The sequence below is a fragment of the Plecotus auritus genome, assembly GCF_963455305.1.
Source record: "Plecotus auritus genome assembly, chromosome: 2".
Lineage (NCBI taxonomy): Eukaryota > Metazoa > Chordata > Mammalia > Chiroptera > Vespertilionidae > Plecotus > Plecotus auritus.
The window spans coordinates 56653010-57789432 of NC_137771.1; the positions used below are offsets into that span (position 1 = coordinate 56653010).

Consider the following 1136423-nt stretch of genomic DNA (forward strand, 5'->3'; position numbering starts at 1 on the left):
ATTAAATCCTAGAGGCAGCCCACCACCAGACCCCTGGAAGGATGACCTATTTCAGGCCCTAAAATTCTTTATAGTGAGGACGCAGGACAGTTCCCTTGGAGCTGTGGGGAAAGAGAACACAAAGTTCACGCTCACATATGTTGGGGGAATTGGGAGAGGGGTAGCTTCTTGGCTGCTTCCTGCAGAAACTAGAAACTGGCTGTATTCTTTCTCACTCAGATTGGGGGTTTGGAAAGTTTTTGTTTTCCTGGAAGAGCTGTCCTCCTCTGGAGTGCTGATCAGAGAAGGAATCTCACCAATGTCCCAGAACTGCAAGGGCATGCAAAAGTTTAAGACACGTCTGAGAATGTAGAGGTGGTAACTCATGCATTAAAAGAATGGCAGAAGAAGTAGAGTGAAAAGGGGGTTCCAGTATGGGAGAAGGATGCAAAGTCTTTTTTTTTTCCTTAACAGAAGCAGAGGTTTCCCCAAAATTCACTTCCTTAATTCCCAGTGATCTTATTAACACTTCTCCTTCCCACTCTTACATTCCCAAACCAAGCTGATTATCTAACTAAGTACCCAGGGATTCAATTCAGTATCATTAGCTAGAAGTTGCCCCAGCATCAATGTGGTGCAGCAGAAAAAGCACTGGACTCCATACCCCTGCAACTTCATAGCTCTGAAAATTTGCACAAGGTATTTAAGTCCTCTATTCTTCTGTTTTCTGGTCTGTAAAATATCATCTCAAAGATTTCTTCCAACTCTAATAAGTTTCCTAAGAATTTTCAGTCACAAAAATCACAAGTTTATTTTTGCACTCTTCCTAAATTTAATTTTATACATGTATTATATTAAAGTAATCTGAAGAACATGTGAAATACTCAATCCCTGTCACAACAAAGGTGTACAACAAAGGTGTAAAACACAAATTAAAAACCTTATTTTAATTAGCAAAATAGGCCCAGTCTCAGACTTATGACCAGAAATGGACTCAGTCAAAATTTTCCTCTTCCAAAAAGCTATCTCTGATTTAATTCAAAACTACTTTGTCATCTCTTAAAACTCTTAAGGTATACAAATGTTAAGCATGTAACTATATAGGCTTAGTCTGTGTATTCATAATTTATCACTAAGACGATTTATTGCCTGTTAGAATAATGTCTTACAGTTTATTCATTACTTTCACATACTTTATTTCATTTAATCCTGCCCACAAATCTATGAATTTAGAGGGCAGATCCTGCCTTCCATGCCTTATTGATGAAGGAATAGGGTTCATGGAGTGCAACGACTTGGGCACAGTTTCCAGAACTTCTGTGCAGCTCTTCTAACTCAGTATCAGGCTCTTCCTATGATACCAGCTGCCTATTACTAAATAGAATAGTTCTGCTTCAGAGCAGGGACCATTACCTTTTTTCTATTTACTTCTTCCATAATGCCAATCCTATTCTCACAGAGGAAACTCAAAATTTTATTTGACAAAGTATATCTAATTTTTGTATCTGGAGATGATTAGCATTTTTTTACACTTGTAGCACTTCAAAATGTTTTTACCTGCATTTTCTCAATTGAAGGTCACAACACTCCCAGGAGAACATCAAAAGAGGTTTATTCAGCCCAAATGAACAGATGAGGAAACAGGCCCAGAGACATTGAGGTCACAACTACTCAAGCCCTGGGTTTCCAGGCCAAGTGTTTCCTGAGTAGGCCATCGTGCATGCTTTTGTTGGTTACAAGAGTGCCTGTAGGGATCAGTATAAATATGTAGGCTGTACTTGAATGAGGGGTAGGGACTATAGGTTACTGAGAACACATGCACTACCACACAGACACAGGTTGTCTTATAGGAAAGGCATCCTGGGATATAAGGATTCTGATATTTTCAAAAGGAGTCAGAAATATACATTTGCAGGTAAATTATCCTTTTTGATGTTGGCTAACACATAAAACAAAGCAAAACAAGACAGGCCTAACAGAACACATCTGCCAGTAATACAGGGTGGGGCAAATAGGTTTATAATTGTATGTGAAACAGAGTTTGTTCTTATATTATTGTTTATTAATTATTGTATCATTTTCCATATGAACAACTGTAAACTTTCTTTTGCCCCACCCTGTATACTCCATAGGCTGTGTGTCTATATGTCTGTTTTTACATTTCATCAACTGAGAACAGAGACTGATGGAATCCTTGAGTATAGTTGATTTTGATGGTGTCTACATGCTCTTAGAATAAACAGTGATCAAGTTTTTGGATCCACCTAATCATGATTTCTAAAGATAGATTACAGTCAATGGTGTTTCTAAATCTGTGGCCATTCTTAGAGCCATCAGTGAAAATGACTACAGTAAATACAACAATTTTTAAGTCACATGTGATTCTGCTGGCCATGAGGAAACTTACACATTTGATGAGGAGGGTGATGATGATGATAAAGACAAAAGTGGCCTAATCTATTTTCCTTATAGAAAGGTTCTGATGAATCCTTTTAGAAAAAATAGCCACCATGCTAAAATGGTACACATATTGTGTAATCATTCTTTCTAGATTATTCTAGCCCTGTCAAGACTACCTCTAGAGTAAAAAATATAATCAGACAGGAGAAAAGTAATACATGTTCCTTCTTGGAAGTATCAAGTGAGCTCAACAGGGAAAATGAACTTTTCATACAAATTATACTAAAAACCAAAATTAAAATATAATTTATAATACACAAAGCATGATTGTCATTAATTGTAGTTATTGTACTTTCAGTAAAAAGGTTTAAAAATATAACCCTCAGAAGAGTATTTCTGGCTGAAATATTTAACATTGAATGCCTATCCATAAATGAATTAGTGTAGTTTAGGGAAAATGAAAAACAAAAGCCCCACTGGTTTTAATCAGGTTAATACCAAAAGATGTCAAAAGAATCCAAACTTGGCCCACTATTAAAAAAAACACCAGTTTTTAAATTTTACATACAAAAAAATCATAACACTCACTTCATCTGAGGTTTTAAGGGAACTTACAATATGTGACTAGAGCTCAAGAAAGGTAAAAGGAGAAAGGATAGTGGGAAGAGAATGGTATAGTCCAACTAGTGCATTAAAAAAATTCCTGCAGCACTTACATACTCAAAATCACCATGTGAAGGAGTGAGGAAACTGAAGCTGCCTTCCTACCCTGTCCCACACACCAGAATGGATGCATGAGACCTTGGCTAAGACTTCTTTCCTTTCTCTATGATAACCAGGCTGACACAGGTATTCATTATAATAAAATTTCACCTGAATTTAAATGGACAGTCCTGGAGTGAGAGCTTACAGACTCTTTTCCTTTTCACCCCATTTTAATTCTCCCATTGATGACCCTGACCTCAAGAAATGTAATTTCACTTATGCATATCCAAATTGCACAGAAAGACATCAAATTCAGAGCACCATTTAGGGGCTTAAATGTAAATTCTAGGTTTCTTAGAAAAAAACCTTCACAAAAAGATCTCTTAATATCTACTGCTTTCAGAGCAAACATCTCAGAGGTGCCTTAACCATAACACTACATCTAGCAATACTAGCAATTGAAATATCATGCTGAATCTGTACAGAAGCAAATTTTATTTAATTTTGCTAAGTTCAAATTGCCAACTGTCACCTCTAGAACTATGCTCCTCTTAAAAAAAGAGCTAATTAACATGGAACTCTTTTGCACCTACAATGAAATATATGCTTATTACAGTTCAACCCCACAGAAACCAAAGAGAAACAAAAGGAGGCATTAGGGAGGAACAAGAAACCCTAAAGCTGGGTCTGTACTCAAATTACCTAGAAATTCCCCTGAGGGAAGTGGTACAGACCTAGCCTGAGTAAGGGAGACTGGATGGAAGGTTAGTCAGTACACAGATAGTCTATGTTTAATCCACAGCTAAACTCTAAAGATTTTCTGGAATGTATATATTATTTTATTTGATACTCCAGTTGGCCTGCCCAAGGACAGAATGTTCGATCTGGCTTCTGCTAGCTTCCAATTAATCAGTTTATCTCAAAAATGTTCTCAAGCTGCCTGCAGCAACCCTCTCTCTATTATAATTCCTGTTTCCTAGCTTTGTTCCCTTACCCAGCCTACCAACCAATTCCTTCATATGTGAGTGAGAAATTTGCAAATTAATAGCACACAAAATAATTAAATGTTTGTGAGATATTTTTGACAATGGACCAAATTGTATTTTCCATTCTTCTTGAAGTTCCCAAATTTTCCTCAAAACTATCAATTCACTGAGTTGCACTGTGAGTAAAGGACAATGTCTTATCTCTTGCTCATTTGTCTCATACACACACACACCCCTTAACTCTTTCCCTAGCACTTTCTACTTTTCATACAGTGGGACTTCTCTTGGATCCTTTCCTTCATTCTTTCTCCATTATGGCTCATTACAAAACTATTTTCAAATAACTAAACTTTCCTCTTAGTTTGCAAAAGGATGATTTCAAAATTTAAATGCCTCTTTTCCCTTTTAAAAAGCCTGGATTTCGAGACAACTGTCTCACAAGGGACTCAAAAGTCAACTTCGAGATTCAAAACTAAGCAATGATCCCTTTTCTCTAGGTGGATTAAGCCTTCCAAGAAGCAATACATGCCAATGTGCAAGGAGGCACAGGACAAACAGTTTATGAGGAATTAAATATTCATTGGTTTCCTAAGCCAAAAACATTATCCTCGTTAGAGCTACCTAACTATATTGAATCAGGAAATTTAAGTTCTAGTCATAGCTTTGAAACATAAAATTGGTCAGGGTCCCTATAAGGGCGAGGAGTGGGGGTCTTCAAAGTATTTAGATAACTGGTATCCTATTTTTCAGAGTTTTTTTTCTGCTAGAGCAAAGGCCCAAACAGCCTGCAGGCTAAATACCAGCCAGTTCCAGTGGAAACAGTCTGATCCTGAGTCAGGCCAAGGCCTAACAGAAAAGTTCCAAAGAACAGCCTGTCCCAAAGTATGTTCCTTCTATACCAAATTTGTTGAGGGTTTTTTTTCTTTTTAATGATAACACAAAATTGTATTTTGTTTTTTCAGCATGTATGAGAAAGTCATGACTTTTACCTTTCATCCCATTAATGTAGTATCATGTTTATTGATTTGTGTATGTTGAACCATCTTGTGTCCCAAGGTTAAATTCCACATGATTGTGGCATATACATGGTGGCATATACATTCTACAACCATAAACCTACTTTTGCCCCACCCCACACAATCCTTTCAATGTGTTATCTTTGGCTTGCTTTTACAGCATCTGTAGTGTTTCCATTTTCATTGGTTTTGAGATTTATTTTTTAAATTTCCCTTTTGATTTCTTCTCTGACCCATTGGTTGTTCAGGAGTGTGTTATTTAGTTTTCACGTGCATGGAGATTTTCCAGCTTTCCTCTTGTTGATTTCTACTTTTATATCATTGTGTTTGAAAAAGATACTCAGTATGACTTCAATCCTCATAGATTTGCTAAGATTTGTTTTGTGGCCTACCACATAATCTATTCTGGAGAATGTTTTGTGTGTGCACTTGAAAAGAATGTATATTCTGCTGCTATTAAAAGGAATGTTCTATATAATATCTACTAGGTCTATTTGATCTAACATATGGTTAGAATCAATGTTTCCTTGTTTATTTTCTATCTGGATGATCTATCCATTGCTGAAAGTGAGGTGTTGAAATCCCCTATTGTTATTGTATTGTTGTCTATTTCCCCCTTCAGAAATGTTAATGTGTGAGTAATATAGCTGGTGCTCCAATGTTGGGTATGTATATGTTGATAGTTATTATATCCTTTTTATAAATTGAACTTTTTGTCCAATATAATAAAAGGCTAATATACAAATCAACCAAGCAGTGGAACGACCAGTTACTATGATGCGCACTGACCACCAGGGGGAAGACACTCAACACAGGAGCTGCCCCCTGATGGTCAGTGCGCTCCCACAGGGGGAGAACCACTCAGCCAGAAGCCAGGCTCATGGCTGGAGAGCGCAGAGGTGGTGGCAGGAGCCTCTCCAGCCTCTGCGGCAGCACTGAAGACTCTTCAGGGGATGTCCAACTGCCGGCAGGGGTCCCCCAAGGGGTCCTGCGATAAGGCACAGGCTGGGCTGAGGGAACCCCCCTCCAGTGCACGAATGGAGATCATTATATAATGATATTTTTTGTCTCTGGTAACCATTTTTGGCTTTAAAGTCTATATTGTCTAACATACGTACATATAGCTATTCCTACTTTCTTTTGCTTTCCATTTGCCTGGAATGCCTTTTCCCGTCCCTCTACTTTGAACCTATGTGTGTCCTTAAATCTGAAGCTTTTAGGATTCTCTTTGTCTTTGATTTTTGACAGCTTCAATAAAATATGTCTTGGAGAAGGTTGTTTTGCATTGAGATAATGGAGGGATCTATTAGCCTAGAAAAAACTTAGATGTCCAAATCCCCTCCCAGATTTGGAAATTTTTCATCTATTAAAGTAGACTTTCTACCCACTTTTCCACTTTTCTAGTTCTGGAACTCCAATTAGTCTATTTGTACATGTGATGATGTCCCATAGACATGTTGGCTTTCTTAATTATTTTTTCTCCTCCAACTAGATTATTTCAAAGTTCCTATATCACTGATAATATCTTATTTTTTATCTGTTCTGCTGTAGATGCTCACTATAGCATTTTTTATTTTTTCCACTGAATTCTTCAACTCCAGAATTTTTGTTTGGTTCCTTTTTTATAATTTCTACCGCTGTGTTTAATTTCTCATTTTATTCATAGATTGTGGTCCTGATTTCACTGAATTTTCTTTGTGTTTTCTTATAGCTCACTGAGGTCCTTGAAACAGCTACTTTGAATTCTTTATCAGCTAAATCACAAAATTCCATGCCTTTGAATTTGTATACTATGGTATTATTATTATTATATGGTGATGAATTGGTTCTTCATGTTCCTTGGAGTTTTGTATGGCCATTTTTAGCATTTGAAGCAGCAGATATCTCCTCTTTATTACCTTCTACTCGCAGGTATTTTTTGTTGTCCAGCTTATATATGGTACTTTCTCCAGCCCTGTATGGATACATCTGCTCCACACTGCCTGCTCCCTCTTGTGGCATAATTCTTAAGATTATATGTCTTCTCTGGTTCTTACAAATCACCAGGTTGGCTACTGGAAGCCTCTCTTTTGTTTTCTAGAAGGTGGTGTGATAATTTTGTGGTTTCTCCCTCACTCCCAGACCTTGGCCTATTTTCTGAAGGGAATCCCTGTTTACAGGAGCTTGCTCTTTCTGCTGAGCTTGATAGTGGGCACAGGGAGCCAGCTGCAGAGTAGGGGGAGGTGTGGGTTTAGAACTCAGGGTTCTGGGGATGCCTGTAAGCCAGGCAGGGGCATCCTTGAATGAGGTTTTCCAAGTGTCTCATGGGGGACTCCCTGCTGGTGTCCTAAAAGCAGTCAGCAGAAACCAGAACCCTTCCATGTCCCTTAATAGTCTTATCTGCCTCTTTCCTGATTTCCTCTCTCCCCCTAGTCTTGGAGGGACTGCCTTCATACTCTGGGTGCTGCATGAAAGAAATATGCTTCTCCTGTGGTCTCCTGAACAGCTGGGGTAGCTGGGCACTCATTCACTGTATTTCCTATCCCCTCATGGGATAGGTCACCAATAGCTAGTTCAGCCCATTCTCTGCTGCCTTGGGGGAGAGGCAGCACTGGAAAAGTTCCTCTTATTGCTTTCATAGTTCCCACACTACAAATTAATCTCATATATCTCTAGTGGACTGCATGCCAGCTCCCAAACCTAAAATGAATGCTTCATTTCATCAGTCACCTATGTAAAAATCCTGACTACTCTCCATTGGTTACAGAGGAGAATATTAATTAGCAGATAAAAGACATCTGTAGATTCAAATCATGGCTCTTCCCTGCCACTTTCTTCAATAAGCATGGTTTCAAGTAAATCACTTAAATATTATGACCTTCAATTTCTACAAGTGACAAATGGGAATAAGAGATCTCAAGCTTTAGATATTAGAGTTCAGCCAAATCTAAAAATCTCCACTTATACTTAATTATATAAATAGCAAATGGGGGAAATTTTTTAAAGCAGTAAAAACATATCAATAGTGCCCCTCCAGTAGGGCTCAGTGGTTGAGCATCAACCTATGAACCAGGAGGTCATGGTTCAATTCCTGGTCAGGACACATGCCTATGTTGTGGGCTTGATCTCTAGTATGGGGCATGAAGGAAGCAGCCGATCAATGATTCTCTCTTATTGATGTTTCTATCTCTCTCTCCCTCTCCCTTCCTTTCTGAAATCAATAACAAATATTTTTTAAATATCAATAGCAATCAAAGGAGAAGGATCAAGTCATAACCTCCAAAAATTGGTGGCTATCAAAAAAAGACACAGGAGTTTCCAAGAATTTACAAAACAAAAGCTCAGAGCAGTATAGCAAGCCTCTTAACATCATCCTCCATACATGCACTATGCAGGGAATACACGTGAACAAAATCCTGAAACATCTTAACCACTCCCCAAACCTACCATGAAACATGACAAAAAGAGATTCAGAGAGATATAGGTAGCCCTTGGAGGAGATAATGTCCCAAAGGAGGAAAAGTCCCATCACAACCACCTTCTGGTCCTACCAGAAAAAGGAACTATTGGGACTCTCTATTTTGGGATCTTCCAGCTGAGAGAAAAATGAAGAGGACAGTAGAACAATCATTGACACCCAGCATTAATTATCTGTAACAATGCATGGTGATTTAGCAAAAAGGAAAAGAGAGAAAATAATTAGGACAAGAGTCTCTGAGGGAAGGAAAGTGAAAAGGGGCATGCTTAATGCCTGAAGGGAAGTAACCTATACAAGTATTATTGATACAGGAGCAAACCTCTCCATTTATTATTTATCTTTTCCCCAGAGGAGGAAAGAGTCAGGGTTGGGAGGAAGAAAAATTGCTGTCAGGGAGAAGTGGGGGTGAATGTGGAGAGAGAAAAATTAGTGAACTGAAGTAAATAACCCAATAAACAAAACAAAACAAAATTTCAAATTACTTTCTCTAAAGGAAATGAAGAACTCAGGGCTCCATGATAATTAGAAGGAATAATCCAAAGCCTTGTGATTTCCTTAGCGTGATGGAAATAAATTCCAATATACAGGCAGAGTTTAGCGCAGGAAATTTTTAATAAAATCCCAGGAGAACCGAGCAAAGTCCCCCCCCAACCAAGGCCATACATAGCAACAGCTGAACTCTTCCCCGCTCCTTGAACCTAAGGTAATAGAAGAGCAAGGGAATTCCCCCACACCATAGCAGAGTGAATAGAAGGTCTGTTCATGAGCAATATAAGAAAAATAAAGAGAAAAGGCATAACAATTTTGCAAACCGGTATCAGCAAAAATAAATAAATATCAGAAAGGAGAAGACAGATGAAGAAACCATTCTGGAAGTTAGCAGAGCCCCACAAAGAAAATTTCCTGCAAGTACTTCATGATATAGACATTAATGAGAACATAAAAGCAAAAATAAAATTGGTGTAAAGCAATATTAAATTTAAAAATGAAAAATACAAAGCTAAGAAAACAAAGAGAACCACACAGTACTATTATAGAACTAAAGGTTTAGAAAGCACAGAAACAGCTCCTATCCTATATAATAAAAGGCTACTATGCAAATCGACCGAAGGGTGGAAGGACTGGTCACTATGATGCGCACTGACCACCAGGGGCTGATGCTCAATGCAGGAGCTGCCCCCTGGTGGTCAATGCGCTCCCACATGGGGAGCACCGCTCAGCCAGAAGCCCTGGGCCAGGCTCACGGCTGGTGAGTACAGCAACGGTGGCAGGACCCTCTCCTGCCTCTGTGGCAATGCTAAGGATGTCCCAACTGCTGGCTAATTCAGCAGTCAGACATCCCCTGAGGACTCCCAGACTGCGAGAGGGTGCAGGCCGAGCTGAGGGCCCACCCCCCCCCTGCATGAATTTCATGCACCAGGCCTCTAGTCTAATATAATTTCAAACTCCAAACCCATTCAAATTTAAATTCCTTCTATTCTCTAACCTCCCCAATTTGCTAGTAGTCACTGTTTCTGATATCTGTAGCCTTAAGGAGGAGATGGGGTAGCAGGGTAAGTGCTAGGGAAATGGGACACAGTTTTCGTGGCATGTACAGTTGTATCCTACCTGCAGGGCCTGCTTTGGCAATGATAGTTGCTGACTCTGTGGATACCTTTGTGGGTTCCTCATCAATCCCCCATGGTTGCCTGGTCTGCCTCTCTCTGTCTGGCTACTGGATTTGTAGGATCTACATTCTGTGCATGTTCCTTGGACAACACACTTGGGTCATTTTTCCAGAGTCCTTATCAAGTCCAAAAACATGCACCTTTACTCTGCCATGGGAGGGAGTACAGCCCAGTCCCAAAGCAGCCACCTGTGTGTTCTGCCACCAGACACAGCAGTTCCAAACACAGCATTTCACATTTAAAATATTCACTGGTAAGACCCTCAAGTTCCTAGAGGTGCACAAAGCTCTTTAAGTGCCCCCTAGGAAAGCATCTCTTTGATTTGAGAAGAGGGGGCATCAACCATATTCTATATTATTATTATTATTATCATCATCATTACTACTACTACTACTACTACTACTACTACTACTACTAGGCTGTTAGTCTGGACCAAGTTCAAGGACAGATGAAAAGACAGCTTGGCCTCCATATGAGGCTTTTTTAAAACTTCTATTTACACCTTAAGCAGTAAATTGCTATGTACATTCCATAAGTACCCATCTGAAGTTCAGTGAAATTAGCAGCCTGCCAATATTCCAGGTCACAGAAGGCTGTGGATTCACTGTTTTTCATGCTCGCAGCTATATCAATACCCAGAAACAGTTTAGAAAGACAACACAAGGCAACATCATCCAGGCTCTGAAATTCTTGCTGGGCCTGCACTGGGGCAATCTCCTTTTCTCTCAGCAAGCTCTGCAGCAGCCTAGGAGTTTCCATTCATGTTTATTTAGAGCATTTTTACCATAGTGGAACACATTCTTCTCCTTCCCCATGGGAGAGGTATAATAAGGTAGGTGAAATGTTAAGTACTCTGCCACCTCCTATCCAAAGAAATTTCTCTTCAATCTCAGCATTGTTATGTGTGGTGGGGATGGGTGACCAGCTAAAGCTGGCAGAACTAGTCTAGGACCATGAACTTACAAAGTTCTATGTAAATGATCTGGCACCTCTCTTTAGAATGAGAGGCATATATCATTTTGTTGTCAGCTTTAGTGGCTTCCAATAGAGCATTCGATATTTGTCTACCAGATCCTGTTATTCAACTACCATATCCTGACTTATATTATTATTTATGGGGCATTTGTGACTTTAGGCAAGGACTGTATAGTCCATGCTTATTTTCTCTGCAGTGCTGGGGATGGCACCTTGCTCACTGAAGACAGCTCATAAGTGCTTGGTAAACTGAATTTAATTTTAAAGAAAGACCAACTTTCTTCTACTTTTCTACTGATGCACACACTGTCCACCCTTCAGTGCTGGAGCAAGGCTACCTTTTCCATGATGTAGCTCTGTTCCATTTCAGCCCCATTAATTATTCCTTGTCTCTGAACTCCTCCAAAACCTTGTTAATATGATGTTTTATATCACCATTTAAAATTTTTTTACCCTACCACTTCGGTGAGACCCTGAGCTCGTTAATGATATGGATCATCTTACACTCATTTCTTTAGAGAAGTTCTTAACAAATATTTAACAAATATTGCAATAAAGACTATGCTAAATCAGATAAAAAGCATCATATATACATATACATACATATACAGTCCTTTATGTTGCACTGAAGTAATGAAATTCAGACAAGGATACTCACAGAGCAAGAGGGGACATCAGACCTGATCAATTCTTCAGTTTTCCCCACTTTAAAAAGCAGTGCCTTGCAAATGCTGCCTCCCTTCGCCCTCTGCTGACCATTCTAGTAACTGCACCTTCTTGAATTTCATTTTGGAATTACTTTCATTTCTCCAAGTTCCGGAATACGGTTAAAGTTGGTTTTTTAATATTCTATTTATAATACTACCTGTTTACACTCTAGAAAAATTGAAGTTGTTACCTACAGGTAATATTCATTTAGGCACTTGGGTGCTGGAGCCAGATTGTGTGTATATAAGCCAGTTGTTTCACTTCATAGCTTAGACATCTTTGTCACCCAGTTCCCCTATCTCAGTGGTCGACAAACTCATTAGTCAACAGAGCGGCAAACTGCCCTATCTGAAAATGAGAATAATAAGAATAATGACCTTGCAAGGTGTCAGAGCCAGCAGCAGGAGCCTCTGGTCCTCTGAGTATCTCTGAGTGGCTGTGAGTCCATGTATTCTTCTAAATTCTCCCATCTGACTATGCCAGGGCTGGTTCTTCTGCCCACACTGTACTAAATGTTGGGAACTTAATCCAAGTTCCTCCTTTATCCTCTGCTCACTAGTAACAGGTGTTGGGTCCAGGCAGAGGGGCTGGACCTCCTAGGACACCGGGTCTTAGATGGAGAAGGCCTGAGAGGTTGTGGGTGTATAAGAATGAGTCTTTATTGCTGAAGCCAGTGGCCATATCGCCATCAGACAAGAACAGTCCTCACAGCAAAGTCCATAGAGGGAGACAGCCACACACCGGCTAGTGAACATATATCTTTCCCATAAAATAGCATCAGTCTCTGTACCCACAGCTAGTATCTGAGCAGTCATATGCTGCCTCCGAGACTCACTTCTTCACATCCTAGCTGTATCTGAGCTCTCTGGCTCAGCAGCTTCTCCTGTTTCTCCAGCCCAGATGCTCTCTCCAGCAGACTTCTACTCACTCATACCTCAGCTGACTCCAGCCAACTAGCTGGTTAGTAACCCACTTTTATACCATTTTGACAAAGAAGGCTTCTTGCCAATAGTTACATCATATTGGCTACTGAAGGGCACAATCACGTGTCCTTGCACCCACTCATGGTATCTTGACTTGATTAGGATTCCCAGGCTCAGAGTCCTTGAACATCCCATTTAGGCACATGCCCAGAGCAGCCTTTGGCCATTCTGATGTATTGATAACAAGGTCTCTGTGCTCCCATTGGCCTTGACTATCCGGGGACCTGGTGTGGTTCCCACACAAGGTTTTTGGGAAAATAAATGAAACATGTTGAACAGTACCTGGGAAACAGTGAGTCTTCATTCTTCTTACTTTTGGTGGTGCTGGTAGTTGTTTCTAATAATTTTCATATGGATGACAAAATTGTCTTATTTTTTTCATTCTAGCACACTAAGCTCCTACAAAATACACACACTCTCTGTTCTATTTATCTTTTTTATTGTTTAAAGTATTACATATGTCTCCTTTTTTCCCCGATTGACCCCTCCCCAGCCACTCTCCCCCCCCCCAAGACAAGCCCCCACTGCCCCAGTGTCCATATCATTGGTTATGCTAATATGCAAGCATACAAGTCCTTTGGTTGATCTCTAAACACACCCCTCCCCCACCCTCCCTGCCTTCCCTCTGAGATTGGAAGGTCTGTTCGGTGTTTCTTTGTCTCTGGATCTATTTTTGTTTATCAGTTTATGTTGTTCATTATATCCCACATGTGAGTGAGCTCATGTGATATGTATCTTTCTCCAACTGGCTTATTTCGCTAAGCATAATGATCTCCAGGTCCATCCATGATGTTGCAAATGGTAAAAGTTCCTTCTTTTTTATAACGGCATAGTATACCATTGTGTAGATGTACCACAGTTTTTTAATCCACTCATCTGCTGATGGGCACTTAGGCTGTTTCCAAAGCTTAGCTATTGTAAATTGTGCTGCTATGAACATAGGGATGCATATATCCCTTCTGATGGGTGTTTCTATTTTCTTGGGATATATTCTTAGATGTGATATTACTGGGTCAAATGGGAGTTCCATTCTTAGTTTTCTGAGGAAACTCCATACTGTTCTCCACAGTGGCTGCACCAGTCTGCATTCCCACCAGCAGTGCATGAGGGTTCCTTTTTCTCTGTATCCTCACCAGCACTTGTCCTTTGTTGATTTGTTGATGATAGCCATTCTGACAGGAGACATATGTAATTGTTGTTTTGATTTGCATCTCTTGGATGATTAGTGACTTTGAGCATGTTTTCATATGTCCCTTGGCCTTCTGTATGTCCTCTTTCTAAAGTGTCTATTTAGGTCCTTTTTTTGATTGCATTGTTTATCTTCCTTTTGTTAAGCTGTATGAGTTCCCTGTAAATTTTGGAGATTAAACCCTTATCAGAGATAACATTGGCAAATATGTTCTTCCATGCAGTGGGCTTTCTTGTTGTTTTGTTGATGGTTTCTTTTGCTGTGCAGAAGATTTTTATTTTGATGTAATCTCATTTGTTGATTTTCTCCTTAGTTTCCATTGCCCTAGGAGCTGTATTGGTAAAGATATTGCTACAACATATGTCTGATATTTTGCTGCCTATGGAGTCTTCTAAAATTTTTATTGTTTCCCATCTTATGTTTAAGTCCTTTATATATTTTGCGTTTATTTTCGTGTATGGTGCAAGTTGGTGATCTAGTTTCATTTTTTTGCATGTATCTGACCAATTTTCCCAACACCATTTATTGAAGAGACTATCTTGACTCCATTGTATGCTCTTGTCTCCTTTGTCAAATATTAATTGAGCATAATGGCTTATGTCCATTTCTGGGTTCTCTGTTCAGTTCCATTGGTCTATATGTCTGTTCTTGTGCCAGTACCAGGCAGTTCTGAGAACAGTGGCTTGGTAATACAGCTTGATATCTGGTATTGAGATCCCTCCAACTTTGTTTTTCTTTCTCAGGATTGCTATGGCTATTCGGGGTCTTTTATTATTCCATATGAATTTTTGGAGAGTTTGTTATATGTCTGTGAAATATGCCATTGGTATTTTAATGGGAATTTCATTAAATATATAAATTCTTTGGGTAGTATGGACATTTTAATGATGTTGATTCTAACAATCCACGAACATGGTATATTCTTCCATTTGTTTATGTCGTACTCTATCTCTTTTTTCAACGTCCTGTAGTTTTCCGAGTACAGGCCTTTGACCTCCTTAGATAAGTTTATTCCTAGGTATGTTAATTGTTGCAATGGTAAATGGGATTGTTTTTTTAGTTTCTCTTTCTGTGGGTTCATTTATTGGTATATAATAAAGCTATAAATTTCTGGGTGTTAATTTTGTGTCCTGCTATATTGCCAAATTCATTTATTAAGTCAAGTAGTTTTTTGATGGAGTCTTTAGGGTTTTCTATGTACAATATTATGTCATCTGAGAATAATGAGTTTTACTTCTTCTTTTCCAATTTGGATGCCTTTTATTTCTTCTTGTTGTCTGAGCGCTATGGCTAGGACTTCCAGAACTATGTCAAACAGGAGTGGTGAAAGTAGGCATCCCTGTCTTGTTCCTGTTCTTAGGGGAAATGGTTCTAGTTTTGGCCCATTGAGTATGATTTTGGCTGTAGGTTTGTCATATAAGGCTTTTATTATGTTAAGGTATGATCCCTCTATTCCCACTTTGCTGAGAGTTTTTATCAAGAAAGGGTGTTGGATTTTGTCAAATGCTTTTTCTGCATCGATTGATATGATTATGTGATTTTTGTCTTTCAATTTGTTTATGTGATGTATCACATTTATCGATTTGTGGATATTGTACCATCCTTGCATCCCTGGAAAAAATCCCACTTGGTCATAGTGTATGATCTTTCTAATGTAATGCTGGATCCAATTTGATAGAATTTTGTTGAGGATTTTAGCATCTATATTCATTAGAAATATTGGCCTGTAATTCTCTTTCTTTGTGGTGTCTTTATGTGGAATTAGGGTAATGCTGACTTCATAAGAAAGAGCTTGGAAGTGTGCCTTCCTCTTAAATTTTTTGCAATAGTCTGAAGAGGATAGGTTTTAGTTCTTCTTTGAATGTTTGGTAGAACACCCCTGTAAAGCTGTCCAGACCAGGGCTTTTATTTGCTGAAAGATTTTTGATGACCGCTTCAATTTCTTCAGTAGGTATTGGCCAATTCAGGTTTTTTTATTCTTCCTGATTATTGAAAGCTTGTTTTGGAAGCCTGGAAGAATATGTCCATTTCGTCTATCTTGTCCAGTTTGTTGGAGTACAGTTGTTTGTAGTATTTTTTTACAATCCTTTGTATTTCTGTGGGGTCGGCTGTTATTTCACCTCTTTCATTTCTGATTTTATTTGGGTCCTCTCTCTGTGTTTCATTGTGAGCCTGGCTAGAGATTCATCAATCTTGTTAATCCTTTCAAAGAACCAGCTATTCGTTTTATTGAACTTTTGCACTGCTTGTTTTTGTTTGTTTGTTTGTTTTTGGTCGCTATGTTGTTTATTTCTACTCTGATCTTTATTATTTTCTTCCTTCTGCTTACTCTGGGATTTTCTTGTTGCTCTCTTTCTAATTCTTTAAGTTTCAGGGTTAGATAATTTATTGCCATTTTTTTTTTTTTTTTTTGAGGTAGGCCTGTAGAGTTATGAACTTCCCTCTCAAAACTGCTTTCACTGTGTCCCATAGATTTTGGATTGTTGTGTTTTCATAGTCATTTGTTACCAGGATGATTTTTATTTCTTCTTTGATCTCTTTGGTAACACAATCACTGTTTAATAGCATGCTATTTAGCCTCCAAGTGTTTGATTTTTTTTATTGTTTTTATTGTAGTTGATTTCTAGTTGTATGCCCTTGTGATCTGAGAAGATGCTTGATATGATTTCTATCTTCTTAAATTTGAAGAGACTTTGCTTGTGTCCCAATATGTGGTCTGTCTTTGAAAATGTCCCATGTACACTTGAGAAGAATGTATATTCTGCAGCTTTTGAGTGAAATGTTCTGAAGATGTCAATTAATTCCATCTGATCTAGTGAGTCATTTAGGTTTGCTGTTTCTTTGCTGATTTTTTGTTTAGAGGATTTATCCAGTGGTGTTAATGTGGTATTAAAGCCCCCTACTATGATTATATTGCTGTCAATCTCTCCTTTGATATCTTCCAGAAGTTATTTTATATATTTGGGTGCTCCTCTATTGGGTGCATATATGTTTACCAGAATTATATCCTCTTGTTGAATTGCTCCCTTTAGTATCATGAAGTGGCCTTCCTTATCTATTGTTATGGCCTTAACTTTGAAGTCTATTTTGTCAGATATAAGTATTGCTACCCCAGCTTTTTTTCATTTACATTTGCCTGAAAAATTTTTTTCCATCCCTTCACTATCAGTCTGTGTGAGTCCCTTGTTCTGAGGTGGGTCTCTTATAGACAGCAGATATATGGGTCATGTTTTCTTATCCATTCAGCTACCCTATGTCTTTTGATTGGAGCATTTAATCCATTTATGTTTAAGGTTATTATTGATAAGTACTTGTTTGTCATCATTTTTATTCTTTATGCCTGTCTTCCTTCTTCCCTTCCTATTTCTTTTTTTTACAGCAGTCCCTTTAGCATTTCTTGCATTGCTGATTTGATGGTAATAAACTCTCTTAGCCCTTTTTTGTCTGTGAAGCTCCTGATTTCACCTTCAATTTTGAATGATAGCCTTGCTGGGTATAGTATTCTTGGATTCACTTTGCATCACTTTGTATTTTTCATTCCATTCCCTTCTGGCTTGATGTGTTTCTGTTGAGAAATCCATTGATAGTCTAATGAGAGATCCCTTATAGGTTAACTTTCTGTCTTTCTCTGGCAGCCTTTAAGATTTTTTCTTTATCGTTGGTGTTTGCCAACTTAATTATGATGTGTCTTGGTATCAGTCTTTTTGGGTTCATCTTGTTTAGGACTCTGTGTGCTTCTTGGACTTGTGTGAGTTTTTTCTTCCCAATATCAGGGAAGTTTTCTGTCATTATTTCTTCAAACAATTTTTCTATTCCTTGCTCAGTTTCCTCTCCTTCTGGCACCCTATTATGAGGATGTTGTTTCATTTTGTGTTGTCCCAGAGCTCCCTTAGGCTCTCCTCCTACTTTTTAAGTTTTTTTTTCCAGATGCTACTCTACTTGGGTGTTTTTTTCTACCTTGTCTTCTAGCTCGCTGATGCAGACCTCAGCTTCTTCTAGTCCACTCTTGATGCTTTCTATTGTGTTCTTTATTGCTGCTATGTCATTCTTCATTTCCTCCTGGTTCTTCTTCTTTCCTCTTGATTCGTACAAATGTTGTTGAATTTGTCTTCCATCATTTTCAGCATCCTTATGACCATTGCTCCAAATTCTTTCTCTGACAAATTGCTTGCCTCCACTTCATTTACTTCCTTTTCTGGTGATTCCTCCTTTTCTTTTGTATGGGAGCTGTTTTTTTGTCTCCCCATTTTTGCTGTTCCTTTGTGATTTATTTTATGTATTAGATCAAACTTAATTGTCCTCCAGATTTTTTTGAGTTTGTCTTACATATTAGGTGTTTTGTGGGACCCAGTGGTGCAATCTCTCAGGTTTTGAGAGCTGGGTATTTTAGGGATGCCCCTTACTTGGTCTCTTGGAGTAGTTAGGTCTTGAGTGTTATTGTACCATTCGTGGATGGAGTCTCCTCTCAGGGTGTCTGGTTATGTGGCTCACTCTCATTCTGTAGGCATCCTCTGTCCTTTCCAGCCGTGTATTATCTCACCAGCTGTGTTTAATTCACCCATTCTGGGTGGATGTTATTCGATTTAGTTGTTTCTTCTACTGCTTCATGAGAAGGCGCAGGACACATGTGCCTATTCGGCCACCATTTTATCTCTCTCGAGGTCGTCCACATTTTTGATGACTACATAAGATAAATCGTTCCTAGACACACATAGGTGGCATATAGTATGTTCCCTAAAAAATGTGTACAAAGAGTTCTCAGGAGCACCTCCATGACCAGCAGCATCAGTATTGCCTGGGGACTGCTTGGGCTGCAATAGTGGATCAGCTAGCTATTTATCTTTAAATCTCTGGCACTGTGCAAGTGCCTGGATACACAGTGATCACTCAGCAAATGTTTGTTAAATGGAATTTATAAGTAATGTGATTATTAAGAATATAGGCTCTGGACTCAGACTACTTGAGTTCAAATACTGGCTCTGCCATTTACTAGCTATGAAACTCAACTTTTCTGTACCATGTTCACATACCATTTAAATCATGGTGATTACAATTCCTACTCCATATATTGTTGTAAGAATTAAACTATTGTATACATGAAAAATAAAGATCTAGCACACAGTAAATAATCAATAAGTGTGAGATATTATTTGTAAAGATTTCCAAAGTAATGTTTATAAAGTACTACAAGTAGACATGTGAGAGCAACTGACAGACCTGAGTTTGAATCCTGATGCTACCTGCCAGTCATTAGAAATACGGTTACTTAGCCTCTAAGCCTAAATCTAGAAATCAGATAATAATACCTTCTTTCCTAGGTCTGTTGTAAGGATTAAATGAAATGGAATATGCAAAATTATTACAATAATTTAATAAATGGTTAACTTTGTTTTGCTGATTTAGTTCTTGTTTTTATTGTTAATATATTTACAACTAAGGAGTTTAAAAATCTACATTAGAAACTAAGAAATAGAGGAGAACCAAGATGGCAGCATAGGTAAACATGTACTTGCTGCCTCTCACAACCACATCAAAACTACAACTAAAAGATAAATCGGATATCATCCAGAACCACAGGAAGGCTGGCTGAGTAGATATTCTACAACTAGAAGGAAAGAGAAAAGTGCATTGAGTCCGGTAGGAGGTGCAGAGCTGTGGAAGTGTGGAGGTATGGAGGCGCATGTGAAACAGGCTGGCAATTGGGTGCACAGTTGTTTGTTTTTTGTTTTTTAATTTAATAAATCTTTACTGTTCAGATTATTACAATTGTTCCCCTTTTTTCCCCCATAGCTCCTCTCCACTTGGTTCCCACCCCACTCTCTACTCTTACCTCCCTGCCACTGTCCTCATCCATAGGTGTACGATTGTTGTCCAGTCTCTTCCCACACCCCCAAACCCCTTTCACCCCAAGAATTGTCAGTCCACTCCCTTTCTATGCCCCTGATTCTATTATATTCACGTTTATTCTGTTCATCAGATTTTTTTATTTACTTGATTTTTAGATTCACTTATTGATAGATATGTATTTGTTGTTCATAATTTTTATCTTTACCTTTTTCTTCTTCCTCTTCTTAAAGAGTACCTTTCAGCATTTCATATAATACTGGTTTGGTGGTGGTGAACTCCTTTAGCTTTTTCTTATCTGTGAAGCTCTTTATCTGACCTTCAATTCTGAATGATAGCTTTGCTGGGTAGAGTAATCTTGGTTGTAGGTACTTGTTGTTCATCACTTTGAATATTTCTTGCCACTCCCGTCTGGCCTGCATAGTTTCTGTTGAGAAATCCGCTGACAATCGTACGGGTGCTGCCTTTTAGGTAACTAACTGTTTTTCTCTTGCTGCTTTTAATATTCTCTCTTTGTCTTTTGCTCTTGGCATTTTAATTATGATGTGTCTTGGTGTGGTCCTCTTTGGATTCCTTTTGTTCGGGGTTCTCTGCACTTCCTGGACTTGTAAGTCTATTTCTTTCACCAGGTGGGGGAAGTTTTCGGTCATTATTTCTTCAAATAGGTTTTCAGTATCTTGCTCTCTCTCTTCTTCTGGCACCCCCATAATTCGGATGTTGGTACACTTGAAGTTGTCCCAGAGGCTCCTTACACTATCTTCATATTTTTGAATTCTTTTTTCTTTTTGCTTTTCCGGTTGGGTGTTTTTTGCTTCATCGTATTTCAAATCTTTGACTTGATTCTTGCAATCCTCTAGTCTGCTGTTATATCTCTGTATAATATTTTTTATTTCAGTCAGTGTATGCTTAATTTCTAGTTGGTCCTTTTTCATATTCTCGAGGGTCTCGCTATATTTATCAGCCTTTTCTAGGATATTCTTGAAAAACCTCATAACCATGGTTTTGAACTCTATATCCAGGGGTTTGCTTTCCTCCATTTCTTTCATTTGTGATCTGTTTCTTTGTCTCCACATTTGGCTGCTTCCCTGAGTTGATAGAGTGGCTTTGCGTGCTAGGTGTCCTATAGGGCCCAGCGGCTCAGCCTCCCCAGTTACCTGAGATGGACACTCTTAGTGCACCCCTTTGTGGGCTGTGTGCACAGTCTTGTTGTAGTTAAGCCTTGATTGTTGTTGGTATCACTGGGAGGAATTGACCTCCAGGCCAATTGGTTGTGAGGATCAGCTGTGTCTACTCTGGGAGAACTTCTGTGCTGGAGACACCCTTATTGGAGAAGACTTGCAAAAGCCTCTGTGCTCAGCTTGAATGGGGCAGAGTCTCAGGGTGGAGCAGACAGCATTGGTGTCCCATCAGCCCTGCCCTAATAGGCCCCTGTGTCTCAGTGTCCCATGGTAATCCCTGCAAGCTCCTCTGAGAGAAAGCCGCCCTTGAGTTCTGCCCACTGCCACACAGTCCAGTTTCTCCCCGAATTTGTCTGGGTCCCCAGAGTCTCGCCCGGAACTAGAGTTCAGCACAGTCGGGAGCTTTGGTCTCCCTCCCGCTTGAGAAAGCCAGCGCACACTCAGTTGCCAGTCCCCTCCACACGCACATCTCAGTACCTGTGCCTCCTGCAGCTCCTCTGAGCCTCAGTATGCTTTTCTCTTTCCTTCTAGTTGAAGAATTTCCACTCAGCCAGCCTTCCTGTGGTTCTGCATGATGTCTGTTTTGTCTTTTAGTTGTAGTTTTTAAATTGTTGTGCGAGGCAGCAGTTTAGGTGTTTACCTATGCAGCCATCTTGCTTTCTCCGGTTGTTTGTTTTTCAGTCAGGAGGGAGATACAAGCTCCTGATTGCTCTGAACTCCAGTTCTGGGTGAGACCCTGGGGACACAGACTGATACAAGGAAAAACTGGACTGTCTGGCATCAGGACAGGAACACAAGGGCGGCTTTCTCTCAGAGGTGCTCAAAGTGATCATTGTTCCTGTGTGGGGGTGCAGGACATGGAGAAGCAGAGACAGCTGACTGGAAGCCATTGTTGTTTGGTCCACCCTGGTGATTCCCTGAGACCCCACCCCAACCAATTTACAAACCCACCCAAGCTGTGCACAGATGCTTTTGTTATGAATGACCAGTCCTTTTGCAATCTAAAACCTAACAAACTGCAGCTGGGTCAGAGAACTCCAAAGCTTCCCAAAAAAGGCCTAAGGCCCAGCAGCATTGCTTCACAGCTGGGCCTCATCCAAACCCCAAACAAAGAGGAGGAATCTTCAGGTCTCTCTGTAGCTCCTGCTGAGTGGCCTCAGGCAGTGGCTGACTTTGCACCTCCTTGGAGATCCAAGAGCCAGTGTACCCAGTGGTCAAATTACAACTCTTCACTTCCATAAGCGACACACCCAAGGGGCAGACTCAGTGAGCACCAAAGCCCCACTGAAGCAAGTCCTGCTCCATAAGGGTGTCTCCAGCACAGCAGTTCTCCCAGAGTAGACACAGCTGGTTCTCACAGCCAATTGGCCTGGAGGTCAATTCCTCCCAGTGATACCAACAACAATCAAGGCTTAACTACAACAAGACTGTGCACATAGCCCACAAAGGGGTGCACCAAGAGTATCCACCTCAGGAAACTGGGGAGGCTGAGCCACTGGGTCCTATAGGACACCTAGCACACAAAGCTACTCTATCAACACAGAGAAGCAGCCAAAATGTGGAGACAAAGACACAGATCACAAATGAAAGAAATGGAGGGAAGCAAACTACTGAATATAGAGTTCAAAACCACGGTTATAAGGTTTTTCAAAAAGTTTCTAGAAACCGCCGATAAATTTAGTGAGACCCTTGAGGATATGAAAAAGGACCAACTAAAAATTAAGCATACACTGACTAAAATAAAGAATAATATAAAGAGATTCAATAGCAGACCAGAGGATCACAAGAATCAAGTCAAAGATTTGAAATACGATGAAGCAAAAAACACCCAACCGGAAAAGCAAGAAGAAAAAGAATTAAAAAATATGAAGATAGTGTAAATAGCCTCTGGGACAACTTCAAGCGTACCAACATCTGAATTATGGGGGTGCCAGAAGAAGAGAGAGAGCAAGATACTGAAAACCTATTTGAAGAAATAATGACCGAAAACTTCCCCCACCTGGTGAAAGAAATAGACTTACAAGTCCAGGAAGTGCACAGAACCTCCAACAAGAGGAATCCAAAGAGGACCACACATCATAAATAAAATGCTGAGGGCAAAAGACAAAGAGAGAACCTTAAAAGCAGCAAGAGAAAAACAGTTAGTTACCTACAAGGGAGTACCCATACAATTATCAGCTGATTTCTCAACAGAAACTATGCAGGCCAGACGGGAGTGGCAAGAAATATTCAAAGTGATTAACAACAAGAACCTACAATCAAGATTACTCTACCCAGCAAAGCTATCATTCAGAATTGAAGGTCAGATAAAGAGCTTCACAGAGAAGCAAAAGCTAAAGGAGTTCATCACTGCCAAACCAGTATTATATGAAATGCTGAAAGATATTCTTTAAGAAAAGGAAGAAGACGAAAAAGGTAAAGATAAAAATTATGAACAACAAATACATATCTATCAACAAGTGAATCTAAAAATCAAGTGAATAAAAAATCTGATGAACAGAATAAACTGGTGAATATAATAGAATCAGGGGCATAGAAAGGGAGTGGACTGACAATTCTCAGGGTGAAGAGAGTGGAGGGTGCAGGAAGAGACTGGACAAAAATCGTATACCTATGGACGAGGATAGTGGGGCCAGGGGGTAAGGGCCTGGGGTGGGGTGGGAACTGGGTGAAGGGGAACTATGGGGGGGAAAAAGAGGAACAACTATAATAACCTGAACAATAAAGATTTATTATTTTAAAAAAAAGAAACTAAGAAATATATAGAGAGATAATTATAATTCAAAGTATATGTCATAGAAATTTAAAGTTAGATACTTTGATAATTTATGAATAGAAGAGATCAATGCTGGCCACAGTTATATTTCTTGAAAGAGAGAAAATTTCTGTAAGGGAAAATAGGAATTAGGTGGATATCCCAGGCCCCCCAAAAAAATGAGGACAAAAAAAAAAGCTGAACAAAAGCACAAAAAAAGAAAGTACAAAGCATGTTTGAGCAGTAGAGAAAGAGGAGCACAGTTGGTAGATATATTAAGTCATTCACTAAATTATTGAGTGTAATGTCCAACTCAAGACCTGCATTGGCCAAAAGTGTAGTTATTAACCATATGTGGCTATTAAGGTCTCAAAATATGGTTAGTGCACTAAGGAACACAAATTTTAATTTATATTAATTTTAATTAATTTCATTTAAAAAACTGAAGCAGTCATGTGAGCCAGCAATTCCACTCCTACATGTATAACCAAAAGGATTGAAAACGAGGACTCAAACAGATACTTGTATGCAAGTGTTTGCTATGGCATTATTCTCAACAGCTGAAATGTAAAAGCAACCCAAATGCCCATCAATAAATAAATAGATAAACAAAATGTGATATATACATACAATGAAATATAATTCCTCTATAAAAAAGAAATGGTTCTGATACAATATGAATAAACCTTGAAAACATGAAACAAGTGAAATAAGCCACACACATCCCAATATTTTGGGATTCCACTTATATGAAATACCAAAAATGGGCAAATTCATAGAAACAGAAAATAGATTAAAAGTTGCCAAAGGTAGAGGGAGTGGGGAATGAAGAGTTATTGCTTAATGGGTATAGAGTTTCTGTTTGAGTGATTAAAAAGCTTTTAAAATAGAGAAATGATATGGTTGCCAATATTGTGAGTGTTAATTAATGCCACTGAATTGTACATGTATCATAAAATGGCTGAAATAGCAAATGTCATGGTTATATACATATTTTTTACATTCAAAAATTAAGCAGTATCAAATATTTTTCTGTTAAACATATCTTTACTGTTTTGGTTGCTCTATATTTTATTTTGTTACATTCACAGGTGAATTTTACCAAGCATTCAAATAAGTACCTTATTAACAATTATCCTTCTCAAACTTTCCAAAAAAAATTCAAGAGAAGAGAGATTCCCAAGCTCATTTTACAAGGCCAGCATTATCCTAATGCCCAAACCAGATAAAGACACTTCAAAGAAATAAAATTATAGGCCAATATCCCTAATGAATATAGATGCTAAAATCCTCAACAAAATATAAGAAAACTGGATCCATCAATACATTAAAAAGATCACACACCATGATCAAGTGGAATGTATCCTAGAAATGCAAGATTAGTACAATATTTGCAACATAATAAACATGATACACCAGATAAACAAAACAAAGGATAAAAACCACATGATAATAGCATTAGGTAGTTTTTATGGTTGCATATTTCTGTTAATATACTAAAAGCCTTTACATTGTGCATTTAAAGGTGTGAATTTTAAGGTATGTAAATTCAATCTCAATAAAGCCATCTATCTATCTATATATATAAAAGGCTAATATGCAAAGTGTCCCCTCGGGAGTTCGACCGGGAGAGCAGGAGTTCAATCGCTCGCTATGATGTGCACTGACCACCAGGGGGCAGCGTGGAACAAAGGAAGGCCCCCGCCAGCAGCTGGCAGCCGGGGATGGAAGGTCCTGATAGGCTCTGATCACCAGCCAGGCCTAGGGACCCTACTCGTGCACGAATTGTGTACGCGAGGCCTCTAGTAAGGAATAAAAGAATAGGGGGGAAAAGAAAAGGATAGAAGAGAGGAAGGTAGAGAGGAAGGTAGTGTATAGAAGAGAGGAAATAAAATAAGAAAAGCAAGAGCTATATTTGTGGGTTTTCCCCTCAATAAGGAATGAAGAATAAAGGGAGGGGTAGAAAGAGAGTTGGATGGAGTTTCAGAATGAAAAATAAATCAATAGCAAAAAGAGAAAGGGAAAAAACAGACCATGGCCATGAATTATAAACTAAATCTATGCAGTTTTCTTGGAGACATGTAAGTAAAGCATTATATTTCCTCCTATTTAACAAATTCACTATTATATTATGCTTCCTAATAAGTAACAATGGATAGATTTGGGGCTAAGCAGAGCTCTATCTTTTAAGATTGTAGACTAAAAGGGGTCACATACTAACCTGACTAGCTCAGGGAAGGCCTGCGCAGAAGTCTTGCAAACTCAGAGACCTAAAGTAACCACAAAGGATGGTCTTAAGTTAAAACTTTTTAACTTAAAGCAGTTTCCGGTAGGTAGTCATGTCCTAGGTCACCATCTTCCCTGACAAATGTCAATTTTTATCCTAACTGAGCCTGTCTATTGTCTTTTTGCATCTACAATAATATATCATTGAAATGTCAAAGTTATTTTCCTTTTCCTGGACCCCTCAAAGCATAGGCACTGCTTTGTGGAGACCACAAACCACCTCATTATTATTTAGTTAATTGTTGACTATTAACTATCCTATACCCCCATAAGTAAAAGAAGTATGTGTCTATCATTTTACTTTTCATCCTATCCCAGAGGTTTTCCCACTCTGCTTTCTCCTGCCTCCCTAATCTATCACCAATGGATTTCATGTAACCCACATATGTCCCCTCTTTTTATTGTAATGTATAAAATAAGGTACAAAACTGCCATTCTCAGGAGCATTATCTCAATCTGTTGAAATTTTACTTTCTGACAATTGTCAATAGTTTAGCTCAAATAAACTCACAAAAATTCTTCATAGGTTTGAATGATTTTTATGTTGACAAGATTATATTATAAAACTGGTTTGTACAAAAAACAAACAGAAGAAATACTTGATTTGACAAGCAGCTTTGGGAATTTCATCAAGATTGACATCTGAGCTGCCTCTCATAGGGTGAGTAATAACCAGATAGAAATCCAAGAGGTAGGGTATTATGTGCAGAAGGATCAGTTTATGGAAAGGCATGGTGTTGGGAAAGAACATGACATAAAAGAGATATATGAGGGAGATTACTTGGCAAACTTGCATGGAGGTAGGAAATAAGAGTTCTTTTCTATAATGCAATAAAGTTTTAACTTTATCCCATAAATAATAACAAACCAGGGTAGGTATTAAAATTCGAGATAAGATCAGACTTTTGTTGTAGAAAGATAAACAAGAAAGTATATAGGGGGAAAGTCTTAGGGTGTGTAATTATACTGTGGAGCTCTTCAAGGCCCATGCACCCATACCCCCAACTGTTAGGGACCTATGCCATGCCCCTCTTTTGAAATTGCCTTGGCTGCAGGGAACTGCTTTACCCAGTGATTGATCTGTAGCCAATGGCTGGCTAAAGCTAACATATAGATTTAACTCTCTTGCCTTGATTCGGGACAGCTCTACAAGTCCATCCCAGCTCCAGAGCTTTCTCCAGGTCTCAGTCCAACCACATTAACAGTCAGCTTCTTCTGCCCAACACTGTCTTCCTTACTTCCTTAGAAGTGAATCTCCCAAGCATACTCCCCAGTCTGCATACAATTCCCCATTGCCAGAGAGCTCAGTCTAACATATGGTTTACATTATGTTACACCAACATTTAATAGGCAACAAAGATAGAAAAACCAGAAAAGAAGGCTTAAGAATAATTGTGTAAGAAAGATTGGAGATCTGTCCAATTTTCCCAACACCATTTATAGAAGAGACTGTCTTGACTCCATTGTATGTTCATGCCTCCTTTGTCAAATATTAATTGAGCATAGTGGTTTTGGTCGATTTCTGGGTTCTCTATTCTATTCCATTGATCTATATGTCTGTTCTTGTGCCAGTACCAGGCTGTTTTGAGAACAGTGGCTTTGTAATACAGCTTGATATCTGGTATTGAGATCCCCCCTACTTTGTTCTTCTTTCTCAGGATTGCTGCAGCCATTCGGGGTCTTTTTTTTATTCCAGATGAATTTTTGGAGAGTTCTTTCTAGCTCTGTGAAATATGCTGTTGATATTTTAATGGGGATTGCATTGAATCTATAGATTGCTTTGGGTAGTATGGACATTTTGATGATGTTGATTCTACCAATCCATGAACACGGTATGTTCTTCCATCTGTTTATATCTTCTTCTATCTCTTTTTTCAGTGTCCTGTAGTTTCTTGCATATAGGTCTTTTACCTTTTTAGTTAAGTTTATTACTAGGTATCTTAATTTTTTTGGTATAATGGTAAATGGGATTGCTTTTTTAGTCTCTCTTTCTGTAAGTTCACTATTGGTGTATAGAAATGCCATAGATTTCTTGGTGTTAATTTTGTATCCTGCTACATTGCCAAATTCATTTATTAAGTCTATTAGTTTTTGATGGAGTCTTTAGGGTTTTCTATGTACAGTATCATGTCATCTGCGAACTTACACCATACACAAAAATAAACTAAAAATGGATAAAGGACTTAAACATAAGATGGGAAACCACAAAAATACTAGAGGAATCCACAGCCAGAAAGATCTCAGACATATGCCGAAGGAACTTCTTCACTGATACTGCTCCTAGGGCAATGGAAACTAAAGAGAAAATAAACAAATGGGACTACATCAAAATAAAAAGCTTTTGCACAGCAAAAGAAACCATCAACAACAATAAGAAAGACCACTACATGGGAGAACATATTTGCCAATGTTATCACCAATAAGGGTTTAATCTCCAACATTTACAGGGAACTCATACAACTTAACAAAAGGAAGATAAACAATCCAATCAAGAAATGGGCAACGGACCTAAACAGAAACTTTTCAAAAGAAGACAGAAGGAAGGCCAAGAAACATATGAAAACATGCTCAAAGTCACTAATTATCCGAGAGATGCAAATCAAAACGACAATGCGGTACCATCTCACACCTGTCAGAATGGCTATCATCAACAAATCGGTAAATGACAAATGTTGGTGAGGATGCGGAAAAAAGGAACCCTCGTGCACTGCTGGTGGGAATGCAGATTGGTGCAACCACTTTGGAGAACAGTATGGAGTTTCCTCAAAAAACTAAAAATAGAACTCCCATTTGACCCAATAATACCACTTCTAGGAATATATCCCAGGAAGCTAGAAACATCAATCAGAAAGGATATATGCACCTCTATGTTCATAGCAGCACAATTTACCATAGCTAAGATTTGGAAACAGCCTAAGTGCCCATCAGCAGATGAGTGGATTAAAAAACTGTGGTACATCTACACAATGGAATACTATGCTGCACTAAAAAAGAAGGAATTCCTACCATTTTCAACAACATGGATGGAACTGGAGAGCATTATGCTAAGTGAAATAAGCCAGTCAGAGAAAGATAAATATCACATGATCTCACTCATCTATGGGAAATAATGAACAACATAAACTGATGAACAAAAGCAGATCCAGAGACAGGGAAGCAACGATCAGACTATCAGATGGAAGGCAGGGGAGGGTGGGGGTAAGGAGGAGAGATCAACCAAAGGACTTGTATGCATGCATAAAAGCCTAACCAGTGGACACAGACAACAGGGGTGTGAGGGCATGACTGGGGGGGGGGGAGGGTTGGGAAGGTAATGGGGGATGAGTATTACAAATATGTAATACCTCAATCAATAAAGAAATTAAAATGTGAAAAAAAAAGAAAGAATGGAGAAGAAGAAAAGAATAACGATGTGAAAGTCAATGGAAAGATTAATTTAAAAAGGAGTTGTTAACAGTGTTGAGTGCTACTGAGTAATAAAATAATGACTCAGGAATCTGGCTTTTTATCCTCTCGATTGCCTTTTTATTTTCTTAAATTGATGATTGTCTTTTATAGATAAGTTTTGGCCAATTTTTTTCTCCTGTAAAGTTAAAATATAAACAAGCCTACTCCTATAGCTGTCCATTATAAATCAGAAATTAAAATTGGTCATAAAGACAATAAAGGACTGATTTTAAAAATCAGGGGGAAATATATTAAGAAAAATATAAGGCAAATAAATAAGATCCTAGAGTAGTGCTTAGCACAGAATAAGAACTATGTATATTAGCTATATTTTTATTTCTCTCTCCTGTAAAATGGGAATAAAAAGGGTATCTATTTTGCTGGATTGTTGTGAAGAATGCCTTACTTACATGTAAAAGAAATTCTGAACAGTCCTGTACATAGTAAGAGCTCAATGAATATGTATTATAATTATAATTCATAAAACTACTGAGCTTTAAATATTAATGCCAGTTACTCTGTTAGGCTCTGGCAATACAAAACTAAATAAATCATAGTCCTTGCTACTATGAAAATTAATACCTAGATGGAAAGCCTTAATGTAATTAATCAGTGATAAAATACAGTAATAAGCACTAATGGAGAAAAAGAAAAATTGCTTTAAGATACAAACATAAAGGAAATTTAGGGCACAATAAGAAATTTAATATAAACTTGATTTTGTAAGTGATTAGGAACCTTGGAAAGCTTTAAGCAAGGAAGTAGAATATCTAGACCTATGTTTGAGAGAAATAACTCAAGCTGCAATGTGAAAACTGCATTAGAGGAGGGGACATGAATTTTGTGGTTATTGTAGTATACAAGGGACAAGAGAGGTTTCAGACCTAAAGTAAGACACAGGAACTAGGGATGGGGAGGAAACATGCTGGAGAGCAACACTGGCAGTGCCTAATGACTGATTAAGTGAGGCTGAAGGGGAGAAGAGTGAATCAATGAGGATAACAAGGTTTCTAGGCTTGGATGAATGGTAATATTCATCAATAGAACTATAGAAAAGAAAATCATGCTTAGGGGAGAAGGTACCTAAACACTTAGGGATGTTTAGATTGGGGCATTTATGGTATATCTATCAGGAGGCAGGTATTTGAAGTAAAGTCCAGAACTTAGAAGAGCAATATGTATTTAAAACTTATCAGTACTGGCTAAAACTGAGAGAGTGGATAAGACTGATAAAAAATATATTTTGGTGGGGAAACTTATAAGAATGAAAACATGACAATGCAGTTAGGCATGCTTTTAAATAAACAATCTATAAGATCCCCCGAATTAGTTTTTCCCAAAAAGACATTAGAATGGTGCGTGCATTTTTATTCAAGACATATTCCCTCTATTATCTACTCATAATTCAGCTTAATTGATATTGTTTTACCAAATTATTATATACATTCTTGACATTCATTCTTATAATATTTACTATAATTGTATAATAATAGCTAATACTTTTATAGAAATTATTCTATTAACTCACTTAATTCTCACAACATCCCTATGAGGTAAATATGATTTAAAAAAAAAAAAAAAAAAAAAAGTCTGCCCTAGCTGGTTTGGCTCAGGAGATAGTGTCAGCCCACTATCAAACCCAGGATCCAGACCAAAGGATCCTGGGTTTGATTCTGGTCAAGGCACATGCTCAGGTTGCAGGTTCGAACCCCAGTGTGGGGCATGCAGGAAGCAGCCGATCAATGATTCTCTCTCATCACTGATGTTTCTCTCTCTCTCTCCCTCTCCCTTCCTCTCTGAAATCAATACAAATATATTTTTAAAACAGTGAAACAAAATGAAATAAACCCTGCAGACAAGCAGGAAAATGTCAGAATTCTACCCTGAGGATTTATGGTGAGGGAAATGGTACAAACTAAACAAAACTAAGGTGGAAAAACAAATAACTCAGAGGCCCTTCCATGGGAGATGGATTCAGAAAGGCATTTACCATCCTATCTAATAAAAGAGTAATATGCTAATTGACCATCACTCCATCACAAAGATGGCTGCACCCACAGCTGAGGCCAAGTTCCTGTAAGGAGCCTTAATGAGCAATCAGCAGGGACCTGAGGCTAAGCCCTCCCCCACCCCTGTGGCGCTTGACAGGGGACCTCAGGTTGCGCCCCCCCACCCAGCAGGGCTTGACAGGGGTCCTCAGGCTGTGTCCCCCGCCCTGGCGTCAGGCTGGGGGACCTCAGGCCATGCCTCCCGCCTTGGCACCAGGCCGGGGGACCTCAGGCTACTACCCCACCCTGCAAGGCTTGACAGGGGTCCTCAGGCTGTGTCCCCCGCCCTGGCGTCAGGCTTGGGGACCTCAGGCCATGCCTCCCGCCTTGGCACCAGGCTGGGGACCTCAGGCCAAGTGCCCCCACCCAGCCGAGCTTGTTAGGGACCTCAGGCCTCACCCCCTGCCCCGGCACCAGGCTGGGGGACCTCAGGCCACGACCTCCGCCCCAGCACCAGGCCAGAGAACCTGAGGCCATGCCCCCCGCCCTTCGGGGCTTGACAGGGGACCTCAAGATGCGCTTCCCATCCTGGTGCTGGGCTAGGGGACCTCAAGCTGTGCACCCCACCAGGTGGGGCTTGACAGGGGACTTCAGGCTGCACCCCCCACCCCGGCACCAGGCTGGGGGACCTGAGACTGCACCCTCCTGCGTGGCGGGGCTTGACAGAGGACCTCAGGCCATGCTCCCCATCCAGTGGGGCTGGACAGGGGACCTCAAGGTGCACCCCCAGTGCTGGGTCGGGGGAACTCAGGCTGTGCCCCCCAGCCCAGCAGGGCTTGACGGGGGATCTCAGGCCGTGTCCCCCACCTGGCAGGGCTTGATGGGGGACCTCAAGGCACGCCCCCTGCCCTGGTCTGGGCTGGGGGACCTCAGGCCATGCCCCCCATCCTGGCGCCAGGCCAGGGGACCTGAGGTTACGCCCCCTGCCCGGTGGGGCTTGACAAGGGTGGGGCTGGCCAGGTCTGGATCTAGCCCAATGGGGGTGGGGCCAGCTGGGTCTGGGTCTCATGTGATTTTGAGGCACTGCAGGTGGGCGGGGACTTGACTCTGGGTCCCGTGGTGTGCCCCAGACTCTGACAGGAGGAAGGTTTTCATATACATTTTACTAATTTTCTTTAATCTCTGACACTTCTATTATAAAGAAAGGGCAAATAGCAATATTAAATTATTTCTTCTAATTAATTCCCTTTTAATGTGCACGAATTTTGTGCACCGGGCCACTAGTTCTTAAATAATAACACCTGACTTTGAGCATTCCTCATAATCTAAACTCTGTACCAAAAGATGTGATTGTGTTGTAGGAATCCATCATAAGCACATTGCCTACCTTAGCATTTCTCTGGACCCCATAGCTAAGAATTATTCACCTTGTTTACATGCTGTAGCAGAGGCACCTTATCTAGTTGAACCCTAAAGGCATTGTTCTAGATCTACCTATCTCCCTAGGGGTCCCTCATGTAGTAGAAACCTTTTCACTCCAAAATAATACTCAATTCTTCTTAGCCAGCCATATTACTGCTTAAAAATTATTTTTCTGTCTGCTTCCCTCAAAACTGTCAAATGCTGTTAAATCTAAATCCAGCTACCTATTTTCCCTACCTAGTAAAGGTAAACTCCATGACTAACAGTTATTCAGAATCTAAGGATGCAATGTCCTGACTCTCCTGGTGCTTCCCCAGATCATGATATACTTTTGGTGATGGCTCATAACTTAGAATTAATAAAATATATGTTATTCTGGGTAAGCTATACCTTCTAAACATTCTGTGATTGAAATCTTTATACAATAGCTCATTCTGCTCAGATAGCTGAATTGGTAGCTGTAACACAAGTATGCCAACTTATTAAAGGTTTAAACTTAACATTTATGCTAATAAATATGCCTTCACATTATTTATGATTCTGGTAAACCCTTGAAACAAACTCAGAAACCCTATTCAAAAACAGAAAAGAAATTAATGAGTTACTAGAGTCAATTCAACATGTGAATGGAACCTCAGTTGTGAAGGTTGATGCTTAAAAGATAATTTTTAAGCAAAAGGGAATGACCCAAGATATTATTCTGCAAAATCAATAGCTCATACTGATTTATCCACTATTAGCATCTCAAAGATAATTGCCAAATCTGATTTAAATAACTCAGGAGGACTTAATCAAAGAAAACAATTATTCTGTCACTATAGAGAAGAGAAAGATAGTGGTTAGCTCAAAACTATCTCATGCATGACAAGATAGACTTTGACATTTCAAAGAAGGCAACTTGGAGGTAACTAAGTCAACAATCAGAACGTCTGTTCTACTAAATAAAAGCAGGACAGACTAGACAATATATTACAAACATATCAATGAGAATATATTACCTGACAGGTTCAACCAGTGACAAAACCTTGCTTTACTTCTAATTATAACTAAAGAAACATGTATAAAGGTAAGATAAAACTCTGAATACCTCAAGGATCATCTAGACATTTAGAAATGGATAGCACCCAGGTTCCTAAATTAAAACTTTAATTATATTTTAGAAATAATATGGAATTTTCTGGTTGTGTTATATTTTCCCTTGTCAAAAGGTTAATCCTATAATTGTTTCAATAAAAATGTTTATGGGTTTTATGTTCCTCACATGGGGAATACATTCAATACCCTGTAGAAATAGAGGAATTGACTTTACAGGTGAAATACTTAATGCTCTTTCTTCAGTAAAACAGGAACTTACTTCTCTATGTAATTCCCCAAGCTCTGGGAAGATAAAACAAATTGATGTTATTTTAAAATCAAAACTTCAAATTTTCATCAGAATTTAATGTCCGATATAACGTTCTAAATTGTCAGATACTGTGAAAAGCCAGTATCATATACACAGTTATATACCCAATGGATACAAGCTGCACATCCCAAAAGACACCATGATATACATGATATACAATATGAAGACCAAATATAATAGAAAGATACCAATAACTCAACATTAGAAACATTTTGGGGAAAAAATCATTAAGTTACTTTTAACCAGAAATACTGCTCCTTAAAATGGAGAAAACACCTTTGAATTTATGCTTTCAGGTGTACATAGGCTAAGAATCCTATACACTAAATTTCTATTCCCATTGAAAATCTAACCTTGAGGCCCACTAAAAAGCCTCCAAAAAGAAATGACTTCTACAAGTAGATAGCCACCCCAGGGATCAAAAAAAGACTACATCAGATATAGACAGCTTCCTCCTAAGACTTTACACATCAAGATGTATATTAGTCAGGGTTCTCCAGAGAAACAGAATCTATATATATATATATATATATATATATATATATATATATATATATGTATATATATATATATATACACATATATACACACATACATACACACACACACACACACACATATATATATATTATATGATACAGAGGTTATATATATGAGAGGTTATATTATATGAGACAGAGGTTATAAGGAATTGGCTTCATGATTATGGAGGCTGAGAAGTCCCATGATCTGCAAGCTGGAAACCCAGAAAAGTCAGTGGTATAATTCAGCCTGAGTCTGTAAGCCTGAGAACCAGAGTAGCCAATGTGGTAAATCTCAGTGTAAGAGCAGAAGATGATAAATAAAAATGAAATGTCCCAGCTCACATGATGAAACAGGAAAAAAAGGACCAAATTCCTCCTTTCTCTGATTTTTTTTTAAATTAAGGCCCTCAATGAATTGGATAATTCCCACCCACATCCAGGAGGGCAATCTACTTTATTGAGTCTACTAATTTAATTGCTAATCTCATCTAAAAATACCTCTACAGATACACCCAGAAATAATGTTTAATCTGGGCATCCTATGGCCAGTCAAGTTGACACAAATAACCCATCACAGGATGGACAATTTTACTGCAATCCAGATGACCATTTTATTAGTCATGCTCTCCATAATGACTTATTGGTCAACAGTGGATCACATATGTGACAGTGGTTCATAAAATTATAATAGAGTTGAATTTCCTGTAAGAAATGGAAGGATATGTGGGTAATGACGTTTTGTTTTGTTTCTCTAACAGGAGCAATATCTGTGGGGCTTAGTAAATAGTTTGACTCTCACTCACAGGACCTCAATTTTGAGTGTACAGATTACATCCCAGTCAGCTACTGACATGTTTCAGCACAGAGTAGCCTGCCCCTCCAGCACTACTTTTTCAGAGGTGATACAGCCCTCCCAGATCTATCTTGATGGTCTTTAAAGTATATTGCTATAAATTCTTTGTTGAGGACCTAAGATCCTCAACAAGCATGTCAAACTCATGGCCGGTGAGCTGCATGCCTCAAACACAGGTCCACCACAGAAGCTACCTTAACAGGTATTATGTGCCACTGCCACCTTAATAAAAGCTTTCTATGATAGTGTGGAGCCAGCCTGTTCCTGTACTTTGGAAATATTTGCAGTTTGCAATATATAAAGTATAGATAAGTTTTATTTCTTCCATCAGTTCAATACCAGAGAGACCTTTGTGCCAGATGGGATTAATGGAACCAAAACCAAATTTCCTAAGTCAAGTAATGAGTCCTCAGTTCTACACCCTCCCTGTATAAAACAGCCTCTTTTTTTATGAATACCACCAAGTTCCTTAATTTGACCACTGTTCAAAGTTGCAGTAGCCAAAAGCACATTGCCATAATGATCCCCTATATTCTTTTCTCTCTCCATCTTGATTTCTTATTACTACTGATCCTCAGGCCACCTTTCACTCCCTCCTCTCAGTCAATATTATGGTAACTTATACCTTACCCAGCCAGTTTCTCCTCAATATTTTCAATCAATCCAGACCACATTCTTGTTCATACAGCAGCATTGACAGCTCTGATGTTCTGTTTCTGACCCTGTCAAAAGGAAACAGGGAGAGGTCTGTGGGGCAGTGTTTATAAAGCCTACTGTAGTGTACAGTGATGTCCTAGATCTTCACCTTCACTCACCACTCACCACTGACTCACCCAGAGCAACATCCAGGCCTGCAAGTTCCATTCATGGTAAGTGCCCTACACAGGTGTATCACTTTTCATTTTTATACTGTATTTTTACAGGGCCCTTTCTATGTTTAGATACACAAGTACTTACCATTGTGTTACAATTGCCTACAGCAATGGTGGGCAAACCGCGGCTCCCGAGCCACATGCGGCTCTTTTGCCCCTTGAGTGTGGCTCTTCCACAAAATACCACGGCCTGGGTGAGTCTATTTTGAAGAAGTGGCATTAGAAGAAGTTTAAGTTTAAAAAATTTGGCTCTCAAAAGAAATTTCAATCGTTGTACTGTTGATATTTGGCTCTGTTGACTAATGAGTTTGTCTAGCCCAGGCCTACAGTATTCAAAAGAGTAACATGCTGTGCAGGTTTGTAGCCTAGGAGCAATAGGCTATACCAGTGGTTGGCAAACTCATTAGCCAACAGAGCCAAATATCAACAGTACAACGATTAAAATTTCTTTTGAGAGCCAAATTTTTTAAACTTAAACTTCTTCTAACGCCACTTCTTCAAAATAGACTCGCCCAGGCTGTGGCATTTTGTGGAAGAGCCACACTCAAGGGGCCAAAGAGCCACATGTGGCTCATGAGCTGCAGTTTGCCGACCACGGGGCTATACCATATATATAGCCTAGGTTTGTGTATTTTATGATGTGTGCATGACAAAATTGCCTAATGATGCATTTCTCACAATGTATCCCAGTTGTTAAGTGACACGTGACTGGATTTGTAACACTTGTTTTATTAATACTTGCAATATTCTTTCCTTTGTGTTGGTTCAAGATACAAGATTGTTAATGTGGCCATTCTAGTCCTTTGTCCCTTTCCTTGATTACTCTCTTCCTATAAACCCCTTTGAACTCCTTAATTTGCTTTTCTCAAATAATCATAATGCCTCCAATCTTTGCAACTTTGGACTTGTCATCCGACATACCTTCTACTAAAGAATCCAAACTAGATCTAAGCTCCCCCAAATTATAGCTGGTGCTCCTATTATCTTCCAACCCTTCAAATAAACTCAGAAGTCAGAGATTATTTTTAATCTTTATTGTTGAAATTATTGCATATGCCCCCTTTTTTCCCCACTGACCTTTCCCACCCCATCCCTGCCCCCCACCCAGGCCTTCACCACCCTATTGTCTGTGCCCATGGGCTACGCATATATGCATGAGTTGATTTCTTCCCTCCCCACTCCCCAATCTCCCAGAACCCTTCCCTGCCTTCCCTCTGAGATCTGACAGTCTGTTTGATGCTTCTATATCTCTGGGTCTATTTTTGTTTATCAGTTTATGTTGTTCCTGAGATTCCACATATGAGTGAGATCATGTGATACTTACCTTTCTCTGACTGGCTTATTTCACTTAGCATAATGCTCTCCAGGTCCATCCATGCTGTTGCTAATGGTAAGAGTTCTTTCTTTTTTACAGCTGCATAGTATTCCATTGTATAGATGTACCACGGTTTTTTGAGACAAGCTCTGGTATAATTCTTTTTTCACAAAGCTCTATGGAAATAATTTACATGATTTATTTAACTCCATTCAGAGTACATGCCCTCTACAATTAGTACAATTAAATTTAGATAGTATTGATAATAAGCAGTTCATAACTATGTATTTTTATCTTCTCAATATATACCCCAGCACTATTCTTATAAACTGTGATGGACCTTCTGTGTTCACTACATCAAAATGTGACATAATCACCCAGCTGGCATGGCTCAGTGGTTGAGTGTCGACCTATGAACCAGGAGGTCACGGTTTGATTGCTGGTCAGGGCACATGCCTGGGTTGCAGGCTCAGTCCCCAGTGTGGAGTGTGCAGGAGGCAGCAGATCAATGATTCTCTCTCATCACTGATGATTCTATCTTTCTCTCCCTCTCCCTTCCTCTCTTAAATCAATAAAAGTATCTATTTTTTTTTAAGTGACATAGTCATCCAGGTTTTTAAGTATTCAAAACAAACTCCCTAGCCCTAGCTGTTTTGGCTCAGTGGATAGAGCAATGGCCTGTGGACTGAAGGTCCCAGGTCCTATTCTGGTCAAGGGCACATGCCTGGTTGCAGGCTCGATCCCCAGTGTAAGATGTATAGGAGGCAGCCGATCAATGATTCTCTCTCATCACTGATGTTTGTATCTCTCTCTTCCTCTCTGAAATCAATTAAAACATATATTTTTTAAAAAACTCCCTAGCTCTTATTTATTTAAGATCCCCATATGTAAAGATGCCAGGATGAATCCAAAATATTGGATTTCAGACAAAGATCAGTTCCCAAAATAAACATATGACTCACAATTTATTCTTGACTATGGCCCAACAGTACATAAAGGAGCTCAGGCTTCAAAGGCCAACACCAGCATAAAATTTATGTGTTAATAGATTTACCATCAACTTTTTTTTTTTTTACCAACAACTTTTTACAGTCAAGATAAGGTCTGTGTCATAATTAAAAAGTACTGTTTACCTGAGTAATGGCTTCAGAAAATAGAAAAAACAATTATTCAAAGAATTATCTAAAGTTGGCCAAACCCAAACTGATCTTTGAGTATTATTATTTTGGATAGGCCTAGGCCAATTGGAAAGTTAGATAAAAAATGGGTTCCAAACGTTTCTTATAATATCTGTGTTCTCATACTTTTGTTACTTCACATCCATTGTCTGAAGTCAAAAATCTAAGTGTCAATACTATCAAAAAGTAACTAAAAAACAATAACAGTTAAGATGAACAAATGATGGAATAGTCTCAGAGATTGAGAGAAGACAAGAATATTTACAGAAATATTCTTAAATTTTTATATACTACACTAGAGGCCCGGTGCACGAATTTCGTGCCCCTGTGGGATAGGGCCTAAACAGGCAGTCGGACATCCCTTTCACAATCCAAAACTGCTTGCTCCCAACTGCTCACCTGCCTGCCTGCTTGCCTGCCTGCCTGATTGCCCCTAACCACTTCTGCCTGCCAGCCTGATCACCCCCTAACCACTCCCCTGCCAGCCTGATCTATGCATAACTGCCCTCCCCTGACAGCCCAGGCTGCCACTGGAAGGGGATCACTGTGTGGGGGTGGGTGCGGCCGCCGCCCAGGCTAATAGCCCAGGCTGCCGCTGGGAGAGGATCGCTGCATGGGGGTGGGTGCAGCCGCCTCCCAGGCTCAGACTCCAGGTTTCAGGTGTGTGTGGGGGGGATCACTCCGTGGGGAGTGAATTTGTTTTTGCTTTTTATAAAGGGTCAGGAGGGCCTCTGGGCAGGATTCCGCCAGGCCGCTTACGCTGCCGGCTCTCAGCGGCAGCCCTCCCTGGGACTTGGGGACTCCGGCAGGCCTGAGAGGACTGGGCACTGCCATCTTGTGGCTATGGGCACCGCCATTTTGTCGCGGAGTGATGGTTAATTTGCATATTACTCTTTTATTAGATAGGATAAGCAACTGTAATGCTTTCTTTCCCAAAACCTCCAGTGTCTTCAGGTAGACAAAGTACAAGGCTGATAACAGTTTTTCTAGAATAGCTGTCAGGATTGATGCATAGTATTTTCTTGATAAATAAGCATCCTAAATTTTATCACCATTTCTTTTTCAGAATGTGAAATACAAGTAGGAACAACTTAAGACTTTAATAGACTTCCATAAAATCTACAACCAATTAAAGCTCAAAGGACCTCCAAATAAAAGTAAATGAAGCCACTGGAGGTGTTAAGAACATTCCACCCCAAAATATGCCACATTGGCACATTAACTATTTTGAATTAAAGGCACCTGGAAAAACAACAAATATTTAAAAAAAAACAAAAATAAACAAACAAAAAAGCTGCTTTGACTTTCCTTCTTTTTCTTAAAATTAGTAAATAAAACTCCTATATGGAAGCTGTTCTTATATCAGAAGAAAAAAAATGTAATAGGATCTAGTATTAACCCCATCCTATATAATAAAAGCCTAATATGCTAAGTGTCCGGTAGTCCGTTCAACCAATCAAAGTGTAATATGCTATTGATATGCTAAGGCTGTTCAACCACTCACTATGATGTACACTGACCACCAGGGGGCAGAGAGTTGATCAGTCGACCAGTTTCTATGACATGCATTGACCACCAGGGGGTAGATGCTTTGTCTGGTAGGTTAGCTTGCTGCTGGGGTCCAGCTGATTGGAACTGAGTGAGATGGGCCAGACATACCCTAGAGCCCTCCATGGGCTGGATACGCCATGGAGCCCTCCTGCAGTCCCTCCCTGGCTGGCCAACCTTCCGTGTCCCTCCCTGGCCCGATCATGCACAGAGGGGGTCCCTCAGCCTGGCCTGTGCCCTCTCCCAATCTGGGACCCCTCAAGGGATGTTTGGGAGCTAGTTTCGGCCCGATCCCACAGGCCAGGCTGAGGGACCTCACTGGTGCACAAATTCGTGCACTGGGCCTCTAGTCTTATAGATAAGGATACTGAGACATAGATATGTTTAAATATCTGAAAAGATACACAAGAAATACCAATAGAAGATGTTTTGGGGAAATGAAAGCAAGTGCTAAAATAAGAGAAAGACACCTTTCTTTATTGCACTGTTTAATTTTTTTACTATGTGAATGCATTATTTTATGATCAACCAAAGAAAAGTAATATAACTTATGGAAAGACTCAGTTGTCACTATCAGGAGATATAAAATTTCCTTTTAGCCAAAGAATATAGGAGCATATGGAGGTGTTTCCACAAAGCAGAAGATAAACAAGCATGCTCCCAGACTGAGGTCCTTTGGAAAGCCAGTGTCTTCCCCTGGAAGCATCCTGATTGTCTCCTGCTTTGGATAATGGTATACTAGTTTCCATATATTTTTCCATTCTTGAAACTTTGAATCCTCTAAGAGTGTTATTATTTTTTTGTCATATATTTTACTGTCCCATTGAGACAATGAAATTACCTAATGGAAATTATAATTTTTAAAGAAAGTTATTTTAGCAGTCCAGGTAAGAGGAAATAAACTATATTGGGGAAGTGCACCAGGGCTAATAAAAACGAGATAGATAACTATTAACTCTTTTTAGTTATATTCTGTGAGAAGACTTACGTAGTAAAAATCTAACCGAATCCTGGGAACCTTTTGATAAACTTTTCCCAAACTTTCTTATCTTTCTATAGATAAAAGAACATTTAACTCTCTATGAAGAAAACAGAGCAATATAGAAATATTGAATCTTGAACATAATCTTTTAAATTAAATTTCCTATACAATTTGTTCCTCTGTTAATTTTCCCTTGAGTGCTTACACACTGACAGATAAAACACTCTATCAATCAGGTAATACTTTCTTAAATTTCAGTTCTACTGATGTCTCAGTCCTTAAGCTTGACTTACTTTCCTTCTTGAATCCCAAGTCTGGTACTTGGTTTTCCTGTACCTTAGGGTCCTGTACTGGTTACCTGCTCATGGTCTTTTTTCTCTACTTTTGGTGTCCCACTAGGATTGACACACTCTAACAAACATTGGACAAAGACCTGCTACTCTACCTGCCTCCTGGGATAGCCCCAAAAGCATGTCAAACCCGCAGCCAGCCGAGCCGCAGGCCTCGTTTAGTTTATCACCTTTAACCGGATAGTCTCATCCAATGCAGGACAAAAATGAGGTCCCATGTCAAACCATCCTACTGCCCCAACTTAGGAGCTGGTGGCAAAGATAGATGAGGAGTCCTTCATACCCTGGGAACTAATAATGGGAAAATCCTGCCAATTTGAAGAATGACTGTTCCTCTAACGCTTGTTCACAGAATCCTGATGCCACTATAAGTCCCCCTCTACATCACACACACACACACACACACACACACACACACACACACACACTTACACACACACACTTTTCCTGACACTCAGCCTTAAACTACTTGTGCAGTTTCTTTACTGCCTTGAAAACAGAAATGGAATCTCAAACATACCAAGAACTTTCCTAAACTCTTTATATAGCATCTTACCCTCCACCTGCATAGATAAAAGGGTTTCTGCCAGTACATCAGCAAATAATGAAAGCTACATATATATCTTTACATGGAACCTATATAAAAATGTAAAGCAAAAGAGGAGAGAGCCATATTCTAGTGACTAAGAAGGAAAAGAATAAAATTTCAAATAATTAATTTTCTGCTGAAAACAAAATAAATCTTTATGTATTCAAGAAAAGTATTTCTTAGGACATTGAATTAATTAAACAAGAAAGTCTGAAGAGATCAGATCAATCAAGGTTTCTATTAGCCCATAGAACACATTTATGCAAATTAGAAAAGTGTCCCTTCCTTACCTGCACCAAGCTGCAGATCTTACCTAAAGAGCTCAGATTGAATTTTAGCCTCCAGTCCTACTGTTAGCTAAAGGCATTTCTGCAAAGAAAGATTTGTGTACTGGAATGGCAATCATCAGACCAATATAAGAAACACAGGAAAAACAAATATAAAACAGCTAGAGCATATTCATATTAGAGACATTTATTATTATGTGTCAAACACTGTATTAAGTACTTATTACAAAAAATATAAATTAGACCTAGTCCCTGGCCTGAAGGAGCTCACAATTTAGCAAACTGAATTAATGATGCAAAATACAGGACTAAAATACAAAGAAAAGAGATAAACATGACAGGAGGTATAATAATGAATACAGAAGAAAGTCATGTATTTCTAACTTTTCTAATCTGTGAATAGAAAATTATAGGCATAAAAGAAAATAAAGCAAGAGGAATAATCAATGATATTTAAAAGAAAACTTTCTTAATCTAAAAAATTATTTGATCCCAGAGATCAGAATTCCCTAAGTTCCAGGAAAAAATGAATAAATATATCATGATGATTTTTTAAAGCTCAAAAGTAAAACAAAGATTCTTTAAAAACTCCAAATAAAAAAAGTTAAATTACCTAATACAGAATCAATGTATAATTATTGTCTCATTTGTAATTCTAAATAAAGAATAAAATAAAAACTAGGTTTAAATCTTCTGTAAAAAAGGATCTAAAGTTATTTTGTTTTTATATTGACAATCATATGTTTAATAATGTCTTGAAATTTTTACTGACCTGCAGTAGAATTTAAAATAGAATGCTTTTAACTTCCAAATCACTACAGAAGAGAAAAGCAGACAAACTAGTCTTTATAAAGAGGAAAATCATACAGGGTGGGAGGAAGGAATGGGTACTGAACAAGCCACACCAGGTATATACTAATTGCACTGCCTCTTTCTTATAAGCTTTAGGATACAAGCCATGACCACAGACTTCTTCAGAGAGGTTCTTATGACTATATTTTGTAATTTATCAATGCCAACCTCTAGAGACACTCAGAGACAAGATACAGGCCAACAGATTATTTCTAGACCCCATTCTCAGGAAGAAAGATAACTTCAAATGTATCTGTACTCTTAGTTCTCATTAATTCAAAGCTCTGGCAAGACTGAATGTGACACATGACATATCTTAAGGGTAACTGGGGCAGAGCTCAAGCAAGCTGGGTATGATAAAGAGCCTTTAGAAAATAAAACAAGAAAACCCAGAATGGTATCCTATCTAATAAAAGAGAAACATGCAAATTGACCATACCTCCACTATGCCAACAAGCCACACCCACCAGCCAATCAGGAGTGAGTATGCAAATTAACCCAACAAATATGGTGGTAGCCACGGATCCAGAGCAAGCAGGAGGCTTGGGTTGCCCCCAGCGATGGAGGAAGCCAAGCTTCCCGCCCACCCTGGCCAGCCCTGGCCTCTGCTAAGGCTACAAAGTTTTAATTATAGAAGATAAATAAATCCCAACAAAAATGGCAGCAGCCATGGAGCTGGAGAGAGCAGGAGGCTTGGGTTGGCCCCGGTGATGGAGGAAGCCAAGATTCCCGCCTGCCCTGGCCTGCCCAGGCCTCTGCTCAAGGCTACAAAGTTTCAATTATAGAAGATAAATAAATCCCAGATACCAGGGCCTCCGCTTGGGTCACCAGGGGGCATGGCCGGCCTGCAAACCACCACAGACCCCTTGCCCAGGCCGCCCCACACCCCAAGGGAACCCCCACTCTGATTCAGGACACCCTTCAGGGCAAACCAGCCGGCCCCCACCTGTGCACCAGGCCTCTATCCTATCTAATAAAAGAGTAATATGCAGATTGACCATCACTCCAACACACAAGATGGCTGCCCCCATGTGATCAAAGATGGCTGCCCCCATGTGGACACAAGGTGGCCGCCACAAGATAGCCAGCAGGGGAGGGCAGCTGGAGGGGACCAGGCCTTCAGGGGAGGGCAGTTAGGGGCAACCAGGCTGGCAGGGGAGCAGTTAGGCATCAATCAGGTTGGCAGGGGAGTGGTTGGGAGGTGATCAGGCTGGCAGGCAGAAGCGGTTAGGGGCAATCATGAAGGCAGGCAGGCGAGCTGTTGGGAGCCAGCAGTCCTGGATTGTAAGAGGGATGTCCGACTGCCTGGCAGTGCATCTGCAGAGTCCAGATCAGCTTCTATTTTTTCTGCTGTTTCCCCTACAAAATGCTATAGTAAATTCTAAGATTTCTAAAACCTAGAAATCTATTTTAATAATGTTAAAATCTACACTTAACCTATAGTTTTCTCTTACAATTTCTAAAAACTGTTTAAACATTCTCTTATATACTATCTTGCTATAGGCATGTCTATTTTATTAGTTTTTTTCAAAAATCTACTTTTGATTTTTTTATTCTACTGCTTAATCCCAAATTGAAAACAATATGAATGTCCATCAACAAATTAAGGTATATTCAATGGAATACTACTCAGGAAAAAATATATTCTAAATATGAATGAGTCTCAAGTTGTGGTAAAAGAAATAAGCCAGCCAAGAAAGAGTATATTCTGTGTGATTCCATTTATATAAAATTCTACAAAATTACAAATTGATCTACAGTAACAGAAAAAAGATCAATGGTTGCCTGGGGACAGTAATGAAAAGAAGGATGAATTACAAAGGGGGCATGAAGAAATGTTGGATTGATGGAAATGTTTATCTTGATTGTGGTGACAGTTTCATAAGTGTATACATTAGTCAGAACTCATCAAGTTGTAAATTTTAAATATGTGAAGTTAGTTGTATATCAATTATTTCTTAATTAAGCTGTTAAATAAGAGCTTAAAGTGTAGAAACAGATGAGTTTATATAGCAAGAACATAACTAGGCACCATTTAGCTTGATTAGCACAGCTCCTTGGAAAAAGAGAAATGCTTTCTGGTTTTTCTGGTTACAAGGAACAAAGATTTGCTCAACCTATTTCAAGGAGTTTTCCTATAGATATACAACTGGACTCTTATGAGACTCCAAGGACAAAGTCCCTAAGTAGAGCAGGGCCTAATGACAATTGAAACTAAAAGACAAGTCTTGGAAACAACTAATATAATCATCTCCATTTGAAGATGTAAGATTTTTATTTTCCTCATTTTCCTGGTGATTTTGTTTTTCTCTACTCACTTCCTCCGTTCTTCTCTCTCTACCTATTGGCTTCTAATGCTCATAGTTTATTCCTCTGTAACTTTTAATTTTCACATGACCACCAGGAGCTCTCTAATCGCTAGAATGTCAAGTGCCTACCACCTATAAAAACTTCTTTCCTCTGTTTCTTTGATTCAGTTTTCCAAGACAGGCAACCTGTCTGATTCCCTAAATTAATCTTTTTATGCCATGCCATTGGTAAAATGTGCTGATCAGTTCATGAACTGACTTCCCTTAGGTCATACAGGCAATCCCATAAAGCTGTAGGCAAAAGGCAGGAAGGGTCACACATTGGGAGCACAAACTCTAGCCAGGGAAGATTCCCACAGAAGGGGGTATGAGGAGTGTAACCAGTGCTTGACATCTCTAGTAAACTAATTTCATGCTGAAATTAAGTCATGAGCTAGGTACCTACAGGTAGCCCGTGGGCCTCTTGTTGATCATCACCTTATATGACCATGCTGCAAAGGCTTCTGGATGAAATGAGAATTCTATTACTATTGCTGCTTGGGTTGAGGTATTTTCTATTTCTTTTAGAATCTTCCCAGAATAGTCCTCTCCCTCTATCTCTGGACTGTGCTCTACTTCTTGGTTCCTAAAGGACTTTTCCCTATGAAGGTAACATTTACAAAGCACTATGCATCTGATCCAATCTTACAAGCATTCTCTTCACCCTTATATTGGTTTCCAGGACCCAGAAAATCCCACCCTTATCCCTAACTTGTTTCCCTCTATTTTCTGGCTTGAGGAATGTATACTAGGCAGTAAAGACTGGTTTCGCTCTTTGGTGGATCTTAGCTCCTTTACCGATTGTGGTCCAAACTAGAGTATGATTTTACACTCTGATCTTATTTGGGAAAAACTGACCATTTGAAATTTCTGATTCTGCAATTAAAAAACAAAGCAAAACAGCACAACAATATGTGTCTCCAATGTAACTACATTTTATGAGGCTCACTTAAAAATGAATATACAGATTAATATTTCATGCATTAAAAAAAAGAAGTGGTCTTTAAGAGAAAAACATCACCGTAGGATTTGGTCCTGGAATCTAAGATAAGTAGATATACCTAGTTCTTAGAGTGGGATCAGTCATATTTAATTATGTCCTTTGCTCCAAAAATGGAGGACTCATTTAAAGAGAAACTGGTGAGAAAAAAATTGGCGGCGGAATACACAGACATGTCCCAAGCCTTGTCCCAGAGCATATAGAAAGAACAGCTGAGGGTCGCACGGGGAGTGTCTGTTGGTGAGTTAAGAAACAGCTATACTCCAGAAGAAGGTGGGGGACTGCTGGACGGGGCTCCCCTGACAGGGCAGCCCCACTGCTGCTGGGTTCCCTCCCGGAGCCACCAGCTCGGACGCGGAGATCATGCCATCTTGAAGGGGAAAGTGGATGTTATCGGAAGCCTGAAAAGTCTACGACTGCGGCACCCACCAAGCGGCTGCGAACCCCAGAGCGCCGGTCCCCAATTGGCGCAGACACGCATATTCAGAGGAGCTCTACACTCCACCACGGAAAGGTCATATTTCGCCTGGGATAAGGAGAGTGGAACTGCATAACCAGATACCCAGAGAAGAGAGACCATGGGGAGACAAAGACACAGCCCACATATGAAAGAAAAGCAGGCATCACCAGAAAAAAAAAGTAAACGAAATGGAGGCAAGCAACTTGTCAGAGAAAGAATTCAGAGAAATGGTCATAAGGTGGCTGAAAAGAATGGAAGACAAATTTGACAATATGAGCAAGAACCAAGAGGAAATGAAGAACCAAGAAAAAATTAAAAATGACATCGCTGCTGTAAAGAACTCAATAGAAAGCATCAAGAGTAGACTAGAAGAAGCAGAGGATCACTTCAGTGAGCTAGAAGACAAGGTAGGAAAAAATACCCAAGTAGAGCAGCTTCTAGAAAAAAAAAAATTAAAAAGCAGGAGGAGAGCCTAAGGGAACACGACACAAAACAACATCTGCATAATAGGGGTTCCAGAAGGAGAGGAAACTGAGCAAGGAATAGAAAACCTGTTTGAAGAAATAATGACAGAAAACTTCCCTGATATAGGGAAGAAAAAACCCACACAAATCCAACAAGCTCACAGAGTCCCAAGCAAAATGAACCCCAAGAGACCAACACCAAGGCACATTATAATTAAATTGGCAAACACCAACGACAAAGTAAGAATCTTAAAAGCGGCCAGAGAGAGACAGAAAGTTACATACAAAGGAATTCCCATCAGACTAGCGACTGATTTCTCAACAGACACTCATCAGGCCAGAAGGGAATGGAATGAAATATACAAAGTCATGCAAAGGAAGGGTCTGAATCCAAGAATACTGTACCCAGCAAGGCTATCAATCAAAATTGAAGGTGAAATCAGGAGCTTCACAGACAAAAAAGGACTAAGGGAATTTATTACCACCAATCCAGCAATGCAAGAAATGCTAAAGGGTCTGCTGTAAAAAAAAAAAAAAAAAAGAAATAGGAAGCAAAGAAGGAACTCAGGGGTAAAGAATAAAAATGGCAACAAATAAATAACTATCAATAATAACTTTAAATGTAAATGGATTAAATGCCCCAATCAAAAGACATAGGGTAACGGATTGGATAAGAAAACACGACCCATATATCTGCTGTCTACAAGAAACCCACCTCAGAAAAAAAGATGCACACAAACTGAGGATGAAGGGGTGGAAAAAGGTTTTTCAGGCGAATGTAAATGAAAAAAAAGCTGGGGTAGCAATACTTATATCTGACAAATTAGATCTCAATGTGAAGGACATAACAAGAGATAAGGAAGGCCACTTCATAATATTAAAGGGAGCAATCCAACCAGAAGAAATAACTCTGGTAAACATATACGCACCCAATACAGGAGCACCCAAATACATAAAAAAAACTCCTGGAGGATATCAAGGGAGAGATTGACAGCAATACAATCATAGTAGGAGACTTTAATACCCCACTATCACCATTGGACAAATCCTCTAAACAAAAAATCAGCAAAGAAACATAAATCCTAAATGACTCACTAGACCAGATGGAATTAATTGACATCTTCAGAACATTTCACCCCAAAGACACAGATATACATTCTTCTCAAGTGCACATGGGTCATTTTCAAAGGTAGACCATATATTGGGTCATAGGCAAAGTCTCTTCAAATTCAAGAAGGTAGAAATCATATCAAGCATCTTCTCAGTTCACAGTGGCATAAAACTGGAAATCAACTACAATAAAAACAATCCAAAAAAATCAAACACATGGAGATTAAACAGCATGCTACAAACAATGACTGGGTTACCAGAGAGATCAAGGAATAAATAAAAAACATCATGGCAACAAATGACAATGAAAACACAACAATCCAAAATCTATGGGACACAGAGAAAGCAGTCTTGAGAGGGAAGTTCATAGCTCTACAAGTCTACTGCAAAAAACAAGAAACAATGGTAATAAATTACCTAGCCCTACAACTCAAAGAGTTAGAAAGAGGCAACAAGAAAAGCCCAGTATAAGCAGAAGGAAGGAAATAATAAAGATCAGAGTGGAGATAAACAACATTGAGACCAAAAAAAAAAACAATACAAAAGAGCAACAAAACCAAGAGCTGGTTCTTTGAAAGGATAAGCAAGATTGATGAACCTCTAGCCAGGCTCTCCAAGAAGTAAAGATAGTGTACCCAAATAAACAAAATCAGAAATGAAAGAGGTGAAATAACAACAGAACCCACCGAAATACAAAGGATTGTTTAAAAATACTATGAACAACTTTATTCCAACAAACTGGACAACCTGGAGGAAATGGACATATTCCTAGAAAAATATAACCTTCCAAAACTCAATCAGGAAGAATCTAAACATCTCAATAGGCCAATAATTATGGAAAAAATTGAAGCAGTCATCAAAAAGCTTCCAGCCAACAAAAGCGCAGGGCCAGATGGCTTCACAGGGGAGTTTTACCAAACATTCAAGGAAGAACTAAAACCTATTCTCCTCAGACTATTCCAAAAAAATCAAGAGGAAGGAACACTTCCAAGCTCATTCTATAAGCCAGGATCACCCTATACCAAAACCAGATAAAGACAACACAATGAAAGGGAAATACAGGCCAATATCCCTCATGAACATAGATGCCAAAATCCTCAACAAAATTCTAGCAAATCGGATCCAGCACTACATCAGAAAGATCATACAACATGACCAAGTAAGATTTATCCCAGGGATGCAAGGATGGTACAATATCTGCAAATCAGTAAACGTGATACATCACATAAACAAATTGAGAGATAAAAATCACATAGTCATATCAATTGATGCAGAAAAAGCATTTGACAAAATCCAAGACCCTTTCTTGATAAAAACTCTCAACAAGGTGGGAATAGAACAGGGGTGGGCAAACTTTTTGACTCGAGGGCCACAATGGGTTCTTAAACTGGACCGGAGGGCCGGAACAAAAGCATGGATGGAATGTTTGTGTGAAATAATATAAATTCAAAGTAAAGGAGCGGAGAGGAGAGCAAGAGAACCCTCCGCTCTTTCAGCTCCACGGGCCAGATAGAACAGCCGAATTGGCCGGATCCAGCCCGCGGGCCGTAGTTTGCCCACGGCTGAAATAGAAGGATCACACCTCAACATAATAAAAGCTATATATGATAAACCCACAGCTAACATCATACTCAATGGGCAAAAACTATAATCATTTCCCCTAAAAACAGGAACAAGACTTGGATGCCCACTCTCACCACTCCTGTTCGACATAGTACTGGAAGTATTAGCCATTGCAATTAGACAAGAAGAAGAAATAAAAGGCATCCAAATTGAAAAAGAAGAAGTAAAGCTGTCCTTATTTGCAGATGACATAATATTGTACATAAAAACCCGAAAGACTCCATCAAAAAACTAATAGACTTAATAAATGAATTTGGCAATGTAGAAGGATACAAAATTAATGCCAAGAAATCTATGGCATTTCTATACACCAACAGTGAACCTACAGAAAGAGAGACTAAAAAAGCAATCCCATTTACCATCGCACAAAAAAGTTAAGATACCTAGGAATAAATTTAACAAAGGAGGTAAAAGACCTATATGCAGAAAACTACAGGACACTGAAAAAAGGGATAGAGGAAGACGTAAACAGATGGAAGAACATATCATGTTCATGGATTGGTAGAATCAACATCATTAAAATGTCCATACTACCCAAAACAATCTATAGATTCAATGCACTCCCCATTAAAATACCAACAGCATATTTCACAGACCTAGAAAGAACTCTCCAAAAATTCATCTGGAATAAAAAAAGACCCCAAATAGCCATAGCAATCCTGAGAAAGAAGAACAAAGTAGGTTGGATCTCAATACCAGATTTCAAGCTGTATTACAAAGCCACTGTTCTCAAAACTGCCTGGTACTGGCACAAGAACAGACATATAGATCAATAGAATACAATAGAGAACCCAGAAATCGACCCAAATCACTACGCTCAATTAATATTTGACAAAGGGGGCATGAACATACAATGGAGTCAAGACAGTCTTTTCAATAAATGGTTTTGGGAAAATTGGACAGATACATGCAAAAAAATGAAACTAGACCACCAACTTACACCATACACAAAAATAAACTCAAAATGGATCAAGGACTTAAACATACGACGAGAAACCATAAAAATATTAGAGGAATCCACAGCCGGAAAGATCTCTGATATATGCCGAAGCAATTTCTTCACTGATACTGCTCCTAGGGCAATGGAAACTAAAGAGGAAATAAACAAATGGGACTACATCAAAATAAAAAGCTTTTGCACAGCAAAGGAGACCATCAACAAAACAACAAGAAAGCCCACTGCATGGGAGAACATATTTGCCAATGATATCAATGATAAGGGTTTAATCTCCAACATTTACAGGGAACTCATGTAGCTTAACAAAAAGAAGATAAACAACCCAATCAAAAAATGGGCAACTGATCTAAACACACACTTTTGGAAAGAAGACAGAAGGAAGGCCAAGAGACATATGAAAACCTGCTCTAAGTCACTAATCATCAGAGAGATGCAAATCAAAACAACAATGAGGTACTATTTCACACCTGTCAGAATGGCTATTATCAACCAATGACAAGTGATGGTGAGAATGCAGAGAAAAAGGAACCCTAGTGCACTGCTGGTGGGAATGCAGACTGGTGCAGCCACTGTGCAGAACAGTATGGAGTTTCCTCAAAAAACTAAAAATGGAACTCCCATTTGACCCAGTGATCCCACTTCTAGGAATATATCCCAAGAAACTAGAATCACGAATCAGAAAGGATATATGTACCCCTATGTTCATAGCAGCACAATTCACCATAGCTAAGATTTGGAAACAGCCTAAGTGCCCATCAGCAGATGAGTGGATTAAAAAATGGTGATACATCTACACAATGGAATACTACGCTGTGGTAAAAAAGGAGTTCTTACCATTTGCAACAACATGGATGGAAATGAGGAGCATTATGCTAAGTGAAATAAGCCAGGTAGAGGAAGGTAAATATCACATGATCTCACTCATTTGTGGAATATAATGAACAATATAAACTGATGAACAAAATAGATCCAGAGACAGAGAAACATCAATCAGAACATCAAACCTCAGGGAAGGTAGGGGAAGGTGGGGGTAAAGGGGAGATATCAACCAAAGGACTTACAATCATGCATGTAAGCCTAATCAATGGACACAGACAACAGGGGGGTGGGGTCATGAATGGGAGGTGGGTGGTAATGGGGGAATAAGGACACATATGTAATACCTTAATCAATAAAGAAATTTTAAAAAAAATAAAGAGAAACTGGGTTTTCATTGCCAAGGTTGACAAAGCCTTAAGCAACTCTTAGAGGCTTGGCAGAGGTATGATCATAAATTTCTTTTCCACAAAATCATCTCTTTTGATAACAATATAGTATATCTGGTTCTATTACTATTGCTAGAGAAAACATAACAAGAGTATTATTTGAAAAGGAATGAAAGAAAAAAATCAGGTACCAGAAAGGTAAATATTGTTTTGTACCCAACATATTAGCTTATAATTACCATTCTAACATCATTTTTCTTATTTAACTGAGAGAAAAATATATATGCTACCAAGAGTTTTTTCACTTGGCTCAAAGTCACTTTCTCTCAAACAAGTTATAATTTTTAACATTTTCAATATCCACAGAGATAATTCTTCCATTATGCTGGCTTCTCAATTCTTTGGTTCCCTTTCCTGTAATAACCTTGTTTTCTGTTCTGCTTCAACTTCTTACTGCCATGGTACCTTAGACCTTGTCTTTACTATAAGTACACTCCTCCATTGGACTGCCAGCCTCTATATTTTCAGATAATTCTCTCCAATATTCCAGTTCCATTAATTTTCAAACTCACTAGGCATGTCGATGCATTGAACCTACCACCTCTACACTGTCACTCATCCCCTTACATCTTCATGCCTAGAAAGTTTGAGTAAAGAATAAATGCGTACACAATGTTTCACTCTTTCCTCAAATTTTCAACATTTCCTCACTCTCAGCTAATAACCTAACTTCCTATTCCATTGAGAAACAGAAGCAATCAGAAGAAAACCTCCAACTACTCCCTCCATCACATCTTCCAAACTATTGGCATCTGAACTCATAAACCCTTACTTGCCCACCAGCTAGGATCTTCTCCTCAGGAATGTGTGCATAGGTGTAATTTTTTTCCCCTTTAACTCCAAATGATTCTCAGATCTACCTTAAGTTTACTCAAAAGCCCCAGGTTAAGAACCACTAATTAAAAGAATGGTCTGTTTTTATGCCACCTCCCCATGAGTTAAAAGAAGGTGGCAAGAGACAAAGGAACATTGGGGGGGATATTGAATTTATTTCATCTAAAAACAGAGTAAGTTTTGTGGAACAGTCTCCAATTAAATAGGTATATATCGAGAGCTGATTCCATGTCTACTACTGGGCAAAATTTAGGAGAGGTTGTTTGGTATTATGTCAAATATAACCCATAAATTACTTCTTAATTGCCAAGGTAAAAAAAAAAATATCCTTTAACCATAGAAAAATCTGCCTGTGAGCACTTGAATCCAATGATCAAATTTATCATCACTAGTAATGGGACCTTCCTGACATTAAACACCTCCTAATGTGAGACAATATAAATTGCACAGTATAATCTAAGAAGTATCCTTGTTTAATCTCAACTACTCAAGCATCTAGTAACTTGCAGTTTACAGAAGATTCAAGGTCTAGAAGCAGAAATAAATACAATTTAAAAATTCAGAATTAAGGCATTCTTCAGGACAACTGGCTTGGTTTCTTAAAAAAAAAATCAAAGTTATTTTCTCTTTTGGGGGGCAGGGGGAGAATAAAGATTAAAAGTTTTAGGTTAAAAGAGACCAAAGACAGTTAAAACCCCACTGCAATAGGCAATCATTGATAGGATCATGGTTCAAAAACAAACTACTGTAAATTAAATCTTTACTTAACATCATAGATAGGTTCTGCAACTTCAGTTGAAATGAAGTATAACAAAAACAATTTTATCATAGGCTAATTGATATAAACAAGAGTTAAGTTCCTACATCTCATCATCATCATTACAGAAAAAACTGGGACATTAATACAATGGAATACTATGCACCTGTAATTAAGAAGGAACTCTTACCCTTTGCAGCAGCATGGATGGACCTGGAGATTTATTATGCTAAGTGAAATAAGCCAGTCAGAGAAAGAAAAATACCTATAATCTCACTAATATGTGAAATCTAATGGACAAAATAAACTGATAAGCAAAATAGAACCGGAGGCATGGATACATGGAACAGACTGACAAATGTCAGTGGGGAGCTTGTGGGGGAGACTGGATAAAAGAAGGTGACGATATTAGCCAAAGAACATATATGGTTAAGTCATGGACACACACAACAGTGTGGTGAAGGCCAGGGAAGGGGATTGCTAGATGGATGTGGACAAAGGTGGGGGACATCTGTAATAGTGTTAACAATAAAAAGAAATAGCAGTACTTAAGGCAAAAAAAAAAAAAAAGGACAACTCATTTTGGCTCAAGTTCAATTAAATTACATTAAATATTTTAATATAATTCAATAAAACAGTTTATCTCAGAAAAAAAAACATTTATAACAAAAGAACATTTTTCAAGGACCCTGCTATACATACAAAAGGCACTTTGGGGACAACTGGGGAAATATAAATATTGACTTTATATTAGAAAATGACTTAATTTTTTTAGGTGTGATAAATGTTTTGTGGTTATGTAGTACAGTATCCTCACAGGAGAAGTATAGCGAAAGTATTTAGAGGTGAAGTGTCTTAATATCTAAAACTTATGGTTCTTACAAAAACAAAACAAAAACAATCACACACACACACATATATATGTACACACGAACATATAAGTAAAACAAATATGACAAATAATTTTTAAATCCAAGTGATGGGCATATGGGTGATTCTGTACTTTTTTTGTTCATCCTTTGTTTAAAATGTTCCGAATAAGAAATTTGGAGGAAAAATACATGCATAGCCAAACCTTACCAATCTTTAACAGTCCATTTTGTGTTTTATCTACCTCTTGAAGGCTTTCTTGCTGATTGCAGGACAAACTGAGTTCTCTTTTCCGAATTCCCCTGTTACTTTGACTATGAATTTAGCACTTAAGATTCTGCATTGTACCTAGTCTGAATAAATATAAGTTCCCAGAAGACAAAATACAAGGTTCTTGTGTGGGGAGTACAATAACCAGATATAAAAATTAAACAGCTAAATTAGAATGAGATTATGGCAAGCCTTTGGCAGGAAAAATATTGTTAAATTGGTAACAAGACATAGGTGTGAGTGGTGAGGGCCTATACTAGGATGGCTGCAAGAAAAACGTAAGTCCTAGGGGTTATGGGAAACCTTTACACTCCTGGCTTTCATTTGGACTTTTACTGGCTTTCACAGAGCCATCCAAAGCTGGACAACTCCACAGACCCCTGAGCTTTGTAACATTTCAGCTCTCCTCTCAGAACTCGGGCTCTAATTGGAAGAGGGGGGTGACTGGAAGCAGAATTCTTCTGGCGGACACTCACTTTCAACAGTCACTCGCTGAGCCAACTTGATTTAGGCTCATGTTGCAACCTTCCTTCCAAGGACACTCCCCGCATCCGTACACGTGGGCAGGAATAAATAGCCTGGGTAACATTCCGAAAGGTCGAATGTACCTACGTGAGTGATTAAATGCCCCTGCTCGTTTACATTGCTGAAGCGCACAGAACATCCTTTCGCTTTAGGTCCAGCATTTGAGAGTAAAATGTATCTTGAATCCTTAAAGCAGAAACGAGTTGGGTTTGACAGCTTTTCCCAGAGAAATCAAGGGTGAAGCCCAGGGTGATCTTTGCCCTAGGCCTCCGACGACGACCGTGACCTTTCCCCCACATTCCCGGCCTGCCCCGCGTCCAGCCCCCTTTCCCCCTCCCCCCCCCCCGCCCTTTCCACGTCGCGTGCTCGCCGTCCCCCTCCTCCCCCGCCTCCCAGCCGGCGTCCCACGGCCAAGCCGCCTTCCGGGCTCCCTCTCCACGCCGCCATCAGCCTCGGTTTCCCCGAGGAGGGCGCGTTGTCTGAACTCAGAGGACCCGTTGGCAGCGAAGCCTTTTCAGGGACCACCCCTTGGACCACGTCAGTTCCCAGCGGGGCATCTGACCCCTTCCCACGGTCGCGAGGACGGCGCCGCGAGGTCACCCAGTGAGCGTGCCTCCACTGAGCCGCCCGCGCAGTCCCTCCCCTCTTTTGCCCTCCGCGCTGCCTTCTTTGGCTACGCCGCCCCCCCGCCTCTGGCCCCGCCTCCGTCTGTCTCGGGAGGGCGGGGTATCCGCGTCCTCATCTCAGGCGCCCCCAGAGCCTGATTTAGTCTCGGCTCAACGCGCGGGGTGAAGGACCAAGCAGTCGTTCCGCGAGTCGTCATGGCAGCGATGTTTAGGCGCAGCTGCGGGGTGAGAGCGAGAGCAGAGCTGGGTGGGGCTGGGGAGGCTGGGGTGATTGGGGTGTGGGCACGGGTGGGAAATAGGGGAGGGGGCGAGGAGGAAGGTGAGTAGGAAGCCGTGGTGAGGAAGGAGTCTGTCCCGGCCGGGATCCGGACCCTGGCCCTGCCTTCAGCTCACCCCTGCTCTTACGGTGGGACTGAATACATCCCAGGTTTTGACTTTCCATATCCTCTGGCAGCTGCCCCGTATACAATGGAGCCCACTTTTTAGAATAACCATTCTATTTCTCTGCTCTGGAACCCTTCACCTATTTTCCCCAGGCACCCCACCCTTTCTCGTCTGAATTGGGCGGACCTGTTTTTGCTGAACTGGCTTCGTATCTCTTCCAGAAAACGTCATATTGCAGCTCCCTATCCCAGCCCACAAGGAAAATCTCATTCTGCAATTGATGTGAACTAGAAAATGCAGAATTCAGATAGTCTTATCTTGAAGGCCTGCAAAGCCACGGGGAACGGGAAATGGATACATAATATGTTTAATGCGCTTTGGGTTTTGCAATAAGGAGGAAGATGTTTCCATGTTACATACGTTTAAAAAAAGTAAAAAGAACCTACTGCAGAATTCTTCTAGAAGTTTATATATTCTAAGCTGTCACTATATGCATTTTGCTATCTTAAATATTACTGATATATTCACACAAGACTGCCATTAAAATGTCACTTAATAGCTGAGTTAAGAAAGTTATGTTCCTGACCAAAGAAAGTAGCAGTGTTAGAATTTAGAATAATTCTAATGGATTGTTACTCCACATTTGTCATTGCTGTATAAGTTAATATCTTCTGAAGGCAGAAATTGGGGGATTTTTTAAAATGATTTTTAGCTCTGACACCAGAAAAACAAACAGATTTCTAAGTCTCTCTAAGGAAGGATATAGAAAAACCCCATCCAGAAAACTTCAGCCCCTGTATCTCTTTTGACATTCTGTAATGCTAAGGCTCTTATATGCCTAAGAAATATACAGAAGTCTTTAATTATAGTGGTGCCATTATTGCAGAGTTGATGCTTGATTAAAGTTGCTCTCTTTTAGAGATTTGGAATTCTATTGCTCTGGGCAGAGAACCCAATGTAATAAAACCATATGGCACTATGATGTTTCCAAGACATCATCCTATTTTAATCATCTCAACAAATGATAATTCCTTTTCAAACTCCATTTTCCATGTTTGAAAAGAAGTTACCAAAAGTTTGTAACCAATCCCAGGTCTCAAAAATTTTGTGGCATGTCAACTCAAACTCAACTTGAGTTTAGCAATTCTAAGTCCAAATAATATACTATTCCTATATCTGATATCTAGTAAGCCACCTCTCTAAATGATTAACATTAAATTATATAATTAACAGGTTGATGGGCATTGTTCCCTGGCTGCATCTACCTTTGTACTTTGTTTTATGTAAAACGTTTTTTCAAGAAAATCCTATTTTTTGTAAATTATTTTCAATCTAATATACCCTACTTAAAGTTTCTCAGAAGACCACTTTACATTTTTTTGGGAGGTCTAATTTCTGTATAGTGGTATCTGAACACACATTTAGAAGAGTCACGTTTTGGGGGTTGATTTTTGTGGGATGTTATTCTTCTTTATAGAATCTAATAACCAATTAGGAGATTTGAAACTGAAACAGTGGTATAGCAAGGTGGTCAATGACATGGGCTCTTAGTAAATGTTAGACTTAGAATCTTGTTTCCACCAACTAATAGCAGAGTGACTTTGGCCAATTTTACTTGACCTTTCTGAGCTTCAATTTCTTCAAGTGCAAAATAGGAATCAATATAGTGCCTTATTCTTAAGTTTGACCTGGAGAATCAGTGGAATTAATATATGGAATGTGATTGTAAACAAGAATATGTTTGATCTGTTACAACTGGATAATGAGGACCAGAGAAACTATGTTTTACTTCCAAAATAAAATTAAGCAAAATTACAGAGAAATGTGACTTTTCATACTCTCTGTAGTTTTTCAAAATTGTAATATAAAGTATGTTGTGTGGTGTAAAGTATGTAATTTTGAAAGGGCTGTTTAAATTAAGATATTTGACTATCTGTATTGTCACTTTAAATGTAGGTGATTCTCTTTATAAATTAAAATTGTCATCTACAAAGTGGACAGTTTCTTTTTATAGATTTTGAAAAATGTAAGTTGAGTTCTTGATCTTTTAGTACCATTATTCAGTTTCTCTCTCTCTCTCTCTTTCTCTCTCTCTCTCTTTTTCTTTGCCTAACTTGCTGAAATTGCCTACAGATAGTTCCATCAAAATTCTTTGAAATATGAATTGTGTGATTTTGGCCATCCTCAAACATCTACTCAGGAGTTATGTAGTTTTCAATTTGATAATTTTAACAAATGCAAGTGATTACTTTTTTAACAAACTGTCATGAGTTTAAAATGGAACAATAAGTATATATGTGATTATATCTTTAGTATATCTCTTTGAAGAAATATATATAGAGAGGGTGGGACAAAATTAGGTTTACAGTTGTGAGTACTCAAAACAGTTTATTCTTATATTATTACTTATTGAATTATTTTCCATATGGACAACTGTAAACCTACCTTTGCCTCACCCTGTATATTAAGACAAGTAGTATACTAATAGTTTAGAACAGAACTGGCAAACTTAAAAAAAGTAAAGGGACAGGTCTTAAGTTTTGGCTTTGTGGATCATACAGTCCCTGTGGCAATTATACAACTTTGATGTGGAAGCAGCAATTGGCAATATGGTGTGGCTGTGTTCCAATAAGATGTAATTTACAAAATTGGTGGCTACCATAATGTGCTGACCCCTGCCTTAGAACATTCTAAGACTACTAATAGCCAACAGCAGAAAATAAAGAACATGATTTTAGGCTATTTTGGTTTGTGAAATAGAGTGAGGTATCTTAGAAAAATATCCTTCAAGTGGAAGATTCCCAGAGACATTTGTGGCAGGCTCACAGGGACATAGTGTCAAAGTTGATGGACATGCCCTGGATGGTTGCTCAGTGATTAGAGCGTTGGTGGGGGGTTAAATAAGTTGATGTACTGGGCAACTTTTACACACAGTACAATACCATCCTGTTGTTGCCATCACCTCTACTCCTCAATCACAAGTGTCCTAGAGCATGTAGGGGAGATTTCCAGAATAGTGGTTCTAAGTTGGCTGCTACTCCTGACTATTATTTGCCTTGGAAATACTCCCACTTTAGTAGTGTAAATACTACTGAATAGTTTTATTTTCATTGCTTTAAAAAAATTTCCTTTTTGATAGGTGTTCAAATATCTGGTAATTGGCTTATTTAATATAGAAATCAAATTACACTGAGTGGCCAGATTATTATGATCTCTGAACGCATAATAATCTGACCACTCAGTGCATATATATATATATATATAATATATATATATGTGTGTGTGTGTGTGTGTGTGTATGTATGTATGTGTGTGTGTGTCTGTGTGTGTGTGTGTGTGTGTGTGTATATATATATATATATATATTTTTTTTTTTATTTTTTTTTTTAGAGGCCCGGTGCATGAATTTGTGCATGGGTGGGGTCCAGCCAGCCTGGCCAGGGGGAGGGGACATGGGCGGTTGGCCAGCCTGCCTGCTGGTGGAACTCCTGGTCGAGGGGACAATTTGCATATTAGCCTTTTATTATATAGTATTATTATATAGGATATACACTGAGTGGCCAGATTATTATGCATTCAGAGATCATAATAATCTGGCCACTCAGTGTATAGTTAAAGGCACTCTGCTCCTGAGAGGGATCAAACAAGTTGTTGTACTCGTAATTGTCAGTACTCTCTTATTTGACTAATGTTTAATTTAACAAATTTATTTTAATAAAATTGTTCTTTACAGGTCCTGAGAAGTCTTTCTCGCTTTGACTGGAGATCACAACATACAAAAGCTGCCCTAAAACGTGAACAAGGATTTGGATTTAGTTTTGGTATATAGGTTTTGTTCTGTCTTTTGACTTTGAACTTAAGTTATTATGTATATGCAGCTCTCTATATATGTATTTGTCTGAAATATGTTTATTAGAAAAATCTTAGTAATGTCTCTCAATGAACAGAATCAATCACCATCCACTGATTGTCCAGTTAGTCACACCCATTCTTGCTGACCTCGTTTTTTCTTTAGCATAATTACCCTACCCATAGATCTGTTAGCAGCATACATATTTTCCTGCTCTTCTTTCTAAGGATGTAGCACAAAATAAATAACGGTTAGAGTGTCGTCCCTGCACCAAAGGGTGGCAGGTTCAATTCCGGGTCAAAGCACATGCCCAGGTTGCAGATTTGATCACCTGTTGGGGGCAGGGGGGAGGGATGCAAGAGGCAATCTATCAATGTCTCACGTGTGGATGTTTCTCTCCCTCTATAAAATCAATTTTTGAAATGTTTACTAAATAAATAAATAAAATGAAGATCCCGGGCAAAACGTTTGAAATAAAAATTTCTATCTTAGGCATCCTTTGCCTCCTAAAGTATTGCTTGTTTCACATTATTTCCTTTCCTCTAGTTAAAAGACCCATTTTCTCAGTTCACTTGATTTCAGGAAATATTTGTAAAAGCTAGAAATGTTACCTGTCTTTCGGAAGCTGCCCATTGTCCTCTGATTGAGACATTGGTAGCTGAAGCAACTTCCACCTGTCAATCTTATGTAAATCCTTGCTGATTGGCCATTACTGGCTATGGTTGGATCTCAAACCTTAATAAAAGGGATTGCAAGGCCAGAGCGCATGGTAGTTCTCCCCCTAGAGGTGGGCTCCCGCCTGGCCCCCAATATTCCCAAATTAATACTTTTCTAGTCTTTTTCATTTGTGTGCGGCCTCCTCCAGAACCCGAACCCTGAACCTGGACCCTGAGCCACGTGGGAAGTGAAAGGGGTTCCCGCACCTATCTCCTTTGGCATAGATTTCTTTATATTGCACAGTGAAATCTTGATTAGTTAGAAAGTTCACTTGTAATCTTTAGACTTTCTGCTTAATCAAGGGTTGAAAATCTTCATTATATGCATAAGTTTCAACGTACTGATTCTATAGGGCTTTTTTTTACCTCAAGTCATTCTATTTTAATGTTTTCTAAATAACTTTCCCTTAGAGTTCACTGAACAGCAGAAAGAATTTCAAGCTACTGCTCGTAAATTTGCCAGGGAGGAAATAATCCCAGTTGCTGCAGAATATGATAGAACTGGCGAGGTAGGTATCTCTGTGTTTGTTTCTATGTGTTATGTAGAGCTCTGCATCTCCCAGGCATGGCAGAGTGGCCTAATGTAGTAGGTATCCTGTAGGGTCCAGTGTCACAGCCTCCCTGTTCACCTGATTTGGGCACTGCAGGTGGCCCTCCACCCTCTGTTGTAGCTGAGCCTTGGTTGCTATTGGCATGTCAGTGGGAAGGATTTACCCCTAGGCTGATTGGCTGCAAGGACTGGTTGTGACCTCCATGGAGGATCAGCTGTGTAGGACCCCATCCCACAGAGCAGGACATATTTCAGCAGGGCTCTGGTGCCCACTGAGGCCACCCCTTGAGTGTGTCACTTATGGAGGTAGTTGGCTGGTGCTTTGATGTAGTCTGAAGCTGTCCACAAGATATTCTGGCTCTGGGCTTCCCAGGAAGTGCAGGCTAAGGCCAGCCACCTCCACCCCTACCCCATGTTCCACCCAGCATGAGCTATAGAGTGATCTGCAGATGGCTGCTACTCCTGCTGTGCTTGGAGGGGCCCAGGTGAGGCCAAGCTGCGAACAAGGCCTGATCCAAGGCCAGCTGCCGCTAATGCCCATTCTTAGGCCACCTAGCAAAAGGAACAGGGCTTGCAGAGGGCAGATGCAGTTTGAGAGATTTTAGGAAAGTTTGAATCATGAACTGAAACCAGCCACTTGCATGGAAAAGCCACTGGAAACAGCTTGGGTGGGCCAGAAAGTAGGGTGCAGTGAAGTCTCGGGGTATCACCAGTGTGGGATGAACTGTGATAGCCAGGTTAATGGAGACTCAGATACGGCACCCCCTCTCAGCGCTGTGGGGGAAGGGCTCAAAAAAGGAATAATGGACTCTGTCAACACTTCTGTCTGGGAGAAAGCTGCCCCTCCAGCTTTTTCCCTGGTGTAAGACAATTAAGTTCCTCCCTGTATGTCCCTGGTGCCTTTTGAGATGCTACCCAAATGCTGGAGCTCAGAGTGAGTGAGTCCTAGTAAGTCTGTGTGCTGGCCCTTTAAAAGGTACTATCTGGGTCTCCAGCATCCCTCCATCTCCCTCAGCACAATCCCTGCTGGTTTTTACAACGAGAAGTTATGGGGACGTCTCTTCCTGGCACTGGAACCCTGGGCTGGGTAGCCTGGTGTGGGGCTGGGACCCCCTCACTCCTCTGGAGGCACCTTCATAGCTGAGATACCCCTTCCAATTTTTTATCTGCCACACGTGGGTGTGAAACCAGCCCATTTTCCGTCTCTGCCTCTCCTACCAATCTTGATGTGGCTTCTTTAAATCCCAAGTTGTAGGACTCCATTCTGCTAAATTTCAGGTGGTCTGAATTATGGTTTTCTGTAGTTTAGCTGTAATTTTAATGTGATTGTAGGAGGATGCAAATACCACATTTACCTGCTCTGCCATGTTGACCAGAAGCCTCTATGCATTTTAAGAAGAGAAAAATCTTTTACGTTTTTCACAAGACTATATAATCAAATGATCTAGATTCTTAAATGTACATAGCTATTTTCTTTCATCCTTTTCCTTTTCTTTTAGTATCCTGTTCCCCTCATTAAAAGAGCCTGGGAACTTGGTTTAATGAATACACACATTCCAGAAAGTTGTGGTAAGCTTTCTTCACATTTTCAAATTCTAGAATGCATATAAGCAAGAAAAATTGTGAAACTCTACTCAGTCATTCGTTTAAATACTTATTACCATTAAATATTGGCTTTCTACGTTTGTCTCCCTGATCAGACTTCAGTACTGCTTGCTTCTAGAAGCCTTGTACTCAACCCTTGAGAGGCATTATTCCTTCTTTATAATAGGTTCCAACCTTAACTTGATCCTAAACATTGATAAATTTTTCCTCCAGAATTGGTCAATTTGTTGCATTTTAATTCTACCTTTGAGTTTACATTTTATTAAGAGGTTTTTGGTTTTTTTTTTCTGTGAGGTTTTCATTCCTTTCCTCAGATTTAAAGGATCAAAGTTTCAGCAGATTGGAATCAAGTTTTTATAGAAGTTGAAACATGAAGACAAGTCTAGATTACAAATAGCAAGAGAATTTTTTTTGCAATTTTTAAAACTTACTTTAGAGAACTATAATTTGTTACTGTGCTAGCCTTAGCACATTCTTAGTTTCTTGGATTATAGATATTACTAGAGGCCCGATGCATGAAATCCGTGCAAGAGGCTCAGCCCTCGCAGCCTAGGCTTTGTCCGGAAGGTCGTTCTGCTGTCCAGTCTAATTAGCATATTACGCTTTTATTATTATAGATATTTGTAAATATGCTTTTAAAACTATTAGATGAACTATTTTAATTATTTCTGATTAGGTCATATTGGAAGTAATTAAAATAATTCACCTTTATTTTAGCTGAGAAATACTACATATTATAATGGGCTTTTAAAATATTTTGATACTGTAGGAGGTCTTGGACTTGGAACTTTTGATTCCTGTTTAATTACTGAAGAATTGGCTTATGGATGTACAGGAGTTCAGACTGCTATTGAAGCAAATTCTTTGGGGGTAAGTAACTTAGAAAATTAATTGTGTAACTGAGCTGTTGTTAATGAGACAGTGCTACTAGGTTAGGTAAGTTGGTAGAGAACAGTTTTCCTTTCAGAGGTACACAACATTCTGCATTGAAGCCTGTATTTCTGATTCCAAAAACTTATCATTCTGACCTTGTCTCCAGTACTTGGAGTCCTAACTATCCCTGTGGGGAAACTATACACTTTGGCTGCTGCTTCAGTAGCAAATCTTAGGTAAGGGCAAGGCCAAAATCCAGCATTCAGGAGAAGGATCTCGATGGCTTGCTGCCACTGCTCGCAATGCTGCCCCTCCAGTGAGCAATTTAGTGAGCAATTTTTAGGAGGCCTGATTATATATACCACGTTATTTATCCTAAATTCAATTCTTTATTATATATCAAGCCCTATATAACTTAATTTTATGAAAATACTTAGATTAACAGAGTTATTTTCTCATTTTGGCTTTCCAACTCAGAGGCAGAATAAAGGCCAGTTCTTTTATACTTACCCATTGGGAGAAAATAGTTCTTTATTTTAATTTGTAGTATTTCTGAATTTACATACCCAATAAAAATACCTTATTTCTTTAATGTCACTTTTCTTTGATAGCAAATGCCTGTTATTATTGCTGGAAATGATCAACAACAAAAGAAGTATTTGGGGAGGATGACTGAAGAGCCATTAATGTGTGTGAGTATGTACAGCTGCTGCTGTTTGTCACTTTTAAAGAAGGGAACAGGGTGCTGTTTCTCCTTTTCAATCTATATGTATACTTTGGGCTATAGCACATTAAGACAGAAATTACCAACATATTTAGGTACGATGTTATTTCTGGGATGCCAAGAAAGTGTCATAATAATTACTCTAGGTTATTTCCAGGTGGAAGATACCTACTTATGATAATATCTTGAGTGTCAGAAAAGTGTCATAATAATTCCCTAGTTTATTTCCACTAGAGAAATAAGCTAAATCTGCTCAGTGGAACACTCTGCAGTTCATGAACTGAGTGGCTATGTCACAAGTTCAGATTGAATGTATGACAGTAGTGTTTGAACTAGTAGTCTTTTGAACTAATAAGAAATTAATGTGAATGAAAAGATAAAATTATTTGTTGAATGAGAAACTTGGGAAGAATATTTATAGATTAGCTAGAGGCCCGGTGCATGAATTCGTACACCAGTGGGGTCCCTCAGCCTGGCCTGCGGGATCTGACTGAAACCGGCTCCCCGACATCCCCTGAGGGGTCCCGGATTGCAAGAGGGCACAGGCCAGGCCGAGGGACCCCACTGGTGCATGATCGGGGCCAGGGAGGGACAAGGGAGGGCTCCAGGGCGTGTCCGGCCCATCTCTCTCAGGCCTGATCGGCCAGACCCCAGCAGCAAGCTAACCTACCAGTCGGAGTGTCTGCCCCCTGGTAGTCAGTGCACGTCATAGCAAGCGGTTGAGCAGCCTTAGCATATCATTAGCATATTACGCTTTGATTGGTTGAATGGACGACCAGACAACCAGACACTTAGCATATTAGGCTTTTATTAAATAGGATTCCCTGAGAGCTACTCAACAAATGTTTAAATTGGATATTTTTAAAAAGCTATTTTTATACATCTATACACACACATACTAAAGTTCTATTCTGAAAGTGTTCTAACTTAAGGATTTTTACTTCTTTTTTTATTAGTCAAATTTAATCTAGGTTATGATGTGATACTGAAATATAATAAATTGTTGCTAGACTTGAGCTAATTGTGAGAATTAATATGAAGAGTAGAAGGTAATATTTGAAAATAAATGTTTTTTATTAAGGCACCTGTATTTTGGTCAAACTGCTTATTATAGACATTATGCATATTCCCTAGTTAATTGCTAATTTTTTTCAACAAATGAGAGTTCATTAAAAGGCTAATTCTTAGTATTATCTAAGAATTGTGTGAAATATCTAGAGTCTTATTCTGTAACATATAGAATATTAGAAAATGGCTAAAAGTCATAGAATATAGATGCTTAAGAGAATCTGTCTTATTGCACTAATAAGGATATTTATTATCTTGGTTATTTCCAGGTGGAAATAGGTATTTCTAGAATATTAGAATCTTTAAAAGCAGTTCAAGTATATAAAGCAATTTTTTGGCAGTTTTCTTAGATATTAATACCTTCAGTATATGTAAAAATGCCTTCACTATAGTCCCTATGCTACTCTAACTTCTGAATTAATAAATATTTAATGTATATTTTATACCTTCTAGTGCATTATAGCAATAGATCTACTCAAACTATGAAGCCAAGGGTAAAACAAAAATAGTAATTTATAATTATGTTCATTATATATTACTATTTTATTATATTATTTTTAAATTTTGGTTAACTTACACTGAGATTCAGTTAATTGTTTAACTCCCAATAAATATTTATAAAATTATACTACATATAATGTGTTTTATTTAAACTTTTAAAAAATATTTTAACTATATATATAAAAGCCTAAGTGACCATTATGCCCGAAGGACTGGAACAACTGGTTGACCAGTCACTATGAAGCACACTGACCACCAGGGGGCAGACGCACAATGCAGGAGCTGCTCCCTGGTGGTGTATGCTCCCACAGCCAACCTCCCACAGTCCCTTCTCTCCCCCTGTCCCCCGGCTGGCCAGCCCCCCTGATCGGCCCTGACTGGCCAGGCCGGCCAACTTTCCACTGCTCCTCCCCCCGCTGGCCAACCTCTCACAGCCCCTCCCCTCGGCTGGCCGGCCCTCCCAATAAGCCTCAATTGCCAGCCAGGCCAAGGGACCCCACCCATGCATGAATTCATGCACTGGGCCTCTAGTTTTAATTATAAAAAGAGTATAGAAGATTTAGAAAGGTATGAAGAACAAAAACATCTATAATCCCTCAGATAGGAATTTAACTGGTATGACTGTTTTACTATATTCTCTATCAAATTTTTAATACATAGTAATGTGTTTTTAACAATTGAGGTCATATTATATATACAGTTATATCCTTTATATATCATGAATATTTTCTTATATTCTATTTCTTTTTAAATACTATGATATTTATTGCTGTATAATATGCCTATTGATATACTATACATTATTTCACTATTCCCTATTGGTGAATATTTAAATTCCTTAGACTTTTGCTTTTAAAAGTTATGACATTTTAAAAATTGATACAGAAAAAAATTGATATGTTTTGGGATTTAACTTTACAGTACAGATGTATTGTTCTTACATATTCATAAGACTTAATTTCTTACCTGATCATGTGGTCAGATATATTCTTTCTGAGAAAGTGAGTACAGAGATAAAAGAGGACAACACCATAATTAATTTTAATACTATTTATTGCAAAACATTTCCAAAAATAAAAACTAATTCTATTAATGTATATATATTATATATAAAATATTAAAGTAATTCATTAGAAAACATGTATCTTTTTTAAAGATTGGGTTAAATCTTTTAAACAGTATATACCTAAAATATATGCATATTAAGCAATTAGAAACAAGTATAATGCTATTATGACAAGCTTGTTATGGGCAAGACATTCAGTAAATTCATTTGTCCAAACATGGTATTAGAACCTAGAAGTCTCAGTAAAAAGCCTAACAGTGGTGAAGAAAACTCTTGTCATAAAATCATGCATTTCTAAAGGAGCTAGGAAGTAACAGCACTGAACTTGGAATCCCAAGACCTGGCTTCAAGTCTTGGCTCGGCCATATAATAGTAATGGGATTTTATACAGTGACTTCAGCTTAAAGTCTGTTCTGAAAATAGGGAGTATAATATCTCAAAGAGATAGTAAAGAAAAACAAAATGCTTATGGTTTTATAATAATACTAGAGGCCCTATGCATGAAAATTTGTGCAAGAGTAGGCCTCCCTTCCCCCAGCTGCCGGCACCAGCTTCCCTCCGGGACCCAGGCTTCCCTCCTCCAGCTGCTGGCAGGCACCCGGGACCCGGGCTGGCATCCCTCCAACCACCAGCAGGCACCTGGGACCCTGGCTGGCTTCCCCCGGGCCACCTGCAGGCACCGGGGACCCAGCTGGCTTCCCTCCGGCCCTGGCTTCATCAAGGACGTCTGGAATGATGTCCGGAAGACGTCCGGTCTAATTAGCATATTACCCTTTTATTATTTTAGATCTTCACAGAGCATCTCTTTCACAACAGTATATTAGAAATTTCTTTCATACCTAATGACCAGGGAAATGTAGTTTCTCTAACTGCTACCCATTCATTCATTTATTTAGTTTTGAGTTACCTGCTATATGTGAGACTTGAGCTTACGAGCATGTCACACTTCTAACTTATAAGTTATACTTATAACTAGTATTTTTTTTGTTTTGGTAAGTGAGACACATAGAGCCAATTTTATAGCCCACCATTAGTAATTATCTGAACCTCAAAGCATGTATTGTGTATTATTTTTCTTTCTGGTTTTATCTTTATTTTCTCTTCACCCTGATTTAAGAAACAAAACATGTATTATATAAGCTACCTCAAGTCCCATTAAAGTGTAAGGCAAAATAAAAATTTTTAATAGAGAATAAATATAAAATTGCTTTGCAAGCTATATAAGGTGGGAGTATTATCCTATATAATAAAACCCTAGCCCTAGCTTGTTTGGCTCAGTGGCTAGAGCGTCATCAAAGGTCCCAGGTTCAATTCCAGTCAAGGGCACATGACCAGGTTGTGGGCTTGATCCCCAGTGGGGGACTTGCAGGAGGCAGCCGATCCATGATTCTCTCTCATCATTGATGTTTCTATCTCTCCCTCTTCCTTACTCTCTGAAATCAATAAAAATATATAAAAAAATAAAAATAAAACCCTAATATGCAAATTGACCAAACAGTGGAATGACTGGTGGAACGACCACTTGCTATGCTGCTCACTGGCCACCAGGGGTCAGACACTCAACGCAGGAGCTGCCCCCAGGTGGTCAGTGCACTTGCACAGGGGGAGCGCCACTCAGCCAGAAGCCAGGCTCATGGCTGGTGAGTGCAGTGGCTGTGGCGGGAGCCTCTCCCTCCTTTGTGGCAGTGCTAAAGAAACAGGGAGCCGAGTGGTAAGGAACAGTGAGCAGGCAGGCAGTAAGGAGCAAGTGGTCCCGGACTGCGAGAGGGTGCAGGCCAGGCTGAGGGACACCTTTCCCCCCAGTGCACAAATTTCATGCACCAGGCCTGTAATCTCTAATAAAACAAAGTTATAATGCTATACTCATTCATTCAAATATTTCAACACTGTATACCATGTGGACTAGGAATAAAATAAGAAATAAAACTAGGCTCTTACAAGAAGTTAACAATCTGGTACACCCTTAGATCCTTACCCAGAATATATTAACTTGTACATAGAATTATGCAAAATAGTAAATTCATAAATAAATATGCTTAAAAGAATGTTACTAATTTGCTTCATTTTCTAGTTTACATGGCAACATTTAGAGTTGTAAGTCAAACTAGTTAGAATAACAAATGCTAAAGATATTTATTATTTTATTAAATACTTAATAGGCACAAGGGATACCAAGTGGAGTAAGTACCATTCTACCCTCAAGAAGTTCTGATACGGCTAAGGAAGAAACACATGAGTGACTATAATACTTTATATAATACTAGAGGCCCGGTGCATGAAATTCGTGCACGGGGGAGGGGGATGTCCCTCAGCCCAGCCTGCGCCCTCTCCAATCTGGGACCCCTCGAGGGATGTCCGACTGCCCGTTTAAGCCGGATCCCAGTGGCTCCTGATTGCCCCTAACTGCTTCTGCCTGCCAGCCTGATCACCCCCTAACTACTCCCCTGCCAGCCTGTTTGCCCCTAACTTCCCTCCCCTGCAGGCCTGGTCACCCCTAACTGCCCTCCCCTGCAGGCCTGGTCACCCTTAACTGCCCTCCCCTGCAGGCCTGGTCACCCCTAACTGCCCTCCCCTGCAGGCCTGGTCCCCCCCAACTGCTCTCCCCTGCAGGCCTGGGTCCCTCCCAACTGCCTTTCCCTGCAGCCCTGGTCGCCCCCAACTTCCCTCCTCTGCCGGCTTGGTCACCCCTAACTGCCCTCCCCTGCAGGCTTGATTGCCCCCAACTGCCCTCCCCTGCAGGCCTGGTCACCCTTAACTTCCCTCCCCTGCAGGCCTGGTCACCCCTAACTGCCCTCCCCTGCAGGCCTGGTCCCCCCCAACTGCCCTCCCCTGCAGGCCTGGTCCCCCCCAACTGCTCTCCCCTGCAGGCCTGGGTCCCTCCCAACTGCCTTTCCCTGCAGGCCTGGTTGCCCCCAACTTCCCTCCTCTGCCGGCTTGGTCACCCCTAACTGCCCTCCTCTGCAGGCTTGATTGCCCCCAACTGCCCTCCCTTGCAGGCCTGGTCCCTCCCAACTGCCCTCCCCTGCTGGCCTGATCACCCACAACTGCCCTCCCTTGCAGGCCTTGTCCCTCCCAACTGCCCTCTCTTGCTGGCCATCTTGGGGTGGCCATCTTTTGTCCACATGGGGCAGCCATCTTGTGTGTTGGAGTGATGGTCAATCTGCATATTACTCTTTTATTAGATAGGATAGAGGCCTGGTGCACGGGTGGGGGCCAGCTGGTTTGCTCTGAAGGGTGTCCCGGATCCGGGTGGGGGTTCCCTTGGGGCGTGAGGCAGCCTGGGCAAGGGGCCTGTGGTGGTTTGCAGGCCGGCCACACCCCCTGGCAAACCGAGTGAAGGCCCTGGTATCTGGGGTTTATTTATCTTCTACAATTGAAACTTTGTAGCCTGGAGTGGAGCCAAGCCTTCTGCTTGCTCCTTGGTGGCAGCCATTTTTTTTGGATTTATGTATCTTCTATAATTGAAACTTCGTAGCCTTAAGCGGAGGCCTGGGCCGGCCAGGGTGTGCAGAAAGCTTGGCTTCCTCCATCACCGGGGCAACCCTAGCCTCCTGCTCTTTCCAGCTCCGTGGCTGCCGCCATTTCTGTTTGGGTTTATGTATCTTCTATCATTGAAACTTTGTAGCCTTGAGTGGAGGCCTAGGCCAGCAAGGCAGGCGGAAAGTTTGGCTTCCTCCATTGCCGGGGAAACCCAAGCCTCCCTTTTGCTCTCTGTGGCTGTAGCCATCTTGGTTGGGTTTATTTGCATATTGGCTCCTGATTGGCTGGTGGGCGTGGCTTATGGGCGTGGCTTGTGGGTATAGCAGAGTGATGGTTAATTTGCATATTACTCTTTTATTAGATAGGATCATATAGTGTGATAAGGAGAGAACAAGTTGCAGTGGAAACAAAAAAAGAAGGCTTCTGCTAAAAGTGCATTATAAAATTAATTTTAATTACTAGGAATGAGTCAAATAACATCTCTGAGGAAACAGCCATTTTGTATAGAAACATACCCATACACTTCATAAGCTCTAAAAACTTTGCCTTATTATAAAGCAAAGAAATGTCTAATAGCATATTTCAGGAAAACAAAATTCTCAGAGGGTGGTTAAAATAAAATTTTGGTACTTTAAAGCATTATCTTTTCCAGACATTTCATTTGTGTCATTCTTTTGTTGTTGATGGTAGTGTTATGTTGCTGAAAACATCTTTGAATCTCCAGGTAGGAGAGTAATCTACTTAACGCAGTGGTCGGCAAACTGCGGCTCGCGAGCCACAGCGGCTCTTTGGCCCCTTGAGTGTGGCTCTTCCACAAAATACCACGGCCTGGGTGAGTCTATTTTGAAGAAGTGGCATTAGAAGAAGTTTAAGTTTAAAAAAATTGGCTCTCAAAAAAGAAATTTCAATCGTACTGTTGATATTTGGCTCTGTTGACTAATGAGTTTGCCGACCACTGGGGCTTAACTCATGTGACACCTAAATCCCCTCTATAGTACCCTGACAAAAGGCCATCTACCTTATGTTTTCATGCCTGGGACTCAACATCCTGAACCAACTCTATTTGGGAGCCTCTCTAACCATTAGAAAGCTCTTTTAGATTCTAATGTCCTGAAGGAAAGGACTGTACCATTTCTATTTATAATCTCACCACCTCACACTATAATGGGTGTTCAATAAAAGTTTGAATGATTCCTCTCAATTAAAATTCTCTCCCTTGGCTATATAGTGTTTTGAATATTTGAACATAGCTATCATGTTTTCTAAGCTATTTATATCAAATTTTTTTTTCATCTATTCATATAACATGAGTCCCATCACCTTCTTACTAATCACTGACTCTATTACTTTATACTCTGGAGCTAAATACAATATTCTATCATGGTCTGATGAGTGCAGAGTAGGGTGGTTCCATCACTCTTACTTCAGATACTTTAAAAATATAGCTTATAGCTTTAGCACTGTTGATTTATTTAAAGTTTACTCTTGCCGAAACCGGTTTGGCTCAGTGGATAGAGCGTCGGCTTGCGGACTGAAAGGTCCCAGGTTCGATTCCGGTCAAGGGCACGTACCTTGGTTGCGGGCACAACCCCAGTAAGGGGTGTGCAGGAGGCAGCTGATCGATGTTTCTCTCTCATCGATGTTTCTAACTCTCTATCCCTCTCCCTTCCTCTCTGTATAAAATCAATAAAATATATAAAAAAAATAAAAAAATAAAAAATAAAGTTTACTCTTCACTTAAATTACTGAATCAGTTTCCCATCTGGTGTTAACTTTTGGTATATTCATTAAGTACCGTATTAACTCTAGTTTCAGCACTGACTTCTCCCCTGAGCTTCTCCCTTCTACATGCACTTATCTATTAGACATTTGTTCTTGGCTAGACTTACATACCTTAAATGAAATGGATCTCAAACAAGTTTCTTTAGAACTGCTTCTCCTCTAGATTATCTCTAATTGGAAGTTGCCTAAACTAAAATATTGAGAGTCATCAGAACACCTTTAGCTCCCTAGCATCCTATTTAGTTGTCATGTCTGTGAATTTTACACACAGTTCTCAACTCCATCTTCTCTTCCCTGTCTTGCTTTTTTCTTACCTGTACTATATTCTTCCTTGCCTGTACTATTTCAAAGCCTCCCAGTTTGTCCCTAAGTTCAGTCTTGTATAGGTACTTTCCAGACTCATTTCCTAACATTCCCTTTTATGCACAGAGTTTACATGTTATAGAACTCTGGTACTTTCGTATTTTTCACACTGGGTAACCCTACCTCTTATCTTGGTATTATTGCATGTGTCTTCACTCTGCCTGAAATATACATTTCTCCTTTTCCCTACCTGCAAAGAATTCCTTTTCCTTCATGAGAATTTAAGTATCACCTCTGGGAAGCTTTTCCTGACATGCTAAAGCTAAGCTAGTTTCTCATGTCTGTTGTGTATGACTTTGATATATGATTACAATATAGCATTCATCCCTACCTGTTATATTGTAAAAATCTCAAAGACAGGATATCTTTCATCTCTGCTTTTTTTCCATCTAGTTTATAACCTGTACATAGTAGATACTACTTATTACATGTTTGAAGAGAGAGTACATATGGAATTGAATTTAACTTGGTTGAAGAAATCTAACATTTTAATTTTTAGTATTGTTTACTGGTAGCTTACATCAAGTTTAAATTATATATTAAATAGATCAGAGCAGAGATAAACGACATAGAGACCAAAGAAACAATACAAAAGATCAACAAAACCAAGAGCTGGTTCTTTGAAAGGATAAACAAGATTGATGAACCTCTAGCCAGGCTCTCCAAGAAGCAAAGAGAGAGGACCCAAATAAACAAAATCAGAAATGAAAGAGGTGAAATAACAATAGATCCCGCCGAAATACAAAGGATAGTTAAAAAATACTACGAACAATTCTATTCCAACAAACTGGACAACCTTGAGGAAATGGACATATTCCTAGAAAAATATAACCTTCCAAAACTCAATCAGGAAGAATCTGAACAGCTCAATATGCCAGTAACTATGGAAGAAATTGAAGCAGTCATCAAAGAGCTTCCGGCAAACAAAAGCCCGGGGCCAGACGGCTTCACAGGAGAGTTTTACCAAACATTCAAGGAAGAACTAAAACCTATCCTCCTCAGACTATTCCAAAAAATTCAAGAGGAAGGAACACTTCCAAGCTCCTTCTATGAAGCCATCATCACCCTAATACCAAAACCAGATAAAGACAGCACAATGAAGGAGAATTATAGGCCAATATCCCTCATGAATGTAGATGCCAAAATCCTCAACAAAATTCTAGCAAATCGGATCCAGCAGTACATCAGAAAGATCATACACCATGACCAAGTAGGGTTTATCCCAGGAATGCAAGGATGGTACAATATCCGAAAATCAATAAATGTGATACATCACATAAACAAATTGAAAGATAAAAATCACATAGTCATATCAATTGATGCAGAAAAAGCATTTGACAAAATCTAACAACCTTTCTTGATAAAAACTCTCAACAAGGTGGGAATAGAAGGATCATACCTCAACATAATAAAAGCTATATATGATAAACCCACAGCTAACATCATACTCAATGGGCAAAAACTAAAACCATTTCCCCTAAGAACAGGAACAAGACAAGGATGCCCACTCTCACCACTCCTGTTTGACATAGTACTGGAAGTATTAGCCATTGCAATTAGACAAGAAGAAGAAATAAAAGGCATCCAAATTGGAAAAGAAGAAGTAAAGCTGTCCTTATTTGCAGATGACATGATATTGTACATAAAAAACCCGAAAGACTCCATCAAAAAACTAACAGACTTAATAAATGAATTCGACAATGTAGCAGGATACAAAATTAACGCCAAGAAATCTATGGCATTTCTATACACCAACAGTGAACTTACAGAAAGAGAGACTAAAAAAGCAATCCCATTTTCCATCGCACCAAAAAAATTAAGATACTTAGGAATAAACCTAACCAAGGAGGTAAAAGACCTATATGTGGAAAACTACAGGACACTGAAAAAAGAGATAGAGGAAGATGTAAACAGATGGAAGAACATACCATGTTCATGGATTGGTAGAATCAACATCATCAAAATGTCCATACTACCCAAAGCAATCTATAGATTCAATGCACTCCCCATTAAAATACCAACAGCATATTTCACAGACCTAGAAAGAACTCTCCAAAAATTCATCTGGAATAAAAAAAGACCCCGAATAGCCACAGCAATCCTGAGAAAGAAGAATAAAGTAGGAGGGATCTCAATACCAGATTTCAAGCTGTATTACAAAGCCACTGTCCTCAAAACAGCCTGGTACTGGCACAAGAACAGACATATAGATCAATGGAATAGAATAGAGAATCCAGATATCGACCCAAACCAATATGCGCAATTAATATTTGACAAAGGAGGCATGAGCATACAATGGAGTCAAGACAGTCTCTTCAATAAATGGTGTTGGGAAAATTGGACAGATACATGCAAAAAAATGAAACTAGATCACCAACTTACACCATACACAAAAATAAACTCAAAATGGATACAGGACTTAAATATAAGATGGGAAACCATAAAAATATTAGAGGAATCCACAGGCAGCAAAATCTCAGACATATGCCAAAAGAACTTTTTCAGTGATACTGCCCCTAGGGTAATGGAAGCCAAAGAGAAAATAAACAAATGGGACTACATCAAAATAAAAAGCTTTTGCACAGCAAAAGAAACCATCAACAAAACAAGAAACCCCACTGTATGGGAGAACATATTTGCAAATGGTATCACTGATAAAGGTTTAATTTCCAACATCTACAGGCAGCTTATACAACTTAATAAAAGGAAGATAAATGATCCAATAAAAAAATGGGCAACGGACCTAAATAGAATCTTTTCGAAAGAAGACAGAAGGAAAGCCAAGAGACACATGAAAACATGCTCAAAGTCACTAATTATCCGAGAGATGCAAATCAAAACGACAGTGCGATACCATCTCACACCTGTCAGAATGGCTAACATCAACAAATCAATAAACGACAAGTGTTGGCGAGGATGCGGAGAAAAAGGAACCCTCGTGCACTGCTGGTGGGAATGCAGACTGGTGCAGCCACTGTGGAGAACAGTATGGAGTTTCCTCAAAAAACTGAAAATGGAACTCCCATTTGACCCAGTAATCCCACTCCTAGGAATATATCCTAAGAAACCAGAAACACCAATCAGAAAGGATATATGCACCCCTATGTTCATAGCAGCACAATTTACAATAGCTAAGATTTGGAAACAGCCTAGGTGCCCGTCAGCAGATGACTGGATCAGAAAACTATGGTACATCTACACAATGGAATACTATGCTGCCATAAAAAAGAAGGAATTACTACCATTTGTAGACACCTGGATAGAATTAGAGAACATTATGCTAAGTGAAATAAGCCAGTCAATGAAAGAAAAATACCACATGATCTCACTCATTTAGGGATAATGAAAAACATTATAAACTGATGAACAAAAAGATAGTTACAGAGGTAGTAAAGCATCAAACAGACTGTCTAATTACAGCGGTAAGGTTAGGGAGAGGTGGGGGAAATAAGAGATCAACTGAAGGACTTGTATGCATGCATATAAGAGTAACCAACGGATGCATAACATTGGGGGGTGAGGGCATGTATGGGAGTGGGGTGGGGGGGGCAATGGTAAGATATGTACACATATAATACCTTAATAAAAATTTGAAAAAAAATTATATATTAAATAATTTTACATTTGAGCAGTTTATTTGATTCTCTTTTTTTTTTTATTCTAATCAGGTTTTATTTTATTTTTTTTTCCAATGCCATTTTTTATTTTTTTTATTATTATTTTTTAAAATAAATCTTTATTCAGATTATTACAATTATTTCTCCTTTTTTCCCCCATAGCTCCCCTCCACCCATTTCCCACCCCACCTTCTGCCCTTACCTCCCCCCCACTGTCCTCATCCATAGGTGTATGATTTTTGTCCATTCTCTTCATGAACCCCCCATACCCCTTTCCCCCTGAGAATTATCAGTCCACTCCCTTTCTATGCCCCTGATTCTATTATATTCACCAGATTATTCTGTTCCTCAGGTTTTTAATTCACTTGATTTTTAGGTTTGCTTGTTGATAGATATGTATTTGTTGTTCATAATTTTTCTCTTTACTTTTTTCTTCCTCCTCTTCTTTAAGAATACCTTTCAGCATTTCATATAATACTGGTTTGGTGGTGATGAACTCCTTCAGCTTTTTCTTATCTGTGAAGCTCTTTATCTGCCGTTCAATTCTGAATGATAGCTTTGCTGGTTAGAGTAATCTTGGTTGTAGGTTCTTGCTATTCATCACATTGAAAATTTCTTGCCACTCCCGTCTGGCCTGCATAGTTTCTGTTGAGAAGTCAGCTGACAGTCGTATGGGTGCTCCCTTGTAGGTAATTAACTGTTTTTCTCTTGCTGCTTTTAATATTCTCTCTTTGTCTTTTGCTCTTGGCATTTTAATTATGATGTGTCTTGGTGTGGTCCTCTTTGGATTCCTTTTGTTTGGGGTTCTGTGCGCTTCCTGGACTTGTAAGTCTATTTCTTTCACCAGGTGGGGGAAGTTTTCGGTCATTATTTCTTCAAATAGGTTTTCAGTATCTTGCTCTCTCTCTTCTTCTGGCACCCCCATAATTCTGATGTTGGTACGCTTGAAGTTGTCCCAGAGTCTTCTTACATTATCTTCAACTTTTTGGATTTTTTTTTTTGCTTTTTGCTTTTTCGGATGAGTGTTTTTTGCTTCTTTGTATTTCAATTCTTTGACTTGATTCTTGTGTTCCTCTATTCTGTTTTTGGGTCTCTGTATAATATTTTTTATTTCAGTCAGTGTATGTTTAATTTCTAGTTGGTCCTTTTTCATATCTTCGAGGGTCTCGTTATATTTATCGGCCTTTTCTAGGATATTCTTAAAAAGCCTTATAACCGTGGTTTTGAATTCTATATCCAGTCGTTTGTTTTCCTCCATTTCTTTTATTTGTGATCTGATTCTTTGACGCTGCATTTTCACTGCTTCCCTGAGTTGGTAAGGTAGATATTTGTGCTTTGTTTTTACATATTTTTAAATATTTAAAATACTGGCTTAAAAATACATTCCTGATTCTATGTTCATAATTTAATAATTAGCATTTAGTTTTTTTCTCTTGTTTCCATATATTTCAGGCCTACTGTGTAACAGAACCTGGAGCGGGCTCTGATGTAGCCGGTATAAAGACCAAAGCAGAAAAGAAAGGAGATGAGTATATTATTAACGGTCAGAAGATGTGGATAACCAATGGAGGAAAAGCTAATTGGTATGTTGGTTAAAACATCTCTGTATATTGCTTCTTAATTACTTTATATTCAGATTCTTCCCTCTAATCTTTCTTTTATTATGAAACCACCATGATTAAGTTTTATTCAAAGAACTTATGGAAGGTCCATAAAAGATTATAAATAGTTCAGTGATTTTCAAAAACTATTCTTAAGCCCTGAACTATGTCTTCAAATTAACTCTCAGAAGTTTTAAGTAGAAAAATAAAATAAAACAAAAACATTTGCTCTGGTTGAGTCTGATTAGGAAAGCTAGAACTCCATCTATTTGCCTTACTGTCTCCTCTCTCCATACCCTACACCATCACCTCCTTGGAACTGACCCTCGAACACTAAGGAAGAAAGAAAACCATTAACAGCACATTTCTTTGATTCCGAGCAAGAAGCAATGGCAATCTGAAAACTCAGATTATCTTTTAGAAAAGACAGAATTTTACTTTTAATAAAATATAAAAGGGCTAAACATGTAGGTTCAAAAATAATGATATGAAGTTCAACAAAGATCATAAAATCACTTGTATAAATCTAAAATGTTGAAGGAAAACATATTTGATAGTATTATTTGTGGGGAAAATTTAATAACTAACTATAGCTTTGGCCTGTGTGTGACTCGGTTGAGCATCACCCTGTGCACTGAAAGGTCACTGGTTCAATTCTAGGTCAGGGCACATGCCCAGGTTGCGGGCTCGATCCCTGGTCAGGGTGCATGTGGGAGGTAGCCAGTCAATGTATCTCTCTGATCAATGTTTCCCTCTCACATCAGTGTTTCTCTCCCTCTCTCTTCCTCTCTCTCTCTGTGTCTCTAAAATTAATAAAAACATTTTTTAAAGTAACTATAGGTTCAGTAGGAATCAGCACTCTGATGTAGCTGCCTTTAAGAAGCTAATATAGTTTCTTGCTAATGTAATAGAAGGATAGCATCAACAAGAGGGGGTAATAGTAATGATTCTGGGCAACACATATTAAGACATGCATTGGAATCCTATCTAATAAAAGAGTAATATGCAAATTGACCATCACTCCAACACACAAGATGGCCGCCCCCATGTGGTCAAAGATGGTTGCCCCCATGTGGACACAAGATGACCGCCACAAGATGACCTGCAGGGGAGGGCAGTTGTGGGCAATTAGGCCAGCAGGGGAGTGCAGTTGGGAAGGACCAGGCCTGCAAGGGAGGGCAGTTGGGGGGGATCGGGCCGGCAGAGGAGGGCAGTTGGGGGTGACCGGGCCTGCAGGGGAGAGCAGTTAGGGGCAACCAGGCCAGCAGGGGAGGGCAGTTAGGGGTGACCGGGCCGGCAGGGGAGGGCAGTTGGGGGGGTGACCAGGCCGGCAGGGGAGGGCAGTTAGGGGTGACCAGGCTAGCAGGGCAGGGCAGTTAGGGGCACTCAGGCTGGCAGTGGAGCAGTTAGGCATCAATCAGGCTGGCAGGGGAGTGGTTAAGGGGTGATCAGGCTGGCAGGCAGAAGCGGTTAGGGGCAATCAGGTAGGCATGCAGGTGAGCAGTTGGGAGCCAGCAGCCCTGGATTGTGAGTGGGATTGTCCCAGATTTGAGAGGGTGCAAGCTGGGCTGAGGGACACACACACACACACACACTTATGCACAAGTTTCATGCACCAGGCCTCTAGTAAATTCAGAATCAAGTATAAGTCCAGAATTAGGAGGAGCCTACAAAACATGTCTTATGAAAAGTAAAGGAATTAGGTTTGGTTATTTTGGAAGACTTGACAATTTTTAAACAATGTCATATAGAAAGAAGAGCAGTCTTGCACATTTGCTTCAGGAAACCAGTTGAGAATTAATGGGTGAAAGTTAGAAAAATGTAGAATTCAGCTCAACACAAGGATAAGCTTTCCAACAACAATGCTGTCAAGTGTGTGTTAAGTTGTTACAGAAAATAATGTGTTTACCCATCACTGCAAGTGTATAAGTAGAGACTTGTAGAATGAGGACTTTCTAGTGATTGGAATGATGAACTAAGTGGCTGTCTTTCCTCATTTGCAAAAAAATATGATTCAATATATCTGTGTGCTCTGGCAAGTAAAGCATTATTCCTAGGAATGAGCTTACCAGGAAACCATTTGTTTTACTTTAAGCATCTCTATCAATCCCTTTATGGAGGTGTCTAATAGTATGGCTATCATTATCTTTAAGTAAGTCATCATAATATCAACAAGTAATTTAAAAAGTAGAGAAACTTAAAATTTTAACAAGTTGAGTGAAATTAACCAGGCAATTAGAAGTATTCATAATTTTAAGAACTCATTAAGTACAACTCCTTTTTTTAATTTATAGATTGATTTGAGAGAGACATCATTTATTGTTCCATTTATTTATGCATCCTTTGGCTGATTGTTTTTTTATAATTTTTAAATTGATTTTAGAGGAAGGGAGGGAGGGAGAGTGAGAGAGAGAGAGAGGAAAAAAAAACATTGATGTGAGAGAGAAACATTGATCAGTTGCCTTCCACATATGACCTGTGTGGGGATCGAACCCACAACCTGGGTATGTATGCTAACCGGAAATCAAACCTGCCACCTTTTGGTTTATGGGATGAAGCTCCAACCAACTCAGCCACACCTGCCAGGACAAGTACAACTCTTCATGTAGTAAGACAAATTAGGTAATATATGAAACTAAAATCTATTCTTTCTTTATCACTATTACTAACTAAAACTATACAGAGTGATAGTTTATTAGTTTTAAAAGTAGAAAATAAATTTGTTTAAGGAATTTTTAGAAAATTCTTAGGGGATTGAGAACATGGGTTACATGGATATTTGCATGTTTTGCCTTTCTCCTGTGTTTCATCTTAACATCTTTTGGGAATAAATTCTTTTAGAGGGAAAACCCAGCAAATATTAATAATAATTCAGCTTTAAAAAAAAAACACAACACAACACTGATGGCTGCATAAAGAGGGCAATAGTCAGAACATTGAGGTCTGTATCTCATATTATTCCTTTTCACGGGCAGTCCTATTTGCCCTCTTTTGCCAGATAGCTAGTCCCTTAAAGAATTGAACCAGCTTGGGGAAGGAAAAAGTACCAGTTCCAACATGCACATACTTTCTTTTTACATTATCTTGATACAAGGAATTTTTACTTTCGAGTCATGCTACTAAAAGAAGTTAAACATATTAATTACTAAGTCCACTTGACTTGAAATACTACCTTTGCCATACCATAAGTATGACTTGGACTAGCCTTTAAACCTCTCTGATTCTTCATTTCGTCATCTGGACGAGGTGGGTAATAGTATTGGGATTGTTGGGAAGATTAACTGAGATTAATCATGTATTATCTGCTAATATCGTTCTCTTTATTATCATGTTTGTATATATTATATTAGGTATTTTTTATTGGCTCGTTCTGATCCAGATCCTAAGGCCTCTGCTAGTAAAGCCTTTACTGGATTTATTGTGGAAGCAGACACCCCAGGAATACAGATTGGAAGAAAGGTAAAATGTATATTTATCAGTGGTTAAAGCCTCAAAATTATTTTAATCATAAATTTCAAAATTACTACTTCAGTTTTCTTTATTAAGTTGGAATAAAAATAAAGCTGTGTTTTGATGTTATCAGGTGAAATAGTCTATAAATTGCTGGAGATTTTAAGGTGAGAATAATTCTTTGAAGGAGTGGTATTTCATGATGCCAGTCTGCAGAGAATGCTAATAACAGTTTTGAGAGATAATGTTATTTATAGGACCTATCCAATAATGGAGTTTTAGGTATTTCAAAAGTCTTTCCCACTCTTTTTCTTCCACACAGCAAACTTTCAGGTAGGGTAAGTGTTATTATACCCATTTTATGGATTAAAACAATGTGACATAAGTTGATTACCCAAGGCCATGCAACACTAACATAAAACTCTGTATGTAATATCACTTATATGTTGAATCTAATGAACAAAATAAACTGATGAACAAAAAAGACCCAGAGACATTGAAACATATAACAGACTGACTTATTTCAGAGGGAAGGGGTAGGGCAGGAAGAGATTAACCAATGAACTTATATGCATAACCAATGAACACAAACAATAGTGCAGGAAAGGTCTGGGGAAGGGAAGCAGCAGGGTGAAGAGGATGGGGAGGAGGGGGAGAGGGGACATCTGTAATACTTTCAACAATAAAAGTAAAATTTTTAAAGATCTGTGCCTTGAGAAAAGTGGAAATAGCAAAGAGCCTTAAATGTGAGAAGGCAAGAAGAATTGTATTTAGATAAGAAAAGGTGCCCTGGCTGGTGTGGCTCAGTTAGTTTGAGTGTCATCCTGTACACCAAAAGGTGGCAGGTTCGATTCCTGGTCAGAGCACATACCTAAGTTGCATGTTCAGTCCCCGGTTGTGGGGTTGTGGCACATACTGGAAGCAACTAATCATTGTTTTTCTCTCTCTCCCTCTTTCCTTCTCTTCCTCTCTCCCCAAAAAGCAATAAAAACATATCCTCATGTGAGGCTTTTAAAAAATAAAAGAAAGACATATATCCCTGCTCTTGGGGAGCTTTCTTTCTAGTGAGAGAGACATGATTATATTGTATATAATTCAACCTCCTTAAATATTTTTTTGAAATATTGGGCATTTCACAGATTTGTGAAATTGGATGATTTTCAAAATGTTTTGTGTTTTAGAAATTATATGGCTTGAGATGAGTCCAGGAAGCTTTTTGTCTTAAATATTCTGATATTTGGGTTGATTCTTGGAAACAAGATAGAGTAAATACTATTCATAAACAGTTTTCTCATTATATCTGAGTGAAGGTCTAAGGTACTAGAGTTTATTGACTTAAACAAAATAAAGAGATTTTGGTTTATTTTTCTGTCAAACTATATATTGTTGTCACCATTTCTTCAGACTATTAATATTAAAGAAAGCAAATTAAAGAATTTATTTACAGCTCTATGTTTCCATAGCTCATACTTCTCATTAAAAACAAGATTTTTTTTTCCGTAACGAGAAGGGTTACAATGTCTGCAGTTTCTCAGATAATTTAAATAGTGCTGATAGTTACATACACACACCCAACATAGAAGTAAAGCAAATGTGGCAAAACGTTGACAACTGGTGAATCTAGGTAAAGGGTATATAAGTATTCATTATACTACTCCAGCTCTTCTGTTTATGTGAATACTTTCAAGATAAAAAATTGAGGAAATGTACCTACTTTGGCAGTTTCTTAAAAAGTTAAATATGTACTTACTGTATGCCCAGCACTCCTAGGTATTTATCTAAGATAAATGAAAACGTGAATGCTTATAGCAGCTTAATTTATAATTGATAAAAAGTGTGGAGGGAGGGGGGCGTCCATCAACTAGTGAATGGATAATGGACATATGGTACATCCATACAGGGGAATATTATTCAGCAATAAAAGAAATGAATTATTGACCAGCAGGAACATGAATGAACCTCAAAAGCACTATGAAAAGTGAAAAGTCAGACACAGAAGGCTGACCTTGTTATTCCACTTACATTCTAGAAAAGGAAAAACTGTATGGACAGAAATCAGATCAGTGGTTGCTTGGAGCTGGATAGAGTAAGGTAATTGATTAAAAAGGGGGTTACAAAAGCTCAGCAAGCGTGGCTCAGTGACTGAGCATCAACCTATGAACCAAGAGGTCACAGTTCAATCGATGATTCTCATTCATCATTGATGTTTCTGTCTCTGTCTCCCTCTCTGAAATAAAAATATATATTTTTAAAAGTGTTCAAGAGAACTTTTTGGGGTGCTGAAATATTCTGTATCTTGACTGTGGTAGTGATTACACAAACATTTGTCAGAACTATTAGAAATGTATATGCAAACATGGTGATTTTTTCTATATGTAAAATCTAAATTAACCTAATTTTAAGAAACAGTTAAGAGAAAATAGAAACTCAACTTTTATCCAGTATATTACTTTGCTAATAACTCTATTAAGCTAAAATTAAACGTGCCAAATCAGATTGTTTGATAAATGCTTTTCCTGACATTCACAGTAAAAAAAAAAAAAAAAAAAAAAAAAAAGATAGCTTTCAAACATATAATGAAATTTGTCTTTATAGGTGATATATACATGGAGAACTTTAGACTAGTGTTTGTTTCAAAACATTGTTTTGAACTAGGTAGGGGGCTGACACTTACTTTTGTAATGGTCCAGATTGTAAATACTTCAGATATTGAGGGCTATATGGTCTCTGTTATAACTATTCAATTCTGTCATTGTAGCAAGAAAGTAGCCATAGGTAATTTGTAAATGAATAGGTATGATTATCTTCCAATAAAGCTTTCTTTACAAAGTAGGCATTGCAGGCCATAGATTGTTGACCATTGTTTAAGACAGTTGCAGAAATCATAAAATAGTGATTAAAGCAAAAATTCATGCTAGCTCAAAAAATGTTCCTTTAATATTTATTGTTTTTCCTACTAGGAATTAAATATGGGCCAGCGATGTTCAGATACAAGAGGAATTGTCTTTGAAGATGTAAAAGTGCCTAAAGAAAATGTTTTAATTGGTGAGGGAGCTGGTTTCAAAATTGCAATGGGAGCTTTTGATAAAACCAGACCTCCAGTAAGTAATGTAACTTGATCATCTTCATAGGATCTTTTATTACATTGAGTAGTTTTATTTTAACATTGTATGCTTCATGTATTTTTTTCTAGTATCTGCTTCTCTTATTAATGATAGAGAGATATTTTTCTTTACTTTTTAGAATTCAACTCTCCTGCTGCCTGTTACAGAAATTATTTTAACAATTACAAACTTACTGTAGTTGCTGCTAGATTTTACAGAGGCAGTGCAGACAATCATTCCTGCTGATATGTAATCATTTCCTCTTACTTTACTCATTAGGAATATTTTCCCTGAGAAGCTTTCCTTTCTTAAACTGAAGGAATGATTTGTCTCTAGCTATGATCCTATGCCTCACAAATGCCTTCCATTAAGCTTAAATTTATAAATAATACAAATTTAAATGCTGGTGCACCCCCAACACACACATAATCTCTTGTTGCCTTAAGTTAGTTTATCTCTGTATAATCCTTAATTTAGAATCTTAGGCAAGTAGCCATTATACTGTGTGTTTTAAAGACTACATGATCTTTCTGCTTTGTAAAATGCTACAACACTAGGTAGCAGCTGGTGCTGTGGGACTAGCACAAAGAGCTTTGGATGAAGCTACCAAGTATGCCCTGGAGAGGAAAACTTTTGGAAAGCTGCTTGTAGAGGTAATTTTAACATTGTACTTGCTTTCTTCAAATGTAAATACATTCATTTTCATCTAAATATCTGATAATTGTCTTTTAGGTACAAATTATCTTTTAAGTACAAACTATTTCTGCTATGGTAGCAAGAAGATAATGTGATCTATCAGGATGAGTTTCAAGAATAGATTTTCTTTATACTCTGCCACTATTGTCTGCTCAGGAAATTGTGCTAATTAAGAAGAGGAAAAAGAATAGCCAGTATTTACTGAATGCCTATTCATATATGACACTGTGCTACACATTTTAAATAAATTGTCTAATTCTCCCAGTACTACCCTTATAATCTCCATTTAAGATTGGGAAACTGAGACTGAGAGAGATTCAATAATTTGTCCAAGATCACACAATTTACATATCACAGATCCAGGACTCCATTTCATGCTCTTAATCCATGCTATTTTCCACATCTTAGTATCAAATAATTTTCGTACTGAAGAGTCATGTCTCCCATGAATTTTCAGGGAAATTTTTAACTCTTAATCTCTTCAAGTACTGGAGAGATATATTATCTGTATTTTCTCCTTCTGTAACTCTCCTGAGGTTATAAAGTTAATACCCCCTCTTTCAGTCCTCATGTGTCAGTGGTTCTCAAACCATCTGTGGTGAAAGATCAGGTTGTTTTTTGTTTTGTTTTTTCATTTCTAAACAATTGTGGACCATTATTTTTATAAATATAAGAATGTAGCAACAATATCATATTGTTATAAAAGTTTCTAAATGTTTACTCTCACTTTCTATGCCATGAACCAGTAAAGTTTGTGAACTGGCCCACAGATCAAATTTGGATTAGTATTGCTCTGTGTCCATTAACCTTCATTTAATCATTTATCTTTATGTGCTCTATTCTAGATCATTTTCTCAGTTTTCCAGTCCTTTGATCCTGTCCCTAATCTACTACTTAATCCTATCTTGAATTTTAATGACTTTTTAAATTCACAGAATGTATATTCAGTTCTTTTTTGAATATACTAGGAGTTCCACCCCTTCTTTTATGGTGTCCTGGTTTCTCTATCTCCTTAAGTAAATAAAAGTACTTTTTTATAGTCACGTTCAGATTTTTTTTCTGTTGTCTCAAATTCTTAGGGTGTTAATCTTTTGGTCTGTTGCATCTTCTATCTGTTATGGTCAATTATTTTCTCTCTTAATTTTTGCTTGTAAGTTTATCTGTTGCAGGTATTCTTTTTCTTCAGTGCATTGTCATAGCCCCTAGACAATGACTTTTGTACTTTTTTGTACTTTTATCAGGTACCTCAGAGATTTCACCATTTCAAGAGCTCCTGCTGTTGTGGTTTTTTAGATTAATTTCTCCACTTGGAGAATACTGATACACAGAGGCTGTACACATTGATTCCACTGTTTTTGAACCTTCCAGGCAGAGTCCTAGGCAAGAGAAAAGCTTTGTGGCCTTCCTGCCCTCATGAGCAGAGACTTTTAGTTCCCCCTGTAGAAAGAAGTTCTTTTCCTAAGTGCTTTTTCTTTGTTTGTAAGGAATCTCAATGTTAGCCCCTCATCTTCTTCATTTTACATCCAAGTCACCTGTTCTTGTGTGTTCACTAAAACTCCAGCTATTTTCACATTGAACCCAAATCTGTCTGATTTTTTTTTTGCTTCCCTGTGTCATTTATTCTCGATCAAGATTTAAATTCCTTCTGAGAGATACCTGTAGATTTGTTTCTTTCCTTTGAGCTCTTTTTTCCCCCCTAAATCAACCATTTCTTTATGTTTGTGACCAAAAAAAGAGTTTACATTAGCTCGTTCATTTTCCCAGACTGCATATATGCAGATTAATAAAATGAATATTCTTGAATATTAGTTTATCTTACTCTTGAACAGATAACAACTACAATGTTCTTCAGTGCAGATCTGTCATCATTTAAGGGTCTTCCTCACCAAGTATCTATTGGTAACTTTTCAATGCAATATGGAATGTTCTTGTATGTTCCCTTTCTTGTGGGTTCTGGAGATTCTTTTCTGAATTCTTACTACCTGCCCCAGTACATTTTGCCTCATGGCCCTTCATTATTAAGTATAGAAAGTCTTAGTCTTTACTTACTACTTACTCAAAATACAGTCTTTTACCATTTGATTTCTCCTGAATATTTACATCCCTCTTAATTACTCTGCAAAATGCTGGCTGCCTGTAATCTCAATTAATAAGTATAGTGGTGTGATGCCATAATTCCTTGTCACCCTTTTGCCATGCAACCCTAACCCCCGATCTATGTGTTCTTTACAACTCCAATCTGCTGGCATCTATGTTCTTGGACTATAGCATTATGAATAAAAAGAGTTACCTCATTTGGAATCCACACTTGAATAATTGATTAGCAATTTCATGTCTGATACTGGGAAATATTCAAGGATATATTGCCATATACCTATATTTTCATATGGAAATCTGAAGCCAAGAAATGTAAATAAGCTAATTTTGTATTAGGTGTAGATGTGGTATAAATATGGAAAAGAGGGGAGATAAAAGCTTATGTAGTCTGCAGTCTTATTTTTTTTTTCGTTTATCTCTGATAAAACCTAGTTTAGCTCCATCTACATTGTTTTTCTGTCTATACTAGTCGATATTCCACACTCATCCATAACATTCCATGTAATCTACTTTATTTTCTTCCATTTAAAATTAAAATATTAATTTAATATATTAGGACTTACTTTCTAAAAGACAACTGTGTTACAATGTGTCTGCCTTTTTCCCCCTCACTTCCAAAATAACCAGCTTTTGTATAGTTCTTAGTTATTTGTTATTCTCTTTCTGCCATTATGATTTCTTATTCTTACTTTCTGGGTATATTGGCTATATTTTATGCTGGGGTATATGACACCCCACTACCTTTTGACTCAATGCATCACAAAGAGTCATCATTTTATAACCTGACTTTATAAAGCATCCAACCAGAATATTTCTTCCACACAGTCCAAAATGATAAAGTAAAATTATCATGTCCTATATTCATTTTTTCTTAATAATGTCGTGAGCATGTTTGGAATTCTAGGGTTCCTCACCATTAGTCTTCTCTTTTCTAGGCTAAACAAAGTAAATACTAATGGGCCCATTTATGTATAACTTTGATCTATTATCTCAAAAAAGAAGGGATAAAAATTGGTGGGTGTTTTTTTTAAAATCCTGTGTTTATTATTATTGTTATTAGCACTTCTTTTAAGTCAATAGTCATCAAACTACGGCTCGCGAGCCACTTGCGGCTCTTTGGCCCCTTGAGTGTGGCTCTTCCACAAAATACCACGGCCTGGGCGAGTCTATTTCGAGTGGCGTTAGAAGAAGTTTAAGTTCAAAAAATTTGGCTCTCAAAAGAAATTTCAATCGTACTGTTGAAATTTGACTCTGTTGACTAATGAGTTTGCAGACCACTGTCCTATATAATAAAAGGCTAATATACAAATTGTCCCCTCGACCAGAGTTCGACCAGCAGGCAGGCTGGCCAACTGCCCATGTCCCCTCCCCTTGGCCAGGCAGGCCGGACCCCACCCATGCACAAATTCATGCATCAGGCCTCTACTACACACACACACACACACACACACACACACACACACACACACACACAAACACACACACACACATACACACGCGCGCGCGCACGCACACACTGAGTGGCCAGATTATTATGAGTTCAGAGATCATAATAATCTGGCCACTCAGTGTATATTGGAATTTTTCACTTATCAATATATGGTGAACATATTTCCATCCTATAATATATTTTGGCCATATAACTCATAGAACACTTACTATCTCTTATTGAAAGTATCCATCTTATGTCTCCTATGCGATTACAAACCTCTAGAAGAGGCAGCTTTTATTTGTCCTTCTCACAGCACTCGCTTTCCCCTGTCAGCATCTGATACACATTATTATTCACAATATGGAGCTATTTTCTTTAAAACTCCCAGCAGACACTCAGGATACATATAATTTCTGTGGTATTTTTCCCAAAAATGCATAACTTTTCAGTCCTGTGAAAACATCTAATAAACCCAAGTTGAGGGACTTTCTAAAAAAAAATAATCAATATTATTCAGAAGTGTCAAGGTCATGAAAGACTGAAGAATTATAACAGACTGGGAAAGACTAAGAAGAAATAACAACTAAATTCAATTGGAATTATACTTAGGATCCTTGAACAGGAAAAGGACATTAGTGGGAAAGTTGGCCAAATTTGAATGAAGTTTAACATATTAACTTAGTACAATATTATCAAATTAACTTCTTGGTAAGTATACTGTGGTTTTCTAATATGTTAACACTGGAGAAAGCAGAGTGTAACTTTTTAAGTGTGAGCTTAGTTTAAAAAAATGTTTTTTAATTCAAGGAGGAAAACATAAATTAGTTAATAGATATTCTTAAACTTTTTCTTTTTAATTCTAGCACCAAGGAGTATCATTTTTGCTGGCTGAAATGGCAATGAAAGTTGAACTAGCTAGATTAGGTTACCAGAGAGCCGCTTGGGAGGTTGATTCTGGTCGCCGAAATACCTATTATGCGTCTATTGCAAAGGCATATGCTGGAGATATCGCAAATCAGTTAGCTACTGATGCTGTGCAGATTTTTGGAGGCAATGGATTTAACACAGAATATCCAGTAGAAAAACTAATGAGGGATGCCAAGATCTATCAGGTAAGATTATAAATAATTTTTGTTGTTTTTAAGGGAAAAGAATACTTGTAGATGACAGTAGATTTTGATCATTTAGGAATTTTATGCCACTAGTAATAACAAATGACATCATAGAAGTTTGTAATCCGAACTAATTAACACAAATAAGAATATTGCCTTTAAGTATATGCCTTAAGAGAGAATACGTTGCCCAGCTAGTGTGGCTCATTGGTTGGAGAAGTATTTAGCAACATCAAATGTTAGATTTCCCAAACTTTTTGAAATGTTAATATTTGATTTTTTAAGACAACTCCAAAGTTTCAGTAAATCACTTTTTATAATAATTTTAACTAATTGTTACAAAATTATATATTTTCATGGGTTTCACAAAACCAGGTTTTGGAATCACTATAGACCCTATATATGATTTGATTTAGTTGGGTATTAAAATAGAGCTTAAACTACTTTCCAAAATATTGAGTAAATTGAAGTATTTGCGTAATGAAGATATTTCACCTACATGTATATCTTTTTTTCTTGCAGATTTATGAAGGTACAGCACAAATTCAAAGGCTTATTATAGCCCGTGAACATATTGGCAGGTATAAAAATTAACAAGATCTCTGTAGAAACATGACTAATTGTTGAGTAAATAGAACATAATCCAATATTTAAGGTACAGAAAAAGAAAGGGCTTCAAGATTTTTCCCAGTGAAAATCTTCAAATAAGTCCTCTTAACTAATCATATGCGACTGATTCTAATAGTAATTTTACCTTTGTTTAACTTTATGACTTGCCTTTCCTCAAATAGATTTGGTTTCATTAAATTATGTGTTGTCCTCAGTACCACTGTATTTGAATTATATTAACCTTGAAAAATGCATTAGTTTTGTTATTTTGACTTCATAAAATTAGACTAACAGAAATTCCTTGGAATTTCAATATTTTTCCAATGACAGAATAGTGCGTTTATAAAAGTAGGATATTCTAAAATTTACAATGAGAAACTTTTGTAGGATTTGGATATCACCAAATAACTTGCCAGTGACTTTGTAGACTTAATGATATTGTATTATAGGAGTTCATTTGCTGAAATTTGGAAAATATTTGTTTTCAATTTGATAGAGTGATAGTAAAAAATTAGATGTTTATATTCTCCTATTATACAACAACCAGAAGTTACTTAAAAATTTTGTTTAATTCTGGGCCCACATTTTCGCTTGCCTTATTTAAAATAAATCAGTAAAGTTTGCCTTAAATTATTTTTATATGACTCCAATCTGATTTCATGTGCATACTGAAAAGAAACTTTTAAATAAAAGTGTTCAATACTTATTACTGTATCTGTATTTTTTAAAAAAAAAAAAAAAAAAAAAAACCACACCGGAGATAATGTTTTTCATTGGTTTTAGAGAAAAGAAGGGGAGAGGGGAAGAGAGAGACAGAGAGAGAAAATGAGAGAAGGAAACATCCATTAGTTGCCTCCCACATGCTCACAACCTGGGTATGTGCCCGAACCAGAAATCAAACCTGCCACCTTTCAGTATATGGGACAACAATTCAGCCAACTGAGCCACAGCAGCCAGGGCAGTGTATCTGTATTCTTTCCAAAAAGTTTATTACTTCATGTAATAGTGGATACCTAATTTATATACTATGATGGAAAAAAAGTCTTATTTGGATTTTGAACTGCATAAGTTTACTTGCCCTTTTTTCATGAGATTATATTATTACTAGAGCCCTGGTGCATGAAATTTGTGCACAGGTGTGGTCCCTAGGCCTGGCTAATGACACAAGGGCAGGTCCCAGCTGACCTCTGGGCCCTGGGCAGCACCTGGGTCCCCAGGCTCCTGCACGCCCCCCTCCACCTGAGTCACAGCGCCCAAGTCCACACACAGAGATGCAGTGAGTACAGCCGGACTCTGCAGGCCGGGGGCACAACATGGGCCTCTGGGCTGCCCAGAGGCACCACACGGAAGCCAGGCAGGGAGCCGTGCTCTCTCCTGCCTGGCCTCGCAGACTGGCTCCTGTGTGAACCCAAAGGGAGCCCAACTGGCCCCGGGGGTCCTGGCGGCTGTGGCCTGGCTCACCCAGAAGAAGCTGCACGGGTGCAGGGTGGGCTCCTCGCTACGCCCGGCACCTGAGCGTGGGGGCTTCCTTGGAGCATGAGCACTGGCGTCCCGGGGGCAGGGGAGGGAAGCAGGCGGAGTGAGAGCGAGCTTGGCATACACCTCCATCCCCGTCACCCCCACCCCAGGTAGCTGGCAGGAGGTCACAGCCTCCCGCCCGGGCACCGCAGGAGGTTAGTCGCCGCCACCCACCCCCAGTTCCCCATTCCAGCCCAGAGCCTAGCCCCAATCAGGCAATTGGCCTGCCAGCCGCTGGTCATCATCTGCAGGGTGACTGGCAGGGTGATCGGGCCCCACTTGCACCCGCCTTGGCCTGGCACCGCCGCCTGCTCACCTGCTCCACCATCCCACTGTGGTCTCACTATCATCAGGGCCCATCAGGGCCAGCAGTACCTCCACTGCCGCCTGCTGCGATCACCATGTTGCTGACACCACCATGTTCTGCACCACCCCCTGGTGGTCAGCGCACGTCATAGTGAGGAGACAAACTCCTGGTCTCCTGGTAGAACAACCACCTAAGGGGACCATTTGTACATGAGGCTTTTATTATATAGGATGAAATACCTCAGAAAATACAAATATAAAGTAACTCAAGAACCAACATTTGTAAATGTAATTCTTCCTAATTCTAAACATCAAATACTGCTAAAATATGTCATACTAAATGGTGTTTCTGATATCACTTCTGATTTTCCAGTTCTGACACCAACTCTACAATTCAAACCTATTCTGACAGTAATTCAAAATAGCATTAGAATTCACAGGTTTAAGGGCTCAGCCCCACAAGACTACCCTCATTTCAGATATTAGTTACAAGTACTGGTTCTCCAGGCTACCCACACTTCTAATTTTGCTACAACTTGAGGTATTCCCAAGACCCCACCCTCAGGTGTGATAATTTGTTTGAACAGCTTACAAGACTCAGGAAAACACTTCACTTACATTTGCTAGTTTATTATAATGGACTAGAGGCCCAGTGCATGAAATTCGTGCATGGGGGGGGGTCCACCTCAACCCAGCCTGCACCCTCTCCAATCATGGACCACTTGGGGGATGTCCGACTGCCACTTTAGGCCCGGTCCCTGGGATCGGGCCTAAACCGGCAGTCAGACAGCCCTCTCACAATCCTGGACCACTGGCTTCTAATTGTTCACCTGCCTGCCTGCCTGATTGCCCCTAACTTCCCCCCCCCCCCCACGCAGGCCTTATCACCCCTCACTGCCTCTACATGCTGGCCTTATCGCCCCTAACTGCCCCCCTGCTGCTGGACAGGTCGCCCCCAACTGCTCCTCCCACTGGCCTGGTCACCTCTTACTGCCCCCCTGCCAACCTGGTTGCCTCCAAATGCCCCCCCCACCTGCTGGCTTGGTCGCCCTGAACAGAAACCCCCCCCCCCCCGCCTGCCTGGTCGCCCCACACAGCCTGCTGTTCAGTCATTTGGTCATCCCTCACCCCCCTGCCAGCCTGGTCACCCCACACAGCCGGCTATTCAGTCATTTGGTCATCCCTCACTAACCCTCCCTGCCGGCCTGGTCATAGGCAGCCATCTTGTGAGGGTGTGAGGGTCAATTTGCATATTACCTTTTTATTATATAGAACTAAAGGCCCAGTGCATGACATTTGTGCACGGGGGGTTGTCCCTCAACACGGCTTGCACCCTCTCTAATCTGGGACCCCAGGGATCAGGCCCAAACCGGCAGTCAGACATCCCTCTCACAATCCGGGACTGCTGACTCCTAATTGCTCATCTGTCTGCCTGCCTCATTGCCCCTAACCGCTTCTGTCTGCCAGCCTGATGGACCCCAAACCACTCCCCTGTTGGCCCAATCAACACCTAACTGCTCCCCTGCCAGCTCGATCGTCCCCAACTGCCCTCCCATGCCGGCCTTGTTGCCCCCAGCTGCCCTCCCCTGATGGCCTCTTTGCCCCCAACTGCCCTCCCCTGCCAGCCATCTTGTGGACATCTTGAGATGACGTTGAGCGAGGGCGTGATGTCACCTAGGCTTTTATTATATAGGATACAACTAATGAACAGACAAATGGGAGAGATGTGTAGGGCAAGGTATGGGAGGAGACAGAGCTTTCCAACCTTCTCCCAGTGCATCACCCTCCCATCATATTCACCAACCTGGAAGCCCCTGTTCAAGTTTTTATAGAGACTCTTCAGCCCCACAGGTTAAGGATGGGGCTAAAAGCTCTACCTGTATTAGCTAGTGCTGCCTTAACAAAATGCCACTGACTGGGTGGCTTAAAAAACAGACATTTATTTTCTCACAGTTCTCCAAGGTGCCATCTGGGTTGGTTTTGGAGTGGCCCCTCCTCCTGGCTTGTAGGCCTTCTTACTGTGATGGCACATGACCTCTTGCCTGTGCACAGGCATGGGAAGACCTCTAGTGACTCTTCCTCTTGTTATGAGGAAGAAACAGTCCTATTAGATTAGGGCTCTACCCTTACGACCTCATTCAACCTTAATTCTCTCTAGGCCCTATCTTTCTCCAAATACAGTCACAAGGGGAAAGGATAGAGATTCAACATATGAATTTTGGGAATGGGGGCCACAATGCAGTCCATTACACTACCCTCAAATTACTTAGTCTTTCTGGTGAACTGTTCTTCCCAGGAGCCCCACCCTAAGTCACCTTATTTGCATAAACTCAAATGATCTTTTTGAAAGAACCTCATTATGAATAACAAACTCCTATCAAAAAAGTTCCAAGGGTTTTTGCAACTCAGAGCCAGCGGCTGGGAACAAAAGCCTCCCCTGCAAGCCATCTTGTGGTGGCCATCTTGTGACCACATGGGGGCAGCCATCTTGCGGGAGGGCGTGACGGTCAATTAGCATATTCCCTCTTTATTATATAGGATTCCAAGATTACTCTGATAACTAAAAGGCATGTAGTCCTTATATTAACTGCCCTCCCCTTCCAGCCCATACCTACACCACACTAAATTATAAAAATCAAATCTTTTACAAAAGATATTTAAATAACAATGTTTTGTGCTCAGTTATGAAATTGTATTTTAATGGCACAGCTAGAGATTGATGAGATTTTGAGACTTCCTAATACCCCAACTTGGGTATTACATAAAAATTACAAGTTAAATAAAATATATACATTCCAAATGCAGATTTGGATTTATAATACAAGGATCCAAAAATTTACCAATTCTAAATATAAAGCTTCTAGATGAAAATGTGTTTCAGAGCCATGTGATGAGAATATATATTGAAATACCCTTGCTAATAAGTATTGAGCAATTATATAACTACCAATTAAGACTTTAGTCACAAATAATACAAATGAAATTAAGCTACTTTAAGTAAAAAAGTGAACAATTATATTTAAATCAATTGAACTTTGAACAACTCAAGGGTCAGGGGCAGTGAAATTACCCCTGCCACCTCCAGCCCTTTGCAGTGGAAAATCACTAATAACTTTTGACCCCCCCAAAAACTTAATTACTAATAACCCATTGTTACCAGATGCCATATGAGAACTGAGAAAATAAACAGTCCACTAAAACATGTTTTTGTATATTATATGTATTATATTTTGTATTCTTATAATAGAGTATGCTAGAGAAAAGAAACTTACTAAGAAAATCATAAGGAAGCAAAAATACATTTACAGTACTATATGTACTTACCAGGGGAAAAATCCACATACAAGGGGACCAGTGCTGTTTAAACCAGGTTGTTCAAGGGTCAACTCTATGTTGAAGTGCCTCTTGGATCTAAAGGGCAGGGATGGAGTCAGTTTTAGTAAGGCACTAGAACCCAAACAGTCTTTAGCAATCCATGAAATATTCTTTTTCTACCTCACAACTCTATATCTTGCTGTCATGTTGCTTTTTCTGATTTTGTAGCCTAGCTTTCTCTGCTTTGATTCCATTATAGTATAAGATTAATATTTACATATTATATTTCCCACCACTTATCAGCTGACTGTCCAAGGCTATTAATCCAGAAGGATCGGTAGAGGCATAAACTATAAACATGATTGTTAGTAGCATATATCTGTGAATTGAAGGTTCCTGCAAGAGGAACCATTTATAAAAGATTTGATAAGTATATGGCACTTTCAATGAATGTTTAAGGAATCTACCAGAGTCATTAATTTGCACAAAGGGAGAAGAGATTATCCCAAGACTCCTCTGAATTAAAAATAAAAAAATAGCTGTTTATATAGCTCCCAGAATCACATCCATTAATTTGAGTACATTACCCATTATCAAATAGTACAAAAATTTTTGAAGATTAACCATTAAATTGTATAGGCAACAGTGCTTTTGTTGTTGTTTCAACATATTAAGTATTTCATTGAACTCAATGAATGAAGAAACTAATAAGATATTAGAACTGGTAAAAGGGATAATTTGAAGAACGAACATATAAGCAGTTAGAAATGCTTAAAATAATTTGTCAATAGATAGGACTGGCTAATAACCTATAGGGCAATAAAATCCAAAGGAGTCATCTTTTCTACAGAGCAGAAATCAGTTGTAGTTCATGGTTTATTTGCATTATTCTCCATTTTCTACAATTTAGCTTCTAACTTTACAGAGTTGTAAAACAGCTTGCCAATAGAAAGACAGTCACAGGTACACATCCCTTCAGAAAATACCCAGAGGATCCATTCAACAATACCTAGCAATTCACTAAAAGGACATTGAGTAATTTCTTTTATCCATTTCCAAGTCTTTGACGTTTCTTGACAGTCTCTTCCCTGTGATTATAAATAATACTAGAGGCCCGGTGCACAAAATACGTGCACTGGGGAGGGTGTCCCTCAGCCCAGCCTGCACCCTCTCCAATCTAGGACCCCTCGGGGGATGTCTGGCTGCCGGTTTAGGCCCGATACCACAGGGATCCGGCAGCCGGACATCCCTCTCACAATCTGGGACTACTGGCTCCCAACCGCTCGCCTGCCTGCCTGCCTGCCTGCTTGCCCCTAACTGCTTCTACCTGCTGGCCTGATCACCCCCTAACCACTCCCCTGCTAGCTCGATTGATACCTATCTGCTCCCCTGCTGGCCCCATCGCCCCCAGCTGCCCTCCCCTGCTGGCCCGGTTACCCCCAACTGCCCTTTCCTGCTGGCCTAGTCACCCCCAACTGCCCTCCCCTGCAGGCCTGGTCCACCCCAACTGCCTTCCATCCCCTGCAGGCCCAGTACCCCCCCCCAACTGCCCTCCCCTGCTGGCCTGGTTGCCCACAACTGACCTCCCCTGCCAGCCATCTTGTGGTGGCCATCTTGTGACCACATGAAGGCAGCCACCTTGTTGGAGGGCGTGATGGTCAATTAGCATATTCCCTCTTTATTAGATAGGATTCTAAGATTACTCTTGATAACTAGAAGGCATGTAGTCCTTATATTAACTTTGGATACCCAGAGACAGGATTAACTTCTGTCTGAAAGTTTTCATGAAGAAAAAATATAAAAACAAAAGTTCTCAAAAAGACATTTAAATTGGACTTTTAAAGCCTCCATAATTTGCTATCTAAAGGCTAGGAACCCAAGTCCAAGAAACTTTCCACCAGATTTCTCCAGCAGTACCTCAGAATTTGGGAGAATTTCTCTCCTTGGCTTCTCCAAAATTTACTAAGGTTCCTGGCCTGCCAAGAAGGGCCTTCCCTGTAAAACTGGAACCCTGTAAGCCAGGTACGATTTCAGTTTTACTCGGATAGCTTTGTAGGCATAAACCATAAACATGATGGTTAGTTGCATATATCAGTGAATTCATGGTTCCTGCAAGATGAATCATTTTATAAACGATTTGGTAAGATATGGCAATTTCAATGAATGTTTAAGGAATCTACCAGAGTCATCAATTTGCATAAAGGGAGCAGAGATTATCCCAAGTCTCCTCTGAATAAAAAATAAAATAAAAATAGCTGTTTATATAGCTCCCAGAATCACACCTATTAATTTGAGTACATTGCCCATTATCAAATAGTACAAAGGATTTTTGGAGATTAACCATTAAATTTTATAGGCAACAGTGCTTTTGTTGTTGTTTCAACATGTTAAACATTTCTTTGGACTCAGTAAATGAAGAAAATAATATGTTAGAACTGGTAAAAGAGAGAATTTGAAGAACAGACCTAAAAACAGTTAAAAATGCTTAAAATAATTTTCCAATAGATATAAGACTGGCTCATAACCTATAGGGCAATAAAATCTAAAGGAGTCATCTTTTCTACACAGCAGAAACCCATTGTAGTTCATGGTTTATTTGCATTATTCTTCATTTTCTACATTTTAACTTCTAACTTTACAGAGTTGTAAAATAGCCTGCCAATAGAAAGACAGTAACAGGTACACACCACTTCAGAAAATATCCAGAGGATCCATTTGACAATACCTAGCACTTCACTAAAAGGACTTCGAGTAATTTCCTTTATCCATTTCCAAGACTTTGGCAATGTTTCTTGACAGTCTATTTCTTGTGATTACAAATACTATGCCAAGATTACTCTTGACAAATAGGAGGCAGGTTTGGCTTGACTGTTGACCTAGATACAGTAAGAGTGTAAATTAACCATGTAGGCCTTGTATTAACTTTGGATATCCAGAGACAGGATTCACTTCTGTCTAAAAGTTTTCATTAAAAGAATAATAGCCCTGACCAGTTTGGCTCAGTGGATAGAGCGTCGGCCTGCGGACTGAGGGGTCCCAGGTTCGATTCGGGTCAAGGGCATGTACCTTGGTTGCGGGCACATTCCCAGTAGGAGGTGTGCAAGAGGCCGCTGATCGATATTTCTCTCCCATCGATGTTTCTAACTCTCTATCCCTCTCCCTTTCTCTCTGTAAAAAATCAAGAAAACATATTTTAAAAATAATAATAATAATAATAATAATAATAATAATAAAAGTTCTTATTAGTACTCAAATTGGACTTTTAAAGCCTCTATAATTTTCTATCTAAGGGCTAGGAAAACAAGTACAAGAAACTTTCCACCAGATTTCTCCAGTAGGACCCTCCCTGTAAACCTGAACCCTGTAAGCCACGTACCACTTCTGTTTTACTGGGATAATTTATAGGCATTGATTCTACATATAAAGTCAGCTTGTTTATTAGTGCGCTCGTCAACGCTGATTAAATGAGATTTATTTCCAAATATGACATATTAGGTATGGCCTTGCTTACACAATCAATTTCTTGAGTTGTATCCTGGGAAACAGGAGTACCAATTCCTTTTGAATATTGCCATGAAATGTAAGGAGATCCAGTGGATGCTTCTGAAATCTGGAGACTCAGTGAGAATCAGATACCATTTTAAAATTCCAGTTGATAAAAGCAGGGCCCACCAAATTGAAGTCTAGAGATAGGCTAAGAATTAAAAAGGGCTTCCTCATATATCCCTAAAAATAGAACATTACAACTTCAGAACAATGTTCCAAACAGGTAGCCATGATTAAAGTTCACTCATCGGTTCATTCAGTTCTCTGTAATTGTTCTTCAGTCAGTGAACTGCTTTCGAGAAGCCATCTGCTTTCAGACTAAAGAGTCCTAAAAACCCTGACTCAGTCGCTGATATAGTGTGATATTTGTCTAAGCCAATGGTCGGCAAACCACGGCCCGCGAGCCACATGAGGCTCTTTGGCCCCTTGAGTGTGGCTCTTCCATAAAATACCACAGCCTGGGCGAGTCTATTTTGAAGAAGTGGCGTTAGAAGAAGTTTAAGCTTAAAAAATTTGGCTCTCAAAAGAAATTTCAATTGTTGTACTGTTGATATTTGGCTCTGTTGACTAACGAGTGTGCCGACCACTCGTCTACGCTATGTCAGCTTGGAAGTCTGTACCCAAGAGGTTTCCTTAAAGTTATCTATCAATAGTTCAAAACACCTGCTCCTTTCCATGTGTCTCTGAGACTGGCCCTGAATGCATAAACTTTGGGCTGTAGCTTACAGCATAGCCTTCTAGCTGGCATCAAAGTAAAACAGAGACTATCTGTAGATGATTGCCCTAGTTCAGGCTGCTGTAACCATACCATAGACCAAGTGGTGCGAACAACAAACATTTATTTCTCACAGTTCTAGAGACTAAGAAGTGCAAGATCAAGGTGCCGGCCCTCTCCTGTGTTGCATATTGCTAACTTCTTGTATCCTCACATGGCAGAAATAAGGTGAGAGAGCTCACTGGGATCCCTGATATAAGGGCACTACTCCCATTCAGAAGGACTTCACCCTCATGAGTTAATGACATCTCAAAGGCCCCTCTTCCTAATATCATCACATTGGGGATTAGGATTTCAGCATACAAATTTTGGGGGAACACAAACATTCATTGCATTGCAATGATCAAGACTGAATGTTGTAGTTAATTACTATATCCAATAATGTCAGAATGGAAGTGAATTAAAATATCTGTTGCAGCATAGTGTATACTATTTCATAAGAATTTATGCATTATTTACCCTGAGGGAAATAGAACATTGACAGATCTCCAAGATCTCCTCATGAAGTACACAATTTTGGGCATATTTACCTATACAAATGCAAACTAAGAAGGCTGAGTTGATCTGATTTATTTACCAATGCTTTCTATGTGGCTCCCAGAATAACGTCGACAATTTAAAGATATAAAGATGTAACACATGGGAAACATGTAATTATTTTTATTATCTTTCTTTTTTATAAAGGGAAAGAATAATTTTTGTGATTTTACAGGGAATGGCAGATTTCAAGGATACATTAGGTGTAAAATATATCCTGAAATTTAATTTGTCTAAATTCAAAATTTGACCATGGGAAGGAAAAATCAAAAGAGATGCCAAAGATGACCTGATATCTTGAGAAAGATAGCATTAAAGGTTCCTGAGAAAGAACACTTGGTTACCTATTTAATTAAATGTACAATAAATAAACACAGAAGAATGTAACATGATTATAAAGGGCTTTAGCTATTTAGCAAATGAGGAAACTTTGTTCCTTTTTTAAAAAATTAATTAAGGATATGAAAAAGTCAATGTTGAGAGCTCAGAAAAATTATTCTGGTAAGACAAAATCTCTGCTATCTAGGCAAAGGTAAAAATTAACTTTTTACATTGTTGGTGAAGGGGTTAATCAGTAAACCAACAATTTTCAACTAGTGTGCCATAGTACAGTGGTGCACCTCAAGAAATTTAAGATATACAATATCTGACTATTTAGTCAGGGGCACTGACCTCCTTTCTTTAGTTCATAAAATAAAATAAAAAAATGACAACAGCCCACACAGCAATAGCTGTCCAGTGTGAATGAATCAAAATTTTAGTAATTAGTTCATGTGTGACATGAGATGGAAAAGATTGAAAATCACTACTGTAAACTAAGAAGCAAGCCCCTTAAAAGAGTGAATGTTGCCCAACCTATAGCACATAGGTCCAGTGTCTTTTCAGACTCAAGTATTACACAGAAGGGCAATAAAAACCACTTTCCTAAAGTTTTGACCTTCACTATGCTTTTTAATATTCTAGAACACTGATACTTTGAAACAAAAATACACTCTTTCTGTAGAAAAATAAAAACCCACACATAGTTGTATTACTCAGTCACCATTGTTCCTATTATAGTTATATGATCATCATTATTACTATGACAGTCAAAGAAGCTAACTTCTGTTTCACAGAGAAAGCTGTGAGGCGGGTCATTGAGAACTGTTGGTCACACATAAACATTTAGCAGCGCAGCAAAGCTCATAAATATCAACAAAAGTTTATACACCTATACGTATCTGTTTACACCTTAAAGTGGCAAAAGAAGCATACTATTAACTTGACCCAAAGGTATAACTTATTCCATCTATACTAATAAAAGCCTAGATGGTCCTTGCGCCCTCACACGATGCCCTCACGTCATCACAAGATGGCCACCACAAGATGGCCGGCAGTGGAGGGCAGCTGGGGGCAACCTTGCCCGCAGGGGAGGGCAGTTGGGGACACCAGGCCTGCAGGGGAGGGCAGTTGGGGGTCATTTGGCCAGCAAGGGAGGGCAGTTGGGGGCGACCAGGCCAGCAGGGGAGGGCATTTGGGGGTCACCAGGCTGGCAGGAGAGTGAAGTTGGGGGCAATGGGCCAGCAGTGGAGCAGTTAGGAATTGATCAGGCCAGCAGCAGAGCAGTTAGGGGGCAATCTGGCTGGCAGGCAGAAGCCTTTAGAAGCCAGCAGTCTCTCCTGTGGGGAGCGGGCCTAAGCTGTCAGCCGAATCCCCTGAGGGCTTCTGGACTTCGAGAGGGTGCAGACCAGGCTGAGGGACTCAACCCCCACCCCCAAGGGCATTAATTTCATGCACTGGGCCCTAGTAGCATATAAAAATAAGAAGCAATGTATATAAACTTAAACTTATTAATTTACTAGAGGCCTGGTGCATGAAATTCATGCACAGGGGAGGTGTCCCTCAGCCTGACCTGCACCCTTTCCAATCTGGGATCCCACAGAGATCGGGCCTAAACTGGCAGTCAGACATCCCTCTCGCAATCTGGGACTGCTGGCTCCTAACTGCTTGCCTGCCTGCCTGCTTGATCACCCTAATCCCTCTGCCTGCCAGCCTAATCGCCCCTACTTTGCCCCCCTGCCGGCCTGATCCACCCTAACTTGCTCCCCTGCCAGCCTGATTGCCCCTAACCACCTCTGCCTCGGCCCCCAGCCTAAGCCTCGGCCCCCTTCCCTCGCAGGCAGCGACCTGGCAGATCAGGGGAAGGTGCTGCCCCTATTACCTTGCTGCTGCTGCCACTGCTGGCTTGAGCCTCAGCCCTCGCAGCTGCTGCAGTTTTGTCCAGTTGGACGTTGGAAGGTCATCTGGAAGACATCTGCCCTATAATTAGCATAATACCCTTTTATTAGTACAGATACTGTTCAAAAGTAGGAAAGTATTTTATAGATGTGTAATTATAGACATATTATAGCTATACAGACACATTGAGTACTTATTATTTCTACAACTTCATCCACTGGCCAAAAGTAAACTTACGGGTCCAGATCTCAAAGAACTGTTCTCCTTCTCAGTGGGCATTAAAATCTTAACAGATTAGGGTTCTTCACATACAGACACCTTAAGAAAGTAAATAGCAACAGGTGAAGTTAATTTTAAGAATTTAACCTAATATATCCAAAATATCATTTAAACAATCAATACTTTTAAAGTGTTAATGAGATATTTTGTACTATTTTTATTACTAAGTCTTTGAAATAGGGGTGTGTATTTTATACTTAAAACATACCTCGATTCAGATTGGCCACATTTCAAGAGCCCCATGTGGTTATATTGGTCAGTGTAGGTCTTAAGGTAGATGAATTTGTTTTTAATCAATATTGTGTGTGTTTTTGTAGTTATCTTTCTTTGGCAGGGGGGACATGGTTACCTTTTGAAGGGGCAAAAACATACCAAATTTCAAAAGTACCAGAATATTCCGTGAAAGGTCAGCCTTCCTTAAATCCTGTTCCCAGCCAGCCATTTCTCCTTTTGTAGGCAACTACTTTTAGTAATCCTGTGCATGGGCAAGTATATCTCTATATATTTTCCTTTGTTTCCCACACAAATAGTACCATACTATATGTAGTTTAGCACTTTCTGTTTTTGTTTTCAATTAATTTATTTTGAAGATCTTCCCAAAGCAATGTATGCAGAGCTTCCTCATTCTTGTTAATGGCTACATAATGAATATACCATAGTTTATATAGCCCTTGATGGTTAATGAAAATATTTGTAATCCTTTGCTATTGCAAAAACTGCAGCTTAATATTCTTGCACATAAGTTACTTTGTTATGGTACAGCCCCCTTAGTTGGAGAGGAAGAGCTGTCCCCTCCTCAGTTATTGTCAGTCTCCTAAGAAAGCTTTCAGACAAGTGACAGCAGTGTTGAAGCAAAGCGAGCAAATGTATTAAAAATATACTTAGCATATAGCAAAATTGGACCACCCAGCTCAGTGGTCGGCAAACCATGGCTCACGAGCCACATGCGGCTCTTTGGCCCCTTGAGTGTGGCTCTTCCACAAAATACCACAGCCTGGGCGAGTCTATTTCGGAGTGGTATTAGAAGAAGTTTAAGTTTAAAAAATTTGGCTCTCAAAAGAAATTTCAATCGTTGTTCTGTTGATATTTGGCTCTGTTGACTAATGAGTTTGCCGACCACTGACCCAGCTAATCTTAGCACATGCCCAGTGGGGGTTCAAGGGGTTTTATTCCCCTTCTCCCTATAGGTTTCAAGGTTTCTCTGTCAGATATCTTGGGTAGCAAATTAGGTTTCAAAGTCCTGGGCTACATTGTTGTGGCTTATTTTAGGATGCTTGTACAAACACTAGATGTCTTGTATGGCAAATCCTAAGGCAGCTGACTTCTTGTATAGTGTGTGAGATAAATTTCCTCTTTTTCCTTCCCCCTTTTCTCCTCCTGCCTTAGTAATTCCAGGGTGATTTAAGCTTTGTATGTTTTGGTTAAGGAGGAGAGAAGTGTTCTTGTTTGGAGAAGATAAGGTCTTTCAATTCACAAGTTGACTGCAAGCTGCCCAAATTATTTGGCTTTGTTTAATTTTCTTGCCTCAGTTTCTCTATTCCACTTGCCCAGGAATTTCCCTAGGTTCTTACTATTCTGCCACAAGTTCATACCCAGGTGAGTATATTTGTAGGAGAAATACTTAGAAATAGAATTGTTGAATTTATTACAAGAATTGCTAGAATATATGCTCTCTATGTAATCACACACAGAAACCTTATTTTCTTTAATCTGCACCCCCCCCCAACCCTTTTTTTTCCTTTGACTTGAACTGGCCTCACCTAGTACCCTAACTCACTTCCCTCCCTTTCCCTTGCTTAATCATTAAGCCAAAGAGGTTCTGGTCAGCATCCAGTAGTCATAGAAACAAAGCCTCAGGTTTTGTTGACCACAGAGAAACTGATCAAACTAGAGAAAACATCTAGGCCTCAGTTGAGTTTCAGCTCCAGAACAACCCCATTGACTGACCACATGCTTGTGAAACCAGACTCAATAATGCCATGGTTGACATCAGGACCCAATGCAATGATCAACTACCACCCCACCACCCTAGGGCTGACCAATCAGTAGAGACCAGGACTCTGACCATGACCCAAACTCCCTTGGTTACCATGATTAATGATTGTTCCCCTTTATAACCTATCCTCTAGAAGCCATCAGGGAGCCAGGTATTTGAGTATGAGCTACCTAGGTCTTCAGGTATGGCACCTGAATCAATCTTTACTTTCTTGGCTGCAAACTCTTGTTCATGTCTTATTGGGCTTTGAAGAGCACAGGCAAACGGCCCCCTTCGGTCTGGTACACCTGAAAATGTTTCCATTTTATTCACCATTGTTTCCCAGAACCTAGATTAATATTTGGCATCCAATACATATTTTTTTTAATAAATTTATAAAATAGGAACTGCGGCTTATTTTTCATTCCTACAGCAATTATTGACTCAATCTTAATCTTACTCTTTGGGTTTGATGCTTGTATTATTCTTATTTTAAACATTTCTTTACCAAGTAGATCTGACCACTGCCCCCTCTCCCTTGGTTATTCCTCCCACATCTGATTTAATGACAAAAGGCTCAAATCACCAGAAATAGATAACTATAAACTTGCATGCATTTAATAATGGAACCTCAAACTATAAATGGAAATATCAACAAAATTAAAGGGAGAAACAATGAAAGCTATCATCGTTGATTCAACATTCTCAATTATGGATGTCACTGTGCAGAGCCCTTCACCAAATCGCTGCTGAATGTGTAAACTGACAACCAAGGACTCCGGGCGGCCTGTCACTACTTGAGCCAACTAAGCAGAGACATGGTTGAATCATAAATGAGCATTTATTCCAATAATGCCAGCAGTATGGGAGAGCTGCAGGTCATCCACAAAAATATGCTCTGGACCCCACTATAAGCCAGCTGCTTATATTGAGTAGAAGTACAAAGATTATGTGGGAAAGTAGGAATTACAGGTATGGGAAAGTAGGCACAGGATAATCATTACAGGTTACAAGTCATGTGGACTGGGGTTGGGGGAGGTAGGTGGTCATAGAAGGCAGGTACCTCTGGATGCTGTGGGATTAGATTACAGGTAATAGAGGCTGGGGGTTGTAAAGAACAGGTGCCTCCAGGACTAGATTGTTTCAGCCATGAGGTTGTAAATCTTTCCATGATGATAGGCAGTTCTCAGGACAGGAGGATGGACTGCATGCCAGTGTTAGCTCCCATGTCCCAGGGCATACAACTCCCAGCCAGGTTGGAATGTGCTTTCTTTAATCAGAACAAAACAATCATGGTTAACAGAGCATGATTAATAGTTCTTATTTTATTTCTTATAACTAATAGCCAGTCCCCAATATTATATTTCTGCCCCTAACAAATGCAATGCATTTTAAAGGTAGGGAGTGCCAAATTTTTTTTTTTTTTAATGCGTGCTCAAAAAGGCTTAAGTAGTAGACCCAAGAAAGCACAACAAATATGAATTCTGTGGAAAGCTCTTAAAAGGCACAGGGATGTTTCCCTTTTCTTTTCTCTCTCTTTTTTAAAAAATATATTTTATTGCCTTTATTTATTTATTTTTTACAGAGAATAAGGGAGAGGGATAGAGTTAGAAACATCGATGAGAGAAACATCAATTAGCTGCCTCCTGAACACCTCCACTGGGGATGTGCACCGCAACCAAGGTATATGCCCTTTACCAGAATCGAACCTGGGACCCTTCAGTCCGCAGGTCGATGCTCTATCCACTGAGCCAAACCGGTTAGGGCTGTTTCCTTTTTCTAAAGTAATTTCCAAATACTTCTGTTATTAGCACTTCCTGAAGAAGTGTGAAGCTGGACCCAGAATGGACAAGGCAAATTGGAGGGGGACAGGAACATTTCCTTAATAGTCACTGCAAACAATGAACACTTACTACACTTACTACGTGCAAGAACTCTAATCATTAGTCATTTCAGATCTTCAGTGTTCAAAGAGCAAGCGGAGTGGGGGGGGGAGGCGAGAGGGGAGAGAGGTCAATTGGGGGGAAAAGAGTTTTTTTAAAAAGTAATTGAGATAGTATTACTTAAAACTATTTTAGACCAAAGATAGGATTATGAGATTAGTAGACAGGAGGGAGGGGGGCAAAGCCTTTGAGCACAGGCAGCAAAGACAGCTATAAGCAGTCGGTGGGGTCCTAGGGTAGCCAGTGGAACAGGCGGGAGCTTAGTCAACTATGTGGGGCGGCGGAGGGGACCTGAGGGGTGCTTCTGCGCATGCGCATGCCTACTAAATACACCCTCGAACTGGCTCAGTTCTCTTTTCGCTCACAGACATGGTGAGTATAGTATGGCTGTGTTTTGCGCTGCAGTCCAGCCGGGTCGGGAGGAAGCCGCACAGCGTAATGTTTAGCCGCTCAGTGATTATAGTGTGGCTTAGCAAGTATTGGAGAATGGTTAGGTTAAGCCACGGGCCTTGGAAGGTTTCTTGAGAGCTCAGAAAGGCTGAAATATTACTCAGCGTTTCCTGCAGACCTCGCGGGCGCAGTTGCCGCCTGTAATTTTATCCTGGCTTCCTCCTGTCGGGCGGGCCTCAGGATTCAAAGGCCCGATTTTTTTAATCCCACAAAACCAGACCAAGTAGGCGCTACTTTTTTCCTTCTCTATACATATGTATTTAGTGGCTTAATCTTTAGAATCGTGACTGGTATGGTGGTAAGTTTTAAATGGAATTTAAAAGAAATTCTTTTTAGTAATCGTCATGAATGACCTACTTAAAAATGAATACAATTCAGGGTCAGTCACGAAGCTCTAGATAATGGGGAGAATTAGACCGTCCTCGTCACCTGGGGGCTTGTTACAAATTCAGAAACTGACGAAAGCTGGAGAGCATGGGGCTAAAGGGACTGCATACTTAAGCAATGGGATAATTTGGGAGTGTAGAAAGTGCTTTGAAACCGAGTTTCTAGGTTAATTGCAAGTTATTGTCTAGTTAGGTATGTTAACGCATCCGCTTGCTTATTGCCACATGTAAACCATAACTTGTCCTGAATTTGTGAGCGTTGATACTCCGTGGTGTTTATTTTACTCTTTAAGGGAAAGAAGCAATAAATACAGGTAATTTTTTTGGGTCTATGATGAGCTGGCATGTATTCTGAATCTGAAGTTGATTACGACTACTTTAGCTCTAGAATTACTCTGAGACCTGAAAATACCTGAATCATTACAAGGGCTTTGAAGTTCAGATGTGTATTGAATGTGCTGTGGGGTCAGACATTAAAAGATAAACGTTTATGAAATCACTACTTTTATTTTGAAAGGGCACACCACAGAAGGATGTTACCATCAAGTCAGATGCGCCTGACACCCTCTTATTGGAGAAGCATGCAGATTATATTGCATCCTATGGCTCAAAGAAAGATGATTATGTATGTATGGTTTTATGTTGAAAGTTTCAAAGAATACTATTCTCCATGAACAGTCAGTGGGTCAGTATTTATGGCCCATTATAAGAGGCTCGAGGTACAGAATAAATTTCTACTTCTGTAGTTGAGGTAATACTTTCAAGGTCAATGATGTGTTGGCATGTATTATCTGAATTTACAGCTGATGTGTAATAGCACTAGCTCTAGAATTACTCTGAGACCTTGAAAAACTTTTACCTTGAGTTTTAAACATTGCAGAATAATTTTTCTCTGGGGCAGTCTTTGAATAAAGTAGTGAGCAACTTACCTGAAAGTAAATATTTTTCCCTTTAGTGTTTCAACAGCTGGATTATCATGGAAAACACCTAGTATTGATAAATTCTTGACTTAAGTAGTACGTTCCCATTACCATGTAATTATGGAGTCGTTAAATAAGATGTAGGTACTCTGAAAGAAATGTTCTCCCCGAACTTAAAAAAAAAAGTAGGTCTTCTCATTTATACTTCCGGTTGGCTCCTGGAAGAGTTAAAGCTCTATTTGAATGGTCAGTCACAAGTGAGTTTATCATGCTTCTCAGATAGTGGAACTTCTGTCCCCCAAATTTGAGAGCCACACATTTAAACTCATTGATAGGATTAAATGTTTGGTTTCTGACCCAGCATGAATTCAAACTGACACATTAAAGTAATTGTGTATTTTAGGAGTACTGTATGTCTGAGTACTTGAGAATGAGTGGCGTCTATTGGGGTCTGACTGTAATGGATCTCATGGGACAACTAAATCGCATGAATAGAGAAGAAATTCTGGCATTTATTAAGTCATGTCAACACGAGTGTGGTGGAATAAGTGCTAGTATTGGACATGATCCTCATCTTTTGTACACTCTGAGTGCTGTCCAGGTAAATATTGATTAATATTTGGCAATCTTGGTAGTGATGCTCTTACCTGAGTGGGGAAATTGGAAACCAGGAAAGTGATAAAATGATTATGTCAAAAAGTTAACCCTAAGTATTGCAAATGAAGTATTTTTAACAAGGTCAATGATGTGATGGCATGTATTAGCTGAATTCAGAGTTGATGTAAATTCTAAAATTACACTGAGACCTTGGATGGTAAAATGTTTAGTGTATGTAAATATTTGAAAATCACAAGGTGGAGTTAAATGTTTTAATTTTGATACTGAAGATCCCACAAATAAGGGTTTAAAGTCTACATAAGTTAGACTATTTAAGAGTTAAAATTTTGAGTTATCATTTATATGTAGAAAAATGCATTTAGAAGTTTGGATTTGTTAATACCTATAATTTTATTGCATAGAAGATAGTTTGCATGTTTGAGAAAAGTTTATAATATGCCTAGACAAAAGGACATGCTTGACTTAAAAGCTAGTTGAAGAAGAACATTAGAATCAACTAGGGTAGAAGATGTATTTATTTAACTTTTTTTTTTTGTTACAGATTCTTACTCTGTATGATAGTATTAATGTTATTGACGTAAATAAAGTTGTGGAATATGTTCAGAGTTTACAGAAAGAAGATGGTTCTTTTGCTGGAGATATTTGGGGTAATGTCATTTTAATTCATGCTACCAAAAACCAATCTTAAAATGTTTTGGTGTTTATTGTAATAAGCTTTGCTGCATATTTTTATAAGAGGTTTTTTTAAAAGTTTTTCATCTTTTCAGGTCCCACTAAGCAGCTGGTCTAACTGGAGTTAATAGTCTGCTGGAAGTTCCAGCATGCACTGTGCTAGTTATATCAGCCTACAGGAGCACTGGAACAGAGGGGGTCAGTCTAAAAGATAAGGTAGGTGAAATTCCCCCCCCCCCCCAATATTTGGTGGGTTTGTAAAGTTCTTAAAAAAACTGGCAACGGAAAGATAATAAAAACTTTACACATTTACTGTGTATTTGAGTGGAGGGAGGGAATAGTATTTTACTTGATAAATTAGATAATATCTACTTCAGGGCTGAATACATACAGTGTAGGCCTGAGAGACCAGCTGCTTCATGGGATGTGAAAATCTTATATGTAATAGGGTAAGTTCATTATTAGAAACTGACTAGTCCTTTTGGCTCTGTTAGTTACCTTCCCTCTCTGGGTACTGTGTAAACAACTCGAGATAATTTGCTATATTTTGTCAAAGCATTTTTCTAGATCTTAGTTTTCTTAGGAGTAAAATGATTTCACTTTAGATTTAGCTTTATTTCTGGAGACCTACAATAAATTCTAAGTTTTAACCATAGTAATTGTACAGAATAACTTTTGTATGTTATGATCAGAAGCCTTTAGTAACACTTAAGTTTTGGTTTGGTTCCTTTTATTTTTTAGGAGAAATTGATACAAGATTCTCTTTTTGTGCTGTGGCAACTTTGGCTCTATTGGTAAGTTATGACTATTGTATTGGAATTACTTAGTGTCCATGGTTACTCTGGAATTTAATAAGCTTTGTTTTTTGTTTGTTTATAGGGGAAGCTGGATGCTATTAATGTGGAAAAGGCAATTGAATTTGTTTTATCATGTATGAACTTTGATGGTGGATTTGGTTGTAGGCCAGGTTCTGAGTCCCATGCTGGGCAGGTAATTCACTAATGCAGATTAAAATATGTTAATAGCAATTTTAGTGTTTGTTAAATATGAATAAAGTTAATTTGACCAAAGGTAATATAATGTGGGGTGTTACATTATAGTTGATTAATTGCTGATTAAGGAAGGCCCTTTTTTTTTTTTTTTTTTTTACAATGGTTTGCTTTATATACATTCACCTGCTGGTGAAACATTCTGACCCAGTAATCATACATTTTGATTTTTCCATTAGTATTTATTTATATATATCTGTATTAATAATGAGAAAGAGGAAGGGAGAGAGAAACCGATTTGCATTCATTGGTTGATTCTTGTATGTGCCCTGTCCAGGGATTGATTGAACCCCAAATCTGGGCATATCCAGATTCCAATGCTCTAACGGAGCTACCTGGCCTGGGCTCCATCAGTTTTCAACTAAATAATTGAAAGCAATTTGTTCCTATATTTGCTGCTTGTGCCAGAGAACATTGTATATATAAAAATAGTTGTGAAATAAAATAGTATCTTAGTTATAGAGAACTTTTGACAATAGTATTTCTTTGCAAAATTGGATCCTAGTAATAGTATGCTTAGATTTTTTTTCAAGTAATTATGTGCTATTTCCATGTTTACCATTCTAACTGTTCAATTGTCAGTAAATTTTTAGACATAAAATTTGACTAGTTTTTATCCTTTATTGCAGATTATTATACATCTGTACTTTATGTCTGTAATTTTAGATCTATTGTTGCACAGGATTCCTGGCTATTACTAATCAGTTGCACCAAGTAAATTCTGATTTACTTGGGTGGTGGCTTTGTGAACGACAGTTACCTTCAGGTGGACTGAATGGAAGGCCAGAGAAGGTATTGTTTCATAAGATACATTGTGTTCTAATAGCTTTATAACTTTAATGAGTGCTGTTTTAACTTTTTCAATATTGCTCTTGTAAATTGATAGTTAGCTTTTTATCTTCCTTCCATTAGGATTTTTCTGTCGTACCATGAAAAAAAAAGGCCCTTGGCAAAAGTAAGCTAGGGTTGAAATGCTTATTAAACCTGGTGTCCATTTAAATGATACACTGGTGGTTGCCAAAACCGGTTTGGCTCAGTGGATAGAGCGTCGGCCTGCGGACTGGGAGGTCCCGGGTTCGATTCCGGTCAAGGGCATGTAACTTGGTTGCGGGCACATCCCCAGTAGGAGGTGTGCAAGAGGCAGCTGATCGATGTTTCTCTCTCATCGATGTTTCTGACTATCTATCCCTTTTCCTTCCTCTCTGTAAAAAATCAATAAAATATATTTTTAAAAAAATAAATAAATAAATGATACACTGGTGGGTTACCAAGGGAAGGGAGTTCAGAGGGGTGGGTAGTAAAGAATATAAGGGGGTTAAATATATGGTGGTGGGTGATGGGCATTGAAATATGCACATCATGTATCATAGAAATGCATGTTTGAAACCTATATATATAATCTTATTAACCAGTGTCCTCCCAATAAATTTTATTTTTAAAAAATAATAGAGGTGGAGAGATAAACCTTGAAAAAAATAAGACTTTTTTCAGCGTGGTACATGTTAAATTAATGAACCAATATTGATATATTATTATTTAATAAAGTCCATAGTTTATATACAGGTTCACTCTTTGTATTGTCCAGTTCTATAGCTTTTGAAAAATATATAATATCCTGTATCCACCTTTATGATATGATACAGAATAGTGTCACCATCCTAATTCCCTGTGCTTTACCTATTCACCCCTTTGTCCTCCCCCAAATCCCTGGAAAACACTGATCTTTTTACTATCTTTAGTTTTGCTTTTTCCAGAATGCAAATAGTTGGCATTATATAGATGTAGCATTTTCAGAATTGCTTCTTTCACCTAGTAATATGCATAGGTTCCTCTGTATCTAAAATACACTTTTGAAGAAAAGATGTGCATGGTGTCTTCTGATACTTGTTTTATAAGTTTATGTCTTTTGGTTTTCCCTATCCTGAAGTAGACACTTGAGTTATCTAAAGGAGAATACAAAAATGGCAAATACTCTTAGCTTTAAAATATATTTATATTCACACATAATCTGAATTCTGAGTGGGTCTTTCTTCCCCCATCTTTCTCAAGACCTTGCATTTCTCAGGCATTGAAAGGAAGCTAATTCTTCAAACCTTTTAATTTCTGGGTATATACCAGGGAATAATTCATGAATTAAATAGTGTATGTCTGGGAGCTAGACTACTGTTAAGTGAACACATTCATCTAGTATAGAAATAACCATGTTGATTTATGGGTGTGAAGGGACAATGGATTAGCCAAATCAAAGAGATTTTTTTAATTGTTAAAACTTTTTATTCAATATTTTTATTATCTCCCCCCCCCCCCAAAAAAAAAAAAAAAACCTTTAATTTTTGACACTTGGATTTGGAAGAAGGGAATTAATTTTTCTTAAGTCCAGTTTTGTTTAGGTCACACACATTAAGCTCTAAATTGGGTCTTTAAGTGCCAGATAGTAAATATTTTCAGCTTTGTAGTTTATGATCTTGTTGCTGCCCTGAAGAGCAAATGCTTCCATAGACAGTAAGATTACGGACATGGCTTTGTTGCAGTAAAATTATGGGTACATTTGTGCTTCATATGATTTTTCTGTTAAACATTTTTAAAACTACACATGTAAAAAACTATTCTTTGGTGGTAGTCTAGATTTGACTCAAGCTATAATTTGCTAGGTCCTAACCCTAAAAATATATTACAGGTGCATAGTGCTGCTTTTATCACTTTTGTTTGCTTGATATTTCTAATAAGTTGGGGATGAGTGGGGTAGGGAAATAACCACAGGTGGTTTCTAGTTAAGGTCTTATGGGCAACTTTCAACATTTAGGGGTGGCAGTTGACAGGAACCAGCATTTTAACAATGTAGGACAATGCTTTTCTTTATTGTTGGCTATTATAGGTGCCCCATTTTTTCCTTCTTTTGCCTCCCTTCCCCTCTGGCCATCATGTGACTATGAATTACCCAAGGATCTTATTGAAGATTGCATTCAGCCTCAGGTGGTGTCTTCTGCATCTTTTTTATTTTATTTTATATATTTTTATTGATTTCAGAGAGGAAGGGAAAGGGAGATAGAAACATCAATGATGAGAGAGAATCATTGACTGGCCATCTCCTGCACGTGACCCGTTGGGTATTGAGCCCATGTGTCCTGACCTGGAATCAAACCATGACCTGGTTCATAGGCTCAATCACTGAGCCACGCCAGCTGGTATTTTGAGGGGCTGGCTGGTATTTTGAGGGGCCAGGCCAGGCTTCAGGTGATTTTTTTTTTTTTTTAGCTGATCTATAGCTACCTGGGGAGTACTTGTTGAAAATGCTCTACTTGGGAATATGCAATATCAATATCCATCATCATAGATTTCATGAGTCTTATTACCAACTATTTGGGTAAGGGGGACTGAGTTAGCATTCATTGCAGAAGAAATAAAAGTAGATGGGATTTTTTTCACAAGTACTGAAACACATAGTATGCCTTTCTATGGATTGGAGTGTTTGGTCTTTTCCAGTGATTATCTTTAATTCTAAGCAGTTGTGTTTATGAATTTCAGCATTTCAAATACTGCATGTCAGTATAGTCCTTGATTCCTCCCCATCCCAACCTAAGTGGACTAGAGAATAAAATTGTGGCAACTTTGTGGCTTTATTTTTTCCCCCTAGTTACCAGATGTATGCTATTCATGGTGGGTGTTGGCTTCCCTAAAGATAATAGGAAGGCTTCATTGGATTGATCGAGAGAAACTGCGCAGTTTCATCTTAGCGTGTCAAGATGAAGAAACTGGAGGATTTGCAGACAGGCCAGGAGATATGGCAAGTACATTTCTGACGTATTCATGTTACAATTACATTTCAGTGTTTTCCATTACTTGTATGGTTCTAAGCTATTCCAGACTTACAAATGGATGGTGTTTCCTGGTGTTTTGAAAGCAGTATGCTTTTTTTTTGTAATTTTTGAGACTGCAAAGAATAGTAAAACAAGTTTGCAGAAATTTCTCATGACATTTCCAAAATAGTATGGTTAAACATCACAATTTAAAGCCATTTTTATTAAGAGAACTTGAAGCATATATTCAAGTAGAGAAAATACAGTGGGCTCCAATATAACCATCGTTCAGAAGCAGGGTTTTAGAAGTTTTCATTTTGTAATAATCTGAATTCTCATTTTTTTAATAGGTAGATCCTTTTCATACTTTATTTGGAATTGCTGGATTGTCACTTTTGGGAGAAGAACAAATTAAACCTGTTAATCCTGTTTTTTGCATGCCTGAAGAAGTACTTCGGAGAATGAATGTTCAGCCTGAACTAGTGAGCTAGATTCATTGATGCAAAGTTGCTTAGTATAATTTCGTCATCCTAAAATTTCTCAAGTTGAAGTGCTTGTCATACTTAAAAATTACTATGTTAATATTTTGTATATGAGTTGTGATAATTTTAATAAATTATGTAAGTATACATATTGTAAAATAAAGGCCTATCTTCAGCTTTTGATTTTCTTATAGAATGCTGTCATTCTGAATACAATATTTTGTTTATGCTTCAGTGTATTTAAATTTGCGTAATAGTAATCTTCAGTTTAAGAACTCTAGTTAATGAAGTCTTGTATTTGACTTGATTTTCCCATGTGCTTCCTCTATGTTATGTAATAATAGTTCATGTAAATTGGTCTTTGTCAATGAAATTGTTAACTGATAAAAATTGATATACCCCACATGAATTAAAAGATGTACAAAGTGAAATAAACTTGAAATTTGGGAGTTATTTCATAGGCTTATGGTTATTCTGAATTGGTCAGAGTGATTTTGGTAAATGACAGTTCACCATCTTAGAATATGATTGAAATCTGGGCTACACTTTATGCTAATTCTTACCATTTTATGTCAGAATGCCAGCTACTAACTACCAAAGGGTTGTTGGCTCCCCCCCAATTAGGAGACAGGAGATGGTTGACACTATATTTTTGTATATGTGTTTTGAGATAGACTATATTCCCTGTTTTGCATTCTTGGTGAAAATAAAGTATTTCTATGAACGTTATTCTTTTTTTAAGAACATTTGTAAGATTACAGAAGTAGAAGTAAATTTATAGAAGAAATGGACTTCAGAAACAAGTTATAGATGCAAAGGGCCCCTACCGCTTAGAAGTGAGGAAGGTCAAAGTGATGTGCCGGGTGTGGGAGGTGAAAGGCAGGCCTGCTCCCAGGAGGGAGAGCATGCTATAAACATTTTTCTTGAGGTGGAAGTTGAAATTTGTTTTAAACATGTTGCAGTATCTTGTGTACTAGTCATTTTGGAGTAGTTTTCCACATGAGTAGTGATGGTTCACTTAACACATTGATCAGTGTCAATTTTAACATCTTGCATATAGGTGCTTACGTTAGATTCTTTTGAGTGTCCCAATAGCATTTTGATAATTGCTAGTCTTTCTGAAAGCTTGGAGGTCACTGGATAGAACATCTTATTTAAATGGTATTTTTGGAGTTTTGATGTCTATGGTCACTGCATATAGGTGAACTATGCTGTGAATATCTGATTTATTAATTGCATGAATTCAGTTATGTTTTAAATGAATGTCTAATGGTATCCAAAGTATTTTACTTTTTAAAAAACCTATCATTTCTATGAAACTGGTATACTATCCATATTCATGAAAACTGAACAGATACAGAACTTAATTTCCCAAAGGTTGTTTGTCGAGAAGCCATGGTTTGAAATTTTGTAATTTGCTCCTAAATTACCTATGTGAAAACAGTAGTAGAAATTGAGATTGGAAGCTGTTTTTAAATCTCTCCCAAGAGAGATCCATTGTTTGCCTGGTTCCTATTCCTTAATGGTTGAAGGATAACAGTCTTGTGGATGCTTGAGGCTTTTTCCTGTATTTAGCCACAAGACCAATGTTAGAGGTGTTGTACTATAAAATGCAAGCATTAAAAGGAAGCTAGTGTGGCCCTGGCTGGTGTGCCTCAGTTGGGCATTTACCCATGCACCAACAGGTCACAGGTTTGATTCCTGGTCAGGACATATGCCTGGCTTTGGGGCTCCATGCCAGTAGGGGGCGTGCAGGAGACAGCCAATTGATAGTTCTCTCATCAATGTTAACCTTTACCTTACCTTCCTCTCTAAAATAAAATGTTTTTAAGAAGCTAGTGTGCTTGGGAGTATATGGAAAATATTAAATTATGCCTTGGGATGAGGGAAATAGGGTGCGACGTGAAGAATGAGACATTAATGGTCATTGGTGAGCCATAAATTCCGTTCAAGTGATAACCTGCACATTGAGGAGGGCTGTACTTCAGATTAAGCTCATAACCAAATCCTGTGGGAGGTGATGGGATTGGAATCCACTGTGAGTACTTTCTTAGAGCTGATGGGGGAGAAATGTGCGGGTGTGGAAAGCTGGAGTCCTGTGCGCCTGCTCCCTGCTTCTCTGCGCCTGCGCGCTGCGGCTCTGCGCCTGCGTGCTGCCCTCCCGCCTTTTCCTGCGACGTTTCTGTCCGTGGGCCACGTTGCTTCTGTTCCTGGGCGAGTGGCCTTTCCGAAATCTCCCGGTGCCTGCGGAGGGTGAGGATGCTGAGGCCGGAGATCTCATCCACCTCGCCTTCGGTCCCTGCGGCTTCCCAGTCATCCACGGAGCCTTGGTCACAAGGGCCCCGCTACAATTTCGGACTCCAGGAGACCCCTCAGAGTCTCCCTTCAGCCAAGGCCTCTGCCTCCACTCCTTGGGGCACATCCGGGGCCGCGGGCGACCGGAGCAGCAGCAGCAGTCTCCCTGGTCCTGTGCTCACTGCCCTGCCGGCTCCCCGCGCTCGAGGCAAGGAGAGGTTGGGGGAATTCCCTTGGGTAGCGGCCTGCAGCCCCTGGAGGTTCCGGGAGCGGTGGTTGGTGGTTAGCACAGAAATTTCAGTAGTGGTTTGGTTGGATGAGGAGAACGGGGTGCTCTGGAAATTTGATGGTCAGAGTGATTAATAGGCTAACAGTCCAAATTGGTTTTATTACAAGACTGTGATGGAGGATGGCTAAGTTCCGAGGAAGACTGAAATGTCTGGTATAATGACCCTCCTTCCCCTAACCAACCCCCAACCCTCACCAAAGTACAGTTGACCATTGAACGAACAGTGTAAGTGTGTGGGGGTGTTAGGGTCACCAACCCCGCCCAATCGAGAAAATCCCTGTGTAACTTCTGACTTCCCCAAAACTTATAATAATAACCTTCAGTTGACCGGAAAGCCTTACCACCAATGATACAAGCAGTAAATTAACATGTATTTTTGTTTGCTTATATGTATTAATACTGTATTCTTACAATAAAGTAAGCTAGAGAAAAAAAAATGTTATTAAGAAAATCAGCCCTAGCCGGTTTGGCTCAGTGGGTAGAGCATTGGCCTGTGGACTGAAGGGTCCTGGGTTTGATTCCTGTCAAGAACATGTACCTCAGTTGCGGGTTCCTCCCTGCTGGGGCCCTGGTCATAGGGAGCATGCAGGAGGCAACCAATGGATGTGTTTCTCTCACATTGATATTTCTCTCTGCCTTTCCCTTTCTCTTTCACACTCTCTAAAATATCAATGGAAAAATATCCTCAGGGAGGATTAAAAACAAACAAAAAATCATAAGGAAAACACATCGCTAGTATTTATTTAAAAACAACCAACACAAACCACATACAAGGACCTGCATATTTCAAACCCTTGTTCAAGGGTCAACTATGTATGACAAAATGACAGAATTTGTGTAGAGTTTGGTGATAGGAATGGTGAACCTCTTGGCTCCTGAACTTAAGTCTCCAAACCTTCTAGGAAGTGATGAAAATACTTTAAACAACATTTTATCCAATTCAGATTAATGGTATGTTTAATATTACGAAATGTATGTCCTTCAAAGTGAGTTCAACTAATAGTTCAGTAGGGAAGACAGACTTTGTATATGGTCACTCCATGGTGAAACCATCACTTTTCACATACTGTTGCAACTTAATGGTAAGTTAACAAATGTCAAATCCAATGGTCACTTTTCAGTTTCATCTCCTGTGACCTTTCCACTGTATTTAATACTAGAGGCCCAGTTCCAGAAATTCGTGCACAGGTAGGGTTACTAGCAGCTGCTGGCCGCAGGCTGGGGCCTTCCTTCGTCCCATGCTACCCCCTCATGGTCAGTGCACGTCATAGCGAGCTATGGAACTCCTGGTCGGTCGAACTCCCGAGGGGACACTTTGCATATTAGGCTTTTATATATATATATAGATTCTTCATGAGTCTTTTCGTGAATTCTCTTAATTTGACTTTCTTGACTCTACTCCCAATTTTCTTTTGTCTTCCAGAGAACTGTGCTCACCTTTGTGAGTTTTCTAATTGTTGGTTTGGCCTTAATTTTTTTTTCCCCTAGACCACTTCAACCTGGAAGTGATTACCACAACTCTGATTTCATCTATGTTCCAAATTCCTTTCAGACTGTCCTCTGGAATTTCTAGTGAGGGACCAGTGGACACCTCAGACTCACTATATGAATAAGTGAATTCATCTCCTTATCTCAATCATTGGGTTGTCTAAATCTTTTAAACTTAGAAGACTTCAACAATTCAAGTATTCCCTCACAACATCCAAATATAGTCCTGTTTATCTTCCAAATAATTCTGTCCCTTTCTATTTCTGTGCCATTATAGAACCTCATTATTTTACATCTGAATTATTGCATCAAACTCCTAAGTATTCCTTTTTCCAAGCTTAGTGTCAACAGAGTCATGGGAAATGAAAATCTTATCATATCCCTTGCTACTTAAATTATTGGTTCTGTATTTGCAGGTATAAGATCAAACTCTAACAGGACATCCAAGGCCATTTGGGCTCTGTTTTTCAGTCTTTAAAGCCTATCTCAGATAATCCTATCTAATTAAAGAGTAATACGCAAATTGACCGTCCCACCAAGACACAAGATAGCCGCCCCCAAGTGGTCAAAGATGGCTGTCCCCATGTGGACACATGGCCGCCACAAGATAGCCTTCAGAGGAAGGCAGTTGGGGAGACCAGGCAAGGGAGGTCAGTTGGGGGGGACCCAGGCCTGCAGGGGAGGGCAGTAGGGGAGGGGACCAGGCCTGCAGGGGAGGGCAGTTGGGGGGGACCAGGCCTGCAGGGGAGGGCAGTTGTGGGCAATCAGGTAAGCAGGGAGGGCAGTTAGGGGAGACCAGGTCAGTAGGGGAGGGCAGTTGGGGGAGACCAGGTCAGCAGGGGAGGGCAGTTGGGGGGGACCAGGCCTGCAGAGGAAGGCATTTGAGGGGGACCAGGCCTGCAGGGGAGGGCAGTTGGGGGGAACCAGGCCTGCAGGGGAGGACATTTAGGGGGGACCAGGCCTGCAGGGGAGGGCAGTTGGGGGGACCAGGCCTGCAGGGGAGGGCAGTTGGGGGGAACCAGGCCTGCAGGGGAGGGCAGTTGGGGGGGACCAGGCCAGCAGGGGAGGGCAGTTGGGAGCCAGCAGTCCTATATTTTGAGAGGGATGTCTAACCGCCCGTTTAGGCCCGATCTCAGTGGGATCGGGCCTAAATGGGCAGTCGGACATCCCTCAAGGGGTCCCAGATTGGAGAGGGTGCAGGCTGGGCTGAGGGACACACCCTTCTGTGTATGAATTTCGTGCACTGGGCCTCTAGTTTCTTAATATTTACCCTATTTTCCAACCTAACTGGGCTACATGGAGTTTGTCCAAAGCAGCATGCATGTTCACATTGTCAGTGTAAGTCCCCTCTTCATGAATTGCTTTTCACACACTTATTTTCAGCACTAATAATAACCATCACTAATTAATGTGCACCTACTGTCTTCTAGCTCCTTATTAGGCACATGGTATTTTTGATCCTCACAAATAGTTATGTTAGGATCTGAGCACAATAATATTCTGTGTTCCCCTAGGAACTAATAGTTCAGTAGGGAAGACAGACTTGAATATCAATAAATAAATTTCTAAAAGAACTAGCTATTCATAGATTTTTTAGGTCTTTATAAGAAAGGTAGGGAATAAAAAAATTTTATGGAGGAAGTGCAACTTGAGCTGGTATTGAAGCATTACTAAGACAAAGAATGTCAGCTAAAGAGAAGAGAAACTGAACAGTCTTAAGAAAACAAACCTTGTGCAAAGGCACAGAAGTATGATATAGGATGTCATGCTTATAGGACTGCAACTAATTTTGTTTGACTGGAGTTGAAGGGTGATCTGATATAAACTTGGAGTACTTGGAGCAGTTTGGTCTGGGAGGGAAATAGGTTTTATCTGCCATGCCAGCAACAGGCTTGGTGACTGGATAAATAGTAGTATTGTTTCCTGAAGAAGAAAAAAAGAATTTTGTTGGAGAACCAACTTTTAGAGGGAAAATGATAATTCTGTATGGATATGTTGAGTGTGAAGAATCTCTGGGATATACACTGAGTGGCCAGATTATTATGATCTCTGAACGCATAATAATCTGGCCACTCGGTGTATATCCTATATAAGTAAAGGCTAATATGCAAATTGTCCCCTCGACCAGGAGTTCGACCAGCAGGCAGGCCAGCCAACCGCCCATGTCTCCTCCCCCTGGCCAGGCTGGCCAGACCCCACCCATGCACGAATTCATGCACCAGGCCTTAATACACACACACACACACACACACACACACACACTGAGTGGCCAGATTATTATACATACAGAGATCATAATAATCTGGTCACTCAGTGTATGTGTATATTCATATTAAGGCAATTGAATATATGGATCTAGGGCTAAGAAGAGAAACTTGGGAGAGAGATAGATTTGTAAATGACCACTATATTTGAGGACAGAGGGGAGAAGACATGGTGCAGCAAAAGAGAAAATTGGAGGAATGAACTTAGCGTCTAAAAGTAACCTGAGAACAAGACATAGTTCTTTCTGTCTCTAGATTCTGGTAACCTCTCGCTTCCTTAGTTCCTTAGCTCCTTTAAGCCTATAGATGGTAATGGAGCAAACTTTGTTCTGGATCTACAAACTTCTTTATGATGATATCTTTACACCCTTTCCATACTCTTGTAAATAATTCCCTTTGTCAAACTCTCCTAAAATAATTATAGTTTGAATATGTCATCCAATTCTTGCTGGGACCCATACAAAGGAATTAGATTTTATCATATGGTAAGTAATGGGAGACAATGAGGAATTGTAAGAAAGGGAGACATGGTGACTTTTTTTTTTTTTTCCAGAGATATGAAGACTAATAGAAAGGCATAATACCAGAGGCAGGGAGACAATTAGGAGACTTTTTCAAAAATCCTGAAGAAGATAGGAAGTTAAAATGAGACAGTAGGAGTTGAAGTAGAGATAAATTTTAGTGACATTTAAAAGAAAAAATTACAAGGCTTGCTCATGGATTGGTTTTTAGGATTGATGAAAGAAGAATTAAGAATGACTCCCGTCCTAGCCAGTTTGGCTTAGTGGATGGAGCATCGGCCCACGGACTGAGGGGTCCCAGGTTTGATTCCTGTCAGGGGAATATACCTGGGTTACAGGCTCGATCCCAGGTCCTAGTCAGGGCACATGCGGGAGGCAACCAATCAATCTCACATCAATGTTTCTCTGTCTTTCCCAGTTCTGTTCGTTCTCTCTCTCTCTCTCTCTCTCTCTCTCTCTCTCTCTCTCTCTCTCTCTCTCAAAGAATGACTCCTAAGTTTATGATTTGGGTGACAGAGTACAAGGTGGTACAATTGACCACAACTGGTAATAAAAAATAAAATTTGAGGGAAAGCAATTGAGTTAACTTATGGACATTTAAAATTTTGAGGAAGATATCTAAATATATCCAAGAGGTAGGTAGACAGGGACCTAGAGCCACACTATCTGATAGAAATTTCTGTGATGATGGAACTATTCCATATCTATACTAGTCAAATATGACTTGAGATCATTTGAAATGTGGCTAAGGAATTGAATTTTTACTTTTATTTATTTGTGATTTAATGTAAATAGCCACATGTGGTAAATGGCTACTATATTGAATAATGCAGCTATAGACCTAAGAATGGTGGTTTTTTTTGGATTTTAAAGGGCTGAAAAAGTAAAAATAATATTTTGTGACATGAAAATTACATGAAATTCAGATTTCACTATTCAGAAATAAAATTTTATTGAAATACAGCCATGATCATTCAATTACATATTGTCAATGGCTGCTCTCCTGCTATAATGTCAGAGTTGAGTAATTGTGACAGATCCTATGGCCCACAAAGCCTATACCATCTGATCCTTTATTAAAAAGTTTGACAACCTGTGGTTTACAGTGTAAGAGAGGAGTTAGGGCTGTATATGAAGACTTGAGACTTGTCAGGAAATAGATATTAATAGAAACTAAGATAATAGATGAGAGGCCCAGAGAAAATGTATAATGTTAATTGTGAGAAGTGGTGAAAATGTATGGTACCCTTAGAAGCCAACAGTTAAGGAGCAGACAAGAAAAATAAGGATCTGTCAAAGGAAACCAAAAGCAGGTGGTTTAAGGAGAATTAAGATAGTTGTCATGGAAATCAAGGGAAATAGGAGAAAGATATATATATATATATATATATATATATATATATATATATATATATTTAACCCTCACTTGAGAATATGCTCATTGATTTTAGAGAGAGGGGAAGGAAGGGAGGGAGAGAGAGAGAGAGAGAGAGAGAGAGAGAGAGAGAGAGAGAGAGAGAGAAAGAAAGAAAAAGATCTATGTGACAGAGAACATTGATTGGTTGCCTTCCATGCATGATATAGCCTCAACCTAGGTATATGCCCTGACCTGGAATCAACCCCCATGCTCCAACCAACTTACAACACCGGCCAGAGCCAAGCCCCATCCTATCTAATAAGAGAGTAATATGGAAATTAACCATCACTCCAACACACAAGATGGCTGCCCCATGTGGTCAAAGATGGTTGCCACAAGATGGCCGGCAGGCGAGGGCAGTTGTGGGTGATCAGGCCAGCAGGGGAGGGCAGTTAGGGGTGACTGGGCTGGCAGAGGAGGGCAGTTGGGAGGGACCAGGCCTGCAGGGGAGGGGAGTTAGGGGAGACTAGGCCAGCAGGGGAGGGCAGTTGGGGGGGACCAGGCCTGCAGGGGAGGACAGTTGTGGGCGATCAGGCCAGCAGGGGAGGGCAGTTGGGAGGGACCAGGCCTGCAAGAGAGGGCAGTTGGGGGCGATCAGGCCAGCAGAGGAGGGTAGTTAGGGGTGATCAGGCTGTCAGGGGAGGGCAGTTAGGGGCAATCAGGTTGGCAGTGGAGCAGTTAGGCGTCAATCAGGTTGGCAGGGGAGTGGTTAGGGGGTGATCAGGCTGGCAGGCAGAAGCAGTTAGGGGCAATCTGGCAGGCATGCAGGCGAGTGGTTGGGAGCCAGCAGTCCTGGATTGTGAGAGGGATGTCCAACTGCCCCTAAACAGGCAGTCGGACATCCCTCAAGGGGTCCCAGATTGGAGAGGGTGCAGACTGGGCTGAGGGACACCCCTCTCCCCACCGTGCACGAATTTCGTGCACCGGGCCTCTAGTTATTTAAAACAAAACAAAACACTATGCTAGGCTGTTTGTGTACATTCTTTTAAGTTTTATAATCCTGTAAAATAGGTAATAAACCAGGTTAAGTACCTAAATAAGGAAGTGAATTTAAGTGAATCCAGAGCTTTCTTTATACATTTACATAGGAGGAGAGAATTTCAAAGAAGTCCACAGAGTAAAAGTGGTTTCATAATTATAAAGTAAATATATCTGGTGTATTTGAAAATTAGGAGGTATCTTAAAATTTCAGCAAGAGTAATCTTAGTGAACTTGTAGAAGCAAAAACCTTATTAGTAAGCTCTTTTCCTTATGTTTTAGTATAAGATTACTTATCAATAATGTCATTTGTCATAATTTGTTATATTTTAAAAAATCATTAACATGAAATTTTATAGAAGGTGAACATGGTAAAAATTGTAGGGATTGTAGGCATTATTGCATAATTCTGAATCTTTAAAAACTGATATTTAATTTTTTGAATTTAGGTTCATACTTTGAAAAAAAAAGGTCCTGTGCAGAAAATACATTTGCATCAAATTTTAATTTTGGAACAAGCTCATCTTCTGCAAGAGACAATAATTATCCTCAAACACTAAAAACTCCATTGTCTGCTGGAAATCCACAGAGATCAGGATATAAAAGTTGGACACCGCAAATAGGATATTCAGGTAAAGTGAGTGGAATATTGAGCTAGATGACTTTTTGAAACTTTCAAGTTTTTTAAAATATAAATTAGGGTGGTTACATTCATTTGAAGTGTTTTGTACCTGATATGACTGATTGAAAGATAAATGTACCAATTTATTTATTTGATCTTTCATCTCGGCAGAACTTTGAGCAGTAAATTTATCTATATCCATAATTTGAGATGAGGTTAGTTTCTGACAGTTCATCAATTAATGCAGGTCTACATTATTTTAACTACTCTGGCCTCAAAGAAAAATTGTCTACTTTTGCTGGGCTTACCTCTCTGGATTGTTATATTTTTTGGATCTAGACCCCAAAAGTCCTCAGTATCTTTCTGCTCTTTAATACTTTTTTTTTTAAAGGTAAATTGAAAGTATCAGTATGACCTCATGGTATATTTTTTAACAGCTTTATTAAGATATAATTAGCATGCAATAAATTGCACATTTAAAGTGTGTAATTCAATATGTCTTGACACACAAACACAGGTATTCCTGAAGCTCTTTAGTATTTTTAAGGTTTTTTTTGTATATTTGTATGTATTTTGGTTATGTTTGTATGATTTTTGCATATATATTTTTATATTTATATTTTGTCTAGGACTTTGTTGCTTTCACCAAAACAATTGATTTAAAATAACTTTGCCTACCATTACCAGAAGCAGAAATCAGAATTCTTCATTTTAGTAGGGTCAAATTTATCAATATTTTCTTTTATGATTGCTGCATTGTGTATATTTGATTAGAAACTTTATCCCTGTCCCAGGTCAGAAAAATATTCTCCTATATTTTCTTCTAAGAGTTCTAAAGTTTTGCATTTTACATTTAAGGTTTTTTAAAAATATATTTTTATTGATTTCAGAGAGGAAGGGAGAGGGAGAGAGAGATAGAAACATCAATGATGAGAGAGAATCATTGATTGGCTGCCTCCTGCACGCCCTCTACTGGGGACCAAACCCACAACCCGGGCATGTGCCCTTGACTGGAATCGAACCCGAGACACTTCAGTCCCCAGGCCGATGCTCTATCCACTGAGCCAAACCAGTTAGGCACATTTAAGTTTTTAATATACCTAGAATTGATTTTTGTTTATAATATGAGGTAAGAAGTCAATTTAATTTTCCCACAGAGATAACTCCTATTTCTTGAATATCCTTTCTCCACCTTTGTCATATATCATAGACCCATATGGTTCTGTTTCTACCTCTCTTAATTTCCAATCTCTGCCAATATCACACTCTCTTTAGTTTTATATTACATCTTGATATCTATAAGGGCAACACTTCTACCCTTATCCTCCACTGACCATTTTAGTCAGATGCGTTATTGTGCTGAATGCCACAATGGTGGATAAGTCATTCTGTGAATTCATAGATGGTGATGCTGGTGGAAGCACTGTGTGCAAAGAAGGCAAATCTGTATCTAGAATATGTGTTTGTTCCAGTGAAGACAGATATCTTTCCTCTCCATGATGGAAGAAATCCAGTGTAATGAATCTAAGGCTGTTTCCCTGAGGAGTGGTGTTTTTTGGGACATTTAATGTGATCTCTGCTTTTGGCAGGTTAGGCACTCAGCAGTGTGAGTAACCAGGTCAACTTTGATAACAGGAAGTTCCTGTTATTGAGCCCATGCATAGGCACAATCCTGCCACCATGGCCACTTTGTTAATGGGTCTGTTGAGGAAGTGCTGGAGTGGCTGGGAAAAGAGGCTACTTGACATCCACAGCGCTGTCATTTTGTCCACCTGATTATTAAGAGACTCCTCTAGAGTGAATGCCTTTTCATATTTTCTTTTTTTAAAAAAAAATATTTTTATTGATTTCAGAGAGGAAGGCAAGGGAGAGAGAAAAACATCAATGATGAGAGAGAATCATTGATTGGCTGCCTCCTGCATGCCCCCTGCTGGGGATTGAGCCCGTAACCTGGGCATGTGCCCTTGACCAGAATCAAACTCGGGATCCTCCAGTCTGCAGACGACACTCTACCTACCCATTGAGCCAAATCAGCTTGTGTCCTTTCTTAGAGACTCATCCACATACATCTTCTCCAGAGAGAGAGAGAGAGAAAGAGTTCATGTAAAAATCTATCGTATCTAGAACAATCCTGTTCCTTTCAAGTCCCTGACCATCCAGCTAGACATTAGAAACTGTTTATGAATGAGTCTAAATCTGTACTTTCTGTCATCTCTTATTCCAAACATGTGGACAAACAAATTTACTGCTCAAAGTTCTGCCGAGATGAAAGATCAAAATGAATAAAACAAGTAAAAAAAGTTAGAGAAAATAGTAATGCATATCAAATATCTTAATGAAGGAGGAATTTCTTAGCAGAAAAGCAATGTAAGAAATTATAAAGGAAAATATTGTCTATACAAAATAGGAATCTTTGAGATATGAAAAAAATCAAGATTAGTAGTAACTATAAATTATTGTCATTGGTTTACAAAATTCTCATAAAAACAGATGGAAAACATTAAGACCTAATAAAAATTGTATTAAAAGGGTATAAACATTTCAAAAGAAAAAATAAGAAACAAATGGATATGTTAAATTATATTTAAATTTTGTAGTCATTTAAAAAATACAAATTTGAACAAAAGTCTATTAAATTAGCCAAAAGTAACAGTAATACATTTCATAAGTCATAATACAAAATTTATTTTTCATACTGCTGATGGGATTAAAAATTGGTATAATTCTGAAAATAAATTTGGCAATATATGAGACCCTTAAAAAATAGCAGTTTTCTGCGCATACAATGCATTATATAGATGACGTTTCAGGTTGTACACTTGAAATCTATATAATTTTATTAACCAATGTTACTCCATTAAATATAATAAAAATAAAAAATAGTGGTTTTCCATTATTTGACTTCCAAGGATCCATTTTAAGGAAATAAGAAGAGACCCAGAGAAAAGCTTTATGCACAAGGATGCTCTTTATACAGGATGGAGCAAAAGTAGGTTTACAGTTGTGCGGACACAAAACAGAGTTTGTCTTGTATAGTTTTGTATGGAAAATAATCTATAATAATAAAAGTGTAATATGCTAATTAGAACCAATGTCCTTCCGGACAACCCACCGGATGAAGCCGGGGCTGCGAGGGAAGCCCGAGTCTTGGGTGCCTGCTGGTGGCCGGAGGGAAGCTGGGGTCCCAGGTGCCAGAGGGAAGCCGGTGCTGGCAGCTGGGGGAAGGAAGGCCTACTCTTGCACAAATTTCGTGCATTGGGCCTTTAGTACAATAATAAATAATAATACAAGATAAGCTCTGTTTTGTGTCCTCAAAACTGCAAACCTACTTTTGTGGTATTATTCATAACAGAGATAACTATAAATGTTCTATTATTTTACTTTAAAGATTTTTAATTGACTTTTTAGAGAGAGAGAGGAAGGGAGAGGCAGAGAGAAACATTGGTGTGAGAGTGAAACATGGATCAGCTGCCTCCTGCTTGCCCCCTACTGGGGATCGAGCCCATGTGCCCTGACTAGGAATGGAACTGGCAGCCTTTTGGTGCACTGCGTGATGTCCAAAGAACTAAACCACATCAATCAGGGCATATAAATGTTCTTTTAGAAGTTTATAGGAAATGTCTCCTGAGAGCACTGAATTTCCACAGGAACTTGGTATTTATGTTACAATTAAAAATAGGAAGGTCATATTCTATTACAGAACTTAAACTGACTTCTATAGATGTAATGTAAACTCAGTCACCACATATAACATGGTTTTCATGGCAAAACAGATTCTGAAATCTCGATACAATAGATTTTTACATGAACTCTTAAGTTGACTACTCACTAAGATAGAATAAATGTGTAAGTAATTTTATATACATATTAGAAGAAGAATAGAAAATAAAAAAGGAATCTAGGTCAGGGAGTGAAAGGAGAGGAGAAAAGTGGTTTATTGAAATGCTAACAAAGGAATGAGAGATAATTTTATTTCTTTGAAAATAGGATTCCAGATATTTTTGTCCATGAATAATGTTCTATGTTTAATTTCATATACTTTACAAACATTTTTATATGTAAAAGGTTTTGTGTAAAAGGTGGCTTCATCCGGAAGGACGTCTGGTCTAATTAGCATATTACGCTTTTATTATTATAGATAAAATAATTTGCTCACATTTATATAGCTTTTACATGACAGTGTAAAATAAAAAAAATCTAGGTGTTTTTTTTTAATCCCAAATTTAGTGTTTCTTTTGTGACTGCATTTCAATAAAATGGAAACTAAGACTGTATAAATTACTTCTAAATGTTAATGAAGTTAATTTTTGGCAAAATATTTTGAGAATTAACATTTTTATTTGGTGTGAATATGAAAAGTTATTTTTTGATGAGTAAAAAAAGATTATTTCTTTTATTATTATTATTATTATTTAAAAAATATTTTTATTGATGTTTTACAGAGAGGAAGGGAGAGGGATAGAGAGTTAGAAACATCGATGAGAGAGAAACATCGATCAGCTGCCTCCTGCACACTCCCTACTGGGTGTGTTCCCGCAACCAAGGTACATGCCCTTGACCGGAATTGAACCTGGGACCCTTGAGTCCACAGACCAACGCTCTATCCACTGAGCCAAACCAGTTAGGGCAGATTATTTCTTTGGATATTAATAGCCATGTCCTAGATTTGATGTCTTGAGATTGTATGAGAAAAAACTGGAAATTATTTTTATTAATGTTTATACATTTAAAAAATTCTTTTTAGCAGCTACATCTTCATCTGCAGTTTCTGTACACTCCCCATCAGTTATTGTAGCTGTTGTAGAAGGGAGAGGACTTGCCAGGGGTGAAATAGGAATGGCAAGTATTGACTTAAAAAGCCCACAAATTATATTATCTCAGTTTGCAGACAACACAACATATGCAAAGGTAAGTATTTATAATCCTAGAAAATGATTGATCTATTGGGCACTAGCCTGATTTTCAAGTCATTACTTTCCTAAGTAGTTTACTTTTTGGTAGCATGCAGGTTTGGTAGTCTCAATTAAAATAAAATTGTTTTTCATCTGATATATTTTTAGTATATACTAGAGGCCTAGTGCACGAAATTTGTACACTTGGGGTAGGGTCCCTCAGCTTGGATTGCAAGAAGGTGCAGGCCAGGCCGAGGGACCCCACCATTGCATGATTGGGGCCAGGGAGGGATGCAGGAGGTTGGCCAGCCAGGGAGGGACCCCCGGAGGGCTCCAGGGTGTGTCCGGCCTGTCTTGCTCAGTCCCGATCGGCCGGAGCCCAGAAGCAAGCTAACCTACCAGTTGGAGCGTCTGTGCCCTGGTGGTCAGTGCACATCATAGCGACTGGTCAATCGGTCAACTGTCTGCCCCCTGGTGGTCAGTGCATGTCATAGCGAGCAGTTGAGCAGCCTTGGCGTATCATTCGCATATTACGCTTTGATTGGTTGAATGGCCAACTGGACGACTGGACACTTAGCATTATTAGGCTTTTATTTTATAGGATAGTTCTAAAAATAGTGTTTTGCTACATTTCAAATTATTAATTCTAGTTTGTAAAATTATACCTTTAATAATTCCTGGATTTGTTCCAAAGATAATATCTATATATATAAAAGCCTAAGTGACCATTACAACTGGTTAACCAGTCACTATGACACACACTGACCACCAAGGGGCAGATGCTCAATGCAGGAGCTGCCCCCTGGTGGTCAGTGCACTCCCATAGCCAACCTCCTGCCATCGGCCAACCTTCTGTGGTCCCTCCTCCCAGCTGGCTGGCCCTGATCGGGCCTCTAGTATGTAATAATGCTGTCTCTAAAGTGTTATTTCCACTGAACTGTATTTAAATTTTATTTTTGAGAGTTAAGGGAAATTGGTCTCTTTGATCAATCATAATGTAATCTCTTCTTGCCTTTACTTCCTATTACTCATTAATTTGGGCCAGTGGCCTATTACGGGAATTTGTGTGACTTAACAGGTAGAAGTAGTCCATTCCTACTCTAAGTCCTCCTTTATGATGCCCCAGGATATAGGCTTTCTTTTCTTACCTAATAATAAATTTTTAAATATACCTAACAACTTAACTAATAATAGTACTGCCTACTACCTTCATCTCTGGGTATTTCACTTTTTTTTTAATCCTCACCCTAGGATACTTTTCTATTGATTCTTAGGGAGAGTGAGAGAGAGAGGCAGAGACAGAGAAAAATATTGATGTGAGAAAAATAGATCGATTGGTTGCCTCCTGAGCTGGGGAGGAGCCTGCAATCAAGATACATACCCTTGACTGGAATTGAACCTGGGGCCCTTCAGTCCACAGGCTGATGTTCTATCCACAGAGCCAAACTGGCTAGGGTGGTATTTCACATTTTTATGCAATTTAAAAAGAATAGGAAACAAGTTTTTATAAAACAGGAATGTTAATCAAACTGACTAATACTCGGTATGTCTAAAGTATTTCTAAAAAATTCCCTTTACTAGAATATTGGGAAAAGCGTAAGTCATAAAGCAGATGTTGTCATCTTTGATTTTTTTACTTTTCAACTTCTAAGATGTACTGGTGAGGTCATATTGATTGTATCACCATAGTTACACTATTGAATGGTTTTCATTGAGATGGATAAAATGCTGATTGGAAGAATTTATTTTAAAAAATCTTATTTTAAGAGTATGTATTTGATAAATTTAAATTAATTTTGGGGCTTCGAATTGTTACAAACTGTTTTGAATAAATACCCTATGTTTATGTTAATATTTTATATTTGCAATTATATAGGATATATGCTTAGTACATAATCATTAGAAATACATTTTAATTGAATATATAATTTGGAAAGTTGTACTTTTATATCTCTATGAAATGATTTAAAATATTTCTCTCTAAGACAATATGACCAATTTTTGTTTAAGAGAATCCTAAGCTTACATTTAAGAAATTGATTTTTCAAATGATTTTAGGTGATCACTAAACTCAAAATTTTATCACCTTTGGAAATAATAATGTCGAATACTGCTTGTGTTGTGGGGAATTCAACTAAGTTGTTTACTCTGATCACAGAAAATTTCAAGGTATGTGATTTTACTCTCAATGGTAACATTGGAGATCTTACTTTATTTAAAATCCATTTTGTAATATTATTCTAAAGAACAATACTTTGAGTGACTTTATAGGCTGGGCCAAAAGTAGGCTTAACAGAGTTTATTCTTGTATTATTACTTATTAATTATGGTATTATTTTCCATATCAACTACTGTAAACCAACTTTTGTCCCACCCTGTATTTAGTTCCCTGAGGAATGTACTAAATACAAGTTCTAATCTAATGAACTGTTAGTACATATAATAAAAACTGGAGGCCCGTTGCACGAAGAGATTCGTGCAATAGGCATTCCTTCCCTTGGCTTCCAGCACCAGTTTTCCTCCGGCACCTGAGACCCAGGCCTGCGCTCCTGCTGGAGTCTGCCACCTTTGCTGCAGACTCCGGCCAGAGTCTGCCATCTTTGTCTTCGCTGCAGACTCTGGTCAGAGTCTGCCATCTTCGTCTTTGCTGCTTTGCTGCAGACTCCAGCTGGAGTCTGCCATCTTTGTCTTTGCTGCAGACTCCGGAGCCTGCAGTCTTCATCTTCACTGCAGCTGGAGTGCCACTCCTGTAGATCCCTTTGCCCCCCGCCCTCCCTCTCATAGCAGGTGTCCTGCCCCACCTGGCCACTCCCTTGCCTGGATCAGCTGGGCTGCTGTAATCTTTGTCCTTCTAATTTGCATATTCCCTCCTGATTGGCTGGTGGGCATAGCGGAGTGATGGTTAATTTGCATGTTTCTCTTTTATTAATGTAGAAGATGAGCCTTGATATATCTACACTAATAAAAGAGAAAGATTCAAATTGACTGTATTTCTGTGACGCCCACCAGCCAATCAGGAGTGAGTATGCAAATCAACCCAACAAAGATTGTGGGTTAATTTGCATACTCAGCACGGAGCAAAGACTGAAGGCTCCGCCTGAGCAAAGACAGAAGACTGAAGACTGAAGATTGAAAGCTCCGCTGTGGCCGGAGCCAAGCTGAAGGCTGAAGGTTTGGCTCCGCTGAAGGCTGAAGGCTTGGCTCCGCTGCGGCCTGGGTCCCGGGTGCCGGAGGAAAACCGGTGCTAGAGGAAAACTGGTGCTGGCAGCCAGGGGAAGGAAGGCCTATTGCACAAATCTTCATGCAACAGGCTTCTAGTTTTAAATAAAAGGAAAAATATTTTAGGTAATTAGGAGATTTCTTAGAGTATACAAGAGGCAGACCCATAGAGAAAGCTGGATTTCCTTAGGTCTAGCTTCCTGGAAACTAGTTATTACGCTTACAGATTAGTTGAAATTGAAGTTCTTGTTCTTTAGGGAATAGCAGCTATCAAGTACTTTCCTTTAGAGAATTTGATCTATATTACAGAATTGTTTCAGCTTGTTTTGGTACTATGTATTGCCTCACAATTGGCCTCCTACTTTAACCTCCATCTGTGGGACTATGCCAGGTAAGTGCTCTGGAACCTTATCCAACCAGTGCACTTCCCCTCAGTAAGGCCCTTTCTACCATGTAATTTATCTCATTCCTCTGGAAAATCTTCCTTTTTTTTGTGGAAGGGGGCTATTGCTCTAAACCAAGTAGGCAGCATTGCAGTTGGAATAATTCCTGATGAGTGCAAGTTATTTTCACAATACACTGTATTTTGTTATGTTTGTAGACTTATCTTTGACACTTTGGGGACCAAAGCTGAGATTTAGTGTCCAATGAGTTCTTTATTCTCCTTAATATACAGAATCTGTAGTCATAAAATATTTTTTCTGGTGTTTTTCTAGATCCTCTGTAGCTCAGCTGTCTTTGATTCTCTGCCAGAAATGCTCCCTCTTGTAAATCTATTGTCTCTATTAGGCAAGTCTCTTTATCTGTTGCTTCTTTCATTCATTATTTCTAACTTCTTTCCATCACTCTTATGAAAGTAAACCTCTCCAACTTCCATTATTTTGTTTTGATTAAGCATTCTGTTTTTGGTTATAAATAACAGAAATTCAACTTAAACTAGCTTGAGTGAAAAAGAAATTTATTGACTTATGTAAAAGGGAAGCCAACTAGTTGGATATATGCTAGCCTTACCACGCTTTTATTTTTTTAGCTGCTGATAGTTAACCTCTATGAGGTTTAAGAGGAAGATTGCTGATAGCTAATTCATCTCAACTAACCCAACTCTGATAAAAAAAAGAACTTCTTTCTTCTAGTGTCCATATAGGAATTCCAGGGAAGGACCCTGACTGTTTCTGCTTTGTTTACATTCCCACATGTTAGGCTAGTCACTATTTCTGGGGATAGAGACACTATTAATTGATTAACTTCAGGTCATGTGCTTTATGCTATGGGGCACTAAGTACTATAATTGCTGTGAGGCACAGAGTACTATAATTGACAGTCAGACCACCACAAAGGCAAAAACACCATATATTCACTACACTTGAGTTGTAAGGCAGTATAACATAGTGCTTTAGAATAGAGGAGTTGGACTGTTTTGGCTGTAGATGCTGATTTTAAGTGATTATGCAAGTTAGCTTATTTAAACTCTTTGATTTTTTTAGTCAGTGAAATGGGGACAATAACAATTTCTATCTCCTAGAGAACTGATTTTTATATAGGGCAATCATAAATGACTTTATCAAGAAGGTTACATTTAATCCTGAATGGAGTGAGGTAGCAAGCCATGGAAATATTTGAGCTAAAAGTATTACAAGTAGAGAGAAAAATCAATATTATTATCATTATTACCACACTTACTATAAAAAGACCTTCATTAAATCAGAAGCAATATGAAGTGGAAGGAACATAGACTTTGTAAGTTAAAGATTCTAAATTCAAGTTTTGGCTCTGGGACATATCAACTGTATGATATGAGAAAAGTGACTTGACTTTTCAGAATTTTACTTACATAGAAATTGTAGTTAATAAGACTTAAGTCATAGGGTTATTGTGCAGATTAAATGACAACTGTTAAAATATTCTTGGCACATAACAAATTATCTGTTTATGACTTTTTTCAGTTTTACAGCTTTTAAGCAATCCAGTGTTAAATTACCTTTCTTACCAATTTTTATTCAAAGTAGTAGACACCTTTTGTTCTACAACTTCATGCTGTTTTTCTCTTTTTAAAAATCCCATTATTAACTTTTCTTTATTTTCTTTATTTTCTTTATTTTTAATTGATTTAACAGAGAGGAAGGGAGAGGGATAGAGAGTTAGAAACATCGATTAGAGAGAAACATCAATCAGCTGCCTCCTGCACACCTCCTACTGGTGATGTGCCCGCAACCAAGGTACATGCCCTTGACTGGAATCGAACCTGGGACCTTTCAGTCTGCAGGCCGATGCTCTATCCACTGAGCCAAACCAGTTAGGGCAACTTTTCTTTATTTTAAATAAATTAAATTCACCTCATGAAGATATCACTTCATAGATTTGATAGATGGAATAGATGTTTTCATTTTCCCTCAACTAGCACATTCTCTTAATTATGATAGAGTATGCCAGTCTGGTTGTAAGCCTGTGTGATGATGCTGCTGTAGAATAAAATTACTAGAAGGAAGATACTCTGATGTTTATTTTTTATTATGTTTCCTAACATATTCAGTTAAATTTAATGTGAGCATGCTCTAATAAGAGCTACAGGCTATATTATAATTCACTTAAGACAGATAATCATTCTTTATTTTTTTATAAATAAGAAAACTTTAATTCTAGAAAACATAAAAATAAACTTTATATAATATTTAAGCTATGTACACACATGTGTTTAAGAAACCAGTTTTGGGTAAGTGAATGAAACTTACTTTATTTTGAAATTAAAATTTATTTTTAGAATGTAAATTTCACTACAGTCCAAAGGAAATACTTCAATGAAACAAAAGGATTAGAGTACATTGAACAGTTATGCATAGCAGAATTCAGCACTGTCCTGATGGAGGTTCAGTCCAAGTAAGTTATGACTTAAAGAAAGTGAATAAATGTTTAGTGTGAGTTCTACAAGGACAAGGTCTTTTGTCTGTTTTGTTCTCTGCTGTATTCCTATTACCTAGAAAAGTGCCTGGCTTATTTTTAAAAATATCTTAAAAATTATTGATTGATTGACTGATTTTTAGAGAGAGAGGAAGGGAGAGGGGAAGAGAGAAAAACACATCAATATGGGAGTGCAACACCTATTGGCTGCCTCCTGCATGCCCCCTACCAGCGACTGAGCCTGTAACCTAGGCATGTGCCTGACCAGGAATTGAACTGGCAACTTTTTGGTGCATGGGACCGTGCATGCACCAACTTAACTACACTGGCCAGGGCAAAAAGTGCCTGGCTTATAATACAACTGAGGGATTTTAAAATAGTAAAATAGTTAACTAAAATTTACACACAAGGCATATCTTGCTAACTTAATTTATATAGAATTTCTCCAAATTAGTCATAATCTATTGCCCTAATGGTTGCTGCTTACTTTATTTTGAAGTGAAAAGCTCAATAGCTATTTAGTAAACTAGAAATGTGATTAAAGCTCTGTTCCTATTACTTCATAACTTTACTCCTAAAAGATTCAGCATGAGACAAGGAATGATATGTTTGGAAAGGATATTTCTTAGAACATGCTAAGTAGATAATGTGACCTCTTATTTACTCAGTTAATCACAATGACTACTCCCACTGAGTCATAATGTACTTTCCTATATGTTGGGACCTCCTGACTTTACCTTCAAAGCTTAGACTCTTTCAACATTATTTAAATACTTAGAATGGCACATAAAAAATTTGACACAAATTATCACTGAATGTTGACTTTTAAAAAATATATATTTTATTGATTTTTTACAGAGAGGAAGGGAAAGGGATAGTTAGAAACATCAATGAGAGAGAAACATTGATCAGCTGCCTCCTGCACACCTCCCACTGGAGATGTGCCCGCAACCAAGGTACATGCCCTTGACCAGAATCGAACCTGGGACCTTTCGGTCTGCAGGCCAACGCTCTATCCACTGAGCCAAACCAGTTAGGGCTGAATGTTGACTTCTAATGTGATTTATTGGCATTTAATATCCCTTAAGTGTCAGACTTCAGAAAATTGTCCATTTTTATCATGGTTTATGTTTTAGAGGTAATTTACATTGTTTTAAAAAAATCAGGAACTCAGTGTACTTTTTTTACTTTGAATTTGAGCAGTGCTATGCAAATATTTATAATTTTTCTAGTATTAAGTTGAAATACATGTTTCACTTACAGCAATTTTTTTATTCTAAAGATTTATAATGATGTATCATGGGTCACCTTACAGGTATTACTGCCTTGCAGCTGTGGCAGCTTTATTAAAATATGTTGAATTTATTCAAAATTCAGTTTATGCACCAAAATCGCTGAAGATTTGTTTCCAAGGTAGTGAACAGACAGCCATGATAGATTCATCTTCAGCCCAAAATCTTGAATTACTAGTTAATAATCAAGACTCTAGGTAAGATCACCCATTTTTTTTATATAAAATGTACCAGCATATTTTACTATGTCATATTTTTTATGTATAGTTTACATTTTAAAAAATTGATTGATGGCGAATAATTGCGTTGTTGCTCAACTGTTCAGATGTTTCACCAAAATCAGGTTTTTAAAAGATATTTGTGGAAATGGCATAAGCCACGGCCTGTGTGCTGCCCGGGGCTGCCTGGGCCCATCTGACATAAGCTACAAAGCGATCTGCAGATGGCTGTTACTTGTGCTGGGCTTGGAGCTGCCCTGGAGAGGCCAAGCTACAAACCAAGGCTGGCTGCTGCTAGTGCCAGGCCTGGGGCCACTTAATGAGAGGTATGGGGCACACTGAGGCCAAATGCTGCTGTTTTGAGAGCATGAGCCAAGACAAGCTGTTCAAATTGAAAAGCCACTGGAAACAGCTTGGATGGGCCTGCAAGTTGGGTGGGGCAGGATCTTAGGGAATCCCAGCGTAGGGAGAATAGTGCAAGCCAGGTTGATGGAAACTCAGATATGGTGCCTGCCTGCCAGCTTTGTGGAGGGGACATTGTATCTCAGAAAAGGAACAGTGGCCTCTGCCAGCACTTCTCTGCCCTTTGAGCTCTCACTCTGATGCCAGACAATTCATTTTCTGTCTGCATGTCCCTCGTGCCTTTTCAGCTGTTGCTCTGGCACTGGAGCCCAGAGGGAGCGAGTCCAAGTAAGTCCATGCATGGGCTGTTTAAGAGGAACTGCCTGGAACTCCAGCATCTTTTCATCTCACTCAGCTACAATCCCCTCTAGTTTTTGCTTTTTTAAAAAAATAAATATATTTTAATTGATTTTAGAGAGGAAGGAAAAGGGAGAGAAAGAGAGAAACATCAATGGATGAGAGAGAATCATTGATTAGCTGTCTCCTGCATGTCCCACACTGGGGATCTGACCTGCTAATTCATAGGATGACGCTGAGCCACGCAGGTCAGGCCCTGCTAGTTTTAACAGTTATGGGGACTTCTCTTCCTGGCACTGGAATCCTGGTCTCTGGGGCCTGGTGTGGGGCTGGGACCTCTCACTCCTCAGGGGGGATCTCTGCGGCTGAGATATCCCTCCCAATTATCCACTAAACGTGGGTTTGGGACTAGCCTGGTCTGCGTCTCCACCCCTCCTACTAGTCTCATGTGGCTTCTTCTTTATATCCTTAGTTGTAGGACTTCCATTCTGCTAGATTTCAGGATGTTCTGAATGATGGTTGTTTTGTAGGTTAGTTGTAATTTTGATGTGGTGGTGGGAGGATGCAAATACCATATTTACCTACACCTGCCATCTTGACTGAAGTCTGTGGTTTTTTTGTTTGTTTGTTTTTTAACAGTTTCTGCACCTCAATTTTTTTTTCCTCTTTCATTTGTAATTCTCTAACTTCTTAAGTTAGAATGAAGTGATTATATTAAATACTCATTTTATTAATGTAAAAGATTTTCTCCACCTAAGGATGAATGAATATTATTATTTGTTTTTCGTCACAGAAAAAAATTATGTCCTTATTATATCAACTAGAGAGGCCTGGTGTATGGATTCGTGCATGGGTGGGGTCGCCCCATCCCAATCAGGGCTGATCGGGCCAGGCCAGCAGGGGGGAGGGACCGCGGGTGGTTGGTGGGCTGGCCCCGCTCCCTGGTCAGACTCCCAGTCGAATTCCTGGTGGAGGAGACAATTTGCATATTAGCCTTTTATTATATAGGATTATTCTTGATATCTTGCAATTACTAATAGAATGTCATGGATTAGGACATTTTATTTTATTTTTTAAATATATTTGTATTGATTTCAGAGAGGAAGGGAGAAGAAGAGAGAGAGATAGAAACATCAATGATGAGAGAGAATCATTGATCAACTGATTCCTGCACACCCCCTATTGGGGATTGAGCAACCCAGGCAACCTGGGCACGTGCCCTTGACTGTAATAGAACCTGGGACCCTTCAGTCTGCAGGCTGACACTCTATCCACTGAGCCAAATCAGCTAGGGCTGGATTAGAACATTTTATATTAGTCTGAATATGGTAAATTATCTATGAAAAAATTGTTAAATGTAAGAAGATACGGTAGATTCTTATTAATCAACATATGGTTCATTGACTGACAGCATACTTGGGAGCTTATTCAAAATGTAGATTCTTAGGTCTCATGCCTGTCCTGAATCAGAATACACATGTGATTTGTATGCATGTTAACATTTGAGATTCACTACTATAGATTATAGGATTAGTTACAAATTTAAATTGCAATTTTCTTATATTTGTCTTTTGTATACTTAATGAAAATTTTCAAACTTGTGTTTTCAAAGGAATAATCACACTCTCTTTGGTGTTCTAAATTACACTAAGACTCCTGGAGGGAGTAGAAGACTTCGTTCTAATATATTAGAACCTCTAGTTGATATTGAAACCATTAACATGAGGTTAGATTGTGTTCAAGAACTACTTCAAGATGAGGACCTCTTCTTTGGACTTCAGTCAGGTAAATGAACATCCTCTAAGTTTATAAATAGAAATTATTGGAAAGATACATTGTCTTCTTATAAGGACACCAGTCAGATTAAAGCCCACCCTAATTACTTTATCTTAACTTGATTACATCTGCAAAGATTTAATTTTCAAATAAGGACACATTCACAGATATGGGGATTTAGGACTTTAAAATATCTTATTGAAGGGACACAATATAACCCATAACATGAGGTAAGAGAATTGCCCATGGCACCTGGCTATTTGCTCACTGGCATGGCAGTGCAATGTTCTTCTTAAACCTACAGGTGGAAGGACATTTTGTATGCCTTGTTCCTAGTCCAGTTCCTGGTGTCTAGGAACTTGGTCTGTCTTTCATACCCCCATTTTCCAACCACCCTCCTGGTGTACTGGTAGTGTAAACTGAAGTGGCACATGAAAATCTGGAAGGCATTTACAGCCTGAACAATTTTTCCTCATTCCAATTCCAAATACATTTAAATTTGTATAGTTCCTTAAAAATTCTGGCATTATATTGGCTGTGACTATGCACTCCCAATGTTGTTGAATATATTCACTTTTTCTATATATTACAGTGTATTTAGTAAAACTTTGGGAAAGGTACAAAGAAGCCATTTTTAACTGGTAAGCCTTTTCTTGTTCACAGCAACATCTTGTTGGCCTATCTATACCTGGCATTCCGTGTAATTCATAAGTGCCAGGAATATTAAAGTCATTTAATCATGTAATGTTAGTCAAGCTCCAACCATTTCTATGTTTCCTATATTGTGACAGTTTATAGTTTATTGTAACATGTAAAAAGTGGGGGAACACGAACATAGAGCAGGGTGGGAGAGTAATTTTTATAGTTTATTAAAATATGAGAATCTGAAACTTATTTTAAAAGACCCTGTATTACTTTATTGTAGGTATTTTATAGGCATTAGGGGTAAAAAGATAAGGAAGATTAAGTTATAAGTTTCTGTTCTCAAGGATCTTAAATTCATGTTAGGGAAACAGACCTCCAAATATGTGATGCAGTGTGGTAAATGCAATCATAATTGAGTATTTTATGGTAACACAGAGGAAGAAACTGGGATAATGGTAGAATCCATATGGGATTCACAAAGACAATATTTCAGCTCTGTCTTAAGGAAATGAGGACTTTGACAACAGGAGAATCCTAGAAATGATATTCAAGACAAAGGGAGCATGCCTATGCAAGGTTTATTAATGTACACAGGGTAATAAAAATATGTTTAGATGTGGTAGCAGGGATAAAGATCTGGTAGGAGTCCTATTGGCTGTGATTTTAAACCCTCATTACTTTTTAAAGTACACTTATTTTTCTGGGAAGTTGGAAAAGGTAGAGTTATACTTACATTGATATAAAAGAGCTTGTTGTATTTAAGATATGGCCAGTACTTATTTATGATTTGAAGCATTGGGGAATAGCAGGAAATGAGCACTGGGGCTAGCTTATGAAGGACCTTTATATAATACTAAGACATTGGGATTTTATCATGCAGGACATAGGGAGCTGACAGTTCTAAACTGAGAGAGTAATATGAGCAAACCTTTATTTTAGAAACATTATTCTGGTTGTTGTGATAGATTTGAGGAAAGGAAGAAGGAAGAGATTGAAAAAGAGCAAGGCCAATCTAAGGACTTTAAGAGTCTAGTGGAATCACATGTAAAATGTCATAATTGAACAGTGTAAGAGTAGTATAAGTAATATACTGAGCCTATTTAGTCTAATTTTTAAAAATAGTTCAAACATAATTAATTTATGGTAGAAGTGGTAAATTAGAAAAGGGCACAGTGCTAGAAGAAGGCACAATGAAAATTATCACAAGACTTGGTGGTTTGAACAAGAAGCGAATGACATAAAAAAGTTTTTTTTAGATATGTTTTTATTGATTTTTTTTAGAGAAAGAGGAAGGGAGAGTGATAGATAGAAATAACAACCTGGGGATATTGAAAAGAGATAGATTATAATTATCTATACATTTATTTTTATAGAATACTTTAAACTGGAAAATGAATTGAGAAGAATAAAATAACAGTTTTAAGCTCTGGTATGTTCAGGATACTTTACACACATTATCTCACTTAATCCTCACAGCAACCCTAGGAGGTAGATGTCATTATCCACATTTAAAATATAGAAGTTAGGTAACTTCTGGAAGATTACATGATTACACTGTCCAACTATACTTCTAAACTAATCTTTTTAAGTATCAGCAAGAAAAGTTAGAGATCCGAAGGTGGGAAGAAAATTATGAGAAGCAACATCAAAAGTTAGAGAAGTAGAGTTTCATGAAGGAAGGGGTGATCAACAGTGTCAAATTTGGAAGACAGATTGTGAGTAATCAAAATTAAGAATTGACTATTATTTTATTCCTACCACATGTAAGATAGATAAAGACAATGAAACAAGTAATATTTGTGGGTAGAATGGTTCTAGTTTATTATTTGAGGATACACAGTCTATATTTTAAACTAACAAAGTTCAAATGCTCATAGTTTTTTGTTTGTTTTAGTTATAGCAAGATTTCTTGATACGGAGCAGCTTCTTTCTGTTTTAGTCCAAATTCCAAAGCAAGACACGGTATGTTTATATATACATTATAGGTTATATTATTATTATACATTCTGATGAAAATTGTCTTAATGTAATGTAACAATTGGACATTATTAAAATGTTTTGGGAAAGTGCTTCATTATTAATATCTAGGTTTTTTAAGGCCTTTAAAAGCAAAAACTTCTGACTAAACTAAAAGTCCTCTGAAAATCTCCAGTGTGGAATTGCTTGCCTAAGATGAGTTCTTATATTTCCCCTTAAGGATATTGATTTTAGAAAATGCAATTTTCTGATCATAAGTATTTACTGAGAAGAATAATGCTTAAAATTTTTTATTTGAATTAACTCAAATGTCCTTTCTTTTTTTAAAAAAAAATATTTTTATTGATTTCATAGAGGAAGGGAGAGGGAGAGAGAAAAAACATCAAAGATGAGAAAGAATCATTGATCAGCTGCCTCCTGCATGCCCCCTACTGGGGATTGAGCCCATAACCTGGGCATGTGCCCTTGACCAGAATTGAACCCGAGACCCTCCAGTCTGCAGGCTGACACTCTATCCACTGAGCCAAACCGGCTAGGGCCCAAATGTCTTTTCTTTCTATAAAATGTTTCTGACCATACTATTTTTAAAAAATATATATTTCTTTATTGATTTCAGAGAGGAAGGGAGAGGGAGAGAGAGATAGAAACATCAATGATGAGAGAGAATCATTGATTGGCTGCCATCTGCATGCCCCCTACTGGGGATCGAGTCCACACGCAGGCATTTGCCCTTGGCTGGAATAGAACTTTGGGACCCTTCAGTGTGCAGGCTGATGCTCTATCCACTGAGCCAAACTGGCTAGGGCTGACCATACTATTTAATGAATTAGGAAGTTTTGTGTTTTTCATTACAAACATCTAAAATTCTTTCTTTAATATTTGAAAATGTCAATATTAAACCAAAATTTTCAAGTTTTATCTAAGTTTCTTTGCTTCATTTTGAATAACTTTTAATTTTTCTCAATTGATTTCAGACTGCCATATATGAATGTTTGTAGTGTATGGTTCCTTTTTACATTAATTCAACAAGTGATTTTATTTTACCAAACATTGTGATAAGTGCTAGGGATACTATAAGAAGTAAGTTTCTACAACAAAGGAATTAATGATCCAGTGTGAGATTTAGGTTAAAAAAAAGGCAATTACAGCATAGTATATCAAGAACTATGAGCACAAAATTCAGTGCTCATTGATTTATCACAAAGTGAATATCCATGTAATGACTACTCAGGTAAAGAGATAGATACTGTCATTACTTCAAAAATGCCCTTTCTGCTCCTTTCCATCTTATTTTCTACCTCTTTCAAAAATCCCTCAAATTTTCTTTATAATTTAATTTTTCATATTTTAAATCTTTACATACTAGTATAATCACCCAATTTTTATTGTTTATATCTGGATTCTTTTAGTCAATATTATGTTTGTGAGATTTAATCATGTTGCATGTAGATATAGCTCATTTATTTCTATTGTGAAATAATATTTCATTGTATGAATATGTCATTACTTTCACTGTTGTTTGACTTTTTGAGTTGTTGACAGTTTTTGGCAATTAGAAATAATTCTAGTAAACAATATCTACCTGTTTTTTAATACAGTTGTTTACACACTTTTACTGGGTTCATAGTTAGGAGTGGAATTTTGGGGTCATGGAGGATGTATATCTTCAACTTCAGGAGATAATGACAAAATATTTGCCAAAATGTTTTTCACAATCATTGCACAGTTTATATTTTCAGCAGTGTATGAGAATTCTCATTGTTCTTTATCAAAATGTGATATTGTCCGTTTAAAAATCTTAGGCATAGTAATTGGTAAATAATGGTATTTTATTGTGGTTTTAATTTACATTTTCCTATTACTGAAGATGAACACCCTTTCATATGTACATAGACCACTTGAATACTTACTTTTGTGAAAGTCTTATTCAAGTCTCTTGCTCATTTTCCTCTAGGGTTGTTTATCTTCTTTAGTGACTTCTGTAGAATTTCTTTTTATATTTTAGACTAGTGGCCTGGTGCACGAAATTCATGCACATTAAAAGGGGATTAACTGAGGAAATGTTTTAATATTGATAATTGCCCTTTCTCTATAATAGAAGTGTCAGAGATGAAAGAAAATTAGTAAAATGTATATGAAAATCTTCCTCCTGTCAGAGTCTGGGGCACACCACAGGACCCAGAGTCAAGTCTCAGCCCACCCATGTGCGCCTCAAAATCACGCGAGACCCAGACCCAGCCGGCCCCCCCATTGGGCTAGATCCAGACCCAGCTGGTTCCACCCTTGTCAAGCCCCGCCAGGCGGGTGGCACAGCCTCAGGTCCCCTGGCCTGGCACCAGGGCAGGGGGTATGACCTGAGGTCCCCCAGCCTGGGCCGGGGTGGGGGTGTGGCCTGAGGTCCCCCATCAAGCCCCGCCGGGCGGAGGGCACACCTTGAGGTCCCCCGTCAAGCCCCACCAGGCAGGGGGCACAGCCTCAGGTCCCCCGGCCTGGCGCCAGGAAGGGGGTGCAGCCTCAGTTCCCCCTTCAAGCCCTGCTGAGCAGGAGGCACGGCCTGAGGTCCCCTGGCCTGGGGTGAGGGGAGCAGCCTGAGGTCCCCTGGCCCAGCACTGGGGCGGGGGGGGCACACCTTGAGGTCCCCCCTCAAGCCCCACTGGGCGGGGGGCATGGCCTGAGGTCCCCTGTCAAGCCCTGCCGGGCAGGGGACATAGCCTGAGGTCCCCCGGCCTGGCACCAGGGTGTGGGGGGGCGGCCTGAGGTCCCCCGGCCTGGGGTGAGGGGAGCAGCCTGAGGTCCCCCAGCCCAGCACTGGGACCAGGGGGGCACACCTTGAGGTCCGCCGTCAAGCCCTGCTGAGCAGGGGGTGTGGCCTGAGGTCCTCTGTCAAGCCCCACGGGGGCGGGGGGGGGCACAGCCTCAGGTTCCTGCTGATTACTTGTTAAGGCTCGTTACGGGAACTTGGCCTCTGCTATGGGTGCAGCCATCTTGTGTTACCGAAACCCTGCCTCCGCTGTGGGCGCTTCCATCTTTGTGGTGGAGTGATGGTCAATTTGCATATTCCCTCTTTATTATATAGGATATGAGCCCTTTATTGGTTCTTTGTTGCAGATATATTTTCCCATTCAATATTGTGGTATAGATGCTGTTGGTGTACTACCCACAACCCCTTGGCATTCACTTTTGTACAAGGAAGGCTTCTTATTGCAAGTAGCTGAAACTTACTGCCTGAGGACTTTCTCTGGCTGCAGGAGAGAATAGAGTTGTTGCTCTGGCAATAGGTAATAACCAATACTGATCAGGAGTAGGTGAATAAATATTCAATTTTTCTTACCTGTGGAGATAGCTTCTGAAGCTTACCTTATACCATCTCTGACAGGTCTCAGCCATAGTAACATGCAGCAGTAACTGGATCATCAAGGCATCCTCTTGTGCTATCCTCCCCTTCCCTTCTTACTTCTGCTTACTGAAATTATTTTTCAAATACATTATTTGCCCTCAAATTCTAGTTTCTCAAACTTGGCTTTTGGAGAACTGGTCCTGTGTCAGTGGTATCTTTTGATGAATAAAAGTTCTTAATTTAAATGTAGTCTAGTTTGTGTTTTTCCTTTGTAGTTAGTGTTTGTTGTATCCTGCTTAAGAAGTTTTTATCTAACCCAATGTTTTGATTGCACCCATTGGATTTTAATTTATGGAGGTGACTGAGTGATGATATGGCGAGGCTGTCATTAAAAGAAGATTTTTATTACTTGGTATTCCTGAGAAGAGGGAGCATGCCACACAAGATCACATGGGAAAGTATTAGGCTTGGTCAGGAGTCAAAAGGAGTGAGGGGAAAACATTGCAAAAATCTTTATTATAATGGGAAGTTGTTAGGTGGAAGAATCCCCTATTGGGTAGAATGCAAAACACAGATGTTGGAGTTTGTGGTTAGAGGTCTTGTAATATGATTTTTGTGCATCCATAAAAGCCAAGACCATAGGGGAGATGTAAACAACTTTGGCCATTGTTAGGCCCTGTGATGAATGGATGCCAAGTCATTAATTATGAAATTTATAAAAACTGATTCAAACAAACAGGTAATGAAGATATTCTTCTTTGTTATATTCCTGATGTTTTATTGCTTTTTTAATATTTAGATTTACAATCTGCCTGGGATTGATTTTTGTATGTGGTATGAGGAAAGGACCACATTTCATTTTTCCTCCTATAGATTCATAATTGTATTGACACCATTTATGGAAAAGACTGTCCTTTCTCCCACCTTTGTCATAAATCAAGTACTCAAAATTTATTGGGTTTATTTCTAGTCTCTATTTGGTTTCATTGGTCTCTGTCTGTCCTTATGCCAATACCACAGTTTCTTAGTTACTCTAACTATTAGAAATTGATTTTTGTTAGATTTAATTCTTTTACCTTGTTCTTATACAAGGGAGTTTTGGCTATTTTTAGAAGATGTTTTCCTTTGGTAATAGTAATAATAGTTGTCTTCTGTTTGATGAATTTTATTTATTTTTAATCTTCCAGTTAGTTTCAGAGATCCATTATAAGAGCATGAGATAACTTGTTTTAGGGCCACAAACCTACTTTTTGGTATTTCTTTTAAATTGACCCATCTGATGACAGAACAGTTCAGGTATTGTGTGTACAATGGGGACAAAAGTCAGAAGCTTTCAAAAAGAAACAGTGCCATATTAATTACTACTATACTTTAATAGTAATATACCTAAAGTTTTTGTCAGAATTGGTAAAGTAGTCCATCCATGAGAACTTTCTCATTTCCCCAGGTTTAGTACACTTTAGAGATTGTACTATGATTTAACTTATAAAATGTTTATTTATAAAATTTAGGATGCTGGTGTTGCTTTATTTTGAAAAACTGAAAGTCATTTGGGCCACTGGAATTATGAAAATTATTTTATTTGAACAAATAGGAACCAATAAGGGAAATTTGTGTTGTTTTGTAATCATCTGGATTGTTTAGATTCAGCTTTTCAAATATCATCTATCCAGAAATTCTCTTTTTGCCTTTTTCAATTAATCCTTCTGTTCAGAATTGAACTGTATTTCCCATCACTACTATGGGTTAAGGTGGATCAAGGAGCTTAAATAGAAATGAAAATTGGGTACAATGATGTGAACTTTTTTTCATTGTCAGACTTTCAGGAGACTAGTGCGCTAGTCTTACTATGATGGATCAGTAATTGCTAAACAGTGTTTAGGCTGGCAGGTATCTTGGCTTGATTGACATATAAAAAGTATATGAAATAAGATAAGCATAGAATGTTTTAGAGCAAAACACATTTTTTTGAAAAGCACATTTTTGTATTAAATATTTATGGTATTCACATTTGGATTTTTATTTTAATAGGTTAATGCAGCTGAATCAAAGATAACAAATTTAATATACCTAAAACATACCTTGGAACTTGTGGATCCTTTAAAGGTAATTTATGTGTGTGTGTATTGTACAAAACATGTCTAGTAATCTGTATTTTTAAACTTTTTGTTTTGCAGAAATTTCAAACTCAGAGAAAATTGCAAGAATAGTGTAACTAATTCCCATATTCTCTATCTTTACATGCACAACACATACACATATTATTATTTTTATTATTTTTTGAATTTCAGATCTGCTGTTTCTTTTGTCTCTTTTTTATGTTGTTATTTTTATTTTTAAATTTTTATTTATTTCAAAGAGGACGGGAGAGGGAGAGAGAGATAGAAACAACAATGATGAGAGAGAATCATTGATTGGCTGCCTCTTGCATGCCCCCTACTTAGGATGGAGCCTTTAACCCGGGCATGTGCCCTTGATTGGAATTGAACCTGGGACTCTTCAGTCCACAGGCTGACACTCTATCCACTGAGCCAAAACAGCTAGGGCCTAACTATTATTATTTTTACTGAACTATTTGAGAATTAAGTTATAGTACCTAAATACTAAAGTGTATATCTCCTAAAACAAGTATGTTCCTTTTCCCAAAAACATATGATTATAAAATTAAGGTATGTAGCATTAATAGACGACTGTTATATAATCTATAGCCCATATTAAACATTTTCCAGTTGTTCTAATAATGTTCTTTATGGATTCCATTCCCCCCTTCCCTCCAGTTACAGGGTCTAGTTCAGGATCATGCATTATATTTAATGTTAGGATTTTATATACTCCTTTAAATTGAAAAGTTTCTCAGCATTTCTTTGTTATGATATTGACATTTTGAAGAGTAAGGATCAGTTGTTTTATAAGATATTCTTCAATTTGTCTGATTATTTATTCATGGTTAAATTCAGCTTATGCATATTTGGCAGTAATACTCTATAAAAATGTATCTTTCTCATGTTGATGTCATTTCCCTATTCTTCTTTTTAAAGTTATAAGTAATGTTTGAAGAAATACTTTGAGACTGTAAATATACTTTTTCTCATCAGACTTTTACTCATTGATTTTAGTATTTACTGTAACTTTTTTTTTTTTTTCAAATCCTCACCCAAGGTAATTTTTCCATTGATTTTTAGAAAGAGTGGAAGGGCGGGGGAGAGACAGAGAGAGAAACATCAATGTGAGAGAGATACATCAATTGGTTGCCTACTGCATGCGCCCCGCCCAGGTATCCAGCCTGCAAACGAGGTACATGCCCTTGACCAGAATGGAACTGGGGACCCTTTAGTCTGCAGGGCGGCGCTCTATCCACTGAGCCAAACTGGCTAGGATGCAACTCTTACCTGAAGTAATTGCTACTCTGTTGTTCACAAAATGGTGATTTTTATTATCAATTTTTAAATACTATACTGTGTAAAATATTTTTTAAATGAAAGTGGCAAAAAGAACTTTTTAAAAAGAAAAAATAATGAAAAATATAGAACAATTTTTATAGAGTTCATTCTTGTAAATATATAATAAAAGCAATTTGGCAAAACATTTCAAAATCATTGTCATCTTTCTTAGAATGAAAGTGGTATAGTAATAAATCTTCTCCCCAAATTGATAGATTTGATTAAACAAATTTCAAATTTTGTTATTTCAAAGGCAAAGTAAAAGCCAAAGAACTTCAGGAAAAATTTATAGCAAAGGAAAGACAAAATACTAATTTCTGTCATCATAAAAGTTGTATAATTTTTAAAGAAAATACTGGAATGACAGTGGAAATAAGGAAAATGACTCCAAAATGGAAATCAAAGTGCAACTTACTGCTACTGAGAGAACAGTGAGACAGGCAACTACATAGCTGGCAGGAATACAGATTGAACATATTTTACAGGAAATTTTTGAAACATACATTTTTTTATCCTGTAATACCACATCTAGAAATCTGTCTGAAATAACTCTTAAGAAATGTTGACCAGGATTTATGCCTAGTGATGGTAATTGCAGCATTATTTATATTAGAAATTATAAGTAGCCTAGAACTCCAATAACTAGGGAAAGAGACAACTTGCTTCCTTCAGGGTGTAATATATAGTAGGAATTATTTAAAATTGTTACTATAAAAGTTTTTTAATGCTTATCATATAGTATTAAGTGGAGGAGAAAAGGAACATGCAATGATTTTTTTAAAGAAGTGACAGGAAATGTACCATAATATTTAGATTATTTTTCTTTGGAAGGGTGGTAGAATTATGAGTGATTTAAATGTTTTCCTTTATGTTTTTCTGAGTTTTTATCAGTGTATAAATGTTATATTTTATTCATAAACAAAAAATATTGCCATTGCCTCATAGCACTTTAACTGTTTTGTCCTCCTGTTTTGTTTATTCAAGTAATGAAATTTATAATAACCATTGAGCAAAATAAAATCCAAACTTTTACCATATAAGAATGGAGAAATTGCTCTATTTTTTAATATACAGAGCACTTTTTTAGTTTAATGTAAATTTAATGCAAATTTTAGAATTTTATGTAGATTACTCCAAATGTATTATGATAGCTGTTTAAGTATCTACCTCTGATAAGTAGTGGGTATTAACAATTAGTTGGGAGACAAGAAAAATAAGTCATAATAATGAAGCAATGGAGGCCACTTATTGGCCCTGTGCTCTTAATATGGAAAATGGGAAAGATACCATCTGTCCTCACCTACATATCTAAAATATGTTTTATGAGTATATAAGTGAGAAGATGAAGCAAGTAAGCATTTGGTAAGCTGTAAAGTATTGAACAAATATAAGATGCTATGTGTGAATAATGTCATAATTCATTATCCTTAACTATCTTTATTTTATTCTTTAATAGATTGCTCTGAAGAACTGTAATACACCTTTATTAAGAGCTTACTATGGTTCCTTGGAAGATAAAAGGTCTTTGTCACTCAACTGTTAATTAAATATCAGATTATTACTTTCTTCCTGATTGTCACTGATATTTAAGAACTCTATATTTTGTAGAATAATTGCTTGAGCTTTAGTTAATAGATCCTTTAAACTATTCTTCAAAATTCTAACTACACATTTTATCTTGTAAATACCAATAAGTAGGGTAACATCATGTTAATGGACAATTAGAATAGCATTAAAAATCATACACAATTTTAATATTTTTTTTTAGCCATTCTCTTATGGAAAGTCTTACAAATATAAAAATATTAGAGGCCTGGTACACAAAATTCGTGCACAGGGGGGTTCCCTCAGCCCAGTCTGACCCTCTCCAATCTGGGACCTCTTGGGGGATGTCCTAAATCGGAAGTTGAACGTCCCTCTCACAATCCTGGACTGCTGGCTCCTAATCACTCACTTGCCTGCCTGCCTGGTCGCCCCTAACTGCCCCCCCCCCCGCCAGCCTGATTGCCCCTCACTGCCTCTGCGTGCCGGCCTGATCGCCCCTAACTGCCCCCCCTGCTGGCCTGGTCACCCCTAATTCTCCCCCTGCCAGCCAGGTCCCCCCCAACTTCCCCTCCCTGCCAGCCTAGTTGACCCTAACTGCCCCCCTACTGGCCTGGTCACCCCTTACTGCCCCCCCTGCCAGCCTGGTCACCCCCAACTGCACCCCCCTACTGGCCTGGTTGCCCCTAACTGCCCCACCCTGCTGGCCTGGTTGCCTCTTACTGCCCCCCTTACCGGCCTGGTCATCCCCAACTGCCCCCCTCTGCTGGCCTGGTCACCCCTAACTGCCCCCTCCCCCAGCTGGCCTGGTTGTCCCCAACTGCCCCTCCTGCTGGCCTGGTCGCCCCTCACAGCCCTCCCACTGGCCTGGTCACCCCACGCAGTCTGCTGTTCAGTTGTTTGGTTGTCCCTCATTAAACCCCCTGCTGCCCTGGTCATAGGCAGCCATCTTGTAAGGGTGTGATGGTCAATTTGCATATTACCTATTTATTATATAGGATATTTTCTCTTTTGTTAAGTCATGAAGGGCCTAATATAACCAAAAATAGTAGAATGAATACTGAATAAGATCTAAATACAATTTAATTTTAATATTGTTTATAGCAGTAGCACCTTGGTTCTTGACCAAAAAGACTTGATACTTAAGAACTGTTATTTCATTGATTTAAGATTCAGATCTTATGTAAGCCTACAAATTGGGGTTCATAATACAACTGAATTAATTACAAATAAAATGCAGAACAGAATAAACAAAATGTTAGACTTCTGGTTTGCATAATCACTGTACTTAATCACTTGTATACTGTCTCACAATATATGTTTTGTCTCCCTTGCCCCCATTAAGTGTGAGGGCCATATGTTAATCCTTCTTTGAATCTCTGCACCTAACAAAGTGCTTAATACATGGTATAAGTAAATGTTTATTGAATCAATGAACATGAAGCCAGAAATTTTTTAACAGTTGTTCCAGGGTACATTTTATATTCATGGGCACAGTCAGTATGTATAATTTGGGAGATCTGTTTACTAGCAGTTGTAGAATCACTCTTGGTGGCCTTATATTACTTTAAGAATCTAGTCCAGCAACGTAGTTTAAAATTGACATAGTCAAAGTTCTAACTTATGTAAATTTAAATATATATTGCTTAATTGTTTATTTTCAACAGTGATTTAAGATAATATAATATTTGTTATCATTAACTATGACTCAAACTATGAATTGTAACTATTTTACTTATTGTCTGTAATATTCTTTTTTTAGGTTTGGAATCATACTTGAAAAGATTAAAACAGTAATTAATGATGATGCAAGGTACATGAAAGGATGCTTGAACATGAGGACTCAAAAGTGCTATGCAGTGAGGTCTAATATAAATGAGTTTCTCGACATAGCTAGAAGAACATATACCGAGATTGTAGATGACATAGCAGGTAATTTAATTATGCATATTTTTTTGTTTTTTAGAAAGAAAAACTTTCAGACATGCTATGCTTTTTTGCTGGTGATAACTTGCTGTGAATACTTTTAACTTATTTTTTTGTTATCAAACAGGTAAGGTTAACACATATTACCATTTAAGGAATATTTTTAAAAATAAAGATTACAAAGTGTTATGTCTATTTTTTCTCCAAAGTTAAATATAGAAGTACCTTTATAGAACATAGAAACTGCATAAAAAATGCAGGCTATCAGTATTAAAGGGTTTCAGTGGAGAGAGAGATATCATTTTTATGTAGAAGAGGATGCATTTGAGCCAGTACAATAATTTAACAAATACAGGGGTGAGCAAAAGTCGATTTACAGTTGTGAGTACATAAAACAGAAACATTCTTGTACAGAAACATGTTTATGAGAGGGACACATCAATTGTCTAACACTGGCCAGAGCTGGAAAATTTTGTTTTGTAAAATATGTTTTATAGAGGGTATTTCTTATTGTGAAGTAATTATTGCAATAATTTATGTGTTCTCTTTTAAAAAATAGAATGAATAAAAACTAATATTCCTAAAGGACTTGTATGCATGCATGTAAGCATAACCAATGGAACAGACACCAGGGGGGTGAGGGCATGAACGGGAGTGGGGTGGGGGAGCAATGGGAGGATAAGGACACATCAATTAATTTCTTTAATCAATAATAAAAAAAATCCTAATATTCCTAATACAGGGAGTATAAAATAGTCTTAGTTTTATTTTATTTTAATTTTTACAGTTTTTTTTTTTTTACTTTCAAAATACCAATCAAAATGACTAGCTTTACTCTACAATTTTTAAAAGAAAATACTTAACCAGATATTTTAGACATTAAAAATATTTAGAGTTTAAAAGTATAACAAGACCTTCCTATTTATATGTAAAATAAAAAGTGGATGTGATATTTTTAAACAGAAAAAATAATTTCTCATTAAAATTTATTTGTTTTGTTTTTATTTTTTTTCTGGTCACTAGGAATGATATCGCAGCTAGCAGAAAAATATAGTCTTCCTTTAAGGACAAGTTTTAGCTCTGCTAGAGGATTTTTCATTCAGATGACTATAGATTGTGCAGCCCTACCCAATGATCAACTTCCTTCAGAGTTTATTAAGGTACACTCTAGAGCTTGGTTAGGAGATAATTGTTTCAGGATTACGTTTACATATTTTCAGGCACTCCTTGAGTTTTACATGCCAAATTTACTAATGTTCTGTATATTGCCTCTCCTATTCCTACCTACCCATCTAACCGCTATACTAATCTAAGAGTGATTTATGAGCAATTTTTTTTTTTTAGAGAAATACCAAGCAGTGCTTCCCACAGTTCTGGGAGCTTGGTAAAAATGGTAAAAAAGGAAAATGAAGAAAGATAGTCCAAAAGATATTTATGATCAAAGAAATTTAGAAAATACTATACCATCTCATTTTAGGTAGTTTTGCAGTGCACATTTGCCTATTAAAGTTTTAAAAGGACTGAAGTAGAGAAATATACTTAACTTGTTTTAATCCAATATTGCCAAACTTTTGGACCAGGGAAATATTTTTTCCTATATATATATTAACTCCTCCATAATATACCACTTAGGGAACATCGAACCTACTCTAATCTTTGCTTTCTCTGCTCCAAGAGAATCCCTTTTGACAAAAACAAACCATTTACGTTTTAGGGTTTTAAAATATATACTGTATTACCAAGTAATGTGGATGGATGAAGTGAAGAATGGATTGAGACTTGGTAATGAGATTAGAGATTGAGTGACATTCATTTATGGGGCAAGGCCTAAAACAAGCATCAGAGATGGAGTGAGGACTACTGATATGTATCCTGCATATTACTTGATAATAAGACTTTAAAATAAACATTTTTACACAGTCATTTTAAGACTTATAAAAAAAGTCATGTCAATGGACTAAGTTAAAAAATTCTGTTTTAACCTTAGATGTGATCTTTCCTCATTCACAAACATTATTTGGTACTTTCTCTAAGAAACTATATCTGAAAAATTAAAATGACTAACCTAAATATCTGTCTTTTTATTGTTTAAGATCTGTATGCTTTATTTCATAGGAGTGTACATCTATCTTGACTTTTGTTTTTTAATTTTCTGACAGATCTCTAAAGTGAAAAATTCTTATAGCTTTACATCAGCAGATTTAATTAAAATGAATGAAAGATGCCAAGAGTCTTTGAGAGAAATCTATCATATGACTTATATGTAAGAGCATTTGAAATTTTTGAATATTGAATTAAATTGCTTTCATTTGTGTCACTATAATAAATTTCATTAATTTACTTTTTATCTGATTGCAAAATAAATGGTAAAGAAAGAACATTTGCTGGACAAAGAAACTTTGTTATTGTGATTGGGATTAGTGAGTCTCACAGAAGCCTTAGGGCAAATCTAATTGCCAAATAACCTTATTACTACTGCTACTTCCACCATAATATAGAACTTGGCATATCCTGGTCTTATTTTGGGTTTTATTCAGTTTACTATGTTATATAACTTCCACTTTGCATGCTTTACTACTTATACAGCAACATCACAGAAGTGTCAGTCTCTTGCTGTTCATGAAACAGTAGCAGTTTAGCTAGAAATAAGAAATAAGATGTTTAGAATTGGTGAGCTGAGATGATAAAGAGAAATATTGGGCTTTCCAAACAATTTCAGGGCAGAGACCACAGAGATTACATGATGCAGTACATTTTGGGAATATATTTTTCCTTGTTAGGGAAAAACTTTTATATTATGTCACAATTATATTAACTCTACCACATAAAAGCTTAAATAATTATGCTGTTAAGGTGTATGTGTGTGTGAGAGAGAGAATATATGGGTGAGAGAAAATACATGACAGGTTTTGTGGAGAATTTAACATATACAAAAATCACAAAATTATTAGCAGATGGGATATCTTGAAATATGTGAACACTTAACCTATATAAAATATTTTTATTAATAAAAGTTTACTTCATTAAGATTTGATAAAAAGCAATCATTTCAAAAACATGGTGCTCACACATCAGAAGATGGTTTCTTTGCTACTAAGTAGCTATGACCTTGAGCATGAGCTTCAATTTCCTCATGTCTATAATGAGAAAGTAGACTTATCTTCAGTGTATAGCTCAAATGTGAATGTTATTTTACCTGAGGCAATGAATTTAATATTGTTTTACAATTTCATAGTGTGCCCCTCTTTAAAAAGAATGACTTATCTTACCAAATGTGTACTTTCAGGATAGTGTGCAAACTGCTTAGTGAAATTTATGAACATATTCATTGTTTATATAAATTGTCTGACACTGTGTCAATGCTGGATATGCTACTGTCATTTGCTCATGCCTGCACTCTTTCTGACTATGGTAAGTTATTTTCTTTGGAATAAGTATGTTGCATACTGAAATTTCTGTCCCATTCAAGCAATCCTATATAATAAAAGCCTAATATGCTAAGTGTCCAGTTGTCCAGTTGGTCGTTCAACCAATCAAAGTGTAATATGCTAATGATATGCTAAGGCCACTCAACTGCTTGCTATGATGTGCACTGACCACCAGGGGGCAGACACTCCGACCTGTAGGTTAGCTTGCTGCTGGGGTCTGGCTGATCGGGACTGAGCGAGATGGGCCAGACATGCCCTGGAGCCCTCCCGTGGTTCCTCCCCGGCTGGCCAACCTGGTGGTCAGTGGCTCAGCCACAAGCCAGGCTGACAACTGGCGCACACAGTGGCCCACCTCTGCAACAGTGCTAAAGATGTCCGACTGATGGCGTAGGACTGCTCCCAGTCAGACATCCCCTGAGGGCTCCCAGACTGCGAGAGGGTGCAGGCTGGGCTGAGGGACCCCCCTCCTGAGTGCACAAATTTCGTGTACCAGGCCTCTAGTTTTATATAACAACTAGAGGCCCAATGCATGAAATTTGTGCAAGAGTAGGCCTTCCTTCCCCTGACTGCCAGCACTGGCTTCCCTCTGGCACCTGGGACCCGGGCTTCCCTCGCAGCCATGGCTTTGTCTGGAAGGTTGTCTGGAAGAATGTCGAGTCTAATTAGCATATTATGCTTTTATTATTATAGATTATGAACATTTTGTATTTTTACCTGAAATATAATCTCTTGCTGATGGTCCTAGACTCGCTCAAAACAGAGCAAGTGAAATTGCCCTTAAAATTTCTTTTATAAGTCAGAAATTATTTACTGAGAAATTGACAAATCAGAAAGAAAAAAGTGCAAGAAATTTTAAAAGTTCCCTAAATAAGAAAGACTACAGAGCTGTTTCCTTGGTGAAAATGATAATGACCCAAATTTATAAAGTTTCAATTTGAAGACTCATTAAAAGCAGTGTGACTAATACTAATAGACACAAGAGAAATGAATCTCCAAAGTGAGCATTTTCTAAACTAGCTCCTTAGATGTGAGCTTCCCAGGATCAGGAATTATATCATTTATTTTTGTATAGGCCTTGAATATAAATGTTAAGTAATTTCCTAATGTTAAATGAATACTTCAAGTTATCCCTTTGAAATTTCTTATTTAATTCATCAGCAATAGCCATACTCCAGTATACAAATTTGCAGAACTAGTATGTGATAATAATTAAGGTTGAATAATTATGAACTTAACAACATTAATATTAAATTTTTTTCCTATAATTAGCAGTAACATTTCCAAAATGTTATGCTTATTTATTTCTGTGATGAGAAATAAATATCTTATAAAAATTTTTTTCTTATTTCCATATTTTTATGGAAATATTAACTTTTTAAATTGTTATTTCATAGGCCCAAATTTTTTAATCTTTTGTATTTCCTTTTGGGTCAAAGACTTACCTTAGGGATCAGCTAATCTTAAATAGTAGTTTTCTTAACTGTTAAGATACTTGATCTTGCTTCATTTTAATTTGAGAGGGACCATCTTGAATAATGAATTTTTGGTGTAAAAAATATTTTGAAATAATTAAAAATATTTTTTTCTAACCAACTTCACTTTCATAATGAATACTTTTAAGTTTATCCCTGTGTTTCATCTAGAGGAATGTAACATTTTATATTTCTCTGACCTTCTTCCTTCTCCCTTTACCACAAAATGTTTCTATAAATTAACAATATATTTTATGTATTTTTTCTCTAGCCTTTGAGATTTAATCTTAGATACAATTTTTATAAGGGTTTGGACATAAAATTATTTTTATATTTGGTTTTACTCTGTATTTATACCTCATTTGAAAAGCTAAGTATGCCAGATATGAAATAATGCTTAAGGTGGGGATTAAGTAATGTACAATTTTGTAGTACCAGTAATTGATTGTTATTTTAAAACTACCATCTGACTAGTTGATTCTTCTTAATATATACAAATCTGAAAATGTCATGAACTCTTTTGGAGCCTAGGATGACAGGAAACTAAATCCTAGAGTTCATTGGAAGTGGATAAAAGTGATGGTGTTTAGAGTGTGTCAGTTATAATTTAGATGAATACATATGTAATTTGGGACAAAATAATACCTTAATGTTACTATTCAGAATTGACCCTAGTAAAATTACTAAGGTGTCATAGTATGTGTTATAACATAATTTTATAATATAAATATAAACTATTCTTTCAAAAACTATTCTATTTTTTTTCTTTAGTTCGGCCAGAGTTTACTGATACTTTAGCAATCAAACAAGGATGGCATCCTATTCTTGAAAGAATATCTGTGGACAAACCTGTTGCCAACAATACCTATATTACAGAAGGGAGTAATTTTTTGATCATTACTGGACCAAATATGAGTGGGAAATCCACATATTTAAAACAGATTGCACTTTGTCAGATTATGGCCCAGATTGGTAAGTTTTGTCTTATTTTATAGTTACCATTTCTGCCTCCCATTTTTAATATTTTATGCCTGATATTTTAGATCCAGGTGCCTAATTAACCCAAGAACAGTTGGAGTAGATTTCCTTTTCTTTTTAAAAATTTATTTTTTAATTTAATAAATTTTTATTGTCCAGATTATTATAATTGTTCCTCTTTTTTTCCCCCATAGCTCCCCTCCACCAGGTTCCCACCCCACCCTCTGCCCTTACCCCTCCCCACTGTCCTCATCCATAGGTGTACGATTTTTGTCCAGTCCCTTCCCGCACCCCCCACACCCCTTTCCCCCTGAGAATTATCAGTCCACTCCCTTTCTATGCCCCTGATTCTATTATATTCACCAGTTTATTCTGTTCATCAGATTTTTTATTCACTTGATTTTTAGATTCACTTGTTGATAGGTATGTATTTGTTGTTCATAATTTTTATCTTTACCTTTTTCTTCTTTTTCCTCTTCTTAAAGAATACCTTTCAGCATTTCATATAATACTGGTTTAGTGGTGATGAACTCCTTTAGCTTTTTTTAATCTGTGAAGCTCTTTATCTGACCTTCAATTTTGAATGATGGCTTTGCTGGGTAGAGTAATCTTGGTTGTAGGTTCTTGCTATTCATCACTTTGAATATTTCTTGCCACTCCCATCTGGCCTGCATAGTTTCTGTTGAGAAATCAGCTGACAGTCGTATGGGTGCTCCCTTGTAGGTAATTAACTGTTTTTCTCTTGCTGCTTTTAATATCCTCTCTTTGTCTTTTGCTCTTGGCATTTTAATTATGATGTGTCTTGGTGTGGTCCTCTTTGGATTCCTTTTGTTTGGGGTTCTCTGCACTTCCTGGACATGTAAGTCTATTTCTTTCACCAGGTGGGGGAAGTTTTCTGTCATTATTTCTTCAAATAGGTTTTCAATATCTTGCTCTCTCTCTTCTGGCACCCTCATAATTCGGATGTTGGTGCGCTTGAAGTTGTCCCAGAGGCTCCTTACACTATCTTCAAATTTTTGGATTCTTTTTTCTTTTTGCTTTTCTGGTTGAGTGTTTTTTGCTTCTTTGTATTTCAAATCTTTGACTTGATTCTTGAGGTCCTCTAGTCTGCTGTTAGGTCTCTGTATAATATTTTTTATTTCAGTCAGTGTATGTTTAATTTCTAGTTGGTCTTTTTTCATATCCTTGAGGGTCTCACTAAATTTATCAGCCTTTTCTAGGAAATTCTTGAAAATCCTTATAACCGTGGTTTTGAACTCTATATCCAGTAGTTTGCTTTCCTCCATTTCTTTCATTTGTGGTCTGTTTCTTTGTCTCCGCACTTTGGCTGCTTCCCTGAGTTGGTAGAGTAACTTTCTGTGCTAGGTGTCCTATAGGGCCCAGTGGCTCAGCCTCCCCAGTTACCTGAGGTAGACACTCTTGGTGCACCCCTTTGTGGACTGTGTGCACAGCCTTGTTGTAGTTAAGTCTTGATTGTTGTTGGTATCACTGGGAGGAATTGACCTCCAGGCCAATTGGCTGTGAGGATCAGCTGTGTCTACGCTGGGAGAACTTCTGTACTGGAGACACCCTTATGAGACAAGACTTGCAAAATTGCAAAAGCCTCTGTGCTCAGCTTGGATGGGGCAGAGTCTCAGGGTGGAGCAGACAGCCTTGGCTTCCCATCTGCCCTGCCCTATGAGGCCTCTGGGTCTCAGTGTCCCTCGGTAATCACTGCAAGCACCTCTGAGAGAAAGCCGCCCTCGAGTTTCACCCACTGCCAGACAGTCCAGTTTCTCCCAGAATGAGTCTGGATTCCCAGAGTCTCGCCTGGAACTGGAGTTCAGCGCAGTTGGGAGCTTCCGTCTCCCTCCCGCTTGAGAAAGCCAGCCGCACACTCAGCAGTCAGTCCTCTCCATGCGTGCCTGCCTCCGGACCTCTGCCTTTCACAGCTCTCCTGAGTCTCAGTGTGCTTTTCTCTTTTTCTTACAGTCCAGATTCCCCCCGTATGAGTCTGGGTCCCCAGGGTCTCGTCCTGAACTGAAGTTCAGCACAGCTGGGAGCTTCCATCTCCCTCCCACTTGAGAAAGCCAGCCACACACTCAGCCACCAGTCCTCTCTGCGCATGTCTCTGTACCTCAGCCTTTTGCAGCTCCTCTGAGTCTCCGTGTGCTTTTCTCTTTACTTCTAGTTGTAGAATTTCCATTCAGCCAGCTTTCCTGTGGTTCTGGATGAAGTTCGTTTTGTCTTTTAGTTGTAGTTTTGAAATTGTTGTGTGAGGCAGCAGTTAAGGTGTTTACCTATGCCACCATCTTGGTTTCTCTGGAGTAGATTTTCTTACCTAAAAGTTTATATAGTAGTGTGCAGTATGTAGACCATAACTTTTAGGATTTGGTATTTATTAAGCTTCATCCAGTCTTGGGTTGGATTATACTAAAAATGTTGTGGAATATAACAGAAGTAGAGACTTCCTTACTATAACTATTCATGTTGAGTCAATTATTACTGAAATGAATAATCTAATTATTAAAAACAAACTTTGTTGTGAGAAAATGTAAAATAAGTAGGATAAGCTACTGCCTTTAATAACACATACAAGATTTTTCCAAAGTTATAACATTGGTCAGATAATCATTTCCCTTATTTAATTTAAGGGGTACCAATTGCTTGTCCACAACAATTGATATATTACACACACGTGTACACACATGCATATAAATGGCTGTCACTGGCCCAACGTTGTCACATATTTCTTGGTGTAGAGCCACAGTTTTCCTCTTGTGTCTGAAAAATGGGTTTCCTTGAGATTATATGAATCAGAGAGAGATGATTGGTTCTCAACCAGGGGTGATTTGGTTTCCCTTCCTCCTGTTATTTGGCAATATCTGGAGACAATTTTGGTTTCACAACTGAGGGAACTGTAGAGTCCAGGGATGCTGCTAAACATCCTACAATGCACAGGTCAGCTTCCTTCCCCACATCACCTCCACAAACACAAGAAAGATTTATCCAGCCCAAAGATGTTAGTAAGTGCTGTGGTTGAGAAACCCTGGTCTAAAGTAATAATTATAAGGGCAACACAGCAATAATAATATTGGTGATACAGTGCAAATTTACCCTTACTGAGAAAGGAAATCGGAGATGAATGAATGAGGTAATGGTAAATATTTTATTGAGTTTATGGTTTTAGTGGAATTAAAAGAACATCTCAACCAACTTACCTTTCCTTATAAGAATACAGATTCATATGTAACATCACCCTACTTGTATTTGAATAGTTATGAGAAGCTCCGTCTTTTAAAAAACAGACTATCCAATTATTGGACAGCACTAATTGTTAGAGCATTAATTATATTGAATTGAAATTTAACTTACATAGCTTCTACTCATTGGTCCTAATTCTTATCTTCTATGCATCACAGAATAGTCTGTCCTAATAATAACTAATCAAATATTTGAAGAAAATTATTGTACTTCTCTTGTCACTATCTTAAACCTCTGAAATACCTAAAATGTATGTGTGTGTGTGTGTGTATATATTATATATCTATATATATATCTATATATCTATATATCTATATATCTATATATCTATATATCTATATATCTAATATATATATATATATATATATATATATATATATATATATATATATTACCTCATATGATCCAATAATAAAGAATGCATGGAAGTGAAGAACATAGGCTTTGGAACTAAGCTTGTCAAGTTACTAGTTATGTGATCTTAGACAAATTACTTAACCTCCTTAGTTTTCCTGTCTGTAAATGAAAATTATAATACTACTTCTGAGAATAGTTGTAAAGATTGAGATATGGGTATACAGTTATATGGATTCAAGGAAAGAGAAAGAAGGAGACTTTTCAGGTAGAGGTAAAGAACATGTTATTAAGCATAGAAGCAAAAAAATAGTATGGTATTCCCAAGGAACTGTAAGGAGTCCAAAGCCTTTGTAGTTCCTTTGTTTTGTAGCAGGGACTAAAACTGGGGAGATATACAGGAAGGAATAAGATCATGAGGGTCTTAGTAACTTAACTGAGGAGATTGAACTTTATCCAAAAATCTGTAGGGAGCTATTGAAATTTAAGCAAGAGAATGGCATGATTGAATTTAACTTTTAGATAGATCACTCTGGTTGATGTATGATTAGATGAGAGCCAGACCAGAAGCAAAATATCAGCCAGGAGGTTTCTGTAATAATTTAGATGAAAAATATTGGGAGCTTTTTTGGTGGTGATAAGAGAGAGGAGAAAATATAAACATACATCAAATATGCTGTATTCTGTATTTGGTATTTTCACATTTATTTTCCCATGTAATCCTTTTGATGATCCTATAAATTATGTTTAAGAAATCTGCTCTCTGAGGTGCAATCATTATAATTACTATTGTTATTATTAATAGTAATAGTAGAAGTAGTATCCTGACTTTTGCTTTCTTTTCCTACTACTCCTTATTTCTTGGAGGTGGGGCCTATTCTCCATCCTTACCTTTGTTTTAAATCCTTAATTAATACTAGTGTAGCTGTGTTTTTATTTATTCCCATTCTTTCACCATTTTGTTTATATAGAATTCTGTATACTTGATACTTTTCCCTTCAACTCTCTGTATATTTTTATCTTCTTATGATTTATGAATGCCTTTTATATGCCATTTCATAGAGAAGTAGTTGTATCAATCAGAATTGTTTTCAAAAGATGAATATTTTAGATTAGTTACCCTGATCACTTCTCAGGCAGAAACCGTCTCGTAAATGAATACTCAACTTTCAAAAGAAGTATTTTGCTTTCATTCATATTGTGTGTATTTCTGTACATTTTTACTAACAGATACTTAAAAATATTTTTTCTATATTGATTTTATTAACTTTAGCTTTATAAGCATTTCCCTCCAATTTTCATACTTTGAATGTTCTTTATCATCTATTATTTAAAAATTTTATCACTTTTATAACAAACCTTTTTAATGTACTTGAGTATACACTATTTTATATGAACTTCCAAATAACTTTGGACAATAGGTAGGGCAAATATTCTATTTTATATATGAAAAAGACTGGGAGAATTTAAGTGCTGTCCAAGGTTATACAATAAATAACATAGCTGGGGCTATCTATGTTTTCTAACTCCATATTCAGTGTTTTTTTTTCCACCACATAATCCTTAGGTAAGCTAGTAAATAACCTGAGGTGGTGGAAAGTACAAAATGTTAGTACTTATATTTTACAAAAGTATTTCAGTTTATTTTGATCTTATATTTTAAAGGATCATATGTTCCAGCAGAATATTCTTCCTTTAGAATTGCTGAACAGATTTTTACAAGAATCAGTACTGATGATGATATAGAAACAAATTCATCAACTTTTATGAAGGAAATGAAAGAGGTACCCAAACTAAACTTTTCTTATGTTAAAAAAATTGAATTCTGCTGCTAATAATCAGTGATCATGTAAGAAAGTATTCTTAAACTAAAACATGCAGATGTGCTTATACTACCCTGCAAGAGCCAGAGGGCAGTCAAAGACAGCTTCCTAATTTCTGTCTTATGTGGAAATGGAAATTAATGTTTTATGGAAAAATACAGTTTTAAAGAGAAAGCTAGTGTTATTAAATGATAAAAACACGCATTCATGTTTTTGTATGGGAGGTATGAATGACCTGTTCAGGAACAATTTGCATAGTATCTATTATTCCTCCTAGGTTTAGTTTTAAAATAAAAGATCACTGCGTTTAAAAATCATCCCATATTCTGTGCTCTTATGGAATTTTCTCTTCCTGTAAAAAAGTATGTATCATCACCTATTTCTGATCTGAGCAAATCTCAAATAGGCTTGAAGGGCTAAAGGAATTCAGTATAGCTCTTGCCCTATTTTTAATAGTTAGAAATTATTGAATCACAATGCAGTTGGCTAATTTTCTGTAGACAGATATAATTATTGAATATCTATGGGATAATATAGCAATGTATTAGGTGCTCCAAGTTACATTTTTATTATTTATTTATTTTTAATGGAATACATCACTTGTAATTTTTAAATATATTTTTATTGATTTGAGAGAGGGAGAGAGAGAGAAACATCAATGATGAGAGCGAATCATTGATTGGCTGTCTTCTGTATGCCCCACACTGGGGGTGGAGCCCACAATCTGGGCATGTGCCCTGACCAGGATTCAAACTGTGACCTCCTGGTTCATAGGTCAGTGCTCAGCTACTGAGCCTCACTGGCTGGGCTTAAGTTATATTTTTAAATAGTTCTAGCTCTCAAGAAGCTTAGTACTATAGCAAGGTAAAATGTCCATGAAGGTTACTAATTGTGCTATTACATAACAAAGGTGGTATTCGGTTTTTTTGAGAAGGAGGTTAATAATCTTCAATGGAGAAGGAGCATATTTGTTAATTAAAGTCTTGGTCTTTGTTGGGCGTGGATTTAAATTTATTTGTTTAACCAGGAATCAATGAACTTGGATTGCATGCTTTTCCCAAAAATTGTCTTTCCATCTTTACAGGCTATAAAGAAGTTACAATTAGTTTGATATATAGTTTTGAGTATTTTATGACAATTGGTTAATCATTTGTGGAGAAGAAAATGACGATCTTTATGCTTTATTTAAACATTTAATTCATTGCTTTGCTTGTTCCACTGTATCTAAAATGTCAATATTTTTTAGATGCTGGTTATTTATTCTTTTGTCTATTTATTCTTTTTGACACATATGCTTGTATCTATGTACACATCAGTTATGCTATTGGAGTTATTGGTCATGAGATTTTTAGACCCCAATATGTTAGTTTCTGCTCAGTTGAATTTCTCTTTAAAATATATTTCAGATTAACTAATAAAGAGACTGGATTTTTTTCTATGATAGTTATAACTGTTTGGTTATAATGAATAATATTAAAATTATATTTTCAGATAGCATATATTCTCCATAATGTTAATGACAAATCACTCATATTAATTGATGAACTTGGCAGAGGTACTAATACAGAAGAAGGTATTGGCATTTGTTATGCTATTTGTGAATATCTGCTGAGCTTAAAGGTATTCTTCTCTATTTTAAGTATATTAGTTTTGAACCCTTTTTTGATGTGTCCTTTTTATATTTATCATGATTGTATTTTACAGGCACCTATAAATAGCTCTTTAAACAATTTTAGATAATGAAAAGTACTATAGAATTTATATTTTTGTTTTTCATTTCTGATGGAAGTAGGAATGGTTGGTACAATCAATAGTCATGATGTAGATAAGAAAAGGAGCAAATAAAAACACACAAATAATGTTAAAACTAGTCACTTGCGAAACATGAAAGCATTTCAGTAATTGTCTCCATGTGGAATAGCATTGACTGTGATGTCACAGCATGAAATAGAACTAGGCATTAGAGGTCACTTTATGGAAAATCTATTTTACCTGACAGTTCATTCCTTTAAAGAAAATGTATTTTCCACAAATCAACTATATAAAACAAGCTATGATTTTTGCTCTATTATTAAGCAAATTTGTGAAATACCTTTTAGATCATCATTTAAATTATATTCAGATATGAAAAAACTTAAATAAAAATATTTTTCCATTTTTAAAATACATTAAAACATCCCTAAGATGAGAGTCCATAATGATTTATTATACCTTAATATACCTTAAATGAGAGTTCATAATGATTTATTATATAGAATGAGAAAAATATTATTTTATACTTAAAGTTATGTGATGAGTCAAAAGTAACATTGGATAACATTAGTCTTTGTAATTCTGAAATGATGTCACTTGACCAGAATTTTTTTATATAAGAAAGATGTGTGTTACTTGTGAGGATTAAAAGCTAATTACTGTCATTAATTTTATGTTAACTTGACTGGGCTACAGAGTATCCCAGCAACATTTGGGCAAACAATATTCTGGGTGTATCTGTGAGGGTGGTTCTGTGAGGTAAGTATTTGGATTGGTAGAAGTAAAGCAGATTTCACTCTCCAGGGTGGGTGGGTCTCATTCAGTCAGTTTTGAATGTGGTCAAGTTGAAGTCCTGAATAAAACAAAAAGGCCTGATAGTAAGAATTAACTCCACCTGCCTGACTGCCTTCATTCATCCTAGGATATTATTGGTTCTTTCCTGCTTTGGACTCAAACTGAAATATTAGCTCTTTCTGGGCCTTGAGCCTGCCAACATTTGGACTGGAACTATACCATCAGCTCTCTTGAGTCTATTGCTGATTGCAGATCTGGGGACTTAGCCTCCATAATCAACAAACCAATTTCTTATAATAAACTAGTGACCTGGTGCATGAAATTCATGCACATTAAAAGGGAATTAATTAGAGGAAATATTTTAATATTACTATTTGCCCTTCTCTATAATAGAAGTGTCCAGCTGGCCCCACCCCCACTGGGCAATACCAAGACCCAGCCGGCCCCACCCCCATCAAGCCCCGCCGGGCGGGGGACGCAGCCTCATGTACCGGCACCGGGGCGGGGGCTGTGGGCTCAGGGAGGTGCAGCCTCAAGTCCCCTGGCATTGGGGCAGGGGGCACAGCCTCAGGTCCCCCGTCCCGCCTGGGCCGGGCGCCACGCAGCCTCAGGTCCCTGCTGTGAGGGCGTGATGACCATTTGCATATTAGCCTTTTATTATGATGATCTCTCTCTCTACACACACACACACACACACACACACACACACACACACACACGCGTGTCCCTATTTTGTTTCTTAGGGGAAACTTGAATAATACAGATTTTAGTGTCAAGAGTGTTTCTAGCCGAAACCGGTTTGGCTCAGTGGATAGAGCGTCGGCCTGCGGACTGAAAGGTCTCAGGTTTGATTCCGGTCAAGGGCATGTACCTTGGTTGCGGGCACATCCCCAGTGGGAGGTGTGCAGGAGGCAGCTGATCGATGTTTCTCTCTCATCGATGTTTCTAGCTCTCTATCCCTCTCCCTTCCTCTCTATAAAATATCAATAAAATATATATTTTTTAAAAAAGAGTGTTTCTAAAGGATCAGAATTTTAAGGATGAGCTTTCTGAATTGGTTCTAGGGTTTCTGGAATTGACTCTCTGATATGATTAATTAAGATACTCATGACTCTATTTCCAGCAGTAAAGAAAGCACTGTTAATCCATAGCATGACCTGGCAATAGAAATATGCAAAATATCACCACTGCATACTCTTAACCACTTATGAGAAGCAAAGAGCTGAGTGACTGTATATATGATACCTACAAATATTTTTGGCAAACTAAGGAATCTAATGAGGTTGGCTGGTTGCTCCTAATGTTATTGGACAAAATGGTGAAAGAAAAGGAGACACTCAGGAATTGAAATGCCTGCATAAATCTCTATATACATGACCTGAAAGCTTCTATATGTGCCATCAGGAGACTCTTGCTTCCTGTCACCTCAGGACTGAGATTACTGAAAATCCAACTGAGATCTCATCCTGTGACTGGTTGAATTACAATGCAAGTTGAACTCTTAGCCATATGGTAGCAATTCTATTATTAAAATGAAAACATTGGTTAGGAAGAAATGGGATCCTGAAAGTTGGAAGGGGGGCATGTGGGAAGACTCTGATGAAGCTGGGAGCACTGAACCTCTAAATTCTTTTTTAAAATATATCTTTATTGATTTCAGAAAGAAGAAGAGAGAGATTAGAAACATCAATGATGAGAGAGAATCACCGATTGGCTGCCTCTTGCACACCCTCTACTGGGGATGGAATCCACATCTGGGCATGTACCTGACTGGGAATTGACCTGTGACATCCTAATTCATGGGTTGATGCTCAACCACTGAACACCACCAGTCGGGCTGAACCTCTAGATTCTGATGAGTCTTTTTTGCCTGTGGAAGATGCCCCTCTACCATAAGTGGGATTAGCTTTGCCACCCCATCTGTGCGGATTAGCTCTGCTTTGCCTGGAGAAACTGTAATGGCCTCCCCTGACACAGTTGTCATGCAAGACAATGCTGATTTTCCTTAGGATCCATTTATAGCAACCTTCATTGCTTCTAGACCATAACAGGATATAGCTCCTAGCAGGTCTCTAAGGGTAAAGTACAAAGTATGGCTGATTAGGAGGAACACTATACTTCCAAAGAACTACTTGAGTTTTCTAATTTATACAGATAGAAATCTGGGGAACATGTGTGGAACTGGATATTAAGGATATGGTATAATGATAGAAAGAATATAAAGTTGGATCAAACTGAATTTAATAATAAGGACTTGCTAGGCAGAGATTTTGCATTTAATGTTGCAACTTGGGATATTTGGTTGGTTGGTTGAAACATGAACCAAAAGGTCACCCATGGTGAATTAGAAGTGTTGGATCTGCCTTGTTTTAATGTAGAGTTCTTGATGTAAGAAATGTCTAAACCTTTCGATAATTTTTATAAGAGTTTATTTTAGCCAAACTGACATCCTGGGGAGCAAGATCTCAAATGCTCTGGGGAATAGCAGTTTTAAAGTTTTCTTTATGCATTTGAAATTAAGGGGGAACATAAAGAAGATTACATGAAGGTGGGGAAAAAAGCAAGGTGGGGGTTGGATTACAGAATAGTTAAAATTATATGGTTTCTTGAGGGTTAATACTTCCGCTATTTCAGGGGTATTACTTCTTATATTTCAAAGGTGTGTTAACCTAGATGCACAAGAACAATTGACTGGCTGGCTTAAAACCTTTATACTCAAGACATTATAGGCCAGAGGTCTGACTACCCACCAGGACCTTCCCAGTTAGGAATTTATGATCAGATGAATAAGTGATTCAAAGGCTTAGTGAGATAGGAATGTTATTGTAGATTTATTATTTAAGACCCACTCACCCACCCAAGACAGGTCCAAAAAACATATCTTTCACTATGACCAGGAGAAATAAATTTGTGAGGAGAGCCCTGACATCCTTGAAGAGTTCTGATTGCTTTTCTCTATAGGCCAGTCCTTCCAGTGGAAAGTGTAGTCATTGAATTGGGAATCCTAAATACAAGGAAGTAATTGGATCTCAGGGGGGCACGAGCCAATTGGTAGCACTCAACCACTAAAGGCAAGGTTGGTGTGGCTACCAAAACAGCAGAGTCAAAACAGCAATCAGAATACTTGGGAAGACCTGTGACATTGGCTGGTTGATCATGGTGCCTCTAGAGGTGAAATAGACAGGAAGGTTATTAGATTCTTACATGATCTGTATAAGCTTAAAAGTTTTAGGTCAAGTGAACAAATGTTTATCTTGAATTATAAAAACAGAGTCACAGCCCCTCAAGCAATTTCTAGACTTGAGCTAGTTTACAGACTTAGAACCTCTTAAATGAAGGGGAGGCTAGGTCTCTTGGAGGAAGGACTCTGGTACACTGCCCATAATTTATTCTCTTAATCATTCTCCCAGCCTTTTCTAAAAAGACTTATGCCCTTTTACCAGGGTAACTGTGTATTGGGGAAAAAGGAAATAATCAGACATTTTGAAAACTACTAGACACTAGCTCTGAACTGACTCTAACTCCAGGAGCCTCAAAACATCACTGTGGTCTACCAGTCAGAGTAGGGAGTTTATCATAGTCAGGTGACAAATGGAGTTTTAGCTCAGGTCTATCTCATACTAGGCCCAGTGGGTCCCCAGCCCATCCTGTGGTTAGAAGAGGTGCAGAGGTAAAATATGCAAAGGTGCTGATTTCCACCACATCTCCATTCCACTCACGTATTTGGTCTGTGCAGAAGACAGATGGGTCTTGGAGAATGACAGTGGATTATCATAACCTTAAGCATGTGGTGACTGTAATTGCAGCTGCTATATCTGATGAGGTCTCACTGCTTGAGCAAATTAACGCATCCCCTGGTACCTGGTATGCAGCTAATTGGTCTAGCCAATGCTTTTTTCCTCTATATCTGTCAATCAAGACCACCAGAAACAGATTGCTTTCAGCTGGCAATGTCAGCAATACACCTCCAACTTCAGGGGTATATCAGCTCTCTAACTCTATGTCATAATTTAGTTTGCAAGGACTTTGATCACTTTAACCTGCCACAAGATATTACACTGGTCCATTACATTGATAACATTATGGTGATTGGATCTAGTAAGCAAGAAGTAGCAACTACTCTAGATTTATTGGTAAGACATCTGTGTGTCAGATGGGGGAAATAAATCTGACAAAAGTGCAGGGGCCTTCTATCTCAGTGAAATTTCTGATCACTGATTCTAGGGATCCAGTGGTGTAGGGCATATGTTACAATAGTCCCATGTTGAGCTGAAGTATAAGTTGTTATATCTTGCCACCCCTTTGCATAGTTGATACCCATTTGCCAGTCAATTATTTTTAATGTCTTAATATTGTAATTTTCCACTAATAACCTATTTAGTTGTTCACTGGTAATGTCTTAAACATAATCAACTATTCTAATTTCTATCTGCTTTAGTAACTCTGGGTAAGAAACCATGTACTGGTCATAAGTCACTTGAATTACCTCCATCAAATCAACTTAGGACTTAGGGAAAATACAGTTTCCTGGGGCCCCACATTACAGCTTCTGATTGAGAATTTAGGGGAAAAACACCAAGAATGTGCACCTATAACAAGCTCCCCAGATGATTACTAAAGTTTGAGAGTCATTGTCCTAAGCAATTTTCTCAAAAACATTTGCCTGGCCAGCATAGCTCAGTGGTTGAGCATCGATCTATGAATCAGGAGGTCATCGTTCGATTCCCGGTCAGGGCAAATGCCTGGGTTGTGGGTTCAGTCCCCAACATATGTGTGTGTGTGTGTGGGGGGGGGTGGGCATGCAAGAGGCAGCCAATCAGTGATTCTCTCTTATCATTGATGTTTCTCTTTCTCCCTCTCCCTTCCTCTCTGAAATCAATAAAAATATATTTAAAACAAAACAAAACACTTAAAAGCTTTGCAATTTCAAATACCTAAGACTATCCATTGATTCCATTGTTCACAAACTATGTATATGGAGGGAAAATATATTTAAAGTAGTGTTTTTTTTTTAAAGTTGAGGGAAATATTATGATTTTGTTTATGGATTATTTCTCTAATAAATGATTACCTAAGTTAATAGCTTTATTTCTGATAAACTTTACCTTTTCAATATCTTTAGACTCTTTTTTTAGGATTTCATTTTGAATTTGTTTTCTTTCCCATATTGTAACATAATTGTGTATGTATAAACATAATAAACATGTTCTTTCTTGAATATAAATTTTTGAAACATTTAAAAATGAATCTACCATGTTAGACTTAAAGTTATTAGTTTCATTCCTACATTTCTGCTAAGCTACTTGGAAAACAGAACTAAATTTTATGTTCAAGTTGTTAAAATAGAATTTTCTCAGTCATTAAAAAGTATTAAAATTCATTATTATATATTCTAGGCATTTACACTGTTTGCCACACATTTCTTGGAATTATGCCACATAGATGTTCTGTATCCTAATGTAGAAAACATGCATTTTGAAGTTCAACATGTAAAGAATATCTCAAGGAATAAAGAAACAATCTTGTATACGTACAAACTTTCTAAGGGATTCACAGAAGAAAAAAATTATGGTAATACATAAAGGAATTTTATTTATATACTGAAACTCTGTATGTTTTTCTTCTCCCCTTTACTTGGCTGTCAATCTCAGTAACTTTCACTCTCATTCTTTTGAGTGCTTATATGCTCTAAAACTGTTTTATATGTCAAACTTGTATTTTATATGTTTATTTTTAAACTTATATTAACTAGTAACTGTAGAATTATAACACATGAAGGCCCCAGAAGTATTAGTGTCTATCCCTAGGAAAATGTAATTTAGTTTATATTTGCAAGTTATATAATGAATCAAAAATTATGTATTTCTTACACTCTTTTCAGTAACAGGGTTCTTTCTCTGTGTTCTTCAGAGTCCGGGAATTTGATAATTAAATCTAAAGTAATGGGGTATATTACCAAAGCATATGATATTCATAAACTTGATTACATATTTTCCCTCTACATTATTTTTGACATGTGTGAAATCTCATGGATTCAGAGAATTTTCAGTTGACTTATAAGTACATTCCAAAAATTATTTGAGCTGTAAATGTGACCCTTATAAGAGGGGAAAAAAGCATCCTCTTTTTCTTACCATTTGAAATAGGAAATCAAATGGATAGCTTAATTTGTATCAGATGTTTAATCTTTATAAGCCTCAACTTTATCTATTAAATGGGATAATTTTCCACAAATGTGGGCTTGTGAAGACTAAATGAATGATCAAATATGAACTAGTATAATGCCTAGCAATTACTAACTTCTAAGTAAATATTAGTATGCTTCTATTGCCTCTAAAGAATAAATACAATAAATTTTTAGCACACAGTAGAAAGCATATATGGCATCCTATATAATAAAGAGCTAATATGCTAATTAGACCGGACAGCAGAACGACCTTCCAGGACGACCTGTGACCAGTGAGTGGGGGGTGGGGCTGATGTGGCAGCTGGGCCAGCGAGGGCCGAGCCCCTAGCACGAATTTCCATGCATTAGGCCTCTAGTTTATACAGTAAAATTAAGCTCTGAGAATATGAGACTACTAGTTGGTACTTTGAATTTGCATGAAGAGTAATCACCTACCATTATAACTTCTGAGAAATTCTTCTCTCATTGATCTGCTAGCTAAAGGAACATTCAGCTGTATGGTCACCTCTATGACTAAACATTCTCCTCCCTTGCAAAACTTATATATATATACTTGGACCTTCTGTTACCAACTGCATTTGTAGCTGGTCAGTAATATTACTATTATTCAATTTTCTAATCACCTCTTTTCTTTTTCCTTTCTTAACATGTTTCCCTGTATTACAGAGATATCTTCAGAGATAATTTATCTAATATGTCTAATATATCTTGCATATGTAATTAAATATAATAATTGGTAAGCTGAACTTTGGAAAACTTAATTTGAGAATTGTCTAGTAGTTCAGAAATGTATATGAATGGAAATTTAAATATCTGAAGAAAAGATTAATACTGGTTAAAAGAAACCTAATGATACTAGCAAGAATAATATTGAAGCTGCATTGCTTATAATTTTAGGATTAAAAGCTGCAGAGGTGTCATCACTCCCACCATCAATTGTCTCAGATGCCAAAGAAATCGCAACTCAAATTACCAGACAAATTTTGGTAAGAAACTTTTTAGCAATAAGAATTGTGTGGGTTTTTTTCTCCAAATTCAAGGATACTTCTAGTGTGTGTATTTATAATAGCCTTGGATTTAAGTCTATAATAATTAAAATATTTAAAATAATCCTCTTTACTTCTCAAAACATTTTTGGTTTGGATCATTATAACATTTTCCTTTAAATCACCTAATACAATAGGAGACAAAAGTTAAACACTTCAGTTTCTATAGTACTTATTACAATATTAACTTTATGATGAGAAAATAAATCTATCTATACATATAAAAGGCTAATATGCTGAGTGTCCGACTGACCGGTTGCTATGACTTGCACTGACCACCAGAGGGCAGACACTCAACGTAGGAGCTGGCATGATGCACACTGGCACCACCAACCTGGCGCCCTCAAAGCAACACTTGGCTTCCCCCAGTGGGACATAGTGGGACATAGGCCCCGCCACCACCCCGAAGCAATAGCCCACCAAATTGTGCCGATGCTGCCAAGACCCCGTGGCACAAAATGTGGCCCACAGCCAAGCCCAGCCCAGAAATGGTCACTGTGGGCGACAGGTAATGACATCACATAGCAACACCCGGCTTCATCTCTGTAGTGAAGACTAGCCTCTTTGCAGTTTCTTCAGCCCAGGAACATGGCTTGCTTTATAGCCAGGTGCAAACATTTCACACTTTAACCAAATGACTGTGAAGCGTTTTCCCATGCCTTATCTCATTTGATCCTAACAGAAGTCTTGGAGTAGGTAGGTAGGAGACTTGGTGGAATCCTGTTTTCTTTTCATTAGCTGGAAAACGGAGATTTAGAAAGCTTAGAAACTTGACCCAACTGAAAAGAAGTAAGAAATGGTGGACCTTGAAAATGACTTCAGGTTTTCTCACTGTGCAGAATATAGTCAAACACTGCTGCAGTTAAATATTTTACCCTTTGTTCTCCCTGCGTGATCTACAATAATAGTTTGCTTCGTGTTGACATTTACTGCTGTATTGCTGACAATTACCTGAAAGAGAAGTTGGGGTGCTTTACTGGGCTGGAAAAAGTTTAGTACATCAGAAAGCAGGTACAATTAAGCAAGCTTACCTATATATATATAAAAGACTAAGTTAACTCACGCATGCATGATACATATAAAGCTCTCACTGGTGCCAATCACATGTGTGTGTTTTGATCTGTCATTGTCGATCATGAATTTGGTTGACACTTCTATTATAGAGAAAGGGCTAGTAGCAATATTAAAATATTCCTTCTAATTAATTTCCTTTCAATGTGCATGAATCCATGCACCAGGCCACTAGTATAAAATAAGCATTAAAAGTAAAAATCTCTATGCACAACATTTCAAATCTTTTTTATAGTTTTCAAAGCTCCTCTATCATCCTGTGTAAGCTTCATAACTCTTTATGAAGCAGTTAGGTCTGTCTAATAAAATATAAAAAAAATGCTATTATTTTTACTCACATTTTTACAGTTGAGGTTCATAGAGGTTAAATAATTTGCTAGGAAGCAGTAGCCAACACTGAATTCACATCTGTTGACCCAAAATTTGGAAATCTTTTATTTTTTTTAAATATCAGATTGCTTTATATTGTTTTAAGAATCCAGTGTGTTTAGTAAACTGAGCTAGGAGCAGTATGACATTTTCTTTAGTAGTAAGTTTCCTGTGTCTTTCATACTTTCTTAATCTGCCTTCAGTATTTATTACATTCTTCAATCTTTTGAGGTCTCTTAGACTGTCTTTGTGACTTTACTAATTAACCCCATTTGAATCCCTTCATCAGTAATTTTGGCAGTGCTCTGCTTCTGAAGAACCACTTCAATTATGGGCAACTTCTTTAATAGTATTCTAAGTTTTGGCTTTCCAAATGATGCTAAAATATACTCAAGCCAGGCTAATTTTTTCCACTATAAATTCATATATTTTAACTTCAGTTGAGTATTTTACTGTATAGTTTTTTTCTGTCCTTTTTATTGATCAGTATGGTTTCTTTACAGTAACTCTTCCAAAATGGTTCTACTCTTCCGAAGCCCTCAACCTCACTCTCCACAGAGAATTCACCTTCTATACTTTTTGTGAGACCTAAGTTCATCTTGATGAGTTCTTGAACTGTTTCTCCTTAAAAATTCTATTTTGGGATTTCCTTTTTCATTCATTTTTGTTCCCTCTTATCTCAGAAGAGATTATCTTTCAACTTTTTTAATTAACTTTTTTGTCTTTTTTCCAACTCCATTAAGATGTTAATTAAACCCTGGCTGGTTTGGCTCAGTGCATAGAGTGTCAGCCTGTGGACTGAAGGGGCCCCAGTTCGATTCCGGTCAAGGGCACAAGCCCAGGTTTTGGGCTCAATCCCCAGTGTGGGGCATGCAGGAGGCAGTGGGTCAATGAATCTCTCTCATCATTGATGTTTCTCTCTCTCTCTCTCCCTTCCTTTCTCTGAAATGTGTGTGTGTATATATATATATAAAAGATGTTAATCAGTTTCCTTTCTTTGGATCTTTTTTAGACTGGCTTTTTTTCCCATGAATATGCTTAGTTTTTTTGTTTTTATTTTCCCTAAGAAATCCTTTTTTTAACCTTATTTCTTAAACTATATTTCTCTTCTTTTTTATTTTTTTATTTTTTTTAGTGATTTCAGAGAGGAAAAGGATTAAATAGAAGTGTTTCTTGGGATATATTCCTAGAAGTGAGATTACTTTGCCAAATGAGGGTTCCATTTTTAATTTTTTGAGGAAACTTCATACTGTTTCCCAAGAAATCAGAAAAACCAATTAGAAAGAATATATGCACCCCTATGTTCATTGGACAATTTACAGTAGCTAAGATCTGGAAACAGCCTAAGTGCCCATCAGCATATGAGTGGATTAAAAATGGTGGTACATCTACACAACGGAATACGATGCTGCTGTAAAAAAGAAAGAACTCTTACCATTTGCAACAGCATGGATGGACTTGGAGAGCATTATGCTAAGTGAAATAATCCAGTCAGAGAGAGATAAGTATCACATGATCTCACTCATTTTTGGAATATAATGAACAACATAAACTGATGAACAAAAATAGATCCAGAGACAGAGAAGCATCTAATAGACTGTCAAATCTCAGAGGGAAGGCAGGGGAGGATGGGAAGGAGGATTAAGAGATCAACCAAAGAATTTATATGCATATCTGCATAACCAATGGGGGGTGAAGGCCTGGGGTGGGCTGCAGGGGTCGGCTAGGAAAGGACAATGGGGGGAAAAGGAGACATACGTAATACTTTCAAAAATAAAGAATAAGCCTGACCGGTGTGGCTCAGTGGTTGAGCATTGACCTAAGAACCAGGAGGTCATGGTTCTATTCCTGATCAGGGCATATGCCCAGCTTGCAGGCTCAATCCCCAGTGCTAGAGGCAGCCAACCAATAATTCTCTCTCATCATTGATGTTTCTATTTCTCTCCCTCTCCCTTCCTCTCTGAAATCAATAAAAAAAAGTAAAATAATAATTTAAAAAAGAAAGAAAGAATGATGTTTGGTACCCAAAAATGGTAATAAACTTTTGTAAAGAAAAAATAAATATCTATTTAAAAATATGCAATCAATCAATCAATCAATGGAAGTGTTTCTAAGATTTTTACCCTGTTTGTTTAAAACTCTATATTCTTGGTGATCTCATCTTCTCAGCTTTCATTTTTATTTCTTTTGACCCTGAATTATATACAGGGTGGGGCAAAAGTAGACTTACTGTGCCATTGTGACATTCCTTTGAGTTAATAAAGCTATTGTAATACTCATAACCTGCATGTCTTTTTCCATACTCACAACTATAAACCTACTTTTGCCTCACCCTGTATTTTTTCCATACTTCTTGAAATCTTAATTTATGTTTGTATTCTTCAATAGGGCCAAAATTAAATTATCATCTTTAAAATCTCCTCATCTCTTCCTTGACCTAGCAGAGTGATCTATGATTCCTTCATCTTTTTTATAGAGGTAAAGGAAGGGCCCTTGGAGCTTGAGAGTGAGGAAGCTAATGGTAATGTGCCTGGAGAAAGAGGAGAGAGACTGGGAAGGGAAAGGCATGGGCATACTCCCTGGAGGTAGAGCACCTGAATCCTTTTTAATCTCCTCTCATTAGGATTATGTAGTGGATTCTCTCTTTTCCAGCCCCTTCTACATACTTCCAGATTATCTCCTAATATAGTTCTTATCATGTTGTCTCCCTGCTCAGAAACTTCCACCTGTTTCTTACTAATTAAAGTCAAACTTCTTAGCCTAGTGTTAAAAGTCTTCTATGATAATTTCTCAAAATATAGTGCTAGCATTGCTACATCAGAATTACCTGGAATGCTGGATATCATCCTAGATTTTCAGGGCTTCTCCTGTGGCTCAGGAATGTACATCTTTAACCAGTCTTTAGATGATTCTTTTAAAATTAAATTTATTGGGGTAATATTTCTTAATAATACCATATATGGTTTAAGTGTACAATTCTCTAATACATCATCTGTATATTGCATTGTGTGCTCTCTACCTAAAGTCTAGCCTCCATCCATCACCATATATTTGACCCCCTTTCCTTCTTCATCTTCCCTCAACCCTTTCTGCTCTGGTAACTACCTTCTGTGGTCTGTGCCTATGGATTTGTTTTGTTTGTTCGTTTTTTTCTTTCAGATGATTCTTAAACACACTACATTTTAACTCCCACTTTATAATTTACCTATGCTTACTACCCCAGTCTTACACAACATTACTTAACTATATAACCTACATTTCTGCCATATTGAATTACTTGTCATTTTGTTGTTCTCACCTGATTGTGTAACTTACTTTCTCTCTCCCTCCCTCCATTCCTCCCTCCCTCTCTCCTTCCCTCCCTCCCTCCTTCCCTCCCTCTCTCTTCTTTCTTTCTTTCTTTCTTTCTTTCTTTCTTTCTTTCTTTCTTTCTTTCTTTCTTTCTTTCTTTCTCTTTCTTTTATCTATCTATCTATCATTTATAAAGATTTTAAAATTAAATTTATTGGGTTGACATAGGCTAATCCTATATAATAAAAGGGTAATATGCAAATAGACCGAACGGTGGAACGACCAGTCACTATGACATGCACTGAACACCAGGGGGCAGATGCTCAATGCAGGAGCTGCCCCCTGGTGGTCAGTGCGCTCCTATAGGAGGAGCGCTGCTCAGCCAGAAGCCGGGCTCATGGCTGTTGAGTGCAGTGATGGTGGCGGGAGCCTCTCCTGCCTCCATGGCAGCGCTAAGGATGTCCAACTGACGGCTTAGGCTCGCTCTCCCTCCCCGCAGGGAGCGGGCCTAAGTTGGACATCCCCCGAGGGCTCCCTGCCTGTGCCAGGCTGAGAGACCTCCCCCTCCCCAGCCCCCCCCCCCCCACCCAGTGCACGAATCTCTCTAGTAAGATTACCAGGCCTCTAGTAAGATTATATAAGTGTAACATGCTTTTTATATGTCTTCTCTAGGTGTTTCCTTTGTCCAGAATACTAGTATTCTCCCTTCTAAGCTTTTCTTATCTATCAAGATTGATTCCAAATATTCTATCATATTTACGCTTTTCTTGACCTGAGCTCTTTCATTTGAGCATTTTGTATTCTCTAATGGGACTCATCATAATTACATCATTAGTTGCTTATAAATATGTCTTTTACATTATAAGACTGATCTTGAGTTAATTATCATGTCAGGTAGACATTTTTGTATCACCTATACTAGTAGATATAAACACAAGCTATGGGGCTCAGACTATAGATTACAATGGATATTCAATAACTGTTTGTTATTTAAATAATAAATTGATAGTTGATCAATGTATTAAATAGGTACATGGGTAAATATATGATAATCTTATTCTACTCACAAAATTATATTTATTTTTCCTATAGTGAAAGTAGAAAAATATCTGGAATTGCTTGCTATTAAGAAAGAGTTGAGGGATTTTATTTCCCCTAGTAAAGGGAAACACACTAAGACTTTGCATACACAGTTAACATTGAAAATGCTGGTTCCCCTATCTAGTGCAGGCAAGAAGTGAATGAAGAATTTTTCCAGCTGTACCTCCAACCCTGAAGTATTATTCAAGGGCTGAATATATAAAAATCTTACAAAGAATTAGAAAATTGCCATTATAAACATTATTTCTTGGGTATCCTTAAGTAGTTTATTGAAAGTCAAGGTATAATTTTAAGTAGCTAATTATGTTGCTTATTTTTAAATTGTAATTTGCCTTTCAAGCAGTATTTTCTCTTAGGCTCTAGCAGTTTCTATGTATGAATTCTCTTGAGGGATAAGCAGTTTATTGATGACCCATTCTTTCCACCAGCTTATCTGTTGGGGAATTAAAATAGGAGATAACAGAGTGGCACTCTTGGGTGACAATTAAAATTAAGAATACTGCATAGCAATGAGCAGTGCTCTTTCCCCATACCTTTTTAATGAGAAAGTGTTTGTAGAACATAACTCTGGTGGATTTTCTATTGCTTTCGGTATTGTGTTGAGATAATTGACCTACTTAACAGATTTTTCTTTTCATTGAAAGGTGATTTTCAAGGTTATAAGGATCTGTCATAAAGTTGTAAATACTCTTGAGAACTTTTATTCTCCAAAATAATATATCTATCTATTCTCATATATTCTTGCTAATTGGATGGAATTGATTTATCTGAAGGAATTAGCTAACCCATGAATTCTATGTTTCTATTAAAAGATATAAAAATTACTAAAATTTTAATATTAGAATCATAGTAGTCATATTTTAAATTGTATATATGTGTTTTTTCAATAATAGCAATATCAAAGAAGTACCCCTGAGATGGAGAGACAGAGAGCGGTGTACCATCTAGCTACTAGGCTAGTTCAAACTGCTCGAAACTCTCGGTTGGATCCAGACAGTTTACGAACATATTTAAGTAATCTCAAAAAGAAGTACGAAGCAGATTTTCCCAAGGCTGAGCAAGTTTTAGGAAGGACTGAAGAAGAATAACAATTCACATCTTATACAAATGAAATAATATATGAGAAACCTTGAATTCATTTTTCCTAGGAGCAAAATAAGATATTTGCTAAATTTTATATTTTAGTTGACAATTACTTTATATTAACCTTAGAATTATCATTCTCTATGTATTCTGTATAAGAAAATATTTGTTATTATTACCTAACAATGAGAACAATTTAAAGGACTGATTTTTAGAGGGGAAAAAGTATGAGATGATACTTTTTTCATTTATGAAAACTTACATTATTATTTTAAGTTTATTTATACTTATAAAGTGATGGTTTAAGATGTTATTATAAATATCTTAGTTTAAAAAAAGTTTCTTTTTATGTCTGGAAACTTATGTGAGTTTTTTATACTCTACTCTGAAACAATACCTGTCTCAATAAATTTTTACTTAGTATCCAAAATTCTAACATGGATGCTTCTGAAGTTAGAATGATATTGGGCATTTTAAAGTATTCTTTTTGATATTCAGTATAGTTTATATTTGTGAAAATAAACACATAGGTCTATGTAATACAGGGAGTGTTTCCCAATAGCCAGGTGTGCCATTTTGTACTCACCAACCTCTCTTCTTTTTCATGTTTTCATTTTTGGCCATTTTAGGTGAGTTAACCAAGGCTGCAGAAAGGTAATATCAATTTGTTTACCTCATTCTTGCTTCACAGAGAACATTTTATAGAACTATTTTTCCATAGGCGTGTGGCTTATACCACCATTTTAGAATTTACCCAAAGGTCATTGTTGTTTCATAAATAGACAAAAGAAAATAAAAGACCGTCAGTTGTTCAGTAACTATAAAAAGCTGTTGTCTTCTCAAACACCTGATTTTTACAGTTCCTTCACAGTAGATGACTTATTTATATAACCTCAGCCCAGAGGCCTAAGATAGAGAAGTTATTTTTTTTTTTTTTGGACAATTAAGTTTCTGGAACTCAGGGTATACATTCAATAGTCTTCAGAATTAATAGTAATTTGGCCAAAAAAATTATTCAGACTGGTTAGGGCCCTATTTTTTGTTGGCATACACATATTTTACCTTACAAATTAATTGTTAATATGTTTGACTTTATTAAACTCTTTTCAGCATTCTAAGTACATACTAGTAACGAGATATATTGCAAAAGTTGTAATTCGAATGACACACATACTGTTGGAAGAGTAAATGCTAAGTTAGTGTTAGTGTTTACATTTGATATCCTATATAATAAAAGCCTAATATGCAAATCGACCGAATGGCAGAACGACTGGTGGAATGACTGGTCACTATGACGTGCACTGACCACCAGGGGGCAGACGCTCAACGCAGGAGCTGCCAGCAGCCCGCAGGCCCCAGGCCAGCCAAGGCAGGTGCCAGCAGGAGGCCCCTGATTGCCCCGCTGATTGCCCCATAGATTGGCCCTGATCGCCGGCCAGGCCACTCTACCTGTGCAGGCATTTCATGTATCAGGCCTCTAGTATATTAAATTAGAGGCCCGGTGCACTAGTATATTAAATTAGAGGCCCGGTGCACGAAATTTATGCACTTGGGCGGGGGGTGGGGGGCGTTCCTCAGCCTGGCCTGCATCCTCTCGCAGTCCGGGAGCCCTCTGTGGATGTCTGATTGACAGACATCCTTAGCACTGCTGCAGAGGCAGGAGAAGCTCCTGCCACTGCCGCTGCGCTCACCAGCCATGAGGCCTTCTTAGGGCTTCTGGCTGAGCGGCATTCCTGCTGTGGGAGTGCACTGACAACCAGGCGTCAGCTCCTGCATTGAGCGTCTGCCCACTGGTGGTCAGTGCGCCATTTGGTCGATTTGCATATTAGCCTTTTATTATATAGGATGCTCTCTTATACTACTTATATTCCCCATTGTCCTGTTTTAGGAAGAGAGTACCACTGTATTTGAATTTGACTATTAGCTACATTTTAATTCATGGCCTTTGAGATGAATGATATTTTATGCAATCATCCCTAAAAGCAGTTAGATAATTTAAGCTTGTGGCAAATTTCTAGAAGGCACTGGGGAGAAAGAGGGCATGCAGATTGTTTGGGAGGATAGGGAAGAAAAGGGAGGAAACAATAAAAGGCAGAAGGGAGCAGGCATGCAAGAGAAACAGGCATGCAGAGACAGGTGCAAAGTACTAAATATACTGAATATCATTTCCTTAAATATATTAGTTTTCCTTTAGATTTAATCCCAATATTAGATTCCACCAGACTTTTGAGAATTTTTTCATCGTTTAGAGCTTTTAATGCAAAAAGTGTAGCTGATTAATTTCTTTCATTTTAGATTTAGAATTCTGAAAAAATTTGTATCTTCTTAAAATTAAATTACTTTCTTAATCTTTTTGTGTGTAATAGAAACATAAAAAAGCAAAGTACACGAAGATATAATTATTATGTCATTGTACTATAAAAGAGGTGAATACTGGGAAGACAAGCCATTTTTTAAAAAATTTTGCCTTTCTCTAAAATTATAGATCATTATCTCATAATCCAGCCTTTTAAGATAAATGTCCATAATGTTGTAGCAAATTCCTTTAATTTCCACCTCAAAGGCATTGTTTTAGTCTGTTCCACTTTTCTCACATAAAGTCATCTTTTTTTGACTTTAGGGGTAAGATATGTGGGAGGGGAGGAAAAGGGCAGCTTATGCTCATGCTTAGGAAGCAATGCATTTGTTTATTTTAAAATTTGCATACTGTAAAATTAATTTATGGTATACAGTTTTGGTTAAATGGTACACATTTATGGATTCTTGGAACCACTACCACAATGAGGACATAGAACAGTTCCATCATCCCCAAATAGCTCCCTTAGTACTATCCCTTTATAGTCAACTCCTTCCCTGACCCCTATTACAGGGAATTATTAAGTATTCCTTCCCTATATATTTTTCCCTGGAATGTCCAACAAATGGAATCATATAGCTTGTAACCTTTGAGACCTTCTTTTACTCAGCATAATGCATTTTAGAATGTATCCATGTTGTTGTGTCTTTTTATTGATGATTAGTATTTCATTGTTTGTATTCACCACAGTTTATTAATTCACTCTTTGAAGGACATTTGGGGTTTTCAGGGTTTTTTTTGTAATTATGAATAAAACTGTTACAGACATTCATGTACAGATGTTTGTGTGAGTGTTGTTTTAATTTATCTCTGTTAAATAGGAGTAAAATAGGTCCAGCATGCCATAAGTATATATTTAACTTCATAAGAAGCAGCTAAACTATTTTCCAGAGTGGCTTTACTATTTTGTATTACGATCAGCCATGTAGAGAGAGTTCCAGTTATCCTGCATGTTCTCTAGCACTAGGTATTGTCAATTTTTTGAAGATTTAATTTAGTATGGAACAGATGACATACTAGGTGGTAGGGGTACAAAAGATGTCTGACCTTGAGGTGGATATTTCAGGTGTAGTAAAGAGCAGTATATATATATGAGTTGAAACACCATGTAATAAGTACAATTATAGAGGAACATATTAAAAAGGGTAGTGGCACAAAAAAAGTATACAATTGTTTCTGGGTCAAGGGAGTTTAAAAGACAGTAAAATATACCAGATATTTAAGAAGAGAAGAGCATTTTAGAAGGATCAGCATATGTAAAGCAAAGAGATGAAACAGTAAGCAGCTTGGTTGAGCTGGGGTTAGAATGTGTATGAGAGCAACAAAATAGAGCAGCAAAAAAAATGAATCTAGGTGCTTAAATAAATTTCTCCTATACACCACTGAAGAGTTTTAAGGTGTGTTTGTTCTCAGAGGGTGGGAGAGGGCAATGGGTGTGGTAGTGGAGGGATGACGTGATTAGATTTCCTTTTTAGAAAGATCATTTGAGTGATAGCATGAATGATTTGGAGAAGGGTGATTAAAATCATAGTAAAGGAGACCAGATTGTTTAAGATACTATTTTGGTAGTCCAGTAGAGAGTTGACCATTAAAGGTAGAAGCAATGAGAGTAGAACAGAATTGTGGGCATAGGGGGAGGAGAAGAGAATGGAGAGAGTAGAGTGGCTCCTGGGAGAGAGAAGATACTGATTTGCAAATACTAAGGCAATTTAGTGACAGATTAACTAGATTAGTGACTCATCCACTTTTTTACTGAAGGGAGGTGTTATGAGTTGAATTGCCAATCCTACCCCCCCACCCCCCCCCAAAAAAAGATACCTAAAATCCTAACCTTCTGTACCTCAGAATGTGACCTTATTTGGAAATAGGATAATTTCAAATGTAATTAGTTAAGATAAGGTTATACAAGTAGGGTGGGCCCCTAATTGAATATGACTGGTGTCCTTATAAGAAGATTGCCATGTGATCACAGAAGATTGGAGTGATACATGTATAAGCTAAGGTTCTTAGAAAACTACTAGAAGCTAGAAAAAGGCAAGGAAGGATTCACCTACAGGTTTCAGAGGGAGGAAGGTTTCAGAGAGAGCATAGCTCTGCTGGAAACTTGATTCTAGTTTCCAAAACTCTGAGACAATCTGTTCCTGTTATTTTAAGCCATCCTGTTTGTGTTATTTTGTTATGGCAGACCTGCCAAACTAAGGGAAGAGTTAAATGTGATTATGGGTGTTGAGCCATCAACCATGCTGAGAAATAGGGAAGTAATAAGAATTCCAGTGAGAAGCTCTAGAAATTTAGGTGCTGCTTATTGCCAATCCTCTAACATAGATATGAGACATGTTCAGTAAAGGTGATGACTAGACCAAATTCATTAAGTTCTCTTTACTGTTGAACATGTAAGAAAAGGAGGATGGGGAAAAACAAATGGAAATAAGAGAATAAATGTAAAATGATTTGCTGAAATATTTTCCCAAACAAATCACTTTACCTGAATCAGCAGTCTAGGGTTTCTTTATAAGCTAAACTAAGTGTATTTTTAATACTTTTTTCATGTTAACACATTTTAACTATAATATATAATTATTTTTATGCTACTGTTAAAAATATTCAAATATTAATATACGGTGTGTACTATGAACTCCTATATACATATTTATGAGCTTAAAATATGCAACATTATAATTAAGTGTAGTTTAAGTATATAAATTCAATCCAATAATGCATTTGTACCTCACAGGAATGAAAATGGAAAGAAAGGAAAAGCAAGTAATCTAGTTATTTTGCCACTTTGCTGTTTCTATGCTGTTCTTTAGAAACGTAAATCTTATAGTTTTGTTTTTTGTAATCCTCACCTGAGTATGTGTTTTTTATTGATTTTTAGACAGGGAGAAAGGGAGAGGGAAAGCGAGAGAATAATTGATGTGAGAGAGAAACATCAATCAGTTGCCTCCCATATACTCCCGACTAGGGATTGAACCCGAAACCTGGGTATGTGCCCTGACTGGGAATTGAACCCAAGACCCTTCAGTACACAGAATGATGCTCCAACTGAGCCATACTGGCTAGGGCTAAATCATATAGTGTGTTTTTTTAATCTTACTATAAAATTAGAATAAGTACCCTTTATCTATGAATTGTCAAAATTTTTGATAGTTCTCAGATTGCAAATAAACAGTGAGAATGGTTACTATCTGATATAATTTACTCAAATGTATCCTAAAACACATAGTGATGAGGTGGGGAACAGATTCTCATTGTCAAGAACTGTGATAGGCCTGGCTCGTGTGCTCAGTGGTTGACTGTCGACCCATGAACCAGGAGGTCGTGGTTCAATTCCCAGTAGGGGCGTGTAGGAGGCAGCTATCAATGATGCTCTTTCATCATTGATGTTTCTATCTTTCTCTTCCTCTTTGAAATAAATAAAAATGTAGTTTTTAAAAAAAGGGGGGGAAAAAAGAACCATGACTGCATTGCTATGTATGGTGACAGATGTTAACTAGACTTCCTGTAGTAATCATTTTATAATATATACATATATTGAATCGTGTTGTTTTGTATCTAAAATGAATATATAGTAGTCTCCTCTTACCTGTAGGATATGTGTTCCAAGGTCCCTAGTAGATGTATGAAACTGTGGATAGTCCTAAACCATATATATACTATGTCTTTTCCTATACATACCGTTTCCCTGAAGGAAGCACTTTACAGATTCTCTTTGGCATATATGAATTGCCAGCATCACTATTCTTCCATTTTGGGACCATAATTAAGTAAAATAAGGGTTATTTAAACACAAACACTTGGATACCACAGTTGGTTATCAGATCAGACAGCTACCATGTGACTAACAGGCAGGAAGCTCCTACAGTTTGGATATGCTGGACAAAGGGATGATTGGCATCCTAGGCAAGATGGAGCAGGATAGCACAAGCTTCCTCATGCTACTCAGAATGGCATGCAGTTTTTAAGCTTACGGATTATTTATTTCTGCAATTTTCCATTTAATATTTTGGTCCACAGTTGACTGTGGGTAACTGAAACCATGGAAAGTGAAACTGTAGATGAGGGGGGACTACTGTAATGTCATAAGGCATTATACCTCAATGTAAAAGAAAAAAACTATAAAGGGTCTGAGATTTTTACCTTAATTGCAGAATAGCAGTTTAGCTTACTATAGTTTGATGTTTGCTGTCAGAAGACAAAAAAGTCCTGAGTCAAAAACAAAAGACTTGATTACCAGTGGCTGAGCATGCAGCATGGGTGGCATGTTTGTGTTGGTTCCATGCATCCCCATCCTCTGAAACATGGAATGGTCCATGTAGATGTGTTCACAGTGGATTTGTGTTACAGCTAAGGAACCCCAAGCTTGGGAAACTCCAGTCTTTTATAATGAGCTTCAAGAAAAACATTCTCGACCTTTTCCCCCTGGGAAGACATTACCTTCTCCATAGGGAGATACTGAGCAATGTGCCCTCTGCTCATAGGGAGACACTGTCTCTACCTTTCAATGCTGCTCACTATACAAACATCCTTAAAAAGGTAGTCAGTGAGCACTCGCAGCGGCAGCAACAGCACCAAGCAGCTGCTGGAGGCGAGTGATGCAGAGGAGCTACCTGAGGCCGGCCTGGCAAGGGATCCCACAGCCTCATGCAAGCCGCACGCACGTGGTGGAGAACCAAGTGCTCCTATTAGCCCGGAGCCAAGGCCCTGAGGCCACCGGACCCGCCTTGCAATCGCCCTCCTGTCCATCCGTCCAGCGGATCCTGCTTCCCTGCAGGTGTCGGCCTCAGTCCAGCGCTGGATGGGAAAAGTGAAGCTCTTCAACGAAGACATAAATGTTATTAAAGAGCCTGTTTTAAGGACTGAAAGAAAAAAAAAAAAGGTAGCCAGGAATGAGGTCACCAGTGTCTTTGCTCATAGGACAGGCAGAAAAATGAGAGAAACCTGGAGAATTCTCTCCCAATTCTTATATTTATGTTGTCATGGTTTGACCACAGAGTTAATAAAGTCTAGTATCCTAAATATTAGAAAGGGGCTAAAAAGTTGTAGTAGAATAAATTCTAATTTTTTAAAAGATAGGATTCTCTGTAAGCAAAGAACATATATATTTAACTGATAATGTTTTCATTTTAATGTAATGTTGGATCAAAATTATTTTTTTGCATCAAAATGTATATAACTTAGGGGTGAGTGAAATGTGTGAAAGTGGTCAAAAGGCACAAACTTCCACTTATAAAATAAAGAAGTTAATAATACTCTGTTGTATACTTGAAAGTTGCTAAGAGAATAGATCTTTTATTTTACTATTATAATTTTAATCCTCACCTGAGGATATGTTTATTGATTTTAGAGAAGGAAGGCGGGGGAGGGGAGGGGGGGAGAGAAACATGGACTGGTTTCCTCCCATATACACCCTGATCAGGGATTGAATCTGCATGTACCCTGAATTGAACCTGCAACCTTTTGGTGTACGGGACGATGCTCCAACCAACTGAGCTACCTGGCTAGACCAAGAGAATAGATCTTAAGTGTTATAACATGAAAAATATTGTAACTATGTGTGGTGATCATTTTGTAATATATACATATATTGAATCATTATGTACACCTGAAACTTACGATATTTGACAATTATATCTCAATTAAAAATACTGCCCTAGCCGGTTTGGCTCAGTGGATGGAGCATCAGCCTGTGAACTGAAGGGTCTCGGGTTCGATTCTAATCAAGGGCACATGTCCAGGTTGCAGGCTTGATCCCTAGTAGGGGGCGTGCAGGATGCAGCCAATCAAAGATTCTCTCTCATCATTGATAGTTTCTGTCTCTCTCTCCTTCCTTCCTCTCTGAAATCAATAAATATATATTAAAAAAATACTACTGAGCTAGTATTTAGATGTATTATATACCAAACTATCAAAGCTCCATACTGTAATTTAAGGCAAGTTATTTTAAAATCTAATCCATTTCTGTTATTCTACTTCCAACTCCTACACTTTAGTTGACTAATTCTTTACCTTATATTTGAAACTATGGCTGCCACAGAATTAGAATTTCTTCTCAAGGAAGGCATTACATCTTTTTTTTTTAATTTCTTTATTGATTAAGGTATTACATATGTGTCCTTATTCTCCCATTCCTCCCACCTCCCATTCATGCCCCCACCCCCCTGTTGTCTGTGTCCATTGATTAGACTTACATGCATGCATATAAGTCCTTTGGTTGATCTCTCCCCCTTACCCCCACCCTCCCCTACCTTCCCTGAGGTTTGACGTTCTGATTGATGTTTCTCTGTCTCTGGATCTATTTTTGTTCATGAGTTTATGTTGTTCATTATATTCCACAAAGGAGTGAGATCATGTGATATTTATCTTTCTCTGCCTGGCTTATTTCACTTAGCATAATGCTCTCCATCTCCATTCATGTTGTTGCAAATGGTAAGAACTCCTTTTTTACCACAGCGTAGTATTCCATTGTGTAGATGTACCACAGTTTTCTGATCCAGTCATCTGTTGACGGGCACCTAGGCTGTTTCCAAATCTTAGCTATGGTAAATTGTGCTGCTATGAACATAGGGATGCATATATCCTTTCTGATTGGTGTTTCTGGTTTCTTAGGATATATTCCTAAAAGTGGGATCACTGGGTCAAATGGGAGTTCCATTTTTAGCTTTTTGAGGAAACTCCATACTGTTCTCCACAGTGGCTGCACCAGTCTGCATTCCCACCAGCAGTGCACTAGGGTTCCTTTTTCTCCGCATCCTCACCAGCACTTGTCATTTGTTGATTTGTTGATAATAGCCATTCTGACAGGTGTGAGATGGTACTGCATTGTTGTTTTGATTTGCATCTCTCTGATGATTAGTGACTTAGAGCAGGTTTTCATATGTCTCTTGGCCTTCCTTCTGTCTTCTTTCGAAAAGTGTCTATTTAGGTCCGTTGCCCATTTTTTGATTGGGTTGTTTATCTTCTTTTTGTTAAGCTGCATGAGTTCCCCATTAATGTTGGAGATTAAACCCTTATCGTTGATATCACTGGCAAATATGTTCTCCCATGCAGTGGGCTTTCTTGTTGTTTTATTGATGGTTTCCTTTGCTGTGCAAAAGCTTTTTATTTTGATGTAGTCCCATTTGTTTATTTTCTCTTTAGTTTCCATTGCCCTAGGAGCAGTATCAGTGAAGAAATTGCTTCGGCATATGTCAGAGATCTTTCTGGCTGTGGATTCCTCTTGTATTTTTATGGTTTCTTGTCGTATGTTTAAGTCCTTGATCCATTTTGAGTTTATTTTTGTGTATGGTGTAAGTTGGTGGTCTAGTTTCATTTTTTTTGCATGTATCTGTCCAATTTTCCCAGCACCATTTATTGAAGAGACTGTCTTGACTCCATTATATGTTCATGCTTCCTTTGTCAATTATTAATTGAGCGTAGTGATTTGGGTCAATTTCTGGGTTCTCTATTCTATTCCATTGATCTATATGTCTGTTCTTGTGCCAGTACCAGGCAGTTTTGAGAACAGTGGCTTTGTAATACAGCTTGATATCTGGTATTGAGATCCCACCTACTTTGTTCTTCTTTCTCAGGATTGATGTGGCTATTCGGGGTCTTTTTTTATTCCCCGAGTTTTTGGAGAGTTCTTTCTAGGTCTGTGAAATATTCTGTTGGTATTTTAATGGGGAGTACATTGAATCTATAGATTGCTTTGGGTAGTATGGACATTTTAATGATGTTGATTCTCCCAATCCATGAACATGGTATGTTCTTCCATCTGTTTACGTCTTCCTCAATCTCTTTTTTCAGTTTCCTGTAGTTTTCCGCGTATAGGTCTTTTATCTCCTTAGTTAAGTTTATTCCTAGGTATTTTAATTTTTTTGGTGCGATGGTAAATGGGATTGCTTTTTTAGTCTCTCTTTCTGTAAGTTCACTATTGGTGTATAGAAATGCCATAGATTTCTTGGCGTTAATTTTATATCCTGCTACATTGCCGAATTCATTTATTAAGTCTATTAGTTTTTGATGGAGTCTTTCGGGTTTTTTATGTACAAGGACATTACATCTTAATTTCCTTGATTATTCCCTACTGCCAACTATAATATTTTAGTTGCAAAATAACTTAGTAAATAAATATGTTAATATGATTGCATAATATAAAAGTACTATTTACCTTGCTTACTACGTGCTAATAAGAAGAACTTGAGAATTCAGAACATTAACATGACTAAAATTTCCACAAGTAGCAAGAATGCTCTAAGGCAAAACAACTGTTAAGAGTGGACTAAAAGGGTAAATATATATAAATAAAATGCATGTATTTCTTCCACAGTATAGAAAGGCAATGGGAAGAGCTATATGTTGGTTTAAAATTGGCTTATTTAGGGTGTCGTGTGAATATTTAATGCAATCAAAATTTGCATGAGGTTAATAGTTTATTAACTTCTAAGCCATACAGTGGTGAGCATCCTTAAAGAACTCAGAAAAAGCACGTGTTAACTTTCTAAATTCAGGTAATTCTGTAGACGAACAGGAATTGGAAGTGAGAATATCCCATTTGGGAGCATGTTGTTGGTCAGTAGTTGAGACCTGATGGTTATTCTGCAAAGATGTAATAGTTCACATGGATCCCTGTATCTCGTTGAAGGTATGTAGTCGAACCAATCTGAAATAATTGGACGTCTTCCTAGACTTAGCTGCGTCTGAAGAAAAGGGAAACATTTTAATTTTGTAATGTTAATCATTGGATTAGTTCAAGTTATTAGCATTTCTATTTAAATTAATAAAGTATATCTTAAATTTATATGACCCTTATAATATGTTTTCTAAAGCATTTTCACCTGAGGAAAACATTTTTGTTTCCATTTCATTCTTACAACTATATATACACTTTAATATGTGTAGGACACACACATTATTTCTTACAACTGTGAATCTGTATATGTTTTTAATCCTAGATCATACATTTGCTTTTTTAACTTTATTTCATTGTTGACACTATTACAGATGTCCCCATTTTCTCCCCCTATTCCCACCTCCACCCAGCCTCTGTCCCCCCTTCTCCTGACCATCACCACACTGTTGTCTGTCTATAGGTTATGCATATATGTTCTTTGACTAATCTCTTCACCTTCTTTCACCTAGTCCCCCTTTTCCTCCTCCCCTCTGAGAACTGATAGTGTGTTCCATGTATCCATGCCTTTTTTACTATTTTGTTTATTAGATTCCACATGTAAGTGAGATCATATGGTATTTGTCTTCCTTTAACTGGTGAAATACACATGTGTTATTAGCATCTTCTAGAGTAGTGTTGTCAACTTGGATATCCATTAGAATTATCTAGGAAACTTTAAAATATATCAGTGCTAAGGTTCTACTTCAGAAATTCTGATTCAGTTGATCTGGGTTTAGGCACAGACAACATAAATCCTAAAAGTTCTCTCAAATGGTTCTAATAATTATAGAGTACAACTTCATACTGCTAAGCCACAAGAAGACCTAACAGGAGGCTAATCCATATGAAAAGATTAAGTCTCAAAGTTTCAGTTAAGGTACCCTTTTAGAGATTTAATTCTGGAAGCCAAACAACAGTAGGTTGGCTTAGAATTAAAAGTATTGCTGTGTTGCAGACATGTCTCCAGTAGAACCTATACCCTACAGACTACATAATACTCTCACTTAAATGATAGATAATTTTTCATTATTCAATACTTGGTTATTAAAAAAGAATTTAGTATATGCTACAACTGAGCTCGGTGCTTTGGTACACAAAATAGACATAGTCTGTGATGACAGGACTGTGGTCCAGAGGTAAAACCATTTAAATATATGTTTACCATAATATATATAGGCCTCAATAGGGGAAACTATAGTACTAGGAAGCATGGAAATGCAAAGTAGGGGCATTTAAAGTGTTTTTTAAGCCAGTGTTTATGCCATCTTTCACCATCTTGCTCAGTGCTACTTTAGCTCATTAAAATGTAATTGATTAGATCCCAACTATAATCTTTTTGCCCCTCAGGCAAATGATTTTGATCAACTCACTCTATCCTAGTACTTTTCTAGTTTGATTGTACCTAAGAAATAGCATTCATGAAATTTGTTGAGATTTTTTTTTCTATAATAATTGTGCAGGACTAACACTGGACGAGGACTAGCAAGTTACTGAAGATGCAGAAATTTTTAATTGCTTTTGTTTTAAAAATTTGTTGCCAAAATAATTTGACCAATTTGCTTTCTTTACAGTTGCCAAAGGCATGGTTAATTGATATGCACTGTTAAAAGACTTAAGAAAAAACAAAAAACAAAATAGCAATAAAGTTATATTTGTAAGGAATTTGTTTCTGAAGGCACACATTTAAAGATAAGGAGAACTGCTAAAGTCCTTGGTCATTTTATTGGTTTAAATTTATAGGAGTAGCTTTCTTTTCCTTAAGCAGACTTATTTCTTGTTATGCTAGTAGACATGATACAATGATGCCAAAATTTGCAGTTCATTTTGTTAGGGTAAACATGACCTCCATATGGTTGATTTCCCCCCCCCCCCAAATTTGGTTTATTTCAAAAAATCTTATCAAGGAGAAGAATCCCTCCACATTTCTGAGGGATAGGTACTTTCTACTAAACAAATATTTAAGCATATATATATATATATATATATATATATACACACACACACACACACACACACACACACACACACACACACTAGAGGCCCGGTGCATGACATTCGTGCACTGGAGAGAGGGGTCCCTCTCCCAGTCCAGGACCCCTCGGGGGATGTCCGACTGCCTAGGCCTGCTCCCTTAGCGCTGCCTCAGAGGCTGGAGAGGCTTCTGCCACTGCCGCTGTGCTTGCCAGCCATGAGCCCGGCTTCTGGCTGAGCGGAGCTCCCCCTGTGGGAATGCACTGACCACCAGGGGGCAGACGCTCAATGCAGGAGCTGCCCCCTAGTGGTCAGTGCACTCCCCCTGTGGGAGTGCCACTTAGCTAGAAGCCAGGTTGACAGCTGGCGAGCGCAGCAGTGGTGGCGGGAGCCTCTCCCGCCTCCGCAGCAGCGCTAAGGATGTCTGACTGCCAGCTTAGGTCCACTCCCCGGACTGCGAGAGGGCTCAGGTCAGGCTGAGGGACAACACCCCCCCCCCCCACAGGGTGCACGAATTTTGTGCGCCAGGCCTCTAACACACACACACACACACACACACACACACACACACACACACATACATATATATATGTATACATATAATATATATACTTTAATTCTTTATTGTTGAAAGTATTACATATGTCTCCTTTTACCCCCATTGACCTCTCCCAGCCTGCTCCCACCCCTCAGCACAGGCCCTCATCCCCCTACTGTTTGTGTCCATTGGTTATGCTTATATGTATGCATATAAGATCTTTGGTTGATCTCTTACCGCCCCACCCCTGCCCACCCTCCCCTGCTGTCCCTCTGAGGTTTGACGATTTGTTCAATGCTTCTATGTCTCTGGATCTATTTTTGTTCAAGTTTATGTTGTTCATTATATTCCACAAATGAGTGAGACCATGTGATATTTATCTTTCTTCAAGTGGCTTATTTCACTTAGTATAATGCTTTTCAGGTCCATCCATGATGTTGCAAATGCTAAGAGTTCTTTCTTTTTTAAAGCAGTGTATTATTCCACTGTGTAGATGTACCACCATTTTTTAATCCACTCATCTGATGGGCACTTAGGCTGTTTCCAAATCTTAGCTATTGTAAATTGTGTTGCTATGAACGTAGGGATGCATATATTCTTTTTGATTGGTGTTTCTGATTTCATGGGATATATTCCTAGAAGTGGGATCACTGGGTCAAATGGGAGTTCCACTTTTAATTTTTTGAGGAAATTCCATACTGTTTTCCCCGGTGGCTGCAACAGTCTGCATTCCCACCAGCAGTGCACGAGGGTTTCTTTTTCTCCGCATCCTCGCCAGCATTTATCATTTGTTGATTTGTTGATGATAGCCATTCTGACAGGTGTGAGATGGTACCTCATTATTGTTTTGATTTGCATCTCTCAGATGATTAGTGCCTTTGAGCATTTTTTCATATGCCTCTTAGCCTTCTGTATGTCCACTTTTGAAAAGTGTCTATTTAAAGCCAGTTGGAAAAAGATAAATATCACATGATCTCACTCATTTGTGGAATATAATGAACAACATAAACTGATAAACAGAAATAGATCCAGAGACACAGAAGCATCGAACAGACTGTGAAACCTCAGAAGGAAGCCAGGGGAGAGGGAGAGAGGGGGGTAGAGATCAACCAAAGGACTTGTATGAATGCATATAAGCATAACCACTGGACACAGACAGTAGGGGGTGAGGGCATGTGCTGGGGGTGGGAGAGGCTGGGGAAAAGTCAATGAGGGAATAAGGAGACATATGTAATACTTTCAACAATAAAGAATTTAAATTTGAAAAAGGAAAAAAAAGAAAAGTGCCTATTAGGTCCTTTGTCCATTTTTTTGATTGGATTGTTTATCTTCCTTTTGTTAAGTTGTATGCGTTCCCTATAAATTTTGGAGATTAAGCCCTAATCAGATGTAACATCAGCAAATATGTTCTCTCATGTAGTGGGTTCCCTTTTCATTTGGTTGATAGTTGCTTTTGCTGAGCAGAAGCTTCTTATTTTGATGTGATCCCATTTGTATATTTTCTCCTTAGTTTCATTTGCAATAGATGTATCGGTTAACTATATTGCTATGAGATATGTTTGATATTTTGCTGCCTATGGGTTCTTTTAAGATTTTTATTGTTTCCCATCTTACATTTAATTCTTTTATCCATTTTGAGTTTATTTTTGTGTATGGTGTAAGTTCGTGGTCTAGTTTCGTTTTTTTTGCATGTATCCGTCCAATTTTCCTAACACCACTTCTTGAAGAGACTGTCTTGATTCCATTGTATGCTCTTGCCTCCTTTGTCAAATATTAATTGAGCATAATGGCTTGGGTCAATTTCTGGGTTCTCTGTTCAGTTCCATTGGTCTATATGTCTGTTCTTGTGCCAGTACCAGGCAGTTTTGAGAACAGTGGCCTTGTAATATAGCTTGATATCTGGTATTGTGATCCTTCCAAGTTTGTTCTTCTATCTCAGGATTGCTATGGCTATTCAGGGTCTTTTTTTTTTTTATTCCAAATGAATTTTTGGAGAGTTCGTTCTAGGTCTGTGAAATATGCCGTTGGTATTTTAATTGGGATTGCATTGAATCTATAAATTGTTTTGGGTAGTATGGACATTTTAATCATGTTGATTCTACCATTCCATGAACATGGTATATTCTTCCACTTGTTTATATCTTCCTCTATCTTCTTTTTCAACGTCCTGTAGTTTTCAGAGTACAGGCCTTTGACCTCCTTAGTTAAGTTTATTCATAGGTATCTTAATTTTTTTGTTGCAATGGTAAATGGGATTTTTTTTTTGTTTTGTTTCTCTTTCTGTGAGTTCATTATTGGTGTATAAAAATTCCATAGATTTCTGGGTTTTAATTTTGTATCCTGCTATGTTTTCAAATTCATTTATTAAATCTAGTAGTTTTTCTTATGTATTCTTTAGGGTTTTCTATGTATAATATCATGTCATCTGCGAATAATGCCAGTTTTACTTCTTTTCCAATTTGGATACCTTTTATTTCTTCTTCTTGTCTGATTGCTATGACTAGCACTTCCAAAACTATGTTGGACAGTAGTGGTGAAAGTGGGTATCCCTATCTTGTTCCTGTTTTTAGGGGAAATGGTTTTAGTATTTGCCCATTAAATATGAGGTTGGCTATAGGTTTGCTATATGAGGCTTTTATTATGTTGAGGTATGATCCCTCTATTTCCACTTTGCTGATAGTTTTTATCAAAAAAAGGGTGTTGGATTTTGTCAAACGCTTCTTCTGCATCAATTGATATGATCTAAACCTTTATATTTTTATGCTCAAAATTATTTTGAGATTTTGAAAAGAAAGATTTGTATCCTGATTGTAAAAAATCTGATTGTAGTTTGAGAGAAATGCAAATCTCATTGAAAATATTCTATTGGGAGAAAATGTCTGTTAAAATTTTAATTTATTGTGTTTTTAAGAAACATAGAAATCCTAATAAACATAGGTTTTCATGTCATTAGAATGTAATATTAATATACATTTACTTAGTAACTACCAAAATAAACTATAAACTATGTTTATATTTAGAAGACAAAATTATGAAATAAAGGACTGATATTGGAGAAAATTTGAATTTTGTCTAATTGTAACTTATAAGCATACTGGGGGCCCGGTGCATGAAATGCGTGCACTTGTGGGGGGGTCCCTCTCTCACAGACTGGGAGCCTTCAGGGAATGTCCTACTGATGGCTTAGGCCTGCTCTCTCTGCGGGAGGTGACCGGGCTGATTAGGGGAAGGCGCCAGCCCCATCACCCTGCTGCTGCAGCCACTGCCATCCACCGCAGCCGCCAAGGTGTTTTGATCAACACGGACTCCAGTCCCTTCACCATGGAAAAAATGACAACTTTCTTAAGGCATTTTCAAGATGTGTCTTTCATAGGATATGACATTTCTTTTTTTTTTTTTTTTTTAATCCTCACCTGAGGATATGTTTCCATTGATTTTTAGAGAGTGTGGAAGGGAGAGGGAAAGACACAGAGAAACATCAATGTGAGAGGGACACTTTGATTGGTTGCCTCCTGCATGAGCCCTGACCTGGCCCCCGGCCAGGGAAGAGCCTGCAACCTAGGTACATGCCCTTGATCAGAATCAAACCTGGACCCTGCGGTCCACAGGCCAAGGCATTATTTACTGAGCCAAACCAACAAGGGCAGGATATGACATTTCTTAGCTCTCCAGCAGCGGACCTTCGTTTTTTCCTCCAGAAGTGTGGTGGAAAAACCCTAGATCACCTTTTTGGATTCTTATTACCCAGTTACCAAGAACATTACCAGTGGCGTACAGGGAGCTTAGCCAATGAGTGGTCAGAAAAGGTGTTTCCTCTGTAGCTCACACGCAGAGGCAGGACTGCTGGCAAGCCAAGGCTGGCACCCAGCCCCCCATCTCCTGGCCTGCTCAAGCCTCTGCTGCGGCTTGGGCAGGGCCCCCCCAGCTCTGCTCAAGCCTCTGCATGTTTTGGGCAGGGCCCCCGGCTCCAATCAAGCCTCTGCCGTGGCTTGGGAAGAGCACCCCTGGCTCTGCTCAGGACCTGCTCAAGCCTCTGCTATGGCTTGGGCAGGGCCCCCCAGCTCCGATCAAGCCTGTGCCGTGTTTTGGGCAGGGCACCCTCCCCCGGCTCTGCTCCAGCCCTGCTCAAGCCTCCGCTGCCCTGCCCCCTCGGTGCCAAGGCCCGCAGGCCAGGAGTGGTTGGGGCATTCTGGGACCCCGGCCTCTCAGGGCCTACACGCGGGCCTATAGGCTCTGAGCAGCCTGGGTCTTTGGCGGGTTAATTTGCATACTCACTCCTGATTGGCTAGTGGGCATCACGGAGGTATGGTCAATTTGCATTTTTCTCTTTTATTAGTGTAGATACTCAGTGATTAATTTTTCAATGGATACAATCCATAGATTAAAAATTAACTTAATTTTTGCCTCACAATTTTATCTTAAAATTGATCAACAGTTGAGCCCAAATCCAAAGAACAATATTTTGCTTACCTGTATTTCTCTGATTGAAATGACAGAAAGCACTCTGGAACATAGCACTAAACATGTTTTTGCATCTTCCTGGATATCTACCAATTCATGATCAACCATTATTCTCACTCTTGAAGGGTAGAGCAATATTGTTAATACAATGTTGATGGGGTTTTTTTCTCTTTCTAAGATTCCATATTGCAGGAGTATTTTTAAGATGCTGGATTGTCTTGTCTGAGCTACATAAAGTAGAGGTGTGATGCCACTTAGTGGGCTTGGACAGTATACTGGTGTGAAAGTTCTGTGAATCAAACAAACAAACGAACCTCACTGAATTATAGAGAACTAAGAGATATGGTAAACACTTTGTCTTAACAATAATAGGAAAATAGTAGTACTCACTTATATATTAAATGTCTTAAATGTTCATGCAAGTTTATATAGAATATGTCTTAGTTTTCTGCTCTATTAATGTAGAACATACTCAAAATTAAAGAAATAAGAAAACTTCTACTACATACTTAAGCCCCCTTTACTCTTGTAAGAACAAACAAACTAAAGATTTGCAATGTGTAGGAAGTTTTACTTTTAGTAATAGTAATTCTGTTTCTCATTTGAGAAATCCATTGTGATTAGAACAAGTATAAAACTGGTGCAGCTCTGGAAAATCTAAAATGGAAAAGGGAGAAAGACTTTTTATTTCATTTTATTAATATTACAGAATTATGTGACCATTTTGATATCTTTTTGTTTGTTTTTATTGTTCTCAATTATATGTCAGAGGTGTGCTTGAAATGAGTTTAAATATTGGACAAAGAGGAATAAGTGCAACTACTTTAACTCTTTTTTTAAATTCCATTTTTTCCCTTTAATAAAATTAGAATTGGTATTTATAAGTTTAAGAAATGTAAATGCCATGTCAGATCCTTCAAGGGCAGAATTTTATTTTCGTTCTTTAGTAAAGTTATGAAAGTCCTCTGCAATCTTGTTTTCCTGATGGGCTTCATGATGACTAGACTTGAAAATTTCTCTTCCCTATGACAGAAATGAAAATTTCTGTTTCTACATTTAGAGTCTTGCAATTGTTTCATTTAAAGATACTTATGTTTGCTGTTGAATTGGTCTCCATATATAGGTAGGACATAGTAGAACCAACCACAGGCTATTTTATCTTATTGGGCCTTAATTTGGCCAAGTAAACATGACTTTTAGGGTTAAAGAAAGGGAAATTTTATTCATGCATCTTGTCTCTGGTTTCTCTTGATTGGTCTAATAAAATACTAATATATTCTGCAGAACAGTATACAAACCATAAATTCTGGTTTGGGACAATTATGCAGAATAAGGAAAGCATTATTTAAAAGAGGGAATTTTAAGATTGCATAACTTAATTAAGATGGGAGATAACATGGTATAATGCCATAAAAAATGGATATTAAGGGTTCTAGGTTCCAGGTTTTGCTTCTCCTAACTAGCTAGTATGATGTTGAATAAGTCAACCTCTTTGGGTCTCAGTTTCCTTTTGCATTTATATATTAGTTTGTTCATTCATTAATTCATTTAATACTTGCTTATCTAGAGCATACTGAGTAATAGGTATGCAGAGATGAAAGATATAGTCTTGGTATTAAGATGTTTATTACAGTCTAGTAAGGGAAACAGACAGTAATTCAATAAATATAATGCAGGGTTATAATTACTATGATAGAAGCATGGTTGGGGCACTCTAGAAGCATTGAGGAAGGGCACTTACTCTACTGGAATAGTCATGCTCTAGCTTATTCTGGAGCTAATACCGGAAGGATTAGTAGACATTTGCCAACAAAAAGATTGGAAATAATGTTTCATAAACCAACATTGGAGAATTGTTGTACCTGAATTACCTATATAAAAATTAATATTTTGTATTAGATAAGTTCTCTGGTTGAAGTGTATTTGGGGGTCCTAGAGACCTCCTCTGTGATGATTCCATCAGGACCTCCAAAAAGTAAAGTTTGAAAATCACTAAACCAACTACTTTATCTCCAAAGTTTCAATGAGCCCTAAAATGACAAGATTTTGTGATTTAAGCAAAAACAATAATAGAATGGTGCAGTGCAGAGCAGCAGTTTAGAAATTAAAAAGTGGGTAGTCCTGCTGATGTGGCTCAGTGGTTGAGCATTATTGACCTATGAACCAGGAGGTCACGGTTCAATTTCTGGTCAGGGCACATTCTGGAGTTGTGGGCTCGATCTCCAGTGGGGGTGTGCAGGAGAAAGTTGATCAATGATTCTCTCTCATCATTGATGTTTCTATCTCTTATCCCTCTCCCTTCCTCTCTGAAATCAATAAAAATATTTAAAAAAAGAAGTGGGTTTTTGTCATAACACTGCTCATGGTATATCTATATCCTTTTAAGCTCTGTATATACAAATACTGTATATGCACTCTCTCCTGAAATTGTCTCCAGGTCAATATTGTACTAGACATTTCATCTTTTTCACAAGTACTTCCAACACACATCCAAAATTGAACTCCTAAACTACTTCTCCTTTTGTATTCTTATCCTGCTTATTGATATTCACTTTCCCCAAGCACCACTGCATCCAACTGTCTCACATTTCTTTGATTTATATGTTTTTTCCTCCCTTTTAAATTCTATCTTGCTCATTGTATAAGGCCCTGTCTAATAAACACTTTTGTGAAGTCTTCTTTGGATTACATGACCTTCCTCTTATCCTCATGGAACTTTGTGCATACTTCCATTAAGCCCTTATCATTTTGGACATTTTTAATCTTTAATTTTCTCTTCAAAAATAAATGAGTGAGCAAGACGAACTATACAAATTTAAGCTACACAACAGCAATAATTTTTGTCTGCTTTAGTCCACCGTTATATCCCTGAATGCCTAGAACAATCCTTGGCCCATAGTAGACACATAAATTTTTTAATTGATTTGTTTCACTATTATCTCTAATATATATATGTATATGTATGTGTGTGTGTGTCTGTATGTGTGTGTGTGTTCCTTAAATCTATAATCTATTCTGTAGCTTTCAGACCTAACAAGATTTTTAATTAAGTGCAATCATTTAAGATTTTCAAAAACAATCTAATTTATTCATCTTGCTAGCCCTTAAGAAGATATTTGATGTAAGAGTCCTATAAATAAGAAGATACTTTGGACCAAAAATGTTGAAAACCTAACTAAAACTCAAGTTAGTTTAAAATGAGATTTAAAAGTCTAATCTGTACCCAAATGACATATGATTAATCCCCATGTTTAAAGAGCATGTTACTATTAACCAAAATTTGCTTAATCTGTACTGACAGTTAATTATAATAGTACTTATATCGATGGAGTGAAGCAAGCAAAGCAGGAATCCTTTTATAAATGTGAGGTTAATGAACTGAACTCTCTGTATCTGAAAACCTGTCACACATGCTTATGAAATGGGGCATAATATTTCCATGTAGACATGCAGAGAATGATTTCGTTTTGAAGCTATAATAATTATTTCTAAATTTTTTTTTACTATTCCTCCTTTGGTTTTGAGCTGATAAATTCAATAGATGTTTCTTTATAATAAGTTTATCTTTGATATTTAAGACAGTTGACTATTCTCAGCCCTCTTTCACTGGTTTCTCTTTCTCTGCTCTCCACATCTAAGCAGATATGGCCTTTCCACTAATTTTCATTTGACTAATTGTTCTCAGGCAATTTTCATCTATGGCTATAACTTCAACTACTGTCTACTAATTTATTCAACAAATACTTATTGAATACATACTATATAGTGTTTTGGGTGCTTAGGATACATGAATCAACAAAACAAAGATGCCTCCTTTCTTGATTATATTGTAGTGAGGGGTAACACAATGCCAAATGAACATTGCAAATAAGCAAATTTTATAATGTTAGAAGGTTTGATAAGTACTGTGGGAAAAGAAAAAGTAGAGCAGGGTAAGAAATATGGATGTGCAGGAGGGTGCAGTGAGGGCATTTTCCAGTTTTAAATGGGATGATAAGAGAGGGCATAGCAGAATGATGCCATTTGGATAAAGAAGAAGGAGCTGAAGTTAGCCATTTGGATATTTGAGGACCCTAAGGCAGGAGAGTGGACCTGGAGTGGTGAAAGAAGAGTGAGGGAGCCAGTGTGTCTGAAAGAGTGAATAGGGTGGGAATAGTAGGAAATGAGCACAGAGGTCATGGGATGCCACATCAGATGGAGCCTTGTAGATCGCTGTAAGAACTTAATTTTTTATTATAAATTGAATGGAGGAGCCATTGGATACTTTGAGTAAAAAAACAACAACATGATCTTATGTTTGTTGAAAATTTGTTATGGAATAAAAGGAGGGAAATCACTTAGCTTGGTACAAGGTGATAACAGTGGAGGTGGTCATATTCTGTATCTTGTTTGAAAGTAGAACCAACAGATATCCTGACAGATAAGATGTGGGATGTAAAGAAAAAGAGAAACATCAGCTAGTGCACTCCATATTAGAGGCTGCTGATTTCTGCTATAGTTACAAATATAGTAGTCCTTAAAAAAACCAAAAGTGCTATTTTAGGGTTTTATTACTGGTTTTGCATACCAGAGCTATAAGTTCCTATATTTGGGTGGTCATTAAAGAAAGAAATCCAGTTCTCCAATACCACAGTGATACACAATTAAGAAAACAGCTCAACTTCAGGTGGAATCTAAATTGGTTTAGTCTTTAACTGATCTTATCTGTGTTGTTTTTCATTGCATACATGCTTCTATCATGGTGCTTAGTACAGTGCATCACACATAGTAAGATGATAAATGATTTTGAATGAATGAACAAATGCACATCTAATCAAACCAATACCTAAAACTAAAGCGCAAACTGGAGTTAGTGCAAGTTAAGTAACTTGAGACTCTATGTTATGGACTCTGCAAAGAGGTCACATTGGAGATTTATTTTTACAAGATCCTCCTTAGTATTTATTAGCTAGATTGACAGGCTCCAACTGTGTGAAAGTTTGTTCTATAACAGACTAAAGCAGGTATTTGGCTTTCATTGTGCTCAATTATGGGGAATTTGGAGTCAAATTTATCAATGCTTAACATACAAAGAGGGAATAAGTGTGTTTAATAAGTATTACTAAGTGAATTTGTGTGTATATTCTGAATTATTTTTTGAAAGTCAATTTCTTTTAAAAAGTCCATTTATATACATACTATAGATATACATTCTCAGTATACAGTATCTTTGTCTACTTAGAGAAATCTAAGTTGTCTATCATTGCATTACCTTGAGCATTAACATGTAAGCTTTATAAAGCAGAACCACTAGTAATTTACTGGTACATACTAATATACATATAGGTAAAAATTTATTGAATAAGAAAAGGAAGGAATGAAGGAGTGAACAAATGAGCATTCAAGTCAAGATTTCTTATCCATATGTATATATAGCCACTATGCATATGCATTTTAGAAAAAAGTAATATAATTTCCTAAATAGCAATTTTTTTATGGTAAAAACATATGAGATTATTACCTCCATATCAGTGCCAGGTTACAACTTCTGTCTTGAACATAGTCTTTTGTCTTCTTGAGAAGCAATTCCACAAAGTCAGGATTACCTTTTCTGGCAAAAACCCAGTACAGAATTGTATTCACACATATTTCAGTAAATTCAAGATTAAAATTCAGTTCAAAACGGTATCCTGATTTTTCCACAAATGCGATGTAATCTGTGAGTAGTATGTCAAACCCATCCAAGTCGACATACCTCAGAATTTTTGCCAGTGTTCTGTAAATTCTAGGTTCGTAACAGTGATATCCCCATTGACCCAGAAACTGTAAGGATGGTCTTTTAACAATTTTGTCAACAAGATTGCAGAATATATTGCTTCTTGGACAAGAAGTCTTACGACATAATTTAGAAGATTTACTCATTGCTACTTAGGCAATGATATAGTAATGAAATCACAGGAAGGCATACTGTAATCCTTCAGTTACATATTTTGATAATGGGGTAGGCTTTACTCCACAAACAGGAAGTACCCTTTAAACTGTGGCCAGAAAAATTATCACAAGAATTATTACCATGAAGTACTGGATGACATCACAATAGGTGGAGGTCTGTCATCAGCATAGGTCAGGAACTTGGGATATTATATGTGACTGGTGACATTTGAGAGAGATATTGGACAGATATGCCATGTGTGAGAGCTAAGATATGATATTCTTAGTGTTCTAAGAACTCAGTTCAAACTAGTATCAAGTGCAGTCTATATATTAGACAATATATTACTAATCAGGTTGATTATTCTTTTAGGTTATCACGTCAACACAGAGATGATAGAGTGAGAATGGCCAAGACTGTTGTTTTCATGTTCTGCATGCGTACTGCCTGTTCTCACTCACTACTCATAGAATATTTCCCCTATTTTATTGTTGAAGAAATATGAGGCTTAGATATGTAAAGTAACCTGCCAATAGGTACTATATTAATTCTCAGACAGAAAAGAGTTCATAAAGTATGAAGCAAAATTTAAAATTTAATTTTAGAATTTAACATTTTATAGAGATTTTTAAAATATAAATTAGAATATATATCATTAGGCATTAAAGGTACTTCAAGCTTTATATGGTACTCTTGCACCAGTAAAACAAAGTAGAAATATGTTATAGTTTTATCTTTACTTAGTAGTTTATGCTTCAGCCTACCTTTCTGTTAAATTTAACACCTTAGGTGTATTAATGAGCAACTTTAAAGGTACTTAAGTGTTGTCTTTTCCTTTCGCATATTTTTCTTTAAATCACATAAATGATGTTTATATAGGAAAAGGAAGTTATAACTTTGGATTGACTATAATATACTTCCACTAATACTACATTTAATTCTATAAACTCGAAGTTCTCTTTTCCTAGCATAGCATGAAAACAAAATAACTATAGCCATATTTCTTAAAACCTAGAGTTTTGTTGTTTTCCTATACTTTCTGTTTTTATTTTCTTCCCCTCAAAAACATATTTTTAAATTAAACTATTTTTATTGATTTATTAATAGTACTATACATGAAATCTGTAAAAAACTGAAACATTATAGAGCCAGTAAAAATCCGTCCCTGTGATAATCACATTAACAGTTTTATGTATATCCTTTTAAATATTTTATGCTTATATGTAAAAAGATATGTCATTATATACTTTGTTCTTTTTATACAAATGGGATAATATTATACATAACTGGTTCTATGAGCTGCTTTTTCTTGATACAACAGCATATCATAGGTACCTTTATGTGTCCATCCTATATAATAAAAGGCTAATATGCAAATTGTCCCCTTGACTGGGAGTTCAACCAGGAGTTCATCCAGGAGGCAGGGCCGGCCAGCCAACCAACCAAGGCTCCACCCCCCAGCTGGCTCCATCCTCAATTGGCCCCAATCAGGGCAGGCCGGCTAGACTCCACCTGTGAATGAATTCATGCACTGGGCCTCTAGTGTATAATAAACTCTTACACACTACTTACTGCATATTAGGCACTTTTTAAGTATTTTATATAGTAACTAGAGGCCCAGTGCATGGATTTGTGCACCAGTGGGGTCCCTTAGCCTGGCCTGCGCCTTCTCACAATCCAGGACCCCTCAGGGGATGTCGGAGATCTGGTTTTGGCCCAATCCTTGCAGACCCAGTCCAGACAGGAGGGAGCCTGATCCTGTGCATTGAGTGTCTGCCCCTTGATGGTCAGTGCGCATAATAGCGACTGGTCAACTGGTTGACCGGTTGAATGGTCGCTTAGGCTTTTATATGTATAGACTCCTTTAATTCTTTTGTCACAGAAATGGAAGATGATATGTCTAGTAAGTGGTAAGGCTGGGATTTGAACCCAGACAGGATAATGCCAGAGGCTTCACCTCTACTCTATCTGTTACTCCAAAAACAGAGAGCTACCTTGCCCCTGTTATGGCTAGTTTATAGAATAGAGATCATGAAACACATCTCTACAATTAAACTATTTCAAAACCATAAATAAACAGATGGTAGATTGATCCTGCTTTTCAAAAGAAGTATTATTATTAAAGCAATAACAATATATATCATTGCATATATAAATTTGAGTGATTTTTTTCTTTATAATTTTCTTTATGATTTAAATGTCAATGGGTGTATTTTTGAAATCAGAAAAAACAATCAAATCATTTCCACTTTGAATATAATAACCAGAAGATATTAAATCAAACTGGTGCTGCTTTCTGTATATTTTTAATTTAAATTAGTCACTAACGGTAAACATCAAAGACATATTAAGTAGACAATCTACTGATTAATAATGATAGCTAACATTTATTGAGTTATTGTGTATTTAGATGTTATTAGATATGCTTTATATGTATTTTCTCATTTAATCTCATAATTCTCTACTGTTATCTCCATTTTATGGTTGGGGAACCTGAAGTTTACATTGATTAAAACACTGGCCCAAGTAGCAGTGATTTGGACCAAGGCTGAGTTCACAGTCCACATCCTTTGTCTCTGTGCTCCACTGCCTTCAGACTTTGGTGTAGCTGTAACATCTGCTCCAGAGTGTAGCTTATACCTCTTATGTTCATGGGAGCCCTTAGTAAAATCACTAGAAGTCTAATGACACTGAAAACATGTTTAACATCCTATATAATAAAATCATAATATGCAAATTGACCAAATGGTGGAACAACTAGTAGGCAGAGGGAGGGGCCGGTGAGCAGGTGGCACCAGGCCAGCCAAGGTGCGTGCCAGCAGGCAGAAGGAGGGAATGGCAATCCGGGCGGGGGGGGGGGGGGGTGGTGGTGCAGCGCCATCCCGTGATCAGCCCACCCGGTCGCCTCCTGTAGAGGGAGGCCAGACTGTGGCTTAGTCCCACTCCCCTCAGGAAGCGGGCCTAAGCCATCAGCAGGACATCCCCCGAGGACTTCTGGACTGTGAAAGGGTGCAGGCCAGGCTGAGGGAAGCCCCCCCCCCCCAGTGCACAAATTTTCATGCACTGGGCCTCTAGTCCTATATAATAAAGAGGGAATATGCAAATTGACCATCACTCCGCCACAAAGATGAAAGCGCCCACAGTGGAGGCAGGGTTTCGGTAACACAAGATGGCTGCACCCACAGCAGAGGCCGAGTTCCCGTAACGAGCCTTAACGAGCAGTCAGCAGGGAACTGATGCTGTGCCCCCCCTGCCCCTGTGGAGCTTGACAGGGAACTTCAGGATGCACCCCCGGCCCCGGCACTGGGCTGGGGGACCTGAGGCCACACCCCCCACCTGGCGCGGCTTGACAGGGTACCTGAGGCTGCACCCCCTTCCTGGTGCCAGGCTGGGGAACCTGAGGCTGCGTCCCCCGCTCAGGAGGGCTTGACAGGGGACCTCAAGGTGCTCCCCCCACCCCAGTGCTGGGCTGGGGGACCTCAGGCTACTCCCCTCACCCCAGGCTGGGGGACCTCAGGCCGTGCCCCCCACCCTGGCGCCAGGCCAGGGGACCTCAGTCTGTGCCCCCTGCCTGGCAGGGCTTGACAGGGGACCTCAGGCTATGCCCCCCCACCCTGGTGCCAGGCCGGGGGACTTCAAGCTGTGCCCCACACCTGGTGGGGCTTGATGGGGGACCTCAAGGCATTCCCCCCACCCAGCAGGGCTTGATGGCAGACCTCAGGCCACACCCCCCACCCTGGCCCAGTCTGGGGGACCTCAGGTCATAACCCCCGCCCTGGTGCCAGGTCAGGGGACCTGAGGCTGTGCCCCTTGCCTGGCAGGGCTTGACAAGGGTGGGACCAGCCAGGTCTGGATCTAGCCCAATGGGGGGGCGGCCGGATCTGGATCTTGCATGATTTTGAGGCACACATGGGTGGGCGGAGACTTGACTCTGGGTCCCGTGGTGTGCCCCAGACTCTGACAGGAGGAAGATTTTCATATACATTTTACTAATTTTCTTTCATCTCTGACACTTCTATTATAGAGAAAGGGCAAATATCAATATTAAAATATTTCCTCTAATTAATCCTCTTTTAATGTGCACGAATTTTGTGCACTGGGTCACTAGTCTATAATAATAAAAGAGTAATATGCTAATTAGACTGGACGTCCTTCTAGATGACCTTCCAGACAAAGCCGCAGGGGCTGAGGCAGAGGTGGCAGTGGCAGCGGGGGCCGAGTCCCTTGCACGAGTTTTATGCATCAGACCTCTAGTCCTATCTAATAAAAGAGAAACATGCAAATTGACCGTACCTCTGCTATGCCCACAAGCCATGCCCACCAGCCAATCAGGAGCAAGTATGCAAATTAACCCAACCAAGATGGCGGTTAATTTGCATATCCAGGCACAGAGCGAAGACTGAAGACAGCATAGAAGGAAGCCAAGCGCTGCAGAAGGGAGCGAACCTGCGGAGAAGCAAGCAAGTGGGGCGGGGCGGGGGAGAAGGGAGGGAAGCAGGCAGGGCAGGGGAGAAGGTAGGGAAGCAGGTGGGGCGGGGGAGAAGGGAGGGAAGCAGACCGCTGCAGGAAGCCCTATTGCAGGAATCTTCCTGCAATGGGCCTCTAGTTTTAAATAAATGTCCTGGCTTAAAGAAAGATGCTCTATACCATAATACACAAATAATTGAAAAATTGTGACTTTAAACAAATGTCTTAATATGTTTTATAATGTTTAAGATTGAATATTCTAAGCATAGATTGCACGTTGACCTCTGTGTTGTAAGCCAAAAGCTTATAGGTCCCAAATGCTCAAAAATTCCTGCTCAGCTACTAGTATTTCTTTGGGTTAGGGCATTTCAGGCCTGGGTGTTATCTGGAAGACTTATACTTGAAACCACTATCACTCATTAATTCTTTAAGTAAATTCATTTTTAGTAGATTCTTAAGCCTATAATCTGGCTGGGTTCAGTACAGCTACATTTTGTTAAGGAGGAAGCCTATTAGGAAAATCCTAGAGCAATGGCTTAAGGATATGGAAAGTACAAAGGATGTAGCATAACAGTACCGGACAAGTGAGAGCAACTAAGGGGAGGTACAAGGACAAACTTGGCCAGCTAAGTAGCTTCACCAGAGCTGAGTTCTGTATGTAAGTCATAGGTGAGGGATCTATTTGTATAACTTCAGCAAACTGTAAAACAAATGGCCTTTCCATGGATTCAATAGTAGAGTTTCTACTTAGTTATATAACATATTTATTTGCAGAAGTTCTATCTATTCTATAAAGTCTCTATTAATTCTTTCGACAGGCTTAACTATTCTCAATACCATTCATCTCTAATATTGATGTACATATTTAAGAGACAAAAGTAAAATCAGAAGTGAGAGAAGAGGGAATTTCTGACTTTTAAGTATGGATAGGGATAGTGTATATTTCCAAAGATAGAATGAAAAGTACCTGTATATATTATATGATGTATTACATTTATACTTAATACTAGAGGCCTGGTGCATGAAATTTGTGCGGGACGGGGGGCAGGCGAGGAGGGAGTCCCCTTAGCCCAGCCTGCACCCTCTCCAATCTGGGACCCCTTGGGGGATGTCCGACTGCCAGTTTCAGCCCTATCCCAGGGATTGGGCCTAAACCAGCAGTTGGACATCCCTCTCACAATCCAGGACTGCTGGCTCCTAACTGCTCCCCTGCCTGCCTGCCTGATCGCCCCTAACTGCCCTCCCTGCCAGCCTGATCACTCCAATCCTCCTCTGCCTGCTGGCCTGATCGCCCCTAACTGCCCCCCCCCCCCCACCGCCGGCCTGGTCACCCCTCAGTGCCCCTCTGCCAGCCTGGTCACCCCCAACTGCCCCCCCTGCTGGCCTGGTTGTCTGTCACTGCTCCCCTCTGCCAGCATGGTTGCCCCTCACTGTCCCCCCTTTCAGCCTGGTCACCCCACACTGCATGCTGTTCAGTCGTTTGGTCATCCTTTGCTACCCCCCCTGCCAGTCTGGTCACCCCACACAGCCTGCTTGGTCAGTCATTTGGTCATCCCTCACTAACCCCCCTGTCAGCCTGGTCGCACCACACAGCCTTCTCTTCGGTTGTTACTGTGAGGGCGTCATGACCAATTTGCATATTACCCTTTTATTAGTATAGATTTGCGTAAGTTTGAAAGGGTGTCTTAAAATACATGGCAAACTGAATTTTTACTTTTCTCTTTGTGAATTGAGGCAACCCTCCAGAAATGATTCGACTCACAATTCTGGCTCCCTCAGACCTTTGGCTTGCACAGCACTGCAGTTGTTAGACTTGTTTCTACCTCCTGGCAGCCACTCAAATTTTTAACTCAATTTTTAAGCATTTTAACTCAAATTTTTGAGCTAGGCTATTTTTAAGTCATGGATCCCTTGCCAACTTATATGTGAAGCATCCTTGGGACTATGTCTACAACTCAGGCTAGTCAGTTGTGGCTAGGGGAGGCAGACACCACAAAATATCTAGTACAGTCATGCTGCACGTAACAACAGGGCTACGTTCTGGAAAATGCATCATTAGTTGATTTCATTGTGTGAACATCATAGAGTGCACTTACACAAACCTAGGTGGTATAGCCTGCTACACACATAAGCTATGTTATGTGGTATAGTCTATTGCTCTGAGGCTACAAACCTGTACAGCGTGGTACTGTGTTGAATACTATAGGCAATTGTAACATGATGATATAAGTATTTGTATATCTAAACATATCTATAATATAAAATATGAAAAAAATGCTACATGTATAGGGTGCTTACCATAAATGGAGTTTGAAGACTGGAAGTTGCACTGGATGAGATAATGAGTGAGTGGTGAGTGAATATGGAGACCTAGGACATTGTACACTATTGTAGACTTTATAAACATTGTATACTTAGACTGCACTAAATTAAGATTATCTATAATAATAAAAGCATAATATGCTAATTAGACCAGGCATCCTTCCAGACGACCTTCTGGATGAAGCCGGGGCTGTGAGGGAAGCACGGGTCCCAGGTGCCTGCCGGCGGCTGGAGGGAAGCCTGGGTCCTGGGTGCCGGCAAGCTGGGGGAAGGAAGGCCTACTCTTGCATGAATTTCATGCATTGGGCCTCTAGTCTACACTAATAAAAGAGAAACATGCAAATTGACCATACCTCTGCTACACCCACCAGCCATGCCCACCAGACAATCAGGAGCGAGTATGCAAATTAATCCAACAAGATGGCGGCGGCCACAGAGCTGGAGCAAGCAGGAGGCTTGGGTTGCCCTCGACGATGGAGGAAGCCAAGCTTCCTGTCTGTCCTGGCTGGCTCTGGCCTCTCTCAAGGCTACAAAGTTTCAATTATAGAAGATAAATAAATCCCAGATACCTGCTTCCAGCCAGCCCTGGCCTCCGCTCAAGGAGGCGCTGAAAAAAAAAAAAAAAAAAAAAGGAGGGTCTGGGAGCCTGGATCACCGGGGGACGTGGCCAGCCTGCAAACAGCCATTAGCCCCTCACCCAGGCTGGCCAGGCACCCCAGCAGGGACCCCCACCCTGAGTGGGGTGTGGCCAGCTTGAAAACAGCCCTCAGCCCATCACCCAGGTTGTCCACACCCCCATGGTGTGAGGGTCCCCACTGGGGGGCTTGACCAGCCTGAAAATGTCTCTCAGCCCCTCACCCAGGCCTCCCCACATCCCAAGGGAACCCCCACCCTGATCTGGGACACCCTTCAGGGCAAACTAGCTGGCCCCCACCCGTGCACCAGGCCTCTATCTATACTAATAAAAGGGTAATATGCTAATTAGACTGGGAGACCTTCCAGGAGACCTTCTGGATGTTCTTCTGGACAAAGCCATGGTGGCGGGGCCAAGGTAGAGGCGGTTAGAAGCCAAGAGGGGAGGGCAGTTGTGGGTGATCAGGCTGGTGGGGGGTGGGGCCGTTGGGGGCGAGCAGGATGTCAATGGGGGTCAGTTGGAGGTGATCAGGATTGCAAGGGGGTAGGCAGTTTGGAGTGAGCAGCCCAGCAGGGGGGGCAGTTGGAGGCGAGCACACAGGCATGAGAGGCAGTTGGGGGTGATCAGGCTGGCGGGGGAGCATTTGGGGGCGAGCAGGCCAGTGGCAGGGGGCAGTTGGGGGCGAGCAGGCCGGCAGGCAGAGTGGTTAGGAGCAATCAGGCAGGCAGGCAGGCAGACAGGTGAGCAGTTAGGAGCCAGCAGTCCCGGATTACGAGAGGGATGTCCGACTGCCAGTTGAGGCTCGATCCCTGTAAACCAGCAGTAGGACATGCTTTGAGGGGTCCCAGATTGGAGAGGGTGCAGGCCGGGCTGAGGGACAACTCCGCCCCCTCCCCCCCATGCACGAATTTCATACACTGGGCCACTAGTTCTTCAATAATAAGTTAACCTTAGCTTACTGTAGCTTTTTTACTTTATAAACTGTTTAGACTTGCCGATTCTTTTATTTTTATTTTTTGAATATATTTTTATAGATTTAAGAGAGAAAGGGAGACGGGGAGAGAGAAAGAAACATCAGTGATGAGAGAGAATCATTGATCGACTGCCTCCTGCAAGCCCCTTACTGGGGATTGAGCCCACAATCCGTGCATATGCCCTGACCGGGAATCAAAGTGGTGATCTCTTGGTTCCTGGGTTGATGCTCAACCCCTGAGCCACAACTGGCTGTCCTGATTGTTTTATATTAACAGGCAGCTTATCCCTAACCAGTTTGGCTCAGTGGATAGAGCATTGGCCTGCCCACTGAAGGGTCCCAGGTTCGATTCCAGTCAAGGGCATATACCTTGGATGCGGGCACATCCCCAGTAGGGGCTGTGCAGGAGGCAGCTGATCGATGTTTCTCTCTCATTGATGTTTTTAACTCTCTATCCCTCTCCCTTTCTCTCTGTAAAATATCAATAAAGTATATTTATAAAAAACACGAACACATTATACACCTCACAAAAATATTTTCTTTCTTTATATCCTTATCCCATAAGCTTTTTTCTACTTTTAAAAATTTTAATTTTTTTAACCTTTTAAATGTTTTTTTGTTAAAAACAAAGGTCTTTTCATGAACATTAGCCTAAGCCTACACAGGGTCAGGATAATCAATATCACTGTCTTCCACCTCCACATCCTCTCCCACTGGAGGGTCTTCAGGGATAATAACACCCATGGAGCTCTCCTCTCCTATGGTAACAATGCCTTTTTCTGGAATACCTCCTGAAGAACCTGCCTGAAGCTCTTTTTGAGGAAGTATCACTTTTTTTCAGAAATATTTCTATGGTGGTCTACTTGATTTGTTTCTATTTTTCATTGTACATTTGCTTGTACGCAGATAAGGCACCATAAACATTCCTCTCTATTAATGAAAACCTTTTGGTGTTGGAGTCACTGGTTTTAAAACTTCTCAGGAGCTTGTTGAAGTCTGCAAAAAGTTCTGCTAAAACCTTCACTGTGGATTTTCTTGGGGGTTCTTCTCCTGCAATTTCCTTTTCTCTTGCCTCTTCTGTATGTACTAGAGGTCCAGTGCACGAAATTCATGCACGGGGGGGGGGGGTGTCCCTCAGCCCAGCCTGCACCCTCTCCAATCTGGGACCCCTCAAGGGATGTCCGACTGCCCGTTTAGGCCCGATCCTAGGCAGTCGAACATCCCTCTCACAATCCAGGACTGCTGGCTCACAACTGCTCACCTGCCTGCCTTCCTGATTGCCCCTAACTCCTTCTGCCTGCCAGCCTGATCACCCCCTAACCACTCCCCTGCCAGCCTGATTGATGCCTAACTGCTCCTCTGCCAGCCTGTTTGTCCCTAACTGCCCTCCCCTGCAGGCCTGGTCACCCCTAACTGCCCTCCCCTGTAGGCTTGATCGCCCCCAACTGCCCTCCCTTGCAGGCTTGGTCCTTCCCAAATGCCCTCCCCTGCTGGCCCTCTTGTGGCGGCCATCTTGTGTCCACATAGGGGCAGCCATCTTGTGTGTTGGAGTGATGGTCAATTTGCATATCATTCTTTAATTAGATAGGATTACATAGGATAGAGGACTGGTGCACGGATGGGGGCCGGCTGGTTTGCCCTGAAGGGTGTCCCGGATCAGGGTGGGGGTTCCCTTGGGGCGTGGGGCGGCCTGGGCAAGGGGTCTGTGGTGGTTTGCAGGCTGGCCACACCCGCCGGCGACCCAAGTGGAGGCCCTGGTATCTGGGATTTATTTATCTTCTATAATTGAAACTTTGTAGCCTTGAGTGGAGGCCTGGGCCAGCCAGGGCAGGCGGAAAGCTTGGCTTCCTCCATTGCCGGGGAACCCAAGCCTCCTGCTCTCTCCGTGGCCGCAGCCATCTTGGTTGGGTTAATTTGCATACTCGCTCCTGATTGGCTGGTGGGCGTGGCTTGTGACTGTAGCAGAGGTATAGTCAATTTGCATATTACTCTTTTCTTAGATAGGATTCCTGTTCCAGTTCCAACAAGTCCTCCTTAGTCAGTTTCTCAGAAATCACCTGTAGGAGCTTCTCAATGTTATCTTCATCCACATCCAGGTTAAAGTGTTTGCCATCTCAACCACAGCCTTGTCAATTTTTGCAACCTTTGCAGTACAACATTGGGGCAGCTATGACAACACTAGGCAATAGGAATTTTTCACCTTTATTTCAATATTACAGTATAGAACTATTGTTGTATATGTTGTCTGTCCTGGACCAAAACATCATTGTGCAGTGTATAACTGTATTACACTTAAAATTTTTAAATAAACACACAGACGTTTTACATTAAATATATTAGAAATATGATTACCTAAAGAAGAATAATGTGCACATACATGAAAATTTTAGCCCTTTGAAATCAAAGGTCTGATAGGGCTTACAACATATGGCCTTTATTTTTTATTTATTATTTTTTTTTATTATTATTTTTTTAATATATTTTATTGATATTTCACAGAGAGGAAGGGAGAGGGATAGAGAGCTAGAAACATCGATGAGAGAGAAACATCGACCAGCTGCCTCCTGCACACCCCCCATGTGGGATGTGCCCGCAACCAAGGTACATGCCCTTGACCGGAATCGAACCCGGGACCCTTCAGTCCGCAGGCCGACGCTCTATCCACTGAGCCAAACCGGTTCCGGCACAACATATGGCCTTTATTATGCTGAGGTAATTTCTTCCTCTTCCTAGTTTGCTGAGTTTTTTTTTTTTTTTTATCATAAAAGTATGTTAAATTTTGCCAAATACTTTTTCTTTCTCTATTGATATGAATATGTGATTTCCCCACTTTGTTCTGTTAATATAGTGAATAACATAAATTGATTTTTGTATGTTGAACTATCCTTGCATCCCAGGGATAAATCCTACTTGTTTATGGTGTATAATCCTTTTAATGTGCTATTGGATCCAGTTTGCTACTATTTAGTTGAGGTTTTTTGCATCTATATCCATCAAGGATATTAGCCAGTTTTACTTTCTTGTCTTTGACCTCATAAATGAAATTGAAAGTGTGCCCTCTGAGACACAGCAGACAGAAACCAGTCCCTCATCAGCACCTTGAAAAGTCAGAATATTGTACACATGCTCTAACTTTCCTCCTGATCATGCTGTGTCATGGGAGGGACTATGGAGAAGGGGTGCCACGAATTTTTACTATTGACTTCGATGTAGCTGATTTCATACTTACATGTGGTGCAGAAGTCTCTGAACTGTTTTCTGGATTTCCCACAAAAGGAATTGGTGTGGCCCTAGCATGTTTGGCTCAGTGGATAGAGTATCAGCCTATGGACTGAAGGGTCCCAGGTTCGATTCTGGCTAAGGGCACATGCCCAGGTTGCGGGCTCCCCAATGGGGGGCATGCAGGAGGCAGCCAATCAATGATTCTCTCTCATCATTGATGTTTTCATCTCTCTCTCCTTCTCCCTCTCCCTTCCTCTCTGAAATCAATAAAATATATTTAAAAAGAGAAAGAATTGGTGTGGTATTGTTAACTCAGTGTCTCATTGTAGGAAGGAGAGTCTGGTGCTTTCTATTTTACATCTTGCTGATGTCAGTCCTACAACTGTGTGTTCTATCAAGCATTTATCATAATAAATCAGCATTTAAAAAAAATTCAAACATGAAATTATTGGGATCTAGCACTTAAGCAACAGTCAAGTGAGAACTGACATTTAAAAGAGAGAAAACGCTAAGGGACAAATTAATGATATATTTCTCTAGGTTTTCCTAACATTATTTTTGCGCTCTTAGATTTTTAGGAATTACTTTCCAGATCTTTTGTTAAGCAACTGTCATGTGGTTCCTTTTCATAATGGACACTAAATAGTACAATGAACAATTTTTTATTGAGGTATAATTTATATGCCATAACAGTCACTCTTTTAAAGTGCAATGGACAATGTCTTTGGCTGGAATTTATAAAAATCACCACACTTTTAAATGGATATTTCTTCCATTATGCTATTCCCTTCTATCCACTAAAAGGAAAGGGTATGATACTTATTAATAATTTCATAAAGGCATTTCTGTAACAAACTTAGGTAACATTATTTAAGTTGTTCTTTTTTTCTTTTCTTTTTGCGAGGAGATGAAATAACGAAAATATTGGCAGTTGCCAAGAATTAATTTGGAACTCAGAATATTTTTTATAGCCTTTATGCTCCTGTATCAGTAACACAACTGATTTTAAGTGTTAAAATGTCTTTAAAAGTATTACCCCTTTATTTGAATTATCATGTTACCACTCTGTTCTATTTATGAATCTTCAGTTTGAGCATTACATCACTTAGAGAGGGATTTAAAATTCAGTGAGTCAAAGGAGGTGTGTGGTTTAAATTTTCATTCTTTAATTCATCATCATTTTCCTTTTGGTTTTAAGTTCACGATTATACTTATATAGATACTAGCAGCCGTGGGCAAACTACGGCCTGCGGGCCGGATCCGGCTGTTCTATCTGGTTCTTTTGCTCTCCTCTCTGCTCCGTTAGTTTGAATTTATATTAGTTCACACAAACACTCCATCCATGCTTTTGTTACGGCCCTCCGGTCCAGTTTAAGAACCCATTGTGGCCCTCGAATCAAAAAGTTTGCCCACCCCTGTGCTAGAGGCTCAGCGCACGATTGAAGTCATGCGAGGAGGAGCCCCGTGGGGGGCCAGGCCCCAGGCCTGACACATGCAGTGCTTTCTGCCACGGGAGTCAGGCCGGATCGGTGCCACAGGAGGCTGGACTGGTGCTGCGGGGCGCCAGGACCATGCTTGACTCACAGCGTCCCCCGGCCCCCCTGCCTGTTCCGCTCCGGGGCTGCCCAAGCCACCACGACGGCTCGGGCAGGCCCCCCTGCCTCTGTCTCCATCTCCGCTCTCAGCCTCATTTGCGCACGCAACCTCCTCCTGCCTGGCCGTGACCCAAGACAGAGTCCTGGCCTAATTTGCATATTACCTCTTTATAATATAGATTCAGTTGCCCCTTGCACAACTTAGGGATTGGGGAGCTGACACCAACCCTCCCCAATACAATAAAAAATCCATGTGTAACTTTTAGCTTCTCAAAGACTTACCTAGTAATAACCTGCTGTTTACTGGAAGCCTTACTGATAAGATAAACAGTTGGTAACAGTCAATTAACACATAGTTTGTATGTTATATGTATTATATACTGTATTACAATAAAGGAAGCTAGAGAAAAGAAAATATTAAGAAAAACATAAGGAGAAGAAAATATATTTACAATATTTATTGGAAAAAAATCCACATATAATTGAACCTGTGCAGTTTAAATCCCTGTTATTTAGTAGTTGACTGTTTTTCTTATTTAACCAAAGATAGTCTGATCTATCCAAATCACAAACATAAGGTGAAAAAACATATTTGAGTATTAAAGGAAGAAAAATGGCAGTTTACAAAGCTGATGTACTTTAAAGTAATTGAAGGAAAGATAACTTTTTATACATACTGTTAAGACTAGTAACTTAAACTTAATTATTCGCTGTTCTCATGTAACTTTCATGATTAATTTCCAACTTGGGGAAATATGTCAATCACGAAATGGGTGGTGGTAGAGTCAGGCAAGTGCCACTGGAAGGTTCTGCTTATATAGGTAGAGATGTTCTAAATAAGTCTCCGATTATTAGGGAGGCTGGGATTGTTTACCAAGGAGGAAAACACAATTATCTTATACCTTGAGGCTGTTTTACACTGTATAATAATTGACATTGATATTTAGAAATATAATTATACTAAGGGCCCAGTGCACAAATTTGTACACCTTGAAAGGAACTGTGGGCCGTGAGGCTGTGGTAGGCACAGGAGCAGGTTGGTAGGCACAGGGGTGGGTCTTGGCCCATCCTCCATGCCCTCCTGGCCCCTCCCGCCGCAGGCCCAGGTCCTCTGTCTGCTGGCAGCACCACTCCCGCCGCCACCAATGCTTCCACGTGCTGACAGCGCCAACCCTGCTCACATCTGCTGATGGCGCGGAGTGACTGGGGCCAGTGCCAGCAGCAGGTGTGAGCAGGGCGTCGTCAGTGGGTGTGAGCGGTGGCTGCTGCTCCGATCGCCCCTCAGGAGCAGGGGGAGGTGGAGAAGCCCTCAGGGGCGATCAGGGTCCACAGCCGCTGCTTGTACCTGCTGATGGCACTGAGTGATAGGGACCAAGCTGGGCACTGGCAGTGGGTGCGAGTGTCGGCTCCAGCGCCAGCTGTGGATGCGAGTGGGGCTAGCGCTGGCAGTGGGTGCGGGTGATGGCTCCGGCGCCAGCAGTGGGTTTGAGTGGGACCAGTGCCAGCAGCAGGGACCACAGCACGTGGGAGCAAAGAATTTTTAGTAACCACCAGAGGCTCGCCCTGATGACAGTGACTGGCGTGCACCTTGGTCTGGTGCCCCCGCTCACCTGCTCCACCATCCCACCACAGATGACGCCTGCCATGTTCCGTGCATGCCCCCCGGTGGCCAGCGCAAGTCATAGTGACTGGTGGTTCCAGTTGTTCTGCCGTTCGGTCTATTTTCATATTAGCCTTTTATTATATAGGATTGCATGGGCTTTTTTGGCAAGTAAGAATGTGTATAATAATTTTAAACCTGTATAAATTTTGTTGAGTACAAAATTAGTCTCTATCAAAATATAAAAGAAAATCACCTGTAATTTCACCACTCAGAAGAACCATATACATCCTATCTAATAAAGAGGGGATATGCTAATTGACCATCACACCCTCACAAAGATGGCGGTGCCCACATCCAATAAGGAGGGAATATGCTAATTGACTGCCACGCCCTCAAATATGGCAGTGCCCACAGCCACAAGATGGTGGTGCCCAGTCCCCTCAGCCCCACCGGGCGGCAGGCATGTAGCATGGCCGGGCCCGCCCCTAGGCAGGTCTGGCCATTCTGTGCACCTGCCTTCGGAGTCCCTCAGTCCCTTCAGCCCCCCAGCTGCCCAGGGCCGGCCCAAGGTGCAGGCAAGCCTTGGATGGTGGCTGCCCAGCCGCCCAGGGCTGGCCTGAGGCACAGGCAAGCCTCGGATGGCAGCTGCCCAGCCACCCAGGGCCAGCCCGAGGCTCAGGTAACCAGGGCCAGCCGAGGCTTGCATTGCCAGCAGTGGCAGCAGCAGAAGTGTGATGGGGGCGTCACCTTCCCCTGATCGCCAGGTAGCCTCCCACCCCTGAGGGCTCCCAGACTGTGAGAGGGGGAAGGCCGGGCTGAGGGACCCCCGCTCTGATGCATGAATTTTAATGCATTGGGCCTCTAGTTTTGAACATAATCAGAGATATATGTCTTTAAAAAAATTGGTACTATATTGTATGTATGTAGTGTAAGTGCCTGACAAACTTTTTTTTTTTTAAATGTTTTTATTTATTTTAGAGAGAGACAGAAAAAGATAGGGAGAGAGAGAAATATCAATCAGCTGCTTCCTGCACGCTCCTTACTGGGGATCATGCCCACAACCTGGGCATGTGAGCTGACTGGGAATCAAACCAGTGATCTCTTGGTGCATGGGACACACTCAACCAACTGAGCCACACTGGCCAGGGTGACAATAAACTTTTTTTATTGTAATACAAGTGCCTGACATTAAGCTTTTGATTGCTGACATGCCCATTTCAAAGACAATCATCTGGAATAAACTTATTGCCAGTTTTATGACACAGCTACTAGCAAAATATGTAGAAGTTTCCCTCTTTGAAAGCCCTGGTTGACCTAGATAACTGACCACTTGGGTAACTCCAGCCAATTTTTTCTCTCTACACCCTAATTCCTGCTCATATGTTTTTAAATTCACCAATAAAGAGTAAACCCTCAAAATCCCAGGGACCCCACCCTCCACCCAATAAAGGCAGAACCCCTGGTTAATCAGCACTTTTCTTGCTCTTTACCCACAACCTCATGCCATGTACCCTCCAACACCTGTGAGAAGTAAGCCTTGTCTTTTCAGTTGTTGCTAAAGTGCGTCTTGTAATCATAAGAACTACAAGGGCTGGTCCAGCCACAACATTAGCTCCCATTGGGGGGATGTTTATGGGGTTTCCCACAGGTAGGTCCAGGTGAGTGCCCCCAGGCATTCTTAGCCAATAGCATCACTATTAATAGACCGAGATCAACACAAAACAATGTAGTTTTGCAAATTATCTGAAAAAGAACCTTGTGACAATATTTCCACTTATCTAGATATTTTTCTAGCACCTGAGTTGTGACTGCTGTGTTTAACATTTTTGTTGAGGATATACAATAATTTATTTAATACATCCCTGATAGTTTAATACTTAGGTGGCTTCCAGTTGTTGACTACTATAAATAATGTAGCAGTGAACTTAGTTAGCTGTTTATACCCTCTCTGATAACGTCGTTAGGATCAATTCCTAGAAGCAGACTTGTTGTCCTAGAACAGATATAATTTTTAAGTAATCCCATTGCTCTTGTATGAATTTCCTATTGCTGCTGTATAAATTACAACGAACTTGGTTTAAAACAACAAGAATGTATTATAGTTCTGGAGGTCAGAAGTGCTAAATTCAAGGGGTCAGCAAGGCAGCATTTCTATGGAAATTTAGGGGTGAATTTCTTTCTTTGCCTTTTCTAGCTTCTAGAAGCCACCTGTGTTCTTTGATTTGTGGCCCCTTCTCCATCCTCAAAGCCAGCAGTCCAGCATCTTCAAAGCTCTTTCTCTCTGACTTCCACTTCCTCTGGCATTCTATCTCCTTTCTCCATTCTATCTGACTTTCCTGTCTCCGTCTTTGCCTTGTAACAGTGGTTCTCAACCTTCCTAATGCTGCGACCCTTTAATACAGTTCCTCATGTTGTGGTGACCCCCAACCATAAAATTATTTTCGTTGCTACTTCGTAACTGTAATTTTGCTACTGTTATGAATCGTAATGTAAATATCTGATATGCAGGATGTATTTTCATTGTTACATATTGAACATAATTAAAGCATAGTGATTAATCACAAAACAATATGTAATTATATATTGTGAAATATTTATTTCTAATTACAAATAAATGAAATTTTGTCTTGAAGCATGGTGTAGCATGGGTAACAGTCTTAATATAACAACAGTAAACTACATTGCTACATTTTGCGACAGTATGCGTAAAAAGCCAACGTCAGTGCGAAGGTTGAGATTGCTTCTTTCTCACCAGATCAGAAATTCTTGGGGCAGTCTTTGCAAGAGCACAACGAAGATCATTTTCCACAACAAGTCTACTTCTGTATTTAGATTTGATAACCAACAAGCTGGAAAACCCTGTTTCACAAAGATACATTGTTGGAAATGAAAGAAGAAGGCGCAACACAGTCTCAGAATAAAATATGACTGCAAACACTTGATCCAGAATTTTGTAACTGGCGTTGTAGAGAAATCAGTTCTCGCTGCATCGCTGATAATAAGTTCAATGAACTCCTCTTGTGCTGTCTCAGGAACATCTTCAACTTTGACTGTGAATGGGCTTCTGGCAAGTGCAAATGGGGTGTCAGGTAGATTTGGAAAGTACGATGAAATTTCGTCTGCAAGCATGTGCAAGTGTTCTTTCACAGAAATTATCATCGTAATCCTTTTGTCTGGTTCAATGTCATGTTCCTCAAAGAAAGCAGATAAGGTAGGCAACGTGTAAATTTTATTTTCATCCAATTTTTTTTGCCAAAGCTGAAGTTTCATTTGCAATGATCGGATCTTTTCAGACAAATCAAGGCATGTTGTATTTAGTCCTTGCAGTGATAAATTTAACTCATTCAAGATGGCAAAGATGTCAACCAAGCAAGCTATTTTCTGCAGTTCACTTTTATTGCTGAAAAGTGCTTCGAACTGCCATCTTGCTTTCTGATTAAAAACGTTTTGAGTTCATCACGAAGCTCAAAAACAATGTTTTAAAACTTTTCCTCTCGACAACCATCTCACTTCAGTGTGAAATAGCAGAGCATTGTTCGGCGCATCCAACTCGTTGCACAGCTGCGAAAATAGTGGACTGTTTAAAGTGCTCGCCTTTACAAAATTGACAGAACTTATGATGCTTTTCATTACTTCTTGTAACTCTTGTGGCAGCGTCTTTGTTGCTAATATTTGCCGATAAATCATACAGTGAGTTCCGATGATTTTTGGTGACTCATTCAGTACCAAATGCTGAAATCCAGATCGACATCCTAGCATAGCTGGAGCACCATCTGTGCCAACACCACAAACCTTTTCCCAAGAGATCTTATGCTCTTTCAGAAATGAACCAACTGTGACAAATACATCACGTGCAGTAGTTGTCGTTTGAAGAGGTTTGCAAAAAAGAAACTCATCTTTAAAGTCACCATCATTAATATACCTCACGTAAACCAGGAACTGTGAACAGTTTGCAACGTCTGTAGATTCATCAAGCTGGATACTAAATATTGGAAGTGGAGCAGATTTAATTTCCTGGATTACCTGATCAAGAATATCAGCAGACATGTCATCTATTCTTCTGCGGACAGTGTCGTTAGATAAGGAAATTGCACTCAATTTCGTAACAAATTCGTCTCTGATCATAACTTGAACAATGTCTTTGGCCGCTGGCAACAGTAAATCCTCAGCAATGGTGTGAGGTTTCATAGCTCTGGCGATTCTGAGTGCCACCAAATATGAAGCTTCAATGGCTGCTACATTTTGTTTGTGGTACTTGCCACCAGTGTCAAGTCTGGCTTTCTTGAGTCCATCAGCTTTGCTTCTAAAATAGTTGGTATCCTTGCCAGCAAAGCTCGGATGCTTGCTATCAAAATGGCGTTTTAGTTTGTTCGACTTCATAGATTTGGCTGATAGAACTTCACAACAAATAACACATTGCGATTTCTCAATTCCTGCTGTAATTATTGAGGTAAAACCATACTGTAAAAAATCCTCACTATATTTTCTTTTCTTAACGTTCTTCTCTACATGATCCATTGTCATGGGATGGTTTGCTAATGAAAATAATATATAACAATAGCTTTAATAATACAAAAGGTGATACATGGCATAGTTCAGTCAATACAGTTCATTAAAGTTTCCTATGATTTACCATTCTCTGTGTTGTTGTTTTTTTTACATACCTGTTACTATCACAAGGGGGCAGTATTCACATCAACCACAGCTGAATATAAAAAGACCGATCAGCATCCAGATTAAGTTCCCATGGTATAGTTTTTTGTTTTTTTTTGCAGTAGTTGATGATTTTACAGTACATGATTTTACATTTACCCAGTAATTATAATTCATGAAGTGTCGTTTTACCTCCAATACTGATGCTTTCAACACAGTTGCTGCTTTTAACAGAGTAGCTGCTTTCAACACAGCAGCTGCTCTCTACACAGTAGCTGCTCTCTACACGTGTGACTGGTCCACATAAGTACATTATGGCGCCAACCCTGTCACATACACCTGTATTTGTATGGGGTGTATGTGATGGGGTTGGTGCAATGATGTCATCACGCCGGGTACTCGTATGTAGGCGTATCTGCATGTGGGCGGACCTGCCTGGAGACGGATAGAGGAGCAGTGTCTCGGTTCCTAAGACCATCGGAAATATGTGTTTTCCGATGGTCTTAGGCGACCCCTGTGAAAGGGTCGTTCGACCCCCAAAGGGGTCGAGACCCACAGGTTGATAACTGCTGCCTTTACGGACCTTTGTGATTACATTGAGCCCACCTGGATAATCCAGGGTAATCTCCCCATTTTAAAACACTTAATCACATCTTCAAGATCCTTTTTGATACATAATGTTAGAGAGTGGGAATTTTTGAGCACTCCGGAGAGGCCGTGGACCATGCCCCAGATAGAGTTGTCAGTGCTGACACCAGGCCAGGCCTTGAGATATGGTCTCATGGCCCCTTCCCCACTGCACCTCACAAAATAGCCTTGCAAGATAGAACACTGTCAGCTTTCTGAAGAACAGGATGACCCTATGAATAACATGGTCATCAATAGCATGGCCCTGACATTATTTGGGAAAAACTGTTTTGTCTTGGGTTACTTACGCTGCAAAAACAGGATGTGGTTAATGTGCTTAAAAGTGGTCTTGCACAAAGGGTCGGGGCTGCTCTCTGACCTCCCTGCGTGGAGGGAGAGTAGTCACCGGCCGGCAATAAAGGCTCCCTAAATTTTAATTTGGTCTGGACTCCAGTGGTCTTTACTCTCGTTCGCTCCACAACATCTGGAGGCCCCACAAGATAACCAGCCTTTGTGTTGTCCTGTGACCGGAGCCCACTGGGGTCCCCGGACTCTCCGACCCAGGGGGAGATCTCTGAGAGACGTTCCTCAGCCCTGGGACTGGTAGAGGTCGGAGACCCCGCCTGCTAAATTTCCTGATTAACTCTGATCGGAGCCGCCTGGACCTGGTTCTTACTGGTAAGAAACTTATTTCTGGTTCTGTTCTATGGGCATCCATCTGGGGTCTCTGGAAGGCTGGACACAGCACTACTTCCAAGACCAGATCCCGGCGCACGACGGTGCCCAGTGATCCTCAGTCAGTTGTCTTTGTCTTTTGTTATTCTGTGTTATTGTGGTCTAATGGTTTCTATCATTAGAATGGGTCAGTCTCTTCTGTCTGTACTCCCTTGCAATGTTTTTTGAAAAATTTTCAGGAATTCAAGCGGCGAGCAGATGATTACGGAGCCTCCATTAATGCTTTTGATTTACAAGAAATTTTGTGAGTGGGAATGGCCAACTTTCCCACATCCCAGTAAGTGGAAGGGGGAGCTTGATCTCCTCCCCAGAAGTCAAAAACTCTGACTGTCTGGTGTATAAATGTAAGTGTGAGAGTCTGTGTGAAGTGAAAGCTACTTTGTGCTGTCTGGCTAAACACATGAGAGTATTTGTTATCTCTTTCTGTTGTTTAATTTGTTTAAAGATAGGGCAGACCTGCTATGACGGAATGCAAAAGTCTTTAGCAGCTGCTGAGACGCCTTTTTCTCGGAGTCCTTTGCTGTCTGCCAGAGAGGGAATCAGCCCACTTAGCTAATAAAAATTTCTGTCTATGTTTGTATAAGTAAGGGTTTCATTTTGCTCTGATTTGTGAATTTGCTGTATTAAATTTAAATTTTAAAGTCCTAGGGTTAATTTGAAGGTATAAATTTGTGACATTTCAAAGAGCAAAGAACTTTTATTTATGGCTTTCTTATCTCTTTTGGGTGGTCGGAGAAATCAAGAGTAGTAAGGAGGAGGATTTAAGATCCTCTAGGAGTCTAGGGGCTTAGAGTAAAAATCTATGAGGGAAAACAACGGTTACAGAAAGAAAAAAGTATCCTTAAATGTAAAAAGCCTGGTTATACAGGATCTCAGACTGCTTGCCTTATTTCCCCTGCTAAGGACAGAGTAAATGATTAATGCAGAAAAGGGGGGGGGGGGGCTTTGGTGGAGAGGGCAGGGAGAGATAGGTTACAACCCGCTCTGCTGGCGTCCTTGGTTTCTTACTTATCTGAACTATGAGGTTTTTTGTAAAACACAGTTGATCTTCCTCTGCCCCGTTTTATTACTTCTTGGGCGGTGGTGGAATATTCAGCAAAGGAACTTTAAGATATAATATCTTTAAGGCTGACAACTAGTTTAAGTTTTAAAAATCTCTGTCTCTCAAAAAGAAATATTTTTACCTACTCTTGGTTTTATCACTGAAGGTCTAGTTATATTTTCTTGAAAAAGTACATTTGAAATGTGTTCATAAAAATTAATCTAAAAATGCTAACTGTTCGCTTTTAATAATCATTAAAGGATTGAGGTTTCTAAAAAAACAAAACAAAACAAAAAAACAAACAACAACAACAACTGGGCTCCCAGGAGCCAAGCGGAGGAAAAATAGAGCTGAAGTCCGCAGGCGCCCTGGTGATTTAAAACTGGGTGCTAGGCAGACTCAACCCCCAAGAGCCAGGTGAAAGAAGGGGGTGAGGTGGGGCTGGCTGCCCGAGCTGCTTACAGTGGCCCTGGAAGAAGCAGCAGCAGCGAGAATAGTGGGGGACAGCAGACATTTACCTGACACTAGAGCTGCCCCGCTGCTGCCCAGTGAGTAATGAGTGTTTTACAACAAGCAATACAAGACTTAGGCCTTTGGCTTGCTGGCTGCAGCAGTTAAACCAGAAGCCAGTGACTGCTACTAGTCTTCCTGCAGCCCCAGGAATAGAGCAGCAGGCCCGGGATCTGTAAAATCAGCAGATAGAGCTAGTGAAAGCTCCCTGTTTGCAAATGTACTGAAAGGGTTCAGTACCTGTTGCTGCTGGAAGAGGAGGGGCTGAGATCCCCTTCCAGTGCACTCCCTTGGGAGAGGCCTGGTCGCTGCTCTGCCACAAAGGGGACTGGCGGGAAGACAAGGGGCCTAATACCCAAGCCACTGCCACAGAAGTGCTTTGCAATATGCAAAGCTGTTTCTAACTGCAACTCTGGCTGTTTTGGACTGGCAGCTTAAAAGTCAAAGAGCAAAGGAAAGGCATTCTCCCTGGACTGGGGATCCTTCAGGACTTTGAGATTCTCCAAGAGAGGAGGAGTCTGACTGAGGGATGGCAGAGACCCTGTTGGGTTGGAAGGACCTAAGGCCACATGTTAAACTTATAAATTACAGCTTTCTAGGCTGATGTCCAAGCCCAGTTATGTAGGGGATAAGCTGCCTGTTTACAGCAAAACAGCTTTCTCCCGTGCCAGAATAAATTTTAGGGAAATTAGACAGGCTGTGTTTGTGGCTAGAAAGAAGAACTGGCCACCATGCACAGCCCTGACAGTGGCCTGCAGAAAACTGTATAATAGACTTAGATGATGTCTGCGTCTTCATGGACATGACTCCAGAAAGACAAGGACAATTTTGCTTTGTGTAGGAAGGTCAAGAATAGACCTTAGTCACCTCCCTAAGATATTTGTATAGCCCTACCATGTGTCATATATGGTAGCAGAAGATTTGGCTACCTAAGGTGGCCATAGTGCCAATATTGTACTTCATTGTGTTAATAATATTGCATTAACCTTACAGATTTGAATGCAGTTGCCAAAAGGGCAGGTGCCCAAATGGGCAAGGAAAATACCCATCTGGTTTTGGTCTCTATTAAAAGACAGTTGGCAGCCTGTATACTGTCTTGCAGGCCTGTGTGACCATGCCCATGTCAGGTGTGGCACAAACCTCAACTTTAGGAAACCGGGGAAGGCCTGTTTGGAACAGAGGGAAGTGGTGAGTACCAGCCCTTTGTTACAGGAATTATAGACCCTGTGAGGTCCTGTGACATGTGAGACCTGTAAAGCAGGGGTCCTCAAACTTTTTAAACAGGGGGCCAGTTCACTGTCCCTCAGACCGTTGGAGGGCCGGACTATAGTTTAAAAAAAAACTATGAACAAATTCCTATGTGCACTGCGGGCCCGGGATGAGTCGGCTGCTAAGCAGGACAGGCAGCGGCAACCGGCTGGCCGGATAAATGTCTTCGGCGGGCCGCACGTGGCCTGCGGGCCATAGTTTGAGGACGGCTGCAGCTCCCTTAGTCCTTTCTCAGAGGGCATGTCACCCCTCCCAGAGACCATATGAAATTTTAAGGACAAGTCAAGTAGGGGGGACCCTACTACAAGGACAGCTATAATTGTCTACTTGAATATAGACACATTTTGAATTTCTCCTTGTCATTTGAAGACAGTTATATTACTCTGAAGAATCCATAGCAAGGGCTGACAAGGAAAATCAGATCTTAAAGCAGGTCAGTATATTTTTCTCCTTATACAATTCCTCCAAAATTTGGCAATACTTAATAAATAAATCATGGCAATACATTTCTTTGCATAAATTCAGTAAGACCACTTTCCAATAGTGGTTTTATTAACCAGAAACTTTGACTAGAGTATCATGTTTTAAAGAGATCATGTTTTAAAGAGCCCTGCCTGAACTCTGAAGACTCGAAGCCAATAAGAGTGCCATGGAGAAAGTCCGGTATCCTGCTTGGTAGCCCTGAAAATAGCTGGTGCTGGAGCATCAGGCCCATACCCTACCATCACTAGTGGTTGGTCAGAGTAGAAGGGGAGCTATAAGGGCGCCTCTGCATCCCTACTCTGAGCCGCGACGAGTAGGAGGGCTGAGATGGTCTTTGAAGCCTAGGGCATGGGCCCGGGTAGAGCAACTACAGGTGAGGATTCACCTAACTCAGCAGATATTACAGGCAGGCCTGACGGCAACTAGATGGCTTGGCTTCCTGGCCCTACGGGGCATATTAAGATTCAATCATGAAATTCCGGCAAAGGTAGTCAGTTACCATTCTTGTTATGTTTATGCAAACAATCAGGCCAAATTAAATACAATAGATAAATTAGTCTTGATTTGGCTCTTTTGATAAACATGGGGATAATTTTGAGGAGAAAAATTCTATTTCAATAGAAGTTATTAAAACTGAAAGGTTTTCTTTTCCTTCCACCAGACCATTTATTAGTTTGTCTCCGCCAGGTCACAAGCCCACATCCTTCTGTGCCCAGGCCTCATTGTTCCTCTGACAGACAGCAAGGATCTCTTGGCTCTGAGAGAAAACTCTGCCCCTCCTCAGCACGAAGCAGCTACAGAAGACATTCAACATCCATTTTCCCTAAAAGAATTCAGAGCCAGGATCCTTGAGGTAATATATTAGGCAGTTAGACAGATATGAGCAGAGCAAGGACGATGGGCCAACTAGCACTACCAGATGTAATTAAGTCTTTCCATCTCTACCTATGTGAGACAAGGGGACTCCCCAGAAGCAAGAGGAAACAAGGCTGCAGATGACGCAGCCCGGGAGGCTGCCCTAAAACCAGTGGGGCCTCTACAGATTCTAGTGACTCTTCCAAGCCCTGACCTACTCACCTCACCAGCTTACATGGAAACCCAATCTAGAAAAGCTGAAATCCATAACCAATCTTTACTCAAGTTCTTACAGGCTTTACAGTCTACCCAGAAAGCAGTCCAGAAGCTTACCCTACCAAGTCTGAAGCAGCACAGATAGTAGTTAAGAAATTAGTCTCAAAAATTATCCCCAGGTTTGGCCTACCTGATGCGATGGGGTCCAACAATGGCCCGGCATTCTTTGCCTACATCACTCAACTATTGGCAAAAATGTTAGGCATAAGTTGGAAATTACACTGTATCTGTAGACCTCAGAGTTCAGGGCAGGTAGAGAGGATGAACTGGACCCTAAAGGAAACCTTAACAAAATTAAAACTGGAGACTGGCGAAAACTGGGTAAGCCCTTCTCCGGGCCCATTGTACCCCTTACGTAAAGGGCCTTACCTCCTTTGAGATTCTGTTTGGCCGACCCCCACCGCTGCTTCCCAAGCTAGGGGAAGAAGTGTTGGCATCCCTTTCTAATCACAACCTCCTAAAGTCCCTACAGGCCTTACAGTTGAGTTCCAGACTTAACCACCAGCTGGTCCGAGAGGCTCACCGAGACCCATCCCCTGGGACTACACCTGCACCACCTGCATTTCTACCAGGGGACGTAGTGTGGGTGCGGAAGCACGAGCCATCATCCTTGAAGGCCAGGTGGACTGGACCCTTCACTGTTGTCCTCAGAACCCCATCAGTGGTGAAGGTTGTGGGAAAAAAGCACTGGATACATCGAACTCAAATCAAGAAGGCGGAATCAGAGGACCAGCCGGAGAGATGGACCATCCAGCGCACCAAGGACCCCCTGAAAATCCGACTCCGAAGGCAGTCCTCCTAATCCTGATGTGCCTGTAGTCCCCACCTGAGGGCTAATTACACATGGGAACTGACCCGGACGGTGGATGGGACTGTTATAGGTCATACCATGACCCCAGGGCCCCCCTCCATAGAGACTGATTTATGCCGATTATTTGGGGAAACTTGGAGAAAGCCGCCAGAAAGCAATACCCACTACATTTCCCCAGTAGCCCATGGGGCATATCATGTAGGGATGAGTTATGGGTGTGGCACCCTCCTCTTAGAACGAGGACTTTGGAGAACTCAACATTATGTCTGCCCAGCCGAAGGTAGCCCTGAATGTGGAACTGATGGGGACTATTATTGTGCCCAGTGGGGTTGTGAGACTATGGCACTGTGGACTAACAGAGATCCCACCATCCAGTTCAAGAGAATAGTCCGCCCGGGGCCCCTTCCAATAACTGTATGATAGGAGACTACAATCCCGTTGTTATCACGCCCCAAAACTGGTGGGAGAAATACTGGGATTCAGAAAAAACTTGGGGACTGAGACTGTATGTAGCTGGAAGAGATACCGGGGTCCTCTTCACCCTCCAGAGAACCCAGCAGACCCAAAGGAAAAACCCCATCGGGCCTTTAAGACCCTTAGACCAGGGGCTGCCTCCAGTACAGCCACTTAGGCCCCGTCCCACACCACCACCTCCTTCCCGGAATAATACTGAATTAACTCCTCTGACCAAGGTGACGGTGACCCTTGTTCCTAAGACTCATACTACCAAACCAGGTCGGAGACCTATCCTGGACACTCTGGATGCCGTTTTTACCTTTTTAAATCAGACTTCCCCAAATGCTACCAGAGACTGTTGGTTGTGTTTAAACCCAGAACCCCCCTACTACGTTGGAATAGGGGCATATGCTACTGTTGGTTCAGATTCATCAGACATTAGAAATGTTTCAATTACAAACCCCCCACAAGGGGTGTGCAGATGGGGGCAAACCCCAAAATTAACCCTTGGGGATTTCCAGGGACGAGGTACTTGTGTTATGTCCTCAGAGTTTGATTTATCAAAATCCCCCTAAGGTGAATCCTGTTCCTCAGTACTGAGGTTTGGTCAGGACAATGAAGAGGAGACAGACCGGTACCTGGTGGCCCCTGAAGGTACCTGGTTCGCGTGCACCACAGGAATCACCCCTTGTGTCTCTCCTCTGACACTGATGCACCCACCCAAGCCTTCCTTATGCACCTTAGCTCACATCCTACCCCAGGTATATTACTATTCTGGGGAGGGAGGGCGCGAGCACCTAGGTCTGGCCCCTGAGTGAGTTTGTAGAGCCCCGGTAATTGTCCCCCTGCTTGTCGGTCTGGGAATAGCCTGATCAGCTGCAATAGGCACTGCAGCACTGGTCACGGGGGACAAAAACTTTAAGGAACTTAGCAGCCAAGTAGATTTAGACTTAAGCACCCTAGAGGAGAATGTAAACCGCTTAGAGGATTCTCTCAGTTCGTTAGCAGAAGTAGTCTTACAAAATACAAGGGGTTTAGACTTATTATTCATGAAGCAAGGAGGACTCTGTATGGCCTTAGGAGAAACTTGCTGTTTTTATACCAACCATTCCGGGGTCATCAAAGAAAGCCTAAGTCAACTCAGAAAAAGACTCCAAGATAGAGAGGAAAGGCAAAGAACTGAGGGAAATTGGTATGAAAATCTGTTCTCTTGGTCCCCGTGGCTAACAACACTCCTAACATCTCTAGCAGGACCTTTGATCTTATTGCTAATAGCAGCAACATTTGGGCCCTGTCTTATAAATAGTCTCACCAACTATGTACAAAGGTGGATACAGGCAGTAAAGCTGATGGTCCTGCGTACTCACTATCATCATGTCTGCACTAATGATAAAGAAACAATGATTTGATTCTCCCATAAAACCAGTGGGGAATGTTAGAGAGTGGGAATTTTTGAGCACTCCGGAGAGGCCATGGACCATGCCCCAGAGAGAGTTGTCAGTGCTGACACCAGGCCAGGCCTTGAGATATGGTCTCATGGCCCCTTCCCCACTGCACCTCACAAAATAGCCTTGCAAGATAGAACACTGTCAGCTTTCTGAAGAACAGGATGACCCTATGAATAACATGGTCATCAATAGCATGGCCCTGACATTATTTGGGAAAAACTGTTTTGTCTTGGGTTACTTACTCTGCAAAAACAGGATGTGGTTAATGTGCTTAAAAGTGGTCCTGCACAAAGGGTTGGGGCTGTTCTCTGACCTCCCTGCGTGGAGGGAGAGCAGTCACCGGCCGGCAATAAAGGCTCCCTAAATTTTAATTTGGTCTGGACTCCAGTGGTCTTTACTTGCATTCGCTCCACAACAATAAGGTTACAAAGTCACAGGTTCTGGGGATTAAGAGATACTTTGGAGGGCCATTATTCTGTCTACTACAGTCTTCAGAAAGGATTTACCAATGAGTATTCCTATTAGTAGTGTGTGATTTATTCCTGTCACACTGAGATTGAACCAGTTTTTGGCATTAAAAAACACACACACAAAAAAAACTTTAGCCCAGCTGGTGTGGCGCAGTGGTTGAGCATCAACCTATGAACCAAGAGGTCAGGGTTCGAATGCCAGTCAGGGCACATTCCTGGGTTGCAGGCTCAATCCCCAGTGTGGGGCATACAGGAGGCAGCAGATCAATGATTCTCTCTCATTGATGTCTCTCTCTCTCTCTCCCTCTCCCTGCCTCTCTGAAATCAATAAAAAATATATTAAAAGAAGAACAAGTTGAGTTGCACATTACTGCTCCCAGGTGCTTGGTGCTGGCTGGCAGCAAACCCAGACCTCATGGCCAAAATGGCCATGGTCTTGTTTAAAAACAAAACAAAAACAAAACAAAAAGCCCTCTTTGTTTCTCACACAATGACTCATTTTTCATATGCTTGTTGACAACTTCAATGTATTGTTTTGTGAATTGCCTATTCATATCCTTCTTTTTTTATTGGGGTATTTTTCTTTTTATCTTTTTCATTCATTTCTAAAAATGTCTATTTTTGTTATATATGTAAACTTTTATTCAAATTTATTTAATTTAAATAAACCTTTTGACATATATAAAATTGGTAAAATGTTCTGTAATCTGTCAGAGCTCTATTTAGCATTTGAGTTTTTTAAGTTTAGAGAGTTTATCTTAATGTCTCTCAAGATGATATGGTTATTAATCTGTATTGCCTCCTATTTTTGATTTTCTTTCATTTCACATTTATTTTCATTGCTGTTGGAATAAATTTTCAGTTTTGTATGAAGTAGAGATCTGAATTTATATCCAGCAAATTGAACTTTGTCATTTCTGCTGATTGTTCAGGAAGTTTTTCTGTATTTTAGTTGTAATTCCAGTTTGTCCCTGGGAGCTGTTCATGCAGCATCCACATACTCTGCTGCCATTTTTATTCTCTCTAACTTTGTCATTTCTTTATCACCAAGTTACTACCTTTATTACATCTCACATATATGGACCGCATGAAAGAATGTTTCTGAATTTTCTATTTTATTAGAATGATCTATTGTGTCTTTTTTGGGTCAATACCTCACAATTTTCTAGTGGGTTTTTTTTTGTATTTTTAATAATTGACAGTTTAAGTTTTTCCTATTTTTATGGTTAATATTTAAAAATTATTTTTATGTCATGGTTAAATTCTCCCATATTTGATAGTAGTGTAATTGGCACATGAATTAATAGGGAGGGGAATAAACATCTTTTCAATATCTATCATATTTAGGTCACTCAATAAAATTTCATTATATTCTTCATTTAAGACTTTAATACATTTCATAATACATTTATTCCTATGCATTTTATATTTTGTTTGTATTCTGAATGGGATCTTTGCATTATATTTTCTAATTGGTTATTGCATGTATATAGAAAAACTCTTGAATTTTGCATACTTATTTTGCTAACTGAGCTGCGCTCAGCATAGCCAGGGGTGAACCTGAGGGAGTGTGGGAGGGCTGTGAAGGATTAAAGAAGACAGACAAGAGAATAAAGCTGAGCCTAGGTGGGACACTGCTCTCGGATGGAGAGACAGTGCCACAACCTGCAAGCTGAGTCTTTATTTTATAGCCAGATTTCACAAGGCAAAGTAAGGGCGTGGTCAAGATGTTTACAATGTTCTCCCGGGTTTCAAATCTACTCAATTACATGCACCTGAACTCTATCAAGCTTTGTTTTGGCAGCACTTGCTGCACCTCCCACAGCCTACCCCACTTAGCCACCTGGGACCACAGGTTCGGACCATAAGGTCAAGCTTACAACCATAGCCTTTGGCTATAATTGTGCTGGGAGGGCTTTGCCCTCCAAGCTGGGACATGCATGTGGCTTTGCCACGAGAGGACCATGCCATCTCATTAGTCTGAGGCTTGAACCTGTCCAAACACTGTAGCCACTCTCTACAGCTAATCATATATCTTACTAAACTCACTTATTAGTTTTAATCTTTTCTTTTTCAGTTGTTTTTCTCTCATTTTTAGTTGGATAATAGTATTATCTGAAAATAAAAATAATCTTGACTCTTTGTGTACAATAGTATACATGACATTTTGGATTTCTGCCTTATTTATTGTACTGGCTAAAATTTCAATCCAGTGTTAAATAATTGTTGCTAATGGTATTATTATTATTATTATTTTTCTTGCTAATGACTTTAAAGGAGATGTCTGCAGTACACCAACTAGGACTATTTTATACCCCAGCTATACTGGTCTCAGTTTCCTTTTTCTGTCTCAGGGTATTTTCATGGGCTATTTCCTTAACTTGTAATGATATCTGCCTCTTCTTTTCCCCTAAATGGCACTAATTTTTAGAGATCTCAGTTTACACACATTTCTTCAGAGAGGTTTCCTTGACACCCATATGGATTGATCATGGCAGTATTTCCTTCTGGAAGAAACTTAAAGAATTCTTCATTAGTACTTTAGGTAGCCACTACCAGTTGGTTAACAATGACATCCTCTCCTCTTGCTCTGTTTTACTATTAAGTATGATCTTAGCTATTCCTAATTAATGAAGTGTTTTATTAGGAACATAGGCTAGAGTTTACCAAATGTTCTTTTTCTGTGCATTTATTGATACCATTATATGTTTTTTTCTTCTTTGGCTTATTGATAATTACATTACTATACTTCTAAAATCTTCTACTGTCCTTTAATTCTTGAGATAAAACCTATATGGTCAAGGTACATTATTCTTTTAATATTCTCCTATAGTTGAGTTGATAGAATTCCATTTTTACTGCTATGCTGATAGTCAAGATTGATTTGTTAAGATTTGGGGGGGGGGTATTGTATTTGTTGTATTTAGTTTATAAAGCTGGATTATGCTAGCTTTACAAAATTATATTTGTTCCTTGAAAGTTTAAAGGAACTTTTATATAGATTATAATAGAAAAACTTCAAAAATTTTCCCTGTCTGTTAGATTACTTTTTCTTTGTGTCATATTTTTAGGAAATTATTGATTTATGTGAGATTTTAAAATATGTTTACACTAGAGGCCTGGTGCACAGATTCATACACTGGAGGGGTCCCTCGGCCTGGCCTGTGGGGATCAGGCCAAAACTGGCCCTCGACATTCCCCCGAGGGGTCTCAGATAGTGAGAAGGCAGTTCTTGGGTGATGCACCCCAGAATTGGGCTCCCTCCTCTCTGGTTCTGGGTGCGTCACCCGAGAACAGCAGCTGCCAAGTCACTGCAGCTTGGCAGCTCCTGCACTGAGCATCTGCCCCCTGGTGGTCAGTGCATGTCATAGCTACTGGTTGGACAGTCGCTTAGGCTTTTATATACATAGACTAGAGGCCCGGTGCACGAAATTCATGCAGTGTGTGTGGGGGGTGTCCCTCAGCCCAGCCTGTGCCCTCTCCAACCTGGGATCCCTCAGGGGATGTCCAACTGCCGGTTTAGGCCTGATCTGTGTGGCATCAGGCCTAAACCAGCAGTCGGACATCCCTCTCACAATCCGGGACTGCTGGTTCCCAACCACTTGCCTGCCTGCCTGCCTGATTGCCCCTACCCGCTTCTGCCTGCCAGCCTGATCACCCCCTACCACTCCCCTGCCAGCCTGATCGACACCTAACTGCTCCCCTGCTGGCCCGATCTCCTCCAGCTGCCCTCCCCTGCAGGTCTGGTCCCCCTCAACTGCCCTCCCCTGCCAGCCTTGTTGCCCCTAACTTCCCTCCCCTTCAGGCCTGGTTCCCCCCCCCAACTGCCCTCCCTTCCCTACTGGCCCAGTCGCCCCCAATGCCCTCCCCTGCCAGCCTGGTCGCCACAACTGCCCTCCCCTGCCGACCTGGTCACCCCTAACTGCCCTCCCCTGCTGGCCTGATCGCCCACAACTGCCCTCCCCTGCCAGCCATCTTGTGGCGGCCATCTTGTGACCACATGGGGGTGGCCATCTTGTGTGAGGATGTGATGTCAATTTGCATATTACCTCTTTATTATATAGGATAGGCTAATACATAGTGATCTCTTGACAGTTTAGAAAGAAATCTCCTTAGCATCTATTTTTCTTTCTCCTATTGATCTTGTGTATTTGTGGGTGTGTGTTTTTTTACTTTGTAGATTCAAGTTTCTGGAAAATTGTGTTTTATTATATTTTCTCCTAATAATACTTCTTCCATGTATGTATTCACTTATGAACTCATTCAACACAGATGCTTCAAGTTCACATTATGTGAAGAGCACTATATTGGACACTGGAGGCCCAGTAGTGGTGCCTGTCCTTTGGGGTTTACATTCTAATGAGGGTGTCACAGTGAATATGTAATCCTAAGTGTGATATATGCTAGGGTGTTATGGGGGCATATATGAGGAGTTAACTCACATGGGTGTCAGGGAAAGCTCTTTGAAGAAATACTATTTAAACTGATATCTCTAAAGAGTTAGTGTTATTTATGTGAAAAAAGAGGCAGATACCATTCCAGGTTGAGGAAATGATAGAGGCAGAAATAGACTATTGGGGACCAGCTGTAATTGTAAGAAATATTAATTATGCTCTGTTAACCGTGATTGTTTTGTTCTGATTAAAGAAAGCATATTCTAGCCTGGCTGGGAGTTGCATGTGGATCCTGGGAGCTCAGCTAGAAATGAAGTCCATCCTCCCCATCCTGGAGCTGCCTATTATCATGGAAAGATGAACAACCTTATTGCAGAAACCAGAGCCGCCAGCCCTTTGAAGACCCCCAGCCCTTTGCATACCCACAGGCTTTTGCAAATCTGCAGCCTGTAAACTGTCCATTTGGCATACCCTTTTGCCTACTTCCCAAGTAATCTTTTTCATCTTTCTATCCAATATAAGCAGCTGGCTTGTGGTGGGGTGGAGAGCAGATTTTTGTGGATGACCTGCTGCTCTCCCATACTGCTGCCAGTATTGGAATAAATGCTCATATATGATTCAACCCTGTCTCTGCTTAATTGGCTCAAGTAGTGACAGACAGCACAGACCCATTTATTGTCTGGTTACAGAAACAGCATATGAAAATGCCCTGATGCAGAAAAGAAAAGTGAAAGAGACCAAAATGGCAGGAGCATAAAACATTCTGCTGTTCTTTTTCACTAATGTTTTGATTTCTGCTTTTACTAACATGATTCTTGTTAAGCATATTCTTGCACTCCATTATGCTATGATTGGGGCTCTGGCCCCTCCCAGTGATTTTCTTGTTATTCTCATTATAGGATTCATGATTAATGGCCTTCAGTTTCCAGTGAACTGCCTACACCTGGCCCCCACCTGCCCCTGGTCCTACTGGTTACTCTGACTGACGTTTACAGGAGACATAAATATCCCACTCCTCCTACTCTGCCCTGCTGATGCCATTTTGGCCCCAGCCCTCTGCTAGCCCCGTGGTCGGCAAACTGTGGCTCACGAGCCACATGTGGCTCTTTGGCCCCTTGAGTGTGGCTCTTCCACAAAATACCACGGCCTGAGTGAGTCTATTTTGAAGAAGTGGCGTTAGAAGAAGTTTAAGTTTAAAAAATTTGGCTCTCAAAAGAAATTTCAATTGTTGTACTGTTGATAGTTGGCTCTGTTGACTAATGAGTTTGCCGATCACTGTGCTAGCAGATCCTATATAATAAAGAGGTAATATGCAAATTGACCATCATGCCCTCATAAGATGGCTACCTACGACCAGGCAGGCAGGGGGGTTAGTGAGGGACGACCAAACAACTGAACAGCAGGCTGTGTGGGGTGACCAGGCTGGCAGGGGGCCATGAAGGCAACCAGGCCAGCAGGGGGGGCAGTTGGGGGTGACCAGGCTGGTGGAGGGGTGCAGTTGGGAGTGATTAGGCTGGCAGGGGGGAGAGCAGTTAGGGGTGATCAGGCCAGTGGGGGGGGGGCAGTTAGGGGCAACCAGGAAGGCGGGCAGGTGAGCGATTAGGAGCCAGCAGGATTGGGCCTAAACCGGCAGTCAGACATCCCCTGAGGTATCCTGGATTGGAGAAGGTGCAGGCTGGGCTGGGGGGACCCCCCACCCCGTGCATGAATTTCATGCACTGGGTCTCTAGTGTAATAATTAATGTATACATCTTTACCCCTTTTGGTCTCGTGCGTTCCTCCTTTGGCGACCCTAACAATTCCTTTTCTCTATTTTCCTTATTTAAATATCTTCCTGACTGCTAATTTTTCTTTCCTTTGTTATTACCTCTTTAGTTGACTTTACTAAAAACATTTAACAGCATACATTTTCTTTGTCACAGGCTGCAATCATAATTTTTAATTTGATGCATTCTTGATACTTTCTAAATTGTCTCCATTTGTAATCTTGGTTTCCTTTTTTGGATTAAGAAATATTTAGCACATAACTTAAGGTTCTATATGTGCTATGAAGAATTTATGGTGAGCCCTAGCTGGTTTGGCTCAATGGATAGAGCGTCAGCCTGTGGATTGAAGGGTCCCAGGTTCGATTCCAGTCAAGGGCACATGCCTGGATTGAGGGCTTAATCCCCAGTAGGGGACATGCAGGAGGCAGCCAATCAATGATTCCCTCTCATTATTGATGTTTCTATCTCTCTTTCCCTCTCCCTTCCTCTCTGCAATCAATAAAGATATATTTTTTAAAAAATGAATTTATAGTGAGAAGATATTACTGGCCTCACTGGGAATGTTTTGTGCTGGATCAACCTAAATAGGAGAGATCCTCTTATTAAAAATATTTTGTCGGAGATAATGTTACTTATTTTCACAGACTTATACTTCTAGAATTCAGAAAGCTTTTGTATTGCCCCCCTTAGGTAATCATTAACTACATATCATCACCGTTATTACTGAATTAATTTTTTTATCTCTATGTTTAAATTACATTAATATGTACTGACATTATACCAAGAATTTCAATTATTGAATAACTTTATAAATTTTAGATTTTTAAAATTTTATTTTATTTATTTTTAATGTATTTAGAGAAAACTGTCATTATATAAAGGTAGATATTATGTACATTAACTGTTTTCCCTGTATTAGGTAATATTAAATTCAATTTCCAAATCAGATGAAAAGAGATGACTTTAGTGACTTAATTATAGCTCAAGATGAAGCTAGCTTTAAGCCATGATTAAACGCAACTCAAAGGGATACGCCTGCCTGAGGCAACTGCCATTGCAAATTGTGATTATTTTTGTCCCTAAAGCAAGAAGGTCTGCTCTTTCCTGATGTTGGAGCTATTTAAATGAAGTTAATTTAAGAGGTCAGAATCCAATTTGTGACTTCTGAGATTCTTTCATTTGCATTACAAATCGTTTGAAGGTTGTAAACAATTGACTGAAAAACAATAAAGAGAGATTAGAGTAAAACATTATTAATTTGAACTCTCTTATTTTTTAATATATGATCATCTGGGAGGAGGGAATGAAAACATTGGACAAAATAATTCACAATGGTAATCAATAAGATTTTAAGGGGCAGGGAATAAATTATTCACTAGAACAAACTTTTCAATCAGTCAGTCCCTGAGAACTTAGTGCCAGTTACATGATGCCCAAACCATATTATGAATGACAATCCTTTCCTGTTTTCCAGACCAGGGGATAAAAGAAGTAAAGCTATTGAGTTTTGGTCGTTTTGTTGGTCAGTATCACTGGTTAAATAGAGACCTGAAACCAAATATTGTATATTACTTAAACTCAACCAAATATAAACATTCTTTTGCTAAACTTAGTTTCAAACCAAAATATTATATTTTGTTAAAAAAATCTCCATGCTTACATGATCTAAATTTGTTGAAACATTGAAAGAATCATAGATGACTTATTTGACAATTATAGCAGAAGGTTACTCAGGATGGTATCAAAAAGATAGTGTTTGTGGAAATGTCAGGGCTGAAATATTTATGCAAGTGTGCTGGCCATGAGATGTGCGGGGCAGCACTCCAACCTCAGCTGAGGTTTCTGCCACCCAACCTCCTTCCTTCCTCTCTCCCTCACTGGTGATAGACTTCCCTCGCACTCTGACAATTGTCCTGGCCTTCTGTAGATCTCTTCCCATTTTCTCTCACTGTTCCCTTAATAAAATCCTTCCACATTTAATCCCATATTTGCATCCATTTTTCAGAGAACTGGGACTAACACAACATTTCATTTTGAAAAATAGAATCGACAGTATCCTTCATTTAGTATAATTTGTTTTTGCTCTGAGCTTATCAGGACTTCTGCATCCTTAAAAGAGTATTTTTTTCAATTAATAATATTTTGACTCATATAAAAAAAATCAACTGATAGTGTCAACACTCAGATTTCTTAACCATAAAATTCAAATGTATTATTCAGACCAGGGAACATTTGAGAGTGAAAGAAACTGCTAAAATATTATATAAATGTTGAGCTATTTCTTGATAAACAGAATTCTATCTAAAATCTTTTATTCAAAAATTAAATTATTTATAAAAATATAGAAATAGCACAAATTTGTGTACATGAAAACAAAATTGTATTGTAATCCTTTATGGAATCTTTAGTTTTGTTGAGGTATAAATGACATGCAAAAATTGCCACATTTAATGTATACATTCTGATGAGTTTATACATATACATACACCTGTGATACCATCATCATAACCAACATCCTATATATATAAAAGCCTAAGCGACTGGAACGACGGTTGCTATGATGCTCACTGACCACCAGGGGGCAGACACTTAACACAGGAGCTTCCCCCTGGTGGTCAGTGCACTTCCACAGCCAACCTCCCCCGGCCAGCCAACCTCTTGCGGTCTCTCTTCCTGGCCGGCAGGCCCCAATGGTCTGATTGGGGCCAGCCCTTGGGCTGGGACAGGGAATTGGGGGTGGGTGGCAGTGGACAAGGCCCCTTTCCCAGGAGGACCGAGGGCTGGCTCCATTCTTGGGGCTGGTGGCCAACCTCTTGTGCTCTGTCTTCCCCCCCTGCCGACAGGCCCCAATTGGCCTGCTACCTACCTGCCACAGTGGTGGCATGGTGGCAGGTGAAGGAGGAGGGCGGAGGCGGGGAACTGCGCGGTGGTGGGCGCCAACAATGGTGCCGTTGGTGTCTGTTTCTTCCGTGCCCGGCCTGGCGACCATCGCCTCCTCTCTGACCCAGCCCTGATCGTCGGCCAGGCCTAGGGACCCCACCCATGCACGAATTTCTTGCATTGGGCCTCTAGTACTAAATATATCTATCACCTCCCAAAATATCCTGGTGTTCTACTGTTTGTTTGTATGTTGTTTTTTTGTAAAAATACTTTACATGAAGTCTGTCCTCTTAATATATTTTAAAGTCCACAATACCATATTGTGAACTATGTAGGTACTATGTTGTATAGCAGATTTTTAGAACTTTCTCATCTTGCTTAACAGAAACTTTATATTCCTTGAAAAACAATTTCCCATTTTCTTCTCTTCCAAACCCCAGCAACCACCTTTCTATTCTCTGCTTCTATGAGCTTGACTACCTTAGATCCCTATATCAGTGGTCGGCAAACAGCGGCTCGCGAGCCACATGCGGCTCTTTGGCCCCTTGAGTGTGGCTCTTCCACAAAATACCACGGCCTGGGCGAATCTATTTTGAAGAAGTGGCATTAGAAGTAGTTTAAATTTAAAAAATTTGGCTCTCAAAAGAAATTTCAATCGTTGTACTGTTGATATTTGGCTCTGTTGACTAATGAGTTTGCTGACCACTGCCCTATATTAGTGGAATCATATGGTATTTGTCCTTCTGTGACAGGCTTACTTTACTTAGCATAATGTCCTCTCAATTCATCTATGTTGTAACAATGGCAGGCCTTCTTTTTTTAAGGTTGAATAATATTCCATTGTATGTCTAGACCTCATTTTCTTTATTCATTCATTGTTGATGGACATTTGGGTTGCTTCTTATCTTGGATACTGTGGATAATATTGCAGTGAGCATGATGATGCACATATCTCTTTGGGATCTTGATTTCAAGTCTTTTGGATTATATACTCAGAAATGGTATTGAATGATTAAAACCACAATGACATATTATCTCATACCTATTAGGATGGCTATTATAATATTTTTTAAGTGTTGGTGAGGATGTGGCTAAACTAGAACCCTTATACACTGTTGGTGGGAATACAGATTGGTGCAACACTATGGAAAACAGTATAAAGGTTCCTAAAATAAATATATATATATATATATATAACTACTCTATGGTGGTTTTTGAACATCAAAAAATAAAAAGAGGAACAATTATACCTGATACATATTAACATTCTGTAATAGCTTCTGTGACATATTTGTTTCTGGTATTTTATCACTGATAAGTATTTTATGATAAATTTTTATTCAATACCTGCTTCCTAGAAATCTGAGGGTCTGTAATTGTGACTCAAGAGACACTGCAGGGAGAGGTAGATGCCAACCAGGGAGTGTCTGCGACCTGCTCCCTCAGTTTTGAACTGAAGCCGCCCACCTACTTCATATGCTGTACATGTCAGTTCTGTACAAACATTTTCTTTTGCAAAATATTTGAAAACTACTAGCCTAGTAATCACTTATACTTTAAAGCAAAAAAGAAAAAAGTCTCTAAAAGTATTCTACCATTTATATTTCAACTAGAGGCCTGGTGCACGAAGTTCACGCACTGGGGGGAAGGGGACCCTCAGCCTGGCCTGCGCCCTTTCAGATGTCTGAATGCCGTTGGCCTAAGCTGACAGTTGGACATCCCTCTGGCTGTCTGGGATGCCTCAGGGGATGTAGCAGTGTGCCAAGTGGCAGGAGGCCAGGGAGGATCTCGAATTAGGGCTGGGTGCTATGCCATTCACACTCATCCCAGCCCACTGCGCTTGCTGCTGCCACTCGAATTAGGGTTGGGTGCTGTGCCACTCACACTCATCCCAGCCCACTGCACTTGCCTGTTGCCACAGAGTTGGGAGAGGCACCCGCCATGGCAGCTGCACTCGCCAGCTGTGAGCTGAGTGGCGTGCCCCCTGTGGGAGTGCAATGACCACCAGGGAGCAGTTCCTGTGTTGAGCGTCTTCCTGCTGGTGGTCAGTGCACATCATAGTGCCCAGTCGTTCTGGTTGTTCCACCATAACAGTCGCTGGGCTTTTATTATACAGACTAGAGGCCCGGTGCACGAAATTCATGCACCGGGCAGGGGGGGGTCTCCTCAGCCTAGCCTGCACCCTCTCCAACCCAGGACCCCTCGAGGGATGTCTGACTGCCGGTTTAGGCTTGATACTGGGGATCAGGCCTAAACCAGCAGTCAGACATCCCTCTCACAATCTGGGACTGCTGGCTCCTAACTGCTCACCTGCCTGCCAGCTTGATCACCCCTAACTGCCTCTGCCTGCTGGCCTGGTCACCCCAACTGCCCCCCCCCACTGGCCTGGTCACCCCTAACTAACCCCCCACTGACCTGGTTGCTCCTAACTGCCCCCCCTGCTGGCCTAGTTGCCCCTTACTGTCCCCCCTGCCAGCCTGGTTGCCCCCAACTGCCCTCCTCTTCTGTCCTGGTCACTCTTAACTGCCCCCTCCCCCGCTGGCCTGGTTGCCCCTCACTGCTCCCCCCTTCCAGCCTGGTCACCCTCAACTGCCCCCCTGCCAGCCTGGAAGCCCCCAACTGCCCACCCTGCCAGCCTGGTCGTCCCACACAGCCTGCTGTTCAGTCATTTGGTTGTCCCTCACTAACCCCCCTGCCGGCCTGGTCGTCCCACACAGCCTGCTGTTCAATCATTTGGTCGTCCCTCACTAACCCCCCCCTGCCGGCCTTGTCACCCCACGCAGCCTGTTGTTCAGTTGTCCATCTGGTTGTTTTGGTTGTGATGGCCCCTGGCTTTTTATATATTAGGATTATTATAAATTAGGCTACTTTTTGGATTCTCCCTTCTCTTTTTTCTGAATTAATTTTATTGTGTGTGTCTGTTTTTTTATGTACATACCTAAATGAGGTGGTGGGGAGAGGGCTTTGAAATTACTTTACTAGGGTAGAGACTTTAAAAAAAATAGTAATGTGTGTTTTAAAATAGGAATGTAGTGTTAATGAAAAGAAAATATGTACCCATGAAAATTAGTATACAGAGACTTATGGTGATATTATATTCTATTTGAAGAAAATTGTAACACTGGAAAGAAAGAACACAGACATTTTGTTTAAAATTCTGTCAAATTCTCACTGCCAAATAGTGTTTAAAATAAGAGATGACCTCTGCATGTAGAAATATTTAATCAAGAAAGAAATATAATTACAATTATAATCTTAAAGGGTGACAGGACCTAATGTAAGGTTATAATCGTTTTGGTCATGACATTTGTCAAAGATCTCTGCTACATAAATTATGTCACAGTTATACTTAAATCTCTATATTAAAGGCATTTGTAATATATTAGTTTTTTTTAAAATAAATCTTTATTCAGATTATTACAATTGTTTCTCCTTTTCCCCCCGCATAGCTCCCCTCCACCTGGTTCCCACCCCACCTTCTGCCCTTACCTCCCCGCCACTGTCCTCATCCATAGGTGTATGATTTTTGTCCAGTCTCTTCCTGAACCCCTCCATACCCCTTTCCCCCTGAGAATTATCAGTCCACTCCCTTTCTATGCCCCTGATTCTATTATATTCACCAGATTATTCTGTTCCTCAGGTTTTTAATTCACTTGACTTTTAGGTTCACTTGTTGATAGATATGTATTTGTTGTTTATAATTTTTATCTTTACTTTTTTCTTCTTCCTCTTCTTTAAGAATACCTTTCAGCATTTCATATAATACTGGTTTGGTGGTGATGAACTCCTTTAGCTTTTTCTTATCTGTGAAGCTCTTTATCTGACCTTCCATTCTGAATAATAGCTTTGCTGGGTAGAGTAATCTTGGTTGTAGGTTCTTGCTATTCATCACTTTGAAAATTTCTTGCCACTCCCATCTGGCCTGCATAGTTTCTGTTGAGAAATCAGCTGACAATCGTATGGGTGCTCCCTTGTAGGTAATTAACTGTTTTTCTCTTGCTGCTCTTAATATTCTCTCTTTGTCTTTTGCTCTTGGCATTTTAATTATGATGTGTCTTGGTGTGGTCCTCTTTGGATTCCTTTTGTTTGGGGTTCTGTGTGCTTCCTGGACTTGTAAGTCTATTTCTTTCACAAGGTGGGGGAAGTTTGCAGTCATTATTTCTTCAAATAGGTTTTCAGTATCTTGCTCTCTCTCTTCTTCTGGCACCCCTATAATTCTGATGTTGGTACGCTTGAAGTTGTCCCAGAGGCTTCTTACACTATCTTCAACTTTTTGGATTTTTTAAATTTCTTTTTGCTTTTTCGGTTGAGTGTTTTTTCCTTTTTTGTATTTCAATTCTTTGACTTGATTCTTGTGTTCCTCTAGTCTTTTGTTGGGTCTCTGTATAATATTTTTTATTTCAGTTAGTGTATGTTTAATTTCTAGTTGGTCCTTTTTCATAACTTCGAGGGTCTCGTTATATTTATCGGCCTTTTCTAGGATATTCTTGAAAAGCCTTATAACCGTGGTTTTGAATTCTATATCCAGTTGTTTGTTTTCCTCCATTTCTTTCGTTTGTGGTCTGTTTCTTTGACACCACATTTTCATTGCTTCCCTGAGTTGGTAGGGTAGATTTGTGTGCTAGGTTTCCTATATGGCCCAGTGGGTCGGCCTCCCCAGTTAACCTGAGGTGGATACTCTTGGTGCACCCCTTTGTGGACTGTGTGTACAGCCTTGTTGTAGTTAAGTCTTGATTGTTGTTGGTATCACTGGGAGGAATTGACCTCCAGGCCAGTTGGCTGTAAGGATCAGCTGTGTCTACGCTGGGAGAAGTTCAGTGCTGGAGACAGCCTTATAGGATTAGACTTGCCAAATTGCAATAGCCTCTGTGCTCAGCTTGGATGGGGTGGATTCTTAAGGCGGAGCAGACAGTCTTGGCTTCCAGTCAGCCTTGCACTTGCGCGAGCGTGCCTCCAGACCTCTGCCTTCCCCGGCTCCCAAGTCTCCGCCTGAGAGTCCAGATTCCCCCCACAAGAGCGTGGGTCCTCAGGGGCTCGCCTGGAACTTGGGTTCAGTGCAGTCAGAACTGGGGTTCAGTGCAGTCAGGAGCTTCCGACTCCCTTCTGCTAGGGAAAGCCTGTGGCAACCTCTGCAGCCTTTGTGCACACTGGTGCACGCGCCTCCAGACCCCTGCCTGCCAGGGCTCCCCTGGGTCTCCCCTGGGTCTCCGAGTCTCCGGGTGCCTTTCTCTCTACCTGACAGTCCAGACTCCCCCTGTATGAGCCTGGGTCCACGGGGTTTCGCCCGGGATTGGGGTTCAGTGCAGTCAGAACTGGGGTTCAGTGCGGTCAGGGGCTTCCTTCCCCCTTCCGCCAGAGAAAGTCAGCCAGGCTCTCAGCCGCCCTTCCTCTCTGCGCCACAAAGCCCCTTTGCTGTACCTCCAATTCTCTGTGAGCTTTTCTCTTTCCTTCTAGTTGTAGAATTTCCACTCAGCCAGCTTTCCTGTGGTTCTGGATGGTGTCCGTTCTGTCTTTTAGTTGTAGTTTTGAAATTGTTGTGCGAGGCAGCAGTTTAGGTGCTTACCTATGCCGCCATCTTGGTTTCTCCCCTGTAATATATTGTTAAACATGATATTGTTTTATAAAATTCTTAATCTTGATTATTTATTGAGTAGACTTTGAATTTTAAAAAACCATACCACATGATTTTAAGCAACATACAGCCACATTTTAAAAACCATGTGTATGCATATATATGAATAGAACTAACTGGTAAGATATATAAGTCAAAATGTTAATACTGGATATTTCTAATATGGTTAATGGTATTTTTGATTTTTTAATCCTTTTCTTTGTTTTCTAAATATTTGCCCAATGCACATGAATTTATTTTGTAATTGGTCAAGAAAAACAACCAAATTAATTTTATTTTTAAAATCAGTTTTGTAACTTTTTGTTCATATTGTGGTATATGAACAGGGTTGTGCTTCACATGATCAACAGTGGTGTCTAGCCCAGATTAGAAAGGAAGAAAGGTCAGGAAAAGATTGGACTGGGAGAAGATGGACTAAATACCAAAGGCCTACATGAAAGGAGTGAAACTATGAGAGATCTGGCTGGATAGGAAGTTGTGATGAGAGTGTACAATAGTATTCCAGTTTAATAACGATGTGGAAAAGTTCTATTAAAGACAAGATCCGTACTAGAGCCTGAGAGTAGAGTTAAAGTGATTGTAACTTAAGAGTCCAACAATTTTATGACAAGGTAATTTTCTGAGTCGTCCATGTTGATGTTGCTATGAAGATTGTAAAGTTAGGGCAAATAATAAATGTGAGTAAAATTCCAAAATCTTCATTAATAAGAGAGAGTGATATGTCATTATATATATTTATCAGTAAATCTCATTTTGCTTGTTTTATTTACATATCAATTCATAAAATACCAAGTTTCAATGTAGATTGTACTTGGTGCAAAGCCATAAGAAAAATAAGGTGTTTTGAAAGTTAAAATAATCAAACCAACACATTATGAGTACTACAAAATATCTCTTATGTCCTTGGAGAAAAAATACTTTACTTGATTGTTGCTTAATCAGTGATAGTAATATACATTTTAAAATCTTTATCGAAAGGATTTAGCAGGTTTTACAGTAGTATATGTTAGCAATGTGTAGAGCAAGCATGTCAAACTCAAAGGCTAACATGGGCCAAATAAACAAGGTTTAAGTTTATGTAGGCTGCAAAAAAGCAAAAGCTTTAATTTTCATAGAAATGTAAGTTTATTTCAATAGAGACACGCTGAAGACAAAGGGCTGAAATAAATGAGTAATCGTTAACATAAAATAATAGAACATTTTAATAAGAATTAATATTTTTTCTTGAACATTAACTTACTAGACACTGAATAACTGCACAAATTACTAAGTGTAACACAAATAAACCCATTTTTCTTGTTCTCTGAAGGCGAAATATTTCCTGTTGCGCACACCAAACAAGTCAGTCCAAGACTAATGACGTGGCAATCGGCTGCTAAAATATTCGCTGCTAATATTAGTGGAGAGAAATAGTGCGCCTGCGTGTAAGGCACATAAGGGAAATGAATGCAACACAATTATAGTAATCAGTCATTAGCTGGCCTCCTGCAAGCAGATTAATAATTATGTATAACAGGACATTGTAAAAATTAAGTTATGAAATTTTTATTAAAACGTTTCTTACACTGTTATATTGGCTGGGCCACAGAAATATTAGTTGTGGGCCGCATGCGGCTTACAGGCCGTGAGTTTGACATGTTGGTGTAGAGTGTTGTTAAATCTGAATACATGAACATCAATGTCTGTAGAGCAAGCATATCAAATCAAAGGCAAACATGGGCCAAATAAATGAGGCATGCTGCCCGCCAGCCGCGAGTTTGACATGCTTGCTGTAGAGTCTTCTCTGCTATGGGGCAGGAACTTTTCATCAGATTTTATCAGACAGTATTCACTGCATAAATTCTTTCATTGCTCTAATTCCATGCTAAGCAAACAATCTTTGAACTATTAATTCTCCTTTCAAGTAGTCAATTCTGACACAATGCCTGATTTGGAACTGTGAACTTGTTTCAACATAATAGATACATTAAAGGACAAAATGAACTTAATGTGAATTATGAATTTTACATTTATTTGCGTGTGATTTTTATTCATGTGAAGCACTAGGTCCACCCTCTGCATACCTTCTAGTCAGAATTTACATCCCTTCCATGTGCAACATTTGCTCACCTCTTTTTAGGATTCCCCCAACCAATTATCTCATTACAGTGTCAGATCAAAATCATGGATCTCGCCACCTAGTCAGCTTCAGGTGTCAATGAGACTCCTTGGGTGTGGTTCCTTAAATACTGTTTCCTCTGAAGACCTGTCAATTAATAAGATTATTTATCTGCTGCACATACTCAACATGCGATGGTGGGAGAGACATAGGAGAACCCCTTCCAGATAAAGAAGGAAAACAGAAGGCACACACAGTTACTGGTCCATAGTAGTTCTGACACCCACCAAGCACGTGTTGCCAATTCCTTGAATAGGTCTCAGTCCCATTTCTGAAAGCTGTTTTTCATGACATGGCTCTGTCACTGGAGTCATGGCTCCACTCCCTCTGCCATTTGAGCCATCCTTCCTTTCCCATAGGAAGTTGTCTCTGTTTGCAACTGGGTCAACTTAGCTTGAACCTTCTGGTCTTATATACGGTTTTCTTGAAGCATGGAGTTTGGAGGTGGGGGGGGGGGACTCTCACAGGTGTAGATGGAGACCTGTGACATCATCTGTAGAAGTAGTTCATAGGAGTCCAAACACCTCTTTTTATTTCTCACTGCCTCTTTCCCTTTCAAGCAAAGCTAGCAAATCATGTGGGATTTTTATGTATCAATTTATAAGCCGCTTTTTAGATCATGCCACAAATACAAATCATTTTGAGATAAGCCCTTCTCTACTTTGGGCTCCTGTGAGATTGTTATGGGCAAAACCCTTAAGATTCTTGGAAACTTTTTAGATTCTTGGAAGCCTTTTCTCTGAAAGATTCTATGAGATATGGCCTTGGATTTTTCTGAGGTATTAACAAAGATCATACAGCCCTACTCTGGATTTAGCCTAGACCAGGGGTGGGCAAACTTTTTGACTCCAGGGCCACAATGGGTTCTTAAACTGGACTGGAGGGCCGGAACAAAAGCATGGATGGAGTGTTTGTGTGAACTAATATAAATTCAAAGTAAACATCATTACATAAAAGGGTACGGTCTTTTTTTTTATTTCAATACTTTTATTCATTTCAAACATTTTAACAAGAAGAATGTAAACACTAATTATTATAATTTGAAACTTCAAAAAATGGAGGAATCATAGCATAATAACATACCTTATACTGAAGATGGCAAAGGCAAAATAAAATTGCCTAACAAAGGAAAGGTACAAAAGCCTTTCAAATTAAACTTAAATATAATAAAATAATTTAAAACTAAAACAAATAGAAAAGAACAAAATGTGTAAACAGTAAATTAAACATTTTCTTTAGTGCAACTTCCAAATTATGCCCGGGACGTAGATGTAGATGGCAATGTAGACTGGGTTGAAAGGTTTTTGGTCTTTAAAACATCAACTTCAGTGGGAACAGTGTTGTTGGTCTCCTTTTTAGCTAATGCTCTGATACTGTGCTCTCCAGGGGCGTGTCTCCCTACATCACCACGATAACGTGTCTACGCATTCCCAGGGTGATGTCGGTGCGGGGGGGACGCGTCCGCGGGCATTACAAGGAGCCTCTGGAAGATTGAGAGGTTATTCTTTCTACTGAATGGGCGGATATAAATCCGCCCACTCAGAAGAAGGAGCTGCGGCTGTGTTTCCCGACGTTGCCATATTAACATTGCTGCTGGTGAAGGAGCGGAGGGGAGAGCAAGAGAACCCTCTGCTCTTTCGGCTCCACGGGCCGGATAGAACAGCCGAACGGGCCGGATCCGGCCCGCGGGCCGTAGTTTGCCCACGGCTGAGCTAGACACTACTAGGGATAAGAGAAAGTTTTATTTTCAAAACCGGTGAGTCCTATATTATTAATTGCTTATTATTGCTCTCCTTTCATATTTTATCATAGAAAGTGAGAAGAAGCTCAGTAGAACTTTTAATATGCTACCTGGAAATTTCCTTAGTTATATTTTTAAATTCTTTACATACATTTCCTTTTCTATACTACCAAACTTTTCTAACACTACATAAACAGGTTGCCCTTTCTTTTAGATTCCAGTAACATTTTCTGTACTATCCTTTGAGCAGTTATGAAAAGCCTCCTCTAAGCCCTGTAGGCTTGCACTAACACTCTTTTTTTTTTTTTTTTTAATATATTTTATTTGTTTTTTACAGAGAGGAAGGGAGAAGGATAGAGAGTTAGAATCGATGAGAGAGAAACATCGATCAGCTGCCTCCTGCACACGCCACATCAGGGATGTGCCCGCAACCAAAGTACATGCCCTTGACCGGAATCGAACCTGGGACCCCTCAGTCCGCAGTCCGACGCTCTATCCACTGAGCCAAACCGGTCAGGGCTGCACTAACACTCTTCAGCTTTTGCCTGATCCCAGAGTCAGTGCCACATGTTTTTAGGTTTTTGATATGGAAATTTCTACTTCCAGGTTTCAAGTTTTTTCTAATTACCCATTACTGCATAACAAACCACCCTCAAACTTAATGGTATAAAACAATCATTTATTTGTTGAGAAATCATCTGACAGTTGTATGGGCACTCCCTTGTAGGTAGGTAACTGCTTTTCTCTTGCTGCTTTTAAGATTCTCTCTTTGTCTTTTACCCTTGGCATCTTAATTATGATGTGCCTTGGTGTGGTCCTCTTCGGATTCCTCTTGTTTGGGATTCTCTGTGCTTCCTGGACTTGTAGGGGTAGTTTCCTGTCATTATTTCTTCAAATAGGTTTTCAACATCTTGCTCTCTCTTCTTCTGGCACCCCCATAATTCGGATATTGGTACGTTTGAAGTTTTCCCAGAGGCTCCAAGCATGTCAAACTCAAAGGCTAACACGGGCCAGATAAACAAGGTTTAAGTTTATATGGATTGCAAAATAACAGAAGCTTCAATTTTCATAGACACATAGGTTTATTTCGATAGAGACATACAGAATACAAAGGGCTGAAATAAGTGAGTAATTGTTAAAATAAAAGAACATTTTAATAAAAATTAATATTTTTTCTTGAACATTACCAGACACTGAATAACTACACAAATTACTAAGTGTAATGCAAATAAACCCATTTTTCTTGTTCTCCAAAAGTAAAATATTTCCATTGCACACACCAAACAAGTCAGTCCAAGGCTAATGACGTGTCAATTGGCTGCTAAAATATTCATTGCTAGTATTAGTGGAGAGAAATAGTGTGCCTGCATGTAAGGTGCGTAGGGGAAATGAATGCAACACGATCATAGTAATCAGTCATTAGCAAACGTTGTAGTTCATTATTAATAACTAGTGGCCCGGTACACGAAATTTGTACACATTAAAAGGTAATTAATTAGAGGAAGTATTTTAATATTGCTATTTGCCCTTTCTCTATAATAGAAGTGTCAGAGATGAAAGAAAATTAGTAAAATGTATATGAATATAATATCTCCCTCCTGTCAGAGTCTGGGGCGCGCCGAGGGACCCAGAGTCAAGTCCCCGCCCAACCGCATGCGCTTCAAAATCACATGAGACCCAGACCCAGCTGGCCCCACCCCTGTCAAGCCCTGCAGGGTGGGGGAACAGCCTCAGGTCCCCCATCAAGCTCTGCCAGGGTGGGGGGTGCTACCTCAGGTCCCCCGGCCCTGGCGCCGAGATAGGGGGCATGGCCTCAGGTCCCCCGGCCTGGCCTCAGGTCCCCTGGCCCTGGTGCTGGGGTGAGGGGTGCGGGCTCAGGTCTCCTGGGCCTGGCCTCAGGTCCCCTGGCTCCGGCGTGAGGACACGAGGGCGCGAGGGCGTGACGACCATTTTCATATTAGCTCTTTATTATGTAGGATTATGTATAACAGGATATTGTAAAATTAAGTTATGAAATTTTTATTAAAATGTTTCTTACATACCATTATATTGGCTGGGCCACAAAAATATTTGTTATGGGCTGCATGTGGCCCATGGACCATGAGTTTGACATGCTTGCCTTACACTAGCTTCATATTTTTGGATTCTTTTTTCTTTTTGCTCTTCTGTTTGGGTGTTTTATGCTTCCTTATGTTTCAAATCAATTTGATTCTTGGGATCCTCTAGTCTACTGTTGAATCCCTATAAACTACTCTTTTATTAAAAAATATATTTTATTGATTTTTTACAGAGAGGAAGGGAGAGGGATAGAGAGTTAGAAACATCTATGAGAGAGAAACATCGATCAGCTGCCTCCTGCACAACCCCTACTGGGGATGTGCCCGCAACCAAGGTACGTGCCCTTGACTGGAATTGAACCTGGGACCCTTCAGTCTGCAGGCCGACGCTCTATCCACTGAGCCAAACCAGCTAGGGCTGTAAACTACTCTTTATTTTAGTTAGTGTATGCTTAATTTCTGACTGGTCCTTTATCATTTTTTTTTTTTTTTGCATTCTCTCTAAGATCATTGAAAGTTTCACTAAGTCCTGTGGAGGTTTTTAGAAGATTCTTGAGTAACCTTATAATTGTGGTTTTGAACTCTATATCCAGTAGTTTACTTTCTTCCATTCCTTTCATTTGTAACATGTTTCTTTGTCCCTGCATTTTGGCTGATTCCCTGTGTTTGTTTTTATGTACTGGGTAGAGCTGCTAAGTCTCCTTGAGTTGATAGAGTGGGCTTGGGTAGTAGGTATCCTATAGGGCCCAGTGGCTCAGCCTCCCCAATCACCTGAAGTGGACACTCTTGGTGCACCCCTTTGTGTGCACAGTCTGGTTGTAGTTGAGCCTTGATTGCTGTTGGTGTCACTGGTATGAGTTGACCTCCAGGCCAATTGACTGTGGGGACCAGCTGTGACTACAGTGGGAGAACTGCTGTGCAGGAGACACCCTTATGGAGCAGGACTTGCTTCAGTGGAGTTTTGGTGCTCACTGAGTCTGCCCCTTGAGTGTGTTGCTTATGGGTGTGTAGAGTTGTAATCTGGTATAGTCTGACACTGACCACTGGGTACACTGGCTCTTGGGTCTCCAAGGAGGTGTAAAGTCTGGGGCCACCCAGCAGGAGCTACAGAGAGATTTGCAGATTCCTCCTCTTTGTATTGGGTTTGGCAGTGCCCAGATGAGGCACAGCTGTGAAGCAAGGCAGGCTGGTGCTGGTGCAGGATCTTGGGCCTTTTATTGATAGGTTTGGAGCTCCCTGACCCAGCTGCAGCTTGTTTGACAGGTTTTAGAGTGAGAAAGAATAGGCCATTTATATGAAAAGCCACTGTACACAGCTTGGGTGGGGTTGTAAATTGGGTGGGGTGGGTCTCAGGGAATCATTAAGGGGGAGCCAGCAGAAATGGCTGCCAGTCAACCCTGAACCAGGGAGGTCCCAGCACGGGAACAATGACTGCTGTGAGCACCTCCATCTGGGAGAAAGTTGCCCCCGAGTTCCTGCCCTGATGCCAGACTGTCCAGTTTCTCCTTGTATGTGTCTGGGTCCCCCAGAGCCTCACCCAGCACTGGAGCTCAGAGGAAGCAGGACCTTGTAAGATTAGTTTGTGGTGCCGGCCTTTTAAGAGGAGCAGCTGGGTTTCCAGAAGCCTCTGTGTCACTCAGCCCCAATCTGCACTGGTTTTTACAGCCCATAGTTCTTACTGCCCGTAGGGACTTCTTTCCCCAGCTCTGGGACCCTGGGCTGGGTGTCTGGTGGGGGGCTGGGACCCCTTGCTCCTCCGGGTGGCCTCCGCAGAGGCGATCTCCCTCCTGATTAAAGAAGTGGCCCACATGGTTGGTGGACCAGCCTGTTTGGTGCCTCTGCACCTCCTACCAGTCTCAGTGTGCTTTCTTCTTCTCTAGTTGTAGGACTTCCATTCAGTCAGCTTTCTGGCAGTTCTGGATGATGGTTGTTCTGTATTTTAGTTGTAATTTTCATGTTGTGGGAGGCAGCGAGTACAGGTGTTTTCCTACGGCACCATTGTGGAAACCCCTTTCACATCCCGCGTGATTCAGGGTTCCGGTTCAGGGTTCGGGTTCTGGAGAAGCCGCACACAAATGAAAAGAGACTAGAAAAGCATTAATTTGGGAAATGGGGTCCAGGCGGTAATCCAACTCTGGTGGGAGGACCACTCCCCGCTCTGGCTTCGCCATCCCTTTTATTAAGATTAAAATTATGGGATACACCCATATCCCCTAGGCAGGAAACTCCAATAAAAGCCAATCAGTGAATTTAGGACTAACAGGTGGGGGCTGCTTCAACTACCAATATCTAGTAATTAGCTCTGACCCTTTAGAGCAATTAAGGTTGACAGCCCTCCGGATTCCCTGTCCACAGCTCTCTATTACTAAAACAATGATTGGCTTCTGGCACACCATCTTGGTTCTTCTCCATTGATTTTTAGAAAGAGTGGAAGGGAGGGGGAGAGACAGAGAGAGAAACATCAATGTGAGAGAGACACATGAATTGGTTGCCTCCTGCAAGCATCCTGACCAGGGTCCGGGCCAGGGAGGAGCTCCTCAAGGTCTAGAGAGGGTCTCACCTGGAAAGACTTAGCTCCTGAGGGTGTTGATGGCTGGGGAATGGAGTAATCTGGAAGTATCTTCACTCACATGCCAAGAATTTGAAGCTGGCTCTTTCCTGGCAACCTACACATGGTCTCTCCTTATAGTCTGGGCTTCCTCACAGAATGGTGGCCTCAGTCCTGTTACATAGTAGCTTAGGGCTCCAAAGTTCGGCATTCTAATAGGACAGGTTAGAAGTGCATGTCATGTTCATGATTTAGCTTGTGAAGTCAAATCATATTACTTTTTTTGTACTTAGCTTATCAAGTTCCAGGGGAGGAGACAGATACCTCTGGGGAAAATGTCAAGGTCACATTGTAAGAGGAGTCTGTGGGATCTGACATTTTATTGTGGCCATCTTTACTAAAACAAAACCTGCCACACGAAGTCAGCCTCAATGAGGGGAAATACATATTTTTGAGCTCCATATCTTTCACCAAAGTCACTTGCTCATGAGCCCTTTGAGGTAGTAGGGGAAAAGACTGTCATACACAGAATATCTCATTTTGTCACCCTGACTATTGAGAGCCTTCTCTATAATGTATGCATTTACACAGGACAGAAACACCTTTGCATAATTCCTATTACTAAAGGTTTATTCATTTGCTTCTTTCTCAAACTTCCTTATGACTAATCTTCCAATCCTGTTCTTTCCAAGTCCCTGACAATAAAACCAAACAATTAGCCATTGCCTCTGAATCACTATAGATCTGTATAGATAGCAATTTCTTCATCTGGATCAAGTAGACAATAAACATACTACTCAAAGTTTTTCCTCATTGGAAAATTTCCCATCATCACTGTTATTCCTCCATTTTGCTTTATGAAAATTCTTCGTGAGTTCCAGCAGATCACAGAGCATCACTATCTTCTCATTATCGCTTCATGGGCAAATTAGTTACCTCTAGCTACCTTTAGACTTTTTACCTACATTTCCTTTTTCTTCAAAATAATGAGACTTTCTTGTATTTTAGTTCTATCACCCAGTGTTTCTGTATGGCTATTTGATAATTGATATTTTTCATATCTGTAAAAAAGCTGAGAACCACTGGGATCTGATTTGGCATATCAATTAGCTTATACCTGTGACTCAATCACTACATGAGAGGCTAGATGAGAGGACAGATTTCTGAGATAATTGGGAAGTTTAAATATTTGCAGATCTATGACTAACCCTTCTGAGAGGTGATTATAAAGCCTGCATAGTATTTAGGCTTCTTGTTTTCTTTTTTCTACTTTCCAGATCACTTTTAGAAATACCAATATTTATGGACTATCTGGGCAGTATCTAGCAGACAACATAGACTAAAATCAATATGTTTGGATACTTTTTTAAAGTTAATTTTGTTTTAAAAGTAAGATATTTGGTCAAAAAGTATGTTGAAGTGAAAAGCTTCTTTTGTTGTGGAATATCACTGCTGCATTTTGTCAATTCTTGTCCTTTCAGTGTGTAAATGAGAATTGATCAGATGTATGTATTTCTAACAATTATCTTGTAAACAATTGGAAGAACAAAAACTTGCTCTCTCTTTCAAAATAAGCAAGCAAGTAAGCAAAAATACAAACCAGTAACTAACAAACAAGCATGTTTCATCTCTATTTAGCTCTCTAATAAAATGAAAAAAAGAGTAAGAATTTTACTAATTATGTTAGGCTTTCTTTTTTTGAGGGGGAGTGTCTACCTATGTGTGGTTAACTCTACCATAGTGTGGGTATGTATTCATGTACAAATGACCATTCTTTCAATAGTGAAAATAATTAAATATCAGCTGTGGAGGGAGATAGATAGACAATAATGGACCCAAACCACAGAAGTTTCAGGCTGTGGTTATTGTACTTCTTTGTTCTTGTTTCTGCATTTCATTACATTTGATGTCTCTGGGAGTCAGAATACAATTTCATAATTTAGAGGTACAAGATAGAATCTTTCGTGCTTTCTGCTGTGGTTTCTCAGTTGTGGTTTTATTTGTTGGGCCAGTAGGGTAAACGTCTTTCAATTTAATTCTAAAGGATTGAAAAAGGCAGTGAGCAATACATGGATGCAAAAGATCAGGGCTGGAGATGCTTCTCATTGAGAGGAGGACTAGTTAGCCCTCACATACCCATCCAGCAAATTTACAAAACCCACTGGTAACAGGTATCCAAGAAACAGAATTTCTTTCCTTGTTTCCCATATTGCTAGTTATTTTTGTTTTCTCATACAATAGGCATAACTTACATAAATAGTGTTTTCCTCTATTAGTGTATCTATTAGGAAAGAGAAAACCTGGGTTAAAATTGATCTATGGTTAATTAAATGTATAGTTTTGGACAAGTCAGTTGTAAACTCTTTGGGCCTTAGTTTCCTCTTCTGTAAAGTCAATATGTTATACCTCTTAATTTACTAGTAAGCTGCTCTTCTCCAGCTCATCTCCAAATCATCTGATATTTAGCCCACATGCACATTTCTCCAAATCCTAAGATATGCTTTTAGAGCTTTTTAAAAAATATGAAGCTAATTGAAATCCATACATTGCATTTAATTTTTTGTCTGTTTGGACTTTGGGACAGTTCTCCAACTCCTCCTTTCATGATGAGTATAAAATATCCCACATTCTGGATTTGTCTAATTGTTTGCTTGTACTGAGACTTAACTTCTTTTTTTTTTTTTAAATATATTTTATTGATATTTTACAGAGAGGAAGGGAGAGGGATAGAGAGCTAGAAACATCGATGAGAGAGAAACATCGATCAGCTGCCTCCTGCACACCTCCTACTGGGGATATGCCTGCAACCAAGGTACATGCCCTTGACCGGAATCGAACCCCGGACCCTTCAGTCCGCAGGCCGACGCTCTATCCACTGAGCCAAACCGGTTTCGGCAAGACTTAACTTCTTTATCTTAAATTTTCTATAATCTAACTTCATTAGATTCGGTATAAACATTTTTTATAAGACTCCTTCATAAATGATACTGAAATATGTTTTGCAGCATATCAGAAGCTACATTATGTCAGATTGTCCCCCTATTAATGATGCAAAGTTTGATCCTTGATTAAGATGGTGACTACCATATCACTCTGTTTTTCCTTCTAGCTCTTAAATCTTACATTTTTTTGGCTTCCAACATGAATTTCCAAAATGTACATGCAGCCTTTTGATAGTAGCCAGAGAAGTCTTCTAATCATTTTCATTATCTCCTTGGATCAAGAACTCCCAGTAGTTCCAAAACACCTTTTATTTTATGCTCTCCCTGCTTCAACAACATTTATTTTATTTTTATCTTCTACGTATGATCTTGTCATTCCCACTCTTTGCCTTCATATCCTACTGCCTTCCTCTGGAATCCCCCTAGCTTATCTTTATCACCTTTTATGTTTTATCCAACACCATGCAAATCATTTTCTTATTCAGTTTTACTTAGTGATCACATACTCGATTTATGGCATGTATATCTATTAGTTTCAATGCCATGTTTCAATACAGGGTTATGTTGATTCAAAGTTATAGCCACTAAAAAAGTTGAAAAAAGTTCAAAACATGTGATAAACTTGTTTAATGACTATTTTTTTCCTTTTTATATCCACAGCTAACATCTACTAGATGATAAAATGAACCAGCATCATAATGATAAATGGAAGTATTTCTCTTTATAAAGTCAAGGAAGACACCGTGTGAGACAAGGCTGTCTGTCTTTTAACAGTGTTGTGAATTTTCCCTTCTAATTTCAGGTGAGGTATGACTTTTATATGACCTATATTTCTGGAATTGGGCAGTTTGTTCCAGCTGGAGCTTTTATGGCTGTGGTTTGGTAGGAAATACTGTTGGTGCTTGCAGATCATTCATTCACTGATAAACTGAATTGACTTCCCCATGTATTTAACTCAGTTTTTTATTGTGATATAATAAGAAAATGCAGGATCTGGAGTCAGAAAACCAGGATTTAAGTATTGGCTCTGCCACTTACCTTATGTGTGACCTTGAACAAATCCTTTAACCTCTCTGAACTTTAATTACCTTATCTGACAATGACAAAATCCTACTGTGCTTACTTTGAGGGTTGCTACAAAAGACAAATTAGACAACGTGAATAATACCATGTGACTAGCCTGGCTGGAGTGGCTCAATTGGTTGAGTATCATCCTATACACTGAAAGGTTGCTGGTTCAATTCCCAGTCAGGACATATACCTGAATTGCAGGTTTGATCATCAATTGGGGCACTTACAGAAGGCAACCAATCGATGTTTCTCTCTCACATGGATGTTTCTCTCTCTAAGCATGTCTTCAGGTGAGGGTTAAAAATAAAAATCCCATGTGATTTATAAAGCATCTCCTAGCTCTAATTCATGTAATATTTTTCTGTTTTGTCTTTTTCTTTAACTATGAAAGAAAGACATGATTGTATTTTTTAAAAAAGCAGTAATATTGGAAATGAAGAGTAAAAAGAGAATTCATTTTTCTTTGAATTCCTCTCTAGCCATATATTTCACTTGTTTTCTTTGCTATCCTTATTCCTTCTTCGTTATGGCATTATGTCTTTTTTGGAAATGTTCAATAACATCTTGCTAATTTTTTGTTTACATTGATTCAGCTCCTGGCTGTAGGGCTATCTTTATCCAGTTAAACTTCTCTATCCTTACATTGCTTTTTCTTTTTAACATTTTTGCTGAAATCATGGCCCATCAATCAGTCAATCGAACAGCTGGTATTTATGGCATACCTGCTATGTAAAAGTCATTCTTCTGTTATTTATTTGAAATTTAAAAATGTGTATTATCTGTCCTGGATTTTATTTTATTTTTGGGTAATAAACAGTTTTAGTCACCTACTATATGCAAGATACCATGTCATATAGAAATGGCTCAAGAAGTCTTCATGTTAATCTGGGTGGCAGACATAGGAATAATCTCAACACTGAAATGTAGATATGGAGGGAAGAAATGAAGGATTTACAGAGAAGGTATCATTTATGAGTTTTCTCAAATGAAGGGAGAGACTATTCATTGAAAACATGGTGCTTTAAATTATATCAGGTCCCAATTTTATTTAGAGAGTATTTACAAATAGCTGTAGAGCACTACTCAGGAAGGGCATTTGTTGTCTCTTGCTATGTAACAAATTACTTCAGTATGTAGTAGAAGTCACATTTTATCTCTTCTACTATATTCTGTTGATGAAAAGTGAACTCACCAAGTCTGGCCCACATACAAAGGGAGGGGAATTAGTCCTTACATTTTGAATAGAGGAGTATTAAAGAATTTGCAGACTTGTTTTTTATTTGAAGCAAACATATCCCCAAGATTTTATTGTCACATAATTAAACAGAATATGAAGCTCAGAACTGGATCACTTGGCCTTTTCTCTTCTTATCTTCTCCCAGTTCCAAATGCTTACATCTCTTAATAGCCAGAGTTCTCTTAGATCTGCAGTTGGGCTCAATGCATTCAAGCCTCAGCACAATCACCTTTGTAGTTTTAGCCTTTTTGCAGAAAATCAGCTTAGTCTGACCACCGTGGCCACTCTGCTTCCTGTGGTAATGTCATGTTCCCTGCACATACAGAGAATCCTTGTCCTTCTTGTACTGTGTCACTTGGTGAGGTTGGGGCTTGCCACATTTCTTATAAGTGCAGCCAGTTTTAGGAACGTTTATCATGTTTGACAGAGTGCTATTGGCACAGAAAGATGCAGATTTGTTTTAAAAGCATCATAGTTTTCCCTCCAGCTAAAAATTATTTACATTCTTCTCACATACAACATATACTCAGTCACTCCCAAAATCCTCTTCACAGTCTCATTCTTTACAACAGGGGTAGGGAACCTTTTTTCTGCCTAGGGCCATTTGGATATTTATAACATTACTAGAGGCCCATTGCACAAATTCGTGTACAGGTGGGGTTCCCAAGGGGGTGAGGGGTGGGGGCCAGGATGTGATCGGCTCTCCAGAGTGGGCGGTGGAATGCCCTTGCCGGAATGCCCTTGCTGGCCCGGGATCCGGATCCGTCTCCTGCTGACATTTGTGCTGGTTGTCTGGAGCCACCAGTCAGCCACTTTTATATCATTTCTTTCTTGCCAAGCATAGGGAGGGGAAGCGGTCATGGTGCCCGAGGCCAACTTCCAGGAGGCCAGTGGCACTGTTGCGATCGTGCCAGTGGTGCTGGTCTGTCGGTGCCTGGTCCGTTCTCCAGAGATTGGACCTGTAGGACTACTGAGGGAGTGAGTGGCTGCCTCTGGGCTGGTGGGCCCCCAGGACAGGTCAGTCAGCTGAGTGGCGCTCCTGCTGTAGGAGTGCACTGACCACCAGGAGGCAGCTCCTGCGTTGAGCATCTGCACCCTGGTGGTCATTGCGTGTCATAGCGACCAGTTGACCAGTCATTCTGTTCGTTCAGTCGTTCAGTTGCTTAGGCTTTTATATATATATATATTCTCGGGCCATTCAAAATTATCAACTTAAGAATTAGCCTGCCATAATTGGTCAAACATTTAATTAATTCACCCCTAATGCCTTGGCAGGGCCAGATCAAATGATTTTGAAGGGGACCTTATACAGCCCATGGACCAGACATTCCCTACCGCTGCTTTACAGCATCAGCTTAAAGTTTAGGATCACATCATCTCTATTAGGTCTAGGTGTGAATGAGGCTCCTCTGGTGTTCTTTGTGTACAGTTCCTCAAATATAGTTTCTGTTGACCTGAAGACCTATGAACCCAAGAGGCAAGTCATCTGCCCCACAAATACTCAACACACAGGCATAGGATAAGGGCTATAGTTACTGCCATTCAAAAAGGGTAAACACAGGAGTTTACAAGAGACACAGGTCCATAGCAATTCCAGAGCTCTGGTTGGTAGTTCCTTGACTGGGAATAATTCTCCATACCTCTTGAATCTGCATCCTAGTCTCTTGATTCCATCGTCTGAGTCATCCTTCCTTTTTCATGAAGGGTAGCCAGTGCTTATAGCTGAGAAGTCTTATAAACCTGCATCTTTCCTGTAACTTTGGGAATCCAAGTGTCTCTTTTAATTTTGTACTATATTGTTCCTTTCAGTCCAAACTGGTGCTGTTTTTGCTATGCAATAGTTTTTAAAACTTGTGGGTCTCCTAGGACTCTTATTGAGAACTCATGCGTCAGACAAAAGTCGAACCCATGACTATTTTTGATATAAGCCCTTCTCTACTTAGTCTTCTGCTGAGACTACTAAGAGAAAAGACCCAAAGCTTTATTTTTTTTTAACTAAAAGTTCTCTGAGGCAACCCCCCCCACTACATTTTTCTGAGGTCTAATCAAAGGATTGTAGAGCTACCCCCTCAGCTCCATCTTTACAAATTTCTCAGATAGTATTCTGGATTTGCTATCTACTTAGGGACAGTTCTTAATTTTAGATAGTTTGCTATCTGGAGAAGGTGGGGCTTTTCAAAATCAGAAAGTCCTGACTCTTTTATGTTTAATAGTCTTTTCTTTAGATTATCTCCATCACATTTGATTATAATCAGTCCAAAAAAGCCAGGTATCACCATCAACACTATTCCTGAAGATCACTTTAGTAATAGTCCAGTTCATTAGTGCATTTTATACTTTCCATATAACTGCAGATAACAGTGTTACTGACATTTCTGCGACTGTAGAACATGGACTTTCTGTATTCCAGTTTCCAATAATATTTTTCTTACTTTCCTTTAAGACTCACCTGTAGCCACTGAGATTTGCTAACACTCTCCTCAAATACCTGTCAGCTTTCTCTCACTTCTTGGTTCCAAAACCTCTCCCATATTGTAGGTTTTTATTACAGCATCATGCCATTTGCAGTACTAAAATCACCATTAATTATCTATTGCCTAAGAACAAATGAACCAATATATAGTAACTTAAAACAAACATTTATTATCTTCACAATTTCTGTGGGTCAGAAATTCAGGAGTGGCTTAGCTAAGCAGTTCTGGTGCAGGGTCTCTCAGGGGGTTGCAGTCAAGATGTTGGCCAGAGCTACATCCATGTGAATTCTGACTGGGGCTGGAGAACTTGTTTCCAAGGTGGCTCACTCACAGGACTGGCAGTCCAGTTCCTTTCAGTGAAAGCCTGTCCACAGGCCACTTGAGTGTCCTCATGGTATGATGTCTGACTTCCTCCAGAGCAAAGAATCCAAGAAAGCAGATTGGAAGTGACAATGCCTCTTAGGAATCAGTATCCGAAGTCACAAACCACCACTTCTGCCACATTCTCGTCATTAGAAGCAAGTCACTATGTCCAATGTGCAATCAACGAGATGGGAATGAGGTTTCACCTTTTGAAGGGACGAGTGTCAGAGAATTTGTAGACATGCTTTAAAACCACTACAATCTGAATCCTGTTCTTGATCAGTAACTCTTCCAAAAAGATCCCTAAGGGAATGTACACATGTACACACACACAAAGCAAAGCTGGAGTTTGACCCCAAATCTAGGTCTGTGGAGAAATGTTTAACTGAAGCTAGATGCATCTGAATGACATACTACAAAGGCAGGCCAACATGCCTTTAGGTATGCTTCCACTCCAAAGCCCACCACTCCATTGGGAGGAAAGCAAAAAGAACACATAGGATGGAAGAGAGAAGAAAGTAGATAGAGCCAACAGACAAAGTAGTTTTTCTTAATGCCTAGATTTGCCTGCCTCAGGTTTTTCTAAACAGGGTGGAAGTTCCTGGGCTGCTTCTATGTTGGAGAAAAAAATCTGGAAAAGGAGAAAGAGAGGATGGAGGCTTCTTAGGGTAGCTGCAGTATTCTTATCACTCCAGGCCTGAGAAAGAAAAGAGAGGAGGAATAGCTCAATATACGTATCCTGTGCTGTTTAATTAGTAGTAACTCTACCCAGTAGTACAATAGTCAGTATAATGACCTTAAAACTGACCGGGTTATAGCAGCAATCTCCTTCAAAGTGCAACAACTTGGGGTGGGGAGTAGAGTTAACATTTTCCATATTTGGGTTTTAGCCCATTAATCTAGTTGATTTAGTGATATAATGGTCAATCTAGAGTATGATTGTGGCTCTTGTGGGGGATGTGAGGGATGGGTTAGCAGCACAGTAGGTAAGTCCCTTTTATTCCTTTTGTGGGACTCCTGTAGCAATCTTTGCTACTATAACAACTGAGAGCTAGTATAAGGTCAATCTAGGCCTGAGTATCTTTATTAATGTCTCTCAAAGTTGCCTCTAGAAGTTTCTGAGATGGTTTAAGCCTGGAGGTGAAGTTTATTCCATAGCTACCATATGCACTAAGCTGAGACTTCTTTTTTTATGTTTTTATTAATTTTAGAGAGAGAGGAAGGAAGAGGGAGAGAGAGATAGAAACATCGATGAGAGAGAACATTAATAGACTGCCTCCTGCAGGCCCCCTATTGGGGATCTGGCCCGCAACCCAGGCATATGCCCTGACCAGGAATTGAACCAAAATCCTCTTGGTACATGGGTGGACAGTCAACCACTGAGCCTACACAGGCTGGGGTAAGAGGTCATTGAGTTCATTTTTAATGAAATCCTTCATTTATTCCTGCCATCTCAAAAATACTCAATGGCATTGCCTAATGAAATTGGGTTATAACATGAGTACCATGTAAAAACATAGCCTTGAACACAGTTAAACAATATAAAACCATTCCCAATTTATTGCCAAAGTGTTAAATTTTAAAAATCTCTTCTCATAATCAGTTCCTAATTTTTCTGTTGCATAAGACCTATTTTGAGGGGTATTTGCTCTGACCTGCAGAAGAAGCCTCAGCCCCAAATCTCCACTAGCCAGTGGCAATGATCAAGATAAGCCAAGCCGTAGTGGCATGATTGAGATCTTAAGATGCATCAGGCTTACTCAGCAGCTTTTCTGTTACATTACAGGGACTCCCAACTTCCCAGTGGGGTCAAGAGGAAACCCCACTACTCACAACTGTCCTTGACTGAGACAGTCCCACAGTTTAGGATGGGTCATTTGCAACAGCCCACTTTCAGGTACCTATTTCCTTATTAATCATGACTTCTGGTTGCAATTCAGAAACCCAAGTCACTAGGTGGGAAAAGAAAAGGAAAAGAAAAAAGACTTGTTAATTGATTATATCTCCATCCCAATACAGTGACTGGGCGTTTAAACTTGCTATATGATCTTATTCTCATGTCAGGTCAATTTTCTATCCCTGCCTTCTGTGTAGGGTCTGTGAAGGACACAAAAGGACATGACCTTCTATCCTTCCACCTTTTCGCTCCCTCTTTCATGTGTTTGTGCCTTTCATGGCATAGGGGATAGGGTAAGGAGAGAGAGCAGTCCACTTTGGTGACTTGCCCATACCTTGAAGTTAAGGAGGTGAGGTGAACCCTTTCTGTTGGCAAATTTTGCTTCTCCATCAGATGCTGTTGGCATACAGAATTGCTCATATCTGCAGATTATGTTTCCACCTGGATACAGTAGAGAGCAGGCTACCCATCATCCAATTGGTCTTAGTGCACTCTCAGCCATGCTCCCCTCATCCCATCTGGGGAGCATGGTCCTATCTCACTTCAGCCCCTTTCAGGAGAGTATACCACATGCCTTCTCAGGTGTGTGGTTTCTGGCTAGGTGTGTGACTATCCCAGGCAACCTGATAGCTCTCTTAAATCACCTCCAAATCCTCATCCTCAAGGAGCATGGAAACCTTCTGTTTCTCCTTCTTAGAGCCACAGAATACTCCACATGCTTTGCCAGCTCTCAGCAATGCCAGGGGGAAAAACTGGCTCTTGTCCCAAGTCCTAAAGTGATCCTCAAACTCTGACTGATGGTTTTCCTTGGACTTCCAGATTTTTCCAAGGTGAGAGAGGTTGGCACCTTCACCTTTCGTACTGCTCCCTCCACCATCAAGAAAATGGTTAAATGGAGAAAAGACCAAATATCAAACTGTGATTCTTTCCCCAACTCTCTTTTTCCCTTTCTCTATTCCTAATTATCTTTATACAGATGAGAAAGGAAGGATTGGTATCAAATAGATTGTGCTAGAGGACCACAGTACAGCAAACAATATGGTGAGGAGTCTAGCACTAATAAACTACTGAACTTGAAAGGTGAAGGAAGTCTCTTTTGTTCTTAGCAGTGAGGCATTGCCAAGTACTTTACACCATCATGTTGGATTAATACAAATGATTTATGTGACCCATCTAAATTTCTGTGCATGACATTGAAGACCTTCCATAATCTGAGCACCATCTACCACTTCTGTGCTCTGCCCCCCACCTATCGCTGATTGGAGTCAAGAGAAGCTTCCCACTCGTCATGCTGTTACTGTGCTTTGGTGTTATTTCAGTAGGCTTTCCCTCTCCATAAGACCCCTGTTTCAACTTCTTCCCCTTTTCTCTCCATCAGCATGACCATGTTGTTAACCCTATCCTTAGCTTCCAGGAGAGTTGCCCAACTTCTTCCTCATATCCTCATTAAACTCTGGACTCTACTTTGAATGGAAGTAGACTGTGATCTCCTGGAGGACAGAGAGCATGTTTCACTCACCTTTGTATGCCTAGTACCACACATAACGTCTGACACAAAATAAGTATGGAATACATAGTGAACTGAATTGAGGTTCTGGAGGAAATTACATCATCCAAGTTGTTGATTGCTCTTGTGAGGGTTCCTATATATACTCTTCTGTTTTTTACCTGGAAGACTTACTTTAAGAAGAGGTCATTTAAAACAACTTACAGCAGGCTCTCTCTGTATGCTCTGCATGCATACCCTTCACAAGAATATTTTATAGACAGTAATTCTGTCACTCTAATGATATAGGCTAGTATCACTGTATTGATTGAATAGCTTGTTTATTGAATTGCTATTTTTCTCAGACTCTCTTTCTTTAAAAAAAATACAGCTTTAAAAGATAAAGGACCTAAAATATCTATATATGAGAAAGTCAAGGAAAAAAAGAGGTAGTTGGCCTCTAAATTCCTGACACTGTAATAAACCAACGTTGATAGCATTGATTTAATAACTAACCCAAGATAGATCTTAAAATCACCCAATCTGTAGTTTCTTTAAAACAAATAATTCAACCAACAAAGGCACATGAAATGAATGATAAGCAAAAATGATCGATACTATTACATCAATTCTATGTTCTGAGTACAAGGGAATAACCCTGGGATATTTTCACTTCATAAAAAGGCCAAAACATTTTATGTGTTATGACGATTATTGAGAGAGGCAGTGCATAGTAGTTTGTGCTACTATGTGCTAGGCATTGTACTCAGTAAATACTTTATTTCTTGCCTCATTTAGAAATGAAATCTAAGTGAAACATAGAGTTTATTCTTTTATTATTATTTATTATGGTATTCTTTTCCATATGAACAATTGCAAACTTTTGCCCCAACACACACACACACACACACACACACACACACACACACACACACATACACACACACACGAGGGGGTGGGGAGGGAGAGAGAGAGAGATTATAAGGATTGGCTCACATGTTTATGGAGGCTAACAAGTCCTTCAGATCTGCAGGGTGATTCCACAGCAGGCTGGAGAGCCCACATTTTGGTTGGAGTCAAAAGGCAAGAAAAAAACAACGTTGTAGTTTCCTAGTTTGAAGGCAGTTATGCAGGAGGAATTCTCTTTTGCTCAGGAAGGGTCAGCCTTTTTGGTCTATTCAGGCCTTCAGTTGGATGAGACCCACACATATTAAGTAAGGCAATATGCTTTACTCAGTCTGTCCATTCAAATGTTTATTTGACCCCAAAACACCCTCATAGATACACCCAGAATAACATTTAACCAAATATCTAGACACCCTTGGGCCCAGACAAATTAACACATACAACTAACCATCACACCTATGTAGTGAGTTCTATGACTTACTCTGTTTTCAGATGAGGGAAAAGAGAGAGGAGATATAATTCCTTGTCATACACCATTCTAAGTGACAGAGACTCTGCTCCAACCCATCTGACTTAACAAAGACGGTATTTAAAGGAGAGAGCAAGGTTTGGAGTATGTGGTTTTTGTGAGAATAAAACTTTTAAAAAATGAGTACAAAAGGATGTATCGCTATGCTTGGCACATAGACTCATTATAGCTAATATTGTTATATTAGTAGTTGACTAGTAGTATTATTAAAAAACATTGTTATAGTTTGTTAGCATAAACCTTTGTCCTTTTAAAAAACCTGAGAATGAGAATGCCAGACAGAGTTTAAATAAGGATATATTTGATCAATATCATTCTCTATTCTTTTCCTTGGTTTTGTGATATAAAGATAAAAAAACCTCTAAGTCACTAGATAGTTAATTTCTCCAACATATCCTATTGCAAAAATAATATTACCTTTGGCAGAGATATACCTTATTCCTGCTTATGTCATTAGAAAATGGCAAGGTCAACCAAAATGAGAAATTGACAGTGTCTCTTTCGTTCAGTTTTTAATAAGTATTGTCCAAAGAAAGAATAATCACATCAGAACTTGTTTGTCCTTGAAGTGCCTTTTTAAAAAGGTCTCCTAGCAAATCTAATGTAAGGTCAAAAGCAGTTGAGAAAAAGAAGAAATCATTTAAGTATACTTCCTCCCTCTATTCTATGTGATAGAAATAAAATACCCCCCTGCCCTGACTGGTTTGGCTCAGTGGATAGAGCGTCGGCCTGCAGACTTAAGGGTCCCAGGTTCGATTCCGGTCAAGGGCATGTACCTTGGTTGTGGGCACATACCCAGTAGGGAGTGTGCAGGAGGCAGCTGATCGATGTTTCTCTCTCATCGATGTTTCTCTCTCATCGATGTTTCTAACTCTCTATCCCTCTCCCTTCCTCTCTGTAAAAAAAATCAATAAAATATATTAAAAAAAAGAAGAAATAAAATACCCCTTTCAATCACTTGGGCACCGGGGTATTTGACTCCTCCTCTTTCTAGAGTGTGGGGTATGTTAGTAAAAGGAGCTCTGAGTTAACAAACCAGATTTTGCAATCTGTAAATAAAAAATATAGCTTCATAGGGAATAAATGGTCTTGAAAGACTTTGTCCCACAGATCCCCAGCCTCTTTTATAGGGCAAGACTCCAGGCAAAACTGTGAAATTAGTTACTCACATATTTTTATTATTCAGCTATCGGGCCTCCTATCTTTCACCCAAAATCCTCATGTGTTTTCATCTCCACATTTTGTGTTCTCAGCAAAGAATGTGATAAAACTCATAGGCTTTGAGAAACAAAGACTATAAGAATTACTGTGTTCTTTTTACCAATTCCCTTTATAATTTACTAAGCTTTATAATTTAAAAGACTAACTTTAGACATCAGTGGCATTGAGGAGGCATTTACTACAGTCAGAGGAACTTTCCTGGAGTTGCTTAATTCACAGCACGTACAAAACAGGCTCCTTCTCTGCTTTCTTGGATGTTAAGAGCAGCCTTGTTCTTTCCTCATTTTCTGTCTATTATAGGCTCTCAATTCCAGCCACACTTATCACAATGCTGATAGTCCTTACCTGATTTACACCAGTGCTTTCTTTTGTACAGTATATCAGTGCTATTATTGTCTCTACTCATAATGCCTTTTGTTTCCTTTTGGGCAATTCTCTTGGGTACCTTACTTCATCTGAGCTCAGTTTAATCAAAATTTTCCTCCATTTAAAGTGTATGGCTTAACTGAGGAAATGAACCATGCTCCAAAGAAGCAACAATGAAAGAGTATAAGATAATATACAATGAATAGCCATGTGTGCATGAGCTGGTGATAGATTCATGAGTAATGCATTGTCCTGATGCCCCCAAGGAACTTATGATCCTGAAGGGACACAGACCAATACACAGAACATTATAGTACAGGGAAGAGGACACAATAGCAGAAACAGACAACAGTTGTTATGGGAGCCAAGATGAAGGGTATCTATCTGTAAGGGTGGGTTTTTGTTGCCTGGGTAACTCTTAGAAACTGCATCATCTCAGAAACTGTGACACACAGTTTAGTTTCTCTCCCTTTGCCAATAACCACTGCATCACATTTATAGAAGAAAACATTGTAATAGAACCAATGAGAACACACACCAAGAGGAATGTTTCCTGCAGCAGGCAGTAGTCAGACCATGAGCACCATTAGATGCTGGTTGCTGTCTCTGTCAGTGTCTCACACGTAGAAATGAAGGGTCACTTTTCTGATCACACACAGCCTCGCTTCTCTCCTCCTGGAAAGGTGCTTACTGAAGACCTGCTCATGCTGGCGAGCCAACTCCTCAAAGGCATACCAAGCTGGATTTGGCAGGTGTTTGCCTGTTTTAACAAACATATGAAGTGTGTTTAAAAGTTCCTGGGAGATTACAGAGAGCAGAAGTTTAAGAAACAGCCTGCTTAGGTTTGAGTCCAGGCTCCATCACTTACTAGTAGTGTGACCATGGGAGAGAGGCTTAAGCTTTTCTTGCCTTGATTTCTAGTCTTACAATGAGAATAATAATAAATAGAATTATTTTATAGGATTGCTGTGAGGATTTAATGATGTAATAAAATTGAACTTCTTCATACCTTGTGTATCTTATCTCCTGGACCAGATTGGAAGGTCCTTTGGGGAAGAGGCTATCATACTTATTTTGTGCTCCCCATGGTGCCATAATAGTTCTTTGAACATATCTAAGTATTGGTTAAAATGAATTGACCGATTGGCACTTTTTATTTTTTTTAAACACACCATTGAGTTTTCTTTTTTTTTTTTTACATGCAATAAACTTTAATATTTCAAGAAAAATGATCTTAAGTATAATAATGTTACATACAATAAACGTTAATATCTCAAGAAAAATGATTTTAAATATGACAATGTTACATGCACTAAACACCAATTATTCAAGAAAAATGATCTTACATATAATAATATTACATGCAATAAACATTAATATTTCAAGAATAAAAGGATTTTAAGTATAATAATATTACCAAAACTGAACTAACATAGTCTGATATCACAAGAGTTGTAGGAAATATTAAAAATCTGCAAATAACAGGATTACTTCCATTATATTCTAGAACATTTTTTTCCCTCTAGCTCTATTTTTTTTGTAGGAATACTTTCTATTTTATTTATTTTTTCATTATTGATTAAGGTTTTACATATGTGTCCTTATCCCCACCATTGCCCACTCATGCCCTCACCCCCCTGATGTCTACATCCATTGGTTAGGCTTATATGCATGCATACAAGTCCTTTGGTTGATCTCTCCCCTTTACCCCCACCCTCGCTTACCTTCCCTTTGAGGTTTGAGGGTCTGATCGATGCTTCTCTGTCTCTGGATCTGTTTTTGTTCATCAGTTTATATTGTTCATTATATTCCAGGAATGAGTGAGATCATGTGGTGTTTATCTTTCTCTGACTGGCTTATTTTGCTTAGCATAATGCTCTCCAGTTCTATCTATGCTGTTGCAAATGGTAAGAATTCCTTCTTTTTTACCTCAGTGTAGTATTCCATTATGTAGATGTACCACAGTTTTTTAATCCACTCATATGCTGATGGGCACTTAGGCTGTTTCCAAATCTTAGCTATGGTAAATTGCGCTGCTACGAATGTAAGTATGCATATATCCTTTCTGATTGGTGTTTCTAGTTTCTTGGGCCTCTAGCTCTATTTGTGGTCATCAGTTTATGTTGTTCATTATATTCCACAAATGAATGAGATCATGTGATATTTATTTTTTTCTGACTTGCTTATTTCACTTAGCATGATGCTTTTAAAGTCTATTTTGTTGGATATGAGTATTGCTACTTCAGCTTTTTTTCCTTTTCCATTTGCATGGAAAATTTTTTTCCATCCCTTCACTTTCATCCTGTGTGTGTCTTTTGTTTTGTGGTGGATCTCTTATAGACAGCATATAGTTGGGTTATGTTTTTGTATCCATCAGCTACCTTACACCTTTTGATTGGAGCATTTAATCCATTTACATTTAGAGTAATTATTGAGAGGTACTTATTTATAGCCATTTTAATTCTGTATGGCTAGGTTTCTCTTTCTGTTTCTTCTTCTCAGCAATGCCTTACAGCAATCCCTTTAGCATTTCTTGTAATGCTGGCTTGGTGGTGATGAACTCCGATAGCCTTTTTTTTTTTGTCTGACAAGCTCTTTATTTGACCATCTATTTTGAATGCCTGGCTGGATATAGTAATCTTGGTCTCAGATCCTTGCTTTCCATTACCTTGAGTGCTTCATGCCATTCCCTTCTGGCCTGTAAAGTTTCTGATGAGAAATCAGGTGTCAGCCTTATGCAAATTCCTTTGTAGGTAACAGTTTTCTTTTCTCTTGCTGCCTTTAAGAGTCTCTCTTTGTCTTTAATTTTTGGCATTTTAATTATGATGTGTCTGGGTGTGGGTCTGTTTGGATTCTTTTTGTTTGGGGTTCTCTGTGCCTCCTGAACTTGTGTGACTTTTTCCTTTACCAGGTTAGGGAAGTTTTCTACCATTATTTCTTCAAACACCTTCTCTATTCCTTTCTCCTTTCCTGCCTCTTCTGGCACACCCACTATTCTAATATTGTTATGTTTCACATTGTCCCACAGGTCCCTTAAGCTGTCCTGTTTTTTAATTGTTTTTTTTTTCTTTTTGGTTCTCTAATTGAGTGTTATTTTCAACTCTGTCTTCTAATTCACTGATTCGATCCTCAGCTTCCCCTAATCTGCTGTGTATTCCTTCCAATGTATTCTTTATTTGTGTTATATCACTCTTTATCTCAGGTTGTTCTTTTTTCATAGTTACTATATCTTTTTCACACTGTTGAGCATTTTTAACAACATTACTCTGAACTCTGTTTCAGATAAATTTCTTATCTCTGCTTTATTTATCTCTTCTTCTGGACAATTTGCTAGTTCTTTCATTTGAGGGTTGTTTCTTTGTTTCCTCATTTTGGTTGTTTGGGTTTGTGACTATGTTTTAAATAGATCCTTTATAACTCTCAATCTCTAGGGCAGGACAGATTAAAGGCTGTTTCTGACTAATTGGATCAGGCAAAGACATAAAGCCTCCAGAGACTGCCTCTGTCTACAGACTAATAGGATTCTGACTTGAATTACCCCCAGACAATCATCCTCAGGTGTGGCAAGAGTTTTTTCAACAGGGTGGGGCAATTGCTTCTGCCTGGAGACTAATTGTTACTTTTAATCTCTTAAGTGGCCTCAGGGCAAGGTGTTTTCCAATAGGGTGTGTAGACTGTCTTCCTCCCAGGCAAGGCAGATGTCTATGTGGGAAAGATGTCCTCTGCTGCGTGAGGGAATGATTCAGCCCAGGAAACTTGGGGTGTCTGCCTTCTGAGCTCTATCCCCTGAGTCCTCAGTCCTGACTTCTGCTCTCACAGCTCCAGTCCACTTCACTCTCCCTCTGCCAGAGCACAAGGTGGGTGGCTCTACAGGGAATTTTTGTGCATTGGCCCTTTAAGAAGGTGCCGGAACTTTCTGCTGCCACTCCCTGGCAGACAGCACCCCACTGCTTATCACAGCTAGATGTTATGTGGGTACCCTCCTCAGTTTGGTGTTCTCTGCTGGGGAGCCCAGCTTCGGGATTAGATCCCAGAGTTCTCAGTGGCAGCCCCCTTCCACAGCTGAGATACCTCTCTAGGACTTCAGTTGCTGTCTGTGGGTGCCCGGCCAGCCCTTTCGCACCTCCACCCCTCTTACCAGTCTCTATGCAGTCTCCACCTTCGGTCCTTGAGTATCTCCTGTGAGTTTTGCATTGATTATTCAGGAAGCCTTTCCATATTTTAGTTGTAATCCCAGCTTGTTCCTGGGAGCATGTCTGTGCAGCATCCTCCTACTCTGCTGCCATTTTTAATCCGGCACTTTTTATTTTAAGGTGGGGAAAGCTGGGGCCTGTTCCAAGGTACCAAATAAGGATCAATGTAGTTATTGAAGATGGTAAAGAAGGAGGTGTAGTCTGGAATCAAGGTCAATTAATCCATAAATTTATTGATTCTCTTTTCCTCCCTAGTGTATACAGGGACAAAGTAGCACAAAGCTCATAGGAAAGGATACACTTTAGAGAAAGATGGATGGTTTGTCCTCTGAGAGCACAGGGGCAAATATACAGGAGAGTTGAAGCAGCATAGATATGCAGAGATAAATATAAAAGGACTGGGGAACTGAGAGCTGCCCACCTCATTATCAGAGCTCAGTGGAAGCAATTGAAGAGATATATTCTAGACTGTCAGCTATATCTTTGCAATTTAGTAAAAACAGCAATTGAAAAATTCACCTGCTGACATGACGTTCATATACAGTTGAAATTCCTGGGGGCAGGAATTGGTTTGAATAGGTCCTTGTTTTATTTGAATGACTTGGTTGTTTCATATTGGAGTTCAATGATAGGTCATATGTTGATAAACCATCTAATTCCTCTAACTTTAAAAATGATTGCTGATCTGAAAATTGAAAAAAAAAAGTAGATTTGGAAATGATCTGGAAGCCAACTGTGAGAAATATTCAATGTCCATTTTGACCCTCCATTAGCTCCCCTGAGCTATTGCCCACAAAGCTTTCCATGCAGGGTCTGTGGAAGAAAGGAGATGAAAGCTCTGTGTGGTTGAGTGAGCTGAAGGGTAGAATGTCCGTTGCCTACATGTCCAGAGATCATCTACAATGTCCAGTTTTCCACTTGACCACACAGAAAATGGGTTGGCTATAAATTATTGTTTTAGTGTCCACAAATAAAGTTACCAGGGGCCATTTTTCTTTTTTAAAATAGTGGATAGAGGTTTTTAATTTTTTTAATTTTTGCATAGTGTATTTCTTAGTTTTTTCCAGTGAATGCAGAAAGCTTGGAATTAACAACAACTTCCCTCTATTTAGCCTTCTCATTAACATTTCTAATTTACGGCTGCATTTCATGAAAGTCCTAATATCCTAATCTAGTCACAGTAAAATTATTTTCTTTTATAGGATAAAATTGCATCCACATCACCAAATTAAACTCTTAAAATGAAATCAGTGGTTAAAAAAGTTGACTCTGTACAATAAAAATATATATTTCTATATATGTAATAACTAACATCTTTAAGAAATGTAGTTTACAGTGCTTCATTATGCCTGTTTTAATAACCATTACTAAAATTTCATGAAGTAAGTGTTATTGTCTTACTTATTCTGGAGATAGGAATTGGGACTCAGAAAGAATATAACTTGCCATGATCATAAACCAGTAGCTGGTAGAATTGGAACTCACCCCCATTTTTCCAGATTCTAAATCCTGTGTCTTGTCTTCTCAAAGGAAGAAGCCAGTATTATTAATTTACTTAAATATTCAACAAACATTCATGAACACAGTGTTGGCTCTGTGTTGGCTCTTTAAATACAAGTTAGAATGGGACACAGTATCTGCTCTGGTGAAGCATACAGTCTAACCTTGGAAGATAGTCAAGCATGTAGGAAAGGATAATACAGAATGATCTGTGCTTTGTTAAGAGAAATATACAGGTAAGATGGGGCCCCCAATAGGGCATAGGGAGTGATGGGGTGGAAGGGGTAATATCTAACTTGAGACAGAATAAATAAATAAGTAGAAATTTGTGGTGGGGAATGGAGAACAATGTTCTGGGCTAAAGGAGCAGCAAGTGCAAAGGCCCTGAGGCAGGGCAGGTCATGGTTTAGAAGGCAAATGTTCATTAGATGAGCCAGTGTAGCTCAAGCACTGAGTGTGAAGATGAGATTCATGAGTTAAGGGAAACCTGAGCAAGCTGGGCCTTGAAGCCATGTTAAGGAGAGTCTGAAGATTTTCAAGCTGGAAGAGTGATGTGTTGGCTTACCATTTTGAAAAGATCATTCTGGCAGGAGTGTGAAGAATGGATGAGAGAGAAAGCAAGCTTAGCATAAAAAAAGGACAATTAAGGAAATACGGTAATATAAAAGGTGATGGATGATAGTGACTGAACTACTGTTTGGTGACCACACCTGGTCACCTGCCAACTGTGGCAATTCCATGTGGTAACTGAGCACTGTCTAAGGCAGACATTGCAACAGAAGGACTTCAGGCACTTAAAACTACATCAACAACAACCCAGACCCCTCAATAATGCTACTTCCACTGAATCAACAGGCGGGTTAACCTGTCCAGTCTTTAAATTGGTTTGAATTGAACTAGTTTGCTCCAAATGCACAGAAACTCACTCTTTGATGGTATCTTCTCCTGTTAGTCAAAAGCAAACTCCAGATATGTGGTAGACATCACAACCCCTTTGACTGGTTTTGTTTGATTGAGTTGTAGTTATTTGAGGATTAAACAGATATTGATTAATGTCATGTTCCCTGTTTTGATTCTCATCTAATCAAAACACTGCCAAAACATTGTCCCCTAAATGTGAAATTACTCAGTGAATAAATCATAATGTGCAGCTTTCAGGCAAGTCATGTTTAGGAAACGAAATTTAGCCCTGACTGGCTTGGCTCAGTGGATAGAGTGTCGGCCTGCGGACTGAAGGGTCCCGGGTTCGATTCTGGTTAAGGGCATGTACCTGGGTTGCAGGCACATCCCCAGTGGGAGGTGTGCAGGAGGCAGCTGATCGATGTTTCTCTCTCATCGATGTTTCTAACTATCTTCTCTCTTTCCTCTCTGTAAGAAATCAATAAAATATATATTTTTTTAAAAAGAAAAGAAAATGAAATTTAAGTAGGAGACATTACAAAAAGGATAGGGTAAACAATTATTTTTATGAAGAGAATCCTTTAAAGTCTCCTGGTATTTTGTGGTGAGGTAGCAATGTGACAAATAGAAAGGAAATGCAAATTGAGAGTGTCTACTCAATTAACTAGGATATCATTCACTGCTATTTACAAAAGATAAAATCTAACCTTAGCATGGTATACAAGGCCTTTCAGGATTGTCTCCTCCAGCCTGTTCAGGCTTGCATTCTTCCCATATACATATCCCTGTTTCTAGACTATACCCTCTTTTTGTTTATATATGGGTCAAAATCCTGTTCATTTTACAAGTCTTTTCTAAAGCATTACTTCCTCTCTGATGGCTTTCTGCCTCCCTCCATCCAGTAACTATAAAACAAAAGAATGGCAAGTAATGAGAATCTACTATATTTGTTTATTGCCTGTGGAATTTCTTGAGAGATGAGACCATCATCTTTGTATACCTAACACCCAGTGTAATGCTTAAAATTAATAACATGGTTGGTGGTTCATATTCTTGACAATAACGCCAATAGATATTTTAAATACTGATTTAACTGGTAATTATGGGTTTTTCCTTATCCAAGTCCACCAAGAATTCCTGTTCAAAGGCCAGATGGTTATAATTCAGTTTAGTATTAGCATGGGCATTAACTCCTACAGAATCCTATCTAATAAAAGAGTAATATGCAAATTAACCATCACTCTGCTACACCCACAAGCCACACCCAAAAGCCACGCCCACCAGCCAATCAGGAGTGAATATGCAAATAAACCCAACCAAGATGGCTACAGCCACAGAGAGCAGGAGGGAGGCTTGGGTTTCCCTGGCGATAGAGGAAGCCAAGCTTTCCACCTGCCCTTGCCAGCCTAGGCCTCCACTCAAGGCTACAAAGTTTCAATGATAGAAGATACATAAAACCAAACAGAAATGGCGGCAGCCACGGAGCTGGAAAGAGCAGGAGGCTAGGGTTGCCCCTGGCAATGGAGGAAGCCAAGCTTTCCGCACACCCTAGCCCGCCCAGGCCTCACTTAAGGCTACAAAGTTTCAATTATAGAAGATACATAAATCCCAATAGAAATGGCTGCCGCCACGAAGCAAGCAGAAGGCTTGGCTCTGCTCCAGGCTACAAAGTTTCAATTGTGGAAGATAAATAAACCCCAGATACCAGGGCCTTCGCTTGGGTCGCCAGGGGGCGTAGCTGGCCTGCAAACCACCTCAGGCCCCTCGCCCAGGCTGCCCTATGCCCCAAGGGAACCCCCACCCTGATCCAGGACACCCTTCAGGGCAAACCAGCTGGCCCCCACCCATGCACCAGGCCTCTATCCTATCTAATAAAAGAGTAATATGCAGATTGACCATCACTCCAACACACAAGATGGCTGCCCCCATGTGGTCAAAGATCCTGCCCCCATGTGGACACAAGATGGCCACCACAAGATGGCCAGCAGGGGAGGGAAGTTAGGGGTGACCAAGCCAACAGAGGAGGGAAGTTGGGGGCAACCAGGCCTGCAGGGAAAGACAGTTGGGAGGGACCCAGGCCTGCAGGGGAGAGCAGTCGGGGGGACCAGGCCTGCAGGGGAGGGCAGTTAGGGGTGACCAGGCCTGCAGGGAAGGGAAGTTAGGGGAAAACAGGCTGGCAGGGGAGCAGTTAGGCATCAATCAGGCTGGCAGGGGAGTGGTTAGGGGGTAATCAGGCTGGCAGGCAGAAGCGGTTAGGGGCAATCAGGAAGGCAGGCAGGTGAGCAGTTGGGAGCCAGCAGTCCTGGATTGTGAGAGGGATGTCCGACTGCCCATTTAGGCCCGATCCCACCGGGATTGGACTTAAATGGGCAGTCGGACATCCCTCAAGGGGTCCCAGATTGGAAAGGGTGCAGGCTGGGCTGAGGGACACACACACCCGTGCATGAATTTCGTGCACTGGGCCTCTAGTTGTTAATGATCTTAAACATTTATTGACTTAAAGGCATTTTTGGATTACTGGGCTGGAAGTTATGTAACTCTAGGAAAAGTCAAAGCATATTATGTAGCATACCAAGATGAGATAAGGCTCCTTAAAACTGAATTTGCTAAAGCGATGGATTTTAATAGTGGAGCCTAGGAACTTGGCATTTTAACACAGATCCACTGATTCTGATGTAAAATATTTGTGAACGACATTATGATTAACACTGCTATTCCTGGTGCTCCTTACCTGGTTGTCCTCTCTGGGATTTTTAACTCAGTTCTTTTTGAAAATGAATAAAGTTTATTTTCCATTGATTGACTCCATAAACTCTTTATCTTTTACTATATATGTGCATTTACAATAACCTTGATAGTGTCTATTTCATCTCTTCTTCACTAAGCAGCCAGTGCTGATCAGTTTGGCTAACAAAGAGTTCAGGTTCATTTTCCGCTGTCTTCTCTGTGTCTCTTCTCCTGTATAGTGCAGTCTGAACTGGGATAGTAACTTCTAATTTCAGGGCTCTCTTAATGCTAAGTTGCAGGGTACTATCAGGATAGGTTAGGTTATGGTGTGATAACAAACAACCCCCAAACTCTCTGTATTTAAAGCAACAAAAGTTTTTTTCCTTTCTTTCTTTCTAATATTACATGTCTAGCTTGAGTTCCCAGGGGACAGTGTTCATCAGTGGTCATCCAGGGGCTCAGTGTGGTGGCAGTTTTATCATCATACAACATTGCTGTTTCAGGATTTGCTGTGACAGAGGGAATAAGCATAAGTGATGGTGTACTGGATCTTAAATGCATCTGCTCATGAGTGATTCATCATGTGTACTCACATTTCATTGGCCAGTGCAAGCATTTGCCATGTCTAACTTCAAGAGACAAGGAAGTGTAATCCTCTAGTATTCCCAGAAGGAAAGAAGAGAAATATTGGGAGTACTTGTAATGCCTACCATAACCTGATAATCAAATATTAGGTTCTCTGTTTTTCCCTATGTGCAGAATTTGCCCCCGACCACCTGTTGTCTTAATCTGTTCAGCTGCTATAAATAAAATACCAGATATTTCATAGTATATAAGCAACATAAATTTATTTCTCACAGCTCTGGAAGCTGGGAAGTCCAAGATTAAGACACTGGCAGATTTAGTGTCTGCTAAGGACCCATTTCCTGGTTCATAGATGGCATCTTTTTACTATGTCCTCACATGATGGATGAGGTAAGGAAACTTTCTTGGGCCTGTTTTATAAGGCCACTAATTCCATTCATGAGGGCTCTACCCTCATGATCTATCACCTCCTAAAGGCCCCGCCTCCAAATATCACCAACTTGGTAGTTAAGATCAGACTATAGCATCCTGCAAAAGATCCCCAAATCCCGTGAAGCCCTGTGAACTAAAAAGTAAGTCATCTACACCAACCCATTTGCCCTCCTAATATAACAGGGACAGGGTAAACATTCATATTCTGTAAGTGGAAGATTGGGAGATACATAGCAGTAACTAGTCTAGAGCATTCTGAAAACTCACTTTTATGCGATGGTTCCCTGCCTTGGAGGTAGAGAATATTCCTACATTGAGCTCCATTCTTATCCTTAGGAAAATCTTCCAGTCCAATCTCCTCAGCCTGCAGCATGGCTCTCTCAGAAGTCCTTCCTTCTCTTATCATCCTTGGCTCCATATCTGACGTGGGCATTGGATGCTGCTGCCATCTCAACATGAGGCTTCGGGCTTTGCTGTGGGCTTGAAGTGGAAAATTGCACTCCGTATCTTAAGCGCTTCTGCCATGAAGTGTATTATATCATTTCATTGGCCAAAGTAGATCAAGACTATCTTAAATATGTGGGGTTTTGTATTGTTTACCCCACTCCATTTCTTGCCAAAAGGACAGAGTTACGGCAGACAGACTAGAGTTCAGTTCTGACTTTGCTTCTTACTTCCTATGAGACTTTAAATAAATTATGAACCTGTTTAATAAACCTCAGTTTCCTTATCTATAAACTGGAGATAATAAGAGTGCCTCCTTTCCTGGGTGGCTCTGAGGATAAATGCTTGTCAAGTCCCTAGCAAAGTGCCTAGAAAATAGTTAATACTGTCAAATGTTAGCTGTGATGTTTGCTACCTTCCTGTGCTGGAATATTCTGGAAATTGCATCCTTTTTTTGCGTGATTGGCATTCTCTACAGTGAGGTCTGTGGTCCCTCTGCTGGATTATCTTTGAGGGAGATGGGACAACAGAGGGACTTTACAAGCCCTTTGGTGAGCAGGGTCTCTTTCTGAGAGTCCCCATTTGTGTGGCAACATGGCTGAGCAGCATCACTAAACATCTTCCTAGTGTAGTAGTTACTGTGGGTCACAGACTCCCTCTAAGCATTGGCATTTTATTGCTTGAGTTATTGGACATTATAGGACAACTAGTGGCCTGGTGCACAAAATTCATGCACGGGGGGGGGGGGGGCATCCCTCAGCACAGCCTGCACCCTCTCCAATCAGACATCCCTCTTGCAATCTGGGACCACTGGCTCATAACTGCTCACCTGCCTGCCTGCCTGCCTGATCGCCCCTAACTGCCTCTGCCTGCCTGCCTGATTGCCCCTAAGCCAGCCTTGGGCAAACTACGGCCCGTGGGCCAGATCCGGCTGTTCTATCCAGTTCTCTTGCTCTCCCCTCTGCTCCTTTACTTTGAATTTGTATTAGTTCACACAAACACTCCATCCATGCTTTTGTTCCAGCCCTCCGGTCCAGTTTAAGAACCCATTGTGGCCCTCAAGTCAAAAAGCTTGCCCACCCCTGCCCTAACCCCTCTGCCTGCCTGCCTGATCGCCCCTAACTGCCTCTGTCTGCCTGCCTGATCATCCCTAACTGCACTCCCCTGCTGGCCTGATCTTACCCCCAACTGCTCTCCCCTGCTGGCCTGATCTTGCCCCCAACGGCCCTCCCCTGCCAGCCTGATCTTGCCCCCAACTTCCCTCCCCTGCAGGCCTGATCTTGCCTCCAACTGCCCTCCCCTTCCAGCCTGATCTTGCCTCCAATGGCCCTCCCCTGCTGGCCTGATCTTGCCCCCAACTGCCCTCCTCTGCCAGCCAATTTGGTTCTAATTGGTTGGTTTCTATGCCAGTCAGCGTCAAAAGCTCTGTCTCCTAGACAGCCATTGGCTCTTCACAGTTGACCCAGATTTGGTTCTGATTGGTCAGTTTCTATGCCAGTCAGCGTCAAAAGCTCTGCCTCCTAAGCAGCCATTGGCTGTTCACAGTTGACCCAGATTTGGTTCTAATTGGTCAGTTTCTATGCCCGTTAGCGTCTCTGGGCCTATCAATGGAGCCTGATCAGAAAGGTGGGGCTGATCAGCAGCCCCGGTGGAAGCCTGGAGAGAAATGGAGGTGAGGCCAGACTGGGAGAGAAAGAGAGAGGCAAGTGCTGCTCAAAAGCTGCCTCAGAGGCAACAGATCAGTCCCTGCTTCTCTCTTCAGGCCTCTCTCTGGCACTGATTTGCAGCCCCTTAGCAGTCAGTGCTGGGGCACCGTGCCTGCAGCAGAAGCAGTCAGTGATGGCGCTGACTGCAAGACTGACTTCCAGTTGGTTGAGCCTCGTCATTACTGGTCATTATGACCCAGGGTTTTTATATATTATGATACACAAAATATTTCTGAGAAATGGTGAATCTCACAAATTCAGGATAAATGAAAGGAAATCAATGTATTAATAACACTGTGAGAGAAAAAGCACTCCATGATGGGCATTGTACTTTGAGCCTTCTGGATGCTAATAATGACACTTCTTCCTTTTCTGTCCAGAAGCAAGATTTCATAATAAAGAGTGGAGTAATTCCTCTGCACCAATGGAAAAGCATCAGTTTGGCTTGGGCTGCTATAGCAAAAATACCACAGACAGGATGGTCTAAACAACACATATTTATTTCTCACAGTTCTGGAAGGTGGAAGTCCGAGATCAGGGTGCCAGCATCACTGTGTCCTGGTGAGGGTCTTCTTCCTGGCTTTCAGATGGCTGCTTCTTTCTTTTTAAAACATATATTTTTTGTTGATTTCAGAGAGGAAGGGAGAAGGAGAGAGAGATAGAAACATCAATGATGAGAGGGAATCATTGACTGGCTGCCTCCTGCACACTCCCTACTGGGGATCGAGCCTGCAACCCTGGGCATGTGCCCTTGGCTAGAATTGAACCTGGGACCCTTTAGACTGTAGGCCGAAGCTCTAGCCACTGAGCCAAACTGGCTAGGGCAGATGGCTGCTTTCTTTATGTATCCTCACACAGTGGGAATAAAGAGCTCTAATCTCTATTCCCTTATAAGGGCACCAATCCCATCATGTGGGTCCACTCTCATGACTTCATCTGAACCTGATTAGTTCTCAAAGTCCCCACCTCCAAATACCATCACATTGGGGATTGTATTCAACATATAGATTTGGGAGAGACAAAAACATTCATTCCATAGCAATATATAGCTAACTCCCACAAAGCATTGTGGACACCCATGATGTGCCTGGCATTATACTATCACTGGTAATAATAAAATGTGCAAAAGGTGGTTCTTGCCTCAAGGAATCACAATCCAATTGGAAAAGTATGGGTGAATGAGCTTAAAATTCAATACAACATATTAAATACTCCAACAGAAGAACAAACAAAATGCAATGGGTTCTCAAATGTGGGAACAACTGTCAGGGGTATTGCGATTTAGTGTAGTTACCATGGCGAGTGGGCTGAGCTGATGATCAAAGTAAAGCTGGTATTTGTTTGCTGTGACCTATTTATACGCCCAAATCTTCTCTTCAGTATCTTGGGAATTAGGCCAACTAGAGTTTTAGTTCCTGTCAGATTTGCCTTGGCTTTCTTACATTTTATAACAGAGGTCCAAAGCAGTAGGGCCTGTTACATTACTTTTGTTTTCTCCTGGCCTTTGTTTGTAAAGAAATATACATAAAATAATTCAGTTTGTATATTGGCATCTGGGCTTCCCTGATCAAAGACTATTCACAATTTTACATTTCTAGTGTCTCTTCATCAAGAACCTCATAGATAGACTGGTTAATGTTATCTATCAATTTGCCTTTCTTTTCACTGGGAAGGTAGAAATATATATTATTATGGCATGCTGAATGCGACCTTTTCCAGACCAGCTAGCTGTTTCCTCTGTCTGAGACAAAGGGTGTAAAATGGGCTGTAAAAAGCAGGCCAGAGGGGAAGATTACTGCTGAGAAAGAAAGCCTGATTCAGGAGGGAGGCAATGGCATTCACAGTGTTTTTTAAAGTACTTAAGATAGTGTACTTCTGAAGAGAATTTGTCTTTAACAAGCAAAGAAGAATGTCAGAAAATTGTATGGCTCTTGAAAATAGCTCTCCATCAAAAAGTGATAAGAGAGCTTTCTAAAACCATGTGCCGTGCTGAGTGGGAGCCAGGTGATGCTGAGACCATCATCCAGCAAACTTTCTGAGACTTCGGCCATTATCTCTAAGTTGACAAAAGGTAGCTGAGTGAGGAATTGAAAACAAATGTGGGTTACAGTCCAACTGTCAGAAAATAGGATCTATCTGACTCCAGTAGCTAGTTAGACAGAAGGGTAAACTAGGCTTGGCCAGTCCAGGCAGAGCAGCCACAGGGGGCTGTGCGGGTTGTGTGGTGCACAAGGTACCACACTGAAGAGGACAGTGGCTACATCATAGACATGTAGACCTGTGTAGTTATTATTTGGGGGAAGATGGCAGTAAAGTATCTTATTCTAACTCGTCCCTATGGTGGGACAGTATTCTGAGAGGTGAATATAAATGTCTTGAGAAAGGGGCTCTTTTTCTAATTTTCCACACACTGTATGGGCTAGTAGCAGCTGCTTGCTCCAAAATAAATGGGTTCAGACATACTGCTCAGCATTCTTCGATGGTGCAGTCACTCACAGCCGTGGGCAAACTATGGCCTGCGGGCCGGATCCGGCCCTTTCGGCTGTTCTATCCGGCCCGCGGAGCCGAAAGAGCGGAGGGTTCTCTTGCTCTCCCCTCCGCTCCTTTACTTTGAATTTATATTAGTTCACACAAACACTCCATCCATGCTTTTGTTCCGGCCCTCCGGTCCAGTTTAAGAACCCATTGTGGCCCTCGAGTCAAAAAGTTTGCCCACCCCTGCGAGTCTAGCAGGACTGTGTTACTCATTCAGACAGACAACTAATTGGACATTTGCCACATGCTAGCCAGGGAACAAAGGCCTGTGCCCTCATGGAGCTTTCCCTCCAAAGTGACCTAGGTACTGGGGAGGTGGGAAGAAGAGAGTGATGGGAGTGTTGGTGCAGAGGAACATGATTAGGTTTTGAAGGGAGACAGGTCCTGCATTTAGTCTCAGCTCCAGAATGGTGTGGTCTTGCGCAGTTGAACTTTCCTCTCTGTCTATAGAAAAGGTTTAAAAATACTTTCCTTATTGGGTTTATTGGAAAAGTTAAAGGTATATTAAAAACACTTTCACTATGCAGCTTATGACATACAAGTATGTGATTGATGGTAGTAATGGTTATTATTATTGTAATTATTATCTAAGTAAGGATAATAGCATGGACAATCCAGTCCTGTGTCCACACCTGGAAAAGCAACCTCTGAATTTGTGGTTGGGCTGAGGTGGAGGGAGGGTGTGAAATGGGAAGTTTTACTTTACGTCTTATGGATTTACTTCTCTTCCCCACTGTGTAATATTTGTTTTCTCAACCTCACTGAAGTCCAGATAATGAAAACAGACAGGCCTCATGACCTATGAGAGCAAAAGGACTTAAAAGGAATTAGGACCTTAATAACCTGTGGGAAATGGACGTTGAAATGAGATTCATCTGGGATGGTAAGGCTATGCTTAGTTATATTTCTACATGTGTCCAAAGGAGACGAGTTTTATGTGAAAAAGAGGTTGTCATAGGTCAGCTCTGTGAGGCTGACTTTGAAATGGAAATTTGCACGCAGGAGACTTGTTGGGTGTGCTTCTGGGATCATCACCTACAGGCAGAGAAGAAGGCAAGATTGGGTAGAAAGGGAAATTAAACTGTAATGCATTGAAGCAGAGGCCTAGGCCTCTGTTGGACATACAGGAGCTCTGGGGCTGGGATGACCCCTTAAACTTCATTAGAATTGGGGGGAGAGAGCCAGGACTTCATTCCCATCCCCCGCCATTGAACAGTCATTTCTTGTAGGCTGTCCTCAAGGAAGGCAGTGAACTTGAGTCGGGGGTTCTCTTCAGCAAGGGTGAGCCCCATTGAGAGCCCTCAACTGCCAATACTCCCAGCAACTAGGGAAACAAGTGTTTCAGTCTTGGAGGGGGAAATCTAAGCAGCATATCCACAGCAGTGGTGAAGGCCACTGACAAGGCAAACCTATCCATAAAAACCCTGCAAATAGATGCATTAGTTGTGGTTCTAATTTTTAATTCATTGTGGCATATCAATAATAATATTTTATACTAGAGGCCCAGTGCACGAAATTCGTGCACAGATAGGGCCCCTAGGCCTGGCTGGTGATCAGGGCCGATCTGTGGGGTGACCAGTAGGGCGATCAGGGAGCCGTGGGTCGCCTCCCTCTGCGGGGTGACTGGTGGGGCAATCAGGGAGCCCCCCGCTGGCACATGCCTTGACTGGCCTGGGGCCTGGCACACCTGGTGGTCAGTGCACATCATAGTGACTGGTCCTTCAACCAGTCGTTCTGCTGTTTGGTCGATTTGCATATTAGGCTTTTATTATATAGGATTGCATTAGTATCAACAGGTCAGGCTGCTTGTGGTCAGAGGTGACAGACTCAGGGCTTCAGCTGGGGCTCAGAGGATTAGAGTTTTAGCAAGTTTATTCATACAGCCTGAGCATAAGCCCACTTCTTAGGAGGTATGAAGCTGATAGGAATCATTTGGGAAAGGCAGATGGTCCATATAAGAAGTAAAGCATAGCCCTAGCTGGTTTGGCTCAGTGGATAGAGCGTCAGCCTACAGACTGAAGGGTCCCAGGTTCGATTCCCGGTCAGGGCACATGACCAGGTTGCAGGCTTGATCCCCAGTAGGGGGTGTGCAAGAGGCAGCTGATCAATGATTCTCTCTTATCATTGATGTTTCTCTCTCTCTCTCTCTTCTCCTCTTCCTTCCTGTCTGAAATCAATAAAAATAGATGAAAAAAAGAAGTAAAGCATAATTGCTCCTGTCACAATTAAGTACTTTAATTGCTAGAAAATCAAAGGCTAGGCTGCAGCTTTTAGTGTCTTCACTTTGAACCCACCCTCCCCAAAGGGTTTTGAGATCCATGAAACCTTGCTGTATCCAGGGAATCGAACTTAGCTTCTCTGGGGCTGTTTGTTAGTTTGAAAACAGAATTCAATTCATGGTATATAGCCTAATTGAGGTGCCCCTAAAATACATTACTAATTCTTCTTCTCTTTCCTTTTCTACTTCACTAGGAGGTGAGAAGCAAATAATACTGTGTAGCTTCCATCTGGGATTCTTTTCTCTGGTGCTGCTCATCATAAGGTGACGTGTCCCGTGGTCTTTATCTGACTGCTGCCATTCATTAGAGTCACAAGTCAATGCCCTGTTGCCACTTCTATTATTAACCAACATGTCACACATCACAAACTGGGCACACGTGTTTCTTTTGTTTCTCGTAGTGTTAGTTTATACTATATATATATATTAACGTGGTGAAGGAGGACGAGTGAGCTCTTTGGCATCTCTTCTATTAGGGCACTAATCCCATTCATGAAAGCTCCACCTCTGTGACAATCACCTGCCAAAGGTCCCACCTCCTAATACCATCACATTGGGCATTGGGATCTCAACATATGGATTTGGGGGGACACAAGCATTCTGTCTAAAGCAGACACTTGACTTTAAACATAATATTCTTTGATGCAACAGTTCCTGTCCCACAGCCTTTCTTTTACTGCCGCATGTCCAGTGGCATGAACACTGTTTCTACTTCATCACTTCCTACTCCCTCCTTAACCTCTTGCGGTGGGATTTCACTCTCACTGCTCTGTAGACACTTCTCTTTGAAAGATCAAAATGCTCTTATTGCCAAATCTACAAATCCCTATTTTCTTCCTCAGCTCCTTGTGGTGCTGTTGAACATTGTGTCCTATTTAAAACTCTTCTTTTGATTTCACTGGTTTTGTACTAGTATGCTGCTAGTTTTCTCCTTATATCTCTGTCTTTGACCTCCCTCTCCCCCCCGAATTATTTTTTTTCATTTTGTCACTTAAATAAACTTTTTTTTTTAAATGATTTTTTGAGAGAGAGGACGGAAGAGGAATAGAGAGATAGAACCATCAATGAGAGAGGAACATCATTGATCAGCTGCCTCCTGCACAGCCCCTGCTAGGGATCGAGCCTGCAGCCCTGGCATGTGCCCTGACCAGGAATCAATCCAGTGACCTCTTGGTTCCTGGGTCAATGCTTAACCCCTGAGCCACACCAGCCAGGCAAATATGCATTTTTAAAAATATATATTTTTTATTGATTTCAGAGAAGAAAGGAGAGGGAGAGATAGAAACATCAATGATGAGAGAGAATCATTGATTGGCTGCCTCCTTCACACCCCCTACTGGGATCAAGCCTGCAACACTTGGGCATGTGCCCTGACCGGGAATCTAATGGTGATATCCTGGTTCATAGGTTGATGCTCAACAACTGAGCCAAGCTGGCCAGGCTTAAATACATTTTTTAAATGATATGCTCTATACATATGAAAATATATAGGGAATAATACATGTAAAGAATGCCCATGAACTCCATGGAGCCTAGAAATAAAATAGTACAGCTGGAGGTGGAATCCCCTGTGAATGCCTTCTGGATTGTTTTCCCGTCTTTTCCCACCAGAGAGGCAGGCAGTTATCACTCGGGGTTACATTCTCATGAATGTTTTATGTTATTACTAAAAAATGTTTATGATAGTTGCTTGTTTACTTGAGCAGCAGGTGCTCACACGAGTCTAAGGAAACACTGTACAAAGCTATGCTGGAAAAAGGGCTCTAGAAAATTGTGCAATGTACAACCTGCACAAAGGAATGCAGGGCCTTCATTGTTTTACCTATTTTATAAATGGTATCATATTGAACATCTATACTAATAATAGAGGACTATGCAAATTGTCTGGGACAGTAACAGTAATGACCAAACAGCAGGCAGTATGGGGCGACCAGGCCAGCAGGGGGGTTAGTGAGGGACGACCAAACGACTGAAGAGCAGGCTGCGTGGGGTGACCAGGCTGGCAGGGGGGGCAGTTGGGGGTGACCAGGATGGTGGCAGGGAGCAGCAGTTGGGGGTGACCAGGCCAGCAGAGGGGGGCAGTAGGGGGTGACCAGGCCAGCAGGGGGGGCAATTGGGGGTGACCAGGCCAGCAGGGGGGGCAGTTGGGGGTGACCAGGACGGTGGCGGGAGTAGCAGTTGGGGGCGACCAGGCCAGCAGAGGGGGGCAGTTGGGGGTGACCAGGCCGGCAGGGGGGGCAGTTGGGGGTGACCAGGCCAGCAGGGGAGGCAGTTGGGGGCAACCAGGCCGATGGGGGGGGCAGTTGGGCCGACCAGGGCAGCAGGGGGGGCAGTAAGGGGCAACCAGACTGGCGGGGGGGGGCAGTTAGGGGAGACCAGGCCAGCAGAGGGGGGCAGTTAGGGGTGATCAAGCAGGCAGGCAGGTGAGCAGTTAGGAGCCAGCAGTCCCAGATTGTGAGAGGAATGTCCGACTGCTGGTTTAGGCCTAAACTGGCAGCTGGACATCCCCCGAGGGGTCCCGGATTGGAGAGGGGACAGGCTGGGCTGAGGGGACCTGCCCCCCCATGCACGAATTTCATGCACCAGGCCTCGAGTATGTATATAATTTGCTTCTTTCTCTGAACATCATTGTAAAATTGGGGAGAGGGGTGCCGTCCACAAGACTACCCTCACTTCTGATACCGATTGTAAGTTGAGGGGGTTCCCAAAACTACCCTCACATTTCACATTTGATAATTCACGAAAAGATTCACTGAGCTCATTGAAACCTGTTATACTCACACTTATGGATATATTTAGGGAAAGGATACAGATGAAAATGAGCTAAGGGAAGAAAATTATACAGCAGAATCCAGGAAACTACCACATGGAGCTTCCAGTCATCTCCCCCTGGAGTCATGGACAGTGTTACTTTCTTAGCAACAATGTGTGATAATATGCATGGAATATTGTTAGCCTGGAAAGCTCACCCAAGCCTTGATGTTTAGAGTTTTTATTGGGACTCTGTGTTTGACTGCCCATGTGGTTAATCTCTAGTCTGTAGCCTCTCCTGAGGTCAAATGGGTACTGCATGGTTCAAAACCCTCAGCATAAATCACACTGTTAAATTGTCTGATGGCCAAGGCTCCCCAGGCAAAGAACTTCTATCAGATGTGACATTCCAAGGGCCCAGTGTTCAACTCCCATAATACAGAACTCTGTTTCCCTACCTAACCTTGACACATGCACAGGACTTTCTGGTCACACATAATTTTCATAGGCATGATCTCATTTACTCCCAAGCTTTCCTGGGATTCAAATTATTATTTTTCTTCATGAGTCTGCCTAATCTAATTCTAAACCTCCCAGAAACAAAGGTGGTAAAGAATGAGAGAAAATGCTCTTCCTGTAGTGCTCTCAAACTTTTAAGGAGATAGATAAAATATACTAGAGTCAGACTTCATGAGTTTGCCAGATGAGAAAGTAGTTCTGAACTTCCAGATGCTTTTTCAAGAAGCTGGAGGTTTGTACATCTGAAGGTCAGGTCCTGGAGAGTGAAAACAAATTCTGCCCATTTCCAGGGGAGCTTTATTTCCTCCATATGTTTATGCATTTTTCTTTCCTTATGTTTGTGATTCATCTCTGGCTCAAGCCCCTTCTGTGAGAGCTGCTGGGGAGACGGCTGGCTGGGAGGGCTGCATGGATGGTGAGACTGTTGCTGCAGTGATGTGATGCAATTCTTGGCATTTGCACAAAGATGGGGAGTTCAGAGAGCCACGGAGTGGTGGAAATAGCCCTGGGAATCCTGACTCTTACCTCGAAATGATTTGATTTTCAGTGAGGCCAGGAGATCACTAAAAGAAGATTGGTAGCAAACTTTTATAACAACTTTAGGAGAGCCATGCTTATGAGCAAACACTTTCACTACCTATAAAAGGATTTTAGCCCTTGATCAGACCACAGATAAGGCTTTCTCCTGCTTCCTTTTCTCTCCTCTTCTGCTTTTATGCCCCTTGACGTCTTAGAGGGTTAGGTCTCCTACTTTGTTAAACCTCCTGAGTTCTGCCTCAAACGACCCTTCCTGCACAGGTAATAGAACAGAGAGGCAGACATCCTGAACCTTGGGTAACTTGTTTTAGGGTACGGGAGCAATGGCGGTATGTGCAGTGATTATCTATATGTGACAATGCTGGACGGCATCATGCAGATTGGGTTTTTCTTCATTAAACAAATACTGAGTGCCCACTGTGTAGCAGGCATGACACTAAGTAAAATTTTGTATTTCAGATCCTCTGCTTATCAGCTGTGTGACTTTGGGCAAGTTATTTAACCTCCTTGAGTTCAGTTTCCTAATGACATTTTAATGTCTGCCTCATAGGTTAGTATAAGGTTAGAATGAAATAACCTATGTCAAGTATTTAGCACAATGCTAGGCTCTAGTACCTCATACAGTGCCTGTCACTTAACAATTTACTGATTAAAGCAAAACCAGAATTATTACAAAGGACATCTGATTTCTATTTGATGTCTCATCCACAGTAACCATTTTTTATGTCAAGATTCTTATGGTACATTATGTTTACTCATACATGGCCTTCATATTCCATATGGTAAAGCAAATACATGTGTCACAACCCCTCATCTGGTCTGAGCCTGACTTCCTGGTTCTGTTCATTACATTCCAATTTTTGCATATTCTTTTTTTAAAATTATTTTTATTGATTTCAGAGAGGAGGGGAGAAACATCAATGATGAGAGAAAAATATTGACCAGCTTCCTCCTGCATGTCCTACACAGGGGCTCAAGCCCACAACATGGGCATGTGCCATGACCAGAAACGTGACCTCCTGATTCATAGGTCCACACTCATCCACTGAGCCGTGGGGCTGGCCACATTCCAACTTCGCATATTCTTCAAACTTCCTTCAGCCTGTTGCCTATATGTTGTGCTTGCTTGATGTGGACAGCAGGTGGCGCTTGGCATCAGATTTGTAGAGGCAGTTGTCAAGGGAACAGGGCTCTGTGCCAACTCTGAGGCAGGCTGGCTTCCCCCTCAGGGACGTTAATCCAGAAGAGAGAGGTTACAGGCTGGATGCGCTAACTTTAAACAATTCTCTCCCTCCTGTCTTTCGGAAAGGAGAGGAATTTTAAATGTTGTTGTTTTTTTTTAAGAGTTAAACTCTAATTTTACAAAGAAGTTCACCCCAAAACAAGGCCCTATCACACCCAGCAGCCCAAGTATTGATTGTGTCTTGATGTTCATCCAAAGCCTTCACTGGGAACAACATTTCCAAAAGGGCCTATTTCTGTGGCAACAGAAGGAAGCAGAACATAAACTCTAATAGGAAAAACAGTTACTCGGACAGGGGTGAAGAGATTCCAGAGGGAGCTGGATTGCAGCTTTGAATGAGAAATATTACCATATTTTATAAAAGCTAAGATGCCATCGATTATGTCTCGCCATTGTTTTATTGGCACTAAGAAAGAAAAAAAAAGCCAATTAAATTAAACCATTGATTATAAGGCTCAACTTGATTTCAGAGATATTAAAGTAAAAGAAATGGCCTGGCCGATGTGGCTCAGTGGTTGAGCGTAGTCAGCCGTGGGCAAACTACGGCCTGCGGGCCGGATCCGGCTGTTCTATCCAGTTCTCTTGCTCTCCCCTCTGCTCCTTTACTTTGAATTTATATTAGTTCACACAAACACTCCATCCATGCTTTTGTTCCAGCCCTCCGGTCCAGTTTAAGAACCCATTGTGGCCCTCAAGTCAAAAAGTTTGCCCACCTCTGGTAGATCTATGAACCAGGAGGTCACGTTCCGATTCCCGGTCAGGGCACATGCTGGGGTTGCGGGGTCTATCCCCAGTAGGGAGCGTGCAGGAGGTAGCTGATCAATGATTCTCTCTCATCATTGATGTTTCTAACTCTCCCTCTCCCTTCCTCTCTGAAATTAATAAAAATAATTTTTGAAAATAAAAGAAACATTGCCTTCAATCAGGGAAATACAGTAAATCTGAGGACAGTATTCCCAGCCAGTCCCTTCCTAGGAGTCATAACATCCCCCTAATACCTTTCTGTCTTAGAGCACCCAGGGGATGGGCTTGGAAATAGTCAAGGGCCTGGATTCCAAGATAATGGTTCTTGCCCTTAATGAGATTAAATGCATACTGGTCTGTCTTAGTCTCTTCAGGCTGCTATAACAAAATATCACAGGGTAAGGGGCTTATAAACTACAAAAATGTATTTCTCACAGCTCTGGAGGCTAGAAGTCCAAGGACAGGGTGGTTAGTGAGGCCCTTCTTCCAGGTGACAGACTTTTTCTTGTATCCTCACATGGCAGAAGGAGCTGTGGAGCTTGGGGGTTTCTTTTATAAGAGCACTAATCTCATACTTGAGGGATCCACCCTTATGATGTAATCATCTCCCAAAGGCCACACCTACTAATACCATCACTTTGGGGGTTTAGGATTTCAACATGTAAATATGGGGGGACAAAAACATTCAGACCATAGCAGGTTCCTTCTGCTTCTTAGAGAGCTAAATCAGCCCCTGTAGTTAAAGGTGGCTCACCACAACCAATGGGTTGGCAAACTGTGCCAAATCCAGCCAAATGAATGACTGTTTTGCATAGTTCACCAGCTAAGAATGCTTTGTACAATGAACATTTGCAATCAATTTAATGATAGGAAGCATTGAATATGACTCCAGTTAAGTGAAATATTACCCTCCAAAGAAGGTTATTCTTGTAATTTGCAGATCCTATATAATAAAGAGGTAATATGCAAATTGACCCACACGGCCTCGTGTCACAAGATGGCTGCCCCCAAGTTGTCACAAGATGGCCGCCCCATGTCATCACAAGATGGCAGCCCCCACATCGTCACAAGATGGGTGCCCCCATGGTGTCACAAGATGGCTGCCATAAAACAGCCACCCCACATCATCACAAGATGGCCTCCCCCACATTGTCACAAGATGGCCGGCAGGGGAGGGCAGTTGGGGGCAACCAGGCCTGCAGGGGAGCAAGTTGGGGGTGATTGGACCAGCAAGGGAGCAGTTAGATATGTCAATCAGGCCGGCAGAGGAGCGGTTAGGGGGCTATCAGGCTGGCAGGCAGAGTGGTTAGGGACAACCAGGCACCCAGGCAGGCGAGTGGTTAGGAGCCAGCAGTCTCAGATTGGAGAGGGTACAGGCCAAGCTGAGGGACACCCCTTCAGTGCACAAATTTCATGCACCGGGCCTCTAGTCTGTATAATAAAAATATATTCAATTATATGATTGCTAGAGGCCTGGTGCATGAAATTTGTGCATGGAGGGGTGTCCTTCAGCCCAGCCTGCACCCTCTCCAAGCTGGGACCCACAGGGATCAGGCCTAAACCGGCAGTTGAACATCCCTCTCGCAATCCGGACATCCCTCTCGCAATCCAGGACCACTGGCTCACCTGCCTGCCTGCCTGATCACTCCTAAGCACTCCACCGGCTTGCCTGATCACCCCTAACCACTCTGCCTGCCTGCCTGATCACCCCTAACTATTTTCCCCTCCCTGCCTGATCACCCCTATCTGCTCCCCTGCCTGCCTGATTGCCCCTAACTTCTCTGCCTGCCTGCCTGATCATCCCTAACTGCTCCCCTGCTGACCTGATCACCCCTAAGTGCTCTCCCCTGCTGGCATGATTGCTCCTAATTATTCTCCCCTGATGGCCTGATCACCCCTCACTGTTCTCCCCTGCCAGCCTGATTCCCCTAACTGCTCTCCCCTGCTGGCCTGATCTCCCTAACTGCTCTCCCCTGCCGGCCTGATTGCTCCTAACCACCTCTGCCTCAGCCCCGCCACTGTGGCTTTGTCCAGAAGGACGTCTGGAAGACGTCTGGTCTAATTAGCACATTACCCTTTTATTACTATAGATATTTTAAATTTCTTAATAATATATAATAACCTTAATTGTGCTGCTTGGTTCACAAATTCTAAAATATTTACTGTCTAGTCCTTTACAGAAGGCGTTTGCCAAATGCTGTTCTACACTAAAATGGAAATCATAGATTAGTTTGTTTGAGTTTGTTTATTTGAATCATTAACAGGAATGCCAGAACACCTGACCAGAAGCTAGGCTAGATAAATCAAAGTGTTGCAAATGGCCAGACCCAATCAATGGATACGTATTCAGAATTTGTCTATAAAATAAGGAGATTTTGAAAAACAAATTTACACATATAAAATTAGTGCTGTTTCACTCCAAGTAGGGAGACTCTGGTTATTCTAAAGCTCTCAGGATGGTCTTCAGAACTAGTTTATGAATCATGTGATGAAATCTATTATTATTATTTCCACTTAAATTTCTTGAACGGGTGCTAAGCAGTGTATTAGACATTGGAGGAGTAGAAGATGAATGACATATCCTGGCTGGAACTTTATAGTCATATTTTGTTTTGACCTCAAATAATGTTTACCCAATTTCAATCACTAAATTTAACTCTAAATGACTTGGGATGGATTTCAAACATAAAATGCATCTTCAATCAAACTAAAGATGCTATAATCACTAAAGGGAATGATGAGTTTCAGAAATTTCTAGAGCAGTGATACAACTGCACAGCCTCCCCAGGGGATTAGGAGAACATACTTTCTAGAAACACTCTCTGTGCATACACAGTGCTGATCTTTTTGATCAAAAGTTTATTCTGGCCCTAAACGGTGTGGCTCAGTGGATAGAGTGTCGGCCTGCGGACTGAAGAATCCCGGGTCTGATTCCAGTCAAGGGCATGTACCTTGGTTGCAGGCACATCCCCAGTACGAGGTGTGCAGGAGGCAGCTGATCGATGTTTCTCTCTCATCGATGTTTCTAGCTCTCTATCCCTCTCTCTTCCTCTCTGTAAAAAAAAAAAAAAAATCAATAAAATATATTTTTAAAAAAAGTTTATTCTGGTATTTTATGACTATTCTTCATATACTCATGTACCACCCCAGACTTGGCAAGCAAACAATCCCTCATTTTAGTTGGATGGAAGAAGGGCCACATATAAAGGAGTGGGGTTTGGGGAAAGTGCAACTTAACCTGAGGAGGGGCAATGTTTCATTTGAAAAATCATTCTGCCTCAGAATTCATGGTCATGATCAATTTAAATCACCCCTTTCCCACACTTTGATTTATAACTAATTTCCTTACTGAAATCTGTATCTGATACAGACTGACCAGGAATCATTAAATAGTTAATTCTGACTAATTCAGCTGATATCTCTGAAAAGAGAGAGACTGAGAGTGGGATAGAAGGAGGGAAGGAGAGAGAGACACATGGAGATAGTGAGGGACATACAGAGAGAGGGATTGGAAGACAGAGGGTAGATGAAACAATGCAAGATAATCCAGTGGTCTGCATATGCCTAGGACTTAGGAATTGGATTTGAAGTTGGAAGGGCCCCTCTACACACTTACTCTTCTTCATTTATCCTATTTATGTAACTAGAGACATGACTAGGGATGTAAGAATTTACATCCCTATTTACATGATTTGAGCTGACATGTTGACCAGACTGGTTTCCTTTTTTTCAATTATTCTCCCTTTCAGTTTCTTTCTAAAGTGTTCTCTACTTGGAACGAGGGGAACCTCTGTAAATTCAATTTATCAGTTAGGATTATCCGATTTTATAATGCCTGCACTTGGTTTGTTGTGGCTGGTAGTGTTCTTATAGGCCTCTGAAATGTCTGTTTTGGGGGCAGACATATAAGAAATATCAGTATGCAGTAGTTATATTAAGATATACAACTTCTTAAAGCAACTTTCAGAATGACATTTTACTATTTATGTCATTAAAGATGCTTGCCTCAAGCCTTTTTCTTTTTCTTCTAATGCACTCTTATTAAGCAAGGTATTTTTGCTATAAAAGCTTTTGTTAGATGAAAGGGGGCATGGGAAAAGGTAGTCCTGGTATGGCAACCTTCACACCTAAGAGCGTTTCAGGACAAGTATGGTGTCAGCCAGGTTTCTTCTAATGTTTTGGGCAATATGACCAGATGGATATTTTGAGAGCTGTCAAATCATTGGCCCTTCATGGAATTTCAACATGGCAGTATAATCAAGATGCAACCTGTCTGAAAAGATTGAGATCTTGCCATTTGCAAAAACATGGATGGACCTTGACGGCATCATGCTAAGTGAAATAAATAAGACAGAGAAAAACAAATACTATATGACCTCACTTATAAGTGGACTCTAAAAAACCCCCCACAAATACAAAAAAATAACGAATAGTTACAGACAAGAGATTGGTGGTGGCAGAGATGCAGTGTGGGGGTGGGCAAAATGGGTGAAGGTAATCAAAAGGTAAAAACTTCAGTTATAAAATAAATGTTATGGGGATGTAATATATAGCATGGTGACTATCCTATCTAATAAAAGAGAAACATGCAAATTGACCGTACCTCTGCTATGCCCACAAACCACACCCACCAGCCAATCAGGAGTGAGTATGCAAATTAACCCAACAAATATGGTGGCAGCCACAGGGCTGGAGAGAGCAGGAGGCTTGGGTTGCCCCCAGCAATGGAGGAAGCCAAGCTTTCTGCCCTCCCTGGCCTCTGCTCAAGGCTACAAAGTTTCAATTATAGAAGATAAATAAATCCCAGATACTAGGGCCTCTGCTTGGGTCACCAGGGGCATGGCCAGCCTGCAAACTACCACAGGCCCCTCGCCCAGGCCACACCATGACCCAAGGAAACCCCCACCTTTATCTGGGACACCCTTCAGGGCGAACCACCCGGCCCCTCCCATGCACCAGGCCTCTATCCTATCTAATAAAAGAGTAATATGCAAATTGACCATCACTCCAACACACAAGATGGCTGCCCCCATGTGGTCAAAGATGGCTGCCCCCATGTGGACACAAGATGGCCACCACAAGATGGCCAGCAGGGTAGGGCAGTTGGGAGGGACCAGGCCTGCAAAGGAGGGCAGTTGTGGGCGATCAGGCCAGCAGGGGTGGGCAGTTGGGAGGGACCAGGCCTGCAAGGGAGGGCAGTTGGGGGTGATCAAGCCTGCAGGGGAGTGTAGTTAGGGGTGACCAGGCTGGCAGAGGAGGGAAGTTGGGAGTGACCAGACCTGCAGGGAAGGGCAGTTAGGGGTGACCAGGCTGGCAGGGGGTTAGGGGCAATCAGGCTGGCAGGGGAGCAGTTAGGCATCAATCAGGCTGGCAGGGGAGTGGTTAGGGGGTGATTAGGCTGGCAGGCAGAAGCGGTTAGGGGCAATCAGGAAGGCAGGCAGGCGAGCAGTTGGGAGCCAGCAGTCCTGGATTGTGAGAGGGATGTCCGACTGCCCGTTTAGGCCCGATCCCGATAGTATCAGGCCTAAACGGGCAGTCGGACAACCCTCGAGGGGTCCCAGATTGGAGAGGGTACAGGCTGGGCTGAGGGACAACCCCCCATGCACGAATTTTGTGCACCGGGCCTCTAGTAGTTAATAATACTGTATTGTGTGTTTGAAAGTTGTTAAGAGAATAGATCTTAAAAGTCCTTATCACAGGGAAAAAAAATCTGTAATTATGTGTGGGGATGGATGCTATCTAGACTTATTGTGATGATCATTTTACCATATATACAAATATTAAATCATTATGTTGTACATCTGATACATATGTAACACTAGATGTCCAATGCATGAAATTTGTGCAAGGGGCTTGACCCTTGCAGTTGCAGCGGTTTGCCTCAGCCCTTGTAGCCCCGGCTTCGTCTGGAAGGATGTCTGGAAGGTATTTTGTCTGTCTGGTCTAATTAGCATATTACACTTTTATTATTATAGATTACAGTGTTACAACATATTAGTTATATATATATCAGTTAGGTTAAATATATTAGTTATATATGTGTGTCTGTATATCTATAATAATAAAAGCATAATATGCTAATTAGTCCGGATGTCCTTTTGGAATGAAGCCAGGGCTGCAGCCACAGATTGAGGCAGTTGCTGCGGCTACGAGGGAGGGATCCAGGCAGCCGCCAGTAGCCGGCTGAGAGAGAGGGATCGAGGCAGCCATCGCAGCTGCAAGGGAGGATGGAGGCAACTGCCGTGGTTGCAAAGGACAACTCTTGCACAAATTTCATGCATCGGGCCTCTAGTATATAAATAATGTTATATGTCAATTATATCTCAACTAGATGCCCAGTACACACATTTGTGCACCAGTGGGGTCCCTTGGCCTGGCCTGCAGGATCGGGCTGAAACTGGCTCTCTGACATACCCTGAGGGGTCCCAGATTGCAAGAGGGTGCAGGCCAGACTGAGGGACCCCACCCCTGCACAATCGGGCCTGGGGAGAAACGTGGGAGGTTGGACAGCTGGAGAGGGCCTGCAGGAGGGCTTCAGCACATGTCCAGCCCATCTCACTCAGTCCCTATCAGGTGGACCCCAGCAGTAAGCTAACCTACTGGTCAGAATGTCTACCACCTGGTAGTCAGTGCACATCATAGTGAGTGGTTGAGCAGCCTTAGCATATCATTAGCTTATTATGCTTTGATTAGTTGAATGTCCAACTGGCCGACTGGACACATAGCATATTAGGCTTTTATAATATATGATTTTTATTTTATTTTTAAGAGGATATCACAACATATCATACTTGAAAAAATTGACTTTAGAGTGAGAAAAAGGGGAAGGGAAAGAGAGAAACATTGATGTGAGAGAGAAACATTGGTCAGCTGCCTCCTGCATGTGCACTGACTGGGGATCAAACCTGCAACTAGTATATGTGCCCTGACTGGGAATTGAACCCTTGAAACTTTGGTGCACAGGATGATGCCCCAACCAACTGAGCCACACCGACCTCTATATCTCAATTTTTAAAAAATGGGATCTGGCTGAAGTCCTTGTGGTCTACTGTCAAGGTGGCAAAAGCTAGCTGCGAGCATGTTTCCATGAGAAGCCCTATATTGAAACAATTCTAAATGAAGCCAGGAACTCTTTTATGCATTGGCCTTTTCTTTTGACTTAAATTTATTCATATTAGGGGATAAAACCTCACCAGAAGCAGTTTCCATGTCATATAGCCACCCAGAAGAGTTTTCTGGGAGAAGTAATGCTGAATGTTTAATTTGGTTTTGGTTTTGACTTACATTTAAAATGTTCTGTGGACAGAGCTGCCCAGAACTGATTATTCACAAAATAACTGTTTTCATGTTTTAAATATTCATCCAAAAGATTTAGCCCTGACTCACTAGACAAAAGTTTCCATATACCAATGCATTCAAAATATTTTAATTATTGCAAAATGAAAGGAGTTGAAATGCCTTTTTTTGTCCAGATGGTGTTCGGCCATTTTTAACCTAGGAAAGTCTTGGATGACTTTGCTTTTGTACTTCCATGTAGATTCTGTACGATGTGTTGTCTGTATGGTGTGCATGGCAGCAGCCCTGAGGGAGTGTTGGTGAGTATAGTTATGATTGGGGCTGCTCTTTGAAACAGCCCTCTCTAATAATGTAAGAAATACTGTTACAATGAATTTGACACTGAGATAGGGTATTCATACTGAATACGTTAGGTAAGGTATTCATACTAAAACTGGCACTTGTACAAAAGCTTCAGGTGACATCTGCAAATGTTAGCAGCTAAGGAGAGAGGGCTAGATGTACAATCGAGGTCACGATTGCCAACTTAGAGTATAAGGATAGAATTCATTCTTTCATAAGTTCTCCATAACCTACAGCACATTTAAAGCTTTCCTCTGTCTCTCTGGGGAGGAGAGAGAGCTTCTTAATGCTTTGAGTTTCTTCCTTATTCATATTCTATGGACCATAGAGCAGCTTGCTATGCAATGTTCATAACTCTTACTGTGACATATGTATTTATGTATATCATTTCTTGGTTATGCAGAATCTGCAGGCACTGTTCTAAGTGCATTTCATATACTAATTATTTTACCCCTCACAACAACCCTATCGGGTGTATATATCATTTTCTTTCCAAAAAGAAAAATACTAACACCTAGTCACATGTTGGCTAGTGCTAATAAACTCTTGATTTTTTCCTGCCAGATTTCACAATTTCCTTTAGAACAGGGGCATTGTGCAGAGGAATCTTTGGTATCATGAGAGGCTAGTGAGGGAGACAGCAGATGGGCATTCTGGCATCCCTGAAATTTCATTCTCTTTCCCGTAAACTGGCCATGCACACTGGCATTGACAGATATTTCCTGGAACACTTCACAGTGTTCTGAACTATGGCTAAAGTGCTTCAAGTATAGCATTTTCTTTGATTCTCAAGCATTTTTGTCACATTGCCTTTTACACATTGCTAGATGTAGGAGATAAAGATTGCCTACTTTGGTAATTGTTTCTGGGTAAAGTGGGGCAGGGGGAGATTTTGGAACTGCAAAGTGTTAGCATTTTCTGTGATACATAAACTATACCTTTTATTTGACTAGTGTCAGCCCTGTTTTATGTTTGGAAGTTCACTATTATTAGAGTGTCATTTAAAAATTTCTAAAGGGCAGAAAGTGGTCTTAATGGAGCCCTCATCTGCAATCATGCCTATCAGGCAAAAGGCAATCTCATTCTTTGGGGTCTACTCACATATTTGAAAATTATATAGGTTGTCATAAATCAATTTGGAGTGTCATTGTTTGAATATGACATGCATTGGATTTTTAAAGAAAATACACAATCTTTCTTCTTAAACACACAACACCCTCAGCCTAACAGATGAGAGACTAGGTGGAAACCAAGCAATCACCAATTTAACACACTGTAATGGTAAGAGTAGAGATGGAAAAAGTAGACTCTGAAGAACTATTTTTCTAAATAGATTTTTGTTTGAAAAAGCCAATCAAGTTGTTTGTCATAAAGGCCACAGTCATAAACATATCTAACTCCTTTGTGGTTGTTGAAACTGAGACTATTTCCTGTTCTGGAGAAATAATAACCTTTCTTTTCTTTCTTTTACCTCTTATCTTTAAAAGAAAACTCTAAAAGCAAGCCCTTTGGTTAATATAAAAATGCTGTTGTTGCCGGGGGCAGTGTGTGTGGGGGGGAAGTCAATTGGGGAAAAAGGAGACATATGTAAAACTTAGGCAATAAATTTAAAAAAATGCTGTGATTTTAAATTCACCTAAACACCTTTTGAAATTGTTTTTCCTTTACATTTTGGACTTTTAGTTTTAATTCTTGCCCCCAAAACTTACTTCATCCCCTCTTGCCTTGGCTCTTTAAAAGGCAAACATTTGCCTCTTTCCTATTTTAATGAGAGCGTCCTTTCTCAATAACAAAGTAGTTGCTAATGAGTAAGAGGATGAAAAGATGCCATTTTTTCTCCCCCAGGGCATTTTCATTCACTTTCTTTTCCATCCTTGAGGTTGTCAGTTCTGATAGAATCTTATTGTAAACCAGCAAAATATTTGGATTTTTTGGCCCGAGGAGGGCCAAGTTATAGAAAGTGCTGTTTCGCAGAATTTCAGATAAGCCCTAAGAGAATTTTGAGGTTATATATTGGCTTTATTTAAAAAGGGTCAGTGCTCCTGGAAATAGCTGTCAGGATGTCTATCTTTGAAGCTTTAATACCTTAATTTTGTTGTCATTTTATTTTCAACTTTCTTCTGCATTATTTTGCCTGGACATGGTGATTCACCCTTCAGTCAATAAACATTTAAGGTAATATTTGTTGTCAGGGAATCAACTTGATTCCAGGAGGTTTTTAAAAGCATTTTGGTTTTCTAAAAACTATTCTAAATTAATGGGAAGTGGACAGCTTCTCTCTTGAGTATGCAATTAAAATAGTTTAAATGAAGAAGCTTTACTATCTGTGTTTTCTTAACTAGATTTGACCATTGCTTAGTTGAGAGAGATTATTGAGAAAAGTCTTAGGAAAGCCCATTGTAGTGTATATGTTTGCTCATTTGACTGTCTTTTTGTTAGATTACGAGCTATTTATGGGCCAGGATTGTGTCTTTTTCACCTTTGTATTCCCAGAGCTAGTGCAGGGCTTGGCACACACTGGACACTCAGCATATGAAAACGAATGCGTGCACGTTCATTCCTCACAACTCCTCTTGTGTTGTGGACTCCTGGGAGTTCTTTCCAGGTCATTCTTCCGATTCTGAATGGGACTGCATCAAGGACATCTGTGGGACATGATTATAGCATATCTTAGATTTTAAGAGTCTTTGGAAAAGAATAGTCCGCAAAACCATATGGAACGTAGTATATTTACACAGCACACTTCCTAAAGCACTTCTATTATCACATCCATCATAATTAGGTATTGTGGGATTGATCCTACTTGGGTAATGTACATAGTGGGCACTCAACAAATACTTGCTGAATGCGTGGAGAAATAAAAAAACATAGCAAATGAGGGAATTAAAACCCAACTAGACTATGACTGACTTAAAGTTACAGAGCAAGTTAGCATTAGAATTTGGATCAAACCTCATCTCCTCACCTGGAAAGCATATCATGTTATCTTTCATTGCATCTCTGACCTTATATAATAAGGTGAACACTTCTTCCAGATACTTATAAATTTTGTAAAGCTCACTATCAGCTTAATTTGGAGGAAGGTCACTGTGACCTGCTGTAAAAGTAGAAGTATGTGACATTTTAAAAAAAGGACTTTCACTTTCTTCCGTTGGTTTCTAAGACATGACATTCTTTTTTTCCCCCTACCTTAGTAGCTGAGCCTTCTCAGTCTCCTTTGCTGAGCTGAGTAGTCCGGGCTCAACCTTCTCTACACACATTCACTCCCCTGGTGATCTCCTCCGCTCTAATTGCTTTAAGTATCATCTATATGCTGATGACTCCCAAATTTATATCTCCAGCCCAGTTTCTCACTCAGGCTGCAGACTTGCACAGCCAATTGCCTAATTGATATTTGCATTGGATGTCTTGTGGACATCTTAAATTCAACACATCCCCAGAGGAACTCCTGACCTACCTGAAGACTTACCCCATCTCAGGGGAACTCAGACCTCCTTGATTCCTATCTGTCTTTCAAACTTAGTGATTCATATAATTTATTGCACAACCAGGATACTTTCAGAGTGAAAGGAAGTGCTATTACCTATTACTCCCAGAGAATAGGCTTAAACTGGGACGGTCCAAAGCAAAACAGCTCTGTGACTCCTATGCCACAGAAACATCCTCAAGAAATATTAGTTGTACCTTCAGAATTGGTCTAAAATTTGCCAGTTTCGTACTATTGCCACAACTACAGTTTTGCTTCAGGCTACCATCATTGTCTCATCTTTGGATTACTGCAGTAACTTCCCAATTGGTTTACCTGTTTCTGCCACTCTCTTGTCCTGTCCAAGCTCAGTTCCAGCTAAGCCCTGTGTGCCTGTGCTTCTAGGGTGGGGCTTTCTCAATGTTTCTGCCCCCTTCCTTCTTGGCAGCCAAGCTATCTTGTATTCATGGTACATCTGGGCAGAAGAGTCCCTGTCTTTCTTTCTCCCAGTGATAGGAGACTTCAGTGGTGTAGTTGAGGAATTGTGGTCTTGGGGCTTTTCCTACTTCATCTCCAGGGATGGAGGGTTTTTTCTCCTATCTTTCTTTAGCAGCAATGGGTAATTTACATGTGCTTTGGAGGGCAGCAGGGTCTGCTGCCCACCCCAGTGGCTTATGTTTATCGCCCCTTGTGGGAATAGGGATCTGGAAAGGGATCCAGATTAAATTTATTTATTTATTTATTTTTTGCCTTCCAAGGGGACAATCTCCTTCCGCATACCTGCATTGCTGAAGCTGACTCCAGTGTCCCATTGCTCCCATTCTTCTCTGCAGTTTGGAGAGAGGAGCCCGCTGGAAACTCCTCTTGTGTTGTGGACTCTTGGGAGTTCTTTCCTGTCACAATAGCCCACACTTGATCTTTAGCAACTTGTTAAAATTTTAATTGATTTCTTCTTACCTAGTGACACTTTCTCCCATGATCTGCCACAGGTGAACCAGTCTTTGTCCCACTCTCCTGGAAGGGTTTGTCTTTACCTGGAATTTTGGCAGCTTTGTTGCCCTCCCACCTCAGCTCTCACTAATAGGATGGGAGTGAAGCTTTTTCTGGTTCTTTTTTTTTAATTTTTTTATTAAGGTATTATATGTGTACATATCTTACCATTGCCCCCCCCCACCCCACTCCCATACATGCCCTCACCCCCCAATGTTTTGCATCCGTTGGTTACTCTTATATGCATACATATAAGTCCTTCAGTTGATCTCTTATTTCCCCCACCTCTCCCTAACCTTCCCGCTGTAATTTGACAGTCTGTTTGATGCTTTACTGCTTCTGTATCTATCTTTTTGTTCATCAGTTTATGAGTGAGATCATGTGGTGTTTTTCTTTTATTGACTGGCTTATTTCACTTAGCATAATGTTCTCTAATTCCATCCAGGTGCCTACAAATGGTAATAATTCCTTCTTTTTTATGGCAGCATAGTATTCCATCGTGTAGATGTACCATAGTTTTCTGATCCAGTCATCTGCTGACGGGCACCTAGGCTGTTTCCAAATCTTAGCTATTGCAAAATGTGCTGCTATGAACATAGGGGTGCATATATCCTTTCTGATTGGTGTTTCTAGTTTCTTAGGATATATTCCTAGGAGTGGGATTACTGGGTCAAATGGGAGTTCCATTTTCAGTTTTTTGAGGAAACTCCATACTGTTCTCCACAGTGGCTGCACCAGTCTGCATTCCCACCAGCAGTGCACGAGGGTTCCTTTTTCTCCGCATCCTCGCCAACACTTGTCATTTCTTGATATGTTGATGATAGCCATTCTGACAGGTGTGAGATGGTATCGCATTGTCGTTTTGATTTGTATCTCTCGGATAATTAGTGACTTTGAGCATGTTTTCATGTGTCTCTTGGCCTTCCTTCTGTCTTCTTTCGAAAAGATTCTATTTAGGTCCGTTGCCCATTTTTTTATTGGATCATTTATCTTCCTTTTATTAAGTTGTATAAGCTGTCTGTAGATGTTGTAGATTAAACCTTTATCAGTGATAAAATTTGCAATTACGTTCTCCCATACAGTGGGATTTCTTGTTGTTTTGTTGATGGTTTCTTTTGCTGTGAAAAAGCTTTTTTATTTCGATGTAGTCCCATTTGTTTATTTTCTCTTTGGCTTCCATTGCCCTAGGGGCAGTATCAGTGAAGAAGTTCTTTCGGCATATGTCTGAGATTTTGCTGCCTGTGGATTCCTCTAGTATTTTTATGGTTTCCCGTCTTATATTTAAGTCCTGTATCCATTTTGAGTTTATTTTTGTGTATGGTGTAAGTTGGTGATCTAGTTTCATTTTTTTGCATGTATCTGTCCAATTTTCCCAACACCATTTATTGAAGAGACTGTCTTGACTCCATTGTATGTTCATGCCTCCTTTGTCAAATATTAACTGCGCATAGTGGTTTGGGTCGATAAATGGATTCTCTATTCTATTCCATTGATCTATATGTCTGTTCTTGTGCCAGTACCAGGCTGTTTTGAGGACAGTGGCTTTGTAATACAGCTTGAAATCTGGTATTGAGATCCCTCCTACTTTATTCTTCTTTCTCAGGATTGCTGTGGCTATTCGGGGTCTTTTTTTATTCCAGGTGAATTTTTGGAGAGTTCTTTCTAGGTCTGTGAAATATGCCATTGGTATTTAATGGGTAGTGCATTGAATCTATAAATTGCTTTGGGTAGTATGGATATTTTAATGATGTTGATTCTACCAATCCATGAACATGGTATGTTCTTCCATCTGTTTAAGTCTTCCTCTATCTCTTTTTTCAGTGTCCTATAGTTTTCTGCGTATAGGTCTTTTACCTCCTTGGTTAGGTTTATTCCTAAGTATCTTAATTTTTTTGGTGCGATGGTAAATGGGATTGCTTTTTTAGTCTCTCTTTCTGTAAGTTCACTATTGGTGTATAGAAATGCCATAGATTTCTTGGCGTTAATTTTGTATCCTGGTACATTGCCGAATTCATTTACTAAGTCTGTTAGTTTTTTGATGGAGTCTTTCGGGTTTTTTATGTACAATATCATGTCATCTGCAAATAAGGACAGCTTTACTTCTTCTTTTCCAATTTGGATGCCTTTTATTTCTTCTTCTTGTCTAATTGCAATGGCTAATACTTCCAGTACTATGTTGAACAGGAGTGGTGAGAGTGGGCATCCCTGTCTTGTTCCTGTTCTTAGGGGAAATGGTTTTAGTTTTTGCCCATTGAGTATGATGTTGGTTGTGGGTTTGTCATATATGGCCTTTATTATGTTGAGGTATGATCCTTCTATTCCCACCTTGCTGAGAGTTTTTATCAAGAAAGGGTGTTGGATTTTGTCAAATGCTTTTTCTGCATCAATTGATATGACTATGTGATTTTTATCTCTAAATTTGTTTATGTGATATATCACATTTATTGATTTGCGGATATTGTACCATCCTTGCATTCCTGAGATAAACCCTACTTGGTCATGGTGTATGATCTTTCTGATGTACTGCTGGATCCGATTTGCTAGAATTTTGTTGAGGATTTTGGCATCTACGTTCATGAGGGATATTGGCCTGTAATTCTCCTTCATTGTGTTGTCTTTATCTGGTTTTGGTATTAGGGTGATGCTGGCTTCATAGAAGGAGCTTGGAAGTGTTCCTTCCTCTTGAATTTTTTGGAATAGTCTGAGGAGTATAGGTTTTAGTTCTTCCTTGAATGTTTGGTAAAACTCTCCTGTGAAGCCGTCTGGCCCCGGGCTTTTGTTTGCCAGAAGCTTTTTGATGACTGCTTCAATTTCTTCCATAGTTACTGGCATATTGAGCTGTTTAGGTTCATCCTGATTGAGTTTTGGAACGTTATATTTTTCTAGGAATCTGTCCATTTCCTCCAAGTTGTCCAGTTTGTTGGAATAGAGTTGTTCGTAGTATTTTTTAACAATCCTTTGTATTTCGGTGGGGTCTGTTGTTATTTCACCTCTTTCATTTCTGATTTTGTTTATTTGTGTCCTCTCTCTTTGCTTCTTGGTGAGCCTGGCTAGAGGTTCATCAATCTTGTTTATCCTTTCAAGGAACCAGCTCTTGGTTTTGTTGATCTTTTGTATTGTTTCTTTGGTCTCTAGGTCGTTTATCTCCGCTCTGATCTTTATTATTTCCTTCCTTCTGCTTACACTGGGCTTTTCTTGTTGCTCTTTTTCTAACTCTTTGAGTTGTTGGGTTAGGTATTTTATTACCATTGTTTCTTGTTTTTTTGCAGTAGGCTTGTAGAGCTATGAACTTCCCTCTCAAGACTGCTTTCACTGTGTCCCATAGATTTTGGATTGTAGTGTTTTCATTGTCATTTGTTGCCATGATGTTTTTTATTTCTTCCTTGATCTCTCTGGTAACCCAATCATTGTTTAATAGCATGCTGTTTAGTCTCCATGTGTTTGATTTCTTTGGGTTGTTTTTATTGTAGTTGATTTCTAGTTTTATGCCACTGTGGTCTGAGAAGATGCTTGATATAATTTCTATCTTCTTGAATTTGAAGAGACTTTGCCTATGTCCCAATATATGGTCTATCTTTGAAAATGACCCATGTGCACTTGAGAAGAATGTATATTCTGTGGCTTTGGGGTGAAATGTTCTGAAGATGTCAATTGATTCCATCTGGTCTAGTGAGTCATTTAGGATTGATGTTTCTTTGCTGATGGTTTGTTTAGAGGATTTGTCCAATGGTGATAGTGGGGTATTAAAGTCTCCTACTACGATTGTATTGCTGTCAATCTCTCCCTTGATATCCTCCAGGAGTTTTTTTATGTATTTGGGTGCTCCTGTATTGGGTGCATATATGTTTACCAGAGTTATTTCTTCTTGTTGGATTGCTCCCTTTAGTATTATGAAGTGGCCTTCCTTATCTCTTGTTATGTCCTTCACTTTGAGATCTAATTTGTCAGATATAAGTATTGCTACCCCAGCTTTTTTTTCAGTTCCATTTGCCTGGAAAACCTTTTTCCATCCCTTCACCCTCAGTCTGTGTGCATCTTTTTTTTTTGAGGTGGGTTTCTTGTAGACAGCAGATATATGGGTCTTGTTTTCTTATCCAATTCATTACCCTATGTCTTTTGATTGGGGCATTTAATCCATTTACATTTAAAGTTATTATTGATAGGTACTTATTTGTCGCCATTTTTATTCTTTACCCCTGTGTTTCTTCTTCGCTTCCTATTTCTTTTTTTTTACAGCAGACCCTTTAGCATTTCTTGCATTGCTGGTTTGGTGGTAATAAATTCCCTTAGTCCTTTTTTGTCTGTGAAGGTCCTGATTTCACCTTCAATTTTGATTGATAGCCTTGCTGGGTACAGTATTCTTGGATTCAGACCCTTCCTTTGCATGACTTTGTATATTTCATTCCATTCCCTTCTGGCCTGATGAGTTTCTGTTGAGAAGTCAGTCGCTAGTCTGATGGGGGTTCCTTTGTATGTAACTTTCTGTCTCTCTCTTGCTGCTTTTAAGATTCTTACTTTGTCGTTGGTGTTTGCCAATTTAATTATGATGTGCCTTGGCGTCGGTCTTTTGGGGTTCATTTTGCTTGGAACTCTGTGAGCTTCTTGGATTTGTGTGGGTTTTTTCTTCCCTGTATCAGGGAAATTTTCTGTCATTATTTCTTCAAACAGGTTTTCTATTCCTTGCTCAGCTTCCTTTCCTTCTGGAACCCCTATTATGCGGATGTTGTTTTGTTTCGTGTTGTCCCAAAGTTCCCTTAGGCTCTCCTCCTGCCTTTTAATTTTTTTTTCTAGAAGTTGCTCTACTTGAGTATTTTTTCCCATCTTGTCTTCTAGCTCACTGATGCAGTCCTCTGCTTCTTCTAGTCTACTCTTGATGCTTTGTATTGAGTTCTTTACAGCAGCAATGTCATTTTTCATTTCTTCTTGGTTCTTCTTCATTTCCTCTTGGTTCTTGCTCATATTGTCGAATTTGTCTTCCATTCTTTTCAGCCACCTTATGACCATTTCTCTGAATTCTTTTTCTGGAAGGTTGCTTGCCTCCATTTCGTTTACTTCCTTTTCTGGTGATGCCTGCTTTTCTTTCATATGCGGGATGTTTCTTTGTCTCCCCATGGTCTCTCTTCTCTGGGTGTCTGGTTATGTAGTTCTCTCTCTCCTTATCCCAGGCGAAATCTGACCTTTCTGTGGTGGAGTGTAGAGCTCCTCTGAATCCTCGTGTTTGCGCCAATTGGGGACCAGTGTTCTGGGGCTCGCAGCTGTTCCGTGGGTGCCGCAGTTGTCTTTCTGGTTCTTTATAAACCAGGAAGAAGCAGAACTTGGCTCCTATTTTAATTATGTTCCTTTGATAAAAAATTTCTGGACCCCTTTTTGAGAATTCCCTTCTATATTGAATATCCCTGATTTATAGCAAAAATTTTTTTATTTGAAGGTGAATTTACTTTTTAAAATAGCCCAAAGTAATTTTGAGTTAAGTTTAGTAAATTAAATAAGTAATCATGCTGGTTACTGTTGTTTTTAATAATCACAGACTCACCCAACGCAAGGTTATATGGTAGTGACCAGAAAGAACTATAAGGAAGAATGACTTAGTCCATACAGGTGTATTTCCTCTGGACATTGTTTTGATCTGATATTGAGAAAGCTGCACTGATAGCTTTGAAGAAATGTAGAGACAGGCAGGGAAATAAAGTATTGGGTAATTGTCTTAGAGGGGGAAGTTCCAGCTCTACCTACCTTCATCACTACTACCAAACATCTGTTGAACAATCATACAATCTGTCTTTAGTTTTTGGGCACATGCCTAGCTTCTTCTCTAGAGTGTAGAGAAAGTGAACTTGAATTGAGGGTCATCTCTACTACTTACACGCTATGCAACTTCCAGCAAGTCATTCAATGATCCCAAGTTAGTTTTCCATTCTCAGAAAAAGAAGTATTCTCCTCATAGAGTAGCAGTAAGAATCTTTCAAAATAAAATGTGGGCCCGGCCAATGTTGCTCTGTGGCTGAACATGGATCCAGGAGCCACGATGTCATGGTTCAGTTTACAGTCAGGGCATGTGCCCAGGTTGCATGCTTGATCCCCAGTAGGCGGCATGCAAGAGGCAGCCAATCCATGATGTTTCTCTCTCATACATGTTTTATCTCTCTATCCTCCTCCCTTCCTCTCTCTCTAAAAATCTATAAAAACATATTTATTTAAAAAATATTTGGTAAGTGCTTTGTAAAGACCTAAGTAAATGTTAGTTGTTAGTAATGAAGTTTTATTATTTTATTTGTTATAGAGCTATCACTATCATAATTAACAATGATAAATGTATATTGGGTACATATTTCATTAAGTTATGAAGTTAATAACCTTTTCTAATGATTCTGCTCAATACTAAAAAGATTTTTTTTAAAAAAGGGAGGATCAGCTCACACTTTATTGGATATAATAAAAATCTCCTCTTACATATTCTTTGTAAATATACTGCTACTAGCATATAAGCTCTAGTCAGACTTTTATATAGTTTTATGTGTTTTCTACATTGGGAACCCTTTTATAATCCATGTGTATATTAATTTTCTATTCATTTTATAGTACTTGAAGCCTACTTTTATTTTTCAAGTGATTTTAGGGAGTGGGGTAATTTTATTTAGCTTTTTATTATATACTAGAGGCCCAGTGCATGAATTCATGCATGGGTGGGGTCCCTTTGGGTGGCCTGCAGGGATTGGGCCAAAACCCACAGTCCAATGCCACCTGCAGCTTCTACCCGCCGCTCCTGCTCATCCTGGCCCCACTGTGCCTGCCGCGGGCTCGGGCCCAATTAGTCCCAATCAGGAGAGACTTACACTGCTGCAGCAGCGCTTACCAGCCATGAGCCCTATGTCTGGAGCCCTCCCAAGGGGAGTGGCCTGCAGGATCAGGCTGAAACCAGCTCTCCAACATTCCCTGAGGGGTCCTGGATTGTGAGAGGGCACAGGCCAGGCTGAGGGACCCCACTGGTGCACGATCAGGCCGGGGAGGGACTGGGGAGGGCTCCAGGGTGTGTCCGGCCCATCTCTCTCAGTCCCAATCAGCTGAACCCCAGCAGCAAGCTAACCTACTGGTTGGAGCATCTACCCCTGGTGGTCAGTGCATGTCATAGCGACTGGTTGACCAGTGACTGTCTGCCCCCTGGTGGTCAGTGCACGTCATAGTGAGCAATTGAGCAGTCTTAACATATCATTAGCATACTAGAGGCCCGTTGTAGGAAGATTCCTGCAAGAATAGGTCTTCCTCAGGCCTATTCCTGCAAGAATAGTGAAGCAGAGAAGGGAGCAAAGCCCGCCTCGGCAGGCTTCGCTCCTGTCTCCGCTGCCTCGCTCGCTCCCATCTCCACTGCCTTGCTCCCTTCTCCACAGCTTTGCTCCCTTTTCTGCAGCTCTTGGCTTCCTTCTACACTATCTTCAGTCTTTGCTCCGTGCCTGCATATGCAAATTAACCCCCATATTTGTTGGGTTAATTTGCATACTCTCTCTGATTGGCTGGTGGGCATAGTGGAGGGATGGTCTATTTGCATGTTTCCCTTTTATTAGTGTAGATTACACTTTGATTGGTTGTTCTGCCGTTTGGTCTATTTGTATATTACCCTTTTATTGTATAGGATGTTTGCTATAAAATTTATTTAATTTTATTTAATGTTTATTATATACTAGAGGCCCGATGCGCGAAATTCATGCAAGGGGCTCAGCCTACACAGCTGCAGCAACTGCCTTGGCCCTCACAGCCCCGGCTTCATCTGGAAGGTTGTCCAGAAAAACGTCCAGAAGGATGTCTGAAAGGTTGTTCGGCTGTCCAGTCTAATTAGCATATTATTATAGATTGTTGAAATATATCTTTCATTTATGGAAATTGTTGAATATGTTATATTTAAATGCTAAGTATTATCCTAAGCACTTTACATGTATAAATTCATTTAATCCTCCTAACAGCCCTCCAAGGTTGATGGTAGTAGTATTTCTAGTTCAAAGATGAGGAAACTGAAGTATAGAGAGATTATGTAATTTTTCTAGCTCCTATAGCTACTGAGTAGAGGGGCTTGATTTGATAGTTGGCTGCAGACTCTGTGCCTTAATCAGTGTATAAACTGCCCAGAGGCTTCATGGCAGAAGGTACAAAATACCCTGGGTCACAGAGGAAGGTGTGACTGAATGCCCAGAACTTCTCTTAGACTTCTGGCTGTAAGCAGGAAAAAGGGTGAGATTTGGCTCCAATAGCAAACCTAGAAGCAGACTTCAAATCTTAAAATTTTTATTATTGAGGGATATTTCAGATTGAGAGATAATGGTAGAAGGTAGGTTGTGCTTAGTAACAAGACATGTCCAATTTTTGTCTATTTTCTAAGTCACTTTGTAAAACATTGGCTTGTGCAATTTCAAGACAACTCAGACATCTGTCACTAATACATAAAGCTGATGCTGAGCAATGATGCTGCCTGATGCTCCTATCTTTGGAATTTTCTGTCTCTTCTTGGAAAATGTCCCTACTTCTTGTGCATATGTCTTTTAATCCTCTTTTGGCTAAGTTTTGCAAGTGCTTAACTTTAGATGATGGTGGAAAAACTTCAATGATCTCACCTTTAATTTTCAAGCAAACAGAATGATCCTGAATGACTGCTATCATCTTAAATAGTAGCATTGGCTTTAAAAAAAATCCTGATAGCCCCTGATTAGGTCTTGAGAAGGCTTAAAAAGATTTTTTTTTTAAATTGATCAGCTTTGAACTTGAAATGGGCAAGCAGCTTCATTCTATGGAATTTGACCTACTAAACATTAAAGGAGGTCTGGATGACAAGCAAATGTTTCTTTTTTAAAATATATTTTTATTGATTTCAGAGAGAAAGGGAGAGGAAGAGAGAGGTAGAAACATCAATGATGAGAAAGAGTCACCGATCAGCTGCCTCCTGCATGCCCCCCATGGGGGATCAAGCCTGAAACGCAGGCATGTGCCCCTGACTGGAATCGAACCTGGGACCCCCCAGTCCGCAGGCTGACGCTCTATCCACTGAGCAAAACCAGCTGGGGCAAGCAAATGTTTCTTTACTTCTTTCAGTTTGTGGTTTTGTGTAGTGTAAAACCATCATTGAGGATCTTTCCTGGGACCGCATCCTGGCTCACTCGGCATCCTGTACTTCCACTTGCTGTACATGAGATCTCACATCGCCCATTCAGTTGATGTTTAATAATGCAGTCAACTACTGAGCCACATGAGATGTTCACAGTGTCTTCAAGAAATATTTGGATCAGAAAATGTCCAGTCCTCTAAAATCTGTATTTGAATACCTATGGGAATAAAATGTCTATAAAGAAAAGCTTTTTTTTTGTTTTGTTTTGTTCATGACAAAACCATGACCAGGAATATAAGTAAACATTTTCTCTCTGTTTCTGGGTAAAAGAAGACTCTGATAATGTGCAAGCTAAGGCAGAATTTTTATTGAAATTTAAACTAGTTGTCCCTAGCATTAGAAAAAGGGCAGCAGGAGAACGAATAGCTTATATAAAATTCACTGTCCATATGAGAGTAAGAATTGTTGATATGGATCAGGAAGAATTGGTCATTCTTCACCAAAAGGAGCTGGCAACAGAGGCCAAAGTGGAGCACTCAGCAGACACGGGGAAGTCTTCTTTATGACCTGAAGCCATTGAGAATCATGTTGGACTTATTTCTGTTGAAAGCATTTGTGTGCACCCAGGGAAGACCCACGTGTGCAGCCTCCTAAAGGAGGTCTCCACCTCATCAGAAGATTCCTCTTGGGATGCTTCTAGAGCATCTAAGGCATCTCAGGAGATGCTTTTGGTTCCAACTCTCCTTCAGCTTCCTCAGTGGCTTTAAAATATTTATTTGGATGAACTAGATGGATCCACATGGCAAACTGTCCACTGCGGTATACATGTGTACAAATGGGATAACATGAATTGTGACTTGCCATTTTGTTAACCATGCCTGTGATGGAGGAAAATGACTGCAATTTCAGCATCAAAGTGATAAAGTGCATTAACCCCTCGGAGTTACCTCGTTACCCCTCCAGGTGCTCCACAGTCTTTGAAGATTTCAGCCAAAGGGTGAGGACACAATACTCCCACCTGTCAGGGTCATTTCAGAGCTGGCTAACACCAGTAATTAATTAATGCCTTCTTTCAAACAGCTTTGGGGTTGGATGAAAATATGGCCTCTCTTTTCTGAGACAAGATTAGAGAATATCTTCTTAGTTAAGACTAAGAAAAGGGGTTTTGATGGAGACAAAAAGTGAGTCCAGACAAACAGTACAAATAAAACAAATAAACTGGGGGAGGAGGAAGCAGAGTTTTACAGATTTACACTATGACTGCTCACCTGTTAAAAGTTGTTTTCCCTCTCCCTTACTCTTTGAAAAAAATCAATAAAATATATTTTAAAAAGGTTGTTTGCCTTGAAGAGCTAGAGAGAACCACCATTAGATAGCTATCTTGCACTATAAAAGAAGTTGCTATATGGCTGTGAACTATGTAAGACAAAAGACTCCTAGTCTGTTGTGAACACGGTGGTTGTCACCTGGAAGTTCCTCTCTTCATTGTACTCTAGCCCTGCAGGTTGGGGAACTGACCCCACGTTGGGTGAGCCCATTCTCCTTTCCACAGTTATGGGTTCAGGGATAGGTGAGTCTGAAGCCAGTTCAGGACAGTGAGACTAGATAAAGAATTTTCCAGAGGATTCTGGGGGAAAAATATTATTACACTGGAGAAAACTTCTGGAGATGACTCTCTGTCCTGCTGGATGTGACCAGAACAACATGTAGTACTGATTTCTATCAGCAGCCACCCTGTGTCCGTAAGAGGAACCAGCCTTAGAACGAAGCCAGCTCTGTGGACAAGGGATTGGAAAAACTGAACAGGAACCTGGGAGTTTGGTGACATCATTATGGTTCTTGGACAATCCAATGGTGAAACAGGCCTTATTTCTGGATGACTTATTATATGGACTAATAAGTATTACTACTCTTTTCAACTGAGTTAGATTGCTGAACCTTGCTGCTGAAAGCATCCTCATATACCTATTATTTTGTCAGATCTTCAGGCCAGGACCAAGAAAAATTATGGATCTACCTGCTTGGCCAACAATCAAGCGATGACACTCAGTGAGCAAAATTTTAATATTGCAATATGTGAGATTTCAGAGAGAACAGTAGTACCCATTGGATGAGTCTCCTAATGTTTAAATATGATCAAGTATTCAACTCACAAGAAACATTTGGTTATAATTCATTTCTGATGTGGTAGGATTTGTTTTCCAGGATCCAGACCCTATGAGATGGAATTGATGATAGAGATAGTGGTGTATAAAGTCAGATAAAATATAACTAGTTTTAAAATGTCCTGTACAATAGGGCTTAGAAATAAGGGTTAAGGTTGTGACTGGCTTGGGGGAGATTTGGATGCAGTATGGAAAAATCTGTACAAACTGGTTAAAGGGGAGTGACTGAAACTGTTCCATAATGGAATACAGTTGAGATCTAGACTCACTTCACCTCTGTTCTGAGGTGAATGAGACCAAAAAACATCTAATATTTGGGGCAACATGGATTTATGTGATATTTGAGACTTTTTTTTCAAATACTTTTTATTTTCAAACATTAGGAAGTCTCCAAAAAGACTATACTGTGTTCCCTCTCTCTGTATTACCCTCTTTCGATCTGACTCCAGGTCCTTCTCTTTGTTAACCTTTCCAATACTTACTTCTCAGTCTAATCACATGTGGAGGTGAACCATGTGCACTGACATCTTTAATTTAAATATCTTTTTATGTTCATGGGAATTTTCACGGCACATTGATCTGATGCTTTTTATGTGATTCTTATAAAATTTTGATTGAATCTTATAGGTCTTCCTGACACCAGATGAGAGCATGTGAAATATAGTAATGGTTTTTCATTTATAAGGTAAAAACTATCTGGGCTAAGTGCCTGGGGCCAAAGCCCGAGAGACCTCCTCAATAGCAGGGGGCCAGAATAAGTCACTGCTCATCTTGTCTTTTTTCCTCCTTTTCCTTCTCCTCCTTCTTCTTAGTGAAAATTAGCTCCCTTATTTTACTTCTGTTGCCTGACTCTTGGTGGCAGAAATAAACTAAAGGATTTGCTGGTTTTTAAGACAAAAGCCTTAGGTGGTTGTAGCTAGTATTAACGAAAAATGAAAAGATTATTTTGCAAAGCCTACACAAGATAAAGTTGAAATCAGTTGCTAGACATTTTCAGTTAATCCCTCCATCACGAAGCTTTTCTCGAATCTCCTAGTTGTAATTAATCCTTTTCTTCTTTATACTTCCTTCCCATATGCCTTACCTGTACCTCTCTTCTGAGATTAATGTCTGATTTGTAACACTGGCTCTGGGCTGTGTTTTATTCATCTCCATATCCTAGTACCTGGTAAAGAGTGAAGTACACAGCACATGCTGACTTAGTGCATAGCTACAAGGATATGGCGTATTTAGATCTCAAGTATCCAACAGATATTTATTGAGCATCTACCCAGTTCTAGGCACTGTTCTAGGCACCGTGATGTCTTGATATGCTGTGATAAGAAAGTCTCTGCACTCATGGAGGTTTCACTCTAGTGGGAGAGACTGAGAATATCCAAAGAATATATACCGGAATGTTGGGCTGTGGAATACTAACAAAGAAATAAAGCTAAGGGGATAAAAAAGATGGGGTGGGATGAGAGAACAGGGCACTATTTTAAGAGAACTCGGAGGAGATGACAAAGGGTTAAGTAAAGTCATGCAGATATCTGAAGGAGGAGCACTTCAAGCAGAGTGAACAACATGGGCAAAGGCCCTGAGACAAGAGCGATCCAGGCTTATCCAGGAACCGCAAGGAGGCCAATGTGACCAGCAAGGTGGGGTTGGAGAGGAGGTTGGGCTTGGCAGGGCCAGTTCACATGGGATTCCGTAGGCCTGCAAAGGTTTATTCTAGGTGGAATGGGAAGCCAATGCAAGGTTAGGCAGTTTTAAAAGGTCATCCTGGTTGAAATATCCAGAATGGATTGTAGTGTGGTTCAAGTGGATACAATGAACAATATCTATAGGAGAAGTGGACTAGAGTATAGGTCATGAAGGTGATGAGCTGTGGTTAGATATAGTTTGGAGTTTAAATTATCCAGATTTATTTTTACCCAGAAATACTCACCCACAAAGTCTGTATTTTATGAAAGTTACTCTAAAATGAATACTGATAGTTGTTTGCTCAGGCTATAATCTAGCACAACAGTTTTCAAACTTTTTGGTCTCCAAACTATTTATACTATTAAATGTTACTGAGGACCCCAAAGAGCTTTTTTATTTGTTTGTTAATTGGATTAGATATATTGATAAATATTTTCATTTAAAAATAATAGTAAATCTAAACCTAATAAACTCATTACATGTTAACAGAAATACCCTATTTTGTGTGTGAAAACTAACTATATACTCTCAATAACAACAAAATCAGTGAGAGTAAGACATTGCTTTACATTTTTGTAAGCTTCTTTAATGTCACTTAGAGAAGACAGCTGGATGGATTCTCATGCCTGCTTCTGCATTAAGTCTATCATAATATTACACATCATGTAACCTCTGGCAAACTCCACTGCACTCTTAGAATGAGCATGAAAAAGGCAATACTATCTTAGTATTATTATTTTTAAAATGCTGACCCCATAGCCCTAGCCTGTTTGGTTCAGTGGATAGAGTTTCAGCCTGCAGACTGAAAGGTCACTGGTTCAGTTCCAGTCAAGAGCACCGGCCCAGGTTGTGGCTCAATCCCCGGTAGGGGGCGTGCAGGAGGCAGCCAATCAATGATTCGCTCTCATCATTGATGTCTCTATCTCTCTCTCCTTCTCCCTTCCTCTCTGAAATCAATTTAAGTAAATAAATAAAATGCTGATCCTACAGACTCCCTGAAAGTGTTTTAACGATCCCTAGGGTTCCTTAGACTGCCCCTTTGAGAACTGCTACTCCAAAGGAAAGTGATCTTGGTAGTAAGATTTACAACTGTTTACAAGAGATGTTACCATCAATCCCATTAGTTAGATAATGAAACCACTGTAAAATTCCTTTATCACCTGTAATTACCAGCATTGGAAGTATATAGAAAAGCAGACCACAATTTAAAGATTGCTTTAAATTGGGGATTCACAACCTTTCAATCCTGATAACATCAGTAGGGTTAAGTGTGAAAGAGATAAGATTCAAAAAGAGGAGAAAAAAAGCAAGAGGGGAAAAAGAAGAAACAGTCATAGACCAATGAAAATGAAGACATGTCAAGGGATATGTTGTGGGAGTGGAGCCTAATGGTAAGAATGCCTCGCTTAGTGGCTCCAGGTACCCATTGCTCATCTGATCAACTTTGCTTCAGCAGCCAGTTCCAAATGGTGTTTGTGACCTGAGATCTCCCCCACAGAAGGGGCCCAAGGAGGAGATCCCCACATGTCTAAAGTCATATGTTGGTCTAACATTACTTGGAGGTTGTAAAAACAACCTCCGCCTAAGCTTTCTCAGCTCAGATGCCAACACTTCATTTCTAAAATGAGACTCTGGTTTTAATAATATAACTGTCATAAAATTCACTGTAGGCAAGTGCAACTGAATGTAAAACAACCCAGCACTCCATTTACCTGAATCAGAATGGAAATACAATTAGACAACCCTACGAGAGAGGAGGGGGTGACACTTCATCCACCACCAAATGGAGCATCAGGCAAAAAATGACTTTTCCTTCCAGAAAATGCAATGAATCAGTAAACAACATTCAAAACCAAAACTATATTAATGCTCAACTTTTGCCATCAAGAGTCACAGGGATTGGCAGCATCATTACATGGCCTTGAACTTCAAAGTGATGTGAGAGACATCTGTTCTGATTTTAAGGCCAGGTGCAAGTTTCTAAAGAGGTTCTACTGAGTTTACTCAGCCTTATGGAACACAAACCCCCAGCTGCTAAAAGTGATGTAGCTTGAAACTTGTGTGCTGGGTGAAAGGTGGCCTGAGGTTGTTTGTGACCTGCTTATTCCTACTGCCAGCATGGGCCTTGGTATTCTGCCATGCATCTGACATCACTGACAAAGGTTAAAGTCCATCAGGGCTGGTGGAAAAAAGTCCAAATGCCTACCTGCTTGCAACTAGAACAGGTATACCCCACTGGATTATCATAGGGTTGTTAGAATCATTTAGTTTCATTAACTGAAAGGCCTACTATTCTTTCTCTTTTTAAAAATGCAAATGAGAATGGCACTGATGTCTCTAGGCTTTGAAGAGCACAGATTGACTGTTGGGCTGTGCTGTGTGGCTCATGGCAGCCAGAGAGGGTAGAGAGTGACTCATTTTCAAAAGCCAGGTGTGAATTCATGGGCTTAGGAAGGCCGTGATTTATTACAGCTTGTTATTTGTCTCTGAGGTCATTTAAGTTTTTATAGGTTTTTATAGAGAGCGATATACATAGATTGGCCTCTTTTTTTGGGGGGGGGGCATGTCTGAAACATTTCTGAGATTCTTGTCACAGTTATTACTTCTTTTATTTGTAGTTCTAATTTAGCACAAAATACAACTTGGACTGTCTCTTTGTGTGAAGATTTTATGTCAACTGAGTCAGCAGGTAAAATTCTGTTCTGTGTTGTGTAAATAGGCAGATTAGAACTCATTAGTCACTGATGATGGTTTATCAGTTCTCTCTGGTTCACTACAGTAGTCTGGCAGACAATAACATAGGCTGCCAAAGTCCCTTGTGGGCCAACTGGTAAAGTTGAAAGAGATTCTCTTTGGATTAATTCCCCTCAGAGGCAGTGGACATTGTAGTGATAGTGAAAAGAGTTAATGCCATGGGCTTTGCAATGAGAGAGATCTATGTTTGAATTCCATTCATTTATTTATCGATTCAACAAATATTTATTGCGTGCCTACTATGTACCAGACTCTGCTCCAGGCATTGGGATACAAGAGTGGGGAAGGAGCAAACATGAGTGCCCACCTTCTAATCGGAGAGGCAGCCACTACCATCCCGGGGACGCGCTCCAGGCTCACTCAGCCTTATGCTAAACCAGTTGTGAAAGTATTACCTCCCAGCTGCAAAAATCTTCTCTGCACTGCTCTGTGGGGCCAGGCTCAGGCTCTGGAAACTCCTGCCAGCCAGCTTCGTGGAAGGGCCTGCCAATAAGGACAGTAGCGGGAGACTGCAAGGATGGAGCAAGGGCCTTTCCCTCCCTGTTTTCTAGTGGTTCCTCTCAGTATTAATACCCCAGCCTTGGCCTTCGTCTGACAGCAGCAGTTGGTTCTGGTCTCCAGTCTCGTTGGTACTCTCAGAACCCACCTCTGGGCACGTTCTCCGAACAGTCCTAGCAGCTGTGTCGTGCCCCTCCTCAGAGGTCTGAGCCCCAGCTCAGTGGGATTCCGACCCCGTCCCTGGATAGCTGCTGCTCCTGCTGTTCTCTGCTCGAGTTCTGTTTGACCTTTTTGCCCATTCAGACTTCTACCATCTAGGAAACCAATCCCCCATAGTAAATTTCATGTTGCAATGTCTCCTGTGGTTTTTATTTTCTGGGCTGGAACCTGACATATATATACCGTACCAACTTAAGATCGTTATGTTTGTAGCAAGGATGGTGGGTAAAGCTAATTGATTATGAAGCACATCATCTTGGCATGTTCACCATTTTCAATAAGGAAAAAAGAGCAAGTGAGTGTTTTCATTCACTTGAGTATTTCGCATGAGTTTAAAGAGAGGGAAGTATAAATGTCCACATTTATTTTCAACAGATCAACAATTGCATCTTCATAAAAATGAAAGAAATGTTCTTGAAACACTTGTTTAGAACTGTAGGAGAAATAATTCCATGACTTTTCACACAAAAAATAATTGGATGTTGTAAATCTGTGTTTTTTTTCTTTCTTTTTTCTTTTTGGCTTGGGAACAAGGCGGCTCCTACTCACTGTCATCTTTCAACCTCTTTTCTGCAAATTTATGTTATTTCTATTATCTCCTTATATAAGATTTAACCAGGATATGTGTGGATTCTATTGTAAAGAATGCGATTAACAACAATCATTACTTTACCCATATTCACTTTTAAGTCAAGCCCTTGCTATTTCTTGATGTTGATTTCTAAGTGTAAAATAAAATGCTCCTCAAATGCTGTCTAGCATGTAATGCACTGGGCTTGAGAAAACCAACTTCACTTAATCAGGATCAATGTCTCAGATACAGATATGCTGTTAGACTCATAGCTATAGACAATAGTCTTAAACTACGAAATGAAAATAGTAATTTATCTCTATAAATGAATATCAAATATTTGTATCTCTCTTTTTGCCGTGCACCTTGAAGTTGCTTTGATATGTTTTAATAAATGAAAGTTTGGCAAGAAGATGTAAGTTTTTGTTCACAGGCAATAGATAAAAAGCCAAAAATATAAAAGTTCCCGTTTAACATAATTTTAAATCCACAAACAAGGTTTCTTTAAGTCAAAGACTATAATGAATTTAGTTAATAATTAATGGTCACTTGATAAATTCCCAATAAACTGAAAAGTGAACCATTTTAATGCCTTGATAACATATTCTTTTATAAGTGAGACTGTTTCCAATTCGTTGTTATCAACAAAATTGAAGAGGACCCCTTTGAATTGTGAGATGAAAGATCATAAAAAAAATAATTTTGATGTAGATCCCATATGATTTTTGGCATGTAACTCAGGAGATAAAAAATTGAGTACAATATAACAGAACTCTGTCCATTTCCATAAAATGATTCCTCAGCACTTAAGTGGATTAAAAGATAAATAGAACTGAACTGATGTTGAATCCTGTTTTATTTCAGCATTAAATAATATTCATCCAAGCTAACATGAATTGAGAAAAAAAATCTATTTCTTTAAGAGATATGTAGCCAATAACATTTTACTTGTTTTGTCCAATAATTACTTTTTAAAATTGGAAACATGGGTATATTGATTTAATCAACCATGTACAACTAATAATTTAAAGAACACAATACAGAAAAAATAATTTAATAGAGCTTCATGTTTACAAAAGAAATAATTTCATATAAATTTCAGTTTAGAAATATATTTGTAGTCAGAAATGGGGTAATCAGTAAAATATTTTCAAGCTTAGCATAATATTATACTAGGATACAAGTATGTGAAGAAAGTGGAATGGAAAAAGTTCACAAGGAGAAAAAGTATTATATAAGATGTCCAATAAAGAGCATGTTAATTTATTTTTAAAATAGATGATGGTGGATACCAAACACTATGGTATTTAGATTCCATTGTATTTATTTAAAAAACATAAGAGAATACTTGATATTTGTAAATATGAATACTGCATTTACAATATGCTAGAAATTATTTCTTTGCAACTGTTTAAACTGGAGATCGAGCCTGCAACGCAGGCATGTGCCCTGACTGGAATCAAACCAGCAACCTTTTGGTGCATGGAACAATGTTCAACCAACTGAGCCACACCGGCCAGGCTAATATTGAATCCTTTTAGATAATGGTCTAAGAATATGTGAAGGAGTATCTAGTTTTTCATATTTATGTTATGGGACACATGAGTAAGAAATTTTGAAGACCACTGGAATACAAAGACCAGCCATTAGCCAGTTTAGGAGAAACAGGTCAGTGTTTAGATGGCACATACCACCTCTGCATCAATGTGGCGATCCTGCATTCAGCAGAGGGGGTCTCTTGCAGGATTCCCTGGTGTTCTTGGGCACAGGACCCCACTTTTGAAATTTGGATAATGTACAATCATGAAAAGAACTGTAAAATTGTACTTAGTATTTTACACATGTGTTAAAAGTTGTTAAAGAGCTAAAATATAGCTCTTTGACTTTCTATTTTTAATACCACAGACATTGTTTCTTTCTCATACACTACTAGTGTCTCGTGGATCATCATCTTGGGGTACTATTTTTGTCTGACTCATTTCCATGTGCTTTGTACCTTATACTTTGCTTGACAGGTAGAAAATAGCTAATACATGTTGTTGAGTTCAATTAAAATTAAATAAGATAACATCTTCAACCCTGCCATGTTTGGCTGACCAAAGTGGGAGCACTGGTTTCCTGCCACTTTGATGCCTGGATTGTGTGCCATGGATGCTTAGTTCTGAATGGAGACTTTTCAAGTCTATAGGGCTTGTAGGTTGCTGAAGTTCATGCTGAATCTATAGCCTCTAGACATAACTATAGATTGTAAAAACCAAGACTATTCTGGGATGATATAAAATTCTTTGCAATGCACACAGTAGTGGAAAAAAACAACAATATCAATCTTGCAAATACTGAAATGTAAATATCAATATGCCCTCAATCAGGTATGAGCATTCACAAACATAGGTTCAGGGACTAGGGGTGCCGGGAGCATTAAAAAGCAAAATGCAAGCAGTTTTGTCCTGTGTTTGCAAATGTGCTTAGTACAGGTTCTATCAAATCCTTGTTCACAGAACCCAGTTTGAGTAATTCTGTTTAAATAAGCTGTCAGTATCCCTTTTCTTATTTTCTACCCAAATGAGACTGTATTCTTGAAAATGGTGTTACTAAAAAATTTCCCCCATTTCCTACCTTCAGCCTCACACATTTTTGCCCTAAAATTGATTCCAAATAGCAGCTGGAAAACATACCCATGGAAAGTGTATTCTGAGCCAACCCAGCCTTCCTAAAAAGCAAGCAATCTCTTTACTTCTGCAATTCAGCATGGCCATCCCATAAATAGCCTGCTGACCATGTTAATGTGCTTTTCATTTACACTTTTACAAGGTTGGAAAGGTCACTCTTTGTCAAAATAATTTCACCCAATGGGAGGTTCACAGAGATCTGGATACAGGTCACGGTGTCTCTTAGTTTTGTGCCTAGAGTTAATTCTTTATTTTCTAAAACAGCCAAGTAGGGAGTGAGAAGGTAGAGCAGGAAAAATGAACACTTTGCTGAGTTAGTTTGTGAGAATGATAAACCTACAGCCAAACTTTGGATTCTCTCTTTTATGTGCTATTTGTTTTTGTTTGTTTGTTTGTTTGTTAATATATTTTTATTGATTTCAGAGAGGAAGGGAGAGGGAGAGAGAGATAGAAACATCAATGATGAGAGAGAACCATTGATTGGCTGCCTCCTGCCTGCCCACACTGGGGATTGAGCCTGCAACCCGGGCATGTGCCCTGACGGGGAATCGAACCGTGACCTCCTGGTTCATAGGTAGATGCTCAACCACTGAGCTATGCCGGACAGACTTTATGTGCTATTTGGAAAGAGTTTTCTTAAAAGCATCACTGTCAACACATTCACTTCCCCAGTATAAGTGAAGGTAAGATTTTATAAATAGTTGAATTTCGTTCTAGTTCCTGTACTCCTGGTGTATTCAATAATCTCTATATTCAAGTAACACATTTCAGTAAACATGCTAATTATTGTTGACCTTGTTAGAAGACCAAAGAACAGCAGTATTTCATATATATATATATATATATATATATATATATATATATATATATATATGGCTTTGAATTTACATATATTGAAGGGTAGAAGGACTCCTCCATCAGTAACCTCTTGCTGGCATCTACTGATGTCTCTCTCTCTAAATATCTTATTAGTCGAATCAGAGCTTTCACCTACATCCTCAGTAAAAATGGATTTAAAGTCAGAAGTTTAGAACTGTTAATGAGTCTGCTGGCAATGCTGCTAAGTAATGGAAATCTTTAGAAAGACTCGACCAGTTCTGGGTGAGGTCTTGTTTGGTGAGGGGAGGTCAGATGCTCTGAGTAATCCCTTCTTCAGGCGACAGTTAAATAGCAGTACCATGTATCCTGAGGGTCCCAGCACAGTTGCACCTGGCCCCTTCAGGAGAACCAGTCATGACCACAGACCCATGACACTCACTATCTTGACTACATCCAGGTTCCAAGGAGCAAACAGTTTAAGTTGCTCATCCACCATGATGAGTTCTGAGGTGTTTGAAACGTCGCAGTAGAAAGATACATTATAGGCATGGATCACTGCATCAGCACAGAGGAGCATGTGGCTTTGGAGGTCAGAATAGTTAATAGCTCACTCCAGTAAGCGGGGAAGGGATAATAAAATAGAGAGTACTAAATATTGGCACCACTGAAGGTGTTGTGGAAATTGATAGGTCTAGGAGTGAAGGAAAATCTTGTGCCACTACTAAAAAACCCCATAATCCTTAAGGTCTCTTCACAGAATGCTGCATTCCTTAGGTCTTGGCTGCACCATGGTTCTGCCTCCCCCCACAACCCTTGTAAAACTATCCCTCCAGATCTATTCAGAAGGGCTACCATTCTCCCAAAGTGTGCACCACAGGTGGAGGGTTGTAGTCTGCACCAGTGTTCCCCAGGAATCCCACAGCCCCTTCTCACAAGCATGCATCTACCTGCGTGTGAAACTCATATTGGGCAGTTGACACCACAAAGCTGTACCAAGTGTATTAGTGACTATTGTTTATGGAGCCAGAAAGTCATTCCAACTAATTCACAGAAGTCTCTAGCTTTCACTATTACTCTCCACATCAGTATTTCAAGACCATGGAGGACAGATGAATCAACCCCTATTGAAGTCTCATAATTTCTCTGATCTTAAAAACTCATTCCATTGCTACCACTTAGGTAGAAACCTATGAGTTCTCCTTAACTCCTTCCTCCTTGCATCAAGCCCTACCTAATTACCTCAGGATTCTTAACTCCTTCTCTACAGCCATACCTAGTTCAGGATTTTATTTGTTTCTCTACTTCCAAATATCTTCATCCAGTCCTTTTTCTACATAGCCACCAGTGTGATATATTTTATTTACGTATGACTATATCAATTATTTATCAAAATGCTACAATTGCATTTTCTCTATCAATTTTCTACAGGGTGAAGTGCAAGGTCCTTACCATGACATACATCTATGAGCTACCTCCATGAGCTGTTTCCTGCTTATATCTCCATATTCACCACTCTCTGCCTTGAACTGGCTTGTCGCTCCCTGCACACATGTCTTGCTGCCATGCTTTTATGATGCTGTTCCCTGTACTGGGATTACTCTTCCATTCTTTCCATTGCTGAACTTCCTTTTAGCCTTTAAGACCTCACAGGTGATACTTATTAGGAAGCTTTCTCCTACCCTATGAATTAGGTACTCTTCCTATGAGCTCCCACACTACCCTGGGTATTTCTCCATCATTGTATTCATTACTTGTTCATTGACTAGCTGGAATTATCTGCTTATATAATAAAAGCCTAAAATGCACTGTCCCCTCGACCGAGAGTTTGACCACTCTCTATGACGTGCACTGACCACCAGGTGGTGGTGTGGAACATGGAGGGCGTTGGTGATGCTGTGCTGGCAGAGGGCGGCAGTGGAGGCTCTACTGGCCCTGCAGATGGTGACCAGCGGCTGTGGTGGGGGGCGGGGCCGCTGCCCGGCTCCCAGGTGCTGAGGGAGCCAGGCGGGGGCCTGATGACTCAGGTGGAGGGGGGCACGTGGAGGCCTGGGATCCCAGGTGCTTCCCAGGGCCCAGAGGTCAGCTGGGACCTGCTCTTCCATGCCAGATGCTTGCGCTTCGATCACCAGCCAGGCCTAGGAATGGCACCTGTGCACGAATTTCATGTACTGGGCCTCTAGTCTGCTTATATTTCTCTCTCCCAATCTAGACTATGAGTTTTTTTTAAAAAATATATTTTATTGATTTTTTACAGAGAGGAAGGGAGAGGAATAGAGCGTCAGAAACATCGATGAGAGAGAAACATTGATCAGCTGCCTCCTGCACACCCCCTACTGGGGATGTGCCTGCAACCAGGGTACATGCTTTTGACCGGAATTGAACCTGGGGCCCTTCAGTCCACAGGCCAATGCTGTATCCACTGAGCCAAACTGGGCAGGGCTAGATTATGAGTTTCTTGAAGTAATGAATGGTGTCTTGTCTATATTTGTTTTTTAATACTGAGCATAAGTGATTACAAGTGAGAAATAATGGTGGCAACATATTGGCAACTTCTTATGCACATGGCATTTACTATGCATCTTATTTAATCCTCACCACAACGCTAAGAGGTAGTTATTACTACACCCATTTTACAGTGAGGAAACTGAGATTTAGAGAGATGGGGCACCTTGACCCAGGTCACCTGTAGAGTGAGTGGCAGAATTAGGATTTGAATCTCTGTTTGACTGATTCTAGATGACACATTCTGTTTACCACAACCACAGATGAAGGTTATCCTAGAAGGATTCTCTGCTTTCTGAGTCATAATAACATGGAAAGGCAGGAAAAGGATGATAGGAAATTTAGTACATGAAATCTCTTGCTAGTCACCCCTGGAAAGTGCAGAATTCCATCCTTAGCTGCATTTCTATATCCTTTACCAAGGAAAGTCCAGTGGCTGTGGACAGTAAAAATATTTACCAGACTGACTTACTATAAAGCATAACTTCTTCATAGAACAAAGAATGACATGAAGAATGTGCCTTTTAGATTGCAGTTAAGTAAGAAAACTGAAGGCATTACAGGAAAGGACCACCTACAGCTGCTGTTTCACTCAGTATTTTTCCCCCATGATTTGTGGATTTACTTATATGAAAATTCTAAAATGTATATACATTATGAAGTTATCTAATTAAATGGTTACAAACTTCATTTTGAAAATAGTAAAATTATATGGATTCAAGACTGTTCCAGAAAATGGGGAAAGTATGAACCATCACATATATTAAGAACCATCACAGTGTACTTACAATAAGTATTGCAAAATGGAATCTATGCATATTTCAAAACAATGTATCTGTGACTTAAATTAGCATCTGCCATTATGACAACAATACACCATTCCCGAAGCTTCTTGTCTTTATCTGGGGCCTAGGCCAGCCCTTTAGTCAGCATCAAGTAAAAATCCCTCTCCATGATGCTAGCAAGTGGGCTTCATTTAATCAAGGAAATTCAACAACAACTTATGGAGTAACTATTGCAAGATCTGACCTGGACATTGTGGAGGATATAAATATAGTACATCTCTCCCTTAAGATGCTTATAAAATGGTTACAGATGAAAAGTTAATCAGAATACAGTGTGTTGTAACAAAAGTGAGTGGCACAGTCAGTGGGTGTTAGTGACTCCCTTATCCTGCTTTATATTTTCCTCATAGCACTATTTCTTGGAGTCATAAGAGTTTAATATAATAAGTAAATTATATATATATATATATATATATATATATATATATATATATAAAATAAGCAAATTTTGTCACTAGGGTGACAAAATTTTTTTTTTTGTGTGTATATATATATATATATATATATATATATATGATTTTTGTCACCCTAGTTTTCCCCATTAGGATTTTAAGCTCGATAAGAGTGGAGACTTGTATATTTTGCTCACTGTTTTATCTACAGCACCTATAATAGTACCTAACACATAGTAGGTGCTCAATAAATATTTGTTGATCGAATGAATGAATTTGGAAAATAGAGAAATTACTATAAGCAGAGCTGACTAAAGAGCAGGGAACATTTAATTTAGTTCTTCAAGAATGAAGATAATATGGATAGAAGCAGAGAGACATTTCAGCAGTGAGATTTAACAAGGGCAAGGTTTGGCAGGTATGATGAGCTGGGAGTAGACTTGCCTGGTGGGAGAGTATGTTTCCTATTATGGATAATTTAGCTACTAGAGGTCAGATGCACAAAATTCGTGCAAGAGTAGGCCTTCCTTCCCCCGCTGCCAGCACCGGTGCCGGTACTGACTTCCCTCCGGCACTCAGGACCCAGGCTTCATCCACAAGGTGGTCCAGATCTAATTAGCACATTATGCTTTTATTATTATAGATAAATCCATTTGAGGCTGAGTTGACCAAGTAAGTAAAGTGTTTCCTCCAGAGCATAGGCACTAGAAATATTTGGGAGACTGAGTTACTCATGTCGGAGCAATTTTTGTTTCCCCAAGTTTGTGGCAGACTCTGTGTTTGTAATCACAGTTTGTTACAACTGCCTGGACTGCATGTTCCTTGTCTTGCCTATAGCAAACGGGTAACAAGGCCACGTTGAGCAGGCTGTCATCACTGACAGGCTCAAATGTTACACTCCACTGAGAATGACACTTCTCTACTAATATGTTTTGCAGAAAAATCCTTCAGAGCAAGGACACGGGCTCTTTCAGTGTGTTTCAATTCTTAGAATTCCCCCCATCCCCACCCACGTGCTAGACAATTCATCCATCTTGATTTTGCTCCCTAAGCACCCACACAGATTGAAAATCAGTGATTCAGAGTTCAAAAGCCCAGCACATCCTTTATCAATCCACCAGATACATCTGAGTAAAGACTCTGTGAGCTGGGCTGAGTGACTTTGTCATGGAGGTCATCCCCGGCAGGGATTCAGTTAGAAATTCTAACTCTGGGTGACCCAAGTATCCTGTGTATCAAATTGGAGCGTATGTAGAAACTCTAAAATTATTAATATGCTGATTTTTTGCATTATTTTTTTGTCCTTGAGGTTTTCTCAAATCTGATTTTTGCTTCACATTCTTACCGAATGTTTTAAAAAAAGATGGCAGGAAACATTTATATTTTACTTACAAAGACAAAATTTCAAAATTTTAACATACACTAGGGTTTTAGTTAATATTTTTTAACAGACTGTTTTATAAATGGAATTCTCTAAATATACAGATACATAAGACATCAGAAGAGAATTGCTTGGGACAGAGTGCTCCCTGCTGATTTCCTGCTTTTCTTTTTCTCCCTTCCACCCGCCCCCCCTTCTCAAATGCACTGAATACAATTTGATAACCACTGAAATAAAGTGACAAAAGGATATTTAACTGGACCATCACAAGGATAGTCATCCATCCAAGGTTCCCTATGTAGTATATGCACTCCAATATACCCTATTCCCTGGTGAATTATGCCACAATAGTGGACTTAATCTCCTGGAAAACTCCCCCTCCTTGTGCTGGGAATTTAAGGTGGGAAAGTACAGTCTGTGTTATGTCCTAACTAAACATAGAGAGCATCCTAGCAGCACTATAAATGATTATTGTGAAAAAGCAGCTTTCACTTGCAAAATCCTTTAGATTTTTGCCTGAACTCTCCATATTTCAGTTATTTAGTAAAAATTCCACAAAATTCCTCTTATGGTGGGTCTGAGTTGGAAGTATTAGCATAGTACCTTGATTGCCACCAGGAGCTATAAGATAGCTAACCTTTTGTTCATCTTCTGAACCCCTGTTGGTTAGCAGGGCGTCTCCTACTCTGCACAGATGGTGCCCTGCGGCTGTGGAGGCTGTTGTGGGCGACAGGTCATGTCCCAGGCCTGGGATAGGATTGGCATTGGGCTTTGCTCTTCCCTTGGACCCTCTGCAAGAGTCATGTTCCTTTTGTGTCAACTATCCTTGAAAGTAGCCAGTGCTGACTAATATGAGTTATATTTGGAATAACCCACCTGTAAAGATTCTAGAGTAAGGTCTGCATAAGAATTTTACCAAGACAGCATATAATTAATTAGATTTGGCAAAGGGCAGCCTCTATGTTAGTGGGGTGGTGGTGCATCAATTGCAGGGGCATACAAGATGACCCTTTGTGTTGAGAGGAGAAAATATTAGAATATATTTAAATTTGCATAGCATTTCCTACTTTTGCATTTTATAATGTACACATTATACTTACTATTGTAGTACCATAAGTATAGAGTTTATGAATTTATACATGTTCTACAAATATTTTACTAATGGGATGTGAGAACTACATCATATAGTTTTCACTGCAGGAAAATATGTTTGTTATTTTATTGGTCAGTCATTCAGATGAATATAAATCCAAAGAGAGAGGCATAGGGACAGAATGAAGATATGGGCACCAAAAGTCCTGGGTTCAAATCCCAGCTTGACCACTTACTACACTGGTCATCTAGGATGAGCATACATCACTGAACATCAATTTCCTCATCTGTGAAAAAGGGATAATTATCCCCATGATTTTAAATGAGCTAATTTACTCAAAGTGCATACTAGAGTGGTTGGCACAATAAGTAATATCTGCTATTTTTTGTAAAATCCACTACTCAAATTGTCATAAGATTTGTAACATTTTTATCTGTGTCAATAGAACATGGTTCCATTAAAAACATAAATAATGTCTGGTCCCTTGGGCTAGAGAAAGATGTGGATTTTCTTCTCCTTTTCGATTCTGGGACCATAAAGTCTACACCCTGCACATATTAATCTGTGTGCTGAGGAAAGAGGACCTTTGATTCTTGTCTTCATGGGGCTCCGCTCCGCTCAGCCATAGCTGGATTAATTCATGTCCACGTCCTCATTTCAGGATTCATTAAGAAGAGAAAAGTCAGCTCACAATATGTGGTTAGGGAGAATGGAAATTTACTTATTAGAAATCTTCCAGAGAGAACATTTCTTAATTACTTGCTTTCGATTAAAATAAAGGTAAATAGAAGTAGTTCTTAAGCAAGCCCTGTGATTATGTTTTCCTGAAACTAGTGTGGGAGTCTGGCAATCAGGAAGCAATTTCTTGCTCACACTTGTCTGCGTCTCAGACAGTTTGCAATCAACTAATAGACAGCAAAGCCACCTCACATACTTTTTAGAAGAAGGTGATGTATAAGTGCAGTTTACCAAGGAAAAATTGCATCAGATCAGCTTGATTCTTTTAAAGATGGTAACTAAGCCACTTAGTCAAAGAACTATTATAGACATAATGTTATCTTATTTTTAAAAACATCTGCAGGGAATATTCTGTCAACTTTGTTGTCAATATGGGAAATATGGCCCTGACTATATGAAGGTTAGGTAGGTAGGATTGTGACCTAGTGCATATAGGACAGAAAGTGAGGCAGCAAAGCCTTGAGTGATTGTTCTCAGGGGATGGTTGATGGTATAACATTGTTGCACAGTAGGGGGATGCATTTCTAGTTAGGACTATACGAAGAATGCGATTCTCCTGATTTTAGTATTTAAAATGCTCCTCGGATTACTACAGGTATCAGAAAACCCGATTGCTTCAGAAAGAATGCCAACACATAGACAATGCAGATAAAAAGGGATCTAAAGCTGCATCATCATGCAATCATCTTGTCAGTATGACATTGACCTTGTGTTGGATCATTCATGGCTCTCATCAGCCCTTTGATGTTTTGCACCATCAACAACAGTGGCAAAATGCCTAACACTGCTGAACACAGAGAGCAAGGAGCAATGCCACGCAGCATCTAATGTGAACACACATTTTCTTGGCTCAGTTTGAGCATGTATTCCAACTTAGAAGTGCTTGTTGGGTAGTTCTTCCCAATCTTTGTGATTTTTTCCTACCTACCTAACATGACCTTTTTTTTTTTTTTTTTTTTTTAAAAAAAGGTAAAGTCTTATATTTACTATATTATACTTATTTTCTGAGGACTTAACACTTAAAAAAAACATGCTAAGTGTTTTTCTATTATTATTTTTGTTAATGCCTGGTTATCAAGTTGCATGTGTTCTCAGTGGTCTGTCCTTATGTCTCTTTTGCCCATGAGCGCATGAATTTTTAGTGTCATTCAGAAAAAATCAATGGTGATAGAACAGAATTGTCTCTATTGGATAAGGGACTAGATTTACAGCAAAGGTTCCCAAACTTGACTGTACATCCTAATCACCTAAGGAGCCATAAAAACTCCTGTAGGGAGCGGTTACAGGGTTAAGCCTCAGACTGAACTGTTGGCAAAGCTGCAAACAAGTCCCATCTTAGAGGGCACAGCCCTCTTAGCATAATTAAGCTTGATCTTGTGACTGCTCCCTAGATCTTTCCTGGGTAGCTAATGGGCTGTGGGAGGTGCAGCAAGTGCTGCCAAAACAAGTGAAACTTATAAGAACATTGTAAATTACCTTGTTTACCTCTGACTATAAAATAAAGGCTCAGCTTGCAGTCTGGAACTTTTCTGTGGTCTCAGCCAGGCACAGAAGATCCACTTAGACCCAGCTTATTCTCTTTGTCTGTCTTTTCTTCATCTTTCGCTGGCCCCCCTCAGGCTTGCTGAACCCTTGGCTGTGTTGGCGTGGCATAAACTCCAAGTTCCTAGGCCCACCTCAGGGTCTCCAGACCTATGCCATTGTGTTTTTAACAAGTTCTTTGCTGCCAGCCTGGGACAATCTGAGAAGCTGTGATTTGAAATCACTAGGTAGATGACCTATTAGCTCTGCAGTTCTAAGATGCCATCTGCCTCCCCTGCCATCTATTAAGATGAGACACATGCTATCCTTGGAATAAAGTAGCAAAATAAGCATTTCAATGTTGACACGACAGCTGCCCTCACTGTGGTGAACTTTAGGCGTCCCGCACAGCATGTGTGGGAACCACAAGAATTTTGCAAGATAAGCATCTCTTGCTGAAATAGCCTTCAATTCACAAAAATTTCACACTCCTAAAGTTAAGCTCTCAAGAATATTGTGGAGTATGTGTGTGTGTGTTGGGGAGGGGGTAGGTATTTTAAAAGGTGAGGCAGTCAGAAATTTAAACAGATTAGGGAACATTATGAGGCCAAAATGCAGATGGAGAGTAGGACATTAATTTGTGACTATTTTATCCAGGAAACTCCCCATTGGCACAGGACATTTAGACATTACCGAAAATCTTTACTTGTGAGAGCTGTTATTAGGATAGGAAGAGAGGAGCAGATCAGCAGGGAGGTATACTGGCTCTACAGCTGCTCATTGGACTGGGACTTGCTCAAGTCAACTTCATGGCCATTAATTTCAGTATCCCAATTATAAAATTTACTTCAAAGGCCATTTGTATAGCATCTGCTCCCCACTTCAAACTTGTCTTCCCTCTGCGCACTGTATTTTCCAGTGTGACTACTTAACAGACAACTTTATGCAGGCAAATCTTGAACTTTCCACACTGAATTGGGACCCAACTTTCTAGAAAGTTTCTATAGCAGTAGAATGTTTTCTCGGTCTTGTATTAAAGCATAAAAAGGCAGCAGAGCTACAGGGCTCCTGCTGTTGAATCTTGATAAGAGAAATGTCAGGAGGTTTAAAGAAGAAGAATAAGAACCTGATATAAAGCTGCACTTCAGTACTTTCAGCAAATTATAGGATATTTATAACCCGTCCCAGGTTGTCCCATGGGCAGGCAGGTTTATTGTAGCAGAACAGAGATTATACCCTCCCGTGTACCTTAGACGTCTGGCAAAACAAATTTAAAACAGGAACCTTAACTCACAAATCAAAGGTGAAAAATATTCCGTTTAAACATTTCCTTGAAATGACACAGCCTGTTCAACACTGCCTTCAACTGCCTGTGAATTGGAATCTCATTAGAATGGCAAGTGATGGGTTTGGCAGTGAGGAACCTAGCACTTTGCATAGTCATCACTACTGGCCTTGACTTCTTGGTTTTGTCTTCATGACAAAGAGTCATACCAGAATGGCATCTCTGCAGATTTTTTCTAGAATAATGTATGTACAAAATCCTATCTTATAGGATACATTTGTGTAGGTAAGACAGAAGGCTGAATCTATCACTCGCAATAATAATTAATAATAATAATAATGGAATGGGAAAAGAAGTCAAAGCAAGTCCCAAGTGGAAATAAAAATTCCTGCTACTCTACCCTACGCAAGAGAGGTTCAGAATTTTTTACTGAACTGCAAATTCTCTTAAATGAGCAAGACTGAACTGAAACTTTCAATAGTCTCCAGGCTATTTCTTGAATAAAAGACTCTAATTAGGAACAATCAAATGAATGATTTCACAGGAAAGTCACTAAAAATATAAGCAAGCAATAAGAGGAGAGGGAAATTGAGAGGGGAAAAAGAGAAGAGAAAAAGGATGGAAAGATAGAAGAGTATATGCTATGGTGTTCAGCAACATCTTAGAAACATCATTAGAATATTAATTTCTCTCTTGTGAGTTTTCTGTTTTTATTTCTCAGAATATTGGCAGGTGGCCATGCCTAATAGACTCTGCTGCACTTGCAACAAAGAACTCTTTTTTTTTCTTGGCTTCTCAGCCTGTCACACTGAGGTGTATGCATCACTTAGTGTATTCTGATTTTTATTAAAAGCATTCCTTTAAAAAAAATATGACTATTCCTCTTCTAAGAAATTACATAACAAAACATTTGGTTGTCCTTTTTCTACTGTATAGTGGGTTCCTCTATTGTGATACGTCTTCTTCCAGAGTATTACCACATACTTAGCAAGCACATAGTAGCTTCTCAGTTAATTGGGGAAGGAGTCAGGGTGACAGGATATTTGCTTTTTTATTTTTAAATTTCTTTTCTTTTCTTTTTTTAATAAGTATTTTATTCACATGTGTTATGGACTGAATTGTGTCCCCCACCAATTCATATGTTGAAGCCCTAACCTCCAATGTAATGATAGATAGGACCTTTGAGGAGATAATTAAAGTTAAATGATTATGACAGGATGAATGGACCTGGAGAACATTATGCTAAGTGAAATAAGCCAGTCAGAGAAAGATAGGTACCATATAATTTTATTCATATGTGGAATTTAATGAACAAACTGAACTACCAAGCAAAATAGAGACAGACTCATAGATAGAGAGCAGGCAGACAGCTCTGGGGGTAGGGGATTGAGGGAGGTGAGGGTGATTGAGCAAAAATGACCAAAAAAAAAGAGAGAGAGCTCATGGAGATAGACAGCAGTGTGGTGGTTGAGGGGGGAGGGTGGAAGTAGAAGAAGGCATAGAGGGGATAAATGCTAATGTGGGGGCAGATTAAATGAGGTAATAAGGCCTTGGTCCTAATCTAATAGGACTAATGTCTTTATAGAAGAGGAAGAGATGCCATAAATGCACACACAGTGGAAAGGCCATGTGAAGACACAGCTAGATGGTAGCCATCTGCAAGTCAGGAGGTGAGTTCTCACTAGAAACCAACCCTGCTGGCACCTTGATCTTGGAATGGCCGTCTGAATAGACTAATATTAAAAGCTAAAACAAAGTCTCCCGCCAATCCTTGCTTCTCCTGCATTTAAAACTGTAGGTCAAATATTGTTGAACAATTTCCTTGTAGACTCATTACTAATAGTCATTGCTAATATAGTTGAAAGAAATGGGCTGTACTACAGCGATGTCTTTTTTTAATTTTATTTTATTGTTTAAAGTATTACACATAGTAGTACATATATCTCCCTTTTTTTCCCCATTGACCTTCCCCCAGCCTCTCCTAACCCCTGTCGCATGCCCTCATCCCACCCCCCAGTGTCTTGTGTCCATTGGTTGTGCTTATGTGCATGCATACAAGTCCTTCAGTTGATCTCTTTCCCCACTTCCCCAACACTGCCCAGCCTTCCCGCTGTAATTTGACAATCTGTTCGATGCGTTACTGCCTCTGTATCTATCTTTTTGTTCATCAGGTTATAATGTTCTTTATTTTTCATAAATGAGTGAGATCATGTGGTATTTTTCTTTCATTGCCTGGCTTATTTCACTTAGCATAATGCTCTCCAGTTCTATCCATGCTGCTGCAAATGGTAAGAATTCCTTCTTTTTTATAGCAGTGTAGTATTCCATTGTGTAGATGTACCATAGTTTTCTAATCCACTCATCTGCTGATGGGCACTTAGGCTATTTCCAAATCTTAGCTATGATGAATTGTGCTGCTATGAACATAGGGGTGCATATATCCTTTCTGGTTCGTGTTTCTAGTTTCTTGGGATATATTCCTAGAAGTGGGATTACTGCATCAAATGGGAGTTCCATTTTTAATTTTTTGAGGAAACTCCATACTGTTCTCCACTGTGGCTGCACGAGTCTGCATTCCCACGAGCAGTGCACGAGGGTCCCTTTTTCTCCGCATCCTCGCCAGCACTTGTCGTTTATTGATTTGTTGATGATTGCCATTTTGACAGGTGTGAGATGGTACCGCATTGTCATTTTGATTTGCATCTCTCGGATAATTAGTGACTTTTTGAGCATGCTTTCATATGTCTCTTGACCATTCTTCTGTCTTCTTTAGAAAAGTATCTATTTAGGTCCGTTGCCCACTTTTTTATTGGATCATTTATCTTCCTTTTATTAAGTTGTATGAGTTCCCTGTAAATGTTATCAGTGATAACATTTGCAAATATATTCTCCCATACAGTGGGCTTTCCTGTTGTTTTGTTGATGGTTTCTTTTGCTGTGCAAAAGCTTTTTATTTTGATGTAGTCCCATTTGTTTATTTTCTCTTTAGTTTCCATTGCCCTAGGAGCGGTATTGGTGAAGAAATTGCTTCGACATATGTCTGAGATTTCGCTGCCTGTGGATTCCTCTAGCATTTTTATGGTTTCCTGTCTTATGTTTAAGTCCTATATCTATTTTGGGTTTATTTTTGTGTATGGTGTAAGTTGGTGGTCTAGTTTCATTTTTTTTGCATGTATCTGTCCAATTTTCCCAACACCATTTATTGAAGAGACTGTCTTGACTCCATTGCATGTTCATGCCTCCGTTGTCAAATATTAATTGAGCATAGTGGTTTGGGTTGATATCTGGGCGCACCAAAAAAATTAAGATACCTAGGAATAAACTTAACTAAGGAGGTAAAAGACCTATACGCAGAAAACTACAGGACACTGAAAGAAGAGATAGAGGAAGACATAAACAGATGGAAGAACATACCGTGTTCATGGATTGGGAGAATCAACATCATTAAAATGTCCATACTATGCAAAGCAATCTATAGATTCAATGCACTCCCCATTAAAATACCAACGGCATATTTTACAGACCTAGAAAGAACTCTCCAAAAATTCATCTGGAATTAAAAAAGGCCCCAAATAGCCACAGCAATTCTGAGAAAGAAGAATAAAGTAGGTGGGATCTCAATACCAGATTTCAAGCTGTATTACAAAGCCACTGTTCTCAAAACAGCCTGGTACTGGCATAAGAACAGTCATATAGACCAATGGAATACAGCGATGTCTTTATGACTTCGAGGCATACAGGGCTCTGAACCCTTACCCTCCTTGACCCTCACCTTGTGGTAACTTTCTTTTTATTTTTATTTTAGAAAATAAATTAAAAGCCAATTTTTTTTCCAGGTTGTCAGCAGCTATAGGAACTGTGAATACTCTTGCCACTAGTGTCTGCTCCACTTATTGGTGATTACCAAGTTTGTTAAACTTGTTTATAAAATAGGAGTCAGGAAGATCTAAGCTAGAGCCGAGCTTTTCTGTGTGAGGGAAGCATGGGGGTTTTCATCTCCCTTTTGCCTTTCTAGGGTCTTTGTCTTTGTTTTCCAGTTTCTGGCTATGTTCTGATAATTGGGGTTGCCAGAGAAGTAATGTCTGGTTAGTGCTCTGCATTCACAACTGACCAATCCTATGCTATGATTTCACGGTTTGAAATTTACCAGCTTTGCCAGGAAATGGTATTGGTTTGCCTATAACTTGGAGTTAGCGGTCTGTCACTTCTTGCCTTTGAGAATTTTACCAATATCCACTTCTTCTAAATCTAAAAGTTCCATGTCACTCCCCAATAATTCTATATCCTTCCCTAATTGTTATTATAGAAAACTAGTTGGAACAATATACTAAAAATTAACTAAGATCCCCTTTTACTTCTGCGTGAACCTTTCCATTTGACAAGCATGTGTTGTTCTCTGGAAAGGCTCACAGTGGGCGGTGCTTAGGATAAAGGCTAGATTTTTTTTATTATTATTGTTTCAAGTATTACATATGTGTCCTTTTTCTCCCATCGACCCCTTCCTGGACACTCCCATCCCACAGGACAAGCCCCCACTACCCCAGTGTTATGCTAATATGCATGTATACATGCTAGAATTTTTTTTCTTATTATTATTTTAAAAATTAATTTCAAAGAGAGGAAGGGAGAGAGTGATAGAAACATCAATGATGAGAGAGAATCCTTGATTGGCTGCCTCCTGTACACTCCCTGCTGGGGATTGAGCCCGCAACTCGGTCATGTGCCCTGACGGGGAATTGAACCAGTGACCTCCTGGTGCATGGGTCGAGGCTCAACCACTAAGCAACACCGGCCGGGCTGAAGGCTAGAATTTGAAAGCCTTTCTGACCTGCTGCTGGCTCAGCAGCATCATTATCACAGATTAAAACCAGAGGAAAACTGCTTGTTAATACTCCCACCCAGTTCAGAAAGGGAATAGCAACTTTCCTGTTTCTTAGTTTAAAGTTAACCATACAACAAAATATGACTGCTTCCTCATTCTTAGTCCATTTAGGAAAACCGGCCAAGCATAGATATATCTTTGGTTTTTGAGACACACGAGTCTGGAATCTGACAAATATGAGTTCAGATCTTGATTCTAGCACTGGCCAAATGACTGCTTTCAAATTGGTCTAAGTCTCATTTTCCTTATATGTAAAATAAAGATATTATTATTATAACAATAAGTTTGCTCTGAGGATTAAATGAGATGATATATGTGCAGGACTTTTAGAGTACCTGGCAATATCATAATCACTCAATAGTGGTGCTTCATCAATCCCTTGGTGTCTAGTGTCCAGCACAGATTCACCAGAGGTAAGCAACTTTTTGGCAGTAAGATCAATTTAGGATATATTAAATGTTTATGAGTCATTTTAGAAATGGAAATTTAAAATATAAATTCCCTTGGAAAGAATGACTATCCACACAAATTAAATTACCTATTTTATTTAATACAGGAGTGTCATTGAGAAAATGGCATGCTTATTATCCACAAAAAAATTATGCTGTTAACTCTATAAACTTTTATTTGAATTTGCTCATGGGCCAAAAGGGGCACTTCAATGAGAGGTTGCTCAACTCCGCAACACAATGCTAATAGCTACCATAATTTGACTGACTTGTCATCATCAATAAATCAGGTAGCACATGGAAACATACCACATATATTTAATATTATTGCTTCAAATCCTTAGCGTTCTTCTCACAACATAAGCATTTTGCTTAACAAGACTTACATCCTTTTTATTAAAATGAGTGTATAAGAAATGTTTTTACAATGCTGATCTAAGAACAGAATTATGTCAGAGAATTGTTAAAATACAGATTTTTGAGATTGGACTGGTCCTGGAAATATGCATTATTAGGGCCCAAATGATACAAAATTTAGAGATTTGTTGCCCTAAAATATATAGTGGTCAGCTTTTGATGCCATTTCTTAAGCTTTCTGTTTTTATCTTTTGCACATTTTCCAAACAAGAAGCCAATATAATGTTAACCTAGAACAGTGATTTTAAACCCCAAGGCCATACCTGATTCTGCTTTCAAAGTGGGATTCTGATTCTGATGGTGTAGAGTGAGACTCAGGTCATTCTGATGTGTCTCTAGGAATCTGATAGTCCTGATTTTATTAAAGCCTTTGTGATGGTTAAATAGTCTTTCTGAATAGAAGGCACAAAATATTTTGTTTTGGTGAATTCTTTTCTTCAAAAGTAAATTACAGTATGTCTTTTTTCTTACTTTGGCCTTAAAGAAAACATGGCCTCAAACCTTTATCTGATGGACTACTTCATAGTCTGAAGAATAATGAAACATCTGGAACCTTCACGAACAATCTAGAAATTTTAGTTTTGCAAAAATTCTTAACACTCTAGGATTTGGACAAACAATTCCCATTCCCTGTGCTGAGTAAAATCAGATAACTGTTCTAGTGCAATGATCCAGATTTGAGGTCCTCTGTGGCCCTACCCCAGCTCCATAACCACAGCCTTGGAGAGGTACATCCACTTTGCCTCCGTGAGGCCATCTTTTCCCCACCCTGTGATGGGAAGGCAGAAAGCTGCTCTGCGAAGGGCTTTTCTTTAGTACCTGGGAGTTGGGAGGGAGGGGGAGAACAGATTGCAGACACCATAGTGATATACTTATCATCTTTTCTTTTAACTGAATGACATGGTTTTTCATTTTAAATGTTTTTTTAAATGTATTTTTATTTTTGAAAGTTTTACAGATGTCCACCTTTTTCCCCCATTGATCCCCTCTACCCTGCCCCATCCCCTCTTTTATTGTGTTTTAGAGTCTGAGGAAGGGGAAAGATGAGGAAAGAAGGGAGGTGTAAAGGACCTTAGAAAAGACAAGAATGAAAGGCCATTGTGGAAATGGGAGAGAGAGAAGAGATTCCAGATTTCAGATTCCAAGCAACCTCTTTCTTGGCCTCCTGATTTCTCTCTCATCTCCCTAAATGCCCTGTATATAAGCTTTCCTCTTCCATAGGTGATGGTCCTATGGTGTACTTTACTCTTACCACCTTGTGCTATGGGTGGCCCAGGATTTAGTTTTGGAAAGGTGTGGAGTGGGAGAAAAATACAGAAACAGTGAATAATTGCAAAAGCAATCATAGGAATTAGCCAGCAAATTGTAGCCTTTCAATCACATTCCAGATTTTGGGGTCACTGACCTTCTTCTTTAATCTACTGGAGCCTAATCTAGTAACTTTCCCCAACCTGGCATCTCTTCTTCAAATATCAGAGAAGAAAGCAAACTGCCAGCTTTCAAACAGCCACTTTTCATGTACGTTGATGAAATCGATAGGCTTCCCTTCCTGAAGTCCAAAGATATTTCTTCCTGCACACATCAGAAATACTTTTGAAGTCTTAAAAAGGCTAAACTTTATTTGAAAGAAATACATGTTTAAGTTGTTTAATGATGAGAGCAGAACTGTCTTTGATCTGATTCTAAATCAGTGTGAGGAGACCATGTACATTTTCAAATAAACTTTGAAAAAGTCAGGAAACCTGGAAAGGGTGTGCCAGCATGCTGCCTGTAGCTGAGGCTCACAGAAGCCCATCACAGGGTTAGAAGAAATTAGTGTAAACTCACGTCAGCATCAGAAGTGTCCTTTTATTGGAAAACTTTTGCAATTGTGGAGGTGTCATATAATTTAAATACCTGAGTTGTAGTCTAGTTAACAGGCATGTAAATCTGGCAGTAGAAGCAGTTGAGACGATTTTACAGTGAACCTGCCTAGAAATTCATTATTAAATTTTCTGAAAGCCTTCTTACTTTTAACAGTTGCCTCATTCAAATTGAGGCAGACTTTTAAATTTCTGTCTAAATTAGACTGGCATCTTCAGGTATATTGGCAGCATTTTAGAATCTACTTATTTTTAAGGACATGTGAATTTGAAAGGAAAAAAGAAAAGCACATATGCGAAGTGTTACATCAGGGAAGCTTCCTGTACAGTGTCTGGATGTGTTCTATTTATGGCATTTTGGCAAGTAGGTAGCTGTCACTCAAAAGAAAGATAGCTAATGTTCAAGTTCATTTAAAATACCTACCTGGAATCGGATTTATTTTTTCTAACTTGGTCTGGAAACTAAGCAGTTCATTCTTGGGAGGTAAGGAGAAGGAAAATGAAGGGAAGTATTTCTAAGTAATTTAATTTAATTCCATATACTTTAAATTTTACACTGAACATTAGAGAGTTCCTCAAGCAAATGCTGAATATTAGTTTGCCATTTAACATTAGATTCAATGTGCTTAAGTTCCCAAATCAGATTGAAACTAAACTGTATATTAAACAATCTTTCCTAGTGTTAATCAACTCTAATACCCAGGCCCAGAGTCATCTTTATTGTGGAGCACAAGTAACCAAATACTGATGACCACCTTTGGTGACTAACACTGTTGTCTTTGTCTGGGCTGCCATAACAAAATACTGGGTGGCTTATCAACAGCTAAAATTTATTTCTCACAGTTCTCAAGGCTGGGGGTTCAAGATCGGGGTACCCGTGGATTTGGAGTCTAGTAAGGACCTATTTTCTGGTTCATAGATGGTACCTTCTCACTGTGTCCTCATGTGGTGAAGGGAGCTAGGAAACTTTCCTGGGCCTCTTTTATAGAGGCAACTAATCACCTCCTAAAGGCCCTACCTCCTGATATCATCACATTGGACATTAGGTTTTCAACAAATGAATTTGGGGGTGACACAGACATTCAGGCCATAACAACTGTGGCTTAGAAGCCAACAGGATTTCGAAGTTTGAGGTGGGGTAGTTTTGGGGGCGGGGGAGGTTTGGATCTGAAGTTTGTAAACATTTTTCCTGGGACTTGAGTGAGCTGAAATTCACTTCCTTGATATTTAAAATCAATTCTTAGTGTGTAAATAGCAAGCTGAAGAGGACTGACTCTAATGGACACTGCTGGGTGCCTACCCTGGATCCTTTCCTCTCCTTCGATTCTATCAGAACTTTGATTTTATTTGGGTATCTCCTCCTCTCCAATGTAGTCATATGTCAGGAAACCCCATGAAGTCATATGGGTTTATAGAGCCCAAACCAAGCTCTATGGGTGGCCTCATTGCCTGAAATATCAATCTCATTTCTTTGCTAATGTTTGGTTCAGTGATGAACATGTGACTCAGCTCTATTAATCTAGAAGCAAGTCGCTGGGTGAGGGTGGGAGAGGGGTTCGGAATAACATTTCTGAGAGAGAGAGTTATAAGAAGATACATTTCTCTATTCCACCCAGTGTTGTTGTGTCTGGATGTGATGCCTGGAACAACTGCAGCCATTTCGCCACCAGCCTGAGGATAGTGCTGATATTGAAAAAGGCACACCGAGTTGGCAAGAACCTAGGTCTTTGATGATAATGATAAGCCACTGAATCAACTAACTACCTCTAGACTTCTTTCTTTATGAGGTAATAAATTTCCCTATTGTTACACCATTGCATTTCTTTTACTGCCAGCCAAATGGACCATAACTGATAAAACTGTCCAAAGGGATTTGGAGCCTTGGTTAATTCAGTTGCTGAAATAGCTTTTCTAGTGCTAGAAGGTAAAATAATGTGGGCTTTAACTATTCTATCAAAGATGAAAGCTGTATAGTATAGTTGAGTATATGTCATTTTGAGAAAAAAATCAAAGCTAGTCTGAGTGATTTGGGGTGATCCAATAAACTTCAGTGTCATTTATATAAAATTGAGCTAAAAGCACCTCAATTTCTCAGGAGTGCTTTCAGGATAGATTCAATTACGTAGTTTTAAAGTACTTTTAGAAGAAAGATATGTCCTGAGTTAAAATAATGATAGCTTTTCCTGACATGTCTTTGTATCCATGTAGGAACAAAGGCTTCTCACATTTCTCCTCCTAAGTCTACAGGGTAATCATGTTTGCATGCTATTGTAATTTCAGTGGTAGCAAAGAAAAAAAAAATCAGTTTAGTGATGTACTCCACAGATCCATTCTCACTGTATTTGGACCAAATATTCACACATATGTAACACATGAAGCATATAGAATTTCAGTACTAGATTCCTGACTCACCATTTGAGTGATCATTCAATGATACTGCACAAAAATCCATAGAATATTTTTGAAGCAAATTTGAAGAAAGGAAAATTCAGTTGTTTTAAGGAAACATACCATGCTTATAAATAGAAGGATTCAAATTGAAACATGCTAAATATTCATCAGAAGGAGACCGAATAATGTACTGGAACATTACATAGCAGTGAAAATTAATAAATAAGAGCTACATACATTCACATAAATGGATCATACATATATAATAAACAGAAAAAGCAGGTTTCAGAAGAATATGATTGTGTTAATATAAAGTATAGAACCATATAAAATGATACTATTCTTTAAGGTTACATACATTTATAGAGTAAGTATTTTAAAAAACTCAGGTGCTCGGCCAGTGTGGTTGAGTGTCGACTTATGAACCAGGAGATCACAGTTCACTTCCTACTCAGGGCACATGCCTGGGTTGTGGACTGGATCCCCAGCAGGGACCATGCAGGAAGCAGCAAATCAATGATTCTCTCTCATCATTGATATTTCTATCTCTCTTTTCCTCTCCATTTCTCTCTGAAATAATATATATATAATAAATAATATATATATATACACATATGTGTATATATATATATGTGTGTATATATATATAAAAAAAACAAAATATAAAAATCGAGTTTTCCTCCCTGATGGGAGTGTTGACAATTTTCATAGCCATGTGAGGATAAGAATCCCACTTTCAATCTAGAAAATTCTAGATTCTCCAGTTATTGTAATGCCTTCTAACTATATGGGGTGGAAGCTCCTTAATACCTTTATAAGAGAGCTGGACAAACATGTGAGTCTAATCAGATTATCTGGCTGGTTTATTATAATTTATTACTTTTCTTTTAATTCATGTCTAATGCAATAGACATGTACATGTGTGATGTATTAGACAGTACTCCAGCAGGCCAATTATACTATGTGATGCTCTTCTCCTTGCAAGGTAATGAAAATCATATATATCTTCTGTTACTTTAAACCCATTGTCCCACAGCATCTTGCAATAATTTCTCCTTCATGGCAGTTGTATTTATATTTGTTGTGATGATTAATATGTTATTATATAATCGATGTCTGTATTCTAGGCAGGATTACAAGCTCCAAAAAGGCAGAGACTTTCAGTTTTTCTCACCATTGCATTCTTAGAGCTTAGTAAAGTACATGACATAGAATAAATGTTCAGTATATGTTGGCGGAATGATTGAATGAAATATGATTGCATGACTTTTTTTTTTTTTCTCACAATAGCCTACGGACATCAAGACTGCAAATTTTCCTCAGGGACATGAGAAAATGGTTTACTGCCGTCCTTTCCACCAATTCCCTCTGCTTTATTTCTCTTAAGTGTTCTTGTCACTGCTTGACAAGTTTTTTTAGGTTTCTCTAAACGAGGGCCTGACATGTGTACAGGTTATATCAGGAAACACGAGGAAGGAAATGGGAAGAGTGAAACAGCAAAGAGAAAAAGCCAGTGAAAGAGATTGAAGCAAGATCCAGACTTGAGGGAAAAGGGTCTACAAGTTCATACCCTCAGTGACCTGACTGGTCTTCATTCCCTGCTATAACCTGAAGGGGACAATTGGGTGGGATACTAGCAATTAAGTGCATAAAGTTGCCACTATCTCATTTCTAGTGTAGGTTCTGGGGACATAGTGTGGCGTGGTGGTTGAGATGTAGACTGCACATTCAGTAGCCATTTGTGGTTCAAAGAGACCTAGGTTTGAATCCTGCTTCTTCTGCTTCACTAGTTTGGATGTGTTGGGCTGCAGATAAAAACAAAACAAAACAAAACAAAAAAAACCTGACTCTGACAAGATGAAATGATAAGAAAATACAATGACCTAACTGGAATTTCAAGGCAGAATGGAATTCCAGGTTGGCTTAACCCAGTGACCCTGGCTTTTTTTCTTCTTCATATTTTCCTTCCTAACGAAGTCCATGTGATTTCCTCTGTCTGTTTTGTCAACAGACAGGTTCTTCCCTTGGTGAATGCATGCATATTGCCTTCCCAGCACCTGCCTTTTTTTTCTTTTCTGGAAGAGCTCAGATTTTGTCAAGCATTTATCTTTCTATGTATTCAAGAAAGTTTGATCCTCCACAGCATAAAGGGGAATATTTATTAGTCAAAACAAACATGGTACTCCTATTCTTATTGTTTGAGATTGGTTTACTCATGGGCATGAGAAATAAGGAATCTGCCTGGGATATTCAGGATTTGGCAGCAATCAAAAGGAGAAAATTACCTCAAAGTTCCCTACCTACCTTTAGGCCTTCTGTTAATGAAACAACAAATTTTCCTAATTTGTAAGCCTGTCTTAGTTGGGTAATATATTTGCTGCCAAAGTTGTCCTTATAGCATGGCAAAACCCTCTTATTCCAATCTTTGTATCTGCAAATCACCATGTTCAAAGAAAGAGTGGACATCTCTTACAAGTGAGAAAACTCTTTTGCAGGAACCCGTTAATCGTCCCTTGTGTCTTATTGGCTCAGATGGGCTCTTATTCCTATCCTTGTGTTCAAATAAATGCCATGTGCTAATTGTCATGGCCTGGAACCAATTACTGGGCTGGGGAGATGGGACAATTTTTGTATGCATCAGGAGCTTTTTTCTGCAGTAAAGGCTGAACTACAGTGGAGTAGTGTTAGAGACAGGGCAGTGAGGAGGATGTTGGGTAGGCCAACTATGTTGTCTTTTTAAACCACTTGCAAATTACACCTGTAAAATGGCAATAGTGATTTTACCGTCTTCACAGGGTTGTTGTATGCCTTAGATAAAATAATACTCTGCCCGGCATTTAGTAAGGTACTCAACATGTGTTTGTTATGATAGTAGTTGATGATGCAGAAATCCTAGCTCCTTGTCCAGACCTTTGCTATACAGCTAGTATTCAAATAGCCCATGTTTTATCCCATGTTATACTTCAGCAATTTTAATAACAAGAATCAGAGTGCCATTCATTCAGCATTCTTAAGTAAAGGGGCTTTAACTGAAGAATACAGATAAATTGAAAAGTAATACATCTTCTTCCATTTGCATTCCTGCTTTAACAATACTAATTCTTTTTGAGGCACCACAAATGCCTTTTACTGAATAAAGAGAAGCACACAAACAATGAAGTTTCTGGAAATAAAGCACATCAACATACTTAGGAATATATCATCCTTGCCACAATTGTCCTAATATAAATAGCTGAAAAATAATCCAGTTGGTTCAGTTATCACTTTGAGCTATGTTATGTTACCGACAGATGTTACTGCCTGCCCTTAGTTAGGTGTCCACCCTGGTCCAATCAAATATGGAATCAAATAAGCCATATTCCTGATGAGTTCTGTGGGATTAAGGGTGGTGCAGTAGGCAAGACAGTTATTCTGAGGTTTTCCCAAGCCATAAAATCCTCTTTGTGATCATTATGCCTTCAAACCCCCTTGAGGATGTTATTTTCTGTCTACCCAAGTCATTTTCCCCACTCACACCACCACTGCTTTTTCCTTCTTAAAGTGCATATATCCCCAATATACAGACTAGAAATGCCTGCGCTTTCCCAACCCATGTTACATCTAAGGCAGAGATATATGACCCGCATGTGACCCATGGCACTTGAGCTCTGCACCTGAGCTCTAGGAAAGGTTTTCCTACTGACACACAAAAGATAAATACCTCTCTTCATTTTTTTTTTGCCAGAACTTGTTATATCTAAATATAATGCCTACAAGTGCTGTAGCTATTTTGCAACCCAAAAGAGTGAATACTGATGATGTGCTGAAATCTGTGCAAAAAATGTGAAGAATGCTGGGTCCAAGACTTTGTGAGCCACTGCACCAACCTTGGAACTACCCTGCTTCTGGGCTTCTTGTTTTGTGATTAATTGTCCTTATTTTTTTTAAATAGGTTTTTATTGAGTTTTAATTTTATTTTTTAATATATTTTTATTGATTTCAGAGAGGAAGGGAGAGAGAAAGAGAGAGAGAGGGGGGAGAGAGAGAGAGAGAGAGAGAGAGAGAGAGAGAGAGAGAGAGAGAGAGATCAATGATGAGAGAGAATCATTGATCAGCTGCCTCCTGCATGCCCCCCACTGGGGATCGAGCCTGCAACCCGGGCATGTGCCCTGACCAGGAATTGAACTGTGACCTCCTGGTTCATAGGTCGACACTTTACTGAGCCATGATGGCCGGGATTATCAAATTTTTAGAGAGAGAAGAAGGGAGAGGTAGAGAGAGATAGAAACCTTGATGAGAGAGAAACATTGATAGGCTGCCTCATGCAGGCCCCCTACTGGAGATCAAGCCCACAACCCGAACATGTACCCTGACCAGGAATGGAACTGGTTATCTCCTGCTACGTGGGCTGACCCTAAACCACTGAGCCATGCCAGCCAGCTGTCTTTATCTTTTTAAGACACTTTTACCTGGCATTATATTCCTTGCAGCCAACTTCCTTTTCTGTTCTCACAATCTACTCAATTCATTCTGTTTTCATTTTATGCATTATCTAGTATGCACTTCAGGCTAATGTAATATCTGCTGCCCCAGAGTCTTTTGCTTGTATACACACTTATCAGCTGATTGCTCAATTGATGTTTCTTTCTTTTCAGATATAACCCATTATTCAAAGTGTGTATACATTTTTTTGGGACAACCTATATATGTGTTTACAAAACCTAGCCTTGGTTTGACACATAGTAAATGTTCAGAAAATTTAATTTTTTCTTTATCTTGGATCCCCTTCTTCTCCCAGACTTTGATTCAATTTGTTCCTTTTTGGCAGCTCCTTCCCCATAGCCTAAAGCATAGCCAGATATCCCTTTCTTCGGTAAAAGCCTTTCCTTGATCTTTTTACTTCCTGAAGTCATATCTGAATCTTCCTTTACTCTTTTTTTAAAATTTCTTTATTGATTAAGGTATTACATGTGTCCTTATTCCCCATATTACCCCCCACACCCCTATTCATGCCCCCACCCCCCTGTTGTCTGTGTCCATTGATTAGGCTTACATGCATGCATATAAGTCCTTTGGTGGATCTCTCCCGCTTACCCCACTGTCCCCTACCTTCCCTGAGGTTTGACTTTCTGGTTGATGTTTCTCTGTCTCTGCATCTGTTTTTGTTCATCAGTTTATGTTGTTCATTATATTCCACAAATAAGTGAGATCATGTGATATTTCTCTTTCTCTGCCTGGCTTATTTCACTTAGCATAATGCTCTCCATCTCCATCCATGTTGTTGCAAATGGTAAGAACTCCTTCTTTTTTACCGCAGCATAGTATTCCATTGTGTAGATGTACCACAGTTTTTTAATCCACTCATCTGCTGATGGGCACTTAGGCTGTTTCCAAATCTTAGCTATGGTGAATTGTGCTGCTATGAACATAGGGGTACATATATCCTTTCTGATTCGTGTTTCTAGTTTCTTGGGATATATTCCTAGAAGTGGGATTACTGGGTCAAATGGGAGTTCCATTTTTAGTTTTTTGAGGAAACTCCATACTGTTCTCCACAGTGGCTGCACCAATCTGCATTCCCACGAGCAGTGCACGAGGGTTCCTTTTTTTCCGCATCCTCACCAGCACTTGTCATTTGTTGATTTGTTGATGATAGCCATTCTGACAGGTGTGAGATGGTACCGCATTGTTGTTTTGATTTGCATCTCTCTGATGATTAGTGACTTTGAGCATGTTTTCATATGTCTCTTGGCCTTCCTTCTGTCTTCTTTCGAAAAGTATCTATTGAGGTCAGTTGCCCATTTTTTGATTGGGTTGTTTATCTTCTTTTTGTTAAGTTGTATGAGTTCCTTGTAAATGTTGGAGATTAAACCTTTAGCGTTGATATCACTGGCAAATATGTTCTCCTGTGCAGTGGGCTTTCTTGTTGTTTTATTGATGGTTTCTTTTGCTGTGTAAAAGTTTTTTATTTTGATGTAGTCCCATTTGTTTATTTTCTCTTTAGTTTCCATTGCCCTGGGAGCAGTATCAGTGAAGAAATTGCTTTGACATATGTCTGAGATTTCTCTGCCTGTGGATTCCTCTAGTATTTTTATGGTTTCCCGTCATATGTTTAAGTCCTATATCCATTTTGAGTTTATTTTTGTGTATGGTGTAAGTTGGTGGTCTAGTTTCATTTTTTTTTTGCATGTATCTGTCCAATTTTCCCAACACCATTTATTGAAGAGACTGTCTTGACTCCATTGTATGTACATGCCTCCTTTGTCAATATTAATTGAGCATAGTGGTTTGGGTCGATTTCTGGGTTCTCTATTCTAATCTATTGATCTATATATCTGTTCTTGTGCAAGTACCAGGCAGTTTTGAGAAGAGTGTATTTTAATGGGAAGTACATTGAATTTATAGATTGCTTTGGGTAGTATGGACATTTTAATGATGTTGATTCTCCCAATCCATGAACATGTTATGTTCTTCCATCTGTTTACATCTTCCTCTATCTCTTTTTTCAGTGTCCTGTAGTTTTCTGCGTATAGGTCTTTTACCTCCTTAGTTAAGTTTATTCCTAGGTATCTTAATTTTTTTGGTGTAATGGTAAATGGGATTGCTATTTTAGTCTCTCTTTCTGTAAGTTCATTATTGGTGTATAAAAATGCCATAGATTTTTTGCCGTTAATTTTGTATCCTGCTACATTGCCGAATTCATTTATTAAGTCTAACAGTTTTTTGATGGAGTCTTTAAGGTGTTTTATGTACAGTATCATGTCATCTGCAAATAAAGACAGTTTTACTTCTTCTTTTCCAATTTGGATGCCTTTTATTTCTTCTTCTTGTCTGTCGCAATGGGTAGTACTTCCAGCACTATGTTGAACAGGAGTGGTGAGAGTGGGCATCCCTGTCTTGTTCCTGTTCTTAGGGGAAATGGTTTTAGGTTTTGCCCATTGAGTATGATGTTGGTTGTGGGTTTGTCATATATGGCCTTTATTATGTTGAGGTATGATCCTTCTATTCCCACCTTGCGGAGAGTTTTTATCAAGAAAGGGTGTTGGATTTTGTCAAATGCTTTTTCTGCATCAATTGATATGACTATGTGATTTTTATCTCTCAATTTGTTTAGGTCATGTATCACATTTATTGATTTGCGAATATTGTACCATCCTTGCATCCCCTGGATAAATCCTTCTTGGTCATGGTGTATGATCTTTCTGATGTACTGCTGGATCCAATTTGCTAGAATTTTGTTGAGGACTTTGGCATCTGTGTTCATGAGGGATATTGGCCTGTAATTCTCTTTCATTGTGTTATCTTTATCTGGTTTTGGTATTAGGGTGATGCTGGCTTCCTAGAAGGAGCTTGGAAGTGTTCCTTCCTCTTGAATTTTCTGGAATAGTCTGAGGAGGATAGGTTTTAGTTCTTCCTTGAATGTTTGGTAAAACTTCCCTGTGAAGCCGTCTGGTCCTGGGCTTTTGTTTGCTGGAAGCTTTTTGATGACTGCTTCAATTTCTTCCATAGTTATCAGCCTATTGAGATTTTTAGAATCTTCCTGAGTGAGTTTTGGAAGGTTATATTTTTCTAGGAATGTGTCCATTTCCTTCAGGTTGTCTAATTTGTTAGAATAGAGTTGTTCATAATATTTTTTAACAATCCTTTGTATTTCCGTGGGGTCTGTTGTTATTTCACCTCTTTCATTTCTGATTTTGTTTATTTGTGTCCTCTCTCTTTGCTTCTTGGTGAGCCTGGCTAGAGGTTCATCAATCTTGTTTATCCTTTCAAAGAACCAGCTCTTGGTTTCATTGATCTTTTGTATTGTTTTTTTGGTCTCTATGTCATTCATTTCTGCTCTGATCTTTATTATTTCCTTCCTTCTGCTCACTGTGGGCTTTTCTTGTTGCTCTCTTTCTTATTCTTTGAGTTGTAGAGTTAGGTGGTTTATTATCATTTATTCTTATTTTTTGAGGTAGGCCTTTAGAGCTATAAACTTCCTTCTCAGGACTGCTTTCATTATGTCCCATAGCATTTGCATTGTTGTGTTTTTATTGTCATTAATCTCTAGGATGTTTTTAATTTCTTCTTTGATCTTATTGATAATCCAATTATTGTTTAATAGCATGCTATTCAGATTCCAAGTGTTTGAATTTCTTGGAATGTTTTCATTGTAGTTTATTTCTGATATTATACTGTTGTGGTCTGAGAAAATGCTTGATATGATTTCAATCTTTTTGAATTTGGGGAGACTTTGCCTGTGACCCAATATGTGGTCTATTTTTGAAAATGTCCCATGTGCACTTGAGAAGAACATATATTCCATGGCTTTGGGGTGAAATGCTCTGAAGATGTCAAATAGGTCCATCTGATCTAGTGAGTCATTTAGAATTGCTGTTTCTTTGCTAATTTTTTGTCTAGAAGATTTATCCAGTGATGTCATTGGTGTATTAAAGGCTCCTACTATGATGGTATTGTTGTCGATCTTTCCCTTGGTATCTTCCAGGAGTTTTTTTATGTATTTGGGTGCTCCTGCATTGGGTGCATATATGTTTATCAGGGTTATATCCTCTTGTTGTATTGATCCCTTTATTATTATGAAGTGGCCTTCCTTATCTCTTTTTATGGCCTTTACTTTGAGGTCTATTTTGTCAGATATAAGTACTCCTACCCCAACTTTTTTTTAATTTACATTTGCCTGAAAGATGTTTTTCCATCCCTTCACTTTCAGTCTGTATGAATCCTTTTCTGAGGTGGGTCTCTTGTAGACAGCATATATATGGGTCGTGTTTTTTTTTATCCATTCAACCACTCGATGTCTTTGATTGAAGCAGTTAGTCTGTTTATGTTTAAAGTTATTATTGAAAGGTACTTTTTTGTAGCCATTTTTATTTTTTGTGTCTGTGTTCCTTCTTATCTTTTTATTTATTCTTTTTACACCAGTCCCTTTAGCATTTGTTGCATTTCTGGCTTGGTAGTGATAAACTCCCTTAGCGTTTTTTGTCTGTGAAGCTCCTTATTTCCCCTTCAATTTTGAATGATAGCCTTGATGGATAGAGTATTCTTGGATTCAGTCCCTTGCTTTGCATCACTTTGTAAATTTCCTTCCATTCTTTTCTGGCCTGATGTGTTTCTGTTGAGAGATCATTTGATAATCTAATGGGAGCTCCCTTGTATGTAACTTTCTGTCTCTCTCTTTCAGCCTTTAAGATTCTCTCTTTGTCCTGAATATTTGCCATCGTAATTATGATGTGTCTTGGTGTGGGTCTTTTCAGGTTCATCCTGTTTGGGACTCTCTGTGCTTGTATGACTTTTTTCTTTGCACATCAGGGAAGTTTTCTGACATTATTTCTTCAAATAGGTCTTCTAACCCTTGTTCCTCTTCCTGTTGTTGTGGCACCCCTATTATTCGTATGTTGCTTCATTTCATGTTGTCCCATAGCTTCCATAGGCTCTCCTCCTGCTATTTAATTTTCTTCTCCAATTGCAATTCAGTTTGGCTGTGTTTTGCTTCCCTGTCTTCTAATTCGCTAATTCGGTCCTCCGCTTCTCCTAGTCTACTGTTGAAACTTTCCATGGTGTTTTTTATTGCAGCTATATCACTCTTCATTTCTTCTTGATTCTTACATAAGTTGTTGATCTTTTCATCCATTTCTTCTTGATTCTTACATAAGGTGTTGATTTTTTCTTTTATCTGGTTTATGAACTCTATGACCCTTATTCTGAATTCTTTTTTGACATATTGCATGCCTCTGTTTCACTTAGCTGCTTTTCTGGTGATTCCTCCTTTTCTTTCATTTGAGGGTCTTTGTCTACCCATTTTTGGTCTCACTGACTGATCTAGATGTCGAGCCATGCAGGGGCTGCTCCTTGGGTGGCAGTGGCTTCTCAGGCTTCGGTCACAGTAGCAGCTGCTTCTCAGTTGGCAGCGGCTCTTCTGGTGGGTGCTGTTCACAGCAGTGGTGTCTCCTTTGGCTGGTGGGGGAGGCTGCTCATATCACTGCTGTTCCTTGGATGGGGGTGAGCTAATTATGAGGTTGCTGCTCTTTAGATGGGGATGGGTTGCTCATGTCCACTGCTTCTTGGACAGTGGCTGGCTGCTCACGTGGCTGCTGCTCCTCGGACAGGGGCGGACTGCTCGCGTGGCTGCTGTTCCTTAGATGGGGGCTGGCTGTGTGCTGCTGCTGTTCCTCAGATGGACGGGCTGCTTGTGATGCTGCTTCTCCTTGGACAGGAACAGATTGCTTGCAGGGCTTCTGCTCCTCCTATGGGTGCGGGTAGCTTGTGCAGCTGCTTCTCCTTGGACAGGGGGCGGTCTGCTCATGTGGCTGCTGCTCCTCGCATGGGAGTGAGCTGCTTGTGCAGTTGATGCTCCTCGGACAGGGATGGGCCACTCACCCGGCTCCTTCTTGTCAAACAGGTGCAGGCTGCGTGTGGGTGCTGCTCCTCGGACCAGTGCGGACTGCACAGGGCTGCTGCTCCTTGGACGTGGGCAGTCTGCTTATGTGGCTGCTGCTCCTCACATGGGGGCAGGCTGCTTGTGTGGCTGCTGCTCCTCAGAAGGGAGTGGGCTGCTCACACAGCTGCTGCTCCTTGGATGTGGGCAGGCGGCTCATGCGTTGTTGCTCCTCGGAAGGGGGTGGGCAGCTCACACAGGTGCTGCTCCTCGAATGGGGGCAGGCAGTTCGTGCGGCTGCTGCTCCTTGGAAGGGGGCGGTCTACTCACATAGCTGCTGCTCCTTGGAAGGGGGCGGGCTGCTTGCACAACTGCTGCTCCTTGGAAGGGAGCTGGCTGCTCGTGTGGCTGCTACTCCTTGGTTAGGGGCAGGTTGCTTGCACAGCTGCTGCTCTTCGGACAGGTGCAGGGTTCGGGCTGCATGCAGCTGCTGCTCCTCAGATGGGGCTGGCTGCATGGGGTTGCCACGCCTCAGTCGTGGGTGGGCTGCTCAAGTGGCTGCTGCTCTTCAGATGGGGCGAGCTGCTTGTGAGGTTGCTGCTTTTTGAATGGGGGAACTGGCCACTCACACAGCTGCTGCTGCTCCTTGGACAGGAGCGGGCTGCTCACATGTCTGATGTTCACGTGGTTGCAATGCCCTGGGCTAAAGCATTGGGCTGGTCAGAGGGGAGCATGCTTCAGAACTCACGGGAGCCTGCGCCCAGGGTGGCTGGAGCCTCGTTGACCATGGGATCACAGCCTAGGTAGCAGGTCCCTGGCAGGGGTGGCTGTAGAGTCCCAGGTGTTATCTGAGGGCACTCTGGGTGAAGTTGAGGCTGGGAACCCAGTTACAGCAGCTCTCCCCTTCAAAAAGGCTAGGCCTCTGAGGACAAGCTGGCCTCCCGGTACTTTTTGCAATGGTAGCAGAAGCTGCCTAGTTAGGCGAGCCTGATTAGCCTGCCCCTGAAGGTCCTGTGGGATCTAACTGTGCCTCATTCACTCACACACACACACACACACACCACCTGACCACACACTCCTCTTTTACTCCCTCATTCACTCATGCTCTTTCCCTCACTGCTACATTCTTTCTGCCTCTATAGTTGGGTCTGGGGTGTTATTGACCCGTTCGTGGATGGAGTTTCCTCTCCAGGTGTCTGGTTATGTGGCTTGCTCTCAAGCCCCTTTGCCAGACAGGATAAAATTCACCTCAACAAGACACAACACAGAGGGAACTAAGCACAAATGTACTCATGACACCAATAACCCCAATATAAGTGACCACCTGAGAAAAGAGAGTTAGGGGAGAGAAAAGAGAGCACAAATTCTATCGAAGAGAGAGAAAAAGATAAGAGATAAAAGAAAAAGGAAGAAAAAGGAGAATATATATATATGGATAAGATACCACAGAAACAATAGATAAACCAAAAAAATACAAACACCACACACCCAGCAAAGAGGGTTGGGGCAGAATCTGTAGCGGCTGAGCTTATATACAGCTGCATTTCCTTCGCCAATTCGGGCTGAATTCCACTTGTTTCAGCCACTCACTCTATTTGCTCTAGGACAAGGCTCACGACACGTCTGTCCATTCCGCCACCATTTTGTCTCTCCTCTTCCTTTACTCTTGATCTATGTCCACTAGCTTCTCTTCTCTCCATTTCCTCCACCTATACCTTTGTTCATGCCTTCATCACATCTTGCTTGTACCACTGACTGGCATCTTGGGGTCTTCTTACCTTTAACAATTCTTGCCTTACTCCATCATCTGCTTAACGCCCCACTGTGATCGTGTTATCTTCTGGTCAGAAATCTTTAATAAATTGTTATCCTCTAAAGATAAAATCTGTCATCTTAGGCTCACTGTTAGAGTTTTTCATGTCTTTCCAAATGTGTCTCACCTTTCCCTACACTGAGGTACTACTCCACCCACTTGGATGTATGTCCTTCTTTCCCACCCTCTGCATTTGCTAACTTTGTTCACTTATTCTAGTGAATCATCTGTCATCATTCCCAACTGTGAAAAAGTCTTGGTTCTTTATTTTTTTTGGTGTTGAAAGAAATTTTTAGGGGTGAAATAGGCAGGTTTAAGAAATTTTAGGGATTAAGGGGTTCATGGAAAAAGCACAGGGCTGCAGAGCTGCAAAGGGTACATTTCCATAAGATAAGGGATCTGGGAGTAGCAGAAGGTACATTTCCATAAGATAAGGGAGCTGATAGCTGAAAAAAGGTATACATTTACAGAATAAAGGGAAGGAAGCCCCTCATTTAGAGAGGGCAGAAGAAAGCCCAGAGGGATTAGGGAAGCAATAAGAGAGAAGAAAGAGGGAACCTCACGTACTTCACACTTAACATGAGGTCTGAGTTGCTATAGTAACCAATCTAAGGGAGATAGTGACTAATCAGAGGGGATATCAAGGCACAAAGATTTGCAGCCTCTATAAACTGAAGGAAAAGGCTGGGACTCTTTCCCCATCCCCACATGGGAGTCTGTGCTTGTCTCTCAATAAATTTTCACCTTTTGCTATAATCTTTCATCCATGGTTTCATTCGTCGACTCCACCAGACAAAGAACCCGGGAACCATCCTGCCCAGGGGAACACCACGCTTTCCAGTCCAGTTTTCCCGTATCAGTGTTAATGTCTTGACTAAAAATTTGAATAGTAGGAAATTCAGGCATCACAGTGGAGGTGATATTTTAAGCTGGGAAAAATTGCTGTGCTCCCCCATTATTTAATGGCTTACATGTCCATGCATAAAGTGGACCAGCTATCTCAAATGATGGGGAGCTAATAGGGCTGGAGAAAAGGTTGGGCATTTTGTTTAATAAACCCTAGATTCTAATGGTTTTGAAATCAATGCTATTTGAAGTTTTGGTTATATTGAAGTTGCACTGAATTCTGAACTTAATTTAGAACCACACAATCCCATGGAATGATCCACATTGACTCACCCATGATGTTTTTATTGGGCTAAAGTTGCTCAACTAGATCTGTTCCTGGAGTCCTTGGAAAGGTGTATCCATTGTATAAGCACTTACAAGTCATTTATTGAATATTTACTGCTTCATTGTGGAGGTTTTGATAGTGGGAGGTGGGATTAAGTGAGGAAACTAATTTTACTTGTGTAGCTAATTGGTAACCAAATTTATTTTACATCTCAAATTTTCAAATAAGGGAGTTAATAAGCCTAAAAAATTTAAGGCTGATAATATTTTTTAAAAATTGTATTATAAAAACAATACATGTTTATCTTATGAACTTGGAAAACAAAGGGAATAATAAAAATTGAAATCACTAATTTCACTAATACTTTTATGCTAGAAAATCTATTTGTATTTGTGTGTATAAAAGCCATGCTGTTTGAAAGTATATTTTTATGATGTTTAAATGTTTATTTAAAATACATATGATATTTAAGGTGTATGTCTTTAAGGTATATATATCTTTAAGGTTTACAAGGCATATATTTTTTATAAATATTTTAATATACCTATGTCTTTAAGAGGGATCTTTATGTATATCTATTTAAATCTCATAAAATATGTTAAAACAGTTTGGCTTTTATTTATATTTGATTAGGTTAGCAAGATTTAATCTTTTCTTATTAGACATTTTATTAGATTTAATAAACATGACATTATTTTCCAGAAAATTTTTGATTTTATATATATATTTATATAAATAGTCCTCAAACATGTATACACTCTTTAACAGCTGATAGCTCAATTAAAAAAAAATGAAATTTACTTTAATAAACACTGACTTTATAATTATCCAAAGTGTGTGTACTTTTTTTATATTTAAATCTAAATGACCAATTTATGTCCTTTATGAAAAGGTATTAGGTGTAAGAAAGTTAATTTTTCTTTGCAGTGGGGTTTCTGTTAAGTTGATAGTCCTTGTTTTTACTTAGATTACTTACCTGGTTTAACACTGAGTATTAGTCCTGGTTCTGCCTTGTGTTGTTTGATGTTGAGTTGGAGAATAGCTTGCCTCGGGCCTTCCTAAACCACATTGAAATCATTTCCTCCTCTGGTGATTTTATGTTAGAAAAGTTCTGTGAACTTATATTACATTTGCTCCCTGGTGCAGTGTTACCATGCTACCTGGGGATCTCCTGTAAACATACATTTATGAACATAAGGATGGTAAATTGATTGTGGAACATTCCCTTTATATGAATAGAGAAACTATTTTTTAATAATATATACCTCCTAAATCTAACATCACCCAGAATATAAAACCCCAAATCCCTGGTCTATGTAAAGGTATAATTATCTGTGAAACTAGGTTTTTTTTTTTTTCTTTTTTGAAGTCAAAACACAGAGTTTGGTCCTCATCACCTGTAGGTTATTAGCTGGGAATACAGGGTACATCTGGCAGTCCTTTCAGAAGTCAGTCTCTGTTATACAGAACAAATAAGGTTTCTGAGCCTGAAAACAACCCCCTACCAACCTTGGAAAAATAGTAGTAGCACTCACAGCAGCTCTGCTTTCATTAAACATTAATGGTGATGTGGTCACTGGGAATTAATTATGAGCTGTGAAATTTACGTCTGATACATTTAAGAAAAAAATGCAAACTGCTTAAAATAGACTATTTTCATTGCATTTTTGGATGCTACCTCCATATTAAAAAGGTTTCATTGATTTCAATAGCGTTTTTGCTACTTTTATTAAAGAATAAACAATGCTAACTGTATGTATTGCTCTTCTATGATTAAAAAATATTCAAATAATATTTTCAAATAATTCTAAGAAAACTGGTAATGCATTCTTTTTTTTAAAATATATATTTTATTGATATTTTACAGAGAGGAAGGGAGAGAGATAGAGAGTCAGAAACATCAATGAGAGAGAAACATCGATCAGCTGCCTCCTGCACACCTCCCACTGGGGATATGCCCGCAACCAAGGTACGTGCCCTTGACCGGAACCGAACCCGGGACCCTTCAGTCCGCAGGCTGACGCTCTATCCACTGAGCCAAACCGGTTTTGGCTGGTAATGCATTCTTAATTTGCTGCCAATTTGAGTACAAGAATGTTTATATATTATTGAAGGTTTAGAACAATGGCAGTGAAATCTGAAGATACTTGTTATTGAGTATTCTGTTAATTTGCTTAATATTTGTTTCACTTAATTATTTGAATTACATGAAATATGTTTTGTGTGAAATATCTCAGTCTGAAGAAAAAGATGCTTGAGAAGATGTAAAATGATCCTTTTGCCTTGGGAATTTTTTCTACGATTTTTCATCATTTGGCATTTTGTGTTTTTCCAAGGTATTCTAGATGCTTAATGAGGTCTGGGAAGGGTGAGATGACAGGCATATAGGTAGTGTTAATTTTTACAAATGGCTTCCTTTAGGATTTGCCCTCTAGATTTGACTACCCCATGTATTATAATCAAAAGCTCAATATAAGGTACTTATGTCCTGAAATATCTGTAGGGTACATTTTTTCTCCATCCTTTTCTCTCTTCCTCCCTCCTGCCTGCCTTCCTCTCTTCTTCTCTCTTTCCTCCCTTCTTTCTTCCTTCCCTTCCTCTCAACATCCCTCCATTTTTTCCTCCCCCCTCTTTCTTTCCTCCTTTTTTCCTCCCCTCTTTCTGTTCTTTCTTCTTCTTCACTTGTCCATTCAATCATTTATTCATCCATAATTATGGATTACCTTCTAAATGCTCACTAAACTTGATTCTCTGTGGAAGGTGATCATATAAAGCTGTAAAAACTGAGCCATTATTTAATCATCCTAACAATTCATGGGTTAAGCCTATTATTCTTTTCTCCACTTAAAAAATTTCTCCATCTGAGAGGCTTAGAGACATTAAATCCTTGCGTAAGGTCACTGAGGTAGTGCATGGCAAATCAGGATCTTTTTTCTATCTTTACTTCTTTCAAGTAAACCCTCTTCCTATGTGTCAGAGATAGTTTTGAACCCTGATATGTAAGCTCATTATACTATACTATTCTGCATTCACACAAAGATGGGAAAAATGTGAGGAAGAGGAATTATTGGCTGGTTTAAATAGAATCAACTAAACTTTAGGTGAATCCATAGGTGATAAAACCTTAGGTAAATCTATCTACATATATATATATATATATATATATATATATATATATATATATATAAAGATCGTGGGCGTAATGCTGTAATGACCAAACAACTGGTCACCAGGAGGTGCACTGATGGGTCTCGCCAGCGCAGCAGGTTTGGGGACTGGGGTGCCACCTTATGTGGCAGGTCTGGGGTCTCGCGCGATTTTGGCTCATGCGGTGCGGCCCACAGGCTGTGATCACAGCAAGGCTGGCGGCCGGTGGCTGGTGGGTGGGCGGGGTGGCAGGTGGGTGGGCATGGTGACGTGGATGCGGTGAGGCATGTGTTGGTGGGCGAGGCTGTGAGCGTGGCGAGGTGCACATGAGTGGGCGGGGTTGTGAGCGCAGCAGGGCAGTGGGCAGGTGGGCGGGGTCATGTGATTTCACACGCTAGGCTTCTAGTGTAAGAATAAGTACCATATATTGAGTGCTATTAGGTCCAGAAAATTTTTACATTTTTGTCTCCAGATTTTATAATAATCCTATAGAGGTTGCCCCCTTTACATATGGAAAACTGACCCTTAATTTATAAAGATTATCTTGATAAAGATCACAGTCTAGTAAGAGGTTGGGGACTTGACTCAGGTCTGTTTGATTTAAATTTCTTTCCACTGTACCACATGATCTTTGGAAGGTGAAGTCGGAGAAAACAACTTGGTGTCACAAAGAGAAATCAACTATGTACTCTTGTTACCGGAGAAATTAGGGGCTCCAATTTCCCCGACACTAGTGGAGGTGGGGTGGCTTTTGCGATATCTTCAGAAAAAGATTTTTCTAAGACTCACTGGAGGATGAATGGTTTTTATTGGTGTGGAGTTATATTCCTTGGGTTGTAAAGTCTCATGTCCCTTAAATCAGTCCTGAAAAGGTCCAGCTGTGGGTTCAGCAAAGCCAAAAGCAAAGCCAACAGCATCTAGAGCTTCTGTTCCATGCTGCAGCCAGGGTTCAGTCCAGCATCAGTTAGTTACAGCCCATCAGTCCATTGTGTGGAGGATACATGGTGATGGACATGCAGGGGAGCACATTCTCCCTGCAACAGGAGTCAGGAATGCAGGCAAGCAGGAAAGGCAAGAGCCTAGGGCTCCTTTGTTCAGGAGTTTAAATATTCAGGTTTTCAGGCCCTTGCAGTGGCCACGCTATTCTGGCCACTGACTCACTCCCAGGTGTGACTGACAGACAGGTAGGCACCTTCCACGTCACTCAAACCTTATTGAGCATGTATCCAAAGCACCTTTGTCCAGCCCCTTTCCCTATCGATCAACAGGGAACAGACTTAAAGCATGTTAAATAGGCAAAGCTGTATAAATGGCATGCCTATATTATCTAGTCTTCCCTTTCCTACTTTCTTGTGAAATAAAAACCAGGTTATTATAACAGTGTCACTCTCATACATATTCTCTTACTGAATTCTTAGCATGGGCCAAGCACCTGAACTACAGTGACCACAAATAGACATATTCTTCCTTCATAAAAACCTTCTCTCTGGTCCTTCTAATACTAAAGCCAAAGCTGTTTTTAGCCCACTGCCTATGGGAACATTTTTTACATACCTATCTATTTTGATTTAAAGTGGTGTCTAATAAGAGTATATTTCTGAAAATATGAATTAAAAGAACAATTTTCTGTTTTCATTAAGAACAAGTGTGTTTTTTGAAGAGAAGAATAAAAGTTCAGTGTTTATGTAATACTGACCACATTAACCATCACGGTAACCATGGGAGAAAGTCAGCTTTAATGTGGAGTTTTGTGTTTTAAGAGTTTGGAACCCTCTAGTTAAGAAGCCTCTTTAGAGTTGTTATGGGCGCATTTTATTCACCAAGGTAAAACAATGGAGGAAGTGGCCTGAAGAAATAATAATTATAAAGACCAGGGCCAAGTGCTCACTGCTTGCTGGGCACTGTGCCATGTGCTGACGTTTATAATTCAATGTAATCCTCATACCTGCTCTAGAAGGATATAACCTCATTATCTTCATTTTACAGAGAAGACTGAGACACAGAGAAGTCAAGTAATATACAAAAGAATGGGGATTTGAGCCTAGACAGTTGATGATCCAGGTTGATTAAATTCACTTAACAATTGCTCATCTGTCCCTTAATTTTGCTCATGTAAACACAGTAAAGTACTCATTTTGCTTAATTCAACAGATAGTATTGCTCCAAGCCTTCTAAAGTGTCATAATTATTCATTGTTGTCATTAAACATTTATTTAGCACCAGCCACATGCCAGACCTCATACTAGGTGGCCAACATACACACAGTGTTTGGTAATAGCTAATATAATGTTTATTTTCCAACGTTTTTTATTTGGATCTTCTCAATGTTTTATCTCCTCATAATCTTTCTTCAGAAAATAACACACTCTCTGCAGAATACCAATGAGTAATTCCTTTTCATTCTTTTGTATAAGGCATAATTCAAATTATAGAAATGGGTCAATTTCATGAACTTAAGTTTAGGTAACATAAACATGGGATTCATTCAGGTTCTAGTTTTTATAGCTTTCTAAAATCATGAGTCCTCCCGTGTGTCTTGCATTAAAAACATTATTATTATTTGTAAGATGATCAGGAATGAGGTGAGAATTGAGGTCACAGGCAGCAAAGATCCATACAAATGCAATGCAAGGCCTTGGCTATTATGGTTATGGGCAATCAGAGAGTGGTTGTCTAAGGACCATTGCAGAGTCCCACCTACACCAGGGAGCTGGGTCTGCTCTGAGCTGACTGCTTTCAGGCAGCTCCTCACTGCTTTGATGTGCTGGTTCTGCATATCATTCCCCAGCTCTGATCTCCAATGTTTGATTGTCAGCCAGGGCCCTGGCACCCTGCTGCCTCTCACTTCCAGCCCAGGGACAGCCCCAGGGGGACTGTTAAAAAAAAAAAAAAGAGCCTGTTTTGCTTCTCCACAGATGGAATGTTTTACGTGAGAAATAATCCAGCTGAGTCTTTGCTCCACAGTTTGAATAAGAATGAACTGAATAAGAGAATAGGGATTCGGGTCAGGAATGTACTGTGCTGTCAGAGAGGCAGTTAATGGTGGGAGTTTGTGAACGCTCCGTTTTGGGTTGACCAATATGGTCTGGTAGTGTTAAGTGTTGATTCTGGAGTTAGACACAAGTTCAAGTCCTGATGTTGCTATTCACAAACCATCTCTTTAAGACTCAGTTTCTTCTGTGAACTCTAAAGTTGATGCAAGAAGTAAAAGAGAGAATGCATGCACACTATCCAGCATATTGCCAGATACAAGCTGAGTGCTCAGTTAATGTTATTTATTACTGTTGTTATTTTGGTCTTTATTTCATGAAAAACAAAAATCTTCTGTTTTTAAATCTTCCCCAGAAGCATGGTCCCTAGTGTCCTACAAAAAAGCTAATGGTGTTAGCCCCTTCACATCACCTCCATACCAGTGTAGCCAGGGGATCATGCTTTGTCATACGAGCCTGTAAAAGTGTAAGAGGCCCTTCAGCTAATGGAGGACGTTCTCAGCAAAGCCTCCACTGACCATCTTCTTGTAAATTTCAACACTTCCTCTCCCCCATCTTCTATATTCTTACTCACTTTTGACTGCTTGATCTATCCATTTCTAAAAGAAGCAATTTTTAAAAAATTATACCAGGGTGTTGAATGTTTAACTACCTCCTTGTAATTTTGTCAGTTTTTACTTTAAATGCTTTGTAATTATATTGTTAGAAGCATGGAAATTCACACTTATTTTACTCTCTTGGCATAATTTGCTTTTTATCATTGTGTATAGACCCTCTTTAATGCTAAGAATATATTCTGTCTTAAATTTTCTTTTGTCAAAAATTAATATCGAAACATTGAGAAGGCTAAAAAGGGCTAATTCCAATGTAACCCTGATATTTTTTTGGGAGGAAGGGGGGATAGCAATCTGAATCTGTGCCAGCTAGCCAGTGTACATTCTTGATAACCTATAATTAAGTCACTGCCTCTTTCCCAGAAACGAGTCTTGCAGAACCTGTTATCTAAATGCTCACATTTCACAGCAGCCATAAACGATGAACAGTGCAACGCCCTGGAGGGGGGATTATTAATGCTGGCACCAGGCCAGACCATCAGATATGGTCTCAAGACCCCCAACACCTGGGCCTTTTTGCAAAACCCTCGAAAAGACCAGAAGCATAATCCATATTTGTGGGACAAAGACCCCAGAAAGATATAAAAGAGAAGCCCCCTGCATGTTACTTTACTCAGATTTGGGAAGTTATTTCGCTGAGTCTGCCAGCGTATTCAACAGTGTAACCCCTTTTCTCTAAAAGCGTTGCTTGGTTTTTCTCTGGTCTTCCGCAACAACATCAATTCTCTTCTCTGTAGAATGGAACAAAAAGGAATGAACTAGTGATACACATGACATGACTGGATCTCAAAAACATTAACCTGAGTGAAAGAAACCAGAAACAAAGATTACATACAATATAATTCCATTAACAGAACTCTAGGGGAAAACATAAATTTAATTTGTATTGATTGCAAGTAGACCAGTGGTTGCTAAGGGACAAGAGCTGGGTCAAGAAATTGATTGAGAAGGGGCACAAGGAAATCTTTCCTGGTGAGGGAAATGTTCTGTACCTTGATGTGGTAGTAGTTACAAGGCTGTGTTTGTTTGTTTGTTTTTAAAAAGTTTTTTTTTAATCCTTACCCAGGGATATGCTTCACTGATTTTAGAGAGAGGGGAAGGGATAGAGAGAGACACATATTCATGTGCGAGAGAAACATCAATCAGTTGCCTCCCGTACACCACTCCTGGGGATGGAAGCTGCAACCTAGTTATGTGCCCTGACTGGGAATTGAACCTGCAACCTTTTGGTTTATGGGACAATGCTCCAACCAATTTGAGCCACACCAGACAGGGCAAGATTGTGTTTATTTTTAAAATTCATCAAACTATTCTTTCAAAATGGATGTGTTATTAGTGGTGTATTAGACCTCAGTCCTTGAGTTTGGCTAGGAAAGAATTCAGAGCCAAGAACTCTAATACACAAAGTTTATTTAGAAAGTCATAGAGGTAAAAGAAGTGAGCAGCTGGGATGCGGGGACTCAGGAAACAATTTACAGAGGCAAAAGAAGGGCCCTTGGAGCTTAGGAGAAAGAAAGCAAAGGTATGTACCTGAGAAAAAAGGTATGGGTATGTTCTAGAGAGAGTAAGAGAACACACATGGGTCCTTCATCTTAAGAGTTTTTATCTGTTTTCTAAAGGTGGGGATTTTAGGGGAGGATCTCAATAGAATATTCAACAGCTTTCCAGGTGTATCTTTTCAGGGTTATGATCTCTACTGATTGACTGTCGCTAGGGTCTGGTAATCATTAGTCATTCCATCTGGTCCTAATGTCAGCCACAGTGTCACTTTGTCTGGTTTTGTTGCTTTTCTGGGCCTGGAACTGAAACACAACTGAGGCCTAGATGTTATCTCTAGTTTGACATAAACTCTGTCTTTATGGTCCATAGATATGAGGCTTTGTTCCTAACATTATTTGATATGGGCTTAATGCTTAAGAGAGTGGTCATGCAAGGGTTTGTATTGGAGTTGTATGAAGCTATTCTCTGGCTCCCTTGATCTTCCTTTAAAGGGGTCTAAACCTCATGACTCATGACAGGCCAGAGGAAGAAAGGTCACCATTGGGCAAGGTCCTAGCATATAATAGTAATTTTCTCTAGTTTTTCCAATTGCTAGTTACCTGGGACTTTCTGCCCTGTGGCATTCCATACCTGACCTATTGTTCCTGCTATGCTCATGCCTGTCTAACTGCCTACTCTATCAAATGTACTTTATTATACATAAAATATGTTGCAATAAAGTTGAGTACCAAAAATCTGATCTTATGGTTTCTGTCCTTTACCATATGAACTTTATTTTGCCTTCATTGTCATCACAGCTTATCACTACACAGATTTTTAGGTTGATAGCCATTTTCCCTCACATTTTAAATATATTGTTTTGTTATCTATCTACTGGTAGCCCTGCGCACGAATCCGTGTGCCAGTAGCTCTCTGCGGGGCCTGTCCACTCCGTGCCCACTGCCCAGAGGCTCTCCGCGGCCCAGAGGCCCATCCACGGCCGGGTGCTGAATGCTTGCCTCATCACCGGGGCGACGATATAAGAGTTCCGCGCCCCAGCCTGGCCAGAGGCCTATCCACGGCTGGGAAATGCAAACGACTTCCCTCCCTATTCTCAGGAACTCTGATAAAGGGCTTCCTTCCTCTTTCTCAGCCGGCTTTCACCCCTGTGCCTCCGCCACCAGCCCCTCCTGTCACACTATCCTCCACCCCCTCCACCTTCTGGACACCTAAACTTGACCGGGAGTTGGGGGCCACTCGACTCTGCTCAGCTCGCCGGTTCCTTCTCTTCTTATACAAGTGTTCCGTGCCCCGGCCTGGCCAGAGGCCCATCCGCAGCCGGGCGTGGACCGCTTGCCTCGTCGCCATGGCGACAAAGCAAGCATTCTGCTAGGCCGCTCACGCTGCCCGCTCTCTGCAGCTGCCTCCCTCCCCCCCCCCCCCTTGCCAGAACTGGGGGACTCTGGCAGGGCTGAGAGTACTGGGCGCTGCCATCTTTGTGATGGGGTGATGGTTAATTTGCATATTACCCTTTTATTAGATAGGATTGTTGCTGAGGGGAACTCAGTCATTCTAATTACTAATGTGTCTTGTTTTCCTCCTCTGGTAGCTTTGAAGATTTGTTTTTTGTTGGTTATGTTGTCCATTTCACTAAAATGTGTATAGTTGTGAATTTATTTTTTACTTATTTTGCTTGAGATTTGGTTTGATTCATAAATCTAATCACACTTTTCTTCAGTTCTGGAAAGTTTTCGCCCATTTTCTCCTTGTATATTGGATCTTTTTCATCCTCTTTATCCTTTCCTCCTATAATTCCTGTTGGATATGAGTGAGACTTTCTTACATTAACTTTCTAGTTTCCTAATATTCCTTTTATATTTTTAATACTTATATCTCTTTGTGCTTTACTTTTACTGGAATAATTTCTTAGGTCTATCTTCTATTTCATCAGTTCTCTTTCTACCTGTTAAGGATTTTTATTTCAATGAATATAATTTTTACTGCTAAAATTTCAATTTAATACTTTTCAAATATGACTGCTTATTTCTTATACTGTTCAATTCTTGATTTATATTTTGTGTTTCTTACCTTTCACTCTTTGTACCTTTTAAATGTGATTATTTCTAAGTCTCATTTTCTTCCATTATCTCAGGTCACAGTGAGCAGTTTCCACTCTCTGCTATGCCTACATCCTGTTTTCCTTTGTGGTTTATAATTTTTGATCACAAGTTCATTTTCAGCAGGGTTGGTTTTCCATGTGAGTCCCTTAAGGCTTGGGGTATGGAAGTGGTTTTGAGTTTGCCTCTGTGAAGTCCCTAGAGGTTTCATTGGTTCTGGCTTAATTTTTATGTTAAACTTCTATGGTAGATTATGTTTCCAAAGAATGCTAAAACAATATCTCCTTTCTTGCAAACTCTTTTGCAATGTATCCTTGCCACTTTCCCATCAAGAGATGGAGTTTATTTCCCGCCCCCCCCGCCCAATTCTGGGCACCCCTTTTCTTGGGCTTTGACTAATAGAAATGCGGCAGAAGTGATGTTGCATAACTTTTAAGACTGAGCCCTAAGAGATTCCCAGCTTTCATCTTCACCACTTGGAATGCTTCTTTATGGAGGCCAGTTATTTTGTTACAACCCTGACTACCTTAGGGGACCACCATGCTATGAAGAAGCCCACATTATATACATGTAGAAGCAGAGACTGAGTGGAGGAGCACCAAACCAATCAAACATGTGAATGAAGATTTTGTAGACCTTCAGTCTCACTCAGTCCCGTTGGGTCACCAGCTGGATGCGGCAGAATGAATGACCCCAGTCTCCAGTGGAGCAGAAGAACCATCCAGCCAAGTTCAACCTACATCCCTTGAAAATAATCTGAATCCACCACAGCCTTGGGATTCTGATTCTTACACTTGACTCTTTCCCACTAATGATTTAGGTAGATGGTAAGCTCTTTTACCACTGTCTTAGTCAGTGGGTACAGTTTTTCAAAGCCACCTTCCATTGGGATTCTTCCATGTCAGATCAGGTTACTGCAATGACTGGAAATGCATCCTCACTCATTAGGACCCAGCTCAGTTCTTAGGCCCTCTGGCACAACTTTCTCTGGTCATCATAGAGGAGAAGGAATAATTATTTTCTCTCTCATGCCACCTCTCTACTCACAAACTATACAGTGGTTTCCAGTTTTTTTTTTTTTTTTTTATGGAATGAGCTTATATCTTTTTGCTCAATATTTTTACCTAAAGTCAATCCCACCTTTTATATCTCACTGGTTCTCTTCACATATCTGTGCTCAGTCAAAACGAACTACCTCCTATTCCTGTACACACCCCACTCAACATCCTATCTGCAGAATTTTGCTCAAATTGCTTCTTTCGCATGAAACACCCAACCCTCTGGTGCCCATATGTAGATGTAACCAAACTTTCAGGCCCTCACTAGAATGGTCCCTCTTCTACCTTTTTTTTGATAGTCCCACCTGCAATCCCATGTAGATCAATAACATTTTTGACCTATAATTGTCTTTTGACTTCTACCTTTTCAGGACTTTCTTTCTTTCTTTCTTTTTCTTTTTCTTTTTTTCTTTTTTTTTTTTTTTTTTTTTTTTTTGAGAGGATGAGATAAAGAGAGAAACATCGATTTATTATTCCATTTATTTATGCATTCATTGGTTGATTCTCGTATGGGCTCTGACTGGGGATCAAACCCACAATCTTGGTGTATTGGGACGATGCTCTAACCAACTGAGCTACCCGGCCAGGGCTTCTTATTAGGGTTTTAAAGCATAGTGGTTTAGAGCAGAAGTTGGCAAATTATAGCCCACCAGACAAATTCAGCCCACTGCCCATTTTTGCAAATAAAGTTTTAGTCGAAAATAATCATACTCATTCATTAATATTTTGCCTATGGTTACTTTTGCTCTACAGTGGCATAGTTTATTAGTTGAGACAGAGACCATATGGCCCACAAAGCCTAAAATATTTACTATCTGGCCCTTTTCAGAAAAATTTTGCTGATCTCTGGTTTACAGCATGAGAATTAGACTTTGCAATACCCTTAACGTTTACCAGCTGTTTGATCCACAAGCTTGCTGTGAAGGTCAAATGATAAAATAGGAATGAACTCTTTTGAAACTTTTAAAGCATGAATACAGAGTATTATTATTACTGTTACCTTTGACCTAACTTAAAGTATATATGATTTATCTCTAACTGGATAAACAGTTCTTATAAAGAAATGGAAAGAAATGAAAAGAAACTAGAAACAGGCTGGTGTTGTGTTAGATATTATTGCATTCTTTTTATCGAGGTGTATAGATATGTGTGCACAGCGAAGTGCTGTGGACTTGAGCTTCAATAAACAAATACTTAGATTAAGCTTAAAAACATAGAGAAAGATTTCTCTTTGTAAGCTCTAACGTGGAGCACATGATTACAGAATAGACACAGTTAGTGTATAATAGCACATCCTGGGTTGTTGTGTAAAATGTCTACCTTAAGATGGTATTTATTTATTTATTTATTTATTTAATTTTTTTAATTGTTTGAAGTATTACAAATAGTAGTACATATGTCTGCTTTTTTTTCCCCCATTGACCTCCCCCTGGCCTCCCCTTCCCCCCAGTACATGCCTTTACCTGCCCCCCCCCCCCCGCCAGTGTCTTTTATCCATTGGTTATACTTATATGCATGCGTACAAGTCCTTTGGTTGATCTCTTACAGCCCCCCTCACCCCTCAACCTCCTGTGCCTTCCCGCTGTAGTTTGACAGTCTGTTCAATGCTTCTTTGCCTCTGTATAAGATGGTATTTAGAAAGTGAGGAAGTTGATGCTGCCATTTTCTGGTCATGAAATGAACGCTTAGCTTTTGTGTTTTTGCAGAGCTAGATTTTAGAAAATCAAATGTCAAAGATGGTTATCAGTGTGGATAACATGAGTGAAAGGCCACTGTTAAACAACAACAACAACAACACAGAAAACGAGGCTGACTCACACAGCTCAGAGGTGGTTGTAAAGGGAAATCCCTTTTCTAACCAAATCTCCCAACCAGTGATATTTTAAAAGAAGTAGATGTCCCATCAGGAAATTTTGCTTTCTCTCTCTTCTGGGACATTATTAAATTTTCTTCTAGGAAGGAGAGCCCTGTAAGCTACAAATTGCTTCCTCCACTGTTTGTGCAGTGAAAACAGCGGGTGGGAGGGGGTGTTTAGGAGCCTGGCATTCTGCAGAGCATCAGGGCCTCTTTAATTAGAGAGAGGCTGTCAGGGAAGATGGACAATGTTCCCTTTGTTAGAGCAACACAGTGTCTTTCAAAATCATATTTGTTTTTAAACTCAGGGTATTTGCACACAACCTCGAAGAGAGATACAGTTTAGATGATGCATAAGAATTAGACTAGGAGATGTTTGCTTTAAAAAATATAACAAATAGTGACACAGGTTTTTTAAACCAGGAGCTGCATTGAAAGTGCTGTAAAAAGTTCACTCTCACTTTGAAATTTGCTGGTAAACAAGTTATATCGACTTGAGGGGAGCTGTAATACACATGTACACTTAGGATATGAAAATGGAATTGAAACTATTCTCTTCTGGCAGTGGAAGTAAATTTTATGACAATGAATTCTTAGTTTCTTTTATTCTTTCTTAGGCATCTTCAACTCCAAGTACATTCATGCAACAGTAAAACGACATAGATTGTGATAATTTTTCAACTTCTATGGATTTCATTGACTCCGGCAAGGATATTAAGAGGGCTTTTGTTTCCAAGTATCTTAGTGATGAAAACCACATCATCCAAGAAATTTAATTTTCTAGGGCAAATGGTCTAGTATGGCTACTCAATAGTATATTGATTCCTTATTGAAGCATTTTATTTAAGAAAAGTTACCTAGGGGTCAGAAACAGTTGTTGAGATTCTGGCCAGGTCTCTGAGTATATAAAATGCCTTTTGTTTTATTTTTCCCAATGTGGTTTCATTCTATGCATGCTGGGTTACCCAGTAGGAAAACTGGACACATTCTAAGAACATCAACAAAATAGGGACACCAAAAAAGAAGTGATTTGGGGTGGGCAAGAAGTTGATTGTTGTGTGTGTATGCGTGTGTGTATGTGTGTGTGTGTGTGTGTGTGTGTATGTATGTATTCTTTCTCTCTCTCTCCTCTCTCTCTCTCTATCCCTCTCTCTTCCTCTCTCTAAAATATATATATATTTCATGGCAATTTCCATGAGATAGATTTTCTTACAGATAATTTGTGTTAGGAGGGTTTCTATGTTGAATTATATATTGAGGGAGGGGGTTCCATAATATTTTCAATCGGGACTTTATTATATGTCTTTCATCATATAGGCCAGTGGTCGGCAAACTCGTTAGTCAACAGAGCGGCAAACCGTGCCTTGCGAGCCACAGTTTGCCGACCACTGATATAGGCCTTTAGAGGAAATTAAAGAGAAGACATAGCCACTTCCCTCAGGGAGCCTGTGACTTACACAAGCCTGAGACATATACCCAGGAAACAATTAGAGACCTAACCAATATACAATGTAATTATAATTGTGTATTTGATATTTTATTGGTTTCATTATTTTGTTAACTCTCATGATGATGGGTTCTTTCATTAAATTGTTAAATACCCATTTGTTTGAAATATGGGTCATTTGCAGTCACTGGTTAAATGCCATGAAAGAGAACTCACCACGCCGCAGGTGGATGATCAGAGAGCATCTCTTCATAGTTGAAGTTTGCCAGCTGTAGCCCAATAGACTAATGACTATAGGAATAAGCTACATGGGAACCCAATTAACTGGAACCTTCAAATAATTAGATTTTTCCTCTTGCGCTTTTGTTTGAAGGAAAAGAAGCAATGCTTAGATAGGAATCAATGAGAGTTCTTTTTTAATTGAGTAGGAACTGAGCCCGGCTTTAGATGAGTATATATTAAGTATATATCAGTATAGAAAAACACTGAAAAATATCAGCCGTTAATTTTTTCCCCCAATATTGTTGTTGTAAAGTGCACAAGCACATTCAGAAACATTTTCTAACCATGCAAACAGAGGTTTCTATACAATTCTTTGTTTATTTTTACTGAAACCACAGTTATACTTATTCAGCTCTACCTCCCACTTTGGCACAATTAAGTTTTGCTATGTCTGGAGATGTGCTCTGTGGCCTGATATCCTCCTCGGGGTCTCTGAGAACCACAGCATCTCCAGACACGCCTATCAAAAAGATCCATCAACTAAGCTCCACACAAAGAAGAATAAATATCCCATCTACCACATGCATTAGACTTAGTAAAGACCACGGGGTTTGGAGAGGAATTGAATGCTGCAAGTGCCATATTGCTGGGAACTGTGTTTGCCTTGTTCAGAGCTCCATGTCTCACTCAAATGAATTTGTTGAATAAATATTTCCTATTAGGATGATCAGCATGTCAATGATAGCTTTTGAATTAGGCATTTAAAGATGAGCTGAATTTTGACTGCTGAAGAGAAGGGAAGATGATCCAGGTGAAGGAATGCCATGTGAAAAGATGCGGAGGTGGAAAGAAAAGTGGGGGTGAGGGGTGGGATAAAGTGCTGCATAGAGTTAGATAAAGTCACTTAGTAGATTTTCCTTATGTCTTATCTCATGCATGGACTTGGGGATAGCTTTAGAGAGATATCATTTTGTGTTATTTTCTTTTAATTCTTTATTGTTTAAAGTATTACATGTGTCCCCTTTTGGTGTTTGTGGTTTTAAAAAAATATATTTTATTGATTTTTTACAGAGAGGAAGAGAGAGGGAGAGAGAGTTAGAGACATCAATGAGAGAGAAACATCGATCAACTGCCTCTTGCACACCTCCTACAGGGGATGTGCCCGCAATCAAGGTACATGCCCTTGACCAGAATCGAACCTGGGATCTTTCAGTCCGCAGGCAGACGCTCTATCAGCTGAGCCAAACCAGTTAGGGCTGTTTGTGGTTTTTTTGTTTGTTTGTTTTTAAAGATTTTTATTGATTTCAGCGAGGAAGGGAGATGAAGAGAGAGATAGAAACATCAATGATGAAAGAGAATTATTGATCGGCTATCTCCCACACAGCACTACTGGGGATCGAGCCTGCAACCCCCGCACATGCCCTGACAGGGAATCAAACCGTGACCTCCTGGTTCATAGGTCGATGCTCAAGCACTGAGCCATGCTGGCCAGGCTGTGTTTGTATTTTTATTCTTCCACATATTATTCTTATCTTCTCCCCCAACACCACACACACACACACACACACACACACACACTTTGGGTTAGGAGAAAGTGCACTGCTTATTGCTAGGGTGAGCTGAGGTTTTAGCCTTACAGCATTTTGAACAAAAATGGTAACTGGATGTGCTCACTCTGAGGTGCAGAGCTAAGAGAAACTTTGAAGACTCTAGAAGTATTCCATTTGACAGCATGTCTTCCCTTTTATTTAAGATGAACCCTTGGCTAACTCTCATTGTTTTGCTGTTATAAAGAAGCCACTTGAGGTTCTGCTGAAGCACAGGAGTCTGCTGATTGTTATGGCTGGGTTGGTACATGAGGTCACTGGCACTGTGTCCTCTGTGGAAATGCCATCCCAAATGCATCATTTTGCTAAGTGCTCCTCTTCAATGCCAGCACTGGTTTGTCTTCTGAATAGGCATGCTTTCTGGAAATTACCCTTCAGCTGACCCCACATATTACGTGTTAAGTGATGTCATTTCCATTCCCCAGTGTCAGACTAGGGACGCCTGAGAAGAGGAGAAAGTTTACCATTGAAAGGAAATGAAAAGTGTTTATTTTATATTTCTCATCAGAGGCTCAATGCCAGACACACATTTCAGGATCTAGTGCACTGAACACGCATGGACGCCTGAGTGAGAGTGGAGAATCCAAGTGGACTGTGGGACCAGAAAGAGACGGGGAGATCAGAGTTCTCTGTAATGAAAGACCTCTCATTTGTTGCAAGAGACATGCCAGGTCTCCCATGAAGGAGGATTTTAGAAAGATTAGAAGTACTGGAGCTGAGGGTTTGTAAAGAACGTTGTAAATTTTCCTTTCCAGATAAGGTGGGTTCTCTCCTTTCTGAGATGGAGTAATAGCACTGTCTTGCCTGAAAACAGAGGGTGGGAACAGATGCCCACTTAAGGCATCATTAACGTTTGTGCAGTAGCCAGGTCTGTGTGACTGCTTCATATCATTAAAAAATATAGAGAGCAATTATGCAAATACAGACCCCTCCTGCATATACTTTCTCTAATTCCTCCCTGGGTTTGGCAAGTGAATATTTGTGTTTGCTAAAAACAAGAAGGAAAAAAAAGAAAAAGTGTAATTTAGAAGGAAAAAACCAAACCTATTTGGTTATATGAGCACCTTCAATGTTTAACAGAGCATCAGTTACTCAGCAGTAATTCAATCACCACTCTCAATATAGCTAAAACGTTAGTAATATTTTATGTAATCTCTGGTCAAGAGAAAGATAGGAGTGTGTGTGTGTGTGTGTGTGTGTGTGTGTGTGTGTGTGTGTGTGTGACATAAGAAAACAAAAAGGAAATAAAAGATATTTTTAAGTCAATGAGTAAATATTTCATTTTACAGTGTAGAGTATCTTGATGGAATATGAAGTCTGAGGTTAGAGGAGAAATAACAATTATTTTGAAACTGTGTATATTGTAGAATTATTGGTTATCATCATTATTTTTACAAACTCTGCTTACTAAAATATTATTTAAGGCAGCTCACATTCCTTCAACAAACACTATTGAATGTTGAATGCTTTTCCGGTTGCTTCAATTTGTTGAAAATAGGAACATATTACATCAGTCAAAATTCATAATGGCATGTATGGTGAATATTATTACTAGTAAGGGATAATTATCAATTGATTTCTTAAGTTTCTGTGTATCTTGCAAATGGAGGTAGAGAATGCCTTTGTTCTGGATTATCTTTTCAAGGATGTTTGTATGGTTATCAGGCTTGGACAAGAGAGATAGCATTTCCCTCAGGAACGAAAGGCCAGCACACTAGTTGCCCATTACAAAAGAATTCCCCAAGCACAGGATTCTTCTACTAAATGCAAACCATGGTGGGTGCAGGTACGGTAGTTTTCTTTAAGTTATGTTGTAGGCATCGGGGTTTGGGGAATGGGTACAAATGCTGATACTCTACCTGTCAGCAATTGCTGTGAGTAATAAGTAGTCTTATGACTGTAAAAAATAAATAGTCCTATATCTCTGGCCCCAGGGTCTTGAGCTTTAGCCAACAGCCATTGAAGTATGCAGATATTTCTTAGTTTGCATGTAGGGTGGAATTTCAGGCCCTTAACAAATCTTGCCAATTGCTTTGAGTATTTGCATTTAATTCAGACAAATGCTTGAGCCAAACTGGTACTTTCTCAAAGTAAAATATCTTCCTCGATCTTTAATTTTCTTATTAAATTTAAACTGAAAAACTTTTCCAGGGGAAAAGGGTAAAGGATGTTGTGAAAGAAGGAAGAGATAAAATGGAGTGATAAGAGTACCAAAAATTGTGAAAAAGGAAAATCAGGTTAAAGAAAAGAGCAGGACATAGATACTAACATTTTTATAAGTTTAGACAAATGGTATCTCTCTCTTTTTTTTAAATGGGGTTCATTCAATGGCTGTGCTAATAGACATTCCTTTGTTGAAAATACCAGGAGGCTAGTTTATGGGGAGAGAGTTGGTTTACTATTTTTTCACCCATTTTTACATGACAAATTTTAATTGTGATTTAAAAATGAAGAAAACTATAGCAGTTAAAATAGAGGCTGATGAAACATAAAAGAAATAACATTTTTCTAGTGTTCAAATTATGCAGTGCTTGTCTTAAATACTGCTGAATTTACTACTTGAAAGGGAAGACTAATCTTATTTGGAATATGCCATTACTTAGTATGCAAATTCTTACTATTTCTTAATTACAAATATGTCAGTAAAAATTGCCATCTTAGTTATTTAAATATTTGATGCCTTTCATTTTAATAAAAATAAAGATAAAATAAAGTGGAATGAACTGAAAAAAAAATCAGAGCATAAGTCAGTGAGTTGTTTTAATGAGAATAAATATCAGATAATGCACCATGACTGATTAAAAAATACTATACATAGTGATTTAAAAAAATCATAGTGGAAATAAGGCAACTTCCACTTAGAATAAAAGCATCACTAATTTCTCAATCAACTGAGAACACCCACAGGGATAATTACAGGCCACTCTTGCCATTACACATGGACTGCAAAATCCATCTAAATCTAGTAATCACTCTGTTGATTAAAACATAAAAAAAGGCTAAGGTGATCTGATACATGCCTTGTCCTATATAATAAAAGCCTAATATGTTAAGTGTCTGGTCATCTGTTTCAACCAATCAAAGCATAATATGCTAATGATATGCTAAGGATGCTCAACCACTCCCTATGACATGCACTGACCACCAGGGGGCAGACAGTCGACTAGTCGACACTATGACATGCACTGACCACCAGGGGTGGTCATCTAGAAGCCAGGCTCATGGCTGACGAGTGCAGTGACGATGGCAGGAGCCTCCCGGGCTGTGAGATGGTGCAGGCCAGGCTGAGGGAGCCCCTCATCCTGAGTGCAAGAATTTCATGCACCAGGTCTCTAGTAGAGAAATATATAAAGATCTTAGAATATCATTATGTGTGGGAGAGATTAATATCCAAAATTCTCTTCTCAAAATCTTTGAGTGGTGCCCAAAATGATAGGAAAATCTGATTTTCAGTTTTATAAATTTGTGGTTCCAAACACTTTCTCACCCACCATTCTTAGTTATCACCTTCAGAATTGCTGTATTCCTTGCTTGAGGCAGAGAGAGGTGAGGGTGAAAAGAAAAAAGATAAGCCAGAAGTTTGTGATCTTTTTGAGAAGGAAGACCAAAAATAAAAGGCACAAATAAAGATTTAGGTAATAGGATAAGTTAATGCTAGAAGCAATGCTACCAGATAGGATGTGATTGATTGTGAAAGAATTTTGCAAACAGTAATTGCTGGAATTCAAATAGGGGAAACTATAACAGATTAGGGTGGTCTGAAAAGTATTCAGGGCCAAATGGAATTTGATCTAGGCTTGAAGGATGGTGAAAACCAGCTCAATGAAGAGGGCAACGATTGAGACAGAGGTTGGCAAACTACTGTTGATCCAAACCTGGCCTGCAGACTGTTTTTGTACCCCTGCAGAACCAAGAATGGATTGTACATTTTTAGATGGTTGGGGGGAAAAAAGATCAAATAAGAATAATATTTCATAACATTGGAAATTATATGAAATTTAAACTTCAGTGCTCATAAATAAGGTTTTGTTGGAACACAGCCACTCTGCATGGCTGTTTCTGTGCTACGATGGCAGAGTTGAGTAGTTGTGACAGAGACCAAATAGCCCGCAAAGTCTAAATTATTTATTATCTAGACTTTTACTGACAAAGTTTGCCAATTCCTGGTGTAAGAGAATAATAGGTAATAATGGTGGGAAGGAATGTTGGCAGGCTTATAACTGTACCTACCTCTGTAGATAAAGAGCCACTGAAGCTTTTGAATATAGGAGAAAGCCAATTCACAACTGTCTGATTGCTAAACACATCACCTGGGCTTGCAAATATTAGTTAAATCAACAAATCAGGACAATGTTTCAGATTCCTAAGCCCACTGTTTTACTACATATATGTATGTATGTACATATATATATATATATATGTATGTATGTACATATATATTTGCTCTTGAAAATAATGAATGCCTTTTTCATATGGGATATGCTTCTTAATCTCTCAGTTTGTCTATCCATCCTAAACTCACACAGGTTTGCTGTGAGCAGCTCTCAGAGATTTTCACATTGTTGGACACAAAACAAGACCTTGCATTTTGGGGCTTCTCTAAGAGTATATTTAGATGACTCTTCCTTGGATCTTTCTTCCTTGGACTGCATGACTTTCCTCTCCTACAACAGCTCAGACACAGATACAGAGTGAGAGTTTGTATTGACACAAAGAATTAGCAAAAAGTCCTAGCTCTCTCCAGAGGTTTTGTGAGGGCCAGATCATTAGAGAAAAATTAGTTCAGGCAAAACAAACTTCAGAAGGAGGCCAGCTGTTAGATCCCCCTCCCTTCCCCCCTGTGGGTGTTCCTATCAGATCTACCATGGATGCATTTCAAATTTCCACTCTAATATTTTAAGGCTGCATGTTACCAAGCCTCAGAGGTGAAATCTAAGATGTGTAGGAAAACACACATGGGAAAAACCTCACAATAAGAAGAAAATAAACTCTGGGAAATGTGGTTAAGAAATATCAGACTCAATTAATACTGGAGCCTTCAAAAACCTTGGAGAAGTCCAATACAAACCAAATTCAACTACACACCAGTGCTTTCAACCATATTTACTTTCAATTGATTATGTTTTTAAAAATCTTAGCGGGGGAGGGAGGATTCTTTAAGAAAACCAAATCTGGTTAAAACTTGCATTCTTCTAGGTAATGAAAATTAGGTAAAGAACATTAACTTCAGATTTTTTTTCTCTTTTAATTAAAAACAGATACCTTAGTATTTTTCTTTTTTGGTTCATTTGAAAAAAAGATTATTTTTTGAAAAACGATGGGAATTTCCAATAGGAAGGGTAGATGAACTTAAGGAAGAATATTAAAGGAGAATGAGAAAATCTATTAATATTTTTAAAATGCAATTTGAAATCATGCATAACTTGTTTTGGAGTTCATCCCAGAGAAGTGTCAGTATAGTCAAGGATAATGATGAATTCTGGATTAGACTGTGCAAGGCTTTGAAAAAGCAGTAAGCTCAAGTTTTAGGAATGCAAAATGTATGACATTTTGGAATGATCTACTATCCAAATGGAGGGAAATGAAGCTTAACCCCATATGTCAATATATTCTTATAAATATTCACCTTTTAAGGGCACGGCCACAGGCATACTTGTACACAGATATAGGTACACACATGACATGGACAGATAGACACATGTTTTAAGATATTAAAAAGTTCCTATGTCAAAACTGTAACAGTGCAATGGTTCCTAGAAAAAAAAAATCATTTCCTAATCTGGCTCAGAATGTAAAAAAAATTACTTCCCCATACATTGTATAATGATCTTCCAGTCACAGTCTCCTATGGAAGCATAATTTATCTAGTGGATGACACAAAGAAGTTTAAGATATCTACAATCCATTTAAAATCTTTAGATGGGAAAAATTGAGAGCCAATTAAAACCTTAATAAATGACTCTGTGTAGGATATAAATATATTAAATTAATATGTGTACAAGATAAAATTGGAAAAGTTATGGGAGCCTGCATTTTAATTTTATTTCTCTCAGGAAACTGTATGTTATAGCTCTGAGAATTACTTGGTAATAGGGTTGTTGATAATGAAGCAAAACTGAATTTAAATAGGACATTTTATCCCATGACTTGTCATAACTCATGAAGTATCAGCCTTAAGGCATGTTGAGATCTCATTGGTGAAAGGCCTATGAGGAGAGGGAAGATGGACCAATCAGAGACCAGAAGGGCCTAGAGAGGCTGATGTGGTGATAGAGTCAGTCCACAAGGATCTCTCCATCAAGGGAAGCAAGGACTGGCAGGCTACTACATGGCAGCCCCATGTCATAGGTGAGATAGAGCAGTGAGATTCCTTGGTGGGAGGTCATTCTCATGGGCAGAAGGTGGTAACAATTTGGTTGTATGGGAGACCCTGGACGAGATGTGCAGCAGCTTGGTTAAAGTAGGTTGATAGGTACAGAGTGAGTTTATTGTCCTGTACACTCAGAGTACATCTATTTTCCACATACATACATACATATATACATACATACATACTTACTCTAGGTTTTATCTTAGGGAGGACACATACCCTTCAGTGGTTGGCAAACTGCGGCTCACAAGCCACCTGCGGCTCGTGAGCCGCGGTTTGCCGCTCTGTTGACTAATGAGTTTGCCGACCACTGGGATAGGGACTTAATCACAAGGAACAACAACAGCCTGTAATTATTGGAATCGAGAGTCTAGGTCAGTGGTCGGCAAACTCATTAGTCAACAGAGCGGCAAACCGCGGCTCGCAAGCTGCATGTGGCTCGCAAGCCGCAGTTTGCCGACCACTGCCCTAGGTTTTCTGACTACCAAACCTGTGGCAACAGACTAATCTGAATGGTGCCAAATGATAGAGACTGGGCTCCTAACATCCTGGCCAGCTGAATGTAGTGGTTAAGATGGCAGACCGATAAATCAAACTATCCAGGTTCAAACCTGTTTCCCCACTCACCAGCTGAGGATGCCAACATCCATATGCTGTAGATGTATGAGATCAAATGGCATATTGTATTAAATTGAAAGGTGCCTCTATTTTGTTATTATTATTTTTGGAAACAGGCTTTTGGCTTTAAGTCACATAACTTGAAACTTGGAAAATTATGCTACATCTATGGGCTAGACTAAGCTATTCCTGTAGTTTGGCCAGTTTTAAAACAAAACAAAACAAAAATCCTGCCATATTCTCCCTCCACCCCACTCCACCACCATGCTCCCACATATCTGGCCGCACCTTCATCCTCTAATAGGTTCTGAACCTGTTTTCATTTCCATCCAACTGCTCTTTCCCATCTAACTGCTGTCCATCAGAAACAGTGATTGTTAATATTGCTTTTGTAAAACTTCTGGTCCAGATTTATTCTAGAATCTCTTGAGTTTGTTTTTAGGTTGTTATAATTGTGCCTCTGTTTCTATCTATCTTTAGGCATAACTTTTAGATGCTAATAAAAATAACATTTTGAGAAGAGTGGACATGGGTGGGTGGGAGTTTAATTGGGAGAGCCATACCCAAGACTAATGGAGTTAGTAAAGCACTCACTACAGGACACCCAAGTCATAAGATGCTAAATGTTGGCCTCAGTGTTCATCTTTCTGAGATAGCCAAGATGAATGGTAACCATCCTATTCATCCTCTCCCACAAGCTTCTTTAGTCAAAGGTTTTGTTCTTTGGATAAATAGCACTGAAGAATGTGCATAGTGCTAGGAATTGAGGTGAGTGGATTTACAAGCATTATCTCATTTAATTCTCACAAGGATAGATCCTATTGTGTAAGCTAAGGACTAAAGAGAGGTTAAGAAACTTGGTCAAGGTCACCCAGCAAGGAAGTGCTCAGCAAGGTTTCTCACTAGAGTCGGCTGTGTTGTGTCCTAGACCTGCAGACTTTCTAGGGAGAGCATGGTGTGCTCTGCTGACCCTTCCCTTCCCACCTGCGACCCTGTCAGGCCCAGTCCCTCTTTCTTTAGAGCTTTGCTTCCACTTGGTTAAAGACCCTCCCATGTTATCTTATCATGCATCTCTTATCTTTCCTACTTGACTGGAGCTAAGCCAATGTTCCAGACCACAAAAATCATTCTCTCATCCCTAACTGGTTGGCAGTATCTCAATAAAGCCTTTATCCTTCAGTTAGTGGTAACTCAAATAAGATTTGTTCTTCTAGTAGTAGTCCAATAAAGGTTTGTTGAATTAATAAATGAATGAAATAGTAACTTTTCCTGGCTCACCAAAGACCATGAGCTAAAGCAGCAGTTTAAAATACACAGTCCCGATCAAGTAGTTCTTACTGAAAATGAGCAGCTCTCTGAAGCAGATGGAGGGGCTGGGGGAAGGAGTATGTTGTCTCAGGGCCACTGAAAAGAGCAGCTTTCCTTGGGAGGAGAAAGTTCATCCTCACTCGCAGCCCCCTTTTCCTGTGATTCCTTCTGCTCTCAGGATTCTGAATGTTCCCATCAATAAAACACCAAATCCTAGAAAGCCTAGTTTCTGCCTTGTGGTTTGTGAGCAAGTTTCATGACGTCACTGCCTACTAGCAGCCCTCAGTGCTTTCCCTGACTCCATGTAGGTAAACTAGACAGGGCTTCTGGCAAGTGAAACCTCTTTTGGGTAAATAGTTTGGGTCTGGTTTTTAAGATTTTTCTGACAGACCTCGTGGTAGAAATCTGTTTATATACAAAGAATGTTCTCTCCCTTCCTCTGCTGCGTGTGCTGTTACTTCCCTTGTAGAAATAACTCTGCTTCTTTTAGCTGGTTCTTAGAATTGGGTTTTCTTGTTGATTTCCACTCAGTGAGGGCCTGCTGAGGACAGGTGGAGGGGACCCAAAACACTGCTTCTCCCAGACACCTGCCCGTTAAGTAGAGCTGCTGTATTACTCTGTTTTAGCCTAAGAGTTCAGGTTGCATGGTGAAATGGCCTCTCTGGATTTCCAAGTCTAACAGGAACATTTAGATTTAATCTTGTTACTGAAGTTACAACTAAGGTCATTCAAATTCTAAACTTATAGCAGGAGGAATTAGCCAAAGAACATATATGCTCCCAACTGTTTCAGTTGGTTGAGCATGGCCCTGTGCACGAAAAGGTTGCTTGTTCGATTCCCCATCAGGGCACATTCTTGGGTTGCAGGTTTGATCCCCAGTCGGGGAACCTATGAAGGCAATGGATCTCCTTGGGTGAGGACTAAAAAAAAAAAAAAAAAAAAAAAAAAACTATATGCATGACACATAGACACAAACAGCAGTGCAGTGATGGCCAGGGGGAAGGGGTTGGGGTGGGGGCTGGAAATAGGTGGAGGTGGGCAAAAGGGGGGATAAAATGAGGATGTCTGTAATAATGCCCACAATAAAAATAAAGCTAAAAAAATAAACTTGTTACAGGGAAGAGTAATGTCCTGTCTATGCATGTGCACACACACACACAATTTATATACATATATAATCAATGTATATATAAGAATGTTCTATTTACTGTATATTTATGTTTACACACATTTTCATAAACACACAAGCTTAAAGTACGAAAGAGAAAAACATTATTTATATATACATACATATGTACATATATGTACATGTGCATGTGTGTACATAAAATATATGGTGTAAGATTCATGGCATCTTTGGTTAATAGGTATTTCTGCTCTTATTAATGGCAAATTATTAATTTTAGGTAAGCCCATCACAGAGTTTTTAAGCAGAGTGAAGTCTTTATTAAATAGCCCAGGGAGAATTTCCTTTGCTACTTTTGAAGAATCCTTGGATGGTGCCTGTAGAAGGGTGATTCCAAGCCCATTTAACTTTTTAAAAAGTATGAAATGTCTGCAAGGAGTTTCCTTGATCTGTTAGAGGAGACCGAATCAAGGAGAGGAAAAGACCGCTCTCTCTCCCCAGCCTGCTGCTGGCTTTGTATAAGTTGAACGACAGAACATTTACAGAAATAAAAGAGAAAAGAAAAAGTAGCAAGCACCAAAGGGCAGCCGTGGCGCCTGGGACGGCACGTGACTCGGGGGGCGGGGCCTCGCGGGCAGCCAGCCAGTGGACTGGACCGGGGGCGGGGCCGAGGCCCGGGGGGCGGGGCCTGTGCCCGCGCAGCTCGCACTGAGGTCCCCTTATTTGGATCTGCGGGAATGTGGGCTGGAGCGGTCCTGCCGCGGTACCAGCTTCCAGCGTGTCGCCAAGACTGCCCCTGACTCAGGCGCGCCCACTGCTCGGTGGCAGGAGGGTCGGCAGAGCGTCATGGCCTGCATCCTGAAGGTAACGACTCGGGTCTGTGGCTCCCATGCGTGGTTGGTCAGCCCCTTGCTGCTAAGAGGCACGGAGTCAGCCGCGGTCCCACTGCATCCTCATCTCAGTTGTCTTTTCCTGGCACTGATCTTCTTTTTGTTCCTTTGGCAAATGCATATGGAGGGAGATTCTGAAGCATGCAGTTTGCACAGCCTCTCTTCCCACCATTCTTGTCTGCTCGTGCCTGCATCGAAGGAGCTGCAGACTGTTGGCTCCTGGGGAAAGCAGGGCTGCCTGCGGAATAATGGGGATGGCAGGGAGAGGAGGGGTGTTCCCTCGGGTCCTGTGGCTCTGTTGCCTGAGGCCTTTCAGGGGCCACGGAGAGAGGAGAGACTGTGTATGGTTATTGGTGGTGAGGGGTATAGCACTTTGAATGGAGGTGAGAGTGAGCAGAGGGGTGTACTACTGAGCAGTTGATCATGTGAAGACAGAAACTTCTGAGTTTTTTACAGGAATGAGTTTTCTATGAGATCTGTTAGCTCCAGGTGTCATTAGCTCTATTTTGGAAAAGTTCATAGCTGGATGTATTTATTAGTCGAGAATTTCGGACCCTCCCTTTGCTCATAAATTTGAACAAACAAAATGATTTCATTCCCTGTCAGAGTCCTCCGCTCAGCTACCCCTTCTTTGTTGAGTTTCCTTTCTCCAAGTCTGGGTTCTTAGCCTGGACTGAGCATCTTTCTGGGTTCACAGCCTTGGGGCATCAGGTGGGAGTATTTGGTGAGTGCCTCACTTGAGAACTTTTCATCCCACAGGAATAGGGTTTGTTTGTTTGTTTTTTCCTGCACTACTGCTTCTACCCGTACCTAATCTGACTCCTGAATGCATGAATCAAAAACTTTCACAGCATGGCCCAGCCAGTGTGGCTCAGTGATTGAGCATTGACCTATGAACCAGGAGGTCAGGGTTGGATTCCTTGGCAGGGCACATGCCTGGGTTTCGGGCTTCATCCCCGGGTTTCCTGTGGCACATGCAGAAGGCAGTTGATTAGTGATTCCCTCTCATCATTGATATTTCTCCCTCTCTCCCTCTCCCTTTCTCTCTGAAATCAATAAAAATATATTTCTCTCTCTCTCTCTCTCTCTCTCTCTCTCTCTCTCTCTCTCACACACACACACACACACACACATTCACAGCATGAAGGTTTTATGGGCTTGAATGGTGAATGCAAAGGTGTATTTGTTCCAAACTTGGGGGAACTGTATGTGACAGAGGAGAACACCAGGAAACAACTTATTTTTAAAATTGTGTTATTGTGAAATGTCCTTTGTTTCTCTGCAGGATGATATGAAGCCATCCACTGCTCTGCTAGTTACTTCTTCCAACATGCCTTAGTGTTAAGGATGCAAATTAGAGACTAACCTAGTATAGTTTGTTTCCATTTGACTTAGAGTAAAGGAGATCAGATATTTCCTGTGACTTTTCTGAGCTTCCTGTTTGGTTTCGGAACATTTTCTGGTACACAACAAATAGTTGCAATCAAAAGGAAATAATACATCAGTATTACAATATGGGATTTTTACCTTGAAGACTTAACACAAGGACTGAACTATGAATATGAATCACCTCTAGTGTTTCTTGTACTATTAACTGAAAAAGAAATTGAGGAGCATGCCATTTATTGTTGGCTGTCTTCTTTCCTTTTTGCTTTCCCCTCCCTATCTTATACATGTTCCATACAGTTTTAGTACACATCCAAGCTACACATGAATCTGATCTGACCTTCCTAGCACCTAACACTGACCTCAGAATTTGGGGCATATCTGAGTCCTCCTTACATGTTCTCCTCTGAAACTAATCTGGTATGTATACAGGTAACCTGCAAAGAGCTTTGGACTCAGAAAGACCTTGGTCTGAATGCAAGCTCTGCCAATTGCTACCTGGGTGACCTTAGACAAGTTGTTTAAATGTCTTTGAGTCTCAGTTTCCACAATATAAGATCGAAGTAATAGCCTGGATTCCACAAGATTGCTGTGGGGATGAAATAAAATTGGGTATGAAAAATACTTCATGCACAGGCATTTAAAAATACGGGTTTTTTTTAAATTGATTTTTTTAGTGAGAGAGGGAGAGGGAGAAACATCAATGAGAGAGAAACATCAATCTACTGCCTCCTGTACACCCCCCTACTGGGGATTGACCCCATAACCTGGGCATGTGCCCTGACTGGGAATCCATCTGGTGACCTCTTGGTGCATGGGACCAGGCTCAACCTCTGAGCCATACCAGCTGGGTGGTACAGACATTTTATATGTGCCAATTTTTCCTGACATAATAATAACCACAGTTTAACATATAACTTTTATTCTGATATCAACCCCTGCAAGGGTGACTATCATTGTTTAAAACCCCATTTTACAGATGAGGAAGCCAAGGCCCCTGGGTCTAAGAGATTTGCCCAAAGCAGCAGAGTTAAGGATAGAGTAGCCTGGAGTTAGAACCAAATCTGCCAACATTCCTTATACTTTAATTCTGTTCCCTAATACTATTCAGAGTCCTTATTACCTTTGAGAAACAAAGTACCTTTGTGCAATGATGGTCTAGAGCAGCGATTTTCAACCTTTTTCATTTCATGGCACACATAAACTAATTACTAAAATTCTGCAGTACACCGAAACATATATTTTTTGCCAATCTGACCCAAAAAGGCTATAATTTTGATTCATTCACACCAGACAGCTATTGTGTTGGCTGTTGTCATTTTTTAATTTGATAATCCAAAGGAAAAGAGGTCAGCACCCTGACTAAATAGTCAGGTATTGCATGTTTTAAAAATTCTTGCTGCACACAGTGTACCATGGCACACCTGTTGAAAATCACTGGTCTAGGTGGGCTGTGGTGGGCTTTTTCCCCTGTTGTCTTTGAAAGGCCATGTTTGCTGGAGTGGAGAGTCTGGAGACCTGGATTCAGTGTAAGCTTGCTCTCCTATGTATGATTTTTATAGTCACTGCACCTTGGAACCTCAATTTGCTCAGGTTGTAGAATGTAGATAATTATCATAACTGCCTGATAGGGTTTTGTGACAGTAAAATAATGGACTATTTTCTTATTTATTTATTTATTTATTTATTTATTTTTAAACAAAACAATTCCCCCATATGCCTGTCCTCAACTTGCTATTGTCATCACAAGATGTCTAAGCCATTGACTGCATTCTCAAGTGGCCTATGGTATAGTAAGGGGCATGGAAAAGTAAATGAATATTCTGTTACAATGTGAAGCATCACATAGGTCTGTGGAAGGCATAATCGAAGCATGGAGGGAGAGAGCAGCGATCTCTCACTGGGTGACTGAGACAGGCTTCTCACTTAAGATACTGGAGATGGTTTTGAAGACCAAATAGTATTGACTGGGATGGAGCTTGCATTTTAGAAAGATAACTCTTGAGGCAGTGTCACTTTTATTCTGTGGACAAAAGCAAATCTTCTCAACAGATTTTTGAGGTAGATTTTATTATCTATTTATATATATGAGAAAACTGAAATACCGAGAAGTTGATTAAAGTCTCATTACTGCCTACACAATACTGACCCTAACAGTGAGAACCTCTGACGAGCTGAGAGGAGAAGCCCATGCCGCGGCAGCTAGTGGTGATCTTTGGGGGCATCCAGAATTATTTCCTCAAGGTATTGCACATGCGAAGGCCTGTTCTGCCCAGGCATAGAGCTGGCTCTCACAATAGAATGATGATTACCTCAATAATCATGTAATTGTGGAATTCATACTCACTCCACATGGCATGGGCTTTAAGGTCAGAAACATGTGGATTTTAATTATAGCTCCACCATTTACTAATTGCATAACCACAAGTAACTTTCTTGATCATTGCCTGTGTTTCTGCAGTGGGGATCATCATGCATCAACAAGTTATTCTAGGAATTAGAAGAGAACATCTGCATGTTAGTAAGTATAGGCTAGTTATACTGCAGTAAAAAGTCTTACTAGGTTCATTTCTTGACATGCTCTTGGTTAGGTAGCTCTCCTGGCTAACTGCCATCGTGAAAAATCAAGTCAAAGACCGGTTTCTTTCCATGGGGTGTTTTGAATGTCTTTGAAATTTGATGGACAAGAGAAATATTTAATTTGTATCTATTTTATTACTAGTGAAGTAAAACTTTTATATTAGCCTTTTTTTTCTTTTGTAAGTTACAGACAACTTAAAATTTTATATACTAAAACCCATTTAGATTTTCTTCTATGATTTCTACCTTCGATCAGCGATACTTTTTGAGTGTAGTATCTTATAAACCTTCTATATTTAACAAATATTTGGTGAGTTGTGTTTAGTTATTTTTCTATTCAACACTGAAGTGGACACTGAGTGGACAAATGGGCACAAGACAATTGTGAGTCATTTCTTTCTTGGAGAAGATTACGGTTTTGCTAGGTTGATGAGACTTATGAGCATGAAGTAGTTAGATAATAACACAATAGGTGCATGACTAAGTTACTGTTATCTTGTCTACCAAATACCTGTCCTTGTATAACATTTATCTTGATTGATGGAAAATTGGATGAATGTTCATGTCAAGTTATGAACTTTGCGTCTTCTCAGTTATTCTTCCTTCCCTTGACCCAGACTTAATTCTTCATCATGTTGCATCAATTCTATCTTAAGAAATCTCTCAAATCTGCCCATTACTTTCTATCCTTACTCCCTCTGCCTCATCTAGAGCCTAGTATTTGATCTTTTGAAGTAGCCTCCTTTCCTTCAGACTCTTCACAATCTTGCCCATTTTCCACATCATTCTCAGGGTATTGTGCTAACGTGTACTGCTGATCAAACCATTTGTAGGCTTAAATGCTTGTCTTGGCTCCCCAGCTACTATGGGATAAACCCAACTATTTAGCTTGGCATTTAAGAGCCTTCAGAATCTGGTCCTGTCCAATGACTCGCCTCACCACCTACTATTTACCCACGGTCCAGACACTTATCTAAACGTACCCCAAGTTGGTACATGTAGCGCCTCCTTTCATGGCTCTGTGCCTTTGCAGCATAGTATAGGAATTGAGAACCTGGGCTCTGATGTCAGACCACACTGTTCCAATATAGTGAGATCTCAAAGCCTCAGTTTCCACATCTGTGAAATGGGAGCAAAAATAGTGCCTACTTCTTAAGGTTATGAGGAATAAAAGAGCTAATTTCTGTGGAACAGAACCTGGATATAATTAGACCTTGGTAATATTTATCTATGAGTTGTTATTATATGAGGTTTTCTCTACAGGAAATTCCCTTTCTATCACTTTCTTCCACTGACAGAAATTCTACTAATCTTTCAACTCTTATTTCAGTGTCACATCTGCATTCAAACCTTCCCCTGCTTCAGCAGGCTTCCTCTGTGCTCTCATGGCCCTAGTTTTTATCTCTGTAGCAACAGGTATTACCCTGTACTGCCAACTAGCTGGTTACATGCCAGCGCTTTTGTTTGACTATAACTCATAGAGGGCAGGAGCCTGCAGCAGGTCAATGATCAGCTAGTGTTTACTAAGTGTCAGTAAATGAGTACTGTTCTTGCCCTAAGTAAGATAACAGACTCAATGGAAAGGCAAATAAACTAGTATGCAAAGTATGCAAAGTATTTTGAAAGGTATACCTAGTGGTATGGGAGTATATGGGTTGGGGTGGTGGTGTTGAGTCTTGAGGCAGAAAAGACCTTGTCTTATTCAGCTTGTTATCAATAAGAACTAGCCTGGCTCTCGGTAAAGTGTTTCCTAAATGTTTGTTGAATGAATGCATGGTGTTGTGAATTTTTATAAAAATGCTAACTGTGGGCTGAAACCGGTTTGGCTCAGTGGATAGAGCGTCGGCCTGCGGACTGAAGGGTCCCGGGTTCGATTCCGGTCAAGGGCATGTACCTTGGTTGCGGGCACATCCCCAGTGGGAGGTGTGCAGGAGGCAACTGATCGATGTTTCTCTCTCATCAATGTTTCTAGCTCTCTATTCCTCTCCCTTCCTCTCTGTAAAATATCAATAAAATATATTTTAAAAAAAATGCTGACTGTGGACATGGAATGAATCTGTCTTCCTTTGTAAACAGCTCGATCCTTCATGAAGATAGCGTGGATTTTTCACTCTAACATATAGCAAGTCTAGAGTTTATGAATTAATTTGCTCCTTAAGATCCATCCTTTTCAAGTTTGTTTCTTGTAGATCTGTTACTGCTTCTCAAAAAAATCTGGGGCCAGTTTGAAACCTAGAGAGACGGGGACGAGAGAACTGGACTGGAAGGAAGAAAGAAGGAAAGTTATAGGAGTGGCTTATCTTTTTGTCGTGATCATTTTGGTTCCCCCAGTGAATGGAAACAAAAAAGCAAAAGCAGAAAACAACAACAACAACAAAAACAAAACAAAACCAACACCCACAAGCACAGTTTGTGGTTCTCAAACTGTGAGTCTCAAAGCCTTTGGAAACACATAGTATGGCTTCACTGAGGCTGGGGAGTGCCGGAGACTCACAGGTACACAGGTTGTACCTCAGAAACTCTAAGGTAACCCCAGCAAGTTGAACAGACAAGGCACTTTGCCTAATGCGTCTCCTATGACAGTGCTTCCTGCTGCCCAAGAAATGCTGAAGTCTCACTACCTGCCCGGACTAATTTTCAGTCTTACGGTGACTGAGCCTATGAGTTTGCAACTTCCATGAGCACACTTTGGGGAATGGGTTCTTGTGCAGAAGCAATGCTCTTTGGATGAATTTATAACAACAGCAAGGATAATAGTTACTATTTATTGAAACCTAGAATGTTCAGGCTGGGTCCTGTGCCAAGTGCTTCACATGCATCATGTCATGTAAACTTTTATTACAAGTGAAGATACTGAGGTTCAGAGAAGGTGAGTAGCTTGTCCCAGTTCCTGTGGTTAGCCAGTGGTGAAGGTGGGCTTTACCCCAGCTCTGTGTGGTTATGTTCTGTCTTCAGTGCCAAAGAAGTGATTGTAGGAGCTTTGAGTTTATTTCACCATCTTCTACCCAGGCAGTACTCAGTCTAGACAGCTTCCTAACGCCAGCCTGGTGGGGATCACTGTTAGCTGTGCTGTTTTTATTTGTTCCTTTCTCATAGTTTCCTTTGTGACAGAGGAACTAGAGGAAATAGAGGGGCCACAAAGACTGGGGAGATAAGAAGGTTCTAATTCTGCCTCTAACACGGAATAACCCTTTGACCCTGGGTAAGTCACATGTACACTGTCCCCCCTCCCCTTCTTGCCTGAAAAACTCTCATGTCTCTTTGGTGAGTGAAGGAGAGGGGTGGTATAGACTTGGGTTTACCCTTACCTATAGGGCTCCTTCAAAGCTCTGGGAAGAGGCCCTGGCATTTTTGTATTTATATTTAGAATTTTATATTTATTTTCTTTAAGAGACCCACAAGTTGTATAAGCTTCAGGCTCTCCAACCTGGATCCCCCCTGGGGTGTTGTTGGAGTCCGAAGGAGATAATGTTATTGATGCACTTTATACGGCAGAATGCACTGTACACACATGGCAGAACTATTATTAATCCTATCTAATAAAGAGGGGATATGCTAATTGACCGTCACAACCTCACAAAGATGGCAGCGCCCACAGCCAATAAGGGAATATGCTAATTGACTGCCACACCCTCAAAGATGGTGGTGCCCACAGCCACAAGATGGCGGTGCCCAGTCCCCTCAGCCCCGCCGGGGCAGCAGGCGCGTGGCACAGCCAGGCCCATCCCCAGGCGGGTCCAGCCACTCTGCGCACCTGCCTCTGGAGTCTCCAAGTTCCCTTAGTCCCCCAGCTGCCCAGGGCTGCCCGAGGCTCAGGTAATGAGGGCTGGCTGAGGCTTGCACTACCAGCAGTAGCAGCAGCAGAGGTGTGATGGGGGCGTTGCCTTCCCTTGATCGCCGGGTTGCCTTCCACCCCTGACGGCTCCCAGACTGTGAGAGGGGGCAGGCCAGGCTGAGGGATACCCCACTCCAGTGCATGAATTTTCATGCACCGGGCCTCTAGTATTGTTAATAATCAGATAGCAGCTTGAATCCAGGAAGCTATCTTGGGGGCTGGTGGGAGAAAGAAGGGCTTAGATTCCAGGAAAGCAGAGGGAGCCTGCAACCTTTCCAGTGGATGGCGGGAGAGTTATGAAATCTCCTCCCGAGGAGGAAGATGTCTATCTCTTTACCCATACTTGTGCCTGAGAGTTGGGAATTGGACGAGTTGTTTTTTATTTCCTGGCTTCAGGGAAAAGTGGAGGACGGCATTTTTCTAATTGGAGAGGGTAGATTTACAAGTGCTACCTGGATCCCATTACGGAAAGCGGCAATTTACTCTTGGTTATTAAAAGGCTCATTATTCAGTTTATGGATTATCCAGATCCTGTCTGTTCCTGGCCATTCTGATGTACACCCTGTATGCATTTTACTGCCAATTATCACCTCCACCGAAGCTGGGAAGAGAGAGGAGCTGACCCCCAAATTGGTTCATTCCTCTCCTTGTTAGCAGCTCTGTCAAGGTTCGTTAGCAGGAAGTAGTTCTGGGAAAAATGGCTTAAAGGAGGTGAAGGGATTATCTGTGCCTTCACTGTTCTCTCCTCAGCTCAGGGATTGAGAGTGGGTTCTGGTTCTGATTTAAATTGGATTTAGAGTCACTAAATCAGAGAGACTGTGGCCTAGGGTATCCACAGCAGTGTCAGGGTAGCTAACAGTCTCAGAGGGACCCTCTGCCCCCACACCCCATATCTCCAGGCCTGTCTCTCATTTCCTGTGTCATGTGGAGGGGTGGGAGCTCACAACATCTGGTACTTGGGAGAGTTGGGGAAAGTTAACTCATAAAGAGATTGTTCAGGGGCCAGGAAAAGGGAGATCCTTGTACATGAATCATTTAGTGCTTGTGTGTAAAAAATGATGTGTCTCTGCACATGCATAGTGAATGTAAATATATAAATAGAAATATTCACCTACATCCATTCAGTCCAATAATATTTTCTCATATTTGAAAACTCTTGCATGTAAAATCCTTTTCCAGAAGGGACTTGTCTAACCTCAAAGGCTATTTTGTTTCCTAGTGAATTTATTAGCTGTGCATTCACCAGACACAAAGGAAAAACTTCTTGGTCGGTTATGAAAACTGAATTTGCACCTTCCTTCGAGAAGATCATGATCATAGGGAACTGGAAGTAAAATGTGTATGTCCTGTATTGGGAATGAGCTATGATGTGGGATTTAAATGTGCACACGGAGCTCATCTTAGATTTTAGGGCTGAAGTGAGCAAGGGACTGTCCTGGAACCATTTCCCACCTTGGGACAAGTGGGACCCATCCCTGTGGAAAGCAGGGCCACTATTCCTGATATCAGTGCTTGGTGTTCTCGGCTCCAACAATGCACTGATCTCTAAAGAAAGAGAAGTGAAAGTCTCTATTTGTGAAGGGTTTGCCTTATCAATCAGGGAATATGGGCACCAGAGAAGAAAGAAGGCTGCTCTCTGGGACATGGCCAGTGAGAGGCCTGTGGGGTGCAGAGGTCAGAGCTGGACCGATTCTGATTCCAGCTTTATGCTGGGTATGAGTAAGGGGAATCATACCTTTATTTAATGCTCTGTAGCAGTGCTATCCAGTAGGACTATCACGCAGGCCACTTAGGCATTTTTACTTTTTCTAAGAGCCACAATAAAAAAGCAAGCAAAAAGAAACGGGCAGAATTTAATGAATGTATTTTATTGAACCCAGTATATCCAAAACATTTTCATTTTAACATGTTATTCATGTAAAAATGGTTAATGAAATATTTATATTCTTTTTTCATAAATCTTCAAAATCTGGTGTATATTTTGCCATGATAGCATATCTCAATTTGGGTGCTAAATTTTTACTGGAAATACTTGATCTGTATTTGGAATTTATAAAATGTATAGTCGAAAAAGTAGATTCACATTTCCAAGTTGCTCTTAGGATGCTTAGAAGTATTCCAGGAGTTGAATTAAGTATCAGTCTTTAAATGTAAGCAAAGTAAAATAAAATGAAATAAAAAATGTGGTTCCTCAGTCACACCGGCCATATTTCAAGGGCTCAGCAGCTGCAGGTGGGTAGTGGCTGCTGAATTGGGCAGCATGTTCATCAGTATTCATCCTCACCATCAGAAGGGACCAATGAACTTGGAGAGTAGTGCAAGGGGTTTGGGGAAAGGATTGTCTACTGGCTAAGGAATGGAACGGGAGGACACCTTTGTTGGTCAGACTCTTGGCAGCCAAAGGGAAGAAAATGATGAGCAACTAGTAAGTACTGCATCCAGGGACACATTGGAGCCTTTGATGACCCCATGAAATTTCTCCTGAAAATGAAGTCCCAGGTTTTTCCAGATTCTGAGCCCGTTTGGCCCCCCAGATGTTGAGCAGCTGTGAATTCTCCCCAGGGCGTGCTGCTTTGGTCTCTGTGTGGTAGTGTGAACTCCTGGAGGCTTTGAGGTCAGAGACAGACTTTATCCACTTTTATTGGAGTCATTCCTTTGCTCCAGGGGGGCCGTCACATATGGCAGCAATTCAGACAGAATAAACCATATGTCTTCTTTTAAGTCAAGAGAGTAAGGTGATGGGAGTTTCTTTGTACAGTTGGCTTATTTTTTACTGCTTGTTTGGGTGTATGTGAATTTAGTGATATGTTAATAGATGTCCAATGGTACTTCGAGCAAATCCACTTGTAAACCAGCAGCTCTGTTTTGACTATACTTCTGAGTTGTATTCCTGCCTTGCTCTACTTCATCTTCCTGGATCATAGACATTAGCATTTTTTCATGAGATGAACATTTCATTATAGTAACGACAGTCTTCTAGATATTTTACAGATATTTATTAACTCACAACATTTCAGGATGAGCATTATTACTTTCACCTGACATATGAGGAAACTGGTTCATATACTTAACTGCTTTCTAATGCAAGAGCATTGTGGGATTCCATACCTCTGCTGCCTGTTTATTTATAGTCCGTGATTAAGAATGCATTTTGCATTTTTAAATGTTGAAAAAAAATCAAAAGAAGAATGAGATTTCATGACATGCGAAAATATATGAAATTCAAATATCAGTGTCCACAAAGAAGGTTTTATTGGAATACAGAGTACTTATGCATTTCCTATTGTCTATGTCTGCATCCATGCCACAGTGGCAGAGTTCCGAAGTGTACAGGTGGACTGTATGGTCCACAAAGCCTTAAATATTTTTTGTTTTAAATTTTTTATTGAATTTATTGGGGTGACATTAGTTAATAAAATTGTTGCCTGACTGGCATGGCTCAATGGTTGAGCGTCAACCTATGAACCAGGAGGTCACAGTTCGATTCCCGGTCAGGGCACATGCCTGGTTTTTGGGCTGGCTCCCCAGTTGGAGCATGCACGAGGCAGTGAATCAATGATTCTCTCTCATCATTTAGTTTCTCTCTCTCTCTCTCTCTCTCTCTCCCCCACCCTTCCTCTCTGATATCAATAAAAATATATTTAAAAAAAGAATTTGCATGTATAACAGGTTCCCAGGTGATTGTGGCCCACACTCTAAGTAGCCCTGCTACATTTCATTCTGCTCAAAAGTTGTTGAGTTATGGAAGGCTTCATTTACACCCATACATTCCCCAACAGCAGTGACTAAAAATTTAAGTCAACTTAGAAATTTAAGTCAAGTGCATTCTAATTGGCTCTTTAAGCATTGCAATTGTTTGATTTCTGCCTCCACTGTTTTTCATTGAAGCCCAAGCTTTCTGATGTCATGGGGCTCCAGGCATCACGAACATTGAAACGCACGTGCCTCTGTGCCCAGCAGTAAGGGTTGGGGCAGAAATGAACCTCTCCTCAGTGGCATCCCTCATGCACTTCTGGAAACTCATTTTTTTTTTTCAAATCAGTTTCAAAACCAGTTTATGATGGTTTATAAACCAGGAAATTGGTTCCTGCTGATTGTATGTCAAACCCTTTCTCGTTCCATCGTCCCAGTTTCTTGTTGTTGGCTAACAACAAGGACACTGCTTCTGCACTCAGGTTGTACTGGCTTTGGTCACAAAAGTGAATGCGTCAGTGCTCCAGTTTACTTTCTTAATTATTGGCTTAGGCAGTCAGATGTTTAAAAAGTCATTATTTAAGGATTAGGAATGGGGAGAGCAAAGATTGGTGAAAGGTGATAGCTTTTTTTTTTTTCATGTTGATGATTCATAGTCTTGTTTGGGATTTTAATAAACAACAAAAAGGATTGGAAACCGCTGGCATAAAGGAGAAAATAAGTGTCTGAAGTTTTCCCCTTTGCTCTCTCCCAGCTCTCTGATTCTATGCCTTCATTTATTGTCCAGCCCATTTTTTCTGATTCCCCCCTTTCATCTCTGGCCTCTGGGCCTCTCCCCAATATAGGTGCTCTGGGGATCATTAGCTAGGAGGTCTGAAAAATAATAATCTACGCCCTCTAGAAGGGAAGCGTTATGGAACCCTATCGCCAGATAGAGAAAGCCCTCTTGCAGAGACCCAGGATAGAAGCCATTTCATTAGAGATTCATAGAAACCCAATTCTGTGCCTCATATAAAATTATTGGCATGATGTTCATGACAGCCCATCGATGCCATCCCACAAACCCTGGCCACGATGGCCTGGAGGCTGACTTTACCATCACCTGTGCTTTCTCTTTTATTGCTGACCTTCTCGACATTGTCATTCTTTCCTTCCTTCCTTCCCACTTCTAGGAGAACATTTATTCCCCAGAAGCTGCAAGTATCCAAACCACTGCCACCTTGTGCCTGCCGCCTTCTTTATTGTTCCTCTCGTTCTTTCAGTTGGGTGTAGGAGGATTTCTCACTCCTACCTGGTTTGTATCACTTAATCATTTGTTCCCTGGCTTGTTTAATGTTTGTTTAATTTTACCATGCTGTTTAGCCCTGGCAACCTGGCTGATGGCTTGAGTTGAGCCAAGATTTCTGCATGTGACTTCTTACTTGTTGGTAAGGTAAAGTTTGTTTTCCTCTCACCCACAGTTGACCCCAGCTATTGAAACTTAATTTAAGAAACGACAGCCAAACTATAAATCACTCTAAATTTTTGTATTAGAACGATTGAAATTCTCTATATAGTTTTCTAGATTTGTATGGGTTAAAGGGGTCTCTGTTTGACTTTTTTCTCTCTTATCTTCAGCAAATTGAGACATTTGAAGGGGAGTTCATTATTAAGTACTTTAAGTGAGAGGATGGGGAGAGGGAATGAAGGGAATTAAATGAAGATTTAATTTCGTTTTAAGGGAAGTTAGGGTTATATGAATAATAATATTGTAACTATAGCTTACATTTACCCAGTGCTCATAGGTATTGTGTTGGGGCTTTATATTTTTGTATTATCATTTAATCCTAACAAGCTCATAATAGTATGAAGCGGATACTATTATAAATTCCCATGTAGGTGAGGAAATTTAGGCTTCTTTAAGTAACCTCTCTAAAGATGTACAACTATCAAAGGAGGGGGAAGGATTTGAATGCAGAAGTTTGGCCAAAGTAAAATACACATAATAGAATATATTCCTGTAGTAACACACAGGCAAACCTATTTGTAACTTGCCCAAATAATAACTTTTATGATAAAATAACCTTAGTAAACATTTTCTGGGCACTAACTTTATGGAGGTACTACTAGTATCTTGAAGATATAACATGATTTCCTTTAATATTAAACAATTATGTTAGAAAAATGCTATTACTCTCATATCTATTTCACCTGTGAGAAAACTCTGAGGCATAAGAAAACTCAAGTTCTTTGCCCAAGGTCCCATGGTTAGTGAGCAGAAAATTTGTGTGGTAATGTTATTTTTATAAATATTATTGTTAGTTGTTAACATTCACTATATGCAGTAAAGCCTAGGCACTATTTTTAGCACTTTACACTTAATTAACTAATTTAATCCCTATTTTCCAGCTAAGGAAACTGAGTCAGAGAGTGGTTAAAGTCAGCGAACTATTTTTAGGAGTGATGAGATTTGAACCCAGGCAGTTTGGCTCTGCCATCTGTGTATGTAACAAATGTGCACATGGCCACAACACCCTTGATCCCCGTTTTTTTTTTTTCCATTGTGCTGGTTTACCTCCTAGTTCAGCTAATCACTTAGGACTATTGAAATCTTTTTCAATTGAAATCAACACACTTCAAGGAGCTTGTGGAAATAAAAAAAGATTGCTTGATTTTTGACTTGCGATAAACTGAATTTGAAAAGTCTTTGAGGTTCTGTTTTTGTTATTTATTTGTTTTGTTATTTATTTTGTTATTTGTTTTGTTATTTATTTGTTTGTTATGCCTTTGAAGACTTTTGAATCAGACCACACTGAGTAGAACTCACTTGGGTCTTCAGACCTGGTGAAGTCACCATCCTTGTGAACATGGCATTGGTATTTGAGCGTGAGCACATCTTTCTGTCTGGGTGGGGAATGCCAGGCAGTGTTCCCTCTCGACAGCTCTCCCTGCTCTCCCCATCATTGCCTGTCCCTCTGGCTAACTCCACGGGGCAGCCAGAGTGATCTTTTAATATGGCAATTCCATGACTAAACCTTTGGGTGGCCGGTGGCTTTCCTTTTCACTTGGGACAAACTCCAAACTCCTTTCCATGGCTCACAGTTCTCATGACCTTGCTCTTGGGGGATCACCTCCTACACCTCAGTCCCCTGCTCATTGTTATTCCATCCACTTCTTGGACCATGTCAAGTCCGTTCTTGCTTTAGAGATGCAGGGCTGTTTGTTTTCCTGCCTGCCAAACCCTGCTGCCAGGTTCTTTTTGAGACTCTTTCTCGCCATTTTTCACATCCCAAATTAAAATTCATTGCTGTGGGCAGGCCTTTGCTGATTTGGCCAACGAAATAAAACTCTTCCTGATGTCTTCTATTATGGTTCCCTGTTTATTGCATGTGTAGCACTTTCCTAATATATGAATTTTTGCGTATTTGTTTGCTTATCTGCCAGTGCAAAGACTGAGAAGGGGGGATCGCTATTATTTTGTTTATCACTATGTACCTAGCACCTAGCACAGGACAGTCGACAAACAAATGAATGATTCAATGAATTCATTTCAAGCAAAAAGAATAGCATGTGCAAATATATGGTGGCATGAAGCAACAGGTTATTTTGTAAGCTCTTGACAGTTTGTATTGTTAAGGAAGAAGTGATCAGCTTATAAAAGTTAAGAGCTTAGAAGTTAAGGGTTTAAATCAGTCACAGCCTGTATGTAGCACTGGGGAGTCTAACTTAGTTCTGACTGACTCCAAAATCGATGCTCTTATCCCCAGCCCTGCCCTATGCTATAGTCAGGGAATGCTAGGTAGGAACAGAGGAGAGGTCTCTTTTTATATAAACCTTAAATAAAAACATCTCTGGGGTCATGAATTGAAGCCTACTTTTTTGTCTTGGGGTCTTTTCTCTTGTTAGAGATATACTTTGTTTTGCCTAATAGATTTTTTTATTAAGTGGTACAAACATCAGTCTTTTGTAAACTCAATCAAAGTTAAATAAGGAAGTTCCTGTTTAAAGAACCTTGTTGCTAATCCCTTGGTAAAGTAAAGAATTATTCCGTAATTGGATATTAATACATTAATTATTCTCTTTCATAATTTGACTTTTAAAAAATAATAATGGCAAAGGGTTTATTTTGTGCATTTTTTATGGGATTTTCTAATCTGATCCTCACAACAACCCTGCATGATGGGTGCTATTATTATGACCTTTTCACAGAGGATGAAACTGAGATGCATAGAGACCAGATGAAGGTGTGATCACAGGACCCGATGCTTAGACGGGCTCCACGCTTGATTTAATGTTCTTCAGTTGCTGTCTAAAAATTGTACATAATTTTGAACAAAGGGTTCCGCATTTTTGTTTTGCATGGGGTCTTGCAGTTATGTGGCTGGCCCTGCCCCAGTGAGTTGTCCAAGGTCACTCAGTGGTGTGAGGCTGAGTCAGGATTCCAGCCCAGACTGCCTGGCCTTAAGCTTCCACTCGTTCATTTATGTTCTTTGGCTTCCCATATCCCATATTCTTAAAGCAAGTTCCCTCCACCTTTTTTCTCTTTGGGCCTATCTTTAAAAACAGGTGGTTTGACTCATCTTGTTGAATTCCTTGCAATTTAGCTTTACTTGTTGGGCCGAGTGTCTGATACATGCAATTTCCCAATTAGGTTTTGTAAGGGAGCAGTAGGGAAGATTTGAAGTTGTGGCAAGAATTGCACATCCTTACCATAGTGAACTATCATAGCCTAAAAATAAATGTAACATATTTGTTCTATACAGGTCTACTGGGGGAAAAAGAAAAGGGAGCTCCAAAGCATATGAAAGGAAGACAGTCCCTGAACCCTGTTTATCTGCATGTGGTGCTCTGTGGACTGGTGACACTTAATTACCACATACAGTTTCATGGACTGGTTTATGAGAAGCTGCTTTTTAGCCTTTCGTGGATTGCTGTAAAGGGAATTGTAGAAAGATAGGAGAAGGTTTCTAACACGTTGGCAAAAAAAATAAAAAATAAAAATCGTCCCTTGTGGTCTATCTTGGGCTAGAACCTGAGACTGCCTTGAGTTCTTTCTCAGCATTTCCCGAGACTTTACTGTGAGGAGGCAGAGACCAGAGCTCAGGTTGGAAGGAGTAAAAGGCGTAAGTGTAGTCATCACAGGGCACGGGGCTCTGATAGAGGTGGGCATTGGCCCCAGGGGCCCCAGGAAAGCTGCGATTTTAAGAGGAGTCTAGGAAGCTTAGGGGAATTATCCAGGTCTTAGAAGAGAAAGAGTCCTAGACGGAGGGAGCAATAAGAACAAAAGCATGGAGCTGAGGGGATCAGGGCTGAATGAACTACAACTATTTGGCCCTGGCTGAGTGTTGGAGATGATATGGGAGAGGTAGATGTTGACCAAATACTACTGATGAACATTAGAGTGTAGATTTATAACCCAAAATTAGGGGCAATAATGATAATAGGTAACATTTCCTTTAATTGAGGGTTTCTTCATAAGTTGTAAATATCCATGTGGTCTCTGGCCACACATACACCTATAAGAGTGACACGATGTGCACACCCAGGGTCATTGATTCATACATGAGATAAATGGGGACTCTGGAGTCATTCGGGGTCCTCATTCTGTCATTTATGACACTGGGATCTGGGGCCAGGTAGCAATCATTTTGAACCTTTTGTTTTCCTTGTTTCTAAACGAGGCTGAGTAATCATATCTTCTCCACTCTTTGTTGTCAAGAACAATATGAAGTAAGACTATATACTTATGTTTATTGTTTGAATTGTCTCTAATGTAAGAAATTTTATTTATTACTTTATACTTTTTTTTTCATCATTCCTGACAACTTTATATATCATTTCAAAGTTGGAGTGGTCGAGGCACACTGGCTAATTAGTTGCCTTTTAGGAAGACTGGGTAATTCACGACCAGAAAGGGAGGCAGGGAGGCTGGGGAGGATAACAGTTTTCTCCAGGAAGCCTTCTAGTGAGGTGTGATCTTGGACACATCACTTACCTCTCTGAGCTTCTGTTTCTCCTAGAAAATGAAGACAGTCTGGCCTGTGTAGCTCAGTGGTTGAGTGTCGACCTATGAACCAGGAGGTTATGGTTCGATTCCCAGTCAGGTTGATACCCAGTGGGAGGGGGGGGGGAGGGAGAGCAGGAGGCAGCTGATCAATGATTCTCTCTCATCATTGATGTTTCTGTCTCTCTCACTCCCTCTCTGAAATCAATAAAAAATTAATATTAAAAAAAAACACAAAAAGAAAATGAAGACAAAACTTACTTATAAAAACTATCATGAAGCAGTTTTAATGAGATACTTGATGTAAAGTGTGTGGCACATAGAAACTGTTCAATAAATAACTGTTATTGTTTTATTTTTTAAAAGAAAGGAGTTAGTGTTCCAGTGTTGAGTTAGAGGCTTGAGGCCAAGAGTGTAAGAGATGTTTATACAGTTTCTACCCTCTCCTCTCATCTCCTCCTTACCTTCACCCTGCTACCCCCATCTCCAACCACTTTCTCCCCTCAGAGCTGAATGGAATTGGATGTCTTATAAATGTGGTGCAGCCTTTGCTATAGGGCCCCCAGACATGCCCTTCTAACACTCTGGCAAATGAATCAAAACACCAATAGCGAGGGGTGTTAGTTGAACTTTCTAACTTTTCACCCCCTCCTCTGAGGAGGGTGCCAGCTCTGACTGGTGATCTCATTCAGGAGATTGGAGGGGCCAGAGCCGCTGGTGGAGGGCTTGGTTACCTAGGTGACATTTACCTATGCAGATGACAAAGGGGCCCACACTGCCACTCACTCATGCAGAAGTCTATCAAGTGATGGGGGAGGTGGAAAGAAGTAATTTTCTCTTGAAATGAGGTAGATGCGGTGTTAATTTCCTTTGGCAGTTAGTTTTCTGTTTTCAGGGAAGCAGGAGGAAGATTAAACTTTCATTTCTGCCTGTAAATACTCAGTTCGTGAACCTGGCAAGCCTCTGAAGAATAAAACAGTCCTGGCGCCAGACTTTGGGGCTTCTTGTCTTTTCAGCAGCTTATTGCATTTATTTTACTGCTTTGGGGGATTAGAAAATAGTCTCTGAAGGCTATTTCTTAAATGACTTGGAATATTAATGCAGAAAACTTGCTGTTGGACAATACAGTGAATACTGTAGCTTTGTCTCTAATTGGCTAATGGGTCTTTCACTCACTAAAGTCTTTTTTTTTTTTAAACCTTTATTGTGAAAGATAACGCATATTAAGAAAATTCATAAGACAATGAAGTAGGCCTGTGGTTTATTATAAAGTGAATATGTTTGTGCTTGTGACCAATACTGAGGGGAAGACAGAACATGGCCTGTGTCCCAGAAGCACTCCTGCTTCTTCCCAGTCCTCACCTGTCACCCCCCCCCGCCCCCCTCCAAGGAGACTCTAATCTTGACTTTATAAAGAAAAGCAAAGAAGTTATTACTACAAGTTTTGTCATCTAAACTTTAGCGTTATATTGTTAAACACTTTTATTTTGTATCTGTTTGGAATTTCATATAGATGGAATCATACAGTCAAGTTCTGCTTTTTTTTTAAACCAACACTTCGTTTGTGAGGTTCATGCCTATGGTGATATGTAGCTGTCATTTATTTATTTTACTTGCTGTATTATCTGAATATGCCACAATTTAGTTAACTTTTTGACTATTGATGGATGTTTATATCTTTTAACTATTTTAAATAATGATGTTATGGACATTCTTGCACATGTGTCTTGAGCTCATAGCATTCATTTCTATTGGTTGTGTGCCTGGGAGTGGAATTGCTAGGGCATAAAATACATATCTTGGGCTTTAGTGATGTTAAAGGATTTTTTTAAAGTACAGTTATTACTCTCATACAAGAATAAAATGAACAACTGTCAAAGGTTTCATTAGACTTATTAATGAGGGAACAAAAAAGGTATTACAACTAGTTTGAAGAATAAAAGACCCATTCATATACTATAGGCAACAAGGAATGCTGAAATGAATTTATGAGCAGATGCAAAATGAATCTACCCACAAGGCTCTAATAATTCACCAACACCATTAATTTGCATTTCTGTGGACAAGAAGCATTTGTATTATTATCAGTTTTTACAATTTAAACAGTTGTAGAATAGCTCAAAGACAAGGAAAGAAAGGCAGGATAACATGGAAGGGTGCACGGGACTGGATACCCAGTACTCTTTCTTCCTTATTTGGAGTCTTTCATGATTTTTCCTGGCAGTTGATAATTCCAAATTGCCTTCCCAGGTGATGTTTCAGAGTAGTCCCTCACTAGCAGTGCACCAGAGTTCCTGCTGTTCCACATCCTGGACGGCAGTTGGTATTGTCGAAATGTTAATCTTGGCTAATTTGGGTAGGTGTTCAGTGGTATATTTTTGTGGTTTTAATTTGCACATTTGTGATTCAGAATGAGGTCGAGTATCTTTTCAGATGTTTGTTGGCTATTTGACTATCCTCTTGTGTGAACTGCCTGTTGTGGTCATTCTCCCATTTTTAAAAATTTGGGTTACATGTCTTTTTCCTGTTCCTTGGTAGGAATTCTTCACATATGTATTCTATATATTCTCTATATGTTATGTATTTTCCAATTAATTATATGTGTTGCAGAGATCATCTCCCACGCTTTGGCTTGCCTTTCCATTCTTTTACTGTGTCTTTTAATGGGCACATTAATTTTAAAACAGCCCAGTTTATTATTTTTTTATTTTATAGTTAATGATTTTTAAAATCTCTCCTTAAGAAGTCTTTCACTACACTGATTTCTCAAAAATATTAACTTCTAGGAATAATATTATTCTGCATTTTGAATTTAGATCTAAAAACCATTTAGATTTTTCTGTATGACTTAAACTATCTATCTCCCCACCCCCATTATGGTAACCAATTTTCCTGGCACCAATTATTAAAAAGACTTCCTTTTACTCTGCTTGGTAGTAGTATGTTTGTCAAATACCAAGTGTTCATATATGTTTGGGACAGTTTCTGGGCTTTTTGTTTAATTCCATAGATTTGTTTGACTATTTTTACAGGAGCACTACACTAGTGTTTTTATAATAAGTTTTATAGTAAGTCTTTATTTCTGGGAGAGCTGTCCCTTCCACCATGTTATACCTATTTAAGGCTCTTTTAGCCCTTTATATTTGCTTTTGAATTTTAGAATTATCTCATCAATTTCACAAAAATTGTGAAATTTTATTTATGGTTTTTAGGATTGTATTAAATTCTTAGAAATGTCATTCCTAGGTATTTATCCAAGAGAAATGAAAACATGTGTCCCCAAAGACACATGTACATTAATATTTATAGCACTTTATTCATAACTGCTCCATACTAGAAAGAACAATATTTTTATATAATGTAAAACTACTAGGCAATGAAAAGGAATGAATCATTGAAACACTCAACACCATGGATGAATCTCAAAAACATTACATTGAGCAAAAGAAGCCAGACATGAAAGAATACATACTATGTGATTTCATAACAACCACAGCTACTCAGTATTGATAAATTTCAAATCAGAGGTTCAGTAGAGTAGGGGGTGAAGGAAATTGGGGTGGCGAACTACATAGAGGCATATGAGTACTTATTTGGGTAGTGATTATAGAGGTATCAAACCATAACCTAAAAATGTATGTTTGATGGTATTTTGGTTATGTTTCTCCTTTTTTTTAAAGACTCCATTAACTCTAAAGATCTGTTTGGGAAGAACTAACATGCATGTTTACAAATTAAATATTTTATATTTAATTTTATATTATATCTTATAAATATTTTATATAGCTCTAAGTATTATTGCCTTTAAGTTCTCTCAGAAATATTTTGTTTTCTATCTAAAGATCTTTCACATCTTTTTAAGAATTATTCTTAGGCTTATTTGTAGATATTCATGAGTATTTTTTATGTTATTACCGGTATGAAAGTGACTTTTTAAAATTTTATTTTGTTTCTAACTGGTATATCAACACATAGTTCATGTTTGTTTATTTTTTTTTTTCTCTCCAGAATTCTTGCTAAACTTATTATTTGTCATTTATCTGTAAACTTTTTTTGGATTTTTATATCCTTCAACATATCTGCTAAAAATGAACCTTTTATTTCTTCTTTTCTAATTATTTTATTTTTTATATCTTTTTCTTATCTGAATGTGCGGTCTAGGACCTTTAATGAGATGCTGATTCTAAAGAGAAAGCCATCAACATTTCATCAATATGTGTTAGGTTGGTAGTGTTTTTTTTTAATGACATATTTTAAAAGGAATTTTAATCTTATTTTGCTAAGAGTTTTTAATAATCAATGGATATTGAATTTTATTAAAGTTATTCTTGCACATATTAAAATTATTATATGTTTTTTCTTCTTAATCCTATTAATATAGTGAATAACGGTTTTTAAAAATGTTAACAATGGGTTTATGGAATAGGCCTGGTTGGTCAAGATAGATTAATCTTTTTACATTTTGCGGTAGTATTTGGTTTGCTTATATTTGGTTTAGGCTTTTTATTTAGGCTTTGTACCTCTATATTCATGAGAGAAATAGACCTGAATTTTTCCTTCTCACAAAGTCCATCTCAGGTTTTGGTTATCAAGGTTAAGCTTAAAGTGATTAGGAAATGTTTTCACTTTTTCTTTTCTCTGGAGATCTTGAGTATGATCAGCATTGTTTCTTTTTTAAATTCCTGGTAGAATTTCCTGGTGGAGCTTTCATGTTCTGGTGTTTTCTTTGTGCTAAGTTTTTTTTTGTTTTGTCTTTGTTTGTTTTTTAAAGATATGTTTTTATTGACTTCAGAGAGAGGAAGGGAGAGAGAGAGAGATAGAAACATCAATGATGGGAGAGAATCATCAATCTGCTACCTCCTGCATGCCCCCCACTGGGGATGGAGCCTGCAACCTGGGCATGTTCCCTGACCAGGAATTGAACAGTGACCTCCTGGTTCATAGGTTGACACTCAACCACTGAACACACTGTCCAGGCTGCACTAAGGTTTTAAGTAATGCATTATACTTTTTTAATAGCTTAAGACTTCAGTTTTCAGATTTAAAAAGCTTTTGGGTTTTGTTTATTTATTTATTTTTTTGCATGTCAGATTTGGTGAGGTAGTTTCCTAGAATTTTGCCTCTTATCTAAATTTGCAAAGTTATTGGCATAAATTTGTCCATAATATCTTCTTATCTATTTAATACCTGGATGATCTATAGGATGTCCTCTATTTTATTATTCTTTTCAACACGTCTCTGGGTTGATCTTCTGCATTGTATGTTTGTTTTTCTTCATTTATTTCTGGTCTTTGTCCATTTCCTTTCTTCTACTTTATTTGGGTTAATTTGTTGATTTTTAAAGATGATTTCTTAAAATGGGATGCTGATTCTCAGCTTCAGTTCTATTGTAATATAATAAATTTCTCTTTAAATACTGTTTTTGTTGCACCCCACACTTATATAAAATTATTCTATTATTCAGTTGAGTATTTATTTGCAAAGATATATGCACCCTTATGTTCATTACAGTACTATTCATGGTGGCCAAAATATGGAAACAACCAAAGTGTCCTTCCATAAAGTATTGGACAAAGAAGATGTCCAACATCTGTACATATATACAATGGAATACTACTCAGTCATAAGAAAAGGTGAAATACTGCCATTTGCGACAACATATATGAACCTTTAGAATATTATGCTATACGAAATAAGTGAGAAAAAGCTAAGAACCATATGATTTCACTCATATGTGGGATATAAAATTGAAACTCATGGACACAGACAACAGTATGGTGGTTACCAGCAGGAAATGGGGTGGGGAGGATAATAAAAGGTAAAAGGAGCTAAACATATGGTGATGGAATATGATTTGACTTTGAGAGTGGGAACACAATGCAGTATACAGATCATGTATCATAGAAATCTACACTTGAAAACTATATAATCTTATTAACCAATGTCACCCCAATAAATTTAATTAAAAATTGTTTTCTAAATAAAAAAAGTATTTTCTAATTTCATTTTGTTGATTTTTAGCTCTATTGCATTGTGAATAAAAAACAGATTCTGATTTCAGTACTTAAGAATATGTTTAGAATTGTTTGGTTTCATAGCACATGGCCCATTTTTGTACATGTTTCTTATGTGCTTGAAAATAATGTTTATTCTATAGTTCTATTTGTTTATTTGGTCAGGCTTGCTGTTTCTGTTCTTCAAATTTTCTGTATCTGGTTTCTTTTGTCTTATTTGACTTACAGGTTTCAGAGAGAGGTGTGCTCAAATGCTATACTATGATTGTAGACCTGTCTTATTCTTCTTTTCTCTCAATTTTACCTCTACATGTTTTGGAACTATGTTATTACATACATAGCAATTTGAAGTTGGTGTATCTTACTGGTGAACTGAGCCTTTTGACATTACGAAGTGATTGTCCATACACCTAATAAGAGTTTTTACTATAAAGTATACTTTGTCTGATATTAGTAAAACCATACTAGCTTTTTGTTAGTTAGTACTATTTGCCTGGTATATCATTTAAAAAGCATTTTTCGTCCCCACATTTCTATATCCTTATGTTTTAGATCTGTCTCTTGTATACAGCATATTGCCAAGTTTGACAACCTTTATATTTAATTGGAACTTTTAATGTATTTACACACATAGTTGAAATTTACTATCATATTAAGTGCTTTCTTTTAGTCCAGCATGTTCCTCGTTGTTAATTTTCTTCCCTTATTTTGAATGGAATTTGTTTGCTTCTTTTTTTTTTTACCATTCTACCCTTTCTCTCTATTAATTTGGAAGTTTTCATTCTTTTATTTTTATTTTGATGGTTATATTAGAGATTTAAGTATACATTCTTGATTTAGGCCTCAGAACACTAACACCATTTATGTCTCTCCTGACTTACGTTGTTGTTGTTGTGTTTTTACCTGGTACATTTTAAATGCCCAAGATATTATTATTGTTTACACAATCATTACTTATTTTGACTTGCTCATGTATTTATTCTGTTCTTTGCTCTTCACTTATTCTTGTATAATCGATCTTCCATCTGGGGTTACTTTCTTTTGTCTGAAGAACAAGTACTCTTTAGTATTTCCTTTATTGTAGGTCTGCTAGTGATAAATTCTTTCCGTTTTTGTTTTGCTGGAATGTCTTTATTTCACCATCATTCTTAAGTATATTTTCTCTGGGCATAGAATTCTAGGTTGTCAATTATGTTCTTTCAGCACTTTGAAGAATTTGCTTACTTTTGGCTTCCCTTTTTTTTCCTTTGGCAGATTTTACGTTTTTGGCTTTGTGGTGTTTGTCAGTTTTATAACGTGCCTAGATGAAGTTTTCATTTTATTTATCCCACTTGAGGTTTCTAGGTCTGCTTGTCTTAGCTGCTTCTAATTCCAGATACCATTCTTCAGTTTTGAAAAGTTCTCAGCTATAATTTTGTCAAATATTGCTTTGCCCTATCCACTTTCTTCTCCTCCTTTGGACTATAAATACTTATATTTAGTTTATTAATTACTTGGGCTTAATTACCTTCTTGCTATATTGTATAATGCATTTTCATTCTTTTGTCTTTCTGTGCTTCACGATAGTTATTCTGATTGCTAATTCCCGTTTCAGCTAATATGTTTTTAGGTTTAAAATTTAAATTTGGTTCTCTCTCTCTCTTTCTCTCTCTCTCATTTCCCATTTATCTTAATTTCCTAGGGCATTTGTAGTAATTTATGAAATAACTAAAAACTTGATGGCTTAACACAACCGAGATTTATTTTGCCACAGTTCTGCAATCAAGGTGTCGGCAGGGCCACACTGTCTCTGGAGGCTCCCTTCCTTGCCTCCTTCATCTTCTAGTGGCCATCAGTACTCCATGTTTAGTGACCATGTTTCTCTGCTCCACTTCACATTGCCTTCTCCTCTGTGTCTGTCTTAAAACTCCCTCTTCTGAGGATACATGAGCTTGTGTTAGAGCTTACCCGGATAATCCAGGACAAACTCCTACTTTTGGCATCTGTAATTTAGTCAGATCTTTACCCATATCAGGGAGTATTCATTCCTTTGCCACATAAGGTAATATTCATGGGTCCCAGGGATTCAAACATGGACATATTTTTTGTGGGGCCACTATTCAGCCCACTGTACCATTCTATACTGAAATTCTCAATCTTACAATTTTATCTTCCTACAAATAGTAAAACTTTAAGAAAAAAGTCTGTTTCAGATAATTCCAAATCTGGAGCCCTCTGGGTCTATTTGCTATGTCTGTTGTTTCTACTGGTTTTTACTTACATCTTGTCTCTTCATGTGCTTGTTATTTCTAATTGTGTTATGTTTGCACAGTTGTTTACAGACGTAACTTGAAGTCAACGTTACCCAACTCTAGTGGGATTTACATTTGCTTCTGCAAGTACTTGGAGCATCAGCGCTCTAGAAGCACCTTGTTTTAGATTCAGAGATTAGGATGATTTGAAGGTAAACCATGGTCCTCTGCAGGGGCCTGTTAGCTTTCTGTTCTCTCTTCCTGCTAGGGTGCATGCAGCTCTTTGGAGACCCTAACCCAAACAAATGGTATGCTCAGGTCTATTTCCCCATCCTCAGCAGACTGTGAACACAAATTTCTATTCCCCTGGCCCCTCAAAGCATCCACAGAGAGAAAACAACTTCAAAATGTCATCTGGGTTGCCTTCCCTTCATCTTCACTTGATTCTTCTCCCCATTCCTTTCCTTCCCCCCAGTTTTGTTGTCTTTGAATGTTTTTAAGCATTTAATAAATACTTCATCTATTTTTAAATTATCTTTGATGGGAAGGCTTATTTAACATAGTGGGTTATTATTAGAGGAGTCTTCCTTAAGTTTTTTCATTCCTCTAAATTTTTTATGATGGAAAAGTTAAAACACCTAAAAAGTAGAGAGAAGAGTGCAAAGAATCCTCTTCCCCCCATTACCCAAATTCAATTATTATCAAGGTTTTATTACATACTATAGGCCCGGTGCACAAAATTTGTGCACTCGGGGGGTTGGGGGGTCCCTCAGCCTGGCCTGTGCCCTCTCACAGTCTGGGAACCCCACAATCAATCTTCCCAAAATGGTAGGCCCTGCCCACCCGGCTGGGGCTCCTCAATGGATTGCCCCCGCAGAGGGAGGCCCAGGCTACCTGCTTGACAGTCAGTGGCCTGGGACTCCCTCTTTGTGGCGATCGTGGAGCCCCCCAATCAATTGCCCCGCTGGCCAGTGGCCTGGGCCTCCCTCTGCAGGGCAATCATGGGGCGATGGCCGGGCCCCTGACCAATCGCATTGCGCCCGCCTTGGCTGGCCTGGTGCCAGTGAGTGTCATAGCGTGGTTGCCTCGAAGGTCGTCCACATGGTTGTTCTGCTGTTTGGTCATTTGATCCATTTGCATATTATGCTTTTATTATTATAGATGCTTGGACATTTTCATGTCGTATAAGAAGTTACAAAGTGGGATTTGGGATTGTATTTCAACCCTAGCCATCCATTCACCTGAAGGCCAGCATCAGAGGCAGGACTTTTGCCTTGGTCACTGCTGTGTCCCCAGCTTCAGGCACAGGCGATACTGGTTTGTGCTCCATGAGGTGTTGTTGAAGAACGGAATTCTCTGTAGAACCAGAGACCATTTGAAGCTAGAAGAGGTTTTAGCCTGTCATACAGAAACCAGTTTATAGATGGAGATAACCGGATCCTGAGAACTGAGAAGTGCTCAAGGTCACACAGGTGCATAACAGAGTCAGACCAAGGTCTTAGCTCAGGGCTCTTTCTACTTTTCTCCACTCCCTCCTCACTTTGCTGGCTTGTTTAACCACCACTTTTTCTTTCCTGATAACACTGAAGTTTAAAAGCATTTCATTACAAGTGTGATGATATAATACGGCATTAAGACACGACAAGGCAAGTTTTATTGGCCATTACTACTTGCCTCAAGTGAGTGGTGAAGCCTTTGACCACTCGGGGCATATATTAATAGCCCCATAAAATACATCCTAGATTGCTAGTGCTATTATCATCTGGCTATTATATTTCCTAAAATTATTGTACAAATGCCACTTATACACTTTTCTTTCTTTCTTTTTTTTTTTTTTATTAAATGGGAGATTAGCCTTCTTTTATGAAAGACAGTTCTTCACTTGCTGGAGAAAATAGAATTGTCAGGTGACTAGGAGAGACTATGAGCTTTGGAATCAGACGGATCTGTGCTCAGGGGTTTGCTCTGCTACTTTCTAGCTCTGTGGCATTAGGCAAGTTTCTTAACCTTTCTGAACTTTAGTTTTCTTTTATGTTAAATAACAAAAATAATACTTGTTTCTTAGAGTTCATATATATATATATATATATATATATACATGAACTCATATATATATATATATATATATATATATATATATATATATATAAAATCACCTAGCTTAGTGCTTTGAACATAGTAAGCAGTTAATGAATCACATATTATTGTTGTGATGAATGCAGATGGCATTGTTTTTAATTAGTCAAATTATTTGTGATATTAAAAAAGGCTCATAACTTTAACATGAATTTAAAATTTGTATTAATAAAAGCTAACATGGGTGGAACATTTGCTATGTTCCAGGATTTGTATGAAGTGCTTTAACTATACTGTTTCATTTAACCCCCACTTTATGAGATAAAATGCTGTTATTATTTTCACTTACAGGCGAGGAAATTGAGATATTAAATAATTTGGGATTTCCAAACTGGTCAGAGACAGAGCTCACACTAAGCCCGATGTTTCCATTGCCTGTGATCTTAACTATTCCACTGTACTGCCTCACTCCAGAGCATCTTGAGTTCACAGCGATGCCAGGGAGTTCATTGAAAGGAAAACATGTCTGATGAAAATTAACATTGAATGGGGAGAATTTGATCAGGAAAATGTTGCTAATGCAGATGGCTCTTGCTAATTTGGAATTTGTCACCAGCCCGATAGAGGGCTTGGCTGAAAGTCTGCACTGGTGCTAATTTTGAAGGTGGTAATGTGTAAACAAATGAATCATATCAACAAAAGGAATGTTGAGCCTATTTAAGTACATAACTTCCACACCACCAGCATTTTACGACTTCTCTGCACACGAAATTAAATGTAAATTGTTCTAATGTGTTCATAATCACAGATCCTTCAAGTGATCTCTGTTTGGCACGCTTTAGGTTTTTAACGTAATACAGTTGCAGTGGTGGACATTTGTTTCTTACTTTCTTACCACCTCCTCTTTTCCTAATAGCGTCTAAATAATTATTTTGGGAACTATCTAACACCTTCTTCCATAGAATTTGGGAGAGATGGGCCCTGATTGGCATTGACCCATCTTCTGAAGACCATCCTCCTTGTGCAGCAGTGGGCAGACTTCAGCCAGGCCTTACATAACACATAGCATTTTCCTGGTCTGTGTTGATGAATTCAGTCCTGGGCATGTGCCCTAGGTTGGTTGAATCAGAGTGAAACCCAGGACTTTTCTTTGATGGCTGGAGAAAGAGAAAATTTCTCTTGTTCAGAATGGTCTGGGCTGCCCAGGTGAGGCCTGGAACTGCTGCAGCCACTTTGCTCCCATGAGGGAAGCCAACTAAAGGATAAGGCAGACATAAGGAGGAGGTGAAAGAATTAAAGAGGGACTGAGTTAGAGTGCTGATCAAACCACCTCTAATGTCTGTCCTACTGCTGGACTTTTTTGTTACATGAACTAATAAATTTCTTTTGTTGTCTAAGCCAATTTAAGTTGGGTTTCCTGTTTCATGCACTTAAATTGATCCTAACTGATAAATTTGCATTGTATACTTTTTCTATAATTTGGAATTTACAGTAATAGAGATGGAAACCCCCACCACCCATCAATAATTGCATTAAGTATCATTTAACTATTAAGGCAAAACTACCTGGCAGAAAGCAATGTTGACTACGTTCTTGAGTTCCCCATAGCCTCTTGAGATGTCATGGGTAATTTTCGATGTGTTAGGGGCTTACTCACAAGGAACAACAACAGCCTTTAATTATTGAAATCGAGAGACTAGGTCAGTGGTCGGCAAACTCATTAGTCAACAGAGAGGCAAACCATGGCTCATGAGCCGCATGTGGCTCGCGAGCCACAGCTTGTTGACCACTGTGTTATACTATAGATCTTCTTTGTAAGCCTGTCCCCTATGGTTCACTTTCTATTTCACCCAGTGATGTGACAACTGTAACCCTCATTTTTCCCCATTTGAAAATACAGTAATGGTACCTACTTTATTTTGGGACTGTAAGGACTAAATGAGCTGATTTATATAAAGTATTTAGCCACAGCGTCTGTCACATAGTGAATACTTAATGAATGTTATTTGCTGCTATTATTGGTATTATTGTAGTATTTATTGTACTTATTAACAGATAATTCTCTTTCAGAGCAAATCTTTGTTTCCTCTCTAGCCCTCATCCTTTAAAAAATGACCTGAACAATGTTGATTAGGACAAGAGGTACAGACATAGCAGAGTTTTGCTAAGTCCATGAAGTGACGTAGGAGACTCTGCGCCATTTCCCTTCCTTCTCTGTTCTTCCAGACATTGAGTTCTGTGAGTGAGTCTCGATCTGTGCTCGGGGCTCAGTGGTGTTTGGGATGACTGTGTCCTCCCGGTGATCTGTTGATGGCCTTGGGGGCTCTGAGCAGGTATCACATGGTGCAGCCCACTTCCTCGTGAGCCGAAGTCATCATGTTGCTTCGTGGGGGGAGGCAGAGCAACAGCAGCAAAGTCCCCCCATTTTTGCTTTTCGAATCAAGAAAAAAAATCCCTAATTCAAACATTAGGAATATTCATTTTTGGATGGGAAAGAGTGGATGTATGAACAACAACAGAAGCCTGGGCCAAAGAACAGTGACTGAAATCACTGCGCTGACATATATAAATAAATGAAATCGTTGCACTTCCTAAGTATCCTTCCTCCCCCAGTCTCTCGGCCGTTGTCATGGGAAATGTGTGCATGGCAACATGCACTCTGAAATGGGAATGGAGATGTTTCTTTCCCTTTGCCCAAGATTTGTACATTCTAAAGAGCCTGAAGTCAGTTTCTTGCTACATTAACTTCTGGTTTTCCCTTCCTGTGAGCCCAAAGAATCATCATCATATGCTCCCTGGTCATGAGTTCATGGAAAGAAACACAGGCCTCCTGCAGGGTCTCCAAGAACTGGGCAGGGTTTAGTTGGTCAAGGAGGGAAGTTTTATTGCCGGTTTGGGTTTGCAGCTATAGGGCCTGTAGTGCGTGCACTTCTCCAAGTCCCAGTGGACTAGGGCTCTCATTCGGGACTAACTTCTCTGCCTAATCCTGTGAGTGCAATCAATAGCTGATGAGAATAAAGGCAGCTATGGCTAAGTAAGTATCAATCTAGCATATTCTTCTTCAAGTGCATTCTCACTTTATCTCACAATGATCAATAACCCAATGATATCTGTCCTATTTTTAATGGTCATTTCACTCATGAGGGAAGGGAGGCGTTGAGGGGTTCAGTTACTTGCCCTGGTCACAGTCCTAGGAGGTAGAAGCATCACTCAGTCCCACCTTGGTCTGACACTAGAGAATGCATTCTTAACCTAGGCTGCTCTCTCTTGATACTGTGATTATGTCCTCCCTTTGTAGGTGCTCTTGTGTGTGCTGTTATTCTTGTTTTCTTACTACTCTTGGTATGCAGAGGCCTCTTTCTGCTTACTTGCTCTTGTTCGAAGTTTCTTCCTTACTAATCAGTATGCACCTTTTTTGTGATGGTGCCCTCTTTCCTCTGTCCCACTCCCCAGCCCACCTCATGTTCAAATACAGTCCCTGGCAGCCTATAGGGATAGGCTCATAGGAAGATGCTGTGTGGAGAAAATGGAAACTTCACTGCTATGGTAGGTTTAGGCTCTTTTCCCCCTTTTCCTTCCTCATGCACCCCAATGTACTGTCTTTGTCCATTAGTTCCTAGTAACCCCAGCTATGTGCTAGACCACTTTTCTTGTGTAACCACATTCTTAATCCCCAAATTAAAGCGTTCTCCATTCTGAATAGAGATAGCAATATAGCCCGGCTTCTTGGATGGAACGGTGTTTAGCCAAGTTCTGTTTGCTCCTCACTGAAACGTAATAAGATGGTTAAAAGAACAAAATAACTGTGTAGAATTTCTCATGATCAAAAAGATGTCCTATGTAAAGGTACTATCTTTACCTAGTCAGCCTTCTGAGCCTTGGGATGTAGGGGCTCTGAAATATTTTATGGGGAATTTAAATCCTTTGATTGAAACAAAGATCATAGGAGGGAGGAAAGAGAAAATCTCAATAATGATTAGGTATAGTGAGTTAGGCATTCACAAAAGTGTCAGTCATTTTGAAAAAAAGAAATACTCAATACAGTGAGTTCTCAAATCCGGAGACATGTGTGTATGTGTGTGTGTGTGTGTGTCTGATGTCTGAAGAAAATGAAATTTTTCACAGCTCAAAGAAAGGAGCATTTTCCTTTGGGCTTTCTTAGTCCACAGCAGCTTGACAGCTAATCAGAGAGCTGCCACTATGCAGGGTTTCATTGACTCCATTTTCTTATTATTTAATTAGATGATTTATGGTTTCTCTGACAGGTCTGGTGTAGCCTTTGTGTTGCTAGGAGAAATCATACATAACTTGCCGTCCTAGTTATGAAGCGAATAACCGTACCCAGACCTCATTTGCTGTGATGGTTTATGTTGTCATGATATGTATGACTTTCATCAACGTTAACAGAAATTGGCCAATTACAAAAAAGTGAATAACATTTTTGCTGACTTTGTCTCTGGTTGTGTTCCCACTGCTCCCTCTTGTTAAGGAGTAACAGGAGACTTCGTGAGTTAGAGTGGCATTGTGTTTCCATGCACAAAACCAAAGCCTCCTGTAAACTGAGCTGAAGTGGGAAGGGCAGGAAAGCCAAGGACTAGGCACCTGCCATTTGTTATTAAGGGGTTCATTATCTGAGAGCATTCTATACATTCTTCTAGAATGTTCTGTTCAAAGGACAAGAAGCAAAGTCCCGCCTCACCTTCCTGGTGTTTGGTGGCCCTGTCCCCTGAGCGGTGTGCCCTGCTTGGTGCCTGGCTGTCTTGCTGTAGCGTTTTGGAGAAGCCCGATTCCTCTCTGGCCTGGCAGATCCGGCCTCAGGCTGAGCAGGGATAAGCGGAGACTGCGTCTTTACTGTTCGCTCCTGGCATTGCCGGCCTGCCAGGGCGCCATGCAGAGCCCGGGCTTCCAGGCACACTTTGGGTGAAGTCATTCTTCCCTGAAAACGGAGTTGGGAAATTTCTCCTGACGCTCAGGAACTAACTGAGAAGGTTAAGCAAAGCCAAGCTGAGGAGAAGGCTGGGAGTGTGTTCTTTCAGACACAGGTTTAGAATGGGATCACATTGCTCTTCTATGGTTTCCTCTGCTAACAAATTACTAAGGTAAATTTCCATTGTAAAAAAAAATGGCCATTGGAAGGTATTTGAAAATGGACTAAGTTGTACATTTTTTTCTTAAAGCTGTAATATAGAATATGAGATTAGCAGTCAGCTGAGAATTATCTTTCAAGTTTATTTTGTTTGCTTATGTTTATCTGAATGAAAACCAATAGGGTTGGCCATGCTCAGTTCCTCTCTCTCTCTCTCTCTCTCTCTCTCTCTCTCTCTCTCTCCTTCTACCCATCAGGGCTCATTATAACTTCTTTTCATTTTTTTAGTCCCTCATGTTCTCCACTTCCTCTCCCCCTCTGGAACCTTGCCCTCAGGGAGAAATCTGATCTCAGTTACCTACACTTATACATCTTAATGTGAATGTAAACCTGGATACTGATATTCCCAGAGGGCTTGGAATAATATCACTTATTGTGAACTAGAAGACTTTGCCTCCTTTATAAAGGAGGTAGAAACCAGTACCGAAATCCCCTTTAAAAATAAACTTGAAACTTTTGTGCTTTGCCTTGTTTTTGTATTGCCTGGACTGACTGTGACCCTGTTAAGTTCAGAAGTGTGTGTGAGTAAGCCTTATAAAGAGCACTGTCTGGGAGAGATGGAGACCGGGCAAAATGCAAACTTGCCACCAATTTGCACTGTGGATGTGGCAACGTCAGCTCACCACACTGTTGTGTGTGAAAAGGTTGTATTAAATGATCTCTATGGGCTTTTATAGACCCCAGAGTCCAAAGAGTTTGAAGATGAGTCTTGAAGGAACAGGATCTGTAGACAAGTTGCAGTTACCCACCTGTGGATGATCTTGAAGTAACAAGGCTGCCTCATCATGGTCTTTGGCCACTACAAGGACAATATATAAAAAGGATAAAATATTATAGTTTTAGTAGCTGATATCAGGCTTTTCTTAGGAAGAGAACTGCTTTTGTTTGAGAAAATACCATATAGGTCATTTGAAGTAGATGATAAAACACTGAAAACAGTGTGTGGGAGCCCAAGACACAGATAAAGATGATTAATCTTTTGTATATGAGGAAGTAAAAGGAATTTGTGTTTTGTTCAGGCCTGGGCAGGGTTGGAGAAGAAAACAGAGGAGTAGAGACAAGAGAAGAAAGAGAGAGAGAATCTGGAAAGATGGCAGAAGATTGGTTGCTAAGTGTTCTACAAAGTAAAATAAAAACCCACCAAAAAACAACTCCTAGAGATATTAGGAACTTAATGTCTAATATGAGATTTTAATTTAGTTTGCTGTGTGTTCTCTAGTTTTTGTGACCTACTAATCTTTACTAAATCTAATCTTATTTTTATTTATTTATTTATTTATTTTTTTAAATATATTTTATTGATATTTTACAGAGAGGAAGGGAGAGGGATAGAGAGCTAGAAACATCGATGAGAGAGAAACATCGATCAGCTGCCTCCTGCACACCTCCTACTGGGGATGTGCCCGCAACCAAGGTACGTGCCCTTGACCGGAATCGAACCTGGGACCTTTCAGTCCGCAGGCTGACGCTCTATCCACTGAGCCAAACCAGTTTCGGCTAATATTATTTTTAAATGGTTTTTGAGTGGATTATTTTATGGGAACTAAGGAAGGCTTTGACATTTTATATTTAGATTAATCTGGAGAGGAATAGAGATAGCAGGTCCTATCTAATAAAAGAGTAATAGGCAAATTAACCATCACTCTGCTACACCAACAAGCCCCGCCCACTAGTCATGCCCACTAGCCAATCAGGAGCGAGTATGCAAATTAACCCCAACCAAGATGGCTGCGGCCACAGAGAGCAGGAGGGAGGCTTGAGTTTCCTTGGCGATGGAGGAAGCCAAGCTTTCCGCACACCCTGGCTGGCCCAGGCCTCTGCTTAAGGCTACAAAGTTTCAGTGATAGAAGATAAATAAATCCCAACAAAAATGATGGCAGCCACAGAGCTGGAGAGAGCAGGAGGCTAGGGTTGCCCCCGGTGATGGAGGAAGCCAAGCTTTCCGCACACCCTGGCCGGCCCAGGCCTCGGCTTAAGGCTATTATAGAAGATAAATAAATCCCCACAGAAATGGCTGCCACCATGGAGGGAGCAGAAGGCTTGGCTCCACTCCAGGCTACAAAGTTTCAATTGTAGAAGATAAATAAATCCCAGATATCAGGGCCTCCATTTGGGTTGCTGGGGGGCGTGGCTGGCCTGCAAACCACCACAGGCCCTTCGCCCAGGCCGCCCCACACCCCAAGGGAACCCCCACCCTGATCTGGGACACCCTTCAGGGCAAACCAGCTGGCCCCCCTCCCGTGCACCAGACCTCTATCCTATCTAATAAAAGAGTAATATGCAGATTGACCATCACTCCAACACACATGATGGCTGCCCCCATGTGGTCAAAGATTTTGCCCCCATGTGGACACAAGATGGCCACCACAAGATGGCCAGCAGGGGAGGGCAGTTGGGAGGGACCAGGCTTGCAAGGGAGAGCAATTGGGGGCGATCAAGCCTGCAGGGGAAGGCAGTTAGGGGTGACCAAGCCAGCAGAGGAGGGAAGTTGGGGGCAAACAGGCTGGCAGGGGAGCAGTTAGACATCAATCAGGCTGGCAGGGGAGTGGTTAGGGTGTGATCAGGCTGGCAGGCAGAGGTGGTTAGGGGCAATCAGGAAGGCAGGCAGGCGAGCAGTTGGGAGCCAGCAGTCCTGGATTGTGAGAGGGATGTCCAACTGCCCGTTTAGGCCGGATCCTACCGGGATCGGGCCTAAACTGGCAGTCGGACATCCCTTGAGGAGTCCCAGATTGGAGAGGGTGCAGGCTGGGCTGAGGGGCACCCCACCCCTGTGCACGAATTTTATGCACTGGGCCTCTAGTCTATATATAAAAGCCTAAGTAACCGGCCAACTGGCTGGTAGCTGTGATTGCACTGACCATCATGGGGCAGACACTCAACACAGGAACTGCCCCCTGGTGGTTAGTGAACTCCCACAGTGAGAGTGTCGCTCAGCTGACTGACGGGCCAGACGCTGGGCTCACGGCTGGAGAGCGCAGCTGTGGAGTCACGAGCCTCTCCTACAGACACTCCCCCTGCATGCCCTGGTGGCAGCAGCGGCGGCAGCAGGTGCAGTGGGGCCTGGTTGAGTGTGAGCGGTGTGGAGCCCAGCCTGAGCTCAGACTCCTCCCTGGCCACCTGTGGCTTTGCATACTAGTTCGTGCTGTGCAGATGGAGGTGGATAGCGGGATGGAGCTGACAAGCTGGTGGGTAAAGTGGGGCTGTAGTGACGCAAAGGTCCACTGATCCCCGCAGGCCAGGCCGAGGGGAATTCTGTACACCGGGAGGCACAAATTCTGTGCACCGGGCCTCTAGTATAGACATAAAATCCTATAGGTGGAGTTTGACCATGAGAGCATAGCTTCCCCGAGAAATTTGCAGATATCTTGGTGAGAGATTTGTATTTCTATTGGGAATGGAATTGAAGGGTTCCTAGGTCTTAAAAGGTAGATCATATGGAGGAGTTCCCAAATGACGTTGTTAGGGGTCTTTCCTACAAACCCAGGACTCTGGTGAAATAATAGTGGACGACCAGTTTTGACACATTTGCAAGACCCTGAAAAATAAAAAAAGAAGAATCTGGAATGTGCTCTTATATATTTTTAGTTGTACCTTTGAGATGATGTGTTGACCTCATACAGTTCTTGATGATGGTTCTCTTTCGGCCAGAGGTTATTTGGCTGCTTCAGAGAGATCTAGAAAGCATAATTCCTTGGTTTCATCTGTGGCAGCTTGCAACTCAGTGATGGCTGTCTTGCTCAGTGTCATTTCCTGGAATTTCTGAGGGAAATTCTAAGACAAACCATTGCTTTGTCTGTAGACATTAGCTTTGAAAATGATGAATTAAATTTCCATCGTCAAACAGTATGTGCTATCCAATCCCAGGAGGATAAAATGCATTTATATTTCACACCATCTGAAGAAAGGTAGGAAGCATGGACCCTAGAATGTTAATTAGAGTAAGGGGTGCCATTCTAGTTTCCATAGCATCCTATCCTGTACTTTTTCTTTGTAGCACTTACCAAAATTGAAATTCATTACCTATGTACTTGGCTAGCAACTACTTTCTTACAACAGAGACTGTCTGCCCTGTACCAGACCAGGAGCAGTGTAAACTAAACCTGAGCAACAGGATGAGAGATATTTATTTTATCCTTCCTATTTTCTCTAGTTTTATAGCTTCTACAACGAATTTCTCTCCCCCCCATTACAAAATACAAATCTTATGAAAATGAAGGATGTATTATTAAGTACTCTATATAACTTATAAAATATGATATTTGTGCGTTTGAAGAAGAGACCTACATAGAAAGAACTGCAAAGAAAGGGACATATTGAGAGCTGTATGTAATTCCTCTCTTGGATCTAAGAGCTTGATTAGTAGAGGAGATATCCTGAAGGGAGTCCCACGTGTGCTGAGATTGAGGAGAGTCTATCCCCACAATAATTGACATGGGAGCTTTGTCTTCGCTTAAAATAAGGCCACAGTTCACATTTTGTTCTGTACCTTTTAGAATTGGGTTCTGTTTTTTTCAAGGGGGAAAAAATGAGACTGCTACTATAGGATCACTTGTTAGATGTATTATGTTTCAGGATATATTTCCGTGCACTCCATGGTGGAAATTTGGCTCTTGGAAATTTGCTGCATGTCAGTATATTTCAGTATGTTTCTAAGTAAACTGTGTAGCTACCCCCAAACCCCAAATGATTCATGACTGATTTGGGGTAGCTGTAATTTTTTTTAAATGTCAGAGGGAAGAGAATTTAAATGTATTACATGCCAATAGTATTCCAAAGCCACACTTCATGTTAAAACCACAGAAAGAGTCATTTACATTTAACAGGACCTGTGAGTCTTAAGTAATGATCATTTGGGAATGTATCTTTTGACTTTAGGTTGAAAGGAACCATGGTGTTTTGAGATTTTTTGGTTTTCAGACGAGTGGCTAATAACCTGTTTTGAGAAAAGCATTGGGGATGGGAACATATATGTGGCTTCTCTGAGCACAGAGATCCTGCTTCTCGGTGGACCGCAGTTTGACTTTGTTTTCAGGGTTGCCTTGGTGTAACAAAGCGTCCCTTATGCCTCTGGGGTTTTCCTTGCCAGCCATCACCTGCCAATTGGTTCCTGTGGATGTAAGTGTTCTGAGTTGGAAAATGAGGTGTAAGAAATGCTTTATTTGATTCTAGGCCACTCCTACCTTTTGGAGACCATTAAATTTCAAAGTTTAGCATTTGGCCTGGTTCACGTGTTTTTTTTTTTTTGTTTTTTTTTTCCCCTTCTCAAAAATATGCATTTAAGTCCTTTTGAGCCTTTACCATTGCAAGACACTGTGTATACTAGGCATTATGGAATTAGAATCCACCAGGAGAGTTGGACTCTGTCATCATTAAGATTATAGTGTGCTAAGATAGAAAAGACATCAGCTGCAAAGCCACACAGCCCTGTCATTGCAGTCATGGTCAGTGCTCTGGTCTGGGATGGGTGGGTGGAAGAAGTCTAAGTAGAAGATTGGCTGAGGGGAGATGGCTAGGTGAGAGGGATGGGGAGAGTATGGGTGATCTTTTAAGGAAAGATCTTCAAGTGAGAATGAGCTACTGTCACTGTAGAGATGAAAAAGAAGATGCAGTGACTAGAAATCAGAGCAGAAAGGTGAGTGTGCCCCAGGTAGGAGAGAGTGGAGGGCAGGGGTTGGATTGTGAGGGCTCCTAGCAACATTGAGGTGTTTGGATTCGTTCTGAGCTAGGAGCTTTCTGTCCACATAAGTGTCCACTTCAGGAAGGATGTGTAGCTTGACCACCCCTCTCTGTTCTTCCCTAGTATTCTATCTCCGTGGTTATCCCGAGGCAGCCATGTTGCATTAGGCTATTCTGTGTCTCAGCCACAGGCGATTGATTGAGGGGTTTTTCTTAGTTGATTGCTTTGGGTATTGGAATTGGAATTGAGGAAGAGAAGTGAGTTTCTCTCCTGGTGACTGAAACAGAGGGCCTGAAAGTGAAGAGCTATTGGAGGCATGTTCTGTCACGTGGCGTGAGGCACAGACATGAAGGAATGAAGCAATTCCACAGAGAGAATTTAATGTGAAATCAGAGAGGGAGAACATACTCCTCAGCCTTCCTTATGCTCCAGGCCCTGGTGCTGGGCCTTTCCCAGCAAGTATGTTAGCCCTGGATTCCACGATATAACAGTATTCCTCTGGAAAATCTCCAGTCCCGACCTTTTGTTTAAACTAGCCAGAGGTACTTTCTGTTACTTGTGTAAAATTATTTTTCTGTGTGTGATATTTATAGACATCCTATCTAATAAAGAGGGAATATGCTAATTGACCCTCACACCGTCGCAAAGATGGCGGCGCCTACAGCCAATATGGAGGGACTATGCTAATTGACTGCCCCGCCCTCAAAGATGGCAGTGCTCACAACTAATAAGGAGGGAATATGCTAATTGACTGGCATACCCTCAAAGATGGTAGCGCCCACAGCCACAAGATGGCAGTGCCCAGTCCCCTCAGCCCCGCTGGGGCGGCAGGTGTGCGGCAAAGGCCGGGCCCGCCCCGTGCGCCTGCCTCTGGAGTCCCCCAGTCCCCTCAGCCCACCAGCCATCCGGGGCCGGCCTGAGGTGCAGGCAAGCCTCAGATGGAAGCTGCCCAGCTGCCCAGGGCCACCTGAGGCTCAGGTAACCAGGGCCAGCCAAGGCTTGTGCTGCCAGCAGTGGCAGCAGCAGAGGTGTGATGGGGTGTCACCTTCCCCTGATCACCAGGTCGCCTCCCATTCCTGAGGGCTTCTGGACTGTGAGAGGGGGCAGGCTGGGCTGAGTGACCACCCCACCTCCACCAGTGCATGAATTTTCATGCACTGGGTCTCTAGTATATTATCATTCTGCTTGAGGCCCATCTTCTGACTGTACATGAGCCTCAAAACATGTTAATTCATGAAGTCAATTATCCTCTAGTTTAGTTTGAGGATACAAAGGAACAGGAGAAGTTAATTTCATCTAACATTTCCCGAGAGTGAATGTGATCCAAGGAAGTTTTGCTGCATAAGCAGAAACACCTTAATGAGATAATGTATGGATTTAAGTGTAAGAACGTGAAGAAAATTTACCTGTAGCACTCTCTCTCACCTGAGTCTTTATAGCCCACTCAGATCTTAGTTCTTTTTGATGTAAACACCTTCGTATTAGCATAAGTAAAAAATGTGGTTTATTGACAAGCATGACCAACTACATTTTCCTCATTCTGTCTTTGCTGCATTGCCAGCTCTTGGTAAGAGCAGCTTTGCTAATGGCAGGGTCACACTCTCTGGTCTGGCCTCTGGGCCTGCTCATTTGAACGAACAGTCTCTGCCAATCACAGCTGAGAGTTGAGAAAATGCTAGCTTGAAAATGGGCAAAGTAAACACAATTCCACACTGTGGTGTGATAACCAACTAGTCTGGTTGCCTAGTTACTGAGCTGATGGGGAGGCAGTGTTGTACAGTGGATTAAGAACATTCCCATAGATCAGACCTGTGTGCATATCCCACCTCTGTTAGTCACACGCTGGGTGACTGCAAGTTACCTGGTCTTTCTAAATCTCAACTTTCTTATCAATACAATGGAGGTAATAATAGTACGTATTGTATAGTTATATTATGATTTAGTACAATATTTAGGGAGTACATAGTTAGTTTGTAAGTATCAGCAATTATTATGTAAACCTCATTACCACAACGCCTAGAATTTGATAAATGCTATGGCTCTTTTACCCTGAAAATGTACATATTCATATCTTTAAAACTTGTGTGGGTAAGTATCTCCCCTGACCTAGCTGTCCCTGAACAGCAGGTTAAGGATCCCTGACTTAATCTCACCCCTCATTTCATAGGCAGGGATATTGAAACCCAGAAGAGCTGCAATTTCCCAAAGTGAGGCCTCGCCTGGCAGAGCTGGATCTGGAACTCAGGGACCTGTCTCTTAATTCACTTCTGTATCTACTATGATGCCTATTTCCTGTGCAGAACTACAGCATTCCTTAGCTGAATTGATATGTCTTATAGAGGATACATGCCATTTGAGAAAGATACAGTTAGAAGCCCTCACAAACCTTCAAACTTATAAATATGGAAATATTTATATAGACCCTTGTTTATTCCCAATTATATTTCTACTAGAGGCCTGGTGCACAGATTTGTGTACCGGTGGGGTCCCTTGGCCTGGCCTGTGGAGATCGGCCTGAAATTAGCTCTCTGACATCCCCCGAAGGGTCCCGGATTGCTTGAGGGTGGTTCTCGGGTGATGCACACTGGAATCGGGCTCCCTCCTCTCTGGTTCTGGGTGAGTCACCCGAGAACCGTAGCTGCCAAGTCACCGCAGCTCGGCAGCTCCTGTGTTGAGTGTCTTCCCCCTGATGGTCAGTGAGCATCATAGCTACCGGTTGGAGTGTCTGCCCTCTGGTGGTCATTGTGTGTTATAGCTACTGCTTGGATGGTCGAATGGTTGGACGGTCACTTAGGGTTTTATATATATAGATTAGGGATCAGATGTTTCATGTGCAAAGCTTTTTTTGTGTGAATACAATTTTATTAAAGTATCTTCTCTTGCTTGATGGCAAGTTTTCAAAAGGAATCTGAGTTTGTAATCGCATCACAGGCATTATTACATCTGAGGACTAGGATGAAATCCTTTATGGCCAGAGAGATGCCGGGTCCCTGGCACCTCCATAACTACCTGGAATACGAGTTGAGTCATCTGCAAGATCCACATTTGTACTTCAATGAAATTTCACACTAAAGCATGCCACAGATCTTTGGAATTGCTGCTTACCAACAACTGAAACAAGGATTGTTAAATCCTTTAATGCTAGATATCTGTTCTTTCTAAATCTAATAAAAGGGTAATATGCTAATTAGACTGGGAGACCTTCTGGACGTCCTTCTGGACAAAGCCATGGTGGTGGGGCTGAGGCAGAGGCGGTTAAGGGTGATCAGACCAGGAGGGGAGGGCAGTTGGGAGTGATTAGGCCAGCTGGGGGGAAGCAGTTGGGGGCGATCAGGCTGGCGGGGGGGGGGGCAGTTGGGGCAAGCAGGCTGGCAGTGGGGGGCAGTTGGGGGCGATCAGGTTGGCAGGGAGGCAGTTGGGGGTGAGCAGGCCAGCAGGGGGGGTATCAAGGGGGGCTGTTGGGGGTGAGCAGGCTGGCGGGGGGGCAATTGGGGGTGAGCAGGTCAGTGTGGGGAGGCAGTTGGGGGCAAGCAGGCTGGCAGGGAGAGCAGTTGGGGGCGATCAGGCTGGCAGGGGGAGCAGTTGGAGGTGATCAGGCCGGCAGGGGGTGGGCAGTTGGTGGCAAGCAGGCGCGCGGGGGGGGTGGCAGTTTGGGGCAAGCAGGCCGGTGGGGGGGCAGTTGAGGATAAGCAGGCCAGTAGGCAGACTGTTAGGGGTGATCAGGCAGACAGGCAGGTGAGTGGTTAGGAGCCAGCGGTCCTGGATTGTGAGAGGGATGTCCGACTGCCTGTCTGGACGGGCCTAAACCGGCAGTCAGACATCCCTCAAGGGGTCCCAGATTGGAGAGGGTGCAGGCCAGGCTGAGGGACACTTCCCCCCCTCCCCCCGTGCATGAATTTCGTGCACCAGGCCCCTAGTGTATATATATAAAAGCCTAAAGCAGTGGTCGGCAAACTCATTAGTCAGCAGAGCGGCAAACCGCAGCGTGGCTCGCGAGCCACAGTTTGCCGACCACTGGCCTAAGGGGTCAAATGACCAGAATGACCAGAAAAACCGGATAACCAGTTGCTATGATGTGTACTGACCACCAGGGGCAGATGCTCAATGCAGGAGCTGCCCCCTGGTGGTCAATGTGCTCCCAGACCCCATCCGGTGACCCACCGGCCCGGCAGCAGCCACTCCTTCAGTTGTCCTGCAGGTCCAATCTCTGGAGAATGGGCCAGACACCGACAGACCAGCACCACCAGCACTATCCCAACAGTGCTGCTGGTCTCTTGGAAGTTGGCCTTGGGCACCACAGCCGCTTCCCCTCTCTAGATGCTCCATAAGGAAGAAAGGATATAAAAACGTCTGCCAGGTGGCTCCTAACAACCGGCACAAACGTCAGCGGGAAGGATTCGGATCTCAGGCCGGCAAGGGCATCCCACCGCCTGCCTGGAGGGCCAATCACGTTCCACACTCTCCCTCCCCCTGGGGCCCCCACCTGTGTATGAATTTGTGCACCAGGCCTCTAGTTTACTCTATAACAACTCTGTTATATTTGACATTGGTCAGACTGCTGCATTCCATTGAGGGTTATATTTTAAGAGGGCCATAGCCAATCATAATACACATAAGAACAAGCAGTGAAGATGGGCAGGAATCCTGGGAGTTGGGATCTCTGAGGGATGGTAAAGGAGTTGGTTGTATTTGCCCTGGAAGAGAGATGAAGAGGGCTAATAAAATCTGTCTTCAAATAATTTAAGGCTGTCAGGAGGAGTAGGAATTTTCGTTACTCTTCATACTGGATTTTTCACTGAGACATATTTCTGGCTGTTTATTAAAAAAAAAATTAGGTGATACTTAAACAATAACTATAACTATTAAGGCGGCCACTTATTGGGCTTTTAATGAATTCTAAGTACTATGCTAAATGCTTTCCGGGGACTATAATTCCTATTTTATAGATGATGAATTTGAGATTCGAGTAGTTTTGGCAATTGCTCCAAGGGCAGCTATAAGTCGTGGGTCCACAGGACTCCAGAGCCTTGTGAAGAGTGAATGCCTTCCTCAGGGCAGGTGAGAGGTTGTAAGAGGTATAGGTTCCTTGAGTACCAGTCTTCCTTTGTCCCACTCTACCTGGCAATCTCCAACAGAGCCAGTGCTCGGCAAATGATGTGCAATGAATAAACAAGTGAATCCTGCATTCTGTGGGAGATTGGACTTCTCTACTGGTCTCTAAGACCCTTTAAAACTCACTGAGCAGGAAGTCAAATACACACCCCCATCCCTCGGCTGTTTGTTATGAGCTAGTCAGAGTCTGGCGGTGGTGAGAGTGCCCAGGTGGGATTTTTTTTCCCTTGTAGCTTTAGTCCTTGGGAATGCCCTGGGTGATACGGTGTTTCTGTGAGAACTGTGGCCATTCGTTGCCCCCAGTGCTACTGTCTGCATTCTGAGGAGCATGATGGGATGGGATGAGCTCTGTGGAGCAGAAGACTTGAAGAAATCTGTGAAAAATGACTCCTGTTCCTTTGGATTAGAGACCAATTTATAGGAATAGTAAATGCTTTATATTAGTGGCACACTTTGAATACTTGCACAAAATGTCTCTTTTGATCCTTGAGGTAGATAAAGAAGATATAATTCCTATTTTATAAAAGATACTTAGCTCAGAGAAATTAAGGGACTTGCTCAAGGTCATATGAGGTTCCAATCTCCCTCTAAGCTGCAGGCTCAGTTGTCATTGACCCACTTGGTATCTCCACTGGGATAGAACACAGATACCTCAAATCCAGGCTGACCTAACAGAGCTCCTGATTCCTGTTCTTTCTCTAGTGCTGTGCCAATAAAAGCCATCACAGTAAATGTAGGTGTATTAATTTCCTATTGCTACTGTAATAAATTGCCATCAACTTAAAGCAACACAAATGTTATTACCTCACACCTCTGGAGGTCAGAGGTCTAAAATGGGTTGGCAGGGCTGCATTCCTTCTAGAGGTTCTAGGGGAGAACCTGTTTTCTTGCCTTTTCCGGCTTCTAGAGGCTGCTCCTGGTCCATGACTCCTGGCCTCACATCACTCTGACCTCTGCTTTCATGGCCACATCTCCTTCTCTCAATCTGGCCATTATGCCTCCATCTTTATTCTATAAGGACCCCTGAGATTATCTTGGGCTCATCCAGATAATCCAGGAGAGTATCTCCATCCAAAGATCCTTAACTTAATTGCACCTGCAAATCCCTTTTGCCATGGAAGATAACCTGTTCACACCTCAACAGGTTTTGGAGATTAGGATATGGATATCTTTGGGGGCCATTATTCTGCTTATCACACCAAGTTCTATGGCCAAAACCACGGTTTTACCTCTGTTCTTTCTCCTATTCCATTAGGAGGTCCTCTTGGGATCTCTGTCATCACCCCCTTGCTCACACCCTCTCCCACCTGTACCGTTAATGCTGAAGCCTCCCATCTGGTCTCCATGTGTCCACCCTGGCCTCCCCACTGTAGAGTGGCCCCAAAATGTGGGTTAGATCACACTGGTCCTCTGCATGCGAGCCCTCCAGGAGACTTATATCTCACTCAGAAAAAATATCCAAATCTCTTTCCTACCCTTTAGCCTTGCATTTCGACCTCCTCTCCTCTCTCTGCCTCCCTCACTCTGTTCCAGCCACACCGCCTTCTTGCTGTTTCTTAAACATGCCTAGGACTTTCCTCCCTCAGATATGTGTGCACAGCTCATGCCCTCCTCCTTTCATGTGTCTGCTCAGATTTCATTTCCTCAGAACCACCTTGCATGCCACCCCTGATACTCTCTGTCCTTGTGTCCTGCTTTATTTCCCCAGCTGAGCACTTAGCACTCATGACAATGTGTGTGTGTGTGTGTGTGTGTGTGTGTGTAGCTTGTAAGTGTATCATCTGCCTTCCTCTGTTGAGAGGTTAGTTCCAGGAGGGCTGAAAATTTGCATTTTCTCAGAACTTGGTATGATTCCTTGTGCATAGAAAGAGCTTAAATATATAAATGAAAGCTGGGCTTTTAATTCAGGTCTTCTGGTTCTGGATGGGGTATGCTCTCCCCTCCCTCATGCTTCCTCTCCATGGTTGTTAAAGAAAAGTATGATTTTGTAACATGAGCAAAGTCTTTGTTGTCCTGGTACCTTTGGGTCACATGTGGCCCTGTGCATGCTGGGAGCTGTTACCCTCTCATTAGAGATAGTGACCCTGCGGTATAACGTTTTCATATCTCAGAGTTACTCCTGACTAAGCACAGATTTTCAGAAGAGTTTAACGTGGGGGTGATTATGCTGGAGAATAGTCACTTGACTCCAAAGCACCTCACACATTATGGATGTGTGGGCGAACTGCAAAGGAGGTGCCTGAGCTCCGGGAACAGAGAGCATCATTTTCAGTCAGTTCTGCCAGAGATTGCTGAGCATCCACTGTGAGCCAGGGACTGAGAGGAGGGCTGGCCACACCCAGAGCAAACAGCTCCAGTCCTTGCCTTGGAGGAGCCTGTGGTCACATCAGTGCTGCTTTGAGTGTGGTCCATGGACAAGCAGTGTCTGCATCACTTGGAAATTTGTTAGAAATGCAGAAGCTTGGGTCCCACCCCAGACCTCCCGAGTCAAAAGCTGTATTTAACAAGATCCCAGGTGATTCATCTGCACGTTACAAGCAGCAGCACTGTAGGGAACGTGACAAACACATACGCAGATAGTTACTATATACAGTACTGTTAAGAGTGGGAAGCACCAGCTACCCAGGGAGGGTGTCAGCTCTATGTGAGTGTGTGAGTGGGCTTTTGTGTGTGGCGTGTAGCAGGCTGGGAGGGTGGCATTGACTGGGAAAGCCAGCAGAATGAGGTAATAGCTGAGGCAGGAGTAGGAAGGAAGGAATAGGGGTTTTTATAACAATAATCATAGCTACTACTTATTGAATACCCAAGAGTGTGTAATAGATTATAGGAACCACTTACGTGCTTCTTAGCATGTTCCAGGCCCAGTTGTACTCATTTTAATTTCTAATACACTTAGTTTAGTACATTAGCTCACTTTAATCCTCACAGGTCTCTGTGAGGCTGACATGGTTATTCTCCCCATTTTTCAGAAAAGGAGATTCATTTGCAGAGGTCAAGTTATTTGCTCAAGGTTGCACAGCTAGCTAATGTCAGCAGTGGGATTTGGACTTGTCTTTTAACTACATAAACACTATTCTGCCTCTTCTCTTAGGGGTGTGTGTGTGTGTGTGTGTGTGTGTGTGTGTGTGAGAGAGAGAGAGAGAGAGAGAGAGAGAGAGAGAGAGAGCGAGCTCCCACTAGCTGTGTGGCATTACCAGAGTATAAAATGGGAGGTGGGGAGGGTAAGGACATGTGGCAGACAAAACTAGAGGGGCAGACAACAGACAGCTTCCATTTGCTAGGTTAGGTGTCAATATTTCACTCTTTTTCTGTCTCAGGGGTGAGAGTTTCAAACTAACCACTTTTGGGGTTATTTGAAGAGAAAAAGAATATTGGTAGTTTCAGATACAGCTGTGAGGTCTCAGAAGCTGGAGGAGTGAGGCCAGCAGAATTGAGCTGGGCTCCTGACTGTGATTACTGGCGGGCATGCCAGGTGATGGTGAGCTGGGCAGTTCCATTCATCTCTTGTCTGCCCTTCCTCCTCGGGGAGCCCGCCTTGCTGCTGATGAGATGGCGGCAGAGAGCCAGGAAGCTGAGTCCCGTTAATGTTCCCATAACCAGGAAATCATACACACCCTTTCAAGGTGATGTGGAGAGATGACTAAAAGATTTTTGAGAAGTTCCAGATAGAAATCTTTTTAGGTGGCGTTGGCTGGGCCGGAGGGGGCGGGGGGGGCCGTCTCCTGGGCAAGTTGCAGTCCTCCCCTGCCTGACCTTGCATAATGTAGTGTGTCTCTGGCTGGGGAAACTCACTCCTCCACCTACATGTATTAGAAAGCGGTATTGACTTATTCCTAACAGGCAGCCAGCTCCGGTCTCCATCCACAGCAGCTGCCATCTGCTGTACTGCTCAGCATGCATGAGGTCAGCCTGACCCCAGCTTCTTTCCCTTTTGTGACAGTGTTAAAAAAAAAGCTCCCTAATTGTCTCAATTTTCCTCATTTGACACCCTCCATGCTACCTAGAACTTTTAGAGAACTCCTTTTGATCATATACTTCCTCAGGTTTTTTATATATTTGTTTCCTCAAGATTTGGGGAAAGACAAAGTGTTTGTATACAAACTGTAAAACCACATTGTCCATATGGCAGCCATGAGCTACACGTGGCTACTGAGCACTCAAAATGAGGCCAGTTTGCATGAGATGTGCTGTAAGAGTAAGATACCAGATTTTAAGGACTTAATACCAAAAAGTATAAAATATCTCATTAATAATTTTTATATTCAATACTTAGTTAAGGGTAATATTTTGATATATTAGGTTAGCTAAAGTACAATATTAAATTCAATTCCACCTGCTTACTTTTAGTTTTTTTAATGTAACTACTAGAAAATTTTAAATGACAGATGTGGCTTGCATTATATGTTTCTGGAACAGCCCCTCCGAACCTCTTTGATAAGGAAATGGCCAACAAGGTTTCTGTCTGCTAAAATCCATTCTTAGAGCTGAAGGTCAAGTGAATTTAATTTCCCCCCCATCCCTAGGACTTCCCCTTCCCTCATCACCCCTTGCCTTGGTGGTCCTGGGCCCACTAATCAGATCTCATTCAGGTTTGGGGCACTGAGACTATTGATCAAGTGGCTGCTGGTTGGCGCTTTGCCTCATCTGGCCTTTCACTGGGACTCCTCAGCAGGGGCCTCTCGGTCAGCCAACCCCAAAGGTGAGTGACCTCACCGTTCTGACCTCAGCCTTTTCCCCTCCCTTCTCCCCTCTTCATTTCCCTTCCCTTCTCTCCTTGGATGATTCCATCCATGATTATGGCTTCATTTACCATCTTTAGACTGATGACACCAAAATTTATTTCTTCTGCCCCAACCCCTCTCCTGACACCATGATCTCAGCTGCCTCCTGGATGATGGTGCTGGGCTGCCCTGCAGGGACCTCAGAGCTTAGCATGTCCTCAGTGGGACTCAGACTCTTCCTCCTCCCGTGTTTGTTTTGGCTTGTTTCGTCTTCAAATCTTAGGGAATCATGTTAATATCAGTTCACTTCTCCAAGTCAGGTACCCGGCAAACTATCCTTGATGCCTCTCTCTTATATCTCCCCTATCTAGTCAGTACCCAGGCCCTGTCTGTTTTACTGCTAAATCCTGTTGAGTACATTCTCTTCTCCCCATGCTCTCTGCTATGGCCCTAGGTCAGGACACTGGCATCTTTCCATCTGTGTCTGCTTCAGTTATCCCACTTCCTTCCTCGTTGCCTCTAGGCCATTCTCTTTAGTGTAGCCAACGTGATCTTTCCAGAACACCAAGGTCCTTGCTGTTAGGATTAAGGACCTGCAAGGGTCCAGGTTTTCCGGCTTCTACCAATTCTTGTTTTGTTTTGTTTTAATATATAATTTTAAATTGATTTCAGAGAGTAAGGGAGAGGGGGAGAGAGACAGAAACATGAATGATGAGAGAGAATCATTGATCGGCTGCTGCCTGCATGCCCCCTACTGGGGATCAAGCCCACAACCTGGGCATGTGCCCTGACTAGGAATCGAACTGTGACCTCCTGACTCATCGGTCAACACTCAACCACTGAACCACACTGGCCAGGCTTCTGCCAATTCTTTAGCTTCATCTCTTGGTTTCTCCTCTACAGCCCAAGCTCCCTACTCACCAGCCAAACCAGACTGCATTAGTGCCTTTGAGGACCACCCTCAGTCGCCTTGCCTTCCTCAGTGAGGTTAGGAGTTCCGTAGAGCTCCAGGCTTCCTTTACTACTCTTCCGACAGTGATACTCGTCCACAGCTGCTGGTTTAGTTGTCACTCCCTGCCCTTCTGTGTGTGATTCCAGATCAGGAGCCTGTTTATCTGCGTCACAAGGGCCTGCACACTGTGACTACAAGAACGTCAGTAATCTCCGTGATGTGAGTGAACAACAGATTCAGTTATTACAGGTGGTAACATTGGGCAGAAAGTGAAAGTGGGACTTACATTTCCTTGTGGGTGGGGTAAGAACGGCCACTGAGCACACTGCTGACTGAGCAGCTGCCTGGACCAGCGATGAGCATGCATTGCTACTCACTGTTTAGTTGCTGTATCATGGGGAGGTGTGGGGTCCTGGTGACCATTTACCCACAACCAGGATGGCCAGTGAAAGATCTGGTGAGGGAAAGAGTTCAGATTTAATGACTCAAAAGAATGTGTGTGTGTGTGTGTGTGTGTGTGTGTGTGTGTGTGTGTGTGTGTGTATCTGGGGCTTTTATTTACCTTACCTGTTCTGACCTGAACTTCACAAGACTCAACAGCAAATTTGGAACACCTTATCATTGAAATGACCATAAGACAAGATATCTATGGGAGTACCACTCTTTTCTTGACCTGGAACCCCTGGAAAGACATCTTTAACTTCCAGACAATTGCAAAAAACAGTGGCCAAGTAAGATTGAGATAGTTACCTTACAACATGAAGCATAGGCAATGGATTTTATTTCTCACCAGCTGGTGTATTGTATGTCTTCTTGAAGGTGTGATTTAGAAGAGCACAGTAAGTGATATAATCATTTAGTGTCCAGCCCAATCTGTTTACTTCCTTCCGGTCCCCCCTCCCCCCCTTGCAGGAACACACAGGTGGCATCTCATTGTGTTTCTGGCCTGTATTTGCACTGCCTCTGTGCTGCATCCCACCCAGTTGGTCATGATTTTGGTAGGATCTGAGAATTTAAAAATGTTTAGGTACAGATACAGGGGAATGACGAAACACTGACAGTTCGTGATTAGAGTATAAATGGTGGTTTGGGACTCAGATGCACACTGAACTCCTTTCAACTTGCAATAAAAGGCTCCGTGGCCCATCTGGAAGGAGCCATAAAACATCCTTTGTTGTCTTATTTTAGTACCTAGAAGACACTAGGAAGATCAGAAGCAGTTTCTCTGTGTTCCAAAGGCATGTGTTTCCTATCAACAGACAGCAGACCCTTTTGTATCTGAGTCCAAAATCTTTTTGACTGCTTCTGGCACCTTCCCAGCTTTTGCAGACCTGGGGACGATACCTTTTTGCTTCTCTGCCTTCTCTTTGACACTGAGAGCTACTTTATCCTGATGTATTTTTAAGTACCACTTGTGTCCAAGCTGAAGTATTCACTGACACCCGCCACAGCAGTCTCCTACTTTTATTCCCAGTTTCTATGTTAGAATCCTATTTAGACGGATAGATGGAGCCAATTGAGCAGCCCCGCTGAGAAGCCATATTCAGTTAGTGTAAATCTTCCTGCTGGGGTCGGAGACAGTGAGGTCCCCTGGGATTCTGTCTGGAAATCTTATTGGATTTGCAAGACTTAAGTTAATATAGAGCCCCTCAGATAGTATAGGGCTTCATTTCTTTGCCTTGAAAGATGTTTTCAGAGGTCTGTTTCAAGAGTTTTGCTGATAAGGAAGTTACTTCTAATATTTCAAGAGAAACAGAACACAAAAAGTCTTCTGTGTTCTAATACGTTTTCTCTACATGCCCTTCTATCACTTTAGTGCTATTTTAATGCTTCTCCCCTATATTTCTCTCCTTCTTTCTCTCACTCACTCATTAACCTTAGGCCCCCTTTTCAAATGGAATTAATTACTAACCATGAAACTTGGTAAGTGATGTCCTGAAGGGAAATGTGTTTCTTGTTCTGCCCCCACTTCGATGAGTAATGAATGTCTCTTACAGACATAAGTGAATACATTTCATGATGAAGTACATTTCCCTCCTAAATCAAGTGAGCATCTCCTTATTCACATGAAGGGTACTGTTCTCTGATTGTTGCTCTGGGAAACAACATCTCACAGAAGAAAGAGTGTGGGCCTTGGAGTCAGAACCATGAGTCTGAGGTCCAGCTCCACCTTTATTTGGGGAAAATGATGACTGCTCTGTGTTTGCATTAACTTGCTGTAATACAGGGATAACAGTATCTGCCTTACTATGTTATGTTAAGAATTTAAAAAGAAGGTGCCTATTATGTACCTAGCACCTAGGGCACATGCCGATAGTAGTTCTAAGCAGCTCCAGCCAGGATCTTTGATAACTGTCTTGTCTTCTCCTTCTCGAGTCCAAGAGGCATGGAACCTCCACGTCTTCAGTGAACTAGATCCTATACTTCCAAAACCCTGTTATGACTATGTAAGAAAGTGACAACAACAACATAAAAAGTTTCTCAGTTCTTCAGCGATGCTTTTAAAAAGAGGTTTTGAGGTAGGAAGTAGGTTTCTGGAGTCATCTTTAAGATGTTTCTGTGCTCATTGACATGAACTACGTAAAATGCACATCCACAAAGAATGGTTGGATGTGTGAGTGAGGAAGCCGGTGTCACAGATGCCCAAGCAGTATGATGGACCCAAACAACTATGCCTGGGGCTTGGGTTTTAATCAAAGTGAAAAGCCACCAGGGGCACCCTGGGCCCTTTGTAATGCTTTATTGGCAGGAGAGTGGCTCTGTATCTGCATTGTCTAAGAAATATGAATTTTCTACTCTCTTTTAACTGTTATGACGGCATGTTAATATTTGCCCCAAATGTATATGTTGACACCTCAATCCTCAGAGTGATGGTATTTTGAAGATGGGGCATGTGGGAGATAATTGGATCATGTGGGTGGAGCCTTTTTGATGGCATCCGTGTTCTTATGAGGAGAGACATGGGGGAGTTTGCTTTCTCTTTATCTCTGTCTCTCTGTCTCTGTCTCTATCTCTGTGTTTTTCTTTTTATCTCTTTGTCTCTACCTCTGTTTCTGAGCCATGTGAAGAGACATCAAGAAGGTGGCTATGGACGAACCAGACAGTTGACCCGCAGCACGTTGATCTTGGACTTTCCGACCTCCAGACTGTGGGAAATAAATGTTTGGTGTAAACTACTCTGGTTTATTTGTTATAGCCGCCAGAACTGTCTCAGGCGGTAACTAAAGGGAATATGGCAAGAGTGATGTTACTAAAAACATAGACTTTGTTGCACATCTGAAATGGAAATAAAGTCAAGGCTCAGCCTTTATTTATAATAAACTTTATGTGTCACGTGGGCTTTTCTGTTCTTACATCTTAGTGTATGATGAAATAAACATTATGTGCTTATGGCAGTAAGCTTTGGTCAACATTTTACATGGATTAGCTCATTTCTTCTGCATCAGGATGCTGAAGAGGCGTCATTATTATTTTCAGTAGCATCAAAAGGTTGGAATAAAAACTCTGTAAGAGCACTTGGTAATATATCAGTGGTATCAGTCTTCTGAGATGGGACAGTGATGGATGGGCTGACTGCTCATTCAGGGTCACAGTCTCCTGTTGGTGCCAGGAGCCATCAAATGTGTGCCTGGGGACTGACCACCTAAGGTAGGTGACCATGGGCCCACCCTCCAACTGCACTCTGGCATTAGAACACACTTGCAGTCTTTATCTCATCTTTAAGGCCCTACCAGACCCAACTTCACCTTCTGTAATTCTGCCCATGTCTCTCTTTTTCCTTGCCCTGTTTTATATTTCCACGTAGCAGTTATTGCTCCCTGGCATTATGCTATCTGTCGAGCAGGAAGATCCAGCTCCCGGTCCCAGGTGAAGATTCCACCGCATGGAGGAAAGCAAAGAGCATAGCAGTGCCAACCGCCAGAATAGTTGTGGGCCCTCCGCAGCACCTGTGGGCCCCCACTTCCCCAGGAGGACTCAACACACGAAGTGCTGGCTGGAACTGTGCTTTACTCAGCAAGGAGAAGGAGAAGTGATGTAGCAAGAACAGCATCTGCATTGCGTGCTGTTCTCCCTTGACCATCTGGTCCCAAGGCCAGTGCCTGGGCCGTGGCTTGTTCAAGGGCTTTTAATGCTTGCTGTTGAGAAGGGCCTCTCTTGGAAGGTGGCTGCCGGAGGATACTGGCTACATGCTGTCTCCATTGGAAGAGGCCCACCAGCTGCTGTGCTTCCTCTTTATTAGAAGCCAGTGACAGTGACTTCTCTGGAATACTCCGCTGATTCCTGTTGGAGTGGCAGGTGGACTCATGCTGGGATAGTGTTGTTCTGGCTGCCCTGAGAATGGCTCTCTCCCATAACCATGTGATAAAACCACCATCTTCAGACAAACAACCTCTTTTAAGAATTTCAGATTTAATAACTTTCACTAAAACAATAAAATGTTGCCATTATAAAAGTCATATTTTCTTCTTAAAAGAAAATTTGGAAAAGGAGAGAAAACTTACTCAAAACCTGACCTCCACACAAAGGTGGAATGGCTAAGAGTCTAGTGCATTTCCTCCTATTCTGTTTTATATATGTCTGCTCAATTGCACAGAGCTGTACTGGTGTTAGTTTTTGCTTTTTAAACATAATATGTAAGAATTTTCCATGTTGTTACATGACTTGTTTTAAAAATGAACTAATATTGAGCTGGTGGCTCAGTTGGTTGGGTATTATCCCACGGACTAAAAGGTTGCCAGGTCACTTCTCAATCAGGGCACATGCCCAGGTTGTGGACTTGATCCCTGGTAGGGAGCATGCAGCAGGCAGCAGATCGATGTTCTCCTCTCACATCCATGTTTCTCTCCCTTTCCCTTCCTCTTCTCTAAATATCAATAAAAATATTTTAAAAAAATGAACTAATATTGAGTACCTACTGATATGACCGACATGAATTGGCCATTTCTGTATAAATTAGCTCACTTCTGCACGCTGGTGAGGTGGACATTATTATCCCTGTTTTTCATTTGAGGAAATGAAGGCTCAGAAAATGTATGAGAACATATAGCTAAAACGGGCCAGAGTCAAAATTCATCTGACTTGGGGCTGACATAAAAAAACCTATGTCCCACTGACTGTGCATTTTAATGGCTGTCCATATCCTATCTCATTGCACCACACGTTGACTGAGCATCAGGTGAGGGCTACCTGCCCCTGAGACAATTCCTCCTTTCAGGGAGCTCTGTCTTCCAGGCCCAACTCAGCACACAGACCTAAGGTGGGAGGCTGACTGCTTTCCTTCCTGGCACAGGTTCCCACCCCGGGGGCCTCTGCCCTGATCATGGGACGCATGATTGGTTCCAGGTGTCCTGTGTGTCCCCAGTGGTGATGTGGAAAAGGAGCCCCTCAGCAATACCCTTGAAAGGCTTGGCTCCGTTCCATTTGTGCCCCTGTGACTGTGACTCGGCTGCACACCCGAGGCCTTTTTGATCTGTCTTCTTTAAAGACCTCTGCTCAGGATGGGCCCTGGTGGGGTCAGCTGGGTGCTGGCTCATGTGCAGTCTTCCGGAACTTGCTGCAGCACAGGGCTGGGACATAGTAGCACCTGCCACTAACAGGCTCACGGCAGAATATTTAATGCAGGTGCTTTATTTTAGAAGTTTATATCCTTCCCTGTAAATAGCTAATAAAAAGAGAAAGCTACAGGCCATTTATAAATGCACTTCTAGAAACCAACTTCAGAGGTTTACTAAGTGGCAGGAACCTGGTCAATTGCTGTTTGAGATGCGTTTATTTCTAACGGGAGGCAGACTTTCTCCCAAATAGCTTTGTTGTCAATAGACTCTTTGTTCCTTGATGTACAGTTTACAGATAAATGCCTTTATAGGACTTGCTAATGTGTGAGGGTTTTGAAATTAGTGCTAAATTTGCAGTCTATAATATATCATCTAGTCATCTTTGACAAACTCAATTTTAATTTCATTAAATGGTGTCTTCTGTGATTGTGTGTAGAGATTCCCAAGCTAATTCTACCCTCCTTGTTTTTCACAGGAGGAAAAAAAAATTCTCATGGGGACTGTACACCAAAGTGTGTGTGTGTGTGTGTGAGTGAAATATTCCTTTTAGATGAACAAACCCCCAGATGATGCCTGGTAATAAATAGCTTTCATAGTTGGTTGAGCATCAGAGCTGGGGAGGTAACTGACCCCCAAATTATGTGACATCTTTGTGCCTGCCAATTCCAGGAGCCTTATTTTTGCTGAGAAAAGGTTTGACATATTTGAGGAATTATTTTCTTTCTTTTCAGTCCTTTGGTTAGGATGAGTTGGAATGGCAGTCATCATCACTAACTCTTTGATAAGGTTCTTTTTCCTGAAGTCTACCAAGTCTGTGGGTCTCAGACATGGCAATTCTCACACAAATTCCAGTAGTGATCCTAACCATCTCCTGGCCATGTCAGAGTCAGCTCTAGGGGCTTGAAAGGCAATACCTCATTTAATCTTTATAATTGCTTATAAAATGGATAGTTTGCATTAGAAAGCCCAAAACTCCAGTGATTGAAAGGATCCAGAATACATATTGCCTATCCAATTAAGAGGGAACTATATGAAATTGAATAAATATGTTATGTTGAAGAAAAAAAGAAAGAAAGCCCAAACTCAGATTGGTTCAGTAATTAAATTACACAGCCAGGAATCGACGGAGGAGGGATTGAAAGGGAGGTGTGCTTGGGTGGGAGCCTGTACTACTTTCAGTCCACTTCGCTGCCAGCTGCTCTGCTACCCTGCCTGTCTATGGCTAACTGACTAGCTGACACAGAATTCTGTGGAGCTGGTGTTTTCCATTATACTGTGTCTGTTTGGGAAGCCTGGGTATTTGCAGGGATTCTTGCCCCTCTTTGGGGCACCCTCAGCTGTTATCTGCTGCAAAGACCTGATGTTGGGGTGAGTTCTTGGGACCCAGTGGGCAGGTGAGTGCAGATGAAAAGACTTTCTTTCACTTGCTCTAATAAACATGCTCCAGAGTTGAGCTGTGTTGGTAGAAACACATTTCTGGAAGGCAGGTGATCCAGGTGAGGATGGTGAAAAGACTCGAAATAGATAGAGATAGGATCAAACCAATGCATGAAAGTTCAGGATGTTTGGTTCAAAGTAGAAACTTCCAATAGAGCAGAATCACCCTCCCCCCACCTCCATCAGCTCCAAAGATTTTACTTAAGAATCCTTTGTGTGTGACGTTCAGTATTGAAGCAGAAGGCATCACTGGCTTCCTTTCTCATTAAGTTGCAGTCATGCCCCCGCAAGGGAAATTGTGGGCTAACATGGGTTTCGAGGTGGTGATTTTCTAGGCTGGAAATCTTTTTAAGGGATTTAATCCCTTACCCAAAGCCAAAATGCTTGTCTGGTTCAGCAGGAAATGACTATTTGAATATGCTTTCCTTTCTTCCAGCTGCTTGTGGCTCTGAATTCACTGGTGCCCCAAGGAAGCAGAGGCTAAATCCTAACCCCCAAGGTGATGGTACTTGGAGGTGGAGCCTTTGGGAGGTGATTAATTCATGTGGGTCTAGCCCTCATGAATGGGATTAGTGCCCTGATCAAAGAGACCCCAGAGAGCTCCCTGTCCCTTCTGCCCTGTGAGGACACAGCAAGGAGACAGCCATCAAGGAAGAACTAGGAAGCTGTCTCACTAGACACTGAATCTGCTGGCACCTTGATCTTGGACTTCCCAGCCTCCAGAACTATAAAATATAAATTCCTGTTGTTTATAATCTACCTGGTCTATGGAATTCTGTTACAGCAGCCTTAACGGCCAAAGATATATACATACAAATCCACAAACTAGAACTTCACACACACACACACTCACAACTCTCAGACACATGTACATGTACAGCACTCTCATACACATATATACTCATAAAGTCATGTAGACACATAAACACACAAGCACATATACTGAGAAATGCTCATTTGATCATGATGGCTTATTTTTCTGTTTGCAGCTTTGGCCCTTGGCCTTGATCTTTGCAGCAAGCCAGGCTGAAAGCTTCTCAACAGCTGCTGCTTTTGTTCTGAAAGTTCTGTTTTGGTGACAAATTCTGAGAGAGAGAGAGAGAAGAGAGAGAGAGAGAGAGAGAGAGAGAGAGAGAGAGAGAGAGAGAGAGAAGAGAAGAGAAGAGAAGAGAAGAGAAGAGAAGAGAAGAGAAGAGAAGAGAAGAGAAGAGAAGAGAAGAGAAGAGAAGAGAAGAGAAGAGAAGAGAAGAGAAGAGAAGAGAAGAGAAATAGAGGTATTAAAGGAAAAAGGTCTCTAAGTCATAAATCTTGAGAGAGAAATAGAGAGAGAGAGAGAGAGAGAGAGAGAGAGAGAGAGAGAGAGAGAGAGAGAGAGAAGAGAAGAGAAGAGAAGAGAAGAGAAGAGAAATAGAGGTATTAAAGGAAAAAGGTCTCTAAGTCATAAATCTTGAGAGAGAAATAGAGAGAGAGAGAGAGAGAGAGAGGGAGGGAGGGAGGGGTATTAAAGGAAAAATGTCTCTAAATAAGTCATCATAATCTTTCCCAAATATATGTTTGTCTAGTGGCAGGTTTCTAGGCTCAAAGTGGGTTAGTGGAACAAGCCTGTCACTGAATTCTAATTCTGGTTTTGTCACTAACCAGCAGGGCAAGGCAGTTACCTTTTCTAAACCTCAGATTCCTCACCTGTAAAATGAGATGAGGATCTCTAAGATTTTAGGTCTGAGATTCCATGGATGTCTTTTCCCAGTGACAGAGGCCGTACAAAGCAGAACAGCATGTGAATAAGCTCTAAATCCCACCTGTCTTGAGGACGAATAAGATCAAACACCATCCCAGAACTACAGGAGCCTCTTACTTCCTCTCGGCTGTGCTCCGTGCTCTGTTCTATGTATCTGTCAATCACTGGTTTATTTATATGGCGCTTCTCACCATGAAATCCAGGTTCTTGAACAATATAATTAGTCTAATTTTAGTTTTCTGACAGCAGAAGCAGATGCACCCCCTGCCTGTCTCTTGTCTCAGCTTTTATTGATTTTGTTGGTGAAAGGGATTAAGCTGATGCTGGTGGAAGTAGATATCAAGATCTCTTTAGCAGAGAGATGTTTTGAATCTGCCTGTTTGGCATTTGTAGGGCATTTCATTAACACTGCAGGCGACATGCATCTTTTACTTTTGGCTGCCCTTGCAATACCACTGAAGGAAGGAAGGCTTTGCTGTTGCCAGGTAAGGAGGGAAATAAGGAGTGGCTTCATCTCCTATATGGACTCTGTTGGAGAAGGAGAGAGAGACAGAAACATCAATGATGAGAGAGAATCATTGATCGGCTGCCTCTTGCACAGCCTACACTGAGGATCAAGCCTGCAACCTAGGCATGTGCCCTGACCAGGAATGGAACCGTGACCTCCTGGTTCATAAGTCGACACTCACCCACTGAGCCCTGCCCGCCAGGCCCCTACTTACCTTTCTGTCCTCATCTCTAACCACTTCCACAGATCTTTGTATTCTTTACCATAGTGTTTGTCAGATTATCTGGAAATTGCCTCTCTCTATATACCTCTTTTACAGAACTTTAAAATTCTTGAAATAATTAATGACTTGAGTTAATCTGGACCAAAGCAGGGATGGATGGAGAACATTTTTTTGTGTGTGTGTGTGTAGCCTGGAGACTTGATTTCATGCTGGGATGTCCCTGGCAGCTCCATCTAGTGAGCTGGCACCAGGGAGCGTGCCAGTGTTCTCTGTGGCAGCCCAGAGCACATTTTATTGGCCGGCATGGTCTATTTCATAACGCTGAATTGAGACTCCCTGCATAGCTAGGGATTTCTGTGGTGGAGATGAGTTCTCAGAGCTGTCCCATTCCTAGATTAGATAGAGTTCTTCTTGTCTATAACCCAGGGAAGAAGTGAATATGGATGTCTGTCTACCTCAAGACAGGCTGAGACATAGCCCCAGCCACTGGCATGCTAGATGGAAAGTGTAATATTCTTTCCGGCTAGCCCCTGAAGCAACCTGCACCTCCTAAGTCCCCCTTGGCCCCTCAGAGGCTTGTGCTCAAGTCACTTGAAGACCTAGAGAATCCAGGTCACAGGAGGGGAGTCAAGATCCAACAAAAGATAACGAGTTTTTTTTTAGGTGTGCGAGACTAAAGCTTACCTTTCTTGAACACGGTCAGCATCATGCTTGCTTGTGACAAAAACAGCCTAAAACAACACATGGGGATTTTTGTAACTTAAAGCATTTATTAAAATCCTTGTTATATGCCCAGTTCTATAGCAGAGTATTGGGGGATATAATGACACACACAGCTCTGCTTTCTGGAAATGAAAGGAACAAGAACAATTGTTGGAGTGTCTTCATTATGCTAGGCATTTTAGGATGTGCTTCATTCTCTTCACAGTCACCGTGATTGGAGGCTACATTCCTTGGTGTCTTCATGGGAGGGGCAGTGCGGTGTCCTAGGCTTTGTCAATACCCTAGCATTGCCCGCCCATGAAGATACGGAGGAATCTGCCCATGAGACAATTAGGCTCTTTTCCAGTCAGTACCCGATCAAATGCCGAAGTATCAGATTAGAAGGGCAACACAATCTCTGAGAAATGGATTTGTTAGGGGAGGATTCTTCAGAGGGGAGGAAGGAGAGCCCCTGGGTCTTGGAGGATTAATGCATTTACATAGGAAGAGGAACCCTGGAAAAGGCAGGTATCACCAAAAGACTTCAGGCGCAGATGTTGGGATGGGTGGAGAAATTCCATCTTTGTTGGGACAGGAGTTCAGGATGGGCGAATTCCTTAAGGAAGAGGCTGATCTATTGTAAGAAAGAGACTTAATAAAAAATAGTGGCTTTGCCGAAACCGGTTTGGCTCAGTGGATAGAGCGTCAGCCTGTGGACTGAAGGGTCCCGGGTTCGATTCCGGTTAAGGGCATGTACCTTGGTTGCGGGCACATCCCCAGTGGGAGGTGTGCAGGAGGCAGCTGATCGATGTTTCTCTCTCATCGATGTTTCTAGCTCTCTATCCCTCTCCCTTCCTCTCTCTGTAAAATATCAATAAAATATATTAAAAAAAAAAATAGTGGCTTACATCAACTAGAAGTTTGTTTCTCTTTCACGTGATAGTACAGATGTAGCTGGGTATCTAGAAGGGGTAGTTGGCTCTGCTTCCAGATGTCCTCCAGAAACACAGGGCTTTAAATTGTGGTGCCCGCCATCTCCTAGGGTGTGGCTCATATGCCCATGGTCCCAGCTGGCTAGCCACTGCCTCCCGTGGCTAGGGGAATGAGGATGAGAGTCAGCCTCCTGTTCATGGCGAGGCATTCTGAGTCCCATGCGCGTCACCCCGAATCAAGATGCAGGGCCACACCTGCTGCAGGAAGGGGTGAAGGTGTAGCTTCTAACTGGGTGGTGGTAGGTTCTGCTTAGAAAAAGAAGGGGAGATGGTCACCCATCTCTGGAGATAAGTAAGATGAGAATGAAAACTGTCAAAGACCTTTGTCAGAGAGTTCGTAGTCTTTCTAAAGACATTGAAGAATTATGTTTGGACTTTTTCAACCAGTGGGGGAGCAGCCAGCATTGGTGTCTGCTGAGTGCAATGGCAGGTCCTGCTGGTGGAGGCCGCATGTCACTGTCTTGGACTCCTTTTCTTCTAAATTTTGCATCTGCGTCAGGACTGCATGGCTGCGAGCCACCTCGGGTCAGTCACCTGAGGGACTGGGCCTGGGTACACTGTGTATTTTCTTTCTTAGGCTTTATTCTGTTTGAGAATGTTGGTCTGCAGCCAGAGTGGGGCGAGGGTGACAGAGGGATTACTTTCTTATCACAAGGAAATTAGATGCCTAAGCTAGTGATAGAGTGGGGTTTGTTTTTTTTAAACCAATTTTTAGGAAAATTGAACTTATCCTGTATACCCTTGTGGGAAGGAATCTATTTTTGCATGTAATGAAATGGATCTTGGCAGTAAAGGCTTTAAAACTAACTTTGGGATTTATTTAGAAAGTAATCTCCTTGCCACGAACTTGCCTTCTGTCCTTAAAAAGAGGAGGCTTTTTACGGCGCTAACAGAAAACGCAGTTTCTTTCCCGTTGTTGGCAGGCCCATTAGCACACGCATTTGCCAAAGCCCTGCTACGTGGTCACAGAGGTCCTTGCCCAGGACCCAACCTGGACTTTTTACCGGGTCGTGTGTGTATGTGTGTGTGTGTGTGTGTGTGTGTGTGTGTGTGTATCCATCTGTCCGTGTGCATATTTGAAATGGGGTGTTCAGGACATGGCAGTAGAAAAGGCTTACAACACCCATTTTCCCCCTGTGATAAAAGGTTATATCCAGGAAGAGGACTTAAAACATGAAAAATAAATAAATTGAACGGTTCCATTGGAATATGATACCAAATGGTATGGCTCCTCCTCCTCCTCCTCCTTCTCCTCCTCCTTCTCCTCCTCCTTCTCCTCCTCCTCCTTCTACTTCCTTCTTTATGTTGGAAGATCCATAAACAGTTTTCAAAGAATTCAAATAAGTTACTCTTCCCCTCACTCCCATGTCGAGATAAGAACTTCTGGGGGAGAACTAGTGTTACGTAATAGCAGTATCAAGCTTTTGTTTGAAAGGAAATAAAGACTTTCCTACTGAGACAGGTAGGATCATTGTCACACGGTCTAAGGTGCCAAGCACATGCTTGAGGCTGGACTGTGAATGTGGTCTGTGATGAAGGCATGGGGGTCATCCGGGCCCTCACATTGAGAGGCAGTTTGGAGTTACGGGGAGAGGGCTGTGGAGTCAGGCTGCCAGGTTTAAAGCCCGCTTGGCCACTTCCTAGCTGGCTGACATTGGGCCTCAGTCTCCCCATCTCTGAAATGGTATAATGCTATATAGTGCACTTGCTGTGAGGACTAAATGGTTGATACCAATAATGTGCTCAGAACAGTGGCCACCATGTGGAAGTGGAAGTGAACCAGGTTTTTAAAACTCCAGAGCTCACGTTTTTTTCCCACTCCACCAGGACAAAGCGCTCCTGGGCACAGAAGGAGAGGCTGGGGAAGCACGCTGTGTTCCTAATGGAAAGAGGAAGGTCACTAGCTGCTCAGAGGCCAGGGAAGGGGGAGAGCAAGGAGCATCAGAACCTCAAACGTCACATAAGCAAGAAACCCTAACTTCCTTAATAAAATAGGAAAGCAGATGTTAACCACTTGTAGTCAGGGTCTATATCTTATTTGTTTTTATACCCACAGGGCTTGGCCCCTAGTAGGAGTTAAATACATGTTAGAGTGTGCTGGCTTGTTCCTTGTTCAGTCACTCAACAAATATTATAAAGTTCCACTTCCAGGCTAGGCACTGCCCTGGGAGCTTATGGTCAGCAGTGAAGACCGAAGACGGGGACAGAGCCCCCTGCCTCATTCCACCTGGACAGTGAGCCTGGGCTGTCTCCTAAAGCTCACCACTTCTCTAAGTACAACACTCATTCCCCCTCCCCACCCTTCAGTTTTGTTAAGTAAACCCATCTATCCTTCCTGATATCAGTATTTCTTGAAAATTTGACATTGATGCTCAAACATTGGTGACCAACAATGGTTTTGGGATCTCTTCGGCAGGTCGTGTCATTTAGAGGAAAGAGCTCCTTTCTTGACGTCAGAAAGCCTCCTGGGTTTGAATCTTTAGCTCTGTTATGGGTTGGGGAGCCTTGGGCATATGCTGAGTTTCCAGTATTTTTTATTGAAAAATGAGAATGTATGTCATCTTGCAGTAGCTTGTCTAGATAGCTCATGGTCCTAAGGATCAGCTGGGTATTTATAAAAATCCAGATCCTGAGACTCAACCCTAACTAAGCTAAGGATCCCCCTCTTTACATAGCAGCTCAGAGTGGAGCCCTGCAGTGCACTGCACGGTTATTACAACTTCACGTGTCTCCTCTGCAGTTGTTCTCCCTCATTTTGCACATATGATTTTAGAACCTGAGCTTTCCAAGTCCTTCCAGACAGAAGGGGCCACGTCTTAGCTGGCTGACATTGGGCCTCAGTCTCCTCATCTCTGAAATGGTATAATGCCAGAAAATCCAGCAGGAAGCATCAGGCAAACTAAAAATACAACTCAGTGGCTTCCACCCAGCTTAATTTATCAAGCCGTGCTGCCTCCCTTAAGCCTCGGCCCTGGAAGATAATCTATTGCCCTGCTACTCAAGAAGGATGGTATGTTGCTTTGGCCGGTGTGGCTCAGTTGGTTGGGTGCTGTCCTATGCACAGAAAGGTCACCAGTTTGATTCCTGGTCAGGGCACATGCTCTGGTTGTGGGCTTGATCAACCAGTGTGTGTAGGGGGTGTGCAAGAGGTAGCTTATTGATGTTTCACTCTCACACCAATCTCTCTCTCTCCTCTGTCTCCCTTCCTATCTCTCTAAAAATCAATTAAAATATTTTTTTAAAAGGGGTCATATGTAGCAGCAGCATGGGCATTACTGGGAGTTGGTAGAATGTGTAGAAATGTCAACTCCCAGACCCCACTAAGACTTAATAGAACCTGCAGCTTAACGAGTTCCCCACACTATTGTTTGAGAAGCATCAGTTGGTTGACTTCTGGGTCAAACTACCATTCAGGTGTGTTGTTGTTTTTAAATTGTGGTAATAATTAGTGACTTGAAGCTCCCTTCTGACTCAGGGCTCATGGCTGTTTAAATAGACACATCTGCATCACTGCTGTTATAATGGCATCACAGAATTGATGGCATTTATGAGCTAGAGAGTAAATTCTATATGTGCTGAAAAATTAGAGAAATATGAATTTCACTTGGCAGTTTAATAGAGGCTTTAAAATTTTACCACTTGTAAGTCATCTTCAGCTTTCGCAATGGCTTTCCCTGAGTAGTTGGATCAGAAAAGAAATTTGTTAGTCCTTTGTTCCCCCTCAATGTGAACTTGCAAGTGATTAATTTACACATTTGCACACTGGTTAGGAGGTGACATTGATAATCGGCACTGGTCCTCTCAGACAACTTGGCAAATAAACATAAATGGCTTCCTAGGTCTTTGCTTTTTAAAACTTATTGCCATCTAAAAGTTGCAAAGCCAATTTAATAAATACAGACAACCTGCTAGGCAAAGAAAAAAGATGCTTGAATTATATATATCTGTGCGCGTGGACACAATGTGCTTTTCAGGATTAATGATTTAAGATGCTCTTTACCTTCCTTGCCTGATTAAACAGTTTCATTTTCAACAACACTTTCTCCTTTTCGTGCTTCTTCAAAATTTCTCGTCCTCGTCCTCTCAGGAGTGATTGTCGGGGTCATCGAGGATGCTGCCTGTCCAACCACACTTCTCTCTTCTTATAGAAGGAAGATTATCCCTTTCCTAATTCCTTGTTTACATTGCTGTCAGATGGGAGGCTTTCAGAAGTGAGTTAGCATTCATTGCGCCTTCCCAGAGGTGGCTCAACTTTGGATGGAGATGCTCTTGCGGATTCTGATTCAGTGTCATCACGCGTGCTCCTGTCCTCTGTGACTTTGACGGCTCCTCCCCTTCACTCCCTATCAAGCGGCTGCCAGGGCCTGTCATTCACCAGCTTCTCCCTCCTTTGAAAATCCATTCTCTTCTCCCATGTACAGGGTTTTATTACTTTCCCTCTTGATCAGCATTTCCCAAAGTTTATCCTGCCAGTTTTTTTTTTAATTGATATTCTGCCTCCTCTGGACCCCTAGAGAAATTAATTGGTTATGAAAGAGTACAAATGCTGATTCAGACAAAATTAAACATGGTTCTATGTGTTGGTTTAATCACAGGACAACTCGGAACCCTTAATATGCTACTAGGTGGGGGTTGGGTTGTCATGTGCCTCCTTCCCGAATTGTGTTCCTGGTAGAACCCTCTTGGGAAGTAACTAGCAAGACCAGTGTTCAGCAAAATGCACTTTCCGACCTTCTCCTGGGTGTCTCTCCTGTGTGCCTCTCTTCTCTCCTGAGCTGTGCCTGGTGATCTAATGTGTTGCTGAAAATTTAGTAACCTCAAAATCATCCTGAATTAACCATCGCCACCAATGGCTTACTGCTACTGATCACTGAGGTTTACTGCTAAGCCTTTTGTTTACTCTAAGCCTTTTACAGGCTTTTTTTCCCCCCGAAAACTTACCTTTGAACTCAAGTTCAAATGCTGTAACTTGATATTCAAGACAGTCTGTGTTCTTGGACCCATCAACTTGTAGTCACGCGTGCCTCTTCCTCAGCACTCAGAGTCCGTCTCTGGGCTTGGTTTTTCTGTATGTGCCTTGCACCTCCTAATATTATTTACTGTTGACTTGTTTATTGTCTGTCTTCCCTCAGCTGCCATGCAAGCCCCATGAGACCGGGATGTTTGTTTTGTCCTTGCTGTACCCCAAGCACCTGCATCAGTGTCCAGCACGTAGTAGGTACTCTGTAAACATTTCAGATACAGGTCCCATTCTCAGTTTCATCTCCTGCCTGTGCTCAGTGTGGATTCTCTGTGCCTTCCTTGTGTTTGTTCACTCATGCTTAGCCCTTTGTCTTGATCTGCCATCACTCCCTACACCCTTCAGAGTCTAACTCTCTAAGCGCCATTTCTTTCAAAGTATTTTCTAATCACAACCCCTCCCTGATGGTAAGGGTCGCTCTCTTTGGAAGGTAGTTGTTTATACCTGTCTAATCATTAATTATATGCTGCCTTGTAGTCCAGTTACTTTTAAGTTGAAAAAGGATGGCAGGGTACTCATGTTGGCCTCTCACATCACTGTGGAATATGCTCGGTAAAGTGAATGGAACAGACCCTCATTGTGCTTCCGGGGAAGTGAGCCCAGTGTATCCCGGGTTGCACACGGGACCGCAGCGGGCTCTTCATGCACCTGTGCCCTCACTTGAGGCCTCGAGATGAACGCTTGACGTCCTCAAGAGTCTGCCTATGGTAATTTTTATTTCCCCAAAGTTTCTTTTTCCCTACAAGGCCTTTCTTTGGTGTAGAACAAAGCTTGGGATGCAAAAATGTCAATTGCTCATCGTGGTAGGAGAAGAATGGTCTATGAATTCAGAGAAGGGAGGGTTGTAGTGGCTCCAGCTCATTTTCTTTTTGGGTTTCTTTTTCATATTTCATTCTTTTCCCCTTATTTGGGCAAACAGGTTAACAGCTATAGGGGAAACATATGTTTAAAGTGTTTCTCCTCAATATCTTTGTTTTGTTCTCTTTGTTACTTGCTTTCCCTCCATTCTCTCAGAGAGAGTTCCCACCCTCCCATGATGTACAAACAGATGCTGCGAAGTGGCAGTGCTCTTTGCTACAAAATACGTTTTCTTGGGCAGAGCTAGGCCTGTGTGTGTTTAAGGCTGCTGATGCTGGCTTTCCATGGAGCTACAGGAAAGCATGTCATTCTTTCTCGTCCACAGCAGGTCTTCTGTGCCCAGGGGACTCAGTGGCAGCCAAGCCATACTTATCCACTTTAAGAAACACCTCATAGTCTCCCAGCCCCTTTCTAATGCAGCTTTTCAATTTGCTAGTATTCATATGTCACCACCTGAACTTTGTTCTGTTCCAAGGTGAGGATTAACCCAGTGAATAAAAATATCTATTTATTTGGGAGGTAAGACAGCAAAGGCTTGGGACCAGGTAGATTTTCATCTCCAGGGTTCCCCATTGACCAGTATGTCACCAGAGTCAGTTTCCTTTTCTAAGCTTCCGTTTCTTCATCTGCAAAATGGGGATAACAATGCCTGCCTCATAGTGTTGTGGCAAGAACTGTATCAGATCACTTATGTAAGACTTGGAGCACAGGGGTGACACCTGGTGATCACTTTCTAAATGGCCAAGATACTGCAGACCGTGCTCTCTGCTTTTCTGGCGAGTGGGCTCCCGAGGGCCCGAGTTTTTTTTACCCTGTGTGTCTGACACCTAATGGTCAAATCGTTTTTGTTTCAAAGTCGAAAATGCAGGATTTTGCTTTCACGAGCCATTCAAGTAAGTTCACTGGGGGCCGGACCATGGCTGTGCTGAGTCTGCTGTGCTCAGACACTGAAAGACGTGGAGGTTCCTCTCTCTAGTGCCGTGGCAAGGAGTCTAGTCCTGGGGAGTCTGTCACTTCCTATTAGTCTATAAGCAGACTTGTCAGCAAAGGAGGGCCTGGGATATTAGGAGACATCCTGGAAGATATGGTGAGGTTCTTAAACACAGGCCCTTGCTGGATGATGGGGATGGCCTGTGTGTGAACTCGCCAGCGGTCGTGCTGGGAAGCACTGTGCTGAGGAGAACAGGGTTTCCCCCCTGCAACACAGGTGAGCCTGCACGTCTCTACAGTGCACTTCCTCCCACGCAGGATGAGGAGGCGGCTGGCTTGTCTCTGAGATCTTCTGGCACTGAAGCTCCCCCTTCATTCCCCACTGAAGAGCCTCGTTATGTTTCCTGTAAGGGCATCTTCACCATTCACTGCCCTGGCGAGCTGGCTTGGGTGTGAAGGGTACATTTCTTCCAGGTTGACCTCAACTGTCCTCTTCACCTTTTCCCTTTTGTTCATGCTGCCTGTCTTCTTGAAAGGTGTCAGGTAAAGCCAACCGGGTTAACTCTTGCTCTGGTGCCTCCTGATTGCATTCTTCCTTTTGATCATGTAACGTTTCCTCTCCTGGAATTTCCTTGAAGTTTCAACCTATTCTCCCTTCCTCATGCCTTTCCCTTTGTAATCTACGATTCCCCTGTGGATAGTGCCGATTTCCTGCCTGCCGAGGAAAGCGGTGCAGCAGGATCAGGGTCCCCGGGATCCCCCATGATGGTGACACTGCGGCACACTGCCTGCACACACACACATGTGGACAGAGATCCGTAAACCGTGCACACTCACCGCTTGGTTCCCACCTTTGTTTTATCCGGACGATGACAATTACAGCAGCTTAGACTGGACGTAAAGGTTTCTTCAGAGATGATCTAACGGTGACCAGACATCTGCACAGCAGGCTGGGGACCAGCGGTGCCTGTCTCAGCAGATCTAGGCTGCATTTGAGCCTGTTTCTGCCAAGCCAGGGTCTCAGCGGATCTGGGCCTTTTTGCATTTTTGTTACATGCCAGGTTGTAACCATGACCTTTCAACCACCATGAGGAGTGGTCAGGCCCTGAATCTTTAGCCACAACTCCCACTCAGCCTGCTGCATGACCTGGCATTCTGTGCAGCGGTGCCTCTTTCTAAGTGTGCAGGGACACACTGGTATCCCTCTCATAGCAGGAGCAGGGGACCAAGGAAGTGGGATAGTGGCCCCACATTCTGATGCAAAAGGGGAGGTGTGTTTAGATCAGTGCCCCTGCTGTGTTCGTGAGTCCTTGGTAAGGACCATTAGGAGTAGGGCGGAGCCATCAGAAGTGCTTTCAGATGATAGAGGGGAGATATGAAAGCAAAATTCTCAAAAGTTTGCATTTAGGTTTATCCTGGAGAACATTGCCTCCTTCCTACATCCCAAGGAAGGATTAACCACATAAGGGCAGGCTATTTAAAAAGACTCAGTTCCCGTTAGAAAGGCATATACCCCCTCTCCCCTAGTTTGGGTTCCTACAGAAGCTCAACCTGAGAACAGGATTGCAGGGCATGTAGTTTCTATGGGAGGTGGTCCCAGGAAACATTGAAGGGGAGTGGGGAATGGGACAGGGGAGGAAGGAGGTCAGAAAGGGTGTGTAATCAAGCTAGTGATCCCTGTGGACGACTAGAACTCGATCCCACGGAAAGTCTGGGAAATAGCGTAGCACCTGAGAAGTGAAGGACCCGCTGGCCAGAGCCCCAGGTAGAGAGATGCGTTTGGAGGTCGGGCTTACAGTGGAGGAGAGAGCTGTGGGCACTGAAATAACAAAGGCCCAGGGCATGTGGTGGAACACTGGCAGCTCTGCTGCATCTGTGATCCCATACTCACCTTCCAAAGGAGCCTCGGCGTTTTCATCACAGAGAGTGAATCCGAAACTCAGGCGTCTGAGCCCAAGGTCACAGAGCCGGTTCTTGAGATTCAAGGTCATAAGAATCCAGGTTTCCTGACTCCGGTTCTAGTGCTCGTGCCACTTGGCTACTCAAGGCAGAAATTTAAACTTGTAATGATTTATGAGGCATGCTGCACCCGACTAATGGGAATAATATTTTGCCTTCCACTGTGGATTCGTTATTCTTTTCCTGAGTGAAAAATTGTCAAAGGGATTAAATCCTCGTTGGGAGCCAGAGAAACAGCAAAAAATGGCTGAGTGTGTAAATAAAGTCTCCCAGGAAGATCATATTTTTGAAGGCATTTATTATTCATGCCTTTTTGTCATTGCATGTCTTAAGTGTTTACTTGGGCGTCTAGCTCTTTGCTTTTCCAAGGACATGGCTGATCCTTTCTAAATGAGCCTGACAGCCATCGCCTTAACAATGGCTCCTTACTGTGCAGGTTATTTAAGGCATGGAGAAAAAGTTCACCACAGAAAAGCAGTCTCCCCAGGTGTGATGAGGTTGTGACTTGTCCACATCTCACCCTTGTGGAGCTCCTCTGGACGGAAGGGTCAGGGTTGTTCATAAAGCACTGTGGTGGGTGAGGAGGCGCTCTCTCTTAGATTCTGAAATGTCCTCAAGCCTTTTAACGATGAGGGGGAAGCGTCTGTGGTCTTCTAGGCTGAGCCTGAGGGTTCAGCCAGCCTGTGCCCGAGAGGACACATGCCGAGGCGCTGACCGCGGCCTCCTAGCAGAAACGTAAGACGCAGGCGGACTGAGAACATTTAAACTGGAAGTAAATGCCTGTGCACGACCCTGCACTCGTGAAACTAGCTACAAACATGGCACATTATTCTGAGCTTTGGTCAGAGGTTTCCGACCATGGCGAGCCAAAGACCACATCCACCGGAAAAGCGGAGAAAAGGTCCCGAATTTCCATCAACCCTTTCCATAATGCCTGGATGCGTGTTGGCTGTTGAATGATGTCTTCACTTTCTTATTTATCCGAAGCCACAAGTTTAAGTCCTGATATGTGGTCATCATAAACTTTTGAGAAAGGGATCTTCCTATTGGAAAAACTTGCCTAAGTTTTTCTTTAGAATCCACAGAGGGGAATTTCTGGGTCGTAAGGTGTGCACCCTTTTCAAGATGTTGGATGCATCTGGTCTCCAGAAATGGGAAAACAAACCATTGTTACACTTCCCCTGTGTCATGATTTCTGATGTCTCTTTTCTTAGATCTTCTCCAGTGATGGATGTGTCATTCTTTGTCATGTTGCCAGTGATAACTGGGAAATAATATAACATCATTGCTTTAATTTGCATCACTTTGAATACTATTGTGAGTATTTTTCCCGTGGCGATTGCCTACTTGCATGTCCAATGAAGTTGCCTGTCTTTGAAGGACATGGATAATGCTCTCCTCCCCTGCCTTTCCCTTTTTGCTGCCTGGATAGCCTCAGTGCTTTAGGAATAGCCTGAAGAGGCCAGGCATGCCATTCCTCCTCCTCCACGGCCCCTGCATATCCACAGGCTGCCTGGAGTGTACCTGTGTGCCCCTGGAGAGATGGGCCACCACCTAGCACTGCTCCCAGCGCAGGGCCTCACCTGCCTGTGCATGTAAAGTAGGCCCAACAGAGGCATCAAGCTAACCAACACCTTTGAGGGAGTGGATCTCAATCAGGCACGTTCCTCATTCACCTCAGTAAAACAAAGAATGCGTACAGGCAAGGGGATCCACCTCTTACTTCCTCCAGTCAGACCTTTCTGTGTTTTGTTGTTGATATAGCTTGTCCCATGTAGCTGACTTTTAAACGAAAACTGCATTTTGTTCAAACAATAAACATGGCTTTCTTTGAGCAGCTTATTTTGCCTTCTCATGAGGGGACAGCCCTATTCTATATCAGGCCAATGACTCTGAGCTCCTTCACTTCTCATTTTTCTCTGTCTGAGGGCACACCAGGCTGCTGGATTTGAAAGAAAGATCTGGAACAATCAGGAAATCTTCCCCTTTTCCGTGTTTGTCTAAAGGTGCGCCCCTTGGAATGGGCACTGTTTTCTGTTTAGGTATGTTCTTTAAGACCTTTCCCTCTGGCTTGATGCATTGGCCTGGACTTTGTTTCGTGGTGTGAAGATGTCAGGTGGTATGTTCAATATTGAGGATGAGCTGTAAACCCACGCAGATGAAGTCAGACCTGGCCAGTCCACCTGAAGATTTGTCTATTCATTTCTCTCAGGACTTTTCTTGTGCTGTGTGGGTGGACAATGCTCTTGGAACACCGCCAAGATGTAATAATGTGGAAACAGAGGTCAGGATCCGGCTACCTGAACTGACCAGCTCCGCGCAGTGTTGGGCACAGTTTTACACCCTGCATGCAGGGTCCATTCTTCCCCACTAGAGGGCACTCGCGTCACTCTTAAAGCAATATTACCCGGGAAAAAGGGGGTGGTTTCTTGGTTGGAGTCCCCAGAAGCACTGCATTTCAGATGCTACCTGTCTCAGCTTCCACTCTCAAGGTGTGTTATGAAAGTAACAACACTCTCCAGCTCAGCTAGGCGTGGGGAAGATTAGTGTCTGGAAACTCCTGTTGTAAATTAGGCACAGTCCTGCCTGTTTCTGTTTCCTTAATGCAGTGTGATGGTAGCCCTGCGGCTTTTTAATCCACCTTTGAGGCGCTGTACACCTGGTCTGCTCTTCTTGGCGCCCTTGGTCTGTATGTGGCTGCAGCACAGTCCTGCTGAGTTGGCATGAGATGAGGATTCAACCCACTGTGCTGATCCTGCTCATTCCTGGGGAGAGCTGAAGGGTGCCCATGGTCGGTTAGCCTGACAGGAGATGTTGCATTGAGAGAGGACTGAAGACTTTCAGCAAGGGAGACACAGCCACACAGTGCCTCATCAGGGAATGCTACTGTTCCACACAGCCACCTTTCTGATTTCTGGGGTTTCTAGGTCACCTGACAGCCACTGTGCGGGCTCAGTTCCTGGACCCTTGGTCAGAGCTTCGTTCCCATAACAAAGTATCTCTTTATTGAAAGCCCTTTCTTTCCTTTTCTTTCCTTTTCTTCTTTCCTTTTCTTCTTTCCTTTTCTTTTCTTTTCTTTTCTTTTCTTTTCTTTTTTCTTTTCTCTCTTCTCTTCTCTTCTCTTCTCTTCTCTTCTCTTCTCTTCTCTTCTCTTCTCTTCTCTTCTCTTCTCTTCTCTTTTTCCTCCCTCCCCTCCCTTCCTTCCTTCCTTCCTTCCTTCCTTCCTTCCTTCCTTCCTTCCTTCCTTCCTCCCTCCCTCCCTCCCTCCCTCCCTCCCTCCCTCCCTCCCTCCCTTCCTCCCTTCCTCCCTTCCTCCCTTCCTCCTTTCCATTCTTTCGTCAGCTTTTCTAGTTCCTTCGCCTTGGGAGATGTGTGAGCTCACCTGTCCTTATCTGTGAGTGGGGGTGCCTACTCCTAGAGAGTCTCCAGTGTCCATGCATAAAGCTACTGGCAGAGCTATTCCTGTTGGGAGCACAGGGTTTAGGAGTGGTGGTTGCTTGGTGACAGCAGAGTGACAGCTTATTTTCTGGGCCTGTGAACGTAAGTTTGCACAGGAAGAATATAAAGGACTCACTTAGCAAATCCCCCGTCCCACCCCCACCCCCCGGATCCATGAATACGACTACGACCATCATTACTAGCTAGTAATTATATAACATGACCACAATCCAGGCATGATTTATTTACTTTTTGTTTTGATAAACTTTATGTTTTAGAGCACTTTTAGATTTACAGAAAATCAGTGAAGATAAAACAGAGTTCTCAAATGCCCTACACCTGGCTTCCCCTGTTAACATCTTAGTAGGGCATCTTTGTTACAATTAGTGAACCAATGATGACATGTTCTTATTAAGTCCATATTTTGGCCATTCGAATAGGTATGTAGTGGCATCTCATTTTTGTTTCATTTGGTAATTCCATAATGACAAATAGTGTTAAACATTTTTTCATACTTATTTGTCATCTATATGTCGTCTTTGATGAAATTTCTGATCAGATCTTGGCAAAATTGTACTGCCAGTTTGGAAGACAGCCTTTTAAGGACATCTTGGTTGCTTCTAAGTTTTAGCAATTACGAATAAAGCTGCTATAACATTGGCATGCAGGTTGGGCTTTTGTCCATTTTTTATTGGACTTTCTGTTGTTCAGTTTTATGAGTTCTTTGGAAACAAATCCTTTGACAGATACCTATAATAATAAAAGCATAATATGTTAATTAGACCAGACAGCCGAACGACCTTCCAGACATCCTTCCAGATGAAGCCACCGTGGCGGGGGCCGAGGCAGAGGCAGTTAGGGGTGATCAGGCAGGCAGGCAAGCAGTTAGGGGCGATCAGGCAGGTAGGCAGAGTGGTTAGGGGTGATCAGGCAGGCAGGCAAGCAGTTAGGGGTGATCAGGCAGGGAGGCGAGCAGTTAGGGGTGATCAGGCAGGCAGTGAGTAGTTAGGGGTGATCAGGAAGGCAGGTGAGTGGTTAGGGGCGATCAGTCAGGCAGGCAGAATGTTAGGGGCATCAGGCAGGCAGGCAGGGGATTAGGGGTAATCAGGCAGGCAGAGTGGTTAGGGGTGATCAGGTAGGACAGGCAGGGGAGCAATTAGGAGCCAGCGATCCCGAATTATGAGAGGGATGTCTGACTGCGGGATCAGGCCTAAACCAACATCCCCCAAGTGGTCCCGGATTGCAAGAGGGTGCAGGCCAGGCTGAGGGACCCCCACACCCCTGTGCACAAATTTTGTGCACCGGGCCTCTAGTGTGTTTACAAATATCTACAAACTTCTGTGGCTTATTTTTTCATTCTTTTAGCACTATGCAGAGCAGAAGATTTTAATTTTAATTGAGCCCAACTTAGATCATGTTTTTGGTGTTTCTAAAAGCTCATCTCTAAATTTAAGGTCATCTAGATTTTCTCTTTTGTTCTCTTCTAAAAGTTTTATAGTTTTTTATTTTATACTAGAGGCCCAGTGCACAAAATTCGTGCATGAGGGGGTGTGTCCCTCAGCCCAGCCTGCACCCTCTCCAATCTTGGACCCCTCAAGGGATGTCTAACTGCCTGTTTGGGCAGTCAGACATCCCTCTCACAATCCAGGACTGTTGGCTCCCAACTGCTCGCCTGCCTGCCTTCCTGATTGCCCCTAACCACCTCTGCCTGCCAGCCTGATCACCCCCTAACCACTCCCCTGCCAGCCTGATTGATGCCTAACTGCTCCCCTGCTAGCCTGATTGTCCCTAACCACTCCCCTGCAGGCCTGGTCACCCCTAATGCCCTCCCCTGCAGGCTTGGTCACCCCTAACTGCCCTCCCCTGCAGGCCTGGTCCCCCCCCCTCCCCAACTGCTCTCCCCTGCAGGCCTGGGTCCCCCCCAACTGCCCTTCCCTGTAGGCCCGGTCTCCCCCAACTTCCCTCCTCTGCCAGCCTGGTTACCCCTAACTGCCCTCCCCTGCAGGCTTGATCACCCTCAACTGCTCTCCCTTGTAGGCCTGGTCCCTCCCAATTGCCCTCTCCTGCTGGCCTGATCACCCACAACTGCCCTCCCCTGCTGGCCATCCTGTGGCAGCTATCTTGTGTCCACATGGGGGCAGCCATCTTGTGTGTTGGAGTGATGGTCAATTTGCATATTACTCTTTTATTAGATAGGATTTAGTTCTGTGATCCATTTTGAGTTAATTTTTGTGAGAGATGTAAGGTCTGTGTTTAGCTGCTTTTTTTTTTTTTGCATATGAGTGCCCAGTTGTGCCAGCACATTTGTTGCAAAGACTATTAGTTTCTCCACTGAATTTGCCTTTTTTCCCTTGTCAAAGGTCATTTGACTCTATTTGTGTGGGTCAGTTTCTGACACATTGATCTATTTGTCAGTTCTTTCACCAATACCATCCTGTTTTGGTTATTGTAGCTTTATTATAAGTTTTGCAGTTAGTGTGATTCCTCCAACTTTGTTGTTCCTCAAGTCTCGTGTTTGCTACTCTGGTCTTTTGCTCCAGGCATGGTTTTAAGTCCTTTACATTATTTTAACTCACTTGTTCCTCACCGTAGCCCATCAAGAGGCCCAAATAAGTTAAGCAACCTTCATGAGGCACCTTTATGCCTACAGTCTGGAGAGCATAGTCAAGGTCACAGAGCTGATAAATCCAGGAGGCAGGACTCAAATCTTGGCAGGATGGCTGCAGAGGCTGGCTCCCAATCACCCACCAGTGGCCTCTGCCAGTAACGAAGAAGAAATCCTTGTTTATTTTTGACAGTTGAGTGAACATATTCATGAGGCGATTTCCTAGGCCATTGTGTTGGGAAACAGGCATTGAGTGGGGAGTCTCAAAGTTCTTGCTTTATTGTCACAGACTGGGGTTGACATGGCTCCACCAATAAATAACAAGCCACGGGACCTTGGGCAAACGAGCTCTAAAGTCAGGGTCATCACCTGTGAAATATCAACATAGTAGCCCCTTTAATGGTGTCTGACTGGCTTACTAGACAGTCACCTTCTCAGCAATGGGGAGCTGTGGGTGCAGTGTGGTTCTCCTTCCTGGCAACAGCATCTGATTGAGTCAGGACAATTAACATCTCTAGCCTTGGAATTTAAAACACAGAGGGGCCCATGGCACTGAGGCAGCTTTATGCCCACAGTCTGGAGAGCAGGTGCATCAGTCCTGTTGCTGCAGTTTCTGCCTCTGGTCCTCGCCCAGCCTGGGCTAGGTGCTTAGGGAGTGATTAGCTCTTTGAGCAACTCCAGTACCTTTAAAAAAAAAATCCATTCCTCATTAATTCTCCCTCTTTCACCTCCTCGCCTTCCTCCTCCTCCTATTCCTTCTCCATCTCCTCCTCCTTCTACTTCTAGTTCTTCCCATTTAAGCTAGGCGGAACCAGCCCCTCTTAATTAGCACAGGGATAATAATAGCTACCACATTGCTTATCAGGATTAAATAAGATAGAGTGCAAAGCACTTAGCACGGTGCCTGTCAGTGAGTAAGTGCCCGGTAATTAGTAGCTTTTGCTATTATCTAATCATAGCTCCTGATATGAATTTAGTGCTGTATCATACAAACGACGCACTCCTGTGTTGCCTGCTTATGCTCCTTAACGTTTTATGGATGAGGAAATGGTGGTGTTTAGGATTTTGCCCAAGATCACTGAAGCTGCCCAGGGGCTGAGTGCGGAACCCTAGCAAGATCCTTCCTGACAAGTGCAGGGTTCTTATCACTGTTTCTGGCTCCTGTGTGGCTTATGCAGGAGGAACGATGATGTTGGGGGTCGGCAGTTTCCTTTTCCACTTTTAGGAAACAAAGAATGGAGGTGAGAAAGCCTCGCCAGTTTCCCAGGCACAGAGAGTAGAATCGTCTGAGACATGCCTTTTTCTATAGTTAGGGTGTTAAATTGGGGATGTTAGGCCTGGAGTCCTTTTCTGAGCTGCTGTCTGAGCTATGGACCGTGCCTGGCGTCAGCCTGTTTCTGGCTTCACCCGCTCTATGTTCTTCTGCATTTATTGAACAAACATTTTATTTAGTGCTTTTCATGGGCCAGATACTGTGCTAGGGACAGAGATAAAAAGATAAATGAGACCCATTAAAGGTCTGCCTTTTAAAAGCTTACAATATATTGGAGAAAACAGACATGGAAATAATGAACTATAATGTACTATAATATCAGAGAGATGAAAACAAGCATTTTGGGAGCACAATAATTTATGTACTACTTACTAGATGCCAGGAACTGAGCTAAATGTGTTGCATGGATTAGCTAATTCAATCTTCACATCAGTACGAAGGAAGTACCTCTTAATTGCTCCCATTTTACAGATGGGGAAATCGAGGCAGAGATATGTTAAATAACTTGGCCTAGGTTATACAGATAGGATTATGGAGTGAAGTTCCAGAGACTGCCCTGTTAAATGATGGAACTAAACTGCCTCCCTAAGAGGGTCTGAATACATAGTTCTTTCTGGGATAGTCTGCGAGACTTTCAGAGGCGTTATCTGAACTGGCTATGTGGAATCTAATGAGTAAAATAAACTGATGAACAAGATAGGTCCGGAGGCATGGATGCGTGAACAGATGGACAGATCTAAGAGTGGGGAGGGTTGGGAGGGAATGGGAAGAGATTAACCAAGGAACTTACCTGCATATATGCATAACACATGGACATAGACAATGGTGTGGTGAAGGCCTGGGGTGGGGCAGGGGCTGGGAGGAGTGGGTGAGGGGGGAAAGGGGACATCTGTAATATTGTCAACAATAAAAAATAAACTTAAAAAAGGAATGAATAGCAATTTATAGGTGGATAGAAGGGAAAGAGTAGTCCAAGTAGAGGGGACAATGTGAGTTAAGGCACAGATGAAGGAAAGTATATGATGTGCTCTGGAAGTGACTAATAATTCCAGGGCTCGAGGAATAGCTGGGAATGGTTAAACTCAAAATTAGTGATTAAACTCAAAAAGTTAATGCTAATGCAGTAGGCATTGGGGAGCTTGCAGAGAGAGGATTTTATGCAGGGTAATGAGTGTCTAGATATGTTTCCAAAAGATTCCTGTAGCAGCAGTGTGGAGGCTGGCTTGCCGGGGCAGGGCGGGGGGGTGGGCGTTGGCGGGGGGTGTCCTCAGAATAGTGTGAAGCCAGGAGGACCTGCCCGAAGTTCCACAATAGTCTAGGTGAGAGTGCACCACCCTAGGAATAAGACAGTGGGTGTGCCTGCTCTTGGTGGTTTTGGGAGCTGTACTTCACAGAATAAGAGAGCTGTCACCTGGTTCACTGAGGCCCCTCTGGGGAAGGCCCACCTTGTTGCTCTCTAACATCACTCCATAGAAGTAGCCAGTCTGTGAACTGGTTATTATCATTTGGGTGAAGATAAGGAGCGTGTACCAGAATGTCAATCCATGCACTGCTTCCTTCATTGAGAAAGTCACACACACACACACACAACACACACACACACACCCCACAAAGTCAACTGAAACAAACAGTATGCTTAGTGAAGAAGTTGAATTACATTTATAAAGTGCAAACTCCTAATTCCTCGCAGCCTGGTAACAATCTGCAGACCTCCACCGGTACGGTCCACAACCACAATTAGAGTAGCGTTGCTTTGTAATTTATCTTATATAAGTAGGCGATATACTTCACATATATTTTTCTCTATGGCCAAAACCTGTATGTGGAAAACATGCTTTAGTCAACCAATAAATATCTGAGGCTGCAAAGCAAATTAAAAGTTCATTTGGCATCTTAAAGGGTTTGAATCTGGGAGACATAGATTCTGGGGAAGGCCAGAAATGTGCTTGGGAGAGACAAAGAAAGCCAGAGCTCATAAAGGCAAAAAACCACCCGCTGGAACAAAGGAGATGTTCCCTACTGGCTATTTAACATGGTGCGATGGCCAACTCAAATAGGATTGGTCAGGTCCACAGATGAAATTGAGGTAAACATCTTCATGGAAACAAGGAGCAGGGCAAGTTCCAGGAAGTCCTACAGCAAACAGGGATGTCCCAAACTCCCACCCTCATCTGGATGTGGAAATGCCTGAGTCTGACTTCTTTAGTGACCTCTTGACTCCATTTTTGGAACCCCTGATGTTAGTGACTCTGTTTTAGTTATTTCAGTTCACAGTTGCAATGTCTTTAGAGTTTTCTTTTCTCTCTACAGGCAAGCCAAATATGTCGAGAACCCCTCTTTTACTTTTTATATTTTGGATCCTTACATGACCACTTAACCTTGATTGGCAATTGATAACTCTTTCCATAGAGATGAGCTAGTGACCTCTTACCCCTCTCCAGTATTGTCGCCTTTCAGACCCCAGGTTCTCTCCAACCTCCATTGCCTGGGCCACAATCCCTTCCCCAAGGTTCTGAGAAGTGACAGAGCCCTGCAGAGGGAACGGAAGTAGTGCTTTCTCTATCACTTGGGTGTAAAGTGTTAACTCAGTCAACAGTTAACTGTGATGTTATAAAGGGATTCAAACATAGGTAAAGTGTCTGAACTAACAGACCTTAAAGATTCTTTGCCACGCTGAGATGTATCTATATACGCACACACTGAGTGGCCAGATTATTATGATCTCTGAATGAGGCCACTCAAAAAAAAATATATAAATATATATATATATATATATATATATATATATATATATATATATATTTTAGAGGCCTGGTGCATGAATTCATGCATGGGTGGGGTCTGGTCAGCCTGGCCAGGGGGAGGGGACATGGGCAGTTGGCCGGCCTGCCTGCTGGTCGAACTCCTGGTCGAGGGGACAATTTGCATATTAGCCTTTTATTATATAGGATATACACTGAGTGGCCAGATTATTATGCGTTCAGAGATCATAATAATCTGGCCACTCAGTGTATATATATTTATTGATTTCAGTGAGGAAAGGAGAGGGAGAGAGAGATAGAAACATCAATGATGAGTGAGAATCATTGATCAGCTGCCTCCTGCATGCCCCCTACTGGGGATCCAGCCTGTAACACAGGCATGTGCCCTTGACTGGAATCGAACCTGGAACCCTTCAGTCTGCAGGCTGATGTTCTATCCATGGAGCCAATCCAGCTAGGGCCACCTTGAGGTTTTTCAATGAGACCAAGGTCACAGAGCTGGTCCCAAGATAGAGGGGCCAGCATGGAGGACTCCTGACCCTCCTCACTGCTTGCCGGCTTGAGCCTGCTTTCCAGTCCCCACCCCTCGGTCCTTCATCAGGAGCTGCAGACCAAATGACAGGTTCCCTGGAGGATGGGACAGATGTTGTGGGCCTTCATTTAATGACGGGACTTTGGAGGCTTTTCTCTCTGCTAATGACCGCAGCCAAAAGGCGCTTTCCATATTGTACTGAGATCTAAATCTGTATAGCAGATGGGCTGACATTGACGGTCTACAGTGCATTTTGGGAAGATAATTCCCAGTCTCCTGAGGAAAGAGATGTCAAATTCAATTTTACCGAGGAGCTGATCTGCAATTTGGCTCTTCCATCCCTGGCTTATCCTTGCAGTGAGCCACATAATTTCCCTGAAGGACCACCTCTTGATGTGGACACAGTCTGTGCAGATGCCAGTTTAGCATAGCACTTCATGCCGAGTCTGTGTGATTCTACTGGCTTACCTTTTCTAAATACTGTTTAATTATAGCAGTGTCCATTAGTGTTTTCCTTAAATGTTATCAGGCTTTTGTCAAAGACCCTTAACTGGAGATTGGAGTTGGTCAGGAAAAGTTGTTGGAAATTGACATGTCCCAATGTCAATTGGCCAAAGACAGTCAGCACTTAGCTTGAGAAACAGCCAGGAAAAAAAGAAAAATCTTAAAAAACTGTGCTCCTAGCCTGGCTGGTGTGGCTCAGAGGTTGAGCATTGACCTATGAACCAGGAGGTCACGGTTTGAGTCCCAGTCAGGGCACATGCCTGTGTTGCCGGCTTGAGTGGGGGTCATGCAGGAGGCAGCCGATTGATGATTCTCTCTCATCATTAATGTTTCTACCTCTCTCTCCCTCTCCGTTCCTTCCTGAAATAAATGAAAACAAACAAAAAAACCACACACACAAAAAAAACTGTGCTCCCAAATCCTCAAAACTTAACATCTACCACGTGGCTTTGCTGCTCACCAGCTGTGTGGGTAGGCAGGTTACTAAGCTGTTACTTAGCCTCCCTGAGCCTATTTCTCTCTTGTGAAGGAGAATTAGTAAACCCAAACCTATGGGGCGATTATGAGAATAAATAAGATAACCAATGTCAGAGGCGCTCAGCCCCCTGTCTGGCATATGGCAGGTCTTCAATACATGTTTAGTTTGAATCTGTTGCACATGCATTACCTGCTGTAGCCAGGTAAGTCTCTCTGTGCCACGAAATGTCGTTTTATTACTGCCTCCATGCTTTTGCTGATGGGCAGGAGGAGGGTATGGCCGAGCTAACAACATGTTTTTGCACTCAGAGCATGAGAGTTTGTGGTGCGTTGGGAAGAGCCGAGAGAAGTCTCAGCGTGAGTGTCATGTGTCTTCAGGAAAGGGCAGTTGTTATTATCTAGATCCGTAGCAGACTCCTGACGCCTGATTAAAAACTGGGGTGCCCTCTTTAGTCTCATCCCCCCTTTTTATGAAGCATCTTTAACCACTTAAGAACTGATCCCACTCTACTCTCAACACTTACAGCATTTTAGTCTGTGCTGCTTATTCCAGCACTTAATTATATGCTTTAAAATAAGTGTTCCTGAAGTTTATGTATCTTTCTTCCCCATGAAAGATGATAGGAAGTTCCTCGAGGAAAGAGTTCTGATTTCATGTTACCTGGGTCTCCCAAAGGCTCAGCACAAGGTTGAGTCTGCAGTGATCAACAAATATGTACTGCTTGATGTGTGAAGTAAATCAACTACCTGAAAACTGGAGTGTATCTTGGACCACGTGTTTGGAGGGTGTGCTACAATTTCGAATCCAAATGGGTGGGTTGAACCTTGACATTTTCTGTGTATGTGATCTTAGACAATTTATTCTTTTTGAGCCTCAGCTGAATAAAAAATAAGGCTACTCCTATAGTTCGCTTACTGTTAAGACTCATTTAATTTTCTTCACATTTTAACATTTTGGAAACTGGGATATGTCTTACAATGAACAACATGTTATATATAGTTCAGTTGGCAGTGTGTTTTTTTTTTTTTTCTTTCCTGGTATTCAGTGGCATTTTCAGATTTGATGAAACTTTCACTTGTTAGGATTGTTGTGAAAATTGAAGATAATGTATGCAGTTCATCTTATATTTTACCTGATGTTGCCATAACAGTTAAAAGCAGTTGCACGCTGTAAAACCAATCTCATGACATGTTTATAAAACCAGTCGTAGGACTCAGGACAAACTTTGCAAGCTGGCAGAGTTAGAAGCCTGGAGGGCCCATTGCTTAGGGAAGCACACAGAAGCTCAAAGCCACCCACCCTCACCTTAATCCCTCCAAATGTAGTTTGCCACTTTTAACATTGTTAAAGTTCGTGGCAGAATGCTCAAGATGTTGAGGTTGAAAAACCCTTCCTCCTCCCCAGATAGCAACACTAGTTCTCCTACCCAGGTTCTGAGCTAACTGAGAAAGAAGATGAAAGAACCGGCAGAGGGAGAACCAAAATGCCACTAGTTCTAGGTTGGCCCGTGTGACTTATATCGGTGGGTCAGTGGGCTCCCTGGCACTGCACCCAAAATCACCTGTGCTGTCCCAGGTACAGCAACCGATAGGGAAGGAGTGGAGGGGCAAAGGCGATCTTGTTGTCAGGCAGGCAGTTGAATCCAGGGACAGAGGGAGGAGAGAGGGCTGAACTATACAGGAGGCTCACAGATCAGGAACTCACTCTCTGTCCAGGCCAGGAGAGGAACTCTAGGCCCATCCAGCTAAGGGACACTGTTGGAGTGGGGCAACATCTTTCATAGAGTGAGGCTTTCAATAGACGGTAGCTGTTAAAGAAAAGCATGGCTGATGATCCCATAGTTGGAAAATACTCTGTTTTACATGATTTACCCCTTAAGTAGACATTAAAAAGTACTTATAATTACCTAGGATTCCTAAGCATTGGTTTCAGTTCTGAGGCCAGCCATCATTTACTTGGTCTGTTATGCAATTCACAAATCTGATGGATTAAAAAAAAATAATGTCAGTAATTTTTGCATACAATATTTAAATACCTTAAGCCCATAATCATAGAGTGGCAAATTTAGGAACTGCTCTTGTAATCTTAATAATTAAAGATGAGGAGTAAGTAAACAGCGTAGGAAGGCGAAAGGATGGTGTTAGTCAATGCCAAGGCTGATTTTGTGGAATCAGAACAAAAACATATATTTAATTGAAAAATGCAGGCATCTGTCTCCAAGGCTTTAAACAAATGCAGACAGTAGTAATACATTGCATTGCCAGAGGGGACAAAAATATTTTAAAAATAAATTATTTCAAAGGTCGGTATAAAGCCCCAGATTCTGTTAAAGCCCAGTTCCTCGCTGGCCTGTTTATGTCTTCCCTGGCCAGGGATTTGCCTGGGAAGAGAGCTCCTTGGTGGGGAGAATAAGCCATGTGTGGTTTGCACTGGACATGGCTTAGCTTTGTTTCTGTGTCAGACAAGCTAGTTTAATTTACAAATGGAGTTTTGATACACTCAGGACTGTGAGTAAGTATTGGTGAGGGTCTGTTAAAAGGCAGACAAACCACAGTAGCTCATTTCCTTTTATTGATCTGAGCACAAAGCATTGCTGTTGCATTTTAGAAATTAAAATCCTCGATTCACAGAAGAATAGTCTGGTGCAGTCTGGAAAGATGTTTCCATGGTCTCTCAGGAGTAAATAATATGAATTTTTAAACATTCCCCAGGAATAATTTACATGATTTTAAGTGTTGTAAAGGTATTAGAATGTACCGTATTTCTAATAGTAGAGGGAACAGTTAAAGGTTTTTGGAGAAGTATACAGGTGGAACTAACTGTGTATTGGTAGGACTATATTGTGAAGAACAAGGTATTTCTTTTGTTTGTTCTTAACCCAATAGGCATTCACTGAGGGGTGTATGTGTGTGTGTGTGTGTGTGTGTGTGTGTGTGTGTGTGTGTGTGTGTGTGTTTGTTGGGGAGATACTAATATCATCTTAAATACTAATATCATCCAGAGACAAGATAGAATCTCCCACTTTTAAAGACTCCATAGTTACAGCTTCTCCCTCCCATCCCCTCTTGGTATATCTCTAGAGGAACTATTGATATTACTGTTGTTTTTAGTGTTCTGCATTAAATTAAAAAGGTATCTTCCTAGAGTAATTATAAAATGTTCTAGTTGATTTCATGGTTAGTATAGATTCTAAAAAATCACAGAGAAACACAAAGAAAAAGAAAATAGCTAACTACTATTTGCATTTTTGTTCATGTGTTTCTAATATTTTATTTTTAAACAGATATACATATAAAATTATATATAAACTATATGTAATTTGTTTATAAATGTATATATATATTTACATATAATACAGTTTGCAAAGTTACTGTAACTTTCAAAATTACAAAGTATGAAATTACATCTATATATATAATAGAGAAATATGCTAATTAACTGGGATGCCCTAACAGGTTGACTGGATAGGAGGAGGTTGCGTGCAGCATTGGGGGCGGGGTGGCAGGGGCCTCCGTGCGCCTGTGCTGGGGGTGGGCCTGATCAGCAGCGGCCACGGCTGCTCAAGGACCGGAGAAGGGGGCAGGGCCAGACCGGCAGTGGTCGCGGCTGCTGCTGGGCTTGGGGAGTGAGGCAGGGCCAGACCGGCGACTTGAGGGTGGGTGGCACCATGCAATTTTGAATGGCACGCTGGGCTCCTAGTATGCTCTACAATGTTTTGTATGACTTCTAGTCTATTCTTTTATTTAGCAGTAGGTCATGATGATTTTTTTCCATCGATAAATAGGTTTCTATGATGTACTACCTAATGGTATCTGTGTATTCCTTTGCAATGGAAATCCTATTATTTACTTTGCAATCTTCTCTTATTGAACATTTATGTTAATCAGTAAATGACTGGTTTTTCTCTATTGTGAAAAGTGACATCTTAAACATCTTTATGCACATCCATCTTTGAGCACATCTTTGATTACCCCCTTTGAATAGTTCTTAGTGGTTACACTTTATTTTATTTAAGAATGTCAACCTGTAGCACTAGAGCACCCTCCAGAGAGGTTGTAAGCTGTTCACACTGCCTTGGAGATGTATGGGAGTGCTTATTTTTCCATATCCTCTCCAACTGGGTGGTCTCATTCTTTTTAGCCCATCAAATGAGAGTATATTTGCATATTTTATTTGCATTCCTTTGACTTTTAGGAACTAAGTATTGCAAAGCTAATTTTGTCCTAAACATTTTAGTACAAAACAGAAAATAAGAAATCTTATTTTGTCCATACCTTGGTTTGATCCATTTGCTCTGAATCCCTTGTGGTCCTTTGCCCTGAGGAATACGCCTTTGGGGTTGGCCTGGCCAGGATGGGGACCCAGTTGGGAGAGGAGTTAAATTAGGGTCGTTTAAGAGAACCTGGGCCTTGTGAGAGAAGGACCAGAAGATGGGAAAAAGGTATAGAAAAGAAAAAAACAAAGAGAGATCAAAACCTTAAAAAATTCCCTCTAGTTCTGTGCTTTGCCATGAAAAGAAGACAAATTCTCACTTCCCCTGTAAGCTCCATTACCCCTTGGCCACTGTTCCAGAGTCAGACTGCCTTGCACTCGGGCTATGTGTGGGTGAAATCGTGTATGTGTGCTCTTTCAAGAAAGATGATCCTAATCACAATTTTAACATCGCTTCTCCAGAAAAAAAACCAAAAAAAACAAAAACACTTTCTAGGTTACGAACTTTGCGAATGTAAGTTATTTGGTCATTTGGGGGACTACTTATCCTTTTATTTTTCCAATTTAAACATTAACCAAGGCAATCTGAGCTTTGCCTTTTTTTCCCTGTTGGGTAACTTGATTCTCCAATTATAAATAATGATTATTTAATGTCTGTTAATTCTATCACAGTTTAGGGTGAATTCTAATTAGCCACCTCCCTAAGATATGTGGTTTGTGGCTTGAAAAGTTTTCTAATGCCTTCCCACCCAGAGACTAATGACTCAGAACCAATCATGCCTGACACAGAGCTTCATCTTATTCTGGGGCCGCAAATGCTCCAGAAAGCAGCCACGCCCTCGTACAGAGGAAGAATGAAGGGCTCCCGCCATCCTGTCTCAACTGCTATTGCAACTGCTCACTATTCACCGAAAAGGCTCAGTTTGGCTCTCAGGATGCTCCTTCCTTGGAAGCCATAAGCACTGTTTTTCTAATGATTCCAGGTGGTCATTTTTCGCAGTGCTTTAGAGGTTTTGCACAATTCTGGAAAATGGTAGACCAAGATCAGGGTGCCAGCGTGGTCATGTTCTGATGAGGACCCTCTTCCAATGTATGCACTGCCAACTTCTTGTTGGATCCTCACATGGTGGAAAAAGCGAGCTCTTTGGCTTCTTCTTTTTCTTAAAATATATTTTTATTGATTTCAGAGAGGAAGGAAGAGGGAGAGAGACATAGAAACATCAATGATGAGAGAGAATCACTGATCAGCTGCCTCCTGCATGCCCCCTACTGGGGATTGAGCCCAAAACCTGGGCATGTGCCCTGACCGGGAATTGAACCACGACCTCCTTTTCATAAGTTGATGCTCAACCACTGAGCCACACCAGCTGGGCTGGCCTCTTCTTAGAAGAGCCCTAATTCAATTCATGAGGGCTCTAGCATCACATTGGGGGTTAGATTAGATTGCAACAGGTAAATTCTTGGAGAACACAAACATTCAATCCATACCACCCATCAGCATGGGCATGTGGATACTTGAGGATTAAATAACACTTCCTGGAACCACAGAGCTTATCTTTCCTGGGCATAATGTATAAATTGGGCTTAAACATGAGTTACATCATAAAAAAAATGTAGTCCTAATTTTATTCTATATAAGGATGAAACCCTAGACCGGGCGTCCTCAAACTACGGCCCGCAGGCCACATGCGGCCCGCCGAGGACATTTATCCGGCCCGCCGGGTGCCACTGCCTGTCCTGCTTAGCAGCCAACTCGTCCCGTGCCCGCAGTGCACATAGGAATTTGTTCATAGTTTTTTTTTTTTTTTAAACTATAGTCCGGCCCTCAAACAGTCTGAGGGACAGTGAATTGGCCCCCTGTTTAAAAAGTTTGAGGACCCCTTCGACAATATATTCAAAGAAGGGGGATTTCTGTTTAGTAGAATTTTCTGATAAAGAATTAAGTAGAGAGGGAATAGGGAGAAGTTTAATGGGGACAGTTTCAGTTTTACAAGATGAAAAGAGTTCTGGTGGGGGTGTTTGCTCAACAATGTAAATGTATTTAATATCACTGAACTGTACTCTTGAAAATGGCTAAGGTGGTCAATTTCATGTTATGTGTATTTTACCACAATTAGAAAAAAAGAGTTAAATGGGAGCCCCTTTGAGCTTTTTGATCCGCATTTTGACGTAGTAAATATAGGAGATCAATATATTTGTGTGTGTACTGACTGTTTGAGGGTCATTATTCTGCACACAGTTCTCATTTTTATAAAAATGAATAAGGCAGAATGTCTTTTGGATGCAGGGCAAATTTGAGAAGCTTAACATTCCTTTATATTGTTGTGCATTCCTGTGATTTCATTCTTTTTCTGAATGTGCAGAGAGAAAAAAGAATTTGGATCCTATTTAATTGGGTTCTAATTTATCTGTGTTTTAGGCTCCAGTTGACAAGATCTACCTACTGTAGGATTTAATCATGACTTGTATGTTAACTGCACAGGAGAAAACGAGTTTAAGCGCGTTTTTCTTCCCTCCCGTGCTTTCCCTCAGCCATTGTGCTTTGTGTTCTTAAGACTCAGTACGTTTTTTGGAAGGTCGGTTATGGGGCAGAGGAGAATTAATATTAAAATGCATTTAATGAATAAGCTGTCAGATGGTTCCCTGAGATAGCGGAGCAGGGAGCAGCTGGAAGTCTTCATTCCCTTTTTCTTTCTGATCACTGCGTGCAGAGGGAATCATGGTTAATATAGAGGCTCTCTTGGCGCCTCCTCACTGGCCTCCAGTAATCATTCCTATCCCAGTGTTGCTCTATGGATTTCATTACTCTTGAGTGACGGAGCAATTTTCTCACGGAGTACGGCCCCTCCCTGAGAGGAAGGGAGCAGGGGGAGTCATCTACCAGTGTAACAGGAGGAGAATAAAAAAGAGACAGATTCGGCAGAGAAGGCCTGCACAAACTGACCCTTGTGTTGCTGGCAGTTTGAGAGGGGTTTTGTTCTGGCTTGAATTGTCAGAATTATTTAATGTGGAGTGTTATGAGGCCATGATTTTGAACTCTGTGCCCTTCTTAGGTTCTGCTGCAAAGCTCAAATGCAGGAAGATTAAACATTAATTAAAGCATCAAAGCAACTATACAGGAGAAGAAAGAGGTTAAAGGAGAAGAAAAACATCTGGCCTCCATACTAGGGGAAGTCATTTTAGGAAGAATTGGACTCTGGAGATGGATGTAATAGGGCTTCACTAAACCTGAGGGCGGCGGGGGCGGGGGGGAGAAATTTCTTGGGAAAGTATTCTGCCTTTGATGCCTCAGAACAAAAAAAAAAAAATTGGAAAAACTCAGCAGATGTTGGACCATCTCAGGGGCCCTAATGGTATGAAGAGAAGGAAAACAAGACAACGTTCAAGATACATGTTGGAAGTGTCCTTGGTTGTAATTGAGGAAACTTGGTGGGGGTGGTTTCCAAGCCTGACTGAATGCCTTTTCTTCCCGTAGATTATAATTCAGTATATCGGAGATGGGGCCTGGGAATCTGTATTTCTAAGAGATTTCCAAATATATTGATCTCCTATATTTAAAACTACTGGTCACAGTCAATAGTGTTAATGAAAATGACAGAGAGGGTTGTAGGATTGAGGGAAACTGGCAGAGAGAAAGAGGGAGAATGAGCTTTGGCACCCTTTGTTCAAATATCTGAGAAGGAGGAATATGCCAATCAGTCCAAAGCAGAAGGGCTGGCTGAATTGGGGTCAGGAGGCCTTTCTTAGGATCCAAGGGCCATGAGAGGGAAGACCATGCTGAGCAATGCAGACTTAGCACTTACCCACTGGCCGCCTGTGGCTGGCCACTTCTCCCTTCCCTGTCTCCTGCTGCCACCATCAGCCACTTTTGGCTGTTTCATCCCTGTGTCTACTCTTCATGCACTGGTTTTGCCCCTTCTGCCACCTCTCCTGGTTCTGCTGTCCATTTTCTTCCTCAGCTCAATGGGCTCACAGGTTTGTCTTCAGCATGACACCTGTCTGCTTCCCCGAGGTACCAGAACCTTCACATTCCATGCCCTTCCATTTGCTAAGGTCAGAATCCTTGCAGTCATTCTTAGCTCCTTTCTGTCACTCACACCTCACATTTAAATAGTGAATTCTTCCAACTATATTAACAAGCCATCTATTCTTACCATCTCTGTTATTAACACCTGGTCCAAGGCTCTATCACCTGTTGCCTAGAATATTGCCACAGTCTCCGAACCAGTCTCAGCTTCTGCCCTTGCTCCTTGATTCTTTTCCCAACACAGCCACCACAGTGATCCTTTAAAATATAACTCCCTCCCTTCTTTGCTTAGATGTCTTCTCTCTCAAGTCAAAGCCAAAGACTTTATAGTGTCCTGCTAGGCCTTCCATGATGCAGTCTTCTCTTCCTTGACCTCTCCTAAGTCATCTCTGGCTTATATGACCCTTCATCATCCTGCTCTGGCCATAATTTTCTCCTTGCTGTTTCTCATTTGGCCAAGCAGCTTCTGCTTCTGTTTCTTCTGCTTGATGAATTTTTTAAAAAAATTATTTTATAGTTGACAGTATTACAGATGTCCCCCGTTTTCCCCCTAAGCCCACTCCACCAGGCTCATGCCCCACCTCAGGCCTTCACCTCACCATTGCCTTTGTCCATGGGCTATGCATATCTGTATAATAAAAGCCTAAGTGACCGTTTTGGTGGATCGACCAGAATGACTGGTCGCTATGATGTGCACTGACCACAAGGGGGCAGATGCTCAACGCAGGAGCTGTTCCCTGGTGGTCAGTGTGCTCCCACAGGGGGAGCACCACTCAGCCAGAAACTGGGATCACGGCTACGGCTGGCGAGTGGTGGCGGGAGCCTCTCCCACCTCCATGGCAGCACTAAGGAGCAGTGAGCCGAGTGGTAAGGAGCAGTGAGCGTAAGGAGCCAGGGGTCCTGGACTGCGAGAGGGATGTCCAAATGCCAGCGTAGGCCTGATCTCCGGGGATTGGGCCTAAACTGGCAGTCAGACATCCCCCGAGGGGTTCAGGACTGCAAAGGGTGCAGGCCAGGCTGAGGGATCCTCCCTTTTGTGCACCGGGCCTCTAGGATACATATAAGTTCTTTGGTTAATTTCTTCCTGCCCTCTGAGATCTGTCTGTTCCATTTAATGAGCTAGTTATATGGTTTCCTCATTTTCTTTCAAGTCTGACCATTTGTTGCTTTATTAGAGCAATTATAGACCAGCTTATATAAAAATGGAACCTCTCCATTCGTTTCACATTCTGTTTTCCTCTTGTCCTGCTTTATTTTTTCTTCATAGCATATTTCATCACCTGACATTCTGCTTACGTATTTTGTTTGTTTTTATTTGTCAAATGGTAACAAACAGTTCAAGAAAGCTCTGTGAGGTCAGGGCCCAGGTTCTGTTCATGGCAGATCCCGGTGTCTGGAACAGTACCCAGCCCATACCAGGTGTTCAGAAAGTATTTGTTGAATGAGTGTAATATTAGATCTGGATTTTCAGTTCAGCTTTATTACTTATTCGTTGTGTGACATTCAGCATGTTACTTCTCAGAGTCCAAGTTTTCCTTATTTAAAAAATATATATAACTTCTGTTTCTGGGGGTTCTTTTATGGAATAGAACTGATGTTAGATCACGTTTGCACTTAAAATAGAATAGCTATTATTATTGTTGCTGGTATTGTTGGAGTTTTGATACAAGACTGAGTTTATCAGGCATGGGTTGGATTTCAATGGCAGTGGAATCCAGGAACTGGCTCCAATCCCTTTTAACTTTTCTAGAAGAGAAGTTTTTGATACTTCTATTCTACTTCTCCTAAAAGAGTGTGAACTACGTTCTGATGACTGCTGGGTTTTGAGTGATCTTTGTATAAATAAGGACTTCCACAGTGTAAATTTTCCCACTGTTCTTAAGCAAGTGATTAAAATTAAATACAACTACAGATTGGAGAGTGTTCTGTTTTTGTTTTGTTTTTTTCAATTACATAGGGTTGGGAAAGATCCATTTCTTGTGTTTTTATGTTTAACGAGCATGCTGTATTTCATATGCTTTTATCTCCCATGTGTTAAGAAGGTAATGTCCATGGTAGCCAGCTTTTTTTTTTTTTTTGACATTAGCCAAGAAATATGTGAGTGTTCGGTTCTGTGAAGAGCACTCATGCAGATCGTTTGCTTATTAGCCAGGCTTCGTGTCATCCACACACTTATAATGTTAATAATTACTGGCTATTCATGTTGTAAATTTAGCTCAAATATTGTAAATGTCTGTTCTTCCAAGACGGAATGTTAAGATTAGAATTTAGAATTTACAAGTGTGTCTAAATCATTTCAAACAGAAAACGATGAATGCAAATCAGAGACCAGCATGAGGCAGATTTGCATGATTATTTTAATGTGAGGACAAGCATGAACACTCAGGAACTCGAGACAGAATGCCTGTATCTCATACCTGCAAGGGTCACTGACTCTCTCTTATGATGTGGTGAAGTACCACGCTGTGTTATCAGGAAATCCTGCTGGTAAAAATGGAGAGTCCAGTGTCAAACTCACTCTGCCTATTTGTGTTCTTTGCACACTGGGGTTGAAGACTGAAATGGAATGGAGGACAATACTTACATTACTGGGGTTCCTTAGAATTGCTCCATAGTTTTTCAAAAGATAAATCATGCTATGTGATTATTGGTAATCATTTGTCCAGTCAGTTTCAGAATGCAGAATGCCCGCTGTGTACTGAGCAGCCACTCTTCATAGAGACACAACAAAGCCACTTTTTGTGAATGAATCTAGACGTAGTCTTTTTCTGCAGCATGAAACTTGTATCTGGCTGACTGAGTCTTGTTGCATGGTCGATTCTCATGCATATACTATTCATAAAACTGTTCATTATGATGACTTCATGGATGTTTTTCTTTAGAGAGACATGATTATCTGATTTCACTTTACCCTGTTGCACTTAAAGTATATGCTTGTGTGTGTGTTTTTTGGGGGGGCATGCATGTGTGCATGTGCACATGCATGTGCGCGCACGCTCGAATATGTAAAATGCCCTCTGGCCTTTTTGGTAATTATACTCGTTTTAGTTACTCAAATGAATTGCCGATTAGAAATAAACATTGATGGTCATGTAGAATTAGAGACGATTCTGGTCTAAAAGATAAGTAGGCAAGTATTTCTGAAAATGAATAAGGAAGCTTATTGCTCTACATAAACAAAGTAATTTTTTAAAGAACAGAACAGTTGATATATCGCTTGATGTTTCAATCTCGTATGGTATTTGAAGAGCATAAAGTTATAACATAGATTTTCATTTTAATGGGAGAGTTGTAATACCCTCATAATTTTTTTTTTACTTCTCATTAGTTTTTACAACCTATGAATTACCTAAAACAACTTCAGTCATTTGAATTTTGACTTGCCACTTATTTTCCTATGAGCAAAATTGTCATTTGAGAAGCGGAGTCTGTATTTATGGTATTGGTGTCTAAGGCTAGATAACAGGACTGGTACAGAGCACGCAGATGCTCCTTGTGTCATGCCATCACTGTGGGGCTCCGTGCAATATATGGTTATGAAGAGGCATAGAGAGGAATGACAATGAAGCAGTAGTTACTGTCAATCTTGTGCTAAAATAATGAGAATTTAGGAGACGTTTTGTACATTGGTGTAGAACTCCCATTTTAGACTTGTCTGGGGAACATTTTGTATGACTTATTTGAAACTTTATTTTTCCAGTTTGTTCGTTCATTGATTATTACATTATTATTTATTTTTAATAATGGTAAGTATCACAAGACTTCAAGCCTTAATATCCTTTTTGCTGTTACTGGTGTTGATTTCTATACTACATTTCAGAAATGGCTTTTACTGAGGGTGGGTAGAGACAAATGATAACTATGTGTACATATTTACTTCATATATGTTATTGAATATAGATGTATGTATGTTTTGGGAGGGTAGAGACAAGTAATGGCTATATGTTCATATATATGTTAATGTTGTATATTTTATTGAAACCTCAGTTCATTGCAATATACATACATATACATCAGCATAGTCTTATGTATGCATCTGTATGAAATTACACCTATGATGTGTTTATTCCCTCTTGATTTTCTTTGCCACTTCTCTTCCTGTCCACTCTGTGCTTATCCAAGTAACCCATTTAAATAGCTATTTATATATTCTTCCATAGCTTTCTTCCTTTAGTTCATTTTCAGTCATTAACTCTGTTATGTGAACATCCCTTATGTGAGCCGAAAGCATCTCCAAAGCAGTATTTCTCTGAAAGAATTGTTTCTGCTTCATTTAGATACGTTAATGTATCCAAGTCACTAGAACTAAATTATGCCAGCCCAGAGGATTCTAGCTCTTTCCACTTTGCCCGGGCCTAAAACTACCAGTATCAGGTTGAGTGTTGACCTTTTGAGAAAGGTCACTGGGAGCAAATCAACTGATGAGAACCCTCAGTGTGAAGGGATGCTGTTTGGAATTGGGCTGGACGTCAGGGCTCACTCTGGGGAGGTTATTGTGGCTTGTCAGAGGATACTTTGTTACTTAAAACCGATTATGTTGGCCTGGGAGGGCGGGGGGGAGTCTCCTTCAGACATGGTTATCAATGTGGGAGAGTCTTATGGTCTTATTTTGACTTAAAAGCTTTGCTGATGAGGATTTGCTCCAATTTTCTATTGACACTCTCCAGCTGAGCATAGTCAAGCTCCTGTCCCTGATAAGGAATAATAAGGATAATGATCATCATCATGATCATGATCTGGGAGCAGTGGATTTCATTTCCTGACCACCAAGTCCCCTCTTCCATACTAATTACTTTAAAGGGAGCATGTCTTTTAACCTCGCCACAACCCCGTGAGCTATGTACTACCATTATCTCCACTTTACAGATGAGGAAGCAGGATCAGAGAGGTAAAGTAACTTGCCCATGGTCACTAGGCTTGTGAGGGGCCCAGCTGAGTCTCAAATCTAAGCCTGCGGTGCTTCCTAACCCAAGCCAGTGCTGTTCTGTGCTTCTGCTTTTCCTGATGCCTGACGTTGGGTTCAGTTCCAAAAATACTTAGGGCGCCCTTCCTGTGGGCCCATGGACACTGTGGCTAGCACTGAGGAATCAGAGGTGAGCAAGACCTGCAAAAGCTGACAGATGAGTGGAGGAGACAGACACATAAACCATTTTAGTGTAACGTGACTGAGTGCCACTGCAAGGTAGGCTCTGGGTCAGCAAGCCTTTTATTTACTTACCTGTTTTGTTCCAAAGCACTTAAAACAGTGCCTGGAACATTGTAGGTGCTCAGAAAATTTGTTACGTACATGTATGAACATGCCATGGAGGGAAGCATATTTAGCCTTGTCCATGGTTTTTAGGTGTGCTCTTACTAAACCCTGCCCCGGTCTCCTGACTTCTGACCCCTGGATGGCATTGCCCCCAAGCTCCCCACCCACCCTGCTGCCTTTAGCATTTATTCCATAGATGCCCCTTGGAGCATATTGTATGTTCCAGGTATTGTACTGGTTCTAGGGACATAAAGGTGGACAGACCAGGCATGGTCCCTGTCCTCATGGAGGGATATGCTTATACTAGTCAATCCAGATTCAACTCAGCTCCTCACCCACGCCTGATCCTCTGCCACCCTCCATCCCTATGTCATCAGCAGGGTTGATTTTAAGCGTCTAAATGGTAGAAAGGGCCCATGTACCCCAACTCTTACTTGATCAGATTCCACAGCTTCTCTATAAAGACCTCCTGCCATGTACTCTCACATGAATTCTTCTTTGTTCATATGGGATTTTCTGAGGTGGAAAGCAGCTGACAGGTCAAAATAAACCATTGACTCCAGGGAAGAGAAAGATCTTTAACATGAATGAGCCCTCTACTGTGTGCCAGGTGTGTTCTGGGGCACTTCCTCATTCATTTGATTTGCACAGTAACCCTGAGAAGAAAATGGTATTTTCTCTGTTTTCCCAGATGAGGCCCAGTGAGGTTATGGGGGTGTCGGGGCTCAGAGAGCAAGGAAATAATAGAGTGGGATGAGGAATGAAGCTCAGTCTCCCGGCAAACCTGCTTGCCTAGGATTGTGCTGTGTTCTCTGGCCAATGAGAAAGGATCTAGGAGGGCTGCGGAGTGAGTGCCTGCTGGTGCCTGTTTCTATCCATGCCCTGAAATTGTACCTGTAACTCATTCCTGCTGTCCTCTGCTTTCTGCAACCTCGCAGGGGGCCTTTCTCATGTTCCTCTCTAGATTGACGACCTTGTACACGGCACCTCCACTCTATGGCAGTTTTTAGAGTTCCCCGAGGATCCTCATAGAGATCACAACTATTTAGGTTCTAAATTACTCTTGTCCAGTTTTAAGCAGATGAGCAGTATTTTCGCCTTCTCAACAATGATTCCTGAGGCTTATTGTTGCAATAATATCACATCGAGTTTCCAAGGAAACTGCATATCCATTCCTTGCTCCATCCCTCCCACTTCCTCAAGGCTGAGTTTAGAAAAAACACACAACAAACTTAAAATGTACCATGCTAACCTCCTGCTAGGGTTAAAGTTTTAGTTCCGGCACCAGTTTCTATGAAATTAGTTTTCTTTCTGATCTGTTTTAGATGCTCTTCTGCAGAATAGCTGTGCATTGTAAATGGCACTGAAACGAATTACTGCCTTCATTATAACACACAGTAGAGGCATGTTCCACACTTCAGAGTCACAGCTTCTTCAGCCAGACACTCTGGCTGCTTTCTCTCCTGTGGTTTCATAATTGCTTACCTGATATTTCATTGTGAGGCCTGGGCGTAAAGTGCAGGTCAGGCTGTGATATCGATGTATATTTTACTCTTAGTAAGCATAAGGATGCCAGTGAACTGACTGGATAGAGTCAATACATTTGTAATATCCAGATAAATTAATTATTGCATCTAAGCACCTTTTAATAGCGTATGCTATTGGCGACTAAAAATATCTTTGGACATTGTATAAACCACTAAATTCAGACAGCCATGTATACTATAAAAGACAATAAATTGTGCACTTATTCCAGGGTCCTCCGGGTGCCTGCTGAAGGGCAGGGTGAGCCACACCCTGTCACAGGATGGTAACTTGCGGACCCACTGTCTAGGCATTTGAGCTATGTTGATTGAAGACTTTCTCTTCTCACTGATCAGTTTCCCCAACCTACACACACACTCTCTCTCTCTCTCTCTCTCTCTCTCTCTCTCTCTCTCTCTCTCTCTCTCTCTCTCTCCCTTGTAGAAAAGAGTGGTGAGCATCCTTTTGTTTACAGAGACCCTCTCCTGGCAGCATCTATAGGTTTATAGCAGCTAATTTCTACCCAGGGGTAGCTTTAAGCCTCCATGCTGGCCTGTATCCTCTGAGCCTTTGATAGAGATCTCTATCTTGTTTGTTTTTTTTTTCCCCCTTAAAATCACTCTCAGACTTAGCTCTTGAGGAATGTGGAACTTGGGATCTAATTGTTTTCAGAATTTGTAATTAACAGGGTATGAGTAGATAGCAGTAGCTTCAGAAACATCTGTATGTAGTTTGTAGGACAGGACAAAAGTGATTATTATAATATGTATTGAAATAGGAAGGAATTATATATAGGATTAAAGTTGTGAGGACTGCTAAAGGATTGTTGTGTGTGGCAAATCGCTTTTCCATTGAAGCACACAGGCTGCTGGGGTCTTACCAGGTGCTGCTTCTGGTATGCATCAGGTCTAGAGCAGCCTTTCCAAAAGAGTTGGATGGGGCCAAGAGGTAACCCCTCCACCTCTTCCCAAAGGAAAGGGGGCTTCCTTAAGGGGCCCTGGCCCTACCAGGCTCTAAATTTCTGTAGAAAAGTTGTTCCTCTACATTCAGAGGGAATATTCTTGGTGTGCCCATCGTCATACAGGTGAGCTCTTACGTAATTTTCTTCCAGTAAAGTGCTTTCCATCCTTTGCCTGTGTCTATCTCCACCCTCCCTGTGATAAGTCCACAGCTTCCAGGATCACAGAGCCCAGCCATGGCACAGCAGACCTTTCTGCTTCTTTTGTATCCATCTCTGTGCGCAGTCCTTCTGAGCTTCTTGGTGTCCCCTCTTTGATCTGGGCTGAAGCCGAGAGGCCAGTAGGCCGTGGAGTGAATACGGATGGACAGTGGTTATTGTGATTAGTGAACTTAGAATTTTAAAATCTGAGACCAATACACCTTATGATGAGCAATGAGTAGAATGACTAATTAGAGATCAGAGGCCCTCACAGAGTACACCCAGCAACAACAACTAATAGTCTACATAGAGTTCAAAATTCCTTAATTTTAAATGGGAATGCTGACTTAATTTCCAGTAAGATTTGTTTCCCAAGCCCACTCTGTACAGAGGTGGGGAGAGCAAGGCTTGTGGGGGAGGCCCAGTAGAGCAAGTGGAGAGTGCAAGAGCTGTGCTGCAAGGTAGGTGGACACCAGCTCCAGCTCCATCTTGGGAGAGGCCTCATAGTCCAGATTAAGGAGTTTGAACATCATCTTGAAGACTTGAAGGGACCCTTGAAGGCTGTTTCGTGGGGACTGACACTGTGGGAACCCAGCCCTGAGCTTGGCTGGAGGCATGAGTTTCTGGCCATTGGATTATAGTAGACTGTGAATTCTGGGAGCTCAGTTATGGCAGATTAAGGAAAGTTCATCTGCTGGTTGCTTTTTTTCTTTATGAGAATCTTCTGACTTGGCAGCAGAGCTTTAACAATCCTTGTTTTAAGATAATCCTGATGTCGAATTGGTAACTAATGCAACAAAAATAAAGTAGTATATGACACTAATGACATTTCACCAATATAAGTAATTGATGGTCATTTGTCCAGGATAATTCTGTGATGGTGATAAGACTCAAGGACTGTGTCATCTGTCATCTGTGCCAATAGATTGGTGGCTAGAACAGGATGAGAGGCAGGCTCAGAGATGGAAAGAAATATTTTTCACAGAGCAATGTGAAATGGTTAGGAAAGTACACAGGACACCAACCTCTCAGCCTAGTGACATCTTGCTGCTTTGAAGTGATTGCTTTTTCCTTTTTTGCAAGCTTTGGGGAATATTCCCAGTGGTTGGAAGGATTTAGCTTACAGTGTATTGAAAAGTACAACAAGGCAAGCCTGGCAAACAACACAAAACACCCACAAACACAAATAAAACTATTTACTTTCTTACAAATTTCAGCTGGAACGTGCAGAAATGTCTCTTGCCTGTGGTCCACAAAGTCTTCAGGAATTTGACCACCCTTGTTGGTCAGATTTATAAGGCAATAGTGCCATCATTTGTTGAAAAAATTTATTTGCTCTTCAGCAATTTGTTTACACACTGTGGCCTCCTCTTCGTGAGATAACGCTGTTTGCCTTCGTTCTTAGGGAAATATAAAACGATGAAATAAGGGTGTTAAATTACATTAAAAAACTTAAATAAGTGTTCTATATTTATTGGAAGCCACAGAAAAAGGGTGCTCTTCCTCAAAAGACATAAGTGAATGAGTCAGTTTCCCATCCCCAGAAGCCCATTAAAGAAAATGGATGTTGGTTGTAGCAGCAGAAATAGCAGAAGTGAAAATAGAGTATGGAAATTTACTTCTCAAAGTGTGGCCTACGGACCAGCAGCATCAGCATCACCTGAGAACGTGTTAGAAATTCAGAATCTCTGGCCCTTACCTAGCCTTACTGAGTCAGAATATGTGTTAAACTATGCTCCTCGGCTGATGTGTTTGTACGTTAAAGTGTGAGAACCACTGGTATGGACTATCTTTTCAAGAAGCTTGATCGTGCAGAAAGTGGAGTGGATATGAAGAAAGTCCTAGCTAGAGCTATAGGCATTTTTTTTTTATTTGGACAAGCCTTGAGCATGTATATATGTACTTTTAGAGAAGAAGACCTTTGGGAGTAGGAGGGTAAAGGGAAAGGAGAGAAGTGGCTGAGATCCCTGGGAAATTGGAGGGGCTATGGTGTAGGCACAGGTGGATTATTAGGTTGAACTGAATGAGTGATGCTTGTTCTTTTGAGATGGGAGGGAGGGAAGAAAGGGTAGAGGTGCATATAAATTAGCTTTATGTTGAGGAAGTGTTAAGGAGGGAAATGGGAAAATTGAGAGTAGTCATGCTTTGCTTAAGGACAGGGATATGTTCTGAGCAATGCGTCATTAGGCGATTTCATCATTGTGCAAACATTGTGGAGTGCATTTACACAAACCGAGATGGTATAGCCTACTTCACACCTAAGTTATAGGGTATAGTCTATTGCTCAGAGGCTACACGCTGCACAGCATGTCACTGTATAAAATAATATTTGAGGAAATCAACTACAATAGAAAATGATGCAATCAAGAGAGGTGGTGATCATGAGGTATATGAGGCTGCTGCTGGCATCATGTGGCATAGTGTTTTACAGCAAACTTTTAGTAAGTAGAATGAGTAGACTCTAGATAACAATAAAACTATAGGATAGTAAATACACAAACCAGTAACATAGTTGTTCATTATTATTATCAAGCATCATGTGCAGTACATAATCGTATGTGCTCTACTTTTGCATGACTGACAGCCAGTAGGTTTGTTTACACCATGAAAACGCATATAATGTGTTTAGCTATGGCATTGTGATGGCTACGATGTCACTGGGCAATAGACATTTTCAGTTTATTATCTTATGGCACCACCATCGTGTATGCCATCCGTTGTTAACTGAACTATTATTATTTGGTGCATTACTGTAGTAAAAAATGGTGGCTTGCTTTCATTGACGATGGAGGTGAGGTCATTTTCTGAGAGGAAAGGGGCAGACCTGGTCACTGGACTTAAGGAAAGCACAGTTGCCTTTGGTAAAACACACGACGAGGGAAAACAGTTGGAGAGAAGAAGGAGACCTGAATTATAGCTTGCTTTGCCACCCTCTTTGATAATTCAAACACCTTCTAGATCTGGTTAATGGAAGAGTTACTCTAGATCTATGTATTCTAAATTCTAGTGCTAAGCATTATATAATTAAAGAACCTAATATAATGCTGGTCTAAAATGTGACACTGCATTGGCTGTATTAATACTTTCTTATTTTCAAAGAGTCAGAGCTCCTTTACATAGGAACTAATTTTCTTCAAAGGCATTTGTCCTGTGAGAGATGGAAAATCTTGGGCACAGATACGCCATCACGTTTGCCCATGGTCTCAAACTGAGGTTGGGACTCGGCTATCTGCTGGCCCCCCGCTAGAGGTATCTTCCACTAGGCTATTTACATTTTATTATTTTCAACAGCTTGCACTATACTTGACTTGGAAAAAGAATTTTTGAAGAATCCTGCTCTCACAGAACATCTGTGGGAATGCTGAAGGAAAAGTTAAAGAGAGACATACATACTTTAATATTTTATCTCCACATACAGTCTCAGAGGTCCCACTTTATTGTCTCTGCCAACAGGAAATCTTAGCTGCTTTTCATCCTTTTGTTGGCTTCTTGTTTCTGGGGCCTGTGTTTGGTAAGAAGCTGTTTTGTTTCTCAGTCTTGGTGGTTAAAATACACTGCCTTAACTGGAATATCCATGGCTATGTGCTGCTCAACACTGTGGACCAGTTTTTCAAAGCTTTTTCAATGCTTTTGCTCTTTGATCAGGAAAAATCACTTACAGTGAGACTGGAATCTATTTCATATACTCCCATGTGTCCTTGTTCTCACCTACTGGTCTTTACTTCCCTGAAGAGTCTGACCTTATGAATTCAATTCTTTCTGATTGTAACATTAGTCAGGAGAATTGGGGAACTGGGGACTTTTGTTTATTGATCCTTTTATCTTCTGCTTTTTTGCCTGTAAAGGTCATTTTTCAGATAATCCTACTGCTCTTAGTAATTCTCAACAAACACTAAGCTTAGGAGATTCGTATAAAAGCCAGAATAAACATTAAATTTAGAAGTGTCATGTAAAAACTGGAAACAAATCTTTGTGTTTCTGAGTATAGCATAAATTAGATAGAAAAAAAAATCTAATAAAGAAAGGAGCAGCTTCCTCCAGCCTGTATAAGGTCCACAAAGGAAAGATATGGTCACAAACTTGGAAGACTTCTCCTCACTCTTTGGTACAAGCATAAATGTCATTTTCTCGAAGATGCCTTTCTTAATGTCCACTTCCCTTCCAGTCTACATTAGGCCTCCCTTTTCTGTCTTCTCTTAATGCCCTTGACTTCCTCCACAACATTTAACACAACTATAGCTATACATACTTTTGATGCCTCCACAATCCTCTGCCTATAGTCTCCATGATGGCAGGAGCCTTGCTGACTGTAGTAGATACTAAATAAATATTTGTTTAATGAATAATAATGATAGCAGATATTATTTATTGTGCTTACTATATACTAGAAACTATAAGATAATTTACCCATCTTATCTTAGTAATCATTTGTCTTAGTTTGCTTAGGCTGCCATAATAATATGGCATAGGTTGGGTGACTTACACAACAGAAATTTGTTCTGAAGGTTAGAAGTTCTGAAGGTTAGTTGTCTGAAGGTTAGAAGTTTGAGCTAAGGTCTGGCTGATTTGGTTTCTTGCTGGCTTGGAGACGGCCATCTTCTTCCTGTGTCCTCCTGTGGTAGAGAGGGGGAGAACTAGCTCTCTGGTGTCTCTTCACATAGGGACACTACTAATTCCTTTGCATCAGCACTGCACCTTTATGACCTTATTTAACTTCATTCGCTCCCTTAATCCAAAGACAGCCACACTGGGTTTAAGGCTTCAACATAGGGATTTTAGGAGGACACATACACCCTCCCAACAACTCTAATGAAGTAGGCATATGGTTATCTCTGTTTTACTACAGAGCTGAGGCCTAGAGCAAGGAGCTTGCCAAAGTCATACTAGTAGGTGAACTAGCCAGATCACAGTCACAGGTCTTGTGCATTCATAGTGGTCTGATGAAGGTATAAAGATCTGAACTATGGTAAACATACTGCAAGAGACTTGAGAATAGAAAGTGATTAGACTGTTTGTGTGTAAACCATGAAAGCCTTTTGAAAGAGAAGTAATCTGAGATACTGAGTAGAATCTTAAGGAACTGTATGCAAGGAAGAGGCTTTATAGGCTAGCATAGTGCTTCTTCAACCTTGTGTGTTAGGACCTCTTTACATTCTTAAAAAGTCTTGAGAACCTCAAAAAGCTTTGGTTTATGTGAGTTATATCTATTGATATTTATAGTCTTAGATTTAAAACCTGGGAAGGCTTAAAATATTAATTTATTTAAAAGTAATAATAAACTTATTACATGTTAGAGCAAAAATATATATTTATGAGAAATAATTATATTTTTCAAAATAAAATAATAGTGAGAATGGTAGTATTAAATTTTTATTTTTTTTGAAAATCTCTCTGATGTCTATCTTAATAAAAAACAGATTCTCATATCTGCTTCTGCATTCAGTCTGTTGCAGTCTGTTGCATTGGTTGAAGTAGATGAAGAAAATTCAGCCTTACAAAGATACATAGTTGGACAAGGGAGGAGTATTTGAATAGTCTTTCCAGATGATTGTGGACATTCTGCTTTGTTACTACAGCAAAACTCCAGGTAGTAGTTTCTTAAAGATTATTGCAATGTGAAATCTGAAACCGAATCAATGAACTTTTCATATTCTGTTATATTAAATCCATTGGTGTATGTTGCACTCTGAATGGATTTTTTTTACCCTGCATGATTTTCTAACATCTTGTGTTGGTCATTTGAAAATATCAGTTCACTGAGTTAAAGCAGATCTTTCAAATGTTGACACATTTCATTACACAATAGCCAAAAATTACATTCCTTAATATCACTACTCAAATCTCTCAACAGAAAAATCTTTAAATCCTGGAAAGCTGTCAAGCTCATGGTAGCAGACACAAGTTTTAGAAAATCCAAATTTTCATTTGAAAAATGGATTTTTAATATTGGCGTCATATATTGTTATTGTTTTGTTGAAGTGATAGGGTGACTTCATTTGTTTTCAAGAAAATGTCTGCCCAATAGCCAAGTCTAAATATTCATACTTCGTTAGTTTTTCCTTTCAAGTAAAATTTGTGTTTGATAAAAAAGCAACTAATTGAGCTTGCAACCCAAGCAGTTTCAGAAATTCTTTTCCTTGTGAAAATCATCATATTTACATATGCAGGTAAAGAAAAGAGGGAAACCATACGAATAGAATCTCAGGCTGAACAAATAGTATATAGGGAGACCTAGAGGAGAGTGTGAACACAGTGTCTTTGAGAGGTTGAGTTTGGCTGGCTCATTGATGTTAGGCCTCGGGCTCGTTGGGGGCAATATAGAAGGTAGGAAATCACAAGAAGGTAGAAAGGTTAAGCATAGCCCTTTATTCCTTTTGGGTTTCTCAGTCTCAGCACTACTGAGACATTGGGCCAGATAATTCTTTGCTGGGGTGGGGAGTGAGGGCTGTCCTCTCTTGGACTCTTTCCCAGATGCCAGTGACATCCTATCCTCTAGTTGAGACAACCAAATATGTCTCCAGACATTGCCAGGTGTCCCTTGGAAGTGGTGGGTAAAATTGCCCCAGTGGAGAACCACCGTTACTAGGTTTTGTTTTTATATTAAGAGCAGCAGAGGGCAGTTAAGAGAGTTTTATTCAGGTTCATGAGCAGATTTACATCTCTGGACAATCACTGTGGCAGCAGAGGAGAGATTGATGGGAATTTGGAAGGCCTGGAGACATGGAAACCTGTTGAGATATTGTTGTAGTAGTCTGGGAGGAAAATACCAGACATCTGATCTAAGGTAGTGGCTGTAGGGATGGAGAGAAGTATATAGACTTGATAGGTGATAGAACTGACAAAAGTTGGTGGCTGACTATACAGGAACAGTGAGGGAAAGAGAGGAATCCAGGCTGGCTCAAGGTTTCTGGCTTGGGCCCTGAAGAAGATGGCGGGACTATTTACTGTTGTAGAGACTATAAGAGAAGGAACAGATTTATTTAGGAAGATCAGGAGAGGCTAGCTTGAATTTAGATGCATTGAATTTGAGGTACCTTGTGAGAGCCAAGTGGAGAATTTCATCTGTAGGTGGAGTTTTGTTTCTAGACCTTAGGGGACAGATATAAACCAGTCAGCATCTAGATGGAAGTTGAAACTCTGGGTGAGGCTAATGTAGAATCCATTGAAAGCAGGGAACTAAGGGCAGGTCCTGGCAAGAGAAGGAGTGGCTGAGGAAGAGGGGGAATGTGGAGGAGGAGAACCAGAGCAGTTTAGAAGGGCTTAGTTCTGTGAACAGGAACAAACTTTGTATCCATAACTCAAAGTCCTGTCTTTCCTTCAGTGGGTCCCAAATGCTCATTAGGATCATTCTGCAGTGATGGAAACCTCTAGAGATAGAAGGGTGTGACTGGTTATGGAGATTGCCACATTTACCCCTCAGGTAACCCAAGCAGAAGCTCTGAATCATGCCATGTAGAGCTGAAGGCAGATACTGTGCCTCTGAAGCACTGATGCTGGCCCAGACTGCTGAATTATGTAGCGGGCTTTGTAATGGAGATGAATCTCCCCAGCCAGAGGTCACTTACCACTTCCTGAAAGAAAACTCTTTTTGAGTTGATGAGTCATAGAATGGTGTTTCTCTTTCATAAAAGCCACTTTTGATGAAAAAGTAATAACTTTAATTTAGTGATTATGTAGCTGTCACTGAAGGGCTATGATGTCATATAACCCAGTCTCCAAGATCAGCGTTGTACAATGTATATGATTTTTTTCCTGAGTGGTATGTGCTCCAGATACCTGACCTTCGATGGTACTAATATTTTATTTACTTGAAACTAAGATCCAGTGCATTCTAAATGGCTGTGACTTATCATGGCTATTTCAGAAATGGATCCTGTGGCTATAAGCTATTTTGACTTGGAGGAAATTCTGTGCTGTGTACTTGGATTTCATGCTTAAAAACTTCAGCAATAGTTTCAAAGCTCTATTCATTAAAATAAGATGCTTCATAACTTTTTCCACATAATAGAGAATGACTCAGTTGCTCATGTTAGAATTAAAACCCTTAGAAGCTTTACATTTTCTGGCCTGGCAATCTTTGTTTTTCTAATTTATGTGTCGCATTCACCCTGGAGGAGTTGGGAAGTTGAGATTTGCAGCCATCCCAACTGGGACAGTTAAAACTCTTAATTAAATGAGAGCTTGTTTGTGTATTGAAATGGAAAACTGTGGCTGGACAAAGTAAAATTTGCACTCAATTTGTAGTAAGTTAATTCCCAAACTTACTGAATTTGACCCTTTTCTGGTAATTCCACTGGCCCAACCATCTGCGTGGTGACTCTAATATGTATAAAAGTATGTACAACTTTTTAGCAGTGATGGATTGGATCAGGATTGGGCTTTCCTGCCAAACTATGCTAATAAGCCCCTGCATCTGGAACTTTGTAAATGCTTATGCCAGATTCCCAGTGTGTGAATGGGGCTGTTTTCTTTTGAGGGGGGCTGTTTTCTGCTGTGTACAAAGGGAAACTGAGGAAGAAGGTCTACAGAAATAAAAGAATAAAGGCAGAGGAGCAGAGATAAGCAACAGAGAGGAAGGACTCCCAGGCTTTCCTGGAGCATCTCAGTCCCTAGTTCCGACAAATTCCCAAGACCCAGTTCATCCATGCCTTTGGATCTCTGGCAGATCCTATATTCTAATAAATGACCAGGTGTGCTTAAACCAGCCCAAGGTTTTCTGCACATGGGAGCAATGAAATGGGCAACATTGCCTTGATTTCTGTTTTCTGATTTGATGGTGATTATCATACTTTGTCTATATACTTAAAACAAGCTTTTTTAATGAGTTGAATATTATTTGATGGCTTCAAGTTGAGCTAGTCTTTGGTTTAATTGTTACTGATATTTTCTGCAAAGTACAGCAGTAGGCATAGGAAATGTAACAACATACACAAGTTTGAAAGCAGATTTTTAAAACAAAGGAAGGATGTATATGTGTAAGCTGGAGTTCATTCCACGTCTAGGAATCCAAGCCTTTTAGAGTTTGATGTGTGGACAAGGAAAAGAGAGTACAGTGTCTCAGTGATGGTTAGGAGATGCTATGTTGTGGTAACTAGGGTGCCCTTGGGATGCAAGGTTGCTTTCAAGCCTTTTCCCAGAATACTTTGTTTCTCATTTTTTTGTCATATTTCTCTTTGTTCCTTTAAATAAATAATTTGAGATCCCAGCCTAACCAGGACTCTCTGATGACACAGTGTTTTCAATGATTGGGAAGAAGGTTGCTCTCTGATATTTGAAGATTATCCTATATAATAAAAGGCCAGTGACCGTAATGGTATAATGACTGAAACGACCAATAGACCTGTCATTATGAGGTGCATTGACCACCTCTTGGTCCCTCCCCTGAGCCCGCAGGCTCCGATTGCTGGATGGCCAACAGGGAACCGGGGTGGGTGGAGGTGGGGTGAGACGGGACTGGCAAGCGTGCGGAACGCCGACCTTTGGTTCCTCCCCCTGGCCCACAGGCTCAGATCAATCACCCAGCCAATAGAAACTGGGGTGAGTGGAGGCAGCAGGGCGGGACTGGGGACTGGTGAGCAGGCGAAAGGCAGACCTCTTGGTTCCTCCCGCCGGCCTGCAGGCTCAGATCGATTGCCCGGCCAATGGGAAACTAGGGTGGGTAGAGGTGGCAGGGTGGGACCGGGGACTGGCGAGTGGGTGGAAGGTGGCCCTGATCACAGGCTAAGACTAGGGACTCTACCCATGCACGATTTCATGCTCTCGGCCTCTAGAAATAATAAATATCCTCACAAAGTTCCTCTGTCCATAAGATAGTAATGCAAAAACAAAACATATCCCAATGATCTGGTGTATTCCCTTTTATTATTAAAAAACTGTGATAAATGTGGGTTTATAAATATATATATATATATAAGAAACTTCGTGTACTTGGGCGGGGGGCAGGGGGATCTGGGGTATCGGGCCTAAGCCATCAGTCGGACATCCTTAGCGCTGCCGAGGAGGTGGGAGAGGCTCCTGCCACCGCCACTGCACTCACAGACATCAGCCCAGCTTGTGGCTGAACGGAACTCCCCCTGTGGGAGCACACTGACCATTAGGGGGCAGCTCCTTCATTGAGCGTCTGTCCCTGGTGGTCAGTGTGCATCATGGCGACTGGTCGTTCTGCGCTTAGGGTCATTTGCATATTACCCTTTTATTATATAAGATATATATATATCTTTATTATATAAGATATATATATATATATATATATATATATATATATATATATATATATATATGTTTGTATGCAAGACACATGTGTTTGTATGTAGACATAAAGATAGGTCTCTATATATTCAGAAAGATTTTGTGATAAAGTGCCCCAAAGGGTTAAAAGCGATTATTTCTGGGAAAGGGGAGCTGACAGAGCAGGGGAGGAAACTCACTTATTTACCTTGAAATTTTCAAAAGTGATGACATTAGAATAGGATTTAACTTTATATGCACTTTATTACTATAAAAATAAAAATCGAGTTATTTATGCTTTGAAATCATTATAATGAGACTAGAGTCCCAGTGCACAAAATTCGTGTATGGGGGTGTGTGTCCCTCAGCCCAGCCTGCACCCTCTCCAATCTAGGACCCCTTGAGGGATGTCCGAATGCCTGTTTAGGCCCAATCTGGGTAGGATCGGGCCTAAATGGGCAATCAGACATCCCTCTCACAATCCAGGACTGCTGACTCGCAACTGCTCACCTGCCTGCCTTCCTGATTGCCCCTAACTGCTTCTGTCTGCCAGCCTGATCACCCCCTAACCACTCCCCTGCCAGCCTGATTGATGCCTAACTGCTCCCCTGCCAGGCTGATTGCCCCTAACTGTCCTCCCCTGCCGGCCTGGTCACCCCTAACTGCCCTCCCCTGCAGGCTTGATTGCCCTCAACTGCCCTTCCTTGCAGGCCTGGTCCCTCCCAACTGCCCTCCCCTGCTGGCCATCTTGTGGCGGTCATCTTGTGTCCACATGGGGGCAGGATCTTTGACCACATGGGGGCAGCCATCTTGTGTGTTGGAGTGATGGTCAATCTGCATATTACTCTTTTATTAGATAGGATAGAGGTCTGGTGCACAGGTGGGGGCCAGCTGGTTTACCCTGAAGGGTGTCCCGGATCATGGTGGGGGTTCCCTTGGGGCGTGGGGCAGCCTGGGCGAGGGGCCTATGGTAGTTTGCAGGCCGGCCACGCCCCCTGGTGACCCAAGCAGAGGCCCTGGTATCTGGGATTTATTTATCTTCTACAATTAAAACTTTGTAGCTTGTAGCAGAGCAGAGCCAAGCCTCCTGCTCGCTCAGTGGCAGCAGCCATTTCTGTTGGAATTTATTTATCTCCTATAATTGAAACTTTGTAGCCTTAAGCAGAGGCCAAGGCAGGCCAGGGTGTGTGGAAAGCTTGTCTTCCTCCATTGCCCGGGGCAACCCTAGCCTCCTGCTCTCTCCAGCTCTGTGGCTGCCGCCATTTTTGTTGGGATTTATTTATCTTCTATAACTGAAACTTTGTAGCCTGGAGTGGAGGTCTGGGCTGGCCAGGGTGTGCGGAAAGCTTGGCTTCCTCCATCGCCAAGGAAACCCAAGCTTCCCTCCTGCTCTCTCTGTGGCTGCAGCCATCTTGGTTGGGGTTAATTTGCATACTCGCTCCTGATTGGCTGGTGGGCGTGGCTGGTGGCCATGGCTGGTGGGTGTAGCAGAGTGATGGTTAATTTGCATATTACTCTTTTATTAGATAGGATTTCCAAATTACTTATTAACATCACATTGCTCTTTATGTAACATGTTGTTATTTTCTAAATGTCAGTCACTTTCATTTAAGGAATACCTTTCATAGCGACTTTTACAATCTCACTTCATCTCATGCTGGTTATGGCCTTTAGAATCCCAAAGGAAGGTTTTTAGGAACTCATACATACCCTTACTGTGTAGTCATAAGAAACATCTTGTTTTCAGTGTTCCTATAAGTGGTCCATACATGGAAAAATGTATCAGGGAATGGGAAATCTGAGAACTTAGACCCAATTTTATTTAGTGTAAATATGAGTGAACAATATTTCTGTTTTTCCTTGGAATATTAAGAAGAAAAATGTTTGCAAGCGTGGTGATAAAAAGTTATACTAGTTGATTCTGTTAATTGCTAGATCTTTGAATTTGGGCAAATTATTTAAATTTCAGAATCTTAGGTTTTTCATCTTCAACCATCCATTCATCCATCCATTCATTCATCAAAAATGGTAGAATACCATGATGAGCCAAAAAAAATTCCTCTTGGATCTTACAGTCTGCATTGCTTCTAAAGTTTAAGCATGCATCAGTTTCCTATAGAGCTTGTTAATATAGATAACTGTACTCCTCTCTCTGATTTAGAAGCTCTGGGGTGGGGGCCCAGAACTTGCATTTCTAGCCAGTTCCCAGATGCTGCTGACACTGCTTGTCTAGACCCACACTATGAGGGCCACCTTTCTAGAGCTTGCAGGCTCTAATCCAGGTTGTTAAATTCCAACTGTACTAAGTGCTACAGAGGAGAGGGATCTGGTGCTGTGAAAGGACATATGAACATTTGAGAGGTCAGGCAAGGCTTCCCTGAATAGTGACCCTTGAGATGAAGGAAGAGTTAGGAATAAGTAGGTAAAGAAGAAATGATACAAAGATGGTTTTTCAGATAGAGGCTCTGAGGAGGGAGCATAGAATGTGCTGGAAACAGTTTAGCTCTAGTACTGAGAAGTGGGGATGTGAGGTTATGAGATAAAGCCGGATGGAGGGAGGGGCAAGTGCGGAGCTGTCTTAAGGATTTTTGTCCTTGACTCAAAAGGACTGTGGGAAAGCATTAGTGTTTCTAAAGAGAGAAGGGGGAAGGGAGTGGAGTGGAGTGGGAGGCAGGGATGTGATCCATTTAGTGTTCCAAGACAAACACTTATCTTTTGGCTGCAGAGTTGTGGACATGAATGTGGGCAGACAAGAAAGGAATTGATGCCAGCAGCCCAGGTGAAAATTGATGCCACCTTTTAAAATAGGGCTAATAATACATAAGGTTGTTAAGATGAAGAGATAATGATACGTGTATGATTCTCAGTACTGGCACACAGTAAGTGCTCCGACAATGTTAGTTGCTATTAGAATTATAAAAACAAATATTTTTGAGGGCTGGAAGTTATCAAGGCCATGGAAAGGGCCATAAAATGTCATACATACTTGAATTTTCAGGCTTTTCCTGTTCTACCCCAGCTACAGTGGCCTTTGAAAAAGTGGCAGGTTGCTGAAAGAAAAAAGAAAGATGCAGATATTAAATTTTTATGTCTAACACTGAGAACATGAAAGCAAAAGAGGATTCATCATTGAGACGGAAACTGAATTTATAGGTGGTTATATGGCTAGTTGGCACTGATGACAACTGTTTGTAGTTCTCTCGTGTGTAGAAAAAAGTAATGGTGTCTTTGCTTGGGAAGCCAGGATGTAGGTGGTAGGGAGAAAATAGCTGTTCAAAAAAGAAGGCCACAAATAACAAACTCTATTTCTGTGGAGATGATAAATTAAAACGATAAGAGGGGGAAAGGTAAAAAAGCGATCTCAGCAGAAAGGAGGTAAAGAAGTGCCTTGGGTAATGCCACTTGGGATTCTGACAGGAAGAGGAAAAAAAGGCCAAGAAGCAGTTGTTAGATGCAGAGTGGCATTTCCCAGTTCATAATCACTAATAACACTCATGTACACAGCATTTGCCATGTGCAAAATATATTGGCAAATGCATTAGTAAAATTTAACTATCCCAAGTTCTGGGAGCATTGACTTGGCAAAATAACAGTATCCCCATTAAAGAAAAGTGATTAACTGACTTACCACTCTTTCTGGGTTAACCATGAAGGACACAGAAAATGAACCAGGGCATTTTATAGCTACAATAGAAGGATGACAGGCAGAGAGACAAAGCCATGCACACACCATTGAGTCTGATTTTGACTTACCCAAAGAGCAGGGGAAAATCATATTTCTAAGAAGGTCCTTTAAGGAACTCCGTGTGTGTGTGTGTGTGTGTGTGTGTGTGTGTGTGTGTGTTGTGTGTGTTGTGTGTGTGTGTACATTCATATACAGTTAACTCCAAGGCTTTAAAGAAATGCAGCATAAGTATTTCTTGTGAACCTCTTTGGTGTAAGGCCCCTGCAAGGTATTGGAGAGGATACAGATATGGGTAGAGCCCTAAGCTTTGCCTTTACAAAGCTGAGCATCAATGGGAGGGAAGAGAGCCCCACCTCTACTCTTAGTCCTCTCCCCCAGCCTCTCCCAGTCATGGCGCTCAGGGAACTGCAGTAGGAAATGATGAATGTGAATGGTGAGTTGTTGGAGAGGGTGGCAAAGGTGATACTTAAACAACATCAAATGAGAGGGTGAAGGACAAAGTATCTGCAATCAGTGACTGCCTATTTTATGCTGATGAAGCCGGTCAGTCTAGGATGTTAAGATCAATTTTTTTTCCAGTGAAAAATTGGCCTATGGTCTTAAAAAATGCAGGCAAGTCATCTCTGTGTGGCTTCAATGCATTGCATTTCGGAGTATTGATTTATTAGGTATAAACTGGTGTGGCCTTTGGGTCGTTGATATTAAATATGGAGATCTAAATGTTCTTCATTTCATCTTAATTATGAAGAAATTGCCTGTCAAGGAAGAAAATACTTCCAGAGATAATCAAGTCTGCAGCTTTATAGGTATTTAAGTATGGTAACTTTCAACATATGATTAAACTTTATTGATTCTGATTAATTTGTGGGAAGTTGTAGAATCAGAGTTTAGGATATTTTAAATTAGATTTTTATTATATATTGAAGTAAACTTAATGACAGTCAATGATGCACAATTGTTGGACTAGGTCTTAGGGTATATGCCAAAGAAATGTAAGGTTGTTCTTGGCTTCAGTTTCAAGGTAGAGTCACTTAGAGCACTGTAGGAAAATCTTGAGACCCAGGTGAAACTTAGGGCAATGAAAGCTACGTTTAGTCAATGGAGGCTGTACTCACTGGAAGCTACACTCAGATCAATGGAGGTGGCTCTCAGATCAATAAAGGGGCAGTTAGGTAAATAAAGAAAACACTCAGATCAATGAAGTGCACACTCAGATCAATGAAGGCAACACTCAGATCAATGAAGGCAGCACTCAGATCAAAGAAGGCAGCACTCAGACCAATGAAGGGAGCACTCAGACCAATGAAGGCAGCACTCAGATCAAAGAAGGCAGCACTCAGATCAATGAAGGCAGCACTCATATCAAAGAAGGCAGCACTCAGATCAAAGAAGGCAGCACTCAGACCAATGAAGGGAGCACTCAGACCAATGAAGGCAGCACTCAGATCAATGAAGTGCACACTCAGACCAATGAAGACAGCACTCAGACCAATGAAGGGAGCACTCAGACCAATGAAGCCAGCATTCAGACCAATGAAGGCAGCACTCAGACCAATGAAGGGAGCACTCAGACCAATGAAGGCAGCACTCAGATCATAGAAGGCAGCACTCAGATCAATAAAGTGCACACTCAGACCAATGAAGACAGCACTCAGACCAATGAAGGCAGCACTCAGATCAAAGAAGGCAGCACTCAGACCAATGAAGGCAGCACTCAGATCAAAGAAGGCAGCACTCATATCAAAGAAGGCAGCACTCAGACCAATGAAGTGCACACTCAGACCAATGAAGGCAGCACTCAGACCAATGAAGACAGCACTCAGATCAAAGAAGGCAGCACTCAGACCAATGAAGGCAGCATTCAGATCAATGAAGTGCACACTCAGATCAAAGAAGGCAGCACTCAGACCAATGAAGGCAGCACTCAGATCAATGAAGGCAGCACTCAGATCAAAGAAGGCAGCACTCAGACCAATGAAGGCAGCACTCAGATCAAAGAAGGCAGCACTCAGACCAATGAAGGCAGCACTCAGATCAAAGAAGGCAGCACTCATATCAAAGAAGGCAGCACTCAGACCAATGAAGTGCACACTCAGACCAATGAAGGCAGCACTCAGACCAATGAAGACAGCACTCAGATCAAAGAAGGCAGCACTCAGACCAATGAAGGCAGCACTCAGATCAATGAAGGCAGCACTCAGATCAAAGAAGGCAGCACTCAGACCAATGAAGGCAGCACTCAGATCAAAGAAGGCAGCACTCAGATCAATGAAGTGCATACTCAGACCAATGAAGGCAGCACTCAGACCAATGAAGGCAGCACTCAGACCAATGAAGGCAGCATTCAGATCAATGAAGGCAGCACTCAGATCAATGAAAGCAGCACTCAGATCAATGAAGTGCATACTCAGACCAATGAAGGCAGCACTCAGACCAATGAAAGCAGCACTCATATCAAAGAAGGCAGCACTCAGATCAATGAAGTGCATACTCAGACCAATGAAGGCAGCACTCAGACCCATGAAGGCAGCACTCAGACCAATGAAGGCAGCATTCAGATCAATGAAGTGCACACTCAGACCAATGAAGGCAGCACTCAGACCAATGAAGACAGCACTCAGACCAATGAAGGCAGCACTCAGACCAATGAGCCAGTACTCAGACCAATGAAGGCAGCACTCAGACCAAAGAAGGCAGCACTCAGACCAAAGAAGGCAGCACTCAGATCAAAGAAGGCAGCACTCATATCAAAGAAGGCAGCACTCAGACAAATGAAGGCAGCACTCAGACCAATGAAGGCAGCACTCAGACCAATGAAGACAGCACTCAGATCAATGAAGGCAGCACTCAGACCAATGAAAGCAGCACTGAGATCAATGAAGGCAGCACTCAGATCAAAGAAGGCAGCACTCAGACCAAAGAAGGCAGCACTCAGATCAAAGAAGGCAGCACTCAGACCAATGAAGGCAGTACTCAGACCAATGAAGGCAGCACTCAGACCACTGAAGGCAGCACTCAGACCAATGAAGGCAGCACTCAGATCAAAGAAGGCAGCACTCATATCAAAGAAGGCAGCACTCAGATCAAAGAAGGCAGCACTCATATCAAAGAAGGCAGCACTCACATCAATGAAGGCAGCACTCAGACCAATGAAGGCAGCACTCAGATCAAAGAAGGCAGCACTCAGACCAATGAAGGCAGCACTCAGATCAAAGAAGGCAGCACTCATATCAAAGAAGGCAGCACTCAGATCAAAGAAGGCAGCACTCATATCAAAGAAGGCAGCACTCACATCAATGAAGGCAGCACTCAGACCAATGAAGGCAGCACTCAGATCAAAGAAGGCAGCACTCAGATCAAAGAAGGCAGCACTCAGATCAAAGAAGGCAGCACTCAGACAAATGAAGGCAGCACTCATATCAAAGAAGGCAGCACTCAGTCCAATGAAGGCAGCACTCAGACCAATGAAGACAGCACTCAGATCAAAGAAGGCAGCACTCAGATCAAAGAAGGCAGCACTCAGACCAAAGAAGGCAGCACTCAGACCAATGAAGGCAGCACTCAGATCAATGAAGGCAGCACTCAGACCAATGAATTGCATACTCAGACCACTGAAGGCAGCACTCAGACCAATGAAGTGCACACTCAGATCAATGAAGGCAGCACTCAGATCAATGAAGTGCACACTCAGACCAATGAAGGCAGCACTCAGACCAATGAAGTGCACACTCAGACCAATGAAGGCAGCACTCAGATCAATTAATTTAGAGCCTCTGAAGATGAACTTTTGAATCACTAGTTTATAAAACTCCCCAGGTGGTTCCAGTGTGCAACCACACATGAGAACTAGATCAAAGCTCTGGAGAGCTCAAAAAACTACCCAGTATCTATTATATAAAGCTTCTGAGGATTGGGCTGGCGTTGGTAAGTTTTACAATCTCTACAGGTAAAAACTTTCTTGGGCTGTGGGGCACATTGTGAATTTAACACCAGTGGTATACACCTTGCCCTGCAGAGGATTACAGTCAAATGAGGGGAAAAGATGACTTACATGTGAAATTGTTCAGGAGAAGTACAAGAAAGTCCATTTTTGAATGTTTGGTATTCAAAATGAATAAAAGGCAAGGAGTGATAAGAAAACGTAAGTAGTAAATATTTAATGACAAATAAAAATAATTTGTATTTGCATGTTGATTCAGATGAAAATTGTATTTCCAAAGTGCAGAAATTTTTGGAAATCCTTATTTCCATCATACATCCTTACCATTCATTCTACATTAAAGATTAAAACCAGATCATCTTACTGCCAGGATTACTCTAAATTCTTAGAGTGAAAGAGTTGGAATTGAGAACTTCCCCTTTCATCTGGTCCCTAAGATGATCTGGGGTCTATAGAGGGGAGGGCTCTGATGGGGAAAGAGTCCTTTTGATTCCACTGTGGAGGTGGGGGGAGGAGTATGTATGGGAGGAGTTGTTGGACTGGATATACAGGAGCACGTTTCACAAATGTGCACTATTCAGAATATTCCATATCGCAGGGTGTGCGTGCATCTCAATGCTATAATCAGGCCCTCAGTCTTTTCCATGGAGTGGGGGGATATTTACTTGATAGAACTTTCTCAATTTACGTTTCACTCTCATAATCTTTTAGCTCTTTGATAACTGCCACTGGTAGTTTCTTAAGAAGATTGAGTGAGAGATGGTATGGGGGACTTATCTGGATTTCTATAGCAAAAGCCTTGAAATCTTGTATAATATTAATACCTTACCTCACAGGGTTCTTCTGCAGACTTAGGTGAACTGGTATGTAAATGTGCTTAGGACAGTGCTGGGCTCAGAGTAAGCACTCAGTAGATGTTAGTAATATCGTAGCTTTCCCACTGCTGCTATTATTCCCATCATTTGTTTCTTGGGCTGTGGGGTCCCTTGAGGGCAGGCAAGATCTCTTCCTTGTCTTTATATTTCCAATCTCCTGACACAGTGCTTGGCCTAGAATCAGCACTCACTAAGAGTGTTCTGAGGAAAGGATTGGCCAGCTCAGATCTGATTGGTCCAAAGCACTTATGCAATCATTTTAAATGTAATATATTTATAATACATTTCAGTGTTATTGTACCTGAGCGAAGAGCTCCATGCTTTCCAAATGCTCTACTGTGTCAACACAGCGGGGAATGACTGCTTTAGAAGAAAGGGCTTATCCTAACCAATGGACACAGACACCAGTGGGGTGAAGGCATGAGTGGAGGTGGGGGGGCAATGGGGCGATAAGGACACATATGTAATACTTTAATCAATAAAGGAAAAAAAGAAAGGGCTTGTTGTTTACTCAGGGGTCCTCCATCTCCTCTGTGCCTTCCTAACAGTGGACAGTCCACTATACCTCCCCGTCTATGTTCTTCTCTTCTCAGTGTTCCTCAAAGCACTGGTGAGTCCCTGAGTCTCGCCTCCTATAAAAAACTGACTGCAGGGCCAAAATAGTGGTGGCTATGAGCGCAGAGATGGGGAGGGGGAGAGATCCTGGTGATGTGTCAGGTAGACACATCAAAAGAGCCCCCTTTCAAAGAGCATCTTGTTCCATCCCATCTGACATCCTCTGCGGGAAAGTTAGTGTGTGTTTATGAATGGGACCCTTGCTATTACTTTTATGTTATCAAGGAGGAAGGAAATCTACAACGGGGTTCAAAAATAATGAAAGTGCGTATATATTTTCTCCCAAAGAAACCAGAAGTATTTCCACAGCTATATTCTCTGATGCTGCCGATTTTATGCTTCAAAGAATCGAGAATGAATACCTGGCAGTAAGTACTAAATCTGTGTGTGATGACTGACAGATTAAGCACTAGGGATGTTAAAGGAGATTAGACCATGGATCCCCAAACAGAGAATGTCAGTATTATTTTCCATCTTGGAATTGAATGAAATTGCCTTTACGTTTCTCACCATCGCCAATGTCATTATATTCTTCCAATTTGGTTCTTACATTTTTTTCTCTCTCTTTAGAACCTCATTCACGTATTCAAATAGTGTTTCTTGATCTCCTTTCACGCTATGGCTTGGTGCTAGCTACTGAAAAAATATTTAACAAAATGTGAGACATGGTCATTGGACCTTTGTAGCTTATATATCAAGAATTAGAAAATTGAGACCATAAAATAATCCTACGAGTCTTATGTGATGAAGTCCCATGAAACCATAGTAAAAGAATCCTTTGAAGCAAGTCAGGAAGCAGCACTGAAAATAATACCGTCTTTCAGGATGGGTGTAATCCTGCCTCATCTGTTGTCAGCCTAGACAGCTGAGGGCTGGTGGCTTTTAATTCTCCTCCAGGTTGTGGAAGGCCGCGGGGGTGGTAGAAGGAACATGGTCATTGGAGTTATTCTGGATTTGAATCCCGACCCTGCCACTTTATAGTTGTAGGGATTTAGGCAGGTGACTTAATATTTCTGAGCAAAATTAAATATGTCCGTGTCTTTCAGAGATGTGTAAAGAGTGGCAGTAGCCTGGCCAGCGTGGCTCAATGGTTGAGTATGGACCTGTGAACCATACTCAATTCCTGCTCAGAGCATATGCCCGGGTTGCAGGCTCCATTCCCAGTGTGAGGTGTGCAGGAGGCAGCCGATCAATGATTTTCTCTCATCATTGATGTTTCTGTCTCTCTCGCTACCTCTTCCTTCCTCTCTGGAACCAATAATAATAATAAAAAAAAGGAGTGGTAATAATGTTCACAGCTAGCAATGCACTGGCATTTAGAAGGCACTCAATAGGTGGTGATGGTTATTAACAACAATCATAACAGTCAAGACATTTCTGTTGAGCCACTGAATGCATACTTAAATGGTTACTTCCAGCAAGACAACTCCATTCCCCTTGTTCAGGTTAACTTGTCTTTCTTTATATGACACATTTAATAATATGCGGCTCGCAAGCCGCAGTTTGTGCTTCTGTTGACTAATGAGTTTGCCGACCACTGGGATAGGGGCTTAATCACAAGGAACAACAACAGCCTGTAATTATTGGAATTGAGAGTCTAGGTCAGTGGTCGGCAAACTCATTAGTCAACAGAGCGGCAAACCTCGGCTCGTGAGCCGCATGTGGCTCGCGAGCTGCAGTTTGCCGACCACTGCATTAGACAATATATCATGGAGCCGAGCTTGCTTCCCTTGAGAAAGCAATGTGTTGTTTGTTTTTTATTCCTTTGAATTTCTTAAGAATTCCCAAAGAAGGAAACCTCAGATGTCTCCCACCACATACAATGATGAAGTTAATCCAATATTTTTGACTTCTGGTTCTTCTGCCTTTCTGTGATTTTAGTAGTAACAAGCAACAACAACTTATATTTAGTGAGTCACTGTGCTGAGTATTTTACACCATTAATGTCATTTAACTCTCCTAACAGTTCTGTGAGGTCAATGGTTAGCCCCATTTTACCCATTAGGAGCCCCAGTTGGACAGCTATCCAGTGAGTGACAAGGTGGGATTTGAACTCTCAAAGTCTTGCTCCAGAGCTGGTGCTTCTCTTTGCACTGCCTGGCTCCCCTGCCTCCCACCTGACCCACCAAGCCTGGGGCGGCACCACCTGGCTGTCTGCTCCCTCTGCTCCTGTGCACTTGGGGTTTAGCGCCACCAGGGAGGATATATGGCAAGCCCTCACAGCCATCTGCCTCCTTTTCAAATTGATGCTAAAGAATGGATATTAAATTTATCTTCTCTCCAGTGTTGATTTCCCACAGCCCATATTCTTTACTGGCTGTTAACTTTTCACCTTAAATGCTCCAATTCCCCCAACATATAAAATGACCTTGGAACTTGCTTCGTGAAGACGCTGTACTGTCCTTAGACCTGAGCCTTGTCCTTATGCTTCAGCGGGACCTGTTTAATGCTTGGTTTCAGCTGTTCCCACCCACGGAGTGAGTAGTCCCCAAGGACAAGGAGTGGCTGTCTAGAAAACCACACCACTCCTTCTACGGACTCTCCACTCATCAGCTCTTACCCTGTCTCATGGCCTGATGAGGACTTTTCCTGGGATCCTCCCCCTTGGCTCTCCCTGTAGGCCTGAGTTTATGGGCAGCTCCTGGGATGGTGCTGCAACTTACAGAACATCCTGAGAATCATTAAGACAATGATTTCTATATCAAAGTGCTTTGCCAATGGTAAGAGGCTGTCTTCATCTTTTTGGGCTACTTTAACAAAATATCACAGACTTGGTAGCTTATTAACAACAGACATTTATTTCTCCCAGTTCTGAAGGCTGGAAGTCTGAGATCAGGGTACCTGTGTGGTTGAATGAGGGCCCTCTCTGGTCACAGACTTCTGTGTCCAAAGGGAAAGGGATCTCTTTGGAGCCTCTTTTATAAGAACTCTAATTCCCTTCTCAAAGCCTCCACTCTCATGATTTAAGCACTTCCCAAAGGCCCCACCTCCTAATACCAGTCTTTTGGGGTTAGGATTTTAGCAGGTGAATTTGGGCGGGGTCACAAACATTTAGATCATAGCAGCTATCAGACAAATTTAGCCATTATGTCATGACTGCTTGTGCAGCAAAAGCACTTGGATACTATGACTTTTAGCCAGAGGATTAGTCTATGAAAGGATTAGAGTCTAGTAGGTCACAACCTCCTGGGAACAGAACAGAGATTCACACCATGCACTCTCTTCTTGAGTCTAACTCTTAGGGGGGAATTGCTCTGGGTGAAATCTGAGGTCTTTCACCCTAACTTCCTGAGGGGAGTTCCTTCAGGGGACTTGTTAGTGTCAAGCCATTGAGTCAAACTCCGTGGCTGAGAGTGGGCCCAAGTGCAAGTCCATCATCTGTGGGTTGAGAAAGGTGGCGGGGTGAAGGTGGGGGCGGGTGTCACATTTCTACTTCTTGTCCTTGCCTGGGATCCGAGTGCCCCTGTTACACATCGCAGGATTCTCTTTCCATCATACTGCTGGGATTTCTAAAGTGATTGTTGGTATGGTCTTTTTTTTTTTTTTTTTTTCTTTTTTTAGCAGCTGCCTCTGCCATTTTCTAGGAGTAATATACATCAGAAAAATCATAAATGTTTTTCACATTAATGTTCTATTCCAGTGGATTTACCTGTATTCTATAGGCACACTCCACCTCCCCCACATACACGCATACATTTCTCTGGAGACAATTAGTGCTGAAAAGGATTTCATGGTATTTCTCTTTCCCTCTCTTTGGTGGTTTCCTTCTTCTTGGCCCAGTTTTGAGTTTCTTTGGTCTCCAGAAACCTTCTGTGCTTCTTTAGAGATGAATGTATCTTTTGTACTTCTCAAAGCTTTTGTGTTTAGTGGCTCATTTTGTGTACGTGCTGGAGCTTTCTCGGGCATTTTATTATTTGACTTTGCAATTTTCAAAGATTTCTTAGAATTTGCCAGGCTGATACTCCAACGTTCACTTGTTAAATTGCTAAGTTTGCATTGTCTTGAGAACAGGTTCCTGGTGTTGTGCCCATTGTAATGGCTGCTTCCACCCCGTTTCCATGGCACTTGGAATGCTTCTTGTAGGCGACGAGCTTGTTCTGTGATAAAAGCATGAACTTTTTACTGTCTTCAGCACGGTGGCTCATACGGCTTCACACACTCTGTCTTTTACATCAGAGCATCTCATTTGATTGTGCAGATTACATCCTGCTCAAATGTGCCAGGCCAAGAGGCCACGTGGGGGCTGACTGCCAGCCTGTGCGTCCCTTGCCAAGCCCTGCACCTGGTGCTGAGCTGCATGCCCCTGGGAGGAACTTTTCCTAATATACACAAGGGTGTCATGTGGGCCAGCAGCTAGTGTGCTTTAAATAGCAAGGTATCTTTAGGATAAAAGGTAGACGAATACATAGTGGTATTTCTGGTGGGGAACTAAGATCCGCTTACTCACCTGGAATCTCGGCGCTCCCCAAGATAAAGGAAGTTATGAGAGGCCAAAGCAAATGGTTTAAAAATTCTTCAAGAACCACTTGGCATTTGCTAGCATTTTACATATCCTGGATGATTTACTGTGTTCTCCGTTATTCTTTACTTAGTAGGGAACTTGCAGCCGGAGCTACACATCTGACTTCAGCCTGAGTAACCCCTGGGATGTTCTTGTCCATTGTAATGGCTGCTTCCACCCCGTTTCCATGGCACTTGGAATGATTCTGGTAGGCAACGAGCTTGTTCTGTGATAAAAGCATGAACTTGTTACTGTCTTCAGCACGGTGGCTCCACTCTCCGTAGAGGATTGCTTCCCCTACGTTGTATTCAAGCAGCCCAGCGATAGACCACCTTGCTCCCAGGGGCTCCGGCAAGCCAGCCTGTACTTTTCACCTACTTTGGTCAGTGCCCAGAGCAGCCCCATGGGCAACTGAGACCATGTTTCCTGGAAATAAACAGTGTCGTGATGTGGTAGCTTTCATCAGGCTGTATTTGTACCTGAGAGCTATATGTACCTTAGTCTTTCTGTTTTTCTCCTCTTGGGAACCATAAATACCCTTTCTCCATATAGTATCCTGAAGGGATAGCACACTTCCATTTAGTAAATATTTCCTGATGTTTCCCTTTGTTCTGAGGTCTGTGACTTGTAACTCACCTATATTGAACTGAATTTGTTACCTGTTCACCTGGGAACCTGTACATTTCTGTATTCATTCTTATTAGTCCAGCATGACTGCCACAACAAAATACCCCAGACCGGGTGACTTAAACAACAGAAGTTTATTTCTCACAGTTCTGGAGACTAAAATCTAAGAGCAATGTGCCAGCGGGGTTTATTTCTGGTGAGAACTCTTTTTGGCTTGCAGATAGCTGCTTTCTCCCTGGGTCTTCACATGGCCCCTTCTCTATGGGTGCTTTCTTGGAGTTGCTTCCTTTTCTCATATGGACACCAGTCCTATGGGATTAGGGCCTCACTGTTATGACCTCATTTAAGCTCAATTAAAAGTCCCACTTCCAAATACAGTCACATTGGGGGTTAGGGCTTCAACAGATGAATTTTGGGAGGATATGGTTTAGTCCATGATCACCCACACTTGCTAGACTTTTTCATGTAAACATAACCAGTGGATATTAAAACATCACCATTTCAGTGGCAGCTTTTCTGTCCATTTGGGCTCATGCTGCCATGCTAGAGACTTCATATCTACCCTCAGAAAAACAGTCCGCTTACACAAATTACACGTTGGATCTTGCCCCTTAGATGGCATCCTAATTGTTGTATCCAAAAGTGTAAGCCTCATTTTGGAAACTGGTCCCGTATGTTAAATGTGGTGAAATGCTTCCAGACAATCTCATTTTGTTAAAATTAAATCGGTGTTTTCTGGACCATATTTGTACCGTAAGTAACATTCTGGAAGGGCTCGGCAGGCTGGGCCCCTAGCCTGTGCTTACAGTAATCATGTTGATTTTTAATCAAGAGCCTTATTTTGGCAGCTTCTCTTTTTTGATCATTTAAAAAATACCTCCTGATGGTTTGGAGTTTAGATTCCCGGGTATTGGACCATGGGAAGGAGTTTGAGGCCTTAGTTTTCCAGGAAAAAGCACCTGCCTTGTATGTAATATTAATGGGCAATTTTGGTAGTGATGGTAATGAGGAGGATTTGATTATTCACCTGAACTTCCAATTATTTAGGGAGCATCACGACATAATCCATGTCTACCACGAAATATTTAAGTAATTCAACAATTGGATTTTTTCTGGGGTAAATATGATTTCTATGAGAACAGAGTGTTTTTTTTTCCAGACCATTTTGAAATACATGTGCATGATAAAAAATACAAATTCTTTGGAGATTAGCCCTGAAATGTTTCAGTGTTATTATAAGGAAGCTTCAGTCTAGTCAAATAAGGGCCATTTTCTTGGTTATGAATTTTCTATTTGCACTATTTGTTAGTTACTTGCTGGGTTAGATAGTATCTGTGGGTGCCATGGTGGTCTAAGACACAGGTAAGGAGAAAGGCAACAGCTGAGTCTTGTATTGTAAAGTCTGACCTGTTCTGTGCTGGAAACATTTGGTAAATAGTTAAATCTATCGCTTATGCTTGAAATGAATAAATGAGTAAATGAATGACTTCATTAATTCAGGCTGGACTGTTTCCCAAATAATTAAAATTAGTGGTAGTGGCAAAGATGATGCTATGTGTTCCCGAAACCCTGTTCCTTTTCCTCCTGGCACACAGCTGGAATTGTGTATCTCACTCTTTCTTGCTGTTGGGTAGAGCCTGGGATTGAATTCTGGACAGTGGAGTTTTGTGGAATAACATATGGCACTTCAAACCTGGCTCCTGAAAATCTTCCTGCATGATCCTCCCCATTTTCTCTCCTCCCTTAGCCAATGATTGGATGCAGAGAATGTAGTAAAAACGCTGGGAGCTGGTGGAGACATAAGAATAGAAGCATGCTGGGTCCCTGAAACACTGTATGGAACAGAGCCCTCATCAACCCACATGGGACTGTGATGTGATTTGAACAAGAAATAAATCTTCATTGTGTTATAAGCCATCAAAATTTGATTTTGAGGTTGTTACAGTACCTTGTGTTAAGTACAACAAAGATTTACCTGAGTTTTATTTCTCAGTATTACGCTGAAAAGCATTTGACCTGAAAGCAATGCATGCTGCATCCTAATGTAGCAATGCCAGTTTCTGCCCTATTAATGACATATTCCTTTCACTCTACTTATTCCTAGTTGAATCATAGGGAGGTGCTAACTCACAGGCCAAATTTGTCAGATCTTGTGAGTATTTGTCAGATCTTGTGAAGTCACATGTACATTAAAACAACATATAAATACCCCATTTTTTAGAGAGATGAATAGTGCCAAGTATTTATTCTGCCTCTGAAATTTGCCTCGGAGTCTGCTTTCCCTGGGCATAACCCAGCAGATGAGAACATCTGTCTTTGGTATCCATCACCATCTGATGAAAGGAAGGAAGGCACCAATTCAGGCACATGTTCTTAACTGTGGAAATCCCACAAAGGGGATGTGTTTGCAGAGCAAAGCACATGAATCCCATGATGACCACTGTCTACTTTGGTTCAGGTCTTAAGTGAATGGTTACATTTTATGAATGTATGAATGGACTAGTTGTCTCTCAGGATTGTTCTGAAAGAAACCCTAGAAAAAGCAATGACCAGCCACACAGAATGAGTTTACAAGTTCCCACCACCAGTTTCCCCCTTTTTAAGAGGTCATCATTTTGTAACCTAGAGTCCTCCGGAATTGTGTGGCTCAATAAGGCAGCCACTAGTTCTATGTGACTATTCAAATTAAAATTGATTAAAATGAAATAAAATCAACAATTTATCTCCTCACTCACAGCCACATTTCAAGCATGCAATGGCTAGTGGCTACCACACTGGATAGCACAGATATAGATCATTTCCATCATTGCTGAAAGTTCTTTTAGCAATGGCATAAAGAGCTACCTTTGATATTTTCATCTTTTTATGATACAACCAAATTTCCAGGTTTTCTCACTTCCCATATATTTAAAAGCCCTGTTGGAAACAAGACAACAGACCCAAAATGGAGTCACTTATGCTAAGCTCTATGACCAAACCAAGACTTAATAATAGTCTCAGCTCTCCCAGAAATGGATTCTTAAACCAGTCAATCACCAGTCACCTGGATAGTATTAGGTAATGTTCCTAATAACCCCCTGCCATCCTTTAAAGAAAAGTAACCTTACAATAGCAATCTGTTTTTCTTTTTTTTGTTTTGTTGTTGTTGTTGTTGTTTTTCGCCTAGTAAATCTTCCTTGTTTCTTCTCTCTTCTGTGTATTAAATCTTTTGCTTTATATAACTCTTCAGAGATCCTTTCTATCTGCTAGACTGGTGCTACCGATTCATAAATGGCTGAATAAAGCCAATTAGATCTTGAAATTTACTCAGGTGAATTCTTTTTAACAGCACTGTGCTGGTTTTTGTCTGTTTGTTTTGTTTTAAAGCATGAGATGTTTTAAAGATTGTTGCAATATAAGTTCTGGAAAAGGTTCCGGAACAAATCACAAAAGGATGATTTCTGAATACTTGTGAAAGGATGTTGTGATAATTAAGAACTAGCAAAGGTTCACAAGTTATGATGGATTCATTTCCTTTCCTTTTATGACTGGCATGACAAACTAAGGTTCATGAAAGAAGAAGTTTTTAAAATCTATTTTCTTCATTGCTGGGTTCTCAATATTTTCAGTGCTTGGAGCATAGAAGTCTTCAATAAATATCTGTTGAATGACTATCAGAGAAATATGGTTAATGCAGTTAATTTTAATTCTCATGCTATCTTTGTAGCAGTGGTTGCTGGGTAATAAGAAAGTTGGGTGAGTTGCTAATTAATTAAATAACCATGAGAAGCAGCAGATGAAGAAAGCATGAGTCTTGAGTCAGCTATAGACCTATTTTCAATTCTTGGCCCTTTTACTTAACCTGCGTAATCCCAGGCACTCATATCATCTTCCTGAATGACTGCCTCCTCATCTTCAGGTTGGGCATAATAATATCTATATCATAGGGTTGACATGAGTATCAAGTAGGGTAATATAAAAGGCTAGCAGGAACATTACCTGGAAGGAAGGAGGTGTTTAGCAGAATTTTATGGGGCGAGTCTTCATTCGGACCTAGCCAACACTCATATCTCTGACATCAGTAGGGGTATATTGATTGGATTTGTGGGTGGCCTAAGCTGGAGTAAGAATTCTCAAGTACCTTAGTAGACTGAAATGACAGGCTAACTCTAATCCTTTAAGGTTTAAGAAGAAGAAATAGGATGATTTATACTTGATTCAAAGAAAAAAGTGCAACAGTACTGAGTAGAGGATCTATGCCGTAACTTCAGTGTGAAAACAAACTTGGGGACTTAAGAATTAGTGTCATGCACCATGGGTTGTGGCTGCCAGAAGTTAGTTTTAGCAACAGAAATGAGGCAACCAGAGTTGCACATTTGAACTCCTGGGAAGTTAAAAATGCTGATGACTGGGTGACGGGCAGATGTTCTGATTTAACTGGGGTGAGATGCAGCTTTGGCACTGGGATTTCTAACTTTCCCCCTTGCCTGCACCTATCCCAGGTGATCCTAATGTACAACCAAGTTTGAGAACCACTGGCCTACGCTGACGGAGATCTTGCCATGCTCTGTGTACTTTATATTCTCACAGTCTGTACATTCACTTGCATAGAAAAATGCATGCTGCGTGAAGTTCTGAATGCCCCACTCAAGCTTCAGGGAAGTGTCAGGAGTGGACTGGCAGTTGTCACATTCTGAGGGAAAGGTTGAAGAAAACAAAGACAGTTTCTTAGAAAACCATAGGAGGAGGTTAACGCTCTTGGACATTGCTTGCTCAGTGTGTTTTCGGAAGCTGGATTCAGTTCCTTACTTTGGCATTGCAGAGGGTACACAGAGATTCACTGACTGAGTGCAGATGGGTATGGATAAGTACTTGCTGGCAATAGTGCTTTCTGGAGATGGTGGGATTATTAGGCTCGAGATCCACAGAGACCTCATAGATTTTGTTGTGGACTTAAAGGGATGTAAACATGCTAGTTGGTGGGTTGAACTACCAGCACATAGTTTTCATTCTTGACCTCACCTCCTCTTCTCTTACCTTCATCGCCTGTCCAGCCAACAAGCTGGTCTCCTTGCTGTTCTTTGACCTCCCCCTCCCGCCCCCAAGCACTTTTTCCATCACAGGGTCTTTGCAGTTGCTCTTCCTGCTTCCTGAAACACTTTTCCTCCAGATATCTGCACGATTTGCTCTCACCTCCCTCTCCCCTATTGCTCAAATTACCCCTCCCTCAACTCTGTATCCCTTTCTTTTTTATTCTTCTCCATCACCCTCTGAAATCTCTCTCTCTCTCTCTCTCTCTCTCTCTCTCTCTCTCTCTCTCTCTCACACACACACACACACACACACACACACACACACACTTGTATGTCTTCCTCTAATCAGCTGTAAGACCCCATGGTCCCGGACTTATCTCTGACTTGGACACTGATCTGTCCTTAGTGTCAGAATAGTGCTAGGCATTCAGAGGTGCCAAGAAATGTTTGCTGTTGTTTGTTGTTGAGTACATCACTGGGGTCATCTAATTCTGTGGAATCTTCCCAACTGGGTCTAGATTTTTCTGTTCTGGCCCTTATAAACTTCCTGTGAAGGAGTCCACCTAGTTTGCCCTTGGATGGATAAATTTAGTAGCATGGGTAGAATGACCACTTTCAAGTTTTCCTTTTCTCCTCCCACATCAAATGGGAATACCATCTTCTAAAAAGAAAACTTTATTCACCAATTAGCAGTTTTCAGGCAACCACTGAATGAAATCCAAGGTGGAAAGAAAATATGGAATTTACTGCAGTGTAATTTGTGCTTTCTGAGCCACTTTGGGTACAATAAAGGTCAGGAATGTGCAGGAAGGCTGGGTTTAATTTCTCTGATGTGTGAAAATTAGTGCTTTGTCATCAATTACAGATGCAGGAGGACAAATCACCAGCACATTAAGTTGTTCCTGCTATATAAATTACAAATCTTGTTAGGAAAAAGTATTAGCATTGTTATTTTAAAATGCCATGTTTGATAAACAGTCAGCCGTAGGCATATATTAAAATGCTTAAATTATACTAAAATAAATTCCGCCTTTTAAGATAACACCTCATTTTAATTTCATACATGATTAAATCTATCAATTTAAAGGTCTTTTAACATATAAGTTTTCAAATAATAATAGTACCCTTTAATTCCCTCTGGAAAAATGTAAAACTCTCCCTACTTCTTTAATAACTTCCTTTATTGACAGAAAATGTTAAGAAATCCTCAGTTATTTTGTTTTGTGTTCTTGTCTATTTTTTCTCAAGGAGAAGAGGAAATTAAATTGTGATCCTAAATCCCTTTCATTTTCAGAAGTAGGTTTTTCTTTTAATCATAGTCTGGAAGGAGGTTGTAACAGCTTTGCTAATCAAATATTTTATCTTTATCTGGGTGAGATCATCTAAATAATTGTCCTGTATCCAGCAAAACCTTTATTCCTGCATCCGGTAGAACTTCTGAATTTTTCACTCCTAGCATGCATAGTGTCTCCTCGCTGCTGTCCAGGGTGACTGCTTCTTAGCTCCCTTGTAACTTGAGTGTGAAGAGACCTAAGGTTGGGGCTGCCTGACCGGCCCAGGAGGCCATCTGTAGGCAGAGCAGCGCTGCAGTCTTTCCAGAAGGAGGAAGCCTCCTGTTCAGTCCAGAGACCTTGGAGGCTCGTCATCAAAATCTCCTTGGAGAGGAGACCCTGTCAGTAGATACTTACTGAGTACCTTCTGCATGTCAGATTCCATGCTCGGGGCTACAGTGGTAGGGAAAATAATATTTTCTGTAAAACACCCGACTAAAGAACTAATGCAACACGTTCCTTTTATTTCTTTGAGGTAAAGAAAAGCTGGTTCATTTTCTGCAGAAAAAATTATATATAATACATTCATATATATCAGCACTTATCAAATATTTATTTACTTTTTCCCCTCACTTCCTTCCTCTGCCCCTTTCCTCCTTCTGTTTCTTCCCCTGTGCCCAGAAATAAGCTCTCTCTAGAAACACTACGTGGGGTTTTTCCTGGTGACAAGGGGCCTTGAGGAATGAACAAAGGCTGGTCTTTGACCAGATGTTGCTAAGAGCATGTCGTAGGTGGGGAGGTAGTTGTGGGACTGGATATGGTGAATGTGTCATATGACATATGAAGTGCATCATTGGATAGCATGCAATTTTTCATCTGTAACTGAATAAAATTCCATGTTGCAAAATGACCCCTCTGACACACAGACTTTTCTGCCTCTAACCCAGTTAGAGTTTTATGTTGAGCAAGTTGGGATTGGAGAGGTGGCTTTTTGGAGAGTGGTCGGGATCTTGTTTGGGATTCCCAAGTTGCAGTGCGTCCCAGCCCTGAGTCACTCCTGTGACTTATGGTGATGGTTGTAGAGATGGTACCTATCAGTAAACGAAGGAGGCTTATTATTGTTATTTGTAAACACCACTTTTGTTTGAAAATCTGTAATAGAAAACTCTGCTAGAGTAGAAGCATTTCTCCCCAATTTCTCTGCTATAATTTTCTCTTAGGTTCTGAGGGTTTTGTTTTGCATTTTATAAGAGCTTACTTAATAGTCTGGTAACTTTTGTCAGAAGTTAGAGGCCAGGGTAAACTTTCCAAATTTTTGCCCTGAAACTGATTAGTATGATTATAGTATACTAGAGGCCTGGTGCACAAATTTTTTGGGGGATGTCCCTCAGCCCAGCCTACACCCTTTCCAATCTGGGACCCCTCAAGGGATGTCCGACTGCCCGTTTAGGCCTGATCCCACCAGTCGGACATCCCTCTCACAATCCAGGACTGCTGGCTCCCAACTGCTCGCTTGCCTGCCTTCCTGATTGCCCCTAACTGCTTCAGCCTGCCAGCCTGATCACCCCCTAACCACTCCTCTGCCAGCCTAATTGATGCTTAACTGCTGCCCTGCCAGCCTGATTGCCCCTAACTGCCTTCCCCTGCCATCCTGGTCATACCTAACTGCCCTCCCTTTGCAGCCTGGTTGCCCCTAACTGCCCTCCCTTGCCAGCCTGGTTTCCCCTAATTGCCGTCCCCTGCCAGCCTGGTTGCCCCTAACTGTCCTCCCCTGCAGGCCTGGTTGCCCCCAACTGCCCTCCCCTGCTGGCCCAGTCACCCCTAACTGCCCTCCCTTGCCAGCCTGGTTGCCCCTAACTGCCCTCCCCTGCCAGCCTGGTTGCCCCCAACTGCCCTCCCTTGCAGGCCTAGTCCCTCCCAACTGCCCTCCCCTGCTGGCCTGATTGCCCACAACTGCCCTCCCCTGCTGGCCATCTTGTGGCGGCTATCTTGTGTGTTGGAGGGATGGTCAATTTGCATATTACTCTTTTATTAGATAGGATAATTTCTTGAAGAACTATCTTCATTTTGTATTTTGGGAGAGACATTAGAGACAGAAAAAAATTAGTGTTGAGGGTATGCACATTATATGAGTAAATTCCCTTTTATAGTTGCTCTTTAAATATATACATTTTACACCGAGTAAGAGTATTTTAGCAGTTGGTTTTATTTTTAAGGTATCCCATGCCTGCATGCATAATTAATTGAGTCATTCATTTAATTTAGTTAATTCATTCATCTTCTATCCATCATTCCAAGTCATGGTCCCCTGCCTAAGTGATTCATAAATGAGCTCTATTTTTGCCCGCCTTCCTCTTTTATTACATTTTCCCACCAATTCAAAACAAACTAGGAAAAAAGTATGATAGGCATTTCTCATCAAACTTGAATGTAAACTTTGGGAACATAGACTTTGTTTCTAGTTGTTCCCTAAAAGGAATGATAGACTTCTCACTTAAGTTAACTTAAGGGCAGATATTTTTGGTATAAAAGTTACTATGATAACAATACTTTAATTCAAGGAATATCACTGCTATTTCACACTTCCTGCAAAATTTTATTATCCAACTCTTGGCATGAGCTTTCTGTTGACAGAATGAACTTGTGTGTTTTTGGCTCTTTAATGTGAGTGATGAATAGGGGAATGATTGCTCGGTTGCTGGCTAGCCAGCCTTTTGAAGAGGAGGATTCTGAAATGTTCTCTTCATCCATGTTTTTTTTTTCTTCCATTTTTGACCTCAGCTCTTTCTGTGCTAATAATTAGACATTTGAAATGTGCTTTGTTTCCAGGGCTGAGCTTATATAAATCCATGTTATCATCTTGCAGTTGGTCAATACTGTTAAGAACCTGTGCAATGGTGTTTTCTGGAATACTACAACAACTTTTTATCTTCCAGTTATTAAGAACCAGAAAATGGTCTTTTCTGGAACATTACAACAGCTTTCTGTCATCCAGACTCTACTAATTCACTTTTCCAGTCTGTACTGCTTATTAATGCCAGTATACTTTTTTCAAATAATTTGAGTATATAAAATTTCTGGATAAAAACCTCTCTAGTTTAGGAACTCTTAAACCTGAATCTACAAATAGCAGTCAGGGAATTGATGAACTCTCTGAATTAGTTGTGCAAAATTCTATGTGTAGAGGATCCAGAATTTTGGTCAAAGTTCCAAGGCATCCTTGATCCACTCTATTATAGCTCTTTAATAAGAAACACACCTGTTCAATTTGACATGCGGCCTCCAGCCATCATCTGAGGCTCCCCTCACATTGACCCATTCTATATTTGCTGACCACTCTGCCCTGCCATACCTCACTGCCTGTGAACCAGATGATCATTCTGTTTATAATGTGCTTCTTGTAATGGCCTTCTTGGCTTTGCCTGATGAACTCCTATTTTTACCTTCAAGATTTTACTACAGGGCTATCTTCTCTGAGGAGACTTTATTTCCTTTGTCAGGGACAAAATGTTGTCTCCTTTACAGCACTCATCACATTTCCCCACGAATTTGAGGACAAGACATGCTCTTTTCATCTAGGTATCCCCATCCTAGAGGACAGTGCTGGCCCAAAGTAAATGCTCATTAAGTATTTGTTGAACAAATAGGCACAAGGGGAGAAGACACATTCATTCCTCAGATGGAGTTAAGGTGCACCCCACAGAGCCCCAGTGCTGGAATCAACAGTGCCTCCCTGCTGGCCAGTGGTTGATGTAATCTGGCTGCCAACTTGCCGGCCCCCTGGATGAGCTATCTTAGTCTCCTATATTAAATAGTAGTACATTGATTCTCTGTTCAACACAACAGGTATAATGGATTCCTCTAAGTTTGTGAAACAAAGGATTGCTGGTGCTGGAGATTGACTTTGGTCCTCATTAGCTTCGCAGTAAATCTCCACGGGGACAAGGAGCCTAGGCAGATGCAAAGTTTTCCCCTACAAGAGCCCAATAAGTTCTGCCTGACAGGATAGCCTTTGTCTCCTATGAAAATGGGGTTTTCTCACTGCTTGAGTTTGGAAGGTATGCGGGGCCCTTATGAAAGAGAGATCTGGTCTGGAGTGGTGGTCCCTGGAGATTTAGTTGATACTGTGGGCATGGGATGACAGCAGAGAATCCGGGAGGAGCAGCACGTGTTTTGTGTGTTTTGTTGTGTTTTTCCCAGCCTGTGTGAATGCTCACCTGGCACTGCAGGACAGGGAGCTACCTGAGCAGATGGCAGCTTCCTCATTAGTGCATCAGGAACATGGACTGAGCAGCAGCCAATACAGCGATACTTGGGATTCTCTTCTGAAGCCCTCTTTTATTTTTGCCTGAGAAAGAGTGCTGCCTGCTACTCTTTGAGGCAAAGTCTTCCTTATTTCAAAGTATGTCTCATGCCATCAAAATCCACTCTGCCCGAAGACTTTAAAGGGCCTCTACATTTGCTGAAATGGGATTTCATTTGAATTTGAATCTTATGCCTTCTACCCAAAGAGCATAAGATTTCACCCTCCCCAGCCCATGCCTGTTTGTGGATGCCGGCAATTTCATAGCTAGAAACTCTTTATTTTAGCTTAAGGCTCGGTCCCCTGTGAAGAACACATTTTGATCTTTAAGGGATATGTGTGTATTCCTCTGAATAAGTCTATCAGAAGTTCCTTTCCTGAGACCAGCCATTGAGAGAGGCGAGAAAGAGAGCTGGTGATGCAGACATGAGGGGGAAAACAGACTCATTAAAGAAGGAAAAGAACCCACGCCCCCCTGCCCCCCCACCACACACACACCAATAGCACTGAAGGCCACCAAGATAGCATTGCCTATGTCACTTTATTCTGCAGGCATTTTCTAACCTGCCATATGCTCCACTGGGTTTAGAGAGCCTAGTTAATGCTCTCTCATTTTGTAAGGAAATAACATTACTTAGATAATAGCTTATGGAAAGTGGGTAAATAGTTTGCTAATAAGTTGCATGCATCTATGAATTGCATGATGGAGAGAAGATGATGACAAATTGGAATGAGTGTTGTATGGGAACCAAAGATTTAAGCTTTCAAAGGAGCCATTTTATTTTAAGAGGCACTTTCTCTCCCTCTACTCATCCTAGGGCCCCAGTTATTACTTACTTGCCTCATCCTACACTCCACCTACCTACACACCAGTCCCCCAAATACTCCCAAGTATTTTCCTTTCACGTTATTTTTGTACTTAATCCTCATGAAGGTTAATAAAGCCCTCTCTCTGTGTGGTATGAAAGCATAACTGATGACATTATTGGTGCAAATATATTATGGCTGCTCTGACATTTATGTTTTCAGCTCTGATAGATGAATGATTCCAATGAAAGTAAATCAACCGCACCCAGACTGTGGGTATAAAACACCACACTCTTGCTCTAGGATTTCTTTTTGTCTGGCAGACAGTGGAGGGGGAGAAATATCAACATTTGACTTAGTATTGCATGTTTTTTCTGAAAAAGAGAATTCCCTTTGTTTTGTTTCCTGAAGTACACCCGTAATCACTTAGTGCCAGCCCAGGGACAGATGCCTGTAGTGCAGGGACCTGTTCACGCTCGAGGGAGCCTTGGTGGCTTCCCTGGATCTATTTGGATGACTTCTTTTTTCTTCTAGAGGGTTTCATCCAATGAAAAATAATTATAACTATAGTTACAACGCATCTTGTTAGTGTTGGCAAATGGAATTTCACTGGAATCCTAATAATTCAGAATACCAGAGAATGATTCCAATTTCTGGGTTGGATTTAACTGACTTTTGTGATAAAAAAAGAGACATATTGTTTCATTATGTAGATATAGATGTTTTGGGGTTTTTGTTTGTTTGTTTACTTGCTTTTTAAAAAGTAATTTGAGTTGACAGTGGAAGTCAAAACCAGATGCAACAGAAAATGTCAGTTGGCAGTGCGAACTGACAGGTAAATCCAGGAAGTGTATCCCTATTTTCTTTTCATCCTGTGCCCTTCTTTACATGTTTTTTAAAAATATATATTTTTATGGATTTCAGAGAGGAAGGAATAGGGAGAGAGAGATAGAAACATCCATGATGAGAGAGAATCACTGATTGGCTGCCTCCTGCACACCCCACACTGAGGATCAAGCCCTCAATCCAGGCATGTGACCTGACTGGGAATCGAACTGTGACCTCCTGGTTCATAGGTCAGGGCTCAACCACTGCGCCATGTCCGCTGGGCTTCTTTACGGTTTCTCCCTCCTCTGTGTGCAGGAGTGCTGTGGCCCTGATCAATCATGGATGCTGTGTGTAACTTCCAGTAAAACTTCACGATCAATTTCTCTTGTAGCATTTATCACATGGTATTAAAACTTGGTTCATTTGTCCAGCTTAATTTCTCATTGGACAGTGAAGTCCTGAAGGCAGACTGTATTTACCCATCGTGTGTCTTCATTACCACTTTGTATCTTCATCACTTGGTACCTACTTAGTCCAGATGCAGCACTTAGTAAATATCTGCTAAATGAATTAAAATTGTAGAGGACATTTAGAATGTTTAGTCCAAGTAAGTGTAAATGTGTCATGTGTCATACACCTATCCGTATTTAAATCCCACTTTCTGGAAAGTATTTGAGCAGCAATTTAGGAATACTCAGCATCTACTAAGTAGTTAAGGTATTTCTAGTATCATTTGCTCTCACGTGACCATGTATGTATATGTCCAAAGTGCTGCTAGAGATTTGCAGCTATGACTATACAGAAACTTTGGAAAAGACTGTGCTGAGCAACTTGTAAGGAATTTGATTCCTAGAATCTGTGTTGGGCGTAGAGGTGGAGGGAAGACTATCTAACACTCGAAAGTACTCATTAGTGGAACATATCATTTCATTACTTCTTAACAAAGTGTATATCTGGAGGTAAACACCAATTAGCTACAATTAAGCTTCGGGCCCAAGAGAATTGAGGTTAAGACGTCAAGGCAGAAAGATGCCTATTGTAGCAAAATACATTTGCTCTAGAAGAGGGTGCATTTTCTTATTGAAACATTGCAAATAGACCGTTTCACAGAGGTTTGCCTACCACTTAACATTATAGTTCAGGAGCGCCAAATTTTATGCAGAGCCTTGTGGTTTCAATAGTACTACTAATCACTGGTTTCAATAGTACTATTAATCACATCATGACTCCTGTGAGAATAAGATCTCTGATAAACCCGAGGACCTTTCTCTCACAAGCTTACTCCAACATTCTCGCTCCTGCATCTCCCTGAGAAGTTGATGGCACAAGTCCCATTCTTTTCCTGAAACACTTTATTAACCAGGATAATTCATAGGTGGTCTGGTGACCTTGGAAAGAGAGGTTAGTTTGGATTGCATGCCTATGAAGCCCTCATTCAAATTCATTTCTGTTCAACTTTATGTCCAACTTCATGCATCCCATTTTCTTGTCTACTCTGTGCTCTGGGTCATACCATCCCAGCACAACCCTGTAGGTGGTGGGTCTTAGAACCCCAGAGGAACAGTGATGTCAGTCTTACAAATTATTTTTTTAATTATCCATTCCTCAGAGATCCTAGTTGGTTTACTTCTAGGAAAAATATTATCTCTGTAAATGAGATGTGCTTGCTCTGGTAAGAATACATATTTTAGTTGAGAGTAAATTTAGATTCAAATGCTTTGTTGTATATTAGTTTGTAAGTTTAAAATGAAGCAACATGAACAATGGTTTCTGCCTGGAGCTGCTCACACTGGTCAGGGAGAGCCCTATGTGTGGCTTGTCATTCTTTTTTTTTTTTTTTTTTTTAAACATATTTTTATTGATTTCAGAGAGGAAGGGAAAGAGAGAGTTAGAAACATCAATGATGAGAGAGAATCACCGATTGGCTGCCTCCTGCATGCCCCCCACTGGGGAATCGAGCCTGCAACCCGGGCATGTGCCCTTGGCCAGAATCGAACCCGGGACCCTTCAGTCCACAGGCCAATGCTCCATCATCCACTGAGCCAAACCAGCCAGGGCGGCTTGTCATTCTTGAATGATAAATGCTGATCGATATCTGAACAGAGAAGACAGAAGCTTGAGGAAGGGAGCTGCCCTCAGAGAGGCTTCATCAGATTCAAATTAGAGTCACAAAGGCAGTGCTCACTGCCCCTTTACTGGTTTTATTTAGGGCTGAGAGTCTAAATATATAAACCAACAATGTGCCAGACAAGATGTAAAAATAGAACTTTGACCCACGACCTGCAGAAACTTGTTCAGGTTACTAGTATACACCCTTATCTATGATAAATAGCCCAGGCAGCCTGCCTGCTCTGAGTTAGACTTTTTAGAAGTCAGACTGCTGTCTCTAGTAACAATGCAGGAAACCAGACAACTTCTATAACAATCAGCCCCAAATGGCCAGGACTTGATTAATGACTGGCAACTTCCATAATTCCTATTCCCGCTTTCACTTTAGGACTAATCAGAGAAAGCCAAATATGCTTCCCCTCTCAGATAGGATGTCTTATTTCTGGTTAGCCCACCCCCAGCTTCCACGGGCCAATGGAACTCCAATCAGGCCCCCCTGAAGCCTTTCCTTTTCTCCCCTGGGACGCTCTCCCACTCCCTGGCATGCCCTGCCCAAGACTCTGCTGAAATGGTGACTGTGGCTGACTCCCTGTCTGCAGTAAGCTCTGAGTACATAGCCTGTGCTTGTTCTCATGTGGTTGGCCTTCCCGTATTTCCACAGGGCCTGGTTGGGCGGGGAACGATATGATCCGGGAGCACTTTTTAATCTCTGTAGGTGGGTGATTCCACATGGCTGTTGTTCATTCAGGTACATTAGCATTTCCCAGCTCTGGAGAGGGCTACGGATAGCCTGAGAGAGATGCACGTGGCCCCTGGTTGCCATTCGTGTGTGGAAAGGGCAGAGCAGTAAAGCACATTAGTAAATGTCAGTGCATGCATTAGGTATTACCTTCTGACCATGCACCCCATTCTGTTGGTGCTGAAAAGGGAGGAGCGGAGGGTTTCTTTGTGACAGAGATCAGTGGCCAATGGCTTTTTTCTTTCTTTTTTTAATGTTAAGGTATAAAGGAAAAGCTTTTCAAATATCATCCTCAAAAGATTTGGAAATGGGAGATCTGAGCTCAGGAGGTCACCAAAGGGCTAGTACTGGCTTATGGATGAGTTGGCTGAGAAGCTCTAAGTTCTGCACACTCTTATTTGTGCCGATAATGGGATCCAGTGCAGCAGGACTGAGAAACAAAAGCCAGGTTATTCCTTTCTCTGTTTCTAATGAAAATTCAATGACATTTCAACAATGACCTCTCCTCAAACCTTAAGGAGTACATAGAAGTATTCAGATGAAAAGTTGGAACAATTGCCTAAGAACACTTTGAAACCATGAGATACCTTATTTTCTTATTATATTTGGTTTCTTCTGCACCGAGTTTATTATCTGTGTTCACTCTGTTATTGCTGTATTTAAAAATTGCAATTATGGAGCTTTAATAAGATGAAAGAAAAGAGGATGCAAAAATACTTAAACATTGTTCATGGTGAAACATCCACATTATTTTCAAATTATATTTTATTTTATTAGTTGAGCTTTTAGGATCCAATGACAATATCCCTGCATTCAAGTATTTTTTGAAAAAATTTAATTTTAAGTGTTTATTATTAGATAAACCTACTGAATTATATCAGTTTATAGAAAAAGTATGAGATTAGCATTATTAAATTTCATATTTTAGTTTGCCTTTAAAAAGACTTTATTTACATAAAGCCCTCTATATCTATATGTAATATAGCTATATAATGCATATCTTATATATTTAAATATGTAAATATTGTGAGATATAGATGCCTATTAGTAACTGATGATTTTTCCTCATCTCTGTTATCTGGAGAAATACATTGGAAAGATATCAGAATCAACTACCATTTATCAATTGGCAAACATTTTTGGAATTCAAAGAATTGTAACAACAACAACAACTCCCCCCCCCCAAAAAAAAAAACAACCACACAAAACAACACACACAATAATTGCCCTTTATTGAGTACTTACTATGCACTAGGCACTGTTTAGTTTTTGCTCTTCTTACCTTAAGTGGCAGTTTCTTTGTGAAGATCATTTTAATAATTACTTCATTACTTATGCATGTACATTTACAATGTAAATTTGAGGTCTGCTTCTTCCTACTCCACTCTGAGAGGGAATCTAATTTTCAATTCTTTGAATCTAGGATATCTTTGTGACTTTCTTTGACCAGGTGGTTCTGGTGGAACTTACGTTTTATAACTTGCAAGCCAGTGCCCCACTGCTTACTCCGTCATCCTCTGGGAATGCAGGACTAGGATGAAAAGCCACATAGAGTGGGAAATCCAACCAAGAGCTAGCACCAACCCCTTAATATGTGAGTGAGGCTATATATTACAGAAATAGCACCGAGAGGATATATCTAGATCTAGATTTTTTTAAAATATATTTTTTATTTTGTTTATTGTTATTTTATTTTATTGAAATTATTGGGGTGGCATTGGTTAATAAAACCATATAGGTTTCATGTGTACAAATCAATAATACATCATCTGCATACTGCATTGTACACACACCACCCAAGTCAAGTCTCCTCCTGTCCCCATTTATTCCCCCTTTGCCCATTTCCGTGCCCACCCCCCACTCCTCTCCCTCCCTCTGACTACCACAATACTATTGGAGGGGTCTAGTGTCACATATATATAATACATATTTTTTCTTAATTTCTTCATCTTTTTTCACCCAGTTCCCCAACCTTCCTCCCCTCTGACAGCTATCAGTCTGTTCTATGTATCGATGTTTCTGTTTCTATTTTTTTTTTTGGTTAAATTATTTTGTTAATTAGATTCCACATATAAGTGAGATAATATGGTATTTGTCTTTGACTGGCTTATTTACTTAGCATAATAATTTCCAGGTCCATCCATGCTGTTCCAAAAAAGTAAGATTATCTTCTTTCTTACGGTCGGGTAGCATTCCATTATGTAAATGTACCACAGCTATTTATTATAAGTCTAAGAAGTGCCCAGCTCTGCAGTTGGCAAGCTGGAGACCTAGGAGAGTGATGGTATAATTTCAGTCTGAGTTCAAAGCTCTGGAATCCATGAGAGCCAGTGGTGTAAGTTCCAGTCCAAGAGAGAGTCCAAAAGCAGAAGACTGATGTCCCAGCTTGAAAGCAGTCACAGTACTAAGTGAGTTCTCACTGGCTCAGCATTTTGTTCTATTTAGGCCTGCAATGGATTAGATGAGGCTCACCCACACTGGGGAGGTCAGTCTGCTTTACTCAGTCTTCCTCTTCAAATGTTAATCGCATTCAGAAACACCCTCACAGACATCCTCACCCTCCCCACTCCCCCAAGCCCAGTCAAGGTGACACATAGAATGACCCATCGCAGAGGCCGTCTTGAACAACCCAGGTCCAGTTGAGTCACCACAGGACTGCAGACAAGGCCAAGCCCAAATGGCTGTTCCACAGAATTGTGAGTCAAGAAAATAGTTGTTTTCTAATTTTTACTGTATTTTATGTTTTATTTTTAATTGTGGTGAAAGACACATAACATAAATTTACCATCTTAATCATTTTAAAGTATGCAGTTCAGTGGTATTAAGTATTTTCATATTGCTATAAACTAATTTCCAGAAACTGAAACTCTATGCTCATTAAACAACTCCCCATTTCGCTTTCCCACTAGTCCCCTGCAACTAGCATTATTTCTGTTTCTAAGATGAGTGTGACTCCTCTAGAGACCTCCTGTAAGTGAAATCATACAGTGTTTGAGCTCGGAAGTCTGGTAGCAGAATCCAGCTCTCTAACACAGCACAGTGTAGTACTTTACAGAAAAGCATGCTCAGAATTGTTTCATCTACAGTGGTCTACACTGGACAGAGAGAAGCATGAGTAACCACCAACACTGAAAAAAGACCATCCATGACTAATGTAGTTCAAGGAAGTGTGCTTTAAGTTGATGGTATTTATCTGTCATTTGACAGAGTTTTAGTCCCTTAGGGCTGGTATAACAAATACCACAGAAGAGGAGTTTATAAACAACAGAAATTTAGTTCTCACAATAATGGAGGCTGGGAAGGCCAAGATGTGGTGAGCACCCTCTTCCTGTGTGTCCTCCTGTGGCAGAGAGCACAGGGGAAGGGGCCACCTCCCTTCTTATAGGGACACTAACCCCATCGTTAGGGCTCCACTCCCCCTTTCTAATTAACTCCCAAAGGCCCCACCTCCAAATGGCATCATAGTAAGGATTCAACATGTGCATTGGGGCCAGGGGGACCCAAATACTCATTCCATAGCAGGACGATATTTCTAGCAAAGGCACAAGTGATTCTTGAGCATATATAACCTTACTTTGTTTATGTGTAAAGCAGAGATATAAATACACTGTGTAAACAGAAATGCAGTATATCTGCACTATCAAAATTTAATTGGGGGTAATTGGGAAATAATATGTATAAAAAGGCTCCATGGTAGGGCAATAATTTCTTTTTAAGTCTAAAAAGACTTTTAGGTGGAAAATGTAGGTGGAGAGGTTAAATAATTTCCAAAGAGCACAACATGATTAGGTGGGAGAGCTCCGACTCAACCCAGGCATGTGTGGTGCTCATACATGTGCTTTTATTCACTATGTCTGGATGCCTTCTTGCTGCTTGTTCTGAGGAGGGGAAGCAGCTCGCCTGCCACCTCCCTCCAGTTGCTTTTCTGCTTTCCTTCCTTCCAAATTCCTCTGTGTCCTCCCCCTTGTGGTGGCCTGAATCCCCTAAACTGCTGTTTCTCCTCTTGGATCTGAGACTTCAGCTCCTTGACTTTCTTGCTAGCCCAGGAGTGCTCCAGGAGAAATTCAGCTGCTGGATGGCAGGAATGGGTGTTTGCATTTTAATGTCATGCTGAGGAATTACCCAAAGGACTGGCTCTTTCCCAGTGGGTTTCAGGGTCTCTTCAGTGGGAAGTGACTTGGAACCATGTGCACTGCAGACCCACACAGACCATAGCAGAAAGGCAGAAGTCTGTCTCTAAACAAGCCTATATGCTACATGTTTTCACCTGACCCTCTGGACTAGAATCTCCTGCTGTTATTCTATAAACTAGGCTTTACACCTGAGTGTCTCTGTGTAGCAATTCCAAGAACATTCAATCTTCAAAACACATTTTATAGTAAACAGAGGCAGCCATGAAAAACACAGTGTTGTTGCATTTAACGGTTGTTGTTTTGAAAGAATTGAAAAGCCAGTCTTGGCTTTTTAAACAGGGTTTCTAGCATCAATTTATCTGGAATGAGTGGATTCCTTTTTCTTCTTCTCAGAGGGCCCATGGAAGATGAGGAATATCAGTGATACTAGTAAATAGATCTAATTTGCATTTAAAAGCTTCCTCAGGAGAGTACTCACTCAGAGTGCCCTGCTTAGATAATCAGATGCTAAAACACACCCCAAATATAGCCCATGTCTGGTGAGAACCAAGAAGGGTGGGCTTCAGCTTCTCCTTAGAGATGCTAATGGTTAAACCTGGGGTAGAAGGGCCTGGCACTTTTGCACTCTCTGCAGTCTGCAGTCCCCCCGCTGATGGCCTCTGGCTTTCAAGAGAAAAGGAAGAACTGTTCAGAGCCGTTGCACAGAAGAGAAAACCTCACATGATGCATGTTAAAGCCAAGGTTATTTTCTCAGAACAATAAGTAAATAGGTGTCTCTCACTTGATAGAGTGATATAGCAGATACATTTCTATGCCTGTTTTCCCATCTATAAAATGGTATTATAAGAATATGTACCTGTATGAGTTTGCTGTAATTGCTGTAACAAAATACCACTAAGGCTACTTAACAGAAATTTATTGTGTCGCAATTCTGGAGACTAGAAGTCCTAGATCAAAGTGTCAATAGGGTCGTTCCTTCTGAGGGCTTTTGGTGGCTTACTTTGGCATTCCTGATCTCTGTCTCCATCTTCATATGGTGTTATCCAAGTGTGCATGTCTATATCCGAATTTCTCCTTTGTATAAGGACACGAATAAGATTGAGTTAGCCCATCCTACTCCAATATGACCTCATTTAATGAACACAGCTGCATTGACCCTATCCTATATAATAAAAGGCTAATATGCAAATTGTGCCCTCGACCTGGAGTTCAACCGGGAGTTCGACCAGGGGGCCGGGCCAGCAGGCTGGCTGGCCAACCTCCTTTGGCCCTTCCCCCTGGCTGGTCCCACCCCTGCTCAGCCCCCACACCCCAATTGGGGGAGGGAGGGGGCAGCCTGCAAACCGCCCTTGGCCCCTCTCCCTGGCTGGACCACACCTGTACACGAATTCATGCACCAAGCCTCTAGTTTCTAAATAAGGTCACATTCTTGGGTACTGGAGCTTAGAATTTTAACATGAATTTTTTTGGAGAGGAACATAATTCAACCCATAACATAACTTCATAAGATTGCAGTGGATTAAATAACAATACAAAGTGCTAGATGAGGGTTTCCTCTGATTATTGGTAAGTAGGCATCTTAAAGAATAACCATATAAATAGTCACCATGACTATTTTAGGACCTACTATGTGTCAGGGACTATATTGTTATACTTTCTTCTAATCCTCATGGAAACCTTCAAAGTACATTCTTTTTCTCCAGTATCCTCAGTTTACAAATGGGTAAAGTGATGTTTAGATAGGTGAAATGATTTTGATGGCTGACATATCACAATTTGTTTATGATTTTAAATAAGATTGTAATCTCAACCTGATCGTGCAACACTTTGAATAATGGAACAATATTTCAAACATTTATAGCTCCTTACTTGTTTTTGTATGTAAATGCAATTTTCTATATAATGTGTTGCATTTGCATAATCAAGGTTCTGCCATAATATTTTAGATAGGAAGCTCAGCTGTTGCATAAAAAAATGGTAAACAGATATAAAATAGACATTTTGATCTTGTCAATAATTTTTTTAAAAATGGCAGTTTCCTGATTTAGTTAACGTTCAGTGAACAGAGTTCCCCCATACTATGTTAGTAATCCTCAAATCATTAAAACCTGTCTCCTGCCTGCAGACTGCTGTGTTGGATTCAGGAGTGTGTTGAAGGGATAGGCCACTGGCCAGGCTTCGAACCAGCAGGGCGGAGGGCAGTGGGGCTGGAGCACAGTGAGGAGGAGTCAGATTGATGGTCCTGCGGAGGGGTGTGGAGAGGCTTACATGGAGTCAGTAAATCACTTCAGGCATTTGTATCCTGAGAAGAATCTGATTTTCAATGCAAGTGGAAGGAGGTAAGGACCCATTTCATCTGTACCTTTAGGCTCATTGAAGGGCCTGTCAACAAAGCTGAAAAGTTTGAGATACACTTATCTGTATCAGCCCATGCCTGATTTTCCAGAAATATGGTATAATTTAAATGGGTACCACAGGCTGAGAATTATCAGGCAATCAATGTATATGGAGGAAGGAAAAGCAGTGTTGTTGTTGTTTTTCTTCCTCGTAGGGCCATCTCCCATGGGAGTTCAGAACAGTATGGAAAGAAGTGGTGTAGAGGGCAGTTAATACCCAATCACTCACCAGGACCCCTAACAAAATGAATGTTTCTGGATGGGAATGCTGGGTTTAGTGCCATGTGCACAAATGACTATGCTTTAGAAGAGCGTGTAGTCTACTAGGGGAAGAGAGATACTTCCAGCTTTGTTCCTCACTTCCTGCTTTTAGATGAATTATGTTGATGTTGATTAATGATAATGGGATCATTTTATTTTTCATTGGTAAGATGCTTTTAACCTTTCAAAGTACTTTCCCATACTATTTTTCTTGCCAGACTGTCAAGCAAGCCTGGATAGGGATAGGGGCTGAGCTGAGCCCAGAACTGGCACTTCTGGGGGCTCCCAGGAGTCTGGCCTGGCTGCCACTCCTCTGAGGGCCGTGGCCTTCTTTTGTCATTTCTTCCCAGTCTGTGTCTTCTACCCTTCCTCTTCATTTTCCACACCGTGCTTATGTTATTCTGGTCTTCCTTGCTGTTGCCTTGGAGTTCTGTACATAGCACACTGTGCTCTTTGGAGCAAAGCTATTACAGAAATCTAATAAATAATAAATTTCAGCCCTCAGACAGATCAATAAAATGCATGATAAGAAGAGGCCATTATGGCAAATGAAAAATGCACAAAAGAATGCCCACAGCATGAGTCAGCCTTCAACCAGAGGAAGCTGAGCCTCATGAAACAAACACCAACCGGGCCATATTGGGGCATTTGGAAGCTTTTATTTTTTTAGTTCATTCATAGATATTTGTTAAAGGTCAATCCCTGCCATGCCCAGTGCTGGGCATTGGGCATGCAGAGACATTCTCTATCCAGGAGCTCAACAATTTCGCCAAGGAGATAGATGGTGCAGTTATAGCTAATTGTAATGCAATGCAATTACCTCTGTAGATAATAAACAAAAATCTCTGAGAGCTCAGAGGAGGAAGGAATCAACTATGCAGACGAGGGCGACAAGGCTTTCATTAAGGTGATGACATTGGACTTCAAATACAAGGGATGGGTAGGATTTTTTTAGGTGGAAAAGTTGAAATAGAATGTTTTCCAAAGACAGCAGAAAGGTACACAAGTGCTGGATTGTACACATACTGACATGTCCAGGACTTTTTTTTTTTTTTTCGTCCATATTATTTTGCAAATCATTTAAAGTTTTTCTCAATTTGGGTCATTGTAGATAACCAGCCTTATCTTCTCATTCAGCCTGCTCCAATATTTTGGATTTTTACTGTTTAAGGAAATATAAGGCCAACAAGCAAGAAGCAACCACAAGAGCAAGGAGACTTGGCCCCAAAGATGTTGGCAATGCTGGCCTGGACCATCAGCTATCTCCAGGGTTCCCAGGTTGGCCCCATAGAAGGAAGAATCTGAAGAGAATGACTCAGACTTATTATTACCCTGGTCACCTGCAGAACACATATGGAAGAAGGGGAATTTTTGCCTCAACGGGCTCTTCTTTCTAACTTACCATTTTTCAAATATGTGATCCTTGAACTTGACCTATCAATAGCAACACTCTTTTTCCACAGGGGAGGAGGGAAGGATGCAGAAACAGGAGCCTTGGATTCTCCTAGAAGGAAACATCAATTTCCAACCACAGCTTGTTATGAAATCTGATGCAGGGCTGAGATGAGATGCAAAGAAGGCCTTGAGCTAACGGAAGATTCCTCTATCAGCATCTAAATCTTCTTCTTCCGGACTCTTATTTTTATCTACCTACACTTTATTTCCATCTCCCAGGCACAGGGTTTAATCCTCTGTCTCATTTCTGCCTTTTCCTATTAAAGTGGCCATTGACAAATTAATTCTGGGGAAAGAGCATACAGTTTACCTTTGAACAATGCAGGGATTAGGAGCATGGTCCCCACATGGTTGAAAATCTACATATAACTTCTTATTTTTCTAAGGAGATACAAAGTCTGTTCAAAGTCTAGGTGCTCTTGGAAGATGACTTTGTCAAGTCTTTCCTGGCTAGACTTTTATGATCAGTCTGTCAGCGGTAGCATCTATACTCTTTTTAACCTTAGGTCTATACAGGCTACTTATTCATAATTTGTTTTACTTATTTTAAATTTTCTTTTGCATATAACTTTCAACCGTACAGTCAGCCCTGTGCATCTGCGGATTCTACCAACCTGGGATGGAAAACAGTATTTTTTGTTGTGGTTGGGAAACTGTGGCTGGGAATGTTAAAATACTGTTTTCAGTCCCCCATCATGGGTTGATTCTGCAGATGCGAAACCTGGGGATACAGAGTGCTGACTGTATTAATTGGAAAAACACCCAAGTGTTAGTGGACTTGCACAGTTCAAACCCATGTTGCTCAAGGGTCAGCTGTACACATTATGGAGTCAGAGGTGGGTTCAAATCTGGCAACTCTTAACTAGTTTAGCTACGTGACCTCATGAGAGTGATGTAACCCCTCTGAGTCTTAGTTTCCTTAAATGTAAATTGAGCATTAAATTTGTTTTTAGATCTGCTGGGAAGATGAAATAAAATAATGTATTGCATAGTGCTTTGTAGTGCAGGCATTCTATAAATGTGGCTCTGTTTCACTGTTAGTTCTTTATTAGTAGTATGCTCTACTGGAAAGAGCTTGAGTTTGTGAGAGCATTCTCTCCAACAGGTGCTAGCTGTATGTCCTTGGGCATCTTATTGAACCTTGACTAGTTTTCATTTTTCCTTTGAAAAATGGAAAAATTGCTGCCCACCTCATTGGATTTTTGTGGGGATTAATTAGGAAAACATACCTAAATTACTTTACATGGCATTTTACATAAAAGGTGGTTTAACATGTCAGCCCCTCCTTCCCTTGCAGGCCTACACACAGTTTCTGACGCTTTTCCTCTCTGCTTGCATTCTGTGTCAGTTCCTGGCAGAATAATATCTAACTTAGCAATGTTGAGCACTATCTGCTGGCTGAGTATCCTGCTTTGTTCTCCTGTTTTTCTTTTGTTTGACCATCTTCTTTTCCTTTTCCAGCCTTCTTTGTAGTTAAGTATGACCACCAGACATAGTGTTCACCAATGATGTGAGTGCAAGTGACATGTGCCACTTCCAGGCTTGGCTATTAACTTCCTAAAAGTCCTCCTCTGTGCTGCTCTCTCCCTTCCAGACAGCTGGGACGTGGCTGCTCAGGGGGACCTAGGGAGCCAGTCCACTGTGTTGCCTTCAGTCTGAGCCCCTGAGTAACTGTTGAGCAGAGCAAACCCTAACACACTATCCTGGCACACAAACACACACACACACACACGCACACATGCACGCACACACACACACACACACACACACACACGCACGCACGCACGCACGCACACACGGAATTGAGGCACATTGGGAAATAAACTGCTGTCTTTGAGCCATTTCATTTGGGGTCTTTTTGTTTTGGTAGTGTAGCCTACCTTAATACTCTCCCTCCCCTCCTTCTATTTCAAAGTTTGACTGAGATAGCAAGAAAACACCAAACTGTAAAGCAATTTTGGAAGAGCATTGAACCTAAAAACAGAACTGGGTTTGAGACTTGGTTTATGATCTTTTTATTTACTTATTTGACCCTTCTTATTGAAAAAAGGGGATGATAGTCTCTATGACTTTGTCTGAAATGATAGCCCCTAGCCATATGTTGCTATTAAATACTTGAAATATAACTAGTTTGAATTAATATACTCTGTAAGTGTAAAATACACACTGGATTTCATAGGTTTGCTATAAAAATAGTAAAAAAAGAATGACAAATGGCTCAAAAAGTTTATTGTTTGATTACATGTTGAATTGATAATATTCTGGATATATGGAGTTAACATATATTACTGAAATTCATTCCCTTTTTCATCTTTAATGTGGCCACTAGACAATTTAAGATTACAAACATGGCTCATATTACATTTCTGTTGGACAGTGCTGCTCTAAACATCAAAGTATTACTAGCAGACATCGTCTAATACCTCGGAATCTGGGACCTGGGTGGTGGGAATTGGGAAGCAGGGTTTCTTTGAATGGAGATGAAGGGTCTTACCTTGCAGGACTGTAATTGGGATTAAAGAGCTTACTCATACAGTGCCTGGTGTACAAAAATTGCTCAGCAAATGGGAGCTGTCATTATTCTCCCACATTTTCCTTTCATCTACAAGCAGCTTCCTCTGTTACCTACCGGCTTTGAATTTTCTTATCAAACAAAACATTATTTTGTTTCCTCTTTTAAAAACCCTTGTATTGGCGATATCAAAGATGAGACTTTTTGTTCTCCTTCACCGTCTTTTAATGTCATCATCTCCCTACGAATGTAGTTATAACAGCGAACCTCTCTCTAGATCTAATCTAAGGAAACTGAGAATAATTAGTTTCATTGGAATTAGGGAAATGGGTTTCAAGTCTAGCAATCCCTGTTTAAAGCCTTTTGCTTAGCTAATGCTTTTCTTTAATCAAATCACTCTCTTTGAATTTTTAAAGGAGGGGGTCGAACTAAATGGTCATTATCCTCGACCTAGAAATGTTTTATTTTTCTTTGCTTTTGGTTGAAGATCTATAATAGGGACTGTCTACATGAAGCATGTGTTTTATTTATTTATTTATTTAAAAATATATTTTATTTATTTTTTACAGAGAGGAAGAGAGAGGGATAGAGAGATAGAAACATCAGTGATGAGAGAGAATCATTGATCAGCTGCCTCCTGCATGCCTCCACTGGAGCTAAGCCAGCAACCCGGGCATGTGCCCTGACAGGGGATAGAACCGTGACGTCCTGGTTTATAGGTCGATGCTCAGCCACTGAGCCATGCCAGCCAGGCACGAAGCATGTACTTTCCAATACTGCTCTCTTGGAACCAGATACTTGTTTTCTTCTTTCTCTTATCCTCTTCTCCCCTCGCCCCTCTTTCCTTTCTTTTATCCCTCTCTCCCCAGTTCTTTGCTTTTCCTTTTCTCTCTTCCCTCCCTTTCCTTTATTTGTTCACAAAGGCAAAGATGGAAAGAGAATGACACATTAGGAAGACTGAGAAACTGTCCCATTTGTAGCCTCTTGGGAGCCAGAAGTCACTAAGATGCAAGACTAGCGAATTTCTTCTCAAAGCATTGGTTTATTTTGTATTAACATGGCCCTCCAGACACTCTTGAGGCCAGTGTTTTCTTCTTACTTCCTGGGTGGAAACTGTTTATGTTCTCACTTGAGAGGGTGACCCTGAGAGATGTATGTGTTCACAAGTTAGTTTATTCTTTCTTCCCTCCCTCCATCCCTCTCTCCTTCTATCCCTTCCTTCTTAAAATAATGGCTTTATTGAGATATACAGTAATTCACTTACTATAAAATTCACGCTTTTAAAGTGTACAATTCGATGGTTCTCAGTATACTCAAAGACTTGTGCAACCATGTTCACTACCTAATTTCTTCTTTTATTACCCCACAGAAAGTACTTATTAGCAGTCACTTCTATCCCCTCTCCTTGCAGACCCTGGAAACTACTAATCTACTTTTTGTCTGTATTTATTTTCCCGTTATGGACAATTTCTATAAATGGAATAATATAATATGTGACCTTTTATGACTGGCTTCTTTCACTCAGCATAAAATTTTTGAGGTTCAACCATATTGTAGCTTGTGTCAACACTTAATTCTTTTTATTGCCAAATATATTCCATTCTGTGAAATTACTACTTTTCATATATCCATTATTCATTGTATTTACTTTTTGGATAGTGTGAATGATGTTGCTATGAACATTTGTATACAGGTTTTTGTATGGACATGTTTTTATTTCTCTTGGGTATATACCTAGGAGTGGAAGTGCTGATCATATGGTAACTATATGTTTAACTGCTGAACTGTTTTCAAAAGTGGCTACATCATTCCACAGTCCTCCCAGGAATGTTTGGGGGATACAATTTCTCCACATCTTTGGCAACACTTGTTGTTGTTCATCTTTTGATTTTAGCTATTTTTGTGAGTGTGAAATGGTATCTCATGGTTTTGATTTGCATTTTTCCGGTGATTAATAATGTTGAGTACCTATTCATATGTTTATTATCTACTTGTGTGTCTGCTTTGGAGAAAGGCCTATTCAGATCCTTTGCCCATGTTAAAAACTGAGTTGTTTTTCCGTTGTTGAGTTGTAAGAGTCCTTTATATATTCTGTATACAATCCCTTATCAGATATATGATTTGTGAGTATTTTCTCCCATTCGATGGATTGTCTTTCACTTTCTTAATGGTATCCTTTGAAGTACAAAATATTTACTTTTAATGGAGTTAACTTTATTGTTGTTTGTGCATTGAGTATCATATCTAAGGAATCATAGCTTAATTCATAGAAGTTTCTTTGGGGGCTTAAAACAACAGAGACATACAGAAGGGGATGGTTTATAATTTCCATCCTGCCCTTGTCAGGCCTCAATGGCTTTCAGACAAAGTTTTGGCTGTGCTCTCAAAAAATGGTTAAAGTCTTATTTCCATAGCAGGCTGGTGGCATGAGGAGGGCACAGCTGCTGGGCATTTGGACACTGCAGCAATTGCCTTAATTGGACATTTCTCACCTCTGTAGTTGTACTTGTTAATGGTTTTTTAAGTGAGACACACTGGCCAAGTGCTTTAGACTCTTTGGCAAGTTAATTCCTGCTCCCTTGAAGGCGTTAATCCATGGAAAATAAGCAGAGACCCTCAGCCATGAGGAAACCTGAATTCCCTTTGCAGAGGTGAGGGAGGAAGAACTGTTGTCTGCTGTCTCAGGGGCTTCCAAGTCCACTTTCAAGGGCTGTCTGGGGAAAGGTCTTCCTATCTACCTGATCTCTCTCAACCACACTTCTTCAACTCAGCAGGTGCTTATTGGTGCCTGTGGGCATACAGGGAGGTCTGTCATGTACTTGCCCTAAGGAGCTTCCCTTCATTGGAAGAAATAGAAAATACACATATGAAATACGGTCAGAAATAATTCGCTAACAATGGAAGACACTTTCTATCCACTCCTCAGCTGTGTGTATTCCTGCCTCAGTCAACCACTGTTCCCAGATTGTTCTCTCAGAGACCAGTAATCTACCAGTCGCCAAATTTGATAAAATTCTACTTCTGTGTTTAATGCCTTGACCTTTCTTCTGAGCTGCATCCTGAATTTCCTCGTACCTATCCCAGATCTTTCCACGGACATCTTGGCAGTGAAAGTTTCACACATCTAAAATTGAACTTTTGTTCTCCCTTCTTTCTCACCTCTCCTACCCTCAGCAATCTGTTCTATGCCTTTTGTCATGGCAAAAACATCTACTCTAATTACCAATTTCTCCATTGTCACCCCATGTTGTCAGTTCTAGTCTATGTATCTTCCTTTCCAATCTACTGTCTTCGTTCAGATTTTGATTGTCTCTTTTCTGATAATGTTACGATATAAAGCTACTTTACACCTAATTTCTTCTCTAATCCTTTGTCTACATTTCTGCCAAAATTATGGTTTAAAAATATGAACCTCATCCTGCCAGTCCTCTATTCACACATTTTCAGCGACTCCACAGCCCAGAGACTAAACTTTAAACTCTGTGCAGCTTATGTAGACCAGTTAATTCTTGCCTCAACCTCCTTTTCTAGCCTTATTTCCCATAGCTCTAGCTTCTTTTCTCTTTTCTGATCAGATCCACACCTTTGTCCACTCTCTTCCCTTTGCCTGGAGAGTCCTTTCTCTTTCTTCTCTGCTTGGTGAACTTTGACTCACCCTTTAAGTTCCCATACCCAGAATGGAATCTGGAAAGTCTTCCTTGAGATCCATGGGACCTTACAGACTTATATTATGATTCTTATCACGCATTTGTGATTATTCACAAGTTTTCCTCTTGCTCCAAACCCTCACTCTTGCTCCCACCAATGCATTCTTTAATCCCTTGCTCTCCTTTCTCTTTCTCTCAATCTCTCTCTATCCCAACACGTAGCTTATAAGTCTGTCCGCTCCTAAATAAGTAGAAACCATCTTGACCGAGCACTTGGCGTAGTGCCTCATTCATAAAAGATAAAGGTCCTAATGAATGAAGTTACTGACCCAAATATGTTTAAAGCTACTCTCCTCACCCACCTAAAGGCAAACATGTCTAAATTTCAGATTAGCCCACAGTATGGTTTAAGTGCTTTTCATGTGCCAATTATTATTATTATTGCTAATTATTATTATTATTGTTTTTGGGTGGTTGGGAGACTTATTGGGGGGCAACAAAACCCAGAAAAACCCAGTGAGAAGACTTTAGTGCTGCTGATTTGGTTGTGGAGGGCCAGGGCCACACCCAACGTATCTTGTCTGTCTCTGTACATGGTGTGGCAGCTTCTGTAACTGCTGCTGACTCCCATAGAGGGGGCTGTGGGACAGGTGGCACTGTAGCATGCTAGACACGTGAGCACTGGCATTAGTCAGAAGGAATTTGCATCTAGACTTATAGGTTTCATTGGCATCATTGGCCTAACTTCTCTGAATCTCAGTATCTACTACCATTGTGATGTGAAACAAATGCCTTCCTCAAGGATGTTTGTGGGAATAACTAGAATCATGCATGCTGTGCGTAGCCAAGTGCTTGCATGTGGTTGTCAAATGGGAACTATTTCATGTGTATGTTTGAAAGGCTTTGCATGTGCTGTTTTATGTGCTATTTGACTAGTCTGGAAAAGATACAGGTACTAATTCTCATATAGTATCTGACCCAGTTCTTTTGACCAGGATCCCTCTTTCTTAATTTCTGGGACCAGGAACCAGGCTCTCATTCCTGAGTGCTGCTGGTGCTGAAAAGGATGTGCAGTGAAAGCCAGTGCACTGAACTTGGGCAAAGTGAAATTCTTCCTAGAATTTATATCCTGGGGGATACGTAAATAGCAATGTCCCAGGCTGTAAACGCAGCTGAGAAAGGCTGTTATTGCATTTAATAATCTCTTTTCCATACTATTAAGACAACTTGATTTAACTGGTAAGCTGCTCTGTGATAGCATTCAATTTAAATAAGGTTTGTGGAGAGGGGGACCGTAAGGCAATCGCTCATGGATCGAAGAGTGCTACCGGAGTGCTGTGTGTCAGAAATCAAATGACTACCTATTGTCATGAGCCAGTCAAATAGATTCTCTTTTTGATGGTAGAATGCTACTGGGGGGCAGTAGAGAAAGTGAGGATATAAACTGGAACTTTACCACTTCTGTGTTGTGCTGCTTACTTTATGGTGTGGAAGTGCCCTGTGTCTCACTGTACCGGGATATTACTAGTCAATATTTTCATATGAAACAAAAAGTATGGAGACACACACACACACACACACACTCCCACACTCACAGGCTCAACCCAAAGGTGGAAATCTGAAGGAAATATAATCTAGAGAATAGTGTAATTTCATCATAAAAAATCCTGGGAGCCTTGGTATTTTATGTTTAGAACTAGAGGCCCAGTGCACAAATTCATGCACCAGTGGGGTCCCTCAGCCTGGCCTGCAGGATTGGGCCAAAATGGCTCTCCGACATCCCCTGAGGAGTTCCAGATTGTGAGAGGGTGCCAGCCAGGCCGAGGGACCCCACTGGTGCATGATTGGGGCCAGGGAGGGACGTGGGAGGTTGGCCAGCTGGGGAGGGACTGGGGGAAGGCTCTGGGGAGTGTCTAGCCTGTCTCACTCAGTCCCGATCGACCAGACCCCAGCAGCAAGCTAACCTACCAGCTGGAAGGTCTTCCCCCTGGTGGTCAGTGCATGTCATAGCGAGTGGTTGAGTGGCCTTAGCATATCATTAGCATATTACACTTTGGTTGACCAGACAACTGGACACTTAGCATATTAGGCTTTTATTATATAGTATTATTTCCAATCTAAACTTCCTTCTACATGTTCTTCCATCAGTAAATTGGTAGCAAAGAATATGCCCTATTCACTTTCTGAAGAGGGAAGTAGACACGAGTGTTTTCCAAGTTGAAGTCCTGGACAGAAATCCTGTCATCGATGTCTTGAGCATGCACAAAGATGGAGGAGCTCATTTAAGATGTGGAGCCATTCACTATTAAAGCTTCACACGAACCTGAACTGACACCGAATCAAAGCTTTTGTGAGAGCATGACAGAAAGAGATTGATTATGTCAACACACCAGGTGCCAAAAACCATTGCGAAGCATCAGACTTCTTAGTATAGTGTATGACTGCTAAAATGCCTCTGAAATTTGGTCAAATTGCAGAATTCCTTTACTATTTCTTATTTAAAATGGGCTTAATTGGAGTATACCCTCTATGGAAAATGATTGATGCAGTTACATTAACCCTGATCACCATGGGGACATATATAGCTGTAGGCTTGGCTGAAAATAATATTAGGCAGGCAAACCAGCACCATTCAGCACAGGAGGCCCCACATTGCAGAAAATTATGACTTTCTTAGTTTCCAGGGCTCTTGCAGATGGCCTGGGTTGTTGGGATCCCATCAGTTCCCTGGGCACTGCCTTCCATCTTCCAGTAGGAGTCTAAGGAAGGACGGCGTGTGCAGCACAGATCCTGGGATCTTTCAAAGGATTCTCACAGCCCCTCAGTGGCCAATCAGCACTTAAGAGCGAAGTGGTGGTAAATGAGGTAGAAGTCCTCTGTGAATAAAGTAATGGTCTGGAAGGGGCTATAAGTTTGTGTTCCCATTCTGCTAATTTTCTCAGTGACCTTGGCTAATGACTTTATTTCTGTGCTTTTTGCAGATGGAAGGAATCATGCAAAATGGTCATACAAAAACCTAGACACCATAAAATGCCATTGAAATGCTAAATATACACCATTAGGATGTGCTTTTCCTCTGTTCTTAGGACCGTTACTATTTCTAGGCATAAGTGTATCAGAGCATAGTACTCAGATGCTCTGAGAAGAAAATGCGTGTAAGCTGGCTATTGGTGTGCTCGGTGGCAATAAGGAAGCTGCTGTGGAGTTAGTGATTCACCCTTCGTCAGGATGGCAAAGCTGCTTCAAGCTGAGTTTTTTATTTTGCTCTCTTGTTTGTCCCTTTTGGCATGCGCCCACTGCTCACTAATGAAAGTCAGTGGCTTCTACAGAAGTCTCCTTTTGTGATAGGAGAACATGACATTTACCCTTCTCTTGTGTTGTCTCCATTTTTGGTAAGTTGGGGGCACAGTTTGCATTGGGTATCATTTCAAAGGCTGTTTTTGTGAAAAATCATTTCTTCCTGACAATGGCAAAGTGGTAGCGGAGAGACTAGAATTGGCTTTTTTTTTTTTTTTTTTTAACCTGGTTCAACCATCTATCTGCAAAGGCTAAATTCAATTACTATCCCATAGTCACTGGGAGTGTAGTTATTGCTACAATCTGCCTGTGAATTTCTAGCCTGCAAACTACCTTTATGTTACATGAAGCTGGTTCTTGCCCTATGATGTGGACCACATTCCTGTGTAGATTTCATCACCCTTCTCCCCTCTTATCTGCACTGAGTTGTTTGGGCTTGGGAGGAATGTAAACTATTTCAAGGCAGGGTTAGCTTGTACAAATCATAGTTAAATGATACATTTCCGAAGAAGAGCAGTGTACACTGAGGTCATCTGTATGCAGATTTTGGATTATCTGCTCCTTTGTTTTATCTATGCTGTAGTACTTTTCCATTGGCACAAATAAGAACGAATCTATTGAACTTCCTGTCTGGAGAGAGATGAAATGAGATTGAGAATAAAATCTTGCCAAGGTTGCAAACTGACCTTGTGGGTTGAATTCGGCCCTTGTATGTATTCTGTTAGGCTGGTACAAATTTAAATTCCACTCCATTTAAGTGGCTTTCCAGCTGAATTTGTGATGGTCCCATGGTCCCATTGCTCCTTAATGTCTTATACTTCTACACAGCTTTTATGCATCCTGCTCCCTGAATGAATTTGGATTTGGAACATCTGGTTAAAAGACTTATTCCTACTAAGAAGCCATATGTGTTTATGCTAAGGATTTGCTCTTTTTCTCTGATACGCAGGAAAAGATGTCCATACCTGAACAATATTTAGAAATTAAAAAGGTAGACATAAAAGAATGACAACAGCAAAAGGCAACAGTGGGGAGGGAGAAATGGGGAATTGATATTCAACAGATACAATGTTTCAGTTATGCAAGATGATTAAGTTCAAGAAATCTGCTGACAGATTTGTACACTTAAAACGTCATTGAGATGGAAGATCTGTTCAATGTACTTACCACAAAAATGAAAAGAAAGCAAGGGCAATACATAAAATTCAGGAAAATAATGACATAAGGAAAATAAAATAGAAATCAAATACATTTACTTCTATGAGAACTTCTATAAAGGAAATGGAAAAAATAAAGTATAATGATACAGTGCAAAACAAAATTAAAGCATTAAAAACCATTTCTGTGGTCACACACACACACACACACACACACAGTACAATTAGGAAAAATGATAAAGGGGTCCCAAGTCTAACTTATTTAGCAAGTCTGGTAAAATATAGGTACTTACAAAACTTACCAAAATTAAAACTATCTAATATTTTCAAGGTAAAAATTAAGTTACTTTAAAATACTTTAATAGTTTAAAATGTATTTCTATTTTGGGTACATTTGAGTTGTTATAACAAGTGTTAAATTGCCTTTGTCATTTGTAAAAGAAAAGAAAAAGGTAATGGTCTCCCCTCCCTCTCTCCAATTCTATTTCCTTGGGACTGCCATTATTGAATAGATTGCCAATCCATTCACTTTTTGAAATTGTAGTAATTTTAAAGGACAATCTTCGTGTAAGAGAAGGCCAGCTATTTGGACTGTTCCGTAATCATAACGAGAAAAGACTGAAACTCGGAGGCATCAAGAGGCCCCCATTACAGGTGCAAAGAGTAGCTGTGGAAAGAAAGTTCCTGAACAAGATGCTTCCGGAGGGGGCAGGTGTATGTTAAAGTGGTTTCCTAAGTGGCATCCCACTGCTCCCGTGAATTTAAATTGTATCCACGAAAAAGAAAATAGAAGCCAATTTTTTACAAGGTAGAATTGTGAGGATACATATGGGTAGGTGAGATTCTGTTTCTTGATTTTTTTAAGGTGAGATTTAAAAATATCTCCTCCCCTGCTGTTTATTATGAGTTCACAGGTGGCAGCAGATATCTTCAATGAAATGCTTTGGAGTGCATCATGAAGTTCTGAAAACATAAAACTACTTGGGATTTTTTTTTTTAATTTTCAGAAGACTTGAGAAAACTCTCCTGTGTAAGTTATAAGCAGGACACACTGAACAGCTTTCACAGGAGTGGGGAAAATAAATACCCCCATCACAAAAGTTAAAATCAGAGTAATCTGCGGCATTCACAATACTCTGAATATCCAGTCCATATTCAGGGCTACTGATTATATTTCTAAAGAAATTTACAAAACCAGATGTCTGGCTGGCAGTTGGTTTTGATGAATCTCCAGATCTTAGCCAGAAGAAAATTTGACAGTTGTCAAAAGCAGCTAGTCATTCTGAGTGAGAGGGAATTGTCTCATCTTTTGCAAGTACAGAACTACTAAAGGAGGCTCTGTGTCCTAACATCATGCTTATAAAGAAGGTTTTAGAGCATAGGGTTTAGACCCCCAGTTTTTTTAAAGTGATTGTTTTCTTGGATGGTGGAAGTTACTTTAATACGTATATTGCAAAGTATGATTGTATTATGACCATTTTGACCAGTCAAAATGTTTTGATATTTCTTTAGAGAAATTCATTTTATACGAATTGCATTGCCAAGAAGTGACACCGTGACACTGATGTGGCTCCTAATGGTTCTGAAGCCTAAATGTGCATCAGAATAATTTGGAGGAACTTGTTAAGTATACAGTTGCCCAGGTCCTGCCCAACTCCTGGTGATTCTGATTTAGCAAATCAGGGTGGAGTCCAGGCATCTATATTTTCAACAAGCCCCACGGGCCATTCTGAAACATAGTTGAGTTTGAAAAGCACTGCTTTCATTTGCAAGTTGCTTTAGCTATGCCCTTTAGCAACAGTAGCTCCTCATACTGCCCTGTGTATCCCATTAAATCTCTCCCCACTTGCTCTTTCATCGCCTCCGCCCCTGAGTCTCTGCTTATGCCCCGATCGGATCGTGTCCCTTTTGGCATGCACCCACTGCTCACTAATGAAAGTCAGTGGCTTCTACAATGGGCTGAGATTCACAGTTGACATAAGTTGAGAAAGAATGACAGGTATTCTGCTGAATGATGGTGGAAAAAAAGAATGTGATAGAAGCCTAATGATGCTATTTTATTTTCTGCCCGGTATCTTTGCACTCTTGGGTGCCTTTCCTTTCGTTAATGGGCATCTCATGCAGAATCTCAGTCTATAAAGCAGATGAGCGGGGAGCTGCTCTGGCTGGGAGCCCTGCCCATTTGGCCTTCTTCTGACTCAGAGACTGGTGTTCAGGCCCCTCTCATGAACCGAAAACCGCTGTAACCTTTAAGCTTCTGTGCTGCACCTAAAGGCAATAAGCATATTGCAGTGGCTTTCTCATGTTTAAAATGTTCTCAAAATGGAATTGCTCCTTAATTAAAATGATTTGCATGCAACCTAAAGTGTTTTTCGTCATAAACCTAAACCAACATTTATAGTGAAACCCAATTGTAACGTAGTGTAAGGTGTTAAGTTTAATTATTTTTGGAAAAAGACATTCATTTAATAAGCACTTATTAAGCATTTTCTAGGTCTGACACAATTTAGTTTAAAAAATATATAGTGTAGCTCCTCACAAAATTGCATAATCTTTAAATTGGAAGGCCAGATATTCTCATCAAATAGTGCTTATTCAGGTCCTTACTTCTTTAGCTTTTTAAAGAAATGGGCACCTTTCGTATGGATGGGTTTATATTTAGATGATAATTCCAGAGCCATCAGGCCTTCAGGTTGCTGGGGAAGGAAATCATTTTTCTTGTCATTTGAAGGCTCCCCTGGGATGAAGTAATATCAGAGGAAGCAATGCAGTCTGGAATGTCGACTTTTCAGAGGTTTAGAGTTTGCTTAGAAAAATAAATGATCTCTGACTTAATTAAACTTCCTTTGAACGCCTGTTACTTTAAGGTACTATAGGAGGGCTAGGTGTGCATGGTGTTGGAAGATGTGGTTGCAGCCACAAGGGCCTTACCAGTCTAGCTGGAAATAAAGATCTGGCACTAAGAAAGCACAGTGAACCCAAATGCAGGGTTCAGACACTGTCCACTGCAGGAGGCGTAATGTGACTGAGGAAATGGAAAAGCAAAAGTGAAGCAGCGGACGCAGGAAAATCAGCATGTTGTTTTTGACATACCTGTGCCCCTCAAGATCTACTTCCCCAAATTTTTCTAGTGAAGTGAGGGCATTAAAGCACCTGAAGCTCTTTCAAATGTGATGGGAGTGCCTTGTTTCTATGAGGAGATTTATGTTCTCCCTGCCTTTTCGATCCTGTTTTCCTATCTTGTATGCTATAAACAAAACCTCACTCAGGAAAATAGAAGATGCATGCATGTTCTGAAGGAATATAGAATGATGATGCTCAGCTGAAATGGCCCTGGTGTCTTTTAGAAGATGAAATAATTAAATATGTAGGTGAGAAGCATTTAGAACAAAATGCTTTGGGTTGCCATTTCCTTATCCCCACCCCCACCCCCCCCCCAAAAAAAAAATTAAATCAGAAGCAGCTGTGGCAGTGGAAGAAATCAAATACTAGGTAGCGTAGGACTAAGGCCTCCAGAGACCTAGACGGAAGGGTGCAGTGGTTGCGCATGGGCTCAGAGGACAGACTGCGTGGGTCTGAATCCTGGCGCGTCCCTGTTCGGAAATGGTTCCCTAACCTCTTCCAGTGTGTTTAATGTGATGACACCCGCCCCTGGCAGTGTTTGGCAAAGCACTCGGCTTGGTGCCGGCCCTGAGTCAGTGCTCAATAAGTGTTAGCTGATATCACTCTCATCTCCACCACCACCATCCTTCTCTAATAAAAATCAAGCCCTTCTCTTTTGGATAAGCCCATCAGTTAATAGCAAAGGCTTGTTTTAAAATAGTTTAAAAGCAATAAGCTCTTTATAGATTTCAGTGGGGTAATTGTAAGTAAAATGGTGCTGTGACCTGTTTGGTACTGACGGTAACACCTCTCTGCTAGTATAGAAATGCTAGTGCTGAGTATACCCACTCTGAAGCTGAACTTAATCCTGGGGCATTAGCATTTCCCGGTGTTGACAAGCTTTTATTTATTTGCTGTGGTTTACAAAGCAGCTGGGGTTGTCCAAAAATCTAGAACTCTCCAAAATTAAAAAGTTTCTCCTTCATGTAGTTGCTCTAGAACTTAATGGCTGGTTGCTTGTCCCCCTTTCTCAATCTCTCGCTCTCATTTGCTTTTTTCTTTCTCCAACTGAAACATGGAATCCTGGGTTGTGTTCATTGAGCTAATTACCTGATTCAGGGCCTTAAAACCTAAAGACCCGTGGATGATCTGTGATCATCGCAAGCAAGAAGCCCTGGAAACCGAACGTCCCATTTGAAATAGCATTGGCTTTAAAATGCAGGAGGGAACCAGAGCAGCTAGGGTACCATGTGGCTGCCTAACCAGAAAGTGTTGAGATGGAAAGATGTTGGAATAGAAAATCAAATGTCATTTATTCATCAGCCCACGCTGTCACAGGTGCCTTCCTGGAGGCCTCAGTGCACTCTGTGTGGTGGTGGCCTGTTAAATGTCAGTCTGCAGAAGGACTTCTGCTTTTAGCAAAGCCTGATCTCTAAGGCAATTTGATAACAGTTAAAGTAATAACCACCACATATTGAACACTTGCTCTGTGCCAGGGACTGTGCTCAGTACTTTGCCACATTTTCTCATTCAGTCAGGTACAGCATCCCTAGGAGCTGGGACACTAGTATCATCATTTTGTAGTTGAGGCAACTGAGGTTTATAGATGAGTAATTTCTCCAAGGTCATGGGCAGTACGTCACAGAGATGGGATACGAACCTGGATCTGTGTGACTACAAAGCTTGTGCTCTTAATCAGTCTCTATACTTGACCATGTATGTTTCATGGAGTACAGTTTCTACTGGAAGGATATTTTAGTTTGAGCTAAACTAAATCAGGACAGGCCTAAAAACATTAGGTACAGACTCGGGTTAGATGTCATGTATTCGTCTCTCTCTTTTTCCCGTTGGGCTTATTTTTTTTCATTTATCCATCTTATTTTTTTAGGGATTTTTTTTTATGTGTGTTAATTCTCACCCAAGGATATTTTTTTCCCATTGGTTTTTAGAAAGAGTGGAAGGGAGGGAGGGAGAGAGAGAAACATTGATGTGAGAGAGACACATTGGTTACCTCTTGCATGTACCCGACCAGGGAGAACCTGCAACCCAGGTACATGCCATTGACCCCTTGACCGGGAATGGAATCTGTGACTCCTCAGTCAGCAGGCTGACATTCTAACCACTGAGCCAAAACCAGCCAGGGCTTTTTTACGAATTTTAAAAAACTGAACAATATACCATGAAGATCCAATCAGGCTGCATAATATGGTTTGGAAATACCATCATTTATTGAATCACTCTTTTATTGTCTATTATTTCAGGTTTTTGCCATATAGGTAAATTTTCCATGTGAAAGCTGCTGTTGTCTCCATCTCAGCTGCTTTGTGATAAAAATTGAATATTGGCAGTTTGGACAATCAGGAGATACAATCCCGGTGGCAGAGTCAGTTAGACCCTGGTCCAAGTCCTGGGCCTACGGCCCACCTGCTGTGTGACCTTGGACAAGACATCTAACTTTTCTAAGCCTCAGTTTCTTCATATGAAAAATGAGAGAAATAGTGCCCTCTCAAGGAATAACCAAGAGGGCCAATGGAACACTGTATGCAGAGGGCTCAGCACAGTGCCAGGCATGGAGCAGGTGCTACCCACCAGGGGCAACGATATTGTCAGTGCCCAGCAAAGATGACCTCTAACTACAGCCGGGCTGTGAGTCCTCTGAGGGCAAAGCTGTGTTGTTCATCTTTGGCAGATAATAAAGACTCAATAAATATTTCTTATTCAATGAGGCTTGAAAACTTACTACCTGTACTGGGCGATATTTGCCTCTTTTTTCTTATATCTTTATTATAACAATTGCTGAAACACATTTCAAGAGTGTCTGGGATGGAGAACCTTCAGTAGTTCAAATATTTTTACCAGGGAATATTTTTTCACATGGAAAGAAGACTGTTAAATTTATAGTGACCTTCCTTGCCTCACATTTTTTTACTTTCCCAAATCATGCATTTATAACTCCAATGTCAGAGCTCTTAAGCCTAACCCTTATTGCTGTAATAATGATATCATGATAGCTAACATTTATTGAGTGCTTACTATGCACCAGAAAAAATGTGTCCAACACCTGTTAGCTACTATTCTCTAATCATCACAGCAATCACATTACTCCTTCTTATACTCGAGAAAACTGAAACTCACTGAGATGAAACAAATTTGCCCAGGTGAGTGGGGTTAGGACTCTAACCCAGCTCTACACAACACCAGAGCCAGCATGCGAATTCCATGCCATGTGGCTGTACCTATATATTATTGGGCTCAATTTTTATGGAAATTTGCATTTGTAAAGATATAGGAACATTTACTATAATACTCATGGGAATAAAAGAGAGATAGACAGAGGGTTAAATGAGAAGAATATTGCTCAGCCAATATGGCTCAGTGGTTGAGCATCAACCCATGAACCAGGAGGTCACTGTTCAATTACCAGTCAAGATACATGCCCGGGTTGTAGGCTCCATCTCAGTAGGGGGCGTGCAGGAGGCAGCCGATGTTAATATCTGCATCATCTAAGCAATCAACTTGTTATCACTTTGGATCAACTAAGTCGCCTTAAGACAAAAACAATATTCTGAAAATATACAAACATATTCTCGACCAAAAGTTAATAAAGGAATCTTTTCTATATAATTGATTTGGGATCCTTTTTATTTTTGCCCAAACGATTTTCCTTTGTCTTATTTAGACACCATGTGTGTTTTTCATGGGTGTCTTGCTGTTAGCATTACAAATGAAAATTAATTTTGTAAAGTAAAAATTTTCTAAATGTAATTTACTTATAGGATATTTTTCCTTACATGATATTACCCTACTATCCTCCCTTTTTTGATTAATGGAGGCTTTTGTAAATTTTATAATGCAGTCTTGGTAACTTTAAATTTTAATTTTTTGCACAAAAATATGACTGCTTTAGTTTCATTGCATGTTCAGGAATTTTACCATGAGATGAACTACCAATAGAATTTTTAGTTACCACTTTAGGAACAGCTTTTTGTCCAATACAATTAAACTTTCTTGAATATTCACTTATTTCAATTAGCCTATTTAAATTAATCTGAAAACTTGATTATTATTTTACTGTCAAATTTAATACTCTACCAACAATCTTAGTTTACCCTGTAAATATTAGTGGAAAGGATTATTTGCATTCTTGAGTAGGCCCTGAGCATTCCTCAAGAGACTGGTCTGGCTACTCTGTGTAGAATGAGGTAGAGGTGTTAAAAAGCTGCAACCAATGCAAGCAGCTATGAGTCTGTTGCTGTCATTAGGCATGAGGTCAGGAAATGTGGGCTGAGAAAGATGGCAAATAGAAATACAATTGGTAAGTGTGAAAAACATTGTGTTCAGACTTAAAACGGAGTAATCAGATCTTCATCCAGGAGTGGACTGTGGGGAGTGGGAGCATGGTTCATCTTCTTCAGGGTGTCACCTGTCCCTGGAGAATAGAAAAGTCCCCCCACCCCTCAACATTTCCTACTTCACTTTCAAAACTTTAGGGAACATAAAGAGGTGGCATTTCCCAACCTTCCGGAGTGTGGTCATGTCCTAGATGAGGAAGCACTTCTTGCACTGGAAGCTCACTGGCTCCAGGGTTATGAGGTAACCTGAAGGTCATACTGTAAGGATATTGTCTAAGAGTACCTCCGGCAGGGGCTCTCAGTAACAGAAGGTTAGCTGAGCCACCATGTTCCAGATCTGATCTTCAATGTTGTGAATATTGAAAATGGTTATCTTTAGGTCATCCAATTTAGTCTGTGCCTTATGAAAACAGAATTGGAAGAACAGCGTAAAGGCTATTGCTCAGGTTGTTTGCCACTTTTAAATGTGTATCCTTGGGTAAGTTACTTAATCTCTCTTCAGCTTCCTCATATTAGTATGGGAAATTCTTTGTAAGATGCTATATTGATTAAATGGGGCCATGTGTAGAAAGTACTTACAGTGGTGTATGGAACATGGCAAGTACTCAATAAATATAATATGCTGATAATATCATGTCTGATATATAAATCAGAGTTAATGTATGCAACGTATGTTTTAGAGGGGAATTAAACCCTAACTCCCTATATTAAGGTCTCTCTGAACCCATCCCACCCCTTGTCACCTTTTCTGTCCTCTACCCTCATTCCATTATTGGTATTACTGGGAAACAGTATTGTTTGATCAGAAGGTAGCTCAGTGAACATGGAGCCTGCAAAGAAAGGAGATCATTTAGGCATATAATACTGAAACTCTGAGAAAGTGACAAAATATTCATACCTCACAGTAGCAATTACCTTTCTGGTACTGGAATTGGTTATTTTCTCAGCTCCAATGTCTTATTCTTGTGGGCACTGCTGGGTAAACACATTTTGACCCTCTGAGCATCACGTTTCTCTAATGCTTATCCCTGGCACCTGACATATTCTCTCTGTTGATGTGTTACTGCCATCACTCATTAAACCAAAGTCAGGATCATCCTTCTTTTGGGCCTGGGAAGTTCTCTTTTCTATCTTTTATCTGTTGATTGGCTTTGTGCTTGAGTGGCATCTTGCAATGGTATACCAGTGCAATAGCATTGCTATTCTGTATTATACCACAAAGAATCCATTGTATACTCCTGGAGCTGGAAGGAACCACAAAGACAATCTCTGTCCCCTCATTTTACAGATGAGGAAATTACTTAAGTAATAGTCTGAAATACTATTAGAACAAGCAGAGAATGTTTCAGGAGGGACTTGGGGCTAGCTCTAGGCAGCTACATCAGCATAATAGTAGTAGCTTCAATTTTTCTTCATATGGCACTGAATTTATTTGGTATAACCTATCTATTTATCTATCTATCTATCTATCTATCTATCTATCTATCTATCTATCTATATTGTAGCCATCAAATTATCCTTAGTAACTAGATAGGTATTATTAGTTCAAACCTTTAAGATGCATGAAAATACTTTGGTTCACCAAACACGTCTGCCATATGCACTTAAAAGGTTCTGTGATGAATGGTAATTGTAGTAACTGCTGCCCTACTTTTGTAATATCTTCTATAAAAATAATAATTTGTGCTTCAAATGTCTCTTTCTGTGAGTTGCTCAAAGTACTTTGTAGGAAGCACTTACTTAAACCCATCCTTCGAGGTGGTATATGGGATAGCTTACAGAGGAGAGGCTCAGTCGGAGGTGGGGAGGAGTGCCAAGAGGGCCTGGGAGCTAGCCCGAAACCTGATCTTGTCCAGATGTGATCCTTACTTTTCACATTAGAATAACAACAAAGATGTTCAAAGATATTTCATAGTTATTAACTCAACTCCACATTAAACTCCTGAAATGGTGGCTGTAGATATCGTGTCCAATGATTGAATAAGTCCTTTTGGGCCCTAAAAACCCCAAATGATTACTGATGAAACCATGCCCTATGACTCTGTACTGTAATTCTAGTGATTTTTCTGTTAGATTATATTACTTAGAGATGTGTTTTCTTGATAACATAGTGGTGCATTTAAGGGGTGGCCTTTATACCTCTGGATTACAAAAAGATAAATGACTTATTTATTCCTCATTACATCAAGCCAGTCAGCTCTTTCAGGACCATAAAGAGTCCATTTACACATGCAAAAGATAAAATTCCATGCCATTTTGCTCCAGGGATGCTCACACAGGTGCTCTTTGACTTTGACAACTGCTTGGAAGGAAAAAGAACACACTATTTTGGTTAGAGTAAAAGCAATTAAGAATTGATGGGGCAGCTTTCAATGAGTCATGTGTTTTTCTTTTTTAACCACAATTCAATTTGTTGAGCTCAGTTATGGCTGCATTGGCCTTCAGATTCCCTGTAAGCAGGTCGTGTAATTATGCGGGATGGAGATATTGGTACAATGTCATGCTTTAAGCATGTTCTAGCACAGTGGCCGGTAAATTGCGGCTCGCGAGCCGCGGTTTGCCGCTCTGTTGACTAATGAGTTTGCCAACCACTGACCTAGACTCTCGATTCCAATAATTACAGGCTGTTGTTGTTCCTTGTGATTAAGCCCCTCTAGCATAATAACCCAGTATTGCTAACCATTTTAGATCTGTGAAATTTAGTGCTGACATTTCACTTCAGTGCACAAACATTGCATTGCTGTCCATGTCGCTGTTGCTGTCTATGTTTCTTCTTATGTGTTTCTTGCTTCTATTGCTCCTCACATTGATAGGCTGTGAAAACCTAAGTGCCCACAAATGTAACCTCTCAGTGCTTCACTAATTTATCAAAATCAAAGTAAAATAAGGCTGAAAATGGACGTAGAGCATTCTATTTATTATTGCTTCTGTGCCTGTTCATTGAGCTCCGATCAGTGTGTAAGAGCAGGGGTTTTGGATTTGGGCATACCTGGGATGGATCCTGTTTCAGGTACTTACTGGCTGCATGATCTTGTTCAGGTCAGTTTCCTTATCTATAAAATGAGGATAATAATACTTTCCTCAAAAGGTAATTATATGGATTAAACAAAAATGTGTATGATGTCTCAAGCTTAGGGCCTAAAATAAACTATTGGTCAATGAATGCATCAGTGCTTCTCAAATTCTCATGTGCTAAGTCACCTGCAGTGCTTATGAAAGCTTCAGAACCTGGTGCTCACAGCCATCTGCCTACAAGGGCTTTGGTGCAGTAAGTCTGGTTGGAGCCCAGGAATCTGCAGTTTCACAGGTGGATGGTCTGATGATCATAGTTGGAAAAAACAGCTTCAAGTTCTAAGCAAATGGGCTGTATAATGAGTTCTTCAAACTTTTCTGGGTTATGGTCAAATTCCCTCAATTTTTCAGAGAAGAAATTATTACTTCCAGGGATCACTTAACTTACTGCAAATAGCTAGTAGAAAATTGGATGTTGTGGAATTCATTTATCCATTCACCATATGTTTTTTGGGCACCTTCTCTCTGGCAAACCCTCTTCCAGCTGCACTGAACACAATGACAGACAAGGCAGGCTTGGAGGCAGAGCCCTAGACCAGTGGTCGGCAAACTGTGGCTCGCAAGCCACATGCGGCTCTTTGGCCCCTTGAGTGTGGCTCTTCCACAAAATACCACGGCCTGGGCAAGTCTATTTTGAAGAAGTGGCATTAGAAGAAGTTTAAGTTTAAAAAATTTGGCTCTCAAAAGAAATTTCAATCGTTGTGCTGTTGATATTTGGCTCTGTTGACTAATGAGTTTGCCGACCACTGCCCTAGACAAACACTTCCCTTTCCTGGGAGCCCTGGGCTCCATTTCCCTGGACATCTCTCCCTCATTCTATTTATTATTGCTTCAGGATGACTCAAGGGCAAGTGGGTCTGTAGGTCCTTTTAAGTTCCCTCTGCCATGATTTCTGCCCTTACTCCAGAAAGAGGTTGGATCTTGAAGGAAGTTGTCTCAGAGAAAGAAGAGCCTGAAGCCTCTGCTCTGTTGGGACCAGACCCTGCATTCCTCCTCAGACCAGATGGATCTGTTTTCCTGGGACAGCAGATGTGGCCTCCTGCCTGGGAAGGCGAGGCCCTCTAAAACTGAGAGGAGGAGACATAGTTGCTTTCAGGGCCCGGTCGAACAGCTGCTCAGTAGATGCCATCTCCCATTCTCATCTTCCTGCTCTGTTCTTTTTTTTTTTTAAAAAAAATATATATTTTATTGATTTTTCACAGAGAGTAAGGAAGAGGGATAGAGAGTTAGAAACATCAATGAGACAGAAACATTGATCAGCTGCCTCCTGCACACCCACTACTGGGGATGTGCCTGCAACCAAGGTACATGCCCTTGACCGGAATCAAACCTGAGACTCTTCAGTCCGCAGGCTGATGCTCTATCCACTGAGCCAAACCAGTTAGGGCTTCTTGCTCTGTCTTGATCATAGCAACCCATCTGAGCTTCTGGCTGCCACCCACCTTGTGAGTACACCAGCCACTAACTGCACTCCTCCTGTCCCACTGGGGGCAGAACTACCTTAGCATGTTGGGGACTGTCTGATCACTCATCTCCTTCTGCTCTTCAGACTTGAGTTCACTTATGTGACACCCACAACTTCAGGCTCAGCTGCTCTGCAGGTCCAGGCACAAATGGCCCAGGGAAGCATTTTCTTTGGGTTGAGTCCAATGTAGGGTCATGCTCAGGTCTGCTTGAGAGGCGGCATGGTGCATGGTGAGAGACCTGAGCTGGGAGCCAGCAAATCCAGCCAAACCTCTCTGCTCTGGCCCACTCTCTAACCTTGGCTGAACCCCAAATTTCTCTAGAGAATCCCATCTCTCCTTCCAGCCCAGGACTGCGGCGGGATGGTGTCAGACAGTGCCTGTGTTAAGATCTCTTTTCTATATTGTGACCTCTTGGACTGAGGTTCCTGACCCCTTGTCTCCAGTTACCTTCTCCTGATTATGGGTCCTCAAGGCTTGACCTCTTATTCTTGACCCCTTGCTTGATGGATCCAGGGAACTATCTGCTTCATCCTCCCATCCCATACTGACTTCTCTGGGGTTGGTCACTAGTGTGCTTCACTTAGGATCTTGCTAGGTTGCCTGCTCTGTCTCCTCCATTCCCATCCTGCCCAAGCTCTATCCTGAGACTGTACAAGGTCAGAGGAGGCAGAACTGCATTCCTCGCAGTATTTTTTTCATCTGTTTCCCACTTTGCTTCTCTGTCCCAGCACCTGAATTCCCCTCACTGTACTTTTTCCACCTTTTCTTCGAGGCCCAACTGAAAATAAGATAAGTATTCTGAAGGAAAGCATGTCAGTATTGAGGCTGACTATGAATCTGATCTTCGTAATTGTCAGATTTGAAAAATATAAATATTTGCTGAAGAAAATAGACTATTATCTTAATGATCACTTCTGTGAATTTGTTAATGGTCAGAGGCCCAAGGAATGGCTTTGCTTTATGTGTGATATGCAAATGAAGTGAATTCATGGGAACTGAGATCCCAGCTTTCAAAAAAGCCCTCTATGAATCAAAGCAGCCAATATTCTATAAATCCTCCCCAGATAGGGATTCTTACAGAAATACTGGCAGACTGCAATGACTGTGGCTGCTTTGATATGAGGATGTAGTCAATAGCTCATGAAAAATGATTTCAACTTTCTACCTTCTGCAGTATAGAGAGGAGGGGAGGAAGTACTCAATGTTCTCATGTCCATCTGAGTCTGCGACCAAAATGCTTTATAATTTTTTAATTGATTCATCTGGAAAGAGTCTATTCCCTGAAGAACTCAGAGATCTCCATTTATGTAGGGAAGAAAATTGTAGTCCTATTCCCACGGCTGCTTGAAATTCCATTATTGATGCGATGAGCTCATTGTTCCTCATTTTGATACAGATAAGATATTGAACTGAAGAAAATGCACGAAATATATCATTCTCTACTAATGAACCGAGAAGTGGTGGTGCTGCTGTTTGTTAATTCAAGATTTGTTTTGCTTTGCCAAATGGATTTGCCATTAATTTCACTCAGGCCAGACAAAACTCTCCATCAGCGACATGCAGAGATGGTGGTGGGGCTGTTGAGTAGGTGCCAGAATTTGTCTTGATGATGCTTGATGCAGGTTTAAGAGAGAGAGGAAGTGAAAGTGCCAGAGCCAGGGGGACAGCGGCTGCCACTCTGAGCAGGACCCTTTCCTTCCTGGGCCTGGTGGAAAGAGCTTGGTGTCGGTGAGCCTTCTCTTCAACAACTCCCCCCAACCCCCGGCCCCCAAAAGTCAGTAAAGCCATGCAGAAGTGATCTGATGTGAAGAGAGAGAGAAAGAAATTAGGTCCCAACGTCTCAAAGCTGAGATACTTATGCACTAAGCTCTAACTGGCATCTCATTTTTAACTAGCTTAGTGTTTCCCATAGTTTGCCAACAGCCCAAATGAAGAAACTACTTCAGGAAGAAAAGTAGAGCTGCTGGAAATGAAGGGCAGTACCTGACGGCTGGATGAATTTGACACTCTTTTCTCCTGTTGTTTTGATGCGATTGTGTTTTCCTTCATTCAGCCTGTGGCATGCTCTGCCTACCTGTGATGTACTCATCTTCCAAGGCCCAACTGACCCCTCTACCTCCAGACACCACCCAGATGACGTTGTCTCCAGTATCACACATTTTGGCACTTTATGTTGCCTTGCACTGCTGTCTCATGTTTAATTTCTTCCTGGGACTTAATGTTGTTACTATAGAAAGATTATTTTTCAGTAAAAGGAGGAAAATGGACTTTGTTTTGGTCTCAGACTTTAAGTTACGGTCAGCTGAGAAGGAGCCAATACCAGATTTGTGGCCCATTCCCAGCTAAGTGTGCAGAATTGTGCAGCAGACATGGGTGGGTCATGACCCTGTTCCTGGCATTGTTTCATCTCTCCACTCTCTCCAAGTTGTCTGTCTTTTCCAGGCCTCTTTCAGTTTGTCTAGGTGTGAAGCATATATAACCTTCCATACGCTAAGCTAGGGATCCATCCACACAGAAGCTGGCAACCTCCAGGCAGGTAATGGAATGACTCAGTCCAGGGCGGAGAGCATGGCCCATCTGCCCAGCTCCACCCACCAGTGGACACCCTGGAATCAGCGTTCATGGTTGCCAACATTTTAGATTTTTCAAGAGAAATGAGAAATCCAGACTCTTAAGTAAACATCACAATCTTTAAACATAGGCAACTAATGTGTGTGTGTGTGTGTGTGTGTGTGTGTGTGTGTGTGTAGTGTTATATATATTAGTGTATAATACTATATATAATCCTAAGTCCCTCCTCCAATATCTCCCCCCCCACAAGTATTTGACTGCCACATCTAGCCTGTGCACCACTGGTTCGCGTTGTCTGCCTTAAATTTTTATTTGGTAGAGACCCAGTTATAATAGGATTGACTACCCTACCATCTCTCTCTTAGTGTAAGGCCATGCATATTTGGTCAGTTGCCAAGTGCCACTTGCTGATCAGCGAAAGCTGTTGGAGGATCCTGAAAAGAGTAGGAAAAAGGAAAGCTTGTTGCTTACTCCTGTAACGACCCTGGCCCATGTCACATCCATTTGTGAATACATTCTTCAAAGTCCAGGAGCTTCTTAAAGAGCCGCCTTCTCTGCCAGACTAACAACTCTAGAGTTTGTGTGCTGAAACACAGTGAGACCGAGTTCCTCTCTCTTGCCCTCATGTGAAGCATCAATTAGAGCCATAGCTGTGCTTCCATGTGAAAATCGTCCTGGAGAAGGGATTCAGGGGGCTGACATCAGTGCTCCCCAAATGCTGGTTCCTGAGGGAATTTCTGTGACCTACAGCTCAGACTGTGAGAAAAACCCCAAGTGTCTCATAAGTTAAAATTATTAAACATATGTTGAGATTATATACCTACTATTTTCCACGAGTACATCAAAATATCTTGAGGAGGAGGTCTTTTTAGAAAGAGTACATTTGCTTGTCAGTAAAAAGTTGTCAGCCTTAGAGCGGTTCCTTCCATCTCTCTCTCTCTCTCTCTTTCTCTCTCTCTCTCTCGATTGTGTGGGTCTGTGCAATGGAAAAGTCTGTGGCCAGGCTTGGGCCACACCCTCAGTTAATGACGTGTGGGGAGAGGAAGGGAAGGATCAGCATAACTGGGAGCTCCAGGTGCAGGAGGAGTTTGCCCATCTCTGTGAAACTGGTTGCCTTTGCCAGGCAGCATGTCATCTTTTGGTTCACACTTGAGAGAGATTTATCAGAAAGCGGTTGCAAGCAGCTCAGGTTTTTAAATTTTTTGTGTGGGGGGGAGTGGGGAGAGCAGTTTTGACCTTTCCAGTCTTTAAAAGAGAATGCATCACTCTTGAGAAACAAAAGATCTTGTCAGCATGTTTGAATTCAGCAAACAGACCTGGAGATAGCCCCTGAGGGATGATGGGCTCAAAGAACATGGATGGGATCATGTAACTTTGACCCATTGCATATGAGCCTCTCTGAGCCTGCTGTGTGGGACCGGTTGCCTTGTTTGTTTTATGAATTGATTCACATATCGATTCCTTACTTGGTGGCTGTGGAAAAGAAGTCTCTCTCCTGTTTGAGCTCATGTCTTTGTGGCTGTCTTCAATAAAGGACTGATCTGCTTATAACACGAAAATCTCCCAGCCCATGTTGATTTGCCAACCGACTTCCTTGCTGAGAATTTCCCCAGCTGTGGAGTAGGTGGAAAGTGGTTTGTGTACTGGGGAAGGTTAGCAGAGAGGATGCTATATCCTCTTTGAAATGACACTTAACTGATGTTACTTCTTGGAACCAGAAGAACTTATTCTAGAAGAGAGAGAAAGTATTTATAAATTTATAATTTCACATTTATTGAGTGTGCCCGTCTGAACCTGGCTCTATCAAAACACACAAAAAGGCATATCCTCGGTGATCTTATGCTCTAGTGTGACAAAACAGACAAAAGGAAAACAAAACCCACACCACAGAAGTTTATTGTATGGTATGAGAGAAAGGCACAATTCTGTGTGGAACACAGAGCTGGACAAGCAAATAAGGACTGCTATTTAGAACAGGGTGGTCAGAGTGGGTGTCCCTGATTAGGGGACATTTGAGTAATAACTTTATTTATGCTTTAACAGCACCACTCTGGCTGCTTCTCTGGGAAAATACTCAGAAAGAGCTAAGATGGAAACACAGAGACCCATTGGGAAGCCATTGTGATAACGTTGGAGAGAGATGCCTCTGGCTTGGATGCCTGTGGCTGTGGAGGTGGTGAGAAGTGGTCAGATTCCAGTGTATTCTGAAGGTTAATATGGATTTCCAATGGATTGGATACATTTGTAAAGTAGGATTGGACTTTAGGGATCATTTAGACCTCTTTTGAGGCCAGGTAGGGAACATCAATGCATGAAACTAGTTGCACAACAACAGGGGCTTTGAGAAACAGGATGCTGTGCTCTATCACATTAAAAAAATTAAAACACCATTTGAGCCCAATGAAATATATTTGCACAATTGGCCTGTGAACTTCCAAACTGTATCCTCTAATAGTCAAGTCCTTTCTTTTACAGATGAGAGATCAAGGTCCTAGGAAGATCGTTGACTTTGTCCAAGGTCATTAAGGGCAAAATAAGGGTCAGAACCTCAGGCTTCCTCAGTACTTGAACTACGAATAGCTTTTCCACCTTAATGTTACTCTCTGCATGAGCACCAGTAGAGCAGAATGCTATTCCCCCCCTCACTGAGGCAGAATGATATATTCACTCGACTGTTCCTTCCATCTCCATCACTGAGTGTCATCTTAAACTTGCAAGCCCTTCCTTCTCTCAGCCACCCCCATAGAAAGTCCTTGGGACTGACTGACCTGATTGATGTGTATGTTGAGGGAATAGGGGTAGCTGCATCCTCAGTAGTTTGCTGGGTGCTGCAGTGAGGGAAAAATGACAGAGCAAGCCCCTATAAAATAGGAACAGAAAGTTGTACTTTGGGCAATTTGATGGATGGGTCAGTGTTTATTTATATAACAGATAGAAAGGTAGGTGTGGGGAAAGGAGAGGCCATTTAAAAAGTGTTCAAATGGTTCACCTCTAGTTCTTGCCCTGACAAGATGTTCATTGCATTCATAAACTTAAAAAATCATAGGATCTTTTTCTATTATAAAATAAATACATCCTGGTATAGAAAATGAATAATATATTTGGTAAAGATGGTATTTCTAGGAATGAATATTGAGAAAATGAGGTATCTGGGGAAACATTAAGTGGTATTTTCATCTTATATTATAGGCAGAAATAAAAATCTCCATAGATTAGAGGTCCTCTAAGGACATTGTAATATGTATTTGAACTCTAAATAAGGAATTTTGAAGTTTTAAAAGCAAAGTAAAATAGGAAAACAACATTTACTATATAAAAATTTAAAACACGACCAGAAAGCTATTTACAATACATATTTGACAAAAGGTTAGTAACCTTAATGAAAAAACTTTATATAGATGTATCTTGAAGGAAAACAATCCCCAAATCAAAAGATAATGGGATTGAGAGGAAGAACGCACAATTCACAAAAGAAGAAATACAAAATGGCACATAAACTGCCCTAGCCAGTTTGGCTCAGTCGATAGAGCGTCAGCCTGAGGACCAAAAGGTTCCGGGTTTGGTTCTGGTCAAGGGCACGTACCTTGGTTGCAGGTTCCGCCCTGGCCCAGGCCCTCCCTGCTCAGGGCTCCTGCAGGAGGCAATCAATCAATGTGTTTCTCTTACATCAATGTTTCTCTCTGTCTTTCCCTCTCTCTTCCACTCTCCCTAAAAATCAATGGAAAAATATCCTCGGGTGAGGATTAACAAACAAACAAACAACAACAAAATGGAACATAAACTTACAGGAAAGGTTATGACCTTCCTAGTAATCAAAGAGAATGAACACTAAACTAAAATGAGATGCTGTTTTCTGTTTGTTAAATTGATAAAGGTTAAATAAAATTTTTAATACTTAAAGCTAGGAAATTATGGTAGATCTCTTTGTATATCTGTGGTATACATACTTCCTGGTGTGCCAATCTGGAAAGCAATATGCATTGAGAACCTTCAGATATTAATATTCATCTATCAATTAATCTTACTTTTGGGACCTTATCCTAAAAAAGAAAAAAAAAACTACAATTGGAGCAAAGGCTTACATCACAACCTTATTTACATTAGGAAACAAATTGAAACAACCTAAACATCCACTCAAGATCTACCAATATTCATATGTGAAATGAAGTTCCTGGAAATTTACCTCTCACACACATAGTCCTTGTGCCACTCTTGTGCTTTATATATTATGGAGGGTTATTGTTAAATATACCTGGTCATTTCCAAAGCTATTGGCACCTCACTGCTTCATTCATTGGGAACATGTTATATGGCTCAGAGGTGAGAGTTCCACTTATCAGGGAAACTTTGGAGCATAGATAAAACGAAAAAGAAGGAAAAGAACTGCCATAGTGACAACATCCAAAGTCAGAAATAGTTAACATTTTAGTATTTTTCTTTTTAAACATATTCCTAGTTAGAGGGGGTTTTCCTTGGTTGTCATCTCTCAATAATGAAAAACGCAAGCAGTGCATAGATTAGATATGTGTGCACTTGTGATATATACATATATACATATATATATATATATATATGCAATTTTATTCTAATTTGCTAACTTAATACTACACCCTTAACTTATTCTAAGTCATATTAAATTTTAAAAATTTTTATAAAGATTCTAATTCACCCACCACCTTTTGAAAACACACCTGCTGTGCAAAGTGAAGTGGACAACCCAGCTGTGAGTTCTGTCTCTGTAACTCTTTTAACAACACACTAGCCTGGAGCTGCATGGGGCAGTCTTTCCTGAGTTTGTCCCCAGCCTTGCCTGACCCCCAGGGACTCAGGCATTTCACTTTGCTCAAGCTTAGCTCTGATCAGCCTCTTCTCCCATCATTTATCATTCTACATCAGGAATCTACAAGTAAGCAATTTGAGTGGACATGCGTTAAAGCTATTTCTGCAGCCCAAATTTCTTCAATCAATAAAAGAGTGTCAGAAGTTCTGTAGTCAGATGTTATTAAATTCTAATATTATTCCGATATTATTTAAAAAATGCTAGCCCCAGTCCTCTCTGATTGCTACTCTCTGAAGGAAACAGTAAATGCAGACATAGGCATTTTAAGGGGGTGGGGTTTAAAAGGGGATGCTTTCCCAGGGTGCTCTCATACTGGTTATGTGTGATTTGACAGATTCAGGTAGAGATTGTGGCCAACAGTTTGTTACTATGGCAGCAGAACCACTATGTTCACCTTCATCTTGAGGTGAATTCAAACCTGGTGGAAGGCCATTGCTTCACTAGGAGATAGAAAAATGTTGCTGCCTGATATCGCGACAAATGCAGCCTAGAGCCGCTGTTGGTGTCCTTAGTGATGGGGTAATGGTGTGGCATCCATGAAGACAGAGAGGCTGACCTCCTGCGCTCTATGGAGACAATGTTTCCCAAGATGTGTTTCATGCAATTCCAGTTTCCTTGGCTTGGGATAGGTGTTCCTCTAGAAAGTTCATTGCTCAAATGCATTTAGGGAACGTATCATCGCAGGACTTTAATATTCTAAGGTGCATTGTGAATCAGCAAGAACAGGTTGTAAAATACAACATTTCCTAAATCTCTATCAACATGAAACCTTCTGTCACAAAAAACTAGTGTTTTCTAAAGCTTAATTTGGGAAATTCTATCCTGGGGCTTTGTCGATGTAGCATATTTGAATCTTGGTCTATAAACTCAGATAAACAAGAAACAGCACATTTTTTTTTTTACTATTAAAATCTGTTTTTAAAGCACCTATTCCTCCCAGGTGGTAGCAAGTGTAACCTTGGCCTTTCTGGGGGCTCTGTCCCTGCCTATAAGCGTTGTGCCAATGTTCTGGTCATTGCTCATCTGCCTACACTTGACCGTTTCCTCCTGTCTCAGAGCCTGGAAACCATCCTGAGGTCTTTCCTGGGTAATACTTGAGTCACACTGCTGGAGATAGGGGTGATTTTCTTCTCCTGACCCCCCTCCACACCCTCTCTACCCCCAAAATTCTTTTATTGCCTTCTTCTTGATGATATGTATCATTAGATTATCTGGCTTTATTTTATTCTTAATTGAGGGTTTTCTTAGTATTTAAGAAAAGATCCCCTCCAATATTTATGTACTTTCAAGAAGGGGAGTTCCTGGCATCCATCTGAATGGTGCACAGGTAGGGAAAGCTTCAGGATCGGTTTGATCCAGCAGTTTAACAGTGCCATCAGTATCAGTTCATTCTTCTCTATTGTGTTGACTGTGAAATGATATTGATCCAGGCTTTATGTTTACATACCATATCCTCCAGAAGGGGAGAGACAGTTGGCTTTGGGTAGCTTCTCAGGATCCGAAGAATCTTTCTCTCATAATAACTTCCATCAAACTTCTCCTAATACCTTATTAGCCTTCATTAGATCCCACAAACTCATTAAAATTATTTTGAAACTAGGGGCCTGGTGCACAGGATTCGTGCACTGGTGGGGGCATGGCCTGTGTGGATTGGCTCGCTGTGGGTACACTCACTCATACTGGTCAGCCGAGTGGCTCTGGACCCTGAGCTGCTGTTCCCTGGTCTGGCATCTTCTGTGGAGCTGGAGCACTCGCCTCTCCAGGGGACCCGGTTGGGGCCGGGCCCAGGGACAATAGCACTGAGAGGCGGCGGAGTAGACTTCAGTCCCTTGGCGCTATGAACCCGCCTCCCAGGCTCCAGGGTCAGCTCTGCAAGCCCAGCAGTGGCGCTGTGCCTGTGGGCATCGGAGGAGGTGACAGCGAGTGAGGAGGAGGAGCCTGGGTCAAGGAGGTGACGATCACAGCCCAGGTTCCTGCCCAGCCCAGGTTCCTGCCTGTCAGCCCGGAGTTTGCAGTGGGAGCAGCCACTCATCCTGGTCAGCCGAGTGGCGCTCCCACTATGGTAGCGCATTGACCACCAAGGGGCAGCTCCTGCATTGAGTGTCTGCCCCCTGGTGGTCAGTGTGCGTCGTAATGACTGGTCGACCCGTCGTTCTGGTCATTCTGCCATTTGGTTGCTGGGCTTTTATTATATAGGATATTTTATACATGTAAAAGAATAAATGTAGCATGTAAGATAGATGAAGAATAATATAATGCAAATCCATAAACCAGTTCTGTTGGACGCCCTTTCTAGGCCTCCCTAGTTGAGCCTTCCACATTCACTGCCAGAAGGAAGGTTTCTTCGTGTTTAATAATATCTTGTTTTTCTATATAATTTCACTTATAGATTCCTAAACAACACATTGTTTAGTGTTGTGTGATTTTGAATTTTATAATAATAATATCATCTATGTGTATTGTTCTGCAGCTTGCTTTTTTTCACTCCACATGGTTTATGAGATTTGTCTATGTTGATGAATTAATCTATTTATTCATTTTCACTGTGCTATAGCATTCTATTATATAATTTAACCACAGTTTATTCATCTGTCTCCTGTTGATGGACCTCTATACTGGCTTCAGTTGGAGGCTATCATGAATAATGCTGATGAAAATCTCTCATGCATTCTGGCCAGTGTGGCAGGGATTCATAAAAGTACATATAGATTTAAGGTTGACATTGCTGAAGGAATTAGTGCACAATTTTAATGTTACTAGACAATGCAAAATTATTTTCTAAAAGAGAATAAAATTGTTTGCAATGTGAGTAGAATAGAAGAAATCCTATCATTCTACATCTTTTCTAAGTACTTGATTTTGTCAGACTTTTATATAGTTGACAAATTGGCCCACAAAAATTGGATCTTGTAAATTGTAGTTTGCTTTTTTGACAAATTTATTAGGTTGAGGAGATTTTTGTTTATTGATATTTTATTTCATCTTTTGTTAGTATCTATTCATATCTTTGCCCATTTTGCTTTTGGGTTGTTTTTCTCTTCTAAATTGATTTGCAGTTCCTATATATTCTGCTTGGTAATCCAGTATCAGTTATTTATGTTGTAATATCTTCTCCCAATTTGCAATTTATATTTTTACTTTTAAAAATAATGCCTTTTAATAAATTTTAAAAATTTAAGATGGTTGAATCTATCAAACTATTTCTTATGGTTTATATTTTGGTGTCTTATTATAAAAATTACTTCCTACTCCACCTTCATTTTACACACACACACATGTGTTTCATTGACCTTGCATGAAGGAGGGTTCCTATTTCATTTATTTTCTGAATATGGCTATTAATTGTTTCAGCATCTTTTATCTTTTTCCAATGATCTGCAGTGACATCTCTTATCTGTGAAGTTTTAAAACATGCATATATTCATTTCTGGGCTCTTTGTTTTGTGCCCATTGGTCTGTTTGTCTGTCTTTGTGTCAGTACCACACTGTCATTGACTGATACACCTTTATAATAAACTTTAAGTCTAATTAAGCAAGTCTCTGCCCTTCTCCCACACCTTTTATCTTGTTCTTTAGGAATGTGTTGGCCATTTCTGGTTCTTGTTGTTCTGCATACATTTTATAACTGGCTTGGAAATTTCCAATATTTTTATTGAGTTACATTAAAATTATACATTTAGGGAAGAATTGACATCTTTATAATTTTATAACAGTGAGTCTTTTTATGTCTTTATTCATATCTTATTTAGTTCTTTGTGTCTTTATTAGCTATTATAAATGGTATCTTTCGAGATCACATTTTCTCCAACTATTTCTGGACATTCTTTTTTCAACAGAATTTTGTGCTTACACGGGGCAAGAAGAACCTTATTTTAAAATCTGTTATTGTTGAAAGTATTACATATGTCCCCTTTTCCCCCCATTGTCCTCTCTCAGCCTGCCCCCACCCCCAGATGGACCTGGAGATCATTATGCTAAGCGAAATAAGCCAGTCAGAGGAAGATAACCAAAGAAGAGCCTTTAATATTTGTCACCTCTACTTGTTGACCAGCCCAAATGCTTGAAGCAAAGACTGACAGAGTTTGCCTAGCTCCTTGAAAGAAGAAGATAGGAAAAGATAAAGGGAGAACAATGCAATTGAATGGTAGTTTTAGTAAATTTTCCTGCTACACTATATGACCTTATCAAACCTCACATTTCAAGAAAGGTATTATATTTTATGACAAGTAAACCAAAGTTTAGGGAAGCCACGTAATTTGCTCAAAGTCACACAGCTAATATTTATGGCAAAGCCAGCATTTAAAATTAGGTGGGTTTTCACTCATTCATGGTTGTACTTACCACACTGTGCTTTCTTTGGGGGCAAAAAGAAGGTTCATAATTTTTTAAATGTTTTTGTATTGATTTCAGAGAAGAAGGGAGAAGTAAAGAGAGATAGAAACATTAATGATGATAGAAAATAATTGATCAGCTGCCTCTTGCACATCCCCTACTGGGGATCAAGCCTGCAAACCAGGCATGTGCCCTGACTGGGAATTGAACTGTGATCTCCTGGTTTATAGGTCGATGCTCAACCACTTAGCCACACCGGCCAGGCAGTTCAGAATTTTTAAAGCACTGACTACAATAACCAAATAGATAATCCATTCTATAGCCCTATTTATGTGACACTCCATACACCCAAAGTCAGCAGAGGTCTGATAGCACTCTATCCTACTCCTCTTGTCACTGAGGCTGGCTGAGGGGGCAGCTGCTCCCCAGGGGAGGAGTCTTTGCACACCCGAGTGCCAGAAACCAATTCCAGCATGTAATAATTACAAGAGTTTCACTAAAGGTTGGTGAAGCTTGGGCGTCTCATCAAGGGTGAGCCACATATGTAGTTTACCTGTTGGAAACAGCTAAACGGCACTTCCCCCAAACCTGAATAGGATTGTTAACTGCCAGACAGCTCAGGGCATTTTATTGCCTCCTGTTGGCCAAACACCTGAACAGCTGTAGGCTATTCCCCAAACTGACAATGATTCTGTAAACCCTTTGAAACCTTACCCTTTGAAGTGTATATTTCCACCTTGCCTTAGGACAAATTGTACTAATAAAAGCAGGGTCCTGAGACAAGGAAAGAGTCTTCTAGTTCCTTCAGTTGAAGCTTCTCTGACCCCCAATGCCTTTCAAAATTATCTTTCGTCTTTGGACTCTTTCTTGAACCTACGCATCTGCCCCTTTCTCCAGAATGCTGAACCCTTTGTAAGGCTGGGAAAAGAACCCCGGCACCCGAGGAAGCAGCAAGCAGCCAGCAGCCAGCAGCCAGCACCAGCATGCTTCCCTTGGACTGCATTTCGATGCATTTAGCCATCGGCTGGGGAACCACAATGGTAAAGCAGAAGTGTGTGTGGTGTGGAGCTTCTTAGTATTTTCTTAAACAGCCAGTGATAGAAAACTCCGATAACAACACAAGTAAAAGCTGATGGCTGTGCAAAGTCTCCGCTGTGGATTCGACTAGAAAAGATTCTCTGCTGACTATGGCCTGGATGCCTGGGCCCAGCGTTCTTTGGTGAGAAAATTACCGCAAGTCATTTGCCGTCTGTGATCCTCAGGGGTGGGATCTTCTGCTGGAAGACACAGTTGTTATCAATCAACCTGCATGCACTACCCCACAGGTCTCCGGAGCTTTGGGGTGTTGCTACAGAAGAAACTGGAAAGAGGCGCCTTTTGTGGGAAAGAGATGCCTGGTGTTCTTGGTGGCTTGTCAGCAGCAGGTAGTGAGTACAGCGCTTCAGAGTGCTGGGTCCAGCTGCGGTGCTTGGAGCAGTGTCTGCCAGTGGCTTTCCAAGGCAGAAGTGGAGTCCACAGAGGCCATTGCCTCTGGCGGGCCCCCTGCTGTTTAGAGCCAGAGCACAAGTGTAACTTCTGCACCAGGCATGCTGACCCCGGGAGACCCCAAAAGTGAAATATGAAGAATTAGGAAGAAAGTTGCCAAAACTTAACAGAGTCCTCTTCACAGATGCAATTTTAGAAACACAGTACAGATATGGGTTATTCAAGTGGAGGAGTTCTAAATGTTTTCCTGCCATAAAGACAGAGTGGGTGCTCAGTAAACATTTTTTCCCGTCTCCCTTCCTCTCTTTCTTGCCTCTCCATGCACACGGCTCCTGTTTTCATCTGTAGTTCTCTTTTTCCATTCTTCCCCTTCCAATGCTCCTCTCTCCTCCATTTTTCTGTCTTACCTGCTTCTAACTCTCCCTTCCTCCGTTATGTTCTGAGTCAGTGATACCAAAGTAGAAAGCTGGAAAAAATTTCAGAACTCCTATTTATATTTGTTTTATTCTATCAGATGTAAATGTCTATTTTGGTGTGAGTACATTGGGGATATGTTCTTAAAATATATTGCTAACTAAGTCAGGAAGTACTTTTAGGTTATATTTCTTGTATAGTGTTTTCAGTATTGATCATTTTTGGTAAATGAATACCTAGCATGCCATTTTGGGAGCTAACTTCATAACTGTTTCAGCCAGGGGCGCGGACCATGGCCTTCTGTTGGCAAGCCCCTTATTGCTGCCTCCAGAGACAGAAGATTGAATCGGATGCACCACGGTCCTGGCACAGCTCATTCTTTGTACTGTCACAAAGGATTCTTGTAATAATTAAGTGCAATGATGGGCATAGGATTGAAAATGAAATAAGTGTAGCTGTTGTCACCATTACTAATAGCATGTGCATACTGTGGTATAAAAATTGGGACTCAAATTAATCTCTCTTCAAGTCCAAGCTCAGTTAATTGCCAGTTGTGCAAATTTGGGCAATTCACTTTATGCTACTTGAGCCTGTTTTCTGTAAAATAGGATCAGTAATACCAATTTACTAGGTATACTGGTTAATAATGAGGATTTTGTAATCAGAGAAAACACAATAATTTCAAGAGAAACATCAAAAGTGCTTTATTCAAAGTAATGTCCATCACTAGCTACACATTTCCCCCATCTTTAGGTAATTTGTGGATACTGTCCCAATAGAACTTTTCTTGTTTTGAGGCAAACAATTCAGAGACCCAATTTTCCACTTCTTCGTATGTTTTGAAGTGCTGCTCAGAAAGTGCGTGTGCCATCGATCAGAACACGTGGTAATCTGAAGGAGCAAGGTCTGGTGAATACAGCGGGTGGGTTAATACTTCCCAGGCAAGATCTTTTTTAACGTGTCTTTAACTGATCTTGAAGTGTGTGATGGTGCGTTATCATGAAGTAAATGTGTCTTCTGGCACATTCTTGTCGTTTCACAATCAAAGTGTGGTTCAAATTGATTATTTGTTGTCGGTAGCGATCAGTATTAATAGTTCCATCTGGTTTTAGAAGCTCATAATACATCACACCTTCCTGATCCCACCAAACGCAGAGCATTGTCTTCTTTCTGAAGTGATTTGGCCTTGCAGTCGATGTTGATGGTTGACCTGGATCAACCCATGATTTTGTGCCTTTGAGATTCTTAAAATAAATCCACTTTTCATTGCCAGTCACAATTTGATGCAAAAAAAGACTTTCTTTTGTGCCAGTGAAGCAACATTTTACTGGACTTTTATGTTTTCCATTTGTCTTTCATTCAGTTGATGTGGCACCCATTTTCCTTCCTTTAAAATCTTTCCCATTGCTTGTAAATGATCGGAAGTTGTTTGCTGAGCAATGATTAAACTTTCTGCAAGTTGTTTTTTAGTTTGACATGCATCTTCATCCAATAATGCTTGTAATTGTTGGTCTTCAAACTTTTTTGGTTGACCTGGACTCTCTTTGTCTTTCACATCGAAATCATCACCTTTAAAGCATTTAAACCAGGGTTCACAAGTATCTTGAGATGGAGCATGTTCACCATAAGCTTCCCGAAGTATTCAGCAGCACTTTTCTTCAAAATAAAGTAATGAATTAAAACTTCCCGCAAATGCTCTTTTTTTTTGGCACAAAATTTGACATTTTTTAAACATAAAAATATCTATGATGTTAACATCTTCAGCAAATTTGACATATGAAGTTTTGAAGCTTGCTGTCAATACAACAAAATAGCATACTTATCAAATTGCATATATATCAACATATGTGTAACTCCATCTATTGAAAAAAATCCGCATTATTAACTTGGACACCTAGTACAAGCTGGTCACAGAGACAAATGAGGTAATATGTGGAATCACCTAACAGAATAGATACTCATTGAGCATTGCCTTCCTTCTCACCCAAGTCTATTTCTTGGGCCCCATGGTATGTATGTGTGAATGTATATATTGATCAAACATTAATCTAATGCCCCATTTTACATATATGGAAGCTAAATAACAGAGAGGTTTAATAACTTGACCAAAGCCATGTAGATCTTCCACGTGGCAGAGCCACTAACTGACATTTGTGTGAAGACGTCTTAATGTGAACCTTTTTTTTCATTTTAATTGAAGATATTTATTATCTTGAGATATTGCCTAGAAATCTCTATAGGTTTTTCTCTGGAGTCTGCATATTTTCTCTCCTTGAGGCCTTGGGATAACGCCAGATGAAACAAATGCATACCTAATTTTGAGTTTATTGTCTGTGTTAATGGAGTTAAGGGGTGAATGAATGTCTTTAAACACATTCTCCTTTGGTGCCAGTCTGAGGGAGGTGTGGGATTGCAGCCCTGGATCGCAGCACTGGGGCTGGCCAGACAGAGGTGCCCTCAGCCTGCTGGGGACCATCCTTGCCAGCTGCTCCGGCCACATGCCTCCTCCTCATCTGCAGGGAGCCCCCACAGTGCTCACAGGCACACAGATGGGGAATTCAAGTGGGGCCACGTTTCCTGGGAAAAGGGTTGGGAAGTGAAACCTGGCCAGCAGACAGCGCCCTTCTGTTTAACCAGAGCTCTGGAGCCAGATCCAGAGAATAATAACAACCACTGGCTGTAGTTTGGGTTCTTTCAGCATCTTGTTCTCATTTTCAAATGATTGGTCCTTGGGAAGGCCCCAAACCTCACTTTGCGACTCAGTTATACTGCCTGCTTAGGAGTTTTCAAGGAAAATGTTAATTCACGCTGCCTCGATTCATTATTATTTAAGACCGTTATCACTTCGTTAGGTACAATTGACAGTAAGGAAAGGGAGGCAGGAACATATATTGAAGACATAATAGGTACCAGGTGCCCGTGCTAGCTTAATTGATGACTCCGGAGAAGCAGAAATACCTCCAAACAATAATTGAAAAGGTAGGAAAAGCTTAATGGAGAAAGGGTGCATGGAAATGGGAAAACTAGGACACATCTAAGTCTTTTTTATTCCAAAAATCCATGTCCTCAAGTCATCCGAGGTGATTAGACACAATGTATAATCACTTTGTTGAGGAGATAAAAATTATATTACGTGTGTTTCTCCCCTTTTCTCTCCTGCTGCCTACTGAAGGAGTTCTGGCTTCTTTGGTTCAGTTCCTTCCCTTCCTTTTGACCTGCCTTCAGAGACTGGTTATATTAAAGTTTGTGTTCGATTTTAGGAAGGAGGGAGGGGGCAAGAGGATATTGGACATATATACATATTCATATCTGTATGTATACTTACATTTTACATTTATGTAAAATGTCATACATGATAAATCCATAGATATAAAATGAGATTATATCATACTTGATTTTTGTTCTGTTTTATATCCTTAAAGTTTATTATGAACATTTCTCATGTCAAAATGTTTAAAACTACAATATCAGTTTATTTATTTATTTACTTTTTAAAAATCTAATTTATTGAGGTGACATTGGTTAATAAAATGATATAGGTTTAAGGCGTACAATTCTATAATACAACATCTGTATATTGTATTATTGTATTGTGTCTTCACCACCCCAAGTCAAGTCTACTTCCATCACCATTTATCCCCTCTATACCCTCTCCTACCTCCCCCCACCCTTTTTTCCTTCTGGTAGTCACCATATATCTTTTTTAAAAATGTTTTTATTGATTTTAGAGAGAGAGAGAGGAAGGGAGAGGGAAAAAGAGAAACACTGATGAGAGAGAAACATCGATGGGCTGCCTCCTGCATGCCCTCTATGGGGGTTCAAGCTACCAATCCTTGCATGTGCCTTGACCAGGAATCAAACCATCAACCTCTCGGGGCATCAGATGATGCCCAACCAACTCACCAACACCAGCCAGGGCACCATAATCACTTTTAATATTGCCTAAACCTTTATAGTAAGTACTAGAGGCCCAACGCACGAAATTTGTGCAATAGTAGGCCTTCCTTCCCCTGGGTGCCGGCCCCGGCTTCCCTCTGGCACCTGGGACCCGGGCTTCCCTCTGGCCCCGGCTTCGTCCAGAATGATGTCTGGTATAATTAGCATATTACCCTCTTATTATTATAGATATGCCAATATTTGATTAGTGGATATTTAGGTCATGTCCAGTTTTTAGCTTTATCAACAGTGTTGCAATGACATCTGGAAAAAAATTTTAAATGGCTCAAATTCCTATTTCTCAGGAGAAAACTTTATTGTGTTCTTTCCTTAAGTCAGAAGAATTAGCTATATTTTCAAACTAATTATTTGAAGCACTGGTATCATTCTTATAACAGTGTCTTATGGAGACCCATGCCTGAAACCCACAGAAGTGGCATTTCCTCCCATGGGTTTCCCTGTTGGCCCCAGTGACTCATGACCTCCACAGGACCCCACAGTACCCCAGGACACTGTGGTGCAACCACTGAGCTAGGTGATAGCTTTGTTTTTCTGTGGTGTTACTATTTGCTAATGTAACATACTACTGAAAATGTGTTTTTCTCTTGAAAAGAGGAAACTCCATTTTCTTTTTCTCACATTGAGTTTTGATATACCCCTTTGCCAGCTGAATTAATAATTATTTTTATTTTTAATCTATTTTTACATATATATTATACTAGAGCAGTGGTTCTCAACCTTTCTAATGCCACGACCCTTTAATACAGTTCCTCATGTTGTGGTGACCCCCAACAATAAAATTATTTTCGTTGCTACTTCATAACTGTAATTTTGCTACTGATATGAATCGTAATGTAAATATCTGTGTTTTCCGATGGTCTTAGGCGACCCCGCTGCTGTAGAGCCTAAGACCATCAGAAAACACAGATATTTACATTACGATTCATAACAGTAGCAAAATTACAGTTATGAAGTAGCAACGAAAATAATTTTATGGTTGGGGGTCACCACAACATGAGGAACTGTATTAAAGGGTCGCGGCATTAGAAAGGTTGAGAACCACTGTACCAGAGCCTTAATTTTCAAACAGACTCACACACATCCAGGCAATCTGGGGTAGAGCTCACTGAAGTGTTTGCGTGTCTGAGCAGGGACACAAAGTCCAGTCAGTGACCTATGTCCCGTCAGCTTAGGGAAGGCACAGATGATCAGGGCTCACCATATCTCCTAGAGATCAAGAGTAAAAAGAAAATCTGGCCTCCTCAGTACAACTGTCCTTCATGTCTTATTCCTTTTGATCTTCTGCCTTAAGTATGTGTTTGAAATGTTAACTACTCACCTTGTCCTGACTTCAAATGGTCATATTTGTTTTCTGCTCAGCAAAGCTCCATTCTTCCTACTATCTATGTTTCTTCAATGATGCTGAGATAGGGAGGAGGAGGCAACTGGGAATACAGGCATCAGCCCTAGTGCTTCCATTGCAGTTCTGTTGTTTGTGCCCCCTGGGGTGAACCCCAGAATGAGAATGGCCATAGCAAGCTCACCAATAAACAGGTGGCATCTTTTCTTCAGCCGTTGGGGTGCCAACTGGAAATTTCACTCATTGAGCCTACCTTACAGATTTCATGTGACTGTGCCAAGGGGAGCCTTCATGAATATGTTATTAGAAACCTGATCTCTTTGTCATTGATCTTTTCTGTGTCCTTGGTTATTGGGAGAGGAGAATTTCGTGAGTGGTTCGAGCCAATGGAAATGTCAGAGAACTGAGTTAGATATGCACAGGATATTGAAAGGACAGAAATTTATGCTTTAAAGTATTACCATTATTAGATTTATAATTTTAATTTTTCCCTCTAGTCTTAGACAAAGTGAATTGTTGACAAGTCTCTGAGACCAGAAGGAAATTAGATGGTACTTGTGTGTAGGTAACACCAAAGGCATTTATTTAGAAAGAGATCCATTAGCAAATAAAAGGAAATAGGAAGAGGACATTATTGTAAGCAAAAACTGGCAAAAAGGAAGGGTTTGGGTCCAGCAAAGGTCAAATAATCCTAACCAGTGACACATCTTTTTAAAAGAGCACATTTAACACATTTTCTGGTCTGCTGGGGTCAACAAAAACAGATGGGAAAATATGATTGAAACAGAAGGGATTTAGGTGTTTTTCAACCCTTTAACAAGCAAAAGAAGGCATTTTTTTTCTGTCCTATTAGTAGTATTAAGGTAAATTTAATGTGTTGGCTTCCTGGGATTTGTGCCATTAATGTATAAATTTTGCTGATAAAGAAGAAAATAAATGACATTTTATTCTATTTCGCAGGGAGATAGAAAAAGCGTAGGGATCTATTTTGAGGGTGGGGGGCCTCTTTAATTAGAACTATTACAGAAACAAGTTAAAGAACCAAATATCAAACCTGAAAACTACCTCCTGGAGATAGCATGTGGATGATGGTCCTCAGATAAGGTTTCTCAGCCTTCACAGGCTGAGGGGATAAAATCCAATATCTCTGACCCAGCCCTTGCCCTGCCGGACCTGAGAGCAGGCAGATCAAGCTTAGCTGCATGTGAGATGCCAGGCACCCTTAGATGGTGTGAGTCCTGTCACACAGGGCTCCAGTACAGGCTTGTGAACGGGAGAAGGTGGCCGCACGTCGCTCTCTCACCCGTCAGCTCTGCCAAGCCGGTGTCTCCTGGCCGAGGCCTGGCCGCTTGGAGGACTCCTCATGACTAACCTAGAGCTAAAGCTGGCGGAAACACATACTTAGATTATTTCTATCCTGAAGCCCTTACCAGAAGCTTTGATTTTAACATTCCAGCATAAGGACAAGACTAGTGTCACCACCTTAACCTCTAAGAAGTAAGAGATTGTGAAGGAACGGGATAAAATTAGCCCTGAAGCTTACGTCAGAAGTGGACTAAGCGATCTAACCTACACTTTTCCAGGCTGAGAAGGCAGGGCCAGTCCCCCTGATATGGTGCCTGTGTGTGTGAGGGGGCGGGAGAGAGAGAGAGAAAGCTGGGTGCAGTGCCTCAGGCCCATGATCATTTTAGGGAGACCCAAACATTATTTCATATTTTTAATCAAGAGAAAAAACTGAATATAATAATAATGAATATACAATAACAGAACCATGTTTGATTCTGTTTGCCTCTAAGCCAATGTAGACTAACAGTGATTCACAGAGGCAGACAGAGAGAGAAAGAGACAGGAAGATACACACAGAGTCAAAGACAGAGAGAGGGAGACAAAGAAGGAATCATGCCTGAGGGCATGTACACACACACACACACACAGAAACACACACACGCATGTGCACACATAGAACCAGCCTGGCAGATAGAGAGAGACACTGGGAGAGGGAGACACGAAGACGTTACGGAGCACTGTTGGCAGGGGAAGCCATCAGCCCAGTCTGATTTTTTCCAGCCTCCCAGGATCAAAGGTGTCAGAAGAGTTACAGGCCCCTCCAACCACTCCTTTTCCCCCAAACACAGAGAATCAGGTGCGAGGGCCAGGCCTGCCTTTTTCCCGTGCTCCTGGTGCAGGGAGTCCCCAGAGGAAGGGTGGCATCTGTGTCTGGCCTTGACCTTGGGCTATGCTCCTCTTGGCAGGTAGAATGAAATGCAGTGGCCTTTCCCTTCCTCCAAAAAAATGTCTCAGTCATTGCTGCAAAGCCACCAGCCTCCTGGCTGTGCTTGAGCCCAAGCAGCTGGGGCCGCAACATGAAACGTGGGTGAGGGCAGGTGTGCCCCGCTGAGCACTAGGGCCACGTCTGGGTTGTGAATGTGCCTGGAAAGTAGGACAATCAGAACATGAAGACCTTGTCCCTTGATTCAGAGTCACACAGTTCCATTTCCCTTCTGTTGTCTCTGGAAAATAGGGTTGGAGATTGTTTATAAGAAGTCCCAGGAAGATAAACACCATTTAAAATGCCCTACAAGAAACCCCAGTGCCATGAACTAATTGACACTATAAAGTATAATACTTCAATCTTCTCTGAATTCTGATCTTCTGATCTTGCCAGAGATGGTTGTAGGAAGAAATAAGAAGAGAGATAGATAGATAGAGAGAGAAAGTTGTTATTCCAGAAAAGCTCGCCCTTCCCACCTTTCAGGGCCAGCATGGAAGTAATAAGCGGTGGGTCTTTTGGAAAACACACCAGCCTTGAGGAGAAACTGCTCCCGGGTCCTTGGCTGTGGAAAGTGGTTTTAGGTGGAGTAATTTCTTTTTTTTTTTCCTTCCCCCTCCCTCCCAGGTGGAGTAATTTCTTACTTTGCACAAAACATCACAGCGGGGGTCTGTTTGTAAATTCAGTCCTAGCCTCTGCCCAACATCATTATGGAGATAATTTGCTCTGCCAAGAGAGTAAGGGCAGTTGAAGTGATAATTTATCAGTTTGTTTTCTGTCAGCTGTAGGTTATTTTTCTGCCATTTGTTGACACCAGCCACAGAGTGCAGATGCTGTGTAAAGCCCATCAGAAATGGGGTTCTAGGGCCACATTACACAGAGCCCCCCCCCCCCCCCGAGCTCACAGCGATTATTTTGGATTTATTTTCCTAGGTGTAAGACGCTCATCTATTTAGAAGATTAATGGTTTATTTAGGATTATCTGGCGGCAGCAGGTTAATTGAAGAGTGAGTCCATCATCTCTAGCCTGGATCACAGGCCTGCTGTCTGACTCTCACTGAGATGGATGCAGCGATGCCCAAGGAACTTAAGCCTTGTTAACAGTAGGCCCATTCGTGGATTTGTTCCCTTCCCCACTAAGCAGATATTAAGAGTACTAGTTTCTTCTCTCTTGATTATAGACACTTTTATAATGTAATAAGTGATTGTTTTGCAAACAGTAGTGTAGCTAACGCTCTTCTAAGTGTGACACATTTATTTATTTATTTATTTATTTATTTATTTATTTATTTATTATTAATTAAGGTATTACATATGTGTCCTTATCCCCCATTGCCTCCCCACCCCCCACTCATGACCTCACCCCCCTGGTGTCTATATCCTTTGGTTAGGCTTATATGCATGCATACAAGTCCTTTGGTTGATCTCTCCCCATTACCCCCACCCTCCCCTGCCTTCCCTCTGAGGTTTGACGGTCTGATCAATGCTTCTCTGTCTCTGGATCTGTTTTTCTTCATCAGTTTATGTTGTTCATTATATTCCATAAATGAGTGAGATCATGTGATATTTATCTTTCTGTGACTGGCTTATTTCACTTAGCATAATGCTCTCCAGTTCAATGCATGAAGTTGCAAATGGTAAGAATTCCTTCTTTTTTACTGCAGCATAGTATTTCATTGTGTAGATGTACCACAGTTTTTAATCCACTCATCTGCTGATGGGCACTTAGGCTGTTTCCAAATCTTAGCTATGGTAAATTGTGCCACTATGAACATAGGGGTGCATATATCCTTTTTGATTGGTGTTTCTAGTTTCTTGGGATATATTCCTAGAAGTGGGATCACTGGGTCACATAGGAGTTCCATTTTAGTTTTTTGAGGAAACTCCATACTGTCTTCCACAGTAGCTGCCCCAGTCTGCATTTCCACAAGCAGTACACAACGGTTCCTTTTTCTCTGCATCCTTGCCAACACTTGTTTGTTGATTTGTTGATGATAGCCATTCTGACAGGTGTAAGATGGTACCGCATTGTTGTTTTGATTTGCATCTCTCGGATGATTAGTGACTTTGAGCATGTTTTCATATATCTCTTGGCCTTCCTTATGTCTCCTTTTGAAAAGTATCTATTTAGGTCCGTTGCCCATTTTTTGATTGGGTTGTTTATCTTCCTTTTGTTAAGTTGTATGAGTTCCCTGTAAATGTTGGAGATTAAACCCTTATCAGTGATAACATTGGCAAATATGTTCTCCCATGCAGTGGGCGTTCTTGTTGTTTTGTTGGTGGTTTCTAAGTGTGACACTTTTAATTATTACAGCAAGCTTTGAGGTGCTCTTAACCCAATTTTACAGATGAAGAAACTGAGGCACAGAGCTGTTAAGTAACTGATCCAAGACCACACTGTGTGTGGGCAGCAGAGCTGGGTTAGTCACCAACCTGCCTTGGGAGCCTGTGCTGCCCTCCTCAGCGGCAGCATGGGGGTCACACCTCCAGCTCTCTGTTGGTGGGATATTGATTCATTATTCGACTAATGGGGCAGCCTCTTCTGCTTACCAGGATTTTTATCTGCTGCCATTTTAGTCTCTGGGCCCAAGCTATGATCATTGTCTCTAGAAGCTTTGGAGAAAAGGAAGGTATAAAATCCCTATGGAAGCTCAGAACTGAAATGTTGACTATTTTATCCTCTCCAACCTTCTATCCAATGATATATGGTCCAATTTCCTCTTTCAGAGTAACCAGAACAATGTTTCCCCCCCCCCACCTTTTTATAGATGTTTTAATATGTACATTATAAACAGCAAACCAGATCCCAGTCCCCCAAACATGCCAATCCATCCGTCACTCTGCTGGCCCCAGGGAAGTATTTGGAACTGCAAGTCCTAGCCAGTCCTTTCCACCCAGGAACAGAGGTAGAACAGAGGGGATGGCACACACAACTATCATGTCAATCCTTACTGCAAAGATATTCAGATGAGTGGTGCACTCCGCAATTTCTACAGAAGCTCAGATGAGGGAGAAATCAGACCTGCTGGGTGGGCGAGGAGAGCTCCAAGGAGGGGCAGAATGTGGGCTTGGTGGTTGGGAGGAAGTGGGATTTGAAGTAGACCCAAAAGTAGGCTGGGCTTAGAGGACTGTAGAAAAGGAAATTCCGTGTACAGAGGTGTGTGACCAAGCCTCTGGGAATTTAAGAGACAGACAGTGGCCAGAGCTGTGAAGAGAGCACTGTTTTGGGAGTCCCAGGGGATGAGGTTGGAAATATACCAACGGACCCCAGCTCCCCCACAGGGAGCAGGAAAATAAACATGTTATACTTTGCTCATGGGCGTAGGAAGGTGTGGGAGTCAAGAATCTGATTTCTTGTGTGGCATGTGGAACCAGTTTTCACTCTCCAAGGGAGGGCTTGTGCTATGGATGTTCTCATGTTGAAGTGCCATGAACTCCAATAAAAGCAGGTTTGTCTTTTCCTCCCACTGTGTTTTTGAAGCCTCTGTTTACAGGACCTTACGTTACTTGCACTGTGGTGTGATACCTTTGATCTCAACCTCTGTTTGCTACTAACACTTCTTCATTTGGGAGAAACTCCACTGATCTCTTGTCTGTGAGGCAAGGTACATTTCTCAAGAATTTTGGGGCACGTTTTCTCTGAGAGGCAGTGCGAGCACAGGGGGAAAGTGGCTAGGAGTCCGGCTTTGACACTGACTGCTGTGGAACCTCTGGTAGGCACTTCACATTTATGTGCTTCAGATTTCCATCTGTTTTTAGTGGTTAAGTATGTTAATTCAGGTCTGATGCTTTAAGTTGTACCTCGAACATAATAAAGAATGGTGAACTCAGATCCTGCATTCTAAATTGCTATATGCCCAAAGGAATGAATATCCTATTGTTTATTTAGTCATCTCACTTTCTAGTAAACGTTTATGTATCCATTTTTCTTTTGCCACAACTAAGCATGCTGCCTCTTTGGGCATGTGGGTGTGTTTCTGTAGCTGCTCTTTGAAACAAATATTATCCTGAGCAAAGGACACCGAGGTCCAGAGAGTTACACCGGCAGTGGGGAGCAGACCCAGGGCCAGAACCCAGGTCTTTTTGTCCCAAATTCAGGTTGGATAGGCTTTCTTCCCTCCCACTCACATCTGCTTCGCATTCTCCCCAAACTGGAACATTTGCATTTGGTGACCTATTTCCTAATACAATTATGTGTCACTTACTTACCTTCTGAAAATGACATTGTTAGGCAATTTTGTCACCGTGCGAACATTACAGAGTGCATTGACACACATCTAGAGGATATAAGCCTCCTACATACCTAGGCTATGTAGTAAGGTATAGCTTATTGCTCCTAGACCAGCCGTGGGCAAACTACGGCCCGCGGGCCAGATATGGCCTGTTCGGCTGTTCTATCCGGCCCGTGGAGCCGAAAGAGCGAAAGAGCGGAGGGTTCTCTTGCTCTCCCCTCCACTCCTTCACCAGCAGCAGTGTTAACATGGCAACGTCAGGAAACATGGCCGCAGCTCCTTCTTCTGAGTGGGCGGATTTATATCCGCCCATTCAGTAGAAGGAACAACCTCTCAATCTTCCAGAGGCTCCTTGTAATGCCCGCGGTCACGTCCCCCGACATCACCCTGGGAATGCGTAGACACGTTATCGTGATGATGTAGGGAGACACGCCCCTGGAGAGCACAGTATCAGAGCATTAGCTAAAAAGGAGACCAACAACACTGTTCCCACTGAAGTTGATATTTTAAAGACCAAAAACCTTTCAACCCAGTCTACATTGCCATCTACATCTACGTCCCGGGCATAATTTGGAAGTTGCACTAAAGAAAATGTTTAACTTACTGTTTACACATTTTGTTCTTTTCTATTTGTTTTAGTTTTAAATTATTTTATTATATTTAAGTTTAATTTGAAAGGCTTTTGTACCTTTCCTTTGTTAGGCAATTTTATTTTGCCTTTGCCATTTTCAATATAAGGTATATTATTGTGCTATGATTCCTCCATTTTTTGAAGTTTCAAATTATAATAGTGTTTACATTCTTCTTGTTAAAATGTTTGAAATGAATAAAACTATTGAAATAAAAAAAAAGACCGTACCCTTTTATGTAATGATGTTTACTTTGAAATTATATTAGTTCACACAAACACTCCATCCATGCTTTTGTTCTGGCCCTCTGGTCCAGTTTAAGAACCCATTGTGGCCCTCGAGTCAAAAAGTTTGCCCACCCCTGTCCTAGACTAAAGACCTACACAGCGTGCTACTGTCCTGAAGACTGTAGACAGTTGTATCACAATGGTAAGATACTTGTGTATCTAAACTTAGGAAAGGTGCAGTAAAAATGTGGTATACAAGAGGAAAAACGATGCACTGTATAGGGCACTTTCCACGAGTGGAGCTTGCAGGCCTGGCAGTTGCTCTGGGTGAGTGAGTGAATGTGAAAGCCTAGGACAGTGGTCGGCAAACTCATTAGTCAACAGAGCCAAATATCAACAGTACAACGATTGAAATTTCTTTTGAGAGCCGAAAACTGACTTCTGGTCATGGGCCACGAAGTTTCAATCGCATTGTACGTGCGCGCCCGCACGTGGTATTTTGTGGAAGAGCCACATTCAAGGGACCAAAGAGCCGCATGTGGCTCGCGAGCCACAGTGTGCCGACCACTGGCCTAGGACATCACTGTGCAGTGCTGTTGACTTTATAAACACTGTCCCACAGCCCTCTCCCTGCTTCCTTCTGAGAGGGTCAGAAATAGAAGAGCATCGAAGCTGTCAGTGCTGCTGTATGAACAGGGGTGTGGGCTGGATTGAATGGAAAAATCAAGGAGAAACTGGCTGGGTAAGGTATAGAGAACTATAATAGTGACTGAGAGGAGGGAGGGAAGGCCTCAGGATCAGTAGGAATAAGAAATCAGGACAGAGAGATAAAGGAATATAGGGGATCATCATGGCAATGTGGTTTTGGCTCCTGCATGTTGGAACAGTGGTCAGATTAAGGAACTTGGTGGTATTCATAAAAAAAAAAAAAGAGGGGGTTTAACATGGAGAGAGTGTGGGACTCAGGAGTTAATATTTTGACTTTGGAAATTTGCTTTTGGTTTCGTTGACCCTATCTGATACAAAGGGCTCTCTCTGGCACTGAAGTGGTGAAAGAAATAAAACTTATCTACGCTTCACATCATTGCAGCCTGAAAATATTTCTAAAATACAGAGACAGGCTGGCTCCACACTACCATAGAAAGCTTTTACTGTGGGGCAATGTGGAGCCACCTGTTAGAGTAGCTTATGTGGCCCTGTGTCCTTGTACAGGGTCTTAGGTCCTCAACAAAGAATTTATAGCAATGTGCTCTGGAGACCACCAACTAGACCTGTGGGGGCTGTAGCAGCCTCTGAACAAACAGCGCTGGGAGAGGCTCCTCTGTGCTGAAACAGGTCAGTATCAGTGGCTGGTTGATTGGGATATAATCTGGGACTCCAAATTGAGGTGTTGTGAGTGAGAGTGAATCTATTACCAATCCCCACAGGGAGATTGCTTCTGTTAGAGAAAGAAAACTCCTCCTAAGCCACATAGCCTTCCATTTCTCACTGGAAGTTCAGCTCTATTATAGTGTAACTAGAGGCCTGGTGCACAGATTCGTGCACCGGTGAGGTCCCTTGGCCTGGCCTGCAGGGATAAGGCCAAAGCCGGCTCTCTGACATCCCCCAAGGGGTCCCGGATTGTAAGAGGGTGGTTCTTGGGTGAGGCACCCCAGAATCAGGCTCCCTCCTTTCTGGTTCCCGGTGTGTCACCCGAAAACTGCAGCTGCCAAGTTACTACAGCTCAGCAGCTCCTGCGTTGAGCATCTGCCCCCTGGTGGTCATTGTGCATCATAGCTACTGGTTAGAACGTCTACCCCCTGGTGGCCATTGCGCGCCATAGCTACCTGTCAGACGGTCGAATGGCCGGATAGTTGCTTAGGCTTTTATATATATATAGATGGGATTACAGTTGTATATAGGGTCCATTGTGGTCCATTGTTAACCAAAATGTCATTATGAGGCACATGACTATAGGGGCATTGGTACAAACATAGCTGTCACAAACCTGCTGCTTCTTTCCTTACTTTCAATAATTAATCATCTGCTATGTGCTCCCTGAGGGAAGGTGGCTTTAGGTAGGTGAACAGCTGTATGTGAATAAAATGGGGGTGGAGGAGATTTCATGGAATGCCTGGCCCAACCTGTTGACCAAGCCATTTTGCCGAAGCAGGCAGTTTTATCTGCCATGGCTGAAATGTGAAAGCCCTGACTGAGAAATGTCAGGATGAAGTAACACTTAAACTACTAAGGAAGAAGGCCCTGCACTAAAGAGGCGGGGAATGATAGCCTAGTCCAGTGGTTGGCAAACTCATTAGTCAACAGAGCCAAATATCAACAGGACAACGACTGAAATTTCTTTTGAAAGCCAAATTTTTTAAACTTAAACTTCGTCTAACGCCACTTCTTCAAAATAGACTCGCCCAGGCCGTGGTATTTTGTGGAAGAGCCACACTCAAGTGGCCAAAGAGCCGCATGTGGCTCGCGAGCTGCGGTTTGCCGACCACTGGCCTATGGAGACAGGCTTGTTTTCAGCAGGAAAAGAAGAGATGGATGTTCCATCTTACTTTAACATTAAAAAAGAAAAAATATTTCTGGGCCTTACTAAAAGTTTAATGTCAGAGAACCCCGAGCTTCTCTTTGATGAGCTTTCTTCAATATATATAGATTTTTTGCAATGGCATATTAAAAGAGTTTCTTAATTAAGCTCCCCCAATACATCATTGGAGGAGTTGTGGATCAGGATGGTTGGACCAGCTCTTCCTTCCCCAGCTGATTCAGGGTGCAATGCCCATGGCCATAATGCCACCTCCACTGGCTACCCCAGCCAAGGGGGCACTCCTGCAGCCCCGCCAGAGAGGATGCCAGCCAGAGCAGATCCCGGCAGAGAGCACGGAGCCCAGTGCATTCATCATGGCCTCGCTGCCCCAGTCCATCCGGACACTCCCCGGGACCCAATTAGCAGATCGGAAATAGCATCCAAGTAGGCTGCAACCACTAAGTTAAAGAGGAATAACAGACACGAAAGAATCAAGTGGGAAAAGGACATTTTGGATCCTGAAGGAGAGGGTTGCTTGTTAAAGATGTAACAAACTGAAACAAAATAAGTTGTTGCTCCTTAAGATTTTTTTCGCTACCAACGGCTGGGGTTCATTAGCTTGGGGAAAAGCACCAACATTGCAAAAGAAAAAAAGGAATGCTTATTGTTCCCATGTTCAGTTTCTTATTTAATATAACAAAAAATAGGGTTTAATAGGAAAGGGAGGGCATCATTCATTTTAGAGTCTGCAAGAAGTAAAAATGAAAAATGATCTGCTGATTAGTGATACGTAATTTTTTCCTTGAACGTCTTCAATAATGTGTGAATGTCACATTATATAACACTTATAATGATTAAACCAGAAGACGAAATAAGATAGGATAGATCTTGTGTTCTTTCTTTGACGAGTGGACAACTCCTCTCATCAATCTCTCTGGGCTCGCAGCCTTAAATTGAATAAGCGGTGTTATTGGGGGAGATTTATTGCCATAAGACTTAGAAGCCTCGATGAGGAAATCATAGAGTACTGTTCTGACAAGCCTCCAGGATAGTTCTGTAAAATCTGTTGTTTCATAACTGTTTGTAGGGAAAATGTGGGCCTCAGAATTGTTTAACTGCAGTCCAACAGAGGACTATCATATTGTACTTCTAATCAAAAAATAAATTGAACATAGTGGTTGGCTTATAGAAAGAGAGAGAATTAGATTTGATTAGATTAGCTTTAACCTGCCTGGAATAAAACTGCCTGCCTTTCCCGTTATTTGTCAGTGTTTATAGCAGGTTTTGTCTACAATGCTTTCACTATTATTTCTAGGCGGTAAAAAGGCAGTCAAGCAGAAAAGACACTCATAAATGTCAGAAAAGAGTAAGTTTTTTTACATTTCAAGGGCTTTGAAGGTCAAGTGCAACCCACTTAAAGGAAGCAGAGTGATGGGTATGTGGTAGCATACTGTTAGTTGGTATATTTAAGCATATAATTTATGTCAAGCTAGTGCATTTGTCTATTACTCTATGAAAATGAAATATCCTGGAAAGACTCTATTTATTTTATACATTTTGTTCACCTCTTTAAGGTAAAGTAAGTCAAATTTCCATAATTTGTGATAAGGAAGAAAAGATGTTCAACTTGTCAAAACTGATCAGGTTATGGAGCTCTGTGATTCTTTCCTTGTTCCTCCCATTATAATTCAGTTCTTTCCCCTGGCAGCTTCCACACTCCATGATGTGAAGAGGAAGAGCTAGCTCTGTTAAGAATCCTTGCAAACCAGGGAGATATTCTCCACCCCCGGAAGCCTATATTGAGATGTTTTCTTTTTCTTTTTTTTGGTTATAAGGCTTTATTTTTTCCCCTCTAGGGAGTCTGAACAATTATAGTTTAAAGCTACCAAGAATAGATATGTTCTTTGATATCAAAGAACTTCTTGAAGATTTTTCAAACTAAAGAGACCCAGAGTTTGTATTTCAAGGTACTACTAACATGGGTCTTTGTTGTTAAAAACTCTCAGAATGTTCTACCAAGTGTATTATTCTTTGGAGATGTTGGAGTTTTCAGTATGATGCATTTGTTAAACGGTAAGGTGTTTGAGTGTGTATGTGTGAGTGTGTGTGTGTGTGTGTGTGTGTGTGTGTGTATCTATGTGTGTTCCCACTTCTGCTGAATTGAGTCTCCGTAGTTACAAATTGTTTCTCATAGTGTAAGATGAATAGAGAGAGGATAGGGAGTAGGGAATGGCATAGATATTGCTGAGTGCTCACTATGTGCCATGTACATAATGTATATTTTTTTCAATACTCCCTGTTACTATGAGAAGTGGTAGGTTACTATCCTCATTTTCCAGATTAGAGGTGCAGAAAGGTAAAGTGTACTTGTCTAGGAGCAAACACAAGTTTCTTTAACGTCCAAAGTTAGCTCACTAGGGTAGGCTCCAGAGAGGAGGGATTAGAGGGAAGAGAAATAAATAATAAAACCTGCAGATCAAAGCCAATTTCTTGAGAGAGAGAGAGAGAGAGAGAGAGAGAGAGAGAGAGAGAGAGAGAGAAAATACATTTTTATGCACTAATATGCATTGAGAACTGTAATATATCTACATGGCAAAAGTTCAGATGTTCTCTTTTCTTTCTAAGGAAATGTCTTTGGTCACCCTACTTAGGTCCTACATTGCTCCTACTTTCCTAGACTTCTTTTCTTTTATTATATGCTTCCTCTTCTATTTCCAGTTTTCAATCTGAAAATTCCTGTTTCTTTTCACATATGGATAATTCACTTCTCTCTTTACTTTCACTCTCTATTATCTTAGAATCCAAAGTGTCCGTGATAGTATTTTACTAACAATGAACCATGAAAGTGTATTCAACAAATGTTTGTTGAGCACCACATGTAGGAGATAGGATGATGTAGTGGCAACAAAAACAGACCATTCCTTCCCTTGTGGAATTTCAATCCTAATGAGAAAGAGAACTGACCACTCCACATTTGTATGGAATTTTGGTGTTTATGAAGGAAGGCTTTGTATAGGTTTTATCAGAGTTAAACTTCATAAATCTGTGAGGAAGGGACCCTTAAAATCTCCATTTTATAGTTTAGAACTCTGTAGATAGGAACTACTTTGTCCAGTGTGGAGCTGAGGTTAGAATATAGTCTTTCTATCTACAAATTATATTACCTCTTAAAAATGATTAAAACAAAACATCAAGAGATAATACAAGCATCTCAATTTCCACTTACAATAACTATTTACTTACCTGAAAACCACAGAGACAAATTATTGCATTCATTTAATTTATCGACTCACCAACATTTATTTTTTTCATAGTGACTTTAGGAGTTTTATTTATGGAGCAGTTATTTTTTTAATCACCAAGTGATTTTATTTTACACACACACACACACACACACACACACACACACACACATTTCAGGCTCTCCTGGCAAGGCAGATATCTAAGAGCAGATTGCAGGAAATGTGATGGAACTCCCGCGTTCCTCTGTCCCCAAACAGAAACATTTCATTCCTCCACGTGGACCAACCCTCACCTCTAAAAACTATTCCCCCCTTCACAGTCCCAGAGAAAAGGAAATCCCAGCAAGGGCATAGGCCCATCTGCTGCCATTCCTGGGTTCCTTTTTCTGCTGACCAATTACATGCCGGGTAAAAATGCTTATTTTCACCAACATTTCTTGAGCACCTAATATGTGCCAAAGAATGAGTTTCTAGGACTAGGGGTCCAAGATGTAGTCATTCCTTCAAGATATTATAATTTACTGGAATAGACAGACATAAAACTAAATAAATACATGGACATGAGATAAGATACTCTAGAGGAATAAAGAAATGATCACTAGCATTTTAGACATCTTTATTAAATTTTGATATCACTACTTACTAGCTGCTCTCTCATTTATCCCCTTTGACTAACAGTTTCCTCAACTGTACAATGGGGGATAAGAGTATTTACATGGATTGCAGTTGTAAATATTAGAAGAAAAGTGTGTAAAGAGTCCAGCACAATTCTACACACACAGTAGGTGCTCAATTAATGAGACTATAATTATAACATGTATATCTATATATAAGATTTGTATTACATATACCTATTTTATATCTATATATGTATGTATGTATGTATGTATGTATCTATCTATCTGGCTATGGACTCCACAAGAATCTAGGGACTAACTAATTTCCTGATGAGACAATAGAAAGGCTAGGGGAACTATCTGAGAGACGGTGAAGTTTTCAGAATATGAAGACAGATTTTTTATTTTGTTTTGTTGGGTTTTATTTCTTTTTCCTGAATTGAAATTTTGAGTAGAAGGAACGATACCAATGTATGAAGCCATCAAATAGCATGGAGCTTTCCAAGAACCACAGTACACCTATAATAGCTAAGGTATGAAGTATGAATCTAGAGAGGCTGATAGGCTGAGTGAATAGACATTAGATCATAAAGGGTTTTTTTTTTATATCATGCAAAGCCACTTAGACTTTGTCTTATCATACAGACAACTTCCTCTCACCTAAATAGAAAATGACAAGCCTGAACTTAAAGTGGTTAAAACAACTTACCTTTGTTTGTGGAGTTCTTGATTGAGTGGAAAGAATAGAAACTCTACCAAAAATGTATCTGAAAAACCAAGACATAATATATATTGAACAAGAATCTTTATGATTGATGGACAATGGAGAGGTGAGATTTCTGGTGAAGTATGCCATTAGGAAGCATCTTAAACCAAGTCCCAGGAGGAGCCAGTGGGCTGCGATGATGTAACAGGCAAAGTACCCTGGGGCAAATTTTGTCCATTTAATGGCAAGTTCCAAAGCAGCAGAAACAGAGCTCAGAGTGCCTGAACCCCAAGTAGAACACTTACTGTTTTTCCCTGAAAGTCACATAAATATTTGATAATGTCTCCTTTTCTGAGAAGGGGCCCTCTTCTCAGAAAAGTGGGAGTGGTATTTGGTATCCTTAGCAGAACAGAATTTTTTGTTTTCTTAAGTTTTTCTTTATGTCTTGAGGTAGATTCTAAAAGATCCTAGGGTATTTTGATTTTGAATTCTCACAAAAGTATTTTTTTCTTTCACAGTAATTCAATATAAAAGGCAACAAAAGTGATATATTTAGAGGTATTCAGGACCTGCTATCAGTGCCACCTGGGAATAAACTATCTTGCCACTCGCACATCCCACAGGAGAAAAGAATCACAATTCACATTTAGGAAATAGTGCATGTGTTTGCCTCTGTTTTGCTCGTTTTGACTGCCCTGCTAAAAAGCAGATTTTTTGCGGATAAAAGTTGCCCTGTCTTGCTGAACTGCTCATCTGTTTTGCTCCGGAAGAAAAGGCTTTGTTAAAATCAGGAGCAAAGTCTGGTTTGCAAAATACTGTCTAAAAATAACAAAATGCAGGAAAATGTCAAACTGTGCTAAGACAATCAGCCAACTTTGTGCTTTGGAAAACAACCCAGCAAACTGAGCAAATATTGTTTTAAAGTGAAGAGTAATTATGTGTTTTCTAAGCAGCATCTTATGAATTGGTGGTTCGGTGCTTGAGAATAAACGCGGGTGTGGAGGTCTGTGGCCTTGCCCTTGTTGCTGAGCTAGGCCAATGGATGCACAGTTGAAGGAGATGAGCCGTGCTGTGCTCGCTTGGGGCTCCAAAACTGTTTGCAGATTCCCCATGTGTTTTCAAGGTTTGTGTACTTGAGGCTTCTGGCTTGGCTGCTTTTGCCAATGGAGAAACATTGGTGAATAAAACAGAGTTTCTATTTTTCAAGAGCTCACAGTCTAGCAGGGAAAGAGATATTAAGCCAGCCATTGCAACAGTGAACGATATGCAGGGGAGGTTCAGTCACGATTCTACAGAAGAATGCCCACCTAGGCTGGGTCTTGGGCACCAGAGCACAGATTTTTAGTTGAAATGTTAAGATTTAGCACAAGTTTACGTCCCATCCACTGAATGTATTTCTAAAGTTTGGGGAAATGGCTTTTATTTTGCCACAACTATTTATTGGTACTTCTTCCCCTGGAACTACCTTTGTGTATATTTTTATGATAATGTTTGCTGATTAAATCTGAATATTTGGCTTATAGTATGAGCAAATAATCTTCAGAGAAATCTTCATCGTTATGCAGCCACATGTAAGAAACAAAAACAGATTTTGTTTTCTTAGTCTAAGAAATATGCATACAAATGAAAAATTTCAGACTGTCTTTGCTTTTATTTCAGGTTTTCAACAAGCTAACTCAGTGGGCATTTGATATTCCTGTTGTGAATGCCATGGCTTAGTGGAAATGGTTTGACCAGCTGTGTTAACCCATCAGTGTCCATATACACAAGGGAGATTGAACTTGATCCCATTCTGTACAACAGGGTAAAAAAAAATATGGACTCTTCCTTTTAGACAAGGGTTAAAAAGGAAATAATCTCTTTTGCTGCAAAGTTTTTCTCAGCAGGTGCAAAATAGCTGCAATCAGGTAGGCTTTAGTAAATGGCAGCTGCTATCTACCAAGTTGAAAGATCACAAATTCTCACCCCATTTCTATTTCAATTTCGTAGACACTGGGCTCAATTTGTGAGTGTCTGAAGGCATGTCTAACTCTGACAAGATATGGGCCTGTACCCTGAGTGGGAACCAGGTACACAGCGGTGCTGCCATCCTGCCTTGTAATGATGCCTGCTCTGGCCAGTCAGGGTCCCTGGGTCATCACTACAGAGTCTTAGATTTGAGAGCCAACTAGGATCCTAAAAACATTCCATTGCATTGGGCTAAAAAGGGTAACAGTCTTCTGCGTGGTCACATGGGTTATAAGATTTATCAAGACCTAGCCTTTGGCCTCAAGCTGTTACCTGTTTTGTGCTAGTGGGGTAATATGCCAGGTTGCACTGATTAGTACCACTACTGCCTGGAGCATTGTGTTAAAAGGTGTTGAAATTGCTCCCGGACTTGGGGAAGTGGTGCTGTGGTTGATCAGCAATGTGCAGGGGTGTGAATTTGGTTGAATGATGAAGGTTGATTGGCTATCAAGTAATTATGACACGATGTGAAGTATGCCTCAGAACTAAGTGCTCTGAACTCTTCCTGGCGGGTCAGGACCATAGAGGCGATGTTTGGGTTTGGGCTTGAAGAATAAGGAACAGTTTTCCTGACAGAGAAAGGAAAGGAAAAGACATTTCTGGAAGGAACAATAGCTTGTGGAAGGGACCTGCTATGTGGAGATAAGAAGGAAATTAATGACCTTTGAGAGCCTGCTATGTGCTAGGCACTAAGCTAGGGTGCTATGTCATTATTTGATTTTCATAATGACTCATTTTGCAGATGAGGTACAGGGACAAAAATTTAAGATGCTCAAGATCATATAACTACTAAGTAGAACTAAGATCTCAGTTGTTGGGTTGCCAGAGTAACTTTCGTGGTAGTTACTCAGGGGGACAGTATTGGTGAGGAAGACCGGGTTAGAGAGGGGGATATCAGTAACTTGGGTTTGGACTATTGAATTGGAGTAACCATCTGAATAGAGGTGGCTAGTAGGTTGTTAGAAAAATGGCACTAACTCGTCTGGTTATGATAAAAATATGTTGAAGACTCACTGATACCAGGACAAGTCCAGTGCATGCATTTCTAGGCTCCTGCTTAGTGGTGGAGATCTTTCTGCCTTTGCTATTCCAGCACAGAGACTATCCTATCTAATAAAAGGGTAATGTGCAAATTAACCATCGCTCCATCATAAAGATGGCGGTGCTCATAGCAGCCAGGGTGCTGGACACTGGCGGTGTTGCCCCAGCGACGAGCCCCAGCATCCCGCATGCCCCGGCCCACGGAGGGAAGGAGGGCAGGCGGGTGGACCTCTGGCCAGAGGCTGGCCAGGGCACGTGGGATGCTGGTGTCATTGCAGGCCAGGCTGAGGGACCCCTCCCCCCATGCACGAATTTCGTGCACTGGGCTTCTAGTAAGTAATAAGCTAGTATGCTTTATGCTGCATGAGCAATTCAGATTACTGTCAATGCAATATGAAATCCAGAATTGATAGGAAAATGATCTTACTTAGAAATTCAAGTGTTCTTGGCACAATACTATTTATTACCACCATGAGACCTGTGCTCTGGCAAACCTCTGCTTGTGTTCAGCAAGACTCTTTACTATGTAAGCATTCCTCTGCCAAGGCTCAACTTTGACCTACAAGAGAACAGTGTCTGTTCCTTAGAGAGAGGCTGGGAGGTGCCACAGTTGGTATCTGGCCTGGGGATGGGGTTCATATGCATATGTATACAAGGTTGTCTAAACATGTTCAAAGGAGAAGATTTTTTTGTTTTGTTTTATTTGTATAGTCTCAACCAGAAGATAAATCCCCAAATTTTTATGTTCGTGAACCCAGTGTCCTGGGCAACTCCAGGACTCCTTGTCATCTTTTCTTTATGGACTTGTGGTTATGCTTTCTTTAGGGTATAGGGTAAGGGAAGATATTTAAAACAGTAGAGGCCTGGTTCTCTTTGTTTCCTAGGATGATGATGATGATGATGATGATGATGATGACGACGACGACTACGGCAAGGAGTAGTGCTATGATGACAACACCACCATATTTTATTGATTTTCAAATGTTTTCCCTTTTTGTTTTTCTCATTTCTGAGATTGAGAAATTCATACTCAATACCACTTTGCAGTTGCTATTAACCTGAAATAAAGTTAAATTCTCTCAGATAGGATTTGTGTGTTTGTTTGTTTTTTTTTATAAATCACCTGAGGACATTACCACCCTGAGACCACTTCAAATTGAATTATTTACTGAGTTATTCTTAAATCACACTGGTAGTGTGAACTTATCAAACACCTACTTGAGTACCTGCATGTGGTTCAAATTCTCAGGAGAGATTCTTTTCCCTTTCTCTCTTCTTGTTGTGCCTTTCTTTCTGAATGCAAGCTTTATTTCTATAATATTCTAACTTTAGGGGAATACCATTTTGGTGTCTTAGCTTATTGCAGAGGTTTCTTATTAGACTCCCCATCTTGTTATTCTTATCATATTTAGAGTAATGGTGTGACTAACAATTGATATATCTTAGGTTTGCTGAAATACTGTAACAATAAATTTAACATTTACAGGGCACACTGCTTTGCCAGGCAGTGTTTTAAGGCTCTTTATACTAGTATGTAGTAACTTACTTAAGCCGCTCACAGTCATATTAGATAGGTACTATTGCTGCCCCAATTTCAGGTAAGAAAACAGAGGCACAAAGAGGTTAAGCAGGAACCCGAGCCCACGTTCACATGTATTAACTCATTCAGTGTAGCTCGACCACTCTGAGTCTACAGACAGGCTGCTGTTGGCAATCCGTTGTCTTTCCTGGAAGGTACTGGTCATAGTACCTGATACTTGCTGAGCACAGAGCTCAGAAAATGGGACATTGTCCTTGTTAGAAGAACAGAGTATCCTTTTGTTATCCACTTTTCATTCCCTGATGCAGGATTCTTGCCTTAAGTGTTATCCTCAGACAAAAGCTGGTTTTCTAAAAAATATGAATTCTTGTCTTTTCATTATGTGTTATATAAAGATGTTGCTCTAAGCAGGTCAGCTACCATTCAGGTCTGCACATTCTATCTATCAGGAACTTCAAAGCAATTCTCAGTGAAAAGTCCAGTTCAACCAAAACTCAAATTCTTCTTATTTCAATTTGTCTTCCCATCCTATTTCTCTTCCCCCACCTGCCACCACACCTACATCAAATCTACAGTGAAATCTCCAAGGGAGATATATTAAGAGGAAACAAGAAAAGAATGTTTGTAGGTTTTCCCCTTAAGGAAAAATGTATTTTTTCTAATGATCCTAATCTGAATTTTGGGGGATAATTTATTGTGTGTATTTAGGAGAGAATAAGTTTTAATTCCTCTATCCCTTTTTCGTTCTCTTATTTATTTTTCTCATGTCTTTTACCAGTATTTACTGACTATCTTCTAAATTCAAGACACTGTGTTTGATGCTCCCTATAGGAGAGAGAATTCTCAGACTCTGTTCATGTACTTAAGAAAAATTTAAAGATAAAATTATAGGGGAGTCTTTTCCTCTCTCCCCCTCTCTTCCTTATTCCTTTCCTCAGTTTTCCTTCTTCACCCACCCTACCCCACCTCACCTTCTTCTCCATGAACAGGAAGCCAGGGAGGAAGAGAAGACTTTAGGGAGGAAACATTATTTGAGCTGGGTCATATTTGAACTTGTACAGATGGGGACGGTCAAAAACAGCAGGGCACCAGTGAGGAGCAGTCTGGACAAAGTCACAAAAACTGGGCTTTGGAGAATGGTGAGAAGTCCAGCCTGAAGCGTGGAGGGCATGAAAAGAGAGATGAAAGATGAGACTCAAGGAAAAAGCCTTCTCTTCTTACTTATAGGGAAAATCATGAGAGGTGATAGATCTGAATGCACTTGAAAAGACAAATGCTGTTTAATGAAGGTCAGGTGGATTCACAGAAAAATAAGAGGTCCCAGTTGGTGTCATCACCATCATCCTCATTGTTGTCATTCTCATCATGGTCCTAATAACCTCTAAGAGGGACTCCTTAGGGCCCCAATGACTCTAAGATGACCAGAATTTTACCCTTATGCTCCACTTAAGTGTCTTGAACACCTCCAAAGTAAGACTCTCTCTATATAAAGGGCTAATATGCTAAGTGTCTGACCAGTTGCTATGACACACATTGACCACCAGGGGGCAGATGCTCAACGCAGGAGCTGCCATGATGCGCACTGGCCATTTACAGAGAAATGGCACCGCAGACCTGGCGCCCACAAAGCAACATTCATCTTCCCCCAAGTGGGACACAGGCCCCGCCACCACCCCAGAGTGACACCCCACCAAATGGCTGCCAAGACCTCATGGTGCAAAGTGCAGCCCACAGCTCAGCCCAGCCTGGAAATGGTGGCTGTGGGTGCTGGGTAATGACGTCACATAGCAATGCCCAACTTCCTCTCCCTAGTGCAGCCTTGGGCAAACTACGGCCCGCGGGCCAGATCCGGCTGTTCTATCCAGTTCTCTTGTTCTCCCCTCCGCTCCTTTACTTTGAATTTATATTAGTTTACACAAACACTCCATCCATGCTTTTGTTCCGGCCCTCCGGTCCAGTTTAAGAACCCATTGTGGCCCTCGAGTCAAAAAGTTTGCCCACCCCTGCTAGTGACTAACCTTTTTGGAGTTTCTTCAGCCCAGGAACACGACTTGCTTTATAGCTAGGTGGAAACATTTTACACTTTAACCAAATGTCTATGAAGCGTTTTTGTGTGCCTCATCTCATTTGATCCTCACAGAAGTCCTGGAGTAGGTAGATAGGAGACTTGGTGGAATCCTATTTTCTTTTGATTAGCCAGAAAATGGAGATTTAGAAAGCTTAGAAACTTGACCCAACTGAAAAGAATTAAGAAATGGTGGACCTTGAAAATGACTTCAGGTTTTCTCACTGCACAGAATAGTCAAACCCTGCTGCAGTTACATATTTTACCCTTTGCTCTCCCTGTGTGATCTACAATAATCATCTGCTACAATAATAATAGCTAAATCAGAAAGCTGGTCTAATTAAGCAAGTTTATTCTATATATATATAAAAGGCTACGTTGACTCGTGCATGCGCGATACATATAAAGCTCTCGCTGGCACCAATTGCACATGTGCGTTTCGATCTGTCAGTGTTGATCGTGAATTTGGTTGACACTTCTATTGTAGAGAAAGGGCGAATAGCGATATTAAAGTATTTCTTCTAATTAATTTCCTTTCAATGTGCATGGATTTGTGTACTGGGCCACTAGTTGGAATGTAAGAGACAAACTTACTTCTTTAATAGTGAAAGATGCCAGCAGATGTTTGCAGAAACCAAACAAGGCCAATGAAGGTGAAGTGGTTGAGAATATAACAAAAGCACCTGCTCTGATTGCCTAAGTACTTTCATTGTCCTTGGTTAGTTAGTATCTCTCTTTCCTCAGCGGAATGCTAAGGGCACAGAGAGAGGACAGCAGGGGGACTGGAACATATTTCTTCTTGTAGTACGAACATCTGACGGAAAAAAGAAATAACTGTAGGGCCATTTGCCCCCATCTCTGATGGTCTCCTCATGAGAACCAACCGTTTGGATTACATTTTTCTCTGTCTGTTTGTACAGCCACACTGAAAATCTGCTTTCTGGACTCTTCATACCAGCTACGCAGTATCAATCTTTAATTCTATCCTGGGTTTCTGAAGAGCTTTGATTTCCTTCTGCTATCTGAAAGGACATATACTGAAGTAATTCGGTAAAGGTGTAGCGGCAAAATGAGATAGAACTGCTTTTATATAATTTTACAAAATGAAACAAACTCAGTGAATGTAGCCATGATTGTCTCATTTGATACTGTAGTGGCTTAAAAGTCAAATCTGACCAGAAAAAATCTAAATCCCTTCCTCAAATGAAATAAGAAAAATGTGCAGGTATATTAAAAACATTTTTTCATTATGCTTTTCAAATAGGTGTTAGAGAGTTCAGTGGGATTTCTTATCGTATCATCTGACAAACTCATAATGCTTGTGTTTACTTGAACTTCTCTATAGTGTTTGCAGCTATAGGAAGTCTCTGTTGGGGAAAAATATCCCTGAAGGAAATTTGGCACTGGTAACTTTCCCCTAGGCCTACTTTTTTGCATGGAGTAATTTATGACAGTTTTGCCCATGAGAACTCTATTTCCTTGGTTTTTGTTTGTTGGGTTTGTAAATTCTTACTGGATTATACCCAAGTCTGAAAGTGACATGTTGATGTGGGCTCCAAATTCTTAACGTGGGTCACCATATTGATGGTGTTCTACTACTTTTAACCCTTTTCTTCTCCTTTTTTTAAAAAATGATCAATATTTTGATTTTAGCTGCATCCTCATTGATTAAAAGGATCGTAGAATTGCGGGGCTGAGAATGGAAGACATACCCGTTGTATCACACTGGTTCTTACAAACTGCCTGCAATAATATACCACACTATTGATTGACAAAGGCTCCTAATGTTTTCTAGTAGAAGTGGAAAAATAATTGCATTATTTTCCCTGAGTGCTAACCAATGGTACCCAGTAGTTATCTTTTTTGGTACTGGGAATAGAGCCAGATTTAGGCAAAATGAATTAAATTTGCCCACAAATTACTGATTTTGAAGTAAATGTAATTACCATGCTTCATTCAGATCAGCCTCATAATTTTTCCTATGAATTAAATATTTTGTTTATTGACAAGAAGTATTACAAAATCTACTTCAGGGCTAGTACCAGTTTTTAAAATTTATGAAGCAGTTTTATAAGAGCAATTCCATTGGTATGAGTAACAATTAACAACTTAGTTAATTCAGTCACTAGAACACAGGCTCCAGAGTCAGAATATCTGAGTTCAATACCTGTTTTTACTGTGTCCTTGCTCTATGACCTTGGGCAAGTCACTGAATCTTTCTATATCTCTCTCTTTTTGGGGGGATGGGTCTCTGGAAAAATGGGAATTACAGAAGTATTTCTCCAACTGATAACACTGAAATATTTTCTGTTAAGACTATGATGATTATTTACATATACACACTCTTTGTAGACTTTATTCCTAGTGCCCCTACTGGGAGAAGAAAGGCTAATCTCTGAAAGTAATGATTGCACTTTTCATATTGATCGTTTAATGTCCACTAGTGATATTTGATGAAGTGGTCATTGTTGCTCTTGTCATTTTCCCCCCAAAATGGTCTTTCCACCCCTCCCCCCATCCCTTGACTACACCATTTCCAGCGTGAACTTTCCAAAATCAAGTCTGATCCTGTAGATCATGCCAGACTCTATGGCAAGATATGTAAGACTTTTCATAATCAGATCCCTTTCTTTAAAGTCTGCTCTCAAAATCTATTTCTTTTTTTAATATATTTTTATTAATTTCAGAGAGGAAGGGAGAGGTAGAGAGAGAGATAGAAACATCAATGATGAGAGACAATCATTGATTGGCTACCTCTTGCATGTCCCCTACTGGGGATCGAGCTCGCAACCCAGCCATGTGCCCTTGACAGGATTTGAACGCGGGACCCTTCAGTCCACAGGGTTACACCCTATCCACTGAGCCAAACCATCTAGGGTCTCAAAATCTATTTATTTTCCTGCTTCCTGGATTCTGAAATGCTGCTTATCCTCCCATGTTGATGTTGTTAGACATTCACTACTCTCTTCTTGATGACCTCAATAATTCTATCACCAGCTATGCTGCTTAAGGCTGGCCTTGACAAACTTCTGAATGGACTCCACCAATCTAGGACTGTCTACCTTTTATTATCCCCCTTTTCTTATCCCTTATCAAATGAGTGAGAGTTTCCCTAAGGTTCAGTATAGTTTAATAAGCAGGATCCACACTGTTTGTTGATTCAATAGCTAAAACAAAACAAAACAAATAAAGACTTCATTTATATAATCTGAGCTTTGCTGATTTATCCTGTATAAATGGAAAGTAGCTTTATTGCATTTATGGAGAACCGGACTTGAAGCTTAAACAGTGGCATAAGGCAGAATTACATTGATTACACAACTTTTTACATGGGGGAATAATTTGTATTTGATTAGGTCACAAATAGGTAATGGGTAGGAGCTCATCAATGTGTGAGGTGATTAAGCACTCATACAAATAATACAATTGACATTTTCTTTTATATTTATTATTGGGTAAATGAAAGCATATGGATAAAAGTGTGCATTATTTTATCCTAGTAAGAAACTACTTCTGTCATTTAGTAATACTATTTAAATAAAGAAATATATACCTTTATACTGTTGTTTATTATTTATGAAAAAGAAACAAAACAAAATCTAGCAACTGACTAAATTAATAGTTAAAGGTGTGTGGTTAAAGGCTAGCTCTGTGGTAGAAAAAATATATATACAGATATAAATATAGCTTCCAAATTTGCCAGGTCCACATTCCTGCAATTGTTTTTTCTCTAAATCATGAATTCTCTGTGGGTTTTATTTTGAAATAGGTATTTCTGCTATAAGTCTGATAAATGATATTCCAACTCTAAAGAGCAAGCAACTAGAATGCCACATTTTTGACGCATATTTTTGCAGCACAGAGGGGACTAAATTCTAAATGTCTCAGCTGTTAAAGGCCCAGTCAGACTTGCCCAAAATGAAGAACAGAAGGAGAAAGCTTTCCCTAAAGCAACTCATCAGATCTGTTTGGGCACAGGGACACTCTCTCAGAGCTTGTGTGGATAGGTTGCACTGAATAGTTAAAGGTTTTGCAGCTGCCTGGAATATTTGAGAAAAAGATATCTCTAAGTACTTGTCATTCATTTTCATCGGCTGGACAGATTTGTTCTGTCCACCAAAGCTCTGATAATTTGTGGTCATATTATAATAATAATGTCTGGTTTTTGAGTGCTCACTATGGGTCCAAAACTATACTCTGCATTTTCTACATATAGTGTCATTGAATGTTCATGCTTCTGATGTTAGGGGACCAGCTTAAGAAGTTTATGTCAGTTTTTTGTAGTACAAAAGTTTGGTGAGCTGTCTTCTACATTATAAACTTGACAAGTCCTTACTGTTGTTTTTGCTTATCTGATTGTTGGTTGTTGAATCTAGGGGATACTCTGATTACTTCAATACAGGCAGCAGTGATCACTTCCATAAACAAATAGTTAGAGATGTAATACACATATAGACAGGTAGCATCTTCTAATTTACTGATTGTTGGTAGACTAGAAACAAGCCACTGAGTAAATAAACGTAAGTTAAACAATTGGAAGCAGGGCACTATGGTATGTTACATGGCAGTTTCCAATGAAATGAAGTGATTGACATATTTGCACATGGTTGGAAAGTGAAGAATTCTAAAATATGGCACTTTTATACATTTATCCTTTTATTATCCTAATTATCCTAATGTAACATAGAGAAGATAATTTCATCTGAGTTAATGTATTTGTCTATTGTTTGTTTTATGATTGAATCCTGTTTGCTTACCTAGTATTACCTCCTACCACATACAATCTACATATTCTTATTATCAAATGACTTTCAGGTTTCTGACCAAATTAAGGCCTTTCAAAATTCTGTGCCTTAACCTATGCTGTTCCCTTTGCCTGGAATGCCCTTCCATCTTCACTTGTCTAATCCCTTCTCATTCTTCAGGACTCCACTTGAATACCACCTTTCCAGGCAAGCATTCCCTGATTTGTTCTGCACTACCCAACCCCCACTGCTTCTGGGTTGCACAGCACCCTGAGCATAACTCCGTCACCTCCTGTAATATGAGGTATAGTTTTCTGTTTACTTGCCAGCTGCACTAGGTTGTGACTCTTTGTAAGCATGGTCTGTCTTTTTGGGCTTATTTCTGTTTTTCTGCACCTCAGCAAGTCTATGCAGTACATGAACCTAATGAGCAATTGTGACTTGAAGGAGTGAATACATTCATATAAATTGTGCATATCAGTATTTTGTTACTTCCCCAACACACACACACACACACACACACACACACACACACACACACACACATTCTCACTACATTCTGGTATGTGTAGACTTCAAAAAGCCTTATCTGTGGTTTTGTTTTCATTACTGAAGCTCAAGGTCATGACCTCGCAGAGTGATTACTGCAAGAACGCACATTCATGTTAAGTCTGTTGTTCTTGCCAAGTTATACCTTTTCAAGTGAAATTTCAGGGAGATTTTATATCAGCACCATGGGGAGGTTTTCCTGTTAAACAGGAATGTGGAAGCATGAAGAGAAGCAAAGAATCAGGTCCAGACAACACAACAGATATTGAGCTACAAGCCTGAGCTATGAAAGGAACACCTCTACCCACTGCAGAATATGACTTAATGTCAAGGGGAGATGGTGTCTGGCTTCCGCTCTCCACTTGCTTGCCTCATCCTCTGTGTGCTTATCACTTGGTTCCCCTTTATAGGACATGGGAAGCAGACATGTATTACTGGGGAGCAAGCTTTTACAGCTATGATTTCATTCCATATCGTAGTTTCTCGCAAAATGGTTTATTTTCTTCTCATGTACATATGTTACTATACACAATCAGATAATTCAGAAAGACTATCCACACCTTTGTCCCCAGACACCCAGCCATACAATGCAGTGTGACAACCGAGAGAACCGGAGCTGTGCTGGGCTCTGGATTTGACAAAGGCACAAATCCCATCTGGGTCTCCTTCAAAGCAAGCTGCTGTTTGCAACAAGCTACCAGATGGTGGTAAGAAAGTTCTTACCTGTTTACTTAATGGGTGACTGGCCTCTGCTTTTATTTAGCCATCTGTTCTGGTCTATATCCCTTTAACTTGTAAGATCCATCACCTCATTTAAGCTGTTACCTTGACACATTGCAATGTTATGGACGTAATGCTTCTACAGAGGGGGCAAGTTAATACGGGTTTTCATGATTAGAAGGTTAAATGAGGTAAGGCTGTGGTAGTTAGTGGTGAGATAAGGGGTTTTGAAGAGGCAGAACTCAAGGGAATTTCAGGTGATTGAAAAATTAGGCTGGTTAGACAGAGGGATAGAATTTTTACAAATTACGGAGGCTGAATAAGAGCAAAGACTCTCTTTGGGTGTCTCTGATTTGTGAGGGCTTATGACCATGGGCCCAGAGAGGATAAGGGTCTAGCTTTGGATTTCTTTTCTCCTTTTGAGGCATTCTGTGAAGAGCAAAAAGAAACTGATTACACCAAAAAGTGGTAAGCTAGAACCACAGCAACAACCTCAAAAATATATAGTCATTCCCAGAAAGTATTTGTTTTCCCTGAAGTTTGAGGAAGAATCAGGGGCCAAGCCCAACTTCATGGAGGAACAGTTTGTGTGTCTTCACCCTGGATTTGAAGGCAGAGTTGTTCCAACCTTCACCTTAGCCTTATTCCTTGACAGTTCCGTCCAGATCACCAATCAGGCCCTGAACACTAGGACTTAGAAAGCCCAGGGCTCTGTCTTCTTATTGTATCAGTTCTAGCTCTACCCACTCTGGTCTCCCCTGAAATAACCAGTATTATTACAGTTACTGAAACTCAAAATATTGGGCATCTCTGAATTTTCTATCTGCCAATTCAATCCAACCAGTAACCAGATTCTCTGCCTTTTCCTTACATTGAGTTTCTTATGTCTTTTTCCACCTTTTTATCCCCCTTGCCACTGCTCTAGTTTTCCATCCCTCATTACCTCTATCCTAGCCAATTGAAATAACCTCCTAAGTAGTTCCAATTTTAGTCTCTTCCTGCTCAAAGCATCTTAAATACTGAGGTTTGATGATACCTTATAACAGTCACCTTAAAAAATTAAACAGAAGCCTCCTTTGGTTTACTGTCACCTAGCAAATTCAGTGGACTTCTCAGCTTGGTATCCAAGGCAGTCCCTAGAGTTATCATTTGTGTTCCCAGCATTTTCTATTTCTCTGTGTCCCAGTAAAACAAAGTGGCATGTGGTTAGGAATAACCCCATGTTTCCTTGCCTCTTTGCTCTGTTCCTTCCTCCTAGAAAGCCCTGGAGGATATTTTATTAAGCTAAGGCTCAAATACATCTCTGCTTTCCCCAATCAGATGCTGTTGCTCCTGCTCTTATTTCGTTAGCAGCACATTTTGGGGGGTATTCGTATGCTGCTTGGCATGCATTTGTTCCTGCCCTATTGTTAGCTTTTCAAGTCTTACTTGTGCACACCTTATAGCACAGGTTAAAGTTTCCTTCGTGTAGAAGGTGCTAGATAAAGACACAGGATAATGATTGATAGTGGGACTTTGTCTGTAAGAATGCAAAAAAAACTTATCCATTCATTCATTCACTCAATTGTTTGTTGGGTGTCTATTAGTATAGTATGTAAGGTACTTGGATACAGAGATCAGTATGACATAATATATCCCAGTTCTCCAGGAACTCACAATTACATGGAGGAAATTTCATGAATGAAAAGTCACAGAAATAATTGCACAATGAAAAGTGTGCAATAGAAATGCCTTCAAAGTATGGGAGTAGCAGGACTTCTTCTAGTAGGGTAAATACGTTGGGGATAAAGAGATGAGGGTGGGAAGGAAGCTGAGCAGTTAATTAGGGCTTCCCATGGTTGGGAATGTCTCTTTTAGATTTGAAAATTGAATAAGAGTTGTCAAGGAAGATAGATAAGAAAGGGTAGGAATGGAATGGAAAGATAACCCAAGAAAGCTGCTTTGCTTACTCTCAGAGGCTTAGCACACTAAGACAGCCTAGTCACCAAATAATTATTTTCTGTTTCCAGATAAAAATATACTAAATGACAGCATCCTTTGATACCTTTGAAGGAGAAAGGGAGAGCAATAAAAGGAAACTCTGTAACTGCTTTTGGTTGAAAGTCATTCATTCCTTCTCTCTTTTTTTAAAATGTTTTGTAGAGAAAGTCTGTGATTGCAGTGAGCTTCATAGCAGCGTTTCTCTTCCTGCTGATTGTGCGCCTTGTAAATGAAGTGAATTTCCCATTGCTGCTAAACTGCTTTGGACGACCTGGTACAAAATGGATACCATTCTCCTATACATACAGGCGGCCCCTTCGAACTCACTATGGATACATAAATGTGCGGACACAAGAGGTAAGACCCAGAGGGTTACCTGGGATTCGAGGGTATCCATGGTAACAGATTTTCTTCAGGAGCAAGATGTTTTCCAATCACTGAACTGGCTTTTGCTGCCCCACTGAGCTTCTTTGGGCCCCTGACATTTTCTGTATTCTCATTCTTAGACAGTTACAGACACATGTCTAAAGTCTGCTGGCCCTTCTGATTCACTGGCTTCATGTGGAGTTGAGGAAGCAATTACCTGTTTTCCTGGTGGTTTGTGGCATAACATACACATCTTTCCATTTATTACCTCTGATAAGCAGTGACCAGCTAGAGAAGTAGCTGATTTTATTTCCTGGAGGTCAACTGGTTGGGGACAGCTCTTTGTATAATTGCAGAAAAGCATTTATACTTTTGAAAACACTAATTCTGAAACCTGGAGCTAGAAAAAGGGCAAGCTGATTTTAAAATTCTCTGTGGCTGCAGAGAAAATGGTATTTAAAGAGTTTTCAAATTTAAAGGGCTTAAAATCCTTTAAATCCTGTAATCCCTGAACCTTCAAGTCTTTGTGGCCAATTGGTGGTACAGAAGAGACTGGAGGCATATTGACAGCTGGGAAGTGCACACTAGACTAGTGCTTTTGCAAGCAAGGATTTGTACCGTGGAGTGAAGGAAAAAGTAATGAACCTCATAAAATGTGAGAAGTGCCTAGAAGTGATTAATAAAAGTGTTATCTCTGTTTGTTTCTATGTAGTGGGGTGAATGTGAGGTTAATATTCATGAATGCAAAGTCCGCATTTGAAGTTGTTGGTAACAAAGGTACAAGTCATCAGTGTGTCTACATCCCAGAGAAGAGTTTTGGATCAGATCCCATTGAAGGATCATTTTATAAAGATACTAGAGAGGAAAGTTACATACAGAATGCTACTCCTGTTATGAGTTATTCTTAACATCCAGGGAGGAGGTGAGAGCTGGCTTCGTACATCCCCTTTTGTAGGCAATATCATACCTGAGTCTTTGCATCTGGTTAATTTGATTTTTTGAAAATGGTTTCTGTATCTGCAGGATTTACAATCTATTTATTAGACCATTATTGTTAGAAAGAAAAAGGCACCATTAATGACACATAACTTCTTAGGAGCCTTGCTTGATGTTTATCCTTTAAATGGTTTCAAATTAATTTTTAAAAAAGGGTCCATGGCTTGAATTTGTTGCATGTCCTATTAATTGATTACCTGTATAAAAATGATCTCAGAGAATAGTTTGTCTCACTCTCATTTTTGTTACTTTTATTTCTGGCTGTCAATTAACATTCTATAACTCTACTGGATCATGTTAACCACTTCACAAGGACCTGTCCAGGCAGAAAATGAAACACACGCCTGAAGTTTTTCACAAATTCCTCTCAGGAGGGAAATCCCACCTCAAATCAAGGACCCTTTCATTTTTTTAAATATTAATGGATTGGATTTTGAAGTGTTAAGGGAAAAACTGATGTGTGGAGGCTGTTATTAAATTAGTCATATTAGCTAAGCTAACTTTGATATTCTTTTGGTGTAGTTTTTAATATGACTTTACCACAGGATATTGATCATTATTTTGACCCTACAGAAGCTATTTTTGGAAGGAAACATAATTACTGAAGAGAGGTTTTTTAGGCTTCAAAAGCACACAGGCATGGCTTGAGTGAAAATAGGGCTAACAATATCAACTAGCAAAGTTATGATGAGGATTAAATAGGGCAAAGTGCATGAGGTGCACAGTTCCTAGCTGATGTTCAATGAATGAAGGTTTTGACTTTTTCTTCTCTTATACTTACCAGTTATGACTTGAAGTTCTCAGTATGAATAAACACTAAAATACCATAGTCCAGAAAAACAAACTTTGCATTTAAATTTTAAAGAATTTGAATTCAGGGCAGGTCATTAGAAATCAGGGTTTTGCAAGTTAAAACCACAATGAGAAGAGGAAAAGAAAGCATATTACTGCACACTAAATATCAAATTGGCAAAAAATTAAGAATCTGATAATACCAAGTGTTGGTGAAGGTGTGGAACAAAAAGAACTCTTGTACACTGATAGGTGGAGTATAAACTGGAACAACCAATTTGGAAAAAACAGCTTCCTATTATCCTGAAAGTTGAAGATCTACATAACCCACGCCCCAGCACTTCCAGTCATTGATATATTCATAGGGTACACATGGACAGCAAGTACTGCAGCATTGTTCATGACCACAAGAAACTGGGAACATCCCAGATGTCTATCAGTAGGAGAGCTGGTTACAGTTGTGCTACATACACTGGAATACTATACAGCAATGGAAAATGAAGCAACTATCTTCATCTGACAACATGAATAAGTCTTACACATAGTTTTGAGCAAAAGATCCTATATAATAAAAGGCTAATATGCAAATTGCCCCCCCCCCCCCGACTGTGAATTCAACCAGGAGTTCAACCAGGGGGCATGGCCAGCCAGCCAACCGTCTATGGCCCCTAACCCCAACTGGCCCTGCCCTGGATCGCCCCCTCCTCCACTCTGATTGGGGACGGGGCCATTGGGCCAACCTCCCACGTCCCCTCTCCCTGGCCAGCTTGGCCCGATTGGCCCCGATTGGGGCAAGCCAGCCAGACCCCACTGGTGCACGAATTCGTGCACCAGTCCTCTAGTGCAAGAATAAAAGAATACACACAATATGATTTCTTTATAGATCAGAGGAAGAGGCAAAACTAAATGATGTTGCTTAGGTGCAGACATAGGAGGTGCAACTATAAAGGAATAAAAAGTAACATAATTATTATAATACAAGTGAGAAAAGCAGTTACTCTGAGAAAAATGTGTGGTTTGTGAGCAGTGTGAGTTCCTGGGACACCAACAAAGATGCTACCTCTTGATCCATTTGAAGTAACATGGGTGTTCACATTCTAAATATTTTTTAAGTATCCATTCATGTTGTATGCACTTTTCTGCATTTTTGTTTTATAATGAAAATTTCAAAATATATTCTGAGCCCAGTAGGATATTTATCGACCAGGAATTACACAAAGCATTTCACCTTATTTAATAGCAAGAAATAACTAAAGAGAAGCAATGAGGCATTAAGCTAGCTAAAACAAACTAGACATATTCACAATTGGCAATTTCATGTTATGCAAAAACTAGTACATATGCAGGTAACTTATTCTTGTAGTCTATGCACAATAGAAAGGCCCCATATAACATGAGAGAAGGGAATGATCAGAAAATTTTGCATGGGAGTTGGAAAACAACATAATACCTAAATAAAATGATAGATTTTCCTCCATCTCAAACGCCTCTAGGTTACATAACAGGGAAGCAAAATTTGCGGGCTCTCTACCTTCCTCCTCATTGATTTCATCTTTTCTTCTTGCAATCCAAACCCCCACCATCCCCATGTCTGTACTCCATTTGTACTCAAATGCTCTGTGCATTGGTCTTCACCAAATAATGGCTTCAGGTGCAACCCTACCCAGAGATAGCTGTATTAGATAAGATTCAGGAGGAAAAGGTCTTCAAGAACCAAAGTAATACAGATAAAACGATAGGTAGTGGATTGGGTATTTGGAGAAAATAGCTTCAATAGTGACCCTCAAAGCTTGCTCCAAAAGCAGCCTAAGTCCCCATTCATTCTATTCTCACCCAGAGAAGGGTCAATCGCCATGGACGAGTTGAGCCAGGTGAACACAGAGCTCATCTATTTATTTTAAGATCTTGGTTCTCAAGGTTTTCTCATAAGTTTTTCAGAAGAAAGCACATGCTTACCAGAAACCAACAGACTTGCAAGAAATACTTTAAACCGGTAGACATATGAGCAATGATTTCTAGATCTAGAGTATCTGCAAACACAGTCTTTGTTGATGATAGTTTTATTGGCTGATGCTTCAGCTAGGCCAGACATTGCTGTCACTAGACAAAGATTTTTATAAGTGAAAACATTTATGAGAAAAAAAAAAGTCTCTCCACTACTGTCAAATGCAAGGTGGGGATGGCAGTGGCTGAATTAGGTTGAAGATTTAGTAGACACAGTGGAGATCTGGATTGCTTAGGAGCAAAATCTGATTCTCTGGTTATTTATTATTATTATTTTTTTAAATTAGATGAGTTCTGGTCCCTTTGGCTTGGCCCAAGTGGAAGTATAGGCAATCTTATGAATCTGTGACTGTCTGCCCTGAAGGCCTCACATTTAGTAAATTATACTCAGTTCAGGCTCAGCTTCATTTTATCAATTTACCCAGTTTTAGAATGATCTGTTCCCAAGGAAAGTACAAAAAGTAAAAGATAAGGGACACAAGAAAGATAAACCTGGGACTTGCTTATATTTTACATTGTTAGAATATTGTTTTCCTAATCCAGACCCATACAAAGGAATATATTGTGAAAATCACGAGGACTATTCTAGAGCACTAAGATAGAAATAATTAGAATAGAAAGAATTAAATACTCCTCCCACTCTATAATGGCCACTTATACCATGCAGTTGGTGATTGGCTCCCATCCTTTGCCCTGTCTCTTTCCCTTTCTCATCCAGTGTGGGCTAAGGTTCTTATATTGGCGGAGGGGAAGTATTGAGAATCAAGGAAGCAAAATGAGTGCCAACTAACAGGGTGAGTGCTGGTATCCTGAATTTTGCTGGCCACAGAACCCAGAATTCCTCATCAATTCTATGTTTGAGCTGACAACGCATGAGGCAGTGCCAATCCAAAATTTGGACCAAAGTGATTTAGATTTACAAGAGGGCCTATATTTCCCTTTGCTCCCCACTCCCATTAATTTTCTGGCCCACTAGCTTAGCTGCTCAGACTTGCCCTGCCAAGTCATTACTGTATTAATAATGCAACCCTCCATTTAAACAGGATTAGATTTAGGGGACCCCACCTGTAACATTAGGGCAGAACCACTGTATTATTGGTTGACCTTTGACAAAGTAAAAAGCATAACCCCATACGTGTTTGGAAAAAGAAATCTCTGCTTAGCAATATTTTGTGAACTCTGCTTTCTCCTTAATGCAAATTTTAATGGTTCATTTTGAATTAATTAATTATAGTGGATAGGGTACTACTAAGGTACTACAAGACTTTGTTTAAGGTAATCATTGTTTCTGCCTGTTGTGCTCATGGCAGATTTTTGAGGGAAAAGAAGAAAATGTACTTCAGGCTAGATTTTGTTTGTAGTTTCTAGATATGGAATCAGTTTTCCTGTCATGTTTTGTTGTTGCTGTTGCTGGGTGACCTGGTGTGAAGATACTGCTCTGAGCAAATAACCTGTAACTTATTTGCATTAACTACTAGATAAGAGAATGGAACTCTGACAATCAATAGAATACCACCTGCAGGTCTTCCTGGTGATCAGTGGGGATGACAGATGTCTCCCTCAGATCTGATAAAAGAACCTTCCTATGCCAGAGCTGCAGAGGTTCTCTGGTATTTGGGGAAGAGTGACCTTTCGGATGGTCTTCACATGTGCTAAGTGAAAACACAAGATTTCCCGAACATAGCAATCAAGTTGTAGGGCGACATGTTGATTTGCTTAATAATTTAATGAGGCCAAAAGAGACCTCTTCAAAAATGAGAACGTTTTAAAGTAGACTAAATAAGAATACTTAAGACCAGTTGCTATGACATACAGGCCGCACAGCCTAATTAAAGATGTGCATAACATATTGATATTGCAATAGATTTTCCCAAGTTGTGGTTATAGCAGCAATTAAGGAACAGAGCTGACTTTCTTGGAAATAAAAGCACACACTCCACACATTCAAACAAATGTCCACGTGTAACTAAAGCTGACATGAATTTTATATATACATACATATATATGTATATATATGTATATATATATATATATATTTGAGAATATAGGCTTTGGGTTTTACATAGTCTATTGAGAACAATTATATGCAAATATGTTTCAAAAGTTTAAAACTAATCAATGTAATTGTTAATTAAAAGCTGAATATTCACATTTGTATAATCATAAAGCAAAAGAAATTTCAACCATTAAATTGTTATAGAAAAGGAAACAGTTACATGAACATATAAAGATTACTTATTTGGTATGTGCATATTGGCTTAATCATTTTTAAGATCATTTATCTTTTTCCTAAGTATGAGGGCACATATTTGCTGAGTGGAGACAAGATTATATTTCTCAGTCTGGTTGTGAAACAGCAACTCCAAACAATGACCATTATCTCAAGGCAATCTATGCTCTGCTGGCAGATGAAAGGGTCAGACACCCCTGTGGCTTAAAACAGTTTCAGAAAGCTTCCTTGGGAGATATGAGGCAAGTAGTAGGAGAAGGATTTGGATAAGATAGGAAGAGAAGAAAAAAATAGAGTTGGACGTGTAGGAGAAGTTTCATTGTCCCCTGTTCCCTCTTAGGTTCTTTGACTGGTCTTATAATTAAATTGACATAAGACAGATTACCAAGAGTAAAACAAGTTTGATTTCATGCAGGACCCCTATAAAAATCTGAGATTCAAAAGGCAGCCAGGAACTTGAGGCTTCTATACACCCCTGAGCAAAGAAAAAGCGTGGGGGTCTGGGCTTCAAAGGAGAGGAGGTCAATTCATAGGAAGATAGGAAGAGCAGGTATTTGGTATAAGCATACACATGTTTGCCTTCCATGCACATAGGTTTCTCAGATGAAAAAGTGACCTCTGGTAATAGCTCTCTTGTAATGTACATTTCCCTTACAAAAGAGTAACTTCTACTCTGTTTTCAAAGTTTCTCCTGTGTCTGCAGCTCAGAAGAATCCCCATGCTGAAGAGGCACACCACGGGGTGGCACATTCTTTTTTTTTTTTCTCTTTTTTCCTTTTTTATTGATTTCAGAGAGAAAGGAAGGGAGAGGGAGAGAAAAATAGAAACATCAATGATGAGAGAGAATCATTGATCAGCTACCTCATGCAAGTCCTCTACTGGGGATTGAGCCCACAACCCAGGCATGTGCCCTGACCGGGAATCAAACTGTAACCTCCTGGTTCATAGGTTGATGCTCAACCACTGAGCCACACCAGCTGGGTGGACTGTCACATTCTGCCACCCTTCAGGGAAAAGAGCAAAAGCAAAAGTTCAGAACATACACTGTCCATTTCCCTTCAGCACCTACCACTCCCAGCAGGCCATGGGTACTACATTAGAAGTCACCATCAGCTCCTGGCTGTGTTGGTAATCACCATGGCCTCACACTCCATCCATCCATTTCTTACCTCTCTCTGGTTCCATTACCCTTTGTCCTAATTTCTGGGCTCCTCATTTTGTTTAGCTGATTATCCAATCTTAGAGACCCCTTACCTTGGTCCTGCCGACCTGAAAACTACATAGGAAGCCAGGCCACTAATGTACCCCAACATGGAAGTGGCACCCCATGCCCAAGGGGCCCAGGAGACACTGCCACATGTTTGCACTATCCTCTTTCTTTCCAGAGAAGGAAATCAGACACATAGGGGGGCAATAAACAGGCTACTCTGATTGAAATGCAACTTACTCTGGGGTATAGAGGATAGAAAAGAATTCATTAGGTAATTATGATTTTGGAATGTGAATAAAATCACTGGAAAGGGAAAAGCCAACTCATACTTGCAAAACAGTAATACACATACAGGCAGTCCTCGGGTTACAACAGACTCAACGTACGTCGTTTTGTGGTTACATTGCCATCTCCCATTTATTTATATATAAAAAAAGTTCTGTCATTTCGATGTATGTACATATATACTTTATGTTTTTTATTATTTATTTACCACAAGTAAAGGTCAGGAATTGTTATCTTTCTTTTAAATTTTTTTTTACTGTTTCACTTCATTACTGCTGTGTATGTCCTCCATGTGAGTGATGTAGGTGCTTATATAAGTGGGTTCCGACTTACGGCAAAAATCGCATTATGTTGCCCCGTAAGAACAGATCTCCGACGTAACCCGAGGACCTACTGTAATATTTCATGAATAACTATATCCATATTCATGCACTAATGTACAGAAATATACAGAAAATACATCCATCCATATCCTATCTAATAAAAGAGTAATATGCAAATTGACTGTCACTCCAACACACAAGATGGCTGCCCCCATGTGGACACAAGATGGCCAACAGGGGAGGGCAGTTGGGAGGGACCAGGCCTGCAAGGCAGGGCAGTTGGGGGCGATCAAGCCTGCAGGGGAGGGCAGTTAGGGGTGACTAAGCCTGCAGGGGAGGGCAGTTAGGGGCAAACAGGCTGGCAGTGGAGCAGTTAGGCATCAATCAGGCTGGCAGGGGAGTGGTTAGGGGGTGATCAGGCTGGCAGGCAGCAGCAATTAGGACCAGTCAGGAAGGCAGGCAGGCGAGCAGTTGGGAGCCAGCAGTCCTGGATTGTGAGAGGGATGTCCGACTGCCTGTTCAGGCCCAATCCTACTGGACATCCCTTGAGGGCTCCCAGATTGGAGAGGGTGCAAGCTGGGCTGAGGGACACACTTCACCATGCACGGATTTCGTGCACCAGGCCTCTAGTATACATATATGCAGCAATATTATACACTGAGTGGCCAGATTATTATGATCTCTGAACGCATAATAATCTGGCCACTCAGTGTACTTCTCTTGAGTACCTCATTTATTTGATATCAAAGATAATATAAATCATGCACCTGATCAGTTTTCCCCTTTGCACTGGCTGATAGAAAGCTCAGGGCAAATAGGTGGTTGATCTCCAGCAAAAGTCTAGAATACTTTTGGTACCCATTTGAGATACAAATACACTGAGTGGCCAGATTATTATGCATTCAGAGATCATAATAATCTGGCCACTCAGCGTATACATATACACATGCTCACAGAACAATTTATATTTTCTTAAATATAAACATACACTGTATATATATTTCATTATATAATAAAACTAGAGGCCCGGTGCATGAATTTGTGTATGGGTAGGGTCCCTCAGGGTGGCCTGCAGGGATTGGGGCCCCAGCTCGTGCCCCCAGCCTCGCAGCCCTGCAGTCCCACCTGGCACCCTGCTGTGGCCTGGCACCGCCTCCTTACCTGCTCCACCATCCCGCCTGTGGGGGCGAACGATCGAGGCTGGCCCCTCCTCTCCCCTCCCCCCCGCTGCTGCTGCTGGTCGCTGTCTGTGGGGCAATTGGTGGGGAAATTGGGCCCTGCTTGCACCCACCTTGTCCTGGCGCCACCTGCTCACCTGCTCCACCATCCCACCACAATCCCGCACTCATCGGGGCCCATCTGGGCCGGCAGTGCCTCTACTGCTGCCCACTGCCAGCGCTGCGTTACAGACGCCCGCCATGTTCCATGCCGCCCCCTGGTGGCCAGTGCACATCATAGCAAGTGGTCAAACTCCCGGTCCAACTCCTGGTAGAACAATTTGCATATTAGGCTTTTATTTTAAAGGATGGTTAACATGTGTAATTAGCCAGTTAGGTATATTTAGTGCCTCTTATGCTTGCCTACTCTCCACTACCCCTTTATTACAGAAACAGTCCCTTCGTTCCTGACCATAGGGGTGTGCAGAAGATTCAGGCTAGTGATTGGCCAAATGAGGGATTGGTCAAGAGGTAGATGCATGGCCCAAAAAGGTCCATTCTGAACCCTTCCCAGATTTTATTGTTCTAAGTAATGCTGTGGGGAAAGGTCCTCTTTTCTTTGGTAGTAGTGTGTTGAGATGTGGATCTCTGAGTGTCAGTGGCCTTGGGGAGAATGAGACCAAAACATTGAGAGAAGCACTAGCCAGGGGCAGAGCTAAAGTGAGAGCCTGGAGAATTCTCTAGTGCCAAGCCCAGCTGTTCTTGAAGGCACGCTGCCTCCCCTGTTCTGGGGATATAAGCCAGTGAATTCTTCTTTTTCATGTCTTCTGGTTTGAACTATATTTTGGTCACTTGTAACCAAATGAGTCCTAGCTGATATGCACATTATACATTATAGTTATTTTACAACAACCACCACAAAACATGCTGAAACTCATCTTTCAACAAGGTGCTGGCTGGGAGAGCCATCTTTCCAAATCCATACCTGAAAACTTCTGGGAAGTAGAGCAGGAGGTCACATCTGTCAGTACATCAGTCGACCCAGGTGTCCACAGAGATGCGTGTTCTATATCTTCCTGCTGAGGGACATATGTGTAGGAAATGAGCTTATCTTTTGAAAAAGAGAAGTAAAGGTCACACTTTTCCAAGGTCATAAAGCCAGAAAATGGCTGAACAAGACTGATAACTACTAAATTTCTAATCCTACGCAAATGATAGATCACATACTTTTCATTTTAATTATTCAGAAGAAATCTTCCCTATTGCTATGAGGCATCATCAGTCAAAATAGATTGATTTTCACTTTACAAATCACATCTGTTATTGATGAAAGATCCATTATCATAGTTTTCAATGTTTCAATTGGTTCCCCCAGAAAATATAAGAGGACTTGATTCATTGCAGAATCTTAGGTAGAAAAATGCCCTTTTACTAACTGTCATCTTAATACACTTCACAGGAGCCTGTTAGAAATTCAAATATCAAATTGCCTTACCTGAGATAAGCAAAGTAAAGCAAAACAGAGCACCCAACAAAAAGCACCCTGATTTGATAGTTGAAAAGGATGATAGAACTAGCTGTCCCGCATGGTAAGAGTTTTTGTCCAGCATTTCTCAAGTTCCAGTTAAATAACCTGACAGAGTAGGTAGAAAAGAAAACATACAAAAAAATTCACCAAGTGGCAGTTAGTATTAACCATTAGTCAGTCAGCAAATACTTAATAAGTGTTCGTTCTGTCCCAGATAAAGTACTAAGGCTCAGCAATGAACCCCCCTTTAAAGAAAAATTAAAATTGGGATTCACCAAGGAAGAGAATAAGACAGACTGGCTTGCAATTATACTAGAAAATACCACCCAGGGGGCATACACATTTCAGCATAACAGATTCATTATTTTGCTGGTAGGAATAGTGAACATTCAGGTAACTTCAATTAAACAATTGTATTCAGTGTCTGGCAGATAATTTGCCACTAAGTAGATGGCATCAAATTGTGATTTCTCATTTCCCAGAGTAGCCTTAAAAAGGCTTACTTACAAATGAAAAATATTCATTAAAGACTTCTTTACCTCAAAATTAGCTAAATGACTCCTATATCAAATATTATCCCACAAGGCTTTGAAAATTCTATACCTGGTTACTCAAGTAATCTGGCTTATAGAAACGTTTTAAGTAGTAAAAGGAAAATGAAATTGAGTTCTGATATGGCAATATAGTGGTCTAAGATAGCATGACAGTTGTACTGCTGTATAATACCAGGGCCTGCTGGATAAGATAGGATACATTATTTAATGCCCAGAAGGCCTTGCACGAAAGAAGGGAAATCTGCAGGCACCAGCAACTGAGAAGGTATGGAAAGAGACTTAAGCATGAAAGCTGATAGTGGGGTTTCCTGGGGGGTTATCAGTATCAATCAAAACTAAAGGAATGGATAATATCAACCCTGCAGGACAGAAGGCGAGCCTGGGTTCAGCAGAAGCAGAGACTGAGATATGCTGGTGCTGCCTGGCCCGCGCCACCCCTCCCCCTCAACCAATCAGACTGAAAGCTGTGACTTGACCAGCTCTGCCCTAATAAAAGGCTAGGCTAGGAAACAAACAAATAAACACATGAAAACTGGCACAGAGAACAGATGAGGAAGCTTATTTATATCTTTAGTCTTTGGATAACAAAAAATTACCCCTGGAAATTAATTTTAGACTTTGAGTAAGGCCGATTATCTTCCGTAATGTGGGTGGATCTTATTTAATCAGTGTAAGGCCAAATGGAACCCCCCCAAAATATGTATTTTAACATATTCCTTTTTAATTTATTTTTTATGATGGAAACAGCTCTGGATTATTTCACAGATAATATTGCTTAAAAACTAAAGTACTTAATTCTAGTAATTTTTTTAAGTAATAAATGCAATACATACTAATTGTAGAAAAACTGGAATACATGTTTAAGGAAAAAGTCACCTAAAATGTCCCACCCAAATATAGCCCATGACACTTAATATCTTTAGCTATTGTCTCTAAACCTTCTTTCTCTGTCTACATTTAGAGTTGACATAATCCTCTACATATGCTTCTCTATCTCACTTATTACCATTTAACATTATGAAAAAATGTTCTGTTCTTTAGGACAAAAAAGTATTTTCTTCTTTGCAGTTACAAAGCATTGCCTTGTGCCCAGCATGTAGTGGATTCAACATGTGTGATCCAATGAACTTTCTGACTTGAACTGACAACCCCTCCGTGAAACCACTTAATGGAACTTGCTGACCAATGCAATTTCAGTATCTTCTGTTGCCCTCACAGGACAACTAAAATCACTGGCAAAGAGTCACTGATCCCGGGCCTTGGAAAATTAGTTAAATCAGTAAAATAGTATGCAGGCTGTAAGGACTAAAAGAGAAAATGACATGTGGAGTGCTTAAGCACACAGGTTCACTATCCCTTATCCCAAATCCTTTGGGCCAGTTACATTTTGGAATTTGGAATTCTTCCATGGAGGATGAGGATAGAGCAGATGAGCAGTATATTATGAAACACCATAACTGGGTATAGGGCAACACATTGCAATCAAACAGTAATAGCGAAGCATTTTTATAGCAAGTCCTGTGAATAATGACAATAAGTAGACCCTCTCCTTGTGCTTTACGAGTGTTCATGGTGCATTATAAGAATCCCTTGTGTCAGGTTGTGGAAACCCCCTCCAGAGGAGTTTCAATCCTTTTAGCTCAAGCTGAGGACCAAATTTTTGGTTGATTTCCCAGCTTGCAGGATTCCTAGAAAATGCAAGTAGTAAAATTCAAGCTGACCCACTAGGGTCCGGAAAACAGCTTCATTGACAACCTCCAGTATGATGTTTGGCCAAATACCTGGGCATTATGGCCTGGTCAAGTTGACAAGTAAATGAAACATGACAGTGTATAAGGCTTTTAATGAATCATTGAAATGTTCTCACAAGTACTCTCTAGGTTATGTAAAATCATCTTCCCATATTGTAGATGAGGAAATTGAGACTAGGACAGGTTATACAACTCGCTCCAAGTCATACTTGCTCAAACTGGCAGATCTGAATCTTGAAATCTAGATGTCAGAGCCCCAGATTTTAGTCAGATGGTCAAAGAAAGAGCATCCGATGTGTTGACACGTTATTTTCTATATTGGCCCTGCTTCCTTTGCACAGTTAAACTGCCTGTATCTCCTATATGTAATTTAATCTTGATGGCTTTTGTTGAGTTGGGTGCCAAATATTAGAGTTGAGATTTTACTTAGTGCTTGTTCTGAGCTGCTGTAAGTCAATTATCTTGTTGCAGCCCACATCTGGACAGAGTACAATCATGCAGCTCGCCCCACGACTTTTTACTCTATTGTACTGATAGGCATGACAACCGCAGCATTACCATTCTTGCTATCTTGTTGATGAACTGACTTCATGTTTCTCTCTTTATATTTTTCAAAAGATACAGTGCTTTATAGGGGTTACTTAAGACGTGTTCCAAAAGCAGAATGGTTGATAACTGTGTTTCATCCCTGGCTGCCCTGCATTCCTGAAATATGTACTTTCAGACAGGATGTGTTGAGGACAGCCTTTCAGAGGGAAATGTTGACTTTCCCAGATTAAAGAACAGGTTAAAATACAGTCTCTTGATTTTAAACTAGGTAAAAATTAATATTGGTTGTCAGAAATCCACTGAGGATGAAAATGAGGCAGAGTTTTAGGTACTGAGGTATGTGCCAAATAGCCCTTGTGTTGTTGTTTTTGTTAATCCTCACCCAAGGATATTTTTCCATTGATTTTCAGAGAGAGTGGAAGGGAGAGGGAGAGACACACAAAGAGAGAAATATTGATGTGAGAGAGACACATTCATTGGTTGCCCCCTCACCAGGGCAGGGCATTGAGCCTGCAACCGAGGTTTGTGCCTTTGACAGGACTCGAACCCAGGACCCTTCAGTCCTCTGGCTGACGCTCTAGCCACTAAGCCAAACTGGCTAGGGTTTGTGTTTCTTTCTTGAACATCTACTTCAAAGAAACAACTGTCTTTGATATCTCTGGGAGCCACATGAATATGACTTGACTCCAATTGCCCTCATCATCTTAAGAGTTTACTTATTTATTTAGTGCATGGGTCAGTGATCATTTTGCTTATTTATTTCTCGAAATTGGCATGATCATTGTAGTTTCCCTTTTCATTAAATAACCCACTCTCAGGCTGTTGTTATTATCCCAACTTAGAGTTTTGGAATGGAGTCACCTAATATGAGGTCCATCAGCCCTTCGATGAGTGGTGTGCTTGTGTTAAAAATTCTTATGGTGACAAAAGCACAGGAATCATGGCAACGGAATAATGTTCACCATCCGAGCCACCTTGACATTTTCCTGCTAGTAGGAAGCTTTCTTTTTTTCTATTTTGCTTTTAACATAGAAGAATGCATTTTAAATTCTGTAGCCTACATAATCATGCCCACGAGCTTTCTCTTTTCAATGCATCTTGCCCCCATAACTAGTTTTCTCTGTAAGTGATGTTAAGTATGCAGAAAGCCAATTAGGAGATTCCACTTAGGATTCCTTCTCTTAACTGTATCTCAAAACTTATGTGGTATAACTGCTAGCAAAAAGACACGAGAAGAAGAATAATGTATTCTATATTGGCCCTTCAATTTCTCAACTTTATGCCTCAGTTCAAACTGGCAAGTTTCTCTCTGCTATCTCTATCTACTCGTTCCTCAAAGCCCAGTCCAAAGTCCATTTCCTTCATGCTGATTTGCATAATTCTCCTTAGAAGTCACAGCTCCTTCCTATGAACGCTTTCAACCTTTTTTATGGTGACTAATAATGACAAATACTTGTATTACGCTTTGCAAAATTTATGGACATATTATTCCATTTAATAAATAATTCTATGATTTTGATAATATCCTCCATTTTAAACTGAGAATGTTAAACAAATGGGAAACAGAGAGGCTATTATGCCACAGAGTTGTCCTCTGTCTCTACCATCAAATCTCTTTCTTTGCCAGTTATATCCTATTGGTTTCCAACCATCAGCATCATCTTAGCCAACCCTATTGAAGACTTCTCTTTGTCAGGCATCCTTCTAAATTGTTCTTATGCAGCAGAAGCAGCAGCAGTAATACCTGACACCTCCTTGCCAGATACTCAGATTTCAAAGTAACTCTGTGCAATAGGTACCATTATTATCCTGGTATTTACAAAGGAGTCATCCAAGAGTTGGAGAAGTTAAGTAACTTATTCAGGGTCAGATAACCCCAGGGAACTCCTGGGAGCATCACTGTCTTTCTGTATCACAAATCTGGTCAGTAGTCAGTGAAAATGCTGTAAAAACTCACAACTGCCAGTTACCACCCTTCAGCCACCATTGCTATAGGAAGATTGAGCGCCATCTCTTTCTGCACTTACAATATTTCATGAATGTATTCCATTGGCAGAAACTAAATAACATCTGGCACTATAGTGGCAAGGAAGTTTGGGAAATGTAGTTAGCTTTCCAGCCCCTGCTACATGGGATGGGGGAAGAAAACACAGAATAAGGTAAAAATGGATACTGAATACTAATGGATGATGTCAGCATCACTGTTGTAATGATGTGAAACTATTGGCCACTCCTTCTGAGTAAGAGCCTGGTAAGATGGTCATCAAATATTTAGTCACCTTGGATGTGCAATGAGGGGATATGTACAACCACATGGTTCCATGTCACAGAAAATGATTACTTGTTAATGATCAATGAATTCTGGACTGAGAAAGGAGTGGGTGTTTTCTATAGCTTCTGAGGAGAAGCTTATTCTCTCCTTAATGGAAAAGCAGGTAAACCAATACCCATAGGGCTATCCAGATGTGTTCCTATTGGCAGCCACTCAGTGGATATGTAGCTATCCAAATACTTTCTTAATCCTTCAACCCTAAATCATGACGGGGGAAAACCTCTGCTTCTCCTTTCCTGCTCAAATGCTATCCCATTACTTCTTGTCCAGACCATTTCTGCAACTTATCTATTTAAATACTGGAGAAATTGTCCTCAATTCCTCACCTGACCAATAGCTTGCAAGTTCCCATTCTAGTAATGGCCCTAGCATAGAAATAAATGCCCATCGTGGCATCTTTCTCACTACGTCCAATTGATTAGGGAAGAGTTTGCTCTGATGAGTATCTATCTCAGGTGGGCTTTTGTTTGAAAAAGTATCAATACTCATTTCATGAGGAATAAATGTAAATGCTGACATTTATTTACCAAACAGAGTGATTACTTAAAAATTACTAGCTAATAATCGCCCTATTTGTCGGTTTATTGTATCTTTTCCGATTATTCTTCTCTTTTTGTAAAGAAACTTGCTTAGAGTATCTCATGGATTTTTCTCCCTCAAGTGTGCTTTCTGGAAGTTTTCTGCAGGATTGATTGGAACACAAGGATTTCAGTTCATGGCATCCTGTTAATCAGCTCAGATTTGTTAAAGTCATTAGTGTTATAAATTTTATTGATCTCACAATTTTCCTTACCCAGGGTTAATTCTGTGGCAGTGTGTTAGTGTGGGCAGGGAATCTTCCACCAACTCTGTGTTCTTAATGGAGCTTCCCCGGGTTAATGACAGTGGGGATCCCCATAGGGAAAATAAGGCATTTGGTTCAGGCAACTTATGGGAGCTGAACCTGCTAGAATGCTCTTCTGGGGGTTTCCTTACTGTTCTGTCAACAACTGGTGCCTGCAGCCCATCAATTCCTCTTCACTGAAGCCTTGCCACACGGTGCACTTTGCTTATCCCGTCATTTCCTTTTTCTCATTTTCTGATTCATGAAAAAGACCCAAAAACGTTTGGAAAAGTTGGGACTCGGCAAATTGTAAGATTAATTTTTCTATGTTCATCCCCAAAAAACTTCAGATTGCGATCAAGGTACTTAACTTCACTGAGCTTTCAGTTGCCTCCTGTAGAACAGTCAGTCGATACCACTTCCTTGGAAAGAGGTCAGACTATGACGAGTCAGGTTTTCACCATGTTGAGGCTGTGCCACATGTTTCAGAGCTAATGGCACTCCTTGAGGTAGTGGATGAGGTGGTTACAAGGTTAGAGCTTGTGTTAGCAATCGATCCAGGTAAGTCTTTAAGACCATTCTGTCTACAGTCTCTGACATCTGCCCATCTCTCGGCTCTTCTCTCATGGCACCCACTCCCTGTGGTGCCCAATGCCTCGGCCATGCTGCATCAGTTTGAATTCCAAAATAACAATGTATTTTATACCTTTCTGAATTTTCAAATGCTTGCCCCTCCTCTCATTTGCCTGGTGATCTATTCACCTTCCAGGCCTTTTCTGATGACCTCTTTTTGCTTTGTGTTCCTAGTATAGCTTCTACCTATTTCTATCAGAGCACCTATGACATTTATTCCCATTATTGTGTACAGAGCTGACTTCCGCTATAAACTGTATGTTCCAAGTCCTTTACATTTCCTTCCTGCCAGTAGTGGTGCCTTCACTCAGAGAGAAGCACATTGAAAATATTTTAAAATGTGGGAATTTTAGTGTAGTATTTATTTCAACCCTAACAGAAATACAAATTAGTTTTTTCAGAAATGTGGCTCTTCTCAATTATAATATAATCAGTAGGTGGGAATACTCAGCAGATTTATATTTTATAAAATCACAGGAAGGAGGACCAGTGAATTAGAAGGTATGAGGCAGATTTGAGCTCAGTATGAGTAATAACTTTCTGGGCATTAAAACTGTTCAAAATTGGAATGTGCTATCTTGTCAAATAATGAGGTTTCAATGGCCGAAAGTAGTCATACCAAGACTCACAGGGAGGTTATTAAATATAGATTCTTAAATTGGTTTGGAATAGGTGCTAGCCAAGATCCTTTCTAATCTTAGATTCTATTTTTATCTCTTTAACTCAGTTCAAATATCATTAACTTTTTATAATTGCCAATTATGGATTCAATATATATCAAGTTATCTCAATCTTTATTTAAATATTTTATTAATCAAAAGTCCATGAAAAAATTTACCTTCTGCCTCACCCCCCAATGCATCTAGCTGTCCTTGTTTATCCATATTTTCTTTCACTCCTTGTCTATCCTATGTAATAAAAGGGTAATATGAAAATTGACCCTAACTGGCAGAACGACCCAGAATGACCAGTCACTATGATGCACACTGACCAGCAGGGGGCAGACGCTCAACTCAGGAGCTGCCCCCTGGTGGTCAGTGCGCTCCCACTGGAGGAGTGCCGCTCAGCCAGAAGCCAGCTCATTGCTGGCCAGTGCAGCGGTGGTGGTAGGAGCCTCTCCCGCCTCTGTGGCAGCACTAAGTTTGTCTGACTAATGGCTTAGGGAGCGGGCCTAAGCTGTTAGTGGGACATCCCCCGAGTGCTCCCAGGCTGCCAGAGGGATGTCTGACTGCCAGCTTAGGCCCAATCCCCTTGGGAGTGGGCCTAAGCCAGCAGGTGGACATCCCTCAAGGGGTCCTGGACTGCGAGAGAGCACAGGTTGGGCTGAGGGACCCCCTCCCCACCCAGTGCACAAATTTTCATGCATCGGGCATCTAGTATGTATCATAAAATTCCTAAGAGTTTTATAAATATCTTTCAACTTATAACTTATGCCAATCAATACTTAAATGATAGGCAATATGCAGAAGGAGATACAAAGAAGACATCATGCTTGTGGTAGCTAACATTTATCAAGTGTTTACTAGCATTTTATATATATATGCACAACAATGCCATGTGGTAGGTACTATTTTCCTATTTTGTAGATGAGAATACTGAGGCACAGAGAGGTTAATTTGCCCAAGATCGTATACTAGTAGCTTCTGGGTTGAAGAACCTAAAGCAAACTGATCTGAAAAATCTGACCCTACAACAATAAAGCATTACAGACTCTTGATGAATAAATTTAATAGGATACTATATCTTACCTTCAAAGATGACTTTACAATGACTTCACAAAAAAAAAAAAAAGAAAGGTGACTTTACCTGGTAGAATTACATGTGTTTGCTTTACTTGGACAAGGTTGCTCTTGCTTTTACTTTCCTGAAGATTTCTTCTTTCAAGTTTCTCTTTATTGTTATTGATTTATGGTATTCTGGCATTGGCCAACTAAATCCATGTATATCTAATCTATACCATTTCTGGTTTTATAAACTTCCCATATAAATATATATATATTTAGTTTGAACTCATAGGGATATGATTCTGTTTCCATGATTATGTTAATTATCCTCCCCTGGGAATCCTTTATTCATATTTTGCTTTTGTGGGAACCACAATAGTATACAATAATCCAGTGACAAATTAACTTCTTCTGTAAGCATGAGTCCCTGGAAAGTATAATTTAGAGAAGCAGTTTTCAAATATTAACATGCATCAGAGTCACCTGAAAAATTAGGTAAAACACCAATTTCTGGGCCAATGGATATGAAGTCAGTTTCAAAAGTCTGCATTTGTTCCATGTTCCCAGTTAATACTGATGCTTCTGGTCCTGGGACCACACTTTGAGAGGCTAGGCGTTTTAGAGGTTAAGCTGGGTCACAGGTATCACATGTATTTTTAGAAAGCTTCACAGGTTATTCCAATACCCAGGAGTTACACATATTCATAGTATTACTCCAAGTCTTTCAAAAAGCTGGAGCTGATACCATTCAGTCCTCTACTGACTTTGTTCTAGAATACTCTATTTTTCACTATTTGATAAAATGTCCACACCTAACTTGCGTCAAAAGATCATTTGGGAATAGAACTTTTCTTGAAGCATACCTCAGTATAGATCAAATAAGTAAGTAATTATGGCTTTTAATAACTCCTCTTCCAATGTATGTTTTCCAATTGCCATACATAGCCCAGCACATAGTAGATGCTCAAGGAATTTTTTAAAATGAAAGAATATTTCACTAGGCTAGATTGACTGACCACATATCTCTAACCATGCCAGAATACCTTTATCTGATTAAAAAAATTAGTAATTTTATTGATTCAAAAGAAGCATGTCAAATTGTTTTCCTCTTCTTGCTATTTTAAATTTTTCCAGTTTGGGCTCAGCCAGCAGTGCCACCACTAAACGGGCTGCATGGATTTTAATAAGGACTCCTATTCCTGGGGAGGATAATAGGCAAGTCTGGAGGGCAGGGTCACACTCTCAAAGCCTGCCTGACAAGAGGCAAAGATTAAAACGCAAGGGCAGGTGGAGAAGGCTGGAAGGAAGCTGCAGTTTCCCACTGTGGATTTCCTCAGAGAGTCATTAGCTCACCAAGAAGAACACAGGGTAGATTGCATTTTCATGAGGGAAGCAAGGTAGAGCTCGGTTCTCTTAATTTGGGTTTCTTGGCATTATTACAATTGTTTGTTGCAGTAATAGAACTTTGATCCAAAATTGTTTCTTGGTATTGTATTTCTTAGCATTGCAAGGCACGGAATGTTTTCTGTTTTTCCCTAATGATCGTCATGGATGACCCTTCAATTTATTGTGTTAAATAGATCCCAAGGCAGTAGTATACAGATCTCCAATTCCAAACAGTGGTGCTTCATGGTGGTCTAAATGAGGCTCTTTGTATCCTTTTCATCAGGTTACAGTCAATCGTGGGCCTCAACACATTAGGCAGTTTACAACACAGTCCTATTCTAATTTGATCTTCACTAGAAATTTGTGAGATGATTATTGGGATATTAACCCCAGCCTCTACAAGTTTGTTAAAAATGAAACAGCCAAAGACTGATGAGGGCTGTGACGACATCTCAGGCTTTCTCTCCCCCAGCTTCATGCCTGCTTCCAGACACTGTACTGCCCAGTACCTCTGTGAGAGGAGCTCCTTTTATTCCCACTTGTCTGTTGGGGAAGGTGAGTGCATTGGTCAAGGTCAAAGGCAAGGGTAAGATCTGCTTCTGGAATCACATCTCCTGGATCAAGGCAGAAATGCACCCCATTCCTCCATACCAAATGGATCCCTTTGTTATTCCTCCTTCCCATTGGTCTGCTGCATGTTTGTGAACAGCAGCTGCCTGGAGCACATATCCAGGGCTTCCTCCAGATGAGATGATAGGCTGCCAGAGTGGAGACTAGCAGGGCTTACTTCACAGGCCAAGAGGACATCTGCATTTGCCTCTCAGCCCCAATTATTCAAATCTGTTCACAGCTGGAGGGATGAGAGGTCCATAGAGAGGCCAGTTTCTGATCTCCAGACTCGCTTTCACCCAGACATGCCCCTCCTGTTGCTTAAGCAGAGGCCAGGATAAACTCCCTTGGATGCGGAGCACAGTAATTCCCAGAGTCCCCAGGCACCCTCTGGCTGCTGTGTCAGCAACTGGCTGCTCGCCCGGGCTCTGCAGGGCTCTGGAGTCTGGAGCCTGCTGGCCCTGAGGCAAGAGGGCTGCCAGATGTGCGTGCTAACAAATGGCAGGAGCTACTGTGCAATTATAGCGGCACAGAAATAAGTCGTGAAATTATCTCTCCCACTGGGCTTGGAATCCAGGGTAACTGAGGCAGCAAACAAACTTGTCTGTGTGTGTGGGATGGAACTGGTGTTCTTCTGTTCAGGGTTGTTTTCTTCTCAGAATGAGACCTTTGTGAGCTGTCTAAAGACTGAGAGGTTTAAAAGCAGGTTGGCTAGTCCTTGATACCTAAAGTGTGGGCTGGAGGCCCCATCACTTGGGTGCTGGTTGGAAAGGTGGCATTCAGGAACCAGCCCAGAACTACTGAATTACAATCTGCATTTTAACAAGCTCTGCAGAGGGTTTGCTTGTGAGTGTGAGGAGCCCTGACCTAAACAATACTCAGGAGCCTGGGGAGCATCTTAGGGGCATGCAAGATACTTCCTCTGCACTTATGTAGCATAACTTGATCTCACGGAATGGGGTTCTATCTCAGGTACTGGGGATAGGGTGAAATTAATCCTCCTGTCTTCTCTGGCCTGGAGCGGCATTTCCAAAGGGCTGTGTGAAGTGGTACACATCCAGACAGGGGATTTGCAGCTGCACGAGCACCACAGGCTTTCTCCTGGCAGTCTTCGGACCACGTGGCCCTCTGTGGAGTAGCTACTCACTACATTGCACCCTACGGACAGAAAAGCCCACAGCTGCCCTGTGCAGGGGAGCCGCGCAACTAATGGAGGAGCAGCATACTGAAAATGAGGTTGTGGCTATTAACATTTTTATGGGTGGACTGCTTTGCAAAGCCGAGGGAAAGTATTACTCTTCTAGGATTAATATATTTAACAAAAAGTCTGCCAGGAGAAGAGGCTTCTGCTGATAAATAGGATTATGCTGTTGATTTATCTAGTAATGGAGACTTGAAATTACAGGAATCGATGTGTATGTGAAAGCCATTGTCGTCTGGTTAATTATGTTTTGCCAGCATTATGGGGAAGCACTTTATGCTCAGGGCAGCCAAATGTATTTCAGCCAGAAACCTGCATTATAAGTGATGGGCCGAAATGTAGATAAAGACAAAGCCACCTACAATTCCAGGTTCCTGGACACTTGATGTCTCCAGAAGCCTGCCTTCCCCGCCCCTTGCATCGGAGCTGTGGCATTTAGATGTTTCCTCTAGTACCATGGTTTTTAATTGGGGTGATTTTGCACCATCCCACTACCTCCATGGGCCATTCATGAATATCTGGAGACATTTTGGTTGTTGTAACAGGTAGGGAGGTGGTGTGGGTAGAGGCCAGGGATGATGCTGATGCTAAATATCCTATAATGCACAGGACAGTTCTCACTCTCACCCCAACAAAAGATTATTTGGCCCGGAGTATCAGTAGTGTGAAGGTTGGGAAACTCTAGAGCATTCTTGCTTGTGATTCTGACCCAAATAATTGGGACCAAGTTCATAACCTGTTTGTCAGTAGATATAGAAGTTAGGTCTTTGGGAATTATAGTCATCTGGAATTGTCTGCCAGAACAGACACCTAGGATGGAATCTAGATGAGTATACAGTTGGAGATGCTGAAATGGTTCCCAGGGCATTGCCACCTGTCTATCATTGGTAGTGATGCTGTTTTCAGGGTCATTCTCAGCTTTCTTTTTCCTTTTTTTAAAATTGGTTTTAGAGAGGGAGGAAGGTATGGATGGATGGATGGATGGATGGATGAATGGAAGGAAGAAGGGAGAGAGAGAGAAACATCCATGTGAGAGAGATACACCCATCGGTTGCCTCCTGTATGTGCCCCTAGGGGGATCAAACCTGCAACCTAGGTATATGCCTATATGCCCTGTCCAGGGATCAAATCCACAACCTCTTAGTACACAGGAGGACACTCCAACCAACTGAGCCACACCAGCCAGGGCTTAGCTTTCCTTTTTGTTCTTTGTGATGAATCAGCCATTGGTTTGGAAGGCCTAATCTGCACATAGTTTCAGCTCTGCTATTTGCTGAGTGACCTTGAGTGTGGGAGTAGAATAATGGCCCGCATGTATTTTATGGAACCGTGAATACATTACTTTACATGCATAACAAAGGCCACTTGCAGATGTGATTAAGTCAAGGGCCTTGCAAGGAGGAGATTACCCTGGAATATGGGAGTGGGCTCAATGTGATCATGAGGGTACTCTTAAGTGAAAGATGGAGATGGGGGAGTCAGGGTCAGAGATTTAAAGATGCTATGCCACTAATTTTGAAGATGAAGTAAAGTGGAAAGAAGGGACCATGAGGAAAGTGGGCCACCTCTAGAAGCTGGAAAAGGCAAGGGATCGGATTCTCCTCTGGAGCCTCCAGAAGGAACATACCCTGCCGATACTTTGATTATAGCCCAGCAAGGTTGGTTTGGACAAGTGACCTCCATAACTGTAAGATAATGAAAATGTGTTGTTTTAAGGTACAAAGTTTGTGGTAATTTGTTATAACAGTGACAGGAAACTAATATATTAAGTCAGACATTTTCCCTCTTTATGTCCCACTGTAAAATGGGCCTTCATTCATTCATTCATTTATTCAGCAATTACTTATCAATTGCCTCTTATGTGTCAAGCACTCTTCTAAGCACTTGGGATAGAGCAGTGAACAACAGAGACAAGCCCTACTCTAACATAGTGACAGGAGAGCAACAAACAAACAAAAAATGTGACTGTATAAATGGTATATAAGTGGTAAGTGCTCTGAAGGGAAATTAAAGCAGTCAAAGCAACTGGAGTCCCTGGCTATTTCTTAGGAGGTGTTCAGGGAAGGATTTTGCGATAAGGTGATACTCAACAGAAACCTCAAGGAGCTGAAGGAGAAAACCATGCAGACATCTGAAGGAAGGATGTTCACAGCAGAGGAGAAGTGAGAACATGTGCCCTGAGCTAGAAGCTTTAGGGAGCTAAAGTACAGGGAGGGGGCCAGTGTGGGTAATGATAATAATTACTATACAGGCTGTTGTGAGAATTCTGGGCAACATACATGAAACCCCTTGGTTTACTTAAAAGCACTTTGCAAATATCAGCTATTATCATTGCTGTGATCCCTGAGAGTACCTTTGTGGGGTTGCCAAGTGACCCCGAGGGTGACCTTCATTTTTTTGTCTGTATGAAAGTGATGAGGAAACATCTGTTGGCTCAAAGCCCTAGAAATGGTACACAGGGGTCCAGAAATAGGATTATTTTCTTATCATGGAGCTGATAGTGATTCTATGTGTGCCTTCCAGATTGGTAACCCTTTTGGGGGTGGTGAGGACAGGTAAGATGGATGGGATGGGAGATCAGGGTCACTTTTGCTAGCCTCACCCCTTGTGCCTGTGTGGTCCAGGAGGCCCACAGGCCAGATGGGGCCTGGAGCACTCAAGTTGTCTCTCACTTGAGTGCACACCATCCTGAGAGAGAAATCACAGAGGAATTTACAGACGGTGACCCTGCCTGGCTGGGGCCTCTGACAACCCAGCCTTGTGGGCAACTAATCCCTCAGGAAGAAGCCAGCTCTACCAAAGGATGAAATGGAAATATTTGAAATATAATTCAGTCTCTTCTTTTTCCAAGGCAGGTGGTGAAAAGGTCTAGTTTTTAGAAAGAGCTGAGAAAATGAAACTGCTGAAATGCTGCACATGGCATTGTGTTGGGAGTAGGGATTTCTTCTGTGCCGCTGGGGTGGGGGGTTGGAGAAAGATCAGGTGGGAGGCACCCAGAAGACTCTCAGAGTCTAAAGCTGGCCTGTGCGCCTACCCATTAACATCTCTGGTTTAAGGGTTTTTTCCCCCCGATGCATTTTTTATCTCTAATCTGGTAATGACCAAGGCAAGGTCACAGATGAACTGTGTGTATTACACTCTTCTTTATGCTGAATAATCCACTTGTAGCTGAAAGGCATTTCAATCATTAATTTGATTATCCTGTTAGATGTTTTCTTTTTTCTCTAAATGAGTTTCTCTAAGCTGTCTTTCCCTGCTTTCTGATAGATAAATGAAATAGCTTCAGAACCAAAAGATTAATGTGTGTGCTTTATCACCGGAGTGGGGGAGCTTTCTCTTTTTAGAGACATAATCACAAAAATAAAGGGGCCGTCTCCAGGGGCAGAGCCTCCTTTATAAAACCTGCACTTGGACATGTGTGTTCTGCAGTCCGGAGGGGCTGTCAGAGGAAAGATAGAGGAAGGCTAAGCAAGACAAGCAACTCCAACTCGGGGAATGAAACTAAGAGGAGGGCGAGATCAGCCTGTGCTCTCAGTTCTGTGGGAGCTGAGTCTGTGTCCTCGAAAGCTCGGGGAAGGAGTCCAAAACAGACAGAAACCAGGCATGCAGCCAGGTGCACAGCTAGAAGAACTCAGAGGAGCCATGGCCGGTCAGCCACTGGTGTGCAGGCAGTTTCCCCTGTCCTCAAGGTCAGAGCAAATTCCTCTCTTACTTCTCCCTTCTCATGCTCAACATCTAAAGCATGCCCCCACCGAATACAGAGGAGAAATGAGGACCAAATACATCCTTCTGGCTTTGAAGTGCTTTGATAGTTTGTGCCTTTTATTTTCTTAAAGTCTCGGTGGCATGTTAATGTCATGGAATAGCACGAGTCCCTTGTATTATAGGATAAATGTGCTGGTGAAAAGTAATTGTAAAGCAAATTTTTCCTGAAGAGTTAAGGCTATCGATGAGAATCGCTTCAAGTGGCATATTCATTCATTTAATCAGGGAAGAGTTGTGGTGCTCATAAAATGTCAAGCCCTGAGCAAAGCATTGGACATGGGGCAGGTGTGGGACAAGTCCTCATCCCAGGCCTCTAGAATCATAATATAAATGATGGGGAAACAGACATGCAAATATGCAATTAAATGACACATTATCTGAAGTGTTATGAAAGAAACAGAGAGGATATTATGCTAGGGGTTATGATGGGCAGGTAAAGGACCAGGGATCCAACTTTGAGTAGCCAAGGATAGCCTTCCTGAGGTTTCTCCTGAGACCTGCGTGATGAAAAGGATCCAGGTATATTGTTCCAGGCCAGGAATGGAAATGATTTCCATGCCAGCTATTCTGGGAAGATGGGAAAGCCTGTGTTTACACAGGGAGATTATAATTTATAGAGTCACCAGGACTAAGAGGAGCCTGCCACCCATATGCTTCTAAGGAGAACTTCTCTGGTCCCCTTTCCCACCCACCTCCTGCCTTCTGAACTTCATATTCCCTTTATCTGCATTAGGTTTTCACCCTAGCTCTTACCAATACCTGGCATACTCTCTAGTTTACTTACTTACCTGGTTTATTTCCTTTCTCCCCCACTAGAATGTGAGCTCCCTAAGAACCTGCATTTTGTCAATTTTATTCACGATGTGTGTGTCTCCAGTGCCTACAAGAGTAGCTGGGTGTTCAGTGAACACTGTTTTCACTGCTCTAAGCTATTTCTTTTTGCCCCTGGTGGGGAGTGTAGCATAGAAGGCAGATCAAGAATTTTGAAAACTGCCAGGTCTGGAATAATGTACTATGCTTTAAATATGAAAATGTGCATTAAAAATGAGTTCCATGCTGGTGTGTAATAAGGACTGAGTGAATATTCTCTTTTGAGATTTATCAACTTTGTGAAGTGGGAGATGGTAATATCTACTGATTCTCCGTTCCCTTGTTGGGTTCCCCTAGTCTCCGTCAGTGACTGTCTCTGTCACATGCTATACCCAACTCTAGCCTTCCATCATGCCCCATCCAGTCCTATCTGTTTGTTGTTCGAGGCCCTTGGGATCCTTGGCTTTGTTTTACAAGGGAACAGCTATTAAGTCTGCAACAGATTCACGCTTTATCATGTACCTATGATTAAGTTTAATTTATAGGCATAGTAAGATATTAACAACAGAAACTAATAAAGTAGAACAAATGCAACATTATAATAATATACTGTAATAAAAATTATGTGAATGTGCTCTTTCATTACTAGAGGGAAAGGGCAGTGGGAGGAGGTAAAAGGGTGAGAAACAGTAATGGAAGGAGACTTGACTTGGGGTGCTGAACACCCAATACAATATACAGATGATGTATTATAGAGTTGTACACCTGGAACCTATATAATTTTATTAACCAATGTCACCCTAATAAATTCATTAAAATTAAAAAAATATCCTGTACTGCAGTCACACTTCTTCCTGTGATGATGTGAGACACAGTGCCTACATGATGAAAAGAAGTGACAGGCATTGTGAGATAGCATTAAGCTACTATAAGTATTATGTTAGCACTAGACCTGTGATGCCATGGCAGTCCATCTGATAACTGAGACAGCTACTAAGTGGGCGGGTAGTGTATACAGTGTGGATACACTGGAAAAAGGGATGATTCACATCCAGAGGAAGATGGAGGGGACAGAGAGAGATTTTATTATGCTACTCAGAATGGCACACAATATGAAACTTAAGCATTTGTTTATTTCTGGAATTTTCCATTTAACATTTTCAGACTGCATTTGTTTGCAGGTAACTGAAACTGAGGTAAGTCAAGTTGTGGATGAGGGGGACTACTGGTGTACAGAAGAAGTGAGAAAGCAAGGCTAGAGATCAGACACATAGAGAGAGGACATATTGTAAAGAGGAAAGGGAGGAGAGAGGAGAAGAAAGGAGATAAGAGAATGAATGAAAGAGCAAAGAAGAACAGAGGCAGTGGGTAAACAAGCCTCTTAAATGTTGGCATATCTTATAGCCATAGAACAGATGTTAATGCCAAGGTCTGTGAAAATCCTAACAGGGTAGTACCTCTACCTTAGAATACTATATCCAATGATAAAAGTGATAATGAAATAACATTTATTAAACACCTGCATGTTCCTTCAGTTGGAAGGAAATCCTGTCATGCCTATGCTCAGAATTTTTCAAACAGGTCTCATGTTACTCAGAGTAAAAACCAACAGCTTTATGGGATCCTCTCCCCAACCCCACATCTCAGTATGATCCACTTCCCACCCCCAACTCTGAAAGTATTTCCTCTCACTCTCTCCCTTGTTCCCCCATTTTGTTGACATTGGCTTTCTTGCTATTGTTGTTCAAACTAATTGTTCTGCTTCAGGGCCTTTGCACTGGTCTTATTTTGCCTAGAATAGTCATCTCCTAGGTCCTGTGATTTTCTCCTTGGTTCCTTTGGGGTTCTTCTTTCTTCACTTTCTAAGCAAAAGTTCCCAGTGACAACCCCATATAAAATGTCAACTTCCCACTGCCATTACTTCCTCCTATTAACATCCTCTTCCTTTTGCTTTTGTTTTCTCTATACTACTTACCATCACCTATCATATAATATTCTTTTGTGTCAATCTGTTTTCTTTTTAACACTAGACTATGAATACAGGGACTATGTCAGCTTTCTTCTTGATTCATAGCAGACTCATGAGTGCTGTATCCTCACAATAGCTATAGGTGGGTACAAAAAAGAAGTATTAACTTTTATCAGCTAAGTACATTTTCTAAGGTCTAGATAGAAGGTAGTAAAGCCAGATTTCAAATAGAGATCTGCCAGTGTCCAGGGCCAATGCTCTTAACCACTGTGCTAAGTGGTTCCCAGGGGGAATTTCCTACTGTCAGGGCACCTGCCCCATGGGGTAGATTAGCACAGTCCCTGGCTCATGGTGAGAGTTCAATAAGCACTCAAGAAATTACTATTATCATAATCATTATGGAGTCTATTTACTACATATATACTACAGAGGAAATTTTGGTTGAATGTTATATGTTCATAAGTTACTATTTTTAAAGAAAGAACACTTACCTAATTTGGAGATGAGGAAAAATCATGAGTGTATGTCCTTTCCCTGTCATACCAGAGCATCATCTAACATGCCCTCTAAGGATTGTCTGACTTTGCCAAACAATATAATCTTGTCTAGCTTAGTATTTACCATTGATCACAGTCAAGACTCTATAAAGTTTATGTATGTAGACAACTAGGAAGATGAAAATCACTACTGTCCAATAGACAGGCAAATGATTTCTAAGTAGAGAAGATAACCCCCAAATATCAGTGTTTTACTGCTCTCTAGACCATTATGCAGTTTGGAGTATATATCTTAGAAATATTATTTCAGAATTTTTTTTGCCCATCCATTCATCCATCCATCCATCTACCTACCTACCTACTACCCAGCTGTCAGTTTTTTTTATATTCTCTTTTAAATCAGCTTTATTGTCTTGCTGATTCCTGCATCAGTGATTTTAATATAACTTTGATGCGTGCCCCTTATGTATTTGTATGACAATAACTATATCATGTATATATTACAATGGAATAAAATAGACTGGTAATAAGATATAATATGGTCTCCTAGCAAGGAATTGGTGGTATCTACACTATTTAAATCCTACCAGCTGTCTAGTTCCTATGCTGCTACCCCTGATTAAATCAACTGCTTATAATAAAATTTACTGTGCTTTTGCTTACTAGATATGAGAAAGGTATATCATAGTGGTTAGGAACCAGGGGTCTGGGGTCAGGCTGCCAGGGTCCAAGCTCTTGCTCTGCCGCATATTAGCTCTGTGATTGTGATGATTAATTTTATGTCAACTTGACTGGGCCATGAGATCCCCAGATATTTGGTGAAACACTGTTTTGGGTATGTCTGTGAGGACATGTGTTTCTGGATGAGATTAAACATTTGAATCAGTAAGCTGAGTAAAGCAGATTGCTCTTCCTAATGTTGGTGGGCCTCATCCAATCTGTTGAAGACCTGAATAGAATAAAAGGCTAGCCCTATACGGTTTGGCTCGCAGGGGTCCTCAAACTTTTTAAACAGGGGCCAGTTCACTGTCCCTCAGACCGTTGGAGGGCCAGACTATAGTTTAAAAAAACAACTATGAACAAATTCCTATGCACACTGCAGGCCCAGGACGAGTCGGCTGCTAAGCAGGACAGGCAGTGGCACCCGGCGGGCCGGATAAATGTCCTTGGCGGGCCGCATGTGGCCCACGGGCCGTAGTTTGAGGACCCCTGGATAGAGCGTCGGCCTGCAGACTGAAGGGTCCCAGGTTTGATTGCGGTCAAGGGCACAAGCCCAGATTGAGGGCTCGATCCTTAGTGGGGGACATGCAGGAGGCAGCCAATCAATGATTCTCTCTCATCATTGATGTTTCAATCTCTCTCTCCTTCTCCCTTCCTCTCTCTGAAATCAATAAAAATATATTTAAAAAAAAAGAATAAAAGGCTAGATAAGAATTCTTTCTCTCTGCCAGTTTTTGACCTAGAACATTGGTCTTTTTCTGCATTTAGACTTAGACTCAGACTGGAACTTATACCATTACCTCTTCTGTGTCTGCAGCTTACTGACTATAGATCTTAAACTTCTCACCCAAAATAATCATGTGAGCTAATTCCTTATAATAAATCAATCTCTCTCTCTCTCTCTCTCTCTCTCTCTCTCTCTCTCTCTCTCTCTCTCAATATATATATATGTGTGTGTGTGTGTGTGTGTGTGTGTGTGTGTGTATCTATTTATTTAGATGTAGGTCTATCTGTCTACCTACCTATCTATCTATCCATCTGTTCTTCTGGAGAACTCAGACTAATACAGTGATCTTGGACAAGTTCTTAACCATACCAAAAAGTACCTTTAGTCTCAGAAGGTATTTTGTGGAAGAAATGAAGTAATGTATATAAAATGCTTATCATGATATCTTGTACATGATGTTCAACAAATTTTATTTATTAATATTAATTAATAGTAATATTAGTTATGATTGGTACTTGATTTTCATTTCAGAAACATAGTAAAGAAAATGGGACTTTACAAATCTATCAACAGTGTTTAATTTTAATATTCTATCTGCAAGCCATGGCAGTAATTAGACAACTTTCTTCCTGTTTTTCCTAGAAGCCTACCAACAAGTGTTTACACTGAAGGATATTTTACTTTTAGAGAACCCTACAAATTAAAACAACCATGCTGAATGTATTTGAAAAGTGGCCTCTTACTTATTTTCTAACTTTCTACACTGTGTTACAGACAGAGATAACTTATTGTTTAGCACCGACAGTCCAGTCTGTAGTTTCATTATCTTGTGCACTTTTGACCCTATTGATTTACGCTAAAAGTGCAATTTAGAATGAGGGACCACCTGTGATGTTTGTACATTTCAGAATGTGGAAGTGTCTTTCCCAGCAACTAATGCATTCTGATTTCCTTTGCACATGAGAGTTGATGTGGAAAAGGCCACTAAACAGAGGTTGGCAGCCTCTCAGAAGTGCTATGCCAAGTCTCTCTGTATCACCCTAACTTACGGTTTCCTGTGCCAGGAAGAACCTTCTCTCCTCCAGACCACTGGAGACTAAGAACTGCCAAGACAGAGTGAGACTAAAGAAATTGAAATTATCATTACCTGATAGCCTTTTCGCTGTTTTTTTCTTTCCTAAAAAACAAGAACTTTGAAAAACTTGATGCACATTTTCTGCAATCCAGGCATGATGTTCATATTATGTAATGAGATTATCAGTGGACAAGACTGGAGTTCTGAAATTTTTTGTGGCTTTTCATGCAATGTGTTAATTTATGTAAGCACAGCTCTGGACATGCAGTGTGCATTCATTTAGTAGTCCATTCATTAAATCAATATTGAACCCTGACTTTACATAGAAATACTTAAGTTTTTTGAAGAATAAGTAAGAGAATGTATTTAAAATTCCTAATATAGAGCCTGGCTCGTAGTAGGTATTCAGTAATGAAAGCCATTAGTTTTAATCTTCTCTTTTAAAATGTTACAGAAGCAATAATGTACCAGTAAAGAATCATGCCGAAGAGTTGAAATAAAAAGCAATTATTCATGCTGCTTCTGTTCTTCTGTCATATTATTCAGAGCCTTAATTAAAAAAAAAATCAGTTCTTGTGATAATTGCTTGTATAACATTAAATAATACAGGTACCAGTGGTGATGCATCTGCCACTGTACTCTCACAGGGAAATTCCCTGCTGGGTACACTCACCTTGGTCTGGGGCAGTGGTCGGCAAACTGCAGCTTGCGAGCCACATGCAGCTCATGAGCTAAGGTTTGCTGCTCTGTTGACTAATGAGTTTCCCAACCACTGGTCTGGGGCAGTGTGTCCTCTTACCCTTTACAGGGGGTCCTACAAGTGTCCTTGATTGTTGAATGCCAGACCCATTGTCCAGGGGATGAACTGATCTGAGGGAGTCCACAGTTGAGGACAGCTCATCTTCCGGATCCCTTCTGCACGGATTTCCAGACCTCTGGGCTGGTTGGTTTGCTTTCTGTCCCTCCAGGATGTTTTCCTTTCCTTCTCTTCCCTTTTCCTTTCCCTTTCCATTTTCCTTCCCCTTCCCCTTCCCCTTTCCCTTTCCCTTCCCCTTCCCCTTCTCCTTCCTCTTCCCCTTTCCCTTCCCCTTTTCATCCCCCTCCCCCTCCCTATCTTCTCACCCTTCCCTTCCCTCTCTCCTTCCCTTCCTTTGTCGCCCCTTGCCTTCTCTCACTCTTTTCTCCCTGTCCAATCTTTACAGCCTCTATAAGAAGAAAAACTCTGCAAACCTTAATATGCCTCTTTGAGTCTGTTTTCCACTGTAGTGTTGACTGGGGCAAAGTGTGGAAGGAAGACAATAGCTAGAAGGGTACAAATGAAACAAAAGTTCTGGAGGGAAATGCACTGAGGGCCACTAGATTCATACTTTGAGATAGAACCATCTTGCCTTATTTCCTTATTTTACCGTTCCTCGACTTATCAACATTACACATTATTTATTGACTTCCCTCTATGAAAAAGGGGGATTTAGCTCATCTCTTCTCCTTATCTTTTTCTCTCCTTCCCCTCCTAAAGTTTGAGGGTTATGTTAGTATTATGCTTCTTCTGGCAGTTTTCTTTTTAATTTTAAATTGTCAGACTTCTGGTTTTTGTTCCATCACCTATAGAGAGCCTCTCTTATCTATCCACCAAGAAGAACAATTAGCTCCCCTCCCTTCTCTCTTCCTTTATGTTGTCAAGGTTGCTAATGTTCTGTTCTGTAACTATATTTAAAGTTTCCCAGTTTAATTCAAAGCTTGATTATAAAAAAGTTAATAGCCAGATAACAGTTTTTATGTTATAATGTTGATTAACAAGATTTGAAAATCAACTGTATATTAGAGAATAATATTGTTTCACTATTAGATTTCCTGAATTTGGTAGTTAGATTGTGCTTCATAAGGGACTATCATATGTGCAATATACATGCTGAAGGACCACATAAATTGGCTTATACAAATAGTTTAGCAAAAAATATATAATAATAATAACCCTAATATATAAAAACCTAGGGTCCATAACATCCAAAATGACTGAAGGCTCAACCAAACAGAAGCCAGTGCTGGGTTGCCCAGCACTGCCCACCACTGTGGGCACCACGACCCAGCACTGACTGCCGAGGGGGCTGCGGATCAGGACCAGAGAGAGGCCCAGGGAGAGAGAAGCAGGGTGTGATCCATAGCCTCTGTGGCACCTGTTGATCAGCCCTTGCCTCTCTCTTTATCTCGGGGCCTGGCCAGCAGCCACACCTCTCTTTCTCTTGGGCCTCCACTGGGGCTGCTGATCAGCCCCGCCTCTCTGATCAGGCCCTGTTGATAGGCCTGGAGATGCTGACTGACATAGAAACCAACCAATCTGAACCAAATCTGGGTGAAGTGCAAGGAACCAATGGCTGCCTAGGAGGTGGAGCTTTTGATACTGACTGGCATAGAAACCAACCAATCAGAACCTAATCTGGGTGAACTGCGATGGCAGAACCTAAGGTGGGGGCTGAGGAGGGGTTTTAAGGGCAACAGCTGTTTGGTGTAAGGTGTAAGAAGGCAGTTAAATTTTTTAATGACTGGTTTGGCAGTATAGTGCATATGGCTGGCTTTCAATCCAGATATTGGGATTATGTATTTTTGTCTGCCAAGACCATCTCCTCCTGATGAAAAAGACTCCCCCCGCATTTAAGCAATCCTATCCTATATAATCTATCCATACTACTATGCTAATTAGACCGGTTGACCAGCCATCTTCCGGATGTCCAACTTCCTTCCAGACAAAGCCATGGTGGTGGGGGCCAAAGCAGAGGCCATTAGGGGTGATCAGGCCAGCAGGGGAGGGCAGTTGGGGGCGAGATCAGGCCAGCACTAGAGAGTAGTTGGGGACGAGATCAGGCCTGCAGGGGCGGGCAACTAGGGGCAATCAGGCAGGCAGGCAGGCAGAGAGTTTAGGGGCGATCAGGCAGGCAGGCAGAGAGTTTAGGGGTTATCAGACAGGCAGGCAAAGGGGTTAGGGGCAATCAGGCAGGCAGGCAGAGGCAGTTAGGGGTGATCAGGCAGGCAGGCAGGTGAGTGGTTAGGAGCCAGTGGTCCCAGATTGCGAGAGGGATGTCTGACCGGCAGTCAGACATCCCCCAAAGGGTCCCTGATTGGAGAGGGTGCAGGCTGGGCTGAGGGAACCCCCCCTCCCCGTGCATCGGGCCACTAGTAATAATAATAAAGGCATAATATGCTAATTAAACGAGACAGCCAAACGACCTTCCAGAGGTCCTTCTGGACATCCTTCTAGACGACCTTCTGGACGAAGCTGGGGCTGAGAAGGCCGAGCCTCTTGCACGAATTTTGTGTATCGGGCCTCTACTGTGTGTGTGTGTGTGTGTGTGTGTGTGTGTGTGTGAGAGAGAGAGAGAGAGAGAGAGAGAGAGAGAGAGAGAGAGAGAGAGAAGAGAAAGATAGGTAGGCAGATAAAGACATAAAGTAAATGTGGCACGATGTGAACAATTGCTGAGTCCAGATGAAGGGGACACATGTTCATTTCCTTGTTCATTTAAGTTTTCTGTTGGTTTACATTTTTTCAAAATTTGAGGAAAAAATTACTAGTCCATTTTCAAAGTCCAGAAATTTGAACAAGTTTAAAGCAGATTAATATATTGTATGCTTACAAAACACCCCTCAAAAAATATACCAAGCACTGAATTAAAAAAGGGAATTTAAGCTTCAATTTTTTAAGGTCTAACTAAGAGTTAATAAGATTAAGAAAAACATGAAGCCGAAACCGGTTTGGCTCAGTGGATAGAGCATGGGCCTGCAGACTGAAGGGTCCCAGGTTCGATTCCGGTCAAGGGCATGTACCTTGGTTGCGAGCACATCCCCAGTGGGAGGTGTGCAGGAGGCAGCTGATCGATGTTTCTCTCTCATCGATGTTTCTAGCTCTCTATCCCTCTCCCTTCCTCTCTGTAAAATAGCAATAAAATATATTTTTTAAAAAAAGAAAAACATGAAAATGTCCTTTGAGTGACACATGTTAAAAGCATTAGTTTTGAATCAGGTTTCTTCAGCTCAAGTGCAATTAATAGTCTAATAAATGAATCATCAATAAGGTGAGTAAATCTGTAAATCAGCTCTTAGATTTTTAAACCAAGACAGGTTGAAAATAAACACATTTTCCAGCTTTTTAGATGAGCTTTTTATTATACCAACTCTGTGACATGGATTAAAATTATGATAATGGAGTAAAAGTATTATTTTATCTCATCTAAAAATGAAATATTAGTGTCATAAAGTCTTTTAGTACTTACACTAATATAGGGGCTGACAGTTGTAAAGCAAACACTAGGTTACTGAAGCTCTCCCAAGCATTATTATTCTGATATATGATCACACTATTTTAAACACCACATCTCAATTTTCTGACACATTTTTTACTTTTATAGTTCTAAGGATTTGCAGCATTACATTCTTCTCTCACTCCCTGCTCATGGGACTAAGAAAAGTGTTACACTAAGTATGAAAGCTCAGAGTGTAACTTAGCATCAAGATTTTGTCCTGGATGGTGCATACTAATCAATTTGCAATGATAAATTAATTTGCTAGTATTTTTTCTGGGTGCTCATGTCTATATTCATATGTGAGATTCCTTTTTTGTGTATTAACTGTCAAGTTTTGTTATTAGGTTTATACTACCTTTAGAAAATGAATTGGATGACTTTCTATCATTTTATTCAGCTTGGGGACAGATTATGTAGCATATCTTTTAAGTATTTTTTGAAGATTTCAAAGAATTTTTTCCAAAGAAATGTATTGCCTTAATTTCATCTTGGAAATATTTCATTGATAACATTTTAAGTTTCATTAAATATTACTTACATACTGTTTTTAAGTTTTTCTTAAACCCATTAAAATTTTTATACATTCCCAGAAAATTATTTTTGTTTAAATTTTCCAATATGAAAATTTATCCTGGGCAAGTTTAGGAGGGACAAAAGTTCTTTGATATAGTAATGTTTTGTGGCCATCCAAAGGGCCACAGTACATAGATAGTATACAGTCTATCTGTAGTATTAAAATTTCATGGGAGTGGGAGTGCAAAGAAGAAAAACTTGTCTAAACAGGCTACTTAGAAAGACAACAATGAAAAAAAGGTTAAGAAACATTGTAAAGCTATTTGAATAGTGCCATTAGATTATTTTCCTTCCTTTTTTGACTTAGTTTTTCAGGTGTTTTATAATTTGAAAGTGATTGTGACTTTTGTTTAAATAATAAGTTATATTTTCAGTACTAAAATGCTCTTGTTGCATCATTTGTGACATCAATGTTGTCATAGTTTTTCTGTCCTTGCCCTTGGCTGACCTCACCACTCCACATCTGATTCAACTTCCTCCTTCCCACAGCCAGAGTGGTATGGGTCTCACAGGATTGTGTGAACTGACAGTGAAGTGCTCAGACAGAGCTGGTTTTTCCTCTGTCTCACTGGGTGTTTTCAGACTCTGGTGAATTTCTAATTATTGGGGTGTAAAAGCTGAGCATGGGTCCTCATGTCTTCTCTACATTTTATTCTCAGTTTCTCCATTCCATTGCTGGAAGTTTTCTTGTATAATTTTATAACTCCAGCCCTGATGCCTTTCATGATTTTCTAACCTGTTTATCCCATTGCCTGCTTGATACTTCCATGTGTCTATATAGTAGTTATCTCAATTAGATGCATGTTTAAAATAGAGTTTTCTCTCCTTTTACACCTGGTTTTTCCCATTTCTCCACAACTCAGCAATTGACATAGCAATCCACTCAGTTTCATTAGCCAAAAACCTCAGAGGCGTCCTAGAGGTTTAACTGCCTCACCTACCTCCACATTCCCATCCGTCAGTATGCCAGCCAGTAATAGCTCCAAACCTATCCACTTCTCTTGATTTCCCCGTTACTCTCTAATCCATGCCAACACCAACTTTCGCCACAGAGCTGCCAAACAGAGCTCTTAAAAATATAAATCAGATTACTTGGCTCCTCTCCTTAAAATCTCTATCGGCCTTTTATTGTTGTCACAATAAAGACCAGCTCCTTATCATGTCCAATGAGGGACCCTGTCCGCATCTCCCCTCCACCATCTGCCCTCCTTCTATTCCCAGAACATGCTGCAGATGTTTCCCCCACAGGGCTGCTTGCTGTTTCCTCTATCGGGACACTTTCCAGGCCTTGGTATTCATGTGGTTGCCCATTTTTGTCTGAGAAATCTCAGCTCAGTTGTTACTCCCTCAGAGAGGCCAGGCCTTCCTGTCTGGCACTATACCTAATGGTTGTCTCTCACCTTTAGTGACTATTAAGTCACCCAGGCAAATTCTGTTTGTTTAGTTTGAACCAGAATTATTCTTCCAGATGGTGGCCAAGGTTCCATTGGGTAGATCCATCTGATTTTGGGCTGGCCCCCTGGTCAAGACTGGGCAGGCAAGACAGGAAGGGATAGAAGGAGGGCATCTGCCTATGGACCTCAGAGCTGCAAGATGATGTTGGGCACCAGGTGGCAGGTGAGGCCTGTACCTTGGGCTTCATGTCCAGAGCCTTCACCACGCCATCACCTATCGCCATGTAGAAACTCTTAAGGCATTTATCTCCAAAGAGTGCCAAAACAGAATTATCTATTAATAAATCTGTCTCCTTCCCGAAGGATTCCATGGGGCCTGCTGGGAGTTGAACTTTGTCTTCCATATCGTGGCCTCATTCCCACTTACCAGTCACAGAGACACTGATAGTCAGACATGGGCTGGGGCCTACTTGGCCTTACCAGCCTCATCCGGCTCCACAAACTCCACCATGTGGGTCTCGGGACATCCCAGGGTAGAGGCACCTTCCTGACCTTTGCTCTGCCAGGTTCACCTGTTTGAAGGCTTCCTTCACACAGTACCCAGGCCAGGGTGGCATCTCCCTTTGACAGGGGCTGTGCGCTGCTGAAATGTGGGTCCTCCCAACTGTTCACCCTTCTGCTGCTTCTATAGCCATCCTGCTCCAGCTGCTGCCACTGCTGCAGATGCACAGAGGCTGCCCAGTGGGTGCCAGGCCAGTTTGACAGTCCCAGGCTGCTGATTGGTCCCACCAGTCCCAGTCCTTGCCCTGAGGCCTCAATCACCCCGCCAACCCATGGAGCTGCTTCCTTTCTTCTACAGTGGTCTTCGAGTTTATTCCAGTTCTGAGTACAGCTCTTTCCTGCCGGCCTTCCTCTTGTGTCTTGTCAGCCCCATGAAAGAAGGAACAGTGTCGTTCCATTTATAGTGCATATAGCTGGAACGGCACCTGTCTGTCAATAGGTATTTGTGTGTAATGGACTTGTGGCTTAATTTTCATAGATCAAATGATGAATCTTAAATTATGAACACTGAGGACATGCTGTATTTAGAAGTTTTGTTGATTGATTGGTTGGTTTTACTAGTAAAATCAAATCAGGTTTTATGTATGTGGAATTTTATGGATTTTGGCGAGGTATGTGCCTGAGTGTCTGGGTATATAGGGGGAGGTTTCTTTTTAATTTCCTTTCAAATGAGTAAATATGCTTTCCCATTGTTGTTCCAGAATGTCCGTGAATATTGGTTTGGGGTATGTAGCTAGTACTGATGATCCTACATTTATCCATAGCTATCAGGTTGGTTATTTAGTCCTGATAGCTCTGCTGGTATTTTGTTTTTTATTATGGTCCTTTAAGGCAAAGCAAAGCAAAACAAAATAAATTTTTGGAGACTCGTACTGAGATAAGAAGAGAAAATTTGAGATGTAAGTATTAATTTATTTGAAATGACTTTACTGACTAAAACAGAATTTAAGAAGTATAAAACAATTTAATTTAATTTAATATAGTTAGTATCTCATCAGCGTGATTAGAATTGCCTACGCTTTGGTTGTTTCCAAAACAATCATGCAGATTTTTTTTTCTTTTGCTTAATCTCAAAATGATTTGAGGTGATATAAAAAAAAATTCTCTTACTCCCTACCACCTAATTAATTTCTTATTTAGTGGAGATGCCATGCTGTGGACATTACTGCCAAGAAGCCTTGGAGCAATGATCAGTCTTTTAGAGAAACCTTTGATTTATTCTTTTCCTAATGGAAGCATAATATATATTTATTGTAAAGAAATAAAATGTAAATTATGCATACTCCAAAGACAATTTCCAGTTTAGTGTATTTTCTTTTCAGCGCTTTTTCTGATACATGGTCTTTTTTTCTCTTCCACTGTGAGCTCTGCATTGTGATTTCCCTTTGTGATAAAGAGGATGAATCTGCTGGCTCATTTCCTTTTATAGACTGCCACCTTCTCCACCAACCAAGAAAAAGTGTATTCCAGATTTTGCTTGGGTTGCAGCAGTTTATGCTAGAAGAATTATAAAATGTGGAATTTGTAATCCGAATTTGGCCTACCCTGTATGAGAAAAAAATAGCTCCCACCACAGGCAGAGAGGAAACTTTGCGTATCACCCAGAGAGCCAGTGCTCTTGATACATATTTCATGATCACAGCTGAGGCTTCTCCAAGCTCAGATTGCTGTATCATTCATTTATTCTTTTATACTACAAGATTATTTTTGGCTCTTTGTGTTGGCACGTAGGATTTCCTGTTACTGATCTGCATGAACCATTTATCAAGTCAAGGGTTTAATCTATCAAAGTCAGAATTTCTTTGTTCTGCCTCTCTCTGTCTTGCCTTCTCTTATGGTATTGTCTCCTATGCGTATATTGTTGGCTTAAAGAAGGTTATTTGGAATGCAAGGATTTATCATATTTCTCTGTTTTTTTAAAATAATATATTATGGAGCAAAGTAATATTTTATAGGGAATGATAATTATACTGTAAATCAGTTTCTACATTAGATTAATCTCCAAACTTGCTTCTTTGCTAGCATTCCTATTATTGCCAGTAGCTTCTATTTTTCCTTCCCACTCATTCTGAAAACCTGAATCTTCTTTGATTTCCTTCTCTTCCTTTTTCCAAACATTTATTGAATTGTCCAATTCTTTGGATTCCTGGATATTTCTTGAGTCCACCCTTAATCCTGGCTATTGTCTTCTAAGAAGCAAGGCAATCTGTTTAGAGAGTTTTGATGGGACCCAGATATAAAGAGCAAAACTCAATAATACTGAGTACCTGCCATGTACCAAACAACGTTTTAAGCTCTGGAGATATAGCAGTGAACAACAGAGAAAAAAAATTTTTTCATAAAGCTAACATTCTAGTGGGAAATATGGGAGAGAGAGAGGAAAAATAATATAAGTAAAATATAGTATGTTGGATATTGTTAAGTGCTATGAAGAATAGTAAAGCTGGGGTGGACAAGGAAGGCATAGATAGAAAGCAGGTGATAGAGGTGATAATAAAAGTTAACTAAAACTTCAAAGAGCATCACAAACAAAAACTACACAGCAAAAGCCTTTCTAATTTTAACTCTTTCTTGAATCTCCTAGTTATGATGCCAAACCATAGTGATAACCTGTGCCTGAGCGATATTCCATAAGAGCTATTGCGATAGCTATGCTCCCTCTCTCTGAGCCATCCCTGTCCCGGCCAGTACTTTTAGTGAAACATTGTTAAGACCTAAATATAGGAATTGTACTGACAATAAAAAGAAGGAGGGAAGGAAGAAATTGTATCTGAGAGAAAGTGGTAAGGTTGATCCAAAGAGGCATGGCCACAATAGGTGACTCAAGGGACACAAGATGGGATCTTCCAGGGGCTAGAGTGAGACACAAATGGGAATCATGAATAATGTTTAATGAACCTTTACTGTCAATAGGAAAAAATCTAAAATCTTTAGCCTGTTACTCACAGACATCCACCAACTAGTTTCCAACTTTTTTCCTAGTGCTTCCTTCACATTTTCCAACACCAGTTTTCTAATTTACTTCCTTGCTGCTTTTACTTGTTTATTTGTTAGCGGGAGATCTTTCTCTACCATCACATTAAGTATCTAAATTCTATCCAACCTACTGGACTGAGCTCAAATGTTTCTTTTTCTATAAAAAATAAAAAATAATTACCCCCTCTTCTGAATGTTAATAACAAATTCTTTTGGGCTCATTTTGCATTACATTTACTTATTTATGAGTGTGCCTCCACACTTCTGTTAGACTTAAAACTCTTTGAGAGTAAGCTTCTGCTCTGACTGATCTTTCATCCTTCCCCATGCCCAAAAAGTGTCCTTCAGGGGTGAGGGAATGACTAACAAAAGTGCACAGTGGCAAGAAGAGATTTAGAGATGTGTCCCGAGCCTTGTCCTGGAGCAGATAGAAAGAACAGCTGAGGGTCGCATGGGGAATGTTTGTTGGTGAGTTGAGGGACAGCTATACTCCAGGAGATGGTGGGGGACTGCTGGACGGGGCTTCCCTGACCGGGCAGCCCCCACTGCTGCTGGGTTCCCTCTTGGAGCAACAGGCTCGGACGCGGAGACCGCACCATCTTGAAGGGGAAAGTGGATGTTATTGGAAGCCTGAAAATCTACAACTGCGGCACCCACTGAACAGCTGCGAATCCCAGAGTACCGGTCCCCAATTGGTGCAAACATGCGGATTCAGAGGAGCTCTACACTCCACCACAGAAAGGTCAGATTTCGCCTGGGATAAGGTGAGGTCTTTGCTCCTGGCAGAAGAGAGAAATGCACACACTGTGGGAGCTGGAGGACCGGGGGAAGTCTGCACCTAGAAAAATCCGTGGGTGTTGGGGCTGGCATGATCCGTGAATGTGGAAGGGGGTCCTCAGAGCTGCTAACAGAAAGGAACTCTTAAAAGCAACCCATTTTGATCTGATGTAAAAGGACAGCCTAAAAATTTTAAAAGCATGCCGGCTGCTTAGACACCAGGGGGAAAAAAGACTGCACAGACTTGCGGGCAGCCCCAGAGTTCGCACACTTACGCTGGCTCTTTTTTTGTTGTTTGTTTTTTGTTTTTGGTTTTTCTTCTTCCTTTAAATCCTTGCTTCTCATTACTAAGCCCAATACATAGGATCACCCAATTGGGGACACCCTAAGAGACTGCAGGGGAAAGTTGTTTTTTCTGGAACCTGGGGATCTGAGCAGGGAATAACCATCAGAGAACCAGCTCTGGGACAACCCTCTCCCACAAACCAGTATTGAATGCCACAGGGAAAGCAGGATCTAAGCACTGGCTAGAGAGGATCTATAGACCCGGAGGTCAATCCAGAAACACTGCCACCCAGGGGTTGAATCACCAATTGACTCTTGTGTAAACACATATAAGGAATACAACAAATTAAGACATACTGCCTGCTTAAAAATCAGGACTGGCTTACAACACTGAGGAGCAGTGGAATGCAGGGAACTGCAATACTGTCCTGACTAGGAAACAGGCATGCCAAACAGAACAGTAGAAGAAGTGAATGACCTTTACTACTGCACATTTTATTTTTATTTTTTTCATCTTTTACTTAAGAAACTATTTTTCTTCTTTTTTCATCACTTGATTTTACCTTTTGAATTATTACATTTTTATTTTCAATCAGTATTATTACTACTACTATTTTACCTTTTTTTTTTAAAAAAAAAGTATCATTTTATTTTCTCTATTTTACTTTGGGATTAGTGTTCTACATTCTATTTTCATCTTCCCTTTAGCATCATTTTACTCTATCTCAATTTTACCTTTATGCCATCACTCTCTTCCTAACTTTTCCCCTTTTGTTGTCCTGTTTCTCTTACCATTTTCCTGCTTTAGAAAAGACTGATGCCAAGGACATTATAATTAAATTGGCAAACACCAATGACAAAGTAAGAATCCTAAAAGCAGCCAGAGTGAGACAGAAAGTTACCTAAAAGGAACCCCCATCAGACTAGCGACTGCTTTCTCAACAGAAATTCATCAGGCCAGAAGGGAATGGAATAAAATATACAAAGTCATGCAAAGGAAGGGTCTGAATCCAAGAATACTGTACCCTTTCCCTATTCTTTCTTTTTACCCCGTTAAAATTTCACCCTACTTATATATCTAATTTCAAATCCCCTGCTCCAAGTCCATACCTCTCTCTTCTCTGTCTTCACTATCCAAAAAATTGTTTTTCTCTCTGTCCTTTTGTTGTTGTTTGCTTGATTGTTGATTATATCGATTTTTATGCTTATTTGTGAGATTGTTTTGCTTATTCTTTGTTTGTTTTGTTTTTGTTTGTTTTTTTTGCTTCTGTCTTCCCTCACCTTGCTAGATATTAGTTGTTGTTTGTAGTTTGTATTCATCTCCAGGTACTTGTTGCTGGCATTGGTTGGGATTAATGGCTGTTCTATTGGAGTTTTCTCCCCATATATATAGTTTGTCCCCCTCTTCTTTCGTATTCTCTTTTTTTTCTCTCTTACTTTTTTTTCCTTTTCCCAATTTCATTTTTGCACTCCTGTCTTTCTTTCTTTCTTTCTTTCTTTCTTTCTTTCTTTCTTTCTTTCTTTCTTTCTTTCTTTCTTTCTTTCTTTCTTTCTTTCTCTTCTTCTTTCTCTCCTATCCTCTAATTTACCTTTCTCTGGTGGTCACCTTTATTTGGGGTTATTAATATTGTGAATACATTTCTGTTCAGTGCCTTGTGCACTGTACCTGGTTGTTTTGTATTTTGTGCCTTTAAATCAACACAGGAGAGAGAGAACTACATAACCAGAGAAGAGACCATGGGGAGACAAAGAAACAGCCCGCATATGAAAGAAAAGCAGGCATCACCAGGAAAGGAAGTAAATGAAATGGAGGCAAGCAACCTGCCAGAGAAAGAATTCAGAGAAATGGTCATAAGGTGGCTGAAAAGAATGGAAGACAAATTCAACAATATGTGTAAGAACAAAGAGGAAATGAAGAAGAACCAAGAATAAATGAAAAATGACATTGCTGCTGTAAAGAACTCAATAGAAAGCATCAAGAGTAGACTAAAAGAAGCAGAGGACCGTATCAGTGAGCTAGAAGAAAAGGTAGGAAAAAATACCCAAGTAGAGCAGCTTCTAGGAAAAAAAATTAAAAAGCAGGGGGAGAGCCTAAGGGAACTTTGGGACAACAAGAAACAAAACAACATCCATATAACAAGGGTTCCAGAAGGAGAGGAAACTGAGCAAGGAATAGAAAATCTGTTTGAAGAAATAATGACAGAAAACTTCCCTGATATAGGGAAGAAAAAACCCACACAAATCCAAGAAGCTCACAGAGTCCCAAGCAAAATGAACCCCAAAAGACTGATGCCAAGGCACATTATAATTAAATTGGCAAACACTGATGACAAAGTAAGAATCTTAAAAGCAGCCAGAGTGAGACAAAAAGTTACCTAAAAGGAACCCCCATCAGACTAGTGACTGCTTTCTCAACAGAAATTCATCAGGCCAGAAGGGAATGGAATGAAATATACAAAGTCATGCAAAGGAAGGGTCTGAATCCAAGAATACTGTACCCAGCAAGGCTATCAATCAAAATTGAAGGTGAAATCAGGAGCTTCACAGACAAAAAAGGACTAAGGGAATTTATTACTACCAAACCAGCAATGCAAGAAATGCTAAAGGGTGTGCTGTAAAAAAAAGAAATAGGAAGCGAAGAAGGAACACAGGGGTAAAAAATAAAAATGGCGACAAATAAGCACCTATCAATAATAACTTTAAATGTAAACGGATTAAATGCCCCAATCAAAAGACATAGGCTAACAGATTAGATAAGAACAGCAAAAGAAACCATCACCAAAACAACAAGAAAGCCCACTGTATGGGAGAACATATTTGCAAATGTTATCACTGATAAAGGTTTAATCTCCAACATCTACAGGGAACTTATGCAACTTAGTAAAAGGAAGATAAATGATCCAATAAAAAAAAATGGGCAATGGACCTAAGTAGAATCTTTTCGAAAGAAGACAGAAGTAAGGCCAAGAGACATATGAAAACATGCTCAAAGTCACTAATCATCCAAGAGATGCAAGTCAAAACAACAATGTGGTACCATCTCACATCTGTCAGAATGCCAATCATCAACAAATCAACAAACGACAAGTGCTGGCAAGGATGCGGAGAAAAAGGAACCCTCATGCACTGCTGGTGGGAATGCAGACTCATGCAGCCACTGTGGAGAACAGTATGGAGTTTCCACAAAAAAATAAAAATGGAACTCCCATTTGACCCAGTAATCCCATTCCTAGGAATATATCCTAAGAAACTAGAAACACCAGTCAGAAAGGATATATGCACCCCTATGTTTATAGCAGTGCAATTCACCATAGCTAAGATTTGGAAACAGCCTAAATGCCCATCAGCAGATGAGTGGATTAGAAAAGTATGGTACATCTACAAAATGGAATACTAATCTGCTATAAAAAAGAAGGAATTCTTACCATTTGCAGCAGCATGGATGGACCTGGAGAGCATTATGTTAAGTGAAATAAGCCAGACAATGAAAGAAAAATACCACATGATCTCACTCATTTATGGAAAATAAAGAACATTATAACTTGATGAACAAAAAGATAGATACAGAGGCAGTAAAGCACCGAACAGACTGTCAAATTGCAATGGGAAGGCTGGAGAGTGTTGGGGAGGGAGGGAAATAGATCAACCAAAGGACTTGTATGCATGCATATAAGCACACCAATGGACACAAGACACTGTGGGGGGTGGGATGAGGGCATGCGACAGGGGATAGGGGAGGCTGGGCGAAGGTCAATGGGGAAAAAAAAGGAGATATATGTATTACTATATGTAATATTTTAAACAATAAAAAAAGAAAAAAAAGTGCACAGTGCCATATTCAAGGAAAATATTGTCATACTAGAGTGCCTCCTTTTGAATCCTGGAAATGGAAATTGAACTATTGTGATAAAATTAGGAGACCTATAGGATGGAAATTGAACTATTGTGATAGAATTAGGAGGCCTGTGGAGAACGGGTCCCTACTCCAATATGACCAGTGTCCTTCTTTTTAAAAATGCCATGTGGAGATATAGACATGCACACCTGGAGATACCATGTGGAGATTGAAGTTATGCTGCTATTAGCCAAGGAGCCACCGGAAGTTAAGAGAGACACCTGGAGCAGACCCTTTCCTAGCTCCTTCAGTGGGAGAGGGGCGTCATCTCACCTTAAAACCACCACATTGATTTCAGACTTCCAGCCTATAGAACTGAAAGCCTGTAAATTTCTGTTAAGTCACTCAGTTTGTGTAACTTTGTTACAGCCAATCTAAAACAAACAAATGTAGTGAGGATAAATCTGGATGCATTATGGGTAATTGTTTGGACATGTGTAAAACTGGATATGGGGAGACAACTTGAGGCTATTAAAATCAGAGATGATATGTACTGTGGGAAAGATTAGAGAGCTAATTTGAAAGTAGAACCAACTAGGGTGGGTGAATGATTGGACTTGGATTATCCAGAGAAGAGATGGAAGGCTTGCAAAATTATGGAGGATTTCAAGTCCCAATGATTGGTTGGTGACTCCCAAATGTGCATCTGTAGCTAGGCTTCTCTCCAGTCTTCCAGATCTTCATATTCAAATGTCAAGTCAGGCCTGGCTGGCCTGGCTGAGTGGTTGAGCTTTGATCTATGAACGAGGAGGTCGCAGTTCGATTCCTGGTCAGGGCATATGCCCTGGGTTGCAGGCTCGATCCTCATTGTGGGGCATGCAGGAGGCAGCTGATCAACGATTCTCTCTCATCATTGATGTTTCTATCTCTCTCTCCCTCTCCCTTCATCTCTGAAATTAATTTAAAAATACATTAAAAATTTTTTAAATGCTACCTCAGTTCCACTCAATTGTCTACAGCCACCTGGATGTTTAAATTAAATAAATGAATTAATTACTAATAATGAATAGGTTTTCCATGTAAATGAAAGAAGAGAGACAATATGTTACTCCTCCAAATAATTGTATGCTAAAGCGAGACATTCATTTTATCAAAGAGTTAATTTTTAATCAACCAGAACTCCCCAAAATGGAATGGATGGATACTCTTGGGAGGCAAATTTTTATCTCTGATGTCTTGAAGCAAGGGCTAAATGACCATAAGTCTATAACTTAAGGCTATTTTTCTTCTCTCATATTGTTCTCCTTAAACTCTAATTATATGAGGCCTAGCTATATTCCTCATTTTGCTATGAGATCTCTAGGAGCAAAGACTATGCTTGGTTCAATTTGCCAGTACCTGTAGCCTAGCACTGAGCTGTATAACTTCGTAACTGCTGCTTTGTTGAGAAAGAACAAGTTTGGGTCTGATTTTAAATATTCTCTATCCCAGCTAGTTCTTTCCATAGTTTAGTAATAAATACACTTGTCTATTTTCTTGCTTAATAATAAAAATGCAAAGTGTTGAGGTGAAATATTTCTGGTAGCTAATCAATATTTCTGTTATCAATTATCCATGCTAGATTATGTTAGGCATTAATTTGATCCCATGCTCTGCAGTGTATGGTATGTATGTTGTGCAAAGGCGTAATTGCTTGTGTTCATACATAATAAGTAGGTTGGGGAATTTGCCTGATGGTATATCTTAGTTATTAATAGTGATCGTCAAGTGTACATTTCAAGTTTAGAGCCTCATTGGCCTTTTGGGAGTCCAATTTCAAGGAAATATTAAACCTTTTCCTTTCATGTACTCCTGTTCATTTAATCCTGTCAAAATAAGAGCTTTTGTGTCTGAGGAAAAAGTTAGATGCTAATTAAAGGAGTCATGGCAAGGGTTTCATGGCTCTGATTTAATCTGGAAATGAGTGATGAATTACATGTAAACAAGTCAGAAACATACCTGAGGGTTTTTTTTAATTATGGCAAAATATACATAACATGAAATTTACCATTTTCAAGTGTACAGTTCAGTAGTAAAAGTACGTTCACATTATTGTACAACAGATCTCCAGAACGTTTTTATCTTGCAAAACTGAAACTATGCCAGCCTAACAACAGCTCCCCTTTCTTCCCCTCACTCCAGCCCCTGGTATCCACCACTCTACTTTCTGTTTCTATGAATTTTACTATTTTAGACATCTCATGTAAGTAGAATCATACATTGTTTGCTTTTTGTGACTGGCTATTTCACTTAACATCATGCCCTCTGCATTCGTCCATGTTATAGCATGTGACAGGATTTCCTTTTTAAGGTTGAATAATATTCCATTATATGCATAAATGAGTTTTGTTTATCCATTCATCTGTCAATGGATATTTGGATTGCTTCTACCTCTTGGCTTCTGTGATGTTTTTACACTTTAAAATATAAAGTTCTTAGATCAGATCTGTTTTTAATATTCCCTCTAAAAAAGGAAGAATATTTTAATACACTTAAAATTTTCTCAATTTTTTTCACTTAAGCCTTTTTATTCTAGATTATGATTATCTAACAATAATAGTATCAAGTATTTCTTTAAGGAGAAAAAGATTGTGAAACACAGTTTTAAAACTCTAAAAACTGATATTTAAAACTCTAAAAACAGATATTGTATGTTTTGTCAAATAGGTAAATATAGAAATGAATGACTCTTGAAACTACTGAAGGTTCAAGACTCTATACAGAATTAAGATAAGCCATTACTTTAAAACACTCTATAAAAATTAAATCCCTTTCCACATTTACCGAAGATAAAGCTATTTTTTTTAACTCTCTAGTGAGTAGAATCTTCTGTGATATCTTAACTAATTCCAGGACCTGAGACTGTGGCTCAGAGGTTTGTGCCAGTGAAAAGCGAGGTGTCATCCACGTAATTAAGATCTTTTCAAAAACGGGTTCTAAAGAGCTTTGAGTATGTACGTAAAAATAGGCCCTAGAATTCTTTTAAAATAATGACAAGCATAGTCTCTTCATTTTTTCATGTCGTGAAAATTGATAAACTAACTCTGTCTAATTTTCTGAAAATTAAATTCATTAGTTTAATTCATGCTTATCATTCTTGTGTCAACTGCACAGATGTATGCATCTGTAAATATAATCTTCTACTTTACTACCTTTCAAGTCCTTTTATTATCCACAATCCCTGGCAAAACATTATGTGTTAGGTGTGAAATTACGGAATTGCCAGCATCAGAAAAAGCTATTGCCTTACTACTTCAGACTGAGTCTCTCCTGTTTCTCTTTTCACATTGGATGGTGTCTTTATTTCCAAATAACTTCTTGAATTCTTCTTCTCTAAGCTGATTCATAATCCATTTCATAGTCCCTTACCCTTATGTCATGTTTTCTTTATAAATCCATCTGTGTGTGAAATACTCAGTTTTTAACCCAGCTTAAATTTATCCAGTGAACCTTTTTTGTTGCTGTTTTCAAAGCTGGCAAGAAATTTGTGAACTCAAGTCCATAATTGTCTTTTAAAAACCTAATATGACTGACTCTTCCAAAATTCTTTTTCCTGACTTTTAATTTAGCTTATAAAATAAATTATCAACTATTTATATTGTTAGACATTTGAAAGTAGTTCTTAAGTGCAAAAAAATGTGCATAGTCAATTATAGTTGATTCCTGTTTTTGGTGAAATGTCACCTGTTTGCCTTTGTCCCCATGAATTATCTACTTACCAAAAGAAGTAAATAATAATAATAAGCAGAAATATAAGGACACAGGTTGCAAAATGACCACCATATATCATGATCTTATCCCCATTTTGAACAGCTTTACTTCACTGAGAAGTTCTAGGTCCTTTCTACTTGGCTTGATTTCTTCTATGTGATTGTGGATATAAAATGACTAAACAGAAAGTTCCCACCTGGCAAGTATCAAGGTACCCTGATGTCACAACTTGAAATCAATCAGGAGATCACTTTTTCTTTTGGTAAAAACTGCCTCCTATCACCCTGGCTTGGCAGAAAATGCAAGTGTTGGAACTATAGCAGATAAATGGTACCATTACTAGACATAAGATTTGGAAGGAAGCTGTTTGCAGGGAAGATAGAAATAACAAAGCCATAGAAATACAATAGTTAATTCAATGTCTATTACATGAAAGATCAAGAAATCTTCATAGGAAAGCGTTAAGAATTCTGACATAAGGAAGCAACCATTCTGGCAGATCAATATTAGAAAACAAAAGTGTATTTTTCCAAGGCAGGGTATCAGTGAGATAGCAAAATCTGGACACAGAAAGGCAGAACAGTCCTATATAATAAAAGCCTAACATGCAAATTGTCCCCTTGGGCGGTCATTTGACTGCTCACTATGATGTGCGCTGACCTCCAGGGGGCGGCGTGGAACATGGCAGGCATCAGTGATGCGGCGCCGGCAGTGGGCGGCGGTGGAGGAGCTGCCGGCCCTGATGGGCCACGACGGGAGTGGCACAGTGGTGGGATGGTGGAGCAGGTGAGTGGGTGGCACCAGGCCAAGGTGGGTGTGAGCGGGAGTTCGATCGCCCCACCGATCGCCCTGCAGACAGCAACCCGTGGCAGCGGTGGGGGGCGGGGCCGCTGCCCAGCTCCCAGGCACTGAGGGAGCCAGGTGGGGGGCCCAGCCACAATCAATTGCCTTGCAGGAGGGATGGTGGAGCAGGTGAGGGGGCGGCGCTAGGCCACAGCGGGGTTCCAGGTGGGGCTGTGAGCCTGGGGACACGAGCTGGGGCCCAATTCCCACAGGCCACCCATGCATGAATTTGTGCACTGGGTATCTAGTCTATATATATTTAAGCCAAATGACTGGAACAAACAGAGCGACCAGTTGCTAGGACATGCACTGCGGCTGGCCAACCAGCCTGATGGGGGTGGGGCTGGCTGGCCAACCTCCTGCGGCCCCCCCCCCCCCCCCCAGCCAGCCTAGCCTCTGCTCTGCCCTCCCCACTCCAATCAGGGGTGGGACCGGCCAGCCAACCTCCTGTGGCCCCTCTCCCCGGCTGGCTGGACCCCACCCATGCACGAATTCATGCACCAGGCCTCAAATTCATAAATAAATTCCACCAGGAAGGAGAACATCCTGTGAGCGATACCTAATTCCTTAGTGTGAAGGAAATGGGCATTGATATCAGAAAAAAAGGGCTCATTATTCATGTAATGATGCTTCTTAATTAAAGAGTAACCTATATATAAAATTCTCACTCTATAATATTAATACAGTCATTATTAGCTTTTTTTCTTTTCATGTATACGTTACGTAACTAATTGAGGGCCTACACATGTCTCAGGCACTGACTTATAATGATGAAAAGGACACAGCTTTGTCCTCAAGAATCTTACAGAAATGGAATAGACAGCAGGCAAGAAAGGATAACTGTGTGGTAAGCACAGTGCATTACTGGAACAGGAAGTGGGGGTATTTATCTCAATCCTCATGGGCAAAGGAAAGAAAATTACCAAGAACAAAGGGTAGGAAGATTACAGGAGAGTAGGGGGGTTGGCTCCAGGCAGAAGCATGTACTAAATTTTAAATGGAGCAAAAATTCAGTGAAGCCTTTGTTGTCATAAGGAATCCCCTGCTTATCTATTGTAGATAGCTCTCTGAACTGGATGAATGTCATCTATGATTTCAGTCAGGAACTGATGGTGTGGCCAGACTGGGGGTGCCACCCCTGCAGCATTTCCTTGAAGAGGGCTTGTCCTATAGCTTGCAGATGCTGTAGTTACTCTTCATGTTGCTGGAAATGTAGAAACATAGTTTTGACCTCTTCCTTTTATAGTGCCACAGGGGCGACTGCTGCGTGTTTGACCCGAGAAGTGCACAGAAAAGAGTACCTGTCGACTCATTCCATTTTGCTTTGTACTAGGAGTGTCCAATCCAAAACCAGAATAAAGCTGAAGGAGTGTCACCAGGAGCGTGCTCGCCACTTTGCCAGTGCTCCCTATGACCTAGTCCAGGGGTTGGCACATCTTTTTCAGCAAAGGTTCAGGTAGTAAATATTTTAAGCTTTGAAGACCATATAGTCTCTGTCACAACCAAACTCTGCCACTGGTAGCATGAAACCAGCTCTGGGCAATATACAAATGAATAGACTTGGCTCTGTTTCAATAAAATTTGATTCACAAACACAGGCGGCAGCCTGTAGGCTGTAGTCTGCTGACCTGCTTCAAACAGTTCTCTAAGCCACGGTGCCTGCACACTTCCACATATGATTGCTGTGCTTGGAATGTTCCTGTCCCTCTCTACCCCGAGCTGGATTTTAGTTAAGAGGTCATTTCTTCAAAGAAGAAGCCCCCACTGCTAGACATCCAGGGTGTATGTCCCTCAGGTGCTCCCACAGCACTGCACACCTTCCCCTCCGGAGCAAACCTGATTTCTAGTTGCCTGGAGACTTGTCTGTCCACTCCAGTCCACTCCAGACTGTGAGTTCCGAGGGGGTGAAAACTGCTTGCTTCTTATTCGCTTTGTATCCTTAGCACCTAACATACAGTGCCTGGGACATAGGAGGGGCTTAATAAATATTTGTTTAATGATCATTGAATAAAATCACTTACCCCTTCCCTGACTTTGTGAGAATCATGTCTAGCAGGTGAAATTTATTTATGCTTTATAGCTTATGAGTCATGTCACCATCTTTAGTAACCATATTGTAACACAGCAATAGTCTATATCTTGGTTCCAGTAGCATTCAGCAGGCTGTGGAAATCAATAGTTTTAGCCCTGTTAGCTAGGTGCCACTTGGGCAGACTGTGACCACCAAAAGTTTTGTACCCTATCCTTTCCTCCCCCTAACTGCTGCTCCATTTGAAGTGGAAGCTAGCACCTCTCTGTCCCCTCAGTGTCTTTACATTCTCTTTAGAGGGGGTCCCAGAACCGTGCTGTCTGTTCTCCCAGTGTTTTAGAGAATTCTTAGTAAAATACCCCTCTTCTTTTTAATATAGCTTATTATCTCCCTAGAACCAAAGAAATCTATTTGACTTATAAGACTAGCCTGGAGTCACATCAGATGTAATCAGAATAACTCCCGACCAAGGCTTTGTTACTGAGTCCAAATGGTGGGGCTCAGCCCTTGGAAGAATTATTTCCTAGGAAGCTCCTCAGTCCCTTACAGACACACATCAAGGGGCCTGCTTGCCCCCACCTCCACCCCCATTTGTCAGCCTGCCCATGCATCTCTTTGAGTCCTAGCCAGGGCAAGCTGGGGTCTTGCCCACAGAATCTCTTTTTTCCCTCTTCGACTTGCAGGAAGAACAACTAATAGCAATACTTCTAAGGAGCTCATTATGCACCAGGCATTTATAATCTGTTAGCTGTTTGCAAATAGTAACTTATTTAACCTCCTTGGTGATTTTATTTTACCAAAGAAGAAACTATAGCACAGAGAAAATAGCTGCGTTGCTCAACAGAAAATAGCTGCATTGCTCAAAGTCACAGAGCTGGTAATTGTGGAGCTAGGAGTTGAACTTGGACAATCTGATATCAATATATTAAATCATTTCACTGATGCTATGATCACTCACCTCCCACGCCTTACTCCACCTTTACCCCTTGCCTACTTCCTGTAACATATGCAGCCTCCATTCTATCCTCTTCCTTCTTAGAATCTCAGAAAATAGGAATGAAGGAGTGGCAGGAAACAAATAAGAGTGCATGACTTATGGAAGAGGCTGGGACTGGAGTGGAAATGTCTAGAAACAACATCAGGTATTAGGCAATACTATCTCTGCATAAGGAAAAGAATTCCAAATCCAGAATACTGTGAGCCTTGAAAATCATGAGAAAATTGAAAATGCCCTTGCATGGCTGTGCTGCTCTTTCTCTTTTCAAAGATCTAGCTTGGGACATTGAGAAGATGTTCTTATTCATTAAGTGTTTTTCCAGCGTCTGAAGTACAGTTTTAGACACAAATAGGTGTTTTCATTAAAACTGAAATGAATTTGTGCTATAATGTAGAGAACATGCCTGATGCTGTTTTTCCCAGTGACAATGCAGCAGACACCAAGCAGGAGGAATGTGGCCACCCTATTGGGCAGGTACTTACTCCATCTCAAGAATGCTGCCACATGAAATGATTCTCACCAGTACATGTTGCAAATAAAAATTAATAAATTAATAATAATAGTAAGCTTTCTTGTGACACAGGTGCTGGCTACTATGGGTCTGAAGATATCAGATCTTAATTGTTTTGTGAAAGCTGGCTTCATTCCAGAGTTGCTTAAATTGGTATAAACATAACTTGGATATGTTTTAATGTACAAATTTTCTGTTTTCCTTCTAAACTTTTGCTTTTTCATAGTTTCATATTCAATGGTTAATTTTCATTTAAAAAAAATCATTATTTTTATAGGAGTATTCGTAGACTAAAACATGCTGTATTTGACCCAAAGAAACTGTTTCTTCATAAACTCATTGGCATTAAAATATTTTTTTGCAAGGCCACCAAAAGTGATTTGCTTGAGAACACCTGAAGTTAATATAGAGGTACATTGAGAAATCAGATTCTCTATTCTCTGTTTTCTGTGGATAAGCTGAACCATCTTATCCTTTTAGCCTCAGAAACTAATTTACACAGAGGATAAAAAATGTTTTTGGAAAGTTTTTTACCATTCACAAAGCCAGTGTTTTACTATGTAAAATGAATTAATTCATCCATCCATTCACCCACTCACTCATCTATCCACCCAATCATCTACTCATCTGTCCAGTCTAAATTTTCAAGCATTCTGACCCATTTTATCTTTCTTCTATTCTTTACTTTTCCTCTTTGCACTTGTAACCTTATTCTATACAATTTACTTATTTTGTTTATTATCTGTTCCATGCTCTAGAATGTAAATTCTATTAGGTCAGAAATGCTAGTCTACTTTGGTCATAGTATATCCCCAGACTTAGAATGGTGCCTGGCTATAAGTAATAATACATATGGAACGTTGATTGAATTTTTATTAGATAAAAATTTACTTAGCATCTATTACTTTTCATTGTACTAGACTGTGAGCCAAAAAGTATCTAACATACAACAGATATGACTCTTATTCTCAAGGAGATTCCAGGCTAAAAAAGCCATTACAGAAATATATTCTTCAATCAGCATCATTATACAGGGGAAATAGTTGTTTCCACATGAGAAATGAAACAAAGTGCTATTTATACTTCTCTCTAAGAGAATGACTTCCCGGAGGAAGTGAAATACATGATGGACATTGACCAAAGGGAAGAATTTGGAAATGGGGAGTTGTAATAGAAAGGCATTCTAGAAAATAGTGATAGTAGGAATTAACAAGTGAAGATGGGAAAGAGGATATCTGATATGGAAGAGCAATGGTTTCAGTTAGAGGAGTTTTGGAGACTTGAAAAATAGTAATAGAAGACTTACAGGGTGTCCCAAAATGATGTATATACACTTTGATTAATTACTAATTCCAATGGGTTAAATCTGACAAGAAAGAAACATTGGAATTAATAACTGTGTATATAATTTTTGTGGACACCCTATATTTGGAAAGAGTGATTGGATAAAATTATGGAGAATTTTGATGTCACTTGTTGGCCTGGCTGAATCCAAGATTCCTTTTCTCTGGTATCTGAACCCTTTCATCTCCCCTCCATTATTACTTCCTAGTGACAATATTATGTGCTTCACATTTTGGGTTTCAAATTAGCAACTTGGCCAACCCAGTTTCCTGAGCCTGGAAGGAATCTTGTGTGAAATGCAGATTTAGTCTTTGATCTACATTTTGTAGGTCAACAAGCTCAATCACTAGGCAGTAATTACAGGGCTCACAAGGAGGATGTTCTTGAATAATTTACTTAAATGTATTAGTAACAAAGAAGCTTTCACCTCTGAGCATCTCCCTACTTCTCCTCCTACTTTGCAGTAGGGAACTAGGAATTGTTCCCAGTTCTAAGACATTGCTAGGAAGTTGATCTGGAATATGGATTTCTACCTTCGCAAGTGTTGCAGCCCTGGAGCTGTGTAATAACTTATCATGTAGGGAGGACACTGTGTTTTTATCTTGGCCTGCGAGGCTGCCCAGTGTGTCCTTGTTCCATAATTGTCCTTTGGCCCCTGGAAGCAGAGACAGCAGCTTTCAAGTGATGAGAAGCAGGCTGATTAGGGGCCCTGCATGAGCATACAGTACTAAAGCTGCTTGAATGGCCCTTGCCCAACAGTTTGGGGGTTTTAGTGGAAAAATGTACAATTTTAGATGTTTTGGTAGAATTTATCATTTTCTTCCTTCCCAATTCCTTTTCCTCTAAGTTCCTCCTCTCTCAGTTAATGCCATCACTGTTCGGTCTTTCCAGGTACTAAGATTTGAAACTTCGGTGCCTTTAGGAAAACAGGGTAATAACATATTTCATTTAAAATACATTTAAGCAACTTATTTATTTAAATGTTTTTCTTTAATTAGCTCCGACAGCCAGAGCTAATTTCCATGGCATGAGTATTTGTGCTTTCAGTTCGTTATCTTCCATGTTTTCACCTCCTATCTCTTGAAAACACTCTGAAATGTGAATAATACCAAATGTTTTTCCATGAGTTGGTACTGAGTGTCTGTCCTTCTCACACGTTGCTGGATTGAGCAAAGCTACCTCTTCAGAAAAGCCTCCAAAGTAATTTTCCCAATGACTTCCTGATCACCCTAGCCAGACATGCTTCTTGCCTTGTCTACCTTTGTACAATAATAAAAAATTCTAAGAGGAATGGCCTCATACTTATTTTGTACCACTCTCCCAGTTCTAATGACTATGGTTTTCAAGTGTTGTTGTTTGTTGATAGAGCTCAGGTTTGTGGCCAGGCAAACCAGGGCTCAAATTATGACTCTACTACATTCGTGATAGCCTGGGGCCTGTCACTGGAAAGGACCAGGCCTGTTTTCCCACCTGTGAGATGGAGGTAATAATAATTGCCTTTCAGGGTTGTTGTGGGGAGTAAATGAGATAATGAATGTAAGGCACAGAACATGGGGCCAATGGAAGTTGTTATTGTTGTTTCATTGAAAGTAAAAGGGAAGATTCTCAAGGACAGAGGCTGCATCTTGAATATCCTTGAAGGACAGCATTTTTGATAAACAAAGGGAAATGGGTGTGGGCTGGGGGTAGTAAGGTGTGAGCCTTGAACTGTGAATGCTTTCTTTGCCTTTTGCCATTTATTTTAGAGGACTTTCCTTAGTATTCGGCCTCCTGATAATGAGGACAGGGAGAAGACGACTCATCCATGTATTTGCTTCAGGCAAGTCATTTTTGTCTCTAGACTATGGTTATCTATTTGCAAGGATGCAGTCTGTGATAGCTCAATGTTGCTTTGTTTTCCGCAGTCACACTAAGACAAACAAATATAGGTTTGATGGCCAAAAGCCCTTTCAAGAAAGAGGGTCCTGTAAGTGTTTTCATTTCTCGAAAAGCATTCTAGAGCCTGAAAAATGTGTTTCCTGATCATCCCCGGCATTCTTTGTTCTGGTGCCTCAAGAAGACTGAGTGAAGACAGGAAGGAGCACTCCAGGGTGCCCATTTGCCTGGGGTTCAGGGGCCACTGCTGAATTTCTAAGTTCTTTCTCTGGAGAAGTATGTAGCCTATGGTTTGACTACCATTGATAGTTAGAGAGAAGTGGAAAGCTTGCATGTTTTGCAGTGAGCCAAGGTAAAAAAGAACTCTTTTGTCAAGGTAATAATAACACTTAGCACTTACAGAGGGCTTTTTATCTTCAAAGGGCTTTCCAAACATTAGCTAATTAAGAAGTCTGCTCAATGTGCAGCAGCTGTTGAAAAAATAAATGGGATGCTTGGGTGTATTAAAAAAGAGAGCAAAAACATGAGGACATCCTATGTCAAGCAGCTGTGGTGCTCTGTCTAATTTGTTTGCTTCACCTGGTGGAATAGATCAGACGCTAAAACAGCCCTGCCTTGCAGAGTAATAATGGCTAGGGATGAGACAGAGCTTACGCATAATGGAATATTGCAAGGGCTACAGAATATTTACCTGAAGAGGGAAAGCTTCATCGCCTAACTTTTATTAAACTCACATAACCACAGGGACATGCAACACGAATGAAATAGACATCTGACATGTAGACACAGATGCCCTAAGGAAAACCATTCACCTGCACAGACATTCTCATTTATTCATTCAAATTCACTCAGCAAATACATATCAAGCACTTGCTAGACATTGGAGGTACGCATTTAACAATTACATGGGAACAATGTAAAAACAATTGTAGGTCTGTCCTGGTATGTCCTTTACCGACTGTACCTTAATTGTACACCAATAATGATGTGCATGTGCACGCATGCACACACATATTTGATTCAATTAGCACTGTCTTTGTTGACACAGTGGCAGAAATGAGCTATCATACCAGTGCATGAGCTGAGCTATGACTTTGGTAATGAAAACAAACTAACCAAAAAATGCTTTTTGTTGTGATTTTATGCAATAGGCCTTGGGAAGCGGCCAACTTTCTTTTTTTCTCTTTTTTGATCTTCATAACAAAATCCATTCATCTAAACCTGCCATTCTGTTTAAAGTGTGTATTTGTGAGATTGCAAATTTTACAGAGGTGAGGGGAGGTCGTACGTGAAGAGAAAAGGGAGAAGGATCATAGGATGTCAAAATATGAGTGCTTGCTTTCCCTTTAGCATAAACACCATGCTATTTATACATGTTTATACACCTGCAAGGCATATTAGAGTGCCTTAGTTCCATTGTATTCAAGGAGAAAGGGTAATTATCCTTGTTATTGAGCTGCTTGTCAAAATGAAGTTGTAAGGAAAATTATTTTCTCATTCAAGGAGGACCAGTCATGGAAGAGATGGCAGGGAGGTGAATAAAAAAGAGGCTGTTCTAGATATGGGAATGAATAGAGAGGGAACAGGTTCATAAAGTGGAGAAAAATGCCTTCCAAAAATTATTCATAGGTTTATTTTTTCTAAGGAAAAGTTATAAGCCTAGACTAGAGTAAAATAACAATGAGAAGATGAGCGATGCAAAGCCAGGGACATGGTCACGAAGATACATAAGCAGCCGGTCAACATCTCCTGAGTTCGGGGCACAGCATTCTGTAAAGTGATTGGAAGGCCTAGGCCTGGATTTCAGGAGCCAAGGTTTAGGGGTTGTTTTTCTTTTGTTGTTGTTGTTGTTTAAATTTATTGATTGATTTTAGAGAGAGAGAGGAAGGGAAAGAGAGAGAGGGAGAGGGAAACATCAATTTGCTGTTCCACTTATTTATACATTCATTGGTTGATTCTTCTTTTAAAATATGTTTTTATGGGTTTGAGAGAGAGGAAGGGAGAGGGACAGAGAGATAGAAACATCAATGATGAGAGAGAATCTTCAATCAGGTGCCTTCTGCACACCCCCTACCGGGGATCAAACCTGCAACTTAGGGTTGTGCCCTGATGTGGGTCGATGCTCAACCACCAAGTCACACCAGCAGGGCACACTGGTTGATTCTTGTATGTGCTCTGACTAAGGATGAAATCTGTAACTTTGGCATATCAGGACGACACTAACCAACTGAATACCCGTGCAGGGCCCCAGGGGTGTTTTTTGTTGTTGTTGTTGTTGTTGTTGTTTTTTGTTTGTTTGTTTGTTTGTGTTTTTTTTTTGTGTGTGTGTGTGTTTAAATACATTCTTATTGATTTTAGAGAGGAAGGGAAAGGGAGGAAGAGATAGAAACATTAATGATAAGAGAGAATAACTGATTGGCTGCCTCCCGCATGCCCCACATTGTGGATCAAGCCTGCAACTTGGGCATGTATCCTGACAGGGAATCAAACAGTAACCTCTTGGTTCATAGGCTGACGCTGAACCACTGAGCCACACCGGCTGGGCCCAAGAGTTGTTTTTTGAGGGTGCATGCATGGCATAGGACTTGTTAGAAATGGTTAGAAAAAATCAATTCAGTGATCACTGGCTTCTCTTGGAGCATTGTTTGTAATAGGAACTACTTTGAAATAAACGAAATTTCTGGTTTTTTGTTGGATCATGTTATTCTGTAAAGAAAGGATTGATTAAGTAAATAAGAATTTGTTGGTAGAATTGACTACTGTGCAGCTCTTAAAACAATAAGGATATGTAAGGAAATAGTCACAGTTGTTCTTCCTTGGGAAGAGAATGGAGGGATTGGGAGACAGAAGTAGATGGGAGACTCCCTACTCACTGTATTTTGCCTCCTCCATTTTTTAAAAGGCTTTTTTATTTTGAGATAATTGTAGATTATAGCAGCTCTAAGAAATAATACAGAGATCCTATATACCCTTTACCCAGGTTCCTCCAATGGTAACATCTTGCTATTGGAGAAATATAGTTTAATATCACAACCAGACCTTCACATTGATACAATCTACTGAGCTTATTCATATTTCACTGACTTTACATCCATGTGTGTGTATGTGTGTGTGTGTGTTTAGTTCTATGCAGTTTTATCACATATGTAATCTTACATGATCAATACCATAGGCAAGAACAGTTACATCACAAGGATTTCTTTTATAGCCATAGCCACCTCCCTCCTTTTCTCCCCTCTTTTACCCCTAGAAACCACTAATCTGTTTTCTATGTATATCATTTAGTCATTTTTAAGAATGGTGTATAAATGGAATCATATTGTATGTAACCTTTTGAGATTGGCTTTTTGAACTCAGTATAATTCTCTTGATATTCATCTAAGTAATTTTATGTATCTATTGTTATAGATAACATATTGTTGGATTATTGTTTTATTCTATTTGAAAAAAAAATCCCTGACTTTTAGTTGGTGTTTTTAGATCATTTACATGTGAGGTAATTATTGATATGTTAGGGCTTGAGTCTGTCTTATTACTTGTTTTCTGTTTGTTTCCTCCACTTCTGATCCTTCTGTTTGTGTTTTCTCAACTTCCTAAGGGTTACTTGAACATTTTTAGGATTTCATATTTATTATTCATGATGCTTTTGAGTATATCACACTGCATAATTTTCTTAGTGGTTGCTCTGGGTATTACAAGAAACATATAAATTAGCAAAGCCTGTTAATATTATATTTCTCTTATAGCTTTTGAGTAACTTTTTATTACCTAAAAGTTAATGTAATAAAATGAAATAAGACTACAAACCAAAGCATTTCCCCAATAAATTGGTTGTGGTATCAATTCCAAAGTGGAGGTGTGAGTGGGGTTCCCACACAACACCAAGCATTTCTTGGACACCTTCTGAGTGGCCATGAAGTCCACTCAATTCAGACACTATCTACTGGGAGCTAGCATCCGATTCCATAGGATAAGAGTTTAGTCCTGCAGGATCCCAACCTCCAGCCCCTCTTCAGAAGCCAGTAGCAAGCCCAGGTTGTTACCTGTACTTCTGACAATGGGCTATAGATTAGAGGTTCTTTGGAATACAGACATCAGTAGCAAATCCATCTTGTTACTTGTACTTCTGGCCAGCTATCTATAATTTCCCAAGACCTTAAACTTGGGTTCAGTCAATTTGCTAGAATGGCTCACAGAACTCGAAGGAATATTTTACTTACTAGATTTCTGGCTTATAACTCAGGATATAACTCAGGAATAGGCAGATGGAAAAGATACGTAGGGCAAGTTATGAGAAAAGGGCACAGAGTCCATGCCCTCACAGAGGGTGGTGTCCCACTCCCCACATGCTCTCAGAATCCTGTCCTCTGGGTTTTTATGGAGGCTTCATTACACAGTCATGATTGATTAAATAATTATCCATCAGGATTGATGCAACCTCCAGCCCCACTCTTCTCCCCAGAGGTCAAGTGTGGGACTGAAAGTTCTGACCCTCTAACCACATGGTTGGTTCTCCTGGCAACCAGCCCTCAGCCATAGGTGAGGTCTATATGTTACCTCATTAGCATAACAAGAGCTGCCTTTGTCACTCTTAACAAGTAGGGTTTTGGATGCTGTGCCTCAGGAACCCTGGAAGAAGACCAAATATGTATGAGAAATATACATTTGGGCATTTGAGTGGCCAAATATATATTTTGCTTTTGAAAAAATCTTCACCCCAGCATATGTTTTTATTGATTTTTAGAGAGAGAGGAAAAGAGTGAGGGAAGGAGGGAGAGAGAAAGAGAGAGAGAGAAACATCCACATGAGAGAGAAGCATCAATCTGTTACCTTCCATATGCACCCTGACCAGGATCGAACCCGCAACCTAGGTATGTGCGCTGACTGGAAATGAAACCTGCAACCTCTTGCTGTACGGGACAATACTCGATAACCATTTCAGCCACCGGGCCTGGGCTATATTTTTCTTATAAATCAAAATATTACATTCACATTTACAATCACACAAAACAAATAAAACAAAAATTTATCTAAGTACAGTCAGAATGTTCTGAGTACAGTCACAGTGTAGACCGGAAAAAAAGAAAGATCAAAGCACTTCAGATGAAATAACTCAAAGAAATCTTGAATAGGAAGAAAACAGTAAATCAAATGTTCCAAAGCATGCCTGAGACATTGAAAGTGAGGGGCTTGTCCAGGACCTCTGAAGCATGTAGCAGAGACAGCCACAGTGTTGAGTATCCAGCCTGTGAGTTTTTAGAGACTGCCGCTCATCACCTGGGCGACCCTATTCCAGTCCTTAAACTTTCTAAGTCCAGCTATAAGAGGAATTAACAATGGAACCTGTCTTAGAGAATCATGAGGATTTGCTGAGGAAATACTGTATATGTCTTGTTCTTAATGTTGTGTCTGGCATATGGCAACTCAAATTGTGTGATATAACTGAACTTGCCTCTGAGTGCTTACCTAGGTCCAGGGGTTCAGATGTATCGTGACATGCTCCCATTCTTCAGGATGAGAAGACTGTGTCCCATACATACTTATGGATAGCACCCTCTTTCCACTTTCTCCACTAAGGCCAGATTTAATCAGATAACCATGTTTGGGGTAAAGGGGCTTAAGCCAGGCATTTTGGCTCATTTCCCTACTACCCTTAGGTTGATGGTCTTGGTTTGTGGTAGTAATTGAATATGAAAGAAAAACAGAGTAAAAAAGATGGATATTAATTCAGTTTCTTACTTTAAGGGGATGAGAGGAAAATGTCAGAACTGATAGTATCGTCCCTAGCAGTAAGATACACGATCATGCTTTTCCAGCCTTCTATCCTATTCTTTGGATAGAATCCCTTGCAAACGATGCATGCTGTTTACCTTCTTTCTACAGGACCCAGAGTATCGCAAATGACACTGAGAACTGCAGTTTGAGTGTTCTCTGTCCTACAAAAAATGGTCCGGGTCTGTTGGATGGTACTTCACACAGGCATAATTGTCATGTTAGGTTATCCTAACCAAGCAGAGATCACTTCTTTTTATTTCCCTTATTCCTTACATGATAGTTAATTTTCATGGTGTAAAGACTTGACTTCATTTTCAGATCAGCAGAAAAGTTATCAATGTATCTAAGAATATTTTCCTTTCTTTGTGCCTCTTCCCTTTCTGGGTCCTGGTCCTTTGTTTATAAATAATTTCTAGCCATAGATTTTCTTTCCAGGGCTTTTTTTCCCTCTGCATCTTGCCAATATCTTTAACTCCCTCTCATCCTTCAGCAGACCTTGCTAAGTCTCCCACAGTGAATTTTATTCCCAGATTAAAAGTTTGGACCCATTTCCCATTCTTTTGAGAAAACTGCAAGGAGATTGAGACTAAGGACAGTATAGAGTCAACAAGAACTGAATAAACTTGCAGCTGGTTGTACCATCTGTGCCTGTTAAACCATGGCCAAATAGTTTTCTATGGTGGAGAAGGATAGAGAATCTAATAGCCTTTGGTTTGAGGTTACTGAGAAATGAGTCTGCCCTGGAGGACGATTAGGAGAGCTGGTAGACAGCTTGTTCTTTTTGTATAATCAGACTTCTTCTGGCAAATGGTCCGATTTGACATGCGGGACCTTAGAGCGGTCTCGTGTGTGTGTCCTTGCTTTCCTCGCCCATCTGCAGGATTCTGACTATGCCAGGTGCCCACCATGGCCTAGGAGAGTCATAGAGTCATGAAAGCGAATTTAAAATAAACTCACAGAACTTATAAGAAACTTCTACAAAGTTTCGGGGCTTTAGGTGATGCAGAAACAGGAAGATGGTAGAGAGCAGAGGCATGAGAGGAGGGGGAGCTGCATCCCAGGCTCTCCTTTGTTGGGGAGAATCTGCTTATTGGGAGAAGCAAAGAGATAAGGAGAAAAATACGGCAGCTAAGCGACATCATTCAATATTAAGAAAAATAAGTGAGAATAAATGAGGAAATCAAGAGTGTGTCAGATTAGCCACTTTGGCTGGGGTGAGGGAGAGACCTCTGAGAGAAGAGGAGAAGCTCAGAAGGGGACATTCAGGAAATGTTCTTAAAATGGGCAGGGGAGTGGAACAGGCACTTCACAAGACAGGATAGGGAAATGGACAGTAAGCAAAAGGATACTCCACCTCATTACTAATCAGGATAATGTAAATGAAAACCACAATGAGATAAAAATATTAGCAGAATGGCTAAACCAAAAATGACTGACAAAACCAAGTACTGACAAGGATATATAGGAATTGGAACGCTTTCCTACTGCTGGTGTAAAACCCTTGTGATAAACTATTTATCACGATCGTTAAGATTGAACATATACATACCCTAAACCCTAGCAGTTCTTTTTCTAGGTATATACTAAAACAAAAGTATGAGTATATATATATATAAGCACTGAACATCATGCATATCAATGTCTGTAGCAGCTTTATTCTTAATAGCCACATTTGTAAATAATAAAACGTCTATAAACATGGGAGTAGATAAACAAATTGTGTATTTATGTCATGGAATATTATAGCACTGAAAAAGAATGAAATGTGGGTGAGTCTCACAAAGGTAGCAACAAAAGAAATCAGATGTTAAAAACTAAATATTATTTTATTTATGTAAGTTCAAAAGCAGACCAAGATAATTTATATGTGGGACAGTTGATTGCCTTTGGGGCATAGAGAGAGAGTAGTAATTGGGAAAGGGTATGAGGAGTTTCTGAGGTTCTTGTCACCTTCTATTTTATGGTCAATCTGAAATAATCTATGAAGCTTTACATTTATGATTGCTGCCTTATTTTGATGATATGTTTCAATTGAAGAGTTTCTTAAGAAGGAGGGTTGAATTATAAATTAGATCTTATATATTTATCAGTTTACCTATTTGTTTACTTATCTATTTTTGAGAGATCACAGTCTGATTGAAATTGTTGTTCAATAATTGCATTTGTTCAATTCTATTCCTTTTCATGTGACATTGTGCCCAAATAATAGCACATGGGGCTCAGAAGGGTAACCTTCCCGTATAACATGTTTGGTTATTCATCTTTTCTCTTTCCCTTTTCCTACCCAGTGCTTTCATACTACACACTCCTTCTCTGTAGTCTCTGTAGTTCTCTTCCAGGAGCAACACAGTCTGAGTGACATTTAGACCATCTGGAGTCAGAGTTGTCCTGGATTGTCTGAGAAACTCTGCTGCTTCATCTAATGCTTATTTATGCTGGATGATGAACAGGCACAGTACTTAGGCCATGGTGTGGTTTTAGTGCATTACAGAGGACATATAATGATAACTTGAATTCTGGGGAGCACTCAGGAGGTGAATTTATATGTAAAAATCACCAGAAATGTTGGTTAAGCCATGCCAGGCTTTTTATAGTGGGATCCAAAGGGAATAAAATACTGGGCAATGTTTTCAAAATTATGGTATAAATGCTTAAGGATTCTTTTGCTCTAAGAGCTGGAATGTCCAAAAATTGTCCCCATGAAAGTATTTTTTAAATTGGGTTTCTCAGAACTTTTTGGCTATAAGATTACATAACTCGGGAATGTTTGTCTGTCTATGTATGTATGTTAGTATGTATGTATGTATGTATGTATCTACCAGTCTATCATCAATCACAGGGAGAGTTGAGATAAGAGAGAAAAAACAGGCAAGTTTGGATCCATTTATTGGAAATTCACGTAAGATCTTATTTGAAAGTAGTTTGGGCTACTTAAAAAAACAACAACAAACACTCCTTTAGAGAACTGTTAGTATGATGCTGAAAGAGTACCAGACACCAGGAACTTCCCATGCATAAGACCATGTAATGTAAAGGCAATATCTGTGTATTTGCAATGCCAGGGTTAAGTGTTGGAAGAAACAGCTCTCAGAATTGGGAGTTTGGAATAAGGACTCCCAAGAACATTACAGTGAAAGATGCCCCAGAACTAAAAATTAGCTAATATGTAGGAATAATAACAGTGGTAACTTTTTATTGAATAGTTACTATTAATTAGTAATGTTAGCTATTTTTAAGCATTACTTAATCCTCACAAGAGCACATTGCTTGCAGACATGATGGAATAGATGGTAACAGACCAACTCACTCACTAAGAAGCTATATAAATTACTACTTGAAGGCATCCGAGTGTTTCTAAAAAAGGGCTAGAATTTGAGCCATCCAGACACCTGGGAAAAGGAAATGCACTGAGGTGAGCAGGAGCTTCTTTGTGGCTATTCTCTGTGATGCATTTGCAATACATTAAAGGGTTATAGAGACGGAATAGAAAGTAGTAGTCTAGATCTTATAGGAACTTTAGTAGAATTGAGAGACAAAAAATCATATTCAGAAATGCTTCTTAGCCATGATAATGAAGGACCAAGATCCCAGAGAAAAGGGAACCAGGAATATCTGAGCCAGCATTCTGCATGCGATTTCCCATGAGGAACCTGTTGGTTTCTACACTGTGCACAGAGAAGCCGAGAAGAGCGCAGTGGTTGAGAGGCTGAAAGTCTAAGCAGGGATTTCAGTAATCCCATAGAACTGAAGAGGCAGAAACTGTAATCCAGAGTTCCCAGGACCCTGAAAAAAAATGGCAAACTCTCATTTGAGACTAAGAATTAGCCTCTAAGAGCAAGGGCAAACCGGAATTAGACCATTTGCTACTAAGTCAAGATAATGTGTGTATGCTCTATCTTTCAGAGACAACAAAATCCTCAATCTTGGAAGATAACATCCAGAGCGTATATAACTCTTAGTTAAAATGTGCAATAGTCAATAGGAAGCTACCAGGTATGTCATGAAACAGGACCGAATATCAGAATTTCAAGAGAAAATGGAAATAAACTATATCTTATTGCTCTACTGAGATTATCAGATTTTAAAAGAACTGTGATTAATATGCTTAAGAAAATATATGTACAAATTGATTATTTTACAATAGCAATCTATAGACAGGGGTCAACTGGAAATCCTAGAATTCAAAAACGTAAATTAAGAATTCAGGAAATGTCTTTAATATTCCATTAAAAGGCATAAAGGTAATTTTATGTTCCTCAATAGACAAACTCAAATATCAAGACATAAAAATAGAAGAATGGAAAAAGAAATGCCATGTAAACACTGATCAAAAGGAAGCTGGTGAAGCTATACTGATATTTGTAAATTTTAAAGAAAGAAATGATACTAAAAATGAAAAACATATCAATAGTAATAAATGGGTAATTTGTCAAGGAATATCCAATAGTCTAAAATATATGCACTTAATAACACAATGTTTAAAGTAAAAACTGACAAAATTAAAAAGACAAATGGACAATCTGACAATCACAGTTGGAGATTTTAATGGCACTCTCCCTCTTTAGCTGTTAGCATTAGCAGACAAAAATATGAGTAAGTATATATAATGGATTTAAATAACAGTTAGCAAACTTGACCTACCTAAAGGACATATCTAGAACTCTGTACCCCAAAGCTGTGTACACATTCTTTTCAATTAAACATAAAACATTTAATACAATTGATTACATACTAGTCAATATAGTAAGTATTAAAAAATTCAGTGGATTAAAATCACATGTAGTATTTCCTCTAATTGCTTTGCAATTTGATTATAAATCGATAACAAAAAGATAAGAATATATATATACATATACATATACATATACATATATATATATATATATATATATATATATATATATATATACATACACATATACATATATATATATATATTCCAATTGCCCAGGAACTTCATTCCTAGATACTTAACCCAAATAGGTGCATTTAGCAGGAAAGGAAATGTATGCTAATGTTCATGAAATTTAAAATAACTCTGTCTGTCAACTGTGGAATGGAAAAATTATATGTTCTATTTTCATATAATGGAATAATGAATGAACTGCTGCTATACACAACAACATGGATAAATCTCACAGATGGAATGATGAACAAACAAAGCCAGAAACAAAGAATGTATACCATGTGATTCCATTTATAAATCCCCAAACAGGTAAAAAATAAGCTATAGTGACACAAGTCAGCATAGTGTTTTGTTTTGTTACTGTGTACATGTTATATCTTATTTAAAATGTTTTAAGAAAAAGAACAACAACAAAAAAAAATGCAGACAAGCATTCTGGGTGAAACATTACAAACGGAATTTTCTTGGGTTCCAGTCTGTCTTCTCCATGAACCTTCCTCTAACTAGGAAACCCTTGCTTTTAAACTCCACTAACATCTTGCCCACTGTTTATTATGGAAATAAATAGAATAGCTAATGGTATTATTTAATTGTCTCAGATCTCTTTTTCTCCCCTATCATGTAGGACATATGAGACAACATGATGTAGTGGTTAAAACACAGCCTTGGAGACAGACCACTTGGTTTAAATCCCAGTTTAACATTTGGGCAAATCACTTAAAAACCATGTTTAGTTACCTTATTGTAAAACCTAGGTAACAACAATAACTATGTCATGTGCTGTTTGGAGGATTAAATGAATCAGTAATTAAAACTAGGTCTATCCCCAAAGTCAGCACTGTATAAATGTTTGTGACTGTTACTGTAATCACCCTGGGGGGAACTGGACCTTTCCTTATATTTGTTTTAAATCCCTCTAATACCTAGACCTGAACTGAGCAATCAGAAGGATGGGGTTTCTGGAAAGCTGGAGGCAGAGATATTTTGGGAACTGACTTTGTATTCTCTCTATGGATGAAGATGTGTTTACACTGAGGACAAGTTTTGCTCCTGAACCATAAGCTTAAATTCAGCTGCCTACATTAGTGTATTAAGAATTAGATAGGAAAATGTTGTTTTCTCAACTCTGGCAGGACCCTACAATTCCAGAGAGTGGCTCAGCACTGTGCTGGGGCACCAAATGTTGAGTGCCAATCATGTGACATCAGTCCCTTCCCAGTGCAGTCACCAGTTTCCACTGCATTCTTCATTCATGAGTAATTCTGGGATTTTAGCAAGGGTATGCATATGTCATTTTCTGCAAATGTGTAAGCTTCCTGAATTCTGAAAGCCCATATACACTGAGTGGCCAAATTATTATGATCTCTGAACGCATAATCTGGCCACTCAGTGTATATCCTATATAATAAAAGGCTAATATGCAAATTGTCCCCTGGACCAGGAGTTAGATCAGCAGGCAGGCCGGCCAACCGCCCATGTCCCCTCCCCCTGGCCAGGCTGGCCGGACCTCACCCATGCACAAATTCATGCACTGGGCCCCTCTACTATCCTATCTATTAAAAGAGTAATATGCAAATTGACTATCACTCCAACACCAAGATGGCCGCCCCCATGTGGTCAAAGATGGCTGCCCCCATGTGGACACAAGATGGCCTGCAGGGGAGGGGAGTTGGGGGCAATCAGGCCTGAAGGGGAGGGCAGTTAGGGGTGACCAGGCTGGCAGAGGAGGGCAATTGGGGGTGATCAGGCCTGCAGGGAAGGGCAGTTGGGGGCAACCAGGTTGGCAGGGGAGGGCAGTTAGGGGCAACCAGGTTGGCAGGGGAGGGCAGTTAGGGGTGACCAGGCCAGCAGGGGAGGGAAGTTAGGGGCAATTGGGCTGGCAGGGGAGCAGTTAGGCATCGATCAGCCTGGCAGGGGAGTGGTTAGGGGTGATCAGGCTGGCAGGCAGGTGAGCGGTTGGGACCCAGCAGTCCTGGATTGTGAGTGGGATGTCCAACTGCCCGTTTAGGCCCGATCGCACTAGGGATCGGGCCTAAATGGGCAGTCGAACATCTCTCGAGTGGTCCCAGATTGGAGAGGGTGCAGGCTGGGCTGAGGGACACACACTCCCCCCCCCCCACCCCCCGGTGCATGAATTTCGTGCACTGGGCCTCTAGTGTGTGTGTGTGTGTGTGTGTGTGTGTGTACACACACATACACACACACACACACACACACTGAGTGGCCAGATTATTATGCATACAGAGATCATAATAATGTGGCCACTCAGTGTATATATATACATATATGCATACTAGAGGCCTGGTGCACGAGATTTGTGCACGGGTGTGGTCCCTAGGCCTGGCCAGCAATCGAAGCGTGAGCATCTGGTGTGGAAGGGCAGGTCCCAGCTGACCTCTGGGCCCTGGGCAGCACCTGGGCCCCCGGGCCCCAACGCGCCCCCCTCTGCCTGAGTCATGGCACCCGAGTCCCCATGTGGAGATGTGGTGACCGTGGCCAGAAGTTGTGGGCCAGGGTGCAGCATGGTCCTCTGGGCCACCCAGCAGCACCACACGGAAGCCGGGCAGGCAGTGGCTCTCTCCCAGCTGGCCTCACAGGCTGGCTCCTGCGGGAACCCATGGGGAGCTTGACTGGCCCCTGTGGTCCCAGCAGCTGCAGCCTGGCTCACACGGAAGAGGCTGTGTGGGTGCAGGGCAGGCTCCTCATGGGCACCCGGCACCTGAGCATGGGGCTTCCTCGGCACATGAGCCCTGTTGTCCCGGAGGAGGGTAGCAGGGGGAGTGAGAGCAAGCTCGGTGGACACCCTGCATTCTCAGGGCACCTCCGTCCCCATCATCCTTGCCCGCAGGTAGCCAGTGAGAGGTCGCAGCCCCCCACCCCCAGTTCCCTGCCCCAATTGGGCGATGAGGGCCTGCTGGCCACTCATCATCTTCTGCAGGGCGATCATCTGCAGGGCAATCGGTGGGGCGATCAGGCCCCTGCTCGCACCTGCCTTGGCCTGGCACCGCCCGCTCACCTGCTTCACCATCCCGCCATGGTCCCACTCTCGTGAAGCGCCTCCACTGCTGCCCACTGCCAGCGCCTTGTTGCTGACGCTCGCCATTTTCTACGCTGCCCAATGGTGGTCAGCGCACATCATAGCGAGTGGTCGAACTCCCGATCCAGGGGACAATTTGCATATTAGGCTTTTACTATATAGGATAATTCCTTCCTGCTCTGTCTACATTCTTATCACCAGATAACCAGTGAGAGAGTATTCATCAACCCTATGTAGAGGATTCCTGAAAGATGGGTATTTCCCTAAAGTATCCTAAACAAGATGTACAAGAACATTTCATCTTTTCAGATGTGGTCATTAGATGATTGACACAGGGCAGAAGAGGTTTTTAAGAGATCTAAGAGGTTTGATATTGAAGTTTCATTTAAGGATGCTCCCTCGTGGACCCACATTTTCATTCTTCCACACTAGGGTTCATTTGAGCTTCAACCTCTCCCCAGAATGGCCTTTCATCCTGCTGCATTCTCCTCGCTCTTAGGTGGCCTTTTTCTGGTCCTCTGCCTCCCAGGCCGGAGATGATCATCTCACCCACGTTTGTTGCTCATTTCAAGGCACCAACTCAGTAATTATTATTATTATTATTATTTTTACATCAGCACTCAGGTTATCTTGAGGAAAATTTAAGTCAACAGCCAATCCACTTAATTTTAACTAAGGTGACTATAGGGCTGGGGGAGGTGTTCTGCCTCCCCTGTCAGCACTAAATGAAAGCTGCATGAGGACAGGGACTTGGTCTTCCTGCAGAATCCCCCAGGGCATGGGGCAGTGCAGATAGATGCTCATTACATACTTGCTGAATGAATGACTGATGCTGCAACTCAGAAATCCCTCACATTTTAGTTAATTTCATACCTTTGTTATCCCCTTTCCCATAAATCTCAGATTTGGGGTTAGATTTCATTTATATGTGTTTGAGATTTGGTGGCTTGAATTACCTTGTGTTCTCGATAGATTTTAAACTTCCTGGATCCTTAGTAGTATTTTCTGTCCATACCCTGGTCCAGATGTTTAGGACCACAAATTTACCTACTTTTAAAAAGCTGGACATTTGAAATAAATGAATTAAAAATAGTGATTATTTTGTCCTAATTAAATTCTAGCACTAAGTTACTTAGGAAATTTCAGTTGATTAAGGTTTTCTGTTGATTAAGGTCATAGGCTATTTGGCTTTTTGATCTGAGATGCTGTTTCCACTCTCATTGCCAGATTATATAGAATAGCATTTGCTATAATTAGTCATATTTGATTTTCCCTAATAGGACATTAGCCAGCTTTTTCTAACCACCCCCCAAAAACCCATGAAAAAACCAACCCTACAACAATGAAATGTCAGCCAGCCTGTGCTGGGCCTCTAGGCAGGTAGGTCTCTGGGGGACACTGGACCCAAAATACAAGCTTCTTTAGACTCTGGGCCTGCCTGATGCTGCTGCGGGAGCAGAGGGAGGTTTGCTCTGCTTCCCTTCTGTGCCAAGGCCTCCGGAGAAGCTTTTAATCCACTCTATTTCAAACAGTTGCAAGCAAAGAAAAAATGTCATGGGAATTTCCAGACTTGGGCAGATAACAACCCTACTCTTTATAACCCACTTATTAATCCATAGGAAGGAAGGGGCGAAGCGGTCTTTGAATGGCCAGCTATCCATGCGCAGTAGTTGGATGCTGAGCCCTTTTCAAATGTACTCGGAATAAAAATGAAACCCTACTACTTGTTTTGCCCATTAGATAGCATTATCTCCATGGAACGCCAATTCATATCTCTTTGTGCTGTGTGTGGTTCTCACATATGGGATTTTAATAACCTCCATGCTGTGCTATGAATTTATAAGCAGGGCCGATAGAGGAAAAGCACCACAGGACTTTATTTTTTCATTATTACTCTTTTGAAAACAGGGTCTGCCTCATTTCTGTAAGGTTCCTCTGACAGCACTGGCAATGTTGCGGCTAGAGGTATAGCTGTTCCTCTGGAAAGGAATAAGCTCCTTATTTATTTGCTGTCTGTTTCTTTTTCTTACTCCCTTTCCCACCCGCATCCTGTCGTTAGCCACCTCCATAACATCCTATGGCATTGTGCTTGCAGCTTCAGTGAACCGATTGCACAGAAACAGATCCTGTTCTCCAGCTCTGAGGTTCATCTTACATTCTGCCCTTTTTCCTGAACATCCTTTTAAGTGTGTTCGCATTTCTCCTCCATCCAATTTTGCATGTCCAGGGAGCCTGCGTAGTGCAGTGGGTAGAAAAGCAGGCTCTGTGGTCAGCTAGTCCTGTATGGGAATTTTAGCTTTGCCCTCTGATCCTGGAGAAATTATTTTGATTTTGTTAACTCCTTCATAAAATGCTTATGATAAACCTTCCTCCCATTTGGATGCAATGGTTAATTGTTATGTTACCTATGTGCTATTTAGCACAATATTTGACAAAGTGTTAATAGAAGCGGCTATTATTGTTATTATTCATTCAACAAGCATTTACTGATTGCTTACTAGATGTCAGACACCATTCTGGATGCTGTAGTTATACAAAGAACAAAACCATTTCCTTGCTTTTATAAAATGTACTATGTAATTATGAAAGAATCATTCAAACTGCAGTTGAAAGTTATACCTTGTACCTTAAAATTTGCATTTTTCTTTCCTCAATTAGATGTGGAGGTTTAATGTGATTTTATAATCTTATATGTAGCTGAATAATCCTACTGTACTTTCATGCTTTATTTTCCATTCTTTCAAATCCTTCTTTCATTTTTATGTTGCACCTATTTGGACTGACCTGCTTAAACAAGAAAAATCCTATGACCCAGGTTTCTCCAGCTATCATAATCTTTTAATTACAAATTCAAGTCTGTTTTAGATTTAGTCCCTCTAACTCAATATGGTACTTTATCTTAAATTTCATATTAGACCTCATAGACGTTAAAGTAAACTGTAGGTTAAGAAAGCAATTTTTGAAAAGTTCAAGAGAAGAAAGAATTCCAGGGCTAAATCCTCACATGTCTATGCCAGGATAGTCTGTCTAGCAGGGCCCCTGACTAGGAATCTGCTTACGTGTGTTTTGACACATGGGGACACAAATATATGTCCATGTGCTCATGTACACATGGACATATATTTGTGTGATTTAGACACTGACTACACTGAGTATATTTCATATGGTTTCCCAGGTCAAAAGGAAATTGATAAATTATATGTCCCAGTGGTACCGAGGTCTCCACCTTCTTGGAGATTCCTCTGAATTGACTGAAGTCAAGCAAATTTAAGACTTATGCTCTGAAAATATAAGATGCTGTGCAAATAAAGTAGGATCCTATTTAACGTTGATGTTGAGTAATGGTGCTAAAACTGCTATATCAGTAAACATCACAGCTAAGTCCTTTAACCAGTGGGATATTTATAGTTCATTGGAACCAAAAATATTTATTAACACCTGCTTTGGGCCAGGCAGCTTGTTAGTGTGGTTGGTATAGTGGATACCGGGGTATTCTCTTCCTCCAAGAAACATAGTGACTAGTGGGGCTGACAATGAATGAGTAAATGGGTTAATAAGTACACAATTATAATGAGGATAAGTGTCTCTGAAGGTCCAGCACTGTGTGCTATGTATGAATGGGCCTAATGGGAAGAGTTACCTTGAGCTTGAGAGGGTGGTCAGGAAAACACTCTTTGAGAAGCTAATATTTAAGCTGGGTTCCACATGAGGAAGTGAAGTGGAGGGCAAAGTATCCTAGGAAAAAAACCCCAGAATGCTCCATGTCCCGAGGCTGAGGATATGGCATGGTCAAGAAACTTAAAGAAATTAAGTTTGCTGGCTGACTGTGACTGAGAGGGCCAGTGTCCAGGGTTCCTGAAGCCAGATGTAGGGTTTGGAGTTTCTTCTACACACAGTGGGAATTTTGTTGATTTGGGGTTAACAAAAGTTAACAAGGCAGCCTCCTTAAGATTTCTTCTCCCAAGTTATGCCAGAGGGCAGTATCTTGCTTTATGTAGTTAGTATTTTGATTCAATTACTTTTATGGACCTTATACGCCTGGTGAGAGTATGAGATGTGGATGCCAAGAGCTTAGAATCTCCGTGTTTATTTTGAGCTAATTACCACAAATATGTTTTTAATTGGCAACTGTGTATCTTAGACACACTTCATTACATTTAACCTTTGAGATCACTTTTAATTCATCCTCTCAAAAAAAAAAAGGTTTTCTATTAAGAAAGGATGGTACACATTAACATTTTAATTACTTTCTTCTGGCAGATTTTGTGTTGGACACAATTTATCAGTCAAGGAGGAAATGAAGAAATGGTCATACTTTGAGAAAACAATGCTCAAGTGTCAAACATCCTAATGCATTTAGTATTCTGCTTTAACAGAATACTGTTTAGATACCTTTTTGGTACCATTTATTAAGAATATATATGGTTTAATTTTTCATAATAGCCAACAGTTGAAAGCAGCTGGATATTTGCTTTCTCCCCTGTCAATAACCTGCTAACATTTTCCTGTCATTCTGTCAGACTGACCTTTAACCCAGCCTTTACACACACTTAGTCATGTGCATGATTCTTACTTTACTGGGTTTTGATAGATTTCCCCGTGCTCATTTATTTATAAAATAAATTTATTATTCTACATTTATTATCTATGTTGTTTCTTGATGCTTTTATTTTTCTGTTTCATTTTGGTGGAGCCAGCTCATGTTCTAAAAAATATTTCTTCATTGGGTATACATGAATTTTAGATAAGTTGTTCCATATAAAAAAAAGATCACAATTCTTTCTACCACATCTAATATTATCTTTAGTTTCTAAGGTGTTTTGCTTCACTTTTGGAAGGGATTTGTTGAATTACTAGTAAATCTGTGATAATGCGAGGGACTTGAGTTAACTAACAGAGCTGGCTGCCCCTTTCTGGCATCTACGTCATGGATATTTGTTGACCACTAAACATCTATAGCACCAGTATCTTTCAAATTCTACAACTTTGCTAAGATTTGTTAAGGATCCTGCTACTGGTAGTCAACCTTTTAGCTAACGAAGCATACACTGAGTTTTTGCACAGAGGATGGTTCCCTCCCAAGAGCTTTTGGCTTCAAGGACTAAGTGTTGCCTTGCGGCTTTGGCAGGCCTCAGAGGAGCCTGGCTACTGGGAACTGAAATGCGTGGAGCTTGCCAACCCCAAACCACTATGTTCCTCACAGCTCTCCGGTGCCAGGAGCTTGTATGCCAAGGAAACAGAAACCCATGTCGAAAATAAACTGTTTTCTCTTGACTTTTCCTCTAGGAAGTCTAGAGGAGGTTGAACCTTGCAAGTGGTTCCAAAATGACTTAGGACTTTACGTTGGAAGTTGAATACTACAGTTTCATACAGAAAATAAAGTGGCACATTACTTGTGCATGCCCTCTCACCCCCATCATCTTATTCCCAATATTCAAAATGTGTATTGATTTTGTTAAGTGATCAGTAGAATTGTGGTGGTGGTGACAGTCTTTTCAGCTCTTGAGCTAAGGCTGTCTGTGCGTGTGAAAGGCCTCAAGTGAGAGTGTGTGGTGTGGGTGTGTGATAGGGAGGGAAATTATCCCAGTTGGGTGCTTGTATATGAATGAATGTTGGTTACGGAGGCAGGTAATCTTGATGAGATCAGTAGAAAATAAATTCACTGGCTAACAAAGCATTTTGCGGGATTCTATATTTTTGGACCTCTATAACACATCTAATCATTTCTATTGCTTCTTATTTATCCTAGATTTGTTTTTCTATTCTTTCCTATTTCTCCTCCAGTACATCTTTTTCTCCACCAGCTTTTATCAGAGGAAAAAAATATTATTTAATCTAGCACAAGGCTGAGATATGAATGTGGGATCCTATGAAATCAAGACTTGACCAACCTTTAGTACAACTAGTATTGCTCTAAGAAGTTAGATCCTTGTGAAAATTATATAAACTTGGAACACAGAAAAGATTAAATTCACAGTACTTTTTTAGCCTGATTTCATAGGCCTGTTGCCTAACTATTTATTAAAATTCCTTGATTCCTTTTAAACCTAAGTTTCTCAATATATTTTGGGCTGGATAATTCTTTGATGTGGATGACTTTACAGCTCTTTGAAGGATCTTTAGCAACATCCTTGGCTCCTACCCACTAGATGCCAGTGATACACCCTGAACAACCAGAAATGTCTCTAAACATTGCCAAATGTCCCCAGGAGAGTCCCAGTTGAGAACCACTATTTTAGATCCTGGTATTTGGACAAAGGATGTTATAAATCAATACATTAAATGTAATGATTTTTCTAAAAATCTGCTTTTAAATACTGGATTTCCCTGTCTTATCTCATTATTTCCAACAGCATTCAAATTCAAAAGCCATTGCCCAATGCTAGCCAAGTCTGAATAGAAAGAAAGTAAACATCTTTCTTTTTATTAGATAAGATGTCCAGCAATGCAAATCACTGGATTTAAAGAGCTTGTTAAGATGTATTATGTCAGATGAAAAGTGCTATTTTAATAACTCATTGTTATTCTTAGCATAGACCTTTTATTTTAGAAAAATGGATAATTAGCATTTTGGCTTATCACTTTCTATCCATGAATATGAATAATTTGATAGACAAACAACCAAGAGAGACTTCATTAAATAATGGGTCTAATCAGTCTCGGACTAGAGTAAATTGGAAGTTAGATTTCCGGCTTGAGAGTTGGTTCTCAGGGTTTAGTGGCAATGTCCTCTCATTTTTCCAGGATATTTTTGTTGATTCATCTAAAGTTGCAGTAAAAAACCAGAGCACAGGTCAATTGGCTAGAAATAAAAGTAAAAACTCAGCTTAGAGCTGCATTTAACTTGCAGCTGGATAATTGCAAGAATACTTTCAAAGCATAACTACACGTCCTACGGTGTTTGTACTTAGCAGCTTCAATTTCTAGATAATGGCCCATTATTCACATGGAAGTGTTAGAAATATCAGCCTGGAACCGTTCCCCTTTGTATGCATTATACACTTACCTCCCCTCTGTGGTTATCCGTAACACCTTACTAGTTTTCCAAAAAGGACTACCAGAAGCACTTTATTTTTTGAGAACAGTCTTTCTAATACCCAGCCTGGAAATCTGTTTTGAAATTAATTTTCTTTAAAAACTTTTAATGTAGTCTATACGTTTGTTTCTGAGACACAAAGCCCAATGCTGTGTTTGATTTGGAGCCATCATACTGTCATTCAGAAGGGACAGATAACCATCAGTGGAATTTTCCAGGCCTTGGTAATCTTTTGAAGCTTGCAGTGCAGTCTGAAGAAAGGATCATGATGATCACTTACTAGTAGACTTCCTCTATAGGGCAGTGGGAGAACTTAGATCTGAGAGATTATTCTTATCATGAGATGGAGGAGTGATTTTATTCACAATTCATACTCTACATTCATGATCCAACCCACACAGAAGCATTCGCTCTGTGTCGCTCTGTGTATCCTTAAAGATACATCTGACATTTTACCACCTGATGTTTACTAAGTCGCATTTTTCTACCAAGCCGACTTGTGTGAAAAAAGGAAATGAAGGTAACAGACGTATGATGCTTCTAAAACATATTTAACTTTATTACTAGCATCTTCTAAGAGAAAAATAACAAAGAGCCAAAACAGAATGATTTTTCAAGTTCTGAAAGGAATCCTCACATGCTACAGTGCAGGAAATAAAAAGGTCTTATTTCCCTTTGTAAAATGCGTGTTGGAGTGAATTCATTTATTAATCATATCATTTGTTATTGATACATATCTAGTAACTCCTAAGATGGGGGGATCCTGGTAACTAGAGTATTTAGAGGGCTGAGAGAGTGATAGTTGTTAGGATACAAGCTTGGATAAACCAGGAGGAATATACTGCTTTATAAAGAAATGGAGAGGAATAATGAGTCTAGGATATGTCATTTGGAAGAAATGAAGATTCAGAATGGGAGAGTCCTCTTCCTTATCCCAATCCGTCTTCTGCTAAAGTTACATTGCCTACTAATGCTCTATGGGGTGGCTTTTTTGTGTGTGTGGGGAAGGAGAAATAATGTTTAATTTTACTCACATTTGCCGTAGGACAAAGACAGAGTTGCTCATGGGAAAATGATGAGTTGCAGAAGTTAAGAAAATAGAGTCAAGAATTTGGGAAATCTATGCAAAAGCACAGCTAGAAAGTGGCAGAGAGAGATTTGAATGCAAGACTGATGACAAAGCCAATGCTTATTTGCATCTATTATGCTGCTAGAACCTGCTTCTACTACAGTATCATTTTATTAGAACACCTTAAGTGCTTTCAGATGAGATGGAAGTGGAATATGATGAAATGAAGGTTGCTGGTATTGAAGTCACTCTATACAATTATATATTTTTATATGCAAAGTTTATATGTTAAATTTTCAGTGTCCTGATATTGATCACTTTTATTTTAAATTATGTCTTCATAGTTTAATCCATATTGGAAAATGTGCTTTATTCTTTTGGCACCAAAATGATATAGAAATGATGTGGCCATGGTATGATAAACTTCTGGTCTCCTCTTACATGAAGTAAACATTTAGTTGGAATGAGTCTTGTTTTTTGAAGTGTTACCTATGCTTTGCCTCAAATTAGCACTTGTTATTTATAGCAGATACATACACACACACACACACACACACGTGAAAAGCGTTTGAATAAAATTTAGAACTGCAAAAATTATTTGGCTTTTCACAGCTCCCCCTCTACACTTTATCCCTCAGATGAATTATATGCTACCAAAAGGTTATTTATTTTTATCGTCTGGCCGGTCAATAATATATGCATACATAATTCATTAGCTTGTTAATTAGGCCCATGTTTCACATTTATGGCTGCAGATCTGGCCCAGGTGTGAGGCAGGGAAGCTGCGATGACATCTGTGTCTCTGCTGCTGTGCATGGCCAGGACTCTTGCAAGGTTCAGATTTCCTCTTTTTAAGGAAAGAAGGAAACCCAATCTCTACATGGCATGTCAGTAATCCTATGTTATAAATGAAACAAAAATAACTCTTGGTTTCCATTTTGGATTGGCTATGCTTTAACATTTTATGGCAATTGATCTAGTTCTAGTTAAGAGCTTTTGTTTTTAGCCTTAAAATATGTAAAGTAGCTACAATATTTAGTATTTGAGATTTGTCCAAATTGCTCTTTAACAAAATGATCCCATGGAGAGTTCTAAAGTCTAGTTAAATAGAGTTTGAAGAAGACACTAAGAAAGTCTTAAAACCGTGGCCAAAATGCACTATAGTTTTTAATAAAGCGTTTTTGTGGGGAAGGAGAAATAACCATTCATCCTGTGAGTCATTATTTATTCACGGTTGTTTTTTGATCTTCTGAGTGGAGCCTTCAGTTTCTCTAGTTTGTCTAGTTTCTGCAATCTTGGGTACTGGAAGGGTGGTAATTTTCTGTTTCAGCTAATTGCTAAGCTTTGCATGGTCACAGGGACTGAGCATTTTAGAAAGCCACTTCATTAAAGCATTAAAATACTATGAGCTCAGTAATTTCATTTACTGGGTCAATAACCCATGATATCTGAAAGAAGATTTAAAATAGTTAAAAATAATTATTCAAACAAGAAAGGAATTTCAAACTATAATTACCATAGCAATAAAAGAAAGAGACTCCAAAGCAAGTATAAATATTACTGTGTATTTAAACCTTAATATTGAGTTTCTATAATTCAAAAGCTTTAGTTTGTCCATAGTAGGTCACAAGATCTTAGACATTAAATAAATTTCAGCAAGCATCTTATCTAGATGTAGAAATTCAAGTATTTTCCCCCAAGCATTTTTCCCCTTAAGAACCACAAAAAAAAAAAAAAAGAACCACTTACAATTTAATACCTGAATTGACAGGGTATTCCAGTTCATTCTTATATAAGGCACTCAGTTTTCTTAAAGCATTAGCAAATTTCTTATTTATTTTCCCCCTTAGGTATTTTGCTTGCTATTGTACATTAGATTTCTTTCTGTTGTAGATTCATTTTTTGCTGAGGTACTGTTGGTAATTTTGTATATCCACATTTCAGCTGGCTAACATTTTGAAATTCTTCTATTAGTTCTAATAGTTTTTCTATGGTTTGTTATGTTTGCAAGGAAGACTGTCATATCATCTACAATGATGATTCTTTTTTCTATTATTAATACCTTGCTCCTCATCACATCTAGTCTCCAGTTATTACACTGACTAAAACTTAAAGAAGAATGGTGAAAAAATAATGGAATCAGTCACCATTCATATCTTATTCCAAGCCCTAACAAGACTATACCTGGTGCACAGTCTACAAACGATGTTTCACAAGCCATTATCCCATAAGATATTAATCAATTTCCTATAAAAAATGACAGTGAGGTTTCTGAATAATTTTCTGGAATATTGAATTAAGCAGATTGGGACAGACTTAAGTGAATAACTATTTATAGCCTTTTTTTTCTTTTTAATAAATCTTTATTGTTCAGATTATTACAATTGTTCCTCTTTTTTCCCCCCATAGCTCCCCTCTACCCAGTTCCCACCCCACCCACTGCCCATACCCTCCCCCCCACTGTCCTCATCCATAGGTGTATGATTTTTGTCCAGTCCCTTCCCACACCCCCCACAACCTTTTCCCCCTGAGAATTGTCAGTCCACTCCCTTTCTATGCCCCTGATTCTATTATACTCACCAGTTTATTCTGTTCATCAGATTTTTTATTCACTTGATTTTTAAATTCACTTGTTGATAGATATGTATTTGTTGTTCATAATTTTTATCTTTACCTTTTTCTTCTTCTTCCTCTTCTTAAAGAACACCTTTCAGCATTTCATATAATACTGGTTTGGCAGTGACGAACTCCTTTAGCTTTTTCTTATCTGTGAAGCTCTTTATCTGACCTTCAATTCTAAATGATAGCTTTGCTGGGTAGAGTAATCTTGGTTGTAGGTTCTTGCTATTCATCACTTTGAATATTTCTTGCCACTCCCTTCTGCGCTGCATAGTTTCTGTTGAGAAATCTGCTGACAATCGTATGGGTGCTCCCTTCTAGGTAACTAACTGTTTTTCTCTTGCTGCTTTTAATATTCTCTCTTTGTCTTTTGCTCTTGGCATTTTAATTATGATGTGTCGTGATGTGGTCCTCTTTAGATTGCTTTTGTTTGGGGTTCTCTGCGCTTCCTGGACTTGTAAGTCTATTTCTTTCACCAGGTGGGGGAAGTTTTCTGTCATTATTTCTTTAAATAAGTTTTCAGTATCTTGCTCTCTCTCTTCTTCTGGCACCCCATAATTCAGATGTTGGTACAGTTGAAGTTGTCCCAGAGGCTTCTTACACTGTCTTCATATTTTTGGATTCTTTTTTCTTTTTCTGTTGGGTGTATTTTGCTTCTTCATATTTCAAATCATTGACTTGATTCTTGCGATCCTCTAGTCTGCTGTTGGATCTCTGTATATTATTTTTTTATTTCAGTCAGTGTATGCTTAATTTCTAGTTGGTTCTTGTTCATATCATCAAGGGTCTCACTAAATTTATTGGCATTTTCTAGAAAATTCTTGAAAAACCGTATAGCTGTGGTTTTGAACTCTATATCCAGTTGTTTGCTTTCCTCCATTTCTTTCATTTGTGACCTGTTTCTTTGTCTCTGCATTTTGGCTGCTTCCCTGAGTTGATAGAGTGGCTTTGTGTGCTAGGTGTCCTATAGGGCCCAGTGGCTCAGCCTCCCCAGTTACCTGAGGTGGACACTCTTGGTGCACCCCTTTGTGGGCTGTGTGCACAGTCTTGTTGTAGTTAAGCCTTGATTGTTGTTGGTATCACTGGGAGGAATTAACCTCCAGGCCAATTGGCTGTGAGGATCAGCCGTGTCTACGCTGGAAGGACTTCTGTGCTGGAGACACCCTTATGAGACAAGACTTGCTTCAGTGGGGCTTTGGTGCTCACTGAGTCTGCCCCCTGAGTGTGTCCCTTATGGATCTGAGGAGTTGTAATCTGGATGTTCCCACTCTGACCCCTGGGTACACTGGCTCTTGGATCTCCAAGGAGGTGCTAATTTAGCCTCTGCCTGAGGCCACCCAGCAGGAGCTACGGAGAAATCTTCAGATTCCTCTTCTTTGTTTGGGTTTTGGAGGTGCCCAGATGAGGCTCAGCTGTGAAGCAATGCAAGTTGCTGCAGGGCCTTGTGCCTTCTTTTGGATGTTCTGGGTCTCACTGACTCAACTGCAGTTTGTTTAGGTAAGTTTAGAATTCAAAGGACCCATTCATATGCAAAAGCCTCTGCGCTCAGCTTGGATGGGGCAGAGTCTCAGGGCAGAGCAACCAGCAATGGCTTCGTGGGGTGGGATCTCAGGGCTTCGTAGGGCGGGAACAAACAGCTATGGCTTCCCATCAGCCCTGCCCTAAGAGGTCCCCCACATCTCAGTGTCCCATGGTAATAGCTGCATGCACCTCTGAGAGAAAGCCGCCCTTGAGTTTCGCCCGCTGCCAGACAGTCCAGTTTCTCACCGTATGAGTCTGGGTCCCTAGAGTCTCGCCCAGAACTGGAGTTCAGAGTAGTCAGGAGCTTTTGTCTCCCTCCCAATTGAGAAAGCCAGCCATGTACTCACTTGCCAGCCCTCTCCACACAAGCGCCTCCATACCTCTGCCTTCCGCAGCTCCTGCAAGTCTCACTGTGCTTTTCTCTTTTCTTCTAGTTGTAGAATTTCCACTCAGCCAGCCTTCCTGTGGTTCTGGATGATGTCCGTTTTGTCTTTTAGTTATAGTTTTGAAATTGTTGTGTGAGGCAGCAGTTTAGGTGTTTACCTATGCCGCCATCTTGGTTTCTCTCTATTTATAGCCTTTAGTATTTAATATTCATTGGCAATCCCCAAGAGGTGATGAATGTACTAGTATATGACATTTCCCAACATATTCGTCCCTAGGACACCATTTTTTAAGGAGACTTAATTACCATTTTACAATACAATATGTGAATGCCACTCTGGCAGGACACTGGTAACTGTGATGTTTGTTTTAGTTTCAGAATGATAGCCCTTATCATTTAAGAAATTACCCTAATAACTATTTGCTTCAAATAGGTCTTCAATAACTTGCTCTCTCTCTTCTCTTTCTGGAACCTCCATAATGTGAATGTTGGTACACTTGAAGTTGTCCTAGAGGTTCCTTCGACTATCTTCAAATTTTTGGGTTCCTTTTTTTTTTTTTTTTTGCTATTCTGTTTGAGTGTTTTTTTACTTCCTCATATTCCAAATTGTTGATTTGATTCTTGAATCCTCTACTCTACTGTTGAATCCCCATAAATTATTCTTTATTTCAATCAGTGTATACTTAATTTCTGACTGGTCCTTTTTCATTTTATTTGATATTCTCACTAATTTCCTTGAAATTTTCACACGATTCTTGAAATTCTATGTCCCTTGAAGCTCTCATTAAGATCCTTGAGCAACCTTATAACCATTGTTTTCAACTCTGTACTCAGTGGTTTGCTTGCTTCCATTTCATTTAGTTCTTTTTCTGGGGATTCCTTCTGTTCTTTCATTTGTTTTTTTGTTGTTTTGTTTTTATTTTCTTTAATGATTAAGGTATTACATATATGTCCTTATCCCCTTATTGCCCCCCTCCACCTCCCCACTCATGCCCTCACCCCCTTGGTGTCTGTGTCCATTGGTTAGGCTTATATGCATGACTTATGTCTTTGTATTTTGGCTGCTTCCCTGTGTTTGTTTCTATGCATTAGGTAGAGCTGCTATGACATCTGGAATTGGTAGAGTGGCCTTGTGTAGTAGGTGTCCTGTAGGGCCCAGTGACTCAGCCTCCCCAGTCACCTTAGCTCTAGCTAAACCTCTTTGTGGGCTGTGTGTACTGTCTTGTTGTAGTTGAGTCTTGATTGCTGTTGGCATCAATGGAAGGAATTGACCTCCAGGCCAGTTGGCTGTGACAACCAGCTGAGAGACTACAGTGGAAGAGCTGCTGTGCAGGAGACACCCCTATGATGCAAGACTTGCTTCAGTGGGGCTTTGGTGCTCATTGAGTCTTCCCCTTCAGTGTGTCCCTTGTGGATGTGTATAGTTGTAATCTGGTATAGTCTGAAGCTATCCCACTGGCTCTGGGGTTTCATAGGAGGTACAAAGTCAGCCACTGCCTGGGGCCACCTGGCAGAAGCGACAAAGCAATCTACAGATGTCTGTTACTTATATTGGGTTTGGAAGTGCCCAGGCAAAACCAAGCTGTGAAGCAAGGCAGGCTGGTGCTAGTGCCGGGTCTTGGGCCACTTATTGATAATATGGGGCACGGTGATACCAGCTGCTGCTTGTTTGAGAGATAATGACAGAAAAGTTCCCCACCTGGTGAAAGAAATAGACTTACAGGTCCAGGAAGTGCAGAGAGTCCCACACAAGTGGAGTCCAAACAGGCCCACACTAAGACATAGCATACTTAAAATGACAAGGGTTAAAGACAAAGAGAGAATTTAAAAGCAGCAAGAGAAAAACAGTTAGTTACCTGCAAGAAAGCACCCATACCACTGTCAGCTGATTTCTCAACAGAAACTTTGCAAGCCAGAAGGAAGTGGCAAGATATATTCAAAGTGATGAATAGCAAGGACCTACAACCAAGATTACTCTACTCAGCAAAGCTGTCATTTATTATTGAAGGTCAGGTAAAGCTTCAGAGAAAAGAAAAAGCTAAAGGAGTTCATCACCACAAAACCAGTATTACATGAAATGATAAAGGGTATTCTTGGAGGAGAAGAAGGAGAATGGGAAGGAGGAGGAGGAGGAAGGAGAAAAGAAGAAGGAGAAGGAGAAAGAGGAGGAGGAGGAGGAGGAGGAAGGAGAAGAGAAGGAAAAGGAGAAGAAACAGAAATAAAAATATTAACAATAAAATGGCAAGCCTATCTAATAAAAGAGTAATATGCAAATTAACCATCACTCTGCTACACCCACAAGTCACGCCCACCAGCCAATCAGGAGCGAGTATGCAAATTAACCAAACCAAGGTGGCTGCAGCCACGGACAGAGCAGGAGGCTTGGGTTTCCACGGCAATGGAGGAAGCCAAGCTTTCCACACACCCTGGCAGGCCCAGGCCTCCACTCAAGGCTACAAAGTTTCAATTATAGAAGATAAATAAATCTCAACAAAAATGGCTATGGCCATGGAGCTAGAGAGATCAGGAGGCTTGGCTCTGCTCAAGGCTACAAAGTTTCAATTATAGAAGATAAATAAATCCCAGATCCCAGGGCCTCTGCTTGGGTCGCTGGGGGGCATGGCTGGCCTGCAAACCACCACAGGCCCCTCGCCCAGGCCGCCTGATGCCCCAAGGGAACGCCCACCTTGATCCAGGACACCCTTCAGGGCAAACCAGCTGCCTCCCACCCATGCACCAGGCATCTATCCTATCTAATCCTCCTATCTAATAAAAGAATAACATGCAAATTGACCGTCACTCCAACACACAAGATGGCTGCCTCCATGTAGTCAAAGATGACTGACCCCATGTGGACACAAGATGGCCACCACAAGATGGCCAGCAGGGGAGGGCAGTTGGGAGGGACCTTGCCTGCAATGGAGGGCAGTTGGGGGTGATCAAGCCTTCAGGGGAGGGCAGTTAGGGGTGACCAGGCTGGCAGAAGAGGGAAGTTGGGGGTGACCGGGCCTGCAGGGAAGGGCAGTTGGGGGTGACCCAGGCCTGCAGGGGAGAGCAGTTGGAGCGGACCAGGCCTGAAGGGGAGGGCAGTTAGGGGTGACCAGGCCTGCAGGGGAGAGCATTTAGGGGCAAACAGGCTGGCAGGGGAGCAGTTAGGCATCAATCAGGCTGGCAGGGGAGTGGTTAGGGGGTGATCAGGCTGGCAGGCAGAAGTGGTTATGGGCAATCAGGAAGGCAGGCAGGTGAGCAGTTGGGAGCCAGCAGTCCTGGTACGATCGGGCCTAAACGGGCAGTCGGACATCCCTCAAGGGGTCCCAGATTGGAGAGGGTGCAGGCTGGGCTGAAGGACACACACCCCTTTGCATGAATTTCGTGCACCGGGCCTCTAGTTAATACATATCTATCATCAATTGAATCTAAAAATCAAAATAAGCTAGCAAGAATCTAACAATCAAAATAAATTGACGAATAAAATAGGTCCAGAGGCATGTAAACATGGAACAAACTGATGTATCTCAATGGAAATGGAGGAGAGAGGGGTGGGAAGAGATTAACCAAAGACTTATGCATATGTCCATTACCTATGGACATGGACAATAGGGTGGTGAAGGTCTGAGGTAGGGCAGGAGCCAGGTGGAGGAAGCTATTGGGGGGCAAGGGAGGCATCTGTAATACTCTTACCAATAAAGATTTTAAAAATCTGTTTATTACAAAAATTGTCCTATATGTATATTCAACTATGCAGAATAATGCCATAGTTTTCTGAAGTGTTAGTGCAAAGTTCATATTCGTATCAGTTATTGCATGAAACTTCCAGTAGTATGTTCTTTTTAATACTTGGTATTGCCAGACATTTTAATTTTTAGGCAACCTGGTAGGTGTACATAACATCTCATTGTTTTAGTTTGCATTTTTTCTGATTATTAATGATAAGCATTTTTCTGATGCTTATTTGCCATTTGAATTTTTTCTTCTATGTAATGACAATCTTTTGCCCATCATTCTATTGCTTTGACTGGCTGCTTTTATTGTTGATTTGTAAGTATTTTTACATATTTTATATATTAACTCTTTCTAGGACACTCACTCACCTCCCCTACAGAGAGGGAGAAAAAAAATCTGTGGCCTGCTTTATCACTTTCTTTTTCTTTATTGTTAGTTCTTTTGTCTTGTTTAATAAAAAAGTTTCCTTGTCTGATTTTATGAAAGTTTTCTCCTATATTTTCTTCATAAAGCAGGCAGGCAGGCAAGCGGTTAGGAGTGATCAGGCAGGCAGGTGAGTGGTTAGGGGCAATCAGGCAGGCATGCATAGGGTTTAGGGGCAATTGGGCAGGCAGGCAGAGTGGTTAGGGGTGATCAGGCAGGCAAGCAAGCGAGCGGTTAGGAGCCAGTGGTCCCGGATTGTGAGAGGGATGTCTGACTGCCAGTTTGGACATCCCTTGAGGGGTCCTCGATTGTGAGAAGGTGCAGGCTGGGCTGAGGGGTCCTCCCTCCCCCCCCCCTGCACAAATTTCATGCACCAGTCCTCTAGTTATAAATAAAATACTTAGATTTTCATTGTTGCTGATATATCAAAATACAATAGATTCAGATTTATATCTAGTAATCCTACTAACTCCAATGAAAATGATAACAAGTAATATGTGGATTATTATATACCATCATATCATCTATGAATAATTATATTTACTACTTTTATGTCTTTCATCCTTCCCCTTATTGTACTGGCTAGGATCTCAGTGCATTGAATAACAAGGGTGAGAGTGGAAATCATTGTCTCATTCCCAATTTCAAAGTGACAGTTTCCAACATTTTACTATTAAGTGTGAAGTACTACAATGTTGTTGTTGTTTTTTTGTTTGCTTGTTTATTTTTACAATGATTGACATAAAATTTTTGTCTTGTAGAAATAATTTATGAGATTAAGAAAGCTCCCTGTTACTTTCCCTTAACTAAGAGCTTTTTGTCATTAGTTGACATTGAATCATATCAATTTTTTTATACTTTTTGAGCTAATCATATGATTATATGATTTTACTTTTGAAATTATATGATTTTACTATGATTGTTGCAAATACATTGATTTTTCCCCCATTTTTATTTTGTTATTTTTTAAAATCAAATTTATTGGGGTGATATCCTATAAAATAAAAGAGAAATATGCAAATTAACCATCACTCCACTACACCCACAAGCCACGCCCACAAGCTACGCCCACCAGCCAATCAGGAGCGGATATGCAAATAAACCCAACTAAGATGGCTACAGCCACAGAGAGCAGGAGGGAGGTTTGGGTTTCCCTGGCAATGGAGGAAGCCAAGCTTTCCGCCTGCCGTTGCCGGCCTAGGCCTCCACTCAAGGCTACAAAGTTTCAATGATAGAAGATACATAAATCCAAACAGAAATGGCGGCAGCCACAGAGCTGGAAAGAGCAGGAGGCTAGGGTTGCCCCCGGTGATGGAGGAAGCCAAGCTTTCCACACACCCTAGCTGGCCCAGGCCCCTGCTTAAGGCTACAAAGTTTCAATTATAGAAGATACATAAATCCCCCCAAAAATGGCTGTTGCCACAGAGCAAGCAGAAGGCTTGGCTCCGCTCCAGGCTACAAAGTTTCAATTGTAGAAGATAAATAAACCCCAGATACCAGGGCCTCCACTTGGGTCGCCAGGGGGTGTGGCCAGCCTGCAAACCACCACAGGCCCCTCGCCCAGGCCGCCTCATGCCCCAAGGGAACCCCCACCCTAATCCGGGATGGGACACCCTTCAGGGCAAACCAGCTGGCCCCCACCCGTACACCAGGCCTCTATCCTATCTAATAAAAGAGTAATATGCAGATTGACCATCACTCCAACACATAAGATGGCTGCCCCCATGTGGTCAAAGATCCTGCCCCCATGTGGACACAAGATGGCCACCACAAGATGGCCAGCAGGGGAGGGCAGTTGGGAGGGACCAGACCTGCAAGGGAGGGCAGTTGTGGCAATCAGGCCAGCAGGGGAGGGCAGTTGAGAGGGACCAGGCCTGCAAGGGAGAACAGTTGGGGGCGATCAAGCCTGCAGGGGAGGGCAGTTAGGGGTGACCAAGCTGGCAGAGGAGGGAAGTTGGGGGCAACCAGGCCTGCAGGGAAAGGCAGTTGGGAGGGACCCAGGCCTGCAGGGGAGAGCAGTTGGGGGGTGACCAGGGCTGCAGGGGAGGGCAGTTAGGGGTGACCAGCCTGCAGGGGAGGGCAGTTAGGGGCAAACAGGCTGGCAGGGGAGCAGTTAGGCATCAATCAGGCTGTCAGGGAGTGGTTAGGGGTGATCAGGCTGGCAGGCAGAAGTGGTTATGGGCAATCAGGAAGGCAGGCAGGTGAGCATTTGGGAGCCAGCAGTCTTGGATTGTGAGAGGGATGTCCGCTTGCCCTTTTGGGCCCAATCCCACCGGGATCGGGCTTAAATGGGCAGTTGGACATCCTTTGAGGGGTCTCAGATTGGAGAGGGTGCAGGCTGGGCTGAGGGACACCCCCCTCCCCCATGCACGGATTTCATGCACCAGGCCTCTAGTTGGTTAATAAAATTATGTAGGTTGCAAGTGTATAATTCTATGATACATCTTCTGTACATTGTATTGTATATTTAGCACCCAAAGTCAAATCTTCTTTCGTCACCATATGTTTGAACTTCTTTACCCTTTACTACCCAACTTTTTTATTTTGAAAAATTTCATGAGTTCCATGGTCATTGAACACCATTTTACTGAAAATAACCAACAGACAAATGATGACTATTTTTATTTCAATACTTCGCAGACATTTTCCTGAAAATGAATGAAGTGAGCCTATAACTTAAAGAAAATAACAGTGTATTTCACTAGTGACAAAAATTGAGTTTTCAAGTAAAAATTAGCATGTACTTGACAAACTTGTATTTTCACCATCAACTTTCCAGTTTTGCAAAACTTACAGGCTTTTCTGATTAGATTAGTGGTATTATCAATGAATGTGTTTAAAATATGTAATGAAATTTTCAACATTTTGAATAACTTATTTGACTAATATTTTATAAATGACCAAAATGGGATGTTACAAAATCAGACATGAGTTAATTATCCATGCAAAGTACAAGATAGACCAATGGATTCTAATGTAACAGTAGAAAATCTTATTGATATAGTTTCAGATTTTATATTGCAAACAAACTTTAAGAAATTGCCACATGTAAAATTTGGTATAGATTCAAAGAAAAATAGCCCTAGCTGGTTTGGCTCAGTGGATAGAGCGTCGGCCTGTGGACTCAAGGGTCCCAGGTTCGATTCTGGTCAAGGGCATGTACCTTGGTTGCGGGCACATACCCAGTAGGGAGTGTGCAGGAGGCAGCTGATCGATGTTTCTCTCTCATCGATGTTTCTGGCTCTCTATCCCTCTCTCTTCCTCTCTGTAAGAAATCAATAAAATATATTAAAAAAAAAAAAGATTCAAAGAAAAATATACACAATTATTTTCCCTTTCCCACTACATAACATTTTGAAACTGGATTCTTTTTCATGTACTTTAATTAAAATAGCCTATTGAGTAAAAGTAGAAACAGATGAGAATTTATCTATCTTCAATGAAAGAAATTTGCAAAAATAAAATATAAATAATGCCATTCTTTTCACTATTTTGTTGGGAAAAAGTTGCTTTTTATATAAAACTTAATATTAACATGAAGTGGGCATATTATTATTTTAAAATGAATTAATGAATATTTTTAAATTTTCTAATTTTCAGCTTCTAATGTAATAATGATATATATTCAACTCACATAAGCAAAAGATTGTTGGAGTCCTCAACAATTTTTTAGTATAAATGGGACCTTAGACCAAAAATTTAAGAACTACTGCCCTAGGAATAGCAGCAGGCATCCTAAGCTTATGAAGATATGATGTTATTTGGCACATTTACCCTCTTTTCATGACAATGTAAGGACCTTACAATATTTTATCTCTATTTACCCCCTCCAAATTACAGTTGAACTTTGAACACTGGAGGGGGCTAGGGCACCAACCTTCCTCCCCTATCTAAAATCCACCTATAACTTAATTTGGCCCTCAGGATATGGGGATTCCTGATGAAAATACTGTTTTTGCAGTGGTTAAATCCTCAGATGTGTAATCCACAGATAGAGAGTGTCAGCTATATCTCTATTGAAAAAAAATTCACTTGTGGACCTGTGCAGTTCAAACCCAAGTTGTTCAAGGGTTTACTATATATGCTATTTAATGGTAATTTTAAATTCTGTAATTTACTCTTTGTTTTTGTTTTTATGAAGTTTCACTGTATATTTAGATTTTGTATTTATTTTCCCTGTGAGTCATTTGAATTTATGGATTCTCATACGTTCTTGAAAATTGTCAGCCATTGTCTTCTGCCCATCCATTTTCTCTCTCATATCCTCTGGTATTTCACATACATTTATTTTAGGCTTTCTCATTGTATTCCCTGTGTCTCTGAGTCTTTATAAAAAATGTTTGTTTCATTCGGAACAGTTGCTTTTATCTTTTAGTCCACTAATCCTCTTTAGCTTTGTCTAAATTGCTATTAAATATATTCATTGATTTCCTTATTTCATGTGTTCTATTTATTATTTCTAGTTTCTAAGTGGCTCTTTTGCACATACACTCCATCACTTTTTATAGTTTTCATTTCCCTGTCAACATTTTCAGTTGGCTTTTATCTTCTTGAACACAGTAAGCATAGTGGTTTTGGTCTGTGCCCTGTAATTCCATGTGTAGAGTTCCTAAGGGGCTGTTTCTGTTTGCTTTCTCTAATGGCATTTGGTCCCTTCATATGTCTGGGTTTTTAGATAGTGTGTTGGGTATTGTACTTGAACACTTATTTGTAGCAATATTTGGAGACCTAGGATGATATGATCTTCCTCCAGAGAAGATTTCTCTTTTCGTTCTGCAGGTGTCTCAGGCCATTAGAAGTTCAGGACTCCATAATGTAATTTTCAGAATCGAAGTTTTCAGAGGCATTCTATTGATGTGAAAGAGGGTAATAGATTTTGCAAACTTGTTTATTTCAGACTTACCTTTAGAATACACTTTAGGAGTTCTAGTCCAAAGCCTATGTTGAATTACCCTTTTGGGGCTCAACATTCAGATTTCTGTTCTCCTAGGCCCAGGAGGCTGCCAGAAGTAGAGCTCAGCTACTTCCTCCAGAGCCACAGATGCCTCCAGAACAAAAGCAGTTCTTAGTGTAGATGCACCTCCCTGAGTTCCAGACTTCTCCAGGCTGCCAGTTCCTCACTAACCTGTTAGGTCTTGGATGGTCTCAAAGAAATAGTTTTTACATTGTTCTCAGTTCTCTTAGTTATCTTCCATGGAAAGGTTGGTTGGGATTTTTTAAGTTAACATACTGAAGCAGACATTCTCATGCCAGTACTTTTCAACAACAATGGATTTTAATATCTCTGTGCTTTGGTTTTGCATTTTCAACCTAGAAGGAATGACATACTACAGCTTCTTTCCTGAAACCTGTTGCAATTGGAATCAGACCCTTAAATCAAAGCTTATATAAGCCACATTATTTTCTCCTTATTCTGAAGGTAAGCATGGTCTCAGGACATACAATGCAAACATATGTCACCCAGTCTCCAATGAATGGATATAACCCCATGGAGAGATATTCATTGCTTCCTTATCTCTTTCACTTGCTCATTTTGCCATCATTTCCTTTCACTTTCAGCTTGGAATTCATGTTACCAGTGCCCATAATTATTTCTCAGCTTTGCACTTTCAGTACACCACTTGCCATAATGTCTAGTCCGTGGTCAAGGTGGCTAACGTCTGTCTTTAGTCCTGCTTTTGTGCTCCTGAGCCATACTAGAAAGAATACATAAACTTGCAGTAGGTTAATCAAAAGTCTATAATTTCTAAATTCCAGCTGTGGCACAGCTGGAAATCCTTTTTTGTTGTTGTTGTTATTGCTCAAAATATTCTCTTTTTCAAAAGTTAATCTCTCTCCTGAAGTTTTTAACCTTACCTCTAAGTATCCCATCTCTCAATCAACCCTTACTACTGGAGAGAAATGTAAGGAAATCTGGAGTGAACTTTAATTGCAGTTCTTTCTTTAAAGTTATCTGGTTTTCCTCTGATTCTTAATTCGTTCTTATTGTCTCATAGAAAGATCTCTCTACCTTTTCAAAGGCTACCTATCCAACACTATTCTTGTATTATTGACTTCTTCCTTCCCTTGGTTCTCACTATATTAGTGGGACATTCTTTTATATTCACAATCATTCCATCTCTACCACCCCTTCTGTTCAAAATAAAGCATCTTCCAGAATAAAAATAAGACAAGATAAAAAATTATATTGAATGCATGTCAACAAAATGTTGAAATTACCATAACCCTTACAGGCTGGCAAAAATTCCTCATGACAATTAAGAAAATGTATAAGGCAACATGATTTTCCTTGCTTCTAGAGCAAATTCTAGTTGGAACATAAAAACCTCTAATGCTATATAATCTATAATAATAAAATCATAATATGCTAATTAGACCAGACAGCCGAACAACTTTTCGGACGTCATTCCACACACCCTTCTGGATGAAGCCGACCCGGCGGGGGCCAAGGCAAAGGCAGGATCAGGCCTAAACTGGCAGTCGGACATCCCCCAAAGGGTCCTGGATTGTGAGAGGGTACAGGCTGGGCTGAGGGACCCCTCCCATGCACAAATTTCGTGCACTGGGCCTTTAGTTAACAATAATGTTGTAGGAAATAAAAGTTCTCATGCTTGGTACAATGCAAACTTCCAACATCATCTCCATTTACTCTTCATAGCTTCTGACATCTAGGACTAATTCCATTTTGTTGGGGAGAGGGAATTCCCCTTTCTACTCTTCTTCAGTTCTTGTGTCTGGGCTGCTAATAAAATTGGCACAAGGCAGAAGAACAGGAGAAAATCCTGAGTTTTATTATATGTACACAGGAAAATTAAAAGAATTTTCTGTGAGTAGAGCAGGCCATTAATATATCTTTTAAATAAAGAAATAATAAATTTATGAGAATTTGCCAAGACAAAGAAACATAGATTTAGGGGTACATAGTAAGAATTTAGGTAGAATGTTGGCTTAAGGCAGTAAATTTGTAAAATTAACAAGGGTTTGTTTATATAGGTTTCTCAGCTCTGGATTTTCAATATCCGGGATAAAGCTGTCTCTTCCTTAGTTTGATTGATTGTTCCTTAGCCCTTTTATAACAGGGAGGGCACTTTTCAAGGGAGATTTATTTTCTGCATTTAGAGAGACAGAGAAGAGTCAGCGAGCTCCTCCCCCTCCTGCTGCTTCTCAAGTGATTTTAATTAGAAATAGTCAATATGTCATGTGGGATATTTAGGGGCCACCCTGCCATGGGCCCCAAAGATGTGTAAGTGCAGCTCACTAAATCAATGGTATTGAGGGGGTACCTGGAAAGATTTGCTACCCCAACATCTTTCTCTCTTGGGCCTCAAGGATACCGATTTACACTTTGTCATTCATCCCTTTGATTAGGCATTTTGAGCTCCTTTTCTATTGCCACCAACTCCTCAAAGACAATGTTTCTGAGCCCTAAATGTTCATTGGAATCACATGTGGAACATAGAAAAATACTTACGTGCAGGTGCCTTCCTCTTGAGTTGTCTGATTCATTTGGCCAGGCATTCATTCTAGCCATTATAATTTTGTAAACGTTCTCCTGGTCATTGTAATGTGCAACCAGTTGAGAACCATGTCCCTAGTTGGGTGCCCTGTTTAGAAACTAATACCATGGCTTTCTCTCTAGTTTTCTTTGTGTGACATACTTGGATGGTATGTCAGCACTGGGTCCCAAACTCATCTTCCTGAAAGGAGAGAAAAATCCAGAGGAAGTCAGTCATAAATGAGTCCAATTTAATTATGATCTCATAGTGATAGTGAAATATAAATGACTTCTTTATCCAGTCCACAGGTGAAAACTCTCTCTTGGTTTGGGTAGACTCATTTTTTTTTTTTTTTTTTTGCCTTCCAGTCCAGAGAAAGCAAGCTGCTTTTTGGGCATGCCTCCATGATTATACAGATCCATTTCTCTCAAGGAACTTTCAAATAAAGAGAACACATTATCTATGGTAACTGAGAAGCATAGCTTTATGTTGCCTGTTTTAGAATTATTTCTTGACATTAACATTTTTATGCATCCCCATATTAAGTTTTATGCTTGGATATAATGCCATCAGACAGAAATCAAGGTAAATGCCATATCCCAAATCCACAGAGAGTCAGAGCCAAACCATGGGTTATCAAATCTGTCTTTTTATATGCTGTTACTCATAGTGTATGATTTATACACACTGCTTTCTATAGCTGCACCCACTGAAAGATGCCGGTTTGTGGAGGGGCAAAGAAGTACGTAAGCAGGCTGTGTTGAACTGTGTTGATTTCTCTCTAGAACAGTCTTCACAGTTCTTTGCTCACAGTTAGAGGTCTGCTGAAAGTGACTCGTAGAGATGAAAACAGCTTGCTTAATCATTCCTGAAACACGGGGAAAATTAAAATACGTTTTTTCCTTTGTCAAGCAATAAAAACAATGCCAGATTGTTAATGCCTCTTTTGTACCTTTCACTTGAAAGACCTCAAAAGAACATCAAGGAGAATAAAGGCAAAATCTATTCCCCAATGGCATCATTATACATGTTGACACCTCTAAAACTGAAACTGTAAAGACATTCAGAAAGAGCAGAGGAATAAATGACAGCAACTGAAGAGTGAGTCTTTGGAGCTCAGTACACCCTGCTTTTTTTCAAATCCATCCAAATTGGATGATGAAAAGCAAAGATCTCATTTGTTTCAACATTAAAGTGGTAAATTAGTGGGTGGTGAGTTGATTGTCCTACATAGCATTTAACATGCTAGGAGCACCCCATCTCCAATATTTTAAATTGCATTCTTATGGTCAAAATGAAAGCAACCACGAGGGTCATGTAAAACAATGCTTTTAATAATTTAAACTGGTTCGATTCAAATAGGATTTTTGTCCTGAAATATTTATCAAAGCTCCTGTTTTGATTTGAGATGAGCAAGTTTCATTTTAGACTTCAAGACATCAAATGGAAACTCATTTTCAATTCAGGTGTTCAAGTAGGGAGATAGATTAGCGTATCCAGTGTTGTGTTTCATTCCTGGCTGTTTCTGTTTGCTTCCAAGGTATAGCATTAACAGGTTTGGTTAAATTTTAGCTGAGTTTTTTGGCAACCTTTTCTAATCCTAGCTGTTTCATAATTTAATGTCTTGACCTTCGTTTTCCATAGAGCCACCTCCGTGATAAATGCAGAGATTTAATAACTAGCACTAGTTGACAGGTGACCTTTCGTACAGGGCCATTTCTCTTTGCTGGGAGAACTACATTGTTTTGCAAGTTTTAATTCACAGATTTTAATTATCTGTTCTATTGTCTATAAGCTTATTCATGGAATAAAAAGTAAAGGTTAAATATTTCATTCTTACTGATTAAAATGTAAAGTGCTTGGCAGTTGTCCCAATATATCATTCAAAAAGGATGGGGCCATTTGTCAAGTTATTACCCACAGAAGAGAGGAGAGGAATTTTCCAGAGTGGTTGGTAAGGAGCAGGATGATAAAGTAGACAGGAGAGTGAGCTATCTCATCAGCTGGATTAGGGTAACCTTGTGTGTGTGTGGTCACGTGTGTATTTGTGGATATGTGTGTGTTTAGTAAATTTAAAGCCGAGAAACAAGAGTTCTTTAACTATATGTATATGAATTTGAAAAGTGACTGTGACTCAACAGTAGGTAAAACTTGCCAATCAGAGTAAATGCTAGTAATCTGTTAGCTTAGGTCATCTTTTCTTTTTCTAAATAAGGCAAGGATCAGTTGGGCATGTCATGATAAATTGGTTTCTAGGGTCTACATAAATAATACTTAAACACAGAAAAGTAAAGCTGACTATTAAAATGTGGCAAACTCTTAAAAAGTAATAAGAATAAACACATCTTTCTCATTCCCGACTCCATAGTTATCACATTCTTCAGCATTTTGGCAAACATAATTTATTTTGTGCCAAATAATCATATTTATAATAAAAATAAAAATCAGCATGACTGTAAGATGACCTGTGTTATGAGCATAGTATCCCAGTTGGCTTGTACCCTGGAGTATTCAGAAGTACGAAGGGGAGAACAATGCATGAGTTACAGAATGACTTGGTAGTTTTAAGCTAACTTTTATTCCCAATGACTTGAAAACAGCTATCCTGGGTGTTTCTAAGGTGAATTTATGTCAAGGAGGTTTTCATGAAGGGAGGAGACCAGCTTATTGAAACATCATCTACCAGAGCCTTTTTTTTTCTTTTTTTCAGACACGGACTATACCCATTTAATGTTTCAGAAAGACACACAACTCACTGCTGTTGTGAAAAAACATTGAAAAGCACATTGAGTAAGATGTGAAGGGCCATTTTAAAGCTAATAAAACTGGGCATGGTTAATTTATCTTAGACTGAAATTTCAGCCATATGACAAATTGAAAATATTTTGAAGAAAAAAAATCTATATATATAAAAGCCTAAGCAAACCTTACTACTGGACTACCAGCTGGTAGCTATGCCGCGCACTGACCACCAGGGGGCAGACACTCAATGCAGGAGCTGCCCCCTGGTGGTAAGTGCACTCCCACAACCAACCTCCTGTGGTTCCTCCCTCGAGCAGCCCCAGATCGCCTGCCAGGCCAAGGGACCCCACCCATGCACAAATTCGTGCACCAGGCCTCTAGTACATATATATGTATATGTATATGTATATGTATATGTATATGTATATGTATATGTATATGTATATGTATATGTATGTGTGTGTGTGTATGTATATATATATATATATATATATATATATATATATATATATATATATAATTTCTTATACCATGATAATGCCATTGCCAGAAAGGAAAGGTAAATTTCACTCACATGTATAGTCTAACATTTCTGAGGAGGCTTTCATCAAGGTTAATTTTTTTTTTCTTTTCTGGTGACATTCTTGGCTACCAGTATGTTTAAAATATTAATTTATAATTTAATACAAATAATTTTAATATAATCCTTGGTGAGATTTGAGGTGTTTACTTCTCTGTATATTAGGAAGAGTGAAAATGGTAATAAATATTTCTTTATTCTCTCTCACTTTTTAATAGCGATATGAATGTGTTTCACAGAGGTGAAGTGCTCCTTTTTAACGTGAACGATATCTGCTAACCACTGGACATTGTGTTTATGTCTTCCTCAACACTATAATGGGAAATAAAAACAAACTAAGTTTTGAAGAATTTATTATGAGAATTGAGTGGGATAATGTGAAAAAGTGCTAGGTAGAATGACTGGCCCATATTAAGTGCTCAATCATGTTTATATCAATGAATATAATACCCTATACTTATACATCTTTCTCACACTGTTGCTTTTCTTCCTCTCTCTTCCATGCTCTACCTGTGCTACAAACAGGAATTAAATTGTTTGTTTATTTTTTTTTTGTGAGGAAGCAAATGTCAAGATTCATTTTAGCAGAGGAAAAAAACCTTGATTTTCAAGGCAATCTCTTCAGCCTTTGAAGTAGTATATGAACTGAATCTTAGTTGATCATATACTGAGGTTAAATCTCACACTGATTAGGATTTTTAAATTATTGTACCCTTCACATTGCGCAGATTAGATACTAAGTAAAAAAATTACTTGGTTGTTTAATAGATGTCATCAAATTCTTAATTTTCCCCAAGCTGAGTGTTTATAACCAGATATGTAAGCAAGAGCTAGTATACTTTTGCAGAGAGAGAAAATACACAAGTCAAATTTAGTATCATCTTAGATTTCAAATAATAGGAAGATTTTTACATTTGTGGTCTTTTAACAGGGACACTGTTGCTCAGACAGGCTTGGCTGTACATTTGTAGGGATCTCAGTTTATAGACACAGCCGAAGCCTAACCAAAGTATTTGGCTTGATGATATTTTGAGTGTACAAGAGAAAAAGATAAAGAGGTCAGGTTTGTTTGTAGTGGGGGAAAAAACAACACGAAAAACACACACATAGAAATAGGGACAAGTCAACAGAAAAGGAGAATTTAGAATAAAGAGAGGAGTTGATAAAGTAGAACCAGACAATTCTTTCCAAAGGTCTCAGAGAAACTGATGGCTGTGGTAGAAACTGAACAAGTAGAGGCATATGCAATAAATTTTCAAACAAGTACCCCAAATCAAATAATATAAATGAGCTCAAGAAACAGCAGTGCATTTTAACAAAGAAAGTTGAGATCACAAGATGCAGGGATAAAGCCAATAAAAGGAGCTGGGATAACCAGATAAGAACAGATCTTAGGTCAAACCATCCATTTGTGACTAGGTATTTCTTTCTTTTTATCATAGCTTACTGTAGTTTGAAGGTGCCTTCAAAGGTATAAATGAGTCCTTTGGGCCTTAGCAAGCAAGCTCTTTGTGTTACCTGAAGCTTCTATTATGATGAAGAATGTTTCACTCATCTAACCCTGCACTTCTATCACACTGTAAGGATGGTTCCTGCAACCAAGTGGCAAATAGAGCAGTCACCGTGTGCACACACTTTTCCTGGTACCTCATTCAGAAAGTCAGACAGCTACGCAGGACTGTGACCAAGCAGAAGGGATATGTGGAAGTCTCCTAAGACTCTGGCCATGGTGACAATACAGCCAAGTGATTAGGATAAAAGAAAGATGCAATTTAAAAATTATCATCTACCCCCACAGGCATTGCATTCATAGCACTCTGCCCAATTACATATTTGTTACTTAAATAAGAGGATGTTGTTCCCATTGTTTGCCCTCAAGTTGTTAGTCAGCTGGTGACCTCATAATCTGCACAGCTGCAGCATCCCGATATGTTGTCATGAAACAGATTGTGATGTCTTAATTGATCACTTTCAGGGGTTACAACTGTCAAGTGAAACCAGTATGCTGATTCTTATTAGTTAAATTAAGCCTTGTTACAGCAGAACCAGCTAATTCGCTTTTGTGACTGGGAAATCCAATGCAAATTGCTGAATTTTGTAGATTAGAACGTGTCTAAGGCATTTTATTTATATCTTCCTTTTTCCTTTATAATATATTTTTTTAAATTGTGAAGTCCATACCCCCCAAAATGCTTTTATTATACAGTGTTTCTTGGAACAGTAAATTGAATATAACTTCCTCGCACCATATGCATCTTGGTGATAAGTTGGAGTGTGCCATATGACACACTCGATTACAGGCATTGATTTGCATGACTCTGAGTGACTTTGGAGAACTGAGCTAAGTGTAATGGATGTTGAACCTTACTGCAAGTCACCTGGCAGAAAGAATATTGTGTTCTTCTTTATCACCCCAAAACCGTGGTCAGCAAACTGCGGCTCGCGAGCCACATGCGGCTCTTTGGCCCCTTGAGTGTGGCTCTTCCACAAAATACCACGACCTGGGAGAGTCTATTTTGAAGAAGTGGCATTAGAAGAAGTTTAAGTTTAAAAAATTTGTCTCTCAAAAGAAATTTCAATCGTTGTACTGTTGATATTTGGCTCTGTTGACTAATGAGTTTGCCGACCACTGCCCCAAAAGATTTTAGGCTCCTAGATGCTTGATGATGAGTCTTAGATCAATGCCTGATCCTAAGAGATACCTACTTGTGTCTCCATTCGGCCATTGGTGAAGTCTTCATTAAGGCACCAATCTTCAGAACCTCATTTTAAAGTGCATTAATATACTCATCTGCCTTGAGGGGACCTATTCTAACCTAGTGCCTGGACCACCTGCTGCCACCCTAGTTCAGAAATCTAACTGTAGCAGGAGTGATGAACAATCCCTTTGCTAGAGGTTTTAACATACCTCATAAATGAAACTTTGTGGGCTCTACAAGTCGTTTCTTCAAAATTCTTAATTTTGTCCTCTCAAATAGGTAGATGCCTTTGTCTACCTCGCATATTTTATAGGTCTACAATGAAAACTAAATCAAAGAAGTAAAGTTAAATTAATATATAACTGTTAGCATTCAAAATTCAATGGGAAGCACAAGTATGTTCATCAAAGCAGTTTTTTTTTAAATAATAGAAAAAAAATCAGATAATAACTAAATGCCCAGCAATAGGCAAAAAAGGTACATTGTGGTATACTGTGTAATGGAATATTGCATAGGCATTAAAAATATCTCTAAGGACTATTTATTGACATGGAAAGGCTTAGTGATATGAAATCAAATAAAAAACAAAGGTTGCCAAATTGTATGAATGCTATTTTCAACCTTCCTAAAATAATATATCTAGAAGGAGAAAAATACAAGAAAATATTGTAGCAATTGTTGAGTTGAATAAATATGAAGATCTTTCATCCTTTTATCAATTCTTTTATTTTTTATTTCTCAACTTTTTCATAGCAAGCCCATATTACCACAATAATTAGGAAAAATATTTTTCCTCCTCCCCACCCCCCAAATATCACCATAGCCAGCCCTCTTCATTCAGATAATTCCTCACATAGCATTTTTCTCCTAAGGCCTTTACTGATCACTCTACCAACACACACACACACACACACACACACCTGTCCTTGCTTTAATTTTCTCTACTTAGCACTTATCTCTATCTAGCATATTTCAAGTCCTAAAACCTGGTGCTTAACCTCTATGAGTCTCTGTTACCTCATTGGTTAGGAAAAGGGAGGGTGGTGGTTAGAGTAGCCCTAGAGACTGTCTCTGGACATGCTATCTCTGAGTTCATAAAAGAAGCCTTTCCTTACCCATCCAGAATAAAGGTAAACCCAAAAGCCAGCCAACACAGGGATGCAAAGGAAGATTTTAAGGGTCTCTATAATATTTTTGCTAGCCTGAGACTTGTCTTAAGCAGTTTTCTGAAAACCTTTTTCAGAACCTTCTCATTTGCTGAATTTTTCATATTTTCATCAGCTTTTACATAACCATTCATGCATGTAAGTAAGTATAGAATTGATGCCTGGATAGCTCCCTTTTGCCTTATTTTTAGCCATCATCCTTATTAAAGATATCAGATCTTTTTATATTTCCTTATTTCATTTGAAACTAACAGTTTTGAATGAAAAGTCACCATTTAGAGTGGAAAACACATGATAATTTGTCCACTAACTTTAAAACAATACAAGGGGATAGAAATTAAAATTATTACTTAACAATTTGTATTCCCTTTTTAAATAAAAGGATGGCCCTGGTTTGATGACCTGGGGTGGTCAGTATAGGACTGGTATGTATATTTCAGAGATATTCCTACATTCAGCAGGTATGCATAATATCTGAATTTTCTGTTTTCCCAGAGAAACTTGTTTGGATAGGTGGGCTTTACTAATTTATGTTTCTACCCTCGTCTTATTTCTCCTTCTGTTTTTCAGCCTTTGCAGCTGGACTGCGACCTTTGTGCCATCGTGTCCAACTCAGGTCAGATGGTCGGCCAGAAGGTGGGGAATGAGATAGATCAGGCCTCCTGCATTTGGAGAATGAACAATGCCCCCACCAAGGGTTACGAAGAAGACGTTGGCCGCATGACAATGATTCGAGTTGTATCCCATACCAGCGTTCCTCTTTTGCTAAAAAACCCTGATTATTTTTTTAAGGAGGCAAACACCACTATTTATGTGATTTGGGGTCCTTTCCGCAACATGAGGAAAGATGGCAATGGCATTGTTTACAACATGTTGAAAAAGACTGTTGACATCTATCCAAGTGCCCAAATTTATATCACCACAGAGAAGCGCATGAGTTACTGTGATGGAATTTTTAAGAAGGAAACTGGGAAAGACAGGTGAGTCCTCTGAGAAGCAGCCTTATTGTCCTTTGTGTTGAATCTTTGCTGAGTCCTTTGTCAGCTATCAAATGAATGGAGAGATTTTTCAAACTGACTGTTATGTGCTTTTGACTATTATGATTACTTGATGAGCCAGCAACTCGGTCCCATTAATTCCACCTACACTACCTTCTGTTCTCTCCAATTTGATTGGCTTGAGGCTCCAAAAAATGCTGGATGCTTTCCCAGGATATCTTTCGATTTGTTCTTATTTAGCTCAATTTGCTATTGATTAAATTGGATTTTAGCCAAAAGTTCCTTAACATTTCAAAACAGAAATGTCAAGGAACTGTAGAATCTAAACTCCTTTGCAAGCAATGGCAAAAATTTACCTGAGACCACAAAACAAACAGGCTATTGATTCTCTAATAAGGTTGCATAGCTTCTTGCATGCAAATAGACCCTGTGATTGTGAACACCATTACTTGGTATCTAACATGTTAAGCAGAATATCAGATTGAAATTATGCATTACTTAAAATCATTAACAGTGGATTCTTGAAGAGAAATAAGGTATAGATACTACTCACTCAATTATTTAAAAATCTATTTGCACTTTTCATTGCATCCAATTTCTGCAGCATTCTATAAAACAGCCTTCCACTTCCTTTTTTTTTTTGAGGCCTGCTCGCCTCATTTTTTCCCTACTCCTTACTTCTTCTGTTTTCTCCCTCTGTTTTCTCTTCATCCCCCTCATTTCCCACATAACTCTATTGCCTGCCTTTTTTCCCCCCTCTCTTTAGAAAGGTAACAAGTATATAGGAGAGAAGTAGAATTCTAAATCAATAGCTCTTAGTTCATATATGCAGTTCTAGTAAAGAACTGCTGAAAGAAAATACTGAAAGTAATTGCTAAGGTTTTAAATCATCGTGAATTTTGCTTATTCATTCAATACCATGGATAAATTGACCATTGTCTCTAATTCCAATATTAACATTCTGATTCCTCAAAATGTGTACCTTTTACTCTTCAATATTATCAACATAACCTTATATTGAGGTATATTCTTGTAAGGGAGAAGTTTCTGGTGTCTATGGGTATAATTTCAATGTTGCTAATTATTTTAAAGTTAGAGGCCCAGTGCACGAAATTCGTGCACTCGGGGGTGGGGGGGTCCCTCAGCCTAGCCTGTGCCCTTTTGCAGTCCGGGAGCCCTTGGGGGGATGTCTGACTGACGGTGTGCCTAAGCCAGTAGTCGGACATCCTTAGCCCTGCAGAGGAGGAGGGAGAGGCTCCCACCACTGTCACTGTGCTCATGAGCTATGAGCCTGGCTCTGGCTGAGTGGTGCTCCCACTGTGGGAGCACACTGACCACCAGGGGGCAGCTCCTGCATTGAGCATCTTCCCCCTGGTGGTCAGTGTGTGTCATAGCTACCGGTCGTTCCGCAGTTCATTCGATTTGCATATTAGCCTGTTATTATATAGGATCTTATCTCCTTCTTAGTGTTTTCTACTTCTGAGGGCCAAAAATGAATAGCTTCTAATGAAATGCAAGACAGAAGTAGCCATAATACTGACCCCTTATACTGTTAGACTTACCAAGCAGAATCCCAATGGTTATATTTGAATCAGTGTAGTAGCATAAGCTATCGAAGGAGACAGGCAGTAGAGATAAGAAGAGTAAGTAATCTCACATGTAGGACCGTTTCACATAAATATGACCATTCTCAAGGGGCTTTGGAAATGTTTGGTCTCTCACTACCCCAGAGCAATGCAATTAATTAGAGGTCTTTTGTTGTTGATTAGTCACAGTTAGCACTTGGGGTATCCCCCAGTTATAACTATAAGCCCTTGAGCCATTTTGAAGTATCAGGGAAAAATTTAGTATGCCATATGTTTCCATGTGTTTATATCACATTGCCTTTTGCTGTGAGCTTTCCATGAGACAGCACTGCCACAAATGTGTGGATTGTATAACAAGAACTGGGAGAATATAGCTTTGGGAGATGCATTTCTCTACTGCCTGTGATGAGAGGAGCTGTTTGTATAGTGGGGAAAAACTCACCTGGTAAAGTTAATTTTCAGGTATCATTCAGTTGGTAGAGTTATCAAAATAAAATAAAAGTAGGGGTAGTAGCCAAAATAATTTTTTTAATACTTTCTGGCTGTTTTTTTTTTTTTTTTTCACCAAGTCTAATCCTGTATTGTTGCTTCACCAAATACTACAACCAGACCAAAGAAGACAACTATGCTAGTGGTTTAGAAATGAGCAGAATACATGGTTTAGGTAAAATCTGGTTGACAAGAATTGACCAAAATGACCTCAAAAGCTGCTATCTCCACTCTGATTTAAATCTATATCCTAACTTTAGTTGTTTGGATTTTATTGTCGAAGGATTTCCCATAGTAACCTGATGCTCATTGCCAAATGTCAAACGAGTATTTTTAACCTTTTAATGAAAGAAAATGTCATACTTCTAGAGACACTAATGGTGTAATGAACCTCTGTATACCCACTGCTCAGATTGAATAACTATTAATTCATGGCCAGCCTTGTTTCATCTATACCAGTACTCACTTTTCCCCTCTTCAATGATTATTTTTGAAGCAAACGTCAGACATCATATTATTTCACTTATAAAATTTCAGCATGTATCACTAAAGGATTAAGATTCTTAAAAATAAACACAATGCCATTGTCCTACACAAGAATCAACCATATTTCCTTAATAATGTTATATATTTAGTCTGTTTTCAAACTTCTCCAATAATCTCATTAATATTTAATTTGAATAGTTAATTTGAATCAGGATTAACATTAAAGTCCATACATTGTTCAAATCAGGAGTGGATAAGGTCTGTACATTGCAATTAATTATGTCACCTATATTTCTCTTAATCTAGAATTTCTCACCCTCTCTCTTGCTCTATTATTAAAACAAACAAACAAACAAACAAAAAAACACACACACAAAAGTTAATTTGTTCTACAGAGCTTCCCTCAATCTAGATTTTGCTGATGGTCCCTAGGATATTTCCTTTATGTTGGTATTTCTATACTGAAGCGTACCAACATCCAAATTATGGGGGTGCCAGAAGAAGAGAGAGAGCAAGATACTAAAAACCTATTTGAAGAAATAATGACCGAAAACTTCCCCCACCTGGTGAAAGAAATAGACTTACAAGTCCAGGAAGTGAAGAGAACCCCAAACAAAAGGAATCCAAAGAGGACCACACCAAGACACATCATAATTAAAATGCCAAGAGCAAAAGATAAAGACAGAATATTAAAAGCAGCAAGAGAAAAACAGTTAGTTACCTACAAGGGAGCACCCATTACGACTGTCAGCGGATTTCTCAACAGAAACTATGCAGGCCAGACATATTTGAAATATTTCAGTTCATTAAAATTATATCCTTATGTTCAAATTATCCTATTGTGGGTTGTGGGAATCTCTTCAAATTGGCTTTTGAGTCCTTTTGACATGTCTTTAGTGGTCTGGATGGCTTCTTTGCTTCCTGGTATTATGCTTCACGTTCTACTTGAACATATCCTGGTGAAAACCTGGATTCAGATATTTCTCATTTTAGTATTTAAGAGAGCATAATGTTGGTGCTACAGGTGCTTGGCACAGGGTTGCTCTTTGTTTCTTGGTCTTTTCATTGGACAGAGCTAATATGTAAACAACATATGTTGTATATATCATTTAAAGGTAAAATCATTATGAGTTCAAACTGGAACTTTCTATTCCAATTCAGAGCTACCAGGCTTTTATTTTATCCCATGAATCTTAGATCTGTTTATTTTTTTCTGTCATGTTGACAATCATAGGTCTTAGAGACACCAATGTAAATGCTCATCTGCTTTATCCCACAACATACCTATACAACAATCTTAAAGTAAGAATAACAGCACAACCAGCAATATTATTACAGTAAGAATTTTTAGATTATTTTGCATCAAAGAAGGAATTTTAATGGCAGGCATTCATATGGGTTCATGCTCACAAACTGTGTGTTGGTTATGTCCTAACAAAAATTATAAATGTTTTTCTCTTAAGTGCATAAGAGTAAGTGGTATACATCATTGCAAGCTAGAGGAAGTCAGGAAATAGGGATGCCCACTTAATTTAACATTAAATTAACAAAATAGTTGCAAAGCTATTTTGATTTGCCTGAGCTTATTGGAACTTTTCAGCAAGTGCTCATTTTCTCATCAAGTTTTTAATGAAGAGATTATGTCACCATTATAATGCATAATTTATAGAATTTTTAAAAATTGTGTCCTTACTAGTTAAAGTGATTCATGATAGGTAAATGATTAAATGGAGTTTCTCAAAGAAAAATTTGCCTCTAAGCTAGCTTCTTCAAATTGTCAAGTCCTTTCTAAAAAAATAAGCCCCTCCCTCATTTATGCAGGGTGTCATTTTTATTTTTGTTTTAAGGGATTCCTCATTGAGAAACATGAAGTGGTAGAAGAAATATGTATACCGTTAAATTTCTTGTTTTTTAAATATATTTTTATTGATTTCAGAGAGGAAGGGAGAGGGAGAGAGAGAGATAGACACATCAGTGATGAGAGAGAATCATTGATCGGCTGCCTCCTGCAGGCCCCTGCTGGGGATCAAGCCCACGGCCCGGGCATGTGCCCTGACTGGAATCTAACTGGCACCTTTTTGGCTGATGCTCAACCAATTGAGCAGCACCAGCCAGAGCTACTGTTAAATTTCTTAGAGAGTTCAGACCAACTCTTAAGTATATTGGAAAACCAAATGAAGTTTAATTTGCTTTCTTATCAGTTACTTACTAAAATTATTTGACTTGTTAATAAGAAAGGGTGACCTTGATGGAAAGGCTGGGAGAAAGAAAGAGAAAGTTGTTTGCCCTTTCTGTCTCCATCTCCTGGGGCCTAGTTTCCGTTGGGATTCTAGGTCCTTTGGACAGTGGTCACGTTTATGTTTTCACTTACCAAATGTTTTTCTGGGAGACAACAACCTTCAACAAACCAGAAACCTTTGGAATTAAAAGTTTCATGTTTAAAGTAATATTGCCCAAAAAGGATCTATTTTTCCCCTTTGACTGATTGGTGTACATAAATAATACTAGCCTGCTGACATTTAAATATTTGCATTAATACGTACATCTAGAGGTGTCCTAGGGCTGACAGTGTTACATGATGCCACACTCAACATTTAAAGAATATGATTATGTGCCTGGCCATGTACGGGTACAATGTTAACTCTTCTGGAGAAGCAACTGAGAGTCAGCGTGAGATATTTTGCTTACCTGTGGGCAGGTGGGCAGTTGTAGCCTGCATCCCACTTGAGAAATACATTGGCAAAGCATACCCATTATTTCATTAAGTATGAAAGTGTTTCTCCTGGAGACAGCTTTGTCATCCGGCATGGGGTGTAAGTGTGGCCCAGTTTTTGCTATCACAGCGAGGCCATTGGGAAAGTTTCTTGTGCCACTGTGTGATTGACTTTAGGGATCAAATGGGCTCACGTTCCTTAGGTCTCCACATATTTAGTAGTTCCTATAGTGGGAAGAGGTTTCAAGCCTCTCTCCTGAGAATTTGGGAACGCTTTGAGTCCCTTCAACAAAGGCAGTGCAGCCAGGGTGGGGAGGCAAAAACAAGAACAAAAAACATTGCCAGCCCAGGCCTGCCACCAGGTGCAGAATACGGCCCAGTTCACCCAAAGACATGCTATTACTCTACCTGGACTCTGAAAACAAAATGTCTAATTATTTGTGACGTAGAATAAATCGGTACTAACCTCAGGAAAACCTGGACCAAGAGAAAATGGGCAAAATACAACATTCCTTGGATTGATAGATAGGACACTATTAAAACAGCACTCCCTCTCCCCCGCCCCATTTTCTTTCTCTTGGAATGCAGTTTTTTTCCAATATAGCAGCTCAGCACTTTTTTGAGAGCAACATTGACATACTTCTCTGTTAAAACGAATTAATGTTCCCACCCAGCTGATGTATTTGGCAGGAACAGTAAGTTCACGTAGCAGTCACAGGGAGACCCAGAGGAGCCCTGAGTCAAAAAGTGTATTGAGTTACCCAGGCCTGTGCTTGCACGCTAACAAACGTTGGGAAACAGGGGACTTCTTTTTTCCCATATTCATAATGGTATCCAGTGACCTATATATAGTAGGCCTCCTCTATAATACACATGCTAGAAATTAGTAATTCAATAAGAAAGAGGAAAAGAATCTATTTTAATAATGGGAGGATGGCAAGGACATTTGCACTTTAGCAAGCTATCAGAACTAACCTGTCATGTGTTTAAAAACCCACACATGCACACACATTGACATATATACATGGACATGCATATACACAGTGTGAAACTATGCTATGATGTATTTGACAAGGCAGCATTGTTTAGGATTAAAACAAGAGAAACTGCTAAAATTCAGTGGCCATTTTTTACAAAGGAAGACTGTGCAGATTCTGGTTGTAGAAATCAGGACTTGAACACCTAGTCTGCTTAGCGAAATAATGTTCTCCAGCACCTGAGAATGTGACTTGGCAGAATAGTTAGATCCATAGCTAGATTATACTGTATAGAAAGAAAGTCCCAAGAGACACTTGCTTTGAACATTCCTTCAACGTGAAGGCTTTTGAACACTACCAACGATGTGAACCTCAAAGACAAGTAGGCCTGGAATTAGAAGCCTCAATAGAATATGTTCTCACTTTTAAAATTTAGGAAGGCTTTGAAGGTTTTTTCTTTTTCTCTTTGTTTAAAGTCATGCGATTAAATTCTTCATTTGATTTATTTATCTCTGTAATTTGGACTTTTCCTCTCCTTTGATTTCTCTAAATTGACCATTTTTGTCTCTCTTAAAAATTAAGAAAATTAAGAATAGTTATACACCTGCCCTGAAAAAATATGAGCCAGGGGCAATTTCTTTCTTTTTTTCCATGATTCTTGTATGCCTTAACTCTTAAGAGAGAGTTGGTTGTTTTGAGACGTTTTGTCCTATACTATGCCTTTTGTTTTATACTGCTGTGCTTTTCGCACTTGAACATGCATACAGTCACCTGCTGATTCAGGCGATTTAGGGTGGAGCCTGAGAATTTGCATTTTGCACAAGTTCCCAGGACAGACAAGTGCTCCTAATTTGCAGATGACACTTTGAATTGCGCTGTTTTAGATTGCTTTGAATGAAGGGACAACAGTTCACTGTTCCTTGAACCAGATAAATACATAAGTAAAGAATAGGTATTTCCCAAATATCCTTGGTAACCTACTTGTAGTTGGATCCTCATTTTGTACCCATGCCCTGTTCCTGGCCATTTAAGCGTGGGGCCCAGAAGTCCTTAAGAATTTAACTGACCTTATTGTGTTTATTTGTCCATTTTGCTCATTGGACAGTACACTTCTTAAGGACAGGGACTGTGCCCACATTCGTTTTATTCTCAGACCTAACATAGTAGAGGTTTGCCAACAAAGTACCAGACAAATGTGTTGTTTACACCCTACTTCTTTATGCTACATGGTCCACAGATATTTCAGGTTTTCTTGAAATGACCTCAGCAATAACTCATTTTCTTTCTTATTTCTTTCATACCACTGCCACTGCTCCAGCTTAGGTTGTCTTTGCCTCTTACCTGGGTAAATACTAATACAGCCCTGTCTCTGTGCCTTTGCAGAGATTGCTCCCTCTGCCTAAATTGCACTGCTTTCCATCACTATAAACACAAATGCATCTGATATGACTAAGTCAGAAGTTACCTCTTCCATGAAGCCTTTTGCTATATCTCCAATTAGAACTTTACATACCTGGAGCGATTAGACATAAATGGCAATAATGCATAGCAGAGAGTAATGATATATAGATATACATATTCCCCAGAACCTAATGTAATATTTGACTCTAAGAGGCATTCAGTAAACATTTAAATAAACGAGGGAAAGAAATACCTGATATTTTTTTATTAAGTCTACAAGTCCCATTGCCACTTATGAATTTCAAAACAGTTTTCTTTAGTACTAGGGGTCACAGTAATACCAAACAAAGCAAGTTCTAGGATTGGATTTTGATAGAAAAGTTTCCACAGTTCTACTCAGAGAGACTACCCCTTGCTCTGTCTTACCCAAAGGTTGGCAAATCTATTACCTTCTGTAGGGATTTTGTGGACTGGGCATTGGGTTTTTAATAAGCCACTGACAGAGCCATTCCTCAAATATAGGTTTCCATTTTAGTTTTACTTCAGTGGTGAATCAGGTTCCAAGACTTCACTCACAATTCTGTGAGCTGTCAGTTGCCTGGTGAAAAAACAAATCTGAGCACTCAAACCCAAGGTTATATCTTGGGTCTCAGGAAGCAGATAAAAAAACCACATAGAAGGCAGAAAACAAGACCCAGGTAAAGGAGAATGGATTATTTTCCAACTCTATCTTCTAATTGTCTCCCAAGAAAACAGTTTCTTCTTTGAAATAAAATAGCTTGCCTTACTTTTAAATAACTTCATGCAGAACACAAAGAAAAGAAAAAAATGATAGCAGTGTCTTCCAGCCTACCGCATAAATAGTTGGATAATCTGTACATAGGCCTAGAGGAAAATTAATGAAAATGTATTGACATAACTCAGATCATGCCACTCTTCTACTCAAAACCCAGGGATAGTCCCCCATTTCCCTTAGGGTAAAAGTACAAGTTTTTACAATGACTTACAATGACTTCCACAGTGATCTGACCCTTTGTTTCCTCTCAAACCTTTATTTGTTAAATTCCCCTCATGCTCACTCTGCTCCAGGCACACAGACTTTCTAGTTGAATATCAAACACACTAGATATGCTCCCTCCTTCAGGCCTTTACTTCAGTTGTCTGCTAGATCACCCTCCTTTTCCATATATCGCATGATCCACGCCATCATCCCTTAAAACCTTTTTTCATTTGTCACCCACTCAATGCGTCTACCATAATACTACTTAACATTGACACCCCCACTTTCCATAACCAGCATTTACAATTCTCTTTACCTTGTCCTATTATTCTTATTTTCCTCCATAGCATTGTTTACTTTCTAACATTCTCTAATATAATTATTAATTGTATCATTTATTGTTTTTGTTTATCTCCCCACTAGGATATGATTTCCTTAAGGGCAGAGTTCATTGTCTGTTTTTGTCACTGATATATATGTAGTGTATGGCATTGTAGTAGGTATTTAATATTTGCTGAATGAATGACAAGGAGATGGGAAAACAATTAAATAAAGGATTCAGGCAAATTTGCAATATTGTCTCAGTGGGTCCACCAAATAGCTGAAGAAGAAGAAGAGAATACATATGTTCAGAAACCACATAATTAAGGTAGCTGTTTTAAGCAATTTGTTCTGCTGTTGTTCTACCAAAAAAAAAAAAAAAATACTAGGATGACAGCTCTCTCATATTCAAAGAGATCATCATGTCACTCAACAAACTGGTCTGACTGATTTTTATTGTTTAGCACATGGACCAGTTGTTTAAAAAGAGTTGACCATATTAGCTACTTTTTTTGGTATCCAGCAGAAACAGCAAAACTCTCTGACTCTTATTTGGTTTGGTAGAACAATGGTTTCCAAATATGAGTCACCTGGAGGGCTGATTAAACCGTAAATTGCTGGGTCCATGCTGAGAGTTTTTGGGATGGTTTGGGGGCAAAGCCTTAGGCTTTGCATTTCTAACAAATTCCCAGGTAATGCTGGTCCTGAGACCACACTTGGAGAACCGCTGTGGTAGAGAAAGATTTGAAGATATCAGAAACCATATTGGATTATTTTGAGAACAGTTGGTCCTATCATCTTTATACTATTGCTGTAGTGTTATGTGAAAATCTAAAGTTATTTTTATCATGATTATTTTTTAATGGTGAGCAATTTTTTAGCCTCCTACAAAAATCCTGCTGCAGCTCTGTCATTTTATTCTCCACTCTCTTAAGATCTTGCTGCTTGATGGTTGTGCCAGATGGTGTTGCTCATTAGCTTATGAGGAAGTGATGCTTTATCATTTTAGACAGAGAGACAAATCATTCTGTTCTCTGACGTTGAATCAAGAATCAACATTTGGGTGTATGTTCAATCTACTATTTGCTTTACAATTTTGTCATTAGGTATTTATTACCCTGACAATATATGAGCTAGTCATTATCCCTCTGTCATGTATTTCTTTCAGATTGTATTCATTGGAAGTTCATATTGGCACTGTTTGACAATTGCCTTCCTTACAGCTTTACCTCCACTAATATGTAATTTCCCTTTTGCCTGAATTATCTGGGTGAGGTGGTTATCTAGGAAGTATATGCATAAAATTAAGATACTGATAATATCTTATTCTCTGACTCACCCTGTTCCAAGCGGATAACTGGGACAATTGATATTACTGATGTGTGAAAAGCAATAAAACTTTGGTACAAAAATTAACATGATGACCAAAGTCATCACATTCTTTGTCATTAATTGTACATTTTCCCTGTGAAGAAAGAAGAATGAGCATTTAACTCAAATTATAAAAACAAAACAAAACTTGAAACAGTGAAACACTGGTAGCGTCATGGTGAATGTTTTCCCATGTGAGGTGGTTAGAACTCAGGATCTGAGAAAAAAGGAACATATTTAAGATATTCAAGTCTTAGAGCAAAAGCACATTTTTAAAAATTTATAATTTTTACTAAAAGGATAATTAAAGTTAGTGCTAGATAATTCATGTGAAGGCACTATTACAGGGATATATGTAATAGTCTCTTGATGTGAATAGGTAGCTATTGTCCCCAAAATGCCCTCTACTGGTATAGATGAAATATTAAACATGTCAAATTTTCTTAGATTTCTGTTGATTGGAGTGTAGGAAAAAGAGAGCCTTCTGGGATAGTTTGTCAATGTGCCTTAATTCTTCCAGTTGATAGCAGATCTTTGACCATTAAATCTTTATTAATTAAGATATTAGTATCCTTGTAATGAAATGAGTATCCCACAGCATAGTTGTATGTATCATTGTGAAGGCACAGAGGCTTTGAAGATAAAAGCAAAACAAAGAATGGTTGCCTTTTCAAGGTCACTTTTCTACTATATATTCTATATTTCTAATATGTTATGTAGTCCTAAAGAGTACAGCTGGGTTTACTTACATGTGCATTAAATATTCTTTCATCAATGGAACAAACTTTCCTTATGCTCCATAATTAATTTGCCCTTTGTCTCCTCTTTATCTTTACTTCACTCATAACTCATCTGATCGCTCACCATTCCACCTTAATTAAGAGAGATGACCCTTCCAAAGAGTGAACCATTGGCAACTCTGTCACCTAGAAAGAATTACATAAAATATGTTAAAAACAGAAATGACTGTATAACTGGTTCATCATATTTTTCATAGCAGGTGGATTCTTGGTGGGCAGAGAGCCTGTTTCTGGTGTTTTTGCTGCCAAGCACATTGTGGGTGTTTAATAAATATTAAAGAAGAAGAAGAATTTCCTAATCAAGAGGGAGATTTTTCTATATTAAGCAGATGGTACTCAATAGGAGCAGCCCATTATTTACAAGTCGGAATGACACAAGGTGCTGGCAATTGTCTGGGAAACATGGCTCTCCCTTCAGATGCTGATTATATGTTGAAGCAAACTTTTGTGACAAACAGCTTGATCAATATTAGTTAATGTTTGTGATAAAAACTGTGAATAGGGATGGACTTTGTGTATATATGTCTATAATTCTGCTGTTTTGATGATTAATATTGGCTTCAGTTATAAAAGTATTTCTTGCTATTTGCTTCGAGACAAGTTTTTGCAAATCAGTGTATATCTCATTTTAATCCACAGGCTATTCATTAGATTTGAATTCTCACTGTTGCCTGATTTCTAAAGAAGTTTTTCTTTCAAGTCCTTTGAGTACGACTTTGTGGATATTAAAACTAGATGTGAACACCTCCGTGATATTTGCATTGCTTATGTTAGTAGCTAAAACCTCAGTGGAACTAACGAGAGTTAATTAGGCATTCCCAAAATACACATCATTTTATGATTTTGCAGATCACCCCAATGAAAATAACCATCTAATTCCGTCAAGTCATGTAAATTATAGTGAAAAGGATGATGAGAGTAGGCAATTCTTAGTTCTTTCGGGAAGTTAATTTTGTTGTCAGCACATCCACATTTCCAAAAATCAAAAACCACAGGCAGAACTTTCTAGCACAAGTGAGATTTGGTGATCATGTACTATTTCCATTTCTATGGTCTGCCTTCTTTATAAGATCTATGCAAATGGTGGCTTTCATGGATGTAAAACTGGCAACTTCCTCTATTAGGAGCCTAGCGAGCAGCTGCCACGCTTTCTTATATAGAAGACATCCTGTTTACTAACATACACCCACACACCCTCATCCACATACACTCATGACAAGCTATTCTGCTTAAGCAGAGCTTTTATTTTGGTTTGAGATCAGCAGCACAGAAGTATTATTCAAGTTGTCTTTACAAACGTCTCATTCATTCTTTAAGCATATTCCCTGGGTGCTAACCAGGTGTCAGACAATGTCCTAGACATGGGAGAGCCACTGATAGTTGAAACATATTCTCTAGTTTTATTGGGAATTCATCAGAGGTTCTGACATGTGTTGGCAGGTTCTTTGCATCAGTCTCACCACCCTATTTTTAATATTTATAAATCATGCTCATCGGCCTGTCAGTAGGTAGGAAATGAAAGCAACTAGGAATCCCTGCCAAGACAAAAAAATATGAGTGAAGGAAAAATATGTTGACCACAAGGATGTGTGGCAAACCAAGATATTCTTGAAGCAGCAAAAACAGGTGTTGTACCAAAGTCCAGGCTTTACCTCATTGTCAAATAATCAGTGGACTAGAGATTTCACCTGTTAAGAACTCATGACATGTGCTTTTCTACAACATGGAATTTGCCCAGAACATGAGCTTATAAATGTATTAGGTTGAGTAAGGCTTATGATAATAGAGAAGAAGAATTATCTTTCTGTTTGAAAAGCATATCCTATATAATAAAGAGGTAATATGCAAATTGACCATCACTCCAACACACAGATGGCCGCCCCCATGTGGCCAAAGATGGCCACCCCCATGTGGATTCAAGATGGCTGCCAGAAGATGGCCGGCAGGGGAGGGCAATTGTGGGCAATCAGGCCTGCAGGAGAAGACAGTTGGGGGGGACCAGGCCTGCAGGGAAGGGCAGTTGGGGGGGACCAGGCCTGCAGGGGAGGGCAGTTAGGGGTGACGAGGCCAGCAGGGGAGGGCAGTTAGGGGCAATCGGGCCAACAGGAGAGGGCAGTTAGGGGCAACCAGGCTGGCAAGGGAGAGAAGTTAGGGGTGACCGGGCCAGTAGGGGAGGGCAGTTGGGGGCTACCAGGCCTGCAGGGGAGGGCAGTTGGGGGTGACCAGGCTGGCAGGGGAGGGCAGTTAGGGGCAAACAGGCTGGCAGGGGAGCAGTTAGGTGTTGATCAGGCTGTCAGGGGAGTGGTTAGAGGGTGATCAGGCTGGCAGGCAGAAGTAGTTAGGGACAATCAGACAGGCAGGCAGGCGAGCGGTTGGGAGCCAGCAGTCCTGGATTGTGAGAGGGATCCCAGATTGGAAAGGGTGCAGGCTGGGCTAAGGGACATGAATTTCGTGCACCGAGCCTCTAGTATTCTATAATTCAATACAGCTGAGTACTCCCAGGTTTCTTTGTTATTTTTCTGTGTTATGTCTTTAAGTCTTGGTTCAAATGCTGCCTTATCAGAGAACCTTTCCTTTACAACACTTTCCACATGCCTGCTCCTCCCCCACCCCATCGGCTTACCAAACTCATGTCCTTTATGTTATTTATTAAGGCCTGATGTATCTGCTCTCTTCTGTCTTCCCAGACTAAACTGCAAGCTCCTTGAGAACATTTCACCCAGTGCTGTATCTCTGCCCCCTTGAATAGTGCCTGGCACATAGATGACACTCAACTCTCCAGTTGTTGAGTATATGACTTGAGGCTGTTTGGGATTGTTGTTTTAATTTAAGCAGCAACACTGGCTAAGAACTCTTAGGATTGGAACAGAACTTAGAAATCTCTAGCGCACTATGTAATGTTTTTTGTAACAATACTCCTTTGTGAAATTTTACTCCTGTGGGCTTTATGCTTTGAAAGATGTGATCAACACAAAACTAAACCAAAAAACAACAACAACCCTACATTTGTTAAGTAGTATTCATTTCTTCATTTTTGTAAATCTGAGGCAAATATAACTGCCATCAGAAATTTTGATAACCAGAAGATATTGTTCTAGCCCAGTGGTCGGCAAACTGCGGCTCGCGAGCCACATGCGTCTCTTTGGCCCCTTGAGTGTGGGTCAAAATACCACGTGCGGGCGTGCACGTACAGTGCAATTGAAACTTTGTGGCCCATGTGCAGAAGTCGGTTTTCAGCTCTCAAAAAAAATTTCAATCGTACTGTTGATATTTGGCTCTGTTGACTAATGAGTTTGCCGACCACTGTTCTAGCTGAAAACAAAAACTGCATGTGTCAAGAAGACTTTTGTATATTTGATAAATAAATTATTCCTATTTGACTTTTGAAATTTATCCATAGAATCTCTGTTACTAACTTCATGGCCCCCTCATGTGGCAGTCTCAGGAGATTCTAAAATGAGGCCAACACACATATCCTGGGTGAGGAAACTGAAGACCAGGGTAGATGTAGATGTTTTATCAGGGTCATACCTCCTATTGCAGTGCAGCCTCAGTCTCAGGGTCTCTTGAATCCAAGGCCAGTGCTGTGTTCACTGGTCTAGATGGCTTCCCACCACTGAACTGAGCACCAGCTGCAGTGCTTTTTAAATGTATTCCATGGACCACCTGCTTCCGAATCTTATGGAGGATCTTGATAAAAACATGATTTCTCAGCCCTGTGGAGTCAGAATCTCTGGGCACAGGACCTGGGGCTCTGCCTGGTAATCAGTTCCTAGCAGTGTCTTACTCAGACCAGTGTTTGAGAACCAGTCACCCATTAGGTGCCAGGATTCTTGACTCTCCTCCATTTGAATGGAAAAATAAAACAGTCAGCTCTTCTTACCAAACTATATTTATTTGAATGTTGACCAACAGTTTTTCTAAGAAAGGGGCACTGGACAATGTTAAAACTTGTTTAGTTTTACCATCAAATTAGATAATATAAGCTGTGATCTACCTGGAAGTGTGGGGATTAAATCTAACTAGTTTATTCATTTATTTCACAAACCTTGTAGAGTGCAAGGTGCCAGGGGTTCAAAAGTAACTGAAACAACATTGGTGTGGTTGGGAGAAACATACATGGTTTCAAAGGGCTATAGGGAAGCCCTGACAGGTTTGTGATGCCTCCATATGAGGTCTCCAGGTCTAGTAACAGAACCAGCTAAGGTCAGGTTTCTAGTAGGCTGTATTTCTAGGTCTGCTTGCATATTCCTAGATGGCTTTCCAAGTCCACCATATAGTCTCAGTCTTCACAAAATGAATAATGAGGGAATCTGTGAGTTCTCAGAGATAATGGTTAAAAATAAAAACTATTAGATGTTATTGTTTTGTGATTAGCTTTCAGGACCCAAATCACTCTCCAGTCACATCACCCTTTGCCTTTGCTCTAATAAATGTCCCCTACTCTTCGTCATCTTTGGGGATGAATTATATAGTTCATCATCATTTTACTTCCCAACATAGAACATAAAGATTGAACCATTCAAAAAATTTTTCAGAAATGGCTTTGTGGGATGTTAATTTAATTCTCCAAATGGTGAAAACTGCTTAAGACATTTTTCAAAGGTTAGGCTATTGAATATTTCATATCATGGAAACTGTATTTGGAAAGAGTTAAAGACTAAAGGGCACCCAAAATGAGGGACAATATACTTGAGGAAATCTTAAACACTAGAACTTCTCATATGAATATAAATATATCATTCTTTTTTTTTTTCTCCATCTTGAAATATCCTCAGGCGTGTGTTGAATAAGCTGACTTCATGGTTGTAGTTTTGTTGTTCTTTCCATGTTACTTTGCAATTCTCCCTGTGGCCATCATATTGATTTCAACACTGTGGTCATCATTATAGGAAAATGAAGGCATTAATAACTTGGTCTGTATGGACAGATCGTAATAGAAAATTTTATAAATAATTGCCCACTAATGGGAAAATTAAAAATATGCATTGTATTATAATGGTCATAATATAATCATTAAAATTACAATTATGTGACAATGAAAGAACTCATTATGCATTAGTTTATCTTTACATGATATTGCTAGTTAATGGAAGTGTGACGATTACATCTAATTAAGTTTAACAACATTTCTGCACTTCTTGTAAATGGACTATATGTTGCTCGAAATAGTGTATGTGGAGACATTAGTGAAGCTGAGGTCCATCTCCAGTATGGGTTTTGAGATGTAACTGTCAGTCCTATCAGAAACCTTAAATTTATTCCTTTTTGTTTGATGAACTGGAAATGCAAGTTCTTACCAAGAGTAGCTTTATAAAGAGGTTTCTTGGACTATTTAATTGATACAGTTAAAACACCCATTCACCCTTCCCCTCACACAAATCTGTGTGTGTGAGACTCATTTTTGTTTTGTCTATAACTATAGACTTGTTATAGTAAACTAGGGGCCCAGTGCACAAATTCGTGTACTTTCAAAGGAACTGTGGGTCCCCAGGCTGCAGTGGGCACAGGGGTGGGTCTTGGCCCATCCTCTGTGACCCCGCCCAGCTCCTCCCACCATGGCCCTTGGTCCCCTGTCTGCCAGCAGCACCACTCCCACCGCTGCTACTCCCACATGCTGATGGTGCCGGCCCTGCTCACACCCGTTGACAGAGCAGAGCAATTGGGACCAGCACCGGCAGCTGGTGTGAGTGGGGCCATCACTGACAGTGGGTGCAAGTGGCAGCTGCTGGCCCTGATCACTCCTCAGGAGCAGGGAGAGATGGAGAAGCCCTGAGGGGCAATTGGGGCCAGCAGCCGCCACTCGCACCCGCTGACAGTGCTGAGCAATTGGGGCCATTGCCAGGCACTGGCAGCAGGTGTGAGTGGCGGCTCTGACACCAGCAACAGATGAGAGCGCCAGGTGGGACCATGCCTTGCAGGAGCAAAGAATTTTCAGTAACTACCAGAGGCTTGCCCCGATGACAGTGACTGGTGCCCCGCCTTGGTCTGGTGCCCCCACTCACCTGCTCCACCATCCCACTGTGGTTGACACCTGCCATGTTTTGCATGCACCCCCTGGTGGTCAGCACACGTCATAGCAACTGGTTGTTCGGTTGTACCTTAGAGTTATATACACTGAGTGGCCAGATTATTATGATCTGGCCCCTCAGTGTGTGTGTATGTATGTGTGTGTATATATATATATATATATATATATATATATATATATATATACACACACACACACACACATACATATATATATATATATATCCTATCTAATAAAAGAGTGATATGCAAATTGACCGTACCTCCGCTACACCCACAAGCCATACCCACCAGCCAATCAGGAGCAAGTATGCAAATTAACCCAACCAAGATGGCTGCGGCCACAGAGAGAGCAGGAGGCTTGGGTTTCCCTGGCAATGGAGGAAGCCAAGCTTTCCGCCTGCCCTGGCCTGCCTTGGCCTCCACTTAAGGCTACAAAGTTTCAATTATAGAACATAAATAAATCCCAGATCCCAGGGCCTCCGCTTGGGTTTCCGGGGGGCGTGGCCAGCCTGCAAACCACCACAGGCCCCTCTCCCAGGCCACCCCACGCCCCAAGGGAACCCCCACCCTGATCCGGGACACCCTTCAGGGCAAACCAGCCCCCACTTGTGCACCAGGCCTCTATCCTATCTAATCCTATCTAATAAAAGAGAAATATGCAAATTGACCATCACTCCAACACACAAGATGGCTGCCCCCATATGGTCAAAGATGACTGCCCCCATGTGGACACAAGATGGCCGCCACAAAATGGCCAGCAGGGGAGGGCTGTTGGGAGGGACCAGGTCTGCAATGGAGAGCAGTTGTGGCTGATCAGGCCAACAGGGGAGGGCAGTTGGGAGGGACCAGGCCTGCAAGGGAGGGCAGTTGGGGGCGATCAAGCCTGCAGGGGAGGGCAGTTAGGAGTGACCAGGCCTGCAGGGAAGGGCAGTTGGGGGGGACCCAGGCCTGCAGGGGAGAGCAGTTGTGGCGGGGGGGCAGGCCTGCAGGGGAGAGCAGTTAGGGGTGACCAGGCCTGCAGAGGAGGGCAGTTAGGGGCAAACAGGCTGGCAGGGGAGCAGTTAGGCATCAATCAGGCTGGCACGGGAGTGGTTTGGAGGTGATCAGGCTGGCAGGCAGAAGTGGTTATGGGCAATCAGGAAGGCAGACAGGCGAGCAGTTGGGAGCCAGCAGTCCTGGATTGTGAGAGGGATGTCCCACCGCCCATTTAGGCCCAATCCTACCAGGCTCAGGCCTAAACGGGCAGTCGGACATCCCTTGAGAGGTCCCAGATTGGAGAGGGTGCAGGCTGGACTGAGGGACACATCCCCCCGTGCATTAATTTCGTGTACCTGGCCTCTAGTATATATGTGTGTGTGTGTGTGTGTGTGTGTGTGTGTGTGTGTGTGTGTGTATATACTAGAGGCCTGGTGTATGAATTTATGCCTGGGTGGGGTCCGGCCAGCCTGGCCAGGGGGAGGGGACATAGGCGGTTGGCTAGCCTGCCTGCTGGTCGAACTCCTGGTCGAGGGGACAATTTACAATTTGCATATTAGCCTTTTATTATATAGGATATACACTGAGTGGCCAGATTATTATGCTTTCAGAGATCATAATAATCTGGCCACTCAGTATATATATATATATATATATATATATATATATATATATATATATATATATATATATGTACTAGAGGCCCGGTGCACAAAATTTGTGCACTGGGAGTGGGGAGGTTCCTCAGCCCAGCCTGTGCCTTCTCACAGTCCAGGAGCCCCGCCATCAATTGCCCCAAAGAAGTAGGCCCCGCCCACCTGCCACAGCCCACTGGTCAGTGGACTGGGCCTCCATCTGCAGGGATGATCATGGAGCCCCCTGGTTGATCGCCCTCCTGGCCAGTGGCCTGGGCCTCTCTCTGCAGGGCGATCATGGGGCAATGGCCAGGCCCCCAACCAATCGCATCGCACCTGCCTTGGCTAGCCTGGCACCAGTGGGTGTCATAGTATGGTCATCCGAAGGTTGTCCAGACAGTTGTTCTGCTGTTCCGTTGTGCAGTCGATTTGCATATTACACTTTAATTATTATAGATTTTCAAGTTATAGGAGGTTCATCCATATTTGGATTATAATGATGGATGAGAGAGGTGTTTGTTCTTTGCCACAGATTAGAGCACATGACTGTTCCCTGTATCCTATCTGTGTGACTTTGGCCACATTTAAAAACTCTCTAAGCTTCAGTATTCCCATGTTTAAAGTAATATTGAAATAATAGTATCTGCCTTCTGTACTTTTGTTAGAATTAAACTAACTAATATTTATAAATTTCATCATTAGGACCTGGCACATGGTAAGCATTAGTAAATATCAGTTATTATTATGATTTCTTTTACATCCATATTATAATATCAAGAGAATAATTCCAAGTTAGTGTCCCTTTTACTCCCCTGAATTTTAATGATTTAGGTACTCATTCAAACTTATTTTTCCTTCCTTGAAAAAGGTAATTACATGTATCATATTGGAAACAGCATGGGGACTCTCAGCATGCAATCAACATGTCCCCCAAATGGAATTTTGAGACACTTGAGCCCTGGATGGCATTGGCCAAGCCACCTGGGTTTCCAACTGCTCAGGTTTTACTATCAGAATGAGGGTCTGTGGGATTCCTTCCAGACCCTTCGCTACCATCATCAGTCTCAAAGCATCAGGAAGCAACAGGAAGCAGACTGTTCAAGGAAATTCATGTAGGAGTTGGAAGACTTGGTCAGTTGCTACTGTGATTCCAAGAATTGATGACACTGGTCTCTTTTTTTCTTCTGTCCCCATTATATGTTCAGCATACATTAAACTTTCCCTCTGTGAGAGGACTCAATCACTTCCAGAGGTCAACCATCAATATTACATGTTATCGTCATCTCTGACACCAATTCTACACATTGGTCTCTAAAACTAGGTTAGCTATTAGTATTTTCTATGTGAAATTTAATCTGTCTAAAACTTGGCTCTCTTTCCCGACCCCACTCTGATTGTGTTATCAAGACCACCATCTCTTGCTTCATAATATTGATTATAGGAGTATGTGCTTTATTTCTATTTTAAGATTTTCATCAAATTATGTCTAGACTATTAAAACTTTGTGCTTCTGTTCCCTCTCTTTTGTTCTTTAAGTCACATTTTATACTTCTTCCAGTATAATCATCCTAAATCACTTTTGCATTTCATTCACCTCCCCACAAATTTTTGATGGTTCTTCAACATCTATATCTTTCATCTGACATGAAAATTTTGCCCAGTCCTCTAAGTTCATCACCAACTAGCCCTTACAAATATTTTCTAGCTTAACCAAATGAGTCTGCTCTTCATACACCCTCCCCCCAATATACTCTGAGCTTTGTAGCTTTTCTGAACTTGATCCCTCATATGAAATGCCCTTCCTTTTGTATTTCAGTCATAAAAATCTGTTGGGACACAGCTCAAGCGTCAACGTTTCATGCAGTTGTCTGCAATAGCCCTGTTTATCTCTCACTCCTGTGAATTCCTCAGGCATTTATTTTCCCACCCTGTATCTTGCACTTTGTATAGGCTGCTTTGGCTGTTTCTTTTTCTTTATACATGGTTCTGACTGGCCAATGAGATGAGCATGATGGGAAGCCCCTCCAGGCTGTCTTACATCTCTGTGCAGAACACTCTGTATATACCAGGTCCTCAACAAATGTGACTTTTGCAAGCACTTGGAGACAATACTCAAAAGCCTTCTTGCAACTACTGGAATCTGCCTGGAGCTTATGTCATACTGAGAAGTAGTATTTTCTGAGCCTCTTTCTTATAGGAATCTTGTAAAACCTTTTGGAAGAATTAAGCACAATCCCCTCTGCCCTAAATTCAAAGACCTTCTTAGGGAAGTGTCCTCTTAGCTCATAGTTCATGGGAGAGGACAGACAAACAGGGATCAGCATCATAGCCCTGGTAACCCCTCTCCTGCTGGGGCAGTGGTGTCAATCTCCCATTTTAGAAGGGCTTTAACTTCTTTTTTCTGAAAGAGCAAGTGCTGTGTCATCAGTAGCTGATGCCACTTTAGCAACCCCCAGAAACAGAAGCAGGGGAACACTAAGCATGCTTGCTCAACTTTGTCACTAACTAGCTAGATAAGCTTGGATAAATCACCTCCTACAATCTCAAGGCTTTATTTCCTGTACTCTAGAATGGATGAAGAGCTTTGATATTAAAATTTGATGATTTTTGTTTCTTTTATTCAGAAGTTCCAAATAAAATACATTGCATTTGGTAAAAAAATAAAATAAAACTCAAGACAGATCCACCTGATTTTTTGTAGCTCTTCATTTTATAGAGGTTAATCCATCACAAATTCACTTCTCCAATGTCTCTCTCTCCTCCTGCTACTGCTCTCTCTGTTCCCTCTGTAGCTCTCTTTGTTCTTCCTCAGTGCTCTTGCCTCAGCTACTTATGCTCTTCTGTGCCATGGTGTTTTCAGACAGGCTGATTTGATCAGTATCTATTCATTCTACCTTTAAAAGCTTTCTCTGCTCTGTGTATCTTCTAGATATCTGGTAATGCTGTCATTCTTGGTGGCTTTTATTCTTATTTTGCTTTCATTTTTCCTTGAGATTTTTTTTAACTTTATGAGAGGAAAATAAATATTTTTTAAAAATATGTTTTTATTGATTTCAGAGAGAGGAAGGGAGAGGGAGAGAGAGAGAAACACCAGTGAAAGAGGAACATCAATCAACTGCCTCCAGCACATCTCCTACTGGGGGTGGAGCCTGCAACCCAGGCATGTGCCCTGACCAGTAATGGAACCAGCAAACTCCTGATGCATGGGACAATGCTCAACCAACTGAGCCACATTGGCTAGGAGAAAAAGAAATACTTTTATCCTCCCTCTTATTCCAGGACTTCCTTTGTGTTGCATTTTGTAATGCAGCTATGCAGTATGTCTTAAAGTCCATAAGGATAGTTAGAGTTGGTGGTGGGGTTATGCATGACGTCTACTTTCTTCCTGATAGTATCCTGTATTTTTTGAAACTGTTTCATCGTGCATGTGTACATATATCTTATTTACATTGGGCAAGGAAAAACAACAAGTGCCTGGCTTTGGATCTTGCTTCTAGCTCTCCATCAAATGTCCTTTTCCTTGTCTGTCTTCACCACCAAGCAGGACCACAATGGCTGGCTGAGCTGGAGACGGACAGCAGGCCATGGGGATTGTTGAAGTGATCCGATGGTTAGCAGGCGCCTACAAAACTACAAGTCACGGGTCACTTCTGTTGAAACCCCAGGGCTAGGCTCTTGCTCTTGCTGCCAGTTGTTCCCAAATGGAAGAAATTCAGGAAATAGCACTGACTGCCTTGTAAGATCCAGTAGTCTTAGTCCAACATAGCAGTTGTTTTTCAAAGCCGTTGATGGTAGGAGATACGGCCGAGACACAATGAGACTTATACATTATGATAGCATATCATTGTGAGTACAGAGGTGTGTTTTTTAAATTTTTCATTTAATCTATTTATTCATTCATTTACTCATGTTAGCATTCTCATTGATTGTTCTTATTGATTGCTACATGCTCATTTAAGTTGCATGATGTGTTGCTACTTGCTTACTCCTCATATATACCAACCTCAAAAAACAAACCATGGCAGGCCACCCAGAAACTAAGGTAGCAGGAATCACAGACAGAAAGTAGGTTTGTTTTCACATGCCCGTAAAATTATTGCCACTCATTGTATCCATGTAAACATAGGCATGGTGCTTCCTGACTATAAACTGTCATGTTCTAAGCATTTTGGTCTTTCAGGATGCTAACCAAACATAAGCTTCTATCCTAAGGAATCAACTCACATATAATAACAAATCAGCATTTCATTTAATTATGCAACAACTTTTATAGAACATGTATGATGTGCTATAAATCCTGCAACAACAAATAACATGGAAATGTAAATCTCTTATTTTTTATTTTTTAAATATATTTTTATTGATTTCAGAGAGGAAGGGAGAGGGAGAGAGAGACAGAAACATCAATGATGAGAGAAAACCAACAATGGGCGGCCTCCTGCACTCCCCACACTGTGGATTGAACCTGCAACCCAGACATGTACCCTGACCAGAAGTGGAACTGTGACTTCCTGGTTCATAGGTCCACACTCAACCAACCACTGAGCCATGCCAGCTGGGCAGAACTATAAAGCTTTCAAAGTACCTCCTCCAGTGAGGGATGCAGACATGTCAACAAATAAATGCAAAACAAAATTATAAAATTGTATTTTAGAAGAAGTAGCTATTTACAGGATAGTAGAGAGAGAGGTTAAAGTTGTAATAAACCATTTTTTATTGTCATGTGAACAAAATTGTCTTTGTATTGAATTCACTGCAATTGGTTGATAAATATGTACAAATGCATATATGAGCTGTCACTAGAAGATAACTTTTCATTGCCATTTTATATTCTGGTAACTCATAGTCAGTGCTCTTAGTCACTTAGTTTCTCAATATCTCATTTTTCCTTATGTGTGAAGTTGGGTTCATAATTCATGTATTCAATGTTCAAAAAGTATATAGGTTAGGGATATTAAAAAATATATTATGTCAAAGATTTGATTGAAATGACCAAGTAAGACTATGAATCTATAAATAATTTGAGAATATATATAGAATGAAAGATATTACAACTGTTATTATTAGCTTATCTATGGGAAAACAAGTGATTAAATAAATATACACATATTGTGGAAGACAGATTTATGAAATGTGTGCATGTGGCAAATGAGAAAAACCTAGTGTCTTCTCTTTCAGAAATAAGGAACATTCTTATTCATTTGCTAGAGCAAAAGTTGAAGTTTTAGAGGTTTGCCATTCCTGGGTTTGATAGATCATAGATAATAATTGTCCTAAATGAAGGGTAAATGAAGAAATCTAAAAATGTGAAGTGCATTGTGTGAGGCCCTGGTAATACTTTTTCTGAATAATAATACTTTCCCTTAACTATAAATCCCCTAAAATTAATATTTTTTCCTTCTGAAAAAATTTCCATATTATTCTGGTCATCATTTCAGTGTAACTTCAAAATAATATTAGTTTTGATGTGTTCATGGTGGTATTGGTCAATTATTTTCTATCGATGATTAAATATCTACAAATCTTATCATTTCACAACATACCTATCACTTTATGCTTTACCCTTTTCTTAAACTACTCAAATTGGAGTGAAAAGCAAAATGACTTCCTTTGTTCTTAAAACTACTTTAAATGAAATTTGTAATTCAATCTTTTGCATTACAGCATTTGATTGCAAAAAGTATAAATTTCCTCTGTGTCAACATGCAATTTTCTAAACTCACTTAAGTGCAGACTGCTAATCATCAAATGAGACTAGGTTGCAAGCTAGATTAAAGGACAGTTGATTGAGGATGGCAATAATTCCTGAAGGACCTGGAAGTCCATCACATTTGGGTCATTAGACTAGGGGTTATAAATTTAAGCCTAAAGGGATAGTGTTTTCTTTTAGAATGAATTAACCAATGTTATTACTGAGCTATTCTGAGTCACATTTTTTTCATTTAATGAGGACTATGTAATTCTCAGGAAATCTGAGTCCGCATTTCTGCTTTAACTGTTTGTGGTACATCAGCCATTATTTAATGCCTTAAATATTGGAAATAAGTCCTTGACCAAAAATATAGTGGGCATATAAATATGAGGCTTTTATTTTTCCTTTTTTAAACCATTTAACAAATCCTTGGCTTTGTACCAGGCACTGTACTAATTATGTCTCTTACATTATCTTGTTTAATTCTTATAATATTTTTAGGAAGAAAAATATTACTCCCCCCCTCCACACACGCACAGATAAGGGTATTGAGACAGAGAGACATTACATACAATCCAAATGTATTTTGTCTAAAATGATTTACAACACATTCGAGGATCTTATTTTATTTTAAAAATTGCCCCCATTTTGAAAACTAACACAACTATTGATTATGACATCACCATTTCAAGGAGGTGAACCATTGCATAGTCTATGAATTCTGTCTCCAAACCCCAACCAGGAGGCATGATGGGAAGGGGACTCCTGATTTGACCAGAGGTTCAGCATGGGTGAGCATGTGGCTGACTTACTCTTGCTCTTATCAACACAGAGTACTTCAAACTCCTTTTAAACTGTAATCCCATCTGACTGTGTACCTATACAAACACGAAGTGCACTATCACAAAATGAGCAAAACCTTCTTCTTGACTTCTGTGTTTAATGTTTTTATCAAGTCTTCACATCGTCAAAGGAAATATACTTTAGAAAATCAAGTCCAAATGAGAAAGCAAAAGCCCCACCTGATAGAAGAGAGGACCATGTCCTTAGAAGTTGACTTTTTAGGGTCAGCTTTCTAGGTCTCTCGGAGTACTGATTCAGAGCCCTTTCTCTGAAGCATAGGATTCTCAATTCAGTTAGATTTCATGTCTATGCCTCTCAGCAGCCCTGTTCAGTAAGATTTTCTGTTGTCTGGTTGTACCCACAATCCTATGTGCTTTTCTGCTTTCTAAGGTGAATTTGTTCATTGATAAATATGTCACTGGTTTACTCTTTGTGTCCAGTGAAGTCTTTTTTTTAACTTGCTGAATTATTACAGAAAAATATAATTAATATAAATTTAATATAATATAAAATGAAATTAATATAATTTTACATTAGTAATAAGATTGATTCATTTACTTCCATTTTGTATTTTCTCAATTTCTTAAAATCAAATCTAAGGATTTACTTGGTAAATACGTTCTCAATAAGCATTTATTCAAAAATTAATGTCAAAATAAAGAAACTTTCATATTTTAAGTGTGACAAATTATTAATCTAAACTAATTTTTGCTTAAGATAATTTATCTTCTTAATTTTTGAACCAAACCTTGATACTATTTTTTTTTCAAATATTGATGACCTGTGGTCTGTTTAGGAAAGCTTTATGATTTCCTTTAAGTAATTCTAAGATCATTAGATGAGATGCTATCAAACAACATATTTCAACTTTCTATTAAATGATTTAATTGCATTTAATTTCTGTAGACCTCTGCTTTTCTTCTTCTCAACATTCTTATGTGAGATTCACAGCTGTAGCCTCTGCCCTCCTCATAAGAAGTAGGGCAAGTCTTTTTATTCTCTCTCTCCTTATATCATTAACCACACCATGCTCCAGCAACAATATTCTAAGCTTCTCCTCTTGCTTTTATGCTCATAAATGCTTTCTCTCCTCCCTGTCATTCTGGTTCCCACATTGCCTTCTCTTGCCAAATTAGGGGCTTCCTTGAGGCTAAGAAGTGCTACCTCCGTGGTGAACCCCCTTGCTTTGGCCACATCTAGGCAGAGTGGTTCCTTATTTCCTTTGGTCTTTCATACTCACTAAGTAGTAGTACTCCCTAAGTAGTAGTGTAGAACGGAGTAGCTAGTTGAGTAAATGTCTTCCTGATCAGCTAGAATGTGAACTTTCTTTAGAGCAAAGGTCAATTTTATTCTTTCTATATTGGCAACACTGTGCTAAAAGAAATTAGCTTGGAAATCAGAAAAGTGGTGATAAGATGAGCTAAAAGTGCCACAGTTCTTTTTCTTCTTTGAAATAAGTACTCAATTGCTCATTGCTAACATACCTTTCTTGAAGGCTGAGTGGATACTGAGATGTTGTTTTTTGAAATGTCTGAAGGTTTTCCATGGTAACACAGTAATTCTCCCATAGTAATTCACCCACAGTAACTCTCCACCTAAACTGTTAGTCAAGGTAAGCAATCTCCCAAGGGAGGACATGAAATGTCATATATTACTGGTGTTCCTATGACACCTAAGGGAAGAAGAGAGTTCTGGGGAAATGGTGTAGTAAAAAGTCTTTGCAAAGAGTTACTGTCAAAACTAAACTAAGCTGTTTCAGGAGACTCTTAACTCTCCCTAATATGTGTAGCTTAAAATAAAACCTAATGTACAGAAATGAAAAAGGGAAGTTAGTTTAAAAAGGTTTGGGACTTTGAAAAGCTATATGCTTTATATTTTCAAATTCTTCTCATATGCATCAATATCTCTTCAGATTTTGGAGTGTTTAAAGCATTTGGTTATTGCTGAAAAATGTCCTTTTACAAAAGTATACCATTTCTGAAACTCTTTCATTTTCTCTCATCAACTGACTTTCATTTCTATCCAATTGCCACTAAACCCAATTTGCAATCAACTGAAGATAAGATAGCATACAGGATGTTAGGGAAATCTGTAGAGAGCTGTATTTTTCTTATTTGCATTCATGCAGTTAGTAACCATTAGTTAAACGCCAAGGAAATGAAAGGCATAGCGCTGGACCCTGAGCTTATAACACATCAAACTATAACAAGCACCGATGGCAGTATAAACAAGTTACTATCCTAGAAAAGAGGACAGAATTAATTTGGATTGATCAGAAGTAGCTTCTAAGTGCCAGGAGTGTGATGTAGACACATTAGTTAACCTCTATGCGCCTCACTTTTCTATAAACAGAGATAATAACACCACCTCATAGGATTTCGTGGAGATCGAAATAGTTTATACATTGTCAGTGCTAAGAACAGTTGCTAATTAATACCTAGTATGTGCTTAATAGTATATAAATACGGTTGGTTTCACAAAGGATATTCTGGACTCTTTAGGAGGAAAGATGAGAAAGGACTTTCCAGACAGAGGTAACAGTCTGAATAAGAACAAAAGCATGGAAGTATAAAGTATGCTGGAGGGTTCAATGTGGTAGAATTTTTCAATCGGAAATATTGAAGAGATGTCCTCAAAATGTAGTTAGGCAGCAAATCAGAACATGCAACCCTTGCTGGTGTGGCTCAGCTGGTTTAGCATCCTCCCATATATCAAGAGGTCACTGATTCGATTCCCAGCCAGGGCACATGCACAGGATTGATGTTTCTCTCCCTCTCCCTTCCCCTCTCTCTCTAAAAATTCAATAAAAACATTTTTTTTTAAAAAAAAAGGAAGAGCAGTGTATACCAGATCATGAATTTCTGACCATGATATTTATGTTTTTAAAAATGAACTCTGTGGCACATATAAATGATGTTTTGTAAAAGAGATACAGCCAAAGGTTCAAGTTCAGATTAGTAGTTAGGTTATTCAAACGGCCCAAGGTAGAGATGATGCAACCAGGATGGGGATGTGCTATCCTTGAGAAGAACCAGGATTTGAAAGCAAAGATTATACCAAGGCAAAATATCCACTACAGGTACATTCTTTCTCTTTTCCATAAAATAGAATGGTTTTTTATAAAATCGTGTTGTTGTCCTTCAAATTCTGTTTTAAACGTTTACTTTCAAACCACTAAGAAACATTATAGCCTCATATACTATAATTGATTAATTTTATGACTCACTGTTTAAAATAAATGGAAATTTCAAGCTTGTTTTTTTATCATGAGAGTCCCTATCTGGCAATAACTAGAAGAGAAAATAAGATTTAAAAATGTACTTTTTCTTAGTATCTGAGTAGAAAGAGAAACAGGAAGCAAAATGGATACCAGTCCTTAAGGAAATAGGAGAAAATGGGGATGTGCTCAACCTAAAGATGTATGTACCTATAATTATTGTTTTAAAGAAAATAAATATCATTTGTTGAACCATTACTATATGCCAGGCCATGGGCCATATATTACACTGTCTTATTTGATCATCTCAAAAACCTTATGAGGCAGGTACAATTATTATCTTTATTTTACAGGTAAGGGAATTGAGCCTCAGAAAGAGTATATTTATTTGCTTAAGCCAGCAGAAGAAGGAAACATGGGGTGGGGAGAACGTGTTCATGGCAGGATTTGAATCCATATTTGATTCTAGAGCCCAAACACTTAGCTGTCTCATACTGAGAACACCCAACATGCACTGGCAGAAAATACCTAAAAGCTGAACAATTTTTCATTGAGACAAGTAACATTATCCTTCATCAACTATGGTTCTTTCTTTGGCTGTTGTCACTAATGCGCACCTTGGTAAGCTTCCCTGGATGTCTGTCTCAATCATCAAACCATTTAATTTCTTTAAACACCTTTTTGATGGTTTCTCATTCATCAGTTAGTTAGAGCCTTTTGTCACCCATTTCTGTTCTTTCAATCCACTCCGATAATCACTAATGTGCAGGTGCATGAAGCAAGTCGTATTACTGAGTGGGAAGAGTCTCAGCGTCAGAGGTAAAGACTGGGACCTCTAACTGTGTAGCCTGGATTAGGTGCAGTAACATCACTAGTAGTTTTCCTTACATAAAATGAGTTGATGTCCATCCCCCCAGCAGGATCTAATGGTTAGTTAACTCTAAATTTTGCCACCTAGAGTTTATCTATAGAAAAAACAGCATTCCAAGCTGATTTATTCCTCCTACCCCAACTGTCTCTTCTACCAGTTGATGTGAACATAAAGGCTACACACTAATTTTCACATTTCCTCAAGCAAAACACAAACACAAAGGTAAATCTGACACCTCCCAAATAACACAGTATATTCTATAACCCAAAATAAGTGATTTTCCTTTCTTATAGCATAGCCACATCACTGTTTGCTGTAATCAGCATGACATCTTTCAGTATTTACAAGACTGATTTTATTCCATGGATGTTCGAGATGCAGTCTGTCCATATTGTGAAATAATTCATGTCTGGCTTTAGGGACCCATGGTGTAAACTGGAAAAAAAAGTATGAGGTACTTCTTTTGGCTCAATCAACCAAGAACAAACTCTGACTTTTTTCATCTCTTCCCAACAACAGACTTGTTAGCTAATGAGAACCCCTGACTTGCACCTACCCTGGCATTATTCTCACACCACCTAGCAAGTGGCCTGACTTGTGGACATCTTAACACTATCCTTTTTGGGACCCCTTTTTAAAATTTTCAGCAACAGAACATGACCTCCAATACAAATGTGTATTTCAGTAATGATTTTTTTGAGACTTAAAAATTTGAATGGAAACAACTTGGCTATTCCTCTTTCATCAGATTCCTGGGGAATTCAGTCCTTTTTGCACAAATAGGACTGATGAGAAAGATCAAAATGGTCTCCTACTGTGTGTAAGATCTTTTCTCTTTAAATTACTGGTTTTCTGCAACTTTCTTCTGTGATCTCTGACATCTAGAGCATCACGATTTTGATTACTCAAGACTTCTCTTCCTTGAAGTCCCCATCTCGGGATTCTTGGGAGCACCAACCTGGTTTTATTCCTGCAGATTTGCTGGTATAATTTTTAATTTTAAGTGTCTTGCCCAACCAAAGCCAAAGGCAGATCTGTCATTGTGAATACAAACACTTCCTGAAGAGGTTAAGGCAGTGTTATCCAACTTGGCCTTAAAAAGTGACAACTCTATCAGTTCATTCAGCCTAGAAATGGGAGGGCTGTGCCTCCTGTCTGTGAGATTTTGTTGGAGAGTACAAAGCAGGGCTTCTTCTTAGAGGTGTTGATAGGGCCAGATGAATTCTATCACAACATGGCCCTCTACAATTCCTAAGCTTCCTTCCCCTTCTCTACCCCACTGCCACCAAGAATCCCTACACCAAAAGGATCTTACTTTATATTTTTAATAGCTTTGGTTGAAGTGTGAGGGAGACTGTGGCTTAGTTTGCTTGGCCTTTTCAAAAATTTTAAGTGTATTGATTTATAAAAATTACTTTATATATTTTGAAAGAAATGATTTGAAAATGAAGACAGGATAGAAAGCAGCCTTCTGATCTTGCCTTATGCATTACAAGGAGGTCAGGCTCCAACCCAGGAAAGATGGCAAGAAAGTTATATTTCATGTAAATACTGTTTTCTCTTGCTTTCTAGGAGACTCAATAATGGTTGCAATTTGGTGTCTTAAAAACTGTGGAAGTGTAGAAAACAGTATTTTCCAACACAAATTTTCATTGGCATATTTTTATTAGAGTAGTTGAGATCAATGTTTCAGGTAAGTAGAATTGACTTCCTACGTGTCACGGAATCAGAAGCAAAAAAGTTGAAGTCTTTTTGGAAAAGGAGGATTAGTTTTTTTAAATTTATGATAGACTTGGGTAACTTTAGGCTGCATTGTATCCACACAGTTTTTTCTTTCCAAGTGAGTCAATTGACAGCTACTGACATGGCGTCCCATCTTTAACATTCATCTCTCTAGAACTGATCAGATTATAGACCCATAGAGCTAGATGAAAGGATATTAGAAGATTCTTTCTCAATCTACCCATTTTTCTGAGGCTGGAGGAAAAACCCTCCATCTATGCTCTAAATGTTTTCTCCAATATTTTTTCTGACAGCTTCTACAACATTTGTTTACCCATTTAGTAACAATTTTTACTCAGTACCAATTCTGGGCCATGCATGGTGCTAGGCATACAGTCTAGTCAGAGACAGCAAGTTCATAAAACACTAATGAAACTGGAAAAGTTTTCAGGGACCAGCTCCTAAAAAGCGTTATGTGCCATTCTAATCTTGAAAATAACAATTTTTAAACATTCCTGGAAGATAAAAATGGCAGTGATGTTACCATACATTCACATAGGACCTTTATTTTTCAAACGATTTTCTTGATTTTGATGATATTAAGGACAGGGTGTCTTTCTGACTCCTGATTACAGATAAGGGAAAGGAGCCTTTTCCAAGATCACACCACTAGTGAGCTACAGAGCAGCCATAAGAACCCAGGCCATGGATTCCTATCAAAGAGTTCATTGTTCAGCCTCTAGTTATATACTTTGAGTGTGGGTGGTGTTATTTCCCCTAACAGCCTGCTTGCTCATGGGCAAGTGCTTAAGTTATCTGAAGATAACTGAGTCTTCTATCTTTGGTAATTAATGCTCACCACAGTTGCTTCAACTTAGTCAATACTCAGTCAGTGACTTTCTACGTGCTGTAGTTTATGTTGTCTGGATTTTACATCACAACTCTCCTTTATTTCTGTCCTTGCGGGGGGGGGGGGGGGGAAGTCATGAAAAAAATCAATGAGGAGAAAATAGCTGGCCAGGATGTAAGCAGAAATTAGTTTTTCTGATGAGTCTTGACCATGCTAAATGCCCTTATCTTATAGGGAGTGTTAAGTGCATAGGATAGGGTTGAGGCTCTGGTAGGGAGTCACTAATGTCAGTCATCTATTTCCACTGCTCCCTCTTTTCTGGAAACATGAGCAGGGGGACAGCATCTAACAGTGAGCAGAATCACAACAGGGAGTAGACCTGGCTCTCTTTTTAAGGGACAAGTCTGACAAGTTTTGTGCCTCTGCTTATTAGACTTAAGCAGGACTTTCTTCCTCTTGTCACCAAGGACCCTGAGCTCACGTGAAACCCTCCCAGTCATCTGGAACTCAGAAGATTTTGGTCATCAAATGACACTTCTTAAGCAATAATGTTTTAATTTCTCCACTTTGTTAATCAAAGGCATATAAAAATGCTAAACAGAGCTGCTGATGTGTCTGAAATAGTATTGACTAGAGAATTCTAGTCCAAAGCAGGAAAGCGTGATGATTGTAGTTAGTATATACAGCCTTATCATAGGTACATCCAGATTTCCATTCAGCTTTGTCAGAAGTTGAGTATGGTTTTTCACCTTGGTGAGAACTTCAGAGACGACTGAGAATCATTTAAGATGTGACTTGGGAGCATCTCTTCCAGGAGGATTTCCCTGGTGCCCATGCCGGGCCAAGTGTCAGAGAACTCTGCATGCAAAAAATCTCAGTGATGTTCAAAGTGCAATCCCAGGCCAGCAGCATCAGCATCTCCTGGGAGCATGTTAGAAATGTCAATTCTTGCCCTCACCCTAGACCTATTAATCAGAAACCCTGGCATGGGGCTCTGAAGTCACTGTTGAAACCAGCCCTCCAGGCGATTCTGATGCATGCTCAGATTTGAGAACCCGTGTTCCTTAAAGGCAAACAGCATACCAAAGCTTATCTGCTTATATGTGTGCCTCCATCCTGGACTGGAAATTGAAGGTAAGGACCATTTATTTTTATATCCACGTTATATACACATCATGTGTCTCTGTTTGTGTGTGTGTTTTAAAAAATGGGATCACACAATGTATACTGTTAATACTTACTTTTTAAAAAAATTTCTTTATTGATTACAGTGTTACATATGTGTCCTTATTCCCCCATTACCCCCCTACCCCCCCCCTCATGCACTCACCCCCCTGTTGTCTGTGTCCATTGGTTAGGCTTATATGCATGCATACAAGTCCTTTGGTTGATCTCTCCCCCTTGCCCCCACCCTCCCCTACCTTCCCTCTGAGGTTTAATGGTCTGATCGATGTTTCTTTGTCTCTGGATCTATTTTTGTTCATCAGTTTATGTTGTTCATTATATTCCATAAATGAGTGAGATCATGCGATATTTATCTTTCTCTGCCTGGCTTATTTCACTTAGCATAACTTGCTTTTATTTGCCCCAATAATGTATCATGAACATTCTTTCTTTTGGATACAGATATTTTGTGATATGGTATTTGATGATGGTGTAGCGTCTTAGAGTATTGGTTACATCAAGATTTATTTAATTAGCAATTATTGGACAACTTGGAGTTCTTTTTAAAATTAATTTTTATGAAAATAATGCATGCATATACTTAAAAGTCTGTTTAAAGATAGCCCACTCACTCTTCCCCACTGTTTACTCTTACCTCTAGGGCAATCACTTCCCATCCCTTTAAATTATGCTATTTATATCCATGTTTCTACTTCTCTGGTGTAGACATTTTCTATGAAATTCCTGTGACGGCAGTTGAAATGTTTTCTCTCTCACACGTTCTCTACTCATTCTTCCAATATACATTCATCATATATTTTAGTAATGCAAAAGTTCAGTATTTAAAACTATATAAACATTCATTGCAAAGCCAAAAAAGTGTGCTGTCATTATATTTATTCTCTTGAACATATTTTTTGAGTGATATTAGTTGCTTTGTATTTTGACTTGCACAATTTTCTAAATAGTTCGAATACACTCCCATGTGCCCATCAATTTCTCCCCTCGTATCCAGACATACTGCCTCACCTGGACAGTACTCCTCTGGGCCTCTTACGTCATTGTCATTACAGGATCCCTGTATCACATTTGTTGTTGGACTTCTAGATCCTTTCTTTTTCTTTCTTGGCTAATGCCTTCATTTTGCTGGATTTCTATCTTCTAGAAGCTTCCTGAGAAAGGGTAGATAAGAAAAATACATTTCTTGCATTTTTGCCTGAAAGAATCTTTATTCTACCCGCATGCTGGATTAATAGTGTGGTTAAGTACAGAATTTAGCTGGGAAAAAACTTCCTTAAGAATCTTGGAGAAATTTTCCCATCATTTTCTAGTTGGGAAGTCTGGTACTCTTGATTTTTTTTTATCTTTTGTGCCTGACCTGATTTTTTTCCTCATTAAAACCTTAAGAATTTCTCTTCATCACTGGAGTTCTGATATTTCAATGTAGATATGCTTAAGTGTGGGTCTTTTCAAATGAATTGTGCTAGGCTTCAGTGAGCAGTTTGAATATGGTGACTCCAGTTGTTCTTGCGCTCTGGGAAATTTTCTTGAATTATTTCTTAGATAATTTCCTCCTATTTTTTTATAGCTCTCTTTGGAACTTCTGTTAATTTTCTATTAGACAATGGATTTGTTCTTGAAGTTTCTTTTATTTTTTCCAACTTTCATCCCTTTGTTCTTTTATTTTCTTTCTGGCAGATTTATTTAAATGTATATTTCAGTCATTAGGTTTTAAATATTCAGCTATTAAATTTTCCATTTTTGAGAATTCTTTTGCATTCTCAGAGTGCTTCAGTTTTATAACAACCTGTCCTTATTTTATGGATGCAATATCTTTTCTTATTTATATCATGTCATTACTACATTTTCTCCTGTTTTCTGCACATATTATGAATGCATATAGTTTTTTTTAAATCATTTCCTTATTTTCTGTTGGTTTTTATTTTCAGCTTTCATTTTGGAAGCTTTCCTCATTTATGCCAATCTCCTGCTGTTGATTTCTATTTAAGAATAAAGCAAAGAGTAAAGGCTACTGGAAAGTCGTGTTGGGTGGAGGGTTTTGTGTATGCTGCAGTTTGGTCTCGTTTAGCCAACTTTGGGGGAGGATTTATAATTGAATATATGTAGTTTTTCTTACTCGAGGGGGACATTTTATTTCTTCAGGATATGCCCCAATCTGCTGGGGACATCACCTTGGTTGCTAAGATGCTGAGGACCTCGTCAGTCAGTGTGCAGATTTGGGAGTTTTGGCTATAAGGTCTTAGTCCCACTTTCCATTGTATCTACTGCTCTGTGTTTCAGTTACTCTAGAAAAGAGCACTTTGCCTGCTCTCTTGGGGAGGACCAGAGTTGCACAACTATTCCCTAACTACTGACTTTGAATGCAATACTTCCTCCCAGCATTTTGCTTTGCCTTTTAGGGTAGCTTGGATTCTTAGTCTGGCTGCTACTATCACTATAAATAAAAATTGCTTATATTTTCAGAGCTCCTTACCCTTCTCATAAAATGCCAACCTCACAGGGGCATCATAGGGATGGAATGAATTAAATATGTGAAAACATTTTGTGAACTAACTGTAAAGCACAGTACAATCCTGCAGCAAGATGGTAACTTCTCTGTGTGGGATCCTCATATGTTTCCACCAGCATGCCCATCGCTACAGATTTTGTATGGTCTGCTGCAGTTTACAAAGTGCTTTTACATATTCCTAAAAGCAGTGGAGAATGAACTTGCCCTTCCAGAGTCTGGAAGCTAATGATAAATCTCTTTTAAGTCTTGTATAATCTTAAAAATACATGTGGATCTTGCATCTTGCTCCATATTTATGTGTTTTAATAGGAAAGTAATGTTCTTAAACCCCTTGTCATGTAGTGAAACTACAATTCAGGAAGATGTACAGTAGTATTTCTGGGATTTATATACCTCCTAACATGTCAGTAAATACCCCTGTGAGTACACATACCTCTGCTTAAGTTGTACAGAAACAAAGTGTGAAACATTATTTCTGGGAAATTTGGTTCCTTCCATTTCCTTGTAGCTGTTTTTTTTAAAGTTAGATTCAAGATTGGCTGACAAATTAGCATAGATAGAGAGATATGGGAATAGAATGGAATTGATTGTGGACTGCTAAGGGGAGTAGCTTATTACAAGTATATAACATGCTTGCTCCCTGTTGCTACACAAAACAATAAAAATTGTCTGGGGAGTCAAGAAGAAAATTAGCAATGTTTCCATATTGCAGGGAAGAAAAGTGGTCACATTGGGAACAGAAATTATAGACTATGCTTCTTTAAATAAATTCAGATTAAAAAATGTGAACTTTGTTGAATACACAAAGTCTACTTCTTTTGCGGTGTGTCCACTACAAGAAATGGTATATCCCATATTAATTGTTTTAAAATGGAAAAAATTTCTACTTCTATGAGGTGTTTTCACATTATCAATGCGATGGGACACTTTCCATAATTTTCTCCCATCCACAATTTTCATCAGTCTTTTACTCCTAAGTGAATATCCTGTCTAAGTGAAAACCATATTCATGCTTAGTTAACACAGTTTTAATGCAAACCTCTAGACCCCTCTAAAACATATTTCTAGCCCTAAACAAATCCCTTAGTTCTATACAGAACTTCTGGAGCTGCCATGGTGTGTGTGTGTGTGTGTGTGTGTGTGTGTGTGTGTATGCGTGCGTGCATGTGTGGGTGTGTAAAATACACATAACATGAAATTTACCACTTTAACTATTGTAAAATATACAATTCAGTGGGGTTTAGTACATTTACAATGTGCAAGCCTCATGACTATCTAGTTTCAGACCATTTTCATCACCCAAAAGGAAAAACCATACCTATTAAGTAGTTGCTTTCCCTTCTACCTTCCCCATCCCCTTGCAATCACTCATTAGTCTGCTTTCTGTCTCTGTGGATTTGTTTATTCTGGATATTTCATATGAATGCAATCATGCAATGTGTGGCCTTTTGTATCTAGTATCGTTAGCATCATGCGCTCAAGGTTCATTGATGTTTAGCATGTATCAGTACTTCTTTCCTTTTTTTATGACTGAATAATATTTTGTTGAATGGATATACTACACTTGTTGGTCCATTCTTCAGTTGATGGGCATTTGAATTGTTTCCACCTTTTGCCATTGTGAATAGTGCTGCTATGAACATTCTTATACAAGTTTTTGTTTGAACAATGGATTTCAGTTCTTTTGGGTATATTCCTAGGAGAAGAATTGCTGGTTCAGGAAGATGATTTTATGTTTAACTTATATAGGGGACCACCAAATTGTTTTTTACAGTGATTGTATCATTTTATATTCCTACTAGCAATGTATAGGGCTTCCAATCTTTCTATATCCCTGCCAACACTTGTTTTTTTCTTCTTCTTTAAATAGCCATTGTAAACCATGTGAGATGACATCTCATTTCTCATTATGGATTTGGTATGCATTTTCATAAAAATTAATGAAATTGAGCATCTTTTCAGGAGCTTATCGGTTATTTCTATATATATTTTGGAGACATGTAAAATCTTTTGCCCATTTAAAAATTGGATTGTTCATCTTTGTGTGTCATGTTTTAAGCATAAAACTTGAGACAAATGGAAGTTACTGCTTGTTCTAGTTATTTTTCTTTTTATTAGAAATCACACAACTTGTAAAAGTCTTAAGAATAAATTTTGCTAAGTTCTTTGTCCACTATTCACTAAGAAGTCCTTTCTCATATCTTTCTCTTTGATCATTGGTCCTCTGGCTCCATCTGTCAAGAAACAAGCCAACCTTTGATTTTAGCAAATAAATGAGACACCACAAAACCGAGGCTTAGTATTACATCTGAAGTTTCATCACAGTGGGTATCCATCCAGGAGTCAGCAATGCCATCAAAGACAATTGCTAAGTGGGTCTGACTTCATTTTTCTTCATTTGCATTAGTAATTGATCTAAGTAGTAACATTATTATAACCCAAACCAGCATCCTATTATTTTTCACTTACTTGATTTAATAAATAGAGATGGAGTCCTTTAAAAAGCATTTACTTTTCTCCCTTATATCACCAAAATTACTCTTGATGGAAACATTTAGCCTTTTAGATACACTGACTAGGTGGGAATTGGAACTTCTGATTTTGTTAGAACATGTTGGTAAATGGGTAAGAGAAGGAATGGTAGCAGATTTTACTGTGGCTGGGTTAGGCTTCTGTGAGCCTTGAGTCAAGTGAGTAGGAGTGATGTCTGTGATCATTTCATTTGAATGTCTTATTTATTGCAGATCATAACACAAAAAGATCCAACTTAGGCAAGCTGGAAGTGGAATTAAACCCTGGAAGTCAAGATTGGTCATTGTCTTATTTAATCAGACTCTGTTTTTTTTCTTCTCACCTATAAAATTATTCTTTATGATACTCTGTATCTGCTGATACTTTGTATCCTCTATAGATTCCTCTAATTATGCCAAACATATGTCAATGATCAGTTATCATTTGAACCTTTATACAACTTTAATAAGGTATGTGTTTTATATTTAAGTAGTTTCTCCCCTGGTGAGTGCCCATGGTAGACTTTGGAGTTTGATAGCTTTTCACTCCTTATTTTATATTTCATCTCGAAGTGATTATATGCTGTGCCCTTAAGTCTCAAAAGCAGCAATATATTTAAAAGTACAGGATTAAACACTGCAGATAACAATAGTAAATCTTCAGGAAAAGGCACTCCAGAACAAGGCTCTGCATGCTGGAGTCTTTATGCCACTTCTTTCTTCTCTAAAAGCTTCTGTCTCAGTGTGGGCATCTCTCATGCTTGTTACAAGTTCAGTGACCCTACCTCAAAAAGTTTAATCATTCATGATGCCATTTTGCAAAGGAACTCTTGCCACCAGCTCTGAGAGACAAACAAAATGTGATTTTGATGTTGACGGTGATGATGATAAAAGCAGTGAGCATGTGTTCGACTACTGGTGCTGTGCTAAGCTCCTTATTATACATCATCATGTTTAAGCCTTACCATAATCCCACTAGGTGGCTGTTATTACCTTTCCATTTTACAGATGGAAAGACTGAGGCTCAGAAAGTTGTTTAAGGTTACTCGGGTAGTAAAATACAGAATAAGGATTTAGTCCTAGGTTAGTTACCCTTATGGAGTCCCTGAAAAGGCAAGCTGGGTAGGTTCTGGGAGGTAGCTAGCATGTTTGGTCTTTAGCGTGACCTCCTCTGGAAAGTGTACTTCACTTTCTCAGTTCGGTTGACCGCACAGCCTCCTGTTTCCTCAGCACCCTGTTGCCATCTACATAGTAATTATCTCCCTATTGTCATCTTGATCCTGGATTGCTAACTTCTGGAGGGAATGGGAACTATGTCTCATATCTCTCTGTCTTCAGGACACAACACAGAGTAGGAACTCAACATTGTGGAAGGAATGGTTGAATTAATGGGAAAAAAATAAATTCATGCATGTGTATGAGTGAATTAATAGGTTGTTTCCTGCCCTTTTTCCAATTCGTAATATAAAATGGGTGCAGCCATCTCCAGAGGTTCCTGGATAAATTGCTCCATTGTTTTTCTCTTTAGTTGCTTCAGTCCCCATCATTTCTTTTTTAGGTTGCCTTGTGCTTTCTTAATTTCGACAATTGGCACTATATATGCACTAAGCCAAATCCAGCCTTTTAAAACTGTAGGTGTCTACCCATTAGTGGGTCTTGAAATTAGTTTCGTGGGTGGTAGTCAGCATTCTTTTTAAAAGAAATAAACAGACTAGAAAAGAATACGACTTCTCAGCATGCATGACACATAGAAAGACACAGCATTTGTTTCAGATGGATGGATAAAAAGAGGATCCATATGTATCAATAGCACTGATTAAGTATCACACATTAAGACATGTTTTAAGCACTGAGAAATGCCACATTGGCATTGAAGACAGTGTATCTCTAAATGTTCAGGAAGAAAAACATTTTGTATTATGACCTAATATACATCTGAGTGAGCCCTAGATTGCTAGGCAACGTATATTGCTTACTGTTTGAAATTCACTTTCCTAAATGATATCCAATGTCTAACTTGTAGTCAAACATCACTTGTCCTGCTTAAACAGTTCCTGGAGTTTGATATTTACTCAGCTTCTGTAAAAATTATGGCCAAAGTTTAGAAAGTTTAATCCCAGTACAATTATTTTAACATCATCTGATAAAAACAAAATGCTGCAGAGAATTTTAATAGGGAAGAAAACAGAAAGTTTTTTAAAAATTAGTAGTGGAAGCTTTACTTTGAAATGCACAGAATTACTTCATTTTGTACTTGTCTTTAAATTTGTTTCCCCAGATGTTAACCTGAAAGCACTGCAGCTTTAGGTAAGTCGTGGGGGCTCCCTTCATGTCAGTCAATGGCATTAACATAGGATTTCACTTTAACTTGCTGTGAGAGAGCCCGGCTTTGCTGTGGAATCCATTCATGTGCAGAGCTGCCTTGCACAGCTCATTGGAGATAAGACAGTTTTGACTTCACATGCCAAGCTTTTGCCACTTTGTGTATTTTTAAATTGTTTATGACTCTGCAGAGACAAGCTTTTGATCAGTTTAGTAGCAAATTGAAAATGTTCTTAAAATATTGAATACCGAAGTACATACCCACTCAATACCTCTCTTCCTAAAACAAACATTTGTTGTGTGCTTATGCTGAGCTAGGCCATTGTTGGACAATAGGTTACACAGTTCTATGGGTAGACTGAAGATCCTTGCATTTGCCTGCCCAGGTCCACCCTTGCTCTCTGCCCTGGGAGATTGCAGCCAATGGCTCTCTGGCTTGTTGGCTTCGGTTTGGTTTAGCCAGTGGAAACACTAGCACATCAGAGGGAGGGAGGAGAGTGAGAATGAAATATTTACTGGCCCAGCTCCCTCCGTGTTGGATCCATGTGTTCCAGTGACCACTCCCCCTCCTCTTGTTTTTCCCTGGTACCAGGCTTGGGTTACTGCACTCTCCACAGTGCCTTCTCTACACCCTTCAGCATTGGGTACCTTGTCTGAGAACTGCTTTAACGCTAAACCTTTTCTTTTAAGACATTTCAGTTCTCCTGACTTACTCCTCAGCTAATTTTTCCACATTCACAGTTGAAACAATTTCAAAAGATGTATGTACATTTATATGTTTCCAGGAAGCTATCTTATTAATCAATATGGAAAGGTATTTAAAACCACAATCTCTGGTTCCCTCAGTGTTTTATCTCTACCCAATTGATACTTGAAAAGCTCAATAAATATTTGTTACTGTGGATGATGTTGCTCATGACCCGTGAAGGAGTCATAGCATTCATTGTTAATTACCTGGTTCACTAGGCTTCCTGGTAGATATCCAGAGAGGAATAGTCTTGAGGGAGAGTAAGAGTCACCACCTTGCTAACAAATGTGCCACCAGCCCCTGCTTCATGAGTCCTAGTTGAGCATTGATTGCTATTTTCTCTCAGAGATGAATGAAAAAGGATGAAGTAATAATTTAAACCCCTGGCAACTGCAGTCACAGAACCAGTGGCCATTTATTCATTGCCTATTGTATGCCAAGCATTGTACTGGGCTGTCATCATACTACCATAGAATGTTTAAATTAGCATCGTATTCTACCATCACAATTACTCTCTGAGGTAGTTCTTAATTCCGTTTTATAGGCAAAGAAGCCGGGAGTGAATGACTTGTCCAGAATTGCACAGCTAGTTTCAGAACTAGCTTTGGTTTTACTGTCTTATCTCATCTTCCAAAAGCCTCTTTGTTTTTGCCACCAACTTTGCCAAAGGTCACATATGCCACCATGTTTGATCTCATCAAAACTTCAAACATGTTTTTAAATTAGGCATTCTATACATTGCCCCCCAAAAAATCTGAATTGGATTAATCTCCTTTCTTTCCAATGGTAAAAGCATATAAAACATGGCATTTGTGGATTTGTGGGAGAATGAAGAAGAAAAAATGAGTTGTATATTAGCAAAGGACCTGGGTTGTTTTAGAACACCACCACCACCACTTTATTCCCTTGGAAGCCAGCATATCCCAGAGTTTCTGCAGTAAGATAAGGGACTAACAGAAAACAGAAAGCCAAGGACTCTATCTGAAAACTGTCAGTATCATCTCGATGGGGAGTTATGTTGTTTTGACTTCAATGAAAAAGCAAAAGAAAGCAAACCAGCTGGTTATAAATTTAATTTATGAAAAATAATACGAAAGCCTAAAGCATCCAACAGTACAGCCATTGATTCTTCTTTCTTGTTCCTTGGGGAGCCATTGCTGTATTTGATATGGTGAACTTCAAATTGTCTTACTTTATCATTTAAATGTCACATCAGCCATACACAGAGAGCAGCTGGGGAGTTGCACGCTTACTGGGAAAAGACCGGAGAATGTTTCTCACTTCTTTAGGAAAAAAATATTACTTGGTTGACAGATTTTTCCCCTGTTGTGAGGATTGCTGTTGTTTTCCTAATTCTTTTCCTCTTCTTTGTTTCTATGCCAAGGTTGCATTTCCTAGTTTCTGTGGGAGGACTTGGGAAAGAGTAAATCATAATGTTCTGGATCTATGGTCTTTTTTAACCTCTGGGATTATTTTCTTTAACATAGTCATTGGCAAGTCGGCTGTTACCTGCCAGAAAATAAAACAACCGATTTTTCATCACAAGTTAAATAAACATTGAAAAATCAGCATTCTACAAGGACCATTAGCTTATGTATCACTGTAAAATATTTCATGACTCTTGGTAAAAAGGGTGCTCATATAAAAAATAAATTGTGTTATAACAAACATTTCTCCCTGTCATGGTTTGTAATAGCCCTAATATCAAATAAATCTAAGTTGAATAGTGTGAGTCTCCAGAAAAACTGACCTTCAGTTTCTAATAGTTGGATTAAATCATCGTGACGATGACAGTCTCAGATATAAGGAGATACAAACTTGTATCAACTCCCTAGATCATCTTTTATTTAGAAGAGGAGTGATGTCTCAATGAACTGAAATTGCTCTGTAGTGACCCATTTTATTTATGTATCTGCGTATTCTGACTATCACTTCATACACAGTGCCAAAGAGAGTTCTGCCCATAGTTCCCCGGGGTTCTTGAGAGAGCAGCCCACAGAAATGCATAGATTAAAAGCCATGAGCAGTTACCATTTTACATCTGTCAAATTATAAATAATTTTTAAAGTGTAATAATCTCTGCTGGTACAATATTGGTGAAACTGCTGGACTCATCTCCTATTGATAGCAATGTGATTGCTTTAAAAAGCATTTTGGCAATACATAAAAGTGTCCATATCCTTTGATACTATATTTACACTTCTGGGAATTTAGCCCTAAATAATCCTTTAAACTATTAAAAAAAGATGATGTTCATTGTAGATTTTTTTTTTATATTAGTGAACATTTAGAAACAACCCAAATACTCAACAATTGAGATACCTTTATTCAATTTTTAAAATATGTGTATACATGAAGTCTTATTGATAACGTGAAATTTTATTATATAGGGCTCAGTGAAAAAGTTCTGATTATGAGAATATAAAATTATTGGATACATATAAAATAGAATTTGGTAAAATGTGTTCAGATTTAGCTTTTAAATTTTATTTTAGTTTTATAATGTTGTTTTGCATTTAATAATAATTAAGGCCTAAAAATTACTTGACTGTGAAGATTAATATCAGTGAAAAGTTTGTTGTGTTTTTTTATTCAAACTTTGTTAAGATGCAGGGGTAGGGAACCTTTTTTATGCAAGGGCCATTTGGATATTTATAATATCACTAGAGGCCTGATGCACGAAATTCGTGCAAGGGGCTCAGCCCCACCACCATGGCTTCGTCTGGAAGGACATCCGGTCTAATTAGCATATTACACTTTTATTACTATAGATTTACAGGCCATACAAAATTATCAACTTGAAAACTAGCCTGCTGTATGTGGTCAAACACTTAATTAACTCACCCCTAATGACTTGGCAGGGCCAGACTAAATGATTTTGCAGGCCTTATACATCCCAAAAGCTGGATGTTCCCCACCCCTAGAACTTAAGAGAATTTTAGTTGTTCAGATGTAAACCTTTGAGACCTGTTCTTTATGTCCATTCAAGCTCTTGCTGAAATTCATATTTTTTTTCTGAAAATGTCAAGAATTTGGGAAATTAACATTTAAATGATTACATTTAAGCAAAAGTGAAACTAAATAGATAAACAAGAGTTAGACATCTTTCCATAATAATGGTATCTTATTCTTGTTCTTTTTTGAGTTATTAATGTTGTTACCTGGAGTAAAAAGATCTCATCAGATGACTTAGACAGAATTAATTTTCTTCAGCATGTTGCAGTAGTGCAGCTTATGGCCATGACCTTGCAGTTCTTAATGCACGGGTAAACAGACTTTGTGGAAGGGGCTCTAACCCAAGAAACATAGAACAGAAGAAGAATATGACAATGTCCCTTGCAGGCTTGAATCAGACCTAAAACATCCATAGAGAAAAACCTATTGAAATAACTTAAATACCCAACAGTAGAGGACTGGTAAAATAAAGCATGCGAAAGACATAGGATGAACTATTAAATGGGCATTGAAAGTGAAGTAGAAAAATATATATTAATTAAGTAAAGTCTACAGTAAAATTCTATGGGAAAAGTGAGATGTAAAACTTTGCATAGAACATGACTCTCACTTTTACACTCAATCATAAGAAAAAATAAAAAATTTGTAAACTTGTCAATAGTGAGATAACAGGCAATTAATTCTCTATTTATGTCCATGTTCTCCAATTTTTTTCTCCCTCAGTTAGGAGAATTGTATGTAAAAATTGTTTTTTAAATTGAGTTTAATACAGGCACTCAAATGCATAATGATTGAACTGATGCCTGAAATAATTTTGGAAAGAAGTAACATGAATTAAAATAAAATGAACTACAATAAAATGCAATTTTGGCTGCATTAATTGACCAAAAGTGGACAGCAACACAGTGTTCAGATAAGGTTTTATTTTTGTGTAACTCTACCAGTAAGTAGCTTGCATTGAAATACCAATATTGATATTTATGTCCATTCAAGCTCTTGCTGAAATTCATATTTTTTTCTGAAAAAAATTATTTTGCAGGAATTATGATGTTATGTATACCAGATTCAATCAATTCTTCCTTCTCTTCTTCCTTCCTTCCTCCCTTCCTTCCTTCCTCCCTCTCTCCCTCCCTCCTTTCTTCCCTCCCTCTCTCTCTCCCTCCCTTCCTTCCTTCCTTCCTTCCTTCCTTCCTTCCTTCCTTCCTTCCTTCCTTCCCTCTTTCCCTCCTTTTATCTTTCTTCCTCTCAGTTCTACAATAGCAAGCAGAGTGAATGAGGATAGGTTTAGCTCAGCTTGCCCATTTGCAAAAGGTCTGGGGTTCATGAAATCTTTTTAAAAAATGAAAGTAGCAGGCATCAAAGACCCTCTCTTAAGTACTGGTTAGCAACTAGATAAAACTTTTACCATCACCACCCCCCAAATACTTTAGTGCCTATGATAAATAAATAGCTATTTGGGGCACATTGAGAAACCTAATGTTAGCCTTCTTGATTCATAGAGTATAGGAAACAAAAAAAAGCCCTTAGCCTTGAAACTTACTAAATAGAACAGCCTGTAAAAGGACAATGTATGTTTTTATTTGTGACTGTATTAAGGGTGTTTTGCACCCAAATTTGTCAAGTTCTCATCACTTAATACACCAGCCCCATAATTAATGAAATGCTTATAAACTCTCAAGACTACTACCTTCCTCCACCCCTCTGAAAGTATTGCCAAAAGGGGAGTTTGTTTAGTTATAATTCTGTTCCTGTTCTTTACTCATTTTTTACCCAAAGATTATATCTTTGCTTGTAGTAGGTGAGGATCTAGACTGCTATCATTTGAGGTCAAGGGGCTATGGAATTCCAGGTCAAGAGTGTGGTGGACCAGTGTAGTTAATCATTAGAAGGGATTTCTAACCAATGTAATTTGACAATAGCAACAAGTATAGTTTTTAGTAAATATTTATGAAATGGAAAAAAAAGGAAGGAAGAAAACAAAGGAAAAAAGGGAAGGGAGGTGGGGAAGGAAGAAAGATAGTTTGACATCACACAGACAAAAAAATAAGAGTCTTTTCTTGACCATGTGTCTTGCTGAGAGGGAATTGCTTGCTTTTCCTACCTTGGTAGTATTAAAGAGAAGGCCTCACAAAAGGGGAACCTATTGATTATTACCATAGTATTAGCTAGGTAATGAAATAATGTTATTTATGCTGGAAACAATAATTGCTCCTGTTTCTTTTCAATTACCCTAGTTATGTGTTGCAAAAATTTAGCCTGGGGTTAGCCATAAATGATTTTTCTTTTCTAATAGAAGACTACCATTGAAAGACTTCTTTTTCCCTGACTATTTATTGTTACCCTAATGCCATGGTTGGCAAACTGCGGCTCGCGAGCCACATGCGGCTCTTTGGCCCCTTGAGTGTGGCTCTTCCACAAAATACCACGGCCTGGGCGAGTCTATTTGGAAGAAGTGGCGTTAGAAGAAGTTTAAGTTTAAAAAATTTGGCTCTCAAAAGAAATTTCAATCATTGTACTGTTGATATTTGGCTCTGTTGACTAATGAGTTTGCCGACCACTGCCCTAATGCAACACACCTGTCCTATTTCCTCCTTCATGGCCTCATCATTTACATTTTTGTTACTTTCTTATGGATTTGAGGATGACATCTAATAGTACAAAACCTCAGATTGCCCCAGGACCTAGCACAATGTCTGGCATAGTGTAGGCGCTCAGTAAATATTTAATGAATTCAATTCAGAACCCTGGGGAAAAGAGTCACAAATTTATCAAATAATTCACAAAGAGACATCCCTGGCAGGTAATCCAGTTAACTGTATAAAGGTAAGCTGAATCCAAAACATGTTTCAAATCATTTCTCTTCTTATAAAATTTTTGTTTTGTGGCTGGAACACTTGTTTCTCAGTATGTTGATCAAATGTGACTTGAGCCAGAGAGATTCACAATAAATAACACCAGGAGGCTTATGAATGATGTATAGAGCCCACCAATTTAATGACAGGTAAGGCAGAGGAGAGCAATTACTTTATTTCAGAACAGCCAAAGCCCGGATAATGTAATGCCACCATGGGAATACTGAGTGGCTGTGGCCAGTTTGGAGAAAGCACCTAGAATTTTAAAAGTTTGAAATGTTCTGACGGGTTTTTTATTTTATTTTATTTTATTTTTGGTATTAATGGATCCACTGCTTCAGGTGAGCACAAGTGAAAATGGCCCCTCTTGCTTCTCTAGCATCTTCCCACTGAAGGTCATCTGGGCCAGCTGACTGGCATTTACAGTTTTAGTCAATTTTCCCTTGCAGTGAAACTATACTTTTTAAATAAAATTCTCACCTGAGGATATGTTTTTTATTGATTTGAGAGAGAGATATGAATGGGGAGAGAGGAAAAAAATCCGTTGATTGCTTTCCCTACATACCCAGACCCAGTATCAAGCCCTAATCCTAGGTATGTGCCTTGACTGGGAATTGAACCCGAAACCTTCTTGTGTATGGGACAATGCTCCAATTGATGGAGCCACCTGGCCAGGGTGAAACTATACATTTTAAAAAACAGGATCCTCCATGACTTATTTTCTCTCTAAAGCCTAAGTTCTGCAACAAATCAAAGGATTTATTGCATTATTACTGCATGCCTAGTACTGTGATTCTGTCATTGACATGATAGAAACAGATCATACTGTTATTGGGTGGACATAAATCATAGCTCATGGGTGAAAGAGCTTCCAGGTGAAACTAATTGACTGTTGGCATCTAGGGATGAGAAATGATATGGTTGATTGGCTAACTGAAGACTGGTCTCTTCTCACACGATATCTAATCTATTTCTGCATATAAAACGAAACACTCAATTCTTATTCGTTAAATAAAGTCCTTATTATATCAGAAACCTGCAAGTTAGAAAAAAATTCCAGCCAAAAATGGCTTAAGCAAGTAAGGAAGTTATTAGATCACAAACATAAAATATACTCTCTTCTGTGTGGCCTCTATTTTCAAACAGGTTTTCCCCTTATGCTTACCCAAATCCAATAGGACAAAAAACAAAACAAGGTTTGTTGTTATTGTTTTTTCCTGAAAAGTTTGGACAAAAACTCCAGTCTTGAACTCTTTGGACCAAGTTGGGTCACATGTCCATTTCAGAATCTATCACTGGGGCCACGATCTTGCCTGGGTCACCTGTTCTCTCTTGGAGCTAGTACCAGCTCCACACAAACTGGGCTGAGCATGGGGTAGGATGGTTTTGCTCAGGTGCTCTTACCAGATGCAGAGGCTGGGTGCTGTTAACAGATGACAGATGTTCACTATACTTACTGATAGCCAGGCATTGTGCAGGATGTTGATACAGAGACAAACACAGCTTGGTCTCTTCCCTCTTACAGTCTCACTCCTTCAACCTATTTTAAAACCCCTTTGCCAGTTCACCTTCTTAAGTCAATATTCTAATCCTGCCCTACCACTCTTCCCTTTCTACAATCCTGGCAAAGCAACTGCTCCATACCTTTTGGGTTTTCCTGCCTCTGTGGCTTTGCCCTGGAATATCTTTCTTCATGCCTACCAACGGTAGTCTGAATCTTTTTCAAATACTATCATCATGAAACACCCAATGAGTTGCTTATTCCAATGTTTTAGCACTTAACATGAACCTATGTTACAGCACTTACTGTTTAACAAGTATTTATTGAATGTTTACTGTATGCTTATTCCTATTCTAGAAGTGTTTATGTTTTTTCTACTTTGTATTATTGTTCTTGGTGTTCTTGTCTCCTACCCCCCTCCTGCCCCCCAGTAATCCATAACTCATTGAAAGTGAGATTCTTAAAGGCAGTGGCATACCTACTACCCATCATGGGCTATCAGCATATGCCTCTTGAATGAACAAACCTTCATTCAGTTGGAATATCTATTGATCACTAATATTTAAAGCCTAAGAGAGTAAAGCCCTGTTTTATCTCAAATCTCTCTCTGTACACAGTATGGCAGCATGCATGTGCCTTTAGTATTCAATAAACATTTGTTGTCTACCTAAATGAGATAGGAATAAAAAATATTCAAATATCTAAGAATTAACTTTCCTCCCTTTGTTTTACATTCTTTAGTCTTTTGACATCATATTTTAAACATTTTGTTTTCATTTTTTTTCCAAACAACTTTTATAAGAATGCCAAAGTTCTGTTCTCAAACTTAAATAGGATTCAGGCTATTTTTTTTTTTTAACAATGGGGGCCTTTTTCTTTCTTTTCTTTTTTTTTATTAATTTCTTTATTGATTAAGGTATCACATATTTGTCCTCATCCCCCCATTCCCATCCCAAACCCCTCCCCACGCATGCTCCACCCCCCTGTTGTCCATGACCACTGGTTATTTTCTTTCTTTTTTTATTGGGGGCCTTTTTCAATAATTGCACATGCCAACTATATTGACCCATTGTTAAAAGACTGAGCTCTGTGAAGTTCTATAGCCAAAGGACTTTGCAGGCCTATGTTGTGTGAAGGTGTTAGTGAGTAAGAGTCATCAGTGGTTCTAGCAAAATTGGTGTTTAACAAGAATAAACAATTACAAGTATAATTGAGCACTTGCGTTTATCTGTGAGTTTGTGATTTGAATTGACTAACATTTCTTATGTTTTATGTTGACATTTGGTCTCAAATATAAAAGCCATAGATGAGTGGGAGAAAAGATGTATTTTCTTGATCTCAGACATGGTGACAAGGACAAAGTTTCCCATGCTGGACCTGATCACCTGAACAAGAGATAGGAAGTCTCTGCCATCGTTCTTTTCTTTTCAATTTCCCTCCTCATTCCTCTTCATGAATAATTTGTCGGCCATCTTAGATGAGTGCTAACAGGTGTTATTGAAATTGGCAATTAGCATGGCCTTGGTGACCTGTGTGAGAGCAGTTTCAGGACAGTGAGGAAGGCAGAAGCAAGATTTCAGTGGACTGAATAGCAAGAATGGTTGAGTCAATAAAATCTGGTGAGGAGTGCAAGGGCTGACTGGACTGCCCAAGTTCAAACCCAATTCTGCCATTCACCAGCTGTTGACTATGGGCATGTTATTAACTCTCTCTCTCTCTCTCTCTTTCTCTCTCTCTCTCTCTGACTAAATATCCTCTTCTACAAAATGGAATAGAAATGGAACTATCTTAAGGTTTTTATGAGGAATAAATATGTTTACATACGTAAAACGCTTAGGACAGCACCAGTTTCCTTACAAGTTATCAGTAAATATTGGCTGTAATTTTTTATGAATACCCAAAGACAGTGAGGTGAGACTACTTTTGAAGCTTGACTATGAAAACTGAAGAGAAATTGAGGTCATTATCTTATAAGGGGCATAGATTAGGATTTTTTAAAATTCCAGATAGGCAAAAGATGAATATTTTATGTACTGAAAGAAAAGTAGTAGTTCTCATAGGGTGACAAGTTGAGGCATGTATCAAGAACATGCCACTTAAAAAGAATCTCAATAAAGGACAAGTTTCCAAGTTTAAAAATGGGCAAATTAAAAAAAAAAAAGACAGGCATGAATTTATGGAGTGATATTACTGAAAAGACGAGGGAGAATAGAACTTAGAGAAGAGGTGGATGAATAGATGAACCTTGAATAGGAGAGTCTTATTGTTTTCTAAGGCTGAGGATAGTAAAGAGTTTTGGGAAAAGCTAAAGATGCATGTCTTTGTGGGTGGGGAGAAGAAACTTGAAGGCATTTAAGACTGAAAGCTGGTTGTTTTTGTGAAATAGGAAGAAGTCGTCTGGCAGGAGAAGAGAAGTGGCGGGAGTGAGGAATGGAGTAGGACTGATAAATGAATTAGTTTATCAGTAGTAACTTCTGGAGGCGAGATGACACTAGCCAGAATGTATAGTCTGACAAAAAGAGTGAGAGTTCTATGATAAAAATTGTATTCACAGAGTAAGACATTGGTGTTTGCTTCCAAAGGTGGAACATTTCCAGGCGATAAGTCTAAGGTTGAACCATTTCAACATTTTTGTGGTCTACAGTGTGAAGTTAGAATTTGAAATACTTCTTTACCACCAATAAATGATTGATGATTACATCATATATTTCTTGATTTATTCAATTATCTTTCTCTTGCTTGCAAGTATGCAATGCTATTGGAAAGGCAGACTTTTAAGGTTGGATTTGATCCTATTTCTATACCACCCAATCTGCTCTTGAATATACTTATAGATGGGATATTCACTTTTTATAGAGCTGACCATTCTATTTTTGAGTAGTCTAAATCCATTCATATTGAAATGCAAGTGCTGGAATATGGATTTTATCTTGTGATGGTCACACAAAAAGTCCTCCCATCCACATGTCCTTTTACAATTCTATTTTGTCATTTTTCCCACCAAGAGGTGAAGTCTATCCCCTCCTCTTGAATCTGAACTTGACTTGTGAATTGCTTTGACCAGGATGAGGCAAAAGGTGACACAGTGTGACTTTTGTGCCTATGCCTTAAGGGGCATCACAGTTTCCATGTTTGTCCTCTCGAAATCCTGAGTTAGCAGGTGAAAAAGCCAGAATTCCCTGGCCTGCTGGAGAGAGGCCAGGTGCACAGAGGCCCTGGGGATGAAAGAGCCTGGGAAGAGTTGGGCCCAGGCAGCCAGGCCTGTTCAGCCATCGCAGCAGAATCACCAGACATGTCAATAACACCAGCTTCCTTCCTGCAGCTCCCAATCTTTTTGCTCCAGGCATGTGGAACAGGGACAAGCCATTGCCACTGACCCCTAGCCGCCTTGCAGAATGGTAAGCAGGTGCTGGTTGCTTTAAGTCTCTGAATTTTGAGAGCTTTATCATGCTGCAATAGGGTGTGAAGGGGAAGAGTCTCCAGGCAGGGAGACAAGTGAAAAGACTTCAGACACAATCCAAGTGTCAGGTGATGAGCTGACAAGTACAGAAAGTGGGGGAGGGGATTGTGGAATGTGGTAGAAAAGAAGGCCACAAGGTTCAGTATGACCTGGTGATTGAATGGGGGATCAGGGGCAAACGACAAAGGGAAATGAAAGAGTATTATGAGCCAGGCTGGTGTGGTTCAGTGGTTGAGCATCAACCTATGAACCAGGAGGTCATGGTTCAATTCCCAGTCAGGGCACATGCCCAGGTTGTGGACTCGATCCCCAGTACAGGAGGCAGCCAATCAATGATTATATCATCATTGATGTTTCTCTCTCTCTCTCTCTCTCTCTCTCTCTCTCTCTCTCTCTCTCTCTCTCTCTCTCTCTCCCCCCCCCTCCATCTTTTCTGAAATAAAAAAATACATATTTTTTTAAAAAGAGTATTATGAAACTGGGAAATACTGTTGTGCACAGCAATATGTATAGGTAAAGAATCAGATTCTTGAGGAAGGTAAGTCCAGTTTACGATTGTTATTTTTTGATACAACAGCACAGCTTCTGTGTAATAATGTTCCCTTAGCAGCTGGGAACACAGATCCAAAGGAGAGGGCCCAGTTGGGGCTGGAACCATTAGAGGTTTCAAACCTCCCCTTCCCTTTTGCCCCAATCTAAAGGGTCTTTTCTCACTTCTTTCTCTTGTATTTAGTAGCAAAGGTGGCCACATCAAGCAAAGGCACAGGGAGGAAGAAGGGGGAGAGAGAGGATGGCACACAGAGAGAAAAAGGCAGGGGAATCCTGTGGGGTTGCCTCTTATTTTAGTTACACCGCTTGGAAGGCTGCACTGCTTGGATAAAAATAAGGACACAACATACACACTCAACTAAAGTGATCACCTTTTAAAGGTTCTCCCTTTAAATAGACCCAAATAAAAATAAGAAACCCTAACCTCAGCTTTTTAAGTCACAATGAAAGGACAAGAGATGTTCTCCTTTTAGGGGTTTGTAAAGCATTCAAAAAGTGTACTTTTATGTTCCGAGCAGGATGGCTGTCTGTGTGCACACACAGGGAGGAAGCTGAGCATGCTGAGGTGGTGAGGTTTCTCCCAGCGGGCAATGTCAGCACTTCCCACTTGCCAAGTTGTACAGTATTTATAAAAAGAGTGAAAAATAAAATACACTGTCTTCTAAGGGAGATGGCATAGTGTAGTGATTCTACAGTATAGTATAAGGTTACATGCTAATGCTCCACGGTCAACTAGATCTGGTTCAAATCCTTGTCCCATCACTTACTAACACCATGGCCTCAGACATGCTATTACCCCTCTGAGCCTCAGTTACTTCAGCTGTAACCTACCTCAGGGGTTGTTGAAAGAGTCAGTGAGATACTACATGCAAAGCATTTAATCTGGTAAGAACACAATAGGTGATACCTATAGTAATTGGAATTAGGGATAATTTGGGGCTTTGTATATTTGGCCTCTCATTGAGATAACTTTTCAGGAATATTTCCAACATAAGGAAATGAGGCCTGAGTCCATTTTAGTTAACAACTTACATGTAACAAGTATTTAATTTAATATTATATAACAACAGGTCACTTAATAATTTAAAAGAGTCATTAAATTTTCCTCCTAGGGACACATTCTGTGGTTTCACAAAATCTTTGTAAATCTTAAAGCAAATCCAAACTGACATGCTGGTTCCTCCTTATTTCATCATTCATAGTTTTGAATGTAAGAAAATAAACAATGTTCTAATATAGGATTTAGCAACTTTTTCTGTGAAGAGCCAGATAAATATTTTCTCCTTACAGGCCACATATGATGTGTATCTCATACTCTTCTTTGTTAATTTTTATACCCCTTTTACAATATACACTCCTTTCTTATCTGAGCATAAGCTGTAGTTTGCAGGGCTCTGTTCTAGTGTGAATTTGTATTGTTTATTACTAGGATACTTATGCCAATAAGTGTTGCAAAAAGAAAATGAGGAAATGCGTTAATTAAAAAAGATGTAAGCGATTCTGATTCGGATATATGCTGAGCTTAAATGAGACCTTTCATCGCTCTCCTTCATGGCACAAGACATCTTCACTGAGACAGAAGGAGGTTCGGTGTGACTTTGAGGATTGGGGACCATTCAGCACATTAGTTCTGAACAGTATCCTTGTGCTTTGCACAGATTTCTTTTCCTCAGAGGAGCAGTTTAGAGACAGGGCTTTATGGCACCAGGCATAAGCTACCATTAAAATCCTAAACTGAAAATTGTGTTGCCCTTTATGAAGATGAACAGCTGGTCAGCCCCAGATGATTGCCGCCCTCAGATCTATTTGTGTTGTGTACAAGCAGCTTGAATATCCCTTCACGACAATGGGTGTTCAGGACACCTTTCAGTCACCCATTGGGAGGAAAAATCTCACCAGCACTGAGTATTTCTCTCAGCCCCTGCGTCTGACGTTGCTCCTATCTCTCTGTGGACTGGACCCAGGACAGAAATATTCTCCTAAAGCCACCATCCAGGACTGTCTTCATCTTTTCTTTTCTACCTCATGTCCCAAGATGCTTCCCTGGAGACACTGGAAGAGTGTCCTTTTCCCCTCTTTGCCCTGCTGTTCTGCCTACTTTTCTATTTTCTGTTGACTACACAGGGAGAAAGGGAGAAATAATTTTAGAACATATGAAGTACCCCAAGGTATTTATTCCTGGACATGCTGAGAGCAGAATACATTCTTTTCTTTTCATGTAACATTCCATGAGCTCTGTCCTTGATCACTTTTGTTCAGTATTGTAAAACCTGTGGGCCTGTCACCAAGAAAAATGTCTTTGGACCAGACTGATCCATAGCACAGTCCCGTATGGAAGAAGGGTAGACAGGGAGGAGTGGTGAAAAGGGAGCTATGAGCTGCTTCTGCCCACATGCCCTGATTCTTTTTTTAAAAAAAATATTTTTATTGCTTTCATAGAGGAAGGGAGAGAGAAAGAGAGTTAGGAACATCAAAGGATGAGAGAGAATCAGTGATCGGCTGCCTCCTATATGCCCCCTACTGGAGATCAAGCCCGTAACCTGGGCACGTGTCCTGGAATTGAATCAGGACTTCCTGGTTCATAGGTGGACACTCAACCACTGAGCCACACCTGTCAGGCTGATTCTTACTGTGGCTAATGATCACTTGTTTCTACCTCCCTCTGGATCTAGAGCATATATGCAGTCCTGTGTGTTTCATCTCCTAGCCTCATCTGATCGTATTCTGCTGGTCTGGTCTTGGACTAATTTTCCTTTACCTACATGCTGATCTGTAAGCCTCAGCCTATAGACCCAGGACTGTCACACTCACTGCACAGGTGTCATCTTTGTCATGTCACGGCAGTCAAAGGTTATTTTGATTGGGACAGAGAAGGTCCTTTACTGAATGGAGACCACCTGTCCTGAGCATTGGCAAACACACCCTTTTCTGTTTTCTGGAGTGCCCTCTGGTTTATTTTCTGAGAACATTCTTCTGACTCCCAGGCTGAACCAATGCTTGTTGTATGTTGGATGTATTTTGGCTTTTCCATTCTGATTGATCTGTAGGTAATTTCTAGGGCAACTTCAATTCTTCCTTGAAGTCAGGTTCCTTGACATTCAGGCCCAGTGCCTTTAACCCATTCAGAGAGAGAATGAGCTTTTATTAACCGCAGTGAAAATGACATGTCTTTCCTGTACTAAAATCCAGATATTCCCAGTACAATTTTTTTTTCCAGTCACATGGCTCTAGACTTTTTTCTCTGGTTAACCTTCTTCTCTATGGTCAGATTTGTGGCTATGGCCCTCCCACTAGATTATTAATTTGTAATATACCTGCCCCAGCACAGTATCAGCATGCTCACAATGGTATTCTGTTTACATGCAGGCAGAACTGAAATACTATCTTCCCATCACTAGAAACAGTTACTCCAAGAAGTAAGTTTTTGAGTGGTGATTGGAATGCAGAGACAAAGTCAACATTCTTTGCTTTTCCCCAAACCTCACAGAGCCTCATACAGTCAAACAAGATCTTGGCTATGCATCGGTGCTTTCCTCTTGACCGATGAGGACTCTTCTGAGTATGTGTGTGTCAACCCCTATTGTCCAAATTTATCCCTTTTCTGTTCAATCCTTCTGTAAAAAAATCGTATTTTCTACATAACATAATGACCTGAAAGTAGTGAAGTTGTCTGTAGCTGTTGGTTAATAAAAGCAGTAAAATTGACAACTCCCACATCTGTAATTAAATGTGTGAAACTAACAAATGAAAATAATAGAGAAAGATATTTTTTCTTTACCAGTCATGTTGTGACATCAATTTGTATTAAATAATGAGAGTGAGAACTTAGTGGATTTGCTTTTCATTACGGTGCAAATTAGCATTCAACTACTGATCCAAAACAGATTTGCAAAGAGTTACCACTATCAGTAATCATTTAGATTTAATTTTACCCAGTTAAATTAGAATCTCCAGCAGGACTTAACTTCTCCATTTCTGAAAAAGAGATGGAAATAATAGCTATTTCTTACAACTAAATCTTGAGATTGGAAACAAACCATGTACAAATGGCTTTTTGTATCTGCTCTTAAGTTTCATTTAAGTGTAAACATGAATAAATGCTTCATGAAACTAAGAAAATAAGATTAAATTTAAAAATAATGTTGGATAGACAAAAGTCGGGAAATCATGGATTTGAAAGATACCAGAATGTTCATTTCCCTGCATAGTACCTCTAGCTGCTGTCATACTCAGTAATCTCCAAAGAAAAAAGAAGAAAAAGATCCTTCAGTAATTAGCTTTTGGATTCCCTTCCGCCCTTCCCAACTACCAGTTCTTCAAACTCTCTTTATCACAGTAAATTCTTAGGTATTTATATGGCCTAAATAATATATTTGTTAGAGATGGTGGAGGTGTTAATAATAGGTAGTCACCATCTTTTTTTATTGCCCTGTAAATAAGATATATAACAACATCAACCACATTTTTAAATGGATTAGACATTCTTCTGAATCCTTCTTTTTAGTATTATTCTATTACTATCCATTGCTGTTATCAATAAAGAAATAGAGACTTAGGAAAGGTAATGCATTTGGCCAATTGCAGTTTGTAAGAGACAGCTGGCATTTTGACTATCTGCTCCAAACCTTCACTCTTAACCTCCTGATCCTGCGTCATTGTATGGTAACTGTGAATTATTGAAAAACTCTGAGTAGGTCCCCCTGTGAGTTTTCTCATCTCTGGATTAATTATTTCCAATTTCTAACATTTTGTCATAGTGTCATGTTCTAGCATTAGTCTCTAACAGAGATATATGGTATGCTGTTAGTTTAAAATCTATACACATCAAGAAAATCAGCCTAACTGGAGGAAATTAAGGTAGTTGCAATTTCCTGATGATTAAGCATGATAATATGTTGCTAAAGGAAGTTGTAGAATTTTCTCTTGAAAATCTGAAGGGAAAAAGCACAATTAAGGTTTTAACAAACTCTGATTTGGACTCCAATTTTCTGATTTCATAAAATGAATGGTTTAGACTAGGTGATCTCCTTGGGTTTCCTCTAGACCTAACATCCTGAAAGTCTAACTTTAGGGAGAGATTGGGCATGTTTTAACCTTTCAAGGTCCTCTTTAGACTTCTATTTTTATGCTTGAATGCTTCTTGACTCTCTTAGATTTGGCTCTACATTCTTCAGTATCTTTCAAATGGAGATCTCATAAGAGCTATTATTTAACAGTATCCCAAATGCACAGTGTACAAAATTAAATACACCCGTGCATTTAGGAACTCAACAATCACAGTTCATCAGTACTATATGTTCATTCTCCTATTTGATTAAGGTTAAACAACAAGATAATATTTCCTCATTGTGTAGCATTTTAAAATGCATTGTGTATGTGGCAGATGGGATCTTATAAATGCATTAAGTGTGCTTATTTTAATATCTAAGCATATGCAAAAGTTCTAGAAATACTTTACATGCAAATGTCTAGGGATCTTCAAGGGCCGATAATAGCAATCCATACTGGGTGACTTCAAAGCCTTAGTCTCGACAACTAATCACTTGGCTATTTCCAAATCATATTTCTTCAAACAAATCAAGGGCATTTGTCCTACCCAAGAACCAAGTTTGACATTTTAAAATCAAGCTGCTTATTGAGATATTCATGCTCTGGATAAGGTACCCCAAATTTCTTTCAAGGGATGAGAAACACCTTTTTCATGCTCCAATGACTCGGGAATTTGTCAAAGAGAATTTTATCAAATGTTCTTCGCACACAAGAAAAAACTCACCTTTGCAGTTAGAGCCAGCATTTGGAATTTTAGCCCAAGAGATCTTCCATTTTCTGAAAGGTTATGAGCCCCTGCGGTTTCATTCCTTTCGGAGTCATAATCTCAGTGTTGCTTCTGAGTTGTTAACAATAACACTGATTAAGAGGAGAAAAGAAGGGAGATATTCCACATATCAATATTAAATGGCTTCACAAAGTAGGAATATTTTAAAGGCCACAGCATTTGTGGTGAGTAGAATAAAGTGCCCAATTTTCCAGGGAGCAGAACAGGAAAGAAAAGCAGAGAACAATAATGATAAATAACTAACCTTTATCTAGAGCTTCCTATGTTCAAGGAATCATGCCAATTCCTTCACATGCATTGTTTTATTTAATCTTCCCAACAACCCTCCATGAAGGTACTTTTGCTATAGCGTTTGTACCCAAGAGGAAGCTGGGGTTCAGAGACATTGAATAACTTGACCAGAGTCACCCACACAATGTCCAGATAGGTTTCATTCCAAGCCTCTGTTCTTACTTGCTCAACTCTGCTACTATCTGCTCTAAGAGAGGAGCACCACAGAAGCAGGAAGAGCTAACTAAGAAACAGGAAGACCAAGGCGGAGTTCCAATGGACAGTTCTCCAGAACCCACACTCCACAGCCTATACAGGCCGGCTTAGTGCCAACACCTAATAAATAGTTGTTTAATGAATGGCTGTATGAATAAATGCAAGACAATGTCAGATAATTTACAGGTCATTCTGGCTCTTCAACAACCCCTCACCCCAGTCAACTGTTCTAGTCCATTCTAGCATCTGCCAGTTGTCCGTGATTCTGTAAGACAACCTGGCTTTCACTGCCAGGACCAGTGCTGCACAAGTTTGTGAAGAGAACAGAAGTCCTGTTTGTCAACCTCTGACCTTTGTCATTCATAGTTGATATTGATATTTCCCAAGCTCATGCTGTCCTTTATGCTGGCTGTTTGCTGTCAGAACTCAGCAAGACCAGGGAAAACCCCATTAATAGACTGTTTGTGATCATTTTTCTTATTTTCCTCTTCCTCCCCAGTCAAAATTTCAGGCTTTCTGAAAGCAATTGTTTACTTGCTAATCTGTCTTCCTCCTTTGAACAGTAAACAGATCTGTGAAGACAGGAGCTGTATCATCATTATAGCTCCAATGTCCATCAGGGACCTGAAAGAGTGTAGCTGTTTACTAGTAGTCAACATTTGTTATCTAAATTAGTGAATGAATGGATGAAAGTTTTCACTGCAAACCTTGCTTATCAAGATTGCAGGTAATTGGATACTGAACTATTAATAATTATTATAACAATGTACTTATTTAGAGGTATTATTATAGAAAGCTTTATAATTTTCAGAGTTGCAGAGGTGTGTGTGTGTGTGTTTGTACAGGGTGTCCCCAAAATGTATACACACTTTAACAGCTGATAGCTCAATTTTGACAGTGAAATGTATTTTACTAAACACTGACTTTATAATTATTTAAAGTGTGTATACATTTTGGGGACAACCTACATATATATGAAACTAGCATGTTATTCATTCATTTATGCAATAAATATGTATTGAATACCTACTATTCTACTATGTGCCACAGTTGTTCTGGGATTGGAGTATATTGTTGTTGACCATTACACAATAAAAATGCAACCTTTGTTTTTTACAATCCCTTTAAATTTTTTTGGAGAAGGATTCTTTTTCTCTGTTCCTGGATGAAAACTCTAATAGGCTCCAGAATTCCTCTGCTCACTCATGGGAAAACAGTCCTCAGATGCCTCAAACACAGCCTGTAACTGTGATTTCCAGTTCCATAGAATAATCAAAACTCTGAGCATGAGTTAGCATTAAGTCTTCATTTCCTCAGAGGATATGAGCAGGTTCATGTAGCTGTTCCACACCTCCAGATCTGTTCCCCTTTCTCATCAGGGATCCATTATCATCTCTACCCAGGCCCTTAGTAGGATCCTGCTATGTACATATCTCTCTAAATCTCTGCAATTCTATGAAGTTTTTCAAATAGTAGAATATCTGTCAAAATGTTTTGTCGTCTTACCATAACCTTGACTCAGCCTTGGTAGAATTTCTGAACACATTCCTGGTGCCATTTTCCTAATACATTTCTGATCCATTTTGAGTGCTAAATGATGTCTTGACCACATCCTATGCTTCCTAGACTCCACACCGCCTTAAATATCTAGCAATCTCATTTCTGACATTCCACTAAGGGAATTCTATTTTTAGGTAAAGTTACTTTTCTTTCTTGGAGGAAATTTTGGTCTTATCAAGTCACTTAAGCCTCTTGAATTAAGTTTTCTAATCCATTTGTTAATATATATACATTCCAGTTATATATTTGAAATATGTATATCAAGATTTATATATATCTCACATGGTTATGGAGGCTGACAAATACCAAAATTTGCAGGTGGCAAACTGGAGACCCAAAACAGGTGACAGTGTAGTTCTGGTCCAGAAATTTTCAACCCATGTGCCATAGCACACTGGTATACTGCAAGAATTTTTCAAAGAGGTCAGTGCCCCTAGCTAAATAAATAGTCAGATATTGTTTTAAAAATTCTTGCGGCATACTGGTGGAGAATTGCTCTTCTAGTCCAAAGGCCTGTAGATTTGAGAACCAAGAATAGCTGATATTGAATTCATAGGCAGGAAAACAAACAATGGAACAAAAAACTGTCCCCACTTAATGCAGTTAGAAAGAGTTTCCTCTTACTCATCAGATTGGTCTTTTTTATTTCTATTTAGGCCTTCAACTGATTGACTGAGGCCCACCCGAATTGGTGAGGACAATCTGCCTTTTTAGTCCACCAATTCAAATGCTATTCTCATTCAGAAACACCCTCAACAGATACATTCAGAATAATGTTTGACCAAATGTCTAGGTACCTTGTGTCCCGGTCAAGTTGACACAGCAAAGTAACAAACACAGAGGATATATATGTATGCCGGGTACACAACAGTATTTATTTAACATACCTTTTTACTATTAGGAAATAGAGAGAATAATAGAGCTAATTTTGCTATTATTAGAGGAAAATTAGTAAAAATAACAGTATATTTGTCATAATATCATTGCATATGAGTTAGATGCTTTAGGGAAGATATCTTATTGTGGTTAGAAGATATGCAATGGCTGCTTTGTAATCTCAAACAATGGTATGAAAAGTCAGAGAAAGTAATGCTAAGTACTGTAATAATCAACCTCTAAATTTTGCTAGCTTAATCAAAAATGTTATTTTTCTTATCACAGCCTGATAAAGATCAGGAGGCTCTCCTAAGTAACTCGCCTTCAAGTTGTAATATCCAGTAGTACAACACTCTCATATGTTTAAATTTAGATTTTAAAATAATTGTATGTCACTTACTTTGAGAAGGAAAGAGATATAAAGTCAACTCCAAAAATAACTATATTTATTTGATCACTGGCTCCTATAAATTAGGAGCTGCATGACCTTGGACATATCATTTTTCTTCATTGTTGATTTTCTGTAGAACCCAGTGGGAAAAGACTGCAAGTTGAAATAGCAAATTAAACTTTCAAAAGATTGTGTTATTCTGGAGTCTTTCTTATGCAGAACTTTGGAAATATTCATTGTTTCAATTTGTTAGCATTGTTATATTTAGGCTGGTATAGCCGAGTAAACCCTTCAATTGAGTTTTAGATTCAAGTACCAATTGTCCTCTTTAATCTGGGTAACCTAAGCAAATTAATGAACTACTCTGGGCCTTCGCTTCCTAATTTGGAACTTAGGATGTTGGCCACACTGCTTTTTCTAAGTTCACTTCCAAAAAAAATTGCAGTTATTTCAGTTGGACAATCATCTCTTTCAATTTGGTTTAAACATGAGTTCTACTTGTAGATGAGGGAAGGAAGTGGTAAGATGTGAAATGGTCCCTCTGTCCATATGAAACAATCCACCTGGCTATAAGCCCACTGAGTACCAGCTGTGGTTTGTCTGAACAAGGTTAAGGTCTCAGGTCTCATTTACTGAGCATTAGCTGCTTGCTTGTCATAATGTGCCAGAGACTGAGCTGGAAAGACTGAGGCAGAAGGCAGTCTGGAACTCTCACTATCCCAGGGAGACACCAGGGATTCACACCAGACATTCTGGCTTCTGGCTTGATTTCAGTTCTGATTTAGCCATCCTCATTTTAATCGTCATTCATTGTTTCAATTTGTTAGCATTGTTATATTTCTGAGCTCCACACAGAATGCATAGCTACTCAAATGACCTCCTAAGAACTGGTAGCAGAAGCACTGAGATCCATCCTGGACCAACCCCTGCTATGCCATACACAACATTCTCAAGAAAGCACACAGTAACTGCCTCTAAGCCTCCCACCCACTGCCACTTTGCTACAACCTCAAGAAAAGCCACACATCTCGAGAGGTTTCTTTCCTGTGGAGCAAGAGGTGTCATTTAAATGGTGTCCCAGCAGTGGAGGTTGCTTAATGATGATGAGCCCAAACTAATTGTATTGATTTGTTTATTACTAGCTTAGGAGGACCATCAAACAAATGGACTGAGACTATTTCTTTATTCTTATCTGTTGGGGAAATGAGAAACAAAAGACCTCTCCATATGTCTGCATCCTGAAGTCACTGACCTCTAAGGCTGACTGCACTGTGGCCTTGGGTGGGAGCTTTCTCCAATGCTGGGACCATTCTGCCATCTGTCTTCTTCAGGCGGGTGAAGAAACTGAAAGGTTTGGTATTTAATTAATTTATGGGGATTTGCTTTTTAACAGTTACAATCTGGAGCCTTGCCAAAGGGGCCAGATGTATCTGCTTTCTTCAGGAGACCTGGATATGAGTATTAATAATCCTACTTTGGGATTCTCTGAGGAAGGGGGAGCTATAATATCTGGAATGGCTGGAAATGAGAATTCAAAGCACTAACAAAATCATATGAATTGGAAGAAAGGGAATTCTCCATTTCTGGTAGGGAGGGAGGCTTAACTGTGGACAGCTCCAGGAGTTATGAGGGATGGGGAAGAAAGTCTGTTGCACTTACACCTGTTGGATCTTCTTGGTCTTGGGGCATGGAGCCCACTGCTCAGCCTATTGTTCCACAAATTAAGAGAAATGAGAGGAGTATAGGGGCTCTGAAGGGAAGCATGGTTAAGTCTAGGATTGGAAAATTGGGCCCAGGTGGAAGAGAATAAAATCAATGTTTTTTATCAGGCTTTAAAAGCCCGAAGCCTAACCATGGGTGGAAGGTTGTTCTGTGACTCTTCATTTTCATTAAGGGGAAGCAGCAAAACTAAGCCTGGTCCTTAGAAAAATTTTCAGGGGATTTAGAATGTTACTCTAAGTGCCTTGCAAGTGTTGTCTCTTTCATTCTCTCACCTACCCCAGCATGTAGGTATTCATGTCCCATTTTAGAGAGGAGGTAGCCAGGGCTCAGATAGTTTAAGTAACTTGCCTAAAGGTGTCCAGTTAGTGTTGGTAGATTCAAAGCCAAAGCCATTCACATCAAAATCATAATCTTAGGAGGTTAAAGCAGATCTCTCTTTCTCCTCTTTATTTTCTCAATAGAATTCAAGGGAGCTCCATTCAGCACATCTACATGGGCAATACAGAACAAAATGACACTTTCTGCCTCTCTAGCAGTGCCCTCACTCGCCCCAAGGGAGGGCCACATCTAAAAGAGGAAAATGTGGAGAGCCTGAATGTCTTTGACCATGTTGGTCAAAGGCAAACAATTCAAACCTACCTAGGCCACTTTAAGGCTGACTTTTCTCTTATTGCCTATATACCAGCTTGGCCTGCTCTGTGATTTCACCCAGAAACAGGCCACAAAAGAGCTGCTTCTAGCAGCCCAGCCAAGGCTCTGCCCTCTTGGTTTCTGCATTTCTGCTTGTACCTGTGGTCCCCACAGAAGTTGGTAGGGAACCCTTCCACATTCCCCACTACTACATTTTTATCATCAAAAAGCTGATGCTTTTTATGTGTTTACCTATTGGCTCCTTCTTTCTATCTTCAATTGGTTGAACCTCTAGGATAGGAAGAGTGAGTGATTCGTTATTTTCTTACTGACAAGACACATGGATAAACTTTCTGAATGTGAGGGTCATTAAGATGACCTGATCAGGCTACATTTTGTGGGAATGTTTAGGGAGAATCTTGATCCACAGGATCCCACAAATTCGTATTGTTCTTTTTTTTTCTAATTCAAGGTTTTATTTTAGAGGAATTCATCTTCTAAAAGTACTTCACATTTTATCTCCATTTGCAGATCTGAACTACTTTGCAATTCATGTAGGCTGTGTAGGGTTAAGGGCCATTGATAGACTTTGCCTCATTCAGTTCTCACGACAACAGCAAAAAACAGAGGGAGGTAAAAGATAGTTTCCTCTCTGTAAAGAAAGAGATTTATTGAAGGTTAAGTGATTTTCCCAAGGTCACTTGGCTGCTAAGTGGCTAGATTGAGACTGACTGCATTTCTGTGTTCTGATACATTAACCAGCTGACCTTAAAATATAATAACACTTAACAACACAAGATATAAGAAAAGCTGTTGATATATTTGATTACATAGAAATATGTCTTCTGCATAACAATATTAATTCATTAAACAACATGAAAAGATAAATAATAAATGGAGGAATAATTTGCCCCTCCGACAGACAAAGGGTTAATTTCCTTAATATATAAGAAACTCTTCAGATATCAATAAGAACTATATAAACAACCAAAAACAAAATAGACAATGAAGATACATAATGTGCCAATAACCATGAAACGTGATTAAAGAAATACCCCGGAGATATCGTTTTTCACTAATTGGCAATAATTAAAAAGTTTGATGATGTGAAACATTGGTGAGGATATGAGGGCGGGGGGGGGGAGGGGGTCTTGGTGGGAGTTTAATTTGAAGCAGCTTTTCTGGAGGGCAATTTGGCAATATTTATTATAACCTCTTAGTAATGCTCATAATATCTGGTAGAGTGTGAAAGTAGAATCCCATTACCAGAAATAAAGTACAGACGAAGCCCAGAGGATGTGTTTGCTCTGTCTATTGGGGCACTTAACAAACTACAGAGGCCAATTCAGATGAAAGTCAGGGAACCTCTGCTAATTTCCTTTCCTCTGCCCTCTCTCACCTTCTCTTCCCGTGGTCCTCTCCCTTCCCAGCTGTTCTTTTTTACCTTTCTGGTCTTCTCCCAGATTTCCAGCTTCCGGGTCGTCAGTTCTATTAGGTCCTCCTCTGGTTGTGTCCGGGGTTTTAATGGAAGGTAAGGGGCCCTATGGACTTCAGAGTAAAAATATGTGAGATAATGAAAACATCTCCCTTGCTGATTTTGACCACCACTCAAGAGTGTAACTCAAATGCAGTACGCTAATAGGATCGCCCTCTCGGTGAGCAAGATTGAAAATAAAGAAGGAATAGAAAATTTCATTTAACCCTAACCGGTTTGGCTCAGTGGATAGAGAGTCGGCCTGCGGACTGTAAAGTCCCAGGTTCGATTCCGGTCAAGAGCATGTACCTTGGTTGCGGGCACATCCCCAGTAGGAGGTGTGCAGGAGGCAGCTGATTGATGTTTTTCTCTCATTGATGTTTCTAACTCTCTATCCCTCTCCCTTCCTCTCTCTAAAAAAATCAATAAAATATACTTTAAAAAAAAGAAAATTCCATTTAACTATAATGTAAATTGACCCAGAAATTACACTTAGAGAACTTAATTCTGTAGATTACTTGCAAGAGCACATGAAGATATATTTCAGGAAATTAATTGCAATTTTGTAATTGCAGAGCATAAAACATAAATGGTCATCAATAGACACCTGGACAAATAAGTCATGGTGCATCTCTATTATGAAATACTCACTAAGAGACCCTTAAGAATGGGGCAGATCTTCCATTATACTCACATAGAAGGTCTTCTAGAATAGAAAGCAATCCCAATGTAAAGATTTTTTTAAAGACTTTGGCCAACTTATATGTACATTTAGAATTATAAGCAATATTATCAAATGTCTACCTTTATTTATTAATCCAGTTACACATTCACATTTAAGATCATGTATATTATTTTGGGAGCATTTCCACTTTTTTCATTTTTTTGCTTTAGTATTTTTTAAATGTTTCACAAGTATCTTTAACAAACTGGAGCTCCTTTCTGAGTCATCTACGCATATTTTTCAGACTGACTTATTTCCATCTGTTACTTGAGATGTAGCATTTGTTGGCCCACATAAGATACTTTCACTAGAAATTTTATCCCAAACCACAAGTACCCATTCACATAACATCAGGAAAATTGTTTTATTATCACTCATTCTGTAAGGTATATGTAGGGTTTCACAGCATAACTATTCTGTTGCTTTTCTTTTAACCAGGACAACCACGAGAGGCTTTGTCTGCACCCAGCATAGTCAGGCCACAGCGAGGTTGCTTGTTAAATGATGGTTGAGAAGCTTCTTTATATAATCTCAAGGTGGAAATTTCGAATTCTTACCACCAGTAGTGAAGACTAATCTGTGGTGTATTTCTTTTCCACCTTTTAATCAATTCCAACAGGTAACCTCAATAAGCATCTGAAGCTACTCTTGCTTGAGGCTAAGGCATCTTTCCCAAACAATCTTTTGTTCAAGATTAAGCAATAGGAAAAGAGAAAATTTCCAAGTAGCCTAAGGTAATTATCTTTCTTTTCTGAAAGGTAATTTTGGGAACATAACTTCACCTTTTCTCAGTCATTTATGGAATGTACATAGATGTGGAAAAATATACAAGATATATTTTGAAATAAAAGAACATGGTGCAGAATCAGAATAAAAAGGCTGTACAAGTAAACATTATCTATAAATATAGGTGACCACATACTCATGAACCTTTTCGGGAATAATACAAAGTGATTACTCCTAGGGTGGCCGGGGAAGGATTGCAGGGGGAGGAGGAAGATGTATCATTTTCCTTTTTACCCTTGTTCCAGTGTTGACAGCATGCATTAAATGGCAGTTAATTTAAAATTCTCTCCTTTCCTTTCCCTCTCTCCCCTTTGCCTCCTCCCACAAGCCATTTCTTATTTTGAGTTTTGCTTGCTATTACCTCGAGCCAAATTAAACCACTGACCTGCTGGTGGAAAAGGCAAGAGCCTTTTCAACGATTCTCCTCTCTTTCCTACCCATTGTCTATTGTCAGCACAGATCATGTTCCATCAGTGATGTGTACATCCCCGAATGTATACAGGATGCCTTCCAAGGCCAATTAGTCAAAAGGCAAAGTCCTTATCCCAGGAAATTATATGCCCGGTCACACAAAAACAAGCACCAGGAAAGAGTAAATCATTTTGTTAAGCTGAAACAGCAGGAGAGGACATCAGTTTGGGATAAACTGACTGAATGAAGCAAATTTTAAAGGAAAAGAAAAAAAAATAAGCTTGATGAATAAGCTAAATGCAATTTTTCAAATTAATAGATAGAGAAGCAGGATATGAAGGCCGTTAAAGCAGTAAGCCTCAGAGGAAAGAGAGAGGAACAAAACTACAGAAGCTTTGACATGAAGCCAAGGGAAAAGGGAACCGTGTTTAATGAGTGCACATTATGAAGTGGGAGCATTGTTGCTTCAGTTCGGTACAGGAATCTCTGACTAAGAGTACCTAAACAATAGAATTTTTTTCTTCATCTATAACAACCAGTCTGGATATAGGCAGTCACTGGAATTGATTCAACCTGTCAGTAAAATCAGAGCTCCGGATGAGTTCAGTGTCTCCATGATAGATACTTTTGTGCCTCCCGTTGTTCCCACAGTCTGAGACAGCTGTGGCAGTCTCAAGCATCACAGTCTCCCAGAATCCACTTCCAAGCCTTGAGTCAAAGGGTGACTAAGGGCAGTGTTTCTCCACCTGTGACTCTCTTATCAGGAAACAAGATCTTGCTCAGAACCCCCAGCTGTTTCCCTTGCCTCTTATTGGCCATAGATGTGCCCCATGCTTTGCCTACTTCAGGGACTGCATCCACATTTTTTAGATCAAGGGCTCTCTTTCCGATACCAAAAGAAAAACCAGAGCTCTGTTAGTACGAAGGAAAGGTGATGGTCTTTAGGAAGGTGAGCACCAATGTCTGCCATATTATTTAATCCTCTCAGATATCCTTTGGAGATAATAGTATTAGTATCATTTGGATTAGTTTGCTAGGGCTGCCATAAAATGTACCACAACGTGGGTGACCAAAACAACAGAAATTTATTATGTTGAATTTATTAAGTCACAGGTGTGGAGGCTACAAGTTCAAGATCAAGGTTTGGGCAGGTTGATTCCTTTCTGAAGGTGGTGAGGGAAGTAACTGTTCCAGGACTTTCTCCTTGGCTTGTGTAGGTAGCAGTCTTTTCCCAAGTCTCTTCACATTGTTCTTTCTTTATGCATGTCTCTGTCCAAATTTCCCCTTTTCATAAGGACACTTGTTATATTGGATTAGGGCCTACCATAATGAGCTCATTTTAACTCATTTCCTTCTATAAAGACCTTATCTCTAAATAAGGTCACCTTCTGAGGTACCAGAGGTTAGGACTACAACATATGGATTCAATTCAATCAGCACCATTGAACAGAAGTAACAGAGGCTAGTGAGATTAGATAACTTGCCCAAGACTGTACCTGCAAACCCAAGTCCCTTCTGTCATAAACTGGTGTTCTTTCCACCATTACACAAGAAACCAAAACAATGTATGAAAAATAGAGCGAGTGAACAATATTGTAATATTTCCAATGTCTATAATAGATTTAGGAATATTACATGGATATGTAAAAAAATACACATTTTCAGCTAAAACATTTGAATCCGTATCCCACTATAGATATCGTTTAATATATCATTATAGGTCAGATAACATGAAACAGAACCTAAAAGTTAAGAAAATATGCATTAAACTTTATAGACCAAAATAGATGACGGCAGCAAAAGAATTCAAGAAATTGGGGCAGAAGGAATAGCTGGCCCACCAAACACTATCAGCAAACAAAATTTGCCAAAGGGAAAGCCATCCAATGGTGCCTTAGTCACATCTGCAAAGACCCTTACTCCATATAAGGTTACATTCTGGGTTGATATATTTTGGAGGGCCACAATTCAACCCTCTAAAGTATTGAGGGAATAAATGAATGAATATTTAAAGTGGCTTTAGTATTTAGTGTAAAGAATTATACATTTATATTCCATGAGAGTAATCTGTACTTAATAGTATACAGAGATATAAATGAAGATCAAATATACAGATAGCATAGGCAACCCAAGAATGGCTGCTTAAAGAACATTTAGATGCTTGTGTTAGGGGGTAAGACTATGGTATTTTGGGGCCTTCACTATATGGAGTCTTAGATTTGAAAGAATCTAATGTAACTTGTGGTCCAGTGGCATAATAGATCGTATTCAGTGAAATTTCACTATTGCTGGAGTTATTTGTGACTTGAGCTGCTCTAAAGTGTTAAATAGTACTATCTATTAGTATTGATATTTTTAAAAGACAGACTGTAGAAAGATGTTCTGATGTATGGAAATATTTAACAGGACCACACCAACTTCTTTTCCTAGCATACTTCAGGTATGCCCTTATTCCATGCTAGGGTGCTCAGAAGCTGCTAGTCCCTTTCTCCCATCTTGTAGTTTCACCTGTGAAACTAAACATGGCCAATGAGGAGGTGGGTGTCATAGACCTACTAAATAGAAAGTAATTCTCTATCAGGTAATGTGGCTATTTTTTTCTGATATTTGGGGGAAGCATTATTATTTTCAGTAGTGATGTGCTTATTAGCATACTAAGGCAAGAAATGGGCAGCCAAATCTACTATTGAAAAACTTGGAAATCAGGGTAATATGTCAGATAACATTTAGACATGTAATCAAACTAGGGCTTGTTCTGCATCATCAATTATTGACACCACAGGGAGTGGTCCTTCTTCACTTTATAAATAGATCCAAGTACAACCTAGACCGGGGCACAAATCGGCAAGACTCAGTCAGCCAAATTGGAGAATTTTATTTCCAAAGATGCAAGGACTTCAATATGTTTAGATGTAGAATCGCCTCTGTATCCCTGGAGAAGCAGAGCTAGTCTCTCTGGCTGTACTTTGCTTGAAGTGCAGTATTGTATATTAAAAGCACTGAAAATAGATCTCAGAATGGAAGACCCGAAGCCATATTATGAATCTTTCACCTTTGCTAATCTTAACAATCAGAAATAATTTTTAAAGGGACATGTGGGACAGCATGTGCAGGGAGGTAGGGGTACCACTTAATTTCAGTGCCAGGCACTGTGTTGATTTGACTGTTTGTATTTGTCAATAGCCGCTAAGGGCAACCTCCTTATTTAACAGCAGAGGAAAACATGAGCTATGTTCAGCTCCTAGGTTGAGACATAATCATTATTTAATAATGTGTTACATAGAGAACATGGGTTTTATTTGACATCACATGCTAATAAACTCCAGGGTGGTGTTGAGCTCCTTGGAAATGGCACCCATGTTTCTGGCGGTCTTCTGCTTGCATTAGGAAGTACCCTGCACCCTGTGGAATCGTGGGCCCCTTGCAAATCTTTATGAGCTGATTTATACCCAGGGGGAGAGAGCACCCACTTCTACTATCACTGAAATATGATTGAGATTCAATAGTGGTAGAGTGACATTGCATTGTGATGGAATAAAGTAAGACTCTAATCCCAGAAATGAAGGAGTCTGGGCCTGTCCCAGGAAAAATTGTAAATTAAGTGAAAGATTTCTTATACCAAAACCTCATCTTTGCTTTACCAGTCCCTTTCTCTCTTTCAGTGACCCATGTAAATAGATTGTCATTGCCCTGGAAAGTCCCAGTGCACATCTTCCCAGTGCTGAGGTTCCCAGCATAGCAAAACCCTCCAGGACTGTGTCACATACCCTAGACCTTCCCAACTCATCCTTGAAAAATACAATTGTGCAACTATTGTGTTTGACTCTATATTGTGGGACATATGTGGGAGTGTATCAAAATGCTTTCCTTTACAAAGCATTTAGAGTTCAAGGAGGACTTCAGTGTCTTATTTCAAAGGAGGGACTGATAATGAGGGTCTCAGTTCCAAAGCAGGTGGCTTAGCTCGTGAAAAGAGAAGATGGAGACAGTTTGGCTAAGGAGGCCTGGGTCAGACTATGTTGAAGGCAATCAGTTGTCACCTCTCTGTGGAGGGCAGGCTCTAGAGAAATGAGTTGAAGTAAGTAAATAGGAATGTTAACATAGTGGAGTGGAGCCTTGGAGCATGAGTTGAAGAGAAGAGAAATAAATACTTAAGGTGAACATCTCATTGGAAATAATGAAAAATGACATGTGGTTGGTTTCTGGCAGGAGTTTTTAGGAAGTTGCAACCAAGCAGGATTAAGCCAACCAAAGCCCCTGCTAGTCATTGTTTCACAAACAAAACAAGACATGAAAATCTGGCCAGTCCAGCATTGTGCCTCTCAGAGCTGCTGCTGGTTTTGATCTTGTCAGTGCAAAGTAAAGAGGAGGTAAGGCTGGAGGAGGTATTTGGGTTAGACAACCAGTGACACAGCTCGGGAAATAACTCAGTGGGAAATATTTATTTGTTTCACTTCTAAAAAAAGTTTTATTAAGATGTAATTCACATGCCATATAATTTTCTTATTTAAAGTATACAATTCAATGGCATCCAGTACATCTGAGGTTGTACAACCATCACTATAATCAATTTTATCACATATTCATCAACACAGAATATAACCCCACACCCATCAGCGGTCACCCCTCAGACTTCCAGACCCTACTAGCCCTAGGAAACCACTAATCCCCTCTCTGTCTCTATGGATTTGCCTATTTGGGGTATTCCACATAAATACAGTAATACAATATATGATTCTTTTACTTATCCTAATATTTCAGGATTCGTCATGTTGTAGCAAGTAACGTTATTTTATTCTTTTACGTGGCTGAATAATATTTCATTATATGACTATGCTACATTTTATTTATCCATGCATCAGCTGATAAACATGTGGGTTGTTTCCATTTGTTGGCTATTATGAATTTGTTGCTATGAACAGTCATATACAAGTTTCTGTGGGGACATGAGTTTTCATTTCTCTGCCACATCAGTTTACACTACAGCTGCAGTGTATGAGGGTCTCAGTTCCTCTGCATTCTCACCAATACTTGTCATTGTCTATCTCTTTTATTAGATCCATCCTAGTGGGTGTGAGTAGTATCTTGCTGTCATTTTTATTTGGATTTTCCTGACAGCTGATGATGGTGAGCATCTTTCCATGTGCCTATGGACTCCTTTCACTTCTTCATCTTGACCAGTGAACTTGCCATAGTGACATCTGGCCCAGTACAGTGGAAATGCAATGGCAGAAAAATCTCAACACTAATGTCAGTGGACACAACAACCCCTAGAGCCAGGCCAGTGTGTCTCAGTGGTTGAGAATCAACCTATGAACCAAGAGGTCATGGTTTGATTCCTGGTCAGAGCACATGCCTAGGTTGCAGGCTCGATCCCCAGTAGGGAACGTGCAGGAGGCAGCCAATCAATGATTCTCTCTCATCATTGATGTTTCTATCTCTATTTCCCTCTCCCTTCCTCTCTGAAATCAATAACAACATATTTTTTAAAAAATACCCTAGAGTATCCATAGAAAGACTTAGGAAGGTTTGACATTTGTCACCTGGGCCCCAGTACTACTGAAACATAGCATCCAGAACTCTGCCACTGGAGCATGTGATGCTGAGAAAGGCATCTAGAATGGGCTCCAGAAAGGGCAGTGAGGGAGGGAGGAGGGTTTCCCAGCAGGCACCAGCTAGGGACTGATCTGGATTCTAGATTAACATCAGGCAGCACATATCCCATAGTCCCTTTCATTCACTCCTTTTTTATATTCTAAATTTTACAGATGGTGGAATATAGTGTCACTTTCACATTAATGATCATTTGAAAATGTTCAGGTGATCTCTGAAACACTGAGCATATTTCTCATTTAAGAACCAGTATTTTTGTTTTTGTGTGTTTTTGTTGTAGTATTAAAATATACTGAATAAATCAGAGGGCGAGCATAGGGTGACAACTTAGTAAGGACAATATACATTTAGAATAAATATCTTACCAAGTAAGACAGAATTTCCTAGGCCTGAGATGCTCCTAAGGTAAGAGTCTAAGAACTGAACAGCTTGTCAGTTTTAAGCTCATCAAGAAATAGGAATGAGCTGAAACCGGTTTGGCTCAGTGGATAGAGCGTCAGCCTGCAGACTGAAAGGTCACAGGTTCGATTCCGGTCAAGGGCAGCATGTACCTTGGTTGCGGGCACGTCCCCAATAGGGGGTGTGCAGGAGGCAGCTGATCGATGTTTCTCTCTCATTGATGTTTCTAACTCTCTATCCTTCTCCCTTCCTCTCTGTAAAAAATCAATAAAATATATTTTTTTAAAAAAAGAAATAGGAATGAGGTCATTTATTCTGGAAAGACCAACAGAGTTATTCTTTAGTTGTTGGTGTAGATTTTTGTTGATATGAAATTACTTGAATGCTGGTGGTCTAAGGAAGTATCTTTTATCACTCAGTGAAGTCTAAGGGGGGAAAAAACAGGCAAAAAAATAAATAAAACCAAGTGAATACAAAATGAAAGATAAAAGGGATGAGTATAGTGGCTGTCCAATTTGTATTCAAAGAATGGTTTTAAAAATATTGGCAGGAATTCAGAAAACCAGCTTGGGTCAAATTGACTTTCATATTAAGAATAGATGGAAATTTATAGTACTGGGGTTGTTTGGGCTGATGCTATAGCAACATCTTTGTTAGAATCATAAAAAGCATGGGAAGCCACGCATACCCTGGCACTTGAAATGTAAGAGCAGTTTTTGAGATAGTGGGACTACATCAAAGGGAACAAGTAAACTGGAAATTTTTGTACCAGTGCGATTTGAGTTAGGGGTGTATTAGTTTCCCAATGCTGCTATTACAAATTACCACAGATTTAGTGGCTTAAAAGAACACAAATACATTTTCTTACAGATTTGAAGTTAGAAGTAAAAAAAAAAAAAAAAAAAAAAAAAATGGGTTGGCAGGGCTGCGTTCCTTCTGGAAGCTCTAAGGGAGAGTTTGTGTCCCTGCCTTTTCAAGCAAAGAAGGCACACTGCCCACACTCCTCAGCTCACGGACCCATATCGCCTGGATCTCTGCTTCCATTGCCACATCTTTTCCATTCTCCTGTCTCCTCTTTTCTTTTAAAACCATCTTTGTGATTACATTGGGCCTAAATAATCCAGGATAATCTCTCCATCTCAAACCCTTTAATTTAATCACAATGGAAAATTTTCCATTGCTATGCAAGGTAACATATGCACAGGTTTCAGGAATTAGGATGTGAGCATCTCTATGGGGCCATTAGTCTATCTTCTACTGGGAAGGAGGGATTTCTCAATCCTTTGAATATCAGCTTGAAGGTGATAGAGAGTATGTTTGTTTTGTGAGGGCTGAACCTGACTCCCCAGGGCACAGTTAAAACGTGGTGGGCTGTCCCGAAGTGTCATCTACTGACAATAAAATCAGAGACTTAAATGGCATAGATGGTCTCTGTTAGAATAAGGGTTCACAGCATAAATACGTAAGACATGATTTAACCCATGGCACATGAGGAGCCCTGGACAGAAACTTTAGAATGAGTGTTCATACTGAATTTGACTTATTGGCATTCCCAAGCATATCTTTGAGCTAAAAATAATATGTATAAGACACTGGGCTTTGGTTCCTACCCTTCACCAAAAATACCTTGAGGTCCTTAAGCAAGGTAGCAAGCTGGTTGCTGGGCCAGGTCATACGAATGAGGTACAGACCCCACAGTCTGGCAGCCTAGCAGCCTACAGCCAGAGAGAGCACTGTCAGAAAGTGTTAGGATGGGAACAAGAGAGTGTGCCATGGGAGCACAGGGAAGGGATGCGAGAGGAAGGATGGTCCAAAGAGTGGGAGAACAAAATGTAAAGAAGCAGAGAGAACACAGTGGATCCCCGAATAACAATACCAGTTACTGGGCTGAGATCTTTGTGGATATGAGCTGATCTTATCCTCACAACTTAAGTGTGATAAATTGACATTCTAGATGTTTCTCAAACACATCTCCACTTCCCCTACCTGCTGTTACCACTCTAGTTCAGGACATTGACATTTTTGCCAGTGTTTCCAATTGGTGTCCCTGCCTTCTTCTCTCACGCTACACTAGAGTGATCTATTTATAAAGCAAATCTAACTTTGCACTTCAAATCCTGCCCAGAATAAACCGTAAATTCTTTTACTCTCCTTTCAAAGCCCTCAAGAATCTGACCTGGGTCCACCTCTTTGACCTCACCTCCACCATCTCTCTCCCTGCTCACTTTTACTATTTACAATCCAGAGAGAATGGACTTCCATCTCCCTGCAGGCAGCTATGCTGTTTCACACCCTTGGACCTGCCCTCCACACCTCCTTCCCCCAGGTAAACCCTGCTGCTGTTGAAGTCTCACCTTAAATGTCTGCTTCTGCTCAGGATTTCTTTGCCAGTCCCCTTCCTCCCCACCTGTGTCCAGCGCCCCTCCCCTTCTCTCCTGCGGTGCCCTGAGCACAGAGGCAGCCTTTATGCCTCTGTTCTCCCCAGCAGCTTCGAAGGTTCTTCAGAATGGGGACATAGAATTTACTTCTCCCCACTTTAGCCCTTGTACAGGGCTTGACACATAAATGCCATTCAGTCATTATTGTTCAATTCAACTAAACTGAGGAGGAAAGCCTCTACCTTTGGTGGGACTGTGCCATTTTGACATTCAAAGCATGGCGGTACAATCGTGCGTGATTTGAGGACACTTAAACATGGAAAGGGTTCCATATCGAAGGCCTCTTGAATACTGTGAAAATGAATATCAAAATCAATATGCTGTTCAGTTTAGGAATATGAATAAATGATTTCAAATGAATTGAATTTTCCTCTCAACATTAAGTGGTAGAGCAAAATGAATTATTAGATAATGCATTTGAAGTAATAGCTCTCTGCTGATTTCTCCTACAATTTGTTTTTACTTCTCTTGCAGACCTCTATGCTGATGTCATGACGATCTGAGAAATATTTATCTTCCTTAACCTCCTACAAGACAGAGATGGTATCATAGGCTCCAAATTTAGAATTATACTTCTTCCTTTGTTTTACCATCACATCATTTCCTCCTCTTAAATGATTGTTTTTACCTGGAAAACCTCATACTTAAAATTTATGGGTTTTGTAAGCCAGGAGTTTAGTAATATGAAAAATATAATTTAATGTGAAAGTTTGCCTCCATTTCTCCTTCAAAGCCATGCTGCTTCCCACAGGTAACCTCTAGTATGAGTGTAGCCCTTTCCTATGCGTATACATCCACATCCACCTGAACCAAGGTGGTCTTTGTTCTTTCTGCTGCTTCTTATTATTTAGATGGAATTCTACTCTCAGCATTATTCCGCCACTTGAGTTGTATTTTAAATCTTATCTAACAACATGTCTTGGAAAATATCTCTCTATACACACACACACATATATGCACTTAATCTTAGTGTTTGCTTTTAATAGATACATGGTTTTATCTTTTGTTTGTTGTTTGCTTTATAATTAAACTACTTGAGTTGGGTTTCTATAACTGACAATTGAAAAAAACCCTGTCTACTTTTTTGGCTATTATTCTATACTAGAGGCCCGGTGCACGAAATTCTTGCATGGGGGGTGTGTCCCTCAGCCCAACCTGCACCCTCTCCAATCTGGAACCCCTTGAGGGATGTCTGACTGCACATTTAGGCCCGATCCTACCAAGACTGCTGGCTCCCAACTGCTCTCCTGCCTGCCTTCCTGATTGCCCCTAACCACTTCTGCCTACCAGCCTGATCACCCCCTAACCACTCCCCTGCCAGCCTGATTGATGCCTAACTGCTCTCCTGCCAGCCTGTTTGCCCCTAACTGCCCTCCCCTGCAGGCCTGGTCCCTCCCCCCAACTGCCCTCCCCTGCAGGCCTGGTCACCCCTAACTGCCCTCCCCTGCAGGCCTGGGCCCCCCACCAACTGCTCTCCCCTGCAGGCCTGGGTCCCCCTCAACTGCCCTTCCCTGCAGGCCTGGTCGCCCCCAACTTCCCTCCTCTGCCAGCCTGGTCACCCCTAACTGCCCTCCCCTGCAGGCTTGATCACCCCCAACTACCCTCCGTTGTAGACCTGGTCCCTCCCAACTGCCCTCCCCTGCTGGCCATCTTGTGGCAGCCATCTTGTGTCCACATGGGGGCAGGATCTTTGACCACATGGGGGCAGCCATCTTGTGTTTTGGAGTGATGGTTAATTTGCATATTACTCTTTTATTAGATAGGATAGAGGCCTGGTGCACAGGTGCGGGCCAGCTGGTTTGCCCTGAAGGGTGTCCCGGATCAGGGTGGGGGTTCCCTTGGGGCATGGGGTGGCCTGGACGAGGGGCCTGTGGTGGTTTGCAGGCCGGCCACGCCCCCCCGGCGACCCAAGGGGAGGCCCTGATATCTGGGAGTTATTTATCGTCTATAATTGAAACTTTGTAGCCTTCAGCAGAGCCAAGCCTCCTGCTCACTCTGTGGCTGCAGCCATTTTTGTTGGGATTTATTTGTCTTCTATAATTGAAACTTTGTAGCCTTGAGCGGAGGCCAAGGCAGGCCAGGGCTGTGGAAGCTTGGCTTCCTCCATTGCCGTGGAAACCCAAGCCTCCTGCTCGCTTTGTGGCCGCAGCCATCTTGGTTGGGTTAATTTGCATACTCGCTCCTGATTGGCTGGTGGGCGTGGCTTGTGGGTATAGCGGAGGTATGGACAATATGCATATTACTCTTTTATTAGATAGGATGCTATTGCTATGTATGACTTTTGCTATATATGAGGTTTCTATCAATGCAAGATTCTCGCTAGGAGAGATTCCTAGAAGTGAGGTTACTATGTCAGGGGTTTTGTGCATTTTATATTCTGACTTAGAGGCTCGGTTCATGAAATTCATGCACATGTAGGATCCCTAGGCCTGGCCAGCAATCAGAGCCAATCGGGGCCTTCCCGCTGGTGGTGAGGCCTTCCTTTTGACTGCCAACTGGGGCCTCCCTTCCCCAGCTGCCAGCTGCCAGCTAGGGCCTTCCTTCTTTCCACACCACCCCCTGGTGGTCAGCGCACATCATTTTGAGCAATAGAACTCCCGATCTCCCAGTTGAACTCCTGTGGGGACACTTTGCATGTTAGCCTTTTATATACTGTATGTAGATAGCTACATTCTGACATAGCTCCAAAAGGAGCTGTGCCTGGATTGTATCTGCACTTGTTCTTTTCACATTTTCAAAAGTACTATCAATCTCCTTTACATTCTCAATCTAATGGGTAAATATGCTGTCTTCTTATTTTAATTTGTATTCTCCTATACTAGGGAGATTAATGAATATTTTATAAGTTTCTTAGCCATGTATATTTCTTTTCTTATAAATGGGTCATCACTCAGGTTTCTATTAGCTTATTTGTCTTTATAACTTTTTAAAGTGCTATATAAAATGCAGAGTAAACCATTATATATTATACATGTTTTAGATATTTTTTCCACTTACCTTTCAGCTACTTATTGTAGCTTTTTCAGTATAGAAGTTTCAATATACATGTATAATAAAATCAGTATTTTCCTTTATTTTTTCTAAGTTCTTGTATCATTTTGTTTTTAAATCTGAGATCTGCTGTTACAGGTTTCAAATATGGTTTAGTTTTAAGTTCTCTTTGATGTACTTGAGTGTTTTATTCTGTATAAACTAAAAAATTATCTATTTAAATTGATTAATATCCATGGGATTTTGATTGAAATTTTATTAACTGTGTAGATTTATACAAGGGTGGGCAAAGTAAGTTTACAGTTATGAGTACACAAAACACAGAGTTTATTTTTGTATTATTACTTTTTCTTGTATTATGTATGTTTCCATATGAACAACTATAAACCTACTTTTGCCCACCCCTGTATTGGGAAAATCAACACATTTAATATATGGACTCTTCCCACCCAAGAATATGATATATCACTTTATTTATTCATCTCCTTTTATGTCTTATAGTAAAATTTCATCATTTGCTTCATCTATGTATTGCAAGTATTTGGTAGGTTCATGTATTTTACAGTTTTATTGTTTTAGTGACTATGATTTTTTAAGTATGCTCTTAATGTTTTATTTTTGGCAATTAAAAAAGTTAATTATTTTATTTTTACCTAACATTAAACTTATCAATTTTTGTATATTTTATTTATTCTTGCAAAGAACCAGCTTTTGTTGTGATTAATCAAGCCTATCTTTTTAAAGTTTACCTTCAATTATCATTATTTATATTCTATTTTATGAATTCCTTCCTTTAACATTTTTTGGTTTCCTGTTGCTTATTGTATCATTAAGTTGATTTTTAAATTATTTTCTTCATTTTTTGTTTTTTATAATACCCATAATAACTTCATTTTATTTTTAAATTTTTAAGTTTTTTTATGTTTTGATATACAATATTGTATTAGTTTTAGGTGTGCACCCCAGTGTTAGATATTATGTAACTGACTAAGTGATCATCCCGATAAATCTCATACCCATCTGACACTATACATACTTATTATAATATTACTGACTGTATCCCCTATGTTATACTTTTCATCCCTGTGACTGTTTTTATAACTGACAACTTGCACATCTTAATTCCTTCTCCATTTTCACCTATTCCCCAAACCCTTTGCTTTCTTTCCTTTGTTTTTTTTAGTTATATTCTTTATTGATTAAAGTATTACATATGTGTCCTTATCCCACCATTACTTTCCCCCACCTCATGCCCTCACCCCCCCTAGTGTCTGTGTCCATTGGTTATGCTTATATGCATGCATACAAGGCCTTTGGTTGATCTCTCCCGCTTCCCAAGTGCATTTAAGGCTCCAGTTTGCCATTGAGTTTTATCTTTGGGTGAGCCCATTTTGATATGTATTCCTGCTATTCGTTTATAAATGAACTTTGATTTTAATTTTGATTTCCTCTTAATGTTATCATTTATTAAAAGTAAAGGTTTTTCTTTGCATTTATAATTGGAGAGTTAACTTTTTATTGTTTTTCTTTGTTTTGCAGGAAGGGGTGCTTGTTTTTTACTCTAGTTAGTTAGAAAATCAAGACTGTAATTTCTACTTTCAAAAAGTGAGCTTTTCGTGGCCTTATATAATCAGTTTTTATGCATGTAAAGATGTAGCTGTGTATATATAAAATACAGGCTAATTTTGATTATCAAATATTCTGTATTCTTTATTTCAGAGTACTTCCTTTTGTTGATTTTTGAGAGAGATGTATTTTCAGTGTCAAACTATAATTGTAAATTTATTTCTCCTTATATAATTCTAAAAAGTTTACCTTATGTTTTTAATGTTATGTTGTTAAATATATCATCGTTTTAATTTTTTTTTTCATCTTAAACTCAAGTATATTTTTTATCGGTAGAAGTGAAGTTCTTGGGGTACCAAAAGGAAAAGAATTTCTTGTGGCTCCCACGGAAAGATGGGGTTTCATGGAAAACTTTATTAATGGTGTAAATTTAAGGGGGTTCCCCACCAAGATCTCATCTCTGTCCGTCTCGCCATGGAAGACATTCAGTTTTGTCTTCAGCAGGGTCAGAATTAAGGCCACTGCCCAGAATTTCTGCTCCATATTCAAGTACAGTCCAATCCAGCATCTGGCTGGCTTAGCTTGTGTTCCCAGCTGCAGTCCATTGTGTGTGGGGTCCGCTCTGCCATGGGCCATATGACTGCTTAAGGCCACATGGCTATGGAGAGAGAACGAGCCAGTGCACAGTCGAATGCAGGTCATAGAGCAAGAGAGCAAGAGCAAGCAAGAAGAGAGGAAACTCTTAGTCTGAGGATTTTAACCAGGAGCTTCTTCAAACTAACCAATTAACTTTTAAGATTTCATGTGCTTCTGAAGGGGTCCACCCCCCTAGCCAATAATCTTTTTCCCAGGCTAGACTCATAGGCAAGCACCTTCCCTACTCACCCGACTTCACTGTGCATATGCCCATTTCCCCCTTTGTTCAATCCCTTCCCCCAGTGACCTGAGGGAATAGACCAGTGATCCTTGGAGAGCATGAAGCTGTAGCTTCCTGGTGGAGCTGCCCAGATGACCGTGTTTATAATGTCTGACTTCCCTTTGCTTTTTTTTTCTTTATTAATATTAACTAGTTAGTTATGACAACGTATTTACAATTGATAGGGCCAGTCTTGATATATTAGTGAAACTTTATGTTCAACCATTCAGTGCTATTTTAATATAGCTTTTGACCTTAATAAAGAGCATATTACTAAAATTATTTTGTGTGCCCCAATGGGCTCCTATTTTAAATAAGATATTTTAATTAATACACATTTATTATACTAAATAAAATATTTAATCTTTTATTTTTGGTCATTTTTTTCTCTTTTCTGTATTAAGTTGGTTTTATTGTTTGTTTTTTTACCATTTCTTTTATAGTAATTATGCATTCCATTTTTCTTCATATAGTGTATGTTTAAATACACTATGGAAACTTAGAGTTTACAATTTTATGTTAACATTAAGTAATTTTCAAAACAACCTTTCCTGAATTAGACCCTGTAGTATGTTTCATTTTCAATTTCCTTACACCTTCCTTCCCCTTCCTATGTTTTGTTGAAATGATCAACATTTATATATTCACTTTTCTTTAAAAAAAAACACTCTCTTAAGAATTATTCCTGGAAATTACCTTAAGTGTCACAGCCTTATTACCAACTGTTTTTAGACCTATTGATATGCTTTCTGGTTAAAATATTAACTATCTTTTCTTATGTAACATCTTCACTATTTTTTTAGATTCTTTTTTTTTTTCTGGAGCATATCCTTATGTATTCCTTCCAAAAATTACCTATGGGATAATGCAGCCTGAGAATTTGTATTTGGAAATGTTACCTCAGTCTTCACATTTGCAAGATAATATAAATGTAGAAATCTAGGTTGAAAATCATGTTAACTCAGAACTTAGAATCTTCATGCATCCAAATTTTTCTGATGAAGAGAATGATGGCAGTCAGGTCTTCATTTCTTTGTGGATAATCTTTATTCACTGCAATGTTCCAAATAGTAGCCCCCTATCACAAGTGTCATTGGGCTTTTCGAATGTGGGTAGTAGATTGGTTAACTGTGATTTTTATTTAATCACAATTTAATTAATTTAAATTTAAATACCATATGTAGCTAATGACTATTGTGTTAGTACAGCTTTGCAATCATGCATGTGCATCTAGTTGTTTCATTAATCTTTATTCATACTCAGTATGAACTTTCATTCTCCATGAGTCATCTTTTTTTCATACCCTTCAGCCCTTTGTCTTTGTGCTGTTATGTAGGAGAATCCCTTATTTTGATCTTCAATTTTCAAATATTAATGGTAATTATGTTTCTAATTTCCAAGAACTCTGCTCATTTATTTTTCATAGCAGCCAGCTGCTTTTATTATAGGTAATATATTTTTAAGTATTTGAGATTAAAAAATTATGTATATTAGTATATACATATGTACTTTTTTTCTTGTTTCCTCTGTTAACTTCTGTTTCCTTAGTGGTTACATCTGTTTGTTGAGTCAATGACTCCTTTTTCATGCTGTAGTTTATCTCAGTTATTAAGTGATTCATGTATGTTTGCTCATATCTGTATCTGATGGTCTTGATTGAAAGATATTGATGGTGACACCTTATTTACTTAGCAAAAATAAAAAATCCCTATTGACCTAGCAGCAGACACAGGCTCTAATAGCAGGAGCCTCGGTTTCAGGGACTAGGCAAAGAAAGAGAGATGCATAACTGAAAGGGCTCCTCTTAAAGTTAGTTCATTACTTCTCACGTGATACAGGAGACCAAAAGTTACCAGAGGTACTCAGAGTTTGCACTTTATCGTGCTATAGTTAGAGCTTAATCCTAGAGGCAAAGTACACACACACACACACACACACACACACACACACACACACACACACTCTGATAAAAGCTACATGACCAACCCACCCACACTCTGCTGGTTTCCAGGCTTCATTAATACTTCTAATTTTGTGGTTAATTAAGGTTCTTCTGGAAAATGTTTCTTATTTTAAAGGTTCTCTCTTTTCTCTATACAGCTTAGAGTTTCTGTAGATATGCAAATTTCTTTTTATTGGATGCATTTAGATTTATAATTATTATATCTTCCAGGTGGATTAGTCCCTTAATATGATATGACTTTGTTTAGCTCTAGTAATCCCTTTTGCCTTCAAGTTATTTTGGCTGATACCATTATAGCTATACCAGTTTTCTTGGGTTAATATTTATATGGTACATGACCACCTTTCTGTTGTAAGCACATATATAATTTTTTTTTTAAAACATATTTTATTGATATTTTACAGAGAGGAAGGGAGAGGGATAGAGAGCTAGAAACATCGATGAGAGAGAAACATCGATCAGCTGCCTCCTGCACACCTCCCACTGGGGATGTGCCCGCAACCAAGGTACATGCCCTTGACCGGAATCGAACCCAGGACCCTCCAGTCCGCAGGCCGACGCTCTATCCACTGAGCCAAACCGGTTTCGGCAGCACATATATAATTTTTTGAAACCTAGCTGAAAGTATTAATCTTTTACTGAAGTATTTTGTTTATTTATAATTAATGTACTTATATATTTGGGTTTACATCTACCATCCTGTCATTTGTTTACTATTTGGCCTTTCTGGTTGGGGTTTTAAAATGATTTTTGGGTGTTATTTTTTGCTTCCTATTGGATTAATCAGGTTATTTTTGCCCAGTTTTTTCTATCACATTGTCAGTTTTACATTTTTAAACATACTTTTAATGATTAAGTGATAAAAATATTTATTCATGATTTATTACTGCCTAATACTAATAATTATTTTTACCTGTCATAATAATGATAGAATCTTAGAATACTTAACTTCATTTACCCCTTTGTGTTATTTTTGTCATGCATTGTAATTCTACATATATTTTAAATTCCAGACATATCATTATTGATTTGTACCATCTATATTCAATTATATTTGCCCACATATTTATCTTTGTGTGTTCCTAAATTCTTTCTTCATTTCTATATTTTCCTCTATAATTATACTAGAGGCCTGGTGCACAAATTCATGCACTAGTGGGGTCCCTCGGCCTGGCCTGTGGGATCAGGCTGAAAATGGCTTTCCCGCATCCCCTGAGGGGTCCCGATTGCGAAAGGGTGCAGGCCAGGCTGAGGAAGCCCACCAGTGAATGATCAGCCAGACCCCAGCAGCAAGCTAACCTACCAGTCGAAGCGTCTGCCCCCTGGTGGTCAGTGCATGTTGTAGTGAGCAGTTGAGCGGCCTTAGAATATCAATAGCATATTACACTTTGATTGGTTGAACAGACGACCAGACACTTAACATATTAGGCTTTTATAATATAGGATTTCTTTTGCCTGAGGAACATTTTTAATATTTTCTTTAGTGCAATCGTATTGACAATGAATTGTTTAATTTTTTTGTTTTGTTTTGCGGGATATGTCTTTATTTCTTCTTTATTTTGAGGTACATTTTCACTATTTGTAGAACACTAACTTGACAGTTTTTAGCACTTTTAAGGTATCATTCAATTATCTCTGGCTTAGATCATTTCTGTTGAGAAATCATCAGTTTTGTCATTGGTGTTCCTTTGATGACTGTGTCTTTTTTTCCCCTCTGACTGCTATTAAGGTTGATTTTGTCTATCTCTTTTTTTTAATCTACTTTTCTATGATGTGTCTTCAGTAATCCCTTTTTAGATCATTTTTATAATGTGCTTTAATGATTTTAAAAGAATTTATTGTGCTTGTAGTTTGCTGAGCATTTTGAACATGTGAATTGATTTTTTAGTTTAGAAATTTTTGGTATTCTATCTTCAAATATTGTTTTTTCCCCAATATTTTTCTTTTTGATGCATCAATCACAGTATAAAACACCTAAAGATCCAGCACATAGTGAATTTTAACCTCTCACAATTGACAAATCTTTATAGTGAATCAGATTATATTTGTGTATATATCTATGTTTGAATATAATGTATATAATGTATAAACATGACTGACTCAGATTCTAATTACCTGATAAAATCTCCATTTCCTCTTTTCTTTGCTATCATGTTTCTTTTCTTGTTTGTAGTAATCAGTTATATTATAGTCCTTCTAACACCAATATCTGTATCACCTATGAATCTCTTCCTGGTTGCCTGTTTTTCCTTTCTTGATTTTGGACACAGGGCCTCGTCTCTTGCCATGCCTGGAATTATTTTAATAAATGAAGAGCACTGAACATAAATACTGAAGAGACCCACAGGCACTGTGATCTTGAGTCAGGAAAGGATTTTTTTTCCCTCTGTTAAGTTGACAGTGTGAGAGGCTACCTTAAATCATTTAAGAATGAGCCAATTTTAGGCTGAATTGGGGTTTTTATTTAATTAAATTAAAGCTCAGTCTATCACTGGTTTTCCTTGTCTTTAGTCCAGAGGCCTCCATTGCTTGCAGTTAAGAGCTTGATGTATTTACTGTGTCTATTTACCATACAGGTCTTTGTCGTCTAAGTACCAGGTGACTACGGAATTTTTCATTTCGCTTCTCAGAGTCTGTCATATAGCTCTTCAGTCTCTATCTTGTATACCTTCAGAATTTGGCACTTGTTTTAATGGGGAATCATTCCTGTCTTGAGGCTTCTTAAGTATCCAACTTGACTCCATCTCACCTAAGTATAAAAATACCTACAGATTTCTCTGTCCTCAACCATGGCCCTTTGGCCAGTGAAAGCCCAGTTTCCCAATCTATCCCTACAAGAATCTGCACACGCTTCCAGGGAAAATGCAGGTGAAAATCATCATTACACCTTTCCAAGAGTCTCCCTTTTCATGATTTTAGCCTTGCTAGTCCTCATTATTTCTGAAGTTGTATGTATCTTTAAATAGATGATATTTAAATTTATTTTGCCTTTTTAAAATAATTCTTCTCAGTAGGTAAATTGGTCTACCCAAAACAAATCTATCTGGAACAAAAATGCCTATCAACCCATTATTATCTTATTGATGTCTTCCCAAATTCCTACCGGTATACTGCTGTGCTTTCAGGATGACGTTTTCCTGTCTTACCATGGCTTTTATAATGATTTCTTAAAAGCCCATTTCAGCAATAATTTGAGAGGGAAGACAGGTTAACATGAACCTTCAGTTAGCCACCTTAAACTAGAAATGCCATACACTTTGAACCTTCTGCCCTATATTAGAATTGTCTGCTTATGTCTGTCTATACCACTATATTATACATTTCATAAATTTCCTGTGCATGCTTGCCATAATACTTAGCATATGGAATCACGCATAATAGTTGCTCATTATTTACCTGTTAATTATGCAATAAATGAATAAAAGACCTCATAATGTTCACAATCAATGACTTTATTGGTATCTCTCACATTATCAATAGTATTGCTTTTAAAAATCCAAAATATTATATATAATACTAGAAAAATAGAGACAAATATTTTATTGCTTTATAAAACCTGGTATATTCTGTGCTCTTAAACAGAACTTAAACAATAGTAACAAAATATTTCCCTAGCTTCTGGGATTTCTCAAAGAGAATTCTTTAAAAATAAAGAACTTTAATCATTTGGTCCCTTTAGATTTTATAGTAGTTTAAGAAATATATGTTTGAAATTCCTAATATATGTTTATTTATCTCCTAACACCTATATTTCCCTTTAGAAAAGAAAAAAAAATCACATGAAAAAAATTGAAGAGAAATATTACCTAACACAAAACGCATATTTTTCAAAGATTATATTTCCATTTCAACATAATATACACTCATTATGAAACTGTCATTGCATTTTTTAGTCATAAACAAAGGCACTAAAAAGAAAATGAATGACAATGTAAATGACTTTCTGAAAGTGACATCTATTCCAATATCAGAAAAAAAATTAACTCTCTGAAATATTAATTGATCATAATGAGGAGGTCAGCCGTTAGGTAAACAGATGAGCCAGGAGTGTTTTCCATAGGCCTGCAGCTCATTGTGAAGGCACCTGGGAACACTGGCTTTGAATTTAAATTTAAAGGTAAATAAAAATAGATCAGACTGTCAACTTGAAGAACTTAACTGAGAATGCCATGCTCCTGTGTCTTTGTAATTTAACCACAGAATAGGAAGGAATATAATTGTACTGGAAAATAAAATTGCCATAATTCCTGGCCATTGGAAAGGAATTTCAAATAGATTAGTCTCTGTTTCTTTCTCCCCTCACTAAGAAATGAGTTAAAGGTATGGGTCATGCTATGAGCCAATGAACAAAAGGCCTGTTGTTTTGGCAGTATTCCAACTCTGTCAAAAGAATCTTTTTTTTTTTTTTAATAAATCTTTAATGTTCAGATTATTACAATTGTTCCTCTTTTTCCCTCCATAGCTCCCCTCCACCCAGTTCCCACCTCACCCTCTGCCCTTACCCCCTCCCCCACTGTCCTCATCCACAGGTGTACGATTTTTGTCCAGTCTCTTCCCACACCCCCCACACCCCTTTTCCCCTTGAGAATTGTCAGTCCACTTCCTTTCTATGCCCCTGATTCTATTATATTCACCAGTTTATTCTGTTCATCAGATTTTTTATTCACTTGATTTTTAGATTCACTTGTTGATAGATATGTATTTGTTGTTCATAATTGTTATCTTTACCTTTTTCTTCTTCTTCCTCTTCTTAAAGAATACCTTTCAGCATTTCATATAATACTGGTTTGGTGGTGATGAACTCCTTTAGCTTTTTCTTATCTGTGAAGCTCTTTATCTGACCTTCAATTCTGAATGATAGCTTTGCTGGGTAGAGTAATCTTGGTTATAGGTTATTGCTATTCATCACTTTGAATATTTCTTGCCACTCCTTCTGGCCTGCATAGTTTCTGTTGAGAAATCAGCTGACAGTCGTATGGGTGCTCCCTTGTAGGTAACTGTTTTTCTCTTGCTGCTTTTAATATTCTCTCTGTCTTTTGCTCTTGGCATTTTAATTATGATGTGTCTTGGTGTCGTCCTTCTTGGATTCCTTTTGTTTGGGGTTCTCTGCACTTCCTGGACTTGTAAGTCTATTTCTTTCACCACGTGGGGGAAGTTTTCAGTCATTATTTCTTCAAATAGGTTTTCAGTATCTTGTTCTCTCTCTTCTTCTGGCACCCCCATAATTAGGATGTTGGTACGCTTGAAGTTGTCCCAGAGGCTCCTTACACTATCTTCATATTTTTGGATTCTTTTTGCTTTTTGCTTTTCTGGTTGAGTGTTTTTTGCTTCTTTGTATTTCAAATCTTTGACTTGATTCTTGCGATCCTCTAGTCTGCTGTTGGATCTCTGTATATTATTTTGTATTTCAGTCAGTGTATGCTTAATTTCTAGTTGGTCCTTGTCATATCCTCCAGGGTCTCACTAAATTTAATGACCTTTTCTAGAAAATTCTTGAAAAACCTTATGACCATGGTTTTTAACTCTATTTCCAGTTGTTTGCTTTCCTCCATTTCTTTCATCTGTGATGTGTTTCTTTGTCTCTGCATTTTGGTTGCTTCCCTGAGTTGATAGAGTGGCTTTGTGTGCTAGGTGTCCTATTGGGCCTAGTGGCTCAGCCTCCCCAGTTACCTGAGGTGGACACTCTTGGTGCACCCCTTTGTAGGCTGTGTACACAATCTTGTTGTAGTTAAGCCTTGATTGGTGTTGGTATCACTGGGAGGAATTGACCTCCAGGCCAATTGGCTGTGAGGATCAGCTGTGTCTATGCTGGGAGAACTTCTGTGCTGGAGACACCCTTATGAGACAAGACTTGCTTTGGTGCTCACTGAGTCTGCCCCCTGAGTGTGTCCCTTATGGATCTGAGGAGTTGTAATCTGGATGTTCCCACTCTGACCCCTGGGTACACTGGCTCTTGGATCTCTAAGGAGGTGCTAATTTAGCCTCTGCCTGAGGTCACCCAGCAGGAGTTATGGAGAGATCTGCAGATTCCTCTTCTTTGTTTCAGTTTTGGAGGTGCCCAGATGAGGCCCAGCTATGAAGCAATGCAAGCTGCTGCAGGGCCTTGGGCCTTTTTTTTTGGATGTTCTGGGTCTCACTGACTCAGCTGCAGTTTGTTAGGTAAGTTTAGAATTCAAAGGACCCATTCATATGCAAAAGCCTCTGCCCTCAGCTTGGATGGGGCCGAGTCTCAGGGCTGAGCAAACAGCAATGGCTTCCCGTCAGCCCTGCCCTAAGAGGCCCCTGGGTCTTAGTGTCCTGCGGTAATTGCTGCAAGCACCTCTGAGAGAAAGCCACCCTCGAGTTTCGCCCACTGCCAGATAGTCCAGTTTCTCCCTGTATGAGTCTGGGTCCCTAGAGTCTTGCCCGGAACTGGAGTTCAGAGTAGTCGGGAGCTTTTGTCTCCCTCCCAATTGAGAAAGCCAGCCACATACTCAGTTGCCAGCCCTCTCCGCACAAGCGCCTCTGTGCCTCTGCCTTCTGCAGCTCCTGTGAGTCTCACTGTGCTTTTCTCTTTCCTTCTAGTTGTAGAATTTCCACTCAGCCAGCCTTCCTGTGGTTCTGGATGATGTCCGTTTTGTTTTTTAGTTATAGTTTTGAAATTATTGTGCGAGACAGCAGTTCAGGTGCTTACCTATGCTGCCATCTTGGTTTCTCTCTCTGTCAAAAGATTCTTAATCTGATGTCTTTTTCATAACTGGTACAGGAGACAGCTCCACTATCCACAAACTTCTCATGCTTTTGGTCTTCGCATTCTGGACTTCTCCTTTGACAATATTCCTGAGTATTTTATTTTCCATGAGGCTATTACTTATAAAGTGTGTTTACAAGGAACAAAACAACTTATTCAGCACAGTTTCTTCAAACACCAGACTTTTATTACCAGAGGCTTCCTATGGACAACTCTCTGGAGTGGGCCCCATATGTGATGGGGTTAAACACGGAAGAAGACTGTCAAGTTCCAACCTGTACAGCAAATACCAAATACAATGACAAATTCAGTAGTTGTGCAGTACTGCAGTACATAAAAAAAAAAAAAAAAAAAAAAAAAAACTTGACCTTTGTTCATCTTTTCATTGTTTTCTGAAGTTGCTAGTACTGTACTTGGAATAGTATAAACTTAGAGGAATGGAAGCTCACATTTCCCCTTCCTTTGCATATCTTTTTCATGATGATTGCCCTTTCCCTTCTCTCCAGCATTTATCCCATCCCTATAGTTCACAATACTATTTTTTTTAATTTATTTTTAAATTATAGTTTAAATATATATACTAGAGGTCCGATGCATGAAATTCGTGCAAGGGCCTTGGTCCCGGCTCCTGCCCACCACCACCACGGCTGGGGGCTTCTGCTGCCTCTGCCTCAGCCCCTGCCCACTGCGGCTTTGTCTGGAAGGAAGGACGTCCAGAAGGACGTCCAGTCTAATTAGCATATTATGCTTTTAATATAGATATATATATATTATTGTTGATAGTATTACAGATGTCTCCCATTTTCCCCTCCTTAACCCTCTTCCTCCCAGCCCCTACCTACCACCCTATTGCCAGTATCCATGGGCTATGCATATAAATATATAAGTTCTTTGGCTTATGTCTTCTCATCCTCCCATCCCCACATTGAGGTGTGTTAGTCTGTTCCATGCCTCCACTCTTCGGGTCTTATTTTGTTGGTCAATTTATTTTGTTCATTAGATTCCACAAATGAGGGAGATCATGTAATATTTGTCTTTCTAAGATTGGCTTATTTTACTTAGCATAATATTCTCCAGGCCCATCCATGTTGTCCTAAAGGGTAAGATATCCCTCTTTTTTTACAGCTGCATAGTATTCAGTTGTGTAAATTTCCCACAGCTTTTTTACCCATTCATCTACTGATGGGCACTTGGGCTGTTTCCAAATCTTAGCTATTATAAATAATGTTGCTATGAACATACCGGTGCATATATTCTTTCTGATTGGTTTTTCAGGGTTTTAGGATATATTCCCAGAAGTGGGATCTCTGGGTCAAATGGAAGTTACATTTTTAATTTTTTGAGAAAACTCCCTACTGTTTTCCACAGTGGCTGCACCAATCTGCATTCCCACCAGCAGTGAACTAGTGTCCCGTTTTCTCTGCATCCTTACCAACACTTGCTGTTTGTTGAATTTTGAAGATAGCCATTCTGACCAATATCAGGTGATATCTCATTATGGTTTTAATTTGCATTTCTCGGATGATTAGTGACTTTGAACATTTTTTCATATGTCTCTTGGCCATTTGTATATCCTCTTTGGAGAAATGCCTATTCAGTTCTGCTCATTTTTTAATTGGATTTTTTGTCATCCTTTTGTTGATTCATGAATCCTTTATATATTTTGGATATTAACCCCTTATCAGATGTATCATTGGCAAATATGTTCTCCCATACAGGGGGTTCCCTTTTCATTGTGATGGTGGTTTCTTTTGCTGTGGGGAAGCTCCCAGCTTTTTCCAATGATTTAGTGGGCATACAACTTCCATTCCCAGCACTATGTCTCAAGCAGTGGACTATAAAACTAAAGGGGGGGGGGGGGAATTATTTAGAATCTGGTCTCAGAATCCTAAAATGTTGTGGTTACAATTTCAGGTAGTTTTTGGACAGAGTGAGCTATAACCCTTTTCAAATATTCATGCATGAAGCTCATTAATAATTTTTTTCTCTCAGTAACTGAAGATGGATCCTTTAATTTGAAGTGGCCTTAACACTAATGAGTCATGTCATTACTCTGAAATCTTTTAAGTTGGTTCCCCCTCCCCTCATTGACTCAGTGAGGTAGAAATTAAGGACAGCTCCCATTAGCTCTATATATTTCCTGAAGCATCTGCTCATGGTTACAAATTGATCCATCCTAAATATTTATTTGTCTATAAACGCCATGGAGTCAACATTTCACTTTAGACTTCTTTTTTTCTTCCCCAAACACAAGATTTCCTTTAAAAGTTCCATCAATAACATCATTTGCAATTTAAATGCTTTAAAAATATGATCATTCCTGCTGTGTTTTTGAATACTTCCTTCATATTTAATTGCTGCAGACACTTTAGTTCGTAATTAAACTTTATTGTTTATGATGTTGCAGTCATTAATAGATGTGATAGGGAAAAAGTGGCTAGTTCTAGAAAAATTTCTGACTGCTAATTATAGTCTTAATCTTATTACTTTCCATAACCGTAATGAAGTCATGGGGCTGAGAGGAAGATGGGTAGAAAGTGAGACACAAAACAAGTACACAGTTCATGTTTTTGAGGATTTACTAGACATTTTGGAAGACAAGCTTGAATTGGACTTGAATTGAATTGGACTCCTTGATTTGTAGGGGAGATTAGCTTAGAAATAACATCTCCAACACTTGCAAGATGAATATCCTCATTTTTCAAAGCTCCTTTCTCTAGCACATCCCCAGGTTTTGCACTGGTGACAGAGAGGAGCATATATTTCAGGGCACAAAGCTTGCCTGATCTCATAGCCTTAAAAGACTTTTATTGTGAGAGAATGGAGACACTTGATGAATCTGATGGGTTTTGGTCATGGAGAGATTTGCTATGAACCATTGCACCAAGGTTGAAATGCCCAAGAGGCTGACAAGCTTATTGCCCATTTCAGAGATTAAATAGTTTGGGAAAAATTTTCTCCCATGCCAGTTGTAATTGTGTCTGTGAAATACGTGTTCATTCTGCTTGAGCACTGTGGTTTGAATGCTTCCTTCTACATTTTCCCCTAGTGAATTGATTCTAAAAAGGTCAGCTCAAATTTTCCTGTACCAGTGCAAATTAACCCATGAACTTGATAACACCTCTCCCCAGCCCCCAACATCCTTGCCAAGTTCCATGCCAATGAAAAATCAGAAACTGTCAAATCCCTTTCTTATGGATTGTCTTTGTAGCTGGTTGAAGGGAGGGAAAGGAGCTGAAAAATCTTCCAGGTTAATGATGTGGGTGTAAGAAATGGGCAAAGGCTACTTTTGAGAGTGTGAAGCTGCCAGAGTAGCACTCATCAGTAGGTAAAGTGGTCATTTAGTTGTTGGAACTTCCAAGGCAGGTTGGAGGGCCTCAATTGCCCCACAAAGAATAGGGTAAAGATAACATCTCAAGAAGAAGGAAGAGGGCACAAGCAGAAAAACACAGGCTCATGATAGACCATTTATTCCCTGACATTGCCCAGGGTCAACATTGCATATTATTCTGCTCACTGCTGGCCAGTAGCTAACCTTTTGGGTGATTTAGAGAACATTTCTTTTCCTAGCCCGGGTGGATAAAGATCATTATGTGTCAACACAGACCACAATATATTCTCCTTTCATAGGCAAACCTTATCTAGAATTCCTGGGTTTATCATTTTCAAAAGTCTCAATAGCATACCTCAAAATTGAATGAGAGAATATCAAAGAAACCTAGAGACAGTAATATTTATTTCTGAGCATTCCCCATATCCCTGCCACTGTGCTGAGCCTGTACGTGATTATCTTATTTAATCCTGTAACAATTCTATGAGGTAGATTCTGGTTTTATCCTGTAGAAACATACTCAGGGAGATTGAGCAACTTGCCTACAGTCACACAGTTAGTAATCAGTTTAATCAATTTGATCCCAGGTTTCCTGATTCTAGAATTTGAGCTCTAACTATTGTTCTTTACTTCCTTCTCTTTAATCCTCAGTACCTTGAGAATGCAAGTTGAGCTGATGCTAGGAACAAGATGATTCTTTACTAACCAGAAGTATGTACTGTATGTGGACCTGAATGAGGTCTGCTTCTTTATGTTTTTGTATTAATAGGGATGCCTTCTCACTAAGTGTTGACTGTGGCTCCAAAGCATCCTAGGATGGTGTTTTTAGTCCGATTACCTTGTTCAGGTACCTTTCTCTCTCTACTTCCCTGAATTGTCAGTGGTGATCAGCATCCATGCCTGGGGAGAAGCAGGGGTAGTCCCAGTTTATGAGTGAAAAAACAGTGGCCAAGAACATCTTTGCTCAGGTGACTGGTGGGATTAGCCAATATTACCTCCTCCCTAAATACAACTGTTAACTAAATAGCCAGGAACATGAGGTAAACTATACTGAATATGCCAAAATCATATTAGATGTTAATACTAGGCAGGCCCTTTTTGGGAAAAGAAGAAGTTGGAGGGGGCAGTAGAACTTGGAACATAACTATAAAAATACCATGAAAATTTACAATTAGAAGCGTATCTTAATCAATGGAAATGACCACTAATAAGGTCAAGTGATTAGGGTACAGGTATTTGAAGTTGAAGATGCAGGTTGGTTGCTCTTTTGTTACATTTTATTACTGTCATAAGTGAGTAGTTATTTTTATATGGATAATGCGTCAAGGGCAGATCTCTACAAAGTCAGAGGATCTTCCTTTCATGTTCAATGTCCGTAAGTCTCTATTGTTCTTGGCTGCCTGTATTTCCTTGCTTGGTATGTCTGATTTTTTTTCCTCCTTCCCTAGTCCATCAAGTATTTAGATACCAGAAGGTCGGGAGATCGGAGATAGGCTCAGCAACCTTCCCGTTCTCACATGCGTGTTGTAGGGGTTAATGAACTAATACATTCTAAAATGATTTTAAAAGGAAAGGTACTGTGTATGTGACAAGCATGATTAACTGGCAGCTAAGTTATTAGGCACGTGAATATTAGGCACCTTTTCTGAATTTCAGAAAAATGGATGTACATAGTCATTTTCAAAGCCACTATTATTTGAATGATATTCAGGCACTTAAATAAAGTCTAGCCCAATCCTAATTATCTGTACTTTTCTCATACCAGTCATATAGACCGTACTAGTAGCATGTTTATACAACTACAATCTTGTGGAGTTTCCAGTGCATCAAGGAAAAGATATACAGTACAATGCAAAATATTAGTTGCCTTTCTATCTACACCCCATACTTCTGGCACAGGAAATATTGTAGCCTGGTGGTTGGGAGTGTAAACTCTGACCCAAACTTCTGGGGTCCAAATCCTCACTCCACTGCTGGTTAAATGACTTTGGGCAAATTGTTTTACCACTTTGCATTAGTTTATTTATGTAAAAACTAGGAACAATAATAGTATCTATTTTATGGTTCAGACATCTAAGGTGCTCAGAAAAGCAGTTCCCGACATGCAGTAATTTATTCTTAAATGTTAACTAGTATCACTATAATTGTCACTAATACTGGCTTAAGCAGGTTCCACCCTGGGATAAAGAAATAATAATAGAATTGGTAGTTAATTTCCTAGGATTCACACCTGGTGTTTGACAGTTTAGAATACCCACTTACTTTTAATATTAACCTATGGCTGTTCAGCACTTGCTGTGTGCCTGGATCCTCAGAACAACTTGCTGGGATAGGTTACTAGAATGGTAGTTCTCATTTTTGCTCAGCAAGGTTTTGATCTCCCTTCTTCTTATTATTTACTCTAGCCACCACCTTTCATCTGAGGTATAGTGGTGGGTACAACCCCATGCCTGGGCAATCATGAACTTCTCATCCTAAGGTAAACATGGGAACCAGCATGGCCAATTCCAGGGCCTCTCCTGGCACACTAAAGAAGGCAAAGAACAAACAGCTTTGCCTCTGGGCTCATGATGCTAAAAGGGTGTGAAATCAGGGTTAAAAGTGACCAACTTCATTCCAAGTGAAAAAGGTATGGCTGCAGTAGGAGAGAATGAAGCCACACAGAGTGAGCTGATCTGCTAGGTGGAAGAAGAAGGGAGTTCCAGTGGCTTTAATCCTACAATTTGAGGCCCAGTTCCCCTCCTTTAATTTGGTCAAATGGCCCAATATTACTTCCAGCCATGTGAGCCAATAAACTTAATTTTTGTGTTTCTTTTAAAATAGTTTGAATTGGTTTTCTGTCTCTTGAAACTTAAAGAGTCTTTAAAAGACAAATGCTATAATTCACCCATTTTATGGATAAGGTAATTGAGGCTCTGAGAAGTTAAATGAGTTGGTCATGAAAATCACATTATCAGTGATTTTCAGAGCTAGAACTTCACAGTCTATTTAATGACACCAGATGCTATATTCCACTTAAGAGAAGGGTAAGGGGGAGAGATCAAACAAAGGACTTAAATGCATGCATATAAGCCCTATCAATGGACACAGACAACAGGGGAGTGGGGTCATGAATGGGAGGTGGGGGGTAATGGGGTAATAAGGATACATATGTAATACCTTAATCAATAAAGAAATTAAAAAGAGAGAGAGAACAAGGCTGAGAAACTTGGAGAGAGAGCTGGTTATTAATGAAAAGGATAGAAAAGCTTTTGGGCACCATCAGGTATGACTATCCATATAACTAATTCATTCATTGATTCATCAAATATTTGTTCAGTCACCAGGAAGCAATATAAGGCAAGCTGTTCAATAGAGGAGGTGAGGGATCTGCAGGTAGCCCTGGCTCTCATGAGTAGTTGCCTGTTCTCAGCTGCTGTTGGCCTAGCAAGGGCTAGGAAGCCACAGGGCCAGCCTACGTGTGTTTTCCGAGTTGCTATTCCAGTGAATAAAACATGTGCAGAATATGTCAAACACTTGGGCCTCTGAGAAAATTGATTATAGATCTTGCCCCTTCCTTAAAAACCCAGCTTTTGTTTTTATTAGCCTGTGTAAATACAAACTAACTCCTGAAAGCAAATATGGATGGCGTTTTATTTTTCTGACAAGTTTGGAAGCAGCCTGCGGCAGGGTGGCAGTGAATCAGTAAACATCACGTGTCTTACACCAGGAGTTCATCAACTCTACACACTATTAATGGGCTTAGGCCATATGTTCCATAATAGCATGTTTCCTCACGTGGACTTGGGCTGCCTGGTCGTATGACAAAGCTGCCACGTCAATTTCTTGATGTATAGAAACAGGCTCTGCTTAGCCAGCTGTAGAAATCTACCAAGGTCATTTCAGGAGTAATTTCCATTTTGTGTGCTTTTTTTCCCCCTCATTGACTGTAAGAGAATGTGATGTGCCTCATTACAATGTGATTCCAGGTGCATAACACAATAATGACCTTTATGCCAAAGACTGAAGTACATGTAATTGATAAGGTAGAATCTCATCGACGTTGGGAGCCATTAGCTGGAGACAGGAACCCTGTTAACTTTTTGACATGGGATGTCAAAGGGTCAAGGTGAAGGCCCAGGATACAGCCATGTCTGGACACAGATGAAAGAGGAGAACAGTACTGCCTGGAAGCATTGGGGGGCGCAGCCCTCCCTATGAGAGTCTGTTAGGAGAAGGCCTGGGGGTCAAGGGCTAAGGGAGCAGCAGAGCCCAGCTCCAGAGCAATGGGCTGGAATGATGGGCCTCTCCAAGCAGGCGCGCTGGGATAACCATCACCCCTGTTTCTTTTTGCAGGTCCTTACTGATTTTCTCTGCTTTGCATCCAACCCAAAATTATATGGTCTCTACAGAGGCATTGTTTCTTTTTCTCTCCTGAATTCTAGAATGTTGGTGCTGAAGAAGGACATCAGGGATTTGTTATGGAGTCTTTCCAATAACTTGGGTAACCTGAGGATTCCACTTTCACCCACCCAGGGATGGGTTTCCTGCCAAAACCTTATCTGACTTCTGCTCTTCATTGAAAATGGCCAAACAAATCAAATCCTTCACTAGGTGATTATGGCTGGAGTATTGATTACCAGTATTTAAACACACATTTACAAATGGCACCTGGATACAAAAGCTGCTGCAGACCCCAGCACCCTTCCTAATGCAGCTTTGTTAGAGTTGCTTGTAGCCGACACTTGCTATTCTTGCTCTTTCTTCTGATTTTACTCTGACTGGGAATGTCTTATTTCATGTCTCCTACAAGCTACAAGAGCCCAAACCTGATGCAGAGAAACAGGCACTGGAAGAGGAAAGTGAAAAGTCACATGTTATCTGAAACCTGAGGCATGGGGTGGGGGTAGGGGTGAGAGAGAGATAGGGATAGAGACAGAGAGAGAAAAAGCAACCCGAATGAGAACACATTTGGTCAGAAGGAAAAAGAAGTGGGACCTTGAGGGTTTTAAGCAGAAGAAACAAAATGAATAAAATTATAAATAAAATGGCTTATCTGTTTGTTTATATCCCTGGAGTTATAAATATCTCCATCTGACCATGGATTAATAGTTATTTTTTTTAGAGGAGCCTATTGTGTGTGCTTATCCAGGTTTTATTTCCAGAGCTTTTAGCTCAAACAGGGACAAAGGCTCTTATGTGCCGCTAATGCTCATAGATGAATAATGTCTTTTTAAATTATTGCCAATTCTGCTGTCATTTCAGGACCCCGGAGACTCTGCTTATTAGGGTGGCAGGAGAACGAAGAAATGAGTTAGGCACAGAGGTAGCAGGGGTTAATTTCATATTTGTCACAAGATCTTGCATGATTTCCCTACAAGACATTTAATTTTCACTGGGCATAATAACTTGCAGCTGCCGGAACATGCTGTATACTAGTGGCGAGTTCTTGTCTTCGGAGATTCGTGCAAGTCGTTATTTAAAAATAGAGATCCGGGTGCTACAGCTGGCTAATTAATCTACCACCAAGCAAAGCAAAGAAAGTGACCCACTTAACTGTTTTCAGGAACCACAGCTACACTGAAACAAACTTTCAAAAATGTTCTGCCCAAAGAACCAAAGTGATACACCTCTGTGGCATGTTTGTGGTCTTCTCACGGTCTATGTTTCTCTTCTTTATCTCCCTTGCTTTCCCATGAGCCCCTATTTCAGGTCCTCACCCACATGCATTTGCATGTTCTCCACTTGAATTCTTAGATGCTTTTCACCATCCAGGTCCTTCTTCCCAAGGATACTGACAGGCTCCCATTCATCTCCTGTTTCTTGTCACCAATCATCTGCTCAGGAAACCCCCTCGGTCTGTGTTTTCTACCACATCAGCTCTCAGGCCTCTGCCTGATTTCTGCGGGTTCCCCTAAGAGATCCAAGCCATGTATTTCTCCATATTTCCCCTGCTTCTTCCTCATGTACCTGCCTGTCCTGGCATAATGGTCCTTCCCTCTCACACTGTCTCCTCAACCAGATCACCTCTTCCATTCCTCTCTCAGCTTGAAAAGGTACACATCCTACAGAGCTCCACATGTCTGTTCCCAGGCCACCTGGAGTATTTTCTTTGGACTTGATGGTAGAAAGTTGAGGTAATCAGATCACCATTCATTTTCATCATTGGTCTGTGAGGGCCCAGATCTTATTTTCATATTAATCAATTAATGAATGCATTTATTATATTTATTCCTCTCTTATAGGTATGCATTCTATTATGTTTCATGTGCATCATTTTTATTGCATACATCTTTGTCAAATTATTATTTTTACATGTGCATGTATTTTGATTTGCACATGTGATGGATATTAAATTTCACCTGTTTCTTACTTTATTCACTCAGCCCTATACCTTTTTGAATCCATTCTCTAAGTCTAGCCAGACAGACTCCATGGTAGGCAACCATCACTTTTACCTCTGTATTTTCTTCATGACGTACATACTTAGATTCATCCCACTGTTTAGATCTTCCCTTCTCTGAAATTCTTGGTATTCATTTAGCACACAAATGGGCTCTTAATTATGTATTGTTTTTTATTTTCTATGAGAGTTTCATGGTTTTCCCTCATATTTTATATAACTCGTTGGAGATCAGGGGCCATCTCTTGTCATTGCCCCTATTCCACTCCACGCATCCCTACCTCTGCAGACCTTCTTTGGAGCTAGGTGCATAATCAGTGCTCAATAAATCCTTGTTTATTTAGTGAATTGAGTAGCAGGACTTCATAAAATATCGGTCTTTTCTCTGTTCCTACCCATATCCCCAGTATCTAAAATGGTGACTGGCATGGTGTAGGTAACTGGGAAATATGTTTGAAGCAAGTAGGTGTCTCATCTTTCACATAAGAAAATACACGTGGAGCAGAAGGATATTACATGGTTCAAGATACTATGTTCTAGTTTCCAACTAGGTGTGTGACACATAGCATGCCAGATAGATTCTCTAGGTCTTAGTTAAACTGAATGATTTCTCAGATCCTTGTCTCTTCTAACTTGCTCAAGTTCTGTGGCTTCACTAACAATTTTCAACATGAAGTAAGGAAATCTTCAACATGAAATTATCTCCACAGAATATAGAGTAATCACGCTCAAGTCAGTAGAGCATGGAAGAGGAAGTATTGGGTAGAGCATATTCAGTGGGTTGTGATCTTAAGCTCTCAGAATGATTTGAGACAAAATGCGTATTACCTGTTCTTAGAAGAGTGTCTGGCACATAATAAGTGCCATGTAAGTGTTTAGTATTACTTTTATAAATTTAAGAAAATCTACTAGTCTTTGTGACAAGCTCTTGTCTGGCACTTGGAAGTCTGTTCTTCATGCTGATATGGAAACAAAGATCCATGAAATCTAGTATCACTGCTGAAATTAATAGTTTTCTCTTATAAGACAACTAGGGGCCTAGTATATGAATTCATGCACCTTGAAAGGAACTGTGGGCCGAGAGGCTGCAGTGAGCACAGGGGCGGGTCTTGGCCCACCCTCTGCACCCCTGCCTGGCCCCTCCCACCACAGCCCCCTGTCCCCTGTCTGCTGGCAGCCTAATTCCCACCGCCGCCACTCCCACATGCTGACAGCGCCGGCCCTGCTTGCACCCACTGATGGCATGGAGCGATTGGGTCCAATGCCAGCAGCGGGTGCAAGCGGGGCCAGTGCCATCAGCAGGTATGAGCAGTGGCTGCTGCCCCGATCGCCCCTCAGGAGCAGGGGGAGATGGAGAAACTCTCAGGGGTGATCAGGGCTGGCAGCCGCCGCTCGCACCCACTGATGGTGCCAAACAATCAGGACCTGCACCAGGCGCCAGCAGCAAATGCGAGCAGTGGCTCTGGTGCCGGTAGTGGGTGCGAGCGGGGCCGTCGCTGGCAGTGGGTGCGAGCAGGGCCGGCGCCGACAGCAGGTGCGGGCGCTGGCAACAGGTGCGAGCACCTGGTGGGACTGTGGTGCATGAGAGCAAGGAATTTTTAGTAACCACCAGAGGCTCACCCTGATGACAGCAACCGGTGCCCTGCCTTGTTCTGGCGCCCCCGCTCACCTGCTCCATCATGCCACCATGGCCGATGCTCACCATGTTCCATGCTCTGCCCCCTGCTGCTGAGGCCTGCCATGTTCCGCGCACGCCCCTGGTGGTCAATGCACGTCATAGCAACCGGTTGTTCAGTTGTTCTGCCGTTCGTTCTATTTGCATATTAGCCTTTTATTATATAGGATAATCACCAGACAACAGTCTGATTTCTTTTAGGCCCAAACAGTTGTAATGGGCAAGTTCTGATTTTCACGGCTTTTGTAAAGTGAAGCAAAGGAATATTATCTTTCAGGGTCATGTAGCAGCCAGTAAAGATGTTGGGACAAGAATCTTGTGTTCTGTACTTGCTATCTATATAAAAAAAAAACACATACAATTTTTTTTTTTTCTATTGAGCAGTCACTTAGAAATGGAAACACTATGAATGTATTAATATCTTATGCAGATAGTATTTTCCCTTTAGTAGGGAAGTAGTAATTAAATAATACACTTTGCTTTCTCTTATCTATAGGGAAGTGAATGCAAATATTGGACAAACCATTATTAAGATTCTGAACAGCATTTAAAGCCTGAGTTTGTGTGTTGCCTGTAAGGCTTCTTTTTCTCTAGGCCGAGAGGTAAAGCTATTTGTCTTAAAGAAATGACAGAGCCGAAACCGGTTTGGCTCAGTGGATAGAGCCGTCCGCCTGTGGACTGAAAGGTCCCGGGTTCGATTCCGGTCAAGGGCATGTACGTTGGTTGCGGGCACATCCTCAGTGGGAGGTGTGCAGGAGGCAGCTGATCGATGTTTCTCTCTCATCGATGTTTCTAGCTCTCTATCCCTCTCCCTTCCTCTCTGTGAAATATCAATAAAATATATTTAAAAAAAAAAAGAAAAGAAATGACAGAAAAGGTACTGGTGATGGGTTACAGGTTTTACCGCTTAACTGTATTTGTTTCATAAGCAAAAATAGCATTTGATAACTGTCTTATTCTACTGGGCAAAAAAAAGTCTTAAACAGCATTTTAGTTTAATGCTCTTACACAGACAATCCAATATGTGAATTAATCTGCCACCTAAAGTTAAAAACAATCAGGTAAAAATACAAAATAAGAACTGGAAACTGCATATGGACTAGAGATTTTGGGGCCAAGGAAGGATTACAACTTCTACTCAGTAGGTTGGAGAAATAGGTAGGCAAAATGTTCATTTGGCAACAACAACATAGGAAAATGACTGAGTTGTTTGTTTTAGAGCTCAGAAACACTGGGTAAACTCTAAGACTCACATGGTAAATGGGGATTTTTTAAACAGAACACCTTGGTTTTGGTTTTGGTTTTGGTTGTTACTCATGAACTTAATTTGGGAGTCCCATGGTTTCCATTAAAGGAAAGATGGGCTGTGTTCTGTGAACAACTTTCTGTGTTGTGTTTCTCAAGTAGTTCTCAGCTAAAACTGCCTTTCATTTCCATGTGGTTTACATTGAAATAAATATGCATGTTGACTAGCTAGGGAGGATTGCCCTGAAAGTTAAAGGAGATAATACAGTATATGGGAAGGCAATCTGACAAATATAAAGTCTTATACACATTGGTTTCAGTTAGTATTTCATTCAGTAAAAATCAGAAGCATGCCCTAGCTGGTTTGGCTTAGTGGATAGTGTGTTGGCCTGCAGACTGAAGGGTCTCAAGTTCGATTCTGGTCAAGGGCACATGCCCAGGTTGAGGGCTCAGACCGCGCAGGAGCCAGCCAAAGGGTCTCTCTCATCATTGATGTTTCTATCTGTCTCTCCCTCTTCCTTCTGCTCTGAAATCAATGAAGATATTAAAAAAAAAAAAATCAGAAGCATGCCTACTGTGCACCAGGAATTGCTTTAGGCACTGAGTATTCAGAGAAATAATAGTACTGATCTTTGCCCTTAGAGTTTATAAATACATTGGGGAAACAGACATATTTACAGAGATTGTAGAGTGGTAAGTGCAATGATTGGGATATGCCCAGTGCTTGGGAACATAGAAAGAGATTCCTGATGGTTTTTCAAGTCAGGGAGGGGTGAGGAAGTTAGGGAGAAGAGAGGAAAGGAGCCCCAGGGAGAGAAAGTTGCATGAATGTAGCCTTGAGGTGAAAAATACTTCAGTGGATTCCAAGTCAGTGAAGAGATCTGTGTAACTAGAGCTTAACATAGCAAGCAGAGAACAGCAAAAGATGAGTCCCAGGAGATCAGATTACAGAAGGCATGTCTATTACATTAAAGATTCATATGTTATCCTGTTAGTGATGGTAACCCAGTAACATCAGACCTAATGTGGTCACTCTGGGGGTGTATGGAGGGTGGATGTGAGGGTCAGCGAGGAGGATATTGCTGTGCACAAGTGGAAGATAGTGAGAGTGGGTAAGAACTGGATAGAACTGAAAGGGCAAATCTGAAAAACAGTGAAGAAAAGCAATGTATTGTGATTAATTTTATTAGAGTTGGTGAGAATGATCCTCAAGCTTACAGTATGAATTATTAAGTTACTTGTAATACAATTTACAATGGTGGGGAAAAAGTAGGTTTACAGTTATAAATACATGAAACAGAGTTTTTCTTGTATTATTTTTATTGATTATTGTATTATTTTCCATATGAACAACTGTAAACCTACTTTTGTCCCACCTTGTCTATACAGAACACTGAATGAGAATCAGATAATGGGGATAAAATATATGTTCATTCTTTGGCCATGTTTTTCTTAAGGTTTCTATAAGACATTTGAGTGGAGGTATCTGAAGGCCCTGATTGGGAATAACAGCTTGGGTAGGAAATTCAGATTTGTTAGTCATAAGCATTATATATAAGTTGTAGTTAATGCCCTCAAAGAAGCAAGGCAAGGACAAAAGCCTGGGAACACTGGCTTTTAGAGGGTGGGCCAAAGAGAACACCAAGAAGGAACCTGGAGGGGATGGTACAATGGTAGAAAGGGACACAGTTCAGCATCATGTCACAGAGGCTGGAGGGACAGAGGTTCAGGAAGGTGGTGGGACCCAAAGTGAAACCCAAGCAATGAAACCCAGGATAGGGACTTACAAAGAATCCCCTAAAATTGGAAAGCCATGACTTCTGGTGCCTTTAGCAGAGCAGTCTCACTGCAGGGGTGGCAGTAGAAACCCAACTGCAGTTAGTTGAGTGAATTTGGGGAGACTGAGCACAGAGTTTTTCTTGCCAGAGACTTTTGGATGGGAGGGAGAGGCATAGGAGGGCAGCTAGAGGAAAAGTAGGGTCAGGAGCAGATTGTGTTAAGAGAGGAGAAATGTAAGGTTGGAGGCTGAAGAGAAGGAACCAACAGTGGGAAAGATAGGTATGTATGAGAACACTACTTGATGTAGCGTGTTCCAAAAATGGGAGAGGTGGAGGGGATGGAATTTATAGGAAAGGTTGGCTTTAAGCTAAAAGGACTGAAATTCTTAAATCTCTGAGACTGGAAGGATGAATGGATGGAAGAGAGTGGGTGATGGGGGCATGGAGAGGGAGAAATGGATTGCTTCATGGCTTCGGGACAAAGGTATTTAGCATTTACTCATTACCCTAAGGACCAGGCACAGGCGAAATTGTCTTCTGAAGTCCCTCACCACCCTTCTCAGGGTTGCCTTACAGCACCCTCCTCAGGACCCTTGCTTACCATCTTCATGCTGTTCTTCCAGTGGCTCTGGATTCCCCACATACTGTCTTTCTCTTAAAATACCCATTGATTGTCTGAATTCAAGTATATTATAAATGATTTCATTCAAAGATATAAATATCTGATATCCTGCTACTGGCCCAATCTTCCCAGAATCCTTGCCTTTCAGATGGATACCCTGGCTTTTCAGCGGCCTTGCCCTATTAGACCTGACCCCTCTATTCAACCCAGTCTCCCCACACCCCATTAGTCCACACCCTCTGCTCTAGTCATACTTTTCCAGGAAATGAAGCACATGGTATACAAACTGAATGGTTGGAATAATAATTAGGACAGTGTAGATTTTCGGAGGCTTCCCCATTGTCAGACCCAACAGAGGCAGGCCACAGGCAGTGCTGTGTAGAACTGTGCTGCTGCTTCTGGTATGTTATATTTTAATACACGTTACCTCCATTCCTTGGAAGTTTTAAGCTACAGACTAGGAGTACTATTCACCTGTCTGTCTTAATAAAAAGTTAGGAAAATTTGAATTAGTGCTGCATTTTTTAAATCAGGCTTTACTGCTGCTTGCTCATTAATGTTACAATCACAGAAGCATTTTTTTCCTAAAAAATAGTGTTTTCCATTGTGTCTAAACAATCTCCAAATGAAAACAATGAAAAAATCCTCACAGGAGCTCCTTGGGCTCAGCATCATACGTAGATACTCGGACCCCAGATGTACTGGCTGTGCCCATGCAGAGAGGATGGCTATGCTCATAGTAAAAAGACCCACAGAGGCTCTGATATCTTCTGAGTCTGGATCTAGCATGTACAACTTTATGGGTAGGGGCACTGGTTTTAGAGTCAAACTGATTTTCTTCCTGATTACCAGTTACAAATTGTGAAACACGTCTCATAGCATTGTTGTGAGGATTAAGTGTGATCATGAATTTAAAGATTTAGCTTCATTGCTAGTACATAGTAAGTTTTCAATAAATGGAGGCTGCTACTGAATTATAACTGTCAATAATTCATGCTCTGATTTAAGAGAAGGCCTGGTTTCTCTAGATCCAGGCAGAGGTGGGGGCTGCTTTCTCATCCAGCCTCAGCTACATGGCTATTAAATGGTGAGTTTCCTTTACAAACAGGCACACAGGCTTGCTTTACTCTCATTACTGCTGCCTACTCTTTTTAGTCAGTTAATGTGATCAGTCACTTAGGGTAATTGTTTCCCTAAGAACCAAATGTGCTTACATTCAGTGGCATTCACTGTAATACAATTAATTTTTTCTAATAATATTCATCTAGTAGATAGGCACGGTATAAATGAGAGCAGTAATGATAAGCTACCTCCTGTTTGCTCATTTTGAAAAGACTCATTAGGGACAGTGGTCCTCAATGTTAATGAAATGATACAATCTAATTAGAGAATTGCAATTACACACACTAGTACTAGAAGGCAAGGAATTGCTACCTAATAGGTAATGTCCCTGTCTGCACCTTGCTCTTGCCCTCCTTTAGGATGCTTCCAACTTGGTCTGGATCCCATCCTTTCCTGGGGTCCCTTTTGGAATTTAGCTGTCTTCTTAATGCTGGTAAAAGCAGAAGCTATAAATAGCTTGTTTTTCAGTAGAACAACTCATGCCTAGAAAAGTTGATAATGATTTCAGAATTTCTTTAATTGACTTTTTAATTATAACACAGATAGCAACTATCCCATTCATATGTAATTCTGACAAAGAGGACAAGCAATTTCATATTCTTTGGAGATGATCTGACAAGTGTGGAAGCCTACAGTTAAGTACCAACTGCCTCATTTTTGGACAGGAGTACCTGGCAACCACTCACTCGGGAAGATCAGGAATTGGAGCATCTGAATCTTAATAAATTATTTGATAGAATAATCCAAGTGCTATAACACAAGCTGCCACTGAGAATGTAAATCTGATTGGCTGGCTTAGAATCTTGCTTTTCTACTTTTGTGCACATATTGTGAATTGGGATACTGTATAGCCAATTAGTGTACGAACAAGGTCTTACCATAATTATTATTTTTTTCTACTTTTAGACTTTATCAGCAGTACATCAGGTAAATTATTAAAATAAATTTTCATAAAATGCAAAGCTTAAGTTTGAGATAAGTACCATGTTCCTTTACTCTTTTTATCTTTTGATACTTGCCTAAGAGTTCCAGAACTTCAGAACTAGAATTAGACCAAAGAAACTGCTTCATCTCAAATAGCAGAGAACAAGTCCAACATTCGTCTGTTCCTACCAGCACTTTCAGTAGCTTTCAAAGGCCAAATACATAGGTCATTAAAATATCCAGAGGCCCAAGCTGATGTGTCTTTTGCAACCACAGAACAGTAATTTTCAGAACTTTGGATTTCAGAGACCAGGAAAAAAATTCTCCTTAAGTGTAGTCCTACAAAGGGTGGACACCTTTTTATTTTACCAAGTAAAGATATTTTAATATTTTTTCTTTTTTATTTATTTGTGAATTTGTGAATATTTATTGAGCACATAATATCTGCAGATACTAAAGTGTGCCTTGCAGTGACAAACAAAGCTAGGTACATTCTATGCCCTCAAGTATCATATAGTCTGGTGAGTAGACAGTTATTAATCAATTACGCTAATATATAGAAAGTTGACATTGAGTTAGGTTCCATGAAGGAAATGAACATGGTTCTCTGAGGGCATGTAACTCATTAATTTGTAATGGAGGGAGAGGGTCAGAGAATTCTTCTCTTTAAAATTAATGCTTGGATTTCAGAGGTCTCAGACTATTTGGGCCTTGTAGGCCATGGTAAGGATTTTGAAATGTATGCCAAGAGTAATAGAAAGTCATTAAAGAATTCTAAGCAGGATTGATGTTTTTAAAAGATTCCTCTGGGTGCTATTGGAGAGTGGATTGGAGGGAAGCAGGAATGGAAGGAATGAGATCAGCTGGGACAAAATTCCAGGGGTGTAGATCTGACTAGTGTGGTGAGTAGTTTGATTTGAAGAATATTTTGTATCTAAAATTGCTGAGACTTACTGATAGGTGAGGGGCTAAGGAGAGGAAGAAAGAATAAAGGTATAAGGATGACGTCTATATTCCTGGCTTAAGCAACTTGTCATTTAATATACTATTACTGAGTTAAAAAGACCGGAAGAGGAAAAGGTTGAGGCAGGAACAAATAATCAAGGGTCCTGTTTCATGCTTGTTAAATTTAAAATACCTGTAAGATATCCAAGGCAGGCAGATATACAATTCAGAAGCTTAGAGGAGTATTTTGCTACTATAAATATGCATTTAGGAGATATCAGCATATCAATGATATTATAGTCATGGAAGTAGATAAGGTTTCACAGCAATAAGCATTATGGAATTTAGAACATTTTGAGGCTGATACAAGAGGGGAAATCTTCAGACCATATTTCTAAAAAAGGGATATCATTTTAACACACACAAAATAGAAAGAACAAAGTATTAGTCCTTTAAATTAAGAGCATTCAGTTGCATCTTTTCTCCACTGTTTTTATCATTCTCATTTTGCTGTAAAGCAGTGAGAACTCTTCAAACCACTCTGCAACCCACTGCTAGAGTTTCTGCATCTGCCTTAGGCAGAAATGACCTCATTTTCATAGCAGAAGGTGTTATCCACACCCAGTGTCTCCGGATCTCTTAGACTGTACAAGCAAAAGACACATCTATGGGTTCTGGATCAAACTAGTACAAGATGGAAACTCACAGAGTAACATAAGGTCCTACAACTGGTAACCAGTTTCCCCCTATCCTGAAACACAACATCAGTTGCCTCCCATGTACTTTAAATTGCAAAGAACTAATATTTTAATAATATCCAGTCTTTCAATTCATGAACACAGACATCTCTTCATTTGTTCAGATCTTCTAAGTCAGAGGACTGACTGCATTGAAAACTATTTGTGTGCATCAGGGTCAGTTAACATTGCATAGCTATCTCCTCCTCCCACCCATCATAGTATTGGCATCCATCACAGTATTCTTTTCTAGTGGACCTAGTAAAGGTTCCTGAATTACCCTATCAGAGGGCCCCAGGCAGCCCTGATCAACCAGATTGGAATGTGGGAGATAAATACCCTACTACTACTTGCAATAATAACCATTTTATCATTATACTTACAACTATGATTATTAATAACATTCTTAAGACTTTATGTCATGCATAGCACTAAGCGTTATCCATATCTCATCTTATGTAAACCCTACCAACAACTTAGAGAGTTGGAGCATTTTATAGATAAAGTTATGGAGGCTGAAAGATTGACATTCCAGGTTTATATTTCATAATCATTTTTACATTATATTGTAATCATATGCCATTATATGCTACAAGGGAAACCCACTGGGACTCTATACTTTTCCTATTTGAAATCTCACCACCTAACGGTGCTGGGCACATTTAAAGTGCTTATTAAATGTTGAAGATCATATAGTGATAGAGACCTTTTGAAGGGCAATGAGTGTTTCTTACAGGATTGGGAATCTCTCACACTGCCTAGCCTAATACTCAATAAATATTTGGAAGGTCGAGTGTGTGGGTTTTAAAGTGGCTGAGAAACTCCTATAAACTCAGAAGGTTGTGAGCAGTGCTGCTGGTGGATGGATTACTAATGAAGGCGGATTAAGAAGATGTGCTGCCTGATAATGCTGTTTTTGCATCTGTGGGTCTGACTCTTATTTAAGCATTCTTATTCATGACCTGATGGAAAAAAGAAAGAAGCTGCTCATTTTTGGAATTCACTAATGATTCCAATTTGGAAAGTACTGCGAGCAGCTCAGGCAACAGAAATAAAATGCAAACGACCTTTGAGACTCGAGGTATGTAAGTTGGGAATAATAACTTTGTGCGCATTTGAAAAAGGAAAGGCAGTGAGTACACCTGCGGGGAGGGAATGCAAACACAGAGCTGTTCTCTGGGAAGCAGACGCCAGCGCGCAGCGATGCCAAAGTAGGCCCAGGGGGCACCGTGGTCTGCAAATTAAATTCAGGCCAGCCAGGCAGCCTGGCAGGATGAAAGGGAAGTCCAGGCTGAGGCTGCCTGCGCAGAAGGGCGCGGAATAACAGTGCCTCTGCGGACATTTCTAGCTGAGCAGCACCTGGCGCCACACATTGTGCTCCCACCACCTCATTAGGAGGGAAGCTCAGGCAATTTGGCAGGAGTGCAGAGAATAGCAACAAGAGTGAATGAATACAGGAGCCTGAAGAAAGGACACGGATAGAAGATGAAAAGGATTAGAAGCTATAGTTTAGCTGCAGAACACTAAGGGGAAGAGGATGGAGAGGCCCAGAAACTATTAATAAATATCCAGGTTTACTCTAAAATAGCCCTGTGGAAACCTGCAGAATCCTCATCAAATTAAGACTTTTCATATTGAAAATAAACATTTTCTTCCAAGCGATGGGCTTCATGCCTGAACCAGCACTCTGCCTATCCAGGTGCTCAGTAAATACTACCTAATCAAGTGGCTGTCCTTTGCCAAAAGACTGTGGGATCCAGGACATAGGCCAATAGGAAGCACATTAGAAAATCAGCCAGCCCTTTCCTTAGTGCCCAGTGAGGACAGGATTAAAGGAATTAGATTTTTGTTGTGTTGTGTAAGTCAAACTCTTTCAACAATGAAGTCGCCCCTTCCCATTCAGAGAAACAGAAAACAAAATAGAAACCCTTGTAGCCCAGAGAATGCCCAAGACACGGTTGGCTAGGCTCTGGCTAAATCCTATCGCTGTAATTTACTTTATGTCAAGGGCACTGGTGAGATGCTCCTTTCTCCCCTAGTGGGCAGTGGGGGAAGAGGCAGCGAAAGCTGTGCCTCTGGACGAAAGGTGGACTTGGTAAAATTCACTTTGAAAAGATCAAACACACAGATATCCAGGTAGATGGACTTGAGGTTAATTCTCTGTTTTATAGAACAGAGTCTCTGAAAACAGCATTTGCCCTGGGTGCAATTGCATTCATCTTTGTTTGCAGATCATAACTACACTGTTCTTAACCTGCTGCCTGAGGACAGTAAGGTATTCCGGTTCCAGCCAGTTGAAAAGCAGTCACCCTGATGTTACCCAGCTCCAGGCTCCATGTTCCTGCTCTTGCCTTTCTCTCGCTGGTCACAACCACTACCCTGAATTTGGGTTTACTAATCTAGTGTGTGTTTTTATACTCTAACTATGAATATACATATCCATAAGCAAAGGGTGTTATTTTGCATGTTTTCTAGTTGTACATAAATATTATATTTTGTAAAATCACTACAAAATTATATAATTACTAAAAGTATTATATTTCAATTATTTTCATATATCTTGTTATTGATTTTTAACCATATTTTTGCATGTGGTTGTGTAGTGTTTTATTGTATAAATATGCAATAACAGTTTAGTTATACATTTTTCTTCTGCTAAACATTTTGACTGATTGTTTACAGTATTTTCCTCTTACAAATAATGCTACCTATAATTAACATTCTTCTACATGTTTCTTTGTCACATGTGTGCGGGTTTCTTAGTCTAAGGTATATATCTAGAAAGAAAGTTACAGGGTAAAGGAGGCATATTTCTTTAATTTTCTTTGATTTAACCAACGTGTTCTACAAAATATTGTATCAGTTTAAACATTCACAGTAGTGGATGAGAGAAACTATTTCTGTATTCAACACTGGTTATCAAACTCTGATTTTTCTTCATCTATTGGTGTGAAATGGTATCAATTTATTTTATTTTGTATTTCCCTGACAATAGGTAAGGTTAAGAATCTTACATAGGTATGTTGGCCAATCAGGTTTCCTTTTACAAAAATAGCCTATTCATATCCATTGCCTTTTTTAGGGGAACAAGGAGTTGTCTTTGTCTTACTGCTTTGTAAAGCTCTTTATATATTGTGGATAGCAATTCTTTCTTAGTAACACACAATGCAAATGGTTTTCCCATACTGTTGCTTAACTATTCATCCTATCTAATAAAGAGGGAATATGCTAATTGACCTTTATGCTGTTGCAAAGATGGCGGCACCCACAGCCAATAAGGAGGGAATATGCTAATTGACTGCCACGCCCTCAAAGATGGTGGCACCCATAGCCACAAAATGGTGGTGCCCAGTGGTGCCCAGTCCCCTCAGCCCCACCGGGGCAGCAGGTGTGTGGCAAGGCCTCCAGAGTCCCCCAGTCCCCTCAGCCCCCCAGCCGGCCCAAGGTGCAGGCTAGCCTCGGATGGCGGCTGCCCAGCCGCACAGGTCCACCTGAGGCTCAAGTAACCAGGGCCAGCCAAGGCTTGCGCTGCCAGCAGTGGCAGCAGCAGAGGTGTGATGGGTCGTTGCCTTCCCCTGATTGCCAGGTCGCCTCCCACCCCTGAGGGCTCCCAGACTGTGAGAGGGGGCAGACCGGGCTGAGGGACCCCCACTCCAGTGCATGAATTTTCATGCACTAGGCCTCTAGTGTTGTTTATAATGTTGCTTTGTGAATAGGAGTATTAAAATTTAATATCTTAAAATCTATCAACCTATGACTTTGTGGTTTGTGCTTTTTATGTGTTATATAAGAAATCCTTCTCTACCTCCAAAACTTGGAATATATCTTCCCATATTTTCTTACAAAAACTTTAATGATTTTGCCTTCCACAATTAGTCCAGCTGGAATTATTTTTATCTAACATAAAAGAATCTTGTTTTATTTTATTTTTTTTTTCATATGAATAACTTGCAATCTCAGCCACATTATTGAATTTTCCATTTTTGGGTCATTAATTGATATTTCCACTTATGCATAGGTCACTTTCTGAGTTCTATATTATGTTTCAGTGGTCTAGTTTTCTATCCCTGTGTCAATATGACACCTTGTGTATCACCATAGCTTCAGCGAAATTATTGTGTAGGGTTAGATAAACGAGCTCTGGAGACACACTGCTTGCATGTGATCCTAACTCTGCCATTCCCTTAGTGTGGCACTTTCAGAGAGACCCTCAATTTCTTTCTAATCTGTAAAAAAATGACAATGATGAATTCATAATGAATTTAAACTTTTTGCCTGGCATATAAAAGCTCAATACATGTTAGCTGCTATTATTTTATTTGTAGTATCAGTATTATTATTACTAACTATGATATCTGATAGGTTAGGACACCTCTACTTTTTTTCCCCAAAAAAATAGCGTTAACTATTGTTGACCTTTTGCTCTTTCAAATGGATGTCAAGATGGGTTTATAATGTCTCACGAAAAAGCCTGTTGAAATTCCAATGTCATTGCATTGATACAGGTATTCAATTGAGTCTTCTTATTCATCAATTTGATATACCTCTTTGTCTATTCAGTCGTTTTATGTCAATCAGAAAGTAATTTTGTAATTTATTCCACAAAGATCAATGTGTATTTGTTAGATTTATTCTTAGCTACATTTTAGTATATTGATATTGTAAATGAGGTACTTTTTTATATCATTACTAGAGGCCTGGTGCACAGAATCCGTGCACTTGGGGGGGATTCCTTAGCCTGGCCTTCACCCTGTCGCAGTCTGGGAGCCCTCAGGGGATGTCCGACTGATGGCTTAGGCCCATTCCCTGTGGAGCGGGGCTAAGTCGTCAGTAGGACATCCTTAGTGCTGCTGTGGAGGAGGGTGAGGCTCCCAACCCACCGCTGCACTTGCCAGCTGTGAGCACAGGTTCTGGCTGAGCACTGCTCTTTCTGTGGGAGTGCACTGACCACCCGGGGGCAGCTCCTGCATTGAGCGTCTGCCCCCTGGTGGTCAGTGCGCATCATAGTGATGGGTCATTCCGCTGTTTGGTCAATTTGCATATTAGCCTTTTATTATATAGGATTACTGCTATGTAAAAATACTATTATTTTTATGTTGACCCTGTATCTAGCCACCTGGCTGAACAATTAATAATTCTAATGGTCTATAGATTATCATAGATTATTTATGTAAACAGACCCATCATTTATACAAAAATACAGGTTTGTCTCTATCTTTACAATATGTACCTCATTTTATTTTTCTTGTCTTAGTAAAGAGGAATAATACTAGCAGGAATCCTTGTCTTATGCTAACTCTAATGGTAACAGTGCCAAGTTTCATTAAGTTTAATCCTTGCTATAAATTTTTGATAGATAATAATTATCAAATTTAAGAAGTTTCCTTTTATTTCTAATTTACTCATAGTTTAAACAGAAATGAATGTTAAAATTCATTACTTTTTTTTTACATGGATTGTTTATTTTTTTACTCTGTTAATATTGTATAATGTACTCATAGATTTTCTAATGTTGAAATATCATTTCATTCCTAAGATAATACACTTTGGTATTTTAAAGAAACACTTTGGTTTTCCCCCAAAGGACAAGTACCTTAAGGTTTTTAAGCAATTAGTTGTTGATTTGATTTCACCTAAGTTGTCCTTTTTGGGGTCTTGGTATTGTTATATTGTCAATTAGCGAGCTAAATACAAGATGCCTTAACAAGCCAACTAATCAGGAGTCTTTATTATGTGTGGACTCAGAGCAGAATATCTCTGTCAAATTCTGAGCAAAATCATGGAGGAAGCTTTCTCTATTTATATGCTTCCAGTTCTTTGTCTCCAAAATATGGTTTTTCCGGACCTTCTGCAGACTTTACAAAGAGCTTTGTGTAAGTTATTTTTGCAGACAACTTGTAACCTTGAGTATATATCATATCTAATAAATACCTGGCATGAGAGTATGGGAGTATTATCTTCTTACGTTTGATGGCTGGCTAGCTTGTAAGGTCAGACAATTAAGTTTTTATCTTTTTCTATTATTTAAACTAAAAAACAAAGTCATTTTACAGAATAAGAGACTGTCTAAAAATGACAGAGTTTACAATGACAGAGTTTACAGAACAAAGGACTATCTAACAATAGCAGAGAATTTCAAACAGCAGTTTTTATACAAGATGGAGGTTACTATGCTTCAGTATGTTTAGTTCATGACTTCTTTATTTCTCTCTCTTTTTTTGGCATTTCTACATTTAAAAAATAAAACTTGTGTGAATATATGAATAGTGGATGATGATGAGTTTAGAAGTATTAGCTCCACTTATTTTGAACCATGAAATAAAGGTATATAAGAAGAACTTCCTACCAGCCAAGGATTTCTGGGGTATGTTGGTCCAGTGCCATAATTATCTTATTTTCTGAGTAGGCAAATCATGTTGGCGATTTGTCTAAAAACCTGGTGACAGCTGTATCTAGAATGATTTAGGAAGCAGATTCCATTTTTCCAGGTAACTGGGTACTGTTTGTATCTTCCTAGAAGCTGCCCTGGGTAGTGGTGATGGAAAAGGCATCTGCTCTTACTCTTTTGGAGCCACTTTTGGTTTTATTGTTTTTATTCATCTTTGGTAATTGCATCATTTTTTTGTAGTTCTGATGCTCAGCAAAGAAAATATGTTCTGCTCAATAATTAGTGTCCATTTTACAAAATCACTCCAATGTAATTGCTCTTGGTGTAAAATCCCAGGTCAGTGTAGAATACAGTTTTGATGTTTTTTGAGCAGTCCTGTTTCTGAATACCTGTCCTAATTACATGCACACATTCAATTACTGAGAAGTTGTGTAGCAAAAGAACTGTATATGAATAATAACAATAATGTGATGTCCTGGTCTGTTAGCTTTAAAAAAATATTTCAGAAATTTATTAAAACGTTTAATGTTAGTTTTTCATTCAATGCTCTGTGAACCAAATGCCTTATTCCAACTGGAAATGTGTTAAAAAGAGAATACTCTTTTCTCTGTCCCTCCTCATCATATAGTATATAGGAAGAAAGAAACTAAACTCCTGGGAGTTATCGCCTTGATTAACTGTGAAGTAATAAACATAGGAAAGCAGCAACAATTCATGGAGTTGGGTACTAAATCTCCATCTTTATGGCTTGCATTTGCCAACTGTCTCTGTATTTGACAGATAAAGTGCATCTGTGAATTTTAAGCTTCTCAGGTTACAGTTAAGATATGTAATTAGATTTCTAGATTTACATGTTCCACCAAAACTTCTGCTACAGAGGGAAAAAGCCAATTAAGCCAGCTTTACTCAGCTTCAAAACAAAACTTCAACTTGAAAATTGATGGAAGAACTTAACTAATGAGGACACTTCACTTGGGGCAGCTTATTGCTCGATGCAGGCTGTGAGCTCTGGGACGCAGGCTCTTCTTTGAAGGCTGCAGTTAGGAAGTTTACTCGGCTAATAAAGCTAATTCCTTTAGACATACGGTTTGATGCAGGGGCAATTGGAAATTAGTATTTTGAACATTTACTGCATACAGTTTTCTAAGCATTTATACTTATTAGATGAAAGGTAGCTATTTGAGAAACTGTATTAACTCCATCAGGTAAATGAAGAGCTACCTCAATGCTCTGAAGCAAAAATACATTCCAAATGTGTAAAACTCTTTGGATTGCTAAGGACTAATTCCAGGCTAGAAATACTTCCAATAATCATAGTGACTAGGATGATAAAAGTAACTAATGTTTCCTGAGCAGATACCACATGCAAGCACTCCCTAAACCGTAAATAAGCATTAACTTATTTAGTACTTATGAAGAATATGCATGATAGGTCATTTTACAGTTAGAAACTGATGTTCATGAAAAGCTGAGCCGTTTGCCCAAGGCTACCTGTCTCCTTTAGCAGGTTAAATTCTTTATCTTCCGTGAAATGGAAACAGACTTGTTGATTATTACCTTTTATAAAATAGCCTTAATGCCCTTAAAAGTAAATGCTTCCTTGAATAATATAAGAATCCAGGAAGACACTAGAAATGTCAGCTCATAAGGGTAAGCATATATTTTATTGTTAACAGGCCCAGGAAATTCATGTGAGATAAAGTTACCTATATATCTTCAAGAAGATCATCATCTAATCAGGCAGATAAAACAAATGCATGAGGAATTACTTGAAATAATTATAAAACAAAATGTCAGCAAACACAAAGTAAGAAAATACTTGGAATTGAAGTCCAGTTCCTCTGGACCACATTTGCATCCACTGTAAAACAATGGGGGTGGAGTGGGGAACTACTTCCCTTAGGTTTCCTCTTGCTCGAACACCTAAGCTGGTGATTCATATGCTAATGAGTGCATATGAACAAATCCATGTGGAGAACACAGCAAGGTCTAAGTGTGGATTGAGCAAAGCAAAGTGGGGATGGTCATTAAAGGTGTCCTGGAGATGACCTTTGAACGAGATCCAAATAAGGTGAGAGATGTTGATTGGTTTAGAAGGGCTGAGATCATTCTGATTTGGGGATCAGATAGAGTGAGGATAGTGATCAACTGGAAAAAGAGTGAGAAAATAGTAACTAAAGAAGGGAACAGGAGTGGCAGGTTAAATAATTTTTTTTTCTAAAATAGATGAGTTCAGTGACTGTTTATCAGAGCAGCCACATCATTTTATATCCCCAGCAGCATTGAATGAGGTTTCCAGTTTTCCCATCTTTGCCAACACTTGTTAATACCTATCTTTTTTTTAAAATATATATTTTATTGATTTTTTACAGAGAGGAAGGGAGAGGGATAGAGAGTTAGAAACATCGATGAGAGAGAAACATCGATCAGCTGCCTCCTGCACACCTCCTACTGGGGATGTGCCCGCAACCAAAATACATGCCCTTGACCGGAATTGAACCTGGAACCTTCCAGTCTGCAGGCCGACGCTCTATCCACTGAGCCAAACCAGTGAGGGCAATACCTATCTTTTTTATAGTAGTCATCCTAGTGGGTATGAAATGGTATCTCATTGTGAGTTTAATTTATAAATCAAAAGGCACATTAGAATTACCATAAATCTATTTTTTAAGGGTTTAGGTGCCACAGTGGCTGCACCAGTCTGCATTCCCACCAGCAGTGCAGGAGGGTTCCTTTTTCTCCACATCCTCGCCAACACTTGTCGTTTGTTGATTTGTTGATAATAGCCATTCTGACAGGTGTGAGATGGTACCGCATTGTTGTTTTGATTTGCATCTCTCTGATGATTAGTGACTTTGAGCAGGTTTCCATATGTCTCTTGGCCTTCCTTCTGTCTTCTTTCAAAAAGTGTCTGTTTAGATCAGTTGCCCATTTTTTGATTGGGTTGTTTATCTTCTTTTTGTTAAGCTGCATGAGTTCCCTGTAAATGTTGCAAATTAAACCCTTATCGTTGATATCATTGGCAAATATGTTTTCCCATGCAGTGGGCTTTCTTGTTGTTTTATTGATGGTTTCCTTTGCTGTGCAAAAGCTTTTTATTTTCATGTAGTCCCATTTGTTTATTTTCTCTTTAGTTTTCCATTGGGGCAGTATCAGTGAAGAAGTTCCTTCGGCATATGTCTGAGATTTTTCTGCCTGTGGATTCCTCTAGTATTTTTATGGTTTCCCGTCTTATGTTTAAGTCCTTTATCCATTTTGAGTTTATTTTTGTGTATGGTGTAAGTTGGTGATCTAGCTTCATTGTTTTGTATGTATTTGTCCAATTTTCCCAACACCATTTGTTGAAGAGACTGTCTTGACTCCATTGTATGTTCGTGCCTCCTTTGTCAAATATTAATTGAGCATAGTGATTTGGGTCAATTTCTGGGTTCTCTATTCTATTCCATTGATCTATATGTCTGTTCTTGTGCCAGTACCAGGCTGTTTTAAGAACAGTGGCTTTGTAATACAGCTTGATATCTGGTATTGAGATCCCACCTACTTTGTTCTTCTTTCTCAGGATTGCTGCAGCTATTCGGGGTCTTTTTTTATTCCAGATAAATTTTTGGTCATTCCTCACTAACACCCCTGCCGGCCTGGTTGCCCCATGCAGACTGCTGTTTGGTTGTCCCTCTGGTTGTTTTGTTGTGACGGCCCCTAGCTTTTTATATATTAGGATATGTTTTTATTTCTCTTGGATATATACCTAGAACTGGAATTTCTGGGTCATGTGCTAACTCTATGTTTGACATTTTTTGAAGAACAACCAGACTGTTTTTCAGAGTAGCTGCATCATTGTATATCCCCAAGCAGCATTGAATGAGGATTCCAGTGTTCCCATCTTTGCCAACACTTGTTAATACCTATCTTTTTTATAGTAGTCATCCTAGTGGGTATGAAGTGGTATCTCATTCTAAGTTTGATTTGCTTTTCTCTGATGCCTAATGATGTTAAACATCTTTTTCATATACTAATTGGCCAGTTGTATATCTTCTTTGAAAGGGTCTATTCAAACCCTTGGCCCATTTCTTAACTGGGTTATTTGTTTTTTTTTGTTATTGAGTTATAATAATTCTTAGCCCAAAAGTGGAAACATCCCAATTGCCCATCAAGTGATGAATAGATTTTAAAAAATGTTCTATATATACACTATAGAACAGCCGTGGCAAACTACGGCCCGCGGGCCAGATCCAGCCCATTCGGCTGTTCTATCCGACCCATGGAGCCGAAAGAGCGGAGGGTTCTCTTGCTCTCCCCTCCGCTCCTTTACTTTGAATTTATATTAGTTCACACAAACACTCCATCCATGCTTTTGTTCCGGCCCTCCGGTCCAGTTTAAGAACCCATTGTGGCCCTCGAGTCAAAAAGTTTGCCCACCCCTGCTATAGAATATTATTCAGCAATAAACAATACTGATAAATGCTACAACTTGGGTGAACATTGAAAACATTATGCTAAGTGAAAGGGGCCAATTACAAAAAACAACATATTGTGTAATTCCACTTATATGAAATGTCCAGAATAGACAAATCTGTGGAGACAGAAAATAAATTGATTAGGTGTTTCCTGGAGCTGAGGCAGGTATGGGCACAGGGTTTCTTTTTGGGCTGATAAAAATGTTCCCAAATTATTTTGTGTTAATTGATAGACAACTCATTGAATATTCTAAACACCACTGAAATGAATACTTTAAATGAATGAATAATATGACATGTGAGTTATATCACAATAAAGCTGTTAAAAGGAAAATATTATTGCGTGATTGTAGAGGACAGGATGTTAGAGGCTGAAACTGTAGATAAGGAAACAAGCACAGAAAATGTTAATATAGTCAAAGGAAGTAAGGACTTGAACTAACATAGTGGTAATGGGGATGGTACAGCAGGGACAAATGCAGGAGGTAACTAGGCAGGCTCTCCCTACATCATCCCTGATGGGTGGTAGCCATCCCTTTATTTAAGAACACCAGAACTGAGGCCTCTGTCCATCACCTCCTATCCCCCAGCTGGCCTGAATAGAGAATCATTTTAATTAACTTTATTGTTTAGGGGCAAAAATTGCTTGTCTGCAACATTTACCCAATGTCTTTAATTCTGCCTTGTCAAAATAGACATGTTGCTATAATAACTTTGGAAAACTTTGTTTGGTAAATGATCAGGATCTGTTGTGGATTATAGGATGTGTAAATGTTTGTACAGTAAAGGTCAGGGAGATTAGTTCTCAAATTAGAATTCTATTTTTGAAAAACTGAACTGTTCATCAGATGGCGGATGAAGAGATCAACCCCCCATGCTAGGTGGGGATTTTACTGACAGCATCTTGCTAGGACACTAAGAAGGTACTATTGATACTCCTGACATTCAGCTTAATCAGCATGTAACCCTTTCAATTCAACTAACAATATGTTTACATTATGCAGACAGAATTTCTCTCTTAAGATTTCATTAAATATTTAACTAACACAATGAAAGGAAAACACAACCAGTAACATAGCTGTATCAAAATGGGAAATCAATCCGTTTCAATCCTGTTAGGCAGCCCTCTCACTAACCCTGTAGGCAGGAGACCTGTGGGAAGGGAAGAAGGGATCTTAGGCCTAGAGCCAGAGATGGAATTAAATCTTTGTGGGTCCAGCTTGTTGACAATCCTCATCACTTGCCGTGTGCTGACAAAGGGCCAGACTTGGAGACCCCACTGCCTGCCATCTCTGTTTATCTGGAGATTCAGGAGCTGCCTCAGAAGTCGTGTTGATTGTTTCAGCATTTTCTTTAAAATGTTGCTCTTTTCACCCATACAATTTTCTCCAGGATTCCCCAAAGGAAGATAACACTAGGATTTCAGAGTTTTAGCAACACGCTGATGACAAATTTGGAATATTGAGTAACCAATTTAACTTTCATGTCCCAAAGCAGTAGAAATAATAATAATAACTATAATAAAAATAGTTTACACTTTTTAGCACCATAGCAGTTACAAAACACTTCACATGTATTGTTATTTAACGTATCCAGCGGGGAAAACAAAAACTGTGCTCTTTAACTGTTCAATATATGTTTTGTTTGATTTTATTTTGAAAAAAATATAAAGCAAAAAGGTTTTCCTCCATAAGAAAAATAAAGGCCAGAAATGTATTTTACCTCCCTGCTGCCCCTCCATTTGCTTTGTCTAACAGCAGATGTTCCTAATACCTTCAGCAGGAGCAGAGGGCAATAATGCTTTCTCCCATTTTGTGCAAGAAGGATCCAGTAAACATCCCAAGTCCAGGGAGAAGTAGACAAAAGTTATGGGAGTGAGCATATGATGAGCTTCACCACATGTCTTTCTTCAAAAGTACAGTCATAGAAAGAAAGTATAGTATCCCCTTCCAGTCTGCTAGTTGGCCTATGATTAGACCACAGACTTAATCTTACAGCATAGGTTGTTGTAGAAAAAAGGATAACCTATTGGGATAAACTGAGCATCACAAAGTTAACGTGAACCTAATGAAGTGTGAGCATCAGGCCCCTGTGAGAGGAAAAGAGATCAGAGAAGAAAAGGAACTAAGTCTGTAGGTCTCCAACAATTTGTTGTGTTTTATATTTTCATTTTAAATTTTTACTTTTGTACCGAATTTGTATTTGTAACTTTATCTTTTCTTAAAGATCCTCACTCCCCCCAATCACATAGGGTCTAAGCCTCAAGTCACCTGGATCCACCCTTGCAAGGTACTTAATTCAATATCATACTACAGACATGAGATCAGCCTTCAGAGCAAGGCCAGATTTGGATTAAATGCCAGGCTAACGGTAAATCTACTGGTGATATCAAACTGGTGAGAAAAAAATGAAACATACCAGATTCAAATATGCAAAGTAAATGCATCATTTTTATTTTAACAATCCTCATCCGTCCTGGAGCATTGGATGCCTCCAAAACAGTATGGGGGTGAACACAAAGGGGAAGCATGCTGATACAATTCAGAATTATGATCTCTCCCATAAGACTATTATGAGGATTTCTTTCAGATTTTCTTTTGAAAGTTTTTATTTTCAGCAGTGTTGTATTTTTATTTTATTTCAGTGACTGTTCTAAGCTATATGTTGGTATTCTGATATCACATAGAAACTAGTCAGGTAAAGTACATAATTTATATTTGCTTAACAAAGATCCTGTTTTAGATAGTAGATATTAGTTCATGTGTGACAGATGCCTTCTGGATCCCTGGAGGCCAAATTACAGCCAGCAAGTAAAGTATCTCCCAGATTCTAAATCAAAATAGTGGCATACTCTCTTCTAGCTATGTCTGTCTGTCTGTCTATCTATTCAAATAGACATAAAGCTATCTAGATATTCGTATACCTTTATATACCTGGTAGTAAATAGATCTATAGATGTCTATAGCTTTCTTTATACATACTGTATATATCAGATATGGCTTAATGTATGCATTAGCTTTTAAAGAGGCCTGACTTAACAACTCGAATATAAAGAGCAATTCACATATTCAAAAGATCCCAACGAAAAAGGGACTGTAGCAAGAACTTCCTAACTAGTTTTCCTTCTACTAATCTCTCTCCCTATAGTTTATTTTCTACACAGAAACCAGGAACTTTCTTATAAACTTAAATAACCATCTAGTGGCTTCTCATTGAACTCAGAGTAAAAGCTCAAGTGTTTTTTTAGTGTCCCAGTAGGTCCCCCATCTCCTGCCTTCTGCCTTCTTTCTCACCTGTCCCAGCCACACAGGCCTCCTTGCTGTTCCTGCAGTCCTGCCACACACTCCTGCCTTAGGGCGTTTCCAATTCCCAGAGTCCTCTTTCCTGAGATACTCTGGCTCTTCTTCTCTCATGGCCTTCACACCCTCCTGAAATATCTTTAAAAATGTTTTGTTGAACCACACTGAGAATCCTCTTCTCACCTTACCCATCATTCTCTTCCTCCGACCCTGTTTTATCCTTCCTCGCACCTGTTTTCACTGTCAGAATTCATTGTCTCTTCTCTGCACTGGGAAGTACATGAGATGGGGGATACTTTATTTACTGTTGAATGCCCAGCACTTAAGAGGAGTATCCACCCCAGGCCTTTGCCATGCTATTGTCTGTGTCCATAGCTAATGCATATCTATATATATAATCTATATATATAAAGAGGTAATATGCAAATTAGGCCGGGACACTGTAATGGGTCACAACCAGACAGGAAGAGGTTGCGCGTGCAGGTGAGGCCCGGAGTGGAGACGGAGACAGAGACAGAGACAGAGACAGAGACAGGGGGGCCTGCCCAAGCTGCCCCAGAGCAGACACAGGCAGGGGGGTTGGGGGACGCTGCCAGTCAGGTGCGGGTTCCGGCCCCCTGTGGCACTGGTCCAACCTCCCACCGCGCTAGTCCGGCCTGACTCCCGTGGCGTCCAGCGCTGCTGCGTGAGTCAGGCGCAGGTTCTGGCCTCCCGCGGGGTGCCTCCTCGCATGGCGTGAGGCGAGGCACCTTCCTACTTGATTTCAATTGCGCGCTGGGCCTCTAGTATGCATATAAAATCTTTGTTTAATGTGGGACAGGAACTGGGTGGACGGGGACAATGGGGAGAAAAAGAAGAACATCTGTAATATTCTCAACAATAAAGATTAAAAATAATAATAATAAAAGAGTAGTATCCAGCCAACTCATCCCAGCTTGCTTGAAAATTTCTCAGTTTTAGCAGAAAATTTTACATTGTTGAAATCTCCTCTGTCCCAGGAAATCCCAAACTGTTGGTCACCCTCTACTCAATAAATAGCTGTTGAATGAAAGATAGGAAAAAATAAAAGAATGAAGACAGGAAAGGAGGGAGCTAGAAAGGAAAGGAGGAAGAGAGACAGGGAAAGGATATTTTTTAAAATATATTTTTACTAATTTTTTACAGAGAGGAAGGAAGAGGGATAGAGTTAGAAGCATCGATGAGAGAGAAACATCGATCAGCTGCCTCCTGCACACTCCCTACTGGGGATGTGCCCGCAACCAAGGTACATGCCCTTGACTGGAATTGAACCTGGGACCCTTCAGTCTGCAGACCGACGCTCTATCCACTGAGCCAAACTGATTAGGGCGGGAAAGGATATTAACGGTTCCTGATTATATATGTGGAAAACAAAAGCAGCATTTTTGTACTGTTTTCAGGAGATTCTTGGATCAAATTAAATATGTTTTTGAAGCTGTAAGACCCTCTTATTCTTGTTTTTGATTTTTCACAGTACCATAATACATCTGATTGGAATTTCAATTCCAGGTTTAATATACCCTGCAAGCTGGTGTAGGTTCTATAATTATGCATATTCATGGGAGCAATCATGCCCTTACTTTTGATATGACTGACAAAGTAAGGTACCAACAAGAGAACAATAATCAAAGAAACGGTGTGTGTGTGGGGGGAGAGTACCATTTGTTATTTACTTATGACATTTTACTAGAAAAACTCAAGCAAAATGAAAGACTATTTTCTATGTGTACTAAAACTAACAAAGCAATGTTATGAAATGTTATTTTTTTCTTTCTTTTTACACAATAAAATATTTTAAAGATACACCACTAGACAGCCACTCCACCAGATGCAATAAAATTCAAATGGGAAGGTACTTAATAATATTGCAGTTTTAATTCCTTTGATATTTCAAAGAATCCTTTGAACAGCCGAAATCAAAACAAGCTGGTACTGAAGGAAAATAGGTATCTCTTGTGGATCCTTATACTGTGGTCTTAAGAACCGACTGTGTCTCTTCTGGGTGCATTTCAGTGATTTACCTTGTAAGTTCTTCATCCTGTCCAGGGTGAGTGTGTAAATTCATAATCAGTTTGTGGAATACTGCCTTCCTAAGCTTGGAACTGTCGGTTGGGTATCAGGACACAGGCTCTCCATAAAGTATCTGTCTTATTTGATCTAAGCAAATAACTACAGACCTCTGTGCCTCGGTAGTTGCATCTGTACGGTAAAAATAAGATTACTATTGCTTGAGGACTATGAGAATGAGAGAAGAAGCTTTAGAAATTAAAGAAAGGAGGAAAACTTAAGACAGGACTCACATTATTTTTTTTTGTATCCCCAGTGCCTGGCAGAATGCCCAGCAAACTCACCATGGGCATTAGGAGGTTGCTTATCTATTGTATTATTCCATCCTGTAAGCCACCCTATGAAGCAAGTGTTATTACACCCTACTTGTAAAGCTCAGAGAGGTCAGTGGCTTGTCCAAGGTTAGGCAACAAGTACATGGTAGAGGCATGACTGGAACCCTGCCCTTCCATCTGGAGTCTAGTACTCATTCCGGTCACCTGTGCATTTTCTCCAGTAATTAAACTGATTTACATGTGAAGCATTTCACGTTGTTTTAATGCAATACAGAAATATTATGGAAGGTTTGTTCCCAAGCATCCCTTTGTGTGTATACTTTCTTCCTGGCACATCTCTATCCCAGCATGACAGTTGTCTCCCGACCCGGAGCAGTCACACTATAATTTGGAATCTCTACAGGAGCCTCACTACATTGAACCAATGCAGGGATTAACACCTATTTCTTCACACACAACCATTGCCCACCTACACTGGCAGTTTTTACCCAACCAAACAATAGCAGACTGAGGTTTTTCACTAGGGAGAGGAGGTGATAGACAGGCACCGTGAAAACACCCACCCATTGTACATTACTTGGCGTGTAGGTGCATTAATGAGCCCTTGCCTCAAATCCCAGGTTTGCCAAGTGCATCTCTGCTCATGTATCAAAGCAAAGTCATCTCGGGTGTGAGTGGAAAAATGCTGTGAGTATTCATTCCTACACTAAACATTTCCCGGAATCCATTACAAAAGATTCGTTTTCCAAATGGATTTTGTTAATTTAATTTATTTTGTTCTAGTTGTAGCTGGAACCCTAGAGGGAAAGGGAGAAAAATAAATGGATAAATGGGTTAAAGTGCCCCAGGGGATGGCTTGCCGGTGGAAGCATCCCAGGAGAAGGGACCTTAATGAGTACTGCTTGTCAAAGGATCTGATATGCGTTTTGCAGAATAAAATAACTCCTTTTCCAGTCCTTGATAAGCCATTCTCTAGGGAAATGAATGAAAGGCCATATAATTCTATCTCTGCTACCCAAACATACACTTGTAGGACATGAAGGCTACAAAAACAATACATTAAAAAATAATTAAAAATACCAATTTCTCTATTTTCCAGTTACATTTTCCTTCCAAGATATATTTTATTGTACTGATGCAAAATGAGTTCAGTATATATGAGGAGGAGGAAGTATTCCAGGCAGAAATGGATTTCAGCCTGGAGAAAATGAATTAATAGAAACATGGCAAGTCACTTACTCAACCCAGTACAGGGGCTGCCAAATTAACCTCGTGTGAGCTGAGACAGCTAAAGAAAATTCTGCATTTGTTCTGCTGCAAAATTAACCCAGGCAAATCAAAACAAGACTCCCAGGCACATCAAAATGACACTTTCAAAATAAAATCATGTTAATATGGGTTGCAAATGCAACTTTATTAGCAAGTCAACTTTAGGAGAAGTGCTGTCTGAATGTGAAATCTGATTGCTTGAAAAAACACCCCAAATATTCTCCTAATATGACTACAATTAAGATCGCATAGGATAGCATCTAGGGAGCTTCTTCCTGCTTCTTCTCACCATGCATATTATTTATGCCTGCAGGTTAGGTTATACCCGCCAAATATCATACTTCTCACCAGAAACAGCACTGAGTAATTGGATGCTATAGGGCTTAATGTTCAATACTGAATCATTTTGATTATCACTTGCTATTAGCATCAGAGGTTTGGGGTGTGTGTGTGTGTGTGTGTGTGTGTGTGTGTGTGTGTGTGTGTGTGTTTTAGGCCATGCAACTTCTGTGTTCTTGCATTTGATGTTCATGAAATGAAGGAAATCAGTTTCTAACATGTACTCTTCTATTTAAGAATCAAGTGACTTTGTGTTTCACCCTTGTCTAGATGGTCTGAATCACCAATCATTTTCTGTCTGAGGTTAGATGTGAAGCCAATCCATTTTCTGTAATGAAGCAGCAAAGTTAAAGAAGGGCCAGGCATGGGAGTAATGGATCTAATTTAGACAGTTAATTCAGCCATTTCTGAATAGTGTGCACTCATGTTGGTTGAGCTAATAATGTTCATCTTAAATCAATATGAAAGTTAAACCTTTATGGAATGTCTTTATAAAAATATCTTTATAAAATATAAACCTTTATGAAATATTATTTAAAATGTATGTGTAGTAATGGGAAATTCTTCATCTGTACTTTGAATCCTCTGGTCTCACACCTAGGGTCCTTATACTTTCTTCCTTCCTCTTTCCTCCCTCTTTCCTTTCTCCCACCCTTCCTTCTTTCCTTCCTTCCTTTTTTCCTTCCCTCCATGCCTTCAGTTATTTCTCTGAATTGTTGATTTTTCTTCATGCAGCCTATGAAGTTGCTTAATTTCCTCCATTTATTCTTATTTATAATTTTCTCAATCCCATATTTTCTATATACTATGATAAAACTCTGCCATACTTCATATTTAGCTACTTCAGAGGCATGTACTTTCAATGTCTCCCTCCCTAAATTCTCACTTCTCCTAGACAGCTGGTTTTTCACACTACAACACCAATAAATTTACCAATGAAATCCTAAGTTGCCAAAGTACATGCACATTTTCTTTGTTTTTATTAATCTTTCTGGGCATTAGACATTTTACTTTATGAAAATGTTCTCTTCTCTTGCCTTGGGGGAAACCAGGTTGTTCTATTTTCATATGCTTCTTTGGATTTTCTTTTAATCCAGAAATATCATTCATTCTAGGAATTTTATCTTAGTTATTTTCATTCTATGTATAATTATTAGGTGACTCCACCCATCCCCACAACTTCAGGTACCATTTATATGTTCATATTCTCAGCCTATGCTTCTCAGATCCAGGCAAAATATCAGTTATCTACTAGATGTCTCTAATTCAGTACCTTTGTAGGCAACTAAAACTCAAAACTGTCTAAAATAGCACATTCTCTTTTCTCTCCAAACACTCCTTGGGTTATTTTCCTAAAGATGAACAAAGATGAGGTCCATCCTTGGTGATGAACAAGGCTTCTTTCTATCCAAGCCTAAAGTCAGAATCTGTTATCTAAGATTCTTTTCCTTGTCTTCCACATTCAATTTTATACCAAATCTTACCTATTTTAACTCATATTTGCATACTTCTCCCCATTTCCACTGTCTTTTAATTGTCATCTCTCCGATGAATTATTTAAAAATATTCTGAGATATTATCTTTACTTCTGCTATAGTCTCCTCTAAAATGCAAATCAAGTCACATCACACCCCTGATTGAAATCTTTCAATGTTTTCCCACTGTATTTTTCTCAGAGAAATAGAACTGATAGGACACACACACACACACACACACACACACACATACACACACACGGGTATATGTGTATATATTTATTTGTCATAAAGTATTGGCTCACACAATTATGGAGACTGAAAATTTCCACAATCTGCCATCTGCAAACTGAAGACCCAGGAAAATTCTTGGGGTATTTTGAATGCTGAGACCTGGAGAAACAATGGTGTACGTTCCAAAATGAGTCTGAAGGCCTAAGGACCAACAGTGGTGAGAAAGAAGATTGATGTCCCAGAATAAAAAGTCAGGCAGAAAGTGAATGCAACCGTCCCCTGCCTCTTTGTTCTACTCAGGATTTCAATGGCTTGGATAATGCCATTGAAGGACAGTAGGAAGGACCATCTTCCTGGCTCAGTTTACCAATTCAAATGCTAAACTCTTCCAGACACACCCTCACAGACACGAGCAAAATGATTAACCAGCTGTCTGGGCATCTCTTAGCCCAGTCAAGCTGACACATAAAAATAACCATCACATTTACTTTTTTATTGTGTTACTTCTATAGATATTTTCTTTGTGGTTATCATGATGCTTAAGTTATTATAGCATAATTTATATTTATAACAACTTTATAGTTATGTTAATTTGTCTATATGTTTACCTTTACATTAAGTTTCATACTTATGCTATCCTGTTACTCTTTAGCATCTTTTGCTTTCAACTTGCATAACTCCCTTTGGGATTTCTGTCAGGCAAATCTAGTAGTTATGAACTCCCTCAGCTTTTATTTGTCTGGGAAGTCTTTGTCTCCCCTTTACTTTTGAAGGACAGTTTTGCCAGGTATAGTATTCTTGGTTGGCATGTTTGTTTGTTTGTTTGTTTGTTTGTTTGTTTTTAGCACTTTGAATGTATTATCATGCCTTCTAGCATGCAAAGTTTTTGCTGAAAAATATGTTGATAGTTTCATGAATGGTGGGAATTCCCTTGTATGTAATTTTCTCTTGGTGCTTTTAAAATTATCTTTGTCTTTGACATCTGACCATTTGATTAAAATGTGTCTTGGTGGGTATTTCTTTGAATTTAACAGATGAGACTTTTCTTGAACCCACCCTGAAGTTATCTCCTACCTACATGGATCCCTCCCAAAAAATAAATAAGTTATTTTCACAAATAAATTATGTTTTGTTTTGACTACTCTGTGCCTTTGCTTTGCCCTGGGGTAACTTTCTATATCTCAACCTCTTCTTATAGTTATCTCCTATTTATTCTTCAAACATTAGAACTATTGTCACCTTGGGAAATCTGGTTTAGACTCCCCTCTCCAGTTCACATACCTTCATTTAGCATTTACTAAACTTCACTGTAGTCATTACTGCTAACATTCTATTTGCCCTCAATATGCCTTGAGCTTATCATGATACCCAGCTCTTGTTAAATGTTCAGTAAATATTTTTAGAATAAATGAACAAATTAATGTAAGGGAATAAGTAACTAAACCTCTCTTTATTTGGACCAAAAAATGTAGGCTACTTCGATAACCATCTATTTTTAAAAGAGGTAACTTACACATTTATAAAGGCCAGTAATCCTTGTACCAATTGAAGGACTTTCACTGCCACGATTTTATCACAGGCTGTGGAACTGGAACCTCTTTCTTTTAGAAAAGCATGTTTTGTTAGAGAACTGTGTTGAATTCTTTACCTCCATTAACCTCTATTTTGAACCTTCAGAACACTAGATGTATTTACTAGCTTACAAATGCAAACATTTTTTTTTCCTGGATAAAGAATAGAAAAGCATAGCTAGAATTGGATATAGGAAAAGAATGCCCACTGTGCCTGAGTGATTTGGTGCTCTTTATCTACAATATATAAAGAGACTGAATTTATTATCACCCTATTATGTTTGTCTTAATTCAAAACCAGTCTGGCATTCATTGTACTTTGTACTATTTGGTTCTGATGGTTGTAAGATAACAACTTATTCAATATCCACCTGGGTTTTCTTAATTCTCTTACTAAGAAAAAAGAGGGAAAAGTGCCTATATTCTCTTGTTGTAACTCTCTTAGGAGAAATCATTGCTCTTTTAATCAAAATATAGACTGAAAACATCACTTTGTATCTTTTGTTTTTCTCAAATATTTGGAATCTTTATTAAGTAAGTTATATCTTTCTCATGGGAAAATAATCCTTAAAACTTCAACAAAAACATCAGCCAGAATTGTTGCTATAATTTTTTTTCATTTTTGGCTTTACCATTCTATACATAAGTTACTGAACCTCTCTTTATTTGGACCAAAAAATGTAGGCTACTTCTATAACCATCATATTTTAGAATTATTTTTTCTTACCTATTCCAGTAATATTCTGAACATCTCATTTACATTTTTTTGAGTTTTCTTTTGAGATGATGAATTTTTCTAAAATTTATTGTGGTAATGGTTGCACACTGTGAAAATACACAAAAAATTATTAACTTGCACATATTAAATGGATGAATTGTGTAAATTATATCTTATAGTGCTATTATCACAAAAAGAAATCTAAGTTGTTTTTAATGCTTTAACTGTTTTACTTTTTACATTCAAGCATTATGTCCATTTGAAATTTATTTTGATGTATGAGGTGATATAAGAAGCAGGCCTTTATTCCCTTATGTTGAGGCAGGTTTTTTTTTTACATTATTTATTGAATAATCCATTTTTCCCACATTTCATCTTTATTACTTTTACATTTCATCTTTATTATTTGGTAAACCACCAGAACTATGTATTCACTCAGGAGTTAGCTTGATGTGTCTGTCTATTCCCGTGCCTGTACCATGTTTGAATGACCACCACTTAAAATACATTTAAACTACTGTGACTTCTTTTTCTCTTTTGCTATTTTTTCAGATATATTGACTATTTCAAATATTTTGTTCCAAATATTTTTAAATAATATTTTGTTAACAGCAAGTACACAGTATGTTCATTAAGTTTATACTGAACTAAAGCATTAACAGACCACATGAAATCTCCCTTTATGCTTTACTTATGCATGTCTTCATTTAGATCTCTTAGTGAAGTTTTTAAATTAAGATTATTATTAAATAGTTAAATTGAAATATTTAAATTAATTTAATACTATATATTTTGTCATTGATGATGGTTTGCTATATTTTTTATTGATTAAGGTATTACATATGTGTCCTAAACAAGATAATTATATTTCCTTGACCACATAACATGCCTTTTCTTCTTTTATGATAAAGAAGTAGGTGGCTGAAACAGTGCCTACACAAGTAAGTGCTATTAAATGCTCAAAAAATGTTGTCTGAGTGAATTAACTCAAATCCAGGTAAACATAAGAATAAAGAAAAAGTAAGAGTGAAGCTGTGATTAGTGGGTTTCATTTGTTTGTTTGTTTGTTTGGTTGTTTTCATATTCATCACCTATTGGTAGTTTCCCAAGAATAGTTAATTGTCCATGTGACAAGGACTTTATATCCTTATGTCAACTGCCTCTATTCCCTTCCTCCACCAATTTGTAAAATAATTTTTCCAAACCACCAGATGCACACCATTAGCTACTGAAGAATCTCTTGTCTGTCTCTTTAGCTTTTCCATAAATACACACATTTCTTCATTTGTTTTTAAGCCAATGCTGTATGTGTAATCATGTGTGAATCTTTATTGAACACTTATGGAATGAGCCACCTGTTCTTACAAATTAGCTGAGTTCTCAAGAAGGCCCAAATTAGTAAATTAGTTGATGGAGGAAATTTGTTGCAGAGACAGCAGGCAGCTAAAGAATTTTTCAGCTTGTCAAAAGTATTGTTAGTCTCACAGTATGGCAAAGAGACAAGAAGATACCATTTTGAACAATTCTAGGTAGTGACTTAAGGCCTTAAGCTCACTAGAGAAGATAATAAAATTGCTTGTCTTTATCTATTAAGAGAAGTTTTACTGATCTCAGACCATAACACAGAAAGTTATCTAAGTTTTGTAGACATGGATAATCTTTTTTCAGTGATCAATGTGGCTAGGTTAGAAGGGTGTTACCAGGGGAGCCATGAGGAAATAGGCTTTCTTATGTTAGTTGTACCTCTGGCTGAAGGCAATGCTGAACAACACTCAGAAGTCACTTGGCCAGATCTCATCCAGGAAGCATGCAAGGTACCTAATGATCACTTTTTTCAAGTAATTACCAATCCTGTGAATGAATGAAACTGCCTTTTGGGTCCTCTCACGAGCATCTAATTACTTGTTGAAATATCAACTGCAGTATCAACCTTCTGACAGGTCACTGTGTCAGTCTGCCTCCTCCTTCCACGTTAGTTAGAAATTCTGTTGTTGTTTGGCATGCATCAGCATCCATCTTATTTGTTTGTTCGATTGTTTATTGTTTAATGATCTATTTAATTTAATGCACTATCTCCAAAATATTGGAGTAAGTCAGAAAGGGAAAGACATCACATATATTTTAAACACTCAAAGGCAGTGTTCACTTATGTCTAAGGAAGCAAGCTCTGTGTGTGAACAATTAAGTGCAACTCAAGATTGGACCCAGCCCTGGTCCAGGGAGTCTAAGTGTTCAGCTTGTTCTATGCTCAGGTCTTTGCATCACTATGTGAGCTAGGTCACATTGCTTATGCTTCACCTACAAAGAGTAAAAGGAAAAACATCCTCTTGACTCCATGTTTATAGAAATATTGGCCACATGTGTACGAAGGTATGGCCAACCTGACTTCTTTCCTTTACCTCTCCTTTTTTTTTTTGGTGTCATACTGGTAATAAAGTTCATTATAGAAATATTATTAAAATGAAAATGCATAAAGAAATAAACACATTCATAATTTGCATATTAGGTATAAATACTGTTAATATTTTGTATTTATCCTCTGATCTTATAATTCTAGGAAGCAATAGTAGTCTAGTCATGTTCTTTGAGTACTTAGCGCAATTATGAGTTGGAGTAGGTGGGTGGCAGGGGAAATAGAAAAGGATCCAAGGAAAATGTTTGCTCTAGAGAGATACCTTTATCTTTTTTTGTCCAATCTTTTCATTAAGAAAATGCTCATCATTTAATAAATATTAATGGAACACCTACTATGTACCAAGCACTGTTTTAGATACTAAAAATATGTCAATGAATAATGCAAAAATGCCTTTTCTAAAGAAAAAGGTAGAAAAACCCAGTGCAAAACTTGAAAATCCAACAAATAATTTGTAGCCACACTGCCCTGAGTAAGCACTTACAGGACCTGTAATCTGACATAGTTCTGAGTAATGATGTATTAAATTCATGATCAGGAATTTTTATCTAATCTGTGTGTCTAAAATAGTGCACTACATAAAAATGAGACAGTCATATCAGTCTTATTTCTAGATGATATTTTATAGACTTTGTATAATTATTAAAGTCTGCACATAGATAAAATTTATTATCACTTGAGTCAAATCTATCAGACTGATAGAATCTCAAAGATGGAAGAATCTTGAATATTATAGTGTCTGCCCTCTCTGTTCTTACCTACTCTGCATGCCTGGTCCCCATGGCTGAATCCTCTCTCAGCATATTAAACAGTAATTACCCACCTCTTTTTGAGGTCTCCCAGCTCAGGAAGCTCTCTACTTCCTGAGATAGCCTATTTCATCAGCCCATAGCTCCTGTTTTTAAAATGACCTTCCTGATATGAAACTGAAATCCACAACCTGTGTTTTCTTCTGTTGAAAGTAATGTGCAAGTCTCAGGCACTGTCTCTGGCAGTGGAGTTGAGGCATAAGCATATTTCTTTCCAAAGCTTCAATGGTCAACCAGACAGGAAGAGCCTTGGAAGTGTCTGAGGTGCTAAACTACCTTTCATAAAACCAATGAAGAAGATAATAGGGCTCATAAGGAAACACCAGTGGTATGTGGACCTGGGGTAAAGTGATCTGGCTTTGATATCTGTCATTGCTTTTTTAGAAGGGCTGATTTTATCTGACTTAGCTAGTTGGAAGGGTGGTACCTTTCTCCCTCACTGTGGGTGTGGCCTGCTTCAAACTGTATGCTGAGGCAAAGACTGATCTTTTAAGCTCTATCTGAACTCTTCTTTGGTCAAAGGTATCTAAATAGCTGAGTTATTTTAATAGAAACTCTGAATGTGAAAGTGCAGTTTGAAACAGCCCAAATATCTATTTTTATTGCTGAGAAGAGACTCTGACATGTAGGCTATGCTATAAAGGAGAAGCCAGTAATGAAATGTCTTGGTTTGAGCCGTAATAAGAGATTATCTTTATGTGCAGAGGAAATGAAAACCCACTATAATTACAGATGGAAAGATAATAATTCTTAGGTTTCTATCCTACATCCATTGCAAACACACTACTAATAGTTTTATTATAAAAATAAGACAAATGAACTTTCTCTGCATCTTGTGATTTCCAGTAGCACCTGAACATTACTGTCATGTCTTCTAATGCCCTTTGTGGCCAATCAGGAGGAAGACAGACTATTCATTAATTGCACAAATGATTCATTCACTGAATGCATATTGAGACCCTAGGCTGTGTCAGTTCCTTGCATTGTGCTGAGAATTCATAGACCAATCAGACAAACATTCTCCCATCCCCCAAAGGAGTTTATGGAAACAGCCAATTAAACAGGTTTTTTTTCGAGAAATGCACAGGATATGAAAGACATCTATGAGACATGTTCCCAAGAACGAATTAGAGTTACTTAGAAGAAGAAGGGGTAGGATGTTCGAGACATCTTTGGAAAAATGCTTGTGCATCATCTGATGGTGCTGGAGAGCCACTGAAGGGCTTGAAGGAAGGGAATAAAAATAGCAGATTTGCACTTCAGAGCAATCTTTTGACTACAGTGTGTAGAAACCATCCAATGGGAATAAGGCTAAAACAAGGAGGGCAGGTGGGACTAAGAATGGATTGCTGCCTATGTGCTATAATCTCAGTGAGAAATCATGAGAGCCTAAAATTAAGTAGAATAGTGTGTCTGGGTTGTACTTTATTGAGTTAGAAGATAACGAGGAGAGAGGTTGGATGGTAACTAAGTGTGGGAGTGGTGAAGGAGAGAATGGGGAAGGAATCAAGAATAACTCACAGGTTTCTGACTTGGGAAGTTAAGGTGAGGAGTAATGAGAAGCAGCATACTGAAATCTGCAAGGAAGAGATGGTGAGCAATGATTCACCAATGATGGTGTTTGTGCACTAGGGTACGGGAAGTTTTCTTCAAATACGGAACCCCAAGCTTGGTGGTGTGGCAGACTACACCGTAAAGAACTGGCATCTTTACTGTGAAACTCCAGCTTTCCCTTTTTCAATAAGAGCTCCTGGTTAAAAACTGTATGTCAGGCCCATATGGGGCTCTAAGATCTAATTTTACTTCAGGACTCCAAGGCACAGTGGCTGGCCAAGAATTTGAGAAGATCTCAAATAAAAATCTTGAGACCAATGGAAAGCAATTTTCCTAATGAGGAGGAACACAGCACCCCATATATCATCGTTAGTCTGAGACAAGGAACAGAAGGTTAGGAGTGGGAAAGGGTGGTTTCTCTGAACAGGGAACAGGTGGCCAGAATAGTCAGGGCCAGCTACGGACACCTTAGGTAACTCAGCTCAAAGAATTTCTCTGCTTCTCCCCTAGAGACTGTCAGATGCAGCAGAGAACAGGATAATTAGCTGCTTAAGCAATGGATGTTTTTCTTTATGATGATGCTTTTATTCTTACCGCAACACAGGCAAAGGCCAAGGGATAAAACTTAATGGAACCGATAGACACTCTGGAAAATGAAGTGGTTTTTTTAATCTCCTAATAAACTGAAGTTTTGATATCACAGAATGTCCAAGAAGAAATTTGGCTCTCATTTGAATTGCTTCCTGCAAAGTTCATTGTTTGCTCCCAATCCATAATTGATGATAGCTTTCCCCTTGCTGCAGTTAGACCAAGGAATTGGCAGTCTCATGCTGTGGAAGCCAGACACAAACAGGTAATAACACCCCAAGAAGAGCTGAAATATTAGTCTCCCAAGACACAGGCTGTGCAAATGTCTCTGGCTTACAAAAGAGACATTGCTCACACCTTACAGCCTGTCTTGGAGACTTGGTTTCATAAAAGTTGTATAATGACTCTGGAATTCACAGATGATGTGTTAGAAGAAATGCTGAAGGATGAGCTCTGAGGAGCCTGATAACCATTTCCACAGTAGTCTCAGGAATCAGGGTTCTCATAGCTGAAGGAGATTTGCATGTGTAACTAATTCCTTTCTCTCTCTCTCTCTCTACACACACACACACACACACACACACACACACACATACACACACACTTACACAATGTATATTTCTCTGAAACCACCATACACACTCATTATCTGGAGGCTAGAAGTTTCATTACTGATCTGGTAGGATCTCTTGCCTATGAAGAGTGTCCCTCCCACTGTAGGTATCAAAGTTCTCTTCTTTTCAAGCCCTAACTCTTCATCTCCTCCACATGGAGCCCTTTCTGGACCACTGTACTAGTAAATGTCTTTGATTTCCCTTGTCCCTGAACTATTTACTTAGCGTCTGTGACATCACACAATGCAATCATCCTTTATTGATTTCAGAGAAGAAGGAAGAGGGAGAGAGATACATCAATGATGAGAGAGAATCAATGGCTGCCTCCTGCATGCCTCCTACTGGGGATGGAGCCGGAAACCCAGGCATGTGTTGGGACTGGGAATAAAACCGTGACCTCCTGGTTCATAGGTCGAGGCTCAACCACTGTAATCATCCTTTCTGACAGATTGTTCTGTAACAGTTTCTCTCCCCTCCCTACCTACACCGTGAGACCAAAACCAATTTTGACATTACTTTGCCACTCCCAGGATGTCTAGTATACAGGTGCACATGCAGTGTTGATTGATTAAACAATACCAGCCAACACTACCACCACCACCCTGGGAGGGAGGGGAGGAAGGAAGGAAGGAGGGAGGGAGGGAGGGAAGGAAGGAGGGAAGGAAGGAAGGGAAGAAGGAAGGAAGGAAGGAAGGAAGGAAGGAAGGAAGGAAGGAAGGAAGGAAGGAGGGAAGGAAGGAGGGAAGGAAGGAAGGGAAGAAGGAAGGAAAGAAAAATTTTTATTTCTATGGTTCAAAGATATAAATTGTGGCTGTGTGCAATTATTTTCTTTCCTGTGTTGACTTGATACAAAATGATTCCAATATAATGGCAACAAGAAGGAGGGGAAATTAGGTTATGTGAACATTTTTAGAGGTTTTCTCTCTTTTCTAATATGTTTTATCTGATTTGCCCTCATTGAATCTTCTTGAAACATAATGTGGTCATGCCCCCATTACTCTGATTTTGATTACAAGGCTGTAGACTGGTGCACGCTGATTCCTCCCAGGGAATGGCTTTCTTGAAAAGCCCGCGCCAGGTCTCCTCACCACTGTGTCCTTCCGCTGGGAACGTGACCTGTAGCAAGAGCTGTGGCCTCTTCATCTTTTCATTGGAATTGCTCTTGTGAAAATGGGGCCTGACAGTATCTTGGCTCACTAATTCATGCCATGTGGGCTAAAATTAAAGCATTAAAATTTCATAGATATAATACCATTTATAAATCATCTCCTTCCCCATGGAGCTTGGAAACTGGGCATGTCTTCCTCCAGCTGCTGCTTAAAGTTCCCTACAAGCACACCGATATTTGTCAAAAATAAAGCTGTGGTAAAGTGGGGGAATATTCCAAAGCGACACCCTGAAAACGCCAAGGTGCACACAGTGCACCCATTAGTGGTGATGGAAACCCCGAGCCTGCCGCGGTGCAGTGACAGAGGCAGAGCGCATTCTCAGAGCACGCAGTTCTGGGAGGCCAGCCTTCTGGTTGTTTATGACCTTATTCTGTTTAGATGGAGAAAGAAACTACCACTTTCCCCACGTTTCTCTCCTATAATATCTCAATATGTTTAGTGGGCAAGGACAGTAGACTCATTAAGTAGATGGTCAGCATTGGCCACATTTCAAAAAATTACTGAGGCTCCTTCTTGCCATTTAGCCTTAGAAAGCAGAAGGGGGTGGGGGGATTGATAATGGTTTAAGTTACAGGATAATTGGCCTAATTTACTACTCAGTTTTTAAAAATGATCTTTGGCTACGCTTCAATAAAAATCCCTTTGTTCTTTTGAATCGGTGGAAATTAGAATATCCACACTGAGGTGTTTCCGGGAGGTACATGACACATGTTCATTTGTTTGGCTTGCAGATACTAATGGATATATAATCGCATTTGCCAACCATAAAACCCCTGTTGGTAAAACACTTTGTCTGCAATAATCCACTACTTTCTTGAAACATGCTAATTTGCTCTAATAACTTGGGGACCCTTAAGGGTTTCTGTGTTATGTAAACAACTAATTGTGGTAAGCAATCAGACTGGAGAGACCATCTATAATAATAAAAACGTATTATGCAAATCAATTAAACAACTGAAGAACAGAATGACCGTCTGGACAACCTTCCGGACAACCATGCTATGATACGCACTGGCGCCAGGCCAGCTAAGGTGGGTGCAATGCAATTGGTCTCGGGGCCCTGCCATTGCCCCACGATTGCCCCACAGGGGGAGGCCCAGGCCAGCCAAGTGGTCGCACCCCATGGCTGTCACCTGCAGAGGGAGGCGACCGGTAGTGGTGGGGGAAAGGGCCAGGGCCAGCTGCCAACAGCCAGGGGAAGGAAAGCCCCAATAGGCCCTGATCACCAGCCAGGCCTACGGATCCTACCCAAGGGGTCCCGGATTGTGAGAAGGTGGAGGCTGGGCTGAGGGACACCCCCCTTCCGTGCATGAATTTCTTGCACCGGGCCTCTAGTTATATAATAATCTGGACTTCATTACTTTTCAGGAATTTGGGGGGTTTTGTTTGTTTGCTTGTGATGTGTTGTTTTGTTTTAATTTCATGTGTTTATTTGTTAGCATTTCACAGTGTAGGATTAAGATGGATGCTTTGACCTTTGATCTGAAAAGTATGTGAACCATTATTTTTATTGCTTAATTTGCTGGATTTAGTTTTAAGCACTAGCCCCAGGAAACTTGGAGCAGATCTGAAGTGTCAATTCCTAGACCCAGTGCATGTTCCACAGGCTGAAATCCACCTAGATACACACATTGGGCAGTGCAGAATTCCTGTCATCTTTGAGGCCTGGGTGTGCATTCAATGGACGCACTTTATATATGTTACTACCATACCACACAAGGTCATGTACATCATCTGAAATGTGTTTCTCTATTAATTAAAATACTGCTTTGATTCAGCCTGATCTCAGCCTTCTCCAACAAGGCTATAAACAGTAACAGGCTAAATATCAAAGAGGTGCAGCTGGGGATATATCTATGTATAACCACATTTGTGTGTATGTGGCCATACATATACAAGGTGGGGCAGAGTAGGTTTACAGTTGTCATATGGAAAAAGACATACAGGTTATGAATCTTACAATAGCTTTATTCACCGTGTTTCTCATACTCACAACTATAAACCTACTTTTGCCTGCCCTTTATTCTATATTAATGCACTGAGAGAGTTCCTATGTTCTTCCTATCATGTCTGCATATATTCATATGGTTCCACGTGGATATAGCTTTAGCACTGAGAAAACCAGACCATTAGATGTTGAGTGACTTGATTGGAAAACCTGAAACAACTTAAATTAGCTAGTTGCTGCTGGTCTTTTGGGTGTGTGAATTTATATGTCCACTAATATTTTTTCTTTTTGATTTTTATTGGAAAGAATTCTAAACATACACAAATATAAACAGAGTAGTATAATGAACGTCCAGCCCCAACAAACATTACCCATTTATGTCCCCTGACCCCTCTCCACCATTAGCCACATCTCCCTAACCCCACCCTCTGTATTATTATTTTGATCATATTATTTGTATTTTTTAATTTCTAAATATTATATTATTTATATTTTTAATTTCTAAATATTTCAGTATGTATTTCTAAAAAATAAAAACTCATTTTTTTAAAAAAGTCATTTTTATATATGACCAGAATACCAATGTCACACTAAAAATGAACCATCCTAGTTTATAGCATCGAATATCTAGTCAGTGTTTACAACCCCTATCCTATATAATAAAGAGGTAATATGCAAATTGACCATCACTCCAACATGCAAGATGGCCAGCCCCATGTGGTCAAAGATGGCCGCCCCCATGTGAACACAAGATGGCCTGCAAGGGAGGGCAGTTGGGGGTGATCAGGCCAGCAGGGGAGGGCAGTTGGGGGGAACCAGGCCTGCAGGGAGGGCACTTAGGGGTGACCAGGCCTGCAGGGGAGGGCAGTTGTGAGGGACCAGGCCTGCAGGAGAGGACAGTTAGGGACAACCAGGCCAGCAGGGTATGGCAGTTAGTGGCGATCGGGCCAGCAGGAGAGCAGTTAGGCGTCGATCGGGCTGGCAAGGGAGTGGTTAGGGGGTGATCAGGCTGGCAGGCAGAAGTGGTTAGGGGCAATCAGGCAGGCAGGCAGGCAAGCAGTTGGGAGCCAACAGTCCTGGATTTTGAAAGGGATGTCCCAATTGGAGAGGATGCAGGCTGGCTGAGGGACACCCGCCCCTCCTGTGCATGAATTTTGTGCACCAGGCCTCTAGTTATCACATAAGTATCATAAATACTTATACTTTAAAAAGTAGGTCAAATACATGGATCTAAGTAAAGTCCATATATTGCAATTGATTGATATGTCTTTAAGACCTTTAAAAATATATAGGTGTTCCCCTCCTCTTTTTCCCCTGCAGTTAATTTGTTGACGATACTTGGTTGTTTGATTTGTACCTTCTCACAGTCTAGCTTTTGCTGATTGCATCCTCACAGAGCAGTTTAGTATATTCTTTGGCACTCTTATTTCCTATCATTAGTAGATAGGTCTAGAGATTTCATTATATACAGTTTTAATTTTTTTTTTATAATACAGCTACGTATCTGATATTGCCTACTTAGTAGAAAACACATAGTATCTAGTTGTCTCTTTTGGAGATGTTAGCCATTGGTGTTCAATGCCAAGATCCATTAATTCATTAGAGATTATAAAATGGTGATATTCTAATTTTCTCATGCATTCTTCATTTATTTGATATAATATTTCTGGAACAACAACAAAAATCCCCTTATTTACTATTTTGTTGATATGGGATAGTTAGTGTAGAAAAGGAAGGGTAAATTATTGATTCATTTATTTATAGTTTTCAAAGTAATAACTTAGCTCCCTGTCATTCTTCATCAGTACCCAATAAATTTTTAATATAATAAGAACACATGAATTTTAAATCTACTGAAGTATTTTAATCCATTGCAGTTATTATCATTATTGATGCTCAAATCGTCTCATCTTTAGCTTGTAGGAGCCTCTTAAAGTTAGCTAAGTTCTTTGGGCACATTCATGCCCACGTTTACCTCTGTTTGCAAGATTGTATCCCAGAGACTTTGGGGGTGGGCTGCTCCGTCTCCCTTTTACTTGGCCTATCCTTTCTGTCTCTTGCTCCTTCCAGGTGTTCTGTCACATGATGTAAACGTGGGGATAGCTGCTCAGAGAGCTAGATTTGAAATGTAAATTACTCAGATACACAAAATGCCAGAACACATTAGTTTTTAACCACTTGTCTTACTCTTCTCACATTTTCATCATATCTTAGGGAACCAAATTCACCTGGTATTTGGAATTCTAATTTTTGGTGTCTCTTAGCCCCAAACTGCAAATGCTATGAGCGTCTGAATCCTTCATCACTTCCTGTCATGTGGTAGCCCCTGGAGTGCTTGTTGAATGAATCAATGACTGAAAGAACACCAGAAAAAAACAAAACCATGATCTCCTTTTACTTCCAGGAATAAATTCGGGTTTAGATATTGTGCTGTGAAACTGAGCACAATATTAGATGATAACAGAGGGTTGATATTGCATGAGCAGGATGATGTTGGAAATTCTGAGCCATTTGTGGAGAGGGCTTCAACCATGGAAAACTGCCCCTAGTATGGAGAAGCATTCCCTGTGCAGTGTTTCAGATACTAACTTTGACAAGCACCAAAGTAAGACACGTGCTTTGGAGTGCTATGGGATTTTGTGCCAAGAGGTGAAATAATTTAGTGAATCTGAAGGGGGTGGAGGTGACATAGAATTACGGTTGTTTTATACATTTCTTCTGATCTGTTTAGAAGATTTACCTATTCTGACTTCCCCTGAATTGTTTAGTGCTGAGATTTCATGGAAATAGGTGTGCTAAAAGCCACTAAATATTGTTTTTTAATTACCTCACAGCCTCAAAGGAACGAGTAATCCTCATCTTCTTTTTATGGGCACTAAAATTCCCTCTAACTGCCAGCTCCCATAAAGATCATTCTCTTTAAAGCCTTGTTTCTTCCTAAGGAATGTTCGTTTTCTGTATAGATCACTGCAGAATGGAGTTAGGCAAAGAATAATCATTGTCATTCAAGTCAGTGATTCACACTATATCTGGGTATTAAGAGCAGCTGTAATTGGAAAGGGTCCACATTTTCTCATGCACTCTTCATTTATTCGATGTAATATTTCTGGAACAACAACAAAAATCCCCTTATTTACAATTTTGTTGATGTGGAATAGTTAGTGTAGAAAAGGAAGGGTAAATTATTGATTCATTTATAATAAAGATATTTATCCCCAGAGAAGGAAAGCAATAATTTTATAACATGTCATGTGTCAGTACTCACATAGACACAAGAGTATATACAGTTGGAGAGCAATGGCAAACAGTTCCCCGTGCGCTTACTAAATCAATGCTTACACGGGTCTTGTTCCTTAAACCAGTAGCCTACATTCAGTTTTTTATTGCACTTGCTATATAGATAATTTGGGGGCATTTAATCTCAATAGATTAGGTTGAACCATAGAAATTGACATTTTGTGAGTTTTATATTTTCCCACCTTCTCTTTATTATTTACAAATATGTACACATGTGCTTGCTATTATCACTATTATACCCAGGCACCACTCTTAGGGTGATGGTCAAGAATTTAGTGCACCCTGGCTGGCGTGGCTCAGTGATTGAGTGTCAACTTATGAACCAGGAGTTCATGGATTCGATTCCCGGTCAGGGCACATGCCTTTTTGCAAGCTCAATCCCCAGGGTGGGATGTGTGGGGACAGCTGATAAATGGTTCTCTCTCATCATTGATGTTTCTATCTCTCTCTCCCTCTACCTTCCTCTCTGAAACCAATAAAATATTTAAAAAAATAATATAGAGAATGTAAACCCTTATTTCATATGTTCTCCTGGATAATCTCTAAACTGTTAGTTCTGATCAGATCATTACAGTTTCTGTTCTGGCACAGTGCCTAGCCAGAAGCTCAACCTATGAGAGGCAACTGCCAGCTCTGCCAATTTCTTTCAATGTGCATGTGTTTGCATTGTTGGTATTTTTATCTTTCTTGTCAGTCAGTGGTTTCTTTTCAGGAATAACTTTAAACCCCTTATTCATTAAGTTAATTAATAAGTCAAAACTAAACAATATAATAAATATAGAAGCTAATTTGACTAGACCATCTAAATCAGAGTAGGTCACAATATGCTGAAAGAGAACATTGAATAAGTTGACTCTTTGACATATGGATTCACTGTCAAGTAGAATATTAAATTTTAGTAGAACTTTCTTTTTTTTTTTCAAATGATAAAGTAGATATAAATGAAAGCTTAAGCTGGACTGGAATTTTTCTTCCCACATGTGGTCTTTCCCCAAGGCTTAGATATCTCACAGCATGGCAATTGGCTTCTGAGTGAGAACCTCTCAAAAGCAAGCTTTCTAAGAAAACACGGCAGATGTTGTCTAGACTTTTATGGCCTAGCTTTGGAAGTCACATAGTGTCACTTCTACCATCCTTAATTAATTCAAGCCATAGCAAGCCCACCCAGATTCCAGAAGAGAGGACACAGACCCCATATTTCTATGGAAGGAAGGTCAGTTTGTCAAATTGCCGATTTGTGGCCATTGTTCATAAAGCACCACACTACCCCATTAATGAATCCCATACATAGTGTCGTTAACAAACAGTCATCTAGTGACATGGACCTCATTATTACAGAATATAAATTATTCCTTTTCTGAAAAGAAAGAAATAGAAAATCTTTTTCTCACATTAGACCATACTATGCTTTCTCATAATATCTGGTTTCGGGTCTCCATTCTGCCCTCTGGAACAGGACACAGCAAGTGAGTTTCCCTTCTTGCCTGAAAGTAGCTTTCAAGTGAACTGTGTTTTGTCTTGGAGGCTCACATTCCCAGTTTCTCTAACAATGTTTCCTATGTCCCTCATCACCTAGTTATCCTCTAACAATGGTTTATCCTTATCCCACTCAAAGTGCTATTCAATTGGAACACATGTTTCATTAATACTGCCTTTTGCTGGTTCGGTTGTTAAATACTATTTGTATTTGAGATCGTTTCCCAAAAGAAAAAGATATGCATGTATAGAGCAATCCATTAGAGCATATTATTAATCTAAAATTTTTCAGATCCTCAGAGTGCCAGCCTACCCTGAGCCAGTGAGAGCTGGTGTGGTAGACTGTCCTATAACCTCAGCAAACATTTGTGCTTCATATGGCAAATATTCTCAAGCCAGTGAACACTCCACCAAACTGAGTTGAAAATATTCGGCAATGTGTGTTATATAGCCTTTGGGAGCCTCTCTTTTGCCCTAGATATTTGTGTTCTGGTGAACTGCTTCAAACCAGGAAGGCAGAAAAAAATGTATGCAAGTGTTAGTGCTGCGACTGAGGTTATCATCCCAGGTGTTAACGTGCAGGGTTTCCAGCAGCTTGAGAAAACTTTGATGAAAAGGTCAAGGTAAAGATCAGCAGGAAATTAGGGATTGGTGTGAGTCTTTCTGACATTCTGAAGGGCATTATAATGCACCCCTGCAGGAATGACTAACAGTTGTCTGAAATATTTCCAGAAGAAACTAAAGCTAGAGCATGTCATGACTCGTAGTGATTTAACAAAAATGGAAGCATGCTTATCAGCATATAATGCCAGGAGCTCATCTTCATAGAGATTATGTTCTTAGGACCTGTGTGATGCAGATACAGTTGGTACTCCATTTTCAGAAATACGTGCTCCACACCAAAAAGCATGTTTCTATATTCTAGGTGAGTTTTTTAAATTTGTTGGGGTGACATTAGTTAATAGTATTATATAGGTTTCATGTGCACATTTCTGTGATACGTGACCTGTATATTGCATTGTGTGTCCACTACAAAGTCAAATCATCTTCTGTCACCATGTATTTGACCCCCTTTACCTTTCACTTCCCCACACCCTTCTTCTCTCTGGTAACCAATATACTGTTATCTGTGTCTTAGAGCTTTTGTTTGTTTGTTTGTTGCTCTCAGTTTTATATTTCACATATGAGTGAAATAACGTTTCTTAACTCTTTTCTGTCTGACATTTTACTTAGCATGATATTATCAAGGTTCATCCATGTTGTAGCAAATGGCAGTATTTCATCTTTCCTTATGGCTGAGTAATATTCCATTGTATATATAAACCCATCTTCTTTACCCAGTCATCAATCACATGACACTTTGGCTGTTTCTATGTCTTGGCCGTGAATAATGTCTATGGCCCTACCACCCTGAATGCACCTGATCTCATCTAGGTAAATTTTGATTAAGGAAGACTAAAGTGGAATTAACGTCACTACAACCGGGCATTTTCATCCATTACTTGCATTGATTTAGCTTTTTAAAGAGCTGTATTACACTGTTGACCCATAGTAAATGTCTTCCATAATGACCTCCAGATCTTTATTAGATGAAATTCTGCAAAGCCAGACTCTCTTCTGCACCCACACTCTAACATTTTGTCTAGTCATGGTTGTGTTAAGGTTCATGACTAATGTTTATTGGGTATTTGCTATGCTCCAAGCACAATTAAGTGTCTTTCATTATCTCAAAAAATCTCTGCAACAAACATATAAGGTAGTTACTTATATTCTCATCATCTTAGTTTTGAGAGGATTATAGAAACCAAGTGGGGCTTCTAGTCAATAACTGGTAGAGCTGCGATCAATGTCGTAGTTGGAATGATATCAGATGTTGAATATGCCTTTTGTGATATCAGCTGTCCATCCTTGGTTGGGTTGTAAACTCCATGAGAACAGGACTTGATCTGGCACAGTGCTTGCTTGGTTCACAGTTTATGCTGAACAGATAAATGAATGAGTATGTTATAGATCAGTCAATCTATAAATCCATTAATAAACATATATGATAAAAAGCCAAATTCCTGTTGGTGTAAAGCATGTCTTTCATTTTTAATGTGTACTGAAGGTATTTTTAAAGCTATGATTTTATAATTACAGGATTCCATAAAAATGTCCTCTGGGGATAGCGAGCAGCACTGAGGCATAGCAGTCCTTATGTTCAGGACATGTTAGATGCCTCTACTAATATATAAAAAACTAGTAGCAGCATCAGACACAAAATTATTTAGTGGGCAATCCTAAAAGGAAACACATGTTCTAAAAGAAGAACATATAAGAAAATCTACCTTTGGCTCTCAGTGGAAATTGACATGGATCATGTCAAGTCTAGAGAAATATGATATCTGCCATTAAAATGATATGACCAAAGAAACAAATCTGAGATTGTTGAGTTGAGCTTTCTCAGTGGTTGAGGAGAGGGGGAGCCTGAATAATTAGATGGTTGTAGTAGATTGTTTAAAATATTGCCACTCCTCCCTTTGGACTCTTTCCTATGGAAAGATGATACCTCTCCCCTTTTTTGATGTCAAACTTGGCCAGTTGACTATTTCAACCAATGATGTGAGCAGAATTGTTGTGTGATACTTCCAACAAGAAGTTTTCAGAAGATTTATGGGGTATATACCTCCATATGGCCTTTGCTTTGTAGGAAGGCCAGCCATGTCCCAAATGAGAGAGTTCCATTAGCCTGGGTCCCAGAGTGAAGAAGACATCTAGTCAACCCATTATGGTCATGTAATACTAGCAAGAAATAAGTGGTTATAAGATGGTGAGGACTTGAGGTCATTTGTTACCACAGCATGGTTAGCCTAAGCTGACTGATAAACTAGTGAATATGCTTGAGGAAATCTGAGCTGATACTGGAGAAGCATGTTGGACATAAAAGGAAGAAATGGCACTTTGCAGTCCCAACCATTTCCAGCAAACAGAAGAGCTGGACAGTCTAGGGATAGAAGTGTACACAGGCCCACAGTTGAGGGCCTGAGATAATATGAAAGAAGATGGTATCTTTATTGCTTCTTCCCTATCATAATCAACCAATTCCATAGAGCCTTTCTTTTGAAACACAGTCAGTACCTTAAAATCACTACAGTACCTTAAAATCAATAAAATAACAAATGGATTTTTATTGTACTTATTTATGGTTAAATCGTAGTTTTAGGTTGTGCTTCTGAGTACACTGTGGCATTGAACAGCCAAGGACCTGGAACAACCTGACCCCAACCCCAGGCCCATTAATCAACTGACCTACTCCACTTTAATCTATTTCAAATATTTGCTTCTAATTAGATTTCATTGGTTCTGTCACTGAAAATGTTTAGAAAACCACTGCTTCAGATAGGGCCACAAGATCATGTCAACAATTTAAAATGATTATCATCAAGTTCTGTGGACTCTTCTGGTTGGTCTTAATCACAACCCTTTTTTTCTGAGCATGTGGCAGAAGAATCATCACTACAGAGGTAAATATTCATGTGCCCTGCATTTTGCTCATAGGCACCATATAAACTACATTTAGAACTCTGAATGTTGAGATGTACTTGTCAATAATGAAATTTAATTACTGTGATGGACTGTAAGTCCATGTGCATTCTTGCACTGTGGACTGAACATCGCCTCTTGTGTTTGTTCATTTTCCTTTACTTTACTATGGGAAAAGGTTGAAATACAATTTAACCAGGGCACCCACCTGCCCTTCTCTTGCCAGTGAGTGAAATAAACTCTCCATTTTATGGCTGTTTTAGCATTATATTGTGAAAAAAGAAATATTGTCTTGCTAAACTTTTTGGACACTTCTCAATATGCGATATCTCACTGCTTCTCCCTCTTATCAGTCATTCTGGTAATGAATGATAATGTATATTGCTAGAATTTATAAAGCTCTGTCAAGGTAGTCCATTATTTTAAGCTCAGGTTAAGGTAAGGAATTAAGATTTATATAAGCCTGATGCAGTTTCATTAAGAAACAAGGGCATTTTAATCTTTCTCTCTCTTTACCCAAGAGACTTTAATTTCTTAATGTTACATTAATCTGGATTTTAATAATTCTTTCAAAATGTATCTCTTCTCTGAATGCTATTTACTGTCTTTGTCAAAGTCAATGAACAGGTATAAAAAGTATCTACATGATTATAGAGAAACTACTGCCTTCGTGGCCCTTATGGTAGAGTAGTTAAGTGGATGCTCTTAAAAATGAATCTGTCCATGGTACTTTTTCTATTCCTGTATAGGATTTTGATTTTATTTAAAATAAATGGCACAAGCCCCAGCTCTAAAAACTAATAGAATGTCTGCATTTACCTGCTCATTCATAACCATTAGATTAGAATGTGTGTCTGTTTGCAGTCAGCAGTTGGATGAAGCAATGCTTTAAAACCAAAGTGAAAGGATCTGTGTTACACTTCAGCAGGCACTGGATATGAAGGCCAGTTTGGGTGGATTATTATTAGAATGATGTTATACTAGTCTTGGTAAGTGGTACAAAATAAGTAGTAGGAAGTAGAAACAGCCTCCTAAGTGAGATAGAGACAAAGAAAGAAATATGTCTGATTAACTGACACCAACTTACTCTGTGAGACAAAGGCTAATAAGGAGTCCGGGGACTGGGAGGGCATCTTGCAGGAGGCTTGGTCGGTACACTGTGAGTGTATGCCCTGTCGCTGGACAGCTGGTGTCTGTGCCGGTGTGTCTGTTTGCAGCTCCAGTGTGTGTGTGTGTGTGTTTGTGTGTGTGTACTGTGCAGAGCTGTGACTGTGGCTTTGAAATGCCTGGCTAAAGGTCAAAGTTCTCTAGATGCAGAGATCCTGGTACATAAAAAAAGGTACAGCTGCCTTTAGAACTTCCGCTCTGTGCTGGCCCTGGGCTGTCTGAGACAGTATAGTGGAGGGCTTTAGTTTCCCTGCCCCATTCACAGTGGATGTGTCCCCAAACCCCTAGTAGATGCCTGAAACTATGCATAGTACGAAACCCTATATATACTCTGTGTTTTTTCCCTACACGATACATACCTATAAGAAAGTTTACTTTCTAAAGTAGGCACAGGAAGATATTAATAACAATGAATAATAATACCATAGAGCAATTATAACAATATACTGTAATGGATAATGTGTGAATGAGGCTCTATTAGGTAAAATTAGGTTACTTGAACATAAGCACTACGACACTGTGACAGTCGACCTGATCACCAAAGGGCTACTAAGTGACTATTGGGCCTGTAGCATATCCAGGTTGTACATGCTGGACGATGGTTGATTCATGTCCTTGGCAGGACAGAGCAGGACGGAGTGAGATTTCATCATGCTTCTCATAACATGAACTCGTGGAAGCGAAATCACAGATAAGGGGGTCCTGCTGTTCTGCTGTTTATGCTTGGACATGGAAGTTGGTTGAAATCCCACTTCTATGATTTACAGTTTGGGTGACTCCGGGCAAATTATTTAATCACTAAATCTGTCTCTTTATCTGGAAACGGAGTTGCCATGCAGATTAATGAAATAATACAAACAAATGTCCGTCCAGTTCTGGACACATAAATGAAAGTTATAAGAGGGCCTGGCCCTCAGGCAGTGAGATTCAGGTCAAATGAGTTCCAGGGAGACAAGAGAAGTGGCATGTGGCTGGCAAAGCCTGGAGCTGCGATTGATGAAAAGCAAACCCGTGGCATCAAAAGGTGTGGACAGATCCTGCTGCTGCCTGTAGTAGCACAAGCTCTCTGCAAGTGAGGGTCCGTCCAGGCCTCAGAGATATGAGGAGGCACCGGGCGAGGCCTGGGATGCACCGAGAGGATGGAGGTAGGAAGCGGAGATGATGGATCTGTAGAACATACTTTATCCCTTTTCCACCCATCGCCACTCTGCTCCTTGCTGGAGCAGATCTCAGCCGAAAGCTCATCTCTCTTTGTACTCTGTGTGCCCCTAAACCCATTCTAAAAGTAAACCATAGACCAAGTAAACATTTGAAAGTCATGTCTACTTCTTTAGTATACAGTCTGTCAGTAGAAACATACTCAAAAAAAAGCATTCCACCCAGATCCGAATGAACTGTGCAATACATTCACCACCCGTCTCCTCCTCTGGCACATCTTCTCATCTCTGCTTCTTTTCACAGCAGTCTCCAGCATCTGTGTGTTATACAGGGCACAGGAGACAGGTCATAAAAGTCACTAGGAAATACAAGGAAAAGAGAAGAAGTTAACTGAATTACAAAGCTTATGGCATAAAAGGAATGTGCTTGATATTTGCCAAGGATGGGAAGCTGCAGGGCAGTGCAGGTGCCCTGGTTGGCCATTTGCCCGTTAGCCTTTAAGACCATTTTCCTCCCTTCCATTGCTTTCCTGTCAATCATAAAAAAACAACATGTTTAAAGCATCCTTGACCACCAGCTTCCTGCAGTTTTGGCCAGCAGAAGACTGGAGGGGTTGGAGAGAGGGAGAAGTGAAGGTGCTTATCCCTCTGCCTTGGATGGTCATTTGCAGCAGTGCTGTCTCCTTTGGCTTCACTCCCACTGGACATCCCTACCCAGCTTCTGCTAGGCAGTCTCCATGGTGCTACTTGCTCCAGCCTGAGTGTACTGGTTTCTGGAAACACCACTTTCTAGAGGGAGTGGCTTCCTGCTGTTGCCTGTATTTGGGATCCTTCATCTTCCCCTGATTGACTTTTCAGGTCCTCCATCATCTGTATAACCAATTCCAGTATTACATTTTCTCTATTTGAAGTACCTAGAGTAATTTGTGTTTCTTATCTAGACCCTGAGGGGATACACTCCACATGGTGATATGAACCTATTTCTGCCTAATGATTTCATTAAAATGGGAACGTTAATGCATTTAAGCAGATGTGTGTCTATACAGTTCTGAATAAAAACAAAAATGTATGAATAATGCACCAAGACATTCCATCACAGCAAAGCACTGCCTTGGTCTCTAATATCACTTGCCATTTGCGAATATCTCCCTGTTGGTTATTCTGGGGATTTGTCTTTAGGGCTAAACTCTTTCACCATGACAATCAAACACATCTGGCAGTAGTTTGCAAGAATTCTGCACTTTTCTAGCTGGGAAAAACAGCTCTGAACCGCGTTTTCCCTTCCACTTGTGCTTCCTGACATGCAGTCCATTTCTACTCACCAGAAGGCCTGCCCATGGTGTAAAGCAATGTGCCTGGTCCACAGGGCAAATGTGCCCTGACCTGCTTTCCACTATCCCCTTCTGAATGAGGAAACCCGAAGAGAGGTGTTATGAAGTGGTGAGAGAATAAAACTTGTTATTTTTTGTAAGAATTCAGACAGTAGCTTATAAAATAGGCCATTAAAATAATTCAGGTCTGGAACTTGGCATTAACATGACCCAGCACGTCAGGTGGGGGAGCGGACTCCTCTGAGCTCCCGACCTCACTGCGTGGCTGCAGAGTCCTAGTGGAAGAACCCATCTGAAAGAAGTGGAAATGGAAAAACTGGCTTGTTTTTAAGGGTAGCTTAATTAGCTTTGAAAATAGCAAGATCCCACTAGAAGCAGATGAGATTCTGATACTTAATGGACTGGAAACCAATTCTTCCTTGACAACCAGCACCCCCTCACACTTAAGCTTCTTGTTCACACCAAACTGGGGAAGGAGGGGACAACAATAGTCCTGACTTTCTCCTTGAGGGGCAGAGGGTGGTTTCAGCTCTACTCTTATCATCCATTTTGTATTCGGCTGGGGAAAGTACCCTGCAAACTGGGAATGTATCTCAGTCAGTTCCGGCTGAGTCCAATGGCAGCTGAGAGCAGGCTCAGCAAGGGGTCTTGGAAAATGAATTCATTTTGTGTCTAAAATGTACTCATGTGGTACATCCATATTCAAGATGTGCCTCTGTTTCTACTCCCCATTAACCGGGTCCGCAGAACTTGGTGTATGTGAGACCCATACTTTATTGAGGTTTTGACCATTTTTCATCTGCCATTACTCTTGGTGTCTTTTCATAGCACAGAATATATCCATTCTGTAAGAGAAATAGGATTAGGATTTTAAGAAGGATATAAAGTGATGCAATAATAAATTCTTCAATACCCAGTTGTCAGATATGTTTCACTAAATTGCAAATATCAGATTACTTTTTTTAATTATTTCAAACTCACACTGGGAATTCTGTAAGAACCACACATTAGAGGAGAGAATAGGCTTACCTTTTCTACTGCCAGACTCCAAGCGCCCACATGGATCTTTATGGCACTAATTTCAACAATACTGTTAATACTGACTTATTTCCAGTCAGAGCCAAGAGATCAGAAAAGACAAACCCTTCATGGATCCACTCATTTTTTAAATTTGTGTTTAAAGTTAATAATTTTCTTAGGCATTCAACAGTGAATAATAAAGCTGAGCTCATTTATTTAAAGTTTCAAAATAGCCCTAGATAGTTTTCTGTGATGAGGAAGCCGTATGCAGAACTGCAGTAACTGTCCCAGGGTTTCATCCCTCTGTGATCTTGAGCAGGTTATTTAATTGTACCCAGTGTCTCTTTGCTCTAGAAAATGCCTCTAATCAGGATAATTATTATTAGAATTATATTAGATTATTTATTATTCAACAAATACGTTTTGAGCATCTCCTATGGAATAGATGTGGAACCTGTCCTTGGAAGGTTTGGAAAAAAACAAACATTAATCAAATAATTACAAAAATAAACATAATTATAGGTGAATAAATAGTATAAGAGGAAGATATTTGATGCTATAAGAATAAATGATAGGAACTATATTTAATTTAGGGAGGGGAGGGGATCAGGGAAGGTTTTCTGAAGAAATACAAATGAGTTGAGATACAAATGATTGGTAGAAATTAACTAAGCAAAGGGTGTGTGTGTGTGTGTGTGTGTGTGTGTGGAGGAGGAGGGTGGAGTAGACATTTCAGGCAATGAGAACATATGCCCAGGTTCCTTCTGGAAGTCTACCTACCTGAGACAATTGCTAACCTTTATTCCAGTATTTATTTATCTATTTTAGGCCAAGAAATGTTATTTTGATCAAGAAATGTGGGGAATTACTTTGACAGTAGGGGTTTGAGTGGGGGGAGGAGGTGGTGTCCTCTAGTGATGCACTGGTATTTTGTACATGTGCATCCTCCACCCTTCCTCGTCTGAGACCTCCTGGTAACTCTCCTTCCTGGTCAATGAAGAACTTGTAAATTGACTCATATCCCCACCCGCCTCCTGCCCAAATTCCTGCTATTGCCAACCCATTGCCCTGGGACAAATTAGCTATCATGTATGGACCTTTCTGGACAGAAAAACCAAGATACTGCTAAGAGATATCTTGTCCCTCTGGCAACCCATCTGGGCATAAATAGAAGAGGGAGGCAGCCCTTACACAGCTTGGAGTGGTGGGATTAAAGAACCTTACCGAGCAGCAAAAGAACATTTTATAGAAAGAGCTACTTTAAAAGGACTATTCATTTCCACACACAGAACACAAAATATTTGTTTTGTCCTCTAAAAAAAATGGGTATTCACTCACAGTTGCTAAGTTGCTGAGAATGGAAACTGTCGACATGATTTCTTCTAAATAACTCCCTGGGAAAGTACTTAAAGTCTCCATTTATTAACCCAAATGTAACTTAAAGACAAGAATGGAAGAATTATTACTGAAAGAAAATAATCAATGAATCATTTATCCGTTCTCCTGCCCTTTGTATAACAAATGGTAATTAGTGTGATGTCTTTGTTGGCAAGTGCTTATCAGACAAAATGCAGTGAAGAAGCAAAGGAAGATTCTGTAAAGAACTGTGTTGTTTGGCAGAGTAATTGTGATGCTATCGCTGGAATTTTATGTGGTTGCATTGTTAATTTTTAATTCCGTATCCTGAATAGCAACAAGGTTATTAGCACCTACCTGGTGTTCTGAGTGTCCGCATTAGATAATATAATCTTGGTAGAGTGAACACTTGGAAATACTCATGTGTCTAAGAGAGAAAAGAGACCCAGAAAGCTCTGATGGCCTGGAACAGGGCACCATTTAAAGAAATTGAATTTGGCAGAATAAGAATATATTTTATCAACCATCTTTCTAAACTACTTTTATATTTTCTTTCTTTGGTAAAGAGTGAACCAAACCCTGTCCAGAATTTTAGAATCACCTGCCAGACTCTTTATCTTACAATGTTTGCTGTACTTCCCTCAAATTTATTTTCATTCTAATGCCTACTAGTTGTAATGCTTGCTAGAACAGAGCACCAGTCTCTGCTCTCAAGGTGCTCATATTGGAGTATAGTGGAAAACACAGGCCTATTAACAGCTGTTTTCAGTATAATATTGTAACTATAATGATGTAGTAGGTCTTAGGTTCTAGGGAGGTAAGTAAGGTGAATTTACTCATGTGTAATAAGCCACCCACTCACCTGTGGAATCTCTGAGAATTTCCAAACTCACACAGTTAGCATAAAAAGGAACCAGAGTGGAAGGGGCCCCTCATGCTGTCTCGTCTCCAAGCAATTCATCCAGAAGGAGCTCCTGGATTGGCCCTGGACATGACTCTGAACATGGGCTGGGGATAACTTTCAGTGTCTGCTGAAATCCAGTTATATGGTCATGTTATTTTAGTTGTGGCTCTTGGAAATAAATATATATTTCTGATAAATGCAGACAATGAAAAAATACTAACATAAAAAGGAAGCTATTGGAAAAAATAAAGCTTTTTTTTATAGAACTAATTTTATTTTCAATTAGAGGGTGAGCTGTCCCATTAGTCAGTATTACAAATATGATATTTCATGATATCCATTTGCAATACTACACCTGGATAAACAGAAAAGAAGGAAAACATACCATATCTACCCAACTCTTTAAAGGTTTTGCTCTCTTTAGGTAAAACATACTTATTCCTCAATATTGTTCTTGACTTTTAGGACCTTCAAAACTACCAGGATCTATAGTATGTTCTAGTTACTTATAGCTTTTCAGAAGACCTATTATCAAATTATACTCTATAATAAATTATTCTTTATATCCTGATATTGCCATCTCATAAGGAACCCCCAATAATGATAGATAGATAGATAGATAGATAGATAGATAGATAGATAGATAGATAGATAATAGAGATAGATGGACATAAAGACAGACTAAGGGGCTCTTTTGGGCCCTTCTCTTCTTTGATCATCTTTGAATCAACTATGATTCTACAGAATTAGCATGAACAAGTACCTATGCTACCACTGATCCTTAAATTGATTTATGTAACCACTCAGTAGATGTATGAAAGTATGTCTGTTTATATGAAAGAAAATATAGTATATCATTTCTCATCTGTCTACAACTTCCCTGAGGAAGTAACAGTACAGGTATTCAATATCCACCAGGCAGGGTTTCTCTAACAAACTCACAAGTCTTCTCTTGGCCATACTTGGCAATTTGGTTACTCAGAAAACTCTAGGATAAGAAATACATCCTTCCTCTTTGGAGGACACCTTGCAGAATCTGTACAGTCTTCCAGAAGCTTGGCATTGAGGTGACAGCTAAAGTGTAAGGAAATGAGTCTCATGACAGACAGCTATGAAGCTGCCTGTATTAGAAGCCTCATGTTTCATAGGAGCCAATATCTCCCATAACAACACCATAGGCATAGCGTCCAAGACCCCCACAATGGTCATACCAATTAAAAGGAGTCCCCACATTCAAGTAACCCTAAAGCTATGGCTTCATATCAGGTGTTTATAGTTCTCCCAGCTCAGATGCAATTTATCAACCAGATGTCATTTTTATAAATAATATTGACCTAGTAGCATGGATTATATTCTATCTTATTAGGTTATAGGAGGAGAGCTGGAAAGTTACTGAAGGTCAGTTCTCCTGTAGAAAGAGAAAGGTGACATTGAATGGTGTATTTCAGATTTAAAAAACAAAATGGACAGACTTTTTAAAAAGAAACTTCAAAATTTTTGAACAGTACGGAGTTCCCATATAACACACAACAAATTTCCCCTATTATTAGCTTCTTACATTAATGTTTTTTTTTAACTTGTCATAATTAGTAAACCGATGTTTATATGTTACATTGTTATTAACTCATGATTACCTGTATTTTATTTAGAATACCTCAATTTTTCAAAAAAAGGAGAAACTTTTAATTGGCAATATATTCTATGTTTAATCTGTTGCATACTTAAAATGTTCAGAAACTACTCACAATAGTTTGAGACAGGAATCATTGCAAATACTTAATTCCCCAAAGTGTTTAGCATATAAGAATCTTCAGGTCCACACACTGATTTGTAATTCTCAATGCCCAGTAACTCAATATGGTAAACATCATTTATATATACCAGGCCACTCTGGATTTGATTTTTACATTGACTGCAGTTAGGTGTACAAAGGTAAAGTTGTGGATTTTAAACCTTGTATTATTCTTATATTTTCTTTCAAGGAGATATATCAAATATATATATCATATATATATCACGTATCATATATATATATATATTTCTGTTCTCTTACCTTCCCCCCAAATAATGGTCCCTGTGGCTTAGGCAGAGAGACTGTCCTATAGGCTGTCTATTACTGTTAAAAAGTTGTCCTCAGGCCTAGTAACATAATAAGAATCACCTGAGGACACTTTATTAAGGTACCAGTGGCTGAGGCTCACTCCAGGGATTCTGAATTATAATTTCTATAGTCCCCTCATTCCCAGTTTTTCAAGAGTTCCCCAGGTGATTCTAGTTCACGACCAAGGCTGAGAGCCACCGCTTTGGAAAATACAGAGTTTATCTTTTTAATTTAGATAAGCACATGAACTGTGGGCCTTGTTTATTAACAGAAAGCCTGGAGGACTCCAGGAAAATTCTTCAAGGATCTCCTCCTTTAGCTTTTGTTTCCCCTCGGTCACCCAAGCAGAATTAATTACTCCCGCCTTAATAACTTATGCATGCCTCTTTTATTTCACTTATCACATAGAGTGATAATTATTTGTTCAATGCCTGTCTCTCAGTTAGACTGTCAGTCTCTGACATAGAAAACACATTCTGTTTTTGTGAGATAGCCTCAGCTTTTAGCACAATTCCTGGCACACAATAGTTGCCCAATAGATGTCCTAGGACAGAGGGGTGGGCAAAAATACCCAAAAAAGACATCTAGTATTGTGTAGTGTTAACTGAAAAAGTTCTTTTTGGACAAACGCTGACTTCAAATTCCAAGAAATTAAGTGTCAACAAATCTGTGCTTGTATTGTCCCTGATATGTATAAGATAGACTAGAGGCCCAGTGCATGAAATTTGTGCACAGGGGACGGGGCGGGGTGGGGGGTGTCCCTCAGCCCAGCCTGCACCCTCTCCAATCCAGGACCCCTCAGGGGATGTCCAACTGCCTCTCACAATCCAGGACCACTGGCTCCTAACCACTTGCCTGCCTGCCTGATCGCCCCTAACCCCTCTACCTGCTGGCCTGATTGCCACTAACCACTTCTGCCTCACCCTGCACCCGGGACCCAGGATTCCCTCCTCTGGCTGGTCGCAGGCACCCAGGACCCAGCTGGCCGCAGCTGCAGGGGACTGTGGGTGGGCGGTTTTGCCTGGGCCACAGCCGCAGGCTCCCGGGACCATGGGGCGGGCAGCTTGTCCATCTCCTGGGCCACAGCTGCAGGCGCTGGTGCCCAGGACTGTGAGGTGGGCAACTTGTCACTCTCCTGGGCCGCAGCCCCAGCGGCCGCAGCCCCAGCCACTGGCACCCAGGACCGGGGGGCAGGTGGCTTGTCCCTCTACCGGGGCGGCAGCCTCAGCCGCTGGTGCCCAGGACAACAGGGTGTGCGGCTTGTCCCTGTCCCGGGCCGTAGGGACAGGGACAGCTGCTGGTGCCCGGGACCACAGGGCGGGTGGCTTGTCCCTCTCCAGGGCCACAGCCTGGCTGGTCTCCATTCCTCTCTCGGGAGCTCATTTGTGCCTGGCTGGTCCCCATTCCTCTCTCCCCAGTGTTGAGTGTCTGAGCAGTTAAGGCATGAGGGTGTGATGATGTGAGGGCATGACGACCATTTGCATATTACCTCTTTATTATATAGGATGGCAGCTTTAATTTTTTTATTTACATAATTTAGCCTAGCATCTCATTTAGAACATAAAGCAACATATCGTAAAGTAGGGATGGCTTACAAGTGAATGACCAGTTCCATGGAGCTGCAACTACATTGAAATAACATCAGCGGGGACTTCCCCCTGTATTTCATGTCAGAACATTTGTTACTACTGTTGCCATCAATGGATTGTATGCTTGGCCAGCCATAGTCCGGAGCTCCACACACAGAGATGTATGGGATGCTGTAAGTCGGTCTCCATAGTCCTGAATTCAATTTTGATTGAACATGTTTATACTTGTGAGCTTATAACCATCCCTGAGTTCATTTTCAGAGATGATCAAAAGTCTCTTCTTTTTCCCTCCTTGCTAACTACTGCTGTTTTCAGAGAGACTTACTAGCCTGGAAGATTTCTGAGGACATTAATAAAGTAAAGAAAATTCATGATTTAATCTGAGCCTGAAAACATAAAGCAAAGAGATGCTGGGCAGTCTTCTAATGATTAGTTTCCCCATTTGATCAGTGTAGGAGGCCTGCTAAAGACACTCCTCCCCAGGACAATTCCTGAGTGGGGAGCAGAGAGCCAAGATGTTCCAATTCAATGAATCATTCATATTGATTCATATTCTATTTATTCAATAAATACAGGTTGCTTGCTTATCATGTGCTGTGTCCTGGTGATGATGTTGGTGATTTCCTGCCCTTTCTAGTGGGAAGCTATAACCACCTTTTAACAAAAGATTTTCACATACACACACACTTTCTCTCTCTCTCTCTCTCTCTCTCTCTCTCTCTCTCTCTCTCTCTCTCTCTCTCTCTCTCTCTCTCTCGTTTCTCTCCACCACTTTACCTCACATTTAACATGTCAACCAGAATGAAAGCTCAGAACACAAATTAAGGAAATTATATGTGTTATACATTTGATTTTGTGTCCTGAGATTCAGATTCATTCTACATTAACCCAGGAGTGGTAACCTATGCTTTGAGAAGCATGGGAAATTAACTGAACTATTCTCCTGTGTGAGGGGAGGTTCCATAGATTCATAGACCGTTCAACTCTGCAACTTAAGTACTAGGCACTGAGTGCAGATGCTGGAGCTGGCAGCCCCCCTCTGACCACGGTGGGTGTCATTTATGGTGGGAGGGGATGGGGGAGATGGTTTACCCTTCTCTTCAGATTTGCAGTAGGCAAAAGGACTCTATTTCTGAAAAAAGTTACCCCTAATATATGCCAATAAGAAGGAGAGAAACTATTACTGGTTTTAAACTTTGAAGGACCATCTCAGACTGCCATTTTGAAAGAAATTCAAGAGTCCTTTGGACTGAAACAGGTGGACCTCTCTGCTGTTGAAAACCTAACCAGGGGTCCTCAAACTACGCCCACGGGCCACATGCGGCCCGCCGAGGACATTTATCTGGCCTGCCGGGTGCCGCTGCCTGTCCTGCTTAGCAGCCGACTCGTCCTGGGCCCACAGTGCACATAGGAATTTGTTCATAGTTTTTTTTTAAACTATACTCCGGCCCTCCAACAGTCTGAGGGACAGTGAACTGACCCCCTGTTTAAAAAGTTTGAGGACCCCTGAAACTGTCAGTGAGCACAGGGTTTCTGTATTTTTACTGTCACTTTACCAAGGAAGAAACAGGCTCAAACAGGTTGAGTGATGAGCTCAAATTCACACTGCCAGCTGCTAGAACTGAGACCACAGTCCTGGAGTCCTTTCCACCGCACCATTCATAACAGAATGCTGTGCTCACGCTCCCCACCATGTCTCGCATGCCTCCTCTTCACCAGGCCCTGATTTCAGTCGTCCAGCCTCTGTTTAAGGACACATAACCAGATGCCTCCTCACCAAGGTTCTTCATGATCCTGGTGCCAGACTCCAAGAGGGCAGGAATCCCACATGCTTATGTGCTTCTGCTCACCCCACAGCATTGGGGCTTTCTGAAGGATGAGCTGCCCCAGGCACCAGAGGAATGACTGATGTCAAGCTGACAAGAAGAAATGTTTTGCAAAATGTTGCTTACAGATTCAGAATTTAAACTGATGGTGATGCCTTGGGAAAGGAATATGATTTCTAATCCTATTTCAGTTTTTATGGATCAAAAATCTTTTTGTATCTACCCCACTGTATTCAATAATGGGAAGAAGTAAAATACCTTTTCAAACCTCCACTTATCCTCCAACTGATCTCTTCTATTCTCATGATTTAGGTGTGCTGTATAGACAGGCACAGAGCCTCGCTGCTCACTCATGTCACAGACTCTTCACACATTAATGAGTAAGTAGAAAGCCTCTGTTAGACTGACAGGGAATTTTTTTTATTTTATTTTTTTTACTAAGTGCTTAAATGAAGACTGATTAGGGCATTTCTTCAAGACCAATGTCTACCATATAGTTCTTATACCTATGTAAAAAGTAAATTTCTAGCCATCACAAAACAGAAGGACAACCTAGCAAGTGGGAGAAAATATACACAAATGATACATAAAGTAAGGGGTTAATATCTAAAGTACACAAGGAACTCATACAAGTTAAAACTCAAAACAAAACAAAACCACAATCCATATTAAAAAGGGGTAAGAATACCTAAATAGACATTTCTCCAAAAAGGACATACAGATGGCCAACAGACATATGAAAAGATGCTCACCATCACTAATCATCAGGGAAATGCAAATTAAAGCTACATGAGATATCACCTCACACCTGTCAGAATGGCTATCATCAATAAATCAACAAAGAACAAGTACTGGCAAGGATGTGGAGAAAAGGGAATCCTCATACACTGTTAGTGGGGTTATAAATTATACAACTACTATGGTAAACAATATGGAGATTTCTCAAAAAAATTAAAAATAGAGCTGCCATGTGATCCAGCAATTCACTGGGTAGTTATCCAAGGAAAACAAAAACCCTAATTCTAAAAGATTATATGTTTATTACAGCATTACTAGTAATAGCTAAGATATGGAAGCAACCTAGGTGTCTATCAATAAATGAATGGATAAAGAAGATATATAAGTATATATATATATAACACACAAAGAAATATGATCCAGCAACAAAAAAGAATGAGATCTTGTCATTTGCAAAAACGTGGATGAAATTAAAGTGTATTATGCTAAGTAAAATAAGTCAGACAAAGACAAATACCATATGATCTCACTTAGTTATATGTGGAATCTAAAAAACTAAATGAATGAATATGTAAGACAAAACATAGACTCATAGAGATAGAGAACAAGTTGAAGGCTGCCAAAGGGGAGGAAAAAAGAGAATTGACAGTGGGGAACAGAATCAGAGTTCTAAGAGCTTCAATGAGGATGTGGGCTTCACACTGCTCAGCTGTGCTTTGAAGATGACGTCTGGGAAGGGCAGAGTTAGTAGATTTTTCAGAAAGATCCAATTCCTATTCAATAAAAATAATAAGTAAATAAATAAGTTTAATGTGAATGTAAGTATATCTAACTAATTCTCACTACATTTCTGTGTTTTTCATGGAAAGTAAAAACACTCGATGAAACTTATGATCATTGAAATATTTATTTTTCAAGGGTATTTGAAAATACATTCACTAGTATTTGCTTCTGTTTTGTTTTTTGTTTTTTTATGGTTGTAGACTCATTGCATTGCTTTTCTTACAGATATTTTTAGGATTATTGGTTTCCATAAATTTGACAAAAGAAACACTATTAATACTTCTCACTTATTTTTCTTAGCTGTTCACATTAAAATAAGTTATCTTTGATCATTCTCTCATACATATAATTAAAATTTTCATGTAAAAGTTTGCCATTTTTTCAGTTTTAAAATATGAGCTTATTATAAAGGAACTATTATGGAGTAAACAAAACATTTCATGGTGAAAAGGAACTGAGTGCTATGTGTACAAATGAAAAATCAAATATATTCAAACCAGCTGAATAGATTGCCTGGAAATTATGATAAAATGGGTCGTTAGATTATTTTATTATACCCTCCATTTTTAGGCCAGTGTGTGTGTGGGTGTGAGAGAGAGAGAAAGAGAGAAAGAGAAGGGAAGGGTGGGGGCTGTTGCTTAAAAAAATCTTCCATTCTCCATCATGTGTTATTATTTTGGGTGATGCACACCAATGAGATTATGATTATTAATACACAATTTTCAGTATGCACACTTTGATAGCTTATGTGCTGTGTTTATTCTTTGCAGCTGGAAAACTGATCTAGTGGGAAGAGAGAAATAGGGATTAAAAATCGATTTTAGAGCAAAGGTTACTGTAAAGGTCCCCATTTGGAAGTGGGTTAGCCTTCACCTCTCTCAAATGAAGAATCATATTTCCTCTCCACACTCATTATTTAGTCCAACCTTCTCTGAGTGCCCACTCTGAGTACATACATTCTGCTGGAAGCCAGGGGTATAAAGACTGATAAGACAGGACCCCTGCTCATTTTTCTATGCCCCCTTTACCTCCAAAAAGTCCTGGATCTGAGTGTATGGCAGTCACTACCTCATCCGCTATATAAATCGATTCAACCTTTGTGGCTGTTTCACTGTCCTGAGAGAATACTGTGCTGTGTTTTAAAGAAGTTTGTCTGGTACATTTTAAAACATGTCAAGGTTATTATAAAATAAATGCATCAAAGCAACATTTTTTTGCCAACTTTCAATTTATGAATATAGATTGGCTTTAATAATTAGATTACCATACTATTTCAGGAGCCATTTATCTAATGTATTTTTTCAAATCGTATTTCACTGAAAATTTTCCTGGAAATGGTCATTTACAAAATAGACAAAATGTATTGAGGCCAACATGCCATGTACAAAGTCTTCTCTTTCAGGAAAACAGCATATTAAAAGTTCACTAATTTCAGTTCTTTTTGCTTTTTATTTTCTAGTATTTGCTAAATAATAAGAATAAAACAAAATGAGTAAGGTCATTTGAGGGAAATGTATAGTTATTGTCAATAAATAAAGGAATTATGTGCCCTGTTTAAAAGAGATAATTATGAAGTAAAAGTACTTCAATCATTAGCTCAAGAATGGTAACTTATTTTTCAAAGTTGAAAGAGGAAATTAAAGAGGCAAGTAAATTAAAAGTTTAAAAAATAGAATTTACACATATAGAATTCCTGTCATGTGCTGGCATGAAGCTCGATTTCAAATACTATGTCTTCTTTAATCCTAACACCCTAATGAGGTAGGAATAATCATTCTCATTCAAAAGGATGCTGAAGCTGAGAAAAATTCCTTGTTTTTCTTCCTAAGCTTGGAACAACCAGTCAGTGCCCAAGTCAGGATTCAAATGTCCTAAGAAAAACCTTTGGAGTCCATGACCTAGAGAGGAAATGGGAGAAGCCAGTTTGCTGTGGAAAAAGGAAGGAATGGAGTGGGAATGGAGATCAGCACAGGCGGCACTGGAAAGGCCAGCTGAGGGAGAAAGCACTAGAGCCGTGGTGGGCAAACCGCGGCTCACGAGCCACATGCGGCTCTTTGGCCCCTTGAGTGTGGCTCTTTTACAAAATACCATGGCCTGGGCGAGTCTATTTTGAAGAAGTGGCGTTAGAAGAAGTTTAAGTTTAAAAAATTTGGCTCTCAAAAGAAATTTCATTGGTTGTACTGTTGATATTTGGCTCTGTTGACTAATGGGTTTGCCGACCACTGCACTAGAGAGACTGCAAAGCAGTAAGAGAAAGTCAAACTAGAAGTTAGTCAAGGCAAGATCCAAACATTGGATTCATTTAGAAGATGTCCCTCTTCCACCCAAATGAATGAAAACAGATAACAAATGCAGGAAAGTTTAGAGGAGGTAGAGGAGATAGTGAGGAAGAAATTTCAGAGACTTTTAAGACTCTAAATATTTTGTAAAGTACTAGTAAGAGGTGAGGTCATGTCACCAAGGAGGATGTTAATAGGGCTTCTAGAAAGAAAAAAGGCTGTTAAATGCACACTTGATGGCTGAAAAATCCATAACACGGGAGTAATACTGGGTCAAAATTTATAAAAATAAAGTACTGTTTTGCTGTGGGAGTTGTCATGAGGCTGCATTTAAGTGACTTAATTATATGGGATACTAATAGAGTATTCATTGAAATATGTAGATTTGTTCAGCCACTAATGTTAATGAACATTTAAATGAAACAGATAAAATTTTTGGAGATTTTACACTAATGAATAAAAGTCAGTGTTACTGCCCTAACTGGTTTGATTCAGTGGACAGAGCGTCGGCCTATGGACTCAAGGATCCCATGTTTGATTCCGGTCAAGGACATGTACCTCGGTTTCGCACACATACCCAGTCGGGAGTGTGCAGGAAGCAGCTGATTGATGTTTCTCTCTCATCAGTGTTTCTAACTCTCTATCCCTCTCCCTTCCTCTCTGTAAAAAATCAATAAAATATATTAAAATATATATATATATAAAGTCAGTGTTACTGAAAGAAAGAGCAAAAGGAAAAGGTATTGGAGAAAAATAAAAGAGTTCTAACTACAGACAGCTTAGCTAAGGAATGCATTGAACAAGCACATAGGAACAAGCACATAGCACATTACCTGTGGAAATCTGATGCTGCCAGTTCACCTGAGTTACAGTTGGGGACCACTCTACTGAGAAAGCAGAACTGGAGATGAGTGGAGGGAGAGAAGAAGAGGGATGCACCAGTGCACACATTTGTGTCTGTGTGTGTGCACATAGGAGGAGATTGTGAGTGCATAAAGACCAAGGAAGGGGCTAGCAGGAGGCAAAGCATAAAAGTACACTTGACACCTCCTAAACCATCTTATAAGTTGCTGGTATAATAATACTAAAAATAGGTTTGTGATTTTAAGTTGTAAGGCAAACAAAGGCAGTGTGCTTTTTAAAAATTTGATATCCATTTTCGGATAGTTTTTCTAAAAACAGACCCCCAAGCACAAACTAAAGGAAAAGATTGATACATTTGATTACTCTTATCAATTTTATTAACAAATTAATGTACTGATTTTTGTTTTCAAAAATTTCATCCATTTATCTAACTTTAAGTTTAAAGGTTTAAAAAAAAAAAAAACTAAAAAGATAAGCTACAGTGGGAGAAGATACTTGTAACATACAGATGGAGTAGCACACAGGATTCCTAAAGAGCCATTAAGAAAAAGACAAACACCCATTGGAAAAAATTAAGCAATAACCTGAATAGTCATTTCACAGAAGAAGAAACATGAATAGCTGATAAACATGTGAAAATATTCTCAGCCTCGTTAGTAATCATGGCAATGCAGATGCAAACCAAAATTAAATACCATTTTATACCTGCCTGATTGGCCAAAATGTTAAGGTCTGAAATATGTAATATTATTGTGGACAAAGAGCAGCAGGAGTTTTTATATGCTATTGATGGGAGTATACATTGGTCCCAGCCTCTTGGAAAGCAGTTTGGAATTATCTTGTAGTTGAACAATTGTTTACCTTTCAACCTAACAATTCTACTCCTATTTACTTCTTCAGAGAAACACTAGTACAGGCGTCCTCAAACTATGGCCCACGGGCCACATGCGGCCCACCGAGGACATTTATCGGGCCCGCCGGGTGCCACTGCCTATAGCAGCCGACTCGTCCCGGGCCCGCAGTGCGCATAGGAATTTGTTCATAGTTGTTTTTTTTAAACTATAGTCCAGCCCTCCAACCGTCTGAGGGACAGTGAACTGGCCCCCTGTTTAAAAAGTTTGAGGACCCCTGCACTAGTATAGGTATGTGAATGTTCACAGTGGTAATGTTTGCAAGAGGAATAAGAAAACTGGAAATGTTTCAAATATCCATTGAGAAAAGAATGGATAAGTTAATTGTTATCTATATATATAAAAGCCTAAGTGACTGGCCGACTGGCTTACTGTTTGACCATCTGACCAGTAGCTATGACACACACTGACCACCAGGGAGCAGAGGCTCAATGCAGAAGCTGCCAAGCTGTGGTGACTTGGCAGCTGTGGTTCTCAGGTAACGCACTCAGAACCAGAGAGGAGGGAGCCCTATTCCCGGGTGTGTCACCCGAGAACCACTCTCTCACAATCTGGGACCCCTTGGGGGATGTCGGAGAGCCAGTTTCAGCCCAGTCCCCACAGGCCAGGATGAAGGACCCCACCAGTGCACGAATCCGTGTGCACCAAGCCTCTAGTGTATTTATAAATGAATTTTACTATGGTAGTAAAAATAAAAATAAAAATGAATGAACTACAGCCAAGCATTAACAGAAATGAATTTCACAAACCAAATATTGAATGAAAAAGACAACCCACAAAGGAATACATGCAAAAAGATGCCATGTGTATGAAATTGAAAACTTACAAAACCAAATAATGTCTTGTTCATGGACACATACATAATGTGTATCTGTAGTTTTCCAGTAAAACTATACTGGGGAGGAGAAACCAATATGGCGGCATAGGTAAACACCTAAACTGCTGCCTTGCACAACAATTTCAAAACTACAACTTAAAGACAAAACGGACATCATCCAGAACCACAGGAAGGCTGGCTGAGTGGAAATTCTACAACTAGAAGGAAAGAGAAAAGCACAATGAGACTCAGAGGATCTGCAGGAGGCAGAGGTACTGAGATGCGGGTACGGAAGGGACTGGCAACTGAGTGCGTGGCTGGCTTTCTCAAGTGGGAGGGAGACAAACGCTCCCGACTGTACTGAATTCCAGTTCCGGGCGAGACTCTGGGGACCCAGACTCATACGGGGTGAAACTGGACTGTCAGGAAAGAGAAAAGCACACTGAGACTCATGGGAACTGTGGAAGGCAGAGGTACTGAGGCGTGTGCCCGGGGAGAGGGCGGGCAACTGAGTACAAGGCTGGCTTTCTCAAGCGGGAGGGAGACAAAAGCTCCTGACTGCACTGAACTCCAGTTCCAGGTGAGACTCTGGGGACCCAGACTCATTCAGGGAGAAACTGGACTGTCTGGCAGCAGGCAGAACATGAGGGCGGCTTTCTCTCAGAGGTGCTTGCAGTGATTACCATGGGACACTGAGACACAGGGGCCTATTAGGGCAGGGCTGATGGGAAACCAATGCTGTCTGCTCCACCCTGAGACTCCGCCCCATCCAAGCTGAGCACAGAGGCTCTTGCAAGTCTTGTCTCATAAGTGTGTCTCCAGCACAGAAGTTCTCCCAGCATAGACACAGCTGATCCTCACAGCCAGTTGGCCTGGAGGTTAATTCCTCCCAGTGATACCAACAACAATCAAGGCTTAATTACAACAAGACTGTGCACACAGCCCACAAAGGGGTGCACCAAGAGTGTCCACCTCAGGTAACTGGGGAGGCTGAGCCACTAGGCCCTATAGGACACCTAGCACACAAAGCCACTCTATCAACTCAGGAAAGCAGCCAAAATGTGGAGACAAAGAAACAGATCACAAATGAAAGAAATGGAGGAAAGCAAACAACTGGATATAGAGTTCAAAACCACAGTTATTAGGTTACTCAAGAATCTTCTAGAAAAGGCCGATAAATTTAGTGAGACCCTCGAGGATATGAAAAAGGACCAACTAGAAATTAAGCATACACTGACTGAAATAAAAAATATTATCCAGAGACCTAACAGCAGACTAAAGGATCATAAGAATCAAGTCAAAGATTTGAAATATAAAGAAGCAAAAAAAAAAAAAAAAAAACTCAACTGGAAAAGCAAAAAGAATCCAAAAATATGAAGATAGTGTGAGGAGCCTCTGGGACAATTTCAAGCGTACCAACATCCGAATTATGGGGGTGCCAGAAGAAGAGAGAGAGCAAGATACTGAAAACCTATTTGAAGAAATAATGACCGAAAACTTCTCCCACCTGGTGAAAGAAATAGACTTACAAGTCCAGGAAGCGCAGAGAACCCCAAACAAAAGGAATCCAAGGAGGACCACACCAAGACACATCATAATTAAAATGCCAAGAGCAAAAGACAAAGAGAGAATATTAAAAGCAGCAAGAGAAAAACAGTTAGCTACCTACAAGGGAGCACCCATACGACTGTCAGCTGATTTCTCAACAGAAACTATGCAGGCCAGACGGGAGTGGCAAGAAATATTCAAAGTGATGAATGGCAAGAACCTACAACCAAGATTACTCTACCCAGCAAAGCTATGATTCAGAATTGAAGGGCAGATAAAGAGCTTCACAGATTAGAAAAAGCTAAAGGAGTTCATCACCACCAAACCAGTATTATATGAAATGCTGAAAGGTATTCTTTAAGAAGAGGAAGAAGAAGAAAAAGGTAAAGATAAAAATTATGAACAACAAATACATATCTATCAACAAGTGAATCTAAAAATAAGTGAATAAAAAAATCTGATGAACAGAATAAACTGGTGAATATAATAGAATCAGGAGCATAGAAAGAGAGTGGACTGACAATTCTCAAGGGGAAAGGGGTGTGGGAGGTACGGGAAGAGTCTGTACAAAAATCTTACACCTATGGATGAGGACAGTGGCAGGGCAGGTGGTTAGGACAGAGGGTGGTGTGGGAACCAGGTGGAGGGGAGCTATGGGGGAAAAAAGAGGAACAATTGTAATAATCTGAACATTAAAGATTTATTAAATTTAAAAAAAAAAACTATACTGGGAAAAAAAATAGTAATAAACCCCAAAACAAAAATAATGGTTATTCCTGCTGGGGAGATGGGGATTAGAACACAGGATCTGAATTGGTAATTCTCTAGTTCTTAAACTTGGTAGTTGATTATTCTATGGACCTATGAACACATTACCTCTAGTCCTTTGTATGTATGAAATAGTTCATAATTATGAGTGTAAATTTTGACAAAAATTAAATGGAAATGAAAAGCATACAGAAAAAAACTTGGTATCTATAATAATGAAAGTGTAATATACTAATTAGACTGGATAGCCGAACAACCTTCTGGATGTCCTTCCAGAACAACCTTCTGGATGAATCTGGGACTGTGAGGGCTGAAGCAAGCCACCGTGGCTGCGAGGGCCAGCCGAGGCAGCCAGGGCGGTGAGGGCTGAGCCCCTTGCACGAATTTTGTGCATCGGGCTTCTAGTTATTCTATAAACATACACATTGGGGTCACCTGTATAAATCTTTATGACTTTCACTCTGAACCAGGTAAAGAATTGGCTGTGCCTTACAAAGTCACAGATCTTTGAAAGAATGGTTGAATATTTAAATTATGAGAACAGGTCAATTCAGTGTTTCATTTTTAATAGGTAAGAAGTACTTTATTATAATGAGTCTGTCAAGTTAACTTTTGCACATAACACAAGTTTACAAAAAGTATACAGTGTGACATTTTCCAGAACATGTTCTATGAAACATCAGATGTTAAAGGTTCCATAATCAAATGTATTCAGGAAATTCTGGACACTAGACCACTCTTAGAAATTCATAAGTGAGTGCCTAATCTGGCTGCTAGATTAGTTTTTTTTCCTATTAAAAATTAATGAAGAGAACAGTATGCATAATTTATTCTCTATGAGAGAAGGAAAAAGCATATAAATATAATCTCTCTCGAGATCTAAAAGAATCCTGCATTAAATGGCATCTCTCACAGTGTCTTCTCCACTCTTTCTTTGACCCCTTGCCCAGTGCCAAGGCATCAAATGTTGGAGTTCCTTAAAAACCCATTCTTCTTCCTCCTCCCTCCTTGATTTCTATTCCTCCACTATAATCAATAATCTGATTATTTTAAAATATCTTTAGGCAGACCTGACTTGTCCAAACTCAAATTCTAAATTCATCTTGGAACTTCCCAAGCTGAAGTCCCAGAGTCATTTCAAATTTAAGATGCTATCTGATACCCTAAAATAACTTGGCACCTGATTCTCCATTTCCGTTACAGTCATCATGCCACCTGGTTTTCAAGTTAGAAATAACTTCAGTTTGACTCTTTGCTGAGTCTTCTTGCACTCATTTTGCTATTTCTCAACTTTGGCTGCTCTTCTTGCTAACCCTTGTCACACCTTAGCCTTCATCTTCCTTTTGTCTTCATTGGGCTTATCTTGTCATTCTATCACCTATTCCTCCCAAATGCAGTTCATAATCCACAAAGGTTTATTATCATAAAAATCTAATCATGGTATTTCCTAACAAATCTGCACTCTCTCTCCATAGCTTAAAAGAAACTTTGCAAACACAAACTTAGCAAAAAGAAAAAAAAGGCTCTTTTACAGTCCAATAATTCAAATCTGTCTCTTTGGTCTCATTTCCTGCCACTCCATAATATATACTCTGTGTTGTGATGATATTAAACTCCTCCTCATCCTCTGAATTGCTACATTTTAACTTTTCTTTTATCATATAATGATCCCTCTGTCATGAATGCTCTGCCTCTCTTCATCCATCATGCAAACTCCTATTTGTATGTTAGTACCCAGAAATATCACCTTCTATAGTACACCTTTTCCAACATTCCCTATCAAAATTGACCACTTTCTTTTCTAAAATACAAAAAAAAAAAATAAAAATAAAAAACCTGGTTGGACCGCCACTGTAGCACCTAACACAGTGTACTATCTCCTCACCTACACTCTGTCCTCCTTGTATTTTTCATAACCTGATGGCACTTGGAAGAATCTCACTGAATTCATGAATAGAAGGCTAGATGGTACTTCTGTAGTTAAATATTTCTTATTATCAATCTTACTGAGGTTAATTTTGGGTGTAAACTTACTCAGTCTTTTTAAGGTCATGTTCCAGCATTGTTCTCACTGTGGCCTCTTTGTTTAAATATTTTTTTACCAATCTCATTGAGATTTATTAAAGTGAGGCATTTTGCTCTCCTAACTGTAGTGAGTGGTGGCTCTCCCCAGGACCATTCTCTTTTTCCTCACTGACAAATGTTCTCCGTAGCTGTGGAATCTCTGTCTTCTGAATGAGTGGTTGATACACTAAAGAAGTCTCCCTTGTGATCAGGCCCACTACTATCATGTCCCTACCTAGCATTTGTTACAACAGAAAAAGATGCCCCTCTAGGTGAAGGGTACTAAAACACATCGCTTTCTCTGGGCTGCTAAAGCCAGAACCAAGAAATAAGTCTTGGCAAGCAGAATAAAGGCTGATTTCAGGCCCCATGTGTCCCCAGCCTCCCTCCTGGCCCTGTGCCCTTGTGTAGGGGCAAGCTGCACAGCCATGACCTACAGCTCTCATTCTGACTCAGCAGTCTGTACACTATATGGTCCCAGGACTTCCCCAACCAAGCATAGCATTCGCCTAATTATCCTTGGCAGCCAGCCTGCGGCTAGGTGGCTAGGTGACAATTCCCCTTAAACTACTTCTCTTACAAGAATCCTCTAATACACTGAGATAAGCCAATCAGTCAACACAAATGGGAATTTTCATAGGCCTGTGACGGATTCCGATTAAAATGTGATTTTACCCAAAGCTTTATGCCCTCTTTTATATGAATTACAATTTCATGACAAAATAGCAAGTCCATCCTAAACCAATGAGGTAATCCTAAGTACATGAACCTAGAGCATGAACATACTGATGTGAATTAAAAAGACAGTCACTCATAAAATAAATGAGGCAGACTGTCCAATGAATTTACCATGGGTACAGACAATAAGGTTGTGGAGGCCTGGGGTAGGGGGGCAGGGGTGGGCTATAAGGGGTCACTGGGAGAAAAAAGGGGACATGTGCAACACTTTCAACAATAAAGATTTTAGAAAAAAAGAAATACTTAGCATAAATAGAGGAGACTAAATGGTATTTGTTCATTCAGCAAACAAATATTTATTGAGCCCCTACTAGGTGATAAGTATTACTCTAGATCCTGGGAAAACAGATTAAACAAACAAATGACTCTCATGGAATTTACAGGAGTAAATGGGGGGAGAAAGACAATAAATAAACAAATCTCTACTATGACAGATGGTGATAAATGCTGTGGAGAAAAGTTAAGCTGGGTGAGGAGTTGGGTCATTCAATATTGATACAGAGTGGTCAGGGAGAAAGAACATTTGTCAGAGAGAAGGCCAAAGTCCCTGAGCTGGAAACCCGTGTGCCTGCACCTCTGCCCATTTTCTTCAGTATTAGCCTTTTTTTCAGTCCTTTTTAAAAGAGCAGTTTTTACATTCAAACAGTAACCCTTTGAATTCCATATGTGTTACCAATGTTTTTTCTCTCCCTTTGTCAATGTGTTTTACCTCTGTGATTATTTTTGTACCAATGGAATTTTGATCCGAATTGCATTCAGATTTACTAATTTGGGGAGAATGGACATATTTTCAGCCTTCAGTCTTCTCAGTAAAATTGGTAGTTCGGTCCTGAAAGTTTCACAACCTTTTGCTAAAATTATTCTTTAGTATTTTATATATTTTTGCTATTTTGAATTATAGGATTATTTTGGTACATTATGTTTTCTAATTATTGGTTCTGGTTATAAGAAAAAACTATTATTTTTAATATATATATTGTATTCAACCATTTTATTAAACTCTTATTTCTATAGTTTTTTGCTTCCTTCTACAATTTTTAAACAAATTTTATGTTGATATAAGATCTCTATTTATTCTCATTATTAATCATGTCTACTTCACTCACAAAAATTTCCAGAACAATGTTAAAGAAAAAAGATAATAGCATACACATTTTTCTTGTTCCTGATTTTAATGGCACATGCCTTCTAGCATTTTACCATTATTTATGATTCTGGCCCTTAGTTTAAGAGAGGTGTTATTTATTATGTTAAGGTGATATTTCTTTTTTTATAGTTTAAAACAATTGGATTTGGATTGAATATTGAATTTTATCAAATTCTTTTTGTCATCGGTTGAAGAAATAAAATGTTTCTTTTGAATAACTGATACAATGAATGAAATTAATATAAGATCTACCAAAAATGTTTTCAGAGAACACTTTTCTATAGGTTGGTCCATGAAAAAGAAATCAGCTAGAGAAGAAATTATCCTCTGGTCAAATACCTTAGAGGAATAATTTTTATAGCATATACTCTTCTTGGAGATTCCCTTAGTTTTGTTTTAGCTCATTGTCATATGAAAGATGAGAAGTCTGGCAGTCAAGAAATTCAGTTTAAATTTTAAATGTATATATATGTGTGTGTTTATTTATATGCATGTATTAGATCTTAAAATTTCTCATCACAAGAAAAAAACATTTTTGGCCAAGGACCTGAATAGACACTTCTCCAAGGAGGACATATAGAGGGCCAGTAAACAAATGGGAAGATGTCCAACATCACTAATTATCAGAAAAATGCAAATTAAAACCACAATGAGATATCATCTCACACCTGTCAGAATGGATTTCATCAGTAAATCCAGAAATGACAAGAGTTGGTGAGGATGTGGGAAAAAGGGAACCCTCATGCATAGTTGGCAGGAGTACAGATTGTTGCGGCCACTATGGAAAATAGTATGGAGTTTTCTCAAAAAATTAAAAATAAATCTGCCTCATGTCCCAGCGATTCCACTTCTGGAAATATATCTGAAGAAACCCAAAACACTACTTTGAAAGAATACATGCACCCCCGTGTTTATTGCAGCATTATTTACAATAGCTAAAATATGGAAACAACTCAAGTGCCCACCAATAGATAAGTGGATAAAAAAGCGGTGATGCATACATACAATGGAATATTATTCGACCATAAAAAAAAAAATCTTACCATTTGCCACAGCATGGATGGACCTACAGGGTATTATGCTAAGTGAAACGAGTTAGTCAGAGAAAGACAAATACCATATGATTTCACTTATATCTGGACTCTAAAGAACAAAATAAACAAACAGAATTGAAACTGACTCATAGACACAGAGATCAAACTCGTAGTTGCCAGAGGTGGAGGAGGATTAGGGGACCGGGTGAAAGAGGTTAAAGGATTAGGAAGTACAAATTGGTAGTTACGAAATAGTCAGGGGGACATAAGTAAAGCATAGGGAATATAGTCAATAATATTGCAATAGATATGTATGATTCTAGGTGGGTACTAGAACTATTGAGGGGAATACTATATAAAACATATGATTGCCTAATCACTAAGCTGTACACCTGAAACCAAAACAAGATAAAATTGAAAGAAAAAACATTTTTGTATCTATATGAGATAATGCATGTTAACTAAACTTATTGTGGTAATCATTTCATAGTGTATGTAAGTCAAGTCATCATTCTATACAGCTTAGGCAGTGTTGTTTGTCAATTATATCTCAACTACAGGCCCAGTGCATGAATTTGTGCACCTTGAAAGGAACTGTAGACCACGAAGCTGTGGTGGGCACAGGGGCGGGTCTCGGCCCATCCTCCAGGCCCCCGCCTGGCCCCTCCCACTGTGGCCCCTGGTCCCCTGTCTGCCAGCAGCCCCACTCCTGCCACTGCCACTCCCACATGCTGATGGCACCGGCTCCGCTCACACCTGCTGATAGCACGGAGTGATTGGGATTGGCGCCAGCAATGGGTGCAAGCAGGGCCGGTGCCATCAGCCAATGCAAGTGGCACTGCTGTTCTGATCACCCCTCAGAAGCAGGGGGAGGTGAAGAAGGCCTGAGGGGCAATCGGGGCCAGCAGCCGCCGCTCACACCTGCTGTCAGTGCCGGCCCCAATCGCTCCACGCCGTCAGTGGGTGCAAGCAGGGCCGGCGCTGGCAGCAGGTGCAAGCATCAGGTGGGACCGCATCGCATGGGAGCAAGGAATTTTCAGTAACTACCAGAGGCTCGCCCCAATGACAGTGACCGGCGCCCCACCGTGGTCTAGCACCCCCACTCACCTGTTCCACCATCCCACTGCGGCCGACGCCCACCATGTTCTGCACTCTGCTGCCTGCTGGCCATGCCCGCCATGTTCCGCATGTGCCCCCTGGTGTTCAGTGCACCTCATAGCAACCGGTTGTTTGGTTGTTCCACCGTTCAGTCTATTTGCATATTAGGGTTTTATATATATATAGATAAAACTGAAAAAATGTATTTGCAAACATTGCCTGTACCCTTTCCTCATATAATACCCATTAGCATTCCACTGACTTCGGGTTCAATCTAACACACTTGAGAATTGCAATGTTAATGGCTTTTCTGATATTAAATCATTCTTGCATTCTTGGACTAAAACCTGCTTGGCCATAGAATCTGGGTGTTTGATTTAGTGCTAAGATTGGTTGGTTGGGTTTTAATTGAGGATTTTTGAGTCTGTAATTATCAATGGGATGGTCCTGTCATTTTTCATCCCTACCCCCTTTTGGCTTTTTTCCTGGGTTTCAGTACCAGTGTAATGCTGGATTGGTAATATGAACTTGGGAAGTGTTTCATATTTTTCTGGGCTCTGGAGCAATGTAGGCAGCATGGGAATTATGGGATTTTATTTTCTTAATTTGAAGCAGTTTCTATAAAAAAGCTCAAAGAGAGATGAACCCAAACACAGTGCTAACTGGCTGTCAGGGAGCTTGTCGTTGATTCTCCAGTTAGCTCTGTTTTCTTTACTGATGAGGCTTCAAGTGTCTCCGAGTTTCTTCACTGTGCGTACACATGATTGCTCTTTGCTCCGGGAGGTCAATGGTTCAGACAGCCTACTCTGCTTAGAAGCAATAACTCCTTGCTCTTGTCACTCAGTTCACCACAGAACAGGCGAGCATCAAAGTCAGGTCAGGGGAGCAGGAAATGATGGAATCCCAGACAGGAGAATGAAACCTCACCAGGAGCACGTTGACCCAGATGCTGGGAACAAAGTGAGGTGACAAGAATGGAGGCCTGGAGGGAGGGAGGCAACAGAGCCAGTGAATGGTGGGACTAGAATCCCAAGGAGAGGGTCGAGGAGAATTGATCCTATTTTTAAAACACTTTCTTTGAAGCAGTGTTAGGATGAGGTTGGACATGCGTGGTGTGTAAGGGGAGAAAATGGGATGTTAAAGCCACTTTTAAAATCAATTCCTCCCCAACACAAACAAAAAAACTCTTTATTCAGAGAGCTGCCGTATTGTTATATACAAAAAGTACTTCACAAATCTACTAAGGGCTTGGGCATAATAGCACACAAAGATGTTTACAGGTTTTCTATTCTAATACAGGGTTTACTCAACATTAGAAAACAAAATCCCTTAGTTGTGTACGGCCAGGTTCATAGCAGGCGCCTTGCTGTGCTTGGTGTTTTTTAAATAAATGCATATGTTGTCTTTCCTGTATTTATGCAATTCAAAATGCTCCTAGAACATAGGGAATGTATTACATTGAGATAAATAAACCCTTTTTCCAGGCTTTTAAATATTTATAATAACTCCTTAGGTGCTAAATATATGTGTTTTTTAATCTTATTTAGTGCATTTCTTAGCATTGAAACTTAAATTTCATTTTCCATTATCCTAATACTTTCTCAAGGTGTAATAATGGTCTCATATTTTAACAAATTAAAGGCAGTTTAATATTCAAAATATTTTTTTTTCTAAATAAGCTAATAAGTTACCATTTTTTCTCTTTGTATTTTCCCGTGCTGGGTAGTGTTAAGAATAAAAATAGTTGCATCTTTGTCTGAAACTCGAGTTGCACATGATACTATTCTTTCACCATATCCTAATATATTTCTTTAAAGACAAAAAACAAACAAACAAACAAAAAAAAAACTGCTAAGATTACAAACCCCTGAGTTATCCTCATCATGTGATGAATGCCATAAAGGAAACATGTAAGTTCAAGGACAAAAAAGCTATCAGTGGAAAAGTGGTTCCCTTCCTGCCAGGCCCCACCCCTCTCTCCAGGGAAGGGTGTTTGTCTAGGTGAGTTGTTGGGAGGAACTCATTCATCCATTCATCCAGCAAAGGTCCTTTCTCTTCTTAACGCCAGGCCTGTGTTTATCATGCTTATTGGATATTCCTTCTGGGGTGCTATATAAAAAGGAAAACACAGACTCAAAAAAAGATTTTGATGGGATCTTGCAATATGAAGTTAGAATTTAAATGGCTGTACTATTTTAAGCAACACTGAGTTCTTTGAAGCTCTTTGATTATCACAAAGCTAAAAATCATTCCTTACCCTTGATTAGAGGAAAGATCTGATTTTCCTGTTGTGGAGCCTTCTTGAAAGGGATGATGGGGGCACAAGCCGCGGTGAAGAGCTGAGACTGAATCAAAGTATATTGATTTTGTGTCTAAACCAGCCTGCACTTTTTCAGTTTCCACACCTCACTGGGAAATACACGGAGGCTGTTTCCACAATAAAGTTACCTGTGACTAGAGAAAATTATTGGGTAGGAAGATAGGAAAACATATCTTTCTCCTTAGCAATGCTTGAGTGCTTTTCTAGAAAGAAAGAAAGAAAGAAAGAAAGAAAGAAAGAAAGAAAGAAAGAAAGAAAGAAAGAAAGAAAGGAAGGAAGGAAGGAAGGAAGGAAGGAAGGAAGGAAGGAAGGAAGGAAGGAAGGAAGGAAGGAAGGAAGGAAGGAAGAAAACTTTATCACCTTCCTTGCTTCCTGTTTTTGTGATTTTTAAAGAAAATGCCAGGTTTGGATATCTTGGGTGTTGATGGTGGTTGCCTGGGACAGGGGTCCTGTCACGTTGCTACCAGCTCAGCCACATCATTCATTCCCTCTTGTTAAAGGTGAACGTAGACTCATAGATGTACTGCAGTGGACGGATGTACTGATCTGAGGCCTGCACTGAAGCCACATCATTTTCCAGGGTTTTGAAGTTGTAGTGGGGTGGAAAGAAAGAAACAGAAGTGGGAGACAATGCGAAGAAAGAGATCACACGACTCATTAATGGGGCAGGAAGTATAGGACGTGAGCAGAGTCAAGGGTGGCGCACAAATCCCAGAGAATGATGGTGCATCCAGGAAAGCTGATGAAATGAAGTAGTTCAGGAGCGGATGCCACCTCCTCTCTGGCATAGCCCTCGGCTGCATTAATATCAGAACTAATTCCTAAGCCACGAGTGGAAGGAAGCAGTGTTCACAGCACCACGGTTGTGAGCACTTTGGTTTTCTTCTCTTGCAATGTGCAAAGCTTCTCAGTAAGTCATAGCCTGGGCACCACCCTGAAGACATACAGCAGCCCTGTTAACAGCACGCTAGTCATGTGGGATTGCCTCAGGCCCACCGCAAGGTGAATGGCACATACTCTTATAATCAGGCTGCTCAAAGTGAAAGGTACAAAGCCATTTCAACACTGGAAAGTGGCCTTCTGATAAATAAAATGACACTTCTGAGGCTGAACATAATTGAAAGAGCTTTGTGCTGACATAAAGACTAAGGACGCTTTTCTACAAGAGGCTAGTATGCAAATAGCACGTTCTGGGCTCTGCTGAGTGTGAAACTGGAGGTCAGAGCAGTGAGAGGTGTGGGGGGCAAAAGCAGGGAGGAAAAAATCTCGCCTGTGTTTGTAGAATGACTGAGGACATTAACTGCCTCGAGATCCAATTAAGTATGTGTGTTACAACCTCAGGAAAGAACAAATGACACAACCTTCTGAGAGTGTGCTTTGCAGTGAAAATTCAAAAGACTAAAATTAATTTAGTTACATTGATATTTTGCCTCATGATTTCAGAGATTTAACAGTGAATATGCCTCTTGATGTTGATATGTTTACTGTGGGTTCAATAAATTACAAAAACACGCCTTCCCATTAGTTAGGAGCCCCGTCTTCGCGTATTCCCTTTTCTTTGGTACACGGTATGTAGCCAGACGTTGGCCATGATTTGTTATTTATAAAAAGTACAGAGCACATTGCAATCCTGGGTGATGAAATTGGGATTCTGGCTGAGCTATGGGTCAACTAAGAAAAAGGAATCTAAACCCTGATTCTGTCCCAGCTATAAGCTAATGCACAGCATAGTGACTGTAATTAACAATCCTATATTATACTAGAGGCCCAGTGCATGAAATTAGTGCATTGGGGGAGGGGGGAGGGTTTCCCTCAGACCAGCCTGCACCCTCTCCAATCTGGGACCCCATGAGGGATGTCCGACTGCTCGTTTAGGCCCGATCCTGGTGGGATGGGTCCTAAACGGGCAGTCGGACATCCCTCTCACAATCCAGGACTGCTGGCTCCCAACTGCTCACCTGCCTGCCTTCCTGATTGCCCCTAAGCGCTTCTGCCTGCCAGCCTGATCACCCCCTAACCACTCCCCTGCCAGCCTGATTAATGCCTAACTGCTCCCCTGCCAGCCTGTTTGCCCCTAACTGCCCTTCCCTGCAGGCCTGGTCCCCCCCAACTTCCCTCCTCTGCCAGCCTGGTCACCCCTAACTGCCCTCCCCTGCAGTCCTGGTCCCTCCCAACTGCCCTCCCCTGCTGGCCATCTTATGGTGGCCATCTTGTGTCCACATGGGGGCAGGATCATTGACCACATGGGGACAGCCATCTTGTGTGTTGGAGTGATGGTCAATCTGCATATTACTCTTTTATTAGATAGGATAGAGGCCTGGTGCATGGGTGGGGGCCAGCTGGTTTGCCCTGAAGGGTGTCCCAGGTCAGGGTGGGGGTTCCCTTGGGGTATGGGGCAGCCTGGGTGAGGGGCCTTTGGTGGTTTGCAGGCTGGCCACACCCCCCGGCGACCCAAGCGGAGGCCCTGGTATCTGGGATTTATTTATCTTCTACAATTGAATCTTTGTAGCCTGGAGTGGAGCCAAGCCTTCTGCTTGCTCCGTGGTAGCAGCCATTTCTGTTGGGATTTATTTATCTTCTATAATTGAAACTTTGTAGCAGAGACCAAGGCAGGCCAAGGCTTCAGAAGCTTGGCTTCCTCCATCGCCAGGGGCAACCCTAGCCTCATGCTCTCTCCAGCTCCGTGGCTGCCGCCATTTTTGTTGGGATTTATTTACCTTCTATAATTGAAACTTTGTAGCTTGGAGTAGGCCAGCCAGGGTGGGCGAAAAGCTTGGCTTCCTCCATCACCGGAGAAACCCAAGCCTCCCTCCTGCTCTCTCCGTGGCTGCAGCCATCTTGGTTGGGTTAATTTGCATACTCGCTCCTGATTGGATGGTGGGCATGGCTGGTAGGCATGGCTGGTGTAGCAGAGTGATGGTTAATTTGCATATTACTCTTTTATTAGATAGGATAATTAAAAACTTCTAAGAGAGTAGATGACAAATGTTATCAACACACATACACACACACACAAATTATAATAATGTGAAGGGATGGAGATGTTACCTAATCTTATTGTGGTAATTATTTTGCAACATACACATGTATCCAATCATCACACTGTACACCTTAAACTTCCATGTGTTATATGCTTTTAGTAGCTCAATCAAGCCAGGGTTAAAAAACTGAATCTGGAGGTAAATGGCTACAAAGGGTGCATGTGAGGCTTAACAAATTTTGAGTGGTGATTTGGGTTGTATCCCTGGCATGTGGTATACCCTTAGATGCATCAGCAAGTCTCTCTGTTAACAGCATCAAGAGAAAACATTGGCAAACTGTTTAAAATTCCTTGGGGGGAAATATTGGCAATTTCCTACTTAGCATCAATCTACAATCCAAAAATTATGCAACTGGACAAACTGAGTGCCCATTATGTGCCAGACATAAGAATATACAATGGGACGTCTTTGCCAACGAGCACCCCTTCACTGGCAAGTTTACAGTCTGTGCAAGTCAGCTATTTATAAATTGGGACACATTTTCCTAATGAAACAGTTTTTGAAATAGTGGTTAGATTCTCAAGCTAATCCTCAACAGCTAATTTAATTCATAATAAAGTAGAACTCAACCCCTGATAGAATCATCAAACCTAACTGCCATTATAGCCGTGATTTTCCACCTTGGCTGCACACATCACACTATAACTACCAAGAAATATACATATATATATGTGTGTATTTTTAATAAGTATTAATACCTAAACTATACCCTCAGGACAATAAAAGCAGAATCCATCATCAGTGGCAGTGGTGGGAAATGGAGCTTGGGAAAGGGTGGAGAGGACAGGACACGATGCCTCTAGGGAGTGTGGGCTCAGGGCTATGAGTGGGAAGGGAGGCCAGGACTCCAGCGTGTAGAGGGTGGACCAGGGTTTGTGGCATTGAAGGCTAAAGCAAGAAAAAAGAACGCCCCTGGGAAAAGAAATTGGATTGTTGATCAGACTTGGATTTGTGGAATTGGATTAAGAAATTGTGGCTCTGATGAGGATAAAGGGTTCTGGCTTCAGAAGGTAGTAGAGGGTCTGAATATTCAGGTCTAGGAGTACAAGGATTGGTGCTGCAGTGATGAGGAGGGAGCCGGTAAGAACCCCGTAGGTCAGCATCACTCACCACTTGCTTTAGCCCAGTTCATGAAGAAGGAAGGCAGCTACTTTCAACCTACTTTCTTATTTTGGGTAAGGCTTTCACAAAATTGTATCCCTCTACAAAAACAAAAACAACAACGAATCTGTAGTTCTCTTCATCCTCTTGGCCTGATTATGGACTTTAAGACTAAGCAGATGTAAGGGGGAAGGGAAGAGGAATGGAGGGAATCCAATAAGTGGGTTCCAAAAATAAGAGCAGTTTTGTTTATTTACTGTTGCTATCCAACAGCTTTCAGAGTTCAGCAGCCTTTCTCATGCCTTTCCGCAGCACCTTTAGTCAGAAACATGGGCATGAAGTGTTATCATTAACTGGTGAAAGCACATAAGCCAGGTGGAGGTTCTCCTCAACCACTTTCCTGTGTCCTTCCCATTTTGTAGCTCCACGTGGAGATTCCTGGCCTTCCAGGACTGTTGCAATGTAGGAAAGGCTATGGAAATTAACCACATTCTCACATTTCAATCATATGTTCTCAAAAGACATTTCTAAGTTCTACCTTGTATTTCTCCCTGGCATTTTCCAGGACGCATTGCCTTATCTCTGCATTCTGGTTCACTCTGTATGGCATTTTGGCTACTCTGGGTCAACAGAATTACTGGGCTTGAAGAAGAGACACCTGAAAGCGGTCTCTTCTGCGACAGGTGCAAAACTTAAACCATCCCTGGCCTAGGCTGTCTCACCACCTGCCTCCAAGGCTGCTGAGAGCATCTTCACACTTGTCCTGGACAGAGTCCCCTTTGAGATAGCAGGTGCCAGGAGGCCCCTGGGAGGGCCAAAGCTGGGGGTCTCAGGGCTGCTGGGTGAGTTGGGGGTCTGTGCTTTCCATTTGCTGTTGTTTGATCTGAGGGTGGCACTCAGTAGAGACCTTTGACATTAAGCAAATAAAGCATTTACGGAGCAACAACAACAACAAAAGTTATTTCTTCTGCTTGCAAGAAGGGAGGTGTTGCTATTATCTCCTCTCTGACCAGAGAGATGGTCCTTAAGTGCTGGAATGAATTTCTCTTCTTTAAATTTTGGATACTTCTGATTTTTTCCTGATGTGGGTAGAACAAATTATTGGGAAAAGAGGAGGCGATGCTCTGGTTCTTCACATTTCTGGAGGACCTGGTATAGATGTTCTGGTGTGGGGAAGGTGTGCACAGAAGGGCTTCTTCCAGGTACAGATTTACTGCAAGCAACACACACACAGGTGCTTTCTCCATAGATTTCCAGCTGAGCTGTGTAGCAATACTCTAGGGAAGGCACCACCTCCATGAGAGAAATTCTTCTCTCCACTAAGCAAGGCATTTAGCTCAACTGGAAAATCTGGATAGACTTCAAAGGAAGCATTTTCTTTTCTCAAACCCAATGCCATATCAGGAAGAGAGAAAAAAATGGAGTTTTTAGGACTGAAATTCCTGGGCAAAAATAAATAACATTCTACCTTAAGTGAGCCAATGTCTCGTTTAATAGATGACACTCCATTAGCTATGACTGTTTCAAGGTCATCTGGCTTCAGATGTTCTGTGGGGACAGACAGACTTGCCTTTTAGGAATTTGTGGGTGCTGGAGCAGAATTAGCTCAGCGCCTGCTTGATAGGAGGATGATAACCTGTTGTTTGGCAAAGGTGTCATGCATAAGGTAGTCAGTGAATGTCAGCCTATTGGAAAAACAACAAATAAAGCCTCCTTCTCAAGTTAGAAATGAAAATTCTCAGTGCCTGAAGACCCATATGTCAGTCTTGCTGTTGATCTTTTCTAATTGAATTATTCTTCGTTAGTGAGCCTGTTACAAACAATTTTAATAGATGTGGGAAATGGGAGTGCAGCTTTGCTTTTCCTATTAAAAATAAATATTCCCCTCGACATAATTTATTTCAGGACTTATTGAGCCATATAACTCAGTCAGAAAAGCGATAATAGATTCGGATAGACAGGAAATGGCAGCAAAATTAGTCTTTCTTAATCAGAGAAGGTCAGAGCTTCTTTGTGTTTTTCACATTTTCTTTTTCTGTGTAGTCGATTGCTCGGGCTCTGGCTGAGACCGGTTTAATGATGACCCCAGTGTTACCAGAAACCTTAGCAACAAGCTTGGACACCCCTTTCATTCAATGGGGTGAAACCACCTCAAATCTCTGTCTTAAAACCTTGTCAAATTTAGTTACTTAGAAGTTAGCTTTAAATGTAAATTTTCATTTTGAAAGAGAAACAGGGGCTCAGAAAGCATTATTTGTCAGAAGCAACTTTGAGTCTGATTCTGTGCTAAAACAATTTCTAAAGGAAAAGAGGTTAGCTTAACTCAAGTTCCATTTAAATAAAAAATTTAAGAAAAAGTGAGTCATTTCACTTCTCTCCTAAAAAGGTAAGGTGCCAGGAAAAAACGTATTTTATCTACTTAGATATACCTGATTAAAATCTTTCTTTTTTGTCTTTTATTCAATATTAAAGCAAGTATATGCAGAGGGAATATAAGAGACCTGGAAGAGAAAGCTCAAACTTTCCGTTAATTACCTTTATCAGGTTAGCAGGAGAACAGGCGACTATGCCTTAGGTAGAGAAAGGTGATTAGCATTCAGAAAACTGAAGCTCACATCAATTTAGGGAGGGCATGATTTCAAGATAAGTTGAAGGGTAAGTTTTGACAGAAGCAACTTTTTAAAGCCTAACTATAAAACCAGGATCCGATCAAATAGTGATTGTTAATAAGCGTTAAAGATTAGTTAGAAGCAAAGTCCCTCATTATACCTAGAGTATTTAATAGACTCATTGTGTTGGAAAGGATCTTAGAGGTCAACCAATCCAACTTCAAATCCTTGGTAGCAAGGAACAGACACCTCCTTCCTCTGCCACAAGCCAAAGAGGAGAATTTATTAAAAGGTTACAGAACCGAAGGGCTGGAAGGAAGCCATGCCTGGGAAATGAAGTAGATCCAGGCACTTGATCTTTATTTCAGAACTTTCCCTTTATTTCTTTTAAAGTCGATGCATATTTCCACATCAGTGGTGTAAAGCTGTTATTTGAACATGACTGTGGCTGAAATTCTAAAAAGTGTTTTGAATCCTGAAGTTATAAACATAAAATCTATAAAGTAGTGATAGTCAGCCCGTGCTAAAAAAGCAGCTGCACATTTAGAATCTCTGTAACATGGATTATGTTACTCTAAGTGCAATTACAGAACATGCCTGAGAAAAGATCCTAAGCCTGCCTCTTATTCTGCCATCAAAAATAATGTTTCCCCAAAGAAGATTTCCTAGGAGGCTAACAGTAGAACCAGAGGAATAAAATTGAGGTCCTCTTATGGCTGCTCAGTCAGACATGAGGTGCCTTGGACAATACTGAGAATGAAGATGACCAAGAAAGAAATCAGTTAAGAACCTGAGCTCTCTGGTGTCAGACTGTCCTTGAGCAAGTTCTTTATACCTCCCTGGATTTGTAGGATGAAGATTTTAATACTTCCTATAAAATGGGGATGTTGTGAGGATTAAATGAGATGACCTTTTGGCACAATGTCTAGTTCATCTAAATGTTCTATAAATAATAGAAATTATCATTATTAATCAAAAAAGTTTATTTAGTCAATTATTTCTGCGTAACAAATTATTCTGAAACTCAATAGATTACAAGAACATTATTTCCTACTCTGCTATAGTTGTGCTCAGCTTAGCTGAACTTAGCTCCAGCTTTGGACTCATATCTGCTGCATGGATTTCCTCACCTCAGGACTCAGATTGAAGGAGCACCCTTAGGATGTGTTGTTCTCATGATGGAGGAAAGGAATGGGAACCCTGTGTCACTGTGTTCACTTCTACTTATGTTCCATCAGTCAAAGCAAGTCATTTGGCCAATCCCAGAGTCAATGAGGCAGGAAAGTTACTGCATCCACAAGCAAGCCATGCTAGGGAGGGAATGGACAATACAATCTAGCACAGGAAAGTTAAAGAAAATCTATGGCCATTGATAAAGGAGGAATAAATTGTGATGGAAGGAGACTTGCCTTGGGGTGGTGAACACATAATATAATACACAGATGATGTATTATAAATGTGTACACCTGAAACCTATATAAGTTTATTAACCAACTAGAGGCCCAGTGCACAAAATTCGTGCATGGGGTTAAGATGTCCCTCAGCCCAGCCTGCACCCTCTCCAATCTGGGACATCCCTCTCACAATCCAGGACTGCTGGCTCCCAACTACTCGCCTGCCTGCCTTCCTGATTGTCCCTAACTGCTTCTGCCTGCCAGCCTGATCACCCCCTAACCACTCCCCTGCCAGCCTGATTGATGCCTAACTGCTCCCCTGCCAGCCTGTTTGCCCCTAACTGCCCTCCCCTGCAGGCCTGGTCACCCCTAACTGCCCTCCCCTGCAGGCCTGGTCCCCCCCAACTGCTCTCCCCTGCAGGCCTGGGTCCACCCCAACTGCCCTTCCCTGCAGGCCTGGTCACCCCCAACTTCCCTCCTCTGCCAGCCTGGTCACCCCAACTGCCCTCCCCTGCAGGCTTGATCACCCCAACTGCCCTCCCTTGCAGGCCTGGTCCTTCCCAACTGCCCTCCCCTGCTGGCCTGATCACCCACAACTGCCCTCTCCTGCTGGCCATCTTGTGGCAGCCATCTTGTGTCCACATGGGGGCAGCCACCTTTGACCACATGGGGGCAGCCATCTTGTGTGTTGGAGTGATGGTCAATTTGCATATTACTCCTTTATTAGATAGGCTAGAGGCCTGCTGCATGGGTGGGAGCCAGCTGGTTTGCCCTGAAGGGTGTCCTGGATCAGGGTGCAGGTTCCCTTGGGGCATGGGGCAGCCTGGGCAAGGGGCCTGTGGTGGTTTGCAGGCCGGCCACACGCCCCGGCGACTCAAGGGGAGGCCCTGGTATCTGGGATTTATTTATCTTCTATAATTGAAACTTTGTAGCCTTGAGCGGAGGCCTGGGCCGGCCAGGGTGTGCAGGAAGCTTGGCTTCCTCCATTGCCAGAGAAACCCAAGCCTCCTGCTCGCTCCGTGGCCACAGCCATTTTTGTTGGGATTTATTTATCTTCTATAATTGAAACTTTGTAGCCTTCAGCAATGGCCTGGGCCAGCCAGGGTGTGCAGGAAGCTTGGCTTTCTCCATTGCTGGGGAAACCCAAGCCTCCTGCTCACTCCGTGGCCACAGCCATTTTTGTTGGGATTTATTTATCTTCTATAATTGAAACTCTGTAGCCTTGAGTGGAGTCCAGGGCTGGCTAGGGTGTGTGGGAAGGTTGGCTTCCTCCATTGCTGGGGAAACTCAAGCCTCCTGTTCACTCCATGGCCACAGCCATCTTGGTTGGGTTAATTTGCATACTTGCTCCTGATTGGCTGGAGGGCGTGGCTTTTGGTGTAGCAGAGGTACGGTCAATTTGCATATTACTCTTTTATTAGATAGGATGTCACCCCAATACTTAAAAAAAAAATCTATGGCCATTGAGACAAGGTCCTCTATAGTAACTTAAATGGTCTGAAATTAGAACTCATGCTGTCCATAATACCCTATGTCCTCAAAATTATGGGCCATTCTTTAAAAAAAAGTGGAGATCCAGGGAAGGCAACAGAGTTAGTTAGGGTAGAGATTGGATGTTAAGGTACATTGATACATACAATTATCATCCATTCTCTCAGAAGCTGCTCAAAGTAGAGAAGATGTTTTAGAAGTCATTTAGCTCAGTGTTTCCAGACCTGAAAGGTATTTCAAAGGGCTCCTTAAAGCAGCAATGGTATCTGTTTTTATTTCCATTAATCAAAAAAACAACAAACAAACAAAAACCTCAGTACATTAAATGTCTTTTGTAGAAACTGTTTCCTTTTTAAGTAAAGCAGGTTGAGAGCCTCCAGGTGTGTACTGAGAAAGCTGGCTTGGTGATAAGTGAAGATTAGATGGGTTTGCTCATAACTTGTAACTTAGTTTATAACACAGATGAGCACTACTGGGTGCTCCATTAGCATCACACATTCTTAAATTGCTTTTATTCTTACTCATATTTGTTTACATTTGTTCTCAATTCTGAATTAATGAGGAATTTAATGAGAAAGTAAAAACATAATTCTTCCAATTTTCCCCTAGATACTTTTCTCCAGGTCCATAAATTTCCACCATCTGAAAAAACTAGTTGTATAGAACATCAAGATATCTCTAATATTTCAAAACATAGCGTAAGGAATAAAATAAATCAGTGTTACTTATGCATCCTGTCTCTTACCAATAATCTATTATGGAAGTAACACTCATTATGCTTTGAGGTCTGTCCATGTTTGAGGACATATGAGAACTATTCTGTTTTCCCATTATTCTCAACCCTCAATTCAACTGCACAGCCCATTCCCTCTGCCTGCAAGACGCTCCTGCTTCTTTTTCTCATCATTTAGCCTTAATCCACAGCTCAGCTCTTACTTTCTAGTAAGGAAGGAATTACCTTCCCCAGTTCCCTCCAGCTGTGTCTGTTGCTCTTCCCTCAGTATCCCCATAGCACTTGCAGGGAATTACCTCCTTGATAGCCCCATTTTTTGAAAATAGTCATTGAGTCTGTCTTCTCCACTTGACCCTGACTTCACAGCAGGAACAACACATTATTTTCAGTGCCTGGCACAATGCCTCACACATACAGTGTACTCAATAAATGTATCTTGAATAAATGAGAGTAAGAAGAATTGAAGCTTACTAAGGTGAGAAACTGGAGAGGGCATGGGGGAAAGCACTTAAGGAAGAAAGAAGGTGTACACAAGTAAAGAATAAAAAGACAGAGGCTGACATGCACAAGATGTATTTAAGGGCAGCAAATGAACCAACATGACTAGATGAGAGTGTTCAGGAACAGAACTCCTAGAAAACATAGTAAGGAGTTTAGGTTTATGTGGAGAGGGCCTTGAAAGACAACCATTGTCTTAGGCTGCTCAGGCTGCCATAATAAAATACTATGAGCTGGGTGGCTTAACAACAGAAATTTATGTCTCACAGTTCTGGAGGCTGAACGGCTGAGATTAGAGTGCCAGTATGGTTGCTTTCTGGTGAACCCTCTTCCTGGCTTGTAGCCTTCTTGCTATGTCTGACATGGTGGGAAGAGGGAGAGCTCTGGCATCTGTTTCTCTTCATAGAAGGGCACTAACCCCATTATGAGGGCCTCACCCTTATGACATCAAATAAAGCTAATTACCTTATGATATCATATAAAGCTAATGTCCAAAAGCCCCATCTCTGAACACCATCACATTGTGGGTTAGGGCTTAAATATATGCATTTGGAGGAGATACAAGTCAGTCATTACTGAGTGGTTAAGGACTCAGCTCTGCCTTAATAAAGTGGCCCAAAAATATCTCCATCACCCACCCCTGCCATTCCTGAGATTCTATTGTTCATTTAAGAAAGTGAGTGAAATCCCACAAATTAACATTTCCAAATTGAAGGGGCTTTATAGCCTAAGGGCAAGAGTGAAATAACCTTTTAATTTCTGAGATGAATGAACAAAGTAATTTTTGTGAGTAGTATCTTTTATTTCTACAGCAGTCATAAATCATACCTTGGGGAGCTGTACCATTTTACTTTTAAATGTACATTTTGCAAAGGACACAGTCGGTTCTTATTATGTTCCTTATGTACAATTTCATTGAATTCATCACCGTCAGAGTCCTGTTGATTCTATGGCAGGAAAACTATTTGTTATATCACAGTCTAAGAGCCTACTGATCAGCATAAGCATTTCCCATTAGCTGCTCAGGATGGTACTACAGCTTTCCACTAAGATTTACTAATACTGCTGTCTCCATTTACCCAGGATCCATTTTTTTTTGTTATTTTCCAGGCCTGGATTCCTTTCATTTGGCACATTCTTTTAAGACCCACCCTTGAACAATCTGATGTTTATAGCCATTTGAAAAGTTTATGTCCATTTGCAAATGATTCAAGCCAACATCGAGAATTCTGCTGCCTGACTTGCAGAAAGTTGTTGCTGTTTAAAGATTTGCTGGGCATGTCCTATTGATAGATTGTTCAGATATACAGTGTTAATCTAATGGTCAAACTCCAGAGTATTTTCATACCTCCCAACAATCAAATGATATATGAAAATACATGGCTTGGGGACAGCTGAAATTGTTTCCACACTTTGAGCTTTGCTTCCATTAGACTGGTTCACAGTATTAGATTGAATCCCAAGACACTACTGATAATCATCAGCTGTTTTTCTTACCTACTCTCTTTGTTTAAATGTATTCTTTCATTATCCATGTGCTTTTGAAACAAATGGGGGAACAAATGTTTTTAATTGAATAATCTATAGTCTGTCATGTAGTCTTCTCCCTAGGAAGGTATATGGAAACTTACTTTGCCATTTTTATTTATCCTGCTAGTGGAGTATATTGATGAGTTCCAATAGTGTTAAAACGAGACATGAAATATTGATTAACTTTTTTAAAGAATTTTCTTTTTTCTCCTAAGTATAGCAGATTTCAGAAAGTACTGCCAATATTGTGCTGTCCAATAAACCTCTATTATTGGAAGGGTCTTGATCCCTTTTGGGCTTGGATAAGTGATTATTATGCCTTTGAAATGTTAGCTCGGGGTGCTCCAGGCCTTGTTTTCATCAGTTCATGGAAGAAATAAATAAGCAGCAGCAGAACTTAGACTGTAAAGTTTGAGCCATAGGCCCCCAAAGGAACCACTCCGTGAAGAGGAGGCAGCCACAGAAACTAAGGCTATGGGCTCCTCATTCTTGTTCCCACCTGACAACTTTTCTTTTTCCCCATTGCAGGGGAGGCCTTGCCCTTTGGTTTTAGGCCAAGTGAAAACTGTGGACAAGGAGAACCTGTATTTTTAGAGTCAGGGATGTCCTCAAGGCAAACTACCCCAAGTCAAGAATAGGCACTGAGGAATCAAGAAATCTACTGCCCTCTGAGGACACAAATGAGCTTGGAACAGGAGAGAACTTACTATACAGGACATCCCCCACAACAAAGAATTACTTCATCTAAAGTGTCAATAGTGCTGAGATTGAGAAACCGTGATGAAGAGAAAGTATTGTTATTTTGGCCATCAAAGGATGAACTTCTTAAGTTCAGAACCCAAGTCATTGTGCTAATTGTGTTCAATAATTAGAACAGAATCCTGTGAATAAATAGGTTCTATCTATGTAATCCAGTTTTATTTTGAAGAGTGACCATTTCACTTTCCTCAATTGCTCCCCTAAAATTATCCAAAAGGGATGCCAGGATGGTGTGGCTCAATGGCTGAGCATCAACCCATGAACCAGGAGGTCATGGTTGGATTCCCGGTCAGGGCACATGCCTAGGTTGGTGGTTTGATCCCCAGTAGGGTGTGTGTAGGAAGCAGTCAATCAACATTCTTCTCACATCAGTGTTTCTATCATTCTCCCTTTCTCTCTCAAGTCAACTGTTTAAAAAAGGAAAAAGTTCCCCCTTACCAGGAAATAGGTAAAAAATGCTTCACAATATGTTTCCATAAATGAAAAGATGAGAAAGCATGCTCAGAAACAGCAATGTAGACAAATAAGGGATGCCAGCAGGCCAAAATGTTGAGACTGGTGTAAACAAGGATAGTTTGACAGACAAGGAATCCCTGTGGACATGTGATGGCCTTTAGACAACAAAGAATGGGGGTAAACATCAAGGGGCAAGTAGCTTATATTTTATTGCTAATAAACTGGATGAAAGATTGTATTTTAAATGTTATGCCTTCAAGCATGTGCTACATCTAGGTGTTGACAGCATCATTTTTCCAAGAGATGAGCAAGTAAATTTAAGTAGTTTCCAAATGGTAAGTATCTTGATTACCAAGGAGCAGTGGGATGCAAAACTTGGCCGGTGGAAATAAATGATTGATAGCTTCCTCTCATACTCCTGCCTTAATTTTTTTAACTGCACGGCTCATTATTCTGCTGCATTAATTTAAGCTTTCCTATTGTACTGAATTAAGGACTTAAATTCTCTTATCACCCCTATGGGACTCTTGATTGTTTATTTGTAGATGACAATAATGGTTTTTATCGATCCCCCAATGTGGGAGGTATAAAAAGGGCTATGGCTGATGGCCAGCTGGTACATAGTTAGTGCTGCATACATGAGTGACAAATTACAAGACCATATTTGGCCTCAGAGGACACCCTTTTAGAATTTTTTAAGGTATCTGATAATTATCACCAGGGCTCTCCAAGCTGAAAAGCATAAACAATTTCTTGTACATCAGCTTGAGTCATTTTTTTGTTGTTTTTATTGAACCTCCTAAGGTCTGCTTGGGTATAATTTATACTCCCTCATTTCTAGTATGCCCACACAGCAGGAGAATTTGGGAACAGTGCAACTACAGGTATTCCCAGAGCCAGTGTCATCCAGGCCAGTGCAGTCCCTTAAGGACCCAGATCACTAGGGCACTTACTGGGAAGAATTCCTGAATTAATTTAGCAGTTGTCATTATTCCACCGCAAGCATCATTATATGGACATTGGCTCCAAATAATTTCAGAAAAAAACACACTTTGCTACGCCAAAACCGGTTTGGCTCAGTGGATAGAGCGTCGGCCTGCGGACTGAAAGGTCCCGGGGTCGATTCCGGTCAAGGGCATGTACCTTGGTTGCGGGCACATCCCCAGTGGGAGGTGTGCAGGAGGCAGCTGATCGATGTTTCTCTCTCATCGATGTTTCTAGCTCTCTATCCCTCTCCCTTCCTCTCTGTGAAATATCAATAAAATATATTTAAAAAAAAAAACAAAACACTTTGCTAGCCCTCACATGTGCTTTGGGTAGGAAACCTCCCACAATTTCTCATCCCAAAGTTATCAGAGGCACCAGGGAAAGACAATGCAACTGTCTAATTAAGTGCTGTTTGTAGGACAGGGCACTCGGGCGGTATGAGCCTCCCCAGGCTGAATCACATGCAACACAGCTCGCTGGAAGAGATTTGGGGTTAACTATTATAATCTGCCTACCCAGAAACAGAATAAATCAGATTAGACTTAAATATAGCACGTATCAGAAATATGGTAAACATTTTCTTATTATGTGGTGAAATGGAAAGATCTTTGACCAGGTGCTAAACTCTGAAATTCCTGACCTTCTTTCCTATGGTAGAAAGAAGATGACATGCAGAGGAACGACTTGGACAGTGTACCCTGTTTATCCTTTCAGGCTTCTGCTCAGGAAATTCACCGTTGAACCAGCAGAAATGACTATCTGGGGTGGACAGAATGAGCCAGGAAAGTGCATTTTGCAAAGCAGTGGACCATATGCCACACAAAAGAGCCCCTCTTCATCCTGGAGCTCTAATGTTATCTTGGTTCTTGACAGTTAGCAACTCCAAGAAACAACACACATAAAAATAAAATTATTTTTTTCATATTTAGATTTATTTTATCTCTCACTCAAAGTAAGCTCTCTCCTCAATACTTTGGTCCAGTTGTGTATTTGGTGTCGAGGTAAACACAGTGCCTCCCTCCAAAAGTTGTGACGATAGCCACCACCATTGCAAGGTAAAAACTTCTTATAAAAATATACACTCCAGATATTTAGTAGCATGCCCATCACACAAGTGGGCCTTAAATATGATCTTACTGATGGATGTTTTAGTTAATTATACATCCAGCATGCTTGGAGCATGATACTGTCAAATGCTTAAAGATGAAAACAGATTGTCTGTGGAGGGTGATAATCACAGGATCATTTTATTTCCAAACTGGAAGAAACCGTAGATATGACTTAGTTCAGCCACCTCATTTTTGAGACAAGGAAACCAAGATGATCCAAAGAGGCTAAATAGACTGTCCAAAGCCTCTCATTCTAGTAGTGCAGAGCTGGGAAATTTAACCAGGTAGCCTCACTCTCAATTCTGTGCTGCACTGGAAGCCGACCCCTGTGCTTCACTGGGAGTGACCCCTGTGCTGCACTGGGAAGTGACTCAGAAGGAACACATGGGCTTGTACTGTGTTGCACTGTATTTGATCAACTGTTTCAACATGTGTGCCTCCCAAGCTAGATCACACGCTCTTGAAGAAAATATGCATTGCCAGCTTCTAGTATAGTCAGTGACACATAATAGGATCCCAATAAATGTTTGTTGAAAAAAATTAAGAAATGGGTGAATAATGGTTTTTCTCATCACAAACAAACAAATGCTGTAATTTTTAGTGATCTCTATTAATGCTTGGTCAACCAGGTAAGGAAGAAGGATAGAGAGGATGGAAAGGTAGAAAGTCATATAAGGCAAGAAGAGGAAAAGGGGGCATACAAGTCAGTGGGAATAATAACCTGAAAAAGGCAGTACATAGACATAATTTCTAGATTCAATTTGAGAGCTTTTTGCAGGATTCTTGCCTCTTCTGATCTCTCCCCATTTTCAAATAAGGACGTTTTAAGCAGATGGTGCTTTAAGCAGTTCCCATCGTTGCTGCTCCTCCTAAGACTGCAGAGCGCAGAACTGACTGCAGGTCCCGCTGCACAAGCAAAGTTGCCCTATGTGTACTTCACCTCCCTGTGGTAAATCTTCCCACCCACTTGGCACCCATTCCTAACCCATGCTGCTGCTACTATTCCTGTGACAAAGGAAAGGGCACATAATTCATTGTGACCCTGTTTCTGGAATACTTCCCATGTAGAAGACACGCCAGGAAAGTACTTACACCATGGCATTTCAAATTCGATGACAAGTCAGTGGAGGGAATGGGTATATATATACACACATGTATATGGGCTGCGTTTATCTTTCCTTGCAAATCACCCAAAGTCAATGAAAATAGGGTTAAAAGATACAATTATCAACCCCCACTCTGAGTTTATGTTGCTCCTGAAATTATTGTATGCTGTAAGTAATTTGATACTAAGCAGTGCCTGTTTAAAAATATACATATCAAAGGATTCAGGGTCCTAATTACAGCACGCCTGTTCGGGCACCAGAAAATGCCGGAGCCTGCCGGCATCAGTCGAACAGTACCTGCAAGCGGGGGAGAGGATGAGAAAAGACAGACAGAAAACAGAATGGGGTCGGAGAAATGCATCAGCAATATTGGACTTCAGTGGGGAGCATCTCCTGGCTGCAGTGCTATACCCGGAGAGGGCTTCTCAGTAGAAGAGCTGGCTGTGCTTCCATAGGCAAAGAGGTCTAGGTGTAGGACATTTCGTCTTTTTTAGAAGTGGTGCTACACAGATGCCAAACAAGCTGGGGTGAGCCAGATGCCCCTATGGGGAGAGACTTAGGGAAATTGCCCGTCATCTGTTTTGGGTGGAAGGGGTCACTGTGGCTAAAGACACATATGGAGATCCCACCTGTCATCAAACATTCCCTTGAACTCTTTGGAACTTGGCAGACTGCTCCCCCCACTTAATCAACACTACTTCTCACCCTTCAGTTATTACTCTTACCATCTCTTCCTTAAACATACCAAGCACACATGTTTGTGATTTTGCCCTTAACATTTCCTTTTCCTGAAATACTTTTCTCTCATAGCATCTGTTGAGAAAGTGGCATCTGTCACCAAGAATAGAAATCCAAGCCCTCTGCCCACTGCCTGTTGGTATCCGAGTTGCGGAGGCAAACACAGCACAAACACTAGATGGACCAGCACTGCACTCACATAGGGAAGAAACAGAACAAGATCAGCATTAGCGGTGGGCATGGACCCCCAGGGCCAGTCGGTCTCTCCCAGTGGCTAACGCAAGGCCATTGGCCTGCATGCAACCCTTTTGTCCACAGAATGAAGGACCCATCCCCTCTTTTCCGGGAACAGACTTAGCAGTGAGGTCAGCCAGGTACCACATGATACACACTTAAAAAGAACAAAGATGTGCCCATCAAGCTAAGTGAAATAAATCAAAGAGAGACAGATATCATATATTTCACTCATGTGGAATATTCAAAACAAAATAAATGAACATGCCCACCTTATAGGTACAGAGAACAAACTGATGATTGCCAGACAAGAGAGGGTTTGGGGGGCTGGGTGAAAAAGGTGAAGGAATTAACAAGTATAAATTGGCAGTTACAAAATAGTCATGATGCTGTAAAGCACAGCATAGGTAATATAGTCCATGGTATTGTAATAGCTATGTGTGGATATTAGACTTATTGGGGCAGGGATAACCTTGAAAGTTAGACTTATTGGGGGGATAACCTTGTAAGTTATATAAATGGCTAATTGCTCTGCTGTACACCAAGCATGTCAAACTCATGGCCCACAATTAATATTTTTGTAGCCCAGCCAATATAACGGTATGTAAGAAATGTTTTCATAAAAAATTTGTAACTTAACTTTTACAATATCCTGTTATACATAATTTATATATATAAAACCCTAATATACAAATAGACTCAATGGTGGAACAACCGAACAACTGGTTGCTATGACGTGCACTGGCCACCAGGGGGCGTGCATGGAACATGGCGGGTGTTGGCAGCAGGTGGCAGACGCGGAACATGGCAGATGTTGGCCACAGCAGGATGGTGGAGCAGGCGAGCGGGGGCGCCAAACCAAGGTGAGGCGCCAGTCACTGTCATCAGGGCAAGCCTCTGGTGGTTACTGAAAATACTTTGCTCCCACATGCTGTGGTCCTGCCCAGCACTTGTACCTGCTGCCGGCACTGGCCCCGCTCGCACCCACCCCCAATCGCTCGGCACCGTCAGTGGGTGCTAGTAGCAGTTGCCGGCCCTAATTGCCCCTCAGGGCTTCTCCACCTTCCCCTGCTCCTGAGGGACGATCGGGGCCAACAGCCACCGCTCACACCCACTGCTGGTACCTGAGCTGCCGGTCACACCCAGTGCCAGCGCCAGCCCCACTTGCACCCATAGCTGGTGCCTGGTGCCAGATCCAATTGCTCGGCACCATCAGCGGGTATGAGTGGCAGCTGCCAAACTCAATTGCCCCTGAGGGCTTCTCCACCTCCCTCTGCTCCTGAGGGGCGATTGGGGCAGCAGCCGCCACTCACACCCTCTGACCGTGCCGGCCCCACTCACACTTGTTGCTGGCTCTGGCCCCAATCGCTCCACGCTGTCAGTGGGTGTGAACGGGGCCAGTGTCATCAGTGTGTGGGAGCGATGGCGGCGGGAGCAGGGCTACTGGCAGAGAGGGGACTGGAGGCTGTGGTGGGACAGGAGGTGGAGACATGGAGGATGGGCCCAAACCCACCCCTGTGCCCACCGCAGCCTCACGGCCCACAGTTCCTTTCAAGGTGCATGAATTAGTGCACTGGGCCCCTAGTCCTATATAATAAAACCCTCATATGCTACGTGGCTGGTTGTCTGGTCATTCAACCAATCAAAGTGTAATATGCTAATGACATGCTAAGGCTGTTAAACTGCTGGCTATGACCACTGGGGGTAGACAGTCGACCGATTGACCAGTTGCTATGATGTGCACTGACCAGCAGGAGCAGACGCTCCAACTGATAGGTTAGCTTGCTGCTGGGGTCTGGCCAATCGGGACTGAGTGAAACAGGTCGGACATGCCCTAGAGCCCTCCTGCAGTCCCTCCCTGGCTGGCTAACCTCCCATATCCCTCCCCAGCCCCAATCATGCACTGGTGGGGTCCTTTGGCCTGGCCTGCACCCTCTCACAATCCAGGACCCCTCAGGGGATGTCAGAGAGCCAGTTTCAGACAGATCCCGCAGGTCAGGCTGAGAGTCTGCACTTGTGCACAAATTTGTGCACCGTCCTCTAGTTATTAATAACGAAGTACAATGTTCACTAATGACTGGTTACTATAATTGTGTTGCATTCATTTCCCTTACATGCCTTATGTGCAGGCGCTCCATTTCTCTCCACTAATACTAGCAGTGGATATTTTAGCAGCCAATTGCCATGTCATTAGTTTTGTACTGTCCTGTTTGGTGTGCACAACAGGAAATATTTTGCTTTCGGAGAACAAGAAAAATAGGTTTATTTGAGTTTTGCTTATTAATTTGTGCAGTTATTCAGTGTCTGGTAAGTTAATGTTCAAGACAAAAATATTAATTTTTATTAAAATGTTCTTTTATTTTATGTTAACAATTACTCATTTATTTCAGCCCTTTGTATTCAGCATGTCTCTATCAAAATAAGCCTATGTTTTATGAAAATTGAAGCTTTTGTTTTTTTGCGACCCACATAAACTTAAACCTTGTTTATTTGGCCCATGTTAGCCTTTGGGTTTGACATGCTTGCTGTACACCTAAAACGAATATAATATTGAGTCAACTATAATTGAAAAAAAACAAATTTAACTCTGAAACAGAGTAAGATAGTCCCACACAAGTTGGCAAATCCGGCACAGGCTGTGAGAATTTCTTATCTTTAGGTGAGGAAGTTTTCCAGGTCCACAGCCCATTCTTATGTGACCAAGAGGTGGTCCAAAGCAACACGCATGAGCTTGTCTTTCCCAATATAGTCCACATGGCTTCTTCCTATTTCCCTAACCAACCCCCTCCCTCCTTCAAATCTTTGTTCTCAATATCAAAAGAGCCTTCCATGGCCAATCTTTATAGATTATCCCATAGCCATCTCCAAATCCAATCCTCTGGTCTCCATGAAGACAAAAGCTTTGGTTGTTTTGATAACTGCTGTATCCTCAGCATCTACAACAGTGATGGGCACATAGTAGGTATTCAATAAAAATGTGTTGAAGAGGTGATTAAGAAAAAGTCTGGTCTCATGATGCCTGCCAAGCAGTGAAGGAAAACTTTTCAGATACTTTCATAGATGAAGTCATTCGCTCACACGGCATCCAACTTACACTTAGGAACCCAACAAGCCTGAGAGAAGGCGATATGTCCAGGACAGCAGATAGCACTATTATCACTCAGTTCTCATCAGGGCTCCAAGCAACTTGCAGAAAACCTGTCTTCTGATATACAGCACTCATTTGTGTCATACGGAAAATCAAGCAAATTATTTTTCACCCAAAGGGAGCAGGATTATTTGACTTCAAATATTTGCCATATGGCTTCTCTACCATGCAACATAGCTTCTAGGCTCAAGGTAGTCAGAGTGGGAGAACGCCCATAAATTATTCAGAGATAATTCAAAGTAAGTGTGAATCTTTGACAGATTGTCAAGTTTCTTGATGCCTTTTCCTGATAACAAAGTGCTGTGTTTTTGACAGAAAGTGGCTTGTTCCTCATCACACTTATTGTTGCTCTGTGTATGTTTTCTGTGTTGTTTTGTTTCGTTTGTTGTTTTTGTCCCCCCCACAGAGTCCAGTCTGGCTCTTATCTCAGCACTGGGTGGTTTACCTTCATTCTGGCTATGGATGCCTGTTACGGCATTCACGTCTACGGGATGATAAATGACACCTACTGCAAGTAAGATCACAGGAAATTATTTTTATGCATCTCCAATTCTGATATCTTGTCAAAATATCACAATTCATTTTAATACCATAAATCTGGCAAACAGATAAAGCAACAATTATTTCCCGGTGTTCTTTGCTGACATGACATTTCATTGTCAGTGCATCGAGCTATGACTTTTAGGAGTGATAAAAAGAAAAATATTTACCATCGCCTAATGTCAAATGTTGGAAGAAACATTTTTCCCTTAATCAGTGGCATATCAGGAACTTGTGACTTAGAAGTACAGAACAACGTTAGTGGTTATTTAATTTGCAAAGCAAGTTTGTCATTTCTGGTGGGCTAATGATGTGATAGATGGCTATCAGTGGCTATATTTGATCATGAAGGACAAAATATCCTGGAGCCTCCGAGAAGCTAACAGCTTAGCAAGAATGTCTGGAAATAAGTGAGTTATCTGCCAGATCCTTATTTAAAATGGGTGTCTTTATCCATATATATCCCCGCTGGTGGGATAGTTCCTAATTAGATAATAAAACAAACCTCCCATGCTTCATCAAGGTAATGAAATATATTTCCCTACCAATAATTGGCACAAAATAATTCAGAGAGTGTTTTAATCATATTTTCAAAATGGTAATTAAGCCACAATCTTTGTGATCAAATATTTCTATCCTAACTAAAAGCATATTGGAGCACAGATGAACCAAATATCTTACTCTGAAAAATCACAAAGCTCCTTCAAGCTCTGTAAGAGCATTGGGCTATGCAAAGCTCACTTCCATTATGCACCATTTCCTCCTTCAAAGGATAGCTATATGTTTGAATGTAATTGGTGTGATATATAAATTTTATTTGATTTATTAAAGCACTAAGGGCCTAGTACATCTTCCTAAAAGCTTTTACACATAATAGTTTTAACTGAGTTCATGGACTAGAATCATGCATAGGTTTGCAAGTAAATGTAGTTCCTGGGCATATAATGTATTCTTGTAAATGAATGCTTCATTCTTCATCTCAATCTTTCTCCCTTTTTTTTTCTTTTGTAGGACAGAAGGGTATAGAAAAGTCCCCTACCATTACTATGAACAAGGAAGAGATGAGTGTGATGAATATTTTCTTCATGAACATGCCCCATATGGAGGCCATAGGTTTATCACTGAAAAGAAAGTGTTTGCTAAATGGGCCAAGAAACACAGGATAATATTTACACATCCAAACTGGACAGTGTCTTGATATTGGTTTTTCTGATCTTGCCACACCACTTGACATGATGATGTACTGCAACTGTGATGCTGAAGATGCTGTGATGATGCTATTGATGACAACAACAATGATGATCAAGACTCTGTACATTCTCAGATATGAATGATGACTTTGCCAGTAATTTGAACTTGGGATTCCGTGCAGGGTGGTTGTGCTCATTACATTATTTCTTAAGGTTCAACATTACCTATTGCACTTTATAATTTAACTGGAATTGCAATGAAGGCCAGTAACATGATAGCAGTGACCTAAGAAATGAGAAGATTTTCCTTCAAATAGTTTCCCAGAATTCTTGAACAGTGAGTAGCTTCCAAAAGCTGTGGGATTTGTCCTCATGAGGCAAGGTTATTGACTCTGTGTTCTCTTGAACCTGAGCAGCTGCACCATCGTGAAGAATGTTTGATTGTCAAACACTGACCCAAGAAATGCTCTCTGGGTATACAATTACTAGTTAGGCTGAGGGCAAGGAACAAATCTCTTCCTGATTAACCATTGTCCTACAGCACTTCCCACCCATAGGACTACTTGACTGTCTCAAACACTTAATTCAAAATGGGCCAAGTAGCACATCTGGATGAATTTCCATTCTTACCACTTCATTCTTACTACCCCAATCAATATAACTAAACATGTTACTAGAATGATCTATATTAATGTTTAGTTATTTTTGGTTAAGTCCAAGATATTTCAGATGGCTATGTAACATGTAAGATTTCAGCACTGTAATAACATATACTGTGAAAACATTTCTTTAAAAAAACCAAAAGGGTTTACTAACTTTGCTTCAACATTCAAAAACACAAAAATATATGCTTTTAAAATTCATGAAGCAGGGAAAGCAAAGCATATTTTTACATCAATTTGTACCCTACCATACTTCATAATATATATTTATATACTCAAATTTATATTTTATAGATCCAAGGTGTGTCTCTCCATAGGTTACATTATCATTGCCAAGTGCCAACTGTTAGTCATGGAGAGGAAATGATTCCTTGTGTTAAATCTGGCCAGAACTTTTGCCTTCTTGGGGTTTATTTTCCCCAGAGTGGAACAGTTGTTATACCATAATGACAACAGTAATAATGACCTTAATGTCCAAAGTGCTCTGTCACTTAGAGTCCTTTCACATATGCTGCCCCATGTGATGCCCATGACCACCCACTGGGCCATCGCCTACGCATTCTGACATCTCTTTAGCAGATGATCTGTAATCTGTTGATTGTTCTGCTATATTGCTCCCCATGCTAATATTTGTATAGGATAGCATTTATATAGACTAGTCAACAGTTGATTTCAGTGCCAAATACAATATATTATATCAGAATTATTCAAAAAATATCGTAAGAATGGTCTCGACCATAGACTGAAAACATAGGTACTTTTGATTTTTTTTTTTTTTTTAATGACTCACTTTAGGTGGGGAAAAGGTAAGGAAGCAGGGACAATAGGAGGGAATAAAAGCAGAGAAATACAGTTTCTTGTCCCAGGCTTGAGATGACTGTTCATAATATACTTACTGCTCATTAAGTATTAGAAGGTTGATTTGCTGAGAGGCTGAAAACATCCTTGCAAATGATTCAAAAGATAAAAGCCAGGCTTAATTACAGAATGTTTTGGAAGCCCCAAGTAATGATGCATTTCACCTCAGGAGCACTTTGCAGGTCTTTACCAGGGCTAAGTCCCATGATTAGTTTTCAATATTATGGGTCATCTTGGGCCAAAGCCTCTTTCCTGCTCTCTTTTGTCAACTTGATACTCCAGTACTTGTATCCATAACAATGACCAAGTGCCACTTCCATTGTTGAAACTGTTATTGTTGTTATTCTTTTGTTGTTTCTGTATGTGATTTTTAGTTCCATGTATGTTAGTTGTTTTGAGCTAATGATGGATAGAAATGCTCACTCCAAGAAAAATAAACAGAACCAAATGTTTAAATTGTAATATGGCAGTTTTTCCCCCATTGTGATATAGAAGTTCCATCCTATATAATAAAAGCCGAATATGCTAAGTGTCTGACTGTTTGACCATTTGCTATGATGTACACTGACCACCAGGAAGCAGACACTCCGACCATTAGGTTAGCTTGCTGCTGAGGTCTGGCCGATTGGGACTGGGCAAGACAGGCCAGACACACCCTGGAGCCGTCCCGCATTCCCTCCCTGGCCCTGATCGTGCACTGGTGGGGTCCCTCGGCCTGACCTGCATCCTCTCGCAACCTGGGACCTCTCAGGGGATGTCAGAAAGCCAGTTTCAGCCCAATCCCCACAGACCAGGCCGAGGGACCCCACCAGTGCACGAATCAGTGCACTGGGCCTCTAGTTTTTAAATAAAAAAGAAACCTTGATTATCATAATGCTTCAGGGAATTGTTATAGGCCTTTAGACAGACATGAGCAGAGCAAGGACGATGGGCCAGGTACAGAAGCTCAGCACGGTGGAAAGTCCAGGGTGCCCCCCAGGGTAAGCTGTCCTCCTCTAGCATATCGCTGATCATGTGCTTTAGACCCCCTGATCTTTCCCTCCCCAAAGACAACAGCTAGGCCTCAGTTGTATTTCAGCTCTAGGCCCAGAAAAGCAGCAAAACCAGACAAGTGATGCTGTGGCTGCCTCAGGACCAGCTGCATTGACTAATGACCTCCTGCCCTAGTGCTGACCAATCAGCAGAGATCAGGACTCTGAAAGAGCACACCTGGAAAACTGATGAATATTCTATTGAGACCCTCCCCTAAGGCCTCCCCTAAGATTCCCACCTGCCAGAGAGAGATAAATACCCTCAACACAAAGGACCTAGCTGGAGCTCTCACCACTGGGAGTACACCCTCTCCATTCCCTTCCTCCCTTCTTCCCTCTAAGGTTCCCCACAAGACTTGCAACCAGGGAAGCAATGGGCAGCAGCAGTTCCCCCTGAGCTAACCCCCTGATCCTGTCTCCAAGGCCCCCGTTTCTCTGACATCCCAGTGAGCCAAAGTAGCCCAGCCTAGGCTCCTAGGCTCTCCTGCTGCTTCTTCTATGCCCTTCCTTGTTTCACTGTCCTAAGTGGGTGTTGGCTGCAGCCAATAAATTCTTGCTTGCTTTGCTGCACTTTGTCTCTAAATCTTTCATTCAGGAAAACATGGACTGAGGTCTCATCGTCTCACCAATAACAGAATGACATAATTTATTTGGCTTTCTGGTAAATGGAGGGCCAACTCTATTTGTTTTAGACTTTACTAATGGGAAACTTCTGAAAACTTCCTTGCTCTTCTGCCTCACTATAGATTTTTCCTGATAGAGACTTCTGCAGTGCCCCATATCCTGCATTCTATGGCAGCAGTCAGCATTTGTTTGTTTGTTTGATTGCTTGTTCAATGTGTTTTTCTTAGGAGGGTGCACAAAGCCTTTCCTTCCCTCTCCTCGCCTTTTTTCCCCGCCCCTTCTGCCCACCCCTTCCCTTCTTTGCCTTTTTTTCTTTTTTTTTGGGGGGGGGGGGAGGGGGCAGGAATTAGTCAATGCCCTTATAATTTCATTTTTTTTAATCTTTATTGTCGAAAGTTTTACAGATGTCCCCATTTTTCCCTATTGACCCCCTCCACCCCACACCTGCCCCACCTCAGGCCTTCAACAAACTATTGTTTGTGTTCATGGTCAATGCATAAATGCATATAAAGTCTTTGGTTAATTTCTTCCCGCCCCCTCCTTCTCTCTGTGATTGGTCAGTCTGTTCCATGTTTCCAAGCCTCTGGTTCTATTTTATTCATCAGTTTATTGTGTTCATTAGATTCCACATATGAGTGAGATCATGTGATATTTATCTTTCTCTGACTGGCTTATTTCATGTAGCAAAATCATCTCCAGGTCCCTCCATGCTGTCACAAAGGGTAGTAGATCCTGCCTTTTTCTCTTAAACCCAAATTCTACACTTTTTATGGTTGTTGTCTCTTGTCTCTTGTTTTTCTAAAAGTTTAGAAACAAAAAAAGACTTTATTCTCAATTTGGAGACCTAATTAAATAATTTCCAATATGATCAGCATTTTGATAGAATGAGATGACTTAGTTTTCTCTGTGTTCTTTTTTTTTTTTAATTCTTATTTTTTAAAATCTTTACCCAAGGACATGCACACCCATTTTAGAGAGAGGGAAAAGGGGTGGAGAGAGAGAAATACCAATATGAACATTGACTGGTTATCCAACTGGGAACTGAACCTGCAACTCAGGCATGTGCCCTGACCAGGAACCAAACCCACAGCCCCTTGGTATAAAAGACAAAGCTCCAACCAACTGAGCCACATCTGCCAGCATTTTGCATTCTTAATGTTCTCTGCTTCCATTTCCTGTTCTTCTTTACCCCCAGCTTCCTAATTCTAGTGGAAATGCAAGATTTAATTTTTTCCATATTGAGGAGAAATCTAAGATTTACTTATAGCGAAGAGAATGGTTAAGGAGCAATTCAAGAGAGTACTTGGCCATGAAAATTTCTGGTCAATTACACAGATGCTGGTCAACTGAAAGAGATTTCACCCAGCATCAAAACATTGGAAAATGTAACTCAACTCACTCATAACTGATGTATGTGTATTCCAGAAGCTAATGAACATCTGTAAACAATAAAAACATTTCAATACCATCCAAGGCTTTAGGCAAATGTCTATGAAACCTGGCCACAACTAAAACATGCAAGCTAAAAATAATAAGTATTATTTTTAATTCTGCAAAATCCTAGAAAAAAGCAAGGAATTTTAAAAAGTAGTATTAGAATAAATGTTTGAATCTTTTCTAAGTTAGCCTAGTAATAAAGTAGTAATGATTTATATTATTATGATGATAATATGAATAAGGAACTTTTTAGAATATATGGTTTTACACTGTTATGAAATCTATTAAAGGAAAATCAACATGGGGGAATGTTTGTATGTATGTACATAGAGTCCATTTGTGTGTGTGTGTGTGTGTGTGTGTGTGTGTGTGTATGTGTGCGCACGCAAAGGCATATATGTAATCCTATATTTTTCACTGATGTATATGAAACACAGAAAACCTATTTTAGTCTTCATCTAAAATTTGATGGGTTACATTTTGAATCCTGATGCAACAAAAACAGCAAAAGTCAAAATTAAATGTACTGATTGCTAAGAGTATATAATATCACATTCTATGGCTGATCAGAAGAATAAAGCTAGAGAAGCTGCTAAATCCAGGACTGAGAACCCAATTAGATGCCACAGTTGCCGCAAATCAGACCCGTAAGTATAGCAATATGTATTGTAGGCTTTGCTGATGGCAGCTCAGCTAAAGTCACATGGAAAAACATCACATCAGGCTTCATTCACACTGAAGTGAATGAACACTGGTCTGCCTATTCAAATAAGCCTCTCTTTAGTGTAAGCAAACTCAGATTTGCATGATTTTTATTATATGGCTAGAGAACTGTGACCATTGTGAAAAAAGAAAATTATATAAGGAGATTGCTCTTTGAGGATTTGGAATAAATCAGCCTATGTGGGAGCGAGAGTCTGAATTGGGGACTTTACTCACCTATCTAAAAGTAAAAAGCCATCAGAAGAGAATCCCTCATTATTTCCTTAGAAAAATGACAACATTAAAGTACTTCACCTGGCAGTGTTAACCGGTTGTTAATAATAAGCTCAGTTTAAATTTAGTAAGCAAGAAAATATAATAAGATGGCTTACTTTTTTTTTTTTGACAACATACCCATCTGGGGTTTAACGTGGCATGTCAAATGCCAAGAACAAACTATGCTGCCCAGTGTCAGTGTCTGCATGTCTTAGCACAACAAATGATTTACGGTCCCAGGGCTGTGATGAGGGAAAATGCTTTCCCCTTAACTACACTGTTAAAAGCCAAGGCATCATCATTGTAATAGTATATGTCCACCTGATGTCTGAAGGAGCCAGTACTAGCCTTTGTAAGTAGTCTGGACTTTTAGAGCTACAAGGGGCTTCAGAAATCTGCCATTCTAACCCCTCAAACTTTGAGTTAGGATTGACCTTCTCTAGTACTTTTTCCAGGAGTTTTCTTTTTGTGTGTTTTTGTTGTTGTTGTTTTAGTGCAGAATAGTAGCTGGAAAAATGCATAAGTGACTTAATTGAAAGAGTCTATTCCTGGAAACTAAGGGCTCCAAATCATGTTGAAACTATTCCCAATCAGAGAAACCCCCACATGCAAGTGTAGAAATATTCACATAATTAAAGAAACTTATCCCAGGACTTGTCAATATTCTCTATTACCTCTGTTGCTAACACTAAACCATGTTGTGTTATCATGAAATTCTAGGACTTGGCTAAACAATGTGAAAGTGAGTTTCTTAGCTTCTTGGTAACTAAGGATGATGAAGCCTTTGATACTCCTATAAGCTACAGAGTATGGAGGTTGCCTGGTGTAACTGGCAGGTCCTATGATTGCATTATGCCCAGAGCCTAAGTAGCTTCATCCTCTACCCAATTGAACTGCCCAGATTTGTGAAATCATTTGTTTACACCGATTGGTGAAATGTTAGACTTTGGTTTAACACTCACCTCTGCACTGCACATGATCTTTGAGCCAAGATACTCTTCCAGAAGGTAAGTGCCCCACAAGACTCAATTACCATGCAAGATCGAAAGATTTTTCCTTACAGTCCACTCATATGATATTGTTAGAAAAAGGAAATCTGAAACTCTATGCAGTCAGCTCTGAAAATGGTTCCTGTGGCTCCGAGAGAACATACTGTTTTGTTGCTTGTTTTTGATGAACCTTAGAGAAACCACTAGAGTAAAATTCCATGTACATTGCTAAGGCATCAAATCATAACTGTCCTTGGGCATTGTAACGATGCAGAAAACCTCACTCCACTTTTCTTTTTTTAAGTTCTTCACTTTTTTTATTTTTCTTCTCAGAACAGGCACAATTTGTTTATGGGATGAAAAGCTCTGTTTTCTCCACAGATACATATCCTTTTGTTTGTGCTTTGGATATTTCTGAAAAATAGAAGCTCAGTTTCATAAAAATGAAGAAGATATTGATGAATAAATAGCCAGCTGCTAAACTCATATATTTGCCTATAAAGTGAGCAGTTTCCTCTAAGAAACTCCAAAGGGACCAAACCCAGGGCATTCCATGGTTCCTTGTTACTGAACCTACAAAGTACTAATTTTCTTGTGTTTAACTTTGTTGTCATTGGTACAGAGTAAATACCTATTTCTATTACATAGAGTATATTTTATGCTTCACTCATGTGTCTGAGTTCACACAATGTTTACTGTAGTCTCTCATTCACTTTAAAAACCTATAATCTTCATCTATTTATAGAAGAGACTATAAATGTACAGTCGTGCATTTGGTGAGGGTTTTTTTATTTCCTGGCATCATATTGCTTTATTTATAGGTACTGTGCCTTAGAATTAAGCTTACTAAGTGGCAAAGGGCTCCGAGTATATTTTAGTTTGGTTCACTTTCACAAGACAGCTGAGGAGAGCTAAACAAAGCCAGAGTAGGGGGAAAGGGTGGTGTGGGGAGAAGATTCAATAGACTCATATCCAAAGCAGAGAAACATCCAAGAGACTGCTGCAGACAATCACAAGAGTAAAAGTCCACCTGATGCTGAGGGATATTTACTTCCTTGCTGTGTCAGACTTGTTAGCAAAGTTCAGTTAGTGCACAAGCTACTTAAAAAATAGAAGTCTTCATTCTTTCCTCCCTTCTTTCCTTCTTCTAGTCCTCATTTTCTTTCTAGAACACTTAGCGTTCCTTCAGTGAATAGCTTTTCATTTTACAAATTAGTTTACAGTACTCTACCAAATTCTATGAGAAACCCCTATTTGGATATGATCTTAAAATGAGACTCTTCTTTGGGAATAAAATAACCATATATTATACTTATATGCCCGGGTTATTACAGGGCTGTATACCTCCTTCCATTTCCTCAAATACTCTATGAGGTAGGTAATGTTACTATCAGCATTTTGCATACAAGGAAACTGGATCAGAGTGGTTAAGTACAAGGTTTTACAGGTAGTGATGGAATGAGATTTTTCACCCAGGTAATCTGACCCAGAATCCATACCAAGTTGGGACAGGCTAATAGATGCAACCAAGTCCAAAATGTCAATGACTTAACAGAATCAGGTTTGTCTCTCTCTCTCTAGCATTTAAATCCCATGTAGACGTTCGTTCCTCTCCAACCACCTTGTGTCCAAGGATGACTCAGTGGTGCAGGGTCCTCCCATCATGTGACTTTTCTCCTTTTCATCCTTGGAGTCCTCTCTATTTGGCCTGCTGTCAGGGAGAGAGCATGAGGGATCCTGTGTGGAAGGTTTTGTGAACAAATCAAAGACAGTGTGCATCATTCTACCCACATTCCATTTGTCCAGGCTCAGTCACATGGCCTGGTAGTGAGATTAGCAATGTTGTCTGTGGGGGCGGAAAAAGAACAGGGTTTGATATATAAGAACGTGTGGAGGTCTCATAATATTTTAGTCATGATAACATATAGTCTTTTAGAAATTACTCAGTTTTGTGCTACTGTTTTGAATTTTTTATGTTGATAATGCTTATTAGTAACAAAAATTTTTTTATCTATACAAATGTCAGCACCCACTTCTCAAACAAAGCAAACTAGGAAGCAAAATATTGTCCTAAGTCCTATTATGCCAAGAAATGAGAATATGATATCCCTTACTCAAGGAAGTAATGAGAGAAACTAATACTCTAGAAACACTTTTAAGTGACTTAATTCTACCAGTGGTAAAATTTACTGTCTCGGTGATCTGTGGTTAAAGTAAGATAGATACATCCTCACCTGATCAACCCATTTTGTGTTTGCCTATTTCCTTTTCAAGATGTCACAAAGATTAAATTCCCTTTTCAACTTTCCTTTGGTCTTCAAGTCTATGCCGTAGCTCTGATGATTTTTTAAAGTAAAAAAAAATGAAACTGCTGGTCCACATATCTTAAAATTACAAACATCTCTGTTATACCCTTTCTCCTTTCTCTATTCACATTAGCATATAAATTTGCTCAAGCAAAAAGTCCAAATATCCCATAAAAATAGTGGTCCATCACCCAAATATCACAGGTATATTCCCATGGAGAAAGGTCCTTCATGTTTTCGTTCTCTTCAGCTCTCAATATTTTTCTTCCCTTCCCAAGGCTTTCTATTTTTTGACATTCTTTTCTTTAAGATATCTGAAATCCTTTTCTCTTAATGTTAATAGATTTTATATCCTAAAATTCTTTCTTCCCTAGTACAAAACTGCTATCATGGGAAATATGCTTTGCATATTAGCATATAAATTTTATTAGTTTGTCCACTGAGAGAGATTAGTTGAGACTCTAAAAACAAAATAATTAGAGAAGGAAATCTGCCAATGCTTACCTTCTTCCAGATCAATGTGAAATTCCTGTAAGGACAAGACAATTTACCTGGTTGGTTGAATTTCCTTCTAAGAACTGTAACTGGTAATAATTTCTTAAGTTGCTTTACAGGATTAAATTAGGTTTTCACTGTCCCTAAAACTCTTGAATAACACAGTATATAGTGTGTGTACACTATGCAATGTTAAGAGTTCTTACATCTATCATTGATAACATTTTTCAAGCAGACATTTTCCTATGCTCACGAAATCACTTTAAAATCTATATAATTTTTCAGAATAATCTTGTTCCACATGCCTAGACTTCCCAAGAAGTATAATACATACAATGAAATTTACTTAGAATGGTTTCCCATCTTCAGTGGTAGTTTTACTTCAAATTAAAATGGCTAATCCGACACACCTTTTGGTGCTGCTGATTATAATAGGTTTCATCTCTAGTAAAAAGGGGCATACATAACGCTACAATCTTTGATGGATAAAAGGACATTAACATTGGATGAGGACATTAATGTCATGCAAATAGATCTGTGAATCATGCAAAGCTGTGAGTGCCTGTTCAATATGAAGCCACAGAAAAAGAAGGTGGGGGGAAGCATTCAACTGTACAACATATGGGCTCAATGAAACCAAATAAGATTTGACAGGAGTTCAATGTGGGGATTGGGAGGAGAAAAGATAAACCAAAGAACATGGCAATAGAGTAGTGAAGATCTGGGAGGGGGGATTTAGGGGCTGGGGGGAATGGGTACAGGGGGCAAATGGGAGATATCTGCAATACTATCAACAATAAAAATATATTTAAGTAAATAAATTTTTAAAAACTGAATGAAGCATCAAAAAATAATAACATAGTCACAAGTGGCAATTATAGAAATACTTGCCCTTAGTGCTTAGCTTCCTTAATCTTCAACCCCATAGGAACTAGAAGTTTTATTCACAGCACACCTTGTTTTCCCTGGGGAGAAAAAAAATTGACAGGAACAAGTAGGAAGCCGGGCACTTAGGTCCAAGAAAGACTGGAGCATGATTTTACAGCAGCACCCACAAAAATATTTGGAGGTTTTAGAACACTAATATGAGACGTAACAATTTAAAAGGGCAATATGACCTAAGATTCATGGAAGAGTCTAAGAATAAGAAGCAAAGTTCACTTCTGGAAGTATTTTTAAAACTTGTTTTTACTCTATTTCTGATTAACACATAGGGTATTTTCATTGTCAAAACCATTAAAAGACAGAAAGGTATAATATTAACACATTGCCCAGTATTCATTCAGTAATGTTCTATAAATATTAATAAAATTATACTTATACTATTTTAACCTGCATTTTCTCCTTAGTAAGAAATTGCAAGCATTTTCCCAATGTCACTAGATTATCTTTAAAAATTTTTAGTAGCTGCACTGTGGCATAATTTGATTAACCATTTCTCCATTGTCACTTTTCTCTGTATGATAAAAAAGGTTAATTCATAAAATTTTGAATATTTCTCTGATTTTTGTATTGCACCAACATGCAGTGGTGCCTGCTTCCCTGCATCCTTGCCAAAAATTGGTATTTATTATGTTTGCCAACTTTATATGTGCTAAATATGTTATCTTGATTTACTTAGCATTTAATTGATGACTATGGAAATTAAAATTTTTGCATACTAGTATTTATTGGCAATTTACATTGCTTCTTTTATGAATTAGTTCTTCCAATACTTTATTTTTTATTGCAGTGAGATTCACAATACTTTGAAGACACAGACAAATCAGAACTTACTCAAAAGAAAAGGAACCATATTGAGTGACCTGGATCATGAGGGAGCTGGAAGTCTTTTGTGCCAGGGATTGAAAACATTTGGCTAGCTTGATAGAACATGCTGGGCAGAACTAAATTCCAATATTTTAAAGCCATAATGAGGCACAAAATTAGTTTTAAACACTATAGCTCCATTGAATGGAACTAGAGCCAAAAGATGAAATTTCAGATTTTACCCCAGGAGGCCATTCAGAAGAATCTAAAATTAGAATGTAAATTTTTAGAATGAGTGAATTGGTGTGATATATTCCCAGATAAATCAGATTGCCCACTTGTGTAGTTTTTCATGCAATTAGAAAGGAAGTTGGACTCAATGGCCCTCAAGGCCCCCTCCAAAGCCCATGTTCTGTGAAATAGGATGCAACTCCATGTAGGAAGGCAAGATTTAACACTGAAGGTCTGAAAAAACTAAGCCTAGAATGGTTGAGCTTTGGGAACCCTTGTCCAAACAGTAGCATATTCAGATGCCATCTCTTAAAACAAGTTATTTCTGATGATGGCAAATTTCACCAAATTCACATTCAGTGTTGGTTCCCGAATTCTGGAAGTACATCGCATTGCTGGTAGGTACACACATACCACCCCCCACACCACCACCAGTCCTACCACTGCCCATCAATGACTTTATTCTAGTAATGCTTCACAAGGAGCTATAACTTTGCTTCTCAGTGGGGAAATTTATTCACTTTGTAGCCCACATGTTTTTATATACTTGCTATTGTGCTATGTCTTTGAAATGTAATGACTCAAGAAAATTACATTTAGTATTATAGCATTTCTCATGTTAGTAATTTATGATAATGGATGTCACTGTAGATTTAGGAGTCATTTATATTGTCCACCTTTTCCCATTTCTGCTAGATTAAATAAATTCCTCATATTGGGTTTTACTGCATTTTTCAGTTTTCTAGTCTGTACCATTCACTTTCAGTATATTTATAATCCTTTTATCTAGTTTTTGTAGTTTCAAAATGATGCCTAGGATATTTTAGGTTTTGAGCAATCAATGCCCTTTTCAAAATGCTCTCTGAAGGTTTTTATAAAATAATATTCCCCATAATAAAACTTTAAATTATCTGCCTTTTCCTTTACTAAACTTAATACAAGAAGGCTAATGAACATTAAGCATTTTAATCATCCCACACTGTCAAAACTGTCTTCTCGTTACGGAGAATTGGATAGGCCTTGAGCCTAATTGTATTCCTGGCAATGTAACTAGAGTGAAAACTTGACAATATGATTAGTATATAAATATGAAATTGGTCCTGGTCTTTATTAATTACCTACAGCAAAATAATATTTCAACAAATATACATTGAATATAACCAAATTCATGGTACTTCATTTCCTTATGGAGTTTACCAAAGAGTTATAAAAATAAAATGAAAAATTCTAAACAACACAAGATGATCGCCAAACAAGAATAATGCAAATAAAAATGTCATATGTTATACAGAAGTATAAGGAAAAAATAATTCAGATATAAAAATTACCATTACATTATATTTTCAAGTAATATTCAAATAAACCCACAGGGTGATTCAAATTCTCAGGATGATACAGCACATAGTGGATCTCAAGAAGTGCATCTGAACTTCTATTAGCAATTCCTTATAGAAATGACTAATACAGGAGACAGTCACCAAGACATAAAGGTGCTTTTATCTAACGCAAGATGAGGCTTTCTGACAGCAGCATCTTGTAGAAGAGGAGCTGGAAACTGCTGGGGAAACACCAGGGTTCAGGCAAGGCACTGGTACTATTTTGAAGTGTCTTCTTTGAACAAACAGCACCTTTCAAAGACATTTCAAAGTTAGCAGTGAATTCAAATAGCATAGGATGTGGAACCATTGTAGGTGTAAATATGGGTCCATTTCATCCCTTTTATCCATGTAGATCAATTAGTCTTGTGTTATTATCCTTGGTATGCATTTACTATCAGCTTTAGGAGTTGCCATGAATATGAATTACTCTGATTATGCTTTTTCTTTTGACAGTTTCATCTATACTTATATACTGAGCTTAAATAAAATTTTTCTAATGTAATGATAGCTATATGCATCTAATTGGAGACTTAAGCAGGGCTAAGACTGGGAAAGCAAAAATTATAATATGCTCCTGTCCCAATTTTCAGTGGTTGTCTACAACTTCCAAAGAAAGTCTTATAGAGGATTGACACTCTTTTATGTGATTTAATGGCTTTGATGACCTAAATAACCTACTTATGGCTTCCCGGAAGTGACCTATTCTAGGAAAAATTACTATACTGTGTTATAGGTGAATTACTCTGCGTGGAGAATAAAGGTAAAATGAGAGTGGATAGCTAGTTGTAAAATTATATCATAATATTTTTTCATGTCTCTTAAACTCTTTCCTAATGGAACTTCTCATTATATATTCACCAGGAAGAGCTACTCAGGTGATCTCATGAGCTATTGTCATTGAGTTTAGAAAGAGATTCATATATGTTTGGTCAATTGATTTTCATAGACATGCTAAAATGAATTTATGGGGAAAAATAGTCTTTTTGATGTATGGTGCTGAAACAACTGTATGGAAAAAGTGACTTAATTCGAACCCCTCACCATAATATAGGAAAGGAGCATGAGAAATATATAAATTAACTAAACCAAACAAAGTTAAGTCAGGGGCCTGCTATGTGCTCCCTGACACGGAACTAGGCTGACCAGAGATGCAAGCAGACCACAGGAGCCTCTGGAACAAAGAAAAGTGCTGCAAAAATTGATTAATAACTACTCACCCATACCTTATTATTGACCTGTACCATAAAAGGAGAATGCAAGGCCATGGAGTATACTTTGTAAAGGTTAAAGTTAATCCCAGCATATGTTTTTTTCCCCATGCCAGCAATTTCCCATAGAAACTACAAACAGATATAAGCTCACCTTCTAGAGATGTTTGGGGTCTCTCTTTCCTCTTTTATGACAAGAGTCTGCTGCTCTGTCTATGGAGTGACTTTCACGCTGGTCTCTGTTGCCTCACTGGGAAAGACAGATTGCTGCTCTGTCTGTGGAGTATCCCTCTCTGTCTTATTGCTTCACTTCACTAATAAACTTTTTTCCACTTTAAATTCTATGCTGGTTCAAATTTGAATTCTTCCTTGTACAAAGCCAGGACTCCACAGTGGGTTGTGGATCTTTGGGTTCCTGGACCCCCAGGATGCCTGCATTAACCATTCAGAAAAATTAACCAGAAATGGATGATTAATCTAAGCATAAGAAATAAAATAATAAAAACTTTAGAAAAAAAAACAGTATAAATTCTTCATGACTTTGGGTTAAATATTTCCTAGGATGCAAAAAGAAAAAAATTATAAAAGGAAAATATAATTAAATGCAATTTAAACAAATTAAAAACTTTTTTTGAAAGACACTACTAAGAAAATAAAAATAGCCTGCCTCTCGTGACTCAGTGTTTGGATATCAACCTATGAACCAAGAGGTCACAGTTCGATTCCTGATCAGGGCACATTTCTGGATTGTGGGCTCGATCCCCAGTGTGGGGCATGCAGGAGGCAGCCAATCAATGATTTTTTCTCATCACTGATGTTTCTATCTCTCTCTTCTTCTCTGAAATCAATAAAAAATATTTTTAAAAAACAAAACAAAAATACAAGCCATAGTCAAGAGAAAATATTTACAATACACATAGCTGACAAAGGACTTGTATCCTGAATATATAAAGAACTTTTACAACTCAACCAAAAAAGACCAAACATCTCAAGTTAAAATAGGCAAACAATTTGAACATATGCTTCACAAAGAAAGATATATAAATGTCCATGAAAACATGGTCAACATCACAATAAACAGGAAATACAAATTAAAACTGAACACTCTACTAGGCTTAAGGGACTCACTGGTGAAAAAAAATTAAACATACATTCTGCCTTTTTGAAATTTAGAGTATAATGAGACATACAGATGAGTTAATCAGCATTCACAAAGAATGGGATAAATGCTAGAACAGGAAAAACACAGTTGCTTTGAAGTGATGACAGGGGCCAAGGGGATTACCAAGGCAGGCTTCCTGGTGAAAGTGGATTTAAGCTGAGTTTAGAAAGATGAGTGAAAGCAAATTGAGCAACAGGGCTGTGAAGAAGATACTAGTGAGCATGGAGAAGAAATGGTATAATGCAGAAAGTCATGAAGAAGAGGAAAGGAAGCATGACAAGTTTAAGAATCTAAAAGAAGTTTACTATGGCTGGTTAGAGAAAAACCACAGAGGTGAGAGATACAAGGTTTTGGTTAGAGAGAAACAAGCAATATAATCAGAGGTCAGATCATACAAGTCTTACAGGCTGTCATAAGGAATTTAAAATTGGTTATAAGAGCAATGCATGAAAAGCATAGAAAGGCTTTAAACAAAGGACTATGATTTGCTGTATAAAATGATCACAGAAAGGGCAGAGAAATCAATGAAAATTCACAAGTTTTTAGCTTGAACAATTGGGCAGATGTTGATGCTACTGCCTGTAATAGGAAATATAGTAGAAAAAGCAATTGAAGAATTAAGATTTCGACATGGTCAGTTTAAGGTATGTGTAGGACACTGAAATGAAATTTCACATATGAAGCTCAGGAGAGAGGTCTAGCCTAAAGGTATACATTTGGGAGTCATCTGTATCATAGAGAATAGGATATGGTAAGTGCTATGATAGAAATATGGACAGAATATTATAAAAGCACAAAGATCATCTAGTATAGAGCTTGAGAGAATCAATCAGTTAAGAATAATCGTGTGTGTGAAGTTGACTTTTTGAGGAAAAGCAAGCTCTAAGAGGAAAAACTGTAAAAAGTTATCCTGTTTATAAATGTACACATGAATGGAGAAAGGAGTATTAGATATTGAGAGTGGAGGTCATGGTGGTAAAAGGGAGCATAGCAGAATGAGTAGGTATGAATGAAGGAGTGTTAATTCAGTCATTATCAAGAGTTAAGGGAATAAAATCTATTTCTAAGAACGTGTTGTTTGTGATTTTGCTTCCCAAACAGGCACGAACACATTGGGGACAGAAAATCCCAGACATATTGGCACTGGACAGGTTCTGAGATAAGGAGAAAAGGACAAAAGAGTGAGAAATGCATTCAAGTTTTTAAATGTGCTGTGATGTCAGGAATACTCTTTTCCAGAAATGCATGAGCCACAGGCTAGAAAAATGAGAAGCTGAAGTCACATTTTAAAATTAGGGCAAGACATGCAGCATAAATGTGAAATGTATAGAGGGAAAATTGCAAGACCGCAAAAAAGGCAAACATATCTTTATTTGATATTTTAAATGAACAATATTTATCAGGTTATTAATTTATAATGTATTAATTTAACAAATATTAAGTGAGAGTGGAAAGTTTAAGTAAAATAGTTTGGAACATTTTTTAAAGTAGAAAACTATAACACTTCAAATAAATACTCAAGCCTGGTGCTAAGTTATCTATATCACAGTTGGAATGTGGCAAAGGGATAGAGAAAAACTAAAATCAACAGCTTTCAGATCTATACCACCTATGACTTAAGTGGAGTTTTTCTTTCTGGCTGTAGTAACAGAAAATATTCCTGACTTGGAGGCACAAAGTGACAATTCAGAACTCCTGGCAGAAAAAAAAGTTAAGCTTGGAATATACTATAAGTAATAACTTTAGGAACTTCCCTGATTGTAATCTTTCTCAAAGGAAATATTTGTTAAATGATATAGGTATGGAATTGAAGAAAAATGAGATAACCAACAGGAAAGAAAATTTCCTCAGGTGTAATATTTGGTTTTCTTATTGCACTCCATGTTAATGTTGGATAACTGTTATTTTCTTCCCCCCCCCCCCCCCCAAAAAAAAAACATTTTTTCTTTCCCCTGTCTCTTTACCCAGTGACAAACTATTTCATACATGTGGGCCTATAAGCCTGGATGACCAAACTTTGCACCATATCATTTTAGCCATAGTAATTGGTTTGGAATGGGTATCTATCCCAAGCAAGTACAATCAGTTCTCTTTCCTGTGACTGATGTATAGTTTCTGGAAGAAAGAATCCAGTGATGTTGCTGCAAAGGTATGGTAATATCTTATCTGGCCAATATTTATCTTCCCTTCAATAGGAAAAATGCCCATGCTGCATAGAAGAGCAAAGATAAAGGCTAGCTGGTTGGCAAATACCTTTAAGCCTTCAAAAAATGTGAATTGTGCCTATTCTAGTTTGTTTTTCATAATTACAAGAGCTAATAAGTTCCCCTTTTCTCTTTTGTTTCAGACAAACTATCTAAAGGCTAAATTAGATTTTTGCTATTTTGTTATTTGCTGTCTAAAGAATCTAGGCTAATAAAATCTGCCAAAAACATAGACTCCATGTTTTGAAAGATATTGTCTACTATATTGTGCTTAGTAAGTAAAAAGTATTGTGATTTACATTTTTCATAACAGAAATTGTTACATCTATTCTAAACGTCTTTCTTTTAATTTAATTTTTTAAAATTCTTGATTATCTGTGAGGAAGATTTATCCATTGATGTCAATGGGTGTTAAATGCCCTACTATGACTGTATTGTTGTTGATCTCTTCCTTTATGTCCATCAAGATTTGCTCTATGTATTTAGATGCTCCTTATGTTGGCTGCATGAATGTTTACAAGGGTTATATCCTCTTGTTGAATTGTCCCTTTTAGCATAATGTAGTGTCCTTCTTTGTCTCTTAGAATGGCCTTTGTTTTGAAGTCTATTTTGTTAGATATAAGTATTGCTACCCAGGCTTTTTTTTTTCATTTCCATTTGCATTAAATATCTTTTTCCATCCCTTTTCTTTTACTTGGTGTGTATTTTTCATTCTAAGGTGGGTCTCTTGTAGACAACATATATATGGGTCATTTTTTTATCCATTTGGCTACCCTATATCCTTTGCTTAAAGCATTTAAGCCATTTACATATAAAGTGTTTATTGATAGGCACATATCTATTGTTTTTAACTATGTTCTTCTGGTCTTCTAATTATTCTTATTCTTCAAGAAAACCTTTTAACATTTCTTGTAATACTGGTTTTCTTGAAGAGTGGGGCTATTGCATTTCCATAGGCTGATACCATAAAGAGGTGAGTGCTCCACCCAAGAAAGATGGTGTCTGCAGTGTGGGAGAGTGACTCCACACAGGGATCCTATGGCTGTCCCTTAGCTCTCTCCCTAGAACCACAAACCCCACTCTCTCCTCATATGACTCTAGTCCACTCCACATTCACTCTGCCAGAGCCCAGGGTGAGTGGCTTTGAATGAGATTTTATGAATTGGCCCTTTAAGAGGGTGCTGGTGTCTCTAGCAAACACTGTTCCCCCCTGGAGGACAGAATCCCTGCTAGGCGCTATATGTATGCCTCTTCCTGACTCTGGTGCTCTGGGCTGAGGAGCCAGGCTGGGAGTTGAGACTCCACACTTTCCAGGGAAACCTTTTCAGCTGAGATATCCTCCAGAATCTTAGCCACCACCCCTGGGAGCAGGGCCAGCCCTCTTTACATCTCCTTCCTTCCTGTATTAATATTTTTTTGTTTGTTTTTAATCCTTAGTTATAAGACTTTTCTTCAGCTACTCTTCAGTTGGTAATTCATGTTGCTTGCTCTGTATTTTGGTTGCAATTTTATTCTAAGTATTGAATCAGGATGAAGAAGCTAGAATTACTAATTGAGTTGACAGAATTCCAAACAAAAGATAGGTTGTCATGCTTTGCTAACTTTTAGAAACTAAACAAGGGCATACATATAAGTTGTTCAAAGTATTACAAAGGTTTTGGAACCTACATGATTATCCTCAGTGTGTCCTAGATTCCAGAGACTCCAGTGGAAACTATGCTCATTGGACTAATCTCTCTATAGCACTTACAATACAGTATAATAATGTAACATATGGTTTATATGCCAATCTCCTCTATTAGATCTCCCCCAGATTTTTTATAGTAAGAAAAGTGGTACAGAAATAGCTAGATTTTCCCTAATATCTATTTTACAATTCTCCTACAATGACAGAGCCTCTACATTTTGGCTGGGCATATGGCCATGCACCATTCCTGGTGGGTATGGTCATATTATTAAATACTGGTTAATTACGTGTGGTTTAAGCTTGAGGTTGAAACTTTAAGAAATAGTTGAGTGTTTCCTGATTCTATTTAAGGAATGAGTACATTCTACTCCATCTCCTACTGAGTACAGCTAAAATTCCTAGTCAAAAATATACACTGAGTGGCCAGATTATTATGATCTCTGAACACATAATAATCTGTCCACTCAGTGTATAACCTATATAATAAAAGGCTAATATGCAAATTGTCCCCTCGACCAGGAGTTCGACCAGCAGGAAGGCTGGCCAACTGCCCATGTCCCCTCCCCCTGGCCAGGCTGGCCAGACCCCACCCATGCACGAATTCATGCACCAGGCCTCTAATACACACACATACACACACACACACACACACACACACACACACACACACACTGAGTGGCCACATTATTATGCATCCAGAGATCATAATAATCTGGCCACTCAGTGTAAAGAAACTATCTGAAAAGTAAATAAGAGCAGTCAGACTAGGGATGCAAACAAAAACTTGAAGACCATACCATATAGCAGTGAATTCCCTGTTAGTTTTTTTTCCTTTCATGTCTCCTGGATTACAATCTAGATATCCTAAATCCTAGAACAGTGTATCATGCATGGACTGGAAACCTCTCTCTCTCTCCAACCTGAGGGCTACAAAGACAGGGTCCTGCAAGATGGAGCCATAGTAATGAACCTGCATCCCTATAGTAGTCGTGGTAGCATCAGGAGTAGCACAAAAGGCTCTTTTCTACAAATTTGCACTTCAAGGTACACCCAGTGCAGGGAGACATGAATTTATAGGCAGAGAACAAGAAAAGGGTGCTTCTGAGACCCAGATTATGTAGGAGAAATCATAGAGAGGAAGGAGGTAGAGAAAGGGATCCTTTAAACATGTGTATAAAAAGTAGCATCTAAAAAAGGTTATAACCTAGTGATCCTTTATGATTCCCCAAGGTCTTAGTTATGTGTATGTATTCAATAAATAAATACTTGACAAATAAAGATTAATTTAATAAAATAGGGCAAATTGATTATCAAAATATTGTATTCCCTAGTTTGGCCAGTGATGAAATATTGTTAGAACCATTTTACTAATGAGTAGAAAGAAAAGTTTCACTATTGTCATTCTTCCCTGGTAAAATGAAGGGTTTGGTTGAGTCTGTCCTGGATAAGTCAGGCATTGTACCGATGGATTTACCACACCAAAAAAATCAATATAGCTGGTTTAAAACTATTCAATCTAAAGCAGTTAGACTCTGCTCTGGCTCAGGTTTCCAGGAATCTGACTGTAGAAACCACCTGCCCAATTTTTTAAATTAAAACCCTGTTTTAGAGAATGTGAGTTCCAAAATGCTCCTATCTGTGGGAATCTTAAGATCCCCTTTTACATTGATAACAATAGGCAAAAAATTCAGAGGTGCTTTTATTTCAAATAACTTTTGTCAAATCCTGTCAACCTAACTTACCATCTTCCTGTGAATTAAGCTACAAGAGCCTCAGATCTAAGCACTTTCTGTAGCAATCATAACCTACATGTCAACATTTTTCTTGAAATTCATTTGTTCATTCAATAAGCATATATTTTTCACGGTAAGCTTCAGTCTAGAATTTGGAAGCTGGCTCTGGTTTTGTCCTGTCTAGGCTGTCTACTTACTTCAACACTTATATCATCACACACACACACACACACACACACACACACACACACACACACACACACACACCTGTCTTCCCTATGTTGTGGACAAGGATTCTATTTAATACTATTCATACCCCTGTCTGCATCCACCCAACCCCACTATTTACATGGTGTTCAGCCCATGGTAAACACACAAAAAAATTCTCTTAAATAGGAGTAACAAAACTATTATTCAGAGCACTAGAAGAAATAAATTTTGTTATGGCAAGAAATCGAATAAAGGGAAGAAATAAGTGGAGAGACATTTTCAGCAACACATTTATCAGTTGTTGCCCCTTGCTGGGCCTTTGGTCTGTGCATTTATGGTTCCTCTGGTGCCATAGCTGCTGCTGGACTCCAGAGATTAAACCTCTTTTCTGCAATAGATCAAAACCTGATTATGGTTTTGGATCAAAATCAGAAGAGCACTTTGAGGCCTTAAGGCTTCTGAACTCTGACAATATGAGGATGCTGGATCAAAGTGTCAGTAGCAGAACACTGGTTTTGTGCGGAATGAATAAATCCTGGGGAGTTAAAGGTTTTCAGAATTTCTGTGTCTGAGTTTTCTGACATTATTTTAAAACTTTGATGTCGTTCAGCTGGCTCACTTTTCTGAGTCCATATTTATTTATCGCAATGACTCTTCAATAGCATCTTTTATGGGAAATTTTAACTCTGGAATAAATATTATTTTTTAAATTGGGGGACACCTAATAAAAAGTTTATTAATTCACTCAGTCAGTAAGTAGGAATATATTATATATGTAGGATAAGGTGTTATGAGTAAAAAATAGAACTGTCTCCTAGGAGTTTACCACCTAGTAGTAAAAATAAAATATATACATCAAAAATTAAAAATTTAAAAGCACAATAAGAGGCTCTGCTTCCAGTGATGGCATATAATGTGTATGACTAACTTCTACTACCAAGAACTGGGAAGGTTGCATAAAATATGAATAAAAATCTGTTGAAAAACATTGGGGAACCTTCAAAGAAGCAGGTATCTGAGGAACCAAGATCCTTAGAGAAAAGAAGTCCAAAGATGTAAGCCTGACATTTAGCTCTTCTTTTCCCTTCAAAACATTTGCAAATTTTTAAGCAGCCTCTAAGAGTCTAAGAAGCTAAGCAGTTTTTAAAACTAATGGGGCTTGGGAGTAAAAACTTTAAGTTCAAGGCCTACCAAAAAGTAGAGGTATGTTAAAAACATCTAAGGCTTTTGGTTGAAAGGACTACTCAAAAAGAAAGGCTAACAAGAAACAGACCAGCCCACATGAAAGCAGATTCCAATTAACTCAATCTCTAATTGAATTAAAGTGTTTTGCCCCCAGCTTAACTGCTTACCAAGAAAAAATATACCCTCTTTGAAGAAAAATAATATGATCCAGAGTAAAATTATTTCTATATTATTTCACAGGCAAAATCCAAGATTTTTTGTTGGTGTTGTTTTAAATAAAAATCTATTAGGCAAATTAATAGAAGAGACCAACAAGGGATAATGTAGACAACAGAAATAAACCTTTGGAAAGTAAAATATTAAAATTATGTATAAAACAAAAATAACTGTATCTAATATATTCAAAGACAATATGGCAAGATGAATAATTCAGAAGATAACTAAAAACCAAATAGAAATTCTACAATAAAAAAATTCAAAATTTGAAAAATAAACTGAATAGATAGGTTGAGTAGCAGATTAGATATAGGTGAATAGAGAACTAGTTAACTATAAGATAGGTCAGTACTAAAGATGCTGACAAAAGCACAGGAAAAAGACTAATGTACACATAATTTAAGTCCTAGAAGGAGAAGAGAGTGAGAATATTTGAAGATATATGTCCAAGAAATTTTAAAAATAAGAAAGACATCAAGGCACAGATTTAAGAATTACTTTAAACACCAATAAAAATAAATACAAAAACAATGACACCCTTGCCTAGCCACATGATCACAGTACACATGACCTTCCTAGTCACATCTCTCTTCTTGGTCTTGCTGATCATTGACTTAACCAGGAGGTCGTTTTCCTCCTGCATCTGATCATTTAAAGTTTGCAATTTGGCTGATATCCACAGGAATGTCTGATGGTATCCCATGTATTCTTGCTTGGTGGTAAGTCATCTATTGGTGTTAGCACACTATCTTGCCTCAGATTTTGAGCAGAATGGAAAAACTTCTCCTAAACCAGCATATTATGAAGAAGTCAGTTCCTCTGGAAACCATGGATCTCATCTTCTATGATTCGATCTTGCTTCTGCTCTTTTAAACTCTCCTGTTGTCAGATCATCCTGCTCAGAATTGAAATCATGCCTCTAATCACATCAAAGATTGTATAAAATGGGTTATAACACTTTTGAAATTACAGGCAGGACAGCAGTGGTTTAAAGCTTAGGCTCTGGAATCAAAGGACATACTTTTCAAATCCTGGCTCCAACTTCCAAAGTGTGTGGTCTTGAGCAATACATTGATGATAATGAAGCTGGTGGGGAAGTGCTTACTCTGTGCTAGGCACTATGTATTGAGTGCTTACTCTGTGCTAGGCACTATGGCCAAGAAGTTTTCACACATTATCTCATTTAGCACTATCAACAACTCAGGGGAATCCAATAGACACTTATATTGTCAGATGAGGAATCTGAGACTTTTCAGATTTACTCCTCATACAATGTATGACTCTGTGCAAGTTATTTCATCTCTCTAAGTCTCTTCTACAAATGCTAAAATATCTAATTTACAAGCAATTGACATGATTAAATGAGTTGATGCAGGTAAAGAACTTGGCCTATAGTGAGCCAAATAAGTATTATTTGCTGATGCTGTTATTACAACCTTCCACTCTCCAATATGTAAATGATTTGCATATAATATGAAGAATCAAATTTTACCCAGTCAGTTAGATCAGAAAGATACAACCAAATTGAGTTTTCAGACCAAAATCTTCACTTTGGTGATAGTTGACAATATCGACTTCAATTTGCATTATAAAATCAGAATTGAAGATATAGGTATGTTGAATTCTAGGGATGAGGTGACAAGTTGAAGATAAGTAAACAATCTGAAACCACTGGAAAAATACCAGAAATGTCCCGGGATCACCTCGTGATAATTAGGCAGACAGATGTCCCTTCTCACCTACTTCCTCACCCTCATCTCCGCACTCAACCAACCATTTGAGGAAATCCCAGGTGTCACAAGCCTTCAGCCCACTTCAAAGCCTATACTATATTATATGAAGTAACACAAGCTCAGCTTCCCCACCAAAGACCACACAAATGTAAATACTCTTACCTAGCGAAGCCTTTTATTTGTCATTCTGGACAACTATGGTCTCACAACTCCAGAGGAAAGAATCAATGCCATCACTATTCATTTCCATCTATCATGACACCTCAAAGAGATGTCCTTCACAATGACACCATCTTATTCTAATGCTTTACACTGAGTATTCTTTTGTCTCATTAATAATTTCACTGACGATGATAAAAGATATGTGGCTTGCCTGTCAGTGGTACTGCTTTCTGGTAATTCTAATGATGTCCAGATGTTTTCCTGCACTTTCAACCTTCAGACACTCACAGGGAAGCAAAAGCTTTCTTTAGTTTACTTTTAGTTGCCAGTGGTGCACTACTTATAGGAAATGTGATTAGTTCCATGTTTTCATGTGGTTTCTAGTTCCAAATTCTTAAATTTATTATTTAAAAAATAAATATTGGCCAGTACACATGCCAAAAGTGGCTTTTCCCAATCAAATAAATTCTAGCAGTCTAATCTTCCTTGCATACCAGTATATACATACATTATATAAATTTTGTATACATATAAAATTTAAGACTTCCTTTTCTGACCATAACAAGGAAAGATTGAATTTATTTTTTGCCTGAAACAATAAAAAAAGTAAATTTAATACATAAACCCTTGGTTTTCAAAATACTGAATACCAAGTAATAAAGAATAGTAATCTCTGAGAAATGAGAAACAAATGAAGTGAGTTTTATGACTGCCTCAGCATACTACTTAGAAGAGTTTCTAGGCCATACCTCAGGGAGATAGACCCCAAGTAGTATGGCAGATACCCTAAGTAGAGAAGAGGAATCTGGGATTCTAGGTGACCAGAGTTGGCAGGACAGAGTACCAGAAGGAGAAAGGTGCACAGAGAGAGAATATCAAAGATTTGCAGAAGCCCCCCATAGAATCTTCAGATGAGTTTCAGCATAGCAGTTGAAACCAGGGAATTAACTAGCTAAAAGAATTAGAAAACTTAACAAAAAAAAGAATTAGAAAGAATTAGAAAGAATTACCAGAGTTCACCAAGATGCCCATTCTCATTAGCAAAACTGGAAAATCTCATCATTTATAGAGAACCGAGAACAATACTCAGAAAGTTCTTGACTGAGAAGTGGGTAATACCACTCTGGTCCCACCTTACAATCCTTAAGAGCAAGACCTGAAAGGATTCAATGAATCCTAGTAACTTAACCATGTTCCCAAAAAGGTCAAGAATATTTACAAAAATACTAAGATGTCCATTTCCCCCCCAAATAAAAATCTACAAATCTGGCATTCAATAAAAAACTAGTAGGGGTGCAAAAATCAGGGAAATATGAAGAAAAAAATCCAGAATGGACAAAGATGTTATAATTAGTAGACAATGGTATTAAAACAATTATTATAACCTTTGTCTATATGTTCGAAAAAGTTAAGACATGAAAGATATCTAAAAGACTCATTAAATTTCTAGACATGAAAACTGCAATGTATGGGATGAAAAATACACTGGATGAAATTAATAGCAGATGATTAAGAAAAAAAAAATAGTGAACTTGAAGATAGAGCAATAGAAGCTCTCCAAAGTGAAACATAGGATAAACAAAAGTATGCTCAAGATGGGTCTCACTGAGAAGGTGACATTTAAGCAAAAAAAAATTGAAGGAGACAAGCTACATAGCCATATGGATAGCAAAAGGATGAGTACCCCAGGCATTACTGGAAATGATGGATCCAGAGAGAGTAATTGTAAACTAATGTAGTATTTAGCATTTAATAAGCTCTGAAAGGATTCAGATCATCACTGCTGCTGCTATAGTCGTTGTCCTTGTTAAACCCCGAGAGTCTGTGACAGAGGAAGGGAAAGGAAACTCATGTATATAGGGCTTTCTTTTGCCAGGCACTCATCTTGGGATTATACATATTATTTATATACTAGTGGCCTGGTGCACAAAATTCATGCATTGGGTGGGGGGTGTTTCTCAGCCCAGCCTGCACCCTCTCCAATCTGGGACCCCTCGAAGGATGTCCTACTGCCGGTTTACAGGGATTGGGCCTAAACCGGCAGCCAGACATCCCTCTCACAATCCAGGACTGCTGGCTCCAGCTGCTCACCTGCCTGCTTGCCTGCCTGATTGACCCTAACCACTCTGCCTGCTAGCCTGCTCGCCCTCAACTGCCCCCCGCTGCCAGCCTGCTTGCCCCTAAATGCCCCCCTGCCAGCCTGATCACCCCCAACTGCCCCCCGTGCCAGCCTGCTCACCCCCAACTGCGCCCCCTGCTGGCCTACTTACCCCCAACGGCCCCTGCCATCCCATCCTGGCCTGATTACCCACCCCGGCGACCCAAGGTCCCAGTCCCTCCTTTTTTTCTTTTTCTTTTTTTTTCAGCGCCTGCTTGAGCGGAGGCCAGGGCTGGCTGGAAGCAAGTATCTAGGATTTATTTATCTTCTATAATTGAAACTTTGTAGCCTTGAGTGGAGGCCAGGGCTGGCCAGGGCGGGTGGGAAGCTTGGCTTCCTCCATCGCTGGGGCAACCCAAGCCTCCTGCTCTCTCCAGCTCTGTGGCTGACCGCCATCTTGGTTGGGTTAATTTGCATACTCGCTCCTGATTGGCTGGTGGGCGTGGTTTGTGGGTGTAGTGGAGTGATGGTTAATTTGCATGTTTCTCTTTTATTAGTGTAGATATAATCCTCACAATAACCCTATCAGATGAATAACCCTGTTTTATAAATAAGAGAGCAGAGACTTTGAGGGGTTGAGATATTTAAGAAAAGTCACCAAGAGACTAAGATAGATATGATTTGGCCTCAGGTGTCTCTAAATTCAAATCTTAGACACTTTCCATTACTCTACTTTGCCACATATGGAATTTGGGGACTTTGGAAAATTAAATGTTCCAAGCTCCTACACATCTCTGTTTTGCCAAGCAGTCACAATTTAAATGGGGCTACCATAATGTAAGATATACGTGGGAGGGAAGATAGTCTGTAGCCAATATTTAGCTTTGAGTTAATATTGACATGATGGAAGGTAGGCCCCATGTTGCTAGGGCTTCTGTATAAGTGTTCTCAAGAGAAGCCAGAAATTTATGAAATTTCTTTATTTTTAAACTTTCTCTGTGGGCCATTTAAAAGATAACTATGATCCCAAATATAAACTTAGAACCATTTGTTTCTGGTGTAGGTAATTAATTAATTTGTTTACATGAATATAAGTTTATTTTTTTATTATGAGATAATTGCAACTAATATTTAACAAACACCCCAAAAATACACAGTGGGAAAGAATAGACCCTCTAATAAATGGTGCTGGGAAAATTGGATAACCATATGGGAAAAAAATAAGTTGGAGACATAACCTATATCATGTACAAAAATGGATTAAAGACTTAAACATAAGACCTGAAATCATAAGTTCCTATAAGAAAACAGGGGAAAAGATATATAACATTGGTCTTAGCAATGATATTTTTGATATGACACCAGAAGCACAGATAACAAAAGCAAAAATGAACAAGCGGGACAACATGGAACTGAAAAGTTTTTATGCAGCAAAAGAAACAGTTGACAAAATTAAGAGGCAACCTACAGAGTATACATGTGTATGTGGAGGGGTATGTTTGCAAACCATATATTGGATGGGAGGTTAGTATGGGATGTATAGAGAACTCATATAACTCAATTTAAAAAATAACCCAGTTAAAAATGGGCAAAAGACCTGAATAGACATGTTTCCAGACAAACAAATGGTCAACAAGTATGCCAGTATTAGTGGGTGCTCAGCATCACTAATCATCATCCAGGTACAAACTGAAACCACAATGACATGTTGCCCATACCTGCTGGGGTAGCTATTTTTAAAAAGCCAAAAGATGATACATATTGGTGAGGATGTGGCAAAAGGGGGACCTTTATGCACTATTGATGGTAATGTGGGAGATAGCAAGGAGTTTCCTCAAAAATTAAAAAATAAAGCTACTAGAGTAGTCAATCTGCTTCTGAGTATACATCCTGAGGAAATAAAATCACTATCATGAAGAGATCTCTGCACTCCCATTCACAATAGGCAGAATATGGAGATAACCTAAGTGTCCATTCATGGATGAATGGATAAAAAGAATGAATAAATGGAATATTATGTAGCCTTAAAAAATAAGGAAATCCTGCCTTAGTTGAGATAACATGGATGAACCTAGAAGACATTATGCTGGGTGAAATAGGCCAGACATAAAAAAGAAAAATACTACATGATCTCACTTATATGTGGAATCTAAAAAGGTCAAACTCATGGAAACAGAGTAAGAGGATAGTTATCAGGGATGGGATGGGGGAAATGTGGAAATGTTGGTTAATGGGTACATTCAAACTTTCAGTTATAAGATGAATATGTCTTGAAGACCTAATGTACAACATGAAGACTATAGTTAATAATAATGTGCTGTATACTTGAAATTTGCTGAGAGTAGATCTTAAGTATTCTCACTAACATGCACACATAAAAATAACTATGTGAGTCGATGGATATCATACTACAGTGTACAGACATATCAAATCATCACATTGTACACCTTAAGTAATATAATTTTTATTTGTCAATTATATCTCAACTAGGGGCTCAGTGCATGAATTCGTGCACCTTGAAAGGAACTGTGGGTCACAAGGCAGCGGTGGGCACATGGGCAGATCTCGGCCCATCCTCTATGCCCCCACCCGGCCCCTCCTGCTGCGGCCCCCAGCCCCCCGTCTGCCAGCAGCCCTGCTCCCGCCACTGCTGCACCAATGCACTGATGGTGCTGGCTCCACTCACACCTGCTGACAGCATGGAGTGATTGGGGCCGGCGCCAGCAGCAGGTGCAAGTGGGACCAGTGCCATCAGCTGTGCAAATGGCAGCTGCTGCCCCGATCACCCCTCAGGGGTAGGGGGAGGTGGAGAAGCCCTCACACCTGCTGAGGGTGCCGAGTGATCGGGACTGGCGCCAGGTGCTGGCAGCGGGTGTGAGCAGTGGCTCTGCAACTGGCTGCAGGTGAGAGTGGTGGATTCGGCGCCAGCAGCGGGTGCGAGTGTGGCCATCACCGACAGTGGGTGTGAGAGGTGGCTGCTGGCCTCAATCACCTTTCAGGAGCAGGGGAAGGTGGAGAAGTCCCAAGCGGCGATTGGGACCGGCAGCCGCTGCTTGCACCCATTGACAGCGCCAAGTGATTGGGCCAGCTCCGGGCACTGGCAGTGAATGCGAGTGGCAGCTCTGGTGCCAGCAGCAGGTGTGAGCAGGGCTGGCGTCAGCGGCAGCAGGTGCTAGCACTGGGCAGGACCACGGCATGTGGGAGCAAAGAATTTTCAGTAACCACCAGAGGCTGGCCCCGATGACAGCAACCGGCGCCCCGCCTTGGTCTGGTGCCCCTGCTCACCTGCTCCACCATCCCACCACAGCCGACGCTCACCATGTTCCACGCGCACCCCCTGGTGGTCAGCACACGCTATCGTGACCGGTTGTTTGGTTGTTTGTTTGGTTGGTTGTTCGGTTGTTCCGCTGTTCGGTCTATTTGCATGTTAGGGTTTTATATATATAGATAAAGCTGGAAAATATTTTAAAATAGAAAAAGGAAATATATAGTGAGTGAATGAAATAATCTCTCTGTATCTCTAAACATTGCACTATCCAGTTAATATTTACTCTGTGACCCTCACATGTGCCCTCAAACTTCTCCACATCAATCCCAGACTGAAAAACATCAGAGCCAGAACACCACCAAGATGAAACTTAAATGCCATCTTCACCATAAAGTCTTTCCTCATTCCCCCTTTTGTTTTCAAACTCATTTCTAGGCTTTTCTACCTTGTACTAGAGTCATTTTTGTATCTGTCTCATCCTTCCTATGAAGCTGTCATTTATCTGAGAATACAACCAGCCTTGTTTTTTGATAGTTTTTCTTTTATCCTACACAACACAAAGAAAAATCTTCATAAAAACCTTTTTTATTATTAAAAATTTCAAGTATACACAAAGTTAGAAGGAATTCTATAATAAACCTACATTTCCCATCACCAAACTCCAGCACTTAATGTACTAGTGGCCCGGTGCACAAAATTCATGCACGGGTGTGTGTGGGGGGGTGTCCCTCAGCCCAGCCTGCACCCTCTCCAACCTGGGACCGCTCGAAGGATGTCCTACTGCCGGTTTACAGGGATCGAGCCTAAACCAGCAGTGGGACATTCTTCACGCAATCTGGGACTGCTGCCCGCAACCACTCTGCCTGCCAGCCTGCTCACCCCCAACTGCCCCCTGCCACCAGCCTGCTTGCCCCCAACTACCCCTCTGCAGGCCTGCTCACCCCAACTGCCCCCTGTGCCAGTGTGCTCGCCCCCAACTGCCCCCTGCTGGCCTGCTCGCCCCTACCTTCCCTCCCCACTGGCCTGCTCACCACCAACTGCCCCCCTGCTGGCCTGCTCACTCCAAACTGCAACCCCCGCTGTCCTGATCACCCCCAGCTGACCCCCACTGACAGCCTGCTTGCCCCCAACTGGCCCCCCTGCTGGTCTGCTCACCCCCAACTGCCCCCCTCTGCCAGCCTGATCACCCCCAACAGCCCTCCCCATCAGCCTGATCACCCACAACTGTCTTCCCCTCTTGGCCTCTAACTGCCTCTACCTCGGCCCTGACATGATGGTTTTGTCCAGAAGAACATGCGGAAGGTCTCCTGGAAGGTTCCCAGTCTAATTAGCATATTACCCTTTTATTAGTATAGATAGAGGCCTGGTGCATGGGTGGGGGCCAGCTGGTTTGCCCTGAAGGGTGTCCCAGATCAGGGTGGGGATCCCCTTGGGGTGTGGGGCGGCCTGGGCAAGGGGCCTCAGGTGGTTTGCAGGCCAGCCACACCCCCATGGGGTGAGGGTCCATGATGAGGGGGTGTGGCCAGCCTGGGTGAGTGGCTGAGAGCTGTTTTCAAGCTGGCCACACCCCCCAGTGGGGACTCTTACTCCATGGGGGTGTGGCCAGCCTGGGTAAGGGGCTGAGGGACATTTTCAGGCTGGCCACAGCCCCTTCAGGGTGTGTGTGGGGGGTCCTGCTGGGGTGCCTGGCCAGCCTGGGTAAGGGGCTGATGGATGTTTGCAGGCTGGCCACATCCCCCAGCAGGACTCTTACTCCATGGGGGCGTGGTCAGCCTGGATGAGGGACTGAGGGCCATTTTCAGGCTGGCCATGCCCCCAGGCGACCCAAGCCACCAGCCACTCCTTGAGCAGCGGCCAGGGCGGGCTGGCTCCCAGCCCCTCCTTTTTTTTTTTTTTCCCAGCCACTCCTTCAGTGGTGGCCAGGGCGTGCGGGAAGCTTGGCTTCCTCTGTCGCTGGGAGGCAAACCAAGCCTCCTGCTTGCTCCAGCTCCGTGGCCGCTGCCATCTTTGTTGGGTTAAGTTGCATACTCGCTCCTGATTGGGTGGTGGGTGTAGCAGAGGGATGGTCAATTTGCATGTTTCTCTTTTATTAGTGTAGATTACCAAACTTGTTTTATTTTACCTCAACACCCTCTACATTTCCTGGTTATTTTTATCAGCTTTATTTAAATATAATTTGCATATTATAAAATTCACCCATTTTGAGTATAGAGTTCAATGAGTTTTAGTAAATTAACAGCTTGTGCATTGCCATGGTCCAGTTTTAGAACATTTCCATCAGCTCAACAAGTTTCTTCATTGTCAGTTTGATGTAAATTCCTGCTCTCACTCCCTGCCCCAGGCAACCACTGATCTATATTCTGCCTCTATAGATCTGCCTTTTCTGGACATTTCATATAAATTGTCATATGATATGTAGTCTTTTGTGTCTGACTTCTTTTACTTAGCATCTATTTTGGGCATTTACTCATGCTCTATTATGTTCCTTTCTATTACAAAGTAGTATTGCTTTGCATGAATGAACCACATTTTGTTGCCCATGACCAAATGATGAACATTTATTTGGATTTTACACTCAGGGTGTGAATATATGATTTCAATTCTCTTGGGTACACTTCTAGGAGTGGAATATTAGAGGAATGTAGTGAGTTCATGCTCATTTATTTGGAGAATTGCCAAATATGTAGATGCCTCATTTGGCATTTTGACCAAAACAAATGAGACTTCTCACTTTTCCTCATGTTCTCTGACACTTGATACTGTCTTTATTGTTGATAGGGCCACTCTATTGGGTATGTGATGGTATCTCATTGTGGATTTTTACTTGCATTTCCCTGAGGATAAATGATGTTGATTATATTTTTGTGTTCTTGTTAACCATTCACATATTTTATTTGATGAATGTCTATTCAAATATTTGGGCCAGTTATTAAGTGGGTCTTTTGCACACTTATCACTGTGTTGTGGGAGTTCTTTATATGTTCTAGATGCAGGTATATTGTTGAGAGTATGGTTTGCAAATGTTTTCTCCCACTCTGAGGTTTCTCTTTTTATTTATTTATTTTTTTATGAATCAGAAGCCTAAATATAAGAACTAAAATTTTAATAAGTCTAGAAGAAAAAAACCCAAAAAACAAATTATGCAAAATCATTGTAAAAATATGAATAACACAAAAAAGTATAAAAGTAAAAACAGAGCTTGATGTAATTTCTACAAGTAACAATCACTATACCCTTTTATGCATATTTTTCTGGTGCTAATATATATTGTATTAACCAGATAATTCTGCTTGAATAGACATTTTTCAAGAAGACATATATACAAATGGCCAATATGTACATGAGAAGATACTCAACATCACCCGTCATTAGGGAAATGCAATAGGAAAATTAAAATTTACATCACAGTCAGATACCACTACGTACCCAGTAGGATAACTATTGTAAAAAAAAATAAAAAATGGAAAGAAGCAAATAGAAAGGAAGGAAGGAAGGAAGGAAGGAAGGAAGGAAGGAAGGAAGGAAGGAAGGAAGGAAGGAAGGAAATGGAGAGAGAAAGAAAGAAAGAAAGAAAGAAAGAAAGAAAGAAAGAAGAAAGAAAGAAAGAAAGAAAGAAAGAAAGAAAGAAAGAGGAAAAGGAAAGGAAAGGAAAGGAAAGGAAAGGAAAGGAAAGGAAAGGAAAGGAAAGGAAAGGAAAGGAAAGGAAAGGAAAGGAAGAAAAGAAAGAAAGAAAGAAAGAAAGAAAGAAAGAAAGAAAGAAAGAAAGAAAGAAAGAAAGAAAGTAAGTTAGTTTTGGTGAGGATGTGTAGAAATTAGAACACTTATGCATTGCTAGTGGGGATGCAAAATGGTCCAGCAGTTATGGAAAATGGTTTGGAGATTCCTCAAAAATTAAAATTACCATATGATTCAGAAATTTCATTTCTGAGTATGTACCCAAAAGAAGTGAACAAAGGAAGAAGGGACTTAGAGATTTGTATACCCATGTTGATAGCAGTATTATTTACAACAGCCAAAAGGTAGAAGCAATCCAAATGTCCATTAAAAGATAAATGGGTAAACAAAATGTGGTATGTACATACAATGAAATACTATTCAGCCTTAAAGAGGAAAGCAGTTTTGAGACATACTATAAGATGTATAAATCTTAAAGACATTATGCTATATGAAATAAGCAAGCCACAAGAAGCCAAATAATGTATTATTCCTCTTATATGAGGTTCTTAGAGCAGTCAAATTCATTGAAGTAGGATAGTGGTTTGTAGGGTCTGGCGGAAGGAGGAAATGGGGAGTGTTTAATGGGTGTCAGATGGGGAAAGATGTAAAAGATCTGAAGATGACAGGTGGTAATGGTTGCTCAACAATATGAATGTACTTAGTGACACAATATCATATACTTAAAGATGCTTGAAATAGTAAATTTAATGTTGCATGTATTTACCACAATAAACCCACACATTCCAAGACCCAGTGGTCTATTACAGCATTTGTGTTCACCCTCACAAGTCTGCAGGTAGGCTAGGGTTTGTCTGGGGTTCAGCTGACCAAGACCGGGCTGGACTCCAGCCTGAGGTCTGGGATCAGGTCAACTCAGTATTTCCTTTCACATTCTCTGGATTAGCAGCTCCCTGGGGCATGTTCTTCTCATGGTCGATGACAGATGAATAAGAGAATGAGTGCAAGCACATGATGCCTTTTTAAACCTTGGCTCTGAGCTGGGACATTCTGACTTCTGACAACATTTCAACGGACAAAATGAGTTATATGGCTAAGTCCCATGTCAATGGAGCTGAGAAATATACTTTGGCCACTCTTGGGGGACATGTTGCAAAATTACATAGCAAATGGTAAAATGATTACATATGGAAAGTAAAACATTGAAAACAAGAACCCAGCTCTGCCAGATGACTCAGTTGGTTGGAGCGTTGTCCCACACACCAAAAAGGTTGTGCTTTTAATTCCTGGCCAGGGCACATACCTAGGCTGCAGGTTCAATCTCCCATCGGCATGCATATGGGAGGCAACTGATCAATGTTTTCTTTCACCTCTCTCTCTCTCTGTCTCTCTCTCTCTCTCTCCCTCAAATCAATAAACATATACTTGGGTGAATATAAAAAAGAAAGAAAAACAAGAACCCAATCTGCACACAGACATGAAGATATATTTATATAGTTTTACGTAAAAGGCATCATACGTGTCTAGTTCATTCTTGATAAGTCACAGAAATAGAAAAACCTGATTCCTGGCTTTACAAACACCACAAAGTTTATTAATAAACTTATATATAAGAGGAGAAATAAAACTGACAGCTTCTTTGACTTTTGGTAAAAATCTGAATTCTTTTTTCACTTGCTACTCTGCACTTGCAAGTTTCCCAGGAATCAACAGCAGTACTTGTGATACCAGTGACCTAGAAAGTAAATAAGAAACACTGTAAGTGAGTGGCTTTAACTTTCTAGAACCTGTAAAGATATATTAGTCATTTAAGGAGAGAAATTATTTGCAAATTCCATATACCCCTAGATAAGATGGGCCCTGTAGAGAAAACTGGTTGCATATTAAGAGATTCTAAAACCAAGGTATTTCACTGCAAATGAAAGGAATATGCTAAAAAAATAAAAATAAACAAAAAAAGTAGACAAGTAGAGAAGGGGGTAAAAGCATGATATTTTTTGCTTAAGAAGGGGACTTTCATAAAATACTTTCATTTGCCTAAGGTCAAAAACAAGAGAATCGCAGATCTAGTATATTCAGGCCAAACAAGAGCTTCTTCAAGCCTGAAATGTTTATTTCCCGCCTAGATTATAAAACAGCAGGAGTTGGAAAAATAAATCTTGTGTCATCAGATAACCATGTTCCTATTAATATGCAATGTAATGTATTGATAAAATGAAGTTCCAGGTTGGGGTCTGCTGGATGCCTGACTTTTGCCCTTAGGGATATTTGAAGGAAAATTATTTTATAACAGTGGTGCTGCAACCCTTCATCTTCCCAGTGTTTTGGACATAAAGACCATGGGATTAATTATATACTGTGAGCAACAACTCATGAATATTTAACACACTCATCTATACTTAATGAAAAAATTTGCATTTTGACACTATTATTTAATGTTCTTTAAGGAAATACTGCTCATTACCTTTCAATTTGGTAGATTAGTTGAATGTAATCAGAATGATACGGCAGGAGAGATATACTACTATTTAAATAACATTGTTTTTTATTACTGCTTCTGCTTCCTTGAGCCTCCCCCCCCCCTTTTTTTTTTCTTTTAAAAGCAACTGGGTTTATTTTATTCTATTCTAGCTGTTCTGTCTTAATCATTTTGCCTCCGTGCTCCTTGCAGAAGGGAGTTTCTTTATATTCATGGAAAAACAATGCAAATTAAATAATCAGTGTTTTGCTTCCCTCTGTGTATTCTGTAACAGGGCGTACTCTCACACAAAATATCCCAATGCAATTGGCAGTAACAGTGTCCCGCCTGGGGTGGCAGGCTCAAGCAAGGTTGCTTTGACCTGCAGCAAGCAGAGGGAGGCGCATAGCCAGTGGCAATGAAGAGGTCTCTAACTTCCCTGGGGAAGGTAGAACCCCAAGGATCCAGGGTTCAGAAAAACTGGCTGACTGGTGAGAATGCTGTGGGAGATAAGCTTGTCTGTCGGTCTGTTCTCTAATCTGCTCAATGCCTGGTGGGTTTTGTTTTTGTTTTTTTCTTATAAGGAATGAATTTTGATTGTGAAGTGAGCACCTTATCTTCATATCCACTTGAGGGAGTTTGGGCTGAGAACTTGCCTCTAAGAATCCTATTTGTATGAAGGTCATATGTTCTTTCCAAAAGGAAGGGGACTTGGAAACAAATGACCAGGCTCTTCGGAATCAGAATGAAAACTGCCCCACAAAGATGAAGGACACAATTGGACAAGGGCAAGAGGAACAGAAAAGAAACTAAAAATCTAGATGCCAGACACTGTGCTAAATGCTTACGTGTATCATCTCATGTGATCTTTACCCTGTGTGGTCTTCATCATCATCCATCATTCCTTCATAAATGTGGAAGCTAAAGCTTAGAGAGGTTAATACAGTTACGAGAAATGGAGCTTGGGTTTGAATCCAGACTTAAATTTCTCATGATTTCAACAGTTCTCAACTAATTGGGGCCTTAAAGTGTTTTGCTGTCAAACATACTGGATTTGAATTAAAATGTCCCCTCTTCAGGAGAGCCTTCTTTGTCCCCCGATCCTTGATCAGGTTCTATGCTGATTACACTGTGTGATTTCCACACACTTGATTATAAACTCCAAGAGAGCAAGGACTACTGTTTGCTCACCATCCTATCACTAGCATTGAAATGCCTTCAGAACGGTGACTGGCTGCTAAATTCAGAACTCAATCAAGAACTGAAAGAAGTTAACTGAAATCTGAGTGAAAATATATTATTCCTATTACCCAAATCACATAAAAGAATTAGGAAGGTTGTGACCTTTGAGTTCCCTATTGACCCAGAGACTACTTTTAAAAAGGACTAAACATATGACTCAGATGAATATCAGCCCTGTAGTCTCAAAATCTTGACCTATCCTGTCCAAGATGGTGAGTGTAACATGAGTATGAATTACTGATCCAGTGAACTTACCTAACCAAACATAAAATGTCTCATAGTTAGGCATCTTTTCAACCCTGGAAGGTTTAGAAATAAGCATAGAAATGAATAAGCATTTTCAATCTATAGCATAAATACTGTTGTGTTAAATTCAAACTAATCCATATTTTTTATTTAAAGTGATTATAGAGTTTAAGATACCTTGGCATATTGAATCTGAAAGATTAGCTTCTGATGCCAAATTTAAATCAGTAGTTGATTTTAGATTAATGATTTAAACTGAAATCTGTACAAGACTTTGACTGTTTGTAAATAAATTGGAATGTTCATATGAATTTGAAATTTCCTGTATTGATAAGTTTAACTTATTAGATTATTAGGATTATTTAAGTATTTGGAAAGGTTTTGCTTATTAGGATTTTAGTATTTCCTTTCAGACATTTTAAATGCTTAAAGAAAAAATTAAATATGTTACATATATGTGAAATTTAAAAGTTTAAGCGTGTTTGATTAATTAGGTCTATAAATGAGATTGTTTGTTGAGATTGTATGTATCAGTCAGGGTCCAATCAAAGACAGAAATAGAAGTCACACAGCAATTATTGCAGGGAAAGTTCAATACAAAGCATTATTACCTATAACAGGAGATTGGAGTAATAGGGGTTGTCTAGTAAGAAGTAAAGAGAACTATAACGTATATGGGACTAGCAGATATAAGAAGCTGTCTTACCTTTATGGTGATCTATAGAGCACCTAGGGATGAGATTAGGACCCTGTGGGAGAAGGTTAACTGAATGGCAGAGAACGTTTCTTTGTAGATCTACTGGTAGAACTTTCTGGAAATCCATCCTCTGGCATTTTCCAGAAATCTACTCAATAAGATACCAGGGAAAGCTGTTTATAGAGTGTCTTGCCAGAGGCATGCTGTTACAAAACCTCCTGGGGGTGTTGGGGAAGCTGCTGGCTGTCAGGTGCTGCTGACGTCTGCACACTGCAGGTTCCAGGGCTGAGAAACTGCCCACACTGCAGGAGCCTGGGGGTGGAAAAGCCATCTGCACTGAAAGACATTCAAGGAGCCACTCATGCCATCGTAGGAAGGTAGAACACTTGGAGAAACTGCACACACTGCAGCAGTCTCCCAAGATGAAGACATTGGAACCAGGAAGAAAAGCCCCTTCCTGCTGGGGTATCTCTCCAGCACCTGCTACTGACGAAGCTTAACATCATGCCAGATGGCAAAGAAAACGATATTTCAAGGGCTGTTAGGTTCAATTTTTGAAGAGCAGTTAATGGAGGGTGGGGCAGTCCAATTGGCAACAGTGTCAGAGAATTGACTCTGTTAACTTGAGTTAACGGACATTTATCAGTTGTTTTTATTTAATATATAAATTACTAAATTCATAAATAGATTAACAAGACTTTCTAGTTAAATGGGAAGGCTTAACTTTAGAAAATGTTTTAAAATTATGATTTTAATAAGGTAAGATTAATTTAAAACTTAAGTAACTATAAGTAAAACCAATTTCTTTCAGTCCTCAAAAGCCACCTTGGATATTAAAATTTTTTCATTTTGACACTAGGGCAGGGGTGGGCAAACTTTTTGACTCGAGAGCCACAATGGGTTCTTAAACTGGACCAGAGGGCCGGAACAAAAGCATGGATGGAGTGTTTGTGTGAACTAATATAAATTCAAAGTAAAGGAGCAGAGGGGAGAGCAAGAGAACCCTCTGCTCTTTCGGCTCCGTGGGCCGGATAGAACAGCCGAACGGGCCGGATCCGGCCCCCGGGCCGTAGTTTGCCCATGGCTGCACTAGAGTCTCACTTATTCTGAAGAATAAGGTAAAGTACAGCAAAAATATAAGTCAATTTTTACATAAAGAAATAATATTGGGGCAGAGGATAAAAAACAAACAAAATAGGATACTGGTGAGACTGTAGCAAAGTTTTGACCACAAGGCTCAGGGAGCAACTGAGATTGTGGAAAAAAAAAAATGGAGAGGAACAAACAGAGGTTTTGAATAAGTGTTTCTGTATTTTGAATTATACCTCTTTTTTGTCTTTCCTTCAGGAGCTGCAAGTAAAAATTGGAACCATGCACTTTTTACTTATTTTTGTTGCTGGATTGCATTTGCTTACCTGAAACACTATGGAAAACTGAGTTTTGTGAAACTGTAATTTATTTAAATATCACTTAATTCATTAAATAATTAAAATAGTAATCCATTTAAAAAGCAAATGCACTGCTCAAGCCCTTCCCAAGTCACTGGCATCAGCAGCCCTGGCTGGGGAGGTGACTCCCTCTGGAGGGCAGCATCAGTGACAGGTCAGCCCATCCAGATGTGGCATTTGCACACTCATTTGTATGTCATGTGATCCAGCATGGGCTAAAGGGGTGAGGAAAAGCCTCCCAATTCTTCTATATAAGGGTTTGATAGGGTTAATCCTTAGCACTCCTCTCCCTTCTCCACCTTAAAGTCAGACAGATTATTGAGAAAGCTGATCATGCAGCCTCCTGACTAAGATCTACTGACCAAGTGGGCCTGGTACTACTTTGCCTTAATTTAAATAAACCATCCACAATCTTTGGAAGAGCTGAACAACCATAGGCTTCCCCTTGAAGGGCAGAGGAGAGCATCTATATATATAAAAGCCTAATATGCAAAGTGTCCCCTCAGGAGTTCAACTGACCAGGCATTCCATCGCTGGATATAATGTGCATTGACCACCAGGGGGCGGCACGGAATGAAGGAAGGTCCCCGCCAGTGGCCAGCAGCTGGCAGCTGGGGAAGGGAGGCCCTGGTGGGCAGCTGGCAGTGGCTAAGGACCCTACCCATGCACAAATTTTGTGCACTGAGCCTCTAGTAATTTATATTTTCTGTCAACAATTGCCTCCAAAGACCCCAGGGAGAGGAAGGAACTGAACCTTGTAAATTCAGTGTCTCCAAATAAATCAAGTATTTGAGTTTTCTTCATATGGAAACATGAAGCTAGAGAAATGACTTTCTCCCCAGATATTCCTGAACCTTATACTCAAGGCTAAAATTCCACTTGTCTTTTGCTTCCACAACCTAAATCATGTTCAGTCACCATGTCTGATTCAGCTCATTAGTGGTTCTGTGAAGAGATTACATGGCAACAGAAAGACTCTCTGGCAACAGAAGATTATGACATACTTGAATTTAAAACATCTTCCCTTATGTAATTCCCAAGGAGAAACTGAAGTTCAAAGATTAAGTCACCAAGACTTTTGGGCTGCACTGAACACCAAAGGCTCTCTCCATCGGGGGCCCAGCAGCTATAAACTCGGAGGAACGGAGCAGACTGTGAACTTCCTGAGGGCAGCAAGCTCCCAAAGAGAAACAGGAGGCACCAAGTTATACCTGTATTCTCCTTCTCCCAAAACCAGCAACCAGTGCAACTCTAGCAGAGGCCCCCAAGGAAGGAAGCACAGAGGAGTAATTACACAAATGGAATATTATTCAGCCATAAAAATGAATGAAGTTCTCATATATGCTACCATATGGATAAACCTTGAAAACATTATAATCGCCCTAGCTGGTTTGGCTCAGTGGATAGAGAGTCAGCCTGCAGGCTGAAGGGTCCTGGGTTTGATTCCTGTCAAGGGCTCATGTCCGGATTGTGGGCTGGATCCCCAGTGTGGGGTGTGCAGGAGGCAGCTGATCAATGATTCTCTCTCATCATTGATGTTTCTATTTCTTTCTCCATCTCCCTTCCTCTCTAAAGTCTATAAAAGTATATTTAAAAAAAACAAACATTATAATCTGTGAAATAAGCCAGACACAAAAGGACAAATATTGTATAATTTTATTTATATGAAATATCTATAATAGGCAAATTCATAGAAACGGTAAGTAGATTAGTGGTCACAGGGACTGGGGTGAGGAAGGAGGAAGGATGGTAAATTATTGCTTAATAGTTAGAGATTCTGTTTAAGATGATGAAAATGTTTTGGCAATAGACAGTGGTGATGGTTATACAACACTGGGAATGTAATTAATGTTGCTGAATTAAATTGTACCTTAAGAATGATTAACATGTCAAATTTTGTATTATATATGTCTTACCACTACCAAAACAACAAAAGATTAAATACTTGGCAATTATGTAAAAGCTGTGTTTAATTCCCTTAAGATTTCTTGTAAGAGTTCTGGGGAGTAATGATGATGGAATGCAGTTTTCACCCAACACATGGACTGTACATCTGGAGACCCTCTCTAACGTAAGATTTCTATCCATTTTCACGTCAAAATGTTGCACTTCCTTGTGCATCAGGCCAGCCTCTGTTTAACTTGGGTTTTTCCACTGTCTTCCTGTATCTACATTCTTTCTCTTTTGGTCTCCTTTATCCTGCTGGCTATTCACATTTTCTGGCCTGAATGATCTGAACACCTCAAATCTTCTTTCTGATTCCCTTAGTCTGGTGCTGAGGACCTGGGAAGAGCCAAAATGGAAGAGAAGAGGTGATTTCAAAGGACCCGGGAAAGTAACAGGGAGTTTCACATGGGTTATTGACTCATCGCAAGCTCTTGCGTTCCTCATTTATGGGATGAAGAAGAGGAGAAATAAGCACCTACAAATATTAGCAGCCTAAAACCCCAAGTTACTGCAGCCTGACTGAGCCATTTTCAGCCATAATACCTTCCTCGATGATCTTCATTCATACACTAGAGAGGTCCTGACCCAGACTCCAAATGTGCGTTTTGAACTAGGACCGCCCTACTGAGCCAGGCCAGAGAACTGCTCATTCCCAGCTGCAGATGGCAGGCCCTCTTGTGTTCCCAAGACAAGACTTTATTTAAAAAGTGTGTAAAACTAAAGCTGAGAGGCCATGCAAGTATCTCAGAAGTAAAAACCAAAGGAGAAAGATGATTGCAGAAGTCAGTATTATCAAGTAAAAACCCGACACTAAAAATTTTTCTAAATGTATAATCAGCACCCAAATAGCCTTTGAAAGTGTAGGAGGAAGAAAATTCCTTCAAACAAAAGGAACTTAGAAAAATTCTTTCTTAGAAAATGTCTTTCAATCTTTCTCAGATCAAAATACAAGGCTTGATTTGCTTATCCACCTACATATATTTTTGTTTTTAATCTTAATATCAGAAAAACGTAAGAGCCCTCGCATAAATCTGTCTCTCACAAGGCAGATGTATCATTATACATGCCAGTGCCGGACCACACTGTGGCTCCTGTAATATCAGCAGCTCAAGGTTAAGTAGGTTGTTAGTCATCAGATTCTAAAAATAAAAATGATATTTTTGAAATTTATCTTGCTTTTCATGCAGCTGAAGGTAATTTTCTCCAGATTTGTAAGGTTCTCTACATTGGTATTCTAATCGCTTACCTTAAACCCCATGGGTGATCTCTGGCTGCAGGATTTGGTGTTTAAACTTTGCATCTGGCTCTAACCAAGATGATATTTTTTCCATGTGACCTATTAAAGTGGGACATGGTTGAATATTCATCACCCAGAAGGTGTGGGGTGAATAAGGGTACTTCTGCCTGGTTCCGAGGGGGACTTAGTTTTTAAAGAGCCCCCAAGTTCATTTACCAAAGCAGACTACCTGAACCTGGCTATTCAATCATCATTTTAGAGTCTATCTTTTATAAAATTTACTCAACTGCTACAAAAATAATAATCTTAGGAAATAATTTTCTTCCCAGAACCACTTATCTTCTGCTTAGATTAAGAATTTTTTTATGATACTTCTCATCCTCTATCTCCCTTTACCCTCTTCACAAACCCCCACATACAGCCACAACCTAAACTAATTAAGGAATTAATTTACATCCTACTCCTTCGAGAGAACCAAGTGCTTTTGTATGACAGACACCATTCAAATGTGATATATGACAACCCCGATTCCATTTTAAGTTGCTAATTCTTGGGTTGGGAGAGACTTTAATACAATAAATATATCCAAGGGGATATCAGAGGTGATGTGCTGGTGATGGGCACTCGGTGAACAGAATAATTAAAATCATACAATAAGCTCAATAAATTTTTGCAGAACTAGAAAAACCTTGGAGATCATTTAACATTTTAGACCAATTTCTCCACTTTGGAGAATAGGGATACTGAGACCTAAATCCAGTCTGGGCCCGACCACTGGCTCTCTGTGAAGAATTCCTTCCTGAATATGGGCCTGGTGTAGGGGGCACATCCTTGCTCCCAGCCCCCATCCACTATCAGGTATGTGATACCATGTGGGAACCCCTTTCACGTCCCGCGTGGTTCAGGGTTCCGGTTCAGGGTTCAGGTTCTGGAGAAGGCCGCACACAAATGAAAAGAGACTTGGAAAAGTATTAATTTGGGAATATTGGGGGCCGGGCGGGAGCCCACCTCTAGTGGGAGGACTACCACCTGCTCTGGCCTTGCTATCCCTTTTATTGAGACTATGGGATACGCCCATAACCTTTAGGCAGGAAATTCCAATAACAGAAATTTACATAGGAGAAACAGAGGTGGAGGCTGCTTCAGCTAACAATGTTTCAACTAAACAATGAGTGATTAAAACAATTAAGGTTGTTGACCAGCCTTCCTGGTTTCCTGTCCACATCTTTCTATTAGTGGGACAATGATCGGTTTCCGGCAATACCATAACAAAAGGAAGATGCAATGAGACCGAGATGGAACAGGAATGAGCCCTTCCCTCATCATCAAGGCTAAACAGGTCATGCTAGAGGAGCCTCTTGCATGTTGATAAATCAGTTCTGGTTTGGGACACAGAAACATAGGTTCTAGCTGTGTCTTTGGCACCCTGGGCCCTGCCTCTCTTCATTACCAAGAAGACTGCTCTCTCAATTTCCAACACCCACAGGCAGGCCAGAAGACAAACAGGGAGCAGAGCATTGGCTCACATTCAGAAGAAAAAGAATTAAAATTTATCCTGTCATTTAATGGAATGATGGGAAGATGCATTGCTGATGCAGCAATCCAGGGAAAGAAGTTTTGTTTTTTTTTGTTTTTTAATCTTTATTGTTGAAAGTATTGCACAGGTCCTCCTTTGCCCCCTATTAACTTCTTCCAGACCACTCCAGTCCTCCCCCGTGCCCCAGCCCTCACCACCCCATTGTTTGTGTCCACAGGTTTTGCATATATACATTATAAGGTTTAAACTGGGGCCCATGACTCCATTTCTTGCACCAAGAGTTGCATTAGAGAGAGCTTCATTAACACAGCTAACGTGGGTAAGGCATTTGGTGGAATTGGTGGAGTTTATAAATTTCACTGTTCCAATGAGCTCAAGAAAGAAAAAAAGAGGGGGAACAAGAAACAGATGGGGGACAGAGAGAAGGGGGAGGGAATTTCTCAGATTTTTTAATCCAAACACTGATTTTTAAATCTAAGACACCATTAAGTAATTTTCCCATCCTATCTAATAAAGAGGGAATATGCTAATTGACCCTCACACTATCTCAAAAGATGGCAGCCCCACAGCCAATAAGGAGGGAATATGTTAATTGACTGCCATGCCCTCAAAGATGTCGGCGACCATACCACAAGATGGTGGTGCCCAGTCCCCTCAGCCCCACTGGGGCAGCAGGCACACGGCAGGGACCATGGGCCCGGCCTTGCTGCGCACCTGCCTCCAGAGTCCCCCAGTCCCCTCAGCCCCCCAGCCACCCAGGGCCGGCCCAAGGCAGGCAAGCCTTGGATGGTGGCTGCCCAGCCGATGCCCGAGGCACAGGCAAGCCTCAGCTGTTGGCTGCCCAGCCCCCCAGGGCCACCCGAGGCTCAGGTAACCAGGGCCAGCCAAGGCTTGCGCTGCCGGCAGTGGCAGCAGCAGAGGTGTGATGGGGGAGTCACCTTCCCCTGATCGCCGGGTCACCTCCTGCCCCTGAGGGCTCCCAGACTGTGAGAGGGGGCAGGCCGGGCTGAAGGACGCCCCCCTCCAGTGCATGGGGAGTACTCACCCAGCACTGACTCCGCCCATGCTATGGGCCTGCCTTAGCAGTGAACAAGTTATTTTATGCTGCTTGATCAAGATAACAGTCCTGGATAGGTTATCTAACTTTATGCCGATTTCTAAATGGTGGCAGGTTGCATCGCAGCGATATTCCACAGCGATCATTTTCAGCTGGCCTTGAAAACATGAAGCAGTCCTGAATTAGCTTTCCTGAAGAATCTCAGGAAAGGTCCCATTCGGGTCTGAGTCATTGCGTATCCTCCTCTGATCACGCCGCTCTTCTCTGCGGGAAAGACTGACACCTAGGTCTTTATATCACAGTCAGGGCAACACAATCATCTCAAGTGGAATTCTTTCCTTCCGGCATTCATTGAAACTAATACTAGACCCACTTAGAATGCCATTACCAAACACAAAGGGAATTCCAGGCTGACTGTGACCTGCTGTTTATTCATGACCAGGAGGATGGTCAGAACGACTAAGGGCCTGCAGTCTTCATACTAGCATTTCTCTGATGTGATTATTCAATATCAAAACATTGTGTTTCTTTTTCAGAGGTCACATGTCAAATTAAGAATGCCTTTTCTCTGAGTGCTTATTAATGAAAGACTTAAAATGGAAGCAGACTACCCTAATGGAAACCATGTTGCCTTTGGAATGGAAGGTTGGATTTGGATTCTGTCTTTTATTCATTCAATAACTGTTGACTGATGGCCTGTTTTTCAGGCACTCTGCTAGGAGTTCTGTCACTTACCAGCCCTGGGCATGTTATCTGATATTTCCACACTTTATTTAGCCAGAGCTCCTCATTCTTCTTTTAAATAAATGGCAGTGGGGCTGGGCACTGGGTATGACAAAGAAAACCATAGGAGCCCACACTTTTGTAGAGCCAAATTCCCCACTGTACAGAGCAGCTAAGCCTCAGAACCCCCAAGGCCATCCTTCCTGCAAAGAGGAGTGTGAGTTTTGCCAGTGTCCCTTGTCTGAAGAGTACATACAGGCACAGGCCAGGCCTCTAGAGCAATTCCTGCTATAAGTCTCTCCCAAAACCCCAGTACATACTGCAGACAAATAGAGGTTGAATCAAGCTGGGAAATAAGTGGAATCCTTTTACCCCTAAATATCTCACATCCAGGGCAATATCCTTTCTTTTAAAAGTTAGCCAGAAAGGCAAGTGGGCTGGAGAAATAGAGGATAAACCAACCTGTGCACATGTAAAACTCTTGAACACCTGCATGTTTATCCTTAAGTCATGAAAACCTGTTTCTCCAGTGCTAGGCCATTTACTACATATGTGACCCCAGTCAAGTCACGGAATGTCCCCAGGTATCTTTGGGGCTTACTGATGTTATCATCACCATCACCACTGTTATCTGAATCTGTACTTTCTGGTCAGAAAGAGCATGATTTGGAGACTCTACCTCCAGGCTCTCCAAGGCAGCCTTTGTGGGTCATCACACTGCCTGGGAGAGGTGTGAAACTTTGTCTTTCCCTGATTGCACTCTCAAACCTGGAAAGCCTGCCTGTGTGCAAAAAGTCAGTCTGTGTGAATGCCTTCCTGAACCTGCCCAGAAATTTAGAAATGCATGGGAGCCATAGCAACCTTGCACACTCGGCCGCATGAATGGAGCAGAGCCCGAGCTCCTCATTCTTCTATTAAATAAATGGCAACGGGGCTGAGCACTGGGCATGACAAAGAAAACCATAGGAGCACACACTTCAAGGTAGTCCCAGAAGACACAGGCAACTGGATGTAATGGGAAAAGGGAGTGGGACAGGCATGAGGACTTCACTGCACTTTACATTGTGGGATGAAGCTGATAGTACAGTTCCACTCCTGTTCCTGCTCTGAGAAAATCTCTCAGGAGGCCATGTAATTGTCTAAACCCTGGGCCAGTTGCACACTCAGGCAGTGCAGGTAGCCAAGTGCCAAAAGGAAGAGCATTTTCAATTCCCTTCCCTATGCCAATGACACAAAAATTCACTTTTCCAGAAAGGTGGTATCAGGGGCATTGATGGTCAGAGCAGGGAGCCCGCTCACCTCCATCTGAAAATGAAGCTTATGCTTGCAATCTGACAGGAGAAAGGCTTAATGTATTCTTTCAGTTGTTCTGAACGCTTGCTTGGGTTTGTACAGCAGAAGAATGTTTCTGGAAATATGACTTCCTGGTCTGGTGTCCTGTTCTCACTGCCAGGAACTGGGAAGAGCCTCTGAAGAACTGAATCAGAATCCGGTGAGTGGGCATCACAGAGGAGGCGTTGTGTGGAGGATCCCAGGTTGTACCCCGCTGTGTGGGGGTGTATATTGCGAGGCCTGAGTCTCCCACAGTAAAAGTGTGTATAGTGAAATAGCTCTTACAATTTAATGAGCCTTCCTGTCTAGCCCCTTTTTTGAAACATTAGAAATCAGCTTGTTAGCCTTGCACATTAATAAGGCTGACAAAAAATATTTTAGATTGATAGGCAATATTTCAGGTGGAAGATTTGGTAACTTGCTGAGCCAGCCTCTTTGAGTAACAGCCTTCTACCTTTTGATAAACAATAATTCTAGAAGAGACGATGGAGGACATCCCCACACACAACATGCCCTCACCTTAGCAAGGTATCATTTATAATGCCTGTGCCATCCAACCCCCTTCTCAGGAAATCCACCCAAGCCCACATCTCTGCAAACAGGCCCAGCCATGCCGTGCACCACCTGACCTCGCGCTGGCCACCATTGTTGCCCAGGGACGGGTATCTCTCTCAAGAACAGTCCAGAATAAAGAGACCAGTGACCCATGGTTTATGTGGCCAGGCTCAAAATGTTTAGGTGGGCTGGGCCAATGAGATTTTTAAATAAATACATTCTTTTATTGATTTCAGAAAGGAAGGGAGAAGGAGAGAGAAATAGAAACATCAATGATGAGAATCATTGATTGGCTGCCTCCTGCGCACCCACTACTGGGGATTGAGCCTGCAACCCGGGCATGGGCCCTGACCAGGAATCCTACTGTGACCTCCTGGTTCATAGTTCATTTGACGCTCAACCACTGAACCACACTGGCTGGGCCCAATGAGATTTCTTAATAAATATTTGGAACTGGGAAACTGAGAGTCTATTTGAGTTTATCTGGGCCACAGCAAATAGAATGACGCAGGTTCAGAGAGCAGAAACATGAGTGAGCAGAGGAAGGTGATGGTGGGAGAAGGGACTGGAGCAGGAAAGAGTAGAAAGACAATGCTGCCAGGAGAGAGAGAGAGAGAAAGTGAAAGAGAACCCTGAGCTATTTCTATCCCCCATTCCCCCACCCCTGCTGTTCCTAGCTTACACATCCTCTGGGCAATTCCTCTGTTCTTGCAATGAACACACACACACATGCTGTATTTAAAACACTCCCTGTGGTCACTCCAGGGACAGGCGGGCTGGCATGTGCCAGGTGGTGCATCAGGGAGGTGTGGAGGCAAGTTTCTCTTTCAGCTCCAGGCTAAGCAGGGGTGTCTAGTCTCTTGTACCCCACCATTTTATTTTCCATTCTTCATAGGTGGAAACCGCTATGCTAGCACACTTTTGACATTAAATATATGCTACATGCTTCTAGGTCAGCTGGTGGAAAGTAGTGGCCTTTACTCCAGAAACTGATTGTTTGATCACAGACTTATTAGCATTGGAAAATATCACTTTGGAAATGATTCTGTACTGCAGCCTCCACAACAATCTCATTTTTCTTCCTGAGGGACACAGTTTGAAGAGCCAGATGGTGCCTGTGCTGCAGCAGAACCCCGTGTTCTCTCCCGCCCCTGTAGATTAGCTTCAAACACTTTCTTTTCATCCGGAGAAAATATTTATGTGCATTTGTTTAGCACTATCCCAAATATCTCACTTGGCCTTCACCAATGCGGCGATGGAAGTACATATATTATTTCCCACAAATTGAAAATAAGGGACCTAAGGCACAGAGATATATAGTGACTTACAGAAAGTCACACAGCACTGGGAAGTCACAGGGCAGACTTGAATCCAGGCCTTTTGAGGCATAGCCAGTGTCTTTTCTGCCACAACAGAGGACAGCTCTGATTTTATTTTCTACCCGAGTCTTTCCGTTAATGTCCTCAACAGTCTGATTAGGTTGAACTAACAGTCCTTTGCTTTTGGATAGACTATCTTTAGGGCACATGTGTAGGCTGAAAAAAAAAAAAAAAAGTACACTCTGGAGCTCCTCTCCTCTACTCATCTGCAAAGGCCAACAAACCTCAAACCCATGACTCTGAATTGCCAATACCTTAAAAAGCTTCAAAGTATTTATAGTGTTTACTAGGGGCCAAGTGCATGAAATCATGCACCTTGAAAAGAACTGTGGGCCACATTGCTGTGGTAGGTACAGGGGGAGGTCTCGGCCCATCCTCCGCACCCCTGCCCAGCCCCTCCTGCCCCAGCCCCTGGTCTCCTGTCTGCCGGCAGCCCCACTCCCAATGCCACCACTCCCACGTGCTGACAGTGCTGACCCCGCTCGCACCTGCTGACGGCGTGGAGTGATTGGGGCCAGCGCCAGCAGCAGGTACGAGCAGGGTCTGGTGTTCTGGGGCCAGGCCGGCTGGGGGAGGGGTTGTGGGAGATTGAGGCACAGCAAGTCACACCCCGTCCAACCTCTGTGGAGGCGTGGCACCAAGACCAGGCCTGCACAGCTGCCTCTGTGGCTTCCTCTGTGGAAGGGGCAGTACTGGGACCAGGACCACGCAGCCCCCTCTCCTGCTGCCTCTGCAGAAGGGGCCGTGGCACTGGACCGGCCTGCACCGCCACCTCTCCAGTGCTGCTGGCCTTTGGCCCTCACAGCTGCTGCGGCTTATCCATAAGGATGTCTGGAAGATGTCCAGTCTGCCTGGTCTAATTAGCATATTACCCTTTTGTTAGTATCTTATCTAATAAAGAGGGAATATGCTAATTGACCCTCACACCATTGCAAAGATGGCAGCGCCCACAGCCAATAAGGAGGAAATATGCTAATTGATTACCCCACCCTCAAAGATGGAAGTGCCCACAGCCAATTAGGAGGGGATATGCTAATTGACTGCCATGCCCTCAACGATAGTGGCGCCCATAGCCACAAGATGGTGGTGCCCAGTCCCCTTAGGGTCCCCTTTGCCATCCCCTTCGCCATCCTGCCACTGCCAACTCTGGGACAGCAGGCATGTGGCAAGGCCGGGCCCACCCCCAGGTGGGCCCAGCCACTCCACATGCCTGCCTCCGGAGTCCCCCAGTCCCCTCAGCCCCTCAGCCACCCAGGGCTTGCCCGAGGCACAGGCAAGCTTTGGATGACAGCTGCCCAGCCACCCAAGGCCAGCCTGAGGCACAGGCAAGCCTCAGATGGTGGCTGCTCAGCCTCCCAGGGCCACCCAAGGCTCAGTAACCAGGGCTGGCCAAAGCTTGCGCTGCCGGCAGTGGCAGCAGCAGAGGTGTGATGGGGCATCACCTTCCCCTCATCGCCAGGTCACCTCCTGCCCCTGAGGGCTCCTAGACTGTGAGAGGGGGAAGGCTGGGCTGAGGGACTCCCCCTCCAGTGCATAAATTTTTATGCACCAGGCTTCTAGTAGATTATATAAATTCAGTTATTTATTTATTTGAAATATATTTACTGAGTACCTGCTATGTGTCAGACATTATTGTACCAGCTAGGGGTAAATGTGAATAAAATGAGACAAAGTCCTTATCTTCATGGAATTCACATTTTGGAGGGGAGATAGTAATAAGGAATTAAATAAAATCACATAGAGGTTCATGCTATGAAAAAAAAAGAAAGAGCACATAAAGCAATAGAGAGTGATAGGGAGATCACATGATGTTTGGTCAAGGACTGAGGAGGTGACGTGAGGTACAGCACAGAGCATGTGAAACACAGGAAGAGAGTTCCAGGTAGGAGGAACAGCAGGTGCAGAGCCCTGAGCGAGGAGAGTGCTTGGTGTGTTGGAGGAAGCAGGAGGAAGCTGAGGTGGCTGCAGCTCATATTTGAGGGAACAAGTGGTAGGGAATGAGGGAAGAGACTTAGCCAGGCAGGATCTTGCAGGTCATGGTAAAGACTTTAGATTTCATTTTAAGCATGAAGAGAAGACAGTATGACATTATTTGGTTTATGATTTAAGAGGATCATACTCGGGATATTTGGAGAAAAGAATGTAGGATGCAAGAGTGAATGTAAGAAAACGGTAAGAAAGCCACTACAGTGTGGAGGCAAGAGAGGATGATGCTGTGCATCTCTCCCATTAGCACAGAAATGCACTGCTGTTTCTTTTATTTTTTCTTATCTCGTGATCCCCAGCAGCTACTGCCTGACATCCCTGCTCCTCTTTGCAGCAAATATCCTCCAAAGAGCAGTCTATAGTTACTATCCCCAATTCCTCTGCTCTCCTCTCTTAAACTCTTAACATTTACGTTTTTGTGAACCACCACTCCTCCAAAACTCCTTCTACCAACATTGCTCTTGGCATCCACATTGCTATAATCAGTGATGAATTCTTGGTCCTTACCTTGCCCAGCAGCAGTGAGGGTTACCGTGTACAGTTGTGCAGTTGTGCCATGGGGAGTGGGGGTGAAATCTAGTCCACGCTGCACTTGCTGAGCTACAGTTTGCAGGAGCACATCTCTGGAGAGAGCATGGCTTTTCTACTGCACACAAGGCACTATCCTGACTAGTAGCAGTACACCTGCCAGCAGCAGACATAGTTCATCACCTTCCTCCTTAATGGACTTTCTTTAACTGGTTTCTAGGGCCCCACACACTTGGTTTTCCTCCCAACTCACTGATTGCTCCTGTCTGTCTCTTTTACTAGTTCTTCATCTTCTCCTGATACATATAGTAATGTTAGAATCAGGATTTTAGATTTCTTTTCCCTCCACACTTATACTTATGTGATATCACCCAGTTCCTTAACTTCAATGTTATCTCTATGTTCTTGACTTCCAAAGTTATATCTCCAGCCTAGACTTATATTTCCTGGACTGTCCCTAAATTCCAAGCTTTTAAATTCAACTGCACCCTCAGCATCTTCATCTGGATGTTTAACACACACCTCAAACTTAACATGGCCCAAACAAATCCTGAAATCTGTTCCACCCACTGTCTTCCCATTTTAACACCAGGCAGCTCAACTCTTCCAGTGACTCATCCTACACACCTTGAATTACTTATCACACTTCTCTTTCTCCTGCACACCATATCCCATCCATCAGCGTACACTGTTGGAACTACTTTCAAAGTCCATCTGCAATTGAACTGCTTCCCACCTTCACCCTCCTATCCTGGTTTGAGCCATTATTATTGTTGCTTGCTTCCCTGCAGTAGCCTCCTCTCCCACCTTTGCCCCCTCCATCCTATTCTTGGCATAACACTGAGGCAGATCCTGTGAAAATGGGTCATTTCTCTGCTCAAAACATTCCAGGGTTTCCTGGTTTCCCTCAGAGAAAACGCCAAAACATTTGATCTTTTCTCTTTGCTTCTCTGACCATGTCCTCCTGCTCTCGTCTACTGTACACGCTGCAGCGCCTTCCTAGTCCAATTATATTCCAACTTTAGGGCCTTTGCATTGGATGCTTCCTTTGCCAGAAACACTTTCCCAAAAATATTTATTGTGACTAAATCCCTTTTCTCCTTTAAGACATTATTTAAATTTCATCTTTTAAAATTACTACTCTTATTCTTCCCCTATTTCTCTAATATGTTCTCTCCCTTTTATGCAGCTTTATTATCTTTCATAGTGCTTATCATCTTCAAACATTTAGTTATTATGCTTAATTTCTGGTCTGTCTCCCCAAACTATAACTTAAGTTCTTTGAAAGTGAGAATTTTGTATGTGTCATATTGAAGCTCGAGTGTCTAGAATAGAGTATTGCACATAGCAAGTGTTCAAAAAATATTTATTGGGTGGAAGAAAGAATGAAACCATGTTATTAAATGCTGTCTAATTTTAATTCCAACCATGTCCCAAAATGTAATACTAAGCAGTCATTCAGGGTGTTACAAATTTAATGACTTGGAAAACTATTTACAATCTACTGCTTAAACTTTTTACAGTCAGGTTTCAAAAGCGTCGGTACAATATATTCCAATTTTTATTTAAACAATGTACATATTTGTTTATTAAAAGGCTGGAAGGACGTATTTATTTAACACATTTTTTTTGTGGTACATACTATGCACCAGGCATTATGCCACTTAATTCTCCCTGGGTTGGGATTATAAATTGCTTGTAATACTTCTTTATGATTACCTGTATTTTCTGTACTTAGATCCTAATCATCTATTAATTTTATAATAAATATAATTAAACTGAGTGTTTTTATTTGTTTATGTGCTTTTGAATGGTCTGTCTTTGGGCAGCACATTTTCAGGATACATGCATAGCCCTATCTGCACACTGGTTTATACTCTATTCTTGGAAGAGGCTACAAATGGGGTTCTCTCTTAAATCCCACTAACTACAGAGAAGCCTAGATCTTATTGCCTGTTCAAACAACTGCAGGAATAGCTATGACATCAGCAATCAACATTCCTCCAGCATCAAAGAAGATATTCTAGGCAATCCTATCTAATAAAAGAGTAATATGCAAATTGACTGTCACTCCAACACACAGGATAGCCGACCCCATGTGGACACAAGATGGCCAGCAGAGGAGGGCAGTTGTGGGCAATCAGGCCTGCAGAGGAGGGCAGTTGCAGGGGACCCAGGCTGGCAGGGGAGGGCGGTTGGCAGGGGGGAGGGACCAGGCCAGTAGAGGAGGGCAGTTGGGGGTGACCAGGCCGGCAGGGGAGGGCAATTGGGGGGGACCAGGCTGGCAGGGGAGGGCAGTTAGGCGTCGATCAGGCTGGCAGGGGAATGGTTAGGAGGTGATCAGGCTGTCAGGCAGAAGCGGTTAGGGGCAATCAAGGCAGGCAGGCAGGCAGGCAGGCAAGCAGTTGGGAGCCAGCAGTCCTGGATTGTGAGAGGGGTCCCAGATTGGAGAGGGTGCAGTCTGGGCTGAGGGACACACACCCACACCCATGCACAAATTTCGTGCACTGGGCCCCTAGTCCTATATAATAAAAGCCCAGCGACCCAATGGCTGAACGACCAGTCAACCAGTCACTATGATGTGCACTGACCACCAGAGGGCAGACACTCAATGCAGAAGCTGCCCCCTGGTGGTCAGTGTGCTCCCACAGGGGGAGCAGCTGCTCAGCTGACTGGGATGAGCGGTGCTCCCACAGCCGGAGCAGCCACTTAGAGGGCAGATCCACAGCCTCTTGGCTGACCACGATGAGTGGGGCTTCCACAGCGGGCCAATCCCCACTGGCCATGCCCCCCAGCAATGCACTAATCCCATTCACCAGGCCTTTAGTTTGTAGATAACTGGGAAAAGAGCACATGTCACACCATTGCCCACCATCTCTGGTCTCAGCATTTTAATTGCTTGTTAGTAAGACACTTTGGAAAGCCTTGAGCATAAGAGAAACAATATACATTAAACTCCAGTATAATTGTCTTGTATTCATTAAATCACTGCCAACTTGAACATGATTTCCTTTGTAAGAGGGTGTACTGTTATTTATAAGAACAGTACATTCTATGTACAGGTTTGAAGAGCAAACTTTACCTGGAGTTTATTCCCTGGGGTTATTTCTATAGCATACTATTTGAAGATCCCCCTATTTTAATTTTAAAAAGCTCCATCTGTAGATGTTGAGCCAGGCTGTGAGACTCTCAGCACTAGAGTGGGACAGATGTTTTCCAACACTGATTTTTTTTTCCACTATCACTTTGTGCTTTTGTTATATCAGTCATAGTATGAAATGATTAATTAGTTCTTTTCCTTTTGCCACTGGATTATTTTATAAAATGGTAAATTAAGAGCTTTGAGAATGAGATGTCTTCATTAGGCACGCAGGTCTCTGAGTCCAGGTGTGTCTCCTAGCCATCTTTGTCTGATTGAAATGCAGGGGCATTTCTGGTTACAAATGAGACAGAAGGCCTCTGCATAGACATCAGTGGCTGGGATGGTGGCCACAGTGGCTGGGATGGAGCTCTCCTTCCTAAACAGCCCAAATATCATTATTTTATTTGGAAATAACTAGTTGGGGCATGGTCCTGGTTTCTGGAAAAATACTTCCAGTGACATTCACTCTAGGCTAAGCTTTGTCTCTCAGATGACATCAACAGTGAAAGTCTTCACCCATGTTGACTATCCTATGGCGAGCAATCCATTGCAAGAGTCAATCACCCTTTTCAGGAGGGTTTTTCTGCCCCAAATGCAATTCACATTGTCAGGTGTAATCCAGTCCCTCAGCTTCTCTAATCTTAAAAATAAATCATTTTTCTTCTCTCCACTCCATCTACCTCATCACCCCACAGTTGCAGTGCTCAGCCAGCCACCTGTCCATGTTTCTTTTCCTCTTTAGCCCCTTCGGCCCTCATTGTGAACAGGAGTGTTTTCTGAACAAGAGAGAATTTTATCTGTGGTCAAATTGGGATTTCAAAGTGATCTCCCCCACCCCCATCCCTCTTGGCTGGCAGATATTTGCTCAGGGAAAAGCTAGCAGGCAAATATCGGTTGACATATTGCCTGCAGTGACCAGTCAAAAAATGAGACTTTCTCAGGATGTTGCTATAACTACTATGTTCAGCTAGAAGAGACATTCTTTCTGCTAGCAAGGATGTTGGATTAAGAAATGCCACAGGAAAGATGATCACATTGTGATGGGGCATGCGGTGATCAGCTGATTACATTAATGTATCTGAACATTTAATGTAGTCAAGGTCAACGAGGTCCTCTTCACGGTAGTGCCAGTCAGGAAACTCAAAATATTATGTATGCCGGCAACAAGTGCCATGATTGATTTTTGTTATGGAATTAATCTGTCAAGAGTTTCAGCTTCAGGTTTGCTGCTGTGAATTATATGTCTGGTTCAGCTGGAAGACACGGTGCTGGGGAAAAGAGCTAAGCCGTCTTTGGCTATTTGCCTCTATCAGAGTTTTGTTAAATGCTTGCTGCTACTGTTGTTGATAGGGAGGTAGATGTGAGGACTGAGGCCAAACATCATTCCATTAAAACTGCACTGAAAAAAGACCGGCATGTGGCAGCCAGACCAAATGTGGATGGAATAGTTGGGTTAACCTCTGGTCCAGCAGCAGAGACTCTGACTAATGTACCTGAGTGGATCCCAGGGAGCTACATATTAACAACATCCTGGGTGGTCCCCAGCCTCACTTGAAATACAGGTGTAAGGTGTCGGACTTCACCATGGTTGATGAGTCATTAGGCAGAGAATTTACTGTCATGCTGTAGATGAGTGGGAAACTCTTGAGAAGTGTTAGGCAGGGGTGAATTGGCAATTTAGGAGGAAGACTCAGGCAGTCCTATACAAATAGATTCGAGACAAGGAAGACTAAGGTAGTGGAAACAATGAGGAAGCTGTTTGCATAGGAATTACTGCATTATTTCAAGGTGAGGACACCCAACAGGGCTACATCCTGTCCCCATACAAAGCTCAATATTCAAAGCAAAGGGATGTGTTCACCATGGCCAAAAGCAAACATCCTTTATTTTGCGTACATCACAAAGTCATTTCATAGACTGGTCTATTCTGAAATAAATTTCATTTTTATTTTCATTCCCCTCTCCTTTCCACCTCTCTCCTTGTTGCTCCTAGGTGCCCAAGTGCTGGTTTGTAAAATAGGGTGTAAAAATAAATGAATAATTGTGCAAACAAGCTATTCACTACTATACAAAAGAGGATAGTCTAAAACCATTTTTAGAGAAGCGTGGTTTTTGTTTTGTTTTATTTTTCAAAAACATCTCAGCCAATGCTCAATTGATTGGCAATTTTAATCCCTTAAAAGCAGGGAATATAAAAATATAGGGTCATGGGATCTCAGATAATGCAGATCTATTATTGATTATCCATCCAAACTCATCCAAAGCATGAATTCCTTCTACAACATCCCCTCCAAGAAACATTACCACTAACAGTGTCTAAAACTAACACAGCAGTCATATGTTTACATTTGTTAATTATTTAATTCTCACAACAACCATATGGGACAGGCATTGCTTTTATCTCCATTTTACACTGAGGCACAAAAAAAACACCACAGCTTGTAAAGGGGCAGAACAGGGATTTCAACCCAGGCACTCTATCTCCAGAAGGCATGCTTACCCATTATGCTATACTGCCTTCAATGGATGTTTTGCATAAATACTTCCAGGCATGGGGAATTCACTAGCCCCAGAAGTTTCTTCCTACATCATTCTTGTTTGTTTGGGTGAATAGACATATCTTCCAATGATCTAAAGTCTTCTCTAATATTTTCACACACCGAGTCCTCTGGAATAATAAGAATGCTTAATCTGTATATTGCCCAAAAGCTTTTCCTGGGTATTCAAATTTGTCCTCCAAGACTTAATTCGTGTCATTTCTCTGTGAAGTTTTTGTTCTAAAATGTGGTGTATTTTTTTCTTTGACAAGTTATGTGTGTTCTACTGTTACATTTGTGTGTTTGGTGATGTAATATTTTTTAATTGAAGGAGTAGAACTTTATATTTCCTTATTATATGTAATTAAAAGTTGAGCCTATTTGCCATAATCTATGAAGATATGCTGTTATCTCCAAATATTGCCCATTATTCATGTTATCATTTGATAAAACATGAAAAAAATCAAGGCTCAAAGAGGTTAAGTCACCCAAAGTGTCAGTAAGTGGAATTTGCACCCCGTTCTCTCTGAGTTAGAAATGCAAGCAAATCCAATGGCTTGCTCGGGCCACCAGGTCTGCTTGTCACCACATCTGTTTCTGGCTTGCCTCATGCCTGTCCCTGTCCCTGCCCACCAGAGCGAAAGGGGCACGGCTGCTGAGGATTCCCTTGTTTCAGCAGCCACCTCCCTCTCTATTCTTCATTTTTATTTGACTTGAGTCATGAGAAAAGGTGTTGTCCTGATATATTGCCTAATAATAATGTAGCTTTTGGCTTAATACTGATTCTTTTTAGTCATCTCAACTGTGATTATGGTTTTTAAAAACAACTTAAAGTCATAATGAAATTAATTCACCATTGTGCTAATGTTCAGAAAAAAATATTTCAAAGACTAATGCGAATTAGTAGGAAGGTTTTTAAAGCTCTATGATTGGAGTAGGGGATGATACAGAGTCAAAAGTGCCAACATTATTCTTTTTTCAGACAAAATAATACTTAGGAAGGTATTTGCCAGCTTATAAACAACTTAGAAATATGCAACTATCCACAGTGTGACATACAGGAAGGGTGTAGTGACAGTGGAGATAACCTCAAAGATCACACCTTTGAATCCTAAAAATAAGGACAGTAATAGGAAATAACAAAATAAAAATCTCACTGCAGGATCTTGAGATAATTTCTAATCTTTAATTTTTCTTCCCCTTCGGCATTACCAAAATACATCCGCAGTCATAGGACATTCTTACCATCATTTTCAAACTACCTGTCTCCATTTTCATCCTAAATCATTTTCTTTACATCCCTACTTCTCCAATCAACTTAACAAGGTATTATTAGAAACCAACTGTGATCTTAAAACTATGCAAGTTACTCAGAAAGATTCATAGAAAGACAGCTACAGTAGCCTTTTTAGAATTTTAAATCAGTTGGTAAGACAGACTACACAGAGGGGAAACAGCCCTCCTGCTGATATATTCAGTATATCTTCCAGTACTAAACCCATCAGGCTAGATACATATGCTATAAGAATCAGAGAATTTACTCATTTATCCTAAAGACATTCTGTGAATGCCTCCATGTGTAGTATTCCAGAGGGGGCCTGATGAAACAAAGATGAATCAGATATGCTCCCTGACCTCAGAGGCGCAAATACTACTGGGAGAGACAGAAACATAAAGAGATCATCAGAAATTATCATGGTTGGTCTTTGTATTAGGCCTGGAAATACAAGTAGGATTTCACTATATGCAGAGCAGAAGGGAGCTCGTAAGGTGGCACAATTCAGCTCAGCAACACGACAAGAAAAATGCAGGAGGGTGGTAAGGCACACAGCTTGGGAGGTGGAAGGGAATTGGAGAGGAGTGAGGAAGTCAGCCCGATTAACAGGACCACCTCCTGGATGTGGCTGTCATCGTGTTGCTAGAACCTTGAGTTGGGAAGAAAGTAGCATCCCTACTTCTTTACATCCCTCCAATCTGGGTCTTACTAAAAAAAGACACCTAAAACATTTATTTATCTTTTGGTTAATCCTCACCTGAGGATATTTGTCCATTGATTTTTAGAAAGATAGAAGGGAGAGGGACAGACACAGAGAGAGAAACATCGATATAAGAGAGATACATTGATTGGTTGCCTCCTGTGGGTGCCGCGAGGACCAGGGATCAAGCCTGCAACCGAGGTAAGTGCCCTTGACTGGAATCATACCCGCGACCCTTCAGTCACAGGTCAATGCTCTATTCATTGAGCCAAACCAGCTTGGGCTTTAAAGCATTTTTTTAAAATGATTTTTAATTTACATACACATGCATTGTATTACAACATTATTTTATACACACACCAGACTTAATAGCGGTTCTTCTACTCCCTGCGCTCCATCTGTAACATCTATAGGACACAGAGCAAGACATACTAGTATGTTTAAATATTTATAATTTATAAATCAATTTAGCAAAATATTAAATAAAAACTGTTCTATCTTCCTGCCTTGACAAATATGCTTCAAGACAACCTGGAAGATCAGTTTTGAATTTAAGAGTTCTTAGGATCTTCCAAGATCCATGCCGGAATATGGTGGTTTGAGGAAATCTCACTGGTAGCCCATTGCCCATTCTTCCCGCACTGTGGGATGTTCAAACATATCTGTCCACTTCTGTCCACTGGGTAAGTCCCATCATACCCCACACCACCACCACAAACAACCCCCCAGGGCCTAGAGGGATGTTCACTTGAGGTATGGCCCATTCTTGGAAGAACATATTCAGGGAAGAATTCTGCACAAGCCTTAGTAATGGACTTTGAGCCATGGATTAATGGTGCCCAGATAGTAGCCTAAAAGTCAGGTTTGGAAGAGATCAGCTCCTGCTGGGCCTATTTCTTTGGCCCTGGGACTCCTATCCTGTGAGGAACTACCCAGACTTCTTTGCTTCTTTCTTGTTTTCACTCTTTGGGTGATCTCATCAGTCTCTTGGGCATGGAGGAAAGGCTAGAGTTGTGTCCCCTAAAGTGCAGGACACAGGGTGGAACCTCTCCTTACCAGCTCTAAGGGCAGTATTCCCCCACCCTGTCTTGCACTGGGTAAGTTATCTTGAGTTCTTCACCTGGATGGTTAGGACTGAAGACCTTTTACACTGAATATTCCCAAAGCTTCTGATTAGGTGGTGCCTTAATTTAACTGTCACATTGTAATCTCCCCTAAAGGCCTGTCTATTACAGCCACCTACCTCCAAGCCAGAGTCAACAGTCAGTTTGTGTGTGTGTGAGCATGTGAGCATGTGAGCATGTGTGGGAGGGAACAGTGAGATGGGGAACGCACTTTTCTTACAGGTAAAGCCTGAAGTATTAATTATCAACATTAAACTCTTTCTAAACTTCTTTAGCTCATATTTCACATGTGCGTCTCCTCCTGTGTAGAGAATGCCTCTTTTTGTTATTGAGGCTGAAAAAGGAGTAAAAAATATAATATAGGGAAAAAAAGCCTTGTCCCTTCTGGCCCCAAGGAAGTGTAGGCAAGTTGACCAGAGGAAGGGGCTGGGGTGTGGCGGCTGTGAGAGTATCGTGCTGTGGGTTCCATCCTGGGATGTCATGAAAAGGCTTTGGAGTATAGATCTGAGGGCACAACGACTCTCGCCCCACTCTCTTTACAGGCACCTGGAGGAGGTGGCGAAAACCTCAGTGGAGACAGCCCCATGAGAGTAAAGGCAGATGGTCAGTAAGGTTAGCAGAGAAGAGCCCGAGTGCTCTTATCAGACCCCCCACTTCTCTTTGGCTCCTTGACGGCAAAGGCAGAAGCCCAGCACCCTGAATGCTGGCAGCTTTAATACTATGCTATATGATGACACCTCTCATATATAGATGTCTGCTCCCATCAGTTGGGATAGATGCCTACCAGAACCTTTGTGTTTGTTTCCAGTTCTTAGTCCTCATCTTGGCCATTCAGGAACATTCAACACAGCTAATCAGTCTCTGCTCCTTGAAAAACTTTCTTCACTTGGGTTTCAGGATATACTCTCTCTGGATTTATCTCCTACTTCACTAGCTTCTTCTTTCTTCTTCTTTTTTTAGTCATATTCTGTCTATTCCTCCCCATCTCCCTAGCCTATAAACACTGGAGTGCCCTATGGCAGAGTCCTCAGACTTCTTTGCTTCTTTCTTGTTTTCACTCTTTGGGTGATCTCATCTAATCTCTTGGCCTGAAAAAGGCATCAATATACAAGGATTCCTATATTGGCATTTCCACGTTGGACCTCTCCTCTGAACTCCAGATTCATATATCCATCTACTTAATCAATAATTTATTTAAATTAAGTTAAAATTGGATGCTGACAATCCACTATTATGTGGGATATTAAACATGATGTTCTCGATAATTGATACAATAAGCAATCAAAATTGAATATGGATAGATAAAATTTAAACAGCACAATGAGTGATTTAGGATTAAGAAGAACATTGTACCCCAAAACTCCAGGATACATATTCTTCTTTGGTACACATGGAATATTCATGAAATTCAATGATGTACTAGGCCATAAAGAGAGCTTCAATAAATTTCAAAGAATTAGTATCACCATAGTTTATTTTCTGGTCACAATGTATATAATTAGAAATTCATAACAAAAGAATTTTAAAAAACTAAATATTTGGAAGTTTAAAATTATACTTCAAAACAAATCCTAGTTTTAAAAACAATGGAAATTCAGAAATATTTGTAACTGAACAATTTTTGAAATAATATTTATCAAAAGTTGTGGTATACAGATAATACATTAGTTAGGGGAGAATTTATAGCCTTTAATGCTTATACCCACATGCAAGATTTCCTTTGGGTGCATCCAGGAGTAGAAATACTGGGTCATAAGTAATGGGAATATTCAAATTCACTGTGAAACACCAAACAGTTTTCCAAAGAGACTGTACCAATTTACAACCCCACATCTGTATAGGACAGCTATCATAGTTCCATGTGATCACCAACAATTGATCTTTTCCTACAATTTATTTGGAAGACCAATCTATTATTGGATAAATGTAGTAAACAACTTTTTGCCCGCTTTTGGATTCTCATGCTTCTCTTCATTAGTCTTTTAGTGAATAGGAGTGTGAAAAACGTCCACATAATAAAACTTTTTTTAGTTTGTAACTTGAGTTTTTGTATCTTGTTTAAGAAATCCTTACTATCCCAAGATCATAGAGGAATTTTCCTACATTCTGTTTTTTAAAGTTTGTGAATTTTCTTCACATATAAGAATCTAAACTCTCTGGAATTGATTTTTGTGTCTGGCATGAGGTAAGGGTCCAATTTCACTTTTTGTTCAGTGAAGAACCTATTTTCCCATTGCCTTTTATTACATAATCTGTCATTGCCACACTAATCCATAATGCCAGTTTTCTCATATATCATGTTTCCATATTAAATGATTTTATTTCTAGATTCTTGCTTTTTTATTGAATTATTTATCTACCCCTGAGCTAATACAAAAGTGATAATTGCCATAGTTTTATAACTTTTAAAAATATCTTATAGGGAAATTTTTATTTCCCTCTGCAGAAAACAGGTAACTTTATGACATCAAGTTATCTTCTTCGAGATCATGGTACAGTTTTCCATTTATTTATATATTGTACGGGAATGTCCATAGTAACGAAACCTAGAGACAGCCCACTCTCCATGAACAGTAGAATGGACAAGTTGTAACTAAATATGAAATAATATACAATGGTTAAAATGAATGGAGAATAGAAATATATATATATATATATATATATATATATATATATATATATATATATATGAATGCTTTTTAAAAAAATGATTTTTTAAAAATTTAAGATCTTTATTTTTTAACTAGAGGCCCAATGCATGAAATTTGTGCAAGAGTAGGCCTTCGCAGCCCCAGCAGCTGCCTGGATCCCTCCCTCACAGCTGCCCCGGCTGCCTGGATTCTTCCCTCACAGCCGGGGCAGTTGCCTGGATCCCACAGCTGCAGCCCTGGCTTCATCCCAGAAGGACATCTAGAAGGATGTCCAGTCTAATTAGCATGTTATGCTCTTATTATTATAGATGTATTATATGTCTCCTTTTCCTCCCATTGACCTCTCCCTGGCTGCTCCCAACCCCAGCACATGCCCTCACCTCCCTCCCCTGGTCTGTGTCCATTGGTTATGCTCATATGCATCCATTCAAGTCCTTTGGTTGATCTCTTACTCCCTAGTCACCCTTCCTCCCTCATAGGTTGGACAGTCTATTTGATGCTTCTATGACTCTGGTTCAGTTTTTGTTCATCAGTTTATGTTGTTCATTATATTCCACAAATGAGTGAGATCATGTGATATTTATCTTTCTCTGACTAGCTTATTTTGCTTTGCATAATGCTCTCTAGTTCCATCCATGCTGTTGAAAATGGTAAGAGTTCTTTCTTTTTTATAGCAGCATAGTATTCCATTGTGTAGATGTACCATAGTTTTCTAATCCAATGTTATTTATACAAAAAAAGATAAAATGCACTTTAATTAATACATTTATACTCAAGTGAAGGTCTGCATTTCTATTAAAAGCTAGGCAAAACAATGTGTATTTATATGTTTTATGTTAAAATCTTTAATGTGCTTATGAACCTATTTTTATGATGTCATGCCTTATTAAGCTCTTTCAAGTAACGGACTGAATATCAATAATAAGAATACCAGATAGGAAGGCTTCTATGGTATGGTATCACTCAATGAACTAAAATCTAGTTTCTTTTCTTTCCTCATTACCTGGTTGGTGGCAGCTTGCAAAAACAGTTAATAGCTAATAGGTGAAATGTATATCTGTGTATAGTGTGAGTAACATTTTTTAGTCCTGTCAACATATTTTATGTTTGCTTGGAATTAATATCTAGCTTATAAATACCATGTCTATTTAATCTATATCAACTATTGTGACAGAGCCTGTCTGTGTTTCTCCTTCTGGAATATTAGCTAGAAAACATTGCCTAATGTCCCTTGTAGCTGGATCTGGTCAGAAGACTGAATTTTAGCTAGTGGAATATAGGTGGAAATGATGTAGACAACTTTTAGGCCTATAAAAAAAAAAAAAAAAAACCTACCATAGAAACCTCCCAGGTAAGACCTTTTATGATAAGTTCTCCTTCCAGCTGAATAGAGATGACCCTGCAGTGTAACCTGGGAGACACAAGTGGAAGGGAGTGCAGCCTTAAGATGGAAGGAGCCTTGGTCACTGTAACATAACTGGCAAAAGAGCCTGCCTGACTGGGAGTACCTGCACTGGATACCATGAGTAAGCAATAAGCTCCAGTGATAAGATACTTAAAAGGCTTTGGGGTTTATCTGTAACAGCCATTAGAATTTATCTTAATCAATACCAGAAAAGCTACTTAAGAAAAAAAAAATAGAGGAGAAATGCAGCTGCAATTGGATATCTCTTTCTTCTCTCTAGAGAACAAACAGATCCAGAGCAGTTTCATATACACTAGCTGGCTGGACTGGGCCAAAGAAGGAAGAGGGCAACTGCTCAGTTGCTGCCTATTGACCTTTACAAATTGTGGCAAAGTAGTCTGTGGCCAAAGTTATGCTCTTGCCAGTAGCCCATCATCCAACCTGTGATGGGATTCAAGGCCATTAAAGGCTTGAATTGTAATGGCATGCATTTATGGACTCAAAAAATATTTGTTGGGTATCTATTATGTGTTGGAAACTGTAAAAGGTTCTGAGGATATAGTACTGTAATAGTGCTTTCCAAAGTGGAAATACCCAGCATTGCTAATGTTGAAATTATTGATATTATTGAATGTCTAGAATTCATTTATCTATAAAGCCCTCCACATTCTTGGGAAAAAGGACAATTTTTTGAGGGGGTTCTGTTTAGCTACACTTTGAATTTTGCTTTTCCCTCTTCCAAATAGAAATAATTTAAATTTTCTTAAGATATGGCTAAGAGCGCTGGAACTCAAAAAATATCCATGTGCTTCACTGCATTTCTCTGTCCTCCTGTAGCTAGGTGAGGTCATGTGACTAATTCCTTCTGGTGGAAAAGTAAAAAGAAGTCTAAATCCTTTCTAATATGAGACCAATAAGAGTGGATGTGCCTTTTCCACACATGCTCTTTCTCTCTTCCAGTCAACAGGCTGGAAGCAAAGGATTTGGAGATTCCTGAGTTGCAAGATAGAACTAGCTAGGCTGCCAAGCCATAGCTGGGATGAGAGCCACACAGGATTGCCACATGACCCGCATTGCACTGTGCCATGAGTGAGTCAGAAACATTGATTGTATTAATCCAATAAGACTTAGGTCTTTATTTAGTGAGCAGTATTGTCCTAATAAATACTAAAGATGGTGCTATATATTAAGACAAAGGAAAACAGTCAAAGATGAACAGTATTTATTAAAATACTAGAGGCCTGGTGCACGAAATTCATGCACTCGGGGCGGGGGTGGGGCCCTCAGCCCAACCTGTGCCCACTCACAGTCCGGGAGCCCTCGGGGGATGTCCAACTGATGGCTTAGGCCTGGGGAGTGGGCCTACGCTGTCAGTCGAACATCCTTAGTGCTGCCGCAGAGGTGGGAGAGGCTCCTGCAACCGCCGCTGCGCTCACCAGCCATGAGCCCGGCTTCTGGCTAAGCGGCACTCCCCCGGTGAGAGCGCACTGACCACCAGGGGGCAGCTCCTGCATTGAGCGTCTGCCCCTTGGTGGTCAGTGCACATCATAGCGACTGGTCATTCTACTGTTGGGCCAAAACTGGCTCTCTGACATCCCCTGAGGGGTCCTAGATTGCAAGAGGGCACAGGCCAAGGGACCCCACCGGTGCACGATCGGGGCTGGGGAGGGATGCAGGAGGTTGGCCAACCATTGTGTCCAGGCCGTGTCTGTCCCATCTCTCTCAGTCCTGATCGGCCGGACCTCAGCAGCAAACTAACCTACCGATCAGAGTGTCTGCCCCATGATGGTCAGTGCACGTCATAGTGACTGGTCGATTGTCTGCTCCCTGGTGGTCAGTGCACATCACAGTGAGCAGTCTTAGCATATCATTAGCATATTATGCTTTGATTGGTTGAGAGGCCAACTGGAGGACCAGACACTTAGCATATTAGGCTTTTATTATATAGGATTAGAAACGAAACTAAGGAAAAAAATACAGTCTCAATCCCTCTTGTATTTTACTGAAGAAGGCTCTTGTGGAAATTCTCAGCCTCTTCTAACTCCTTAGGAGCTAGCTCTGCCTTTCCTCCTGACTGATCACAATAGGCCACATGATCACAGGAAGTTACCACATCTCAGTAGAAGTCTGAAAATTTAATATAATGGGATATTTTTATGACTCAACATGGAATTACTAATGATTTCGTTTTAGCACAAGGGAATTGATTTAATTGGGAAAGTGAATTAAAATACTTTATTAGTGTTGCTAACATAATTATCATTAAATATTATTAATACACCAGCAGTGATATATGCAGGGGCATAATGCTGTATGGAGAATAAATGAGAAAAAAACAAAGGCCTCGCAACAACTGGTTAGATTTGAGAGGGTAGAGCTATTCCCCAGGGTAGGAATTTTTATATTGTATTTGTAAAAGAAATAGGTTCTTTTCTCAAAGTCTGCTAAAGATGAAGAAAGCCAAGAGCTACATGGGTTTAAAGACCTACTTTCTTCACCATGAACACTGAATGCTAGCAAAGCAAATATCGATAAGATAGATGCTGCTGCATATTAATAAAACAAGTTTCTGTGCTCTTTTCTCTAAAATACAGTTTACCAGAATTGCATAAGCTGGAAGGGTTTCTTCTGAAAAAATTCCCTTGTTGTTTTTTAAAAATTTTCTTTCAATAATCGGTAAACCTTCACTTCTTATTAAGAAACAACTATGATTATTTTTAAGCAATATATGTACTTACTAAGAATTATGCTACTAGTTGATAGCTGCATTTATGAACTACTTCAAAATCCAAAATATCTGCCTCAGATATTAGCTACATGGAGTACACATTCACAAAGGCATGTTGCTGCAGCATAATTTCCTTTTTCTCATTAATCACCTTTCTGAGCTCCTTGTTTACTTCAGCTTTACTCCTGCATTTCCTAATTAGCAAAATGCACATCCTAAAGAAAACAGCTTGTACTATGACTGCATGGCTGAAAATCCAGGGCAGAAAGCACAGTTGGTTGTTACTTTCAACCAACTCCCACTGTGAAATGATAAAATGTACCCACACATGTCATCATCATCTCCAGAGGTAGGCTAGGGCTGGTGTCAGATTTAAAAATCTCACCATGACAATCTAGGAAGGGACAGGTTCTCTTGAGAAATTTGCGTAAGTTGTTTTTTTGTTTGTTTGTTTGTTTTTTTAATAATCACAAGCCTTATTTCTTCATTGGTCCCTTAGACCAAGTTTCTATTACCTCTGTATTGCCAAGTGAAAATAAGATGCTGATATTTTCAGAGAAACAAGGGCTCCACAGTTGTACGCATAGATAGAAATATTAATTTACATTAGAAATGCACTCAGACAACAAAATATGTGGGTTGAATTTTGGGGTCATATCCCATAAACAGCATCCTATTGAACCATACTTATAATTACAGAATCACAAACATTTAGATCTGGAAAACATCTTTCATACTGTCATAATTTAATGCCTGTATTTTCAGAGAAGGAAGCAGAGCTCAGAAGGGTCAAGTGACTTATTTATGATCACACAGCTATTTAAAGATAGAGGTGGGTCAGAAATTCAGGTCTTACAACTAACTGAGCATTTCTTTTGTGCATGCAATGCACAGGGTGGACCAGATGAATTAAGCATGAATGGAATCCAACACACTACCTAAGTGATCCGGGGGATACCTGTAGGCAGAACTATTCATTGATTTGCCACAGACATTTAATGAGGAACTTGAAAATACACCACTCTCAAAACACACACTTGAATTCAGTAGAACAAATGCTTATGGAGACCTTTATGGGCAGTCACAGAATCAGGGAATGTGGGCACTTTGTATTTGAGCATCTAACAAAAACCTCTAGGATATTCTCATGGAAGCCCCATATGTCATCTGCATACTTTAATATGCATGTATTCATCAGTACACCAGCAGGCAATAGAGAGCCAACGGGATAGGAGCATTCAGTTTCTGTGGGAAGAGACAGAGGGCACAGCAAAGAGATGAGGAAAGATGGACTAAATCTCTTCTACACCTAAACTGGGCGTCTTGTCCTGTTTTGTTTTGTTCTTTCCTCTCTTTTCCCATTTTTCTTTCCCCTTCTACCTCCTCCCCTTTCTTTCCCTAGGGCTTCTTAGAAATAGGTAGAAGTCTGGGATATTTGAGAAACAGATAAAGGTCTGGGATATTTCGTCTTTTCAAGAAAAATTTTGAGGCTCCAAGTATATATTAAATGTTTTCGTCTAACAAATTGACGATTTTAACATACAGGAAAAACAATATCATTACACAATTCATAATATAATTATGATTTTTAAAAAGAATTGTTTCACTGCTTACTAGGCACTGTGACCCTGAATGGTGCACAAGCCTAAAGTTGTAGGAAAGATGCCCTCTTTCTAACCTTTCTAACCACTTTCTAACCTGTGTGATTGGATGAAAGAAGCCAGAAGTATAAATATGAGAACTTTTATGTACATGCCAACCAAGTACCCTCGCCATCTATTTCGTTTCTACATTTCCTGTACCAGAGAGGACAGAGCGCAGTGTTTCAGGAAACACAAGACCGGGACCTCTCTCGGGCCCTCTCGCGGGGTTTCAGAGTCTGATAGGTGGAGATTAGTCGGGCAACTGCAAATCAATAAGGGGGGTTCACTCATGGAAGCACCAGCAACTGTTGTGAGGGAACAAAATTTAAGAACAAACCAAGGAAGAAAGTAGATGGGGTACGCATTATTTCTATTTTGAGACCAGACTCAAAATCTAAGGAGAAACCTGAATGAAGGGCCAAGATGTGTGGACAGAAGAAGGCAGCCACTGAAATTAGACCCCGACAGGACAGGTGAGACCCTGAAGGACACTGTGTAAATCTGGACGGGGAAAAGTTTGGTTCAGAGGTAAGGCCAGAGTTGTTGGGAAAATATGAACAAAACCATCCTCTAATCTTTCATCTCTTTCATGTTTTAAGACTAACAGTCAGGCCGAAACCGGTTTGGCTCAGTGGATAGAGCGTCAGCCTGCGGACTCAAGGGTCCCAGGTTAGATTCCGGTCAAGGGCATGTACTGTGGTTGCGGGCACATCCCCAGTGGGGAGTGTGCAGGAGGCAGCTGATTGATGTTTCTCTCTCATGGATGTTTCTAGCTCTCTATCCCTCTCCCTTCCTCTCTGTAAAATATCAATAAAAATATATTTAAAAAAAAAAAAAAAGACTAACAGTCAACTCTCATTACTCAGGAGCTGGTCACCTAAAATTCTCTCTTTTTGTATTTGAGCACCTAACAAAAACTGTCTCTACACACTAGACATTTATTCTCCATTGTTCCTATACCAGAGTAGACGTGGGAAGAAAGAGCAAGTGAAATCCAAACCAGTTAGAATCTGACTTGGTAGGGAGATAGGAAAAGCATTTAACTCTACTCATTTTTTTTCTAAATTACATGGATTTCATTTCGCCACCATCATTGGCCTCATCAAATCAAATGCTTGAGAACTGGCAGTTGCATAAGCTTTATCTGAATAAGGGATTGCATACTGGCCACTTCTTATATGTAGGTCTCAATCTAAGACTATAAACCTCATACCAGGTTTCTAGCCCTGGAACCTCATGCAAAACTAGTATATATGTGTATTTTTCTGGGTTGATTGTCTACAGATCATTGTCTAATGATCCTCAAGACAGGCCTATGACCCTAAAACTATAAAAATAACTTTTTTTGGCGGTGGGAGATAGAAGAGGGTAAAGGGGGGATAAATGGCGATGAAAGGAGGCTTGATGTGGGGTGGTAAACACACAATACAATATACAGATGATGTATTGTGGAATTATATACCTGAAACCTATATACATTTTTAATGAATGTCACCAGTTAAAAAATAATGTGTGTGTGTGTGCACGTGTGTGTGTGTGTGTATAAATTAGAAGATAGATTTTTTTATGCTTTGAGGATTACAATAACCAGGTCAAAAGATAATTTACTTTGTTCTTTTTACCTATGTCAGACATCAAAATGGTCCAAGACCAGACAGCTTTGCCACATAAGCTTGTTGTCTAAGGCATACTGAGCACAGTTGGTTTGAGGCTCCGGGCGTGCAACGGGATTGTTACAAAATGCAGAATGGGGTGGGTGGGGCATTTGTTCACCACAGTTTTCCAGGGAAGCTGAGGTTCACGTCCTGGTCACTGTGCTTATCCTGTCCTGTAAAATTACAGAAGAGAAATAGGAAAAGGGACTCAAGCTTGAGTTCCAAGCAGACTTTCCCCACAAAGAGGTATGGAATTGTCCTCATTATCATAAACATCCAGTCTTCTTCAGGAAAAGAAAAAAGTGGAACATTGTCTCCACTTATGTTGAATGGCTTGAATGTGGTCCTGCCAGCAGACAGAGGGATGGACCAGAGGACCTCCCCAAGGACCTCTGAATTTCCAGCATTCTGTGAAGTTTAGACTTTTATTTTATACTAGAGGCTCAGTGCATGAAAGTCATGCACGGGGGGAAGGGGGTTCCCTCAGCCCAGCCTGGACCCTTTCCAATCTGGGACCCCGCAGGGGATGTCCGACTGCCGGTTTAGGCCTGATTCCCGGGATCAGGCCTAAACTGGCAATTGGACATCCCTCTCACAATCTGGGCCCACTGGCTCCTAACTGCTCACCTGCCTACCTGCCTGGTTGCCCCCAACTTCCCCTCTCTGCTGGCCTGGTCACCCCTAACTGTCCCTCTGCCAACCTGGTCACCCCTTACTACCCCCCTGCTGGCCTTGTTGCCCCCAACTGTCCCCCCTCCCAGCTGGCCTGGTCACCCCTTACTGCCCCCCTGCCAGCCTGGTCACCCCAACTGCCCCTCCTGTTGACCTGGTTGCCCCTCACTGCCCCCCCCACCAGAATGGTTGCCCCAAACTCCCCCCCTCCACCGACCTGGTTGCCCCACGCAGCCTGCTGTTCGGTCATCAGTCGGTTGTTTTGGTCTTGATGGCCCCTGGCTTTTTATATATTAGGACTAGGGGCCCAGTGCATGAAATTCATGCACTGAGGAGGGGTCCTTCAGCCCAGCCTTCCCCCTCTCACATACTGGGAGCCCTCAGGGGATGCCCTAATGATGGCTTAGGCCCACTCCCTGTTGGAATATGACATTTCTTTCTTTATTTTTCTTTTTATCCTCACCTGAGGATATGTTTCCATTGATTATTTTTCCTTCCCTCCGATTCCAGGCTCGGCCCCTTCCCCTCTGATGGCAGGCTTGGCCCCTTCCCAAGCTTACAGCCTCCACCCCAGGCTGTAGGCTTTGGAAGCAGGCACCCTCCGGCCCCTCCAATGGCAGGCTTGGCTCCTTCCCAAGACTACAGCCTCCGCCCCAGGCTGTAGGCTTGGGAAGCGGGTACCACCGTCCCCCAAGTTTAAAGCCTTCATAGGATGGCTGGCTAGGAGTGACCTGGGTGCCGAGGAGGTTCCCGGGACCCAGGTATGTATGCAAATTAACCTCCATCTTTATTGGGTTAATTTGCATACTCACTCTGATTGGCTGTGGGTGTAGCGGAGGTATGGTCAATTTACATGTTTCTCTATTATTAGGAAAGATTCCCCTAATCTACCTTGAAAATGGCCAGAAATGGCAAAATGTATTTTCCCCTCCAACAACAGTTTCTAGGCAGGCATCTATGTCTTTATGGGGCCAAGCCCTCTCTCCATTCTGTCAAATGTACTTATGTAGAACACTTTTCTTACACTTCATCTGTCCTTCAGTGCCTGACCCTTTGTCTAGATTATTGTTTTCAGCTGGCCTGGTGTTTGGCTGACTCCCAGGGTTTTGATAACTACATTTGGAAGGGTGTATCTGAAAATGCAGAGAGCCATATAAATTGTACTTAGAAGTGTACACATTTGAAAATTTAATGGGATACATCCATCACTCCTGGACACCAAAATGATGATTTCATAGATCATGTAATTGTTCTGAATACCTTCTCTTGACAACCCTCATCTTTGAACTTGTAACTGTTTCATTTATTGCAGCTATTTGGATCATTTAAAATTTAGCCCACTTTGTTCCAGGTGATTTATTTAATGTTTATAAGTCCATTTTGATATGTCCTTTCATTCTCTCCACAATAAATAAATAAATAAATAAATAAATAAATAAATAAATAAATAAACATCTCGCCCTATGGTCTTAGTGGAGGCATCATTTACAGCTAGAGAGGCATATCTGAAAATGCATTACCTTTAAATAGTAGGATCCATCATATCTGAGTTCATGTCTGATAGCCAAAAGCCTCATTTCGTTTCAAAAGAAAAATTGCTTCTGTCAATGTAAACAGAATGCATTATCCTCTTTTAATAACCATTCTTAAGTATTCTGCTGTATTACTTTTTCACAGCTGTATTCCAATAAGCTGTAGAATAATTGCCAGTTCTCCTGTCTAATAGGTTCATTATTCTTTTGCCATAATTGCAGCCATTAAATGTTCAATTGTTAAATTTCCACTCCTACATTTACTTAGTTGTTACAGTTTATAATGGGGCATGTCATTACAGCACCCCAGTGGCCAGGGTTGTTGTTCAAAGTGTTTCTAAAAGTCAATGAGATCCCTGTGAAATATGTCTTCATTTTTCATTTGTTCAGTCATCCTTCCCCCACCCCCACCTCAAAACTTCTCTTCCCTTTTTTTAGACCTTCTAAATCGGATCTTACAAATTGGTAGATTTTACTAGAAGTTTAAGGACCTGGCCTAGGCTAGAAGACATAAAGCTGAGCCTTCAGTGTCTCTGAGCACTGCTTTCTCACTTTAATATCATGATTCATATATAACAAGGTGATAGGGTGAAGATTTCACTAAGGAAATTAACACTTAAGACTTAATGGTTTTTTCAAGAGCTCTGATTTATCTTTTATCATGTTACATTTGTGGGGCCTTTTCATCAAATGAAATATACATTGGTCAGAGGTTATGGGATCATTAACACTGGTCTGTGATGCTCCTGGTAATAAAGGGAATGCCTTCCCTTTATTGCTTGACATTTCTAGATATGTCACATCCTGGGGTCTGGGCTCACCTATGTCTGGTGCAGTAGACTGTGTTACTTTAGGAGGATATACTGATGAAGATGGATAGGAAATGGTAAGATATTTTAACTCACTTATTGTATACAGCTGCACATCTTCTGATTTGCTTAGTTTGTTTATTTCCTTTGGGATGTTGGTATAGAGCTGAAAGTTCTTTTAAATGACATCTACTATTTCTTAAGCACTCAAAGATTGTCCAAAAGCTTTGATCTAGATAACATTTCATTTTTAAAGAGTTTTTAAATCATCTATTCATCAGGTAATCATCACTTTCAAGGTTATTTTATTTCACTTTCATTTATTGCATTAGCTTTTATTTCCTTATGAAGCTGAGAAATAATTTTTACAGCCAATGGGTTCACATTATAATTTTGTTTAACTCATTTCAGCTTTGTGTTCTTTTGGGAATCTTCTATAATGTAGAGTTGACTTTGTTTTTTGGTAAGAACAGTAGAAGTCTTTTAAATAATATGGTTCATAATATCAGACATGGTATAGATCAAGTTATATCCTCTACACCGTGACCACTTTTATCCATATATGCACTTCTGTTAATTTACCCTGATGTTAGCAACAGTAATAGATAACATTTGTTGAGCATTTACTCTTGTCCTGTCACTATACTATATGATTACATACATTTTTTCTCATTTAATCTCTATGAGATGAGTACATTTGTGATTTCCACTTTGTAGATGAGGAAACTAAGACTCAAGAGTTTAAATAACTTTCATTAAGTTATAGGTAGTAACTGAGTCCGGTTACTTCCACTTGACGTTGTTATAGAGGGAATACTGCTATAAACAGTGAAAAGAACGTAAATGCATTCATGAAATGGCAAATGTTAAATAACTCTAGAGAATTCTGCCACTTTCTTAGGCAGATTGAGAAAGCAACTTGTCAAAGGTTACTGGGGAAAAATGAATATCCAGGACAACATTCTTCCCCTGTCAATCCTCCTCCACATTAATCCTGCTCACGAAATAGTCTAAAGGAAATAACTGTAAAATTGACCTGAGAATGGTTTATTAGTTTCAATAACTTACCAATAAAGAAAAAAATAGATTTAACATGTTTAACGTAGTTGTGTCTATCCCAAATCTCTATCAAAATGACCAGGTGTTACTATCTATCATATACCAGGAATATAAATTTTATAGTAAGACTTTAGATATAATTTATTTGCTGCTGATGAAAAAAAATGACACTTCTTTTTCTCTTCTGGCTATATTGGCTTTGCAACAAGCCCAAAAGTGAACAATTGTTGTTGTCAATAAAGCAGTCAGCTGTGTCACTTGGGAAAGATATATATGGAGCAAGGCGGTATTATTTTGACAATCACTTTCTTCTAAAGAAATACAGTAAATGTATCTTATTTTGCTCGTTTACTCACAACACAATGGCCAAGATGGAAAAAGAAAGAGCACAGCATAGGTAGGGTCGATAAGAAAGCCATATTGTGTGTTTAACAAAAAGAAGCACATTACCTGATGAAGTCAAAGGCATCACCCAGGGAGAATGACTATAATGGCTACAGAAATAATTGGAGAGGAAGTGAAAAGATAAGCATCTTCATGTCTGAAAACAGATTTCTTACCTGTCTCATTAGGTAGGTAATCTTTTGGTGGTGTCATATTTTAGAAAATGGTCAGCTACCAAAAATAAAAGTCATAAAAGATTTACAAATTATAAAGCAACTACCATTAGAGTTAATTTAGTGCAAGATAAAATTTGCTGATCAACTTTTGGAAGTTTTCTGAAATCATTGAGTATAAAGCAATTAAAGAAAAAGCTGTCTTTTGTACTCAAGTTCTCTTTTGATTTGAGATGTCACAAGAAATGACACAACTAAAGAAAATATATGGAAGATCCATCACTCTAATTATTTAATACTAGAGGCCCGGTACACAAAATTTATGCACAAGTAGGGTCCTTAAGCCTGGCTGGCGATCAGGGCCGATCAGGGCCTTCTGACTACTGTCCAGGGCCTTCCTTCATTCTGTGCTGCCCCCTGGTGGTCAGTGCATATCATAGCGAGTGATCAAACTCCCAGTAGGTCGAACTCCCGAGGGGACAATTTGCATATTAGCCTTTTATTATATAGGATATTCAAATGCTTTTCTCAGATCTTTGAGAGCTACAATGACAAATTGTGTTCACTTATTTAAATTAACTATTCTAAATGAAAGTTTGGTAAAAAGTACTTATTTTTAATATATACATATAAAAATTATAAATGGTGAAACAGAGAAAGAGATCATATGGTGATTTCTTTTCTTATTCCATAGAAACATAATGACTTCAACTTCTTTTATATCCTTGTTTCTTAAAAGAAATAAAAAAACACATATATTAAATATGAGAGATTCAAAGAGGTTTAGAGAAGCCTAAACTGAATCTATTAGATGCAAAATTTACCTAGATATGATTTCATTCTTCCAGTTCAATCCTGGAGGAGTCCAGAAACCACAGAAAGCTTCATTACAAAATATTACAAAAACAATAGGAGAAACCCTGGAGAAATAGAAGGTAGTTAGCTCCCAGTATGAATGTTGGGTGGCAAGGGGGTGGAAAGGCACCTAGAGTTGAAGAGGAGCAGGGAAGTGGAGGAAAGTTTTCTTGTATGTACTTTCCTCCACTTCACGTTGACCTCAGTGAAGTAAAAACACCCAGCAACTCCAACACAACCAACTGGATATTCTCTCTACTGCTGGTAAAGAAATGGAATATTTTTAAAATATTGATATTGTATTCTGGAAATCTGCTAAATTGTTTTATATTTAAGCAATTCCAAAGTGTATATTTTTACACATTTTAACATTGAAAAGAATCTTAAAATCTAATTTTCTAAGTAGTAATCATCATTGCCTGCGAAAGAGTGAATTTGGTCATGGCTATTGTCATCATTTCCACTGAATTTTGTGTATCGTTAGTACTACATGTGCTGAGTGTAACTGTCAATTTAAATGTCTTCAAAATCAATTACACTATTATTAAATTTGGGAAGAAAAGTTATTGAGTATCCAAAAATGCCACAGAAACAGAGCAATAAAACATAAACTAGATATTAATGTAGTAAATATTCATTATAGGAGGGATAATAAAAATATCATATTTACTTAACAAAATAATAACCAAGTCCTAGTCAAAAAGAAAAGAAAGGAAAATGACCATAGTAGATAGAGCTGTGTTATAGGTATTTACTGCAATGAATGCAAAATAATTATCTACCTTATATCAAGCAATAACACTGAGGGAAGAACTTTCTTAAACTCTGGAAAGACTAGAGAAACTGGCAAGTCCTTCTGTATAAATAAAGACTAATTGAAGCGGAATGCAGCACTATTGTTAAGTCAGTGTCAGAATTTAATTGACATCATTTTTTTCTAAGTAGAAAATAATTACGTCTTAGCAAGTGATAAAAGTTTATAGACTCAGTGTAAAACAATATGAGTTTTAATAATACTGATTATCATAGTTGAAAAAAGACAGCTGAGTTTCTTTATAATCTTTGTCTTTTTCCTGTCATATTGTGCTGGCTGGGATCTCCAACAAATACTAGAAGAAAGGAAGATAGTTGTCCTTCAGTAATTTCAAAGGTGAAGCTTTCAACATTTTGCTTTAAACATAAGGTTTAACAAAAATTGTTGTAACTATATTGTGGGTTAAGAAACTTTCTTAATTTGCTTAGAGTTTTAATCATAAATAGATGTTTTGTCAAACAATTTTTCTGCATTTATGGAGATAATCATGTATTTCCCTTTTATCTGTTGATGTGATAAATTGCATGCATTAATTTTTCTAATGTTAAATGAGTCTTGAATTCTTAGATTAAACCCAATGACCAAAATGCATTATTATCTGTCTTTTATATTGCTCAATTCAATTTAATATTTTGTTTAGTGATTTTACATCTATGTTTATAAGTGACCTATTTTTCCTTTCTTGATTAATCCTTTTCAATTCTTAGTATCAAGATTAAATTAGTCTTATAAAGTGAGTTTGGGAGCATGTTTTCTTTTTCAAATGCCTCTTGAATCATTTGCTGAGGGCTGGGAGTACCTTTCCTTGAATGCTTTGTGAAAATTGCCAGTGAAGCCATCTGGTCCTCGAGTTCTCAATGTGGGAAAATTTTTGACAACTAATACAATTTCTTTAATGTTTATAGTTCTATAAGGTTTTCTGTTTCCCCTTGAGTTGGAATGGTGAGTATAACCTATTATAGAACACAATCTATTATATTTTTATTGTACCTCATATTTTAATAGAATCTGGGTTATTTCATCTATATTTTCAAATTTATTTCTATAAAACTGCCTATAAATCAATATTTTTATCTTAAATGCCTGTAGCTTCTACACTTTTACATTCTTAATATAGTTTGTGTCATTTCTTTTGTCTGTGCTTCACTCTCTTCCATAGTTTGTCAGCTTTATTAGTCTTTCAAAGAGGAGTTTGTCTTTTTAAATTCTCTTGTTATACTGTATTAACTCTCTATATGTTAATTGTATTCATTAATTTCTATCCTTATACTTATGTTTATATATTTTTTATTTATTTTTGGTTCTTGGAGCTTATTTCACTGTTTTGTTTTCCTAATTCTACTTTGAATGATTAGCTTACTGAGTTTTAATAGTTTTCCTACTTTTCAAATATCAGCATTATTATATGGTAAGGCTATATATTTACCTCTTGTTTTTTTTTTCTGTTGTTTTATTTTTGCTTTGTTTTGTTTTGTTAATCCTCGCCATAGGATATTTCTCCATTGATTTTTTAGTGGAAGGGAAGGGGAAAGACAGAGAGAAACATCAATGTGAGAGAGACACATCAATTGGTTGTCTCCTGCAAGAGCCCTGACCAGGGCTGGGAATCAATCCTGCAGCCGAGGTACATGCCCTTGACTGGAATCAAACCAGGGACCCTTCAGTCCTCTGGCCAACGCTCTATCCATTGAGCCAAAGCAGCTAGGACTACTTACCTCTTGTTTTGTTAAATTTTTTTGTTTCTTCACCTCTTTCATTTCTGATTTTGTTTATTTGGGTCCTCTCTCTTTGCTTCTTGGTGAGCCTGGCTAAAGGTTCATCAATCTTGTTTATCCTTTCAAAGAACCAGCTCTTGGTTTTGTTGATCTTTTGTATTCTTTTTTTTTGATCTCTATGTCATTTATTTCCACTCTGATCTTTATTATCTCCTTCCTTCTGCTTATGCTGGGCTTTTCTTGTTGCTCTCATTCTAACACTTTGAGTTGTAGGGTTAGATAATTTATTACAATTTTTTCTTGTTTTTTGAGGTAGGCCTATAGAGCTATGAACTTTCCTCTCAAGACTGCTTTGCTGTGTCCCATAGACTTTGGGTTGTTGTGTTTTCATGGTCATTTGTTGCCATGATGCTTTTTATTTCTTCTTTGATCTCTTTGGTAACCCAATCATTGTTTAATAGCATGCTATTTAGCCTCCAGGTGTTTGATTTTTTTTTATTGTTTTTATTGTAATTGATTTCTAATTTTATGCCATTGTGATCTGAGAAGATGCTTGGTATGATTTCTATCTTCTTGAATTTGAAGAGACTTTGCCTGTGTCCCAATATGTGGTCTGTCTTTGAAAATGACCCATGTGGGCTTGAGAAGAATGTATATTCTGTGGCTTTGGGTGAAATGTTCTGAAGATGTCAATTAATTCCATCTGATCTAGTGAGTCATTTAGGATTGATGTTTCTTTGCTGATTTTTTGTTTAGAGGATTTAACCAGTGGTGTTAGTGGGGTATTAACTATGACAGTATTGCTGTCAATCTCTCCCTTGATATCCTCCAGAAGTTTTTTTTATGTATTTGGGTGCTCCTGTATTGGGTGCATATATGTTTACCAGAGTTACATCTTCTTTTTGAATTGCTCCCTTTAATATTATGAAGTGGCCTTCCTTATCTCTTGTTATGGCCTTCACTTTGAGGTCTAATTTGTCTGATATAAGTATTGCTACCCTAGCTTTTTTTTCATTTTCATTCAGCTGAAAAACCCTTTTCCATCCCTTCACCATCAGTCTGTGTGAGTCCTTTGTTCTGAGGTGGGTCTCCTGTAGACAGCAGATATATGGGTCATGTTTTCATATCTACTCAGCTACCTTATGTCTTTTGATTGGGGCATTTAATCCACTTATGTTTAAAGTTATTATTGATAGGTACTTGTTTGTTGCCATTTTTATTCTTTATGTCTGTGTTCCTTCTTCCCTTCCTATTTCTTCTTTTTACAGCAGACCCTTTAGCATTTCTTGTATTGCTGCCTTAGTGGTAATAAACTCCCTTAGTCCTTTTTTTTCTGTGAATCCCCTGATTTCAACTTTGATAGATATCCTTGCTGGGTACAGTATTCTTGGATTCAGACCCTTTCTTTGCATGACTTTGTATATTTCATTCCAGTCCCTTCTGGCCTGATGTGTTTCTGTTGAGAAATCAGGCGATAGTCTGATAGGAGTTCCCTTGTAGGTAACTTTCTTTCTCTCTCTGGCAGCCTTTAAGATTCTTACTTTGTCATTGGTGTTTGCCAATCCTATATAATAAAGAGGTAATATGCAAATTAACCCTCACACCCTCACAAGATGGTTGCCTACAACCAGGCTGATGGGGGGTTACTGAGGGACGACCAAACGACTGAACAGCAGGCTGTGTGGGGTGACCAGGCTGGCAGGGGGATTAGTGAGGGATAACCAAACGACTGACAGCATGCTGTGTGTGGTGACCAGGCCAGTGGGGGGCCTTGAGGAGGAACCAGGCCGGTGGCGGGGGGGGGGGGCAGTGGGGACAACCAGGCTGGCAGGGGGGGACAGTTAGGGGTGACCAGGCCAGTGGGGGGTCCAGTTGGGGGCAACCAGGCTGGCAGGGAGGGCAGTTGGGGATGATTAGGCTGGTCAGGGGGTGCAGTGATGGGTGACTAGGCTGGCACGGGGGGCAGTTGGGGGCGACCAGGACAGAAGGGGGCAGTAAGGGGTGACCAGGCTGGCAGGGAGGGGGCAGTTGGGGGCAACCTGGCTGGCAGGGGGTCAGTAGGGGTGATCAGGCCCGCACACAGAGGCAGTGAGGGGCAATCAGGCTGGTGGAGGGGGGCAGTTAGGAGCAACCAGTCAGGTAGGCAGGTGAGCAATTAGGAACCAGCGGTCCAGGATTCTGAGAGGGATGTCCAAATTGGAGAAGGTTCAGGCTGGGCTGAGGGAACCCAGGTCTCTAGTTTAATTATAATGTGTCTTGGTGTCGGTCTTTTTGGGTTCATCTTGTTTGGGACTCAGCTTCTTGGACTTGTGTGAGTTTTTCTTCTTCCCAATATCAGGGAAGTTTTCTGTCATTATTTCTTCAAACAGGTTTTCTATTCCTTGCTCAGTTCCCTCTCCTTCTGGGACCCATATTATGTGGATGTTGTTTTGTTTCATGTTGTCCCAAAGTTTCTTTAGGCTCTCCTCCTGTTTTTTAAGGTTTTTTTTTTTCCAGTTGCTACTCTGGTTGGGTATTTTTTCCTATCTTGTCTTCTAGTTCACTGATGTGGTCCTCCGCTTCTTTTAGTCTACTGTTGTTGCTTTCTATTTTGTTCTTTATTGCAGAAATGTCATTTTTCATTTCTTCTTGGTTCTTCTTCATTTCCTCTTTGTGGGAACCCCTTTCATGTCCCGCGTGGTTCAGGGTTCAGGTTCAGGGTTTGGGTTCTGGAGGAGGCCGCACACAAATGAAAGAGACTAGAAAAGTATTAATTTGGCAATATTGAGGGCCAGGCGGGAGCCCAACTCTAGTGGGAGGACTACTCCCTGCTCCGGCCTTGCTACCCCTTTTATTAAGGTTTGGGATCTACCCATAGAGGCAGGCAATTCCAGTAATAGCCAATCAGCAAGGATTTACATAAGACTGACAGGTGGAAATTGCTTCAGCTACCAATGTCTCAATCAGAGGACAATGGGTGGCTTCCGACACCTCTTGGTTCTTACACATACAATAGGTCCTCGGGTTATGTCAGAGATCCATTCCTACGGCATGACGTAACGCGATTTTTGCCATAAGTCGAACCCACCTACATAAGCACCTATGTCACTCACATGGAGCACATACACAGCAGTACATAATGAAGTGAAACAGTAAAAAAAAATTAAAAGAAAGATAACAATTCCTGACTTTTACTTGTGGTAAATAAATAATAAAAAACATAAAGCACATATGCATATATGTCGAAATGACAGAACTTTTTTATATATATAAATAAAGGGGAAATGGTGATGTAATCATGAAACTACATACATCGAGTCTGATGTAACCTGAGGACTGCCTCTTTTGTTGAATTTGTCTTCCAACCTTTTCAGCATCCTTATGACCATTGTTAATTCTTTCTTTGACATATTGCTTGCCTCCATTTCATTTACTTCCTTTTCTGGTGATTCCACCTTTTCTTTCGTATGGGGGCTGTTTCTTTGTCTCTCCATGTTCGCTCCTCTCAGGGTGTCTGGTTATGTAGCTCTGTCTCTCCTGCATTGACTTAAAGGCACAAAATACAATACAACAAGACACAATGCACAGGGCACCAAACACAAATGTATTCACAATACCAATAACCCCAAACAAAAGTGACCACCAGAGAAAAGAGAATTAGGAGATAGAAAAGAATGTAAAAATGATATTGATAAAGGGAAAAAATGTAAGAGAGAAAAGAAAGAGAATAAAAAAGAAGGGGGAAAATATATGTATATGGATAGAAAACTCCAAAAAACCAACAACTAATCCAAAAAATGCAAACAATAAATGCCCAAACAACAAATACCCAGCTTAATCCGAGGAAGCAGAGTAGCTGTGTTTAATTTGCCAATTCTGGGTGGATATTATTCAATTCAGCTGTTCCTTCTATCTGCTCTGTGAGAAGAATCAGGTCCTGTCTGCGTATTCAGCCACCATTTTGTCTCCTCCTGGACAAACTTTTCAGGCGTCCGCAGCTGGGGATGCTGAAGTCTGAGTGTTCGTGGGTTCACAGCTGAGGCAGCTGGTCCCTGGGCGTTGTAGTTGTAGGGTCCCGGGAGGTATCCGAGGTCTCCCCAGTTGAAGGTAAGGCTGGGCTTCTGATCACAGCTGCTCTCCCCTTCAAGATGGTGAGGTTTCCGTGGCAGAGCCAGCCACTCTGGGAGAGATTTCAGCAGTAGTAGAGGCTGCCTAGCCAGGGGAGCCTGGTCCGCCAGTTCCCAACAGTCCTGTGGAATATAACTGTCCCTCATTCACAAATACAGACACTCCCTGCACGTCCACGCACTCTCCTTTCACTCTCTCACTCACACACTATCTTGCAGCCTGTTGTCCCGTCAGCCACCATCTTCTTCCTCTCAGATTTTATTCTTATAAAATAGATATTAGGATAGCATTTATGCTTGGCCTCAACTTTGGTTAAATATTGAATTTAATACCCTGCTGAAATGTACATTTAATGTACCTCCAGAATAAACCTAGAGAAACCCCTATCTGTGTGCATCCAGAGATGTGCTCAAAATTTTTCATAGCAGCACTATTCATAAATTTTAAAAGCTGGGAATACAAATGTCTATCAATATTACATTGAATAAATAAATCATGGTATGTTTATACAATCAAATACTGCTTAGAAGCAAAAAATAAATAAACTAGAGATAGGGATGAATCTTATAAACCTAATTTTAATGAAGAATCAAGTCATTGAAGAATGCATGTGGTATAATTCCATCCATGTAAACTCAAAACCAGACAAAATTAAACATATGTTGTCTGAAGATACATATGCAGATATTAAATCTATTTCTAAAACAGCAAAAAAATATTTATTAATACACAATTTGGATTTCTGCTTACCTCTGGGAAGGAGACAGTGGAATTAAATAGTTGAGGAGTGCTTAGAAAGCTGTAAGTTAGTGCTAATGTCCAAGTTCTTGAGTTAGGTGATGAATTTATAATTTCATTATATTATTATGAAATGGAATAGAAATAGCAGTCTATGGTAGACCAATTATAATAGTGTGCCATGAACCAAGAATTATAACTAATACAATTCTGTGCACCTGGGACCCATAGAAAAAGCAAGCAAAACCAAGAAATGATTATTGCAGAAATTCATAGTCATGCATCCTTATCATGGCCACCACTGCTGGGTGAGGGCAGGGACTATGCTTAGGAGCCTCTTATGGTACCTGCCACATTCTAGTTCCCATCTAGATGGTGGTCATACAATGGTTCACTTTGTTATTGTTTAGTAAAGTGCATTTATATATTTTCTGTATATATAAAGTAGTCCATAATTTTTAAAAGACATACACAGAGACACACAGATACATACATATTACATATGCACTTGTGTGTAAAAAACACATCGGGGAAGTTTGGTGGGAGTGGACAGTGGTGGTAGTCACTGGGGATGGGGAATCAGGAGTCAGTAAACCTGTTTCTAACAAGCCAGTGGTTTTGTCAGTTCTGCTTACACTCCCTATGTAATTGATGGTCATGAAAGGAAAACTGTACACTTACTGCCAAGGCTTAGAACAGCTCCATTGGACTCACATCACCTGTATAACCATTTTTATTACACAGGATAATTTATAGTACATGTACTTACAGTGATTTTCCTCTGCGAAACCAAAGCAGCAAAATTTCCACAGGCATCAGTTAGCATCGCCTTATATATCCGCTGCCAGTTTCACTCCATTATTTACTATTTGTATCCCTCTTGACTGGTTCTGTTTCCACTGTACTTTATTAAAATGTATTCATCATTTATTAAACACAGTTTTGGAAAAGGAAATAAATCATCCACAAGTGCACCAGACTGAGATAACTATATTAAGTTCTGCACATTTTATTTCCACTCATATATTTTTAACCAGATATAATCCTTATGTAAATAGTATTTTAATTCCACTTTTTTCTCTTCACATCATAGTGTAAACATTTTTCCTTGTTATTCATGGCCTTCATAATTATAATTTTAGTGGCTGAATAATAGTCCATAGACGTAATGGTTCATAATTTACTAAACAATTTCATAACTGTTTTATACATATAATTGTCTTTCGGAGACATTTTGTAGCTGTTATTATGAAGCTGCTGCAATGAACATTTTCTTGCATGTAGATGTTCTGCTTCTGTGGAATTATTTCCTTACGACACATTCCCCGAGGTGAGATTTGGGGGTTAAGGGCTATGACTGTCTCTATAGTTCTTCCTTCGTGTTGCCATATTGCTTTCAAAAGGATCATAATAGTTTACAATTACTGTACAAAAGTGCCCATTGGAATGTAAGCAACTGGCATTCGTGGGATTAATCATTTCTGCTATCCTGAATTCTTTCACTTAAGATAGAAATTTTCAATGCTTTGCTTTGCTTTTCTCCATTTTCAAGAAATTAAAACTCTCCTGAATCTGGCTTGTCCAAAGTTCTTCACCAACCGGAGTGATGGCCACAGCAATTTGCATTGGGCAAAACCCAAACCTGCAGGCTCCCCATCTCCACCACATGCTGTTTCTCCTGTGGCAGAAGCTCATCCCGCAGTAACCGGGCATTTGTTACAAGGAGTCCATGTTGCACGGGATTCCTGCCTTGCCCAAGTATATGTCAATAGGTCCTTGAAGGTACATTTTTAAGATATTTATTCCCAAGTGAACATTCCCTATTGGATAAATGCTTGTTTTCCTGTTTAGATCTTGGAAATTCACCTTCTCTCTGCAACCTCAGCACGTCCTATTTCTAGTTTATTCTTTTTTTTTTTTTTAAATATATTTTATTGATTTTTTACAGAGAGGAAGGAAGAGGGATAGAGAGTTAAAAACATCGATGAAAGAGAAACATCGATCAGCTGCCTCTTGCACACCCCCTACTGGGGATGTGCCCGCAGCCAAGTCACGTGCCCTTGACCGGAATCGAACCCGGGACCCTTCAGTCCACAGGCTGACGCTCTATCCACTGAGCCAAACAGGTTTTGGCTCTAGTTTATTCTTAAAAAAAACAACACAAAAAAACTTTAAAAGCATTTCTTTTCAAAAGCGTTCTTTACTTCTACCAGTATTTCAACATGGGCCAGGCTGTTTGAATTTAACATCTTGTCAGGGTCACTTTCTGCCATCCCCATTTAGACGCACAAGAACTGGAGAGGCCAGAACCAAGATGCATCGGGTAAGCCCAGGCCGCAGCTTCTTGGTTCTGGTGGGAACTCCACCCACCAGCATTCTGGTGACATCAACTATTCCTGGGCCCACCCAAAACTCTCCATCAGGGAGTCCACATACCTGCTGGGGGGAGCTTAGAGAGTCACCAAAATTGACACCGGAAATTTGGTACCAATTTTACCCTTTTTTAAATAATTAACTCCTAAATGGGAATTCTCTCCTATTTTCTTTTTTTATTTCATTCTTTCAACATCTTTTTGTATTTTACCCCCTTTCCAACGTATACAATGGAACTCTGCAACTTGCCCAGAGCCCCTGGGGAAACAAACCCCCAATAAATTAATTTCAGTCATAAAAACACATACTTGAAATGGAAAGTCATTTGTTCTACAACCAGAGACATACACCAACAAATAATGCTGATCAAAGTATTTAAATTAATACTTCATTGTATACAATGTTAAAATCCTGAAAAGGTAACTTTCATTTTATTTTATTACTAGAGGCCCAGCACGCGATCGCCTCCCGCAGCAGGAGGAGGCACCCCACGGGGGGCTGGGACCTGCGCCTGTCTCCTGCAGTACCATCAGCCTCGGGAGTCAGGCTGGTTGGCACCGCGGAGGGGCGGGGCCCACGCCTGACTCGCAGCGTCCCCTGACCCCCCTGCCTCTGTCCACTCTGGGGCCGCCTGAGCCACTGCGCCAGCTCAGGCAGGCCCTCCCTGCCTCTGTCTCCATCTCCGGGCCTAATTTGCATATTACCTCTTTATAATAGAGATTTTATTTATTGATTTTTAAAAATCTTTATTGTTGGAGTATTACATATATCTCCTTTTCCCCCTGTTGACCTCTTCTAGCCTGCCCCTGCTCGCCCTCCTCCCCCCAGGCCTTCACCATCCTACTGACTGTGTCATGGGTTATGCATATATATGCATACAAGTTCTTTGGTTGATCTTTTCCCACCCACCTTTCCCTCTGAGATTCAACAGTCTGTTCCATTATTTATTGATTTGAAGAGAGGAAGAGAGAAAGAAGGGGAGAGAGAGAGAGAGAGAGAGAGAGAGAAACACACACACACACACACACACACACACACATTGCTTTGTTGTTCTACTTATTTATGCATTCATTAGTTGATTCTTACATGTGCCCTGCCCAGGAATCGAACCCACAACCTTGGCATATCGGGATGATGCTCTAGTCCAGTGGTCGGCAAACTCATTAGTCAACAGAGCCAAATATCAACAGTACAACAATTGAAATTTCTTTTGAAAGCCAAAATTTTTAAACTTAAACTTCTTCTAATGCCACTTCTTCAAAATAGACTCGCCCAGGCCGTGGTATTTTGTGGAAGAGCCACACTCAAGGGGCCAAAGAGCGCAGTTTAACGACCACGGCTCTAGTCTAACCAACTGAGCTACTCAGCCAGGGCAAGAAAGTAATGGTAACTTTCTTCTCATCTTCCATGTATCTATCAAACATTTGTCAGAATATGCTGCAGTAGAACGGATTGAAACTTGCAATTTAGAAACCATGTCCTTACAAAAAGTATCCACCCCAGATAACATCCTACCTTTCCTCTTTTTTTCTGATGAATGTTTTGGAAGGGAATTGCCATTTCTATGCTGTAAAACAGCAGACATACCAGGTTAAAAACACACAAGCAAAGGCAAAACTGTTTCAACTGCTTTTAGGCAACAGCAGGAGCCTCCCATGGGCAGACCTCAATTTCAATGACATTGCATAATTTGAGAACAATTCACCATGTAAAAATGGGCATTGCAATGTTCCCTTTAACACATTATCACCTCTGATATCATTCTTCTGTGCCTTTTTAAACTCAAATTAATTTTCATTCATAATTTATCAGTAAGTGTATGTCAATCCCATATTGGAACTTGGGTTTCTACCTGAAACATTTTTCTTTTAGACCTAGCTGCAAAGTTGATATATCTAATTTCAGAGCAGTTGTATACTGAACTGTAAAAACCTATATGTTACAGCAGATAAATCTCTGAGCTTTAATTTTTCATGAAGATAATAAAACTTTCAGACTGTGTTTCTATGTATAGCAGAAATTACTGTCAACATTGTAATATCGGCCTGGTTCACAGAACACAAAGTAACCTACAGAAGTGGCAAGAATATAGTCAAGTTTGTGATAAGTTTGCAAGATGATAGATGGTTACTGGAGTTAGTGGGGTGATCACATTATAAGGTATATAAATGTAGAATCACTATATTATACACCTGAAATTAATATCCTATATAATAAAGAGGTAATGTGCAAATTGACCCTCATGCCCTCGCACAAGATGGCCGCTCCCATGTGGTCAAAGACAGCCACACAAGATGGCCAGCAAAGGAGGGCAGTTGGGGGCAACCAGACTTGCAGGGAAGGGAGGGCAGTTGGCAGGGACCAGGCCTGCAGGGGAGGGCAGGTAGGGGCAACCAGGCTGGCAGGGGAGGGAGGGCAGTTACGGGTGACCAGGCTTGCAGGGGAGGGCAGTTGTGGAGGACCAGGCCTGCAGGGGAGGGCAGGTAGGGGCAACCAGGCTGGCAAGGGAGGGAGGGCAGTTGTGGGGACCAGGCTTGCAGGGGAGGGCAGTTGTGGAGGACCAGGCCAGCAGGGGAGGGCAGTTGTGGAGGATCAGGCCAGCAGGGGAGGGCAGTTAGGGGCAACCAGGCTGGCAGGGGAAGGCAGTTGGGAGGGACTGGGCCAGCAGGGGAGGGCAGTTGGGGGCAATTGGACTGGCAGGGAAGCAGTTAGGCGTCAATCAGGCTGGCAGGAGAGTGGTTAGGGGGTAATCAGGCTGGCAGGCAGGTGAGCAGTTGGGAGCCAGCGGTCCTGGATTGTGAGAGGGATGTCTGACTGATAGTCATCCAGACATCCCCTGAGGGGTCCCAATTGGAGAGGGTGCAGACTGAGCTGAGGGACACTCCCCCCTCCCCCATGCACGAATATCATGCACCGGGCCTCTAGTAACTAATATAATATGGTATACCAACTACACTTAAATTGTTTTTTAAAAGTAAGCAAGAGTCATTGGAAGACTGGATGAAGAAGTTTAAAGAAATAACAAGGATACCAATAGGAATACTGGGGATAAAGGTAGGCCAGGGGTATCAGAGTAAGCCTATGTGTAATTAGATCTGTGGGGGACACCCATTTTCACATTTTTAAAACAAGTAATGTTAGGTTTTTGAAATATCTTTCTGTCCCCCCTCCCCCTCCCCCATGAAAGCAATTGAGTTTTGGTTTATGGAACACACATACTTTCTAATTCCAAGCCCTGGAACCCCAGAAAACTGTAAATGTTTCTAAAGAGAAAAAGTAAAAATAAAAACAATTACCAACAAATTGGTATTAAAATCTCACATGAAACACTAGATTTTGGAAAACAGCAGAGCAATGTCTTTAAGCTATGTCTATTTTGAACATAGATTTGTTTGCCAGGCCAGCAAATGTAGGAATATAGTTCTAGACACACAAGGGTCAGAAGGCATACCACCCAAGATTCCCTTCTGCCAGAATATACTTCTACAAAATAAAAATAAACCCAAGCAGAAAGGAAGCATGGGATGTAAGAAAAAAATAAGCGAAGGACCAAAAGTGACTAAAATGACCCAAGGACTAGTGAGACAAAGAGCTGTTCACTTCTATGCTAATTAAGGTGTTGTGAATGCTTCAGTTCTGGCCATGATGGAGTATGAGGGACTGGATTAACAACCCTACTTTAAACAACTGGAAAATCAGACAAAAGAGATGTAACATTGGTTTTTAGTCATTGGACAACAGAAACATAGGATAATGTTGCCTGAACGTAAAAAACAAAACAAAACAAACAAAAAAAGGGAGCCCTAGCCGGTTTGGCTCAGTGGAGATAGAGTGTCAGCCTGCAGACTGAAGAGTCATGGGTTCCATTCTGGTCAAGGGCACATGCCTGGGTTGCGGGCTTGATCCCTCGTAGGGGGTGTGCAGGAGGAAGCCAACCAATGATTCTCTCTCATCATTGATTTTTCAATCTGTCTCTCCCTCTCTCTTCCTCTCTGAAATGAATAAAGATATATTAAAAAAAGAGGGGGGGGGGGAATTTGAGTCTATCCCTCCATGAAAGCATTGAAAAAATGGCAAAAACTGCCCTGACCGGTGTGGCCCAGTGGTGAGAGCATCGGCCTGTACACTGTGGGGACATATGAGTTTCAGGCAGACTAGTGTGAACTTCTCAGTTTCAGAGCCTTGTATTATTCAGGTTTGCACTTTAAATTTACATACCCTAAAAAAAGTGTAGACTTGGCATCCAGAGCTTCAGATGCAACAGGTCTTAGACATGTTATTTAAAAATGGCCACAAACCACAAACTGGAGATAATTCTTCCTACTTTTCAAGTGCTTTAGAGAACCATTTAGCCCAGTGGCATGGCTCAGTGGTTGAGCATCGACCTATGAGTCAGGAGGTCACTGTTCCATTCCTGACCAGAGCATATGCCCGGGTTTCCGGCTCAATCCCAGTAGGGGGCATGCAGGAGGCAGCCTATTAATGATTCTCCTCCTTGATGTTTCTATCTCTCTCTCCCTCTCCCTTTCTCTCTGAAATCAATAAATTGATCACACACACATAATTTAAACTGTATATAAAACATGTGGAACAGAGTATATTTTTAACAAAGTATAGGGTTATTTGTCCTCTGAGATTGGGAAAGCAGTATTGTCATCCTTATAATCAAACATGGAAGGACATAAAGGTTTTGCCTGTGGGCACAGAGCAGACACAGCAACCCTAGCACTCAAGCCCGGATCTTCTGACCCTGAGTCTGTCAGACTTCTGTGTGAGTCTATGCTAGGCAACACAGCAATGTGGCTAACAGCACAGATTTTAGAGTTAGGTTGCCTAGGTTCAATTTCAAGTCAGCACCTATGTAACATGGAGAAGTTATTTAATCATTTGGTGCATCAGCTTACTCATCTGTAAAATGGAGAAACTAAGACTGCTTACCTCATAGGGTAGTGGAGACAATTCATGCATTGAGGTGCTTGGCACATAGTAAGTGCTCAATAAGTGCTGGTTATTATTACACTGCTTTGTCCAATTAACCTGAATAGGTCATTTTTGTGGGGTGTTTTATAACCAACCTACTTCTCAGCAACTATGGAGCAGGCTGAAAATCATTTCAATAAAAGCAGATTATGTTAAGAAACAATAAAAAAGAACCAAACACCATAAGCTAAATCTCCCCTAGCTCTGTGACTCCCTGGGCACAGGGTGCATGAATTCAGTTCCAAATGCCAATCAAACTGTCCTTGCTCTTAGCCTGGTGTTGAGGCCAAGGTGTTTTATCTTGATTCCACTGTGGACAATTCTGAAACTGGCTGAGTCAGCAAAAGCTTTTCACTCCCCCTGACAATCCAGTGTTTAAATGTAATTAAAAGTAGCACCATCAGGAATAGGATTGAGATTTTTAACAACTCTGTTCTCTGGCAAGACATCTCAGCATAGTTCTTGGTGCTAATGTAGCTCTTGGTGTCTAATTACCCTGTCACCCAAAGGAGCTATTAGTCTCCTCCTTTAACGGATAAATGTGAAGCACAGAAGTATCCCTCAAGATGAAGGATTAAACCAAAGAAACCTGAAACAATTCAAAAGAACATATTCACCCCTATGTTCATTGCAGCATTATTTGCAATAGCCACGATTTGGAAACAGCCCAAGTGCCCATCAGCAGATGAGTGGATAAAAAAGCTGTTGTACATTTATACAATGGAATACTACTTGGCTATAAAAAAGAAGGAAATTTTACCTTTTGTGATGGCATGGTTGGACCTGGAGAGCATCATGCTTAGGTGAAATAAGCCAGTCAGAGAAAGGTAAGTACCATATGATTTCACTCAGATGTGGAATCTAATGAGCAAAATAACCAACCAAACAGACTGACAGTTGTTGGAGGGAGGTTGAGGAATTGGGTGAAAAAGTGAAGGGATTAAGCAAAAAAACAAACTCATAGACACAGACAACACTATGGTGATTACCAGAGGTAACGGGGTTGGGGGAGGTAGAAGAGGATAAAAGGGGGATAAATAGTGATGAAAGGAGACTTAACTTGGGGTGGTAAAAATACAATACAATATATAGATGATGTATTACAGAATTGTACACCTGAAACTTATATAATCTTTTTACCAATGTCACCCCAATAAATTAAAAAAAAAGTTTTTTTAAGAGAGAGAAAAAAGAGATGAAGGATTGAAAATATTTTGCGATGTCATTACTTACATACTACATGGCTCATAACCAAGATGACAGATCCAAATGGTGACTCAATGAGCTGACAGCTTGAAATCTCAAAGCTTCATTCACCAAAGAATGGCAGCAGGGTTTGGTGGAGAGGAGGAAGGGTGACAACCGAGAGAAAGGTAGTGAAGGGTTTTTGTCTACACATATGTAGATGTGGCCTCGTAGAAACAGGCTTCAGAGAAGGAGTGCTAGACTGGTTGCATAGCCTGATCAATACAAAGCAAGGACCCTAGCTGGTCTGGCTCAGTGGATAGAGCGTCGGCCTGTGAACTGAAGGGTCCTGGGTTTGATTACAATCAAGGGCATGTACCTCGGTTGCAGGCTCAAACCCCATCCCTGGTGGGGGTGCAGGGGCATATTCCGGAGGTAACCAATTGATGTGTCTCCCTCACGTCATTGTTTCTCTCTCTCTGTCTCTCCCCCTCCCTTCCACTCTGTAAATTTCAATGGAAAAATATCCTCAGGTAAGGATTAACAAAACAACAAAAAATAATACACAAACACACACACACACACACACATACACACACACACACACACACACACACACACACACCAATGAGGCAAAGAAAATGACTGTTAGGTGGTGAGGCACTTTTCACAATCATTATAACCTGTCTTCACTAGGGCCCTCTAAAATAGGTAATCTCACCATCATTTTGCAAATGACAAAGCCAAGGTCCCAAGAGAGGTTACATACACTGAAAAAGTCACAGAGCATATGTCAGATGCAGGATTCAAGTCATTGTCTCTCTGGCCCCAAAGTGCCTACTCTTCCTTATATTAAGCAGTTCTTCTGTGAATGTAGAACGTTCCCAATTACTGCCCAGATATTTCAGGCAAAACAAAAGTTGCCCACATTGCCCACCTAGAAGACATTTGTCTGAGTGAAGCAGCAGTCACTTGGATTCTAAATTAATCTCTCTCTCTCTCTCTTTCCCTTTCATCCACTGTGGAGAGAGATCCAACACATATGAGAATAGATAGATAAAAGCAGTGATTAGAAGAAAGGGTGTGAATACAAACTATGAGAAAGCATGAAAGTGAGGTTCTCTACTTATAATTGGCTTTAATTTGGAGTTAAGTACATGAAAAGAGATGCTACACCCAGCCCTTTATGTATGATGATCAGGAAAGTGATTTTAAGATGAAAATTCATTAGTCTACATATCTGCTCCTCCCTGAAACTCTGAGCACTTATTCTCATATTTTAATAAGATTTTACTACAGTTCAGACAATAGAGCTCTTATAGCTGTGAATAACCCACTGGATTCCATGCCTCTTTGTAAATTCCCAACAATTAACTAATTTGCCTAATGACACAATGCTGGAGGAGGTAGATGATTTTTGTCACAGGTGCCAATGAGTGGAAATTTTTAATTGCATTGCCAATCACAACTACTTGAGACTCATTTTTTTTTATTTCTCCACTTGTCACTTTCCTTTTTCTATCTTTCTTGTCTTCTGCTCACATGTCATCTCCCCCTCTCTTTCTTCCAATATCAACCCTGCAAGTGGCCCTCAAAGATAGAGTTTCCTCATTCCTGATTAAAATATCCAAAGATTCACATGTATTTTCTTTTTCCCAAGAGCCTACTACTAGATTCTGACCACACATTAGTTACCTTTGGAATAAGTTAATACCCCTAGATGATGTGAATCAACTTTTCTAGAGTAATGGCTTGAACTGCCTGGTCTAAGCCATTGTCATCTTTCTCTGGGACCACTTCAATGGTCCCTTTAGTGGCATCCCTAGTTACACTCTGCCCCCTGCAATCTATTCTCACACAGCAGCTAGAGGGTTTGTTGCCGTTGTTCTTATTGTAGTTTTTTAATACAAATCCATGTGCTGATTTTTGAAGAGTCCTTTAGAGGACTCTTTAAAGTTCTCCAATGGTTTTGACCACACATTAAAAAAAAAAGAAAGAAAACCTACATAGGAAAAAGCTGGTCCCTGCCTCCCTCTCTATCTTCTCTCAGCTCATCTTCCCCTCCACCATCTATTCCAGCTACAATGGCCTGCTCTTTGCTCCTGTACACGGCCAAGCCCTTGCACTGGCTGATGTCTCTATGTTCTTCTCGGAATCTTCCCATGGCCATTCCTTTTGACATTCACTGTTTCATGTTGTTTTCTGAAGGAGGCCCCTCTGCCCATTCAAACAAAAGCATCCCTCAACTTCCATCTCTGACATCAGCCAGTTATGCTTTTATGATATTTTGTTTATTTCTATATTTTCTGTTCTCTTTACATATCCACTATAAGTCCTCCATGAAATCTAGAATTTTCTTGTGTTGTTCACAAATCTCCATGCATGCCTGACACATAACAGGTGATTTTACATATATACATATATATATACACATATATAAAACAAATGAATACATATTTACAGTGTATTTTAATAGAAAATTGCCTAAAAATAGTATGTCTGCATTTTTATAAGTGTGAGAATGTGTGTATGTGCCTCTGTGTGTGTGTGTACAGAGTAAATATTAAAGTAGCAAAAAATAATAACTGGTTATCTCTAGGTTATTATAAACAGTTTATCTTTTTTTGTGTGTGTAGTGTCTATAATTTCTAAATGTTCTTCAGTTATTATGGATTTGCATTATGTTACCAGGCAAGATCTTACTCCTCAATATTTTTATTGAGTCTGCCCAGCAGTGTAAAGCGAGAGCCAGCCCACCCTCCTTCCCCATTTTCAGTTCATGATACCTGGAATGTCGACCATTAAATTGCTCCCCTCTACCTGTAGTTTGTGTGAGAGCGTAGGTGACACAGTAACACACCATGATAGCCATTGAGTCAAACAGAAATCTAGCTAACCATGAAATTCCTAACCCAAGAAACATCCAGTGGCACCTCATACACAAACGGGAACAAGGTGCATGCAAATCACACAGAACTGCAGCCCCCAGCAGAAAGCCTGAGAGTGCGGGCACTCCATAAACCCCTACTGCATACAGTGAATTTTACAAAGTTTATTGTTCTAAGTAAAATAAGAGGCAGACCACACAGCTGGATGCTTCCATCTCAAAACAGCTCTGGGGTTCTTGCTCTTGGCAAAATGACCTCATCAACCTGCAAACTTTGTGGCTTGAAGGGGATGGAAATATGCAGGAAAGTGAAGGTAGCCATGGCCTTGGTATCTTTTTGCTGTCACTTCCAAGATAGTTATTCCTCACTTCACAATGAAGGACTGGAAAAATGGCTCATCTGGAAAAAGGAATTGGATGCCTTTGATCTTTGCCACCCTTCAACAGTTCTTTAGGGGCACACGGCATTCAGCGGCAATCATTGTCATTTTCCCTGTCTCAGCAATAACAGCCAAATCAGCTTCGGTTAGGTGGTTATGCAAAATCAATTGTTCAATAGCATAATTATCAGCTATTCTGAAGAGATTGAATTTATCGATGAGAGTCAGCAAGCCCCATGTATATGATATATCAGGGATAAGGCTTGAATTACTAACTGTTCAGTGAACACACTGGGCCTCTGCAATTTTCATTGTGACAAATTGTTGACCCAAGATAGATTTTCTGACCGGTCCACCATCATATTGTTCGGCTAGGGCAATTCCGTTGCAGGCGATAGTGGCTGTTACTGACACTTGCGCGGGGAAAATAAAGCTAAACATGACAAGGCTAAGGCATAGCATGTTTTCAGATCAATAATCAGTACTTGTGCAAGTGAGGCTGGAATGTATAGAAGGAGCGCCTGATTTGTTTTTATTAAGGTGAAGTGGGTTTTATTGCAGCTGTTATGATCAATTGGAGGCGAAAGGGAGAGAGAAATCTACACAGAGAAGAGGAAGGTCTCCTCTCAAGGGCAGCTAGAAATCTGTCATGTAACCTAATCGTGCCAGACACACTGTGATCCGGGTCGTTCTTTAACCCAAAGGGTTTCCATCTGGACAGGAGCAGAGGAAACAGTGCGTGATTCTGTGAGCCTCACAGTAGCTGAAAGTTCCCTGTAATTTCTCCTCCCCACAGTCTTACTTAAAAGTGTCGTGTGTGATAACAAAAGGAACAATCTTACGGCTGAGGTTGGAATCCTACTCACATGTTTTCTACTCAAGTTCAGTATAATTATGCACAGCTCTGCCTGTGGGGAAAAGGAAGTGGATCTGTAAACAAATGATCCAGATTCATGACGTGAAGTTGAAAAGCAGATGGGAAATGTATGATTATTTGCACAAACATGTCAATGAGGTATCTGACTATGGGACTCAAATTCTCTCTCCTTCAACATTTATGCCCCCTCAGCTTTCAGTTGTTTGCAGAGGGATTAAGTGGTCGTGTCCGCAGCAGCTTCGGGAGGTAAAGCCTCATTAAGTCCATTGTTGGTTACTCGAAGTTTTCTGAGTTTGATAGCACTTCGTTTTTGACATTCTCTTTCCATCAGGAATGCCTTGCTTTCTGGAACTGCTAAGTCCCTGTTTATCTGCCTGCCCTACACTGAGAATGTGTCTGGCAGTGTATCCATTTGCCACTGTCCTGCGTCACCTGTGGGCCCCTCTCCTTCCATCTGCCTCCAGGTGCCTCTCTGTAGGCTCGTCAATCAGAACTTCTTTTCCACTACCCTGTCCTCCCACTGACCTTTGTCCTTGATCTCACCCCATATTCACTCTCCGGTCCTTCAGTCATTCTAAGTGACTTCAACACCCCCAGGGGGACCAACCACTATTCCCATCATCCTCCACTTCAACACCTCATTCCCACCCATGGTCTTAACTTCAGCATCACTTTCACCAATAACAAGCACAACCTCTCAATTCATCCCAGGGTCTAAATATTCCTTGTACTCTTCTAGCTCTCTTATTCTGATCCTCCCAATCCAACTCTCCTTTGCCCTGACAGGAAGGGTGGATGTGCTGATCCCCCACCATTTCAATGTCCTCATGTTTTCTGAATCTATATCTCCAATCCTGACCCTGCCATGAGCTACAAAAATACATTTATGACTACCTATGGCACATTTCTATTTTGGATATCTAAAAAGGTACCACAAACTTAATGTCTTAAACTGAGATCTTGATTTTTATCCCCCAAACTTGTTATTTCCCCAGTGTTCCCCATTTCAATAAATGTCACCACCATCCAGGAAGTTATTCAAACCAAAACCCCCAAATTGCCATTGTTTTTAGACACATTTTTTTTCCAGATTCTCTCTCTCTCTCTCTTCTTCTTTCTTCTTCTTCTTTTTTAGAGAGTAGGAAAGAAGGGAAGAGGGAGAGACACAGAGAGAGAAAAATCAATGTGAGAGAGATACATCAATTGGTTGCCTCCTGCAAGCACCCTGACTAGAGCTGGGGATCAAGCCTGCAACTGAGGTACGTGCCCTTGACTGGAATCTAATCTGGGACCCTTCAGTCTGAGTGCCAACACTCTATTCACTGAGTCAAACTGGCTAGGCTAGGACCTTAAATTACCATTTTTAATTTTTCTTTTTTTAATATATCCTTCATTTAATCCTTCAGCAAGTACTATAGGTTCAACCATCAACATATCTATTCTCACCATTTCCAACTTCTAAAGTTAGCTCTAGTTTAAACTAATACATCATCTCCTATTTTTTTTCCTGTTTCCTTTTTGTCTCCTAAATTGCATGCTCCACACTGCAGCCAGAATGATCTCAATGCTTTCATTAAATCACATCACTCACCACTGTCTTTCCATTGTAAAGGCATTGTGGAAGGCTTAATTTCTTGCTGATCTCATCTCTTCCTCCTTCTCTCTCACTTAATATATTCTAGGCACACAGGCTACCTTTCTGCTCCTTGACCACATCATTTTCTATCATAACTCAAGGTCTTTGCACAGGTTCTCCCTTCTGCCTGGACTCCTCTTACGCCCACATAGTAGTATGACTGTCTTCCTGTCATCACTGAGACTTTAGACCAAATAACATAAATGGAGAGAAATGTTTCCTAACACTATAAAGTAGCCTCTATTCCCCTAGGCACTCCCTTTGCCAATTCCCAATTTAGTGTGTCTGTAATACTTTGTGATATAAAAGTGTGTTACTAGTCCTGGCCAGTGTAGCTCAGTTGGTTGGGCATTGTCCCCTGCACTGAAAGGTTGCCAGTTAGATTCCTGGTCAGGGCACATGCCTAGGATGCAGGTTTGGTCCCCAGTGGGGAGTGTGCAGGAGGCAGCAGATCAATGTTTGTTTCTCACATCTCGAATCGATGTTTCTCTCTCCCCTCCCATCCTCTCTCTCTCTCTAAAAAAAAAGGAAAAAAATCTTTAAAAACAATAAAGTGTGTTGTTACAATAAATCTGTCTCACCATCCCCACCTGCCAAAATAATTAAAAGCTCCATAAGGTCAGGAAGTTGGGACACAGTATAGTTCTTCCTATATCTCTTGGACACAAAACAGCACTGAATGTAAAGCAATTCTCAGTATTTATTGAAGATGAAATCAATAAAATTACATTGAGAAAGGGCCTACAATTTAATTTTATGCTGATAAAGATGGAAGTGATGTGCTTCCAGACAAGGAAATGTATAAACATGATTTCAAAGAGGATGTTTGGCTATGTTGTAGCACAAAGCTCTCAAGCACATTAGAAGCACCCATTTTCATACAAACTTTGTGATCATCTAAATGCTTATGCTGATACTTCAATTTTATAACTATAAATGTTTAGAATTTTTTTTATTTCTGTGTTAGGGCAAGACAGCTGACACACCACAGGGTAAGCATAGTGATGTTTATACTTGTTTTAAAAGAGCCCATAGTTCACACATTTTATTAATTATTGCAAACTGGAATGGTTTTATTGGGTATGATCTTTGGGTTATATACCAATGTGACAAGGTTTATTTTATGTAATAGACACTGGGAATGTTAAAACAACATTTCAAGGATGTGCATTCCACAAAGTTGGTCAAGGATAACACATAAATATTGGTTAGCAGCAACCAGTTTTAATCTCTGTCATTTTTTTAACGCATGTCTATAAAGACATAAGAAAATAACTGATGAATTGTTGGAAATCATTAGCTAACAATTGATAGAGCTTGACTAGAGCTGTGCAGACTGCAATTGTACATCTCTCTAATCATTACTTGAATTTACTCTGGACCATGTGTGTTTAGGTAGTACTAGGTCATGCTTCATTTTGTTTGGAACCTGAAGAAAATGAAAAAAGATTGGGCAGAAGGCAGTTGCCATTTATAGTCAGAAAGATTAGCTCTTGTTAAAAATTAGATCCAATAAAAAATAGGATCAAGCTCCCATTGCAGCGTTCTCCTCTTCCTTCTGTGATTCCCTAACTCTTAATACTGTTCACTACCAACGTCACCCAGGCTGAAAGCTTGGAGTCATCAGAACTTAATTCTCTCTCTTCCTCGGATTGCCTCTTAAGCTCAGATTTCTTCCACTTCATTGGTTCCTACTTGTGCTTTTTTCTAGCATTGCAGAAACTATCTAATTAAATTACCTCCCAGCTTGCTGTACCCAATTCTATCTATTCCCAGCACTGAAGACTGAAGAGTGGGGAGGGGGGTGTTGCAGAGAGACAGGACTAAATCCCTACAGAGGTGCGCACGAGCTGCCCAAAGCCCCCACAGCCTCATTAAAACTGTAAGCTAAGAGGACCCAGTGAAAAAGGCCCTTGCCTGTGCCCTGGGAAATTCATCATTGGATGATCATACCATTCATGTCCAGTAATTCCCATTGAAGAAAAATTTTATGACATGGCATCCCCACTCATGGGGATTAGGTACCACTCCCCTGTGCTCCCTTAGCATCTAGGCACAGATTTATAAGGACCTGACCGCCACATTTATGGAGCTTATGTAATTAAAGCTTTGTTTGAACCATTTGAACCTCCAACCCAGATACTATCTGTCATCATTTTATCCCTGGTACATATTACAATGTCTAGCATATCATAGGAGCATAGACAAGCCCTTGCCATGTTAGAAGCATGCAATAACTCCTCGTTAACAAATTAATTAATGCATAATTGATTAATAAACCAGGTTGTTCAGGGGGCTTGAAGAGATGGCATTAGGGGCTTAATAACCTATTTTGGGGGGTACACAGATGAGGCATCAAGACTTCCCAACAGAACTCAAGCAGCTGATGATCTCAGTGCCTATTGTGGAAGAAAAACATTAGTTGTTAAATGCTTCATTTTTATACAATAAGAAACATATGCTAAGTCAACATAGAAGCAAGGTCTTAATTCTCTGCATTCGTTCTATGCTCCTTCAGAGTCTTGTGGATGGTACTTTATGCCTGGACTCTGATTCAAGCCAAGCGGCCTTGAAAATTCAAGGTTCCTTAATGAGGCAGCAGAACGTTCCCATGAGCAAGGTTTTGTTATCATCCAGATTTTACAGACAAAGAAACTGAGGTTTGGGAAAATTGAATAACTTGCCAAAGTCACAAAGCTAGTTAAGTGCAGAGCAGGAATTCTAAACCAGTTCTGTTTAACCCCTCAGCCTTGTCTTAAGCACCATGATATTCTACTTCTGCACCAAAGGTGAAGGTAAATATAGAAAAGAGCAGTACTTTTAGGTAGTTCCAGCATCATTAGTCAGATGAGGGTTAACTCCCATGTTAACTAGAGGACAACAGAAGGATCCCTACAATGGGTTGGTCAATAGTGAATCATATACATGTCACTTATGTTTGCCTTGAACATGTATCTTTGTGTTGCAGGAAGAAAATTCAGCAAGACATGCTACCTGCTCTGGAGAGTGCCTTAATGTGAAAGAGAGATAAAGATAAGTTTAGAATTCTCAGGAAATACTTGGAACAAACATTTGGTCCAGTCTGGAGTCTAGAAAGACTTTCTGGAGAAGCCAGTGCTGGAAGTGAAAAATCAGAAGAAAAGTAAAAAAGGTTTTCCAGGCTAAAGGAACAGGATGTACAAAAACTCAGAAGCTTGAAGTCATACAGTGGGTACAAAAATCTGAAAATACTTGGGTAATGCTCAATGCAAAATATGGAAATAAGGTAGTAAGAGTAAGATTGGAGTCACTCAAGGAATCAGGCAGACACAGAGAGCAAGCAGGAGGGAAGTTTATTAGAGGGAAGGGGGAATGGAGCCAACCAAGGAAGGTTAGGACTCAGCCTCCACTATTCTTGGAGTTGAATTTTATGTGCCAAAACCGCAAGGAGCAGAGGCTGGGGGATGTAAGTGTTCTAGTCTGAATTGATGGAGTTCGTTGTCCATTGAGGCTGTGGGCTGTAAGTGGCTGTTGTTATCCTTGGCCTGCTGTCTCTCCCTCAGTGCCGCTGCCTCCTGTTGTGCTGAATAGGGTGACCGCAGGCTGTTCCACGAAATGAGGCTAGGGGCCACTTTCTCATTTGGGACTTTTTAGTCCACCTGAGCCAAATGTCCTCTGCTGGCCTGTCAGTAAGCAGATGAATAAGGTGACTAAATGCCCAGATTTTCCTGGGATGCTAAAGTTTTATACCTGGATTTATCTCTAAGTTAAGTGTGAATATCCCTCAAAAGTATCCTGGTTTGGATGATAATTTATATGGACACCCTGCAGATGAGGCTACAGAGTGAAATAGAGGCCAAATCAAAAGAATCATTTATTTCACACTGAGAAGTTTCCAGACTTATCACAAATATAAAGAGATGATTTTAGGTAATTCACAAACTTTAAAAAATTTTAATAGCTGTCTATGTAATAAATATCCAAACCTGTAAAAAAATTTTATAACAGTTTACTTGAGCCCAGACTGACAATTGCCAGGAAGCAAGACTTCAAATGCTCCTGAGAATGACAGTTTTGCCATTTCTTTTATGCCCTTGAAATTAAGGAGGAAACATAAAGATTACAGGAAGGTGAGAGATAGCAAGGCAGGGATTGGATTATGAGATAGTTAACAAGATTATGTGCTCATTAGGGTGTGGTAACCTAGTTGCAGAGAAACAATGGACAGGGCTTGCTTAAGGCAAAGATTAGCCTTTTACTAAAGTCATTATATGCCTGGGGCATGACTACCCATCATGACCTGCCCAGTTAGGAATTTATAATCATACTAGAGGCCAGATGCTCAAAATTCGTGCAAAAGCAGGCCTTCCTTTCCCCGGCACCGGCTTCCCTCTGGCACCCAGGCCCCGACTTCATCTGGAAGGTTGTCTGGAAAGACATCCGGTCTAATTAGCATATTATGCTTTTATTATTATAGATCATTCTGTGAGGTTACTTTCCATAGAACCTCTTTTCATTCACATAGTTATATACATATGTTAATGTATATTGGGGAAAAACATAGCTAGCACATCAAACTCATGATTTCATGGACATTATTGTATTGAATAGACTAAAATAGTCACTGCTCTGGTGACGCATCCTACTTGGACTCAATGTATTCAGACCCAGTATTCTGACAGGAATGTTTCAGACCTTGAACACCGAAAACTTCTTTGACAATTCTAAAAGGTTGGAAAGAACACATCATATGGACTCTCCTATATAGAACAGTATTGGTATCAATATACTCTTTTCAACAGTACACCGACTTCCAGTGGTGCAGGACTACCACAACAATATGAAAGGACTGTGGAGATGGCCGAAATCTAGAAAGCACTGCAGTAGGAGTCAAGGAACCGATGAAGGGCTCCAGGCCAGGGATTTCCATGGGAATATTTTTATTTTACTCTCCTGCTTAAAGCGTTGCACTTTGATCCCTGATTGGAGTTAAGGAAGCAATGCTAAATGGAGAAAATCCAGGAAGAAAAGAAATTATTCTCATAATTCAAATAAATGGTGAAGACTTAAAAATAAAAGGTGGTAGTGGGGTGGAGAGAAAGGCAATTTTTGAGATACTGTATGTTTAGGGGCTAAAAATCAATAAGACTTGAAGATTGAGCAGAAGTGGGAGAGGAAAAAGTCTAGTTTGACTCCTAGGTCTCTGACTAAGGCAACTGCATAGAAAGTGGTTCCACCGACCACAACCAGGACTATAAAAAACAGCAGATTAGAAGCAGAAGACAGTGAATTTACCAGTTCTTCAGCCACAGCATGACCACATGGGAGTGCGAGATAGATGAGATGTTCAGAAAAGAGCATCACATTTAGAATAAGAAGAACTTGGTTCAAATTTTAGTCTCGTTATTTACTTCTGGAAAATGTGCATAATGTATCAGTAGGTTGTTGTGAGAATTAAATGAGAGGCCATGTGTGAAAGCACTTCGTAAATTGCAAAGTTTCAGTTGTTATTTTGAAGTAAATAAGCCGAAGTGATAATGAATTCGAAGAGTCTAAAGATGATAAAGCTCAAAGGCACACTTAAGGAAGCCTACCACATGGTCTGTTCTTACTGTGCTGCACTCGAACCACCTCCCACAGATGAGAATCTATCTTATTTTTAAAAACCTGAGAAAGAATCCCGATCACTTGATGAAATCCTCACTATTTATCAATACTTAGCCTAATTTTATTGTGCTTCTACTCCTTTTGTTCTATACCCTTGGGTCCCTTATATTATTGAAAACCCTTCAGGAGGGCTTTCCATCTTGTCTTCAGTAGGCTAAATGATACCTTATCTATTAAGCTATCTGCAAAGCTATTGAATGTATATATTTCTCAGAGTAACCAGCTTAAAGAAATAACAATTCCCCACCCTCTTAAATCCTTTCTGGAAAAAAGCAGGTTATAAATAAGGAAGGCTTATTGTGTACTATTTTTTTTTTTTCAAGCCTAAACATCAAGATTTGTCCCTTGTAATTTATCTGAGATTAGATCAGTACAAGCCATCCTAACCTTAGTTTCTTAACCTAACAAAAGTGGGTGCAGTGATGCCTGCCCTCACTCTAGCACAGGTGGGGGTGAAGCTGTGGTGATTAGCAGAACTAGGCAAGAGGGACAATAGTGCTGAAAGCACTTCACAGTGTAAATACCTACACTACTGAAGAAATGCTTATGATGTGTTAGCTTATTTGACTCCTTGAGAGCCCCAGGAGGCACATTTGCACATGTAATGCCACCACATCAGAGATGGAAAAAAGCAGACATGAAATGGTCAATTCTCATGTTCAAGATCCTATAACCGCCCTAACCGGTTTGGCTCAGTGGATAGAGCGTCGGCCTGCGGACTGAAGGGTCCCAGGTTCGATTCCAGTCAAGGGCATGTACCTGGGTTGCGAGCACATCCCCAGTAGGGGGTGTGCAGGAAGCAGCTGATCGATGTCTCTCTCTCATCGATGTTTCTAACTCTCTATCCCTCTCTCTTCCTCTCTGTAAAAAAATCAATAAAATATATATATATTTTTTAAAAAGATCCTATAACCAATAGGCGAGGGTGCCAAATCCTGGATCTACTGACTCTTACTCATGCATTGACTCATTCAACATGTTCTTTTAAGCACTTGTGTATGCGATGTGTTAGATGCTTGGGGGAAAAAAACAATAAAGAAAAATATATACCTGCCCTCCCACTGTCTTCCCCACCAGAGCTACAGTCTAGTAGGAAAGAAAAATAAATAAGGCTCCACCAAAAAATTTGTCAGAAACTGGTTGTCTGCTTCATATATTAAAAGCTTGGAATAACCTCTCTGATGAATTATTTGGAATATCAAAAATTTTAATGAATTTACAAATAAATTGTATCTCACAGATGTTATAGCTTGAGGCAAACACAAGTTGTCTAACCAATATCCGTACTGATAAAATGCTCCCCATATTTCTTACCAATAGAACCCTGAATTTGTTTGAAAAAGCAAAAAAGATACTCAAATTTTCCCACTTCTTTTGATGCTAATGCTGGCTATTTGGTTCTGTTTGGACTGAAGATATGGAAGTAAAAATCTACTTAGCTAAGATTTTAGGAAAATGATTGTTTTCCTAATAAAAAGGGACAGATTCAACTGTCATATCTCTTTTGTCCTTTATTTACCTTCCCTTGCCCTTCCCCACCCCCTGTTTCTTCATGAAATTGGATGTGATCCTCAGATAAGAAAAAGCTGTTTTATGAGCATAAGGAAGACAGTTAAACAGTGGGATGTCATAGCAGAAAGATAGGTGAAGTCTGGGTCCTTGATGACATCATAGAGCCAAAATACAGCACAGGATTATCTACCTCCAAACTTCAGTATGTAAGGAAAACAAAGCCCTATTCTGTTAACCCCTTGATGTCAAATTTCTATTCTGTGCAGCCAAAAGCAATTACCAACATATATGCAGCCTTTGTTTTATTAGCAATGAGGGACACCAAAGAGAATTTTTTAACATGAAAGAACAAAATGTCACAGAGAACCCTAGACTTCGTTTTCTTTCTCTACTATCTTAGCTTGGAAGCAACAAATGAGAATATAATCTATGATAATATAGAGTGACATACGACCTATGACAGTAAGTGTTCTTAATTGAGTTCTTTAAATTTTCTATTGATCTGGATGCCAGGGCACAATTTTAGGAATAGTGTAGATATTTCTAGGGTGGTTGTGTGGTATCTGGTCAGAATTGTTCCCTGAGTGCCTTAACCCTATTTGTGTGATATCCTACTGCCATGACAGAGTTTGTATACTTCCATATAGGAGGTGTATGTGAGATATTAGAGACACAGATGCCTATATAGTCTGACAATGGGGAGGCAAAACACATTCTCTTCAAGACTAGTCTACTTACAGGGAGATCTAGATTCACACCATCTTTATACAAACACAAGCAAGCTTTAACATCTTGGTCCTACTGAGATCCAGTGCAAAAGATAATGGAGGATCCCTACAAATGAGGAGCTTAAGGCTTCAAGTTCTCACCACTTTTTCTGACAGTCACAGATACTCTGAGATCTAGATGGCTTCATCAATGGGCCCCAACTGGTATGAAGACAGCAGTGTGAGCTGGAAGAGTGTTCTGCTGCCTCGGGCTATCCTAGAGAGGTGGCCATAGCACTCTCCCCTGATAAAGTGAGCAGAGAGGAGCCTGACACCAGTTAGAAGTAGCAGGACATGCAGAGATTGGGCTTCTAGTTTCATCAGTGGTAACCAGGTATATACATTTTGTACTGATTATCCAAAGTGGCCAGACATTCAAAAGCTGGAGACATCAGATGAATCCCCTAGCCCAGTGGTCGGCAAACCGCGGCTTGCGTGCCACATGCAGCTCGTGAGCTGCGGTTTGCTGCTCTGTTGACTAATGAGTTTGCCGACCACTGTCCTATACTACCCTTTACCTCTTTGCACACAATATGCCACAATTGCCTAATCCTCACAGCTTCCAACTACAGGGTAACATTTAGTCTAGTCCAGTGGTGGGCAAACTCATTAGTCAACAAAGCGGCAATGTGGCTCGCGAGCCACAGTTTGCCGGCCTAGACTTTTAAAAGCCTATACCTAAAAGCCAATCATAAATTTCAAAAATTGCACTAGCCCCGAAGTTCAAACTAAAGTAACTAAAGTATTCAGTTCTTGTTGCAATAGCTGGTTTTGTACCCCAGCTATTGCACCATTTTTTTTTATTTATTTTTTTTTTTTTTTACTCTCCCAGGGGTCAGTATAATGAGAAAATAAAGGAGGAGGGGCGGGGGAGGGGAAAGAAAGGAATATCTATGCCTTCTTACCAAGACAGCTCTTAATAAAAATTGAATAAACCTTTTGCAACTTTCCAATGAAATAAGGAGTCGTTACTTTAAAATCAGAGACAAAGTCTTTTCATTTTTTCAACAAATATTTATTAAATGTTGATTTTATTGGTCTGGTGCTTTTAATTATATTAATTGATTATATAATTCATTGTGCACATAAAGGTTTTGTATCATGCAGGTCCATGTGGCAGGTCTTGACCCTAGCCTGAACTTCCTGGCCAGCCAGCACGCTTCCTGGCCATGTTTCTCCTCCTATGCCTTTTCTTCTACACCCCTGCTACCAAACATCTTTCAAATGCAGATGGCATACTAACTAATTTTACTATTAGCTTAAGCAAAGCAAATAAGACATAAATCCTCTGCTGAAGAAGTCATACAGTGCATCCTAAAGCCCAGTTTTATATGCAATTTTTAAAGGATCTACTGTTTGGTGTGACTCATGACACTGTTCTCCTTTTATTAACTCAGAATTAATTATGTGGTCTCTTCTTTTCACCACCTGAGACTCTGGAATTGAATCCAGCATTTTACGAGGCCCTGGTCCTCTTTGCTGTGGTTGACACCCATCACTAGTATAGTGAAACTTACAGAAAGTCACCTCAGATCATCACTACCCCTACCCCCAATCCCACCAGAAGCTGGCTTAATGTTTATAAAGGACCCAGGAGGGCTAAATAGAGTTTCTGAGTTACAGTCAACTTTGGGTCATTGACCATGTATCAGTACAAAATTTTATGAAAACATTAAGTAAAAAGATGGTAGAGCAGTTCTGAAAATAACATTATAAGGGCTCAAATTAATCTCTTGAAGTAGAACATTTCACAACCCAAAGCTCTTGCCAGGAAATTCTTTTAGTCCATTGAAGCTTTGCTGCCTCTCCAAGTCTCTCCATGTCATTGAGATGTACCTGTTCAATAACTGAAGTCAATTTTCCTAGGCAGTTGTTTTCACAAATGTTCTCTTTTTATGTTTTTTCTTTTCCTTCCTTCCTTCCTTCCTTCCTTCCTTCCTTCCTTCCTTCCTTCCTTCCTCCCTTTCTTCCTTCCTTTTTCTTGATGTTCTTCTAATCTCCAATTTTTTCCAGTCTCTTGGTTTTCTTTGTCCCAAATGACATTTGCTAGGATTTTCAATTTAAGTCCAGAGGTAAATTTGATTTTCTGGTTGCTAATGGAAAGCACACAAGGCTACCAGAGAGTCTTTCTAACATGTTAGTCTGATCATATAAATCTGCTACACAAAATTCTTCACTAAGAATAAAATCAAACTTCCTCATCAAGGCCTTCATTTATTTATCCAATCAAACAAATGTGGTTTCACTGAGAGGTCTGTGTGTCAGGTATGGCTCTAGCACACAGAGATTTAATATTAAACAGGGAGCATATACCCTCATGGAAGTTACATTCTAGTGTGAAAGAGTGAGACAATAAAACAGAAGAGAGTACTATCACTTCTGATATCAATCATGAAGAAAATAAGGAAGTATAAGGGGAAAGAGTGACTGGGGAAGGGACTCTTTAGTTAAGATGCTTAAGGAAGGCCTCTCTTAGAAGGTGACATTTTACCTGATGACCCAATTAATAAACACTTAAGATCAAACTATTAGTTAAAAAATGAATGTTAACATTTTTTATTGGCTTTAAGAAATTTTGGGGCAATCAATTCACTTTACGTTACTGATACTCATCTACTTCTGCACTAATTGCAAGGGGCCTGCTGCGAAAGGGGAAATATTGTGTGTAGAGGGAAGAGGGGTGGGAAACACATTTTTTGAGTACACTCTATCTGAGTCATTGTGCTTGATGCACATTTCCCAATCCTCAAAAAACCCCATGAGACACATATTATTATCCTTATTTTACAATGAAACTGAAGTAAAGAAAAAGTCCTCTATGTATTTCTAAAAGGCTTTGTATATTCATCATATCATAAACAGGGTATTAAATGTTAATGTTGTAGAGGATTATGTTGGCCAAAAAACTCCCCCAAACCTTTTTAAAAAACTTATAGGAGAATCACACTGATAAAGTGTTGGTTGGCAAGACAAGAGAAAAATCAAGACAGTCAAATCTCTCCAGTGAGATCTAAGAAAAATAAAGTGTTAGTTACCTGTGAAATCCAGTTATATGAAATTTAATTTATTCCTTTATATATGTATTTTACTTTGTAAGAATTATTTTGAATAACAGCCTATTTTTATCTCTTTCTACACTGCTCCCTTGTGGACTAACTTTTTGTATTTGTGTGTTCTCTAAATTAATAGAATCTCATGTTGAAGCAGAGTCAACTCTCTTCCCGGTAGTTCTACTGCTACTCAAAATATGGCCCGTATTGGGATTGAAACCCCTAACTATTGTGAGACCTTGGGCAATGGGGCTCTTCTCAGGTAGATAATGAGAACATCTAATATCTAAGTCCTCTTTCAAGACTAAAATGTTTAAAATGCTATAATTCCAATTTTGGCTCTTTTTGAATTTCAGTGATTATAGTTTTAAAGACCTAAGGAATGGCCTTGTCTTTGCAGTTTCAAATGAAGTAAATAAAAAGAAAATTAAATAGTAAATAACATTTATTGAAGTCTTATTAAGAACCATGTTATAAGTCTTACATAAAAATTAAATAATCCTTTACAACAACACTAAATAAGTATTATAATGATTTTACAGATGCAGTCAATCTATGGTTATTTTGATAGTCCAAAACCATGAGATAAAAGATCAGGAATTTGATCTCCAATGGACTGATATCAGAAGCTATAGCTTAAATTATTACACTGTAATATACTCTTAATACCTGTACTGAAGACCCTAGCTAGATAAAGGTAAACTCATGCTTAACAATTGGTTATGGGAGAGAGGGGAACTAGAATAGTTTGGGGTTCCCCCCCATCTTTTTTACCATGAGCATGTGCAATTCATTTAATTCCATTTTTAAATCATCACAATAATTTATTTCTTTTTTTTCATATCAGACAGCAAGAGCCGGAGTGGAATTGCTAAATCAGTGGGAGCATCCACAGTTCATGGCAGAGTTTTGTGAATTTATGTCACATAGGCAATAGCAGTGTTGAGCACCAGGTGGAGGTGGTAGGAGTATGAATAATGTGTGATTTTTGTATTACATGGTACATTAGTTGTACTTTTGGAAAATAAAGATATATATATATATATATATATATATGCATTATTTGACACTTAAAATATTTAATAAATCTACCTGTTACTTTTCTTGCTTTAAAGGATATGAATTTTTCCAGTTTTATTGAGAAATAATGGACATACATCAATGTATAAGTTTAAGGTATACAGCATGATGGTTTGACTTACATATATTGTGAAATGATTACAGTAGATTCAGCTAACATCCATCTTGTCATATAGATACAATTTAAAAAAAGAAAGAAAAAAAAAGAAAAAATATTCTCTTTGTGATGAGAACTCCTAGGATTTACTCTCTTAACAACTTTCTTATATATCATACAGCCACGTTAGCTATATCATGTTGTACATGAGCTTTTTAGGATAAATGTGAATGTGTGGCTTAAAAATTATTATACTCTGAGAATCTTTCGAAGAATCTCTCTCTACCAAAGGAAATCATATTATCTTTAGAGTATAGGGAAGTATCCTATAAATATCCTCACGCAGTCACAATCCATCACCAGAAGGCAGCCAATGACGAGGCAGAATAGGCCCTTGCCATCAGAGAGGGGCGGGACCTGAGCACTTGGTGCGGTGGGAATAGGACAGGCTCCGTGGGAGGGAACGCAGAGCGAAGCTGCAAGCGGAGCTGGTTGCATGGGTAAGGAAATGCCAGTGTTACATCCTCCAGGTTTGGAGGAGAGGGAGACTCAAGTGATTCCAGATTTTAAAGGGGGTTCTGAAAAAAATATAAGGAGGCTTCTGAGTACCTGCCTTTCTCAGACTTGGGGATCATGGAGTGCAGGCTGAACTCAGGGAAAACTTATTCTGGGAGACCATGGGCAGGTCACACTCAGCCTCCGACTTCAGTTTCCTGGTGGTTGGGAAGGGGGGGGCATGGAGGGGGCAGCTGGCAGGCTAGGTCTAGGGGACCCTACACGCGCATGATTAAATTTGTGCACTGGGCCTCTAGTCCTAATATATAAAAACCCAGGGTCCATAATGACGGAAGTCTCCACAGAGGGAAAGTCAGTCCTGTAGTCAGTGCTGGGTTGCCATGGCGACCCAGCAACTCAGCACTGACTTCTGAGGGGGCTGCGGATCAGGCTGGGAGAGAGGCCCGAAGATAGAGGCAGTGTCTGATCCGCAGCCTCTGTGGAAGCTGTTGATCAGCTGTTGCCTCTCTCTTTCTCTCTGGGCTTCGCTAGCAGCCACCTCTGTTTCTCTCCAGGCCTCCCCGGGGGCTGCTGATCAGCCCCACCTCTCTGATCAGGCCCAGAGATAGGCCCAGAGATGATGGCTGGCATAGAAATCGACCAGTCAGAACCAAATCTGGGTGAAGTGCGAGGAGCCAATGGCTGCCTAGGAGGTGGAGCTTTTGACACTGACTGGCATAGAAACCGATCAATCAGAACCAAATCTGGGTGAACTGCAAAGGCAGAACCTAAGGTGGGGGCTGAGGAGGGGTTTTAAGGGCAACAGCTGTTTGGTGTACACCTTACAAGAAAGTGGTTCAATTTTTTAATGATCAGTTTGGCAGTATAGTGCACATGGCTGGCTATCAGTCCAGATATAGGGATTATGTGTTTTTGTCTGCCAAGAGCATCTCCTCCTGCTTAAAAAGGCTCCCCCGCCCCCTGTTTAAGCAATCCTATCCTATATAATCTATCTATACTAATAAAAGGGTAATATGCTAATTAGACTGGGTTAACCGGCCATCTTCCAGACATCCAACTTCCTTCCAGACAAAGCCATGGTGATGGGGGCCGAGGCAGAGAGGGCAGTTGGGGGCGAGATCAGGCTGACAGGGGAGGGCAGTTGGGGGCGAGATCAGGCCTGCAGGGGAGGGCAGTTGGGGGTGGGATCAGGCCTGCAGGGGAGGGCAGTTGGGGGTGGGATCAGGCCTGCAGGGGAGGGCAGTTTGGGGTGAGATCAGGCCTGCAGGGGAAGACAGTTGGGGGCAAGATCAAGCTGGGAGGAGAGGGCAGTTGGAGGTGAGATCAGGCCAGCAGGTGAAAGCAGTTAGAGGCGATCAGGTAGACAGGCAGAGGCAGTTAGGGGTGATCAGGCAGGCAGGTAGAGGGGTTGGGGCAAACAGGCAGGCAGGCAAAGGCAGTTAGGGGCAATCAGGCAGACAGGCAGGTGAGCCATTAGGAGCCAGCGATCCCAGATTGCAAGAGGGATGTCCAACTGCCGGTTTAGGTCTGATCCCTGTGAAATTGGGCCTAAACCGGCAGTCGGACATCCCCCAAGGGGTCCCAGATTGGAGAGGGTGCAGGCTAGGCTGAGGGAGCCCCCCACCCCCCCGCCACCGTGCACGAATTTTGTGCACTGGGCCACTAGTATTATATAATGCTCTTTGGAGAAAAGAGGGGTAGGAATGGAATTTACATGCCTTTAAATGCAGAGTGTAGGAAATGGATTAAGACCACAGCTCACACTGCAAAACAAATACATGCTATTGTCCATAATTAACTTCATATATATGAGGTTAAAGGGAAAGGAGGTCAATTCATGTTCATGCTAAAATGAACTAGGTCTATGGTCAACTTCAGGTTTGATGAGCTCAACTTAGTAAAGGTTTGTGCATTGATCTCATGCCAAATGACAGTGAAATAGGACTGCAGGTACCATATTATATATACCAAATAGCATATTGGACATATACTATTGGACATTGAAAATATTAGGCTGGTAGTCACATGTATACTAGTATAAAAAAATGAATGCAACTTCACATAGAATTTTCTTTTGTACCCATAAAAGAGAAATAAAGATGATAACACAGAGCACACACTGCTGATTCTAGGGACTACTTTTTTTTCTTTAACAGGGAAAGGAGCTTCTGTGCACCCTGCTGAGAAGAGGAATTGTATTGGGTCCATGACAATAACTCACCAGAAGACCTAGTAGGCTTCGATATGCAGACTATTATTGTTCAGTGAATAGACTCTGATGGGAGATTCTTGGAGGAGGGATTACTGCCATCGCTCTAGCAGGTACTGATCAGTGAGTGCCCCAGGCTTATTAACAGGCAAAGCCTCATAGGAAGGGCATCACTGCCTCAGTCTTGACCACAAAGGATACCCTTTGACTGTTCTCCCCAGTGTTTTTCAGAGTTCCCCATTCCACTGTGAAGGGTGGGCTTCGTTTATATTGTTTTATTTCAGCTATGAAGGCCTGGTGTATTTACAGCTTGCTCAAGTCAATTTTATAAGTAGTCTTTACTATGTGCAAGGCATTTGGGATAGAGCATTAGCAGAAAGCTACAAAGATGAATAAGATGTAGTTTCTGCTCTCTAAAATCTGATTGGGGGAAAAAAAACAAAACATGTAACTGCAACACAAGGCAAAATGAAATTCATTCTAAAGGCATTCCAAGAGAGAAGCTGTAGGAGGACAGAGTGCTGGAAATCCTTAACATTTAGTGTATCACATAGATGTGGATGCATCAATCAGTTTCAAGCAACAGACAGCAGGCCTGGAGAATGTGAACAGAAAATGAATTTACTAAAAGGGTGTTGGGTAGCTCACAATATTTCTAGGAGGGCCAGGCATAGAGGCTTTGTGGACAAAAGTAGTGTGCAAGATCATATAGCACAGAGCTGGTCTGATGAAGACACCAGTGCCACAGAGCTGGACACAGATTCCATGACATGTACCCAGGGACAGTGAACATAGCATATGACCCAGAATCATATTCTGAAGTCTCTGAAAACTGACGTTGCTGCAGCGACTCTCAGTAGAGTGGAATGCACACAGTCCCTGCCTCTTCACGTCACCAGCACCCAGCTGCAAGCTTGGAGTAGCTGTCTCTCGTTGCAGGGTCTGAGTAACGTTCCTGCACCATAAATTCAAGTGCCTGGGAGAACAGTCGTGATGTTTTCAGTTTCTCCCGTAGGCTCCAGTTCTTTATTATATGAGAGGGTGAAGGGTGGTTCACAAACATAAGAAGGGTATTCAGATGCTGGGAGGCCAAAATTCATCACAACAGCCTACCTACATTGAGCAAGCTGTACTGGACACCTAGTTTAAGGAGAAGAGATCTGTAGTCAGCCCATTTTTGCTTGCACGTCCTCTTTCCTTTGTTCAGTGAGATGATGCTTTTATCATTGCTACCATCCTATATTCCCTTTCATCTTAGAGCATTTTGCAGTCTCCTGAATGAGATAGTCAGAGCTGGTACTTCTAGGATTTATTTAATTGTGGTTTTTTTATTTGTGCCCAGGATTATAAATAAGACTCTATTGAAGGGAAGATGTTTAATTAAAGGGAAAATAGTAATTCTTCTAAATTAGGTGGTGGTTTGGAAGAAAAATAGATGTTATTATAACATTTATTTTCAAAGAGACAGTTGGAGATAACTCAGAGAGGTGGATAGTTCATCTGACAAGGGAAAGAAATTTGGGATCTAAAAGTAGAGGTGACAAAATCAGCTATTTGTTTCCTGACAATGAGCAATATTCAATCCAAGATATATAAGGAAGCAGTAGGACTTCAGGCAATGGAAAAATACAATAAAGGGGAAAACCTCACTCAAGCATTTAACAGGATAATATGAAACCTCTCTTAGGTTTCCCTAAGGGGGTCTGATTCACTAATAGATACTCCCTTGATTTCCTCTGATCATTAACTGGAAGACTTTTGTAACTAAAAAAACTAAAATAATTACACAACACAAATGACTATATAGAAGATATAAGACATTCCCTCTGAATTTCAGACTCATATATACAAATTTCTATTCGAAGTCTACTTAGAATCCTCAATATATAGCACTCAACATCCCCATCTGAATTATATTATCTTCTCTCCGATCCGTGTTCCCTTTATATTTCCTAGCAACCACCACCTAACCTCCTACATATAATCCATTACAATATCCCTCAATTTTACATCATGAATATGTTTTTTAATCTGTCTCCTTCTCTCATTATCACAACCACTCTGTCTGAGTGCCAGTCTTCTCTCATGGGAATCACACCATGTGCTCAGACTTGCCTCCCTAGCTCTGACCTGTTGCCCTCAGAGCCTTCCTCCAAGCAGCATCAGAAGGGCCTTCTGAAACTCAAATATCCTCTTGGCTCCTTGTTGCACAGCTTTTTGCATTCTTAATATGATAGTGTTGGGCAAATCACTCAACCTCTCTAAGCTTCACTATCTTCATTTCAAAATGGAAAATAATGCTTTTTAAAATGGAAATTACTCTAAGAACTGAATGATAAAATGTGTTGAAAGTATCCAGCACAGTTGCCAGTGTAAAGTAAATCCTTCTGCGAAATTTTCCATAATCATTATCAACAATTTAAGTCTTTTTGATGTAGATTTTCCATCAGAGAAGAATTCTAATACAAAGCAGATACCTTTTGTAAAAATTAAGAAACAGAAAGGACACTGCATAAAAGATTATTTGCATGCTATATAGAGTACCATGTAACAAATGACATCCTTGGAACCTCCCAAGGGTAAAAGGAGTCATTAACTTCTCAGTGGGAACAGTGTGTCAATGCAAAAAAAAAAAAGTTAAAATCCACCCAGATGCATGAGGAGTGACAGCAGCAGCAGCTGCAGCACCATTAAATGTTTTACAGGTATTAATTCATTTATGTATTCATCAAACATTTATTAAGCACCTAACATGTGCTCTGTGCTTCTTGCTGGGAATACCAAGAACAGAATTCAAAGTGTGCTCCTAAAGGAGCTCACAGATTAGTGAGAAGTTTGTAAATTAATGTGTCCTATGTGATAATAGAAATGTGCACACCCTTGGAGACCTGTAAGACGCCCATTGAAAAGGGAAGGACTTGAAGGGAGTGACAAGAGTAGGAGGAAAAGAAGGGGGCAGGAAGGTCGTTTGAGACAGAGCAGCACCTGACAGACACACCTTTCAAGAGGTCCTGCTTGCTAAGTCAGCGATGAATCATTTAAGGTGGCTGTAGCAGTGCGTCTGGTTGTGACAGGCTTTGCCCTGGGACACCAACCTGGGGCAACATTAAGTAGAGTACTATTGCCTCTGGATCGCCTTATCATCTGAGGTGCCTCCTTGATTATTGGTCTCTCCAGATCCAAATTAATAACATTCAAAAGACCAATACTTTCAGCCCCTTCTTCACCAAAATGCACAAGATGGAGCTAAACCAGTGCTTCTTCTGGGCTACTCTGTCTATCCCCTTCCATTTGGCCAAATGCTCTAAAGATGCAGTGCCTCATGGCTTGTTAGAAGAATAGCAGAGGCCTGAAAGGAAGGAATGCAAGGCCATGTTTTTTGTTGTTGTTTTGCTTTGTTTTTTAATCTTTATTGTTGAAAGTATTACATAAGTTCTTCTTTTCCCCCCATTGACTTCTTTCAGCCTGCCTCCACCCCCTACCCCAAGCCCTTACCACCCCATTGTCTATGTTCATGGGTTATGCATATATGCATACAAGTTCATTGGTTGATCTCTTCCCACCTACCCTCCCCTGCCTTCCCTCTGAGGTTCGACAGTCTGTTCAATGCTTCTGGGTCTATTTTTGTTCATCAGATTATTTTGTTCATTAGATTCTACATATGAACAAGATCATGTGATACTTATCTTTCTCTGACTGGCTTATTTCACTTAACATAATGCTCTCCAAGTCCATCCGTGTTGTTACAAATGGTAAAGAGTCTTTCCTTTTTACTGCCATACAGTACTCAAGGTCACATTTTAATCACTGAGTTAGATCCTTATGCCAAACAAGGATTTTCCAGACTCTCAGTACCTCAGATGGAAGGCCACCAAGGACTCTCATTCATTCATGTCTAATTTATATTCTCTCTCTCTCTCTTTCTCCCTCTCCTGCCCTTTCTTTTTTATATCACCCCTCCATATCTTTATTCAGTACCCAAATTATTGTTCAAGAAAACTAAGCTCCTCCCCCAAAAAAACCCTTTTTCTGTGTTCCTGCCTCAGTTACTCATGGTTTTTTCTTTGGCCCAGTCACTGAGGTCCCCAGGAAAAAATAAAGGAGAAAATATGTATTCTCCCAAGGCCAAGTGTATCTCCTTAATGAGACCTGCAGGTCCCCTGACTTCCTTGTTAATATTAAAGTCATCCCATAGCTTAGGCAACTGGGTGGGTGGCAATATCACTACTTGAGACAGGAAATAAATAAATCTGAAGGGACCATAAGAAGCCCTCAATTTGACCATGTCAAGTTTGAGGGAATCTCTGAATGGAGGTGTACAGTGAACTGTTGGAAATATGCATCTGCTTTTCAGTAGAAAAGTCCTAGAGATAAAGACCTAGGAGACATCACCATGTAAAATAGTGCCAAAGTCAGCAAAATTGATGAGATTGCCTAAGAGCAAGATACAAGCAGGGAAGAAAAATAAAACATTGAAGTCCAAGATGGATGAAGAAGATTGAGTACAAGTGAAGGAATGCATGGTCAGGGAGACAATAAGACCAGAAAGTGTGATGCTACAGAAGCTAAGAGATGAGGAACATTCAAATTTGTTCATTCAACCCAACACAGATAGAATATCTAGTATGTTCCAGGCACTACTATGGATGCTGAAACTATAATTGCAAAAAGAAAAAGAAAGAAAGAAAGAAAGAAAGAAAGAAAGAAAGAAAGAAAGAAAGAAAGAAAGAAAGAAAGAAATAGTTCTTTTCCTCATGGAGTTATATTCTAGGGGAAGCATATAAATAACAGATAGACAGTGATATAAGCTATGAAAAAAATCTAAAGCAAGTAAGGGGATTGGAAGTTATGAGGGAAAGGGGTATTATTTAAGACTAGAGGCCCAGTGCACAAAATTTGTGCATGGGTAGGGTCCCTAGGCCTGGCCAGTGATCAAGGTAGATTTGTGGGGCGACTGGAGGGCTTGCATGCTGAAGGCAGTTCCTGCATTGAGTGTTTGCCCTCTGGTGGTCAGTGTGCATCATAGTGACTGGTTGTTCCATCGTTTGGTCGATTTGCATATTAGGCTTTTATTATATAAGATAACTATTTACAGAGAGGGCGTCTTTAAGAAATGACATTTACACAGAGATTCAAATGAAAAGAGAAAGCCATGCAAATACATGGAAGAATAATACATGTTCTAGAGGCAAAGGCACTGTCACATGCAAAGGCCATAAAACAGCACTGCTAGCTTGTTTGCAGAACAGTAGGCAGGCCAGTGTAGCTATGGTGTGGTGAGTAAGGGGATGCAATAGGAAATGAAGCAAGAGTGTTGGCCTTGGTCCAGACAATGCAGGGTCTTGCTGAGAGGTCAAGTGTGATGACTGACAAGATGCTATTGGATTCAACAATTAACAGACCATTGATGACCACCGGGAGAGCAATTCAGTCAAGTATTGTGGAAAGAAGCCAAACAGACTGCAAGAGTTGAAGAGTGGACTGCACAAGAGAAAGGAGAGACAGTGAGTATAAACTCTCATTCAAGTTGTGTGTAGAGCAGGGAAAGGAGAACGGGTCAGCATCTGACTGATGGCATTGCAGGTTGAGATAGCATTTGTTTTAAGATGGAGAAAACTTGACAAGGAGGAAGATGCAGCAGAGAAAAAGGAAGAATCATGGACAAAGGAAGGCCCCATAGATGAAAGAATGAGATTCGAGCACAAGGCAGTGACACTTTGCAGAGGAGGAGAAACCTCTGTTTGCCTACTGCTGTGCATATGCCACTTGATGGGGCAAGGTGAGCTCAGGAGTGTGTGCACTGGCCTCTGTTTCTCCTGGGAATGATGAGGTAAAGTCCTGTGCTGACAGTGAAAGGACTGGGCACAGCTGGGAGCCTGAGCCATGTAGGGAAAGAAGATACAGTGAGAAAGTTGCCTAGAATCAGGGAAGGGGCTGGAAGAGGGCCAACCCACACTGAAGGCATTGACAAAGGTGGGAAACCCATAGGTTTGAGAACCCCAGCATCCAATGAGAAACTTGGGGGGCTTTGGAAGGCAAGTCAGGCCAGAAAGGACCCCAGAGAGTAAATGGAAAGAGATGAGAGAGGAAAAGGAGCCATCTGGGAAGCTAATGCCCACACACTCGAGTGCCAACCCCTAGTTGTGAAGGAAGTGGTGGTGGACAAGAAAATCCACATTCTATAATCACTATGCATTTAATAGGCCGTATGCACAGCTAATTAAAGCTATGTCCTACCTGTTCATATCCAATGATTTCCTTTGTTTCTGAAGTTCTGGGAAAGCACATCTTTCAAGTATGGTTGACTGATAAATACTTAATATTGGAAGTATTTCCATGTCAGTTATCAGGATGTTACAGAATAGTGACTAAAAGTATCTTCTCTGTCATGAGACCTCCTGGATTTGACCCCACCTCTGATGCTTACCAGGTTGGTGACCTTGAGTAAGTTACTTAACTTTTCTATACCTTATTTTTCTCAACTGTAAAATGGAAATTATAATAATTCCTACCCTTGTGGGTGATTATGAATATTTATTACTAGGACAAAGTCTGGCAATATGAACACTGTATTTGTTTAATAATAAAATTCTATTATTAAATAAAATGATAATGCTAACCATTGAACATCAATTAGCCTAATCCTCATTTAAAAACTATAAAATATGTTTGTTGTTTCCATTTTACAAATTAGATAAACTCTGGAGGGTTACATGACTTTCGCAAGATCACACAGCAAGGAAAATAGTAAGTGGGAGTTGAACTCCTGTTTATCTGCTCCCAAGGCATGCACTCCTTTAACTAAATCATGTTGCACTGTGAAGGTTTACACTTGCAAAGGTTACATCTGTGTGCCAGTTTCCAAGTAGAGAAAGCCACTATGTACTTGATGCTGTTCCCTTTTGAGTGGCTTATAGGGTCTGTTTTCATAAGTATCTCGACTATAGAATCCAAATCATATCACACATACACCGACCCACCCTCCCCGCCCCCCACACACACACATACACAAACCCCCATGCTCAGCACTGAATCACAACCCAGATTTTGAGGTTAACTTTAAAATGTATTAGTTTTGGTTTGGTTGTTTTAAACCTTTAATGACATTTAATACATTAAGTTTCTGCCACCCTGAAGTATTTTTAAAATGTCAGTTGAAATGATTGATTTGTATTTACCTCTTATAAGGTTGCTCAAGCCCTAGCACAAAACGTCGATGACTGATTAAAGAAAAATGAACCATTTGCCCTATCTACCGTAGGAATTCCCTCCGTAAACAGCTCAGCTCATTTTCATTCAGGTCTCTTGCTGGCACAAGGCCTTTGGCAGCAGTCTCGGGCATCCCCAATGCCAGTCCGATTGTTCTGTGCCAATGTCACCACAGGTTGCAGTGACATGGGAAAAAATAGAATAAAAACATCCATGCCCACTCAATATGCTTCCTTTTTTGGAAAGGACTGTCTTGTTAGAGATGCAAGGCCATGCAACATCCAAGATCACATCACACACCCCAGATCCAGACTGTGGATCCAATTCCAGCCACACCACCTGCCAGAGGGGGACCCAGGCAATTTGTAAACCCGGTGCCTCAATTTCCCTTTTTGTAAAATGAAGCTGGTAAGTTTCAACTGTACAATTTTTGTGTGAGAATTCATTGAATTCATGCATTTAGAATATGCCTGGCACATAGCACTCAAAATACATAACCCACTAGTATCATCATGGCATTTTGTTCTTTCTCCCTTCTGGGTTTGGAAAATAGGCTTTGCTTATTTATATAAGTAGTATCACTAATACGTGGTTGTTATGGATTTATTTATTTATTTATTTTGGTATGTTTAGTTGTTTGTTGTTTTAATATTGTTACGTGGCCACATAAAAGGTCTAAAAGATGTCACTAGCACATGGTGGTTATTGATTCTTTTTCATTTTGTCATTTGTTTTAATATCCTTACTTGACAAAACAAAAAGTTTACAAACCCATGTCAGTCCTCAAATTAATTTTTTAAATGTTATGGTCCATGGATCCCCAAATTTGGGTATCACTCTCACCCGCAGGAATTTCCTCAATAAAACAGCTGCACCACTGGCTCATGTGCAGCCACGAATTGTAGGCCATTCCATTTTAATTCCAGCAAGTGGGATAAAGGAATACAATGAAGACAGCTAGTGTAGCTCCTGGGACACTTTTGCCAGCCCATCTAATTAGAGGCTGCAGAAGTTACTCAGGCAAGGCAGCAAGATTACCTTCGGCTGAAGTAGTGAAAGTAGTTTTATAATGCGAACATTTGAAAATATAAGAGGGGCAGTGTGTCCATTTGCTTTACAAAATATATCATGTAGTTGACCCAAGAGTTTTCTTTTGAATGTGAAATAACATCAGTGTAGTCAGAATTAACTGTACCCACAGATATAGAAAAATCTTAAATTGAGCCTTACATTTCTTAATATCTTAGACTTCTACAAATATGTTCTTAGACTGCAATATAGTAATTGCTATTCTGGGGGGCCTATTAAACAGCATTTCTCAAAGTAAGTTCTTCAAAACAGTATTAGACTGCACACTGTATAAGTTTCCTGGGGCTGTCAAAACAGTACCAAAAGCAGAGTGGTTGAAATAGCAGTTATCTATTTTCTCACAATTCCGGAAGCTGGAAGTCTGAGATCAAGGTGTATCGGGACCACACTTCTGGAGGCCCTAGGGAGAACTCAGTCCAGACCTCTCTCCCAACTTCTGGTAGTTCCTTGGCTTGTGGCAGCACAGCACCCATCTTCACATGGCATTCTCCCTGTGTGTGTGTGTCTGTCTCGGTGTCCAGATTTTCCCCTTTTGTAAGGATTCCAGTCATATTGGATTGGAGTCCCCCACCTCATCCAGTATGACCTCATCTTAAATTAATTGCACATGCAGTAGCCCTATTTCCAAGTATGGTAACATTCTGAGGTTAGTGGGGCTGAGTGTTACTAGGAACTGAATGTCTGTGTCCTCCCAAAATTCCGATGTTGAAACCTAATCTCCCATGTGATAGTATTTGGGAATGGAGCCTTTGGGAGTGATTATATCTTGATGGTGGAGCCCTTGTGAATGGGATTAATGCCCCACACAAGAGACTCCAGAGAGCTCCCCTGTCCCTTCCACCAGGTGAGGACACGGCACCAAGATGGCCATCGATGAGCTAGGAAGCAGGTCCTCACCAGACACCGAGTCTGCCAGCACCTTGATCTTGGATCCCAGGCTCCAGAACTGTGAGAACTGAATCTTGTTTAAGCCATCAGCCTATGGTGTGTGTTTTTTAATTACAGCAGTTTGAATTAAAATAGAGCTTGGATATATGAATTGAGGGGTGGGGGGGCACAATTTAATCCATAACAAATACTCTTCGGTAAAATGGTTCTAAGGCTAAAAAATATTGGGAAATTTTGCCAACTCCATCCACTACCTTCTTGAAAATATTGAGCCTCTATAATAAAGAAACTTTATACAATAAAAAAACTTTATAAGACTCAGTGTGTCTCAAATTGAGGCAACTGGGGAATCTATTTTCTTGAATGACATTCATTTACACTCACTATTATTCCATGAAATACTGCTCAGAAAACGCAGCCAGATTTCAAGCAGGACAGCAGCCTGAGGCTAACACCATGGTCATTGTCTGTAACAACTGTGAAAACAAATTCCAGCAAAGCCAAGCCAGTCCATAACCCTCTGGTCTCTCCTTGTCTCTTTGGGAGAAGAGGAGGAGTGTTACAAATCCTGGACATAGGGGCTCTTTGTGGCAATTATGACAGACTCAGAATCAAGTGGCCAAAAAGAGGAGGGGGAATCAGGGCGCTGACATTCTGCCAAAGCTCCTTAAACGAGGTCAGGCACTGAAGTGCGCAGGCTGTATGCCTGAGAAACGGCAGTGCAGGAGGAACCAGTGGGGAAACGACAGCGCGGTGGCTGCTGTTTTAGGGGTGAGAAGGAAAAAGAGTGAGGATGCGCACTGGCAGCTGGCTGCCTCGGGCAAGCGCTCTGCCAGGCTCAGCACCCCGGTGCTGAGGTTTGTTGCCCTGCTAATCCCACTCTGCATATCTCCCTGCTTGACAGGCACAAAAGAGAAGCTACTGTGCAGGGGCTGATGTGCTTTCCTTTTCCAGCAGATGCTGCTTTATGGGATGCCTGACTTTGCGATTAACTTTGGCTTATTTTTTGCCATGTCTTTCCCAAAGCTGCTTTAGTTCCTGGTGCAAGCTGAGCCCCTGTGAGTTTATTTTTTTTAAAATATATTTTATTGATTCTTTACAGAGAGGAAGGGAGAGGGATAGAGAGTTAGAAACATCGATGGGAGAGAAACATCCATCAGCTGCCTCCTGCACACCTCCCACTGGGGATGTGCCCGCAACAAGGCACGTGCCCTTGACCGGAATCGAACCTGGGACCCTTGAGTCCACAGGCCGATGCTCTATCCCAGGGGTCCTCAAACTACGGCCCGCGGGCCACATGCGGCCCGCCGAGGACATTTATCCGGCCCGCCGGGTGCCGCTGCCTGTCCTGCTTAGCAGCCGACTCGTCCCATGCCCGCAGTGCGCATAGGAATTTGTTCATAGTTGTTTTTTTTAAACTATAGTCCGGCCCTCCAACACTCTGAGGGACAGTGAACTGGCCCCCTGTTTAAAAAGTTTGAGGACCCCTGCTCTATCCACTGAGCCAAACCGGTCAGGGCCCCTGTGAGTTTATTAATCCAGCCCTGGTTCTGCTCACCACTGCTGGTTCACCACCAGGTCTGCAATTGGTATTTTGCTCACCTCCTTGGACCTGCCTAGAGCAATTGTGGGCCTAATTGTCTCCACCAGCTCTTTATCAGTTTAGCCCATAGACCATCTCAGATACTGCAGAGCCACAATCTTCATTCAGAGCTGAAAGGAAAATATGCTAAATATGACAACACCTGTGGAATCTTAGTAAGGCCTGCTATTGAAAGGGGAGAAGTGAACAATTGTAGTGCAGAGAGGACTAGGGCAGCCAACCAGGGGCATCTAATTAGAAAGCAAACTAGCCTCAGGTATGTGAAGATGTGGGAAGTGATGCCTGAATTTTGATGAGAAACAAATATTGAATAAAACGTTCAAAAACAGATGGGGGGAGAGCACAAGTCTGTTTTTTAAGAGAAACTCACTCAATTGAGTTCACAAAAAAAGCAATGTGAGCTAGTAATAAAAGGCATTTGGCATCCTCTGGTTAAAATCCAGGCTTCAAATGCCAGCTTCTGGGGTTTTCAATTATAGCTTCTAAATTCCAAACATAGGCCCTTATCCACATGGAACAACTGCTTAGCAGGTGAAATGATTCGCTGAACAGCAAGCTCGAGATGGGATGCTAATGCCACGTTAGTGTCATGAAACTCAAGCAATCGGTGTCTGTAAGATAAGCCCAAGCTCCCACTTGGCCATTATTTGAAGCTTTAGAAGATGATCCATTTTCCTCCGTTACCACACATCAAAGGACTCAGGCACACACAGACACACACACATTTACATGCACACACACACACACACACAACTAGAGTTTCTGCTTCTCCATTTAGACACAGGAGCTGAAAACTGTGTACTGGAGGCCTTCTTGCCAAAGGCATGCATGTTTTCCTGCCTCCCCTCTCCACTCCATTTGAGGGACATGGAACAAAACAAAGACGAGCATATTGAGGAAAACTCTGGGAAAATAGTACTTGGTTCTCCTGGTGAGAAATTGAAACCCAACAAGACTGTTGGATAAAATGCAATCGTTCTTCAATCAGCAGCATATCGTAAATCCTGCCCCGGAAACCAAAGTAAAGGACTGCAGAAAACAGAGGCTGGGAAAGAAAACGAAACACAGGAGGGTGTGAGTGATGCCCTACAAGTGGTCTGGGGTGTTCTTTAAAACCACACCATAATGTCACCTCCCTGCAGGGCTTTTTCTAAGCAATTCCTTCTGAGCCCTTAGAGTGAAAACTGGTAAGCTCAAGGAAAAATGAATTTCTGAAATGGAATACGCAATATCTTTGGCGTCTGTGAACCAGTGGGTGGTGCAGGAGGGCATTTTGATGCTAGAAATTGGAATTGCAGCAAGACAGAAAATGTCGAGAATCCAACCTTCTTTTGGCAAAGTTTGGAATATTTTGCAACATTTTCACAAGCAATAAAAAAGAAATCAAACAAAGCATTTTTTTCCTAGCAATATTTTTTCTCTTCTCCACCCCAATGCCATCCATGTTTTGTTGTTACTTCCATTAATAAGTCAGTGAAACAACAATGCAGAAGCCCTGAGGTAGTGAATTGCTATTCAAATGTACCTTATTTTGTCATTGAGACTAAAGGTAGGACAGGTGAGCCATGGCCCCTCGGACCCCTTTCAGGAGGCAGTATGTCCTCTGAACATTGAGTAACCCAATGTTCTCAATCTGGGCTGAACACTGGTATTACCTTGAGAAGTTTTTTAAAAAATACAGAATCCCCAGAGATTCTGATTTATAATTGGTCTGGGCTGCAGTATGGCACAGGGATTTTTTTAAGCTCCCAGGTAATTCTAACTTACAGCCATGGCTCAGAACCAATGTAAAACTAACCTATAGCATTTGGATTTATTGTTTCTGCAAATCTTTTTCTCTAATACCCTTTTCCTTCCCTGCCCTTCCAGGATTCCCCATGGGCCTCTCTCCTGAACCACCACAAACTGATATTGTAAGTCTGAGTTGTAGCACAGTGCATGGGCCTAATGCCCTTTTCTGCTGGAGTCTAATGCAAGATGAATTAAAACAGCCCCCCTTTTCACACTGTTAGACTTCTCAATACACACATATATATACAAATTCAGTCTTCCAAGATTTAGTACACCAGACTGTGCATTAGACAGACTGAAAACTTAGTGGAAAGGTTAGGGCAATTTCAGACAGGATTACGAGTCTAGAAAAAAACAGGGGTTTCTACTGAAGTGGGCTCTCCTGAGCCTCAATCGAAAGGGAAGTCTCATAGGTAATTCCCCCACTATTTACCAGGGCCCCTGCCATCACAGGTAGCAAGCTCCTCCACCAAAGGCCTATTTCTAAAATCTCTCAGTAGACTTCCTTCACTTAGCATCATACCCTCTAGGTCCATCCATGTTGTCATAAATGACAGTCTTATTTTTTTATTGCTGAGTGATACTCCATTGCGTGTATGCATCTTCTTTATCCATTCATCTATCGGTGAACACTTAGGTTGCTTCCATATCTTGGTATCCTATCTAATAAAAGAGTAATATGCAAATTTACCATACCTCCGCTATACCCACAAGCCATGCCCACCAGCCAATCATGAGCGAGTATGCAAATTAACCCAACCAAGATGGCTGCAGCCACGGAGTTAGCAGGAGGCTTGGGTTTCCCTGGCAATGGAGGAAGCCAAGCTTTCCACACACCCTGGCCTGCCTTGTTCTCCACTTAAGGCTACAAAGTTTCAATTATAGAAGATAAATAAATCCCAACAAAAATGGCAGCAGCCAAGGAGCTGGAGAGAGCAGGAGGCTTGAGTTGCCCCCGGTGATGGAGGAAGTTAAGCTTTCAGCAGCCCTGGCCGGCCCAGGACTCTGCTCAAGGATACAAAGCTTCAATTATAGAAGATAAATAAATCCCAACAAAAATGGCTGCAGCCACGGAGCAAACAGGAGGCTTGGCTCCGATCAAGGCTACAAAGTTTCAATTAGAGAAGATAAATAAATCCCAGATACCAGGGCCTCTGCTTGGGTCACTGGGGGGTGTGGCCAGCCTGCAAATCACCACTGGCCCCTGGTCCAGGCTGCCCCACGCCCCAAGGGAACCCCCACCCTGATCCGGGACACCCTTCAGGGCAAACCAACTGGCCCCAACCTGTGCACCAGGCCTCTATCCTATCAAATAAAAGACTAATATGCAAATTGACCATCACTCCAACACACAAGTTGGCTTCCCCCATGTGGTCAAAGATGGTTGCCCCCATGAGGACACAAGATGACCGCCACAAGATGGCCAGCAGGGGAGGGCAGTTGGGAAGGACCAGGCCTGCAAGGGAGGGCAGTTGTGGGTGATCAGGCCAGCAGGGGAGGGCAGTTGGGAGGGACCAGGCCTGCAAGGGAGGGTAGTTGGGGGTGATCAAGCTTGCAGGGGAGGGTAGTTAGGGGTGTCCAGGCCGGCAGAGGAGGGAAGTTGGGGGTGACCAGGCCTACAGGGAAGGGCAGTTGGGGTGGACCCAGGCCTGCAGGGGAGGGCAGTTGGGGGGGACCAGGCCTGCAGGGGAGGGCAGTTAGTGGTGACCAGGCCTGCAGGGGAGGGCAGTTAGGGGCAAACAGGCTGGCAGGGGAGCAGTTAGGCATCAATCAGGCTGGCAGGGGAGTGGTTAGGGGGCAATCAGGCTGGCAGGCAGAAGCGGTTAGGGGCAATCAGGAAGGCAGGCAGGCAAGCACTTGGGAGCCAGCAGACCTGGATTGTGAGAGGGATGTCCAACTGCCCATTTAGGCCGATCCTACCGGGATCAGACCTAAATGGGCAGTTGGACATCCCTCGAGGGGTCCCATATTGGAGAGGGTGCAGGTTGGGCTGAGAGACACACACACCCCTGTGCACGAATTTCATGCACTGGGCCTCTAGTTGTAAATAATGCTGCAATAAACATAAGGGTGCATATATATTTTCAAATTAGTGTTTTCCTTTCCTTTGGATAACAACCCAGAAGTGGAATTGCTGGGTCATATAATCCCTTCCTTCTCCAGGAAAATTCCACCTCTTCCCACTCCCAGGGCCTCTCCTATACACCATATTCCAAATTGGATTTCCCCTTGAACAGCAGCCATATGTGTAAGCCAGATGAACAGTGATTCTCTTAGCCTTCCAAGCTTCTCAACTTGCCAGGGGAGACATGGGGTCTAGTCCCAGGAGAAAGGGTTGTCCTGGATAGTCCAATTGAGTTTTGTTTCCTATAGCTCACCACTAGAGTTGTAGTCCTGCCAACAACTTCAGCTAGAGAGTCTAATAAGTTAATTAGGTAACTTATCTCAAGAGTGAGTTATTTGTCCTTTCCCATTTTCTACACACACCAGTATAGTCTTTGCTAAGAATCTCAAATTCAAGTAACTTCAAAGATCAGGGAGATACATGGGTATGAGACAGTAGAGATGGTTAGTGACAATTCATTTAATGCTATTCCACACTGTATTAATCAGTGTTCTCCAGAGAGATATAACCAATAAGATATCCATGTATGGAAATATAAATTGATTTATTATGAGGAATTGGCTCACATATTTATGGAGGCAGAGAAATTCCACGATCTGCCTTCTTCAACAAGCTCAAAACCCAAAAAAGTTGGTATAATTCAGTACAAGTCCAAAGGGTTGCCAATGGTTTAAATCCCAGTCCAAGGGCTAGAGAGGAAGAGATGAGGTGTCTCAACTCAAGCTAGAAGGCAGGAAGCACAAAAGGGTGAATTTCTCCTCCCTCCACTTTTTGTTCTATTCAGACCCTCAATTGGATGACACCCATTTACCTTGGGGAAGACCATTTACTTTACTGAGTCTACTGATTCAAATGCTAGTCTCATCCAGAAACACCCTCACAGACACACCCAGAAATTATGTTTAATCTGGACACCCATGGTTAATATTATATGTCAAGTTGACATATATTATTAACCATAATAAATATTAAAGGCATAAATATACAAATTATAAAAATTACTGTGACAACCAAACAAAATACATTTGAGAATCTAAGTTAGCCTTCCGGTTCCAGTTTTTGAACTCAGATCTAAATCTATATTGAGGAAAAAATATTTATTTATTCCATCTTCAAGGCATATGTCTCAGCTTAGGAATCATTACTGACCTAAAAAAGATGTCCCACCTAAATCACCATTGAAGAGTGATATTACCACTAGTGGATGCACTCTCTGCCCCCATAATCAACAGTACTGTATTAATTCTCACATTTATACTTCTTTTGTTAATCCTCACCAGAGGATATTTTTCCCATTGATTTTTAGAGAGACTGGAAGGGAGGGATAAGGGGAGAGTGAGAGAGAGAGAGAGAAAAAAAGAGACAGAGAGAAACATTGATGCAACAAAGACATCCATTGGTTGCCTACCCAACCAAGAACTGGTGTTGAACTTGCAAACAGGTACATGCCTTTGACTGGATATCAAAACTGAGACCCTTTGATACAGGGCCAATGCTTTAACCATTTAGCATACTGGCCAGGGTTCACATTTATACTTTTGATCAAATTTCTTTTTTTACCCCCACCACCCATCCCTCTGTTCCTACACCTGGCAGTTGCCTCAAATATCAACTGAGGTGGAACTTTCTCAAGGGAGCCTTCTCTACCAATTACCCAAGTTAGTCTGGACGCCCTTAGGCATTCCCATAGCACCCTGCATTTATTTGTTCATAGAACCCTTTATAATGTTAAATATCTTCTCTAGGCATACCGACCAGATTGGAAAAGATTTATAAGTCAGATGATATTGTGTATTAGTGAGGCTGTGCAGCAAAATAAACTTTTTAATACTGCTGGTGGGAGTGAAGATCTAAGATAATATGCAATAGAATAGAAATTGAACACCTAAGTATCAATCCCAGGGAAACTATTTCACACAGGTACAAGGAGATATTGCTAATAATGTACATAGACGTATTTTTGTAATGTATGTCATTAACAAAATAGATAATGAAATTGTATTCACTAAAGTATATTCATAAAACAGATTACCATGCAACAATAAAATGAAGATACTAAAGCTACATGTGTCAATGGATCAATCTCATAAACATAATTTTAAAAGAAAAATTCCAGTCATAGAAGACCACCTGCAGCATGATATAGTTTATATAAAGTTTTGAAATATTTAAACAAAATTATAACTTGCTTAGGGAACATATAGTGAGTTGTATTAGTTTATCCCAGGTGCTGTAACCTGGATCACAAGTTGGATGGCTCAAACCACAGAAATGTGCCTCACAATTATGGAGGCTATAAATCTAAGATCAAAGTGCCAGCAGGGTTGGCTCCTTCTGAGGGCTGTGAGAGAGAATCTGTTCCATGCCTCTCTCCTAGATCCTGGCCATTTGCACGCAATCTCTAGTGTTTCTTGACTTGCAGATGCATCATCCTGATCTCTGCCTCGATCCACACATGGCTTTCTCCCTGTGTGCATACCTGTCTCTGTGTCTAAATTTCCCCTTGTTATAAGGACACAGTTATATTGGATTAGGGCCCACCCTAATGATCTCTTCTTAACTTGATAATTTGCAAAGACTCTATTTCCAAATAATTCAGAGGTCTTGGGGGGTGGGGGGACACAATTCAACCCATAACATAAATATATAAAGAAATGCATGATAATGATAAATGCTAAATCAAGGAAAGTGGTTACTTCAGGGGAAAAGGAGGGACATGTGTTCAAGAAGGGGTTGACTTGGACTTCAACTGCTGTAACCGGAAAGGGGACCAGGCCCTGAGCAGGTCTGCCTAGGGCTGGCTGCTGGTGTGTGGGTTCTTGACCATACAGGAAAAATTTCATAACAGGAGTCCAGGTGACTATGAGGGAATGTTTATTAAGCCTGGGGATAGTGAAACAAAGAAGAGCTAAGTATAGAAGAAGCAACAGGAGAGCCTAGGCTGAGCTGCCTTAGCTCTCTGGGAAGTCAGAGAAAAGGGGGCCTTGGGGATTGGTCCAGGGGACTAGCCTGTGGTGAGTTGCCACGGCCCATTGCTCCCCAGGTTGCAAGTCTCATGGGGTCCCTTAGAGTTTAGAAGATGCATACCTGCAAGAAAAAAGGGGAGGAAGAAGAGGGGAAAGGGAATGGCAGGGCTTGGGTCCTTTGTCTTGAGGCTTTATCTCTTTCTCGAAGGTGGGAAATCTTAGGGAAGGTCTCAGGGGAGGGTCTCAGCAGAGTATTAATCAGTTTTCCAGGTGTGCTCCTCCAGGATCCTGGTCCTTGCTGATTGGTCAGTGTCAGGGCAGGGGCTTGTCAGTCATCGCAGCTGATCCTGGTATCATCCACCTGGTTTTGCTGTTTTTCTGGGCCTGGAGCTGAAATACAACTAAGGCCTAGATGTCATTTCTAGGGAGGTGACCTTCTGTATCTGCTGTAAATTGTTATCAATTTGTTCAGCCATCAGTCTCAGTTTCCCTATTCCACTTGCCCTGGCTGACTGGACTGTCTCACTTCTCTGGGGGTATTTTATTTCTTAAGTTGATCATTAATACACGGATATTCACACTATTATCATAGTTCCTTTCATGTCTAAAATATTTTATGATAATTATAAAATACATATTTAATGATAATTAAATATTTTTCCTAATGTTGCTCTTCAAATTAAACTATAAAATGTGTGAGGGCAGACTGTATCACAAGCCTAGCACAGACCTTGACATATAGTGGGCATCTAATAAGTTCCTGAATTAGTGAATGAGGTGGACATTATTATACTACTTAGAGATGAGGAAACAGAGAAGCAGATAAGGATACTGAGGTTATGATCACATTCTTGTATGGACAGTCAGCAGAGTCAGGGCTTGAACTCAAGTACTCTGACCTTCCAATATCACTATCCCCCTTTCTTTGAGTAGATGAGGAACTGAGACCCCAGAAATCCAGAGTTATTGCTCCTTTTCTGTTGTCATTGGATACTGAAAAAGTTAATTGGCCAGAGACACTCAGACATTAACAGGCCTCAGCACCTCTAATGACAAGCACATTTGTTGAGAATTTAGGAACCAACAATGTAAATATGTGGAGCTCCATACCCACTGGAATTACCTGGATGCAGGTGGGTAGTCTTGAAGAATTACAGTGATCACATATTCTTTGTGGCAACAATAAATAAATAATGAACTGGAAGGAGCTAGAGGGGGGAAAGCATACTATATAGCACATCTCTAGGGATAACAGTATCTAGTAAAGTTTGCCCATATTCCCAAATATCTCGCCTTATTTGGGAATTGTCTCTTGATCGACAGAAGTGGATCTTTCCATTAAGTTTATACATGTATCCCCACCCCTCTCACTGTGGTTGATTGGATCACAGATAATTATCAGACCAGAACTTACCAGTCACCTATGGATGAGGAAAAGAAACTGAGAAGTTTAGTCAGTATCTGCAGCTGAATGGAAGCATAACATCTGATTTGCATGCTATATTGGCCATATTCCACATGTTAAACAGGAAACCTAGCAAGAGGATGGAGAGAGAGAGAGACAGAGAGAACCATAGAGTGAATCATGAGAAGGAGAGATAGATTAGAGGTGAAAAACAAAGAGAGCCAAAGACTTCCCAGGTGCTCTTTCCAAATCCTTCCTGAGGGCCACCTATCCAGGGAAAGATCCCTGTAACTTTAAAATAAATGTTCACTTTACTTAAGTGAGGTCAAGTTAGTTCATATTACTTGTAACCAAAAGACCTGACTAATATAGCTTGGCAGATGGTGGGGACAAAGCACAAAAGAGAAAGAAATGAATTTCTCAGCCTAACAGGTGGCAGGAATAATGTACCCAGTCCCATTCTTCCAGCCTCGCCCACCTGCTACCTTTTCATCCCACACAGCAGACACATTTCCATATTTTCAATCCAGAATGGTAAACAAATGAGAGAAACAAAACCTTCTAAACTATTAGCAGAAGCCAAATGGAGCTGGACAGCCTCCAGCTACCCACTCAGCCACCCTCAAGCAGCTGTCTCCAAGAGCTAAATGGGGACAAATGAGCCAATAAGAATTCAGCTTTGGGAGCACACAGGAGCCTATCCCAGGGCCAAGGAAAGAGGTGAGATGCTGACATAGTCATGAGAGTGGGAAAGGGTTTTAAGACTGAGGAGTTTGGGTGACAAAGGTAAGAACTGATAAAAAAGAAATAGAGTAGAAGAACACCAAATACCTTCTTTAACTTAACTCTTATATATATATATATTGATTTTAGAGAGGAAGGGAGAGGGATAGAGAGATAGAAACATCAATGATGAGAGAGAATCATTGATTGGCTGCCTCCTGCATGCTCCCTACTGGGGATCGAGCCCGCAACCCAGACATGTGCCCTTGGCTGGAATCGAACCTGGTACCCTTCAGTCTGCAGGCCGACACTCTATCCACTGAGCCAAACTGGCTAGGGCTAACTTAATGTTTTAAAGACCACATTAGTCACTATTAAATGAGTCAGTAATAGTTTTAAGGCTAGAAAGGAAAAAAAATCAAACTCACTTATTGGAATGTGTTTATGTCTACCCATTGCCTTATACTGGTAACATGCATATATTAGATGAACATCATAACCTTTAAGTAGTTATGCAGAACTAAGCTGTATCCAGACCATGATCACGAGTAACCATGTTTTATTCAACCTGTGTCACCAGTAAGCAGCATGGTGCCTAACTTAAGATTTGCATTCAACACATGCTTGGTGAAATTGACTAAACTGAATTTAATGTGCTGTAAAGATGATCTGTATTGGGACTGAAAGGTGGGAATATCCTCCTGATTACTGAAACCAGAGGTGAAGGTCTAATATTAATACATGGAGCCATGTTTCTGCCAAAAAGGAGAAAATCATAAAGCTACTTTTCTACCAAAAAAGTTCAAAATGGTGTCTTCCACACTGTAGCATAACTGAGAAGGCAAAACATAGACAGAAAGCCTAAAGCATTCTGATTATAAAGAGACAGAGCTCAGCTGCAAGCAAAGTAAGGCTGTGAAGCATTCCCTACACAACTGGGGTGAGTTTTTCCACTATGCAATCCACCCATGTCCCTTCCACATTGCCAACATGCCTATCAGCATCAAACATTTCCATCCTGTGATGAAGGGGACTTGTAAGTATCCCAGAATCTTCATTAAAAAATGAAGGAATGTGCATTTGGGATGGTTCATATGGGCGCTGAAAAGCTTCATTTCTTCTGGTGTGAGAGTAAACAACCCACTAATGATAGGCTTGCTGGAAGCCGTTACTGAAAGAACCCCGCCAGCCATCGGGAGCATCACAGAGGGTTAAGAGGGATTCCTAGCTCAGATGATGGGCAGCACCTCCCAGAATGCTGACTGATGTTCTGCAGAGTTGGTCTGGCTTCCACCAGGACCCAATGCATTGGGGCTCAGTGACCTTCTGTTGCTGACTGCTTTCCCCCACCTGTGGTTCCCTTAGGTGTGACTTCTACCCCAGCTCCTCTTCTAAGCCTATGCCTCCTTCCACTTCTCAACTGTCTCAGTGATCCTCATTTCAAGCCCCTGAGAGAAAGATCATCTGGACCTTTTTTGCTTCCTTTTCCAGTATGAAGTGTTGGCATAACCTTTAGGCCAGGCATGCTTGAGGGCTGCCTTTGTGATTCTCAAATCCTCTCCTTTTTAAATGAATCTCTTCTAACTCAAAAGTTTTACCTCTCAAAACACATTTCTGTTGCAGACTTTAATCCTAATATATATAGCCCTGCGTCTGTCACATCCACAATGACTGGAGGCTCAACCAACCAGAAGTCAGCCCTGCAGTCAGTGCTGGGTTGCTGTGGCGACCCAGCACGGACTGCTACAGCTACAGGCATGGTGACCCAGCACTGACTGCTGAGGAGGCTGGGAATCAGGCCTAGAGAGAGGCCTGAAGAGAGAAGCAGGGTCTGATCCATAGCCTCTGTGGCAGCTGTTGATCAGCACTTGCCTCTCTTTTTCTCTCCGGGCCTGGCCAGCAGCCACACCTCCATTTCTCTCCAGGCCTCCACCGGGGCTACTGATCAGCCCTGCCTTTCTGATCAGGCCCCATTGATAGGCCCAGAGACTCTAACTGGCATAGAAACTGACCAATCAGAACCAAATCTGGGTGAAGTGTGAGGATCCAATGGCTGCCTAGGAGGCGGAGCTTTTGACGCTGACTGGCATAGAACTGACCAATCAGAACCAAATTGGCTGGCAGAGGAGGGCAGTTGGGGGCGAGATTAGACTGGCAGAGGAGGGCAGTTGGGGGCGACCAGGCCAGCAGGGGAGGGCAGTTAGGGGCGATTTGGCCGGCAGGGGAGCAGTCAGGTGTTAATCGGGCTGGCAGGGGAGCGGTTAGGGGGTGATCATGCTGGCAGGCAGAAGTGGTTAGGGGCAATCAGGCAGGCAGGCAGGTGAGCGGTTAGGAACCAGCAGTCCCAGATTGTGAGAGGGATGTCCGACTGCGGATATCTGACTGCCGGTTTAGGCCCGATCCCTGTGGAATCGGGCCTAAACGGGCAGTCGGACATCCCCCAAGGGATCCCAGATTGGAGAGGGTGAAGGCTGGACTGAGGGACAATTTCACCCTCCCCACCCCCCCCACCCCCGCCCCGCCATGCACGAATTTCATGCACTGGGCATCTAGTAGCTTATAATGGAAGTAAAAAGTACCAAAAAGTTCAACTTCACTTCTTTTCCTCTGAATTTCTGCTGCAACAATTCTCAATGTTTATTCTTTTCAAGGCAGCATGGATTCCTCCAACTATCTAAGGAGCATGCCATTCACCTTCAAGGAAATGGTGAGAACAAAACTGTACATTTCTTGGTATTATTTTTATGTACTATCTTAACAGGAATAAGGTGGCCGGAACTTTGCAAAGTCTTTTGGAAAAAGAAAACTTCGAAATTTTATTTCTAAATATTGTACCTAAAGGGAACTAAACACAGGGCCATAAGTAGGAAATTTTAAAAGCTGATAATCCTTTCTAATTTCATAGCCAAGATCTGAAGTCCCTGAATCCTGAATCCCCAACTAAACTTCAGATGGATAGAGACTCAAGAGAACACCCCCCCCCCCCCAAATTCAAACTCTTAGTCACTAGATAGGCTTTTGCTCCAAGTTTCTTCCAGGTCTTCTACCCTGGTGAACTAAGCTAGTGCGTGTGATACCTGCAAGTATACTTTTTAACCTTTCAGGCTAAGATAAAGGCTAGAGGCTTAGGTTCTACTCCCTCTCACCTTTACCTTGGGCTTATCTTTGTCTCTTCAAATGACGGTGAGGTTTATAACCCAGGGATTCACCTAGTGTCACACTATGTGAGATAGAAGGAAGAACAAAAGAGAGGCAAAGAGAAGAGAGAAGAGAGGGAGAAGATAACTGTTTAACCCTCTTCTTTCCTTCAATTTAGCTGTACTCCTATCAGAGAAATCCCACTGCATGTAACAAGAAGACTATGTTGTCCCGTATCCAATCAAAGTCCCTTTGTCTTGGACTTGCACTGTCCAATATGGTAGTCAAATGTGACTGTTTAAATTTTAATCTCAATTAATTAGCGACATTTCATGGTGTCAAGAGCCATCTGTGATTAAAGGCTGCTCTTCAAATAGTGTAGATACAGAACATTTCCAATACTAGAAAAAATTCTAAGGAACAGCACTGTAAATCTAGACAATGGAGAGAAGGGGATGGGACTGGAGTGTTCTAGGATTTAGTGAGTATGACAAATAAAGGTGAAATCATAAGGCATACTCAGATGGTGGTAATAGTAGGAGTGGTGCTCTTAGTAATAGCTTGGCATGTATTAAGCACCTACCCAGGTAGATATGGGATTTATTTCCATGTTATAGAAGGAAACAGAAAGGTTATGTAATATGTTCAAGATTATACATCTCTGAGTGGTGGAGCCAAGTCTCAATTCAGGAGGTTGGGTTTTAAGAGTTCATTCTCTCAACCACTATGTGGGATACAGAAAAAGATCCACAAAACCCGAAAGAAGAGTTACCCATACCAGACACATGGAGCCTAATGCAGTGATGTTTGAATAAGGCTGTGTTTTTGCAGACACTGGCTGTCGCTTTCCATCAGCTACTCAGAGAGAAGAACTGAGACATCAGTTCCAGATTCAACAGTGTGGCCTTTGTCATATTTGCAGATGTTGATATATTATAAAATGCATGTTCATTATTATTCCATAATCTCTAATACTTCTTTAGCTGTCATTCTAGCTTATAAATTCCATGGAGGTGGGGATCATGTCTGTCTTCCTCATGACTGTAATAACAGTATTTAATACCAGTACTTAATATAGTATAAAGTTTGTAGTAGGCTCTCAATATGTCTCCTTGTATGCATAATGAAGAAATAAATAAAAATAACCTCCCCAAGTTTGTTATACAGTGTTATGTGGACTGGTGGGATTGACCTGATTGTTAGAGTCAGGACTTCGGTGTGCACAAGTAGTCAAATACTTTGGTGCCACAGACTCAGCACTCTCTCAGAATGTCTCACACAATGGAAAGTTCTTAATTTTGCAACTCAGCTTGCATTCTCCTTTCCTATGGCACAGCACCTTAATCTAACTGCAGAGTGACTTTTTCCCCATTGTGTACAACATTGGAGTCCTGTCATTTAAAGAGACTGACCTCCTCTAGCCACATGGGAAGTCCAGGTGAACCAACTCCAGACTGAGACAGGCAGGTGGACAGATTCACTCCAGCTGTGACACCCTGCTCTTTGAAATTTCTCTGACTTCTGCCTTTCCTGAATCTTGTTTTCTCAGATGTTCCTTCAGTTGTCTGAGTACCCTGCATCCTTCCCAAACAAAATAAAACAAAACAAAAATGTTTTTTTTAAGTTAGCCAAGTTAGTTTCTATTTTGTTAAACAACAAACAAACAAAAAATTCAACTAGTGCATCTAAGGAGGCTTTTCCCTGCCTGCATGTGCTCAGCATCTCACCACCATCATCTCACCCAGGGCTGGCTACATCATCTGTAGGCTCCTTTTACAAAACAGGGAGGAAGTGCTATTAAAATACTACAAATAAAACTTTTTCTTTCTTCTGTGGTCTGTCTCTCAACTCATCATGGAGTTTCTTTTTTAGCATCATTCTAAGTTTCAAAAATTACAATTTCAGCCCTAGCCAGTTTTGCTCATTGGATAGAGTGTTGACCTGTGGACTGAAGGGTCCCATGTTCAATTCCGATCAAAGGCACATGCCTGGGTTGTAGGCTCAATCCCTAGTAGGGGGCGTCAGGAGGCAACCGATCAATGATTCTCTCTCATCATTAATGTTTCTATCTTTTTCTCCCTCTTTCTTCCTCTCTGAAATCAATAAAGATATATTTTAAGAAAAAAATTACAATTTGAAATTATTATGATGAACTTTACTGTTTATATTGTGCAATGTCTGTTTTAAATTAAAATATCAGAGCATTTAATTGATATGCAGAATGATCAAAATTACATATATTGTATTTCATAGATCATATAACACATGTATTTCGTTCTTACTAGAATGGTGGGAACACTGCAAAAACTAACTCAACTGCTTTTACTTCACTTCTTGGTAAATGTACATTCCAACTTTGACTCACTCATAAGTAATTAAGGACCCAAAGGAATAGGAACTATAGGAACCTTTCCCTTTTCTCATCATGTTCAGCATAAGTGTCAGGATGGCAGCACAAGTGAGAAAGGATATGATAAAGTTCCTTAGTCATTCATGTTTCTTAGAAATCATTGCCTTTCTGCATTAAGAGCAGGCTCTAATTCGAATGGAAAGCATGGCCTCGTGGGGCTGTCAGCACCCCTACTTACCCAGTTGTAGATGTACCACAGTTACCTTGTTGTGGCTTTGAGTCTCACTGAGCTCCCACACTTTGGGTATCCACTCGAATTCTGTGCTTATGGGGTATTGCAAAGACTATATGCAAATGAGATGGCAATAAACAGCAGTGAACATGTATATTGCCCATACCCCTTCTGCTCACACACCCACTCCACTATCTCATTAGACTTTATTTACAAAATATAAGTTAAAAGGTAAAAGTTAACAATTTCGGGACTGTGGCAGCAGCAAATTGCTCTTGGGTATGGACCTCTGTGTGACTGCACAGGTTGGATACGCTGAAGCCAGCCCTGACCTCATTAAAACCTGGATTTGGAATAGTAGCAAACAGCCTACCCTCCATCAGCATCAGCCCTAAAGTCCGCTGGCCTGCCAACTCCTCGTTACAAGGAGGTGTCCCTGAACGGTAGCATACTTCCGTATCCTTTCTGGAGGATTCAGAGAAAATAAGAAGAGATCAAATTTCAAATAAGGGTTTTATGCTTTTCCTACTTAGGTGCATTTCAGAGAAGCCTCTATAACCCCACTTAATGAAAGGGCAGGGAGAGAAATCCCTGAATATTATTCTACTGCTTCTTATAATATAAAAGAAGGGAGATTTTTACATGGCAGGAGAGCATCTAATAATGACCCTTTACTAGATAAGATTAGAACATTGCTGGAAACATTCTCAGACAGAAGCTTTGAGAGGGACCCTCCACATTTCCATAGTCTCTGCTCTGCCCCCTTATTGTCTCAGTTTAGCTGTGGTAGCATTTGAGTATAGAATCATAACAATGTTGAATTGGAGAGAAACTTTGAGATCATCAGATCTAACTAATTTTACAAATGGGATTAGATGACTTGCCTGAGGTCACAGCACTAGTCAGTAGCGACACCCAACAAACACCTTCATATTTTACTTTTATGCCCATCATTAGCCACAGCACTCTTTTTCCTAACTATGAAAGTAAAAAATACACTGCACATTTCTAGTTATACAATGTTTTTGAAATACCAAAATTTTAAAAATGGAGAACAGAATTGTGATTGCCAGGGGTTTGAGATAAAGGGCAGTGAAAGCAGTGGGTGTGGGTGTGGCTGTGACAGGAAGTGAGAGGTCCTTGTGGTGGGTCTCTGTCTTGACTGCATCAATATCAGTACCGTGATTATAATATTGTGCTATAGTTTTAAGAGATGCTTATTGGGGAAACTGAGTAAAGGATACACAAAGTCTCTCTGTATTATCTATATATATAAAAGCCAAGTGACCAGAACGACTGGAATGACAGGTTGCTATGATGTGCACTGTGGCCAGCCAACTGGCCAGCCAGCCCCGCCCCCTATATCCCCCCCACCCTGATCAGGAGCGGGGCCAGTGGGCCAAACCTCCTGCGCCCCCTCCTCTCAGAAGGCCTGGACCCCACCCATGCATGAATTCACGCACCGGGCCTCTAGTTTCTTATAACTGCGTAGGAATCTACAATTATCTATATACATAAAGAGCCAGGGTCCATAACATCCACAATGACCAAAGGCTCCACCTAATGCCCAGGCTGTGCGCACAACAGGCTCTGGTGAGCGGGGACTTGTGGCAGCAGGGACGGGGCCAGGGGAGGCGGGGCCAGCACTCACACTTACAACTGCAAACATGCACAGACACACACAGTGCCCACCAGCTCACAGCAGTTTCTCCGTTTCTTTCCCTCCCGCCCAGCTCGCTCTTATAGCCTCTCTCAGAATGAGGACCCAGGGTGAGCAGAGGGTGGAGCTGCTCCCACTGGCCCTGCCCCCCCCCCCCCAGCTGGGAAAGAGGAAGAGGGAGAGAGGGAGGCAGGGAGGCCTGGAGGACTACTGAGAAAAACAACGACAGACAGAGACTGGGAGAGACTGGGATGGAGAGATGGAAACAAAATAGCAATATTAAAATATTTCCTCTAATTAATTCCCTTTTAATGTGCATGAATTTCATGCACCGGGCCACTAGTTTCAATATAAAAAGTTCAATATAAAATTTTAGTCAAGGGTAGACTTAAAGTTTGACTTCAATCATTTGTGATAAATAATAAAAGAAAACCAAACATTAAATTAATAATCATTTAGTCCAATTTTCTTACATGAGCAACTTGAGGTTGTACCTGGGCCCTCATATTTCACACTATTCTTGATTTATTATTATTATTAGTAGTAGTAGTAGTAGTAGTAGTAGTAGCTCTGCACATGAATCCATGTGCCAGTAGCTCTCTGCCGCTCTCCTGTAGCTCCCCCCTGCCCCCTCCCCCCTCCCCCCTGCTCTCTTCCCCTCCCCCCTCCCCCCCTCCCTCCCCCTCATAGCTTGCTGCCTGCCCCCTCCTGTAGCTTTTCACTGCCCGCTTGTAGTTCGCTGCCCCACCCTCCTGCAGATCCATGATCCGGTTGTTACGAGGTTGGTCATTACACCTCAAGGTGTAACGAATAATTAGCATATTCCTCTCTTATTATATAGGATTATTATTATTATTATTTCATTATTAGTAGGCCTTACTCTTCAAAGTGTTTTCCTGACATGGGCTATTTGACAACACCCTTCCAAAAAAGTAAGAAATCACAGTCCCAAAATATACACAATGAGGAGGCATTGGTGTCACAACCAAGAATGCTTACTTCATTTAGAATCCAGAGAAATTCTGAACATCAAACCGCACCTCTGGACAACATGGTTTCATCTCTTCAGGATGACAATACAGGAGAAGAGACATTTTTTAAATACGTTTTTATTGACTTTAAAGAGAGAATAAGGGAGAGGGAGAGAAAGAAACACTGAGTGAGAGAAACATCGATTGGCTGCCTCCTGCACACCCCACACCAGGACCGAGTCAGCAACCCGGTCATGTGCCCTGACAGGGAATCAAGCTGGTGATATTTTGGTGGATGAAACGACGCTCAACCAACTGAGCCACATCAGCAAGGGAAAGAAGATACATTTTTAGAAGAATGTCCATTGGATACAACAACACCCCATAAAGATTATTAAGGCCATTTGGGGCTACTAGAGCCCATCCTGTAAGAACAGGGAAATAGAATTTCTTTTTCTTTTTCTGTGTATCTCTCTCTCTCTCTCTCTCTCTCTCTCTCTCTCTCTCTCTCTCTCTCTCTCTTAATAGAATGATTTAAGTTGCTCAGCCTCATCTCAAATTATACGAGTGGGTTAAATGAGGTGCCACTTCCTGGAGTAAACACTGATCTCAATTCAGCATCTGTAGTAACTACCATCAGAGAGGAATTCTTTGTTCCTTGGTCAGATGAGTCCTCCATACATTAAAGTAATGTAACTTTAAGGAAAGAGGAAAAGAGAAAAGGGATAAAGACATTGAAATTCAGAATAAAGATAATGAATTGACTTTAAAGGAAGTTTAAACGAAGAAATTCTTTGTTCTACAGAATTCCCAGCGGGTCAACATTGATTCCATTTGGAGTTAAAGCTAAAGCATGTTTGGCAAGAACCAGACTATTTTCAAGTGTGGATATGAATTGCCTTTTCACAGGTATAATTGCCTTGTAAACAACCATGAAACAGAAGTTATGTATATTATTAGAATTATTAGGAGTGTGGATACATGAACGAAAATATCAGTGTACCACTACTTGGGCATGTATCTTAGTCTTGACTTTATTCTAGCATTTGAAACAAAATAAAGGCAATCGGGCAAATTTGGCCATTTAATCACTTAAGCAAAACATCATTACTTTCCAAGAGGAAAAAGAAATGACATTTTTGTTTCACTTATTTATCTATTCATCCTTGAAAAAGATAAAACCATTGCCTGGTCAGTGTGGCTCAGTGTTTGAGTGTCGACCTATGAACTAGGAGGTCATGGTTCAATTCCCAGTCACAGCACATGCCCAGGTTTTGGGCTTGATCCCCAGTAGGGGCTATGCAGGAGGCAGATGATCAATAATTCTCTCTCATCATTGATGTTTCTATCTCTACCTCTTTCTTCCTCTCTGAAATCAATAAAAATATATTTTTTAAAAACTATTCTATATAAGCCCAATAGTAGCTATACAGTATATCTTGGGGATACAGCTGTGATGAAAAATTATGCAGCAAAAGTTTATCTAGTTTACATAGGTACCAGGCACTATTACAGCAAAGATTAAATCATGTAGTTTTTTTAATAGCCCTGTGAGTTAGATATCACTATCTCCCTTGCTGTCTTCAGCATGATGCATCCAGAAACTTGTAAATTCTTCATAAGGAAAATCATCTCCAGTCTGTGGTAAAGAGCAAAGCTGTAAAACCTGCCTGGCAAATCAGGTGTCAATTTCCCAGCTACTCTTGTGGGCATTTTAAGAAATTTTTGCTATTAGCATTTTATATTTCTTCCTGATATTTCCACTGAAAGCAATTTTATTAATGTAAGGATTCAAAAGGACAGCGTGAAAGGAAAAGTAAATGATTTTTTTTTTACATTACAAAAAAACCTTCATGAGAGAACTGACGATTGGAGCTCAATCTTCTTTGCTCATTTCGGTTCCACAAGCCTAATTAACACTGGCTTGCAATCAAGGCTATTATTCTAGTGGCTCCTTCCTCCGAGGACCTGCCACCACAGCACTTCTGACCAACTTCTTGTTGTCAAGTTCACACAACAGATCTTTTCTAAAATGTCTCTTTTTTCTTTATGAGCATGAAATGAGTGGATGTTAGCCATCTCCCCCACAGCTTTTCTTTCAGATGCCTTTTTATTTATTATTTCTATTCCTAGGGCTCTCTCTGGAATGAAATCACTTTTTCTATTTTGCAAAGGCTTCCTTTCTCACTGAAAAAAAAATTGGAGTTTGCTACTCAGTAAAGTGGAGGCCCTCTGACTGTAAAATTGTTAGAAAGCACTTTGCTGGAAATTCTAATCCCCCACCCCACTGTGAGCATGGGATTACTCCCCAGGACACAGTAGAGGGTCCTGCAGGAAACTGGAAGGACACAGGCCTCAGAGGTAGGCAGATTTCATTGAAAATTCCAACTCCATCACTTTCTAGCTCTGTGACCTTGGGCAAGTTAGCGGAGCCTCGGTTTCCTCGTCTATAAAATAGAGATAAAAATGTGTACTTTTGCAAAACTGTTTTAAAGATTTGGTGAGTACAGAACAGTGCATACAGCAAAATGTGTCTTTTTCTTTCTTTCCTGGGGGAGTGTGGGGGGATCAATGTCAAGGTGTTGGGCATCCAGTGGAGAGCTAAAGGAAGACAGAAGAGTACACTATAAAGTCAGCGTGCAAGGAAAGCATACCCTTAGCGGGAGCATTCAAGCACTCAATGAGAGCTAGTGTGAGGGCCTGTACTGAAAACCACGTGTGGGGTCTAAAGTCAGACAGACCGGAGTTAAGTCCAATCTTCACCAGTTACTAGTTGTGATCTTTCCTTCTTCTGTAATTTGGGGGAATTAATACCTGTTTCAAAATGTCATTATGAAGATTAAATTGCATAATATTGGCAAAGTGCTTAACCTAATGCCTGGCACATAGTAAGCTCTCAATAATTGATAAGAATTTTCATTAATATTGGTAGCAATTCGATGTCAGTTTTTGCTTTAAGGGCCTTTCTAAATCTTTCCAGGCCTTCATTTTCTCACTTGGAAAATGGGTACAGTTGGAAGGTACTTCATATGGCAAGTGTTAGAATAGAAACAAACCATTAAAAACAGTTAGCAACACACTTAGCACCTAATGGACAATGAGTACTTGTTTTCTCTCTTGCCTGCTATGATCATCAAATAGTAGTTGAAGACTATATTCCGGACTTTCTGAAAATAAATATTACTGGTATCTACTTCTCATAGCCTCTCTCTTGGGATTTCTCTCTACTTCTTTGATTGGTTTTTCTCTGTCCTTCTCGGACCTGACCTTTGATGTGCGATCATTCTTGATTACCCAAGAGATGTGTCTGACATTTTCCCAGAAGACCCTCCTTCCAAAAACTGTCTCTGCTATGGTTCCCACATTTCTATTATCAGCAATTTATTTCCCCATGTTCTCTGTAAGACAGAAATTCATTTTAACACTTCAATTGGAGCAAGTTAAAACTTTCCTTCTTGACAGGAAAACTAAATATCCTAGAAGGGACTGGGTGACAGAGTCAATGAAGAATGTGAACATGAAAGAAAAAGCTTTCAGAATAAGGCAGGGGGAGGGTTCTCAAAGAACACAATACCGTATTTTCACAGCGTTTTAAGACATGGACCAAGGTCTTCTAGAATTAGCTTCTCGAGTTTCTCCCTTTCTTCCCCTCCCTCCCCTTCCCCTCTTTGCCTCCTTTTCCCATGCCCCTCTCTTTCTGCTCCCTCCCTTTCTTCCTTTTCTGATTCACATTTATTTTTGTCCACTTAAATAAATATACCTGCTTTCTCTTTTTCTACTCTGAGTGTTTTATACTGTTTCCCATTTCCCTTTCTTAGTTTCAGGGACCATTTTTATTGCATTTGCAACCCATATGCTGACACAGCACCATCCCCCTCCTTCCCTTTTCCCATTTATATCAAATACTGTGCAGAAAATTCATCCTGCTCAGTGTCAAACGCCAGATCCACTTTGGACATGCATTATTTTTATTCGAGGTGGGTTTTATTCCCACTGTCTTTCTCATAACCTTCACAACACACACACACACACACACACACACACACACACACACACACACATTCCCCATCATTACCTGACCAGTACATCAAAAAAACTGTCTATTCTTTGTACCCTTTAGAGATGTGTGGAAATATTAGATGGTGAAAGCTGGATCAGTTTAGAGTGAATTAGTGCCCAAAATCTAGGAAGCATGGAAGCTTATCTGATCAGATTTCTTCTTCTTTTTCCTGAAACTTATCCCAGCTTTTGAATTTGTAAAAGTAAATGAATAATTTGGTGAGAAACAGATTTCTCAGAAGATTTGCATTGTGTCCAGCTTCTTTTTAGGACTGAATTTTTTATTAAGAACACTCTTTCCTTCTGGCAATTGGAAAAATTCATGTCCAGGAAAATACAATGGACTCACAACTAAAGGACACACAACTAAAGAAACACATGTGCTCTTAGAAATATTGAGTCTGTAGTCACTACCTTTGGAGTTGCATTTAAGCCTAATACAGAGACCAGCATCTACTCTGGTGTTCACTATCATTGGGCTTAAAGATCTAACATGCAGTCTATAACTTAAACTGTTGAATGAGCCTTTATTGCAGAAATACTCCCACACTCTGATCTCAAACAAGTAATTCTTTGGGGACACTACTACTAAAATTATTTGGGATATAATAATTGTGTTCCTATAATAACCCACTAGATTATTATAGTCTCTCTGAAGGAAGGCTCCTGGTTCCAGGCCCCACAGCACAGTGCATATGGCATGCCCTCAATAAAAGTGTTTTGAGGTGAGTCAAACAATGGATATTAGTTAAGCCATGCTTAATGAATGAAGCACAGATGAATAGATCAAAGGTTCGAACTACCTCAACCTGTCATCACATTCCATTAGTCCCAGACAGATTCAACACAGATATAGAGTTCAGTTTAGAGGCTGAGACAATGGCCAAAGAAAACTGCCTTTCTCCCAAGCTCTTGTCTTTTTCCCCCTTTGTAATGTGCTATACATGTTCCATTTATTTGGTTTGTTGCTTCACTGAATTGTTCATGCAATGCAGTATCATCAGACTGTGAGCTGAGATGGTCAATTTATGTGCAACCAGAGAGATCCTAGAAAGCAGTCATGTTGCACTGAGACCGTTTTGTCCTGACAGGAGGCCATTAGCATTGAGCTCCCTCACTCTCAGGAAGACTTGCCTTACTAAGACCAGCACAGTTATTCAGTGGAGCATCATTTCTCATAGAACGCTGGAGTGTGAGTCAGGAATTCTGGTTTGCATTTCTGCCTCTTCCCACACTTGGCGTTGGGACCTTGGGCAGGTCACTAAACCTCTTTGGACCCATCCAACAGCACCTTAAATTCGTATTTTTACATGTGTTATCGTATTATTTCTTAACAGCGCTCTTTAGGCTAGATGTTGCTATCCTTGTTCTACAGATTCTTACAACAGCCAGCATTGGTTGAGCACCAACCATGTGCCTTGCACTGTTCTAGATTCTGGGGATAATCAAACTTATGGCTCAGAGAAGTTTTGTAGTGAGGCCACTACCTAGAAATGTTTTCTAATGATGACAATCTGGGTAATTTTAATCAACACTCAGATTAAAGACAACAAAGAGGAGGGAAGAAATATAAAAAACATCTTCTTTAAAGCACCTAAGAACTATGAAGACCCTGAGAATGACTCAGCCACAGTCTAGGAGGAGCTGAGGATCCAGAGAATTAGATCCAGCTCTCAAAGCTGCTTTTGCCTGAGTATACTTGCCTATTTGGAAGAAACAGCTGCAAAACAAAGTTGTGATTTTGGTGACTTTGAAAGAAGGGAGTTGGGAGCAGAATAAAACTCTAGGACCTGCCAAACCTAGGGAGTATGACAATTTCCCTACATTAAGGTGGAACCCCATGGGGCATATAGTCTCAAGAGTGAACCAGAAATAAACCAACTCTTGCTATTTCTCAGCCTATATTCATGGCAATTATGGGTCCAGAGAATCTTAATGCTTAATCTTCTATTAATGTTTTACGAGATGAGTATTGACTCAAGTCCCTGGAAGAGGCCAACAAAAATCCTCTTTGATAAAACTATAATTATCCTAGGCCTCCAATTTTAAAAAATATAATGTCAAGTATAGCTGTAGAACCAAACACAAAGGAGACATGAGTCAAGAGGAGTACCACAAAGAATTAGTAATATGGTTGAGTTATCAAACATAAACAACAAAATGACATATTTTGCTTACTATGTTTAAGGAAATAAAAAGCATCCTATAAAATATATACAAGTAATAAGAAACTATAAAGTTACATAGCAGATTTGAATAAGAACAAATAGAGCCCTCGCCAGCTTTGCTTGGTGGTTAGAGCATCAACCTACAGACTGAAGGGTCTTGGGTTCGATTCTAGTCAAGGGCACGTACCTCAGTTGCAGGTTTTATCCTCAGCCCTGGTGGAGGCACATGCGGAAGGCAACCAATCCATGTGTGTCTCTCTCTGTCTCTCTCTCCCTTCCACTCTCTCAGAAAACCAATGGAGAAAGACAACATATCTTCAGGTGAAGATTAATAAAAACAAACAAACAAACAAAAGAACCAAATAGAAGTTCTAAACCATAAGTTAAAATAACAAATTAAAAACTGAATTGTATTTAACCCATGGTAAATGCAACTGAAGATAGAATTGGTGAACTGAAAGACAGGTCATAAGATATTGTGCAGAACAGAGCACAAAAAAGCAAAATACAGAGTATAGAAAAGGTAAAATACATAGAAGGCACTGTGAGACTAACACACATTTAAAGCAGGATGGGAGAGAGGGAATGTGATGAGAGAAACACTTGAAAAAACAACTGCAGATAATTTTTCAGAATGCAAAATTAAACTCAAGGCTTATAACTCCAAATTGTATGTTCTTTGTGGTTGGCACGGTCTTAAATCTCTTTATCTCAGCCTTTTTTTACTGTTTAACATTTACTTTTCTTTTCCTTCAGTTGATCTTATTATAGGTGTTTATCCTGAAAAAAAAAAAATCATAGTATCAGTTGTCTTTGAAGAATGATGATGATTCTGCTCACCATGTCTTTTTTTTTTAATTTAATAAATCCTTATTGTTCAGATTGTTACAATTGTTCCTCTTTTTTCCCCCATTGCTCCTCTCCACCCAGTTCCCACCCCACCCTCTGCCCTTACCCGCCCCCTCACTGTACTCATCCATAGGTGTATGATTTTTGTCCGGTCTCTTCCCGCACCCCCCACATCCCTTTCCCCCCGAGAATTGTCAGTCCACTCCCTTTCTATGCCCCTGATTCTATTATATTCACCAGTTTATTCTGTTCATCAGATTTTTTTATTCACTTGATTTTTAGATTCACTTGTTGATAGATATGTATTTGTTGTTCATAATTTTTATCTTTACCTTTTTTCTTCTTCTTACTCTTCTTAAAGAATACCTTTCAGCATTTCATATAGTACTGGTTTGGTGGTGATGAACTCCTTTAGCTTTTTCTTATCTGTGAAGCTCTTTATCTGCTCTTCAATTCTGAATGATAGCTTTGCTGGGTAGAGTAATCTTAGTTGTAGGTTCTTGCTATTCATCACTTTGAATATTTCTTGCCACTCCCTTCTGGCCTGCATAGTTTCTGTTGAGAAATCCGTTGACAGTTGTATGGGTGCTCCCTTGTAGGTAACTAACTGTTTTTCTCTTGCTGCTTTTAATATTCTCTCTTTGTCTTTTGCTCTTGGCATTTTAATTATGATGTGTCTTGGTGTGGTCCTCTTTGGATTCCATTTTTTGGGGTTCTGTGCGCTTCCTGGACTTGTAAGTCTATTTCTTTCACCAGGTGGGGGAAGTTTTCGGTCATTATTTCTTCAAATAGGTTTTCAGTATCTTGCTCTCTCTCTTCTTCTGGCACCCCCATAATTCGAATGTTGGTACGCTTGAAGTTGTCCCAGAGGCTCCTTACACTATCTTCATATTTTTGGATTCTTTTGCTTTTCTGGTTGAGTGTTTTTTGCTTCTTTGTATTTCAAATCTTTGACTTGATTCTTGTGGTCCTCTAGTCTGCTGTTAGATCTCTGTATAACATTTTTTATTTTAGTCAATGTATGCTTAATTTCTAGTTGGTCCTTTTTCATATCCTTGAGGGTCTTGCTAAATTTATTGGCCTTTTCTAGAAAATTCTTGAAAAACCTTATAACCATGGTTTTGAACTCTATATCCAGTCATTTGCTTTCCTCCATTTCTTTCATTTGTGACCTCTTTCTTTGTCTCTGCATTTTGGCTGCTTCCCTGAGTTGATAGAGTGGCTTTGTGTGCTAGGTGTCCTATAAGTCTCAGTGGCTCAGCCTCCCCAGTTATCTGAGGTGGACACTCTTGGTTCACCCCTTTGTGGGCTGTGTGCACAGTCTTGTTGTAGTTAAGCCTTGATTGTTGTTGGTATCACTGGGAGGAATTGACCTCCAGGCCAATTGGCTGTGAGGATCAGCTGTGTCTACGCTGGGACAACTTCTGTGCTGGAGACACCCTTATGAGACAAGACTTACAAAAGCCTCTGTGCTCATCTTGGATGGGGTGGAGTCTCAGGGCGGAGCAGACAGCATTGGTTTCCCATCAGCCCTGCCCTAATAGGCCCCTGTGTCTCAGTGTCCCATGGTAATTGCTGCAAGCACCTCTGAGAGAAAGCCGCCCTCAAGTTCCACCCGCTGCCAGGTAGTCCAGTTTCTCCCCGAATGAGTCTGGGTTCCCAGAGTCTCGCCCGGAACTGGAGTTCAGCTCATTTGGGAGCTTTTGTCTCCCTCCCGCTTGAGAAAGCCAACCGCCTACTCAGTTGCCCGCCCTCTCCGCGCGCGTGCCTCAGTACCTCTGCCTTCTGCAGTTCCTCCGAGTCTCAGTGTGCTTTTCTCTTTCCTTCTAGTTGTAGAATTTCCACTCAGCCAGCCTTCCTATAGTTCTGGATGATGTCCATTTTGTCTTTTAGTTTTAGTTTTGAAATTGTTGTGTGAGGCAGCAGTTTAGGTGTTTACCTATGCCGCCATCTTGGTTTCTGTTCACCATGTCCTATAGGAAGAAATAAAGGACTTACTGAGTGTCTCAAAAAAGATCTCATTACAATGCCAAGGGATCAGTGCTACAATGAAGTGGGTTTTTTAAATAGTGTTATGAGGATCATAGAGAAGGAAACAAGTAACTCAGTCATGGGGAGCTTGAAAAGCCTTCACCAAGGAGATGACATTTCAACTGAGTCACAAAGAGTCTTGAGGGAAGACTGGGAGTTTGTCAGATTCATAAGGTGGAGTGGGCATTCTAGGCAAAAGGAAGTAAATGTGTACAACCATCCAGACATTAAAGTTCATGAGATGCATAAGGAAGCAATTCATGTTGCTTGGAGACAGAGTACATGTTAGGACAGGAGGGAAGTTCTGCTGAACAATATAGATGGCACTAAAATGAAATTATCACCCCTTTAAGGAATTTGGTTTTATCCTATAGGCCAATATTCCTCAAACTAGAGTCTATGGATCCTTGGAGTACAGTGAGAGCACACTCTTGGAATGCAAAAGTTCTCTCAGAAAAGTTTTTTCCCCTCCTTTCTGATGAGAACCTAAATAAAACAAAATAAAGAAGCAAACAAACAAAAACCCTACAATGAATACAGTTATATTCTAGATCATTTGGATTATTACCATATTTGTTGCCTCTGGTTACATTGTCACATTAGATATAATGTGGGAGCCAGATATGCAGTAGAATCCATTTTGCAAATACACAATCACTCTGACTATAAAACAATCAAGAGTGTCAGGTCTATGTTTATTAGAGACTAGCAGCCCTGCGCACAAATCTGTATGCCAGCAGCTCGCTAGTAGCTCGCTGCCCTGTCCTCCTGTAGCTCCTCCCACTCACCCCCAACCCCCTGCATAGCTTGCTGCCCTGCCCCCTCCTGTAGCTCTTCGCCCCACCCTCCTGCTGATCCATGATCTGGTCTTTACGCCATCAGTCGTTATGCTTCACAGTGTAATGACCATTTACATATTTCATCTTTATTATATAGGATTTATTATATAGGATTACATGCTTCGTTTTACAAAGTATCCAAGTCTGATTTTAAAAGAAAAAACTTTATGCAGTTCAAATAAAACAGAGTACCATCAGTTTTTGACCTTGACATAAAGTGACAGTTTTCAAGTTTTAATTTGTTAATAAGTGCATTTGATTATATGGGCTTACATAGACACATCCTAGTGGCAAAATGACAATTGTCCTACACTTAATTATATTCATGTTGAATTATTTTACCACTTATTATGAAAAATGTTTTATGTCTTATAGATAATTGAAATAAAACACATTTTCCTAGAATACAACTTTTGTTCCTTAAGTTAAGCAATAAATTGAGACTCTGATGTGAGATCATGAAAACAACATTGTACAGGAGAGTGACAGCCCCTTTAAGGATCTCTGGTTTATAACAAATGGTCAGAGACAGATTTGTTAAGTAAATTCTTTGTTTAGAACAAATAAAGTCCATGTAGCATCATGAGGCATTGGACAAAAGATCTTTGGTTGAGTTTGAATAGGTTTTCTTCCAAATTTCAGACAAAATGGAAACAATGATAGAAAACTTGATTTATAGTCAAGTCATTTCAAAATGGTCTGACTTAGCCATTTCCAGAATTTACTGACATCTTTCCACTGGTTCTGTGCTATAGCCATGAATATTTTCCAACAACTATGAGAAATAAAAAATAACCTCAAATATTATTTTCCCATACACAGCTCCAGTAATAATTGGATTAGGTAATTATATAATGCAGATTGAAATATGCCATAATGATGAACCTATCATCAAGTCACCAAGATAGCTCCATAGGAATCAAGGGACAGCCTCACTACAATTGGCATTTGATGATTATTCCATAGACAAAATTACTATAAGTAGGTGGTCTGAATATCCTAAAATAGTAAACAAAACTGTGATGCTACTTAATACTCTTATGGACAACATCCTTAAGTTAACAACATTGCCTCTGTAGTATTTTTAAATTTAAGACACAGAAACTGAGTAAAGATAACACATACAAATATAGAAAAATTTAGCTTTATCACTGTACTTTAATCTTTCACATTAAATTAATGTGGTTAATTAGAATCTTATTGATTCTATAGTTTTGTTTGTATTCAGTTGTGTATTTATTTTTGGATTTAGATTTGTATATTATTTATGAGGAAAATAAGTTGTTATACCTCATCATATGTCTATAGATTTTGTTCATATTATAATAAATAATTTAAGTCAGTACTATGAGTCTGAAGGAATTTTTTGCCTTTGAAAGAAAAACACCAGTATAGGCCCTATGTTGCCACTGAAATATTTAAAAAGGGGAGTAGGTGACCAAGTTTTCATTTTAAATTTACCCTCAGGCAGTATGTGAAGGTTAGCATGAAAGGCGGCAAGACCTGAGACAGGAGCTCAGTTAGGAAACAGTAATTTAGTTGAGAGATAATGAGGATTTTAACAAAAGATACTGCTTCAGGATGGAGAGGAACTGGGACATGCCAGGTGGGTCCCTTGTGATTTATTTCCTGTTGTTTACAATGGTTTGGGATCTATTATACAAGGGCATATGGCTAGGTTTATGGAATAGACTTTGGGGGAAGAGGATAACTTACAAGCTGGATCAAGAAGTTTAATAAAAGGTGACGGTCTCTGGACTATAACATTATTCCACAGAGGGGCATGCTGGGGCTAAAGCTCTGATGGACATGAATTGGGGGTCTATGTTTAAGTGGAAAGATGCCCCCCATTCAGCCATGGATCACTCTCTTTATGGGACAAGCCTGAAGAACCAAGCCTTGCCCCTGGGGAAATACACAGTCTGCCTAGAATAAGACTGTCTAAATTTGAGGTGCTAGCAATTAGGGAATTGCTAGGAATGCTAGTTCTTCTGAACCTAGAAAGCTTGAGCTCATGAGATGAAGCAGTTGACCTCACTGGAGGGAGGAAACCTCTTGATACATTGGAAGTAAAGCTTCGGTGCTGCTCCTCCCTCTGAGAGAAAAAAAATTCCTAGTTCCAGCTAGCTCTTTGTTCAAACAATGAGGGTGAGCTTCCAGTGTCATTTCAGACAATTCTGCTTATTACACTACCATCTAAAAGTTATTGTATAGATACAATTAATCAGAGTTAGTGAATAATTGAATTTGGGGGTGTGAGAGAGAGGGAAAAAGGAGTCAAGAATCACTCTGAGGTTTGTATCTTGTCTAGTTGAGCTTATGATGATTTCTTTAACTGACATAAAGGATATGGGAGAAGAAAAGGGCTTTATGGTAAAGAGGTAGATGATACATTCACGTTTGAGTATGTTGAGTTTGAGGTGTCTCTGATACATTCATTTGAAAGAAATGGAAGCTAGGCAATATTGATTTGAAAGTCAGATGCACTGGTTATACTTGAAGCTTGGGAGGTGAATGACAATGATATTTTTCTATGTAGTCTGGGAAGAGAAGGGAATTTTAACAGTTAACAGCAGCTCAGAATAGTAGATCAATTGTTAAGTGAGATGAGGCTGGGGGCAGAAAGAGAAAAAAAAACATATATAAGAAGCCCAAGAGCTATCATTATAGAACTATTCAGACAATGTGAGAACTTTTAGGAAAGTAGTGAAAGCATATTGTTTGAGAAATGGCTGAGCTTAGAAAGCAGATGACTTTTTTTCTTAGAAGTTTGCTGATGAGGTGGGGAGAACAAGGAGAGATAAAGTGGGAATCAATGGAGAACCAAATGAGAGAGTATTATTTATTATACTTTAAAATCATATTGCAAACCTTATGAGTTGAGTTGACATTATATTAGGTGTATGGGATAAAGTTGGGTCATATTTGCCCACCTCAAGGTTTTTAATTATTATAATTTTTTAGGTGTTTACCAGAAGAGATTTTGCTTTAAGTGTAAACCAGATCTGCAAAAATTGCTTCTCTACTCCAATACCCTTCTAGCACTTGCCCTGACTTCATTTTTAGCCCCTCCAATTCAGACCTCTCCCCAGTTCCCAAGACCACTGTAACCTATCAAAAATAAAATCCCAGTCACATCATTCACTTGCTCCTGCATTCCACTATCTGGCCCTTACCCAAATTTAAATGTCCGTTAAGCACATATTCACTGAATACCTCTATGTGCAGTCTAGTATGGGAGACCAAGAAGTACATGAGCAATCATGAAACAGCTCGATACAAACTATAATAGGGAGAAGACTGGAAAACTAGATCTAGAGATCCTCAGAATGTTGATGGCTGAGACGCATCCATAGGGAATGTCAGGAGTTGATTGCATCTCATAAATGCTCCACTTTGCACTGGTAATTTTTTTGTCTTCATATATGCTGTTCCTTTCATCTAAAATGTTCACCTCCATGCCCATCAGCCTGTGATACTTCTATTTATCTTCAAGACTTTACACACATGCATCTTTCCCTTGAAGCTGTCTACAACATTCCTTGGCTGGGCCAGGTGCCCTGACTTTGTAGTCCCAGAGGAAGTTACACTTACTTGTGCAAAAACATTTGTCTCCACATCTATCAATGTATGTACTTTTCGAGGGTAAAATATGTCTTTTATCTTTAATACCTCCCCGCTAGCATAGTGCCTGGCACATAGTAAATTACTGAATGAATAAAGTTGCTTGACAAATGAGTTATCGAATTCTAAAACTTTTTAGAATTCTGGGCAAAGAGGTGCTATGACCCTTGAAAATTTCATTTAATTTTTCAGATATTTTCCAGCTTTGTGTTTGGCTATTGATAACTAAGGTCCTTTAATACAATAAAATTCCTAACTCTAGTATTTGACTCTCTGTGCCTATGAGCACAGATAAGATTTGATTGCTCAAACATGTTCACTATTGGCAAAGTCTGAAAAATTCATGCATTTAAACTTCAACCAGAATTTATTAAACATTTACTGTGTTCAAGCACTTGGGCTCAGTATATCAACCATGTAAATAAAGGCACTGTCTTTATGGAGTTTATAATCTAATGAGAGAAACATAGTAAAGAAATAGGCTTGCATGTAAATACAATTTGGGATAAGAAGTATGTGGGCAAAAATAACGTGCAGTAAGAGAGTTTAACAGGGGAGGCTTATTTTAAATTATGGGGCCTGTTATCAGGAAGAAATATTTGAAGCTAAGACCTAATGGGTGCATAGGAATTGAGGACAGAGGGAGACCATTTCTGCCAAGGGGAAGCATTTAAGAATATCTGTCCACAGGAAATCTGGTGTGTCCAGAGCCTGGTGAAGGAGGGGGTAAGTCTCTTGAGGTGGGGTTGGAGAGGTTGGCAGATGCCAGACGATGCTGAGACTTATGGGTGGGTCAAGTTAAAAATTGTAGAATTATTTCTACAATTAATGGAAAATTCTTGAAGGTTTTTTAATAAGAAAATTATATAATCATTTTCATTTTTAAAGATCACTTGACTATGTTGTAGAAAATGTATTTGGCCCTACCTGTGTGGCTCAGTGGTTGAGCATCAACCTATAAACCACGAGGTCACAGTTCAATTCCCAGTCAAGGCAAATGCCTGGGTTGTGGGCTCAGTCCCCAGGAGGGGTCGTGAAGGAAGTAGCCCATCAATGATTCTTTCTCTTCCTTGATGTTTGTATCTCTCCCTTCCTCTCTAAAATCAATAAAAATATTTATTAAGAAAGAAAATGGATTTGAAAGGGCAGGAGGAAATATGAGAGTCCAATTAGAAGACCTTTTGGTTAGAAATTTGGGTTTGGTTGCCTATAATGGAAAACCCGGAGAACAATGGCTTACAAAAAGCTCGGAGCCGACTCTCCTCTTATGTGTGAGGAAGCTCAGAAGAGCAACCCAGGGCTGGGGCAAAGGCTTCTGTGATTATCTGAGCCTTTCCCTCATGGGGCGGTCACAAGGCATCTGACAGTACTGTCACATCTCAGGCAGGAAGAAAAAGGAAGCTCTATGGCAAAAATGGAACATGTCAGCAACTGTCCCCACCCCTTAAAAGACTTTCTCAGAATTCCACCCAACAACTTTTACTCACATATCACTACTCAGAACTGTGTCACGCAGCCAACCCTATCTGCAAGGGAGTTTCAAAAAATTTTTTTTAAATCTAAGTTTGTTGCCATTCCAGACAAAATCAGGCTTAGAAGGGGAGAAGAGAAAAATGAATATTTGATAGCAAAAGCTGCCTCTACCCTTGTCCACCCCTTTTCATCTCTTGAAGGGAGGGTGGGCATGGTTTGCTTCTAATTGGGATGGCTGTGCTATGTGAGGCAGAAGATGCTGTTGTTTGTAAGTTTAAAGACAGGAAGAGAAATGTGCTTGAATGTAAAAGGGCTGAGAGGGAGGCTGAAAGATGCAGTAAGTTGGTTCTCTCAAAAGCCATCCAGCCCTCTTCTAACTTGACGTCTGAAACAACATTCCTAGATCCCTTTGCAGCTGGGACACTGGCATATTATTTCTAGTTCACACCCATTACACAAAGTCCCCCAAATTCTGGATGCAGACGTGGGCAGTGAGTGGTGGCATATCAATACTCTATAGATATCAGCTTTTCTGGCAGGAAGTTGACAAAGATGTCTGTTCTGCTGGTATGGCCAGAATTCTAGGGTCCTGTCATTAAGCTTAATATCTGCCAAAGAATCCGGGGATGTGGTTGGATATTTGTGTGGAATGCATTGCCCCTAGCTGTGTTGTTTGTGGCCATATAGTATCCAAAACTCATCAGCTGTTGGGTTTTTTTTTTTTAGATTTTTTTTTTAGTTAATGAGTTTTCTTTAATAGATACTGTCCTGCTACAAATAGCTACAGTGGATTCAGTTGTCTACATCTAAGGACCTTGTTGGTATAGGAAGTAGAGTCCTATGGAACAGTGTATAGGTGATTTATTGTACGGTTGTGAATATAAAATGTTTGCATAATATAATGAATAGCACATGCCATTTTATTAAAAGCCGACTACCTACTTAACTCTCATTTTGGATATATTTCTTTTTTAATATATGTTTATTGATTTCAGAAAGGAAGGGAGAGGGAGAGAGAGAGAGAAAGAAACATTAATTATGAGAGAGAATTATTGATTGGCTGCCTCCTGCATGCCTCTTACAGGGGATCAAGCCAGACCTGGAATTGCACTGTGACCTCCTGGTTCATAGGTCAACCCTCAACCACCAAACCACACCAGCCAGGCTCCTTTAGAATATCTTAAAGATGTCCCAGACTCAATGTGTCCAGATAATGAACCTTTGACAATGAACTCCTGATAATGAACTCCAAGGTTTGCCACTCAGCCTTGTTTTTATGGCTTTGGGTTATGGCTTTGAGTAGGTTTTATAGATAATTCATCAATGCACACATTCATTCATAACCAAGTTCGATTCTGCTACCTAAATGTCTGGATCGCATCTACTTTTCTATATTTCCACCATCACAATCAAAGCTACCTTGCTCTCTCTCCCGAATTACTAAATTAGTCTCTTAACTAACTGCAAATTATCCGCCTAATCTACTGTGTTTCCCCGAAAATAAAACATCCTCTGAAAATAAGACCTACTTACAGGTTTCCTTCTGAGTGAAATATAAGGCATCCCCCGAAAATAAGGCCCCCAGGCTCTGTCTCAGAATGAAAATGAATTTACCGTAAACTGGTCACTAAGGCCTCCCCGACTGGCGTCTAGCAACCAGTGACGTTACGCAGAGTCCTGACGTCACTGCTGTGTGGAGGCGGAGCGGAGGTCGGAGTGAGCGGTGAGCGCGGGGCGGGAGAGAGGAGGAGACTTTCGCAGATGTGTGTAGAATAACAGGAGGATTAGAGTAGACGGGACCCGGCGAAGGTGGTGAGTGCTGGTCTGTCTCTGGTGACACTACCTGATGCTCGCGGCCGCTTTCATGATGACTGAAGGTTCTCAGTCAGTGGCAGACCCTGCTCCAGCCCAGATCCAGGCCCCAGCAAGCCCAGTGACAGTCCCCAGGCAGGCCCCAGGGGGTAAATGTCTGATAAAGGGGTAGGGGGGATGTCTGGTGAAGGTGTTCAGTGGCACAGGGGTGGGGAGAGGAAGATCACTTAAAATGACACAGAAGGATCAGAGGGGGCAATCAAAATGACACAGGAGGATCAGAGGGGACAATCAAAATGACACAGGAGGATCAAAAGGGGTTACTAAAATGGTAATCCCCCCTCTGATCCCCCCTGTGTCATTTTGAGTGATCCCCCTCCCCCCACCTTGATACCCCAATTCCTTTTTTTTTACCCCTAGAAATGAGCGCAAAAAGAAAAAGCTACCCCGTGGAGTACAAGAAAGGAATCATGGAAGACTCTTGGGGCCAAAATCTTACTGCTTTCTGCAAAGAGAAGATGTTGAGTATCCGATTGGTCCGAAAATGGCGAGCAGAGTATGGTAACCTCATTGAACAAGTGGACAAGGGAAATGCTAAAAAGCGCAAGTGTGGATCAGGTCGGCAACCATTATTTTCTGAGCTGGAAGACCTGATCTGTGAATGGGTTGTTGACAGGAGAGCAAAGGCTTTGGTTGTGAATAGGGCTCAGATTCAAGAATTTGCTCTTGCAATGGCACCACAGTTTGACATAGCCCCTGAAGACTTCAAAGCATCACAACACTGGCTGGATAATTTCCTTCAGCGAAGTGAACTGTCTTTAAGAAGATCTACAACATTGTTTAGGTTGGAAGATACTCAAGTTATTAAGCGAGCACTTGCATTCAAGTCCTTTATTGATGATGCTGACTTCTCTAAATACAATCTTTCCAACATGATTGCTATGGATGAAACTGCAGTGTTTATGGGCCAATCATCTAAAACAACAATTGAACAGCAGGGTGCCTCCTTGGCGTACATTCCCTCCACTGCTTACAAAAGTGCACGTGTTTCCTATATTTTAGCAATTCGTCTGGATGGCACTAAAATCCCACCTTTAATCATTTCTAAGGGCAAGAAGGAAAAGATTGAACGTGTTTTGGGCATTTTTATTCTTGAAACTGAAAAAGCCTGGGCCACACAAGCAGTTATAAGGAAGTGGGTCGATTTAATGCTGCCGCTTGTTATGCGAGGGAGCCAAAGAGGTCTGCTAGTCTGGGATGCAGCCAGCACTCACCACGCTAAAGACATGAAGACATTTCTTCAAGAAAGAAAAATAGATCAAATAATGATTCCCGCAGGAATGACGGCCTATCTCCAGACTCTTGATATTGCAATAAACAAACCATTCAAAGACAATTTGCGCATGGAAATTAATGACTACATTGAAAATAGAATGGAGAGAAATCAGCATGGAAACTTTGTGAAACCTAAACTGCAAGAAGTTGTGACTTGGGTGAAGAATTCATGGGAGAAAATCACTGACAGTTGCATTGCAAATGCACTGCGAGCAGGCTACCTTGACAAGAAGTACTCATTTAAAGACAGTAGCTATTGCTAAACATGAGAGATTTGGTCCACTGATTCTGAAAGAAATGGAGTCACAAGAAATTCACCAGGAAATTCAGGAATTGGATTGTTATGATGATGTTCCAGAAGATGATGACATGATTGTCATTGAATAAATGAGTAAATTCTTGATACTGTAGGATTCACAGTTTGTCTAGTTGTGTTAACAACTACCGTACTACCGTACCGTATACAGGTAATAAACTTCCTTTATTTTCATTTAACAATAAATGTGTACCGTATTCTTCTTCATGGAAAAATAAGACATCCCCTGAAAATAAGACCTAGCGTGTCTTTGGGGACAAAAATTAATATAAGACACTGTCTTATTTTCGGGGAAACACGGTAGGTTTTACAGTTTTGCCTGATGTTTCAATGCAAAATATTGTGGATTAAGACAAACCAGTCTCTGCAGTCTGGCCCTTGCCCACCTTTCTAGGCACGCCGGTCACCATCCTTTGTTCTTTGTCCCGATCACTTGCCACACTCCCAGGCATTGCCCATGCCAATTCCTCTTCAAAAACGTTTTCTTCCTCCCTCTTTCCCTGGGGAACTCCTACACATCCTTCAGATCTCAGCTTAAGCACAAATTTCTACTTCACTACCATTTATAGCTTTCATCATAATGGCAACTATTAATGTATTTGTTATTATTTGATTAATGCTTATCTGAATCCTCTAGACCACAAGTTCTATGTAAAGAGGAACAATGTCTGATTTGGTTCTCTAGTATTGTTTTAATTTAAATTTATTTGTTTACTGAGATTGAAGAAGGACGTGCCTTTTGAACAGTGAATAAAAAGAATTAACAAACCAGGTAGTTGCATATGTAATTGCTCATTTTCATATCAAAACTGCAAAGTCGGCAGTATTTCTAAATTTGCAGACAGGTTCCATGAGCAGTAAGTGGCAGAGGCAGGACTCAAGTCCAGGACTATCTGACTCCAAAGCCTGAATTCTTTCTATTTCACCATGCAGACTTCCCCTCTTAAATGAGACAGTGTATGTGAGAGCAGTTTGTAAGAAATATCACCGGGTGTTGGGTATTTTTATCATTATCATCTAGGCTGGGAGAATGAACAAAGGGCAGTAATGCTGCCCGCCATCAATATCAAATAGCAAATGATGACGGAAATATCTCTGTTTGCACAACACCACACTATCAGCGTCCTTGCATTTTGGTTTGGTTGGCAGCCTCAATAATTTAATGTTTTGTTAGGTGTCTTGTGATAACCAAACACAATTCATCTTGATTATTAATGTCTCTTGAAAATTTTTATAATAAATATAGTATTCTGATCTGAACCAGATAAAACTAGGATTTTATTCAGCTCTCCTCATCTTAGAAACCCATAAGTCATCAAGGATGTAATGCTAGAGACAAAGAACAGAGGAGGAGGAAGATGAGTGCAGTCAGAGCTAACTCATCATTTTCTTATCTCTGAGGAATGTGTCCTCCCTGTACTTCTGACCCACTTCAGCCAATTACTTTGATTTGTAGCTGGGACTTGGTAGCTTCTAGGTAAACACATGGTCTGCTCCTTCTAACTTAGTAGAGTCAAAGGAGGGAAAGTGCATAGACCTTATGGTCTCAAGAGGACCCCAATCCTAAGGCAATAACCAAAGCAGACTGGGATTTGGGGAACATTTTAAGAGCAGGAGGAGCAGGAACTCTGAGGACTGATGACCAGTTAATTCAGTCCCTCATCTCAAATGAGGACAGGAAGGAAACAAAACCAGGAACAGTTTTTCCAACACACTCAACGTTACCAAAATAACTTATAGGCAGTGATAAATACTACAAATAATGCAATGGTATATTGCTTTTTTACAAATAACATTTATTATTTTGCCATTGAGAATTTGAAAGGAAGGCTAATTGTAAGAGGTAGAATGATATTAAAAATCAGCCAATGGTGCCACCCAGAAATAATGTCTATTAAATTTTGATTAGATATATTTACTTTCAGTATTTTATATTAATACTAGAGGCCCGGTGCACGAAATTTGTGCACAGGGGGTGTGTGTCCCTCAGCCCAGCCTGCACCCTCTCCAATATGGGACCCTCAAGAGAAGTCCGGTAGGGTTGGGCCTAAACGGGCAGTCGGACATCCCTCTCACAATCCAGGACTGCTGGCTCCCAACTGCTCACCTGCCTGCCTTCTGGATTGCCCCTAACCACTTCTGCCTGCCAGCCTGATCACCCCCTAACCACTCCCCTGCCAGCCTGATTGATGCCTAACTGCTCCCCTGCCAGCCTGATTGCCCCTAACTGCCCTCCCCTGCAGGCCTGGTCACCCCCCACACACACACCAACTGCTCTCCCCTGCAGGTCTGGGTCCCCCCCCAACTACCCTTCCCTGCAGGCCTGGTCCCTCCCAGCTGCCCTCCCCTGCTGGCCAGATCGCCCACAACTGCCCTCCCTTGCAGGCCTGTTCCCTCCTAACTGCCCTCCCCTGCTGGTCATCTTGTGGTGGCCATCTTGTGTCCACATGGGGGCAGGATCTTTGACCACATGGGGCAGTCATCTTGTGTGTTGGAGTGATGGTCAATTTGCATATTACTCTTTTATTAGTTAAGATAGTGGCCTGGTGCATGGGTGGGGGCCAGCTGGTTTGCCCTGAAGGGTGTCCTAGATCAGGGTGGGGGTTCCCTTGGGGCATGGGGCAGCTTGGGTGAGGGGCCCGTTGTGGTTTGCAGGCCAGCCACGCCCCCCAGCGACCCAAGCAGAGGCCCTGGGATCTGGGATTTATTTATCTTTTATAATTGTAACTTTGTAACCTTGAGCGGAGCCAAGCCTCCTGCTTGTTCTGTGGCTGCAACCATTTTTGTTGGGATTTATTTATCTTCTATAATTGAAACTTTGTAGCCTTAAGCAGAGGCCATGGCTGCAGAAAGCTTGGCTTCATCCATCGCTGGGGGCATCTCAAGGCTCCTGCTCTCTCCAGCTCCATGGCTGCCGCCATTTTTGTTGGGATTTATTTATCTCCTATAATTGAAACTTTGTAGCCTTAAGTGGAGAACAAGGCAGGCCAGGGTGTGCAGAAAGCTTGGCTTCCTCCATTGCCGGGGGCAACTCAAGCCTCCTGCTCTCTCCAGCTCTGTGGCTGCTGCCATTTTTGTTGGGATTTATTTATCTTCTATAATTGAAACTTTGTAGCTTTGAGTGGAGGCCTGGGCCCTCCAAGGTGTGCGGAAAGCTGGGCTTCCTCCATTGCCAGGGAAACCCAAGCCTCCTGCTCGCTCTGTGGCTGCAGTCATCTTGGTTGGGTTAATTTGCATACTCTCTCTTGATTGGCTGGTGGGCATGGCTTGTGGGTGTAACAGAGTGATGGTTAATTTGCATATTACTCTTTTATTAGATAGGATTTTCACACAGCTGTTAACAATTGAAATATACAATTTTGCATTCTTTTTATATTATCATCATTAAAAGTTCTTCATAAACATAATAGTCAACATAGAATTTTATTAGAAAGTTATGCATATTTTACTTAGCCCTATTTCTAATTGAAGATATTTTCTTTTTTTCCTTTTACTGCATAACACCATAACAAACATTTTTATTACTAATTTTTTGTTTTTATATTTTATTATTTCCTTAGAACAGATTCTGGAGAGGAGAGATTTGCATCAAAGGATATGAAGAGCAAGGTTTTCAATACATATTTTGAAATTGCTTCCCAATGCCAGCATGAGTTCATTTCACCAATGCTCATCAATTTTAAATATTAGTCATTTAAAAAATCTTTAATATTCAAATAAATAATAAGTCTTATTTTAATTTATATTTATTTGATTACTAATGAGAGTCAGTTGGAGTTTTTATACATTGTTTATATTTCTTCTTATATAAAATATATTTACATATTCATTTTTCTATTGAGCAGTGCTAATTTTATTAAAGATTTATGTGAGTTTCTTATATGTTAACAGTGTATATAGTTTCATGGGACTAAGGTCTATGAGTTGCTGTTATTTCTGAAATCTATAGAATTTGGCAATTCAACTGACTCCAATTCATATAAGTTACTACTAATATTTTGAAAGATGGGCAAAGAGATCATGATGATTGAGAAGACTAACAAGCAAGCTTTAAGTGTCTATAACCAGTGATCTTTATATAAGGAGAGCTCCAATAAGGCAGACATTTTTAGGATGAGAGGAGAGTTCTAAAGGTTCTAACGATTTCAAGGGAATTAGAGAGTTTGCCTTCAAGGTAAGAATTTTATTTGACTTTCTATCTCTGTAGTGATGGATTATGAGTGTTAAAATGCAAACTGATAAGCAGGTAATCAAATTAAGATGAAAAGACAGAACGCTTTTGAAGTTGCTTTACTTTGCTGAGATGAGGGACTCATAGACAAGATCAAATAAATTATCCAGGAGTTTTGCAATTTAAAAATATTCCAAAGTGGAGAAAGAAATAAAAATCAAACATTAATAATGACCTGGAAGGTGGGAATTGCATATTCTTTCTTTCCAACCCTATGACTTTTTTCAGTAAATATGTACTACTTTATATAACAAAAAATATAATAAAAAAGCTATTAAAAAATGGCCTGTACTATTTGCAAGTTTAACAACTTTAACAAAATTAAAATAAGAGGAAATGAATCCCACTAAAACTGTAGTAAGTATATGAGACTACTTATAGAGTGAAAATTTGGAAGCAGCACCCCTACTAACACCAAAAAAGAAAGTAATGTATTAAGTAATGAGATAAGCACAGTGGCCAAAGGACCACCTAAAGAATTCAAGATTTGCAGTAGCACAGACACAGACATAGACCTAGACCTCCACTTCTTTATTAAATGATCTTAGAAAAACCTCTTAGTCTCTTAGCCTCCGCCTCCTCATCTGTAAAACAGGAGTTATTAATACTCACTTGCAGGATAACTGAAAATTAGTGACAAGCTATGTAACGAGCATAGGTTGGCACAAATACGTACTCAGTAAATGGATAAATATTATTTTTATTATTATCATTGTAACATAAAAATGGCATTTTATTCCCATTTTCCAGATAAAGACAGAATGTTTAGACAACTTGCTCAAGAGTTGGTAAGTAGTGGAATGAGATTGAATCAACCTATTTTTTACTTCATAACTGCTCAGAACCACTAAAAGTGTCCAATACATTATATTTGAATAGCTGAATGAATAATAAAGGTAAAGAGAAGATGCTAAACACTAATGCTTTAATCAAAATAAACGTATTTTATATCTCTAGAGAGTGTAAAGTTCTAGCTCGGAAATAGGAAGAAGTGGGGGTCTACACAGCATTTTAATTCCTTCTCCCAATAAAAATTTCTCTCAGTGTAAGAGAAATGAGTACATTGAGTCAAACAGCAGGATGGCAGTTACAGGAACAGAACTTAGCTGTTGGACACAAATTCTAGCAAGAAATAAAATACATATCACAAAATCTGGAAAAAGATGTTTGCAAAAAGACTCAGTAACCTAACCAACAGTGTTTTAAACTGAGATATGAACAAGAGAAAAGAAAATAAATAAAACCACCATGCCACATTCTGTGGAGGACAGCAAGTGTAACAAAGAAAGGTGCCATCATGAGAGTACAGCTGGCAATCTCCAAGAAAAGACTGTGAGGAGTGAGTTGGTCACAATCCTCACAGCATCAGGCCTGCCAATATGCTACAGGGGAGGTGGTCATGATCATACATGGAACAGAAAGAGGTGAGGTGTGGTATGGTAAAGGAAATGCAAGCAACTCAATATGGCTAGAAGGCAGGATGTATCCAGGGAATTATGGGAAAGAATCAAGAAAGACTGGCAAGATCCAAGGTAGGAATGTCTGGTATTCCATCCCAGAAAACCTGAGTTTTATATTGAAGGAGGAGAGAAGCCACTGTCAAATTTTAAGGAAGGTAATAACAGGATCAAATTTGTGTCTTTTTATGGAGACTGGGTGGAGAGAGACCATGGCAGTTGGCCATGGCAATGGCTGGGATGCATACAAAGTAATTAGGGCAAAAATTATGATGTCCTAAATGTAAGAACTTGCAGGGGAACTGGAAGGAAGGAGGCTGTTTTATGAGCTATTTAGGAAATAAAGGCAATAGACCTGGGTTGTGTGGGAAGCAGGAGAGCTTAGCATTGCAAATGACTCATCGAACTTGAAACATCTGCACTTGCTTTTTTTTTCTCAGTCTCAGTTAAAATGTCATTTCTTCAGAGAAATAGTCCCTGATTACCCTATTAAACACACACACACACCCTTCCAAAGAAAATATGAAATATTGCCATTTGTGGCAACATGGATGAACCTTGAGGAAAGTATGCAAAGCAAAATAAGTCATCATAAAAGGCTAAGAACCATATGATTTCATTCATAGGGGGGACATAAAACTGAAACTCATAGACACAGACAACAGTATGGTGGTTACCAAGGGCAGGGGATGAGGGGTAGTAAAGGGCAAATGGGACCAAATATATGGTGACAGAATATTATTTGATTTGGGGGTACTGGGCACACAACGCAATGTACAGATCATGTATCATACAAATGTACACTTGAAACCTATGTAATCTTATTAATCAATGTCACCCCAATACATTTAATTAAAAAATTAAATTAAAAAGAAAACACCATTCCCAGCATCTATCATATCACTGTGCTAATGTTTTTCATAATAGCAATCTCAATCAGGGATTATTTTATCTGTTTGTTTACTAGCCTTTGTCTGCCTTCTCACTAAGTTATAAACTCAATGAAGAGTAACTCAATGTTTGTCTTGTTCATCAATACAGGGCCAGACACATTCTAGGTTCAAAATAAGTGTTAGTTGAGTTCATGTTTCTAACCTGAGCAACTGAGAGGTGGTGGTGCCAATGACAGAGTTTGAAAATACAGGAGAAATAAGAAATTTTTGTGGGGATGGAGGAGTAAGATGAGGAATTCTGTTTTGAAAGTTTTTAAGTTTTAACTGTCAACTTTAAGGTTTTGGAGAAATTACAATTGGGGATATTTAGTGTCCCACTGATGAAAGGTAATGAAATTTGGGGCACAGATGTGGGCTGGAAATGGGGTTAAGAGCCAAATGTATTTGATAGCAGCACTTGAAACCATTTGTATGACAAGGTGCCGTGCACATTGGTATTGATTCTAAGGCACAAGTGGGAGCTGAAATTGTGCCTGGGTCTGGCTTGCCAAGCTTTGTGCCCTAGAGAAAATCTGAAATCCCTGGGGAAAGGAAGTTTGCTTCTTCACCAAAAGGTGGTATTTTCTGGCAAGAAACTGTGATACCCAGAAAAGCAAGGAAGAGCACCTTTTTCTAATGTGCACAAAAGCATAGTGTAGGCAAGCAGCATGCCTGGCTCTGAATGAAGAACACCCAGAAAGAGGGCAGAATAGCAGCAAAGGACCTGCCACAGTCTCATTCAGATGGGCTACACTTTGATGTCTGGTTGTGTAGTGCTCAGAATATGAGAAAAGCGGGATGTGGGTTCCTGGATGTGAGTCCAAATTCCAGTTCCTTTGATTAGTAACTGTCACCCCAAAAAAGTCACTTTACCTCTACACTTGTTTTTTGTTCTTTTTTAAATGGGGGAAACAATGGTGCTTAGCCCATAAGACACGTGAAAATATTTGATGACATAATATTAGTTATGCATAATAGTCCAGTTTTAACACAGATCACATCCAAGAAAATGCTGATCATCATTATGATGGCTGTAGTGGACACTGATGCACCATCACCCAGATTCTTCTTTGGGAAGAAAGGAACTTCTCACCCAGTGGAGAGTGTTGCTGACAGAGTTCTTAGCTGTCAGCGTCTACAGAGATATTCTTAGCTGCAGAAACCCACCTTCCACAAGGTCACAGACCCTTCCTGGAGTGGCAGGTATCTAATGATTCATCCACATGGGATATAAAGGCCAAGTCCCTTCACCCTAAGATAAGACAACTCTGAAGGCTTATTCCAGATTTGGAACTGCCCTGAAGGTCAGGTCAGCCTCCATTGAGGCTAGGGAGGGAATAAATAAGTAAGAGAATAACGCACTCAGAGAAGGGAACCATAATTAAGTAGCTATGCTATGCAAGGCTGCAAAGCTCATTAGAGGTCTTTGTTCCATGGGAGAGCCTGAATGATCCACCAATCACCAAAGTAATAAGGAACACACCAGTGACATGGGTGCCAGTAACTCTAAGAAGTGCAATGGTGGCTCTCCTTTTCATACCAGAGCTGAGAACTGGAGATTCCATTGTAGATTAGACTCACAAATAGCAGGGTGATGATAAGACCCTGAGACATTGAAGGCCTGATGCCAGAAGCCTGATGGATGCAATTATGGTGAGTGACCAAGTCAGAAGGACAGATGTAGGGTAGGGGTCTGACCTACAGAGGATTATGGAGGAGGTTGATTCTATATGGCATGCCTGGGTAGGGCATGGGTAGGAGAATAAGTGGGCAGCCAACAAGGATGCCAGCCAACATACATAATCAAAATATATAAAAATAGATTAAATTATACATCACAACAATTAAAGAAGGCAGTAACCCCACTATAAAGTCACAATCCCTTGCACAGTTTCCAGGGTTGAGCCAGGTTTCAGACCTGGATCCACTGACTGGAAGAAAGGGCAGGCCCCAGGAAAAAGGACCTTTTAATGCCACACAAGTGTACATAATTCCCCTCAAAGTGACTATAGCCATGTACAGTGAAGAAAGGAGATTATCCAAACCTTGAGAGAACTCTTGGACATAGGGTCTAAGTTGACATGGACACCTGGAGACTCAAAGTGGCATCATAGTTTGTCATTAGTGTGAGGATATAGAGGAGGCAGGCAATAAATGTAGCCTGCACAGGTTAGGTAACAATGGGCCCCTTGACTCCATGGGCCCACCCAGCATTCAAATGTGTAATTAGTCTGAAGATACCTAATAGTTGGTCCAACTGACACAGAGAGTGTTTGGCCTGTGGGGCAAGAGCTACCATACTGGGGAAGACAAGTGGAAGCCTCTGAAATTGCTCCACAATTTCAGCTAAGATAAGAAGTAAAAAATAATGTCACATTTTAGGAAGAATGGCAGAAATTAGTGCCATTATTAGACCTAAAGGAGGTAAGGATGGTGATTCCCATCATAACAGCATTTAATTCATAAGTCTGGATCCTGTAATGAAACACATGAATAGTGAAGGATGACAGCATGCTATTGCAAACTCAAAAATTAAGAGCTGTTATGTTAAATGTGTTATCTATGCTAGAGCAGATTACAGCCTCGGATACATGTTATGCAGCTATTTATCTGGCAAATTAATTATTTTTCATTCCTATAAGAAAAGAGGATCATAAATAGTTGCACTCACTTGAACAGACAGCAATATATCTTTGCAGTCTTGCCTTAGGGCTTTGGGGAAGAGACAGACCACAGGGCATCAAATGACCATGAGGCCAGAACTGTCCATCATGACCTGAATTCTGTCAGACTTACCAAGTCATAAAATTGGATGTGCCCAGCAGCAATCTATCTTATATTGGAAGTGGTACAGCCAGGACTGAGCACAAGCGATTCTGGAATGCACGAACAAGTGTCTAGGGGAGGTAGGACAGATCCACATGTCACCCACCAGTTTTTCTCCAGCACTTCTCCCTCACCTGTACTTCAACACGTGGGGCCCCCTGGGAGATCGTTCATGAGCTCCAAGCTTGCTCTGTCAGTATGCTATATAAGTGAAAGCTGAAAATAAATGGTGGCAGGAATTCCACCTCACTCAGAGGTGTCTTTGACAGTAATAAGTCAAAATCCCTACAATGGGCAGAGCTTTAGGCAGTTTACGAGGTCACCCAATTTGTGTCAAAAGAGAAGTGGCCTAAGTTAAGAGTATAAGTGGACACATGGCAAATGTCTTGGCTGGTGAGCATAGAGTCTAAAAAGAGAAAGAATCTTGGGAACAAGGAATTCTAGAGAAAAAGGATTTGAGTATGAGCAAATATTATTATAGTGCAGCTCAGTCTTCCTCTATCAAATTCTCCCTGCCATGCCCATGTGTTAAACCCAATAATGCAGTCTAAATAAATCTCTAACTCAGAGTCTGCTCTCTGGGGAACCAACCTGCAAAAATTAACTAAAACATTGAAATCATAACTTTATTTGTTGTATTTTCAGTGCCTAGTTCTGCCAATAAATTATTGGATTTATTGGGGTGACATTGGTTCATAAAACCATACAGGTTTCAAGTGTACAATTCAATATTAGTTGAATAAACAATGGAACCTCAAGGAGGCTGATTAGACAAGGCCATCACAGAACTATTTCTGAACTCTGTACCGACCTGGAAATTCTTGATTTCTTGGCTTTAATGCAGGTTTCAGAAGCCAGAGGAAGACATAAAATTGTAAGGGTAAGAGAATTGTTATCACTGCAAACACACACACACACAGACACACACACACACACACACACACACACACACACTAACTCAAATAGACATACCAAAATACACATTTTTGTCTGTATTTTGGACAACTATAATACAAATTAATAACTTTTAAAATCATCACTAACGCAACAATATCATCAAAGAATAGTTAATGAACTTCTATTCTCAGCAAATTGTCATAGAGACAAATAGAATTTCATAGCATATTAGATTTTTTAAACAAAAATTCAAGTTTCTTATTTAATATTCCTGCCTTAAATTTTTTATGGATGTTTAAATGCAACATATCGCTAAAGTTGAAAATGTGGTTTGTATTGTGAAGCCAAGAGAAGGGGAGGACTATAAGTTTTTATCTTTAGCATTTTTATAGTGCATAAGCAATCCTACATAATAAAGAGGTAATATGCAAATTGACCCTCACACCCTCACATAAGATGGCCACCCCCATGTGGTCAAAGATGGCCACTCCCAAGTGGTCAAAGATGTCTGCCACAAGATGGCCAGCAGGGGAGGGTAGTTGTGGGTGATCAGGCCAGCAGGGGAGGGCAGTTAGGGGTGACCTCACCATGGCATGCCTGGGTAGGGCATGGGTAGGAGAATAAATGGGCAGCCAACAAGGATGCCAATCAACATACATACTCAAAAGATATAAAAAATAGATAAAATAATACATCACAACAATCGAAGGAGGTAGTAACCTCACTATAAAGTCACAATAGAAACAAATAGAACCATTAGTGCCCTAAAACAATAAAAAACAATTTGTTAAAACAATAGAAAAAAAATGTGTTAACATATATGTAGTGTTAGTTTCAAGAAGAAAACTGAAAGGAGCTTGAAAAACATTCTTGGTAAGATTCAGTGCCATGTATCATAGCATCCTTCCTAAAGTGTGAAGAACTTGCTACCAGCCTTTTGTCAGATTCTATTCCTGACTTGCTCTCATATTCCACTTGTCTGAAGAGAGAAAGAACTGAAAGCTTCGCTTGCACCATTTGTGGGATAATGAACATTCTAATTTTTATCAAGATAATTCCCTATGTAGATGAACCAACACAATTGCATTGAATATGAAATTTGAGCTCTCCCAATATTTAATAGAACTGGGTTGGCCCAAGCTGGCTGTAGGAAAGTGCTAATGATTTCCAAGTGTCCACAGACTATGGTGGTGGCAGCAGTAGTGCAGCCTAACTTGGTACTCTAACATACAACTTCATTGTTTGGGACACTGAGGTGACAACATTTTAATAGTCAATTGTAGATGGTAAGTAGTAACTCATATATTCCAGTATTTCTTTTATCTGAATCATTGCTACACTTTTAAGGTAATCTCTATTGCTGGTTCATCTTTCATTTTTTTGTTTAATTTTTAAAGTATTTGATAATGTTTACAAAATTATAAAACTACTAGAGGGAGAAACCAAGATGGCGGCATAGGTAAGCACCTAAACTGCTGCCTCGCACAACAATTTCAAAACTACAACTAAAAGACAGAACGGACACCATCCAGAACCACAGGAAAGCTGGCTGAGTGAAAATTCTACAACTAGAAGGAAAGAGAAAAGCTCACAGAGAATTGGAGGTACGGCAAAGGGTCTTTGTGCGCGCAGAGAGGAAGGGCGGCTGAGAGCCTGGCTGACTTCCTCTGGCGGAAGGGGGAAGGAAGCCCCCGACCGCACTGAACCCCAGTTCTGACTGCACTGAACCCCAGTTCCGGGCGAGCCCCTGGGGACTCACGCTCTTACGGGGGGGAGTCTGGACTCTCGTGCGGAGACTCTGGAGCCGGGGAAGGCAGAGGTCTGAAGGCGTGTTCACCCAAGAGCAAGGCTGACGGGAAGCCAAGACTGTCTGCTCCGCCCTGAGACTCCACCCATCCAAGCTGAGCACGGAGGCTATTGCAATTTGGCAAGTCTAATCCTATAAGGCTGTCTCCAGCACCGAACTTCTCCCAGCATAGACACAGCTGATCCTTACAGCCAACTGGCCTGGAGGTCAATTCTTCCCAGTGATACCAACAACAATCAAGACTTAATTACAACAAGGCTGTGCACACAGTCCACAAAGGTGTGCACCAAGAGTGTCCACCTCAGGTTAACTCAGGAGGCCGACCCACTGGGCCATATAGGAAACCTAGCACACAAATCTACCCTACCAACTCAGGGAAGCAGTGAAAATGCGGCGTGAAAGAAACAGAACACAAACGAAAGAAATGGAGGAAAACAAACGACTGGATATAGAATTCAAAACCACGGTTATAAGGCTTTTCAAGAACATCCTAGAAAAGGCCGATAAATATAACGAGACCCTCGAAGATATGAAAAAGGACCAACTAGAAATTAAACATACACTGACTGAAATAAAAAATATTATACAGAGACCCAAAAACAGACTAGAGGAACACAAGAATCAAGTCAAAGAATTGAAATACAAAGAAGCAAAAAACACTCAACCGAAAAAGCAAAAAGCAAAAAAAAAAATCCAAAAAGTTGAAGATAGTGTAAGAAGACTCTGGGACAACTTTAAGCGTACCAACATCAGAATTATGGGTGTGCCAGAAGAAGAGAGAGAGCAAGATACTGAAAACCTATTTGAAGAAATAATGACCGAAAACTTCCCCCACCTGGTGAAAGAAATAGACTTACAAGTCCAGGAAGTGCACAGAACCCCAAACAAAAGGAATCCAAAGAGGACCACACCAAGACACATCGTAATTAAAATACCAAGAGCAAAAGACAAAGAGAGAATATTAAAAGCAGCAAGAGAAAAACAGTTAGTTACCTACAAGGGAGCACCCATACGACTGTCAGCTGATTTCTCAACAGAAACTATGCAGGCCAGACGGGAGTGGCAAGAAATTTTCAATGTGATGAATAGCAAGAACCTACAACCAAGATTACTCTACCCAGAAAAGCTATCATTCAGAATTGAAGAGCAGACAAAGAGCTTCACAGATAAGAAAAAGCTAAAGGAGTTTATCACCACCAAACCAGTATTATATGAAATGCTGAAAGGTATTCTTTAAGAAGAGTAAGAAGAAGAAAAAAGGTAAAGATAAAAATTATGAACAATAAATGCATATCTATCAACAAGTGAACCTAAAAATCAAATGAATTAAAAACCTGAGGAACAGAATAATCTGGTGAATATAATAGAATCAGGGGCATAGAAAGGGAGTGGACTGATAATTCTCAGGGGGAGAGGGGTTTGGGGGGTTCAGGAAGAGACTGGACAAAAATCATACACCTATGGATGAGGACAGTGGGGGGGAGGTAAGGGCAGAAGGTGGGGTGGGAACTGGGTGGAGGGGAGCTATGGGGGGGGAAAAGGAGAAACAATTGTAAATAAAAAATAAAAAATAAATAAAAATGAAAAAAAAATTTTAAAAAAAACTACTAGAGGTCTGGTGCATGAAATTCGTGCACTGGGAGGGGGTGTCCCTCAGCCCAGCCTGTACCCCCTCTAATCTGGGACCACTCGGGGGATGTCTGACTGCCAGTTTAGGCCCAATCCCACAGATATTGGCAGTCGGACATCCCTCTGACAATCCAGGACTGCTGGCTCCTAACCGCTCGCCTGCCTGCCAGCCTGATCACCCCCTAACTGCTCCCCTGCCAGCCTGATCTATGCCTAAATGCTCCCCTGCCGGCCCGATTGCCCCCAACTGCCCTCCCCTGCTGGCCTGGTTGCCCCCAACTGCCCTCCCCTGCAGTCCCGGTCACCCCTAACTGCCCTCTCCTGCTGGCCTGGTCGCCCACAACTACCCTCCCCTGCCAGCCATCTTGTGGCAGCCATCTTTGACCACATGGGGGCAGCCATCTTGTGCGAGGGCATGTGGGTCAATTTGCATATTACTTCTTTATTATATAGGATTACTTATGCACTATAAAAATACTAAAGATAAAAACTTATAGTCCTCCCCTTCTCTTCCCATTTACATCCATATGCATCATTATGAACAGGTAATCTTAGACTGGAGGAGGGAGATGGAGGTATATAAATATTTTTATATGCATTGAATTTTATATAAAGAACATCATAAAATCATCCAAATTTTATGTCTTTTCAATCTTTTGCTAGATGGTCAGTATTTTGGTTTTATTTTGATTTGTAAATTTTCATTTCTGATCTGCTTTTAGTTCTTCTGATGTTAAAACATTAACTATAGAAAAGGAACATAAGTCCCTGTGTCTTGGTTTAGCAAAGTTGTATTGAATCTGTTGAGTCTGCAATATGAAAGTTGAGGACATTAGTGCACGTATCTCTCTCCTTATTTCTCCTCAAACCTCTACCACCTCACATGGGGTTTGTCAATTGTTTTATAACTTTTACTTCAAGTATAACAACATCTACATTTTGGTTGGCATCCACAATCCTCATAGTTCATTAGTCTTTTCTTTCTTGTTATAGCTATCTAATGCCACAGGTCTTCATTTGATTCTCATGTTTAGTTTGATTTCTACATTAATTACAGCTCAAATATTTGAGAATACATGGTAGGACAGAAGTAAATTTACAGTTGTGAGTCTGAGAAACAGAATTAGTAAGTATTAATTATTGTATTATTTTCCATACCAACTACTGTAAACCTACTTTTGTCTCACCCTGTATATTTGTTTTGTCTTTCTTAATAAACAACTTGGTTTAAACAGATTCTTGGTTTACCCTTTATTCTCTCTTCTCAGACCACTAAAGATATTGCTCCAATATTTCTAAACTTTGAGGCCAATCTCATTTCTCCCCAAGTGTCACTACTTTCTTATTCTTCCTACCTAGATATCAATACAGCTCTTTTAAATTTTTCTTGAGGTTTTTTTGCTAGCAGACCATGCCTTATGGTTTATTTAAAAATATCGTTTTGTTGTTGTTGCTCTTGGAACAAACTAATGTGAGGGGATAACGAACTTTCTTGAAGATCAGAAGATCTGGCTTCTAGAACTTGATATAAATATATAACTTTGTTTGTGGGGGAGTGGAGGGATTGAGCAAAAAAAAAAAAAAAGAGAGAGAGAGAACTCATGGACATGGACAACAGTGTCATAATTACAGGGGAGGGGTGGAGGTGGAAGAGGACATAGAGGGAATAAATAAAATGAAAAAAAAATTACCAAAAAAAAAATAGATAACTTTGGATCGCTCATTGATGCTCTCTGGGACTTAATTTTCAGATACTAATATAGGAGAAAAGATAACACTATCTCTATCAAATCTTCTGGCTCCCTAATCCAATGATGCCTATTCAGATTCATGACTTTATACAATATTTGCTAAGTCACTGCAATCCTTGATAAGCTGAGAGTATTATAAGAAATGTAAATTAATTATAATAAAGAAGAGAGAATAAATGTGGACATCTCTTTAGCTCTTCCTCTTTGCTACATGTTCAATGGGTTCCACTAAACATAAGTAAATGTTCATATGTGTAACATTAGAAAATTGTGGAAGAATTACTAGGAGAAAAACAACAGTCAAAGCTTCAGGCTTTTTTTCTCAAGGTCCATGTCCACCCTGGCTTGGAGGCATCATAGTGAGTTGGAAGGGCACTAGGTTCTGGTCTTAATGTCACTGACTCATTGGTATGAGTTTGGGCAATTGATCCAGGTAAATGCAGGTGTGAATCCTACCTTTGCCATTTCCTAGGTGTGTGCTATTGAGAGAATTATAAAGCTTTACTTACCCCCTGTTTCCTTGTATGTAAAATGACAATAATTATTCCTACTTTCTAGTGGTGTCTGGGGTATTAAATGAAGCATATTTATTTAAATGATGTTTAGTTCCCTACCTTCCAGCCACTTTCTCTCTGAACTATCTTCTCATGTTAACATTCTATTAGTCTAATTAAATTCTGGATAATGTAGTATATTATTCATTTCCCCCTTATTTCTCTGTGATGTTTTTGTAAGGTACTTGCCATTATAGCTTGGGTGTAAAATTTTTCTATTACTTGGAAATCTCATTTTTAATGAAATATTTGCTGAAGACCCATTTATAGTTCCTAATTAGACATGGCAAATGTATCCCTGAGACCACCATTTAGTAATTGCAAAATAGATATTGTAAAAATACATAAAGAGAAAGAAAACTGCCTGATAGCAGTCAGAATTTCCTCATTTCTCTTCCTAGCAGAGTCTTTAGATTTGGGGAATTCTCTGAGGTCAAAAGAAAATTAGCTGCATGAAAAGAACTTTGACACTTTATTTCTAAATAATTCACCTGAAGAATCTGAATTTGACATGAAATCTTACTCAATTAAAGAAAAGAACAAGTTAAATATAGCATTTCGCAAATAACAAACAGGTGCTGGTGACTACGCTGTATTCTAGGTCTGTTAAAAATGCAAAAGAGAAATGAAATATATGCTTAACTGCTTTAACACTTTTAATTTTGTCTCCTGAAGCCATATATCACCTGGCTTGGTGTTTTATGATATCATTTAAATTCAATTCTCAAAAAAAAAAATAGTCTATTAGATCACAAATAAAATTGTCATATTTTTCACTTACAAAAAGCAAAGGTAAGATATGAATAAATTACTAATCTAACATCTCCCCTCAGGGGACCTTCCATTAATTTTTTTTTTTAAGTAATGAGCAGTGTGGTGGAATAAACATTGAAATCCGCTCTATTTATTAGCTGTGCAACCTTGGACAAACTGCTCAACTTCCTTGGGGCTTCATTCTCTTGTCTCTATAGTAGGGGTTAAAAAAACTCTCAAAGGGTTGTTTTAAAGACCACGTTAATAGAGCAACCTTGTAATGACACTGTAAAACAAAATGACATCATTAATAATAGTTAATCCTATATAATAATCCTATATAATAAAGAGGTAATATGCAAATTGACCATCACTCCAACACACAAGATGGCCACCCCCATGTGGACACAAGATGGCCACCACAAGATGGCCAGCAGGGGAGGGCAGTTGGGAGGGACCAGACCTGCAAGGGAGGGCAGTTGAGGGCAATAAGGCCTGCAGGGGAGGGCAGTTAGGGGTGACCAGGCCTACAGGGGAGGGCAGTTGGGGGTGACCAGGCCAACAGTGGAGGGCAGTTAGGAGTGACCAGGCCTGCAGGGGAGGGCAGTTGGGGGTGACCGGGCCAGAGGGGAGGACAGTTAGGGGCGACTAGGCCTGCAGGGGAGGGGAGTTGGGGGTGACCAGGCCTGCAGGGGAGGGCAGTTTGGGGGGACCAGGCCTGCAGGGGAGGGGAGTTGGGGGCAACCAGGCCATCAGAGAAGGGCAGTTAGAGGTGACCATGCCTGCAGGGGAGGGCAGTTTGGGGGGACCAGGCCTGCAGGGGAGGGGAGTTGGGGTCGACCAGGTCTGCAGGGGAGGGCAGTTTGGGGGGACCAGGCCTGCAGGGGAGGGGAGCTGGGGACAACCAGGCCAGAAGTGGAGGGCAGTTAGAGGTGACCATGCCTGCAGGGGAGGGCAGTTAGGGGCAATTGGGCTGGCAGGGGAGCAGTTAGGCGTCACTCAGGCTGGCAGGGGAGTGGTTCTGGGGTGATCAGGCTGGCAGGCAGAAGCGGTTAGGGGCAATCAGGCAGGCAGGCACATGTGCGGTTGGGAGCCAGCAGTCCTGGATTGTGAGAGGGAAGTCAGACATCCCTTGAGGGGTCCCAGATTGGAGAGGGTGCAAGCTGGGCTGAAAGACACACACCTCCGTGCACAAGTTTCGTGCGCCGGGCCGCTAGTAATTAAAATAAAATCCTGGCATCTTTGTTTGCTATCTCATTTCCTCACAACCCACAATCTAGAAGATTATTATTTTTCCTCTTTGTTCAATTTGTAGGGAAAAGTATGCATTTTGAGAAACTATCTCATTCCTCTTGGTTTCACCTCCAAATTTAAAGCATTCATAAGTACCCATCTAATCAAATCAACACATCTTTGTTGAGGCTCTACGTGTGCAATGCATTGCATTGGGTGAAAGGAGACAAGAAATGCAGCCCATGTTAGTGTGTGGGACTGAATGAAACAATCACATTAAGCAAAGCTTGCCTTCACTATAGGTGGTGCTGAACATCTGAGTCACCCTTTTAAAAGGATTTAACCTTCTCTTCTCTAACCCCCTGTGTTGAATATCTTCCTTTTACTTCCACAGTCTCATCTCCCTGCTTTGCCATCTTGTTCTGTGCCCTCTGGAGATCTGTCTGGTTGTCTACATTGGAGGCCTCCCTTGCTCTGGTGGCCTTCAGCACATGAGAAACCCCACAACAGGAGAATGGAAAGGAAAAGAGGGTGAGGCTGGGGTGAAAGTCACAGCTTCTTCTCTGTTTGTATCTGGGGATTACTTTTTCAAACACTCTTGCTAACATAGGGGTATTAATGATGTCTGGGCACTATACTTCCCTTTATGTTTTTCCTTCACCCTCTGTAACTTTATAAATACTCCCTTTAGTAAAATCTTTTCAAATTACTTAATTTAAATAGCTTTCTATTTGCTGCCAAGACCCTGACCAACACACCCTCCTACCCCCAAATTCCCACCAACCTCTACCTCTTCCCCACTTCCAAATCTAGGTCCTGCTTGGCTTGGTATCTCTAAGTCAGTGTTTCTCAGACTTAGGCACTTGCTGACCCCAAAAATACATTTACAACCTCTCAGAAGTCCATGGACATCAATGTGAAAAGCATTGGTCCGCCCAGTATTCAATCCCCACCCCCAACATAAGAACCCCATAGTTTAAATCTTTTTCTATTTAAAGGAATCTGATCACATTAGAAAGGAGTCAAAATAACAATTACATGTTATTGTTTGTTTTTATAATTTACTAGAGGCCCAGTGCATGAAATCATGCGGGTGGGGTCCCTAGAAGATGCCTCCATCTTCTGCCTGTTCACCAGTCCCCAGACCGAACGCTGCCTCCACCACAGGGCTGTCAGGCCATTGGGATCACCAGCTCATCCCTGGCTGCTTGGGGACTCAGGCCTGTGGGAAAGCAGGCACCGGCGACTTCACCTCCATGCGCGTGCTGCCGCCTTGGGGCTGCTCACGTGGGCATCACCGCCACTGCCGCCGCCGCTGCCACTGCTGGGGCTTGAGGCACTGACAGAAGTTGCGGGGCGTGCCCACAACCTACCTGCCCCAACTTGAGCGGCCCGGAGCAGGCAACACATTCCATCAGTGGCCGGCCAGGCGCACGAGCATGGAGGTGAAGTTGCCCGTGCCTGCTTTCTTGCAGGCCTGAGCCCCTGAGCGTCCGGGGATGAGCTGGTGATCCCAATGGCCTGACAGCCAGCCCAATCCTCCCGCCACCCACCCCGATTCCCCCGTTCACCATCACTGATCTATTGGAGCCTGCGGGCCGGGGGCAGGGACCAAGAGGTCAGCCATTCAGCCCTCTCGCCAGTCCCCAGTCCTACCCTGGCCCGTTCGTGGGCCGGGGGGTGAGAGGGAGGGACCGAGAGGTGGTCAATGCCACCTCATGGTGACTGGTCGTTTGGTCGTCCTGGTCGTCACGGATACAGGCGATAGATAGATAGATAGATAGATAGATAGATAGATAGATAGATTACAAATTACAAAATCCCAATGGTCTGTAAGACCTACAGTTCTTAGAACTAATAAATAATCAAATACAAGTTAATCCAGTGTTTTCATTTTATAAATGAATGAACTGAGATTTAGAAAAGTTTAAGTGATTTGCTCAAGGCCATACAGCTTTCACTGACCAAAGTTACAATCTGCTCCTTGAGTCCTAATCCAATGCTATTTTCTGCCCAATACCTTACCCAATTTACACTATCTTATTTATATAGAAAATAATGAGAAATAAAATGTTCTGTGCCTGAATAGGAACACTTTTCTAAGAATCTGTTCCTAAAAGCAGAGGAGAAATGATAGGCTTTTGAGATATTAGGGATAGAAAATATCTTTAGACTCTCCCTGTCTTTCTAGTCAGGGAATCTGAGCCCCAGTTAAGATCCATATCTTGTGCTCCTCATATTTCCTGAAGTATTTCCATAGCATTTCCCCCATCACTTTCGGGATCTCTAAGGGGAATCTGAATAATTTCATACCCAGAGTATCTTCAAAAATCTATCATTTTCCCTGATGATAGAATTTTAAGGCTCAAAGACATAGTAAGACATAGAATAGTGAAAAAGCAAAATATGCTATCTGATAAAGAATAGCACAAGAACTAACCTATAAATTGAAATATGAATTAGTTAGCAGTTTCCTTTACACTACCTCGATGGCAACTGACAAAGGCTTGCTGAAAGAGGACATACTTGCCTGTGAGCCCACAAAGTCAAGATCTATGGCAATGCACTGTTCAGTCAGCATACACTCTAGTCCTAACATTTACATGGGATACCATCACCATTGGAAGCCATTCGAGATAAAGTTTTCAATCTCTGTCCGAGGAAGGTGTGACTGCCATTCAATCCACAGGAACATGTCAAAAGATGGTATTAACATTGAGCAGACATCATTTTTCATCTTAAAGAGGATATTAAATAATCATAGTAAATTCATACAGGTGAGCCTCCATATACTGGCCATAAAACAGCACATTGTTCAGGTTGAATTCTTTTATGAATGCTTATTCTGTGAGTCAATTGGCCAATAACTTTGCCAAGTTGTTAATATCTATATTGAGGAAGGCCATGAAATTGAGGTCCATGGCCACCACTATGATAAAATCAACTCCAATTTCCTTCTACTACCGTTATCAGTGGGTACATTGGAATTTGAACAGAGATACTTTGGATTTGTCCTGAGATGTCCATTTCAGAAAACCCGGGGCTAGTATCTGGTCAATACTTTTTGCTCAGCTCTAGAGCAGAAAAACCTTTTACAACACAGGCATTTTGCTCAGTCAAATTACATAGAATTTCTTTATTAAAACAAGAAATGGGAGGGAGAAACAGAGGTGAGGTATTTCCAAGCCAGAGATTCTATTGAGGAAATTCATGGATGAGGATGATCCTCTAGTTTAGGACTGCAACACACAAGGTGGAGTCAAAGTAGGTTTACAGATGTGAGTATGGGAAATGCAGTCTATTCTTGTATTATTATTTATTAATTATTGCATTATTTTCCATATGAACAATTGTAAACTTACTTTTGCCCCACCCTTTATGTCTGGCATGGTCTATGGATTTACAACAGCTAAACGTATTCCATAGAGGTTTGCTGCAGAATAATCTAGACTTTTGCGTCTCACAGAAACACATTTCTGCCCTTCTCCTACTCCACCTCCTTCTCCAATGGCAGTACTATGGCACTCTGAGACTTCCCTGGCCAAGAGAGGGTCCTTTATCCTTTAGGGTGGCGGAAGGTTTCTCAGGCCTGTCCTTCTGTTGGACACCTCTAAATTGACTGCAAAGCTAGAGAGAGTGCAGGGGTGCATCCCATGAAACCTGCAGGAGTGTTTTATCCAATTTAGTCAGAGTGAGGTGCTTGGACTCAGTCCTGGGTCTGAAACCTGGTTTAATGCTGGCCCAATTCACTAACCTCTCCAAGGATTGGTACTCTCATCTATAAAATAGAATACACATATTTATGCAGTAGGGTAGATGAAGGGTTAAAGGGAGAATATATGAGGCTTACACTAACGCTTAGCTTCAGCCCTGGGGTGTAGCCAAAATCTGGTACTCGGCTTCACCTTTGCCCTTGATCTTTGGAAGATTTAATAAGCAATTTACCTACTTCATCATCATTTCTGGCATCCCCCACCTCGAGAACATCAATGATTGTGGGTTCTCACCAGCCACACAAGATCAAAACAACACATGACAATATTGGCAATAAAAGCAAGGGGTTCGATTAGGACATAGCATCTATCTAAGAATATTCAGCTTCTACTATATGTAAGTTATTCCTGACCCTGCTTTATCTTTCTACTTAGTCCTTATCACTACTTGACTTATTAATATAATAACATTTATATTTACTATATATTGTCTGTCTCCCTAGCTAGTATCTAAGCTACATCAAGGCAGGAATTTCATTTGTTTTGTTCACTGCAGTGTCCCTGATGCCTAGAATAGTGCCAGCCTCTCCATAGGCCCTCAATAAATTATTGTTGGATGGATGGATGGATGGATGGATGGACAGATGGATGGATGAGTATGCAACAGATTCTAATCTCTACCTTCATACTTGGGTCTGCAAGAACAATCCTTTTCTTTGTGTTTCTTTAACTTATGAGAGCTGATCTTCACCAGATTAGCAGTGTGCGGTCCAGCCCCATTTTTCTACAGTGGGGTCGTCCATCTCACCTAAAGTCTGGAGCCTTACACAGTGTCAAGGTGACAGAGGGTGGGCACCACATCCTTGCAGTCATCTTTTCATGCTAATTCCCACAGAAATATCTCCTCTTGCTGCCTCTGAGTTATTCTTCTTGTTCCCCCAGATTTCTTTGGATTTCATGGCTCTCTCTCAGAGTATCTCAGATCCATTCTGGACACAGTCATTTCTCTTCTGGAGTCCTGTCATTTACCCAGGACTTGGCATAGGCGAGGACTCAGAGACCCTCTGTGTCACATCCTTCACACTCATCTGGGCTTTCCTGGGGGCCCACCCATCTTGGCCTGGGGCAGGGCCCAGAGAGCAGGACACACAGAACTTGTTTCTTAGTGCTTCTTGTCAGACTGTCTTGTCAGACTGTCTTCTATCTCTACTGACAGATATTTTTTCCAGTCTTCATTGAAAAGTTTGAGAATCTTCTCAGAGACTGTGCTTTTGAAACTCAAAAGCCAAGAAAACATCCTTTTCTTTCTCTGTGTAGCCTTTTCTTTATTCTTTTGAACCAGTAAACACAAACAAGTTTAGTTAGTCAAATGTGGGAAAAAGGTCAAGGGATAAAAGGAAATGTGGGGAAAAAACAGTTATTAGCATTTCTAAAACTTCATACCACACACTAATGTACATGCATGCGCATATGCGCGCGCGTGCACACACACACACACACACACACACACTCACAATGAGTAAATTAAAAAACACCAGTCCAACTGCTTAAGCCTCCCAGTGAAAATCTCCAGTCCTCTCTTCCTTGGGAAATTACAGATCAATTTATAGAAGAGTTTTCAAACCCTCATTCTAATAAGCTTGTCTAGGTCATGCCAACAATGTCTATAAATTGATACGTACCAAACTCCTAACATCTGGGAACAGGAAGCACCACACCGGGTGGCAGGCCCCATACTCATTCACCCAACCTGCTTACCATAACCTCTTCTGAGAAGCCCTTCCTGGTCAATCCATAAAATGATCACCAGTCCTTCAAGGTATCCTGTTGCAATTCAATTGTTATGCGGCAAGTTCCTGAAAATGTTTAAGAACAATGGTTTAAACAAAAGATATGTTTATTTTCCTCCTATGTAAATGAAATTTTAAGGTAAGAAGCCCAAAGCTGGAGGCTGGCCTCATGGTCACCAATATCTAGACACAGTGGTCAATCTGCTTTTCTTCCGACCTATTCTCTCCCTACTGGCCCTCCATTTCAAGATGGACGTTCAAACTCCAGCTACCACATTCCAGATAGCAGAGAAAGATGGGAGGCAACAAAGGAATGTCCTTTTATCTTAGGAAACATCCCAGATGTTGCACACAGAACTTCTGCTTGTCACCCATTGGTTATAAGTTAATTGAAGGACACACCTACCTGTAAAGTGAAATTGGTAAATAGTATTTTAGCTAAAAGGCAATGCTTCTGACAAAAATTTGGGGTTCTTAGTTGTAAGAAAGAAGATATAGTAGAAGGCATTGCAGTTTCTTCGCTCCTTTAAGAGGTTACCACACTAGTTTATCTGTATTTTCAAGCAGCTGGTAAGTTCTTTGAAGAAAAGCTGAAACAAAGCAGTGTCTTTCTTTCTCAGGTTCTAAGAGGGCCTAATAGGAATTACACTCAATAAATGTTTATTAATAAAGGCGAATTTGAAGCACCTGCAATGTACCAGGCACTTGATACATGTGATCTCTAGTTCTTTCTTAATTAAAATATAAAACAAAGACCTTTTTTTAAAAAGTACACTTAAAAAAGAACTTGTTTCAATCCCACTTTATGAAAAAGTAGAGGCCTGGTGCACTCTACTTTTCATGTACTCAGGGGGGTGCCTCAGCTCAGCCTGCGCCCTCTCATAGTTAGGGAGCCCTCGGGGATCATCTTTAGTGCTGCCACGGACATGGGAGAGGCTCCCACCACTGTGCTGCTGCCCGGTTTCTGGCTGAATGGTGCTGACCACCTGTGTTGAGCATCTGCCCCCTGGTGGTCAGTGCACGCCATAGTGACTGGTCGTTCTGCTGTTCGGTCAATTTGCATACTAGCCTTTTATTATATAGGATAGAAATCAGGCTCATAAATATTAAGTAACTTACACAGACCTTCTGTCCTGTGGGTGGCAGAGTTTAAGAGTTTGCACTTAAAGAAAGTGCTGCCTGACGCCAGTCACACCCTTTTTACTATGTGGACCCCCCTATCTGCTGCTTCTATGGTTTCCTTCCCTGCCATTAATGTGACAGTTCCAGGGAGCAACATGGGTTTCTGAACCTTGGTTTATTGACCCATATCATGGCCACTCTAGTGGGAAAAATCACTGGTAAGAGTGTGTCCTGGGCTCTTGAGAGTGAACACTTGGTACATCTCTTTTATTTACCACAAAATCCCTTCCCCATTTGATCTCACATTTTACCATTTACTCCAACTGTTCCTTCACTCCTAGCCCTACTCCAAGAGCCAACTGATAAGACTATCCTCTGCTCTGCCTGGATGACTGCTTATTTCCTTTGTATAGATTTTTGCTCATCCTGTATCTCAAGATAAGGAGGGACTCAGTACCTAGACCACCAAGAGTGATGCTTACAGAGTTCATCCTTATCTCAGATTTCTGCCTCACAGTCAGACGCTGATTGCTGTCCTTGGCTCTCACCATTACTGTGGTCACAAAAACATATATCTTCACAGCCTCCTCCTCTCTATCTTAATAGTGCCTTAAAATAGCTTACTATCTAAAACCCCTTCCCACACATCCACTGATGCAGTATGTTCTATTTCTATTAATATAACACAAATTATTCCTAAGCATATGTTACCACATAATTATATCTTTATAAACCCTCTAACCAAATACATTTTATATACTTATTAATTAAACTCATAAAAGTCCCCACAAAATTTCATACTAATCTATATTACATCATATTACACTATTTTGCCTTTCAAACAGAGAAATTCTTAAACACTGTTAGCATATGACTATACAACTAGAATTATCCACAAATCACGATTAGAATGCAAGGCCTTTGGATAAATGGACTAATTATGTCTTGAATGTCCATATTCTCTGGCCCTCACCTTGCCATGTATCATATCGACCATCACCTAATTCTCAGAGTGATCAATATGGACAAACAATGTCTACAGCCAGTGAGTCAGGCCCCAGCTCTAACTGTCCATTGGATTGTATTCAGCAGCATATTATATTCTCCTAAGAAAGCAATACTGTAGCCTCATGACCCAAAATGCTGAATTCTTTGCCTTCTTTCCAAATAGATATTTTCAAGAAACCAATTTGACTTAGGAAAAAATGGTTTTGCTCATGTGTGAGCCCTACATTTTCTGACTAAGCTATATGGCAATAAATAGCATTTTAAGAATTTTTTTACCAGGATAGGGAGAATTTTTTTTTTTACTCTCCCTAACCATGGGTGGACATTTCGCATTTTCCTCAGGAAGTGTTGATGAAGGCCCTGCAGTCATCACACCAGACTGGTTAGTACAGCCAGGGAGGGACTGATGCAGACACTACTGCATCCCCAGTCACAGAGTTGGGACACAAACTTCATGGGCTCTCAAGGGACTGGGTGGGACCTAAAACAGGTCCACAAATTCTAGAAATCTTTTAAAAGAACAATTTAAAACCATAAAAACACAATTTTATTTTAACTAAATCCAAGAAATATATATCAATGCTGAGTACACACCAGAAATAATACAAGGGACCAGGAACACGTAGATCAGAAATCACACCCTCAGTGGATTTACAGACCTTAGAGGGAGACATAGTTATACCTAATTAGCTCATGCATGTCACCTTGTGCCATACATTCCAATAAAGGCATCAGAATAAGAACAAGAATAAAACATAAATACAAATACAAAACAAACACAAATATAAGAATAACTAATATTTGTTGAGTGCTTGCTGTGATCTCTAAAGGCATTATCTCTTATTCCTCACAGCAACCTATCAGGTGTAAGTCAATACCCTCCGTTTTGCAAGCAAAGAAATGCAAATGGGATGAGCAGACTGGAGTAACAAATTTTGCCTTCAGGCATTGGAGAAGGCTTCACAAAGGAAGTAACATTTGTAGAATCATCAAATCTGGTTCCTGATATAGCCCCCACCAGGCAGTAATGGAACTTCATAATAAAGTCACTAATAGAAATTACATACTGGGGGATTTCCTATGCAGTTGCTAATGGGGAAACTGCCTATACTAGATGACTAAATATGTTGTTCTAGGCCATTAAAATTGTATTATGCATATGCTGAGGTTGGGGTTGGCTAAAACATTATGGAGGGCTGCTAATCTGATCACTAGACCATGTTCAGTAAATTTGTTCAGGGATGAGCCAAAGTTAAAAGTATAAATCCAGCTGTAAATAAGGAAATAATTGGAATGCCTGCATCCATTGATGGTAGTTTGTGGCCAGCTGGAACCTTTTTAAAAATTTATTTTTCATGAAATATTTTGTGCATTTAGAAAAGTATGTCTAGTGAATAGCTAAGGGAAAAAAGAATGATTAAGAGAACAGCCATGTGCCCAGAGGCAGCTTAATAAACAGAAAATTACTAATTCTGGCAAAGCCCCCAATATCATTCCCCATTAGATTTTTTTTAGTTCCCTCTATCCCCACCAAAGACTGTGGCTTTTAAAAATAGTTTTATAACAGCCCTGGCCAGGTGGCACAGTTGGTTGGAGTTTTGTCCCATATACCAAAAGGTTGTGGGTCGATTCCTGGTCAGTGCACATACCTAGGTAGGGGGTTTGATCCCAAGTGAGGGTGCATACTGGAGGTAACCAATTAATATCAATGTTTCTTCCACATCTCTGTTTCAGTCTCTCTCTTTCTCTCTCTCTCTCTCTCTCTCTCTCTCTCTCTCTCTCTCTCTCTCTCTCCCTCCCTCCTATATCTAAACATGTCCTCAGGTGAGGATTTTATAAGATACTAGAGGCCCGGTGCACAAAATTCGTGCACAGGGGGAGAGGGGTCCCCTCAGCCCAGCCTGCACCCTCTCCAATCTGGGACCCCTTGGGGGATGTCCAACTGCTGGTTTAGGCCCGATCCCCAGCAGTCGGATATCCCTCTCACAATCCTGGACTGCTGGCTCCTAATCGCTCACCTGCCTGCCTGCCTGATCACCCCTCACTGTCTCTGCGTGCTGGCCTGATCGCCCCTAACTGCCCCCCCTGCCTACCTGGTCACCTCTCACGACCCCTCTGCCAGTCTGGTCACCCCACGCAGCTTGCTTGTTCAGTCGTTTGGTCGACTCTCACTAACCACCCTGCTGGCCTGGTCATAGGCAGCCATCTTGTGAGGGCATGATGGTCAATTTGCATATTACCTCTTTATTATATAGGATGCATGTAAACTAGAAATATATGCTAGCACTCATTTTTGTACATTTGAACTTTAATAAGTGGAATCACGGTCTGTGTATTTTTTGCGATTTGCTTTTTTTTCACTCCACATTGTTGATTCTCATCCATATTGAAGCAGACAGTTACATTCAATCATGTCCACTACTGTATAGTATGCAAATTATTGATCCAGTCTCATGTCAATGGATATTTGTGTAAACACAGTATGAATATTTTTATACATTACTAGAGGCCCAATGCACGAAATTCATGTAAGAGTAGGCCTTCCTTCCCCTGGCTGCCCACACCGGCACCTGGGACCTGGGCTTCCCTCACAGAAGGAGGCCCTGTCCACCCGCCGCAGCAGCCCACCAGTTGGTGGCCTGGTCATCCCTCTTTGGGGCGATCGTGGAGCCCCCTGATTAAAGGCCCTGCTGGCCAGTGGCCTGGGCCTCCCTCTAGGGGCTATCATGAGGCGATGTCCAGGCCCCCGACCAATCGCATCGCACCTGCCTTGACTGGCCTACCACCAGTGAGTGTCATAGCGTAGTTCCAGATGGTCTTCCAGATGGTCGGATGGTCGTTCCGCTGTTTGGCCATTCTGTCGATTTGCATATTACGCTTTTATTATATAGGATTCATATGAGCAAGAATTTCTCTATAGTCTACACCTACGAATGAAATTGCTTGGTAATTGGATATGTTTTCTTCAAAGTTAAAAAATAATGGCAAAGAATTGTCCAAAGTGGTTGTACTGATTTACACTCTCACAAGGTCTCTATATCTTACATTCTCATCAGGTTCAATATTTTCCAACTTTGCTAGTCGGATGGGTGTAAGATACTGATTTATTGTAGTTTTAATTTGCATTTCTCTGGTCATTGATTAGGTTAATTTTTACCCCACACAGTTATTAGCATTAACATTTCTTGTTCTTCAAACTATCTTTTGACCATTTTTTCCCTCTCAGGTTTTCTTTTATTTATTTGTACTGTGATAAACCTAATTTTTGTGTTAGTATAATTAAATTTATTACTTTTTCATTTATGGTTTATGTTTTGTGTGAATAGTTTAAAATTACATCTCTGCCTAACGTAAATATTTTATTCTATATTCTTTTTTAGAACTGTTACAGATTTCTTTTCACTTTTAAACATTTAATTCTCCTGAAAGCAACTTGTTTAGAATATGAGGCAGAGATCCAATTTCACTTGTTTCCACAGGGTAGCTAATTATCCCAATACCATTTATTGCATAGACCATGTTCCCCCTTGGTTTGCAAGGAGAGAACTCGGTATTAGGATTCCATATGTGGATTGGTCTATTTCTGGTTCTATTCTGTTTAAGTGATCTCTTTAAGTACCAACACATTAGGCTAATATACAGTTTTATGACAAATTTTTATAGTCAATAGGTCAATGTCCTCACATTTTTCATTTTTTTCAAGCTGCTCTTAGCTGTTTCTCCTTTCCTCTTTCACATCCTTGTTACGTGCTAGCTATCAAGTTTCATCAAGAATTCATTTATTACTTTAATAGACCAGTTGTGAGAGACCTGATCTAGGAACATGCTATATCTCCATTTACTTAGGTCTTCTTTAATGTCTTTCAGTATTCTGCATAAAAGACTTAGACATAATAAATTTTGTTAAATTTGTTTCTCAGTATTGTATTTTGTTGCTATTTTATTTTTTTTGACATTTTTTTATTAAGGTATTATATGTGTACATATCTTACCATTGCCCCCCTTTTGTTGCTATTTTAAATATATTTTACTTTAAACCAATAATTATTGGTTGCTATTGTATAACTGTGCAATTGACTTAAAATTGATCTTGTATCTGGCAACCTAGTTAAACTCTCCTAGAGTGTGTGTGTGTGTGTGTGTGTGTGTGTGTGTGTGTGTGTAGAAAATAAGTCTTTTACTTGGACAATTTTCATGTCCTCTCTAAACAATCAGTTTTGCTTATTCATTTCCAATCATGCCAACTTTCATTTATTTTTCTTGCCTTACTCCAATGACTAGAGCCTCCAGTACAATGCTGAATAAAAGTCATAACACTTGGCTTCCAAAAACTGGAATATTTCAATGACCTTCTTGCAAAGGAGGTCATGCTAATATTCTTGGACTCATTCCATTGTAGTTTATGTGCTGCCAAAGGGAGAGACAACTAAACGCTGGTATCCCAGGTAGCAGTTGGCCTCTCTATAGTTGGACAGGGACTCAAGGAGGTGATTGCACTGGTGAGGTCTGCCTTCTGAGGAAGGAGACTGTTTCCAGGGTAACAAGTTTCAGCCCTATTAAAATCATCCTTTTGAGCATACCTTCTTGAATAAAATCTTCATCTCATAAGCAGCCATGCCTTTTTATGTATATTCTCTCACTTCAACTACCTTGAAAGGGGAGGCAACTGTACATACTTTGGCAACACAGACACAAAAAGGAGGCAACATTTCTGCCACAAGGTGAGCACAGAGAGATCCCAGCCAAAAGAGTGATCAGTCCTCCAGAGGACCAAATTTGCATCGGTACTAATACACTTGATTATCATGCCAGCCCCAGATGTGCCATCTTTATTATCTCTGTAACCAAGTGAATGTGTTTAGTTAGGCATTTCTGCATGCAATCTCTTGCCTTTCCTTCTAAATCCCTATTAGACAAATTGGAATTTCAGCAGCCAGTGGCAGATTTGAGTCCACGCTACTTTTTTTTTCTGGCTTATGAGAGTGGTATTGAGCATTTTAGCTTTAACTGCAGTAGACATGTAATTTATTGATAAACTGGGAAACTGAGAGTGAAATGGGTGATAAGTAGGTAAGATGTCTGGATGCAGGTGAAAACTAGTACTCTTCTGTAAACACCCGGGTACATAACCACGCCAGCTATACTACTTTGATAAGGGCCACTTCTTTCTCTAGCTCCTCTCCTCCATGATGTTTCTTCCTGTCATGTTTCATCCATAATTCAAATGGTTTTCAGTTCTATTCTGTGAGGGATTCACTCAACCACCATCCAACCTACCAGTCCACTTGGAAACTATAAAATGGCAAATGAGGTGTAGCTGAAGTACCTCGTGAAAAATAACTTGGAAAAGCCTCTGCTTGACCTCAAATGCTGTGTTTCACATCCTTTGTAGTGTTGTGGAAGACAAGGCTCTAATCTTCTCATCTGTACTTTTCTTTCCAAATTATACTATCGTAATTTCCTGTTAAAGTGGATGACATACAGGACTTCACACACATAAAACATAACATAAATGGTGTATTTATCCTTGATCAAGGAAATGTGCTGTAAATAGCACCATATCAAGATGCTTTTGGTATGCTTTTTGTGCTTTATTGGTGATACTCAGAGGAAAGCATTTCAGTTGCTTTCAAATAACATTTCAATAGGTGTTCAGCTTATTCTGCCTACCAAACAGGCCTGAATGCCTCTAATACAAGTCAACAGCATGTTACACCAGAGCTGTAATTTATTTATTGCATTTCAATTATTTTCAACTATTTCAAGAGGTAATGACCTTCAAGTGACCTAGAAACAAACTTGAAATAGAGTAGAGACTACTCCCATTGAAGAACTGGCTTATCTGAAACAGATAATATAAGTCCCAGAACCTACATTTTCTGATGTTTCAAACTGTCTCCCTATAGTTTCCAGTTTTACATTTGCATAGAAAATTAAAATGTGTATCTATCAAGAAAGATGGCTATAAAAGAGTTAGATTCAAGGCCAGCACTGAGTCTTGTGTTACAGGTACATGGAGATTGAGAAGCTCATAAAACAGCAAATCATAATAATAATCAATATTTATTGAATTCCTATCATGTGCCAAGTTCTTATCATGTTAAGAGCTTAATAGTTATTATCTGATTTAATCTTCACACCCCTGTGATGTAGGTGCTTTTATAATCTTCATTTTATAGGTGAAAAACTGAGGAACTTGTTTGAGCTCAAAACATAAAGTGATAGAGCTAGAATCTTATTCCAGACCTGCTGCCCTTAAATACTCAGTAAACAGTATGGCCTGCTGTGTGTATGAATTAAGTGCCAAACCTCTGATGCTTGCTTTCAAAATCTCTTGTCATCTTTTTCTGCAGACTCACCCAGCATCCCTAAGATTTGCTTTTACTCATGCTCCTTGACTATAGTAAGATAGAAACTTATTTGCTCATCCACTCATCTATTCATTCACCAATGATATATGCTCCTACAGCTATTCAAAAAAGAAGGTTTTGTTCTTAGACTGTGATAATATAGGAAGATTTTAGAGGTGAGCTACAGTTGACCTGTTTCTTCTAAAAGCAAGGATGGGAACCTTTCCAAGTTGGAATAAATAGAATGTGACAAGACACAGAGTTAGGAAAGAATAAGGATTGCTTAGGTGATTCAATGTAGAAGTTGCATAACACACTGTGATAGGAAATTCATTTGGAAAGGTTGGTCAGGACAGATCACAGAAGTTATCAGATTAATTCAGGAAGCCACACACATCCCCCCACCACCCCCCCCAAAAAAATGATAGTTTTTGGAGTCAATGACCATGACATTTATTGTAGTGACACCCTCTCCCACACAGGACATTGCACAATCTTTAGCTCATTATATACACTTATGTATGTGTTAAACATATAAAAAAATAAAATGTCAGTCTCCCCAAGGCAATGTGCTTTAAAAAATGGATTACAACCTTAAATGAAAGGAAGTACATTCAAGTGGTGTAGTGTGGCTCACATAAAAAGATAAAAATAATTTAAGGAGCTAGCAGCATCTCAATAGAATTCCTAAAACTGCATGAACTAATTAAATACTAACATTTTTTGTGCTTGTGCTATGTGCCAGCCAGTGTTCTCAGCGTTACATTTAGCATGTCACTTAACAAACTTCATGAATACTACCGTAGTACATATAACTATTATGCCCAGTGATTCTGGGATACTGGGGGTTATTAATAATCTTTGTAATATTAAACTAAAATTAGTGTGCAACCAGAATTTATAGAAGCCAGAATTTATGTTTCTACTAAGTTTGACCATTCTTCAAAGCTTGGCAACATGGGAAACCTTCAGCATGGAATACACACATGGTTAAAATTTTCAGTTTAGGAGAAGAAAGCTTATTATTACAATACTAGAGGCCTGGTGCACAAAATTCATGCACGGGTGTGTGTGGGGGGATGTCCCTCAGCCCAGCCTGCACCCTCTCCAATCTGGGATCCCTCTCACAATCCAGGACTGCTAGCTCCCAACCACTCGCCTGCCTGCCTGACTTATCAACCCCTAACCACTCCCCTGCCAGCCTGATCACCCCTAACTGCTCCCCTGCCGGCCCAATTGTTCCTAATTGCCTTCCCCTGCAGGCCTGGTCGCCCCCAACTGCCCTCCCCTGAATGTCTGGTCACCCCTAACTGTCCTCCCCTGCAGGCCTGGTCCCTCCCAACTGCCCTCCCCTGCTGGCCTGATCACCCACAACTGCCCTCCCCTGCTGGCCATCTTGTGGTGGCTATCTTGTGTCCACATGAGGGTGGCCATCTTTGACCACATGGGGGCGGCCATCTTGTGTGTTGGAGTGATGGCCAATTTGCATATTACCTCTTTATTATATAGGATGATTTGTGTGGTCTTGATTGGGTCCTATGCTTGTTTTTAATTACTATTACTATATTGATTTCTTTTTATAGAGAGAGGAAGAGTGAGGGAGAGAGAAACATTGATCCATTGCCTCCTGTATGCATCCTGACTGGGGATCAAACCCACAACCTTAGTATGTGCCCCAACCAGGAACTGAACCCACAACTTTTCTGTGTATGGGATGATGCTCTAACCAACTGAGCCACACCAGCCAGGGCTAATTACTATTACTTTAGCTTCATTGTTTTTACTTCAATTTTTATAGGTTAATGATTCTAAAATTGGTAATGACTTTGCAAGGGGGGGGGCTCTATAATTTTTCAGTAACTAAGTGGAAGAGCTTGAGTATAGTTTTCATTATTTATTCTACTCCAATTTTTTGTTACTGTAGAGTTGTTTTTTTACCAGAAAGTTGGGAATGGATAAAATAGATGAATCAAACAATCTTTTGCTCCACCTGAGCCTAGACCTACCCAGATGAGGCAACCTGAGAAACAAATTAGTGTCCATCTAAATGATTTTTGTTGGACCCAGAAAGCACTGACACTGAAATTGGGTCCTGCAGTTTTGGACTGGCCAATGTGGCTCAGTTGCTTGGGCATTGTCCCATGCACCAGAAGGTTACCAGTTGTGGGCACGTGCAGGAGGTAGCCAATCAATGTTCTGCTCTCACATCAATGTTTCTCTCTCTCTACTTCTCCCTCTCCCTCACTCTCTAAAAATCAAATAAAATTATTTAAAAAACAAAACAAAACACCAAGACCTAAGCAATGTTAATGGTTAAGTATTGAGAAGAAAAACAGAGTTATCCACACATGAATACTGACTATCCAACAGCTTTTTATTTAATCAACTATTTTCTTTTCTCTACCAGGGAAAACTCTTTTTCTTTCTCACCCAAAGTACAGGTGCCAAGAGCAGTCATCATTCATTTTACCCCATTGTACTGTCATCAGACAAATCGTGCTAGTGATTATTTCTGCTCAATACTTGCCAGTGAAAATGCATCAGAAAATGTCAACCTTCCATTTCTCATCTTAAAGACGACAACATAAAATAAGAACCCAAATTCACACAGGTGAACCCATCTGTGCTAAGCATAAAAGCACACAGTCTTCAGGATGAATTATTTCAGTGTTTAAGCTTTTTGAGTCAGATGGCCAACTTTGCCAAATTATTAATGTTTTTACTTCTCTCAGATAGAGATAATTCAGAAGGAAGTTTTCATTCACGCCCCCTTATAATCTTAAATTTAAATCAAGGGTTTGGATGGCTCCGTTTTCCTGACATTTTGAAAGCAATCTGGAGTTAGAGATTTTGCACCCCTTTTTCTTCTTGTGCTTCATTAAAAACATGTGTCTCCTATTCATCCACTAACCAGTGGGCAGCTCCCAGGATGCCTCCTCATCTTCCCTCATCCCCCCTAGGATAATAACACTGACCAAATTTCATTGAAATCTCACTTAGCTGATGTCACAGGCATTGCAAGAAGTGGAAGGCCACTGTGAGGGTCAGAACTGGGGATGTGTTAGTTTTCCTATGGCTCACTTGGCCTTAATTAAAAAAAAAAAATTGAAGGCAAATGTCCTTCCCTACATAAAATATTTCCCTAAATGGAGTGCTACTTATACATCAATAAGTTTGTAAGTTCCTCCCTCAGCAAGCAAATTAAAAATATAAGTATTTTATATGCATTTAGAGTATATTGGTGAATTTTTATTTTAATATTAAGACCAGTCTTTTTAGAATTATTTGTCAAGTCTTCCATTTTATGTCATGCGTAGTAAGACTAACAATTATCATCTTAAATGTAAAAATTAGACTTACACATGATTACCTAACTTCTTGTTCCCTAAATAAATATATTATTTAAATTTTTTTATTACAAAAGCAATACATGCTTCTTAAGAGAATTTTGCTAAAAACAAAATAAAATTTAGCCACTCATCCAGAGTAAAACTCTACTAATATTTAAATGTAGATGTCCCTGTCTTTTATCATTCCTATAAATTAATATGTAGGCAGTGCATTGGATGTAAGCAAAGGAAACCTAATTGAAGAAATTAATTCAAAAGAGAGGATTTACCATAAAAATTGTAGGGTGCTCCCTGAATTCACAAGAAGGAATGCAGTCAAGCCTTAGAATCAGACTAAAACATTGCAGGATGGGTGGGGGTTTTCTCCATCCTTCATCTCTTGTTTCCTCCTTCTGAGGCAGAAAAGGGCAAGTACCAATACCTTGTGCTTTTAAATCTCCTCATTCAAGCTAGCAGCCAAACCGAGAGTGGACACAATCCCCATTAAAAGCACTCCGTGAAAGGAATGGGATTTTTAAAGGACCCATCTTGACCCAGTCAGCCATGGACAGAGGCATGCTTACCTTCTGGTTCTATAAACATGGCTGCTTCCACTGTGACAGCATGTTTGAGCTGAAGAGGGACAGTAACCCCAAGAAAGGAATCACTGAGCTGCCAAGACAGTCATGGATATCCACTAGCAGTATTTTTATTTTGCAAAAGTAAAAACAAACCATACATATTGTTTTATAATTCTCCCCCTCCCCCCAATAGCTGCTGCCTAATGTTCAAATTGGTTTCCTTTCTCCTCACTTTATTTTTATAATTGACCAAAGTTTCTCTGCATGTTTGTTTCCCTTATCGAGCACTTTCACAAGTCTTTTACATTATGGCACACACAGAAAACAATACTTTGTTACACACTCAGTAAACTGGAGGAAATAAGAGGGCATATATATATGTACACACACACACACACACACTCACTAGGGGCCCAGTGCATGAATTTGTGCATCTTGAAAGGAACTGTGGGCCACGAGGCTGTGGTAGGCACAGGGGCGGGTCTCAGCCCATCCACGACGCTCCCGCCCAGCCCCTCCTGCTGCGGCCCCAGGTCCCCTGTCTTCCGGCAGCCCCACTTCCTCCACCACCACTCCAACGCCCTTACGGCGCTGAGCAATTGGGGCTGGCACCAGCAGTGGGTACAAGCGGCAGCTGCTGCCCCAACTGCCCCTCAGGAGCAGAGGGAGGTGGAGAAACCCTCAGGGGAAATCAGGGCCAGCAGCTGCCACCCGCACCTGCTGATGGCGCCGAGTGATCGGGACCGGCGCTGGGAGCCGGCAGCAGGTGTGAGTGGGGCCAGCATTGGCAGTGGGTGCGAGTGGGGCTGATGCTGGCAGCAGGCGTAAGTGCTGGGTGGGACCGCAGTGTGCAGGAGCAAAGAATTTTCAGTAACCACCAGAGGCTGACCCCGATGACAGCAACTGGTGCCCCACCTTGGTCTGGCGCCCCTGCTCACCTGCTCCACCATCCCGCGGCAGCCAACGCCCACCATGTTCCACACACGCCCCCTGGTGTTCAGCGCACATATAGCGACCGGTTGTTCTGCTGTTCCAGTTGTGCCGCTGTTCAGTCTATTTGCATATTAGGCTTTTATTATCTTACCTAATAAAAGAGAAACATGCAAATTAACCATTACTCCACTACGCCCACAGCCAATCAGAGTGAGTATTCAAATTAACCCAACAAAGATGGAGGTTAATTTGCATATGCAGGTGCGGAGCGGTCAGGAGGGGCATGATGCCTGCTATGAGGGGGAGGGGGGCGGCAGAGGGAACTATTGGAGCCGTGCTCTGGACAGAAGCAAGGACTTGCTGGCTCCTCTGGACTTGCCGGCTCCTGGTGGGCCGGGAGTGGGGACATGCCGGCTCCCGGGCGGGCTGGGAGCGGGGACTTGCTGGCTCCCTGGCAGCCCGGGGAGCTGGGACTTGCCCGCTCCCAGGAGGGCCGGGAGTGGGGACTTGCTGGCTCCCTGGCAGCCCGGGGAGCGGGGACTTGCCGGCTCCCGGGCGGCTGGGAATGAAGCCAGGGGAAAGAAGGCCTATTCTTGCATGAATATCGTGCAGCGGGCCTCTAGTATAGGATTTAACTGGGTACAAATTATATTTTATTTGTATTATAATTATTATTAAAAAGTAAAACAGTAAAATCAAAGAACATATTAAATATTGAATTTGTATAAATTTTCCAAATAAAATATTCTTAAGGTTTAATAAAAACTTGAGCTTGCTTCCACTCTTTTATTTATATCAGATTTGATGCTTGAAATAACTACACAAAATTCCTGATGCAATATTTTCATGAGGATATTTTCAAATTCTTGATAAGCAACATCAATGAAAACCTTTGCAGATTAAAAAATGTAAAGCATTTTTACAATTATTCAAAAATGTACACTTAAATTTAATTTAAAAAACGAACTGCTCTTTTTTTTTCTTTTTATCTATTAATGTAATATTGAAATTTCTTGTGATGATATAAATAGATTTTGAATACATTGAAATTTTTTATATTAAGTATTTCAAAATTATAGATATATGTATATATGTGTGTGTATATATGTATGTATACATATAATGCTGTAATTTTCAGAATAAGCATATATTCTTACAGAGGCCATTCTGAAGTTAGATAAGTTGTCACCAAAAATTTAGGACACTCTTCCACAAATGGACAGAAGTTTCCCATATATGTGAGAAAAGGAGCTTTACTCTCTTAGAAGCCCCACACTGGACCTACCTCACCTGGGGCCAGCGCAGTATGCCCCCAACATCTTGCTGACATTGGCTGTTGAAAGAGATATCCAAGGTATGAGTACCTTCTTGCCTGCTCTCTGCACAGCGTGGTGAAGCAGAGTGCAAATGAGGGACAACACAATGCCAACCTATGGGTACTATGACAGTAGATGCCCATCAACAGGAAAACCAGCCCCAAGCCCATGATCCTGGCCCACAGTCCCAGGACCCACGAAGCACCTGTATTCACTATCAGACCACTCCACCCCTCAAGGAGCCCCAGATGAGGCAGCTCTGAGTCAATGGCTGTGGGACTCCAGCAGCTCCAGGCCTGCCCAGCCACCCGCAGTCAGAGGAGATCGTCATCTTATGGCTCACCTGTAAGCACCGGGTCAAGGTTGTGATCTAATGATAGGGAAGTTTTATTCATTTGATTCTAGTGAACAGTGGTTTTCAGATTTTGTTCTGTGAGCTCCAGGATTTTGTTACAGGGCCTCAGAACCCTCGTGTGGGTGAAGGGTTGGAGGAAGGGGTTTGCCCCTGTCTCGCGACAAGAGCAGTCTTCACTGTTACCTCTCTTATATTCAGGTGTATGTATGGGAAAGGGAAGGATTTCAACTTCTCAAAACAGAAATGTTTTAGCCCACGATATTGGTGTTTATCTTTAAAACTTTTGAAAATGTACGTGAAGATACATCAAGCAAGAAACAGTGTACTCCATCCTGTAAAATGTGAAATTTAATCCCCTCCCCTTTACCAGTCTTTTGTTATTAAAGTGGTCTAGGACTTTAGATCTCAATCTTTTAATACATTTTGATATTACGTGTCTTTTCTTTCCCTTTATTTTTGGCATTTGCAGTGAGTTTTATAACTACATTAGAAATAGTAATCTAACTATTGCTAAACTTAATGCTATTTCACTGGCTACATCTTTTACTACAGTTTCTTTTAGAAGTCTTCCTGATTTCTAAATTCTTTGTTATGATTAATTTCTTGGTTCACTGGAGCACTTATTCAATAATTTTTTTCAGGAAAGGTACACTAACCATATGCTTTCTGAAGCCTTGTGGATCCAAGATTGTTTTTCCTCTATCCTTCCATATGAAGGCTAATGTGGTTGGGTTAGAATTCTGGTAACACAATATTTCTCTCCTTGAAATTATGTGGACAATGTCTCATTATTTTTGCCAGTGTTCATTTTAAAGAGAAAAATGTTGATGTCAACTACATTATTTTTCATTATAATTTATCTGTTTTGTTGCATTGGAAAATCGGTGAATTAAAAAAGTTTTGCCCTAATATATCATCATTTTAATTATTTCAACTCTAAAATTCAAGTTTTTCCTCCACTTAAAAATATTTTTCTTTTACTATTTCTTTGACTGTTACTTCCCTCTACCTGTTATGTACTCTCTTAAAGGCATTTCAATTTCATGATATCAGCTCACCTAAATTGTGTTCCACTTCTTTTCTCTCATTGTTTCAATACCTTTACCCATTCCCTTAGTGTCTTGGTACAATTTATCAAACTTATTTCTCACTCATTAGTTCCATTTTCTTCTGTGTTTAATTTACTCTCTTTCCATTGCATGAATTCAGAGTTCATATTTTTTTTCATCTCAAAGTATTTTTGTCTTAGCTGGTTTGGCTCAGTGGATAGAGTGTCAGTCTGTGGATGGAAGGGTCCCAGGTTCGATTCCAGTCAAGGGCACATGCCCAGGTTGTGGGCTTGATCCATGCAGGAGGCAGCTGATCAGTGATTCTCATCGTTGATGTTTCTATCTCTCTCTCCCTCTCCCTTCCTCTCTGAAATCAATAAAAAAAAATATATTTTTACAAGTATTTTTGACTTTGAGACTCTTCCCTTTTCAAGATTTCCTATTTTTGCCTCATTAATACAATATACCTTATTGAAAACACAAATGAAAGATTATCTGAGAGATTTTGTTCTTCCTGTGATTTGAAGGCCAACATTTGCTGGGGTTCATCAGCGGGCCTGCTGTTTCTTGAGCTGCTGCAGCTTCTCAAATATCTAGTGCATTTCCTCCGTTCTGCTACTCTCGCCCAGCATTGAGAGTTCAGGCAGATTCTGCCACAGAGAATTTGGGTTCCTAATCAAGTATTTCAGGCTGAAGACAAATAGGAAAAGAGTGAATTTAGATTTACTGTAGTTTTAGTTTGGGGATGTCGTGTCAGCCAGAAAGTTGGCTGGCGCTCCTCCTTCCCCTTTCCACCTAGCACAACCGCCTTCCTTAGGAGCCTGCACAGGCTTAACTTATCATCTGAGCCATGACAAACCCGTAGTGAGGACTATGAGGGGGCCGGTTGCCTCATCTATAAGGCAGGTGCTAGTTCATACCTCATGGTAGGGTTGTGAAGATCACACACACACACACACACACACACACACACACACACACACACACAGGCACGCACGCACGCACGCACTCAGTCACCTATCATATCCAGTGGCCCTGCTAGCTATGTTTGAGGGCGTTGGGAACTTCCACTGTGTCTCCTGTTTTCCCACCCATGGGCTCTTCCTCCCCACACAGCAATTTCAAAGCTAGACAGCACTTCCCTCAGTCTGGACTCACCACCTTTTCCAATTACATTAACTTGCTCTTCTGGGTGGGAAATTGGGGGAGGGAGTAAGTTTTTAGCCCACTGCAACAGTACCTGGCACAACACCAGTTCTTAATTTAGATTCATTGAGTGAGACACTATCCATAGCATCAACGCCCCTCTCCATTCTAAAACTTTCCTGTTTATAAGTGTGAGGCGTGACCTAATCTCACCTCTAGAAAGCCCGGGCTTACTGAAAACAGTTTTATCACAGCTGGCAGCAGCTGACCAATCAAAGTCCAATTAGTTGATGAGAATGTCAGAGAAATTATTTTAAGACTCCTTTAGGGCTGGGAGTTGGAAAGGCAATCGGTCAGTTGAGTTAGACAAGAGGCTTGAAAATTTACTGAAGAGTTTTGAAGAGTTGGAACACCTAAATGAACATATCCTAATCAAAGATAGACTGAACAGCTGAAATCTGCTCAGAGGCGTGGAGAGCTTCCGCACTGAGCTAATTTTAATCACCATCTTTAGATAAGAGAGAAATAAAGCAGGTCACTTTGGTACATTTAGAAATTCAATTCGAGGTTTGAGACAGAACAAGGAGGTGGAATACTGAGTCTCACACCAGGATTGCAGAGGCCCAATAGCCCTCTCCATCATGAGAGCAATAGTCCTGTGCAGGTTCTGGCATAAATTCAAAAGAATATTGAATTTGGAAAATGGAATGGAAATCGTTTTGGAGCCACCAAATTAATCCTCCAAGCTATATAACCAAGCTAAGAAGATCAGATGTCCAAGAAAATAAAAATAAATATTCAGACCTCTCTGAGGTTCCATCCCAGTGGATTTGGTTATATGTGGTACAGAGAGAAATTAGTCAGAGAAGACCAAAGCCATGGTGGTTCATGTCGATTTACTGAGCAGTGCCTACAAGGAGGCTGCATCCCCAAGAAAATGGAGCTACTCCCCATCCCACCTTAAATTAGAGCATTAAACTCTTTTATGTGAAGCCACTAAGAATTTTAGATTTATTTTTTACTGCAGTATAGTCTGGCTGTTTCAGTTAGCTTTCACTAAATAATGCTGTCAAAGCAAATGACCACAAAATACCAGTGACCTAAACACTACTGGACTTTCTTCCATCAGATGTGGCTATCAATTGACTGTGTCTCTGCTTTCTGTGTCTGCGTTTCGGGATTCAGGGTGAAGAAGCAGCCCTTATTTGGTGTGCTGCTGCTCTCGTGGCAGAGGCAACAAAGGTGGTGGAACCACATGATGACTTTAAAGCCTCCTGCTCGGAAGTGGCACACAACCTGTCTGTTCCCATTCCATTGCTCAAAGCAAGTCACATGGTCAAGCCTTCCTACAGTGGGGCAGAGCACTACATACCCCTCACAGGTAGGGGCAGCAAATAATGGGGAAGAATAGTAGAATCTACCACATTACCTCACCTTGGCTGGCACACATTTTGGGAATGGATAAGTGGTGAGCTGTCATCAAATACCAAAGCAAACACAAATCCCCATGGGGGAAAAACAAACCCACTCTAATATGTGACATTGGCTTAGCAGTGGAGTGTTGAAAAGACTGCTATGGGAAGTTGAAGAGATGGATATCTTTGGTGAAACTATCTTCAAAGGTGCCATGGGAGGTAGCTCTTCTGGATAGGCATCGATCGAGGGAGAGGGAGAAAAATCAAAATTTCGTGTCATCTTTGGCTGTGTTTGGCAATATTACAAGACAAGCAATTCATCAGAGAAAAATTGAGCAATTTCAAGCAAAAATGAAGTTAGAGTGTCTAGAAATGTGGGGTCTTGCAAGACCAGAAAAACTGACTGCTTCCAGACTCCAAACAGTGAGAGATGAGATGTAAAAATAACCTTCAGTGGTAAACTAAACGAGAACTTTGGGCTTTGGAGAAGAACTGCCTACTCATCCTGGAACATCTATCCATGGAATGCTGGATTGGTAGATGAGAGGTAAATGTTGATTTATTTGTCTTAGTATGTTTTGGAACTTCTATGTTACAGCAGGTTAGTTTGAACCCCAACTAATGCACAACTGTAAAGTCAGCCTGAGTACTACTGCATCCAAGACTGAGTTGTACTGCAGACCTCTTGGAGGCCAGGACAATTGTCCAGCCTTGTTTGATATCTAACCGAACCTTGAGTAACTTCTTGCTCAGTTAGTCTTTATAATTACCCAAAAAAGTGTGTGTGAGGGAGGGGCTGATCTAATTTGTTTTCTTCCTTTTATGAAGTACCATTCAGGCAAATATCAAGAAATTCAAGACCTGCAGGAAATTATAATCTTGTGTAGAATTTACATTGAATTTAAGGAGAGGTGAATATGCAAGGTCAAATCTAGGTACTAACATTCTCCCCAATTCAGTTCAGTTCTTCAAACATTTATTGCAAACCAGAGAGATTGAGAGACAAGCAGTTTTGGCCCTTAAAAAGTTACAATTGATTAAGGGAAACTTATCAGCATGCATAATGTTGTGATATAGTGCAATACATGTTATTGCAGAGGAAAGTAAGCATGGGGTGCCCTGGGAGCATGGGTGTTCAAGGCAAGCACTCAGGGAAGGTTTTGCAAAAGAATAGATGCCTTAGCAGACTCTTAAAGTAAAAGTGAAGAAATTATCCTTGCTAAGGGTGAGGGAATAGTGTTCCAGGCAGAGAGCACCAGGGGAACTAAGTCAAGTATGTGAAGGAGACATCTTTATTCCTATTCCAGCGTCTCTAGTTTAGTATTTTATCCAGAACTGTCACTTATGTGAGTAACAGGCCACTGGGACTCTGAAAGCTACCTATTGTGCTTGCCTTCCTTTCACTGATGAATCATTTCAAATGACTAGACTCAGAGAATGTCCTTAGATACACTTGGTTATGTGTATAAAGTTTTAAGGGCCAAGTATTCTTTCTCTCACATGTTGGTTGACAATTCTTCATGGTGTTTCTGCATGTCTTAAATCAGCTTTTGTTCTAGACTATCTTTTCAAGGATGTCTGTATGATAGACAGTCCTTGAAGATAGAGATAGTATCTCCCTACAGGACAGAAAGCACATTTGTTTTCTGATCCAGGATGATAAAGATACTGTTTCATTTCAGACATTAACCCAAGATTGGACTGAGGTTTACTAGCAACACCCTTTCAAAGATAGGCATTTCCAAAGCTGCAATGCAAACCTACTGTGTGCATATCACCTAGGTCCCCTGTGGGATTTAAGAACAAGGGGAATCAATGAGACATAAAGCTCAAGCAGTCTGCTAAGCCATCAGTAATAATGAAATTGTGGCAGCCTAACTGGTTTGTGTGTAAGTGAATAAAATCTTCATAGTTACTGACATTCCAGAGATATTTTCATTTTGGGTCAGAAAACATCCCCTAAACAAAAGGGATGGATTTCTAATAAAGAATTTCAGACATTAGCAACAGGTAAAACTGTGTGTTAGGACAGCCCTGGCTGAGTGCTTTGGCATTGGTTCTCCTTCTAAAATGAAGGAGTGGGAAAATCAGAAGGGGATTACTGCTGTTTTTCAATGTATTGCAAAAAAAAAAGGGGGGGGGCATTGGAAGTTTGACAGTGATTCATGTGTGTGCTAATACCTTTTATATTGTTGAATGTATTGTGTCGTGTTCTGGAGTATAGACCTGCAGTTAAATCAAGTTTATGGGAAACCACACATGTCACTCACACCCTTCCTTCTGAACTCTGGGGGTTCTTCCATCTCCTAGGAGTGGTCCTGGTCATATTATCAAAGCTATCTCGATAGCACAGTGCCCATTTCCAGTCTCTGGGAAGGCAGAAAGAGAGCATTCGGAAGGCAAGCAAACTTCTTTATTTTTTTTAATATATCTTTATTGATTTCAGAGAGGAAGGGAGAGGGAAAGAGAGATAGAAATATCAATGATGAGACAGAATCATCCCCTAATGGGGATCAAGCCCACAACCTAGGTATGTGCCCTTGACCAGAATGGAACCTGGGACCATTCAGTCCAAAGGCTGATGCTCTATCCACTGAGCCAAACCAGCTAGGGCACAAGCAAATTTCTTTAAGGCAAGTATCATGAAAGTTGCATACTTTCTTTCTACTCATCATCTTTTGAGAGAGCTTTGGCACATGATCATAGTGAGCTGCAAAGGGAGCTGGGAAATTTTGCTTTTGGCTGGGTTGCCTCTATGAGCCCTGCTAAAATTTGGTGGGGATAGAGAGGAGCTCTACATTCCACCACAGAAAGGTCAGATTTCGCCTGGGATAAGGAGAGAGAGAACTACATAACCAGACATCTGGAGAAGAGAGACCATGGGGAGACAAAGAAATAGCCTGCATATGAAAGAAAAGCAGGCATCACCAGAAAAGGAAGTAAACGAAATGGAGGCAAGTAACTTTCCAGAGAAAGAATTCAGAGAAATGGTCATAAGGTGGCTGAAAAGAATGGAAGACAAATTCGACAATATGAGTAAGAACCAAGAGGAAATGAAGAAGAACAAAGAAGAAATGAAAAATGACATCACTGCTGTAAAGAACTCAATAGAAAGAATCAAGAGTAGACTAGAAGAAGCAGAGGACCGCATCAGTGAGCTAGAAAACAAGATGGGGAAAAATTCCCAAGTAGAGCAGCTTCTGGAAAAAAAATTAAAAAGCAGGAGGAGAGCCTAAGGGAACTTTGGGACAACACAAAACAAAACAACATCCGCATAATAGGGGTTCCAGAAGGAAAGGAAACTGAGCAAGGAATAGAAAACCTGTTTGAAGAAATAATGACAGAAAACTTCCCTGATATAGGGAAGAAAAAACCCACACAAATCCAAGAATCTCACAGAGTCCCAAGCAAAATGAACCCCAAAAGACTGACACCAAGGCACATTATAATTAAATTGGCAAACACCAATGACAAAATAAGAATCTTAAAAGCGGCAAGAGAGAGACAGAAAGTTACATACAAAGGAACCCCCATCAGACTAGCAACTGATTTCTCAACAGAAACTCATCAGGCCAGAAGGGAATGGAATGAAATATACAAAGTCATGCAAAGGAAGGGTCTGAATCCAAGAATACTATACCCAACAAGGCTATCAATCAAAATTGAAAGTGAAATCAGGAGCTTCACAGAAAAAAAGGACTAAGGGACTTTATTACCACCAAACCAGCAATGCAAGAAATGCTAAAGGGTCTGCTGTAAAAAAAAAGAAATAGAAAGCGAAGAAGGAACACAGGGGTAAAGAATAAAAATGGCGACAAATAAGTACCTATCAATAATAACTTTAAATGTAAATGGATTAAATGCCCAAATCAAAAGACATAGGGTAATGGACTGGATAAGAAAACAAGACCCATATATCTGCTGTCTAAAAGAAACCCATCTCAGAAAAAAAGATGCATACAGACTGAGGGTGAAGGGATGGAAAAAGGTCTTCTAGACAAATGGAAATGAAAAAAAAGCAGGGGTAGCAATACTTATATCTGACAAATTAGATCTAAAAGTGAAGGACATAACAAGAGATAAGGAAGGCCACTTCATAATACTAAAGGGAGCAATCCAACAAGAAGAAATAACTCGGGTAAATATATACGCACCCAATACAGGAGCACCCAAATACATAAAAAAACTCCTGGAGGATATCAAGGGAGAGATTGACAGCAATACAATCATAGTAGGAGACTTTAATACCCCACTATCACCATTGGACAAATCCTCTAAACAAAAAATCAGTAAAGAAACCTCAATCCTAAATGACTCACTAGACCAGATGGAATTAATTGACATCTTCAGAACATTTCACCCCAAAGCCACAGAATATACATTCTTCTCAAGTGCACATGGATCTTTTTCAAAGATAGACCATATGTTGGGACATAGGCAAAGTCTCTTCAAATTCAAGAAGATAGAAATCATATCAAGCATCTTCTCAGACCACAGTGGCATAAAACTGGAAATCAACTACAATAAAAACAATCCAAAGAAATAAAACACATGGAGACTAAACAGCTATTAAACAATGACTGGGTTACCAGACAGATCAAGCAAGAAATAAAAAACATCATGACAACAAATAACAATGAAAACACAACAATCCAAAATCTATGGGACACAGCGAAAGCAGTCTTGAGAGGGAAGTTCATAGCTCTACAAGCATACTGCAAAAAACAAGAAACAATGGTAATAAATTACCTAACCCTACAACTCAAAGAGTTAGAAAAAGAGCAACAAGAAAGGCCCAGTGTAAGCAGAAGGAAGGAAATAATAAAGATCAGAGCGGAGATAAACGGCATAGAGACCAAAGAAACAATACAAAAGATCAACAAAACCAAGATCTGGTTCTTTGAAAGGATAAACAAGGTTGATGAACCTCTAGCCAGGCTCACCAAGAAGCAAAGAGAGAGGACCCAAATAAACAAAATCAGAAATGAAAGAGGTGAAATAACAACAGATCCCGCTGAAATACAAAGGATTGTTAAAAAATACTACGAACAACTCTATTCCAACAAACTGGACAAGCTGGAGGAAATGGACATATTCCTAGAAAAATATAACCTTCCAAAACTCAATCAGGAAGGATCTAAACAGCTCAATATGCCAGTAACTATGGAAGAAATTGAAGCAGCCATCAAAAAGCTTCCGGCAAACAAAAGCCCGGGGCCAGACGGCTTCACAGGAGAGTTTTACCAAGCATTCAAGGAAGAACTAAAAGCTATCCTCCTCAGACTATTCCAAAAAATTCAAGAGAAAGGAACACTTCCAAGCTCATTCTGTAAAGCCAGCATCACCCTAATACCAAAACCAGATAAAGACAACACAATGAAGGAGAATTACAGGCCAATATCCCTCATGAATGTAGATGCCAAAATCCTCAACAAAATTCTAGCAAATCGGATCCAGCAGTACATCAGAAAGATCATACACCATGACCAAGTAGGATTTATCCCAGGCATGCAAGGATGGTACAATATCCACATATCAATTAACGTGATACATCACATAAACAAACTGAGAGATAAAAATCACATAGTCATATCAATTGATGCAGAAAAAGCATTTGACAAAATCCAACATCCTTTCTTGACAAAAACTCTCAACAAGGTGGGAATAGAAGGATCATACCTCAACATAATATAAGCTATATATGATAAACCCACAGCTAACATCATACTCAATGGGCAAAAACTAAAACCCTTTCCCCTAAGAAGAGGAACAAGACAGGGATGCCCACGCTCACCACTCCTGTTTGACATAGTACTGGAAGTATTAGCCATTGCAATTAGACAAGAAGAAGAAGCAAAAGGCATCCAAATTGGAAAAGAAGAAGTAAAGCTGTCCTTATTTGCAGATGACATGATATTGTACATAAAAAACCCAAAAGACTCCATCAAAAAACTAACAGACTTAATAAATGAATTCGGCAATGTAGCAGGATACAAAATTAACGCCAAGAAATCTACGGCATTTCTATACACCAATAGTGAACTTACAGAAAGAGAGACTAAAAAAGCAATCCCATTTACCATCACACCAAAAAAATTAAGATACCTAGGAATAAACTTAACCAAGGAGGTAAAATACCTATACGAGGAAAACTACAGGACACTGAAAAAAGAGATAGAGGAAGACGTAAACAGATGGAAGAACATACCATGTTCATGGATTGGTAGAATCAACATCATTAAAATGTTCATACTACCCAAAGCAATCTATATATTCAATGCACTCCCCATTAAAATACCAACGGCATATTTCACAGACCTAGAAAGAACTCTCCAAAAATTCATCTGGAATAAAAAAAGACCCCGAATAGCCACAGCAATCCTGAGAAAGAAGAATAAAGTAGGAGGGATCTCAATACCAGATTTCAAGCTGTATTACAAAGCCACTGTCCTCAAAACAGCCTGGTACTAGCACAAGAACAGACATATAGACCAATGGAATAGAATAGAGAATCCAGATATCGACCCAAACCACTATGCACAATTAATATTTGACAAAGGAGGCATGAACATACAGTGGAATCAAGAGAGTCTCTTCAATAAATGGTGTTGGGAAAATTGGACAGATACATGCAAAAAAATGAAACTAGATCACCAACTTATACCATACACAAAAATAAACTCAAAATGGATACAGGACTTAAACATAAGACGGGAAACCATAAAAATACTAGAGGAATCCACAGGCAGCAACATCTCAGACATATGCCAAAAGAACTTCTTCACTGATACTGCCCCTAGGGCAATGGAAGCCAAAGAGAAAATAAACAAATGGGACTACATCAAAATAAAAAGCTTTTTCACAGCAAAAGAAACCATCAACAAAACTACAAGAAACCCCACTGTATGGGAGAACATATTTGCAAATGTTATCACTGATAAAGGTTTAATTTCCAACATCTACAGGCAGCTTATACAACTTAATAAAAGGAAGATAAATGATCCAATAAAAAAATGGGCAACGGACCTAAAAAGAATCTTTTCGAAAGAAGACAGAAGGAAGGCCAAGAGACACATGAAAACATGCTCAAAGTCACTAATTATCTGAGAGATGCAAATCAAAAAGACAATGCGATGCCATCTCACACCTATCAGAATGGCTATCATCAACAAATCAACAAACGACAAGTGTTGGCGAGGATGCGGAGAAAAAGGAACCCTCGTGCACTGCTGGTGGGAATGCAGACTGGTGCAGCCACTGTGGAGAACAGTATGGAGTTTCCTCAGAAAACTGAAAATGGAACTCCCATTTGACCCAGTAATCCCACTCCTAGGAATATATCCTAAGAAACTAGAAACACCAATCAGAAAGGATATATGCACCCCTATGTTCATAGCAGCACAATTTACAATAGCTAAGATTTGGAAACAGCTTAGGTGCCCGTCAGCAGATGACTGGATCAGAAAACCATGGTACATCTACACAATGGAATACTATGCTGCCATAAAAAAGATGGAATTATTACCATTTGTAGGCACCTGGATGGAATTAGAGAACATTATGCTAAGTGAAATAAGGCAGTCAATGAAAGAAAAATACCACATCATCTCACTCATTTGTGGATAATAAAAAACATTATAAACTGATGAACAAAAAGATAGATACAGTGGCACTAAAGCATCAAACAGACTGTCAAATTACAGCGGGAAGGTTAGGGAGAGCTGGGGGAAATAAGAGATCAACCGAAGGACTTGTATGCATGCATATAAGAATAACTAACGGATGCAAAACATTGGGGGGTGAGGGCATGTATGGGAGTGGGGTGGGCGGGGCAATGGTAAGATATGTACACATATAATACTTTAATAAAAAATATGTAAAAATAAATAAATAAATAAATAAAATTTGGTGGGGATAGATGGAGGCTCTATAACTATAGAAAAGAAGAGAAGACAATGAGAGGCAGGTAGTTGTCTCTTCCACAGACTAAAAATATGGTGACCCGCTGTCCTATGCTTTCTTGCTGATGAGTCAGTTCCTTAAAAAATCTGACCAATACATGTGTAGTCCTCAACAAATGCTGCTTAATTCACCTGGTGGAATAAAAGAGTGCTTTCTCATTATATGTCAGAATGACTACAACAGCACCTGGGAGTGTCCATGGTATGTCCAGGTGAGATCCAGGGATGTTCACATGGAAATGAACATCCCTTGTGTGCTTGACCAACTGGACTTACTCCATGGAGAGAAGTCAATATCACTCCCATTGAAGAGTAATAGACATTTCTCTCTCACTGCCTTACTGTTGATTGAAAGCCAGGTGGAGAGGTGATGGAAAGGTGGGAATTATCCTCCTTTTCACTCTGCATGAGGCTGCTTAAGGGAAGACACTGTGGGAATAAAAGGAGGGGGGCGCGGATCTTTCTTTCCTGGACACAGGTTATTTTACAAAAAAGAGAAGCAATTTTCAGGTAAGACTGGTCTGTTTTCTTAGTGAATTATCTAAATAATTCAGTGACATATTTTCTTGCTTGATGAAAGGAATGCAGTTAAAAGGATGCCAACCAGCATTTTATTCAATATTTCTAAGACATTTTTGGGGGGAGATGAAGTACTAAATTGGTTTGAATCCCAAGAGTGATTCAAATAAAAGTTTAAAAAACAACAACAACAAAAAGCCCTTCATCAGTATTTGTGTGTTAAGTGAAAACACACTCAACTAAATGAAAACTCTGTTGAGAGCTGAGTGTTATCAGCACAATCTCTCATTAGCAGCTCATAGCCTCAGGGCCAGGCACCTGGAACAGCTTAACCCTTCCATGGGCATCCCATGTGCCGCTGGAACCTGAAATCAGCCACATTTGCAGTGTGCTTTTACTTAGACTGTTTTTGCTCTTTGCTGTCAATTCTAAAATGGCTCTCCCTCTGGATCCTCCACATTGTGGTTGGAGTAATCCTTCTAAAGCATAAATCTCATCATGTTACTCCTCCACTAATTCCCTCCAGTAATTTCTCATGGCCAAGGACAGTGGTTCTCAATGGCTTTCCCACTGCAACACCCAGGACAAATGTCATTTAGATGCAAGAACTCACCCACGGCTGACCAGAGTGAAGAAGCAAAGCAAAAATCATCACAAATATTTGTCAAGGGAATATTTGTACATGTAACCAGCTAAACATCTCATTTCACAAAGAAAAAAAAAGTAGCTAAACACTTCCAATCTTAAAAATCAAACAAACAAAAACATTGCCAATCTTTATTTTTAAGGGGAGCTTTACTTTTTCTTCCAGGACCCTAAGGTTTTTCCTTTTTCAGGACCTTTGCATCCTCTCATATCTTCACATGGTTTACTCTCACTTCTTCCAGCCTCTGCTCTGTTGCCATCTCCTTAGGGAGACATTTCTGATGGCCACCAGTCAGTTATCTATTCCTTTACTTTTTCTTAATTTCTTCTTCATTGCACTGATCACTCCTTGAGATTTTATAAATTTTTTTGGTTTTTCAATTTATTTATTTTTTTCTCTCTCCACTAGGAATAGAAGTTCTCTAAGGACAAGATCTTTCTTGTTTACTGCTATATTCTTAGTGACCACATCAACAATGCATACATATACAGGGTGTCCCCAAAATAATGCATACACACTTTGAATGATTATAAAGTCAGTGTTTATTAATATTGAAAAGGAGTGAAAATTAAGTGAGTTATCAGCTGTGAACGTGTGTATACAATTTGGGGGCACATCTTATACTTGTTGAGTGCATGAACAAATATTGATACATTAGTTGCTATCTCTTAAGCTAGAATTATTTTTATACTTAAACTTTTTATTCAAGTATAATATACATTCAGAAGAGCACACATATCCTAAAAGTACAAAAACATGTTAAGTTGTATAAGCAAACACATATCTGTAACCAGCACCCAGATCAAAAACATAACATTGCCAACTACTCTAAAACCCCCTCATGCTTCCTTTCAGTCATCAACCCCCACCACAGCTAATTATTGTCCTGAGCTTTCGAGCATAAGTTAATTTTATCTATTTTTGAACTTTATGCAAATGGAACCATAAGTATATTCTCTTTTTTGTCTGACGTTCACACAATGTGCTGTGTGCAGTTGTATCCTATTCATTCTCATTGCTATATGGTTTTGTACTGTATGAATGTACCATAATTTTTTATCATTACAATGTGTTGTTGATGGTCCTGTGGGTAGTTACAAACTGTGCTGCTATGAACATCCCAGGGCATGCTATTGATGCACATACACCTGCACTTCTACTGGGTCTGTACTTAGAAGTGGAATTGTTTGGTGAGAGGGTTTGCTATACATTTATGTTTACTAGATACAACCAGTTTTCCCAAGTATTTGTACCAATCTACACTTCTACTGTTAGGCATGAGAGTTCGGGATGCTCTTGAGTTATTGATCATTTCAATGATTATATTTTTTTACCTAAATAATTCTGATTGTTTTTGATAGTTTCTTGTTCTTTGCTTTTGTTTTTTTTTATTTCTTTGATATTTCACACAAAGGCACATTATATTCTATATCATATAATGCAAATATCTGTAGTTGTTTATTAAATTCAAATCCTTGATTGGCTGTTTCTGCTGATTTTCAAACATAGTGGCTTGTTTTCTCAGGTTTGTTAAGTTGTTGTTGTTTTTTTAAATAATAAGCTCATATTTGCCTGAACTTAATTTTGAGAATTTTAAGTAGCCAAAGTTTGAGATGGCTTTCTCCATCTTTAAATTTTCAAAAGCTTCAGGTTAACCAGAACCAGGTTAATTTAATCTCTGGGCTTGGTATTTGCCTGACTACAGAGGTCCTATAAATTTAAACCCAGATGCCACACAGGAATAGGTCTATGGTAGCAAAGTCTCAGGAGATACTTTTGTTTTTCAGCTTGGAAGAGATAAGTCAGCTTCACAGTCAATTTTGAGTCCCCCTTCTCTTTAAGGGTGTGGCTCCTTACAGTGTCCCAAATGTATACGGGATTGACTCATTCGGCTGCTTGTTTGGCAATATTCTTTTTTAAAAATATTTTTTTATTTACTTTTTACATAGAGGAAGGGAGAGGGATAGAGAGTCAGAAACATCCATGAGAGAGAAACATCGATCAGCTGCCACCTGCACGCCCCCTATTGGGGATCGAGCCTGCAACCAAGGTACATGCCCTCGAACGGAATTGAACCTGGGGCCTTTCAGTCCACGGCCCGACGCTCTATCCACTGAGCCAAACCGGTCAGGGCAGCAATATTCTTTATGCCTATATATGGCCTCAATCCTCAAAGCTCTGTTTTCCAGGAACCTCACCTCTCCCCTCCTCCACCCAGGACAGTAGTAAGTGTCCACTTACTACTCTGGTTTCAGCATGTCAGTATTGTAATTTTATTTATCGTTATGTTACTAGCCTTTGAACATTTCTCTTACTTTCTTGCACATTTAGTAAAGTATTTAAAGCTTTTTGTTGTGTGCCTCTAATTTATGCACCACCTGGGTGTTTGTCAGTGAAAGAGCTTTTCAAAATATCTAATCTGTCATGCTCTTAAACGCCTATGTTTGACTTCTTAGTTTAAAAAAAGAAGTATTTCTTCTTCCTTTCCCCTTCCCTTCCTTTCATTTGGAGACAGAAGCAAAGGAGGGTGTGGGGCTGAAAGACAGCAGAGCCTAGGAGGTGGCTGCAGGGTTGGGGGCTGAGGAAGCAGTGGGGGAGTGGGGGCAAGAAGACAGCAACAAGGCCAGGGAAGCAGCAATGGGGCTGAGGATCAAAGAGACAGCTGACATGACCTAAAGATTGGTGACATGCAGCAGGATTGACCAAGTAAATAAATATGTTTAAAATGATAGGAATAGGTTTCTCACTGTCAGAGAAAGGATTAAAAGTATAGATAAAAGGCCGAAACCGGTTTGGCTCAGTGGATAGAGCGTCGGCCTGCGGACTGAGGGGTCCCGGGTTCGATTCCGGTCAAGGGCATGTACCTTGGTTGCGGGCACATCCTCAGTGAGGGGTGTGCAGGAGGCAGCTGATCAATGTTTCTCTCTCATCGATGTTTCTAGCTCTCTATCCCTCTCCCTTCCTCTCTGTGAAATATCAATAAAAAAATATGTATATTTAAAAAAATATATAGATAAAAGGATGGCTAGAAAGAACTCTAGGTATTGGATTGGAATTAAAGGTGTCACTATAAAATCATGGGGTTTTAATAGATATGTAAGTAAATATTGATGTATTTGTATATAAATATATGTGTATATATGTAGATAGATAGATAGATAGATAGATAGATAGATACCTTAGCTCTGTCCAGTGACACAATAGCAATAAGTAAATCACACATGAAAATCTTCATTTCTATTTTGTTAGTCAGATCCAGAGACAATGAAGCATGCAACTGACTGACGTATTTAAGAGGGAAGGGGAGTGGGGATCCAGAAGAGATAACCAAAAAATTTGTATGAATATATGCATAACCCATGGACACAGACAATAGTGTGGTGAAGGTGGGGGGAGGGGGTCAGTTGGAGGGGAAAAGGGGACATCTGTAATACTTTCAATAATAAAGGTAATTTTAAAAAAAATCTTGGTTTCTAAATACCATCTGCATTAGTAGGAACCAGGCACCTTGGGAAAATAGCTAATTTTAAGGGTGAGACAAGGAAAATATGAGATGAACCTCTAATTGACCAGAATATAAAGAATGTTCAAAGAATGACAAAGATACTTCAAAGGGACAGAGGAGTCGGCTTGGAAAGACTTCCACTGGTCAAATCTTGGACATTACAGGCAACAAAATAAGTGATGATAGTAATAGATTAAAATCTATTATTGAATAAAACAAATATCCATGAGGCCACACAGATGGGAGGAAGGAAGGAGGGAGGAAAAGAATGAAGGAAGGAAAGAGGGGAGGGAGGAAGGAAGGAAGGAAGGAAGGAAGGAAGGAAGGAAGGAAGGAAGGAAGGAAGGAAGGAAAAGTTCTTCCTTAAAATAAAAAGCCAACCAGTAATAGAAAACAACATCTGACAATCAATATACTTGGTAGCTGATTTATTCTGAAGTTGTCTTGGAAGTCAAGGCTGGTGGGTGATGATTAGATGAGGAATAGGATAAATACCTATCAGCACAAAAGGAAAATTATAACTTTGCAGTAGAGGAACCTAGAAGACACCAAGGTAACATCAGCAGTGATGAATCAGATAAACACTGTGCACCTTCCAACGTGATTACCAAGAGCACAGCTTCATTTCTGCAAAGCATGCATGCCAAGCTGGTCACGAGGAAACACTGAGTGGACCCAGACTGTGGGACCTGCTAACACTGCACTGACTGGGATGACAGCCACGTAGCCATATACAGCAGTTGAGTATGTGTCCAGTCCTAATTGAGATATGCTGTCTATACACTGAATTTCAAATACTTTGTATGAAAAGAATGTAAATATATAAATTTATAGTTATTATATTATAAAATAATAACATTAAAAAATATAATAGATTAAATAAATATGTTATTGCTATTCATTTCACCTGATTCTTTTTCTAATGTGGCTACTAGAAAAATTTACAATATACATGTGATTCATGTACTGAGCAATGAGGTCCTATAAAATGGAAGGCCTGCACTGTTTAATATATCATGGATGTGAGAGACAAAGAAATGTTGAGGAAATATTCTGGATTGACAGAGACTAAAGTGGCAGGACAATTAATGCACAGATTGGGTCCATCCCGTTTCCTCATGACCAGACTCAGGCATGCATTCTTTGCAAGAATACCACAGAAGTGAATGGTTGATATCCAATGCATGGGAAGAATTATTGTATCTCCTAGTAGAAATAGAACACAGATTCATAAGGACAGAAGACACAAATGTTGCTAGGAGGCATTAGGTGTAATTCTGCAAGGTACCACTCCTCTCTATCAGCTGGTTCCCAAATGTCTCTATCTTGGCCATAGACAGGAAGAGGAAGAAAACAGGCCATATATTGATCTCTGATTTATAGCCACCTATAGGATGGTACACTAACTTTATAGGATGTTGGCTTCAATCAAGAACAGTAGTCTTTAGTATTCCATTTCTGCACAGTTCAAGACTAGCTGCTTCTGGGGGTTGAGGAGTATAATAGTCCTAGTGATTTCCATATGCATCATCATACTGACCATTTAAAAAGTATATGTTTTTATTGATTTTAGAGATGAAGATGGAAAGAGAGAGAGAGAGAAACATCGACTGGCTGCTTCCTGCTCACCTCCCACCCAGGATCAAACCCTCAACCCAGACATGTGCCCTGACTGGGAATCAAAGCGATGACCTCTTGCTTCATGGGACAACATTCAACCAACTGAGCCACACCTGCCAGGGCCCTACTAACCTTTTTATTGCTATAATGTTTATCCTTTGGTCCAACGTTGGATATACCATCATAAAACTGCATTAAGATGTTGGTTTGCACAGAGGGGCTGGCGAGGCAGGATGGGTTGGGAAACCACAAGCAAATCCTCTCATCAATCCTATGATATAGATGCTCTTATTACTTCTGTTTTACATATGAGGAAACTGAGACAGAAGTTAATTAACTTGTCCAAGGTCACACAGTAAGTGGCAGAGACAGGATTCACATACACTGTCTGGATACAGGGGACGCTCTTAACCACTGAGTCTCTCTTTGGAGAAGTTAGGTGACTCAACCAACAGAGCAACCAGGACATTGGTCATCTAATTACTGCCTTATCCCTCTGTACTCTCTGCTACTAGTATACTGCCTGCCTTCTTGGAGGATGCTGGAAAGAGAACACCAAGGATTTATAATCCATAAGAGAGAAAGAATAAATATTCCTTACATAACCATTGAAAGTACTAAACATATCATGTTGTTTATCTTACAAAGATGAAATGTGAAACTTCATTAATTTTTAAGTAGTATAGATTTAGTAGCATAGATTTTCACCAAACAGAAGTAAACTGAAATCATTTGTCACCCTCCTATGTAAAACCCTTCAGTTATCCCTCACTACCTTTCAAATATAGTCCAAATTCTTTAGCCAGGCAAACTTCATGGAGCAGATCCTGCCTACCCAGCACTCCACCCTGCCCCCCAGCCCTACTGCTCATGTTGCATTCTCACTCCAGACTCCAAACATACTGAAATAAGAACATGTTTTTCCACATCCCTTGGTACTTGCATAAGCTGAACTCTCTGCCCAGAAAGCTCTTCTCCTCTAGGTTTAGGCCTGTTCTGGCTGCCCTGGCCCCACATGGTTGTATTAACAATGTTTTATTATATCGCATATTTTGATGCTTTGCTTTTTGGGGCCTTGCTGATTCTGGAGGAACTGCCCCTCTGAAGGTTTACTAATTCCTAGAGATAGCAAACAACTAACCTAGGAGCATTTACATGCAAGTTACCATATTTTTTCATGTATAAGACACTTTTTTTCTAAAATCGTTAGATGGAAAATCTGATGAGTGTCTTATACACGGAAGTCAGCCAAGGTGGGAGCCTTTTAAGTGCATAGCTGCCCATACCTTGTCAAACAGGCTTCCTCCAATCACGAGCCTTATTGTTACTGACGTCAGCTGATGCCATAACTGGAGGTGGAGGTGGAGAGTGCGCAGATGCAAAAGGGACCTGAGTGTTCTGAGTCCATAAAGATGTCAAAAAAAAAAAAAGATAAATACCGGTAAGTGATTGTCTTACTCTGCAAAATTCAAACTGAATGTAATCAGCTATGCAATAGAGCTGCAGAGAGACAGTTTGGACCTCCTCCAACTGAGTGTATGACCAGACAGTGGAGAAAACAGGAAGAACAACTCCTTAAGATGCCAAAAAAAGAGAAGGCCTTAAGAGGAAAACCAGCAAAATGGGCAAACTTGGAGCAGAGGCTTAAGACTTGGATTATGGAGCAGTGCCAGAGTGGCTTATGTGTATCAACCAAATTCATTCAATGTCAGGCAAAAATGTTTGCAAACGAAATGAATTGTTGATTTACAGGAAAGGTAAATGGTGCTTCAGTTTCATGAGGAGAGAAGGGTTGGCCATGAGACCACAAACAAAGTTAGCTCAGAAAATGCCACCGGTTTATGAGGATGATCTCACATTATAGACAGTGACTCAGAAGACAGCAGTGATACAATAGAAGTTGAAGAAATTGATATGTCTGGAACTAACAGTGATGAAGAAGAGAGCAGTGATGCAAGAGAGGCTCAATAAAGTGATATGATGCATAATATCATAGAACTGGTATGTAAACATTACCTGCGGGAATTACTAAATAAAAATGTGTTCTGTTTTATGTTTAAAACATTGATTTCTTAATTTTGGGTTGGAAATGTGGGGGATGTTTTATACATTGGGGTGTCTTACACATGAAAAAATACAGTAAGCAATCCAGAGCCCATCCCCTCAACTGATTTCTTTTTTTCACCTCTTATCCACCTAAGCTAATCACCCCAGGACCAGGAAACTAAGGACAGCCTTATGCCCCAGAGCCCACTGAAATTATTCAGTTAGCCAATCCTAAACTTGCATACCCTACCATGCTCAACCACAAGAAAGGCTCTTGCCCATAGCCTCTCCTCCCTCCACCTCCTGACCAAACATGGCCTCCTGTGTTAGTGTTATGACATGCCTCCTCCTGCCAGGGTCTCTGAGTATAGCCAACTATCTTTCAATGGCAATCATCTCCTGATCTGTTGACTTCAACATCCTATATAATAAAAGCCTAATATGCAAATTGTCCCCTCAACCAGGAGTTTGACCGGGAGTTCAACCAGGAGTTCGACCAGGGGGCAGGGCCGGCAGTGCTGGCAGGCAGCCAGGGGAAGGGAGGTGCCCCCGGCCAGCAGCCACTAGGGACCCTACCCATGCATGAATTTCGTGCACTGGACCTCTAGTACCTAAATAATAACCCATTTAATAACCAATACGTTAAAACTTGGTGGGTTCATTGCTCTTGCTTTTTTGCCACCATCACACCATGGGCATGCTGCTATTATTGCACTTTCCACACACCCCACTGCAATCCTTTCTGGAACTGCCTCTACTGAGACACCTAGACCTAGCACGCTGCCTGTCACAGTGTAGGCTCTCAGTAAATGTTTGATAGATGAAGCAATTAATTAGTCCTAGAAGCCACAGCATGTCCAGTCACTTAGATACAAACCTCATCACTTTTCATTTAGCCTTTCCACTTATGACACCTATAAATCCAGACACCAAATTTATCCATGTAAATTAAAACACAACGCATTGGTAACTATCACTGGTTAATAAAAGCATGAAACAATGCCAACCATAGTAGCAAAATATTATTAGGTACAAAACGCGTGTGAAAGAAGTGCTGAGAAAAAGTATGAATTGGAACTTTATCGCCTCGATTTTATACCATTCATTCCAACCTCATGAATCTGAAGGTGTTCATAAATTCTATTTGATGATAGCTTACAAAAAGAAGAAATGACTTCTATATATTAAAGCCCTTGATGTATAACAATGCATAAATGGTAAATGATCTCACCACACACCATTTCAGCTATCCTGTTCTTAAAGCGGAGGGGGAATCACATGTAACTGAGGGCCCATGTGTTAATTGGGTTATAGAGTTTAAGTCTCTTGATAATCTTGCAAGTGGCAACCCTGTTCCTTCAAAGACATCATGTTAAAGGAGACCCCCAGCCTTCCATCTGACTTGTAAAGGGAATAAAATTCACATGAGAAGTTAGCCCTGGTTGGAAGAAAGTGGAAGGAAGGGTCTGAAAACAGAGAATGAAACAATGCATGCCTCTCCAGGAAGAAAAGTTAGAAACATTACAAAACCTGTAAGTATATGTGGGAATTGATGTCAGTGTCTAGACTGAGATGGCGTAACAAAGAAGTGGTCATCCACACCCACACAGGAGGGATGGGCTACCACAGGCCGCCTGCAGGTGCCCAGTGAGATGACTTAGAGGCAGGCAGCATTAAGCGTTCATAGCTGGATTTCTGCTTCAATATCTTGAGCCCAATTAGCAATCCCTAAATACTAGAACCATGTCTGATACATACTTTGTATTCTATCAATATTTAATGAACGAATGAATATTTTAAAAATAGTTTAAGTTGTTATTCAAGTACAAATCTTAATGCAAAGTCATCTGGTTGCGCCACTGACATAGGCATCTTTGGCTCTCATAAAAACAGGCCCAATGGCCGCTGTCATGGCTCTTGTCTGGCATCTTAGGAGATGCAGCTGTTTATCTGAGGAGTGACAGGGGAGGTTCTTTTACTTCCGAAATATCCAGTAGGCCACGTGAGGCAGGACAACAGAACATGTGTAACGATCACCAGCCTGCTTTAATTTTTTAAATGAATGTTTCTTTTCCCTCCCTGCATTCCAAAGGCCATTCTTTTCCAAGTTCCCCTAGTTTTCCAAGGGTGCTGCCTCAGGAAGGTCGTGGAGATCTGGGGTTCCCACTTCAATGTGGGAACAGCTCCATTTAACTGAAATAGTGAGGTACCAGGTAAGGTTTTATTTTAATGACAATAATAATTGGCAGGAGTTAGTTGTTGCTTTTTAAGTTCATTATGTGTGAAGGTTCCACTATTGACACTGCCACTTAATAACTACGGGATGTTGGGCAAGATACTTTGCCTCTCCATGCCTCGGGTTGCTTACCTGTAAAAGGGGCATAATAATGACATCTAACTGAGGGGGTTGTGATGAGAATTAAGTCCACAGAAAATGCTATCTACATATTAGGTACTCTCACTATTATCTCATTTAATCCTTAAAGTAGCCCCTCTGAGAAGGGCGGTATTCCTGTCACCCTGGCATGGATAGGACAACTGGTACTTAGAGAGATTTAGTATATTGCTTGAGGTCACATACTACAAAAGGCAGAACTGGGGTGCAAACACGAATCTAGTCAACAGTGGAGCCTTCCCATTAACTTTACTCAGAGGTGAAGTGTAGGTTCCACATCGTAAAAAGAAATTTGAGCCATGGCCTATGTGGCTCAGTGGGTTGGGCATCATCCCATGCGTGGAAGGGTTGCCGACTGAGGCAGCCGCACTCCCATATCCATGTTTCTCTTTCTCCCTCTCCCTTCCTCTCTAAAAATCAATTTTAAAATGTCAAAAAAAAAAAAAGAAATTTTAAAATCACAAATTTAGGTCTTTAGTGAGGAGGCAAAGTTCAGGTTAACTTTTTTTTTTAAGTGTTGACTTTTTTAAAAAAAATTAACATTTCAATGCTGCTTAAATAAAATCAGCTATTTTAAATGGCATAGACGACATTTCCAAACAAAAGTAAGAAGACAAGAGAATGATATAAGTTAGCGTGGGAAAAGAAGCAGAAGATGCATGTAGATTAATCATGCCTTTTACATTAGCAGAAGTATTGCAAGGACACTCAAAAATGCACTTTTCAATTCATTTTGAAAACTCTTTAACTGGCTTCCCCTCTTGCAGCTGCTACCCCTTATGATGTAGGCTGCTTTAAAAGAACAATGAGCCTGCCTTTGTCCGGTAGCCCAGCATCTCCCTTGACTTTCCAGGAGAACCAGGAGCACAGGGGCTTTGCAGCGCACATCCTCACTCAGCTGTCAGGTCATTACATTGGGTCCTGCAGGGATGGTCCTTTATCTTTCATATGTGGAGGGAAATTTTGCTTTCTTTTAAGGGGTCACAGTGTTCACTGGTATTTGTCTCACCCCATTTTACTTTGAGATATTATAAATAATAAAACAAAAATCAATTCCTAATGTAAAAAGCTTCCTCTCCTGAAGTTCTCTGGTCTTCCTTCCTCGCAATTGGCAGGCCCTCAAATATTCCAAACTTCATAGGTCTGGGAGATTTATGAATCCCATAAAAAGACTCACCATGTCCACCCTCCCTGAACTGTGCTCTGGCAACAACATTTTTCTACAGGAAGGTGGAAGAGCTGAGTTCAAGTCCTGTCTCGGTTGGTCATGTGACTTTGGATGACGTGACTTTGGGTGAGCTGCTTTAGCTCAGTCCCAATTTAAACAAAGTTCAAACAGTGATAATAATAATCATCCATCCATCCACTCAGTCACATTAACTAAGCACCTACTGTTTGCCAGGCTCCGGGAAAACCAAGGTGAAAAATACAAAATTTCTCAATTCAACTGCTCACAATCGACATCAGGAGATGGACATTGAAACAAATTATTGGTGAGAAAAAGGGGAAGGACCTTGACAAGAGATGTTTTTGTTTGGGATATCAACTGTGGAGGCAGGAGGAAATAGCCATGAGTAAAAGATCCCCAGCCTTAGTTGGAAACCACACATGTTTCTACCTCACAAGGTTATTGGAAGGTTCAAATGACATAAGGAATTTGAATCCTTTGAAAACTCTAAAGAGCAATTTCCCTGTGTGGCAGATGCTGTGGGCGCCCCACCCAAGTCCCCTGCCTTTGCCACTTTAATGCACACTGGGGTCTTAAAGCTCTAGCACCTGTGAGTCTCTGCTGGAGGGACTTTTTCCTGCCTCCAGAGCCCACCTGCTTTGCCACCTGTGCAGCAAGCAGCATGCCAAGGAATCAATGCCCACAGCCTCACCCAGGGCAGCCCTCAACTAAACAAATAACAGGACTCCCTCCGCCCTTGGGTGGAATAACCGAGGCCTGAGTTCCACACTAGCTGCCAGAATTTCCCTGACACGATGAGCCCCAGTTGTCTACAGTTATAACTTGCCTTATAACACACCATTTATTGGCTGCTTTCCCCTCCTGTATCACCTCCTCACTACCCCCAATGGCGTTTTTGTCATCTGCCAAACAAATACTTGCATGTGGATCCTAATCCAGGGTATGCTTTCAAGAGAACCCAAAGTAAGACAAGATGTAAGCCAATTTGTATTATTATTCTATGTCTATTTGAAATGTAGCCAGAATTATTCAAACCATTTTGCATGGCAAAAAATAAAAATAACTGCTTTGTTTTTGTAAACCCTCTTCTGCATAGTAAGGATGTGATCCACTTTAGCCATCCTATATAATAAAAAGGTGATATGCAAATTGACCATCACTCCAACACACAAGATGGCTGCCCCCATGTGGTCAAAGATGACTGCCCCCATGTGGACACAAGATGGCCGCCACAAGATGGCAGCAGGGAAGGGCATTTGGGAGGGACCAGGCCTGCAAGGGAGGGCAGTTGGGGGGGGACCAGGCCTGCAGGGGAGGGCAGTTAGGGGCAATCGGACCAGCAGGGAAGTAGTTAGGTGTCGATCAGGCTAACAGGGGAGTGGTTAGGGGGTGATCAGGCTGGCAGGCAGAAGCGGTTAAGGGCAATCAGGCAGACAGGCAGGCAAACGGTTGGGAGCCAGCAGTCCTGGATTGTGAGAGGGATGCCCGATTGCCCATTTAAGCCTGATCCCACCGGGATCAGACATCCCTTGAGGGGTCCCATATTGGAGAGGGTGCAGGCTGGGCTGAGGGACAGCCCCTGCCCCATGCACAAATTTCTTGCACTGGCCTCTAGTTAGAACATAAATGCCTGTCTAAGAATTTCTATAATTCATCCAACCAATACTGCTCTGGCTGAAGCTTTGATCTCTCACCTGGATTTCCACAACAGTCTCCTCGCTGTCCTCTCTGGCTCCTGTCATTCCCCTGACAAAACCATCCTTCTCACTGTCTCCAGATATATCCACCCAGAGAGTAATTCTGGCCAAATCACTCCCAGCCAACCCAAAGAACACTATCATAAAAATTTTTAAAGTTTTTTAAAAACCTTTATTGTAAATATATTACATATGTCCCCTTTTTCCTCCCATTGGCCCCTTCTAGCCCACCCGCAACCCCTACCCCAGGCCTTCACTACCCTATTGTCTGTGTCCATTGGCTATCTATACTAATTAAAGTGTAATATGCAAATTGGTCACGTAACAACTGACCAGCAGGCTGTGTGGAGTGACCAGGCTGGCAGGGGGTGCACTGAGGGGTAACCAGGCTGGCAGAGGGGGCAGTGAGGGGCAACGGGGCTGGCAGGGGGGCAGTTGGGGGCAACCAGGCCGACAGGGGGGGGCAGTTGGGGGTGACCAGGCCAGTTGGGGAGCACAGTTAGGGGTGATCAGGCTGGCAGGGGGTGGCAGTTAGGGGTGATCAGGCAGGCAGGCAGGTGAGCAGTTAGGAACCAGCAGTCCCGGATTGTGAGAGGGATGTCCAACTGCTGGTTTCTGCCCGATCCCTGGAATCGGGCCAAAACCAGCAGTCAGACATCCCTCAAGGGGTTCTGGATTGGAGAGGGTGCAGGCTGGGCTTAGGGTACCCTCTCTCCCCATGCATGAATTTTGTGTATTGGGCCTCACACCTCTACATCAGTTTCCTTGTTGGTAAATGGAGATGGCATCATTACAGATAAGCCCCTGCCTATAATTAGCATAATGCCTGATGGCAGGCACACAATATATCTTAATAATTTTTATTATTTTATTATTTTTATTACTAGTGGCCCGGTGCACAAATTCGTGTGCATTGAAAGGAAATTAATTAGAAGAAATATTTTAATATCGCTATTTGCCCTTTCTCTAAAATAGAAGTGTCAACCAAATTCACAATTGACAATGACAGATTGAAACACACAAGTGTGATTGGTCCAGCAAGAGCTTTATATGTATCACGCATGTGCGAGTCAACTTAGTCTTTTATATATATAGAATAAACTTGCTTAATTAGACCTGCTTTCTGATTTAGCTAAACTTTTTTCAGCCCAGTGAAGCACTCCAACTTCTCTTTCAGGTAATTGTCAGCAACACAGCAGTAAATAGCAACATGAAACAGATTATTATTGTAGATCATGCAGGGAGAACAAAGGGTAAAATATTTAACTGCAGCAGTGTTTGACTATATTCTGGACAGTGAGAAAACCTGAAGTCATTTTCAAGGTCCACCATTTCTTACTTCTTTTCAGTTGGGTCAAGTTTCTAAGCTTTCTAAATCTCCATTTTCTGGCTAATGAAAACAAAATAGGATTCCATTGAGTCTCCTATCTACCTACTCCAGGACTTCTGTGAGGATCAAATGAGATGAGGCATGGGAAAACGCTTCACAGACATTTGGTTAAAGTGTAAAATGTTTGCACATGGCTATAAAGCAAGCCATGTTTCTGGGCTGAAGAAACTCCAAGGAGGCTAGTCACTAGGGAGAGGAAGCCAGGCATTGCTAAATGATGTCATTACCCAGCGCCCACAGCCACTGTTTCTGGGCTTGGCTGGGCTGTGAGCTGCATTTTGCGCCATGGGGTCTTGGCAGCGCTGGCTGCAATTTGGTGGGGTGTCCTCCAGGGTGGTGGTGAGGTCTGTGTCCCACTTGGGGCAAGCTGAGCGTTGCTTTGTGGGCACCAGGTCCGCGGTGACATTTCTCTGTAAATGGTCAGTGTGTGTCATGGCAGCTCCTGCATTGAGTGTCTGCCCCCTGGTGGTCAGTGTACATCATAGCAACTGGTCGGATGGTCTGACACTTAGAATATTAGCCTTTTATATATATAGGTAAGTTCAATAAGAATTTAAGGATGAATGTGCCTCCCTTTATACCAAACAGGTAGTCTCCTAAGAAAAACATGCATTTTGTTTGATCTATCTGTATGATCAGATTGGTGGTGAATACTTCACATATATTAGTAGATTTTGACTATACAACCATTCTGCTAGACAGTTTTCACTGTCTGCCTATTGCAAATGAAGAAACAGAGAAGAGCCATCAGTGGCTTGCTCTTGGTCACAGGAGAGTTCAGTGTTAGAGGCCAGGCCATCTGGTCTGTGTGAGTCTAAGCTTCTGTGTTGATAGAAGATGGACCCCACTGTCCAAGTGCAGGTTCAGAAAGTGGGGGTCACCGGTAGACAGGGCAGGGTGTGAAGGAGGAGCAGGATGGAGAGAGGATTGTTGAGAGACTCAGCTGACTACACTATCAATACATACTGTAAATCCAAAGAACAATTTTGTAGTTAGTTGGAGTATTCCTGTGTGGAGAGTCAGGAGATGAGATTAAGAGGAATGGTGATGAGGACTTTTAAGCTCTATTCTCTCAGCAACTTTCAAATATGCAATACCGTATTGTTACTAGTCACCATGCTGTACATTACATCCCAGGACTTTATTGTTTTATAACTGGAAGTTTATGCCTTTTGACTCTCTTCACTCATTTCTAACTATGTGTGGTAAAGAACGTTATCTAGACTTATTGTAGTGATTATTCCCCAATGTACCCATATATCAAATCATTATGTTGTGAATCGTTATGTTGTACCTGAAACTAATATAATGTTACATGTCAATTATACCTCAATTTTTAAAAATAAAAATAAGAAAAAACAGAAGCCTGGGGATAAAGTTTCAGGTTCCTGGGCTCACTTCAGGAAAAAAAAAAAAAGAATCTTTGAACACATAGGAAGAATCCTGGGTGCCATGCAAGGATTTCTAACTTTATCTTAAGTCTATACAAAAACAGAGATATCTTCCCAGCTGGCATGGCTCAGTGGTTGAGCATTGACCTCTGAACCAGGGTAAAATGGTTCAATTCCCAGTTGGGGCACATGCCCGCATTGTGGGCTCATCCCCAGTGTGGGGTGTGCAGGAGGCAGCCGACCAATGATTCTCCCTCATCATTGATGTTTCTGTCTCTCTCTACCTCTTCCTTCCTCTCTGAAATCAATAAAGTATATTTAAAAACAAAAACCACAAACCAAAAAACAAAAAAACCAGAGATCTTCAAAAAAAAACAAAAAACTGAACACACCAAGTGCTGACAAGGATGTGAAAAAATTTGGACTCTTATTCATTGCTGATGGGAATAAAAATATGGTACAACCCCTTCGGAAAACAATTTGACAATATCTTCTAAAGTCTATCATATGACCCAACTAGTCCACTCCTATGTATCCATGCAAGAAAAATGAAACCATACGTCTACAAAAAATAAGAATATTCTTAGTAACTTTATTCATAAGAGCCCCAAACAGGAAACTGGAGAGCAGCTACAGTGTTTGGACAGGTTCCAGCCTTGGACTAATGAGAGAGCATGGTCCATTCATGGCCACATGCAAGTCCCAGCTTGGAGGGCAAAGCCCTCCCAGCAAAATTATAGCCAGAGTCTATAGTTGTAAGCTTGAACCTATGGTCTGAACACATGGTCCCATGTGTCTGAGTGATGAGAGTTTGATAGAGTTCAGGAGCATGTAATTCAGTAGATTTGAAACTCACAAGAACTTTGTAACCACACCCTTACTTTGCCTCGTGGAATATGGTTATAAAATAAAGACTCGGCTTACAGGCTGTGGCATTGTCGCTAGCTCTCTATCAGAGAGGACAGCGTCCCACCCAGACCCAGCTTTCATTCTCTTGTCTGTCTTTTCTCAGTCCTTCACCGCCCCCTCTCAGGCTCACCGAACCTGGCTGAGCTGGCTCAGCACAGGAAACAACCCAAATGTTCATTAACAAAAGAATAGATAAAAACAATGGTGCTTTTTTTTTTTTCACACAATAGAATAGTGAACAGCAATAAAAGGGAACAAATTATCAATACACTAAGCATGATACGCCTCAAAATTTCATGCTAAGTGAAAGAAGTCCGACTAAATGCACATCCTGTATATTTTCGCCTGTATTAAGCTCTAAAATAGGCAAAGCTAATCAACAGTGATAAAAATCAAAACAATGTTAGCCTGTTTGCTTATTGGATGGGGGTTAATATGAGTGGAGGGCAGCATGAGGGTATTCTTTGGGATGATGGAAATGATCTATGGTATGTCTTGACAGTGGTGGTGGTTAACAGGTGTATAATTTTGTCAAAACTCATCAAACTGTACACTTGAATTTTGTGTATTTTACTGTATGTAGGATATACCTTGAAAAATTAAAATAGCAAAAATGTGTATCACAAAACAAGGAAGTGCCTTTGGTATATTATCTGTGGATTGGGGGTGTAAACCATATTCTTATCATTAAACCATCTTAGAGTTCAGTAGAAGAACTTGGTCATAGGAACTCTCACAAAAAGAATTCATTCATTCTTTAACAAATATTTATTTGTTTTAACAAACATTTATTTAGCCCAGTGCTACCAGTTACTATTTGGGTGACTTTGTACAAATGACTCTTAGTGCCTCAGTTTACTTATTTGTGAAATGGGGACAGTAATAATACCTAACTCCTGGGTCATGTAGGAACTAAATGTGCTGATACATGTAAAACTCAGACCCATGCTGGCATCCTATATAATAAAAGCCGAATATGCTAAGTGTCTGGTCATCCAGTCATCCGTTCAACCAATCAAAGCATAATATGCTAATGATATGCTAAGGCCACTCAACTGCTCACTATGACGTGCACTGACCACCAGGGGGCAGAGGCTCCTACCAGTAGGTTAGCTTGCTGCTGGGGACTGGCTGATTGGGACTGAGCAAGATGGGCCAGACATGCCCTGGAGCCCTCTCGCGGTCCCTCTCCAGCTGGCCAACCTCCCGTGTCACTCCCCGGCCCCGATCATGCACTTGGCCTGGCCTGTGCCCTCTTGCAATCCAGGACCCCTTAGGGGATGTCGGAGAGCCGATTTCAACCCGATCCTGCAGGCCAGGCCGAGGGACCCCACAGGTGCACAAATTCGTGCACCAGGCCTGTAGTATATAATAAGGGCTGGGTAAATGTTAGTGATTAACATTATTTCCCTCAGTGATGTGCCAGGTTTTTAGGGTCATAGGCCATAGTTCCAGTACTAGAAAATTTATGATCTAGTAGGAAGGATGAACAATAAATACATAAATGAATATGCTTAGTAATAGAATTTGAAAAGTGCTTTGAGGACATAAATGACTAACTGTCTTGGAATGGAAAATCCATTCAGAATGACAATAAACAGTAACCTAAATCAAATCAAGTTCAAAGAGTTATTTTTGTTTTTCAGGATTATCATTATTATAGTGATGTCTCCCATTCTTAGCAGCATCTGAAATTTGTGACCTCTTTTCTTCTGTGTCCTGGCTCATCCCTAGGTGACCTCATCCTTTAATGAACCGTCATGCCCAGTTCATGTCTCTAAGCCCAACCAACATCATGCC

General features: G+C 40.3%; 5 protein-coding genes across 8 annotated transcripts; 4 read left to right on the plus strand and 1 right to left on the minus strand.

The window, feature by feature from the left end:
• The first annotated feature begins 56605 nt into the window (after positions 1 to 56605).
• Positions 56606 to 92236, plus strand: ACADM (acyl-CoA dehydrogenase medium chain). Its single transcript, XM_080658395.1, has 12 exons — positions 56606 to 57075; positions 60968 to 61055; positions 62212 to 62309; positions 63850 to 63919; positions 64725 to 64825; positions 65440 to 65520; positions 78882 to 79012; positions 82381 to 82489; positions 85441 to 85581; positions 86142 to 86237; positions 90673 to 90921; positions 91444 to 92236. Exons 1-12 carry the CDS (start codon positions 57046 to 57048, stop codon positions 91513 to 91515), a joined length of 1266 nt encoding a protein of 421 aa, XP_080514521.1. The 5' UTR covers positions 56606 to 57045; the 3' UTR covers positions 91516 to 92236.
• A 16021-nt stretch (positions 92237 to 108257) lies between these two features.
• RABGGTB (Rab geranylgeranyltransferase subunit beta) lies at positions 108258 to 118144 on the plus strand. 3 transcript variants are annotated; one of them, XM_080654589.1, is made up of 9 exons: positions 108258 to 108313; positions 109295 to 109402; positions 110101 to 110298; positions 110857 to 110962; positions 111729 to 111781; positions 111867 to 111977; positions 112703 to 112828; positions 115671 to 115820; positions 116184 to 118144. In XM_080654589.1, the coding sequence occupies exons 1-9, from the start codon at positions 108311 to 108313 to the stop codon at positions 116322 to 116324; spliced, it is 996 nt and encodes a 331-aa protein (XP_080510715.1). In that variant the 5' UTR covers positions 108258 to 108310; the 3' UTR covers positions 116325 to 118144. The 3 variants fall into 3 exon arrangements, with proteins under 3 accessions (XP_080510715.1, XP_080510716.1, XP_080510714.1); XM_080654588.1 differs by having other exon boundaries at positions 108286 to 108313; positions 115671 to 115824; positions 116188 to 118138; XM_080654590.1 differs by lacking the exon at positions 110101 to 110298.
• A 430-nt stretch (positions 118145 to 118574) lies between these two features.
• MSH4 (mutS homolog 4) lies at positions 118575 to 182045 on the plus strand (the record flags this gene model as incomplete). The annotated part of the gene is made up of 20 exons (XM_080654638.1): positions 118575 to 118818; positions 126017 to 126199; positions 130937 to 131097; positions 133140 to 133250; positions 137059 to 137174; positions 138511 to 138684; positions 141017 to 141189; positions 143720 to 143787; positions 149171 to 149245; positions 152036 to 152100; positions 153884 to 154053; positions 155071 to 155207; positions 156207 to 156310; positions 157334 to 157458; positions 159719 to 159919; positions 165188 to 165306; positions 166837 to 166965; positions 173289 to 173463; positions 174977 to 175065; positions 181851 to 182045. The coding sequence occupies 20 exons, from the start codon at positions 118575 to 118577 to the stop codon at positions 182043 to 182045; spliced, it is 2814 nt and encodes a 937-aa protein (XP_080510764.1).
• A 10825-nt stretch (positions 182046 to 192870) lies between these two features.
• ASB17 (ankyrin repeat and SOCS box containing 17) lies at positions 192871 to 205920 on the minus strand (the record flags this gene model as incomplete). Its single annotated transcript, XM_080655089.1, has 3 exons — positions 192871 to 193077; positions 200029 to 200308; positions 205520 to 205920. The coding sequence occupies 3 exons, from the start codon at positions 205918 to 205920 to the stop codon at positions 192871 to 192873; spliced, it is 888 nt and encodes a 295-aa protein (XP_080511215.1).
• Positions 205921 to 387434: 181514 nt separating this feature from the next.
• Positions 387435 to 910010, plus strand: ST6GALNAC3 (ST6 N-acetylgalactosaminide alpha-2,6-sialyltransferase 3). 2 transcript variants are annotated; one of them, XM_080654760.1, is made up of 5 exons: positions 387435 to 387623; positions 603319 to 603513; positions 706962 to 707371; positions 906633 to 906740; positions 907778 to 910010. In XM_080654760.1, the coding sequence occupies exons 1-5, from the start codon at positions 387606 to 387608 to the stop codon at positions 907962 to 907964; spliced, it is 918 nt and encodes a 305-aa protein (XP_080510886.1). In that variant the 5' UTR covers positions 387435 to 387605; the 3' UTR covers positions 907965 to 910010. The 2 variants fall into 2 exon arrangements, with proteins under 2 accessions (XP_080510886.1, XP_080510887.1); XM_080654761.1 differs by having other exon boundaries at positions 907783 to 907924.
• Positions 910011 to 1136423: the final 226413 nt, after the last annotated feature.

Bases quoted from the DNA above. Each gene is read 5' to 3' on its own strand.
- RABGGTB (XM_080654589.1), top strand. The intron at 110,299-110,856 runs GTAAATATTGAT...TTTTTGTTACAG, and splicing joins ACACTCTGAGTGCTGTCCAG to ATTCTTACTCTGTATGATAG. The intron at 111,978-112,702 runs GTAATTCACTAA...CTGTAATTTTAG, and splicing joins CTGAGTCCCATGCTGGGCAG to ATCTATTGTTGCACAGGATT.
- ACADM (XM_080658395.1), top strand. From the start codon at position 57,046: ATGGCAGCGATGTTTAGGCGCAGCTGCGGG. The intron at 79,013-82,380 runs GTATGTTGGTTA...ATATTATATTAG, and splicing joins AATGGAGGAAAAGCTAATTG to GTATTTTTTATTGGCTCGTT. The intron at 86,238-90,672 runs GTAATTTTAACA...TTTTAATTCTAG, and splicing joins TTGGAAAGCTGCTTGTAGAG to CACCAAGGAGTATCATTTTT.
- ST6GALNAC3 (XM_080654760.1), top strand. The intron at 707,372-906,632 runs GTGAGTCCTCTG...TCCCCCCCACAG, and splicing joins AAGGAAACTGGGAAAGACAG to AGTCCAGTCTGGCTCTTATC. The intron at 906,741-907,777 runs GTAAGATCACAG...TTTCTTTTGTAG, and splicing joins ATAAATGACACCTACTGCAA to GACAGAAGGGTATAGAAAAG.